This window comes from Delphinapterus leucas, chromosome 3, assembly GCF_059928025.1.
Source record: "Delphinapterus leucas isolate spDelLeu-1000000601 "Yukka" chromosome 3, BTC_Dleu_Yukka2, whole genome shotgun sequence".
NCBI lineage: Eukaryota > Metazoa > Chordata > Mammalia > Artiodactyla > Monodontidae > Delphinapterus > Delphinapterus leucas.
This window is the reverse complement of record NC_143131.1, coordinates 143,453,103-144,606,535: the sequence shown is the minus strand read 5'-3', so window position 1 is coordinate 144,606,535 and position 1,153,433 is coordinate 143,453,103. Positions and strand designations below refer to the sequence as shown.

The following is a 1,153,433-nucleotide window of genomic DNA, read 5'->3' as shown; positions in this document are numbered from 1 at the left end:
ACAGAGATGTTCTGCCATAGACGATGTGTTTTAGTGTCAGCCTGGGTTCCAATCTCCACTCTGCCCAGTACTAACTGAAGATCTTATAAATAACAGCAAACATCACAGAGTATCACTCCGCCCCAGGCACTGTCTGTATTATTAACTCACATACCCTCATGACCACACCATGGTAAGGGGCCCCATCCTTATCGCCATTTTATAGATTGGTGACTTAAGCCCAAGGACTCCGCACCAGTAAGTGTTGGAGCCAGAATTCAAACCTGGCCATCGGCTCCTAAGCCTGCCCTCTCAATCATTTCGTAGACCACTGTGCTCAATGCTTTACTACCTCTCTTAATTTCTGTAAGCCTCAGTTTCTCACCTGCAAATGCAGGCTGTAACAGCACTGTGTCCAGGGATTATGAGGAGCCCAGCTCACATGTGACGTGCTTGGCACACACTGGGCCCTGGTAAATGCTAGCCATTGTCTTGTTGTTGTTAATTGTTGGAGTATTACATAGATAAAGACATAAAAAACTCTCAACAGGTTGAGACTTGCCCAAATCCCATCAAAGCGGAAAAGATGAGACCAGGTCTGGCAGGGAGGAAGGGAGGGTCTGAATTCAAAGTGGCGATGCGTTCCCTGTGAGATGGTGCTGTGAGCTTTTCTTTGTGCCCAAAGCTAAGCTAATGGACGGTCCATCCCCCAAGGCTTTTGCCTTGAAATCCCTTGCTCTTTCCTCTAGCCACAGCCGCCTGAAAACATCTAATAAGCGACATCGTAATTCCTGTTCCTGGTGTATGGTGTCTCCCTCCCACATTTAACAGCCAGACGTGGCTGCCCGTGGTGAGCTCATCATTATTTACATCATTATTTACCATGTATGGACTTTCTCTGTAAGGCATACTTATTTGTATATTTGTGGCCGTATGTGTGTGTGGTTTGCTGGGTGGGCGGAGGGGATCCCACCAGGTCCTCTTCTTGGGAACCACTGGTACTGCCAACAAAAATGGTCTCCAGCAGCTTTCTCCTGCTGGTGACCCTAGCGCCCCCCACCCGCAGCCCACCTCCCATAACTGAATAGTCCCATGGCAGCTCCCTCCCTGGAATTCATCATTCTTAACAGAGAAACACAGAAATGGGCTTTGTTGGGAGTCATCTTAAGGCAGTGCTCCAGGAGGAAAGTTCATGAACTCCTGCTGAAGAGATCTTTGAGGCTACCCTGGTTCCTTACATCCCTGAGTCTGATTATTTAACTCTTCTTGGATTTTATAAGCTGCACAAATATCCCTCCAATAAACTCCCTTTTTTTTTTGCTTAGACTAGCCCTGGTTGGATTCGTTGAAAACTCCTGTCCAGTCAGAGCTCTGCAGGGTGAGACGGGCTTGTTCCTGCAGCTCCCTGGGGTTCTAAACCAAGAGCTGCTGGGAACGCCAGTGAGCACTGGGTCCATGCTTCCTATTGTACAGATGAAGAGACTGAGGGCCTGAGTGCGGAGGTGACTCGGCTTCATTACCATCTTTTAAAGGTTATTTGACTGAGGTAGGAAGGAAAAGAGACTTTTAGGCGGTAAAATCAAGTCGAGGCTTTCCACTCAAATTTAAACTTAGGAAACTGAATTTTAATTTCTACCAGCAAGACATGTGATTTGCTCTAGGTCACAGACTGCACCAGTGGCATAGCTAGACCCAGAACTCAGCATTCTTCTCCTTCTATGCTCTGAGAACCTAACAGCACAGCACAGGTGACACAGATCTTATGAGGCCAAGACTGGGGTACCTGCCTCCCTGGGAATCCAAGCTGCTCCCTGCTATTCACGTCACAAGTTAAGTACCTTAACACCACACTCTAGTCAAGGGAAGGAAATACATTCTATACCTGCTGAAGTTTTACAGAGGGTAAAAACAATTCTGTTGGGGAAATGGCTTGCGTTTTACAGTTGACGACATCATTAAGCAAAATCGCTGCAGTCTTATTGTGTGTGTGTGTGTGTGTGAGTGTGTGTGTGTGTGAATTTTTAAGCCTGGGCTTTTATTTGCTGGGAATGGGAAGAACAGTTGAAGAAAATGACTACAGTTGGGAAGAAGAAAGGAAGCAAAAAACTGTTTAGTGTAAAGGGCTTTGCTGTCTAGCTAGACTCCTCCATAGACTGGCTGTTTGGCCTCAGACAAATTACATCTCCGAATCTTACCTTCCTTGTTGATAAAACAGAGATGTAATGCTCATTCGAAGGGTTATTTTAAGGTGAAAAAAATGAGATAGTGCATCTCAAGTGCTTAGTACTATAGGTGGCACTTAATAAGTGTTAAGTCAATATCAGTAATTCTTGTTGTTGATTCCTAAGCACAGAAGTGATCACACTGGCAAACTCTCTGATCTGAGTGTACGTAAATAAAAGGAATATTTCTTAGAAGGAGTGATTAAGGGAAAAAAATACATAAAGCCTTTAGATTATGTGGAAGAAATAAACTGATGGCGGTGGGGGTGGGTGAGGGGGGCATTCAGCACCATGGGACCTCCCCTCAGAAGCATAAGGAGGAAAGAAAAATAATGTCTTGTCTATCTGCAAGGCTTTAAATGTGGCCTTGAAGTCAAGGGCACAGCAGATGTGGTTTCAAGGTCCTTCTTTAAGACTTGTTCTCTGTATATAGCTTCAGGAGGGAAACATTTTTTCTGGCTTCAGAGCACCTAGAACCAGCTGATTCTGCCAGGGGACGAATTATTGAAGGGCCCAAAGGCCCTGACCACAAGAAAAACTGGAACACCCTGCGAGGCGCTGTTCTGGGGCGTGCCAGCCCAACCACGGCAGGCACTCAGCTCCCGGGGCTAGGATAAATACAGCCATGCTCGGCTGGCATGTGATTCATTAAGGAGACACTGTGCACAGCTGAGCACTCACTGAATGCAAATGGGGCCCCACATGGAGTGTACAATGCCTTGCACCACCTTCTCTGTGCGGGTACATAAAGCCTCAGCCGAAAACGGAGACGCCAACCTCAGGCCAGCAGCGCAGGGAAGCAGAATCGAACCAAGGCAACCTCGGGCTGCAGAAAGCCCGGAGGAAGATTCACCTTAGAATCCAGGGTGGAGTGTTTCCTGAGTACCGGCCTCTTTACATTTCTATACCTCATACCTCGGCAACGTCCAGCTCCCCTGAGCCACATTCCCAGGCATCCTCCTGATTTCCTACCCACCTCTTGGAGGCAACATAGACATTTAAGTAAGACTGTGTCGCTTTCCAAACCCTGCTGTGACACTTGTCAGTTGGGTGATCTTGGCTAAATTTCTTCATCTCTAGAAGGCTCAGTTTTCTCACTAGTAAAATGGTACTAGCCCCACACAGTTGTCCTACATTAAAATAATGCATGTAAAGCAATTAGCACAGTGCCTGGTGCAGAGTTAACACTCAATAACTATTAGCTATTGTTATATAGTACCACTGGTTTCTTCTGGATCCACTCCTTTTGGCTTTCTAAAGTCTTAGGAGGAAGAAATCAGCCACTTCATAAAAGCAACTGCCATTTACAGAGCACCCACTGTGTGCCAGGCACTGCAGTGGAGGGAAACGGGAGTAGGGCTCAGTCCCCATCCCCAAGAAGTCAGGAGGCAAACCGACAGGTAAATCATATATTGCCGTGCAGCGAGAAAAGCTGAACAATAAAAGTTTAATATTATCGCTGAGTGATTCCTAAGGTTCAGGCACTGTGCTCAGCTCCTCGCACGGATTAGCTCATTTGATAGAGGCTCTTATTATCTACGTCTTACATATGAGAAAAGAAAAAAAATTAAAGAGGTGTGAACAAGGGGAATGGAAGCTGAGAGGAGGGAGCAGGGGCCCCGCTGACACTGACCTCAGTGAACCACCTACCTGAAGGCCCCTCTCAGCCCTCAGCACCTCGCCCCCCTCCCATGCCACCACCACAGCCTGTCCCCCACCTCCCTCCTTCCTCCCAGAAGTCCTGGAAAGGCCCCCAGGATTAGACCTGGGCCTGGCTTGCCTCTGTCTCACTTACCTGGTCACATCTTTTGCCTCAATTTGCTCTTGGCAAGACACACACCTGACTCATTTCACAAGTGCCTGGGAGCAAGACCAGATTCACTGGAAGCTTTTAAAAATGAAAATTCTATTTTAAATGTCTCCATGATCTTACACGGAACTGAGAAAAATTACTTAAATAATGAGATCTCACCACACCACTTTGTTACCTTGCCATACAAGTCAAGATACCTTTGTGCGCCCAGTGATGCCAGGACATGAGGAATACTGTAGAAGGGAGGCCACTTACCCAGTGCATTTCCTTAGATGAATGATATGCACTGCACACAGAATTTAATGCAGACTGTCACAATGACTGAGGCTTCCCTGTTAGAATACTTCATTCTTTGTCATCACCACTTACTTGCCTGTCTTCTCCACTGGAGGATAAGCTCCATGCAGGCAGAGATCAAGGCTATTTTGTCATAATATCCCCACGTCTAGCAAGAGGCATGGAACATCACAAGTGAGTTTTAAGCAAACGCATCAACAAATGATAAATTATTAAATGAATGAACTTCAGCGCCTTCAATGTGGATGTACAGAAATGTCTTAGGAATCCACAGAACTGAAGGAAGTTCAGCTAATGCTAACGGTACCTAAACAACATCGTGAGGATGCTATTAATAGTCATCTTCAGCTCTGCCACCTTTAGTTTTTCTCATAACTTTTACCACTAAGACGACTAATACTGTTGACAGCTGCTACTTATTAAGCATTTACTATATGCACCAGGCACTACGCTAACCGCACAAGTTCACCCAGCTAGTAAACGGCACAGTCAGGATTTGAGCCGAGGAGTTGTCTGGCTGCAAATTTCACTCCTTCAACCACTAAACAATACTGCCTCCTGGAACAGAGCAAAGTAAGAGCAGATCCCTGGGACCGGAACAAGTCAGGTGGATAGGAAAGCATCATTTGCCCCTGGGATGATATCCTGCAACTGTGTAGGGAAGTGAGATGGCTAGCTCTCACCTTTTTTTGTTCAGGCTCTAAATCCACGGTTACTTGGCTGGTATTCCTACCCCTGAGCCAATAATTCGCTCTATTACAGGAGGTGTAAATTAGTGACTTTACAAAGAGAGCCATTAAGCCATTCATGGTTTCAGAAGAGTAATTACTCTGGAAAATTCACAGCAGTCTAAGACCAGAACCTACCTACCTCTCTATTACCTCTCTGTCTCTGTCTCTCTGTGTGTCTCTCTGTGTCTCTTTCTATCTCTTGTCTCTGTCCCTCTCTCTCTACATCCCTACCATTTGGGATAAAGAATAACTGTAGGCAAACCAGGAGCTGAGTCTGTCTGAAAATCATCCTTGCATGTGTGTCCCCTGCTTATCGAAAGAAACCCTTCAGTGCGCTCAGCAGGCACATTTAAATCAAAGCAATAGGGCTGGGAAGGGATTATGAAAGAGAGGGTGCCCTCTCTGGTTCCGCTCTTCCCCACGTGGTCATCATCACCATCGCCACCCCCTCTCCCACCACCAAGGTCTATGCTATGGACCTGAAATGAATCAGAAATTGCAGATTAAGACATGGAATTTTGGTGCAATGAGCCTGGGGTGAGCTGCCCAGCTCAACAGCGGCCAGAGAAAATTTCATTTGAAGGGTAACAAAGTTGAAATGTAAGGAGTTATTCTCAGAAGAGAAAGAGTAAAGTTGTACCCTATTAGAAAGGAGCTATATAAGAAAGGGCTGGGATAACTACAAAGCTGCCAGTGTGAATTGGGAAGCAGCTCTGGTGGCCAGAGAGTATTTCATGAAGACTTGATTGAATTGAATACTACCAGCAGTCCACAGGCAGGGCTCAGACCAGTTCCTGGTGCCAATCCTTTTGTCATTGACAAAATTATTTCTACTTGAGCTGCTACTTCTCCAGAATCTGACATTTGAGGTGGATTGCCCCTCAGGGCAAACTGCAAAGAAGTTTCACTAAACAGTCTTCTTCCTGTAAATCACCCCAAGGAAGAAAGATTTGTAGATGAGAGGGAAAAAAAGGCAAACTCAACGTGTGGGTATCCTGTTTTGAATAATGTCTAGAATGAACGCACAAAAATTAATGCAATCACTGAAGAAAAACTGCCTCAGGTAGAAGTGTAAACAGCTTAAATTAAAAAAAAATAGAAGTTAACAATATGGACGAAATGAAAGAAAAACAATCCATCTAAAACATTCACTTTACTTTTAAAATATGGCAACCCTGTACAATAAATTAATAGTAAGTAGGTAATGAAATGCAGGCAAAAGCTAAGTTATGAATAGAGTGTGATGTATGCCCTGTGCCATCCTTCATTCTACTGAGAGGAGCTGCAACCTTTATGTAATTTGGCAGGAAGAACTAAGTTGCCTAAGTCTGCACTTAGGTAAATTTCTCCATTAGCATGAAAAATGGTATTCAGGGTCTTTTCCCTCAATATAATTAGAAATTGAGTGTTCCCAAAACAATGTTCCTAAGGATAGAAACACACACACACACACACTTCCACGGTTTCAAGACATATACAGAAAAAGACGGATTACATCATCTACTTGAAAGAGAAGCTACTACTCAGCAAAGTCCTTCCAGCTCTTTCTCTTCAGGCCAAGTTGGTCTAAAAGTTTAGGTACTAAAAAGAAACTAAGTCTTGACTGCTTCTCTTACCATTTCTTCCTTTAGTTTTTTAATGACCTGGGAGGTGTCCTTGGTATCTTTTTTTTCAATTTTATTGAAGTGTAGTTGATTTACAATATCATGTTAGTTTCAGGTGTATGGCATAATGTCCAGTATTTTTGCAGATTATACTCCATTAAAGGTTATTACAAGACAATGGGTATAATTCTCTGTGCTATACAGTATAGCCTTGCTTCTTATCTATTTTATATACAGTAGCTGTACCTGTTAATCTCATACCCCTAATTTGCCCCTCCCCCCCTTCCCTCTCCCCTTTGGTAACCACAAGTTCATTTTCTCTATCTGTAAGTCTGCTCCTGTTTTGCAAATACATTCATTCATATTATTTTTTAGATTCTACATGTAAGTGATAACATACAGTATTTGTCTTCTCTTACTTATTTTACTAAGCATAATATTCTCTACATCATAACAGAAAAAAATTAAGTTGCAGAATAATTACACACATGTGCACACACATACACGCACATACACACTTTGTAAAAACTGTACATTAAATTGATCATTTCATTACCTCTTAGAAAAGGGATTGTGTCAACAGTCCCCTTATACACTTTTATATTATATTCTGATTTTATAACAAGTAAATATTGCCTTTAATTTTAAAAAGATCTTTCTACTCTTTTGGGGGGGGGTGGGGAGTGAATGTTTCTTGGCCTCCAGTTCCTTTCTACAACAATCCTTTCCCCCAGGGTCTTTCCTGAACTCTCTCATTCTCATCATAGGAACTAGAGCTGGAGCCAGGAGGTCTAGCTCAAGGCCATACAACTGGAGGCAGTTTTCCCTCTACAATCATTGAATCAAGATGCTGACTTCTCACCTACTTCCTGGTTCTTGGCATGGACTGCCTCTATAGAAACACTTGCCTAAGAAATGTCAAGTTAGTATCACTCTAAACGGTGGTCATGCCAAAACCATCTAAACTGTGCCCTTTCAGTCTGTGGTTTCCCGAGAAGTATAAGTAACCCCGGGCTACATGATCTTGTTCCACTGAGAGCCTTGACATTTGGTGTGTAGAATTAAATAGAATTTTTAACAGTTTCTTTACTAATGGTGCTGGTTTGAAAAATGCATGTGCAGTAAAACTCTTTGTTTTGAAATCTGGGAACACCTGAGGAAGTGTCGAGTCCGAACACGGTGAGGTTTGCATTACTGGAATCGTCAGTTGAGTGGTAGGATGGCTGAGGGCCAGAGAAGTTGCCAGGAGAGGGCAATGTGGCAGAAAGACCAGTGGTCTGTGTCCCCGGACTGAATTCTAGAACAGATGTCAGCACCATTGTGCATTGTCACCTTTAGGAGGTCACATCACTCTGGGCGCTGGGTCCCTCATCTCTAAGTAGACACATTATCATTGAGGGAAACCTCCAGGATTCCTAATTGGCTGCTATTGTCAAAGAGTCAGCATGGGGTATGACAGTCATCCAAGGGCAACCCTGCTCACTCTGCAGAGCTCCCCAACATGAAATGGCCTCATAGCTGCCCAAGCCAGAGCCTGGGGTAAGTAGGGGTGGATCTGGAAGAGCCTGAGGGTCATTCAGTCATCAAGCCCCATTAATTCCACCCCCCCAAACCATTTTTTTCCAGCTTTATTGAGATATAATTGACATATGATACTGTGTAAGTTTAAGGTGTACAACGTGATAATGTGATACAAGTATACGTTGCAGAAGCATTGCCACAATAAGGCTGGTTAACACAACCATCACCTCACAAAATTACAGTTTTGTGTGTGCGTGTGTGTGTGTTGAGAACTTCTAAGATATACTCTGTTAGCAACTTTCCAGTACATGATACAGTATTGTTAACTACAGCCACCAAAGCCATTTACTATCCTTCATCCTCATCGCCACCATCTTCATCCAAGTCCCCGTCACCTCTCACCTGTAGAGGTTTCTGAACCATCTCCCTTCTTTCACTCTTACTTCCTTTCAATCCATTTTCTACACATTGGCCAGAGGGACCAATTTAAAAACACAAATGTGATCATACCATTCACTTGTTCATAATCCCTGTTTTTTTCTTTTTTTTTACTGTATAGCACAGGGAACTATATTCAATATCTTATAATAAACTAACGGAAAAGAACTGAAAAAGAATTCAGATATATATATATGTGTATATATATATATATATATATATATATATATGTAAAACTGAATCACTTTGCTGTACACCTGAAAACAACACAATATTGTAAATCAGCTACACTTAAAAAAAAAAAAAGAGTCAGTATAGCTCCCAATTTCCCTCAGGATATTGTCTAAATGCCATGGCCTGACCTTCAAGGATCGTCAAGATCTGTCTCTTCCTGTCCCTCCAGGCAACCTACTGCTACTCTCATCCCTCCATCAATGAATTCCAGTCACTTCTGCCTTTCCACAGCTCAACTGAGTCAAGTTCTCTACTGTCTCAGGGACCTCCCTCCAGCTTTCTTTTCACCAGTTACACCCTCCTCCTCTTTACCTGCCAACTCTTACTCATCACTCAGGTCACAGATGGCACTTCCTCCAGGACACCTCCCTGACTTCATGATGAGATATGATCTCCTTGTTACATGCTCTCAAGGCATCTCACACACACATCTCTTTTAATTTCATATGCGCCCACACGACTACCTGCTTAATGACTCCCTTCCCACCTAGACTAAAATTCCCATGACTAGGCTCGAGTCTCTCTGATTCATTGTCGTATTTCCAGTGCTTAGCAGAGTGGTCCAGTGGCTACTCAATAAATATTTGTCGGGTAAACACTTGATTGCTAATGCAAACCAAAACCTTGACCACTAGACAAATACTTCAGTGACACTTTTAGAAACTTTCATTATCAAGTCAAGGGCTTAAAAAGAAGGACCAAGTTTTAGGGCTCAGTGTACCTGGGACAGGTATACAATGTGTTGACGCTTAATGTAAGGAAGAATAAATGCTGAGTTACAGGCCTTTTAGAAGCTGTATGCTCAGAGGGAAATTAGATTTCCAGGCCTGGGATGACCTGTGAATTAGTTACAAGGCACACATTCCTCCTGCCCCATGGATACCTCCAAAATGGAAAGTGGCACAGTTCCAGGTTCAGAGAAGCAGGACACGCAGTGTGTGTAGCAGACCAAAGCTCCCGGGCAGGACCCTCAACAGGCTCTCTACTGGTTTCTGGGGTTTGGGAGAGGCCACCTTCTAACATGTACTACAGTGGAGGAGGCACCAGATTATCACATTAAATCATATCAGAAGAGGAAATGTTGATCACAGAAGAGGGGTCCTGATCCAAAGAGGTGAGCTTTAAAACCCAGGGCTGCATTTCAGTCACCAGACCTTAATGACCCAGTTGTGCATACCTGGTTTAAAACCAAACACAGAGAGCAAGCCATGAGGGACGAGGGAAGGGAAAACTATAAAATAATGGACTCTCTAAAGTCTAGGAGAAGGACACTTTTACTTGGCTTGAGCAGTTGTGTTTAAGGTTTCCATTAGATAGTTACTTCAACTAATAAATATTTGTTGATCACCTACTATGCACCAATCATTGTGCTATCAAGGAATTTATAAGGAGAAACAAAAATCAACCCCCAAATATGTAAAATGGCAGCTATGATATGTATTTGGGTGTCAATTTTTATTTCTCTTTCCAAATTCCTTGAGAGCACAGTAATTGATGTATAATAGGTGCTCAACAAATATTTATTTGTGATACATACTTGAAAGACAAAATACATGGGCAATGAGAATTTAAAGAGATTTGACCTAGCCAGAAAATACAGGGATAGGTTCCCTGAGGAAGTGAAGCTTGAGGTGACCCAGGAAAGGAGAATAAGAAAGAACTAGGAGAAAAGGAGAAGAAAGGGCATTCCATCCACAGGTCAGCAAGCACACAGGCCCTGCAGCAGAAGGGAGCCGAGTGGGTCAGAGGGACTGAATGAAGGCCCCTGAATCCGGAGTGGAGAGAATCTGGGTAAGCCGGGTGAAAAGAGGCTGGCGGGCAGCCAGGACCAGACTCTCGCAGGTCACGTGAAGTTTTGCCTTCATCCTAAGAGCAATGAGAAGAAATTAGAGGATTTTAAGAAGGTGAGCACCTCAGTCAGACCTGAAATGTGGAAAGATCATTCTGGCTGCAGTGAAGTTTAAAGACTTCTACTTCTGACATTGTGGTAGACACAGTGCCCTAGAAAACCTCTCAATAAAAATGACTCCCAGGGCTTCCTTGGTAGCACAGTGGTTAAGAATCCACCTGCCAATGCAGGGGACACAGGTTTGAGCCCTGGTCCGGGAAGATACCACATGCCGCAGAGCACCTAAGCCCGTGAGCCACAACTACTGAGCCCGCGTGCCACAACTGCTGAGGCCTGCGCGCCTAGAGCCTGTGCTCCACAACAAGAGAAGCCACCGCAATGAGAAGCCTGCTCACCACTACGAAGAGTAACCCCCGCTCACCACAACTAGAGAAAGCCCGCGTGCAGCAACAAAGACCCAACGCAGCCAAAAGTAATAAACAAATTAATTAATTAAACGTCACTTCATGAGAATCCTCACAATAACACTGTGAAGTAATCCCAACTTTAGACGAGGAAACTGGGGCACAGAGGTTAGGTCACTTGACCACAATTATACAGGTAGTTACTGGGATTATTCACTGCTGTACTGGACCACCTATCTCAACTACTTGCTTAATTCCTGTACAGGCATTTATCATGGTTTGCCACGACCTGGTGTATTTGTTTATTTTATTGTTTTCCCCCACAGTATTATATAAGGGAAGCATGAGGGCAGGGCCACATCTGCCTTTTTCACTGCAGTATCCTAGCACAGAACTTCCAAATAGTAAGACTCAAAAATGTTTACTGAACGAATGAATGAACAAACGAATTGAACTGAACTCATATGTCTTTGCAACTGACTACATTAGGAGAGTAGATCTGAGATACAGAGGAGCTAGTTTGGAGATCTGAAGGACAGTGACCGTATGTGCCTCATAACTAAGTCCTTTTTAATTTTCCATCCACCCCAAAGACACAATAAGAAACAAGCCCAACAACTGAGTAATGTATTATTAATACTTCCTAATAAGGAAACAAATTCTACTTCAGGGTGATGCCTGCCTCAAGTGCATCTGAAGTGGATCACAAAATACATCTAGTCATCCTGATTCAGTTCAGCATCCCTGACAGTTAGGTTAGCTTGGTGAATTTCACCCCTCTGGCAAACTAGACCGTTTATTATCCTGCATGTCCATATTAAGTTACAGGGGATTTGCAAACACATATCCTAAATCTACGTATTTATTCAGTAAATTGATCTCCCACCCAAGTCATTCTCTGAGGAACTGTCAGCCTAGGCATTTGACAGAAAGTTATTTTTGTGCAAAGGCAAAGATTCTACCAGCAAGCTAGCCCCAGACTTCTAACAAGGAGTTAACAAGGAAAGGAAATCGGCTACTGCTTCAACCTGAAAGAATGAATATCTGTGTCCTCCTTGGCTTTTCCCTTAACTATCTATAGCATCTTGTTCTGCAGAATTAAGCCATTTAAAGGTACGATGGAAGCAAACAAGACCAGCATTTTACACTTTGCTGTAAGCAGAGTATGAGATTGGTAAGAAATAGGAAACAACTGGCTCAGCTTCTGAGGGATGGTGGGGGAAGCCAGTCTTGGATTATACCCTGGCAAAGAACAGTCCACAATGTACGTAATTCACGTGCAGATGGTGGGAAATCGATCATCAAAGCCTGATCCCTCTGCCCGCGAAGGCCTCCTGTCTGGATACTAGGAAAGATGCTAAACTCTGGGAAAGGGTCCGCTGATTCACCAAAGATCTCCTAAGTGTGAAATATCTTGTTCCTGATCAGTTTTCAGTTCCCAGGACCTCACTGTAACAGTGAATACTGCTGACATTCCCTCTCGGAAATGCTCCGTTTCCTGGGTCCTGTAATGCCAATGCTTCCTGCTTCCTCTCCTATATCTCCAATCCTCCTTCCCTGGGACTCTCCCCTCATCCACCCCTCCAACATGCGAATCTCCTGCATTCCATTCTGAGTTTTATAGCACTGCTCACCTTGTGCTGCAGCTTCAAACACATCCTCTTTCTACCAAAGGAGATCAATTTCTACCAAAACCATATCTCCAGTCTCCACTCCCCTGAACTCCAAATCTGTATCTAACCGCCTGCTGTGCATTTCCATCTGGCTACGCCAGTGAACACCTCCAGCATCACATGTCCCAAACACATCGTCTTCCCCCCAAAACCTGCTCCTCCCCTCACTCATCATCCTGATGAGCAATACCTGATAAAAGTGGACCACAAAGTTCAGGGTCAGATCAGCCAGTTGGCCCCCTCCATCAGTTCCACTCCCACATTCAATTAGTTTGGGCAATCCTGCCATCTATAAACCCTCGTCTTCTTACTTTCCTTCTTCTCCAGCCCCACCGTGACTACCTGAGTTCAAGTCCTCCTGCCTGGATTACTGCAATAGCTTCGTTATTGATCTCCTGCCTCCCCTCCTCCGTCTACCACATACTAACCTTACTTCTGCACTAATCATTCTAAAACATGAATCCAATCATGTTAATCCCCTGCTTTAGAACTTCAATGGCTCCCCACTGCCAAAAGCAGGGGCTTCCAAAACTGCTCCTATGAGAAAAAAAAAAAAATTTTTAAGTATGAGTCTCAACAGATGCTTATTTATATATAAATTATATCCACGTACTATTCTAACTCAAATGTTTATAAAGTTTAGTTTCTTCATCTTAGGACAAAATGAAGAAATGTTAATATTTTTGTCTGATCCCAGTAGATCAGTTTGTACCTCGGCTGGGGTATTCGCTCTGTGCTCTGAGGATGGAGGGTAGCATCTATGCCAATATCCCCCAGCACAGAGGATGACATCCAACTCCTTGGTCTGGCATTCAAGGTGTTTCACAATCCAGCTCCAGATCTCCTCTTCAAACACCTCCTCACTCCTCCACCACCACAGCTGCACCCACTAGCGACTGTTCCATAAAAGTGCCGTTCATGGGCAAGCACAAGACAGCACAAAGAGCTGAGACTTTGATGTCAGATCCCTCCCTGCCAACATCTAACTGTGTGACCTAAAGTCACTTTCTGCACCTCTCTGGGTCTCAATTTCCCCTTCTGTAAAGTGAACATAAAATGAATATAATAATACCTGTACTTTGCAGGGTGGTCTTGAGTATTAAGTGAGGTAGAGCAAAAAGTGATACAGGGCCATGCAAAGAGGAGAGGCTTTTATAAATGGTACCTCAGAGTAAGTTCTATATCATATGTTGTCCCCTCTACTTGGAATTCCCGATTCTCTTTTCTTCCATGGCCAGGCTTCTTAAATACCTTCCAATGTCTGGTTTAAAAGATCACCTCCTCCGAGAAGAATGACTCATCCTCCCGAGGTGGAGTCTGTCATTCAAACCTGTCTGCCCCCGGGGAACCATTTGTAAGCCTCCACTGAATCATATCACTGATCAGTGCTTATCCCAGGCATGCTGGCATTTGACTGCTGGCAGGCGTGTCTTTCTTGCTCCCTAAACTTCTGCTGCTTGAGGAAGTCTGACATTAATTTCAGAGTTCCCAGCACTTAACAGAGTCCCTAGCACATAACAGGTGCTCAATAGTAGTTTATCAATATTTCCATATGCAAAGGGGAAAGAGGACTGTTTAAAAGTGCACATATATGCACAATTTCATGTTATAATAAGGACGACTTACTTAATGATTTACAAAATGCTTTCACATATGTTTGTAAGAAACAGGTTGTTACCTTCCCCTCTGCCCTGTAGCAACTCATAAAATAGATAATAACTTAGAGAAAAGTAACTGTTTGACTATATCCCTTTGATGAGTTTTCTCTTCCATCCTGATCTGATGCCAAGTTAATGTTATCATAAAATAATTCCATTAAGTGCAATTGTGCAGTTTACTGAGCCATTACTGTCATCAAAAAGTGAAATTACATTCAAAGCCTAAAACAGAGGTTTACACAGGAATAAATGTCATTAACATGGCAAACAAATTACATGCAGGAGAAAGAGAAATAGCAATATGACCAGAATGCCAACCCATCCTCAGCATAAACAGATGATCACATTTTAATATTTATTCATACATGAACAGTGAAAACAAATCACACTGGCAAGTACCTTCGAGTTAAATTCATATTTGTTCAAAAAGGCGGAGGCTTATGTATCCTCTGTGACCGCAGGCTACACTGGGCATGCCTGAGCTTTATGCAGACAACCTTGCTGCCTAAAATATTCATGACCTGCAGGATAAACTAGTGTATAATATTTACATAAGAAGAAATTGAACTGGTGGAAAGATGAGGTGAAGGCCAGGGGAGGGAGGGCAGGATGGGTAGAATAAAGCCAGACGCAAAATAAAAAGGCAAAAGCGAGCATCAGAGAGCATCAAATTATCTGATGCTGAAGGCAATTAGAGAAAGGGCAATGATGTCTGGCCCTGGGTGACCAGAGCCAGACTGGGGCTGTCTGCTGGAGGCGAGAACCGTGGTCCTTTGAGCCTGTGTTAATGGAGTGGCAGTCCCAGTGCAGGCAAATGACACTGTGCATGCCATGGCCAGCCTGCCCAGGTCCCAGGTGAGGGCTGGGGAGCAGAAGGACTCCTGGAGATGCTGCTGCTCCCATTGGGATACTGAGTGCATTCCTCTTTCCCTGACCAGTGACGACTTGTCTCCAAGGGGTGTGAGCTCACCTGGACCGGCCCCATGTCAGCTTTTCTGTGTTCATTTCTTGTGAGGATATGAGGACAAAGTCACTGCTGGCGGGACAGCCTCGCCATGCTGGCGAGGACGCCCTTCCTGGCAACTCCTGCTCCAAGTCATCATGCTCTTCACTGAAGTCCTACTGTGCTTAGGGATGGATGGCAGCACCTAAACCCACACAGCCTCGCACCTCTCAGCAGCCCCAGCAGCGCCCAGCAAGTTGACCCTTCCAGCTGGAGTTGCTTCCTCTCAGGACAGCCCCTCCTCTCGGCCAGCCAGGCTTCCCACCTGCACAGCCTGGAAAAAGTGCCAGTTCTCAAATCTGCTTAATCAGGTGAGGGAGAATGCGAAGCTTGCTCTACTGAGTCTTAGCTGTGTGACCTTTGAGCTTGAATTGAAGCCTCAGCCTCCTCATTTGTGAAAGGGGGATAGAAGTGCTGTCCCACTGCTTACTGAAGGAGTGCCTACTGTGTGCTGGGTGCTGTCCTCAGCGCTTGGAATGCAGCCCGAAACAGTCAAAGACTCCTGTCCTCGTGGACCTGACATTCTAGCAGGGAGAGCGCTAAAATGTCATAACTTATTATTGTATGTTAACATGTGATTAGTTCCATGGGGAGGAAAAATGACAGAAAGCAGAGTGAACGGGAGGGCAATCAGAAGTGCCAGGGGCCAGGTGAAAGGCCCAGGCTGCTCTCTGGGAAAGGCTGGATGCTGCCTTATGCCCCCTTCCAGCCCCTCCTCCCCCACTCACACACACAGGCACCCACCACACCCTGGTCGGCTTGTTCCTCACCACATACAGGGAGGGGGAGACCAACCCCTTAGGGTCTTTTGAAATACGAAGAAAAATGTGTGATCAGGAGCATGACTCCTGTGCTGGGCTCTTGGGCCCACTTCAGTCTGTCTGTCTCAAATCTAGGTATTTTTGCTTCAATTTTATTTTATTTTTAAGAAAACAAAACAAAAATCTGCACTAATTTACCTGGTTTCGTACGAAAACTTTTTTTTTTAACTTTTTACATTTTTTGGTGTCCGTTTGTATTGAATAATTTGCTACATTTGTAAAATGTAATTTCTAACGTAAAAAACATAATTTTTTTCTTCTCAAGATTTTTTCTTAAGAGGAGAGAAAGATATTTTTTCAGGAAAAACAAACTTTAAAATAAAAGAAGAGGAGAATAAAATCTACTTCTCCCCTTTTCCCAACCTCTGTCTACCCCTCTTTCCCAGGAACAAATCAAAAGGTGGATCGTCTTGTAAAGAACGTAAACTTTTAGTCCAGAATGATGTCTTTTTCTCAATGCAGTGAGCTGTAGATTCTCTAGTTTGACCCCTGTGGGTGGGAATGGGGGCACTGAGGTAACATGGAGAGGAGCTCGGGGGGAGCAGGGTAATGAATTTGTTTTCTTTAGGGAAGGAGGAATACAATCAAGCATTTTGTATTCAGAATGTTGTGCAATATTTTGGAATGGAACATTGGTGTGTTTAGAGATTTAGTTTAAAAACAAAACAAAAAGATTGATCAAATCTGTACAGTTTATATTGTTCCAGATTTTTTTAAGTTTGTATTAAAAGCATGATATATAATAACAAAAAAACAAACCAAAAAAAGAAGTGCCAGGGACAGGGCTTGCCCCTGTACATAAGGGAATGAGGAGAAGTTTGAATAAAGCTCTAAAAGAGGCGAGTGGGTGAGCAAGCAGTTGTCTGGGAAAGGGTGCAAAGGCCCTGCCCTGGGAACCTGAGCCACAGCAAGGAGGCCTGTGAGGCTGGCACACAGTGAGAGAGGAGTGAGAGGAGGTGAAGTCAGGAGACGAGGGTCTCCACCGCATTTATGTGAAGGCTGATGGAGATAATGAGTGAAATGCACTTAGCAGGACATCATAACCGTGGGCACTCGCTATGTGACAGGCACTGTGCCACATGCCTGATGTCCGTGAACTCAGTGAGTCTGCACAACCACCCTGCAAGGGTTGTTCCGTACTTGCCTGTTTTACACACAAGGAAACTGAGCTTTGGGCAGATTATTTAATCTGCCCAAGGTCATAAGCCTTCATAACTGGTAGTGATAGGATGCAAAGGCAGAACTCAAACCCAAGTAGCCTAGCTCCAGAGACAGTGCCTTTACCCCCTGAGCTGACTGACTCGCAAGCAAAAGATGTGGATGAGTGTGGCGAAGGAGAAGCGTGTGATGGCAGAGCAGCCCCAGGAGAGGGATAACATGGAGAAGGAGGGGGAAGCAAGAACTAAGCAGGTCTGTTACAAGAGCAGAAGGCATGAGGCCAAAGAAAAGACAGGCAGAGCAAGCAGGGAACAGAGGGAGAGCTGGGTACGCAGCTGCTTGGCCACAGGGGCCTGACCACACACACACAGGGGAAGTGGGAGCCACAGACAAAAGCAGGGCCCGTGCAGTGGGCCAGCAGCAGACCCAGGTGGATTCACGGAGCCATAACAATTCCCTACATTGAGGTCCTCTAAATGCACAGACACCTGGTAAAGGTGTCCCATCCTCCTAAAAAATAGAGAGCAAGAAATGTTTTGTTTAGCATGAACAGTAAGCCAGATTGTGAGCATGAATCAAGACACTAAAACTTTCTCTTTCTAATCTGAGTTTTTAAAACAAGTACCCTTTCTGTCTCTCCTAGGTGAAAACATGATAACAGCTAACAGATTTATTTTGCTCACGGAATAAATATCAGACACTACATGGAAGCTCTGTACATGTAATCTCATTTCATCAACAAAACACTAAAAGCTGGTTTATCCTCATTTATGGGTGGGGAAACTGAGGCTCAGAGAGGTTAGGTCACTCACTAAGCCAGGTGCTGACAGGGACAGGAAGTGTCCAGTATGAGCACTGACCATCACTGAGCCAACACTGCCCAGTACAGTGTGAACATAACCATGCCCCACACTATCCCCTATACTCCAGCCTACGGCAGCACCAAGATTTACAAGGAACACAGACAAGCAGGAGCAAACGCTATTATTGCAGAACAGAGCTCTGGATCTTCTCTCATTCGGGAAGTCATCCTTACAGAAGCTCTGCAGTCTCATTACTATGTTCCTGGCCAGCAGGAAGGGCAGCTCTTCCTGGAGTGTCCACCACGTGGACCAGGGAAGCATGGACTACCACAGACTCTGAGTAATTCCACAGGCTCAGAAACCTTGGGGATCAGCTCAGCTGGTTGTCTGAGGTCCGGGATAAAAGGCACTGCAAGGGGGTTTATAAAGAAACTCAATGCCTAGAACATAATCACTTCGGCTCCTTCTGAATGTTCCTCACTACGCTCTATACCTCCCAGGGCCTCAGTCAATCTAGAAAAGCCCAGTGGATACTGGTCATATTTATGGCCACTCAGCATCTTTTGGACTCACTTCCTACAATTTAGAATTCCCCATATCTTGAAGCCTGCCTCCCTATGACAGAAGCTCAAACCTGCTCTGCCAGCTTCCATTGCAACTATGGCACCGGTATGTGCCCAGAGACACCTGTACAGACTTTGACTCAGGAGCTACTGACATAAGAAGAGGGGACAGGAAAATCATTTTCTTTGGCTATGTGACAAAATGAATGATTCTTACAAAAATTCCAATCCCGTACAAAATAAATGCACAGAAATCTCTTGAATTTCTACACATTAATGACGAAAAATCTGAAAGAGAAATTAAGGAAACACTCCCATTTACCACTGTAACAAAAAGAATAAAATACCTAGGAATAAACTGACCTAAGGAGACAAAAGACTTGTATGCAGAAAATTATAAGACCCTGATGAAAGAAATTAAAGATGATACAAACAGATGGAGAGATATACCATGTTCTTGGATTGGAAGAATTAACATTGTGAAAATGACTATACTACCCAAAGCAATCTACAGATTCAATGCAATCGCTATCAAACAACCAATGGGGCTTCCCTGGTGGCGCAGTGGTTGAGAGTCCACCTGCCGATGCAGGGGACATGGCTTCGTGCCCCGGTCCGGGAAGATCCCACATGCGGCGGAGCAGCTAGGCCTGTGAGCCATGGCCGCTGAGCCTGCGTGTCCGGAGCCTGTGCTCCGCAACGGGAGAGGCCACAACAGTGAGAGGCCCGCGTACCGCAAAAAAAAAAAACAACAACCACCAATGGCATTTTTCACAGAACTAGAACAAAAAATTTCACAATTTGTATAGAAACACAAAAGACCCTGAATAGCCAAAGCAATCTTGAAGAAGAAAAACAGAGCTGGAAGAATCAGGCTCCCTGGCTTCAAACTATACTACAAAGATACCGTAACCAAGACAGCATGGTACTGGCACAAAAACAGAAATATAGATCAATGGAACAGGATAGAAAGCCCAGAGATAAACCCACGCACATATGGTCACCTTATCTTTGATAAAGGAGGCAAGAGTATACAGTGGAGAAAAGACAGCCTCTCTTCAATAAGTGGTGCTGGGAAAACTGGACAGCTACATGGAAAAGAATGAAATTAGAACACTCCCTAACACCATACACAAAAATAAACTCAAAATGGATTAAAGACCTAAATGTAAGGCCAGACACTAGCAAAATCTTAGAGGAAAACATAGGCAGAACACTCTATGACATAAATCACAGCAAGATCCTTTTTGACCCACCTCCTAGAGAAAGGGAAATAGAAACAAAACTAAACAAATGGGACCTAATGAAACTTCAAAGCTTTTGCACAGCAAAGGAAACCATAAACAAGACGAAAAGACAACTCTCAGAATGGGAGAAAATATCTGTAAATGAGGCAACTGACAAAGGATTAATCTCCAAAATTTACAAGCAGCTCATGCAGCTCAATATCAAAAAATCAAACAACCCAATCCAAAAATGGGCAGAAGGCCTAAATAGACATTTCTCCAAAGAAGATATACAGATTGCCAACAAACACATGAAAGGATGTTCACCATCACTAATCATTAGAGAAATGCAAATCAAAACTACAATGAGGTATCACCTCACACCAGTGAGAATAGGCTTCATCAGAAAAATCTAGAAACAATAAATGCTGGAGAGGGTGTGGAGAAAAGGGAACCCTCTTGCACTGTTGGTGGGAATGTAAATTGATACAGCCACTATGGAGAGCAGTATCGAGGTTCCTTAAAACACTAAAAATAGAACTACCATATGACCCAGCAATCCCACTACTGGGCATATACCCTGAGAAAACCATAATTCAAAAAGAGTCATGTACCACAACGTTCACTGCAGCCCTATTTACAGTAGCCAGGACGTGGAAGCAACCTAAGTGTCCATCAACAGGTGAATGGATAAAGAAGATGTGGCACAGATATACAATGGAATATTACTCAGCCATAAAAAGAAACAAAATTGAGTTATTTGTAGTGAGGTGGATGGACCTAGAGTCTGTCATACAGAGTGAAGTAAGTCAGAAAGAGGAAAACAAATACCGTATGCTAACACATATATATGGAATCTAAAGAAAAAAAAATGGTTCTGAAGAACCTAGGGGCAGAACAAGAATAAAGATGCAGACGTAGAGAATGGACTTGAGGACACAGGGATGGGGAAGGGTAAGCTGGGACGAAGTGAGACAGTGGCATGGACATATATACACTACCAAATGTAAAACAGATAGCTAGTGGGAAGCAGCCGCATAGCACAGGGAGATCAGCTCGGTGCTCTGTGACCACCTAGAGGGGTGGGATAGGGAGGGTGGGATGGAGACGCAAGAGGGAGGGGATATGGGGATACATGTATACGTATAGCTGATTCACTTGGTTATACAGCAGAAACTAGCACACCACTGTAAAGCAATCATACTCTAATAAAGATGTTAAAAAAAAAAAAGTTCCAATCCTTCTCAACAAGTTTTCTTCCTCTCTTACCCAAGTGTATCTTGCATATTGATACAGGAAAATCCCTAGCCCTTGTAAATGCTCATGTGCAGCATGCCCAAAGAAAAAATGGCAGGGAACAATTAATGGGAGCTGGATCAGCTGTAACTATGCACACCAGGAAAGACAAAGGAATAACAGGAAACGGAAACACAATACCAGACACAGTAAGCTCCCAAAGCAATAACTATATTACAATTTCCCACCAGCTGGCTTAGAAATCTCAAAGCACTGAAACGCCTATCTTCCATTCCCAAGTAAAATTCCCTTCTAGTTTGGGGAAATACTACCATCACTTCCCAATGTCCCTGAGGCTCCACTGAAGAGAACCCATTGTGAAAGATTCTAGAATGAACAAGACCTACTACCTTCCCTTGGCATGAGGTCCTAGACACTCCTTGCAGGTCAGCCTATATTTCTGATCATGACAAAGGATTCAAGATTATGTCTGGATTACCTTCGAGACATCTCCTCTGACCAAATGGCTTCTCCTAGCCCCCAGAATGCACTTCATCCAACAAGCGTTCTTGAGTGTCAGTGATGTTCTATATATGCTATGCTGGGAGCACATAAGGGAATAACAGATTATCCCACTCCTTAAGAAGCCAAAACTCACTTAGAGTTCCAGCAGCACTGAATTTATACTGAATGAAGAGCTGGGGGCACTGCAAGATGACATGCCCTCAGGTAGAAAAGAAGAAAGCAGAGGTACAAATGCTCTGTGTTCCAGTGGAGGAAAGAGACGAAGACTAAGAGAGGTAAGACAAGGAGGAAGGGAGGAAGGAAGGAAAGGAAGAGAGGGAGGGAGGGAGGGAGGAAGGAAAGAAATAAGGAATGGGGGGAGGGAGGGAAGAGAAATAAATTAAAAGGACAAACTGAGGCATAAGATATGATACATGGAAAAGATATGTTCTTGTAGATCTGAAGTTCTCGCTTGGAGATGGGATAAGATATCATTGCCTAATCTGGAATTACAATGTTTGAATCCTTGAACCTCTCCAAGAGTTCTACTCTTAGGAAGACCCATAATTGTCTCTTACTGGTTTTCAAATAATTCAAGTATTCTTTCAAGTTCAAGAATACCCCTAAGACTTCAATACACAGTCTCTGCCTTGACTATGTGACAAAAGAGAGGAATCGAAACAGATATTTCACTTTTAGAATAGCCTAAGTGACATATGTTTTGTGACATGGTTCAAGACACTCATCTCTTTCTATTCGTCAACTGAAATATCAAAGAATTCTCCTACAAAGGAGAATCTCAAATAATTACCCATTTCAGCTGCCTTTGAGTATGAAGCTTTCATAACTCATCCAATGTCTTGATCAGAATGATGATTTACGGACTTCTACTTTTTTTTGAGAAACCATCCCTTCAAGTAAACAAGTTCATACCATAAGTTGCTGACCTGACCCATGGCTCCAGAGGTGAACATGTGGCCATAAGTACACAATCTGCATATTCATTCTCCTGGTCACACTGTTTAAGACCTTAGTACATGACTCAAGATAGCTCTTGGCATAGGATTTTGGTCGAACAACAGGGAACCTAGCGTTGCTTAAGCTAGTAGAATATGAATCTGAGTTTCCCAGTGGCTTCCCCTTGGAAAACTTGCCTCAGAAGGCAGCCAACAAAAGGAAAGCAGAGCCAAGATCTAGAGAGACAGAGACCATCCGAATGACACTAAGCATCTGGACCCAGCCGTACCGAAGGCCAAGTACCCCCAAGATTTTTCAATAATGCGAAATAAAATAAAGTTCTATTTCCCCCTGAGTCAGCTTGAGTTGCCTGCTCTTCCTTTGCACCGATAAGAATCCAGACAATACATTTCCTGTATGCTTCTTATTTCCCATCACACACAACCAACCTGGTCACACACACAACCAATTCCCTGCCTAACTCTGTCTTGTAGCCAGGAGACACATAAATTGTTATTTTGCAGGTTGCGTTGGAATGACTCCACCTCTAAAGCCTTTTAAACGGGTAGCTAACCTCTGTGATGCTGACCATCGAATATCAAATCTCTTAGGTGCTCTAACATGTCAGCTCACTTTTTGGCCACTAGGATTTCACGGGCAGGCGGATCAGCTGCAAATACCCGCTCATCTGTCATGTGCATCCTCCTAGAACCAAATAAATGTCAAATTCTCTGAGATCTGCTTCCCTGTCCCCGTGGAATATAGATTCCTGGAAGGTTTTCACCGTATCTCAAATCAAATGAAGAATGTTAGATGAAATGCAGAAGAGCCTCAAATCACAAATCATAGTCACTGGAGGAGACATAACTCTTCAACATATGAAGATTTCTTCTTTTTTTCCCCCAAATGAACTTGGAACAATTATTACCTATTCATAACTTTCTAAATTGGATTTTTAAGCTGTTTTTGATCAGCAGCTGGTTACAATTTTGTAAAAGAGTTTCTCCAATGGCACAAATACTGCTGTACCCCAGAGGAATTGCAGAGTTAATCAATCACTTACATAACTCGTACTCACTGTGAAAATAATGTCCTTGACCGAACAATGAACTTGAAAACATATTCCAGAGCTTTCAGCGTTCTTAAAATTGGCTCACATTGCTCTCCTCTGCTGGAGGTATCCAAGTAAGTCTTCAGCACCATCATCAATTTCCTGAATAAGGGATTATATTTTCAAAATACATCTCTTTTCAGCCCACAGCATGGTAATTAGTTTGTTTACTAAATTATAAGGCATTCAATCAAAGGTTAGAGGTGATGGTATAGCCAAGCTCACTTAGTCATTTACATCATAAAAATAACTCTGCCTAAAAATATATGTTTAATACAGGGAGTGAGTATTTCCTGTCCATAAACAGCCAGCAAAGGAAAAAGTAGTGAGAAAAACATCTTTTGACTCTGGGAAAACTAGTCACAGTGAGGATGTGAGGGGGGATGGTGGTGGTGATAATGTTCTTTTCAGCTTTTTCTTCCCACAGAAAATGTTCCTGTAATATCATGGAACTCCGTTGCCTGGAAACTTACCACGTTTCTTTATTACCAGCAGGGTGGACTTCGAACTACTTGGCCTGCTTTTCCAGGTCCCTTCACAAACGGGCCTCCACCAACTTTTCCAGCATCATCTCTGATCTCTAACCCTCAGTTCTCTATACACAAGCTGTACTGAGCTACTTGTCATATGCACTTCCTTCTCTCTAGCCTTTGAATCCCAGTGTGTATCACAAGTAGCTGTTCAATAAATGATAGCTGACTGACTGACTAAATGAATGAACGAATGAGCAAACACTTCCATGTACTTCTGCCACCATAAAATATTCGTACCAACCTATGAGTTTGCATATTTTTATTTAATCCAAGTGACACAGCCAGATTGGGTTTTGTCAAAAAAAGCAGAACTCACACAGGCTGGTGACAAAAAGAAACTACTCAAATTTTTGTGACCTAGGCATCCTGGCAGGGCAAGCAGGAAGTACACAGTTACTTACTTGTAAGCTAGGGTAGCACTGAAATGCTGTTGAATGTAAGCCTCCAGGACGGTGTTGAAATGCTGGAATTTCCGGTCAGCAATGAGTCCTATTATGTAGATCTTGAGGAAAAAGCAAGGAATCAGTGGGTTTTGTGGGCAGACCCAGGACAGGAAGCTGTATTCACATGGCATAACTGAATCCCTATCAAATTCTTTTGCCCAGGAATTAGGTCACTAATATAGCTTCAGTCCTTTTCATTAAGGTAGTACCTCTCCCCAAAAGTATTTCACGAAGTATGCTACAGGGTTTCACGGTCAGATAAGCTTGAGAAATCTCAAGTTATCAAAACCTTAGACTGCCTTCTTTATTGCAGGCCTTATCAGAGTCTTCCATATGCTTATGTGCATTGTAAATCTCCAAGAGAGTCACACGCAATGGTCAACACTTCCCTAAGTTCTTTAATCAAAGGATCTGTCAGGAAGCATTTTTCCTTAGACACATCTTTCTAGGAGGCCCTCTTGGGAAGCACTGGATTAAGTCACAGTTGTCTCCAAGTAAGCTCTTTAAAAATGTAAATGTCACTGACACAAAGGGTTGACACATTCATACTTTATTGATCACTGATACCTTAATGCAGGTTTTTTTTTTGTTTATTTTGACATCATTGAGAAGATGTGAGTTGGGACCACAAGAAGAAGAACAGACCATTTCGAAAGGTGGAAAGGAGACAGATCTGCCTGGCGTACCACCCACTCTAAAATGTTCCAGGGTGGGCAGGAGGAGTGTAACAACTGCTGAGCTGGAGACTGAGCAGGAAGAAGGTAAAAAAAAAAAAGAGTTAGGAAACATTTTGGGTGCTTTACAACCTGGCCAAGGACTCACTCCCCGCATTCATGGAAACCCAAAGCGACTATTCACAGTATCCAGCTTCGTGTACCTTCAACCAGGGCCAATCCACCATCAGCACTTAAACAGTCCCCTTTTAATCACCCTGCCCATGCTTTCAAATGAACTCGGAGCAAACGAAGGGCAACAGCAACTCGTTCATTGGTCTGGTTGCCAAATGTTACAATGCCTCAAAAACATTCATGAAAAGGGCCATGTGGGCCATAAGTTCTCTGTGTTCTCACAGTGAGACACACGTTAATGCCTAATGTCACTAAACACTGGCGCCCTCTCTCTTACCAAAGCATCAAAGACGAGGATGTCATACTCATTACTTTGAGAATGTTCCATCATGATGTTGAAGAGGGCATCCAGAGTATCCTGGAGAAACTGGGCAAAATAATGAAGGTCTTGTAAGAAAGAGTGTAGGTGACCCAGCAGTCCCACTCATCAGTGTTTACCCAAGAGAATGAGGGCACACATCCACCATGTGCCATGTTCAGGAGGGCCAGGTACTTTACTCACAAGAGGCAGAAGTTGGAGCAACCCAGTTGTCCATCTTCAGCAGAGTGGATAATTATAGGGTGGCATTTTCACATTATAGAACACTCCACAGCAATAAAAAAAAGAGCAAACTACTTCAACGTGGAATGACGAATATAACTCTTGTGAGCATTGTGCAGGGTAAGATAAGTCAGACACAGAAATGTCTATTCATTATCACTCTCTTTTTATGAAATTCAAGAACAGGCAAAAACCCCATCTATAATGATGGTAGTCAGCTTAGTGGTTACTCCTGAATAGGTTACTGACGGAGAAGGGGTAAGAGGGAACCTGCTGCAATGCTAAAAATGTTCTGTACCTTGACCTAGGTGGTGGGTACACAGTTGTGCACATGTGTAAAAATACACTGAACTGTACTCTTAAGATGCGTGCTCCGTACATATGTTACCATATGCAGAGTATACATCAATAATCATTTTTTTCTAAAAACAAGAAAAAAAGAATGCAAAAGGGAGACAACAGAATGCCCTTTCAGATGACTTTTCCAGGCTGCCAAAGGTGACAGGCCTTATTAAAGGATGTCTGGGGAATTTCCCTGCCATTGTTGAACCAGGTAGGTGGGTCAACAGTGCACAGTTAAAGCATTGATCTGGAAATCTGACCATTGCTTCTCCATGTATGGGCAATTAACTAAAATTTGATACCCCTCCCTCCTAAGAGATGGGTCAATATTTCCTATAGTCGAAACACATAGCTACTACATAAAGATGTTCAATCTCAGAGTTTCTAGCCGTACCAGGTTCCCAATGGAAACAAGATCACCAGGACCTCTGGGAAACACTTGTCCCAATTCATAGTGCTGGAGAGACAGTTGCTTTCATTAGATTTGCACTTCAGACACTATATTCTCCACCACCATGTGGACACAACAATATATCTGACATTTACATCGTTTTCTGCTTGTTTCACCTAAATTGTGAGCGCTGATGCCTTTCCTTTTCTCATGTTTAATACATAACATTCTCGAAGCAGCAGAAACCAAGAATACTTTTTATTTCTAACAGCAACATGTAGATAATACTAAGAGATCATACTACCATAGCAACTTACAACAACAAAAATAAATAATAGTTACTATTTGTTGAACTTTGTACATTTTCATAAGCGTTAGTTCAATTATTGTGCATTATGTGTAAGAGACTTGTGGAGTAATTTTTAAATATGTTCATCTTGAATGCTCACAACCCTGCAAAATATGTCATATTGATAATATTATCACATAAAGTTGGCAAGCAGTTGAACTGGGATCTACACCAAAGTTGATCTATTTTCAGAGACTGAGCACAACCATACTTTTCTCCTGTTCAAGATTCAGCATCACTGAACCATATCATCCCCCAGATTTACCAATAAAGGCTTCTAATGCTGACTTCGGACACTGTATCCCATTGTCAGAAGCAAAGTTGTCCTATCTCCCTCAGCACTTCATCTCTCCCCTGAAGCCACCCATGATTTAAAGCTCTGTCACAGGTGGATGAATACAGGCAAAATGAAGCCCCACTGACCTTTACTACTTCTTCTCCATCGACAATCTTCAATTTTTCTAAATTCTCCTGTAGCAGTTGTGGCTTCATGCGCCACTTCAGCAAACCCAGCAAACCCACTAAAATAGAGCCCAGACAAGCAGAATTACTATTACTGGCCTGAACGTCTGTATCAGGACCTCCCCTGGCCTGCCCACACATAAACACACACACACACACACACACACACACACACACACACACACTCACACACTCACACACAGCTATCGATGTTTCCGATACCATTCTGGGTGAGCTTTGTGGAGCACACCAGCGTAGAAATGGAGAATACATCCCGGGAGCTGACAGAGAGACCCCCAACACTGCTGGAGCTTCGACTCAAGGTAGCCCCCTTGTTTTCCACATGGTGTCGGTAAGAAGGAAGAGTCAGGTAAGCACTGGCATCCTCCATCTTCTTGCTGTCCCCCTGGAAACAACACCATGGTTACTTCCCCAAGCCAAGGGTATGCACCCAATGCTACACAGAGTTTGCAGTGGCCAGATTACACACTGTAGGTAGAGAGGATCAGAAACAGTGAGGGACATCATAAGAGGAGCAGTGAACATCAGCTGGTAAGGTAAGGCTGTTTTTCCACAAAATAGGCGAGAACCCAAGGTTACGTTAATGGGAAAGGGGTTGATCAACCACCTGAAGGCTCTGTGGACTTCATTAATGGCACAGAGGGAACTGAAGATTCCCAAACAGGATATTTTAATTCATTCTAAGTTTTATAAGATCTTAACACAAACAAGCCCACCAGCAGGATAAGGAATCGGCTTAAAGAAGAAGTTAACAGCAAAGGCACTAGATTCTGAAAGTGATGGTATTTAGACCCTCTTCTCCCATTCACATGCCTGTGTCATTTTGGACACATTCCTTGGTCTCTCTGTGTCTCGTTCTTCTCAGGATTAAACTGAGAATTAATCATATTACCTACTTCTAGAAATCTGGAGCAGACTAGATGGCATAATGCATATAGAACACTTAGTAAACTGACAGACACATAAGTCCCTTGGCATGCTGAAATGAACGACTAGAGGTAGCATTACAGCGGTCAACGTTTACTGAGCCCTTACTCTGCACTAGATGCTACACTAAGTGCTTTGTATGCCTTAGTTCATGTCACTTAAGCCTCACAACAGTTGTTACTGTTGTGTATACTGTTATCATCTCCAGTTTACAGATGAGGAAACTGAGGCTTAAGGAGGGTGACTAAATTGGAAACTGACTGCAACTGGGACTCTGCCCTCAATGAGTTCACAATCTTTTAAACCAAGAACTACCCTGACGCGTCAAAACTGAGAAAACAGAGCCTGTACAGAAGGAAAGGGGGTGTTTTGGAAAAGCCAAAGAGACTCAGAGAAGAGTACCCTGTTATGAAGCTTTGATGAGGCTGTGTTTGCCATGCAGACCACAGGCAAAAGGGCAACTCCAACCTCCAATGTTGAGAAAGTCAAGGGCAAGGGTTTGATCCCTGTGCTGACCACTTAGGCTTTGCCCTGTTTCACAGCCATACCCTTTGCCTCCAGCCAGGGGCTACCTAGAGACGCGCCACTGTCACAGGAGTGGTGTGGGAAAGCATGCATGTAAGATCAGGAAAATACTTCCCCACTTCTAGAGAACAGTGCAAGTCTCATGACGTAAAAATAACAGCAGCTGCCATCTATACTCTTTTACATGGTCCTTTTGCGTGGGTCATCTTATGGTCATAAACATGGCCATCACCACTTAAGGAAAAGGAAACTGAGACTCAGCAAGACATGTGAGATGACTCCAATTTAGTCAACAGCAGGATCGGGACCCTAAATTGTGATATTTTTTCCATTAGCTACAGTGAGGAATCTCTCAAATATTTCTTGCTGGTCTTCTGTACATCCCACAGGTGTCTTAACAGAGTCAAAGCCCACTCTGTACGTAACAATAACCTTCCATTTACTGAGAATTCCACGTACCCATCAATGTCATGTTTACATGCACTGACTCATATAATCCTCACAGTTACTCACTGAGAGCTCACAGATGAGGACACGGAGGCCCAGAGAAGTTAAGACTTTGTACAAAAGGCCTCACAGCTGGGAAGCCCCTATGTGTGTGACTCTGGGGTCCCTGCTCTTAATTACCAAGCCATCGTGCCATCTCCCCCTCACTTCCTGCATGCTCCCCACTGCAGAGTTAATCCCAGCTCATGGTACCTTTAGGACAACCAAGTCATGGCATCCGTCATGCAGAGTGGTCCCATCTTCCTTCATCAACTTCACATAGGACATGGCAAAGTTCTTTTCTCCTTTATCCTTGGCTGAAAATAGCATTGTTGAGGTCAGGAAAAAAAAAGATACTTGGGCCACCCAATGATCCCACCCCTCTCCCCTTAGGGGTTTTGCAGAGATGCCATTTGGTTGGGCACTCACATTCCAGGGATGACCGATGTCGAAACATGAATCGCAGGTGGATCCTCTGCATGTCTTCAATAGGGACGGCCACCTCAACAGGCAGAAACCAGAGCTCAGGAGACAATGAGTTAAAGAGCCCTCCCCACTCCACCCCGCCCCCCGCAAAAGGCAGCCTGACCATTTAACTTAGAGTACTGCGTGCTGATTTATTACCCAGCCACCAAGCCTGATGAACTGTAAATACATTACATAAGAACTGGCTATGAAGAGAAAATAAAGTACCAAATGTAATCCATTTGGCAAATTGCATTCCCAGCCAATGAAAAGAGATCTGTAAATTATAGTGAGGAAAAATGAATCTCTCCAGATTGATATAAAAGTCACATAACTTTAGCACAGGATTTAATGCACTGCAAACTGCACAGTGCACATTTTCCTTACACACTCCAGAGTTTGGGCAGTTGCAGCAGGGCTTAGAAAATTAACAGTGCCCATTAGGGGGCTTGATGGGGGACTGTCATTTACGTAAATTAATAAAAATGCTTGAATCCAATCATATTCGGGAAAATCCTAGGCCTCAATCCCATCTTTGGTTTTTCCTCCAAGGACACTGGGCCAAGACAATCACCCCTTGGTCACCCAGTTTCACTGTCCAGTGAGTGGTCTGCTGTACCCTTGACTGAGGTGCTTTTGACCTGTCTCTGGACTATCCCACCTCCCAAAGCCCCACAGCAATCCCTGTATTATACAATTCAGGCCCAGACAGAGAAGCTCAGCTACCTGTGAGAAAAACCACTCAGATTTTCTGTGGATACTTTCCGCTCCAGAAAATGAAATTTGAGCCCAAAGAGGTCCACCACTTGTTTGTGTGTCTCAGAGCGCAAGAACTGAGAGTCACATGGGCAGCTGTTGTCCAGTTCATTCTTTCACTGCATATTGAATCAATACTATAAGCTACGATCATGTGAAGCACGGGCCATGCCGACGTAAGGCAGAGTCCCACTCAAAGAGCTCACGGCCCACACAGGGCAACACATAATTATCACCATGTGATGAGGGCTGGCAAAGAGATATAACTGGGGTACAAGAGAGCACAGAGAAAACAACCTGGTCCAACAGCTCTCTGACCCCAAAGCTGGGTAGGTCATCACTTTTAAGCGAGTGAGTACAGGGAGACCCACTGAGGAAAACAGGAATATAGGTGACAACGCAAGAACCACTGAGGTTTGAAGAGCTACCTCTGAAAGGGAAGTCCTATGAGCATCTTCAGTTTGGGTTCAGAGCACAGAATGAGTAAAGACTGCTATTAATTACAAGGCAGAGACATCTGAAGCTGTAATCAAGCTTCACTGTCCACTAAATTAATTCCGAACTCCACTTCCAATGCATGATATTCCCTTCTGCTTCAGTGTGACAATCTGGTAATGCAAGTATTTGTGGTTAATGCCACTTCCATCTGAGGTACCCTCCCAACAGTGTATCTACCAGGCATTAAATAGCTTTTTAGAGCCTCACATTTGCTCCCAAGCTCTGTCACTCCTCACTGCTGAGCAGAGCGACGCAACCTGATGGCTTGGGCACAGTCCACAGGATCATCTGACAATGCCATGGCGGCTATAGCTGCCGGGCCGGTGAAGGGTGATCAAGAGAACCGGGCGGTCGCCCACTGGGCCACTATTTCCACTGCCTGACACACCACCAGAGACATGCTAGGCTACTGTTTCAGGTCTTAGGGGGTCTTAGAGTCCCCCAACTATTATCATCATCATCATTATTATTATTACCTTGACTGTTTCCATCCACCGTGGCTGTTTGACTTGATAGTGCACGACGGACCGATATTCATTCATAGGTTTGTCCCCAGCTCCCACGCAAATTGCATTCTGACCCAAGAAAAATGAAAAGAGAGAAAACACTATAGAATTGCCATTTTCTATGCTTGGGCAATTTTGGTCCCGAGGCCAAGGCTGGCCACAGGGCCTGGGATAACCCTGCCTTCTTTAAGCCTTCTGCCAGGTACCCTTCTACATTACAGATTGATACATGAATGTGCCGGGCCCTGGGAGCGACAGCTGCTTAACTATAGAAATTCTATTACTTGCACTCTGGAAACCACTGAAGCGCAGTAGGAGCTGAAGTGGCTGCCCTATTGTCAACGGTAACCAGCCTTGGAGCTGCTGCGCGCTGCCAGTCTTATTAATTCTATTTGTTTCCTACATCTGAATTGCACAAAGTTACCAAACAGGCTCAGATCAGCCAAGCAGCAGCCCGTTCTGATGGATTTCTGATGCTAACACACCCAGGTGCTGGCGGGAGCTGGGCAAGCGGAGGGAGCTTGGGTTTCAGACAGACACACACGGGCAGAGGGGGCTAAAGGAGCCCACAGTTAGGGAGCATCTTCCAGGTACCAGGCCCACGCTAAGCACTGGGATGCGGGCATGAGTCAGAGAGTAAACCTGACACGAGGGCTCACAGTGTGGTGTAGGAATCATTATATGAGCAGACAAATCACTAGGCAATGTGAAGTGATGACAGATACATGTATCCAGTTGTCCCTTGGTATCCACAGGGGCTTGGTTCCAGGGCCCTCCCTTCCCCGCCACTGATTAAAAAAAAAAAAAAAAATCCACAGATGCTCACATCCCTTATATAAAACAGTGTAAACAGTGTAGTACAATTGGACTTCTGCATCTGCAGACGCAGAGCCTGCAGGTACAGAGGGCTGACTGCATAATACTATGGAGCACAGAGAAAGGACACGTCAGCGTCCCCTGAAGACTCAGGGAATATTTCTTGGAGGCGATGACAGTTGAAGTTCTTGAAGAAAGGTTCCAAGTCGGCTTTGAGCAGAAACACAGGAACGCCATTCTGAGAGAGTGAGCACAGAGCAAGCATACCTACATAGGATATTTATTCTTAAAAAAATCACCCTCAGAGTAACAAGGAATTACCTTGCAATAGAGTATGCCAACCCCTAATTCTATCTCTGTGCTCATTCCAGTTGTTTGGCCCCAAAACAAGATCTAAGGTAGGGTCACTCAGAAGGGGCCTAAGTTCAGTTTTTATACCAGAACAAGAGATTTCAACCTCAAGTCTTCAGAGATCTAGGGACATGAGGATTGGTTTTGCAGCCCCAAGCCCCCAAACTACAAAACTGTGCGCCTCTGGGCACTTTTACGGTGAGAGAATCCATGACTCTCACTAGATTCCATCAGATTCTCCAGTGGATTCCCCACCAGGCTGAAGGACCAAAGCTGGCCACTCTGGGCCCCTGGGAAAGCAAGCTAAGCTGCGGGAAGGAGAATTCTGTCCCTCTGTACTTCTGAGCTATAGGGAAAGAATGAGTTCAGTTTCAATATTGACTGATGCTACATATGGCCAGATCAAACCCATCTGAAAATAAGGCTACAGCATCCTTTCAAAACTTATCTCTGAAAAAACAAGGACAACCAGGGAACTGCAAATGAGGGAAGACATACAACTCTCTTAATTTTCAATGGTATGGAGCCTTTCAGAACTTCTTGAGGTGCTGAACTAAAAACATGCTTCCAAAGTTGTCCTAACCATTTAGAGAGTGCTTTGTGTCCAGCATTATGCTAAGCCCTTTACACGAACTGCCTCACTTAATTCAATCCTCACAACCGCCTCTGACGATTACTGTCATTATCCCCATTTCAAAACTGACTAAACTGAGACCTTGAGAGGTTACGTCACTTGCCCCAAAAGGTACCAACGCCCGGACTACATCTCAGGCCCTCTAATTCTTTGCCCAGTGTTCCCTCTGTAACAACCTAGATGCCTTCCAGCCTCCTAAGATTTATATCTAGTGACAATGATGGGCTTAGCACTTCTGTAGCTCAGCTGAATCCCACATAGCTTATAAAAACTGAAAATACACATGTATCTCTGGTGAAAGTAAACTGCTGTACAACATGCAGCTGAATCCCACAAAACTATCCTGATGATGAAAATTTCTGATTGCCTAAAGCTGGAGAAAACAGTCTCAGTATTATTCTGAGAAAGACCTAAGACAGCTCCCTCCCTCGCAACACTTCAGAGATAAAACCGAACATCGCTGGGTGTGTAGAAGGAGCATTGTGACCAGGGACGGGGCCGGTTTTCAGGAAAATATAGATTTGTGCTTGTCTCCAGTGAACCTATTCAATAATTTTCCCTATTGCCCACCCCCATGGCTCCCTGTTAACAACGAGAGCCCCTAATTGGCTTCAGGTCAGTAGAAGGAAGCCTGGAAACTTTAATGCCGACTTGGCCTTGGTGGACACACTTCAGCAGGAGGAAAAATCAGGCTCCAAACACAGGTCTTGTTTACCTCGTAGGAATCACCTGAGGAATAAATGACACCAGGGGTGTGAACGCATTTCGAGAGCCAGGAAGTGCTTTAGGCTGACAAGGTCGGTCTTATCATGGGAAGATGCCAGTTGGTGTCCACGAAGCAGTAACCAAGCCTGCGACAGCTCTACCTTTCTGGTAATAGTGAACTTCGATGAACACCTGTTATGTCAATTACCTCAGCTGGCATTCACAAGAGTAAGGTGCCACTGCTGGTCTCAGTTTCAGACAGAGTCTCCTAGGCGTAGAGAGATTATGTAATTTGCTCCAGGTCATCCCGCTAATCCGGGCTGAGCTGGGCTTTCGGCCTGGATGCCTGGCCCCAGAGGTCATGTCTTAACCACCACACAGCACTGCCCCCCATGCCCTACCTCCAGCCCTGTAACCTGGCTGGTCTCAGAAGAGCAAAGGTTTCTCAGCCCGGCATCTGAGCATTTTTACTTCCTGAAATTGCTTTAGGTATCCCCACTGGATTGTCTGTTTGACCCCCTCAGATCCTTTCCAGGGCTTCAACCTGCAGTTGGTCTGCTTTTCCTAAATGTTACCTCCTTCCTGTTGCTGAGTATTTACTACATACCAGGTGCCTTACACCTACCATTTTGTATAAACAGCAACCCCACAAGGAAGAGATTATCATTCCTCTTTTATAGACGTGTAAACTTGCCCAAGATCACACAGCTAATAGGAGGGGAGGGTGGGATTTGACTGCTGTCAGTCTGATCTCAGAGTCCAGCCTATTAGCTTCTCTGCTATGGGTCCTCCTGAGCAAGGTCGTTGAGACCCCAAAGTGAGCCAAGGACAAGTCTAACCTACTCTATCCTCCGACCCCACTCTTCCAAGGAGCGGGAGGACAAATCGATGCCCCTAAAGGGGACTGTTCCCACCAACATCAAACAGGAACGTTTAAGTGTGCTGCCTGACAATTAGGCAGTAATATTTATTTCTACAAGTAGAGAAAGAAAAGCCTCCCGCAGGCTTCCTTAGCAATTTTCAATAGTCAGTCAACTGAACTCCCCCTAACTTCCCTCACAGATGAAACTGCAAATTATCGCTGTGCCCCACAGTTACCTCTCCACTTCTGCCCCCAAATTCCTGCCTATGTATCCATCTTTGATAAGTGCGTCCGTTCAGACTGGTTGGGTGTGACACGAAAGGGTGGCAGAGTCATAAGTACAAATGGTTCAGAAACGAGATAAGAGGTCTGCTTTCCCATTAACTGTTCCTTCTAATTTGTCCTTCGGCAACATCGAGGGCAAGCACATCAGCGTTTTAAAAAATGAGGCTGAGGTTGAAAAGTTCTCCAACAGGTAGTTGGATAAAAATGACTTCAGGGCTTCCCTGGTAGCGCAGTGGTTGGGAGTCCGCCTGCCGATGCAGGGGACGCGGGTTCGTGCCCTGGTCTGGGAGGATCCCACGTGCCGCGGAGCGGCTGGGCCCGTGGGCCATGGCCGCTGGGCCTGCGCGTCCAGAGCCTGTGCTCCGCGACGGGAGAGGCCGCGGCGGTGGGAGGCCCGCGTACCGCAAAAAAAAACCAAAGACTTCAAAGCATGGTCTATGCATTGGTGAAACCCAATTTCCCTTTCAGATAAAAACCCTCTGCTCTTCCTTTGTGTTTCTTTGAGCAAAGTGTCTCTTACTTATTTTATTTTTCAGAAAAGTTTCAAAATCCAACAAAAAGAGGATTAAGTTAAATCCTTGGATTTTGCTCAACTAGATATTAATGGGACCAGACTTTCCGAACAAAAAGGTAATTGCGATGATTTCTTTAAATTTAAAAAATAACTATGACTCTTCCCAGAATTTGATGGGAGTGGTTATTAGCCTCATTTTTCAAATGAGAAATAAATTGGAGGATTTTTTTAATGTACACGCATTAGAGTGAAGTGTTTAATAAGAGGGACTGGAACCTGAAATCAAACCCCATCTCTGCCATATACTAACTTTATGACCCTGGGAAAGTTGTCTCACTTGACAAAGGTTTAGTTTCCCCCTTTGTAAAAATGGGGAAAATAACAGTAATGCAACCTACTTATCACAGTGCCTGGCATGTAGCAATGCCTCTGTGAATGCCAGTTATTCGTAGGTAGAGGGTAGCAAAACCTGCCTGAGCTCCAGGCCCCCAGGCTAAAGCAGAAGATCTATCAATATTCACAGCCCTACCCTCCGGTGCTATCTGATCACCTCCTGCGGCCTAAGAGGAATATCTTCCCACGCTGAAACTTCTGCTGAGAGCTGATTTTATTTTCAGCTAAGTACTCTGAAAGGAGAAATTGAGAAGCAAAACCCTCCCACACACTGGACACAACTGCTGACAACCTTAAAGGAAATATAAGTAAATAAATGTAAACACACATGACAAATATTGTACAGGACATATGCTGTATAAATATAGCAATATGCTTTGCATTCTTGAATTCACTCTGCTGGCCCTCTGGAGACCAATTTACGGATAAGGCTTTCCACCAGAATGTCTGGCTGAGTGCTAGAGAGTTAGATTAAGTGTTGGGAATGTCTGTTTTGAGGACATCCTGAGTCTTCACACCAGCCCAAGGCTCTGTATTGATCCTTTTTCTTGCCATGGAATTTTGCCTGAATAAACCAGCTCAGGTTTCGATGAGAACAACATTTTAACTGTGAAAAGCTAACCTATAAACTGAGGTGCCAAGCAAAAAAAAGAAGAGGTCATGAAAGGAAAGGGACAGACACTGAAAAGCCAACTGCTTTGGTGTAAAGAAAGAACACCACCAGGTCTTATTACGGGCTACTGTGCCAGCCAAGCTCTAAAGGTGTAGATCCCCTTACTCAACACCACCCTGCAGCCCCTGGCATCTAGAGAGCAGGATCGGGAACGGGAAAAGAAAATCTTTATGAACAGAGGCACCCTAGGGGAGCCCTGTCACCCACAGCAACAGCAGGGTCCCTTACAGGAAGCGTTTTGCCATCCTCCGCGCACACACACATGATCACTTCCACATTCCTCTGAGTGGTCTTGTTGTACTTGTCAAAGTCACCTTGTAAGAGAGTGATGTAGATGTCGTTCCTGACGTCCCCTGTGGCACAGGGAGAGAGACAACAGTTGGAGTCTGTGTAGCAGGAGAGGCACTGACTAGAGGGCGCGGGGAGTTGGGGAGCTGGTGGAAGTGCCACACCTTGTCTGTTAATGAAGTTAAAACCAGAACGATTTGGAAAACCATTTTTACTTCATCAGGGAGGCTGGAGCAGTAGGTAACAAGAGGATGGAGGAACAGTAGGACATTAGTTGCAAAAAGGGAGGTAGGATGGTCACCACTGGCCGTATTTTTTTCTCCATTAAAAATCATTTAATTTTCATCCTCTAGTGACACCTTCTGGGAAGGCAAAGGCAAACTCCAATTGGATTGATCTTGGTGCATGAATAACAACCACAGATGGTTCTCTCCGCAGATCTCTTACTGTGCAGAAGCAGACAGAATGACTTTCTGTGTCCGAGGAACACGGATGGGGTGAGGGACGAGGTGTGGAGGGTCTTCAGGAATGGGGTGGTGAGAGCTGAAAACCCTACAGGGGAACGCACAAGGGACTGATGTCTCAGTGAAGCAGGCAGAGATAAATTACACCAGTGGACCACCATGCAACTGTGGACAGAAGGGGTAAGTCAGCGAGGGTGGTTATGGACACAAGTCCTAGACTCAAGTTTAAGGCAAAGAGGGAAGTTTCAAAAGAGTGCTATCATGCAGTCCCATTTACTTTCTTTTATTACATACACATTTGGAAAATACGTATCGTGGTTACTTCTGGAGACAAAGATTTGAGAGAGCTTTTAAGGTTTCACTTTAAATCTTTTCATGCCATTCGGACATTTTACAATGAGCGTGGACTCTTTTGGTAATAAAAAAATAGCTTAGCAATTTAAGAGAATGTCAGTATTCACCCCAGAAGGAGTGAAATTATTCCACGTGTAGTAAAGTGGAAAGGATGTCCATGATAAATTATTAAGTGAGAAGTGAGCTGCAGAACGCTATGTAAAGTATAATAAGTAATGGTATATAAAGTATATGAAGTGTGGCTCCCATTTGTGGGGGTGGGGGTGCATGTGTGTATATTTATGTGTTTGTGTTTATTATGTGAATGCATAGAAGATTTTTGGATATACAACAATTGTTTTCAGTGGTTACCTTCAGAGAGAGAAATAGAGAAAAGCAGTAGAAAAGAAGTAGTTGACTTTTTAAAAAGAAAATGGATCACACTAGCTAGACCACCCCCAGCCCCGCCCAGGGGGAAGGAGAACCTGGCATGATGATCTCCGGGAAGCCCAGCTTCCTGGCCACCACGGTGGTCCTGTCCACCAGGTGTGGGTAGTCCTTGCGGATCTGAATGATGTCACCCACAAGCATCTTCATGGTCACCCAGAGGCCTGGAAGGGAACGCTCATGGTGAAGAGTCAACTTCAAGGTGTTCCCTCAGCCTCACCCTCCCATCATCTCTCCCCTTGGTCTCTCTCTGGAGGAGACCATGGAAGCAGAGACAAGCGGTCACAGATGCAGTGACCCAGCCCCGGGGGAGGATGCAAGGAAGGATGCAGAGGGGCTCTAGAGCAAGACACCTCCAACTTAAATCCCACAGGTTACTTCTGGCAGGATCAGCTTCTGTCAAATCATTGCACCCTTCTAAACCCAGAATTTGTAAAGTGGGTTTGATACCATCTATCTCACAGGACCGTGGGAAGGATGAAATTGAACAAGGAAACATTTTACAGTGCCTGACACAAAGGAGATAGGCTATACCAATTCCCTTCTTCTTTCAGGCACTAGGACATGCCTCCTTCTGCTTCCCATTTAGAGATTTCCAGCTCTGTAGATCACACTCCCCCATTCCTCACAACGGTCCGTCTGGAAGGAAGGCTATGTTTCCCAGGGTTTAGGAGTTTGATCTGTTTGCCACAGAATCAAGGGATCTCAAGCTGAAGTCAGGCCCAGCCCACTTGGCCTGTTGGCACTCTACCTTGCCCTCCGCTGTCTCCCTTGGAGGCTGTGACTTTGCCCAGCAGGCTGTGCAGGAAGTCATTCTCAGCTGTCACCCTAGAAAGGAAAAGAGAGCACAAAATACTTGCGTGGTACCCCCATGGGGTCCCTGCCTTGTGGTTCCAGGAGCTCCAGAAAGCTGCCCAACCCCTCCATACACCTTAGGTGAAAAGTGAGCCTGCCCATGTCAGCTCAGAGAGTGTACCTGCCATCAAGAAGCACATCTCTCTTTTTCGCAAAGCAACATGGCTCTGAAATTTGGGGAATACCAATGCTACAAGTAGAGGCCATTTTTATTCCTAGGAAGACTCTTAAAAAGGAAGGATTCCCAAGCCCTCAAAATGAGTATCTGCTCAGCAAGGTGGAAAAGGCTTTAGCTGCTCACGCTAAGTCCTAATCCCATGACTTAGAGTCACTGACCTCATTATCTGTAACAAAACACCATCCTCCTTAGACAAACAAGGAGAAAGTTCTGAAACTACGGATCCTGCTTTCTCAAACTTGTTTTAGATCGAGGAAAGGATATTCACCCTCCTCACTACCCTCCTCTAAAGTCATGGATATTTCTACCCGCAAGAATTAGGTTCTGATTTCCTGTTATATGCTCCTGATACGCTGCTGCTTCACAGCTTCATGGTCCCTGTCATACTTAGTCTTTTGTTCATTTAATTCTGCATCTAAACATAAGCTTCAGGAAGAAAGGGCCACGTCGACCTTGTTCCCCACCTCATCCCCCCACGCCTGGCACAACGCCCGGCCCTCTGCCAGCCTTCAGTCAAAGTCCGTTGAATAAATAACATCTGATGAACGAATAGGTGAGAAGCTGGTTGGTTTTTTTTTTCACCCCAAATTCATAGTTCATCTAAGGGTTCAATCTTGGTGGTGTACATTCAATAGGTTGGGACAAATATATAACAACATATGTCCATCCCTCCCACACTCCTGATAACTACTCATCTCTGTTGTCTCCATAGTTTTGCCTTTTCCAGAATGTTATATAGTTGAATCATACAGTATGTAGCCTTCTCAGATTGGCTTCTTTCACTTGTAATACACATTTAAGGTTCCTCCATGTCTTTTCGTGGCTTAATAGCTCATTTCTTCTTAGTTCTGAATGGTATTCCATTGTCTTGAATGTACCACAGTTTATTTATCCATTCACCTACTGAAGGACATCTTGGTTGCTTCCAAGTTTGGGCAACTATGAATAAAGCTGCTATAAACATTTGTGTGCAGGTTTTTGTGTGGACATATTTTCAACTTCTTTGAGTAAATACCAAGAAGCATGATTGTTGGATCATATGGTAAGAGTATGTTTAATTTTATAAGAAACCAACACACTGTCTTCCAAAGTGGCTGTGCCATTCTGCGTTCCCACCAGCCATGGGTAAGAATATCTGTTGCTTCACATCCTCACCAGTATTTTGGTGTCGTTAGTGTTCTGGATTTTGGCCACTCTGATGGGTATGTAGTAGTTATCTCACTGTTGTTTTAATTTGCATTTCCCCGATGACATTTGATGCGGAACATCTTTTCATGTGCTTATTTGCCATTTGTATATCTACTTTGGTAAGGGGTCTGTTAAGGTCTTTGCCCCATTTTTAAATTGGGTCATTTTCTTATGGTTGATTTTTAATAGTTCTTTGTATAAGCTGCTTGGTTTTGAATGCCTCAGCACTGAGACCATCATTCTCAACCTGCCCTCCTCCTGGGAGGTCCTACCTGGGCTATCATCAACTCAGGGAATCAGTTCACCCTGCTTTTGTGTGGCCCTCAATCAGAAAGGATGTGGTTTCAGAGAATGGAAAGAAATGGGAAATCTCTCACGGGTGAAAAGGGATGAAGTGCTGCTTTTCTTCATCACTCTCTGCTTTCCCCTTGATGATGTCTGTTATATCCATAACTAGAAAGAAAAGAGAGATGAATTAATGGTTTAAGCCCTCTTGCTCCCAGGAAAGGGTAACAATGGGATGAGCTTGTAGGGCAGGAGGCTGGGACAGGACAGCCTAAAAAGGCAAGCAAGCCAGCGTGAGACAGTATACAGACAGCAAGGATTCATCACAGGCAACAACTGGCAAACGCCTCTGGGCCAACCGGGCTGGGAGGTCAACAGTCAGGGAAGCATCCAAGAACCCAGGGCTTGGCAGAGGCCAAAAGGAAAGAGTCAGAGCCGTGCTTATGGAATTAAGCTTATGGAATTAATTAGGTTTGGACCTGACATATTTGTACGGGATGTTTACTGTGCTGACAAAACCCAAGCACGGTGACTCCCTGTGGCATCTGAAGACTTACTCGCCCTCTTTTCATAAACGTGCTCATATGCACAGACACGTTATCTGTGGATCCTCTGAACCCTGCATTTCCAGAGGGATCCTCTGAATCCCTCTGAAACTTCTTCTTAAATCAGCCACTGAAGGTCCATAAAAAACCAAGGTAAAGAACTCCTGCACTAGAGCAGGGATTATAGAAATGGGGGCAGGGGGAGGAGTGCTGAGACATGCTAGCCAAATAGAGCGAAAACCCTAGTAGCATGAAATTCCTCAAACACTCCAGGCCCCAGTCAGGGAGCCATTAAAACTGCTTGTGTAATAATCAACTAGTGATTGCATCTAGCTCAAGAGAGGAGTTACGGAACTGAGAGAAGGAGGGGAAACTGTTATTTGAACCTGACCAGCATCCATTCTCTCTGATGAACAGAACCCCCCCTTGCCCATTCTCAGTGAGAATGATTTGGGTAAAACCATCTCCCTCTGGCTCCAGAGTTTTTCATACTGTAAATTCAATTGAGTTCCTGGATCCAGCTATGCCTGAAGCAATCTATTCCTAAACCTTTCAGTTACACCAGATTGCTGTCACCTGAAACCAAAAGAGAGAGCCAGCTACACCTGGAGACAAAGACACACTTTGCAGTAAGGCTGAAGGACCCTCACTGCCTTAACAGGGACATTGTGATGCCAAAAGTGTCCCTCATATAGAATCAGAGAATTTAGACCAAGTCATGGATCAACCAGGTCCAAGTCCCTCATTTTGCAGATAATGAAACTAAGGCCCTGGGGAATATGCTTGTCCAAGATCGCCTAGCTAGCTAGCTAGCAATAATGCTAAGTTGAAACGCCAGCTGGCTCAGTATAAGCTAACTTCTTCCGCTTCACCACTTTGCAAGCAGTGCAAGGGGACTCACTGGACAGCCAGCTGGTTTGTGATAACAGAAGATCAGGGTGTCCTGAAGTGAGAAACCTGAAACACCGGGTTTAGATATGGTATACAAGGATTATAAATGGTACACAACTAAAATGTTATACTTTAATAAAAAGAAGTAAAACTCGCATAACGAATTACTATTTCCACAGGTATTTAAATTGTCTTTTAAGAAAAAAAACGTACTTCAGTTTAAATAAAGAAGGTTCCTTAAGAGAAAATATATTGGGTAAATAATAGTGCAAGTGATAGTCAAATATAACAAAAACTGTAAAAGTGGGACAAGAATGATGAAGTCTTGGAAACCCCTAAGGGAGTTAAGGCTTGGAAAGAAATGTGGAGGTGATGCTGCTCTCAAGCAGCCTCATTCGGTTATGCCAGCTCTCCACACGTCCACTTCCAGCTGGAATTTATATGTGTGGTGGGTGACTCATTCTGTGTAACTGCATTTCCCGTCCTGGATATTTTTTTAAAAATGATTTGCTCCTCATAATTAGATCCCACCCATATTGTTCTTCCTTTTTCACTGTGCTGGGGAGTGAAGGTGCCGACTGCTCAGACTGCACTGTGGTCCCAGCGCTCTGCTCCAGACAGGGGGATTCCATCATTCACCGTCTTCATCATAAACCTAGACTTAGTTACCAATTATTTTGATTTAGTCACAAGAAATGTAGGTATTAGGGGTTGTCTGGCCTAAGTTTTTGAGGGGGGGAGGGCAAGGAGGAGAGCGAAAGAAAAAAAATCTTCAAAATTCAGTCATATAAAATGTGCACTCCAGTAACAGTTAGTGCTGTGTGGTGTGTCATTACCTGCCACCCCAAAAGGCCGCCTCAGTCCCTGCGTGCATTTCTTTGTGTTCGTATCCTTAAGATCCATCTTCCCAACTCGGACTATTTGACAAATCAAGTAAATTTTATCCCTGTTCAGGTCTTTGTTTCCAAGATCCTGTAAGGCAGGAAACGAACAGTTACACATCATGTGTCTAATGAACAAAAAGTAGAAAAGCAAACTCAGTAATAGTAAATTCTGGGGGTGGGGGGAGGTTGGTGCTTAGCACTTAGCATGCGTGGACCAACCATACAGTTAGTCCTGGGAAAGGTGGAAAACAAAGCTATCACGCCCGTTTCACACATAAGAAAGGTGAGTTTTGGAAAGGAAACTGGGTGACAGGGCTCTGGTGTTCAATCCCGATTCTTCCACCTCAAACTGATGGGAAGAGAAGGATAGAGGTACAGTATCAGTTGTATAGGTAGCCATCTCTATATACCAGCTGATGTATCCAAAAATAGCATTTGCTGCAAATGACTCCATCCACCTGGTCATTGCTCAGCACCTCTGAGGGAGAAGGCAAAAGGAGGAAGGAAAAATCCTAACAATCACCGTTTACTGAGCACCTAATGCATGTATATCACTCGGGGCTGGGTTGTTGTGACACCAAACAACCCCAATATCTGAGAGCTTCTAACACAACAGGGTTTATTTCCAGCTCAGGCTACCGGTCCAGTGCAGATGGGCGGGGGCTCCACTCACTCACTCTGGGCCCCTGGCTGATGGAGGATCTATCCTGTCACAATAGGTGCACTCACTGTCCCCAGAGCAGGGGAAGGTAACGGGGCAAATCACTCACTGGCTCTTAAAGCTCCCACCCAGAAGAGAGGCATATCACTTCCGCTTCCATTTCAGTGGCCAAAGCAAGGGCCGCGGCCACACCTAACTGCAAGGGGGACAGGGGATTACACTCAACTGTGGGCTCAGGAGGAGGAACACTGAAACCGTGATCTACGCTGACGTCTCAAGCCCTGTGCTCAGTGTTGCACACATCATCGTCTTATTTGATCCTTCACAACATCCAAAGTCCCATCACTAACACTATTACTGCAGCCCCATTTGACATATGGGGAAACTGAGACACAAAGAAGATAAGGGTCTTCCCCGAGGACATGACCTCAGTCCTTGCAGACACTGTCTGGTCACTCTGACCCCAAAGTCCATCCACTTAACCACCACAATACATTTCTTTCACCATCCAAAGGCACATAGGAGGGGAAACCACCTGGACTACCTCAGCATTCAAGTGCCCTGCTCAAATCTAAAAGCTTCAGTGTTCCTGGTACCCCCTTCCAGCTGAGATCAGCTGGAGAAGGGATGTCAAGGCATGTTGTTGGCATCAGAGCAGAGATCCCTGGGCCTGGCCTCGCTAGAGAATAGTCGCTTCTCTTCTGAGTTAATCCTCACACAGGCATAGGTACTGGGAGCAGCCTGTCAGCTGACATCAGAGCCAGGGCCTGGGTAAAGCAGCCGTCCCCAGCCTCTCACTGTGGCTGGCGTGGGAAGAAGAGGGAGGGGTGTGCAGAGTCTCGGGAACAAGACATGGCCTCAAAGTGGTCCACAGCTTCCTGCGTGGGGGTTTATGTGTCAACGTGGACAGGCTATGCTGCCTAGTTGCCTGATCAAACACTAGTCTAGATGTTGCTGTGAGGTATTTTGTAGGTCTGATTAGCATCTACAATCAGTTAACTTTAAGTAAAGGACACACCTTCCATAACGTAGGTGGGCCTCATCCAATCAGTTGAAGGTCTTAAGAGCAGAACGCGAGGTTTCCCAGCGAAGAAGGAATTCTGCCTCGAGACTAGAGCATAGAAATCCTCCCTGAGTTTCCAGCCTGCCGTCCAGCCCTACAGATTTCAAACCTGTCAGCCCCCACAATCACATGAGCCAAATCCTCACAACAAATCTACCTATTTATGTATCTTCCTGGTACAACTTCCCTGGAGAATCTTCACTGATACAAGGGCTGTCCTTTCAAAGCTGGAGGAATGGACAGCTGCTTCTCCACTCTCCCAAGTCTCCCCACTGGGCAGGGAGACAGGGAAGGTAGGGGAGAGGCGGCTTTCTGATCCAGGCAGCCCCTCCACTCATTTGCATTTCCCGCCTTGCCCAGCAGGCAGCTGAGTTTGAGATTCCAATTATCTCACATCCAGATGGTGGGACAGCCTCTTCTCTGGCCTGCCTGACTCCTTCCTCCAACCCACCCTGAAATCCCCCTGAAACTCATCTTTACGAGCCACGTTCATCATTTCATTTCTCTCCCCGCAACAATGTTAATAGCTCGATATTTGCTACCCTGTTAGTGCTAGTTTTCCCCAGCTGACATGAAATATCCTAGACAAAATATATTTCCAGCTGTCCTATCCCACTGATTCCCCACTATTCTCAGCATGCAAGTACTCTATTTTTGTCACAAAGATTTCTTTATTGTTCCACAAACACACAATGTTCACTTTCGACTCTAGATCTTTCTTCCTAAGCCCCACATCTGTACCTCCACCTCTAAAGTTTACCCCTTATTCCTCTATATATCCAAATCCTTTCCATCCTTAACAGCTCAAGTCCTGCTTCCCTCACAATGACCTCCATCCCTAATTACTTCCCTCCTCCCATTAGGATTTTTTGTATTTTTGAAATATCTATATTGGTATCTTTCAGAGGCATTCCAGAGACACAGAAGCCCTGCCACCTGACAGGTTCCTTCCTAAATGTTATGGGATGAATTATGTCTCCCCCAAACTCATATGTTGACCCCTTCATGTCTCAGAATGTGACTGTATTTGGAGACAGGGCATTTAAAGAGGTGATTAAGCTAAAATGAGGTCATTAGGGTGAGCTCTAATCCAGTATGACTCGTGTCCTGATAAGAAGAGGAGTTTAGGACACAGACACGCAGAAGGACGGTCACATGAACACACAAGGAGAAGGTGGCCATCTGCAAGCCAAGGAGAGAGGCCTCAGAAGAAACCAACACTGCCAACACCTTGATCTTGGATTTCCAGCTACCGGAACTGTGAGAAAATACATTTCTATTGTTTAAGCCACCCCGTCTATGGTACTTTGTAATGACAGCCCTAGCAAATTAATACACTAGGTAACTATTTAAGATTCCTAGGTAAGTCCATTTTCCACTCCTCTTCTCTGAAAAAATTTCACTTGCTCAGAAGAAGACACCAGACCTTTAAGAGCTTCCTCATCAGAGGCCCTTGGTACTAGAGAAGCTTATTGCTATGAGAGCAAGTAAAAATGCTTGAACACAGGCCATTCTCTGGAGAGTGTATAAACAGGCAATCTCAGAACTAGGCTTCAGTCTGCGGTGTCTCCCGATCATTCTCACTCGGGCCTCAGAAAACTCAGACGTTTTGGGGCAGCTGAGACACGAAACTTAAAACACGCGTTACCTGATTTAGTCATTAAGGAACACACACAAAAGTGTTCCTTTTACTGTTCAGTCTTGTCCCCCATGTGTTAGCAGCAACCCCAAAACTGGGCAAAGTCTTAGGAAACCTCACGCGGTACGTGCGCTTTCCTCTTACAGGGCCACGGAGGGTGAATGGTCATAAAGCAGACGGAAGGGAAAATCCACCATCAGCCCAACCCATGTGCCAGCTCCTTGTGCTCTGCCTCCAAGGAGGAGACTAGGAAGAACTGACATCCGGAGACAAGAGAAATGAGGCCAGCAAGGCATGTGCCTGCCGAGTAGTATCTCATGTCTAAAACATCACCTCAATGCCCAACTGAAAGTAATTCCCAGTCAAACGCCATCACATCACCCTGTTTTAATTATCTGCATGGCATGGATTGCCTTCTGAGATCTCTCTTGTTTATTTATTCATTTAATTATTTTCTGAATTCCCCCCATCACATCCTGAGGGCAGGAGCCTACCAGCTTACTCACTGCTGTATCCCCAGACACAGCACAGAGCTTACACACAGTAGGTGCTCACTGGGTAGCACTTGAATCAATAAAAGAAGCTAGAGCACTGTGACGTTCCTTGTCCTGAAATGAAGATTCCCATCATTTCAAGAGAAGGAAGTGTCAACCCATTAAACCAGTCAATCAAGGCTCTCAAGTTCGTTTGCTGTGTGAAGAAGAGGTGGTGGCACAGGCAGAATTCTGCAAAGGCAGGACCACATTCTCATTATTACTGAGCGACACAAATTTACTGATGACCTTTCCTGCACGTTTACATCATGAATTGGTTCTCTGCAAAATGAACCACTGATTGATTCCCTGTCCCTCTCCCTCTTGTGAAACATCTGTCTCTTGGTTTAATCAGGAAGCCCCGTGGGACTCTCCTATTTATCAAGAAAATAAATAGGCTCCTCCTTCTAACTAATAATAGACAAACGGCACCGAGGCACATTTATATATGCCAAGAAAACTTTGTCTAAGCAATTAGGATCTATGATCTTTTCCATGCCCCTAGCCCATTTTTCAGGAAATAACAAACAAAATAAATCAGCTGCACTCCAATCTAATTGTAACATAACATAAGACATAGAACTTAATGGTCTGTAACTGGAAAATTATTGTGGAGCAAGGTAGGTTAATCCAGCATGTCGGTCACTCCGTAATGCCCAAACCCCTCCCTCGCTCCTCCTCTGTAATCTCTCTTGCTAACACAGGTGACACAGTGAAAAATCTCATAAATGCTCTTCTCCCCAGAGGTGCTTGCAGAAAACACCAATATCCTCAGATATCTTAAGATCATACTCTGAACACCACTCGGTGAAAACAGAAGAGAGGGGTTTCTGCTGGAAATGATAACTCTTATCTCCTTCTTTCCACTGTTTCTCCTTTCTAGAACTAAAAAGCCAGTTCACTCTCAGAAATAAATCATCCAAATAGCAATTGATTTCAACATTTCTCTGTTACGTCTTGCCTGGTGAGTATTGGTATTTAGAAGGATGATCCCAGGGAATCATAAGATCTTTAGTCATCTATGACTTAATTATGTTCAGAATGTCTAATTTACCAAGGCAGTCAATGTTCTAGGAAGGCCTTTTTTAATCTAATGTATTTTGGAAAGGTTTTTAGACGGTCTGAACCAAAGTCAGGAACTCAAGTTAACCATGAATCAACCAGAAAATCAGAGTAGCTGCTGTACCTAGTTCACGTAGACATTATTGCTGGAAGAGGCTTGTGCTTGTTTACACAGTGCTCTGCATTGTATACACATGAGTAAGATAGGGAGTGAGGAAGAGAGAGCAAGGAGGAGATCCATCTTCCCAATAGCTTCCTTTTACAGAAAGCCCAGAACACAGCTCTGCACCAAGGCCACGCTCCCTCCTGAGCACCTGACCAGCCCCATCTCCAAGATCATGTCCGTGAGTATGGGATGTGGTACAAGAGGACAGTGCACACCTACCGTGAAGACCACCTTCAGGTTGTTGAGCATCTCAATCTCCTTTGGGAAGCCCCTGCTGCCCCATCGCACCAGGTAGTTCTCACTGTGGGAAGAGGGGTGGCAACCCATTACTGCTAGAGGTCTCAATATTCATAAGGTAAAAATATTCACCAAGCCTCTGCTATGAGCCCAACACCAAGCTGGCAACTGGGGACATGGGAGTGTCTGAGACAGGCTCTCCCTGTCTGTCCCTCCCTCCAGGAGATCACAGTCCCGTCAGGGAGACAGACATTAGACAGGCAGGGGTAAGGAATTACTAACACTTGATATTCACAACCTCTTTCCCTCCACCATCTAGTAAGCAAATTCTAACCCAGCTATTTAATATTTTTGAAGAGCAGCAGCATTCTCTGTAGAGGTGATAAAGAGTGGCAGAAGTGAGAGGGAAAGGATTTTTGTACGTTTAGCTGGGCATTAAGAATGTATTTGTCCTTCCCCCCCATTCCCCTTTCAAGATTGAGTAAAGATCCGCATTATTTTAAATTATCCATTAGCTGTCGGACCGTTTCCTTGAAGGAATGTCACACTGTGCTGGACCATAGAGGGCCTTAGCCATTATCTGAGATACACTTAAGTAATGATTTAAATGCGGTCGTGGCAACTATTTATATGCAATCATGCTACAAAGAAAAAGTTCAGGATGTTGTGAGAATGTATTATCAGAAGAACCATGCCTAGGCTGGGTGGTTAGGGAAGTCTTTGCTGAGGATGTGACATGTAAATAAAGTTGGTCAGGAAAAAGAGAGTGGGAAAGGGAAATGTTTCAGGCAAAGCAAACATGCGTGCAAAGGCCCTGAGACAGGACGGAGCTTGATGCACCTAAAAGACAGATCCAAGGGGAAAATGGTAAGAGAACAATTAGAAAGATGGGCCAGCCCATGTAGGCTTTATAGGCCATTCAAGGATTTTGACTTGATCCTGATAGTAATGAGAACCCACTGACAGGTTTTATGAAGGGCAGTCACACAGTTCTGACATCTGATCATTTATCAATACACATCTTCTAGCAATCATACACACAACCCTGTGTGGTTCATACTAGTCAGTCTAGCTGCATCGACAAGATCAGGAAATCTAGCATTCTTTAACTTAGGAGAAGCTTGGTAGAGTTTGCTGAGTTGAGTCATTCAGTTTTCCATGCCATCCAGGAGCATATAGTTGGTTCTAAATAAATGCCCGTTATCTTGAATCAGGATACAAACAAAATAAAACTCAAAAACCAAGTCAGCCCAAAAAAGGCATAATAAGAGAATTCAGCAAAGTGCCTTCTTTTTAGAGGTTTGTTCTCTCTGATGCCTTGTTTTTTTCTCTCCACTCACCCCTAGAAGACTATTAAGAGCAGTCTGAGCAAGGTTCAAGGGGGAAATAGAACTTACAACAAAAAGAAAACTGTCCCAGATTAACCAATGTTTAAAATTTAATCAAGTTAAATGTACTTTTTTTTTTTTTAGTAAGATCTAAAATTTTTAGTGGAATTTTCAGCAAAATAACCAAGAAGCCTCCAAGGCTCCAAACCCCCCCCCCCGCCAAATTGTTTTAATTATTTTCCATTGGTTATTTCTGGACTGTCATAGTGAAATACCTGGGTATTTCCCAGGACCTTTAATCACATGTGGCATGTCCAGTAGAGAACTAGCCTGCTAGGTCTAAACACTGGGCCCCAGCAATTTTCTTCTAGGGGAAAGAGAATCATAAACCAGAAAAGCAATTTAGAGGGCTGAGCTGGCCCCATCCGTCTTTGCCCAGGAAGACCTGGGTGGTAAATCTGAAGGCCTACTGGCACCCAGACAGGTAAGACCTCTTCCACATGACATCCTCCTCAGGGGAAGAGGGAGAACCATTCCAACTCTTTCTTGAGCTCCTTTTGGAAATTAGCCTTGCCACTGGCCTGATGCCTGAACTGCTTTCTTTTTCGTACTACCAAAATTTATCTTAACTTTCCCAAACCAAATCTCTGCAGGCATCCATTGGAATCGGACCATCGTACATACCAATATTGAAAGGTTGGTCCCAGCCGGATTCTCCCCAGCTCACATCTGGGCCACACTGAGGATGCCCTAACTTGCCTGTGGCTCACTGTATGCACACGCTGGCTAGGGAAGGCAGGAATGGAGAAATTTGGTTTCTTAGGGAGAGAACAGCTACCCAGAGTCAGACCGACTTGGGGAGTGCTTCCAAGTTCCCCTGCCCCTTTCCTGTATCATGCCTCTTCTCTTTTTTCTTTGTTTTCTACTCTTTTTTTCTTTATTCCTGGGGCGGGGGAGGGGGCGGGGTTCTGCCCCTTTGTCCCCCTCCTCCTCAGCCCTCACTCTCCCGAGGGCTTCCCTGTGTCTCTGGCACTCTCAGAGGCATCACTCAGGCATGGCCCATCGAGCGCAACATTCGGTGTGGCGCAGCGGGGAACAGAGCTGCCACCTCACTGATCCACTGCCTCCCTCCACAGGGCTGGTTCAGGCCATCCATCACTTAGATGAGCCAGCAGGCCAGGCACCCTTGTCAATTCAGCCATGAGGAATCCTTGTGTTTTCTGAGAGGCGGGGAGTGCTTTTGGGGTCTTTGTCACAGGTGCCTTGGAGCAGCTGACAGGGAACAGCAAGGGGCCTATGACACGCAGACCATCTCAAAGTGGGTTCTAAGGGAGCAGGTACACTTGTTCACAGTATCTGCTGAGGCCTAGCCAGATGAGCTGAGCTCATTCTTTAAATTAGGGATTTAAGTTTGCTATAAAGAATAGCTTTCCACCGTAACAGTGCTAAGACCCTGGTGAGAACCACTGAGGATATTTGATACAACTCTTTCCTTGGTGACAGACTAAACTGGAAACTAGCTTATCTTCGGAGTCAGATGGACTTGGGTGGACAGCTCAGCTCTGCCATTTATAAATATATGTGCCTTTGAGCAAGTCACCTGACCTCTCTGAGCCTCATTTTCTCACCCAAATCACATGGAGTAATGACGATTATGTGAGATCATATACAGACCTCAGTTCCGTCTTCTTAGATGGACAGCCCCTCTATGTTTACTAAATGTCTCCATGAGAGCCATTATTTTCTAAAGTGAATTTCATAATTCAGTAGGAACTATATGTTATCTCCTTTAATCATCAACACAACCAAGGTAAGAAGATATCATTTTCTCCATAGAAGCAGAAGGATCATGCTCCAGCTCCACTGTACTGCGTTAACTGGGATCTCAAATACAGGACCACGTGTTGGCTCAGAAGCCCACTGGAGGGGACAGGCAGTGGTCACCTGGGAGGAAGGATGGACTGAGCCACAAGCAGACGCCAGGGCTGGCGGTGGGGGCCAGAAGTACATCAAAGTCTTTCCTCTGGAGATTCCCAAACGTGTTTTCCCTTCTTCGAGCTGAGGTACCTGGAAGTTCCCTTACTTTTTCCATTTCCAAGAACAACTAATTAAGGTAGTAACAGTGATAACCACTGCCACTTGGAGCACCATGTGCCAGGCCCTGTGCTTCCTGTGCTTTTTCGTATTAAAGTCTAACTAAAAGAAATGACCCCGTGAGGTTGACACTTACATTTTGCAAATGGGAAACTCAGGCTTAAGAAAGATTAACAACGTGCCCAAGGTTAAGAAAGAGTAAATGGTGGGGGCACGATGTGAACCCACACAGATTCCAGAGCCCACACTCTTAGCCTGCTACTGCCATTGAGGACAGGGCGTTTTCACCATTCATTTGTTAACTCTCCTTTTAAAATAGGTATTTTTATTCTATTCAGTGCTACCTGTCTGAATCTTGTTATTTCTGGTTGTTTTCCAGTAATCAAAGAACTGTTTACAAAACCCTACTCTGGGAAAAAAAAAAAGTGGTGAAAGTAACATTTCCACCTGACTCCCACACCCTAAAAGAAGAAGTTATTTCCACATTCTCAGCTAGACTGTTTCTCAACTGGGTGGGAATTTCTCCACAAGTGATGGTGGAAGGAAAAGGCACTCTGAGCTCTGCCAACTCCAACCTCCCGAATACAGAGAAGTCAGGCAATGTTGAACACTTACCTTATGACCATTTGCTTGTTGGGGTCATAGAGGGACATGAAAAGCTCAGCGTCTTCCCCAATTCTGCACACAAAGTTTCTCACAAAGACATAGAGGCTGTGGGTAGGGGATGAGGAGATCCGGGAATACATTCCATAATCAGGCTGATCTTTTGACTGAGAGGTGGAAGGAAAAGGGAGGAAAATGGAGAAAATTAGCACAGCACCACTTAGGACAACAGAAAGATGGCCCTGAATATTAAGAATCATGTAAGTTTCAAGCCTAAAGATTTCAGCATTATATCCAGGCCTTCCACCAAAAGTTCCTGCTGTCTGAGCCAAGTCACTTTGACTCTCTTGGCCTTGATCTTGGGAAATACCACAAATGACCCAGACTTCCACATAAAGTTTAGTGTCATAAAAAGCACAAAATATAAAAGAAAAAAAATGCTTAAACAGACTTTATCAAAACTAAAAATTTTGCTTTTTGAAAGACACACTTAAGAAACTGAAAGTCCAGGTACACACCGGGAGAAAATTTATTTGCAAAACATGTATCTGATAAAGAATTTGTATCCAGAATATACAAAGAGTTCTTACAACTCAATGTCAAAAAAATCAACCCAATGAAAATGGGCAAGGTATCTGAACAGACACTTCACAAAAAAAAGATACAAATGGTAAAGGCCAGTAAGCACATGAAGAGATGCTCAAAATCACTAGTCATTCAGGGACATTCAAAACAACAGTGAGATACCACTACACAACCACTAGAATGGCTAAAGTTAAAAGACTGACAATATCAAGTGCTAACAAGAATGTAGAGGAACTGGCACTCCCATAGATTGCTGATGGGAATGCAAAATTGTACAGGCCTTTTGGGACCTGAAAAAGTTAAATATGTACTTATCATATGCTCCAACGATTATTATCCAGAAAGAATAAACTCATATGCCCACACAAAGATTTATATGAAAATGTTCACAGTGTTATTAGTTATAATAGCCCTGAATTAGAAACAACCCACATATTCAACAACTGATCAATGATATATACCATTGGCAACTGGTCAATGGTATAGCAACTCAGCAATGAAAAGGAAAAAACATTAATACATACAACAACATGAACTTCAAAAACAGCATGCTGAGTAAAAGAAGTCAAACACAAAAACCATATGGGACTTCCCTGGTGGTGCAGCAGTTAAGAATCACCTGCCAATGCAGGGGATGCAGGTTCAAGCCCTGGTCCAGGAATAACCCACATGCCACAGAGCAACTAAGCCCGTGCGCCACAACTACTGAGCCCACGTGACACAACTACTGAAGCCCACGCACCTAGAGCCCGTGCTCCACAACAAGAGAAGCCACTGCAATGAGAAGCCCGCACACCCCATCAAAGAATAGCCCCCACTCGCCGGAAATAGAGAAAGCCCACATGCAGCAACGAAGACCCAATACAGCCAAAAATAAAAAATATATATTAAATAAATAAATTTATAAAAAAAGACATATGATTCCATTTTTATTAAATTCTAGAAAAGACAAAATATAGTCTCACAAAAGGGGTTGCCTGGGGCTTGGGACTGGGGAAGGGGATTGACTGCAAAGGAACTCAAAGAAACTTTTAGGATCATGGAGCTATTCTATACCTTGGTTGCGGTAGAGTCTGCCCAACACTATGTATTAATAAGATCCATTAGACTGTAATTTTAAATGAATTCATTTTATTGTATGAAAATTATATCTCAGTAGAGCTAAAAATAAAGTTGCTTTCAAACAATACACAGTGGATAAAATACTTTTTAAAAATATAAATCAGATTATGTTAACCTTGTAAAGACTGTTTCCTTGGAATCTTTTATTGGCTTCTTACCACAGTTGGAATAATATTTTAGCTCTTCCCTATGACCCTTAGGTCCTATGAGAACTGGCTCCTGCTACCTATCTCTCCAAAGCATTGCCTTCACTCTTCCACTGTTCATTATGGCCCATCCATACTGACCTTCCTACTCCTTGAACATTCAAAACTCAGTCCTACTTCGGGGCCTTTGCACTTGCTGATCCCCCTGCATTGAACATCTTGTCCCCAGATCTTCCCAGGCCTGCTGCCTTCACATTATACAAGTGTCATCTCAGATGTCCCTCCTGGGAGAGGCCTTTCCTGATAGTACCTTTTAAAATAGCTCCTGATTCACTCTGATTCACATAACACTAATTGATTGCCTTTTAGAAACTTATCGCCATCTGGAATTATTTACATTTTTAACATTTCTTCTTTTTTCCTCTCCGGAATATAAAAGGTCCGTGAGAACAGGAAACTTGCCTGGCATTAAACCACCTGGGGGCTGGTTGTGGAATGAATCAAGATCCAAGTACAAAAACACAATAAAATGCATGTGGTTACTGATGATCTCAGGTCATAGGACAGATGTCCCTTTGAATAATATACAGTCTGGTTAATTAGATTATTATTTTAAGCTTATGATGTGCTGAAGCCTGCTTCACTTGGCCAAGCCTAGTTCACAAAGCTCACCATCTCTTCCTTGATACGCTCTGTGACTTTATCAGTGGCTTCTTCGTGTGCATGGAACAAGCTGATGACGCTGGTATTATCAGGGTCCAAGATATTTCCATCTTCATCTCTGACAATCAGATCAAGCTCAAGGATTCTGAAAAGCAAAAATGTGAGATGATAAATCAAGGGAGGTTGAAGCCTGTAGAACGTTGGTGAGAAGTTTCTACCAGAAAGCTCACCTGATTTCTGAGGATCATAGGCTCCCATAGCACAGCTCTATACAGACAGCCTTGCACACAGCTGGGAGTCACATTGATATAGCTCAGCCTTTCTGGGAGGTACTGTGGTAGTGTGTATTAAGAAAATTTTAATGTGTATTTCCTGTGATACTGAACTTAGAAAAACAATGAACAAGGATGTGTGTTGCATCAGCAAAGTGTTGAAAAAAACTAAACTGTCAGTCAAAGGGGGAATGACAAACTGTCATCTGTAATGGAATCCTATGTAGTTGGGTTTTAAAAATATGATATAGTTTTGATATGTTTAATGATATGTATTAGTGAAGAAAAAAATCAAGCATGGAAAGATGCATACAGTGTGTTTTAAGTAAAAAACAAGCAAACAAAGAAACCAAGGGAGGTATGTTACCTGGGTGCATGTACAGAGAGAAAGGTATGGACAAAATGCACCAAACTACCAGCATGCGTGCCTGTGAGGAGAGGTAGGGCACTGGGACTAGGAGGTGTGGAGGGGTCAAGGGAGACTTTTGCCTTATCTCTATTTGTTTAATGTTTATATAACATAACATAATATAGTATGATATATAATACATATGCAGAGAAGGTATTCATGTACCGCTTATTCAATGATACCTTGAAAATAGTCGTTGGGGGAGAAATCTCACATATATCCATTGTTACCCAGAGTGTGCTCTTTAGCTCTGTGACTTCCAGGTCACAAGGTTTTCCCTGTTTGGTATTGATTTGTTTCAACTGCATCTGCCATTCTGATTGGCATCAATGATACTAGTAACAGCAAAATAGTCACACAGCACTTGCGATAAGAGGTACCTTAAATTTTTCACACATATTAAGGCATTTAACTCTTGTAACAACGCTGTGAGGGAAGTACTATTAATACCTGCATTTTACAGATGAAGAAAAGACTGAGGATAATTTACCCCAGGTCACATAGCTAGTAAAAAGTAATATGGCATCCTAGTCTGCACTCTTAAGCTTTATGGTATACTTTCAAGATAGGAGGCTCGCAGAGGCAGCACTGGGTTTGTGGACAGGGGTTATGTTTGCACAGGTCCTAACCTGAAGCTGCTTTTGCATCTGATGTTGACATGGAGGACCTCAGTTGTCCATACAAAGAGGGGAGGGGGCGGTGGGCTGATGGAGACTCTGAGAGGAACAACGGTGGTCCTGCTTAGGCACCACTACCACCAAGCACCAGACAGGGTCAGGGCAGCAAGGACAGATGAAGGAGACTACGTTTTCATCTCTTATTTGTCAACTGAATTGAGAGGCACATCTCTCATGTCATCCAAATGCAAACAGAAGGGAGCCAAAGTTCACCCATTTGTCCACATTCATTAGGAAATTAACTTCCAACTAGATATGACTCATAATGTTGCACAGCCATGCTGCTGAATGGGCAATGCTACGGGGGAATAAACGTATTCAACTAATGCTGAGCAGAGGCTCTCACGACCTGGGAAAAGACGAAGCACAGCCAATACGTAATTTAATGCCGAGATCTCTCTAGCTCCTTTCTCTTCGAGATTTATCAAAGTGGATTCGGTTCTAAAATGTATGAATAAAACATTCTCCCGGGTCCAGCTGTCTTGGGATTTGAAGGAATCATTTGAGGATTCCTCACTCCTTGGATACCAAAGAGCTTGTCCATTACCAGTTTCATTTGAAACTTGGATGCTTTAGTAGACAAGGGGCAGGATTGATGGGATTCCCACGACCCAAGATCGGGAGAGGCTTCTTCCCAATAGGACAGCAAACCATTCATTTTGGAGAACTGAGCATTTTGACAGTTTCTCCTTAGAAGGTAGCCCCACTGCTCTCTCTGTTCAAGAAAGTGATAAAATGAACCCAAGACAAGGGCAGGGAAGGAAGTCCTCACTGTATGCCTTTTTCAAAAAAATAAAAATTTTTAAGGTGAAGAAAACAGAAATGGCTTTTTCTGTGGCTCCCCATCGCTCTCTGGACAAATCTGAACTTTTCCACCTGGTACTCATGCCCTCGCGATTCCAGCCCCTGTCTACCTTCCTCTCCATATTCATGCTCATCTCTCAGCTCCTCTCAACTTCTCTCTCTTTCTCTAAATTTCTTCACCTAATAATTCCTGCCAGTGTTGTGTGACGCAGGGCAGGTGTCACCCCCTGCCCTGTCTCCTCCCACCCTCTTGTTCACGCTTCCTCCTCTCATGAAACGCGTGACTTCTGACTCAACTGTCTGCTTACTTCTCTTTCTCTTACTAATCCTCATAGTCCACAGGAGGCAGTAGAATGCAGTGGTTAAGTGCTTGAACTCTGGAGCCAAGCTACCTGGTTCAAATTCCAGTGCATCTTGGGCAAAATGACCTAATCAGCCTGTGAGCCTCCATTTCCTCATCTAAGAAATAGGGATGATAACAGTACCTGCCTCACAGAGTTGTCGCGAGACTTAACCGAGTTAATGCATGGAAAGTGCTTAAAACTGTACCTGGCAGACAGTAAGCACTCAGAAAGTTCTTATTAGTTCTCTTTGCTTGCCTTTTGTTGTTGTTGTTGCATAGAGAGGCTGTATTTTGTAAATGTCTGTGTGCTGAGGGCCTCTCGGGTGCTCGACAAAAGTTTGATGGCTGAAGGAAGGAATGGAATTTCTGGGGGAAGAAATAGGCTGATTCTGACCAGTCCTCCAAGACTCAGAGTCCTGCTTCCCTGACTCTCACAGCCTGAGGCTGATGGTCCTCATGCTGTTCCTGACACTCTGACCTGAAATCTGGCCTTCTGGTTTGCAGGAAGCTGCCTATCCCATATCAGAGCTCTGAACCCCCGAGACACCAGGCCTATATTAATTTAAGGTGCACAAATCTCTCTCACTTCCAGCTGAAGTCATCAGGGAAGTGAAGCAAGAAACAAGGGGCCCCTTAGCTCAGAGCCTCTGTCTCCGAGGATGTCTCTCACTTCCCCAAAGGCAACTGACTGAAACTGAAAGCACGGTGCTGATCCAGGCGATGCTGTAGAGGGAGGCTGATTTAGGGAGGATCTTCTTTCTCCTTTCACCACCATTCACCTACTGCATGCAGATCCTATGCCCAGCACATAGAAATGAATCTGCCTTAGAGGAGCTCCCAACACAGCATGGGAGACAGGCCAGTAAGGAGGTAATTACTGGTCAGAGTGCTAAGGGCCTGCAAGAGTGCCTAACCCAGCCAGGGGGGGTGGAGGAAAATCAGGGAAGGCTTCCTAAGAGTGGTGACCATTTTTTCCATCCTTGGTCCTTATTGTCAGAAGCCCCCATGAGGAAACATCTGAAGGTCACAGATGCCATTACTGCAAAGCAGCAAAACGTCCTCAATTCCCACGTCCCACCTGCAACCATGCTCAGCTAAAGATATCACTGTACCAATGGCAGCAACAGCTGCAGAGCAAACCCTTCCTGTCACTTTGGGATGATGAGCACGATAAGCAGATTTGGACGCGCCTGCCAGCTGCCAGCAGGGGAACCAGCAGAGGGATCGTGCTCCTGGGATGGGAAGCAGCCATAAGTTGGACCCATTGGCTTTCCTCTTTGGATCATCTTCCTAGTGCGTGTGACAAAGGCAAGGAAGCCTGGCTGCTAGGAAAATTTCTTTTTTTATTCCCACTTAATAGGCTCTTTCCACTTCCCCCTCAGGCCCTATGTTCCAGGCTTCTGATCCACTTTGCAGTCTTCTGAACACGCTATGTTTTCTCATGCACTCTCAGCCTCCCTTTTTTTAAAAACCTACTTAACACTTCTTTATCTTTCAAAATTTAACTGTGGTCACCTCCTCCAGGAAGCCTTCCTTGACTTCCTTCTCCAAATTGAATTAAGAATGCTCTTGCCTCCTAAGCCATCAAAGTTACCACAATACATATCAATAGTTTACTTGTAGCTCACTCTTAACTGGACTGTGGTCCCTTAGTGTACAGGAACTTTTATTTCTGTGGCCTCAAAAAACCTAGCAGGAAATCAGGCCAATCATAAGTGCTTAATACATGTTTGTTGTTGGGATGAATAAACAAATAAGTAGGATGTTTGGAGAGCATTCACATAATCAGGACGGGGAGGGCCTTTACAGTTCTCAAATGTTATCCAACTAGTATAATGGTGAGGCCCAGGGGCTCTAGAGTCAGATTGCCTGGTCTAAATTCTGGTTCTGCCATTTACTAGCTATGTGACTTTGGACCTGTTAGTTAACCTCTTTAAGAGCCTCACCTTCTTCATCTGAAAAAATGAGGATACTAAAACTGCATGCCTCATAGAGTTGTTATAAGAATTAAATAAGAGGGGCTTCCCTGGTAGTGCAGTGGTTAAGAATCCACCTGCCAATACAGGGGACACGGGTTTGAGTGCTGGTCCGGGAAGATCCCACATGCCGTGGAGCAACTAAGCCCGTGCACCACAACTACTGAGCCGGCGCTCTAGAGCCCGCGAGTCACAGCTACTGAGACCCGCGCGCCTGGAGCCTGTGCTCCACAATAAGAGAAGCCACCGCAACGAGAAGCCTGCACACCGCAACAAACCACAACTAGAGAAAGCCGCGCACAGCAACAAAGACCCAACACAGCCAAAAAATAAATAAAATTTAAAAATAAAAAAAAAAAGAATTAAATAAGACAATGGATGTGAAACACAAAGCTAAAGACTGGTGCATGATAAGCTTGGATTAGGTGTTAGTGTTAGTTATAATGTTATTATCATTACTATTATCATTAGTGCATTGTCCTGCCTCAAAAAATTGTTTCACACTCTCCTTAACTTCACAGCATTCAAACTAACCAATTTCTGCTTCTTTCCCTTTGAGGAAATGCTTTTGTAACTGTGCATATGAGTTAGCTGATGGCATGTGGCTTAGATTAATGTAGCATGAGGAAAGGACATTAAGTCTCACATTGGGATTTAAGAGAGAGCTTTGTAAATGCAGGAATAAAATGACAACTAAGCCGAAAGTGAACCAGCATGACTGTGCTCCCCAGCCCCTTGGAAGTAGGTTAAATGAGTGTCCTAAATCTCTAGCCGGCTAATAACCACTGGATAAGCAAGGCTCTCTCCGCTTGCATGTCCCTGGGTCCCGCGAGGGTGATAGCAAAGGCACACAAGCACGGTCATTGGTAACAGCCTTCTCCCAAATAGAAAGTGGCAAACTCGCATCTAAAAATGAAACCTAGCTTCTCATAAGAAGAAAGGGAAGAAGTGGGGTGGGTGGGGAAAGAAAACATCTTTTTGGAGGAAACAGACATTACTTGTTGCCATAGTCAATTCTGGACGTGACTTTCTGCTTCAGTTCCTTCAGCTCGTCCTTGGGCAAAGTTCCTGAGAGGAGCTGTGACCGCCAGTCCATCAGGTCGTACATCATGGACTGCACCTGTTGGAACCGCTCCTTTCTGCTGGCCTAGGAGCAGAAACAGGAAACAATCGCAGTCACCTGCACCGAAGGTCTTGGGCCTCCATCTGGCAAACTGGGCCAAAGTCAAGCATGCATGTTCAGGGGCCATGGCTCGAGTGCCTCTCTTGGCCCCTACCCAGCTGTGAAGGGATTGGGTGGTGGTCTGAGTCATTGACATGTTTCCTCCCCCAGGGCCACAGGGGTTTCTCAAAAGCAAAAGTAATAATCCCAATCACCTCCTGGTTTAAAAAAAGAGGGGTTATTTCTGACTCTTATCCAAAAAGTTACATGTTGAATAGGAATGCCATGAACATCTGCTGCAATGCAGGTCTCAGAGGCCAGGCCCTTTAAGGCTGAGAACCAGGTCCACTGCTCTGGTGCAAAAGGCCTGTTTCTAGGGCAGTGTTCCCCCAAGTGTAACATGCACACAACCCAAGGGACATGAGATGGTTTTGGTGGTACAAAGACACATATTAGGGACCCATATGGTGAGTCTCCTCTAGTCTCTTCCCATCCTTCTGTTTAAGGGCAAGAGAAAGTTGCAGTTTCATGGCAATATGACTTTAACCCCTCTCTCACATTTGTTAATTTCTTTTTTTTTTTTTTAACGAAAAGAGAGAGAAGTTCTTTGGCTCCGAGCTTTTGACAGGTACTACTTGATGACATTGTTTTGTTTTCATGTATTTATTTGAATAATGTTCTAATTGTGCCAAGTGCTTTTGGCTGTGCATTTGGGAAGCACGTGTGAAGTGATAAAAGTATATATACCTATTGGGTCTTTCTCCCCAGTTTCTGGCACAGAGCTCTTAAAATGCTTGGAATTTTCTAAGTGATAGACATGTCTTTTCTTATTCACAACGAGCCCGTTTTGACCAGACCTGAGTCTGTGCTAATGAGATGAGTCCTAGAGAGCTTCAAGAATGGGGGCTGGCTGTCAGAGGAACCAACCATGTGGTTAGAGGGTTGGAACTTCCAGCTCCAACCCCCAACCTCCAGGGAGGTTAGAAGGGTTGGAACTTGATTCAATCATTTAATCATGCCTATTAATAAAATGCGGATAAAAACTCTTGAACAACGAGGTTCTAGTACCTTCCCAGAAGGTAAACATAATGATGTGCTGGGAGGGTGGCACGCCTTCCCTGGGGAAGGCATGGAAACTCTGTGCCCATCGCTACCCCAGTACCTTCCTCTGTGTCTCTCTTCCATTGGCTGTTCCTGAGTTGTATCCTTTATAATAAAACTGTAAAAGTAGTACTTTCCTGAGTTTTATGAGTTGTTCTAACGACACACGGAACCTGAGGTGAGGTTGGAGGGGTGTTGTGGGAGTCCCCGAATTTGTACCAAGTTGGACAGATGTGTGGGGAGCCTGGAACCCGGGACTTGCAACTGGCATCTGAAGAGGGCAGTCGTGTAGAACTGAGCCCTTAAACTCTGGGGAGTCAGTGTTAGAACTGAATTGAATTGAATTATAGGGCATCCAGTTGGTGTTGGAGAGTTGGAGGATTGTTGGAATGACACAGCATGTTGTAAAGTTCCTTATGTAAGTCATTTAAGTTTACTAAAAAGGGAGACAATTTAGGTTTTAAGTAAATACTTCATGGGTGGTATGCAGATATGGTAAGAATCATGAAACTGGAGGTTTAAGGATCACTTTACTAGGGTAAAGGGCATGATTGACTTGCAATTCAAAGATTTCTTAAGGAAAATGCCAAGCTTCCACGGTGCCTGTGTATGTGATGTGTAAAAGGGGTGGTAGAAATAAATAATAAATCACTTTAGCCTCAAGTCTGCTGTTTGCCCCCAAAACTGTCCTAACAACCTTTGGGAAACTTATAGAATGGTAACTGAATATGCCCATTACCATATATTATGAAATATCCACATGGGAGCCAACATTTATGACCATAAAATGTGACTCTACAAACAGAGCGTGTGCAACAGCAGGTGTACACGATGCTGTAACAAATATGCAGTAAGCCTTGGTTGACATTTTCACTCTCAGTTTAATGGTTTTCTTAGCTGCTCACTTTCATTAGTTTTAGAAACATCAAAGGAGGATTTTAAATTAGATTTACTTCAATACAGGGAAAACTCGTATAAAATACGCTCTTTGTTTTCCAGGGTCAAAGCTCCCTCATAGATCTGAGGACAACATTCATTAGTTAATTAATATACGAGAACAGTATTTCTCAACGTGTTATCGGCAGACCACCAAATCAAAATCTCTAAGTTTATTAAAATGCAGAGCCCCATTGAAGGAAGCTGAATTTTTAATAGCTCTCGAGGTGATTCTTAAGCATACTCAAGTTTGATGACTTTTTCAGTAGTTTAAAAAAAACAGAAGGATCACACCAGATGCCCATTCACTATGGCTCTGTCACTAGCTCGCTGTATAGCTTTGAGAAAGTCACCTAACTTCTCTGGGCCTTGATAGCCTCATACTGTTTGCTATACTATGTCAAGGCTAAATTCCATATTTGAACCAAGCCAAAAACTGCAAGAAGCTTCCAGCCCAGGGAGCAGGGTTTTGAGTCTTACCACGTAGAGCTGCTTCCAGATGCTGCCCCATTCCCAAAGTGTCGTTGTCACTTCTTGTGCCAGAGGAATTTCTGCAGGAATAATGTTCTCGATATTTCTATTTAAGGTGCGAGAGAAAATGGTGTGAAATTGAGACCCAGGTGCTAACAAGATAAGACGTTGGCAAATTTGCATTAAGCTACAGCCGCTGAGAGGGGCCTTCCTGGCAGGAGACTAAACCGCCTCTAATATCGACACTAATTACATTATGCAGATGCAAGGGACTTCCTTTTTAATGTCCTCCTTCACTGGGTGGGCCCTCCAAGCTCATTATTCAGGAGTAATCTACTTTAATTCAGTTCAAAGGCAGCTGCCAGTGAAAAGTCTGATTCTCCAAATTTACTAATACCCCATCAGAATCAGATCTGAACACGAATCAATTTGCATTGGATCTCCCATCCAGTGAGGGAAAGAAGATAAATAAACACAGCACAAAGACGACGGATCGGCTGAGCATCCTTCACATCTGCCAAGTCAGGTTTTCAAAGTAGACAGGACAGTGACATCCATGAGCCACTGGAGGGTCAAGTGTGGGGAAGGATGGCAAATACCTTTTTTTCTCCACTGTCACTTCTTTGATGTGGATAAAGGATTTAGGAAAAATGCCCTGTTGGGGATAAGATAAGACAAGGTGAGATAGCATGACTTGTCCCTACAGAAAAAAACTGACCCCAGGTCTTCATGATTTTTCCAAAAGCTGCTAGCTGGTAAAAACCTCAAACTTTACAGGAATAATCTCAGTCTTGCAAGAGAACAAGTGGTACATGCCAAATCTACTCTTTTAGGTCTGGTTCCTCTCCAGTTCTTTATCAGTTGTTCAGGATCCCACAGTAGCCCTAGATTCCAAAGGATGCTCCAACCCCATTGCGGACACTCATCCTATCAGATGGGCAAGGCTGGAGTGCCTGAAAGACTCACTCTAAGGGAGAAAAGTGTTCTGCCTCTCGTCTCTCCTGCCCGGGACAGCAGCCACCCTTCACAGTCAGGAAAGGTCAGGTCCTGAGGCAACAGTGTCCCTGGTTGCATATGGGTTGCTTTGATTTGAGATCTCTTTCTCTTTGGATTTATTTTATTGTTCATGATGGAGGAAGGAAAAAGCATCTATTATTTCCTTGCTCTATAAGCTTAGCTCCATTAAGAGAAGTTGATCAACTACTTGGAAATTCCTTCATAAATTCAGCCAGCGTGTACACTGGGGACATCCGGTCACTGCGCTAGATGATGTGAGATGTAGAGAGATGAGCAAAGCAGGCGCTTGCTCCCATGGAGATGGCGGTGTGCTGTGGGGCTGGGGCAGGGGAACTCCCTGAGGGCGGAGACTGGACCTGTCCCTTCAGAGTCATGTTGCACACATAGGTGAGGAAATGATGAATGCCCCAAGCAATGCTAAAGAAAGGCAGTAGGAGATAAATTTCAAATAAAAAATGCACGATTCCACGGGGCTCGAAAAATCATATGTGACTGGCATATTAGGAAAAGTTTCAGGGAGAAGAGAGCTCTGGAGGTTGACCTTAAAGAATGAGTGAAAGGGGAAGGCACTGAGGCACAGCGAGGAAATCACAGGACACAAGGAGGGAGGAATGGAATCAGTCTGCAGAGGAGCAACAGTGGGAGATGAGTGCCCAGGGGGCTGGCAGGGTCATGTACAGACACCCAATATTGTCCCAAATAAAAACAAATTGACCTCACCTGCAACATTTTGTGCTTTAGAAGGTATCCCCTATACCAGTCTGCAAAGAGAAAACAAAGAAACAGGTTTTTCATCTATTCGTACAAGTTCCTTGCTGGGTTTTGTTGTTGCTGTTTGTTTTTCACTGGCAAAGAAACTACTGAGAAGTGCTTTAGACCTTAAGTACAGATCAAAGCCCTAGGATTCAACAGTTTCTTGAATTAGTTGCCAACATCTCCAAAAAGCATCCACAAATACAGGGATTTCACATAAAAATGCAAATTTCATCCTTCTTTTGAAAGAACAGGAGGCCCAGAGATGGTGGCCAGTGCTCCCGCATGGTTGCAGTTGGCTAGTGGTGAGAAGCAGCTGGTCCCATCAGACAAAGCTGGCGCCTCCAACTCACCAGCCTCCACCTAGCCCCTCACTTATTTCCATTAACTGCCTGGGTCCTTCCTGTGTTCATATGCATGTTTTCAACCTCTGCCTTAGGGACACAGAAAGGCTGAGAATGTCTGAGGGAGTTTGGCGAACATCCTAAAATAATGGCCGCAGTTCTAACAGCAGCAAATTGTGTCTAAAATGTGATTTGCAGAAGTTAGTCATTACAAAACAGACAAGTTCAGGGATGGGTAAAACGACAGGAATTTTACGAGATTCTTCCCTTTGCAGGAATATCAAAAATGACTCAATTAACAGAGATCCAAATTATACACAGTCCTCGGACAAAATGAACCTCAGTATAGCAAGTATTGATGACTATAATGAGCCTACTGGCCTTTGAAATGATTCAAGCACAGCCAAGTAGTGGCATTTGTCATCTCTGTAAATAAAAAGCGTCTGTCAGGCGCCTCATTAGCAAACCCTCATTACTGGGCTGACAGATTGTTGTCGAAATATGTTCTCAACAGACATACGTGCAAGCTCCAAAACAAACAACTTAAAATGCAAAGTCAACCCTCCCAGTCATGAGCCAGCTTGAGGGTCAGGTCATAAAGAAAGTTCTAAAGCAACAGGGGCCCAAAGTGGTTCCTATTTTGAAAGACAGAAAGGTAGAGGAAGGAGAGAAGAAGAAAAGGAAGGAGAGAGAAAGGAAGGAATGGAGGCTGGAGAGAAAGAATCTCAGGTTTGGAATAAAAAAACGTTCTAAGCACTCTTCATATATGAAGCCTTTTAATCTTCATAACAACCACATAGGTGGGAAATTCAATTATCCCATTTTACAGAAGAGTGGCCCACCTGAGGCACAGAGAAGTTGAGTAACTTGACCACAGTTACACAGCCAATAAGTAACCGTGCCAGGATCTGAACGTAAACAGCCATCATACTGTGCCTCCTGTCTAATGGAAGAAGGAGCATGGTATTTGCCTAATATTTCCATCCTCCCAACATCTGAATCCCCAAAACTACAACCCCACTAAGTACTTCCAGTGGTGGAAAACTTTCTACTTCATGAAGAGCACATTCTATTTTCACACTCCTCTAATAATTCTCCCTATAACTATCCGTAATAATTAACTGTGAACAATAATGCTTATATTATATTAATAATAGTGCTTGCTGTGTGCCAGGAACTCTGGTAAAGTTTTTTGTTTTGTTTTTTTCAAATTATAAATTAATCTTCACAATGATTCTATAAAGTAGGTACTATTATTGCCTCAATTCTGCAAATGAAAATAGAGAGGCACAGAGAGATTAAGCAACTTGCTTGTGGTCACACAGCTAGTGAGTAATGCAGTTTAGACCTAAACCCAAGCATCTGACTCTGGAGGTGACACTCTAGTACTGCACTAGAACAACCTCCTTTATTTGCAGTTCTTTCCCATTCAACAAACAAGATATAAGAGCATCTCTGTAACATTACGAGCTACCATTAATTGATCAGGGGATCTTAATGCACACAAAGCTATATGCTAAGTGTTGTACATGTATTCTCTCATTCAGTGCTCATATCCATACTGTGAGCTAAGTAATATTCCCATTCTGTAGATGAAGAAACTGAGATTCAAGTCAGTTGAGGTACTGGGCCAAATCACATGCCAGGGTTCAAGGGCAAGTCTGTGTGGCTTCAAAGCCAGCCCTCAAAGCTGTTCCACCACATTGTCCCCCATGCGATGAACACAAATACAGATAACGTTCTCTTAAAGCACAGATACAGTTAAGGGTTTCTTGGTTGCAGTGACCTGAATCCACCTTATTGGCCAAGGCCACCAAAATCCACCAGATAGTAGGAAAACAACCAAGGGACCACTAGTCTGCCCACATCTGGCTCTCCACGACAGGGGCTCCATCTGGGACCCTTGAATTCCAGTGACATTGCCCTCTCTCACCCTTGAGAATCAGTGACTTGCCACCCCTTGTCGGTATCCTGATTTGCAAAACTTCAACTCACTCCTGAGCAAGAAATCGACTGACGCTTACTGCCAGCATATACATTCTGGCTCCCAGATTTAAGTTCAACAAACACTGACTGTGCACCTACTGTGTACATGACATTGGGCTAGGTGCTCTCAGAAATAAATCCCCAGTGATCCTTGATGAGACAGGCTTACCACCATCTCCACTTGCTGGATGATGATAAAGCATCCACTGCATCAGAGCTGTCCTTAGGACTTTTTCTGATATCCCCAACCCTGCTGAATCACTGATCTCTATGACCCCTGATGTCCACTCCCTAGTCTGGTCACTGGCCAGTTATATCTGGCTGTACTCCAAGACCTGACTGGGCAGATAACAATAGTTGGCACACATAGCAAAATCCATGACAAGAGACGCCATGATCAAAACCAGGCTCAGGGTAACACAGCATTTACCACACCCCAGGACGTGTCCCCTGGCTTAATGCCCTTTCAGTTAAGTAATAGAAAAGGCTTTTTTTGTCTAACCCTATCCATGAAAACTTTATAAATAGAAAACTCACAAAGTGCATCCTGGGGAATATGAGGAAAGGAAATTTTTTTTACCATTCTTATGGAAAATGATAAACTCCAACTGTCCTCCTTTCCCACATTCCAAATATCAAAATGAAGTGTACCTAAATTCTCTAACCACCCAGGAGTTGCGTGGGGAGGGGAAAAAGGAGAAGTTAAAAGCATCCCAGAAGCTCAAAAAAGAATCCATATCCTAGAAATCCAGTCCTCTCTCTGCCCTCTCCGGGCAATGTGATCTTTGGTCATGTCACTTAAGCCTCAGTGTTTTCACCTGTCAAATGAGGAAAATAACAGCTACCATACACGGTTGTTGCACAAACTATTGTTTAAACAGAATTATGAAGGTGAACACATCTGGTAAAGGTGCAAAACCTTAGACTGGAAGAAGATATACCAATTTCAGGATGAGTGTTACCTGTAGAATGGACAAAAAGACAAGAATGGAATAGGAGAGGGGTAAACAGGGGATCTCAGTTGCACCTAAAATGTTAATTTCTTTAAAAAAATATGTATGAACTAAACAAGGAAAAATGTTAATATCTATTTGAGTGGTGTGGACCTGGGTGTATTTCACTTTCCTATTTGATTGAAATATCTAATAACATTAAGAAGAATGTAACAGAAGCCAGTATCAATCAGTGGTTAAGGGTATGAGCTCTGGAATCAAAGCCTGGATTTGAATGAAGATCTGCAACTTCTGCGTGATCTTAGACAAGTTAGTGCATTTCTCTAAGCCTTAGTTTCCTTATTTGTAAAATGTGAACAATAATAGTGCCCATCTCATAGGCTTAAATTAGATAAGCAATTCAGAGTTTGTACAGTGCCTGGCATATGGTAAGTGTTAAAAAAATTACTATATACCATTATGTCATTTAAAAACCCATCATCATCATCATTAACCAGAGAAACTTAGGCATGTTTTCTATTTTATTTCCAGAACCTACAGAATTTGAATATTGTTTTTTGTTTTTTGTTTTTGCGGTACGCGGGCCTCTCACTGTTGTGGCCTCTCCCATTGTGGAGCACAGGCTCCGGATGCGCAGGCTCAGCGGCCAGGCTCACGGGCCCAGCCACTCCGCTGCTTGTGGGATCTTCCCGGACCGGGGCACGAACCCACGTCCCCTGCATCGGCAGGCGGACTCTCAACCACTGCGCCACCAGGGAAGCCCTGTTTTTTTGTGGGGTTTTTTTTGTGTGTGTGTGATGTCATTTCAACATATTCCCATAACAACAAAGTAAATGAAACATTCTTCAAATTCAACATAATGGAAGTTTACTGACGTTTTAGCCTCATCCACAAGCAAAAGGGAAGAAAACTTCACTTACCAACTCCCTACAATGAAACAGCCTTACTTAAGAAAATGGAGTCCCTTTCATACCAACCTGTTTCTAGAGCAGATCTAAACAAAGGACCATCTCCCTGCAAAGTGGCACTTTAAAAAAATACCCTCTTAAGTGCACATAATGTCCCCCACCCCCCACCCCACCGTGCCCTAAAAGCAAAGGACTCAGATGGGTCAGGATTACTCTCGGTGGAGTTGTCAGTAGAGAAGAGGTGGCATGGCTCTGGGTGTACCCCACTCAGCAAGTGGGAGATTCGGAACTCTTCACACAGAGCTCTTTGCAGCTGAACCAAGGTGGAGGTGATTCACACGTGCCAGCTTAGAAGGAATTCCAGACGTTTTTAAGTGAGAAGCACAAGTCTCAGAATGGTATGTACAGTATAGTCCCATTTTTTAGAAAACAATGACAATAAAAGCTATGCCTTACCTTTAGGAGGTTAAGCTATGTCAACTTCCTCCCTCATCCCCTCCCCTTGTTCCATTTTACTGGTAAATGAAATTCAAAAACACCTTGGAAAGCACTGTCTAGAAATCCCATCCTCTTCACCACTAAGAGTGGGCCCCCATGACCCGGGCAAGTATGTGTATCAGTGGATGGAATGGAACCTTCGCTGTTGTTCTGGAAAGGAAGTCAGGTAGCAAATAACTGAGAGTGGAGCAGACATTCCCTCTGAAGGGCTCATAAGGAAGAGTCTAAGTAACCTGGGATACCCCCAAAGGAACATCCCCTCACCACTGTCCAAGTAATCAGGAGATGGGAGTTGGTCTTCGGAGGTAGCTGTTGTTGCCTTAGGAGTGCATGGTAGAGCTCTCTCACCCCCAGACCAAATCCAAGCGCGAAGGATGCAGTCCAGAAGACTCACTCAGAGATATAGCGGGCATCTGGCATCTTGTTCCCCAGCTACATGACTATTCGTGCAGGGGACTGGCTGATCTTTTGGCGTATTTGATCAGGAAGTCAAAGAATCAGAGAGAGAGCACCCCAAGCTGCCTCTACCCCCAGCCTTGTTTAAGCTAGGAAAAGGGAAGGAGGAGAGGAGCATTAAACTGCATATGGAATTGAAGCCTTCTTTTGAGATGTTGTTAAATATCTGGAAAGATGTCAACCAAATATAACTGAAGGAAGTGACTGGGGAAAAACAACACTCCTTTTTCACATTTATTCCCCCATGAGGAGTTCTGACTACTTAATAAACACATGTGTTTTCCACATCTAAAATCAGGAAGCAGAATGTTTATGCTGCCTCTGGGTAAGAGAGGCAGTCTGAGAGATGTAATATGGACAAAGAAATAGGCATTAGGATGTCTATTAGGAAAGCTTAGTAATGGGCACCCTTCTGAATTGTTTGGGTTTTTATTGCAATAAAATATTATCTAAAAGGAAATACTAAAACCATTAGAGCTCTAGTGAAAGGAAATTCATTCATGCCTAAGGTTTCAGCTCAGATTTTTGTTTTCCCCATTCATCTGGCTGAGTAAGTTTAGTGCACAGGCAAAGAAGGGCTAGCCTCACCCACTCCAGGCGATCAGAGGGTCACCTTCTGTGTTCCCTGGGCGATATGGCTAAGATAGATACATACCTGCCAGTCTCAGTGTAGCTCTGTTTAATGGGGGAAAGAGATGGAATTCAACACAGAGCACCTAGGAGCCAGGCATGAGGCTAAACAGCTTCTCTACTTCTCTCATTTTATCCTCATAATACACCCAGAAGCAAGGTGATGATAATACATTTTTGCAGGTGAGAAAACTGAGGCTTACTTCCCTAAGATCACTAAGCTAGTGGGTAAGTGGAGCAGAGAATAACTTTCTGATTCAAAAGCCCATGCTTTTTCTACTTCTTTTCTTTCTCTTTCTTCTTTCTTTCTTTTCTTCCTTCCTCCCTTCCTTCCTCTCTTCCTTCCTTCCTTCCTTCTTTTCTTTTCTCCTTGTGGAGGAGAGGGGAGAGTTTAAAATTATTGAAAAACACAAAATAAAAATATTCACATTCCTACCACCAAGAATTAATCCTTGCTGATATCTGGAGAAATGTGCTTTGAGTCTTCAAGACTATATCTATTCTATTCCATTCCCCTCTCCACTTCTCAATTGTATTCTTTTTTTTGCCGGGTGGGGGGGTGGGGGGTGGGGGGGGTGGGGGGGTGGGGGGGGTGGGGGGGTGGGGGGGGTGGGGGGGTGGGGGGGTGGGGGGGTGGTTACATTTTACAGTTTTCGAACAATGACGTTCTTTTTGCTAGTCGTAATTATCATGACTTTTAACACTAATTTTGACAAATCAATTCACTTGGACTCAATGCTTGCCAGTATTTCCTCTTATCACAGCTGTTCAAATTTCAACATTTTGATTCATCTCTCAATTGGCTGGATTTTATTTTTTTGTAGGTTTCTGCAAGACGGTGATATAAGCACACCCATATATTTTCTACTATGTCATTTTGACTAATTTTTTACTAACACTATGGTTTTCACTTTTTTATATCTGCAGAGGAACTGTTTTTCAACTGGAATCGTAAGCAGAACTCCCCGCATGCAAAAAAGATAAGACCAGGCCTGATCTCAGAGTCCTTAGACATCTAAGGCCCTCACGGACTCTTAGGATCCTATAAATTCCAGTTTGAAAACTCTATATGGGTATGAGTGCATGCATGATAAAACCTAATAATTTTCATACCAATTCCTCAGATATCTAGAATCAGTCTAACAGACTTCCAAATGTATTTTCAAAGTAGTCATGAACTGGCAATCACTTACTAAATTAATATGTCCAGCTCTTTCCAGAAAAGTACTGTGGCTGCTTATTACAAGGATGCATTAAAATAAGACTGATAAAACAAAATTTTAAATGGGAAACCAGAACTAAAGAGCTTCGGAGCAAGGAGGTTAATCCCTGAAACAAAGGTGGCTTGAGTCAGCAAGTGCAGTCTTTTTGAAGGTCAGGCTATAAGCCAGGCAAAAGTAAAGAAAGGCTCTGATTACATGCAACCTATGTGGTCAGTTTCCTGCCCTGAAGCACTTTCTCCAGGGAAACTGCATGAAAAGAAGAAAAAAACACTCATCTGAATTTCAAAATGTAGGACACAGGAAACATTCTGAGGCTTTTCACTGCCTTGGTGGGCACGGGGTAGAGAAAAGGGAGCAGTCTCAGGAGAGTGGAGAGAACAGCAACTGCTCACTGTGTGAGCCTAGGCAAGTCATTTCTCTTCCCTGAGCCTTGCTCCTTCACCTGCAAATCTGAGGTCTCTGCCTGTTTCTCGGGATTAGCATCCAGTAGCACAAAAGTGACACTGAGGAGAGTTGTTTTGCTTGCTGTTTTTATTTTCAATCTTTGCCCTTGGTAGACACCTAGAGTTTGCTTATCTGCCACTGAGTAGAACTACATTTGTAAAGGGTAGGATTGCACTGTGGGAGGAGGGCAGGGTGTTTGGAATCAGATCCCTACTCCTCCCCCAGTCCCACTCACTGTGTGTGTAAAATAGGACACAGCCCAACAGACTGGGCACTATAGAGGCCTGGACACTGAAAAGTGCATGATGTCCAAAATAACAACAGTGGGCTTCCCTGGTGGCGCAGTGGTTGAGAATCCGCCTGACAATGCAGGGGACACGGGTTTGAGCCCTGGTCGGGGAAGATCCCACATGTCGCAGAGCAACTAAGTCCATGCGCCACAACCACTGAGCCTGCACTCTAGAGCCCATGTGCCACAACTACTGAGCCCATGTGCCACAACGACTGAAGCCCACTCACCTAGAGCCCATGAGCCACAACTACTGAGCCCACGGGCCACAACTACTGAGTCTGACCTCTAGAGCTCACAAGCCACAACTACTGAGCCCGTGTGCCACAACTACTGAAGCCCACTCACCTAGAGCTCATGAGCCACAACTACTGAGCCTGAGCTCTAGAGTCCAAGAGCCACAACTACTGAGCCCATGTGCCACAACTACTGAAGCCCGCGTGCCTGGAGCCCATGAGCCACAACTACCGGAGCCTGCATTTCACAACTACTGAGCCTGCGCTCTAGAGCCCACGAGCCACAACTACTGAGCCCGTCTGTCACACCTACTGAGCCTGTACTCTAGACCCCGCACGCTACGACTACTGAGCCCACATGCCACAAGTACTGAAGCCCGTGCGCCTAGAGCCTGTGCTCCACAACAAGAGAAGCCACCGCAACGAGAAGCCTGTGCACTGCAATGAAGAGCAGCCCCTGCTCGCCACAACTAGAGAAAGCCCACGCACAGCAATGAGGACCCAATGCAGCCAAAAATAAATAAATAAATAAATTACTTTAAAAAAGAAATCCTTAAAAAATAAATAAATAAATAGCAACAGTACTAAAGCATAAAATAAACGTAAGGAAGGTGAACAAAGTTCTCATTTCCCCCATGATGATTCCTTTAAAGCTGCTTTGAAATATCAAATATCAAATTCTTTCTCCCTCCAAAAAGCATTTTCTGTTTGTTTGCTTTTTGGTTTGCATTTGTGTGTGTGTGTGTGTGTGTGTGTGTATGTGGACACACACTCCTTCATGAATCTGCAGAGGTGCTCTGTTAATTGCATATAGCTAATCTAGGGCTGAAGATACCACCTGTCCTGCAGGTTGCTGTGAGGAGTAACTAGACTAACATGTTATGGGAATTTAGCACAGTACTCACTATGTGGTTAAGAACCCAAAGATGGCTAGCTCTGTAGGCATCCTCCTTTCCTCCGGCCCTCTATTTCTCCTTGAGGGGGCCTCCTTAACACTAGCACACCTGCCTCCTGCCTACCCCTCACCCCCATCCCAGCACAGGAGAGCCTAACCTGAGGGATTAGCTGGGAAACAGGGACAGAGCCCCCTCTGCCCTCCTTTCTCTTTGCTCTGCCTGACCACAGGAAGGACACACTCTATGCCCTCCACACAGCAGGATTATAGTCAGGCCCAGGCAGGAGGAGATCCATGGTGGCCCAGCTGGGCAGTGAGGGCTGGGAGAGCCTGCCTGAATGTAGTCAGCCCATAAGCAAGCTCATTCGACACTTACACCCAAGCCGTGCTCCCAATGTCAATTTTATCAGTGACAGGTGATACATTGATTTCTAATGGCCTGACTCATGAGTCCAAGGCTATTAACCTTTGTGCAAACTTTAAAAACCACCACCATCGCCAAGATGGTGGACACAGCCCAACAGACATCTGGCTTCACAAGAGATGACACCTCTGTGGGAAGAAAGAGATGCCATTTTGCCCAAGACAGGGCACCCAGCTTGCTGAAGGGAGTGAGTACTGCTTCCTGGCCCAGATGCAGTGTCCAAACCACACAGCTATGTACAGCAGAACTGGAATCAGGATTATAATTTACTGGACCTTTCAAAACCCTAATAATGCTGATATTCCTTTATAATGGTGTTGAAACTAATAAAGAAGTGTATCTAGAAGGTGTCATAGGGCCCAACAGCTCCATGGCTGGGCAAATAGAGAGCACAATGAACATCAGACCACCCAGTTTGGCTTTTGTTTCTAAGTATGAATTCCTACAATAACAAAGCATTATTTTCAGTAAATCTGAAATACTAATATTAGCAAAATGTATTTAAATAGACCACACAGAGGTGCAAGTTCCAAGAGAGGGCTGGAGGTGCTGGGTATGTCCTGGGGGTGTCCCAACACCATCAGCAAGCTCCTGGCATCCAAGGGTCGCCTGGGCCAGTGACTCACCTCCACAGGTCTCCTGTATTCGCACCACATCGCCAATCTGCAGGGAGAGCTGGGGGACTCCGCTCCCTTGGAAGTTGTATATGGCTGTGAAATGAAATGGAACAGAGAGGCAGCCTGGTGAGACCTCTGGATACCAAGAATCTCTGCTCCTTCCTGCCCTTCCTTTCTTGACTTTATCTGATGACCATGCAGCCCACATGGCTAAACAAAACCAATGTAAAACCAATGTAAAAACCACTGCCTGCCACAGGAGTCAATGCAGGCCCAGCCTGGCTCCCAAAGGCCCCCATTCATTAGTCAAACATGACCTCTCCCTAGCACAGGTAATGCACTCCAGTCTGAGTGACAAGGATGGCGTTTATGTCATTCCCATGGTTGACCTCCCACTGTACACCCGGCATGTGCTCAGCACATCCTCTCATTCCATTCCCAAAGCAACCCTGCGAGGTGTAAACTGTGATCCCATTTTGCAGATAAGGAAATGGAGGTGCTTAGAGGTTAAACAATTTGGCCAAAATCATGAGGCTAGGAAGTGACAGGAAAACCAGTATCTAACTTCCATATTCTCAACTGCTATTGTGAGCTACTTGCTGCTCCCCAATTACTCCATCCTGGTGACAGCAGCCTAAAATGCCAGTCTTTCTACCACTCATTTACACTGTCTACCTTCCCATTTACACTGTCAGCTTCTGGGGAGTAGCAGCTGGCTATGAAAACACCCAGAGTCCCCTGCGTGGTATGGGAGCCTCTGCTAATCCCTTGGAATGTGAGATTACACCGTATCATTGCAGGGCTCAGCCCCTACTTAGCATCACTTGCTAAGTGAGGACCAGGCCATACTGTTAACCTAGGGATGAAGTTTGTTTCAGGAATATCCAGCTTGGAAGAGCTTCAAGAACAGAATAGGACACAATGGTGTTTGATTTGACGTGTGAATCAAAACACAAGTGTTTTGGTTTAAGGAAAGACCCTCAGGAGGATGGATGAATGATCCTACAAGGTTGTCCTCATTCATTCATGCAGCAGATATTCAGTAAGTGCCTACAATACGCCAGGCACGTGCTAGGCACTGATCTTGCTCTTTTGGTGAATACACAAATAAATACAAGGTTACAAAATATGATACATGTGATGTAAGAAACAAATAGGGCCTGATAGAGGAGGCATCAATTTTTGTTGGGGTAGTTAAGAAAGGACCCCCTGAGCTGATGATACATGGAGGATTCAAACAAGTCAGCTATGGGAACAGAAAGGGGGGAAGGGCATTTCAGGAAGTGGGAATAGCATACGCAAAGGCCCCAAGTAAGGAAGACACTTGGCACATTCAGAGAGCAAAAAGGAAACTGCTGTGCATGGAGTATAAGGGAGGAGGTGGGTGACACAGAGGAGGCTGGAGAGACAAGAACCAGGTCATGCAGGGCTTCACGATGACTTTGGGCTTTACTCCAAGAGAACAGGAAGCTGGATAGATTTTACTTAGTTATTTGGTAATAGCTTTATTTAGATACAATTTGCCCACTTAAAGTATATACTTCAATGATTTACTCAGAGAGCTGTGAAACCACCACCATGATTAATTTTAGAACATTCTCATCACCTCAAAAAAGTCCCCTGAGCCACAATCGGCCACTAATCTACTTTCTGTCTCTATAGATTTGCCTATTCTGGACATTTCGTATAAATAGAATCACATAATATGTGGTCTTTTGCAACTGGCTTCTTTTACTCAGCACAAGGTTTTTAAGATTCATTCATGTTGTAGCAACTATCATTACTTCATTCATTTTTATGGCTGAATAATATTCCATTGTATAAATACACCAGTGGATAGAAGGCTGAAGGCTGTTAAGCGGAGGAGTGATGTAACCCCATCACGTCGACTGCTGTTGGGGGAGTGGATGGAGGGAGGCAGAGTGGATGTGGCGGAGCCCACGAGGAGACCCTTGCTTTGTCTCTCTAATCCCAGAGGTCTTTGAACCAAGGAGAGACTTGCTGCTGATGAACCATGTGACCAAGCAGTGCAGGAGGTAGATTAACTAAATGAGAGGAATCCTGAGTCCTCTTGGTAGTCTTACCACTGATTCAGTTCGTTCCCTCTCCCTTTGCTCCTCAGTTTCCTCATGTGTCAACAAACAAAATGCATTTAAAAACTACTTTTTCGAGTGAAATCAGCAAAAATGGTGAAATAGGGAGTTCCAAGCGCCTGTCCCTCCAAAGAAGCAATTAAAAATCCAGCAAAAATGGTCAGAATCAACTTTATCAGAACTCTGAAAAACAGTCAAAAGTTTACAGCAACCAAGCAAATGCTTACTCAAGAAAAGGCAACTGAAACCTGGTAGAGTTTTGTAGCATTTTAACTTATCCTTATCCCATTCTCTACTCCCTATCTTAGTGGCAGTCTTGAAGATGGTGTTCCGTGTTCCTGTGGGTTCCCGGGGCTGGAGGGAGCAGAGCAGACCTTGTCCCAAGAAACTGTACGGTAGTTGCTTGTTTTGATCTGTCTGTGGGCTCCCTGAAGGACTAAAGCCATGAGCTTGCCTTTATTTCCCTGACTTGGGACTTTCTTAAGGGAGAGAAACAGCTATGCAAAGGGCATTGATCAAAAACATTTAAAGTCAAAAGAACTGCCTGCTTCCATACAGGGCAAAGAATATAAGTTTGGTCAAACAATAATACCACTAATAAACCTGGGAGGAAAGGCTTAGGAGTGAAATGCTTTGGAGAATAAAGAGCTTTGAAGAATACCACCTATTGCAGGGGATCTAGAAGGCCATGATGAGTTGGACACATGTTGAAAAAGGATGGGAGAAAGCCCAAAGTTCTCAGCTCTGGTTGACCTTCAAGCTCCATACAGGGAGGAAATGCAGGCTCTGGCAGAGCTGTAAATGGCCTGGCTAAGTGTTGAACGTAAGCCCCAACACACATGCGCGCAGCTGCAAAGACTAGGTTTTTTTTCTTTCAATTCCAGGCATTTAGAGACTTCAGTGACCACATGCAACAAACAATACAGTCTTAACAAAAATACTTTAGAAAAGTCACTAAACAAACAAACTACTACAATCTATATCAAGCAGTGACAATAGCCCTGGCAAGGAGGGAGACTCTGACGTCTGAGTTAGCACATCATAATATTCAAGATATCCAGTTTTCAGCACAAAATTATGAGGCATGTAAGAAACAAGAAAGTATGGCCCATTCACAGGAAAAAGAGAATTTAATAGAAACTGCCCCTGAAGAATGACAGACAGTGGACTTGGGAGACAAAGACTTTAAATCAATTATCTTAAGTATGCTCAAATATCCAAAGGAAACTATGGACAAAGAATTAAAGGAAACCAGGGGAATAATGTCTCAGAAAACGGAGAATATAGTCAAAGAGAGAGAAATTATAAAAAGGAATCAGATAAAAATTCTGGAGCTGAAAAGTACAATAACAAATGTAAAAATTTTATTAGAGAGGTTCAACATCAGATATGAGCAGTCAGAAGGAATCAATGACCTTAAAAATAGGTCTGTTGAGGGGTTTCCCTGGTGGTGCAGTGGTTGAGAGTCCGCCTGCCGATGCAGGGGACGCAGGTTTGTGCCCCGGTCCGGGAGGATCCCGCATGCAGCAGAGCGGCTGGGCCTGTGAGCCATGGCCGCTGAGCCTGTGCATCCGGAGCCTGTGCTCTGCAGCGGGAGAGGCCGCGGCAGTGAGAGGCCTGTGTACCACAAAGAAAAAAAAAAAAAAAAAAAAAAAAGGTCTATTGAGATTAGCCAGACTGAGGAGCAGAAAGAAAAAGAATGAAGAGAAATTAACAGATCCTAAGGGACCTGTGGAACAATATCAAGCACACCAACATCCACATAATGGGAGTTCTATAATGAGAGGAAAGAAAGAGAAAGTAGCAGAAAGAAAATTTGAAAAAATAATGGTCAAAAACTTGCATTTGATGGAAGACAAGAATCTATACATCCAAGAAGCTCAATGAAATCCAAGCAGGATAAACTTAAAGAGATCCATACCAAGACAAAATAGTCAAATTGTCAAGAACAAGAAACAGAGTCTTAAAAGTAGCAAGAGAGAAGCAATTCATCATGTACAATGAATCTTCAATAAAATTAACACATGATTTCTTTTTAGAAGCCGGTGAAACTAGAAGGCAGTGGATGACATATTTAAAGTGCTGAAGGAAAAAAAAAATGTCAACCAAGAATTCTATATCACACAAAATTATCTTCAAAAATGAAGGAGAAATGAAGAGATGAAAACAGGGATTCCATCACTGATAGACAATTGGAAAGACAAATACAGAAAGCAATAATTACAAATCCATGGTAACAGGCATAGGGTGTATAAAGATGTAATGTGTGACAGCAACAATACAAAAGGGAAGAAACAAACATATAGAAGCAGAGATTTTTGTATACTATTGAAGCTAAGTTGGTTTTAACTTAAACTATATTGTTATAAACGTAAGATACTGGTGGTAAAACCCAGGTTAACCACTAAGAAAATAACTAAAAAATATAGAGGAGGGAAAAAACAGTAAACCAGACAAAATCAGTTAAACATAGAAGAAGGTAGTAATGAAAAATTGAGGAACAAAAAAAGATGTAAGATACATAGAAAACAAATGGCAAAATGGAAGAAGTAAGTCCTTCCTTATGAGTATATACTTTAAATGTAAATGGATTAAACCCTTTTGTCAAAAGGCAGAGATTTACAGAAAAGATTCTTTTAAAAATCCACCATAAAATAAATAAATAACTAAATACATACATACATAAATCCACCACGATCCAACTATATGTTGTCTACAAGAGATTCACTTTAGGTCCAAAGATACAAATAAGTTCAAAATAAAAGAATGAGGGAAAGAAGTTCCACACACATAGTAACAAAAAGAGAGCTTGGTGGGTATACCAACATTAGACAAAATAGACTTTAAGTCAAAAATTGTTACAAGAGACAAAGAAGGACATAATATATTGGCAAAAGAGTCAGTACGCCAAGAAGATATAGCAATTATAAACATATATGTACTTAATAATATAACACCAAAATATATGAGGCAAACATTGACACAATTAAAGGGAGAAATAGATAGTTCTACAATAATAATTGGAGACCTCAATACTCTACTATCAATAATGGGTAGAACAAGTAGGCATGAAATCAATAGGGAAACAAGACCTGAACAACACTATAGATAACTAGTCCTGGGACTTCCCTGGTGGCGCAGTGGTTAAGAATCGCCTGCCAACGTAGGGGACACGGGTTCGATCCCTGGTCCGGGAAGATCCCACATGCTGCGGAACAACAAAGCCCGTGTGCCACAACTACAGAGCCTGCACTCTAGAGCCTGCAAGCCACAACTACTGAGCCCACCTGCCACAACTACCGAAGCCCACGTGCCTAGAGCCCATGCTCCACAACAAGAGAAGCCACCACAATAAGAAGCCTGCGCAACACAACTAAGAGTAGGCCCAGCCCGCTGCAACTAGAGAAAGCCCGCACGCAGCAACAAAGACCCAAAATGCAGCCAAAAATAAATAAAATTTTTAAAAATAATAACTAGTCCTAACAGACGTATACAGAATACTCCATCCTACAATAGCAGAATACATTCTTCTCAAATGCACATGAAATAGTCTCCAGATAGATGACATGTTAGGCCACAAAACAAGTCTCAATAAATTAAGAAAAGACTGAAATTATACAAAGCATCTTTTCCAATCACAAAGGAATGAAGCTAGAAATGAAAAACAGAAAAAAAAAAAACTGGAAAATTCACAAATACGTGTAAATGGAACAACATACCCTTAAACAACCAGAGGGTCAAATGAGAACTCACAAGCGAGATCAAAAAATATTTTAAGACAAATACAAATTAAAATACAACCTATCAAAACGTACAGATGCAGTGAAAGCAGTGATCACATCAGTGAAGAGGCCTTGGAAAGAAATGAGGTCAAAACCTTTCTCAAATATAAACAAGCAGCATTTATAATGTTCCTCCACTATATCACAGAGAAGCATATTCTCAACTGCCCTTTCATGCTGTCATTACAACTACTGCATGAGGTAGTACTATCCCCACTCTACAGAGGAGAAAACTGAGGTTCAGATGGTTTGAGTAGCTTATCCAAGACCCACCCACAGAGTGGTAAATCACAGAGCCAGGACTTCAACCCTGTCCTGTGCCTTGTTCATTCCCTGCATCCACTGCCTCTCCACAGCATCTGATGGCAGGTGTTCAGGTGTTCACCAGACCCTGCTTCAGGCTTCTGTTTGCCACACTCTCTGAGCTGCATTCTCTGCGGGAAAAGGATGAAACCTGTAGGCTTTTTAGTCCAAAGACCTATACAAATCAGCCCTTTCACCAGGGGACCAACTAGCCTTTTTGAGTATTCACAGGGGTGGAAAGTCTCAATCCTGAGAGATAATAAAGCTTGGGAGTTATGAGCCAGTGTCCCTGGAGAAAGACAAATGTGGCTCCTGAGCCCAGTTCTGCCCTTTGCCAGCTCTGGTCTCAAGCCCAGGGTTGCAGAGTATGATTTGTCCAGCACAAGGCCAGCACGAGGCCACCAAGCCAAAGACAGCAGTAGAGGCTGGCACCCAACCTCTGATCTGCTTGCCAAGGCCTCGGCCCTACCGAGGCACTGTGCCCACCAGGGGAGGGGCGTATCTTTGTAATTCACACAAGGAACTGTAGGGGCCAGCGGCAGTCTGCTTGAGCAGCAACTTCACCTCCCCAAGCCTCATTTTCCTCAACTATAGAAAGGAGGAGATGATGGTCCCTACCTTGAAGAGTTCCTTGGAAGCTTGGCTGAGATCAATACACAGAAAAAGTCTTTACTCTGTGTCTGGCCGGAGTAAGTGGTCAATAAAAAGTAGTCACTTTTCTCTTTATTGGCACTATAATACCTCCTAGAGCAATCCATTCAGAGGAACTCCTTCAGAGCTCTTCTTTGTGTCACCTTTAAATCTGCTTCCTTGCAGTTTGCATTCAATGGCACTGTCAGTCAACAATGAATAAAATTAAACCTTTGCCCAAAAACAAACCTTGAGAGGACCCTCAGGGGACTCAGAGTTCTCTTCTCATGCATAAAGCTTCCCCGTTTCTTCATTCCCTCCACACCTGGCCTCAATTCAAATCCTGTCCCCACAAAGGCTGCTAGCATTTGGACCCACTCCAGCTTGCAGATGCCCTAATTCTGCAGACTCTCCACTCCCTGATCCCTCCAGCTCCAGAGGTCTGGCTGAGGACATGCCTGCCAAGGAGCTGGGCAGGGCCACAGAAGCAACTGAAGGTTTCTAACAGAAGAAAACCATCCATGATATGTGTTTGCCTCTGGAGCACCAGCAAATTAGCTTTGTCCATCAGATATTTAAAGGGCAGGGCAAGACTCTATTTTGTTCCCAGACTATATCCTTCCCATCTTTCCTGAGGAATCTCTTCCTCACCCTCTGCCCAGCTCTGTCAGGTGAGAAGGCACCAACCCACTGGCTTAGGAAGATATCTTGGACAGATCTTGAAACTTCATATTCAACATGGAGGTCTGTGTTCATTCCAAAGACTCACATCATATGAAAATGAAAGTAACTGACACTGCCCTTTAATTTATAAATGTATTTCTGCCTTTGCATGAAGACCTCTGTTCTCAAGGCTCCATTTGGGGAAAAGCAGACATTACTGACAAAGGAAGTGGCTTTGCATACCGGTACCCAATTCTGTTAAGTTTTCTAAATGACTAACAGGAAACTTTGAACCAGAATGCCACTCTTTGCTAAAGTTTGATTGCTTATCTATGAATCTCTCCTGAGTTGTTTCTGACCAGTGTCAGAACAGTTCATCTTCTTCCCCATTCCCTGCAGGCCTAACCACCCTTGAGTTCTGAGTGAGTGATGGAAAGGCCGGAAGACATGAGGAAGGTATAGGAATAAGTAATAAGTAAAAATCACTGAAATCATAGCCTGCCCCACACTGGCCATGCCCATCATGGAAGATAAACAAGTGGTGAAAGGATTCCCACAGATACCCATTCCAGCTTCCCCTTTCATACGAGGTCTCCGTGCCTTGGAGAACCCTGGCACATCCCAGTGAAGGATCTGACCTCTCCTTGTATCAAAATACTATACTCAGGAGCCAAGGCAGCAGCTAGTCACTGATAAGCCTAACCAGACCAAAATACTTATGACCAAAGATCAAGGGGGTGCTTCAAGTACCAGGGCCATCTGAGGTCACTGAACCCAATGAGGACTCTAATGTTGGAAATCCTAGAGTGTCAAGCCAGTGGGAGCTTTTGAGACAGGTGGGACTTCCAACAACCCTGGAAATCAGATCTACTGATTAGCCACCAACTTTACTTAAACGTATTGAAATGCCCTGCTCATCAGGAGCCCAAATCAAGAGAAATAAGGGAAAAGTAAACATATCATTGCTACAGCATGCAGCTCACAGAAACAAATAGGGTTGGGGTCTCTGTGCTTCGGGCAATGTTAGGAGATAAGTACAGGATTTCACTTGGATTTATACACGAGGAAACTGAGGCAGACAGAGAATAAACAACTTATTCTAATATCTCTAACTAATAAGGCAGTTATCCAGAAGTCTGGATTCTAACCACTTCATATACTGCTTGACGCCCCACAAATGGTAAACACACATACTGTGTACCAAGCACATGTTATTTTTCAACAGATATTCATTTGAGCACCTACTGTGTGCCAGATACTGAGTATATGGCAATAGTGATAAATAAGACAGACAAAATTCCTCACACTTTACTTGTACCAGCTCATTTAATCTTCACAGTAACACTCCAAGGTATTCCCCTCCACATAACATATGAGAGACTTAAAGACAGATTAAGGAACTTGCCCGTGGCCACACAGCTAGAAAGTGGTAGAAAGTGGAGTCAAACCCAGATTGGAGTCTAAAGTCCTTATTTCCCTGACTAACCCATTGCTGATGTCACGATTTATTGTGTGTGTGTGTGTGTGTGTGTGTGTGTGTGTGTGTGTGTGTGTGTACTAGACTTGTTCATTTCCCATCTCCTTCAGCCTCAGCGAGGGTGAAAACTGAGTCTGCCTGTCGGCCACTGAATTCCCAGTGTTGAGAACAGCATCTGGCTCACAGTTGAGGTTCAATCAATATTTACTGAACTTTAATAAATACTTGTTAAACTGAAGGAACACGAACATGAAGGGCAGGTATGTCTCTTCTTCTAAGTTTTTTCTTGCATTTCTTGAGATTACTTGCTGAGATGCTGAGCCAGCTGGGTTGCCAATTTTGATTGCAGCCATCAAGTGCCCTGTGACCCTTCAGGATGGATTTCGTACCTCATCAGGGCCCCTGCCACTTGCTGATGTGTTTCAAAACAAAAGCTTCAGCAAACACCAAGTGTTAATAGAGTTTGTACAAGTAGCTACATAAGAGGAACACAAACAATATTGGAGAAAAAGAATGTAATTGCCTGAAGCTCACTTCTCTAGTCCCTGAACTGGGCTTTGGAGGGTCTCCACTCCAGGGAGAAACAGAACTAGCTGGCAAGTCCACTTTGGATTCAAGTGAAACATATTCATTGAAATATACAAGCAGTTTGCCTGGAGTCTCTGGACAAGGTGTTGACAGCTGCAGCACCAAGGCAACATCCTGACATTGCATCAGGGAGGGTGAATGCGATGACCCAGCAGAAGCTTCTGGCAGCGAGGTCAGAGCTCAAACCCGGTGCAAGTCAGCAGTGGATGAGGCAGGAGAATCACAGCCAGAGGGAGCCAAGGGGGAGGAGGTGTTCCTCCCCTGACCAGGAGAGGACAAGAATTACAACCTCTACAGAACACTTTCTATGTATCAGACACTTCTCCAATGATTTTGCCTACAGTCACCTATTTAATTCCAGCACCTATTTAATCTTGTGGTGGGTAAAATTATGGTCAATTCTGTTTTACAGATGAGCAAACTGAGGTAGTGTGAGATGAAGTGAACAGCCCAGGGTGACACAGCTAGGAAGGTGGCGAGCCAGGATTTCGCCCCAGGCAGGCTGGCTCCAGAACATACACCCTCAACCATTACACCACACTGCCTCTCGCTAGTGGATGTGTATTTAGCACCTGCTCCCTGCCAGGTGCTTTACGACCCCTACTGGATCCTCCTAGAAACCTTACAGGTTGCCATAGGTGAGCCAAGGTGACATTCCCAGCCAACAAGAAGGAAGTTGAGATTCCCATGAGTTCTCTAAAACAGTGATTCTCAACTGGGAACAATTTCGCCCCCAAGGGAACATCTGTCAATGTCTGGACACATTTTTGGTTGTCACAATCCTGGGGGTGGGGGAGGCAGGGATGGGGAGTGGAGGAGCTCCTAGCGTCTAGCTGGGGAAGTCAGGGACACTGCTAAATGTCCTACAGAGCACAGGATAGCCCCATAACAAGAACCATCTGGCCCCACGTGTCAACAGTGTCAAGGTTGATGAGTCCTGCTAAAACATCATGCTGGGATTCACCCTCTCCTTCCCAGTGCTCCCAGTATAGGCACACGCACACAAACACTCACGCACACACTGTCTCACACTCTTCTGCGTTCACACACTCACATGCTAGAATTGGAAGAGAGGCTTTATGATGAAACCAAGGGCTGATTTCTCAGCCCCCAACCTCCAATGCAGGCAGCATCTGGAAGGTTAGAAAGAAAGGTAGAGTGAGAGAGGATGGCTCCTGCTCCCCTGGAGCTTTGGGGAAATCTAGTTCAAGAGACAAAATGAACACACAAGAAACAAGAGGCTGCTTTTTCAAAAAGAAAGGGCTAAGCTGTGGGGCACGGCAGCTGTGGGCTCTCAGAGAAGAGAGATCAAGAGAGGCCCCATCAGGGCTTCCCTGGTGGCGCAGTGGTTGAGAGTCCACCTGCCGATGCAGGGGACACGGGTTCGTGCCCCGGTCCGGGAGGATCCCATATGCCGCGGAGCGGCTGGGCCGGTGAGCCATGGCCACTGAGCCCGCGCGTCCGGAGCCTGTGCTCCGTAACGGGAGAGGCCACAGCGGTGAGAGGCCCGCGTACCGCAAAAAAAAAAAAAAGAGAGGCCCCATCAAAGAATTGAGACTAGAGAGAGAGGAAGGGGCAGAGGGAGGGCAAGGAGAAGAACTGGGGTAAGAGCGCTGGGGAGGTTGGTGGGGAAGGAAATACCACAAGGACAAGGAGAAGGGAGGGGAAATCAGCTTGACGGGTGCACAGTCGCAGTGAGTCCTAAGGTGAGAACCATGGGGCTTGGTGCGGTGGCCAACTACAGGGGTCCAGGTGTTTGAAGCAGAATTCAAGAACACTCCAATTATTGTTGTGCTCTCTCTTAGGACTTAGCCTGCTGACAGGGAAGGGGGTAAGGGTGAGGAGATGAAGGCAAGATGGGGCAACTCACCTGAATCTTATGAGGCTACCAGAAAGTGTAAAACCTCCAACCTCTCTCCCCTCTCCATCCCCCACCTTCTGCCCACTCATTCACCCACCCACCCATCCGATCAACAACTACTCACTGAGCATCTGCTCTGTGCTGGGCACTCTGTGTGGGAGAAGAAGGAACACAGGATTGCGGTCATGGTGTTTACATTCTATCGAGGAGCCAGAGAATTCTACACAAGGCTACAATGAAATACGATGGGGGTGATAGCAGGAGCCACAGTGACCTGAAGTAAGGGGTGCACCCATCCCCAACCTGAGAAATGGGGACATTAGTACTGATAACAGTGTTCTTTCCTGCCTCAAACAAAAAGAAGGAGAGGTTACTACTGGCTCATAAGCTTCCTGAGAGCAGAGACTGTGTTTTTCAGCTCTGGGCCCCAGTACACAGCTCAGGACCATGACTTAGCATGGGTTCACTGAACTTAATTGATCTGAATAGACTATAAAAATAGTTTTCTTAATCTCGGCCACTCCCAGGTCTAAGGATTCACACCCTGGGCAGAACACCTTGGCTGTACCTATTATATCTAGTCACTGAGTACATTTTAGCAGGGTCCTTAACTGGCTTCCATGAATGGGCCATAATGAAACTGTAATGCAAAACTGCACATGTGCATGTTTTTGTAGGAAGAGTGTTTGGATTCCCAAGGGTCCTGCGTTACAATAACGATGATCTTTTCTGCTAGTACCTTCTGTGGTACTACCATGTTTCTGCTAGTACCACAGAGCCAGATGGAATCAAATTCGACCCCCAACAGAGCTCTGCCGTCAGACAATAAGCCATCCAGTGGCGGAGACAACCTGCAGTCACATAACTAAAAGACAAGGTGAAAAATGAAGATTTTGATAAAGCAGAAGACATTTCTTCCAGGGATGAGATGTACGAAAACCACTGGAAAAAGGCTGCATTTCAGCAAGAGCTTAAATCTCTCTGCTCTTCAGTTTCCTCATCTCTGAAATGAAGATAAAAGTACCCATCTCTCAGGGTGGCCGTGAGGGTTAAACATGGTACCACAAGTGCTTTATAAATGGACTGGACTGAAAAAAGTTGAGGCAATGTTATTATTTATGACAATGTTGATGACAACTTAGATCAGGGGACTAACTAAGGAAGTCCTGTAGGTAGTTCCATTCTCCCAGCTGCTCAGACCAAAACCATGGTGTCACCCTTAACTACTTCCTTTCATACCCACGTCCAATCCATGAGGAAAATCCCTTATGCCACCTACAGCACACACAGCTAAGCACGTCTCACCTCCTCCACTGCTGCATCCTTGGGGGGGTCCCCCGCCATTTCTTGCCTGGTTATTGTAGTGACTGCCATACTGGCCTCCCTGCTTCCACCTTTAATTCCCCTCTATCTACTAACCATAAAACTTCCAGAGTAATTCTTTTAAAATAAGACAGAACAGTGGTTGCCAAGGGGGAGGGGGCAGGGGAGGGATGGATTGGGAGTTTGGGGTTAGTAGATGCAAACCATTATGTATAGAACAGATAAACAACAAGGTCCTACTGTATAGCACAGGGAACTTCATTCAATATCCAGGGATAAACCATAATGGAAAAGAATATACATAAATGTGTGTGTGTATAATTGAGTCACTTTGCTGTACAGCAGAAATTAACACAACATTGTAAATCAACTATACTTCAGTTAAAAACCAAATTAAAAAAAAATAAGAGAACATTCTGCAATTCTTCTCAAACCCTACAGTGCCCCACCCGCTTCCATTCAGAGTGAAAGCCAAAGTCCTTATAACACGTACCAGGCACTACTCAATACAACCTCTCTTCAGATAACTCATTTCCTACAGTTCTGCCCCTGGGTTACTCCACTCCATTCACAGTGGCCTCCCACACATCAGAGAGGCTTCCTCCTCAGGACATTTGCATTGGCTGTTTATTCTTCCTGGAACACTTTTTCCTGAGACAACGACCTTGTCGCCACCGCCAGTGAGGCAAGCAGCAAAATCCCCCTTCCCGGGCAAATCCTCAGGGTCCAGCTGGCACAAGGTGTGTCCCTTTGCTGCAGCAGTCGTGGGCTCTTGGGACCTGACATTGCTAGCACTTAATCCACCCCAACAAATGCCTGCTCAGCATTGGCTCTGTTCAGACCCTGTGCTGGATGCTGAGGCATCTATGCAAGTCACATGGCCCACCTAGGTCCCCTCCATCATCCTGGTTTAGGATCTGACCCAAGGGATCATGTGTTATCAGGGGAACACTGAGTGCCCTGGGGCAATGTCTGGAGAGGGGTCTGGAAAAGTGCCCACATTGTCAGCCACATCCCCCTCCTGCACTGCTTTAAATCAGTGCAGAAGCTGACAGTGTCCTAGTGGGGTCAGAAGGACAAGCGATGGATGGCTTTTTCCAAGGAGAACTAAAAACCAAGTAAGACTTAAGATGTTGACAAACTCAGCCTGACTGTTGTTCGCCTCACACGAATTAAAGAAAGTGGAATGAAAGGAGAGAGTGCCTATTAAAGGGAACATTTGTGGTGCCTCCACACAGATTCCTCTGGAGTTGGGTGGCAATAAGCACTAGCATTCACCATTTGCAGAACATATGGAGCAAAACTCAGACTGTGGCACCCATGTGTAATTGAATATTAAAGGCCTGTAAGCTTAAAAAAAAAAAAAAAAAGAAGTCCAAAGGTCCAGAAATTAGCAGAATATTATGGTGACTACACTGTCTGTCTCAAAATATAGCAGCAATATAAGGATGCTGAACTCAGGAGGAAGCAGAGCTTAGCAAACACAGTCTGTCAAGGCTCATTCAAACTCAAACATTATGGCTGGGGGCAAGATGGCCACTAACTAATGTAGTTCCCATAAACCTAGGGATTAGGACAATCTACTTAAATGAACTCAAACAGTCAGCCCAGCAGGCACTCCTAAACAATCCCAAGTTGCATCCGAAAGTAGGCAGCCCAGGCACCTACGAATTGGTGGTAGGAAGGAATGAGATTTCCAATCCATGTGTTTTTGTTGCACCAGACTAATTTCTGGGGACCAGTCCGAAGATACAATTGGCCTCCATAGCCAAGATCCACGTACTAAGATCCCTCTAAGCATTTCCTTTGCAATTCTTTTCCCCATTGCTCCTCAGAGGCCTTCTGAGACCATCCTATTTAAGATTCCTTCCCTCCAATACTCTCATTCATGAGACAAACTCTTTTATTACAGGAGCACATGTCACGATTTGTAGTGATATGCCTATTGATTTTTCCACAGGTTTCTTTTTGTCTTCCCCACTAGACTATAAGCTCCAAAAGGGTAGGAACCATATTGGCCAAATTCTAGTAATCTTACCGTCTAGCGCAGTGCCCGGCACATAGGAAATGCCCAATAAATATTTAAGAAATAAATGAAGAATGAATGAGTGCATGAGTGAACAAGTTGGTGAGTAAATGATGGTCTCTATCTCTCCTCCTTAGCTATTAACTCTGGCGACAAGAGCAGTATAAGTGGTCCCTCTGTAGTAGAGGTCTGCCCTGGGTGTGTTTGGGATGCACGTTTGACTCATGCCTGCTACTCCAAGAATCTGTCCCCATCCACGACTCCTGCGATCCTCATGATCCCACCCCATAACCATGGCGTATTGGAAAAGGCAGCACCCTGCTCAGAGTTCGGCCCATTCTTAGCGTGGTGATGACCTCTGACCTGGGGGGCCTTTATTGAAAAGGTGTGTCTGTCCACTCAGATCTCAGGACTTTGAACAAATAAACACAGAGAGAGGATTCAGAGGGTGCTGGCACTGCAAAGTCACGCCAGGCTGAGGCAGGTGGCATGCTGGTGGTGTCAGTGTTCTCGGAATATGAAAGCTATGAAGAGGAGAAGAGGAAGGAGCACAGCGCTCCGAAGTTTACAGCAGCTGGGAAGCCGCGAGGAGACGGGCAGAGTTTTCCGGTCTCCTCAGACCAGGCCTTTCCAGAGGACTGCTGCTCAAGTTTCCCGGATTTCTGTTTGATGTCCCTTGATGCTTAAAACACACCACTTCCCTCCTCACATACAGCCACACACCACATACATTTTAATTGAACTACTTTAAGTGGATTTTGTTCCTTGTAATAAGAGTCTGTGCTGCAAGGGACTCAATCACCCATTGCGCACTCCAAATCTGTCCATCTCAGTATGGACCAGATCTGTCCAGGAAACAGCATCACCTGCATCCCTGGACCAGGGAGAGGTCTCGAACTCATCCGTATTCCCCAATCAAGATGTGAAACAGACCCCTTCTCAACTTTTGCAGAGCCTGTTATGATTTGAATTGTGCCCCGCCCCACAAAACAAAAGATATGCAATATTCCTAACTCCCAGCACCTCAGAATGCAGCCTTATTTGGAGATAGTCTTTTCAGAGGTAATAAAGTTCAAATGAGGTCATTAGGGTGGGCCCTCACCCAACATGACTGGTGTTCTTATTAAAATGGAAAATTTGGAAAGAGACACACACACAGGAAGAACGCCACGTGAAGACAGAGGCAGAGACTGGGGTGATACTTCTACTAAGCCATGGGACACCAAAGATTGCCAGCCAGCAAGCCACTCGAAGCTAGGGGAGAGACAGGGGACAGATTAGATTGTCCCTCACAGCCCTCCGAAGGAACCAAGTGATAACTCCCCAGCACCACACATAGATACACAACCATAACTCGAGATGATCTGCACGGAGAAGAGGTTTCTGAGCATTAACTGAAGCCCCTACACAAATCTACCCAGCAGGCCCAGCTTCAGGGTAAACAAACCTTTCTTCTGCATTCACCCTCTGAGGACCCCTGCCTTGAAGGCTTCTTTTACAATCCCTAAATATCATACCGCAGACCACAGGTCAACTGTTAGGAACCCAGCTGTCGCCCTCCCTACTGCTGCAAATTCACATGTTGAAGCTCCATATTTGGATCAGGTCTCTAAGGATGTGATTAAGTTAAAACGAAGCCGTTAGGGTGGGGCCCTAATCCAACTGGACTTGTGTCCTTCTAAGAAGAGGAGAAGACACAAGGGGTGAGCATGCACAGAGAGAAGACCATATGAGGACAAAGCAAGGAGAAGGCAGTTGTCTGCAGGTCTAGGAGGTCTCAGGAGAAATCAACTAACTAGCACCTTGGACTCGGAACTCCAGCCTCCAGAACTGTGAGAAAATAACTTCTGTTACTTAAGCCACCCGGTCTGTGGTATTTTGTTATGGCTGCCTGAGAAAACTAAAATATCATCCCTAATATCCTATTGCCCTCCTTCCTCAGGAATGCACACTGGATATTTAGCTGGGTGCATGGCTGCTTACATTGCAGACTACACTTCCAGGTTCCACTGCAGCTAGGTTCAGTCATGTGATTAGGTTTTAAGCCAAAAGGATACAAGAGGAAGTGTCCAGTGGGCCTTCAAGTAAGTGTCCTTAATGAGCAGTGTCATGCCCTTCTTGTTCCCTTCATCCTTCTTGCTGGCTGGAAAGTGGACCTGACAATAGAGGCTTAAGCAGCCAGTTTGGTTCAAAAGGCAGAAGCCTCGTGCCAAGGAAACCATGCAGGAGACAGAAAGAGCCACGCTACCGCCTCTTCAGGGACCATTTCTGGGCTTTCTACATGAGAGGCAAATAAGCTTCTAGCTTGGTTAAGCCACTACTTTGGGCGTTTTCTGTCACCTGTAGTCATACTTATCCCTAACTGATACTGTTACTTGCTCTTTCTACCTCCTCCTTTTCTGTCTTCCATTGTCTCCTCCAAGGATAAAGCTCTGACCAATGACAAGAGTCTCAGGCAGAGAGGATTAAGATAGTAAAAGCCAAAGGGAAATGTTAATTATAAGGGGACTCCTGCGGGATTAACTAATGAGGCAGTCAGTAGACAGGTAAATTGTCACCCACTGCTGTTCCACTCTATGTCTAACCCCTGCCCCCCTCCCAAGTGATTAAATTATCTTCTTACAGGTGACACGCCTGCTCGAAAACTCCACTGCTCACAAAATGAAGTCCAAACTTATAAGCTTGGTACTCACAGCCCTTCACAACCTGACCATAATCTACCTCTCCAACTATTTTTTACTTCTACAAACATCCACTAAAACCAAAGCAGACTATTTATTGACCCAAAAGCCACACCCATTCCAACCTCCTGCCTTTGTCTACGATGTTTCTCCTCCCAGATTCCCTCCTAGCGTTGTGCAAAGGGTCTGGTGTCTGAGGACAACTGAATTTAAGGCCCAGCCCAAGTACTTCCAAGTTATGTGAACTCTGGAACCCTTCGTCTGTACAATGAGAATAATAATATGCTGCCTCACATAGATGCTCTGAAGCCAGACAAAGATACTGCATGAGAGTGGCTCTTGTAAACCATAAATTACTACACTTATTCTTGTAAGGCATGACTGTCCTGAACCTGGCATTAGGGCACATTACCTGTCTCTCTTGGCTCTGCACCTATCAGGTACGCCCCTTGACCTCAGTCGCTAACTTTCATTGACCAGTCTCAATACTAATGCTTTTCAATACACAATGATCTCATGAAATCCATATTATCATTATTCCTCCTACATAAAGTAGGAGTAATGAGGAAAGATGAGGAAACAGGACCAAATTTGAACTCACAGCCCAAGCTTCTAAACTTACCCGTATCTCCTCAAGGGCAGAGGCTGCATCTTTTCTTCATAGCTACACTGTCTTGTCTGTGGAAACTCTTACCCACTTCTACCCAAGGGTCCTCTCTGGAACTCTAATGGATCACATTTTAAAGCTCCATCAAGGAAGTAAAAAAGAGCCTGGCCAGGGATCTACATGAGGCTCACCCTGGCTGCTCATCAGACAGTAAGATGAGAAAGAAGCCAAGCGGTTCTGGTGATGAAGCTGTCCCCAGAAAAGCCAGCCCCCCAGACAAACAGACACCAGCAGCCCTTGTCAGCTAGGCCAGAGGAAGAGGAAACCAAATGCGAAAGCAAAGCTCAGGTTTTCCTGTGTTAGGCTGGCTGGGACTCTGGAGATGTTCCAAGGACCCCCTAATCCTTACATGGCTCTAGCTCTTCGTTTTCCTCCAAGCCCCCATACTCATTATCTCAGATACTCTTCTAAAAGAACGTCTTGAAAGACAAAAGTAGTAATACCTAGACTTGCAGTGAGGAAACTAGAGCACAGACCTGCCTGCAAAAATGGTAGTGTCAGAACTAGAGCCCAGACTCCTTACTCTTAGGCCACGGTTCTTTCTGCTGGGTGACTCCAGTCCCCTGTCTCATCATAACCTAAGCCTTGCCCTTCCCTTCCATCTACCTGGAGTCTACAGAGGAGGGTTGGAGATTACCTTCCTTACCTCTGACATTCATCTGCAGAGAAAAAGAGATCCTTTGATAAGCAGACACCTACCAAGTGCTCTAGGGCCCCCTAAAGGGTCATACACCTTCTGACTCCCAGCCCCAAAGAGAATTTTCACTACCATCAGAAGAATCCCCTGGGCCTAGAGCCTAACAGAGTTCCTAGTCTCTGAGCACATAGGTGGGATTTCCTCAGCAAAGGAGGGTGAAAACCTTACTTCATTCAGTAGCCCCCTCCCATCCTGTGATGTCATGTCCTGAACTGGGCTCCCAAGCAGAGAATAAAGGCTAAAAATAATAACTAATAACATTTAGTGAGGATTTGTATGATCGTCATTCCAGGCACTTTATATGGATTACTATCATTGAGTCCTCCCACAACCCTGGAAAGCAGGTGCTGTTATTACTCCCAATACACAGACAAGGAAACTGAGGCATGGAGAGAGTAAGTAACTTGTCTAGCTCACAAGGCTGGGAAGCATTGGAAGCTGGAATCCAAGAGCAGGCACCAGAGCCCATGAGCTTCACACCATAGCACAGGGCCTACACAGCAGGAACACACTACAGCCCTTCGACCAGAGGGTGGGACTCTTCCGCCACACTCAACTGCCCCCATTAACTGCCCTCGTCATCCTGGACCACCAATACCATCCCTGTCTGCCACCCAGGTGCCTTTGCTCTTCTGTCTGCCCAGCCTCCCTCCACACTGGCTTCAGCACAAATCTCATGTCCCTCCCCTGCTCAGAAGCCCTCTATGGCTCCCAACTGCCTAGATGGAAAAAGTCTCAACTTCTTAGCCTGGCATTCAGAGCCTTCCAAAATGTGGCTCCAACTTACTTTGAGCATCACCATTCCCTTCAATGCACCCTCCCCTCAAGGCGAAAGGAGCTACCACTCTTCTTTGCTGGATGTGCTCTTTTTTCCCCGGATAGTCCCTTTGTGTCCAGCTTTCATCTCCTAGACCACATTGGTCCCTCCACCTATAATGGTCTGCTCCATTTCTCAGTCCCCATCTTCACCTGAGCGGTGTTTCAGCCTGGAAGGGCCAGAGTTAGAGAAGCTTTAAAGTTCAAAAGTTACTGAGTCTAGTTCAATATAGGTGGAGAAACTGAGAAACGGAGCCTCCTTCAGGGTATGGAATATTATTTGCTCTTTGGATAGGGACCATTCATCTTTCAACACTCCACAGTGCTTGGAGCCTAGTAAGTGAATGAATAAGTGTTGAGCCCTCCAGGACTGTGTTTCTCCAGCAGTGGCCTTGGGATTCCCTACATCATTCCCTACTCTTGGCCCTTGGGTCTTCCAACATCTGACCTGTTCAATCCTTATCTCTGAGGGTGGTATCTGGTATCTGCCTGTGTAGCAAGCCACAGAGTGGTTTTTAAATTCACACTTATTTGAAAACCACAGTGAATCTACGGGGATTGCACCATGCGTGCCACTTAGTAGAAAGAGTCCTAGTACCTGAAGCCTCCCTTCCCCCAGCCACCACTTCCGGCCCTCAGCTTGAGGCAGAGGCCTCTGGGAGCTTAGATGGCTGAAGCTGATGAGGCTGGCTTCTTGGATATGCCCCTATAACCCGGTGGGAGCCTTTCTCCCCAGGGGCTCTCTGGGGCTGAGCGAAGGGTCTTGCCCTCCAGCCCTACGCCCCCAGCTTGCACAGCCCTCTGGACGCTCTGACAAATAAGGGTCATCTGACCCAGGAGGAACAGGCAGGGGAAGCAAGCAGATGGGTGTCGCTTTGGGCAGCGGGGGAGGGAGGCATGTTGGGCCAGGCCAGCCTCAGCCAAGGGAGAGAATGATGCTCCCTCCAAGAGACCAAGTCTCCAGATGGGGTGAAGGAGTCCTTGCAATGCCAGGAGCCTGACGCAGAGCCAGGCTGCTAAGAGCTCTGCTGGAACCCGTCTAGAAAATGCATAAAGCGTTTGGAGAGAGAGGGTAGCCCTGTGGCGGCAGCAGGAGAGGGAGCGGGCTGGGCGTAGCCTGCTGGGCAGGGCACCCACCTTCATCTCCCCCCCCCCCCGCCTCCCTTTTCCTGCCCAGCTGGTGCCACAGCAGGCTGAGGGGAGCCACTGCACCCTCAAAGCTTGAGTCAGTGCTCTGAGCCCACGTCCGCGCTGCTGGCTCCCCAGCCTCTTCCTATGCGGTTCTTTGGCCACCTGCCCTTCTCCCTGCTGAGGACCCCATGCCCACACCTACCCACTCCATGTCGCTCCTTGTCAGTTTTGCGCCAGGGGGCCATGGCTTGGCCGTGGGGCGTGGGGGCGGGGGGCGGCTGCAGGCACCTCGCGTCGTCCTGTGGGGAAGCAGCCAGGGGGTGGCTAGGCGTTCTGCCGGGCCCCACTTCCTTCCTCTTTTCAAACTCCCTCTCAGGGCCCGCCCTCCCTCCCCAGGGTGACCCGGCCCTCCTCCTCTTCCTCCCTCCCTTTGGGCAGGGGCACAGCAGAAGGCTAGGGGTTAGAAAGCCCCCACAAAGCTTAGGGGCCACCTCCAACTTGTCTCCTGCCCAGGCAAGCTGGCAGAGGCCAAGCAGATACCTGGTGTCACCCAGGCCATCGCCACAAGTGCAGGAAGTTCCCTGGTAACTGAGCCTAGTGATTAAACCGAGCTCCCTCCCACCTAGCAGGAGCTTTAGTGTCAGATGTGGGTTCAAATCCAGACTCTGAGGCTTTACAGCTATGCAACTAGGACAAATTACTTCATTTATCTAAGCTTCAGTGTTTTTTATCTGTAAAATGGGATACTGGTACCTACCTCATATGATTACTGCTAGAAGTAGAGAAGACAAAACACGCAGCAGGTGACATCCAGGAGTTACTGTGATGACTAGAGGAGGTATTACATGCCGTAGTTAACATATGAGTTAAACATCCACCTGGAGGGGAGGTCATTTGGAATTTTATCCTTTTGGTGCCACGACCCATTTGAAAATCTGATAAAAGCTCAGGAAACTCTCCTCTGAAAATATACAAGCACAGAATTTATCAACAATGCCAGGAAGTCAAGGGTGCTCTAATAGCCAGCAACAGTGGACCCTGGCAAATGAGTCCTAGAGTAAAAGGCTAATGGAGACATTTCTCAGAAAATGCTCTGGGAATAGACTCTATTGAGAAGCAAAACTATCCCTTTGAACCACAGTGATAAGACTGAATTAAAATCTTCCTGAATTTTCTTCATTCACAACTCTCGCAGCCCTTTTCTGATTTGCACTAGAGAGTCAATAAGATAGATTAGGCAATACCACAGCTGACAGGCAGCTATGGTAAGCTATTAATTTCACTTTATCTAAAGTTATTTCCTTTTCAGTTGTCTAGCAGCACAAATTGGGTAGTATTTTTTATAGAGAGCGGCTGAATCAGTCAGAATTCCACCAGGGAAATGGAACCAGTAGGACATATATGTGTGTTCACTGACTGATTGACTGATTGATTGCACGGAATTGGCTTATGTAAGTGGAGCTGGCTAGGTAAGTCTGAAATGCATACGACGGGCCTCTAGGGGGTGCAGGCTGGAAACTCTCAGGAAGGAGCTGAAGCTGCTGTCCCCAGGTAGAATTTCTTCTTTTTTCAAGGAAAGTACAGTCAAGGACTTCTAACTGATTGGATCCCGCCTACTCAGATTGTTGAAGACAATCTCCTTCACTTAACATCAACTGGTTGTAGATGTTAATTACATCTACAAACTACTTCCACAACAACACCTGGATTGGTGTTTGGTTGAATAATTAGGGTCTATAGTCTCACCAAGTTGACTCATAAAACTAACCATCAGAGCAGTATTACAAACTGGACTAAACACCAGAGGTTGGCAAACTTTTCTGTAAAAGATCAGATAGTAAATATTGCAGTCTTTGCAGGCCAACAGGCAAAATCAAGGATATTATGTAGTTACTTATATAACAGACAGAAAACAAGCTTCCACAATTTTTATTGATAAAATTCAAAATCTGACATTAATAATTGAGTATACTCTTTTGTGATACAGGTCTACTAATGAGAAAGATAAATTTGTGGGTTAGATCACATTTCACCCCATTAGAGTTCAAAGTTAGTGTTCTCTCTGATCAAAATTGATGGCAACTATTCATCTGTTAATGGTGATCTGTAATGACATTTTGCATTTCATCTTTGAAAACGGCTTTCCCCACAGGTGGTGTGTAGTAAAGAATTAATCTTGCCCCCAGAATGGCCAGGTATTTGTCCTCAGCTTTGGGAAGTGATCTCTCGGAATGTCATGGTTTGCCTGGGAAACTTGGGTCACACTGGGCTATCTAAAAATACGATTTAGGGGCTTCCCAGGTGGCGCAGTGGTTGAGAGTCCACCTGCCGATGCAGGGGACACGGGTTCGTGCCCCAGTCCGGGAAGAGCCCACATGCCACAGAGTGGCTGGGCCCGTGAGCCATGGCCTCTGAATCTTGTGCGTCTGGAGCCTGTGCTCCGCAACGGGAGAGGCCACAACAGTGAGAGGCCCGCGTACCGCAAAAAAAAAAAAAAAAATACGATTTACGGTGGGGGCTGACCATGTCAGAAAGACCAATAATGTGATGTACGTGAGGCTTTGGGCCACATGGTATCAGTTGCCCTGATGGTTGAGATCAACCATGGGGGCAATCATGGGGGGAAAGTCTTGCCTACATGATAGAGCCCCAAAAGAATCGCTGGACACCAAGGTTTGGGCAAGCTTTGCTAGTTGGCAATATTCTACACATACGGTCACACATTGATGCAGTGAAAATAAAGCATCCTGACCCCATGTGGAGAGGACAACAAAAATGTTTGGTCCTTCCCTGGACTCTGCTCTATGTACATCTCCCCTCGGCTGAATTAAATCTTCATCCTTTACCAGTAACAGATGGTAACTGAGAGTAACAATTTCAATGAGCTCTGGAAATCCTTCTAGGGAATTACTGACACTAAAGGTAGTTTTGGGAACTCCTCCAAACTTGCAGTTAGTGTCAGAAGTGAGGATGGTCTTGTGTGAACTGCGTGCTCTTTAAATTTTATAGCTGACTAACCTCTTGAAGTTGGCTGAAAATCTCAAAGTTCTGTCAAATACTGATATCAATCCATGTACATAAGCTTTTTTTTTTTTTTTTTTTTGTGGTACGCGGGCCTCTCACTGTTGTGGCCTCTCCTGTTGTGGAGCACAGGCTCCGGACGCGCAGGCTCAGCGGCCATGGCTCACGGGCCCAGCTGCTCCACGGCATGTGGCATCTTCCCGGACTGGGGCACGAACCCGTGTCCCCTGCATCGGCAGGGGGACTCTCAACCACTGCGCCACCAGGGAAGCCCCATGTACGTAAGCTTTTATTAAGCATTTTCATTGCCCAGAAGGCAGTTATAAAATTCTATTAAATATTCTCTTGATGTTTGCCTTTCAGCACACCATTTATTATATTGCTGGATGTGGAACTGCTGAATAGAAACCCTTCAATTACAGTTAAATGGATCTGAAATTTAAAAATTACTTTTACGCTTGTATTGAGGTCTGAAAACACTGCTGGAACTATAGTTTGAGCCTGGAAAATATGTTCATTTAAATTTTTGTAGGAATGGAGATCTCACTTTCTGTTTTAATTTTTGACAACACAGGAAGTTTCTTAGGCCGCTTGATCTTGCTTGTGATTTAAACATTGTCATCCAGAAACGAAGACCCAATACAGCAAAAATAAATAAATAAATACAAAAACATTAATTGTCATCAAAATGACTTTATCGCAGGTTTCTGCAGATAACCATTGTTTTGCTTTGTCATTTTGGTTGAATCCATTAAGAAACATTACGACGTCTGCAACAGAAGCTAATTTCCCAAGTCATCTAGTGTTCAATAATAGTGGTTGAATAATAGTGGTTGAGGGCTGTTTTTGTTAAGAAATCTCAATCCTGAGCTCAAAAAGTCACAGATGACTTATCTTTTAAGCCATCAAACTGCTGTGTAGTTGATAGGGCAAGTCAGAATATTCAGCTTCTATTTTGACAAAAGTTCACAAAACAGACAATGGTTAAGTCCAGGAGACATGATGATCACCTTTGACACAACTGGTTCAATAACACACAGTAGGTTCAAATATTTTCCACGAAGTACCTTCTGATGAATATTACAATAAATTAGTATAGGCTTTAAACACTTTACATTTTCACAACCTGTGTAAATTTGTCCAAAAAGCCTTTTCCTGCTCCACACATATTTTTATCATCAACAGTTGTAACACATCTTAGCGGATTCCACTTCAGGTTACACTGAATTAGTGTTTCCTCATTTTCTTTGAAAATAGTTTTGACCATAGTTTTTCCACATGGATTATTCATAAAAGCTGACTCTTCATTGACTTCAGACTCAGCATGGACTTGCCAAATAAATAACTGAGCTGTATTGGTAACACCAGTCAACTTGTCAAGAGCCAAGGAAAACCACTAGAAATCATCTGCCATGGTTTTAAATTGATTATTGATGTTGCTCCCCGTGTTCTCAACTCTTCAAAGAACGATTGTCACCAAAAGGCTAATAGCCTTAACTGTTTTATTTTCTCTAGACACATTTCATCTGCTGCTACCATCAAAAATATTTTAATCAACTCACCATCAATAAATATCTTTCCTTGTCTGGTTAATAAATGAGCCACCAGGGCACTTACATTAGGTACAGTCTCATTTTCATTTTTTATTTGTAATGGAGAAATTGTGCTATTATGAGATATTCTGTTTTAAATTTTCTAATTTTTCTGGCAGCTCCTTTCTTGCAGTTGGGAATGTTGTGATGAGGGCTTACTCTGTCAGACCATATTCTTTTAGCACAGCTGTAGTGTCACTATACAACAAAGATGGTGCTTTCCTGTCTCATCCTGTAACAAAATAATCCACACTCCACTGTGACTTAAAAGCATGACATTTGGATCCCACTATTCTCTTCTTTTGTTTTGTTTTGTTTTGACATGATGGCTATTGTGCTGGTTAATAAAATAAAACAAAATTTAAAAAGTATTTCTGTACAGTGATGTACATGGTACTTGAAACAGGTGGCACTATAACCACATCCCTGAGATCTACAGGTTGCTAAACAGCACTGCAAAGCAATGAGAGCACCATCCATAGCCCATCTTTGCTGCAAGTACTCAACTCTGCCACTGTAGCATGAAAGCCACTATAGATGATATGTAAATGATGAGCATGGCTGTATTCCAATAAAACTTTATTCATTAATGGACAGTAAAATTTGCATTTCATATAATGTTCACGTCATGAAATATTTTTCTTCTTTTGAATTCTCTTCAACCTTTTAAAAATGTAAAAACTATTCTTAGTTCATCGTCCATACCAGAACAGGTGTTGAGTCAAAGTTGGCCAATGAACCATAGTTTGTCATCCCTTGCTACGGACAATTTTATTGTCTTCATAAATCCATGGGAGGGATCTAAAAGATGCTTGTTTTTTCATCTTAGATTTCTGATATACATGCAGACAAGTTCATAACAACAGTGTGATAAGGTACTTGGTGGGGGGACAAAGGTAGGTGGTACGCCATTAGGTAAATATGGTTGAGACTTGAGGAATACTGAAGATTTTCCCCCTATTCAGCTTGTGACTCAGCAATCTGGGTTTTTAAAATAACGTTAGAGTAACAAATTATTCAACATATTAAGAGGTGAAAAACTGCTTGTAGTTGAAGGAGATGAAGTTTAGAAAGTTATTTTGAGTGAAGGTTAACTTCTTAATGGAATGGTTTATAATACAGAAATCTTTAAGCTTCATACTGACTAGGATATGGCTTTTCTATTTCTGAAATATAGGCTTTTTATTATAATGATTCTATGGCACCATGGAAAAACTGTGGCAAGAGACATTGACAGTCAAATATAAAAATGTGACTAAAACCACTTAAAGAATTTACAATTATCGTGGTCAAACAATTTTATTAAACACCATCTGCCAGATACCTGGCAATTAGGTAGTGCACCACTGATGACTATAAATTTGCATAGACTCTGAGAGATGATTTTGGAAACATGGACTTCTCTGGCCAAGACCCCTCCTGAGGTCCAGACTCGTGTCCAACTGCTTCCTGGACCTCCTTTCCCCACCCCACATTAATGTCTTCAATTCTGAAACCAAGCTCATCACCATAGCCACACCACAGACCTGTCATCCCTGTTTCTATTCTACATAACAAGTGATGTGAGTTGACTCTGTTTTCCAAGTGATATGCTAGAATCCCAACTCCATCACTTACATAGCTGTGTAGCTTGGAGAAGTTACTTAACCTTGCTAAGCCTCAGTTTCCTGATGAAAAAAGGTTTCTAACATTTATTGAGCACTTAACTGCATGCCAATCCCTCATTTAACACTTTACATGCATTATTTCATTTAATCCTCAAAGTAGCCATATGAGGTAGGCACCATTATGATCCCCATTTCTGTTAATAAGTAAACAATGCCCAGAGGGGTGAGACTCCTTATTACAGCTGTCAACCATTATGACTGCCTAAGAGTGGTATCATCACCCTCCACTTCACCCTCCCTTTCACTGCAAACGCTTATCTCAAAAACAGCTCTCGGATCTGCCCTCTGCTCCAGAGCACTACCTTGCCAAGATCCACCTCATCTGAATCTCGGACTTGAGCTCTTTGCCTCCAGTTTTGCCCCCTTCCAATCTCTTCACCATGTTACTTCCAGGATGCTTTACCCAAGCAACGGTGGCTGCCTCACGGTGCCCGATTGGAGAAAATGCAGACAGGCTACTGGAAAAAGCAGCTTGGCTAACAGAAGCCAGCCAGCCTCCTCTGGCCGAACAAATTCGGAGCAGAGGACCACAGGCTCTCCCCAGCATCACTTGTTTTCTACCTTTCCTGAGACCCTTAACAACATTGTTCTCTTGCCGATATCTGGACCATGCATCTTAAAATTGTCTGGTGTCTTCTGTCTCCAAAAGGTTAGAATCTATAAAACTCCAAATGGTGGTCGCTCAGGGGTAAAAACAGGGCTAAGGCCGGGTGATAATCGAACGTATCTGAAGGCGGCTGGGGAGAAGCTCTGCTCCCCTCTCCGGGGTTATGACTGCACCCAAACTCAGGAAGCAGTTACATAAGATGGACCGTCGCCCCCTCAGCGCCCCCTAAGAATGGGGCGCAGGACAAAAGGCAGAGGAGGGGTTTGTCACCAGCAAAGCCCAATGGGGTCCCAGGGAAAAATAAGATGGAATCTAGGTGATAAGGTCTCACTTCTTCTTTTGGGCTTAGTCTACTTTCACTTGCCTGTAGGGCGCTGGGTATGGAGGCCTGGCGGCGACCACATCAGATTAAAGTTCTCAGGGTAAAACCACTGCTCCCGACGTTTGAGCTCCGCGAACCACGTGCAGAAGCGCCGCAGGAAAACGTGAAATAAAGATGGCGGCGGCGGGCGGTGCGCAAAGGTGCTGCGACGCGCGCTGCGCGGGAGGCCCCCAGCAGCACAGCTGAGCCCGCCCTTCGGGAACTCCGCCCCTCCCTCCTCTGACAGAACCCTGCAAAGCAGCGCCCTGCGGGCCTTTCGGCAGAGCACGTTTTCCAGAGCCTAGCTCGTACCGGTCCATTCTCATACCGAAGAAGAAAGCTTTTCTCTGCTTCTGAGCCAAACTCAGTCTCCTTCTATTGGCTGGAACGACACCACGTAGGAGGACCCTTGTTGGGGACCAACTTGGGAGAGTCAGTAACTTTACTGGTGATGTTAACACTGATTGTTGATTTGGGTGATGCCTTTTAACTTTTCCATGTGAAGGTTACTAGTTCTCCTGTTGCAATTATGTATTTGTGGAGAGATACTGTAAGACTATGTAAATATTCTTTAACTCATCATACTTTTAGCCCTTTAGTTTTAGTATCATTTATTGATGGTTCTTTCCCGAATCACCTATTAGTATGATGATTACCAAATAGAGATTTTTTTTTAAGTCTATCATTCTTTCTACATTTATTAAATGGAATTCTACTGTGAGAAAAAGCTTTTCCTTTATCATTTATTCATTCATGTATTTATTCGTTTATTTAAAACAACATGGGCTCATGGTTTCTTATTTTACTCAATAGGCTATAATCCATTGCTATTATTTATTTAGATGCTCAGATTGTCCTAGATTTGGACAGTGGGAGCCATCATGACGCCCCCATCATTTTTTGAGCACTTTCTTACTTTTTCCGACAAGATGTTTAGGGCTCATATCATTCATTCTCAACCTAACCCTGAAAGTAGCCAGTTCTGAAAGGAACGGTTCATATCAGTGGAGAATGATAGTAAGAAACCAAGATCTGGATGCTACATGTGCTACATGGGCTCATTGCTACTGAGATGTTATTGCTTCTAGAGTCCAGCAGAAGAGCTAGGAATTCTACATACACACACTTATATGTAAGTATATGTATATATATGTGTGTGTGTGTGTATGTTTGTGTGTACCTGTATATATATGTATGTGTATATGTACTTGCCTATCTTCATATCTAATTTTGAAAGTCTATCTCCCCCAAACCATGAGTTTATATCGATACCTCCAATTCCAACCCAACACCACAGGGTTCATTTTTAGCCTTCCTTTTCATTAATTTAGCCTCTCCCCTTCATTCATTTTCATTCCTTTGTCCAACAGTGAGAAATCTGGCTCTAATTATCCACAACATATTGTTATTTGTTCAGTCCTTTAGTCCTTTTGCAAAAGTTTCCCCAGTCATCTTTTTTTTTTTAACATCTTTATTGGGGTATAATTGCTTTACAATGGTGTGTTAGTTTCTGCTTTATAACAAAGTGAATCAGCTATACATATACATATATTCCCATATCTCTTCCCTCTTGCGTCTCCCTCCCTCCCACCCTCCCTATCCTACCCCTCCAGGCGGTCACAAAGACTCCAGTCATCTTTTGTTGGATGATTCCTCAGAGGGTTCACAGGCACACACAAAAAAAATCACTGAATTTTAGCATGTTTAAAACTGTTTTCCAACAGCCTTGATGCCTAAAGAATAGATTTAATGAAAATACAACCTTTGGTTCACACTTTTTTTCCTTAAAGGTGTTTTGTTTTGTTTTGTTTTTTTAACTGAATCACATAAACCTTCTTCTGAATGCTCTTTTGGGGAGCTATTATCTTGCATCTGTAAGTTATTTGATATTTTCTGCTCGAGTTCTAAAGGATTTTTCTGTAATTAAAAAACTTAACAGTTTTGAATGTTCTAGATCAGTTTTCCCAGTTTGGAGTGTTGTGTTATATTTTGCTTCTCCTTCCTGTGGCTTTTGAGAGGGGAGGGCATGAGATTCATGAAGTGGTCTTGTTTTGTTTCCTTCACGTAATAGCTTTTTACAGCTTTAATCTATTTACGTCATCAAAATTCTGGAGTATTTTTACAAGGTTCCTAGTCAAAGGGTGCCCCCTTCTGTCGGTGCAGTGAAGTCTTTAATAAATAATTTTTGTTCTCAGTGATGGGGGAGTTGGGAGAAAGTTCTGAGTCCATTGATATTATACTGCTTTTGTCTTTTAAGGCCCCACGTTTTCCCTTTTGCTTCTTTCCCCCTCATTTTCCAATCTACAAAGGGGGCCCATATCCTTTTTTATGAGGGAAATTACATAATGCTTTCTATTTTTTTAATAAACTTTTTTTTTAGAGCAGTTTTAGGTTTACATAAAAATAGAGCAGAACACACAGGGTTTGGATTTACCCATTCTCCCCCATGGCACAGTTTCCCCTGTTATTAAAACATTGCATTAGTGTGGTGCATTTGTTATGACTAGTGAATTAATATTGATACATTATTATTAAATAAAGTCTACAGTTTACATTAGAGATTACTCTTTGTGTTATATAGTTTTATGGGTTTTGACAAATGCATAATGTCATGTATCTACCACAACAGTATCATATAGAATAGTTTCACTGTCCTAAAAATCCCGTGTTCTGCTTAGTCATCCCTCCATACTCCTCCCTCAAACCCCTGGCAACCAATGATTTTTTTCCTATATCTATAGTTTTAGCATTTTGAGAATTTCATATAGATGAAATCACACAAAATGTAGCCTGTTAAGGCTGGCTTCTTTCTTCTTTGTATTTGCATGCATTAAAATCTACCGCCTAGGGGCCAGGCTTCTAATTTAGCAAGCATCTAGGGGCTGACTGTGATCCTCCCTGCAGACCAGGGAAGCCTGTGGACACCTCACCTGCCCTTTCCCTCTAGTACACTCCAAGTCACTAGTATCTCCCTGGAAGGAGCTTGTACATACACCTGGTGGCCCAGCTTTGACAGCTGCCATCCAAGGGATGGGCCCCTAGAATGCCTGGCTCTGAGAGTCAAAGGGGCTTGCATTCACGAGTACCACAGGATGGCAGCAAACAAGGAAGTAGTTACTAACAAGCGCAGGAGCACTCATCCACAGCAATGCACCCAGTCCCAGTGCAGAGGAATCAGACAAAAAAAGCCCTTTCCCAGTTTCTCCCTGGGAGGCACTAATTACATACTTTCCCAGCTGCTGCCTGAGGATCTGGCTTCGAGTCAGCATGCGTTGAGGTGCTGACCACAATCCTCTCATTTGGGAAACTGACAGGTCCTGACACACCCTCAAATACTGGGAGCCTCTAAGAATAAAGAAGGTGGCTTGGACACCACAAAGTTTTGAGAGACAACCAAGAGCTTGGGCCAGGCTGATGGATAAGGTTCATCTCCTACGCAAGACAACAGTGTCAAAACTACAAGAAGTGGCTGTTTTATCAAATGTGCAGAAACCAACAACAGAGAGTTAAGGAAAAGGAAGAAACAGAGGAATATGTTTCAAACAAAAGAAAAGGATAAAAAGTAGAGAAGCAGAACTCAATGAAACAGAGATAACTGATTTACCTCATAAAGAGTACAAAATAACAGTAATCAAGTTGCTCACTGAGGTCAGGAGAACAATGCACGAACAAAATGAGAATTTCAACAAAGAGATGGAAAATATAAGAAAGTACCGAACAGAAATCACAGGGCTTAAAAATACTATAACTGAACTAAAAAAAAAAAAAACCATAAAGGGATTCAGTAGTAAACTACACCAAGTGGAAAAAAAGGATCAGCAAACTCAGAGGAAGGACAGTAAAATTAATCCAATCTGAGGAACAAAAAGAAAAAAGAATGAAAAAGAGTGGAGATAGCTTAAGGGACTTACAAGACACCATTAAATGGACCAATATATGTATTATAAGGGGTCCTAGAAGGAGAAGAGACAGAGAGAGAAAGAAAGCTTATTCAAAGAAATAATGGTTGAAAACTTCCCTAACATGGGGAAAGAAACATGTCAAGATTCAGGAAGCATAGAGAGTTCCAAGAGGTGAATCCAAAGAGACCCACACTGAGACACATTATAATTAAACTGTCAAAAGCTAAAGACAAGGAGAGAATCATAAAAGAGAAAAACATCTTGTCACATACAAGGGAACCCCCATAAGACTATTAGCAGATTTTTTTCAGCAGCACCTTTGCAGGCTGGAAGGGAGTGGCATGATATATTCAAAGTGTTAAAAACAAAAAAAACCCTGCCAAACAAGAATAATGTACCAGGCAAAGATGTCCTTCAGAACTGAAGGAGAGAGAAAGAGGTTTCAAGACAAGAAATGCTGAAGGAGTTCACAACTAGACTGGCCTTATAAGAAATGTTAAAAGGACTTCTTCAAGCTGAAACAAAAGAATGCTAATTAGTAACGGGAAAATATGTGAAGGTATATATCTCACTGGAAAAAAATATAAAGTTTAATTTAAAATACTCGTGTTGTAATGGTGGAGGATAAATCATTTATAACTCTACTAGGAAGGTTAAAAGCCAAAGTAATGAAATAAAACTACAATAATTTGTTAATGGACACACGAGGTAAAAAGATGCAAATTGTGACATAATAAAACAAAATTCGGGGCAGGGGAGTAAAAATGTAGAGCTTTAGTATGCATTCAAAGTTCAGTTATCAGCTTAAAATAGACTGTTATAAATATATGTAAACTCTATGGTAACCACAAAGGAAACACCTATACTAGATACACACACAAAAAAAAGAAAGGAATCTAAGCATACCACTACAGAAAAAACACCAAATTACAGAGAAGCAAGCAAGAGGGGAACAAAGGAATTATAAAACAGCCAGAAAACAATTAACAGAATGGCAATATTAAGTCCACACCTATAAATAATTACTTTAAATAGAAATGGACTGAGTCTCTAAAAATAGGAGCTTGGCTAAGATGGAAGAGTAGGAAGACCCTGAGCTCACTTTCTCTCATGAGCACACGAAAATGACAACTATTTACAGAGCAACTATTGATAAGAAAGACCAGAATCTGCCAGAAAAGACCTTCTACGACTAAAGATATAAAGAAGGAACCACAACAAGACAGGTAGTAGGGGCAGAGTCCAGGTACTCTGGACCCAAGACCCATACCCTGGGAAGATGACCCACAAACGGGAGAATAATTACAATTGCAGATGTTCTCCCCAAGGAACAATGGGTCTGAGATCCACATCAGTCTCCCCAGCCCGGGGGTCCTTCACTGGGAAGATGAGACCCCAGAATGATTTGGCTTTGAAGGCCAGTGGGGCTTACTTTTGGGAGACCCAGAGGGCTGCGGGAAATAGAGACTCCACTCTTGAAGGGCACACACAAAATCTCACATGCTCTAGGATCCAGGGCAGAAGCAGTAATTTGAAAGGAGCCTGAATCAGACCTACCTGCTGATCCTGGAGGGCCTCCTGGACAGACAGGAGGTAACTGGAGCTCACCCTGGGGACAACAGACACTGGAGGCAGCCATAAGGGGGAGCTCATTTTACCATATGGATGCTGGTGCTGGCTGCCATTTTGGAGTCCTCCCTCTACCTTATTAGCACCAGGACCCAGCCCTGCCCACCCCCTTATCTGTACCAGTACTGTGACGTCTCAAGCCAAGCAACTAGCTGGGCTGCTCCCAGCAGGTAGGCTGCCTTAAGACCCCCTGAGCTCACAGCCACACCGAGACATGACCCTGTCCACCAGAGAACCCGGAACTTGGCCCCAAACACCACTGTGCCGGCACTAGCCCAGGACCCCAGGGCCCAGTAGTCAGAGACCCCAGGACCCAGCTCTGCCCACTAATGGACAGGCACCAGCCCCAGGACCCCCTGACCTCCAGCCCTGCCCACTAGCAGACTGACACACCAACTCTACACTACCTTGATTACAACAGTTTTATAGTAATTCTCAAAATCAGGTAGTACATGTTCTCCAACTTTATTCTTCATTTTTAAAGTTTCTTTGGCAATGTCAGTTCTTTCCATTTCCATATAAATTTTAGAATCATATTTTTAATTTCTACAATAAAGCCTGCTTGGATTTCCATTGAGATTATGTGGAATCCATAGGCAAATTTCAAAATTCAGTTTTTGCTTTAGATACTTTGAGGCTCTCTTGTTAGGTGCATATATGTTTAGAATTGTTCCACCATCTTGATAGATTGACACCTTTACCATTATATAATGTCCTTCTTGGTATGTAAATTCATGTTTATAAGGGACCTCAGGGATTTGGAGGCTAACATGGAAAAATACAAGACCATGAAATGCAGTAACACACAGTAAGCTTTATTGCATGGTACTTGGACAGGATTGCCTGAGAGAGGAAGTTCCTCACAGCATAAGACTATACAGAGGCTAGAGGTCAGGGGCCGCAATCCAGGAGGGAACTCCCGGGCAAGAAGCGAACTGGAGGGAGAGCTTACATGTCTACATAAGGTTGCTAAGTAACATGGCAGCCATCTGTATGTCTTCCTTAGAAAAATGTCTATTCAGATCTTCTGCCTATTTTTTTTTTTTTTGGCTGTTGAACTGTATGAGTTCTCTATATATTTTGGATATTAGCCCCTTATCAGACATATGATTCGCAAATATTTTCTCCCATTCAGTAGGCTGCCTTTTCATTTTGTTGATGGTTCCATTTGCTGTGCAGAAGCTTTTTAGTGTGATGTAGTTCCACTTATTTTTGTTTTTGCTGTCAGATGCTTTTTCAGCATCTATTGAGATGATCACATAATTTTTACCCTTCATTTCATTAATGTGGTGTATCACGTTGGCTGATTTACAGATGTTGAACCATCCTTGCATCCCTGGAATAAATCCCACTTAATCATTTTGTATGATCTTTATAATGTATTGCATTCGGTTTGCTAATATTTTGTTGAAGATTGTTGCATCAGTGTCCATCAAGGATATTGGACTGCAATTTTCTGGGGTTTTCTTGTCTGTTTGTTTCAAATATGCTCTTGCCCTTTTCTCTCTCCTCTTTCTGGGATTCCTATTATGTGTATGTTGCCTATGTTTGATAGTGTCCAGTGAGTCCCTTAAACTCTGCTCATTTTTTTCATTCTTTTCTGTTCTTTAGCCTAAATAATCTCAATTGGCCAAATCTGATGTTGAATCTCTCTAGTTTCTCATTTGTTATTGTACTCTTCAACTCCAGAGTTTTTATCTGGCTCCTTTTAATAATTTCTGTCTCTTTGTTGATAGTCTCTACTTGGCACTGCTTTTATGGTATCCTTTAGGTCTTTGTCCATGCTTTCCATTAGCTCTTTGAGCATATTTTAAATTGTTGATTTAAAGTTTTTGTCTAGCAAGTCAATGTCTGGGCTTCCTTCTGGACAGTTTATTAATTTCTTTTTTCCTATGTATGGGTCATACCTTCTTGTTTCTTGCATGTCTTGTAATTTTTGTTGAAAATTGAACACTTTGAGAATTATAATGTGACCATGCTAGAAATCAGATTCTCCTCCCTCCCTAGTTTGTTGTTGCTGCTTGTTATAGTCATTGCTCCAGTTTTTAAAATGACTTTTCTAAACTAATTTTGTAAGGTCTGGGTTCCTTGTGTTTGGCCACTGAAATCTCCATTCCATTAACTTAGTGATCAGCTAGTGATTCATCAGAGATTTCCTGAAATGCCAAGACTCAGCTGATTTTTCTTGATTAATTGTTCACCTTGTCACTGTAAACCCTTGATGAGTTTCCAGAGTCTAAAAAATTTGGTTCTGACTGTCCTTGCTAGTTTATTGGCTGATTTTGTGGAGGGACAGGCTTTTGCTGTTTCCTATCCACAATTCCTCTCTGATATCACCCACCATTTTACTTTTATCTAAGAAAAAGAATGGAGATTCTATCTATCTACCTACTATCTATATCTGCTATGTGGAAAGAAAAAAAAAAAAAAAGGAAAAATAACCCATGAAATTTAAATGGTTCCTGGTGGGAGAAGGAAACAGTGATGGAAGCTGTATTTCCTTAAATATACCTTCTCTTGTAGATTTTACTTTGGATCCACATATTTTACATAATTCTAAAACAATTAAAATATTAAAGGATTACCTAAATAAACTACTCTCAGAGTCATAAACTTGCTAAAGTCTAACATTTATATGGAGAAATTGAGATCTGAATTTAAGTAGTCTAACTACAGATGCTACAACAGTCACTATTATGCTAAACTAGGTAGTACTGAGAGACATAACATAGGTAAATCACCTAGCAAATCAATAAACATTAGCTCCCTTCCACCAATACCTTACTGGAGGAGAGAAAACATAATTACTTTGTCATCTTTGTTCTAGGCCCATACACAGGGCTCATGATGTCTAATTAGTGAAAACAATAAATCAAGGCTATGATTATAAACATTTGACCATAAGGCCACTTTTTGAATAATGATGAAGAAAAAAAGTGCCTATAGAATAGTCATGTTAGTTTTACATTTTCCTTGTAAAAATAAAGGTTTGAAAAACAGACTAATTATTTTTGATTACGTAAACATACACGAACACTTCCGTTGACTCCAACATGGACACCCCACTGGTACCTGAATAAAAGTCCTCATCAAAATCGAAATACCTCCCACTCCTATTTTTCTGTTACCACCACCACTAATGCACATGTAGCAGATATATCCCTTTCCCACAGAGTACCACGTCCTATTTTGCCAACTCTTGACCACTTTGCTTCTTTAAACAGTATCTTAAATCCAACCACCACTCTATATTCCCACTGCCATTGCCTCAGTTCATACTTGTATTTCCTACCTGGACTACCAAATGGCCAAACTAGTCTTTTCTGCTTCCATTCTTATCTTTTTCTAAATTCATTTTCCATTATGACTCCAGAGTATTTTTACTGAAAATAAATTGAACAGTTTATTCAACCTTTTAAATTTGTTCAGTAATTGCTTTGCTTATATTGATTTTTCAATTGCTTCTCATCATTTATTGTGGCAGTTTTTCAAAATATATTCCTAAAAGACTCAAGACTCAATAGAATTGCTTCAGTCCCCATGAGTGATAAGGCAGACACTGGATGGATAATGTTCTCTTGTCATCCCTATTCTTTAACTCTCAATCACAGTTGCTCAATTTGTTTATAAGTCTTTGTAAATTTTCGTTTGTAAAATACATTTCCCTAACTCACACTCTTCATGATTTTGCTCCTAGCTATCTCTTCAGATTCAGTTTACTGTTACTGCTCTTTGCGAGCCCTATACATCCAGCCATCTCAAAATCTTCAGTTTCCTGAATTAGGGATGTTGCTTCATACCTTTATTGGTTGAACAGCTATTTCTTCCACCTGTAATGCTATTCTCTGTGCCTTTGGAAACCACTGAAGAAATCTCAGCTTAGAAATTATGAAAATTTAAAAAAGCCCCCAGAGGCAGTTTCTTGTTTCCTTCTCTGTTCCTATAGAACTCTGTACACGTTATTACGACCTCTACCACTCTACTTCTTTTCATCGTTTACCAACGCTCGTGACCTTGGGCAAATAACTTAACCTTTTTGAGCCCTTGAATTCCTCATCTGTAAAATGAGGATCAGTAAGGTATAATATCTAGCTCATAGAGATATTGGGAGGGTTAAATGTGGTAATATGTGAAAGGGCTTAAGAGTGCTTAGCACATTAGATTTATTCAAATATTATATGTAACTATTATTACTACTAATAGTACCAACTACCACTACTCATCTATGTGGGTCTATTAAACTGTGAGCTCTGAAGGCTTACTTTTGCACCACTGGCACCTAACTCATGATAAAAACTCAATGTTGGAAGGAATTGATCTACCTTCTATAATATGCAGGAATATGGTGGTCATTCATGTTATTATCCTCAGGTTAAAATTATTTTTTCTCTACTGCCTTCAGCTACTTCTTTTTGTAAGAAATATTATTTAATATGAAATTTCTAACTTCCTTAGAGTATACTTTTTATAGCAAATTAAAATTAAAAGTTTATTAGTTGATTTAGAAGTGAGAGGCAATTTCCTTTCGCCTAACATATTTCAATAGACATCTAATTAACCCACTGTTAATGGTTAAGTATGTGTCAACTTGGCTGAGCCACAAAACCTAGATATGTTGTCAAACATCATTCTAGATGTTTCTGTGAGTTCTTTTGGATGAGATTAACATTTAAAGCTGTGGACTTTGAGTAAAGCAGATTTCCCTCCAGAATGTGGGTGGGCCTACGCATGCAATTAGTTGAAGCCCTGGATAAAACAAAAGGCTGACCTCCCCTGAACAAGGGAATCTTTTGTAGCAGACAGCTTTTGGACTTGAACTGTGCCGTCAGCTCTTCTTTGGGTCTACAGCCTGCCAGCCCACTCTGCAGATTTTGGACTTGTCAGCCTCCCTATTTATACAAAATGCAGTTCCTTAAAATAAACTTCCAATACACCCACTTAATGTATACACGAAATTAAGTTATAGACAAGGCTATAATCATTTACAGGAAAAAGTCTTTATTTGTAAAGTTTAGAATTGAAAATATATATATTTTGTGTGTGTGTGTATCTATGTCTGTGTGTGTATATATATATATATACATATATATATATATAAAAATTATATGTACCAGGGAATTAAGAATCCCTGAAGTTTCTTTTTTCTTCCTTTATTCCCTTTGATAACATGCTATTATCTATAGAGTAAAAAAACAAAAAGGGGATAAATTATAGCAGTTTTATTTTAAATTTCAAAATTATTTTTTTCATGTAATTGAGACAAAATTTAAATCATGTATATGAATACAAAGATGAACATATGTGCTTTACACGCTGACAAAATCTAGTTACAATATAATATATATTTTTAAACCAAGTTTTCTATTTTCACAACACAGTGAAAAACTGCATTCATAAAAATGTACATAGGAAAATATAATAGTTAATGTGTTCTCTTTTCAAATATATATGGCTCTGAAGGTACTTTAAAAATCTGTATACAATGTAACCAATAAATTTGTAATAACACTTTCCTTCAGCTAATGGTTTATTCACTGTGATTCATAGTTCATCACTTAGGGAACTCTCCTGGTTAGAATCACAACCACATTTTGAATGTTTGGTCAAAGGAGCATGAAAATGCCAGTTCCTGGCACAATGAGTAGAAGGAAATAAGCTACAAGATGGTATACTTCAGATAAAGACAATCTTAACTAACCTCCAGAGCAATCTTTTGGGCAAGTGGTACCTTACTCTTATTAAGTCTTTACTGCTGAGGGCACTGGGTCTCTGGAGTTGATTTGGAGGACACGTATACAATAGGGTGTGATTTCTTACAGGTTGCCTTTTCCAATTTGCTTGCAGTTTCTTTCCCTTCTTTAACTTCTGTTTGAAGCCTTGATTCAGCAGCTAACCTACAGGCATTAAAGCATCCACTCTGAATTCAAATGTGGTTAGGAAAAATTAAAGAAGAAACAATCCACCAGTATAATGGACCTCTTAATGAGACATGGTGATTTTTTTTTTTTTTTAGGTATATAAGGAGAAAAATTATAGTTGACTTCAATACCATTAAAAAAACTAAGTCACTGCTGCACTAAAAGAACCTTTTTATATCAATAGACTTAATTTTTCAAATGTCTAAAGAAATGTCTTTAAGGTTGAATAAAAAGCCATGGCAAAGCCTAAATTAAAGAATTAAAATATAATGAGGGTGCCTATCATGATAAACACAACTAAAAAAAAGATTTTAATGCTAGAGCAGTATTTTAATGTTAACATGACTTACAAAAGGCAAACACAAGATAAAAATTAACAAGGAATCCTGGGCTGCATGAATAGACGTCTATTTATCTCATTAAAACTCAAACTGAATTTCAACTAGCAAAATAATAATTTAAGAAAAAAAAGTGAAGAGATATTTTAAAGTGCCTATAAGGATATTTTATAACAAGAGCATCAATTAAATTTATAAAGCATGCAATAGTGAAGTTCCCAATAAAAGCCGTATTTATTATTACAGTATTACCATAGGATTGTGTGTCTAAGTTAATCATGCAGAGAGCAAAAGGTTGGAAACATCTAAAGTTAGCAGATGGACTCACACACACACAAAAAAACAAATGTTTTCTTATTTTATTTGTTTTTGTTTAGCAAGACAAAAAATTCCAACGTGCTACTTGAGTCAAACAAGTAGCTAAATACATTTGCTTAAATAATTTTTATCAAGCAAAAAAAGGCAGAAAAAGAAATGAAGACAACGTAGATAGTAAGGTTTGCACTGATCAATTCTGGAAATTCACCTCCAGGAATATAAAATGGTCAAAACACACATACACAGTGAATCACATATATACAAGCATAACCTGTTGAATTCACTTCAGAACTACTCGAAACCATGTGTGTATCAGATATCATTCATTTAAAGCTGCTTCTTCCTTGAGAATATTAAGCTTTGATTTTATGTGACTTATGGGTTATAATGTGATTACATAAAATTTCAAGAAATGGAGTATTACTCCTATTACTAATTCTAATAACTGCAATATTGTTGAAGTGCTTTCTTTGTTGAATACTGTTTAGTAGCACGGAAGACTTGAAAACAAATCAGATAAAACATACAAGAAAGCCCTTTTACATAAGGTGGGCTATGTCTTACTATTTCAGTTCGAATGCATACTAGTAAAATGTCTTATTCTGTACCCCTCCATCAAAGACTGACCCTGGGAGTACCTTAAAGATCTCCTTTCATAGCAGACAATCCAAGCTAACTATTTTCACATCAATATGCTTAATTTTTATAATGTCTATTTATTTTAATTACATTTATCATTCCACTGCATAAAGACATCCTTCATCTTTTATCATCTTTTTTTACCTTCTCCATTTTCCACATTCACTTCTTTTTTGCCCATTCTTGGTCCTGCCACACACACCAAGAACGTGTTTCTTTTTTTTTTTTTTTTTTTGCGGTACGCGGGCCTCTCACTGTTGTGGCCTCTCCCGTTACGGAGCACAGGCTCTGGACGCGCAGGCTCAGTGGCCATGACTCACGGGCCCAGCCGCTTCGCGGCACGTGGGATCTTCCCGGACCGGGGCATGAACCCCTGTCGCCTGCATCGGCAGGCAGACTCTCAACCACTGAGCCACCAGGGAAGCCCAAGAACGTGTTTCTTATACCACCCTAACCTCAGCCACTGTACCTACCTTTTCCTTCCACTCACTTTCTCTTACCTTCTGCCTTCTATTATTTTAATTTTTTTTTAAAGGATAAGGTCCTTAAAACATTAACTCCTACAGACACACATGTCTGACACTTCCTCTTTTAGCCACAAACTCAATTATGCAGAAACTAGAGGCTTTGAAGTTTGGGTGTAAATTGAAAATGAATTACCTTTGATATTTTAAAATGTCAGAATAGGTATTAAAGCACATTCTTGAAGGCTTAGGATAAACAATTTCAAAAGCCATAAAACATTTCACCTAACAGTTTTTTGGAAGGCTGAAATTTCTTAGACTAATGGAAAGCCCTTTTAGGAGATAAGTTAATATTTTTTCACGGCAACTCTTGAACCAGGAAAAAAATAAAACTGTACATTTATTCAAACCAACAAAACATTCAAAGAGGTACTAGACTGGGGTATTTCTGCCTCATGACATAGAAAAGTGTTACTTTTTAAAACAATTCCCTTATTCAGGAGTCCTTTTCCCCTGTAATCATTTTAGTCTTTCTTAAAGTTTTAGAAAATCGGAAGGTAGGCAGATGAAATTGGGGAATTATACTGCATGCAATACTAAGAAAATAGATAAAGAAACAGATAGTGCAGTTCATGCAGCGATAGAGAAGAGATGGAGAAGGCTGCTCACTGCCTTGAAGGAAAGAGGACACTGACCTGGGAGAGTTAGGGGTGTTTCCACTTCTTTCACTTAAGGCTTCCGACTCAGCTGGAACTCCTATAAGTTTAACACATTTCTTTTCCTTTCTTGGCTGAGGACCCACGGACAGATTTTTGTAAGGAGACAGAATGACTCCTGATGTGCTTACAGAAACTGTCTTTTCCAACTGCAAGTTATCTTCTAAATTGTTAGGACAGGACTGTACCTCCTCTTTCTGAGGTGGTAATCTATAAACTTCTTCCTCAACAGCACTGGTGGTACATACATCGTTAGGGGTAGTTATATCCACAGGAAGTACCTCACGCCTCTTTTTGAGTACAGGCACTTCAATTTTCTCTGAGGAAAAAAACAATTAAAAATAGACCTAGTCAATAAATCAAACACACAATCAACATAAGGTAGCACTAGTTATAAATGTATTTTTTTCCTTTCCTTTTTTTCCACTTCCATTCCTTTAAGACCCATTCATCTCCTTACTGAAATACATTGTCTTTAATCCTTTCTTTTTCATGGATTCCATTAACTATATCTTTTCAAGGTTATCTGGCTATAAATTTTTCCTTAGGATCTCAATATATTTGACTCTCTAGGAATGAACACTTAAATGTTCTCTTCTAGGGTTATGATAAAAGTTGCATGGGGCTTCATAAGATCTCACCATGGAAATCAGGAAGGATATAGTGGCGAAGAGTCAAGGAATCCAGATACTAATCCTAGTGCTAACAACACTCTGCAGCTGGGTGACCTTGGGAAAGTCCTTAACCTCTCTGAGCTTTGTATTCTTTCTTTTTTTAAACCTTGTATAATAATAGTCATCATTTATTGAGCAACTGCTAAGTGTAAAGCACCGTGTCAAGGTGCTATATGCATTCACATTTAAGGTGCTATATGCATTCACATTTAATCTAAGGCGTGAGCTTTGTTTTCTTTACCTGTAAAATGGGGATTAAAAGCACCCACTGAGTGAAGACTCAATACTGTGTCTTATAAGGATTAACATAACATCATTCCATCCCTTATGCGGGTCCATATACACAGTCACAGAATTAACTGTTCTAATACCTTTTCTGTACCCCCATACCAATGTGTCTTTCATTTTCAAAATCAAAATATTGGTGAGGTTGGAGAAACCATGGTTGAATGTGGGGCTGGTGTTCCTGTTGGTATCACTATTGTTTTTAAATCAGTATTTTCCCTTTCTCTAGCACTGCTCCTTTGAAATCCACACCATCTAGATTCATTATACTTCCTCCTGCTTGCTGTATTCAGTTCACAGCAGACCTTTGAAATTTGAAACGGATAATTCTTAATCAGGACAGGCTATTAATCAGGGAAGGGGGAAAGGATGAGAGAAAAAGAAGCTTTTTTAAACTATAAAGAATCCTTATTATTGCTGACAACCTCCCCACTATTGTTGAGAATCACTTCAGTCACTGAAATAATAATGAAGAGAAAGTTGTAGGCATGTGAACAGTATAGGGGCTGAAAAATCTATAACCTAAAACATGTAACAGAACTTTTTTTTTGGTCTAAGACCCATCACATTCTTAGACTCTTTTATTTTGGGCCTTTTATTTTTTAATTTACATAATGTAAAATCACTTTTTAAAATGTATCATATGCAGAGCCTATATGCTTAGGCTATTTCCTATCTCAGTGATTACACTTGATAGTTGTCCTCTAATATCCGTCCTGCTATTCCTTAATAGAATCCCAAAGATTTAGTTGGGAACATGGACCCTGAGAATCAAGGCTGAATTTCTCTGCTATTCCTATAGGCAGGTAAGGCCATGTAGCTAAATTCTGCTCAAGGAGATACATGTTGATGAACAATGCAAAAGAAGCCTAGATCCTGACATTGATCAGTCTTAGAATGCCCCCTCCAGACTTTTATCATGGAGAGGAATAAATACCTATCTTGTTTAAGTCTCCATTATTTTAAGTTTTCTATAAACATTAGTATTAACTAATATAGCTCTCAAACATCAGTTGCCTCAACAAAACTGAACTCTTTGGTATTACATAAGATGCTGCAATCTTAAATGGAAAAGTCTCAAATGTCAAGGTTCTGTTATACAGATATCCAAAAAGAATACCCATTATATTCATGCACATCTAGTACCCAGTTTCTTTGAATTTTCCTACACATTTTGTAGCAATAAATTTATTAAATACAGATACATAGCCACAAATTAGTTTGTAATATGATGTGCATAAAGCTGTGGCAAGGAAAAAAAAATGATATGATCTCTCAGAGCTTCTCGTGATATAAAAGACAAAATATGAGACATACATACCTTCAGGTTCATACTTCAGTTTTAACTCATCTAGTTTAGCTCTCAGTTTCATATTTTCACTTTGGGAAAGCTGGAGGCACCTTTCATTCAAAAAAAGTTTTCGCTCAATATCCAGAGCCCGCTGGCTCTCAAATAATGCTTTCATTCGCTGGATGGACAATTCACCTTTAGTGCTTTCATTCTCTTTGCTATATTAATAAAAAAAAAGAGAACCAAGGAGTATTAAAATAACACAATAAGCAAGTGTAATAGTTACTACAAATTATTTACTATATTATATATTTGAACTCTTAGTAAAATATATTTCCCTGGGTTTTTAGTAAGAAAGAAACAATAAGCAAAATAAGCTTTAACAATAGCAGTTTCAAATTAGAAAAACAATCTCATTTCAAAGGAAATGAACAAAGGGGGGCATATTTTCCACATTTACGCATGTATAAATAAATTCCTTTAAGTTTTAAGTTACATGATATGTATTCTTCAAAAATTTAGACTATAAGAACATTTTCTACTTTAAAGTTCTTTTTTACTTACTAATCTGAAAAGCTTTATGAAAAACATAAAGAACTAAAAACATTTCATTATTCATTGAAAGTATTTTTCTTCAATAACCAGCACTAATTATATCTTGAATAAATCTCATTTGCTGCACAGAGGTATTTCTGTTGCCATTCCTTTCTGGAATTTTCTTTTGGCAATTTAAAAACGAAACTATAACCACTTATTATAAGCAAGTCAAAAGAGTCTCTGTCTTCCCAAGCCCCCAACACTTACTTTAAGTTTTCAAGCTTTATTTGAAGTAAATCTGTGTAATAGGTGTCATCTTCCAGAGCAACAGAGTTGGCTGAAGGCTTAGATTCCATACTTTCATATAAACTCTAAAGAAAACAATTCTTATTACTTAAAATAAGTAACAAATTAGGGTAGCATAGGTTTATTAATAATAGTATCAGCTACCACTTGTTGAATGCTTATCATATGGCAGACACTGTGCTAAGCACTATCCACTTAACTCATTTACCTTCTGAAGTAGGTACAAGAATGAGCATTCCTCTCCTACAGATGAGGGAACGGGCTCACAATGCTACAGGCAAGTAAACTGAGAAGACAGAATCTGAACGCAGATCTGTCTCCAAAGCCTATGGTTCTAAGTACACCTGTATCCTCCCTCTGGTTTCTCTCTTCTGGCTTTTAAAATGGAAGAAACAAATACTCACAGGGTTTAGTTCTGGCCTTTATGACAAAGCCATAAATTACAAAAATATAAAAAAGAGTGGAGATCCTTACAGTTATTTTTGGTGCCCACTCTTCTGAGATTCTGATGGAATCTCTGTACAATTTCTCTAGGGGGAAAAAAAAATGTAAATCTGCTTAAAAACGTGTAAACAATTTCAGAGATTGCAGGTAAAAGCCCCTAATGTAAAACTGTAATTGTCAAAGTATACTGCAGAGTCCACTAGTGAGCCACACACACCTGCCAAGAGATGTTTTGCAAATTTAACCAAAATTGCAGTCCTTTCAACAGCTCTTACAAGAGAAAGAGAGTTATATAAACTTAAAATTTTATGATACACTAACGGCTACAATTTAGAATGCCTAAAAGGTTATTAATGTTTACAAAATTTGTCATTTGTAAACTTTAATTAATTCTTTAGTGAGAAGATATCTGTGCTCCCTAAGTTAATTTATAAATTCAATGCAGTCGTAATAAAAATGCCAACAAATGTTTTTTGGAGCTAGACAAGATGTTCATAGGGAAAAACAAACATGAAAGAATAGCCAGGAAAAATGCTGAGAAAGAAAAGCTATGGTGGGAGAATAGCCTTACCAGACAAAACATACTATAAAACCTCTAAAATTAAAAGCATGAGTCTGATGTGCAGAGAAGTAGGCCAGCGGAATAGAATGGAAAATCCAGAAATAGACTCAAGCATAAATGGAAATTTGATATATGGTATAGGTGTCATATTAAATCACTGCCACAGGAACTTCCCTGGTGGCACAGTGGTTAAGAATCTGCCTGCCCATGCTGGTGACACAGGTTTGATCCCTGGTCCGGGAAGATCCCACATGCTGTGGAGCAACTAAGCCCATGTGCCACAACTACTTAGCCTGTGTTCTAGACCCCGCGAGCCACTAATGAACCTGCGTGCCCTAGATCCCATGCACTGTAAATACTGAGCTCACTCGCCACAGCTACTGAAGCCTGCGAGCTCTAGGGCCCATGAGCTGCAACTACTGAGTCCACGTGCTACAACTACTGAAGCCCGCATGCCTAGAGCCCATGCTCTGCAACAATAGAAGCCACAATGAGAAGCCTGCACACTACAACGAAGAGTAGCCCCCGCTCGCCGTAACTAGAGAAAGCCCGCGCGCAGCAATGAAGACCCAATGCAGCCAGTAAATAAATAAATAAAGTAAACAAATAAATAAATCACTGCCACCAAGATTGACTTCTTAATAAATGATGCTGGGACAACTGGCTAGTTATTTGGAAAAGATAAAACTCGACTTATATCTCACACTATACACGAGAATAAAATTCAGTAGAGATCAGATCTCTAAATGTAAAAAGTGAAACTGTACAAATACTACAAGAAAACGTGTTAATTCCTCTATACACACAGGCAAATAAATACACCTATGAAACAATGATATGCACTATGATACATTATTGCCAGTGGGAATCAAAATTGGTACAAGCCATGTGGAGGAGTTTGGGAACATCTAACAAAACTATGTATTAATTTACTTTTGACCCAGCAATTGCACTGTAGGAATTATCCCTGATGATACATCTACAACAATAAGGAAACGCAAATATATGCAAAATGTACTTTGTAGCACTGTATATATAGCACTGTATATAACTGCAAAATAATGGAAATAATCTAAATACCCAGACACAGGAGAATGTATGAGAATCCATAAAATGGAATTCTCTGTTGCTGTTAATGAATTAGGAAGTCTCTCTAAACTGAGATGAAGTGATTTCCAGGTTAAAGTTAAATGAAAAAAAGGAAAGTATAAAAGACTATCTGTGTTATGCTACATTTTGTCCAAAAAAAAAAAAAAAGGGAGAAAATAAAGCCTATATAAAGCTGCTCTTTTTGCAAAAAGAAGCAGCATGAGTAAATCAGAAACAAATGAAATTGGCTACCTAAAGGGGTGGGGTGGAAACAGCATAGGAGGGATGGGGAGACAGATATGTCTCTGAGTGTGTCTTCTTTATAGTTCTTTTAGAACCTTGTTAATGTTTCACATGGAAAAAAGTATATACATAAATTCAACAAGGATGGATGGAGGGCAACAAAACAAAATAGAAACAGAAACAAACAAACCTAACTGTATTTCAGATGCATAACACACTCATACCAAAGAGGAGTAAGGGAGGAGGGGAAAAAAAAAACCCCAAGTTAACTTTTGAACACAGTATTTTGACTATATACCCTCAGGCTAAAAACAAAAAACTACAAACAAATCCTGAACTTCAGTGAGTAGGGTAATTCCGAAACTATCAATATATGTATTCTAAGAATGAGTAAATAAGCAAATATATTGAGGACAATAACCACCAGGTTTTTCACTGGTGGATAAAATGGGGTAGGCAGTGAAGCCTGTGGTATCAGATTCAAACTGGAGTTCTTAAGTATGAAATCAAGGTTTTCGTATGTGTATATATATATAATACATATACTCACACAAAACATTCATAAATATGCATATAACGCATACATAAATACACTAAATATACGCACACAGACTTCTAGTTCTGTCTGCTAAAAGGGTCTAGAAGTGATGACATTCCAGTAGCAATAAGCACATCTAGTGCCCAGTTCTTGGTTTCTAAGCGCCATTGTCCACTTAAAGGAACCTGCGCTCCTTGCAGAAATGCTGATTCCAAGGCTGGGGCAGGTGAGCTAGGAATATCTTGTTGTGCCAGAGTAAGGAAGTATTCCTGCTGGCCAAATCTGGGCGATCAGAGTAAATAAAGAAGTTACAGACTACAATCCACAGGATAAAATAAGAATTCATGAGGCTATATGATATCAATAAATAAATAAGCAAGGAGGAAAGTTCTTTTCAATCCCTCTATTATTCTTCTAACTAATAAATGTAGAAGGAATGCTGAAATTATCATTTGGCAATCATCACAGAACCTGTTTCAGGCAAGAATCATCAATGAATGTTCAAGTATAAGGAAAAACAGATATATACTTGGTCTAAGTAACTCCCCCCAAGATATTTATTAATTACAAAGGGAAGAATCGTAACCGTACACTGGAGAAACCTGGCAGGCATAACCACAACCAATCAAGGTTAATATAACCAGTTATGGTACAAACAGACATTATGTGCCACCTGATGTACACATTGAGAAGGGTATAATAATACTCCTGTAGTTTTCCGTCAAAAATACATAGCCTGAATCTAATTATATCACACACACCCTAAAATGAGAGAAAATCTACAAAGCAAACGGCTGTACTCTTCAAAAATGTCAAGGTCATAAAAGTTAAAGAAAGCCTACAGAATTGTTCCAGGTTAAGGGAGACTAAAGAGACTTGGCAATTAAAGACAACATATGGGGCTTCCCTGGTGGCACAGTGGTTGAGAGTCGGCTTGCCGATGCAGGGGACACGGGTTCGTGCCCCGGTCTGGGAAGATCCCACATGCCGTGGAGCGGCTGGGCCCGTGAGCCATGCCGCTGAGCCTGCGCGTCTTGAGCCTGTGCTCCGCAACGGGAGAGACCACGACAGTGAGAGGCCCGCGTACCGCAAAAAAAAAAAAAAAAAAAGACAATGATCACAGATTGGACCCTAGAAAGGAAAGCATTTGGGTATTTTTGTTTTCCAAGAAGGACATTAGTGGTAATTGGTAAAATGTAAAAGGCAACTTAGCTAAAACTGCATATCAATGTTAGCTTCCTGATTTTGATCATTGTATCAATACTACGGTTATATAAAAGGATAAGCTTCAACACTGAGGTAAAACCTAAGGGTTACGGGGTATCTGGTTTGCAACTTACTCTCAAATGTTTAAGATAAAAATGTACATACATGGAGAGAGAGAAAATAAAAAAGCAGATGTGGTGAAATTGATAATTGGGGAATCTGGGTGAAGGGTGTATAGAAATAATTTCATGACTTTTCTGGGACTTTGAATTTATTTCAAAAAATTTTAAATAGCGTATTAAAGACCTCTATGAATTCCAGTTGCCACATAATACTGGACAATGTGACAAAAGTATTACTACGCATCCATTAAAAAACAGAGGTGGAGAGCACCGAAGAAGAATCAATTACTGGTAACACTCAACAGGAGGAACAAATCTCACTGACATAATGTTGAGTGGAAGACAGAAGCAAAAGAGTATGTAATGAATGATTCCATTTATACGAAGTTCAAGAGTATCTGTACATGTAAAGCTGATACAAAGTTAGAAGGTGGGAGGACTCACTTAAAAGGGACATGACAGTGCTGCTCTGGAGTGCTGGAAGTATTCTATATCGTGAGCTGGGGAGTAATTATAAGGGGGTATATGTATGTAAAACTCATTAAGTTGTACACTAAAGATATGGGCACTCTGAGTATAACTGAGTTACAATTTACAACAGCAAGAGATATGAAAAGCATAAAGAAACTAGAAGAAAACATTAAATATTGGTAAATCTCAACGGAAATTATACATTAATTACATAATAAAGAAACTCGTTCAAGTTAGAAGGATTAAGATACTCAAACCAAAATTTGGCTGTGTTTTTTTAAAGGTGTTTATACATACCTTAAATTTCTCCAGATTCCTAATTTCACCTAAGAGATGTTTAATTTCCCCATTCTTCTGCTCCAGCATGGCAAGTAACCGTTCCTGCTGTTCAAATTCAGCTTGAGACCCTTTCATTTGTAGCAATGTGGCGATTTGTAACTAGAAAAAAAAAAAAATCCCTCCTCCCATAAAAATTGAGTGGGGGAGAGGAAGAGTCTGATAACCATATTTTCGACACAGTTCATATTTTGTACTATATTACTTTGACCTCATTTTGGAAGCTAAACTAATTAGCTATTTCTAGTCTAATACTAGACTAGAAAAATTTGAAAACATTTTATACCAATAATCTAGTTAGACATAACTCTTCAGTACTTATTTGGACTACCTATGAGTGATATCTGAAGTCCATAACAATTACCTGTACTTCTGTGAAACATAACTGAGCTGCATGGCTGTGGTCTGGAAGCACATCACTTACGCAGTAAGTGAGCCCGGCCAAATGCTGTGCTGTCCTCATCATGTGCGCTCTCATTAAGGGTCTGAAGCAGTTCCTCAGAAATCCTGATTAACTTCAGTAGCATTACGGGGGGGAATTATTAGGCTACTCACATTCACAAATGTTCGATTCACAAAGAACAAGGATGGAAAGCAAAGGTAAAAGGCAATCTAAGGATACTGAAGCAACCTTTAATACAAGTATAAATTTATTTTGTAAGAGCAGCGATCAACTTACCTTATTATGACTCCACCTAAACTTGGAGTTACACAGCAATCAGAAGGAAATTAACTAAAGTCTAAACCTAGCGATCCTTTCTGCCTTTGAAAATTTCTGGAGTTCTTAAAAAACATCAATTAATTTAAATACATTTTTGAGTAAAGCGAGCAATGATACGAAGTTTTAGCTATGGTTACAAGTAAGAGAGAAAGGTGACTTTTAACATTTTTAAGGATCCACTCTTTGTTCCTGCTTCAAACTGGAGGCTAGACACATTTAGCCTCAGAAGATTCAGAATGCTACCTGTGTCTAAAGACAGTCTGGGGTATCACGGGAACATTCAGAGATTAATAACAGTAGCCCAACAAATACAAAAAGAAAACAAAGAGCAAATATGAGAAAATTTACAAAGAAACAATTCCCAGATAGGGGAGAGCCTCAGTAAACCAGATGGCACAGTTAAAATCCTTAGAAATAAAAGCCACAACTACTGTTTAAGTCGGCACTTCATTTAACTCCAGGACAACTCTAAGAGTCAAGTTGTATCATCTCTGTTTTACAGATGAGGTGACTGATGCTCTGCAAAATAAAAATACTTGCTCAAGGTCACACAACTAACAAGTGACAGACTAGGATTCAATCCCAAGGTCATCTAATGCCAAAGTTTAATCATTGACCTTTCCTATTTCTTTGGTGAATCTCATCATCCTGAAAAAGAGGCGGGAAGCCTTACAGACTTCTAGTTACCACCTCAGGAGAGTTAGGCACAACAGATCAGGGATCAGGAGTCTAAGGATTGGTACAATACTGGAATCTTTCTAACTTCAGCATGTTTTTCTGTTACCAGCTGTTTGACTGAAATGATGCCCAACAAACCCTTAAAATCAGAAGGGCTTATATGCTTGACTTGAGAAACTACAAGGAAAGGAAATTCAAATTTCAGTCTATAACTAAGCCTTTGTGGGAGAATTGAAGATTTGTGAGAGAGCTAGTTTTAGTTGAAGTAGGAAGCTTAGGGCTATCCTCAGAAAGAAACTAGGCCAACAGTAGGAAAGAAAAACTTTTTAATACTTGTTTTTTCCCACTCTACAAAGAAAGAGCTAATGGCAAGGCTAGTGAGTAACAATTAAAAGCTCAATTTCTCTGGCAAGGCTAGTGAGTAACAATTAAAAACTCAATCAATCAATGGATGCTAAAAATACCACTACTAAATCTACACAGATTAATTTTTTAAAGTAAAATATAAAAGGGATCTTTCATTCAACTAAAAAGTTTTTTCTAAAATCATGCAGTTCTAGAAACAATTATGTAAGTATATTCCTTGAAGGAAAAGATGCTTTCTTTGATATATTTGTACATGTAATGCTGATTCAAAATAGGTTTAATAAATCTTTGATCATAATAATTCTGTACCTTCATTCTTTGCATCTGTTCTCTATTAAATGCATTTTGCTTCTTTAGTGACTGATACTTGACTTTCATGCTGATAAGCTGACGTTCCATTGCTGCCCTTCGATCTTCCACCTAGAAAATATTAACATGTTTAATTATGCTTTTATTAAGTGAAATGCCAGTTTAATCAATGGAATATTTTAAGTACCTCTGAAAACAAAGAGTTGCCTTTACTGTTAGGGTCCAAGGCTTGCTGGAGTGCCTGGTCTAGCTGCACCTGAAGATCTTGATTTGCTACACGAGCTTTCTAAGTTCAAAAGAAAACGATTTAGCTAATAGAGATTAGATTAGCAAGAAAACAATTTATTATAAATTGGAAAAGATGATGTTACTGTAATCACAACACCTCTAAGGCATTATAGTAAGAAACTGCTTCTTTCTCTCGCTCTTCTTTTTCTTCTTTAAGCCGGTCTACCTGGCGCATTAAATTAGTATTAAGAAGTTCTAGCTGTTCTTGTCTGTACTGTAGTTCGTTCACTTCTTCTTTGAGGGTGGTCTATTCAACAGGAATGGAAAAAGAAGAAACTCTCTTGAATAATCCTTCATTTAGCAGCTGTTCAGTTTATCTATCAGCAGTGGTTCACACCCAAAACTAAAACTAAGAAATAGTCAAAGGTTATAAGGTACATAATAAAATTTTTAAAAAATTATACTCATATACATATCAACTTCCATGCTACCAACTTTTTATATTGGGCTTTTATGACACAAACTAGGATCAGGATAAATGTCTAAATTCTTCCAGAAGTTTTATTAATCTAAAAGTAAAGTCTGCCTTACATAATCATGTAACCTAAAGCTTTACTTTATTTGAAGTAATCCATCTAAAAATCCTGTAAGGCTGCTCTGGTGGCGCAGTGGTTAAGAATCCACCTGCCAATGCAGGGGACAGGGGTTCGAGCCCTGGTCCGGGAAGATCCCACATGCCGCGGAACAACTAAACCCGTGCGCCACAGCTAGTGAGCCTGCGCTCTAGAGCCCGCGAGCCACAACTACTGAGCCCGCGAGCCACAACTACTGAAGCCCACGCGCCTAGAGCCTGCAACAAGAGAAGCCACCGCAATGAGAAGCCTGTGCACCTCAACAAACAGTAGAGAACTAGAGAAAGCCCACGCGCAGCAACAAAGATCCAATGCAGCCAAATATTAAAAATAAATAAATTTATTTTAAAAAATTAAAAAAATAAAAATTCTGTAAAACATTTTTTAATTAGTTAGATCAAAGTTAGGCCAAAAAATATTTCAACCTTAAAACTAGCTCATAAGGATTATTACAAAAACATGAAAAATATACAAGGGAAAAAAAGAAAACTCCAGAATACACATGCCATAAAAATTACCTTCATACTTTCCATTTCAGTTAGCTCAATTTGAAGAGCCAGCATCTCTGAAGAGATGCTTTCGTGTACACGTTCAGACATTATTCTCATTTCCTCTGATTTGCAAGAAAGGAGTTCCTTCTGATGATCCACTTTGTGCTTCAGCTGCTTTTCACTAAGCCTAGCTTCATCTAATTCGGCTTTCAGTTTTTCTAACTAAGGTAAAAAAAAAATCACAATCTATAAATCAAAAGGTAGTGAAGGTCATCAGAACATACAATTGCAATACAAATTGTTCTGGTATCTGCAGGATAACTATTTTGGAAGGTAGTCAAGCTGAACAAGACTATTTAACTCCTTTTCCCAAAATGTCACATAGTTCCAAATCTTGGAACACTAAGAATACAGGCATACCCTGTCTTATTGCATTTTGCTTAATTGCACTTCCCAGATATTGCTTTTTTTTTTTTTTTTTTAACAAATGGAACGTTTATGGCAACCCTGAGCCAAGCCGAGTCTACCAAGCAATTTTTCCAACAGTATTTGCTCACTTCCTGTCTTTGTGCCTTATTTTGGAAATTCTCATAATCTTTCCAACTTTTTCATTACTATTATATTTGTTATGGTGATCATTGATCTTTGATGTTATTATTGTAATTATTTTGGGGCATCACAAACCACACTCATATAAGAAGGTGAACTTAATCGATAAATGTTGTGTGTGCTCTGACTGCTCTACCGAATGAATGGTCATTCCTATCTCTCTCCCTCTCCTAGGGCCTCCCTATTCGAGACACAACTCAAAATTAGGCTAATTACTAACCTTAACAATGGCCTCTCAGTGTTCTTATCTCTCACTTTAAATCAAAAGCTAGAAATGATTATGCTTAGTGAGGAAGGCATGTCAAAAGCTGAGACAGGCCGAAAGCTAGGCCTCCTGCACCAAACAGTTAGCCAAGCTGTGAGTGCAAAGGAAAAGTTCTTCAAGGAAGTTAAAAGTGCTACTCCAGTGGACACACAAATGATAAGGAAGCTAAAGAGTCTAACTGCTGATATGGAGAAAATTTCAGACGTCTAGATAGATCAAACCAGCCACAACATTCCCTTAAGCCAAAGCCTAATCCAAACTCTTCCTCAATTCTATGATGGCTGAGAGAGGGGAGAAAGCTTCAGAAGAAAATTTTGAAGCCAGCAGAAGGTGGTTCATGAAGTTTAAGGAAACAGGCTGTCTCCATAACATAAAAAAAAAAGTGCAAGGTGAAGCAGGAAGTGCTGATTTAGAAGCTGCAGCAAGTTATCCAGAAGATCTAGCTAAGATAATCACTGAAAGTGGCTACACCAAACAATAGATTTTCAATGTAGACAAAACAGCCTTCCAGTGGAAGAAGATGTCATCCAGAACTTCCATAGCTCGAGAGGAAAAGTCAGTGCCTGGCTTCAAAGGACAGGCTGACTCTCTTGCTAGGGGCTAATGCAGCTGGTGACTTTAAGTTGAAGCCAATGCTCACTGACCATTCTGAAAATCCTAGGCACCTTAAGAATTATATTAAATCTACTCTGTCTGTGCTCTATAAATGGAACAATAAAGCCTGGCTGACAGCACATCTGTTTACAACATGGTTTACTGAATATGTTAAGTCTACTGTTGAGACTTACTGCTCAGAAAAAAGATTCCTTTCAAAATAGTACTGCTCACTGAAAATCCACCTGGTCACCCAAGCAAGATGTACAACGAGATTCATATTGTTTTCATGCCTGGTAACACACATCCATTCTGCAGCCTATGGATCAAGGAGTAATTTCGACTCTCAATTCTTATTACTTAAATACATTTTATAAGACTATAGCTATCTAAGATAGTGATTCCTCTGATGGATCTGGGCAAAGTCAATTGAAAACTTTCTGGAAAGGATTCACCATTCTAGATACCATTAAGAACATTTGTGATTCATGGAAAGAGGTCAACATATCAAAATTAACAAGAACTTGTAAGAAGTTAAATCCAACCCTCATGGATGACTTTGAGGGGTTCGAGACTTCCGTGAAGGAGTAACTGCAGATATAGTGGAAATAACAAGAGAACTAGAATTAGAAGTGGAACCTGAAGATGTGACTGAATTGCGGCAATCTCATGATAAAATGTTAATGGATGAGGAGTTGCTTCTTATGGATGAGCAAAGAAAGTGGTTTCTTGAGGTGGAATCTGCTCTTGGTGAAGATGCTGTGAAGACTGTTGAAATGACAACAAATGATACAGAATATAACATAAACTTAGTTGATAAAGTAGCGGCAGGGTTTGAGACAACTGACTCCAATTTTTAAAGAAGTTCTAGTGCGGATAAAATGCTAGCAAACAGCATTGATGCTATAGAGAAATCGCTCATGAAAGGAAGAGTCAACTGATGCAGCAAACTTCACTGTTGTCTTATTTTAAGAAATTGCCTCAGCTACCACAATCTTCAGCAAACACCACCCTGATCAGTCAGCAGCCATCAACATGGAGGCAACACCCTCCACCAGAAAAAGATTATGACTCACTGAAGTCTCAGATGGTTAGCATTTTTAACCATAAAATATTTTTAAATTGAAGTATATACATTGTTGTTTTTAGACCGAATGCTATCGCACACTTCAATAGACTACTTTGGAAACTAAAAAATTCATGTGACTTACTTTACTGTGATATTCAGTTTTTTGTGGTGGTCTGGAACTGACTCTGAAGTATCTCTGAGGTATGCCTGTTTAAAGGGAACGAACTTATAGCAGAAGGGTGAAGCTTTAGGGTCAGGCCTAGGTTTAACCTGTCTCACTTACATTCCTCAAATGTAAAACTGTTAAGTGATTGTACCTACCATCACTGCGTTACTGTGAGGCTCTCAACTGAGACTGGGTGGGTAAAACATGTGGCACCACACTTAACACTCACTGAATGGCTTGTTATCAATAAAAAGCTTTTGCTTGATGTCCAGGGTTATCATTATCATCTATATTGAATTATCTTCAATAGGGTCTCAACATTCTTAGAATATATCCTGGTATTTGTTTTCTATTTAAAAAAATAAGAGGCTTCTAGCATAATTTCTTTTCCCTTTTCTATTTTCATCATGTGAAATAAAAATTTCAGCTGATTGATCTATGTTGAAATGTGGACATTCTTCTGAAAAACATCACTGAATGACCCAAACTTATTGTATGATGAGATGATTGGGGTTTCCTATTTGGCCAAGGCTAGGCATCTTTTAACAAACAGTGACATGCCTTGTTTTATAAGCATATAAATAATCCATACAAGTAATCAGAGTAGGTCTGGATTCCTGGCCACTTTGGCTGCCGTGTGAAGAATAAGTGGTATGACAGCAATGATGGAAGCAGGCTGCCTGGATAGTAGGGGAGAGACGATGGTGAGCTGGACTGCAGTGTTATAGCAGAGATGGGTATTTCATAGCTCAAGTTCTGAGAACTTGTTGATGGATTAAATATGAGAAATAAGTGAAAGAACGATAGCAAATAAAGCTCCAAATTATTGGCACAAGTAATTTGAGAACATCAATAAGACTGAAAATATTTTTTGAATTATTTGGTCTTTACTCCACCAAAAAGCCATCTCTATAACTGGCTTTACTTCAGACTCTGAATATTTCCTACATTACTCTTTTTTGTTTAGGTAATGAAAATTACTGCTAAACTGAAAATAATATCCAGGAAAAAAAAAAGCATCATTAACAGTTATTGGTGTCTTAACTCAGAGAAGCTTCAGAGAAGCTGAATTATTATTTGTCAGAGTGGTATGCAAGATGATCCTAAGTATTACATGAAAGCATATTTTGATAGTTATGTTTGACTGCACATTAGGACAAAACATAACCAGCTCAAATATATTTCATTGATACCATTACTTAAAATGAGAAAACATTTAAAAAGGGAGTCAATTTAATGAGAATTAATTAACAGTATAGGTGGTACAGGTATATATAAACATCTTAAAAGATGGTACATGAAACACAGTGAAACAGGCTTTGATATCAGACAGCCTCAGTGCAAATTTTGACTGCTAATTTCTCGCTCTATAATCTTATCCAATTTTACTCAATCTGTTTAAACATTGGTTTTCTCATCTGTTATATGGAGATAATAATGGTACCTCCCTTATGGAATTGTGTAAGAAGTGGATCATATGTATTAGTTTATCTTCAATAAACAAACTATAAAGTATCAACTCTAATGTACATTAATTTACCAAAAACTATTGGCTTCTTTTGTGGAATTATAAAGTGTACCACTAGTTGCAGTGAAGGTTAGGGAACTAGTCTTTCTGAAAAGGGACTAGCACTCTAAGCAAGGAGGTTATGCTGACCACTAAACTAAAACTCCCTAACAAATACTCAGTTGCTAAAATTAAATAATCCTATTTAATTAATAGAATGTTATTTATACAAGTCTCTTAGGTGAACTATTGTTTCTCAGTGTTCCCACTCCTAATATTAAAATGATGGAGCCCTTAATCTCAGCTGTTTTGCACAGATGTTACTAAGAAAATCTTCTGTCACCTAAAGTTTACACATGGTTGCATAAGCATGAAATATTTTTGTTCTAAAATACAGAGATATCCAAACCTTATTTTTTAGTTCATTCACTTCCTGCCCATGGCTTCTGCTCAGCTGTTCTTCTAATTTCTCCAGGTGCATTTTTTGTTGTTGTTTAATAGCTTCACATTCAGAGCTCAAACTTTCTAACATTCGACTCTTGAGCTCAACTTCTCTCTGAAGAGTATATTTTTCTTGTTCATAATTCTGAAAACAGATTCAATTATAATTCAATTACATAAAAATAACTTAAAGCCATCACACATAAGCAGTTTTCACCTTCAGCTGAATCATTCCTGTTTCACACATTTGCTGCTTTCTAAGTAACAACCACATGTTAAATCTGAAATAACTGTAGATAGTATTAATGTTAACCCTAGAGGTATTTTGAGACTATATTAACGTTCGTGCTAGGGATATGATAACTTCTTCTATGTCCTGCCAACGAAGTAAAAAGTGCTCTAAGGCTGTCAATGAGTCAAGTTCTCTCTGCTAGAAAAAAAAAAAAAAATTAATAGCATTTAAGTTTTCCTAGTGAGAATTATTTGGTTTGATAATAATATGCTCTACTTGTAGCTCTGAGTAAAATGAAGAAACAGTGGACAAGGTATAAACAGAAATACTGAATTTGCTCTCACTTTCAGAATGCAGTCATCTGAAAAATGTTCATAAATGTTCATAACACCACTCAGATGAATACAGTGCTAAGACAAAAGCAGTATTTAAGAGGGCTTTTGCTTACTGTCAAGGAAGTTTAAAGATAAAAAGGGCATTAGTACAAACTTCTTCAACAAGCTTTAAAAAATAACATAAATAAAATTAGATTTAATACGAGAAAATTTTTAAAAAGGGTTGCCATTAGTTTTTTTTCCGGATATATTTAAACTTTGAGATCAAAGTTTAAATACAATACTGAGCATTTATTAAATAAAACTGACTTATTCATTCTTTCAATAAATGTATGCCAAATATTAGGGATACAGCCGTGAACAAGACAGACAAAATTCCCTCTCATGTCATGTCTCTCATGACAGTGGGGGATGAACCACTCAGATGGAGGCAACAGCTCCCGTAAGGCCCATAAGGCAGGACTAGTATAGCTAAGAACAAAGGAAAGTAGTTTGAGATGAGGTCAAAGGTTGAAAGAGGTCAGATCACATGGGGATCTACAAATCCAGGTAAGGAGCTCGGATTTTGTTGTAAATAAAACTGGAAGCTGCTCTTTGCTTTCAGCAGGGCTGTGACATGATCTTTTGTATAGTCTTCAGTGACCACTTGGCTGATGTGTGAAGAATGAATGGTGTGAATGGCAAATGCAGGAAGCAGGCAACCTAGTCAAAAGGCTACAGTAGTAATCTAAGGGAGAGATGACGGTGGTCTAAACTAGAGTGGCAGTGGTATAGATATTTTGTAGGTCAAGTTCTTAGAGCTTACTAATGGATTAAATACTAGAAATAAGGGACAGAAAGATATTGAGTAAAACTCCTAGATTTCTGGCTCAAGTAACTGGATGAACGTTATTACATTTACTAAGTAAGGTAAAGAATTTTGCAAGAGCATGTTTGGTTAGTGGGCAGGGAATTAACTGTTCTGTTTATGTTAAGTCTGAGATGCCCATTAGTGGGCAATTGAATACAAAAATCTAAACTTTAGGGGAGAACTAAGGACTTGGTGTAACAATCATGGGGCATTTAGATGTTATCAAAAACTATGAAACAAGTGAGGTCACCTAGGAAGAGTGCAGACAAAGCAAAGTCTAAAATTCAGTATGTAGTAAAGAGAGTGAAAATAACTTATGTTTCAAACTTAGAACACACTGAGTCAGAAAAAATATTAGAAATTCATTTAGTTCATTTCCCTTTAATGGGGATGGGTGGGAACTAGGCCTAAAATCCTCAGAAAATAAAAATAATATTAATAATTGCTGGACAGCACAGATCTTCAGTAGCTAAGCACATCTTTGTAAACAGAGGAATATAGTGTCCTACCTCAGTCATGGTCATCATTTCATTACGACATTTATCCAATTGATTCTGCAATTCGTTCTGGCTTTCCACTAGTTGTAAACCATACTGTGCAGCTTTTAGTCGCTCTTCTTCAACTTCTTTGAGCTTGCATCTAAGATCTGCTATTATATCTGCCTCCATGATTTTTTTCCTGTCTACTGTAAATAGAGGAAATAAAAGTACTTAAGCTTAAACAAAAAACTCCATATCAATAATAAAAGATATGTGTGTGTATGTATATATTCAATACCACTGCCATATAAAAACACAGCATTTTCTTCCTGACTTTTAAATGGTCAAATTTGCATTCTTGTTCTAAGAGCCAGGTCTGACTATTTTGTTACCCGATTTGAGACCAAATCAAAAAAAAGATGAATACATTTAATTTTGCTTCTAAGGAATGCAGTATCAGGAAACCATTCAGTTATTGTGTGCTAAGCTTCCTTAAATGCTAAGGTAGGATGTTTTCATAATTATATCACTATACAGGTAACCAAGTTAAGACAACAATAAAAGAAGTCAAGAAACTTTATAGTAGCATAACTGCTACTTAAAATATAAAAAGGTGGCTTTGAATAAGATTCATAAGGTAAGGACTAGCATGTCCACAATTTTTCACAACAGTGTTAACTTCCTGAACACATTAAATGTGCTTTATTGAAAACAGACTCACTAGCATTTTCCTAGTTATTCATAAGAAAGCATGCAAAACAGACACCATGTTCAGAGTAATTAAAGAACAATCTCACTCTAGATTTTCAAGCAAAGACTTAAACATTATATATAGAAACATTCCACTTTAACTCAACCTCACTCATCATCCTTTCCAAATTGGTTCCAGGCTCTTAGGCCAGGCTTAAAATCAGCTTTGCCTTCAAAGAGCAACAAGCCATTATTAAGTTATTCTCCCATGTCTCCAGTCAATGTAGTCATTTCCTTCAACACATACTTATTGAATGCCTATGTGCCGAGCTCCATTATGGGCACTTCAGATACATCAAGTGGTCAAGCGGACCCAAAAAAAGGCTCTGCTTTCATAAAACTTACCCTCCAGTAGGAGAAGACAAGCAATAATAATATAATAACTAAATGCACTAGAAAGTGGAAATGGGAATAAAAATAAATAAAACAGGGTAAGTAAGCTTGGAAGAGGTGGGTGTATCCTAACTAGGATAAAATTTAAAATGTGTTGAATGGGGAGCCCCTCAGGTGGCTTCTGAGCAAAGCCTTGCAGAGGATAAGAGAATTAGCCATGTACTATTTAGGGAAATCATGTTCCAAGTAGAGGTGTAGCACTACAGTTGAAGGAAGTCCAAAGAATGAACAAGATAAGAGTATATATAGGTCAGAGGAGATAACAGAGGAGAATATGGAGATCAGGCCATTGTAAATAAAGGCTTTAGCTTCTACGCTGGGTGAAATGGGGCATCACTGCAAAGTCTGGAGTAGAGATACGATACATTTAAAAGGATCATTTTGGCTGATACGCTGAGTAGTTTGGAGGGAAGCAAGTTGGAAGCAGAAAGATCAGGTGGGATGACCGCTCACACCAGAGTGGCTGCCATAGGAGGTGATGAGAAATGGTCAGATCTAGCATATATTTTGAAGGGAAAGCCAACGTGATTTTCTGACAAATGGAAATGTGGGACGTGTGAAAGAGAATTTTAAAATGCCTCCAAAGCTTCTGGCTGAGCAACTAGAATAGATTTGCCGATAGCTGAGGCATCAAAAACTGTGGGTAAAGACTGTTTGGGAGAGAAAATAAGAGGTTTAAGTTTTAAAACATGAAATGTGTCAAGTAAGCAATGGCTATAAAAGTAGGAGAAGGGTAGGGGCTGGAGATATAAATTTGGGAGTTATTAGCATAAATACATGAGCTTTGTTATCACCAAAGTATGAGCATAATTAAAGAGAAGAGGACAAAGGTTGGAGCCCTGTTATGAGGTGGGAAAGAAGACCGCAAAGTATACTCAAGCATGACCAGTGAGGTGGGAGGAAAATGAAGAGCATGTGTTGTCCTAGAAGTCAATAAACAAAAATGTATTAAGGAGGCAGAAGGTCAACTGCACCAAACGCTAAGTTAAATAAGGTGAAAACTGAGAACTGGCCAATGGATTTTAATTAATGGAGGTCAATTAGGAGATGACCCTAAGAGTAGTTTTGATGGGGAGATGTGGGCCTGATTGGAGTGAATTGGAAAGAATGGTAGGAGAATAGTAGACAGCAAGCATAGTTTTGCTGCAAAGAAGAGCAGATAAATGGAGCAGTAGCTAGAGAGAAAGTAAGATCAAGTTTCTGGGGGTTTTTTTTTAAGACAAAAAATTTTTTAAGAAAAAATAATTTAAAAAAAAATTTTAAGGGCTTCCCTGGTGGCGCAGTGGTTGAGAATCTGCCTGCTGATGCAAGGCACACGGGTTCGTGCCCCGGTCCGGGAAGATCCCACATGCCGCGGAGCGGCTGGGCCCGTGAGCCATGGCCGCTGAGCCTGCGCGTCCGGAGCCTGTGCTCCGCAACGGGAGAGGCCACAACAGTGAGAGGCCCGTGTACCACAGAAAAAAAAAAAAAAAAAAAAAAAAAAGAAAAAAATAACAGCATGCTTGTATGACATGGGATAGATCCAGGAGAGAAGGAAAACTAACGATATAGAAACATGGAGAACTACTGGAGTGATGAATGTGCAGGGTCTGATTTTTGGACAGGAACATAAATGTTTCATCTAAAGTAAAGGAAAGCATATGGGTACACTGATAAGCAGGTAGATATAGCGTTGGGAGTCTGCCTAAGTGCCCTTCTAATGTCTTCAATTTATCAGTAAATTAGGAAGCAAAATCTTTGAGAATGAAGATGAAGGAAGAAATACAGGATTTTAGAAGCAGGGGGAAAAAAAAGGTATCCTATGTTATCCAGGGCTGCCTGTCACTGCTCTAAAATGCAAGAACTTTCCAAAGCCTGTACATGATGGGGCCAATCACTAATTGTTGCACTAATTGTTAATAATAATTTATATTTGCTAAGGATTTACCATTTGCCAGGCAGAGTGCTTCAAATGCACTATCACATTTAATTCTCTTAATGGACCTGAGCTAAGTACTACTGTCATCAATATTTACCAAAGAAAAAACGGAGCTAGCCTCAAGACGTCCCAACCAGCAATGTCCAAGGCAGCCAAAAAATTAGCTCTCATTCATTCCAAAGATTTGCTGGAATTCCTATTTTGTGTCAGGTACTGTGCTATTGCTGAGGATACAATGTGATCCCCAAACTAGACAATATCCCCACCTTCCTGAATCTTACAGTCTATTAGTGGAAAGGCATTAAATCAAATAACTGATATGTAAAGTTACAAGCGTGATAAGTGCAAGAGGGAGAGGTATATGATGCTGAGCCTATAACAAAGGGTAGCTGTCTTAATCTGGGTAGTGGGGTGAGGACAGGGTCAGGGGGAATGTGGACAAGAAACATTTCCCTGAGGAAGTGACTTTTCAACAGATGTAATGAATGTGTAAGAATTAACCTATCAATCTGCAGAGAAAGGTAGCCAGGGTTGAATAACAAGCACAGCAAATATGTGCCAGACATTGTGCTCGGTACTTTGCAAACATTATCTTATTTAATCCTCTCAACAACTATATGAAATAAAAGGCTTTCACCCCCATTTTACATATGTACAAACTGAGGCACAGAAACGTCAAGTAACTTACCCAGGGTTATCAGGTAGTAAGTGGCTAAATGAGATGGGAACAGGATCTAGTTCCATAGCCTGGTGCTCCTAACCACTTTTCTGTTCTGCCTCTCAGAAACGTAGCATATACAAAGCATTTAGGAGACAGGGAGCTCAGGGAATCAGGCTGCTTGAGTTCTTACCCCACTTTCACTACTCAATGGCTGCATCAACTTGGACAACTTACCCAATGTCTTGTTTTGTCATCCGTAAAACAAGGACAATAACATCTACCTAAAGGGTTTTTTTTTTTTAGAAGATTAAACCAACAAATGAGTAAAAAGCAACTAGGACAAAATCCAACACGTAACTGTATGAGGCAGCGCTGTCCAGTAGAAATATAATGCGAACAAGACATGTCGATTTTTAATTTTCTAGGTGCCACATTTTAAAAAAAAGTAAATACTGGTGAAACTCAGTTTAACAAGACGTTATTTAACCCAATACCTCCAAAAGATGATCATTTCAACATTTAGTCATTATAAAGATTATTAATGAGGTTACTTTTTGGTGTAGTCTTCGGATTGCCAAATGGTGCTATTGGCTGTCGTACTGGACAGCGCAGATCTAGCGTTTGTTATCCTCCGGAGGCCCAGGCAGCGGACCCGGCTTTCCGTATCTACGCAGAATCCTCGGGAGCGTCGAAGCGGCCCAACGGAATATTGAGACCGGCTCGGAACCTGGTTTATAAGAACTGAGTTCCGCCGAAGAAGCTGTTCCAGCTGAAAGGCTGGGCGGAGACCCAGGCCCCCAGTTTCCTTAGGCCCTGCTCTCCCCTCCCCAGTAGTCCTCTCCATGCCGCTCCCCAGCTTCCCTCTTCACACACACTTCCATCCAGGTACCTTGCCCCTACCTCTCTCCTCACCCCTTCCCCTGCTGCTGCAGCTCGCCGCGCTCAGATTCTCGACGTTAACTCCACCGCACCGCAGAGACACCGGCCCATTCACTCGGCAAGCTCTCGGTTAAGCGCCAGGGCTTTTTGAATGTAGTTCCCGCGAGAACTCACATGTCTCGCGAGACTTTACGCCCTGGCGGCGCGTAAAGGCAAAAAAGGGAGGAAGGTCCAAGACTGCCACGCCCTACCTACAGCGACTGCGCAGGTGCAAGTAGAGCGCCTTGGGCTTGGCGCAGACGTGGTTCTGTGGCTCGTCAGTCTTATTCAGGGTTGGTCCTCTAGGTGTTTTTTTGTTTGTTTGTTTGTTTTCGTAACGACAGTAGCTTCTGGAGGGACAGTGTTACTAGAAGGCGAGGCGGTGGGGGAATTCCATAGTGTGCTGGCCTAACAGCGCGTTGGCCAATGTGCGTTCTGAAAGCTCTGCCCTGTGACCTCCAGGAATTTAAATCAGTGTGACAGTGCTGAAAAATGTTATAGACAGAATCACAGTTAACGCTTATAGGACAGAATGACAGTTATTATAATGGCCTTAAACACCTGAACCTTCACCACGCGCGAGTACAGGCTAAATTTTACACGGATTATCTCATTTAAGCCCGCCAACAGCCTTATGAGGTAGGTATTATTGTCTTTTTCTGCAAAGGAGAACAAAGCCCCCAGAAGAAAGATATCTTGGCCAAGTGGTAGAACCAGAATTTGAACTAATGCAGTCTGCTGCTGAAGTCCAAGCTCTTGCGTGTGTCTTTAAATAATGATTTTATATTTTGTAAACCTGATGCCTATTCATTATTCAAAATTCTAGGCAATAAGAAATAATAATAGCCAACATTTAGTGAGCACTTCTGAGTCCTAGCAGCTGTCGTATGGATCATGTTGTGCTTTTGAGGCCATCTTTTCTTGCCTACTTGGAGATTTGGCCATAGGTGCTCTGTTTTTCACATCAGTTTTTTCTTCCCTTTGAACAAATAAACATGCTATAGTGACTTCCATCTCAAAAAATAACACTAACCTCCCTTGACCTCAATCAGCTACCACATCATTTATTTGCTTCCCTTGATAACAAAATTCCTGAAAAACAAAAAAATTTAGGCTCATTATTTCATTTTCTTACTTTTTATTCTAACTTTTTTCCCCACTTCAGGTTTTGGTCCCATCACTCCAGTGAATGGCTCTTCTCAACGTCACCAGTGAGTTCTATCTTGCAAAATCCGTTATTCAGTCCTCATTTCTCTTAACAATTGATAGAGTTGATAGTTCTCCTTGAGTCTCCTTAGGTCTTGGGATGCCACACCCTCCCTGCTTTTCTCTTCTTAATTTCTTTTGCAGACTTCTATTTCTAACTGAGGTAGGCCATACTAAATAAAGGATTGTTCTGGGTTTGAAGACTGAAAACAATGATGTCTTCATGTTGTTCACAGTGTACCCTAGCAGGTGTATTTGGGGTCTGAATGAGTCAGATGTTCCTTCATTTGTCACCACTCCCATGTTCTTGAATAAATGAAATCTGATTTCCCCTTTCATTTGACAAAGATTCTTCAACTCAGGAGTCAGGAAGATACCCATTCTAGCTTAGGCCAATCATGACTGGCCGAAATTAGGTAATCTATAATGTATCTGAACTTCATTTTTCTCCTTTGTTACATGAGAATGTAAACCTACATTTCACTGATGTTTCTTTCATATCTAATATTTTTAAAATATTTAAAACTTGTAGCTGAGTGACCACAGCGTGCTAGGCATAATGCAAAGAATTCAGAAGGTGGTCATTGCCACTTGACTCTGGAAGATGCTCACAGCGTAGTAGGGGATTAAATAAAAGCAAATATAAATAACCACAGGGATGTGTATAAATGTCATGTGAATGGTATATACCCTACACTAAAGGAGATGTGTGATGGGAGAGGTCAGGTTTTTCATGGTGTTTCTTTAACGTTCCACAGTGCAGGAGGCACTTGAGCAGGGCCTTGAAGGTGGCTGAGCTAAGCAAGGAGGAATACACTCAAGGGGAGGGGACAGTATTAGTAAAATCATAGAAGCTACCCGTTTCAAAATTAAAGTCAGTCTTTAGGAACTGTCTGGATAGGGTGCTGCCTATACCACCACTGGACAGTAGATGTCACAAGTGAAATGAATTCTAGAGGGTCCCTGCTTTTTTTGGATAACTTGCTTAAGATTCAGTTACAAATGCAGTTCCGCATACTGAGATGAGGTCCACATACCATGTGCTAAATGCCAAGGGTCAGGAAAATAATGCTTCTGTCATTTTCAGTTTATATAATAAGAGATTTGATTTTGCCTCCTCGTACAGAGTAGTGGATTCCTCAAGCATAGCAAAGGAACTTGGATGCTGGGAATACAGTTCCTAATATTATTGCTATAATATTACTTCTAATAATAATAATATTTCTAATTGTATAATTCATAATATTATACTGTTCAAAACTTGGATAGACTGCTGTAGTAAACTGGCCATCATTCCTTCACTATGACTGTTCTAGTGGAAAAGAGAGGACTGGTTATCAAAAATGGTGTAGAAGGGAGTGGTTGCATTGCACTGAAAGCTGTGTGTATTTTGACATGCACTTATTGAATGATTAAGGTTTTTTTGGTACCACAGGTGAATAGTCTCTGTCCTCAAGGAACTTAGAATTTAGTGGAAGGGGCATTTACCAAACAATAAACCATTACTCAGAGTACGACTTAGACTTTCTTGTTCCTTCATAATATTAAGGAAAGCTCTAAGCTAGGGGCCAAAGAAGAGCAAGCCCAGGACCCTGAGACACAGAGTTTGCAAATAAGAACTGGATTAATTTACAAAGTTCCATGATTCATAGGATGGACCAGGAGATGAAGTTTTGGAATTTATACTCAAGGTTGTGGTGATTAAAACATGGAGAATGGCTGAGGTCAAGAAAGAGGCTTAGAGAGAGAGAAGAGAGGGCTGTGTGCAGGACTTTGGTCGGTGTCCTAATCTTTGGAAAAGGAGGAGAATAAGGGTCCAACAAAATAAACAGAAGAGCCATTTGAGAAGAGATCAGGAAATTGAATTGTCACAGCTCCTTCTGTGATGACTTGATACCAAAATGAATAATTGTACCAGGTGGTGGGTTTGACTACTTAGTAGTAATAATGACCATACCAGCCTAGTCTGCAGTCTCTCCTGGGTTGGCTATGTATAGCAGCAGCTTCAACTCTTCATGAGCCCTATTGCTATATTCCTTTTCCCCCTGAATAGGTGCAGTCCTCATTCAGAGCAAAGGTGCATTATCCCAATATTGTGGACATTTATTGGTTAACTTTTCAGCATCAGTTCCCTCCTGCTTTTCCTTCCCAAAGCATTCTGATTATTCTTTGGGTAAGTCATTTTTCCCTCCATTTTCAGCCATGTGGATTGTTTAAAATTGATCCTACCCTTCAACTCTAGAGTCACTCTGGTTGTAGTAATTGGTTCAGGGATGTGCATGTGACTAAATCCAAGTGGGTGAAATAAAATGAGATACTCACTGGGACTGCTGGAAAAATGGATTTTGTTAACCCCTTCTGTACTTAGACTTTGCATCCCAGAGCTGCCAGCTGCCATCTTAGATCCATGAATCTTAAGTCAGCTTGAAATAGAATCAAAAGCAGAGCTGATAAATAGGAAAAAAGAGTCTTGGCCATGCTATTTGGGCCCTACATCAAGCTCCTCTTGAAGCTAGAGATATCCCTGAACTGTTTAGTTTTTGCTCAAATATCAATAGCTTCAATTTGAGTTTTCTGTTATTTGAAATGTAAATAATTTTAACCAATACACTCAATAATACTTATGTCTGAGCGTGAATGGACTAATTAACCTGTCAGCTTCCCATTCTACATTTAGGAGTTTATGAGGCTAAAACTGAAAGTTGCTAACTTCCAGGGATAAAATCTAGTGATGGCTCCTCTGAGAAAAATGTCTTGGTTGAACCCAAAGGAAGGTTTACCCTAAACGAAGGGGCCTAGTCTACAGTGGAGGAAAATAAGGATCCAAACAGCTTGTATGTAATCCCTTTCTTGGCACCACTTCACATTACCATTACATCCCCGTTAAGCTTACTTCTTCAGATGATTTTAGCACCTAAGCCAGTTAGAATTAAAATGCAGTGTTTATACCAGTTATGGTTTTTACTTGCCAAGAATAGTACCCACTCTAGTTAGTTCAAGATATATAGGTACATAAAAAATTCTAGAGTCCTGATTTTTGCAACTATTCACAAAACTGTAGTTACTACTTGTGACTTCCTGTCTTCCAGTATCCATTACATATTCCTTTTATTTTATGACAGTACCTCAACTAGTTGGGGCCCTTTATCCAGTACTGTGACCCTGGATAAATCTACACTGCTGAATAAAACATATTCACTAGTTATGAGATATATATATATATATATATATATATGTATATATATATTACTCACTGTGCTGTTGGCCCATATTTATTTGGTCTGACTCGAAGTGGGATGGGATAAAATTTAGGGTCCTGTTCTTTCTCTGTGAGCTTGGAACTGTCACACTGCTTTTCTGTATGGAAAGAAGTGGTGACTGTCTCAGTGTTGTAATGCTTAGTTTCATGCATTTTATTCTTAGGAAAAACAGCTTGGGAATGCACATAAAATACATTGAATACTCCAGTAATACTCGCCTATGAGCTGCCTCTTGCCTATTGCCACTAGGTGACAGTCTTTGCAAATATTTTATCTGCCATGACCATCTTTCTGTTACAAACATTAAATTCTGTAGGTAGATATGGTTACCATTCTAGTTTCAGGCAGAAGATAAGCCAAATGCACATATTTATTAGCACCTATACTCTCAGTCTTTTGAGATCATAGTTATTCCTCATCTGGATCATTCTTCTCCTCCTACTTAGTTTACTCCATGCTATAGAGTGAATTGTGTCCCCTACAAATTCATATGTTGAAGTCCTAACCCTCAGTATGACTGTATTTGGAGATAGGGTCTTTAGGAGGTAATTATGATTAAATGAGGTCAGAGGAATGGGGCCCTAATCCCATAGAATTGGTGGCCTCTTATGAGGAGAGGAAGAGAAAGAGATGTCTCTTTCACTCTCTTTGTACCACAGAAAAAGGGCCATGTGAGAGAAGCATCTGCAGGCCAAGAAGAGAGCCCTCACCAGGTAATGAGTGGGCCAGCACCTTGATCTTGGACTTCCTAGCCTCCAGAACTGTGAAAAATAAATTCTCTGTTGTTTAAGTATTTCACTATTGCAACCCAAGCAGACTAATAAACACCATCTCATCCTTTTCACTAGAGAAGCCCTATGACTAAGAGTTAAGAATACAGTACATGTTCTAGACTCAGCATCTGGGTTCAACTGCAGGCTCTGTTACTTCCTCTGGTTGCCTTTAACAAACTGCTTAGCCTCTCTAAGCCTCAGTTTCCTGGAGTACAAAATGGGATAATCAAAGTATCTAATTCAGTAGTTTGTTGTATGGTTTAAGTGAGCTAATACTTTTTAAACCTTTAGCATAATGTCAGTAAGTAGTAGCTGTTATTATTAAGAGCATTGTCTCAGCTCAAATGTCACTCCCTCTGGGACCCCTTTTCTGAATCCTTAGCCTAGGGCATGTCCTCTGTGTACAGTCATATCAACTTGTGCTTATCCTTTGGAACAATTATAATAGTTTGTGGAAATTTGTGTAATTTATGTCTGCTTCCCTCACTAAAACTTAAGCTCTTTAGGATGGAAAAGGCCAATGTATGTTTTGCTCACTGTGGTTTCTCCCAGCAAGTGCTTGGGACATGCTTTTGAAACATCAAAGTCAAGTAACTTGTAAAAAAAATACTATTCTTAATCCTCAATGAAAAATGCTAAAAATTTATTAATCAGTTTACATGAAACAAATTACATGTCACAGAGACAGTACACTGAATAAATAGTTTAGGGTACTTGATAGCCTCTGAGATTTTTATTGCTTCATTTACCTGTGATGATTTGTGTCCCTCATTTGAACCAATATTTCTTCATTCAGAATTTATGTATTGATATAATTTCTGTAATTCAAGCATTTTAAATTGTACTAGGGAACTTGGTATATAAAATAACCCTATTGGAGAGGCCTGCAAAGCAAAGACTCCTTGGCTAAAGTAAATGTTCACTTTTGTGTAAATACAGACTTCATGTAGTAAGTTCTCTTAAAGGAAGAGCCACCCTCGATGAGCTTAAAGTTTTAAAACTCATGTTTTCCTAATATTTTATTATGTCTTGGACAGGTTTATCTATTTCCTGCAAAACAAATCTGGCACATGTCATCCTATTAATTTTCCAAAAATAGAAAATATTAAAAAGAGTGGACATTTCCAGTAATCCTTAAAGTCCTTTGATGATGTAATAATCAGCTGTGTAAGAACACTCAAAAGCACAGTAATAAGAAATGTTAGTTATGTGTATTTTAAAGATAATTTTATGTTTTCAAAGTTCTCTCAAAATATGAGACATGAGAAAGTGTCTTGCAGGCTTTATATACCTTATGCAGACAGTAAAAGCTCCCTTTTTTCCTATCATGGTGATAAAACTTTAGGCAGCTCTGATATTAGATGTGATCCTTTCTTTGTATTAATCATTGTTTTACCATTTACTTGCCTCTTGTTATCAGGCAGGATGCTCAGACTCTGGCTTCATCACAAGTGAACCCCATCTACTCCCCCATGATGCACTGCATGCTGGCAGTATTTGGCTACTTTTGATAAATTGGTTAGTCTTGTGAAATACTTCCCTAAGCTCGAGTTCTGGAACTCATCAGGTGTCCTCTCTGACAGTCATGTCTTCCCTTGGCTCTCAGATTACCCCACCAGCTGGGGTAAGGCCCATATCCTCCCACAAAGCATGCTTCTTTGGAATTCAGGTCTGTTGGCTTTTGGCGCTAAAAAGCAATGCTCTTGCACTTTCTGTCAGATCAGGGCTGAATAATCTCTTGGGGGTGAGTAACCTTTTTAATGTTGGAAGATTAACAGTTTCGGGGATCAGTGTGAGCTTAGCAATTTGTAAGAAAGATCAGAGGAATACATGTCCCTTTTGACCATATTTGAATATAGCAAGACCCAGATTATTTTTTTTCCTTTTTGCAAATTAGTCTGGAGGTTGGCATCACACTCTTCCCTCCATGCCAATCCATCAGTTTGTGCATAGAGCAAATCTTTATGTACAGAAGAAGTATGGCTTCTGAATCACACTGGCACTTAATCGTTATTATTATATATGACTGAAGCCAGGGAGTTACGAAAGGGTCTTTGGGTGACTGTCCTCCTTCCACCTATAAAACTCCTGGCAAAGGGATTAATAGGCATCCTATAAACAGGCAGAGTTAAGCTCTCGAAAACAGCATACGCTTCGTAGGGTTTAACTCTCCCAGCCAACATGGGAAAAATAGGTTGAAAAAGTAACATCTAATTTATTCTTAAATATGGTTGGAAGGTTTGATTTCATTCCTACTCCCACAAAAGTAATTAGTACTGCTTCCATCCTAAGATATAGAGGTATATAAGTTTCAAAGAGTGGTCTCCAAACTTTGTTGTACATTAAAACAACTGAGAAGCTTTTATAGCTCCTGATGCCTAGTCTGTACCCAACACTAATGGAATTGAAATGCCTAGGAGTGGCTGTTGGGCATCAGTGGTTTTTAAAGATCCCCAGGGAGAATGCAATATGCAGTAAAGTTTGGGAACCTGGGTTAAAACAGTCATACTCCCTGCCACACTTCAGCTTTTCTCCATTGCCTCTTTAGCTCAGTCGTTCTCAATCTGACTCTCATTAGAATCACGAGACATCTTAAAATATTCCACTCTGATCCATTTGGTCTAGGGCAGGGTGTAAACATGAGAAATGTTTAGCTGTTCCCCCAGTGACTAATGTACAGCCATGGTGGAGAATCACTGGGCTAGCTGATCATATAAAAAGGTAGGGTAAAGTGGGTCCTTTAGCCTTTTTCTTGCAGTTAAGAGCTTTCTACGTTTTAAAATTCCTATTCACTAGCTTTGTTGAATGAATATTCTTCTTCAATTCACCATGCTCTAGAGTCCAACCATTTTCCTGAATCCGTTGGTAGTAGATTACCCGATAAAATACCGGATAGACAGTTAAATTTTATTTCAGCTAAACAGTGAATAATTTTTTTGTACAAGTATGTTCATGTGGTATTTGGGATGTATAATAAAAAACATTTACTGTCTTCTGAAATTCTAATTTAACTGGTGTCCTGTATTTTTATTTGCTACATCTAGCAGTGTTAATTGGTGGGAGAGCATGGCTAATTCTTGGAAAAATTAGCAGCTGAATTTGGGGAGAGTTCCATCATTTTAATCTTCAAGGCTTATGGCCTTTTAGCTCTTATCCCTTCTAGTTGCAGAAGTGGTAGATAAAAAGGCATGAGCAATTTGGGAATTAAAAACTATTTAAGATCCCCCACTGAGCCAGGAAGACCCACATTTCCATTTTACTTAGAATGTCCTTGGGTGATCAGCAGGGAAGGAGTATAGGAGAGGTGGGGTGTTATTGTGCAAGAAGATAGAATATAGAAAGAGGTGAGGACCTGAATATTGAGCATATGCTTTGGTTGAAGGAACCTAGTTCACTCTCAAAAGGATTGCCATTTTGAGCCTTTTCTATGACTTTCAAGTACTTCAGACTTGCTTTTTTTCTTTTTCTTTTTTTTTTTGCATCTTATTTCTGTTTAATCTACCTGAATATCAGATGCTTGCTGCTTTGGCTGGAGTTGAGATAGTTTCCTGGTGAAACTCTTCTCCTAGCTTACTGAGTCTGAACTGATGGAAAGTTCAGAAGTCCCTGGCAATCTTGCAAGAACCCCGTAATCTCAAGAGGCTTCCCAAGCAGTCTGGATGCCTTTCAGCGTCATCCTCTAGGACCGTTCACCACCAGCTGATTTCTGAAATTTCCTTCCTCCCCACCATCCCCAAATAGGCCTTGAACTGTAAATAAAAGTCATGGGTGAGTGTATTTCTTGGCCAATAGCAGACTCTATACAAAGTGAGGAGTGAGATTTCATGAGAATTCCCAGAAAGCAGGTGTTATAATGACTTTACCAAATTTGAGCCTGACATTTTGATGAACAACTCTTGAGCACCCCTCATAATTTCCTCTGTGGAGGAGATAGGCCAACAAGTAATATGTCAAATCCTCCTTTGCGGGTCCAAGTTTACTAATGGAAGGAGGTGAAACAGGTGAAACACATTAACTTTTAACCTGTTAACAATGATTTTTTTCACTAAGCATTAGATGTTTAAAAGGGAAATGCTCGCTGGCAGAAAGGAGACAAAAGACAAAGGGTGATAGGAAGGGGCTGAAAGCTGGCCTGCATCATGGAAATATATTTGCAAGCCAGCTGGGCCCACTTTGCGCAGATGTTTTATGGGAATGAGAGGGAGGAGCAGGTGTTCTAACGTTAGACACATCAGCAAAGCAGTGGAATATTTCTTTGCATAATGCCCCTTTCTTGTGGTTGGAGGTAAGGGAGGGAGTGGGGTTCGGAGGCTTTGGGATAATTTTATTGTTCAAATTGAATTCAAGTAAATTGCATACATTGGTCATAAGACTTTTTCCCAAGTTCATTTAAAAGGGATTAATTTACATTTTAGGATACTAACTCTGTTAAACTAAAAAGCTGAAAACCAGAGAGCTGTATGTCCAATCAGCAGCAGCTATTTCATTCATACGTGAGAAAGCACATAGCTGTTTGGAGGAAGTACTTCCAAAATGGATCTCCTTGGGTTTAAATGTTGAGCATCTTTTAGGGCAACGCAGATGAAGCTCTCTCTTCCCCAGATGGTTCGCTTGGTCTTCCACTTTTTGCCTGAATGCTGCAGTAGCATGTCTATGCAGCATGCATTCCAGAATATGGAGGGAGTCAAGTTTTCTATACAATCTGGAGGTTTGCAAATTGGTGGCCCACAGTTGTACTGTTTGGCCCACATAGTTCAGGGGAAAAAAACCCAAAAAACAAAAAGCAACTTTGAGCCAACATTAGAAACTTGGAAATTTACACACACACACACACACACACATCTACATCTGGATTGCTAGCTTTTCTTGAAAAATCAGAAGATTTGGCTATGCTATGCTCACATTCCTCCTGGCAACAATCTGGTGGATCTTTGTCTTTTTCTGGGCACACATTTTCCAATTCTCCACAGCCCCGGTCACTCTATCATTGGGTTTATTCATTCAGTGAAATGGGACAGATATAAGGAGACATTTATACTACCTATTTGTATGGTTCCTATATGCATTTGAGTTTGCCATCCATGATACGAGGCAAGACTAGATTATACCATTGCTCCAGTGTCCTCCAAGCTTATTCTGTGATTCTTCTCTTCTCTACAAATGGAGTTCTTAATATTGTTACAGATTAACCGATACTTTGCTTGAGGAAAGAACTGGACTGTACTGCAGTTTTTCTTTTTTAACATCTTTATTGGAGTATAATTGCTTTACAATGGTGTGTTGGATTCTGCTGTATAACGAAGTGATTTATCTATATGTATACATATATCCCCATATCCTGTCCTCTTAGGTCTCCCTCCCACCCTCCCTATCCCACCCCTCTAGGTGGTCACAAAGCACTGAGCTGATCTCCCTGTGCTATGCAGCTGCTTCCCACTAGCTATCTATTTTACATTTGGTAGTGTATGTATGTCAGTGACACTCACTTCTTCCCAGCTTATCCTTCCCTCTCCCTGTGTCCTCAAGTCCATTCTCTACGTCTGTGTCTTTATTCCTGTCCTGCCCCTAGATTCTTCAGAACCATTTTTTTTTTTTAGATTCCATATATATGTGTTAGCATACGGTATTTGTTTTTCTCTTTCTGACTTACTTCACTCTGCAGGACAGACTCTAGGTCCATCCACCTCACTACAAATAACTCACTTTCGTTTCTTTTTATGGCTGACTAATATTCCATTGTATATATGTGCCACATCTTCTTTACTCATTCATCTGTTGATGGACACTTAGGTTGCTTCCATGTCCTGGCTATTGTAAATAGAGCTGCAATGAACATTGTGGTACATGACTCATTTTGAATTATGGTTTTCTCAGGGTATATGCCCAGTAGTGGAATTGCTGGGTCATACGGTAGTTCTATTTTTAGTTTTTTAAGAAACCTCCATACTGTTCTCCATAGTGGCTGTATCAATTTACAATCCCACCAACAGTGCAAGAGGGTTCCCTTTTCTCCACACTCTCTCCAGCATTTATTGTCTGTAGACCTTTTGATGATGGCCATTCTGGCCGGTGTGAGGTGATCTCTCATTGTAGTTTTGATTTGCATTTCTCTAATGATTAGTGATGTTGAGCATCCTTTCATGTGTTTGTTGGCAATCTGTATATCTTCTCTGGAGAAAAGTCTATTTAGGTCTTCTGTCCATTTTTGGATTGGGTTGTTTGTTTTGTTGATATTAAGCTGCATAAGCTGTTTGTATATTTTGGAGATTAATCCTTTGTCCATTGTTTCATTTGTAAATATTTTCTCCCATTCTGAGGGTTGTCTTTTCGTCTTGTTTATGGTTTCCTTTGCTGTGCAAGAGCTTTTAAGTTTCATTAGGTCCCATTTGTTTATTTTTGTTTTTATTTCCATTTCTCTAGGAGGTGGGTCAAAAAGGATCTTGCTGTGATTTATGGCAAAGAATGTTCTTCCTATGTTTTCCTCTAAGAGTTTGCTAGTGTCTGGCCTTACATTTAGGTCTTTAATCCATTTTGAGTTTATTTTTGTGTACAGTGTTAGAGAGTGTTCTAATTTCATTCTTTTCCATGTAGCTGTCCAGTTTTCCTAGCACCACGTATTGAACAGGCTATCTTTTCTCCATTGTATATTCTTGCCTCCTTTATCAAAGATAAGGTGACCATATGTGCGTGAGTTTATCTCTGGGCTTTCTCTCCTGTTCCATTGACCTATATTTCTTTTTTTGTGCCAGTACCATACTGCCTTGATTACTGTAGCTTTGTAATATAGTCTGAAGTCCGGGAGCCTGATTCCTCCAGCTCTGTTTTTCTTTCTCAGGATTACTTTGGCTATTCGGGGTCTTTTGTGTTTCCATACAAATTGTGAAATATTTTGTTCTAGTTCTGTGAAAACTGCCATTGGTAGTTTGATAGGGGTTGCATTGAATCTGTAGATTGCTTTGGGTAGTATAGTCATTTTCACAATGTTGATTCTTCCAATCCAAGAACATGGTATATCTCTCCATCTGTTTGTAGCATCTTTAATTTCTTTCATCAGTGTCTTATAGTTTCCTGAGTACAGGTCTTTTGTGTCCTTAGGTAGGTTTATTCCTAGGTATTTTATTCTTTTTGTTGCAGTGGTAAATCGGAGTGTTTCCTTAATTTCTCTTTCAAATTTTTCATCATTAGTGTATAGGAATGCAAGAGATTTCTGTGCATTAATTTTGTATCCTGCTACTTTACCAAATTCATTGATTAGCTCTAGTAGTTCCCTGGTAGCATCTTTAGGATTCTCTATGTATAGTATCATGTCATCTGCAAACAGTGACAACTTTACTTCTTCTTTTGCAATTTGGATTTGTTTTATTTCTTTTTCTTCTCTGATTGCTGTGGCTAAAACTTCCAAAACTATGTTGAATAATAGTGGTGAGAGTGGGCAACCTTGTCTTGTTCCTGATCTTAGTGGAAACGGTTTCAGTTTTTCACGATTGAGAATGATGTTGGCTGTGGCCTTTATTATGTTGAAGTAAGTTCCCTCTGTGCCTGCTTTCTGGAGGGTTTTTATCATAAATGGACGTTGAATTCTGTTGAAACCTTTTTCTGCATCTATTCAGATGATCATATGTTTTTTATCCTTCAATTTGTTAGTATGGTGTATCACATTGATTGAGTTGCATATATTGAAGAATCCTTGCATTCCTGGGATAAACCCCACTTGATCATGGCTTATGATCCCTTTAATGTGCTGCTGGATTCTGTTTGCTAGTATTTTGTTGAGGAATTTCGCAACTATGTTCATCAGTGATATTGGCCTGTAGTTTTCTTTTTTGTGACATCTTTGTCTGGTTTTGGTGTCGGGGTGATGGTGGCCTTATAGAATGAGTTTGGGAGTGTTTTGTCTTCTGCTATATTTTGGAAGAGTTTGAGAGGGATAGGTGTTAGCTCTTCTCTAAATGTTTGATAGAATTCGCCTGTGAAGCCATCTGGTTCTGAGCTCTTGTTTGTAGGAAGATTTTGAACACAGTTTCAATTTCAATGCTTGTGATAGACTGTTTATATTTTCTATTCCTGGTTCAGTCTCGAAAGGTTGTGCTTTTCTAAGAATTTGTCCATTTCTTTCAGGTTGTTCATTTTATTGGAATATATTGCTTGTAGTAGTCTCTCATAATCCTTTGTATTTCTGCAGTGTCAGTTGTTACTTCTCCTTTTTCATTTCTAATTCTGTTGATTTGAGTCTTCTCCCTTTTGTTCTTGATGAGTCAGGCTAATGGTATATCAATTTTGTTTATCTTCTCAAAGAACCAGCTTTTAGTTTTATTAATCTTTGCTATCATTTCCTTCATTTCTTTTTCATTTATTTCTGATCTCATCTTTATGATTTCTTTCCTTCTGCTAACTTTGGGGTTTTTTTGTTCTTCTTTCTCTAATTGCTTTAGGTGTAAGGTTAGGTTGTTTATTTGAGATTTTTCTTGTTTGTTGAGGTAGGATTGTATTGCTATAAACTTCCCTCTTAGAACTGCTTTTGCTGCATCCCAGAGGTTTTGGGCTGTTGTGTTTTCATTGTCATTTGTTTCTAGGTATTTTTTGATTTCTTCAGTTATCTCTTGGCTATTTCATAGTGTATTGTTTAGCCTCCAAGTGTTTGTATTTTTTACAGTTTTTTTCCTGTAACTGAGATCTAGTCTTATAGTGCTGTGGTCAGAAATGATACTTGACACAATTTCAATTCTCTTAAATTTACCAAAGCTTGATTTGTGACCCAAGATGTGACATATCCTGGAGAGTGTTCCATGAGCGTGTTCTATGAGCATTTGAAGAGAAAGTGTATTCTGCTGTTTTTGGATGATATGTCCTATAAATATCAATTAAATTCATCTTGTTTAATGTGTCATTTAAAGCTTGTGTTGTCTTATTTATTTTCATTTTGGCTGAACTTTCCATTGGTGAAAGTGGGGTGTTAAAGTTCCCTACTATGATTGTGTTACTGTTGATTTCCTCTTTTATGTCTGTTTGCATTTGCCTTATGTATTGAGGTGCTCCTATGTTGAGTACATAAATATTTACAATTGTTATATCTTCTTCTTGGATTGACCCCTTGATCATTATGTACTGTCCTTCTTTGTCTCTTGTAATAGTCTTTGTTTTAAAGTCTATTTTGTCTGATATGAGAATTGCTACTCCAGCTTTCTTTTGACTTCCATTTGCATGGAATATCTTTCTCCATCTCCTCACTTTCAGTCTCTAGGTCTGAGACTTTCAGTGTCTGAGTGTCTGACACTTTCAGTGTCTGAGACTTTCAGTCTCTCACTTTCAGTGTCCCTAGGTCTGAAGTGGGTCTCTTGTAGACAGCATATATATGGGTCTTGTTTTTGTATCCATTCAGCCAGTCTTTGTCTTCTGGTTGGAGCATTTAATCCATTTACATTTAAGGTAATTATCGATATGTATGTTCCTATTACCATTTTCTTAATTGTTTTGGGTTTGTTATTGTAGGTCTTTTCCTTCTCTTGTGTTTCCTGCCTAGAGAAGTTCCTTTAGCATTTGTTGTAAAGCTGGCTTGGTGGTGCTGAATTATCTTAACTTTTGCTTGTCTGTAAAGGTTTTACTTTCTCCATCAAATATGAATGAGATCCTTGCTGGGTAGAAACTTCTTGGTTGTAGGTTTTTCCCTTTCATCACTTTAAATATGTCCTGCCACTCCCTTCCGGCTTGCAGAGTTTCTGCTGAAAGATCAGCTGCTAATCTTATGGAGATTCCCTTGTATGTTATTTGTTGCTTTTCCCTTGCTGCTTTTAATATTTTTTCTTTGTATTTAATTTTTGATAGTTTGATTAATATGTGCCTTGGTGTGATTCTCCTTGGATTTATCATGTATGAGACTCTGTGCTTCCTGGACTTGATTGATTATTTCCTTTCCCATATTAGGGAAATTTTCAACTATAATCCCTTCAAATATTTTCTCAGTCCCTTTCTTTTTCTCTTCTTCTTCTGGGACCCCTATAATTCAAATATTGGTGTGTTTAATGTTGTTGTAGAGGTCTCTGAGACTGTCCTCAATTCTTTTCATTCTTTTTTCTTTTTTCTGCTCTGTGGTAGTTATTTCCACTATTTTACCCTCCAGGTCACTTATCCGTTCTTCTGCCTCAGTTATTCTGCTATTGATTCCTTGTCGAGAATTTTTGATTTCATTTATTGTGTTGTTCGTCATTGTTTGTTTGCTCTTCAGTCCTTATAGGTCCTTGTTAAACGTTTCTTGTATTTTCTCCATTCTATTTCCAAGATTCGGGATCATCTTTACTATCATTACTCTGAATTCTTTTTCAGGTAGACTGCCTGTTTCCTCTTCATTTGTTTGGCCTGCTGGGTTTTTACCTGCTCCTTCATCTGCTGCATATTCCTCTGTCTTCTCATTTTGCTTAACTTACTGTTTTTGGGGTCTCCTTTTTGCAGGCTGCATGTTCGTAGTTCCCATTGTTTTTGGTGTCTGCCCCCAGTGGGTAAGGGTTGTTCCATGGGTTGTGTAGGCTTCCTGGTGGAGGGGACTGGTGCCTGTGTTCTGGTGGATGAGGCTGGATCTTGTCTTTCTGGTGGGCAGGACCTCATCTAGTGGTGTGTTTTGGGGTGTCTGTGAACTTATTATGATTTTAGGCAGCCTCTGTGCCAATGGGTGGGCTTGTGTTCCTGTCTTGCTAGTTGTTTGGCATGGGGTGTCCAGCACTGGAGCTTGCTGGCCGTTGGGTGGAGCTGAGTCTTAGCGTTGAGATGGAGATCTCTGGGGGCGCCTTGCCGTTTGATATTACATGGGACCAGGAGGTCTCTGGTGGACCAGTGTCCTGAACTTGGCTCTCCCATCTCAGAGGCTCAGGCCTGACACCTGGCCGGAGCACCAAGAACATGTCAGCCGCACAGGTCTCACCGGACAGATTCCTGGAGTCTTCCTGTCTGAAGTGTTCAGAAGGGCTACTGAAGGAGGCTGGGGTGACAGGATGCTGGGGCAGCTTCCTCTGCTCAGGTATTCCTCCAGCAAGGCTGCTGCCAGCCACCATGCCTTTCTACTCCGTGTTTCTCCAAATATGAGATCACCCAGCTGAGAGGAAAAAAGGCTGTACTATAGTTTTAAACGTCATTTCTGCCCTATTTCAATTTAGTCTTCTTAGAGCGTGAATGAATTTGTGACTAACAGAATAACTCTTAAGTTGATTTTCTTCTTTGGCTGTGTTTTCACTGATGGAGAATTAAAGTGATCATCTGGATGAACTCATCTATGAATAGAAAACAGAAATTAGTAATTTGCGTATCAGAGGTGGTTGCTTGCACAGGTCAAATCTAGCAAAGAAATGCTCAACTGTTGATTCTAATCACCTAATTCAGAAAACTTTAACACAAGAAAGGACTTTAGGGATAAAGTTCAACCCCTTCATTTTACAGATAAAAAACTGAACTTAAGAGAGGTTAAGCAACCTATTCTTTTTTGTGGGGGAGGGTGAGCCTCTGTTTCTTCTCAAGAGTTTTGAATCACCCCTTCCCACTCCCCTCTACGCACTCCCTGGTGCATTTGAGACTAACATCTGTTAACATCTGATCCCCAGAGTGTGGGTGGTAGTGAAGCGAAGCACTCCTATTTGTCCTGTGCACCTCTTTCTTGCTTTTTCATTTAGCTAAGACCTAGCTAGAATTCTTGATGAGACAAATCTGCTGTGAGCCTTTTTCTCAAAGAGCCCCTTTTGTGCACTAGGCTCTCACTGTCTTCTATTTAGGGAAGAAGAGTAAAGTGGTCCCTTATATCAACAATACAAAATCTCAGCTGGGTAATTACAGGAAATACTCATAGTTTCCAAGTAGAGTTACCACAGGTTTGGCTTAAAGCAACCTATTCTTAATCACACTATATGCTGGCAGAGCTGAGACCCAAACCCATTTCTTTTGATTTTAATCAAGGCCAGTGTTATTTATATTATCCTTAATTGACTCTAAAATTATATAGATAGTTAGTTTTAGGTTTATTTGTCAATTTTCATTGTTGCTTACTGTTTACTGCAATAAGCATTATTTACAACAAAAATTATAAGAACATTGCCATAACTGTATATATAATGATCAGAGTCATGTATGATGCAATGATAACTCATTTCACAGGTACTTATCTTAAAAATATGAAGATAACCTTTAATAATGAAAAATTTATAATTCATATTTTAATTAAAAGGCTTCCAAACAGCAGGAAATGCTACCAGTCATTGTCTTTGCATGACTTTAGATGGCTTCTCCCATTTCTTTTCTTCCTTATCTGTGTTCCAAATTTTCCATACTGAATCTGTATTACTTTTATAATTGTTAGAATTTTTAAACAGTTACATAAAAGTAACAAAAGCAAATCCACTCTGATAAAGACATGAAGCATTTATGTGAAATTAAAATGTTCTCACACCTCATTCATTCCTATGAGTGGAATGTAAAGACCGTTTCCTGTGACTCAAATACGTACCCAAAGAGAAGGGGTTTGACACTTTCCCACAGTGAAAGAAAAATGTCTGGTGGCCGTGATTGCAAGGGACATGTGCTGAGGACTGCAAGCTAGGGCGCATTCAGGGCTGTTTAACACCGACGTTGAAATTAAAAATCCAGCAGTTCCAGCTCCTTCATTATGATCCCCTCACAGTATCTGACTAAGCGACTTAGACCAGTCTTCTGGGATGGACTTTTATTTTCTCAGAAATTATGAAAGCTGAGAAGAATTTGAATTTTGATTTACCTTTGTCTAGTGTTAGGTAACTTAAAGGATAGCACCCGACCCCTCTCCCAAAGGCTACTGCAACAGCTGCGTGCTTACCAGGGGAAGAGTTTACTTGGAAGGAGAGAGGATATACTTCTTTATAAGTAATCTGTTTTTACTACTCTTGTTTCTGGGAAACCTGATACATACAATGCACCTATGAGTATTGGAGGTCAAGTTCCGACTGTGTTTTCATTAAATATTTGACTGTGTTATGTGTTACTGTAATTGACTGAGTTTGCGACCTGGGTGATTAAGGAGCCTATCTGTAAGGAGCTTGCCTCTCTGTCTCTCTTCTCTGCCCTCCTCTCTATTTTGAAAATAGTAAGTTTTAAAATATGGTTCACTCTACTTTCTCATCCCCTTAATCTCAGTATTTCGATTTCTTAAGAAGGTGAAGCATCAGAGAACATTTCATAGCTCAGTGTCGATGAATCAGTTAATGCCCTCAGTCCTTTAATGTCCTTTCTGCAAAGCTGGGGTGCTTGGGGGAATACTGTTGACAAGTAGATCCAATGTTTTGTGTCTGTGACTCAAGCACTATTTTACTTACTTTCCCTTCATTTTGGAAGGGACACAAACCCATTTACAGAAAGATATTTTAGGAACCCAGAGAAACAATTTAAATTCTGAATCTCAATAAAATATTCCATAAACTTTTTGTATCAGCAGTTCACTCTTAGAGGGACCACTGTCTTTTTTAAATTTTGGTATGTTTCTAGATAAGTCATGACCTCTTTTAACTTCTAAATCATCATGAAAACACATACACAGACACAGACACACACACAGACACACACACAGACACACACACACCCTACCTCTCCTTAATCTGCATCTATATACTTTCCTGTTACAGCTGGGATGTGGCACTCCTGCTGCTGATGGAGTTGGAAGATCCCTTCAGGCAAGGCCCAGTGACATTTCACGTGGCGTAGGTATGAAATCCCCTCCCTCCTGTTTCCCCACCAAGTATTTTGGTAAATTATACTTTCTCACTTCCTCAGAGCCTGGAGTAATAAACCATGGCTTCAGGCTGAGTAGCTGAGACTCTGACACACAGACAGGGGAGTGCTTAAAAGTGACAAAGAGCACCTCAGTTTAGAAGGAAGAGTAATTCAAAAATCCCAGGCTGCTCCATGCACTTCTCAGATCATTCCTGGAAACAAACTTTCATAGTCAAAATCCCCCTCACTCATGAGTCTTTTTGCTTCTCACCCTGCGATGGTGCAGGTGTAAACTAAAGGACATTTACAGTTGAGGATGTTGGTGAGGAAAATTCCGAAGGGGAACTTTACCACAAGTTTTGGCCTCTTTTGAAAGTCTTTAAAAATAACTTTCAAATAGTTGTTGGTTTAAAATGCCAGTTATAGTTTAAAGCACTTAAGGTACATTATATTTCTTAGTAGAAGATATAGAAAACCCAGTGGGAAATAGGTTGTGCAATTTAGTCATATCCCTGACTGAGTATGGGGTATTAATTGTCAATATAATGTGCAAATTTAGGAGGAAAAAACTTGGACAGGCAATGGACTGAAAGAACATGACTAGGGAAGCACCCAGCTCCAGAAGTCCCAGCCTGCCACCGTAGAATGGGTAAGTCCTGCCACTAGAGAAAGGCAAACCTTGATTCTAATCTCAGCTTTACTTCTTTGTTAGTGAGTGGTCTAAGAGTGGAGGCTTTGTGTGAAGAGGCTTTGTGTGTGTGGATGAAGGCTCCACACTTCATGGATCCATATTCTGCTTTCTCTGCTTATTCTGTGACACTGGGCAACCTCTTGGTGTTTCTCGTCTCAGAATGGAGATAGTAATATCAGCTGGTGCATAGTGTTTTATGATTAAGGGGATATGATATGCAATGTGATTGGACAGGTGCTGCCATGTTGTATGTCTTTAATAAATATTAGCCATCATTGCTAAATGTGTCACCTTTGCAAAGGCCAGTCATGTGACTGGTCCCTATCTCAATGTCCCCATATATGAGTGAAGAAGAGAATTATTATAAGGATTAATTGAGAGCATGTGTTTTGTTAATTTAATTTTAACCTTTTTATTTGAAAAATTTTAAACACACACAAAAATAGAGACTATGGTGACTTCAGTTTCCAGTTGCAAATGTAAGGAGCTTAGAAGTCGCACTCTATCCTAACAACAAATAAAAAGCTGAACAAACTGAAAAATTAGCAACTCTTCTTGGATCTGTAAAAGAGGGTAAGCCATAGGAAAAACTGTTGCCTCCAAGTTTGGAGAGACAGACAGGTGAATACATGGAGGCATGGCGTTTTGGAGCAGAGACTCACAAGCAGGTCTGTAACTGATGAATTGCTGGAGGCTCAGTGTGGACAAGTCTGAGAGTTAAAAACTCCCAGGGGACCCAGGAATGGGGGGCGGGGAACCAAAATATTTTGAGATTTATCACCAGGAGCTCAACCAGGTTCCCATAGTAAATATCAGAGAAAAATCCCCTCATGCTTCCAGCAGCAGGGGAGAGAGGAACCATTTTGAAATATGCCAGAGCACTGTTCTTTAACAAGGCCTGCCCTCAGGAGAAACTAGTTAACCAGAGCCTAACCAGCACCTAACCTGCTGGGATATTATCAGAGCCTAACTAACCTGGAGATGAGAAATACTCAACTCCAGCCTACTCTAGCCACTTTGTCCCACCTAAGTGGGGAGAAAAAAATGCAGAAACATTTGTCAAGTTTACAGTGCAGAGACTAGGCTCACTAAAAGACTGAAACCTGATCATAGGACTATAGTGCATTTCCCCTCCCCTCACACCTCACCACCATATTACAAAAGGCCTATTTACAGCAGTATCCTTTACCTGGTATATCATGTCTGGCTATCAGGAAAAAGTTACAAGCCATGCTAAAAGTAAAAGAAACAAAAAAACACACCTAACAATTTGAAGAGACAGAGCAAGCATCAGAATCAGACATGGTAGGGATGTTGGAATTATCAGACTGGGAATTTAAAACACCTATCATTAATATGCTAAGGGCTTTCATGGGTAAATTAGATGGCATGCAAGAACAGATGGCCAATGTAAGCAGAGAGATGGAAATCCAAAGAAAGAAACAAAAAGAAATTTTAGACTGGTGTAAATACAGTGGACCCTTGAACAACATGGGTTTGAACTGTGAGGATTCACTTATACATGGAATCTTTTTAATAAATACATGCTGTAGTACTACATGATCTGAGGTTGGTTGAATCCAAGGATGTGGAACTGTGGATATAGAAGGCCGACTGTAAAGTTTTACACAGATTTTTGACTGCACTAGGGGTGGGTGCCCCAAGCCCCGCATTGTTCAAGCATCAACTGTAACCCCACATGCCCATCATCAAGTTTAAAAAAAATTTTTATTTTATTTATTTATTTTTGGCTTTGTTGGGTCTTCATTGCTGCACGCAGTCTTTCTCTAGTTGTGGTGAGCAAGGGGTACTCTTCGTTGTGGTGCGTGGGCTTCTCATTGCGGTGGCTTCTCTTGTTTCAGAGCACAGGCTCTAGGCATGCGGGCTTCAGTAGTTGTGGCTCATGGGCTCTACAGTGCAGGCTCAGTAGTTGTGGAGCATGGGCTTAGTTGCTCTGCGACATGTGGGATCTTCCTGGACCAGGGATCAAACCTGTGTCCCCTGCATTGGCAGGCAGATTCTCATCCACTGCACCACTAGGGAAGCCCCATCATCAAGTTTTAACAATGATTATTTTTTGTTTCAACTATTGCCCCATCAATTTTTTCTAAGACTTTTTGACAAATTACAGACATGATATTATTTTAACCATAAGTTCTTCAGCATGCAGGTGTAGTAGATTGTTTGCAAGATGGGTGGGTGCAATAATTCTGTGTGCAACCTCTTTGTAAGGTGACATTGTGGCTCCTCCCATTAGGAGGTGGAGCCTGTTTCTGGTTTTGTGACATGCCTTGACTAATGAATGTGGCAAAAGTGATGTTTTGTGGGATTCCAAACCCATACCTTGTAATTCCTAGATAAAAGAATTGTTCAGATGAGCCCAGTCCAAGTTGCCGACCTTATAAAATTTTAAGTAAATAACACTGCTAAGTTTGGGGTGGTTTATTATGCAGCTATAGATACCTAACACAATGACATGTTTTTTAAATTGCCTAACACAGGTCTTCATACATAACAAACAGATTGATTTTACCATCCTGATCAGGAGACTGACCTTACAAGGCATGAAACATTTTATAACTCTGAGGAAGAGTGTCAGTGTTAGGGTCAGTGTGGAAATAGTATTTCATGATATTCATTCGAACTATGAGCCTTCTGTGGCTGAATTGGATATTCCAGCTTAAGATCCAAGGAATGTTGATCCTTGATCCAAGCTCTATTGGTTCATGGTCTCTTTTAAGAACCTGATAGAACTTTTCCATAGAAAAAAAATGTGTGGGTACACAGCCCTCCCCTCTGCTACACACACACACACACACACACACACACACACACAAGTAAAAGTTTGTTTACATCAGTCAGTGTATGGATACAGTTGAGAAACTCTGACCTTGGGTGAGCAGAGCCAACCCCCGGGCTGCATAGTTAACTCTAACTGCCAAAGAATCTGTGTGTGACTATTTGCCAGGTGTTTCCCTTGCTTTGCTGCTGCAGCTACTGATGAATGAAGAACTGTTGCTATGGGCTTCAGGCTAGATTTCAGGTTTAGAGTATGAAAGCTTCTTGACCAGTGCTTGGTTTAACCAGATTGGTTTCAAAGCCTTTCAAAGCTTTAAGCACATTCTTCCTACTCCCAGCCCAGACCTTCCTTAGGCCTGAGCTCTGTCGGACAGAATGTTCTAGAACTTGACAGCTCCTCAGCAGAAACTCAGCAGCTGCCCTTTAGCATGCTGTTGGCACTGTACAATGTGCCGGATGCTTCCACATGACTTGGCTGTGTGTGTGTGTGTGTGTGTGTGTGTGTGTGTGTGTGTGTGTAAGAATCCCCTAGGGAGGGCTTTTAAAAGATTCAGCTATTCAGTCTTTATCTTTAGAGACTCTCATCATTAGGATGGAAATTGAACTCTAGAATCAAGTCTCTAAGCTCTCCAAATGATGCTGAGGCAAGTGGCCCTAGGAAAGGGTTTTGAAAAAGCTGCCTTAAGTGACTTATATTCCCTCTAAAGATGTACAACAAGAACACTCAGTAAAACACTTAGTGAAACAGTAGAGTTTCATCCTTTGTCTCTGGCAATTTGGGACAAATCAAAATATAATCAAAATTTAAAAAATAATCCAATAGAGGAACTTCTCTGGTGGTGCAGTGGATAAGGCTCTGCGCTCCCGATGCAGGGGACCTGGGTCCGATCCCTGGTCAGGGAACTAGATCCCACATGCATTCTGCAACTAAGAGTTCGCATGCTGCAACTAAGGAGCCGGCGAGCCGCCACTAAGGAGCCCGTGAGCCACAGCTAAGGAGCCCTCCTGCTGCAACTAAGACCCAGCACAACCAAATAAGTAAATATTAAAAAAAAATAATCCAATAGATAATTTAATAACTCATTCTCATTCAAAATAATTTTCTTCCTGTTTTTGTTCCCCATCTTTTCACTATGTCCTTTTTTATAGGTTTTTCTGAGATACACATCTCACAAAGGCTGAAATTTTCTTTTCCCTAGATATTGCTTTCAAACTGAGAAAATTTTGGTAGCATTCATTGAGAATGTAGAAAGAAATGTTTGGAGAATTGTCAGACTCACTTTCTCCACTGGAGTCTTTTAATTTAAAGAGCATATAGGCCAACCAACACCTGCAACAAAAAATCAGTTAAGCCTTGAAGGATACAATCAAGTAATTCATTAAACAAACAAACAAAAGGAACATGAATGGTTAAAAATATTTTTCAGTTTTAAACTTCTTTACTGATCAAAGAAATACATATTTAAAGAGCAATGAGATTTTTCCCTGACCAGTTTGGCAAAAATTAATATTCAGTGTTGGAAATGGTATGGAAAAACAGGCAGTTTTGTGCACAGAAAACAGGCACTGCTACATGGCCTGGAACAAGTTTTCAGAAGGGCAGCTTGGAAATGAGTGTCAAAATTTTAAATGTGGATACCATTTGGCCCAGCAGTTATATTTGATGGAACGTACCCTTAGAAAATTATTGGACATGTGTCCAAAGATGTATTTCAAGGATATTAATGGATGGGCCATTTATAAAATCAAATATTTTAAAACAACATATCTACCAATTCAGGATGATGAAATTAGTTGACACATTTCCATACATTAAAAATAACTGACATTTACTGAGCACTTACTATTTTCCTAATTTTCCTTACTATTTTCCTATAAGTTCATTATAGGCATTAACTCATTTAATTTTCACAACAATCCTCTGTGTAGATAGTATTATTGTCTCATTTTAAAGATGAGGAAAGTGAGGCACAAAGAGGTCGAGTTACTTGCACGAGGTTATGCCGCTGGTAAGTGGTAGAGTTGGGGGTGACACCCAGGCAGTCTGGCCTGAGTCTGTACTCTTAACCCCTACATGTGGAAAGTAACACAACAAATATGTGGAAAGAAGACAAGGATATATTCAGTAGAGTAAAGTAGATTTCAGAAGAAGCTGGCATAATAACAGAAAGAATGGAGTAAGGAAGGAAGAGTATATGTAGAATGCTTAGAAAAATGTTTGAAAGGGCGTATACCAAATTTATTATATCAGGGGTCACTTTTAGGTGACTTTCACTTTCTCTTTTATAATGCCTTACAATCTGAGATTCTTGTTCAATTAGCTTGTATTTCTTTTACAGTTAGAAAAGGCAGTTTTAAAAAATTGACCAACTTTTAGCCATAATTTGTTTTGATAAATGTTGAGGCATTCCTGTTTGACTCAAATGGTATTGGTTTTCCCGGCTAATGTTTTTTACAAGCCAGTCCCTTCTAAATTTCAATTATTCAATAGTTTGATGTTCATTCCGTACCTATATTTTAGCGGAACCCTTGTTATTACTATCCTGGGAGCTGTAATTAAGGAGATATGTAGGGAAATGAAGGTGTTATATTGAAATAATTATAATAGACATGGGCACTTGGCTGTCCCAAAAGCCATCAAAGGGGTTTCCATCCTGCAGGCTGGAGATGCTGGATACTCACTTTTGCAGACACCTTTGCACCTAGAGTTGGCCGTGTGACACATGAGACCAGTGGGGCTGGCTGCTGCATGAGCTTCTGTCAAAAGCTTTGTTTTCCTGGTAGAAAGATCCAACCTAACTGGCACTGCTCCCCTCTCTCCCGAGCTGTTCAGCCAGTTGTGAGGGTCTGTTTTTTGCAGTTGTAGCAGCCATTTTGTGAACTTGAGGATACCAGTGAGGGAAAGATCAAGAGAGAGTCTTACCCTAACAGATGGTGCTGGTGAACCAAACCCAGCGGAAGCCTACCTCCAGACTTCTTGCTTTCTGGGAAAAAGAACACCTTATTTGTTTAAGCCACTGTTAACTCTTGTTTTAGTTGCACCAAGCATATTCCCAAGGGACACAGTGCTCAGAATGCTCAGGTATTATTCTTTCTTGCATTTAAAAAATGTTTTCTATCTTACCTTGCATAAAAATATTTCTGAATCATTTTAGTGGAATCCTAAAAGATGAAAATTAGAACTAAAATTAGAACCTACTTAGAATTTGAGATCATCTGGTTAAATTTCTTCTTTTTACATAGAAAAAATTAATTTTTAAGTTGTTTTTAGAACTTTGCATGGTGACACTTTCTGATGGCTGTTTCTGTTGACTGTTAAGTCATAAGTCATAAGGTATATGAAGTACAAGATGATAGACTATGACCATCCTACAGCATCTCAATAGATAAACTGCCTGACAAGAACTATGTCTGCTTTTTACCCTGAGCTTGGGAACTGCTGGCTGATGAATTCACAGAAGATATGAATGGAAGAATGCTTGCCTAGTGTGTTAGTAGCTGTTCTTCATCATAGGCACTTAAATAGTCATTTTGTTGGATGATTTTGGTCACTGATAGAGGCTGAGATGTGCAAGCCTATGGCAGCCAGCACAGCAATGAACTCATTATTTTTGTCAGAAAGGTCAGCACAGCCTCTGCTGGAACATCTTTTTGGGATTTCTGTATCACTCACAGCTAATGGGTCTGGACTTGCCACTTGTATTTCCAAAGTGGATTCCAGTGGTATAGTATCATTTTAGACTGAAGCTTAAAAAGGGAGAAGGTGGACACTGAGGTCATAATATAGAACCATATCCACAAGATGTTTATTCTAATAACTGCATTTGAATGTGTACGAAGGAGATCTTTTCCTCCTGGCCAAGCCATAAAATGACCCTAAAAAATCAGAAGACAGAGCTATATCCTAAACACTTGTGAGTCAGCTCTCAGCCCAAAAGTCACCTCCAGTGAAACATTCCCCGATCCCTCAATCTGAGGCAGACCCACAGCCTCTCTAAGGTATCTCACTCCATTTTAGTTTCTTCTAGGCACTTATCACCATCTGACCGTTATTTTGTTAATTTTTTTCCTTGTTCAATGTCTCTCTCCCCTTTCTATTTTTTCCACGTCTTTATTGGAGTATAATTGCTTTACAATGTTGTGTTAGTTTCTGCTGCACAACGGAGTGAATCAGCTATAGGTATGCATATATCCCCATATCCCCTCCCTCTTGCATCCCCCTCCCACCCTCCCTATCCCACCCCTCTAGGTCGTCACAAAGCATCGAGTTGATCTCCTTGTGCTATGCAGCAGCTTCCACTAGCCATCCATTGTACATTTGGTAGTGTACCAAATTTGGTACACTACACTGACCACTGACTACACTCTCGCTTCGTCCCAGCTTCCCCTTCCGCCCTGTGTCCTCAAATCCGTTCTCTATGTCTGTGTCTTTATTCCTGCCCTGCCACTAGGTTCATCGGTACGGCTTTTTAAATTTCCATATATATGCATTAGCATACAGTATTTGTTTTTCTCTTTCTGACTTACTTCACCTTGTATGACAGACTCTAGGTCCAACCACCTCACTGCAAGTAACTCAATTTCGTTCCTTTTTATGGCTGAGTAATATTCCATTGTATATATGTGCCACATCTTCTTTATCCATTCATCTGTTGATAGACATTTAGGTTGCCCTCTCCCCTTTCTAACTAGCATGTTAGATTAGAGGCAGCAGGACCCACTGTGTCTTGTTCACCATGGCATACTCAGCAAAGATGCCAGGTTCTAGAGTAGGACTTCGATAAATATTTGTGGAATGAATGACGCTCTCCCTAACTACTCTGGCTGCTTAGTCAAGTCAATAAATTGTATTTTAAGAGTGAGATGGAAGATGATTCTCTCTTTTCAATTTTGGTGATGGTATTGATTTATGTGTTAGCCAAGCACTTGTGCACCTCAGTCCAAAGAGTCAATGTAAATATGTGGAAAGAAATAATTGGAGCAATTAGAACTAGCACATGCCTTAGTCACAATAAAATGCATATTTGTGTGTGTGTGCACGTGTACACATATAGGTCAGGTTTATATAACTTGGTTTTGCCTGAGTGGCCAATGCTCTGGGTTAGTGAGGAAAAGATAAAATTTTTTTAATTGTGCCAGAATTATACAGATCTTTTCACATCTCACTACCTTATATCTTATACAGATATTTTCACAACCTTCAACTGATCCTGTGCTCTAGGCATGCATACACATTGTTCTGAGACCCCAATATAAAAAGCATTGAAACCAGACCAGCACTAGCCTTGCTCAGAAAACCTGCAGGGAAACCTAGGCATCTGCAAGCACTACATAACAAGAGCAAGAGCTTGACACTGTGCCTAAGAAAGAAGAGCCTGTAGAGAGCCCTGAAGCGCCCCACCCACCCTCGGGATGGAAAGTGTGTGGGATGTGGTGTAGCAAGGGTATTATTCAACTCCGAAGAGCAGCTGAACTGCCAGCAGACTGAGTTTTCAGAGTAAGATAAACGTTAATTGCAGATGTCAAGATCAGAGTTTGCTTTTTCTGCAAATTCCATGGGGTCTCTAAGCAACTTGATCTTTGAATTCCCAAGGTACTAAAATCCGCAGAGAAGAGATTATTATCTTAATGTCGAAAGAATCCCCACCTTGAGTGCTGCCAAGTAAAAATCTAGCTTAATGACATAGACTACAAGGAATATTTCTGGGTTTTTTTTTAGAGGGCTGACATTTAAAACACAATTTAAGTTGATAATTGTAACTATAAACTCTTCCAAAATTCGATGAGTATACAAAGTGCCTTGCCTGAGCTTAGAGAAACAACTGTGATCACTAAAATCAGATTTTGATTTTAGAAAGCTTTTCCACATGCTACTTGTTTTAAAAATTAATTTATTTACTTTTGCTGTGTTGGGTCTTCGTTTCTGTGAGGGGGCCTTCTCCAGTTGTGGCAAGCAGGGGCTACTCTTCATCGCGGTGCACAGGCCTCTCACTATCGCGGCCTCTCTTGTTGGGGAGCACAGGCTCCAGACGCGCAGGCTCAGTAGTTGTGGCTCACGGGCCTAGTTGCTCCGTGGCATGTGGGATCCTCCCAGACCAGGGCTCGAACCCGTGTCCCCTGCATTAGCAGGCAGATTCTCAACCACTGCACCACCAGGGAAGCCCCTACATGCTACTTTTAAAAAGTATTTGTCACTTTAAAAGTGTTTGTCATTTTAACAGAGAAGCACTTCCCCGAAGAGGAATTGGCTGCTGGAAGGCAAAAAGCCGAGTCCTCATATCTGATATTCATAAATGTGAAGTCACCTTCTGTTCTCTTCTTGCCCCAGTCCGTTAATACTGATTGCAGAGGATCCTTGGGAAGAGAAACCAGATTAAATGAGCAGTGTCCAAGGTTTGGAATAAGTCAGGAACATCCAGGCAGTATCTGTTTGTTATGCTGCTGTTGTGGGTGTGTAGAATCTCAGGCCACAGAAACACAGGTGTAGAAGAAATGTAACACTGCTTTTTTTTTTTAAGCACTGACCCTCATCTCAATGTTAAGCCCCCATTAAACTGAGTGACGTAAAACATAAAAGTAGTCATTTGTAGGTAAACTCAGTCTTTCCAGGTTTAAAATCAGTAAGTTAAGAGTTTCTTTCTCCATCCTTCTTCTTGGAGTGGCAGATAGCATTTGGCATCAGGGAGATGAGCCCACTGCTGCCGATTTACAGATCCCTCTGAAGCACTAGAAATGATGCAAAGCTTAGCTGCTCTGCTCTGCCTTAGGTAACATGGTTAGCTGTCTTAAGCCCTCTTTACCTTATTCCTCCAAGCAAGTCTACTACCTCCCAGGGATCCAGGTGGGAAGTGGGGTACAGGTTCCCTATGTTATCACATCTGAGCATTGTATCATTTTCCCTTTTGCAACAAACACCCCTTTGCTGAGAGCCCCTGATCAGCATTTCACTATTTTGCTCTGCTTTCTGATTCCATCTCTTTTCTCCCATCTCACCTCAACCTTCAGGAAAGTTGTAAGACTAATATGATGAATATCTGTGCACATTTTATCTAGACACATCAGCAGTTATCTTTTTGTCTCATTTTGCTTTCTCTGTCTCTCTCCCCCCCCCCCACTCTCTTTCTCTCTCACACACACACTTTTTTCCCCTGAATCAATGAAGAGTTAGTTGCCTACATGGTGCCATTTAACCCTGAATTACCATGTATCTCCCAAGAACAGGCATTGTTCTACCTTATCACATTTGGAAATCTGATATTGACCAATGCTTTTACTTATATTTCTAATACACATCTATATCTCAAAATTTCCAGTCATCACAGCAGTGTCTTTTATAGATGCTTTTCCCTCTCTAATTCAGGATCCAATTCAGGATCACTAACTGCATTTAGTCATCATGGATCTTTACTCTCCTTTGATTGAGAATATCAGCTCAGAGAATTGTTATCTCATTTGAGTACATGGAGAGAGAGGAGGTGAAAGTAAGGAGGGAAAATCTCACTTTGTTCTTTAGGCATAGACCTTGGTTTTGTTTTGTTTTTTAACATCTTTATTGGAGTATAATTGCTTTACAATGGTGTGTTAGTTTCTGCTTTATAACAAAGTGAATCAGCTATACATGTACATATATCCCCATATCTCTTCCCTCTTGTGTCTCCCTCCCTCCCACCCTCACTATAGACCTTGGTTTTTAAAGTTCAAAAGCCAAGAGATCAATTCTTTTGTCACTATTTGCATTTTTGCTCATGGATGCCTATCCTGTGGGCAGTGAGTGCCAGCAAAGAAGGCTGGAGGGAGGATAAACCATGCTAGTTAATATTACACTTCACATTATTATCTTGCCTCAGCATTATAACAGAAAAATGGATTTTTGTCTCCCATTAAAGTGCATTTTTTCCTTGAGAATTTTTGATAGTCCCCCCAGTGTCATCTTGTTCTCCCATATGGAACTCAGTCTGAGAGGATGATGTTCTTCCCTCTCACCTCTCTCTCTCTCTCTCTTTCACTCTGTCTCCCCTGATTCCTTTTTACTGCTGTATTATTGCAGTTGATGCCACAGAGCAAATATTTAGGAGGGTCATTTTGGACACTGACTAAATTTTGAAGGACAGTCATGTGGATCAGGTATGAAATCAGTGATGTTGCTGATGAACATTTGCAGGACCCTGTAACAAAGTGAATTGCTTTCACACAGGCTTCCTGGATAGCTAAAAGCATCAGTAGCAGCCTCAAGTTTAGTGTAGCAGGTTGACTGTCTTTGCATTCTGATTGTCTCTGAAACTGTCTTTTGGAGGATGAGCTCAGTTTATTCATTAGAGCTGATAACTCGTGAACTTTAAATCAGTTGCAGATTTTTAACATGACAACCTTGCTACTTCTGAGAGGCTGACATCATAAAGCCAACAACTTTATGACAGTGAACTCAGGGCCTTTTGTGCTGTTCTAGGCAGTATTTTATTTGACATCAGGGAGATGTTGTATAAATACTTCACTGATGGAAACGCAGAAGAGTAGTTATTCTTGTTCAAATAATAGCGTAAACAATTGAGCTCAGGTCCTGGGATTTACGCAACTAACCCTCAAAACATGCTTTGCTGCTGCTGGGATGTGCAGGAAAAAGAAAAAGAAAAGAATTTTTCTTTGAAAGGTAAGTCACAGACTGGGAAAAAAATTCACTATGCATCTACAATATATGATAAAGGAGTTGTACCAGACTATGTAAAGAACCCTTATACTTCAATAATAAGGCAAACAGTCCAATTTAAAATGGGCAAAAGATGCAGACACTTTGGCTAATAAGCAGACAAAAAAAGGTGCTCAATAACATCAGTCATTAGTGAAATGTAAACTATAATGAGATACCACTTCACAACCACTAGAATGAATAAAGTTAAAAAGACTGCTAATACCAAGTATTAACAAACCAAATGTCTATAAACATGCAAATACATTAGTATGTCTGTATAACGGGATACTACTCAGAAAAACAGTAAAAAGTAATAAGGTAACAACATGAATAAATCTCAAAATAATTATACTGAGTGAAAAAAGACAGGCAGAGAAGAGTGTACATATCGTATGATTCCTTTCATATAAAATTTTTGAAAATGCAAAGTTACCTGTAGAGACAGAAAGCATAACAGTAGGTGCCTGAAGATGGGGCTGTATGTGGGGTCGTGGGCTACACAGGGACATGAAGGAACTTTGGGGATGAGGCATGTGTTCAGTATCTTGATTGTGGTTATGGTTTCACAGGCGTATAGATATGTCAAAACTCATCAAATTGTACACATTAAATATGTGCAGTTTATTGTATGTCACTTATACCCCAATAAAACTGGTTTATAAAAAAGAAAGCACAGATTGGGAGAAAATATTTGCAATATGTAAAACTAAAAAAGGACTAATATCCAAAATATTAAAAATAAAAAAGTTTTCACCGATCAATAAGGAAAAAAAAAAGGCAACCCAATAGGAAAATGGGCAAATATCTCTAATGGGATATATATATCTGACCACAGTAGCACAAAAGTAATAAGGAAGGATGAAAGTAAATGGTTTTACAATGTTCTAACATCCTTGAGTTTCTTGGGATGTGGCAAAAGTACTCATTTATATTAGATTTAAATACAGTAAGAATGAATATTGTAATTTTCAGGAAAACCACTGTAACATAAAAATATATGACTAACAAGATGATAGAAAAGGGAAATGTAATAAATACTTTTTTTTATGCTTCCCAGCCTAAAAGGTCTGAGTTTAAATCTTTCCTATCCCTCTATTCCTGGTTCACTGTTCAAAAAGGACCAATTTGTGGATTGTTCAGATTTCTTACTTTTTGGTTTTTCTTTTTTCTAGTTTGGGGTAAGAATTGTGTGTGTATGTGTATATAATATTTTGTTTTTTTATTTTTATTTTTTGCTGTTTATTACTATTGCTGTTTCTGTTGTTATTACTATGACCAATAATTTGCCCTATGCTAGAGGGAAAATAATGAAGAAAAATTTAATCTGCTACTTACCCAAAGCCCATGTAAAATACTTAGCTGAGGAGTTTGAAACTCATAATTTAAATGCATGATGCATGTTTCCTGTAGTTTTATCTGTGCTGTCACAGTGTCCTTTTCAAGTAGGTAACTGAGAGTTGCTCTATTTTGCTTTCAAATTTGTTACAGAGACAAAGATAGATTCCCATCCCACTTAGATGCTTTAGCTACTTAATGCAGGCTCCTGCCCTTTAGCCCCATGCTCATTAGTTTACCTAGTCCTTTTCCTTCTCAGTCAGGCCTGGGGAATGCCAGAGAGTCAGGTGAGAGATTTAAGTTTGTAGACTTAAATCTACAGTATTTCCACAAAGTAAATTATTACTGTTTTATCAAGTTAATATTTATATATATTTATTCACATATTTGCTTTTGCTATTTATTACTTCCTGGATCTCTGGTGCTTCAATCTGGGATCATTTTCCTTCCACTTGAATAACTTACTTTATTATTTCTTTTATGGTGAGTCTGCTGCTGACAAATTCCCTCAATATTTGTTTATATGAAAATGTCTTTACTTTGCCTTCATTTTTTTTTTTTTTTTTTTTTTTTTGCGGTACGTGGGCCTCTCACTACTGTGGCCCCTCCCGCTGCAGAGCACAGGCTCTGGACGCACAGGCCCAGCGGCCATGGCCCAGGGGCCCAGCCGCTCTGTGGCACGTGGGATCTTCCCGGAACGGGGCATGAACCCGCGTCCCCTGCATCGGCAGGTGGACTCTCAACCACTGCGCCACCAGGGAAGCCCTGCCTTCATTTTTAAAGAATGTTTTTTGTTGGGCATTGAATTATAAATTAACAGTTATTTTCTTTCAGTGTTTTCCAGATATACTTCCATTGTCTTCTGACTTCCATCATTTATATCGTCAGCATCATTTTTGTCTCCTTTGTTACTAATGCATCTTTTTTCTTTATCTACTTTTCTCTTCTTTTTATTTTGAAAAAATTCAAAACAATAGAAAATTTGAAAAAATAATACAGTGAAATCTATATTTTACCAATAGAGACCATTTTTCCACATTTATCTTCTCTCTCTGTCCATATATTTAGAGAGAGAAAGATAAAACACACACAACACTCATACACACACATATGTATGTGTATGACTGTGTGTTAGATCTTTAGGAATATATTGCAGATGACTCCATTGTTGAAGTTTAGATTTGTAGGTTGGGTTTCCCGGAAAGCTGACTCTGAGGACTCTGAGACAGAATTTGTTATATGGGGTTCTTATTATAGGGTTCCCTTGTAATCAAGACCTGTGAAAGAGAGGGGAAAGAAGCAGCAGTAGGAAGAATGATGGCCTGAAACACACTATTTTGCCAATACTGGATATGTAAATCAAAACTTTCTGAGGCTAGGGAAGGAGTCCCTGGCTTTAACTGTGGGGAAGGAGTCTTTATTTTCCAAGTGTCCCTTGCCTTACAGTTACAGGGTTGCTTAGGGAAGCAAAAATTATCATAGAATTAAAATATTCAGCGTAATATTCAGTAATGAGCTGACCATTTATAATATTTGTCTTCACTCAAAAATCTATTCCTCTTGGGACCTAATGAAACTTGAAAGCTTTTGCACAGCAAAGGAGACCATAAATAAGACGAAAAGATAACTCTCAGAATGGGAGAAAATATTTGCAAATGAATCAACAGACAAAGGATTAATCTCCAAAATATACAAACAGCTCATGCAGCTCAATATCAGAAAAAGAAACAACCCAATCCAAAAGTGGGCAGAAGACCTAAATACACATTTCTCCAGAGAAGACATACAGATGGCCAAAAGGCACATGAAAAGATGCTCAACATCACTAACCATTAGAGAAATACAAATCAAAGCTACAATGAGGTATCACCTCACACCGGTGAGAATGGGCATCATCAGAAAATCTAGAAACAATAAATGCTGGAGAGGGTGTGGAGAAAAGGGAACCCTCTTGTACTGTTGGTGGGAATGTAAATTGATACAGCCACTATGGAGAACAGTATGTAGGCTCCTTAAAAAACTAAAAATAGAATTACCATATGACCCAGCAATCCCACTACTGGGCATATACCCAGAGAAAACCATAATTCAAAAAGACTCATGCACCCCAATGTTCATTGCAGCACTATTTACAATAGCCAGGTCATGGAAGCAACCTAAATGTCCATCGACAGATGAATGGATAAAGATATGGTACATATATACAATGGAATATTACTCAGCCATAAAAAGGAATGAAATTGGGTCATTTGTAGAGACGTGGATGGACCTAAAGACTGTCATACAGATTGAAGTAAGTCAGAAAGAAAAACAATATTGTATATTAACACATATTTGTGGAATCTAGAAAAATGGTACAGATGAATCGGTTTTCAAGATAGAAATAGAGACACAGATGTAGAGAACAAACATATGGACACCAAGGGAGGAAAGGGGATTGGGATGAATTGGGAGATTGGGATTAACATATATACACTAATATGTATAAAATAGATAACTAATGAGAACCTGCTGTGTAGCACAAGGAACTCGACTTCACTTCGCTGTACAGTAGAAACTAACACAATATTGTAAAACAATTATACCCCAATAAAAATAATTTTAAATTAAAAAAATCTATTCTTCTTAAAAGAAGAATCTGTGTACCCTAATCCATTTTACCAGCCGCTCTGTCAGTTTCTTTGGATTGAGAGATTCTAATGTTAGGCAGGAGTCCTAACATGGGTTTCCACTCAGGGTCTCATGAGTCTGAAATTACAGTGTTAGCTGAGGCTGTGATCTCATCTGAGGCTTGGAGTCTTCTTTCAAACTCACTCGTTGGCAGGATTATTTCTTGTAATTATAGGATTATAATCTGCATTTATATAATCCCTATAGGATAATTCCTACTTTCTTGCTTGTTGTCAGCAGGGACAGGTCTCAGCTCCTAGAGGGTACTCTCAGGTACTGCCCCCTCCTTAGGCAGTTCACAAGTGGCTGGTTGCTTCTTCAAGGCCAACAAGAGAATCTCACTCCAGTCTGCTATGACAGAGTCTCATATAACATAATTACAGGAGTGACTATCCCACCATAGTTACAGTCCCAGCAGCCAGGAATCTTAGGGTCTGTCTTAGAATTCTGTCTACTGCAGCAAGGTTTAATGACATTGATGAAAATGATGTTTGGAGAATTGCTTGATTCCCACATCATTGATAAATGAGTAGACCTGTTAACAAATGAAAACAAAACAGACAAAAATGGTAGTATTTCAAAAGGGAATGATTTGGCTATCAGGGAATTAAGAGATGTCCTTGGAAAAAGTTGTTAAATACCCTAGATATTTTTATAAAAAAAAAAAACAGCTCAGATAATCAGCCTTGAAATAAAGTGTATTATATTAGTTTCCTAAAATTTGTTAGAGAAATTTTGTGTCTCTAAACATAATGAGAAGGTGATTCATTCTTTGTCCTAATAATTAGAAGATAGTTATAACTTAAATTTTGTAAGTTATAAAAATAAAAATGAAGGCAATTTCATTTTAAAATTTTAATTTTGTAAGGTAAATCCCTAATCACATTTATCCCTCACTATTTACTATGAAATATTGTTCCCCATTTTTAGTTGATTTACTTTATGTGACCTTTTTCTGGGCTCAATTTCCCTTGGATAATGAAGGCCTGCACTTGAAAAATACATCACAGTTGGGGAGATGATGAAGTTTGGTGTATGACCTTAAGGGTATTATGCTAAGTGAAATAAATCAGAAGGAGAAATACAAATACCATATAATTTCACTCATATGTGGAATCTAAAAAAATACCATTGCCATCTAATGGTTAGGTATCACTCAAAGATGCTATGCAGGGATTCCCTGGTGGCGCAGTGGTTGAGGGTCTGCCTGCCAATGCAGGGGACATGGGTTCGTGCCCCGGTCTGGGAAGATCCCACATGCCGCGGAGCGGCTGGGCCCGTGAGCCATGGCCGCTGAGCCTGCGCGTCCAGAGCCTGTGCTCCGCAGCAGGAGGGGCCACAGTAGTGAGAGGCCCGCATACCGCAAAAAAAAAAAAAAAAGAAGAAGATTCTATTCAGTTAAGAGGACTAAACTATCATTTTTAATATCTACAGATATTAGCTCAGCTAGTTAGACTGCCTGTGAAACTATTCATTGAGCCATGGTCTTAGTTTTGTCCAGGGATGATATTCAGAATTATTTACAAACAAGGAGGCATGGGTGCTGACCAGTCAGAATGAATGTCTTCCATAGATGAATGGTAGGGCCATACTGGGGCATTTCAAGCAAATAATCAAATACAACCCTGTTTTGGATATTTCGTTTCACTCTGGGTCACTTGTCATACTGCATTTCTAACCCAGCTTACTTTATAAATGATTATGCTGATATCACACTAGCCAAAGGAAGAGGATGAATTCCTGTCAAACTATTTGAGAATGTAAAGCTTAGTACTCAAGCATTTAAAAAGACTCATGAAAACTCCCTCTTTCTCTCCCCTCACAAACCTCTCTCTCTGTCTCTTTTTTATTTATTTTATTTTGTTTTATATTTTTTGGTCAGGACAACATTCCCGAAGGGAAGAGTGAGTAGCTAGGAAGAGGTTGGGACTTTTGTTCAGTCTGCATTCTGGGAGACTGTACTTGGGATACATTAGACTTAAACTCCAGATGTTAAAAATCAATGGTTTAAAATCAATCAAGTTATTATTATTTTTTTCTTTAAAATGGGGGTGGAGAGATAAAGAAGTCTATACTGTGTAGTCCAAGACACTGGCTTTGTATAGTACAGGCTGCTAAGAAGCAGGCACTTTGACTTTGAGGATGTTTTCAGTGTAATGTAAGACTAAGGCCAGGCCTAAGGATTATGCAAGTAATGGCCCTAAAAGTGAATGCCTCCTTCAGTTTTTTGCACTAGCCACCTACTTGTCTTATTCTAGTCCTGTCCTTGTGCTAGAGCAGTTCCCTTTTCCTTGGAAATTCAGATTGCTAAAACACTGCAAACATTCACTTGTTCAAAATTGTTTTCACTATTCTTATGGCTCCTTTACTTATTTGTCTACTTATTATATTTTCAAAAGTATATATATTTAGAAGTACATAAGTATTACATAAATTTGTGTTTTTAAAACAACTCCTCAAGTGCAGAATTCAGAGGAAGAAAGTGAAGATCTCCTTTTTTTTTTTTTTTAACGTGCTTTAGAAATTCTATTTGTTATTTTTAGTGATATACAATTTCAAAATATGATTAAACATTTACATGTCAGAGAATTCAAAATGACATTTCATTTCCTAGTAATAGCTCAAGCACCATATTTCTCATAAACTTTAATATATATATAAAACATTTAATATATTTATATGTATACATTTATATAGTTGCTGGGGGAATCCTTTATTTTTATTTATTTTTTAAATTTTTATTGGAGTATAGTTACTTTACAATGTTGTGATAGTTTCTGCTGTACAGCAAAGTGGATCAACTATACGTATACACATATTCCCTCCTTTTTTGGATTTCCTTCCCATTTAGGTCACCACAGAGCATTGAGTCGAGTTCCCTGTGCTATACAGTAGGTTCTCATTAGTTATCTATTTTATTCATAGTATCAATAGTGTATATATGTCAATCCATCCAATCTGATTCCTTCTCTAGAGATAGTTGTTTTTATTGTCTGGTCCTTTCATGCTTTCTTCTATGCATTTATATACACACAGATGTGTATTTGCCTATATACACTAAAAAATTAATAGAATCATCCTTTACATATTGTTCTGTAACCTTTTTTTCATCTCACAGTGTACTTTGCAGAGTTTTCTATGGCAGGAGCTAAAGCTGGATTCTATTCTTTTTATTTTTTTGTCTATTATTTTTTATTATATAAATTTCAAGTGTACAATATTATAGCTCAACATACAGAGTGATCACCACACAAGTCTGGTTACCATCCATCATCACCATACAGTTGACCTCTTTCACCCTTTTCACCCACCCCCTATCCCTCTTTCCCTCTGGTAACCACTAATCTGTTCTCTATATCTATGAGTTTGTTTTTATTTTCTTTTGTTTGTTGCTTGGTTTTGTTGTTGTTGAGATATTTTTTAGATTCCACATATGAGTGAAATTATATGGTATTTGTATTCCTCCTTCTGACTTATTTCAGTTAGCGTGATACTCTTAAGGTTTATTCATCTTGTCACAGATGGCAGGGTTTTATTCATTTTATGGCTGAGTAGTATTCCATTATGTATGTATACTACATTTTCTTTATCCATTTATCCATTGATGGATACTTAGGTTGTTTCCATATCTTGGCTATTGTAAGTAATGCTGCAATGAACATAGGAGTGCATATATCTTTTCGACTTGGCATTTTTGTGTTCTTTGGGTAAATGCCCAAAAGTGGAATAGCTAGGTCATATGGTAGCGCTAGTCTTGATTTTTTAAGGAATCTCCATACTGTTTTCCATAGTGGCTGCACCAATTTACAGTCCCACTAACAGTGTTAGGAGGGTTCCCTTTTCTCCATATCCTTTGCAACATTTTTTATTCCTTATCTTTTCAATAATAGCCATTCTAACAGGTATAAGGTGATAGCACATTGAGGTTTTGATTTGCTTTTCCCTGATAGTGATGTTGGACATCTTTTCATGTGCCTGTTGACTATCTGTATGTCTTCTTTGGAAAAATGTTTATTCAGATCCTCTGCCCATTTTTGAATTGTTGTTTGATTTTTCTGTTGCTGTTGTTGAGTTGTATAAGTTTTTTCTATATTTGGGGTATTAACCCCTTATTGGATATGTGACATGCAAATATCTTCCTCCCATTCAATAGGTTACCTTTTCATTTTGATGATGGTTTCCTTTATTGTGCAGAAGCTTTTTAGTTTGTAGTAGTCCTGTTTGTTTATTTTTGCTTTTGTTTTCCTTGCCTATGGAGTTAGATCCACAAAAACATCACTAAGGCCAATGTCAGTGAGATTATCACTTTTTTTAAGGAATTTTATGGCTTTTGGTCTTACATTCAAGTCTTTAATCCATTTTGAGTTAATTTTTTGTATCGTGTGAAATTGTGCTCTAGTTTCATTCTTTTGTATGCAGCTGTCCAGTTTTCGTATCACCACTTATTGAAGAGGCTGTCCTTGCTCTCCATTGTATGTTTTTTGTTCCTTTGTCATAGATTAATTGTCCATATATGTGTGGGTTTATTTCTGGTCTCTCAATTTTGTTCCATTGATCTGTGTTTGTTTTTATATCAGTACCATACTTTTTTGATTACTATAGCTTTGTAATATAATTTGAAATCAGGGTATGTGATACCTCCAGCTTTGTTCTTTTCGATCCTATTATTTTTAAATGCTACATAATCATGTGTTCAAAATAAGAATCAGGCTAACATGAATTGAGTACGTGCTATGTGCCAGATAATGTTCTGGCTCTTTAGAGTGGTATCACACTTAATTCTTACAATAGCCCTACAAAGATGGAAATTTTCATCTTCTTTTTACCATTAGGGGTTACTGAGTCACTGATAAGCTAAGCAATTTGGCCAAGGTCACATAGCTGGTAAGCAGTGGAGCTATGAACCCAAGTACTCTGGTTCTGGAGACCATGTTCCAATCATTACACTTTGCTCCTAGTATAAATATATCATACTTTGATGAAAAATCAGAAAGTGAAATTAAGGAAACACTCCCATTTACCATTGCAACAAAAAGAATAAAATACCTAGGAATAAACCTACCTAAGGAGACAAAAGACTTGTATGCAGAAAACTATAAGACACTGATGAAAGAAATTAAATATGATACGAATAGATGAAGAGATATACCATGTTCTTGGATTGGAAGAATCAACACTGTGAAAATGACTATACTACCCAAAGCAATCTACAGATTCAATGCAACCCCTATCAAACTACCAATGGCAGTTTTCACAGAACTAGAACAAAAAATTTCACAATTTGTATGGAAACACAAAAGACCCTGAATAGCCAAAGCAATCTTGAGAAAGAAAAACAGAGCTGGAGAAATCAGGCTCCCAGACTTCAGACTATACTACAAAGCTACAGTAATCAAGACAGTATGGTACTGGCACAAAAACAGAAAGATAGATCAATGGAACAGGATAGAAAGCCCAAAGATAAACCCACATACATATGGTCACCTTATTTTTGATAAAGGAGGAAAGAATATACAATGGAGAAAAGACAGCCTCTTCAATAAGTGGTGCTGGGAAAACTGGACAGCTATATGGAAAAGAATGAAATTAGAACACTACCTAACACCATACACAAAAATAAACTCAAAATGCATTAAAGACCTAAATGTAAGGCCAGACACTAGCAAACTCTTAGAGGAAAACATAGGCAGAACACAGTATGACATAAATCACAGCAAGATCCTTTTTGACCCACCTCCTAGAGAAATGGAAATAAAACCAAAAATAAACAAATGGGACCTAATGAAACTTAAAAGCTTTTGCACAACAAAGGAAACCATAAACAAGACGAAAAGACAACCCTCAGAATGGGAGAAAATATTTTCAAATGAAGCAACGGACAAAGGATAACTCTCCAAAATTTACAAGCAGGTCATGCAGCTCGGTATCAAAAAAACAAACAACCCAATCCACAAATGGGCAGAAGACCTAGATAGACATTTCTCCAAAGAAGATATACAGATTGCCAACAAACACATGAAAGAATGCTCAGCATCATTAATCATTAGAGAAATGCAAATGAAAACTACAATGAGATATCATCTCACGCCAGTCAGGATGGCCATCATCAAAAAATCTACAAACAGTAAATGCTGGAGAGGGTGTGGAGAAAAGGGAACCCTCTTGCACTGTTTGTAGGAATGTAAATTGATACAGCCACTATGGAGAACAGTATGGAGGTTCCTTAAAAAACTAAAAATAGAACTACCATACAACCCAGCAATCCCACTACTGGGCATATACCCTGAGAAAACCATAATTCAAAAAGAGTCATGTACCACAGTGTTCATTGCAGCTCTATTTACAATAGCCAGGACATGGAAGCAACCTAAGTGTCCATCGACAGATGAATGGATAAAGAAGATGTGGCACATATATACAATGGAATATTACTCAGCCATAAAAAGAAACGAAATTGAGTTATTTGTAGTGAGGTGGATGGACCTAGAGTCTGTTCTACAGAGTGAAGTAAGTCAGAAAGAGAAAAACAAATACCGTATGCTAACACATATATATGGAATCTAAATAAATAAATAAATAAATAAATAAATAAGGTTATGAAGGACCTAGGGGCAGAACGGGAATAAAGACGCAGACCTACTAGAGAATGGACTTGAGACACGGGGAGGGGGAAGGGTAAGCTGGGACAAAATGAGAGAGTGGCATGGACATATATACACTACCAAATGTAAAACCGATAGCTAGTGGGAAGCAGCCACATAGTACAGGGAGATCAGCTAGGTGCTTTGTGACCACCTAGAGGGGTGGGAATGGGAGGGTGGGAGGGAGGGAGTTGCAAGAGGGAAGAGATGTGGGGATATATGTATATGTATAGCTGATTCACTTTGTTATACAGCAGAAACTAACACACCATTATAAAGCAATTATACTCCAATAAAGATGTTTTAAAAAATTAAATAAATAAATATATCATACTTTGTTATGATTAACATTGCCCTACTCATGGACCTTTAGGATGCCCCAATATTAGATTATTATAAATGACATTGCATTCAAAAATCCCTGTTTAGATGTCGTTGTGTGCCCGTGCAAATGTGTCTGTGGCATAGAGCTCTTAAGTTATATACTCTCTGGGTCAAAAGCCATGCACATTATAAAGTATGATAGTTCAGGTAAGAGGAGACTACTGTATTTGGTTAATTATTGACCCTGATTGTGATCAAATTCAGAGTAAGGTATGACAGGTAAGTCTGCAGGATTTGAGAAATGTCTGAGCTCTCAAGCCCAGTTTATCCTTTTATACCATGATCTCATCCTTCGCTTCACAGACCCTCCAAAACTCCTCCCCTTATCTGTCTCAAGGAGAAGTTGCCTAGTCCTCATCTGCCTCAAATTCCAGTTTAGTTCATTTTCATTTGACTTGTCTCATAATGATGCAATCAGCATGCAGAGGAGGTCCAATTGCCTAGGGGACTGTAAGTGGAGATCAGAGTTCCATGTCATTGGGTTCTCCTCAGGTCTTTTTTTGTTGTTTTGGACTCTAACAGTGCTCTTGGTTATGCATATTCTTATGGTCACAAAAATATAAACATTTTCTCTGCCTTTTTAAATTTAAAGGTCTCATCAGCCTATATTCTTTTTTTTCTCTAAATTTTCTAATTCACCTTTTACTTTTCTTTACTAATCTTGTTATCTTTCTCACCTCCACTATTATAACAGATTCACTTTCTTTTTTTTTTTTTTTTTTTGCGGTACACAGGCCTCTCACTGCCGTGGCCTCTCCTGTTGCGGAGCACAGGCTCCGGATGCGCAGGCTCAGCGGCCATGGCCCATGGGCCCAGCCGCTCTGCGGCACGTGGGATCTTCCCAGACCGGGGCTCGAACCTGCATCCCCTGCATCGGCAGGCGGACTCTCAACCACTGCGCCACCGGGGAAGCCCAACACATTCACTCAACACAGATGTCATTTGTTCAAGGTCACGTGTTTATGTTAAGTGTCTCATTTAGACGGGTGCCTTAACTGGGTCCAGAGAGCTGGAATTTCTAAGTAGTCAGGTATCTTTGCCTTGATTTACTGGAAATGCAAGCAAGGGTTCACTTCTGAGTACCCTTGAGCATAGAGTGAGCAGAGGATATGATACAGAGAGTATAGGATCATATTTAATATGAACGCTTCTTTCTCTTGGGAACTACATGAGAGGTCCACACGCGGATGAGCAAAGAAGGACCTTTTTGTAAGTGCTCTACTCTGTGATTATTTTCAGAGAAGACAGTATCTGAGATTATAGGTTGTATTTTTTGGTAGGATTGTATGCTGCTTTCCTGACAAATACTCTTTCTGCTTATACCTCAACACAATCTGTGCTCTATTAGTATTTCAATAAATAGTAGATATTGCATTTTATTCCTTGTACCTCAGGTAAACTGATGGTAGAAAGTCTAAATATTGTGTTTAAAAGAATTCAGTTATAAGCCTCCCTTTTTTTTTTATGTACACTATACAACTCCCTCAGTCAGATACACACTTCTTTAAAAATTTTATTTCTCCATTGCCTGTTTGTGTAATGACCTTTCTCATTCTCTATGAAGACAGACATTAATACAAAAGTCTTATCTCTGAGTTAAAGTCAATTCCTGAAAGATAACTCTGACCTCTTTCCAGATTCTTGTGAGACTCTCCCTTGAAATTCTTCCCCATCCCTGTGATCTGGGGGACCAGGAGGGCAGGTCTTCCCCCATGAAGGGGGAGTCTGCTAGTGAGCTGTTTAGTAAAGTGAGCTGCAGTCAAACGTGAGCCTCGGTGGAGATGGAGCTAATGGAATTGAGGGGTCTCCTGAAAACAGTGCCTTCTGTTATCACCAGATCTGCCAAAGCAGAATAAGCCACAAAGGCATTTTGAGTTCTGGAGCATTTCCCAGATTTACTCCATCTCACGTGGTCTTTTTTTTTTGGTAGGAGAATGCCCAAGGTTAAATAAACAAACACAGAGGCAGACTTGCTATGGACAGTAAACTAGAGAGGGTAATTGAACATTTTTCCATTTATTGATTATTAGATTTGAGATGTGCAATCTGTTTCCTATTAAAATCTAACGTTCTAGAAAACGTTTTTTGAAAAAAAACACTAGACAAAACACTAATAAATAAGTTTCTATCTTCATTGAATTATCTACCTTTTACTCTCTTGGCCAAGCGGCCACTGTTAGGCCAGATTAATTGAAAAATGTGAATTATGTACATCCCCTAGTTTCCTATTTAAGTTTCAGACTTTGTCCTTTTTCTCTGATAATTAAAACATTATCATTAAGAGGCTGGACTTGAAATTATTTCCATCTGATTGCTGAGAGCTCCCATTTTCCACAGGAATGAGAAAGTATCCTGATAAAAGGTAAAATCATGATTATCATCATCCTCTTTGTCATCATGACAGTGCATTCTCACTGAGGAAAAGACCATTTTGAGGTTGTAAGCATCTATGAATTTTCATAGCTCTGCCTTTCAGTTTCCATATATGTATATTTTAAATGCATGGGAGTTTCCATAGGAGAGGTTAACTCTGCTTATCCTTTTGATGTGATAGGTAAGCTTTGTGGGAACAGATTTCTTTTATACTCCATAGTCATAAAAATATCATATCCCCATTTCTCTGTGGGATATGATTACATAGAAGGAAGCCACAACAAATCTCTTACCATATATTGACATTGTGAGCTATACTAATCATATTCGTGACTCACTATTAGTATCCTGCTGCCACGTCAAGCTGAATCAAAGAGATGTCAGAATAATTCTAACTACAGCTTTGACTGAGATTTCCTTTGAACTCACTGCTGCATATTTATGAGTAAATACATTGTTTTTGTTGGGTTACCTCTGGGAAATATTATTAAATAGGGAAGGAGCTTGTGTAGGCCAAATTCCTTCAAGCAGGAGAACATATTCAATGACTGTGAATTCTGAATTGGTAGTATTTTTCAGGCAAAAATCCATCTAAACAGAGATGAAAAGATTTCTATTCCTATTTTTATGATGGAGTTATTGAAAAAGGAGAAATGAAAGCATATATGGAGTTTCTGCTTTTTTTTCCTTTTTTTTTGATTGTCTATACTAGAATGAGATTGACTTCCCAAGCCACAAATAAAAGTCACCTTCAGCTTTCTGCAGCATGTCACTGAGAATGGAGCACCATTCTGATCTTGAGGCAGCTCAGTTGCTGCCCTGACATTTTGCTGATCCCAGGCTCCCTAAAGCAACTGCTGGCTGGGACTCCTCCTTGAGTAGCCTAATCCCCTGGGCCCACAACTGAAGAGCCTGCCCAGCTCTAAATATTGCCCCTGCCTGGAACCCTGTTCAGACAATCTTTACTGCCCTCCTGGATACCTGTAGATATTAATTCAACCTGGATCTAGGCTGAGTTTTCCATACCCTTTGGAGCCCCAAATATTGAACTTCTGGCCTTGGGAATCAGATCTAGAACTGCTCAATGTTTAATACCCCCAGTCCCAGTCCTTTTTGTTCCCAGTTTCCTTCTCGGCCCATCCATCAGCTCAGGCCTTTAGCAGATAGCACCAGAATTGTGACAGACATGTGCTCAGGAAAGGAAAATTGCAAACAAACTTAAATCTGTGGTCTCGACAACTAGGTAGGCAAATCTACTTCTAAAATCTATCAAAATAAATCTAAAGGTTTTAAGTTTCATTTTCTGTTTACAGTTTTATATATTTTATATATTATGCACCTTTCTATTTACATTGATAATCGAGAACTGATTAGATTTCCAGATGCATTATAGTATGTGATTAAATTATAAGCCACTGGGTGTCACTCTTAAACTGTGCAAATGTGGCTGCAGAAGAGAGTTTTTCGATAGTGAATTGGACGTGGAGAGTTAGAGATCTCACCAGGGATAGAAACCATTTGAACTGTTTGCATAGGTACATTTACAATGTCAGTGAACTATGGCAGAGTTTGCCCTTAGGTTCTGTATATTTTCTCTAGACTCATTTTTCAGTGGCAGTTAAACAAGACTAATTATTGGAGAAAATCCTCTCAGCACTAAAAGGACAAAAAGACGTTCATGTATCCATTCAATATGTACATTGATCACACACTAGAAGTAAGATATTGGGCTAATGAACTGTGGGATTACAAGAAAAAGTGAATTTGCATCATGCATACATTTAACTTATTGGAATGCAACTGTGATAAAAGAAAATGAAAGAAAATTCTTCCTGTTACTCCACTCGATGAATTTGTGCCTCAGATTAATTTTTCCTACTGCCTATCAACCTTAAGCCCAGGCTTTTACCTTCTGCTCTAAGACACTGGGCCTGGGACTATGCAAACTGCATTCTCCAGACTTCTTTGCTGGCTGGCTTCTGGTTAGGTTCTGCTGACTGGAGGCATTGGCAGGAGATTAGAAGTTCATAAGAAAGCAGGAGGAATATTCTTGTTTTCAGTTCTATTCAGCTTCCCTTCACTGGTAGCATTCATGTAGGACTGCAGCCTCCAGCTTATCTCAGCATATCTAGCATCAGTTCTACTGCGGCCCCTTCAGAGGTGCCAGTAGCAACCATGCCATACTTCCTCTTTGAACTCCTATCAGAGGCCAGGTAGCAATCATGTGCTGTCCCCATCAGAGGTCCCAGCACCACCTGAGCAGTGACATCTTGGGGGTCTGAGCATCTGCTCTGTGGAGACACTCCCGGCAAGCTCCCAGGTTCCGGTAACACCATTTCTGCTCTTTTACACCTCCAGCCCTAAGAGTGGTAGGTGCTTATACCAGGGAAACCTTAGCAACCTTTCCCCCTCTTTCTGCCTTCTAATCCTGTGTAACTGATCCCCTGTATTAAATCATCTCTCTCTGAAACACCTAGCATGGCTTCTGTTTTCCTGATAAGAGTCCAGACTACAGTGACCATGAGATGAGAGACATGAATATTCTCTTTCTTCATTCAGTATCAGATTTTGTGTGCTTCTCATGGTTGAGAAATCTTGTAACACTGAATGAGAGTCTAGTGTTTATATTTCTCAAATAATATGGGTCCTAATTACAAGCCAACTGGTGGTCAACCAAAAAACAGTAGAATGTAAGGCTTCATGCAAATAAAGGATGTAGTGATACACTCCAAAACCAGAGGAAACTTGGCCATGTTGTACTTAATGAAAAATGATCTCCAAGTTGCCCTTTTCTAAGAGATTTCCAAGGATGGTTTGACTATATAGTATTTTTGCCTTTCATGTTGACTTTAAAACCGGAACCTCTCATAACACGTGTCTCCATAGTTGAGTAGGACAACTGTTCTTGCCTTAAGGAGAAGGAACTTACAAACTAGTAGAAGAAATAGGCATGTAAAAACAGACAAAACCATAATTCAAAAAGATACATGCACCCCAATGTTCATTGCAGCACTGTTTACAATAGCCAGGACATGGAAGCATGTCCAACAACAGAGGAATGGATAAAGAAGATGTGGTACATATATACAATGGAATATTACTCAGCCATAAAAAAGAACAAAATAATGCCATTTGCAGCAACATGGATGGACCTAGAGATTGTCACACTGAGTGAAGTCAGACAGAAAGACAAGTATCATATGATGTTGCTTATATGTGGAATCTAAAAAAAAGAGGGTACAAATGAACTTATCTACAAAACAGAAATAGAGTTACAGATGTAGAAAACAAACTTATGGTTACCAGGGGATAAAGCGGTGCGGGGGAAGGATAAATTGGGAGATTGGGATTGACATATACACACTACTGCATATAAAATAGATAACTAATAAGGACCTACTGTATAGCACAGGGAACTCTACTTAATACTCTGTAATGGCCTATATGGCAAAAGAATCTTAAAAAGAGTGGATATATGTATATGGATAACTGAATCACTTTGCTATACACCTGAAACTAATACAACATTGTAAATCAACTATACTCCAATAAAAATTTAAAAAAGAGACAATACATGGCAATGTTTGATAGGAGCAACACAGAAGGACATACACATTTGTCACATGTTAGACTTCATGAAATAGGTTGGAAGAGTAGAGGGAGAACAGGGAACATGATGCACAGATTCTTCTAGAAATTTCATTCACTCCCTTGCTTAGAGCAAGAATTTATTATGGTTATTGTTATTACTATTTCAGTTTTAAAGACCTATTGGAAGAAGATGCTTACCCTGTCATGGAGTTTTGCTTAGTATATTACCTTTTCTTTTCCTGATATATTTCAGTGCTATTTTATTTGATTTTTCTCAGTGACAGTGGAGAACATCTGACTCCTTATTCAAGGCCCCTCCGTTATACACTCTTTTAAGGTTTAATAGACCACTGTTAATTCTGTGTTTTATGCCATTAGAGTTTCTTTTTCAGTTTGTTTCTCTGATTTTTTTTCCCTAGAAAACACATGATTACATTTTCTGGTTCCAATTTCTATTAGCCCCCATTGTTCATGTCTCACTTCTGGAGCTGATGAAATAATCATTGCCCTTTCAGCACAGAATACCAGGTTTAGAAAGACAAGAAAAGAAATCTTCCAGCTATAGCGCTGGGACCATCAGTCCACGGGAGCTTTTGAACCTCAATACGTTTCATCCTCTTACCAGGTCATTTATCTTTGAAAGTGGTGACATACTAGGGCGAGAGATGACCTAATGATGAGGGACATCTTCACAAGTTATCATTTGAAGAAGTGGTTTTTGAAGAATAAGGAGGAGATGTGGGAGGGGGATTAGCAGTGAACTCTTTTCTTCAACTACTAAATCTTTTGGGATTCAGCACTTTTTCAAAATATATTTGCCTAAAAGTCTTTAGGGATTCATTTAAAGGAGAGGAGCAAGAGGAAAAGAGAGGGGTTTGAAGCTGAAAAGAGAATATTTGTTGCTTTTTTTCCCTCACATTATGAGCTTATTTGAACAGTTTTTGTCCTGCCAAGTGACTTAGTTTGAGGGATTTTTCCCTAGCTTTGAATAATCATGGGAGTGTAGCACAAATTTTCCCTGAAAATGCCCCTCCTATTTCTTTGAACTATATCAAAGCACACTCCATGCATAATTCTGTGCATTTATTTCCTCTTTTTATGGCAACTCATTCCAGATGAATGTGACAACCTGAGAGGTACTAATACAATGGAAGTAATAAACTTATTTAAAACGGGTTTTACTTTACCTTAAAACAAAATATCTGTGTAACTATAACTTCCTGAGTAGAATGTAAAGCTTTTTACAAACGAAGGCCCTGATGAGATACTGATATGTTTTGAATATTGGTCCATGAGATTGTTTGAAGAGCTTGGCAACCTTACGACATTACGTTATAGACAAACTTCTGCATGGAGTAATACAGTTCATATACACCTTAATGGGAACCTCCTGGCTCTGACTCACAGCAAGAAATGAAGCCAAACACTCCAGTCTGTAGTACTTGTTCAAGTTCCTGGATTTAAATCTGGAGTCATACTTACCTTGTATTTATTTTCTGAAGTGAACAATATCAGAGTGGCCAGGATTCCAGGTAAGAAATACTAATGGATAGTTAGGAGGCACTTACCTTTCAACACAATTAATGTCAAATATTTTCAGAAGATTAAGCCAGAATAGACTTTATTTTCAAACAGAAAAGACATAGGCAAGAGCCCACAGAGAGAAAGCGAGTGGAGGAATTTAGCTTTATCTAGAAGTCATCCAAACAGAATATGTGAAGAGGAATAAAGCTAAGTTCCAGATAGGAAAAAATAATTAATGGAGCTAAATCTTAGCCTGTATCTAAAAGAATTTCAAACTTGCAGTCAATTAAATAAAAATATCAAACCAACTGTTATTATCCTTTGTGTTAGACAACTGGTTGATTGACTCGTCATTTTGCTATCTTATGAAATGAAATTGGGAATAAGTATAATGTTAGTCATATCTGTGTAGCATGATTAAATTGCTTCAGGACAATCAAATTAATGTGTTTTACTGTCCCCACAGCTGATTATGTTAAAAGTAATTTGATCCACAGTGATGAAGCAAAATTCTGTTTTTGAGATTGGCCTCCATGGCTGGTTCAACTAAGGTTATTTTAGTTGTGAAAACACAGTCTCAGTCTCCATGAGCTAAGCAGTACAGGTGGTTGGGGCAATTCTCCAAGTACTCTAATTCAGAGAAAACATTGGCTTTTCTGGAAATTACCTGGCTCATTTGACATGTATTTTGCTTGAACTAGTTCAATAATTTTTCCAAACATCTACTTTGCTTTTGCCAGAGAGAGACAGCCCTACAATGTCTGTAAACAAAATACAAGCTAGAGATGGAGGATTTTCTTTGCTATAGGGCTTAAATAGGGTTTTTCTGACCTGCAGTCTCATCTAAAGTTAGGAAAAAGATTGTTGATCTAGGTCTATGTTGCACTGGAAGTGTGTGGAGTGAAATAACAGAGATCTGTAGATGTTCTAGGTTAGGAACCAGAATGCCACAACACTTAGCTTTACGATTAGACTTACAGATACAGGTTTCTCCACACCAATGTTTTTCAAAATATTTATTAATCATTCTTTCCAATAATCAGGATTCTGCTGAGAAAAAGTCAATATTATATAAAGAAAGAAATCTGTAAGATTATAGTAGGAAATTACAAACTTACATGCCAGGACAAGATGGCTAAGTTAAATGCCTGAGCATGAGATGGTATGGAGTGGCGGGGACTGTGGCAAATTGGAGCATTCATGCCCCATCTAAAGGTGGCATCCATTCCTCAGCTTCAGCCAGTGCATACAATGTGCAGTATGGTCCCAGTCTTGCCAGACCTTCCATTTTTCAACAAAAGTCAGAAACCTAGATCTTTATATGAAATTTCCCCACGTTTATATGTTGGCAACCTCTTGGAGTTTGTGGGGCCCAGTTAATAACACCCCCTCCTCTTGAATTCACTGCCAGTTGAGTAATGACACAGGGTTAAGACAGCCAGAGATCAAGATGTCAACATTATTACTGATAAAGTTGATGGAAGAACAAGGCTAAAATCTGTAACCTGTATTTTCTAATTACCACTCTCCTCAGAAGAAAACTTGGGTATGCAGAACTGCCTTGTCAGGGGAGAAAGGGTGAAAAAAAGAGGGATGATAGTGCTCTCAGATTGTTAATAGAGTAACTCTACCCAATTAAGAAATGAGGACCAATGACTGTCAGGCCAAACCTCCTACCCATCAGGGAGAGAGCTCAGAGACAAGTAGAGTGGAAGTCCCCCCTGCTGCCACCGTCACACACACATGAAAATATAAGGTAGAAGGCCAGGGAATGGAAGTTCCACCATGGTAACAATTCGTTCATTTTCGAAAATTCTGTGCAAGGCAAACACAACTAGACAGCCCACAGATACCCAATTTGCAACCTCTGGTTTGTACTTACTCTGTTTTTAAATTTGTCAGTTAGTTGCAAGTTTTAGGACTAAAATTTTGCAGTAATATTACTGTAGGCATAAATACTAAAAATAAAATTTTCTTCACTTTTATGGAAATTCGGCATATCAGAATACTTTTCGATGGTTCTATGCAATAATTTAGTACTTGTGTCTTCTTCCATAGACCAGATTTTTCCAAAAATGTGTGTCGGGAAATAGATTTCAGTTGATGTCCAGCCCTGTACTCTTTATTTATGTAACCCCACAAAGAAAGCCAGGATTCAAGGTTCACAGCCCCAGTTCTGACTTCACGTTTCTCTCCAACTTCCGCTTTAATTTCGTATCTGCTAAGACTGTTACTTACCTTCCAATTTCTGTCCTTGACTCACCCTTCTATTTTAACATCTGAAGTCATTTTCCTGGTGACTGTTTTGACTTCCCCATGATTCTGGTTCCTCCTCCCCTACCCATTTCCAGCCATGCTCCCTCGAGGTGCTTTGAGTAAACACTCCACTAGTTCCAACACCAGAGATCCCCGACACTGGGTGGTTCTCCCATTAGGCTTGCTCCAGACCCTTCAACAGGAAATAGCATTCATAGTTTTTCCATTCTTGGTGGTTCTGGAAATGTTTATTAAATACATTTTGAAATGAGTGGACCATTGGCTGGGGCAACAATATTTGTCATAACAGGTTCGCTCTTGTTATAATGGTTTGGCATTGTAAATGGGTATCTTATTGAGCAGAGAAAGAAAACAAAGTCATCCTTGTTGGAAATATCTTAAGAAAAGATATTTCCTGATTGTGACCGAGTCTCAAGAAGTGTTTTTAAAATCTAGCCTCCATTTTTGTAAAATTCCTTTTTCTTAGAGTCATAACTGACTTTAAAAAGTCTTCAATTTCATTGTAGCGGTGGTCTGGGCATTTTGGATATGTAGACCTAACTTACTGCTTACGCTTTGGTATGTTTTTGATTATTCAAGAGCTGCTTTTTTAGGCAAATGACACCCACATATCAAAAGATGACCCTTTCTTTGCATACTATTCCTGGAATTTCCTCATCTGGAGTTTTTTCCCACTAGTGTTCAAGGGAGGTCTAGAGGGTCAGAGTGCTTTGAAGGGGGTGCTAAACAGGATGCTGGAATCCATGCCTGGTGTTGTCCTTTTTTGTTCTAAGATGACCCTGTTGGATAGATTTACTATCTATGTGTGAGGGCATGGGGAAAAATCTTAGCTCTGGCGTCTCAGTCTGTTCAGCTATGGGCCTTGAACTTCTGCTCTGCCAGCACAACCCAGCAGGGAAGTTAATCTCCACCAAGGCAGGCAAATGGCCAGAAGACTTGGCCCTGCCAGCCATGAGCTATGCGTGAGTCAGGCTGGAAGCCATAGGTTCTAACTGGAGTGAACCCTAGGCATGCAGCATCACCAAATCGTGGTTACCAAATGACTTCCATTTATTAAGTACCTACCATGGTTTTGTAACTGCACTACATGTTTTTCATATATTCTCTCTTAATTTAATCCTTGACACATCCATGAGATAGGGACCCTCACAGATGAAGAAACTCAGGCTCAGTATGGTTAAAGACATACACAAGGTCACACAGCTGGTTAGTAGCAGAGCTAGGATTGTAATCTGGGTATCTGATCCAGTGCCCGTCAAACACTGCCCATTGGTCTGAACCTACAATTTTGCTTTTACCTAGTCATTCTGTTCAGCATTCTAGTTCTCCATGTGGTGGGGAACCATGGCATTCACCTAGCTTTTAATAAACTCTCCCCAGGTAGATTTAGTCCTGCCATCTATGGAGTGTCCCTGAATATATCTTTACCCTGAACTCTTAGAGATGTCTTAGTTTGCTAGGATTGTCATAACAAAATACCACAGAAATTAAACAACAGAAATTTATATTTCCCACAGTTCTGGAGGCTAGAAGGCCAAGATCAAGGTGTTTCAGGTTTGGTTTCTTCTGAGGCCTCTTTCCTTGGCTTGCAGATGGCTGTCTTCTTGCTGTGTTCTCTCACATGGTCCTTTTTCTCTGTGTGCGTGTCCTTGGTGTCTCTCTGTGTGTCCTAATCTCCTCTTCTAATTAGGACACTCATCAAATTGGATTCGAGCCCACGCTACCAGTTTCATTTTAACTTAATTACCATTTTAAAGGTCCTGTCTCCAAATGCAGGTACTTTCTGAAGTACTGGGGGTTAGGGCTTCAACATAGGAATTTGGAAGGTGACACAATTCAGCCCATAACAAGGATTGAGAGCCTGCTGTCCATGAACTGATTACTGAGGTCCTCAGTAGTATATCTGACTTCTCTTGGCTCTCACCCCTGGCCCTGCTGGAACACACAGCCACAAGAAGGGACCCCTTAGAATGTGAAGCCGACTAGAACTTGAAACCTTAGTTTTTGTACCCCATTGCCCCATATCCTGATTTCTGCCCCTTCCCCACTGGCCATTCCACAGAGAGAGAGAGAGAGAGAGAGAGAGAGAGAGAGAGATACCTCAAAACACCTGTTGCTGGGCCCATGACTGAAAAGACTGATGCTTAAGGCCATTCTCTTAACATGGAAATTGTTCTGTGGGCTCCAGTTATATTGCAGATTAAATATATATATATATATCTTTATTTGAGGCTCTTCATATTTACCTTAAGGCCACTTTTTGACTTTACACCATAAAATGACCTTGATCTCTCAAGCAGATGCCTTTATAGGTGATGAGCATTGAAAGTATGTTTTGGGAGATCCTATCAGTAGAATGTAGCAGTTATGCACACAAGCTCTGGGTTCAGATTGCCCGGGTTAGTATTTGAGCCCCATCTTACTACTAAGTGACCTTGGGCAGGTTTCTTGACCTCTTTGTGTCACATTTTCCATATGTAAAAGGGCAAAAATAATAACACCTACTTAGTGAATTTGTTGTTAGAATTAAATGAGTTAAACGTAAAATGAAGTTGTAATAATGTCTGGCCTATAGTAGGTACTCAAACATTTTAGATCTAATTTTTATTAGTGTGTGGGTTTTTAGAATTATCTTTATCCTTTGGTGTTATTTTATCCTGGTTAATTTTTATGAAATGCACATATGTGTATCATTTATGGCATTTTTTAAGTCTACAAAAGATAAAAATTCAACCCAAACTGGCTTACACATGGAAAAGAATTTATTGGCTCTTGTAAATCAAGTAATTCAAAGACATACCAGCCTCAGATATGACTTGATCCAGGGCTCAAATGATGTCTCCAGAATTTACTTTTTCTCTGTACATTTCTCAGCTATGTTGCCTTAATGTTGTCTCCATTCTTGGTGGCTTCCGTCTCATGCTTGAAAAATGACTGTCATCAGCTCTTGGAACTGCATGCTTCAACACTGAAATCCAGTGAAAAACAGTGAGCGTCTTTATCCTAGCATTTCCAAAAAACATTCTGGGGTCCACTCTGATGGGACTGTATCAGCCCATGTGCTCATCTTTTTTTCTTTTTTTTTTAATTTATTTATTTTTGGTTGCGTTGGGTCTTTGTTGCTGTGCGGTGTGTGAGCTTCTCACTGCGGTGGCTTCTCTTGTTGCGGAGCACGAGCTCTAGACGCTCGGCCTTAAGTAGTTGTGGCACACAGGCTTACTTGCTCCGCGGCATGTGGGATCTTCCTGGACCAGGGCTCAAACCCGTGTACCCTGCATTGGCAGGCGGATTCTTAACCACTGCACCACCAGGGAAGCCCCCATGTGCTCATCTTTGATTGGATTATTGGTACCATCAGGATGCAGGACTTTGGCCAGGTCTGGGTCATTCATCCCATTCTTGAGTTAAAGGTAGAGTCAACGCCGCGAGAAGCACATGGATTGAAGGTGGGGAAATTAGGATATAGCTACCAGAAGAAAGATAAAAAGATGACAGACAGCAAAATAATAGATGTTCATAGCATGAATGCTTTTAAATAAATTTGGAGGACTTTGAGTGTAACTATGGGGACTCTAGTACAAATCACAATTCAGTTCAAACTCATTATGTTGGATGACTAATTATGTCTAGCATTATATAAAAGACCACACTAATGCAATTGAGATAAAGGATCTCCTGAATGAGCCAAGTAGACATGTGTTAACATACACAATGCTGGGGTATGAAAAATTTTCACATTTTGGTTTCTAAGAATGGAGAAGAGCTCTTTGACTCCTCTTTTTCATGATAGCCACTTTCCTCCACCTGCAAAAAGGGGCCACTTTGGGTGGAGTCACTATGTGATTTAAAAATTCATCTCTTCTCCTTTGGGGTGGTATACTGGCCTGGCACTGCTACACTGGATGAAAGTCCAGACATCTCTCTTTGGATGCTTCTTTACCACTAGATCCTAAGAATTCCCAGTTCAGGCTTAGGCACTGAAAACTTTGCAGAGATAAGCACTCAAGTTTGTCGGGCTTTGTTGAGACAGAATAATAGCCTTTCTACTTGCTTCTAGTCCATTTAAACCTGCCTCACATGGCTACAGGAGCTCTCTATGGATTTGAGCCCAGGGTGCTTGAATTCTGCTTTGGTGTTTGGGGGTCAAAGCCCCTGTATTTTGCCTCCTTTGTTTAGTATCTCCCTTGGAAACATTATAAAAGAAGTAGTGGTGTACCTAACGCAAGAATTCAAGTAGTGCTAGGGCCCCTGACTAAAATGCCATCGTAATATCTTTACACCACCACTTAATTGCACCTAATTATACATTGCAAACAAAACTTTTGATAACATTTAGATATAATATCATTGTCTCTAAACTCCAGAATTAAAGTTCCAAAGAATGAATAAAAGGGAAATCAAAGGCTCATTATATTGCTCACTCGCTTGAAGAATATAGATCAGTAGTCTGAGCTGGGCTGTCAAAACCCCTTGTTAAGAACAAAGGAATCTGGCTCAGAGAACCAAACTTGAGTAAAACATCTTAATGGAACCAACTGTTTACTAATATGATTTCCATGGGAGGAATCTGGCCCTAACTCAAATTTTTTTTTAATACAAACTAATCTACTAAGGGGATTTGTTTTCTTAACCCAAAGCCTGAAAATCATTTCTGTGAATTACAGCACTGTATACAGGGTGACTGTTGTGCATTCCCCCTTGTTAGGAGAAAGAATGGAAAATATCAAATCTTGTCAAATGAAGCAAAGGAAAAAAATTAGTCTTTCATTTGTAGGAGAGAAAATAACACTGTAGAGATTCAAGTGCCTGCTTTGTATTACTACGCAGTCTCTAATTGAGCCCTCCTTCAAAAATCCAACTTCACAACTTATGTCTTAGAAGTTCCCCCTAATTTAAAGTACTCAGCAAGTTAGCATCTGAGAATGTCCCCTTCTGAGCTGGAAGGACTAATGATCAAAAAGAAACATGTGAGATATAGAGATATTTAACTTCTCTCATGCGAGATCAGTGATTTAGAAGGGATTGATATGCCAGTTTTTCCTTATTTTAATGACCTTTCCCACATGTGGCCTCCCCGATTCCTGTAATAACACTTTGTTTATACAGATAATTTTCTCTCCAGCAGGAGCTCTTACATGCTTTAATAACCTTTTCTCATAAATCAACTCAGTACACTGTGAAGTTTGATGAGGTACAGGGGCTAGGAAGGGTTCTCTCAAGCCTGCCAACTGGGTCTCTGATTGCTCCACTGCCCCCTCCTGCATCTCCAAGTGGGCTGATATTGGTGTAGGGACCTGGGGGCAGGGCTTGATTGGGCTGGAAGGTCACCCGATATTAGCCCAGGAGTGAGTGCAAACTCTGTGAGAAACAAGAGTGTTTGAGAAGGTCCCATGCGAAGAAACCAAAATCTGAATTTTTATCCAGATGGAGTAAGGCTTGGGTCAGAGATTCTTGGGTTGGACTTTGGTTATCTCTTAGGAATCCCGTACATTTTATTGACCCAAGCCTCCATTTAGAAATGAAAAAATATCTCCACTGGATGATTCAGTTGAAGTAGATGGTATCCATTTGGTAGCATGAGACAGAAACAGCTCAAATTGGCATAGATACAAAAGAAAAAATAATGGATGATGTTATTGAGATTACCCAAAGAAGGGCTTCAGGAACAGTCTGATCCAGGTTATCAAATGATGTTAAGCAGCTCTTTCTTTTTCTAATCTCTTGGCTTTGGTTCCCACTAGACATTCTCAGCCAAGGTTTTTACACATAGTGAGAAAAATGGCATTTAGTAACCTCCTAATCTTATCTTAATAACTTAGGATCCAAAGGAAGAGAGAGAACTCCTTTCTCTTGGTATGTCTGTATCAAACTTCAAGGAGTATACTGACACTTGGATTGACAATCCCAACAGGAACACATGGAATGTGTATGTGGATGGATTTTCCTAAGGTGTCAGAGAAGGGAAATGCAAAAATCTGCTGGATTGACCTATCTCTGTCAGCTCTACACTTCTCTTTCCTGTAACCTGCCCGCCCGCCCCATACATATACACACATGCATGTATGCACACACAAACACACACACAGAATGTTGTTACAGGCTTGGCTAAAATATTCTGGAAGGATACTTCATATAGTAAAAATAAAAATACATAAATATGGCATAACCAACAAATTACAGTTCGTGAAGGTTTCATTGTAATACAACAAACAATTCCCAAATGCCGCCACTTACCATGTCTTTTTTATTTCACAACACTATTATTTTTTTCTAACATCTTTATTGGAGTATAATTGCTTTACATTGTTGTGTTAGTTTCTGCTGTATAACAAAGTGAATCAGCTATACATATACATATATCCCCATATCCCCTCCCTCTTGCATCTCCCTCCCACCCTCCCTATCCCAGCCCTCTAGGTGGTCACAAAGCACCGAGCTGATCTCCCTGTGCTATGTGGCTGCTTCCCACTAGCTATCTATTTTACGTTTGGTAGTGTATATATGTCCATGCCACTCTCTCACTTTGTCACAGCTTACCCTTCCCCCTCCCCATATCCTCAAGTCCATTCTCTAGTAGGTCTGTGTCTTTATTCCTGTCTTACCCCTAGGTTCTTCATGACATTTTTTTCCCTTAAATTCCATATATATGTGTTAGCATACGGTATTTGTCTTTCTCTTCCTGACTTACTTCACTCTGTATGACAGACTCTAGGTCTATCCACCTCATTACAAATAGCTCAATTTCGTTTCTTTTTATGGCTGAGTAATATTCCATTGTGTATATGTGCCACATCTTCTTTATCTATTCGTCTGTCAATGAACGCTTAGGTTGCTTCCATGTCCTGGCTATTGTAAATAGTGCTGGCAGGCAGATTCTGAACCACTGCACCACCAGGGAAGTCCCCAGAGATTATTTCTTAAGGTAGGCCCTCCTCAACCCCCATCAGTCTCTTCCCTGCTGACCTAGACTCCCACAGCCTTACGTAACTGCTCCTTCATAGCACCATACGTGGTTTTAATTTCACACATATTTGTAAGTTCCCTTTCTATAACCCTCTGTTCTATTGAACCTTTCCCTCCTGCCTCATCATTTTATCTCTAGTGCCTACCAGTGCTTGGCATATCTTAGGGGCTCAGTAAGTGTCTGTTGAATAAATAATTGGAGACAGAGGACAAGGCTTAGGAGGGAAGATCAAGGCTTTGTTTTCTACATGTTGAGTAGAAGATGCCCTTAAGACATCCGAGTGGGGATGTGTTTTGAGCAGTTGGTGTGAGGTTGGGATGCCTTTGGAGATGATCATGGCCAATATTTTAAACCATGGGAGTGAATAAATTTGTGAGGGAGGATGTGTTAAATTAGAAGGGAAGAGGGCCCACGACTAAGGAGCAGCCTCAACATGTGAGGGGAGGAGGTGAAACCAGCAAAAGAGACTGAAAAGCAGGGGTAGAGAGAAAAACTGGGAGAGTGTGCGGTCGACGAACCCAGGGAGGAGAGAGATCAAGGAAGAGGGGAGGCTCAACCATGCCATGTGCTGCTAGCAAAACAAGATTGAGGACAGGTCAGTGTCTCGTAGATTGAGCAACTTCGAGGTAATTGGTGACTTTGGGAGAGTGGCAGAGGGGGAGGCCAGGCCGGAGTAGGCTGAGAAGTAAAAAGTTAGTACCTCTGAGAAGAGCATCCTGGGAAAGCTTTGTGGTTTTTAGACAGGACCTTGTTTGCTTAGAATAAATAAATTAACAGTTATCTCTGGGACATGGGATTTTGATTTTCTTCGTTTTACTCCTGTTGCTCTACCTTCAGAATATTTTTAGAATGTGACCACTTCTCACCACCTCCCCTACTATCTCTCCGTCCTGAGCCACCATCATCTCTGACATCGGTGACTGGAGAGCCTTCTAACTGATCTGCCTGTGTCTACCGTGGCCCCCACAGTCTGTTTTTCATACAGCAGTCACCGTGATCATGGGGAATGTGATCAGTCACGCCACTCCTCTCCTTAAAACCCTTCACTGGCTCCTATCGTGAAGAGCTAACAAAGACCGCAGAGCGTCCTACAAGGCCATTCAGGGTCTGACCACTGTGTTCTATCTGCTTACTGCTCTCCATCCATTGTGTATCTGACTTCCATTACTCTCTTCTCCTTTCTGTGCTGCAACCACAGTGGCCTCCTTCCTGTTCTTCTAACACACCAGACAAGCTCCTGCCCCAGGGTCTTTGCACTGGCCCTTTCCTCTCCTGTGCACTCTTCCACTAGATACCAACTTGGCTAACTCAAATCTCTGCTCAGATGTCATCTTCTCATTGAAGCTTATCTGGGCTTCTCTATTTAAAATTTTAACCTATGGGGATGAGGTTGGGGGGAAATGGGTGAAGGTGGTCAGAGGATACAAGCTTCCAGTTACAAGACAAATACATTCTGGAATGTAATGTACAGCATGACAACTATGGTTAACAATACTGTATTGTATCTCTTTTCTTTTTAAATTTTATTTATTTATTTATTTGTTTATTTTTGGCTGTGTTGGGTCTTCGTTGCTGCACATGGGCTTTCTCTAGTTGCAGTGAGCGGGGGCTCCTCTTCGTTGCGGTGCGCAGGCTTCTCATTGTGGTGGCTTCTCCTGTTGCGGAGCACCGGCTCTAGGCACCCGGGCTTCAGTAGTTGCGGCACGTGGACTCAGTAGTTGTGGCGTACGGGCTTAGTTGCTCCATGGCATGTTGGATCTTCCCAGACCAGGGCTCGAACCCGTGTCCCCTGCATTGGCAGGTGGATTCTTAACCACTGCACCCCCAGGGAAGCCCTACCTCTCATGATTAACTCAATGTATTTACTCAATTTTGGATATAATTAGTGCAGTTGCTATTATCATTGATGAACTGGGGGAAGATGGCGTGGTTGTCTAAGTAGCCTGAACCGATTAGAGGGGAAGTCCCTGAGGAACAGGGAAGGAGGTGTCTAGCCATTGGAGGTCCATGGCCCATTAAGTAGCCTGAGATTCTGGGCTCTGTCCAAATAGGTACAAAGATCATTTGTGATCTAGACATGTTCTCTTCTTGGGCATGTGAACCAGAATTCCCTGAAAGATCCCCAGGTGGTACTCAGCGGGTCAGGATGTGGATTGAGGTGAGCTACACAGAGGGAACCGAGTAAGGTCCACCCTCCCGCAGCCAGAGCCACCCACTGTCTTCTTCCAGTGCTGAGCCAAGCCACCTGGGTTTCCTCAGGCCACTGCCAGCAGGTCTTCCTTGAGTATCTGGTGTCTAAACTGCAGGGTCCCCCACCAAACCCCAGTATTGGGAGCCTGCACCACAGACCCCACCATGGAGAAAGACACTCGTGCTGATTCCATTTCTAAAACATTTATTTTCAGGAAATGTTTGTGCTCGCATGCAAGGAAACTTTGTGGGGTATCTGTGGCTGCCAAAGTGACATCTGGCAGGATTAACTGGATCACCAGAGCCAAACAATGAGGACTTGGGAAGGCAGCAATAACTGTGGGGCCTGGGCCCATGTGGGGGCAAGATTTTGAGAATGACCACTTAGGTGACAAAATGGGATTCCCACAAACCACAGCTCTGGTTAGTTTCTGGTCTGGAGCCAGATCCTCTCTCTGATGCAGATATGGGAGGACGGAGCGGCAAGAGCTGCCCAGCTGCTCATCTGGGAACTCATCCTCCAAGGGACTCTGTCCCTTGTTCTCCTCCCGTACCAGGAGGCGGCAGTCAGCGGGCAGCACCTCTCACAGCACCCCCACGTACACCTGCTCGGACCACCTGCTCAGAGCTACTCTTTTGCCCAGCCCAGCATACCTGTTCCACCTGTCTGAAGACCCGCCGCACGTTTCCTCAAAGCACACCCCAGAGCTCTTCCTCACTCCAGCCACGCCCCAACAACTCCTCTGTCAGTACCAGGTATATGGACATGTCCTCCAGGCCCTGTGGGAACTTGTGTGGCCGCCAGCCAGCCAGCTCTTGGGCCTCAGACCTGTCCCCTGGTCCTGAGTCAGAACCAAAGCCCTATGTGTCCAGGGTCCACTGAACCGAAGCCCTGGTCAGATATGGAAAATGGAGACTTGGAGAGAGTAGATGATTCACTCCTGCTCTTCATCCTTCAGAGGAAGGCCCCCAAAGCTCCTCGACTATTCACCAAAAGTCATCAGATTGTACTGTTAAGATCTATGCCTTTCACTGAATGCAATTTTTGCCTCCATTTATAAAGAGAAGAAAAGCTTTTTAAGAACTGGGTTGACCCCCCTGCATGCACAGGCCCAACTGCAGGCAGAAAAGATGGTCAGCCCAGCCCAGACCTTGCTAAGAGTCTGCTCAGAGGCCGTGGGTCTGCTGGCACTGGATGGGCACAGATGCTGGGCAGATGAGCTCTGTGTGGTGTTTTAGACAAATACGATGACCTAGAGTAGGGCCAAACAGACAGGAGAGCCCAGGTAGCAGACCCTGGGAGAGGGGAGATACCAGTTGGACCAGCACACCTGAGGCTATGGTCAAGGCCATGAGGACCACAGTGTGGTGGGCACGGTGGCTGTGAAAGCCCCATTGCTGCCCAGCCAGCCCGAGACAAGCCACGGGGAAGCACTCACCGGCCAGCGCCGTCATAATCTCCACCAATCCTGATGAACTTGCATCCAATGACTGCCCTGATGTGGTCGAAGTGATCTGAAGAATGGAAAGTCAGCAGTGTGGGGCTTCCAGGGCAGGGGTGGGGGTGATGACTGGCCTCTGTTGATTCCCCTTTTTTCAGCCTGTAGGTCAAACAGGCCAGTTCCTTCATGGCCTGGCACCGAGATACCAACTAGAGGGCCCTGAGGTTTGATCTGAAGTGATCCCAGCTGGCTCTAGACTGGACTTCAGATTTGGAGTGGACCCCAGAGCACCCTGTTTGGGCCATTTCCCACCCAAGATTCACCCTGCCTCCCAGTCTCCTTGAGAACCTGTGGGGGCTCCTTTCCTCGGGTGTGGAGGATGAGAGAGGAACAAGAGAACAGCTGAAGAAGACCCCAGAGACCTAAGGAGCTGTCCAGTCCCTTGGCCAGAGGTAGGGGCAGTGTGCTTTAGGAGCCCCTGTAGAGGCACAGATGGGCAGCACCCGGGCTCTGTGTCTGACAGCTTCCCTGATACCCATCAGTATCACAGTTTTGATTCCGTGGCTCCAGTTCCACACGGCACCAAGGTGCTGTGTACCGTCCATTATTGGGTTTTGGGGAGCTGTACCTATTGCCAATAGGTGGGTCAAACCCCTGGGGCTCTTCTGAAGTCCTCCCCAAATTTGGACCCAGCTTCAGCTCCAAATCAGAGTTTTCAGAGAGCCCAGGGTGAGGCTCACCTGCCACAGTAGACACGTTGGCTAACGGGTTGCACTGCAGCACCCGCACGGACAAGGACAGCATCACGATGCCACCGTTCTTCTTCTACAGGGGCAGACTGGTGGACAGTCAGCTTGGCCCCCAGCACAGCCACCTGCCTGTTCACTCTCTCGGCCCCTGTGAGGAAGGTGTTCAGCCCTGGCTTTGAGGTCAGAGTCGTCTCCTCTCTGGGTTTGTGTGAATGGAGGAGCCGCAGCCCTGGTCTGGATGGTGTCTTGGCCCTGGGTTTCCGGGTTTGGAGGAGTATCTTACCGCCTAGACCCCCACCTAGGGTGCAAGAGTTCAGGGGCTGTGGATCGTGGGTTTTGGGGGCAGAAGATATTTAACCTGGGGTTTGAGGAAATTGAGGGAGAAGAGGCTCAGGTTCAAGGGCTCCTGGTTTGAACCTCTTGCTTTAGGTTTGAGGGCCAGGGCAGTCTCACCAGAAGCTGCAGGATATCATCAGGAACATTCCAAGTGTTCTTGCACACACCCCGGGCAGCTGAGTGGGAGAAGATGACAGGTGCCTGTGACACTTCTAGGGCTCGCTGTGCCACAGCATCCAAGACATGGGATAAGTCCACCATCATGCCCAGGCGGTTCATTTCTGCCACCACCTTCTGCAGGGACAGGATGGGGAGAGGGCATCAGGGCTGCATTTATCTTGTGTGCATTTATCTGTAGGGAACAGGCGGGGCTGTACATTCATGCGGGGCAGGGTATGGAACCTGGGTCCTTACCTCGCCAAAGCCGGTCAGCCGACTGACATTGCTGTAGAAGGGGTGGATACCCTTTGCTGAGCTCTGTGCCCTGCAGGATGGCCAGGAGGCAGTCTGACTGGTGGCCATGACTTGGCTACAAGAGCCTAGAAAGAGGTTCTGTCAAACCATCTACACCTGCAACTCCCTGGTGCAAGAGGAGGGACCCAAACTGGGCTGTGCCTGGCAGTAGCAGGGCCCTTCTGGGGATTCATTCTTGTTCTGCAAACCTCCATTCCCCTCCCCACCCAGGTTCAGGGCCGGATCCCAGGGGTAAACTTGCTTTGGGCCCCAGCGTGATCTTGGGCAGATCCCTGCCTCCCTGGGCCCTCACCATCTGCACTGTGCTCACCAGGGCGTGTTGCAGGTGTGGGTGAGTGTCACGTAGCACACACCCAGCGCATAGAAGGTGTGCAAGATGGAGAGGCTACTGTCCAGTGAGTGGCCGCCCTCCACACCAGTGAGGCAAGCCAACTTCCGGGTATTGTTGAGAGCTGGGGGCAGATAGGTCAGATGATCATTTTCAGAGGCAGGGGTAGCTTACTGAAGTCCCTAACACCTATCACCACCAGTCTGTTTACCTTTTTTTTTTCGGCCGTGCCACGCAGCTTGAGGGCTCTTAGTTCCCCCACCGGGGATCAAACCCGAGCCCCCTGTGGTGGAAGCGTGGAGTCTTAACCTCTGGACTACCAGGGAAGTGCCCCGTCTACCTTTAACTGAGGTCACAAGCTCCAGCTCAGAATAGGAGGCACACAGGAGGCGGATGAGGTCAATTTGCTCCAGGGTGAGGCGCACAGCATCCCGTTCGTGGGTCTGGCACAGGACGTAGGCTGACCAGAACTGAGGGAAGGCCAGGGCTTAGTTTGGGCTTTGGAACTCCTTGGGCTTCTTATAGCCTCCTCAGCTGGCACAGCACTCACTGTGCCCAGAAGTCACATGTAATGCGTTGCTTTCTCTGTGGTACTTGGATGCCCGTCAGGTTGGCTCACTGTGACCCCTGTAGCCCCCAGCATCCTTGGCATGGCACTTTCTAGGTCACTATGGTAACTTAGTTCCAATGTGATTAACCTGTGGTCTCTGAGGCCCCCAAACTGCCCCACATTCCCCAGCAGCCATGGTGGCACCTTGTGTGTCCCTTTGGTACCTGGGCACCCACGAGACCGTCTTTCAGCCTGTCCAAGCTGGTCTGGCCATGGCTGAAATTGTGCAGATTAACATCCTGTAGCCCGTTGTGGTAAAACTGCCTCAGGACCAGGGGCATGTCCTTGTGGCTGGAGGGAGGTCAAGGCAAACGGGTGGGCTCCTTAGGTCTTGGGATCAGGCAGGACACATTGCCTGGCCTGGGCCAGCCTGGGGGCCCCCCACCTCACACTGTCACACAGACTATACTAGGAGCAGCTGAGGCCTGGGCTGAGGGGTTCCCACCAGGGAGGGGATGACAGAGAAGGGGAAGGGCATCTGTAGATGATGGAGAGGACATCCAGGGGTGGTGTGAGGGAGCCTCCCCACTAGCTCTGCATGCTCCGGACCTCCTCCCCTGCCCAGGGCCAGGCTAGGCCCCCACCGGCCCCCAGCAGCCCACACATACTGCAGCCACCCGTCCACAAGCGGGAAGTCCCGCATCAGGGCCTGTGTGCGCTCCCGTGGACTTGGGGTGCTGGAGGTGCCCGGTGTGGTCTGCACGGGTTACCAGCCACAGCAGCAGACCCAGCAGGAGCAGCAGACACAGCAGAGGCCGCTGGCTGAGTGCACGGGGACCTTCGAGGCCCCCGGGCCGCAAGCTGCGCAGGGCCAGGCAGGCGGGCAGAGGCGGGTCTGAGAGGGGCGGGCGATGGGGTTCTGCCCGTTGACACAGGCCACCCAGCAGCGCGGCCTCGCGAGGGGGCGGGGTGAGGGAGTGGATACAGAGTCACAGGACCCTGCGACCCGTGTGCGGAGAGCCGCGATCCGCGAAGCCCGGCAGCCACAGGGCGGCACTGCCCTCCTGCCCCCTGCTCAGAGGCAGCTCCCGCGGGCTAAGCTGGCCTCTGCTGAGAGCCCACTCGCCTCCCATCGCGGGTTCCCTCCGCCCCCGCCCCTCTTCCCACTCCCACTGCTCCGAGGGGGCGCCCCAGGTTGCTCTCCCCCGCCTCTAAACTTCCTGTCCAAGCTGGGGTGCTTCTCTCAGAGGGCCACCTTCAGCCTGAGGCCTCCCGGGAGCACACCTCGTCCCCATCTGCCTGTAGCTGGCCCCGTCCACCCCGAGGGCTGCGTGCGAGTTGTCTCTGTGGCCACAAGTGCTCTGGGCTCCCGGTTTCCCGGTACTGGCCCATGGGGGCTGGTGTGGGGGAAGAGATAGTTTCTGGAAATGTGGGGGGGGGTAACCTTGTGAGCTCTGGATTCAGGAAGAGGCCCTCTGCCCCCGACCTTCTCTCTGCACCTACTTGACACCCCAACCTGCATGACCATTCTCTGGGGACTTGAACCAGCACCTGGGAACTATCAGGAACCTCCCCCACTTCTGTCAGCCAGCCTCAGGAAAGAGCACCCTCAGGAGTTGCTACACCTCCCCAGGGCCTGAATAGAGGGACTTTTGGGATGTGAACTGAACAACCTTCTGGGGAGGGTCAGCAACCCTTTTACTCAACAGAGCAGGAACCCAGTCAGTGGCTATTTGAGTGGAAGGAAATGAAGTCGTTTCCATGGCAGCAGAGCCCCCACCGCAGCAACCTTCCTCCCAGAGCTGCTGGCTGACCTTCTGGCCAGGATCCCTCCTACCTGAGCATGGAAGGCCCGGCCTCGTGGAGAAGTATAGGTTCTGAGGAAAGACCTGGCACCTGGGTTCTGCTGCTACACTTGCCTTATCTCGTGGCCCTTGTGGCTGTAGCTTTCCCAGAAACCTCAAGGGCTAAGTGCCTGTGCTTGCTCAGAGGCCGCACGCCATTCCCCATTTCCAGCCTCAGGCCCTCCCCCAGCTGCCTCCTCTAGGGACCCCCTCCCCCCAACACACACACACGCACACGCACACACACACTGGGGATGTGCCTTCTCACAGAAGATGAGAAGCAACCACTGAGATGCTTTAGGGACTGTGCCCAAACTCCTTCATCCCCAGCCTCTCAAGTTTTTGCTCTGATCCCCCCAGGTGGCAGGAGTGCCTAGCACAGGGGTAGTGACCTAAGTCTGAGCACTGGCGACCCTAGAAATATGTTACAGAAAAAACATTTTATTGAGCAGTAAGGGACCCCACTGGGGACAGAAAGGGCTGGGAATAAAGGAGCATGTGAACCTCGGGGCAGGGTGCGTGCTACTTGACTCTCCATCCTGTTCTTGCTTCAGGGAGCAGGTCTTCCTGGGTCTCTCTGTCCTGCCTCATGAGACGCCACGCAGGAGGCTCTTTGGGAAGCCACAGATTTCTGCTTACAGTTTCAAAAAGCCCAGCTCCCCCCTGGTTTGTGGTGGTGGCCTCTGACAATGGCTCAGGGCAGGAGCCCACGTGGTAGACTGCTAAGGCTTCTCTGCACCCTGTCTCTGCTCCTGCATCCACCTTGGCTCACAGAGTGCAGACTTGACTTTCTTAAGCTCACAAAGGGGCCCCTGAGGATTGAGCAGAGGAACGTCAGGTTTTCTTCCAGGCCAGCTTCAGCCCTGGGATGTTCAGGGCAGACTCATTTCAAACCTCAGTTTCTGAGGCTCCTTGCTTATGGCCATTTAGTGTGGAAGGAGGCTCCTGGCTGAGGAAGGCTCAGAGAGAATGATGCAGGTTCTAATCTGTGGCAGTGGGCAGTAGCGGGGCGGGAGGGGGTCACTGCAGGAAGAGGCATTCGCTGCCTTAGGCAGTTAAACCATTGCCCTCTCTTCAGAATGGCTCACCTGCAAGATTCTGTGGGGTCCGCCTCCTGGCACCATGCTACAATGGCCAGATTTTGGGTCTGGAGCAACTGAGATCTTCGTCCAACTCTTCCGGAGCATGCTTTCTCTTGGGAGCACGTCTGGGGACTGGCTTCTCTGCTTCCACCTTTGCTGGTGGGGGGCCAAAGGAACATCCCCATAGACCCGGTAGCCACCAACCAGGCAGTATGTCTCCCCATGCCGGCCCAACTGCGTTTCTCCACACCCTCAGTTGAGGACGTGGTAGTGACCAGGTGTAGGAGGAGAAACGGGAGCCACTGCTGCTGCAAAGAAAATCAGAACTGATCAGTCACTTCTGCTGTGCACAGTCTCCTGCCAGAATTTCCCTCTCTCATGTCTCTCCCAGTTTCTGGCTGAAGACCTTTAATCTACTTGACATCCAAAACACAGCCTTGGCCCGTCACCTCTATGAGTCCCTAGAGAAGGGACACTGGCTGCAAAAGCAATCCCTAGAGCCTAGGGCTGCAGCGGATGAGGAAGTCTCTTCACCGTTTCCAGGGAAAACAGTAGAACCTGAAAGTAATTGCAATCATGATCCTCTCCACCTCTCCCTTCCACAACAGAGAAAACATTTCTTGCAGTCTGTCACTTCTGAGGCTTTAATGGGAATGCCTTTCAAGGTCTGGAAAAGAATAATCTAATAGAAATTGGTTAAGAACCCCACCCACCTTGGCAACCCCTCTTGGGCCCCATTTATACTGCCTGTTTCAACCACACTGAACTCTAGCCCTCTGATACTTTTATCTAGATTAGAACGAGGCCAAATACTGAGGCAGAGTGATCAGGAGACTCAGAACCGGGTTCTGGGTACCAAGTCTAGGCTCACATCAACCCAGCCTCCTGGGACACCATCTCCTCAGCCCTCCAGTCTCATTAGCACTTCATCACCCCCCCCTTGGTTCTTCCGGTCTTCCCATCAATATGGCACCACCCTCTCCCCTAGTACTCAGCAGCTCAGTATGGGATGTGTCTGAGGGGACCGATATAGATGTCTACATGACAGCACAGAGGTGCTGGGGCTTGAAGGTGCGATTCAAGAGTGGCCCTTTTCCTCAAACTGCTCCATTTACCATTTGCCAACAAAAATGCACTTGTCTTTTGCTAAGAGGCCAATCAGGAAAAGGTCTGAATGGAAGCATCCTGTAGCCCAAAGGGGAAGGCTACATTTATAAAGATCAGAAGCTTCCTGCACACTTTTCCAGGGATGACCTTTCACTTGTCCTCAGCAGTGAGCACTGTGGGCCCCTGAAGGTGTCCCAGGTCACTGCTGTTACTTACAGCTGGGAAAGAGCTTAGGTGGGTGTGGTGGGCAAGCCCCACAGGAACATGTGGCAGCCAGGTGAGGTTGTGAGCACAGCATGCCTCTTGTACCGATGCCCGGTCTCGGTGTACCTGCTGCACTGCCCACCCAGGGAAGAGAGGACAGGCTGGAGTAAATATAGAAGATCTGGTCAGACATTCTCTCTCAGACAACCAAAGGGATTGGTGTCTGGTGGAGAACTGGTAGGGAAGTTTCTCTGAGGGCAGCACGTTTGCATGGTTACCCTGCCATGGAAACTGTGAGAAGGCCTGTGAGAAGGCAGTGAGGTCATCACTACCCAGTGAGGTGACTTGAGGGGCAGCCTTCAGGAGGAGGGGCAGTTTTGTGGAGGAGAGCAGGGTGCGGGCAGAGGTACTCTGCCTGGCCCCTCACACCTGGGCCTCCCCACCCATGCCCTAGCCTAGTAGACACCCCATGTGGGGCATGCCGGTGGGCTGGCACAGCCCCAGGGGCCCCAGGAGGGCAAGAGAGACCCACATTCTGAGATTGGCTTGAGAGGCAAGATTAATGTAAGAGACAGCTAGGTTGTATGGCACCGACCCTAAGAGGCAGAGCTTTGTGTGGACTGGGGAATCAGGGAAGGCTCCTTGGCAGTGGGCCTGAAGGACAAGTGAGATTTGGACCCATGGGGAAGAGAGGGAAGACATTCCAGTTTGGAAGAATAAAAGCAAAGACACACTCTTCTCGACCTTGTCCTGCCCCAAATATAAATTCATAGCACCCTCACATTTTTACACCAGAGGACTTAAAAAAAACAAGAGGTTAAGGGGCCTACCCACAAGACGATTTGGTCCGACTCAGAGAAGGAAAGAGACAACTCTGCCCTTGGCCTGATCAGGCCCACAGGAAGGAATCACATTTGGGGCAGCCTTTGATAGTGTGGCAATGAGAGGGAACCTTCTTTAGGAGGGGACTCCCTGTTGCTGACCTTGAAAAGCAAAGATGGGACGTTCGTTTACTGGGGCTGTTGCAGAGGCGATGTGCCCAGGAGGTAGAGACTGCTTGCACTACTATTTTAGAGGTTGGGCCACCCTGGTTGAGAGCCACAGCACCTTGTATTCCTAAACTGCTTGAATCAGCGGGTGCACGTTAGGACAGACGAGGTCAGGCCTCATTGGAGCAGACTGCCTTTGGGAGTTGTAGAAGGTAAAATGTGAAGGGGAATGCTCTGGAGGAGGTTTGTCATGGCAGGTGGGGCAGCATGAGACCATTCAGATTCTCCAAGGCTCCAGAGATTACTTGGCTGGGAGAATCCCTCTGATGTGGTGCAGGGACTCCTACCTTAACAGGACCTGGCTGGGCATCTGGGGGAGGCAGAATAAATGGTTTATTAACTTAAGAGAGCAAGAGACTCACCTGGGGTGTTCCACAAAACCACTCAAAAAGACTTGTACCTGGATTCTTGGGCCAACCCTCAGAAAACTTATCTAGATCTGGAGTAGGGCTCAGGAAGCTGCACTTTTTTTTTTTTTTTGCAGTACGCGGGCCTCTCACTGTTGTGGCCTTTCCCGTTGCAGAGCCCAGGCTCTGGACGCGCAGGCTTAGCAGCCATGGCTCACAGGCCCAGCCGCTCCGCGGCCTGTGGGATCTTCCTGGACCGGGGCATGAACCCATGTCCCCTGCATCGGCAGGCAGACCCTCAACCACTGCGCCACCAGGGAAGCCCAGGAAGCTGCACTTTTAATAAGCTTCCTGGGCAGTCCCACCACAGTGGTCCATGGATAGAGTAACCAAATTATTGTGTATTCTTGGTTGCTTTTGGGAGTCAAAGTGGGCAATATTAAAAACTGCAGCAGGCATACATATAAACAGGGAATATTCAAGGCAAACAGAGGTGTATAGTTATTCTATGCATGAATCAGATTTAAGAAAAGCTAGCCTGGTGGTTAAAGAACACAACCCTTAGGACAGACAGACCAGATTCTGTCCTACTTACTTGTGTGATTTTGACCAAGTTCTTTTATCCTTCTGACTGTTTCTTCATATGGAAAAGAGCTATGGCTGTACATTTAGCACAGCATTCTCTTTTGGCAAAGTTTGCTCTGGGTCCATGTGTGTTCTCTGAAGCTTAATCCTTTCCAGTGCGCAAGCATTTTTAAGTTGTTTGGTGAAGTATTACATTTGACTTTCAACTCTTCATTACTTTGGGCAAAGCTTATATAATGCTGCAGAGACTAGAACCTATGCAGAGATAGTGAGAGGATGTTATAAGCTTATTCTGCCGGTTTATAAAAAAGTTGAACCTTTTCTCCTCTTCCTTCACCTGCCACCAAGAGATGAGAAAGAAGGCAGAGCCTGGAAATGCACACCAAGCAATACCTCTGTGTCAGTTTGTCCTTTATTCCTCTGCCAGTACTTCCCAGAGAGATTTCACCAAAAGTGCCTAAGCTTGCCATGGCCATTGTTGTGAAGAAAATTTCTCTATATTGCTAGTCACATCCCCTTTTCCTTCTCCTGGGGGCTTAATGGATGTTTGGGGGCAGGAAATAAAATTTAAACTAAAACATCAATTGAAAGAGCCTTCGTCCCAAGTGTGGTAGTTTGGAGTGTGAATCTTCTCAGAGTCTAGTGAATTCTGCCCCAGTGGAAACTGTATGGTGTTAGGGAGTGTTCTAATTTCATTCTTTTCCATGTAGCTGTTCAGTTTTCCCAGCACCACTTATTAAACAAGCTGTCTTTTCTCCATTATATATTCTTGCCTCCTTTATCAAAGATAAGGTGACCATCTTTTTCTTTTTTTTTAATACCTTTATTGGAGTATAATTGCTTGACAATGGTGTGTTAGTTTCTGCTTATAACAAGGTGAATCAGTTATACAAATACATATGTCCCCATATCTCCTCCCTCTTGCATCTCCCTCCCACCCTCCCTATCCCACCCGTCTAGGTGGTCACAAAGCACAGAGCTGATCTCCCTGTGCTATGTGGCTGCTTCCCATTAGCTATTTTACATTTGGTAGTGTATATATATCCGTGCCACTCTCTCACTTTGTCCCTGCTTACCCTTCCCCCTCCCCATATCCTCAAGTCCATTCTCTAGTAGGTCTGTGTCTTCATTCCCATCTTGCCCCTAGGTTCTTCATGACCACTTTTTTTTTTTTTGATTCCATATATATGTGTTAGTGTACGGTATTTGTTTTTCTCTTTCTGACTTCGCTCTGTATGACAGACTCTAGGTCCATCCACCTCACTACAAATAACTCAATTTTGTTTGTTTCTATGGCTGAGTAATATTCCATTGTATATATGTGCCACATCTTCTTTATCCATTCATCTGTCGATGGACACTTAGGTTGCTTCCATGTCCTAGCTATTGTAAATAGAACTGCAATGAACATTGTGGTAAATGACTCTTTTGAATGATGGTTTTCTCAGGGTATATGCCCAGTGGTGGGATTGCTGGGTCGTATGGTAGTTCTATTTTTAGTTTTTTAAAGAACCTGCATACTGTTCTCCATAGTGGCTGTATCAATTTACATTCCCACCAAAAGTGCAACAGGGTTCCCTTTTCTCCACACCCTCTGAGCATTTATTGTTTGTGGATTTTTTTATTATGGCCATTCTAAATGGTGTGAGATATCTCATTGTAGTTTTGATTTGCATTTCTCTAATGATTAATGAGGTTGAGCATTCTTTCATGTGTTTGTTGGCAATCTGTATGTCTTCTTTGGCGAAATGTCTATTTAGGTCTTCTGCCCATTTTTGGATTGGGTTGTTTGTTTTTTTTTATATTGAGCTGTATGAGCTGCTTGTAAATTTTGGAGATAAATCCTTTGTCAGTTGCTTCATTTGCAAATATATTCTCCCATTCTGAGGGCTGCCTTTTTGTCTTGTTTACAGTTTCCTTTGCTGTGCAAAAGCTTTTAAGTTTCATTAGGCCCCATTTATTAATTAATTAATTTATTATTATTATTTTTTGCGGTACGCGGGCCTCTCACTGTTGTGGCCTCTCCCGTTGCAGAGCACAGGCTGTGGACACGCAGGCTCAGCGGCCATGGCTCATGGGCCCAGCTGCTCCGCGGCATGTGGGATCTTCCCGGACCAGGGCACAAACCCGTGTCCCCTGCATTGGCAGGTGGACTCTCAACCACTGTGCCACCAGGGAAGCCCCCATTTATTTATTTTTGTTTTATTTCCATTTCTCTAGGAGGTGGGTCAAAAAGGATCTTGCTGTGATTTATGTCATAGAGTGTTCTGCCTATGTTTCCCTCTAAGAGTTTGATAGTGTCTGGCCTTACATTTAGGTCTTTAATCCATTTTGAGTTTATTTTTGTGTATGGTGTTAGGGATTGTTCTAATTTCATTCTTTTACATGTAGATGTCCAGTTTTCCCAGCACCACTTAGAAGAGAATGTCTTTTCTCCATTGTATATCCTTGCCTCCTTCTTCATAGACTAGTTGACCTAAGGTGCATGGGTTTATCTCTGGGCTTTCTATCCTGTTCCATTGATCTATATTTCTGTTTTTGTGCCAGCATCATACTGTCTCGATTATGTAGCTTTGTACTATAGTCTGAAGTCTGGGAGCCTGATTCCTCCAGCTCCGTTTTTCTTTCTCAAGATTGCTTTGGCTATTCAGGGTCTTTTGTGTTTCCATACAAATTGTGAATTTTTTTTTTCTAGTTCTATGAAAAATGCCATTGGTAGTTTGATAGGGATTGCACTGAATCTGTAGATTGCCTGAGGCCTCGGACATCCTTGCCGACCGGGAGTTGGGCAATATCCTCCCCACAACACTATTTTATCTGACAAAAATATGTACTAGATGCTATTCTGAGTATTTTACAAATATTAACTAACTTAATCCTTATAAGAACCCTTTGAGGTGCGTACTGTTGTTTGTCCAATTTTAGGGACTTCCAGATTAGTAAACTGAGGCACAGAGTGACTGAGGCATTTATACGAAGGTAGTAGGAGTCACAGGCAAGGTTTGCGTCCAGGTTAGTCTGGAAAAGATTCCTTGGGAAAGAATCTATATATATTAAATGCACTATTGCCTGCTTATTAGCCTTTGTCCTATTGAAGCTACTCCATTAATGTCTGCTATGTCCTTTTCTTGAACCAGAATTCAAGCAGGCACCTGTCTTATGCTTTCCATTGCTGACCAATCTCCTCACTTAGTACATATAGCAGAGTTGGCATTGCTCTTGCCCCAGACAGATCACAGATATACCATGCAAAGAATCTGACACATAGTGGACTTTCAATATGGGTTCACGTCTTCCACCTTTTCTCTAGTTTTGTTTCAGCTAATATTTACTTGGCTATTTTCTTTCTTTTTTTTCATTTTTCAGTTTTATTCTTGGAAAATGAGATCATTGTATCCCATTTGAGAGAGCTAACATCCTGAATTATGGGATGAGTCTGGAATAGTTTTGTATCCATGATCCATTGTATCGGTGACCACTTATTCAGACAGATAATCCAGCAATTGAAGTCTCATTCCAGCCCTGGAGTTCTACCAACCCCCAACCCTACCACAAAAGACTAAACCATACTGGGTTGAATATGATTCCCCCAAAATTGATATCTACCTGGACTCTCAGAATGTGACCTTCTTTGAAAATAGGGTCTTTGCCAATGTAGTTAGTTAAGATGAGTTCATACTGGATTAGAGGGGGCCCTAAATCCATGTCCTTATAAGAGAGCCTTGTGAATATATAGACACATAGAGGAAAGACGGCCATGTGAAACCAGAGGAAGATATTGGAGTGATGCAGATACAACCAAAAAAATATGCCAAGAATCACCAGCAACTACCAGAAACTAGAAGAGACAAGGAAGGGTTCTTCTCCAGAGCCCCCACATGCTCAACACCCCCCATTATCAACATCCCCCACCAGAGGAGTACATTTGTTATATTGATGAACCTACATTGAGACATCATTATCACCCAAAGTCCATAGTTTACATTAGGGTTCACTCTCAGTGTTGTATATTCTATGGGTTTGGACCATTGCATAATGACATGTATCCACCTTTATAGTGTCATACAGAATACTTTCACTCTCCTAAACATCCTCTATACTCCATTTATTCATCCCTCCACCCTATCTCCACCTCTTGCCACCAATATTTCACTGTCTTCATAGTTTTGCCGTTTCCAATATGTCATATAATCGGAATCATAGGGTATGCAGCCTTTTCAGATTGGCTTCTTTCACTTAGTAACATGCATTTAAGTTTCCTCCATGTCTTTTCATGGCTTGATAGCTCATTTCTTTTTAGCCGTGAATAATATTACATTGTCTGAATGTACAACAGTTTATGTATCCATTCACCAACTAAGGGACATCTTGGTTGCTTCCAAGTTTGGGCAATTACGAATAAATCTGCTATAAACATCTGTGTGCAAGTTTTCATGTGGACTTAAGTTTTCAACTTCTTTGGGCAAATACCAAGGAATGACAAAGGTATTTTTTTTAACATGAGGAGATATCCGGGGGCTGGCTGTTCCTGTTGGTTAATTCCATGGTTCAAGGCTACGGCATCTTAACTGGCCCACAGGCATTTTCTACCCACTTGGTGAACTGGTGATGTGAGCCATCATGGCCATGGGATGGCTGCAGCAATTCCAGAGGTCACATGAAGAGATGAGGATATGTAATGAGGAAAAGTAAGATGATTCCTCCTGCATGCCTTTTATTAGAGAGTAAAACCTTCATAGAATCCCAACAGATTCCCCTTAGGTCTTATGGACCAGAATTAGGGTACACAGAAACGCTTTAGCTGGGAGAGAGGTTGAAAGTGAGCACCTAATATCTGTAGCCTCTCACAGCAAGAGCAGTCACTACCAGCTACCTTCACCTGACAAGCCTTCTCCAATCTGAGCCTCAGTTTCCTCATCTGTTTCCTCCCTGTTAAGTAGGGATAGTAACAAGTATTCCTGCAGGAGTTTTGCAACAACTAAATGAGGTAGGAGGTAAAAGATGCCCAGCATGATGTGAGGCACTTATTGCACATTCTGTAAAAGCAGACTTACCCTCCTGTTACCTGGCTGCTTGTTCGAGGGGACTGCCTACTCTTGGTTGACTGAGATGTATCTAAGTCAGAGCTCCAAACTCCTGCTCTAGCTCATGAATGATCCATTTACATGGCCCCTTTTGGGGAGCACTGTCACTTATGGTATATTATTTAGTCACAAAACCTCTGTGAGGAAGCCATTTTCACCTTTTTCCAAATGCGGGAATTGAAGCACTGAGAAGGAAAGATTTGGGAATCCCTGGCTCCAAAGAGTTTATCAAGATGGCTTTTAAATCCAGAGCTGTGGGAACCATTCCTCCTTTTAGAATGAATCTACATATCCACACAGATCTTGCCAGGAATAATGTAGACACCCATTCTGTGGTAACAAGGCTTCCTGCTCAAGTCTCATCCAGTGAATTTTTCTTGAAGGTTCCTGGAAGAAATGTTTCTGCAGACAGTTGCAAATGTATTCATCTACAGCCTAAGAACATCATATTTCTATCTCTGCATTTTGATTTTGATATCTATTCCCGAGCCTTTTTCATCCACACAGAGGACCGGCTTTGAATCTCTTTTGCTTCTGCTTAATTCACTAGCACATTGGGAGCATGGAGGAGAAAATGACGCTGCTGGATCTGAGGCAATGAGTGATGCAGGATGTGTGCTGAGATACAGCCCAGGGCAGCCCCCGGGACAGGCTTCTCAGCTTGTCTCTAGGGCCATCCAGGCATGTTTGTGCTATAGCCAGCCTGGTGGGGTGTTGGGAGAATTTCTCTTCTGAAGAACTAGGGATAGCAGGCTTCTCTTTTCCTTTATTTTACCCTATGTGTGATGCATATATCCCTCTTGGAATGGGCTGTTCACATACTTCTTTACCGTAGTGTATCAGAATACAAAGAATATTCATATTGGTTAAGTGAGAGGTAAATTACCAATTTGCCTTGGCTTCAAAGCATCCCTCTGAATTTTTCAGTTCTCTAAGGCACTAGTTTCCTCTCCCTCCCTTTCCCATGATAGTGTAGCCTTGCCTTTTGGGAAATATTGTCTTTCCCTCTTAACCATAGAGACTGTTGTAATGCAGTGTTTCTCAAACCTGAGTAAAGATACTAACATCTTGAAGAACTTTTTAGGTGCAGTCTCTCTGTGTGTGTTTGTGGGTGCGTGTGTATACACACACGTGTGATGAGTTAGAAGGTAGGTAACTATCTTCTTCTCTAGGACAATGAGAATTTCTCATTTATTTGCAAAAAGCTGAAGTCCTTAGAGTATGAGCAGAAGCATTCTCTTGCCATTTTTTTATGGAGCCCCCCCAAGTGCCTCTCTGCAGTTAGTGCCTAAAAGACTGCTACAATCTCTGGCTATGCTTGGAAGGGGACAGAGAGGGCTAGAGGTGGAGGGGCCCAAGTTTGTGAAAAGCTTCCCATGTCTACTCTGTGGAACTTGGAGCCCAGCCAGCTGCCTATAGAATCTGCAGGAAGTGTTATCAGGAAGGTAGCTATTGACAAGTGAAGATCAAACTGGTATTAAGGGTGGTAATTGGTATTCTCCTTGTACACAGCATGGTGGGGTTATCTGGTGAGCTGTCAGGCCCCCCCCTTCATTTGATGAAAATGCAAACAATGTCACACAAGAAGTCAAATCAAGAAGGGCTCTCAAAGCATTTTGAGAAACAGTGGAGACAAAACAGCAAATAAAAACAAAGCATTTCCTTTTCAGATAACTTTATATGAAAACTGCTGGAAAAGCAGGAAACATCCTGACTAGGAATAAAGATTTTCCTCAGGACTGGGTCCTGGTCCCTACCCTGATACTCACCCAAAGATCATGGGCAGGTCACTTAACCTCACTTAACAGAGTTAACTTTTTTGGTGGAATTACAGGATTGACTGCAGGAACATCTTGCTGTGTGTGCTGGGGCAAGCTGGGATTGGGGAAGGGTGGGAGCGAGCTTTGTAGTTTGTTTTGCAAGTTGGAAGATCTTTTCTACTCTAACACTTGATACGTTTGCACATGTGTGTATCTCTGTGTTGCATTTTAACCACAGAGTAGTCACTCCAAAGAAGCAGCTGATTTTGGAATTCTGGGCTTATGTGGCTCATTTTAAAGAATCTGAAAAGAATTATTCTTCTTTACAAAATAATCATTTGTGGGGGAAGGTCAAACCTCAAATTTCTCTCAGTTCTTCTTCCAAGGAAGAGACCCTTCAAAGTTGAGCAGGAATTCAAAATTTCTATACTTCTAAATAGGTAATAAGTGCCAAAAGTTTAATCTAATCATTTCTCAGACTCAACAAACATGGTTCTCTGCACAGGAGATAAACTTTGATGCTCAGTAGATGGAGATGGGGTGGGGTTGGGAGAGGGTGGTGATCAGGGCTCTGAAACCTATAAGCTCTGCATTTCCCCTCAATCTGCCTCTGCCATCACCTCTCCCACCCGCTCCAACCTACGACAAATGAATGCAGAGACCTTGCTATGAAATTATGATGACATCAACCCCATTGACTTCTAAGAGTTAGAAATTAGCATTTAAAAATGTTAAACCTAAATATGTGATACAATCACAAAAGCCATACTTTAGCCTAGAACTAATCCAAATTGCTTTGCTATTAATGACACAGATAAAACCACTTTTTCATGTCTTTTCCGACAGCAAATAATATGTTGCCTAGTTCAGAAATAGAGTGTATGAATAATCCCCAAGATCAAAAATACTTCACCTCCAGTATTTACTGTTATGAGCAATGCTCCTATGAACATTCTTGCATGTGTCTTCTGGTGCAAGTGTGCAAGAGAGAGAGGAATTGGCTTAGAGCAGAATTGCTGGGAAGTAGTACATGCATTTGTTCAACCTTATAAAATAGTGTCCAATTGTTTTCCAAAGTGCTTATAATAATTTTCACTACTACTAACAGTTCAGGTTGCTCCAAATCCTCACTGATATTTGATATTATCAGACCAATCAGTCTTTGTCAAACACCCATCTACCTGTTGAAGCAATAGTATGGTGAAAAAAGTCACAAAAGATGACATCAGGTATACATTTATATAAAGTTCATAAAAAAGACAAAATGAAACAATGTATTGTTTAGGAACACATGCAGAAAATATTTTTTTATAGAGTGAATGATCAGTCTAAAACTCATAATGGCTACTTTAGGGAGTGGAGGGAAGGTGGGGGATAGGATTGGACTGGAGTACATGGGTTTTGGTAATGTTCTAGCTTTGCTTTTATGGTTTGTAACTTACATGTTTTACATATATTCTTTTGTGTATAATCACTATTTTATAATAATATAAAATTTGAAAAGACTTTCCCCCAAACTGGAGTTGGGACACCGGAAATGACTCAGAGGTTTAACAATGCAACTAAGAAAAGGTTCAGAGGCAGAAAATGAAGGAGCAGAGAAACAGCACTGAAAAGACATGCGAGACAACTCACATTGGACATTAGCACTTCTGAATTTGAGTCTTGACTCTGCTACTTATTGAGAGTGTGGCTTTGGGAAAGTAATTTAACCACTCAGTATTCCTTTCTCCCTCTCTGTAAAATAGGGCTAATGAAGAACATGCATTTCTTAAGTTGCTGGGAGGACCAAATAAGAGAAAGTGCAAGTGAAGCCCTTCCTCTAGAGCCGAAACCTTTCAATATTTTAGTATTTGTTTTCAGAGAAACTCTTGTTGGAGCTTGGAGCTTTAGAGAAAAGGATGAGTAAATTTGCATTTGGAGCTTAAGCACATTTAGAAGGGAAGCATTTGAAATTCTTTTCCCCAGACAGCCAAAAGCATTGAAATCCATCCAGATGGGTTGGAGTTGGTCTTTGCCAAGTTCCTGGGGCAGGAATGCATCATTATACCCTGAAATAAAAGCATTCTGGTGGTACTTTGAGATGGCACCAATGGGCTGGTGGTCAGAAGGATCTGTGAGGTGACACACACATCTTGGTGTCAGACCACAGTCCTAGAACACGGATGGTGGGCATGAGTGTAAATAGGCCAGAATTAGACCACCACTATTACCTTGTGTCAGTGATTTGCAACAGCTGCCATTGCAGCAAAGCAACCAGGAGACTCAGCCCCAGACACATTTCTTCACACTGCTGGCATTCCCTTGAATGTTGACCTGGGCCCTGGGTTTGGTGTGCACAGCAGCAACAAGTAGGGCCTGGAGACATTCCCAACTCTGTGGCCCTTTTGAGGTACCTTTGTTCTACTTGCTTAATTTTTTAAAAAGGAACAGAGTATTATAAATGAATCAACCTTAACTTCTTTTTGCTTAACCATTCCAGCCCACTTTTTTCTTGTTCTTCCTACCCCTTAGAGGCAGCTAATATCTCAGTTTTAGGGGCATCTTCCTCCTGTATGTTTTGATACCTTTACCATACTTGATATATCTATAGACAATATATAGGTTGTGTTCTTTGTTTTTTAATCAACATAAATTGCATCATCTGTACATATTTTTCTGAAATTTCCTTCCACACATTTTATTTTTGAGATCTATCTATGTGGATGCATATAGAGCTAGATAATGCAGTACCATTGTGGCATAATAGGAATTCCACAATATAAATATCCCATAATACAACTATACAATGTTTTATTTGTCTGTTCTTCTACCAGTAGATATTTAGATTTTTTTAAATATTCACAATTATAAACAAGGCTGTAATGAACATCCTCTTAAAGGATATTCTTAGCATGTTTTACCAGCTAGACCTTCCTACTTTACAGGAGTACATGGGTCATTGTAGCATTAACATTAAAATCAAGGGCAACCAGCTGCTTCTGTGATCACATTGTGATTTGTTGGGGCCAGCTTGTTTTGTTTTGCAAAAGGCAATTGTTAAAATTTCATGAATTTTGTGAGGCAGTTGTTAAAAAACAGTCATTATAAAATTCTATAAATTTACAATAAAATAAAATTATGTTTTAAGATAATAAATACTCAAAACTCATCACTTCCTAATTATTTTAATACACCTTATGATTATCAATGCTCTCGAGATTATCTATGTATATTATTTCTGTGTGGTGGAAATACTATAAGGGTACGTGACTGTACATCTCCTCTCAACTCTGTACTGTATTGTTAGCTTGAAATAAGCCACAGAAGGCGTATTTGCACTACAGAAATCAGCAATGCTACAAAATCAAAGCGTGATTTATTGTTTTGTTGACTATACAGGCCAAGAGTTGGCAAACTTTCTATACAGACCCAGATAGTAAATATTTTAGGCTTTGTTACTGTTGCTTCTCTTCTTCCTCCCCCTTTTTCTCCTCCTCCTTTACTTCCTCTTTATTTTCTTCCTCTTCTTCCCCCTCCTCTCCCTCCTCCTCCTTCTTCCTTATGGCTCTTTAAAAATGGGGGGAAAAAAACAAAGAGTTAATGAGCTTTACAAAAATAGGAGCCCATGAGCTGTAGTTTGCTAATCCCTGGTCTAGTTGTAAGAAAGTGATAGGGAAAATGTTAATAATGCAGATTTAACTTAAGAGTGTATTGTGTATGTAGTTCTTTTTACATTGTGAATAGCAGAAGAAAATTGATGAAATAATCTTCCAGTGTTTGAAAACTATTATCTGAGTTAACAAAAAAGTTACTCACATCCTTTACAGACAAATGAAGTTTTGACATATTTCTCATTATTTATTTCACTTTCATCTTACTCATTAATGTAAGTGAAAATATCAACCAACATTCATCAGGGACTACACCTGGAAATCTAGTTGTTAAAGATTCATCAACACCCACCACTGGATCACACCCATTAAATTATGAAGAAAAGAAGCACTCATTCATCTAATCCAGACAACTTATTACACTTAATTGCCTCTTCTCTCTTACACATGTACATACCCACCCTACTCATATAGTTGACACACTTCTTCTTTCTTATGTATTGCCTTCCAATTTTTCACATAAAACTATTTAAATTACTAGTATTATTAATATTATGAATATTGTCATCACTACTTTACATTCTGACTCCCTACAAGTCTGTGAACTACTCAAGGGCAGGGACCCTGTTGCAGTTATTCTCTCTGTGCCTCAGTGTTCTCGTCTGAGAAATAAGCTTAGTAATAATAACTACCTCCTAGGGTTGCTATAAGGATTAAACAAGATAATATATGTGAAGCACTTCAAGTGGTGCTTGTCCGACCATAAACAGTTAATAACTTTTAGCTATGATAACCATTGTTCGTATTGGTGTTAGTTTTATCCTCATCATCCACAATACCATGGCAGCTTCAAATCCCAGAACAGCTCCTAGCCCATGGCAGGCACACTGCAAATGTGACATTCATGAATGTGACCTCTTTTTAGCAATAAAAAAAAATAAAATTATTTAATTTGCTTCTAATGTATCTAGGACAAGATGCTGGATGATGTGTAATATTACACATCTTAATATTAAGATGTGTAGAAGACATAAACATAATTCCCTTCTTTAAAGAGTTAACAATCTAATCGGGGAGATTGACCACCCTAAACAGTACAGGGAGGGCTTCCCTGATGGCGCAGTGGTTGAGAGTCCGCCTGCCGATGCAGGGGACACGGGTTCGTGCCCCGGTTCGGGAAGATCCCACGTGCCGCGGAGCGGCTGGGCCCGTGAGCCATGGCCGCTGAGCCTGCGCGTCCGGAGCCTGTGCTCCACAACGGGAGAGGCCACAACAGTGAGAGGCCCGCGTACCACAAAAAAAACAAACAAACAAACAAAAAACAGTACAGGGAAAGTGCCAGTAGAATGGAAGAGGCTCTGAGTGCCAGAGGAGGAAAAGGTCAGGGAATCCATTATTTTCTGCGATGATCAGGCAAGGCTTAGGGGTGAGGTGGGTCATGGGCTGAGCTGTTTCTGAGGGGCAGAATTTCCTTTTTATGGGCTACCTAATGCCACAAATTAATGTAGATCCTTAAAAAAGAATATCTCTGCCTCTTTTTTTTTTTTTAATCATTTTCTTCTTTCTATGAAATGTCCTCAGTCTCTCTGTCTCTAAAAAAGCATTTCACATCTGGAACAATAAAAGCAAACTTCTGTATGAACAGCTCTGTGCATCCTTGCAGACAATGGATGGTTTCCATACCCAAAAGCATTTGCAAATTCCTAACAACCAAAAACAGTATTCCCACATCCCATGAATTGCTGCAGCAAACCACTTTTGTGTTAAAATTCTCAGTATCTGACAGGGACATCTGCTGCGAGAGGGCCTGACCTCCATCTTTTTTTTTTTTTTTTAACATCTTTTTTGGAATATAATTGCTTTACAATGGTGTGTTAGTTTCTGTTGTATAATAAAGTGAATCAGCTATACGTATACATATATCCCTATATCCCCTCCCTCTTGCATCTCCCTCTCACCCTCCCTATTCCACCCCTCTAGGTGCTGACCTCCATCTTGATGGGGCTCACCCATAAAGCCATCCTATGGCGAGCCAGGCTCCCTCTGAAATGACCTCACCTGGCTCCACAGGTCTTTTCTCTCCATGTCTCTTGTGATGTTTCTGATTACTAGGTGCTATAGGGCTCTTATTACAAGCTTAGAAAGAGTTTGAAGAGGAAGCATGACACCAAGAGTGGTCTTGCAACATTTGTTAGCCTGCCAAAAAAGGCTACATGTTCTAACAGTTACGATTCTAGTACTGCAAAGCCGAGCTGGTCTCATGCAGTATCTTTCTTTCTCTTTTCCTATTGGGTTTTCTGAGGGGGTAATTAAATTCACTCTTCTGCCCTCTGAGTTCTAAGCCTTTCGAGAAATAGATATCCAAGTTATATAGGGCTCAAAATATCCATATCATAATTGGCAAAGTTGTAAAAGAATGTGACTTGACAGTGTCTAGTGAGTGTTCTGTTTTTTACCCCCAAATCTTTACCTTGGGATGAACTTGGAGAAAGTGGATCTGACCAGCAGACACTCCTCCAGCCAGCCATGTGGATGGATATGGCCATCCTCACATCCTGCTGAGGTCAAAGGACTGAAAGGGAGGCACGGAGAATGGACCCAGGCGAACAGAGACTTCAAATCATTACCCTGCCCAATAGCTACTGGTAGACACTCGATGCCAGAGTCTAATCACCTCATCAAGCAGATAAATCACTCCCCCTCACAGGGGAGAACCAGAAAGAAGTAGAGAGGAGGGCAGAAGTCTCCCTCTTTTCCCCACATCCAGTACTTCTGAGAAGGGAATATTCCTATTTGGGGGGCAAGATGTTGGGGAGAGGAAAAGATGGCTTTACTGTATGACACACGGAGAGGAACACCTCACTTACCAAATAAACTGCTGACCAATCACTGTGCAGCTCCATATAGTGGTAAATTGTCAGTGGCTTAGCAGAAAGCTCTCTCCTCTCCCCTCCTCTCCCTTCCCCTCCTCTTCTCCCTCCCCTTTTTCTTTTCTTTTCTCTTTCCTTCCCTTGCTTTATCCATTTCCCCCTTTCATTTTTCCTTTCTATTTTTCTTTCAAGAAGTATTTATTGAGTGCTTAGTGTATGCTGGTGATAGAATGATGAACAAGACCAATATAACCCTTACTTTCAAGGAACTTACATTCCAGTGGGCAAGGCTGTTAAAAAAATAAGTACCTAAGCAAATAGTAATTATAAGTCATGGTAAATGATATGAAGGAATCACATAAATATCTGAGATAGAGAATAATGGGAGGCACCTAGGCATTTATTAAATTACTTATTAGGTCTCTGTGGGAAGGTCTCCTTGGAGACATGCATTTAAACTGAGTCCTGAGGGTAAGAAGTCAGATCTGAGAAGGGAGTGGAAAGCATGGGAGAAAAGGGTGGTGAAGACCTTTTCCTAGGCTACTTATAGGTTTGGTCTTTTGTGGAGGCCAGAGAAAGCAGCCTGCACCAAAGAGCTGGTCTGTTGGTTTCCTCTCTGTAGTTGGTAGTGGCTTCCTGGAGTGTTGTGTTGGAAAGGATCTTGAGGTTCTTAAGGGCTCAGTAGTAAAGAGGACCATGGAAAATTGGTTGTATCTATCATGGGAGTAGGAGGGGGCTCCAGGGCCATATTTATTCTTCCTATTATAGAGGGTTTTTCCAGTGGTCTGATGTCTAAGAGGTGAGCTGGGAAGACTATGGGATGATGTATTTCCCCATTACTTCCCCTAAAACCGACTTTTCCATTCCAAGCCTTTCGCAGCAAAAGGTTCAATAACTCATTCAGAAACCATGTAGCCAATGAGCTGCAGGGTTGAAGGTATCTGACCCCACCTTAATTTATCTTTTCAAAATTATTCTGTAGCTCTCCCATATGTCACTTGCAGCAGTTGAACAAACTCCTAGAGAGAAGAAAGACGAGGAGTGGACCCCCCGCCATCCTGTTTTCCCGTTTTAGAATTTTCTTGTGACCCTCCCATACAGAAAGTTAGATGGACTGTTTCTGTGAGGCTGGAGAGATACAGAGAATTGATTTGGAATTGCAGGAACTACTATATCTTAAATGGGATTTGCCTCATTCAATAAATACCCATAAAACCTCAACTCACGTGGAATACATGCAAACCCACACACTCAACAAGCCATTTGGATTTGTGTTTCCCAGAGTGTGATATGCCTACCAATGGTAGGACGTGAGAAAATGTTAGGTGGTGCAAGGACTTTTTAATCTTAATAATAGTTTTAATGTGTATTAGAAAAACATTGGCTTATTATTTATATAAGAGATCAAATTACCTCTTACAATAAATCTGTTTTGGTAAGCCAAGTTGATTTTTAAATATTAAGGGGGTAATTGTATAGATGGTATGTGAATATAGCAAAGGTCTTATGATGTTACATACACAAGTAGGTGAAATTTGGGAAACACCGATTTAGAGTTTGTCATAGGTTCAGTTGTGTTCCCCTCAAATTCATATGTTGAAGTCTTAACACCTCATACCTCAGAGTGTAACCCTATTTGGAGATAGGGTCTTTTACTAGGTGTGGGTCCTAATCCAGTATGACTGATGTTTTTACAAAATGGAAACATTTGGACACAGAAACAGACATGCATGGAGGGAAGACCATGTGAAGAGACATAGAAGACAGCTATCTACTAACAAGGAGAGAGACCTAAAACAGATCCTTCCCACACAGCCCTCAGAAAGAACCAGCCCTACCCAGATAACACCTTGATTTTGAACTTCTCTAGCCTCCAGATCTATGAGATAATAAATTTCTATTGTTTAGGGCATCCAGTTTATGGTACTTTGTTACAGTAGCCCTTGCAAAGTAATACAGAGTTTATTTTCATATGCTTGAAACTAATTTCCTCCTGGATAATTGTTGACATCTTAGAAATATAGGCTTCTAAAGGGTGGGAGCCTTTAAGTGCCTGTAATACCCACTGGCAGATGCAGAAGATGGATTAATAAATTCTATTTTCACAGACTTTGTTAAGTGTGAGGAAAAGGCAAGATATTTATCAATATTCAAGTCATCTAGTGGAAATAGCACTGGTCTTAGAGTCCAAAGACCTAGACTCAAGTTTTTATTCTGCCACAGACTGAAGGACTTTGAACAAGTTCCTTCACTAGTGGGATCCTATGGTCCTCATTCAGTTTTTCCATTTTCTCACTTCAAGACTCCATGTTTAGAAATTATACGTCTCTAAGAGTTCCAAAATGTCAGTCATCTCCACAGCTGGAGAAAGGAAGAGTCAGGGCAGGGCTCATGGGACATGTGAAGCAGTTTGACTAGCTGTCTAGACAGACAAACTCAATGTTTAAACTTGACTGAACGTCTGTTAATCATCTAAGATGCTCCTGATGCTACGCCAGGCTGCAGGTGGTCACCTGGGGCCTGACCACCAAAGACTCTGTGATCGTGGCAACTGAGGGACTATAAGACTGTGAATTAGTGAATGGTAAAGAATCTATCTATAGTCTACCTAGAATCTAGATCCTAAATGATACTGGGAATTTGATTAGGGTACTAGCTCTGTTCTACCATGAATAAAACTCAATTTTCCTTCTAACTGGCAGGATTCCAGATCCAAAAACCCTCATCACCAACTGTTTAGTCTGGCTATAAGAAAGTGGTTAGGGCTTCCCTGGTGGCGCAGTGGTTTAGAGTCCGCCTGCCGATGCAGGGGACACTGGTTCGTGCCCTGGTCCGCGAAGATCCCACATGCTGTGGAGTGGCTGGGCCCGTGAGCCATGGCTGCTGAGCCTGCGCGCCCGGAGCCTGTGCTCCGCAACGGGAGAGGCCACAACAGTGAGAAGCCTGCATACCACAAAAAAAAAAAGAAAGTGGTTAAATTTTCTTCTCAAAACGTAAGTTATCTAAATTGGAAAAAGCATCTCTTCTTTTAGTCTTAACTCCCAGTAGAGGCCCCTTCTCCAGCCACTCCCAACCAAGTAAGGGCACTTATTCTGACATTGAAGCTTCTCTCTTAGTATGTCGTCATTCTCTCTCCCTTGAATTTTGGAGAACTTGGAGTGAAAATAAGAAGGGAATTTGAAGATCAATCCAATGAAATGAAATTAATCAATCAAATCATATCAATCAAATAAAGGCAGTGTGTAGCATGCTGCCTTGTTGGCCCTGTCTTGGGGAACAAGACTCAGACCAAGACTTCAGCTGGGCTGGTTTAGGTTAGCTTCCACCTTCCTATACAGTGATGGTTCTTGAAGCAGCAGGGGAAAACTGAATCTTTAGATGGGAAATACATTGCTTATCCTCAGCAATGTTAGCTGGCTTCAAATGAGAGGGAGGGTGCTCTGGGGAGGATGAAGAGGGTACTAACGTTTCTTCCAGTCACTTCTCCAATACCACAATGTCAACAACAACAATAAATATTTTCTGAGACTGTGTTAGGCTTTGGGGATCTACCAATTAGCAGATGCAGCCATGGCCCCTGCCCTCTTGGAACCTACCATCTAGTGGGACAGGAGGGGAGCCTCATGTTTTCAGAGCACTAGATATGCTAGTACTTTACATGGATTATCTCATTAAATACTCCCCAACCCTCTTGTTGCTATTATGATATCTGTTCTGCTCATCGGAAACCTGAGGGTATAAACGGTTTAGCTTTGTCTACGGTCATGTGTCTTAGAGGTGGTGATGGTGACATTTGATTTCAGGCACTCGGGTGGAAGACAGTCCACCTATCCATCCTGCTCCCTCACTTCCAAATGCAGCCCCATAAACAAAGTTATAGATCTTACCTCCAGCCTGTTTACTTGTGCATTGGCGCCCTGGGAACCAGAACACGTCCCCTGGCTGGGCTTTGGCTTACTCACCCATATCTCACTCTCCCCTTAGGCCCTGGAGTTCAGTTCAGCATTCTTATTTTTAACTGAGCTCTGTTTCTCCCAAAGCTTAATTGCAGAATGTTACTTCAGTTCTGCAATCCATTTTGCTTCCATCTCTCTTCTGACCCCTTCATTCCTTCATTCTCATAGTAACAAACGTTTGATTAGGAGGTTATACCTGATCCTGGGGGCTGGTATTTCTTCCAGATTTTGGTTCTGTATTTGAGGTTTGGGGATGCCAATTATACTTTTTATTTTTCAACCAGTGGCAAACAGATAGAAGGAACTTGAGGAAGATCAAATTCCAGGATCAGCTTATGAACCCCCAATTTGGGGCTGCTGGAACTCTGTACTGGAATATACAGGTTGATCTTGATGTTATAATGGAGCATCACACTCCTTCCTCTTCCCCATACCCCAAGTTTAAACTCTAGGGTCTGCACAGCTGACGTTTAGCCAGCCAGTTACCTGGAGGGCTGTAGATGGTAACTGGCGAGATAGAGCACTGAGGAGGGAGCTGCGTCTCTAGGTTTTCCCTTGGAGGCAGAGCCACAGCCTGACCAGACATGCTTTCTGCCTGAGAGGGAGCACGAAGTGCAGCTCAGCCCACTTGCTGGCAAGTGGGCTGCAGTGAGAGTGGGTGGAGCTTGTTTTCCACCTTTGTAGCAGAGTATCTCCATGCACTGGATCCAGTACATGACCTTCCCGGGAATTCACTGGACAGAGAGTTGGTGACCACATTAGTGGGTGGAGAGAAGAGCAGAATTGTTGGTGGGAGTCCCCCCTTTTCTGAAAGAATGAAGGTAAGAGGAATAAGCACTTCTTTCAGACGTGTGATACATGATTTCTCCAGGTAGTAGACTACAGAATTCTTCTTTCTGGGTAGAAAAAAGAGCCAGAGAAACACTTAGTGCTGGAAGAGGCAAACTCTTTCATGTTGCAGATGAGAAAACTGAGAACCTCGGTGACTTGCCCGAGGGTACACATCTGCTCAGGACCTCTATTTAGGGAGCCCAGAAGTCCTGACTCCCAGCCCAGTGCCCGTCTGTTCATTGTTCATTGATTCAGGCTGGAATTTCGAGGCTTCTCCCTGAGGATATCCACAAACCCGCAAACAGTTTTCAGCTCGCTCTCAATAGTGTCATATAATAGTTGAGGTCTCTTTGTTCAAGAGCTTTGATCAAGTGTCCTTAGGCAGTACATGGCTTATCCCATTCCGGATTCAATCGGCTTTATCTGTTGACTATCACCCTCTTGCCAGCAGCGTCTGTTCTACACCGGGAACCTTGAGGGCAAGCTCAGAAAATCAGTCATTCTAGTAGGTGCTCTGTCACTCTAGATCAGATGGGACCAGGGAGAGATGTTTCATAAACCATCTTCCTTATCCTCACCCCCTTTGGGAATTTTTATTTGAATTTCTACTTATTACACAAATAATAATATGGGAACTATAAGGAGAAGATGGTTCTTTCATCCAGAGAGGAACATGGACAGAGCGCAGGCTTTGGAGTGAAAGAGGCCTGTATACAAATTCTAGCTCTGCCACTCTATAGACTTGACACTAAACAACTGACTTAATAACTCTTAACCACAGTTTCCCCATCTATAAGTGGGACTAATGAAAGCTTCCCATGTGTGTGTGTGTGTGTGTGTTTGTATTAAAAGAATAATGTATATAAGGTCCCACATATGTTAAGTTTAATAAGTTTTAATTCTCTCCCACTCTCCTTCCTCAGTATAACCATTTTTAATTTGTTGTGCTTCTTTGAAGTTCTGGTCCAAATGCAGGTATACATTCACATACTGTAGATGTACTTTTGCTTTATACAGTTTTTAGCTACCATTATATCATCATCTGTCTTTCTCTGCTACTCTTAGTTTGGATCACATGAAAGTGCTGATATTCAACTACTTTGAGCTAGATAGAGCAATTTCATGTATCCCATGTAATACGGAGTTTTCAGAATCATCATTGTAATAGAATGAATAATATTCTATTGCGTTGATATGCCATGATTTTTATAAGGACTCCCCATTGTTGACCATTTTTGTTTTTTCTTATTTTTTCCTATTAAAAGGTTTTATAATAAAAATCTTCATGTATATAGACTATTTTCCTTTTTAGAATTATTTTCTTGGGATAAATTTACAGAGGTAGCTCCAGTTTTATTTTGAGGCCCAATGAACTGTATAAATTTTGCCCATACTTGTCACTTCTATGATCTGTTCCTTAGGTATGGCTAGGATTGAAATGTGTTGGCAGAACCAACTCAGAAAACAATGAGAATTCTAGAAACCAGCACCTGGTATTTGTCAGGGCTGAGGAAGAGGGGCAAAGAACAATGATACAGCAGGAATTTTTCTCTGGAGGCCTGGTCAATCTCAGCAAGAAATGAAAAAAAAAACAAACCAACATTTCATTCATTTTGAGCTGTCAAGGAAGTCAGAAAAAAAAATGCACAAAATGGAGAACCTTGGAAACACTTCAATGTCCATCTATAGGACAATAGGAGGACGAATAAGTAAAATATAACATGGTTCTTTGATGAACTATCATCAGCAGTTAAAAATGAACTAAATCTGTGTATAGCTGTATGAAAAATCCTCAAAAAAGAGTCAATGGAGAAAAGCAAAGTATAGTACTGAATAGTAAACCATTTATGTCAACTTTAAAATCATGCGTGACAGTGCTTTGCATTCTTATGGATACTAACATATGCATTTAAAATTATTAAAAATGGGTGGGGGGGCAGAGTCAGGATGGCAGTGTGGGAAGATGCGGAGTTCACGTCTCCCCACAACTAGGACGCCTGCCCAATGCTGGTGGGGGACCTCGACACCCGAGGAGGTGGGAGGAACCCCCAAGTAACCGGGTAGGACGTTGGGGGATTGAGGGGTGGGGAGAAGTGGAGGCCGGACAGGACCAGTGCCACTGAGGGGAGACTGGGAGCAGGGAGGGGTTCCCATGCCTGGAGGGACCCTTGGGGGCTTGGATCAAGGGGGAGCATGCCTACCGTTTCCCCTGCCCAGTCAGCCAGGGAAGCCTGCCTGGCTCTCCTTCCGGGTCCTACGCCCTCAGAGGCCCTCTCCAGCCTGCATAGGTCTTGGGGGTGTAGGAGGGAGGTCAGAGGAAAATAGGAGAAGCAGGCAGGAGGGGCTCTCCAGGACCGGAGGAGCAGGGGAGGAGCAGAGGGCATTTGCCCCGCCCACTCGGGCCCACAAAGCCTGCTGGGCTCCCAGGCTTGGTCCCCTGCCCTCTGAGACCAGAAGCATGCCTGGGCCCCTTCTGTTGAGTTGAGCCTAAGCCCCACCCCTCAACCCCCCAGGGCCTTTTCCAGCCCTGTGGGTCCTAAGCATAGGCCCCACCCACTGCCTAACCCCCACCCCTGCTTAAGCCCCACCCCCCATAGCCAAGGCCTTTTTCCGCCTTTTTTTTTTTCTTCACTATTGCGGTTCTGTTTTACCTTCCAGCTATTGTTTCATCTATATTGTTATTTTTATATTCTTTCTAACGTACCTGTTAGTTTCCTAGTCTAATTTTATTTTTTACTCTTTGTTATTGTTCTGCTCCTTTTTTTCTTTTTTTTTCCTTTTTTGCCACCCCATGTGGCTTGCAGGATCTTGGTTCAAGAGCCGGGGGTCAGGCCGAAGCTCCTATAGTAGGAGCTCCGAGTCCAAACTACTGGATTAATAGAGAACCTCAGACCCCAGGGAATATTCAGTGGAGTGAGGTCTCCCGGGGGCCCTCATCTCGGCACCAAGACCAAGCTCTGCCCAACAGCCTACAAAGTCCAGTGTTGGAAGCCTCTGGCCAAACAACCAGTAAGACAAAAACAATCCCACCCATCAAAAAAAAAAAAAAAAAAAAAAGCCAAAAAATATGTCACAGATGAAGAAGCAAGGTAAAAACCTACAAGACCAAATAAATGAAGAGTAAAGAGGCAATCTACCTGAAAAAGAATTCAGAGTAATGATAGTAAAGATGATCCAGAATCTTGGAAATAGAATGGAGGCACAGACTGAGGAAATACAAGAAATGTTTAACAAAGTTCTAGAAGAGCTAAAGAACAAACAAACAGAGATGAACAACACAATAACGGAAATGAAAAATACACTAGAAGGAATCAATAACAGAATAACTGAGGCAGAAAAACTGATAAGTGAGCTGGAAGACAGAGTGGTGGAAATAACTGCCAACGAGCAGAATAAAGAAAAAAGAATGAAAAGAATTAAAGACAATCTCAGAGACCTCTGGGACAACACTAAATGCACCAACATTTGAATTATAGGGGTCCCAGAAGACAGAGAGAAAAAGAAAGGGTCTGAGAAAATATTTGAAGAGATTATAGTTGGAAACTTCCTTAACATGGGAAAGGAAATAGTCACCCAAGTCCAGGAAGCACAGAGAGTCCCATAGGAGATAAACCCTAGGAGAAACACACCAAGACACATATTAACCAAACTAACAAAAATTAAATTCAAAGAAAAAATACTGAAAGCAGCAAGGGAAAAGCAAAAAATAACATACAAAGGAATCCCCATAAGGTTATCAGCTGAGTTTTCAGCAGAAACTCTGCAGGCCAGCAAGGATCTCATTCAGATTCGATGGAGAAATCAAAAGCTTTTCAGACAAGCAAACGGTAAGAGAATTCAGCGCCACAAAAACACCTTTACAACAAATGCTAAAGGAACTCTACACGGGAAACACAAGAGAAGAGAAAGACCCACAAAAACAAACCCAAAACAATTAAGAAAATGGTAATAGGAACATACATATCGATAATAAACTTGAATGTAAATGGATTAAATGCCCCAACCAAAAGACACAGACTGGCTGAATGGATACAAAAACAAGATCCATATATATGCTGTCTAAAAGAGACCCACTTCAGACCTAGGGACACATACAGACTGAAAGTGAAGGGATGGAAAAAGAGATTCCATTCAAGTGGAAATTTTAAAAAGCTGGATATCTCTGGTATTCCTATACACTAACAAAGAAAAATCAGAAAGAGAAATTAAGGAAACAATCCCATTTACCATTGCAACAAAAAGAATAAAATACCTAGGAATGAACCTACCTAAGGAGGGGAAAAACTTGTAGTCAGAAAACTGTAATACACTGATGAAAGAAATCAAAGATGACATAAACAGATGGAGAAATAGACCCTGTTCTTGGATTGGAATAATCAGTATTGTGAAAATGACTGCACTGCCCAAAGCAATCTACAGATTCAGTGCAATCCCTATCAAACTACCAATGGCATTCTTCACAGAATTAGAACAAATAATTTCACAATTTATATGGAAACACAAAAGATCCCAAATAGCCAAAGCAATCTTGAGAAAGAAAAATGGAGCTGGAGGAATCAGGCTCCCAGACTTCAAACTATACTACAGAGCTACAGTAATCAAGACAGTATGGTACTGGCACAAAAACAGAAACATAGATCAGTGATACAGGATAGAAAGCCCAGAGATAAACCCATGCACATAGGGTCATCTAATTTATGACAAAGGAGGCAAGGATATACAGTGGAGAAAAGACAGCCTCTTCATTAAGTGGTGCTGGGAAAACTGGACAGCTACATGTAAAAGAATGAAATTAGGACACTCCCTAACACCATATACAAAAATAAACTCCACATGGATTAAAGACCTAACTGTAAGACTAGACACTATAAAACTCTTAGAGGAAAACATAGGAAAAACACCCTGTGACATAAACCACAGCAAGATCTTTTTTGACCCACCTCCTAGAGTAATGAAAATAAAAACAAAAATAAACAAATGGGACCTAATTAAACTTAAAAGCTTTTGCAAAGCAAAGGAAACCATAAATAAGATGAAAAGACAACTCTCAGAATGGGAGAAAATATTTGCAAATGAAACAACGGACAAAGGATTAATCTCCAAAATATACAGACAGCTCATGGAGCTCAATATAAAAAAAAACAAACAACCCAATTAAAAACAGGTGGAAGATGTAAATAAACATTTCACTGAAGAGGACATACAGATGGCCAAGAGGCACATGAAAGAATGCTCAACATCACTAATTATTAGAGAAATGCAAATCAGAACTACAATGAGGTATCACCTCACACCGGTCAGAATGGCCATCGTCAAAAAATCTATAAACAATAAATGCTGGAGAGAGTGTGGAGAAAAGGGAATCCTCTTGCATTGTTGGTGGGAATGTATATTGGTACAGCCACTATGGGAAGAGTATGGGGATTCCTTAAAAAACTAAAAAGAGAACTTCCATACGACCCAGCAATCCCACTACTGGGCATATACCCTGAGAAAACCGTAATTCAAAAAGAAGCATGTACCACAATGTTCATTGCAGCCCTAGTTACAATAGCCAGAACATGGAAGCAACCTAAGTGTCCACTGACAGATGAATGGATAAAGATGTGGCACATATATACAATGGAATGTTACTCAGCCATAAAGAGAAATGAAATTGAGTTATTTGTAGTGAGGTGGATGGACCTAGAATCTGTCATACAGAGTGAAGTAAGTCAGAAAGAGAAAAACAAATACCATGTACTAACACATATATATGGAATCTAAAAAAAAAAAGGCTCTGAAGAACCTACGGGCAGGACAGGGATAAAGACGCAGACATAGAGAATGGACTTGAGGACACGGGGAGGGAGGAGGGTAAGCTGGGATGAAGTGAGAGAGTGGCATGGACATAAATACACTACCAAATGTAAAACAGATAGCTAGTGGGAAGCAGCTGCATAGCACAGGGACATCAGCTCAATGCTTTGTGACCACCTAGAGGGGTGGGTTAGGGAGGGTGGGAGGGAGACACAAGAGGGAGGGGATATGGGGATATATGTATACATATAGCTGATGCACTTTGTTATACAGCAGAAACCAACACAACATTGTTAAGCAATTATACTCCAATAAAGATGTTTAAAAAAATAAATAAAATAATTAAAAATGAAATAAAATAAAAATATTAACTTATGAGAACTCCAAGTAATAGATTTGGAAAATAAATAAAATGAAAAATCTCCTCATAGGTAAAAAAAAATCCACCAAAGAGCAGGTAAAAAAACAATACAAAACAGTAACAAAAATTATCAAACTAAGACCGGTATTTCAGAGAGTTTTCTTCTCAAAATCCTGACTTTGGGCAGTACTTATTAGTATATTTTATGATCACAACTATTTTATATCTGGACATCTTCCTTCCTTTATTGAAAATAAAAGCTTTGTAATGAATGAAGAAAAAATCTAGAAACAATAAATGCTGGAGAGGGTGTGGTGAAAAGGGATCCCTGTTGCACTGTTGGTGGGAATGTAAATTGATACAGCCACTATGGAGAACAGAATGGAGGTTCCTTAAAAAACTAAAAATAGAACTACCATACAACCCAGGAATCCCACCACTGGGCATATACTCTGAGAAAGCCATAATTCAAAAAGAGACATGTACCACAATGTTCATTGCAGCAGTATTTACAATAGCCAGGACATGGAAGCACCCTAAACATCCATCGACAGATGAATGGATAAAGAAGATATGGCACATATATACAATGGAATATTACTCAGCCATAAAAAGAAACGAAATTGAGTTATTTGTAGTGAGGTGGATGAACTTAGAGTCTGTCATACAGAGTGAAGTAAGTCAGAAAGAGAAAAACAAATACCGTACGCTAACACACATATATGGAATCTAAAGAAAATGGTACTGATGAACCTAGTGCCAGGGCAGGAATAAATACGAAAACATAGAGAACGGACTTGAGGACAAGGGGGTGGGGAGGGGATGCTGGAGCAAAGTGAGAGTAGCATTGACATATATACACTACCGAATGTAAAATAGATAGCTAGTGGGAAGCAGCCGCATAGCACAGGGAGATCAGCTCGGTGCTTTGCGACGACCTAGAGGGGTGGAATAGGGAGGGTGGGAGGGAAGCTCAAGAGGGAGGGGATATGGGGATATATGTATGCATATGACTGATTCAGTTTGTTGCACCACAGAAACTAACACAGCATTGTGAAGCAGTTATACTCCAATAAAGATGTATAAAAAATAAAATAATTAGAAATGAACTGGAAAGATGCACATTAAAAATCATGACTTTGACTATGGAAAGTAGCAAAAGACACAATTTGAATTATACCTATATTTTTTTTAATTAAAAAAAAACAGAAGAAAATATAGGAAAAAGTTAACAATAGTGAATTCTGGGAAGGGGACACCTAAATGTTTGTTTCATTATTCTTGGTTCTTTTCTGTATTTGTTAAATTTCTCATATCATCACCATCATTATGATCAATAACAAAAGATGTAAATATGAGAAGTGGCAGTGTCAGGGGTGATGGACTGGGGGAAGGGCCACCCAAGTGAAAACCCTCAGCTCTTCACGGTGGTCGTGAATCAGCAGATTAGTTCAGACTGTCTCCTTGCTACCCTTTGCTAAGTCAGTTTTCCTCACGCTAGGACAAGCTCTACCTTGATGTTGGCTTTGTGACATTTCCAAGTGTTTGGTCAGCTGGTATTTCCGGGAAAGGCTGAAACTTCAAGGCTGTCCTGTCAGTTTCGGCTAGAATGGCTCCAATGAAAGCTGAATCTCCAGAGAGGTCCTTCACTTGAGATTCTAGAAAATGTCTTGTGGAACAGTTACTTATTTAATTCCAGAGCACGTGCTGATGATTTGGACACTGATAAGTTCTGGTCCCGTAAATAAACAGTTTTGGATTGTTTCTTTCTGATAAGTGGAGCAAGAAACTGCAAGGAAGAGAGGACTTATAAAGGACTAGATTTTTGATCTACAAATGAACATGCTTAAAGTCAGGTCAGGCATGTAGGCCATAATAGCCAGAGAACAGAATAATCCCAGGCGGAGCTGAGTGTGAAGCACAGAGGCTGAAATGAGGTCAACAGCTCATGCTGTCCTGTTACCTAACACAGTGGTGAATACTGTGGTATACCACCAGAGTCTGCCTTTAGGACCAAGCCAAGGAGTGTTGGCTCCTGACAGCTCACAGCTGCAGCCCTCCCCAGGAATTGCCAAAAACAGTTCCCTTGCTCAAAGTTATTACCCTTCCCCAGGTCCAGTACACATTCAAAGAATGGTCTAAGTGAATGTACAAAGACCTGGCCCCTTTGCTTCAACTGGGATAATTTAAGCCATCCCAGTTCCAGAGCTCTCCATGAAATTGACTGAAGATTCTCTTACAGGTACAGCACAGTTCAAACTCTTACTTCTTCCTCTGCGCAATCCTCGTCCTTCGCCCCTTGTTCCTCATACCCCAGAGGTGTTAATCCCAAGAGTAGTAACTTCCTGAGTACAAATCTCAGGGTCTCAAAACAAAAGCAAAACAACAACAATAAAAACCTCAGCATGGGGCTTCCCTGGTGGCGCAGTGGTTGAGTCTGCCTGCCGATGCAGGGGACGCGTGTTCGTGCCCCGGTTCGGGAGGATCCCACATGCCGCGGAGCGGCTGGGCCCGTGAGCCATGGCCTCTGAGCCTGCGCACCGCAACGGGAGAGGCCATGACAGTGAGAGGCCCGAGTACCGCAAAAAAAAAAAACAAAACCTCAGCATCTCATGGTTTATTTTCCAGGGAACCTTATCTATAACCTACCGACCTTGAAATCTACCTTTTTTCTTATGCTTTACTTGTCTTCATTTGGGTAGTTTAATAAATTAGTCTTGTAAATTGACCTTTCTGATTCCTGTCATCCCTAGTAGTTAATCAACTACTGTGCTTGCAAGAAGAGTCAGATATAAGCCCTGATGTGGAGGAACTTAGTGTCCAGGTTGAAAACTAATCTCAATTAAAAAGTTAGCTAACCTCCCTCCAGTTGAAATAACAATATAAAATTCTAGCTGAAGGAATACTGCAGATTTACTTGCTTGGTGAATGGAACACATGTGTTCTGTGAGCACAAGAGAGAAAATGTGGTGGCTAAGGAAGTTAGTGAAGACACTGGAAAGTTAGCAAAAAATTTAACAGAATTAGAAAATTGACAAAGAACCAGAAAGTTCACAGATAAATTATACACAAATACAATAATTATTAGATGGTTAAGGAGAGAATGGAGGTAAATTTATATTGGAGTTTAGATTGATAGAAGCATGAAAGAAAGGCCTAGCTGGAAGAATTATGAGAAAAAGCAGGGGAAAAGTATACAGTTGACCCTTGAACAACTCTGGGCTTAGGGGCAGTGGCCCTCTCTGTGCAGTCAGAAATCTGCATATAACTTATAGTTGGCCTTCTGTATATGCAGTTCCTCTGTACCCACAGTTCTGCATTCTTGGATTCAACCAACCCTGGATTGTGTAGTACTGTTGAAAAAATCCAAATATTGAGTGGACACACACAGTTCAGACTATACTGGGAGATGACTAGGCTGGAAGACACAACCAAACGCAATTTAGAGTCAGATTGTGAAGAGCGTTGAGTATCGGGCTAAGAAGCTTGGTTTTACCCTGAAAACAATGGGTTGAAGTTGAGGTTGAGGTGGACACTGAGGCTCAGGAAAAGGGTAGACAAGAAGGCGGTAGTGTTGAAAGCAAGTTGAGCTCGTGTAGATTGTGTAAGATCTGCTGTAAAGGAAAAACTCAGAGGCAGCCTGAGGCTTGTGCAGAGTTCTACCTTTAAGCTATAAGACAGAGAATAAGGATGATGGCAATCCCACTTCCTGGACTGATCACTGAAAAATAATACAGATGTTCAGTGCAGCTTTTGTCACAGTAGTTCCCACCTCTCTGATTTTGATGCTGTTCCCTTAGTAACCTCCTTCTCCATCTGCTCGTCCACATCCTGCTGTTCAACATGGCCCAGGGTAAGTCATGCCTCCTCAGTGAAATCTTGCCTGGCCCCTTCAGTCCACAGTGACCTCTCATTTCTTTGAACTACTATCATCTTTCACACCAAACTATTTCATTATTTGTCCTAAGTTTAGCCTAAGTTAGCACTATCTTACAAGTTACTGTTGAAGCTTATAATAATTATATCTACACAAGTGCTAGGAGCGAACTGTGTACCACTGTGTTATCTGATTTCCTGATTCTTAAGTAGTTGGTGGATTTCTCTTTTTCGCCATCATCCCTACAATGTTATTTTCATCTACGTTTTCCTCTTCTGATTAAAGACCAGTGTTTAGCACTATAATAGTGATAATTAAAATTCATTACTATATGCCAAACGCTATGCTAAGTGTTTTGCATTTATAGCTCTCTAACCCTCACAGCAATCCTGAGAGGTAAGTCTTGTCAATATCCCCATTTTACAGATAGGGAAATCGAGGCACAAGAGGTTAAATAACTTGCTCAGATTTGCACAGCTACTGAGCAGGAGAGTCACAGAGTTCTAAACTAGGCAACCTGACTCTACTACCCACCCACTTAATCCGTACCATCTTCAGTAAGGAACCCAAAGAAGGGGTTGGTCAATGTATGAGTGAATGAAGAGTGGATTGGGCAAATGATATGCTCAGGTCTCGTAATACAGTCAGAGATTAGGTCCTTAGGGAAGGTATTCTTTGAATATTTCCAAGAAGAAACTTTGCTACTGATCTCAGGTATTCCCACAGTGAATTTAATGTGTGTATAGGATGTTATCGACCTCTGAGGTTCTGCCCAATTCTTAAACATTAAGAGACTGTAAAACCCTCTTTCACGGGCTTCCCTGGTGGCACAGTGGTTAAGAATCCGCCTGCCAATGCAGGGGACACGGGTTCGAGCCCTGGTCTGGGAAGATCCCACATGCCGCAGAGCAACTAAGCCCGTGCACCACAACTACTGAGCCTGCGCTCTAGAGCCCGCAAGCCACAACTACTGAGCCCACGTGCCACAACTACTGAAGCCCGCGTGCCTAGAGCCCATGCTCCACAGTAAGAGAAGCCATCACAATGAGAAGCCCGTGCACTGCAATGGCCAATGCAGCCAAAAGTAAATAAATAAATTAATTAATTAATTTAAAAACCCTCTTTCACAAAGTGTATTAAGACTTTAGGAATTTCTACAAAGCATGTTTGATTTACTTAGAGGAATATTTAAAATAAAGGTGCTAAACAAGTCACAAACCGTTTTAAGTATAGTTCATCTTAATCTGTAGCTTCAAATGCTCATAAACCTCTCCAGATATCAGATAGACCTGCAGGGTTTGGGATTCCTCTGGGGTTCAGTTAACTGAAAAAGACTGAAGAAAATGCACAGCCAGGGGTGTTTATCATCAACACTCATCATTGTTTCCCACTTTCCTCTTCCTTATCAGAAGTCAAAGGCGGCAGGAAAGATATGTGGCTATCGGGGTTATCACTTGTTGCCAAGTGAAAAAGCACAGCTGAGTTAGGTTTAGCATGATGGCCCCTCTGTTGAAATTCAGGATCTCTTATCTTTGCTTCCACTTCTCCTGTCTAGACACTTGACAGTGATTTGCAGGAAATTGAGGCACTTACCCTAGTGAGAAGTCAGGGCTAAAACATTTCTAAATATAATGTGTGTGTGTGTGTGTGTGTGTGTGTGTGTGTGTAATGAAAGTTAATGTTAATTCAAAAGGAAAACATCAGTGTTTTTTTCTGTCTCTGGGAATGGGATTAGCTGACCATTGCTTAGGCAGAGCTATGTGACTTTACACATTTTAGTTTTCTGGGCTGGTAAGCTTGTCCTATTATGTAGGGCACAAAACACCAGCCTTTCTTCTCTGACACAAGGAAATTGGAGAATCTAAGATTCTTGTATTCAATATTTTCTTTTATTTGCTTTCTTTTTATTTTCTTTTTCTTATAAACATAGGATAATAATTTTATTCTCTCAACAGCTAGTATCAGAACTTTTTATAATGAAACATTGGCTGTTGTTGAGAAAATGCACTGATGAATTTACTTCAGAGTCTCAGGGCCTTGGTATTATCATCTAGCATCCAGGTTTTTCGAGGAGGAGAGAAAGGTTTTGCTGCTAAATGGGGGAGAGGGAATTTTGGATTTGGCTTTCCTGGGGGCATCCAGAGTGGGTGAACCTTTATCGTGAATGCTGTTAGGGAAGCAAAAGAGAGATGACTTCCAAAGTTATCAATTCTAGTAAAAAATGTGAGGGAGAATAAAAAGGGCTAAAGACAAGTTTTAAGATATTCTCTACAGAATAATTAAGGTAAACTACTTCCCAGCTCACCCCTCATCTCTCCCATGAAATCTTCTAATTTCTTTGGGGGAAGAGGAGGTAAGTTGTATGTCCACATTGGTGACCAAAATGTTTTCATGGATTCAAGAGTCAGAGCTTAGGAGGAAAGACATTGTCTGGGTCACATTTTAGGGCTATTTAAATTATTCATTTTTGCACAACACTCCCAACTGGCTGAAGAGTTGATCTGATTCAGTTAAGATAGCTAACCCAGTCAAAAGGCTATTACTCAACTACATTATCTTTCATTCTGCAATATATTTAGGAGGAAAGAATTAAGGAAGAGCCAGCCATTTGTAAGAAGCCAACCACATATGGTGCGTTCCTTATAAGCTTTTATCTTCTACAGATTGGTAGGTGTGTTAGTTTGCTAGGACTGCCATGACAAATACCATAGACTGAATGGCTTAAACAATAGAAATTTATTTTCTCACAGTTCTGTAGGCTAGTCCAATATCAAGGTGTCGGCAAGGGTGATTTCACTCTGAGGTTTCTCTCCTTGGCTTGTAGATGGATGCCTTCTCCCTCTTCTTCACAAGGTCTTTTCTCAATCAGTGCTTCTGTGTTCCAACCTCCTCTTCTTATAAGGAGACCAGCTCTGTTGGATTAGAGCCCACTCATATGGCCTCATTTTATCTTAATTACCTCTTTAAGGGCCTATCTCTAGATACAGTCACATTCTGAGGTACTGGGGGTTAGGGCTTGAACATATGAATTTTGAGGGGATACAGTTCAGCCAACAGTAAGGCCCCTGCAGTTTGTGGAAATTTCTACACACATGTACACACATTTACCCACATACCCCCTATCTCTGAAGATGCACATGTTTTTAGCAGCTACACAAAAACACACATGCATCTTAGTGAAATTTGAGGGAGTTCTGCCATTGCTGGAAGCATGGTGGTAGGGATATGCAGTAAATTCTACCTAATACAGAATTATGTTGCCCACCAGGAATGTTTCCTGCTCTGCAGCACTCTTTACAATCACACTGGGGCTTCTTTCCCCACGTCTGTAAGCTCCAAATGGTTTTACTTTAAGTCATGATGTACTTGTGAAACTCAGACCTTGACTTTGTCTCCTGAAAGCCAATGCTTTTTAGTTTGTGAAAACTCAGATCCTGGCTTTCTTTAGCACTTCTACAATTGCTCAAGCAGAACACTTCTTCTAGTATTTACCAAGGAACAGGAGCTCTAACTATCTCCAGTGTGCCCACTTTTTCTGAGAAACCCATCAGCTTTGAATGTGTCTAAGGATGTTCCCTATCCAGCTGGGGATGAAGAAGTTAGCTATAGGGTCAGAGTCCAGCTTTCGTTCGGGTGTCACCTCCCTTGGTGGCCATGTGCTTGAAGAGATGGGGGTGCCTCCACTCCAGAGGAGCTTTTGTGAGTCATGATTTGTATAAGATAATTGTGATAATTTCTATTCCTCTTGCTGGTGATTAGTTTGAGCATGGAACCTTGGAGAAAGTCTGCTCAGTGGCTTCTGGGAAGAAGAGTATATGGGAGACAGCACCCTTCTTTATTACTGGTTGTCATTTTGTGCACTTTGATATTTGGCATTGTTGCAGCTATCTTATGTCCATGAAGGGTCTTTATCTATCTCAATACACTGGTATCTTATCTTATAGAAGTGTTGAGATAATCAACTGAGTTGAAATGCTTGTAAAACATTTAGAACTGTCTAGAACATGATAGGCATTCAACAAGTATTATAAATGTGGGGAGCATATTATCAGCCATGCTGAAGGTAGCAGAGTCCCTACTATGATGCTATTGCTGAGATGCTCAACTACTGTAACCCTAACTCTGCTACCTACCACTGGGCTTATTTTGTGAGATAGTCCATACCCTCCTTATTATTGAGGATACTTCTGGTTAGGACTTAGGTTACTTGCAACAAAAATCATCCTTACTGAATACAGATCAATACACTCTTCTGAGTGAAGACATGGCACACATCACCAGAAGTTTCTATTGTTTCCATTGCTACTAAATGTGCTTGGGAAATTAGTCATTTGTTAAAGGGTTAACTATGCTTCATAACCAAAGGCAGTACTTTTCATCTTCCAAGTTATTCATGTCAGGTACTCAGGGATTTCAAAAACAATAGACCTTGTATTCCTTGGAGGCAGTAATATTGTAACAAAAAGGGCTTAGAATGTGTAGTTTCAAATACTTGAGCTTGAAAGTAACTAATGTGCCACTTACTGGTTCTGTGACTCTGGGCGATTTGCTTAATACGTATGTGTTTGAGTTTTTTTTACCTGTAGGGTGGAAATAAATAATCTTCATGTCATGGTTACAGAGAGTAGTGGATAAAATTGCACATGCAGTAATAATACTGAAGTTTTCCTCTGTGCCACCATGCACCGTGTTAAAACATAGACATGTTTTCTCCCATTCAGGAATCTATGTAAAACTGTATTAAACAATTCATCAAAGCAGAGTGTCATTTTACTCACAGATATTTAAACTACACTGAATGAAGATCTTGACACTAGGGCTCTTGAGCATTGGAGTGATACTAGTTATGGATGAGCCTCTTCAGAGTTTTTGCCATTTGTGAAACATTTGAAAATGGACATTTGATTTTCAATAATGTGCTGAGAGAAATGATGAAAATTTCCTGTGACTTGACACAAAAGCCTTAAAATGTTCTCTCTCATTTTGCTTTATCACAAAAGCACTTACTTGATTTCAGTGTCCTTGAGAATATTCCCAACCAAAATGCTATGGATCAGAACGATTTGCATTGAATAGAGCCCTAAACAGGCTAAAGGAATGCTTGCCAAACACAACTCATCTGGGAAAAATGTGTGTCAAGGCAGGCTCTGTGTCGGACACCCAAGTAACGGGTGTGTTCTGCCTTCAGATGAGGTGAGCGAGGATGTTTCCATTGCGTTGGTCATTATTCCTCGGGACACTTATAAAAAGAGTCCTGATTTCATGTTCTCTTTAGGCAGAGAACAGTATGCTTCTTTTATGTGCTCATAATGATGTTTACTTTATGACTTAATTGCCAGAAATCCCAGAGTCAAATTTTGTGTTTAATAGCAGTAAGTAGCTTTAGGCAAGGGTTCTGGTCAAATTATATTCCCCTTCTCCACCATTATAAGGTTCTTGATCCAGTGTCTTTATTAAAATAGTCAGCATATACTTTCTAGTATGGTAGGTTCAAATCTTCTTCTGGAAGTAAATATCATCTGTTCGTTGATTTAGTCACACAACAATGCAACAGATACTTATGGGTGTTCATTACATACTAGGCACTGTGCTATTTGCAGAGAAATCAGAGGCAAATAAGTCCCTTTGCCTCTGTTCCCATGATTCTCATAACCCATTGGGAATGATAGATATTAAATAATTTTACCGCTGGTTTGTTTTTTTTTGCGGTACGCGGGCCTCTCACTGTTGTGGCCTCTGCCGTTGCGGAGCACAGGCTCCGGACGCGCAGGCTCAGCGGCCATGGCTCACGGGCCCAGCCGCTCCACAGCATGTGGGATCTTCCCGGACCGGGGCACGAACCCGCGTCCCCTGCATCGGCAGGCGGACTCTCAACCACTGCGCCACCAGGGAAGCCCTGTGATTTTTTTTTAATTACTAAAACGGAGAACAAATGGTCCTATGAGAACATGAAATGGAAAGTGCAGGAATACATGGTCCTCACATGCATATTCTGTAAAAAAGCTTCTTAACACTCCATGAATCTGAGTTGCAGATATCACGGACTTTTTGGCTGATCTGTATAGATAGACTGAAGGAGATGCTTTAGACATGAAGAACTGGGTCTTTATTATTATTTGTCATTTAAAAAAATCCATCCATATTTAGCTCATGATTATCATCAACAAATATAATCTTCAAAATCCTAAAGCCATAATATATACTCTAAAAGAATTTACTTGGCGTACATTTTCTCAACATCTGGGTTCTGTTGTCATTATCACTTTTCCCTCTATCTCTGCTGATAACAGAGAGTGAACTGTAAGTTCCCAGAGGAGGGTTCTACGTCTTTCTGCATTGTTTTGCAACATCTAATGCACCCAGTGTGCAAGCCTGTTTTAAATAGACATTTTGATTATTTTATTTTGAGATAATTTTTCTTGGCCACTACATCTTTGGAAATTTTGTGGGCAGAATTCACAGCCAAGTGTGTATATTGACAGATGCATATGGAAAGTGTCCAAGAATTTAGAACTGTAAAATATCAGAGTTGGAAGGACTGAAGACATTATCGAGGCCTACTCATTTCCCTATTTGTAGATGGGGAAACTGTGACCAGACAGCAGAAGTGATATACTTAAGTGGTATATCTCTGAAGACACTTCTTATATATCTTATTCATGGTAGGTTCATCATCACTTGTGATAATTTTTACTCTAATTGCTAAACCGACAAAGGGGCAGCTGGGAGTTGGGAAATGGAATGAGGGGCAAAGGCATTCGAATAACATTAGGCTATCTAAGAAACTTGCATTTGACTGCAATATTTAACTTCTTTTCAGAGTAGTTTCTTTCTTGTATCCACATATAAACCAGCATGCAGTAGATTGAGTACAAATGTGAAAACTGGAGGTTTGTACCAGGAAATATGTATCTAGGAAAAGCCCAAGAAATCACTTTATTCATGTTTTGGCTTCATCTGGATACACATGGTTAGAGCACAATTTATGTGGAGAAAATAAAATGTGACATTGTTCATTTTGAGGAAGGATGTGCCCTCCAAATCCAAGGCAGTGTACTGATTATTTCTTTTTCAAACAAAACCTATTTAGTCCAACTGAGGAAACTGCTGTTTCTCCCTACCCTTTCTAAAATTGCTGTTTAAATGTAACCTAATGGGAAATTTTACTGTTTTGCATGAAGAACTTCTGTGCCATTTTTGCTAACAGGAAGTCAAGGTCATGAAGCGTTTGCATCTTTCAGAACCTGCTCTAAAATAACTTAAGCTTCTGAAGCACGGTGGCTCTCTAAGATGTCCTTACAGGTAGTTTTGTTATTTTTAAGTTGCAAGGAAAAAAATATAGGCCACCATGATATGAAATTTGCTCCAGGCTGTTTGTTTTGATGGATGCTTTAGGGCAGTGATTCTCAATGCTGGCTGAGTATTCGAATAATGTGGGGAGCCTTAAAAATAATAGAAGTTTACAGGCATGCTGATTTATTTAGTCATGAGTAGGGTTAGAATTACAGTGCACAACTTGTGCCCGTCTTAGCTTCTCTTAATCTCCTCCAACTTTCTGAAGGCTCTTGCCTCTCTGACCATGTTCCACTACTTTATCTTTGCTAGACCCTTGCTGAACACCCCTCTACCCCCATCACCTCCATCTCTTCAACTCCCACCTCCCCTGCCCTGGATGGAGCTCAAGGTAAAACCCCAACGGGCAAGAATCTCATGACCCACATGCTGAGCTCCAGCTATTCCAAGTCTTCTCTCTTTTTATGTAGATATGGATAAAATGCCACACCTCAGGGCATAGGATATGATTTCTTGAGAGTAGCCATGGGCTGGACGATGCAGGGGATGATGCAGGAGAGGCAGCTCACCATGAGGCAAATCTTGGCTAATGAGAAATCAGAAACAGGAGGGATCTGGGTCCCCCCTCTTTCTCTCTTCTGTGGACTGCTCTGAGGTGTGGCTGCTCCTTACATATCTGGAGAAGTCCTGTTGAGTAATTGCTCTTTCTGGTCAGTACTTTTTGTGAAGTGTGGGCATCACAGGAATACTGCATAACATTACTTTGCATCTCTTTGCCCACTTTTCTTATCTCTTCACCTTCACTGTCCTGTGCTTGCATCACCCAAATAAAGTGTCAGCATTTTAATCCTTGCCTCAGGCTCTGCTTCCTACAGAGCCTGAGTTGAGACAAATTTGTTTTTTAATTCCCCAAGTAATTCTACCACATAGCCAGAATTGAAAAACACTTCCTCTGAGAAAGACCTGAACTCTCATCTCTTTAAGAGATTATGTACAAAGGAATATAGTTTTTCTTAATGTTCCTTTTTATTAAATTTCAAGAAAAGTGTAGAATAAAATTTAAAACTCTCTTTGCCATCCCTTTTTCTCACTATTCCCTATCCACTCACTTTCTCAGAGTCCCAGCACTAATAATGTAAACAGTTTGACGTGCTGCCTTGTAGAAGTGTATTTCATATATAGACATAGAGTTCCAAGGTTCTTTTATTTTTTGCATGAACATGATCATCTATCCATATTGTAATCATTTTTGTCATTTAACAGTATCTTTCAGAGATTGTCATAATACAAAGAGATTCTTTATTCTTTTGAGTTGTGGTATAGTATTTCTTTTTTTTAATTTTATTTTTTTAATTTTTGACTGCATTGGGTCTTTGTTGCTCTGCATGGGCTTTCTTTAGTTGCGGCGAGCGAGAGCTACTCTTCATCACAGTGCGCAAGCTTCTCATTGCAGTGGCTTCTCTTGTTGCAGAGCACGGGCTCTAGGTACACGGGCTTCAGTAGCTGTGGCTCGTGGGCTTCAGTAGTTGTGGCTCGCGGGCTCTAGAGCCCAGGCTCAGTAGTTGTGGCGCACGCGCTTAGTTGCTCCGCGGCATGTGGGATCTTCCCGGACCAGGGCTCAAACCCGTGTCCCCTGCATTGACAGGCAGATTCTTAACCACTGAGCCGCCAGAGAAGCCCATGGTATAGTATTTCATAATGTGGGTATATGGAATAATTTTCCCTTACCCTTACTAATAAGGATTAAGATTATCTGTAACTTTTTGACATTAAAAAATAATGCTGAATTGAGCATCCTTGAGTGTGTATCTTTGTGCACATGTGAATGTAATTCTCAAGAACATATAACTAGAACTAGAATTGCTGGGTTGAAAAGCATAGTTACAGTAAATTTTGATAGATACTTCCAAAATGCCCTTTAAAAATTTTTACCAAGAGTACATGAGAATTACTGTTTTTTCATACTTTTGTCAACACTGGCTATTATCAGTTTAAAAAAAATTTGTTAATTTAGGCAATTAATGATATCCCATGTTTGTATTAATTTATTAAACATCATGTTTTAATCTTTATTTTAAGCCTCTTTTGGCCATCCTTCCCCAGTTTGGAGATTTTTATTAAATTTTATTAGAACAGAATGTGAGTAAAGTGTGGTTGCTGAGAAGTTGGACTGTTCTTTATAGCAGTAGTCTTCTAAGGCAGGTCTAATTACTTCACACTGTCTGTAACGTTGGGTCTTGGAATTTGGAGGGCTGAGCCATCCCAGCTTCCTGTCTGAGAGGAACCAGACCTGGGCACCAGACAAGATGATTGAAAAAGCTTTCTATTATTTGGGTTGCTGGAACAGGGCTTCACACCTGCCTGGCCTACTCTCCAAATCCCCTGTTAAGTTTAACTCCACCCAGCCAGTTTGAACAGCGGCAGAGCATGCTGAGAACTTCCCCAAAGGCAGAAAAACATACCGGGGAGTCTGCATCCAGAGAAGCTGTGCCAAGATTTCCCTGGCAAACAAGATTTAGGCAAAGCTGAAGTTGGTTTGCCGACGTGAAATAGCTTGGCTTCTCAGTATGATTGGACCATGGTTGTAGCATGGGTAGAGAATGTGTGGTGAAAATGAGGCTATGATCAGATGTGGGCTGCAGACCCCAAACTAGTCCTGTATCTTTACTTTTTGTATAGATAACCAATATTTTTGTTCATTATCTTTCTCTAGGGGGAAAAAGAGTCATGGTCCCTATTACTGAGATGCACCTATTGTGATAAAGAGGCATGCTCCTCGTTCTTAAAATCTCCCAAAGCTACTGAGAAAATAGGTGTTGTTATGTCTAGTTGAAATTTATAATATGATTGACAAGATGAAACAGCTTCACGTAAAGTGACTCAAGAACACTTAAAAAAGCAATGTATAATGAATTTGGTGTAAGTACTTTAGCACAGAAGGGAGCAATATAAGTAGTTAATTTGGACACAGTTTTAAGAGGCAATCTTTAGCATTTTGGAGCCTAGAAAGTTGGCTTCCTTCCATTCTTTCCACTTAATTTTCCATGCTTGCTTATCCCAGGTATCTACTTCACAGTGACAAGAGATGGAAAGTCAGCCAGTACCCCAGACTGGCTCTGCTTCCCAATCCGTTGTTTCAGAGAGAAGGACCAGGTCCTGTTCAGCATGATAGCTTTTAGCTTAGACTATTTATCTTCCCTGCCTCTGACAGATCCCCTTATCTGTGGGATTCAATTTAATTCAGCCTCTTTATTGAGAAGCCCTTTAGTGTCAAGGAGCTATATATGATGAATGCTACAGGGAGATTTAAATACTAGTTGATAGGAACATGTAGGAGGGGCTATTTATTTTGTATATGTTGAGTTCATGCAACTTATGGGACATCTAGAAAAAGATAACCAGTAAGCCATTGGGTAGATAGATCTAGAAATTAAGAGAATGGACTGAGATGATGACGGTAAACTTGGGATTCAGCAACATGTGGTTTACTTGAAACTTTGGGATGAGATCCCCCAGAGACAGAAGGATGAGGGTGAAGAACAATTTATGGAAAATATCCAGTTTTAAAGAGAGAATAGCAGCAAAGCTAGTGAAAAACCGAGGAAGCACAACCTTATCAAAATGTTATAATCAAGGACTTCCATGTTTACTTAATGTAGAGTAAAAGTGACCAGATTCACCCTTCCACCTGAAAAAAACCCATCACCAACAACAAAACAGAAAAATATTGTAAAACAACAGTTTTCAAGATACTGGACATAAAGCAGAAAAAAAACAGTGATGCACATGGGATAGGAATAAATGAGGTAAGCCCTAAAATTGCTCCAATTGGCCTTAAAGCCAAGACCAAAAGGATCAAACTCTCTTCAAGTAACTTAACATGTCACAGAACAAAGCTCAAGAATATTTATAGGAATACAAAAATATCCAATGGCCAACAATGTAAGATACACAACATCTTATATTCAACCAAAATTACCAGCTAATCAGTTGAAACTGTTTCAAAAATAAAACAGATGATAACAATAGGAGACAAAGATATTAAAACACTGTTATAACTCTATTCCATATACTCACAAATCTAGAGGGAAGATTGAAAATATGAATTAGTCATGAAAGATGTAAAAACAGAGCCAACTCAAACTTTTAGAGATGAAAACTACAGTGTTTGAGATGAAAATACACTGAATGGGATTAATACCAGATTAGATACTGCAAAAGAAAATACTGGTGAACTTGACTACAGAGAAATGATCCAAAATGAAACACAGCAAAGAATTAAAAAAATATATATATATATCAGTGTGTTATAGGAAAAATACAAGCAGCCTAACATACATGTACTTTAGGTCCCTAAGAGAGGTGGAGAGAACATTTTATATATATTTTTTAATTAATTTATTTTATTTTTATTTATTTATTTTTTGGCTGCGTTGGGTCTTTGTTGCTGTGCGCAGGATTTCTCTAGTTGCGGTGAGTGGGGGGCTACTCTTCGTTGCAGTGAGCGGGCTTCTCATTGCGGTGGCTTCTCTTGTTGTGGAGCACAGGCTCTAGGCACATGGGCTTCAGCAGTTATGGCTTGAGGGCTCTAGAGTGCAGGCTCAGTAGTTGTGGCACACAGGCTTAGTTGCTCTGCAGCATGCGGGATCTTCCTGGACCAGGGCTTGAATCCATGTCCCCTGCATTGGCAGGCAGATTCTTAACCACTGAACCACCAGGGAAGCCCCAACATTTTTTAAAAGAATTAAAAATTTTTCCAATTTTGATAAAAATTTTCCAATTTTGATAAAAACTACAAACCCACAGATCACAAACCTTAATTAACACCAAGCACAAAAAAGATTCAGAAAACTGCATTATGGCACTTCGTAATTAAATTGCTCAAAACTAATGATAAAATACCAAAAGTAGATAGAGAAACAAAAGCACATACATACAAAGAAACAAAGATATGGATGGCAGCAGATTTCTCATTAGAAACAATTTAAAAATGAAGGCAGTGGAACAACATCTCTAAGTACTGAGAGAACAACAACAACAAAAAACTATAAAGACAGAATTGTATACCCAGTGAAAATATCTTTCAAACTAAAGATGAAATAAAGGCATTTTCATATATACAAAAACTGAGTGAACTCATCACCAGAACACTTGCACCACAAAAAAAGTTAAATTAATGTTAAAGGAAATCCTTTACACAGAATGAAAATGATTCTAGATGGAAATTTCTACACAAAGGCATGAAGAGCACCAGACATAGTAACTATATGGGTGCATGTATACAATTTTTCTTATTAAGTAAATGTTTCTAAAAGAAAGTTGATTGCTTAAACAATGATCATATTAATGTAGTCTGGGCTTTATTTCATAGGTATAGGTAAAATGTATGACAAAAATATCAAGAAGCCTGAAAGGACAGAAATGAAGTATAGTATTATAAGGTCTTACACATAAAGTGTTATAACATCACTTGAAGCTAGAGTTTAATAAGTTACACTGTATATTATAAACCTCAAGCAACCAATAAAATAAAAAAGAGTTATAGCTAATAAGCCAATAAAGAAGATAAAATGAAATCATAAAAATAATTAATGCAAAACAACACAGAAAAAGAGGTAAAGGAGAATGATGAGAAAAGGAGACAGACATAAAACAAGTAGCAAGCTGATAGACTTAAGCCTAACCATATCAAAAATCACATTAAATGTAAATAGTCTAAATGCCCCATTTAAAAGTCAGAGATTTTCAGGTTCAATAAAAAACAACTAGATGTTGTCTACAAAAAACACAGTTTAAATATAAAGACAAAAATAGATTAAAGGTTAAAGGTTGGGAAAGATATGCTAACTCTAATCAAAAGCTACTTGAGTGAGTATATTCATCTCAGACAAAGTAGCATTCAGAGAAAACAGTTTCACCAGAGATAAAAAGGTTATTTTATGGTGATAAAGGGCCCAATTTACTGAGAGGACATAAAAATCCTAAATAAATAAAGCCCCTAATAACAGAACTTTAAAATACATGAAGAAAAACTGATAGAACTACAAAGAGAAATAGAAAAAAAAAATTAGGCCGAGAGAAATAACTCCATCTCAGTGATTGGTAGAACAAGCAGAGAGAAAGCCAAAGAGTATGTAGTAGACTTGGACAATCCTAACAAACTTGTCCTGACATTTGTAAAACACTCCACCCAACAACAGTAAAATGCACATGCTTTTCAAGTGTACACAGAACATTTATCAAGATAGACCATTTTCTAAGCCATAAAACAAGTTTCAGTAAATTTAAAAGGATTAAAGTCATACAGGGTATGTTCTCTGACCACAGTGAAATTAAATTAGAAATCAATCATGGAAAGATGTATAGAAAATCCCCAAATATTTAGAAACTAAATAGTACTCTTCTAAAAAAACCTCTGAGACAAAGAAGAAATAAAAAGAGAAATTAGAAAGTATTTTTGAACTGTATGAAATTGAAAACACAGCATATCAGCATTTGTGGAATGTTGCTAGAGAGATACTTAGGAGAAATACTATAGCAAGAGATGACTGTTGTAGAAAAGAAAAAAGGTCTCAAAAAAAAAAAAAAAAAAAAAAAGAAAAAAGGTCTCAAATCAATGCATTCATCTTCTTCCATAAGAAACTTGAAAAAGAAGAGCAAATTAAAACCAAACTCAGTATAGAAAGGAAATAATAAAGACTAAAGCAGAAATCAATGAGATATAAAACAAACAAACAAAGAGAAAATCAGTGAAATAAGACTGGTTCTTTGAGATCATTAAAATTGATCAAGTGTATCCAGACTGCTGAGGGAAAAAGAGAGAACACACACATTACCAAAATAAGGAACCACTGGGGTAATATCACTACAGATTCTACAGATATTAAAAGAATAATAAGGGAGATGTTATGAACAACTTTATGCCTATAAATTGAACAACTTAGATATATTGCATGAATTTTCTTGAAAGCTACAAACTACCAAAGCTCATTCAAGAAGAAATAGATAAGCTGAATACCTTAAGTCTCTTTAAGAAATTGAATTTGTAATTAAAAAATCTTTCCACAAAGAAACCATCAGACCCAGATGGTTTCACTGGTGAATTCCACCTAACATTTGAGGAGGAAAGAATACCAATTCTACATAAACTCTTCAAGAAAAATGAAGAGGAGGAAATACTTTCCTACTCATTCTTCGGTGCCAGCATTACCCCGATCCCAAAGTAAGACATTATAAGAAAAGAAAGCTACTACTTGATAAATTTGACTTCATCAACATTAAAAAAACTTCTGCTTTTTGAAAGATACTGCCAAGAGAATGAAAAGACAAGGCACAGATTAGTAGAAAATATTTTCAAAGCATATGTTTGATGAACTACATGTATTCAGAATTTATAAAGAGCTCTCATAACTCAATTATAAGAAAACAATCAACCCAATCACAAAATGGGTAAAGATTTGAAATGACGTCATCAAGGAAGGTACTCAATTTGCAAGTAAGCACATGAAAATATGCTCAATATTATTAGTAATTAAAAAATGCAAATTAAACCCATAATTGTATACCATTAAATACTTATTAGAAAGACTGAAATTAATAAGGGTGACTTTACTAAGTGCTGGTGAGGATGTGGAGGAACTGGAACTCTCACACACTCTTGTTAGGTGTGTAAAATGTTACAGTCACTTCAGAAAAATGTGGGGTATGTTGTTAAAACATTAAACGTGAACCTAGCATATTATCCAGTCACTCAATTCTTAGGTTTTTACCAAAGAGAAAAGGAAATATATGTCCATTTAAAGTTTTGTACATGAATGTTCATAGCAGATTTATTTGTAATAGCCCCAGACTGGAAATAAACCAAAAGTTCATCAACAGGTGAATGGATAAACAAATTGTGATATATACATGCCATGGAATGCTACTTAGAAATAAATGGGAATAAACTGTCGATGCCAGCAACAATGTGGATATATTTCAGAATAATTATGCTGAGTAAAAGAAGCAAAACCAAATCTAAAGTAGTTTGTATGTTTCCATTTATATAATATTCCTGAAAATGCAAACTAATCTGTAATAATGGAAAGCAGATCAGTGGTTGCAGGGGGTGGGGGTGGGATCAGGAGGGCAAGAAGGCAGGATTGCAGTGGAACATGAAGAAATATTTGGGGGTGATAGATACACTTACTCTTTTGATTGAGGTGAGAGTTTCATGGGTGAAAACTTATCAGATTGTAAGTGTATACTTTATTAATTATGTTTGGTGTGTTGTACATCAATTAAACCTCAATAAAGCAGTTTTTTAAAAATCCTGTAATCATTTTCTTTATTGCCATAAACGAAATTCATGTCTCAGCTGTAATATTGAATGAAGAAACCATTAAGGGGCATTACAATTCTACGTGCTTGTTGTCTCACCACTGCCACAAACCAAAATACCCAAGTCATCTTTACTGTAATGTCTGAAATATCTTCAAGGGGTAAGAATGCCAGTACACCAACCTAGATAAGGCATACAGTATCCAGGGATAATTTGTGATTCCCCATCAGATCTGCTACGTGGGGTGTGCCTCTTTTCTGTGTGTGGTGGAGGTAGCTTGAATATAGAATATTGAGCGAGGTGGGGCACGGATTCCCAGCCTGCCTCCAGCCGGCTGCCACAAAAACCCGGAACAGCTGCATGTGCTCCTGGAAAGTCCTCCTAGGGCAAAGCCAGGCAGCTGGGCATGCTCAGTAGCTGGGGGAGATTTGTGTGGAGAATTGAAAGCTTTGACTTAGACTCCCACCCCCTCCCGCTGACCCCCACCCCCCCTTGCCCCTACCCTGCCCATAGTAGTTGCCAGGCGTGCGCCCAGTGAGACGCGGAACATGATGCTCCGAACGATGTAGCAGCCAAGGAGGAGAAGGGGATGAGCCACTGCCACTGCACTGACAGCCAGCAACCAGAGCATTACAAAGCTTCGAGCTAACAGAAAGAAAGGGTGCTTACAACCCACTGAAGGAACCTTAGCTACTGGGGGCAGACACAAAAAACAAAGAATTATAAACCTGCAGCCTGCGAAAAGGAGATCCCAAACACAGTAAATTAAGCGAAATGAGAAGACAGAGAAATATGCAGCACATGAAGGAGCAAGGTAGAAAGCCACCAGACCAAAAAAAAGAAGAGGAAGCAGGCAGCCTACCTGCAAAAGAATTCAGAGTAATGATAGTAAAGATGATCCAAAATCTTGGAACTAGAATGGAGACAATACAAGAAACGTTTAAAAAGGACCTAGAAAAACGAAAGAGCAAACGAACCATGATAACACCATCTATTGTGAACACCACAATAAATGAAATGAAAATTCTCTAGAAGGAGTCAAGAGCAGATTAACTGAGGCAGAAGAACGGATAAGTGACCTGGAAGGTAAAATAGTGGAAATAACTACTGCAGAGCAGAATAACGGAAAAAGAATGAAAAGAATTGAGGACAGTCTCAGAGACCTCTGGGACAACATTAAATGCACCAACATTCGAATAATAGGGGTCCCAGAAGAAGAAGAGAAACAGAAAGGGACTGAGAAAATATTTGAAGAGATTATAGTTGAAAACTTCCCTAATATGGGAAAGGAAATAGTCAATCAAGTCCAGGAAGCGCAGAGAGTCCCAGAAAGGATCAATCCAAGGAGACACACGCCAAGGCACATATTAATAAACTATCAAAATTTAAATACAAAGAAAAATATGTTAAAAGCAGCAAGGGAGAAGCAACAAATAACATACAAGGGAATCCCCATAAGGTTGACAGCTGATCTTTCAGCCGAAACTCTGCAAGCCAGAAGGGAGTGGCAGGACATATTTAAAGTGATGAAAGGGAAAAACCTAAACCAAGATTACTCTACCCAGCAAGCACCTCATTCACATTTGACGGAGAAATCAAAACCTTTACAGACAAGCAAAAGCTAAGAGAATTCAGCACCACCAAACCAGTTTTACAACAAACACTAAAGGAACTTCTCTAGGCAGGAAACACAAGAGAAGGAGAAGAGCTACAATAACAAACCCAAAACAATTAAGAAAATAGTAATAGGAACATACATATCGATAACTATCTTAAATGTAAATGGATTAAATGCTCCCATCAAAAGACATAGACTGGCTGAATGGATACAAAAACAAGACCCGTATATATGCTGTCTACAAGAGACCCACTTCAGACCTAGGGACACATACAGACTGAAAGTGAGGGGATGGAAAAAGATATTCCATGCAAATGGAAATCAAAAGAAAGCTGGAGTAGCAATTCTCATATCAGACAAAATAGACTTTAAAATAAAGACTATTACAAGCGATAAAGAAGGACACTACATAATGATCAAGAGATGAATCCAAGAAGAAGATATAACAATTGTAAATATTTATGCACCCAACATAGGAGCACCTCAATACATAAGGCAAATGCTAACAGCCATAAAAGGGGAAATTGACAGTAAGACAGTTATAGTAGGGGACTTTAACACCTGACTTTCACCAATGGACAGATCATCCAAAATGAAAATAAATAAGGAAACACAAGCTTTAAATGATACATTAAACAAGATGGACTTCATTGATATTTATAGGACATTCCATCCCAGAACAACAGAATACACTTTCTTCTCATGTGCTCATGGAACATTTTCCAGGGTAGATCATATCTTGGGTCACAAATCAAGCCTTGGTAAATTTAAGAAAATTGAAATCATATCAAGTATCTTTTCCAACCACAACACTCTAAGACTAGATATCAATTACAGGAAAATATCTGTAAAAAATACAAACACAAGGATGTTAACCAATACACTACTAAATAACCAAGAGATCTCTGAAGAAATCAAAAATACCTAGAAACAAATGACAATGAAAACACGACAACCAAAAATCTATGGGATGCAGCAAAAGCAGTTCCAAGAGGGAAGTTTATAACAATACAATCCTACCTCAACAAACAAGAAAAATCTCAAATAAACAACCTAACCTTACACTTAAAGCAATTAGGGAAAGAAGAACAAAAAAACCCCCAAAGTTAACAGGTGGAAAGAAATCATAAAGATCAGATCAGAATTAAATGAAAAAGAAATGAAAGAAACAGTAGCAAACACAATAAAACTAAAAGATGGTTTTTTGAGAAGATAAACAAAATTAATAAACCATTAGCCAGACTCATCAGGAAAAAAAGGGAGAGGATTCAAATCAGTAGAATTAGAAATGAAAAAGAAGTAACAACTGACACTGCAGAAATACAAAGGATCCTGAGAGATTACTACAAGCAACTATATGCCACTAAAATGGACAAGCTGGAAGAAATGGACAAATTCTTAGAAAAGCACAACCTTCCGAGACTGAACCAGGAAAAAATAGAAAATATAAACAGACCAATCACAAGCACTGAAATAGAGACTGATTAAACATCTTCCAACAAACAAAAGCTCAGGACCAGATGGCTTCACATGTGAATTCTATGAAACATTTAGAGAAGAGCTAACGCCTATCCTTCTCAAACTCTTCCAAAATATAGCAGGAGGAACACTCCCAAACTCATTCTAGGAGGCCACCATCACCCTGATACCAAAACCAGACAAAGATGTCACAAAGAAAGAAAACTACAGGCCAATATCACTGACGAACATAGATGCAAAGCTCCTCAACAGAATACTAGCAGACAGAATCCAACAGCACATTAAAAGGATCATGCACCATGATCAAGTTGGGTTTATCCCAGGAATGCAAGGATTCTTCAGTATACGCAAGTCAATCAATGTGATACACCATATTAACAAGTTGAAGGAGAAAAACCATATCATTATCTCAATAGCTGCAGAGAAAGCTTTTGACAAAATTCAACACCCATTTATGATAAAAACCCTCCAGAAAGTAGGCATAGAGGGAACTTACCTCAACATAATAAAGGCCATATATGACAAACCCACAGCCAACATTGTTCTCAGTGGTGAAAAACTGAAACCATTTCCTCTAAGATCAGGAAAAAGACAAGGTTGTCTACTCTCACCCCTATTATTCAACATAATTTTGGAAGTTTAACCACAGCAATCACAGAAGAAAAAGAAATAAAAGGAATCCAAATCGGAAAAGAAGAAGTAAAGCTGTCACTGTTTGCAGATGGCACGATACTATACATAGAGAATCCTAAACATGCTACCAGAAAACTACTAGAGCTAATCAAGGAATTTGGTAAAGTTGCAGGATACAAAATTAATGCACAGAAATCTCTTGCATTCCTATACACTAATGATGAAAACTCTGAAAGAGAAATTAAGGAAACACTCCCATTTATAACTGCAACAAAAAGAATAGAATACCTAGGAATAAACCTACCTAAGGAGACAAAAGACCTGTACTCAGAAAACTGTAAGACACTGATGAAAGAAATTAAAGACGCTACAAACAGTTGGAGAAATATACCATGTTCTTGGATTGGAAGAATCAATATTGTGAAAATGACTGTACTACACAAAGCAATCTACAGATTCAGTGCAATCCCTATCAAACTACCAATGGCATTTTTTACAGAACTAGAACAAAGAATCTTAAAATTAGTATGGAGACACCAAAGACCCCAAATAGCCAAAGCAGTCTTGAGGGAAAAAAACACAGCTGGAGGAATCAGACTCCCTGACTTCAGACTGCATTATAGAGCTACAGTAATCAAGACAGTATGGTACTGGCACAAAAACAGAAATATAGATCAATGGAACAGGATAGAAAGCCCAAAGATAAACCCACGTACATATGGTCACCTTATCTTTGATAAAGGAGACAAGAATATACAATGGAGAAAAGACAGCCTCTTTTTGCGTTACGCGGGCCTCTCACTGTTGTGGCCTCTCCCATTGTGGAGCACAGGCTCCGGACGCGCAGGCTCAGTGGCCATGGCTCTCGGGCCCAGCCACTCCGCGGCAAGTGGTGCTGGGAAAACTGGACAGCTACTTGGAAAAGAATGAAATTAGAACACTCCCTAACACCATACACAAGAATAAACTCAAAATGGATTAAAGACCTAAATGTAAGGCCAGATACTAGCAAACTCTTAGAGGAAAACATAGGCAGAACACTCTATGACATAAATCACAGCAAGATCCTTTTTGACCCACCTCCTAGAGAAATGGAAATAAAAACAAAAATAAACAAATGGGACCTAATGAAACTTAGAAGCTCTTGCACAGCAAAGGACACCACAAACAAGACGAAAAGACATCCCTCAGAATGGGAGAAAATATGTGCAAATCAAGCAACTGACAAAAGATTAATCTCCAAAATTTACAAGCAGCTCATGCAGCTCAATATCAAAAAAAGAAGCAGCCCAATCCAAAAATGGGCAGAAGACCTAAATAGACATTTCTCCAAGGAAGATATACATGTTGCCAACAAACACATGAAAGGATGTTCATCATCACTAATCATTAGAGAAATGCAAATCAAAACTACAATGAGGTATTACCTCACACCAGTCAGAATGGCCATCATCAAAAAATCTACAAACAATAAAAGCTGGAGATGGTGTGGGGAAAAGGGAACCCTCTTCCACTGTTGGTGGGAATGTAAATTGATACAGCCACTATGGAGAACAGTATGGAGGTTCCTTAAAAAACTAAAAATAGAATTACCATATGACCCAGCAATCCCACTACTGGGCATATACCCAGAGAAAACCATAATTCAAAAAGACATGTGCACCCCAATGTTCATTGCAGCACTATTTACAATAGCCCGGAGATGGAAGCAACCTAAGTGTCCATCAACAGATGAGTGGATAAAGAAGACGTGGCACAGATATACAATGGAATATTACTCAGCCATAAAAAGAAATGAAATTGAGTTATTTGCAATGAGATGGATGGACCTAGAGTCTGTCATACAGAGTGAAGTAAGTCAGAAAGAGAAAAACAAATACTGTCTGCTAACACATATATACAGAATCTTAAAAAAAAAAAAATGTTCTGAAGAACTTAGGGGCAGGACAGGAATAAAGATGCAGATGCAGAGAATGGACTTGAGGACATGGGGAGGGGGAAGGGTAAGCTGGGACGAAGTGAGAGAGTAGCATGGACATATATACACTACCAAATGTAAAATAGATAGCTAGTGGGAAGCAGCTGCATAGCACAGGGAGATCAGCTCGGTGCTTTGTGACCACCTAGAGGGGTGGGATGCGGGGGTGGGAGGGAGATGCAAGAGGGGGGAGATATGGTGATACATGTATATGTATAGCTGATTCACTTTATTATAAAGCAGAAACTAACACACCATTGTAAACAATTATACTCCAGTAAAAATGTTTAAAAAAAAAAAAAAGTTTCCCAGCTTTGCCATTAAGTAGCTGTGTGACTTCAGACAAATCACCTTCCCTCTCTGTTCATTTATTCAGTTTTAAAATAAAGTTCTAGAGGGCTCTATCTAGCTCCAAGGTTAGGTTTTTAACATGCCCTACCATCATACAGAGATTTCTTGATACTGCTTCCAACATGTGGAGGACTAATTTCATCAGTTATCTTTCTATAACATGGTTCAACATTTAGGTAGTTTAACTGCTTGCTATAGCCACCTCCTGGAGCATTGCAGTGTACATTAGCAAGGGCTCTGGGGTGTCCTGCAGAGAAAAAAATGAATTTAATTTTGTTTTTGCTCTGTTTTCCTATGTTTTGACCACAGAATGATATGTTTGACTGAACACCTGATAACTAGCTCATGATTTGGGGAGTGTTGATGTCACAGATTGTCTTCTAAAGAGCAAGAATTAATGGGGAGAGGATGCTCTTAGAGAAGTGCTGTACTAACCCTCTGAGACCCGGAAATGGAGAAGTTGAAAGGGAAGTGCATGAGAGTGACCAAGGATATGGAAAGGAGCAGCTGGGGGGTGATGAAAATGAGTAGTCTAGGGCTTCCCTGGTGGCGCAGTGGTTGAGAGTCCGCCTGCTGATGCAGGGGACACGGGTTCGTGCCCCGGTCCGGGAAGATCCCACATGCCGCGGAGCGGCTGGGCCCGTGAGCCATGGCCACTGAGCCTGCGCGTCCGGAGCCTGTGCTCCACAATGGGAGAGGCCACAACAGTGAGAGGCCCGCGTAACGCAAAAAAAAAAATGAGTAGTCATTTTGGAGTGGGCTGAAGAGGAAGGAGGGTCAAGTGACTTCCTTTGGAATGTATATTCTAAGACCCTCAGAGTTACCTGCATACTCTCCCTATCATCCCCAGCTCCTTGTGGAGCCACTGCAAAGTAGATTTCTGCACATCCATCAGTCTGCATATTCTGCTTGGCTTTGGATATCTCTAATTGGATTATTAGCAGTTGGGAGTCTTTCTGTTGCCTTGGCTTAGTATCTCCTATTGTGTACAGAAGAAGGAGGTTTGATGGGGGAGTTTCCGTAGGTACAAAGTTCCTTCGAGGCTGGACCTCCCCGTTCAGGGCCCAGTTTTATGATATTTGAGGGAGTTCAGGTCATTTCGATCATTTTCACTAGCAAAGCTAGCTTTGTTGCTTTTTTCTGTACATAAATTTACAAATACTTAAAAAGATAAGACACTACATAAAAATTTGAAGAAAAAAATAAAGAGAACTGACTTTTACTGCCTGTGATAACAACTGTCAATTTGATAACCACCTACCGTTTGTCATTTTATATATATATATATATATATATATATATATACATACATATGCATCCACAATTGCATAAATGGGATCATGTTTTTTTGTAGGCAGTGCCCTCAAAGATATCCACATCCTAATCCCCAGAACCTGTGAAGATGTTACATTACATGGCAAATGGAAATGAAAATAGCAGATAGAGCTAAGGTTGTTGATCAGCTGACCTTAAAATAGGAAGATTATCTTGGATTATTTAAGTGGGCCCAACATAGTCACAAGGGTCCTTCAATGTGGACAGTGGGGGCAGAAGAGTAGTGTCAAAGCGATGTGATGTGAGAAAGACTCCACCAAGTCATTGCTGGCTTTGGAGATGGAGAAAGGGGCCACCAGCCAAGGAATGTGGGTGGCCCCTAAAGACTGGAAAAGCATGTAAAACTAATACATGCTGTAAATACTGTTATTATGAAAGATACTTACCCCAAGTTTCTCAACCCTCCTTTCCTTGTCTCTACATCCCCATCACACAAAACAGTTTTAATGACAGTATTGGGTTGGCCAAAATGTTCGTTGGTTTTTTTCTGTAAGATGGCTCTAGTAGCTCTTCGTTGTCTTTCACTTCATTTGAAAGAATTTTGTTAGATTGTATATGACAGCTGTCATGTCAGTGTGCTTTTTAAAAAAAGACATCAAAATTGGTGAATTTTTGTATAGCCATTTTAATATTGAAGATGGAAGAAAAAAAGGCAAGATTTTCGGCATATTATGCTTTATTATTTCACGAAAAGTTAAAATGCAACTGAAATGCAAAAAAAAGATTTGTGCAGTGTATGGAGAAGGTGCTGTGACTGATTGAACGTGTCAAAAGTGGTTAGCGAAGTTTCATGCTAGAGATTTCTCGCTGGATGATGCTCCATGGTTGTGTAGACCAGTGGAAGTTGATAGAGATCAAATTGAGACACTAATTGAGAATAATCAACATTATACCACGCGGGAGATAGCCGACATACTCAAAATATCCAGGTCAAGCGTTGAAAATCATTTGCACCAGCTTGGTTATGTTCATCGCTTTGATGTTTGGGTTCCACATAAGTTAAGTAAATAAAATCTTCTTGACCATATTTCCGCATGCAATTCTCTACATAAACGTAATGAAAACGTTCCATTTTTAAAACAAATTTTGACGGGCGATGAAAAGTGGATACTGTACAATAATATGGAATGGAAGAGTTCATGGGGCAAGTGAAATGAACCACCACCAATCACACCAAATAAAGGTCTTCATCCAAAGAAGGTGATGTTGTGTATATGGTGGGATTGGAAGGGAGTCCTCTATTATGAGCTCCTCCAGAAAACCAAACGATTAATTCCAACAAATACTCCCAATTAGACCAACTGAAAGCAGCACTCGACGAAAAGCGTCCAGAATTAGTCAACAGAAAATGCATAATCTTCCATCAGGATAACGCAAGACCGCATGTTTCTTTGATGACCAGGCAAAAACTGTTACAGCTTGTTTGGGAAGTTCTGATTCATTCACCGTATTCAACAGACATTGCACCCTCAGATTTCCATTTATTTAGGTCTTTACAAAATTCTCTTAATGGAAAAAATTTCAATTCCCTGGAAGACTTTAAAAGGCACCTGGAACAGTTCTTTGCTCAAAAAGATAAAAAGTTTTGGGAAGATGGAATTATGAAGTTGCCTGAAAAAATAGCAGAAGGTAGTGGAACAAAAAGGTGAATACGTTGTTCAATAAAGTTCTTGGTGAAAATGAAAAATGCGTCTTTTATTTTTACTTAAAAACCGAAAGCACTTTTTGGCCCAGTACCTTTTCATGCACTTTCATGCTTATACAGTCACACACACACACACACACTCACACAGATGATTTTGAAATTATTTTATAAAAATGGAAGCACAATTCCTATTTGCATCACACTTAAACTTTTCAGATTGTTTTTACAATTAAATATGGCTACAGGTGATAAAGTTGGGACCGGAGTCAGACTGCCTTACAAGGATTTTCTTGGTTGTCTGAATGGAGCCTACGGATAAAGCTGACATCGTAGAAAGTAGAAAGGAGAGATGCAGAGAGTCCAAGCTACTGGAGAGAGTGTTTGAGCTCTTGCATCAAGCATTGCTGTCTGTACTTGAGAGCCACTTCTGGACTTTTCAGCTTCATGGGTCAATACATTCCCTTTATATTTAAGCCATTTTGAAGAGAATTTTTTTTTTGGTAACATAGCAACACATTGTCGTAACTGAGATATAAACTCTAAAAAGTCTGTTCCTCTTTAGCTACTATTACAAGGTTTGGGAGGCTAGATGGCTTATCAGCTCCTTCCCCTACCCTACCACCTTTCAAACCCTGCCTACTATTTTAGTCAAAAGACAGAAACCCAGTGAAACAGCCTGGCACATACCAAAAACAAAACAAAACAAAACAAATAAAAAGGGTTTATAAGCTCATGAAACCAGGAAGTAGAGAACCAGGAAACACCACAGAAGCTGCCCTCTCAGCCCTCTCAGCTTAACTATCTTTCCATTTTCTCTGAGCAGCTCTCTTCAGTGGACTGGAACTGTGACTGCAGGCAGTGCTCAGCTCATGTCCTCAAAGTATTGCAAGCAAATAAGAAGGAGCACTTCTCAGTTGCAACTTTGGTTTGGAAAATCTAGGGCAAGGATTCTGATTGGCTGGCTTGGGTCATGTGCTCACCCCTTGGACTAATCTCTGTGCACAGGTGATGAGAAGCTACGATTGGCCCAGCCTGGTCACTGATCCACCTCCATGGCCATAGCACAGACATTTCCACAGGATTATCATGAGTGCATTATAGACAAAGTTAACAGGTGATAGAGAAGACTGAATCCAAGAAAAGTAAATCAGAGAGCTCTTGGATTTTCAGTCTTCCCCTGTTGGGTTTCTGAGGTTTCTTACTAAAATACCAGTGAAATTTAGGACAAAGTGAGGTCCTTATGATGTACCATTAAGTGAGGAAAAATGAGATACAAGTAATATGAGATGCATGATTTGTCTCAGACATTTAACTTTTAATATAGGTTGAGACCAGAGGCTAAGACTGAAGACTCTTCTTGCCCCATGGCATACTCCCTGATAGGCTGGTAATTTTTAGAGGTTGCAGGCCCACATCTGGGCATAAATGCCTTGCAGATGCTCATGTTCCTAGAGTTCTCCTGGGATAATGGTTCTGGCTGTTGTCTTTTCTGTCCCTTCCTGCTGTACGAGTCCTAGTCCTCCGCCTGGCATAAGACTGGATGGCATTTTGAGTCAAGCTGTCTCTTGGAAGCTGAAGCTGTTATGAGAGGCTGGGTAGGGAGGGTGGGACAACTGGCATTCAGCTGCGTGGGAAGATGAGGAACAGCTTGCCAGCTGCTCCAGAGAGTGTTTGCAAAGTATGTGAAAGATAAAAGAAAAATCGTGAAAAGTGTGTGTGTATGTGTGTTTGTGTAACTGTGTGTGTCCATATAACATTCAGTTTATTTATTTATTTATTTATTTTAATTTATTTATTTTTGGCTGCATTGGGTCTTTGTTGCCGCACGCGGGCTGTCTCTAGTTGTGGCGAGCGGGGGCTACTCTTCGTTGTGGTGTGCAAGCTTCTCATTATGGTGGCTTCTCTTGTTGCGGGGCATTGGCTCTAGGCACGTGGGCTTCAGTAGTTGTGGCACGCGAACTCAGTAGTTGTGATTCGCGGGCTGTAGAGCGCAGGCTCAGTAGTTGTAACACATGGGCTTAGTTGCTCCGCGGCATGTGGGATCTTCCCGGACCAGGGCTTGAACCCATGTCCCCGGCATTGGCAGGTGGATTCTTAACTACTGCGCCACCAGGGAAGCCCCAGTTTATTTATTTAAAATGCTTTGTTCTTTACCAACTAGACTTTTCTGTCTTCTGAATGTTTCTAGAGCCCATGCTCTCTTCCTTGAGATCATCCTCCTATACAAGCCTAGAGAAGAGACTAAAGGCCTGGGAGCCCCAAACCTTCCACAGATGATGGGTGGCTTCTCTCTCTCTGAGGCCTCCATCATTTAAAACGTGTCAATGCTTACAGTACCTCTGTGTCCATGAAGTAGTCCTTGCCTCTTTCTCATTTATGCACCTTAGGTGGGTAATTTAAGCTGTTTTGTAGGTAGGTCCCAGTGACTTGCTCATTTCAGGTTTACTTCAGCTACCAGTCCTAGTGATGAAACAGACACTGCTTCTGAGCTCCTATTATGTGTGTAGACTGTGGAGTCAGACACCTTGACTTCAAATACTGGTCCTTCCAGCTGCTAACTTGGAGGTGTCTCTTAAATGCTTTGGGCTTCAGATTTCTCACCTGGAGAATGGAGCTAAAAAGTGGTACCCAATACCATAGAGATTTTCAGAGCAGTCGGTGTAGATAGTAAATGGAAAGGGTGTAAAATGGCACCTAACATGCAGCAAACACTCAACAAATGTTAGCTATTGATACTAATCCTCATAACCTTCTTGAGAAGGGTATATTATCTGCATTTTAGAAATGACGAAGCAGTTTCAGGGAACAAAATAATAACTGGCTCTGGATCACACAGATTCTGAGAAATGGAGCCAGAACTCATACTCTTCCCTTCAAATGGCAAAGCTACATCATGTTAAACGGACACCTCCTTACGAAGTTCATGAGTATTTGGTAAGGCAAATTCCTGCCTGTAAGACAGCAAATTATGTAATGCCTCAGAAGCTGTTTCCTCATCTGTGTGAAGTGAATAATACTATTCTTGCATAGCAGCTATTATGATGGTTAAATGAGATAATGTAGTGGAAGTAGTAAATATTCGTTTCTTTTTAGCCTCCTTTCTTTTAATTGGAAGCAGAACACAATAGGATGGAAAAGGTAGATTTCCTACCTAAGAACATGTTCTCAAATGATAAATTCTTTTTGGTTTATTTCATGTTGTAGATCGTCTGCATTCCCATCTCTTCATGATGTTGGAGAATCAGCAGCCGATGATTCAACTTTTTTTTTACCCAAACTGTCTCTTTCCTTGTTTGGAAGGACATGAGATGTGTGTGCATCAGTAGCTGGTATGGGTCAGTGACAAGCATTGGACAGGGATTCAGAACATTGGCACCCCAGCCCGGCTGTGCTGTCACCCACTGTATGTGACCTTGTCAATCGCTGAATGTTATTGGGATCCCATTTCCTCATTTTAAAATGTAGGCAAAGATGTGTCATTTGATATCCTCACATGATTATTGTTAAGGACACATGAAAGATGAAGGAAAAAATAAAATCAAGATGAATAACATGCTTATAAAAACCCAGGGAGGGCTTCCCTGGTGGCACAGTGGTTGAGAGTCCGCCTGCCGATGCAGGGGTCGCGGGTTCATGCCCCGGTCCGGGAGGATCCCACATGCCGCGGAGCCGCTGGGTCCGTGAGCCATGGCCGCTGAGCCTGCGCGTCCGGAGCCTGTGCTCCGCAACGGGAGGGGCCACAACAGTGAGAGGCCCGCGTACCGCAAAGAAAAAAAAAAAAACACAAAACCCAGGGATTTTTACTGATGTCAGACCCAACTTGGTCGCTCTTCTTGGGTACTTCCCTGCTTGTTACTAGCAAGGCACAATGGAGGGCTGAACTTGGCATCTACATGCCACAGTTCAAAACTTAGCTCTAGGACCTTGGCAAGTCATATCTCTTTTCTGGACTTACATTTCCTTCTCTGTGAAACTGGAACAATTACCCCTGCCCTCCCTACCAAAAAATTTGTCATGAAAATCAGGTGAAATCATGGATGTGAAAGAGTCTTACCAACTGTGTGATGTCATGTAAACTGTCCAGTACCCAGAACAAGGAGTTATCCTATGCATTTATATGAACTAGAAAGCCTCTGGTTTTCCTTCTTACCCTGAGAACTTTACAGACCCTGCCCCATTCCCTGCTCTCTTAGTTTCTCCATCACTTCCATCCCCAGCTTCGAGATAGCACACCATTGCTCTAGCTTTGTTTGTCTTGAGTGGATGGCCAAAGGCAAGTTGACTGGTGACATTCAGACTGACCTGGTGACTGGTGGTCTCGGACTATTAGATGCTCAGCCAGGGACAGTCAGAGGTGAACAAAGCAAGGAAAGCTTGGGATAACGGCAGCCTGATTCCAAGGCTGTGGGATAGGGATTTCTGTCCAGAAATGATAGTCAAAATATTTAACAACCTGTAGGCAGGAAAATCGAGCAATGCCACCTTGGTAACCGAGCAGGTCCCAAGAGCCCCTGCAGTATCAGGTGATACCCTTTTGTTGCTGGGTGGTGTGGAGGTCTTGGTCACAGGAAGTGTGATGGTGGAGCACGCAGGAGACTGGGAGCAATGGATATTAACCAAGCAGTTTGCAAGTCTTTCAGTATTTTCAGTGTAATATAACTATTTCACTGCTGCCTTAGCTGAGACTATAAGCTTCTTCCCCAGGTGTAACAAACATGAACCTTATATTTAGAATCTCTAAAGAGTTGGGTAATGTGTCTGGAGCTGCTTCCTCCTTTTCCTCCTCCTTCACTTTTCTCCCTCTCCCCTCCCCATTCATCTCCATCTCCTCCTCTACCTCTCTCCCTCCTCCCCTTCTTCATAGCTACTTTTAACACAATATGAAAGAAAAACCAAAACATATGGAAAAAAGATGAATGCATTCCTGCACATTTGGAATCCTGGTCAGATTTTGGCCCTCTCCCTTCTCAGTCATTATATTAAACCAATTTAATTCTCTCTTTAGCCTTTTAAAAAAAAAAAAACCTGTTTATAATTCAGCCACAGGGTTAAGTAAACAATTGATTCAAACAGGAACAAGACCCCTCCTTTTCTCCCCCAGCCTTCCTCTTAGGGCAAGACTTGAAGGTTTTCTTTCTAGAAAGGGATTTGTAGCTGCCACAAAGAATAATGGGGGACCCAAAGAGATGATTAATTAGGTCTGGTGTCCAGACCAGGATGCAATAAAGAACATTCCTGGAAAAAATTCAAACACTTTTACATGAAAAAAGTTGAATTTAAACTATTTTTGTAAAACAAGCTGTTTGTTGTTGTTGTTTTTCCCAAGATGAGAGTATCTGATTTGAGATTTAAAAGGCCACCTAAAGAAATTCCAGGGAGTGTGGCACCTGGACCAGTCTATTTGAATCCCTGCTCTACCACTTACTAGCTGTGTGAACTTGGCAAATAACTTAATCCCTGCTCCTCAGTTTTCTCATGTGAAAAATGTGAAAGAGGAAATAGTTCCTATGTCCAGGCTGGTGTGAAGGTTAAATGAGATCATTCATTAGCGTGCTTAGAGCATTGGATTAACATGTAGTAATTGCTCAATAAATATTTGTATTAGTCAAGGTTCTCCAGGGAAATAAAACAAAAAGGATGTGTGTGTGTCTCTGTGTGTCTGTGTGTGTCTGTGTGTGTCTGTGTGTGTGTGTGGTGAGAGAGAGAGAGATATTACGGAGGCTGAGAAGTCCCATGATCTGCCATCTGCAAGCTGGAGACCCAGAAAACCAGTGGTGTAATTCCAGTCTGTGTCTGAAGCCCTAAGAACCAGGAGAGCTGATGGTATAAATCCCAGTCCAAGGACAGGAGAAGACTACCGTCCCAGCTATCACACGGTGTCACTTCCACTGCGTTGTATTCATCAAGCTAGCCATAAAGTCTTGCCCAATTTCAAGGGGAGGGAAAATAGATTCCACTTATTAATGGGGAGTGACAAAGTTCTGGAAGAGCATGTGGGACCTGAGATATTGCTGTAGCCATTTTTTTCAAGTCATGACCTTCTATGGTTTATAAGCTCTTAAGTTCCCGGGATGGGAGAGACCATCACATACTTGCAACTTCTAGATTAACTGCTAATTGAAGTGGCTCTGGGGCCTCCTGAGTTGATACTCTGAGTGTGGCCCTGTCCTTTTAAGGTTTCTCCCAATTGTTTTTCTCTGGCAAGAAAGTTAAGATCTACAGCAGAGAATCCTTTCACATGTTCCCTGTCTTGCTTCAGGCTACAAACCTTCCACAATAAATTCTGCCCTTAAAAATTAAAAGATTCAACTAAACACATCTTCTGCCTTTTTGATTAAAGTGCATTGATCCCCCCCACTCCCAACTTTTGGATCCCAAGGTCCTGCCAAGTTGATGACATGGAGCAACGTGTTTCCTTAGGACTTCTTACAGGAAAGCAGATCAGACTGGGGACCTGAATTAATATCCCAAGTAAGAAAAGCAGTTGACCTTCGTGCAGGAGAGCCGCTTGTAAGGAACATTCATCTCTACCCATTTACGTGCTCAGGTCTCTACCCAGAGACATTCCACATAAATATTTTAAGCTGGTGATGGTGATGACATGTTCTATTTTTCTCTGCCACAAGAGTAAAAGATTCTGTCGTAGGGGTCAGTTGATGTATTTTGCTGTCTTTGGTACTCAAACTACTAAAGATTGGGAACTAAAATTCTTTTGTAGTAGATTTGAATGAGATATTTCACTCTTTCTTTCCTGTTCTTAAATCAGCTTCCTCTAGTTTCACTCCCTCTGCAGAGAAGTCAGGAAATTTTAATGTAGTCATGACTGTGGTGGTGGTGGCAGGTCATGGGGGTGAGTTGGGATGAAGAGGATACTTTCCTCTTCTCAGGGTTGCACATCTTGTCTAGAGTATTGGGTTGTGGCTTCCTGTCTTCAGTCCATTGTTATTGCCATTGATATGCTCACTGTCCAGGCTGAAGGATCAACAATTACTCAAGGGAAGCTCTTCCCAAGACAAGAGCAGGAGTATAAGGTTGAGTGGAAACCCAAGAGGCCTCTTAAGGCCTTAGATCAGAGATTTGCACTCTCCCTTTCACGGAATTCTTTTATTCAAGCAATTCTCATTTCCAAGCCCAGATTCAAGGGCAGGGAGGTATACTTTTCCCGCAGGGAGGCATGGCATGGGTGTGAATGTAGAAAGGGGTGAATAACAGAGGCCAACAGTTCAGTCAATCACAGTTCCCCTTCCCTTTTTTTTTTTTTTTCTCCGTATAATTTATTTGTTGAAGAAACCAAATAATTTGTCCTGTGGAATTTCCCACATTCTGGATTTTTCTGATTGCATACCCATAGTAGCATTTGACATATTTCTCTGTTCTTTGCATTTCCTTAAATTGGTAGTTAGATCTAGAGGCTTGATCTGATGTGACTTTTTACAAGGATCCTTTATAGGTAGTGATGTGTACTTTTATCAGGACGAAAAAACATCCCTCTGTCTCTCTTTTTGTGTTGTTAGTGGCCACCATTGATCATTGCCTGGATTCATTATTTAGGTAGGGATTTGCCAAAGGATTTCTTTCTTTCTTTCTTCATTTATTACTGGGAATCCTTCTATAAAGAAAAACTTGCCTTCATCAACTGTTTGTCATCTGAGGTACAGGTCCTACAGGAAATCAGGCTAATTGCTTGATTCTTTCCTTTATTTACCAGTTTTCAGAGTATATTGTGTTTTCCCAGCAAGCTCCAAAGATGACATTGAGTATTGTCTTTAGTGCCTTACAAACTCATGGAATTTAATATATTTGAAGCATTTAATTCCTTGGTATAGTATTATTCACATCAAGCCTCATATTGCCCCATTTTAGCCAATAGAAGCCTCTTTGAGCTGATTCTTGACCTTCTGAATTGCTCTGACAGCGTCCTTGCTTCCAGGTGTGATAAGACTGTTGTTATTCTGTAGGTCCCCAAGTTACTCAGCTGCATTTCGGTGCTAAATTGAAGATAGGCATCAAACTGTTTGGAATAGTGCTTATGCTAATCTATTAAGAGGAAGGCAGAGGGATTGAATGAGGAAATGGGCATTTGATGGATAAGATTGTGTTTGTTGACTAGGCTCCAACAAAGAAAGTGGGAGGTCCATATTGAGAGTAGTTTTGGGATTTCAGGACTCTGACATTCCTGTTTACCCCTTTGTTGGTCTGATTCCCCACAGATCTATGACCCAGCATTCTCTAGGAGCCTTTGGCCAGGCCATTAAATTCATGTAACAGTAACTAATGAGCATAATGGATTCATCTCAGGACAAGGCTTTCTCTGGACAACAAAACATAGCCTTTGGGACCTGGGGCACAGCTTCATTTTGTAGCTGTCTGCCTGCTTGTTCAGATAACCATTTACAGATTGGCCCCTCAGTCTTAGGTTTTGAACAGCTTGTAGCAATTTTCCCGCACTAAATGACTGCTAATTACCCTATACACCACACTTAATTCATGCCTTGTTGGCTGAGTTGTGAGTTCACCTACTCGTTGTAATTACTGCTTATCCTCGTCCTTTTTTACCACCCCCTCCTCTCTTATCCCACTTTGCATTTCCAACACCGCAATACAGAGAGGTAGATCCAGCTGAACAGAAGTTTCATAGTACTAGCAAGTTTCAGTTGATCAGGAAATGAACTCTGGTTCTCTGCAGCAGACAGAGAAAATGCTGAGAAATGAAAGCTCCAAGGAGGAATTGTCATCCCAGCATCATATTGAGCTAGAAAGCATCACAACCGGGAGGCTGACACCCTGAGATCTACTGGTAGTGCTTTCACTGTCGGGCCATGTGCCTTTGAGTATATCATTTAATTTAATATCTCAGTCTCAGTTTTTTTCACCTTTAGAATGGGGATAGTAGTTCTTTCCCTGGCCACCTCACAGGCTAAAGTGGAATATGTATATTAGTGGTATTGACCTATTAAGTATTAAAGCTGACAATTTAGGTTTCGTGAAGTATTACTGCATCCTCACAGTAAATGGTAAGGGGAAGAAACTCTTCCACGCATGTGACTAATAATCAGTAATTTTAGAGACTTTTCCCACACATTATCCTACTGAGTCCTCATAACGAATGTTGAGATGGATTAGACAACTGGAATTATCCCCGTTATGGGTTGAATTGTGTCCCTCCAAAAGATATGTTGAAGTCCTACCCCACAGCACCTCAGAGCGTGAACTTCTTTGGAAATAGCGTTGTTGCAGATGTAATTAGTTAAGGTGAACTCATACTGTAGTGGATGGATACTTAATCCAACGTGACTGTTGTCCTTATAAGAAGAGGAAAAAGAAGCACACAGGGTGAATGCCTTGTGCCAACACAGTCAGAGACTGGAGTGATGCAGCTACAGGCCAAGGAATACCACGGACTGACAGCCACCACCAGAAGCTAGGAAGAGGCAAGGAAGAATTTTCCCCTACAGACTTCAGATGGAACATGGACCTGCTATCGTCCTGATATTGGACTTCTGTCCTCCAGAGTTGAGAGAGAATACATTTCTGTCGTTTTGAGCCACCTAGTTTGTGATACTTTCTTATGGAAGCCTTAGGAAACTAATACAAGCCCCATATTTCTGACCAGTATGCTGAGATTCAAAATAAATCTAAACAGCATATATTTGCCAAGCGCCTACTAAGCACCAGGTAGTCTTTTAGATCCTGGTTGTATAGCTCTAAACAAAACAAAGTTAAAATTATGCTCTAGGGTGCATAGCTTGTTAAAGACAAATACTGTGATGAGACCCAGTTTTCCAGGTTTCCAGATCAGCATTTCTGATTTGGTTTATTTCAATTGCATCCTCCCAAGTAAAGAGTGACTCTAATACTGGCAATGCTTGTACTGCCCGTGAATGTGCTTGGATTTTTTTCCTATTCTCTAGGGAGCTCAGGAGCTTACCTCTTTACTAGCAAACTTACATTATACTTCCTAAAGACACATTACATGTACTATTATAATCCCCTCTAGCCCTGAGGATGCATACTCTTCTTTTTTTCCTTGGCCCTGAATTTGGAATAAAATAATCTGATGCAAGAATAGCTGCTTATGATAGAGTACTTCTGAAAAGAGGAGGGAAAGGGGAATTCCAGATTGCCACAACATTTCTAGTTGAGGAAGTGGGTTTTTAAAATGCTGTGAAGGGTTGAGAGTCACTGGTTAAGGGACTTGTGCAGAAAAGTTGCTCGGGAGCACCTGAACTCATTCCTCCATGTATAGGGAAAAACAGAAGAGGGTAGAGTGGATCTGACTATAGCCCTGCCATGGAAAGAACAAATTCAGCTCCTCAGCTCCCTGGTGATGGGGCTGAGGGACTTGGTGCTTTCACCACTTAAGGGAAAGAAAAGGTGAAATAAGTGTGTACAGGAACCTTACTCCATACATAAAACCAACCATGGTGATAACCTTGAAAGACTTATTTCAAGACCTCGTTTCCCTCCCACCTTGACATTTTAATGGGGTCGGCAGCTTGAGCTTCATTGTAATGGAAACCAGAAGACAATCTCCAAAAGTGAAAGGCTACAATGGAGGCTGGGCAGACTTTGTGTCTAAATGTATCAGCTCTGTCCTCAGCAAATGGCAATGTTGCCTGACAGGCAATTAGCGCTGTTCCTAATTGCTTCCATCAAACCTGGCTGTTTGAAATACCTAGAGCCCCATACTAAGCCACGCCACGCCTCGGCCAACACTGTTTTCTTGGCTTTGGTTAATGCTTTATTTTTGGCACGCTGGTTTCTCTCTGGCAATCAAGTTCATTCTGACCTGTTAAACTTTCTGAAGACCCTCTCTGATCAAAGCCAGGAGACAACTAGGTTCTGTCTTAAGTGGAAGGCTGGCAAAGCAGAGTATCTCCTGTTCAACTTGTCAGTTCAAGGGCAGAAGATGAAAGCTCTACTTAGGACGCTGCCCACAGATATACAGTCCATGGTAGACCTGCCTGACAGTGGCATTTTCTTGAACATGTAGAAATGAATATCTGTGTGGGGACCTCTGAGCACCCATGAGAAAGGATGAATAGCTTTACATTTTAAAGTAAGTTCTGATAGCTTGCTATATAGGAAGCATAATTTTTTTATTACCCTAAAATGTTTCCAACGTGATTAAATTAGAATTCTTGATATTTCCCTCCACCAGTATCCCCAGCTCAGTAAAGGCCACAACTACACAGAGAACTAGGAGTCATTTTTGGGGTTTTCCATGTTCCTCATTCCCCTATTACTTTTCTTCATCCCCTTTTCCTTTCTTCATCACACTCCTGGACATCTAGCTGGAGAAAACTGTAATTCAAAAAAAAAAAAAAAATATATATATATATAAAATATATATATGTGTGTGTGTGTGTGTGTGTGTGTGTGTATATATATATATATACATATATACATTATATATATATGAATCGCTTTGCTGTACACCTGAAGCTAACACAACTTTGTACATCAACTATACTTCAATAAAAAATAAAGAGTAGATTTTATTGTGTGTGAATATGCCACAATAAATCTGAATTTTTAAAAAATGTCCAAAAAAATGTGCTCCAATCTTAGTGATTGTCTGTATTTGGCTGATGCAGACCTCTGGTCTTTGTGAACAGCTGTATCTCTAGGGAATTTGTTAAAAACAGTCAATGGCAATTGTTTAACATCACAGTTGCCTGTGGTGGCGATATCAGTTGAAGCTAACAAGGGACTGACAGCCAAAAATCTTTAAAGGAAAAATTGTGGAATGGGCTGTCCATAGGGGAATTTTAAAAGCTATGACAGGGACTTCCCTTGTGGCACAGTGGTTAAGAATCCGCCTGCCAATGCAGGGGACATGGGTTTGATCTCTGGTCCAGGAAGATCCCACATGCCACGGAGCAACTAAGCCCGTGTGCCACCACAGCTACTGAGCCTGTGCTCTAGAGCCCGCGAGCCACAATACTGAGCCCATGTGCCACACTGCTGAAGGCCGCATGCCTAGAGCCTGTGCTCCGCAACAAGAGAAGCCACCGCAATGAGAAGCCTGCGCACCATAACTAAGAGTAGCCCCTGCTCGCCACAACTAGAGAAAGCCTGCGCACAGCAATGAAATCCCAATGCAGCCAATACATAAATAAATAAATTTATTTAAAAAAAAAAAAAAAAAGCTATGACATATTCCTGGGAATCTAGAAGGCCATGCGTATGTGAAGGGCAGTACACATGCCCAGGAAAGACATGAGAAGACCCCAATCACACATCTGTCTGACCCTGCTGATCTGCACAATCAGTAAGTGAAGGCTAAGGCAGAGTTGTCAACTGCCTGTTGGAGTGTTGACAGAATGCCCCAACAAACACACAGAACCTCTGGTGAAGGCTGAGAGACATATTATTTCAAGGCATTTAAGGAAATCTCTGTCCAGTCATTAGTTGAACACTGAGCTAACCAAGTAGAGACTTCAGCGGTCCCACACAACAAAGAATACAGACTTCACAATTAATTCTGAAATGTCACTAAGGGAACAGCAACAATGAGAAACTCTGGGAGGAGAGTAGTATCTGATTTCCAGAGTTGTTACATATCTTACTTTAAATGTTCAGTTTTCCACAAAATTATAATATATGCAAAGAAACAGGAGAGTACAGCTCATATACAATAAAAAAAGAAGTTAATACAAACTGTCCCTGAGGGATCTCAGACATTGGGCTTACTGGATAAATACCTTAAAGTGGCTACTATAAAAAGTTCAAAGAAATAAAAGAAGCTGTGTAAAAAGTAAAGTATAAAAGTGATATTTCCAAAATAAAGAATATCCATATAGAGGTAGAAATTAATTTAAAAAATAAAAATTCTGGAGTTGAAAAATAAAATAACTTAAATGAATAATTCACTAGAGGAGCTCAAGAGCATATTTCAGCCAGCAAAAGAAAGAATCAGCAAACTTGAAGATACATCAGTTGAGATTAACTATTTTGAGGAACAGAAAGGAAAAAGAATGAAGAAAAATGAACAGAGCCTCAGAATCTTGTAGGAAACATCAAACCTACCAAAATGGGAATCCTAGAAGGAGAGGAGAAAGAGAAAGGGGAAGAAAGAATATTTGAATAAACAATAGCCAAAATCTCAAATTTGGTGAAAACCATTAATCTACATATTCAAGATGCTCAACAAATCCAAGCAGGAAAACCTCAAAGAGATATACACCTAAATATATCGTAGTGAAACTGTTGAAAGACAAAGAGAAAATCTTGAAAGTAGCAAGAGAAAAACAACCAATCATGTTCTAGGGATCTTCAGTAATAATTAAAACTGATTTCTCTTCAGAATTTTGGAGGCCAGAAAGCAGTGAGATGACATATTCAAAGTGCCAAAACAAAGAACATCTACTAGGAATTCTATAATCAGAAAATTATCCTTCAGTAACAAAGGAGAAATTAAGTAATTCTCAGAAAAATTAAAACAGAGAATTTATTACTAGCAGACCTGCCCTACAAGAAATACTAAAGGAAGTCCTTCAGGCTGAAATAAAAGGACACTAGACAGTAAACTGAATTCACAAGATTTAGAGAGCACCAGTAATGGTAACTACATAGTTACCATTTACATAGATAAATATTATATAAAAGAAAGTATAAATGTATTTTTGTTTGTAACTCTTTTTTTCTATTATCTGATTTTAAAAACACTGCATAAAGCAATAATTATAAAACTATTGATGCGCTTATAATGTGTAAACATGTAACTTGTATGGCAATAATAACATGAAGAAGGGGGAAGGAATTTTATTTATTTGAGCGTTTTTTCACATACTATTGAAAATAAGTTGGTATTAATCTGAACTAAATTGTTTTAAGTTAAGATGCCAGGGCAGAGCTTCCCTGGTGGCGCAGTGGTTGAGAATCTGCCTGCCAATGCAGGGGACATGGGTTCGTGCCCTGGTCTCAGAAGATCCCACATGCCGCGGAGCAACTAGGCCCGTGAGCCACTACTGAGCCAGCACGTCTGGAGCCTGTGCTCTGCAACGGGAGAGGCCGCGACAGTGGGAGGCCCGCGCACCGCAATGAAGAGTGGCCTCTGCTCGCCGCAACTAGAGAAAGCCCTTGCACAGAAACGAAGACCCAACACAGCCAAAAATAAATTAATTAATCAATCAATTAATTAATTAGTTAAAAAAATAAGATGCCAGGGCAACCACTAAGACTAACTTAAAAAAAATACGGATGAAATCGGCCGCCCGGTGAAGATGCCACTGGTCCTGTCAGAGGAGCACAAGGAGCACCTGGCCTTCCTGCCTCAAGTGGACAGCACGGTGGTCTCTGAGTTTGGGCGAATTGTGGTGGAGTTCCCGAGGTGAGGCTCAAACCCCAAGATCTACGAAGGCGCTGCGAGAAAGCTCAGCATGAGTAGTGACACTGTCCAACATGGTGTGGAAGAATTAATATACCTCCTCACTGAAAGTTCAAAGCTTATGATTTCTGAACTGGATTTCCAAGACTGTTTTTGTTCTGTGATTCTCTGAAGAATTGAACAAACTGTTGCTTCAGCTTTTTCTGGACAACAGAAAGGAGGTCAGAACTATCCTGAGTGAATCAGCACCAGACCTCCGCAGTTACCACAGCCCTTGAATGGCGACTAGATGTACAGCTTGCAAGCAGAATCCTCAGGCAACAGATTAAACCAACAATGACCATAAAGCTACACCTTAATAGAATGGAGGTCATCACACCCAAGTTCTGCAGACACACCCAGCCACCCTGCTCCATTTGGTTCAGCAATTGGAGCAAGCCTTGAAGGAGATGAAAAGAGACCACCGTAGGAGTGCTGTGCGCAATATCAAGTAGTCCCAGTTTTAAGGTTTTCTTCCCTTTGAATCGCTTGTGAATTGATGACATATAGCAGTTACTTTTCAAAATTCTTTTGATAGTGATAAATACATAGAGATTTCATAAAATTTCTTTTCCTATGTCAAGAAATTGAGGTCATGATCAAAGGCTAAGTAAAGTTCCTTTCCTGATGCTAAATGTCTTCAGCTTCTTGACAATTAAGATGTATTTTGGGGATCCCCTGGTGACCCAGTGGTTAGGACTCAGCACTTTCACTGCGATGGCTGGGGTTCAGTCCCTGGTTGGGGAACCGAGATCCTGCAAGCCTCGCAGCCTGGCCAAAAAAAAAAAAAAAAAATAATAAGGTGTATTTTCTATTTTAAATGTGTAAATAGGATTGAATCAACTGGAAGTGAATATGTACTGTTCAAATCCTCTGTATATATAAATGACTGTCCTTTTTTAGATACTTCTTTTGACTACTTAACTTTATTTTTTTCCTTCTTATTGACCTAAATTTGAAAATAAAATTCACAATGTAATACTATTAACTATTCTGAATATTTCTAGACAGCTTATTGTTTTTGACCTTTAAAGGCACCACATGATGTTAATAGCCACAGAATAGTTGGAAGTGAATGTTAATTTTTTTAATGCTATATCGTTTAGGCAGTTCATGCATTTTTCTTTGCATGTGAATATAATAATAAGTACTTACTATGTTGCTTAAGTTTAAGTTGCCATGGCTAATAAACTTAAATAGTACACAAATTTGTGTGAAAATATTGCATTTTATCAAGGACTGCTTTTTTTCCTGTTAACCAAAGCATCTGAGAGATACACAGTAGAAATTCCCTGGCGGTCCAGTGGTTAGGACTTGGCACTTTCACTGCCAGGGCCCAGGTTCAATCCCTGGTTGGGGAACTATGATCCCACAAGCTGCACGACACAGCTAAAAAAAAAAAGAAAAAGTGACACACTGTTATTTACATTTATAAACAATGGATGCAGACATAATGTAATCAATTCTTAATTATCTGGTTATAAATTATTATTTTAATAATTTTGTTTGAATAAAGTACAAAGAGGGCAAAGAGAGACCATTCCAAATAAATATCCCTTCTTCCTTATAAAGTTGAAAAAATATATATATATATACAAATATATATTGTAGTTTCTCAAATGGCAGTTTGGGCTATTGATTTAAGATCTTTTTTAATATAAGGAGTTAACAGGTAAAATTTCTATCTGAGTACTGCTTTCACTTCATCCTGTAAATTTTGGGATGCTGTGTTTTCATTTTCATTAATCTCAAAGTCTTGTGTGTGTGTGTATGCGTGTGTGTGTGTGTGTGTGTGTGTGTGTGTGTATCTCAAGGGAATTAAAATGGTATACTAGCAAATATCTATTTTACACAAAAGAAGGAAATAACAGAGGACTAGAGGAACAAAAAAGATATAAAACATGTAGAAAACAAATAGCAAAATGAACTAAACACTCTAATCAAGAGGCAGAGATTGGCAAATGGATTTTATAAAACATTGTCCAACTGTATTCTGTCTAAAAGAGACATATTTAGCTTCAAATACATAAATAGATTGAAAAAATGATCTAAAAAGAGATATCATGCAAAGAATAACCAAAGATAACTGGGGATGGGGATGGGGGGACGACTATCCTAAAATAGACTTTAAGACAAGAAGTGTCATAGAAACAGAGGAGATTTTGTAATGACAAAGGTGTCAATCCATAAGGAAAAAGACACAAAAATTACAAACATATCACCTAACAACAGAGCTGAAAATACATGAAGCAAAAACTGACAGAAGTGCAAGGAGAAATAGACAATTGAACAATAATAATTGGAGACTTCAATACCCTACATTCAACAATAGCTAGAACAACCATATAGAAAATCAAAGGAAATAGAAGATTTGAATAACACTATAAGCCAACTAGACACTTAACATATTTATAGAACACTCAATAGCTGTAGAACAGACATTCTTCTCAAGCACACATGAAGCATCCTCTAGGATAAACCATACTTTAAGCCACAAAACAAGCCAAAAAAAATGTTAGAAGGATTTAAAACATACAAAGTATGTTCTCAAACCATGATAGATTGAAATTAAAAATTAATAACAGAAGGAAATTTGGAGAATTCACAAATATGTGGAAATTATACAACATGCTCTTAAAATAGACAATGGGTCAGAGAAGAAATCACAAGAGAAATAAGAAAAGACTTTGAGATTAATGAAAATGAAAACAGAGCATTCTAAAACTTATGGGATAAAGCAAAAGTAGTGCTTAGATAGAAATTTTACGTGTAACTTCTTATATTAAAAAAGATCTTAGGGCTTCCCTGGTGGCGCAGTGGTTGAGAGTCCGCCTGCCGATGCAGGGAACACGGGTACGTGCCCCGGTCCGTGAAGATCCCACATGCCGCGGAGCGGCTGGACCCATGGGCCATGGCTGCTGAGCCTGCGCGTCCAGAGCCTGTGCTCCGCAACAGCAGAGGCCACAACAGTGAGAGGCCCGCGTACCGCAAAAAAAAAAAAAAAAAAAGATCTTAAATCAATAGCCTAAACTGCCACTTTGAGAAACTACAAAAATACAACAAACTAAACCCAAAGCTAGCAGAAGGAAGAAAATAATTCAGATGAGTGTGGAAGGTAGTGAAAAAAACATTAGAAAACAATAGAAAAAAACTCCATGAAACCAAAAGTTGATTCTTTGAAAAATCAATAAAATTGACAAACTTTTAGCCAGACTGAACAAGAAAAAAAAAAGAACTCAAATTACTCAACTCAGGAGAGAAAGAGAAGACATCACTACTGAACTTACAGAAATAAAAAGTATTATAAGGGAATAGTATGAACTATTGTATGCTAACAAAATAGATAACACAGAAAAAATGGACAAATTCCTAGAAAGACACAAACTACCAAAACTGACTCAAGAAGAAATAGACAATCGGAACAGACCTATAATAAGTAAATAGAATGAATTAGTAATAAAAAAAAAAGCTCTCACAAAGAGAAACCCAGGCCCAGATGGCTTCACTATTGAAATCTACCAGATGTCTAAAAAAGAATACTAATCCTTTGCAAACTCTTAGAAAAAAATAGAACAAGAGGGAACACTGCCTAATATAGTCTATGAAACCAGTATTACTCTGATACCAAAACCAGACAAAGGCATCACAAGAAAACCACAGACCAATATCCCTTATGAATATAAATGCAAAAATCCTTAACAAAATACTAGCAAGCTGAATCTAGCAACATATTTAAAGGATTATACAACCATGACCAAGTGAGACTTGTCCCAAGAATGCAAATACAAAATTGAATCAACACAGTAAAGTCAATCAATGTAATGCATCATATTAAGGGAATAAATAACAAAAAACATATGGTAATACTATTGATTCCAAAAAGCCATTGACAAAATACTATATACCCTTTTATGATAAAAATACCTAACAAAGTAGCAATCAAAGGTAATTTCTTCAACTTGATAAAGGACATCTGTAAAATACACACTTCTAAATCATACCTAATAGTGAGAGACTTAAAACTTTACCCCTAAGGTAATGCACAAGAGAAATATGCCACTCTTTCCACTTCTATTCAACACTGTTATAGGAATTCTAGCCAAGGCAATTAGGCAAAAAAAAAAAAAAAAAAAAAGACACACACACTATAGAACTAGTAAATGAGTTCAGCAAGGTTGTAGGTATGAGATCAGTATATGAAAATCAATTGTATTTCTATACATTAATGAACAATCCAAAATGAAATGTTTAAAATTCCAGAATAATCTTAGCAAAAGACGTGCAAAACATGCATACTGAAAAGCACAAAACATTGTCAAAAGAAATGGAAGAAGACATAAATAAAAGGGAAATCATCCTATTTTCTTGGCTTGAAAGACTTAACGATGGCAGTACTCCCCAAATTAATCTTCAGATTCAACACTATTTCTATCAAAATTTCGGTTGGCCTCCTTTCAGAAATTGAAAAGCTGAGCCTAAAATTCTTGTGGAAGTATAAGAGAACCAGGATAACCAAAATTATCTTGAAAAGAAGAACGAAACTGGGAGACACACACTTCTCGATTTCAAAACTTACTACAAATCTATAGTAATCTAGACCATGTGGTACTGGCATAAGATTGACATATAGGTAATGGAACTGAATTGAGAATCCATAAATAAACTCTCACATTTATTGTCAACTGATTTTTGATAAGGGTGCCAAGACCATTCAATGGGAAAAGAATAATCTTTTCAACAAATGGTGTTGGGGCAACTAGATAACTTTATGCAAAAGATGAAGTGGGACCTTTTTCTCACACAACATACAAAAATTAATTCAAGTGGATCATAGGCCTAAATGTAAGAGCTAAAACAATAAAACTCTTACAAGAAAATACAGGAGTAAATCTTTGTGACCTTAGGTTAGACAAAGCCTTACTAGATATAACACCAAAAGCACAAGGGACAAAAGAAAAAATAGGACTTCATCAAAATTAAAATCTTTTGTACTTCAAAGGATACCATCAAGAAAGTGAAAAGACAACTTCCAGAATGAGGAGAAATATTTGCAAATTATATATCCAATAAAAGATTTGTATCTAGAAAATATAAAGAACTCTTCCAACTCAAAAATAAAAAGATAACCCAATTAAAAATGGGCAAAAAGTTTGAATGGGCATTTTATTCAAAGGAGATGTAAAAATGTCCAAGAAGTACTTGGAAAGATCCTCAAATCATTAGTCATTATGAAAATGCAAATCAAAATCACGAGATACTCCTCTATTCCACTCAGATGGCTAAAAAAAGACAAACAATGACAGGCATTGGCAAGGACATGGAGGTGAACCATATATTGCTGGTGGGATTGTAAAATTGTTTATTCATTTTGGAAAAAGGGTCCAGCAATTTCTTGAAAAGTTAAGCATAGAGTTACCACAGGACTCAATAATTCCATTCTTAGTCATATGCCCAAGAGAAATGACAATAATGTCCACACAAAAACTTTTATACGAAGGTTTATAGTAGCACTTTTCATAGTAGACAAAAAGTGAAAACAACCCCAGTGTCCATCAACAGATGAATGGATAAGTAAAAGTAGTATATCCATAGAATGCAGTATTATTCAGCCATAAAAAGAAACAAAGTACTGATACATGCTACAACATACATGAACACTGAAAACTTTATGCTAAGTGAAAGAAACCAGACACAAAAGGCCACATATTATGTTTTCATTTATGTGAAATATATAGAATAGGCAAATCCACAGAGCAGGTAGATCAGTAGTTGCCAGTGTCTGGGGGTAAGAGAGAATGGGGAGTGAGGTTTCTTTCTGAGGTAATGAAAATACTCTAAAATTAGATAGTGGTGATGGCTGCACAACTCTGTGAACACACTGCAAACTACTAAACAGTACACTTTAAAAAGGACGAATTTTATAGTACGTGGATTATATCTCAATAAAGCTATTATTTTTTAAATGTAAATTGTGTAATTCAAATCTATTTTCTGTTTTTTAAAAAATAAATTTATTTATTAATTTTATTTTTGGCTGCATTGGGTCTTTGCTGCTGTGCGCGGGCTTTCTCTAGTTGCAGCGAGCGGGGGCTACTCTTCGTCTCCGTGCGCGGGCTTCTCATTGAGGTGGCTTCTCTTGTTGTGGAGCATGGGCTGTAGGCGCGCGGGCTTCAGTAGTTCTGGCTCGTGGGCTCTGGAGCCCAGGCTCAGTAGTTGCGGCACACGGGCTTAGTTGCTCCACGGCATGTGGGATCTTCCTGGACCAGGGCTCGAACCCTGCACTGGCAGGCGGATTCTTAACCACTGTGCTACCAAGGAAGTCCCCAAATCTATTACCTAAGCTATTCAACACCTTCTTCTCATTCTTAAAGTCCAAAACTTGCCCGTGGTCTACACTGTCCTGCCCATGCTTCTGAGCTGTCTTGTTCCACATGTCCCTCTCAGTGTGCTCCAGTCACCCTGACCTGCAATCTGTTATTTGAACACATCTAGCTCTTTTCTGTTGCAGAGTCCTGTCATTTGCTCTTTCTTCTGCCTGGAATGCCCTTCCCTGTTTTGCTCATGGCTTTCTCCACCTCATTCTTTCTCTACCTAAAAGTAATTGTTTCCCATTCTCTACTCTTTATCATATAATGTTGTTTATTTTCTTTATACACTTACAATCCCAAGTTGAGATTATCTTGTTTATCTATGTATTTATTTGTGTATTTGTTTATTGACACCTCAGGCACATCCCCCTAGCATTAGGATATAGCTCTTTCAGGGAGTACCTTTTCTGGCTTGTTCTTCACACATCTCTAATTTGGAGGGAAAGAATGTTTGTCCAGTAGTTGGTGCTCAGTATGTTTCTTGAACGAATGAATAAATTCTCAACTATAATGACAGGTCTGACTCCAAACTTCTTCTCACAAACAATACATTCGACACAAGGGCCCTCTAATAGGCAAACTTCAGAAATGGTTCCTGAGCAATCAGGTGGGCAGTCATGCTTTTCTTCTTAGTGGGATTAGGGAACTCAGAGGTGCTGGCCTCTTGCCTTGATTAGGCATTTCATCCATTGAGCCCTACATTCAGATACTCTTTCAGACAGTACGAATACAAAGGTGTGGAGGCTGCCCTTGAGGAGCTCACGTTCTAGGGAAGGGAACAGACCCAAACAATTGTAAAATAATGCAGTAAATGCTACTAGAATGTCACAGAGTGCTAGGGAAATACAGAGTTGAAGGGGTTGATTTTGGGTTGTAGGAAGATGGTGTCGGGGAAGACTTCACTGAAAAGGTTGAATTTGTGTTTGGCTCCACTGAGATAAGGGCTCTAGACCAGTGATTTTCAAATTGGGGATGGAGGTGGGATGGTAGGGAAGGTGATTTTGCCCCACAGGTCATATTTGGCAATATCTAGAGACATTTTTATTGTCACAACTGGAGGCAGGGAGAGATACTATTGGCATCTAGCAGGCAGAGACTAGGGATGCTGCTATACATCCTACAGTGCACAGGGCAGCACCAATAAAGAATTATCTTGCCCAAAATGACAGTAGTGCTGAGGGCAAGAAACCCTCATCATGTCGATAGTTATCAATTGCTGCTAAAACTGTTAGGTGAGAGGCTGATAGGTAATTTTAGAATGGATGGATCAGGCTGACTACACTGATCATTCTTACCACAAAAAGAGAGAGGTAACCAGTCTTTCTATGTACCCCCTTGTAGTATATGAAATATTCTCACTGAAAGATCAAATCTGAACCTGACCAAGCCTCTAGAGCAGCACTGGCTATGTGAACTATGTAAGCAACATATGTAATTAAAATTTTTCTAGTTGCCACATTAATAAATAAAAAGGAACAGGTAGAAATTAATTTAATAATATATTTTAGGGGACTTCCCTGGTGGCGCAGCGGTTGAGAGTCCTCCTGCCGATGCAGGGGACACGGGTTCGTGCCCCAGTCCGGGAGGATCCCACATGCCGTGGAGAGTCTGGGCCCGTGAGCCATGGGCGCTGAGCCTGCGCGTCCGGAGCCTGTGCTCCGCAACGGGAGAGGCCACAACAGCGAGAGGCCCGTGTAATGCAAAATAATAATAATAATAATAATATATTTTATTCAGCCCCAATATAAACAAGGTGCTGTTATTTCAACATATAATCAATATAAAGATTATTAATGAAATATTTTACTCTTTTGTACTGTTTTTGGAATCTGGTGTGTATTTTACACTTACAGAACATCTCCATTTGGACTAACCACATTTCAGGTGCTCAACAGGCACGTGGTGAGTGGCTGCTGTTTTGGACAGAGCAGCTGTAGAGTTAAACACCAATTTGTAGGACAACTGGAGAACAGAGGACTATGTTACGCACAGTCCAAGGATGCAACCACAAAAGGTCCAGAATACGGGAGATTCTTTATGACAATGATCTGTTTCTTTCACTAAAAAAAGTTGCAAGAAAAAGGCAAGGGGAAGTTGGGTGGGGGGAAGTGTTATTGATTTAAAATGACTTATGAAATATACCAATCAGATGGATTATGTGGATCTTGTTTGGATCCTGATTTGAACAAAACAACTGTAAAAAAATATGTTTTGAACACTAGCCATTTTATGATATTTAAAGAATTATTAATTTTGTTAAGTGCGATACTAGTATTGTGATTATAGTATTGTGGTTATAGTCAAAATCAGACTTGTGATTATGGTCGAAACCAGACTTCTTTTAAAGGCACATACTGAAATATTTACAGATAAAATAAAACAATGTCTGTGACTTGCCTTACAATAATCCACTGGGGAGGAAGCAATGGGTGTGAGCATAGAGGAAACAAGGTTGGCCGTGAGTTGATAATTCTTGAAAGTGGGTGATGGGTGCATGAGTGGTCACTATACTATTCTCTTTACTTATCTAAATATTTTTTTTAAATAAAGGTTTAAGTAACGATTTTTAAGATGAGCTTGGTTTTGGCAAATATTGCCTGTGGATACGTTTTGCTCTGCTGGGTCCATGCATGTGCCTCTGCCACTTGATAGGGCTTTCCAGAGGGGATGCCTGTCTTCTCCCCTGTTCTTCTACAGCCACCACCTATGGGTGGCACTTTCCAAGAGAGTTGGTGGTTGTGTTACTTATTCTCATTCAGGAATCCTATGTTTTTGAGAAATAAGGCATTCTGGAGATTTTGTATATTCTATCATTGAGATAAGAGCAGCAATTGAAAGTTGGCATAAATGTTTATGTCGGGAACAAAAATAAAAGGTAGAAACAGAGAGAGAATGCTTATATCCCTAACCTTCTGAGACACCATGCCCCTGTTGGACACAGGAGTGGGTTTTTTCCCCTAAAAATTTTACCCATAGGGTATGATTTTAGGTGGTACAAACGTCAGAACTCTTAAACTTTAAAAATATAATTATTTTATATGTAATAAAATAAAAAATTAGCACATCAAACTGATAATTTTATGAATGTTATCGATTGGGGCAGGAGGAAAAAATATAAAACAGTAAGTCAGCTTAAACAAAAATATTAGGTAGAAAATAGTAAAGATGGGACACGGATATGGCATGAGCTCCAAAGATGACTCACAAATTGATGAATTTTGGGAAATGCTGGAAATAGAGATTTTCTTCTCCTAAAAAAAAAAAGACATATGGATAAACAAGCACATAAAACACCTCAGGCTGAGAGGTCGTTTTAATCAAGTGATTTTCATTATGTGAGTGACATATTAATTAATATTAATCTCTCTGTCTTGTGCCAAGACATATTTTCCCATATCCTATGTCTCCTAGGGCACATATCTGGTGGGAAAATATAATGAGAGAAAGGATGGGGGCTTTTGTTTTAGGGACTACATGTATTAGGTAAAAAATTCTGAGTCGTGGGGGAGAGACCTGTACTATATGACAGACACTCAGTCAGTCCCTTTACTCTTCTTGCCTCATCATCATTCCCAGGCCTGGCATGTGGAAGGAGCTTGGCAAATATTTGTTGAATGAATACATGAATTAGATAAGCTGGGTTTTGGACTAGATCATCTCTGAGGGTCTCCTTCCAGCTATGAAGTACTATGATTTTCAGGATCCATCACAAAAAGCATTTATCTTTCCAACGGAGAGCTTTTCTCCACAAATCGGCCAAGATAGGATTTCCCAGGGCTTAACTGAAATGGTGGGTAAGCAAGCCGAGTGAAACAGATGCCTTTCAGGTGCCGACATATCATCCTGTGAGTTTAACAACAAAGCAAAGAGCAATCATCATGATCAGTAAGGAGGTGGATGAGACAGTAACTAGGTCTTTTGCCAAATTGCCTTTGTGGATGTCAGAGCCAGCTTCTCTGAAAACAGCCCTTTATTTAAAACATTACTCCAAGCAGAGCTTGCCCCCCACGCCACCCCCTTTTCTCTTACTTGGGCTCTCCTATTTGTCACATATGTGTTCAGTTGCTCTCTTAACATCAGTTTGGGTAACCCTGATGCCAGGGAGATATGAGAGTCAGCCATTAGGTGTGTGAAGGTCTGATGAAAGTAACATTAACACATCACCATTTGCCTTCGCAGGAGCTCGGGCCAAGAGCAAAAGTCCTCTTGATGTGTCAAATTATAGATAAACACAAGTTTGAAAAACATTCGTGATATAACTGCAAATAAATGCTGGTAACTGGCAGGGTGCTCCGTTTACAAATAGTTCCTGTCAACCAAACAGTAAGAGGATAAACTTGAATGCAACTGACTTCCCAAACATTTGAAAGCACTTTACTAGCAAGGCTCTGAGGCTGCAAGTATAAAACAGAATAATAATTAAGGCTTAAAATGCCATCCAGCCAACAGCTAAGCTGCACAGGGCTATGCCTTGGGATCTGGGGTTTATCATAATGACTCAGCGTCTGATTCCTTGGGCCCCATCCATCTTTTGAAGACTCTGAGTTGTCCACACCCCTGCTTTTGGTTTGGGTTGGCTTGTCCTCTTCAGGTCCCCAGTCTGAGTAGCATGACCCTGGGAACTGACTGGAACAGTTGATACTTAAGAAGAAGGGGTGGTGCATTTCTTCCCTAGTAGGGAGCTTCAGGCCTTGATAAAGCAGCTGTGTCTTGCAGGGGCAAAGTCAACAGAGACACTTGCCTGTGTGTGAGGCTGTTTGGTGATGGTGGTAATGGTAGGAGGAGAAGTGGGGTATACCTCCTTCTGCTCGTTGGCCACTATGAGCTTTCATCCATCCATCCATCCATCCATCTATCCATGAGTTAAGAAATATGCATTGAGTTCTTCTGATGTGCCAAGAACTGTACCAGACACCGGAATACATTGGGAAGACAAACTTTGGTGCTGGTCTCTGATCTCTATGATACAGTAAAGCTCTGAAAAGGGAAGCCGGAGGTTTGAGTTCAGGTCTGCATTGACACTCTGTTGTGTGCTGTCTCAGGAGCTTCCAATCCACGGCTTGATCAGGCAGTAAATGGATGAAACAGGCAGAGCCAGGACCATGTCACTCTGGAAATTTCATGCCCCACGCACAATGGATGGTGAGCCCCAGCTCTGGTGAAGTGTTGTTCTGCTGGAAGACACCACAGTTTTTCAGATTTTCAAGACAAGCAGGAAATCCTGACTTTTAAGATGCAAAATCCCCCCCATTTTAAATACTAGTGACTTGGTGTTATAAAACACTGGTCAGGGCAAAATTAAACAAAATCCAGTTTGCAGCCTCTTAGGGAGTGTCCTTCTCAGTTTGTTCATCAATAAGAGAGAAGTCCTAAATCTGTGGAATCTGATGGTCTATGTGGTGACTTACAGGCTGCTGTTGGAGCAGGAGGGAGGCTGTCCTGGCAGGGCGCTGGTCCCCACCCAATTCCAGCCAGTGGAGTGCTGTTTCTACTGGCATTCCCAGATGTCATTTGAGTTTTCCTTGTCCCCTTAGATCCAGGTTAAATTGCCTAAAATCCACCAATTCCAAGGTACAAACCCTGCCCAAGCTTCGGTGAGTTCCTGGAAGTGGGGGCCGCCTCTATCTCCCAGGCTGCTGCATCACCCCTTGAAATTGTACTGTGCCCAGTCATGGAACTTGACTCTTTCTTTGAATTCCATCAGAAGCTAACTCAATCGCCCAAAATATTTATAGACTTTACAGAAGACATTTTTGGTAGGGGTGTGGGCAGGGTTCAGGAAACAGAGAAAGTTTTATTTTGCAAAAAGGCAAATTAACTTCATGTGGAAGGAGCAGACATTATTGTTTTTAAGATGCCATTTCACCTATTCCCTGCCTGCTCATGTTTGCTAGTTGTAGGACCTGGGTAAATTACCTAGCCTTTCTGTGTTCAGTTTCTCATATGTAAAATGAGGACTATAGTAATATCTACTCACAAGATTGGTTTGAGGATGAAATGAGTTAATATAACTACAATGATTACAACAGGGCCAGGTACGATTGATAGATAGGTAGATACATAGATACATAGATACATAGATAGATACATAGATAGATACATAGATAGATACATAGATAGATAGGTAGATACATAGATAGATACATAGATACATAGATAGAGGGAGAGAAAAGGAAGAAAGGAAGGGAGGGAGGGAGGAAGGAAGGAAGGAAGGAGAAGGGAAGGGAAGGGAAGGAAGGAAGAAAGGGAAAGAAAATTAAGCTATTATTATTTTAATTTCTGGGTCCTCTCACTCCCTTCTCCATTCTTTTTGCTCCTCACTTAACTCTCCTCCTCCCATTCAGGAACAAAAACAAAAACTTGCATATGACCCTCCTCTATTCTCAACCAGAATAGTTTGTCTTCTTCCTCCTCTGAGGTCCTGGCTCCTGCTGATGTCATATCCCAAGTACGTTTACCAAGGTGTTTTCCAAACAATAATAGTTTCTTCCCTAATAGGGATTAGGGTGTCAAATGTCAAGACAATATTTTTTCAACTTGTTATGTTCATATATACACACAAAGGGTTCCATAGCTTAAAAATAAGTATTAAAAATACTGGCCAGGTCTTCAGGGTGTTTTCAGCCTCTTAAATTCTGTGATTCTGGGGAAATAAAGTTTCTTGGCAGTGTGAGATGCCTGAGTCCATGTCTTCTAGTGATAGATCAGGGGAGAGTACATATTGGGACACCCGGCCTAGCCAGGTCTCCTCCAGGCACATTCCCAGGAGCTTGGAGATACTGTTGGCCCTTTTCTGAGGAATCAAGGGGGCTGAAGTGCCAGAAGACTAGAACCTAGCACAATATTCAGATAACATGCTTTTCCCCTCAGAGAAAATCATTTTATCCCATAGCTCTCAGAATATTTCTAGCCTCTTCACCCCACCCCATCTCAGGAAAATTCAGTCATACAGATGATATAGATGGAGGAGACCTTTCTCTCAATGAAGAGAAAGTATTATTATAGAGTTTCTCAATCTTACTTTATGTATTAGTGTTGGCTTATAGCTACACAAGAAATAAAAAATCCCCAAAGGTCATTATCTTCTCATCCTCCAATAAAGCCAGTAATCATATATGTGTGTGTGTGTGTGTATATGCTTTATAATTTTTTTAAATAAATTTATTTATTTATTTTTGGCTGCATTGGGTCTTTGTTGCTGCATGCGGGCTTTCTCTAGTTGCAGCGAGCGGGGGCTACTCTTTGTTATGGTCACGGGCTTCTCATTGCGGTGGCTTCTCTTATTGCGGAGCACGGGCTCTAGGCGCGCGGGCTTCAGTAGTTGTGGCACTCGGGCTCTAAAGCCCAGGCTCAGTAGTTGTGACACACGGGTTTAGTTGCTCCACGCCATGCGGGATCTTCCTGGACCAGGGCTCCAACCCGTGTCCCCTGCATTGGCAGGCGGATTCTTAACCACTGCGCCACCAGGGAAGCCTCTGTATGCTTTATGATTTTTATGAACCATATTTCTCTTAGAATATCCATAGAAAATAACACTAAAAATAAAAACCTCCAAATTTTATCTTGGTTTCAAATCTGCCCTATGAGTCCTTCTCTCCTTGCCACTCTTGCCTAGATAACAGACTGGGAGTCTGATTTTTAAGCTATTGGTTGCTGTCCTTGGCATTTGTCAGAGTGAGAAGTTGATTTTGGAAGCATTATAATAGAAATGGTCTATTGTAGGTTCAGGAAATAGATACTGACAACATTAGAGGAACAGGAAAGGCGTGTTCTACAATCCATTTCACACAGGTGTGTCATGGAAAGAACATAGCCGACTTGGCTTTGAGTTTCAACTCTGACACTCACTGGCTTTGTGATCTTGGTCAAATAAAATTAACCTGTCTGAGCCTAGATTCTTCTTCTGTAATATGGAGTGATAGCATGGGGGCACTGAGCTACAGATGTGACTAGAAATGGCAACCTGGCCACATTTATACCCACAACCTAGCAAGAACATCTAGAATACCAGTTATGGATGTAGACTGCTTAACCTACAGTAAGTCTCGAATACATTTTAAATCCCTTCATCTCTTTCCCATTTATTTCGGTGCCAGAGCCCATATATCTTGTTTAGAACTAATCATTTTTGCTTTGATGATTGAATTTTATTGAAGAGTTCATAGAGTTTAATAGGTGAAAGAGACTTTAAATGGTCAGGTGACCCAACTCTTCCAGTGGGATTAAAGAAGCTTGCAGATTCAATCAGTATAAAATAAACCATTTGAGGAAAAAAGAAAAGTGACACATCTGACTCAAAAGGAGTTGATGTCTTCAGGCACCTGATCGGGGCTAATTATAACACTTGGGTAATACATTTTTGGCACGAGCTTCCTGGCAGTGAAGGCAAAGTGGAAACATGTTGGGTTACTTACTTTTGGTTTTGTGGCAATGGAAAGCATACACATTTTTTCTGTGCAAACTTTTTCCTGGAACCAAACTTAGGCATTTATCACATGAATCATTGTATAAAGGACACTGTGGGACAGAATGGACAGTACATCCCTCCATGGGTTCTTACAGAATGTATAGTTTTTCATCTGAATGTTCTAATCTTGAACATTTATGAAGTAAACATTGCATAGTAACTAGGAACCCCCTTTCCAATACACTGAGAGAGTCTGAAATAAACCAAAAAAGGAATCACTTATGCTGCCCTCCTCACCACTAATCTCTGGAGAAAAATTTTGGAGGCAATTATATTTAGATATTATCTAAAGGCAATCATCATCATTATCATTTAACTACATTTCGTCAAGCACAAGTACATTTCATAAGTATAAGCAAGTTAATTAAGACTTAGTAAGATTAAGTAACTCTTCCAAGCTCACACATATCATCCTGGTTTCTAACTACATTTGACTGATTGTGTTTCCTCGAAACACTGGGTTGAGGAGGATTCTGAGGCCACATTGGATAGCAGTAGGAACAAGTGCCGTGACCAGTTCATGATGTTTGTGTGTGATAGGACAGTGAAACTCACCAGCCATGCATTTGCCATCATTGTGGGATTACATTTACCTGCTAGCAAAGCAAATTTCATGGCAGTAATTAGCAGATAAATGTGTTGCCTGTAATTCCTCTACACCTGTTAGTGGAAACATCCCAGAATGACTATTTTTCATTACATACCACTTGGAACTTCAGGATTCCAGGCAGCTGATATATGCACGTAAGAACAAAACCAACCAAGTGAAAATCCCAATCTCACCCACCCCGCTAAGGAAATCCAAGACTCTAATGCAAATTAGAGTTTTTAATATGAATTAAATGTCTACATAAGTCAATTTACAAATACATTAACTGTTTTAAAATCTCACTTGTAGCTAATGACTGGGTTTTGTTGTTGTTATATTTAACTAAGTAATATAATCGATTCAGAGTTACAAATTTTGAGGCTCTCTGTGTGGCACTTTGAATGATTCAGCAATTGCAGACTGTATGTAGTGAGTCTGTATCCTGAAGGGCTGTGGTCCCTCAAGATTAAACCTTTATTCCAAGGATGTATGAGACAATGGATCGCCTCAAGGTGGGCTGCTGCTGCTTTTGCCTGCCCAGCCTCTCTACATCTGGTAGTAGAAGCATCTCTTCCTCCATCTCAGAGCATGAGGTTCTGGTAGAGCTGACTCCACCTCCTGGGGTAGGCATGTATCCGTGCTGGCGCCACGTTCCCCCAACTAGTGACTGATGCAGGTACACGTTACCAAGTCAGACCAATTAATCCCTACCTAGGACTTTGACAGGAGCAAGAAGGTAAAGAGGCTCACTGTCGTTGAGTTTCTAGGCTAGTAGAATAAACACCAATAGCTGTAGGTGGACATACTCCCTGAGGATTAATCTAGCCCCCAAGAAAGTACTAGTGGTGAATGGAGAAAGAGGGATTCAGAGCTTGTTCAGAGTTTGTTCACAGGGTTGTGCATCCATCATCACAGTCAATTTTAGAACATTTTTATTACCTAAAAAAGACATCCCACTCCCCTTAGCCATCATCCGGAACCCCTTCAGGTGCTTCCCCCACAGGCCTAGGCAACCACTAGTATACTTTTTCTCTCTGTCCATATTTGCCTATTCTGGACATTTCGTATCAGTGGAATCACACAGCATGTGATCCTTAGTTCTCCTTTAATTAACTTTCATAACTCCCTTTACTTCTTGCAGCCCTTATTAGAATTAAAAAAATTAATGTGTGTAATCATTTGTTTAATGTCTGTCTCTCCATTAGACTGTACATTTCACCAAAGCATGTACTTCATGTATTTTATTCACCCTTGTACCCTCAGTATCTACCTCAATGCCTGTGTGCCACAGAATAGACACAATAATATTTACTCAATGAAAGAATGGATTGATGAATGGATGGTCGAGTGAATAAATTAGATACCTACCCTGCTGTCATCATCAAAATTCATTCAGAAATACTAGTCTACTTAACACAGTGAAAGAACTTGATCTGGTTAACTTCAGTACCAGTTCCCCATGTTGGGAAGAAAGAGAAACAAATACCTATTTAGCAAGAGAGAGTGTGGTTACACATGCAGATGTGTAATATTTGTAAATGAGAAGTGGATTGTTTGTGTATAGGAGTGGAGAAGGGAGAGACTTGGTAAACTGGAGCTAAGTTAAAGTAAACTATTTATTGCGCTAACAAAGCCACAGCATGGCCACTGCCAACTGGTCACAACTGCTGTTCCTTTTTATTTTCTTAAAGGCCTCAGTCTCTGCAAGATACGCTCTGAGTAATAGGAATGAAAGTCCTAATGCTCAGAATTTGCTCATGGCATCCTTGACTGTTTAGGGCCTTATTCCATGAGTGTTTAGGTCTGGTTGTTTCCTGTCTGTGCCTGAACCACACAGGGAAAGAATGGGATGGGAGAGGAGTCAGACTCATGCCTTGTCACTTGGGCAAGCAGCTTGTGGAGTGGGAAACACACGTCCCCGCTTGGATGGCTTCTGTACTCTGGGACTTGGCAAAGCTGTTGCTGAAAACACTGAACAAAATAAACTACAGAAGATAGAAGGAATGCAGGAAAAGTCATGAAAAAACAAATTAGTGATTCATAGAGATTACAGTCTAATGGCTACAAGATTTTCCTGGCTTTGATTTGGACTTTTTCAAGAAACCAGTGGCAGTAGAGGCTCCCTTGGTGGTTGGACATGAGAGGGGATTTTCTAGAAATAATGAGTTTCTGTTTGCGGTGTTTGTTTTATTTTTAATAAAGCAAATATTGGTTTTACTCCCTTACTTCTCCACTGAAGAAATAAAACCTTTAAGTAATCCCAGCTTCTGGATTCCGACCGCATAAAGAATACACACAAACAGATTATTTCAGAGATGGGGCCTTTTTTTTTGTCATTCGTGAGCATTTCAAAAATTACATAAGGGTTGGCTAATGCAAAATGTGGCATCAGCTAGTACAGAGAGATGTGTGTGTGTGTGTATTTATTTGCTTCCTCTCTCATGCCTAGCAAATGCTTGATTAGAAATGCAGTGAGATTAATTTATTGAATGAATGTCTCTATCTATGATGATCCACAAGATTATAATTGATTTTTTAAAAAAGATCCAAGTTTCAAACAACAAACTAACCAGGGCTACTTTGGATAAATTCTCACCAGTAGGATATTTAATAATATATTGTTTGGAGTATGTACTCCAAGAATTACTATACAAAGGTCAATGTCCAGCCCAACTTTGCCCAGCAAAGGGACATACACACACCTATCTAGTGTGATAAATAGAAGGAGCCTTGCAGTGTTTCACTTCACCTGCCTGTCCCCCAACCAAATATCTCCCACTTGTTTAACTTTTGCTGTTAAATTCACCATTCATTCCTTATTTCTCTAGATAATTCAGTACCTTCTAAATTCTTCTGATGGTAAAAATCACCTGGGATGCTTTGGTCCAAAAATCACTTTGGGTCCCACCAAAGGAAACAGACTCTTAAGACGAATCTCTCTTTTTAATAAATGCCCTAGGTGATTCTATTTTTTTTTGAATTTTTGAATTTTATTTATTTTTTTATACAGCAGGATCTTATTAGTTATCCATTTTATACATATTAGTGTATATATGTCAATCCCAATCTCCCAATTCATCACACCACCACCCCCCGCCACTTTCCCCCCTTGATGTACACACGTTTGTTCTCTATATCGGTGTCTCAATTTCTGCCCTACAAACTGGTTCATCTATACCATTTTTCTAGGTTCCACCTATATGCGTTACTATATGATATTTGTTTTTCTCTTTCAGACTTACTTCACTCTGTATGACAGTCTCTAGATCCATCCACCTCTCTACAAATGACCCAATTTCATTCCTTTTATGGCTGAGTAATATCCCATTGTATATATGTACCACATCTTCTTTATCCAGTCATCTGTCGATGGACATTTAGGTTGCTTCCATGACCTGGCTATTGTAAACAAGGCTGCAATGAACACTGGGGTACATGTGTCTTTTTGAATTATGGTTTTCTCTGGGTATATGCCCAGTAGTGGGATTGCTGGGTCATATGGTAATTCTATTCTTACATTCTAAGGAACCCCCATACTGTTCTCCATAGTGGCTGTATCAACTTACATTCCCACCAACACTGCAAGAGGGTTCCCTTTTCTCCACACCCTCTCCAGCATTTGTTGCTTGTAGATTTTCTAATGATGCCCATTCTAACTGGTGTGAGGTGATACCTCATTGCAGTTTTGATTTGCATTTCTCTAATAATTAGTGATGTTGAGCAGCTTTTCATGTGCTTCTTGGCCATCTGTATGTCTTCTTTGGAGAAATGTCTATTTAGGTCTTCTGCCCATTTTTGGATTGGGTTGTTTGTTTTTTTAATATTGAGGTTCATGCGCTGTTTATATATTTTGGAGATTAATCGTTTGTCCATTGATTTGTTTGCAAATATTTTCTCCCATTCTGAGGGTTGTCTTTTCGTCTTGTTTGTAGTTCCCTTTGCTTTGCAAAAGCTTTTAAGTTTCATTAGGTCCCATTTGTTTATTTTTGTTTTTATTTCCTTTACTCTAGGAGGTGGATCAAAAAAGATCTTGCTGTGATTTATGTCAAAGAGTGTTCTTCCTATGTTTTCCTGTAAGAGTTTTATAGTGTCCAGTCTTACATTTAGGTCTCTAATCCATTTTGAGTTTATTTTCGTGTATGGTGTTAGGGAGTGTTCTAATTTCATTCTTTTATATGTAGCTGTCCAGTTTTCCCAGCACCACTTATTGAAGAGACTGTCTTTTCTCCATTTTATATCCTTGCCTCCTTTGTCATAGATTAGTTGACCATAGGTGCATGGGTTTGTCTTTGGGCTTTCTATCCTGTTCCATTGATCTATATTTCTGTTTTAGTGCCAGTACCATACTGTCTTGATTACTGTAGCTTTCTAGTATAGTCTGAAGTCAGGCAGTCTGATTCCTCCAGCTGCGTTTTTTTCCCTCAAGACTGCTTTGGCTATTCGGGGTCTTTGGTGTCTGCATACAAATTTTCAGATTTTTTGTTCTAGTTCTGTAAAAAATGCCATTGGTAATTTGATAGGGATTACATTGAATCTGTAGATTGTTTTAGGTGGTATAATCATTTTCACAATATTGATTCTTCCTTTCCAAGAATATGGTATATCTCTCCATCTGTTTGTATCATCTTTAACTTCTTTCATCAGTGTCTTATAGTTTTCTGCATACAGGTCTTTTGTCTCCTTAGGTAGGTTTATTCCTAGGTATTTTATTCTTTTTGTTGCAATGGTAAATGGGAGTGCTTCCTTAATTTCTCTTTCAGATTTTTTATCATTAGTGTATAGGAATGCAAGAGATTTCTGTGCCTTTATTTTGTATCCTGCAACTTTACCAAATTCATTGATTAGCTCTAGTAGTTTTCTGATGGCATCTTTAGGAGTCTCTATGTATAGTATCATGTCATCTGCAAACAGCGATAGTTTTACTTCTTCTTTTCTAATTTGTTCCTTTTATTTCTTTTTCTTCTCTGATTGCCATGGCTAGGACTTCCAAAACTATGTTGAATAATAGTGGTGAGAGTGGACATCCTTGTCTTGTTCCTTATCTTAGAGGAAATGCTTTCAATTTTTCACCATTGAGAATGATGTTTGCTCTGGTTTTGTCATATATGGCCTTTATTATGTTGAGGTAGGTTCCCTCTATGCCCTCTTTCTGGAGAGTTTTTTCATAAATGGGCATTGAATTTCTCAAAATCTTTTTCTGCATCTATTGAGATGATCATATGGTTTTTCTTTCTTCAGTTGCTAACATAATGTATCATATTGAGTGATTTGTGTATATTGAAGAATCCTTGCATCCCTGGCATAAATCTCACTTGATCATGGTGTAATGCTTGCTTCGGCAGCACATATACTAAAATTGATCATGGTGTATGATCTTTTTAATGTGTTGTTGGATTCTGTTTGCTAGTATTTTGTTGAGGGTTTTTGCATCTATATTCATCAGTGATATAGGTCTGTAATTTTCTTTTTTTGTAGTATCTTTGTCTGGTTTTGGTATCAGGGTGATGGTGACCTCATAAAATGAGTTTGGGAGTGTTCCTCCCTCTGCTATAGTTTGGAAGAGTTTGAGAAGGATAGGTGTTAGCTCTTCTCTAAATGTTTGATAGAATTCACCTGTGAAGCCATCTGGTCCTGGGCTTTTTTTGGTGGAAGATTTTTAATCCCAGTTTCAATTTCATTACTTGTGATTTGTCTGTTAGTATTTTCTATTTTTTCCTGGTTCAGTCTTGGAAGGTTATCCCTTTCTAAGAATTTGTCCATTTCTTCCAGGTTGTCCATTTTATTGGCATAGAGTTGCTTGTAGTAGTCTCTTAGGATGCTTTGTATTTCTGTGCTGTCTATTGTAACTTCTCCTTTTTCATTACTAATTTTATTGGTTTGAGTCCTCTCCTTCTTTTTCTTGATGAGTCTGGCTAATGGTTTCTTGATTTTGTTTATCTTCTCAAAGAACCAGCTTTTAGTTTTACTGATCTTTGCTGTTGTTTTCTTTGTTTCTCTTTCATTTATTTCTGATCTGATCTTTATGCTTTCTTTCCTTCTACTAACTTTGGGTTTGTTTGTTCTTTCTGTAGTTCCTTTAGGTGTAAGGTTAGATTGTTTATTTGAGATTCTTCTCGTTTCTTGAGGTAGGCTTGTATAGCTATAAACATCCCTCTTAGAACTGCCTTTGCTGCATCCCATAGGTTTTGGATCATTGTGTTTTTGTTGTCATTTGTCTCTAATTTTTTGATTTCCTCTTTGATTTCTTCAGTGATCTCTTGATTATTTAGTAACATATTTTTTAGCCTCCATGTCTTTGTGTTTTTTACATTTTTTTCCCTGTAATTGATTTCTAATCTCATGGCATTGTGGTCAGAAAAGATGCCTGATATGATTTCAATTTTCTTAAATTTACTGAGGCTTGATTTGAGACCCAAGATGTGATCTATCCTGGAGAATGTTCCATGCACACTTGAGAAGAAAGTGTAATCTGCTGGTTTTGGATGGAATGTCCTATAAATGTCAATTAAATCTATCTGGTCTATTGTGTCACTTAAAGCTTGTGTTTTCTTATTAATTCTCTGTTTGGATGATCTATCCATTGGTGTAAGTGAGGTGTTACAAGTCCCCACTATTATTGTGTTACTGTCAATTTCCTCTTTTATAGCTGCTAGCAGTTGCCTTATGTATTGAGGTGCTCCTATGTTGGGTGCTTATATATTTATAACTGTTATATCTTCTTCGTGGATTGATCCCTTAATCATTATGTAGTGTCCTTCCTTGTCTCTTGTAACATTCTTTATTTTAAAGTCTATTTTATCTGATATGAGTATTGCTGCTCCAGCTTTCTTTTGATTTCCATTTGCATGGAATATCTTTTTCCATCCCCTCCCTTACAATCTATATGTGTCCCTAGCTCTGAAGTGTGTCTCTTCTAGACATTGCATATATGCGTCTTATTTTTGTATCCATTCAGCAAGTCTGTGTCTTTTGGTTGAAGCATTTAATCCATTCACATTTAAGGTAATTATCAATATGTATATTCCTATTACCATTTTCTTAATTGTTATGGGTTTGTTTTTGTAGGTCCTTTTCTTCTCTTGTGTCTCCCACTTAGAGAAGTTCCTTTAGCATTTGTTGCAGAGTGGTTTGGTGCTGCTGAATTCTCTTAGCTTTTGCTTGTCTGTAAAGCTTTTGATTTCTCCGTCGAATCTGAATGATATCCTTGCTGGGTAGAGTAATCTTGGTTGTAGGTTCTTCCCTTTCATCACTTTAAATATGTCGTGCCATTCTCTTCTGGCTTGTAGAGTTTCTGCTGAGAAATTAGCTGTTAACCTTATGGGAGTTCCCTTGTATGTTATTTGTCGTTTTTCCCTTGTTGCTTTCAATAATTTTTCTTTGTCTTTAATTTTTGCCAATTTGATTACTATGTGTGTCAGCGTGTTTCTTCTTGGGTATATCCTGCCTGGGACTCTCTGCGCTTCCTAGACTTGGGTGGCTATTTCCTTTCCCATGATAGGGAAGTTTTCGACTATAATCTCTTCAAATATTTTCTCGGGTCCTTTCTCTCTCTTGTCTTCTTCTAGGACCCCTACAATGCAAATGTTGTTGCATTTAATGTTGTCCCAGAGGTCTCTTAGGCTGTCTTCATTTCTTTTCATTCTTTTTTCTTTATTCCGTTCCGCAGTAGTGAATTCCACCATTTTGTCTTCCAGGTCACTTATCCATTCTTCTGCCTCAGTTATTCTGCTATTTATTCCTTCTAGTGTATTTTTCATTTCAGTTATTGTATTGTTCATCTCTGTTTGTTTGTTCTTTAATTCTTCTAGGTGTTTGTTCTTTAATTCTTCTAGGTCTTTGTTAAACATTTCTTGCATCTTTTCAATCTTTGCCTCCATTCTTTTTCTGAGGTCCTGGATCATCTTCACTATCATTATTCTGAATTCTGTTTCTGGAAGGTTGCCTATCTCCACTTCATTTAGTTGTTTTTCTGGGGTTTTATCTCATTCCTTCATCTAGTACATAGCCCTCTGCGTTTTCATCTTGTCTATCTTTCTGTGAATGTGGTTTTTGTTCCACAGGCTGCAAGACTGTAGTTCTTCTTGCTTCTGCTGTCTGCCCTCTCAGTATATTCTTAATATGTTATGCATGTAGGCAGCGTTGTTCCTCAGTACAAGTACTGCTGTTAGGAGTCATTGCAGGAAACTTCTTTAATCAATAAGGGCCTGCTAGCGTTTGAGGGTCTCCTGCAGAGGCAGGGGGTGGTTGTGACTCACCACAGGGACAAGGACACTGGCAGCAGAAGTTCTGGGAAGTACTCCTCGCCATGAGCCCTCCTGGAGTCCACCTTTAGCTCCATCAAAGAGCCAGGTAGGGTCCAGTTCTGCCCTAGGTGATTCCTGTGGTCAGAGAAATTTAGGAAAAATGGGGCTAATGATAATTTTTCAGTTTCATGTTATGATAATAAAGCACTTTCATGAAACCCTTTCATGAGATCCTCATCATGAGTGTGTGACAAAAATATTATTATTCCCATTTTACATAAAAGGAAACTGAGCCTCTAAAAGGTAAAGTAGACTGACTAAGGTCATTTGGGGCAAGACCTTGACTTCAGACCATGTGGCTTTTAATCCAGGTCCTCCCCACCAAGACCAACTGCCTTCTAGGAGCTGGTAATAATGATAATGGCATTGGTACCAAGACAGTCTTGTTTGAACAAAAAAAAGACAGAAGGGAATTATGTAGGGGCTCTGAGAGCACCCAAAGGGCCTTGAAGAAGAGAAATCCTTTAATAGTTGAGGATGAGAGAAGAGAGTAGGTGAATAAAGTCATGGAAATATGAGTATAAGCCTATTGTTGATTAATGAGAAGCTATTGAAAATACCTAGAGCCTAAGGGTTTTGTAAAGTCTCTTCCATGGGACATGGTTCTGTAAGATACTCCATGGAAAGTGAAACAGGAGGGAGGGGGGTAGGGCACAACCTTTAAAAGAATGACATAGCCATAGGACCTGACGTGAACTAATTAGAACGCAATAGGTCCAAGATGGTGGACGAGTCGACTTCCACTAGACCTTGAGCCTCAGTATACGCTCATTGTAACACATCAGAAAGCTAAATGACATACCCACAGGCGCCAAGACAGTTCCAAGGCCAACCATAAAGGTCAAAAAGTGGACAGTGGCCCAATTTCTGGAAATCCCCTCCCCTTCCCCAAAATAGCTGGAATACTCCTCCCACTCAGCCTATGAAATTACCCACTCCTATAAAAACTGACAACCCTATACCCTGGTGCCACTGTTGCCTTCTGAGATGGCCCACTCTGTCTGTGGAATGTTTCTCTCTAAATAAATCCACTTCTTACCTATCATTTTGTCTCTCACTGAATTCTTTCTGTGATGAGACATTAAGAACCTGAGCTTCATTAAGTCCTGAGACCAGGTGTGTGATCTCAGTTAAAAGACCATGGGTTCAAGTCCCAATCTGGGTTTTGGCTCGGTTTGAGTCCTGGTGCGTGGGTTCAAGTCCCAATCCGAGTTACATGGTTTCAAAAGAGGGTTCTTTACTCAAATAAATTTGGAAAGTGTGGTGAACTTTACTCTGGTGAATAGATTCCCAAAGCACATCTGTATGTTAAAGGCTCTGAGAAGTTCTGCTGCAAAGAAATTTAATTAAAACTTTAAACATGCAATAGCCAAACTTATTTGACCATGGACTTCTCCCCCCATTTTTCTATAAACATCTGTCTGAACACACTTTGGAAAACGCTGGCCTAGGACATAGATTTAGAGTTGAGACTATATCCATGGGGGTGTTTAATACTGAAGTTACACCCAAATAATAGATTCTGTTTTTTTCTTTTTATTTCCTTTGTTTGTTTGTTTGTTTTTTCTATTGTGTCTTTGTTTATTCGAGAGAGAGAAGAGAGAGAGAGAGAGAGAGAGAAATAGACAGATACTACCTGTAAAATAAGCAACTGAGTATTCCTTGCACTGAAGTTTGTTGATTCTCTCTTGTTACTAACACAAAGCAAGTGTGTGGCAAGAGAACCAAGTGGGAGCTGAGCAAGCCCTGGAATGTGGAAACCCGGTCTGCCTGGAGCCCCTGGCTCTTTCCAGGCATCTGGATTGGAGGCCCACCTTGTCTTCTTTTCTGCCCTTACTAATCTGCCTTTCTGGGGATGAGACAGTCAAAAGATATTGCCTCACTGACATGCTTCCTGCTCTTGTGTGTTTAACCAGGTTGATTCAGAGGGACTCTTCATTCCAGGGCCATCTTGGGCCCCACGACTGTCCAAAACAAGGTCCAGGTGGCCTTCAGTCAGAGAGAATAGCAGCAGAAGCATAACTAGGCAGGCTCACCAACCGCATCAGTCTTCCCAAGACGAACAGCACTCTGGCAAGAATGGGAGTGCTATCTGCTTATGGTTATGATTCTGTTTGTTGGGGCCTGATGGCACCCAGAGATGCCTCCTCAGCTTGAATGGGTAGTTGGGTGGAGATGGGTGTGGTATACAATAGTCCAGATGGTTGGATGAGACTCAAAAAGAGGGTGTGGGGTTAGGGAGGAATGATCCTCCTTCTTTGTTCTTTTTTAACTTAGTCTTTGAGCAGGGAGATAACTTATTTCAGTTGCTTGTGTTTAGCTGCTTCAGAGGGGGTTGATTTCTCAATAGCGTGAATTTTGCTGTTATTGTTCAAATGGGCCCTGACCTTGACCAGTCCTAGGTCTGACACAGCAAAGTGGCAGTTGGAGGAGGGTGGGGTGAAGAAGTTTTGTTTGGAAGGACAGTGTTTAAAATGAATTTGTATGCATTCTCGAAGAAAGGTTTATCACCATCTCAGTGTCTCCAGTGGTTTGCTGATGAACATTTAATGACCAGCTCTCCAAAAATTATTAAGGTGTGCATATGTATGTGTATATACACACAAAAATTTGTTATACATTTTACTGATATAAAGGATGTGTAACATAAAACTTATAAATGATAATGTTATACAATATTCTTTATTATCAACTTCATATACCAATTGATTCTTACAGGATTGTTTCATTGATTTTTATCAAACTGTCTTACCCATAGCCAACCTATGGTTACAACTGACAAGTTTAGCTCCAACATGAACATTTGTTGATATTTTTGTTTATTTTAACATGTAAGATGAAAGTGAAACAATGAAGATACGTGTCTAGGGTTGCCAGATTTAACAAATAAAAATATGGAAGGCTCAGTTAAATTTGAATTTTAGATAAACAAATACAATTTTAGTATAAGTATGTTCTGAACAATATTTCAGATATACTTATGCTAAAAATATTCTTGTTGATTTGAAATTCAAATTTAACTGGACATCCTGTATTTTGTCTAGCATTGAAAAACTTCACTTGTTCTTCAGTGACATGAGTGATTTCTCTGCTGAATCACATACTAGGTTTTGAATACTAGAAGACTGTTTCCTCAATTTTTTGTGCTGTTCGCTATGTAACAGTTGTAAACATATCACAATTTCGTTTTATCATCATGAATGACATTTCTGCCATCATTTTCTTCAGTCTAGAAAATCAACAAAACAATAAACCAAGCCCTGATTTGTAGCATTTGCTAATTTGTGTATTGTCTAAACTCCCACCATAGCCAATTTCAACCTGCCAACTTGACATCACTGAATGAAAAATTGGGAAGAGATATACAGGAACACACAGTGTAGCATTTCCATGATACAGAAATAATAGTCACAAACAACCTCAAAAGCATAAATAACAGCACCATTTAGTAAAATAATTAGGAAGTGATGACTTTTGAGTGTGTATTACCTCTGTTTTTAATGTAATTTATGTAGTGGTAAGTTGGAAAAGCTTTGTTTAACCTGACTCATAAAAGTCCTGACAGTATAACAACTGGCTCTTGCAAGCTGGTAACACTATTTCCAGCACATTATTGAAACTGTCAGTATCATCCTACACCCAGCTTATTTTATTTATTTACAAAATCTGCTTGACTCCTAGAAGTGTTTGAGTTTGTGACCTTTGTTAAGTTTTTGGGGAGATTTGAAAGGAAAAAAAATGATGCAGCCCTTCTCTAGGGAGCTGTAAGCTGCTCAAAAGGAGTATGAACATTTATTGAGCATCTTCTCTATGTGAGACACTGCTGTCTTCTACAGATTTAAAATTACAACTTTATAAGACCCTATGCTATATAAAAGCCAGAAAAGTAGAGGGGATGTGCACTCTAAACATAAAAATGTCACTAACATTGAAAGGCAGAAAGTTAAGAGATGAAATCAAAATTCCTACCATGGTTGCAATACTGTTGATGATGTATACCCATAATTAAGGATTGGAAGGGATTGTGTGTAAATAATTGCTCCTTTAGGGCAGTGGTCTTAAGGGGTGACGCATTTTCTTCTATATTGTCCTTTGATGTTTTTGTGAAGATTTTCTGGAAGATAAGCACTAAAGTCTACAATTCAGACAACAAATGCATTAAATTCATCAAAGGGGCTTTCCTCTGTGCTGGGACAGCTTTTATGGCACACGTGGAGCATAAGCTAGGCCTTGAAGAATGGGAGAGATTTAGATAAGTAGGGAAAGCATTCCAGGCAGGGCAAATGGCATAAGTAAAGGGTTAGAGATAGGTATTTTGAAGGAACAATAAATAAAATAGTCTGGCTGGAGAAGGTTCGTTCGGATTTAAATGTATATGTGAAAACTGTATAAAACCGGGCCCTGCAAAGTCTACTCTTGGCATGGAATCAAATGCGAAGAACTAATAGTTGGAAAAATTGAAACTAATTTAAATCTTTACTACAGCTTCTTAAGAAAACACAAAAGCTGGAGGACTTCTGCCCATCATCACTAATTTTCCCCTCCTCTTCAGTTCTCATCTCTTCTGGTAAATTATTCTCTACCTTTTTCAGCATTTCTCTACACTGATTACCTCAATCTTCCCATTGAGTCTCAGGACAGGGTTGAGTGGCAACCAAAATTTTCCTTAGCAGTGGGGGAGGGGAATAGGCTATGTACTAATGCAAAGGTATTAATATGGGTATAAACCTATACATAACAATTGCATCAGTAAGTAATTTCTCTACACTTCTTCTTTCCAACTCTGCAATATTAAATTGTGTTCATTTCTTGATTTCTGTGTGTGTTCTCTCTTATGTTAGGTCTTTATGCTTGATTGTCTATCTTCATATAATATTTATTCCCCCTATCTTTTACCTACCCAATTTTTGTTAATCCTGAAAGATTCAGTTGAGAAGTGACTTTATCCAGAAGCCTTCCTTGAGCACACAAACTGGGTTAGTCGCATCTCCCCCCATGAACCCATAGTACTGGGTACTTCCTCCTGTTTTAGCACTTACTACACTTACCTGTCTTGTCCCCACTGGACTGGGAAAAATTTGAAGACAAGCTCTAGATCTTATTTCGTGTGTGGTACATACATTTATATATGTGTATTTGTATATATATGTTTACATGTTTATATATGTATATGTTTTATATATGGTTTTATATATAATATTATATTGATAAATATATTTCTTATGTGTGTATATTCATACATATTTATTTAGTTATTGTTCTTTTATTTATTTTGGATAAATTAATCCATTTACTGACAACTTCTTTGTGACAGGTACTGTATTAAGCAAGTTGCAAAAGTATCTCTTTTCCTGCTCTGACCAACCATATAAAGTAGGAGTTACCTTTAATTCTCAAATGAGAAATCTAGGACTCAAGGAGGTGTAATGGTTGCCCAAGGACATACCACCAGGAAATGGCAGCAACAAAATTTGAACCCAAGGCTGTGTGTATGACATAGGCCCATGTGTATGCCAAGGCATAAAAAAATCCATTAGGGAGTCTGCTTTCAGTGGGGTGAATGGAGAGGACGTGTCGCCAGACAGGAAGGTGGAGACCAGTTGGGATTGTCAGCCAGGCCCTTGGTTGGCCATAGGGAGAGGAGTCTGTGCCAGCTAACTGCTGCTGATTGAAATAAATAGTGAGAAGAGGAGAGTGGAGAACGGATACAAGCACACGTTCGTCACCTGTAGTTAAGGTACTCTTGTTTATAGATTCCTTTGCTTCCTTATAAGACGTTTGATTATAAACAGCATTTCTTTTCAGTAATGATCTCCTGACCTCCTTCAAAGGACCATGAATGAGCCTGTGTGGTGGTCCTCCTAGGTGACAAGCACATGTTCTCTTTTGAAACTTACAACACTCATATAAAGTTGTATGAGTTTCCTATAGCTGCTGTAACAAAGTACCACAAATGTAGTGGGTTAAAAAAACACAAATTTATCTTTACGTCTGTAGGTCAGAAGTCCAACAGGGTCTCACGGGACTGAAATCAAGAGGTCGACAGGGATGCACTCCTTTCTGGAGGCTCTAGGAGAGAATCTGCTGCATTGTCTTTTCTGCTTTCTAGTGACAGCCTACATTCCTTGGTTTATAAAGACGCTACTGCACCTTCAAAGCCAGCCATAGTGGTTCAAGTCCTCACGCTGCTATCTCTGGCATGCTTCCATTGCCACACTGTCTCAGACAACAGCCAAGAAAATTTCTCTGCTTTTAGGGATTCATATGATTAGATTGACCCTCCCCCTCCAACACCCCCTCACCCCCACCGATAATGCAGGATAATCTCTTCCTCTCAAGGTCTTTAACTTAATCACATCTGCAAAGTCCCTTTTGTCACGTAAGGTAACATATTCACAGGTTCTGGGTACTGAAGCATTGGACATATTTGGGGGTCATTAAAATGCTCACTACAGTATACACAAGTAACCCCATTCTACAGACGAGGAAACTAAGACTCAGAGAAGTGAAGTGACTTTCCCAAGTCCCACATCTAGTAAGTGACAGGTCTAGGATTTAGACTTGGGTCTGTTTGACTCAGAAGTGCTCATTCTTTCTGGGACAGCAAGCTGCCTTCTCAAACATTTTTGTGCTGGTCATAAAACTGGGCAGCAGCGTTGGATAGGTGGCAATTTGTAGAATGTAATGAATGGATGCCTTTCTAACTTGGAGCTGGGAAACATCCTTGAATTATGAGAAAATAGAGACCCCTTAATGATCAAAAGGGTACTGTTGCATTTTATCCCAGGTGTCTTTTTATATTTTCCCAGCACAAGTTACACTGGGTATAATCACTACCACACATTAGATGGTGGGTTAGGACACATGTATTAGTCTACTTGGGCTGCCATAACAAGATGCCACAGACTGGGTGGCATAAACATCAGATTTACTTTCTCGTATTTCTGGAGGCTTGATGTCTAAGATCAAGGTGTTGCCAGGACTGGTTTCTGGCGAGGCCTCTCTTCATGGCTTGTAGATGGCTTCCTTCTTGCTATGTCCTCAAGTGGCCTTTCCTCTGTGTGTGGAAAAGGAGAGCATGCTCTAGTGTCTCTTCCTCTTCTTATAAGGACACCAGTCCTATCAGATTAGGGTTCCATCCTTATGACCTCATTTAACCTTATTACCTCATTAATAGCCCTATTTTCAAATACAGTCACACTGGGGTTAGGGCTTCAACATATAAATTTGGGGGGATGACACAATTCAGTCCATAATAGCACATAAGAGGTGCTCAGTAAATATTAGCTAAATGAATGATTGAATTAATTTATGAATGAATCCCTTTTGTTGAATAAATATTATATACCGGATTTTTACTAGAACTTCAACACGTGTTCTTTTTTTTTAAATTATTGCCCACGTTTATTATTTATTTATTTATTTATTTTTAACATCTTTATTGGAGTATAATTGCTTTACAATGGTGTGTTATTTTCTGCTGTATAACAAAGTGAATCAGCTATACATATACATATATCCTCATATCTCCTCCCTCTTGCGTCTCCCTCCCACCCTCCATATCCCCCCCCTCTAGATGGTCACAAAGCACTGAGCTGATCTCCCTGTGCTATGCAGCTGCTTCCCACTAGCTATCTATTTTACATTTGGTAGTGTGTATATGTCCATGCCACTCTCTCACTTCGTCCCAGCTTACCCTTCCCCCTCCCCATGTCCTCAAGTACATTCTCTACATCTGCATCTTTATTCCTGTCCTGCCCCTAGGTTCTTCAGAACCTTTTTTTTTTTAATTCCATATTTATGTGTTAGCAGATGGTATTTGTCTTTCTCTTTCTGACTTACTTCACTCTGTATGACAGACTCTAGGTCCATCCACCTCACTACAAATAACTCCATTTCATTTCTTTTTATGGCTGAGTAATATTCCATTGTATATATGTGCCACATCTTCTTTACTCATTCATCTGTCATTGGACACGTAGGTTGCTCCCATGTCCTGGCTATTGTAAATAGAGCTGCAACGAACATTGTGATACATGACTCTTTTTGAATTATAGTTTTCTCAGGGTATATGCCCAGTAGTGGGATTGCTGGGTCGTATGGTAGTTCTGTTTTTAGTTTTTTAAGGACCCTGCATACTGTTATCCATAGTGGCTGTATCAATTTACATTCCCACCAACAGTGCAAAAGGGTTCCCTTTTCTCCACACCCTCTCTAGCATTTATTGTTTGTAGATTTTTTGATGATGGCCATTCGGACCAGTGTGAGGTGATACCTCACTGTAGTTGTGATTTGCATTTCTCTCATGACTAGTGATCTTGAGCATCCTTTCATGTGTTTGTTGGCAATCTGTATATCTTCTTTGTGTGTTGTTCTTTTAATCCTTAGAACAATTCTGTGGTATAAGTATTATTATCTGTACTTCTCTATACCCTGGTATGTTGATCTGTAATCCAAGATAGTCTCTTAGTTTCCTTTCAACTTGAAGAGTCTGTGATCCTATTAATGGCCTGCTGTGGGCTGTTCAAGGTCCTTGTCTTCTGACACCTCAGACCAGAGGTCATTACTGTCAAGAGTCTTGGCTTCTATTAATCAAGACTTGTAGGTTATTTCACTTAATCCCGTGTGTAGATAAGCCTTCTGTGAGAGGTATAATAATAGTCCCTGAGTCAGCATTTTCATTGGTTTAGAGGTCAGTAGAAGGGCTGGGAATATTCCTCTGGATCACATTACCTAAAGAGCTTGTGATGGAGCAGGCCTGTTTGAGCAGAGAAGTGCACCATATGTGCCCCTACAGAGCACCAGCCCCCTCAAGTGCTTGCTCTGCATTGACTCCATCTATTATGTACTAGATGCCAAGACTATAGAGATTACCTTTAAGGTGTTTCTATTCCAGCCAGGTAGACATACATGTAAATCAGCAAGTGCATCCAGTATGCCAAATGCTATATTAAAGCGAAGGGCAAGGGCTATAAGAGTAAAAAAAAAAAGGAGACATCTAAATGGTGGGAGAGTGGGAGGCTTCCTGGGGATGAGTATGCAAAGATGAGAAATATTCAGTCAAGGAAAGAAAGTAGAGGAAGGAAGAAAGGGTGCTTGAATTATAGCTGTGCCATTCCTGTGCATGTACATTCATAACAAGAAAGAGGGCAATATGTATCAAGGTTCTTCAAAATGAATATAACTCTTGATCCAATAATTCCACTTCTAAGAATTTATCCTAAGGAAGTTACCAGACATGCACTTAAAGATATATGTGCACAGATGTTCATTGCTGCATGATTTATAATAATAAAAGAATTAGAAATAACCTAAATGTTTATAGTGAATTGGATAAATGAATCCATATGATGATATAATGTAGCCATTAAAAGCCATATTTAATGAGGGGAATGCGCTCAAACTGTATTAAGTAGGGAAAAAGTAGTTTAAAATATGATCCCAATATTGTTAAAATTGGATATAGAATAGTACAAAATGCATATTAGGTATATAAGTTCTGCATGAAGAAAAAGATTGGAATGAAATACATCAGAATGGTCACTGGATAGTAGAAATATTGATTAAAATTTTTTTCTTTTTGTTTGTATTCTTCCAAATTTCTATAGAAGCATTCATTCTGTTTATAATTTTAGTGCCAATTTAACCCCTCACAATGGCAAAGTGTCGTCCTTGCCACTCACACATCCTTTAGCACCCTGTCAGTGCTATATCCTCCTTGTGCTGGGGCCTGCATTTCTGTGTCTGTCTCTACCAGAGTCAGTGCACCTGTCTACAAGAGAACCAGGAGTACAAGTTACATGATGGCATTTCAGATTCAATGCTTTAAGTTTTCTTCTTCTGTGTCCTTTCTCACACACTTCTCTGTCCCTTTTCTGCAGCAGGGTCCCATTCTGCCTAAGTGCCCCTCCTGATCAAAGCCTACTCCTAGGGAATAAAATACGTACATTTATTGAGCACTATGTGCCGGGCACTGTTTTGACCGTTTTACAGGGATTGACCTGATTAAACCCCACAACACTCTATGAGGTAGATATTACTGTAACTTCCATTTACTGATGGGAACACTGAGGCCCTTCAAGGGAGGTTCAAGAACAGGCCAAGTTCACATAATTAGTAAGTGCTGCAACCTGGATTTGAGTGCAAGCAGTCTCTGTACACACGACAGACTCCCAAAGAAAAGCTGATACATAACCAGGAGCAGAACCTTTCCCAGAAAGATGTGCATTTTAGCAGAAGACCACATTCTCAGCTGGCTTAGGACAGTGCAATGGGACTGGGGTGGAGAAGTTAATGTTTAGGGGGTGTTGGGCCTCCCATTCCAGTGAGATTCTCAGGGTCTTCTGTAGACCTGTTGACATGTGGATCTTATGTTCCTGTTTCTTTGAAGTTTACTCTGGGCAAAAAGCCCTGGGAACAGTGAAGAATTAAGGGGGCTCCTGCGTGGAGAGGAGGGGTGTGCTTGTAGAAAGGGCAAAGAGAGCTGTGTTCCATGATTCTGCAATTTCAGGAACCCCCTTTATTGTTTTAACTCACGTAAGGAGGGTAAAACAAAATCTGTAAATGGTTATATGCAGAAAAAAGTTAGCTTGCAAAAGGGCTTGGCCAGAGCTTTTAGCAGGTTGAGAACCCTGGATGGACAGGTTCCTGTGTGAACAGTTCTGAAGGGGTCCCTCAGTGAGCCAAACCCTTTCAACTTGGGTCAGCGTGGGCCGCAGAGGCAGAGGCGTGGGCCTGATGGTGAAGTTAGCTGTCTGACATGCATAAGCTGAGGTTTCAGGGAGCTCCAGCTCATTGGTATTCACCAGGTTGGCCCAGTCCAAGGTGACCTTTTGCATTTGTGCCAGTGTGTTCCATCCGGCCCAAAGCGCTTGGTGGTTTATGTAGCCTTCCAAGGGAATTCTTTGGCCTGCCTGAAAAGGAAATCGATTGTTAGAGGCCCAGGCTTCCCGCCAGGAGATTTCTTTTAAGCTTTTATATAGGTAGACTAAAGACGAGCTAATAGCTGCAGTAATATTAATAACACCCAGTTCACTTTCACATGTATTCACCCAGGGGCCAAAAAGAAGCATTTTAAAGCCCACATTGAGGTGCTTGGCCTTTTGTCTTTGTCACAGGGACACATTGCTTTATCAATCATCTTGGTTTCCTCTCCATGTTTGCTCTGCACCTTGAGTCAGTAGGACAAGATGAGTATGACCCAGAAGCTTTGTCCTGTTCCTGACAGAAGGCATGAGTCATCCGCTGTAGAACCCTCCACCCTGTTCCTGACAGAAGGCATGAGTCATCCACTGTAGTACCAAAAAACAGAGGCCACAAACCCATTCTAACAATTTTCAAAAGGGGAAACAAAAGGATGATTCTAGTGAATACTTATGGATCTATCTTCCCACCTATGACTAGAAAAAAGGCAGTTAGGTTGAGGAAAAAGGAGGGAGGCCCAACCGTGTGAGACTGATGAAAACAGCAGACTCCATTCACCAGCAGATCCAAATGACAGCTAAGAGCACCCACTTATCTTCGTCACTGACAACCAGTGGGGATGACCAGCCATCAGCCAGATGGTCCCTAATAATCAAGTAATGATTGTGTGGGCTTAAGACTGTGCTCAGCCCCTAACCAACCACCCCATGCAGACAGCCCTCATTTAAGTTCTCATGCATCCTTGAGTGGCCTCTGCATTCCCAGGGGCCATGGATTGGCATGAGAGGGAAGCTCCTGCATCTCACCAAGGTGGAACTAGATATAACCAAACCTAGAATTCTTTTTTTCCCAGTTTTATTGAGAAATAATGGATATACATCACTGTATAAGTTTAAGGTATACAGCATGATGGTTTGGTTACATATATTATGAAATCATTACAACAATAGGTTTAGTTAACATCCATCATCTCATATAGATACAATAGAAAAGAAAAAATTTCTCCTTGTGATGAGAACTCTTAGGATCTACTTTCTTTCTACAGCTTTCCTATATATGTCACGTAGTAATGTTAACTATAGTCATCATGTTGTACATTACATCCCTAGTACTTATTTATCTTATAACTGGAAGTTTCTCCCTTTTGACCACCTTCCTCCTCCCCCCAACCCCCATTCCACCACTTACAAGTCTGATCTCTTTTTCTATAACTTTGGTGGGTTTTTTTTATTCGACATATAAGTGAGATCATATGGTATTTGTCTTTCTCTGTCTGACTTATTTCACTTAGTATGATATCTTCAAGGTCCATCCATGTTGTCACAAATGGTAGGATTTCCTCACTTTTTATGGCTGAATAATATTCCATTGTATATGTATATACCACAACTTCTGTATCCATTCACCCATTGATGTATACCTAGGTTGTTTGCATGTCTTGGCTACTATAAATAATGCTGCTGTGAACATGGAGGTGCATATATCTTTCTAAGTTCGTGTTTTTGTTTCCTTTGGGTATATTCCCCAAAGTAGAATTGTTGGATATTATGGTAGCTCTATTTTTAATTTTTTGTGGAACTTCCATACTGTTTTCCACAGTAGCTGCACCAATTTACAATCCCACCAACGGCGCAAAAATGTTCTCCTTTCTCCACATCCATGCCAGCATGTGTTATCTCTTATCTTTTTGATGATGGCCATTCTAACAGGCATGAGGTGATATCTAATTGTAGTTTTAATTTGCATTTCCCTAATGACTAGTGATGTTGAGCATCTTTTCATGTACCCATTGGCCATTTGTATATCTTCTTTGGAGAAATCTCTATTCCAAATTTGGAATTCTTATTGAATTTGGGACAGAAAAGAAACTCACAGTCAGGGGTGTGTGTGTGTGTGTCCCTTCTGTTATCTTTACTGTCTCAGTTACAAGGAGTAGTTGGAAGAGTTCCAAGCAGGGTATAGAAACCTCAGATTGGGTGCTGACTTACAAGCAACCTTGGGGTCAGTTCTTCCAGCTCCCTCTCTGCGTATCAGCTGCTTCAAGTAAAAATATCAGGCCAAGTGATTTCTATCAGGTCTGAAGTTAAGTCACCTGCTATCCCACTTCCTAGCATATGGCCTTGGGCAGACTGACCTTTGCCTCTTTGAAACTCAGTTCCTCATCTATACATTGGGGATTGAAATACTTCAGAGAATAAAATAACACATACATAAAACAGTCATTTTCAACATTGGTTACGTATTGGTATCATCTGGGGAGCTTTAAGAAGCACTGAATGCCTCGGTCCCACCTCCAAAACTATAAGTTAACTGGTCTGCCGTGTTGCTTCCAGGTTATTCTAATGTGCAGCCAAAACTGAGAACACCTAATATAAAAGGGATAGCACTTTTTCTGGCCCCCAAATATGCATTCTATAAGTGGAAGTTCTTAGATAATGCCTTCCCAAGAAGGTTCCTCATGGTAGAAACTTCAGGCTAGGTGAAGAGATCTTTGGTTTTTTGTAGGAACTATTTTTTTTCAGGGCAAATATAGCCAAATTTGTCCATGGTAGAGGGGCTCAGATGTAATCTTATCTTTTCAAATCCTTTAAAAAATAAGCAACACTTTTTTTCATTGTGGAAAATTTGGAAACCACAGAAAATTATCTAGAATTCCATCATTGGGGCTTCCCTGGTGGCGCAGTGGTTGGGGGTCCGCCTGTCGATGCAGGGGACATGGGTTCGTGCCCCGGTCCGGGAGGATCCCACGTGCTGCGGAGCGGCTGGGCCCGTGGGCCATGGCTGCTGGGCCTGCGCGTCCGGAGCCTGTGCTCTGCAACGGGAGGGGCCGCAGCGGTGAGAGGCCCGCGTACCAAAAAATAAAAAAAAAAAAAAGAATTCCATCATTGAAGGCCAACAGCCATTAATGATAATGTTCCTTCTAGCTTTTTTTTTTCTGCATCATGCTTAAATTCAACAGTTAACTTAATCAACAGGTATTTGTTACTGTTTATTACATATCTGTGATGTACCAAGCATTGTTGTGGGTGCTACACTAGTTTATCACAGTGAACGAGACAAACTAGAATATAATTTTGCATTCTAATTTTCCCGTTTTACGTTTTATTTTGAGTGTATTTTCCCACCATTTAAAATATTCTTGGAAATCCGTGGTCTTTAGAGACAAGATCATAATCGATTTCATGTTCATACCATGATATGACTGCTGTTGGACATTTAGATTATTTCTTATAACTGTGCAGATCTTGAATACAAATTTTAAGATTTTTAAATGCAGAAATTTTAAAACATTATTCCTGCACCTCAGCTGGCTGTCTACTTCTATCTTCTGCTGAAGTAGGGGTAAAATTCAGCCACTTCTACAAAGCATGCTCTCCGCAGTATCCACATGGCTCCCTCCCTGTTGCCTTCAGATCTTCACTCAGGTTTCACCTTTGGAGTGAGGCCTCTCTCTGGCACTCCCTGTCCATATCTCTGCTTTATTTAACTCCATAGCACTTGTGTCATACTGGATATCTTATTTTTTGAATTTTGATTATTACTGGTGCTTGTCTACTTGAACATAAACTCCACACGAGCAGAGATCGTTTTTCAGTTCTGTTTCCCAGGATTGGAGATTTGCTGCATACGTAGCATTTGTCACAGACCGTCCCCAGCAGAGATGGGGTGGAGGGAACATATGCTGCTGGAGGTACTGGGAGAAGAAGACCTGTGTGGCAGAAGCCTACAGAGCCATAGTGTCCAAGCTCAGAAGAAGGTAAGAGCAAACTCTTCTACATCTCGCCACGCTTGTCCTGGGACATAGAATTAGAAGAAGCCATTCTCCAATGCCTTGCTCTGGGAAGCTGAGAGCTAAATTTTCTCTATCAGCATTGGAGCCTCTCTTCAGAATGTTTGACCCTGAGATTGTCCACAGTGATTGATCCAGCTCAATATCCATGGTTATAAGTAACTCCCAAGAATTAAATAGCCCTGGGCAGACACAAAGGCCTGGGCTCAAGATGTCAGCTCTTTGCAGGAAATGTTCACTATCAGCTAAATAAAGGCCTTTGTATTTTTAGCAGATGGGCCCCTGGGAAGGGTGCAAGATGCCTGTAGCCCAGGTGAAAGGATGACTTGTGTTCCCTGTGCCTGAGTCAAGCCTCCTCGGGGGACCCTCTGTTATTCATGCTCAGAATGGCAGACAGATCAATGAAATCCATTCTCAATCCCTAAGCCTTGTTAAGCTATAGCTATGGCTCAACCTAGGACTGAGTCACTGAGTGAAATGGTCTAAGGACAGAAAAAGGGCAGGGAAGGTAACCAGTAGCTATGATGTGTCTGCCAGAGCCAGGATCTGATTTATTTGTTTATTATTTGTTTGTAAAATATAACTCAAGGTAAATAATATACTCACGTGGTTTTAAAAAATCAAATAATATAAAGGACTTAGAGTTGAAAGTCTCCCTTCCATGGCTATAAATCAGCACTCCAGTCTCCTAGCTTCCACCACCCAAAGGTAACCACTCTTACTAGTTTTTTGTGCATTCTTTTCAGAAATGTGTATGTGTGTGTGTGCATGTTTATACAAACGGCAGTGTGCTATATCTGATTTTCTGCACCTTGCTTTTTTTCTTAATTTATATTAGCAAATGTTCCATGACAGATCAAATATATCTTAATTTTTAAGTGTTTCATCATAATCTATTATTTGACTGAACTATAGTTCCTTTAACCAACTCCCTATTGATGGAGTTTAGATGTTTTCAATTTCTACTATTACAGAAATTGCCATGGATTCTATATGTTAATAATCTTTTTTCCTGATTACTAAGAAATATTTGCTTATCTGTATAGAGAGCTAAAGAAATAGAGAAAAACAAAGAATACAATAACATTCACCTAGAGATAGCCATCATTAATACTTCACTGTGCTTCCTTTGTCTTTCTTCTTTGTACCTTAATTTTATATTAAGTTGTACAGTACAATTTTTTATCCTTCACTTAACTTTTCCTTGATATGTGCCTGTTCGTTCCCATGTCATTAAACACTCTTCAAAAAGCAACATTTTAAAGCATTAGAGAATTAGCCAGCATATGATACTTTGATTCATTTAACCATTACCCTGCTGTTGGATAATCTGGTTATTTGGTTTTTTGTTTATATATACAGTGAGTGCATCAACATACATTTTTGTTCATAATCTTTGTCTAAGTTTCTACTTCTTAAGAGAAGGTTACATGAAGAAGAGAATGAACTTCCTTTTAGAGCCTTAACGCACATTTTCACAACTTGCTTTCTAGAGAATCTGTGCTGCTTTACACTGCTACCAGGATGCCTGCAAGTGTCCATCTCACCTAACTCTTGCCAGTGTTGTGTGGTAGTTACTAGGGCTGCTAACAAATAGGTCCATTCTCCCCCTTCCAGGCATAAAGTCAAATTGCACTTCCCTACTGCCTTAAAGTTAGAAGCGGCCGTGTGACTTGCTCTGGTCACTGACATGCAAGTAGAATTGACATGTGTCACTTCCAGATGGATGCTTACAAGGCAGTGAGTGTGAAATCACTGGCTTCTCCCCCTGCCACTGCAACATTCTGATGGTGGAGGTACAAATATCTGCCTGGGTCTCTGAGAGACGAGATGCGGAGCAAAGCTCCCAGGCAGTCCTCACTGGATATAGCACATGAATGAGAAATAAACCTTTGTTTTCAAAGATGATTGTTTTTATAGGGTTCATCAGAAGAAATAAGCCTTAATGCCCTAAGACATCTGTTGTACGTAATGAATCATCTTGTCTCCTATACATCTAAACGGTACTAGTTAAGTACCATCCAAGAGAGAATTGAGAAAACTGTCACTCTGTCAGAGTAATCCCACCTACCCTTGTTGCTATAGAAATTGTTTCTGGCAACCTAGCTCTAAGCCAGTCATCATGTGGTGTTATCTTGTACATAGGAATTGATTCAAGAATGGGCAAATGACTCAGTTTGGGCTCGTGAAATGTGCTAAGTTTGCTGGGTGCATCTGGAAAAGAGCATTCTTTTCTGACTGAGATACCAGAAGCTAACTCTTCTTTCTTCTAAATACTGTCATGTCTGGCTGTAAGTCCCAAGACTGCTGCAGCCTTCCCATGACAAGCCAGCATGTGGAGGAAGGCGGGACCCAGAGCCACAGATCTGCCCAGGCCTCACTTGATCACTGCCATACCTTTGGACTTGTTTGGTTACACTAGTGACCTTTCAGTTACTTGCAGCTTAACATGTGCTAAGTGGTATTTTTAAAAACATCACTTTAGGTGTGGCTTCTCCCAGTCACCCCTTTTCCTACTTACCCGCCCTCTTCCATCCAAGGTGGCAATAAGATCAGGGCAGCCTGCTTCCTGCCTCTCCCCTGCCTTCCTCTTCTCACTTGCTCCATCCTCTTTTGGCAAACCTCCTATTCCAGTGACCTGTATAGAAGAGGAATCTTAAGTAATAGCTTAGGCTAACTGTGAATTTAGCTCTGCACACAGCCCAGCCCTTCCCTGGGGAAGCCAGTGTAGATGCCCTAGCCTGTTCCAGTAAATTGCTCTTTGGGTACTTCTTGGTTTACTCGACAAGTTCAGAGTAGTGAGCATTTTCAAGTAGAATACAGAGAGCTCCACTGGAATATTTGCCACTAAAATGCAGACATTGAGAGAGTGGGCCGATACATACTCAATGGGAAGAAGTAGAGGACAACCGTGTCTTCTTTCAGATATACTGACCCATGCTCTGCTCTTTTCTACCCTTGCTTGGGCCTGGGAGACTGACCTCTGTGCACCGCACCACACAGGCCCTCTTGCCTTCTGGCTTCCAGATTGGTTTGGCCAATGGGAGGCAAGGAGATTGAAGAGAGACTATGACGTATGGGTATTCTTCTGTCCTTCCTCCCTTCCTCACTGAAGTTCTGGCAAGGCTGGTATTCCTTTAGGACCATAGCTCCTACCAAGCGTCCTTCTTCCACAGGCTTTCAGTGGGATCTGGTAACTCTTTTTATTTCTTTGCTCCTGCAGGCCAGGGGTGGTAATGGCTCCCCGATATTGATATTTCTACTCTGGGTGCTTTGTCAGACCTTATGCATTTTTCCCTAAACCATGTCTCTGCCTCCATAAATAGAATAATTAAACTTCTTCAGTTAAAACGTTTGAATGTGCATCTGTTTCCTGTCATGACCCTGACAGTTATAATAATTGACATTTATTGTGCTCTTACTATGTACCAGACATGGGTGCTACACACCTATCATTTATTGCTTAGTGTACCCTTTCCATGGTTTTATTCCTGTTCTACATATGGTGAAATTGAGACTAGAGGAGTTTAAGTAACCTGACTTTAAAAAGTAACCCTACAACACTGGTAGTAAATGGTGAAGCTGGTTTGAGACCGTGTCATTCTGACTCCAAGTTTTGTAGTTGATCTACTTCATTCCTCAGTTCTCGCTAATCCCATTGGATGTCAAGAGCAGGAGTCACACGCAGATGTCTTTCAGATAGAACCTGACAGATGACTTTAGTTGGATTTTTCCAGGTTTGAAAAACTGGAGAATTTCACAGAAATCTAGATTCCTGGCTTCTACTGACAAACCAGATCTGGAAGCAATGAAATTGCATTGTTGTGTGGAAGTAATTGTCTGAAATCAAATATCAGCTTCTTCCTTTAGATAGTGTATGAGACCTCTAGTCTCCACAGTCCCCACCCACTATTGTCTTGCCACTGGATCACTCTGCTCATGTCTGTTACCCATCCAGCTTCTAGAGGAATTGGGTTTGTGCACCCTGATCTTAAATCTCAATGTGGTATTATGCTTTAGCCAGACAAAGAATGCCTCACTAGAATGTAAGCTTCTCAAAGGCAGGGACTGTTGTCTTTTTTCTTAAATGTTTCTCTAGGATTTAGAACAGTGTCTAGCGATTTCTAGACTTGTAATAAATATTTGTGAATGAATGAATGATGTCTTTGTGTGGCTCAGGTGTGGCTTGCTGGTGGCTTGCTGAAAATGTTGGGTGGATCTGCAATCCAGTAGGGGGCTCTCAGTAGCAACAATAGCCAAGAAAATTCCTCTGATTGAGAAATATACGCAGAATCATCTCATACTGAATCTTCTTCCTTGTCTAGTTTCACACTACACAGGTTCCAGCTCTCCCCCTTGCTGAACTTGGGCTTAGGGATAGATGCCCTAAATGTTGCAGACTCTACTTCTCTTACCTTTCATTTCCTACCCACTGGAACATTCTACCCCATTACCCTGAGACACCTGTGAGTATAAATAAGCCCATAAGGTGCCTGGATCAGAGACAATTTTTGGTGTCTCTTAAGAGCTCTTTCTTCTCTCTTTCCTTAGTGATATTCTACCATCCAAGATACCTGCTTTACATTCAGCGCTCCAGATGTTTTGGGTGGGTTCTTGGCAAAGAAAGGGCATTTGGGCGTAGATGAAAAGTGTTAGGAATAACTGGGCTTGGAAATCATTGGGCTGCTGCATTAGTGGAGATAGGATTTGTTGGATCCAGAGAAAGGGACGGAGGAGATCTTGGAGACTTTCTCCTCCTCTACTTGGATCCATGTGGAGCCTAGAAGAGGTGAATGTCATCCTCCTGGCTCTGCTGTGACTCCACCATGGGGAGGGGGAGTCAGACACATTGGAGCAGTGGATCCGGATCCGCTGAGTGGATCCTCAGTGTGACTTGCACAAGACATTTTCCTTGACCAGAAGTAGGGGTGCTCATTCCTCAGCAACTGCTGGTGGAAGTAAGTTTTGCTGTAATATAATGGAAACTTTCTGTCAATAATCCATAGCCTTGCTTGGGAGGAAGTGAGCCCCCAGTCACTGGAGGTTCTCAGAGCTGCATACTGATGAATGGAGTCAGAGTTTGCCAGGAGAATAACAGCTCTCCACAGGCACATGCTGCATATCTGTTTTCTCTTTTCATCCTGACCCTGTTTTATAGAGAAGCTGAGGCTCAGAGAGTTTCAATGACTTGCCTAAAGACAGAAACTCTAAGTAGGGGAGTCAGAATTTGAACCCAGAACTCCAAAATTCCCTGCTCTTGGTGACTGTATTTGCTATAGAGAAGGTGGAAAGGTCCTCTGGGAAGAGAAGCAGTGTGCTCAAGACAATGCTCAGGACAAAGGTGTGAAAGGATAGAACATTGAGGCAAGTGTGGAGATTCAGCTGGAGACCAGATTGCAAATGGCACCAGGGATACCTGTCATGGGGAGAGGGGCCAGCTTTTTATTTTTAGACAACTTTTATTATATTTTTAGAAACGTGAGGAACAAATATATAAGCTGTTCTTGGGTATTGCAGTAAAGAAGCAGAAAGATTTTAAGATCTAGACAATGAATAAGGAGCTTGTGTTCACTTAGCATTTTCACCACTTAATCTTTCAATCTTCCCTCGCTCGCTCACACTCTGCAGTCAGGGCCAAAGAGGCCTTGGCTTCTCTTACCCAGAAACTGGAGCCACTTCTGTGGTGAGCCACGGCTCCCTGGAGCCTGGCCTCTGATGAGGGTTAGTGACGTCATCTTCGGCAGGCATTTCAGATGGAGAATTCCCCGAGGACCTCACCATCAATGTGTCTCTTGCCCCAGTCTCCTTCCCAGCCAGGAAATATATCCATTCCCTGAGTTTTATGTGCTGCTCTAATAGTTCAGCTTGCCACCAAGCTTGACATCCCTTCTTACTCTCATCTACCCCCTACCTCTCACCCCATTTCATCAAACCCCAGCTCAAGTATGGTGAATTTCAGATCATTTCAGCAATAGAAATGCCCAAAGTTGGGACAGTCATTTTCCATTTGTCCTCTTTGGCTTCTTCAGTAATTGAGGAAGAGAGATGGGGGCTCCAGAGTAAACCCCCTCTACCCACCTCTTTTTAAGGATAGCAGATGCTCTTTGATATGTGTTAGATTTTGAGCTTCTGCGTGTTAAGTATTTTCAAACTGGGACTGAAAGAGTTCAAAACCGACCTCCTTACAGAACATCTCCACAGAGGTGGTAGCAGTGCTTGGGGAACTGTCTGATTGTACCACATTTCTGCATCTTCATTTCCCGCCTGTTCTTCCTCTCCTGGGCAAAGCTGTATGAGACCCATCTGGCAGGGCGAACGGGAGCCATAATGTGAGCTCACGGAAGGAGCATGAATAATGGTCACTTCTTGGCCCCACTTTCATTCCTGAAAAGGTGGATGGAGGCGAATTGTCATGCATATCATTATATCAGCATTTTATTTCCTCCCTGCTCCCAGCTACCCTTCCAGCTTTGATCTCTCTGCCTCCGGCACAAAACTGGACAGGTGACTTTTGTGATGCAAATCAAGACCACCTGGCTCTCTGTCCAGGCTTTGACCTCCTACCTAAGGAGGAGGCTGGTAGGGAATGCGGTCACCCTGGTCCCTGCTCACCTGCTGCTTCTCTGTAACCTTGGGCAAGGTGGAGTCCGTGGAAGGGCTTCTGTTTTCAGTGTGTAGAAAAGTAACTGACTCGTAGTGATAATCATTAAACTATCTGAATTACAATAATTTACACTATACAGAGCATTAAAGGGGCTAGGGAGGAAAGGGCACCTTGTTGAGAAGATTTTATCTATTTACTTATTTTTACTCAAATGTAGGGTTAGTAGCTGAGTTAAAGCAAGACCAAGGGCATTGAGAAATAATAGATTGTCCCACCTGTCTTATATTGGTGGCTTCTTTTATTGAATCTGATAAAAAGCTATGCACCCTCCCCCATTCCCTAAATGTTTTTATTTCTGATGGCCCCTCTCATACTATCTCCCGTTGCTGCTTAGCCATGAGTCTGGGATAGGGAAGAAGGACATGACATAGAGGAGGTGGGAGGTCTGGAACCATCTTTCCCTAAGGGAAGGGCAGTTTGATCAAGAAGGGAAGGTAAAAGTAATTCCCAACCTTTTCAGTCCTGGAGCATGTGGGGAGAAACAGAGGCTGAAGGAGGAGAGCAAAGGCAAGACATGCATGTTGCCATCTCTTGATGATCAAGAATTTGATGACTAATGTTTGGGTGGTGGGGATTCAATTCTATCCTACTTCACATTTCAGATTCTGTGAGTAGATCTATTTGCCTTTATTAACTTGAATAAATTTAGGCTAACAAACAAACATTGCTACATTGTCTTTATATTTCTCATTATATTGAAGAGTTGTGAAAACCTTGTTAGCACAAGTATTTATCCATGGGCTAGCTTCTGGAAGTCTCTGTACTAAACTCTCACTAGGTATCTATTTTAGTCTCTTTCCAGTTGGATTGTAGTTTGTTTGTTTGATTAGATTCTAAGGAAAACAGATGTCAAGCTGCTTCAGATAAAAAAAAAAAACAACAAATGTTATTTTGGAGGTAAATGTGGCTCCGCTGAGGACGAGAAATCTTCGACACCAAGGCAGCCCTGGGAGCCACTACCTCTATTGGAGACTGTACTTACATTCGTCCATCTGCCTTTTCCCTATGGACCTTCTGGTTATCTATTGCTGTACAGCAAACCACTCCAAAACTTAGTGGCTCAAAATGACAATTATCATTATATGTCACAGTTCTGTGAGTTGACCATACTCTCAATTCTCACCTGAGATATTTCATGTAGTTTCAGTCATATGACAACTGGAGCTAGAATGACCTAAATGCTCAACTGGGCTGGACTTCCAAAATGGCTCACTCACATGGGTGGTACTTGATGCTGGCTGCTGATACTAGCAGTTCAGTTGAGGCTGTGGACTAGAGTAACTATATGTGGCCTCCCCATGTGCCTGGCATTTCTTTTTTCATGGCATCTGGGTTTTCTAATAACATCTCAAGAGCCGGCATTCCAAGAGACCCAGGTGGAAGCTTCAAGGCTTTAAATGGCCTATCCTTAGAAACCACACTCTGTCACGTCTACCATATTTGGTTGCAGGGTCAGGCTAGATTCAAGGGAAGAAGAGTACAAAAGAGCATGAATGCCAAGGTGACTGGTTGCCTGAGAGGGCCATATTTGGAGACCAGGTACCATAGGATCATTCATTTGCTTACCCAGAGTTTATGCTTCCTCATAACTTTAGTTTGCTTATGATCCATCCTGACTGCTGCTTCTGGCCTCTCTAGAGTTTCTTCCAAGACAACTATTTTAGTTCCTGTCCCCACTCTTACTGGCTTAATCATCCAGTTCACAAATTTCGAATTCTTGATGGAGCACTCTGTCTGGCCTATAGTTTTACTGGACAGCCCACGGATTGCTTGTTCAGCTCCTGTACTATTAGTTAAGGCCAGATTTGGGTGGATGCCAGTGGCACTAAACATAGCAACCCAGGCTTGCCTTCTCATTAGGGTTATGTGTGTGACAGTCACTCTAGAAGACATGACTTGTACAAATTGTTTTTGCCTTGCCTTTTCCCATGGAATTTAATAATTAAGTAGTACCACTATAAAGGGACCAATAATCTGGAGAGGTCAGTTCCAGATCCTTTGTCTTATGTCTGACATCCAGTTTGGAGCTCTTAAATTCTGCCACATACTTCTATTAGGACAGCCTATATGAATCCAAGGCATTTAACCTTGGCTTTTGTTGTCTGTGACTCAGAGAATACACCTGTGTCTTAGCACTTGAAAAGAACATGTGGCCCTCACTAATTCAATGGTTAGGTCATTAGATGAAAAAATCAATAAAGAAAGATTGGCCTTAAATGACACATTACTCCAATGGACTTAATAGATATATATAACATTCCATCCAAAAGCAGCAGAATACACATTCTTCTCAAGTGCACATAGAACATTCTCCAGGATAGATTATATGCTAAGTCACAAAACAAGTCTCAAAAAATTAAGAAGATTGAAATCATATCAAGCAACTTTTCCAACCGCAATGATATGAAGCTAGAAAGAAAACTGGAAAAATAACAAATATGTGGAGATTAAACAACATGCTACTGGACAACCAATGGGTCAATGAAGAAATCAAGAGAAATTTTAAAATACCTTGAGACAAATGAAAATGGAAATACAACATACCAAAATTTATAAGATGCAGCAGAAGCAGTTTTAAGAGGGAAGTTTATAGACATACCGGCCTACTTCAAGAAACCAGAAAACTCAAATAAACAATCTAACTTTACACCTAAAGGAACTAGAAGAAGGAGAACAAATGAGATCCAAAGGTAGTTGAAGGAAGGAAATTATAAAGATCACAGTGGAAATAAATGAACTAGGACTAAAAGACAATAGATCAATGAAACTAATAGCTGGTTCTTTGAAAAGAGAAACAAAATTGATAAACCTTTAGCTAGACTCACTAAGAGAAAAAGAGAGGGCTCAAATAAAAAATGAATGAGGAGAAATTACAACTGGTACCAATTAATAAAAAGGATAATAAGAGATTACTATGAACAATTACATACCATCAAATTGGACAGCCTAGAAGAAATGGATAAATTTCTAGAAACGTACAATCTTATAAGACTAAATCAGTGAAGAAATAGAAACTGAATAAATTGATCACTAGTAAGGAGATTGAATCAGTAATTTAAAAAACTCCCAACAAAGAAAAGTCCAGGACCAGATGGCTTCACTGGTGAATTCTACTAAACATTCGAAGATTTAATACCTGTCCTTCTCAAACCCTTCCAAATAATTGAAGAGGAGGGAACATTCCCAAACTCATTTTTGTGAGCCCAGCATTACCCTCATACCAAAACCAGACAAGGACACCACACAAAAAGAAAATTATAGGTCAATATCCCTAATGAACATAGATGCAAAAATCCTCAACAAAATATTAGCAAACTGAATTCAACAATGCATTAAATGGATCATACACTATGATCAAGTGGGATTTACTCCAGTGATGGAAGGATGGTTCAATATCTGCAAATCAATCAACATGATGCACCATGTTAACAAAACGAAGGCTAGGCAGGAAAAGGAAATAAAAGACATCCGAATTGGAAAAGGAGTAAAACTGTCACAATTTGCAGTTGACATGACTTTATATATAGAAAACCCTAAACACTCCACAAAAAACTGACAGAACTGATAAAAAATAATTCAGTGAAGTTGCAGGGTAAAAATCAACATATAAAAACCTGTTGTATTTTTTAAACACTAACAATGAACTATCAGAAAGAGAAATTAAAAAGACAGTATCATTTACAATTTCATAAAAAAGAACAAAATGTCTGGGTATAAATTTAATGAAGGAGATGAAAAACCTATACACTGAAAATGAAAAGGCATTGATGAAAGAAATTGAAGACACAGATAAATGGAAAGACATGCAATGCTCATGGATTGGAAGAATTAGTATTGTAAAAGTGTCTGTACCCAAAGCAATCTACAGATTCAGTGCAATCTCTATCAGAATTCCAATGGCAATTTTCACAGAAATAGAACAAACAATTCTAAAGTTTGTATGGAACAACAAAAGATCCTGCATAGCAAAGTAGTCCTGGGAAAGAAGAACAAAGCTGGAGGCATCATGTGCCCAGATTTCAAACTATGTTACAAAGCTAGAATAATCAAAACAGTATTGTATTGGCATAAAAACAGACACATAGGTCAATGGAACAGACAGCCCAGAAATAAACCCACACATATATGGCCAACTGATTTTTAACAAAGGAGGTAAGAATATACAATGGGAAAAGGACAGTCTCTTCAATAAATGGTATTGGGAAAACTGGTCAGCTATGTGCAAAAGAATGAAACTGTACCACTATGTTACACCATACACAAAAATTAACTCAGAATGAAAGGCTTGAATGTAAGACCAGAAACTATAAAACTTCTAGAAGAAACCATAATCAGTAAGCTCCTTGGTGCCTCACTTGGCTGTATTTTTTGGATGTGACTCCAAAGGCAATGGCAACCAAAGATAAAGTAAATGGGACTACCTCAAACTAAAAAGTTTCAGAACAGCAAAGGAAACAATCAACAAAATTTAAAAGTATCCTACAGAATGAGAGAAGATACTTCCAAATCATATATCTGATAAGGGATTAATATACAAAAAATATAAAGAGCACACATAGCTCAATAACAAAAAACCAAATAACACATTTAAGAAACAGGCAGAGACCTGAATAAACATTTTTCCAGAGGAAACGTACAGATGGCCACCAGGCACATGAAAAGATGTTCAACTTCACTAATCATAGGGAAATGCAAATCAATACCACAATGAGATGTCACCTCACACCTGTCAAAGTGGCTGTTATCAAAAGGACAAGAAATAATAAGTGTTGGCAAGGATGTGGAGAAAAGGGAACCCTCGTATACTGTTGGTGGGACTGTGAATTGGTGCAACCACTATGGAAAACAGTATGGAGATTCCTCAAAAAAAATTTTTAAAAGGAACTACCGTATGATTCAGCAATTCCACTTCTGAATCTATTTGAGGAAATTCTAAGTATTTATTGGAAGAAAATGAAAACTCTAATTGGAAAAGAAATATGAACCCCTATGTTCATTGCAGCATTATTTATAACAACCAAGACATGGAAACAACCTAAGTGTCCATCAATGGATGAATGGATAAAGAAGATGTGTATGTATATACAGTGGAATACTACTACTCAGCCATAAAAAAGAAATCTTGCTATTTGTGACAACATGGATGGATTTCCAGTGTATTATGCTAAGTGAGACAAGTCAGAGAAAGACAGATACCATATGATTTCACTTATATGTGGAATCTAAAAAAATAAAATGAATAAACAAAACAAAGCTCATAGATACAGAGAACAGATTGGTGGTTGCCAGAGGGGAGATGGTTTGGGAGGTGGGCAAAATGGGTGAAGGGAATCAAGAGGTACAAACTTATGTTATAAAATTAATAACTCATTGGGAGGTAATGTGCAACATGGTGACTACAGTCAATAAATTGTAGTACAAATTTACAAGTTGCTCTCATCACAAGAAGAAAATTCTGTAACTTTGTATGGTGACAGATGGTAACTAGACTCATTGTGATGATCATTTTGCAACGTGTACAAATGTTGAATGATTATGTTGTACACCTGAAACCAATGGAATGTCATATGTCAATCATACTTCAACTTAAAAAAAAAAGAAAAAGAGCATGTGGTCATGAATTCAGAACCCCTCATTTTAGAGATGAGGAAATGGAGACTTCAAAGTGTTTTGTTGATTAAAAACAAGTACATAAAGGCAGAGACAGACGAAACTCACTTCCCAAGACCCCAAATTCAGCACTCCCCACTGCGCCATGATGCTTCCCTGGGAGGAAAAGGCAACTCAGAGGCCAGCAAAAGTGAACACACAGAACACAAAAGATAACAGGAGGGGCCATTTTGACACCACCAAGGTGTCAGTGCCATTCAGACAGAAAACACTGCTCACTTTCTCACACTTAGCACCTAGGTTTCTACTCCTTGGTTAGCTGCTGGCATTTTCAGGTTCAGCTGACTTTCACTCTAAACTGATATGCTGGTTCTACTCAGCATGAATCTCTACCCATCCAAGTGACCAGCACTGGCTCAGAATCTCGCATTCCCACCCTTGCTTCTCAAAGGGAAAGGGTCAGCATCTTGGCACATCTCTTTAAAGCCATTTTCATATGGTTCTGTGGGGTCCCTGGGGAGCTTGATAATATTCTGGGCTCAGTGACTTCAGCCCATATAAACTCATGGAGTATTTACTTATATGGGATTTTTCAACCCCACTCTCCAATCTGGGCTGACGAATTAGGCAAAATGCCTTGAATTTATCCTGAGAAAAATGAAATGGATTCTGCAGAGTGGTATTGGTTAAAAAACAGTTCTCTATAAGGAAAGTAGAAAAGTGCTGGAGAACCACCATCCTTGAAAGTTTTTAAGATAAAAACAACAGTTCTTACAGTTTAGAGACAAATTGGGTGACGGGAGGAGCAAGATTTCTCAGGGTTCTTTCCAGGTGCAGCTCTTAGAAAGTAGTATTTTTTTTAACATAGTAAAGAAAAGGAAGATACTATATTTCCTAACTTGGGATTTTTTTTTTTAGGTCCTTGAGGTAGAGCCGTGACATTAAAGTGAGTCTGCTTCTGGGTCTACTTAGACAAAGCTGTGAATTCAACTAATCTACTCCATCATTGCTTTAGGCACATTTTCACTGCCATTAAGGAAACTCTTTTCTCGCCCTTCAAGTGGAATACCATCCCTTTACTCTGTTATCAAAACCTGCTAAATGTCAAGCATAACCTAATGTATGTTGAGTGATGTTAATTGTCTAATATAGTAATTAACCTAAGAGAGGGACTTCTCTGGTATTTCCAAAATTATTATTACAGGTAGAAGGTCTTCTCTTCCACTTTATTTATACATTGACCCTGGACCTCTTTGCTTAGAATAGTATTGTGGAGATAGCACAGTCTTTGGAACCAGACAGACCCTGGGTGACCTTGACAGTTATTGCTTCTTGAGCCTAGGTTTTCTCCTTCACAAAACAAGAGCTATTAGAGTGACCTCTGTGAAATTGTCATTTTAGTATCTCTACCCAATATCTCTCAGGGTTGTCATGAGTTTTAAATGAGATAGTGTGTGCAAAGTGTGCAGCACATGGCTGGTCGCATGTCAGATGCTCCTCCAGTGTTAGTTCATTCCTCTTGCTTATTTTGTCTATTTCAGTGCCATGACAATGGTATTACATTTTGTTTCTAAAAATGAGAAACAGGCCCCACCCATTTTCCAGGGGATATCCTTGTATCTTTCACTTGTTTGTGGCTCTCATGTTGAAACATCACTCATCTAAGTAACAGAGAGCTACTGAGCTGATAGGGTTTCCTTATATCTAGAACTTTCTTATGGAAACTTCTGCTACCCACCCCCTCCCACCTTTTTAAAATGTATTTTTCCTCCAGACTATGCTGTGCCCCAGAAGCAGGCTATTTCCGCTACGTATGTTCCAGAAATCCCTTGTAATGAACCATACAAATCTATTTGTCCTGCTGCTACTAGAATTGCCTATATCTTATTATAACTTAATATGTAACAGATCTTGGGGTGAGGCCAGAAGCAGCTGAGCATTCATGAAAATGCAGATACTGAAGGTTGTTGAGGAGCCAGTGAACCCACTAACTGGATAAACGGAGGGCGGTGTGGGACTTTAATTAAACTGGCATTTGCTCTAGCTGCCGAAAATATGAATCAGAAAATGAATTACACACAAAAAAGTAAAAGGCTGGGGGAGGGCGACACCATGAAAAATGCCATTGGTGCCATTCTTTCTGGCACTGATGAGAAAGTGATTCTTCTTTTTCCACAAGGTGTGGGTCATCTGTCCAGTGAGCTCTGCCTACAGCTTGTTTGGGCAGAGATCACAAAGAAAGGCGCTTAGAAAGCTGTGAGTTGGGAGGAGGAGTGTGAGATTCTTGATTTGGGGACCAGATGCATCTCTTGGCAGTTCTTGATACAAACATAAAGATAAAATATGTGTCTGAAAAAAAAGAAAGAAGAAAAAAGCCAATTTTCCCCCTTCTTCTAAAGAAACACTCCCCCCAACAAGAGATGAGCTGAACATCTGTATCCATTCAAGCAATAATGCTTAAACAATTGTCACATTTGAGAGGGGTGAATGAGGGTTTTGAACCAGGCATTTAAATACATTCCATAACCCAGGAGCCATAGGGAAGGCATTGCCCTCCCTAGGCTTGCAAACAAGAGTGCAGGAGGGCAAACACAGACGGGGGCTCTTGCGTTCGGTTTAAGAACTGCTCTCATAGGTTTGTGTAACTGCTTTGAGTGGCCTGGACAGTTGTTCCCCTAGAGACCATTGCCCCATTGACAGTGGGGACAGCTGGGTCTTGCAGGAAACTCTGGGTTCATGGACTTAACTGAAGAGCCTGGAAGGCAGAGGAATCTAATTCTTTACTCAGAAGGCGAAAGGCCTCGGAGCTTTCTCCTCAGTCTTAGCCGTTTGGGTTTTGGCTTCCAGAGAGCCTTTCTGGTCAATGGGATGCTTCAGTTCAAGGGTAACCTTGCTTCAAGACAACCTATTACATGAAAATGAGAACATACAAATGAGCAACATTCTTGCTATTTTGTCCTGGTTGCTTTTTAATTTTTTTTATCTGTTGTGAAAACTCTGATGACCAGTGCTCATCTGTGACATGTGTGCCACAAGCCACAGCTGAATGGGGCACACTTTCCGATAGGCTGTGATGTCCAGATCTTTGGCCCCCTCCCCTGATCTTTCCTTACCCATGTAGAAAGAAAGCAGAGCCAGGACCTAGGATGAGAGGAGCCGCTTTCCTTGGCTTCTTTCAGTTCACCCAGAATAGTCTCTGTTAGTTTCCTAGGGCTGCTGTAACAAAGTACCACAGAGTGGGTGGCTTAATAGAAAATTATTGTCTCACAGTTCTTGAGGCCAAAAGTCCAAAATTAAGCTGTTGACAGGATCATACTCCCTCTGAAGCCTTTGGGGAAAAACCCTTCCTTTCCTCTTCCTAGCTTCTGGTGGTTCCTGGCAATCCTTGGCATTCCTTGGCTTGCCTCCATCTTCACATGGCCATCTTCCCTCTGTGTTTTTCTCTGTGTCTCTGTGCTGCTCTCCTTTCTCTTATAAAGATACCAATCACTGGACTAGGGACCACCCTAATCCAGTAAGACCTCATCTTAACTTGATTACATCTGCAAAACTATTTCCAATTAAGGTTACATTCACAGGTACTGGGAGTTGAGACTTCAGCATATCTCTTTGGGGGACACAATTCAACCTACCACAGTCTTTATTGAAAGAAATGGTATTATTAGGTGTATTGTTTCCATTTGCATTCATATACTCATATCAACCTGGATTTTAGACAACGTCCATGACAGAAGCAAAAATTGAATGTTTGAGCTCTAATTTGTGTCCCGCTGGTGAATGTATATTCCTAACTTGACCACACTTGTACCAAAATAAATTACATGCAGAATAACACCATAAATTAAAATGTATCATACAATTTTTCAACATTTAAAAGAGTTTAAAATATCTATTTAAAAATCAGTACACTACTGCCAACTGTTTCTTAATTCATTGTGAGATTATAGCTTTCTTACATTTTGGTGTTCAAATGTACCTCCTATTATGAAGTAATGATGATTCTAAATGGTGTTTATTTTAAAGTTTTAAATCATATCCTAACTTGGCACACTAAAATGTTGACAATCCTGTCAATACCTAAATATTCTAGGCCATTCCAAAAGTATGGGAATCACTGTAATAGGAGATGCCTATTTTCATCCCTTGTGCCTAAAGAGTTTCCTTTATGAAAATAATCTCTTATATAGAGGCCATCACTAGTTCTATAAAATTTGGGGTTTTATTGTTGTTGTCCATAAAATTTACTATTCATCTAGGGATGGGGTGGGAATTTGGAGATAAACCCAAGACTGACCACAGTGAATCAGAAATTGAAAATCTTTAAAATGTGGTTGACAATATATATGGAAAGTTAATTCTGGTTTACAAAAATTCTCACATTCCTGGCTTTTCAGAGGCCCGTCTCCTATATCAAACACACTGTGTCATTTTCAAATTGTGGTGCTGATGCCTGAAAGCATGGCAGTGATTCAGTATCTGTCTGCAAAACCCAAATGCTACAAGGTCCAGCTAAGTGATTGGAGCATCTCTCCCTATTGGTCCTGAGTTTGGAAGGCCCAGCTTTGTCATAGTCTTAAGTGGTTCAACAAATTAGCAGGTCATACATAAGATAGCACAGTGAATCATTAGTTTAAAACATGGATTTCTAGATATTTTTATGTGAGAAACTAGTTCAGACATACACATTTCAGAAGCAGGAATAGCTTCTCATAATGTGAAGGAGGCAAGCATTAGACCTGATAATTAGGCAAGATTGACTCTGGATATCGTCACTTAACCTTATCAAAGCTCTTCAGAGCTCTCAAGAGAAGTTGATTAATTATTGATAGTCATGATATGAGGAAATCCCACTGGATTATGGTTACTTAGTGACAGAAATAAAAGCTGAGGAATGACTTAATAAAGTCTGTCCTAGGATCTGTAGAGAGGAAATGGATTCCCATTGCCTTGGGGGGACAACTGGAAGAACTTCCTGTCAGGAACTTGGAGGAGGAGTTTTCAAGTGCGATTGTGATGTCATTTCCCCAGAGATCTTTTGGGTACAGGTGAAGTGACACATGTCTGAGATAGGTAGACAAGTTCTCCCCTGAAGGGGCAGGGGAGTATCTCCAAGCTGTATCCTATTGTAATGGCAGGCTCAGAGTTCCTCTTTCTGTCTTCATCCCTGGTCCCCATTACGTGTTTCTGTGAGTACAAGGAATGAGGACTTGTCTCTCTCACCAGGATTCTCTCTCTCAAGCTGTGTTCACAGACAGAGTAGGAACACTTATGTGTAGATATATCCTTCCTCGCCTGTACACAACCCAGAGTCACTTTTAACTTTGGTGAATGATCCTTTCTAGAATAGCTTATTCTTAAATGAAGTAGGCTTGTTTGGGGCATCCAAAACTGAGGAAAGGCCCTTGAATGGAGAAGGGAATTTCACTCCTCTCCTTTCACAATTCTGCTTAAGTCCAGAGGGGAAGAAACTATCTCTCTCCCAGTCTCCACATACATACTATATCCTTCCCAAGGCAGTGCTGCTAACTCAATTGGTTGAACAAAGAACATTCACTGGGCCAGCTACTAGTGGGTGAGTTACTGTATCAGGTCCCAGGCATGGTCTTCCTTCTGTTTCTGCCTCCTTATGCTACTCTCAGAAGGTTTTGCTCTTTTTAGGCAGGCTGGTCATCCCTGGCTACACAGATTGTGGCATTGATACATTCAGGGTCTGCTCTGCTGACCTAGCCATATCTGTTAAAGGATGAAGTAGTCTAAGCCACATTTTCTGGCATCATTTACCAGATTTGTCCCAAATCAAAGGAGAGAAAGGGAATGGAAAATGAGAAGGAGGTGGCTTGGGAGTACTTCCCTACACTCCACCCACAGCTTTGCAGTTAGCTCCTTTGTAAATAAATCCTCCTCAGTGAGTGTGCCCCTGGGGCCCTAACTGATGGAATAACCCATGTATAAAAGTCAGTGTTAGAAGAAGACTGATTTTTGTACATTATATTACTGATTACTTTTCAAAGGAGATCTGCCTTGAAATTTGACTTTTCTTGCATTAGAAGCTCCAGAATTCCTCACATTTCTCCCAGTCATCTTCCTTGGATTTTTGAATGATGGACACGTTAGTTCCTTGAGTGGGAATGTTGGTATTCTAGAAAAGCTGTTCTTCAGTCTCCTCACTTAACTTTGGAAATAGATACAGCGGGCATAGAGGAATCAAGATTTCAACTGTATTGCCTATTGAGAATGGGCTTCCCCCTTTCTACCTAAAATTAGATTTATGTGTCCACCCACATGCAAGGAGGCCAAGCCCCGTTCAGGTGAGTTTATCTTCCCAGGACTTCAGGAGGAGCAGTGAATGCTCATGCTCTGTGGGCAGGTCCCAGAGAGTCAACCCAGCAGAGGCCTAGCCCTACAAGTTCTGTTCTGGTTTGAACAGAACAGTTCTGTTCTGTTCATCACACAAGTCAGTCCATTACTTCCTCCTTGGCAACGTGTAGAGAGGGACCTAAAAGGAAGGGAAGCTCTTGTCTTTCAAATATTTTGGAAAAGGGAGAAGTTTCTATTTTATGGAAAAGGGGAAGGTTTACAAAGAGGATTTCTTCTACACAGAAACAGTCTTCTAGAATCAAAACCTTCATCTGGGTTGACTGTAGATTGGCAAGATTGGCAATTGTGTGACTTTTCTGGTGTTTTAGAATGAGAGCTTTCTCCCCAGTCCAGTCCCCGTACGGTGGGGGAGAGAAGGAGGACATATCCTGCCCTGGGTTGCTGTGACATTCCTATTCCTTGGACATTTCTTGAATAAATTTAGTATTATTATCTCTCACTAAGAATGAGTGAATGAATGAAGTCCTCTTTAATTCAACAAACTTTATTGAGGCACAGGGTTATTAAGCAACTTGTCCAAGGTAACACGGTAAATAGCAGAGCTGGGATTTGAACTCAAGCAGTTTGACTAATGGCCTGAGCTGCTGATTGATACAAACATACTGTAATAGAGGTAAGCAAGGGTAACCCTGGTATGCAGAGGAAGCGTTCCCAACCAAGGCCATGGAGGTTCATGAGATTCTTTCAGGGGAGCTCAGGGGTCATAACCTGTTTCTATGGTCTTTGGAGTCAGCAGGAGAAGGTTGCCATGGAGAGCAGAACTTTCCATTCATCTCAGTGCAAGGTCCTGGGAAGTTGGAGTCTTCTCTGAGACCCACTTGGCCTTGTCTTCACTCCCTTCCCTTCTGGAGATGGGCCCAGGGACAGAGCCAGAGGAACCAAGCTCCTCTACCTTCAAAACATCCCCAGAGGCTAAGTCAATGTCCCTCTGTTAGGAATCCATAAAGGGATCCTCTTTTTTTGTCAGCCTTTGTCACAAAGAATGATTTCATAAGTGATTCTAGCTGCTTCCTGCCTAATGACAAACTTGTGGCCATCTCCCTGCTGCAGTCAAGTGTGGGCTTTGTCTGGTTAGGTCAGCTCATACACTTGTAAGATCTCAGGCATGCAGAGCACTCTGAAGAGTCTCCCATTGTTCCAAGATGCTTTGGAAATGGGCTGGGAATCCTATGAGGAATTTCATTCAAATTACCCCATGGACGGCAGAGTAAATGCTCTCAGTGCTGACACCCACAAAGTGACAGATGTGGTTAGCATCTTTGTAGGATCTATGTTGGCTCCCAGCTCAGCTTCCTGGAATCCCTGCAGGCCAAGTCTGTTGATTATCTCCAGGACACACTTCTGTTCCCACACTTTCCCTTAACACTGAGGTGAAAAGAGTAAGATTCAAAGTCTGGGAGCGCAGGACTTGAGCCATCTTGTCTCTACTTATATTGACTGTGGGACCTTGTAAAACAACCCATAGGATTGGTGGCAGCGTCAGTCAATGAGCTAAGGCAGGCTTTCCTCAGTTTCCCCATATTGTTGGCTCCCATTAAGCAATAGCTACTATTATCACTCTTCTTGTTATGGTTATTAACAAGAAAGTGTGTATAAATATCCTAAATTGAAGAGACAGCTTTATTTTATGGAATTCACTGAAGTCTGCCTTCCCCACTCTCATTCCTTCATGGCTGTAAGACAAGCATGTATGTTACCAGGCTACTGGGGGCCCAGGTAGAAATGGGTGTTTGTGGTGTCAGCTCTATATCCCCCCAATATATATATATATTTTTATTCAGGAATTTAGTAAGTCATTTTGGGGGCTATTTCTAGTTATTTTCAAAGGCTAAAGAAGATTCCTGTCTGCTTTGTAAAGCAGTTCAGCTGCCACTGATCTGACCACTTGAGGTCTCGTTTTCTAGGATTGCATAATCCTATCTCTGTTCACTCTATTCATGCCCAGCGTGACTTTATACACCTGTCTTTGGTTCATTTCTACAAGGAAGAATTGCTTCACAAGTACAGATCCCCATTTGAAGAGCCATTCACACATCTCTCTTCTAATATCTTTGGTGTCCTATGAGAAGCAGAAAGACTTTTCAAGTTGGGTTACCTCTATTTTCAGCTAGAATGCCGACATCCTGAAGGACAGTGTAACCTCTTGGCCAAATGTGTGCTTCACTATCCAGGTTTTCTCAAACACCAGCAGTATGAATTCTCCAACCACAGGCCCTTATCTGTAAATGGGAATAATAATAATTTCAACTTTGTAAGATTTTTATAGGATTTAAATGAAGCAATTACAGTAAAGAGCTTGGTGCAGCACCTAACTCATAGTAAATCTCAGTACATGGAATATGAGTATTAGGCTTAACAGCTGGAATTGGGATTAGAATTAGGATAAATATTATTATTAGTACTCCATGTCTTTGCATATTCCATGCCTCTGTCTGATTGGCCCTTCCCCTGTCTTCTTTGTAGCTACTAAATCATTCTTCAAAATCCAGTTCAAATACCATCTCTTCTAGGATACCTCCCCTGGTCTCCCAAGTAGAATTTATCCATCCTCCTAGCATCTTTTAATCTTTCTCCATTGTAATACAGATCCCTCTAAATGGCATTCATGTATTAATGTGGCTATCTCTCCTGCTAGACTGCTTCCTGAGAGTGGGCACTGATTCTGGGTCCCATCTGCACCAACTGTCAGGTCTGCAGAACCTGACAGAGCTGGCCCTTCATAAATGCTCTATAATTTGAAAAGAACTGCAGAGGCTGTTTTAAGAGACGAGCAGACCCAGACATGCCCAGGGGCCTGATGACTAAAAGTAATTCAAGATGTAACCCTCCAACCCACCTGCATTGTGCAACTTCTAGACAGTGTTCCTTTTCGCAGGAGCTAGGCCAACTGTGCTCAGTTCGGGGCACATTGAGGAAGCTTCTAAAAATTACACCATGTCTTTGTCTGCCCAGAAAGACAGGAACTAGTGAGTGATTCTGGCTTGTCATGCTGTCAGATGCAGTGAAGACACTGCGGCATGTGACAGGCAGTGTGGAAAGGAGGCATGTCACTTTTAAGTTGTTGGCATTGCTTTATTTATTTACTTTATAGGAAGGAGAGTTGAGTGCTTCATGCCAGTCCTGCTTCTACCCTTTTATTCATGAAGGGCTCCTTTCTTCTTGGTATTTATTGCTATGAGTCACTTCTCTGTGCACCAGATGGAAGATGCAGAAGCTTCTGGCTCCTGTGAAGAAACGTGGTTTAGGGTGGGAGATCAGGCTGAGAGTGGGGAGGGGGAAGGAAGCTGGGCTGGGGACATGTAGATTTGTTTTCAGATTGCATTAAGCTCCCAGTCTCTTCCCTCTAGTCCCACAAGGTTTGATCAGTTCTCTAGAGATAGTTGCTCTCATGTGTTTTCCCTCTTGCTCTTTGAGCCCATCTGCACGTTTGTAGGAGAAACTTAATTCCTACGGGCTCATTCATTCAACTCATTAAGCTGTTTTTTAATGAGAACAATTTTATAACTGGGAATTCTTCAAAATTTACTCCTGACAGCTATGATTTCCTCTTTGTGAACTTGGGCACTCAGGTCTGAGATGGTTGTTCTTCAAGCCTCTTGTTCCAAAACTGTGACCTACCTTCATTCCAGAGAGGGCCAGAGAGGCTGTGTCTCCCGATTACCAGAGGCAGCACTGGCACCATATCTGTCCTTCTAGGTTAGGATGACCACATCCATCTAGGCCTGGAGGCTTTCAGAATCCCCAAAGCCATGGTCTTTTGGAGTTAGTACAGGTTATGTCACTTCCATGAAGCTTGTTCCAGTAGTTGGGCTGGACATTATCTCTTCCTTGGTTTGATTCTCTTTCTACCTCCTTATGCCACTGTTTTTATTTTATTTTATTTTATTTTATTTGTATTACAGATATAACTGATGTCCTTTACTATATGATGACTAACTTGTAGATAGTGCTTGATAGCCCCAGTTTTGGGGTCAAGGACACCAGGGATGTCTTGAGTTGATAGGCATCCCACCTTGGAAAGCTCAAAATCTCTGCACCTTGATTTCCTGTCTTCATTTAAAACCTCTTTTAACACTGAGTATTTGTGAAGCAGCCAGGGAAAATGTATAAACCATAAATATACAGTTTAATGAATTTTTATAAAGTGGATGCCCCCAGGTCATACCAATCAGGGCACAATATAGAACTTTATCAGGACCTTAGACGTCTTCTCTGTGCCCTTTTGTCATAACAGTTTATTCCTCTCACCTAACTATAGCTACAATTATATGGTGATGTAGCGATTAATCATATGATGAATTATATGATGATAACTTCTTTGCATTTCTTTAGATTTACCATGTAAATATCCTGGTTTGAATGTTGTTGAAATGGAAATCTGTAGTATGTATTCTTTTCTGCCTGACCTCTTTTCCTCAGTATTATGTTTGTGTGATTCAGTCACCTTGTTATACTTAGCTGTAATTCACTCATGTTTGTTATTGTCTAATATTCCATGGTGTGAATATACTACAGCTTATATAACCAGTCTACTTGTGATGGACATTTGGATTATACCCAGTTTGGAGCCATGACTGCATTGCTGCTGTGCATCTTCTTATCCATGTCTTGTGGAGCATATATGCATGCATCACAGAATTGCTGGATCACAGGCATGCATTATCTTCAAATTTTGTGGATAATACAAAGTGTTTCCAAAGTGTTCCAATTTATATTTTCCATCACTTTCCATCTTCACCAACACTTGATATTGTCCACCTTTTTAGTTTTAGCCATTTGGCTAGGTGTGTGATAATATTTTATCTTGGTTTTAATTTGCCTTTTCTTGCTTATTGATAGGTTGTATACCTTTCCATATGTTTATGGACTATTTGGATTTTCTCTTTTGCAAAGGACCTGTTAGAGTCTCCTTTATTTTCCTTTTCTTTTTAACTTTTCTTTTCTTGCCTGTTTTTCTGCTGGGTTGCCTGTCTTATTTTTATCCATTTATGAGATTTTTTTGTATGTCCTGGATATGAGCCCCTTGTGAGTTATATGTTTTGCTAATATCTATTCACACTCTGTGTGGAAATACCTTTTCATTTGCTTAATGGTACATTTTGAGGAAATGAAGTTCTTAGTATTAATGTGGTCAAATTTATCAACCTAGTGCTTTTTATGTCACATTTAAGAATTTTTATCTCAAACCAGTTATAAAGATAATCTCCTCTATTATAATCTAAAATATTATTGTTTGCTTTTCATATTTAGGCCTATAATCCACATAGAATTGATTTTTTTGTTTATGGTGTTGAGTCAAATTCATTTTTCCCTATATGCATACCTAATTATCCCAGCAATATTTATTGAAAAGGCCATCCTTTCCCTACTTCTCTGCAATGACATTTTTAGCATGAATCAAATGTCCATTTATTGTGTAGATCTGCTTCTGAGTCATAAGCCTATTTGTCTAACTTGGTACTATTAAACATTGCCTTAATTACTGTAACTTTATAATAAATCTTAATATCCAGTTGAGCAAGTCTTTCCACCTGACTTTCCTTCTTTAATTTGTCTTTTCTATTCTTGTACATTTGCATTTCTATTTATATTTTTAAATCATATTGAAAAATTCCACAGAAGAGATTTTGGGAATTTTTTAAGGCAAAAATCAATCTGGAGAGAATTGAACACTTTTGTGATAATGAGAATTCTAATTCACGATCAATATATCTCCATCTATTTTGTACTTAAAATTTTTTTTAAATTATATTTTGTAGTATTCTTTGAGGAGGTTTTACAGATTTTGTTGGATTCATTCCTAGGAATTTGATTTTTTGACCCTATTATAAAATAGATAAAATTTATTTTCCAACTGTCACTTGAATTTAGAAATGCAATTTATTTTTATATATCAACCTTGTTCATTTTACTTTGCTTAGTCATTTCATTTAGATTATTCCTATGTTTACCATTTTAATTGTTCCTTGTTTCTTCCTGTACCTCATTTTTTTTCTGTCTGAGGAGCATTCTTTAGCATTTTTTTTAGTGCAGATCCACTAGCAGCAAATTCTATCAGTTTTTCTTGGTCTGAAAATGACTGTATTTAATATTCATTTTTTTCCAGTTTGTTTGAATCAGGACCCTAATTAAGTCTATACATGGTAATTACTTAATAAGATTTTAAATTATTGTAACCTGTAGTTTTCTCTCCATCTCTTCTTTTTTCTTACAACTTATTTTTTGAAGCTACCATCATTTGTCCATAAACTTAGTTTTGCTGATAGCATCTCTGGAGTGTCACTTAACATGTTCCTCTCTCCCTGTATTTTCACAAATTGGTAGTTAAGGGACTTATTAGTCATTAAATTGCAGGTTCAATTATTTGGCAAGATTATTCAGACATGGTATTGAGTCCTTTCATCAGGAGACACATAATATCTGTTTGCTTCTTTTTTTCTGATGACAAAAGTTATTGATCAACTCTAATCATATTAAGTCAATAACACATATTACCTCAGATAACTTACCTCGGTTGTCTGAAGCCTCACATCTAGTACTTTCTTTGAAAAGTACTAATGAAAATAATATTCTTACATGTTCATGGTTTGTTTGTGTTTTTATCCTTGAAAGATAGTTTGACTGAATAAATAATCAACTCACAGTCCCCTCCATGGGAATTTTAAATATGTTACAGCATTGTCTTCTCCATAAAGTATAGCTATTGCTAAGTCAGGTGATGATAATAATTTTTTTCTTTGTAAGTAACTTGGTAATTTTGTTTGGATATCCAAGGGAATTTTTCTATTTCTATAAAGTTGTATTGTTTTTCTAGAATATATTTGGTATTGGTTGTTCTGGTTTGATTTATTAAGCTAAGCAGTATGCCCCTTCAATATGTACTTTGATGTCTTATTTTTTTTCAGTTTCCACAAAGTTTTCTTGAATTATAGTTAAACATTTTCTTCCTATTGCTTTGATTTACTTTTTTTAAAAGAAATTCTGACTATACATTCATGGAATTTTGCTTATTTTCTCTCAAATAATGTTAGTCTTTTCATTTCAGTTTTATTTTTTCTCCTTTTCATCTTCTAGTTTTCTTAAGGCATTATTTGTTTTGTTTACTTTTGTGTTCCTTTTAGTTTTATCTTCATTTCTGAAATTCATTTGCCTTCCTTTTCTTTCTCATTCTTTCCTAAATTCCATCACTTCATTTCTGAGTTTTAAAATTTCTGTTGTATGCTGTTCTTTTATATCTTTGTTGATTTTCTTAAAATCTTCTAGCTTCATTTGATGTATTAGGTTACAATCTTTATCTGTGCACATGTCTTTCTGGTGTAATTTCAGCTCCTGGAGGGATGTTATTCTGCTCTTCATTTTCTTTTTTTCTCATCATAACTTCAAATGGGTAATGATCAAGGTTCTTTTTGGGTTCTTTTATTTACATGCGAAATTAGTGTTTTTGAACTTTTAGGAAGGAAGGTGAATAGTTTTTCTAGCTTTGCTCCTCCTTCCTTCTTTTGGTAAAGTGTTAAAAAAAAAAATAGGGCCTTGTATTTTATGAGACCTCCTGACTCTTTCCCCTTCTCCACATTTATCTGGCTTTTTTTTTTTTCCCCTACTGATTTTGTCCTACTCAATTTAAATTCTGTTTCCAACCATTACACTCCATTTGTGGGTTTTCATGCAGGAAGGAAACTTGAGCTGGTTAGTTTTGTGAATTTGTAGGGTCTTGGCTGCTCTAGTCATTCAAATGTTACCACAGATCCTTTGCCCTCAATTATAAATTGTAATATGAAAAGTTCCTCTCAATTTCAGCTCCCCAGTCTCACATTTTTTTAGAGAATAACTGTCAAGGATTTTGTGGTTCTCATTTTAGGACAATCAAATGCCCTGTTGTTTCCCTCTGCTCTTTTTCACATACTTGCTGACGTCACACTTGCCTAGTAGCTCTTCATCTGAATCATTTATTTTTGGGTAGGTGGGGATACTTTAATCTCTATTTTTGTTGCAGATATTGTTTTTGGTCTCTTAGTTTTTCAAACTTAGTTACTCTGTGTATTTTTTATGGGGTGAGTCAAGAGACTGTAAAACAACCATTACCACCACAACAGCTATCTTCCCAGCATTCCTGTCTCAGTTATATTCTTGAAGAATATTTTTGTTGGATATAATTTCTATGATGACAGTTGCTTTCTTAAAGCAAATAAAAGGCTGCCATTCCACTCTCTGCTGGCTTCCACTGTTGCTACTGAACGTCATCTGTCACTCTTATTATTACTCCTTTGACGGTTATTTGTGTTTTCCTTTGGCTACTTTATAGAATGCTTCCTTTTTAAAATTTTCAATATAATTTCAATATGATGTGTTTAGGTGTGGATTTATTTTTATATTATGCTTGGAATTTTTTAGGTTATCCCAAATCTGTGGATCAGTATTTTCATCAATTTTGGACCATTCTCAGTCATTATCCCTTCTTTTCTATTTTTTCTTTTCTCCTTCCAATTCCTCTGGCTCTCCAGTTACAGGTATGTTAGACTTCCTTGTTATGTCCTCTGGGATCCTACTTACTCTACTCTGTTTTGTATACATTTTTCTCCCCATGATATTTTCTGAATAGTTTCTTTTGACCTCTCTTTCAGTTTACCTATCCTCTCTTCAGCTCTGTTAATAAGCTATTGAATCCAAGCAGCTAGTACCTTTTTAAATTCTAGAATTTCTAATTATTTTCTAAATCTGCAAAGTTAGCTTTAATACTTTCCAGGTCTTTGCTGAAAATATTAAGTTCAACTTTTCTATTTATGAAAATAGTAAGCTAATTGTTTTCACAATCTATGCTTAGAATTTCCACTATTTGGAGCACTTGTGGTCTAAGTTGTTTATAATGATTTTCTTTTATGTTGTCTTGTCTTCTCTTGTCCTGGTTACTGTTGACTGTGTGCTGGCTACTGTATGTGAAAATAAATTTGCAAAAATAATATGATGACTATCATGCTATTATCTTTCTCCAGAGAAGATTCTCATTTCCTTTTTGCGGGTGTCTGGGGTTACTAGCAACATAGGATCATCTGAATCTAATTTTAGGGGTTGAAATTTTTCTGGGCCACCCAGATGAATTAAAACTATTCCATGTGAATGTGATTTCATCATTATTTCTGGAGTCTAGTCCTTCCAGGTTCTAGTCCTTAGTGTAGCATGTTTTCTTAGGACCCCTAAGTTTGGCAAGCCAAATTGAATTTCAATTTTTTTCTGCCTAAACCTGTATAATGCTGTAAAAAGTGCTGCTTAGCTTTTCATCCACTTCAGCTGCATTAGTAAATGTCCTCTGGGCTAAAGGGGAACCAAATGCAGTCTCACTTTTCTGAATATCTGTTTTCTCTCAGATTTTTGCCTAGTAATTCCACTCTAACTTGATTGTTGTGTGATGCTTTTAGGGGAAGATGCTTTACATATTTCTTCTAGAATTTTAAAATTTGTCTTCATCAGGAAGATCAGTCTGAACTACCTAATCCACCATTACCCAAGACTTTATTGTTTCACCTATAGCGTCCATAAACACTGATCATATGGTATTGTTGTGAGACCCAAATGATATATGAATAAATTATTTAGCAAAATATATAAACTCTCAATTAAAATAGCTATTATTTTTATTATGTTATTGGTAAGGACTATGTCTTACTAATTGTTACACATGTATAGCAACTACTGAATCTCTCTGGCAGGAGGGGAAATAATCATATAATTCGCAAGCCATTGAGAACTTCAGGGTATGTAAAGGAAAAGAAAATATTTTTCCAGTCAAGGCTTACCTCTGTGGCTAAGATAATCAGAAGGGGGTGGGCAGAAACCGTTAAAAGAATGATTAGAACCCATTCCTGCTTCTTAAAGGCTCAAGCAATTATCCATTGATTATGGAAAGGATATCGGTTAGTATTTTTTATCTTTTTTGTGGTTTATCTTCCGTATCTTGCTGGAAAATGAGCCCCATTGGCTTTTCTAGTCTTTAAGATTATGTGCTCTGTAGGAGAGGCAACACAGTGCATTAATTTCTTAAAAGATGGAATGAACAAAAGTTCATGAAGTGGGCTTCCCTGGTGGTGCAGTGGTTGAGAGTCCACCTGCCGATGCAGGGGACACGGGTTCGTGCCCCGGTCCGGGAAGATCCCACGTGCCGTGGAGCGGCTGGGCCCGTGAGCCGTGGCCGCTGAGCCTGCGCGTCCGGAGCCTGTGCTCAGCAACGGGAGAGGCCACAACAAGGAGAGGCCCGCGTACCACAAAAAAAAAAAAAAAAAGTCATGAAGCCTGTGGGGTAATTTAATTTCCTCCTCTGATATCTTTTTGCTGAGAGTTCACTATTGGCAGGAGTGACTGTAAAGTTTACTGACACTTGAAATGAACTGATATCAATTTGAAGATTCAGTTTCCTGTCCTCCCATACCCCATGGCTCTAATGGCTTTTGTTTTCCTGTTCAAGAGAAATAAAGGGCACCAAGCTCCCTTCACTGCTCATCTTGCCCCACTCTATGTGAAGCCAAGGCATTCTGAAAGTAGCAGACCTGTGTTCCACTTTCAGATCCACTAGTGAAAGCTGTGCAATGACTGTAATAAAATTGTTATTATAGCCACTGACATGAATTGCTAAGCACTTTGCATGTTTTAACTCACTGTGATCATCACAAGAACTCTAAGCATTAAACATTATTACTACACTCATGAAGAATGGGTGCAAGGAGAGTTTCATTAATCATCCATAGTCATATATTGAGTAAGTTCTCACTAACCTTTCTGACTTTGTAGTTTTCACGTGTAATTAGCCTTGGTGGTTTGATTGGGTAAGGCAATTAATGTAACATGCCTGGCATATGGTAGGCACTCAATATTGTTAGTTGCATATAGGCAGACACATTTCCTAGAACTGTAGCATCCACTGAATTGTTTTTTCCTTGGATGGGTTATCTTGATCATTATTGTATCTCAGTACCTAACACAGTGCCAGGTACAGTATTGGCACCCAGTAAGTATTGTTAAAATGTAAGTATGCAAATCTTAGAGTTAAAAAAGGACTTTAGAAGTCACCTAATTCAACCTGACTCATTAAAGGAATCCTTTTTTAGGGAACCTCCAAAGAGGGAAGGCAACTAATTCACCATTTTAACCAGGCCATCCTCTCTATTGTTGAAAAAGTCTTATTCTTAGGAATTTTTTCCTTTATATTAAGGCAAATGATCTATAAATTTAGGGTATTAACTCTGATTCTGCCCTCTGGAAGTGCACGGAATACCTTTGTTTTTGTTTTTGTCTTATTTTGCTTGAGTCCTCCTTCAGATATTGCACTACAGCTCAGAGGTCCACTTGGTACCTTCCATTTCAAGCCAGATAGGCCTAGTAACTTCCATCATTCCTCATATAAACCAGATGTCAATTCAGGACAGTCTGTCCTTTGAGATTTAAATAAAATTGGCTAGAGCCTCCCATCCCACATCCTGTGGGAAATCTGAGGCCCAACCCAAGGTTTCTGTGAATTCCTGGGGATTTATGTTCTTAAGGTGACCTCTGGCTTTGAGTTCTTAATTCCACAGAACTCTGTCTCATTTATGTTTCTTTGCCTTGGATTTCCTCAATTCTGTACCCGACCACGATCTTGACATGAATTCATCCTCTTGAACCCCTAAACTACATACATGTAGCATTTGGGTGCATGACAGAGTTTATGGATGGTGATAATAGAGGCAATTTCCCCTGCCAAACATAATCAATTTGCAAATAAATATTAGACAATATATTTCTTCAAACCTCTTATCCATTATGCCACCAGGAATTTATTATTTGCCCCCCTTTTCCTTGAACTGTGTCTTCTAGTATATTGCCGTTGCTCCCCTCTCTTCATTACTTTCCCCACTTCTGACTCTTTTTTTCTAACAATATTCAAATTCCTGCACATTACTTATACAGAGCTCTCTCCTTCCAAGTTATGCCCATAGGGTCTTATCTGCCACACCAAAGAAAGCTATTTATCAAAAAATGTTTCTAAACAACAAAATTATCTTCCCAAAAGGGTCCCTGCTACATACTTATGACAAAGATTTCAACTCTTCTTCTGTCTCCTAGATATCCTCATTAAACAAGTTTTACTTGTTAATATCTCTCCTGGAATAGAGCTCCCCTATGGAACATGATGAGGTCTGAGAAAATAGCTTTAGTAATGTGAAAACTGTATCTGATAGAATTTCAGAATGGTGTCTAGTAGGGCCTGCATGTAATATAAATGCCAGACGTGAATAACATGTTGTCTGTTATTTCTTCTCCCTCAAGGTGTTTCAACCAGCTAAAGATTTAATTTACTTATGTTTGCACCAGTAGAATCCTTAGCCGTCACTCCAGCAAATATTCTGCACCAGGGATGGGATGCAGACACCCTGGCACATGACTCCTATTCTGAATGATGAACGTGTTTTTCTAATCTGCATGTACCTGGGGATAGTTCTATTAATGTCGCATGCGTACTTTTTAATCTACATTTGATTGCTTATGGATGTCAGGATGTGATTTGGACTTTTTAAAGCATAAGAAAGCAATCAGAGTGATCCAGAGTGATAATAACAACTTGGGAAAGCCCCGATTTTGGTCCACCAGTCATTATTTCTGTAGAGAGTTTAGGAGTTCCCTAGAATGCTAGGTTGAAGTTGCATTCATAATTGATGTCTTGAAGGGCAGAGGAACCTGGGATTCTTTCAGTTATAATAGTGTCTATTTCCTAAGTACTTACTTTGGGCCAGGTACTCTGCTAAATGCATTGTATCTGTTATCTCATTTCCTCCTCCCTAAAACCCTAGACTATAGGTAACTTTATTCTCCCCATTTTATTGATGAGGAAACTAAGGTATAGAGAGACAAAGCAGTGTGCTCAAGGAGGCACAGCTAAGGAGCAGGAGAGTGAGTTGCCAACTCAGTTTGGCTGGAAAGCCAGTGTCTATAACCACTACACTATCCTCCCACCCCTCCTACACAGAGAAGCTGGAGAAAAGAGACCAGCTGGAATATTCCTCTTTTTAATTTTTTTTTTTTTTTTGCAGGGTGCCTCAGTAGCCTCCTTTTCATTCTCTAACATACCATTATTGGCAAATCTAAACTAGGTGGATGGTCAATTTTTTAAAAGGGATCCTAGAGAAATTGCTTCCTTTTCCTTTGTGGGAGCCAGAGCTGCACAAGAAGTAATGGGGGAGTTCACTAAATTTTAAAGAGGAGAGAGGCAATGGCTCAGACGGGGCATGAAGAGGTTACCAGGGAGATGCAGGGGGTGACAGCTATCAGAGATGAACTGGCCCCATCATGGTCTCTGTAGAAATGTCAGTCCCTTTCAGAGAGGATTATTTTGCATCTGAATTAAAGTGTCTCAGGAGATGAACCTCATTAAATAGAACCAATGGGTTGAAAGCATGTAATTAAACTAAACCATTTTTGTTCTTCTTAATGCCTTAAATACCTGTTTATGTGGAAGCCTGAACATCATATAGCTTCCTCAGGCAAAAGATAGTGGGAGCCATGGAGTTAGAGTAGTCAGAATTCTCTGGACGATTAAGAGTCTTCATATTTCCTCAAAGGCTGAGCTTGCCTTCCAGAAATTTCTACTCCTACTTCACAGAAAGCAGACACACACAGAGTCTAGAATATCAGAATCAGAGACACTTCTTAGGTCACCTACTTCATTGATTCACTTGATTGATTGATGGATTCATCCAACATTTATTAAGTGCCTACTGTGTATCAGGCACTAGGAACATGGGAGTGAATAAGGCATATTCCTGGCCTCAAGAAATCTACACTCTAGTAGGAAACACAGCAAACTTCTTTTAGTGTTCTGCAGGGATCCATTCTGGGTCCCTTTTCTTTCCTTTTGTTTCCACTGTATAGTCTCACCTAGGTGAGCTTGGCCATTCTCGTAAATTCACACCATTTCTATGAAGGTGATTCTCAAATATACATCACCTGACCGGTTCTCTTTTTGGAGCTTCACACCCTTATACCTAACTACCTGTGCGTTTTCTCAACTTAAATGAAACATGAATCTCAAAATTCATATGACCATAACTTAACTTTCAACTATCCTCCAAAATCCTCCTCCAGCCTCTCCCATCTTGGTAGTAAGTAGACCCATATTCCACCCAGAAGCCCATATCAGAAACCTGGGAGTCACAGAGAGCTCCCCATTCCTCTTACCGCCCATGTCCAATGAATCCATAAGCCAGCTCCCTGCTACTTTCAAAACTCATCTCAGACGATGTCTCTACACTCTTCTTCCACTTCCTTACTCTGAACATCCATCATCTTTCACAGAAACTACTACAGTAGCCTCCTAACTAATCCCCTTGCTTCCATTCTTATCTACCCCCAACCTATTCTTCACACAGCAGCCAGAGTGGTCTTGTTAAAGTATAAACGGGACTGTCCATATTCAGCATAAATTAGCATAATGGTCACAATAATTACAATGTTCTACCAGGCTTCTCAGTTGTAGTCACTGCCTTCCCCCAACCTCTTCCTAGAAATCTCATCTCCTACAGGTCTGGTTTGGCTTGATATTAGGTTGCAGTGGGGTAGAATATGCAAGCAATTCTGAACTCCTTATAATAATAGCTACCAAGTGCCCAGCCCTGTACTAAATGGTTTACTTAGAGAATTTATAATCCCAAACATGCTCTCCTGCAAGAGAGGCATTAATATACCCATTTTACGGATGAAGAGATCTAGATGCAACCTGGGCTCCAAGAAGTTTTTAAAGGTACCTCAAGCGATTCTAACTTGCAGTCAGGATTGAGAAACTGTCATAGTTTGGTTGGAAGGAGGCTACCTTGTTCAAGCTGAGATGATTCTCTTGGACTGTTTCTCCCTTCATAAGTCCACTGGCCAGGCCAGGTAACCTCAGCACCTGGTTAACTGGAGTCTGATGGGGAGCCCATGTTGCTCCCTGGATGATGTTCTTGGACAAGAGAGTACTTTGAGAGGCGAACATGATAAAGAGGGTTTCTAGAGGCTGTTTGGTTACACAGGATCATGTGAATGACAGTTTCAGATGCCCTCCAAAAATTCATTTCATGCTGAGCAGCCTCTAAGGAAATGTAATCCACATCTCTCTTCCTGAAATCCTGAGGCAATTTCTTTTCAAGTAGGAGATGAATGGTTCCTGAAGGTTGTGTATCCATCCATCTCTAGGGGCTTCAGTGGCAGCAACTTTGCAAGCCTGCTTAAGTTCTTCAGGGCGTTTGGGGATAGGATGAGGTGTTAAAGATAGGGGTTGCCTGGGGGAAGGACATATTAATAAGTTCTCTGGCTTTCCTCTATGAGAAAAGGAAACCTTTCCTTTCCTCAACTGAGCTGCCCCTTGTGCAGATTTCAGATGATCCTTCAGAAGGTTAAACTGGCAGTTAAAACATACTACTTATAGTTGGGCTTCCCTGGTGGTGCAGTGGTTGAGAGTCCGCCTGCCGATGCAGGGGACACGGGTTCGTGCCTCAATCTGGGAAGATCCCACGTGCCATGGAGTGGCTGGGCCCGTGAGCCATGGCCGCTGAGCCTGCGCGTCCGGAGCCTGTGCTCCGCAACGGGAGAGGCCACAACAGTGAGAGGCCCGCGTACCGCAAAAAAACAAAAACAAAAAACATACTACTTTTCATTAAAAAAATAAGAATAGTAGTCATTGTTTACAGTCTGCTGGTCTTAGTCTGTAGTGTAAAGGTTACCTTGACAACGGGTACCTTCCTCCTTAGCATCATCACATCATCACTGAGTACTGTTACCAGCATCAAAATAATTGTACTCCCAGTTTACTCTCTTCATAATGGTAGATTTATATGATTAGGAGCCTGAACTCTGGAGCTTGATTATCTGGCTCCTGAGAGTCTGCCCCTTATTGATGGAATACTTCAGGCAAATTACTTTGCCTCAATTTCTTTATTTATGAAATGGGCACCTTAATTCACCTCACTCTAATATTTTTTAACATCTTTATTGGAGTATAATTGCTTTACAATGGTGTGTTAGTTGCTGCTGTATAACAAAGTGAGTCAGCTATACGTATACATATATCCCCATATCCCCTCCCTCTTGCATCTCCCTCCCACCCTCCCTATCCCAGCCCTCTAGGTGGGCACAAAGCACCGAGCTGATCTCCCCGTGGGATGCAGCTGCTTCCCACTAGCTATCTATTTTACATTTGGTAGTGTATATATGTCCATGCCACTCTCTCACTTCATCCCAGCTTCCCCTTCCCCTTCCCCGTGTCCTCAAGTCCATTCTCTACATCTGCGTCTTTATTCCTGTCCTGCCTCTAGGTTCATAAGAACCTTTTTTTTTTTTTAGATTCCATATATACGTGTTAGCACATGGTATTTGTTTTTCTCTCTCTGACTTACTTCACTCTGTATGACAGACTCTAGGTCCATCCACCTCACTACAAATAAGTCAATTTTGCTTCGTTTAATGGCTGAGTAATATTCCATTGTATATATGTGCCACATCTTCTTTATCCATTCATCTGTCCATGGACACTTAGGTGGCTTCCAAGTCCAGGCTATTGTAAATAGAACTGCAATGAACACTGTGGTACATGACTCTTTTTGAATTATGGTTTTCTCAGGGTCTATGCCCAGTAGTGGGATTGCTGGGTCGTATGGTAGTTCTATTTTTAGTTTTTTAAGGAACCTCCACACTGTTCTCCATAGTGGCTGTATCAATTTACATTCCCACCAACAGTGCAAAAGGTTTCCCTTTTTTCCACACCCTCTTCAGCATTTATTGTTTGTAGATTTTTTGATGATGGCCATTCTGACTGGTGTGAGATGATCCCTCATTGTAGTTTTGATTTGCATTTTTCTAATGATTAGTGATGTTGAGCCTCCTTTCATGTGTTTGTTGGCCATCTGTATATCTCCTTTGGAGAAATGTCTATTTAGGTCTTCTTCCCATTGTTGATTGGGTTGTTTGTTTGGTTGTTTTTTTTTTTGATATTGCATCTCACTCTAATTTATTGGGATTTAAATAATAATATGTGTGAGGGGCTTCCCTGGTGGCGCAGTGGTTGAGAGTCCGCCTGCCGATGCAGGGGACACGGGTTTGTGCCCCGGTCCGGGAAGATCTTACATGCCGCGGAGCGGCTGGGACCGTGAACCATGGCCGCTGAGCCTGCACGTCCGGAGCCTGCGCTCCGCAACGGGAGAGGCCACAACAGTGGGAGGCCCGCGTAGCGCAAAAAAAAAAAAAAAAAAAGAATATGTGTGAATTACATTAGTTCCCAACACTTAATAAATATTGTATATCTGTTTTAAAATATAAAATACAGCCCAAAACCAAGGAGATTAACTGACAGCTTGTCAAACTCCCATGAAGAGAACAGGAGAATGTTCAGTCTTTGAGTTTGGTGGTATTTCCCATCTTATACACATCCCATTATGAGGTAGAGAGTAGAGAAGACTTCTCTGTGGTATTCTTTCCATCTTTCAGCTCATCGAGGCCTGGGGTACTAGCTATAGGGTCATGGGGCTCTCCATGTAGCAACCCCCAGTGTCAGCAGAGACACCTCACGTCCCTTCTTGGATGCTTCATCTCTTTGCTCTCACACTTTCTTAATCCTTTCAGATCCTTTGTTTTCACCATACTCCACTCCTTACCCCCCACCAAGGCACTACCTAATCATTTGCTCAGACCAGCACAATTTATCATTTATCCACCTCTCTTCCTTCCAACACTGCTTAAAGGTAGGAGGTTAGATCTTGAGAATGGTGGTAGGATGGCAAGAAGATGCCCTCACTGTGGTTTGGCCACAGATTGAGTCTCTTAATGATAATCAGACCTTTCGTTCTATCAATATTAAATCCTTAACTGCTGTATTTTATTATTTGGTATGGTGCTAAAAGTCCTTCTCTATCATTTATTTTCTTGGCTTATGATGTGCCAGCTTCCATGGCAGTATATTTGTCTCACTACAAAATTGTAAGTAATAACTGCTATTTGTGGAGCACTAACTATACCATGTGCCGTACACTATCTATATTGACACTGTGTATACTAAGACCCCTCAAAAGTAGACAGGTGTTACTATTACAGTTTAGAGTCAAAGACATTAAGGATGGAGGGATTCCTTCCTCCATGTGATGCTGCTTTTCAAGACATTAAAAGGTGAGTCACTTCAAGAACCACAGGCACCAAAATGATTAAAGACTGCTTTAACCACATTTTTACCTTTATTCTTTGAAACATCACAGTGAAGCATTTATTATCTTTCCCATTTTGCAAATAGGGAAACCAAATTTCAGAGGATTTAAAGGGCATGCCCTAGGTAACACAGCTACTACAAAACTAGGACCAAAAGCCAAGGTTCCTGACTTGAATCCCACATCCTGCCCACAGTACCAGTCATTGTCATTACTTGGTGGCTTTCCTTAGTACAAAATTGGGGTCTGGCCTGCAGTAGGTGATCATCATATATTTGTTGAATGGATGAATGAAAAAGTGAAGGCTGTCTTTAGACCTTTCTGCATCTCTTTTCTGTGTACCCTCTAGATGGCTAATCTTGGTTGATACTAAGGAATTTCCTATCCTGAAGCCCCCAGGCAGTTTCCTGTTCCCCAAGTCCATAAAAACTTAGCCATCTTTTATCCCATTATTTCTAGGTTATTAAGACCATAACTTATAAAACCAGTTAACATTTATTAAGTATGTACTGTGCATTAGGTACTTAATTATCACATTAAATACTTATAGCAAAATTAAGGGTTTAGGATTATTATCTCCATTTACATATGAAAAAAACAAGACCTTAAAAATGACATAATTTACAGAACTAGAAAATGTGGGATCTGGTATTCTGTCCCAGATTTATCTGACTCCTAAAGTTGAAGGTCATACTTGCTGAACTCTCCTGCCTCCATGCAGTGCTGGCAATGACTGCCAAGAGTTTGTTTTTCTACCCATCCCTCCCAAGTGACACTGCATCTTAATAAGGTCTTTCAATGCTTCAGCCCAACAGTTCTCAAAGTGAAGTCCATGGGCCTCTGGGGTCCCTAAGAGCCTTTCAGCAAGTCTGCAAAGTCAAACTATGTTCATAATAATACTAAGATGTTATCTGCCATTGTCACGGAGTTAATATTTGCATTGATGGTGCAAAAGCAACTGTGGACGTAACTGCTGGCCCTTTAGAACAAATTGAGGCAGTGATGCCCAACTGTCATTGCCTTCTTCAACACCACACAGTCACAGGAAGAACAAAAAGGCAGTTTTTTAAAGAATATTTATGATGGGGACTTCCCTGGTAGCATAGTGGTTAAGAATCCGCCTGACAATGAAGGGGACACAGGTTCGAGCCCTGGTCCAGGAAGATCCCACATGCCGCGGAGCAACTAAGCCCATGCACCACAACTACTGAGCCTGCACTCTAGAGCCTGCAAGCCATAACTACTGATCCCACATGCCACAACTACTGAGCCTGCGCACCACAACTACTGAAGACTGTGCGCCTAGAGCCCATGCTCTGCAACAAGAGAAGCCACTGCAATGAGAAGCCTGCCCACCGCAATGAAGAGTAGCCCCTGCTCGCTGCAACTAGACAAAGCCCCTGCACAGCAACGAAGACCCAATGCAGCCAAAAATAAATAAATAAATTTTATAAAAAAGAAAAAATAAAAAATATTTTGATGAAGCAGTATTATTACTTTTATTAAAATCTCAGCTGTTGAGTACACGTATTTTTAGTATTTTCTGGGATGAAATGGCAAGCACCCATAAAACACTTTTGCTGCGTACCAAATTCTCAAGTAAAAGCACTCCTGTGATTGTCTGAGCTGTGAACTGAACTAGCCACTTTTTCCATGGAACACCATTTTTTCTTGAAAAAATGACTGAGAGACAAACTGGTTATTCAGACTTGAGTATTTGGCAGACATTTTCTCAAAACTGAGCAAAGTGAGTCTGTCACTTCAAGGAAAACGACTGACACTGCCCGGTGTCAATGATAAAATTTGAGCTTTCATGTGAAAATTAGAATTCTGAAAAATTTTGATTTGCCACCATGGGCTCGACAGGTTCCCAGTACTTCAAGATTTTTCTGATAAGATCAGTGGAGATATTAATAGATGTGGGAATTCTTTTATATTGTCTAATGAAATGTATCAACATTTGGAAGATCTGTATAACTCAGTGAATCAATGTTTTCTAAATGATTAATGTATGATATTACAAAACCATGCATGGGTAAAAGATGTAGTCAAAGTGCAGGACAGATCAGTGGATTTTAATGTAATAGAGTATGAAAGGTTCATTGATACGGAGTCAGGTTCTACACTGCAACTAACCTGTTTTGGTGTGGTAAAAAAGGAATCACTACAGTTATCTAAAAGGGCTGTTGAAATACTCCTCTCTTTCCCAATTGCATACTGTGTGAGGTGGGATTTTCTTCATAACCTTCAACCCAAACAACATATCACAACAGATTGAAAGCAGAAGCAGATCTTAGAATACAGCTGCCTTCTATTAAGCCAGACATTAAAGAGATTTTCAAAAATGTAAAGCAGTGACATTCTTCTCACAAAATATTTTTGTTTTGGAAAATATTTTTTAAAGAAAAAAATTGCGTTGACACATAATAGTTTATTGTGTTTTTTTAAATGAATTAAGTTCATGAATTAATTAATTATTTTAAAATTTCTCAGTTAATTCCAATATGATAAATTTTGAAAGGTATAGATCACATAAGCAAAAGTTCTTTGGGACCCTAAATTATTTTTAAAATTGTAAATGGGACCTGAGACCAAAATGTTTGAGAACCTCTGCTTTAACCCAGGGGTGTTTCTGATAAACTAGTGGGGTAGAAATTGAGGAAGAGGACTTTTTATCTTCCCTCCAAAAACCGAGTGGATAATCTATGCATGTTCTTCTGAGAACATTTCGTCCCAGGGAACCCCCAGTCAAGACTTGGGTTACATACTCTCCCTACAATACCATTTCACAGCACCAGTTAAAACTGCGCTCAGACATAAGCTCAGTGTGGCATGCATTCAATTCAGATTTTTTCGTGGATCATAACCTTTAAACTATAGGAGTTGGCAAGGGAAGGGAATTTCTACAAAGTACCACTGGGAGGGTATTTTTCACCCCCAAAGTGAATCTTAGTCCGAGAACACTCCTTGGCTGGATCTGAGAGTCTGTATTCAATTAATCACCTCTTCAGACACTCGAGTGGACAGCCCTTGAGGCAGGAAGGGAGAGGCCTGGGGGGCAGAGCAGAATAAACATCTTAATCCAAATCAAGACTAAGGCCAGCTGTCCAGGCTGTTCTTGTGGCCACAGCTCCCAGGGCTGCTGCCCACGGCTGCCCCTACTTTATTCCGCTGCCCCCTTGAAGGTGCCTCCTTCCCTCTCCTTCCCACGCAAGCAGCCAGTCCAGTGCATGAATTTGTGGGTTGGACTCTAATTGCTAGCTATGCTTGGAAGCCCTCCTCTCTCTAATTCAGCCTTGACACAAATAGCTAGAAAGTTCACTTGCAAAGCCACAACTCCCACAGCAATGCACTGAGGGGTCCCCGTCCTGAGAGCGGACTTCTATTCCATTTAAATCAACAGCTACTTACCAGCACCTATTTAGTGTTTAGCACACCCCGTGAAGAATTAATCTGAAAAGCAAATTTGGTAGAATCGTAAAGGCTTGGATTATCCAGGCATCTCAGTCTACAGGTCTACCCTCACACAGGGACCACCAGCCTCTCCTTGGACCACTTCATTAACGAAGAGCTGACTGCCTCTTGAAGCATTTGTGGAGAGCTTTCGTTGGTAGAAAATTCTTTGGGCTTCTCTGAGAGAGGCAGCGTAGCACAGCGGTTAGGGTTAGGGTTAGGGTTAGGTTCTAATCCCATCTCTGTCACTTATGATCTTGAGCAAGTTACTTTAATCTATCTATGCCTCAGTTTCCTTATCTGTAACAAGGCAATAACCATAACCATTGCAAACCATTATTTTATGAAAATAAATTGTGCTTGTAAAATGTATTGCCCAGGTCCCAGCACAAAATAAGTGCTTATTAAGCCAGTTCCACCACGTAATCACCTTTGGTCTTTAGTAAATCCGGTATCTTCAGGTTCTCTTGTAACTGAAGTCATACCTACAACATAGAGTTGTGAGGCTGCATCTCCGCTTAAGAACTTACTAGTTATAGGACCTTGGGCAAGTTATTTGCATTTTTCTAAACTTGAATTTCTTTTATCTGTAAAATAGAGGTAGTAGTGCTTGCTACTTAAAGGGCTTTTGTGAGAAATAAAGTATATAAGATACATATTAGCTCTGTGCTAGGTAAATGGTACACTTCATTATCATTCACTTCCATTCATTTGCCTTCAGAGATGTCTGCCTCTCAAGGTCTTTGGCTCACTTTTTGGATCTACACAAAGTCAAATCTTTCTTCCATTTATATTCTTCATTATAATGTCTCCCATAGGTTTTCTTTCCCCTAGTGTAAACAGACTTTCCCAGTATCTCCAAAGCATTTCTTGAATAAGGTTTTGAACACCTTTCACCATCCTTGGAATGTTTTCCAACTTGCCTTCCATTTGTCAAGGTTTTTTTCAAAATATGATGTTCATATCTAAATGTGCAACTCCACGTGCAAGTTGACCATCCCAAAACACTTTGAGACCATCATCTTCATTGTGTGTGATAAGTCCCTTTGAATGCAGCAAAAGATTAAGTGGTAGACTGGCCATATTGTTGATTCATACCAACCTTGTAATCAACTTAAATCATGAAGTTGTTTTCACATTTGCTGCTGTTAAGCCATGTTTCTCCAATTCCATACTGATGAAGTTTAATTTTTTGATTATAAATATAGGATTTTTTTTCTTGATCTCTGGTAAAATTGATCTTATTATTTTGACCCATTCCTTTTATCTATTTCCTTTTATCTATTTCAATAAATTTTGATTTATATATCCAACATATTAACTGCTTGTTACGGTAATTACAGATTTAATCAGAATGCCCTTTATTTGTTTAAGTTAATTAAATTGTTGAAGAGAATAGGTCAAACCAGAGCTCTGTGAGGTAAAAAACAGCCCACCCCCATCCAGGTAGATTTTGATCAACATTATGGAGGTCTGTCAATCAAATGGCTGTAAACTCTCCACACTAATGCCATCTAGCTCATAGGTTTTTTTTTGCCATTTCACATAGTCTGTGCCTGCAAAATGAGGAAATTAGAAGGTTATCTCACTCCCCATGCCATATAGGAGAAAGAGTATAGCAAAGAAGAGGAATCAAACCTTTGTCTTTAACATACTTGTTGGGTGTCTCGTAGAAAATTACTTAAACCTACTTTCGATTCTCTCATATGCAAGAAAGACAACACTAATGTGTTCCTCAGTGTTTACTGAGAGAATTAAGAATGGTGATAATTGGAAAAAATTCTCCATAAAATGCAGATATTGTTGTATTTCACTAACTGGACTGGGACACAGATTGCCTTTTATTCTTGTACATATTTAAAGATACTATACAGATGAAGAAAAAAGGCTCAGAGGAGTAGCACCAAGATTCAAACTCGTATCTGCCTTGCTAGAAAATCCATCATCTTTCCACAATGCCATGGTACTTCATCGAGATAACATGTGAAAAGTGCTTTGTATTATAAAACCCTGGGTTGATATGCATTGTTATTATGATTTAGTTTACCAGTTAGAAATTCTACTGGAAAAAAAATAGGTTCATTTGGCATAATTTGTCCTCAGGGAACTCGAGTGGCTTCTAGGTGATTATAAATTCACCTTTTTATGTATACAGTACTCACAAATAACCCTTAAACTTTTCTTTTTGCTAGTTTCTTAAATTTTAGGGACAGTAGTTTCATAAATTCTAGAATCATCCCTTCTTTCTTAAAAAACGCAAAACATTTATCCTTCTCCAGGTTTCTGGCACTTCTCCCATTGAGAAACATGTCATGTTTTTTGTGAGGCTTTTTTGCCTACAGAATGCTACATGAAACTGAAAGAAACTAGACAGTAGGTAACATATTACACAAAATGTAGTCAGATATTAAAATGAATGACAGACATAGAGAAATGTCCTAAGTGGTCAAGAAGTGATTAGTGTGGGCTGCAGTTAATCAGCAAAAGCCCCCTGGTAAGGATGTAACCCTAAACTCCAAAAGACTGGTCCTTGACTTTGGAATTTTCCATAATCAAGCAAGGGGACATTCACTGTGCTCCTTGGAGATCCCAAGAGTCTGTTCTCACTCTTCTTTGCCTGCCTGGTCTTCTTCTGTCTGCACTGGTACCCAGAAGCAGTGTTGACTCTCAGAGCTGTCTGGTTCATGCCTGTTGGGCTTTGGTTCATGAACTGAATTGCACTGAACTAAGAGAATCTATCCAAGGAGCTTGTGGGGACTCCTATGGCGACTGAGGTTCAGGGGCATAGTCATTGCCCAGAATGTCTGAAAAATGGAGCTGAAACAAGCCAAGGCACTTTTGCCTAAAGACTTAACTACAGATTTTCAATTTATTTATATTACAAATGTATACTGAACACTTACTCTGTGCTGGAGATGAAAAGTCAAGCTAAACATGTACCCTAGGATGTTTCTCACAGAAGGTGAAAAGTCAGCTTCTTAGTTGAGTTTTGAGGAGCCACTAGCTTTTAGGTGGATGAAAAAGGTGAAAGGACACCAGATGGTGGAAACAGCTGAGGGAAGACGCATGAAATAACTTGTCAAATTTGGGAAACTGCAAATGCTGCTGGATGACTAGACAATACGTTGACTGTGAGGGAGTGATGGGGACAAAGCTGGAGAAGTGGCCAGGAGCCAGATGGTGACAGACTTTGTTGCTGAGATAGGGATTTTGAACTCTTTACCCCGAAAGCTACAGTGGCCTATTGAAGGAATTTAATCAGCAAAGGGAAATGATTATAACTGTGTTTTAGAAAGATGGCTCTTATGAGAGGTGTGGAAGATAAATGGGGAAAAAACCACCTGAAACCCAGAGAGCCCAGTTAGGAGGCTAAGACAGTAATCAAGGTTAGAAGCAATGGATAGTGACTAAAGCAGTGCCCATTAGTGGGGACAAATGCAAATGATATTAAAGGAGGCTGAATTAGAGTCCTTGGTGACTAGATGAATGAGATGGAAAGAAAGGGATTTAGTACAGGGAAGAGTCTAGGGAAATTCACACATTTTTATATGGCTCACTGCGTTCATTATGGTTCCTTTCATGGAGGTAGGGCAAGTTTGGGGGGGAAGATGATGAATTCAGTCTTTGACATGTTAAGATTTGGGATTTCTAAGGGGATATTTTAGTTGGTAGATTTATACGAGTCTGAAGTTCATTTGATGGAAGGGAGGAGAGGGAGATTCATCAATGTATAAAAATGGTGGTTTGAAGTCATGGGTAGACATGGGAGGAGGAGATACCAATAGCCAATATTTTGGAGTATACACCCATACACTTCTCTAAGAACCCTCCTTCACCTGACCCACAGGTGGACATGTTTGTACCGTGTGAATCTGCCATACTGTCCTAATGGTCATAGCTAATTGGCCCAAACTGGACTAATTAGAAGATATCAGCCAAGAAATCTGACATTGAAACATCCTTGCACAGTAGCTCTGTAAATTGTTTGGCTGTAGAAATGTCAAGTCGAGGCCATCTGTGAAAAACCCACAGTTAATATGATACTTAGTTGTGAAAGGATCAATGCTTTCCCTATAAGACTAAGAACAAGAGCAGAATGTCTGCTTTTGTCACTTCTATTCAAATTGTACTAGAAGTTCTAGCTAGCACGATTAGGCAAGAAAATTAAATAAAAGACATTTAAACTGTAAAGGAAGAAATAAAACTATCACTATTTGCAGATGACATGATCTTCTGTATAGAATATCCTACAGGATTCACTAAAAACCTATTAGAATAATAAACAAGTTCAGTAAGGGTGTGGGACGCATGATCAATATATAAAAATCAATTGTATTTCTACACTCTAGCAGTGAACAATCTGAAAATGAAATCAAGAAAACAATTCCATTTATATTAGCACCAAAAAGAATAAAATACTTAAGAATTTAACCAAAAATATAAAACTTACAGTCTGAAAACTATACAACATTGATGAAAGAAATTAAAGACTCAGATAAATGGAAAGAGATACCACGTTCATGAATCAAAAGGTTGAGTTAATAATTGTTGATAGCAATATGCCCCAAATTGAATGACAGATTCAATGCAATCACTATTAAAATCCCAGTTTTCATCTTTTCAGAAATTGACAAGCTGATTCTGAAATTCACGTGGAAGTGCAAGAGAATAAGAATAACCAGAACAATCTTGAAAAAGAACAATGTTAGTGGACTCACACTTTCCCATTTAAAAACTTAGTACAAAGCTACGTTAATCGGGCTTCCCTGGTGGCGCAGAGGTTGAGAGTCCGCCTGCCGATGCAGGGGACACGGGTTGGTGCCCTGGTCGGGGAAGATCCCACATGCCGCGGAGCGGCTGGGCCCGTGAGCCATGGCCACTGAGCCTGCGCTTCCGGAGCCTGTGCTTCGCAACGGGAGAGGCCACAACAGTGAGAGGCCCGCATACCGACAAAAAAAAAAAAAAAAAAAAAGGTACGTTAATCAAGATATTGAGGTACCAGAATAAGGACAGAGATATAACTCAGTGGAATAAAATTGAGAGTCACAAGATAAAGTCTCACATTTATGGTCAATTAATTTTCAGCAAGGGCTTTGGAATTTAGATGATAAAGAAAAATCTTTACCTCCTGATTCCACTATACAAAACTGACTGAAAGAATGGAGCGGCTTCTGTTTTTGTTTTTGTTTCTTTGGACAGGGAGGGTGGTGGGGAATGTGTGGGTAAGATGAAGCTGAAGGGGGCCAGCTGGACCCACTTAATTTTCACAGCTTTAATATAGCCCATTCTAGAAAAGACTTAAAGTCTTTCCCACATGTAAAACAGTCCACGAAAATTAGAACACACAGTAATAAGAGAAAGAGGAAAGAAGACACTGATTACAACTACAATGATGATGGCAATAGCCAACATTTATATAATATTTACTAAATGCCGGGCATATTTCTAAATGTTTTTAAATTTATTAATTCATTTAGTACTCAAAATACACAAAAATCATAAGTATCATTATTATTCTCATTATACAGATGAGAAAACTGAAGTACCAAGAGTTTATATAAACCTAAAATCAGAGAGTTAGAAGTGTTAAGACAGAGGTTCTTAATGCTGATTGCACTTAAGAATCATCTCAAGGGCTTGTAAAATGTTCAGTGCTCAGCCCACACTACAGACCAATTAAATCAGACTCTACAGTGGGTTTTTAAATTTCCCCGGGTGATTCCAATGTTCAGACAAGGATAAGAACCATTGTATTAGGGTGAAGTTCTTACTCAATGACCATGGTAAGAGGCCTGCTCACCTAATCATACAGCATCTTCTGAGTTTAAAGACAGTGTTTTTCAGAAGGCAGTCTCCAGAAGCATCACATGAGAACTTAAAAATGAAAATTCTCAGGCCCGGGTCCAGACCTTGGGTCAGACAGAAACTCTCGGATGGGACCCAGCCATCTGTGTTTTAACCACCCTACAAGATAATTCTGATACTTACATGAGTTTGAGAACACTAATACGAAGATTAGGACATGTTTCTCTTCTTCCCTTGTACCATGGCTTAGGAGTCTGGAGGTCTGGATTTAGTGCAAAGCTTTGTAAACGTTCATCCACTGGCAAGTATTTGTGCCCAGGAAATCCTCAGATTCTTCATTTGTTAAGTGAGGGGAAAGACAAGAAAATCTCTAAGGTGTCTTCTAGTGTTAAATCTCTGCATTTTCATAATTCTTTCCTAATTTTGAGAACTGATTCAAGTTCCGTGATGGAAGGACACTTTCCTAAACCATAAACAAAGACATTCTAATTTCCACACATGAGAAGTCAATATAGCAAAGTGATTAAAAGCATGAACTCCTGGTTGTATCTACACTTGATTCCCATAAATTGATACAGCCGCTCTGGAGAACAGTATGGATGATCCTTAAAAAATTAAAAACGGAACAACCATAAGACCCAGCAATCCCACTACTGGGCATATACTCTGAGAAAAGCATATATATTTTTTTAAACATCTCTATTGGAGAACAATTGCTTTAAAATTGTGTGTTAGTTTCTGCTTTATAACAAAGTGAATCAGCTATACATATATATATATCTCCATATCTCGTCCCTCTAGCATCTCCCTCCCACCCTTCTAGGTGGTCACAAAGCACTGAGCTGATCTCCCTGTGCTATGCAGCTGCTTCCTACTAGCTATCTATTTTACATTTGGTAGTATATATATGTCCATGACACTCTCTCACTTCATCCCAGCTTACGCTTCCCCCTCCCCATGACCTCAAGTCCATGCTCTACATCTGCGTCTTTATTCCTGCCGCTAGGTTCTTCATAACTTTTTTTTTTCTGGATTCCATATATATGTGTTAGCATACGGTATTTGTTTTTCTCTTTCTGACTTACTTCATATGTATGACAGACTCTAGGTCCATCCACCTCACTACAAATAACTCAATTTTGTTTCTTTTTATGGCTGAGTAATATTCCATTGTATATATGTGCCACATCTTCTTTATCCAGTCATCTGTCGATGGACACTGAGGTTGCTTCCATGTCCTGGCTATTGTAAATAGTGCTGCAAAGAACATTGTGGTACATGACTCTTTGAATTATGGTTTCCTCAGGGTATATGACCAGTAGTGGGATTGCTGGATCGTATGGTAATTCTGTTTTTAGTGTTTAATTTTTTATTTATGCATTTTACATCTTTATTGGAGTATAATTGCTTTACAATGGTGTGTTAGTTTCTGTTTTATAACAAAGTGAATCAGTTATACATATATATACGTTCCCATATCTCTTCCCTCTCGTGTCTCCCTCCCTCCCAGCCTCCCTATCCCACCCCTCCAGGGGGTCACAAAGCACCGAGCTGATCTACCTGTGCTATGCGGCTGCTTCCCACTAGCTATCTACCTTACGTTTGGTAGTGTATATATGTCCATGCCTCTCTCTCGCTTTGTCACATCTTACCCTTCACCCTCCCCATATCCTCAAGTCCATTCTCTAGTAGGTCTGTGTCTTTATTCCTGTCTTACCCCTAGGTTCTTCATGACATTTTTTTTTCTTAAATTCCATATATATGTGTTAGCATATGGTATTTGTCTTTCTCTTTCTGACTTACTTCACTCTGTATGACAGACTCTAGGTCTATCCACCCCATTACAAATAGCTCAATTTCGTTTCTTTTTATGGCTGAGTAATATTCCATTGTATATATGTGCCACATCTTCTTTATCCATTCATCCGATAATGGACACAGGTTGTTTCCATCTCCGGACTATTGTAAATAGAGCTGCAATGAACATTTTGGTACATGACTCTTTTTGAATTATGGTTTTCTCAGGGTATATGCCCAGTAGTGGGATTGCTGGGTCATATGGTAGTTCTATTCGTAGTTTTTTAAGGAACCTACATACTGTTCTCCATAGTGGCTGTACAAATTCACATTCCCACCAGCAGTGCAAGAGTGTTCCCTTTTCTCCACACCCTCTCCAGCATTTATTGTTTCTAAATGTTTTGATGATGGCCATTCTGACTGGTGTGAGATGATATCTCATTGTAGTTTTGATTTGCATTTCTCTAATGATTAATGATGTTGAGCATTCTTTCATGTGTTTGTTGGCAGTCTGTATATCTTCTTTGGAAAATTGTCTATTTAGGTCTTCTGCCCATTTTTGGATTGGGTTGTTTGTTTTTTTGTTATTGAGCTGCATGAGCTGCTTATAAATTTTGGAGATTAATCCTTTGTCAGTTGCTTCATTTGCAGATATTTTCTCCCATTCTGAGGGTTGTCTTTTGGTCTTGTTTATGGTTTCCTTTGCTGTGCAAAAGCTTTTAAGTTTCACTAGGTCCCATTTGTTTATTTTTGTTTTTGTTTCCATTTCTCTAGGAGTTGGGTCAGAAAGGATCTTGCTGTGATTTATGTCATAGAGTGTTCTGCCTATGTTTTCCTCTAAGAGTTTGCTAGTTTCTGGCCTTACATATAGGTTTTTAATCCATTTTGAGCTTATTTTTGTGTATGGTGTTAGGGAGTGATCTAATCTCATACTTTTACATGTACCTGTCCAGTTTTCCCAGCACCACTTATTGAAGAGGCTGTCCTTTCTCCACTGTACATTCCTGCCTCCTTTATCAAAGATAAGGTGACCATATGTGCGTGGGTTTTTCTTTGGGCTTTCTACCCTGTTCCATTGATCTATCTTTCTGTTTTTGTGCCAGTACCATACTGTCTTGATTACTGTAGCTTTGTAGTATAGTCTGAAGTCAGGGAGCCTGATTCCTCCAGCTCCGTTTTTCTTTCGCAAGATTGCTTTGGCTCCTCGGGGTCTTTTGTGTTTCCATACAAATTGTGAAATTTTTTGTTCTAGTTCTGTGAGAAATGCCAGTGGTAGTTTGATAGGGATTGCATTGAATGTGTAGATTGCTTTGGGTAGTAGAGTCATTTTCACAATGTTGATTCTTCCAATCCAAGAACATGGTATATCTCTCCATCTATTTGTATCATTTTTAATTTCTTTCATCAGTGTCTTATAATTTTCTGCATACAGGTCTTTTGTCTCCTTAGGTAGGTTTATTCCTAGATATTTTATTCTTTTGGTTGCAGTGGTAAATGGGAGGGTGTTCTTGATTTCACTTTCAGATTTTTCATCATTAGTGTATAGGAATGCCAGAGATTTCTGTGCAGTAATTTTGTATCCTGCTACTTCACCAAATTCATTGATTAGCTCTAGTAGTTTTCTGGTAGCATCTTTAGGATACTCTATGTATAGTATCACGTCATCTGCAAACAGTGGCATCTTTACTTCTTCTTTTCCGATTTGGATTCCTTGTTTCCTTTTCGTTTCTGATTGCTGTGGCAAAAACTTCCAAAACTATGTTGAATAAGATTGGTGAGAGTGAGCAACCTTGTCTTGTTCCAGATCTTAGTGGAAATGCTTTCAGGTTTTCACCGTTGAGGACGATGTTGGCTGTGGGTTTGTCATATATGGCCTTTATTATGTTGAGGAAAGTTCCCTCTATGCCTACTTTCTGCAGGGTTTTTATCATAACTGGGTTTGGAATTTTGTTGAAAGCTTTCTCTGCATCTATTGAGATGACCATATGGTTTTTCTCCTTCAATTTGTTAATATGGTGTATCACATTGATAGATTTGCGTATATTGAAGAATCCTTTCATTCCTGGAATAAACCCCACTTGATCATGGTGTATGATCATTTTAATGTGCTGTTGGATATTGTTTGCTAGTATTTTGTTGAGGATTTTTGCATGTATGTTCATCAGTGATATTGGACTGTAGTTTTCTATCTTTGTGACATCCTTGTCTGGTTTTGGTATCAGGGTGATGGTGGCCTCGTAGAATGAGTTTGGGAGTGTTCCTCCCTCTGCTATATTTTGGAAGAGTTTGAGAAGGATAGGTGTTAGCTCTTCTCTTAATGTTTGATAGAATTCGCCTGTGAAGCCATCTGGTCCTGGGCTTCTGTTTGTTGGAAGATTTCTAATCACAGTTTCAATTTCAGTGCTTGTGATTGGTCTGTTCATATTTTCTATTTCTTCCTGATTCAGTCTTGGCAGGTTGTGCATTTCTAAGGATTTGTCCATTTCTTCCAGCTTGTCCATTTTATTGGCATAGAGTTGCTTGTAGTAATCTCTCATGATCTTTTGTATTTCTGCAGTGTCAGTTGCTACTTCTCCTTTTTCATTTCTAATTCTATTGATCTGAGTCTTCTCCCTTTTTTTCTTGATGAGTCTGGCTAATGGTTTATCAACTTTGTTTATCTTCTCAAAGAACTAGCTTTTAGTTTTATTGATCTTTGCTATCGTTTCCTTCATTACTTTTTCATTTATTTCTGATCTGATTATTATGATTTCTTTCCTTCTGCTAACTTTGGGTTTTTTTTGTTCTTCTTTCTCTAGTTGCTTTAGGTGCAAGGTTAGGTTGTTTATTCAAGATGTTTCCTGTTTCTTAAGGTAGGATTGTATTGCTATAAACTTCCCTCTTCGAACTGCTTTTGCTGCATCCCATAGGTTTTAGGTCGTCGTGTCTCCGTTGTCATTTGTTTCTAGGTATTTTTTTAATTTCCTCTTTGATTTCTTCAGTGATCACTTCGTTATTAAGTAGTGTATTGTTTAGCCTCCATGTGTTTGTATTTTTTACAAATCTTTTCCTGTAATTGATATCTAGTGTCATAGCATTGTGGTCGGAAAAGATACTTGATACAATTTCAATTTTCTTAAATTTACCAAAGCTTGATTTTTGATGCAAGACATGATCTATCCTGGAGAATGTTCCACGAGCACTTGAGAAAAATGTGTATTCTGTTGTTTTTGGATGGAGTGTCCTATAAATATCAATTAAGTGCATCTTGTTTAATGTATCATCTAAAGCTTGTGTTTCCTTATTTATTTTCATTTTGGATGATGTGTCCATTGGTGAAAGTGGAGTGTTAAAGTCCACTATTATGAGTGTGTTACTGTCGATTTCCCCTTTTATGGCTGTTAGTATTTGCCTTATGTATTGAGGTGCTCCTATGTTGGTTGCATAAATATTTACAATTGTTGTATCTTCTTCTTGGATCGATCCCTTGATCATTATGTAGTGTCCTTCTTTGTGTCTTCTAATAGTCTTTATTTTAAAGTCTATTTTGTCTGATATGAGAATTGCTACTCCAGCTTTCTTTTGGTTTCCATTTGCATGGAATATCTTTTTCCATTCCCTTACTTTCTGTCTGTATGTGTCTCTAGGTCTGAAGTGGGTCTCTTGTAGACAGCAAATATATGGGTCTTGTTTTTGTATCCATTCAGCCAATCTGTGTCTTTTGGTGGGAGCATTTAGTCCATTTACATTTAAGGTAATTATCGATATGAATGTTCCTATTCCCATTTTCTTAAATGTTTTGGGTTCGTTATTATAGGTCTTTTCCTTCTCTTGTGTTCCTTGTCTAGAGAAGTTCCTTTAGCATTTGTTGTAAAGCTGGTTTGGTGGTGCTGAACTCTCTCAGCTTTTGTTTGTCTGTAAAGGTTTTAATTTCTCCATCGAATCTGAATGAGATCCTTGCTGAGTAGAGTAATCTTGGTTGTATGTTTTTCTCCTTCATCACTATAAATATGTCCTGCCAGTCCCTTCTGGCTTGCAGAGTTTCTGCTGAAAGATTAGCTGTTAACCGTATGGGGATTCCCTTGTGTGTTATTTGTTGTTTTTCCCTTGCTGCTTTTAATATGTTTTCTTTGTACTTAAATATTGATAGTTTGATTAATGTGTGTCTTGGCGTATTTCTCCTTGGACTTATCCTGTATGGGACTCTCTGTGCTTCCTGGACTTGATTAACTATTTCCTTTCCCATATTAGGGAAGTTTTCAACTATAATCTCTTCAAGTATTTTCTCAGTCCCTTTCTTTTTCTCTTCTTCTTCTGGAACCCCCATAATTCGAATGTTGTTGCATTGAATGTTGTCCCAGAGGTCTCTGAGACTGTCCTCAGTTCTTTTCATTCTTTTTTTCTCTATTTTGCTCTGTAGTAGTTATTTGCACTATTTTATCTTCTGTCTTTTGCCTCAGTTATTCTGCTATTGATCCCATCTAGAGTATTTTTAATTTCATTTATTGTGTTGTTCATTGTTGTTTGTTTCATCTTTAGTTCTTCTAGGTCCTTGTTAAATGTTTTTTGCATTTTGTCTAATCTATTTCCAAGATTTTGAATCATCTTTACTATCATTATTCTGAATTCTTTTTCAGGTAGACTGCCTATTTCCTCTTCATTTGTTAGGTCTGGTGGGTTTTTATCTTTCTCCTTCATCTGCTGTGTGTTTTGCTGTCTTCTCATTTTGCTTATCTTACTGTTTTGGGGGTCTCCTTTTTGCACGCTGCAGATTCATAGTTACCGTTGTTTTTGGTGTCTGTCCCCAGTGGCTAAGGTTGGTTCAGTGGGTTGTGTAGGCTTCCTGGTAGAGGGGACTAGTGCCTGTGTTCTGGTGGATGAGGCTGGATCTTGTCTTTCTGGTGGGCAGGTTCACGTCTGGTGGTGTGTTTTGGGGTGTCTGTTGACTTATTATGATTTTAGGCAGCCTCTCTGCTAATGGGTGGGGTTGTTTTCCTGTTTTGCTAGTTGTTTGGCATAGGGTGTCCAGCACTGTAGCTTGCTGGTCATTGAGTGAAGCTGGGTGCTGGTTTTGAGATGGAGATCTCTGGGAGATTTTCGCCATTTGATATTATGGGGAGCTGGGAGGTCTCTTGTGGACCAGTGTCCTGAAGTTGGCTCTCCCACCTCAGAGGCACAGCACTGACTCCTGGCTGCAGCACCAAGAGCCTTTCATCCACACGGCTCAGAACAAAAGGGAGAAAAAGTAGAAAGAAAGAATTAGTAGAAGTAGAAACAAAGAAAGAAAGAAAGAAAGAAAAAGAAAGAAAGGAGGGAGGGAGGGAGGGAGAGAGGAAGGAAGGAAGGAGGGAAGGAAGGAAAAAAGAAAGAAGATAAAGTAAAATAAAGTAAAGTAAGATAAAATATAATAAAGTTATTAAAATAAAAAATAATTATTAAGAAAAAAAAGGATGGATAGAACCCTAGGACACATGGTGGAAGCAAAGCTATACAGACAATATGTCACAAAGAAGCATACACATACAGACTCAGAAAAAGAGGAAAAGGGGAAAAAATCATAAATCTTGCTCTCAAAGTCCACCTCCTCAATTTGGGATGATTCGTTGTCTACAGGAGGGAAGGAAGGAAAGAGAGAAGATAAGTAAAATAAAATAAAGTTATTAAAATAAAAAGTAATTATTAAGAAAAGAAATTACAACAAACAAAAAAAATACGGACAGATAGAACCCTAGGACAAATGGTGGTAGCAAAGCTATAAAGAGAAAATCTCACAGAGAAGCATACACGTACAGACTCACAAAAAGAGGAAAAGGGGAAAAAATCATAAATCTTGCTCTCAACGTCCACCTCCTCAATTTGGGATGATTTGTTGTCTATTCATGTATTCCACAGCTGCAGGGTACATCAAGTTGATTGTGGAGCTTTAATCCGCTGCTTCTGAGGCTGCTGGGAGAGATTTCCCTTTCTCTTCTTTGTTCTCACAGCTCCCAGGGGCTCAGCTTTGGATTTGGCCCCGCCTCTGCGTGTAGGTCACCGAAGGGCGTCTGTTCTTCGCTCAGACAGGATGGAGTTAAAGGAGCAGCTGCTTCGGGGACTCTGGCTCACTCAGGCCAGGGGGAGGGAGGGGCACGGAGTGCAGGGCGAGCCTGCGGCGGCAGAGGCCAGCATGACATTGCACCAGCCTGAGGCGCGCCGTGCGTTCTCTCGGGTAAGTTGTCCCTGGATCACGGGACCCTGGCAGTGGCGGGCTGCACAGGCTCCCCGGAAGTGAGGTGTGGATAGTGACCTGTGCTCGCACACAGGCTTCTTGGTGGCGGCAGCAGCATCCTTAGCGTCTCATGCCCATCTCTGGGGTCCGTGCTTTTAGCCACGGCTCGCGCCCATCTCTGGAGCTCCTTTAAGCAGTGCTCTCAATCCCCTCTCCTCGCGCACCAGGAAACAAAGAGGGAAGAAAAAGTCTCTTGCCTCTTTGGCAGGTCCAGACCTTTCCCCGGACTCCCTCCCACCTAGCCGTGGTGCACTAACCCCCTGCAGGCTGTGTTCACGCCGCCAACCCTAGTCCTCTCCCTGCGCTCCGAGCGAAGCCCGAAGCCCGAACGTCAGCTCCCAGGCCGCCCGCCCTGGCGGGTGAGCAGACAAAGCTCTCGGGTTGGTGAGTGCCGGTGGGCACCGATCCTCTGTGCGGGAATCTCTCTGCTTTGCCCTCCGCACCCCTGTTGCTGTGCTCTCCTCTGCGGCTCCGAAGCTTTCCCCCTCCGCCACCCACAGTCTCCACCCGCGAAGGGGCTTCCTAGTGTGTGGGAACCTTTCCTCCTTCACAGCTCCCTCCCACTGGTGCAGGTCTCGTCCCTATCCTTTTGTCTCTGTTTATTCTTTTTCTTTTGCCCTACCCAGGTACGTGGGGAGTTTCTTGCCTTTTGGGAGGTCCGAGGTCTTCTGCCAGCGTTCAGTAGGTGTTCTGTAGGAGTTGTTCCACGTGTAGATGTATTTCTCGTGTATCTGTGGGGAGGAAGGTGATCTCCGCGTCTTACTCTTCTGCCATCATCCCCCACTGGGAATGTTTTTAGTGTTTTTAGGAAACTCCATACTGTTCTCCATAATGACTGTATCAATCTACATTCCCACCAACAGTGCAAGAGGGTTCCCTTTTCTCCACAACCTCTCCAGCATGTATTGTTTGTAGATTTTTTGATGATGGCCATTGTGACTGGTGTAAGGTGATACCTCATTGTAGTTTTGATTTGCATTTCTCTAATGATTAGTGATGTTGAGCATCTTTTCAAGTGTTTGTTGGCACTCTGTATATCTCCTTTGGAGAAATGTCTATTTAGATCTTCGGCTCATTTTTGGATTGAGGTGTGTGTTTTCTTGATTTTGAGCTGCATGAACTGCTTGTATATTTTGGAGATTAATACTTTGTCAGTTCCTTCATTTTCAAATATTTCTTCCATTCTGAGGGTTGTCTTTTCATCTTGTTTATGTTTTCCTTTGCTGTGCAAAAGCTTTTAAGTTTCATTAGTTCCCATTTGTTTATTTTTGTTTTAATTTCCATTTCTCTAGGAAGTGGGTCAAAAAGGATCTTGCTGTGATTTATGTCATAGAGTGTTCTGCCTATGTTTTCCTCTAAGAGATTTATAGTGTCTGGCCTTACATTTAGGCCTTTAATCCATTTTGAGTTTATTTTGCTGTATGGTGTTAGGGAGTGTTCTAATTTCATTCTTTTACATGTAGCTTTCCAGTTTTCCCAGCCTCTTATTGAAGAGGCTGTCTTTTCTCCATTGTATATTCTTGCCTCCTTTATCAAAAATAAGGTGACCATAGGTGCGTGGGTATATCTCTGGGCTTTCTGTCCTGTTCCATTGATATATATTTCTGTTTTTGTGCCAGTACCATACTGTCTTGATTACTGTAGCTTTGTAGTATAGTCTGAAGTCAGGGAGCCTGATTCCTCCAGCTCCATTTTTCTTTCGCAAGATTGCTTTGGCTCCTCGGGGTCTTTTGTGTTTCCATACAAATTGTGAAATTTTTGTTTTAGTTCTGTGAAAAATGCCATTGGTAGTTTGATAGGGGTTGCATTGAATCTGTCCATTACTTTGGGTAGTATAGTCATTTTCACAATGTTGATTCTTCCAATCCAAGAACATGGTATATCCCTCCATCTGTTAGTATCATCTTTAATTTCTTTCATCAGTGTCTTATAATTTTCTGCATACAGGTCTTTTGTCTCCTTAGGTAGGTTTATTCCTAGGTATTCTATTCTTTTTGTTGCAGTGGTAAATGGGAGTGTTTCCTTAATTTCTCTTTCAGAGTTTTCATCATTAGTGTATAGTATGCCAGAGATTTCTGTGCATTAATTTTGTATCCTGCTACTTTACCAAATTCATTGACTACCTCTAGTAGTTTTCTGTAGCATCTTTTGGACTCTCTATGTATAGTATCATGTCATCTGCAAACAGTGACAGCTTTACTTCTTTTTTTCTGATTTGGATTCCTTTTATTTCTCTTTCATCTCTGACTGCTGTGGCTAAAACTTCAAAACTATGTTGAATAATAGTGGTGAGAGTGGACAACCTTGTCTTGTTCGTGACCTTAGAGGAAATGGTTTCAGTTTTTCACATTGAGAACGATGTTGGCTATGGGTTTGTCATATGTGGCCTTTATTATGTTGAGGTAAGTTCCCTCTATGCCTACTTTCTGGAGTGTTTTTATCATAAATGGGTGTTGAATTTTGTTGAAAGCTTTTTCTGCATCTATTGAGATGATCATATGGATTTTCTCCTTCAATTTGTTAATATGGGTATCACATTGATTGATTTGCATATATTGAAGAATCCTTGCATTCTTGGGATAAACTGCACTAGATCATGCTGTATGATCCTTTTAATGTGCTGTTGGATATTGTTTGCTAGTATTTTGTTGAGGATTTTTGCCTGTATTTCATCCTTGATATTGGCCTGTAGTATTCTTTCTTTGTGACATGTTCGTCTGGTTTTGGTATCAGGGTGATGGTGTCCTGGTAGAATGAGTTTGGGAGTGTTCCTCCCTCTGCTATATTTTGGAAGAGTTTGAGAAGGATAGGTGTTAGCTCTTCTCTAAATGTTTGATAGAATTTGCCTGTGAAGACATCTGGTCCTGGGCTTTTTTTGTTGGAAGATCTTTAATCACAGTCTCAATTTCAGTGCTTGTGATTGGTCTGTTTATATTTTCTATTTCTTCTTGGTTCAGTCTCGGAAGGTTGTGCTTATCTAAGAATTTGTCCATTTCTTCCAGCTTGTGAATTTTCTTGGCATATTGTGGCTTGTAGTGATCTCTAATGATCCTTTGTATTTCTGCAGTGTCAGTTGCTACTTCTCCTTTTTCATTTCTAATTCTATGGATTTGAGTCTTCTCCCTTTTTTTTATGATGTGTCGGGCTAATGGTTTATCAATTTTGTTTATCTTCTCAAAGAACCAGCTTTTAGTTTTATTGATCTTTGCTATCGTTTCCTTCATTTCTTTTTCATTTAATTCTGATCTGATCTTTATGATTTCTTTCCTTCTGCTGACTTTGGGGTTTTTTTGTTTTTCTTTCTCTAATTGCTTTAGGTGTAAGGTTAGGTTGTTTATTTGAGGTGTTTCTTGTTTCTTCAGGTAGGATTGTATTGCTATAAACTTCCCTCTTCAAACTGCTTTTGCTGCATCCCATAGGTTTTGGGCCGTCGTGTTTTCATTGTCATTTGTCTAGGTACTTTTTGATTTCCTCTTTGATTTCTAAGTGATCTCTTGGTTATTTAGTAGTGTATTGTTTAGCCTCCTTGTGTTTGTATTTTTTACAGATATTTTCCTGTAATTGATATCTAGTCTTACAGCGTTGTGGTTGGAAAAGATACTTGATATGATTTCAATTTTCTTAAATTTACCAAGGCTTGATTTGTGATGCAAGACATGATCTATCCTGGAAAATGTTCCATGAGCACTTGAGAAGAAAGTGTGTTCTGTTGTTTTTGGATGGAATATCCTCTAAATTTCAATTAAGTCCATCTTGTTTAATGTATCATTTAAAGCTTGTGTTTCCTTATTTATTTTCATTTTGGATGATCTTTCCATTGGTGAAAGTGGGGTATTAAAGTCCCATACTATTATTGTGTTACTGTCGATTTCCCCTTTTATGGCTGTTACTATTTGCCTTATGTATTGAGGTGCTCCTATGTTGGATGCATAAATATTTACAATTGTTATATCTTCTTCTTGAATTGATCCCTTGATCATTATGTAGTGGCCTTCTTTGTCTCTTGTAATAGTCTTTATTTTAAAGTGTATTTTATCTGATATGAGAATTGCTACTCCAGCTTTTTTTGATTTCCATTAACATGGAATATCTTTTTCCATCCCCTCACTTTCAGTCTGTATGTGTCCCTAGGTCTGAAGTGGGTGTCTTGTAGACAGCATATATATAGGTCTTGTTTTTGTATCCATTCAGCCAGTCTGTGTCATTTTAGACTTTTTTTTTTTTTTTCCGGTATGTGGGCCTCTCACTGTTGTGGCCTCTCCCGTTGCAGAGCACAGGCTCTGGATGCACAGGCTCAGCGGCCACAGCTCACGGGCCCAGCTGCTCCGCGGCATGTGGGATCTTCCCGGACTGGGGCACGAACCTGTGTCCCCTGCATCGGCAGGCGGACTCTCAACCACTGTGCCACCAAGGAAGCCCCAGTCTGTGTCATTTTGTTGGAGCATATAATCCATTTACATTTAAGTTAGTTATCAACATGTATGTTCCTATTACCATTTTCTTAATTGTTTTGGGTTTGTTATTGTAGGTCTTTTCCTTCTCTTGTGTTTCCTGCCTATAGAAGTTCCTTAAGCATTTGTTGTAAAGCTGGTTTGGTGATGCTGAGTTCTCTTAGCTTTTGCTTGTCTGTAAAGGTTTTAATTTCTCCGTCGAATCTGAATGAGATCCTTGCTGAGTAGAGGCATCTTGGTTGTATGTTTTTCCCTTTTATCACTTTAAATATGTCCTGCCACTCCCTTCTGGCTTGCAGAGTTTCCACTGAAAAATCAGCTGTTAACCTTACGTGAATTCCCTTGTATGTTATTTTTCCCTTGCTGCTTTTTTTTTTTTTTTTGCGGTACGTGGGCCTCTCACTGTTGTGGCCTCTCCCGTTGCGGAGCACGGGCTCTGGACGTGCAGGCTTAGCAGCCATGTCTCATGGGCCTATCCGCTCCGCAGCATTTGGGATCTTCCCAGACCGGGGTATGAACCCGTGTCCCCTGCATCGGCAGGTGGACTCTCAACCACTGCACCACCAGGGAACCCCTCCCTTGCTGCTTTTAATATTTTTTCTTTGTGTTTAATTTTTGATAGTTTGATTAATATGTGTCTTGGCATGTTTCTCCTTGGATTTATGCTGTATGGGGCTCTATATGTTTCCTGGACTTGATTAACTATCCTTTCCCATATTAGGGAAGTTTTCAACTATAATCCCTTCAAATATTTTCTCAGTCCCTTTCTGTGTCTCTTCTTTTTCTGGGACCCCTATAATTTGAATGTTGGTGCATTTAATGTTGTCCCAGAAGTCTTTGAGACTGTCCTCAATTCTTTTCATACTTTTTTCTTTATTCTGCTCTGCGGTAGTTATTTCCATTTTTTTATCTGCCAGGTCACTTATCTGTTCTTCTGCCTCAGTTATTCTGCTATTGATCCTTTCTAGAAAATTTTTAATTTTATTTATTGTGTTGTTCATCACTGTTTGTTTGCTCTTTAGTTCTTCTACGTCCTTGTTAAACGTTTCTTGTATTTTCTCCATTGTATTTCTAAGATTTTGGATCATCTTTACTATCATTACTCTGAATTCTTTTTCAGGCAGACTGCCTATTTCCTCTTCATTTGTTAGGCCTGGTGGGTTTTTATCTTGCTCCTTCATCTGCTGTGTATTTCTCTATCTTCTCATATTGCTTAACTTACTGTGTTTGGGGTCTCCTTTTCCTGGCTGCAAGCTCATAGTTCCCATTGTTTTTGGTGTCTGCCCCCAGTGGCTAAGGTTGGTTCAGTGGGTTGTGTAGGCTCCTGGTGGCAGGGACTGGTGCCTGTATTTTGGTGAATGAGGCTGGATTTTGTCTTTCTGGTGGGCAGGACCACATCCGGTGGTGTGTTTTGCGGGTGTCTGTGACCTTATTATGATTTTAGGAAGCCCCTCTGCTAATGTGCTAATGGGTTGGATTGTGTTCCTGCCTTGCTAGTTGTTTGGCACAGGGTGTCCAGCACTGTAGTTTGCTGGTCGTTGAGTGGAGCTGGGTCTTAGCATTGAGATGGAGATCTCTGGGACAGCTTTCGCCATTTGATATTACATGGAGCCGGGAGGTCTCTGGTGGATCAATGTCCTGAACTCAGCTCTCCCACCTCAGAGGCACAGGCCTGACACCCGGCCGGAGCACGAAGACCCTGTCAGCCACACGGCTCAGAAGGAAAGGGAGAAAAAATGAAAGAAAGACTGAGAAAAAGTGAAAGAAAACAGAAAAAATGGAAAGAAAAGAAAAGAAAGTTATTAAAATAAAAAATTGGGGGGCTTCCCTGGTGGCGCAGTGGTTGAGAGTCCGCCTGCCGATGCAGGGGACGCAGGTTTGTGCCCTGGTCCGGGAGGATCCCACATGCCGCAGAGCGGCTGGGCCCGTGAGCCATGGCTGCTGAGCCTGCGCGTCCGGAGCCTGTGCTCCGCAACGGGAGAGGCCACAGCAGTGAGAGGCCCGCGTACCGCAAAAAATATAAATAAATAAAAATTAAAAAATTGTTAAGTTATTAAAAATTTAAAAGTAATAAAAAGAAAGAAAGAAAGAAAGAAAGAAGAGCACACCCAAACCAAAAAACAAATCCACCGATGATAACAAGCGCTAAAAACTATACTGAAAAACAAGACAAAACAAAATGGACAGACGGAACCCTAGGACAGATGGTAAAAGCAAAGCTCTACAGGCAAAATCACACAAAGAAGCATACACATACACACTCACAAAAAGAGAAAAAGGAAAAATAAAATATATATAAAACAAAAGGAGGAGAGCAACCAAATCAATAAACAAATCTACCAATGATAAAAAAAACTCTAATTACTAAACTAAGATAAACATAAAACCAGAAACAAATTAGATGCAGGAAGCAAACCCCAAGTCTCCAGTTGCTCTCAAAGTCCACCGCCTCAATTTTGGGATGAGTCGTTGTCCATTCAGGTATTCCAGAGATTCAGGGTACATCAAATTGATTGTGGAGATTTAGTCTGCTGCTCCTGAGGCTGCTGGGAGAAATTTTCCTTTGTCTTCTTTGTTGGCACAGCTCCTGGGGCTCAGCTTTGGATTTGGCCCTGCTTCTGCGTGTAGGTCGCCTGAGGGCATCTGCTCTTCGCTCAGACAGGACGGGGTTAGAGGAGCCGCTGATTAGGGGGCTCTGGCTCACTCAGGCTGGGGGGAGGGAGCGATATGGTATGTGGGGCGAGCCTGCAGTGGCAGAGGCCGACGTGAAGTTGCAACAGCTGGAGGCGCGCTGTTTGTTCTCCCAGGGAAGTTGTCCCTGGGTCACAGGACCCTGTCAGAGGTGGGCTGCACAGGGTCCTGGGAGGGGAGGTGTGGATAGTGGCCTGTGCTTGTACACAGGCTTCTTAGTGGCTGCAGCAGCAGCTTTAGCATCTCATGCCCGTCTCTGGTGTCCTCGCTGATAGCTGTGGCTCGCACCCATCTCGAGCTCATTTGGGCAGTGCTCTGAATCCCCTCTCCTTGCGCACCCCGAAACAATGGTCTCTTGCCTCTTAGGCAGTTCCAGACTTTTTCCCGGACTCCCTCCCAGCTAGCTGTGGCGCACTAGCCCCTTCAGGCTGTGTTCACACCGCCAACCCCAGTCCTCTCCCTGGGATCTAAGCTCTGAAGAAGCCCAAGCCTCAGCTCCCAGCCCCCACCTGCCCCAGTGGGTGAGCTGACAAGCCTCTCGGGCTGGTGAGTGCCAGTTGGCACCGATCCGCTGTGCGGGAATCTCTCCACTTTGCCCTCTGCACCCCTGTTGCTGCACTCTCCTCCATGGCCCTGAAGCTTCCCCCCTGCCAGTCCCCGTCTCCACCAGTGAAGGGGCTTCCTAGTGTGTGGAAACTTTTCCTCCTTCACAGCTCCCTCCCACAGGTGCTGGTCCTGTCCCTATTCTTTTGTCTCTGTTTTTTCTTTTTTCTTTTGCCCTACCCAGTTACGTGGGGAGTTTCTTGCCTTTGGGGAAGTCTGAGGTCTTCTGCCAGCGTTCAGTGGGTGTTCTGTAGGAGTTGTTCCACATGTAGATGTATTTCTGATGTATCTGTGGGGAGAAAGGTGATCTCCACATCTTACTCTTCCGCTGTCTTGAAGGTCTCTTGAGAAAACCATAATTTAAAAAGAGACATGTACCACACTGTTCATTGCAGCACTATTTACAATAGCCAGGACATGGAAGCAACCTCAGTGTCCTTCGACAGATGAATGGATAAAAAAGATGTTGCACATATATACAATGGAATATTACTCAGCCATGAAAAGAAACGAAATTTAGTTATTTGTCGTGAGGTGGATGGACCTAGAGTCTGTCATACAGAGTGAAGTAAGTCAGAAAGAGAAAAACAGATACCATATGCTAACACATATATATGGAATCTAAAAAAAAAATGGTCTGATGAACCTAGGCACAGGACAGGAATAGAGATGCAGATGTAGAGAATGGACTTGAGGACACGGGGGAGGGGAGAAGGGTAAGCTGGGATAAAGTGAGAGAGTAGCATTGAGGTATATACACTACCAAATTTAAAATAGATAGCTAGTGGGAAGCAGCTGCATACCAAAGGGAGATCAGCTCAGTGCTTTGTGTCTACCTAGAGGGGTGGGATAGGGAGGGTGGGAGTGAGGTGCAAGAGGGAGGGTTTATGGGGATATACATATACATATAGATGATTCACTTTGTTATACAGCAGAAACTAACACAACATTGTGAAGCAATTATATTCCAATAAAGATGTTTAAAAAAATTTTTTAAAATAAGTTTGATTCCCACTTCTATCTCTTCCTATCTGATGTTAGAAAAGTATTTTTAATCTATGCGGGCCTCGGTCTTCATTATAAAATTGGACTTATATTCATACCTACTTGATTGGCTTATAGGGAGGTTTAAAAACATGCTTATAAAACAGAACATCAACTCAGGCATACAGTAAGCTCTCAAGAAATGAAAGCTCTAATAATAATTATTAGTAGTATTCAGCACTGGATATTGCGTGAAATTTGAATTTCAATATTGCCCCCATTTCCAGGCACACCTCAAGGGCAGGTATGAAAAGAGAAAGCTTGGGAAAGTAGGAGAGAAAATGGCCATAGAGGACAAGGGGCTGTGAGTGAAGATCGCATAACAAGAATGAAGTCCTAGCATCACTACATCTTAAAGCTGGTAGAGACAGGGACCTTAACTTCTAGGTCAACCCTCCATCCCTGTGGAGGTGGGGAAAGGGGCCAGGTTGGGGCAGCGTCTTGGCCTTGGGACAGCAATTTATTAAACATTAATGGATGGGGTCCTGTGAATGGTTGGGACTGGGGTTGGGCCCCCCAGAGGGCTTCAACTTTCCGACAGACTGTCCTCTGTTGATTCAGAGGGGAAAGAAATGCCAGTGTAGGAGGGCAGATTTTGGATGGAGGAAGTCTGACTTCTCAGCCATCACAACCAAATGTTATATGTCCTCTCAGCTCACCAGGATGGCTCCTGAAAGTAACGTGTCTTGCGCACTGTCAAGTGTTTCACCCACTGGAAATTTATATGTCAGGTACCGACAAAATTCTTCACCTCTGCTACAAAGTTCCTCATCCCTTTCCTGTGCCAAATACTAATTTTTAAAACAGGCATGAGATGAAGGCAAAGTAGAGAGGAGGATGCAGAATGGAATTAAGGTTGAGCAAGTACTACTTGCAGGGCTGCAGGGAGCCTGGAGTATTCTTGGCTACGAGAAGGCAGAATGGGGTGCTGGTACCTGAGGCCAGAGGCACGAGAAGGAATTGTCAGGTGTGGAAAGCAGATGTGGGAGAGTGTTGAGGACAGATTTTACTCTCTTAATTTCGTGTACTGCTACCCCCTGGTCCGTGATCATCGCCACTCTCTCCGAAGCAGAGGAGGATGGGAAGTGAAAGACATTACATCACGGGAGTAATACCATTCTGTAGTAGTTTTCTGGGGCTGCAGAAACAACATTTGGAAGCCAGAAACCCAAAATCGAGGTGTTAGCAGGGTTGGTACCTTCCAAGGGCTGAGGGAGAATTGGTTCCGTGTCTTTCCTAGCTTCTGGCAGCCTCAGGCATTCCTTGGCTTGGAGAAGATGTTCCCCCTGTGTCTTTCCATCACTTCCCTCTGCACATGTCTGTCTCCATGTCCAAATATTCTCTTTTCATAAAGACTCAGCCATATTGGATTAGGGCCCACCGTAATGACCTCATCTTAACTTGATCCTCTGAAGGAGCCTATTTCCAAATAAGGTCACATCCACAGATACTGGAGGTTAGGACTTTATTTTTGCAGGGGACCACATTCCAATCCAAAACACAGTCCATGCTTTGCTCCCATCTCTGGTTAACATGGGACCTACAGAAAATTTCCTTGGTCACTAGGCATCTCGAGCCTTCAGTTTTCTGTCTCTAATCAGGGCTGTGTGGCTTCTAGGCACTTTCCCTGCTGCCTTTCACCTGGGGAAGTGTAGGGGGTCCTATAGCTCACTGCCAGGCCCTCTTTCCAGCAGAGGAAAGCCTCAAAGTCCCTGGCAGAAAGAAGATGTGGATCTGGGAGGAACCTCAGGGATCACATAATCATTTTACAGAGGAGTGTACTGGGAACCAAGAAGTCATGGCAGAACCAGTTGCAGACTTAGTTTCTCATTTGAAGTCTGGCACTCTCCCCACACTACTTATGACCAACTCAGTATTGTATTAGGCATTATAAGAGAGTCAAAGGAAGTATAGTATTTCATAAAGTTAAAGATGTACATTATTTCACATTTTAAATCTTCAGAATAGAGATGCTGTTTTTAATTACTGGCATGTTTTCTTTTTTTTAGTGGAATGCAGTGGTGAACATACATCTTATTTGGGTGTCTTAAATTCAATAAAATATGGTTTAAGAAGCGGCCCCATCCTTCCAGGTGTCTCCGCTCTAGCTGGGGAGATGATATTTTATTACTTGATGTTACAATAAGCAGTATGAGACAGAATATAATTGAGAAGTTCACACTGACAGCTTTGGCTATAGAAAAAAAAATTGAATTGACTGAAAATTCAAAACTCACCATGTCCCTACCACTCCTTTTCTAAACCCTTCCAATGGCTTTCTCTAACTTTTAGGATAAAGGCAAAATTCCTTTCATGGGCCCCAAGGCTTAGCATGTCCTAAGTTTCCATCCTCACCTTGCACCACACTGCTTCACTCTCTCCCCAGTGGTCCTTTTATTCCATCATATTGTCAAGCCCCTTCCCAGCACTGGAATTGTCCCCATGCTGTTTCCTCTTCCTGGAGTGCCTTCCTTCCATTCTTCAACCAGGTAACTCTTACTCCCTCCTCTGATTTCCGTAAAGGGTCACTTCTTTGGAGAAACCTTCCCTAATTTCCTTATCAGGTCAAATTGGTTCCTTATATGCCCTCAAAGCAACAAGTATATTTCCCTGTAGCCCATGCCATAGACACAGAAATTTATACATTCGTTTCATCATTTGAGTAATACCAGTTTTCCCCATTAAACTTGAAGCTCCTCAAAGATGGATTCTTGTCTGTTTTTCTCATGATTGTATCCCAGGACCTAGCATAGATCCTGATACAAAGATGATGCTAATAAATATTTGTTGATGGATGAATGAATGAATGATGAATCTGTACATGTTTATAGAAGATGTATTTAATGGTGACTGTATGTCTTGACCTTCATCTTGAAAACTGGCGGGCAGTAAGCTTAGAGAATAGCACAGTCGTTGGGTCACACAAACATAAAGTAAAATCCCAGTTCTACCTTCAACAGAATTATTGAGATCATTAAATTAAATAATATATAAAGCACTTGTTCAGTGTCTGGAATTGTAGATAACAATAAATCGTAGCCATTATTGTTGGTATTTATGCTTATCTCTAGTGGGCTGTTTGGGGTAAGGGTCATGCCTGATTCAGTATTTTTGTACATTCTCAATGCCTTCTAGTTGCCATGTGTCCATAAATGTCCATTGACTGAATGCACTCATTAAAGTTAAATAAATGTTTCTGAGGGCAAGTACAGGTATGATTGAGTTTGCTTGGTACCCAGATCCACATCTAAATAATAACTGTAAAAGTTGCCTTCACGTTTTTCAAGAAATTGTCTATGAACGGTAGGGAATTATTCAGAATGTTAGGGAACGTTAATCTTCCTCTCAGTGCAAATGCAGCATCTGTGCAGCATCCCTTCCCTCATGCAGCAAACCTTCCCTCATGCAGCATCTGTGATTCAGCAGCATTTTCAGGTTTGTCACCAGCCCATGGCTTTAAGGGGGAATGGAATCCCTAAAACAAGTCATGGAGAGAGGGGCTCATCAATGCCACTGGCTTGCGAGTTTCCTCTGTTGTCCCCAGAGCTGTTTACAAATTCTTGGTTCCTAGCTACTCATCTGGCTTTCATTTTCGGTTACAATTATCATAATATAGAAAGTTTGACACATGTTTTTTAAGAATCAATCTCTTTTCTTTCATTATGTCTAGATTTTGGTGAGTCTTTTAAATCTGTGAAAATCAGCATTTTTTTCAACATAAAACATTTTAATCTATTTTACCTTTGATCATTGCTTCTAGTTCCCTTCTATAACACTATTTGTTTATTGGGTATCTAGTCTGTTATCTCTAATTCTCCTATTATGTGTTTATAGCTTTGATCTTTTTTTTAATTAACTTTTTATTTTAAGCTCATTGTAGGTCCAGATATATTGTAGCCTCCTTGTAAGAAATAATACAGAGATATCCCATGTATTTTTATTTTTGGCGGTACGCGGGCCTCTCACTGTTGTGGCCTCTCCCGTTGCGGAGCACAGGCTCCGGACGTGCAGGCTCAGCGGCCATGGCTCGCGGTCCCAGCCGCTTCGCGGCATGTGGGATCTTCCTGGACCGGGGCACAAACCCGTGTCCCCTGCATCGGTAGGCGGACTCTCAACCACTGCGCCACCAGGGAAGCCCCCCATGTATTTTTTATTCCGTTTTCTCCCACGGTAATATCTTGCAAAAATATAGTATAGTGTCATAAACAGGATATTGACGTTTATACATCACCAGTCTTATTCAGATTTCCCCAGATTTACTTGTACTCGTGTGTGTGTGTGTGTGTGTGTGTATGTGTGTGTGTGCACTTAATTTTATGGTGATTTATTACATGTGTTGGTTTATTTTCCACCATCACAGTCAAAACACAAAATAGGTCCATCACGAGAAAGATCCCTCATGTTGCCCTTCCTGCCCCACTTCTTTCTTTGTTCTTTTTCTCTGCATTAAGTTTACATTTGTCTACCACATTACTGATTTGATTTTCTGTAATATTAATCCTGTCCTGTACTGCCTTCAGTATAAATGGTAATTCAACAGTCATACTTTGTTTCCTCAAAATTCATTTAAAAAAATCTTATCAGGGCTTCCCTGGTGGCGCAGTGGTTGAGAGTCTGTCTGCCGATGCAGGGGACACGGGTTCGTGCCCCGGTCTGGGAAGATCCCACATGCCGCGGAGCGGCTGGGCCCGTGAGCCATGGCCGCTGAGCCTGCGCGTCCGGAGCCTGTGCTCCGCAATGGGAGAGGCCGCAACAGTGAGAAGCCCGCGTACCGGAAAAAAAAAAAAAAAAAAAAATCTTATCCATATCTCTTGCTTTGTTATTCTCTTTTCTCCTTGTAGCTGTTTTCACATGCACATAAAATTGTATAGGAGCCTAGAGAATCATCTAATCCAGGGAGGCAAATTCTTGGCCAATATGTTGACACACCTTCTCTCCAATGGCAGACAATGCTGGTCAAATACTGCTAATGGCTTGCAGTACTCCAGGCAAAACCAATGAATCAATTGGATATGCCCTACAAAAACAAATCTGTTTGCCATTTTCCAATCCTTCATTTTACAGATAGAAAAACCAAGGACAAATAGAAGTCTGTATCAAATTGTACAGGTAGGTTAGTGGTAGAATTGGGAATAGATCCGTGTCTAAAAACAATGAAAGGAAAACCAATGTCATTTGCATTCTCATAGTTCCAAGTCTTTTCTTGGTCTCAGGGGTGTTTTGCGTCTATGCTGGATGTTTGGTACTTTTAGAAGGAAAAGACCTTTTGGAAGGATCTGCTGATAAGCTATTTTTCAAAAGAGTTTTCTGCCTGAAGATTCTCCTGCCTAAAGTAGAGAGGAGAAGGAAGGACAGAGGGTCCCACCTCTCAAGCATTATTTATGTTATTTGAGACTCTTCCCTCCACATTTCTCTTCAGCTAGTCAAATCATGCTTTAAGAGCAAGTAGGATTCAGTCTGGCTGTATGTGACTAAAGATACAAAATAGCACTTTTAAGAATGGATAATGGAGGACAATTTGCAATCTCAAACACAAAGCACACTACTGTGTATTGTAGACCTCACTTCAGAAGAGAGGCAGTGTTACCGAGTAGTTAGGGCCATAGATGCTGGGTCTAGCTTCTGAAGCTTATATCCAGCACTTATTAGTTGGGTGACCTTGAGCAAGTTACTTAACCTATTTGTGCCTTAGCTTGTTCATCTGTAAAATGGGGTTTATAACATAAGTTCCTACTTTATAGCACTGTAGTAAAAATTAAATAAGTCAACATGTACAGAGTACTTGGAAGGGTTCCTGGCATATGGCAAGTGATATATAAGTGTGTGCAACGGTCATTTCCACCATGTCCAGACATAATGTACATACTGATCTACTCAGTACATACTGAGGTAGATATTATTTTTCCCATGAAGGAAGCAAAAACTCAGGAAGTTACATAACAAAAACAAATAAGTACTAATTTTGAATAGAGAAGGGAAGGCTAATATTTCCAGCCTGGGGACATCACGGAATGCTTCTTGTAAGAGCAGGCAGATGAATGCAGATGGAGGGAAGGAAAGCATTAAAACATAAATAGATGGAAGAAAGAGCCAAACATGCCATATCCTGGGTATCAGATTTCCTGAAGGAAGATACCAGATGCACAAGACCTAGACCAGCAATGCTATTCCATTCCTTACCCATTTATTGGGCATCAGTTAAATACAAACCATGATGTAATTATGATGAGAAACAATAAGACAATAAAAATATATAACCCGAGCCTCAAATGTGAATACCATGAATCTGCCAGGAGAGAAGTGGGAGGTGGAGATTGGTCATCTTTGTGCCCTTTTATTGTATTATTTTCTAAAAATTTCCTGAGCCTTGGGCAGGTGAAATTTCCCAGAGATAATATTTTGAGGTCCATTCCTCTGTTGCTGAAAATGTCATCAGAGCTTGTCCTCTCAGTGAAAGCTTCAGAATAGGGGTTGCAAACTCAAATGTCCAGAGGGGCCAAAAATGTACAGTAAACCAACGAAGCGTTCTGAGCGTGAGTGCAGAGGCACCAGAATGTAAATGTTAGGGTGAGGACCATGGAAACCTGAGGAGCACACAACCCATATAAAGGGCACCCACTCTCCACTTGTAGTGGGTTATTGCAGATCTTTCAAATCATTGAGAGAATCCAGAAATCCAGAATTTAATGTGAAATCTCCTTATTTTTTAATATTTCATCAAATATTGTAAACAAAACTAGGTATACCAAACAAAACACGTTTGAGTGTCATTTTTGGCTCTTGGCAACCAGCTGGATCTCAAGCAATGACAAACAGTGGGTGCCGTTGTCTTTCCAGCTCTCTGAAAACACCCAAAGTTCCTGCTTCAAACCCCTGCCCCCCACATACCCCTGCTCTATCCCTTCACTTCCACTGGCTCCCAGACAACAAACTGGACAATTTGAACCAAGAGTCTCACTGCCAAGGTATTGCTGCTGAGGTTTTCAAGTTTCAAGTCCCTGGTTTGGAGTGAGTCATCTCAAATTCAATTAGTGGAGAGTTCCTCTGAGTTCTGCCATGATTGGCAGAGGGGGAAATGACTCAGACAGTGGAGCATGCAGTGCCTAATGGGTCCAGCATGTGAGGGCTTTTGAGATTGCTGGGTATGGCGCTCATGGTGCCCAAGGGGAGCGCAGAGGAGGGCTAGAGGTTGCAACACGTGCTCAGCTAAATTCACTGCTGGTTCTTTTGGACTAAAATCAATTTGAGATGTTTGCATCTGACCTCAAACATAAAGTAGGCCTGGCACCTTAAAGAGATGTGTCATTACAGGCTCCGGACTCCTTCCCCAGCCTGTTTCCTTCTGCCTCCTCAAACTGTGCACTTTGCACTCTGGCATCGCCAAACTCTCTGCAGTGCCTTCAACCCCCTTTCTTGCTTCTGTGCCTTTGTCTCCCTGGAATGCCTTTTACCTTTATGTGCCTCTGGCACACTCCTAGTTGTGCCTTAAAACCCAAATCAGACATCATTTATTTGGGGAAATTACCACTAATCCTCCTCCTCTGGAGTTAACCTCTTGCTTTTTCTTTGTGCATCTATAACTTGAACTTACTGGGGCTGGGGCACTTTTCATACTGTACGAAAATTATTGGCTTATCTACCTGTCTGCCTGATTAAGGAGAGGCCCTTGAAGTCAGGAATTTATAATATTCCTTGTTATATTTCACAGTGCCTTGTACATGGACAGGCAGTCAGTAAGGGTTTACAGAACTGTATTGAATTGAAATATCACACATTTCTGAAGTGACCACAACATGACCTACCTCAATCCTACAGACCAGACCTAAAGCATCATTAACCCAGGCTCTGCCACCTGAGCCCTTCTGAGTTAACTGTGGGCATGAGTGGAGTGGTTAGGGCAGGAAAAGCAGGAACACACAGATAATCGAAAAGTCAATGATTTCATGCTAGCACTATCATTCCCTCAAATTCAGTAAACGTTCACTGAGTAAATACTCTGCCAGGCACTGTTCTAGGCACTTGGGATATAACAATCAGTAAGAGGAACTTGTTCCCTGCTATTCTAAAGCTTATATTGTATGTGGTAGGGGAGGAGAAGTAAATTAGTAAATATAAACAAGAGAATACCAGGTAATGTGAAGTACAGTGAAGAAAATCACACAGGATGATGTAATAGAGATGGATGAGGTGGGTGGGATTTCAGATAGAGTGGCAGGATTGGTCCTTCTAGGAAAAGAGTATTCACGCTGAGATCTAAATGATGAGGAGTCAACAACAATAAGATATGAGGAAGGAAACAGCACTCCCATGGAGGAAACAATGACTGGAAATGTTCAGAGCCAGCAAAGAACTTGGTGTGTTCCAGAAAGAAAGAAGTCCAGAGTGGCTGGAGCAGAAAGAGCAAGAAATAAAATGTAAGATGTAGTCAGGTGCCAGACCATTAAGGGCCTTGTAAGACCACTATAAGGAATCTGATTTTTATTTTTAATGTGATGGGAAAACAATAGAGGAACTTATCCAACATTCACGCTGTGACTTTCCTCCAGCTGAGGTGGATTGTCCCACAGGAAAGGGGGAGAAATTATAGAATGGAGTAACTGAGGCCGAGAGTGAGCACTAGTTGGCCCTTCGTTTAAGGACCCAACTTCAGATGGCAAGACCTTTTATTAGTAGTATTGAGGTCAAGGCCTTGGTAGTACTATTAGGATCTCATAGACTCAATGAGGTGCAGTATTGTTGAAAATATTAAACAAACTCAATGAGAAATGTCCTTCCTGATGAATAAAGGAATTGTGGGACTACATACCTCTTTTGCCTGTACAATCTAGTAGAACATTGCTTCTCAAATCTTAACATGCATGCAGAACACCTGTAGATCATGTTAAAATGCAGGTTCTGATTTGGTAGATTTGGGTTGCTGCATTTCCAATAATCTCCAAGGTAACATGGAAGCATCATGTAGTCAAGTCATGTAGCCTAAAGGCTACGTTTTGAGAAGCCAGAACTAAGGCCCCTTTGAGCAGGATGCAGCCAAGACCCCTCAGCTGCCTTCAGCTCACCTGTTCAGATTCAATCCCCCTTGATTCCAGAGCTGGAAGGACCTTGTATAAAGAGAAATAGAAGATAAAAGGGGACCAGGAACAATGTGACACCCTACCGAGGCTCATGGAACCCTGAATTAAGCAGATGGACCATGTCAATCAAAGTTCTATATATGTTAAGTGGTCACTCCAGACACCCCCCTGAGGCCACCAGAGCTGTTTGTTCCAGAATCTCTTGGAAGACAGAAGGCAATTTGATATCAAACCCGAGCCCTGAGCACCCAGGGCTGGCCAGTGGGGCAAGCTGACCCTGAGAGAATGGCAGTTCATTTCTGTCTCTTAGAAACACCAGGCTCCCCTAGCCTGCTTCTTTAAGGAAGGCTCTCTCTTTGCATTGCTTCAAAGTCTTGCACAGGATATTAGCCACTTCCTTCTCTGTAATTCATCCTTCCACTTTGCCATCTGGAATATTTCTCTTTTACAAGTGCCTAAATTGTTACAGTTTGAGGCAGTTGAATCCTAAATTTGCCATTTGGAATAATTTATTGTTTTTAATGCTTTCTTCCCAAAATTCAGATTCTGTGGTTTGAAACAGACTGCAGCCAGGATTTCTGCTTCCTAGTTGGACATCTGGTGGTCTGCCCTTTCCAGGTCTTCTCTGGGTTTATTTTTCAGCCTTCTGCGAGTCACTGTCAGAGAGCTTCTTCAGATCTCTACGTGCACCACATTCCTTAGTTTTCCCCATCACATCACTGTCCTGAATGCCTTGGTAGGACCCCTTATGGTGGGAACTAAAACAGAGTTAGCGGGGGCTACTAGGCTGTAATTTCATTTGCAACACAAAGGTCTTGCTGTCCCTAAAACATCTTCCTACTAATACCCCAAATTCTACCTTTAAAAATCCTTTGGCTTACTGGTCACATCAACAATAGAGGTGGAAATAAGCACAGGTAAACAATGAAATAGGGGGCAACGGACCTCTCAATTGTTTAGCATGTACTGTGTGTCAAATCCTAAACGGAGAGAGTAGGTTATATCCTCCCTACTCTACAGATGAAGAAGCCAAGACACAGAATATCTTTCTCAAGGTATCCTGAGTTATAGAGTAGTGTGGTCAAGACTTGAACAAGATCTGACTCAAAGCCCATGTGCTTGTCATTATTTGATACTATCAGGTTAGCACTGGAATGGTAGATGAGGAATAGGACACCAGATGGAGGATGAAAACCAGGTTCTGGGGGTATTCAAGGGTGGGATAATTGAGCACAATGAAGCCAGGAGGCAGAATGGGCACAGAATTTCCAGAACAGGGCACCAGCTACTAGACAGAAGCTCTGTGTTAAATTCACCTTGGCATTAATGCAAGATTTTATGAGCTTATTTATGGCAAGAGCCCACTTCCCATTTGGCTACCTTGAAGCTTGCAAGTAAAAGTGAATGGCAATAAACTGCTTTATGGAAATTCTGAGTAGGAGTGAGGCAAGATTAGTTCATCCCTGGAACCTCATCCATGATTCTCTTTGAAGAGGTGCTTTTAGGTAACAATACCCTTGTGGTTCTCAACCCGTGGGAGCTGTGGAATAGTTAGTCTACTTGGGCGCTATCCAAGACCAACTGAGTTGGGTTTCTAGCTGTGGGGCCCTGGCATCTATGCTCCCTGAAGCTATCCAGGTCTGATGAGCAGCCAGGGTTGAAACCATGGCCCCAGGATATATGAGCTTACTATTTTTCCTTGCCCTGAGAAGGAGGACAGAGCTATGAATAAAACCCTGCACAATTCTAGAGGGCAGAGGAAGTGGGAAAAGATTTCTGGTGCTGAAGTTTGGAAAACTGAATTTTTCTCATTTGGAAGGAGAAAAAGACAAGTTTTAGCTACTTCACAGTTTTGCCAAAGGACCCAGAGATTCCCTTTATCCCATGTTTTGGTGAATCTAACTTCCAGTGTCTAACCTTCATGGAGTCAAGGTCAGGATTGACGTTGGTAGTTTCTGACACCCACTTTATTATTGTTTTTGATTTTTTTAAATTAATTTTTTAGTTGGAGTATAGTTGATTTATAATGTTGTGTTAGTTTCTACTGTACCACCAAGTGAATCAGCCATACACATACATATATCCACTCTCTTCTAGACTCCATTCCCATATAGGTCATTACAGAGCACCAAATAGAGTTCCCTGTGCTATACAGTAGGTTCTTATTGGTTATCTTTTATATATAGTAGTGTGTGTATGTCAATCCCAATCTCTCAGTTTATCCCCCCATTCCCCTTTGTAACCCTAAGTTTGTTTTCTACATCTGTGACTCAATTTCTGTTTTGTAAATAGGTTCACTTGTACCATTTTTTTAGATTCACATATAAGTGATATCATATGATATTTGTCTTTATCTGACTTACTTCACCCAGTATGACAACCTCTAAGTCCATCCATGTTACTGCAAATGGAATTATTTCTTTTTTATGGCTGAGTAATATTCCAGTGTATATATGTACCACAACTTCTTTATCCACTCCTCCATTGATGGACATTTAGGTTGCTTCCATGTCCTGGCTATTGTAAGTAGTGCTGCAATAAACATTGGAGTGCATGTATCCTTTCAAACATGATTTTCTCCGGATACGTGCCCAGGAGTGGGATTGCTGGATCATATGGTAGATCTATTTTTAGTTTTTTAAGGAATTTCCGTACGGTTCTCCATAGTGGCTCTACCAATTTACATTCCCACCAACAGTATAGGAGGGCTCCCTTTTCTCCACACCCTCTCCAGCATTTATTGTTTGCAGATTTTTTGATGATGGCCATTCTAACTGGTGTGAGGTGATACCTCACTGTAGTTTTGATTTGCATTTATCTAATAATTAGTGATGTTGAACATCTTTTCATGTGATTCTTGACCGTCTGTATGTCTCCTTTGAGAAATGTCTATTAAGATCTTCAGCCCATTTTTTGATTGGGTTATTATTTTTTTTTATATTGAGCTGCATGAGCTGTTTGTATATTTTGGAGATGAATCCGTTGTTGGTCATTTCGTTTGCAAATATTCTCTCCCATTCTATTTCTTTTTGTTTTGTTGATGGTTTCCTTTGCTGTGCAAAAGCTTTGAAGTTTAATTAGGTCCCATTTGTTTACTTTTGTTTTTATTTTCATTACTCTCAGAGGTGGATCAAAAAAGATCTTGCTGTGCTTTATGTCAGAGATGTTCTGCCTATGTTTTCCTCCAGGCGTTTTATAGTATCTGGTCTTACATTTAGGTCTTTCATCCATTTTTAGTTTATTTTTGTGTATGGTGTTAGAGAATGTTCTGATTTCATTCTTTTACATGTAGCTGTCCAGTTTTCCCAGCACCACTTATGAAAGAGACTGTCTTTTCTCCATTGTATATTGTTGTCCCCTTTGTCATAGATTAGGTGGCCATAGGTGCATGGGTTTATCTCTGGGATTTCTATCCTGTTCAATTGATTTATATTTCTGTTTTTGTGCCTGTACCATACTGTTTTGATGACTGTAGCTTTGTAGTATAGTCTGAAGTCAGGGAGCCTGATTCCTCCAGCTCCGTTTTTCTTTCTCAAGATTGCCTTGGCTATTCGGGTTCTTTTGTGTTTCTATACAAATTGTAAAATTTTTTGTTCTAATTCTGTGAAAAACGCTACTGGTAATTTGATAGGGATTGCATTGAGTCTGTAGATTACTTTGGGTAGTATAGTCATTTTCACAATATTGATTCTTCCAATCCAAGAACATGGTATATCTCTCCACCTGTTTGCATCATTTATGATTTCTTTCATCAGTATCTTATAGTTTTCTGAGTACAGGTCTTTTGCCTCCTTAGGTAGGTTTATGCCTAGGTATTTTATTATTTTTGATGTGATGGAAATGGGGTTGTTTCCTTAATTTCCCTTTCTGATCTTTTGTTGTTAGTGTATAGGAATGCAAGAGATTTCTGCTGACACCCACCTTAAAAGCTCAGTTTTAAAACTCACTGCACCACAGGGTCTGCTATTTGTCTGAAGTACTGGCAACCAGGGAAAATGGTGCTTTGTTGATTTTAGACCCAGGGAATCTAAAAGATAGGGTGGTTATTTGTCCTTACCAAGGTGGCTTACTAAGTCATTGGGGAGCCAGAGCTAGGTTTCTGTCCTGCCAGAGCTGTCTTCTTTGACTGGAGCATCATTTAAGATTCTTCTGGAATGTTATGAGAAATATAGTCATCCCTATATAAAATTAACAACAGGAGACGTTGAAGGGGGACAGTCTGTGTGCCCACCTCAATGTAGCCTCATAATGGCTGCCAGCAGATCCATAGGGCATCATGGTTACCGTTCCAACTTTTTAAGCAAGTATCTCTCGTCCTGGAATTGCTGCATGACCCTAGGAAAATGAACTGTGTTCTACTGAATCAGAAATAAACTGTAAAAGATGATGGAAACTTCAGAGAAAGATGATCCCAGCTAGCATTTACCCTTTCCTGACTTGTCATGGGTCTATTTCTTGGGATTTATTACAACTCAGAAGAGAAGAAATGGACTAGACCTGCTATATCTAAATAAGCTCTTTGCCTAGGAGAAGGTATGGCCATGAGACAAAACATAAAAGCCCCACAGAGTTGAGCTAGGCTTTTAGAAAGACATTGGGCAGGAAATGAAAATATCTTTCCCATCTCACATGAGTATATCTAATTGGTAGGATATAATCCAAAAGTAGAACCCTAGCTGCAAAGAAGTCTGAGAAGTATAGTTTTTGTTCCCAACCTTTCTACATATAAGGATATTAAAAGGAGGTTTAGAGAACCAAAGTATTGACCACAACAAGAATTTCCCAATTTTTATACCATAGAATAGCAAGATGTAGCTAGATTTTGTTTTTGTTTTTTTTTTAAGAGATTTTGTTCTCAAATGAATTTGAATCACGTTGGCAAAACAAAGTTAAACACGATTCTTCCCTGCGTTATATCTCAGAGTTGTTAATATCCAAACATGCACCCCAGTTCTTCATATTTTGAGGACCATGAATTGGGTAAACACTTATCTAAGTGCATTTTGCAGATGAAGAAACTGGGGTCCAGAGAGATTAAATAAGATGCCTAGTGTTGAATAGCCAGTTATTAGCAAAGTCTGAACCCAGAATCCATGCCTCTTGAATAGTTGGGAGTGTTCTTTCTGCTAAGAGGGAATGAAAGGTGGGTAATGGAGGCAGGTAAGCAAGAAAGTAGAAAGATGAAACTGACAGGAAGGTGAGAAGGGCTGGAAATGCAGAGGAGGGCTATGCATCTGTGTCTCCCCCAGTTATTGAGAGTAGAAAATACAAAAACACTCTGCATGTGTCTTGACCCAGAGACAGAATGAATTCATTAAAGAGCTTGAAACCCTGAACCCACATCTCAGTCCCTGTCCACATGTGCCTGGAATATGTTGGCTCTTTGGCCTCGAGGAAAAACTGGTTCTGTGGGACATGTCTTCTTTATAAATAGAACCAGAGTCCAGTGGTTTCTAAACAGTCAGGAGACAGTCTGTCTTCTGGTGTCAGCTCTTTATTTGTATTTCCATTTCATAAAATGCATCTTCTCTGGTTCTAGGCTTTGCCCCATTAGACGGCTGCCCCACACATGTTGCACAGATTCCTCGGCCTCTTGATCCAAACCCCTGGGAGTGGGGACAGTGGGCACTTTCCCCTCTGGTCCCTGCCAAGGTTGGCACTGTGGCGAGGATGTTTATGTTTGTTGAGGAGTTAGAAGGACTTTGGACTTTGATAATAATTCCTCCTTTCGATGGTGCATGTAGGGGCAAGAGGAAAAAGAAAAACACCTTTCTCAGCTGCTATGTCTCAGTGGCCGCATCACTTTCTCTCAACCAACCTGCATACTTGTTCATTCTTTTTAACAAAATTTTTGGTGTGTCCATTCTCTCTGGTTTAGGTCATTCTTGTCACTCATCCAAAATGCAGAAAGAAAATAGTAATTCTGAAGTGACACTTTAGGCTAAACATACCAAGCCTTTATGGAAAGCCTGCTGGGCAATCTGGTTGACATTATGGGTGTGGATTCTCTGTGTCCACTCCTGCCTTTCTTTCTTTCACACACATTCTCTGCTTCAGGTAACAGACACAAATTTCAATCAGAAATCAGCAAGGCTGAAAAGGGCTTAAGGGTCCCCAGTAATATAGCATTTCCTTTTCTGATAGACTTATCTTGATTTTTACATGAACCATGTTGGAAATGGGGAACTCAGTACTTTTTGGAGCAACTCATACTATAGATAGCTGTTTATCTCTATTAGTCAAGCCATGTTTGGTCGCAACTAATAGAAAAACCGACTCAAACTGGCTTAAACCCCACCTCATCACCCCCCAAAAAAGGTAATTTAATGATCACCCAAAGAACAGATAAGGAATAGACCCATTTATTATTATTGCTGGATCCAGGACCTAAAACAATATCATCAGGACCCAATTTCTCTCTCTCCACCTCTCAGTCCTTCTTCTACGCAGCTTCACCCTCTGGCAGATTTCTCTCAACCAAGATGCCCCCAGATTCCCCAGACTGACATCCTCACAGCTCCAGGTCAGCAGAGAAATTCTGTCTTCCCACTGCTCAACCAAGTCCTAAGATGAGTCTCACTGGCCCAAGTTCAACCATGTCCACACTCCTGAACCATTCACTGGCCAGAACCTGTTCATTAACTAATTCCCAAAGCCTGGTTCATGGGTACATTTCTGGAGCAAGGAATAATATGCTATTACCAGAATGAAGGGCAATAGATGCTGATCAGAACAAAATACTCTCAGTTACTTTCTGTTTATTCATCTTCATTTATTCATTCATTCATTTTGCAGAGTCATATTGAGGACTTGTTGTGAGCTAGAAACTAGGGATAAAATCCTGGACAACTTCAAGTTGTCCTTTATGATGCAGCCCGGGAGTCATCAATCCTACGATGAATTCCTTCACTGCCACCCCCTCGGCAGAGTTAGGTATCCCTCCTGACGCTTCTGCTCTTCTCAGTAAATACCTTGACTATACCATACACAATTCAGGGCTATACTGATGCCTCCTCATCTTTCGCCCTAATTTTTTTTGAGCTCCTGTGGGACAGGTATTGTGTCTTACTTATCTTGGCCTCCCCAGATACCAATAGCAGGCACAGAAAAAGCACTCAAAAGCCTTTGCTGAATAAATACATGAGTGATAGGTTATTTATTTATTTAGTGAATTAACACACATGTTCCTAGTCCTTGGGGATTTTGCAAACTATCAGGGGGAAATAAATCCATAAGTAACTAATTGGAATACAATGTGATTCATGGGACAACAGCCATATGAGCAAAGGACTGGGAAGCACAATGGAAGGTGATTTGTAACAGAATTATTGAAATTGAAATTATTGTTCCTCCTGTAGACATTTTCCCAACAGGTCTTTTGCATGTCTAATCCCATCTTGGCGTCTGCTGCTTTCAGGACCAGGAGTAACACACTTGTGACCCTGAGACTGCGCACAGGCCCCCTGCAGCAGGGAGTCTTCTCCAACCCCAACAATTGGTGAGCACTTTCCTGCTTCAGGTGCAGAAGAGGGTAGCTGACCAGCGAATCAAAGAAGTATCCATTGGCGCAGGAGGGCTTGGATCTGCCTAAGGGAGCTGAAAAAGATCTACACAATGAGCACCTCGTCTTTCTCAAAACCCCAAGGTCAAATAGAAGATGACCTGCTCCTCCCCATTTCCTGACTTATATTTCAGGCAGTTTCTTGTTTTGTTTTTGCTTTACTTTTACACTAAAGTAACTTCGAGGATTTATATTGATCTGATTTTACATGGAAATAAATGGGAGTAGAAAGAAAAGTTTTCGAGCGCAATTTCTCTGAGTTTCTGCCCCTTCACCTCCCATCAACACCCTGGTCAGACTGAGACATGGACATGTCAGGTGAGTAATTTGGGGCCTTTTAACTCTACTATTCTTTACATGTCTGTTCAACATTTAGTAGGAATGGAAAAATAATAAAAATTAAATGCTTTTTTAATGTTGAAAATATTTATATTCCATGTACATATTGCATGTGATTTTCTGAACTAGACAGTTTCTTGAGAGGCATATTAAACCCTTTAAATGAAGACATTCTAATAAATCATCTCCGGGAAAGAGCACATGCAACATCGTGAATTTTTCAGTTTCAGAATTTCAACAGGCTGGGTTTTTACAGGGAACTGTCAGGGGGCCAGTCTCAAAGTTAGTGGTGAGGCCTCATATATACCATGTAAATTGCACATACTTGCCACAAAAATATCAACAGAGATAGGCTGGCAGCAGTACCCAGTGTTTAATTGCAACCAAACTAATTTATGTCTCACCAGCTTTGTCAGCAATTATGTGTGGAGACCTGAGTTAACTAGCTCCCTACTGTAGTTTTATTGCGGTGACATTTCAGTGTCCCCTATTGATTGGTGCTCTGGACAGCTGCCTAGTGGCTCACCCATTAATCTGGCCTGTGTCATCCTCAGCCTGGGGTATGGAATGGACTCAGCCTGCAGTACCGCATTATGTCTATGAAATGCCCTCCAGAGAGCTTGAGGGCCGTCTGGCCAGGGGAAGACCAGGGAGAAGGGAGTGTTGGGGAGGTAGATGAGCGATGCTGTGCTGGTCACGCACAAGAGGGTGAAGGACAGCTGTGGCGGGAAGGCACTGTGTTTTCTCCCATCTGAGAGGAAAATCTTCAGAGCAGAGAAGGAAGGGAGGGGTGATGGTTTTCAACCAGGGGCAGCTTTGCCATTCCCCCAGCCCCACCCCCAGAACAGCTGGCAATGTCTAGAGACATTTTCGGTTGTCACAGCCTGGGAGGGGGTGTGGGTGAGTGCTACTGGCATCTGGTGGGTGGAGGCCGGAGATGCTGCTAAACATCCTATAATGCACAGAACAGACCCCACAGCGGAGAATTATCTAGTCCAAAATGTCAATAGTGCTGAAGTTGAGAAACCTCGTTAGAGCCAGACTTAAATCTAGTCTTGGGCTAGGATAACGTATGGGTTGTTTTTTTTTCCCTTCTAGGATGAAGGCTTTCCGGCAAGGTCCCCATTGTGCTCTCCTTCACCCTCGGTTTGCATCCTTCTCGTCTGAGTCCAGCAGCTCCCGGAGTCTGTTCCACACCCTCACTCCATGTTGGTGGAGGACCTGCATGGCCATAATCTGGGAGGGAATGGCAGGCAGAGAGCTGTGATCCCAGACACTCCCCATCTTCCCTGGCTGGGTGTCTCACTTGTACACTGAGGCATTCACAGGTAGGGAAACCCCTACAGACTAAGAGGGAGGCTGGGTTCAAGAACTGGTGGGACCAGATTTTGGCAGAGGAGGGAAAGCATCCAGGAAAGGGGCTCCTCATTAACAGCTGCATGGGAGAGGGAATTCTTGTGGTATGCCTATGTTCCATTTGTCTAAATAGTGTCTCCATGAGGCCAGAGACCTTACCCTTTGTTCTGACTATCCATAAATGCATAACAAACCACCCCTAAATTAAGTGGCCTCAAGCAATTTATTAGTATCTCTCGTAGTTCTTCAGTTGCCTGGGCTCATCTGGGTGGTTCTCACTTGGACTTTTCACACGTGGTTATAGTCAGATGGTGGCTGGGGCTACAGTCATCTGAAGCCTTGACTGGCCTTGATGTCCAAGACAGCTCACTCACCTGGGTTGATTTATTTCTGGCGCTCTGCTTATAGCTCAGCTGTGGCTGCACCTGGAGCGTGTACGCCTGGCCTCTCCACGTGGCTTGGACTTCTTAAAGCATGGCAGTGGGCTCCTAAGAGGGAGCATCTGAAGAGAAAGCTGCAAAGCCTATTGTGATACAGCTGCAGAAACTCCAGATTTCAGTTGGTTAAAGCAAATGCACTGAGGCCAGCCCAGATTCAAGGTGAGGGACATTGCGTGACTCCTCTTGACATGAAGAGTAGTGTGTCTCTCTCTACACACAGAGAGAACAGGACTGAAGGTTGCTGTCTTTAACTGTTTACCACTCCCTACTCTTTGATGCCTTGAACTCTATCTCCCAACCCCAATACTCCACACAAGAGAGCCTGGCAGCATGCTATGCCAAGTAGGTGAGAGGCAGTAGGGGGTAGTGGTTAAGACCCTAGATGCTTAGGGGTGGGGAGACCTGCGTTTGAATCTGGGCTTTTCCATTTACCAGCTGTGGATCTTGGGCAAGCGGTTTAATTTGTGTGAGGCTCGGTTGGCTCATTTATAAAAAATGCTTTTATATATACACACACACACACACACACACACACACTTCCATGTGTGGCTGTGGGACTTCAGTGTTGCCCAGCATAGATTAAGAATTCAATAATTGTTCACTATTAGAAATAAAGGTGAAAAGAAGCCATGCTTTGCTTCTCCAGCACCCCTTGTTTATTCTGACCCAGCCATCGAGGTGGGCTGAGCTCTACAGCTCTACAGTGCCGCTGATGTTCAGGTCTCCCCAGCAAGAAGGCCATGGAGTCGAGAAACTACAGTCAGGAAGGTAAAGTCAAGGTTCTGGGAGTGGGTATTGCCACAGTGACCCTTAGGGGCCTTAGAGAAGACAGGAGTTTGTCCTGGAGAATAAAAGTGAAGGGTGGGGGTCCGATCCAGGCAGAGTGTGTTGACAGAGGCAGTGTGGTGGAGGGACTGGGGGAAAACTCTGCCTCTGGCTCAGGTTCCTTCTATTTTCTGAGCCTCAGTCATCTCACAGCAATGGATGGGTGTGATCTGAAGACCGCAGAGTTCCTTCTAGTCTTGGCCAAGCCCTTCCATGTTAGGAATCTCTAAATGTGTCCACCCCTCCCCATCAACTCGGTTACCACTCTGGCTTAGGCTACTGTTATTATTTATGGATGCCTCTTTACAGGTCCTCCCACTCTTAATTTTTGCCCACTGGTCCTCTACAGAGCAATCAGAATAATCTGTTTTGTAACACAAATATGATCATGTCACTCACAGGCTAAAAGCCTGCAGGACTGGTTATTCTCCATTTTTCCCTCTCTTGCTTTTTTATACCTGGTTGTGAGGGGAGGCTGATCTCAATGGATTTCTTTGGCTTTCTGTCTTCTGTGGACGTGCAGCCAGTGAAGGATCCAGCAGGAGACTGGAGGGCAAGAGGCAGGAGCATTTGAAGTATGTCTTCCCACTGGAGTGCTACGGTTCTCTTGTTGTCTGTGACTTTCCATGACCACAGCTCCTGCAGGGCAGCTCTCCTTCCCTGCTCCAGCTCTCACTGTTTCCTCCCCTTGCCTCTTCAGGCCTAGAAGTGATCATGGCTTCTCCATGTTGCTTTGCTTGGCTGCCTCAGCATCCTTCCATGGTTCCTTTAACTCCACCCAAACCCATTTAAATAATTCCTTCTGTAAGTTATCCCCAACATTTCACTTAAGTATGGCTCAAGAAAACCAGCAGTTTCCTCCTGAGGCCCCAATGGCTGTAGCTTCCAATGGCTTCCTATGAGTCTCAGGATAGAGCCCAGGCTCCTCTTCACACGGCCCTCAAAGCCCTGCTAGATTTGAACCCCGTTCGCCTCTCAGCCCCACTGTGCTGTTTGTCTCCCTCTCTGCATCCAGTGCCCAGGCTTTAACTCGGTTCTTACAATGCTCATCCCACCTGTAGCCTTGGAATGTGCCTTTATGTCTTCTTGGAAACCTCGTCCTCATTCCCCCTCTTCCCTTGCAGAGTTAACTCCACTTTACCTTCAGCTCAAATGCTGCTTTCTCAGGAAAATTGCCATGAATCATTAGATTAGGCATTTTGTTAGTTCTTTAAATTTCCTTCATACCTGGGATCACAATTTATGCAATAATTTGATCAGCCTGTCTCCCCTGCTAGACTATAAGAGGCAGGGGATCGAACTCATAGACACAGAAAGTAGAAAAGTGGTTGCCAGGGCTTGGTGGAGGAAATAGAGTTGGTAAAAGGGTACAAACTTTTAGCTATAAGATAAATAAGACCTGCAGAGCTAATGTATAATGTGACAATAGTTGATAACACCATATTTTATCATTTGAAATTTGCTAAGAGAGTAGAACTGAATGTTCTCACCCCCCCTCCAAAAAGATGGGGGATAAATATGTGAGGTGATGGATGTGTTAATTTAATTAATTAATTAATTAAATCCCCCCCATGGCGGGAATCCTTTCTCAAGGTATATGTATATCAAATCATCACATTGTAGATTTTAAATATCTTACAATTTTATTTGTTCATTATACCTCAGTGAAGCTAGGGGAGGGGGAAAGAGGCAGGGGAGCAGGCACCATGTCAATTTTGGTTCACCTGTATATACTCAGTATCTAGCGTCGTGCCCTAGTACATTGCAGATCCTCCATAAAGCATTTTTGAATCAATGCGTATAATCCAAAATCCCAAATCTTATTGCTGGAGGTTAGGAAAAATGGGTTGGTAATTCCAAGGTCATTTTAAGAAATTAGAGGCTGTAATAAGGGTTTGAGTCACCAGATTTCATACAACTTAAATTGCCCCTCTGCACCTTCAATTCCTTTTGGGTATTTTTAGAAACCCTGTGCCCAAACAAGGAAAATTTATACCCACCCCCAACACCACCACATGTGTGGTATGCCACAGAGCAGGAAAACAATCAGAAATGCACTTGATGAAGGAGAGAGCAGCTGAACGTGAGTCCCTGGGCAAAGCATCTTGGAGCGGCTAGCCCAACAGCTGTTTGCATTAAAAGTGATTGCTTTATATTTATGGCAGACAGGCAACAATAAGCAGTTTATCGCCTACAATCTAACACAAATGACTCGGGAAAATATTCCTAATAGATAGTTCAGCTGAGCGTCCCGTGGTGTTAGGAAAGCCAGCAGGGAACACTCAGAATTGGCCTTCGTTGATCTGACAAATCTTCACTGGCTGCCTGCATGTTAAAGCATTTCTCCGCACAATGTTATATTCTTTCACTTAAGGAGATGCTGCAAAAGCCTCACCAGACTCCGAGTACAGACCCCACCAGATACACAGCCCCCAAAGTTCCCACTGGCTTCTTAGAAACAAAGCCCTCCTCCCTGGGCTGCCAGGGAGAATGAAGCGTGACCTTGTAAAATACCAGTTTCTGGCTTTTTTTTCCCTCTAATTGTGGGATGTTATCATGGCAGTAGAAAAATATCGTTTTCCACACTCTATTCTGGAAAACGATATCCATCTGTGGGAATGCTGAGCAGGCATGATTGCTGTGGCCAGGCATGGTATTAGACTGACAGGCTGGGCAAGAGTTTGGTTTCTGTTAGGGGTCAGCTGCAAGAAAGGAAGTAGGTTCTAGGGGAATTCGTGTTCTCCGTGCCCTTTCCTCTGGCCCTGTTTCCAATGCCTGGGGCCTTCTTGCTGCTCAATGATGCCCACTTGAGCCTGGAACACCAATTTAGGTTCCTTTGTTGTTCACATGTATCCCTAACTAGACTGCATGCTTCTCAAGATCAAGTCTGTGCCTCAGACCTCTTTTGTCTCTCCTGGACCTCATTAGGACAATTCTTTCTAGTAGAAAGCATCTACTTCCTGCTAGAAAGTAGTAGTTTCTTCAACTAGAAAGAACACCACCGCCCACCCGACCACAGGTAATGTCATGTGTTACTACTTTCACCACTCCCCAACCCGTGTTAAATTGTTCTGACGTTTGCCCCCATCTCTCTTTCCCCTTAATAGTTAAGAACTTAAGGTCCACCATCAGGGAATTAGGGGCCAGCATTCTGGCTCTCTCACAGTGGTGTGATCTTTGGGGAGTTATGTAACCCCTCGGAGCCTCAGTTTTCCTATCTGCAGAACATGGGTATCAATGATACCTACTTCGCAGGGATGTGGTAAAGACTGAGCATGATGTGTGTAAGTGCATTCGTGTTTGCACAGTGCCTGCATATAGTCAGCACTCAATCAATGTTAGCTTCTTGTAACATTTGAATGTTTGTGTCCCCTCAAAAATTGTATGTTGAAATCCTAATGCCCAATGTGTGGTATTAGGAGGTGGGGCCTTTATGAGGACCTTATCATGGATGGGATTAATGCTACTGTAAAAGAGGTTTCACAGAGTTCCCTTGCCCTATTCACCATGTGAGGACACAGCGAGAAAGTGACAGGAAGAGGGCCCTGACCAGGACGTAACCATGCTGGTGCCTTGAACTTGGATGTCCAAGCCTCTAGAACTGTGAGAGAAAACTTCTGTTTATATGCTACCCAGTCTGTGGTACTTTGTTACAGCAGCAGAATGGACTTAGACCTTTTCTTCCTTCTCCCCCCTTCCTCCTTTTTCTTCTTTTTATGAGGGTGACCTCACCTTGGTTTACAAATACTCATAGAATGTAAAAAATGTAGATGCTTTCTACTAGAAAGGATAGTCCTGATGAGGTTTAAGAGAGACAGAGAGGTCTGAGACGTGGACCTAACCTTGAGGAACATGCAGTCCAGTTAATGATAAATGTGTCCAATTGAGGAACCAACAATAAAAGACAGTAAGCTCTAAGGTCAAGCTCCATGGGCTTGGGAAATCTTTTCTGAGAATCAGGGCCTTCAAGCTCTCAGAAAAGTTAGCAGGAAGAGGATAAGTATGCTGAATTGGAAAATGACTTGACATCAGTAAAGATCTTCAGGTAAGAAATAGAATAGCAAGTGCAAAGGACAACAAACAGACTATATGACTGAAGCATCCTGTATGTGTTTGGAGAGTAATGGAACGTATGGCTAGAAGAAACCTTTGCTCCAGGAGCCATAGCCCCACGGGTGTTTTTACACATGAACTAGGGTCTATTCAAAGTCACAGGATAAACATATCACTTCCTAGAGCTTCAACATACTTGAAAACTAAATTTCAAATGCATCATTTGTTCATTAAAATAAATCCAGATAAAATGTGGAGTAGACTGAAAAATTCACACCAAAACTTGTGATAAGGAATGAGAATTTGTGTTTTAGTAGGCTGCTTAGAGCTGTGATGCAGACATTATGAAAAACCTTCCGTTAGAGCATTTGGTGGCCAAAGTTTGAGATTCACAATTAAACTAGAGAAGTGTTCCTGGTGATAGAAATTGCATGGGACCAAGAAGGTCAGAAGCAAAGAAAATGGTAAAATGTTAGATACCAAATCCCTTTTTCTAATTTCGTCTATAGAGAGAATGAGTTTTCAAGAGAAGGCAGCCCTTGCCTGGGGATGCACAGCTAAGGCTCTCCAGCGCTCCTTAAATAACAACCAAGAGACAGCTCATATGTGAGGTGGCTCTAATACAAATTGTTCCCCTGCTTGTGTGATGCTCTCTCAAGATTAAATGTTACACCTTGTGGTAGAAACCTTGTGCAATGGTTCTGATAGCTTATACGTTTTTCATGTCAGATAAAAAGCTTCCTATCCAGTGATTCTGACTCTTAGCACCATTTCTAGCCTGTGGAAGGCTTGTAGGAAGTCTTTTCCTGGCTGCTAGTGAGTTGTTGCCCAAATTATGATTTTCGTTAGGTCTCCAGCCTTTTAAGCTCTCACTCTGGTGGCATCAGGTGAAATGGCTCCAGGAGTCTAGGGTGACCAGTGTACCCTGCGTCCTACTGGCAGCCAGGAGTCCCACAGACACAGTCGGTGAGAAAAATCAATTCAGCTTCAGGAGCAGTGTCTACATGGGTCCCAGGGAACATGGAAATGTCACCTACTCATATGGTGTCCACGACACACTGCAGGAAGGCAGAAAAGTATGAACAAGACATGTTAGCATACAGACTCCAGAAATCTCAACCAAGTAAGGTTTTCTTAGGACTCTAAGGAAGGTTTCCAAGCCACAGACTGGAAGAAAACACTTACAATTCACAGAGCTGACAAAGGATTATATCCAGAAAATATAAAACTTCCTCATAAATCAATAGAGGAAAGACGAAATCACAGTAGAAAAATGAGTACTTCACAGAAGAAACCTGAAAAGCCAATAATTGTGAAAAAAAGGTCAACCTCATGATAATCTTGTAACTGCAAATTAAAACTGCAATGAGATAACATTTTACATCTATCATATGGAAAAAAATTAAAAGATCTAGCAAAACCAAGTTTTGACTTAGATATGGAAAAGCCAACATCTTGTTTTCTATCAAAATGCTTATGACTATAAATTGGCATAACCATTTAGGAGAATAATTTATCAATACTTAATAGAGTTAAAGAGATCCAAATCCTATGGCCCAATAATTCCATAACAGATATATAGCCAAAATATACTTCCATGAAAATGTACAAAGAATATTCATGCAGCAATAATTTATAAATAGAAAAGAATTGGAAACAACCTGAATTTTTTTCATAATGGAAAAATGGAAAACTGTTTGAGTTTTTGAGGTTTTGTTTAAAGTGGAATACTGCACAACAATTAAAATGAATGAACTTGATCTTTACGTTTACTGAGAAAAAACAAGTTGCAGTGAATAACCACGATATGATGCCATTACTATAAATTTTAAACCACAGGTCAATACTATAGACTATTTTTAGACACACAGTAAAAGGGAAGGATACAAGCCATCTTCAGAATACCAGTTACCTCTGGGGAAGAGAGTTGGGAAATGAGATTGGGAAGGGAATGAGAAAGGCTTTAACTGAATGTTCTGTGGCTCAGAGCAGTCAGAAATTTCCCATGAGAGGTAAAATCCCCAAGCCTTTGCTTGGGTGAGCGTGAGTCTAAATTTACACTACTTTCATGACGTAAAAATCTCCAGCTGAGAAACTGATGTTTAAAACAAGCAGTCTTGGACTGCTGAATCCCCTGCAGCACTTGGCAGAAATGCTTTCATGACTTGGGGCACACATGACTGACTACCACATTCATAAATCCCTACTGCTGATCAGCTCACAAACAACAATTACAAAATACACAAGAAAGTAGTCCATCATGAAGGAGAGTCAGCAGACATCACTAACTGGAGAATGAGGCTTCCAGAGCCTGGATGTTATAGAACATTCCTAAGGAAGCTAAATAACAAGAAGCTCCCGCTCCCATTGAAGTGGGCCCTCACAACATCTACACAGTGCCATTTCAGACCAATGACTGATGGCCATCTCCCTTTCCCCCCTTTCTGAATGGATGTGTTCACTGAAATTATCCTGCTGGTATTCTACCACTGTGTTGGAAAAGGGGAAGATATTTATCCTTTTGGTTCACAGGCCTCAAGACAAAGAGGAACCATGTCTGGATCTGATGGGGTTTGAACTGGATGAAATGACCGAGTGGGCCTTTGAGTTGCTTCCCTTGGGGAAAGGGAGGGCTTGAATATGTTCTACAACTGGGAATAAGGGAGAAAAGTAATATATGGTGATTAAAAAGCAGAGACATTTACTGCTTACCAAATATTCATATGCTCCCTTACAATTTCCAGGCCACTTGCAGTTAGGCAGGACCAATGGACTATGTCTAGGCAATGGACTCTAAGTGGAAGTGACACGGGTCACACCTGGCCTGAAGCATGCAAGAAAAGGCATGAGATCTCCTGCTCTTTCTTTTCGTTCCTCGGTGACAGTGGCAGCCACATCTTGAGATAGTTTAGCCACTAGATGAAAACAGCTGGATTGCTAGATCACTGCTTGGAAGGCAGCTGCAGACTTTGCATGAGAGAAAAAAGCTTTATATATTAAGCCAAAACTCATGTTGTGTGTGACTTTTATACACAAATAGACACACACAGCTCATTGAAAAGAAGATCTCATACAAAAATTAAAACTATACAGGGAAGCAATCCACTATGAGGGGAATGGCAGACATAACCCAGGAATTATTGGCCCAAAAGTTTGAAATAATGGAACTATATGATAGAGCCAATATTAAAAAGTACATTTTGAATATTTGAAGTGCCATTTACAGAAATATAGGGTACCATTTGGGAAACTTTTTAAAAAACTATTTAAAAAGAAATGAGCAGGTCTTTTAAAAATGAGAAGCATTACTTTTCAAATTGAAAAATCAATAAAAGACACACACACCTCACACATATTTACTCATTTAATGACAAAGGTGAAACTGAAATGCAGTGGGAAGGGAAGTGTTTTTTTCAACAAATTAACCTTTTATCAATTGGATGTCCATATGAGAAAACTGAATTTTGATTTATACCTCACATTATAGAAGAATTCCAGATGTATTATAAATATGAAAATATAGTTTCTAAATGAAAACATTGAAAAATATTTTTAGGCAAAGATTTCTTAAATGGAATAACCATAAAATACTAACAATAGAAGACAGTTGGACTATGTTAGAATTAAGAACTTATGTTTGTCAAAAGACACCACTATGAAAGTGAAAAAGGCAAGCCATAGAGTGGGAAAACATATTTACAGTATATATATCTGACAAAGGATTGCTATCCATGATATCTGAAGAACTCTTACAGATTAGCAATAAAGACATGAACCCAATAGAAAGATAGGCAAAAGACACAAGTAAGCACTTCAGAAAAGAAGCTATCCAAAAGCCAGTTAGAACTGGAAAACGATGCTCAACATTATTAGCCATTAGGGAAATACAAATTGAAACTTAAGTGAAATACCAGTACAATACCACCAAAATGAATAAAATGAAAAAACAATGTGGTGGCAATGATATCAAGCAGCTAGAACTTTCCTCCACTGCTGTGGGAGTGTAAATTAATAGCCACTTTGGAAAACTTATATAGTAAAATAAAACTGGACATATGCATACCCTAAGTGGTAGGCAAAATACGGCTCCCCAAAGACGTCCATGTCCTAATCTCAAGAACTTGTAAATATGTTATGTTACGGGGCAAAGAGGAATTAAATTTGTAGATGGAATTAAGGTTACAAATCACCTGACCTTAAAATAGGGAGATTAATCTGGGTGCACCCAATGTAATCACAAGGGTCCTTAAAATTGGAAGAGGAAATCATAAGAGAGAACCAGATGAAAGAGTGAGAAGGATTTGGATCAAAGTTACTGGAGGAAGGCACTTGAGCCAAAGGAAGCAGGTGGCCTCTAGAAGCTAGAAAAGGCAAGGAAATGGATTATCTCCCAGAACCTCCAGAAAGAAAGGCAGCCCTGCCAATCTGTCAGTGAGATTCATGTTGGATTTCTGATATACAGAACTGTATGTTATTAAATTTCTATTGTCTTAAGCCACTAAGTTTGTGGCAGTTTGTCGCAACATCAAGAGAAAACTAATCTATCCTATGACTCAGCAATTCTACTCCTAGATGTATACCCAACAGAAAGGCAGAGATATGTACAAGAATGTTCATACTGTCTTATTCATATTGTCTCAAGTAGGAAACTACCCACATGTACATAAATAGATCACGTGTAATGTCTTAATACAATGGGATACTAAACCACAGTTGTTGTGGTTTTTTTGCCACACCATACGGCATGTGGGATCTTAGTTCTCTGACCAGGGATGGAAACCGTGTCCCCTGCAGTGACAGCACAGAGTCTTAACCACTGGACCACCAGGAAAGTCCTAAACCACAATGATAAATGAATGCTGCACACAACAATATGATGGGTCTCACAAACATAGTGTTGAGTAAAAGAAGCCAAAAGATTTCAGATTGAAAATTCCATCTATAGTAAGTTCAAGATGAGTAAAACTAATCTACTATGGTGTTAGAATCAGAATTGTGGTTGCCTTGGCAGGGGATCTGGTGACTGAGAAGCGATGCAAAGGGGGTCTATGGGGTGCTGGCAATACTTAATTTCTTGATCTGGGTGGTGTTTTCACAGTGTGTTTGGTTTGTGAAAATTATTTGAGTTGACATTTATGATTTATGCATATTTGTATGTGTATGCTATATTACAATAAATCATTTAACTTTAGAAGGCAGTGGATTGGTTAAAAACCAGATCAGACACAACTGAGGTGAGAATTGAAAATTGGGAAGAAAACCTGAAGAAATTCTCCAGAATGCCACTAGAAGATAATAAGATGAAAAACATAAAAAAGAATGTGAGAATGAGAAGGGTCAAATTTATCTATAATAGATGCTACATAAAGAGAGAGTATAGAGAATAGGAGATGAAACATTCAAAGAGATAATGCTGAAAAATTTCCAGACCTAATAAAAGATATGACTCCTCAGATTTAGAAAGCAGGATAAATAAAAATGAAAATAAATATATCTCTTGATATAGTGTAGTTAAGCTAAGAAATACTATTATCATAACAACAATAAAGGATAAAAGGCAGTGGAATAATAATTTCAAAGTGCAGAAGAAGAAACAGCAGTCAGCCTAGATTTTTCTTTTTTACTTTGGTGTATGAAGTATGGTTTACATCAGGCAAAATTCTCTTTTTACTCTATGGTTCTATGAGATTTGACAAATGTATACAGTCATGCAATCTCTACTATGGTCAAGATATAGAATGGTTCCATCACACAAAAAATTCCCTCATGCCCCATTGTGGTCAAGCCTGCTCCCACCCCAGTCCATGGCAACCACTGATCTGCTTTCTGTCCCTATAATTTTTATTTTCCAGAATATCATATAAATGGAATCATAGAGAATGTAGCCTTTTCAAACAGACTAACTTCGCTCAGTATAATGTATTTGAGATTCATCTAAGCTGTTGTATGTATCTATAGTTCATTTATTATTGCTGAGTAGTATTCCATTGAATAAATGCAATACAATTAATTTTCCTAACCACCAGTAGAAGGGCATTTGGGTTGTTTTCAGTGTTTGGCATTTATGAATAAAGTTGCTATAAACATCTGCATACAAAGTTTTGTGTGAACAGATCCTTTCCTTTCTTTGAGGTAAATACCTAGGAATGGGACTGCTGGATCATATATGGCAAGTGTATATTTAACTGTATGAGGAAATTAATGGGTTTCTAAAGTGGCTGTACCATTTTGCATCAATACTAGCAACGTGTGAGTGTTCTAGTTGCTCCACACCCTCACCAGCACTTTGTAATATCCCTTTTTTTCCCTTCTAATCTGTGTGTAATGATATTTTGTTGCCATTTTAATTTGTATCCTTTCATATGCTTATTTTCCATTGATATAATTCTTTGGTTAAATGTTTAAATCTTTGTCCTTTTAGTTGGGTTTTTGGTTTTCTATTTTAATTGTTTTAACTGTATTTTGAAGAACAGAAATTTTTATTTAGGTGAAACTAATTTATGATTTTCTTCTTTTATACATAATGTGCTTGGTGTCATACCTAAGAAATATTTGCCTAATCTGAGATCAAAAACTTTTTTCTTATGTTTTCTTCTAGGAGTGCATATCCTAAAGGTTTGCATTTAGGTCCATATGCATTTTGAATTCATTGTTGTCTCTGGTACAAGTTATGGGCTCAGGGTTTTGGGTTTTGATTTTTTTTATAGGTTATCCAAAATTATTCCACTGCAGGGCGTTGAAAAGACCATCTTTCTGTATTGCATTGCCTTCACACCTTTGTTGAAACCAATTGACTAAATGTGTATGGATCTATTTCTGGACACTCTATTCTATACCATTGATCTGTGTGTCTATTTTTTCACCACATCGTCTTAAGTACTATAGCTTACTATTACTATAGTAATAATTATTATAGCTTATTACTAAGTTTTGAAATCAGGTAGTGTAAGTTCTCCAACTTTGTTGTTATTTTTTCAAAATTTTTTGACTATTTTAGTTTCTTTGCCTTTACATATAAATTTTAGATGCAACTTGTCAATTTCTATGAGAATATGGTTGAAATTATGTTAAGTCTATATGTCAGTTTTGGGAAGGATTGCTGTCTTTGAATATTGCGTCTATCAATGTATAACTCTAATGTATCCATTTATTTTAAGTCTTTTAAAATTGTTTTTGCAATATTTTGTTGTTTTAGCATACATATATTGCACAGATTTTGTTAGATGTATACTATTTACTTCGTGCTTTTTGGTGATATTGTAAATTACACTATTGTTTAAAATTCCATTTTTTCATTGCTAGTATATAGAAAGATAATAGATTTTTAGATCCTTTATCCTGCAACATATTAGTGCTAGTAGATTTTTGGAGATTCTTTGAGATTTTGTATACAAAAATCATGTTATCTGTGAATATAGACAGTTTTATTTCTTCTTTTAATATGAAAGCTTTTTTTCTTGCTTTGTTTCACTGGCTAGGACCTCTAATAGGATGTTAAATAGGAGTTATGAGAATGAATAGCCTCACTTTGTTCTTGAGAAAGTGTTCATTCTTTTAGTAATAATACATTTTAAAAACTACAACTAACATCATATTTTTTGGCAAAAGACAAATATTAGCAGTATAAACCAGCATCTCAGCATCTATTGGGTGTACTATGTAAATGGCACTGCACTAAGCCCTTTGCCTGTATCACAGAATTTAATTTTTTTACAACAGCCTTATGTAACAGATACTACCAGTATCCTTTTTTTATGGATAAGGAAAATGAAACTCCCTTTCATTAAGTAACTTTCTCTAGGTCACACAGCTAGCAAATGGAAAGGCTGGGTCTCTAATCCAAGTCTGATTGATTCTGAGGGCACGCTATGAGGGACTACCCTGCTTGCTTCCCTGAGTTCAAGGCTCTTCTCACTAAGGTTAAGCACAGTCTCATGGGTTTAAAATGTTTTCAGTCTCTCATTCTAGTCACCATAAGATATTTTATTGCTTACACCCACTCCATGGACAACCTTCTCACATACCTATGTTCAGAGATTAATGGACAATATTGGTGGAATAAGCTCTTTCCTGTGTACATGATATAGCTTCAAGGATCTACCTTCAAGAATCACAAAGCCTAAATCCAGAGTTAAAAATGTGAAGATACTTCCCCAAGGCACATTTGGGAAGAGAGCAGAGGTTTCTAAGAGTCCTTTGAAATACAACATGTCTATTATTCTTTTTATAGATTTATTTCAATAAATGGTTTCCTTCAAGCATATGAGTAACTTATATTAGCACAGGCTTAGTGGAAAAGCTTGGGTTTTGGAATCAGACAGACCCACTTCTATAACCTACCTTGTGAACTTAGGTAATTTGCTTATCAGTTCACTCATACAATGACACTGTTTTGAACACCTCCTACATGTCAGGCTCTGTTCTTAGCCCTGGGTTACATAACTAATCAAAATAAAGGGCCCTCTCTTCAGGAAGCTCACATTCCAGCACAGGAGACAGTCAATAAATTATAAACATGAAAAACAAATGACTTATATGGTACAAAAATACGTAAGTGCTCAGCAAAAAAGGAAAAATAGAGCAGGGTAAGGATGAGTCAGGAGAAGATGTTGGAGGCGGAGGTAGAGATTGCTGTATTAAGTAACATGGTCAGTGCAGGACTCATTAATCAGTCAGAGATGAGCATCAGCGTGTGTATCTGCTTCTCTCTCAGGCCCTCAATTATCTAACAATAAGCATCATGTGGTACTTTTTTCTTTGTATGCTGCCTAGAAAAGTATGAATTCAATTTGATATCTTAATTTTTTTAATCATAAGAAATTAGAACAAAAAATTACAAATAGAGAAAGGAAATAAATCATTCATCATTCTACCAGTTCTCCTTGGTGTTTTACTTTTTCATGCTGACTTTTATTCCAATCTCAGAATTAGATATCACATATACAGCCAATATTACATATTGTTTTTTTCATTTAACATTATGTATTAAGCATTTTCCATAATGTTAATCTTCAAAGCCATCATTTCAATGGGTGCATATTTTTTCATCTGTCCATTCATGTAAATGAATGTATTATATTTTACACAACAATTTTAATAGGATGTTTAAATTGCTTTAAATATGTTATTAAAATTTACTGTTATGAATGTCTTTGGGTGTATTTGAGCATAATTGATGCATTCATAATAAAGCTATCTACCATTTAATGACTGATTACTGACTACCAATTATGGAGCTCTGTGCTAATGATTTTTCATACATCTCATTTGATCTTAACGGCAGAAAAAGTAATTTTTATATTTATATACTTTAGCATATATAAAAGTTTTAAAATGATATAAAAACAACACTCTTGAGCTGACTCATCATTCTTGCTAGATCTTAATATATAGCCATATTTGTTTCAGAATTTTCTAAAGAAATAAAATATCACAGATGAGTTGAAGCTCCTTATCCCATTGCCTTCCCTTCTTCCCCATAGGTGAGTAATATCCAGAAGTTAGTGTTTACATAGCTATTGATTTTCTAATTAATTTGTTCACATGAATTTGTCCATGAGGAACATAATGACATTTGAGTTGCAGTATTGACTTTGCTTGTTTCAAGTTTTATGTAAATGACATAATACTTCATGTATTTTTGAGCTTCATTTTCCACTTGTGTTTTAAAAGTATATTCATGTGGATATGTAATGATTTCATTGATTTAAATAGCTGCATATTTTCCACTGTATGTATAATCGCAATTTATTATCCACTATTTTGGTAGACACTAAGGGTTTCCCAATAATTTGCACTTCCAAGCAATGCTCTAATTAGCATCTTTTCCCATGTATGCCCTTAGATTTAGAATTGCTGTGTTCTTTAGCATGTGTATCTAGATGTGAAATTAATTAGTCTAGAATGGTGTTTGGGAATCTGTATAGTTTAAAGGCTCCCCAGGGCTTTTGGTGTGTAGCTGGGGCTGAGAACTGCTGCTCTAGATTTTATCCTTTTCACGTACAGTTAAATTATCACCCGCCTCTTCACTGTATAAATGTTGAACTAGATGCGTAAAGTCCTGATTACTGAGGGTGCTGCCTCGGTGTTCTGAGGCTGAGAGATCTCAAGAGCGGCTGTGGATATCTATGGATATGGTCTCTCAGAAGAGAGATCTCAAGGCAGACTGGTCACTAGATGACACCTTTGCAATTCATCTGCCACTTCTGTCTATGCTTTTACCTGTGGAAGGGAAGAATCAAAACACAAGACAAACAAGCTCAGCTAGGACTGGGAAGGCAAATGATTCTTAACTTACCTGTCAGTGGTAATCGGTTGCTGAAAGCCGCCTCAGCAGAACAATGAGAAGGATTATAAAGCCACCCAAGGCCACTGCGCTGACGACTGCTCGGACTGATGAGTGACGTCTGCCATGGGTTGGCTATAAGTAAGTGGTCAAACAGGTGAGGTGCATAATTACCAACCTGGCACCAGGATTTGCCTATCAGCAGTCATCCAGGAAAAGCAGCTGTTTGGTGAGTAACCCTGTTGTAATTAAAGAGAAGATTTAAAGGTTGTCAGTGGCTTGATTAAGAGGAAAATTTTGCCAAGTATTTCTTTTTGAGGTCTCATTTCTTTCACTCCTTTCAAAAATTTGACCTAAATTAATTCCTGTGCCAATATGTCCTGGCTGATAGGCAAGGTGAGCTCTTGAGCCTTGTCAGCCAGGGAAAGAATGTGGGTTTTGGAGTCAGACCTGTGCTGGAGCCCACATGTGCCATTCATAGGCTATATGGCCAGCGCAGAGCCATTGAGCTGCTCTGTGCCTCAATTCCTCATTGTAAAATGGGGACCTTACCTGTGTCACTGAGAGATGTGAGGATTAGTTATAAGTATTTAGCACTGACCTGGGCCCAATTGCTAATTAATGATAATATTGCTACATTATTAGCATTATTATTATTGTTGTTATGATTATTATTAAAAAGCAAAATAATGATAATGGTGGTGCAGTCTGCAGACAGGTCTGGTTTAGAAAATTCAGCTCTAGGTAGGTTTAGAGAATATGTCCCCAACTGAAATAAAAGACACTGGAAATTGGTTTCCATAGGGTTGACTACATCAGGACAGTGGAGGAGAAAGTTTGTGAAGGCAGTAGACAGTAAGGGTGAGCAACGAGAATTACTGTTAGAGTTGTAATAGGAGGTAAACACAGGCTGAGTTCTGAGGCCAAGTGAAGGAGTAACACTACTTCCACAAGAAACAAAAGGGAAGAAACCCAAAATGGATCCAGTTACTCTGAATGTAATTATGTCAGCTATGAAAATACATTTACAAGTCCCACTGCTCTATGTCAGAACCCTGATACCCCCTAGGCTCTGAGAAATAACTAGCACCATTTCTGAGAATTCTTCCCGTTGCAAACTGAGAAAAGAGGACAGGGTGTGAATTCGAAAAGCAAACTGTTCTCATCAAGGTCTGGAGTCTGTAGTGTATGCTTGGAACCTGAAAAAATGGACTCTTCTGCCTCTTTTATTAAATGTCATATACTTTAAGTATTGCACAAGTTATCAGTACACATGGAGCATGATAATAGATGCTCGTCATGAATGTATTTTGCCTTTGTTTACCAGTGATATGAAATGGCAAATGATAATCAAAGGAATGACTTAGAAATCAGGGCCAGAATAATATTTCCATGAAAAAGGTTCATTTTTAAGGAAAAAAATAATAGTGGCCATAATTTTATAGATGAAGGAACTGAGGCTTAAGCGAAATTTGGGAGAGGGTGTCAGATTTATTGGGATATTTATAGATGATAAAATTTTACCTTTCTAAGAGTGTAGTATGATGAGTTTTGACAAATGTATATAGTTTTGTAACCAAAACCATAATTAAGATGTAGAACATTTCCATCGCTGCAAAAAGTTTCCTTGTGTCTTTTTGTAGTCAGTTATCTTCCCCCACAGCCAGTCCCTAGAAACCAATGATCGATCTGGTTTTGGATCTGCTTTCTGCCTTTTTATATAAAATGTCACATAAGTGTAATTATATGTAGAGTATGCAGGTTTGGTAACTTCTTTCACTAATATAATGCTTCTAAAATTCATCCATTTTGTTGCCTGTATCGATGCTTTATTTTATTACTGAGTTGTATTCCATTACATTAATATACCACAAATTGGTTAGCCATTCAAGCAGTTGATAAACATCTGATTTGCTTCTATTTTTTGATTATTATAAATAAAGCTTCCATAAACATCTGTTAACAGGTTTTTGTGGACATAGGTTTTTACTTTTCTTGGTTAAAATACCAGGAGTGGGGTTTATGGGTCACGTAGTAAGTGAATGTGTAGCATTACTAGAAACTGCCAAAGACCTGACCATTTAACATTCCCATCACTAATGTGTACGAGGCCTCCAGGTGCCCCACATTCTCAATGGCACTTTTTAATTTTAGTCATTCTAATGAGTGTGTAGTGGTTTCTCACTATGATTTAATTTGCAGTTTCCCTGATGACTAATGATGTTTAGTTTCTTTTCACGTGTTTATTGCCATCTATATGTCTTCTTTGGTAAAGTGTCTATTCAAGCTTTTACCCGGTTTTTTATCAGTTTCCTTGTCTTAGTGAATTTTGAGAGTTTTTTTTTTTAATTCTGGACACAAAGCAATGATCAGATATATGTCACTTGTCTTTAATTTTCTTAACAATATCTTTCAAAGAACAGATGCTTTGAATTTTGATTTAGTTCAACTTATCACTTTTTTCTCTTATGGTCTGTGCTTTCTGTGACTTATCTGAGAAATCTTTGCCTAACTCAAGATCAAAAAGATTTTCTCCTACATCTTCTAGAAGTTTTTACACATGTAACACTGACATTTAGATACAGACCATTTCAAGTTAATTTTGTATATGGTGCAGAAAAAAAGGTCAAGGTTATTTACTTATTTTAGCATATAAATGGCCAATTGTTCCAGCACCCATTGCTGAAAAGATTATCTTTTATCCATTGACTTACCCTGGCACTTTGGTTGAAAATCAATAACCGTATTTATGTGGGTCTGTTTCTGAACTCTTGATTCTATTCCCTTGATCTATGTCTCTCTTTTGGTCAATACCACACAGTCTTGATTACTGTATCTTTATAGTAAGTCTTCAAACGGGTAATGTGAATCCTCCAACTTTGGTATTCTTATTCAAAATTACCTATTTTGGTGATTTTAGTTCCTTTGCTTTTCTATATAAATTTTAGAATTTCCCTGTCAATTTCTACCCCAAAAAATCATGCTGGGATTTTGATTGGGATTGCACTGAAGGTATAAATCAATTGGAGGTGAATTGACATCTTAGTAGTTAATTTTCCAACCTATGAGCACAGTTATATCTATCCACTTATAAGGCCCTCTTGGTTTCTTTCATCAACATTTTGTCATTGTGAGCATTTACATCTTTTGCCTCTAAGCATTTCATGTTTTTAATGATATTGTAAATGGTACCGTTTTCGTTATTTCGATTTCCAGTTATTCTTTTCCAGTATCTAAGAAAACAGTTGATTTTCATATATTGACCATATATCCTGCAACCATATTAAACATACTTATTGGTAGATTCTTTGGGATTGCCTATCTAGACAGTCATGTTGTCTATGAATAGAGGTTTATTTTTTCCTTTCAAGTCTCCATGCCTTTTTTACTTTTTCTCATATAATTAATTGGCTAGGACCTCCAGTGTGGTGTTGGAATGAGCAGTGAGATCAAATATCATTGCCTAGTTCATAATTTTAAGAGAAAGCATTTATTCTTTTATCATTCTTTCTATATATAAATATATTAGCTGTAAAGATTTTTGTAGATGTCCTTTATCAGGTTGAGGATGTTTCCTTTTTCCCCTAGTTTTTTGAGAATTTTTATCATGAATAGACGTGAAATTTTGTCCAGTGCTTTTTCTGCATCTGTCAGATGATCATTTGCTTTTTCTTTTTTACTGTTACTTTAGTAAATGACATCGCTTAATCTTCAAGTGTTGAACTAACTTTCCATATTTGGGATAGACGCCTCTTGGTCATGATGTATTATCCTTTCTGTTTATTATGGAATTTCATTTTCTAATATTTTGTTAAAGCTTTTTGAGTTAATTTTTATGAGGGAAATTGGTATATAATTTTTATTTTTTTTGTAATGTCTTTGGCTTTGGTACCGGGGTAATTCTGATCTCATTAATGGTTGGAAAGTGTTCTCGCCTTTTCTATTTTCTGGAAGAGTTTGTTTAGAATTGGTCATACTTGCCAGTGAAATCATCTAAACTGGATTCTTTTTGTGGGAAAGTTTTTAAACTATGAATTCAATTTTTTAATAGATGTAGGGTTAGTTAGGTTATTTATTTCTTCTTGAGCGAGCTTTTGTAGTTTTTGTCTTCCAAGGAATTTGTCCATTCCATCTAAGTTATCAAAAGTTTGGCATAAAGTTTCCCATAATATTCTTTTATTATACTTTTCATGATAGTTGGCTTTATAGGGGTAAATTAAATAGGATGTTCCCTATTTAATTCCAAATATTGATCATTTATGTCTTCTCTCTTTCTTTCATTATTATTCTGGCTAGAATTTTTTAAAATTTATTTATCTTTTCAAAGAAGCAATATTGATTTCATTGCTTGTCTCTATTGCATTCTTGTTTCAGTTTTAGTGATTTCTATTCTTCAGTATTTCCTTCCTTCTGTTTACTTTGGATTTGAAATGCTCTTTTTTATCTAATTTATTAAGGTGGAAGCTTAGGTTATTGTTTTCAACCTTCCTTCTCTTCTAATATGTGTGTTTAAGGCCAAAATATCCCCTCTGAGCACTGCTTTAGCTTCATTCCATAAATGTTTATATGTTTTTTGTTTTTTGCGGTACGCGGGCCTCTCACTGTTGTAGCCTCTCCCGTTGCAGAGCACAGGCTCCGGACGCGCAGGCTCAGCAGCCACATGGCTCACGGGCCCAGCCGCTCCACGGCATGTGGGATCTTTCCGGACCGGGGCACAAACCCATGTCCCCTGCCTCGGCAGGCGGATCCTCAACCACTGCGCCACCAGGGAAGCCCTGTTTATATGTTTTGTTTTCATTTTCATTCAGTTAAAATATTTTCTAATTTCTCTTGTGATTTCTTCTTTGACATGATTTACTTAGAAGAGTGATGTTTAGTTCTCAAATTTTTTGATTTTTCACATATCCTTCTGTCTTTGATATTTAGTTTAATTCTGTTGTGATCAAGAATATTTTTATATCATTTGAATCCTTTTAAAATTATTGAACCTTGCTTTATGGTCCAGACTGTGATTTATCTTGGTGAATGTTCCAAGTTGAAAATAATAGGTATTCTGCTATGGTTGTGTGGAGAATTCTCTAAACGTCAATTAAGCTTATTTGGTTGCTAGTGTTTTTCAAGACTCTAATACACATATCCTTAAGTAATTTCTTAGATAGGAGTCTGCTTGTTTTAGCACAACTGTGATAGGAGTGTTAATACTTACAACTATAGTTATGGATTGGTCTATTTCTTCTTTTAGTTCAACTAGTTTCCATTTTTATGTATTTTGAAACTCTGTTGTTAGGTGCATCCACATTTAGGATTGTTATGTCCTTCGATGAATTGACCCATTTTTCAAGATAAAATTTTGCCTCTTTATCCAGGGAAATAATGATTAGATTAAAATCTACTTTATCTAATATTAATATAGTCACTCTAACTTTCTTTGACCAGTATATTCATGCTGTATTCTTTTCAATTCTTTTAATTTTAACCTCTTTGTATTTAAAGTGGATTTCCTATAGACAGCGTCCAGTTGGGTCTTACATTTTTTAATCCAATCTGACAAATCTCTGGCTTTAATTGGATTGTTTAGACCATTTATATGTAATGTAATTACTGCTATATGGGATTAAATCTACCAACTTGGTATTTGTTCTCTATTTGTCCCATCTATTCTTTCTCTGCTTTTTTCCTATTTTCTTACCTTATTTTAGGTGCAGTGGGAATTATTTTTTATGATTTCATTTTATTTCCCCTATTGGCTTTTAGCTCTATGTTTTTGTTTTACTTCTTGATGGTTTCCCTAGGGTTTAAAACATGTATTTTTAATTTATCTTAGTCTATCTTCAAATAATATGATACCACTCTACCTATAACCTTTGAACAGTATACTTTTATTATCTTCCTCCTGTCCTTTGTGCTATTATTTTCATATACTTTATTTCTACATATGTTATAAACCCCTTGGTACATTGTTATTATTTTACTTTAAGCAATTTTCATTTTTAGCTGCTTTACTGAGGCATAATTTACATACAATAAAAATCACCCATTTTAAATCCAGTTTGAAGAGTTTCAATAAATTTACAGTCGTGTACCTATTACCACAATCCAGCCTTAGAACACTTCCATCACCTCAAAAATTCCCTGTTAGCCATCAATTCCCACTGCCTATCCCACCCCACCCCCAGCCTCAGGAAACCACTGGTCTGCTTTCTGTATCTATGGTTTTTGTTTTCCTGATATTTAATAAATGGAATCATACAATATGTAGTCTTGTCTTTGTGTCTTGCCGCCTACACTTAACATGTTTTTGAGTTTTGTATACATCATTGTATATATCAGGAGGTTGTTTGAATTTATTTTAATTGATGAGTAGGATTCCATTGTATGGATATATTATTTTTAGTTTTTTATCCAATCATCAGTTGATAGACGTATAGATGGTTTCAATTTTTGGTGGTTATGAATAATACCGCTATGCAGGTTTTTCTGTAGACACATGTTTTCCTTTTTCTTTGGTAGGCATTTAGGAGTAAAATTACTCGGTCATATGATAAGTATATGTTTAATGTTTGAGAAACTGCCAAACTGTTTTCCAAAGCAGTTGTAGCATTTTTACTCCTACTATCAATGAATTGGGATCCCAGTTCCTCCATATCCTCATCAATGCTTAGTAATTTCACTCCTTTTGATATTGGCCATTCTAGTGGCTGTATAGTGGTAGCTTGTGATTTTAATTTGCCTTTCTTTATGACTAATGATTTTTAGCATCTTTCGATGTGTCTACTTGTTATTTGTATCTCTTTCTACATTTTGATGAAATGTATCTTAAGGTCTTTTGCTTAGTTTTAATTTGGCTGTTTGTCTTTTAATTATAAAGTTGTAAGACTTAAAACAACCCTAGATGCAAGACCTTTTGCTGGATCTTACCTGCTGTTAATCCCTTCCAGTGCATTTTCATTTTAGATATTGTATTTTACAGCTCTACAAGTTCTATTTGATTCTTTCTATATCTTCTATTTTCCCCTACCTCCTAAATATACCAAGTATGTTTATAAGAGCTATTTTAGCATCATTGTCTGTTAATTATATCATCTCTACCATTTCCGGGTCTGTTTCTATTGATTTTATTTTTTTCTCTTTTATAAATCATATTTTCAGGCTTCTTTGTGTTCCTGGTGACTCTTTATTTGATGGCGGTCTTTATGAAATTTACATTGTTGGGTGCTCATGTTGTATATGTTTCTTTAAGAGTATGGAACTTTGTTCTATCTCACAATTAAGTTATATGGGATCAGTTGAATCCTTTTGAGATTTGTTTTTAAGCTTTTCTTAGGTACACCCACTTTGTAGTGTCTTTGGCTCTACTACAAAGGCAATACTCTTCTGAGGTTTCTTCCCAATGGCCTATGTACTACGAGGGACTTTCACTGTGGCTGGTGGAAACCCTTAATTTCCAGTCCTGTGTGAACTCTGGAAATTAGGGTCATTCTACTGCTCTCTGGTGGTTCTTTCCCCAGCCTCATGTAGTTTTCTTTCACAAACACTTAGTCAGAGACTCAGAGGAACCTCTCTGTAGGTTTTAGAATCTGGAACTCTCTTTTGTTCAGCTCCCACTTCTCAGGTATGCAGTCTCACAACTCTAGACTCATTGGCCTCTCCAATCTCTGTCTCTTCAACTTGGAGAGAATGCTGTGCTTCAGCCTGGAAATTATCTTTAGGCTGTCTGGACTTGAAGGAAAAATAAACAGGATTTGCTGATTGCTTGGATGTTGAATATAAAAGGAAGACAGAAGTGAAGGATGAATTTTGGCTTAAGTAACCAGAAGAATGGGGAGGTCAGTTTCAGTAGAACATTGGGAAGAAATTCTGAAAAGGGTGGATTGAAGAAAGAATGGTAAAAGGGATTCAGACACAATGAAGATAGATAGCTCTCTCAAGGAGTTTAGACAATCACATGCCATCTCTCAAGGGACTCACAATCTAGTTGGGGAAGAATGGAGAAGTATAAAGAGATACTTACATTAGTGTAAGGTGTGCAATAATAGATTTCTACAGCCACAGGTCAAATGAAGAAATCTCTAATATAGTGAGGTGTTTAAAAAGGAAGTATGGAATGTTTCACAGAGGTGGTGATGCTTGAGCTGCATGGTGAAGGACTAGGAAAATTTCCCCAGACGGAGGAGGTGGGCAAGGGCATTGCAGAAAGAGGGAAGAGCATGCGATACTGTGACAGATGGCAAACACCTCAACACATTCAGGAAACGTTAATTCTCCGTGGCTCAGCCTAAGGTGGAACTGGGGATTTGTGAAGAAATGAAGCAAGAGTTTCATGAAGAAATGAAGCAAAACGTTAGCTGATAAAGACCCTTCTTTACCATGTATACATTTCAGACTTTATTCTGTAAATAATGGAAATGCTTCTAAGCTCTGGAATGTGGCTGGAGGAGTTGAACAGGAAAGCCGATTAAAGGGCCTGGGTAAGAAGCTATCGAGGCTGAACAAAGCCAAGGAGATGGAGCATTGGTGGGTAGGATCTCACAAAGTTTTAAGTTGAGAAATCAAGAGGTCTTGGCGAGCTGATGGATGGAGTGGGTTAAGAGGTAGAAAAGGGAGGAGTTACAGATGGCATTTAGCTTTTTGGCCTGGCCATCTGAGGAGATGGTGATGCCATTAGCGAAACTTGGGAAAATAGAAATTTGTACAATAAAATATTTTACATGCCCTCCCCGGGACTGAATATTCACTCTGTGAGGTGGTGGTACCAAGGGTAGGTTAGAAGGGCTCTAATCTCCTACCCTGATGGTCCTTATCAAGTCTCCTCCCACCTACCAGCTGCATCGAAAAACTTGAAAGCTGTAGGAGAATATGATGCTGCCTATACAAGATAGCTTTAATACAATTCCCTTAACTAGTTTGCCTTTTATCAGCCCCCTATATACAAATACCTCTGGAAATGCAATAGATTCTATGTCAAGTCAGATTCATCCAAAAGTTTCGGCTTCTCTTCATATCATTTACAAATGATAGGGGTAATACCACTCATTGCTGTACTTTGCACAGACGGGGGTCAATGCAATGGTGAGGGAGAAATAATTCTGACCTTCCCAGAACAGGTCTCCCTCATGCTCTAGGATCTAGCCATAGTGCCCTTCTTTATGTTCCTCTAACTGGTCAAGCCATATTGTAGGGCCTTTACACGTGCTGTTTTGTCTCTTGGAATATGAGCTACCCCACTCCATACTTTATTATATCACAGCTTGATTCTTCTTTTCTTTTGAGTCTCCTTCCCTAACCACTTTTTGGAAACTTTGTTAGCCTCAATTGGTCTTTATCATATCACCCTATTAATTCCCTTCCCAACACCTTGTGATTTGTAATTATCTATTTCCTTGTTTAATGGATTGTTTTGCATCTGTTGCCCATACAAGACTTTACGAGAGTGGCGATCATGTTTACTTTGTCTTCACTCTAACATGTATAATATTACCTGTACCTAGAAAGAACTCCGTAAAGATATGTTAAGTGAATAAGAAATAAAGAGCAGATAATGAAGGTTATTATTAAAAAGCATTTCATCAATGAACCAATAGGAGAAAGTATTATTTTAGGATGGGAGGAATTCCCTGTTGTCTCTGAAATCATAACACACAGGTAGTAGCTTTCCCTAAGATTGGTCCTGTGTGATTGCACAAACATAATTGCCAAGATTGCACTGATGTATCAGCCTGGGTAATTAATGCTAAGGGATATAATAAACAACCCCAAAATCTCAGGGGGGGTTTAGGTTTTTCTCATGTTACAGACTAGACTGTTTGCCCGCTGCCTTCTATGTGATAATTCAGGCATTCCAGTGTCTTTTTGTGGCTCTACTACTCTCTCAGTGACACTTCGGGATCCTTCACTGGATCCCCTCTATCCAGCCAACATTCAAAGAGGGAAGTCTTGCCTGGTTATGTAAGAGATTTCAAAGACCAAGTCTGGAAGTGGTATGCATCACTTCTGCACACACTCTGTTGGTCAGAATGAGGCACATGGCCCCCATGTAACTGCAAAGGAAGCTGGGAAATGAAGTTTTCCTGTGTGCCCAGGAAAAGAAACTGGATCTGTGAGCATGGAGCCAGCCTCTACTACAACAGGGGACTTCAACTGGTTACCATGAGGATTATAGAGTTAATGTATGCAAAATACTCAGAATAGTACCCAGCACATCAGGGACACCCACAATTCCAGGGAAATTGCGAGAGGGGTTTCTCTGAGTTTGCACTAATTACTGCTTGCTAAACAAGGCTGATATTCTAAAAGTTTCTGTCAAAACCAACAGCTGGCTGGAGAGTTTTGTGAGCCCCAGTGCTCAAGAAGGCCAGCCAAAGATGCAGATACCGCCACCAAGTCTGTGTGGCACATCCTTGTGCTTTGTTTAATTTGGTTCCCTGGGTGGGAGAAGTTTTATAAGCAGGTGTTCTGGTTAATTAGGTGATTAATACTCCTCAAATTAGAGAGCCATTTCCCCAGTGACAGTTCTTGTTTTGCTCAAATATGAGACAAATCTTCATTGTATAGTTTGGAGAGGCATGTGATTGCATTCACCTGTCTACCAGGCTTCTCAGGTCATCACTCTGGCTGACCCCGCATCTGGCTAAGTCGCCATCTAGATGGACCAGTTTAGGGAAACAAAAGCGCCCCAGATCATCTGGCCTCCTCTCAGACCAGGGCAAAGTTGATCTGGTGGTACATTAATGGTTCCCTTCTGGGGATTTCAATCTGTATCATCTCTCAAGGTCAGAGTCATTGCCTCTACACAGAGCCCTCCAACTTCCATGGCAAGGTGACCAAGCCACCTCCAAGGGCAAATCAGGCATCAAAGCTCTTTCTCTCAAATTCGCTCTCAGATCAGTAGAAATCTACCCCCAAACTCTCATATACCACATTCGCAAAGCCCTCTCCCTAAACCCATACACCATTCATTCTATTCCTGCCTCCTTGCCTTTTCTTCCCTCAATGCAAAGACACTTTTCCCTCCCATTGATTTCATCAAATCTATGCATCCTTCAAAAGCCAAATGGTATTCCTCAGCCCTTCTAATTCAGCTTGAAGTGATTTCTTTCACTGAAGAATTTTCATAGCAATTACTATATGACCCACGTCAATTAGCATTTAATTATATGCCATGTCTTTTCTCTTCTTTCATGTATCCTAATTTTGTCTTCCTAATTGGATTGTTGGCAGCTGTGGGCTGTGTTTTCTCCTGGGCATATATGAAAGTCCCAATAAGTGGTTGTTTGATTGCTTCAGTTAAGCTAGATGCCACTCTTACACTTCGGGAAAATGGTTCAAATCTATTCCATTGTAGCGGCTTGAGCCACACAGCTGAAAATATGACCACTCACTCATGTTCCTCACATGTTCCAGCTTTATAATCACAGAGGGACTGGATCTCTTTCTCCAGTTCCAGTTAGAAAAATCCTAGGGAAGACTCTGATTTGCTCATTTAAGTCATGTGCTGAACCCCTAAAAAAATCAGTCTTGAGGGAAATAAGATTATATGAGAACAAGAAAGTTCTGAACCACAGTCACAATGGTTGGAGTAAAGAGTGACAGTTTAGGGAGAGTGGGAGGGAGGGAGACGCAAGAGGGAAGACATATGGGAACATATGTATATGTATAACTGATTCACTTTGTTATAAAGCAGAAACTAACACACCATTGTAAAGCAATTATACCCCAATAAAGATGTTTAAAAAAAAAAAAAAAAAGAGTGACAGTTGTCCACTACAGGTGTAACTGGATTTTGGAAGATTCTGTTTCTTTATCTTCTCCAAGATAGATTTTTTTTTTTTTTTTTTGCGGTATGAGGGCCTCTCACTGTTCTGGCCTCTCCCGTTGTGGAGCACAGGCTCCGGATGCGCAGGCTCAGCAGTCATGGCTCACGGGCCCAGCCGCTCCGCGGCATGTGGGATCTTCCCGGACCGGGGCACGAATCCGTGTCCCCTGCATCGGCAGGCGGACTCTCAACCACTGCGCCACCAGGGAAGCCCCCCAAATAGATTATTTTTAAATTAGATCTTCATTCATCAAATCTTTATCTAGTCAGAGTGGATCCTGCTCCTTGGGGAGGCTCAATAGATTAACTGTCAGTAAACCTTTATTGTTCTTTCTTTCTCGGAGGAGAGAGAAAGAAGACTTTGCATTGAAAAACATGGTCTGATTGATGGTACCTTTCCCTTAAACCTGTTCTCCAGAAAGGACCTAAAATTCACATACATGCATTGTTCTCTCTCCCAGGAGCATTTAATAGGGATCACAGTCTTAATCTCAAATTGGAGTTTTCATCGTCTCTCCCTCCCCTCCCTTTTCAACTACTCCTCAGAGATCTGCTTTACTGGCTCAGTGAGTAGTGTGTTAGTTTCAGGGTCCCTGGTTGGAAATGGATGACACAACTCAAAGGAGTAACTGCAGAAAGTTTAATAAGGGGACTATTTAGAAAGATGAGGCAAAGGTTAAGGAATCAACAAGGGATGGGGACTGCCAGGTTTAGCATAACAGGAAGCTGTTCTTACTCCTACCCCCAAAGAGGCAAAGGGATGGGACTCGGAGGTCTAGAGGACATGAATTATGACCTTCAGTCAAGGAAGGCAGCCACTGCCAAACTGAAGCCCTTGTGGAGGAAGCCCTGGCCTCCCTCCTCCAGCTCTCAGATATCCTGCTAGTTCCCCACATGACCAGACCCAAGGAAGTGCAGGTGATACAGTCCATTAAGGTCAGCCTCCTTGGGAATAGAACCGGGCGACAGTGGGCAGAGAGTGATCTGGGCAATCCATTAGAGAATGACCAGCATAAATGCTAAGTTTCAGTGGGGTAGGAGAAAACATATCATAAAGAGAAAGTGTATATAGTTAGCAAAAAACCCTCCCAGAAATTCTGAAAGAATGTAACCTCTTTCTCCCCCAAAGATCAAGCAATGTTGATCAAAGTAAGTAAAACTACAACAAAAGACTATCAAATATGCTAGCTGATTGGGAAGATCATTCATTCATGGATTTGTTCATTTATTCATTCATCAAATGTCAAAGATTTATTTGTACCTCTAGGCATCAAGCATGCAAAAATGGATTAGATGTCTCTGAATGTTTGAAAAATTTTATAATAAAATGTTGTAACAAATGGATTATATATGGTGACTGCCCTAGAGAATCTAATAGTCTGGCCCAGCAAGGTTTCCTAGAGAAATTGACAGCTAAACTGACTCTGGGGGAGCCAGATAGGAAAGAACAGGAAAGGATGTTACAGGAGGGATGTTGAGTGGGTGTGGGGAGAGTGGTGGGAGATGAGGTGGCAATGACAGAAATCTATTTCAAGGTTCAAGATTGCACTGTCAGATCTGCATTTTAGAAAGGTCCCTTGATCGTCAGAGCAAGAGATGGATTGGTAGAGCAAAACAAAGTTAGAGAATTAATGTGGGGACCAATGTGAACAACGGCCATGTATGAAAACAGGATCTGAACAGTGGCAGGAGGACCAAAGATGAAGAGGGGACATATTCAGAAGATAATCATGGGGAAGAATTAACCGGACTCAGGAACTGAATGGCTGTGGTATGAGGCAGAGGGAAGATGCTTCGGTGCTGTTTTGCCTCCCCTTACTTTTCTTAGGTAATAGCTCCCCGATTTTCCTCTGAGAGCACCACTCCTGCCTGCCCTGCTGAGTGTAGTTTGCAAAGAACCGTCACCCATGGGTTCTTGTCTTTTCTGCCCAAGGGGGTGATCACGTGATGTAAGCAGGCCAAGCAGTCTTTTCCTCCTAGGTACCTGGAAGTCTTAGGCTTGGCACCTAGTTCCTGCCTTGGTTCTTGTCTTTCTTGAAACCTCCCTCTTCATTTTTTTCCTTAAATTTTTATGCCACCCAAAAGTCTGCTTAAAAAGTCATATATATATTTTTTACTTCAATTAGTTAGTTATTGCTGCAACCAGAAAACCTCAAGCGATTACAGCGGCCATGTGAATAGTGGTGCCTTACACCGAGAGACAAAAAACAGGTAAAGTCTGAGGTGGCTTTTCCTGGGGGGAATGGGTGGGTAGTTTGCTTCTGAGACGTCTGTGGAAAAGTAAAGGGAACATTTTTCTTTAATTTGGAAAAAAAATCCAAAAATCCCAGGAGACTTGTGTAGAACTCTGAAACTCATACCACAGAGTATAAAAGCCATCTCTGGAACTTAGACATAAAAAGTCCTACCCAATAGCCTGACCTCATAAGGACTTAGACTTCTCTAGGGAGAGTAATTCTTCCATGGGGAGGCTGACACATTCTGCAGATTCCTTGGAATCAGTGAAGGGCGGGCAGTGGATGGAGCTCCATTCTAGGCATGGGGAGCCCTGGGTTCTGGCTCTGGCTCTCTCATTGCTCAGCTGGGTGACTTTGCACCAGTGCCCTCCCCTCTCTGAGACTTAGTTTCCATGTTATTAAATACAAGCGTTGAATTTTATTGGGGGTTCTCAAAAAATTCCAAAAGAGTATTAAGTTTACACGTAAAAGGGCCCGCGATACTGGGAAACTGAATTAAACAAACTTTAAGCCACTTTCTTTATTTTAGGACTCTTAAATACACTTATCTGTGATGCAGTCACCAGGAGAGGTGAACGCGAACAGCATTTCTTACTCTATTTTTGCCCAAGGAAGCTTTTCTCCCCATGAAGAAACATGTGGAACTAGTCACCATCAGAAGACACTTGTAGAGATGCCGGATTAGGTGATGCCTAAGGTTGTTCCAGCCCAAATACTCCATGATTCTGGGCTTCCAGTGTCCTGTGCACCTCCTGTTTCTTCCATTTGCTCCTTCCTTGGGTTAATTGACTCTGGGCTCTGTTCTAAGGTGGCTCTCCCAGGGAAAAGCAAACTTGAATGCCTGTGAAGTCACTTAAAGATCTAGTCAGGTTCATGAATCCCCCTCTCAGCAGCTTAAATGGAAAATAACCCACATCACCCCAACACACACACACATACACACACATATACTGTGCTTACAGCCCAGACCCAGGCCCAGCCTGAAGGGATTGCAAAACATGCTCTAGCGTGCATTTGGGAAAACAAAGAAAACCCTACGCTTTTCTGCCCCAGACAGTCTGAGACGCTTGTGTGCCCTTGGGCCTTTGCCCAGTTCTCTCATTTGCCTCAGTCCTGGTACTAAATTGGTTCAAGGTTTGGAGGAAAGCTTCAGACGCAAGGATGTTTAGAGTTCTTAAATGCTGAAGTCACCCCCTAGACCCTCTATGACCACCAGAGGGCGATGACAACAGCATCTGTACTGAAAGCTGCTCCCAAGAAAAACAGCAGTAAATTGCACCTAATGTGTTTATGAATAATGGAGGGGCTGAAGTGTGTGTGTGTGTGTGTGTGTGTGTACGCACAGTTGGGTGCATGCAGCTGAAACTTTGAAAATCTGCTAAGTACAATAAAATAAAATCTGCACCTCTGCTATATATTCACAGAATGTGGTCCAAGCAGTTCAAAGTTCCTTTGAAGGAAAATGAAGTAGAAGGAATCAGAATAGCATTTATGTGAAAGAAAAGGGAAGAACTCTCAGGAACGGAGTTGTTGTCGATGACACGGGCTGTGTGAGTGTGTGTGTGAGCGTGCATGTGCACATGTGTTATATGTGACTGAGTGTGAATGTGTCTAAGTGAGTGTGTAAGCATGTTTGTGTACAAGTGGGTATATGTGATGGTGTGTGTGTGTGTGTGTACAGGGCTCATTCAGATTTTTCCAGTGTGAGCAGACCTCAAGGAAGTCTGGGCAATACTTCCTCCAGTTCCTGCCCTCTCCCTCCAAACAAACAAACAGAATCATTCCTACAAGTATTTATGGAGCCTCTAACACACGCCCCTCCCCACAGCATCTGGAAAAGCTCAGACCTGGCCAATTTTGAGCGGCCACTGGAAGAGGAAGGCATGGGGTGGGGGGCAGAAGGGATGCCTTGCATGCAAATGACTCTTTGAAAAAAACACTTTCTCTTCTTTGATGCTCCGAACAGCCCAGTGAGGTGGGCCCAGATAGGGCTGTGGCCTCCTTGTTTTGAGGAAATCAAAGCCCAGTGGTGACACGACTGACCCAGAGTCACCTGGTCAGGAGGCAGAAGCTCAAGGACTAGGAACACAGCATTGTCAATCCAGGGGTCCAAGGCCCTGCCATCCCTACTTTTACAGCACAGCAGGCATTGGGGTTGGGCAAAGAAGGACAGGCCTACGGGTAGGGTTTACCAGCAGCGACCTGAACCACTCAGATGACCACTTTCTGTGACATTTGTGAACGCGGAGTGCAGTAATGTCAATAGAGTAGGTCCTTCGGGAAGAAGTGGATCTTGGCCAAGATGAGGTAGGATCTTTGTAGATGAGGTAGCTTGATGGGCTTTGATGGGCTGTGAAGTGAAACATGGGTGAATGAGAGGGCTGCGGTTTGGGGTCCCTCGTGGCTGTGACCAGGCAAGTCACTTCACTTCTCTGAACTTTGAGTTTTTATCTATAAGGTCGGGGTACTCAAATGCCCCCTTGCGGGACGGTGTTGGGACAGAAGGAAAGAATATTGAGTAGCATGCCCAGCTCAGGGACACCAGCCTGATCAGTCCTTGGCTCCTCAGAGTGAGTAAGCCTCAATTCTGGGGCCCTGCTGGCCGAGCTCCCTCCTCCGCTGCCTCCTCCCTTCGAGCTCTCGGTTGCTCCAGCAAAGTTCCCAACTTAGTCGACATGACGCGCGGCGCAGCCAATGGGAGGCGGAGCTGGCGTTTTTGGGGGGCGGGAGGGGTGGGCCCCACGTCTCCGGTGTCTGCCCGGCTCAGTGAATGGAGAGAGCGAGCGCCGGCCAGCTCACCCGGTCGCCCCGTGCCTCAGCCGCCGCCACCGCCGCCGCGCTCCCGAGCCCAGCCCCAAGCCGAACCTCCCGGGGCGCCCGTGCCTCACTGAGCTCGCCCCAGGTCCCCAACCCGGCCCGCGCCCCGGGCCGCGGGCCAGCGGGGCCAGGGGGCGCTCGGCACCTGGGCACTCCGAGCGATGCGCAGCGGGGCAGCGCCGGCCCCGCCGATGGAGCTGCTGCTGCTGCCGCCGCCGCCGCCGCCCGGCGCGCCCCGCTCCGCCCGCGCCCCGTGCGCCTGAGCGCCGAGCTCGCTCCTCCTCCGCGCCAACTCAGCCGCCCGCTCCCCAGGCCGCCCGTGCTCCCAGCGCACCTCCGTGGGCTCCACGCGTCTTGCCCCGCCGAGGCAACCTCCTCCGGGCGCGGGCCCCTGCACACTATGGCCCCCGGGCGGACGGAGGAAGGCGCCGCGGTGCGCGCCCGCCTGGTGCTGGCCTTCGCGCTGGCGAGTGTTCTGAGCGGCCCCCCCGCTGCCGCCTGCCCCACCAAGTGTACCTGCTCCGCCGCCAGCGTGGACTGCCACGGGCTGGGCCTCCGGGCGGTTCCCCGGGGCATCCCCCGCAACGCCGAGCGCCTGTGAGTACCCCCGCCCCGCCCTGCCTCACCCGGGCCACCCACCTGGGTCCCACAGAGGGGCCCCCCGGCGCCAGATCCTTCCTTCTCCTTGGCCGCGCTAGTTGCATTCTCTGCCTTCACCCTCTCCTGCATCGGACCCTTCACTCTCTGAGTTGGGTGTCTGTGGCTTTGGGCAGGTCTGGGGAGAGAGGTCTCGAGGACCCCACTGATGAGCAAAGAGCAGTGTCTCTCCAGGGATGAGAGTGCCAGACGCAGGGCCAGCTGACAGCTTCCAAGGAGAATGCTGGCAGGAGGCGAGGAGAGATGACACTGCAGACAGGGAGGTCGTAGGGCGAGGGTAAGGGGTCCGCGCTCATTAAGAGGGCGCGAAGGAGAAAGCTGAAGGGTGATGGGGCGTCAGGGCACGGAGACAGGAGAGAGGGCCTGAGAAACTGTGACCGGCTTGGAGATCAGAATGGGCCAGCCGCTCTCTGGCTGCCCTTGCGAGGAAAGTTGAGAGTGTGTCTGAAGGTCTAACTTCTGAGGAACCGAACCAATTCAGAGTGGGTGCTTGCAAAACCCGCCCTACCTGGAGCGCGGCCTCGGAGATGCCAAGTTGCAGCCCCGGTGAATTTTTTATGGCTCGGTTATAAATGCCTCCCCAAACGGGCCGGAGAATGGAAATGCTGACAGCCCTTTAAATGAGACCCAGCGCTATAATCTTACAAACCGCACTCAGCCTCGGATCCTGGGCTTGGCAGCAAGAGGAGAGGCGCTTGGAGAGTGGGGTGGATTGACCCTCGTTTTAACCCCAATTGTGCAACCAAATATTTACTTTTCATATGTCAACGTTTTGGAAACATTTATCATTTTGATCCTCGGACCAATTTCAAAACTTGGACTCTGGGGTGGGCTCTTCCTAGCCTGCAGTTGGGGAGTGGGGAAGGAGGGAGAAATGGTAGAGGGGGTTGGAACTGGACTGGGAACACAGCCCAGAAGTGGGTGAGGGTTTGCTCTAGCTGGTAGATTTCTGCATGCCTTGCTCTCCCGCTGCCCCCTTCTGCACATGTCTTAGAGTAGGTGCATAGGTTTTCAAGATTCTGCCTTCTTGACTTTAGTCTGGAGGAGAGTGGGCCAGAGACTAAGATGTATTGTCCTAGAGTGTGTTATTCCTGTTAATCACCTCCTGTCACTCCGCTTCTCTTCCGCTTACTTTTTATGTGTCCCTGAGCGGAGACTCAGTAGAACTGCCTTTTTCCTGGAGCTTTCCTTTGGCTCAAGACATTTTTTTCAAGTGCCGTGATTATTCTGTGGAGTTGAACCAAACAGTCCTTGAGGGTTGGAGCTGAACCTTCATGAATATGTGTAGAAAACGAGGCTCGGAAATGTGAAATGACTTGCCTAAGGTCACACAGCAAGGGGATGGCAATAAAAGGGCAGAATCCAGGTTTCTACAGCTTAACTCAGACATTATATTCTACCATGCCAGTGAAAATCTTGTTTTAGTGGTATTTTTGGAAACCTGTAACTTATAAGCTAAATTCCTCTCCCTCCTCAACACCAGGGCCAGCCACATGAGTTAGTGAAATAATAACTGTAGCTAATGTTTAATGAATGCTTTCTGTGCCTCAGTTTGTTTACATGTATTATCTTACTGAATCTCTACAATGATCATTAGTTACAAAGGTAATGCTTATTATTCCACTTTACAGTTAAGCCTTTTTGTCATTTGTTCAAGGTCATGTAGTAGCTAGTTAAGTGTCTGAACTCGAGCACGTCTGGCTCCTAAGTCCATACCCCCTACCACGCGGCTGGACATCCTTGGAACAAGGTTCAGCTTGGGCCAAGATCTATAAGTAGACGGTCTTGGGAGGGTTCTCTGTGGGCTGGGGTCTTAAAATAGGCACCAGTTGCTGCTGCTCCAGATAAACCCTGCACACACTTGACTTGCCTTGACATTAGCTCTCCTTTTGGGGTCTTGAGTCCACTTCTCTTTGATACTCAAAATCATGTTACATGTTTGAGACACCGAGGAGAGTGGGCCCCTCTCCTTCTAGCACGTAGGAGGTCTTCAAAAGCTGCAGGCACAGCATTGCAGCCAGCATGCCACCGTGCTACCTCTCCCAGGAGACCCAGGCAGCTGGGGGCTGCCCATCTGCTCTATAATTGAAGAGACTGGGTAGAGTCCTGGGCGTTCCCATGGGCCCCCTGCTGCCATGGCCACCGGCAGGCATTGGCGAAGTAGGAGGTGCTTTGGAATATCTGAGTCTCCTCTGCCTTTGTTCTGGTCACTGACGTCTTTTTGGTTGGGGTGCGTTGGGGTGATGCGGCTGGCTTCTCATTCTAGTCTCTTCCCTCCCCAGGAGAGGGGGCAGCCTTTACAAGCAGGCTGGGTCAGAGTTACTGCAGGGATTAGGTGCAGCCTCCCAAGAGTCCCAATACTCCTTCGTCACCCCACACCCTGTCTCAGTCAACTCACCTGTAACATTACAATTTTGCAAACTCTTGTGGGGCGGTGGCATTTCTGAGCTATGCTAAGGATTTCTTTAGTGAGGAATTTTTCATTCATTCCTCCCTTCATTCATTCAACAAACATGACTTGAGCGTCCACTGCATTCCAGTAACTGTGTATAAAATCATGGCATATACAGAAGAAAACCAGCAATCCAACTTAAAGAATGTAAGCAAACGACGGAAGAAGGAACTTTCCTTTAGTGAGCCTTTAAACTTCTCAGGGCTCATTTTTTTCATGTGGCTAAGTTTTGTCAGCACTGCCGTCAGTTGCTCGGGATCTTCCTAAGATCCATTTTCTGATCTCAAATGTTTATGTTGTGTTTTATAACAAAGAGGAAACATTTTCTCCCTTCTCTGTTCCTGCTGTTCTGTCTCCCAAAGAGGCTTTTATGAAGCGGTGTGTGTGTGTGGGGAGGGAGGGTTTGTTGCTCTGGTAGTGTTGACTTGTGAGGCCTTGTCCACCCATGGCACGCCATTAAAGCAAACGTCCATGAGGATAATGGGATAATGTGGTCACCATTTGGACTTTGCTTCAGGCCTGGAATGGGGCCTGTTAAATTGTTCATAATTAAGCTGGTATCAGAGCTAGGGGTCTGTGTTGTAGCATATTCTCCATAATGTCAGCACATCACACAGAGAAACTCTCTGTTGTTTATAAACTACCGACATTTTTTTTTTCCCCCTCAATGGGGAGGTGACACCCACAAGAAAGCTAAATAAACGCAGAGGAGAATTCAGTGTAATTTATTATCCGTGGAGCAAAGATAGAGGACAAGGGGAGAGGAAGTGAATGGTGGTGCCTGAAACAAAACATTTACCATGGAGCACAGAGTAAACAGATGTTGCGTTTACCCTTCTGAGTACAAAAGGAGCCCACAGATGTAATTCTTCTCCAACCACAATCTCGGCCTGGAAAAAGAGGAGACAGATGAAAATGAACTCTCACGCAGGGCCCCTTTGCCTCGTCCTGCCTAAAGGCAGGCAGAGGCCTACTTCTCACCCGCAGCGAGGTGGTGGCCTGAACAGTGGAGCGGGGCAAGAGTGGACATCTTTGGTTTTTCACTTGGCTCTGGAACATGCTGGAGACTGCTGTATTTAAATAAACATTTCCTGTTTGCGAAGGAATACGGGCTAAAGGCTGAAACGTGAGAATGTGGTAACTTAATTTTCTCCATCACTCCAGATGACGGCAAGCTTCGCCGGTGGTTGGGTCCAATGAAAACCAACACCATGTCATAGGCTTTCCCTTACTTGACCACAGAGGTCCTGAGGTCAAGTGGGAGACTTTCCAAGATGCTCAACAGCCAAGCCCTGCATCCTGGTACTGCCAGCCCTCGGGGCTAGCTCAGCGGACCGGGGGCAAGCTGGTGGATCATGGGGCCTCTCTTGACCAACCATGGGGACGTGGCCTTTCCGGGAAGCAGTGTTCTCCTGCCGAGCCTACTGGCCTGGACGTGAGCAGCTGAACATATGCGCCTCCAGTGTGCTGTGCAACACTGAACAGATTGCTTTACCTCTCTGGGCCTCATTTTCCTAAAAGTAGAATTCTAGCATAGTCTGTGGTTTTTTGGTGTATAGTCTGTAGTTCACTGGTGAACTGTCAGGGGCCTCTTCCCCATAGCATAGAACAGCGCCTGGCACATAGTACGTTTTCAACAAGTATGTGTTGAATAAATTAATGATGAATCTCAAAAGTACGAGTCTTTAGTTCTTACAAGTGAAAGCTGGGCAGTTATAGATCTGCATTTTTATGTATGGCTAAGGGCCACTTATTAGTAACCTATTATATGAGTTATTAAGGGTTTCTAAAATTTGTCTTTCATGAACTAAAATGACTGCCTTACTAGAGTTACCAAGGACTCATAATGAGTGATCCACTCTGGAGTCTGGTTGCCAGACGTTGCTTAGCAACCTTGCAAAACTCCTACTGTGCACATGCCCATGAAAAGAGCTAGAGACCCTGAACACCTAAGCCATAGGACTTTCTAATCAGGAGCTCATCAGCATTATCCTGCACTCCCTGTGGTCTTTGATTGCTGCTCTGCTTGTATTAATCGAAGTATTTGTAGGTTCACTATTAAGTTTTGCTATTGCCATGAGCTGAGCCATGTTTATTTTGGCATTTTTGCCACTTTGATTGTTATTTTGTTTCTCCCCAGTTCTGTTTGTTGTCACTGAGTGCTTTCTCCCCTGGAAAGTGAGAACAGTGGGTCCGAGAGCGGTGGGATCTTTTGCACTGAGTGGGACGTGCAAGAAGGTTTCAGAGCCCCATGCCTTCTGGTTCAGGCCTGGGCTCTGGAGATAAGACAGCTCTGGTTTAAATTCTGGCTCTGTTACATCTTTGCTGTTGCACCTGGGGCGGGTCACTCCGCTCCTCTGGGCTGCTGTCTGTTTAATCCCTTTGTACCATATTTCCATGCCTATAATAGGGGGATGGTAATCCCACTGGCCCTGCGGAAATGCTGTGAATGTGGCCCGAGGCAATCCATGTGATGCACTCAGCACAACGCCAAGTCCGTTGCTTTTCCACCTACCATTCCTTACTTGTAAAGGGCGAAGAGTAAATGGTCCTCTGGGGGGCGATTACATGAAATAATGCACAGGAAGTGCTTAACACAGTACCTGGCACATAGGCCTCCGCGAACTCTCAATGATAGTGACCACAGCTGTTACTTCCATTTCTTCATCTCGGGCCCCATCCAGCTGGAAGTTTGGAGATGGCCACTTGAAGTGTGCCTGTCGAGGCAAGTTCCTCGCCTGCACGTAGGCTCTGCCCAGACTCCCTGTGCCTGGTTCCCTCCCTCTCCTCCCCAGCTAAGCCCAGGTTGGCCTCTGTTCCATAAAACGGGGATTACGGTTGAAGTGGTTTATATCTTTTCCATGGGCATGGTGCTTTGTGGTATATTTAAATAAGGAATGCATTTTATTGATTTATTTTGGGGGGTCAGATTTTCATGGGGAATTTTTGGCCCTGACTTCTTTTTTTTCAATGCTCATTCCTTCCGTCTTTCCCTAAATACCTCCTTTTACTGACTTCCCGTGTCTGCCTCTGTTACTGCTTTTACTTGAAACAGCTGTATTTACTAGCATGCTCCACCCTCATTATGTAAGGTGGTCTTAACCCTTTTTAGAACTGCTGGAAAAACAAAACAACAAACACAAAAAAATAACAAGGTATGGTTTTTCCTGAGAGGTTTTCTGAACCACCACTCATTCTGGATACAGTAGATCAGAGGGTGCCCTGCTGTGGTTTCTGGTGTTGCGTTTTCAAGGCTCTCCATTGTTTGTGATTCTCCAGCCTTAAATTTAAATCCATCTTACTCAGGTGGGAAGAGCTCATAATAAGAATCCTCTGCTTGGAGACCTAGACTGGTATTTTGCTGGTGCTGGTCTGCCAAAGGCTATGCTCTTCTTCCCACTCTCTGTGGTCTCCGTTGGTCTGTTGCTAGCACCATGTTTGATACAGCCGTTCCCTGGGAAACATTGTCACGAGTGTGTGATTAAAAATCCTCAATTTACCATTTAACTAGCTGGGTGACCTCAGTTTCCTCATTTATAAAATGGGAATAATAGTAATACCCCTTCATAGGTTGCTGTGAGTATATAGACTACCTGAATCACAGTGCATCCTCCATAAATATTCCTATCATTTTGATTACCATAATTCTTGCTGACTGTAGTCTTCCTTCCATAGCATGCTCAAGATAAAACCTGATTTGGAAAAATATGGATTTTCAAAGTTGAAGGGGGTCCTCTTGTCCAAGTTCCAACCATGTACAGGTTGATCTTCCACCAGCACGACTTTGGAGAAAGTGGTCATTCTCCTTGGTTTGATTACATTTAGTGGTGAGGCACTCAGTGCTTCCTAGGGCAATTTATTCTATTTTTAAAAGCAGTTCTAAGAAGAAATTTTTCTTTGTTTGGGGGTTGAACTTACCTCCCATTACTTGTTATTACATAGAGCAAGCAGAATCCTTTTCCCAAATGATAGGATTTCAAACGTCTTATTGCTCTTGCATTTCTCACCACCCACTTACCCAAGTCTTCCCTTTTCTCCATAAACTTTTATAATCGCCTCAACTATTCTGTGTGTGTTAGACTTTGAGACAGGCACTCTCCCTATTCCTAGTTATGTTCCTCTAAATAGATTCCAATTCTCTTTGCCTTTTATTAGTTGGGATGAGACCTTCCACTCTCTTGTTATCTTACCTTCTATCAGTGCATGCTAAAGGGACCTCTTCACTTTGCACAGCCACCGCCCCTGCGTTGGCTCATTTTGACCCAGCTGTTCACTGCATCCCCAGTGTCTCCCCAACCCTCCCTGCCGATGATCCTATTTTCCCCCCCATCCCAGATTTGTGCACTTGACCTTTTGGTGTCTAAGTGCAACACTTTGCATTTATCCTAATTAAATTTTGGCAAATAGTTTCATTTCATCAGCTTTTCAGGAACATTTCTATTTTGATTTTCCCTTCTAGCATAATAACCACTCCTCTCCTCATTTCCTCTGCAGTTTTAGTGAGCTTGCCCTACAGATCTTTATCCAGGTTGTCAGTATAATCAACAAGAGTTCTCTCTGCTTTTTTCCAAGTCTTTCTGTGGTCTGGGGTGTGGATTACAAAAATACATTGTCCTGTTCTTTCCTGCTGGGGTAGATAAAAATGTTGAGGTCTTGTTAGCCTGTAGCATCTTCTTTCCCTGGGGTTCTGTTCGTATTTTCTCTGGAATGATTTCCTATTAATGTTTAATTCCCCTGTTTGTTGCATTTTCTCGAAACTCTTGGTTTCTTGTAGCCTTTTCCTTCATGACGTTTGCTTCATCCTTGTTCTGTCAGGCTGGTGCCAGAAGCCCCATCAGCATGGGATGCGGGGGGTGTGTGTGTGTGTGTGTGTGTGTGTGTGTTGATGGGTACATGTGTGTTATTCTCTCTCCTGTAAAATATTTGAGCCTGAGAAATTGGGCCCTTCTTTCAGCAGCATGGCTCAGCTGAGAAGCCTGAGTTTCTCAAAGTGATTTCCTTTACCATCCGGGGCACCCACTGGCACAGGGCTCATTTGCTTGAGTAGTGCTTGGAATGAATGTGATGGAGGATGAAGCAGAGAGGGCTGAGGCACTCCCAACATCTTTGTAAATAATAACAACGACAATCGCCACCACCATGACAGCTCCCATTTATGGAGCCCTTCTTTGCGCCTGGCGCTTTTCTCACCCTTTATATGCATGGCCTCAATCTTCGGACGATCATGTGAGACAGGAACTCATTGTGTCCCCATTTTACAGATAAGGAAACAAAGTCAGAGAGGTGAAGTAACTTCCTCAGGTGGGAGAAGTGGAGCCAGGGTTTATCCAGGCAGGCTGGTCTCTGGTCTGCGCTCCAACCACTGGTCATGTCATTCCTCCCCCAGGTTAAGTCAGCCGCCCTTACCCGTCTTCTAAACCCAATTCTCAGAGAACAGCCAGAAGAAAAAGAAAACAACAATGATATCCAGTCGAATCATGGAGAACCTGTTTGATGTAAGGCATCCCGAGAGGGGTGCCAAGGCTATGTTCTGGACACCTGGCAAAGGAGCCATCCTGTCCAGCTTGGGGAAGTAGGTGACATTCGAATTGGAGCTTGAGGGTGAATAGGGTTCCCATGGGTAGAAGTGGGAACGTGATTTAGATTCGCAGAAGTCACGGTCGCATGGAACCTAAGAGGGCCTGAGCCCCATTTAAAATGACAGGAGCTGCGCTTAAGGCAGTTTTATCTAACAGGGGAGTTTAGGGCTGAATCCAGTCTTAGGAAGAATATCACCATAGTTATGTGGCTAATTATTATGATTTTTTGATTTGGATTTGAGGGGATAAACTCTCCAGGAACAGTTCTGATGAGCCTTCTTGACCAATATATTCCCCCACGAGTATCTGCCTAGCTTTTGCCAGGGATCGCCTTCCTTTTCAGTTAGTTGTACAACTTGCCTTCTTTCCGCCATGATCTCTGGACTCCTGCCACCCTGAGATCGGGTCCTGCTGGTGCAGGATGCGTATAAGATGCATCCTGGCTGGACTAAATGTGACCTCACTTTTCACGGTCTTATCACTACTTGTGTGGGCTCATACTTCTCTTCGCTTGTCCGAAATGCCAGTCTGAGTTCCTGACCCCTGATTCATTCTGCACTTTGGCAGCAGTGTGCGTTGTCATTCCTGAAAGTCTGCCAGCACATTTAACCACCCACCTTGACTCCCTCTTGAGTTTTTCAGCCTCCCTAGTTACTGTCTGCTACCTAGCATACCCACTCTTTGCTCCCCTGCCCTCAATTAGTGTAGACCCTGGCTCGGGTCTGTCTGCATAGTGTGTCCATGGTCCTCTTCTAATCTGAGGCTTATGGGCTTGACCATGGACTTGTGCATCTTGTGTATCTCTCCTGGAGCCTGAGCGGCTCCTGGCCCCTGCCTTGACCCTTCCAGATTGGCTTCTTGCCCGATCCTGCCCTCTGTGTAGCTCTCCATTGCCTAGTACTGAATTTGGACTTTGACCATCTAAGCTTCAATCCCTGAGATTGGATTTTCGTAGGATCTTCATTGGAGACCGGAGACTCCCAATCCATGGCTGTGTCCGGAAAACAACTTCAGACTTCATCTTCATGGCCATCTGAAGCCTTTTATGATGCCCAGGGTGGTGTGTAGAGGTCCTCTGGGGCTGGACTCTGTGAATGATGAATTACATACAACATGCTCTTAAACTCCCTGCAGCCCAAGCAGAGAATAGAGCAGATTCTTCTGTGATTGAAAAGCTCAGCAATGATGATTTCATTGGAGAACTGTCCTGCTCAGAAATGTGTTACAAAAGTTTCTGGACCATCTAGCACTTTCCTGATATTCTTTTTCTCCTCTGCATCTCTGCCAAGCTCTAGAACATAGGTAGAAAGTGTTTTATACATTGGGTTTCGAAGGGGTCTGAATGGGAAACCAGTGGAGAGTACGGTGTGATATAACCTTTAATGAGGAAAAAGACCTAGGTGGAATCCTGGTTTCCATCCATTTTTTTTTAACTGCAGAAATTTATAGGAGTATCTTTCTGAGTCTTAATCATCTCATCTGTAACCTTTAGAACGGTGGGAATAACACTTCTCTCACAGATCTGATGCAAGGTTTCACTGAGATCAGATGTCTGCAAATGTCTCCTAAATCTAGTGCCGTGGGAATACCTTACTGATTCCACCCACAATATCTAAATCCTGCATCTGAAAGATGATCAGGGTTCATCTTAGAATCCTATATTTACAGGTGAGGAAACTCAGCGGACTCAAAGGCCTTGCTCAGGGTCACCCATGTTTTTGAACTTTTATTGGGGTTTTCCTTTTCATTTATCAAGATGCATCTTTTACAAATGCACACATAGCCTCACACCAATGTCGGCAATCCAAGTGGGTGGAGTTGAGAGGACTTTTTGCCTTAGTAATTAATAAGTGGCAGTTTCCAAGAATGTAGAACCAGGGGCTTCCCTGGTGGCGCAGTGGTTAAGAATCTGCCTGCCAGTGCAGGGGACACGGGTTCGAGCCCTGGTCCAGGAAGATCCCACGTGCCGCGGAGCAACTAAGCCCGCGAGCCACAACTACTGAGCCCGCGTGCCACACTACTGAAGCCCGCGCGCCTAGAGCCCATGCTCCGCAACGAGAGAAGCCACCGCAGTGAGAAGCCCACACACCACAACGAAGAGTAGCCCCCGCTAGCTGCAACTAGAGAAAGCCCGCACGCAGCAACGAAGACCCAACGCAGCCAAAAGTAAAATAAATTTATTTAAAAAAAAAAAAAAGAAAGTAGAACCAAATAAGGGGCTCTGTGAAGGATGCAGTCATTTAAAGGAGCTATTTGTTGAGTGCCTACAATGATGACTAAGGCAAGTGAAATGTCCTCATCACTGGAACAGCTCAAAATAATGTGGAAGTCAATCTGGGCTATCCTTTCCCACCAAGTGACTGACAAGGCGAAGGCCACCACGCTAGGTTCAGAGAGGACATTTATGGGGTGTTGGGGGAAATGAAGGATGGGACACCAAGCCCTCAGGAACCACTGATGAAAGCAAGCCCCACTCATCCCTTTTAGTGGGTATAAATATGTAGAAAACCTCACACATCATAAAAAAAAAAAAAGAAGTACAAGTAGAATAAAAAAAAAAACTCATGGGGAAAATATTAATCTGAGAACAATTGTATCCGAGAAAGAATCCCAGTATGCCTCCGCAGCTGGCTGGCAAACAGCACAAGTTCTGCATTTTATTAGAGTCCTAACCCTGCGTCGAACGCTGACCTTATCTGAGAAGCATTTCATAAACACTGACGCACGGCGCAGCAGTATTTGAGGCCATGAGGAGATACAGGGCCTCCTTTGGGAGGCCAGCTGCCCCTCCTGGGCTAGTCCAGCTGTAACCAGACCACTGGCCATTGTTTCCCTGTGGTGCACACTCACTCATTCTTCTCTCTTAGGTTTAACAAAGCAGGTAGGAGATTTCCCAGGGGAAAATGAGGGAGGGGGGGCTTTGGATGGAAATTGGCTGTTTGGGCAGATTTGCCTAGGCGTGGGGAAGGTGATAGGGAAGACCTATCACTTTGAGGGGAGGGGTCTGAGAACTTTCATTTGGCCCAGTTTCTTTTTGGAGATCTCGTCTTGTGCCTGGAGATGTGTGCTGTGCATGGGTGTAGGAGGGTGGCTCCTGGGTGGCCTTCCCCGATCCTCCGGAAGGGAGGACCTGGGGCTTGCAGTAGCCCTAAGAAATGTATGCACTACATCTCCTCCTGCTAGAAGTTGGCACTTTTCTTTCCATCTGCTGCCAGCTTACAAGTCCTGAATTTCTGCCATGGAACTCGGTTCTGTCCCTCCCTCTCTCATTTCCTCCCCTAGCCAAGAGGGTTTCACAGGCTTTTGAAGTATCTCTGGAGATCATCTGGTCTACCCACTCCCCACTGCTCTCAACCCACCTGGACAGAGACATGTCTTGGAGCTGTGATCGGTGGGGACCTCAGCTTTGTGGCGTGAGCTGCCCTCATGAGAAGTTTGTCCTGCCTTCCCTTCATCCTTCATCACAGCATTTGGGCCTCGATAACAATCACTCAGAGCCGTAGGAGGCCTCTGCCAATCGGGGAAACTAGGGAGATGGACGAGGGACCAAATCTAGTACAAACAATAAGGAATAATGTGGAACCAAAGGAGAGGCACCAAATGGGTGACTTGGGATTTCAGAGCCTATCCTGAGGGCTCCAGACACCAAGGTAGCTTGATTACGGTCTAGAAAGGGAAAATCCCTGATCAAAAAGACAGCTGGGAAACAGGACTAGAGCAGAAATCCAAAATGGGAAGGCCAGGCGCTTCATGGGAGTTTTTAACGACTCTAGTGCCGCCCCCCCCTTCTAATTACTTCATACCACAAGATGGTAACCAATCTGCTCTGTTTACTCTGTTTAGGCGTACCTTTTAATACTTTCTGAAACATTTCCCATAAGCTTCTTCCTGCCATGTGCCCTCTTCGTGTGTTCTAGAAATTTTGCAAAGACCTAAATCTCCTCTGGGTTCTTTCCCGACTGGAGCTGCATGCTGATTCGAGCCATATTCAGCCAGGAAGCTCTCTTTCCGTCTTTAAAACAAGAAACATCTCCTTCTGAGAAGACTGCACTACAGTTTTCTTTGTGTTGCTAACGAACAAAGAGGCCCCATTGCAAAACAGCATTTCATGAGCAGAGTGGGGCTGAGGGCACCTCTTGCCAAATGTGACTGTGTGTAGTTGTGTGGGCGTGTGGCGGGGAAAACGGCTTTGTCAAGAGGAGGGCCGAGGGAGGCAGCTCTGGGGAATTTTTAGCAGCATGGTGTAGTAGAAAGAATGTTTGCCTGGGAATTTGGAGACCTGGCTGTACCTCTGACATACCGTGTGACCTTGGACAAGTCACTTGATCTCTCTGGACCTCAGTTTCCTCGTCTTATAAGGGGATGAAGGGAGTAGACTGGACGATCTCCAAGGATCATGTTAGCCCTATGCATCTATACTTCTAGGGGCTGGGATTTGGGGTTTAGACTGGAGCCAATATCCAACCAACCCAAGGGACTTTCTGGAGGCAGTAGAGAGGCCAGGACAGCTGCTTCAGGGAGTGGCTGGTCCTTGATTAAGGCTCAAATAATTAGCTCAGTTCCACAGTAAGCCTTCTGAAATTAAGAAAGAAAAAGATGTTTAGTTTCAAAAATAGCATGTTTCTTAAGACTGATTGGATTTGGGCTTTGTAGACTTTGTGCAAAGACAGAATTTCCCTTCCTCTGTAGCAGAGCAGTTTACAGTATTGATGCTGGAATTAGTGTGATCTGGGCTTGAATGCCATCTCTAGCTAAAGCAATCCTGGGCATGTTCTTTAACAAACCTGCTTCCTTGGGCTGCTGGAGGATCAAACGAGGTGATACATGTCAAGCTTAGAGGACAGTGCCTGGCATTAAATATCCACTCAAAAAGCCATTATTCTGATTACCTATTACTGATTAACAAACCACCCCAGAACTTAGTGTTGTAAAGCAATGGCCATTTTATTATGCTCCATGATGCTTTGGGTCAGGGTTTAAGACATGGTTCAGTAGGGTGGCTTGTGTCTGCTCCCTGATGTATGAGGCATCATCTAGAGAATGGGAATGACTGTGGGAGACTTGAATGGGTGGCTCCTAGAATCACTGTTCACTCATATGTCTGGCACCCAGGTGGTTTGACTCGAAGGCTGGGCTCCATTGTGGGTGTTGACCAGAGTGCCCACACGTGACCTCTCTATGTGGCTTGAGCTTCCTTGAAGCATGGCAGCCTTAGAGTGACCTAACATCTTACATGGAGGCTCAGAGCTCTAAGAATGGTTGTGTCAGTACACAACCCAGAAGTCGCCTGGCTTTTTATGAACTGGTCTTAGAAGTAACATAGTATTCCTTCTGCTGTATTCTGTTGCTCTAAGCAACACAAGCTAGCCCAGGTTAACGTGTAGGAACCACTTCTCCAAGGAAGAAGTCCCAAAGAATTTGTGGCCATGTCTAAAAATCTCTACAGCCATGTAATTATCATCGTTATTTTCTATACTGTGTAACTAATCTCCTAACTAGATTAAAAGCTTCTTGAGGGCAGGAGCTATGTTTCTCTGTGGGCTTTGTACAATGCTTGTGAAAATAAAACTAAATCAACACATTTAAAAAAATCAAATTGAATTAGATAGGCAGGAGGTTTGCTGGAAAGTCCCTGAGCTTTAAAGCTAGAGAGATTTGGATTTAAAAACTCTGTATTCAAAATGTGCCCTTTGGCAAGTTACTTGTCTTTCTAGACTCAGTTTCCTCATCTAAAAAAAACGGAGACAGTAATACCTATTTCAAGGATTGTTGTAAGAATTAGCAAAATGCCCAACACATAGTTGATGCTCATGAACATTGTGAGGCATCCTGGAGCCGCGGCGAGCACACAGATGCTCAAGCTGACAGATCTGGTTTCAGATCCCATCGCTTACTGTCATGTGTCAACAGACCAGCCCTTTCATTGTTTGGAGTCCTAGGAGCCTCGTCTATAAAATGGGTGTAGTATAATAGTAAGTACCTTTTAGGGTTATTGTGAGGTTAAGTAATGTGTCATCTAAAACTACTAGCTCAGTCCCTGATTCTTAGTAGGGACTTAATACATAGTACCTGTATACTGAGTAACCACAGTTAACAATTATAGTTCTCTTGTTTGTATATTGATTCATCCATGAATTTATGCATTGAACAATTAAATATTTAATTGTAATTATATATTTAATTGCACAGTAGCCTCATTTTTCAAGTCCCTGCATACTAGGGTCTGTAGATACCTAGATCGGGGAAGAAAGCCTCACAGGATAGAGAACTGGCCCTTTGTCAAGGAGCCAGCTTGGGAGAGTGCTCTGTTTGAACACATCTGCAATTGAACTGTAATGGCCCCTGTTCGCTTTTGACCCCAGAGCGCCCTCGGCTTCCTTGGTTTCTTTTTTCCTTTGGGACTGTCCTCTTCCTTACTGCTGTGTAACTACAGGCAAACATGCTAACTCTTACCTGTGTCTGTTTTTGTTTTTGCTTTTTTTTGAAAAGTGTTGTTTTCCTGGCTCAAAGTTGGCAAAGCTCTACCAGCCTTGTCTGTGTGGTGCCAGGCCAGGACACCAGGTCTCATTTTTCCGGGTAGTTTCTGGGACCCGAGCTCTGTTAAGAGCTTCTCCTTTTCTTCCCTAAGATCTCCTAAAATCCTTTAAAAAAAAAAGTCTAGATAATATGATAAAATAAATTGACCGTGTTCTTAGAAAAATGCACAAACTCACAATATTTTGCAAATGATTTTGAGGCCATTCGTGGCCACTTTTCCGAGGGCAACTTTCTTCTGAATGACCCTATCTGTTTCATTGATTTTGATTACAGAGGCTTCCGGGTTTTTGCTGAGTTCTCCTTGAAGTTCATAGTGTACCTGTGAGACTGTCTTATGTCTTCTTGCTTACTTGCATAAGTCCCTCCATTCCCTCCGTCATAGTAGACGTGTTGTGTTGTGGCTGCCCAGGATTCAGTCTTGCTTCCTAGAGGAATATTGTCTTTTGCACTCACAGGATACAGTCTGGTGGATTTGTAATCAGGGACCTTGCCTTCTCCTAGTCAAGGGATGAGCTCATGACCCAAGTCAGGTCTGTCTGGTGCTTCCTCCCTGGAACTGGAATCTGAACCAGAGAGACAAAGAGACTGGACATGATGGCTTGCCAGATCATCTAAGCACTTGTGCAGGGACGAGACGTGCCTGCTTTCCTTTTTCCCAGACCTGTTTTTAAGATACCCATTGAATCCAGAAGACCCTGATCGCCTATCTAGTGAATTCCCGTTTGCTCAAGTTCACAAACTTACAACCAAATAACTCTAACTGAGAAAGCCACAGATAGCAAACTTCTGGGAGAAAGTGGCATAATGAGAAAGATTATGCCTGGCATTTGGAGAAAGGCAGACCCCGGTCTGAATCACAGTTTTACCATTCACCAGCTGGGTGCCCTTAGGCAGGTTCACTTTGCTCTTAGGATGTCAGCATCATTGTAAAATAATGATAATGAGTCCTGAAATCCTGATCCTCAAACTTGGTTGCACGTTGGAATCACCTGGGGAGATTTAAAAATTACTGATGCTTGGGTCCCATCCCCAGTGATTCTGATTTAATGATTTTGAGGTGCTTCCCAGATGTTGTGATTTTGTAAAGCTCCCAGATATTTCTGATGTGCAGCAGTGTGTGAGAAAACTGATCTAAAGAAAAGTTCCCAATTATAGAGAATATTAAATAAGTTATATAAAACACTTAGCATTATGTAGGAATTGATAAAAGTCACTCTCCTTTCCCTTCCCCTCTTAAGGTGAACTAGAATTGCTTGCTTTTGCTTCTAGCACAGTTTTCTTTGTTTGGAGTAGTCATAGCAATGCATGACAACCACGGTGTAATATAACCCAGATTATTTTTACCATTTGAGGTGAAGGCCGATTGTAAATGTAGCTGGAATTATAGAATATACAAAAATGTGATTACTTTTACATCCATAAAATAGCTAGGGCGAGTTCAACAATGCTTTGTGAGAACATTCTATGGAATAACTGCTTTAATGGGTAGACAGAATTGATTTATAATTACTATGACAACAGCAAAATGGAGTGATGTCTTCCCGAGGGACCTGGACCAGGACCCAAGAGGATTCTCTCCCAGGTCTGCCCTGCAACCTGCTGAGTGACCTTGCCTCAAGCAGCTTCTCTCTCAAGTTCTCAGTTTCCCCAGATCCTACTTTCCAATTGGTGCAGCTTCAGCAGTATCTTTTAAGGAAATATGTTGACGTGACAGTTCTTAAGACAATGATGAAAAAGTTCTGTAGGAAGCAGAGTGAAAGCAGGGCTTTGAGACTCTTAGAGGAGATAATTATCTGTATATCTGCTTGTTCTCCCAACTGCCGTCCCTCTTTCCCTGTACCCCGTAGCCTTTCCTGTATCTTGCCATGTAGGAACCTATCCACACCTCTGTCTTAATAAAGTCTTTTCTACAAAGGAGATGCAAAGGGAAACTTCCGTCTACACAGGGTTTTTCTACCTCAGTACTATTGACATTTTCAGCGGGCTGTTTTATTGTCGTTGTGGGCTGTCCTACTCATTTTACAATATTTAGCAGCATCCCTGACCCCTACCCACTAGATTCCAGTAGCACCCTTCCCTAGTCTGACAACCAAAAAAACGTCTCCAGACATCGCCAGATGTCCCCTGGGGAACAGAATCACCTCTGGTTGAGAACCACTGTCCTACCTAATCTCAACGAAGTGCGTTTCAATTAATAAAGCAGCATCAATATGTATGCACAATGGTTAACCTCTGTAGTACCCTCAGGGATTTTCTCAGACGTCCATGAGCCTTATGTCCATTGTCACAGATGGGGGTTCTGAGTTACAGAGAAGTTAACTGCAATAATAATAATAATAACCACAGCTACCATTTATCGAGTGTTTATTATGTGTTATGTGCATAGCTAAGTGCTTGATACATTATTACATTGTCTCAATTAATACTAACATGGAGATAATTTGCAAACCAGTGGCCAGTGGGCCAAAACTACCCTCCAAAGTGTTGTGCTTGGCTCACATGGTATTGACTCACATATTGGTGTTTTTCTGTTTTTTGCTTTTTTTAGTGTCAATTTCTTGCCAACATTTTAAGATTCGTGAATTCATATAAAAATCCGTTTCTGTCTTCTTTTTTAAAAAATTGGAAATTTTGGCAACTGGGGTTCAGCTTGGCTCTGTGGCAGTGGTTGACTAGTGTTTAGATGAGGCATGTCTCCATTTCACCGCAGTCCCCACCACTCCCTGTTGTGACTCCAACCCTGAGACTGTGTGTCAGCTGCCATTTGGCATCATGTTATTTTTCTTTGGCTCAGCCCAACTTCCCTCATTGATATCAGCTTCCAGGCTCCTCTAGGCTGTCGCATTTGTGGCTCTTTCCTTACACTACCCCACACTGTGTGGCATATATTACCGTTCTCATTTTAAAGGTGGGAAAACTGAGGCTCAACCAAAGGAAAGCTCTTGTCCAAATTCATACAACAAATAAGCAGAAAAGCTGAGAGCGGAATCTAAGCCTTCCTATCTCGCCAGCATTGCCCTGCCTGGAATCACAAAGTAGCCACCGGTAGAGTCTCTCTGCATCCTGGGATGCTCCAGCCGGATCTTCTGCATCTTGGGGTTTCCTTGGAGAACCAAATCTCAGTGTCCTTTTGATCACCAGGAAACCCACATGTCACTGGGACGGGAAGAGTGTCCTCTGAGTGTAGCTCTCAAGCTGCGTTTTTCCTGCGTCTGTGCCACTCTTTGGTCTGTGTCCAAAAGCTGCTCACACACTCCCACGTAGCTGTGGGACCAGCTGGTGTGTGTGCTTCTGCCTGAGACGAGGCTGCTTGCCTGTGGGGAGGATGTGATTGCTTTAGGAAATTAAGTGGGAGTGATTAATTAGGAAATGTACTGAGGACTCTGGAAAGAAATAGCAGAAAAGGAAAAAAAATTGGAACCCTAAATACAGAAAGCTTCTAGCCACGTGGCTAAGGAGACTGCATTCAGTGGAACTGAAAACATTTGATCGTGGTTGGTTTGTTTGTTTGTTTGTCTTTGCTGCTGTTGCTTTGATATACAAGGATGCTGGGAAGAACCATAACATCAGCTGACCCAACCTCTCCTTTCACCAAATGGCAAATGAAGGCTCAGAGAGACTACCAGGAGAAGCCGACAGCTTAGAAAGAACAGCAGGGCTTGGGACTCAGAAAGACCTGCGTTTGAATTGCTCATGCGTTCTTGCAGGATGTGTAAACCCGCACAAGTCTCTGTGAAATCAAGGTAGCATTGACTATTGCCAAGGGCTGTAGCAAGGCACCGGTGAACAAAAGCAGGCACAATGACTGCTCGTCAGTACTGTGTGCCAGGCACCGTTCTAGCGCGTGGCCTGTGTTCTCTTACTTTTTTACAAGAGTCCTGTGGAGCTGGTACTATTATTAGCTCATGGTGTAGATGAAGAACAAAGGCACTGAGAGGATACATTATTTATTTGACGTCCCAAAGTTAGTAAGTGGTAGAGCCAAGTTTCCGGTGTAGTCCGAGTCAGGAATCCACGTTCTCAACCATTAAGCACTCTGCCTCTTATGCATATGATGTGATGTATAGATACCATTATATAACCAGTAAATAATATAGGACATTTATGTATGATATAACTCATATAATAAATTAATTAAATTATATGCTAAAGTAATTACTGTATAAATAATTTATATATAAAACGCATTCTATTAGGTTGAACCCTATGGAATTGTCATTTTTGCTGGTAGGAAAGGTTGAAAGTGGTTATCTCACAGAGTTCATCCTAATATGTGCCAAACCAGTCACAGAAATTTCTTCTTCTCTCACCTTCCTCAGCAGGTTCCTAACTCTGAACCTCAGTCTCCTCCTCCACAAAATGGGGCTAACCTCCCTCACAAGTGGTGCTGCTATACCGTGTCAGTCAGACAATGTGTGTGGAAAGCATCTAGCGTAGTGCTCAGTAAGTAAGATCCATTGTTATTACCTGATTACAGCCGTGGCTCCCCACACACCTGTAGGGTCCTGCTCTTTAGTACTCCTTCCACCCCCAGTGGCTTGGCTTTTAGCTTGAGGGTCTTCATATGCAATAAAACTTTCAGGTTATAGGTGAAGTATTGGGCCCAGGAGCTGTATTTTTATTCCACAGGACTTTGATATTTTCAGCATGCTTCAGTCAAGTACAAAGCTTCCTGTCAGGCCAGGCCGAACGCTGTTGCCTTCCACGCACATAAGAATTAAGGGGCTGCCAGCATGAAATACCGCCCTGCCCGGTCTCATAGCTCATTCCTTCTGTGTTGGCTCTCAGGTCCTCATGGGACAGCCCCCCTTGCTGTTCTTCCTGAATTTTCGGCTTGTCAGTCAACCTTCTCTTTGGAAACTCTACCCAACTCCAGTCCAATACAATGAAAGTTCCTTCTGACCTCCTAAGGTTCTAGGTCTTTGCAGGAGAGCTGTGGTGATGGCCCTGCTCTCTCCCGAAACCCCTTGCCAAAATGAGCTTGGAGGGATTGGTGGCCCAAGCAGAGAAGAAACAAGGCTGAATTCCTCATCTTTAATCCTGGCAGTGCCTCTGGATGGGTATCAGCAGTCCTTCCAGTCAGTCTGGAGAATCATTAGGAGACTAAGTCTGCCCTCATCCTGGAGGGAGCCCCTTCTGTTTCCCCAGGGGTCTTGGGGATCGGAGGAAGTACCTGAGGGGGTGGGGTTGTTTGGGTCTGTGCACTGATACTGGAGCTTCATAGTAATAATAAAAGCTGACTTTGATTGAGACCTCACGTTGCATCAGGCACTGTGCAAAGTGTTTCTTATTGTTTCATTTAATCCTTACAAGAATAGGATTAGGTCTGAATTGAGGCACAGAGGATAGTTTGCCATGTTGACACATGTGCCAGTGGTAGAGCCATAATTCAGGCCAGTCTGACCCATAGCTTTGGTTTCTTAACCACCCCGCTCTATAGCTTAGAGTCTTCTTACTTTTGAGTTTCCACCAAGTGGGCTCCCCTGATTCTAAAGCAGCAGGCTTTACTGATTCCTAGACGTGGAAAACAATTGCAGAAAGATGGTGCTGATGGTCCCTGAATTAAAGCTCTGAGATACTTGTGGTCTCAGTTGCTGCCTGGGTCTCCTTTGTGGAGCTGGACTTCCTTGTGCCAGTTCCAAATTCCATCAAAGGAAGAGTTGTACAGGTTCAAGGGAGTAACACAGTACTATTACCAGGAGAGCCCATTCATTCATTCACTCATTCATTCAACAAAGCTGTGCTGCGTGCACCCATGTGCGCCTGTGCTGTTCCGGTGAACAAACCATTTCTTATCTCGCCAGTTTTCTCTTACAAAAAACAACCTACTATGATGGTTATAATCGAAACAATAAAACAAAAACCAAGAACTCAGAAATTCAGTATTGGCAAGGATGTGGAGAAATGAGAAGGCAATGTAAAATGGTGCACCCTCTGTGTAAAGCAGTATGGCGATTCCTCAAAAATTTAAGCACAGAGCTGCCGTAGGATCTAGCAATTCCACTTACTTTGGAGGACGTTTGTACTCAAAAAGAAGTGAAAGCAGGGACTCAAACAGGTACTTGTATGTCAGTATTGCAGCATTATTCACAATAGCCAAAAGGTGGAAATAACCCAAGTGTTCATCAACAGATGAGGTATGTACGTACAATGGAATGTTATTCAGCCTTAAAAAGGAATGGAGTTCTGATACATGCTACGACCAGGATGAGCCTTGAAAACATTGTGTTAAGCAAAATAAGTCAGACACGAAAGGACAAATACCATGTGATTCCACTTATGTGAAATGTCCGGAATAGGCAAACTTATAGAGACAGAAAGTAGATTAGAGGTTAGTAGAGGCTAGTGGGAGTGGAGAATAGGGAGTTAGTGCTTAATGGGTACAGAGTGTCTGTTTGGGTGGACGAAAAAAATTGGAAATAATGGTGACGATGGTTGTGCAACATTGTAAATGTACTTAATGCCACTGAACTGTGTACTTAACAATGGTTAAAATGGTAAATTTTATATATATTTTACTGCAATTTAATGAAAATAATCTCATCACAAGAGAAAGAAAAAGTCTGCTTTGTAAAGGAGTAACATCTTATAGAAACCCCTTTCTTATTCCCCTCAGCACCCGGGGCATTATGCCTCGCATAGGGCCTGGCATATAGTAGATGCATATTTCTTTTTTTGTTGAACCAAACTGGGAACAGACTAATTCCATTTGTAGTCGGAAATGGCAGTGAGGCTGTTGAGTGTAAATTTTACTGCCATGGCAACTGTGGAACACCAAGATGATACATATGAAAATTCAGTGGTATTTTTGGCGGGTGGGGTCAGCTGCAGGTAACATGGCCCATTGCAGGTAAATGTAAGGTTTGAGGGAGCGTGAATTGTTAGTAATTGTTATAAAAATTCAGAATCCCAACCAGGCTGTGTCCTCTTTGCTCTGGTTGAGAGCATCCAGGCAGCTCTTTGGACCAAAGGGGATAAGAGGATGAAGCTGGTATTGGACTCCAGGAATCTTTGCTAGAAGCCCTCAAGGGACGACAGGAGGCCAACCATACTTCTCTCCATTCGCTCATGGCACAGCTTGAATCCTCAGGAAGAGCCTTTGTGGGTCTAAGGATCCCCTTGACTGTTAGCGGAGTCACAGCTGGTATCTGGGGGAAGAAGAAAGAAGGCCATAATTTGACATTTAAGGAAATAAACCTGGGAGGAGATAAAAGGGATTCGTCTTCCTGTGTTGTTTCATAGGCTGGAATGCTTCTTTTAGAAGGAAATGGTTTCTAAAAGCTGATGTGAATTGTGTGTTGCGGTCAGTTGTTCTCCCTTGTGTTCAGGCTTAGGTAACCATTTTTGGATTGGGAAGGAAAGTCTTTGCCTCCCCTCCCCTCTAACACCCCTCCCCCCCACCAACACACACAGATACACAGACATACAGTATACAAACAATCGTTATTAGCAAACAGGGAGCAGTCTTAGAATCCAAGAGCCTGATGTCCTGCAGGGTCCACCATATCCTGTCCTCAGCCCGCCTATGACTTCCCTCTTCCAGACTCAGAGTTCTGAACCCTATCCCCTTCTGATGTGTTGTGTGACACAGTGGCACCATGAAAGAGCCTAGCCCTCTGGCACTGCCACTGGGCGAATCCCATTTGGCAAGGTCTTTAGGCAGCCTCAGGGGGAAACCTGGGGATGATTTCGTGGTAATACAAAGTCCATGGGGTTTGGAATTAGGGCTAAATTGAATCCAGGCTTTGATACTTGATGGTCGTATAACTTTGATAAGTCACTAAACTTCAGTTTCCTCATCTGCAAAATGGGCACAGTGATACCTATGACCCAGGGCTCATGTGTACAGCACCTGTACATGAGAAGCACCTGCACACCACCTGCAAGTAGGCAGCTGCCCACTCCTTGGCAGTTATTGCTCTTATGAGGAAACCTACAGCCATGTTGTGTCATTTGGATCTCGCACTAGAGCGTACAGCTGCTGCTCTGCTTGACAAATCCCAGGCAGCCATAATGTAGCAGAGGTCACGACAGCACCCAGCTGTATGCCATAATACAAAGAGCTAATGTTTAGAGGTCAATCGCTGTATTTAAAGCACCAAGCTGCTTTATACGCATTATCATGTTCCATTCTCACCCCAACTCTGTAATGTTGGTACTATTATTATACCCATTTTTAGAAGACAAAACTGAGGTTTACTGAGGTTAAATGACTCACCCAAGACCACTCAACCGGTAAGTATTTGAACCCAGACATCTGACTCCAGAGCCCAAGTGCATAAGCAACACGCAAGCTGCTGGGGCACAAAAGCCTTCCTTGGGGTCACTTTGGAGGGTGAGCCAGGGAGATGCTGGTCTCAAGGTCTGCCCTGTGTTCTGACCACTCAGTCTCAGAAGCCCTTGTCCTATCTTGAACATCTCCCCACTTGCGCATTGAATGGAGTCCCCGCTCTTTGTTGCTTTTCCAAGCTTGCCAAACTCAGTCCCCATCAATCATGCATTAATCAGTTCATTCTTTCATTTATTCCGTCAGCATTCATTTTGCTGACCAGCTCCTTTGTATCACGACTGCTAGTGCTGGAGATCCTTTATTGAGTACTTACTAGGCCCCAGGCACCGTCCTGGTGACTTTCACACATTGTCCAATGTCATCTTCATACAACTCTATATGGTAGACCTTGTTACCACTTGCTGCCTATTACTGCTTCACAGTTGATGAAACAAAGGCCCTAAGGAGGTTAAAGCGGTTGCTTAAGGTTCCCAGATTATGTCAGAGCCAGGATTCAAATCCTTCAAGGCCCTCATCAACTCTAGACCCAAAAAGATGTCTTTCCTTTTCCTACTCCTATAGCATTAACTAGTCTTCCAGTTGAACAGGCATCAGAATCACCTGGAGGGCTTGTTAAAACACAGATTGACGGGCCTCGCCCCCAGAGCTTCTGATTCAGTAGGTTGGGATGAAGCCCAAGCATGTGCATTTCTAACAAGTCCCCAGGTAATGCCGATGCCCCCAGCTGGGGGACCCCACTTTGGGAACCACTGCTCTAGTCCAGATTCTTTCAGGACAGGGATCCTGTCTTTGTTTTTCCTCTAGCATTACACAGTGCCTGGCACAGAGTCGCTGCTTGGTATGTATTTGTTATTTTGAATTGTTCAATCGCACTTTCATTTTTCCTTTTATACCATGTTGTGTTTTTATTTCTAAAGGTGCAAATTCTTAGGCTTTGCCATTTAGGATTTAAACGCCCAGGGATCAGGAATTTCACCGTATACTTTTTAGCACCTTTCGCAGAACCTTGCACACACCGGGTGTTTGGTAAATAAACGTTGGCTGTTGGTTGGTATTTCAGAGACCAACCTCATTAAGACCCAAATAGCAAGCCAATTGAACTCTGGGAGTATACCTCTTGAAAGAATCTCTAGATCCCTAGAAGAGGGCATAGTATATTGTTGGTGCTTAGTAATGTTTGTTGAATGAATATCACCAGTCTCTGTGGCTTTGTGGCCAATAGCCTGAGGGTCTGCCTGCTACCTTGAGCAAGTTCCAGCTTGGGAGCTCAGCCTCAAAGCATAGGTTGGTGGATGGAATTTTCCAGGGCTTTCAGTTCACCTACAGCAATGATTCTTAACCCTAGCTGCACACTGGAATTTGGGGTGCTTTAAAATAACATGTATGCCTGATACCTACCCCTAGAGATTCTGATTTCATTGCTCTGAAGCATGGCCTGGGAAGCAAGACTTGTAACGCTCCCCCAGGTGATTCTAATATGCAGCCAACGTTGGGAACCCTGACCTAGAGCACTTGGCTGCAGGGTTTTCTCTGGGTCATTACAGAGGGCTATGCATGTACCTGCTTGTGGGTGCACACGTAGAGAAGGGTGAGGCCGGACATTCCTTATTGAGTGGTGCACAGTGGGCATCTCTGACTCTAGGATGAGGGTGCAGGGATTGGAAATCAAGCCTTGGGTAAAAGCTTGGCCAGGCCAGGAGGGTCCTTGAGGGCATCGAGCATGCCTGCTTCCCTTTCCTGGGGCCGCCTTTGGCTGACTGCTGGTCGCCATGTTCCTTGGCCAAGGGGGCTCTGTTTCAAGGCTGAGGGCAGGAGGTGGTGGGCTGAATGCAGGTGGTGTGGCTATTGGAAGGCCCTTTTGTTCCCTCGGTTCAGAAGGGGCCGTCCTCCCAGGGGCTGAGGTGGGGGGCGTAGCGTTTGGCATCGTGCGCATCGGCGCTGAGTTTATTCTTGGGTTTCTTGGTGGAAATGCACACGGCTACTTGAGCCCCACTCGCTGGCTGAGAGCAATGGGAAAGGTCATGCCTGGGCCCCAACCCCAGCAGGTTGCTTGACTCAGCACAATCCTGGTGTAATTAGGCATGACAAGAAGGAAAAGGGGAAAGGGCTGGTGCTTATTGGCGTGCACTCAGCCCGGGTCCCCAGGGACCAGGGGATTCAGAAGGGCCAGCTGTTCTCAATTTTATTGGAGCCAGGGTTTGGCTCACCTACAGCCATCTCCATCAGTTTGTCCCTGAGCCGCTGGGGTATGCTTCAGTAGCCCGGCAGGATCAAGTCTCCCGGAATGATGGTTGGGTGAGTAATTCTCATTCCGTCCCCTTCCTTTTTCTCTCCTCACGTGGTCTCAGAAGCTGTGTGTAGGAGACGCCATCACATCACTACGTTCAAATCACCCGCTGTTGTTTGAGAGGTAGTCTTGAGTAATGCAGTGCGCCGGGCGCCGGAGCTTTTACACTAGGTAGGAAAGCATTTAGTCGTTACGGAGTCTGGAAGCAAATCCAATGACCTCCTTGGGCCAGGGAGATTATATAAATGGGTAAGTTGGGCTGCCTGTGAAGCCACAGGGAGTGATGGGGGCCAACAGGGGCCGTAAACTGGGGAACTCATGCCCAGCCAAAAGGCATTTTAAATTTTTATTTTTTAACATCTTTATTGGAGTATAATTGCTTTACAGTGGTGTGTTAGTTTCTGCTTTATAACAAAGTGAATCAGCTATACACATATCCCCATATCTCTTCCCTCTTGCGTCTCCCTCCCTCCCACCCTCCCTATCCCACCCCTCTAGGTGGTCACATAGCACCGAGCTGATCTCCCTGTGCTATGAGGCTGCTTCCCACTAGCTATCTGTTTTACATTTGGTAGTGTATGTATGTCAATGCCACTCTCTCACTTCATCCCAGCTTACCCTGCCCCCTCCCCATGTCCTCAAGTCCATTCTCTACGTCTGCATCAAAAAGGAGTTTTTTTTTGTTTGTTTTTTTTGTTTTTGTTTTTTTTGCGGTACGCGGGCCTCTCACTGTTGTGGCCTCTCCCGCTGTGGAGCACAGGCTCCGGATGCGCAGGCTCAGCGGCCATGGCTCACGGGCCCCGCCGCTCCACTCTGCGGCATGTGGGATCTTCCCGGACCGGGACACGAACCCGTGTCCCCTGCATCGGCAGGCGGACTCTCAACCACTGTGCCACCAGGGAAGCCCCAAAAGGGCGTTTTTAAAAAACTCTCACTGCCAAGCAAACAGAACAGGGTCTGTACAGTGGGACTTAGTGGTGGGCAGCCAGTGTCACACCTTCTTCTAGCCACTTAAGGTGTGAGCACTCAGCTAAAGGGCCACAGGCTCCCTCATGTCTGTGTGAGGGTCTGGAAACCCAAAGCCCAGGATGGACTCAGGATTCTGGAGATGTTGTCTTCTGGAGCTGGCTTCATCTGCAGAGGCTGCTTAAGGAGCCCATGCTGGCTGAGCATCTGGGGAAGCCTGCAGAATGCAACTGGCCAAGTCGGGAACTGACCTGGGCCAGTGGGTTAGTGTGGAGGCTTCTGAAGAGGCTGCAGATGGGACCAGGGAAGAAACTGCGGTGACTCTGCTCTCCAAGTATGACTGGAAGGCTCATCTGTCCCTTGAGGAACAGGAGGAGGCAGGCACAGAGTGGGGCCCTGATTGCTCTTGTCTGTGCGTCCTCCAGCTTAGACAGAGAATGTTGACTTGGGGAGCTTGGTGGGCTTCTGCCCTGCTCCCGCCCAGTTTCCTTCTGGTTTCCCTCTGTGCTCACCTGCCTGCTTTCACCAGCACTGTGCTCATTTGCCCACCACCAGACTCAGACCCAGATCCCCCAGGGGGTGGCCCTGGAAGCTTTGCCTGTGGTCTCAGCTTCCTGAGCTCTACCCCATGTGCCATAAAATCTATGGAAAGGTTGCTGTAGATCGAAAGGCCTGTATCAGGCTCAGAGATCTTTCTTACAAGAGACTGACGAAGAAACACAGACTTGAGCTCATGGAATTAGAGTGACAAATCCTTTTCTCCGGGGTCTGAAGCCTTCCATAGCTTCCAAGCCTTTCTCGCTTCTTATGCAGTGCTGTTTTTAGCTTCCTTATCCAGATATATGGGACTCTCCCATTGTTTTCTTATTTGTCCATTCATGTGCTTGTGTTTTCCACGGAGAGTGGGTTGCAGTCAGACGGTTCCTGCAAAGTCCCTTGCCTCCTTCTTAGAATAGTTTACCCCCTTGAAGCACCTCACGTACCGACACCATGGCCCCAAGCCACGTCACAGTGAACAAACCACAGACTGAAATTGCAGCCATTCAGGAGAGAGGAGTCTTTAATTTGGGCTTAAAATAGCCCATAGCCCGAGAGTTTGAGGGATCAGAAGCAAGGTGTCATAGCAGGAATGGGTGTTGGGGATCCGCCCCAGGATGACCGAGCAGGGGCTGTGGGCTGGGAGAAAGACAGGCATAGAGGTTGAGAGTCTGGGCTGGAGGCCCCTGCAGCTCATTTGACATTGTCGTCTTGGGTGTCTTTCGTAATGGAAGAGTGAACGATGTGGCAGTAAAAATACATGGGACCTGCCTCCTCCGTCTGGAATGGAGTATTTGCTCCCCCTCTTTCTCACAACTCTGCAGGCATCGTTATAATATTAGCTATAATCAGGGCAACCATGTTGCTGAACTCTTGGGTCACTGTGTACATTATATGTTCCAGGGGTGCCACTCGAACTGTATGGTCTTGAACAACTCCCCCTGGCGTTGTGTAAGACACGGAACTGGTAATATAAGAGCAAAGAGATACTGAGCACCTCTGGGCTAGACATTGTTCTAGCCTCTTGACATGAATAAACTTGCTTAATTCTCAACCCAACCCAAGGAGGAGGACACTGTGATTAGCTCCATTCTACAGACAAGGAAGTGGAGGCACAGACAGTTTAAGTTACTTCTCCAGAGTCGTGTTGCTAGGTCAGTGTACCAAGTGCAGAGTAAGTGTCAGTATGATCCCAGTGCCCACATTTAACCATTATACATCACCTTCCATGTTAATATTTTGTGGTTTTTATTCTTGTTATTGTGATTACTGTCTGTCTGAGTTCGGGCTGCTATAACAAAATACCACAGACTGGGTGGCTTAAACGGCATTGATTTCTCGTAGTTGTGGAGGCTAGAAATCCAAGACCAAAGTGCCAGTGCGGTGAGGGCTCTCTCCCTGGCTTGCAGATGGACACCTTCTCTCTATGTCCTCCCATAGTGGAGAGGGTGCTCTGGTGTCTCTTCCTTTTCTTCTTTTCTTTTTTTTTTTTGGCTGTGTAGGGTCTTCGTTGCTGTGTCCGGGCTTTCTCTAGTTGTGGCGAGGGGGGACTACTCTTCATAGCGGTGCACGGGTTTTCATTGCAGTGGCTTCTCTTGTTGCGGAGCACAGACTCTAGGTGCACGGGCTTCAGTAGTTGTGGCTCACGGGCTTAGTTGTTCCGTGGCACGTGGGATCTTCCCAGCCAAGGGATCGAACCCACATCCCCTGCATTGGCAGGCGGTTTCTTAACCACTGTGCCACCAGGTAAGTCCCTCTTCCTCTTCTTCTAAGGGCACTAATCCCATCATGTGGCTCCACCTGTGTGACCTCATCTAAACCTATTTACCTCCCAAATGCCCCACCTCCAAATACCATCACACTGGGGGCTAGGGCTTCAACGTATGAAATTTTTTTTGAGGGGCACAAACATTCCGTCATAACACTGCCATTTCCTTGTTTTCGACCCTACTGGACTATACAAGTTCCTAGATCACAGGTCAGCAAACATTTTCTGTAAAGGACCACATAGTAAATATTTAGGCTCTGGGGACCATACGGTCCCAGCTGCAACTATACTCAACTGCCCGTATAGTGCGAGAACAGCCATAGACCATCTATAAACAGTTGAGCAGGCTGTGTTCCAGGAAAACTATATTTATGGGTTCTGAAATTTGAATTTCATATAATTTTTATGTCATGAAATATTATTCTTCTTTTGATTTTTTTCAACTATTTAAAAATATAAAAGCCATTCTTAGCTCATGGGCCATAACAAAAACAGGTTGAAGGCTCCATTTGGCCTGTGGGACATCTGTCCTAGAGGGCAGGGACGTGGAGGGTTACGGATTGATTATAGTGTGTGCCTCCCCAGGATCTCGCTCAGTCCTGACTCTGTCTCCATCTGCAAATAATGACTGAATGAATTACTCCATGGTAAGCTCTCCCAGGTACGCGCGATGACTCAGGGATACCGCTGATTTTCAGAGCATGAGTAAAAAGTTTCTGAAAGCAAGGGGTGGAAATGTAGTCATTGTCACAATGGCCAAGAAGAGGGCAGGAGCCTCCCTTCATGGATGTTTGTAGGAGAGTGAAGAGAGAATTTTTTTTCTACATAAAGTGGAGGGATTTATTCTTCGCAAAGAGACCTAAGGAGCATGATTTGTAATAGGAAACAGATTTTCCCCGAAGATAAATGGAATGTCCCCACCTCCCAAACTGAGAAGAGGATTGTTTCCTCTTTACAAAGGAAACAAATTGGATTCTCAAAGGAATAATCAGAGAAGTTTTTTAAATTGTCATAATAATAAGCAAGATAATGGTTTCACGAATGATGAAAGGGAAGTTTGCCTTCCTTGGGCCTGGATGTGCAGGCCTGGTTGGAGGATCAGATCGGCCCTTCTCAATCCCTGCCTAATTCCTGCCCCTTGGCATTTTATCAGCACCAGATGGGGGTGAGTGGCTCCTGCCCGCATGGGCGATGGTGGGCCCATCCGGGGCCCAGTGTCTCACTGTAAAGACATTCCCTTCCTTTCCAGCTCCTTTTCAGCATGCTACTAAAGTAGGTCCTCTCTCCACAGTCAAGCTTCCAACGGCTGCAGTTCATTCTGGCTCATGGGAGAGGGCATGACGGATGGGAGACTTCCCTGAGCAAAGGCACGGTGCTTGGAATGAGCCTGGTGGGTGAGGGGGACCTCCCTGGATGGACTGGCTATTTGGGCTACACTTCCAGGCAGCCAGCTACAGGACGGAGGCCTCTCATCTTGGTGGAGGTGGAGAACCTTGATGGATTGAGGGACCATGTGCCACGTATCTGGATGAAAGTCAAATCAGCTTTGTGTTTGGCCAAATGCTGCTGGGAACGGATGCCGAGTGTTGGTATACGCCTAAGACTGGCTGGGAGAGGGGCGGAACTGCATCCATTTGATCTGAAAGCCTTAACTCCTCAGTTCTTTGCTGGGCTCTGGAGTCGTGGACAGGACTCCCACCCAGCCCTTGCTCTCTAGTTGCTTGTAATAAAGTAGACAGATTCCGTTCCTTCAATTCCCTGAGAGATACAGGAACAAGGAGCACGGAGCCCCAACAATCCAGCTCTGTCCTCCAGTCTTGTTACCCTGTAGATAATACTTAGAGGACATTAACTGAGGGCAAGTTACTTAGCCTCTCAGGACCTGTTTCCTGTGAAATGGGGTTAATGATAGTATCTGCCTCATAGGATTGCTGTGAGGACTCAAAGGAGATGAGTCGTGCCTGATACATGGTGAGATCTCAGTGCATGGTAAAACTGTATTATTGTTGTTGTTATTTCCTAGCAAGAATAATTTCCTACATTTGTACAGCTCTTTTTTAATTTATAAAGTCCTCTCTCTTACAGTACCTCATTTAATTGTCTCAAAAGCCCTGTGAGGCTCAGCAAGCGCTATTAACCCGTTTTGCAGATGAGAAGAGTGGCTTACCCAAACTACCCAATTTGGAACTACATTATGGAACCAGGTTGTGAGCCCCAATGCTGCAGCTTCTGGTCTGGTTGTCATCAATGACTATGTGTCATTCTGCCTTCTCGCAGGGGTCTGGGGCCGTGTCAGCCCTGTGGGTGGTGCCCAGGTATGCAACAAGTGTTCTCTGGTCTTAAGGAGCTGAGAGTCTAGTTGAAATTTGAAGAGCCCCGTCTAGGAAGTAGAGAGTCCACATACAAGTGGAAGCCACTTTTGCTGTCTCCAGCAAGAGAGGTTAGGCCAGAAATCCACTAGCCAGGAGTCTTATACGGCGCCATCAGATGACACCCAGAATTTTCTTGTGCTGAACCTGCAAAGACCTGTCTCTGATTTCCCACGTGTCGCTCAGCAAATTCCCTCCATGTGTGAAATGAGCAACGGAGCCAACTCTCTGGTGGATCACGTTAGGTCCAGGTTGCATCACAATCCCCCTCACCCCCGCCACCACTCCAGCTTCACAACAGAACTTAACGTTATTCTATGATTACTTCGCGTCATCCTCCCCAAATGTGCATCAAATTAAAGAGTTATTAGGGCATGGCAGGACATGTTTATGGGGAAGAGTTTCCTTTAAAGTCACAGCTCGGCCTGAACTCACTTTATTAATGTTTATACAAAGTATGTAGTCTGTTCCAATGCAATCCGTGTTTATAGTCGTGGAGCAATCATTGCATTCCTTGGGCTGCTCCTTCCTGTTTTCTTAAAGCGATTACTGAACCTATGTTAAAAGTGAATCGTGTGTGTATTCTGTAGCTGGTCAGGCTTGGAGAAGTGCATCGTTCAGAGAATGATGCTTAACCACGACGCGTCCTGCAAATAACATAGACTTTGGTCGGTGGCCCAAGTGGACTAGAAGGGGGGGCTCCTTCAGAACAACAACATGGTGGGCAACCAGGCCCCCTTGCGAGCACTTCCGTTGCCTCCCGCCTCTGTCATGGGTATTTTGTGGCTCTAGCGAGTATGAACCTTATGTTGATTTGCTCAGGATAGTCCCAGCTTTTTCCTGTTTTCTTGATATTATTGTTAATGGCATCCCCTTTGATTCACAAAAGCATTCAAGTCTGTATGATAAACTGTATGGTCACTCTGGCTCTAACTGGTGTCCACATGCACTGCTATAAATGAAATACGGACATCCACTTTGGATCTCAAGATGCTTTAGGGAAGGATGATGTGTCTGGGTAGACTAGGAAAATCAGGGGAAGACCAGGTGCCTCTTCTAGGTTAGTTAAGCACCAAGGTCCCACCCGCCCTTTCTACATCTTACTTGTGCCCACGTTTTGCGTGAATAATAATCATCAAATTGGTGGTCATGGCTACTTATTGAGTACTTGCTGTGTCACCAGCCCTGTGGTAGAATCCCTTTATCATCTCATTGAATCCCCACAACATCCTAGGAGCGGGGTACTACTGCTATTATACCCATTTTACAGATGAGGCAACAGAAGCTTAGGGGTGGGTTAAGTAGCTTGCCTGAAATCGCACTGCTCTCTGGTAAGATCTGAGCTGAGACTGTTTGATTCCAGGGCCTGCTTTCTTAAGCATTAGGCTCTGGAGCAGGGATCTCAAACTCACATGCCGGTAGGGAACAGGCAGGTGATGTAGGTGAGGGAAGCAGGTGAATGGGACTGATGAATACCAGAGCAAAATGGGCTGTTGCCTCTTAGCTCCAGTTTCCAGTGGCCGTGAAGGCCCAGGGTTGTCACATCACCTGATTTGGAGGAGATAAACCAGAATTGCAGATTTGTATGTGAAGTGCTCCCAAATTGGCAGTTGAGTTACAAATGTTAAAGTCATGCTGAGGACCAGACTAAACAACTCTGTGGGCCAGAATTGGCCCGTGGGCTATCCATTTGCAACTTCTACTCTACTGTCTCCAGCAAAGAGCTGGATATGCCCCAGGTGTGCCTCTTCCTGCTGGAGGATGAAGCTGAACAGAGCAAGACAGGGGTCTCCTGCTTCAAGGAGAGGAAGGCTGGAGCCTCCTTCCCACAGACCCTCACTTCCACCACATCCTCCACTGCATACGAGCATCCAGGCTGCCCCTCTGTCTGGCCCGTTCTCCTCCCTGCAGGTAGCTGTCTGCACGGCGCTGGCTGCAAACTTCTGCAGGTGTAAAATTATATATGCAAGAGTGTTGCCAAGCAAGACATTTAGCCCAGGGAGGCTTAGTTCCCAAACAACTGAGGTAGTGTGAAGCTAGTTTTTTAAATCGAATTCAGTCCTTTCTCTCCCGACTGCCTGTCTGTGTTTTTAAACTTGTATGTGGTTATGATGAGAATGAAGTATAAAAGTCGCAGAATAATTGAATGATACCTCCTGTTGTGCTAGTCGGGAGAGGTAAGGCAGGAGGTAAGAGCTCTGTGATGGCTGATCCGCAGGGACACACTGCTGTCTGTGACCTGGTGGGATGGTAATTTGACAGTTCTTCAACACATGCTGTTTTCTCTCTTCCATCGGGGAAGATGCATGGATGACATTAGGTCCCTTGGGGCTGGGAGAGGGAGCAAAGAAAGAAAGACACCCATTAGGACAGGGCAGTCTGAGCAGCTCCTAAGAACTGTCCTTGGACTCATCAAGGAATGTTTTCCTTTGGCCAGATTTCCAGGGTCTTGAATGGCTTTAGTTCTGCTGGTCACTTTAGCTATGGGGAGAGTCTTATTTCAACTGGACCACTTTTTTCAGTGTTTCTTTTTTTCCAGAGGGGAAAGGGGGTGTATTAGTAATACAGATTTACTGTGGAAAACATTGACAATACTAATGAGCAAAATGTGAAAACTCTTCACCCCAGGATCCAAAGAAAACTAGTGTACATTTCTCTGAGCGTCTCCAAGGGGCCTCATTTCACTTGAGGTGTCTGGGGCGGAAGCGGGGCGGAGTAGAGTCTGTGGTCGCGGCTCCCACGGAGCTTTGTGTTCCTTTGGGAGAGGAGGCAAACACACAGGAAACAGGCAGCAACATACGAGGTGGAAGGAAATGTGACGAAAGACCAGAATGAATTGTGCAGAGGCTAAATGATGCAGAAGTTCAGGGCAGGGACAGATCAGCGTAGGATGGAGAGGCTGGGAGCCCCGCAGAGAGCAGGGGTGGCAGGCTTCACCAAGCCTGGAATGAGGGTGTATCGGTTTCCTGGAGCTGCTGTAACAAAATGCCACAGACTGGGTGGCTTCAAACGACAGAAATATATTCTGTCACAGTCGTGCAGGCGAAAGTCTGAAATTGAGGAATCGGTAGGGCTGTGCTTGCTCTGAAGTCTGTAGGCAGAGTCCTTCCTTGCCTTTTCCCAGCTTTGGGTGGTGGCTGACAATCCTTGGTGGTCCTTGGCTTGTAGCTGCATCACTCCAGTCTCTGCCTCTGTCATCACATGTCTTCTCTGTGTGTCTCTGTCTCTTCATCTTCTAAGGACTCCAGTCATATTGGACTAGGGCCCACCCGAATGGCCTCTTATAACCTGATTACGTCAGCAAAGACCCTATTTCCAAATAAAATCATTCACAAGTACCGGGAGTTAGGACTTCAACGTTATCTTTTGGGGGAAAACAGTTCAACCCATAACAGAACAGTAGGATTTGGATGAGGGGAGAATGTTGAGGGCTTTCGAGGCCAGCAAATAGCGGGGACATAGGTGTTGATGGAGTGCCTAGTACCGTTCCTGATCTGATGAGTGCTCAGTAAATGTCTATGGAGTGAAAGAAGTAAGAATTAACAAACTTATGGTTGCCAGGGGTGAAAGCGGGGCGGGGCGGGGGGGGTGTGGGAGGGGGAGGGATAAATTGGGAGATTGAAATCGACATATACACACCACTATATATAAGATAGATAACTAATAAGGACCTACTGTATAGCACAGGAAACTCAATACTCTGTAATGGCCTATATGGCGAAAGAATCTAAAAAAGAGTGGATATATGTATATGTATAACTGATTCATTTTGCCGTACAGCAGAAACTAACACAACATTGTAAAAACTATACTCCAATAAAAGTTAAAAAACAAAAATAAAAACAAAGGAAAAGAATTAAACGAGGCAGGCTGAAAACAGCGATGAGACCCACCGGCTGCTGTGCTCTTGCACTGGGAGAGAAGCTGGCATTTTGGGGAGATTAATCTGGTTGTAGGGAGCAGGTTTGATGTCAGGGAAGGAGGCTGAGGGTTGTTAAGTCATTTCGCTGCTTGACGCCCCCACCCCCCCCCACCCCGCGGTTCTGATTGCTGAAGACCTGAAGCCTGCCCCGTGACTGCTCCACAGTCTGGGTGCCACCTGCCTCTATGTCCCATTTGGGGCCATTCCAATCCAGTCACCTGGACCTCCTTTCTGTTGCTTAGGGCCTTCAAGTGCTTTCTCTATTCAGAAAGTCTTTGTGTTTCTGTTCCTCCACTTGGAAATTTCTGCCTTCAGCCCGTCCCCTCATCTGGCTCCTCCTTCTTGTCTGAGTCTTGGACCAAATCTCTCCCCCTAACAGAGGCCCCTCCTGGCCACCTTTGCTAGCGCTTCTGCTTCTTCCCACCCCCATCTTTCTTCTCGTCACCTCACCCTGGCATGATTTCCTGGTTATTTCCTTGTAGCCTGTAGTTCCGCCGTCTAAGTGTGGTTGCCTGTGTCCCACTGTATTAGTTTTCGCTGACTGCTCAACAGTCTTACCACAAACTTGGCAGCTTTAAACAACTCCCATTTATTACCCCCACAGTTAGCTGGGGGCCTCTGCTTCAGGGTCTCACAAAGCTGCAATTCAGCTGTTGCTTGGGGCTGTCGTCTCATCTGAAAGCTCAGCTGGGGATGGACCCACTTCCAGACTCTTGAGGTTGTTGGCAGAAGTCAGCCCCTGGCAGCCCGTTGGAACTGTGGGCTTCAGGCTCTTGCGGGTTTTCGTTAGGTTCTCCTAGGCTGTTGTGGAGGCTGCCCTCAGTTCCTTGCCTGCCTGGCCTCCCTCACATGCTGCTCACTTCATCACAGGTGTCAAGGGAAAGGGTCCCCTAGCAAGGCAGGCACTCCAGTCATACGTAATGTAACCACAGCAGTGACCTCCTGTCCCCTTTGTGGTATTACGTTGGCAGGAAGCAAGCCATCAGGCCCTGCCCACGCTCAAGGAGAGGGGATTACACAAAGGTGCTGACACCAGGGAGCAGGGATCCGGAGGCTGCCCTAGAAGTTGTCTGCCACACTCTCCAAGAGAATAAAAGTGACAGCAGGGGCCATGGCGGGAATCACAGAGTTCCTGAAAGGAATCTTGCGGGGGTTGTGCAATACCCTAGCCACGAGCACAGTGCCAGGTTCAGAGTAGGTGTTTAATAAAGGCATGCTGTAGGAAGAAAGGAAGGATGCAAGGGAAGGAGAGAGAGAGGGGGAGGAAGGAAGTAACGAAGGAAGGAGGGAAAGAAGGAATGTCCCACTTTCCCCTGCAACATGCCAAAAGTAACAGCTAAACAAATCTGCTCGTGGTTATCCTGAGGCAATGCCTCTGGGTTTTTATACATGCTGTTTCTTTTATTGAAATCCTCTTTTCTCCCTCCCACACATTCCCATGCCAACCAACCTGGCTATGGCCAAGTCATTCTTGAGGTCTCAATTAAAATGTTACTTTTTCAGAGAAGCCTCTCCTGACCCCGAAAACCGGATAACTCAGTACTCCTTCCTCTATACTCTCCCATAAGCTTTTTCTTTGTTTAATCGGAGTATAATTGCTTTACAATGTTGTGTTAGTCTCTACTGTACAACGAAGTGAATCAGCTGTACGTATACACATATCCCCTCCCTCTTGGGCCTCCTTCCCATCATCCCCCCCAATCCCACCCATCTAGGTCATCACAGAGCACCCGAGCTGAGCTCCCTGTGCTATACCACAGGTTCCCACTAGCTATCTGTTTTACACATGGGTAGTGTATTTATGCCAAACCTAATCTCCCAATTCATCCCACCCTCCCCTATCCGCCCTGTGTTTGTCTGGCACAGTCTAGAGCAGGAGTCTGCACACTGTAGCCTCCAGGCCAAATCCAACCTTCATCCTGTTTTGTAAATAAAGTTTTATTGGAGCATGGCCACACCCATTAGATTGTGTATTGTCTGTGGCCTTCACGCTAGGAAGCAAAGTCAAATGTTGCAATAGAAAATATGGCCAGCAGAATCTAACTTATTTATTATCTGGCCCTTTAAAGAAAATGTTTGTGAGCCCCTAGTGTAGGATGCTTACCACAGTCTGTGGTATTTGACCCTTTATTTATTTCTTCCCCACTAAACTCTTGACTTCCTTAAGGACACAGACGATGCCAGTTTACCCTTGGTTCCCAGCATTTAGTCCAGGACCTGAAACTTAATGGTCAAGATATGTTTGTTGAATGAATGAATGAGTGAATGGTAAATCTGTCAGAACTAGAGAACAGGTAGAAAAACTCAAATTAGGGTTATTTGAGGAGGGTCGATTTACAAGGGGCTATTTCAGAGGTGTGGGTGTGGCTCAGGGAACCAGGACTCAATTGCGTCAGGACTAGAGGCGATGGAGCTACCGTCGCCTAAACCAGAAGAGAGGAGAGGAGGCCAAGTGTTCTGGGGCAGGAAGCCGTCAGTCATGAGGAGGAGCTGTGACCTTGGGTGGCGACACTGGCTAACCTGCGTGACCTCTCAGGGTGGCAACCGGGAGAGTGAGTGCCTTTCCTCCCTCTCCTCCCTTCCTCCCAGCTCCTGCCCAGCTCAAAGAGAACAGGGCCCAGGAGCCAGCCTTGCAATGTGGTCCATTCAGGTCAGCCTCCCAGCGTGGAGAAAGGTGAATAACTGCAGCTGAGGCCACAGCCCCCTTGCCAACTTCTTCTGGTTTGGTTGGAACCTCTTCTTTGCTGGTGATAAACAAGGGGTTAGGCTAGGCAAGAGACATCTTAATTCGGGCCCCTCCTGCCCTTTCCCGAGCGGGATTCCCCAAATGGGGCGACGCGATCTTCATGTGAGTGCATCACACCCTCTGAAGGCTTGTTCAGGGGCTTGCCGCCCACCCCCTCCTCAGACCCGCCACTTCTCTGTGACCCCTGCGCGGCCCCTGCTGTCACCCCTCCCCCTCACTTCCTTCCCATCCGCTCCAGGGGGTCTTCTCTCTGAGTTCCTGCTGTGACGTCTCTCTCAGATCTCTGACTGCCCACTCCCCACCGACTGTAGACCACATCTCTCAACATTTGATTTTGCATGTTCTTACATCGTTCTCTAAGTATCTCGTAAATCTTAGTCCGTCTCCTCAGCTAGACTGCAAGCTCTCTGACAGCAAGAACCAAGCCATAATTTTTAAGCCCACTTGGCCTGGGACCCCAGGTATGAGAACTGGAGATCTCAAAATGGTCAGGACTTTACGGGTCGTGAATCCAGCCTCCTGCCTGTTGCAAGGGCCCCCTAGGCATCATGCTCAACATGAGTCAACGACTAATCTCCGCTTGTATACCCCTGCATTTAGGGACTACTGTGTTGTAGGGCAGCCCTTACAAGTTCACCATATGTTGAGACCTTATCTTCTTTCCTGAAACCCAGAAGGCGGCGCTCTGTATACACTGGTCATACAGAGGGCAGGTGGTCTTAAAGTCTGATCTGAACTGATGGTGTATTCTCTAACTCTGTATGTTTCACCATCACAGATAAACATCTTTTGTGAAGCCAGTGCTAATCTATCCTCTGCATCCTCTCCCTACCAGTTGTTGGCTGTGGGTGAAAATTAACCACTCCCAATGCTGTTTAGAAAGCACTCCTCACATACTTTACCTCTTGAGCCTCATAGCAATCCCATAGATCTGGTATTTTGGGTCATACTTTATAAAAGTTTCATCAACAATACCAGCAACTGGGGCTCTTTCCCAAAGTCACATAGCTAAGAAGTGAGAAAGTGGAGACTCAAATCCACATCTTCTGAGTTTATAGTTGAAGCCCTTTTCTCCAACCCCATGCTGCCTCACTGCGGGTTGTTTTTTGCTCCTTGCCCTTCCTGAATGTGCCACGGCAAAAAAAATTTTGCAAGGATGCCACATAATGAGTCAAAAGAAGGATGAATATGCATGTGCCAAGATAAGGACAGTGGTCCGCCCTAGAACATTTTTGTTTCATTTTTTCCAATGTTGTTCTGAATTGCACTTCCTCCCCACCCCACCAAAGGTGTCAAACAGATGTGGAAATACCGCAGAGCTCCAAGTCACAGCCCTGGTGTATGGTTCACTGATTGTGATGGGGAAAAATAATGCAGGAGTTTACCGTGGTGATGCCTGTTTGTGAAGGCGACGTGGTAGATGATGAGGAGCATGGTAGAAACCAGACATGGGCAAAAACAGCAAGAAAGCACTTTCCCCTGGAGTCTGCAGAGGGGCCCAGCGCTTGTACGGGCCCAGATCTCACGGGGGAGATGGGATAAAAAAATGCACCAACTTGGCTGGAGTGGGGAGCAGCAAAGCCACTAGGAGTATCCCTTTACTTTCTTTAAGACATAGGATGGTAAATTCTGTTCTGTTCTGTTCTATGTATTTATTCATTCATTTTTCTGGCAGTCATTGGTTACCCTGATATGGTAGAATATGCTTAGACCCTAGCTGGAGATGGGCAGCATGATGTGATGGTTAAAAACATGGCCTCTGCATTCAAGGAGCTTGGGTTCAAATCCCAACCTTGCCACTTACTGCTTGTATGACCTCGTGGCAATTTGACTTACTGATAAAATCTTCTAAGCTAGGGTGCTTCCTCATGTGAAAAATGGGATAATTAAGGTACCCACTACATATGATTGCTGACTGGATTAGAGAGAATAAACATGAAGTTTTTGGTACAGTGCCTGGTGCATAGTTTGGGCCCAGCAAATATCTTTTTAAGGCTGATCTTCAGTATTTTTTATCTGTTGAAGGAAGGTAGTAATACTTACCTTTCAGAACTATTGCAAAGAGAAGGAAAAGAAAAAGGTTAGAAAGCTCCTGACTCAAAGATACTGCATTCATCACTGTAGAGTGCTATAACAAATAGTCCCCAGATTTCAGTGACTTAAGAGTTATTTCTGGAACATGTCTGAGTCCAATATGGGTAAATGGGGAGACAGGGGAGGAAGATCTCAGTTGCATGCAGTCATTCAAGGAGTCAGGCTCTTTCTATCTGCCGTGTAGGATTGGGCAGGAAGTTTTATGGAACAGGCCTGAAGGTGGCATATATTACTTGTGCTCATGTAATAATGATGAAACTCAGTCACATGGTTGCACCTCCCTGCAAGGGATGCTGGGAAATGTGGTCTATCTCTGTGCTCTGGACAGAAGGAAAATGGTGCGGTGGACAACTTGCCAATCTCTGCCCCAGTGTTCAATGTATGGCAACCACATTTTGTGAACACTAATATAATACCATGGTGATTCCCATGGCATCCTAAGCCCCACTTAGAGGGATGGGCACCCCTAATTATGCAGTCTCTTCTTCTCAGAGCCTGAGAGAAGGGCCGGTTCTCATCTCATCCCTACAGTGACATGTGCCCTTCTGAGCCATCCTTGGCCCCTCTGAGCCATCGTTGGCCATAATGACAGGATTGAGGGTCTCCAGAGTGGCAGGCAAGCCTCAAGAAAGGACATGCCATTGAGAGTCATATGAATGGAGTTCTATTGTTCATGGTAAATTAACTCTTCAGACATTAAATATTTCTCTTCCATTCTCTTCCATCTCTCTATTGTTGCAAAACGAATCACTCCAAAACTTAATGGCTTAAAGATATGCACCCGCTTTAGTATTGCCTCTCATGGTTTCTGTGGGCAGGAATTCAAGAGTGGTTCAGCTGGGCGATCTGGCTCAGAATTTCTCGTAAGTCACAGTCAGATGGTAGCTGGGGCTGGAATCTCAAAGGCGTCTGCACTCATACGCCTGACCTCTAGGCTGTGAAGACTCAAACAGCCAGGGCTGGACCAGATGGGGCTCCTCAGGTGCCTCTCTCTCTCTCTTTGGTCCCCTCACATGATCTTACCATTGGGGATTTCAGGTCTTCTGACCTCACGTGGCAGCTCAGGGCTCCAATGCAAGTGCTCTGAGAAGCAGCCAGGCGGTCACTTATTGCCTCTTCTACTCTAGCCTCAAAAGTTCTGCAGCATCGCTTCTGCCAGAATCCTCTTTGTCCAAGCGGTCACAAAGGCCTGCTCAGGCTCAGCGGAAAGGGGCAGAGACTCTACCTCTTGAGGAAAGGTGTGTCAAAGGAACTGTTTGTAAACATGTTTTATTGATGAAACGGCCCCACTTCCCCACCCTACCCCCGATCTAGATGCTGTAATGGCTTCCCCATCTAACATCACCCCAGATGGGATCATTCGTGCCTGCAGATGGTTCAGAGCTCATACTGAGCTAAAGTAGACTGATTTCTTCAAAGGACAGAGCTGAAGGCTGAGAAATCTGGCTAAGGAGCCTGGCCTGGGATGACGGGGCTGGGGAAGGGACGGACACATGAGGTGGTGCAACCTCTTCTCAGTGTCAGTTTCCTTAGTTCCCATTTTCAGCCAAGCAGGTTGGCAATCCAGGCTCTGTCCTCACCAAGCCAAGGTCTGCAAGCAGGAGAGGGTTATGTAAAGCATGGAAGCTCAGAGAACTTAAGTCAGTGACTCAGATTCACACAGCTAGGAGTGGGGAGCGGGACAGAGATTTGAACCCTGACCTGTATCACCCCAAACCCATATGCTCCCTGGCCTCCCTGGCAGTGTGCGCGTTGGGCAGGGGTGGCGGTGGGGTTTGGGGCAGACAGACAACAGAGCTCTCTCCCTACCCTCTCTCTGTAGCCAGATACCAGGGAAATAGGTGTCCTAGACACACTGCACGGGAGAGGCAGCAGAAGGGGACCACTCTTGGTGCTGTCACTCAACTAATTATAGTAACGGTAGCTGCCACGATTACTTAACGAGTGCCTGAGAAGCACTGTGTATGCGTCGTCATCTCATTTAACCCTCGTAAAAACTCTTGAGGTCAGGATTGTCACCGTCAGTTAGAGGGTGTTGGAGAAACTGAGCCTTGGAGGTGAAGCGAACTGTCCATCAGTCACTCAGTAAGTGGCAGGGCAGGCATTCAAACTCATGGCTGCTTCCCTCTGAAGCTCAGCCTCCCAAACACTGACTCTGTGCCTGAGACAACCCCACAGTCCCCACCCGAACCCATGCCTCCAAGTCCTCGGCATTTCAGCGGCACACTCTGTGCCCCTTCATAAATAAATATTAATTGAAAGTATCAGTGCCGCCGCCGCTAACACAAGCTGCCGAGTTACCACGCTGTGCCCTGGTGACTAAACCCTTGGTTGCATTGTCATATTCTCAGTTGTCACGGTCCCCAAACATCCATCCCAGTTGAGAGCACAGGGAGATCAGCTCGGTGCTTTGTGACCACCTAGAGGGGTGAGATAGGGAGGGTGGGAGGGAGGGAGACGCAGGAGGGAAGAGATATGGGAACATATGTATAGGTATAGCTGATTCACTTTGTTATAAAGCAGGAAACTAACACACCATTGTAAAGCAATTATACCCCAATAAAGATGTTAAAAAAAAAAAAAGAAACAACTTTGATTGTTACTGTATTTTTTAACATTTTTTGGGAGTTTGGGATTTACATATTCACACTACTGGATTTATTTATTTATTTTTAACATCTTTTTTGGAGTATAATTGCTTTACAATGGTGTGTTAGTTTCTGCTTTATAACAAAGTGAATCAGCTATACATATACATATATCCCCTACTGTATTTAAAATAGATAACCAACAAGGACCTACTGTATAGCACAAGGAACTCTGCTCAATATTCTGTAATAACCTAAATGATTGTTAATTTAGATAGAAGAAAACTGGATGACGAAGGGAGGTGGTTCCCCAGGGAGGGGGCTCCAGGACTCACTTGATTTTTATTTTCAGTATGACTTTTTGAAATCAGGAGAGTAATCCCTCCTCCAATTTGATTTTTCTTTATACAGAGTGCTGGAATCTGAAAATTGTTTCCCTTTTCATTTTATGCAACTTGAGAACTCACAGGTCTTTCTGAGGCATAATAACAGGGTGGCAACTTGAGGACCTGAGTAGGAGAACCAAAGAAGTGGTGAACGTATGGATGGGGATCCGTCATTGGGAAAATGGCCTCTTAGTACCTAAATGTTCTGGCAGGAAGCAAAGCTAAACTCCAACTTGGCCAAAACCAATGACCTTTTAGTACCTAAATGTTCTGGCAGGAAGCAAAGCTAAACTCCAACTTGGCCAGAACCTTGAAAAGTTTCTGATCCAGGAGACATGGTAAATAGGAATTAATTGTTCAGCCTCCATTATTAAAAACTGTAACATATTATTCATGGTCCTTTTTTTTTTTTGTATCCCGTCTTCGTAGATAGCTTTAGTGAACACAGTATTTATACGATTGTTCACAAGTTCTTTCTTGACTTTGGTTTTCTCTAATCCTGGTTTTCTGCCATCCAAGGTGCCTCCTTCTGGACACCAACGCCACCATAATAATTTGAGCTCTTCCGTGGCAAATTCTTCTCTTTAGGGCCATTTTCAGGAGCTTCAGCCTACAGATTGGGGCAGGAGTAATCCATGAAGCTGTCTTTACCTGTTGTATGAGATTACTCTTGTCAGGCACATGTTCTACTATGTTGGGCTATGGAGTTAAATGAGATATGGTCTTTGCCCTCAGAGAGTTTGCAGATTAGCTAGAAAATAGACAAGTACCTAGGTGGGTACCAAAGTCGGTCAAGATTCCTTTGGTTTCAGGTGATAGAAAATTCAACTCAAACTGATTTTGGACAAAATATAAGGGAGATGGGATAGATTGGCTCACATAATCTCAAAATACAGAGGTTTCTGGCATCAGGCATGGGTGGATCCAGCTACTCATAGCATAGCACCAGAACCAGTCTCTTTTCATCTCCTGACTCTGGAAATTCTCTCTTCATGGTAGCTAGATAGCTTCTGGCAACTCCAGTGGAGCGAAAGCTATTGGGAATTTGAGTCATGTATGTACTCCTGAAACAATTACTGTGGTCACAGGGAGTGAAGATGCTTATAAGCCTGGCCTAGACCAGGTGCCCATCTCCAGAGTTGGGGAGAGGGGTCAGCCCCACTTGTATGATATGATCCAAGAGCTGGGGGAGGGGGGCTTCCAAAGAAAAATTTGTTATCTGAAGAAGGGGCAAGAGAAGCCAGGCAGCTAAACATACCAGGGCTCTACTGTGTACATAATGGCTAGCTTATTCCATACAATGTCCTTCGGGTTGGTTGGGCATGCTCTAGGGAATATCACTAATGATTGGAATTGCCTTCTCCATGACAAGCAACGTCCCTCCAGCTTAAGCCAGTCTGGGTTAAATAGACCGTAAGCGTCACCTGCAAAAATCTGACCCAAATTTGTTCTCCATTGCAGTGACCTGGACAGAAATAACATCACCAGGATCACCAAGACCGATTTCGCTGGACTCAAGAACCTCCGAGTCTTGTAAGTAACGCGTGGCTCTCCAATGCATGTTCACACTCAGCTCTTCAGCCTTGTGAAGATGTCCCACTGCCCTGACATCACACCCCCAAGCACCGGACGACAAGAATTCGCCCTTCTGCAGCAGAAAGCCCTTCGTTAGTGCATCCAGGTTTCCTTCCCCAGCTGTCTCATTCTGTGTCTCCATGCTGTAGGCTGGGCTAGACCAATGGAAGAAGTCAGTTCCAGTGACAGGGAACACAGAAGGTTATACACAAGTAAATCAACATGCCCAGCTTCTAGGATGACAGCAGGGTCAGGTTGGCTAACCATGCTTCCCTTCCATAGAGATGATAATTTCTCCCTCAGCCTGTGAATTAAAAGAGCAATCAGGACAAAAGTTATTTATCTTGTTGCTTAATGGAGAGGAGGGGAGGAAGGAGGGAGAGAGTCAGACAGGGTCAGAGCCCTTGCTGAACACTTGCAGCTGTGCAGACAGGTAGCAAAATTTGAGAGGGGCATTGGTGCAGCAGGGGAGCAAGAAATATCAGGTTTCATTGCTAAATATTGAACACTTTCATCCATCCCTAAATCTGAGTGATAAGAAGCTGCCCAAATTCTTGTGCACTGACGAGTCTCAGACATTCAGAGGTACAAGAGAGGAGGAATTGGACCCTCTTTCCTTCTTTACTCAGAAGGTAATTTTGACCCGTAAACGTGGCTCCAGACGTGGAGTGCAGCCTGGGCAGTCGGGCCACTGCCTTGGTGTTTGTCGTGTCCTGGAATCTTGGCTGTCAGCTTTTTACTAGAAGTAGCAGCTAAAGTCTTGGCATCTAAAGCTACCTCCTTCTTTTTACTCATAGCCCATTATAATACAGTGAGTTGTATTTTGGGGACTGGAAATATTAGGTTCTGGTCCTGACTCAGAATTAACTGCCCATGTGACCTCGTACCCTATTGTACTCCTTTGGGCCTTACTTTTCTCATCTGTAAAATAGCGAATGAGTAGTATATTAGTTTTCTAGGGCTACTGTAACTTTGTACCACAGACTGGGGGGCTTATACAACAGAAACTTATCGTCTCAGTTTCCAAAGTCCAAAATCAAGGTGTTGGCAGGGTTGGTTCCTTTTGAGGACTCTGAAGGAAGGATGTGGTCCAGGCCTCTCTTCTAGCTTCTGGTGGCCTCAGGGATTTCTTGGCTTTACGATAGCTGTCTCTGGGTCTCTCTGCATTGTCTTCCTTCTACACATGTCTGTCTCTGTGTCCAAATTTTCCCTTTTTATAAGGACACCAGTCCTATTGGATTAGGATCCATCCTAATGGCCTCATTTAAACTTGATTACTTAGTAAAGACCCTGTCTCCAAATAAAGTCACTTTTTGTTATATTGGGACTTAGGGCTTCAATATATGAATTTTGGGGGGCATGCAGTTTGACCCATAACAAGTATTTAGAAGTCCTTCTAACCCTAATAGTTACACATATAATGCTTTATGATTTTGACACTTTCACGAACAATGTGTGTATTCTCACTGAAACCTGTGGAACATTACTTGTGTCTCACTGTTTTCCTGATTGAGAAGTAGATGGTCATGATGATAACTGATGTATATATGGTACCTTCCACAGACCAAGCTCTGTTACATAGTTATTAACCCTTATCTGCCCAGAGGAAACAGGCACAGATAGGTTAAGTGGTCCCAACTCCACATAGCAGGGAACTGAAGGAGGAGGACTCAGAAGCCAGAATGTGTGCTTTCTAACCTCCATGCAGTGCCTCTGTCCATTTGTGTTATAGGAAGTTTAGAAAACCAGGAAGGTGATAGTCTAGGAATTTGGTAAGTGCAACGTGATGTGCAAGTGGCCGACCGGAGTTTCCCTGAGCAACAGGGTGTGGCACTGCTAGGATCTCAGTGCTGGGCCTCCAGCTAGCAGATGCTCTCCCCTCGATGTGGTCTCTGGTCTTTGGCCAGTGCACCCCCCTCCTCACCATCCCTGGAGGGAAGACCCTACCCTCTGCCAAGTCATTCTTTTGCCCCAAGCAGTCATGCGTCTGTCAAATGACTGGCAGCTCCGACAAGTGTGTGTGGATCAGAATGGAGATTGGGATGAAGGTGGGGGATTTTCATGGCTCAGTTTTAGGATGATTTTTATTAAAGAGATATAGGCAGTAAACTCCTGATTCCAGGTCACTTACCAACTTAAAGAACAAACACTAACTTCTCTATTTTTTTTCCATTTTTTTCCCCCAGAATCTGTGAGAAATGTCCTTTCGTACAAGTCAGAAATTTCACCTAATGCTTCATTTTTCTAACAAAGTCAAAAACAACCCTTTGATTTTCTTACCGTTACATCAGAAAGACTAATAAAAATTCCAATTTCCATATCTGCTGTCTGCAAATAGAAAGTTTAAAATAATCACAAAAGATCATATTAATATCCTCTGGATGGTCTACAACATTCCTTTGACTACAGTTTATCTTTTCAGTTAATTGGTACATTCTTCTTATTTTGATAAGCAGTGCTGAAACCCTCCCCCTCCCCTCACTTCATAGACTCTATTAATATACTGTGTTTCGTTATCTTCCTTAGCAACTCAAAGACAATCCCATTCAAGTGGCCCTTTATTAGTGTGAAAGAATCTGCTACGTGGGGTAGCTGAAACGCTTTCTAACTGACACCAATAAAGTATCCAGACGTTTAAACCATATTTTCCCTCAGTCTATTCTTTTTAGCTGAGTAACCTAGACAACTATCTTTTTGAAAAGCTTTCATCATACCTCGGCGTATTCCCTGTATCTGTTTCTTATTTACAATTTATAGTGAAACCAGAAAAGACTCAGTCGTCTTGAATAATTGGAGCCTGCCACCCATTTCCATGCAGAACTGTTACTACGGTGCAGGTGAATGGGCGAAAGCAAATAAAATGGAGATTGGGGAACTTTGGCTTCATCCAGAGGTTTTCCCCAAATAAAGTACATTCAGGGGGAAGATATAAGAATTGCTTATAACAATTCTTTCTCCCAAGGGGCAGGAATAGGAAAAGGTCTCTCCTGGTGGTATCAATTATATTCCCTTTCTTAGTAGTCTGTTGCAAGAACTCTTGCAAGTATGCCCACAATGTGGGAACCAGCTTTATCCCAAATGGGGTTAATTAAAGAGTTAAACTCCACCCCAGCCATCATCACATGGGGGTGATTTCCGATTCTGATCCAGTGTTAAAAGTAAAAAAATAACAATGCCGAAAGAACTGAAAATGAGCACGGTCTGTATCCCTCTAACTCAGAACAGATTCAAGCCATAGTCAGCCCTTCTGGGTGTCCAGCCCCTCCTGGATCCCCGGGTCTCCTGCATCTGCTCAGTAAAACGAGAGTGATAGCGATGGTTTTAGCACAAACTCCTGAATTGCATCGCAGCCTAGAACTCTGGATGGGAAGTTCACAGCTCATTCATTCAGTGATCCATTTATTCATCAAGTGTTGGTTATTTCTTGAGCCTTTAAAGACCGGGTACTAGGCTGGATTCTGATCGGTCTAGGAAGTAGATCAAGAAGAGACCCTAGCTACCTTACCAGTCAGGATCCCAGCAGGACAAATGAGGAGAGCTAAATAAAGATTTATTTGCAAAGGTGTGGGTGAGATTAAGAGAAACCAGGAAGAGTTAGTTGGCGCAGTTCCCTGAGGCTAGCAACAACGGTCGGTCGCTAGTCCCCTCTGAGCCTCAAGGACCAGTGGGAGGGAGTGGTTACCTGAGCCCAGCAAAGGAAGGACTGCCTGTTAGCACCTGGGGTCTTAGGTAGAGGCATGCAGTCCACCTGCAGTGACTTGGTAGGGAAGGAGGGAGCTGGGAATAAATCCCCCACCTCACTCCCTCTTCTCCCACCCTCTCATCTCCTGCTGGTTGGTTGAACCCAATAGGAAACCAGAGTCAAGGAAGCTTCCTGATGAAGCCAGTAAAAGTTAGCCTCCCAGGGCTTGAGCAAAGAGGAGGAGGGGCAGGTATCAACCATCCCTTCTACTCCCCTTTCTGAAAGAAGCTGGTAGTGTTAGATTAATTAGGACAGAACTAAGAGGTTCCTCATGGGAGGTTGGAGTTAGACTCCTTCAGAAACCCTGAGGGAATGTGACACTAAGCCACCCTAGAGTGTTGCCCCTTGTAACAATTGGGAAGTAATGACAGCAAGCTCTATGATGGATTGATTGATAGTAAAAACCCAGCTGAACAAACCCCCAGTCACAAATACTGAACTGGTTCCCTGTTTAGCAAGATGTGCCAGTGTGAGTCTACTAGCATTCCAAGGCCCTCCTTGCCATATGGCGGGATGGAAAAGGAAGAAAAGGGAAGGAAAAGAACATTTATTAAGCCTCTGATTGTACTCCAGATCCTGGGCTAGATAATTTATATACTTTATTCCACTTTTATTCTTACAAGGACTTATGAAATGTTTTATTTGTGCTATTTTACAGGTGAGGAAACTGAGTCTCTGAGAGGTTGGCTAGATAGTTCAAAAGCACGCCATCAGCTAGTTAAGAAATCAGAAAAGGGATTCTCAACCAAATTTGATAAGCACACCAGATTGGGAGTTAGGTCCACCCTCACTAGCTGTGTGACTTCATACAAATAATTTCTCCTTGGGCAGGTCTCTTAACCTCTGTTCCTGGGAGCCCATGTATGTTAAGTGAGGAGCCTATATGAGACCAGCCTACAGGGGGCAGAAGGAACATAAATGTGTGAATCAGAGTGGATGAGGACTCTGGCCTCATCCAAAGTTGTTGATATTTGGAAATATGAGAGCTGATTTTGGAGTTTCTTCTGTGGGGTGTGTATGTGTGTGTAATATCCCGATTTTGTTAAATGTTTGCAACAAATTCACAAAATTATAAAATATATCGTTGAACCCATACAAAATATCCCCATCGCTCTGATAGTCGGAAACTTCATGTGTCCTGGAGTAGCCTTTTCCTTGATGTAAAATCAGTATGTGCTGTGGTCCAACGTCCTCTTTAGTGTTTTATTCATTCACTAAGTCTATGAAGTGGCTGCTGTGCTGGGCACCTGTGTTAGGGCTGGGACTGTGACGATGAACAGAAGACCTTACCCTCTTGGTCCTTAGGCACAGCGAGGAAGATGAACTTGAAAATAAACACAAGGGCCTGAGTGTTAAGCCTAAGAAGTGCAGTGGGTTATGAAATATCTCAGAGGTGGAGGGCTGGCGTGCAAGGAGTTATTCTGAAGTGAAGGCCAAGCTTCCTCAAGGCTACTCTTCCTTCCTTCTGCTTTTCCGTCAGGTGTCTCAGGGCGCCTGTCCTCCTGCCTGATCCAGAGGAACCCACACAGCCCTTCTAAACTCCACCTACCAAAGAAACATCCTTCAATCACAACTGCGTCCCGGCTAAGTCCCATTCAGCCACCAGGGTCAGCCCTGGATGGAAACTATGCAGCCTCACTTCTTCTCTTTCCTACTGTTCAGCTAATCCATTTTAAGCTGCCATTTTTTTTTTTTCAAACTTAGGGAAACAAATGTTTCATTGTCTGCTCAATTCTTAGGATATGCCACATGCATGAATCAAACTTTTAATCACCTGCTTGGAGGACTTTGGAGGTCAGCAGAGCCTGTGGCTGGGAGGACTGAGCTTTTGTGACCATCACCTTCATGTTGGGAGCAGCCAGGCTCTGGGCTTGTGACGTTTCCGGCACAGGCAGGCACCCAACAATAGCTTCACCTTTCTACGAGGTGACCCAGAGACAGAGTGAGCAGAGAAGGCCCTTTTCAATGAAGTATTTTTGAATCCTTGGAGGAGGGAGCTCCGAGGGAAGAGATGCTGAATATATGTGTGGTTTTTATAAGAAGCAGCTTTTACCTCTTCTTTTTCTGTGCAACATCCTGCAGTGCTTGGGAGGGTATTTGCTGAGAACATTCTTAAAATAGAGGCTTGGAAACCAATCTGTCAGGTAGAAGTATGCAGGCGGTGAAACCCTGGTTACCGTGACACCAAGCTGGGATGTGAATTATCTTGTCCCCCCAGACTGATCCTGGCTGAGGGGGCCCATCCGAGGGTCGAGGGAGGGGCTGAGTGACCATGCCTGCATGGCCTGCAGCCTAGTACGAGGATCCTTGAGGCCCGCTTGTCCTTGACCATTGCTGCCTTTGTGGTTCCAGGCATCTGGAAGACAACCAGGTCAGCGTCATCGAGAGAGGCGCCTTCCAGGATCTGAAGCAGCTGGAGCGATTGTAAGTACAGCACAACCTCCTTTCTTGAAAAGCCTTATTTGTTTGTAAATTGGCTTCGTTGTGGCCTTGCTAAGGAAAGAAAGGGCTCCAATGTTTAATAAAATGTTTGCTATTATATTTAAAGCACATTAGATGCCTGCTAAAGAGACACTGAAACCCATTTAAACTTTTTTTCTTTAAAAGATGCTAGAATTGGCATCTGGGGCTTGTTTTTCTGCTTCCCAGCCTTGAGCTCTGTCTTGGTAGCTGTACGTGGGGCTTGTTCCTGCCCAAGCCTCAGCCTTCCCTTCTGTGGGGGAAGAAGGACCTCAGTTAGCTATCCCTGTCATGGAAACTAGCATCAGAAACTCCCTACTCCTATACATGGGTAGCAGGCTCCCTCCTCAGGCCTTCTCCTCGGGGCCCCCTCTGCCCCATTCTCATGGGAGAAGAAGGACAGGCGGGTAGGCGAGGCCTTCGGTGTGCCTGTATCTTCTCTGAGTGAGCATCAGCCTGTGTCAGGAAGCCCACATATTTTCATGAGAGAATGCATTGCCAGTGGTTTAAAAATAGGCCACTGTTCTGACTCTGACAGAGGGAGAGAGCAAAAGGGGTGGGGATGGGAGATGGATGGAGCCTCCATTCGTCTTGTTGATTAATGCTTTTGCAGAAAACTCTCGGGTCACTGTGATGAGGGAGGCTGCTCAGATAGTTAAGTGGGCAGCTTCCCCTTTCCTCGGTTAATCACATCTGGCAGCTCATAACATCTGGATATTTGCTTTCTGCCCTTTGAGAGGGGATTGTCCCCAAGAGCACTTAGTCATGCTGGTGGGCGGCTCTTTCCATTCTTCTTTCTGTATCCTGGTTGACCTGATATTTCAGCCTCCTTCTCCTGCATTCGGGGGGACGGGCCTGCAACAGCTCTCTGCTCCTCCAGCTTAAGGATCTTCCCATCTTTACCTGTCCTGTTTCCAAATCTCATCTACAGAGATAGGCTTGGGTAAAGTATAGGACTTTCCACCAACTTGTGAGCTTTGTAATGTGCCATCTTTTCCCTTGGAGTCATTCCGTCTGGGGCAACCTGAGGGAATATCACCCAGCAAAAGCCTTTACTCCCCGCTCTGTGTTGTGAACTGTCTCATTCATTGCTCTCCTTCTGGGTCAAAGGTCAGCATATGTTCTCTTGTTGGTTTGAAAATATGACTTTAATTTCTTACAAGGGAAAATAGAGATAAAAATAATGAATGTTGCCTCTATCTATACTTTTTTAAAATGTTAACTCTCCTCCTTATTTAGACCCAGGGGAAAAAAATAAAAGTCCTTGTTGAACCTGCTTCCTTTGTATGAAATACTCAACATTTACGTGGGAGAATAAATACAAAATCCTTTGTGAGAAGGCCACTTCTTGCTGAGTCTTCTGATTAGAAGTATAAATAAATTTCCAATTCATTAATTTCATGGTTGTTGGGAAAGAGCTAATTGAGTACCTTGGACATGCTGGGAACTATGCCAGTATATTATATGCTATCTGTTATTTTATCCCCGCAAAATTCCTGTGAGGTGTGATTACCCTCATTTTGCAGATGAAGAAACAGAGGCTGAGGGAGATGAAGCCAAAGAATTGTCAGTGGGGGGAGCCAAGATGCAAAGCCACATCTGTCTGACATCAAAGCCCACGTCCTTTCATATTTCTCTGCTGCAAGCATTCGATGAAGTGTGATCTTTAGCAATGGCCCTGCAAATAGCCTCTCACATACCCATTGAACTCCAGGGAATATCCGTGGAATAGTCTAGCAAAAGGCGCTTTTGTTTGGCTTGGTCAACATGGCTGAAATACCTTGCGCGTCTGAGGGACTGAGAGGATTACAGTCATAGGGTAAACCTGGCTGTTTCTCTGCTTTGGTGTATTAAGAGGGTAGTGCTAGCTGCTGTACTAGATAAACCCTCAAATCTCATAGCTTAACAGGGTGGAAGTTTACTTCTTATTCATATAAAACCCAGTAAGGGCATTCCTGGTTGCTGGGCCTCTCTGCTCCAAGGGGAGACTTCGGGACATGGGCTCCTTCCGTTCCCTGGCTCCACCATCTTTAAATCGTGGCTTCCAAGGTACCAGTGTTTGTCGGCATCAAGCTAGTGGAAGGGAAAACAGCAGGAAGGATTGTACATGGGAGGTTTTCATGGGAAAGACCTGGAAGGACTACATGTTACTTCTACTGTTACATACCTTGGGCTGGAACTCAGTCATGTGGCCACAGTAAACTGCAGGGGAGGCTAGGAAACTAGTCGAGCTATATGCCCTGGAAGTAGAGGAAACAGGCTTAGTGAACAGCTAGCCAGTTTCTGACTTGTATTGCGAGTGAGCTGAGAAGTACTTGGTCAGGAAGAAGAATGGAAGTATAGGTAGCTGGACTAGTATGTACAGCTGGACAGGCTCTCTCATTTAAGGCCTTTCAGTGTCGGTGTGTGTGATGTGATCTTGACTAGTGTTTATCTGGTTTTGGTTATCCAGTCTGCCCGCAGACCAAGGACTATAGAGTGGGAAATTACAATGTATTTGCTATTAACAACGGAAGAGGTAGAGGGCTGATTGTGCCATCATCCCTGGCTCTCACTACTGGCTTACTTTACCTGTGCCTCTATATTTGATAGTAAATTAATCTTTATTGATCATACTCTGAAAGAGGCTGGAAATTGTATCATTTCTGTAATGTTTATTTTCATTTGGAATGGTCATTACGGGTGTAATCTCTTGAGGCTTACAGGGAAAAGGCAGAGAATCCTGTCCTTCAGGTCTCTACTCAGGAATTCTCTATTCCTCCGTGAAAGGACCTCTGCTCCAGGCTGAGTTAGGTGCCCCTTTCCTCATGACAACACATTATGGTCCATATCATAGCACTTATGCCATATTTTAATTCCCTATTTGCCTCATTGTCTCTCCGCAGAAATATGAGTATTTGGAGATGAGGAATTATGTTCCATTTAACTGTTAGTCTCTAAGCCTTGCACAAAGCGTGATAGTAAGCACTTGTAGAATATTTATCAAATACTTAGGTTTTTGTTGTATACCAGTGGTTCTGAACTGGGACCAGTTTTCCCCGCCAGAGGACCCTTGGCAATGTCTGGAGACATTTTCGGTTGTCAAAACTGTAGGATGTTAATAGCATGTATTGAGTAGAAGTCAGGAATGTGGCTAAACATCCTACAATGTACAGAATAGCTCCCACAACAAAGAATTACCCAGTCCAAAATGTCAGTAGTGTTGAGGTTGAGAAACTCTGCTCTTTCCCTGTTATGTGTCAGATGCCATCTTAGTCATGACATAAGCCATTTCATTTAATCCAGGTAACATTATGAGGTTAGAATTATCATGTCCCTGATATGACAAAATATAAATTTCAAAGCATTGGCTAAATATGCCTACTCTAAATCTAATTTAGCTCGAGCTTGCTTCTGATTTCCAGGAAGTGAACAGGATAGAGGAACAAAATAAGTAAAACCAGCAGGAAACAAGTGAATCCTGTAGCTGAGACATTCTGCAAGATAACTGCCCTGGTCTCTTTAAAAAGTCAGTGTTACGAAGGAGGTGGGACTTGACTGTTGTGTATTGAAAGAAGCTTAGGATAGAAACAGTAGCACAAAACTTGGAAAGGTCAATGGAGTTTGTGTTTGAAGATCTTTGAATTATGCAGAAAGTGATAATAGTGCTAATGTTTATTGCCTTATTAAATCAAAGATTCATTTTGTAATCTGTAAGATAGCTTTTGAAAAGAATAGTTAAAAAAAATATAACCTAATAGAGGGAGAACTGACATAGAATGATACCAAAAAATGTGATTAATTCAAATAAGGGAACATAGAATAAAATGAGACAAAGAAAACAAATAGATGATGTATTTAAATAAAAATATATCATAATTATTTTGTATGAAAATGATTAATACTTTAATGAAAAGACAGATTGCCAGTGTGGATTAAAAAATAAATAATAATTATATGATTCTTTCAAAAGATGGACATTAAGCATAAGGAGAGAGAAAAGCTGAAAGTAAAAGGATAGAAAATGATACCATGAAAACACTAACCAATACAAGGTTGGTGTGGCTGTATTAACACAGATAAAAGAGTTCAAAACAAGAAACATTAATGGAGATAAAGAGGGATATTTCATAATGATAAAGGAGTAAATATACCAGGAAGGTACAGCAAATCTATGTTTGTATGTACTATTATGTATAGTATGTATTATGTATAGTGTGCGTGTATGTGTTATGTATAGTATATATTAAAAACATATTCTGAAAATAAAACAAATATTGAACAGAACTAAATGGATAAATAGACAAGTTCATACTCATTTAAGATATGGTTCTTGTAGTTGATGAACAAGCAGACAAAATTGTTAGTAACAATATAGAATATTTTAATGACAATGTTTGCAGACCTGACCTAAGTGAAACAAAGAGAACAATGCAACCAACAAGTGTAGAATGAACATTCTTTTCAAGTGCATACAGAACTTTTATCAAATACTGATCTAGAAATCAGGTCTCAACAAATATCAAAGGATTAAAATCATAAGGAGTATTTTCTCTGACCACAGTAGAAACACAGAAATCAACAAAAAGCAGTAAGTGGAAATTTTCAAAATATTTGGAAATTGAATGATATTCTTCTAAATAACCTTTGAATCAAAGAACATTTCACTGTTGAAATTGGAAGATATATTTTTCAGAATGTTAATAAACACACAATGTATCACAAAGTGTGGATTGCAGTCAAAGCCATGCCCACAGGAAAATGTATAGCCTTTAAGCATGTTATTTGATTTTTGTAGAGTATATATTTAAAATGAAGTAAGGCTAAAATCTTTATTAAAATGCCCATCATAAGAAGCTAGACAAAGAATAACAACATAGAAGAGAGAAAATCAATAATACCAGAAGTATGTGAAGTAGAAAAACTCTAAAAAACCAAACTTTCATTCTTGAAAAAATTATAAAAACCAGCAGGACTTATTAGTAAACAAAAAAGAAAGAAGACTAAATTACTGGCATAAAGGATAAAATGGGGGACATAACTATGGATTTTACAAAGATTAAAATGATAGTAAGAGCAGATTTTGAAGAACTTTATTTCAATGATTTTAGAGATTAAGTGAAATTAAAAACTGAAACACGAAGGAGTAGAAAGTATGTATAGTCCTAAATCTAATTAAACCTTTAATTAAAATATTTCACTAAGAACTTTCTAAGCTCAGATGACTTTGCCAGTAAATTGCACCAAAGTTTTAAGAAATAAATAGTATCAATTTACCATAAACTCATTCTATTCATAAAATGACTTTTGTCATTTGGATAGCATAACCTTTATAGCAAAACCCAAAAAGGCATTTCAAGAGAAAATATCAACCAACATATTTCATGAATATTTATATGAATTTCCTAACAAAATATTAGTAAAGTGAATTTGGCAGTATCTGAAAAGGATATATTACAACCAAGTTTGGCTTATTCCAGGAAGGCAGGGTTGGTTAAACATTTGAAAATCCCCCCTCTCAAATAAAAACATGCTGAACAACTAGGATAGCAAAACCAAAGACACACAGCATCTACAATAAAGCTAGTTGACAGAGTATCCCAGTAAACGCCTGCCTCCCGAGTGTACGTGGATGGGGGTGAAGGGGGCACAGCTGATGGTTATAAGACTGTTGCATTGTCTCGCCTATGTGGAAGAAAGCAGAGGGAAGTCCTTGAGAACAGGAGACTGATAAAATTACCAACACGTACTCACTGGAAAACACAGTGGTCAAACTGAGAAAAGCCACCAAATCAGAAGGGAGTTTGATTAGATGCAGTTCATGGTGAGAACAAAGGAATCATGATGTGATAATGACTGATAGTACTTGGAGTATTCTGGGTCCTATAAATTCTTCAAACTACCAAAAACAAGGCTCTTTTCCAAAGAAAGGCCTAACGTCGATAAGAAAATTTGGGGACTAGTCAATCAGAACAGGTACAGTAGTAGAAATGAAAAGAAACCTTCTCGATGAAAGTGCTAGAAATCGCCAGAAGAGGCAGATCTTAGAAAATACAAGGCCATCTTTTTCATTAGTTTAACAACAACAACAACAAACAACCCCAAGAAAGAGCTCTCTAGACTCTTAAAGCTAAAAAAGCTATCACTTCCCACCCCTACCTCATAAGACTAAAGGAAATTTCTTTCATTTAAGAAATAAACAACTGGGACTTCCCTGGTGGCGCAGTGGTTAAGAAACCGCCTGCCAATGCAGGGGACACTGGTTCGAGCCCTGGTCCAGGAAGATCCCACATGCCGCGGAGCAGCAAAGCCCCTGCGCCACAACTACTGAAGACCGCGCACCTAGAGCCCGTGCTCCGCAACAGGAGAAGCCACTGCAATGAGAAACCCGCGCACCGCAAAGAAGAGTAGCCCCTGCTCGCTGCAACTAGAGAAAGCCCACGCGCAGCAACGAGGACCCAATACAGCCAAAAATAAATACAATAAATAAATTTAAAAAAAAAAAGCAACCAAGAGGATGATGATTGAAGCTCATACAAAAAATTTTTATAGGAAAAATGAAGAATAAGAAACATAATAATCTCCATAGAAACAATGAAAACATGTAAGAAAGAGGTACCCACAAAACAGATGAAAACTCTAAGGATGGTTCAAAACTAGCTACACAAATTTAAGACTTTATAAACTCTAAAAGAACAACATAAATCTGAATTTTAAAAACTCAGAAATTAGATGATTAGAGAAGAGTAGGATTTGAAATGAAGGGCAGAGAATTCAAGAAACAATTTAGAAATAAACGAATTCATTTCAAAGTAAGTACTGCCAATATTGAAGAAGAGCAAACTTGGAAGAATTACACTATCCAATTTCAAGACTTACTATAAAGCTACAGTAATCAAGATAACATGGTACTTGTGAAATATTAGACATATAAATTTATGGAACAGAATACATAGCCTAGAAATCGACCCATTCGAAAATAGTCCGCTGATTTTTGACAAAGGAGCAAAGACAACTCAATGGAGAAAGAATAGTCTTTTCAACAAATGGTGCTGGGACAATTGGATGTTTATATACAGAACACTGAACCCACACAAACCTTACATCTTATGCAACATTTAATTCAAAATGGATCATAGACCTAAATGTAAAATGTAAAACTGTGAAACGTCTAGAAGAAGACATAAGAGAAAAAATCTACATGACTTGGGTTTGAGGATGAGTTTTTTGCTACAAAATGCATGATCCATGTTAAAAAAAAAAAAAAAGTTGATCAATTGAACTTTTTTTTTTGAACTGTTTTAAAATTAAAAACTTCTGCTCTGCAAAGGGCACTGTTAGGAAAATGAAGAGACAAGTCACAGACCGGGAGAAAATTTTTGCAAAGCATGTATCTGGTAAAGGACTTGTATACAGAATATACAAAGAACTTTCAAAACACAGCATTCAGAAAACAAACATTCCTACCCACAAAAAAGAAAGAAATGAGCAAAAGATTTGAAGAGGCACAACACCAAAGACGATATACAGTTGGCAAATAAGCATATAAGGACATCCTGAACATCATTTTTCATTAGGGTAATGCAAATTAGACAACAATAAGGTACCACTGCATATCTACTAGAATGGCTACGGTACTAAAAACTGACAATACTAATTGCTGCTCAGGAGGTAGAGTAACTGGAACTCTCATTTATTACTGATGGTAATGCAAAATGGTACAGCCACTTTGGAGGACAGTTTAGCAGTTTCTTACAAAGCTAAACATAATTGTATCTTATAATCCAGATCAGTGGTTGCTAGGGGTTTAGCGAAGAGGAGGGGATGTAGGGTCAAATAGGTGAAGCATGGGAGAGGGGGTCGCTGAGAATGGTGAAACTATACTGTGTGATATTGAAATGGTGATGCACAACATATGCCTTGATCAAACCCAGAAAATTTAACAGTGCAATGAGTGAACCTTGATGCATGCAAATTAAAAATATCATTTAGGAAATTGGAGGATCCCACAGTGGAATGCACACTGTGATGAATGTGTGAATCAACCTCACTGAAGGTGATGGGGAAAAAGGTGCTGACCAAAGTAGACTTGAAATGACTGGAGTCTATGAGACTAAAGTCAAAAGGAATAGCACACAAGAACTGGACTCTGGTTGACAGAGTTGTTTCCCACAGAGGTATGGGTTAACAATTCTGAAATCACTACACATGTATATTGGAATTCAACAGTGGAAAGACAAGCAATGTCGTTACAGACTAGCAATGGGGAAAGCTATAATGACCCATGTGGTAATGGATTAGAGTTAGAGACACCAGTATGAACAAATGTTTAACCTAATATAGATACTTTCACTTAATACAGGTGGACATATACGTAGAAATATTTATTGGTATGTGAATAGACATAGGTTTTTATACAAGCAAATATTTCTTTGCTCTGTTAGCGAGAGGGCCTAGAAGCAACCCAGATTTTGGCTTCTAATCAGTTCTCCAATAAAAAGTAACTAAGGTGTCTTGGAAAAATGGGTAGATTCTAGGATGAGGGCATGAGATAAATTGTGCCAGAAAGGAAGTGCTCAAAACAACAACAACACGACAATTATGGGGAAATGTCAAAAGGACATGGGAGCCAACTGAAAGAGCTCCTAACGGCCAAAGCTGAAAGAATTTGAAAAACAAAATAAATGAGTATCAGATTACAACCAAAGTATAAAATAAATATCCATGAGTTCATACTAATATAAATAAATGATTGAATAAATAAATAAATGGGGAGAGGAGAAATCACCCATCCAGAAGAATTCTAAGGAATTTATGTAGATTTTCTGCCCTCAAGAAGGTAGAGCGTAACTCTTCACTCCTTATGTGTGGGCTTTGCATAGTGACTGGCTTCAAAAGAGTATGAGAAAGGGAGGGTGGGGAATAGTAACTTTATAGTGGAGAAATATGACACACACTCCCTCAGCCAGGTGATCAAGGTCTATATCAAAAGTGGTAAGTCAGGTCAAAAGTATGTATCTTGGATATGATGTAATGAACATAGCAGTTCCCATCTGTGATCTTCATCTCAAAAACCCATCACCCCAGTCTAATGGGAAAAACATCAGACAAATCTCAATCAAGGGCTATTTCTAAAAAACATGTGACTAGCCCTCAGTACTATCAAGGTCATCAAAGGCAAGACAAGTCAGAAACGGTCACGGCCAAAAAGAGCATAAGGAGACGTGACGACTAAATGTAATGAGGCATCCTGGATGGTATCCTAAAACACAAAAAAGTCACAGGTAAAAATTAAGGGACTCTTAATAAAGTATTAACTTTCATTAATAACAGTGTATCAATATTAGTTCATTATGGCAAGTGTACTATATTAATGTAAGATGTCAAGAATAGGGGAAATTGGGCATGAGGTATCTGAGATCACTCTGTACTGTCTTCCCAACTTTTATGTAAATCTAAATTAATATAAAACATTGGTTTTTAAAAAGTGGACTATGCCAAACTCTGCTTGAATTACAGATTCATGAGCAAAATAAATGCTATTGGTTTACACCAAAAACGCATTCATGCATACTCACCTAGATGGAACTCAAGGGCAGATAAATGTAATGGATGATGCTGTAAGAGAAGTGGATTATAGAGATGTGGATGGTCCTAGAGACTGTCATACAGCGTGAACTAAGTCAGAAAGAGAAAAACAAATATCATATATTAATGCATATTTGTGGAATCCAGAAAAATGGTACAGATGAACTGGTTTGCAAGGCAGAAATAGAGACACAGATGTAGAGGACAAATGTATGGACACCAAGGGGGGAAAGCGGGGGGTTGGGGGTGGGATGAACTGGGAGACTGGGATTGGCATATATACATATATACGCTAATATGTATAAGATAGATAACTAATGAGAACCGGTTGTATAGCACAGGGAACTCCACTTCGCTGTACAGTAGAAACTAACACAACGTTGTAAAACAACTGTACCCCAATTAAAGAAAAAGAGAGAAATGGAAAATGGAAAGGAGTATTTTTAGTATTTTTTAAAATCAGTAAGAAACTAATAGGGAGGTAAAAAGGATTTAAGAGAAAGTGGTAGATATGGAAGTCAGTCAAAGAAGTTCTAATACACTTATAATATGAATCTCTGAGGAAGAAAACTAAAGCAGTGGAACAAAACTAATAGTAATGAAAATCTTTTGAAATAAAAGATGATTTGAAGGTACATACTGAAAGGAAAACTGAAAGTCTGGAAAAATAGACCAGGTTCAAAACTAAATATTCTAATAAAAGCATTTTGTATTTGAAAGAGAAAAAACATCCTTAAGCATTCAATGGATTAGACACTTACAATGGAAAAGAAAATCAGATTGCTAGCATATTTTTGACACCAAAACCAGAATACAGTTGAATAATTTTTTAAGGAAATAAACTGTGAAGCAGAGATTTTATAAAATGTGAACCAGAGCCCTACATATATTCAAAAGTAATGGCTACAGAAAACCTATTATGAGCATTTAGGAACTCAGACATCAGGGTTTTCATGGATCCCTGCTTAAGGAATCTCCCAGAGAACACGTTTCATACAACTGGAGAGGTATTGGCATTAAGGACAGATATGATCCGCACTTCCCAAACACCTGGAAGTTAGGTGGAGTCTTGTGACTGAATCTTGGACTTCCATGGAATGAGACTGGGGGTGCTGTGTTCTCCATGGTCCTCCATCCTTGCTGTCTTCTCCTATGGTGGCTAAACGGACAGGACTCTAAGAACTTAAAGGATGTAGAGACACAAAGTGAAAGGATTCTAAGCCCCTGCTGACATGCATGTGGCTCTCACATGAACAAGAAATAAATTTCTATTATTTCAAAAATAACAATGTATTTCATCCCATTAACAGAATAGATGCGAAAAGTCATTTCATCTCCATAGATGTAGAAAAAAATATCTAATGAAATTCAACACTAATTCATGATTTTAAAGTATTTAAAATGCTAAGAATAAAATGGAACTTTTTGTTTTTTTGTGGGACGCGGGCCTCTCACTGTTGTGGCCTCTCCCGTTGCGGAGCACAGGCTCCGGACGCGCAGGCTTAGCGGCCATGGCTAAGGGGCGCAGCCGCTCCACGGCATGTGGGATCTTCCCGGACCGGGGCACGAACCCGTGTCCCCTGCATCAGCAGGCGGACTCTCAACCACTGTGCCACCAGGGAAGCCCAAAATGGAACTTTTTTACAAAGAAACCTAAATCAAATAACATTGTTAATGGTGAAATATTTAAAACATTCCTCTTGAGAGACACCTGTCATCATGACTCCCATTCAACATTGTATTGGAAATCCTGGTCCTGGCCATGATTTAAAAAAAAAAAAAAGAAGAAGAAGAAGGAAGGATGGAAGAAAAGAGAAAGAACAGGCATAAGGATTAGAATAGAAGAAATATCAATGTCATTATTTGCAGATGACATGATTAAATACATGGAAAATGCAAAATAATCTACAGATGAACTCTCAGGATTCCTAAGTGAATTCCTCAGGTCACTGGACACAATGTACCAAAAAAATCAGTGTAACTTCTGTATACTAACAACAAATGATTAGGAAATTTAAAAAAATAATGTGTGTTAACAGCATCGAAAAACATCAACTGCCCAGGAATAAATCTAATGAAAGATGTGCGAGGCCTTAACACAGAAAACAACAAACATTACTGGAAAAATGAAAGTTGACTCAAATATATAGAGCAATACATTATGTTCATGGATTGGAAAAGTCAATATCTCAGGGATGTCAGTTCTCTCCCAATTGATATGCGGATTCAGGGCAGTCCTAATGCTAACAGGTTGTTGTGGAAATTGTGAAAATGATTCTGAAGTTTGTATGGAAATGCAGTTGGCCAAGAAGAGCCAAGACAGATTGAAGACCCAGGTAACAGAAGGACACTTCATTTGTAATAAAGATGACACTGTGAAGCAGCTTGAAATGGGTGATCTGTCTAATAAATTGTGATCGAATAATTGGATATGGAAAATGAATTATCTTGCCCCCGGCTCATACCATTCACAAAATCAGTTACAGATGAATTGTAGATTTACACATGAAAGATGAAGTAATAACACTTCTAGAATATAACAGGATATCTTCATGGCTTTGCAGTAGTTGGTATTTCTTAATCAGGATACAGAAGGCATTAACTTTACAGGAAAAAAAATAGGTAACTTGGACTACATTAAAATAAATAACTTTTGTTCATCAAAATACATCACTGAGTGAAAAAGCATGCCAGAGTGGTCAGAGATACTGGCGGTGCATGTAACTGACAAAGAACTTATATTGAGAATATGTAAAGAACTTCTGCAAATCAATAAGAAAAAGAAAAAGGACCCAGTAGAAAAATGGTTAAGAGTTTCCAACAGGTACTTCAAAAAAAAGAGGATGTCCAAACGGCCAGTGGTCATATGAAAAGATGCTCAGTGTGTCATCAGTCTTCAGAGAAACGTAAAATAAAACCACAATGACATACACCACACACTCATCAGAAAAGCATAAGAAAACTAACACGTGTTTGTGATGATGTGAAACAAACTACATTCATCATATACTGCTGTGGGACTCATTGATACAGTTACTCCAGAAAACTCTTCAGCAGTGTCAACTAGAGCAGAACATACACATACCCCATGACCCAGCAATCCCACTCCTGGATTTACATCCCACAAAAGACATAAACAATAATGACCATAGAAGCACTATTTGTAATAGCCCCAAACTGGAAACGAACCAAATGCTCACCAACATGAGAAAAAAATCAACTGTGGTATAGTCACACCATGGAGAATGGAAACAACCACATAAAAACTACTGCTACGTGTGACACCGTGAGAAATCTCAGAAACAGAATGAGCAACAAAAGCAGGACATAAAAGAGTAGAAATTACTTGATTCCATTTATATAATCTTCAAGACAGGCAAAAGCAATCTATGGTATTAAAAGTCAGGATAGTATTTATCTTTGGAGGATTGTAAACGGAAGGGGACTTAGGTTTCTGAGGTGTATCATCCTCTGTTTCTGGATCTGGGTAGAGGTTTTGTGGATCTGTTCATTGGGTGAAAATGCTTCAAGCCATGCAATTTTGATTTGTGCAATTTTTTGTATATGCGTTACACTAAAGAAATATTTATTTTAAAAAGAGATTTTAGAGACAGATGTGTGAGAACCAACTTCACTACATGGCTCTTAACTGAAGCCTGGTTTGAAGAAATGAATGTATAAAATAAATTCTGGGGAGAAATGGAGAAATCTGAAAGTGGACTGGGCATCAGATGTTGTTAGGGAATTATTAATTTTGCTAAGTATGATAATGGTACTCTAGTTAAAGAAGAGAATCTCCTTAATTTTGGGGAGGGATGCATGCTGAAGTATTTAGGGATCCAATGTCCTGTTGTTGATAATTTACTTTAAAATAGTTCAGTAAAGAAAACAAACAAACAAAACCAAATAGAGCAAAATGAAAACAATTGTCGAACTTAAATGGTGCTCATATGAATGTTCAAAATACATTTTTCCTTTTCTGTATTTTTGAACTTTTTATTGATAAAGAAAAATTTTAATGCATTTTAAAAAATGATCATATCCTTTTCACAGAGGAACAAAAACTGAAGCTCAGGAAGTTAAAGTAACTTGCCATGCTGAGATTTGAATCCAGGACTATTCTGAATTTAGGAGTTAGGAAAAGAAACTATGACCGTCACAAACTGGAAGGAGATTGAGATATTGTATTATTCAATTTCCTCATTTTGCAGACAAGAAAACAGGCTAGAGAACAATTTGACTTCCATGAAATGTTAATGCAGCATGCAGTGTTTGAAGTGTTGAGCTGCCTTGTCATTAGCTTGGTTTTTCCAAAGAGCAGAACACAATGGTGTCCTTAGCTCTAACCTAGAGTTCACATTTACTATTTAATTAGATATGAAGTAAATAATTAGATTATATGGATATATTTAAATGCATATGTATAGCAAATATGTGTGTGTGTGTGTGTGTGTGTGTGTGTGTATGTATTTAAATTACTGCAAGAGTTATTTTGTTCCTGGTAGATAGAGCCTTGCTTGTCCCACCATCACTAACGTGTTATGTCCCTTAAGCTTATCATTTACAGGCCATATACCCTCCAACAGCCCATGAATGTGGCTTTTTCTTCATTCGGCCTCATTTATATCAACATCAAAGCCTGAGCATTGTTATTAACTCAGAATTATGGACAGGGTTTTCTTTGTGAGATTTATCGCCTACGGTGTCAACACTTAATTTACTCTAAGTCCTTGAAAAAAAAAAAACCCCAGTGTCTGTAAGGGTATAAGCTGCCAACACCAGAAAGACCACTGTTGACAGATTTTTGATTGGTTTACGTTATTATTCCTTATTCAAAACAAAACAAAACAAAACAAAATCTTCTGTCTTGGAATATTTTCTCCATTGGTTCCTTAAGAGTTACAAGGAAGACTGAAGGGAAGCTATAACACTAAGTTTTATAGGGGACTTCGCTGGTGGCGCAGCGGTTAAGAATCCGCCTGCTAATGCAGGGGACACGGGTTCGAGCCCCGGTCCGGGAAGATCCCACATGCCGCGGAGCAACTAAGCCGGTGCACCACAGCCACTAAGCCTGCGCCCTAGAGCCCATGCTCTGCAACAAGAGAAGCCACTGCAATGAGAAGCCCACATAACAACGAAGAGTAGCCCCAGCTTGCAGCAACTAGAGAAAGCCCACACGCAGCCAAAACTAAAATTAATTAATTGATTAATTTTTTAAAATTACTTAAAAAAAACCTAAATTAAGGAAGTATTCGGGGGAAAAAAGGCTGGAGAAGATTTTCACGGCCATCAGAAGGCCCAGGCAGGGCTGTCAGCCTGCAGTTGTCAGCCAGTTCTGCTTGATTCCCTCCACCAAGCCCACTTTTCTCGGGTTGCATTAAAAGGTCTAAGACAGAAGAGGTTGTTGGAAGACTTAGGCCTAAACACTTCAAACTGCCATATGGTGGAAGATGGGGCTAGCTCCATGGAGAACAAAACTCAGGAATATAGGGTTGGTGGTGGCGGAAATTTAAGTAGCAACATAGGAAGAAAGTATAGCAGAGCAGTAAGGAAGCTGAACTCTGGCCTGCTGGCTCACATTTATACACTGTTTGACACTGGACAAATTAATGAACCTCTTTGAGCCTCAGATGCCTCATTTATAAGACATCTGTGTATTTGCCTCATAGGGCTGTTGAAGAAAAGTAAGTAGCATGCACGCAAAGAATTTAGGATAGTATCGGGTTTGTCATAAGTGCTCATAAGCATTTCACTTCAGTCTCTCAAGCAGGACTGGAAAAAAACGACCGTTTATGTGGTCCTGGGGAATCTCTAAGACAGAGATTTTCGTACTTCCTTTCAGCAACTTCTTCCCCCACCCACCCCACTGCAGCCCACCCCCCCTCCAGAGGGGGCCTGCCCTCAAGGAGCTTACAGTCCACTAGCAAGGCAAGTATGTAAACTTGTATCTTTTCAACATGGCGAATATTGAAGTTTCAAGGGTACAGAGGAAGTGACTGCCTCTCCTGGGGAGCTCAGGGAAAGCTTTACCAAGGAGGCATCATTTGAACCGAGTCTTGAAGATCAAATAAGAGTATATAAATCATGACCACCAGTTTAGCAAAGAATGATGCATCTGGGGTCATTCAGGATGGGTTATCTGCTCTCAGCATTTTCCACAGGCCTTTTGATCTGCTAATTTAGTTAGAGTGAATCTGTGGTGGACACTTAACCTAATGATTACAAGATGAAGAGCATGGACCCTAGAGTTAGGATAGACCTGGATTTGAATCTGTAACCATCTTCTCATTTCACTTACCAGCTATGAGGCCTTGGGAAAGTTTCTTAATAGCTCCAAGTACCATCTGTTAAATAGAGAGAATCATTGTTGAGTAGAGTTGCCTTTCAAACAAAGGCTTGTTTCTGAAGTTGGCGTGAAAGATAAAAACGGAAAATACTCAAAATTATTGACAGTTATCTTGCTCATAAACAAGATATGTAGGGACCATTTTGTACCGAGAAGTACCATTGACCTCTGGAATCCCCATCAACGAAAATGCTGGACATGAGTAGCCCATGAGGACTGAGAAGTTGTGGGGAGAGCAGGTTCACATCTCTCATCCAAGGTCATCTGGAGGCACACGTTCATTGAGAAGAATGGCTGGTAGGACCCTCTGCCTCGTATATTTTTCACCTTATTCTTCTTTAATTTTTGCTGAGTGCCTGCACTTTGGTTCACTCACAGGTTAAATGCATACATGGCGTGACTCAGTTAACCCACTTCACCAGAGTGTCATCAGATTATCTATGTGAAGTGTTTCACACAGTTATGGGCACAGTTATCACAGTATCTTCAGACATCTCCTGGACCGTCCTTCTCCTCCTTCTCTTCGTCATCATCATAAGCCAAGAGTGACCAATTAGGAAAGAGAGCGATTTCTTTGACCAAGTGAACGAAATGACTGCATTTTCACTCATTGGCTCTTTTCCATCCTGAGGTCATACGCCCCAAGCCAAAAACACACCAAACCTCCTTCCTGTCCTTGTTCTGTCATCAAAAGTTGTTGAAGCATGTTTTTTTCATCTGAAAAACGAGCTTAATAGTATTTTCTGTCTGATAGGAGTGAGAGCTTATCAGAAAGTCTGTATCTGCTAAAGTACTCTAAAAAGGCAAACAGTCAAAACAATGCAAATTATCATCTTTTTTTCTATAATACTGTCCTTGTGGGGGTACAGCCACATCACCAGTCTAGAATTGTGCCCAGTTCTTCCCCTGAATTCCTTGAAAATCAAAAGAACCAATACTTCAGTTTCGTTTGTTGTATTCTCTTTCTTTACATCCATATTGTTTGGCTAGAATTTTTTTAAAAATCTGAAGGATCAATTTTCTCATTTCGAAGTGTAACAAGGAGAATTGCTCTAAGCCTGGGAATATGTTAGCCAAGTTTTGAATCTCAAAATGCTAATGTCTCCCTCTGTCTTCCTCTCTTTGTGTGTATGTGTGTGCGTGTGTGTGTGTGTGTGTGTGTGTGTGGCTTTTCCAAGATGTGGAGGTTTTGAATAAAAATGGTAATTGACCTTTAATGAGAGAGCTGAGAGAATGGCTTCTGTGTATTATATGGCTGTGAGCTGGATTTTAAATGTTTGATTAAGTTATTAGAATGTTTTTGCTTTGGCATAGTGTACTATAAATTTACAATTGCTGGCCAAGCAGTTAGTCAGTGGAGAAGAATAAATTGTTTTGAGAGGTACTTCAAAACCTGGATTTTATTCTCTTGGAAAGACAGGGTTTTAAATAAATCATGTAACACAAGTGAGAACTTCCATAATTAAGGTTCTAACCAGGAAGATCCTAAGAGCTTTTGAGTGGTAACATGAAGAATGACATTCCAGGATGCTTTCCTTTTCTTTTCTTTTTAAATTTATGTTTTGAGTGCGCTGGTTTACTTTTAGTGGCCCAAAGACCAAACAGCACAAAACAGGCACACATTAAATATAGGTTGTTAAAGAATTTATCTATGAGATGTGAGTGCTGTAAGGAGATTGATACCCTAAACAAATATATTAAAAAAAAAAAATTGTCCCAGAACACCTTTGCTTTACAGTGCTTCAGATGGTTAGAGGTCCCTGTCGGCTGCACCCATGTCATTACTTAGAGAGTTTCTGTTTGGCCGTCCTTACTCCCTGTCACCCAGTAGTTTCACTCCCTGACAGCTTTTTTGTTTTCAGAGCATGTTCTCCCGGTCCTGTCATTTAGGAAATCTCTCTTAAATGGCCACTCCCCTCTCTTGGGGGCTCTCCCTGCCTCTCGGCCTCAGACCCTCTCCCCAAGATTCTTCCAGCTGTTTCCTCAAAGCCCCACCGCCTCCTCTCAGCACGGCTAGGCTCTTCTCCCAGGAGCACCTAAATAAATAAAATGTGATTATATGTATGGGATTGGTTCTTGTACTGCTGTATTTATTTGATCTATGTACACACCAGAGAACCTTCTACTGTACAGTGTACAAATATACCATTTATACTTGATTAAGTAGGGCAATTGTGGTCATTTCTGGAAAGTATACCATCAGATTCTTCATTGGGAACCTGGGCATGTACTATGACATTGTTTCTATGGGATCAAATGAGACAACTGTTGGGAATGCAGCCCTTTGTAGAAGATTGTAGAGTGCTACCCAAGTTGTATTGCTAAAATGACAATTTTCGATTTTTGTTGGAGATTAGTGATTAGGAGCACAGGCTGAGTCCTCAGGCTACCTCGCTGGGAATCGCGGGGTTCTCCGCTGGCCAGCTGTGCAGCCTTATGCAAGTGCCTGAATCTCTCACCTGTAAAAGAGGGTAATAGAGTTACCTACCTGCGTTATTGAGAGGATTAAACGAAATAATGCATGTCTTGTGTCTAGCAAAGCATCTGGCACAAAACAAAGTAAGTGCTTAATACATATGAACTGTTAATTACATCATCATCATTATGATCAGATTGAAGTGACATAATTTAGTTATAGAATCCTTTTAAGAATGGAAGCAAATGTAAACACGAGGATGGATGGTTTCAGCTCTTCCCAGCTGAAAGTGCTCACGTATATACATGCGTCCCATGTGTGCTGATGCCCATCCAGAGACAGCCACCCCCATCACCTATGCCTGACACTCCAACTCCCCAGTGGTCTCCATGCCTCCCATTTACCTGTGATCTTGTAGACCTGCTATTGCCCGGGTCCCACCCTTTCCTAAGCCGGTCCTCACTTCCTACAGGGTGGAGGCTGTAGTGACAGGACTAAGGATGCAGAGCCCAGGGATGTGAGGAGTTCAGATAAAGTCCCTGCCACTCCTCCAGTCTTAGTATCCAGCTCGTGTTAAAATGCCCCTTCCAACCTCCACTTTGTATGATACCAGAGAGAATTTGGGCTTGGATCTTGGCAAAAAATGAAGATGAATCTTGCTCGAAGCTTTGAGTATCCCAAGACCCACCATTACCACCTCTTCTATAGGTTGTGACAAAGTGAGAAAAGGGACTGAGGAGAATGACGGGCCTTAACCTCGCCTGTAGAATAATACTGATGTTTATTAAACACCTACTCAGGCAGACACAGCGCTTGGGGCTTTACAGATACTGTCTGCATCTTCTGAGCTAGCCTGCAGGGCAGGGGTTATTATCAGCATTTTACAGATGAGGACACAGAATCTCAGAGAAGGTGAATCACTTGCCTTCCGTCCCACAGAGCAGGGACTGGTGCATATCTAGGTGGCTGATCGTCCCCCCGCACAGCCCACCATTCAGCTTCTCTCTCTAGTCCTCCCCCCATCCCCCAAGAGCTCTGGGGTTTGCCCAGCTCTGTACCTCTGGAGCTCCCGTTGCCCAGCTAAAAGTGGTTAGCAGGTGCGGGTGGGGCTTCCACATGCACATCGCTGTACCGGGGGTGGCAGGGACTGGAAGGGGGGATGCAGAGCAATGAGGGACATGGGCGGGGGCTGCCTCTAACTGTGGTTTCTCTCTTCTCCCCTTGTCTCCATCCCCACTGCCACTGAACTCACCCATGCCATCAGCATCTCTTGCTTGAAGGACCACAGACCTCTGGTCTTACCTGTCTATCTCCACTCAGGCCCCAAGGAAAGTGTTCACAGTGGATCAAGCTCGAGTGAGCTTCTCAAATACAGACCGTGCTTAAAATCCTTCCTTGGCTTCCTTTGACTCTTAAAATCAACTTCGGTTCCCCATCGCGACTCTCAGGGCTGTGGGGTCTGGCCCCCCTCCCCCACTCCCCTCCTCACCTAGTAACCACCGTTCACCTTTCAGCTCCCAGCAACAAGGTCACTTACTCGGGGAAACCTTCTGTGCCCCTCCAGGTTGTTAAATTCCTCTCCTACACATTCTTACAGGGTTCTGACCCTTTGCTCATGTCTGTCCGTATTTATGATTCTGTTAGTGATGCTGGGTTGGTGTTGTCTCCCTCATTAGACGATTCATCCCCGAGATGGAAAGCGCATGTTCGCACTCAGCTCAGCATCGCTGGCGCCTGACATCGTGCCTGGGCAGAGCCTGTGCTGGGTAACATTGGTCGTGTGAGTGAGTGGTGTGACTTCTGTGCTTTGGAAACCCGGGTAGGATGTTGATAGAGGTGTGGCCAGACTGAGGCTCCTGTGGTTACCCCAGCCATTTCCCTTCCACCTCCAGCTGGAGAAGCTCTGCTGGGCTCTCCTCCAACCTCCCCCCCCCCCCGCCCCAACAATGGGAATGACAAACATCTAGAACTTCCTTTATTTGCCTGTTACAGTCTTCCCCATGTGAGTCCATACACTTATCCCAGTGAGGAGCCCGCTTGTGAAGAACCTCTTCTAGAGCTGCCGTCACCTCTCCCCTGGCAGTGATGGAAAACCCAGCACGTAGTAGGTATTCTGGGAACATTTGCTGATTCTTCTTAGCAGCAATTTTTAAAATTGAGATTCGATTTATGTGAAATAAAATATATGCATTCTGAGTGTGTTATTACTTGTTAGAGTTAATTGCGCATTTCATTTAAAAAAAGTAGAGCCATGTGAAGTAATTATAGTACGTCGGTAAGCTGGACAATTTCCTATCATAGTAATTTTTTATATACTATCTAATTTCTGTAGTGATATCCCATTATGCGTCTTGCATTCATACATTTCCTTAATTTTTTTGGCCGTGCCGTGCAGCACGCAGGATCTTAGTTCCCCGTCCAGGGATTGAACCCGTGCCCCCTACAGTGGAAGCGCAGAGTCCTAACCACTGGACAGCCAGGGAATCCCCGTACATTTCCCTATTTAATGTTTACTGTAACCCTACGGAGTAATTATTATTATCCTCCCATTTTACCAGGGAGGAAACTGGGGTCCTGAGAGATTAAGTGATTTAACCAAAGTCTCAGTGCTATGAGAAGTAGAGGCAAGATTAGAAAGCAGCTCTGATTGTCTCCAAAGTAGATACCTTGCCACTGTCTGCTCCTGTGCATCTTCTTAAATCCTTAGTAACAGCAAGATGCCCACTTGTTCTGTGTACCTGGTAAACAGGCTCTGGAGGTAGCCTGTGGAGGTGGAGGACCCATCTCTTAGCCTTCCCTGTTCTCCGCAGCCTCCCCCTTCCCTCCTAAATATCCCTGCAGATGGCCTGGGAGACACATACGCAGGCATTGCTACAGAAACGAATCTCTGAGTCAGCCCTGGAAAAAAAGAAATCTCTTTGTTGGTTTTATTTTTCTTGGTTGATTTATTTGACAAGGACCCGTTCTGTACATCATTTTGGAATTTCAAAATCTTTTTTTATCTCCAAAGGTCTCTCTCAAAAATCTGAAGAAGAAATAAAAGAGAGGCTATGTACGCTACTCCCTGTGCAATGCTTTCTAAACCCTGAACTCTGCCTTTTTACTTTAGTTTCTGACCCTGAGATCACACAAGTTGCAGAATAGGGGTTGAGCAGAGCTAAATCCCATCAGGTAGGAGTACGATTTGCACTAATCCCTAAAGACACGTCTTCATCAGGTTGTTTGACTTGGCAGGACACCTACGTTGCTAAACCCTGCAGAGGAAGAGCACAGGAATTATTCACTCTCCAATGGGGCTTCTCTGCTGAGATTAGGTGTTACAACCAGCCAGTGAAAGGAAATGTTCCCAGCTCTGGCTGGCTGCACATTCAATTACTGTTGGGTTCTTTACCTGGAGGTCCAAGAGGTCCCACTCCTAGGCCTTCAGCAGAGATTCCAGGCCAGGATTCCTGGGGTCACCGTGTCGGCAGCAAGTCCATTTACCAGAAGCATCCCTCATCCTGGCACATGGCATGTTAGATGCAGTCAAAACAGGCACCAGGCTTCCCTGGGAACTTTCTCCACTTTAACATGTGTTTCAGCTATGGGAAAAGCACAGGCGGAAAAAAAAAAAAAAAACCTCAGGCTGAATTTACAGTTGCCTTTAATAACCCATGCAACTAAATTTATTAGGTCACCATGCCCCTTTGAACTGTGGTATGGAATTTTCCATGCGAAGTCCTGTTTCTCCGGTGAGAAGGAGACCTTCCCATGCAGGTTTGTTGGTGTCTTTGTTGAGTGAACACCCACGCCTTGGCCGTTTTGGTTAAGAACCAGCTATGGTTAAGAGTAGGCTGGGGGATTTCACCATGGCCCTTGATGCTTATAGATGGCTGAAGCACTGACATCCACCCATGTGGATTGCCATGCATATACCAGCTCTACATGAGGGGCCTGAATCTGCAGACATTCTTCCTCCTAAAGACACTCAAAGCAAAGCTCTGCATCATTGTTTGCAAGCTCCACTTTCCTGAGTGCTTTCTCGTTTTGCTAAGAATAACTTATGGCATAACTTTGTCAGTTTCCTTAGCCCCTTCTCATTGAACCAAGAAGTTCAGGGCTAAGATGTTTTCTTCAGTAGCTTCCAGGTCTCAGGGCCTAGGGCTCAGGGAAATAATTTGATTCTGGAATATTTTCTTTTTCAACACAATCCTGATAAGTTTGGTTAAATGGCACCTGAGAGCAATTCAAATCAGCAGATTGGTATTGAGCGCTTATTGTGTACAGGAGTCCTTGCTAGGAATGGTGGGAAATAAGAGTTCAAGACACAGTGGAGTCTCTTGATTTCTGAGTGATTATTTTCCTTCCGAGAGTGCCAAGGTGTGACAGTCGCAGCATTTTAATTTTCATGGATTTTTTGTGATGTATATTAGATCAACAGCTCTTCGAATGCATGGCCTTATGGGTAGTTTTGCTTAGAATGAGAACGAAGCAGGCAGTTGAGTAAAATTAAAAAGGTGAGTTAACTTACAGAGATATATTAATTAAATTATGATAGAGGTTATTACCTAGAAATTACCTAGAATTACCTAGAAATTATAACAAGGTGGTATGTGGATGATTAGAATCTCAAAAGCCAGTATCCTAGATGGACTTAAACACACATCCCTAAGGAAGCAAGTCAGTTTATTATTCAGGGAGGTAAGCCAAGGGCCTTTGAGTGTTTGACAATACCTGGTCATTAGCTTGCGCGGCTCACTGCACAGCTGAGCCATGATGGACTTTTTTTTTTTTTTTTTTTTTGCGGTACGCGGGCCTCTCCCTGTTGTGGCCTCTCCCGCTGCGCAGCACTGGCTCCGGACGCGCAGGCTCAGCGGCCATGGCTCACGGGCCCAGCCGCTCCGCGGCATGTGGGATCTTCCCGGACCGGGGCACGAACCCGCGCCCCCTGCATCGGCAGGCGGACTCTCATCCACCGAGCCACCAGGGAAGCCCCATGATGGACTTTTAATGAAACACTTCTCACACACGTCCTTGTGCACTTCCCACTGTCCATACAACTGTAACATTGAGATGGAGACCACTCCCTGCAACCTTGACAAATCTGGATGTGGAGGAGTTTGGGTGGGAAAAAATAAGCTCCCTGTTAGACTTTGCACATCCCACTCTGCACTGGCATTGAGACGGGGATGGATGCTGGGGGCCTGGCAAAAGGCAGACACAGCACCGAGAGCTGATGGCTAGTTGTCAGAGGAGTGAGGGACAGAGGGAAAAGGATGTCTTGAGGAATGGGGGCTGCTGTTCTGATGGGCTACTGACAGCCCATCCCTTGCCATAGAAGCAGCAAAGAAACCCAACCCACGTGCCCTCTGAGGAGCTCTAAAAAAAGACCCGTTCAGATGTGTAAGACTGTTGAATGCAGGGAATAGACTAACATCGTCTTGGCATCTCTGCGGTGACTAATGTGTGGGCTCCCTGATTTTTTTTTTTTTTTTTTTTTTTTTTTTGCGGTACGCAGGCCTCTCACTGCTGTGGCCTCTCCCGTTGAGGAGCACAGTCTCCGGATGCGCAGGCTCAGCGGCCATGGCTCACTGGCCCAGCCGCTCCGCGGCATGTGGATCCTCCCGGACCGGGGCACGAACCCGTGTCCCCTGCATCGGCAGGCGGACTCTCAGCCACTGCGCCACCAGGGAAGCCCGGCTCCCTGATTTTGTTCTGAACTAAGTGGTCTTTATGTTGCAGTTCTGGCAGCACCGAACAGTGATATACTGTGTCCACGATTCCTCCACTTTAATGACAGCCTATTGAATGGGAAGAAGTAGTGCGTAAACAAAGCAGCCGAGCCGGAGGGGAAGCACTTGTGTTCTGAGCCACGTGTGCTCAGAGTCAGTCATGCGATTTTCTTCAGTCGTTGAGAGCCGGGATCATGAACCCTGATAGTACGTAGGTTCACTTTACACTTGCAGTTCCAAAGAGCTCCCGTTTGATTTCACAAGGAAATCACAGAAGCATCTTTGCCTGATAGAGAAAGTGAGTTCTTGTGTCCTGATCCCTTGCAGTGACTGGGGTGGAGCTGCCTGGGTTTGGGATATCGGGAGTTGGCACAAGACATCACACTCTAAGGAAAAGCCTGAGGGCATTTCTTGGGCAAAGTCCTTTGTCCCAGGAAACCAGATCTGTTGATTAATAGAAAGACTGGGAGCAGGAGTAGAGGCCTGGTGCAGGGTCAGATGCCAGAGGGGCTGGTATAGAAGGAAGCAGTTGTGGGTGACGGGATTGAGTTGGATGTACAGGGTGAGCGCTCTTCCTCATTGTTGACACTGCTTTGTGCTTTGGGGGAAAAGGTTGGTCTGAAGAACCAGTTTAGAGAGTGAGCATGTGCCATGACCATATTTCTCTCACCAAACCCATGTTTTATTGTTATAATTGACTATTGTTGAAATTGAAAGTGGCAGGGACTACATAGTCATGGTACAAAATTATCAAGGATTAAACGTCAGTAAAACGTGTGTCACTGCTTTACCTGATTCCTTGTTCCCCTTCCCAAATGTAGCCATTGTCTTGTTTCTTTTATACGCTTCCAGACATTATCCTTATACAAATTTATAAAAGTGTGTGTGTGTGTGTGTGTGTGTGTGAAAGAGAGAGATCTCATACACCAGTCAGGGCTTTATCCATAGATGGAGAAGATAATTCTTTATTTGGTGTGGTTGAAGGAAGCCAGAAGGTCCCATAGCCAAAAAATCATCCCCAAGCCTGCCATAGATCCAAGATCATTTTTTAACCATTTGAAAGTTATTCTTTAGATTTAAAAAAAAAATTATTAAGATTATTTTTAGTGCAGTTCTAGGTTCAAAGCAAAATTGAGGGGAAAGTATAGAGATTTTCCCATATGCTCTCTGCCCCCGTGTATGTGTAGCCTCCCCCATTATCAACATCCCCATAGAGCCGTGTGGGCTCCCAAGGACAGGGCCAGGGCTGAATGAGAAAGCCATGAGGCAACAGGAACCAAGGGCTAGAGTGATGCCAAGTCTGAGGAGGGGAGCCAGAAGACTACGGGAGCCCTACGGTCCAGGACAGGAGCCCGGGCTCATTCTGATTGGCTGCCTGGTGTGCGAGCGAGCAGACGGTGGTCCAAGAGGCAGGCACGGAGCAGAGATCACAGCCTCCGTGTTTGCCTCTGCGTCTGTCTCAGTGCTCACAGAGATAGCGGGTCTCTGCAGCTAGAGACTTCTTGACAACTTGAGGTCTCAAAAGGCTAGAGAGCAACAGAGGAAGAGCCACTCAGTGAATGCTCACTTATAATTGTGTACCTTTGTGACAAATGCCTGTCTTTGTGCTGCTTCTGTGATAAGCTGCTTCTGTGATTCCACACTTGAATCTCCTTGTTGCAGTAGAAGTGCCCCAGAAAGCATCACCACTTGCTTGTAGCTGAGGCTGAGTCAGGTGAAAAGCGCTCCCCGAGGCGGGGTCTGGAATCCATCCCTCCCAAGGCGGGGCAGCCCCTTGGTGCATGCCTCAGGCAGCCTACCCTTGCCTCCTCCGGGCAGTACAGATAGCTCCCGGCCATGCAGGATGGACAGACAGCAGGAGAGCAAAGGCTGCTCGGTTAAGGCACAGATGAGGTGACAGGCCCATCCTGCACCCCAACTGGAATCCTAGTTCTGCCACTTACTAATGGTGTGTTAAGTTATATAACAAGTAACTGAAGTTCTCCAAGCCTCAGAGTTTTGGTTTTGGGTTTTAAAAATTTTTTTTGAAGTATAGTTGATTTACAGTGTTGTGTCAATCTCTGCTGTACAGCAAAGTGACTCATTTATACACATATATACGTTATTTTTTTAATATTCTTTTCCATTATGGTTTATCCCAGGAGATAGGATATAGTTCCCTGTGTTATACAGAAGGACCTTGTTGTTTATCCATTCCACATGTAATGGTTTGCGTCTATCAACCTGAGCCTCAGTTTTATCACCTGTAAAATGAGATTAATAATAGTCCGTACCTTATAGGGTTATCCAGGTTTTAATTAGTGAAACCTATAAAGCTTTTAGCACACTGCTGGTAAACACTCCAGAAAGGTTAGGTAGTGTTGCTCTGTTCTTCTGGAACCTTATATTCTGTCTCTGTTGTCAGCTTGCGGTCTGGGCCGGACTGGGTCAGTCCAACCTATGGTCTTTCTGTTCCTTCTGGCCATAAACCCCTGTTGGGCAGGGCCTGAGGTTGACCTGATTCCTATCTGCCTGTGTCCTCCGGGCGGGGGCGCGGTGGGGGGGGGGGAATGTGTCCTACAGTGGCCCTAGTGTGTTTGCTGATCTAATCAGGAGAGGAATTCAGGGCCCATTCCTATGTTTATGTTGGCTCTGGGCCTAGTCTTGTCTATCTTGACGTTCAAGAAGATGGGCCTGATCTGTTCGAGTACTCTGCAGGGTGGAGCCTCCCCAGCACTTGAAGGGATAAATAAATGCATCTGGGGAGGGTGGCTGGGTTGCTGGTAGGTTCATGTTAGCTTTACCAATTCAGTTCTTGGAGAACATCTTGTTATCTAAAGAGTGGCCAACTGCACCATCATTCTGCCTCCTGTCTAGGGCACTGAGGTTTTTTTTTTTTCATATTTATTTATTTATGTATTTATTTGGTTGCGTCGGGTCTTAGTTGTGGCAGGCAGGCTCCCTATTTGCAGCTCTCTGACTTAATAGTTGCGGCACGTGGGCTCCTTAGTTGTGGCAGGCGGGCTCCTTAGTTGTGACTCACTGGCCCCTTAGTTGCAGCATGTGAACTCTTAGTAGCGGCATGCATGTGGGATCTAGTTCCTGGATCAGGGATTGAACACAGGCCCCCTGCATTGGGAGTGTGGAGTCTTAACCACTGTGCCACCAGGGAAATCCCTAGGGCACTGAGTTTTTAATGACTGCTGCTGTCATTAATTGGGCACTTACCAGTTATAAGCTCTGTGCTAACCACTTCCATATGCATATTCTTGGGTCAGCCTCAGAACCACTCGATGAGTCAGCTTGATTGTTTTCCCTTTGCCTCGATGAGGACATGGAGGCTTGGGGATGTTAAATCACTTGCCTTAAGGTCACAGATCTAGTAAGTGCAGAACCAGAACTAAGGCCGTCTGCCTGCAGAGCTCTAAGTGTGCAGACATTAATGTTCTCACGAGTCACTGGAGATGTGGCTGACAGGCAGAGGCGGGTTCCACAGATCTGGGGCCTGGCCTGAGATGCTGCATTTCTCACAAGCTCCCAGGTGATGCTGATGCTGCTTTGAGTGACATGGCATCAAACCAGGAATCCACAGAGCTTGATGTGTTGTCTTGTTTGTTTTGCTGGGCCTAAGGGTTGACCTCATGCACTGTTGCCTGGCAGCCGTTGGCTCACCACTCATGGCAAAGGCGGTGTCATGTGGGGCTCTCAGCCAGTGAGGGCTAAGCCCTGTGAGGCTTTGCGGGATGTACTTGATGAGGCGGTTGTCCCGCTCTTAGAAGTTAAGCAGGATAGCTCCTCTCCCTTCTGTCTTAAATCCATCCTACTTGACTGAGAGAGAGGGCCCCTCTGCACCCCTGGGTGTATCTGTTTTCCTAGTCTCTGCTGGGTTCCTGGGTCTGGGGTCCAAGGGAAGTCACCTGACCTTTATTTTGAACCCAAACCTCTTTCTCTCCCTGTGCTCCCCATCTCTGATCATGGTCTCATTTAGCCTTTCATTCTCCCCAGGATAAATCCTTTCAGGAGCCTTTGATTCCTTCCTTAGCCCCAGCTTTCCTCTGGTTGTCATGTCCCAAATTGATTCAACCTGCGTAATACTGCTGACATCTGTGCCCTCCAAAACTGAGGGAAAGGGTCAAGGCCCTGGTCACCTCTTCATAACATAAGCCATTATTTATTTGATAGTTTATATGTGGAAGTAAATTATTTTTTGGACCACGCCCTGTGGCTTGTGTGATCTTAGTTCCCTGACCAGGGATCGATCCCACGCCCTCGGCAGTGAAAGCGCCGAGTCCTAACCACTGGACCGCCAGGGAATCCCCGATAGCCGATATGTGAATTATCTACTTCATTAAGCTCTTAACACTATCCAGTGAAGGTGCTATTATTATTGCTCTTAGTGTGATGATGTGTACAAGCATTAAAAGACTCACTCCAGGTCACCCAGAAAGTAAGTTTGGCTCTAGGACTGAACTCAGAGAGTCTAACTTAACACTCTCACTCCTAACTGTGCAATACTGCAGTACTGCGACGCTCTCCTTTTTCTCCATCTCCGCTACAGCAAGAGGCATCACTGTCAAACACGTTTGATCATTTATTCATTCAACAGCTACCTATTAGGCCTCTAGTGTGTTCCAGCACTATGCGAAGTGCTGGTAATACAGTGGAGAGTGAGATAGCCATCTTCCCTACTTGTATGGAGGGTCATGTCAGTAATCACACAATTGCTCCTTGTTAGCTGTGTGACTTTTATCACGTTATTTGACCCATATGGCTCATTTGAACCTCAGTTTTCACAGCTATAAATAGGGATCATTATTGTACCTACCCCATAGGGATGCTGCAAATATCAGATGGGGTCATGTATGCAGCACTTAGCCCTGGCAGATAGTAGATGGAAAATAATCTTACCTGAAATTGCATGTGAATTAAATCCAGGTTCCTCAGCATGCCATTCCAAGACCTTCATTCCAAACACCCATGAATCATTGCTCTTCCCCAGGCATGACACGCTTTTGCTGATTCCATGACCCTATTCGAATGCTATTTTCTTTTGCTGTTTATAACACCCTACCTCTTCTCCACTGTCAAACTCCTACCCACTCTTCAAAGCCCAACATAAAAGTTGCCCCTTCCACTAAGCCTTCACCAGTCTCACCTGTAAGAACAGCTTTCTGTTCCACAGTACCCTTGTCCTCTGCACTCCCACGTAGCACTGAATCATGCTGCCTTGTGTTCTAGTTTAGAAGCCTGTCTCCTTTGCTCAGTCATAAGGTTCCTCACTCGTTCAGCAAACACTTCGTGAGTGCTCACTCTCTGATAGGCACTGTGCTCCCCATGCGATGTGCGAGGGAGGTAATAGCTGTCATGGGGCCTGCTTTCACAGAGCATTCCGTCTAGCACAGCACTGTCCAACAGAACGTTCTGCAGTCACGGAGATGTTCCGTCTCTGCGGTGTCTGGCATGGTAGCCATTAGCCACTGTTACCGTATGTTAATGCTACTGAGCCCTTAAAATGTCACTAATGTAGCTGAGCGACTGAATTTTTTTTTTTAATTGAAGTATAGTTGGTTTACAGTGTTGTGTTAGTTTCAGGTGTGCAGCCAGCACAGTGATTCAGTTTTATATATATATGTGTGTGTGCATATATATATGACTATATATGTAAATATTCTTTTTCAGAATATTTGTATACTTTTTCAGATTCTTTTCCCTTATGGGTTATTATGCAATACTGAGTATAGTCCCTATGCTGTACAGTAGGTCCTTGTTGGTCATCTATTTTATATATAGTAGTGTGTATCTGTTAATCTCAAACTCCTAAGGTAACCTAATTTATCCCTCCCCTCCTTTACCCTTTGGTAACCATAAGTTTGTTTTCTGTGTCTGTGGGTCTGTTTCTGTTTTATAAATAAGTTATAAGTTATAAATAAGTTATAACTAAGTTATAAGTTATAACTAAGTTAAAAATTATATAAGTTATAAATAAGTTAAAAATTCCTGAATTTTAAATTTTGCTTAATTTTAATTAATTCTAATGTAAATACCCACATGTGGCTAGTGGACACTGCATTAGACAGTGCAGGTAGTAGAAGAGAGCTGTTAATCAAAATCACCAAAACATCAATGGAAAACTGCAGTTGTAATAAGTACTGGCATGTAGGAGTACACAGTTGCATAAAGGCGTAGTGGGGGGATCTGACCTAACCTGGTGGTGCTGGTGGTCAGCGAAGGCTTTCCTGACATAGTCATGATTGAGCAAACTCTGAAGCTACTCAAAAGAGTGTAGGCAGCGTTAAGGGCACACATGCAGATGAGCAAGCTGCATGTGCAAACGGTCTGTGGTAGAAAAGAGCATGGCCTACGGGAAGATCTCTGAGAGTCCAAGAGCAAACACCATTCTTCCCTCTTCCTTGAAATCTCCAAAGCACTTAGCACTACGTTCTGCACTGAATTAAACTTCGGGTTTGGATGTGCGATGCCAAGGCCTCAGTTCCTATGCAACCTCACCCATTTCTTCCTCAGAAATGCCCCAGCTGGGACTTCCCTGGTGGCACAGTGGTTAAGAGTCCGCCTGCCAATGCAGGGGGCACGGGTTTGATCCCTGGTCCGGGAAGACCCCGTATGCCATGGAGCAGCTGGGCCCTTGTGCTATAACCACTGAGCCTGCACTCCAGAGCCCGCATGCCACAACTACTGAAGGCCGTGCGCCTAGAACCCATGCTCCGCAACAAAGAGAAGCCACCGCAATGAGAAGCCCGCGCACCACAATGAAGAGTAGCCCCCGAGTATCCCCTGCTCGCCACAACTAGAGAAAGCCCGTGCGCAGCAACAAAGGCCCAGTGCAGCCATAAATGAATGAATGAATGAATGAATAAGTAAATAAATAAATTTTTTAAAATGCAAATTAAAAAAAAAGAAAAGAAATGCTCCAGCTGGAGAGCCAGGAAACAGGGCTCCCATTCCATCTCTGCTCTGGAGGTTCCAGTCAGTAAGGGCCCTTGTCTTTTTGTCCCAAGGAACTTTCTTTACCATATATGTGGCTGGTAACCTCCCATTTCTCAGTATTGTAGGAAATACTCTTGTTGTAATTTGGAAGAGATGTGGCTGTAGGTATAGGGACTGGAATCCCAGTAGAATCTGTGTATCGTGTCATCTGTTCTTTCATTCAACAAACACTTGTGAGTACCTACTAAAAGCAGATACTCTGCTAGGTGTCGAGGATGCAGTAAAGAACAAGAGATAATGCCCCTGACCTCACAGAGCTTATATTGTGGTGGGGACCCCCAGGTACCCCAGGCTGTAGCAGCCAGGGCCACCAGCTCTTCATGGAACCTGCAGTGTTTGAGGCAATGTGTCATGTTCTCCTGGGTCACTGCACAACTCAAACACAATCCCCAAACCCAGTCATCCTACACTGCGGTCCCAAATGCCTCGGCCATGGGATTGAGCCCTAAGATTGCCAAGCACTTTGGCTGTGGACTACTGGGAATTTCATGTAATTTGTTATATATTCTCCCCAGGAACTCTGCCCTGCATCCAAGTGGGGAGTGTGTGAAATCCTCGGTCATCATCTTTTAAGAAGAAGAAACAAATAACTCCTTGTTTACACCCCAGCTTTCGGTCCTCATTCACACTCTTGGCTCATGAAAGAACTTAAACAGAGTTTAGTTCCCCAAGGCTGGGGGAAGGGTGGAAAGTCTAATTTTTTTTTTTTACCTACTTGAGGTCTTGTCCAAACGAGTTGTCACCAAAAAATGAAAGCCAGATGTTTTTTTAGTGAGAAATAAATATGTGGCCAAGCTGCAGATTGAACCTGAGGTCTCCCTGGATGGTTTCCACGTGTGTTGGTAGCTGGACTCCCAGGTATCAGCAGCTCACATTCTTTCTCTTGTCTCAGCCGAGGTGCAGCACGCACAGATGGCTAATGAGCAATTAACATCCGAGCTGCGCATCCTGCCACGGAGATACCCATCGCCTCATAAGTCAGATTCAAACCAGAGCTGTGAGCTGCCGGGGGGCTACTGAGTTCAGGGTGAAAGGCAGAGACCCATGTCTGGAAAAGGGAAGAAAAGACAAATTCAGACTCAAAGTGCTCCTTCCTCCAGCTTCTCCACGAGGGATCTGCTTTTGTTGGGAGCCCTTAAATCCTCACGGGGAACATACTTCAGATAACCATCGAGGAATTACAGATGAAACCAGGGCCAGCCACGGAGCAAAGAGCGGCCCTTTGGGGTTTAACTTTACATCGTGTTCTTCCCCAAGTCTGATTCAATGGTGAGCTTTTCAGCCGAAGAAAGTGTTTTCGGTAATTGGCTGAATCTCCGTAGGAAGACCACTGAGCTTGCTACTGCTTCTATCAGAGCATTGCTCATCACTTGGATTTTTCTCACACTTTTCAAGTTCTAGATACAATCAGTTGTGCATTGGCCTTTGAAACATGTCATGCTGGTATTAGAACTTCCTTGGAGGGCAGAAAAAAGGTGAGAAAGGGAAAAAGTGATAGAATGGAGCTCAAAGGGTCAGTGGGGCCCAGAGCAGAGATAAACCCTTAGGAAATAGGGAAGCAGCATCAGACTGTAGATTGTGGGCAAGGGAATTAGAGGGTCAGGCAGGCAGGTGATCAGAATTAGGGATGTCCAACCCCAGGCTGGGTGCATGGCACATGGGCAGAGCCAGCCAAAGAGATACATGGATTCAGATGAACCACAAACACTCAGGCCAACCAAGGGGCTAGATTACAGGCACAGAGCGAGGGTCTCTAGGGAGAGAGGGGTCTGCCAAAGGCAAGACATCTTTGAGGAAACTCTCTGAGGTTTCCTCCTATGTAAATTGAAGGTAATAGTTCATAGCTTATAGGGTTATTTTGAGGATAAAATAGATTAATCATTATAAAGTGTTTAAATGACTGGCACTCAATACATTTGGTTATTATTTCCAGGCAAGGGTTTAGACATGAGGGAACCAGAAAAGACAGTCCTAAAACATGAGTATAAACATGAGTATATTACAGGAAAGAAGTTTTTCAAACTAGGTTAGCTTGTCCTTTGAAATGTACTATTTATTCATTCACTTTCTTTTTTTTCTTAGTTATTTAATAAAAAATTTTTAACATCTTTATTGGAGTATAATTGCTTTACAATGGTGTGTTAGTTTCTGCTTTATAACAAAGTGAATCAGTTATACATATACATATGTTCCCATATCTCTTCCCTCTTGCGTCTCCCTCCCTCCCACCCTCCCTATCCCACCCCTCTAAGTGGTCACAAACCACCGAGCTCACTTTCATTCAATCGTTCCTTCTTCAGTCAAGAAATATTTGAGCCCCTCTGATGTGTAAGGCACTGTTCTAGGCCCAGGGATACAGTGACAACGTAGAGTAGGGGTTGGCAAACTGTGTCCCCATGGGCCAAATCTGGCTCAATGCCTGTTTTTGTAAATAAAGTTTTATTGGAACACAGCCATGCCCATTCATTCGTGTATTGTTTATGGCTGCTTTCATGCTATAGCGGTAGAATTGAGTAGCTGTGACAGGCAGCATAGAGTCTGCAAAGCCCAAAGTAATTATCATCTGGCTCTTTATAGAAAACATTTGCTGAGCCTGATCTAGAGAGACCTTTCAGCGGGTCCTCAACTCTCTTGAAAGAAGCAAGTCAATTTCAATATAATAAAATAATTTCAGGCGATCATGTGTGTAGAAAAGAAGATCAGCCAGGCTTCTTAGAAGACATGCCCTCTCAGCTGAGACCTGAAGGCTGAATAGGAGTTAATGAAGTAGAGGAGAAGGGAAAATTGTTCCAGATAGAGGCAATGACATTAGCAAAGGCTCAGAGGTAAGAGAGAGCAGGGTATGTCCAGGAGCCGAACGAAATTCATCATGACTGGAGGGACAAAGCACAGGTGACATAGAGCTTCACAGGTAGGAGGAAGTTTTGATGATTTTCTGAGGGCAGTAGAGAGCTATTAAAGAATTTTCTTCAGGGAAAGAACATAATTAGCCTTGTATTATAGGGAGATCAGTCCACCTGGAATATGGAGGCTGGATTAAAGAGCTGAGTGGAGGGTGAGGATCAAGACTGGGGTCAAGAAAGGCCAGTGGGGGTTTCCCTGGTGGCGCAGTGGTTGAGAGTCTGCCTGCTGATGCAGGGGGCACGGGTTCGTGCCCCGGTCTGGGAAGATCCCACATGCCGCGGAGCGGCTGGGCCCGTGAGCCATGGCCGCTGAGCCTGCGCGTCCGGAGCTTGTGCTCCGCAACGGGAGAGGCCACAACAGTGAGAGGCACGCATACCGCAAAAAAAAAAAAAAAAAGGCCAGTGGGGAGCCCATTTCAGTAATGCAGGGGTGAGCATGGTAGCCTGAACTATGGGGTAGCAGTGGAGTTAGGAGAAGAGAACAGTTTGCAGACGTATTGAAGAGGCAGTGCTAGCAGCACAATAGCAATTGATTGCACATGGCGAGTGTCAAGTGAAAAGGAGGAAAGCATGGAGGAGAGTCACTCCCTGAGAAGGGGACCACATGGGCAAGAGCAAGTTTGGGGTGGAGGGAGATGACAGTGTCCATGTTGGACATGCCTGTGGGATGCCCATGGGGGGATAAGTTTCACAATTCAGTTTCTACTCTTCCCTTTTTCGGCCCAAGATTGATTTTATAGCAGACCCTATTCATCCCCATCTGTACGTACCTGATGGTCAGCGCACCCCAGGGGTGTCCAGCCACACTCCTGTGCCTCCCCCTCCTTCCCCAGGTGACACGCTTCTACTGCCCCGGTGCCAGGAAATTAACACTCGCCAGCAGCAACCCTCAACTACTAACCGAATCGGTCTGTGAACACCCAACTCCCTCGCTTTCCTCCCGGGATGATTCTGCAGGTGTGTTTTGCACTGTCCCCCACAGCTGCCCCGCAGGACTGAGCTCCAGATGCCCCCGAATGTAGCCTCCTAAATAAACCTCTCATAGTGGAACCCTTATTTCAAAGTCTGCTTCCGGGGGAAGCCAACTAAGACAACTAGGAGATGTTTATTTAACCAAACGTTATTGGATGCCTGTTGTATACCAGGCATTGAGATGAGCCAGAGGCCCTCAGGCCCTGGGTCTCGCCCTCTCTCTTCCGCCTCCTTCTCACCATGGAAACCTTCAACCCGTTTCACCTCCATTCTAGCCTACACGTCAATTCCAGAGTCACCGTCAGGACACAGTTCTCATCACAGCCCTTTCCAGCTTAAAAACCCACAATGGCTTTTCTCATGACCAGAAAGCAAGCTTCAAGCTCCCTAAATGGCCCTTGCGGAGCCCTTGACCAAGCCAGAGCAGCGCTCCCAGCAGACTTGGCTGTGATTCCTCCTCTTCCCTGTGTATACTGGGACCCAGCCTCCCCAGAGCACTGGGATGGGCATACGCCAGGGTGAAGAGCATGGGCTTTGGAGCCAGAAGCCTGGCTCTGCTAGCCAGTGTCAATAGCAGTGTGACCTTGGGCGGGTGACTTCACCACCCTGTGCCTTAGTTACCGCGTCTGTGAATGGCATAGCAGTGCCTACTCTACAGAGCAGAGGATTAGATGACATAATGCATATAAAGCACATAGAACAGTGGCTGGGCACGCCGTCAGGGCTAGAATTATCGGCAGTCTTGGAGAGCACAGAGCAGCTGCCTGTGTCGTGCCCTGCTTGGATGATATCCCCCGTTTGGTCCATTTAAGAAACCCCTTCCAGGCCCCACTCAAGTATTAACTGCTCAGTGCAGTTTTCCCTTACCAGCAACTCACACCCAACCTAAGAAGTAATTGCCCTCCATTTTTCAGTTCCATGGTATTTTACATCTGTTTTTTGTACTAACACTGTATTATGGTTAACTGAGCATGTGTGTGTGTGTGTGTGTGTTGAGTCTTTTCAGAGCAGCCCATGCCATTCATTCCACTGCTTTAAGGCAAGAGCCGAAGATGTTAGCCACTTGGATATCTGAAGGAAGTGTTTTCTAGGAAGAGGAAAGCAAGAAAAGGCTCAAGGGAGGGTGTACCCTGATGTGGCCCAGGCGTAGCAGGGAGGCCATGTGGCTGGAGCAGAGTGAGCACGTGGGAGAGTGGAAGGAGGTCGAGACTGAGGGGTCAAGGGGAGGAGGTGGACAGAGCATGTGTGGATGGTGGCCCATCACAAGGACATTCACTTTCGCTCTGAGTGATATGGGAGCCATTGGAGGGTTTGAGCAAAGGAATGCCTTGATTAATGAGGGTTTTGGAAGGATTGCTCTAGCTGCTAGTGGAGAACAGGGTGTCGGGGAGCTGGGGTAGAACCAGGAGACCGGTTGGGAGACTACTGCAAATCTGAATGCACTTCCTCCTCCTCTGTATTTGTCAGTTTTCCCTTCTGTCCTAACAACCCTAGCATCTCAGTGGCTTGCCAAAAATAAACATTTATTTTCCTCACTGATGGGTCATGGTTTGGCCGGCTTTGGCTGATTGCAGCTGAGCTGAGCTCAGCAGGGCTTGGATTCGGGCTGTAGATGGGGTTCAGGGTCTTTCCTGTGATTTCTCCTTCTCCTTGGCTTAGTGGCTCCCAGAGGCATATTTTTCTCATGGCAGATGGCAGAAGAGATGAGGTCCAGCCAGGTCACAGAAGCACATTTAAAGCCTCTGCTCACATCACACCCACCAATCTTCTGTTGGCCAAATCAGTGTACACAGCCAAGCCCGACATTAGGGGGGCAAGGAAGTATACACTGCCCACTTGAATGGGAGATCCTGCAAAGACACATGGCCAAAGCCTGGGATGGATGATTCTATAGTGCAGCAGGAGAGAAGAAATTAGAAACAATAAACCAATTTACCACGTCCTCTCTATTGCAATTACCCTCATCCAGTGTCGCCAAGTGTTGCCTGTCATCTTTCTATTTCTTTCATCCATTCCTAACTCTGGTCCCCTTCGACTCACAGACTGCATCACACAATGGTCTCCTTCATAGAATCTCCCCCCATGAACTCGTTTCTCCCCGACAACGCATCCTGCATGTCTCCGCCTGAGTTTTCCTCCTACAATGTTTCTTTCTTCACACTGATCCTGCTTGAGAAACTTCAGTGACCAGCCGTTTAGCAAACAGGGTTCCTCAAGTGCCAGTAATTTCTGTACCCTCTTCATGGTGTTGGTCAATCTGTAGAACACCTGTATTTTTTTTTAAGATTTCTTTTTTTTTTTAATGTGGACCATTTTAAAAGTCTTTATTGAATTTGTTACAATATTGCTTCTGTTTTATGTTTTGGTTTTTTGGCGGGAAGGCATGTGGGATGTTAGCTCCCCAACCAGGGATCAAACCTTCACCCCCTGCATTGGAAGGTGAAGTCTTAACCACTGGACCGCCAGGGACGTCTCCACCTGTATTATTATTATTTAATATTTTCTTTCATTTAACTTTAAGTCAACTTACTTCTTTTTCTTAGCCTCGACTTAAATCATAGTGACCACGAGAAAACTACATTTTTCTAAAAACATAAAAATACATTGTGATTAAAATAAACCTGCTTGTGCATTTACCCTCTGAAGTCACTAGAGGTATGATGATTGCTTTCAGGGACCCACTTGCCTCCTACACAGCTTCATCCCACCTGTCTAACCTTCACCCTCATCTTTGCACATTTCTGTTGCTGAGGTCATCATGGTCTCTTCCTTGTCTGTGCACCTGTCACAGAAGAGTGTTAACCCTTAGCCTTGGTCAGACTGCCCTCGGAGCCTGGAAGACCCTACCTCTTTCTCTCTGCCTGTCTATCCTTCAAGATTCGTGCCTCTTCTATGAACCCCTTTCCCCCCTAGTTAGCTGGCTCTCGCTTCCTGCTTTGCTTACAGTCTAGGCCCATCACCCAGAGTCCGAGCTCAGGCTTTTCTCATCGTTTCACGTGTACCGATCTCACCAGCTTGGCTCACAAGTGCCCCAAGCCTCGCATGGCTTGTGCCTGCCCAGTCTCTTTCCATCCAGCCCTCAGGGATTCTTCATCCTTCACTCTGCATATTGAAACAGGTGCTGTTTCCGTGGTGCCCCATCGCAGTCTTTGACTGTTTCCTCTAGGCCCTTTCTCTGTCTTTTATCCCCTGGTTCATTCCTCCTTCTCTTTTGAGATGCTAATCAAATATTGCCTCCTCTGTGAAGCCACAAAGTCTCCTCCCACAACTTGCTGTATGTCCTTCTCTCTCAGCGTATGTCACATGTGCCCGTGGTCACCAGTGTACTTATCTCCCTTCCCCACTAGACTGACTGTAAAGCTCCTTAAGGAGTGGATCTGTGTTCCAGAGCATAACATAGAATAGGCACTTAGTAAACGTTGAATTTCGCAATCAATTTAAATTTGAATTAAAGTGACTTGAACTTTGCTGTTTCGTAGGGACTAGGCATTCTTTGAAGGCAGAGATCTTGCCTTCTCTCTTTTTCCTCCCCCATGTTTCTTGCCCCAGGTAGGCAAACGGTAGGTGCTTATTAAGTCTGCAGCAAGATGAGTTTTGTAGGAAACACAGGAGGTGGCTATGGTTGACAATGAAAATTTGTGCCAATTAAGATAGCTTACCAATTCTAAGCTCTTTTAGGCCTAAGCTGATTTTGAACACCAAATGCATCATGATTTTGATAACTAAGGCAAACGGGGCCGTGTTGGAGCCCTTTGCCTTTGCTCATGATTGAAAGGAAAGATGCAATTCATGTTCGGTACCTAGTCCTGTCTATTCTATATCAGCTCTGCATCTGGAGATGGTGTTAAATTCTTTTCAGGATGGAACTGGTATTGTGTGTGTGTGCGTGTGTGTGTGTGTGCACGTGTGTGCGTGTAAAACAGAGAAAAAGATAGCAGTCCAGATGCCAACACACCTGGAATCTATTTGTGAGGATCACTGGTTCAGTCCACAGCTTGGACCATTCATTTATTTCTCACTAAGTGAACATCTGGGATTCAGTTTGAGACACCATCAAGTTTGGATGGGATCTCAAAGCCGTGGCTGGGATGAGGGACTGCTCGCCCGAGGTGGGAGTGAGAGAGGTGAGCAGGGGCTCTTAAACTATTCTGCAGACTTCAGTTCAAATGCAATAGCCAGAGGGTTGAGAAACCCTTCCCAGGCTGGAAAAGCATTAAAAAAAAAAGCGGGGATGGGGTGGGGGGAGGATAACCAAAGGAGATTCAGTCAGATCAAAGCAATAATGCGATCTGAAAAGTGTCCCCTTTCTCCTTTTACCCTGTTCCCTCTCCACCCCATAGTGCTAAAAATGTCCAGGTATCTTCCTTTTCTAGGAAAAAAAAAAAAAAGAAGAAAAAAAAACTGGACCTTGACCAGAAAGGAAATGCTATGAGAAAGTAAAATTCTAATTAGTTATAGATGAGAATTGGTCACAGATAATTACTCGACATTCCTTGGCTCATGCCTGGGAGGGCTTAAAAGATCTTTTTTTTGTTGCTAGATATGTAGACATATATCTAGATAACTAGATAAACACAGAGAGGAGCTCACCGTCATTAACAGATCTTGCAGAGCGCAAGTGTTTAGAACAGAAATGAAAGGGAAATTTGTCATTCACAAGCCAGGAATGTTTGAATCGTTCGCTGTCAGGCCTCTTTTTCCTGTTTTTCTTTCCTTTTTTTTTTTTTTACTTCGAACTTTCTCAAAACAAAAGTTCAGTGGGTTCAAACAGGATCATTTTAAACAGTACCCTTCCAGAAAATTTGTGCTGAGTTGCACCTGCCCTTGGTGACGTCTACCGACCAGAGTATTTCTCCTTCAATTTGCATCTGTCATTTTCCTACCAGTGGGTTGAAGAGGTTGGAGACCCAGATGAAGGGCCTAGAATAACCCAGAGAGAACATGGAGAATCTGTGGTGAGTTGTGCTCATGCCATCCTATTTAGAACCAGCTTTGCTGCATTGGTTTGAGGATTTTTAGGGGAAATCCCATAGCTACCTAAAGTATTTTTCTCTTAATTCCTAGTAGAAATGACTCAACATTAACTCAAGGCTGCTCAAGGCATGCTTAATGTCTTGGAGGAGCATGTTTTTAGAGAACAACACTAACTTCTAAGGAATTCTCAATCCCCCTTCCCTACCCAACACAGCTCTCCTGTATTTATTCCCAGGCAGCACAGACAGGAGAGAGTTAGCCTTTGGGGGCCTTCTGCCTTTTGTTTCAGCACCTTTGTTTTACTAATATAGAAACCTCACTCTGATGCCCCACCTGGCGTAGGGACCCTTACCCTTACTCTGGCTTCACTTGGTTCTGAAACTGCCCCTGCTTGCCCCTCACCCCACTGTACAGTTCAGATGACGTAGGCCTCCGGCTCCGTATTCTCAGGACCCTCTTTCAAGCACTGTGGCAAAAGTGTTTTTATGCTATTGTGATTGCAACCCTCCTGTTACCTGGTTGCAACACTCTGGAAGGTCTCTAACAGGCTACTCAGGTTTTAATAACCAGAAGTTAAGTAGCCAGTACAGGGGTTTGCGGCAGTTGCGTAGCAAATTTATAGTCCTTTAAGTTTTCCACCAGTTTGACCATCTTCGTCTCCTTTGCTCCTCTAATTCCGTGAAGTAGGTATCACTCACTCATTCATTCATCCATTCAACCAACCAACTAAACAACTAGCAAATATTTATTGAGCACCTCTTAGTTGCTAGAAACTATTCTAAGCTCTGAGTTGCAGTGAAAAAAAGAGACAAAGACCCTCTTCTCAGGATACTTCATCTTAGAATGGATATTCTAATCGAGATCATTATCCCACTTTCACATGAAGAAACCAAGAAAAAGAGAGAGGTTAAACCCTAAAGGACACACAGCTTATTTAGAGCCGGATTTACAATCTAAGTATCCTAACCAGCTTCCAGAATAAGACTAGAATAAGGATCTTAGGACTCATCTCATCCAACCAACTGATTCTGTTGATACAGAAAACCAAGCCACAGAGAGGGGCTGTGGTTCACACAGTCACACAGCTTTGGTGGGGCAGAGCTAGGACCATAGCCCAGCTTCCCAAGTCCCAGCCCCGGCGCCCTGTCCATGAGTGCATGGACCCTGCAGTGGCCTAAGATTCACTGGATCTGCCATCTTGTCACTGTCACTCTGTCTTAGTCCGTTCAGGCTGCTATAACAAAGCACCGCAGACCGGGTAGCTTATTAGCAAGAGAGATTTGTTTCTTACAGTTCTGGAGGCTGGAAGTCTGAGATCGTGGTCATGCTATGGTTCTACCGGGTTGCAGATGGCCAACATCTTGCTGTGTCCTCACATGGTAGAAGGGGCAAGGGATCTCTCTGGAGCCTCTTTTATAAATGTGCTAATCCCATTCATGAAGCCTCTGCCCTCATATCCTAATCAGAGCTCCAAGGCCCCACCTCCTAATGCCATCATCTTGGGGGTTAGGATCTCAGCATATGAATTTGGGTGAGAGGAGGGCACCAACATTGAGACCATAGTGACCTCCCTTACTTCCTTAACCAACAGATCTCCTGACTATAAGCACATTCCCTCAACTGCCTTACCCAGTCTTGCCTTCCACAGACTCTTAGTACCGGACCTGCCATACACTGTCCCCTAACCTCCGCCTTCCCTGTTCTTGCCACAGATGACCTGTCTTTGGCCCTGTCAAAGGCCACTGCCATCACTTGTGCACGGGAATCTCCTCCGTCACCTATTCAGGAGCCTCACTCTAAGAATTTTCCCCTCATCCCCTGCGTCACTGATTGACCAGATCAGTCTCATCAGCGTAGGAGCATGTTGCAATTTGCCCCATCCTAAAAAATAAAAACAAAACCTTTCTTCACCCCATTTCCCCTGCTACCTATCAACCCATTCTCTGTTCCCCTTTATAGCGAAATCCCTCCAAATTGTTATTTTCCCTTGACTTTTGTCCACCCACTCTTTCTTGAACCACTCCAGTTAATAGGTGATGCCTAACTCTCTACCAAGCTGTTCTTTCTAAGTCACCATGTTGCTCAGCTCAGTGTTGTCCTCATCTTTCTCTACCTCGTGGCTGCATTTGACCAACCAGTCCCTCCCTCCCCTTCTCCCTCCTTGGAACCCCATTTTCACTTGGCTTCCACAATTCCACCTTCTCTTGCTTCTCCTCCTACCACACTCTACCATTTCCTCCTCCCTCTGGTCTCTAATGGATGGTGCAGCCCAGGACTCAGTCCTAAATCCTCTTCCCTTCTTTTCTTCGTTTCTCATGGTGGCTGTGGTTCCTGTATTTAAATACCATCTACATCTCCATTTTGGTCTCATCCCTGAAGCCCAGATTTGCATATCCAGTCGTCTATTGGGTATCTCCACATGGATATTTATGGGCATGTCAAATTTAACATGACCAATCTGGCCCCTCGCCAAACGTGCTCTGCCCACAGTAGTCTTCCTCCAGCTCAGGTAACAACAGATCCACACTTTCAGATGCACACGCCAAAACCTCAGCATCATCCTTCATTCTCCTCTCTCAAGCTTTACCTCCAATCCATCAGCAAATCCTGTCTACTCCACCTTTAAAATATTTTCATCTTCACACCTCTGCAGCTACCACCTTGGTAGCAGGGTAAAGAGAGTTCCCAGAGAAGGAAGGAGCATGTGCAGAAACCCTGAGGCAGGGGAAGATGCAGGACTGGAGTATCTCTGAAGGGATAAAGGCATGATTCTTGAGTCTGGGGAGTCGCCTGCCCTGTTGGCCCCGTTATGAAATAGGGTTGAAGGGATTGCTATGGGGATCTGAGTTTTGGCCACTGCCAAGCAGTCTGGCTGTCTGGAATGGATCTGGCCAGCTCTAAGGGATATACGTGATTCTGTTAATTGCATCTGCGTTACGTCTGCAATGTATGTTGTGTGTGTGTTCATATGCGTGCGTTAAGTATGCATTTTTTCCCGCTCCAGACATCTTTTCCTGGACTCTGAGCCATCAGTGTACTAATGTAGTTCCATGTCCAATCTGCTGGGGGATCCCCAGAAACGCCTGCTCATGACTTTAGGCCTAGATGAAGCAGTCTTTTTGTTCACAGACCTTTGGGGTTCCTTGTGTTGTTCTAGGCAAACATGACTTAGATTTTATGGGTTGGTCACCATGGAACAAGATGACCCTCCGAGCCCTTGGCTCGTTCTCTGCAGAGCCAGGACTCCTGCCCTTCTTCCCCCCACCCTCTTTTCTCCTCCTGAAATCAGGGTCTTCTGGAGACAGGGGTATTTGGGCACATGGCAGCAGCTGGGACAGGGGTCAAAGGCAAGGCAGGCTCAGGCCACCGTCGTGCTCTGCTTTATCCCTAACAACCGTGTAATTGGAGGAAAATTGGCCCAATGTGGGGTGCTGGAAAGTTCAAAAGGGGTTGTTTCAGGGTCTTTGTGCCTGTTTTCTTTTCATGCTGGAGTGTTGAGTTGGAGCCCAGCAAGATGCTGGGCAAGCCCCAGAGCTCTCTAGAACTGGACAGTTATCTCGGGACAGAGTCACCTACCGGGGCAGGCAGGGGCTGAGGATGCCCTTGGGGAACATCTGAATAAACAGACCTTTTAGGTCTGAGAGAAGAAGGATAAATGCTCTTAAGAGATGGCTCAGGATTCCTGCCCCCTGGCCTGGGGGCAGTGATTTCCTGGGACCCTCAGAGCCTTCTTCAGAAACCAGAGGGGCAGGATCATTAAACAGGCTTTGAACAGTAAGGCCAAGGAAGCACAGGGTCAGTTTCCTAGTCTGCTTTGACTCAGTTTCTCCAGCTATAAAATGAATAAATATTCTTATTACTGGCCTCCCTCCTAGGATTGCTGGGAGGCCTCCTGGTCAACCAAGCACCAAAGAGTTAAGGAAGCAGAATGGTGAAGCGGTTCAAAGTTCAGGTTTCGGTGTCAAAGAGACGTCTGTCCAAACCTTATTTATCAGCTGCGTGACTTTAGACAGGTTTCATAACCTCTCTGAGCCTCAGTTTCCTTGTGTAACATAATGACATTAGCAATGTTGCTTTAAGGATGAGATGAGATAATGGATATAAAGCACCTCCCACAGCAGTTAGCCCGCTGTAAGTGCCTTGCTTTGATAGAAAAAAAGGAAGGAAGGAAGAGCAACAAGATCAAAGAGATCATTATTATTGCTTTGATTCTAAAGCGAGTTGGTTATTATGATAGTTCTCGCCAAATATTCAAGTGTCCCTGTAGATTTCCCAGCTTCCTTTGCAGTTAGGTTTGGCCATGTGACTAGTTCTGGCCAGTAGACAGAGTAGATATGATATGAGTCATTGTGAGGTCAAGGAAATTAAGAGCCGGTGTGGCTCCTCCCTCCCTCTCATCCCCAACACACTGACCTTGGGGGCCCCATGTTCTCTATGGCAGCGCTCCCCAACCTTGTTGGCACCAGGGACCTGTTTCGTGGAAGACAGTTTTTCCACGGACGTTGGGGAGGGGGAGGATGGTTCGGGCGCTAATGCGAACGATGGGGAGCAAAAGGGAACAGCAGATGACGCTTCGCTGGCTCACCTGCTGCTCACCTCCTGCTGTGCGGCCCGGTTCCTAACAGGCTGCGGACCGGTACTGGTCCACGGCCCGGGGGTTGGGGACCCCTGCTCTATGGCATCTTAGAGATAGAGCCAAGCCTTTATGTGAGTGTGGAGCCTGTGTCCACTGTGTTAACCCAGTGAGATTTCGGAGTTCCTTTGTTACTGCTAATAGCCTTCCTGACCAATACAGTCATCTATGAAGGAGAAATACATCTCCCCTGTTCCTGACCTCCTGGGGCATCTAGGGATGATGTTAATGATAATAACAGTGGCTGTAACAGCTACCATTTATCGAGCCTTTGAGAAATACTGCAAAGCCCATCGCAGATGTTAAACTATTCAGGTATCTCACGAGGTTCATGTTTTGCTATTACATAATAATTGTGTTCCTAAAGTAAACTTTATTGTTTTAAAGGGTTCTCTTAAAAACTTCAGTGAGGAAAAAAACTGCTTAGGGCAAGAGTTTTAGACTATGACAACCAAGTTATTTCTCTTACAGAAGTGTCAAAAGTAAAGGGTTTTAATTGCTATTAGGACATTCTGAAGTTACAAACTACAAATAACAGATTTTCAAAACTGACATAAGCCAACCTAGAGGTCATTGAGCAAATGCTGAATTCCATGGAAGACAAGATTCAGGTCAACTTGCTTCCAGACCATCAAAATAAATTGTGGCTTTGTCCAGAAGTGCTAGTAAAAAGGAAGCCCCATTAGATCTCAGTAAAGCTGCTACCCTCCCCCGCCCCTGCAAAAAAAAAAAAAAAAAAAAAAACCCTAAAAATACATTATAAAAAAAAAAAAAGGAAATCCCAATGGCAAAGAACAGACAGTCACCCACTAAAGTGGCCCATGGGTGTTGAAGCTGGAGGCCAATAGGCTTTCCTCTGATCCACGCAGGGATCCTTTCTGATCATGACAGTGGTGTAAACCAACAAGGAGCACGAATTGAGTTCCTTGCTGAACTGATCAGGTTACATCCAATTTGCATTACGAAAATTTGCATAGCAGGAAAAAGCCTGAATCTGATTTGTCCGGCAGATGAGGAAACCAAGAAAATATGAGGCCATCAGTGGCTACAGTGAGCAACTACGGAAACAACCCCTATTCAAGGTTCTCTGCTTTTTTGACTCTGCTCAACTCAAGAGTTCCCCTGATGTATAGTGACATCTGCATATCCTCATGAATGAGGGCGCCACCTCTGAGCTGGGATTCGAGGCCTCTGAGTTTGGTTCTGTCCTTCTCTTGGGGTCTGCCAGGACGTCTTGGGCCTGTCCATCCCTCCACTTGGGGAAGGCCTGGAGCTTCCGCTCTGAATAGCAAAGCCGCTTTGGTCCTTGTTGGTGTTTCTGAAAATACCAGTAGACCTGGAAGGTGTCCAGGCTGCCTAGGAAAGTGCCTGGAGAAGGGGATTCACTTGATTTCATTACTAAAGCAAACAGTCCTGGTGACCTTTGGGAATTAGCACATTTTGACTTCCTCCCTCCCTCAGGCCTTCGCTGGGCAGCTGAACATTCCACACCTCCCTGAGAAAGGGGAAGCACTTTGAGTGGGTGCTGGGGCCTGTTGCTGACTAAGCATGCCTCCTTCCGGCCTGGAGGCCTCTCACCGGCCCTGCACCGACTGAGGGGACGAACTGGCCCCGTCCTTTCTTGTCTTGCTTCCCAGTAGGTCAGTAGTGAGACAGGTGAGTCTGGAAGCCGAGTCTTCAAGAAGATTCTGGAGGATGTAGACAGATTCAAGCAACTGGGCCCTCTGGGAGTTCTGTTCATCTGCAAACAGGATGGCTCCCCTCACCCAGGGGAGGAAGGCTATTGCTTTTTCAGGCTCCCCTCATTGGCCATTCCCACTTTATGATTTACTCATGAAATTCAACAGTCCCTTACTGAAGGCCCTCTTGCATGCCTGGGGCTGTGTCAGCTCACAATGGGTCACTGAGTAGATATTAGACCTATTTCCCACTCTCAAGGACCTTCAGAACTTAACAGAAAGACGAGACCCACTTGTGAGGTAATAAATCACAACAGTCTGTAATGAGGGCTAAATTAAATACCATCATTATCCGTGGTAGTTAAGAGCCCAGGTTTGGCATTAGGTGTCTGGGTTCAAATCCCACCACCATCATTTTAGTTGAGTTTGAATTCAGGCAAGTGCCTTAACCTTCTTAGGCCTCTGTTTCCTTATTATAGGTTGACCAAGGGTACTAGCCTCAAGCACTTCTGTGGGGAATTAAATGAGCTGGCACATGTGAAGCGCCTTGTACAGTGCCTGACTCATGGTCTTAGGGTTATTACCAGCTACTGCTACTAGTTGTCAAAATATATTTGAGGGACCCCAGTAGTTTAGAAATCTTGAATCTAAACACACCCCCTTCTGCATAATGGTCATCTCGTCTTTATTTCTTTCAGCACTGATTGGTCATTTTGACGGATCAGTTACCCAAGCTGGAGCCCCTGGGGCCTTCATATGCATTTAACCACAAAACCCTGTTGATTAGACCTCACATCTATGTCCTCCACTCTAATATGACTCTTACCCTTCACTGGGTCCTCACACAGCCACACTGATTACTCAGGAGCCCTCATAACTGCTCACCTTGCTTTTGATTTCACCCTCTTCCAAACAAGCCTTACTACTACTCAAGAGAACTTGTTAAAATCCAAAACAGATGATCATTTCCTTGCTCAGACTCTTTCTGTGGCTTCCTCTGACTCTCAATAAACAGCCAAGTCCAGATCCTTGATCATGACCCGCAAGGGCCCTCATTGATATGACCCCTGCCTACCTCTAGAGCTTCATCGCTTGTGATTCTCAAGTCACCTCCAAGTCCCAGCAATGCAGCCCTGTACCCCAAATTCTCCTCCGTCTCCTGGTCCTCCATGACCATGCACATACACCTCTCGAAGTCTAGAACCCTTTGTCCCTATCTCCTGAAGAGTCAAAATTATGCTTAAAAATACAAAAACAAAAACCCTCCAAACCACTCTCTTTGGGAAGCCTTCCTTTCCCAGGTCCGGGTTAGCTGCCCCTCCTCTGTGCTCCCACAGTAGCTTTGCTTTTACAAGATCATGCTGCAGGTTTTTGTTTTCGTGTCTATCTCCTTCACTAGCATCTGACCTTCTTCATCTACATCTTATTCATGCAGGTGCAGGAAGGGACTGTATCTTATTCATCTTTGTATGTTCATATTGAAAAATGACTAGGAAGATGGATGGATGGATGGATGGATAAATGGACAAATGGGTAGATGGATGGATAGGTGAATGGTTGGATAGAATAGTGGATGGATGGATGGACGGACGGATGGACAGACAGATGGGTAGAGGGTGGATTTATGAATGGGTAATGGATAGATAAATGAAGGAATTCAATAAAGTGGCAAAAACCTCTAATTAGGTCTCGCGGCCATCAGTGGTACTGCAGAGACAAGGCTCTCTTTCTTGGAGCTTCACAGTTCAGGCCGAAAAGCGGAATGACCTTGCAACTAGCAGCCAGTGGGTTTTTTTTGACCTGGATTCTCCCCATTGTTCCAGCAGGAAGGCTGAGAAGGAGTGTTGATCCTAGAGGGAGAGAGGACACCCAGGTGGGCTTTATCCCATCATTGACCCAGCCTATAGCCTTTCTGCCGACCTCCTCAGGTCTGCCCTCATACGGGTCCCATTCAGTCCTTTTCTTCATCCAGGCATCATGGATTTATTCCCAGCTTGAACTACGGCAGATTTCCGCCTCTGATTCCAGGGTGACAGAGCAGCAGATGGCATGAGTACGGAGGATGCCTTGACCAATAGCCGCTGTGTGCGGCCCAGGGCTTACCCGTTCCTCTCAGGAGAACAGCACGTTTCACTCTGTTCGTTTTCCTGTTCAGGAGCTGCTCTTAGAGCAGCCACGTGAGAAGTTCACCTTACGCAGCTTGGAGCCTTTCTTAGGTCTTCGAGGAAGACCTTTCAGGCCGACTTGGTTCACTAAATAAACACAAATAAATCCTGGAATGGAATGAACTAGAAATGAAATGTCGTGTCGAGCTCCTCTTGATACAGAGAACCAGCATGCGGCCCGCCCAAGCCGAAGTGGAAAGACCCTGAGGCTTTTGGGAGAAGAGTCCAGCTCAGCCACCCTGGAATCCTCATTCAGGGTTTATGAAGCAGCAGGCAGCACACAACTGACTAAATATGGTTGTGTTTTTATTTTTGTCCAGCCACAAATACCGGCAAATAACTGAAAACGATTCCTTCCCTTCCTGGAGCCTCGGAGCCAAGCTGGTTTTATTTTTAGCTTCAACTCTGGTTTTGAGCTTTTAGGACACTCAATACCCTCCCCACTGCGGGCAGCAGTGGGCCGATTTCAGGACTTTTGCCTAAACTGGAGCGTTGGTTGTCTGAGTGTAACTCTCACCAGGCTTTGTGCAGCTGTGGCAATAGAGGGTGGTTCCAGACAGACCCACCTAGAGACCCACTTCTACTCTTGGGGACTCCAAGAGCATCCTTTTCAGGGAGGGAAATGTACTCAGGGTGGATGGTTGCCTGGGCTGGGGCAGCGGAGGTGGCAACCCTGGATGAAAGGAAGCAGAGGCAAAAAGAAGACTAGGGAGGGGAGAAAAGAAGGGGAAGGCAGCTGTCACAGACTGAAAGCCTTCGAGGAACACAGTGGTTCAGAACCAGGCTCTGGAGGCAGACCCCCTGGGTCTACATCCTGCCTCCGCCACATCCTGTCACAGTGGCCTTGCAGAACGGGCTCAACCGCTCCAGGCTTCGCTGTCTTTATCTGTGAGGTGCGGGTAATTATGACACCAGCCTCTGAGCTGCGCTGCCTGAGATCCTACCCCTCTAGCGCGTGGCGTAGTGCCTGACACGCATTTGTGCCGCAACTCGTTTCAGTTATTATTGCCATGCTCTCATTGCAGCGCTAGACACTTACACATACAGTGTGTCGTTAAAACTTACTGTAACTCACTGAGTAGGGTTATTAGGCAGATGGAAAACGGAGGCTCAAGGAGCTGGGTAACTTCCCCGAGGTCCCGTGGCGAGAGCATGATAGAGCCAGGCCTGAACCCAGCGTGACCAACCCCAAAGTCATAGCACCACGCCTTCTCTGGGACCAGTTCTTCCCCGTGTTAGAAAGGGGCTTATCACTGGCTCTATGAGAACTGCTCTAGACAAGGAGCTAGACTCCCCCTCCTCTCCTCTGGGCTCCCCCCTTTCTTCCCACTTTGGTGACAGGAACACACAAAGAGCAGTTACTGGGAGTGATCAAAAGCGCACTGGTCAAATCCATAGAGACAGAAAATAGAATGGTGGCTGCCAGGGACGAGGGGAGGGGCCCTGGGGTGGTGTTGTTTAATGGGTACAGCATTTCAGATTTGCAGGATGAAAAAGCTCTGGACATCTGCTGCACAGCAGTGAGAATATACTTAACACTACAGAACTGGACGCTTAAAAATGGTGAGGATGGTCAATTTTATGTTAGGGCTTTCGTTTTAACCACAATCAAACAAACGAAAACAAAACAAAACAAAAAAGAGCACAGGGAGTCAGGTCGCCGTTTCAGTGGGGCAGGGCATTTGAGCTTATCTTGTCCAACTTGCCAGCCTTTTCTCAGGCTTCCTTCCAGTCAGGAGTGTCACCAACAGCTCCGCTGGTCCACCCCTGCCCTGCACCACGTGGACCCCTTCAGGGCTGAGCTGCACACTTCTGACTTGAGGTGGTGAATGCTCCTCTCACATGCTCTGCCCTTTCAAACTTCCTTCTAGTCCCCTATCCCTCTGAAGTTTTTGTCCTTCAACCTGGAACGAAAAGGGGAAAATAGCAATCCCCCCGACCCCCAGCGGATCATGTCTGCATGATGTGGTGGACGAAGTGTGGGCTTTGGGGACAGAAGCTGGGAAGAAGCTCACCTTTTCTTCTCTTCAGTTCGCTTAGCTCTAAGATGGGATAATACATTTTTTCCACGTAGCCAAATGTGCACAATTTAAGCGGAGAAGTTCAGCCGGGCTATAAACTGCTCTTTTGCACGAGGAGATTCTGAAGAGTGAGATTCTGAGGATTCTGGGGACAGGAGATTTGGGGACACTGGTTTGGGCTTCCCTGATTAGGCTGCTTAAAGATGCTTGGACAGAGAGTCCTGGGAATGAGCACGGGGCAGGCTTTCCCTCTTGGCCTCACACTCCCGGGAGAGCAGGCTTCATGGAGACCACAGTGACTTACGGTCCCTCGGAAACTCAGATGGCCTTCTTTCCTGTGGGCATCAGCATGGACCGTTCTCAGGAGAGAGTCTGGCTCTGCTGCCACCACCCAACGTGGGACACCCCTCCTGGGCTGAGTTTTGCCTCCGGGTCTACACACCTAGACCGTGATCCCTGACCCAGGGCCGACTTTGCCATCTAAGCACAGCGGGGACAGTACCCAGGGCTGACAGTACTTTTTAGGGACCCATGAAAATGGTTTAATTTCTTTTAAAATTAGAGGAAAGGAATGAGTGTTCAGGTCAAAGTAAATGTTATATAATATTAATATATTTGTTTTTATACCAACAGTTATAAAATACAATATTTAATTTTTTTAAATAGGGGAAGGGGCCCGCAAAGGCAAAAATGCCCAGGGTCCATGGCAGTCATAACGCAGCCCAGCTCTGGTCTGAAAAGCCAGGCTGGCAGGGACTACATTTGGCCCTTTAACCCCTGGTGATCTGCCCCACCCTCTTCTCCGTTCCTATAACGACTGCTATCTGTCCCACCTGTCCTCACCACTTAGGATCTGGAATATTCTCTCTGGCATTTTGTTTATTTTTAGAGACCCATTTCACATGCCCATTCCATCACTTGGCAATAGCTAGCTACCACAGGCACATGTTGAGAAAAGTTCAAAAGCCTGTCTGAGGTTCGTGGGAAAGAATGTCATGATCAGTTAGTGATGCCTCTCCGAGGCTCGTGAAGGGGTGTGTGGCAGCAAGCATGTTGTGTTCCTGCTTCCGACTGACCTTTGCCTTTTTATCGCCAACTTGACTCCCAGCTCCGCAAGTTAAGAGTGTGCCTTACACGTGCTGAGCATCCCACGTTGAAAGATCTAGAAGCCTCTTAATACCTGTTGATCGATTGGCCGAAGGGGTGTCTGTAAATACTCTTGATCCCGTTTCGTGTCCCCTTGACATCTTTTCATTCTTTTTTCCCCCTTCAGGCGCCTGAACAAGAATAAACTCCAGGTCCTCCCGGAACTGCTTTTCCAGAGCAACCCGAAGCTCACCAGACTGTGAGTAGAATGGAGTTGTGTTCCCTACCTGGTGTCTTGCCCGGCTTTGCTGACGCCGAGGATGTGGTTGCCTTAGCGTGGGGAGCCCTGAGCCGTGTGGACCTTGGCAGTGAGTCCGCACACGTGGGCGCTTGGAGCCAGGCTTCAGCGTGCTGGGTCCTCACACCCCCCTCCAGCCCGCCTTTCTTGCGTCCGTCCTTCCCAGATCATCCGCTTAAGTGGCCGGTGAGGGCTGTGGACCTGTGGTAGTGCATCTCTCCTTTGCAAGGAGAAACTCTTCCTTTTAACTTGGGTCTGAATTAACCTCAGGGAAATGCCCTGAGGGTAGGCTTGGAGGTGAATTGATTCACACAAGACTGCCGGTGGTCTCGGAGGAGGGCAGTGGTTTGGGTTAAGCATTTCAACCTCACCTGCTTGCTGGCTAGAAGGATTCCTGCCCTTTGCCTGCTTCCAACCGCTGCCAGTCCGGGAACCCTGGGTCTGGAGATCTGTGATTTTGTGGGAAAAGAAAGAAACACTTTGAATTTTGCTTTATCTTCAGAATGGTCCAGGGTATAATGGGGGGGTGGGGGGAGACTTGCAGATTCTCTGTGTATTTATTCAGCGTGAGAGTTTGGATACTGAAGAGCTGGAGATGCACGTCGCGATGGAGATTGTGATTCGTAGATTGGGGTTATTAGGCAAGTGCTAATTACTGACAGTGAACAACTCCATGACTTTGAACCTGAAAGTCCTACCGGCAGTAACTAGTGTACGTTATGGGGTGAATTGGTTGCCCAAGGCTTGACTTTCTGGCTGGAGCGACAAGTGTCCGACTGCTTAGCAGTCAGGCAGTGAGATTTACGGCCTGGCTGGGAGGACTCTAACCTTACTGGGGAGGCTGCAAAGTGGTAGCCAGCCTTCTCATTTCCAATGGCCGTGTTTACTACCTCCGTATGCAGTCCGCCGATGCATGGAGATAAATTGGGAAATACGAAACGCATGTTTGCATGTGCACTTAAGAATGAGTTCTGAATTAGGAATCTATATCTCTCTCTGTACACACGCACAGAGACTATATACATAAACGTACTTTCAAGGGCACTTGGCTGCAACAAGAACGGGCTGGGGTTGGCTGGGGTTTCAAGGGTACCGCGGCCTTGCTTGCCTTCTCTGGGGGACACCTGAACTTCGTCACGGTCTCCTCTTGCTGGCACTCCCTTTCTCTTGCTCAGTCCACCCGGCTGACTGTGCTAAATGAGGGAAAGAGCATGCCTCCCTTTCCACTCTTCGGCTCTGAATCCACCTTGATGGACGTGAGGGTGCATGAGGTGCTGTTGCTGGCCCGAATGAGCAACAGCAACTGGGCAGACGGGGAAACCACTCTGGTTTTTAACTTCCTCTTCCCTTTACAGTTCTTTCCTTAAATGCTCACCTAATAGCCATCTCTCCACCCAGCACTACCTTGTGCCTTTCAACCTGCTTTTAACTAAATAACGCAGACTGTATGCTGTTCATCTGGAATCTCAGCGTCACTTTCGAGGCAAGTAAAAGGTGCTTATGGGACTGGGGCTGCTGGGCAGCTTTGAGCGGGCAGGTCTGAGAGTTCCAGTTGCTGCAGGAGGTCAGGGGGGCTGATTCTTGCTCCCCACGGCCATCAGGTGAGGCCCATTTCAGGCGGGGCTGGTCTTGATCCAGGCAGAGGAGGAGTTTCAGGCCGTGATAACGGGCCTCTGCCATGCTGGGGGCCAGGCCCAGGCAGGTAGCACAGGGGCATGGGAAAGTCCAGTGTCCTAAAGGCCACTTTCTAACTGAAAGAGGTCGGGAGAGCCACTTTCCCTTCTGTGCCTAAATGTCTTCATCAGGAAATGGGAGGTGCCTCATCTTCCCTTCTACCCACCTCACCAAGGAGCTGTACTGTATCCGATGAGATTATGGTGGGCATGCATTTTCTAGGGTTTAAAGTGCTGTGTGAGTGCAATTACCAAGATAGCTATTGTTACTCCTACAATTCCCATCTTCACAACTTGTTTCTAATCTCCTTTCACTGGGAGACGTGAAGAAACCAGGAGCTGCCGTGGGCCCTGAGATCTGTTACACGGAGCTTTTGTCCTCAGGCCAGAGAGCTACAGCTGGGAAGGCAGGGAGGACGTTTGGCTCATTTTGGTTTCTGCCCCTCTCCAGGTCCCCAGCCAGGCCCAATGTGACACATAGGCACTCAGGAATGGGTGGATGAATAAATGAATGATACAGGCCCCAGGGTATGAACCATGTTCTGAGGGAACTTTGAATCTTTTATCCACCATTCCTTCATTCACTCATTCGTTTGTTTGTTCATTCGTTCATTCAATAAGCTTTTCCCAGGTGCTTGTTCCAGCCTGGCCTCTGTGCTGGGTGTTAAACTGCAGATGTGAAGTTTGCCCAGTTCTCTGTGTGCCCCGTCATGACACATTCTGAATGGCTGCCAAAGAGCTGAGAGCTAAATACATATTTTTGTTCATTGAAGCAGCTCTATTAACCCAGGTTTGGGCTATAACCAGCAATCCCTTTTTCTCCCTGGGCTTGATCTTTGATTTTTCTTAATGACCCTATTGTGTCTTTGTCTCATTTTGTCAGCCACTCCAGGGCCTTTTTGGAAGTAAACAGGGTGCAAATTAGAAATCAATAAATGTGCAATCATGAGTGTGTATACATATGCCACTGGCTCTGTTTTCAAAGAGCACTGCCTCTCGATAGACGCAGTGAGCCGTTTTCCGGGGAATGCTAAATGGGGCTGCTGGGTGGCCGTCTCCTCCACAGTCGGCCATGTGGGTTAAACAGCGTTCTGACGCACCTTTTCTTATTAGATCTACAGACAAAGGCTGCTTAATATTCAATGATTATCTGAAAAACACCTTTTGGAAAGGCTATGGTCGTATAATAAGACATGTAGTGATGGGAAAGGGAAACAATATTTATTGAGAACCTATTATATATATATGATTATAATATTATCACTAACTAGTAAGTGGCAGAAATGCGACAAATTAGTTTAACTCAGAGGGGAAATATGTTAGTTAATGTGCATGGGAAGGCCAGTGGTAGTTATGGTTGGCTTTAGGAACAGCTGGATCCAGGAGCATGGCGGTGTCATCGGGACTTCATCTCACTCCCCCCAGCCCTAGGAAGAGAGCACAGGACGGCAGGCAAAAGCAGAAGACTCTGAGGGCAGTAACCTAGCAACCAGGGTGGAGAGGGTGTCCTCGACAACAGTCCTGCAGGAAAGAACTGAGGGTCAGTTGCTTACCTTGGTCGCACGTCCAGCTCTGAGCAGATGCGGTTGCTGGTGAGATGGTGTCCTCTGATTGACCAAGTTTGGGCCATGCGTCCATCACAGTTGTTTGCAGATGAGGGTGTGCGGGGCCTGGGAATGGGTTTCCCAAAGGGAAGAGTAATTCTGTTATCAGAGGACAGGGGAAGACATACTAGACTTGAACACAGCAGACATCTACAAGTTTATTGAGCATCTAGTCTGTTCAGTTCCCTGTGCTTTCATTGAGTGGTGTGGATCCTCACAATAACACTTCAAGATAATAACAATAGCAAACACATTGAGTGTTGGGTGCTCTTCTGAGCACTTTACATAGAACTTGTTGGATACTCCTAATGATGCTATGTGGTAGGAACTATGAGTACTATTCTGTGGATGTGAAACTGAGGCTCAAAGAGGTCAAAGAACTTGCCCAGCATCATGCAGTTACTCAGTGACAGAACCAGGAATCGAATGTGGGTAATCTGACTCCGAAGCCTGTGCTTTTTTTCTACTACAATTAACTCCCTGCCTCAATACTCCCATTTTACAGATGAGGAAACTAAGGCCCAGAGTTTAAATTACTTGTCCGTACCCGTATTTCTAAGCAGCAGCACGGGGCACTCTGCCTCAATACTCAGATTTAGCCTTCACGCCAATCCTGCAAAGAGAATCATTATTAAATCTACTTCTACCTCCGCTTGCCGCAACTAGAGAAAGCCCATGCGCAGCAGCGAAGACCCAACACAGCCAAAAATAAATAAATAAAATAAGTAAATTTATTTTTTTAAAAAAATCTGCTTCTAAAGCTTAGAAGTGTTATCTGACTTACCCATAGTTGTATAACCAGGATACAACGGAATGGGGAAAGAAATGCATGTGTGTTGCTGCAAAGTACCTCTGTTTTCTACCATGCCACACTGCTGTGCTAACTGTTGTGGAGAGCTGAAGTCATGCTAAAAAGGATTGGTGATGGACCTGTCATACATCCAAGTGCTCTGTCAGGCCTTGGCTGGTTACCCCGCCCCACCCCCCTTAGATGCAGCACCATCTGACTCATTGGTGCATGTGTATAATAGTGATGTATCTACCCTCTTACTCTGTCCTTCAGCGCATAGAGCACGAGCCATAGAATCCTAGAGCTCAGAAGTGCCCTGAGGCTTAGGTAATAGCACTGTGGTCTGTAAAACACCCAGCAAGGTCTCTATCCTGCTTTGGGCACTCAATAAATATTAGCTCACTCCTGTCCTGATGTATACTATAAGATTTTCAAGGATCAGGAGTGTACTTCTGCTCTTTCTAGGTTTCCTATCACTCTTGACTGAGCACAGGAGATGGCAGTAAAGTGAAAAGGTTAAGGGGCTGCCAGTTACTTGCTGTGAGACCATGGGCAAATTACTTAACCTCTCTGGGTCTCAGGTTCTTCATCAGTAAAGTAGACAATAATAGAACCTACTTCTCCAGGTTGTTGTGAGGTAAACGGAAATAGCCCAGGGACAACCTTTAGCATTGACTATAGCCCATAGTAAAGTGCTCAGTGAAAGATGGCTATGGTTAACTTTTGCTGGCTGATTGATAGGAATGGTTCATATGCTGGGGCTCTGGCATCTCTGGTGTAAACATTTCAGCACCTCTCAAAGAGTTCAGGCTCCAAAATAAATGAGGGTTGAGGGAGGACTGCACCGGGAGTGGGAAGACCCTGATCCTCATACTGGCTCTGCCACCCACAAGCTGTGTGACCTTAGGCATGTTACTTCATCTCTCTGGGCCTCATCTAGAGAGGCTGGGATGAAGCGTGGTCTGTTACGTGGTCTGTAAGTTATTAATTTCTCCTTTTTGGCCTCTCCTTCAAGCTTTCTCTTTTACCTACACGTGGGGGAAGGAGGGAAGGATTTCTGGTGATTTGGAAGTTAAGTGGTTAATGTTGCCAGAAATTCCTTAGAAGAAGCAAAAGACAAGATGAAAACAGTAATTAAAAGCTGCCTGCCTTGCACCAGATTAGGGAGCTTTGAAGGGGTTGAGAGGCACACAGTGGTTCACAACTGTTGTTTTTAAAAATTTGACTTTGCCGTGTGAGGATGAGCAGACCACTGGGGTCCTTCTGGTCCACATCTCCTGGATTCATGTCCAAAGAGTCCGTTACATATTTGGTAGTGGTTTAAAGCCTGTTGCTGAAGAAGCAGTTGTGCTAGCAGCAGGACGGAGGCCCCCAATTATTCTTCACACAGTCCTTCGAGGTATTTGGCAGATTTAAAACATGCCACTGGGGTTAAACCGCTGTCACTCACTTGGGTCAGTGGAGTTGCAAGAGACTTGGGAAGTTAATCCCCAGGCAGCTGAAAACAACATGAAATGTGACCAGCCAACTTAGCCCCAAGTCACTGGGGCTGCTATCCTGGTGGGGCTGCTTCCCTCCCAAAGAGTTGTGAGACCTGTTTCCAAGGAACTTACTTGCAATGAGTGGGCCATCCCCAGAACTCTCATTTCTGCTACCTTGTACCTCTCCTTCGTATTTACCATTTTCTGCCCTTATCACCAGCCATGTGCATCCATGCCCTGTATCCCCAAACAAGCCAGAAGCTGCATTCAGCAAGGTGATCTAATGTTTCTTTGAAGTAACCCAATATTAGAGCAAAGAGCAGGGGCTTTGGAACTGTCCAGACCTGGGTTTGGATCCTACCCTCTGGTGACTGACACTGGGCAAGTGACCTCAACTTTCTCAGTCTCTGGTTGGTTAGCAGTGCAATAGGGATAATCATTATAGTTCCTGTCGTAGTTTGCTAGTGCTGTGATAAAGAAGTACCTCAGAGGCCACAACAGTGAGAGGCCCGCGTACTGCAAAAAAAAAAAAAAAAAAGAAGTACCTCAGACCGGATGGCTTAAACAACAGAAATTTGTTTCCTCACAGTCTGCGGCCCGGAAGTTTCAGATCAAGGTTCTGGCAGGTTTGATTTCCTGAGTGCTGTCTCCTTGTCTTGCAGATTGATGGTCTTCTTGCTGCCCCTTAACATGGTTGTCCCTCCGTTCACGCTCACCTCTGGTGTCCTGTCCTCTTCTCATAAGGACACCAGTCATGTTGGCTTAGGCCCCACCCTAATGGCCACATTTAACTTAGTCACCTCTTTAAAGACCCAATCTCCAAATACAGTTACATTCTGAAGGATGGGGGCAAGGGCTTCGTAATGTGTACGAATGAACACATTAGCGTATAATAGTTCCCAAGTGTGCATTGCATATTTACTGTGGGTCAAGTGCTCTGCGAACTGCTTTTAGATAGATTCTCTTCCTCAATCTCAGGCTTGGGAGGTTAGATACTACATTAGCCCCATTTTACAGATAAACACACCGAGTCCTAGAGATTTAGACAGCTTGCCCAAGGTCACAGAGCCAGTCACTGACAGAGCTAAACTTTAAACCCAGGCTTGCCTGACTACAGAGCCCACATCCTTACCACAGTTTCCATACTTATGAGAAGCCAGTAACTAAAGGGCCAGCACTCCCTCGTAGGAGCTCAGTTAGTGCTCTAGTTCCTTTATCTCTTTGAAGCCCTAAATGAGACCAGATCTGTTGAATGACTGGAACCCTGTACCTCTAGGTCGTACCTTCTGCTACTCGGAGCTCCTTTTGTAGCCACCTTAGTCTTCCAATTCTGCACTAACCTTTAAAACATAACTACATGCAATATGTGTCTCCATAAAACTCTGTATTGATGTGAAACGATGCTCTAAAAGTGAAAAATCAGTGGAGAAAACAAAAACCATACTATTCAGTTTTCCAGCAGAGTTATCCAATGTGGTGAAATGGTCATAGGACGATGGGAAAACCAATCCGTCAGGACGATAGGGGCTTCAGAGACCGCCTGCCTGCTTGCCTACCTGGAGTTGGATCTCAGAGACCTGTCCCCGCCTCTGGTGTGGGCTGGCGCAGCCTTCAGAGGCCAGGGGACGGGTGGTGAGACCAGCCTCACTATCGCAGGCGTGGGGTCGCTTTTTCCAGGGGCACGGCTGCCTAAAGCTCATGGAAAAAGTCCCTGCAAACTGGAGCTCCATTTCCTTCTCCAGCATTTCCCCAATCACCGAGCACTGTGGTGAGGCCAGCCTTCCGTTTGCTTTATGGCGGGCTTCGTCACCTGCATGCTTCATCGTGTGCTTGAAGACGGGTTTAGCTGTAATCTGTGTGTGGAGATAATGGGTTACAGTGGGTGCCCTGTCACTCTTGGGATTTCTGTTTTGTGTGAGTTGCACTCTCTGTAGTACCCCTGAATCTGGAGCGAGGAAAGAAGGCAGGCAGGGAAGGTTTCTGTTCTTCTCTCCTCCACTGAGCCTTTATCCAGCTGAGCACAGAAGCCTGTTGCCTTATTCACAGAGTTGATTATAAGGCTAATACTTTGGATTGCCTTATGGACTCATACTATAGAATTTCAGAGCTAGGAATAAAAGTTATCTGGGCCAGTGTTTTTCAACCTTTACTGTGCATCTGAACACCTGGGAATCTGGTTAAAATGTGGACTCTGGTTCTGCAGGTCTGGGGTGGGAACTAAGAGTCTGCATTTCTACAGGACCACACTTTGCAGAGCGAGGATCCAGACTACAGTGGTTCTCAGACTTAGCATATAGAAAAACTAATCCCTTGAGGTTCTAATTAAAATGCTGATTCCCAGACTATGTCCCGAAGGACTCTAGTTTCATTAGATCTGGAATGGATGTAGGGATTTGACTCTGTAAGTAGGCACCCTAGGTGATTTTGGTGTATGTCACCCATGGGGCATATTTTGGGAAACACTGATCTAGTACAACCCCTGTTATTTTATAGATTTGGGATCAGAGGAGGAACCAAACATTTCATGAGCACCTATTGTGTGCTGCACACCTCATGCATTTGCCGTTTTCTTTGGTCCTCCTTCAAGGTAGGTGTTTATGCCCACTACACAGAAGATGAAACTGAGGGTTGAGGAGTTTTAACTAACTCGCCAGGAATAAACCCAGGTCTTTCTGAGCCCCAATTCTGTATATTTTTCTGCTTTATAATGTGCTGCTTGTGCTGAAATACATCTTGAAAAAGAAGGTTGGGCAGACGGGAGAATAAGAGAAAAATCCTGGACCTCTATAGCTTTCAAGGTTCAGTATTTGTACTTTTATGCTCATATGAGTGTGTATGAACATATGCTCATATCTGAGATCTAGGGTATTAAGACTTGAAACATTAAAAGAGAAAAATTTATAGACTTAAATGCATGTTTGCAAGTAGACTTTTCTAAGTTCCCTACAACTTAGCAAAGGTAGAGTGAGGTTTTACATCTTCGAATTCTTTAGCCCTTCGGGCCAGCAGCAGAATTTTCTAAAGTGATCAGGCAATACTTGTACTTGAGAACATTCTGCCAGCTTGGAAAGTTTTTCTTTTTTATTTTTTTTAAGAAAGAAAGAAAACCAAGCTGTGACTTTACAATGCTTTGGAATTACAGAATATGCTTGTAATTTTTACAATTCTGCACAGACTTCTTTGCCACATCTGGTTGATATTACTGGCAGGGATATATGGGGGAATAAACCATGGGCTGGAATGTGAAACATCCCACAAAATGAGTTTCTTATAGGTTGCTGTATAAAACATTTTGAGTCTCCCTCTCTTTGGACGGGTGGCTTAAGTGATTTCATGGATTTAGTATTTTCTTTGGTTTGAAGGTAAGGGTTTTTGCTGGTCTACTTGGTGGGGATTCCAGGATGGTTTTCCTAGGATGTATGGAAAGGGTTAACGTTTGAGAGTCAGGCCATGGATCAGGGTGGAAAAAGCCACGCTTGCAGGAAGTCAGACCAAGGTTTGGTGAAAAACACTGGACACTAGTGATGATGGTGAAGCCCGGGTGCCAATTGAATTGCTACAGAAAAAGGAAACATGTAGGGAGAAAGGGTTATCTGTGTAAGGGCTTCAGGAGACCTCCTGAATCTTAGCTTAGCTGGTTCATGAAACAGCTGATGGCAAGAAGAACTCAAGTTCTTGCAAAGCCAAAAGCCTTGGTACATCTGTGCATCCTCTGTCCTGGATATGAAAACCGTGAGTTGGGAAAATGGAAAAATAAAACAAACACCCAGGCTGTTACCCGGCATGTGGTCAATTCCCTACTGGGGACATTCTTGCCCAATTCCCAGGTGGAGAACTGTGTGACCAGGGGCAGTTCAAGCATCCGTTGAACACCTACTGCGTGAGCGTGTCACTGCCATATGCTGGTTATTGGGATGCTGAGCCCAGAGCACAGACGTGTCTAATCTCAGCCCAGAGGGTGTGGGTGTGGGCTTCTCGCCACCTGGCTCCTTCTCACACTTCCTTGTCCGGGACCCACCTGCAGAGTTGGAACCTTTCTGCAGAGGAGCATGTGCTGCTCTCAGCACCCTGTGGCCCGCGGTAGAGTTGGCCAGCCTCGGCCGGGCTGTGCGGACATCACCAAGGGTGCTCGAAGAGAGACCGTGCTGTCCGTTGGCAACAAAGCCCTTTGCTGAAGGTGAGAACCAGAGGCCAGCCTTCACCCACACCCTGGGGATCCTCATTTTCCTTATCTGGAGTTAGAAACTGTCAGGGGAATTGAAAATGTCAGGGAAATGCCACATTGCCTATAGAAAACTATCAGCCTTTTGAGGTGGGCAGACCCCAAACACACATTCTTCAATTGCCTGAATGATGCTACTGTACCCGCATCTCATAATCTTGAAATATTTGTTCTTGAGTCACATTCAGCATCAACAGAAACCTTTCTAAAGGGCCTAATCATCTCTCATTTTCAGCTAACATTTGGGAATCTCTCCAGGGGACAGAGCATTTTAATTTGATGTCCTAAATTCTAGCATAATTTCAAATCACACACGTACACAAAAGTCCGTAACTTTGGCTCTCTTCTGGCTGTCCTGTGGGCTCAGTATCCTGGATTTTGAGCATTAATTTCCATTTGTAAGGTTTGCAGTCCATTTACAAAGTCCTGGAGACTGAAGCTTGTAATGAACGTGTTGACACAGTATTAACAACAGCAAAACTATGATAACACAGTACTGTCCAAACCAAATAGAAATGGAGAAGTTTAAGTAAATTTCACGCTCCTTGCCTGAATGTGGTGTGCTGGGCCTGAGCTTTTTGATTCATGGTTTAGAAGAATATTTTAATGTTTTATTCATGATGTTCCTTTCTTCCCATCAGTCCTCCTCTAATTCTCCTCACCCTGCTTATGGTGATGTAGCCTGCTTGGAAGTCTGGACTTGTCTTGATTGGTGCTGCCTGTCGTGTAGCCAAAAATCCTCCCCGTGGTTGGCTAAGTGGAGTATTCACCTATGGAACACTGATAGTTTGGCCTCTCGCTGGCATGTCTAGGGCTCTGGACTCAAATTTCTCATCAGTGAGTCAGCTTTTGATTGAAATATACACAGAGTCATGCCAACTTTTCTCCCAGTGAAAAGCATCTTGACTTTGGGAGGTCAGAATGCTCTGTCTAGGGGAGAAAACTGCATTTCTCAGAGGGTGAAAGGGTAGCCGAGGACTGATCCCCTCCATGTCAATTTCATTGACTTTGGGATTTAGGAAACTCTAAGCCATAGATCAAGATGCTCAGAGAGACCTAACTTTAATGATTTTTAAAAAATGAAAATCAGTGGTAGCAATATAGAAAGAAAGCCTGAATCATCAATGTTATTAATATCACGGCCCCAATCATCTCCTTCCTGTGTTTCCACGTCTCCTCCTCTATTCCCCCTTTTATTTCAAAAGCACATGCACATACACATAACATACCGCACACAAACACATAAAGCCTTCTCTCTATATGAGAATCCCAGACAGATAAATGAAGATCCCTTCCAGGCTGTGGAATGAAAGCACAGATATAATTTCACTTTAGTGCAAGATACTGACTTTCAAATTAGCTCAAATTATTGAGCAACACTGTGAGGAGATATCAGAGGTCAGAAAAGTGGCAGCGGTGGTGGAACAGGAGACACTTTGTCTCCTTGGCTCATATAATTGGTGTTTTTGGTGCATAGAGATGGTAGTGGCAGTTCTGTGTCAGTGACAGTAAATTATTAGTGTAAATGTTTTCTGGTCTCAAGAGAGAGCTCCTCTTTTCCCTGGAAGAGATGTGCATGGGTCAGGCTTCTACCCAAGACCTGAAGAGACTTTCATTCCATTTTACAACACAAAGCAGAGCTTGGTCGACTACCAGCTCCCAAGGGCTCAGCCACTGAACAAAATTATCTTAGGAAATAATTGTTATGGTTTCCACTGCTAATGGCGCTCTCTGCAGATCCTCTTGCCCTGTGCATGGCACTTCCTTTACTTAAGTGAGAGTGAAGGATGGGAGATCATTAGGCCTAATGAGGCCGGAAAAGCAGTAGCAGGGAAAGACCAGTTGCCCAGGGAGTACCCTACTGCCAGTTTTTCCCCACGTGGAGAGTCACTGATAGGAGTGGTGAGGCGACTGCACAGAGTTTGTCACTGTGCATTATCAGTTGTCTACCACCTGCTGCCATCACCCTGGTACATGCCACCATCCTTTCTCCATGAGATGACTTCAAGGACCTCCCCACTAAATCTTCCTCCTTCTACTCATGTTCGTTCATTATCCATCATCCATCCAGCAGCCGCCATGATTGTTTTAAGACAAATCAGATCTCCTCATTCTCCCAGTTAAACCTCCCAGTGACTTCCCACGGTCCTAAGAATAAACCCAAGTGCCCACATTATACAGCCTGGCCCCACCATTCTTCCCAGTGCCATCCTAGGCCACGCTTCCCACATCCACCACGCTGCAGCCTCCTGGGCCTTCTTCCTGATGCTCCAACACTCCCGTCCCTTTCTCGACTCATGGCTTTGGCCTTGCTGTTCCTTCTGCCCGGTACACGCTGACCGCAGATGTTGGCATGGCCAGGTCCTTCCTGAAATTCAGGTCCTGGCTCAAACATCACTCCCTTAGAGAGCCTTTCCTGATCACCCTACCTACAGTAACATCCCTTCCTTTCTCAGTCACTGTCTATAACGTGACCCAGCTTTATTTTCTTCATAGCACTTATCACTACCCGAAATTCTTTCGCTCATTTATTTGTTTACTCTCTGCTCACGCATCCCCCAGGAGATTTTAAGCTTCCTGAGAGTGGGGATTTTGTCTGTCTTGTTGACTCTATAATTGTCTACCGCTGTACCTAGCACACAGTGGGTACTTGGTAAGTATTCTATAAAAGAGTAAATGAGAGAAGGAACTTGGTCTCTCCACAATCCGCTTTTTACTCTCAATATATGGTCAAAGGCAGCTTCTGCTTTAAACCAGCACTCTCTCCTCATTGCCCTGAAAAATAATATTTAATAGGATGTGTGCACATATATGCACACACAGTCATACACTCATGCACGCACACTCCACAAGCACACACACAAGAGTGAAGATAAAACTAACACATTGGACTTCTTCCCACAGTTTCTAGCCTCTAGTTATTTCACTCTTTGCAAGACAAATTACGTGGGTTTAAAAAGTAGAAGGACGCTGCCCTGGGGTCCTGAGAGGGCCTTCATGGGATGAGCCCATCCACACACAGGTGGGCCACGCAGCATGGAGGTGAGCTGACTTCAAGGGCTACCGGGGTGGGAGTTCAAACTTCCACCAAAGAGAGAGAAACAGCCCATGCTGGGGTCCTCCACTAGCAGATGTGAGCCAGTGTCCGAGACTGAGTTAGGGAGGGAATGTTATTTTTTGACACTTTTTTCAAAGACCCGGGAATAATATTCTGTGATACAATGAAATGAAAAGATAAACTGTGTTTGCTTCATCTCCAGGCCTCATTGATTGTTTTAATTCTAATGGGCATTGAAAGGAGTTGTCTAGCTATTGGAAGGCTCAGCTCAGTGAAGGCTTTCCAAAAAAGAGACCTGTGGGGACTCAAACAGAACCAAATCTTAGTCTGGAAAAAAAAAGAATAGATTACACTAATTTACTGGGCATTGACCTAAACCTCCAAATTATTTTTTTTTTTCTTGATCTGAGATCTAAACCAGAGGTTGTTTGAAAGACATCTGGTGAATTAGTCCAAACCTGAAGTCAACCATGTCTTCTAAAATAATTGAACCAGAACCACACTGGAACATCAAAATATTAATGTTTCCAAACGGACTGTCTCTGGGTCTCTGGCTGGCGTAGCTATAGCACCAACCTGCTGTTTGTTCCTCTTCTCCCCCTCCCAGCCCTCTGCCCCTACCTGTCACTTCTCCTTTCTGCAAACCTGGCATCAATCAGCAATGTGTGATCGCTGCTGCTGCCCTGGGAATGCAGACCTTCGAGACTCGCTTTACTGCTGCTGTGATCAGGAGAGATGCTACAGTTCAGAGTGACTTGATCCACTCACCACCTTTAATTCCATGTCAAGAGGAAAAGAGGAGGGGTCTTTTCATTAGATGAGTGGGAGAAAAGGAAGATAGGATGGAGAGAAAGGAAGAAACCCTAGAATAAGGAAGAGAGGGAGGGAGAAAAAAGAACAACAATCACCAAAACGTAACCATGGAACAGAGATGGTAAAGATACAGTGAAGGAGCAAGGAAAGAAAGAAAATAAGAATCTTTGGGGGAAACTGTATCTCAGGTTTATTTTCATCTTTTTCTGGTTACTCCTAAGGCAGCTGGAAGAATTTCTGATCACACATGTGCCTCTCCATTCTGTACCAAGCTGTGTGTCAACTCTTGTCTCTACAGCAACCCCTCAGGAGGCAAGAACATCGTCTTCATAGAATCCCAGAGCTGGACGGCACTTTTAGAATTTCTAGGACTATGCCTTTCTTTCACAGTTGGAGAAATAGAGGCACAGAGCTGCAGGGAACTCACAAACCCCAGCCCTAGGATTCCTCGTCTGGTGCTCTGGGCCCAGCCCAAAGATACGTTCTTACCTTTGCCATGATTTCTCAGGAAGTGGCAAAGAAGAAAAACCATGGAAGAAGGATCACTGGCTTACAAGGCATTAAGGATTGGTGTTTCCAGGGGTCAGGCTGCCTGGGGTAGCAGTTTCTCTTTTAAGAAAAAGGATATTCTGGGCTTCCCTGGTGGCGCAGTGGTTGAGAGTCCGCCTGCCGATGCAGGGGACACGGGTTCGTGCCCCGGTCCGGGAGGATCCCACATGCCACGGAGCGGCTGGGCCCGTGAGCCATGGCCGCTGAACCTGCGCGTCCGGAGCCTGTGCTCCGCAACGGGAGAGGCCACAACAGTGAGAGGCCTGCGTACTGCAAAAAAAAAAAAAAAGGAAAAGGATATTCTTTTGAAAGAGGTGATATTGGTGATGGATTTGCTCATCCAAGTAAGGATGAGCAGTTCTTACCTGTGAAAGTGTTGTTGCGAGTTCCATGTGGTTATTGTCACGACATACTTGAGGAAGGGGATTGAAGGGACCAACCTCACCTGAGAGCCATTCCTCGAAAAGAATCAACAAAATAGGCAACCGAAAGGAAGGCGTAGAGGCCGACCCCTAAGGTTTCCATCCTGCTGTTGGAGGAATGGCGGTACCATCAAAGGGAAGCGAAGAGGAAGTCTTCTTGGAGTGTGGTGATGGGGACTGCTTCCCAGAGCTGGCAGCCCTCCCAGGGACAGCCAGCCTGGTGCATCTGAATTTCCACCTACTAGGAATTTCAGAAGTTAAAAGGCCAGAGTCAACTTGGTATCAACTTCAGCAACATTTTTTTTTCCCATTCCAGGTAGTTAGTTACCTCTCTGAGGACACATCTTTATAAGGAGCCTGTTCATTTGAGAAAAAAGACCCCAGCCTGTTACTTATAACCCAGCAGCCACTGAGGAACTGACCAGGTTTTCCTAGTGGGCAGGGGCACCGCACCCTGCTTACCTGTCGTATATAACCATTTACCTGCAGCTAATTAGCCAGACTTCAGCACAGAGCCCCCAGTTGCTATGCTAATGATGGCAGCCCTCCCCTCCCAAGAAGTGCTGATTTCCCAGCTCAGCATGAGGGGCTTCAATAATCTCTCTTTCCAGTGATATAATTTGATTCCTTCGTAGGAGGCTGCTCTGGTCCTAGCTCACTTAGCACTTAATCTCTCGCTAGATACTCTCATTACTTAATCTTTTCAGTCCCCAGACCAGCCCGGGCCTCTTATTTATCTATCTGGGGTCCTGTTTACTTCCCTGTTGTAAATTACTTCTGGTTCCTGGCAGTCTGATCTCTGCAGTGATAGACTAATAGCTTGGAGCTACTGCATTTGCCTTGTGTGATGAGGCAAATAATATGCTTAACTTATGGGAGAGAAGTCCCCCCCCTGTTTATTTCAAGGGGGGAAATATCACTCAGGGGAAAGGGCCAAATCATTTACCTAATGGCTGCTGGTGTAATTACGGACAGGATTATGTGAGACAAATTGCCATGCCCATAAATCTAAACCTCCAGTGTCTCAAAGGCAGAGAGGGAATTTGGGCAGCTGGCATGGGCTCTGACTCTCTGACAGGTGGGTTTCTGAGAGGGTGCTGGCAGAAGGAGGATGTCGGCATGCTGGTTTGCTTGGCGAGGAAGATGCTGTTCTCCAGCCCCAAACTCTAAACAGCTAAGGCCAGGGTGGGCAAACCACAGCCTGCAGGCCCATCCAGCCCACTGCCACCTGCTATTGTAAATAAAGTTTTATTGGAACATAGCCACAGCCACTCATTTTCATACTGTCTGTGGCCCTATGTGTGTGCTACAGTGGCAGAGGGACCTAGTTCTCGGCAGAGACTATTTGGCCCCCCAAAGCCAAAAATATTTATAGCGTGGCCTTTACAGAAAAAGTTTGCCAATCCTTGCTTTGCCAGAAGAACCTTCAGACAAATATTTTATATGGAGATGGAGAGATTAATTTGGATCACTCCCCTTAGCTTTCTTTTTTCAGACAATTCAATCCCATTTCAAGGAAATTGGATGGCAACTAGGATAGCCATCACTCGCTCTGCAGCGCTTCTGCCTCTACTCATGTGGCTTCTCTCAACAATTGTGTGGCTTAGTAGGGATTATGAACCCATTTGACAGGAGAGAAAACTGAGACTCTGAAAAGTGAAGTGTTTTGCCCAAGGTCATTCAGTAAGGAATTTGCAGAACTGGGATTCAGACCTTGCCCGTCTAGCTCCAAATTCTGTCTTCTTTCAGCTAAGCCTCACTGCCTCTCAACAAAAAAGAAGGATGAAGGTACTGGCAGTGGGGGAGGATTTATCTCGGCCTTGCCTCTCTCTGCAGAAGGGCTGTTGAAAGGGAACATGTGAGCAGCCAAGTCACAAGACACACCGAAGCTCAAGGAGAAGTGAGGGGGTCTTGTTTTCTTCCATCCACACTCACTGTGGGGTGGCTGGTGGAGCAGAACCAAGAGTGCTTTATCATGTCGGGAAACATAACAGTTGTTTGTCAGGCAGCAAGAGAAAACCAAAGAGAAGAAGACCTGGATGATAAAAAGCTTATTTCATGGCCTGCGTTGCCTGTGCAATGCTGACTGCCAGAGAGAGAGCACGGTCCATATGTCCTCCTCATGGGGGAGGTGGGCGCCACCAGCTCTGCTGCAGCCAGGGTAGAAGGAGAGCCTTGGCTCTTGTACTCTCTGGGAGAAGTTCTTTCGGCTTTGGGGCAGCCTGGAGCCAGACCCAGATGCCCTGAGCTTCTGCAGTGGGTGTGGGAAAAGTGGTTATGTCCACAGGCCTGCAGACATTACCAGTGTGCCTGGTGCAGCTGTAGAAATCTCAGGTTGAAAACAGGAGCAAAAGTACCTCTTGCAAAATAGTGTTTGGCCTCTGAACCTAAAACGGCAAGAGGGTATAGTGGAAATAATAGTAAATAACACAGCCATGTCACAGCAGCTACCATTTATTAAGTGTTTACAAAGCATTAGGCATTGTTCTAAACCCTATCATCTTCATGATCTCATTTAATCTTCATAATCATCTGGTGAGGTGGGTCTAACTAGTCCCTTTTATTGAAGAGGAAATGGAGCTCAGCGATGATAAATAATTTGCTCAAGCTAATGTGTCAGTGGTGGAGCTGAGAACCCAATCTGCCCGACCACGTACTAGGGGTGGGAGGTAGGGGAACCACAGGCGTGGTCAAATGATCATAGACCAGCTCTGCCAGGTGGGCACATAATTTTTCTTTTCTGAGCCTCAGTGTCCAAAGTTTGAATGGATGTGACAGCCAGGGTTGTGAAGACAATCACGGGTGATGGTGTATTTTTAGCGTAAAGCTATCGTCTGACTCATAGTAAGAGCTCAGTGGGCCCCTCCCCATTTTCTCCTCTCTTTCCATGGCAATAAGACACACACAAACCCAAGCTTTTCTATCACTACCATCATTGTCTATGATGTCCTGCTGAGCTCTGCAGGGAGTGGGATACACAGACCCAACCTCTCCCTTTGAGGCATTTTCTGTCTAAGATGGGTATATATCATATTTATCCATGTATCAGTGGATGTACAGTAATGGACCATGCGGCCAGGGAGAGAGGACATCCCACCAAATGGGAATGGAGCAAAAGACATTTGCATCACATGCATGCCAAGGGAAGTTGCATTTTAGAGGAAAACTTTTTTGCAATTCATTCATCTTTGCTGAGCTTCTACTCTGGAGAATAGAAAGCAGAGAGAGATTTGGAAATATGCAGGTGGAACAGGCGAGGGCCAGCTGTCACTTCTCTTTTGATCAAGCTGTAAAAGTTCTTGGTTCAGTCTCCTCCTCTCCTGGAGTTGGCATGGATTGTGATGTACTGATGAGTTGGCCTTCTGTAGAAGAATTTGAAACACAGAAAATTAATGTTGTTTGGCGTTGTACTATGTTCTGGGCAAGTTCTTCCTCCAGCATCTTAAGTTTTTCCTCCCAACCCTGTGAGGTGGGTATTAGTCATCTCCATTTGCATTGAGGGAAAGGGTTTAAAGAACTTATGGTCTCAGAGTTAAGAGGAGATGGAATCAAGATCAGAACCCACTTCTTTCCAATTCTGGAGCTCATTATACACTACACATCAAATGATCTGTCGTCATACTGTGAGGAGGAGATACTCTCTTCCCTTCTTCCTAATGACATCCCAACTGTCTCCAAAGACTTCTAGAAATGATTCCAGGGACTGTGTGTGGCTTCTTGGGGTCTGACCACTTCCACCCTAGAGGAACCTGGCTTTTTAGGACTCTCAAGGTTACCACTGACAGAAATCTGAAGCAAAGTAGAATAAGGAAAAACAAACAGGTGTCAATGAGGAGAACACAAAGCCACGATGTAGGGCTGGTGTTAAAGGTCACCAGGACCCTGACCCGAAGCCCACTTGGTGTCTGCCACTCTCCAAACGTCATCTCACATCTCTCTGCCTGGTAGCTTCGTCCCTCATGTCCCCTTGTGATGCCCTGGCAGACTGGCACCATATCCTTACAGCTTTGTGACCAGAGAGCAAAGAATCTTCCCTGGTGTTCATCCCAGAAGATTCTCAGGGCAGGACTCCCATTAGGCCTAGCTAGAGACGTGTGCCCTTCCCTGGACCAATCATCGTGGCCAGAGGCTAGGGCCTATGATTTGCTCAGTCTGGGCCACATACTGGAAAAGAGCGGGGTGGGTTCTAGGCATCCAGAGACTAGAGCCAAGATGCCTCAGCCAGGAGGAGCTCTGATTATGAGGCAGGCCGAAGATCGCAGCCAGCCTTCTGTCCAGAATGGTAGGCTGCTTCAAGACAACAGTCATGCCTAGAATGCCCTGCAGTTTCATTCCCGGGTCCTCCCTAACATAGGGAAAACTCCTCTGCAGCTATTCCCAGAAAGATCCAAGGGAACTAAAAAAAAAAAAAAAAAAAGATTGAGGAGACATCAAGGCTACTGTAGGATGAGTGAGCATGTGAATTCATAGGCTGAGAAAATAATGTGGAAAAGGGATGCAAAGTCAGGACAGCCATGCCTTTGTTTCCAGATCTAAGAGGCAGCATCCTTGAAGCTAGGCAGGACTTTAGGAGAACAAAGGAGACTTTATGGAATTCTGGATTTCACCTCTGCCTCCCTCTCTGGCTCTTACTCCTGCCATGTCTTTGTTCACTCCTTTCAATCCTGCTGTAGCTAGCCTTCAGCAGTACAGAAATTCACCATGATTTGTTTTCTCTGCATCTTTATGCCTTCTTATTCATACCTGGAAGGCATTTCTCACATCCTATTGTCTAAGTAAATTTGACTTTTTAAAACTCAGCTCTCAGCTCTCCTCCTCCAGGAAGCCCTCCCTGATGATGCTAGTCTTACTTATTAGAAGGACTGCCTCTGGGTCCTGCCATCTGAGCATCAACCATGCCAACTCTGAGGCTGATATTTTGTCTGCCTTTCCCACCAGACTATGAGCTACTTGTGAGTGGGGAATTACATTTCTATTTTTTTATTAGCAGGGTTTAATACAGTGCTAAACTATTTTGTTAATGGAAAAACTGAATAAATGGTGTCTTAACTCAGGCTGCTATAACAAAATCCAATAGATCAGTGGCTTAAATGATAGACATTTATTCCTCACAGTTCTGGAAGCTAGGAAGCATGAGATCAAGGTGTCAGCATGGTTGGGTTCTGGTGAGAACTCTTCCTGGCTTGCAGAAGGCCATCTTCATGAGGTGTCCTTACACGGGAAGAGAGATCGAGAGAGAAATCGAGGGAGAACAGGAGAGAGGGAGAGATGGAGAGAGAGTGCTTTCTGTTCTCTTGTTACGAGGGCACTAATCTCACTAATCCCAACTCGAGGACCACCCGCCCTGACCTCATCTAAACCTAATTACCCCCCAAAGGCCCCACCTCCAACCAGATACCATTACATTGGAGATTTGGACTTCAACATATGAATTTTGAGGGGGACACAGACATTAAGTCCATAACAAATGGGAAGTGGGGCCAGAGAGCAGCTATTGATCTTATGGAACTCATACCTCAGAGGTATTTGAGGTAGAGGATCTGAACATCAGCTTCAAATCTAGACGTACATTTCCCAAATGTGTGCCATCTTAATATATGTTCAGAAAAAAGTATCCTCATCATATATGTCTGGGAAACATTGCGCTAAAGGAAATATGGAAAGATTTTTGATTGTAGGGCCGCTCAGAACCTTTACAATGTTAATATGCACTGGAAATTTCCAAGAGGTGAAAATTAGTACACAGGTAGCTCCCAAAATGTTTTTTGACTGTGGAATCTGTGTTCATGGCACATTTGGTGGGACTTGGGTTTTATAGGACTGGTGTTGAGAAAATGTGAGGTTAGAACTTTGTAAAAATTAGGTTAATTCATAGGTGAAAGGGCCATAAAAGGACTCTGAAAGAACTACCTGAGAGTAATTCAGTATTTCCCCTGGGAACCTTTTAATCAAAATGGACCAAAGATTGGTCAGTCCAGGTTCATGCTTCTGAAGTCCCGTTTAATTGTAATCTCAACTTGGCCCTTGAGAGCCTTCTTATTGTTGGTCCTGATACAGTGGCAGGGTCCCTCTCTGGGCACTTCCTCCCGCTGAGGTCAAGAAGCATTTCAGAGGCTTTCTGAACATCCCACCTCTTTCTCAAAGCTTTCCCTGATCTGCTAAAGGAAAGGTGGCATTTTCCCTCCATGCCTACCCTGTCTGCACTTGCTGGTTCTCTCCCTCTCTCTCCTCGCCCACCACCCTCAACACTTCCCCTTTGACTCTATCTGGGGGTGATTCCTTTGGCCCCAAGAGCAGAGAATAGCTGTAGGCCACTTAGGCATTCTGGGTGGGTTGTTGGGATCCAGATCCCTGCCTGAACCCAACATCCCCACCCAACCCCGCCCCTTTCCCTCCAGGGGTGGGTGGATTCTTCCCAGCTGAGTCTGATGAGATGGATGCCTACAGATATTCAGCAGCTTCTCCAGAGCAATGAATATTCATGCCTTCACTTGGTGGGCTGCATTCCAGCCTGGGGACAGGGACCTTTCTCCATTCTGCCTCTCTGTTCCTCAGGACTGTGGTCCGACCCTTGTACCTCCTGTGAGGACCCCATCACAGGAGGGGGTACAGGATCAGGACCCCATCATCATCTGAGGACCCTCTTAGAAAATCTCTTTTCTGAGGCTTCAGATCAAGGGAGTGCTACACCAGCCTCAGGGCTGCTGCCACCCCTGGCATCTTGGTGTTGGACACCTGCAGAAGCACACAGGCACCAAGAAAACCTGCAACTCACACTCATGCTTTCCCCTGCCCTTACACCCGCACGCTCGTCTGACCCCTTCCTACCTCCCTGCTTTTGCTCACGCCCATTTCCCCCGCCTGGGATGCCCTGCCTTCTCTTCCAAGGCTTTTCCAAATCTAGAGACAGTGGCTTAAGAGTGAGTTCTAAGTTAGAAGATTATTGCGAACGTTAAAAGAAGCAATCTTTTATAAAGCATTTAGCACACGGCCTGATGTCCAGTAAACGTCAGTTGCTTTTATCTAGTCCTCAAGCCTCAAATCCTCCCCATTCCGTGAAGACTTTGTGGCAGCCTCACCCCACATCAGTCCCCCCAGTTCCTCAGCACGAGCATCAGAACCACATGGAGGAGACGTTTAGTGATATTTTTGGCATTGTTCTGTGGACTGCTCTTCATCTCTGGTGTTATTAAACAGGACACTTTCTCTGTTTCTGCCTCTTTCTCTCAACCGCTTGGTTGGTGATCATGTTGTCTGCTGGGGTATGTGGCACAGAGTAGCTGGTTGATTTACTCGTTTGTTTAATCGAGCCACCTGATTGGCTAAAAAAAAAAACTCAAGGATTTGGAAAAGTCACCCTCATTCTTCCCTTGCAACCACTCTTTCATTTAAAGGGACTGCAAGATGGCGCTCCCACAGGTAGAATCCTGCCCACAGATGTATTGTGTTTGGCCTGCATAATTTGAAAAAAAAAATGAGTTGCCTATATTTAAAAATTGGGAGATTTCATATTAAGTATCCAGATGACTTATTCCTGCCCCCAGAGTGGGAGCTCTGGCAGCTGTACTGGGCCCCGATTCCCATATAGTAAGTCTTCAGAGCCGAGTTTGGGTGCCCTTTTCAAGGAGCACACTTTCTCCAATGTGTGAAAATTCCCATCACTCTCACTGCCCCGTGTTGGCCCTGCTCGTTTATTTTCATAACCTTTGCAGTCTTGTATTTGGGGACCAGACCTTCTTCATTGCCCAGCAGCAGTCACAGAAGAGGTGACTGAGGCCCACAAGGCCAGGGCCACCGATTGGTCAGTGATGGTGGAGACCATCGAGGGGGGCTGGCCATCAGGCTGCTTCTTCACGGCCCTGGATGGAGAGTGGGCCCCCAGCAGGGCTCCTTTTTCCTTTGTTGGGTTTGGAAATTGTTGAAGACCCTTCTGGACCTTTCTTTGATGGTTTCCACATCCCTTTCGCCCCTGAGAAGTGGGCAGATGATCTCCTTCCATAGAATAGGATGCCCAGCGAAGTGGAGGTCCTCAGATGCTCTTCTTGGGGTTGGGGAGACATCATGAGCCTTTCAAACGCAGGTGTCCTTGTAGTCTGTGGACTTTCACAGCACGTCTGCCACCTCCGGTCCACAAGGCCAAATCCTGTCATGTGGGTGCAGTCAGGGAGCACAGAGAGAATTCCAGCTCGGCACCCCTCCAGGAAGCCCTTGGCCTGCGTGTACGTTCCCTCTCTGAGGAAGGGCACGCCTGAGCTGCCTGCCCCACATCACAGGCTTCCTTCCACCCAGGAGGAGGGCTGGACTCACTCTCCATGAGGCCTCCAGCGCCACACGGTCAGGATAGGCCTTGAAGCTCCTCTGCCTGGTGGGGCTTTGCAAATAGGGGGTTTAGAGAAACGGGTAGGTCTGTTTTTAATCGAAACAGTTACTTCACTTCATCCCGGCATCCCTTGGTCAGGGCCCTGTTTTTGTGGTGACACGGCTTCTCTCTCAAGTTTTAGGCGCCTCTGTCTCCGCATCTTAGCGCTGCTGTTGCTAGCAAGTATTTGGGGAGTGCTAATGACCGCCTGAACCGGCCAGCAGTTCTCTGACAGGGAGCAATTTGTGGTATAGGGAGACTTCCATTGCCAGGGATGCCCTCTCTAATTTTCTGCATCGTGAAACCTTCTTCCATTCTCTCTCATTTGACATCTCTAGGTTCCCCGCGCTCAGGACCTTCTCATGGAAAGGTTTGGGAGAAGCCAGCTAATTTATTTTCCCGAGTTATGTCATTGAAAACTGACTCCGTTATTTCTTCCAGAAAAATGCGTGTTTTCATATGCTTCTTGTGTAGACATACCATAAAATGATATATTAATCTGGAAGGGCCCTTTGAGATCTCCTAGTTTAGCCATGGCAAATTGATTACATCTTGAATGCCAACCGTGATTAGATAAATGGTGCCCAGGGTAATATGTTGAAAAGGATTCTGAGGCCCATCCAAGCTCAGGAAGGCACCCTGGGATATACTATGCTCCGTTGGCGTGGACCCAGGACAGCGACCGGCAGGACGTTTCCTAGATACAGCCACCCCTGATGAAGTTCATGCTCCCCACTTTACAGACGAGGAAACTGTGCCCAGAAACCAGAGGCAACTAGGGTTCTGCTAGCCCTTACAACAGTCATGAGTTGGAAAAGGAGCCCCCCCTCTGAGCTGACAATGCTCCAGAGTCACGGGATTTGGGATGAATCTTAAGTGAATGACTTGTAAGAGGGTCCCCCAATGCCATGGTGGAGCAGGGGCGGCGTAGAGCTGCGCGGCCCCCTGACCCTCTGTCCCAGCAAGGTCTCTGGCCAGTGGCCGCATCCCAGGGTCCAGGGAGCTTCTATGCAATTTGCCTCCCGTTTCTATTTCCCATTATTCCTCCTGAGGATGAAGACAGGTCAGACACTGGCCATCGGCTGTTAGGAGCATCCGTATAGGTGCTTCCATCCTTATAGGCTGGAAGGGGAGTCTGTATAACTGAGTGGTTTGAGACTCAAAGCCAGACAGACCTGGGTTTGAATCCTGACTTTGCCACTTTGGGCTCCTTGCCCAAGTTCCTTTCTTTGCCAGAGATTTCACTTTTGTTTTCTTTCGTTTGGAAGTAATGATACTAACACCTACTTCGTAGAGCTGTGGTAAAAATTAAATGAGATGATGCCTGTAAAGCTTCCAGCACAGTGCACAGCATTTAATTAACACTGTCTCAGCAAATGTTTGCTATTTTTACCATCTGCCTCCGTGGAGCACATTTTCCCCTGTCAAAAGTCTCCAAGGCAGAGAATTTACCAGATTATCGAGCAGTCCCGGGGCTCTGAGACTCTGCAGTCTTAGAACAATAGAAAACAAGATGGTCGCATATTTATACTTTTCTAAAAAGTTATTTTTCACCTAATTAAAAATGATTTGGGTGAACAATTTGGGAAATAAGTACTAAGTCGCAGTTTCGTAAGACACGTAGCCTCCTCTCTGGATACTGTTTTCATTACTGTGAGGTTGTAGAAGGGGGCTGACCCGTGCTCAGAATGAGTGGCCCAGGAGGATGTGAGGGATTTGGGTTCTGTTGACCTACGGGATAGAAGTGCTTGAAAAGATGACGAGGGGCTCCCACGGGATATTCCCTCATTACTGCCTGTCTTCGTTGCCAGAAACCTCAACAGAACATTAAAGTTCAGATCCTCACTGTGGAGAGGTTAGGAAGTCCTCAGGTAGTGTTCCAAGAGGGCTGTGTGCTCTCCCCCCCAACCCAGGCCAGAGCACTTTCCAGAGTCCAGCCAACCTCTGCCCCTCCCCCCATCACTCATCCCTCCTTAGTGCTGCCCAAGGGTTGGTGAGGTCCCAGATGCTAGGCCGCAGGTGGGATGAGCAGAAGGACCAGTGCCAGAAGCTGGCCTGCCTGGATTTGAATCCTCTGCTACTGACCTCAGGCAGATTATTTAACCTCTTAGGGTCTCAACTTTGTCATCTGTGAAATGGGCGTGCTGATAGTACCTAGTTCACAGGATTGCTGTGGGCATGAAATGAGTTAATGCACGTAAGTGTGTAGAACAGAACCTGGAACCAAGTAAGCATTCCCTTCGTGTTGGCCTGTATCATTGTTCTTAACACCGGGGGGTGGGGGGAGAGGGAGGTAGGAAAGTCACTTTGGAGAATACTGCAGATTCTCTAAGTGATTTGGAGACATACACAGACTCTTCTGGGTAGGAAGTGTCATTTTTCTCATTTCTACCATTCCTGAGTTTCTCTCACCTGAACTCTCAGTGCTGGTTGTGAAATAAGGCAGAAACCGGAAAAGATGAGACCTGTAGCATTAGAGAAGGCGATATTGGGCTGGGGGTCAGAGGGTGGCAAGGAAATAACATTTATGGAGCACCTACCATGTTTCCAGCCCTTGGTTAAGTGTTTACCGCCAGGAGGGGTGAACTGACTTGACCAAGATCCCACAGCTACGTTGTAATAAGGTCTCACTAGGGTTCAGACTGAGCTGTGTGTGGCTCTAGGACCCAGGCTAGTTCTGCCACCTTATATCCCTGCCCTGTTGCTCAAGAAGATCTCCACGGTCCTGCCAGCAATAATACTGCTATCGTGTACCTTGATGTGTCCACTGCTAAATGAAGCATCTGAGCATGAATACGCCGAGTGAATCATTTACCAGGCAGCAGTTTTCTCATTAAGAACATGTGTCAGCAAATGAGTCTGTATCTCAGCATGAACAAGTCTTTTGGGGGAGTCATTGGTCTCCATGGAAAAGCAAGCTAGACACAAAAGCAGTGACCCCAGAAGAGGAGGGGAAGGAGGAGGAAGAGGATAAAAAATGGTAGTGTTAGTGCAGGCGCAAAGCTTAGATCAAAAGGTGAAAGAATATAGAGCGTGGTTTCTGGAGTCCAAACCTGGCTTTGATCTTTACTGTGTGACCTTGGGCAAATTACGTAACCTCCCTGTGCCTCAGTTTCTTTATCTGTGAGACAGGCGTGATGATGCTAATACTATCTACCTCAAGAAAACAAACTTATGGCTACCAAAGGGGAGAGGGGAAGAGATAAATTAGGGGTACGGGATTAACAAATACATACTACTATATATAAAATAGATAAACAACAAGGTCCTACTGTATAGCACTGTATTCAATACCTTGTAATAATCTATAATAGAAAAGAATCTGAAAAAGAATATATATATATTTATATATATTATATATAAATATATATATATTTCATTAGGTTGACAAATGTCCATTGAACACCCACTCTGAGCTAGACACTCAGACTCTATTCTGTTCCAGGTAGCTGGGAATGAAACAGAGCAAAATGTGAGCCCTCAGTGGGCTCGTATTCTAGTGAGGGATGCACAAGATAAACAAGTTTAACAAATGAAGCAACTGGTCCATTGGATAATGATACGTGCTAAGGAGAACAATTACACAGCAAAGATGCTTGCGGGTGGCAAGGTGAATGCTAGATAAGGTGGCCAGAGGAGCCCTTGCTGGGAAGGTGACATTTGAGTAGTGACTGGAAGAAGGTGAGAGAGAGCCATATGGATGTCTGGGGGAAGAGCACCGATGATTGAGTGAATGAATGAGTGAATGGATGGCATTGTGTGGATGAAATGTAATCTTAACATGCGTAAAGCACTTAGAGTAGTGCCTCACGCATAGTATGTGCTCAATAAATGTTAGCTATTTTTATATTTAGCAGATGAAGCAATGAAGCTGCTGCCACACCCCCTATTTGTGGCTTTCAGACACGTCGTTTTCAAGATGTGCAAAAAGGAAGGCCACAGAACTTCCTCTGATCTGTTGGCAGACACTGTGCAATAGGACCTCTCTGGACTCAAACTAAGGCTCCTCACACATACGTGGATCATAATAATGTTCCCTTATACGTGTAGCCCTTTGGAGGTTTTTCATGCTTTTACATATTTTGCATTACTTATTCCTTCCAACAGCCCTGGGTAGGTAAGGCAGTTGCTCCCAGCTGCCCGTCTAGCTTAGAAAGGGCAAAGGGATCTAGCATTTCTTGAGCAGTTACTATGTGCCAGGTGTTCTGCAGTTGCTTTGCATTTGCATGTCGCCTCCCTCAATCGTCCCTCAGGCCCAGGAGGACATTAGTTGTCACTACCGTTAGAGGTGGGAAAACCACGGTGCAGCTGGGTCTGTGACTGGCCCTGAGAGGCACAACAGCGAGTGCCCTGTGGGGCTGACCCCTAGGTGTCCTGTGGTGCAACATCGTTGCGGCTTGCCTGACCCCCACCTTGGTCCGCGTGTGAGGGCTTGGGGGTGCCAGTTCTGGGTGGCCAACCGTGCATGAGAAACGAGGGGACAGGGTCTGTGGTCGGCTTGCAGTTAAGCGAAGTAGAAAGCAACCCAGTGAGACAGGCACAGATCTGCTAATCCTGATCGTAGGAATGCCAGGGATAAAAGCGGCCCTGGGCTCAGAGAACAATAGCTCCACATACCAGCAGGAAAGGGCACGGTCACTGCCCCCAACCCAAACAACTGTTCTTGATCCAGCAGAGCCAGGGCCTGTAGGGTCTGGCTGGGTACAGCCCAGGAAAAGGCTGACTCACAGGAGATGAGAGCACAGCCCAGAGAAAAAGGGAAAATGCAGAAGCCAAGTTTGCCCCCAGTGGCATATACTTTGGGGTGAGTAATGTAGCAGACAATCAGTCCCTTCACCATCCCACCCAGAGTGGAAGCACACCCTGAAGCCACAGAGGTCGTTTGTACTAAAACAGTCAAGCAGAAGGGAACCACAGACTCTGCTGCTTCTTCGGGAAAAGATTCTGCGGTGCTGGGCCCCCACCCCCAGCTTCTAGAGTGGGACCTTTGGAAGCAAAGCTTTCTCCAAGGGAAGTCAATGAGCAGGAAATATTTCAGATCCATTTTCCCTCCCATTGACTTGTGTTTACTGGTCTTGGTGGGGAGTCTGAGGGTGGTACTTAGAGGGCCTTCAAGGGAAATTCTAAAACAATACACTAGACTTTCAAAAATGTGGTCATGTTGAGATGTCTTGGGTTGCCTTACCCTGGCTTTGAAAAGGAGCAGCTAAAACATCTTGATTTGCTAAAATCCTCCCGGAACATAAATCACTGGGCTGAGGGTTGGAGGGCGTTGGGTGCTGTCCGAGCTCATCCTGAGATGGATGAGTTACGCTCTGCTCTCCACCCCCGAACTGCTCTCACTGGGCCCACAAGCCCAGGCCCCAAAGGAACTAACTGGGCACAAGTCTGAGGAGTTTGCCTCGGTGAGTTTGATAGGGAAACTAGCCTGCAAGTCACAAGATTGGGAGGGGATGGGAGTGAACGTGCCACCCATCCTTCTGTGGTCCAGGAGATTGTTCCTGGACATCTTTAGTATTTCCATGTATGCCCCAGGCAGAGGTAAAATGAAGCTTCCAGACTTTTTGCCATTGCTTTGAGCTAATAGCCCACGCTGCCTGTCTAATCACTTTTATGAAGGTTTAGGCCTCCAGAAGAGCGAGGAAATGGAGAAGAATCGGAATTTCAATTTTTTTCAGTGACTTTTCTCAGCATGTAAGTTATGTTTTAGATGTTCCTCTGGAGAATGTTCAGATTAAAAGGAGCAGCCATAGGGATATCTGCAGACCTCTTCCTAAACCCCTGGTGAGCAAACAAGGCCTGGCTCGGAAAGCCTGTGTCTGGGGCCGTGATACTCTGGGATCTCGAGTACAATTTGGGTTTCCTGTGTTTGAGTCTGCACACTCAAGGTGAAAGTCATGCAAGTAAGAGTGATTTGGCCTACGGACTCTTGGTCTGGTATGCCTTTTAATTTCCCTTTTTAATAATCAATGACATCATTTCTTTCTTTTCCCTTGTGTTCATCTGTGAGATTTTCACCCTGCTTGAAATCAGGCTCAACTCCCCATTCTCTGTAAGTCTTCCTCCCTCAGTGCTACCCCCCTCCCCCAACCTTACCTTTCTGTCATGATTTGGCAATGAAACCCATATCATCTGGTGACAGATCTTAACGACTCCAGCCATTTAGTAACTGAGCCCTGTACTATGTGCCAGGCACCATACAAGACGGTTGCCTTAATTTCATTTCATCCTTAGAACAGCCCCATGAGGAGGGGAGGGAAGCCGGACACAGCAGAGTCACGTGACTTCATTGAAGTCCCAGCTCGTGAGAATGGAGGCCAGGATTTGCACCCAGCTCTGTCTGACTGCCCGCAACCTCTGCATGCTGATGCTTTTGACTCCTAGTGTGGTCCATGCTATTGGCTAACTTCATGCACATGTTTATCTGAGCTTGATAATTAGGGAAGTATCTACAGGCAAGAAGCTCACATTTCGTTGTGTCCTCATGGCATCTAGCACAACACTTGGCACAGAGAAGACCTGTGTTTTCGTGTGTTGTTTAAGAGGTGTGTACAGCTTGTGTTCACTTTGTACCAATTACCAGGTGATGGAAAACAAGGGAGACCCTGCTCCTGCTGTGAGGGGAACGTGGTGATAGTGCATCTTAACCTTTTGGTATCATGCCCTCCCGGAGGACTGGTTGGAATATATTTGGACCCACCCTTAGAGATCCTGAGTCAGGAGGAGATCTGGGTGGGACCCGATAATTTGCTTTTCTACCAAACTCCTAGGTGGTCTGGGACCTTGCTTCTAAGGACCACTGTCATAACAAGAAGTACAACCCAAGTTCAAGTCTCAGCTCTGCCACTTACTGTCTGACCACAGGCAAGTTTCTACAACTCTGTGACATCCAATGGAGTTTTCTCTAAAGAGAGGATAATAACCTCATCAAGCTGTTATGAAAATGAATATCATATATACGCGTAGTATTTCTTTACTAAAAGCAGATATGACTCTTCCTATCCTTTACAAATGTGAATTCATTTGATACCCATGACAAGCCTAGGAGGTGGCCCTCATTTTCTTCATTGTCCAGAGAGGTGACTGAGGCCCAGAGACTTGCCCAAGGTCCCCTAGCTACTAAGTCTGAGGAGCTGAGCTACAACCCCGCCAGCCTGGCTGCAGAATCCATGCACTCAGTGCTACGCAGTGTACGGTACCCGCCCTGTGGTTGGCAGACATTCCTTCCCGTTCCCAGGTAGGCTAAGGCTGAGCCCTCCAAAAGGGCAGAGAGACTGGTTTTCTAGTTTGTAGGCATATTAACCAGAAATGACAAACAAAAGACAACTGTTTCATGACCACAGCTTGAAAATCACACACTTGACCTCCCTTCTTGATATCAGTTTGGTCACTCGGGAGTGGCTGTTTCTCTTTAAACTTCCCTGGCACCGAGGTTTATCATTGCTCAAGGGCGGGGGGCGGGGGGTGCTTGAAAGAAGGCTTGTGGGCTGAAGGAGTGTAGGAGGTGGGTTTCGGGTCAGTAATAAAAGTGGAGAGAGGTTTGCAGCTCCCCCCGCTGAGGGCCTCAGGAGTCTGGCCAGTGGGCGGGTGCAGAGGCGCGGCCTAAGGAAGGGGCAGTGATGGACAGGGTGGGAGGGGAGCAAATAGTTTCAGCCTGGCTGGGTAACTGAAGCCGAGAGGGCAAGGAGTGGGAGAATTCCAGCTATGTCATGGGAAATGGCTATGGCCAGGGCTCTGATTAGCAGCCGACCACAAATCCCCTGGGACCCAGCCAGGGGTCAGGAGACTGGGGCACTGCTGGGATGCCAAATGGTTGCTGTATTTTATTGTCAAAGAAGAAGGAGGCGATTTTGACTGTTATCCCTGGATGTGAGTGCTGGCACTACCAGGAGCCGAGAGCTGGGTGGGGACGTGGGAGTGAGAGGGAAGCTAGAAAAATCCACTTTTCATTCCAGGGAACATAGAGGAAAGACCAAGCCATGCTGCTGGGGCTTGGCATGATCTCAAAGCTTTTTTGGCCACCATCTCTGAAGCATTTCAGCCCTTTCTTCTCCTCTCTGCAAGGTGAGACATCAAAGTCTCCATTGCCATGTTAGAGACATAAAAGGGAAAAACTGAGCAGAATCCTCAAAGTGTAGATGGGATGGAACAGTGGGGCTTCTGGGAGAACTGACCACCAGTGAACCCCTGTAGTCTGCTTGTTTGACATCTTAGGCTTGGAGCTGAGCAATGAGATATGGAAAAATCAACCTTCAGAGTAAATGAACTCAGTGCCATATTGGGGACCCCTGGAGGAATAGGTTTGTGTCACTTGATTCATTCCCCTGACTTATCTCAAGGCCTGGCACCATTAAGCCCTTAAAAATGTTTGTTGAATGAATGAGGGCTGATTGATTAATAGATTGATTATGTCCAAGAGGATAATGGATTCAAAAAGAATCTCAGTCAACATTTCAGAAATGCCTGATGAATACAAACTTTCTCTGAGCTCATCATGGTTTTGTGTGATTATGGAAGGAAGCCTTTCAGCCAAGCCTCTTTTGGGGGGAGGAGGTTTCACAGTACACTCTTGAGGTTAACAGCCCAAGCCCTAGAGTTAGACTAAACAAGTTTGCACTGGGCAGATGAGATGTGTGACCTTGGGCAAGTCGCTTAACTTCTCTAAGCAGTAGTTTCCTCAGCATTATAAAATAAGGAAAAGAGTAAGTAGTACCTTCCTCCTCAGTTCATTAGAATAATCTTTGTGAAGGGCTTGGCACAGTGTTAGACCCATAGTAGCTCTCAGTAAGTATAACTCTTCGGTATTGGTGAGGATTATGTTCAACTGCAAGGAATAGAAAACCATGCAGTAACAGGGTTTAAACAGAGTAGAGATTTCTTTTTCTCTGAACTAAGAATCCATGGAGGCGAAGTCCAGAGTTGGAGCAGCAGCTCTGCTCTAACAAGTATTCAGAGAGCCAGTTGCTGTAGCTTTTTCTTCCATTATCCCTATGTTGTGGCCTTTCCCTAATAGTCTTAAGTTGGTGTGGCAGCCATAGCATACATTTTCCAAGAAGCAGAATGGAGGAAAACCCAAGAAGGCAAAGGGACATGTGCCAGCTGCCTTTTAAGGAAAGTAGCCACATAACAATTTTTCACACATCACATTAGCATATAGTTGGATCATGCTTCTTAAAAAAAAAAATCCATAAATCTCTGTCTTTTAATTGGTATATTTAGACCATTTACATTTAGTGTAATTATTGGTATGTTAAGTCTGCCATTTTATGTTCTGTTTTCTGTTTGTTCTGGTTTTTGTTTCTGTTTTCTTTTTCCCTGAGTCTTCCTGTGGGTTACACAATCATTTTTAAAGAATTCCGTTTTGATTCATTTATAAGTGTTTTTCAAATGTCTCTCCAATGGCATTTTTGGTAGTTACTCTGGGTATTATGTTATATGTACTTCCCACATTCTTATCACTGGTTTTGACAATTTACCAGTTCGAGTGAAGTATAGAAACCTTACCTCCATTTATGTCCCTTTACTCTCCACAATTTAAAATATAATTGTCTTAAATATTTCCTCTCTGTACATTAAGAACCACACCAGGCAGTATTATAATTTTCGCTTCAACCACAAACATAATTTAGAAAACTTAAGAGGAGAAGGAAATAAATTTACTCATATTTTTACCTTCCCTATTATTCTTTCTCTTTTCTGATGTTGATTTCTATTTAGAGAATCTCTTTTAGCTGTTTTTTAGGCTACTGGTGACACATTCTCTTTGTTGTCTCTCATCTGAGAATGTTTTGATTTTCCCTTCATTCTGAAGGATGCTTTTGCTGTATAGAATTTGGGGTCAGTAGTGCTTTTTCTTTCAGCCCTTGAAAAAATTTATTCCATTTCCTTTTGAACTTCATGGTTTCTCATGAGAAATCTGCTGTCATTTGAATTGTTTTTCCCTATAGGTAAGGTGGTATTTCTTGCTCACTGCTTTCAAGGTTTTTTTTTGTTTGTTCGTTTTGTTTTGTTTTTAGTTTTCAGAAGTTTGTGATGCGCAGGTTTCTTTGGGTTTATCCTGTTTGAGTCTGCTCACCTTCTTGAATCTGTGGGTTTATGTCTTTTTCCAAATTTGGGATGTTTTCAGCTGTTATTTCCTCAAGTACAGCCTGTTGTCTTTTCTTCTTTGGGGTCTCCCAATGACATAAATGTTAGATCTCTGAGGCACTGTCCATTTCTTTTCAGTGTATTTTCTCTCTGTTGTTCAGATTAAGTAATTTCTACTGGCTTATCCTGAAGCTTACTTAGTCTTTCCTCTATTCATTCCATTCTGCTGTGGAGCCCACCCATTGAGTTTTTAAATTTTGATTATTGTGTTTTTCAGTTCTGAAATTTCCACTAGGTTCCTCTTTCATCTTCAGTCTCTTTGCTGAGACTTTCTAGGTTTGCATTTGTACCAAGCATATTCTTTATTGCTCATGGAAGCATTTTTATGATGGCTGCTTGAAAAATCAGTGAAACATCAGTGTTGGCACCTTTTGATTGTCATTTCAAATTTAAGTTGTGGCTTTCCTTGTTCATGGTACAATGGGTAGTTTTTCTATTGAAACTGAACATCTGGGGTGTTATGTAATGGAACTCTGGATCTTATTTAAGTCTTCTGTTTTATCTGGCTCCTGACCCTGCTGTGACAGTGGAAGGGGGTAACATTGCCTTGTTACTGCCAGAGGGGGTGGAAGTCCTGATTCGTTGTTGATACCTGGGGGAGAGGGCTCCTTGTTATGGCTGGATGAAAGTGGGAATTCCACTCCCCCAGCCCTCTGTTGATACCACCTGGCTGGGAGAGCAAGAGTAACTTGTTACTGCTCCCCACATGGCTTCCCCAACACCATAGCGGGGGTAAAGTTGGCCTCATTATCTCTGGGCAGTGGTGAAAGTACAGACCTTCCCTAGGACTTCCCTGACACCACCCCAGTGGTTAGCATTAGGAAGAGCCATCTTGTTACCAGTCATCAGGTGAGTCTAGAAGACCAGGCCTCCCACGTGATCTCCACTGACATTGTGGGGAGGGATTTCATTACCATTCAGCAGGGATAACTTGGTCTTCTCTGATACTACCTCAGCAAGGGGTTGGGGTGCCTTGTCAGGCTGATGTGGGCAGAAGTCTAGGTTCCGCACTCAGCCAGTGCTGGTGGAGATGAAGCCACAGAAGTGGCTAGAGTAGAGCACTTATTGTCTAGAAGTTTTCTGCTTGCTAGGCTGCCTCTTTTCTACTCCTTTGACTAGGGTAGCAGGCTTTTTTGGTCTGTGCCCATTGATATCTTGGGGTTGCTGGCTTTACCAGTACCAGGTCTGGGATAGGGGAGGCAAAAAGAAAACCCAAGAAACTCACCATCATGTCATTCCTTGGGTTCCAGATTCCTAGCCAGACTGCCTGGCTTCTGATGTTTGTTTCTGATAGAGTCTTCTGAGATTTGTTTCGTATTATGTTGAGGGCTTTAAATTGATCTCAGTGGGAGAAATAAGGAAAACTATCTACTCCACCTTCCCAGAAGTGGAAGTCCACTAAGATGGCTTTTTAAGCATCTCCTCAGGGACCTCAGTGGTTCTGACAACACAGATCTGAGCCAGTTGACCTGAGCCATGGTTTGTTCATTTATAAATCCACCCCTGAATCCCCTAGTGATCATTCTTAAAGATTTTGCCTGGTGCCCATTAGAAAAGTGATGGAAGATGCTTTCCACTGAACTCATAATGGAAAGCTGCCCTCAAGGAGAGGAAACAGCCCAGGGCAGAACAGAGAAGGGGTACAGTTGGGCCTTCCCACCTCCACAGCCTGGGGATGCCCCTCTTCCTGCTGATCCCAGGACCAGGCTGCTGGGGCAGGAAGACTGTTGACAGGCTGAGCAGGACACTTGTCAGAGAAGCCTTTGGGGGTGGGAATCAATCAGGGTGTCCTCAGTTCAGGTCTTAAGGGCCATTAAATGAGATGTCGCCTGGTCTGTGTGTGTGTGCATAACTACATGTGTGCTTTATGGCTGTCTGCAGGACAGCTGTCTTAGAGGAAACCATGTTTTCAAAGTGTTCCCTTTACCGTCATGTTGATTACTCACTCTTTGCGAGGAGAGAATGAGCTGGGATGAGAGTCATTGTTTCTCTCTTTAGCAGTCAGAAGAATGAACTGGGCAGCTTATAATAATAAGCCTGCCATTTCCCAGAGTGTTTCCTGAAGTTTCTGTAGGCTAGTAAATTAAAAAGTGCTGTGGCCGAAAACATTTGAGAAATTCTAGGTTAAAATAAGTGAAATACATTTCTTTCTTGTGGGACTTCTAAGAACGTTTAATGTGCTGACGTGCATTGTAAAATCTGCAGTGTTTCCCACATTTACCCGGTCATGAATCCATTTTATGATGGAGCATTGCTGGAGACTAGTGTCCTGGAGAGACATCTTATAGGAAGTGCTGCTTTAGACAAGGTTCAGCATTTCACAACTTTGAAGAGAAAATGGTCCTTCTAACCAAGGTGCACAAGCAAACTCTCTCCCTATCTGTGCCCACCTCTGTGCCTTCAAAAAAGGCAGCCCCAACTTGCATCTGTCACTTGGGGAATTGAGGAGTGATATCTTTGTCAGATCCATGTCCCCTGTAAAACCTTACTTAAAGGAAAGGAAAAGTCCCAAGACTCTGCCTTAGGTTTCTTCCAGAGTCAAGTCCCCCAGGTTACACAGCAGTGCAGGCTCATTCCTCTGCTGTGCAGACCAAGGTTTATATCCTCTTCTTACCTTCTCTCAGTTGTAGCCTCGTATCCACATTAGAATTCAGATCTCTGCTCATTGAGGGACCATTTGCTCCTGCGATTTGATTTTACCTAGGACAAAAGGTTTATACTTTTAGCAGCTTGTGGGGAATTGGGGTTTTCAATAAATTATTTCAGATCCAAATTGTTTGTGATGTGGCATCATGTAAACGTGACTTGAGCCAGGAGTACGGCTCTGATGCTATCAGTTGCAGACGCCGAGGTGTTGACAGTGCTTGGAACAGCCTCGCTTTGTCTGAGTAGGAATGCAACCTCCGAAAGCTGACCGCGTTGATAGGGAAGACTCGAGCACATTGTCCTTTTGTCGAGGCAAATATGTGGATGTGCTTTGTAAACTGGTCCTTATCTGACTCACAGACGCAGGGCTGATCAGCTCAAACACCAGCCGCTGACGCTAGGCTACTAAAAGGTGCAGCTGCTTGTTTTAGTTACTTTAACCAGGTCTTGGTGAAGCTGGTAGGTCAAATGTTTTTAGTTTCTCAACCTGTTTGATTCTTAGAGCTGATCCTCTGTTAAGGTTCCTAAGTAAAGCATTCTTTTTGCCATGAGATATGGCCCAAAGATGGCTTGGTCTGGGATTGCTTTGAAGGTTAATTTGGAAAAGCCTTGATGAGCTTACATGTTCAAAAGGAACGTTCCCACAAATCATGCTCATTTTCTCTAATCCTCATTCTCAGTTTGCTCCAGATTTCAAGATAAATTTTAGAATTCCTGAACGTCAACACCACATAATTAACACAATAGCTACCGGTTTTTTTTTTTTTAATAAATTTATTTATTTTATTTATTTTTGGCTCTGTTGGGTCTTCGTTGCTGCACGCGGGCTTTCTCTAGTTGCGGCGAGCAGGGGCTACTCTTCGTTGCAGTGCGCAGGCTTCTCATTTTGGTGGCTTTTCTTGTTGTGGAGCACAGGCTCTAGGCGTGCGGGCTTCAGTAGTTGTGGCTCGCGGGCTCTAGAGCGCAGGCCTAGTAGTTGTGGCGCACGGGCTTAGTTGCTCCGCAGCATGTGGGATCTTCCCAGACCAGGGCTCGAACCTGTGTCTCCTGCATCGGCAGGTGGATTCTCAACCACTGTGCCACCAGGGAAGCCTGCTACTGTTTATTTTGCACTTACAAGTTACCAAGCACCATGCTGTCCTTTATAATCACTATGAGATTTAACTCCCTCGACAGCTCTATAAGGCTATCTTGACTTTACAATGAGGAAAGTAAGGCACAGGGTGACTGAGGAACATGTTCAAGGTTGCCCAGCCAGCGATGCTCTGGGGCTGGGATCTGAAGCCAGCAGTCTAACCCTGGAGCCTGTGCATTCTCTCTCACCTGGACGTGACCTCATTCCCAGCAGTGAGATGAGACAGGCAGGCAGCGGCTGGACCTAGCACCCTAGGACTCTGCAGAAGGGGCAGAGTTGGGCTCAGCTGAGCTGGAGGTGATGGCAGGAGGCAGACCCTAGGAAGTGGAGAGTATGGCCGTGTATGTAACGTAGGTAATGCCAAAGAGCGGTCAGCATGGGGAGGTAATTAGGAGTGATGGGAGCAGAACTCAGTGATGGAGAATCAGGAGTCAGTGTTCCCCAGAGATCTGGAAAGGCTGGCAGCATCAGGGGCCCTTGTCAAGGTTTCAGCTGGGTGGGTAGAGTTTAGAGGTAACACCAGCAAGTGAAGAGACTCTGGTGCCACATGGTTCACCTTGATACGCTCAGGCCAAAGGAAAACATCTGGAACCAATAACCAGAAGCAGAGTCCAAGGTGGAGACCAAAGGCAAAGGTTGAGCTAAAAGGCCAGGTTTAGAGCCAGAGTCAATGCTGTGTTGATGATGGGGCGTCCCAAACTATGAGGCAGAGATCCCAAGATCCTCTCTGCGCACGTGATAATTAACTCCTAGTATTGATTCAGGACCAGCCCCCAGGCAGAGTGCAAGCAGGCTGTGCCCGACACAGGCTGTGTCCGACACAGGCTGTGTCCTGGAGCCAAAGAGAAAACCCAGGCTTGGGCGTTTCCAAAAAAATAAAAAAAAAACGCCAAGTATCTGAATGTTGTCTGACAGTCTGTTAGTGGAGATAGGAAAACAGCAGGGGTGTTGCAATACCACCTAGCCACTCACTCAAATAAAACACTGTCTCTGCCACAGTTTACAGGATACAGTATCTGTTGAGAGAATGGGCCTTCTACAAAGGGACCTGTAAATTGCCCAATATAATTTCCATTGCTTTGTGAAGTCTGGAAGCTGGATGTAAGGCTTTTGGACTTCAGGGGTGGTTCAGGGAGAGAAAAATCCTTGTTTGTCCATTTGCCAAAGACTGGAAACTTGCTGTGAGTCACAGTGGGGTCAGGGAGTCCTTCTGCTCTCTTCTGGGCCCGAGTGGAGCAAGGGGTGGGCCATGCACTTGAATTGAAGCAACTTGTCAGTCTTCAGCTGTGAGTTCAGGAACCCGGCCCACATGAGGAGAAATGATGTCTTATCCACACACACGCCATAGGAGATGGGAACTGGATTAAAATCAGAGCAGGGAAGGCTGTGGGACCTCAGAGCCTTCTGAAGGTATTTTTAGAATGCTTTTAACCTGAAAAAGGGAAAGTGCCACCTTTATGGAGACCATGAGCTGCGAGTGGCTCATAGCTAAAGCGGGCTAATACCTCATTGGGGGAAGCACCCTAGCTGCTCCCTGGGGTTGGAGGGAGGAGTCCCTGTTGTTAAGCTCTGGGAATATGACATGCAGGGGATGGCTCTAAACACAGCAACCCCCCCGCCCATTTAGCCTGGGACTGGGACACCGACAGTGTCAGGGTAGGAGATCATTATTCCCTGTGTTTGTGAATGTGGTTTACAAAACACGTGGACAGAGTTGATGTCACTGGCAGCACTGGCTCCCCTGGTCAAGCCTATTGCCCCCCTAGTCTTCTGATGAGGATCTCGAGGTTCATGTCCTATGTCCTCACAGCTCGGCAGGAGACCCTGAGCCCCTACACTCAGCACATGAGGCCAAAAAATGCTGTCTAGTCAAAATGACCCTGAAAAAGAACACAAATCACCCCCAACCCCAAGAGCTGTGTCCACCCAGTTTACCCTCCAAGGTTGGAAGAGATCAGTTTCTTGAGTGGAGTGCCAGCTGAAGTAGTTGACTGGCGTTTTGAGGACATGTTTTATGAAAAAGGAGAGTTTCTTAGCTCTCAGCCTGCTGAGATGCCCGCCCAGGAGCGTGGAGGAGCTGAGACACCTGAGGGAGCGGCAGGTTCGAGTCTCCCCTTCCACGCTCCCGCCTCCGGGGGCATTGCCTTCTGAGCGGTGGGACAGGCAGCTGTTTCAGCTGTTGACTTCCCCTCTCTTCTTCTTTGTAACAAATGCACGTACTTGAATTTGCCCAATTGACATGAACGTGCGCTGGAAATGTGCTATAAGTTACAGAGCAGGCATTCCAGCCAAGGCCCCCGACTTCAAACCTGGGCCTCTTTATACCTCCATCCCAGGGCCTCCCACAGTCCGATGTTACTGTTGTGTGCTGACCTTTCAGTAATGATGATGGTGATGATGACAATGGCAACGACAAGTATTGAGAGCTCACCTTGCGCCAAGTGTTGTATATGTTTTTATCTTCGTTGCTCTTCCAGCGACACCCTGAGAGAGGCTCTGATTATCCCCATTTTATAGAAAGGAGAACTGAGGCACAGAAAGATTGAACAGGGTCACTAAGCTTGAAAGCACCAGGGGTGGGTTTTGAACCCAGACCTGGGCAGCTCCCAAGTCCATACCCTTAACCACCTTGCTCTTCGGCCTCTTTCTCGTCTTTTCCCTGACCACAGAGCCACGTGCCCACAAGCCCTTCAGAGGTAGAAGGATCAGATGTGAGTACCTTACCCTGGGCTCTCTGCTTTGCTCTTAATTGGGACCTGCAAGAAGTTAGTAGCAAATGACCTTGTCATCTGACTAAATAAAGTTCCCAAGAAGTATGACACTGATGCCAAGTGAAATCCTGGCCAGCCCCCCTTCTGCCCGTGCTAACAACATTCCTCAGATACAGCACGCTCTATACTCTGTAGAGGAAGCTCATTTGCGTCCTGACAGGAGGGTTGTCCCAGCATTCATTTTCCTCCCACCAAAGCTGTTATTCCAGACTGACTTTTAAAGCGAGGTAGCTCTTTGGAGTGAGTGCTGCACCTTCAGTGGAATTGGGCCGTTAGATCCGGGCCCCATAGTGCAGTGGAGGGAGCTCAGGGAAGTCTCAGAAATGAGGGCAGGAGGTTTGATCCCAATAAAGGCCGAAGCAGAGCCATGCACAGCGGAGGGAACACACTCCCAGGCAGGGAAGGCTGCAAATTGGGCATTTAATGAAATGGCCACCTACTGTGCTGAGAGAGATGGCCATGGGCAGGCCAGGAGCCTCTGGCTCAATGGGAAGCAGCAGGGGGCGCGGATTGCTGATTCCGTTGAAAGCATTGATCCCAGTGTCTCTTACACTTAGCTTTTCTCCCTCGTGCCCTGCCTTATTCCTGGCCTGCCACCTGCCTCCCATGTCCCAAGTTCTGTTGCTGGGGTTTCTTCTACTGCTGGACCCCTCACATCCCGAAGTCCAGCTGCAAAATGCTTACGGGTCCTCTCTCTTGGGGGAAATAAAGGTTTGAGTTTTGCTTTCTCCAAACTGCTGGGGACTCAATTTCAGTAGATGTTTCCAGCATCTCTGGCATGAGTTCAAATTGCTGATTCCCAAAGCCACGTGCAAAGGGAGCCCTTCAAGAATGACAGGTAATGTACAGAGTGATATCTGGAAGCTGCTCTACATCCCTATGTCCTTTGGAGATGGGTAGATAGGACCACTCTTATTCAGGTGGGAGCTCTTGTTCAAGGTCTTGTTCAGGGTCACATTTCTTTAGTAATGCCCAAGAACAGAAGCCAGGTTATCTGATTCCCAGGCCAGACCTCTCACCTTCTATATCCTGGTACCTCCTTAAGACAAAGAGGTGACAGTGTACTCCACCCAAAATCCTTACATCCCTATGTGATGTGACATAGGTGTGTGTAGGTGAGAAAAAGTGTGTGTATGAGAGAGAATGAGGGTGTGTGTGTGTGTGTGTGTACACATGTATGTGTGTTCATCGAGTGGATGGGAAATTGTTCCTTGATCCCAGCCTGGAACAGAGACCATTTTTCTTTCCTTATTTAGACCACTGTTTAGACCCAAGTGTCATCTGCTAGTCCCTGAGACCCTGCACAGCCTCACAGCTTTATCTTACTTTATATTTAACCTCATTAGCCATTTGCAGGCTTGCCTGGGCCAGATCATAAGGGCAGGCACACAAGGCAAGGGGCCTTGATGTTTATCTCAGCTGTGGAGTGTCTGGTGTAGTGAGTAACTTCGAGAGCTTGAATATAACAGGATATGAGGGGAAAAATCAGAAGAGCCCATACTAATTTGCAGAAGACTTTAAAAAACAGAAACCAATTATTTGTTTATTTGTTGCTTGTATAAGGAATATTTGCAATGTCTAATTGCAAATCAAAATGTAGTGGAGAAGAGCCTGGTTTTGGTGTCTAAGTGCTAGGGTTGGAATTCCACTCCCTGGCTGCGTGATTCTGGGTAAGTTTCTTTCTCTCTCAGAGCCTCAATTTTGTCATCTGTAAAACAGGAATGTAAAACAAGGATGAAATGAGATAACTCAGTTAAAGTACTTGGCACTGTCCCTAGCATACAGAGAAGTCAACTAAAGTAGGCAGTCCTGTCCAGCATGCTGTGGCCGTCCAGTGCCTGGTGGTAATCTGTGCCTACAGCTCAGATTCCTATTGAAGTGGGGTCATCTGACCTTGATCATTCCTGACTCAGGAGGAAAGAATCTGTTGGAATTTAATTGTTAAAGGAGTACCCCAAGACCTTCCTAGTTTGGTACACCATTGCATAACCAGATTTTTAAGATCATCTTACATTATTTGTGCCCCTGGTCTTTCAAGTTGTGCAATATCAGACAGTTTGCCCCACTTCACTTTTATGGGCACAAGCAAAAATAGTTAAATTGTAGCCCCTTTCAGGTCCCAGTTTCTTGGATTCCCCGGGCTTGTGCTGATAGCCACTAGAGGGTGCACCAGAGGTCTCTGAAGTCTGGGTCTTCTACTGATCAACTGAAAAGCCAAAAGTCAATCGTTGTAGAACCCTCATTAGGGAAAAGCCAGACTGCAGTGCAGATGACGGGAACAGAATTTTGGAGCTGGAATTAATAAAGGAGTCTTACCACATGATGAAAAAGAATCCCGTGTTGTGTTCCTTTGTGAGGTTAGGCTATCTTTTTCTAACGAGAACGTTTACAATGATTTTACCCCCAAACAATCATTGAGTACCAAATGCCCTTCTCCACGCAATCGAATAAAATCTGTTAGTATCATTTCCTCTTAATTTGTCATGCAATTAGCGTGTGATTGGAATTTCCCAGGCTATGTTTCTTCTGTTTTAGGAGGCTAGGTGGCTGGTGGTTGTGAACTTCAGAGTCAGAGAGATCTGGCTTCAAATCCCAGCTTCCTCCACCTACCAGCTGTTTTAGCTTTTGGCAGATCATGTAACCTCTCTGACCCTCAGTTTTCTCCTCTGTAAAATGGGAATGCTGATATTCCTTTAAAGGACTTCTGTGAATAGCAGATATGCAGTGAGTACAGTGTCCGGGATTATAGTAGCTTTTCAATAAATGGCAGATATTATGAGTATTTTGACTTTTTTCAATGCCACTGTTAGTCACAAACATCATTGATCTGCCTTGGAGAGCAACTGAGGACTTCCAGGATGTAATTAAACGTGTCAGTTCCACTCCATCACGATTTAAACTTGATCCATCCTGTTTCCTTGTTAAGCGTTTATTAGACTATTTAAGAAATAAGTATTTTATATAGGATGCCTGTTCCAAGTCACAATTAGTGACGATTTGTATACAATGCATAACAGAGGTCGGGAACTGTTTATGCAAGATGACAGCAGCCACCCAACAACGTGCAAAGAAAATATTATGCCTTCTCGGCCACTCCTAACAATTCAAGTCAAGGTGTTGCATTTAATTACTCTCTAGAAGGTTTAAACTCAGACTTATTAAGAGCATTATTTTGTGAAGGCAAACAAACAGCTCTGCCAGCGGCAGGCAGCAAACATGTTTATTCCAAATAGTTAATTAAATTGTGTCAGTTCCTGCCCTGGAGCTTTCAAGCTATTCACTTTTTCTACCCATGTGGACATTTTGTCATCGTTCATTTTTATTTCCTCTCCGGCCTTTTAAAAAGAGAAGCTGAGCAACAGCCCAAGCATGTGTGTAGTTGGAACATTTTGCAGAGTTAAATTGGTTAAATACGGCCCGGCGCTGGCTGCTGGGGCCGCCTCCAGTTTTCAAAACCCACTGGGGTTTTCCAGCAACATCAAAACGTACCTGAATGACCCTGACCCTGAACATGAGCAGCAGTAGTGGACCAGAGCCTGGAAGGCTCTAGAAGTCCCTGGACCTTGGAGCTGCGTGGAAGGAGCAATGGAGACCAGACAGTGGGTGCAGGGAGGTCTGATGGTTGGCTTCCAAAGCTGCGGACCCACATCTCTTCTTGTTTCACTGTGACCTGCAGAAATAGACAGGGATGTATCAGCTTAGGATCTTTCTCCAGAAGTACAGGGGCTTCCTTTTGGCTTCAGGAATGCAGGGTGCCAGCCCTGTGGGGGGCAGGGAGGACATGGAGGGAGGCAGAGGGAAAGGTGCACAGCTCTGCTTGCCCGGGCTGCAGTGGGTGGTGAGTCAGTGTCAGGAAGACTTCAGTGCATAGACACCCAAGGCCCAGGGACACTACACGTGGCGCAGGCTGGACTAGACACCATCCATGAATAAGCAGGCTCCACGTCTCTCCATACTCCCGCCCTGGCACCCCCAAAGGCACCAGGTTAGAGAGTGCAAAGGTTAGAAAGAAAGTTGCAGAGGGCAGGTTCTCTCAAACTTGTCTGTCCACACATAGATACGTGCTTGCAAGTCATACTTGTACACGAGCATCAGACACGGTTCCATCCCTAGGGAGCTATAATCCAGTGTGACAGATAATGCCAGTGGCCATGGACTGAGCACTGACTCTGAGCCAGGCACTAGGTTCAGTGGTTCCCCTGTGTTAACTGCAAACAACTCTCTGAGGTAGGCACAGTCATTATCCCCATTTTCAAGACAAGGAAACTAAGGCACAAAGAAGCTAAGCAGCTTGCCCAAGTTCCCACAGCTAGTAAGTGGCAGCTCAGGGGTTCTGCTGCACAAAAATATAATGTTCTAGTATCATGCATTAAAAACTAAGTAAATAAAATACACATATATATTTATGTGTATCAATACATATATTCATATCTCCATTCCAGCTTGGCAAATATATGTGAAATTTGAAAAAACTCAGGACTGTAGCTGTTTCGAGGAGGAAGAAGTTTCCATGAGCTGGGTCTTTGGCAAATGTGTCGTAAGACAGGGGGTACACTACTTGGGTTTGGAAGAACTTACAAATGTGGAGACGAGCGGAAAGCGCATCCGTCTCGGAGGAAGTTGTGCAGGTGTCTGGGGAGACAGGAGGAGCTGGGGTGATCTGAGATGGGCAGCAGAGGAGGGTATGTGAAGGGCAGGAGTGTGGCTGGGGCCAGCTGGCTCGTGGAGGGCCTTGAACGTCAAGCCACTGTCACCAAACCAGAACGAGGGGAAATGAAGTGATTAAAGCCCTGCGGTTGGTGGAATCCTGATGGGCGCCAGGCTCCCTCAGGGCCGTAGATCCCCTTGTCCTAAAGATGGAAGCTGCCATTAGTTAGCAGGCTTATGGGCCAACCACTGTGTCATTGTTATTTTACAGTGCCACCAGCCTGTGCTTGAGAGGGAACACGTTTTGCGGTTGGGAGCCAATGCCTGGGTTTGTGTTCTGGTTGTGGCATTTAGCTGTGTGCCTTTGGAAGAGTGACTCGGTCTCTCTGTGCCTAAGTCTTTTCTGTGCTGTAGAATGGAGGCGCGGTACATTCTGGTGCAGCTGTTGTAAGAATCAAAGTGCCTGGCATGCAGTAGGTCCTCAGTTAAGTGTTAGCTGTTACTGTTTCTGTTTTTATCATTCTCACCTTCAGCTTTGAGACCCGAGCATTATTCCACAGCCCAGAGGACGCCAGGGGCAGACCATCTAAGATAAGAGTATGCAGGTTTATCCCTGTCTCTTTGCTGCTCAGCTGTCTAATCAAGGGCATTAATTCTGCTAAAGGGTGATGGGAAGCCCAACCAATGTGACCTGGCCGCTTGGCTATGAAGCACTTTGGCTAATAAAGTGCTAATAACGCACATGTGCTTCCTTTTACATGGAGAGATGCCCCAAGTGGAGGTCCTCAGGCTCTGCCTGCAGCTGTGGGCTTCTCCAGCAACTGCAAATTCCTACCTTAGGAGCAGTATGGCAGGGGAGAGGCCGGCATGCAGTGCCGTGGCTTTCCTGGGAAGGCCACTTATCCTCAGTGGACCTTAGTGGGCATTGAGCAATGATAAAATTTATTTCCTCTCGAGCGCAGGAGACAGGAAGCTCCAAATTGGACTCTAATTAACTCTGAAGGAACAATGGGTTTCTCCAGAGCCTGGCAGTTCCAGTCGGGTCTAGGGAGGTGTCACACAGCCTTGGAAAATAATTATGACCGTAATGATGTTGCCTCCAAAGTCGGACTCCTGACCGTACACCTCGAACAAAATGTGTGTTTCTCCTTCTTCATAAGGTTCGCTGCCCTTAATTGCTACCCTGCTTCATTAAGGGGCAATTAATTTGGTGACTGGGTTTTAAAAGGCGGTAATTATAAGTCGAGGACAAAAGCCGTGGTTAAACATAATCAGCTGGATGTAAAAGGTGCACCCTGGCAGATTCAGGAGGAGAGAGGGAAGGAGCTTGTGTTCCAGGCAGGCGACATTTTCTTTCTTGGTTTTCTCTTTTCCCAGTTCACAACTGCCTCTGCTCTTACAGGGTCGGGTGTGTGATGAGCCTGTCTTTTTCTGCCCAGGTCACAAGACTTGGCATCTCATGGGTCTTTGCTTTTGAGGTCTTGGCCAGTGGACCTTCTGCCATTGAAGTCAACCAGAAGGCCCGGGCCGAGCTCAGTTGGCAGGGACCCTTGGGTGATGGGCGTGGCTTCCCAAAGAGACCAGACCCCACCCCTTAGGATTTTACATGTTAGGGCACTTTTAATTCCAGTGTCATCCTGGACGCACATTCATTCATTCACTCATCTTCCATCAAACGTTTGTGAGAGCATTCTAGACACTGCGCTAGACTCTTGGGATGCAATGGTGAGCGCAGGCACGTCCCATGCCTTTGGGAGTTTATAGTCAGATGGGCCAGCTGGATGTTAGTGAAACAAAAACCCAAATACATCTTGAGAAGCACTGAAACATGCCATGCAAGAAAAGGGTACTATGGGACCATAAACTGGGGGCATGAAAGTGGTCAGGGAAGAGGACCCCAAGAAAGGACTTTGACCTGAGATGAGAAGGAGAGGAACCCAGGTTAGCAGCCCATGTGGGAGGGAGGGAGTATCTTGGTCCCAGGAGGAGCAGGTACAAGGGCTCTGAGCCAAGGGCAAAGGAGACACCTTCAAAGAACAGAAAATAGAGAATTCCCTGGCTGCCCAGCGGTTAGGACTCTGTGCTTTCACTGCCGAGGGCCCGGGTTCAATCCCTGGTTGGGGAACTAAGATCCTAACAGCCGTGCAATGCAGCCCCCCCCCAAAAAAAAGAAAATACAGTCAGTGGACTAGAACACAGAGGTGCATGTCACACGTAACAGACAGAGGCTGCCGAGGATGGACCTCAGTTTTCCCATACAAAAAAACCCCAAAACACAACAAAAGACCTTAGCAAGCTGTAAACTCTCAGTAAATAGTAACAATAACAACATTATTAGTACTGAATGGCTCAGTACAATGTCTGACAGCTAGTAGGTGCTCTGTAAATGATGTCGTTACTAAGAGTAGTATTGATAAGGATGCTTTAGGGTAAAGAGGCACAGACACAACTTACACAAAAATGAGGATTTTACTGGCTTTTAGGATGCATCCCCTTTTCCTCTCTGTATCTTTCTGCATCTCAGCTTCGTTCTCTCTGTGACAAATGGGCTTTCTTCTTATCTTTTTCCCAAGACTTTATTATTTTAGAGCAGTTTTAGGTTTACAGCAAAATTGAAAGGAAGCCGCAAAGATTTCCCATATACCCCTTCCCCTACACACGCATAGCTCCCCCCAGGATCAACATTCCCCACCGGAGTCGGGCATTTGTTAAAAGCGATGAAACTACATTGACACATCACGATCACACAAAGCCCCTAGTTTAGATTACACCAATCTCGGCGGTGCATATTCTATGGGTTTGGACAAACATACAATAACATGCGTCTATCATTGTAGTATCATACAGGGTATTTTCACTGTAGGTGGGCTTTCTTCATATAGCAGAAAGATGGTCTCTGGAAGCTCCAAAGACCTGGAAAGGGATGATCAATGTGGAAAGGGATGTCCTCTCCCAGCTCCAATTTGCACGGCTCCCCAAGTGGACTCTCATTGGCTCTGCTTGCACACATGCCCATCATATGGACTAACGACAGCAGCCCAGAATCTGACCTGGGGTGATTGGCAGCCCCCCACTGTATGGTTGAGGGCTGGGAGTCGGGATGTCGGAGCAGGTTCTCCCAGAGAGGGTGGGGTAGTTTAGCAGAGACACCCCCTTATTAGGGCCCATGCCCAGAGTGTAGCACAGGCTCAAGTCCGGGGTGCTCTTCATCAGACTTATCAGTGGCTTCGAGGATTAGCGCTCTGTCATTTGACTCAGGACCTAGACATTTCATGAGTCCCGGTTTACACTCAGCCTTGGAGCTAATGAACTGCTTTGCCATTTCTCTCCGTCTCTGGGCTGAATCCAGTGGGCAGTGACCCAACGCCCAAGTGATTTGTGCGCCTGAAGGAGGAGAGGAGAGACTGATTATGGATCAGCAGTTACTCTGCCCATGCCTGGCAGGGCCTCGTCTTTATTTATAGCTGGCTGAGCCTCCCAGAGCCTGGTTTTTGCCCTTGAGTGACTAGTACATTGCAGTTTTAGTTCATAAAACACTGTTTGTTTATAATCCTTAACAGATTCTGTTTTATTAAAAGAGAAGTCTCCATCCAGAGTATAAATAAAGTTAACTGGTTAAGTTTTAGTTTACATTCACAGTGAATATGCAATGGATGGGCACACACCACAGAATTATGCACACTCATGACCTGACTTTATTAAAAACATGGTTAAAGGTCTCTGTGGTCTGGACAAAACCTTTTCCAAGGGAAAGAGGGTTGGGGTGGAGGAGTTTAAGGTTTTTAAATCAGCTTTGTGGTGGTGCATTGTTTCTTTCTTTAGTTTCTTTTTGTTTTTATTTGTTCATTTGACATTATAGCAGGCATAATGTCTTTGGGTACAGTTCTATGATTGAGGGGATGGAATTGGGGTAGACCTAAGTCTATTTCTGTTTGAGAGAATGTGTGTGTGTGTGTGTGTGAGAGAGAGAGAGAGAGACAGAGAGAGACAGAGAGAGAGAGACAGAGAGAGAGGGAGAGACAGAGAGAGACAGAAAGAGACAGAGACAGACAGACAATGTGCAACTCAAGGGAATAGTGAAGGCTTCTTGGAGGAGGTGGCACTGAGCTGAGTCTTTAAGGATGGGTCAGATTCTGAGCAATTCAAGAGCAAACAGGAAGGAAAAAACATGAGTCAAATTCATGGCGAAGGGGAAAAAATGGGGTTGCAAGAGGATCAGTTTGCAGAAGGCGTGAAAATGACACAAGGGAGATTTGATAGATTCAAGGACTGGATGCCTCTGGAGGATGGTGGCCTGGTGCAAAGGGTTTTATACTTGACTTAGAAGGCAGTGGGGAACCACTGAGTTTTTGACTCAGGGAGGAGCATGGTTCACCTTACCTTTTATATGATTCTTCCAGCTAGTCCCATCCCTCAGAAATGATCTCTCCTCTTTTAACCAGCATCTTCCCTGAACCCTGGAAGAACAGCCCCCATCTCTCTCCTGATTTCCCTGACCCTCACCCTTCTTCCCTTTCTTCTGGTCTTTGTGTTTGCTGCAGTTCCAGGTGGAGGTGGCCTCTGTGTGAAGGCTTGCTCTTGGAAGGAAGGAAGGGGGAACTTCAGGGTTTCTGTGGAATGAATGGGCTCTGAATTTCTTACCAAAGACCTTCTAGTGCTTCAGGCGTTTCTAAGTAAACTTTGATGCCTAGTGGATGGAACAGTTCTTCCGGGTCTTCCTATAGCAGCCTTGCGAAAGGGACGAGAAGTCCAGGAGTGAAAGCGGAGTTTTTCAAGGCAGTAAAACTGCAGGAGATGCCAGGGATATCCTGCCTGCAGCCTTCTTCCCTCCCTCCCCCCGTCCCTCCCTCCCTCCCTCCCTTTCTTCCAATGAATGTATTTATTAAGTTCCTATTATGTACTTGGCATTTTGCATGGAGTGGCCCATTTTCTTCTTGGAGAGATCCAGAAGGGTTTCTTGGGAAAAAAAGAAGATCACAGCCTGAAGCATCGTCACTATCCTTATACATATAGAAAGGTATGGCAAATGACAGGCATGTTTGTTGAGACTCCCCCTCTGCCCATGGCCAATGACACAAACAGGTCACAAAACACTATCTCATAGAGCCTGGAAGATGCTTCAGAATCATTCTTGACACAGTGCTCCAGGCAGCAACTTCCAGTGAGTAAGAGTGGGCTCCTAGGTCAGCTCAGTGCTCTGTGACCACCTAGAGGGGTGGGATAGGGAGGGTGGGAGGGAGGCTCAAGAGGGAGGAGATACGGGGATATATGTATTCATACAGCTGATTCACTTTGTTATACAGCAGGAACTAACACACCATTGCAAAGCAATTATACTCCAATAAAGATGTTAAAGAAAAAGAGTGGGCTCCTAGGATTGTTCCTGCATGTCTGACGTCCTTAGTAAATACCAGCTGGGCATGCCCAACTTTCTTCACATGTGATTGTCTGGCATGCCCAGAGGCGCCTGCACACTCCACCCCATCTGCTTCCCCCTCCCCTCATCTCTCCACCTGCCCAGCCCTTCCTATACTCACTCAAAGGTGAGAAGACACACTGGCCACCACTGGAAACTGGCAGTGGTGTTTGGCGGTGGTGGGGCAGCAGGGGTTACATGAGTTACATGCTGCAGGAGTTGGAAGCCTGGGTCCTATTCCAGGCTTGTCATTTGCTGGCTGGGACCTCGGGCAGACCTACCTGCCTGGGTCTTGGTCCTCTCATCATTGAAACAAGAGTTTGGGGGAAGTCGTATCCCTTCTGGCTCTGGCGTTTTTGGATCCAACTCGTGAAATATTTCCCTTTAAAATCTAAGAAACGAAGTTCCAGTCTGACCTTTAATGGTGGAGGAAATAACAAGGGATGGAGGTAAAACAGGTTTCTGGATTTTGTTACTGTATGTACGTCAATATAAATAAGAGCTCTGTGATCCGTAACCAGGCAGAACTCCATGCGGGGTCTCCATGTAGACCTTCGGCATCATCATCACATCTCTCAAGCCCCTTGTTTCCTGATCCCTGCTCCTGGCCTAATCCGCACATCCCTGAAGCCTGCAGGAGGAGGTGATGGCAGTCCCCAGAGGGAGCCCTTTCTGAACAGACTGTGGCTCCATCTCCAGCCTGCCTGTGCCACCTTCCCATCAACGGTGGGGGACTGCTCTCAGCACCTCCTGGTCTCTTACCCCAGCCAACCCTGGCTCAAGGGCCCTGTGGGGAGGTGGCAGTGGGCCAGCTGCCTCCTCCCTGCTGAGGCATGCTCGCTGCACTCACAGTGTTTGAGCTGTGGTTAATAGATCAATATTTGCTCGGGAGGGTACTTGGCACAGAGCAGGTCCCCTGGCACAGAGCAGGACTCCGGCAGATAGACGGCCTCTCTCTCAGCATTCTCCCTTGTTTGGGCAGGGATGGTGGGCGGGCGGGCCTGGCCGCTGACAAGAGGCAGAGAGAAGGAGCCCCGCTTTTCCCATGAGCGCTTCAGTCTCACAACTTGGCCCCGTATGATGTTGTCAGTGCCTCACATTGTTCCCGTCACTCCCTGTTTCCCGACATATCTCACTCACCTCCCCCTCTGCTAGAATTCTGGTCCTTATACCCACATTTCTTTCCACCACTGGACTGGAAGCCCCTGGGGCTCAGGCTGCACTCGGAGGAGTAGGGCTTAGAAGCTGAGAGTGTAGGCCCGGAATCAGGCCGCCTGGGCTGAATCCTGCGCTTGCTGGTGAGACGCACACCTGGGTGAGCTCCGCACCTCTCACGGTCTCAGATATCCCTCTGGGAAGTGAAGAGAAGGAGGATGGACGAGCTGTAAGGGTTAGCAAAGCAGTTAGCAAAACACCTTGTGCATAGTGAGTGTTCAGAAAAGTGGGACCTTGTTAATCATTGTTTTTCAGTCAATATCTGGTGATTCCTGGATCCTTCTGCCTGCCCTCAGCTTCTTGAGGACAGGGATTGAACCTTCTGTTTCTTCTGTGGTTCTTCTGTCTCTCTTCTAACAGTGCCATGCTGGGTACACAGGAAAGGTCCTACAACTTTGGGGTTGTAATCGAAGTACCCTACGTCAAAGGCAGAAGCATCCAGGGAGTAACCACAAACACCAGGCAGAAAACTTGTGCCTGCACGGGGCTATCCAGTGAAAAACGAGAGGGGAACCCTTCTGTCTGTGATCTCTCTGGGAGGCGGATTTAAAGAAGACTCGGGCCTGATGTCTGGGGCACGTATGCCCTCCAGGAAGGGCTAGGACAGTGGGGGCGAGAGGTAGGCAGCAGTTCTCAACTGTATCAATGGAACGACGAGAAGTTTGCTGCTTATCATGAGACTGACGCTTCCCAACGGTTACTTTGAAAATTAGAACAGGGACTTCCCTGGTGGCGCAGTGGTTAAGAATCCGCCTGCCAATGCAGGGGACACAGGTTTGATCCGTGGTCCGGGAAGATCCCACATGCCACGGAGCAACTAAGCCCGTGCGCCACAACTACGGAGCCTGCGCTCTAGAGCCCGCGAGCCACAACTACTGAGCCTGCACCCCACAGCAACTGAAGCCCGCGTGCCTAGAGCCTGCACACCACAACGAAGAGTAGCCCCTGCTCACCGCAACTAGAGAAAGCCCGCACGCAGCAATGAAGACCCAGCGCAGCCAAAAATAAATAAATAATTTTTTAAAAAATTAGGACAATTTCCTCCGTAGCTATGTTACTTTAGGTCATTTCCATTCTGAAGCACTTTAGGGACTGTGTAATAGCTGGGATACCCGGCATTTGGCATACCCGTGGGTGTGTCCGTGCGAGTGTGTCGCGCACAAGGGCATTAGACAGGAAATGTGGTGCCACAGCGAGGGGAAGAGGCCAGTCCTGCAGTTCCACGGGACAAGACTAAGTCACGGTGTCAGGGGTCAGGACAGCACAGCCACAATATGGGAACTTATTACGTGCCAGGCTCTGACCTAAGCATTTTATGTGCGTGATCTCATTTAATCTTTGCAGCAATTTGGTAAGGCAGGTGTCTTGGGTCACGCTCCAGAGGAGCAAATCCTGAGCTAGGGATTCTTCTGCAAGTGATTTGATGAGGATGTGCTCAAAGAGAGAACTTTAAGTGAGGGAAGCAGGATGGGGCGGGGAGCAAGCCAAGCAAAGCTGTGGCTGCAGGAAGCATCCAGCCTCAGCCTGATCCCACGGGCAGTGCTGGCATGTGAATGGCACCTGAGGCCTCCTCTCACTTGGGGCAAGGGGGCTTTCTTCTCATGTCAGTCATGAGCTGTAGCTCACTCCTCCCAGAGAGGGTGGGACATAACTTCCCCTGCATTTCTGGGAGAGCCACTCCCATATTCCAAGGACAGCTTTGAGCTGATAGCAGCCAAGCCTTACAGCCGCTCGGGGACTGGAAAGGGAAACTGGGTGGGGCCCCAACAGCATTTGCTACTGTAGGTATAATTAATAGGCCCATTTTCCAGATGAGGAAACTGAGGCCTAGAGAATTTATGTAATTGGCCCCCAGCTGTGTGGAGGCAGGAGTTAAACCCAGGCATCTATCTCCAGAGTCTGTGGTCTTGCATGACTTAAACTCTCTACCCTGATAACTCATGTGTCCCAATCAAGGGCCAGGTAGGAACCAGTAAACCAGACAGAGGTGAGACACGGGCTCGGGAGGCCTGGAAAGAAGGTTAGAGGTCATGAGAGGAGCCCAAGGGGCAACACCGGACTTTAGGCCCCTGTAGTGTGACCAACTCATCCTGCTTTGCCTAAGACTGTCCCAGTTTGGGCACTGAAAGTCCCACATCCTGGGAAACCCCTCAGTCCCAGGCAAATCGGGACAGCTGGTCAGCGTAGACTCCTGGATGGGAACAAGGTAAGGATGTGAGGGACTTTATTTGTGGTGCCGTGGGGTGCCAGTGAGGCAGTTTAAAGGCAGTCAGAGCTGTCATTCCCCAGGCCTCCTGAAGTCACAGCTTCAGCTAGGGGCTAATTAGGGCACGGGGGTGAGGGGGTGAGGGGGAGCAAGCCAGGAAAAGGAGGGTATCCCGGCCAGGAGCTGAGCAGAGAGGGTGGTCTGAGATCCAGGGTGGGCTAATGAGAGGAGAGACTTGGCTGGATCGGAGAAGGGGAGGGGAGTAAGTTACCAGTCCCCTGAGGCCTCCTCGGGGAGCTTGCCAGAAATAGATACCCCTCTCCTGTCTCCTGCTTTGAAGCAGGCTGTTTTGTGATATGTGTGTGTGTGTGTGTGTGTGAGTGTGTGTATGAGAGAGAGAGGGCAAGCGAGTGCAAGGGAGAAAGAGGAAAGGAGGATGCACATTTGAATTAATCCAATGAGTAAGTGTCGTCCTGTTAAGTTCCTATCCATCCGTAGGGCTGAGTGAGGTGAAGTAGGCTCTTATACTTTTGAAAGGCCCAATCGTCTGAGTCTGAGTTATCTGCAGACTTGGCACGAGAAGCTCTTGGGAAGCCAGGAGCCACGAGACTCATGAATAATCATGGCCTTTGATGAAGCTTTCTGGGTAACAGGCAAATGGGTGGTTGGGATCTGAGGTGCAACAGCCTAAAAGCAAAAGCGAGTCCTGGGTCCCCAGGATTGAGTGTTAGGCTGTAATGTCTCAACTCTCATATATGTGTATGTAATCCCTATAATATAGGTATATAAACACATATGTAGGTACGTATATATGTACACATATATGCATGTGTATATAAACATACATATACATGCATGCATGGGCGTACATACATGCTCACGCCCACACACCTCCTTCTAACCAGAAAAATACCCTGGCCCATTCTCCAGATGGGAAACTGCAGCCAAAGCCCAGACTCGGGGGTAAGGCTTATTTTTAGGAGTTGAAATGAGAGGCTAAGGGTCGCCAAGTTTAACCTCCAAAATGGTCAAATTAGCAATCCGCCCCCACCCACAGCATTGTTGACACATGGTCCAGTTGCACCCGTGGTTGGACTGCCGCTTCCTGCCACCTCAGGAGTAAAGGTGGTCATGTGATCATCCAGGGCCATAGGACAGTTAGAGCAAAGTTCTAGCCTCCACTCCTCCAGTCTGGCCAGAGCAGAGGAGCAGAGGGTAGACGGGGCTCGGTGGTATGGGTTCTGGAGGGGATGCTGGGAAAAGCAGCAAGCCCCTGCAAGAGGTGATGCCCACTGACCCCTTTTGTTTAGAAGTGTTTCAGTTCACCACTGCTCTTTCCATCTCCTATTTCATGCTGTTTTCTCTAACGTTTCCTATCAGGGTAGACTCCTGAGCAGTCTGCCACATTGGGGAAATGCTCTGGGGAAAGGATTCCCCTCCCCAGGACTGGGTTCTGACTGTGATGTCCGGCTCAGCTCCTCCCCCAGTGGTAGGAAAATGGAGAATCAACTTTATTTCTAGTTCTCCTTGTCTGGCCTTCTGGACAATTTCCTTCTGTTCAGGAGACTTTCCTGAGAGGAGCAGGGGTGAGAAAGGAGTTTGTTTTTTCCTGCTGGGGACACGGAAGACTGCACTGGTGAGGTGGTCAAAGGCAGGACTGACCGGGCCATGCCTTCCCACGGACCAAGGCCGTTGCCTCAAGTCTCTTCAGTCACTGGCAGCAAAGAGAGCTTCTGTCCCATTTAGAAAGACCCTCCCAGCCCACCTGAGGTGGTGAAGGGGGAGTGGGAAGAAGGATCCGAGGAGGCCAAGGCTGGGAGCCAGCGTAGGGATCTCAGAGCTTCTTTAGTCCAACCCTTTCCCAGCCTCCAGTGTTTTGAAGACTCTGATATTTCTTGTCTGTGCCCCACAGGAAGAGCTATGTATACTCTGTACCATGACCCAGTAAACAAATGCATGTAAACACATAAATATGGAAAGAAGTGTGCCGTGAAACAAAACTTACCCTTCTGGAATCACTGGTGGTGAGGGCAAGTATTGTTTCTATGTTGCTGGTGGTTTCTACGGTATTTCTTGTTTTGAAAGTATCAGTGTTAACAGTAGTTGACAGTTGGTCTCATGCTGCCAGGAATAGATAACCACGCACAGGTTGAAAGAACACTGATGTAGCCCACACCCTCATTTTGCAGAGGAGAAGACAGGCACAGTGGAAGGGACGTGACTTACCCAGGATCACACATCATCTGGATAGATTTATTTAACAGCTGCTACCTGCGATGAACTGCCCGAGGCACTCGTGGTATTGTGGAGAGCAAAACTGATGTGATCTCTGCCCTCCAGATTCTTAGAGCCTCATGGGGGAGGTAGACATGAAGCAAAAACACAGGCTAGTGTATAAAATTGTAGTACAAAATGGGATCAGTGCTAGGGGGGAAGCAAGCCAAGAGCTCTAGGGGAGACCAGCTGGAGGGGCGGGGAGGGCCAGGGTCTACTTTTTACAGGGTGGACAGAAGAGGTCTCCCTGAAGATGCAAAATTTAAGAGAATTAGGCAATTCTGGAGGGATGGGAGAGGGGGAGGGCAGGAGATGGCAGAGTGGAGGAGGTGTGTTTTGAGCAAAGGGAGAGGCAAGTATGAGACCTTGGGTCAAAGAAGAATTGAACTTGAACTGAAAGAAAGCCCGTGTAGCTGGAACACAGTGCCGGGGAGAGAGAGGCCCGAGATGTTCACAAAGAGACACAGGAGCTCACTCCTAAAGGCGGACTTTATTCTAAGTGGGAGCCATTGAAAGACCTTAAAGCAGGTATGTGACATGATCAGATGTTTGGCTTTCAAATATCCCCTGGGCTACTATGTGGAGAAGAGATTGGAGGGGGCAAGTGTGGAAGAGAAAGATGAGTGGGTTTTTGTCTACAGAGTCTCCACAGGGGAGCCAAAGGCTCTGCTTTTGCAGTAGCCCAGAGCTTTGCACACTTAGAAAGACTGCATCATTAATGAAACATTTGCATCTTAGGAAATGATAAAACAGGCTGCTACATGTAAAAATTAAGTAACTCAATTTGTTTTAACAGCTTGTGCTCTAGTACAGCAATGTGTTTGGCATATACACGGGACTCCATCTGAACGGTAATTATGCCACGGTAATTATTTTACTGCATTGTGTACATCTGACATTTAATTATGGGCAAGTGTGTGAGGGTAGATTTTCTTCCTCCCTCTGCCTGCCTGACAGGTAGTTTTGTTTCCCGTACCACTTTTCCACCTACATTGTCTTTATGCCAACTTGTCATCTGCGACGAAATCGTGTTTCCATGACAGCTTAGCTCAGCCATGTTGCCAGCAACTTGCAGACAATCACCAAAATAAACAGTTGACACAGATGTCATTCTCACACTCCCGTTCTGCCTCTCCCTCCCCCTCGATCTGGGTCCTACTACAGAGGTTGTATGGGGTTTTTTTTCCTCTCACTTTGAGAAAGGAAAGTGATCCCTGTCAACCTTGAGCATCCTTTGATATGTTGGCACGCCTCTTGGTGGCTTCTCTGGTGACCTCTGCCCTTCTCCTTGGAGACGGCTGGCAAGCTGACTCCCTTGGTCCCGTGTATAGATGACGCAGCTCAGCAGCTGTGGGTGGTAGACAAACAGGCTCCAACTTTACCTTCACGGGAAGGTGGCAAAAGTGGGCTCACCACTCAAGATTGTAAGGCTGTGGACCAAGGCTGCGGTGTGTTCTTTGGAGGGTGCCATTGACAAGGTCCTCAGAGCCGGGTCAGGCCGAGTGTCTGGCCAAGCCTGCAGAGATGGGCCTGAGGGCTGGGGGCTGGGGAAGGGCAGAAATGCAAAATCTCTGCTGGGATAAGGGGAGGAAAAGGAAGACGAGAGGCACATGAGCACCTCCTGCTGGTCTGTCATCTTGGCTGGTGTGTCTGTAATGGCCTCTCCATGAACAGGAGAGGGCTGTCTGTGTCGCTCTGCCGGAGGGACGTAGTTGAAAAGAGAAAAGAAGTTGTGAGGGCAGAACAAGAAAGAAAGGAATGGCTTGAAAATGAAAGCAACCAGAACACCAAAAGGGATTTTTAAAAAATGTGCCTTTTGACAAGACTCTGTATCTCAGCATATAGCAAAGGCACATGGAAACACACACAACAACCCTGCTACCTGCTACGGGTATAAAGTTAATGCCCCGGGGAATAAGAGATCACGGGGGCCCTCCCAAGGCTAGAGCAGGAACCATTCCTCCCTCGGTGTGCATTATATTTCCTTGTATACCTGGGATCAGTCAAGAAATTTGGTGCACCTTAGGGAAATAAAGGTTAGACCTAAAGACCCTTGGCTTGGTACAGAATGTACTCTCTCAGGAGAACTGGTTGCTGCTCAGTGCAAGCGGTCTTTGGTTTGGATCCTTCCAGGTTTACCTTTTGCTATTTCGGACCCAGAGCTGCAAACCCTCTGGCCAGGAATTTGCATAAGTCAGTGCTCCCTGGGAGTGCTAGGCGAGCTTCTGTTAGCTCACAAGGTGATTATTGGTGGCACATGGACCAATATATATTTTTTTACTTTAATAGCTATGTATTCATTTTAGTGTGCATTAGAATATGTATAAGCAGCACATCAAACCAATGTTTTAATGGATATAATAAAGTTTCTTGTATAAATACAGGTTTGGCATGCCTTCTTTTTTCCTCTCTCCCAGGCTTTTTTACTCACTTTACATATGTGCTTAAAACTTTCTCCTTTTAGGCACCCCATCCTCAGGCACCCCATCCTCAGGGACCCCATCCTGTCTTTAACCCTCTTTGTCCTACTTCTTTATTTCTGGTCCTCCCCTGTTTCCTCTTCCTTCTCCGTTATCTCCCACAGGCATTCCTGGGCACGTGGGGAACATCAATCAGGAACGTGTTCAGCTGTGGTGACAGAAAAGTCCTGCAGTGGCTTAAAGAAATGGGGGCTTTTGAGTTCTGAAGGAGGCAGAATAGAGCTGATGCAGCTGTTCTGGATGATGCCAAAGTCCCAGGCTCCTTCTCTCGTCCTGGGCCTCTATCCTTCCATCTACACAGAAGTGATGCCCTCCTTCCCTCTAGACTGTGTTCTGTATTTAGGAAGTGAAACCCTTTGACTCTCATCACGTTGGCCAGAACTGTTTCCCGTGGGTGTACCTGGCTGCGAGGGGAGTGGAGAGAGAGCATGTTTTACCTTTGTAGCCTCAACGGCAGAGGAAGGCAAGGGAGGACTGGAATATGGATGGTTGGGGGGTAGCTAAGCCAGAACCAGCCAAGGGGGAGGACAGTAAGAAGTGTAGACAGTGATCTCTGTCATCGTGTTCTCCGAGGTGAGAAAGTAGGTATTAAAAGGGAACCTTATCATTTTATGTAAGTTGATGTATTACTATAAACTTGTAGAATTGGAAAAGAATTTAGAGATCATTTGGGCCTGGTCCATATTTTAACAGATGAAGAAACTAAGTCTGAGATGAAGGGGATTCTTCAAGGCTCAGCCAGAAAAAAACCCTTCTCAGCAGACCCTACTAGTCCAGTGGTTCACCTTTGGAGTAAGGATCAGAATCACCAGCAGGGCTTGTTAGAATGCCAGTTGCTGGGCCCCATCCCCAGAGGTCAGGATTCAGTAGGTCTGAGGGGGGGTCTGAGAATTGGCATTTTTACCACGTTCCCAGGTGATGTGGACGCTGCTGGTCCAGGAACCCCACTTTGAGAAGCACTCTGCCAACCAATTGCAAGCATGCAATTTACAACCAGTAGTCCCATGACAGACTTTCCTAAATTATGCTATTTTAATCTGTGCTTCCTTGTGCGTTCTTTAGCAACCAAATAGCGTAGTCACAGACAATGAATGTCACTAACGGGGTCACGTTTTTGGGGAGGCAGTCTCTTTGCTCCTATGACTTGGCCGTGCCTCAAAAAGGATGAACAGTGGCTCGTCCTCAGTCATTCTGCCCTTTCCCTGAGATGACCACTACCACACACTTAGTGAACCTTTCTGGTCTGTGTTTCTCGATTTTTTTCACCATGTAAATCAGTAGTATCTATGAACTGAACATGGCAACCTTTTGTATATTTTCAAACGTTTTACATAAGTAGTATCGTACCGTATATATTGTTCTGTAACTTACATTTTTTTGTTCAACGATATGTTGAACTCTAGTCCTGGTGATACATCTCAATCTAGTTTATTTATTTTAACTGCTTCATGGTGTTCTGTTTTCATATAACATAATGCATTTGTCTTTCCCCTGTGTTTCAAGTTATTTTCCATTGGATGAATAGGCTTTGATCTTGCTATGAATACCAATAGTATATTGAAGTGGGATGCCATTTTGAATTCTTTTCAGACATTCACTCATGTAACACATATTTGTCAGGTAGCTACTTTGTGCTAGGCACTGTTTTAGGCACCAGGGATTTAGCAGGGAATGAACCCCCTCCCTCCCTCATGATGCTTACTTCCAGTGACACTTGATACAAGTCTCTCAAACAGGTGCTGTTATTCACATTTTACAGATGAGGAAACTAAAATTCTCTGAATTTAAGTGACTCATCCTGGTTCCCATTGAAAAGAGCAGGGAGTTTTGAATCAAATCGTCTCATTCCAGTTCCAAAACGCTAATTTCGCTGGAATTTCTGGTGAGTCTAATATCAGTGAGACTAATAACAGTTACCATTCCTCATCTTAATCTTCTTTGGAGGCCTTGATTCTTTTAAAAATAAAGTTTTTAATTTCTGAATAATTTTAGATTTACAGAAAATTTCAAAGATAGTACAGAGAATATCTATACACCCCTAATCCAGTTTCCCTCATTATTAACGTATTACTATGGTATGCTTGTCAAAACTAAGAAACTGACATTTGTCTGTTACTGTTAATCAAACTCCAGACTTTATTTGGACGTCACCAGTTTTCCCATTAATGTCCTTCCTGTTCCAAGATCCTATCCAGGGCACCACATTGCATTAAGTCATCATCTCAGTTTCCTCTGATACAACAGCTTCTCAATCTTTCCTTGTTTTTCATGACCTTGACCATCAGTGTACCGAGGCCTTGATTTAGTGTAGTTTATCACAAATGTCCAAATGACGCAGTATCAAGAATTTAGAGAGCCGTAACCAACTCACCTGAGAGGGTTTGGGGCATCCTGGCCGTGGAGGAAAGTTGCCATTTCAGCACATCAGAAAGGGACATCTTTTTGACACTACTGCCTGGGTGCTGTCCTGGTGCAGGGACACCGGGAAACAGTGGAGTGACACACCGTCTTGAGGCTGGAAGGGCCAGATGCTTGCTGAGTATGGCAGCTGATAGATTTCGGTGACCAAGCAGCTTACTGAGGAATTATAACCTCCTACCCACCAATGTCCAATTCCAATTCCAGTTCCAAGTGTCTTGTGACCACAATGTGATGCTGTTCCATTTCCCTCAGTGCTGCCTTTTCCTGCGAATATCTGTGTCTCTCAGTTGTCAGTCCTTACTTCTGATGACTCCAAATGAAAGCCCTTCTTCAGTGACAAAGGGATGAGAGTGAGCTTCCTGTGCCTGGGTTCTGGGATGCAGTCACAAGAGAGAATTTAATAATTACATTTGCCACACCTACTGTCCGTGTTGGCTAGCAACATGGAGGTATCAGGGAACTCTTTGAAGCAACATCCAAATTATTGGTTTAAAGTTATTAGGCTGCAGGATGGAAGAGCCCAGACAGGGTCAATTCTTAGAGCCAGATGCTTTCTTAGAAGGTCAATGTTCGGGATACTTTGTGTTTTAAAATTAAATCTTGTTTTATATATTTATTTAAAATTTATTTTAAAATATATTTAAAGTATATATACATAAACTTATGTTTACTTTCATCCCCCATTATAAAATAAATGATAAATGTTCACTGTAAAAATTGTAGAAAATTTTCAGAAAATAGCACCTAAAAATAATTTATTCATCCTCCACTTCCCAAAGACAATTATTGTTGATATTTTAACTGTCTCCTACATATTTATGCTTTTTGCCTCAGAACGTGTTATATACTTTTTAATTTTTTTTTTTTTTTTTTTTTTTTTTTGGTACTCGGGCCTCTCACTGTTGCGGCCTCTCCCGTTTCGGAGCACAGGCTCCGGACGCGCAGGCTCAGCGGCCATGGCTCACGGGCCCAGCCGCTCCGCGGCATGTGGGATCCTCCCGGGCCAGGGCACGAACCCGTGTCCCCTGCATCGGCAGGCGGACTCTCAACCACTGCGCCACCAGGGAAGCCCGCTTTTTGATATTTTTATACAATGCCATCATAAGCATTCTACCTGTTTCTTTTAAGTAAGTAGCAAATAAATACCTAATAATTTCTTGTCTAAGTAATCTTTATTTCATGTGACCATTCTATGATACATTTGGTTAATTTTCACGCTGAGAGAAGTATTTTTTAAAGTAGGGCTTTCCTCCCATTATATATTAGATTATTTCTATAAAATAGAATCCTGAAAGTGGAGTTACTGAGTTATTATAAACATTTTTTAAGTTTTTGATACACTTTGGGGTAGGAGGGACCCCCATCTTATTAGAGCTCTATAGAAACCAAGTAATAATGCTGTATGTCCTAACTTTGTCCTGTGTCACTGCTTGCTCTCTGGACTTAAACTTTGACTTAGCCAGGACACCTCAAGTCCTGATGCATTCATTCATTCATTCATCATTCATTTATTCATTTGCTCACTGGTATGAGTCTAGATGTCAGGCATTCTACCAGGTGCTGAGGATAAGATGCTTAACAAAACTAGAGCTCCTGTTCTCACGTCCAGAACAGCATCTGGCTCAGGAAGACCCTGATTTGGCTGAGAAAAAAAAAAAAAAAACTTAGATAGACCCTTTTTGAAAGCATCTCTTTCAGTAGAGGCTTGCTGGTTTAATGGTGATTCTTTACTTCCGGTTTTGTTTTTCTAACTAAGCTCTTCTGATTCTAGAGAAAGATGGCCTCTCCACATCCGATTTGAGAGACATTTGATTTGAGCCCAGGAGGCAAAACTACAGCATTTTCTCTGTGCATGGGCAAACCATCTTGGTTAGAAGGCTGATGTTCATAGGCCTTGCTGCTACTGCCTTCTCTTTAATAACTGAAATGCACTTTTAAGACTTGTGACAACAATGGAAAGTGCAGTCTGGAGGGTTTCTCCGATGATTTTAGGGGCGGTGCTTGTTTGACTGTTTTCTGCTTTGGAAGGTAAAGCCCCTGATTTTATGACTCTACCCTTCTGATCCTCTTCATTGGTCATCTTAACCTCATACACAGGGTTTTCGTTTGGCTTTTTCCTTTTTTTTTTTTGATGATGACTGGGTGTAAGAGGTACCAACTTAAAATGGCCTCCCAGTAGGATTGGAGGAACAAATGTCCGTCTCTTAGCAGCCTGTGACTGAGGCCAACAGGAATAACTCACAGCTAGCTCGGATGATGAAGCCACAGTCAGTTGTCTGGGGAACGTTTTGTCTAAATCACTTGAATCATTGAAGCCAGTACAGACTTTTCATTGTAATTATGTGGATCATGAAGTCCTGTGCCTCTCAGTGGATCTCAGTAAAGTGACTGATGGATCACGGGGTCGTGTGGTTAAGTTGAGGAGAAAAATCTGGGCAAGGAAGGGCAAGGCTTGAGGCAGTCGCCATCTGTGGCCGATCTCCAGCAAATGCTGTGTCCTTCTGTCACCTGAAGACTGTCTCATCAGGGCCTGCCTCCCCAGCCTCGTTAGAGGAAAGCTGCAGACACACTGGCAGGTTCATGCATCTCCAGCTTTGCCCCTTGCTCCCTGGTGCCTTGAGTGGTTGATATCGCTGTGTCAAGAGAGCAGAGCCTGTGTCTGTGAGCAGAGCTGCCATGGAGAGCTTGTGCTCCACATAAACCATGATGTCATTTGTGAGGGTCAGCCCGGCTCAGGCTCTGTTCCTCATGATATCACCGTTCAAATCCCTTGGCTCTGAGTCTCAGTTGTTTCTCTTATGTTAACTTTTTTTTGTTGTTAATTGGTAATAAGAGAGGAAAGAGGCCCTGAAGATTATTGAATACTTTACCTTTAGCAATATCATGGTGTTCCCTGGATGAGGTCTTGCATCTCTCTCCCTCCCTCCCTCCCTCCCTCCCTCCCTCCCTCCCTCCCGATCTCCACCTTCCTCTTCCTGTCTCCTTCCCCCACTCTCCTGACTCTCTCTCTTTTATCTATATACATTTGCTTTTTAATTTTTCAGAGTACCTGTCACTTCAGAACCTAAATAGGATGTCCAAGGTGAATGATTTTTAAAATAAAAATGTATCACAGGATCTTCCATGAGAAGATATTCCTATAAGGTGTTTTGAGGTCAAACGGTGTGCATTGGAGTGCTGGAATCTAGCATGGCCTCTGGTACCAGTCTCCCCCTGGTAAATGTAGTGTCTCCCGGTGTAATTTCTCTCTGTGGGTCCCCATGCAAACATGTGGTCATGAGATGAGCTCAAAGGCAAGCTCACCGAAATGAAGTCCCTGAGGAGTCTGGGCACTCTGGGCCCCCAGCTGATGTGCTCTTCCAACAGCCAGGCTAGAAGCCTATTTCATCTCTTAGCAAACTGGTTTCATCTCTACCTGAGGAAAGATAAAGAACTTTGCTCAGGAAATGTGAGCCTCTGTTCCCAGGCCTTGTTCCTCTCAAGCTGATGGACAGGTATGGAAGGAATGCATTTGTTGGTAGGAATTTGATGGTGCCCGGGGAACAAATGGAAGTCACGTTCTTACCCGTCCTCTCTCTGCTTTGGGGGAAAAAACCATGGTGGAGGGGGCCACTCTGCAGGGAGAGGGGTGCAGAACAAGCTATCTCAGTTTCTACAAGCTGCTGCTTGTCAATGGATTCCAACAATGGCATCTGACTCGGTGAGCACGGAAGCCAGGAAAATGGTGGAAGCGAAGTGACCAGTGGGAGGCAAGGGAAACCTTCACTACAAGTCAGCAACAAGCTTGCCCGGGATATATTCTCCCAAAGAAGGGCATTTCCCAGCCCACACTGTTAGTCACACACAGCTCCATCCTAACTGTGATGCCTGGTGTTCCCTTTGCTTCTGTTTCTAGCCAGAAGGCTTTTCATGGCAAGCAGGTGGCTAAGACGGGAATTAAGAGAACTAGTTAATCTGAAGTTCTGACCACAGGACCGGCCAAATGCATTACAGCTCAAGAGAATGCCGCATTGCTGTTGTAAGTGATACCGGGGATATATCTTATCTCACTTGCAAAGATGGGCAGAATATAACAGGCAAAAACCAAAAGGCCATAAACAGTATGCAGAGTACATTTCCATGTTGGTATTCTTTAGATATATGCATTTGAAAACGGAGAGTGGAAAGGAATACACCAAAGATTTAAATAGCCGTCATTTCTCAGGGTATTGCTACTGGTAATTATTTTTCTTTTGAGGTTTTCCAAACTTTTTTCTTTCCTCTGATGATTCACAATCACTCTAGTTCTAGCAATTTCTACGTATGTTCATATTCCATATCTACAACTATACTTTTCTCTAGGGTTGCTCTGTACAATGGGATAGATTGTGCATTGCACCAGCACTGGTTTAGAAGGGGTGAGTGGTGTCTGAGATCCATCTCTTGAACTACTTGCAAAACCATCCCTGGGCTGTGCTTTCCCAAAGGAAAGGGAGCCTTTTTCTATAATTTATCTGCCCGGAAGAGGTGTCCTTTTTGAGTTCGTACAGTGACGGATTTTCTTGTAGCAGCTCTGCTTCTCTCTGTGTGTGTGTGTGTGTGTGTGTGTGTGTGTGTGTGTGTGTGTATGCTTGTGTGCATTGTTAATCATTTTAGCCATATCATATAACTACCATATTGTATGATAAAAGGGAATTCTTTCCCAGTCTAATTGTAGCAGGATTCTTCATACTCAGGTTCAGATTTTAAAAATGGCTTTCTATAAGAGTAGGTGTTCAAGGGTTATTCAGAAGGACCAGTTTCTTTGGGCCTTGCTACTATCCTCCTATGTGCTTAAATTCATATTTCCTGGGATGAGAATGGGTTGGGAGAGGAGCAAGAATATTTGACTTTGAAATGTCAGTAATAGACACTGACCACTGAAAGACCCAAGTAACCCTCGGATGCCAATAGGTTGCAGGTAGCCCTCGTTGTTCTAGGAGGTGGTGATGGTGTCACCAGTGACCTAAGATAAAGGGACACCATGACCATGTGGCTATGCTCTAGGGTGGAAGATGGTCAAATTCTTTCATCCTCCTTTCAGTCTACATCTCTTTGTATGGTATGGTCTCACCTTTGTTACATACAGGAGCGTGATATATCCAATAGGCATGAAATATTGGAACCAAATAGCTCCCAGAGTTCTCTCCTCGAGTCAGAGGAAAGCTGGAATGAGCCAGGAGGACGCTGGGTACCAGAGCCCAAGGCTTTGATAATGCACATGCAAAAAGGCAGGCATGTTCCAAAAATAGCTTCCCTGGCCCCAGAGACTGGGGCAGCCTTGTTTTAATTTCAGGGTTGGAATAATGACAGTTCTATGAACCACCAAACAGTCCTTCCAAGTTCCCCTCCTGAGAGCGTGGTCTGAGACCTTGCCTTGTGTAGTCTAAGTGTGTAATGACATCTGATTGCGCTCCCACGGATGCTCTGACCGCCTTTACTTTGGGTTCTAGTTCAGAACACCCTCCTATCTGGAAACACCTAAACATAGGCCCTAGTGAGGCGGAACTGAGAAGCAGCATTTTCTGCAGGGCAGTCTGGGGCCAACTGGTCAGCTCCCCACTCTCAGCTCAGTGAAAAGCAGCAAGAAGTCGCCTCAGCATGTTGGGGGATGGTAAAAGGAGTTAACACTTGGGAAGCAAAGGGAGTGTCCCAGGGCGGCTTATGAGCAGCCCTCGAATTCTCTGAGAAGTCAGTAGAATTGGAGTATCAGGTGGTGACTTAGGGGAGAGGGAAAAGCACTGACCTAGGAATCTGAGCAGCTCCTCCATAACTGCAGGTACATCATTGGCCTTGATATTGCCAGCCTGTCACTAGGGGCCCTTCCTGCTGTAAAACCCCAGGGTTTGTGAACAGAACCACCAGCTAAGGATGCCTGAGAGAAAAATCACTCACAAGGAAAAGCCTTCCGACCAGAAAGAAGTGTTGATTGTTTTTCCCTCTCTGTCTCTCTTTGCAGAATAAATGTCTCTAATACGTACAGACAGTGGGGTTTTTTTTAAATGTTAATGATGAGGTTGTGTTCACCTCACAGAATAACCTCCAAAGGTAAATACAGAGCAGCAAGGAACATTGAGATGAGTGATCCCATGGACACTGGCGAACTATGAACGCCAAGCTCTTTCAGTTCTGAAGGTTGGACACGGACAGGATAGGACAGCCTTAGTGTCAGTCAGCAGTTGGGGTAGCCAGGCCATCGGGGGTCGTGGGAGAGTCAGGTTCGAGGCACAGACACAACAGACACATGTCTGCAAGGGTGGGGGGTTGGGGGGGTATTTTTTTGCATTACTGCTGTCGATGAGTCTAAAGTTATATAGAGTATGCCACTCTAGAACTTGGACTTAATCTGGCTCTCTCGAATGAAATCAAGTAGAGATTAAGTCAGTTTCAGCTGTCATCAGAAAGGTGTAGGTTTTGGAATGCCTGAAGTTAATTCTGAGCCATTGTGGTTAAGAGATGTGGCTCTGGTGAAGAGTCTTTGAGAACACGCCTTTAGAGTTTGACAGATCTGGATTACAGTCCTGGCTCTACCATTCAGTAGCTGTAAATTTGGGCAAGTTAATACCTCTCTAACTTCAGCTTCCTTATTGCAATATGCGGGGGAGATAACAGTATGTTGCATATAGCGAAGAGTTATGAGAGGTAAGAGATCTCATGGTAAATTCCCAAGAAATGGAACATAGAATTATGAGAGAAGATCCTGTATCAATCCTGAGACCAAAACACTAGGATCAAACCCAGCAGCACTAAAACAGGGAGAAGGGGACTAGCTTGATGCTGGGTTGTGAGTGGTAGGTCAGAGGCAGGTAAACCAAGACCATGGTAGAAAAACACCAGTGGGAAGCTAAGCACAGATAGATGCAGCTATGGGGTTGGGCACAGAGCAGGTATGTGTGCAAGGTAGGAAAAGTCTTGGATCACGTGTATGAATTTCTTACTGCTGCTGTAACAAATTATTATAACTGTAGTGGCATAAAGCAGCACAGATTTATCCTCTGATGGTTCTGGAGGACAGTAGTCTGAAATGGATTTCACTGGGCCAAAATGAAGACATTGTAGGGCCATACTCCTTCTGGAGGCTGTAGGGGAGAACCCATTTCCTTGCCTGTTCCATGTTCTAGAGGCTGCCTGCAACCCTAGGCTCATGGCCCCTTCCTCCATCTTCAAAGCAGCAGGATAGTATTTAAATCTCACTCTCTGTTTCTGTCGTCACATTGCCTTCTCTCTCCTCCTGGGTCAGGGGTGGAACCCTGGTGAGTGGCACTAGATAGAAATCACTTCCCTCCCACAGGATTCCTCCAAAGCACGTGTTCCCAGAGCAACTATATGAAGAAGATGGACAAGGCTAGAAAATTCGGTCCCTGTTGCTTCTCCATCTTATGTCTTAACGCCATTATCCCCAAGCTGAGCACTCTTGACTTTATATCTGTGATCAGTTGTGTTTCTTGAAAGATCAAATTAAGTCTAATTTTAAATGGGAAGAAAGGTAAGACTCTCTTTACCTTCCTACTTAAGAAGATATCCTTCTTGGTTCTGTTCTGTTCCTGCACATAGAGTAGGGTTTTAAATAGCCACATCCAAGGCTGGATTTGGAAGCTGAGAAGTGGTGCAAATATGAAGAGTTTTATGATGACAATGGATTTTATTGGCCTCCCATCAGTTAGTTGATTTTTTTTCTTTCTTTAAATAGTATGACAAACAAATGTTCTGATAAGGTTGTCTTTGGTGTGGTTTCATGAATTTACATAATTAAGAGCCATTTTTACTTGGCAATGCTGCAAGAAAACCATCCATCAGATGAACAAGAAAATTACTTAATTAGCAACTCAGGTGAGTGCCCACTCTTGAGAAAGTGGATGTTAAGACTGGAAGGAAGACAGGAGACCCGCACAGGCAGCACACCCCGGGTGTCAGCCAAAGACAAATCCCCCCATCCCTTTCCTGCTGCCCCTGCATGAGTATTGCCGACCGTACACCTGAAGTGGGATGTGAATGGGCTCTGACTGCTGCTGCTGCCCACCTGTTGGAGGGAACATCAATGTCAAGGAAAAATGATCGTGTCTTTGGTTCCCTCCAGTTCTCACGAAATAAACATCACCTGGCAACTTCTTCGAGATTGATTAGTCACTATTTCATTCCCATGGGTGCTCCCAGCTGGGTTAATAATTATTCTAAACAATGGCAGCATTAATCAGCATGATAACAGTTTCTGGTCGTTAACAACATAACCAGATTTGATGCCAATTGCAGGTCCCTTTATCAAAGCATCATGAAGACTGGAAAAACATTCTATGGTGGATGCTATTTCCTAAGAGAGCCACATGTGCTCATAGGGAAAATGTTCCTGTGTGAGATTCAGTCCGGATAGTTTCCAAGGGTCATCTGCAAGGCAAGGCAAGAGTGAACAAGGCTGAGGTGGTGGAATTCAAGACCTTTGCTCTGAGTTCACCAGTGTCTTTGACATCCACATATATTGGCTGTGACGCTTTTCATAACTACACAGGCATTCCAAGTACCATGGTTTTGGATCTGGACAGACTTGGGTTCATATATGAGCTTCAGTAATAACTGGTCATGGGAGCTTGGGAAATTTTAACAGAGGAGTAAATACAATAATCTATGTAGAATAGTTTAACATGGTGCCTGGTACATAGTAAACGCTCATAAATGATAGTTTAGAACCCGAGACCACTGAAATTGCTTTTAAAAGTTCATAAATCCCTAGTCTGTTTTCTGGGACTTTAGCACCGTGGAGTATATTCTGAGAGGCAGAAACAAACCAAAAAATGTCATAAATGCTGTCAGGTGAAAAGGTGGCTAGTGTTCCCTACTCTCAGAGTGAGTCACTATCAGAGTAGCAGGTTTGCACATAAACAGGTTTCTTCAGGTGCCAAATGACACACCTACCCCTTTTAGCAACTGTTAAGTTTCATATCCTAGTGATGGCCAAGGTCCTAAGGCCCCCAGACCTATATATCATTCAGATTCCTGGGTCATCTCTTCTCTAGAGATCCAGAGCAGACCACGTGGGAGACCACATCTTATACCTTTAACTTAAAGCATAGATGGAACCCTGCTCCTTGACCCTTTTCTGCTGGGTTGACAGCCTGATTTGGCCTGGTTAGGATTTCAAGAGGTGCAGGACAAAACCGCTAATTGCAGATTTTCTTTCTGCTTCTTGATCTCACCCGGTCTCTCAAAGGCTATTTCAAAGGTTCAAGGAACCCTCAAATACTGAAGGGGAGCATTCAAGCCAGAGGCCACTCAAGGCACTATCACAGGAGAGGCAAATTCAAAAACCCATGCATGGTCTGAGTGCCATCTGTCAAACGCTCATCCCCCAGCCCACAAATGTCTTCCTTTAAGACTTTACTGAATGTATCACACAAACTAATACAAATTATTTGGGAAATGAACTCTCTGTTATACATATACATTGGAAAGGTACACATTTCAAAAATATTAAAGTGGAAAGCATACACTGTAGAATCAAAGACCTACAACATCATTCTGGGCCCATATCAGAGCATCTTTTCCCTGTTATGCCAACTCATACTTAGAAAACACGCTGGAATGTTTTCAAGGGCCAAGAAAGAGAGGCCAGAGTTTTCAAATCTGTGTTAGATCTATTTCTGAATTCACTGGCAATATTCAGAGCTCACCTTGCTTAGGAGAACGAGAGAATTCTCTTGAGAATAGAGATCTTTGGGTGCCATGGAATAGCATTCATCAGACATCTCCGGGGAATGGGAACCCTTACCTTGGCTGTGAGTTGGGTAAAAGTTTTTAAACAAACAGAATTCTGGCTCACACCACCCATCAGTGCCTAGAAGGCCTCCATTCCTCCTTCCCACATCAAATTCGAGGTGAAGTTCGGGTTGGCAGCAGCTTGGCTCTGCCATCATGTCTAAATTTTACTACTTCTGGCCCGAATTTGCTTTTCCTGGCAGACTTGAGCCAAGTCCCAGGGAAACATATCCATGGCTTTCAAAATGATGGGCAAAATAGGGCTGGCAAGACATGTGGGGGTAGAGGAGGGAGGGGTGTGGGGGAGAAAAGCGAGAGTAATTGCTGTGAATAGCCCAGTGATGGGGATCTATATCCAGGAAGTAATTTCACGAGATCTCTGCTCTCCCACTTCCGGTTTGGCTCTCCCAGCACTGGGCACCGAGCCGCATTTTTATAGACTGTGAGTCCATTGTGAAGTTCTGTATCCAGGCAGTTTGTAGTGTTTATCTTTATTGGTGACCCAGGACCATGCAGGCACACACATGTTTGGTGGTGCCTTCCCCTTCCGCGCTGTCCCTGCTTCATCCAGCACGACGGTCCCTCCCAGCCTTTCACGGAAGCCATGCCCCTCCGGGACCCAGGGCAGCTTCTGATTGGCTGAGTGTCTCTGGCTGAGGGTCCCTCAACCCATCCCGGATGTTGTGGGCATGAAGGAAACCTTGAGGGTGCATCCCTCCCTGAAGGGTTATGTACATCTAAAAGTCTGCGAGGACTTTGAGGCCAGCCCAGGGAAACCTCAACCAATCAGCGACCCCTTGCTTTTTTATTAGATTCCCTGTAAACAGCTAGGCCATGATTGCCATGGGAATGGGAGAACAGGAGGCCGTTTCATGCTTGAGGACTTTTCTCCAGCGCTGGTGCCAAGCAGTTGGAGCCTCTTCTCATAATCTAGGCTTGATTAGCCTGGCTCTCCCTCCAACTTCAACCTTTTGTTGAGGGGAAGAAATATCTGTGGCCAAAAGAAATGTAATTAACACAGAGAGTATGTACATGAACTGTCCTCTCATCAGTGATGATAATAGGCCCAGTTACCTGTATTTTTCCAGTCAGCCATCATGTTCTGTCAGCATGGCCTTTATAATTTCCCCTCCATTCCGTTATCATGTCTCAGACTTCTAGCCTTTCCCTCCTCACATCCATCCTGAATGACACAACGGCGTTGTTCATCCTGAAGCGATATCTCGGCACCTGGCCCCTACACGTTCAATAGCTCCCTATTTCCCCAGAGTAAAGTCCTAACTTTGTGTCTGACATCCACATCCCTACGCAGCCTCAACCCATCTTATGGCTGCATGTCCCACGCTAATTCTGTGGAAACCAGACTGGAGAGCTCTTGGCCCCTGAGGCATATCCCTGCTCAGAATGACCTCCCTTGACTGTACTGCCCTGCAGTGATGCTCCATTCAGATCCTCATCCGTCACAGAGCATCCCTGATAGCCCCAACCCCAGGTTTGTCGTCTGTCTGTCTGCCTCTCTACTCCTGTAGCACTTGCAGGCTGGGAGCTTATTTCTCACCACTTTATAGGACACCTGCCCTAAGTGTGGAGACTGCTCTCTGCAGAGCCCACTGTGCCTGCTGTGCTGGGTGGACCTTGTCCAAAGTGGAGGTGGGCCCTGGACCGAGTCAGGAGGGTTGAGGCTTGAGTCCCACCATAGTGTGCAACCCTGGGCAAGTTCCTTTTTCTCTCTGGTCCAGTTTCCTCATTTGCAAAGTGGGAAGTGACAACTTATTTGACAGAAATAGCTGTAATGATTAACTTCGATATTCTGGGTTAGGCACTTGGCACGGTGCTGCATGCACTATTCTTCTTCTTCTTCTCATAATCATTAAATCAGCATGTATTGATGAACAGAGTTCTGGTGGTGAAATCCAGGGCCTTTCCGTGGGAGTGAACATTTGGTTCAGTCTGTGTGTGGAACCCCTGGTCTGCTTCTGTAAATCTGAGTAAGTCTCAGTCTCCTCCTGTGTAAATAGGGGAGATCAGGAGTATTCACCTCCCAGGGTTGTAAGAATTAAGTATGATGGTGCGTGTAAAATGCCTGCCCTTCAGAAAGGCTCAGTAAATGAGAAACCCCTGGGATTCAGAGGATCACGGTGGGAAAAAGGTCAGGAATTCTGGCCCTTGTCATGCCTCAGGCTTGCCTTGTTGGGCCTCAGTTTCCCCGGTCCCCACCTTGAGTCTAGTTGGGGTGGGAGAGAGAAGCTTCTTTTGGGCTCTGACTTTACATAAGTCTGTTCTTCTGCCCCACCCCTATCCTTTGTCCGTTCAGTCCAGGCCAGAGCTGGGACAGCTTTGGGATTTGGAGACAGTTTTGTGTTCCTAACTTAGGAAAGTGGGGCCCGTCAAGTGGCTGAGGTGGATGCATCGCCTGTTTGGCCCCAGGCAGCTCCTCAGACCCAGCAAATGCCTCCCCACGAACACCCCTAGAAATACACACCCTGGGCTGTGCGATCCAACACACATAGATTAGCACCCCTCCTCCCCAGCCCTGCCCCCTCCATTTCATCAGCTTGATCCTAGGGTGGATAATGTTTCTCTAACTGCCTAATTGGGAGAATTTAGCTGGAAAATTCCCATCACGTTCTCTTTTAAAGGGTGCCAGCAGCTGGAGGCTGCTAGCTGTAATGTCAGTGGGTAATCCCAGCTTTGCCGCCGTGGATCCAGGGAGCACCCTTCTTTCTTCAGCCTACTTACCGGCTGGTTAGAGCAGACCACTGGCTTTCAGAGAAAAGAACATCAGAGAGCAGGACAGAGGTGGCCAAGGACACTGCTGCAAGCACTGATGTGTTTCCCTTCTTTCCCGCATGCCCCATTGGGAATGACCTGCAATGAGTTAGAACATCCACCTGGGCACCTTGGCCTTGCGGCGCAGTGGTTAGCTCCGTGGATTTCCACCATGACAAGCATGAGTTTAGAATGGGTCTGGGGGTTGTCTGGGAAAAGGAAAATGTAATTGCCAAGCCTTATTCCTAAGTTTGAAAGAGAGACAGTGCAGAGCAGTGTTTTGGAGTGTGGACCCTGGGGCCAGACTCCTTGCTTAGGTTCAAATCTAGGCTCTGCCACTTGCTGGGCATGTTACCAAATCTCCGGATTTTTCGTCTGTAAAACATGGATGATAATACTAGCACCTGCCTCTGCTCCACCCATGGAGGGACCCAGGCTGGTGGTGGCTCTGCCATCTTTCACACGTGGCATCCAGGATCTTCCTGCAAGGTGGATGTCTGCCCCACAGAAAGGGAGATGCATGAAGGGTTGGGTGGGGGAGGTTTCGATGGGCCAGGCTTAGAAGGGGGATGTCATATTCCATGCTCTAGAATGCAGTCCTGTGGTCCCTAAGCAGGCTGGGGTAGGTAGTTAGCTGGTGCTTAAGAGTTTAAGATGATGATGCACTGCCACCCAGCCTCTGCCACACAGAGAAACCTTCTTAGTAACAGCAGGTATTTATTGAGTACTTGCCAGGTGTCAGGTGCTGATCTAAGTGCTTTGCATGTATTAACTTAATGACTCAAAATGACATGATGATACTAAGTGTATATTATGTATCAGTGAGAGTCTTGGGAGGAACCCAGTGGAACCCTCAAAGGGACAATTAAAGAGAGTTGAAGGATATCTGCATGCTCATATTCATTGTAGCATTTTCCACAATAGCCAAAAGGTAGAAAGCCGCCCAAATGTCTATCAACAGGTGCATGGATACCAAAATGTGGTATATACATAACAATAGAGTATTACTCATCCTTTAAAAGGAAGGAAATTGTGACACATGCTACAACATAGATTAACCTTAAGGATAAACCTTAAGGATAATTACGCTAAATAAACCAGTCACAAAAAGACAAATACTGTATGATTCCACTTACATGAGGTACCTTGAGTAGACAATTCAGAGACAGAAAGTAGAGGGGTGGTTGCCAGGGACTGGAGGACAGGGGGAATACTTGTTTAATGGGTGTAGAGTTTCAGTTTTACAAGATGAAAGAGTTCTGGAGATGGGTGGTGGTGATAGTTGCACAACAGTGCGACCATATTTAAGGCCACTAATCTGTACACTTAAAAATGGTTAAAATGGGGGGCTTCCCTGGTGGCGCGATGGTTGAGAGTCCGTCTGCCGATGCAGGGGACACGGGTTCGTGCCCCGGTCCGGGAAGATCCCACGTGCTGCGGAGTGGCTGGGCCCGTGAGCCATGGCCACTGGGCCTGCGTGTCCGGAGCCTGTGCCCCGCAACGGGAGAGGCCGCAGCAGTGAGAGGCCCGCGTACCGCAAAAACAAACAAACAAAAAAAACGGTTAAAATGGTAAATTTTATGTTATGTGTATTTGACCACAATTAAAAATAATTTTAAAAGAGGGTTTAAGGAAAGGGATATTTACAAAGAGTTGGATGGGTTATAAATGCCAATGAGCGATGAGGTTCAGCACAGAAGAAGTAGCAACCACAGGAAGCTAATCCACCCACAGGCCTGAGGGGTGAGTGGAAGCAGCGGTGACCAGAACAAGGTGAGAGCAGTAGCCATGGGGAAAGGGCCACCCAACAGGAGCTGTGGCTTTAGGTATGGGAACTCAGCACTGCCAAACCACAGCCCAGCAGATGGGAGCCAGGGGATAAGTACCCTGACCTCTGTCCTGCTGCCCATGATTCCCTCGGCCACACCGGCTGGAATCGGAGGGCAAGGGAAGCTGATGATGTCCTCCACTGAGTTAGCCTCCCCAGGGCTCGGAGAAAGGCAGAGGGGTGGGTGGGGCGGCCAGAAAAGATTCGGCACAGCTACCATTGTTCCCACTCTACAGATGAGAACACTGAGGTAAAGTAGCTCACACAAGTAGTGAATGCAAAGCAGGCTTTGAACCCCAGAGTCTCCTGAGGGAGAGGACAGAAACTAAAATGTGATGACGGTCAACGATGTGCCCGGCCCTGTGCTTTCTCTTCCTCAAATGAGTGAGGAAACAGAGACTCAGAGAACTTAATTCAGTAACTAGCCCAAGGTCAGGCAGCTAATAAGGAGCAAATCCAGGATTTCAGACTCCAAAGCCGAGCTCTTTCCACCAACGGCAGGGACCTTCAGCTAGGCAGTCACTCACTGTCACCACCATTATCGCCGGCATCAGGACGCGGTCACTGAGCAAGGGCTGCATTGTGCCTTGTGTCTGGACAAAGGGAGCTACTGTGCACAGACCCCGTGCCTCTCCCACCCGCACTGAGCCTTCAGGCCAAGGCACCAACTTTATAACAAACCACACTAAGCACGGACACAAAACGCCCCCCGCCCCCCGGCAGCAGACCCCAGGGTGCTAGAGCTGAAAGGGACGTTCGAAACCAGCTGTCAACCCCCGCATTTTGCCTGGGCCAGAATGACCCACTAGTCCAGTGTGAATTCAGCTCGACAGTTCAGCATTCGCGGAGCACCTCGCTGGTGTCCAGTCTGAACTAGACATGGGAGAGACCCAAGACGCAGACTTGGTATGTCACACGCCATCCATCCCCTTCTTTTCGTTCTGCACCACCATCACCTAGACCCAGAGTCCAAAACATGACCGGGCCTGCTGCCTGTTTTAGGAAATCAGGTGTTACACAGTCAGGCCCATTTGCTTACCTGCTGCCTGCGGGCTGCTTTCACATTATAACAGCTAGGTTGAGTAGTTTCTGTAGGGACAGTCGGGCCCTAAAGACCAAAATGTTTACTACCTGGCCCTTTGCAGAAAAAGCATGCCGACTCCTGACCTAAAGCAAGGGTCTTAGTTTGCTGGGGCTGCCCTAAACAAAGTCCCACAAATTGGGTGGCTTAAAATAACAGAAATCTATTGTTTCACAGCTGGAGGCCAGAAATCCAAGATGACAGGGTCACAGCGCTGGTTCCTTCTGAGGGTTGGGAGGGAGAGCTCTTCCCGGCCTCGCCCCTAGCTTCTGGTAGCCTCACGCATTCCTTGGCTTGTAGACGGTGTTCTCCCTGTGTCTTCACGTCGTCTTCCCTCTGCGTGTGTCTTTATGTTCACATTTTCTCTTTTGGGCAGTCATACTGGATTTGGGCCCATCCTCATACCTCATCTTAACTTGATGGTCTGCAAAGATCCCGTTTCCAAGTAAGGCCACATCCGCAGGTACTGGGGGTTAGGATTTGGATGGTGGGGCACACAGTTCAGCCCATAACACCAAGCAACATGATTTCTCACCTGGACTATATAATAGCTTCCTACGTGGTTTCCTCACAGCCATTTTTGCACGGTGCCCCACCCCATCCTCAAACCCCTATCCTACACCGACTGTCCACATCTCAGATGAATCATTTCAGTTTACATCAGATTATGTCACTGTTGTGTTTGAAACCCTCCGATGCACACCCAGTGGGTCAAGCCTGAACTCTAACATAGTGTGCAGTGTGCTGCGGGGTCTGCCCCGGGGACCTTACTGCTTCCGCGTACCCCGTGTGCCTTCGCCCTGTCTCTGCTGCAGCCTCACTTGTCTTCCTTCAGTTGTTCAAACTCGCTGAGCATCCTTCCTCTACAGGACCTTTATATAAACTGTCCCTCTGCCTAAGCCATTCTTCATCTCACCTCTGCCTGTTTGACTCTTATTTGTCCTTCATAGAGCCTCCTAAGCATACCTTTCTCAGGAATCCTTCCCTGACCTCATCCACTAGGTCGCATCACCCATTATTGGCTTTACAGCACCATCCTGGTGCTTATCCAAAACCTTACTGCTCTGGGAGAGTGTGTGATTCTGGGATTGATGTCTCTCTGTCATTAGATCAGATACTCCATGAGATAAGAACATGATCCCTTTGCTGCTGCTGTTGTTTGCCTCTGTATCCTGGCAGCTAGCTCACTGCCTGGCCCCCTGTGAGCTCTGCCAGAGGTAAGGAGAAGCGAGGAAAGAAAATGGAAAGACAGACAGGGCCTCTCCCCTTGAGGAGCTCAGTGAGTGAAATGAATGTGCAAATATAAAAAACAATATAGTGCCAAGCGTGTTATTATGGAGCAAACATCCGTGCTTTGTAGCAGCACAGATGAGAGACTCCTAAGGTGAGAGCAGAGTGAGAAGCGGGAAGGCTTCCTGGAGGAAGTGGTGCAGAAACTTAGATGAGAGTCCCTTAGTCCCACCTTTCCAGATAGAGAAGCAGCGTAATTAAGTCCTCGTAGCTGTATTACTTTTCTATTCTTGTTTAGCAAATTACTACACACTTACTGATTCAAAACAGCCCTTGCTGTCTCACAGTTTATGGGGTCAGCAGTCTGGGCAGAGCTCGGCTGGGGCCTCTGCTCAGCATCTCACAGAGCTGCAGTCAAGCTGTTGGTTGGACTGCATTTTCATCTGGAGGCCTGACTGGGCAAGAGTCCACTTCCAAGCTCTTGCCGATTGTTGGCAAAATTCATTTTTTTTGTGACTGTATGACTGAAGGTCCTGCTTTTTGCTGGCTGTTGGCTAGAGGCCACCCCCGTGTCCTAGAGGTCTCTGGCGGTTCCTCCCGTGGGGGCCTCCTCAACGTGCGTGGCTTCATCACACCAGCGAGGAGAACCTCTCTCCAGTCCACTGAGATGGAGTCTTGTGTAACTGAATGCCTGAATGTCAGGGTGGGGTCTTGGATCCGGGTCGCCTGACCTGGAGGCCACCCTTCTCTTCCAGAGCACTTTCCTGTCCGGACGAAAAGCCCCTGTCCTTGCCTTCCATCTGGAGAACTTTTGACCTTTCACTTATTCCACAAGTGTTCATTGAGTGCCTGCTCGGTGCCGGACCCTGTACGGGGTGCCCTGGGATGAAAACACCCTTGAGCTTCCAGTCTAGTGGGGGAGACAGGTGTGGACTGAACACACATAAGTGGAGATGACATGCGATTCCGTCTGTAATAAATGTTAAAAGTGAGCAGAATTCGGTGATGGGAGAGCCCATGGGGGCAGCATCTGAGCTGGTGGGCGAGGTCAGGGAAGGCACCCCTGCTTCGAGGTTTCTTGAGCTGAAATTAGGAGGACGAAGAAGTTAGTGAAGCCAAGGCATGAGAAGCAACAGTTAGAACAGTAATCCAGGCAGAGGGTGTAACGGTGGGCAAAGGCCCTGAAGCGGGAGAAAGTTTGGAGGAACTCACGAGGCGAGTTGGGTTGGAGAGCAGAGAGCCAGGTGGTTGTTTGTGCTCAGTCTGAAGTCAGACAGCCGGACCCAAACAGAGAGCGTGCAAAGGCCCCGAGCCCTCCTCATTCCCAGGCTCTCTGTGATCCCCACACGCCAGGCCTCGCATTCATCATTCCGAAGAGCCCCGCCATGCCTATTCCCTGGGGCTGTCACCCCTTGGGAGAGGTTATCGCCATGCAGAGACCCAGCCAATCCTCTTACCACATTCGAGGCACACAGCTTAGAAAAATAACATTTTTTCCAAGCCTTCAGAAGTGTCAAATCCCCATCTACTTGGAATGAGAGACCAGCGTCTCAGCTCTGAGCACCCTGGAAGTATGCAGGCCACAGCTCTTAGGAAATTAAAGTCAACAAGTTGTATGTGGGTTTGTAAAGGGGGAGAGGGAAGCTTGATTTTCTACCCTGTGTGCCCCCCGCTCCCGCCCCAACGTCTTTGGGTTTGGAAGTAAAATCTTGGGCTGGGGGTGGTGGGCTGTGACTGCAGGGTTGATCTCTGAAAGAAGAGAACGGGAGACAGTCTCCCTCACCTTCTGCACTAGCCGCGAGGAGCATTTGGGCCGTCGTCAGGAGGCAAGGGCTGTGTGCCCTGCTTAGCACTCCTTAGGAGCAAACTAAGGCCCGGCTGAAGTGGCTGCAAGGACGCCCAGCGGGGACTACTTCCTGCACAGGGTGGGCAGCCCTGGATGAGGAGGCCCTCAGGTGCTGCCTTCTCTGATACTCTTGGCAGCACCACACCCACCCCCACAGCTCACCTCGAGATGCCCGTGACCTTGGAAGGCCCAGAGAAGCTGGGTTTGGCTAAAGGTTCTGGAGACTGCTTTGTGCAGGGCACTACTGTCTCCCCAGCTCTCTCTTTGGAGGGTTTTATCTGCAAAAGCTGAAGGACTTCTGCTTCTTTTGAAGTTCTGCACAGGGGTGGGTATATTTTGACCTATAGGTGTTTTGACACCGGGTCATTTTGACATGACCTAGAAATCAGGCCATCAGATTGTCAGCACATGTCATGATGCCTTAGCTGCTGCAGAAAGGTAGGGAGGGGGTGACAGGACGTGTGCAGGAGCATCGGGGTTGGGGGAAGCTCAGGACTGAGACGAAGAATGAGGAGGTCAGAGATAGTAAAGAATCAGGGATAAGATGCTGGTTGCACTCAATCCTGGCAATATGTAAAACAGTGTTTTGCATGTTAATACAACAATTGTGACATTGCAGTGACTGCCAAGATGGTCATGTCAGAAAGACCCATTTTGCATTGGTGATGCTGAGGAAGGGTCCGTTTGACAGAAACCTTCGTGGAGTTCCCCCATCCCTCCTCCCCTTTCACACCCTTGGCCTAGACCCTCAGCATCCCATCATTCGTGATATTGCAGCAGTCCCAGCACTGCTCATTCTGTGGTCTGCCCTCCATGTTGTAGCCAGAGGGATTTTTTTCTGAAACACATCTGTGTAAAAGAGGATCCTTGGGGAAGGGTAAGGTGGGATGAAGTGAGAGAGTGGCATGGACATACATACACTACCAAATGTAAAACAGATAGCCGGTGGGAAGCAGCCGCATAGCACAAGGAGATCAGCTCGGTGCTTTGTGACCACCTAGAGGGGTGGGATAGGGAGGGTGTGAGGGAGGGAGACGCAAGAGGGAGGGGATATATGTATAGCTGATTCACTTTGTTATAAAGCAGAAACTAACACACCATCATGTGTGGAGCAATTATACTCCAATAAAGACGTTTAAAATACATAGATAAATAAAAGAGGATCCTTGGCTTCTGCATCCTGTTACAAACCCAAGGCTGCTGACCCTCATTTTGGAATCCTGTTCTTTCTACTTCCCTCTGCTCTGGAGCATGCTGGTAGATCCAAGAATAGCCTTTGAGGGCATTTTCTGGTGGATGAGTTTTATCTTCACAGCTTGAGCCCCCGGAGGCTGCCTTCTACCTCTAGGAGGTGTCCCCAAACCTCAGTAACAACGTGCCTTTGTGGGAGGTCAGGAGAACACAGTTGAGTACGGTCCTCTTGCATTACTTTGCCTGAAAATCGCTTTTCCATGAGGACCAAGATGGGGCAAGAAGTTGTTCCTTGGGTATTTCCTTGGTTTAAAAGGAAAAAGAAAAGCCTTCTCAATCTGTGTGATCATGTACATATACGTGCATTAGAATCGTTAATGTTTCTTTGGAGAGAGGTTAAATTTATGTGCAGTTTAACCAAACGATGTGTCTCCAGAGGGGAGAAAACCACCCCCCACCCCCATTAAATAGCATTTGTAATGCATGGAAAAAGAAAAGGAAAGAAAAGAAACCTTGAACTCCACGAGCGTGAGAAAACAAAGGGGAAATCGAAATTGTGGATCTGCCAGAAACCTGCCACTCAAAGAGCCCACAGATCACAGGGAAACAAAGAGAAATGGAAAGATTCGGTATTAAAAATCCATTCTTCCCTGAAACTGTGCCAGCATCTATAAAACAATTACATGTGATCATACTTGAGGCTTTTCTGAGACACTAATTCTTCTCTTGACATTAAAGTCTTGTGCATGTTGCTTTCAAAATGTTGCACCCGGTCAAGAAGGGCACACATCGGAAGCGCAGACGCAGAGTACTGGGCTGACCTCTGTGATTTTCTTCCCTTTCTCCCCTGGGAGTTTTCCTTGGTGCTGCTGATTTTTGACCACCGCACCGAGGTGGGCTGTCCTTGTCGGGCTCCCAGATGGCTCCTGGTTGCCAGGAGACCAGGCAAAGGGGGAAGTGGATGGTTCCCTGAAGTGCCCCTGCCAAAATATGAGAAAAACTCACAGGGGCTCCTGACCAGGAGAAGGTGATACGTATCCGAGCCGTGGCCCGGGGTGGAATGAATGTGCGCATTCAGTGACTGCTGCGAAAGCGGCCCACGGGTCCATGCATCCGTGTGAAGTTGCGTTCAGTGGGCCTTCGATTTAAGGTTAAATAGGGCCCTTGTGAAATTGGGTGGTTAGTTTTAAAGCCTTTTCATTTTGACAGGTGAAAACCTCATCAGAATTACCCTAGGCAAGATGTCAGGAAAAATATACAAGAGGAAATTGGACCATGTGATGGAGCCGAGCATGTGCTGCCTCTTCCCGGGCGTTTCTGCACAGGCTTATTTATTCCTCGTGCATCTGCTCTTGGGGCATTTCCCCCTCATTGAGGCTTAACTGCAAAATGCACAAAAGGCAGGTGATTTCACGGCTCTTGGCTCCTTGCTGGCACCGCTTCATGGGTACGCTTCTCGGCAAGCGGACCCACTTTGGGATCAAATGTGGGGTTATTTCCAAATGGAGCTTCGAGGGGTGGAGCCCAGGGAAGGAGAGGCAAGAAGAAAAATAGGTGAATTAAGTGGAAAGCATGTTGTGGGCTAATTTAATCAGGGCTAATATATCAGGCCCCGTATTGTTTTTGGAACTGGATTCGGGAGTAATAGGATCCATGACAAGTTGTAGCCAGCCCTGCTAACGAGTGACTGTGGCAGTTCACAGACCAATCTTGAGGAAGCCCAACACAGAGCACCAAGTGGCAGGTCCACTCTGGTGGGAGGGGTGGGACGCACGGCCGGCTTACTGTGTCCTATGTCCCGCTGCCCTTCCTGCCGTGAGAGACAGAGGCTGGGAGCAGAGGCTCCTGGGTGGTGTGGCCCGCCCCATGCCTGTGCAGGCCTGCCCCTGCCAGGAGGGGCGGACATGGGTGGGAGTGGGCCGCCAGGTCATGCTTGCAGAAAGCTCCCGTAGTGCGGGCTGGAAGTGATTCCATCCAAGCCTAGAAAAGGGGCCGACCCTCTCATCTCCCAGTCACAGCACGGGGGCTCCGGGGAAGGGGCTTTGAGGTGTGTAATTTAATCCCTGCATTTTTTCAAATGGAAGAGGAATGGCCCAGAATGGGAAAGGGGGTCTCACTCTCCACATATGCTCCTGGCCCTGGCCCAGGGGACAACTCAGGATACTGGCAGCCACTTGCTTTCAGAACTTGCCAAGCAGAGTTGACCTTCCCTTGTGCTGGGGTTCACAGGGTTGCATGTCCTCAGGTTGGTTTTCCTCATAGTCTCTGCAGATCACCTGAGCCAGGGCTACAATTCCAGGGCCATTGCTGGGAGGAAGGGGCCACACCTCCACCTCCAATAGAACAGGTTTAGTTTGTTTTACATAACGTGCTGGGAAAAAATTCTACTCCTTGAGTTCAAATGCAGCCTTCTCTGTTTAGGAGCTGTGTGACTTTAAATATATTATCCAACCTTCTATTTGCCCCCCCAGTTTCCACCTCCGTGAAAGGGCAAGAAGAATAATAGTATTTATTTCTAATAAATTAGATTTACAGGATTGCTATGGAGATTCAATGAGTTAATGTATACAAAAGCACTATGAATAGGACCTGGACATAATAATCACACAAAAATGTTACCGCTACTATTTATTTACCGTGGTCATTATCATGTTAGAGTGGTGGAGGAGATTCAGTTTGAAGAAAAAGGGGGGTTTTCTGAGGGATAAAGTGTGTTTGAAAGTCACTGATTTGGAACAGAAGTGGCCTGTTATGGTTAATTTTATTTATCAACTTGACTGGGCTATGAGGTGCTCAGATGTTTGGTCAGACGTTACTCTGGGTGTTTCTGTGAGGGTGTAATTTAGGAAGAGGATAACATTTAAATCAGTAGACTGAGTGACTCATGTGATGAGCCTCATCCAATCAATTGAAGGCTTGAATAGGACAAAAAGGCTGACCCTACCCCGAGTAAGAGAGAATTTTCTTTCCTGATGCCCTTCTAACAGGGACATTGGCTCTTCCTGAGTCTGTAGTGGTCTGCTGGCCTTTAAGTGGGACATCAGCTCTGCAAATTTTAGACTTGCCAGCCTCCATATAATAAGTCTCTCTTTATATATATGTATGTATGTTATATATGTTTAATTCACACACACACACACACACACACACACACACACACACAATTGGTTCTATTTCTCTGTAGAACCCAAAGTATGACCTACGGGCCAAATTTGGCTCTCAGCAGTGTGTGTTCATCTGTGAAGGCATGTGTGTATGTATGTATGATTGTCTACGTGTTTCCATGTTAAAAATAACCCAAATATCCAGGTTCTTTGAAAAATAAGCAATAGTTTAAAATCGGCTGGAGGTGATTTAAACTGTCCCCGTCAGACAGACAGGGCACGTGATCCCTCCTTCTCACCTCCCACCCCAACACACATAATCCCTTTTATATCCAGCTCCACATAGTCCATGGAGAAAATTTTTGAGGGATGCTGGGAGAGTTGGCTGCCCTTCAGAATATAGGATTCATCGGGAGTAGCATGTGCAAAGGCCCTGAGGTAAGGGAAGCAGAATGGATTTAGGGAACACTTTGCCATAGCTGGAGCATATGATGACACTCAGGTGGAGGCCAGAGAGGTAAGGAGAGGCAGGATCATCAGGATCAATTTTCTTGAAAATGACTCAAGACCCTCGAGGGGTTTTTAGCAAAGAAATGACAGCAGTATTTCCATTTTAGGAGGATCACTCAGCCGTATTGTGGAGAATGAAAGGTGTAGGCAAGGTGACCAGGGGGTCTCTGTGGCAGAGGTCTGGAAGTCTAAGATTTCCATTCTACTAGTTAAAGCTTGGATTCCTACCATACTGTCTACGTATGGGATAAGAATTCAATCTCTTATCACACTTCAGAGTGAATGAGTTCAGGGACCTTCCCCAAGAGCAAGTTTCTGTGACACTAGGACATTGAAAACAAGGTCCACCTGCCTCACGATTTTGCCCAGGTCCTATCCTGTGAAGAGGGACCATTGAAGAGCTCAGTAACATTTACTGATCTTGGGTGGGACATTTATTGGCTCTTTTTCTGGACTAAACAGTGTACAGCGAACCCAAGGTCTCATTGCCCCCTGATGCTCATGTTCATAGCTTTCTTCTTGGAAGGTGAAAACTAGTTTTCCTTTGCTCCCTAAGACTGTTAAAGTGAAACAGTAATTTCAGACATCCATGGGACTTGGGATGAGACTGAACGCTGGATACTAACTTTTCCTTTGTCAAAACAAACAGAAATCAGAACCAGTTAGCCAGGATGAGACGCTAAGAGAAGGGCTTTCATTGTCAACTTTCACTCTGGCTCCCATGCTGGCCTATTTGTTTTGAAAACAGGAGGACATTTGGAGAGGCAGCAACTAGCATTTTCTTGCCTGTCGGCTCTGTTGATAAATGGAATTTCCTTGTATCAGCTTGTCATCTGTCAGTGACCATGGAGAACGCTGATGGGTCAGCCTAATTCTCAACCTGGAGGCATCCCTGGCCCATTGATGAGGACGGAGGCGCCTGGAATTAGCCACAGGAGCAGTGTCCGCTCCAGCCTTTCCCTCCACCACGGGCTCAGGAATGGAAGCTCTGAATCAGATGGTCACGATGCAGGTTACAGATCGCGATTTTGGTGTCTTTGTTTCCCTCTTCTCCCCACCCTCAGTGTCTGAAGGAATGACCCAGCATCTAAAGGGACCTCACACATCATTTGTTGAGCTACCATTATTCTCCTCTGCCCACGAGAGATCATGGCCTCACCTTCCTGACTCCCTTACACTGTGGAGCACCTTACCTGCTCTCCTGTACAGAGCACTTTCTTCCCACTCTTGGTGCCCACAGCAACCCTGTGAAGTGGAATCATATCAAGCCGAGGCAGCAGATTTGTGACACCTTCACCGGGCTGTGGGGAGCAGGCCCCGAGCTTTCGTGCTGCTGGGAGGAGCAGACATCCGAGATCTGACCTCAGAGCCCTGTGCTCTGGCCTCCTCCTGCCTGCCCAGGTGGGAGACCCTCCCAGCCCCTGGAATGTGGCTGTGCTGGAGACATAATCAGCAGAATTCCTCTGACTTCTCAAGAAATGCCCCTCTGGGAGGGAGAGATACAAGCAGGTTAGGGAAATGTGACTCCTGCTTCTTGGGCCTGAACAATTGCCCCACTGTAGTGACCCCGTGCAGCAAAGTAAAAGTCTAGGATTTCCAATGACATCTTTGTCAGAAGCCATCCACACGTAACTCTCACATCGTGTGGTGCATTTGTAGGTGGGTATGTCAACTTCACCCACTTCCGCTGCTGTGCTCGTTTTCTGAGCTGATACGTGTCTACCAAGTTGTATGCCATGTCTCCCCTTCTGCAGTGATCAGAGCTGTAAATCTCTAGAACTAGAGCCATGTGATGTGTGGGAAAATAGATGGTGAATCCACTGAGAGACGGAATCCTCCCTGCCTACCAGCATTTATTCAGATCTGGTTTACTGTCATAAAAATAGTCTCCGCTGAGTCTCTGGGTTTAGGGGAAAGAAAACTCCTGCATCTGCTACGAATGGATTCACATTCAGGCCAAAAATGTGCCGAAGACTGTGCTTGCTTATTGATTGCATTGTAGGGTGTGTGTGCGTGCCCATGGGCACGTGGACGTGGTTTGGGCAGGGGGTGCCCCTGTGAAAGAAGATGAAGTTCTTTTTGTAGAAGGAAAGATACTTGGTCACTTGGCTCCTTGGGAAGGGAAGTTCTTCTGGAGTAAATTGTGACCCAATAATGAACCCCAACTCGTGAAACACCAAGGGTGAGAAGAAAACAGCCCTCCAAAAGAAATAAAACCAAGCTGGGCCCAGTGATAACCATCGCGAAGGTATGGGCAGCCGGCCCAGACTGAGTTTTCCTTTGCTCTGGGCATCCCTCTGACAGGTTTTCCCCAAGCTGAGAGTAAGCATTTGTCAAGTATATTAAATTTTTTTTTTAAAAGGAAGAAAACATTTTGCATGGCTCCCGGTTCAGGCCCCTTGGGAGTTTCCCACTTATGTTTTTAACAGTTCAGTCCTTGGCAGGGCTTGGCTTTCCAGTTGGCATGAAACAGAGTGGAAAATTCACTTGATCCTCCGAGTTGTGCCTGGGGATCTGGGTTTAGAGCTAACAAAGGGCAGATGAAATAAGGAGGAGCAGCATTGGGGGACCTTTGGGGGCTCCAGAGCAAGCTGTAAAACCCTAGGGTCAACTGGCAGCATGCCTGTTAATGCCACCTCCCCTGACCACTTCCCCTGAGAACCCCTGATGGCCAGCCTGCCCAGGACTGCTAAGATCAGATCCTCCCAAAACCAGTCTTCTTGTAGAATCAACATCTCCCTGGTCGTCTGCCCCTGATAGTCTTAGTAGGTCCCCAAACTGTCCCTAAGCGATGAAAGCATATTGGGTAAATAGTGTTAAAAGGGCACATGCATTTAACAAGGCAATTCTATTTTCCCTTCTCTCACCCTTCCTTCCTTCCTTCCTTCCTTCCTTCCTTCCTTCCTTCCTTCCTTCCTTCCTTCCTTCCTTCCTTCCTTCCTTCCTTCCTTCTTTTCTGCCTCCTTCCTTCCCTCCCTTCCTTTTTCTCCCTTCTCCCCTCCCCTCGCTCCCTCCCTTTCATCCTCCTACCCACCCATCTATTTATCCATCCATCCTCCTTTCATCTTAGTGGGTGAAGCACAAGCCAGCTTTATTGCCACTCCTCAAACTTACTGGACCAAGTAGGGAAGGTAAGTGAGGATCTCCATTCAAAGAAAAAAGTTAAGAGTTACAGAGTACCAGCCCTGTAGGCAGGGTGTGATGCACACTGCTGGGAAGGCATTGGATAGATGCCCAGCCACACTGGGTCCTAACATAATTAATCTTAACCTGAGGCTCATGGATGGGCACTCAGGAGCTCTCTGAAATGACCTGAAGTTGGAGGCCAAAAGAATGTACACATTCCTAGGAAAATGGTCCACCAAAACCATCAGATTCTTAGTTGTCAGAACCACCTGGGACTTAAATTACCAATTAGCTGTTTTGACTTGTCCTCCCTCTACATCTTCTCCCTTTAAGAGTAGGAAGATATAGTGGTTTAGTAGTAAAAACATGGGCTCTGGAGTCATGCCACTTGAATAGGAAGGCCAGGTCTAACCATTACCAGCTTTGTGACCTTAAAGAGTTAGTAGTTAATATTACTGAGCTTGGATTAAATGAGATAATCCAGGCAAAGCATGCAGCAATGGGCATAGCACATCTAAGAGGCTCAATTAATGTTAGTAACTGTTGGCGCGTTGGTGTGATAGCCTAGAAATACCCCTAAAATACCACCAATGTTATGTGCTCTAAACCAAAGGACTGTTTTTGGCTGTTTTTGTAAATAAAGTTTTATTAGGACATGGCCACAGCTATTCATTTATGTATTGTCTGTGACCTCTTTCAAACCACAAGTGCAGAGTTGAGTATTGTGACGAGGACCGCATGGCTTGCAAAGCATAAAATATTTACTTCCTGGCCCTTTACAAAAAAGCAGTTGCCACCCACTGCTCTAAACAATTAGAAAACAATAAATAATATACAATCTACGCTGGAGAAACACACAAGTGCTCAAGGAGGCATAGGCAAAGATGTTTATAACATCATAATTTCACTCTCAAATAGCTGGAAACAATCTAAATGTCAGTCAGAAGAGGAATGCTGTGCTCACACTGTGGCAGATAAAAAGAATGCACTCTGTCTCTATTGAGTAATGTGAAAAAATCTCCAGTAGGGATTGTTGAGTGAAAAAAAGCAAAGATGTTACCATTTGTGTAAAACATGCAAAACGTATTGTATGTTTTCTACCAGGTCATATATAAATATACAAATGCATGGAAACGACTCTGGAAAAATATGCAACACACAGATAATAGTACTTGCTTTTGAGGAGGAATAGAGCTTGCAGGTTTTTGTCGATAGAGACTTCAGGCCTATCTGTAATGCTTCTACATTACGGCCAGGAGAATTTATTCATGTGTTTCTTGTTTAATTAAGATTGATTGAAAAAGCATTGTATATAAACTGTAAGACACATGGGCAGAACATTGAGGGATGGGTGTGATTCCAGTAGGTGGAATGATGGGGGAAGAACATGATGCCAGGCAGAGGGACCACAAGAGCAAAACACTGGGGGCTGGAAAGGCAGTGCTGTCACTGGGCAGTGGCAACAGTGACTGATGTGGCCCCATGAAAGTCAGGAGAAGGTGAGGGTGGTGGAAGGGAAACAGACAATTAGCACAGGGTGGGGGGGATGCCATTTATCACAGTAGAGGTCGTAAAGGGGAATTACAGTGTTACACCTGATGCCGCAGTGGGCCCCTCCCGAGAGAGGGAGCAGGTGGGAAGGTCATGCCTACTTATAAGGAGGCTGGACAGAGCCCTGGGATCCATCTGGCCTGTCAGACTAGGAGGTGGCATTTGCTCTTCTCAGTTCCTCCCCCCTTTTAATGTTTTAATTTCTTCAGACTATGTTCTAGCAGGAGGGGCCCAGAGAATGTGTTCTATTTCCCAGGGCTTCATAAAACTGACTGGGCAATTGGATTTGGTTGTTAACATTAGGATTTAAAAAAAAATGCCTGTTCTGAAACAGTTGCAAAAAATGTGCACGTGCCAGTCAGATGTGGTTTGGGGCCAGATGACTCTGCATTCATAGTGTTAACATTAGGAAATCCACCCAGCTGGAGAAGAATTTAAATGAGCTTCCTAGGATGAGCAGTAGTTACACACTAGACAAGAAGAAACTGAGTAGGTGGCCAGATTTGTGGCTCTTGTTTAAGACAAGGGTGTGCCCTGGCTAGGAGTGCTGGGCGGAAACAGGAAGTAGGGCAGGGAAATAAAGTTTCAAAGCCACAGAGATGATTCTTAGACTTCATCTCTGGGATTAGGGAAGCAGTCATTCCTTGCTGGCTGCCTCCACCCTGTGGTGGTCCCTGTGGTGGTCCCTGTGGTGTTAGATGGAACCAGTGGGTGTTCCCCAGGCAAGGGTCAGTGAGCAAGCTGCTTTTGTAAAGAATCAGATAGTCAATATTTTAGGATTTGTGGTCTTTGTCACAGTTCTGCCGTTGTGACCACAAAGCAGTCACAGATGGTACACAGATGAATGAGGATGGTTGTATTCTAATAAAGCTTTATTTATAAAGACAGCATCAAGCTAGATTTGGCCCATGAGCCACAGTTTGCCAACCTCTGTTCTAAAGCAAAGATTCTACACCTTGGGGTGTCGACACTGTTCTTTCCCCAGATTTTGCAGTATGCTGGGAGCTGGTTGCGGACAGCAGCTTTGAATTGTGGCCCGAAGCCTTTATCAGCTCTGTGACTGGAAAAATGGTGTTACCTCTTGAGGCTTAGGGTCCTCATCTGTAAAAATAGGAATAATGCCCACCTCATTGGGCTCTTTTGAATATTGTTAGATTACTGAATGGAGGAAGGTTAGCATAGTAGTTAAGAATATAGAATGCAGATTTACTGGACTCCAGTCATGGCTCCAGCATTTGTTAGCTGTGTAATCTTGGGCCAGGTTCTTTATATTTATTTCTATTCTTCAGTTTCATCATGTGTAAAATGGGATTCATAAGGAAACCCACTTCATAGTATGTTAGGACTGTGATGTGAGTTGACAGGTAGGAGGAGCTTAGAGTAGTTCTGGGAAGATAGTACTACTGGTAGTAAGTGCTAGTTATTGCTTCTATTATAAGCACTTTGTTTTAACTAGTAATAGATTTTCACCTACCTTAAAAATTAATAAATGGGGCTTCCCTGGCGGCGCAGTGGTTGAGAGTCCGCCTGCCGATGCAGGGGACGCGGGTTCGTGCCCCGGTCCGGGAAGATCCCACATGCCGCGGAGCGGCTGGGCCCGTGAGCCGTGGCCGCTGAGCCTGCGCGTCCGGAGCCTGTGCTCCGCGTCGGGAGAGGCCACAACAGTGAGAGGCCCGCGTACCGCAAAAAAAAAAAATAAATAAATAAAAGTAAAAAAAATTAATGAATGAAAGCTAATTTAAGGCTATGCTCAGGATAAGGTCCCCCTTATTCACTTGCACTGCAGTTTTCTTTTTTCTTTTTTTTTTTTTTGAGAGGATGAGAAACAAATGAAGCGTCAGCTTTTAATCAGCTCCCCGTCTTATATCTGGCCCGGCCCATGGGGAAGCAACTAAATTCTACTAATAATCTGTTAATTGTAGAAGAATAAAAATTTTAAAAACATGAGTTACTCTACTGTAAGGCTTTAATTCTCATAAACTGGGGGAGTAGGGAGGGTGGGAGGCAAGTGTCTCCAGTGAAATCTGAGAATATTTAACTGAATGAGCCACTGGACCCACACAGCACAATCTAGCCTTGGGCCAGTCAGCCTCTGCCCCTCACCCCATCCAGCCTGAGCCATAGGTTCAAGTGGACAGGTGACTCGAGTTTACCCAGGATTTTGCTGGACCTTCTGGGAAAATAAGTCTTTTTTTTTTTTTTTTTTTTTTTTCTACTGGCCTTGCAAAGCTGGTAGGATACAAGCCTGGAAGAGCCAGAGACCATTACATGAGCAGAACCTGCCCAAGAATGAGGCCAGGAAAGAGGAAAGCAAGAGAGACATTCTTGACATTACTTACCTCACCAGATCCAGCTGTACCTGCGTCCTCTTCACCCCCATACTTCACAGTTATAAATAAATCCCCATTGTTCTTAAACCAGTTTCTGTTACTTGTACCTCAAAGAGACCTGACAAATATATCCAACCTATTATGCCGTGACAGAAAAAAAAATTTTGAAAATCATTTTCCAGGACTCTGTTCTGGATAAAACAGGGCACACTTTTCTCACTTCCTCCAACCACTTAGAAATAAACCACTAGGACTTCCCTGGTGGCTCAGTGGTTAAGGATCTGCCTGCCAATGCAGGGGACAGAGGTTCGAGCCCTGGTCCAGGAAGATCCCACATGCCGCAGAGCAACTAAACCCCGTGTGCCACAACTACTGAGCCTGCGCTCTAGAGCCCGCGAGCCACAACTACTGAGCCCGCGTGCCACAACTACTGAGCACGTGTGCCACAACTACTGAGCCTGTGCGCCTAGAGTCCCTGCTCCACAGCAAGGAGGAGCCACCACAATGAGAAGCCCACATACCACAACAAAGAGTAGCCCCCGCTCACCACAACTAGAGAAAGCCCGCACGCAGCAACAAAGACCCAACGCAGCCAAAAGTAAAATAAATTTATTTAATTAATTAATTAAAAAAAAAAAAAAAAAGAAGCCAGTAGGCACTCTGAATCAGGCCAGGTTAATAGTACTAAGGAACAGAAGTCCACACTGGCTAAAGTAAACAGCAGATTGATTTAGAGAAAATAAATCAGGTGAATCTCAGCATTGCAAGAGGTCTGAAGAACTGGGGCTCAGGACGGGGCTGGGAGCAAGAGAAGCTGGTACACCAGCACCACAAAGGGCCGGATGGAGAAAAAGCTACTGCCACTGCAACACTGGATGCTGTCCTGGATGCAGACAGCCTTGTCCTGGCATTGCTGCCCCAAAAATGGAGTGTGCTACCTCCCCTGCAAGAATTCTATGTGCTGACTGACACTGCTTCTTCATTAAAAGTTCGGAGTCAGGGCTTCCCTGGTGGCGCAGTAGTTGAGAGTCCACCTGCCAATGCAGGGGACACAGGTTCGTGCCCCGGTCCGGGAAGATCCCACATGCCGCGGAGCGGCTGGGCCTGTGAGCCATGGCCGCTGAGCCTGTGCGTCAGGAGCCTGTGCTCCGCAATGGGAGAGGCCACAGCAGTGAGGGGCCCGCGTACCGCAAAAAAAAAAAAGTTCGGAGTCAAAAATCCCAGGCAGGTGCATCTGATTGGCTCAGCCTACGTCACATGCCTGTATCCAGCTGCAAAGGAGGCTGGGAAAGTGATCTGGCCATTTTGACTTCTTGGGTGGAAGGCGGACTGCACCTCCCCCTGAGACTTTGGGCAGCAGAAAACAATGGAATGGAATGGAGTAGAGTGAAATGGAGTAGAGTAGAAGTAAATGAAACAAAATGGCATATGTCCACTACGGTCCATCTTCCCTTTCCTAGAAATGCAGCCACCCTGCATGGGCACCTGCTCATCATCCTTGGCCCTTAGCAACTGCCACAGCTTACCTCCTGTCCTTTGTGGGTCAACCAGAACCCATGACCTAAGCAACTCTGCCTACCTCTGAGGCACTTCCCTGGCCCACTCGGTGATTTCCCTGGGACACATCACCTCCCTGGGCAGAAAGTCCTTCATCTGTCTCAGGCTACCTGTGAGCACACTCTAAAGCCACCCACAGCACTGAGTGACGACTAATTATCAGGCCAGTCCAGCCTCACCGCAAGGCTTTGCACATGTCTGCTCTGCACTGTGGGCAGAAGGCGAGTTGGGCAGGGAGCAGTGCCAATGAAGCCACAGGTCCCATCAAGCCTGCCCCCCTTGTCCTTTCCCTGTTTGTCTCCCTGGATACTAATCCCGTCCCTCTTGATGACTGCACAGCGAGGCAGCTTGCTCCAGTGATTGTCAAGGTAGCTTATCCCCTCATTAATTAACTACTCAGAAAAATGCTGTACGACACTTTGCTGTTTGGCTTCCAGCTTGTCAACACAGGGAACTCTGGGGAAACTTTGCCCTGGCCCAGGGCTGTGAGCTGGATGACTCAGAGAAAAGCTGCATGGAAAAGGAACGTCTTCCCCCATGGCTCACCATCACTCTCAGGGACCATGGGTTGGACAGGTAGGAAGAGTGGGACCACAGCTGCCATTGGGAGTCTGTTTCCTGCCACCTGAAGCAGAGAGTATTCCTTGCAGGGCCTTGGGAGGTGGGGGCTGGATTACAGGGTAGAGAGACCTGCAGTGTAGAGTCTGGCGAAGTTGCTAGCAATATTAGAATGAGCCAAACCTCTTGGTTTGGGCAATAGTGTCCTACATAAGAGATCAAAGATCCGATGTGGCTTAAACCTGAACTTAATTCAGTAATATGTACTTGGCATCCATCATATTCCAGTCACTATGCGGAGAACTGGAGAAATAACCACTCAAGACATAGTCCTGTCCTAAAGGAGGTCAGTCTAGTAGGACAGATAAGACAGTGGAATAGGCCACTTCAGTGCAAAGGGACAGTGGGGCCATGGGGGTAAGCAGGGGATGGCGTTTTGGGAACACAATCGAGGGGCACTGTGTTAGTTTCCTGTAGCTGCTGTAACAAATAAAATGTAGCTTAAAACAGTAGAACTGTATTCTCTCATAGTCCTGGAGGCCTGAAGTCTGAAATCACGGTGTTGGTAGGACTGCACTCCCTCTGGAGGCTCCAGGAGAGAATTTGTTCCATGTCTCTCCAGCTTCTCGTGGCTACCTGCATTCCTTGGCTTGCGGCTGATTCATTTCCATCTCTGCCCCCATCTTGTCTTCACATCACCTTGTCTTCTGTGTGTCTGTCTTCTTCTACCGCTCTTATAAGGATACTTATGATGGCTTTTAGGGTCCATCTAGAACATCCAGGATAAGCTCCTCCTCTTAAGATCCTTAACTTAATCACATCTTTTGAAACATAAGGTAAGGTTGTCATATAAGGTAATATTCAGAGGTTCTGGGGATTAGGAAATGAATATATTTGGGGGGGCATTTTTTCAGCTGACCAAGCCTCCTAAGGCAGCCTCGGATGGGGGCAAAAAAGAGTTCCTAGAGGAATTAAGGACCACTGGTCTTAGGCCTGTTTGCTTTTGGACCCATTTCCTTCCCTGCTCTGCTCTGTGTCTCAGGGGGGCCAAGCCCTGAAGGCTGTGGTTCCCATACTCCTGTGTCAACTGGCCTCCATCTGAATCCTACCAAGGAGAGTCATTCACGGGAGATGTGCGAGGAGCAGACTGGGAGGGAGAATCAGGGTAATTTCTTCTTCTTTGCCTTCTTTTTTGTGTAACAACCTCTCTGGTAGTGTCTGTGTATCCTTGGTGGTTGCATCTCCTACCAGTTGGGTCCCTGAGCTCTGGTAACATCACCTGCTCCCTTTGTACCTCCAGCCTAGACTTGAGAACAGCTTCCACTGTTGCTATGGGATAGCTCAGCATCCACTGTTGGGCTCTCAGCTCCTCTATCACCTGCACAACCAAGTGCCCTGCATTAAATTCCCTCTGTAGGAAGTACTTAAAGTGTTTTCAGTTTTCTTGGTAGGCCCCTGACCGATGCGAAGTCCAAGCTGAGATTTGAAGGATGACTACTCTAGGATGAGGACCTTTGTGCCAAGAGCTACAGTGGTGAGCCAGCTGGCCAGATACTGCCTCTTTGAAATTTCCCTCAGTTGAATGGAAAAGATAGACACTAATCAACTCACCATCCAAATAATGATTACGAACAACAGTCAATGTATGAAGTGGAAGTAAGAGAGCTTTAGAAAAATACAGTGATGGGACATGCAGTCCAGGATGGAGGGTTATGAGGGCTCCCTGCGGAGTGACGTTTGAGCTGAGATCTGAGAGTGGAGTTAGGAGGTGACCCAGCTGAGACATTCCAGAGAGCGGGAGAGGCATATGCACAAGTCCTGATGCAGGAGGGAGCTCTCAGGGGTCTGAAAGAAGATCAGTGTGACTAGAGCACCAACAGCCCAAGTAAAAGGCTTCACCGGGAGGGCAGAAAGGAAAGACAGAAGGTGGATCGTGCAGGGCCTTGTGGTATTTGGGTTCAGGAAAAGGAGTTTAATGGTCTTGTGTCCTTGGGGCAGAAGGGAATATAGCCTGGGCTGGCAGCTACCTAAGGTAGGTCTTAGCTGAGCCACAGGAGGTCAGGGACACATGCCACCCCACTCCCCGAATCCAGCTGTGGGGTTTGAGCAGCCATAGTTCTTCCCAAGTAACGAGGTAGCACATACTGGACACACAGGCTATGGGAAACAACCTCAGGATTCAGACGCCGGGAAGAAGTCTTTAGAACTTTCCAGCTACAGAGGGGCCTGTCACCTCCCCAGAAGCCCTTGAACTCAATGATGGACAGCCAGAGTGAAGGATGGAGAAGATTCTGGCTGTGCCTAGGAAGGGATCCTAAGGTTCCTCAGCACTTGCACACAGGCCAGGAGTCCAGGGCTGGCCGCCTGAGAATCCTAGGCACGTTTCCTTAAAACACAGTTTCCTTGGCCCTACCTCTGGGGATTTAGTTTCAGTATTTCTGAGGAAGGGCCTGGCATCTACAGTATTCAAAGCTCCCTGGAGATTTTTATGCACAGCCAGGTTTAGCAGCCAGTGCTCACACTCTGATCCTTACAGGGACCCCTTGTTTGTGGTGCGATTCTCTCTCCCTCCACACTCCTCACTCCTGGGCTGCTTGCAGATTCCTGCTTCAGAAATGCTGGGTTGACGCTGTGATTCTCTTGGGGTTGGCTGTTCCAGTGCCCATTGCTCTTGGTGTTGTTATTGTTGCTGTGGTGACAGCAAAGGACAGCTATTTTAAGGAAAAACATTGACAGGGAAATAGGGGACAACGTTGATCTCAACATTTTGCAAACTCCCTGCTGGACCCTTTGTAACACACGTTGTGTCTCTGGAAACTTCTGAAGCGCTTTGTAGCTCTTGGCTAAGATGAAAACAACTTAGGAGGAAGGACAGGCTTCTCTCACTCATCAGTACCAGAAAGCCGCCCCCCGCGCGCGCGCGCGCGCGCACACACACACACACACACACACACACACACACACTATAGGAGATTTGGTTGCTTAGTTCCCACCTTATCTAAAGCTATTGTCCTTTGTTAGAGAATCTGGGGAGTATCTGCCTTGAAAACAGCAGTGGGCACCATCTACAGATGTAGAGAGGCATGGATGTTGGCATCTAGGGACACTCCTGCCCTCTTGCTTTTGTTGTCCCACCTTCTTGGAAGCCAGGGATGCCCCCCACCCCTCCTTGTAAGCGGCCTGGAAAGCCAGGATGGATGGTAGGAGAATAAAAAGAACGCGGGAGGAACTGGGGAGATGCAAACACACTTTTAGAACTTGAATAGTGATTCTGGATTCTTGAATTCTGATCCTAGCTCTTTGCCCTCCTGCGACATTTCTGCTTTGTTTATGTGTAAAATGGGGTAGCTGACCTGTGTAACCTCTAAGCTCTTTAAAAATAAAAAGTGTTTGTGCTCCTTGGCCTTGGTCATTCTCTCAGGAGAATAAAAATCAATTATATAGGATTCTTGTGCTTCTGAAGGACATCTCCTGGCTAAGAGTGGAAATATGGTGGGCTTTAGAGGAGGGTTGGAGTTTTTGCTGAGGTAACTGACTATACCTCAAATCAAGGCCTCTGAGAAGTGATTTCGGGGGCACCCATGGAATTCAGGTTGGCGCTGCTGACTCCCCGGGCTTCGGGCTGGTGCTCTGTGGCTGGGTCAGCTGGAGATCAAAGATGCCAACACTGGACCAGCTTTGAAAGAAGAGGGGCAAGATGGTGCTGCTTGGCAGTACCCATGTCATTTCTGCCTGTGGCTTAAACGTGCTCCCTATCCAGCCGAGAAAATCACAGAAGAAATGTTTATGAACTCACAGACCTTTCATTATTCCAGAAACCAGGGAGAGGATGGATCATCATTAGGGCTGGGGTAAGCATTGCATCCCACTGGCTGGTCTCTTTAACACTGTGATCAGTCTTGCTGAGCTGGGCAGGCAGTGTTTGGTTTGGGTGTTGACACCAGACAGTGGTGATTCACAGCAGTAACCTCCTCCTTGTTTCCGTTTCATTAATTTTCATTAAGGCTTAAACAGCCATGCATGTGGCCTGGATTTGGGGAATTTAGGTGTATCTGGAAAATTAAAAGTCCTTTAAGTTTTGCAGGTTATCTCTGAGAAAGACAGGAGAGAAAAGCTCTTTCCCCCTCCGACCCCCACTCTTTTACTGCTGTGTTAGTTGAAGCGATTTCAGTGGGATTAATTGACGGTCGGAATGATTTGCATTTTATTGCCCAGATCTGCTCATTGGGTCAGAAGATGTCATAAAAGCAGAAGCCCAAGGTTGTTGACAACCTCAGAGACAGCAGGCTGCTCCACAAGGAAATTGGACCGGCCATTCTCATTCTTTATAACTCGGTGGTGTATAAGCCACATATGTTTCCAGCTGACCTGCTCTGGCTCTAAGAGTCAGGTTTTGTGTTTTTCCAGGACCCAGGGAAGCAAGTAAGCCTGAGAAGAAGGAGGGGTGCTGAATTTAAGAAAGCAAGCAACCTGGGGTCTAGATAAGTTTGGACTTGGATGGCAACCCAGTAAGAATTTTCTCTGAAGCCTGGGTAGAAATCTAATCTATGTATCAGTGCTGTTGAACTTGTAAAAAGTTTATAGCTGTAAGTCCTTGTTGTCTATAGAGGGGATTAGATGCTCCTGCTGGGAAAAGCAGGTAACAGGAATGGGTGAATTTGGTCAGGTGGCCAGTGGAGGGAACTGGGCCACTCTGGCCCATAGGGAGCCTTTGTGTGAATTAGGAAAAGGGGCCCCTTCCTCCCCACGGAAGCCAACTGGGCCGGCTTTGATTCCAGACACGCAGCCTACCCATCCAAATGCAGTGACCCGCCCACCTGAAAGGGGCTCGCTCAAGGCAACGTTTGTCATGCAAGAGTGTGGACCCAGCTTGCTAACACCTTCTGGTTTTTGTTTTTAAAGGAAACTGGAAATCGAATTTTTGTGTGTGAAATATCCTGATTTAAAAATGTAAGCCAGGGACTTCCCTGGAGGTCTAGTGGTTAAGACTTTGCCCTCCGATGCAGGGGATGTGGGTTTGATGCAGGGGATGTGGGTTTGATCCCTGGTCGGGGAGCTAAGATCCCACATGCCTCCTGGCCAAAACACCAAAACATAAAGCAGAAGCAACACTGTAACAGATTCAATGAAGACTTTAAAAATGGTCCATATCAAAAAAAATAATCTTAAAAAAATAAAAATGTAAAAGCCACATTTTTTGCTTCTCCCACATAGTGTTAGAGTGAAGCAACAAGGCATAGGTGAGGGATGGATTGGGCTCCAAGCTTGCGGACTCTGATATTATATTGTAGATGAGTTACTCATATACCACCTCTGCTCCTACACACACACACACACACACACACACGAAACAAAACACTTGAGGCTCTCGAATTCTTTTCTTTTGATTCTTATACCAAAATGGGCACACTTTTGAAAAGAACAAATGCCAGGCCTGAGCACGTTGAGACTGGTAATGGAGAGACTGTTCTCCAAGAGAAGAGAGTAAAATCCCAAGGAGATGCAGGGCCCGGAAGAGATGGGGTTTATTCATTGAGTCAAGCAGAGTTAACAAGAGGGACAGTTCTGCTCCAGGTGGGTATTTTCTGTAGCCTATAATGAGTTTCCCCTCTTTAATTGCCAGGCAGACTAGAAGGATTCCAGGTCTCCCCCTGGGCCCTTAAAAATTGGGAAGGGGAAGGAGGAATTCCTGGCGGGTGGCTGGCACACCAGCTCCCCGGTGGACAGAGCTCTGAGCAATACTGTGTGCTTCCCAGAGGCCTGCGAGGGCAGACTCCAGCCCTGACAGTGTTTGGTCCTCCCCGCTGAGCCCAGACTGAGTACATAGAGATGGCTAATTAAACTCTGAACTGACAAACAGGCTGGAGAGGCTCCCCTTTGAAGAGCAGATCACAGGGACAATTTCCTGTTTGCCAGTTTGCAACCCCAGATCTCATCAGTTTGGGATTGTGTTGAGTTTAACTAAGGCATGTCGATGGCATTTAACACTTTCGCTGAAAGTTCTAATCATGGATTGGTGGTGATCTCTTTTCGCCCCTGCATTTCATCTTCAGGTGTGTGTGCTTTGGAGGGGGTGGTGGTGTTAGATCCGTCAAGCTTTCGGGGCCCAGTAAACCCAGAGACTCTTTTCATATGAATCTCTTCTCTTAAACGAACAGATATGTGTCCTTCTGCCCATAAATGGATATTCACACGTGTGTCCAGATTACCATATGCATTTGATAGGTAAATGTAAGTACACATAATATAGATGGAGGCAGAATCTGCAACGACGTTAGTTTGGTTTGGGGCATTTGTGTGTTCCGTTCCCCCTCTGAGGTGACTAATTGGTTCCCAAATAGCATCGAAAGACAGTGCATGCAAGGGAATCAAATTCCAATTTTGGATAAGTTATGTCACATATGGTAGTCATCCAGTAAAGATCAGATTATCTGATTATGCAATCACTTCATGTTCTTTGGAGCTGTAAGAGAAATGGATGAGTTCAAATTGTGGATTTGCCCTGCATTGAACTGCTGGGAGCACATTTATCAATGACCGGTGAATGGTGTTACTGAAGCAAGGAAGGAGCAGGGATAAACTTAGCCAAAAGGAGTCGGAACCTGCATACAGTTGCTGATGAAGTTACCAGACTGAGGCAAATGAGAACCAGTGGGTCTTACGGAAAAAAAGTGCTAAGTAATATCATTTCTATCATTTCTTCACTTTTTTCCAGGGTTCCAGGATATTCTGAATCGATGAAATGGCAAATTGTAGTGCAGACTCTTAGCCCTGGTGCGGTCATTTCTCCATTCACATGATTTTGTCACACACACACACACTTTTCTAAACCCTGGGCACTGGGGTCAGAAAAGCAGGATACAGACCATCAACAGACATATCCAACCTTGAGTACACAGTGTGATGGAGGAGGCTTGCATGTTGTTTTTTTTTTTAATAAGTTGTCTTGTTCTCTTTTGGAAATAGGTGAGGCACACAGTATTTTTAAAATGTCATCATTATCCTAACACGATCTTTAGCCAAAAATTCAAACTACAAGTTCTGGAGCATAATATACAAGTCCTGTATCTTCAGTGTCTGTGCGCTTCCTTGAGAGGATAGGGGAAAATAGAAAAAAAGCTAGAAAAGATTGAGAGTTTTCAACTAAACCATAGAAAGCAGTGGTTGGTTTAGTGTAGATTGCAACTCACGGACCGGTTCGCTGGAAAGACCACAGGCTGTAGAGTTCCGGCAAAGGACACTTACTGTGTTACTTTGTGCAAATCCTGATGCCTCTCTGAGCGATACCTTCCTCATGTGCAAACTGTGTTAAGAATAAGGACCTTACAGAGGGTTGTTTACATTAAAAGAGAAATCGAATATACGTTACCTTGTACGGTGTGGGGAGCTGTGGAGTCAGATTGACCTGGGCTCTAATGTTGGCTCTACAACTCTCCAGCTGTGTGGCCTTGGGCAAATCACTTGGCCCCTCTGAGCTTCTGTTTTCTCAGCTGAAAATCTGTGCTGAGTACATGTGTTATTGTGAGGAGTGAGACAGTGTCCATAAAAGAGCCCAGTGCAAGGTCCGGCCTAGAATGAATTTTTGGTAAATTTGGAGTGTTCTTAGCTGCTTTGAATATAATTCCTTCCCATGTCCACCACTGCTGCCCCTCCACTAGCTGTGTACCGAGTGGAAGAGCTTCTAGTGGTTTCTGGGACCTTCCCAGAGCAGACCTCTCAGTTCTGCATCCCCCTCTCCTCAGAGGCCCTGATAGGAGAGAGTTCTGAAGCCTCCAGTCGCTCCCAAACATGCCATAAAAGCCCCAGGAGGAAAGAGCCCATTAGCACCTGCACGTTTGGGGACCCGTGTCAGCAAAATGGCCGGGAGCTTCCTGCCGAAACCCGAGGGCATGGCAGGTTTACTGAGGCCCTTCATTAAGATGAATTATGAATCCGTGGGTCTCTCTGGCTCAATTTGGCCCAGGTTGGGAGGCGGAGGCCCAGCAGGCCCCCTACCTGCACAGCATAAAACCCTTTTCCTCTCCTCCCCTCCCAGACTCCTTCCCACCCTGCCCGTGCACCCCCTGTCCTTGTTTAATGAAAGAGAAAGGCATCGACCCCTCCAGGGAGTCCCCAGAGCTAGAGGTAGAGTTCAACCTGAGAAAATTATTTTCTTATAAGTGGCAGGCACCTGGCTGACCAGGCCTGGCCCGGGCCCTCGGTGACTTGTGCGGACCCCTCTCCCGTCCTCCACCACTTCTCCAGGCCATTTCCAAGTCCACACAGCCAGGAGGGAGGGGAGCAGGGTGGGCCAGGGCAGCACAGCCACAGAGCTAGCTGTGCATTCGTTCCTATCCTAAGCCACAGGTCAGAGGTTATCCTGTCAGCTCCTCCAGGGTGCCTGGCTTTTTATGTTTTTGTTTTCTTTTTTTCTTTAAAGCCACAAAATATGATAAATCGTTGTTCGGAGAAGACAAGCGCAAATGGTCTCTAGAGCAGTGGTTCTTAAACGTTCATGGGCTTGCGCATCACCCAGCAACCTGGGCGTAGCAGGGAAAGCTGAAAGCACCACGGTGACATTTGGGGACAGCCAGCTGGGGACTCTGAGGGCTCATCTGCAGCATGATGGATGGTGGTTAGACACTACAAAGCTCTCCTTGCCTAACTGCGGAGTTGGCTGTGTGGTAGAATGGTAGAGTGGCCCACGGGTTGGGGAAGGGGGAGGTTTATGAAAAACAGCCTCCCCAGAGGTGTTTTACCAAAATAAAGAGGAAACTAACATTTACTGAGTGCCTACCATGGGCTTTAGAGCTTTCGCCGGGGAGTGATAACAGATGTGCCTGTACAGGTCCGGGAACCAGACAGCCTGGGGTCAAATCCTAGCTCCATCACCTACCGATGGGATCTTGGGCAAGTTGTGTCCTGTCTCCCAGCGCCGGGCTCCTTGCCTTTACCATGGGCATGATGATAGTACCTACCTCACAGAATTATTTCATTGTGGGTTAAATGAGATACTATATGCAAAAGCACTTAGCACAGTGTTTGGCCTATAAACGCTCAACAAATATTCGGTTCTCTCATCACCCTCATCCTCAATGTCATCAACATTTTCTCACGGGGCCCGGAAGCTGGGCATCCCGTCTCTGACCCTGTTGTCTCCACCCGGTCAGTGGGAGTCTTCCTTTCTGTTGAAAGAATTGAAATTCTCTCTGCCAGAGACCCGGGATGAGAAGTAAAGCTTCTTTGTTTAGCAAGAGGCTGTGAAATCTGAAAACAAAACAGCAGAAAGGAGGCAGGTGCATAATGACACGCCTCACCCTTTCATTCTCTCATTTACACAACCACCTGGGCAAACCCTGGCCTGAAAGCCTTGGGCCCCTTGAAGTATGTTCGCTCCCAGATGGAAAAAGAAGGAATTCATCAGTGAGTCATTGCCTTGGGATACAGTGGGATGAGGGCCAAGCATCTGCTTTCCTGTCTCTCTCCCCACCTCTGTCTCTCTTGCTCTCTCACTCTGTCTTTTTTTTTTTCTTTCCTATTTAAGGAGTTAAAGGTGAAGGCTGATTCTGGGAAGCTATGATTTTTCTCATATCCCCCAGAATTCTGTGCCATTAGAAAACTTGAAATCTGGGGTCAAAAAGAAGGACTCTGGGTTTGAACTGCGACACTGAGGAGGCCGATTAATTTTTTCCAATCCTCAGTTTCTTTATCTTTTGAAAACAATGATAATGGGAGTATCTACTAGACCGTAAGTGACTTGAGGTCAGGGACTGTGTCCTTTTTTAAACTTATTTCACTCTGAGTGTCCATTGTGATATTTGCCACCCTGTTAGTGTTCAGTAAGTATTTGAATGAATGCAAGCCACTTGCCTACTGAGTTGTTGTAATTGTTTATTGAGATACGGGTGTGTGAAAGCCATTAGCTCAGCTATGTCCATTGTATGTTTGTTTTTTCTTTTCTCATTTTAGACGTGCTCCTTAGAGAAAGAGGAAGGATAAAGAAAGGAAAGTGATGGGAAGGGGATGCTGGAGAATAACTGTAGAAGGAAAGGGAGAGATGGTGGATAGGAAGAGCTCTGGATTTGCAGGAGGCCGGCCTTGTCTTACACCCTAGGTCTGAGATTTCCACTTGGCCGTATGCTCTGAGTCTAGGTTCCTTGTCTGTAAGATGGGAATGAAAACATTCATTTACTGGTGGTATGTCTCCAAGGAGACATACATTCACGAAGGCAGGCAGCTCCCAGAGTTCCTGGCGTGCCTTGGGTACAAAATGGCATGAAATCTGAAGGTGGAGAGGAAAAGAGGAGTAAAGAAACTAGAAAGAAGCAGAACATGAAGCAGGGGAAGCAAAAGGAGAGAAAAGGAGGAGTTTGGAGTTTCTGTCTTAAAATCCAGTCCTTTTCTGCTGTGTCTGGCCAGTAAGGGTTGGACTTGGGCCTGAGAAGTCATTGCACTTGGACATCACCTTAATGCTAAACCTTCTCTTTCGTAACCTGATATGACTCAAGTGAAGCAGTGGGTGGCTGGGATCCAGAGAGAGTGATGTATGCATGGGATACATTCCCTGGGGGCGAAGCACAGTGAACGTGGGACCCCAGACCATGTCCCTAGAAAGTAAAATGATGTTTCCCAGATACTGCAACTTACAGGCAGCTGTCTTGATCCTGTGTGGGTTGGAGGCCGCCCTTGTCAGTTGGCCTAGCCATCCAGGCAGCACATTGGCCGTGTGTCCAAAGAGACACAGTGTGAAAAAAGCATTCCTGGGAAGTATTGCTATTTTAAAAAATAATATTTAATATTTTTAGAATGCCATTTTCATTTCTAGTAATTAAGGAAGCTGTGGGCATTCATTCTGAAAATTTGGGAAAACGTAGAAGAGAATACCGTTAAGCCCAGCAGGAGATAATCCACCCTTGACTTTCTGATGTATATACCTGCACATGCCTTTCTTTTTGGTGAGGGTGGTGTAAAATTGGAGTATTTTTTTTATTATTTTCTAAGTACTTAGATAGTTTTCCCAAGACCCATCAGTTCAATTTATTTCATTGACTGTATATCAGATCCTGTACTCAGTGAAGTGAACTAGTTTCTATTTCTGATTAGCTTTTCTCAAGTCCCTGAAATTAAAAAGAATATTCTTGGGAAGTGTTAATGCTATATTCTACAATCTATTCTTGAATATCCAAAGACTGGAATTTCCAAGGGTTGAGTTCTACTATGTCCCTTCTCCTAGGCTCACGAGACAAATTTCTTCTGCCCTCTCTCCCCTCTTAGAGTAGTACGAAAGCAGGAAAAACCTGATTTTTGACTGTTTCTTTCCGGGATGTGTTCTATGAAAAGAGGTTTTAGCAAGCTGGAGAGAGGTGGGGAGAGAGGGTAAATGAGGAAGAAAAGGAGGTAGGAAAGAGAGAGAGATGGTAAAGACAGTGGAAGCAGAAGGGCAGAGAAATGAGGGGGGCTCATGGCAGTGCTTTTCTGCTGTGTGGGACCTGCAGTATTGTTCGTTTGCTAATATTCATTGAATGCCCACCAAAGGCCAGCCCTGGGTAATAATCACAGCCCCCTGAGTAAACCCTGGCCATAATATATGCTCTCTTTGATCTCTCTTAAGTCTGAAAAGGACCCTCAATCCTCTTGGCCTTTGAATAGCACTCTTCATATACTAATGGAGAAACTCAATTTATCTTCTGTCCTGTAATCCCCTTGCAACTCCCTACAGCCAGGGTCAGACCAACGTAGCACCAAGGCCAGCACCGGGCCTGTCCTCTCCTGAATGAGACCTCCCCTGAGGGTCCTGCCCTTGTTGGTGGGCCTCTTGCAGGGAACTCTCTCCCAGGGCAAACTGGGACTCAGCTTTTTTAAGGAGCCTTCCTGGGGTACCTCTTACCACACGGCAGGTGCACAAAGAGGGGGTGGAGCTATCACCCCACCCCAAGATCCTGATACCTTTCCCCTTACTCCTCTGGTGGGATTTGTTGAATTAAAGCCCCCAGAGACAGATTAGATAGCTAGATCAATTGATCTATCTATAGAGAGGAAGGGAGGGAAGGATGCATCTTGTAGTAGCAGACTGATTGACTCATCCATTCATTCAAGAAATGTTTATTGAAAAAACAAGATAAATCTGTGAGCGATGGAAGCATCAATTAACTAGATGGGGGAATCTTTTTACAATGTATATGTGCATCAGATCACGACAATTACACCTTAAATATCTGACAGCTTTGTCTATACCTCGATAAAGTTGACAAAATAAAGTAATTCATTTAGAAAAAATATAGTTATGGAATACCTACTCCAGTAATGCGTGTTGGCCCTGAGAACACTCAGGTAAACCAAACAGACAATTCCTTGGTCCCACTGAGGCTTCGGAGACTACGACCATACAGACAGACTGAAAGTAAAACGGAAACGTCAAGTTCTAATAAGTACTGTGCAGAGAATAAACTTGGAGGAGGTGGTTAAGGTGAAAGGAAGGTGGTGACATTCAAACTAAGTTCTAATTTGGTGCTCTCACGTTTTCACCCGGACAGGATCCCCTGGGGAATCTTCTTAAAAATGCAGATTCCAATTCAGAAGGGCTGAGTGGGGCTGAGACTCTGCATTTCTGACAGCCCCCCAGGGGATGCTGACATCATGCTTTCATGTGAGCTGGACCATACTTTGAGTAGCCTGGTTCTAAATGCCAATGAGGGAAGAACCTGCCCCACCTAGGAGGGTGCTTTAGACCTTCTTGTAGAATGAGAGCACTCCAGGCAGGGAAATAGCCAGTGGAAAAGCAGGCAAGCCCCTAGCTTGGCCTGTTAGGAGCATCAAAAGCAGATGGGCATGGCTGGAGAAAGTACTAGAAAGTACTAGATGAGATCCAAGAGAGAGGCAGGAAAGAGCAGATCATGTAGGGCTTTGCATGAAAAGCAGTGGGAACTGAAAAGAATACTGTCATTAATAGTTTTTCCCTTGATTGTTCTGTCTGTACACAGGAAACCGAGTCTTTCCTGTGCTTCTGTCTAGAATGTTTCTGGGCATGAACCAAGCTCAGTCAACCTATCACAAATTGTTGGGGGAATCTGTGAAGAAAGCTTTCATAGAGCCCACCCTAGCATAGCTAGAATTTAGGCAAACACTTTCCTCACTCTGGAGTTGTAGAAGGGAGAAATTCTTAACAAAATGCCTTCAACCCCCAAAATTTGAGGACTCGTCTTTTATGATTTCCCAGGATTTAGACACAATATACCAGCAGCACCAAAAGCAGAGCAGCAGAGAAAGTGCCAGGCCCTCCCTCACCCTCGATGCAGAAGACTTTACTTCCGAAGTATGCACTTATTGTAGTTGGTTCAAGAAAAATAAATACAAAAATCTGGCATCAACAGATTTCCTCCTTCCTCGCTTTCCTACCGGACTCGCAATTACTTTAGACTTTTTCTTGGGAGGAGAAAAGACAACGAAAATGTCAGACCCAACCATCATCCCAAAGTTGAATGGTCCAAAATTAGAACAGAGAGGAGACCATCAATCACTCCCAGGTGACGAATCATGACCCGGCCATAAGCGGAGCCTCTCTGTGATGTATTGTGTTTATATCTGACTCTCCGGCTCGACAGGTGGCCTTCGGCGGTGAGTTTCCTGCGTTATAAACCTACTCCACGTGTGAGAACAGCTCAATCTGCAGAGCTCACAGCCTAACTAATCCAATCACGGGATGGTGATTAAGAGGTCAACAGTGACAAGTCCAGAGAGCACCCTCTGTCCTCCAGGAACGAGCTTGTCCCAGGGCTCCAAACCCCACAGGTGGCTCTGGATTCAAGCAGCTCTGGGGGCCTGACCTACTTTGGAGCCTTGCCCCGTTGTTTATAGCAAGGCTGACCAAGGCAAACGGCCACAGTTTGGTCCCTGTAGTAGAAGTTTCAGCCTCACTGCAGAGAACCCTTCATGGTATAGATTCTCCCTCTTTAAGAAGGCTCACCCCAGGTCCAAACACAAAGGAGCCAGAGTTAGGAGCCCCAAGCATGAGGACTTGAATTCTGGATTCCATACTTAAGCCTGCTCCTTGGGAGGTGGTCAAAGGAAAGGGTGATTCTTGAGACCTTTGTTACTTACCTCTCTGACCTTCTGCTTCTTCCACTTTAAAATCGGACTGCTGATCGTATACTTACTTCACAGGCTGTGTTTTAGAAGTAAATGAGCTATTATATGAAAAACTTCGGGACAGTGTCTGGAATGTGGAAATACAAATATTATGGAAATATTATTACTATTTGTATCATTCTTGGTTTCAAGCTACAAAATCAGACTTAGCTGATTTGAGCAGGAGAGGAATGCGTTAAAAATGATATTGGGGGGCTTCCCTGGTGGCGCAGTGGTTGAGAGTCCACCTGCCGATGCAGGGGACACGGGTTCGTGCCCCGGTCCGGGAAGATCCCACATGCCGCGGAGCGGCTGGGCCCGTGAGCCATGGCCGCTGAGCCTGCACGTCCAGAGCCTGTGCTCCGCAACGGGAGAGGCCACAACAGTGAGAGGCCCGCGTACCGCCAAAAAAAATAATAATAATAATATTGGGTGCTCTACATACTTGCTCAGAGAGATGGAAAATGAGACTTGGAGACCACCTACCCAGGAATAACACCCCAAATCACCCTGGAGACTTGCCCTTGAGGGCGACACTGCTACCCCCACCGAGCTCTGGAGATGGCATGGTGCACACCACCACCCACTCCAGCCACCACTGCCCCACAACCCCATCTTGCTCAGCCTCTGCAAAGGATTCCTCCAAATCCCCACTTCTTTGAGGAACCCACTCCTCATTCACCTGTGGATCTGCTCTGATTGGTAGAGTCTCAGTGGCCTGTAGCTGTCATTCCTGCAAGGGCATCTAGGAAGCAAGCATCTGGCATTGTCTGGTTTTACTGTAGAAACAGGCTTTGCCTCCCACCAAGGCTCAAAATTCAGAGAATTCCCCAAATATTGGAAGAAGGATGGGGTATGTGTAGGGTTGGGCTTGTGCATGGTGGTGACTGTCATGTATACAATCCCCACCCCCCTTTTAGTGTGCTGGTGCTTCTGGAAGTACAGGAGAATCAGGGGATTGAGTTCTTCCCACCCCCAAGGAGAAACAAAGTGACGGACGGGAGGGAACAGTGCAAGGAAAGGAGTATTAAAATAAAAGCCTAACAATGGGATATGAAATGTCAGGTCTGAAGGATAACTATCCAGTGCTTTCCATGCTCCCTACACTGCATGAGCATTTACCAGTAAATATTAAATGAATGTACTGTGACTACCAGATGAGTCCTCTGGCCACCTGAAGTCACAGGCGTGTTCGAGGTAGGCTGGGGTCTGCTGTGGAAGCTGGCAACGTTTTAGCAAGTGATGGGTGCCCTTTACTGGAACTAACGTTAAGGCTGCAGCGAGTGCAGGGCTGCTCAGCAAGGGGAAGGGTGTTGGAGGCTGAGCACGGCCAGAGGCGGCAGAAAGAATGTCCAGATGTTCAGACCAGGGCTGGGCATAAGGTTGCCCAGGGGACTACTCTGGCCGGTGACCCAGCTGTGTAGATGATCTGGTGTGAGTTCTCTCTTCCCTGGGTAGGCCCCCGCTGCTCTGGACTGACCTCTGCCCAGCTGGAATCTAGAAACATCCTTAACTCTCTCCGTGGGTGGCTATGTCAGGATGATAAAGCCTCTCCAGACAGGCTAGACCCAGCATAGTGGCTCCGTTTGATCCGTCGGAGACTCCTTAGCCTTGAATAATAAGTCACATCTTCATTTGTTCTCACCTTTCATCACAGTCCGCCTGGAGCTGGAGAGACCTGATGTGAATAATGGAAGAGATGATATTATACAGAGACATACTTGCCTTAAGTCATTTGCTCTTCTCAAGGGCCAGCAGATACTTACCAACCTCGTTTGATAGATGAGGGAGGCATGTGGGGTTCAGGAAGCTTCTGTGACTTTTCCAAGGTCACACAGCAGCAAGAAGAGGGCTGATCTCAGGTCTCCTGTCTCCCGGTGCAGGACCAGCGCAATAGTCTCTCTCCTTGTCTGGAGACACGTCAGTGCAGGAGGAGGGAGGGTGCAGTGCTTGACAACCCTGGGGCTGGACTTAGCCTGCCTAGGTTGCTGTAAGGATTAAGGGGGATGATGCACGTAAAACACGTAGCACAGGGTCAGTCAAATGACAGCTCTCAGTCACGTTCTTATTTTTCATGTTTATCATTATTCTCTGGCGCATATCTGGACCCATCACCACACGTCCAGCACTGCCAAAAGTCCCCTCTGTCTTGATACAGTACTTTCACGTGGGGGCCATCGTCCTCTCCCCCTCACTGGTTTCTGGAATCTGGGGGTAGCAATTCTCATACCTGTTAATAAAGAACTCTTTGGGGATCAAAACTGAGCTATTGTTCTAGTCCCAACTCAAGCCAACTCAGGCCCAAGAAACATCAAAGGGAGCTTCTGTTACCTTCTAGTGTTTCCCCATGACATTCCGAGAGCCTTGCACCTGTCACCCCCCCCTTCCGCCCCTAACCATCACGACCCCTTCCCTCTCCTCCGCCTGCCCTGTCCCACCCTCCCAACCGCTCACACAAGGAATTGAGAAGGCAAGGCTGGCTGTTTCCCGAACAAGAGGCCAAGTCAGTCATGGTGGTAACTCAAGAACACAAGGCCTTCGTGTTGGCAAGAGACAGGGTGGGCAGAGTTTCAATTCCAGTCGCAATCCTGGATCCTACCCCCAGCAATGACTCCCCATCAAAGGGCTACCACAGAAGCTCCCCCAATGTGCAGGCTTGTATTGTTGGGGGAAAGTGGAGAACACAGAGTGTTCTAAAGGGATGCAGCTTCATGAGGGGGCCTTCGAGCTAGAGAAAACTTCCAGAGTGGGAAAAGTCCTCTTCAAATGCCCTTTCCTGGTATGGCCCTTGTCACTCTGTGTGTCCTCCACTGCAGCAGTCAGTGTTTTATGGACTCCCTTTCCCTTGAAGCCCCTTTCTCCTCCCTATTTTACACAAAATAAGAGTTGAATTAAACTCTGGGTTTCTCCTGCTGCTACTTAGATTGTGCAGAAGTGATTTCATCTGTTGCTTCTGCTTATAAAGAAGAAGGAAGACAAGCACATTCCCTGGTTTTGTGTCAGCTACGTGGGCCCGCATCAGGGACTAAAACTAACCCAGCACCTTCTGTGTGATTCAGTGTAACAAGACTTTTGGATCGTGGTGGCGACACATCAAGAACTCCCCCTGAGCCACCACCGGTGATGAGCACACTCTCAAGGCCGTTTTTGTATTAGCCTCATAATTACCTTCCCTGTAAGGTGATTTCCCTTCCAAGTTGCATTTTACAGATGGGGAAACTGAGCCTTAAGGAGATGAAGGAGCTGGCCCAAGGAATCCTGAAGACAGGATTCAAACCCAGCAGGCTGGCTCCCGAGCCCAAGTACCCAACTGCTACACATGCTTCTTTTTACGGAAGAGAGTTGATGATAATGAAGGTGGCTCAGCAGTGTGGGATTCTAGAAGGTTTGTAAGGTCAGTGAGAAAGTTAGGGCATCAGGCTTTTTTTGGAGGAAAAGGTAGAGAGAAAGTCTGGGCACATGCTGGTAGACATAGCACGATGGCATTCAGGTGATGGGTTTGGGAACTCAAGTGATGAATCTGGCCTTTGCATCTTTAAATACCTTAGAAGGTCAGATTAGCACAGAAACCCTGAGGCTGAACCGAACACTTGGTCCTCCCAGTTGGCAAACATTAGCTGGTTGAAATACTTCCTGATGGAAGTACTGATAACACACTGACAAAAGTTCAGGCTTGTTTCTAAAGGTCATCTCAATCGGTGGAGCAATTAGTTCAGGCTTGCCTTTTGCTTTTCCCTGGTGAGAGTTTTAGCCGAAACCTCAAATTTTCATCCTCTTTGCAACATATGGTCAGTGACAGGAGGCAACCTGAGATTAGACTCGATACAGAATGTGCGGCGATCAAAAATTTCTCTTCATCTGGGCCAGCAGCGGGGTTAGACATTCATACGGGGGCTGAGGGGGCATAGCGACAGGCAGCAGGCTCTTCAAGGGCAATCTCTTCGACCCATTACATGGATCACTCCCCTGCGATGCTCCCTGAGCCCCAGGAACGTCCACTTACCTCCCAGACACACCATCTGAACATACCACAAGCCCCCAAATATTACCCTGTTGAAGCTCCCTAAAGCCCCCTCTCTCGTCTGGATCACCTTCAGCCAGAACCCTGGGAACCTGAACCAACCTTTCCTCTCACTCAGCATCTGATAGGATTGTCTGCCTCTGTAAGATCTCTTTTCTTTTCCCTTCCTTTTCCGTTCCCACTGCCGCTGCCCTCATGCACATCCCATAACCTTTGGCCTGGCCTGTCTGCATCCCACTTTCCTGTGCCTCCTCCATACCTGGGTGGAATGACCTTTCTAGAACGCCCACGTGACCTTGACTTAATCTCGCTCAAAATCTTTCAGAATTCCCATGCTCTCAGAATACAGCCCATGCTCTTCCGTGGACTGGACTGGTTCCTGCCAGTTTCTCTATCCTCATGTGTCACACATCCTCCACGGTCCTTTTTTTTTTCTTTTTTTTTTCACTTCACTCTGTCTCTCTGTCTGTATGGCTCCCCACACCTCCCCTGCCCCCTCTTTTTCCTCTGACCAAACCCCAAATGAGCCATGTTCTCGTACACATTTGCATGTTATATTGCCTCTACCTGTAATAATCTCACTACACGTAGAGTATGCTAAGCCCTCAGGGGAAGTTAGACGTATTTCTCCCAGGCTTTCAAGCCTTCTGGGACCATTCCTACAAGTCTGCGTTCCTCAGGGACCACGAGCACGAGCCCTGTTTCTCTGGTGAATTGCAGAGGACTTGGTACGTGGTAAAAGCTGAAAGCCGTCAGTGGAACAAATGGAGACTGAATGGGCCTTCGATGCCACTGCTCAATCCTTCTGACTCTGGTCCTAAAGCGACTCATTGCAAATCTCCTGCCTGTGCCCACTGGGGCCTTCCATGGCAGTTCCTCTTCACACCCCTCCCCTGCCAGCCACGTGTCCCTCCTCTGCCCCTCCTTACATGGGGGCATCTGGAAGATAGTCCCTGGCCGTGATGGCCAGTCTCTGACTCTGAGGATTTCCATGCCTCTTTTTTTTTTTAATTTTTATTTTATATTGGAGTATAGTTGATTTACAGTGTTGTGTCAGTTTCAGGTGTACGGCAGAGTGATTCAGTTATACATATCCATATCTCCACTCTTTTTCAGATGCTTTTCTCATAGAGATTATTACAGGGTATTGAGTAGTTCCCTGTGCTATATACAGTAGGTTCTTGTTGTCCATGCCTCTCGATATGTGCCTCTTCTGTCCATCGGGGATGGTAGTTGTGGTGAGGATTATGGAGACAATTTGCATAAAGCATGTAGCCCATATCTCACCAGTCAGCAAAGGGTAGCTGCCACTCCTGTTATTTCCCATCGTGCCTTCTACTCCATGGCAGCAGAGTTTCTGCCTATCCACTTATCTCTCCTGCATGTCGTAGAGCCTAAAAACAAACCCAGCAAACTTATTAATCGAAATTGAACCGCCCCTGAGCTGCTGCTATTTCAGAAGGTAGTCTTTTCCTATGAGATCATACGAAAAGGATTCTGCACTCTTCTTTTGAGGCTTTTCTAATTTAGATGTTTAATAGGAGTTTCCCCGTAATAATAAGCCGAGTAAAAGCACTATGACGAAGCTTCTCCAGCTGGGTGGGCCGTGTGTGCATTCTGCACACGTGCACACGCCCAGGTGTGCTCTGCCATCAAAAGTCTCCTCACTTGCCTGTCTCATCCAACATGTAAGTATTTGGACCTCGTTGCTTTAGGCCTTTGAAGAGTGGCTGCCGCTGAACAAGGGGCGTCATAAGATGCATTAGACACCCAGGAGCATCATGTGGGGAAGACCTGTGAAACTTGCCAGGTTACTGCCTCTCTAAGGTTATTGTTGGGGACATTGTGTTTTGGACATTCACCGAAGAAATTCCTTTCAGCCTTTGGTTGCCAGGAAGGATTCTATTTCTGTAGAATGTTTGCTATATCTTAAACTTCAGTTTCTCTCTTTGCTTTGGCCACTAGGAAGCTCAGAGTATAACTTCCATGTAGCTCACCTTAAACAAGTCCCTCTGGCGATCAATATCATCTTCTGACTTTACCCCAGGTTTCATCTTAGTGGCCTACCTTATTTTTCTTTTACTTTAGTCTCTTTACCTCGGCACCAACTCAATGCCTGACCCATAGTAAAGAATTTTTAACCCCAGTCTTGTTCCCAAACTCTCTTACCAACAGACTCTCCTTTCTCCTCCTTTATTTTCTCTCTTCTTAAAACATAGCGAGAGTTCCTTTAAAGCAGAATTTATTGTACTTTTATAGCTGAACAGGGAATAGTCCTTACCAGCTCTGCTGGTGGAAAATTTCCAAGCTGCACAGTTCACTAGTTTATATTACCTAACAGAGAGATAAATAAGCCATGATTCTTCTTAAGGGCTGGCTTTTAATTAGATTTTTAATGGATCCTCTTTTACTTTCCCAGGCATAAGTACTGCTGTATTAGTTCATTATTGTGATTAAAAGCAGCTAATAATAATCATAACTAAATAATTTTCCTCAAGTGTTCCAGCCCAGTTCGATGCCCTGCGTGTTAGCGGTACTGTAGCTGGCCTCAGCCTCTCTCTTTTTCTCTGCAGTGCGCAACAGAACTGCTGTTTTGTGTTGGAGGCCGGGAAGCCTGCAGACATAGGAAAGCGCTGAGGACAGAGGGCGCTGTCTCTCAGAGCTCATGCCTTTGGGTTGTATGGAGAGCTGCTCGCAGCGCCCTCCACGGCATTCCCCTGATAAGAGAGGCTTCTGGCAACTAACCCAATTAATCCAATTGGAATGTTTCCCTGGGTATGTTTCAATCTCTAGCTGGGATGTAAGTTGGGAAGCCCAACTAGCTGGAGGTGTGTGAGCTTGCAAATGGTGGACTCAAAGACTCATCCATATTGGCCACTGGGCGGGGGATTAAAACGTGCAGCATCCTCCCTCTCTGCGCCAGCTCTCTCTCCTAGAGGTGCAGAAGAGAACGAATTGTCCCTGTATAGGATGTAGGGAGCCCCATTGCCTATGTGGAGTAATTAGTCTTCACTCTTCACCCTTTTAAAAAAATATGTATTTTATAAACAAAGATGTGGTAACTGTGGAAATTTTTGAAAATGCCTCAGAGGAACAGAATAACAGCCATCATTTGTTTTACTATTAATATTGCATGTTTGTTCTTCTTGTCTTTTTCTAGACATATATTTATCTCTACTTTCTTTTTTTCAGAAATGGCATCATGTTGCTGCCTTAGCAATATATCATGAACATTTTCCCATGTCATTAAACCATCTTCTACCAAATCATTTTTTAAGGTCCACAAAGTATGTCATTACATAGATGTGCCGTAATTTATTAATCTATGCCAATTGTTGGACGTTTGAATTATTTTCAAGGCTTATATTATTAAAAGCAGCACTGCAATTAATATCCCACTTTTAGAAATACATTTGATTACTTCCTTGGGCAAAGGTTTTGGATGCAGGTCAAAGGGAGTGGAGAATTTTAATGCTTTTGTTAATGTTCTCCAACACTGGGAATTATCATTTTTAAAAAATATTTTCTAAAAATCTTTATTATTAATTAATTTATTTATTTACTTGGCTGCGTCGGGTCTTAGTTGTGGCACGTGAGCTCTTCCAGTTGTGACGTGCGGATTTTCTCTTCTCTGGTTGTGGTGTGCGGGCTCCAGAGCGTGTGAGCTCTGTAGTTTGCAGCACGAGGGCTTAGTTGCCCCGCGGCATGGGGAATCCGAGTTCCTCGACCAGGGATCGAACCCACATCCCCTGCATTGGAAGGTGGATTCTTTACCACTGGACCGCCCCCTGGTGGGAATTATCAGTCCCGGGAATTATCATTTTTAGGATTAGTATTCTTTTCTAGGTTTCAAGGCACAGGGAAAGGTAGTTGATTTAATTTGAGCTTTTTTTTCCTGTACAAGTCAGGTTGAATGTTTTTTCATGCATGTGTTGGTCATTTGAGTTTATTTTATGAATTACCTCTTCTTGTCCTTTGTGCATTTTGTGTTGTGACGTTAATATTGGTGTGATTATCTTTTGAGGGGCTCAGAGTGTCCTACATTACCAAAAAAAGTCACTGACTGGCTGTCTTGCTGCATGCTAAAGGGGAAGATAGCATCAACTCTGGGTTTGGAATTAGGGAAGGTACAGTGGTACCCCTGCATCCAAGTCTAGCAAAGTATGCGTAACAAATTCCAGACTACCCAAAGATATTTAAAAATGTATTGCCAGTTCTGGTGTTATCTGCGTCATTCTAGTTAGACCGTGTTTTAATCCTGGCTTTGCCATTTACTAGCTTTGTGAACTTAGGCGAGGTTGCCTCACCTCTCTGAACCTTAGTCTCCTCATCTGTCAAATGGGATAATGACCCCCATCTCACAGGGCTTTCTCTAGGAGAAAATGCGATAAAGGTTATAAAACACAGTGCTTGGCACAAAGATGGCGCCAATGAGAGATGCCATTATTATCACTTAAGAGACTGTGCAGTGTCCAATTTTCTGCTGCAACATGTCACTTTTGAGTAGCCCTGATGTAACCCTTGGGACCTCCCTCAACCTCTCTCCGTCACTCTTTGCTGAGGGGATGAGCGAGGAGGGGTGCATGCTATGTTAGAAAGTCTTCCAGCTCCCATGGGCTGAGCACTCTTGGGGATTTGCAGATATCCCACATCCATCCTGGCCCACAGTGCCGTGGGAATAGAAGTGCTCCCAGGACCCAGGGACACCTTGGGGAGGATGACTTGGCCTCCACGTGCCCCAGCAATGAGTGGGATGCCTGATGTGGTCAGGTCAAAGGTCAAGACAAAGGTCAAGTCAAAAAGAGGATCGCTTTGGTGGTCAGGCTTCTCTGATTCATTCCCAAGGGACACAGGCTTAGAACTTCTGGGGACACCAGTCATCAGCTCAACTCTACAGGCACTTCAGAGGGGCCACACAAGTGGAGGGAAAAACCGAAGACCCCAGCATGAACCTTGGATCCCGCTCTGTTTGATGGCTTTTGCATTATCCATTTGGGACAGAGTAGGGAGAATTTCTTCTGTCGTTTTTGATTCCAGTATCCTGTATGACACACCATAAAGAGTAACTGCTATAAAGGTGGGTGCTGAATGTTGTCTGGTAATCGGAGAGATGATGTGACTGCCTTTGAAGCTAGTTTGAGAGAGACATTAATCTTACTTCTTATGAACACATGAGACTCTCTTAAGGATCCTCTTGGAGCACTTTGGGTAGGATCTACAGGTCCAGCTTTGAACATTTCCATCAGTATTACATACGACTCTCTAACCATGTGAATTTGACTCCTCTGGGCTTCCGTTTCTTCAAGAACAATAGTAATAATTTTCACGCCTTCCTCAAAGGGAAACTTTCGAGGATAAAATTAAATAGTAGAAGTGAAAGCTCGAAGCTCATACGGTCAAGGTGAGCAATTTAGGCTGGGTTTTAGTTTCAAAACTACCAGAGAAAAGCCCTCTGGAGCCTTTATTCTCCGTCTTTAAAATGAAGAGGTTGAACTGGGTCTCTTACAGCTGTAACATTCTGGGAGTCTATATCAGATGTCCAAAAAGATTCATCACCAGCACATCCCTAGAATATAAACAGTGTATTTAGGACTGAGTCACTGTTGAAGGAAATCCAGCTCCACAGGACAGAAGGTGTGCAGAGAGGGGAGAGATCGCCCTTTCTCGTAGCTGCAGTCGGGCACAGGCAGCAGTTAACACTCAGCATACAGGCGGCAGTGCATAAAAGTACATTAAATTTGGCAGCAAAAGACCCGGGTTCAAATCTTGTTTTGTCATTTTCTAGCTCTGTAATTGAAAATGGCCTATTTCACCTCTCTAGCCTCAGGTTCCGTCTGTTTTTTTTTGTGTGTGTGTGTGTGGTATGCGGCTTCTCACAGTTGTGGCCTCTCCCGTTGCGGAGCGCAGGCTCAGCAGCCATGGCTCACGGGGCCCAGCCGCTCCGCGGCATGTGGGATCCTCCCGGACCGGGGCACGAACCCGTGTCCCCTGCATCAGCAGGCGGACTCTCAACCACTGCGCCACCAGGGAAGCCCCCATCTGTTTAAAAAAAAAAAAAAATGGATAATACATCCTCTGGCTCTTGTGAGTGGCAAATAAGATCATGTGCCTAAAAATACTTGCATGTTATAGGGCCTCACACACAGCAGGCATTCACTAATGTGACCACCATAGCTATTATTGGACTAAGACAGAGAAGGCAAATTCCTGTTTCAGCCACCCAAAGCATCGAGGCCCAGTTAGCCAAGAAACATTGGAGCAGGCAAAGATTGTTTGTTCTATCCCCTGTCTCCCCTTCCCACCTCAGTTAGGGTCCTTCCAGGAAGTCACAGGTGAATCATAAGAGTTAAGTTTGCCTTTTCATAATCCAAGATTGTGCATCTAGGTATCTGTTTAAAGAAGAACAACGGAATCCATTTTTCCAGCACCAGGCAGGATGGAAAGGTGTTCATGTGTAATGGGCTGGTTTCGTGCCTTAAACCTTTCCCTTACGAAAATAATTTACCCTGCCAATTACACCACAGTAACCACCTGCTCCCAGTACAGATTAAAGGACGATTTTTTCAAATCATTTCATAAATTAAAAGCAGTGCTCCCCGATACATGATTTCATGGATAAATACTGCATTTGTGTTGTCAGAATGTATGTTGAGAAGAAATGGAGGAAATGTATCCTTAAAGAAATATTTTGCAGCAGTTGTTAACACCTTTCTCTCCTTCTGCTTGCTGCTTCTAGTACCATAATATAAATGTGCAAGCTGTTAGCGTGAGATGAACATTCCGAGCTTCAGGGGCCACCTGCCTGCGTGGCTGACTTGTTATTTAAATTCCCTTTGCATTTCACAGATTTAAATACCGCCAGGGCCCTGATTTATGGTGTCCGCATCACACACATAAAACTTGCACTCGGATTGCGCTCTTTTTCACGCAGGGGAGGAAGTCAATTGTGGTTGCAGGTGGAGTAGATTGGGGAACTAGTCATCACCAGCAGGGTGTAAAGACCAAGAGAGAGCATCCAGAAACCAATGGGAATGTGGCAGTGTTTGGGAGCCTCGGTTCTGACAAGTCTGTCCCTACTCCTTTCGTCAGCCACAAAAGAATTAAGAGAACGTGGGAGGATTGAAGGAGCAGAGACATTTAGGAGAAGAAAAGCTGAGGGGTATCATCTGTTCCTGGTAGAAGTGAAACCTGCGACCCCCTCTTTCCAGAGATGGAGCTAATGGGAGGCAGAGGAACAATCCCCCTAAGAGGAGATTGAATAAAGTGACCTTGGAGAATACAGAACTGACCGTCGAGGTCCCACATCTGGCTCCATGGCAAGTCATGGCCCTTCATGTACAGCTGGAGCTGGGGCTTGGTTGGCATTTAGGATTCCAAACGTACCCCCTCCGGGTCTGTGCAGCTGCCAATGTGCTAATTTGCCCAAGTGTCATATTTAAGCTTGGCAGACAGTCCAACAGGTGCATTTTAAAACAGTTCAGACAAGTAAAGTTTCCATTTCAAAATGTAAGCAACATCTTAGCAAAGGCTTGATTTTGAAGAGGTTCTCTCTCTCTCTCTCTCTCTCTCTCTCTCTCTCTCTCTCTCTCTCTCTCTCTGTCTCTCATTCATAGTTAAAAATCTTTCTCCTCCCTGGCTATGTTGAGAACTTCTCCACATGGGTAAGGCAGGGAGGGAACATTAATGGGAAGATGAGGATAACAAGAACCTTATTATGCTTAACCATGTGCCAGGGGATTCACAGGTGACAAAACCTCACTGACAGGGCCTCTGCTCTCATGGGATTTACTTTGTCTTGGGGAAAGACAGACCATAAGAGCCAAACACAAGAGTAAGTGAAATAATTTCAAAACATGTAAAATAATATTTAAAAAACACAATAGGATGATACACTAGTGACTGGTAACAGGGGCAAGAGGAAGGGGCTTGGCAAGTTCAAGGGACAGAAAGGAGGCGAGTGTGGCCAGAGCACAGTGAGTGGAAGAGCGGGGTGGAAGCAGATAAAACCAGAGACAGAGGCAGAGGCCAGATAGTTTATGGCCAAGATGGGGACTCGAAGATGGTAAATTTTGTCTGTACCGTGAAGGAAGGGAAAGGATTAAACAGATACCAAAGTCTATTCCTAGACATCTGTATAGACTCAGTGGGCAATAATAGGGTTCCAAAAGTATTACTGAGCACTGAGTAAATGGGTTGGTTTCTCTTTCAGCAATAAAAATTCTACCTAGAAGGATGACTGGTGAACATCTATCAAATGAACTGTCTGGAGCTTTTCCTGGGGTGACCTAGATTCGAGCTTCCCCATAGTACAGGGATAGACTCAAGTCTCTCCAGACACCTTTCTGACCCCAGAGAGTGGAGGATGTGGGTGGGGAATGATTCTGTCATCATGACACTGGTCTTCAGCTGGAGGGGAGGGGGATTGTTTCTCAGAACAGAAGTCATGACCTTAGATGAATGATGTTCCAGCATTTTCCCAGGAAGAGCTGGTAGCATCTCGTTGATGCTTGCTTTAAAGTCTTTCTAATCCAAGCGCTCATGGCTCCTTGTGCTACATCGTTAAATATGACAGAAACACAGCCAGCCTTGTCCTTCTCAGCTCGGGGCTGGGGCTCAGGTGAGCTCTGTAATGTGGTGAAATGGAAACAGGACGGGGCATCGAATGCTGTGTAGGAGCATCTCGTCCATCAGACCTCACCTTGCATGGTTAACAGGATGCTGTCTGCAGTCAGGACGACGGGTGGGCAGTAGGGAGCCAAGTGGAGGGAGGTGGGCTTCTAAGAGGAATGGCATTTATAGTTTTCAGTGAGGGAGGGGAGAATTATGCAGAAGAAATATACAACTGAGGGTCAAGCAGACTCAGGTTCAGTCCAGTGCGTGTCATCCATCAACCTCCAGTCGCGTGCACAGCATATGGGAACCATCACTTCAGCGCTTTTCTCTCCCAACCCCCAAATTGGACCAGACTGCTAAGAGAACTCCCCCAAATGCCACCGAGGGCACACACACCTCTGCACCCTTGTAAACGGGCATTCTCCTCCCTGGGCTGAGTTGAAAATCCCTCTAAGTCGTCCAGGAAGGAAACGCGAATGGGAAAATGGCAAGAGTGCCTTCTATTTATTGAATGTTTATCCAAAACGCCACGCCAGTGAATGACTTCACGGGATACTCACAGCCTCCCAATGAGGTGGCTTCTGTTACCATCCCCATTTGCAAGTGAGGAGACTGGGGTGTAGAGAGGTGGTGAGGTTGCACAGGACACAGTGGCGGAGGGGACTTGGGACCACAGTCCCCAACCCCGCAGTCCTTGGGGCACCACTGCGGTTCCCGCTTAGGGCTAACGGGCGGTTCCTCATAAACAGTCAGGGGGAGGGTCTGTGATTTTCCCAGCGGCACTCGGACAGCCCTGGATTTTCTAATCCAGGCCCCAGGTTGTGGCCGGTGCCTCACAAAACCTGATGAGCACTGTCTCATCCTGTTGTCCAAGGTTCTTCTCTGCCTGCAGCTGTGCATCTGGACAACCTCAGGCTGGAATCTTGCAGGTGAGCTGGAGAGGAAGCTGCAGTAGAGAGCAGGAAACCAGAGTATAGGACTGCAGAGTCCTGATCCAGACTCCTAGCTTGTGATGCTCATGCTACAGTTGCACCCAAGGTGTGGTGACATAAGGCAACACACAGAACTAGAGAAGCCACGTCCCTGTGGGGCTGGGCACGTCCTCCGAGGGACAGAAGCCAGCCAAATGCGAGTCTGTCTTCCGTCAACGGGGCAGCTGTTCCTCAGCTTCTACTTGTTGGGCCCTGTGGTAACGTGGGGCTCATATACTCAGGTCTTTTCATTTTTTTAAGTCAAGGCAGAAATTTAGATTTTTAAAGGTAGAATCTCCCATCTTTAAAATGTTGGCACCTAATTTTTAAGAAGTGTTTTTAATGTTGTGCTGGGCGTACTAAGTACGTCTGTGAGCTGAAGGAAGCCCAGGGGCCACTAGTTTGAGACTTCCACAGTACAGTAATGGATCAGAGCAAGGGCTTGGGGACAGCCAGCACTGGGTTCAAATCCCTGCTCTTCTGCTTCCTGACAGTGCAGTTTACTAAATGACTTGACATCCTGATAAAATGGAGATCCTAATGCCACCTTGCAGATTTGCTACAGTGGTAAATAAGTAATGCTTTTGAAATGCCTGGTAAGGGGCCTGGCAGGCAATAAATGCTTTAAAAATGTTGCAATTATTATCTCTGTAGTCTAGAGCTGAAGAAATTGCAGCTTTCTGTCTGCCAGGAGAATTCTGACAGTGACTTCCTTACCAAGAAGGTCAAAGGATGCCATGAGCTTGAGATCTATTCCTTCAGCACCCGCTCCAGGACAAAAGCAAGTGTTCTTGGAGCCCGTGCTTTAAAATAAACCCTCTTGTTCGGGTTTATCCTCAGTTCTCTTGGCAAACTCTTCAGCACCTGTGTTCCTCACTTTGCAACACCCTCACTATGTTTGGTCCTGTGCGGTGGTGGCTTCCTGGTGTGGAATATTCTGGAAGCTCTTCTTGTCCACCCTCTGGAGCAGCAGAGAATCCTTTCCCTGGGGAGATGCACTTTCCAAACCTGAGGCCGTCTTAGCTTCGCTCTGGTGTCAGCCTACTGTCTGAATCTCAGAACTGGAGTGAGAGAGAGTGGACGGCACCCTCGTCGAGGGGAGGTATAGCCAGAGTAGGAAGTGGAACAGAATTAGAAATGAATGCAATCCAGAGAAAACCGAATTGCCCCACAGTCTATCCCAGCACAGTGAAGGGTTCAGACAGAAAGCACACACCAGCACCCAAAAGGAAGGCTCCATGATCTTAAAACAATTTCTCAAAAATGACAGCCCAGGATTCCGCTCATAACACACAACAGAAGTTCCCTGAACCCTCTCCAAACCTCAGGTGTCAGGCAGCTGCTCCCCGCACCCCACCTTGCCCCAATTATTCTTCCAAATGTAGCTTGAGCTGCTCCTGCCTCTTTGACCTGCTCTCTTACCTCTCAGATTTAGTTTTCTTCCTAACTCTGTCTTTCCCATGCAAATCAGGGCTCACCTTCCCGGCTGCCCCTGGTCTGTGCCTCTCCCCAGAACTCCAGGCAGCAAAAGCAAGCAGGCAACAAAGACTCTACGTTGGAATGCCAGTGGAGAGAAAGGCTGTGAATACATAGGCATCTGTATTTTGCCCCATCACTTTAATCTAGAGGGTGTCACAGGCTCTGGAGCCCTTTTGACAGGCAGATTATTTGAGAAGCAGGCTGAGGAGTAGACCTGGCATGTGAGAACAGGGCAGTCCTGACATCTGCTGTAGCGCTCATCTCATTTGACCCTGAAGGAAATTCCATTCTTTGTACCTTACGGAATAGGGCTGATCTTTTCATTCACTACACAGTAGGGCAACAACCAGGGTAACATTATTTTCTGTAGTCAATCTCGTCTTGATCTCAAGCCCCCATTCTGCTGAAAGAGGAGGGGAAAGTTCCTCAACCTTTCCAATGAAAAGGAAAACCACTTCTTTTTGCCAAAGTAGTCTCTTTTGGGCACAGAGAGAAACTTACATACCTCTCATGGCAGGGGTGGAGGGAGGATCCTTAAATCCGTGTGCTGGCGCCATCCCTCCTGTTCATCTGACAGCCACCACTGATGTCTGTGGCTGATGAAACATGTGGTGTCTTCTGTCGGCACAGTGGGGCGTCATGATGACCACACCCCACCCTCTGAACCTGGGCTTCACCTACCTTCTGCAGTGTCTTTGTGTCTCCAACATGTTTTCCTTCCAGCCCCTGGTTTACTCCTCCCTCTGCTTCTGCTAAGGGATTCTATCACCTCCGCATGATAACCTCCTGATGGACCCACCAGATTCCTACTCTTCACCACCTTCCACATCCCCCACCAGGGGCTCATGGGCACTTTTCACACTCTGGTTTTCCACCCTCAGGGTTCTATTTCTCAGTTCTCTCTGCCTAAGCCCACCATACCACCATTTTCAGGCTTCCCGAGCTGCCCCATCCTCATGCCAGAGCACTTGGCAAGGCGATCTCCTCCCAGGAAAGGGAAGAGAGAGAAAAGGGCCCCCTGTACTCACCCTCTTCACAGTCTATCTGGGGTTACACTCCTTGACCTATCCTTCCAGACCTCAGCTCAGGGTTATGGGGTAATGACATCTTTTCCCACCGCATCCCCAAGTCTTATCCCCTCTGAGTTTCTCCCATATTGTCCAAGAGAGCATTCTTTTCCTTTCCTGATTGAAGGGAACTCACCACTATGCCATATCTTCCTTCTCACCTTCCCCAGGTCACAAGTGGTAGCTTCCCTTTTTATTCCTGGAATACCAAACCTCAATATGGCCTTAATGGTATATAGGATGTAGTGAGAGGATCTTACCAAAAAGAGGGAAATGTATCAGGAGATATTTTTAAATATCAACATTATTAATAATATTAATACCATTTCACTTACAACATTCTTGCTTTTATTATGGGGACAGGTAAGGTAGATAGCATTTTTCTGTTTTACAGCTGAGAAAACTGAGGCTCAGAGAGGTGGAGAGACCCATCAAGGTCACACAGCTTGTGGGTGTTTTGACTCTGGGTTGAGCGCTCCTTCTGCGGCAGCGTCCTGCCTCACCTGCTAGGGTACCCTTCCCTTCGTCGGGCCCGTGAAGTCAGCCACAGGGTACCCTCAGCTCTGCCAATCTGCTCCCCTGTCCCTTAGAGTGATTATAAAGTGGAAACCGTGAAATCAACAGCTGCAAGAACGGCAGGAATTCTGCCTCAAATAGACACAAATTCTGGAAGCTGGCCGTTAATGCTGAAGTCACTGTGAGCTTCATTTAATCTTTTTTTTTTTTTTTTTAAGATTGCCTGCTATGAATATCTGGGAGGTGGCCAACGATCCGTTGTAAGCACTAAATAATTTGTGAGTCAGACCTCTCTGTTGATGGCAATGTGGTGTCGAACTCACTCAACAGCCCACATTGAAAAGACAAATCAGTCACCCCTGGGCCTCTCCAAAAGTGTTTCGGGAAGGCAGCACATGGATATGTAACTGTGTATAAACATATGTATTTAATGGAGTGCAGAAGAAACAAAAACTGGCTTAATAATCGAGGAATCTTTTGGCCTCTACCCTTCTCCTTGCTGGGAAACCTGCCCAGCCCAGAATCCACAGGGCCCTGAATCCAGGAGGCTCCCCCTCCTCAAACACCGGGCTTAGGAGAAAGCAAGGCCCCTGCTTTCATAGCAAAGGCTCCGGGACCTACTCAGGCCCCTTTCTGTGCAATACTCTTACCCTAGGAGAAAAGATGGGACACTACCACTCCATTGCCTCCTGCAGGCCCCCTTCAGCTCCCACCTGGACTTCTGTGAAAGCTGCCTAACCAGCCTCCTGGACTCCACACTGCCCTCTACATCCATATCCAAGGAGAAGCCAAAGCGGTCTTCTGAGAACCGAGGTCAGATCATGTCCTGCCTCTGCTCAAGCCCACCTCCACTCGTGGCCCATCGTATCTCCAGTAAAATCCCCATCCCGTACCATTGTCCATAAAGCCCTACAGTTTTGACCACTACCTACTTCTCTGACTTTTCCTTCCCATACTTTGGCCCAGTGTTGTTTCTAAGCTGCAGCCTCTTCTGGCCTCCTTGCTCTTACTAGAACAGGTCATGTTCTCCCTGCCTCTGGGCCTTTGCTCAACCTCTGCCTGAATGTCCAGCTTTTGACTTAGCACATCATTCAAGTCTAATCTCAAATGTCACCTCGTCCGAAACAGATGGTATTACCCTGTTTTATTTCTTTTAGCATATATCTCTATCTGAAGTGTACTTATTTATTCAATTATTATCCATCTCCCTACAATGAAAGGTTCCAGAAAGCAAGGACTTCATCTCTCTTGTGCATCCCTAGTACTTAGTTGTCCTATGGTTGGTCTCCCATGAAACTTGACTGATGGGACCGATTCCTCCTCCCTCCACCAACCTGATGGTTTCCTTTACCAATTGAGAAACGACCATATTGAAATTTACCAGAGATTCATTCATTTTTAAAATTCATTTGTTCAACAGACATGCAGTAACTCCCAACTGTTTGCCAGCCTATATGCCAGGCATTGGGGCCACAAGGCGGGCTCTGACCTCAAAGAACTCAGGAGCTAGAAAACCCCATGATACTTGTTCACCATGATAAGAAAGATAACAAAGGTGTGTGTCACGTACTCAGAAAATGGACCCCTAGGTTAGGGGCTTCAAAGAAGGGATTTCAAAAGGAGATAAGCCTTGAGCTGTAACTTGAAGGATGTATAGGAGTTAGGCAAACAAGGGGTTGCAGTATTCTAAACAGAGAAAAAGCAAATATCAAGAGGCCCAGGGGAGCCTCGCAGACATCCCTCCATATGGAATAAAGGATTCCCACAAAGGAGAAGAAGGAACTAGAGTGACGATAAGGGCTAGATTACGAAGGACCTTTATAATGTTAAGGAGTTCGGACTTTAAACAACTGTAAACTTTTAAGAAGATCACATTGGCCCCAGTGAAGAGGATGTGTCAGAGGAAGAAAATACTGGTCTTAAAAGACCCTATGGGCCTGGACTAGGGGAGTATCATCGTTTCCTAAGGCTGCTGTAACAAATTACCACAGACTGGGTGGCTTAAAACAGAATTTGACCCTCTTACAGGTCTGGAGGACAGAAATCCAAAATCAAGGTGTGGGAAGGTCGAGGAGCCTTCCTTGCGTCTTCCCAGTTCTGGTAGCCCCGGTGTTCCCGGCTTGTGGCAGCACCACTTCAATCTCTGCCTCTGTCTTTACATTGGCATCTTCTCCTTGTGTGTTCCTGTCCTCTTATGCTGTTTTCCTTCTCTTATGAGAACATCAGTCATGTTGGACTAAGGCCCACACTAATACTTCATCTTGATTATACCTGCAAGGACCCCACTTTGAAATATGGACACATTTACAGGCCCTGGGTTATCTTAGTGCTTTCAGGCTGCTATAACAAAATACCATAAACTGGGTGGCTTATAAACAACAGAAATTTATTTCTCACAGTTCTGGAGGCTGGGAAGTCCACGATGAAAGTGCTGGCAGATTCAGTATCTGGTGAGAACCCTCTTCCGGTTTGCAGACTGCTGACTTCTCCTTGTATCCTCACATGGCAGAAAGAGGGCTGCAGAGCTCTGCAGGGTCCCTTTATAAGAGCACTAATCCATTCATGAGGGCTCTACCCTCTTGGCCTATGTACCTCCCAAAGGCCTCAACTCCTAATACCATCACATTTGGCATTAGGTTCCAACATATGAATTTTAGGGGGGACACAGATATTCAATCCATAGCACAGGGGTTTTGATTTCAATATATCTTTGGGGAGCACGTAATTCAACCCGTAATAGAGAGTGAATAGAAACAAGAGGAAAAATTCCAGAGTTAAATGAAAGTGGATTCAGTAAGTCTTAGAAGTTAACCCGATGTGCAAGTTGGAAGGAGAGGGGGTAATCTAGAGAGAGTCCCATGTTTTGGGTTTATGCAATCAGTGGAGGGTAGAGCCATTCATTAAAATATAGAATATATTATACACAATTCCTTTTCTTCATCTTCAAATATGTAGCCTATCATCCAAAGCCATCTCAGTAGCCTAAGGAACTCCCCTAGAGAGAAAGAAATGACCAGGAAGGCAACTGTGTGAGTAAAGCAAGAGGGAATATTACCTTGCTCAAAATTCAGACCAGAAGCCAAAATGGAAATCAAGTTACTAAATTCAGTTGACTTCTTAAAAACTAGAGCCACAGGCACAACCTGAGTTTTCCTTGTGGAGGAAGAGGAAGGAAACCTGTTTTCCCAGCCAAATCTATTGACCCTTCATTCATTCGGGAGCCAGGTTGAAATCAATAGTGTCTTGTTTGGTTGGAAAAAACTTAGAAAAGGGAGGCCGACTCTAGCCACAGAGCTTATTTCAGAAGATCATTCACATGCACAGGAAACAGCAGACTCTACAGGTAGAGCACCCTCTGCGTTGGCCCCAAGAATCCAGGACCTTGTTCTGACATGGTCCATCCGGCGCCTGTGGCCAAGCCTCTTTGATGTGCAGACCAAACACGACCCACTTTCCCATGGGCATCGGTGCCTTTCAGCATGTTTACCTGGAGGCCATGGCTCTCTGCAACATCCGCTTATGCTTTGAAACAGAGTGGGGCGGAGGTGGGTGGAGGATCCCCGTGAAAAGGCCGATTGAATTTGTAAGCACCAGACAGAGGTGATGATACACTATTTCAGCAGTGGTCTGGGAGGAAGCTTGAATGAAATCTACCTTCCTTCTTCTCAGAACCCACTTCAACCTTGGAAGACCTCAACCGTGTGATAGCTTATTGGGGCTGAGACATTGCCAGGTCAAGGCCAAAGAGAATGTAACCTACCACATTTTGCAGATCGTTGACAGATGGGCTTACATGGCCCTCACCCTCCGTGTTCTTTTGGATGTGTTCCCTCCCTTAGTTCTTCTGACAGTTGGGAAGTCTTGTATGGCTTTGCTGGCCTTGACAGACTTTCGCCTAAGGCTGGGAAACCACCTCTACTCCTAACCTGACCCGGCTAATTGACCCTGAGGAAGTAAATTATGTAGAGAGAAGAGCCATCTATGACTCTTGCCACATATATCTCTGAAGTATAGGAGACACAAAGAGTGACCACAGTCTTCATATAAATCCGTTATGGCCTCTTGACCTCTGAGCAATAATAAATAGTATGTTCGCAGGCTGTCCTGAAGAAATGAACACGTTTTGTGAGAACATCTGGCATTCATTGACTCAGGAAAAGGAAGAAAAAAACCTCACAAGCCCTAGGACAGAATTTCATTTTCTTTTCATGTTGCCATGTGGGTGAAGGAGCCCCCTCTGTCTTTAAGCAAGTGTGTGTGCATGCGTGCATGTGTGTGTGTGTGTGTGTGTGTGTTTAGGGGGAGCGAGCGGGTGCTAGTGGTGGTATGTGAACTCCCTTTCAAGTTTTAAAGGAGGCATAAAAATGCACATGCATTTCTGTGAAGAAGTTCTCTGGTCGGGGGGCATCTTTTTGAAGGGGGCTGGGGATGTCCGGTTGCTGTAACGTGCTGTCAGTATGTCTTCTTTCCTTCTGCTTCTGTGAAGTTTTCTCTGTGCTGCCCTCTGGGAAGACCTGGCTCACAGATTATGGATTCTGTAGGTTGCTTAGGGGACACCAGGGTGTGTGCAAGCTTGACAAGGACAAGAGCCCAGAGGACTACTGCGTATGCTCACTCTCTCTCTCCTTCTCTCCCCTTCTCCCTCCCCATACCTCCACCCCACTTCTCTAGAACAGCCTGGCTCATAAGCTCAAAACCAAGAGACCGCTCCTTGGAGTGCTGTGCAAGTTCACTGCCGAACGGTGGGTGGATTTTCCTCTTTCCCACAGGATGAGCCTATGCCTTTCCTCCCACTACACAAAAGTGGGCCTCTCTTTGTTCAGTGAGTTTAAAGCAGAATAGGTCTTAGGTAGCCAGAGTAGCTTAAAATGTTAGCAAAAAAGTGGGATCCCTTTTCACTTTTAAAGGGGACTCCAATTCTACCCTTTATGACTTTGCTTAATTATCCTGGGCTCCTGAACAGCTGTCTCTTGATTCCAGTTAACCTGACTGACATCTCCTCTGGAAGGTAGGAGCTAATCAGCTACAGGATCCCACACTGAGAATTCATTTCCTTCTTGGAGTCACTCCTGGGCAGGAGGAAACTTAAATAGAGAACTGAGATTCAGCACCCACGGCTCTGATTTACACTTTTATATGCAGCCCCACGGTGTCTTGTAGAGGGGGAAAAAGGCTAGAAAGAAACATTTTAATGGCAATTTATTTTTAAATCAAACTTAAGTTAATTCTGTTGGCTTGCATTTTTCTTCCTTTCTATTTTTCATGAATCTAAATTGATCCCTTGAATGTTTGATTTCCTTTTCCTTTCCTGTTCTAAAGGACCCACAAAGTCTCTTCTTGATTAGTTCTGACAAGTTCAAAAGTTGACATGAACTTTCTGGTACAGCCAACTTTGAATTTTCCATATTTTTTCCCCAATGATTTGGATGCGGATTTTGATGGCTTTCTTGTGGTATTTTCAGATTTTTTTTTAAAAAGTCAGTAAGAGAGATGTTATGTCAGATAGAAAACCAGGCTCCATAAAGATAGCAGAGGGCTGGAATGATGCTGACCCTAAAAATGAAACATAAAAGAAATAAAACCAACAAATTCATTCAACACATATTTCTGTCTGTTATGTGTCAGATACATGGAAACTGCTAGAAGGGGTGGATGTGATCTGTCTGTGATACCTGTGGCACCCCCTTCTCTCCATGCGTATTCCTCCCGCTGAGAAAGGAAATCTAAGTATTACAGTTGACAGCAAGCTCAATGTGAACACCGTTATGTAGTTGAAAAAAAAGTGCTATTATAGGCTGCTCAGTATCCAGTTCAAAGGGGGCAGTGGTTAGGCAAATCCTAACATTAATTGGCATTTTATTTGACTATAAATTTCATTAGGGCAGAGACAGTGTTGGTCTGGCTGATCACATTCTGATAGCCTAGCACAGACCTTGGCATGTCACAGACACTGAATGGATATCTGTTGAATGAATGAATGATCTGGGCACAGACCCAATGATTTCAAAGAAACATGGGCCAGCTTTGTGCTTGGAAAGCTGGTCACAGACAGTAATTATTGGAAAGATGGGTGGATGGATGGATGGATAGATGGATGGATGGATGCACTGGATAAAGGGAGATAAGAGGAAATGAGATGAGATTTTGTTTTGGACAAACATAGAATAACTGATAATGAGCAAATAAGGCACAATGTTCACCTTCAGGAAAGAGCTTTGGGTATTTGTATGTAAGGAGATATGACTAAGTGTTGAAAAATTCTCCTTTAGTTAGGTTTGGACAATAAGTGAGAAGAATGGTGAAGGAGCCCTTGACATCAAGCAGTATGGTCTAGCAAATGCAGGGTCTGCTGATGTGTTTATTCCACTAAAGGCAGCAAAGGACTGCCTGGAGAAAATGCTCTTCCACTCACACACCTCTTCTTTTATCTCTTCTGGAGCCATGTCATTTACAGAAAGGAGGAATGGGGAGAAAAGGAGACAGCCAAGAAGGAATAAAGGGCTCAGCTATGCCAAGAAACCAGTGTCCACTCCTGACGTTGCAAGGCTGCCACCTCCCTGGTAAAGATCAAACGCTCATGGCAGCATTTCTTGACCAAAATGGAGCCAAAGACAACAAATAGAAACAGTACCACAAACCTACCCTGGGACCTACTGAAACACTTTTACTTTGTTTCTCTTTCACCCACTTCTGAATGTAGGTTTTCATCTAACAGATTGAAGTGTGTTGCCTATCATTTGTCAACCCCAAATGCCAGTTTCTATTTCTTAATGTCACTTCTTCTTACCACTACAATAAATCTCTGGACAATGAAGGATTTCCCAGCTTCCCTGCAGGGAGTCTGGAGCCCTAGACTGGACTTCCTGGGGGGAAATGAGTACTTCTGATACTTCCTTTCATGACCATTGGAAAGATTACAGTCTCTCTACACTTTGGATTATCCTCTTTGCTTCTCCACTTCTGTTGCCAGTTGGTTTTTCTTGCTTACATAGCTTTTTTGAGGGGTAGAGGAGGCGTTAATAGCATAGGAGACCAAAAGTCGAACAAAGCAATACCTTGTAAATACAGTAATGCAATAAATATGTATATTGATCCCCGCTGACCTGCTCTGGTCATCTTAGGGCCTGAGAATCCCTAAGAGCTCTTATTTTTGGAGGAGTCCTACACTCCCACCATAGCAAACATAGTAAATTATATATATATCACACATTAAATAGCATAAATTTGCAGAACAATTGAAGTACTTTTTATAATTTTGCTTCTTATCATTTTGGTTTTATACTTTTTTATATATGGGGGCTAGTATATTTTCCAACTCCAAACATTTTTGTATACTCTGAGAAAGCAGGGTGTTCATATACCCTGAATATATATAGGTTTTGACTAACATAGGAAATGGCTCCTCTTGCCATAGCAATTCCAGTGGCCCCCTTGCTGGCTGTTGGCTTTCATAGGAACGTTGCCTGACTATCCTCTCTGTTCGGTCAAGCTGGATTTTCATTATCCATTCATCTGTTGATGGACACTTAGGTATATATATTCAATGGAATACTATTCAGCCATGAAAAAGAATGAAATTTTGCCATCTGCGGCAGCATGGATGGACTTGGAGGGCATTACGCCAAGTGAAATAAGTCAGGCAGAGGAAGACAAATGCTGTATGATATCACTTATATGTGGAATCTAAAAAATATAACAGACTAGTGAATACAACAAAAAAGAAGCAGACTCACAGATATAGAGAACAACTAAGTGGTTAGCAGCGGGGAGAGGGAAGGGGGTGCTGGGTAGTATAGGGGTAGGGGAGTAAGAGGTATGAACTATTAGGTATAAAATAAGCTACAAGGATAACACTGTACAACACAGGCAATAGAGCCAATATTTTATAATGATTATAAATGGAGTGTAACCTTTAAACATTTTGAATCACTGTATTGTACACCTGTAACTTAGATAATATTGTACAGCAACTGGACTTCAATTTTAAAACAGCTGGATTTTCAGTCAGCCACTAAAGGTCAGGCACTCTGCTTGTCAGGGTGTCACTCGGTTTCCAAGGGCCCCAGGCTCTGGCCTCTTCTTTGCTCAGTCGAATCTGACACTCCACATTTCAAGAACAGTATCTTAACTAAGCGGGGCATTTTTCTAAGCAGCTGAGCCACTGGGACAAGGGACCTGGGTTCCCTTTTCCAGACTGTGATTCCTTGCAGAAGAATCTCATGCCACCTGCAGAGATGAGATAGAAGTGATAACTATAAGCACTTAATTATTATTATCTGAAGCAAAAATATTGTGGGGGGAGCTCCCCTGGTGGCACAGTGGTTAAGAATCCACCTGCCAATGCAGGGGACACAGGTTCAAGCCCTGGTCCAAGAGGATCCCACATACTGTGGAGCAACTAAGCCGTGCGCCACAACTACTGAGCCTTCATTCTAGAACCTGCGAGCCACAACTACTGAAGCCCACGCGCCTAGAGCCCGTGCTCCTCAACAAGAGAAGCCACCGCAATGAGAAGCCTGCGCACCGCAACAAAGAGTGGACCCCGCTAGCTGCAACTAGAGAAAGCCCGCGCGCAGCAACGAAGACCCAACGCAGCCAAAAATAAATAAAATAAAAATAAATTTTAAAAAATATCGTGGAATTTAATGTGTATTACTATACTGGAGCTCGGATCTTACCTTGCTTTTTATACTCAAAGCTGAAAAGTACAAACAATGTTGAATCCTTGGCAGCAGCACTGGAAGAAGCCTGTAGGCAAACTAAATAACTCTTGCTGTGAAGAACCATATCTAAGGCGGTGCTTCAATTCTGATAAGTATGGTTTAAGAAAATCTGCCTCCTTTTTGAATTGTCACACCTCGTCTCTCACCCCAACCAGACCACCAGCTTCACCAGGGCAGAGATTGTCTTATAGTTTGAGGAGCTGTATTCAGTAAAAAATCACTAAGGACCATAAGAAATAATCATTAAAAAGCAATCATTCAATGCTTACCAAAGCCCTGGTTCTGTTATCAGAATGTTTTATACCTTATCCTACTGGTCAAACATTTAGGCAAGTCTTTGTCGAAGAGCTGATGATTCCCTGCTTAAGAAGGAGGAAACGGGGAGATTGGGATGGACATATATACACTAATATGTATAAAATAGATAACTAATGAGAACCTGCTGTATAGCACAGGGAACTTCACTGTACAGTGAACACAGCACATTGTAAAACAACTATACCCCATTAAAAAAATTTTTTTAAAAAAAAGGAGGAAACCGAGGCTTTGAGAGGTTAAGTCCGAGACCACCATGGACAGACTGTGAATATTCACACATTTGTCTGCTGCAAAGTCTGTGTGTTGAGGGGCGTTCAAAGAAGCTGAATGAGTTTGGGGGACAGTATGTGGATCTTGAAAGAAGCGATGGAGCAGAATTTGACCTTTTCTTCCCTTTCGTTTCCTTCTTTCCTTTCTTCCTGCCTCGTCCTTTCTTCTTCCACAAACATTTACTAGACACTGTGCTAAGTTGACTGTAACCTGATCCCGCTCTCAAGTCACTCATCACCTGGAAGAGGGTATGAGAACGCAGTGCATCCTTGTGGCACAATGGGCTGAGGACCGTTGTAGAGCTATGTCCTGGTTTGCCATAGCACAGGGACAAGAGCAGCCAGGGAAGTGAGTGCAGCACGTATCCTAACGCAAAAAGAGACAGCCTTTTGTGTGAGGGCCCAGAAACCTGAAAGCATATGGCATATTCAGAGGGTGACAAAGTAATCAGGGGAGTTTGGTCAGACCGAATGGATTGAAGGAATCATCGTGGAAAATGGTGGTCATGAGGCTAAATGGAAAGGTGATGAGATCCATGCCCAGAAGACCTTTGGGGCTGTCGAGGGCAAAGACTCCCATAAAGATGGGCGGAAGGGCTTATGTTAGGATAGAAGTTAGCAGAGATGGGGGACGGGTTGGATTTAAAAGACATTTCAGATGTAAAATCCACAGGGCTTGGGGACAGATTTGAAAAGGGGGAGAGTGGGAATGGGGGTGTTGTTTACCAGGATGAGGATAAAGAGGTGGCTGGAGGAGGTAGTTGGGAGTCAGTTTGGGACGTGTTGAGTTTTGAGATGCCTACAGGACACATCCAAGTGGAGAGAGAGATTTTTTTCGGCTATGCGTTGTTGTGGTTCCCCACCCCCTGCTCCCAGTCTACAGATATAACTTGAATCCTCCTTAAAGAAGTGAAGTTGCCAGTAAAAATAATGTCGGAATTAGTGTGTCTTGACTGTGGCCGGAGTAAACCCCCTGTGGCAAAGCCCAGAATATAGAAAGCAAATGGTGTTTTTGGCAGGCTGGGACAGGCACCCAGCTGCTAAGTAGGGGGTTTAGCCTGGAGATGGGGCCGGGAGCAGAGGAGTGCTGGGGGAGGATGGAGAAAAGGGGGGCAGGAGAATTATCTCTGAGAAGAAATCACTTTTGTTTTTAATTTTACACACATGGGGCTCATAATACTTGCAAGAACAGGGCTTAGCAACGGAGAAAGATGGAGAGATAAGCATGAGCCTCCCTTCATGAGAGGCTGGGGGGCACTGTTGCTTTCTGCTGAACAGATTCCGGTGCTCAAAAGAATGTACTTTGGGTGAAGGGCAAGGAGAAAGTGATTCCCAAACCTTCCATGGCTTTCTTCATGCTTTCCTAAACGTGCAGTCCACCTTTAAACTCTGATCTGCCTGAGAATACCCATGAGATTGTAGATCTGGAGGAGTGTCAAATATGCAGAATATTGTTGCTCTCTCTTGTGCCTTATTTTTTACTTACTTACCTACTTACTTTGAGAGCAATGTCAAAGCGGACCCATACCCTCTGCAGCATATCTGATTCTGGGAGCCTCACCTCCCTTCTTGTATTAATTTAGGAATGTTTCATTTCTGCAAAAGTGGTGCTGTGATCTTTGCTTTTCTATGCATGCCTTTCATCTGGCGCTCACAATGTGCTATACAGATGTTCCCCTGCCAGACCCTGGTACCCCCTAATTTGCTTTGAGATCCCCGGCAAGTTACAGTTCCTCTCGGCAATACCACCCCTTTACCTGCAGCTAAGCAACACAAACAAGGTACCTTTACCTGCAGCTAAGCAACACAAGCAAAATACAAGGCAGGGTCTCCTTCCACACACTGCCTTCTACTTCTTCGCCCATCAAACCCTTCTCATACTCTGCCTTCTCTGTTCAGTCTGTATAACTCCCACTCATCAATTCATTTCCATTGGTTGATTCAGTATGTCTGTATTGACTGAATACACTGAAGACTGTACTTGTATCACCAGGGATACAGCAGTGAGCAAAGTACAGTCACTAGACATACAGATGGCCAAGAGGCACATGAAAAGCTGCTCAACATCACTAATTATTAGAGGAATGCAAATCAAAACTACAGTGAGGTATCACCTCACACCAGTTAGAATGGGCATCATCAGAAAATCTACAGACAGCAAATGCTGGCAAGGGTGTAGAGAAAAGGGAACCCTCTTGCACTGTTGGTGGGAATGTAAATTGATACAGCCACTATGGAGAACAGTATGGAGCTTCCTTAAAAACCTACAAATAGAATTACCATATGACCCAGCAATCCCACTACTGGGCATGTACCCAGAGGAAACCATAATTCAAAAAGACACATGCACCCCAATCCCAATGTTCATTGCAGCACTGTTTACAATAGCCAGGTCATGGAAGCAACCTAAATGACCATCGAGAGACGAATGGATAAAGAAGATGTGGTACATATATACAGTGGAATATTACTCAGCCATAAAAAGGAACGAAATTGGGTCATTTGTAGAGACGTGGATGGATCTAGAGACTGTCATACAGAGTGAAGTAAGTCAGAAAGAGAAAAACAAATATCGTATATTAACGCATATATGTGGAATCTAGAAAAATAGCACAGATGAACCAGTTTGCAAGGCAGAAATAGAGACACAGATGTAGAGAACAAACATATGGACGAGGGGGGAAAGTGGCGGGTGGCAGGTGGTGGTGGTGGTGTGTTGAATTGGGAGATTGGCATTGACATATACACACTAATATGTATAAAATAGATAACTAATAAGAACCTGCTGTATAAAAAATAAATAAAATTCAAAAATAACGCAGTCAGTCCCTGCCTCTAGGACCTCACGATATAATCGGGGAGATGGCAGAAAAGTGAGCATGAACTTACAGTCTGCTATGGTAGATGCCAAGATGGGGGTAAGCGCTAGGTGCCATGGTAACACAGAATATGGGCCCCTAACTCACTCTGGTGAGGCAGTGTGCTTCTTATAGGAAGTAAGAGTGAGCTTGCTATGGTTTAGATCCTGAATCAACTATTTAAAAACTGTATTACTTTGGGCAAGTCACTTAACACCTCTGTGACTTTAAAACGTGATACTGAATTAAGAATCTAGTAAAGTAGCTAGCACGGAATAAATGCTCAAAGAGCACATATTCATTCATTGACTCCTTCATTCAGTAAACACCTATCAAGTACCATCGTGTGACAGGCAGTGTTCTCGGAGGTGTGTAGAGGTATGCTCGGGTCTTAGAACCTCAGTAATTCTAGGAAGTGAATGACTTCATCTCAGCCCTTTTTCTCCTGCACGGACTATATTTGGGGAGAGTCTTAGAAGTCGTATTAATAGTTCTCTTTTGCTGCCTGTTGGAACAGCAACCAAGCGGATTTCCTACTGGCGAGGGAAAGCCCGTGCAGTGAGGAAGTAGCGCTGTAGCTGCGCCCCACTTGGACTTTGCAGGTGATCATCTCACCAGCCGCTCCAGGCTGCCTCCCATTGGCCCAGCTCGACAGGAGTCACCCTCTCCCACCACCAATTCCCTCCCCACCCCCATCTCAAATTTAGCTCCGCTCAGCACGGATGAGGCACATAGTAACACACTGTTATCCTCTGTTGCTGTCAGAAATAGTCTAAAAACCAAATTGGGTGCCTTAAATTTTTACAGGCGTCCACTGCTGCTGAATACTTGAAATTCTTAGAAATAAAATGCACTGCTCCCAGGAGCTTTTCCTCAGGGAGAACCTGGCCATCTCATTCACTTGTCCAGCCGCAGCTGTTTCACACGGAGTGAAGAGGATACTGTAAACCGCTGACCCAGCTAAACGTTAGCATGACCCAGCGTCTCTGGGGCCACCTTGCCTCAAAGCAACTGCATTGTGGTGGAGTCCTCCCCATGCCGTGATAGACAGGGGCTGCTTCTCCGGAGAAGATAAGCTTGCACTGTAGGGAGCTAAGGAAGTTACGCTTGCTGTTGTGGTTGATGCTCCCGAAATGCAGCAATAAGTAGCCTCCTTCCAGAACACAGAGCTAGACTCTTCAGCCCCACTGAAATGAAAAACTGTACAGCACCACTGCTTTGAGCCATTCTCTTTCCAATGGATGCCTTTCCCTTTCTTTCTTTCCTTCTTTCCTCCTTTCTTTCTCTCACTCTCTTTCTTTCTTTCTTTCCCTTTCTTTCCTTCTTTCTTTCTTTCTTTTTCTTTCTTTCTTTCTTTCTTCCTTTCTTTCTTTCTTTCTTTACTTTTCTTTCTTTCTCTTTCTTTCTCTCTCTGTTTCTTTCTTCCTTTCTTTCTCTCTCTTTCAATTCAAATAATGTAATATTCATCATCTTAAAGTATACAATTCAGTTGTAGGTATATCCTATGTTGTGCAGCCATCACAAGGATCTAATTCCAGGGCATATCCATCATCCCCAAAAGAAATCCATCACCCATTAGCAGTTTCTTCCGCTATTCCCCTCCCCACAGCCCTGGTAACCACTAATTTATTTTTTGTCCCTATGGATTTGCCTTTTCTGGGCATTTTATATAAATGGAATCATGCAGTAGTTGACCTTTTACATCTGACTTCTGTCACCTAACATGTTTCAAGGTTCATTCATGCTGTAGCATTTAACAGTACCGCATTCCTTTTCTATGGCTGAATAATATTCCACTGTATAGATCTACCCCATTTTGTTTATCCATTCATCAGTTGATGGGCATTTGGTTGTTTCTACCTTTTGGCTACTGTGAATAAGGCTGCTATGAACATTCGTGTATAAGATATTGTGTGGATGTATGTTTTCAGTTGTCATGGGTATATACCTAGGAGTGGGATTACTAGGTCATATGATAATTCTGTGTTTCACTTTCTGAGGAACTGCCAAAGTGTTTTCCACAGTAGCTGTGCCATTTATACCCATACCAATAAGGTATGAGGGTTCCAGTTTCTCCACATCCTTGCCAACACTTGTTATGGAGATATATATTTATATGGAGATATATATATCTCCATTCTAGTGTCTACTGGGTGTGAAATGGTGCCATTTCTTATGTGTATTAATTTGATCACGCTAGGCTTTTTCCACTTCTCTCTGCCCATTGCTCCTATCAGCATAGTTTCCTCCTAGGTAGGATTGAGAATTCTTCCTAAAACTCTGAAAGAAAGATGATGGGCAGTTTTTAGTATCTTGTGTGTCTCACAGCTATAGCATTCTTACTGTTAACCTGGCCTGAATCTGCCCTATCCCAATCTTGAGCTCCCAATTCATGTGCCTTCCAAGGATCAAGATCCCTCTTACTCCTGTTCTTTGCTAGTTATAAGGCCTGAATTTCACGAAGACAGAGATACCTACTCCCTCTTAAACCAGCCGCGCTTCCAGCCCAGGCAGCTGGAGGGAAGAGGGAAGGAGCTCCTGGCTTTCATGTGCAGTCTCTTGCTTCTCTTTATTTCTAAACCAAGGGGCTAATGAAATATACAATGAACTTTGGTTTGGAAGAAATTAAAAGCAAGGCATAGTCACTTCCAGGCTTACTATTCAAGAATTTGTGGTCCCTTGAAAATAGCTGGCGTGAAGTATCTTCGAAAGAGATTGGACATGCATGTTATCAAACTCTATTAAACCAACTTAAGGGAACAAAGTATTTTCATCTATTTTAGTGGTGCATTGGAATTACGACCTATAAATAGTTCTTCATTTTATTTATTTATTTTTTTGCGGCATGCCGGCCTCTCACTGTTGTGGCATTTCCCGTTGCGGAGCACAGGCTCCGGACGCGCAGGCTCAGCGGCCATGGCTCACGGGCCCAGCCGCTCCGCGGCATGTGGGATCTTCACGGACCGGGGCATGAACCTGTGTCCCCTGCATCGGCAGGCGGACTCTCTACCACTGCGCCACCAGGGAAGCCCAATAGTTCTTGTTAAAGTAAGTCCTGAAGGATCTCCAGCAAAGATTGAAATTACCAACTCATGGGGTGTACTTGTGGGTAATCTGTGCATATTTTGTAGTTCAGACTTTCCCAGCAAATTTAAACTGTCACGTGTCTCAACCAGCCCAAATTAATGAGGCTTTAGAGTCTGACCATTGAGTCTGGCTCTGAAGAAGACTGGAACAGTGGAGTGCAAAGCAAAACAGACTTTGGTTTGAACTCCACCTCTGCTCTGGCTATAGGACCTCTGGCAAGTCATTTTTCTCTAGTATAAAATGAGGTTCTGATATGTAGGTTACAGGGCTGTTTTGAGAAGTAAATGAGATTACTTATGTAAAATGTCAGCACAGGGACAGTCACAGAAATAACAGGCATTCAGTAAAGGGAAGCCATTAGTAGTAGTAGTACAATAGACATATCTTTCTTTACATAATAGGCATGTCCAGAAATGGTGCAAGTAAACACCATTTTTTTGTTGTTTTGTGGACAGTGAAAAATACTAACTAGATTAGGGAACCGATTCTTAAGGAACCCCATGGTGAGTCCTCTTTTGTAAATGGGTGAATCACTTCTAGTTTTATCTGGTTTATATACATTTTATTTTGGGATAGTAGGATTTCTGCAAATGGGACACAATCCACAATCCACCTGTCCACAATCTTAAGTCCCCATCTCCTGCCTCTGCTTGAAAAATGTTACAGTTTCTCAGGTTGGCAAATGCTGGTGTGGCAAACAACCAGCACCTTCCCTTGATGTGACTGGACTGTGTGTGCAAGCCTGGGGTCCCTGGACTGAAGGAGGTACTGGTTCCTGGGAGAAAAAGATTAGTGAAAAAAAGATTTCACTAATCTTGTTTTCCATCAGTGCTTTCAAGGGAAATCTCACAAAAACCTTTACTTTAAAATGAAAACAAAAGTGCTCCAACCATAACAAGGATCTCAATTATAACCCTGGGAGAGCAGATGGGCACTGGATTTGATAGAGGGAACCTTTTTAGCACATCTGTCTTTGATAACTTCTAATGCAGAGAGTGGGGCCTTTGAAATTAATCGGTCACTCCAATGTTTTTAATAATGCAACCGAGAACTTTTTGTTATGTAGAAAAGACCTTACTGGTGCTGACTTTGAGGACTGAATTAATTTTTCATGAGTTCATAGTGCTTCAGGCTACCATTCCAGCCTCTCCTAGTTTCTGAGGGTTTTTTAATGCGTAGGGTGATTTGTTTTAAGCGTCTCCATATGAAGGTATTTGAGGAGCTGTATTTTCTCCTTGGTCATTGTCTGGAAGAGGGATTCCGGAGAGTTTGAAAAGTATTCAGTAGGCCCTTTGAGCTGGCCTGTCCCACTTTGCTACTGAGTATTCTTCCTTTAGCTTCCATTTTCCTTGCTATGCCCTATGTACCAACAATATACACATAGTCACTGAACCAAGAAGGCAAGTAGGGGAAGCAAGCTTCCCTCTTGGAGAGAAGTGCCTTCTTTAGCTCTGCAAGCTTTGAATGAGGAATGAGATCCATAGCTTATTTTTTTCCTCTTCATTTCGGGCAGGGGTCTTGGGGCTCTCGACTGGCCTACTTGCATTCCTAAGGGGATCTACCTTCATAAGTCTGCTTGCTGGAAGTGAGGGTCTTGTCTGATAGAAGTAGAAAGTACTGACTTTACTGTTAGCCTGTCTTAGAAAGCAAACTCAGCCTCCTCGTTTTCTGAAGCATCTCCCAAATACTCTAATCCACAGATTGCCCTCATCCTCTGAACTCCTATGGCAGCTCTACAGTCTGTGACATTGGGTATAGCGTTTAATCATCCATAGCCATTCGTCGAGTAACATATATTCACGGCAAGAAAAAAACAGAAGGTACCTCTTAGCGTGCCTTTTCATTTGTTTGTTTGTTGTTTTAGGCCGCACGAGGCGGCACGTGGGATCTTAGTTTCCTCGACCAGGGATTGAACGTGTGCCCCCTGCAGTGGAAGCACAGAGTCTTGACCACTGGACCGCCAGGGAAGTTGTAACCTGCCTTTCTTTCCCAACATTTTTTGAATATGTTATATTTCACCAGATTGTAAGTGCAAGAGTTGAAGAGTGTCTGACATTTACTCTTATAGGGAGGGAGGGAGGGAGGGAAGGAGGAAGGGCCGGTATTGTTGTTCTGTAGTTTAGAAGACTTTGTCTAAGTGCTGAGGCCACTGCAGATGGAATGGATAAGAAGAAAAGCTCTGAAAAGTCTTCTCTACTTGTCCTCCTTAGTCTGATAGATGCCACGCCTGTGTGTTCCCACGGAATCTGGTACTTGGCTCCGTCCAGCACTGTGTCCACTTGTGTGCATGTCTATCACCCCCACTCTACGGTGTTCCCTGAGATCAAGGAACTTGTTCTGTGTCTGTATCTTGTTTACAGATCTATGCCCAGTGCTTTGCACACAACGTGTATACACAGCTCAGCGAATGTCGAATGAATGATTGAGTGAAAGAGCTATGTAAATGAGTTGGGGCTTCTTCTCAAAAGAAATGATACTGAAAAATAATATGTGCATATCCAAGATATTCAGAATTGATTCAGAGAATGATGCTGTACTTGTGTAATTCAATTTAGGCATAATGCAACCAGGAATCATGGGAAGAGTGACAAATATGAAATATTGGTCCAGTAAAGAAATTCTGGGCAGCTGAATGTTTTGCAGCCTTCTTTGCGTTGTATCGACAGTATACCTATTAATCACCACCTCCATCAGTTTATCAGCCTCACATTAAGGCATCGATCATCTTTTGTACTTTGAGGGTAGCTAGTCAACAAGGGTCTGATGCCCGTTGGTGGGGATTCTTCAGGTCACAATGTATGCACAAGACTTCTTTTTCCTCTTTATTAAGGGATAATTGATTGAGGTCAGAAGTTTCAAAGAGTCCTGGGAGATTTTTAACCCAGTGCCATCATGCAAAGCTTACTACATCAATAAGACAGTTCCATGGGAGATGAAGGAGTAATTGAGATGCCTCACCAGCTGGAACCCAGATGAAGATACATTTGGAAGCTTAATCACAATCACGTTCTACACTAAATATTCATGCGTCTGTCTCCCAAAGAGGACAGGAAATTAAGTTGTCAAGGGCAGCGGGGCTGAGGTTTAGCTGAAAGAAGAAACCCACACCTCAGCCTTAATCTCTAAATATGCAAGGCTGTCTCTTAGGTGGGTGAAGCAAAAGCATTTGCATTCCAGTTTTATTTCCTGAGAAAGATCTGAGCTGTTTATACACAATTTATCAGCTCTACAGTTACCAAAGTGGACAGTTAAGATAGCTCAGTCTCCTCACTGTGGGATAAATACAGATGAGCAATGCCATCTCAATAGAAAAATGCTTTATTGAGCCAATATAGAAAAGTACGAAAGTTGTGTAAACATGCAGGAAGGAGCAGGGGAATTCCTAAACACAGCTGATGGCCTGTGATTGTATATGCCTTGATGTGCTGTGTCCTGAAAATTGAACTACACCCTGGATACAGTCAGTAAGCATTACGTTACATGTTGCGGGTTTTCTTTCTTTTTTCTTTTTAAATTTTCAGGTTAAACTTTTTATGGTGCCTTCAAGGCGTCTAAATTTCATTTCAAAGGGTGGTTTGAAAAATGTATGTTGCTGCCATAAATTAGATGATAGTTTCCTTTCAATTTCTGGCCCAACAGTGTGAATCAAACATTGGCTTTTTAAAAAAGGGACAGTGTGGGGCTTCCCTGGTGGCGCAGTGGTTGAGAGTCCGCCTGCCGATGCAGGGGACACGGGTTCGTGTCCCGGTCTGGGAAGATCCCACATGCCACGAAGCGGCTGGGCCCGTGAGCCATGGCCGCTGAGCCTGCGCGTCTGGAGCCTGTGCTCCGCAACGGGAGCGGCCACAACAGAGGCCCGTGTACCGCAAAAAAAAAAAAAAGGGACAGTGTGAAGTTGTGTCTTATCATGTGAGGAGGCTGCATTAGACAGGGTGTCTCTGCCTGCAAGTAACAGAACAATCCCCACTGGAATTAGTTTTATAAGGGAATGTGGTGGCTCACGTGATAAGTCTTTAGGTGGGGATACCCCAGATGCAGGATGTTAGGGCTCCTACCCTGCTTCTCTGTAGTTCTCCTGGTGCTCTGCCTTCCTCAGAGGGTTGACACCACCCTCTAATTGGGTCATGGGTGGCTGTTGGATGTCTCAGCCTTCATATCTTGATGCTTCAGTCTCCAGCAGAAGAAGAAGGGGTCTAAGGCCTTTCTCTTGGGAAGAAGTAAATTTCCTAGAAGCTCAACAGTAGACTTGCTCTCACTTGAAACCTGCCTACACCAGCCCATAGATGCTAATTTTAAAGTCCTCTTTGCTTGGAGGTGGTGGTAGGAACACATCCATCCTCTTGGTACCCTCTGTGATATGACCAAGACATAGATACCCATGACATCACTGCATTCGCATGGTGCAGTAGAAAGAACACAGACTGTGGAGTCAGACAGTCCTGCATTTGAATCCCATCTTCGTCCCCAAAGAGCTGTGTGACCTTGGTGGATCACTTACCCTCGGTGAGCTTTACTGCCCCTCGGGTGAAATATAAGTATGCAGCATCCACAGAGAACTTAGGAGAATGAAAGCATGGAGCACAGACACAGGGTAGGCATTGCTCAGTCATAATTCTCTTTCCATGCGTGCCTTTTCGTGGAGGGGGTCTTCCACTTATGCTTTCCTTTTCCTAGGTATAGGTCTATATTTTGTAATTCTATCTTCTGGTACATGTATGGTGTAAAGGATAATTTAATTGAATGTATTTGCATATGGCTATATTTGGCATGATCGTACCATATATATGTGTGTAGATAATATATGTATATGTGTTATATATACATATACATCTATGTTTAATCAACAGTTACATATTGAGGAGATATATCCTAGATTCCACCTTGTTCCAGGCATCCCAGTGTTCCGGTTTAGTGCTACTCAAAGTCTGGCCCGCAGATGGGCACCAGCTGGCAAACTGGGCTGCTGGTCTGGGACAGGATGAGCACAGAAATGAAGCATAAGCATTGACACATTTACGGTAACTTGACACGGCTGAGAGCTCCATGCCCGTGCTTATTTTTCTAATACTTTGTTTTTATTGTATTCTGCAAAAGTTTTGGTGTGTGATAGGTTGCAAAAACAAAAAACAGGGGCTTCCCTGGTGGCGCAGTGGTTGAGAGTCCGCCTGCCGATGCAGGGGACATGGGTTCGTGCCCCGGTCCGGAAAGATCCCACATGCCGCGGAGGGGCTGGGCCCGTGAGCCATGGCCGCTAAGCCTGCGCATCCGGAGCCTGTGCTCCGCAACGGGAGAGGCCACACCAGTGAGAGGCCCGCGTACCGCAAAACAAACAAACAAACAAATAAACAAAAAACTAGCCCTTCACAGAATCATTGAAGAAGCTTGCTAGAACAGACACATACTGAGCTACTTTTTGCCTTCCGGGTGCTAAGGTTTATTTGAAGTAAGAAGAGACGATTACACAAAGTTGTTAAACAAGAGTGCAAACACAATAGTGAAAAATAATGTCATAAGGCAGTCATAAATGACCCAGTGCCATATTAGTGGCTGGGATAACTCGTGCCACCGAAGTCCGCAAGAGGACGAGGTCACGGTACGGCAGTGGTGGGAAAACTCTTCCCTGAGCAGGTGGATTTGTTGTGACTTCCTCTGCATCCCGGGCCTCCCGTCAGGGTCTGCTCTGTCCCTTCTCACTCGGCGGCCTGACGGGTTAACCTCCCAGTGAGCGAGGGCCTGCCAACGAAGCCGGACGGAGTTATGTGTCAGGCTGCAGCGCGCACGCACTAAATATCCTGCTCCATTATCCTTGACGGGGCTTTGATGTGAGCGTAAAACACGTCAGATTACACGGGACGTCATGTCACGTGTCAAATCAGTGTTAGGGCTCCGTCCTGACACTTTAATTAGTACGGGCAGAGGGAAAGGGTGTATTATTTTTCTGTTTCAAGGCAAAGACCCTAACACCCACTGAGAACTGTTTGGTTATGCCCAAGCCTGCATGCGGCCTTCTCTCCTTTCACAAACACAGCCGGTACCCCCAGGATGACAGCCATAATGTCAGCTCATGAAAAGAGCCGTAGCTGGGAGGTATAAACCTCACTAGATTCTTGTTCACCGGGAGCAACGTGTGTGAGGGAGCTGCACCCCCCAGGTGGCCTCATCTTCAACGACATAAATGCTCATCAGTTATTGACTTTGCAGTTTTCTGAGTCTTAAAACGTGACTACTGATGCTTTTATGCATCTCGTAGGAATATTAGTTGTTGAAATGAGATCACGCCTGTGGCACTGCTTAGATGCCGCGAATGATGCTGAAGGGGTAGGCGGGCTAGAGGGGAGGGGGAGGAGATGCCATTAGAGACCTTGGCTCTTAGGAACCCTTGGCCAATTAGCAGCAGCTTACCGCACAGCTGGAAACACCTCAAAACACCTTGCTTTGCTTGTGCCACCACAAGCAGGTGTAACTGTCAGGGTGCAGGGATATATTCCAACCAGAAAAGCACCTAGGCACGACCTAGCCCTTCACCATTTGTGAACATGGCCCTGACTAATGAGAAACCCGCACTTTGCTCTCTGCTCCCAGAAGAAGGTCGCCCGACTTACTACTGCGTGAAATCTCTGCACGTCAATAAGCCGCATTCATTTTGACATCTAGACTCCTGTGTAATTAAGACCTCAGGTCTGGCTCTTGGTTTATCAGTGTGTGTCAATTCTCATTTACATAAGACTTCGGTTTTTCCCACATCTCTGCACAGACGCCGCCAAAAAAAAAAAAAATACTATTAACAATGAAAGTGCTGTGAGGATAGAGTTACACAGCCCATCGTGTCTCTAATCCCCGCTTAACATTTCCCTTAAAAAGAACATTGCCCTATTCGGGAGTTAAACGCTGTGCCTTTAGATGTTCATTATAGAGGGAAAGGGGAAGTAGCTTTTCCACTGCTTTATTTTGAGCCTGAGAAACATCCGATTTCATGCCCCTTATTCAACGGTGAAGCAGACTCTGCTACATAATGGAAGAGAGCTTTCTTCATCTCTCTTTTGGAAAACAACAGGTTCTTCTCACCTCCCTGTGGTTGTATGCTAAAAACCAAGGCTGGACTCAAAGATCCTGTAGGTGTGCTAATCTAGTCTCGTTTATTCAGACTGAAGGCTGTTGGGTGTAACTGGATCCTACAAAAGAGCAAAGTGACTTCTGGGGCTGCTGGAAGCCATCCTCCCCTCCCTCCGGAGCTTTCTCCCGGGCAAGGAGCGGAGGGGACCCAATACTTTGGATGTCTCTTTTTCTTCCAACATTAATGGCTACAAGGCAGAAGCATTTACTTTTGCAACTCAGACGAGAAAAGCCATGTCCAAGAGAAGTTAGGGGACTTTCACAAGACCACACATGTAGTTGGTTATATGACCCGAGAAATGATGCAGTCTCTACAGATCTTCATTTTCACATCGAAAAAATGTGCTCATCTGTAAAGTTAGGGTTGGGGAAAGAAGTCTAATAAAAAGGCACAGAGAAAAGAGATCCTGGAGTTTATATTAGCACTAAAGTATGGGCTTTAAGTAGGAAGCCAAGAAAGGATGGAAACTTGGGGCTGCTTTCAAGGAGCCTCCCATTCCAGCTCTACCACTTACTACGTGTGACCTTGGGCAAGTTACTACACCTCTCTGGACCTCGGATGCCTCATCTCAGAAATAGATCATTACAGTGCTCCCTTTATAGTGTTGCTATGAAGGTTAAAAGAAATAATTCTTATAAAGCACTTAGAAGAGTACCTGACATAAAGTTAGCCCTCAATTAATGTTGCCTATGTATTATTAGTAATAACACCACTGCTATTATTATTTATCCAGATGGCTATCCCCTTCTGAATAAGACTGACTCCACTACTGCCAAGTTCTCCCCGTACGGTCTCTCCTCAATGTCTATCCAATCCTAGGAGTCCTAGGCAGTCCTGGAAAGCATCCAAGAATCTAGGTCAATGTTTCTCAACCTGGGTTCATGTAACAGTCATCCTGGGGAACTCTGAGGCTTGAATCCCATGCCTGGAGATGTTGATTTAATTAATCTGTAGTCCGGCTGGGCATCAAAATTTTTTTAAGTTCTCCATGTGATTTTAATGTTAAGAACCACTAGGCTAGTGGAAGACCTCGTTAATTTTGATATTGAAAAAGCTTTCTGAAATATGAATGGTATAAACTGTTGTTTCCTAAGTATAGCATTTACTGGAGGTATTACATGAGATCCTGTTAGACAGTTTAGGTTAGTTATATGTTAACAGCCCTACAACTCTTTTAGTGCATATTAGGAAAAAGTATAACTAGCATTATCAACCCTGTGATTTCACAGGTAATATTCTTTAGGTTAAAATTTCTTTTAAACAAAGTAGAGAGGAATGTATATCAATTCAAATTAAATATCAAGTTAATATTTACACATTGATGGTAAAAAATGTGACTTTGCTATGTAAATGACTAAAGTATGGGAAATGTATGAAACAAATGTGATTATAATTCTGAGTCAATGTGATACTTCGAAAGAATAAAATTATTTTACTCAGTAATTGTACAATTTTCAGCATTTGAAAAAATTTATGAAATACGGTGAAACTTCTAACTAATCTAAGAACAGAACATTCTTAATTTCTAGTAATTTACTTTCAGGACACAGTCCAAGATAAAAATGTTATTCCATATTTACTACGAACTATAATTATAATGACTTCGTATATATTGACATGGTTAATGATAACGACATCCTGCGTTTTAACACTTTGCCGTTTACAAAGCACTTGCACTTACATTACTTAATTGGGTTTCTTAATAACTTGCTGAGGTTGGATTATTAGCCCCTTGTCACAGATGGGGAAAATGAGGCCCCGAGGGAGTGGTTAAATGGCCTGTCCCACGTTCCACAGCTAAGTCCTGGTGCTGCAGGATTGGAATCTCATCATCTCCACCCAGGGTAGAACTTTTACTTTTTAAACTACTGTTACTCTTCTAAGTCTAGTCAGTCCATGCTGCCTGCTCTCTCTTCCACATTAAATGATGAAATCCCTCAAGGGTACCTCTGACTGTGTGACAGTGGATTTCCTTTCTGATAACTTGCTCTGCACTCAAGAGCATTCCGTGTTACTTCCAGGACCAGAAATCAGGCCAGTTTGGTCACATATAAAGGAAAGCACTTTATAATAATCTCCTCCCAGGTCTCTTCACTTCTACTCTTGACCAACCCCAATTTTTTTTCTTCTCCGGGCAGTAGCCAAAATCATCCGTGAAAACATGTTGACCCATCATGACACTCCGTACTTAAATCCCTGCAATGGCTGATACTTCGTTTTGCATCAATTCCAAACCCGACTCCCCCGGCCCCCGTCTCCCATCTCCTTCCGCTCTGGTCCTGCACACGGGGTGCCAGCCAGCCTCGTCTCCTCGTGATTCCTCAAACAGGCCACATGCTGTCCCTTCATGTCTAGACGACCGTGTTCCACGCCACAGCAATGTCCTCCCTCTCCCTCTCTACTGTGCCGAAAACCTAGATTCAGCGTTATCTCAAGGAGTGGAATTTCTTATCTCCTAATGGGATGAGACCCCCTCGTCCCTCTCTCCTGCAGCAGACAGATCTTTCCTTCACAGCTCTTATTATGACTTGGAATTATTTATTGGTGTGAAGCTACATGAGGGCAGAGGTGGAATCATCCCATGTTCTTCTACTATTCTAGTCTCAGCATAGAAGTTATTGCATAGTAGCTGCTCGATAAATATTGCTGAATTAACAAGCAGAATATGAAAAGACACAGGGGTAGCTTACCCTCCCTGAGGACAGGGTGAGTTTTTACTGCCTACACTGAGAGCAAGCCAGGAGTATGAAGTGCTTGCAAGAACTTCAAGGCTGATCAGGACCACCTGCCACTGTATGCTCCTGAAGCTACTGTCTACACCTGACAACTACTATACTGGATACTCTAGGCAGGAAATGAGAAACTGCCAGTGGCTTCCAAGCTACTGTTTACGGGAACAAACATTGTAAGTTAAACTGCGAGTACAATACCCAAAGCCCTGCTGGTCCCACCTCTCCATAGTTCCCCCAGAAGTTCCTGAGGCAGCGTATAGGAATGCTAGGGCTCTCAGGAACACAATTTTAAAACTACAAATCTAGTAGATAAATACAGCACCAGAAATTGGGAGTCAGTATTCTATTCCCAAGGATGCCACTTTCTACTTCTGAGCCAGTAAGTTGCTTTTACTGGCCGAACTTCATTTTCCTTTCCACTAAAATAGGTTTAATATTCCTCATCCTACTTAATTCATTGGACAGTTTTGTAGACAGAATAAGATAAAATGGCAACATTTTGAATAGGTAGAAGCACTTTATGTTATTATTTGAGCCCAAGTTACACAGATAGGATATCTTCTCCTTAAGGGCTTTTAAATGAAGGAAGATGCCCTGATTTTCATAGATAGAAAGACACTCCAAAGACAAACAGAGTGAAAGAACAAATGCATTATTCATTAGCTTTATGGACTTAGGTGGGTGGTCAGAAGGAGACAGTGTTCTATAGCAGGAAGATCTTCGTCTACAGATCAGGAGACCTGCGTTTGAACCTACCTTGTCATCCAGTTACTAGCTGTGGGAGTTCGATAGGTCACGTAACCCTTGGAAACCTCAGTGGCCCCCCCCATCTGTAAATTGCAGGGAGTGGGTGTGGGTGGGGAAGTGGAGAATGATAGTGACATTATGGTAGTTTGGAGAATCCAATGGAACAGCCACTAAGAAAGGCCTTTGGAAACTGCCAAGTGCCTTAGCAAAGGCATTAATATTAGCCAGGCACTTGCCTAATTTAGCCAAGGGGCAGTCAAGGAGTTGTCAGGGAGGGCTGCCCAAAATAGCAAGGAACTATCAAGGCTGACTCGAGTAAAGGAGGGGACAGGGCAGGTCTAGGAGAGGGCTTACTTCCAAGGGGCTGGCAGGACCCATCCACGACAGTGGGTTGTTCCCCCCTTTCCAGGAGCTGAAGTGGCTTCAAAAAGCTCTGGATTACAAGGCTTAGGACACTGTCCAGGTGGGCAGAAGTGTTAAAAGGATCCCAAGTACACTCAAGGATGTTTGTTTTTGATTAGAAGATAAGGATTAACTGGATTAATGGAGGCTCATGGCTGGAGAATGTGCAGACGCTAATTGCCCCTAAATTACAGTGGATTCCATTGGAATTGTGTATTTTCCTCCAAAAGCCTAACAACTGCCCCTCCTTCCCTGCCTCCCTCCCTCCCTCCCTCCCATACAATGTTAAATGAACGTGTCATTGTAACTGAGATGAAAGGCCTTGAAATTGATTTTCCACTCTCCTCCAAAATCTCTTGTTTGCAAAACACAAGGGAAACTAGGTTACTAAACTAGTTCCAATTTATCTCATACCAAGAAAAAAAATAAAGTATTCCAGGGACTCAGATTTCTGGAAGGCTTTTGCAAGCCCGTTTTCCTTGCTCGGTTTCTCTATCTAACGACTGAAACTAGTGGTTCTCAAAGTTGAATGTGCTTCAGAATCGCTGGAGACCCTGTGCAAACACATCCCTGGGTCCCACCCTGCGTCTCTGATTCACTAGGTCTAAGGAGAGTCCCCCAAGCTTGCATTTCTGACAAGCTTCCCAATAACACAGATGGTGGTGGGGCTTCTGAGACACACTTTGAGAACCACAGAACTAGGGCAATATTAAAGTATTTTAAAGAATCTGGTCAAAGAAAAGAGAACAATGCAAACCTCAAAGTGCTAGGGCTGAGTCTCCTTGGAAGAGGAGGTGCAATCACTCAGAAGTGAAAAATTATTTATTTCCTACACCAAATATGCATATATTCTCTTGGATTTTATAAAGCTTATGGCTGGATGATGGATGAACGTGCTTCGCACAGGAAATGAAAAAGAGTTAGGCGGTGGGGCAGGCTCCTTCTGGTGGCCCTGACCCACTCCTTCTTCTGTCTGCTTTGCACACCTTCCTCTTCTGGTGATAACTAGCCAAGTCGTCTTTTGGCAACTCCACAGACATCACACCACCAGACCCCTGACCGCTCCCTCTGCCTTGAGGCCACCAGTATGTATCCCAATCCTATTCCACATTTATGTACAGATCACTCCTTTTGTGCAAGGCTGGATAAGACCTGGGCTACTTCTGCTAATGTTTCCAGAACTTTGCAAAGCACTGCACAGTGAGTCCTCAGATGTGGAATTTTAGCCCTGGCCTTGCATCTGGATTAGCACGTGACCATGGAGAAATCACTTTAAACACCCTAGGTAGGATTTTTTTCATCAGTTAAAGGAGGGGGTTAGTCTAGTGAGATTAGTGGCTCTTCCTCTTTAGGGAAGAGCCCCTGGCATGTATGACCCCGAGTTAAGAATGGATCCCCTTCTAGGTGATATTTCAAGTTCCTTGAGCTCTGAGGTCCCAGGATTCTACAATATTTTTTTCTAAGTCCCAAGAACCAAACGTTGGGGAAAAGGCCCATGGTGTCTTCTAGGCTTTTATGCATCAGAGGTGGTCCCCAAACTTAGAATTTAAAGGAGATGTGGTGTCCAGACTCAGGAGAGCAAGCCACTTCTGTCCTTTGTGTCTGTCGGAAAAATGAAGGCTTTCTTATCATCGTTTCTAGCAAGAGGCGGCCTACTTTCAAGGCAAGGGGAAGTAGCCCATCTCAGCTTGGGCAGGTCAGTAATGTGACGAGATAAAGGGCAGTTTCTTAATGAAAACCACTCTGCCTCCTGCCAGCAAAGGAGTTTTCTTAGTGCATTTCAAGTCCGCTAACACCTCTTCCCAGATCAATGGCTTTTCATAAATGCACCAGGAGATCTTTGAACCGCTAATGCTTCAGGGGCTGTTTAGGTTTGGAGTCAAACTGTTTAATATAACTCTCCTCCAAGTCTGGCTCTATTGAAAGGTCTCAGGAAACAAGGCGGAGGGATGTATAAAAAGCAGAACCGACATGGCCAACTGACATCCCCCCCACCTCAGCCTCTTGTTTATACAAGCAAATTGGACCAGGCTGATTACTTTCGGAGGGGAAAGGAGGAATGAAATGACATATGGGTCAGGGGGGAGAGCTGAGTGAAAAGGAATCAGATTCAAGGTACCTTTTGATTGGAGTGGCACAAATCATTTGCTTAGGAGGGGAGGACGCCATTGATTGGTTTCATCAACAGATTAAGGCACCAACAGGTTCAGCGCTATAAGCAAAACTGCACCGTGCCAGGAAGTGTGGGCCAGACTTGCCACGTTCCTGGGAGAGTGAGCGCCGTTTAATTGAAACACTTGTTTAAACACTAAAAGCTAAAAGAAGGATGCTTTTCAGAAGGCAGATGACTGGGCCCATCCGAAAGATGTTATAGCAAAGGGCAGTGTTTCTTCTACCCAAAGCTGCTCCCACAGTAGCTTTCCCATGGAGCTCTTGGTAAAAATGATAATGAAGTCATAATGATAATCGGCCTTCCCTGAATGTCCCTCCTGCAGGTACGGTCTTATGTCTTTACTTCGTCTAAACCTCACAGCTGCCCTCTGAAGTGGAGCCTCTACTATTATTAACCCCACTTTCGGGTGGGATAATTGGACCTCAAGGCAGATCAGCAACTTGACCCATGTCACATCCACTCGGGTGGGGACCTTCTAACCACCAAACTATGTCTGTCTCCCGAGTGCATATGATCCACCATCATCTAATGTTGAATTCACTCATCCACAGCGGATGGACTCTGGTGGCCCCTGATACTTGCTTGTCTCTACAGAGATGCAGCAAACATTCCTGCACTTACAACTTGGTGCTTCTTTCAGTCCCCTTCTTGGCCCTGCTTCTTGAAAACTTCACACTTGCTTGGATTACAGTTCTAGAAATGGCAAAGCATATATGTTGTCTGTTTCAGGATGCCTCCGAGACTTACAGGACTCAGTTTTTAATATAAAAATTAGGCTGCGCATGGCTCTTAGAATAGAAGGAAGTCACAAGTGCCCATTCCTGGATCTGTCCATCAGGATATTCTAGACTCCTCCCCTGTGGGCACTCTCTCCCTGAAATCACCACAACATGGTTCTTGGAGCCATTTCTGTAAATGTTCCATCTATGAAATTGCTGTGGACAGCCAATAAACCTGGGATCAAAGGTTAATGAATGCCAACAAGAGCACAGGGAGAGGAGGCAGGCTGGGGATTTGGAAGTTGGGAGCATGAGCCACTCCCCTTTAAAGTTCATGGGCTCGAGTGCATCCTGGGGAATCACAGGTGGCTGTAGCTATGCTGGGACCAGGAGGATGTAAAGGTGGAACTGGGGGAAAGTTAGGGGTGGTAGTGAATTAATACAAAGTGCAGGCCCCAGGAGCCCTATTTATTATTTTTCATCAGTCAAATGAAGGCAATTTTTAGATTTAGATTTTTTTTTTGATGAGCTGTCACCATGGTGATGGAATTGGAAATTCTTTTTCTGACAACATTGCTGTTAAACCATTTGTTGAATTATTTGCGTACCATGACTCTGCGAGGCCCCGAGAGCTGTGTGCTTCCCTCTCTATGAAGAAGAGAGTTGATCTCACCATCTCTTGGATTCTTTTACCGTAGAGAGGTAGGTCCAGGTTTCCTGTATGCCTGGTCTCTACCCAGTATGGAACTAGGCTCCTGGATTCCCCACAATCCCTCCCGCAAAAGGAACTCATAAGAAAACAAGACCAAAAAAGAAGAAAGAAGAGTGAAGAATGTACCATCTGTTCCAAGGATATGGTTTTGAGTCTATCTGCTTCCTGTCTAGACCCACCTGGTTTGGTCTCTTGCCCATCACATCTACAGAATCCACCCCAGGGCAGAGATGTTGGAGGAGACATGCAGTAAGTGTGACCTTCTGGAATGAGCTGGGGACTCAGGAGTCCAAGTTGCTGCTTCCATAACTGGGCTGGAGCCAGACCGGGGCACGAACCCATGTCCCCTGCATCGGCAGGCGGACTCTCAACCACTGCGCCACCAGGGAAGCCCTTGGAGCCAATTCTTAATTCACCCCTTTCCTTCCTTGAGTGATCATTTAAGATTCCAGATGGATTCAAGTTAATTTTTTAAAAATTCCCTCTGTTAACTCTCCACCTGATTCCAGAACCGTATTCAGAGAAGTCCCTTCTAAATCTCCTTCTCCGATTGTAGCTCAGCAGAAGAGACTGGATTGCATTCTGAAACTTCCAGCGCTTTGCCCTGACTCACACTTCCCTTCACATCTGTTCTTTAAAAGAGTACCAGCCTCAGTAATGAAGAACAGAACAGTGTCCTGATGAGAAGTAATTAAATTTCACAAATTGTCTTCTAATTTGGTGAGATTTGGCAGTGTTTGGAGACGTCAGGAATCCCCGTGTTGTCCTCTAATCCTGTGGCCAGGTGAGGATGCCGTACGCTTAGGTAGGAGTTGCTTGAGGCTGAAACCTGTGCTTTGGGTTTAGGTCTTTTCTTTGTCTCTGTTTTGTCTCTTTCCCCCCATTACTCTGCCACTCTTTAAAGACAAGCAGGGGGTGGTTTATTCTGGGCTGTTACCAGTTTGCTTCCGGAGGATGTGGTGCATGTGACAGCTTGGGCAAGGCACGGAGCCCAGGCTGTTTGTGTCACACTCCGATCCCACCGACAGACACTGCTGCTCGCCTCCCCGTCCAAATCTGATGACACGTATGTTCGCCCAAGTGTGTGCTGTTGCTCTGGAAACTGAAGCAGCAACATGATCTAGAGTAGGATCATGGCCTACTCAGCCTGAAAAGTCTCACAGCCGTTCTGGCAACTTCCGGCAGGAAAAGTGCATCTGCTCCCCCTGCCCAGTGAGGGGTTTTGGACTGATAGCTTTCTCTCTTCAGTGGAAAAGTTTGCCTCTTGAAATTAGAGCATGCGTGTCTGTCCACATCTCACACTGGGGGCAGTGTAGTTAATTGGAAGAGCGCTCAAATTCTGGAATCTCAACCGAATCCCAGCCCTGATGCTTACTAGACAAGGCACCAAGATAGCACTCTATAAATACAGGCTGTTATCATGTCCCCCTTGAATGCCCCTCCACTTCCTCGGGGTGGACTGGCCATCCCGGCGTCTCCCGGTTCTGCTTTCACACCCAGTGTCTTGCTCAGAGCTTACCAGCTGGGTGACTCTTCATGTTACCATCTTTCTGGTCCTCCTGTTGGGTATTCTTGAAAGGAGAGTTATTATGCCTACCTCAAAGCTGGGTTTTGAGGATAAATAAAATAGCATGCATGAGGTCCACAGCTCAAGACGTACCCAACGTGACCTGCTGGCAGAATCATATCCCCCAACTTCAGGATATAAATGTTTCCACGGGGAGAGAAAACAGTTTTTTCCCTTTCCCTGGATTCAGTCCTTCACCCCTTTCTGAAGATGCACCTGCCCGTATGATACCTGCTCCCATCTTGTCTGAAGAGATGGGTAAAGCGCAGGTAGAAAACCCAACTTCTGGCCCCGTCTATTCACATACACACCCAGCCAAACATTATAAGCGCTGTGGGTGCCTTTCAGGCAAGGCCTTCAGTGTGATGGGGGGAGCCCAAGGGTTCAGGGTAAAGGAGGAGGGAAGGTGAGGATTACTGAAGACAGTAGTGAGAGCTGGTAGGTGGAGGTGGGGAGAACAGAGGACAGACGGTAGAAATAGGAGAGGAATGAGAAGGGTCGGAGGGCGGGGCCGGAGGGAGAGATAGATAGATAGAGAGAGAGAGAGAGAGAGAGAGAGAGAGATCTCCCAGTGAGCTTAGACTAGGCTCTAAGTTTTGGGGGAAAGTTTACTGTAGCCTCTTCTCAATGCCAATCCCCTGGAACTCAGAGGTCTAGAGCTGTCCCTAAAGCAGATGGTAAGGGCCTTTGAAAATCTTTAGTCTTATAAACATTCTTCTTTAAATGAAAATTCCATGCCCCCCATTTTTAAAATAGGGTCCTAAAAGAACACAACCCATTTTTTTTTAAACAAAGAACAAACCATCTTTCACAGTAACAGAGGAAACGAAACCCCAGGCGCATCCATGGGGAGGTGCTCACTGTCTGGACACCAGCACAAGGGCCTCACAGAAGCGCTCACACCCAGTCCTGGCTCTCAGGGCCTCCTTCAGCATGTTTGCATGATACACAGCTCTCTGCATCTGGACGTTTGTGCAAGTCCTCACCAAAAGAGGGGCATCCAGAGTGGTAAAAATGTGGCAATCAATAACTTGATTAAGAAATTATTCAGGAACATGCAGAGGGAGAGCATGCATGGATAACGGAAGTTAGAGCTTCAATTTCCTTAGGCGCCTTCGTACATGCAGAGAACGTCATTTTAGAGTGGGTGTCACTCGAAGTGCAGACAAAACAGCACTTTAACCGAGAAGGTGACACACTTTTGCTTACTACGTGTTCACCATTTGCTCATTTCCTTGCGGAACATAGCAGGGCTTTAAGCTTGGATGGGGTGTGTCCTCTCTTGGTGTGTTTCTGTGTTTAAGCTTAGAGCACACACTCTGTTGTTTACTTGGTATCGTGGCTCTCGCTTCCTTCAGGAGGGGTGTCTGGACACACGCTGGAGAACTCTGTCATCTGTACACCCAGCATTTCATCTAAAACAGTGAGGGGCCTGAAACCACTTCCTGCATCTGCCTGTTACTCCAAATCCCATTATATCCAATAGGATGCTTTCAGGTACAGGAAACAGAGATCACTGACTCACTAATTTCTCAACCTTGCATTGTTTCCCGGGGCACAAAAGGCAAATGTAAATACATAGTAGGTGTAAACTCAGTCTGCAAACATCAGTATATATACCAATTTCTCACTCATGTTCATGTCCCACTTTCCACAGAAACTAAATCTCAGGTACTCTGGGTCCCTCTGCCCCCTTGCCCAGGGCTGTGTCCAAGTTCCAGGGTGTTTAATTGGTGCCCAGCACAAGAGAGGAGGTGATGGGCGTCTAGTTCGTGGAACTGAAGTCTCTCCACCTTGCATCCAATGAGACAACCCCTTGCCACTCCACTTGCCTCTTCCCTGTAATTCTCCAGGACACAGAAATTTATTCTACTTCCCTGCTACTCAGAGGCTCTGGGAAACTCTTGAAGGATGTCTTTCAAGCAAGGCTGCTTATGCCACCATGAATCTATTATTCATCTAGGGCTCCTGCATGGGACAGACCCAAGGGAATTCTGAGAGGCCTTGCCACCTCCCATGGCTCCACCTGGTAGAGGGGTGGGTGTCTGCTCAGACCTCAGCTTCTGTCATCCCCCTCAACCCACCCATTTCCAGTCCTGGTACTTGGCATAGAGAGGACAAGAAAGGGGTCTCTCACCGGGTGCTTGTCTGTGTCTCGACTCCCTTCAGCATCCTTTTACTATTTTCCCCAGCTGGAGAAATGTTTGGAAAATGGAGGTTACTAATTCTGAGTAACCAGGTATACCCTGAGTACACTTAGGGTTTGGATCGGCACTGTCCAAAAGAACTTTCTGTGATGGTATGAACGTTCCTTTTGGAAGCCACAGCTACACGTGACTGATGTGACCAATGAAATGAATATTGAATTTAATTGACTTAAATTCAAGTAGCCACCTATGGCTAGCGGTCACCGTGCTGGACAGCACAGGTCTAGATTTTTCAGACTTCTGAAAGAATTCATGTCTTTGTTCTCTGTGTTGTGCCGGGATCTTTCATCCCTGAGGCAAGGGTGGAATGAGTCCTGTCTACTTCTGTACAAGAAGTTATTCACGTCTTGGAGGGTGCAGCATGGAATACATCAGTTATCACTTCAAAACACTATCCCACCATCAATAAATAAAGAGTTGTGTTATACTAATTGAATCAGTGGGCAGCCTAGAATCTGCCCATTGCCCATCCCTTAAACATTGCAGAAGACAGGAAGGGTCCTCTGAAGGATAACAGGGGTTCTTGCAACTTGCTTCGGAAACCACTGAGCTAGTTATATCGAAAATCCAGTCTGGTTCTGACGTTCTAAGATGTAGACGTATAAATGAGGGAGTCATGGCTTGGAAGGGGTGGTGACTTGCCTGAAGCTACACAGCTCATTTTTACAGGAAAGGTCTGAGAGCCCGGTCTGCCACACCTTATTCAAAACTCTTTTTCCTACACTTCATATCTTTCTATAGGATGCTAACCTTGAGGCCAGACTGTTCCATCTCCCCTGGAAATAACTATTTCCTGGAGAGAGGGTCATGTCTCCTCTGGCACTGTCTATGGTAGGGCATCTACCAGTCGTCAGTGGGGAGGACCAGCTAGCTCATCATGCTGGCGTCCTAGGATGGGAGTAGACACCTTGGACAAAACTGGTTCCCATAGCCACTGCCCTCTCTGCCTCTCCTCCATCCTTCTCTTTCTCTTGTACACAAGGAGCAGTCCTACACTTCCCATCCATGCTTTTGGAGAAGCTGAGGGCATTCTGAATAAGGAAAGCACCTCACTCCTTAACTCTCTGCAACTTTTAGCCTAGGGAAGGAGGCTCTGAGTTTAAGTTAGACTGGACTGCAGCCACAGATGAATTTAATATAATGCATAATGACTCAAACTGATTGAGGTTTATTTCTCTGTCATATACAGCTCAAAATGGCTTTTTCTGTTGAGCGAGTGGCTTGTCTCCAGGTGATGACTAAGAGACCCAAACTCCCTCATGAGGCTCTGCCACATTTAGCAGGAGGCGTCCTAGGTTCAAGTCTAGGTTTGTCTGCAGCATGGAGGATCAATTCCAGGAGACTTTAGAGGCCAGGCCTGGCTCAGAGTTTCCTCTCACATCTCCTTACCAGAACTCAGTCACATGACCATGCCTAGCTGCAAGGGAGGCCGGGAAATGTAGTCAAGATGTGTGTCCAGGAAGACAAGGAAATGTGTTGAACAGCTGCCACTCTTCTAAACCAGCATTTGGCAAACTTTTTCTACAAAAGTAAATATTTTAGGCTTTACAGGCCATACTGTCTCTGTTGGAAATATTCACCCCTGCCATTGCAATATATACAGGTAGCCGTAAACAATATGTAAACAAAATGGCATGACTGTGTTCCAATAAAACTTTATTATAAAAACAGGCAGTGGGCCAGCCAACCTCTGTTCTAGACCAGGGAAAACACTTGTTCCCAAGTAAAACACAGAACAGGAACCTCTTAAACTATTTTCAAAGAACTGGAAAAAACCATGTGTGTTTTCTCTGAGTGCTGGAGACAGCAAAAGAAAATGGATTAAGGCGATATAAAAGGAATGGGATGACTTATTTAATCTTTTTATAAAAGAGAAATGTTTTCAGCTGTGCTTTGAAGGAAAGGAGTGATAGCTATGAAGAGGAAGTTTCTTAAAAATGTAGATTTCAGGATTCCACCCTCAGTATCTTTGGGGTGGGTCCAAGGAATCTGCATTGTCAACATGCTTCCGCAGCTGGTTTTAAGCAAGTGGTTGGTGATCACAATTTGCTAAATACCACTAAGCCATTTGTTTTTCTGACTCATGGATATAACCAGCTATGAGCCTTCAGAGTACGTAGAAAATAAGATGCAAGGTATACACGAATCCACTGATCTAGGTAAGCCCAAGTTTTCTTTATCCTTCAAGGAAGTTATCAGAAAGAAAGATAATGGGAGTGATCTGATAGGTCTTTCTAAATTTTTTTAAGTGTGTTAACTTGGGACTCTTTTTAGTAATGAATTGTGTTGGGCACAATTGGATAAGGAGCAAGGAGCAGAGAGTCAGCCTTCTAGCCAGACCATGACTGACTGGCAGGCCATATGGCTTCCTCTGGGCATACCATCACTTGCTTCCCTCCTCTGAAAAATGGTAGCCCCCAGGTCTGGGAGGGGATGGTGTTTGTGCTGGGGAGAGAGATTCACAGTTGTGGGGAATGAGGTGACACAGCTGGACAATACTGGTTCCTAATGCCCTGTCATTTCTCTTCCCCTCCCCATGATGTAGCTCAAAATTCTGTGCATCCATTATCCCTGGCCACCAGCTTCCCCTCCTGTCACCCAGCAGCCCAGAGTGTGCAGAGGCAAATTGGCTTGGGAGAGTCAGGCATGGCTAGGTGTCAATGCCGGGTGCTGCTGGGCACCCCAAGAGGGAGAGGTAAAGATACACCTTGAGAGAGTCACCTTGCAAGTGCCCAGGGAAGGGAGTCCCACATGCCAGCCCGCATGTTCATGTTCCAAAGTGGAAGTAGAAGGAAAAAGAAACCTGTCTTCCAGCCCCCTGCTTTCCCCCAGAATTAGCCTATTGCCTACCGTCCGAATGGGTGAGGATGTTTTCTATTCCCTTAGTGAGAGGACTGCAAAGCATTGAAGAGTGAAGAGCAAATCAATACATGTGTTTCTGCAGTTCACCGCCCAGCTCAGAGATATGAGGGGGAAAGAGATAAATTACTCTAAGATTTCTTTCTCTAGGAGAGGATGGCAGTCCTATACTCAGATCTGATATCTGGGCATCAGGATTTGCCCTGAAATTTCTCCTGATCTCTCCTAGATAAGGCCTGGCAGCCCCCTCTCAGCTGTCTGTCAGCAGACAAGAGTGGCCAAAGCCGAACCCTGTGCCTCAGCTCAGCAGCTTGGCAGTGCCCAGGGCTCAGGGTGGTGCTCTAGCAGAAGAGCAACCCACTTCCCTGGAGAAGGCAGCTTTATTTTTATTTTAGTACACCCCATTTTCCTTTTTCTTTGATCCTCAATGGGTCCAGATTACTTCTCTGACTTCTCCTCACAGAAGCAAGTAAACAGAAATAAAACTTTGGAGCTGCTTAAAGGTACTAAGCCATTCCTTAGGTTCTTCTCTTCTTTTCTTTTTCTTATAGACAAAATTCCTTTAAGACTTCCTCATAGGCTTGATTATCCATGCCAATATGCCACCCTTCCTAGAGTTCCCGCTGCAGTGCACACCTTTGAGGTCAACCACTTCTACAGGAATTTGGCCCCGTGGATGTACAGAGGCTCTTGGGAAGCACTCAGCTGACTGCAGAAGGTGTGCAATGTGGCCTGTCCTTTCCAGCCCCGCTGCAAACAAGGGCTACCATGAGTGTTATGTATATTCCCCAAGCTGCCAAGGTGGTTGCTTTCCTTTCCTTAAAAGCTTCCTTTGGTGAGAGCCTCCAGCGTTCCCAGGTCTGTGCCTTTCGAGCCTTACTCCATGCCATTGATCTTCTTGGCTTTTCCACCTTTTCTGTGTTGGGGACCCCCTGTGCCTGATGTAAGCTGAATCATTAGGAAAGAGCAGAAAGGAATGTACCAGATGAGTTCAGAATAGGGGCTGGGCAAGGAGGAATCACAGACGATGCAGGAAGCGGCCTGATCCACCACAAAGTGAAGACCGTAGGCATCTCTAACTCTAATTAAGACCTGATTGTATACGCCACAAATATGCACAACCTTTCCAGGGCAGAATTATTTGAAGTGCAGATCCACGGTGATGTTTAAAGGTAGATTGCAGGACAAGCCACACAGAAGGTGCCACGTTTACTGGAACATATAAAGCAGTTGCCATCGAGCAAAATTGAGTTTAGCAGTGATAGTTTACATCACAAGGGACAACAAGAGTATGGTGACAGACGGAGCTGGTTCAACCTCGGACAGGTCACTTATGCTGTCAAGGCATATTTGGGAAAAGGATGCTAATATCAATAAATAACGTTTATGGAGCATTTACTAAGTTCCTAACATTGCATTAAGTGCTTTATGTAACTTTTAATTGAAAAATCACACCAATTCTGTGAGGTGTATACTGTTATTTGTACCATTTCACAGATGAAAAACTTGAGGTACAGAGAAGGATAGAATCTGAGTGACTATTAACATGCTCTTAACGCTGTGCTAACATCTATCTCCTGTTTTATGAGGACTGAATAAGATGTGTTTGAGGAGCTTATGAGCACAATTCGTAGCCGACAGTACTCAGTAAATGATAATCACATGCATTATATACGTTTCAATAAATGGATTCATCCCAAATGAGGTAATTTCTCAATTTATAGAAATAGATGTACTTAATGAAGAATAATATCAATTATGTTTGGCTAAACTCCCACATTACCGTGCCCACTACTAGGAAAACTTTCTGGATCCATAACATTCACTCCTCCTATAATCAGTATGATACCTTAGTTGCTGGCATTTCACCCATTAGCTCCGTCTTGATTTCTGCAGCAGAAATGTTGCATCTCTGTGCGCACTTGTTTCTGTATTAGATCAAACTTCTTGGCGCAGTGGCTGTATTTATTGCGCTGCACCCCCAGGACTCAATCAGGAGGCCCTTGCTTGCTGACTAGCTGGTTTTTCTTATTCGTTACTCAACGGGAGACTTGGGGATTTGTTTTAGAGCCTCAGAACTCAATAGTTGAATCACAGTCTTGGGGTATCAGCTACTCCAAACCTTGTCAATACAATTGCCGATTTGCTGGCTTCCGTGGTTGGCTGTTTGGGGGCCACTGGCCCTTGTGAGGCAGATGAAAGGGACTTGGCCAAGACAGAAGAAAGAAGGAAAGCGGAAGATGAGATGGGCAAAGCAAAGAGAAAGAGAAAGAAAAAAGTGTAGAAAGAGTAACGTTTGTCATCGAAGTGTGGAATTTTTTTTAATTTTTATTTTATATTGGAGCATAGTTGATTAACAATGTTATGTTAGTTTCAGGTGTACAGCGAAGTGATTCAGTTATACATATACATGTATCTGTTCTTTTTCAAGTTCTTTTCCCATTTAGGTTATTATTGAATATTGAGCAGAGTTCCCTGTGCTATACAGTAGGTCCTTGTTGGTTATCTAGAAGTATAGAATTTTTATTTTTTTAATGATTTTTTTTTGGCCGTGCCACGCGGCATGCGGGATCTTAGTTCCCCACCCAGGGATCGAACCCATGCCTCCTGCATTAGGGAGTGCGGAGTCTTAACCACTGGACCGCCAAGGAAGTCCCTAGAAGTGTAGAATTTTTAAACTGGAAGATTCTTAGAGAGTATCTATCCAGTATCTTAATTTCATCAATAACCTTGGAAAGTTCCAGAGACGTTTTTGTAACAGAGTTACACAGCTAGGGATTATGTATCGTTTTTGGACAATCACAGCAATAACTTTGCTTCTGCCTGTCTATGAGTGGGGCAGTATGCATATTACCAAACTCTGGCTTTTGGAACCCCGTTGCTAACTGGCTCCTAGAACTCAGAAATCCAGAGTCCCTTCACAGAGGTCCATACAGCGTTAAACACACACCTGTAGGAGCTCTCCTGCTGATTCAGGGTCACCAGAAACATGCCCTGAACCTGCCCTTGCAGGAGCATTCTGTCCTGAACATAAGCACAGCTACCTTGGAGCGGGTGCGCAGCAACAGTTACCATGACAAGGGTATGGGGCTGGGGGTGGGTAGAGCTGCTCGTGTTTTGCTCTTTCATAACAGAGAAAATCCACGCTGGGCCAAATATAGCAACTTGTCGAGGATGTTGCTTTGTTTTCATTCTTACTGGCTTGCAGTTTATTTTTGAACGGATGTGTAGCCCTCGTCAACGGCCAGGTTTTGCTTTTGGCCCTCCTGTAAGTTTCTGCCGTTGCAGCCTCTGAGGTTGCTTGTTAATCCTCCAGCAAACACAGCTACCCCTTCTCTGTCCAACTTATCTTCCTCCCCTGTAGCCCTGTGTATGGAGATCACTGTTTCCCAGCCCAGAGGAGCAAAGGCCAGCAGTTGTGTCCATGGGAGGGAAGCTAGCTGGACTTAAGTCTAGGCCTGTCCTTTTTTATCTGTCTTACGCTTCAGCTGGAGGACAGCCCTCACTTTTCCTTTTCTCTCTCCTCTCCCCCATCTCACCATCCTCTCTCCCCGTCTCAGGGGAGAGGTTTCTTGGCTTGCATCAGATTTATACTGACTTTCCACTCCATGTACTTAGGTTATCCGCACCACTGTCAATTTTGTTTCAGAAAATTCACTAGATATAGCGCGAGAGAGAAAATATGTATAACGTATAGTGGCGGGTGATACTTCAGATAAGATGATCTTGAATTGCTCAGTCCTTGTGTATGATGTCATAAAGAGTGTGGTCAGTCCAAGAGTATGTCATAAAGCTTTGGGACATCAAGAGTAAAAGAACGTAACTGTCCTTCCTTCCTTCACAGAGCATTCTCTATACCCCAAGCCCCATTGGCAGGCAGGCATTTTTGTGTGGCATTTGATAAATCTTTTACTCTTTTCCTTCATCTACTCAATGCAAAAACCAGCACATGCTGAGCTTATAGCATGAACAAGACAGGCCGAGTTTCTCTTCTGGTGGAGCTGACAGTCTAGGGGCAGCAAGCAAAAGCAAATAAGCAAATAGAGAAATGAGATGCTTTGAGGTAAGAGGCATGAGAAAATAGGAGAGGAAAATGTGCAGGAGAGATGAGAGGTGTGTGACTATATTTGGAGGTTTGGAAGGAGATCCAGGCAGAGACCTGAATAAGCAGGAGCCAGGCTTCTTCAAAAAATATTTGTCCACCAAGGAGCTGCCTCTGGCCCCGGCTGCCCTGGGCTGCCTATTTAGCCCGGGCTTAATTCCAAGTGAGTCTTCACCTCGGAACGGGTGGAGGTGAGAGGTCAAGCAGCTGTTGAAAGTGGAGGAACCTAATCTTGGGGACGAGTCAACCCTTAATAAGCGTCCAGGTAGTCCTTTGAAAGATGAGACCTGTGGCCAGGTCTCCCAGAGCCAGGAGATCAAGTTTCAGTTTTAATCACGAAACCAAAGAGATGCCCCTGCCTGTATCTCATCTTGCTAAATCTCAGCCTCTCCAGGAAGAGGGTTTCCTGTCTCAGCTCCTGGGGGCCCCGGTGTGCTTACCTCTTGCGGATACCGGCTGCCCCTGATGACGCTGAATGAGGAAGCTGAGTTGGATGGGCTTATGAAATGGCAGGATGGAAACAGAGGCCCTAGATGTTGTGTGCGAGCGGGTGATGAAAATCGTGTGAGTGGTGAGGGCCCGTTGCCGGGACTGTGAGAGTTCAGATTTGTGGGCTGCAGCTCAGATTATGACATCACAGAAGGATGAGACCACTTTTGAGTCCAGACGCATGAATACCTTTTTCCCTCTGCTTAGTTCCCACGCACCTGGCAAAACTTCTGTTAAACACAAGGCGAGGCAACGTGACGGGAAGATAGACGGTGCCCACGAAATACCCCTGTTCAGAGCTCCCATTTTTGGCACTTGCTGTGTGCTAGACACTGGGTTGTGCAGTTGACATGCATCATCTGGCCTAGCCCTCTTAACATGTTGTACAGTAAATCACAGTCCTGTTCCCATTTTATGGATGCAGAGAGTGAGGTTCAGAGAGGTTAAGGACCATGTCCAAGGTCATCCAGAGAGTAGGCAGTGGCCAGGATGTATCCCGGGTCTGACTTGAGTCCGTACTCTTCACAATGTAGCTTCACAGCCTCTTTGTACAGGCGCCAGACCTGCCAGAGTAGGAAAACGGGAAGAGGTGACCTGTGTTCCTAAAGGCATTTTCTGAAGTGATTTCTAAAGATGTTTGATATGGGCAACTTTCCAGAATTAGCTCAGTTGCTAGCCGTTTAATGGATGAATAAGTGGGATCGGGGGTGGAGGTGGGAAGCGGGGAGAGGGAGAGACATGGGTGGAGAATGATTTCCAAGACTGAGTCTTTTCTTTATTTGACTCTAGTAAATTTTAACGAGGCCCCTAATGAAATCTCAGTGCTTAGCAGAGCCTCCACGTTTACAAGTCACTGGCCCGAAGTGGAGGAAGGGAACTTGAGACCCTGGCGCTGAGTTCAGTCCTGAGCCAGGCTGGTGAGAAGGAGCTCTGTGTAGGACACACCTGCCCAGATATAGCAACAGAGTCCTGACATGGACACATCACTGGCCCCAGCTCCTTAGATGACATAACCCCGGGTCAGGGGCTGCCAGTCAATGAGAGCCTTGAAAGAAATACTCAGATGCAGTTATCACAGGTCTGCTGAGCTTTGCATCATTTTGCTTTGGAAACATTACAAAACAGATGTTTGTAAGGAGTGTTTTGGTGATCATCAAAATCCTTTTCTCATTTCCCAGTCTAGAAGATGCCCTTTCTCACACAGCAGAAATGGCTTCCACGCACAATGAAGAGTTACTGTTGTTTGCATTAACTGTTTAGTGGGGATGATAAATAATATTTATAACATATCAAAGTACAAAGAATAAAAAACGACAATAAAACTGGTTCCTATCTTCCAACACTTTAAAAAAATAAAAAGAAAGAAAGAAAAACTTTCCCCTGTCCTTGAAGTCCCCTCTGTAGAGTGAAAAATGAAATGTTTATCAAAGTGGGTGGTGAAGGCTTCCCCAGAATCCTATTCTTTATTTCCTACAACATACTAACTTAAAAAAAAAAAAGCACCAGCTTGTGAAACGGCAAAAACAGCTGCAGTCCATTTGCTGATAACAGCACCAGGTAACTTTTCAAGTCTGGTTGTATTTTTTCCCTTCCCTTTGGCCTGCTGTCCATAAGTAGATTTTAGGATGTGTAAAAACCTGAGCTCTGACAGAGGGGTCCCTCCCCCCGGCAGTGGCTGTCTTGAGTGTGCTGGACAGTGCATACCTCAACCTCATCTCCTCTGGGGTCTCCAAGGCATCCCCCAAAGTCTGGTCCCGTTCTTTGCATAGCTCTCTTCTCCCCTAAATCACCATCCTCGCCGAGCGGCAGTGGAGTCAGGCTATCTTTTTGGTAGGTGGGTGTCCCCTGGTCTGGGAGATAAGAACCAAAGGGTTAACAGATGGACCTGTCATGAGTCTCATCATCCTGGAACCCACAGACAGTGAAGACTTGACCGTGGTCACCTTACCTAGTAAAGTCACTTCCTAGTTCTGGTTCTTTTGCCAGCCAGAGAGGGGTCATCTGGAATCAGGCACCCCTGAAACTCCAGGCTTCACCAAAGCTTGTGAGAGGCATCTGGGAACTGAATTCAGTGGTGTCGTCTCTGCAGTGCCAGAGCTGGGGCCGGGCTGGGACTCTGTGCTGGCTCTGGAGCAGAGAAGCCTGGGAGCTGGGGCAGGATTTGCTTACAGCTTTAGTCCACATGGACTTAGCGTCTTCAGCAGGCTCAGCTTCCCTAAGCCCCGTGTCTGTTTCTGAAAATAATAAGACCCGCATTTCTCATCTCACCAGGTTATTGGGAGAATCAAACGATACAGTAAATGTGAAGGAGCTTCATAAACTGTAAAGCACTCCAAAAGTAAAAGGTATTGTGTTCAAACAGGTGTGATTCTCAGTCCACAAACTCAGTTCTGCAAACCCTGGTATGAATTTTCATCCACGTCGTTTTTGTCACCTTAATTGCAACGTCAAACCCAAGCTAGGGTTGCCAGGATTAGCAAATAAAAATATCGGACCCCCCAGTACAGGGCCTCCCGAACGGTGTCTGGCAAACTTACCACTATCCCTCCAGGCCACCAGGAAACCATGGTAGGAATTGTTTGGGATCCACCCTCTCTTCTAGGGACTTGTGCAGCATCAAAGTAAGGCAGAAACCAAGCAAGTTACCTTTGGGATGCGTCTTACTCCCTCCTTAGAGCTAGCAACTCTCTGTGGTCACATGGGCAATGTGAGAATTTTTTTTTTTTTTTTTTTTTTTGGTACGGGATCACCTTTGGTCCTGTGTTAACCTAGACATACCACACAGCCATTGCTTGTTGGGGTCTTCTTAGGCAGGAATCCTGAGTCTAAGTCCTCTTTGCCTGGGCACCCAACAATCCTAACCTCAGTGTCAGTGTCTCTCTCCTCTTTCTCTCCTCTCTTTCACTCTCATACTCACCCTACCTTGCCCCCAGCCCGGGGATATTTCTTTCTATTCTGGGTGAAAGCCCCTCTCGACCTTGGCTTTCTCCAGTTCACGTTGCTTCTTCCTCCAAATCCTCTTTTGCCTTCTCCTCTATAAACCCTACTGGATCAACCCTGAGCCTCAGCTTTTGGAATATCGAAGTCGGGGAGTCTTGCAGTCAACCTCTCCTTTCTCTCTGGAATGTACCGTTTCTAAGGGAATGAAGAGAAGGCTGATTGGCTACTTGCTTGAGGGGAGAAGAGAGGAAAGGAGATAACTGATGAAAAATTAAATACAAATTAATCATTCAAAATATGTTGCAGCCATAATTAAAATGGTGTGCATTTAACACGCATTTAATTACACCCTATAGCATGGCATTTCTTTGCTGGTCTTTTCCTGCCCTACATTTAGCGTTTGGGGAAGGGTAAGCACCATGCTTTTTCGTGTCTGCTATCTGACCTGAGGTAAGTGCTCAGTGAATGTTTGTCGAACTCGTTTTGGTGGCTTATAGCTGTTTAGTGTGATCTGGGGTGCGGCATCAGCTGCAGGGCTATCCCCATCTGGATCCTGGGCACCTTTCTGGAAAGTTGGCTGCCCTGTGGGTTACTGTTGGCTTGTTCTTCATTGGCATGGGCTGAGTGGGCTGGAGGAGCCAGGCACAGAAAAGTGACATGGAAAGGAGCTGATGGATACCCAGAATGCACCTCTTTGGCAAGGAGAGAGGTGTCTGCAAACAGACTCCCTGTGTGACATTTGGCATCATTTCCGACTAATGATATCTTTCCGAGAGCTTGCGGAGTTTGTCAGCTGACTTAACCAAGTTATGATCACCCAGAGACACAGCTACATGGGGTCTGGAAAGTGAATTAGCAGGCTGAGGGGCTCCGGAGTTAATGGGGAGTACATGCCACGGAATGCAAGTTTCAAGGGGAAGAAGACAGTGTTCTGTTTTGACACCTTTGGAGGATCTTTCGCACTTGCTTTGTGTTCCAATGCAACCCCTCTCTCTCCTCATTTACCTTTCCTGGTTCCTTCTAAGAAGAGCAGTAAAGTTTGTATTGAAATGTTACCTGGGGTGCAGAAAGGTCGAGCTGCCCTTGCTCAAATCCTGGCTCAACCACTTAACCAGTATTGTGAACGCAAACAGGTTAGCTCATCTCGGAAGTTCAGCTTCCTCGTTAGTGAAATGCAAATGATAACAGCACATATGTAAGTTCACCGCGATGTGGTGCAAGGGTCACGGGATAAAACGCGTGGACGTGCTAGCTGCAGCACCTGGTGTACGGTAAGGGTGTGGTGAAAGTTTGCTGTTATTGTGTTTGGAGTCATCCATCTGTGAGGCAAAGGAAGGGCAGGAAGATTTCCCAATTTAAAAGGGGATGATGAGACCTAAAGAGATCAATGGCTGGTCCAGACTTACAAGGGAAGTCAGTAGCTGAGCTGGGAGCCCTTCCTCAGTGAAGGGGTGGACCTGGCCGGGACCACTAGCTCAGTGGATTTCTGTGGCTCCTTCCAAATGCCAGCTCTGGCTGTTATGACAGCCTCTTCCCAAGCCTCCGTGTTCCTCTGGCCAGAGAAACCAGGCCCCGTTCCCTATGTGCTCTTCCTTCTCTGGGTTCCTTCCAGTCTCACAGCGCCACAGCACAGATTATGTGCTGACCCTACGATGAGTCACCCCATTTGCCTTGTTTTATAGGAGTCTAGAGATCCCATTCTCCACAGGACCCAGAGTTTTTTCTAACTCACATCCTGCCAGGGGTGATTTCTTTCCATCACAAGGAATTGATGTTGTTTTTGCTTTTTAATCTCTATCTTTCCTTATATCGGCTTTACCCAGGAGAAGGATAAAGTTATCATCACTTCACCAAGAGCCATCTAGAGCTGGGAGTGTACGCCCAACATCGTAGTGGGATGACTGCTCTCTACCCTCTAATCCCGAGGGAAAGTGGTCAGTTCTTCTGGAATGGGACCCCATAAAGCCCAGCACGAGAACCTCAGGCTAGCTGTACTGCAAGGAAGTCACCCTGTTTGGGTCCCATTAAGGCAACAGGGAAAAAAGGAAGGTGAGGAGGGAAGATTAATGTCCAAACTAACACCCAAGGATGACTTCCTTGGCTCTGAGTGTTCCAGCAAGAGAATCCATGGGGAACTCAAGAGCTCTAAAAGCAAAATGTGTGTGTGTGTGTGTGTGTGTGTGCATGTGCGTGCACACATACACACACGCTTGTGTACAACTTAACTGCATTGGGAAGAGGCCATCTTCAGCTCCGATAAATCTCAGAAAGAAAAACTATTGAAAGGAGCTTTCTGCTTTGAGAAGGTCAGGATGAAATTGTAGCAGAGCAAGTCAGTACATATTCAGTGAGGCAGACAGGCTGCAGTGTATGTAGGCAGCCACACAGACTGTGTACCCCAAAATACACACTTTCAAGTGCACACACACATGCACAGGTAAAATGTAAATAAATATATTTACCCGCCTATCCAGAAACTCCGAGATGCTCTCTACCTAATCTCATTTTTAAAGTATATTGTTTTGGGATCAAAGAACATGTAGAATGAGGTTGGGGCCACAGGGGTAACTTAATGCCCTTCCCCTTCATCCTTATGATCGTGGGGGAGGGTCCCCCGAAATTGCCAGTGAGTTTGCCTCCTCACGCTCTGCCAGGGAGTGACAGCTGAGAAGGCCAAGGACATGGGCTTTATCTTCTACTCAAAGGGTGCTTGGGTGGGAGGCACTCGGAGTCCCTGGTAGAGCAATCTCTCATTCGGGGAAGTTTGGTCAGGAAGAATACAAGTGGAGGTGAAGAGCTAGGATTGCTCTCATTGGGTTTTCAAATCCTATTTCTAATAGTAAACCCCAAGCTATCATCAGCTCTTTGTGCTCAGAGAGGTGGAAGTGCATGCGTGCATGTGTGTGTGTGTGTGTGTGTGCGTGCGTGTGCGTGTGTGTGAGAAACAGGGAGGGAGAGAGAAGTTGGCGGAGGACAGGGAGTCTTTAAATTTTAACTGGTCTGCGATGAAAGATTTAACTGTTTAAAAAACAAAACCCTCTTAGTTCCAGACCACGACTTATGTGCTAGCGTGGGAGGCTGGGGGCTAGTGAAGAGAGGGTAGTGAGGCAGATTCCTAATGGATCCTGTGGCGAAGCGTGCTGTAAGGGGTAGGGGAACCAGCTGCATGGACGGTCGAATACAATGCAGATCTACTAAACTCTGTAGCTGTTGGCCCACCTCTTAGGTGGGGAAGGTAATCTTTGCTCTCCTTATTTTTTAATCAGATTTCTATAGATTGTTCATTTTTATACAATTTTAAACGTTACTTTCCATTTACAGTTACTACAAAATATTGGCTGTGTTCCCCGTGTTGTACAGTACATCCTTGAGCCTGTCTTACACCCAGTAGTTTGTACCTCCCACTCCCCCACCCCTGTGTTGCCCCCCGCCACACACACTGGTAACCACTAGTTTCTTCTCTATATCTGTGAGTCTTTTGCTTTCCTTATTTTTATGATTATCCTGTAAGTGAAATAGATGATTGGAGCATGCAGAGTTGGTTTAAAGTTAAGCATATACCCTGCTTCAGAAGATGACCTGGCTGGTGGATGGTTATGCTGTAAGGCCCTGACATAGAGTGACATGGCAGATGCCCGGGGAATCAGACATTGCCATTGGGAAGGACGATTGTTTTCTCGCCTGTCTTCTCCCTCTACTTAGAGGATGGCCCTAATCTCATGATCTGGGCCTGCTTTGTTCACCATGACATTCCTGGGGCCTAGCACAGTACCTGGTATTGAGTAGATGTCAGCAAATACCTGCTGAATTCCCTATGGGCATTTCGGGGAAAGTTGCTATGGCCCTAGACACTTCTGTGTCCTGACATTTGGTCGCAAAACTAACCTTTAGTGATAACTCAGGCTGCCTTTGAGGCATTCTGCACTGTGTTTGCCGAGGCTGTGTTACAGCCAAGTGGATGGGGCGGGGGGGACTATACTTTCCAGGACAAGGACTGTGTCTATCCTGCTATCCTGCATCTACCACGCTAGGAAAATATCTGGAACATGGTAGGTACAATATTTGTTGAATGAGTAAACGAATGAAAGAATGTCACAGCTGTGTGTTTTCCCATATCCTGATTGTCCAGCTGAAGAATGAAACTGGGAATGTACTTACCGGTACTATCATGAGTGCCATTTGCAAAGCCATTCTAAATGACATTGGGTTGAGTTGAACTTCATGTCTTTGTTCTCTTTCAACCCTGGCCCAGGTCATCAGGAAAGATATTGGTGATGTTGGTGATGCTGACCGTAAGTTGAGAGCTACTGTGTACTGGAAACTCTCCTATCCATTTTACATGCATCATCTCATTGAAGCCTCATAGCCATTGTATAATGAGGTTACTCGATTTCTCTGGCTTTCACAGAAACTGAAGCCCAGAGGGGTTAACCCACATATCCAAAGCCACACAGTTAGGAAGGCATGGAGTCATATTTTAATTCAGGCCCGTTGTCAGACTCCAAAGCCCCTTCTCTTACCTTCATGTCATGCTGAGCAGTATCAGACCCAGCGTTGGAGGGAGGCCCAGAGGGGTCAGTAAAAGCAGCCAGAGAAAAACAAATTGTAGGGAGTCTATTATGGTTGATCTTAAAAGCCTTGTGTGACCTTGTACATTCTCCAGAGGACATTCCAAAAGCCAGTGATTTACCATGGCTCCCTGGCTAGGGAAGATCTCCAGGCAGCCAGTTCCCCAGACCTATGTCTCAGGGCTCCAAACCGAACCCAGCAGGGACCCCAAAGCCACAGCCCCATCGACTTTTACTTCTCCTAGATGAACAGAAGATCAGCCCCTCCGATTCTGTGTTTTTGTTCCAGGCGGGTCATGGGCTTCTAGCCAAAAATCCTTTCAATTAATGGACTAGGGAGAAGCACCCATGAAGCAAATTAGAACCAGATAAGAAGAGAAGGGCCCTCGTGCTCAGAGCAGAGGAAGGGAATGATTCTTAGATTATGCTGTTGATTTACCAATGTTTTCCTAACGTGAGAATCAGTCAGGAGGGGCCTGGGTTTTTTATGAGGGAGGAACCTCTTCCAGACAGCTCTCTCCCCAGCAGTCCCGATAAATCCCGGCAGCCCCACTTCCAGGGCGAGTGTTACCCTCTCCAGAGTCACGGTGTCAAAGCCTGTTTAGCTGTTCCTTACTTATCGGCCGCAACCTCAACATTAGTTCATGCTTGGAATATGAAGCCATTTCATATTTAGTCTTGTTTTATCTGGCAAGGAGCCTTCCAGAAAAACAGGAGTCCCCTGCTGGTGCTGTTGGGCTCTTATATCTTTATAGTCTCTCGAATTGATTTGACAGAGCAATCACAGGCCATGGGTGAGACCAAACGCTTCTCTCAGCAACAGGCTGGGGGACCCAGCGGGACTGCACATCCCACCGCCCTGGAGCTGGTCCAGCCGTGTCCGTGTTAACCCGAGGGGGTGTGTGCAGGCCCTCACCCACTCTGACCCATGCAGACGGGCGCCCCAGAAAGAGTTTCCTTGTGGCAGTTGTCTGCTGGGAGCCTCAGACGAGAGCAAGGGGGTCTGGCGAGCCGTTAGCAATGGCTTTCGCCACAAAACGTTCTAGAAGCTGAGAGGTCAGACACCCCCAGAAGGTGTTGCAGGCTCTTGGAAGGACTTCTCCAAAGCCACAGTGAGCTTTTGGAAGATTTGCCAGGTAACCCGGCCTGCTGGGAAGCTAAGGTTCACATTCTACCAGCCCCAGATAAGTTGAGAGGGTTTTAACCCAAGGGGACAGTGACAAGTTGAAATGATATACAGAATCGTGTGTGTGCAAACGTACACTCAGTTTTCTGGGAAGCAGGTCTGTAGGTTTTCGTAGCTAAGCAAAGGGGCCTATGACCTCAGTAAGCTTAAGAACCCATGCCCCACTGGTGGTTTGAGGTGATTTTAAGTACAGCTCACACAAACTTATTTTACTAACCATGTACTGGTTTTCATGTGGGTTAAAAAATACATATATATATATATATATATATGTATAACTAATATATCAAGTTTATGATTCACAGATATTACAGATCAAGGTGAGGCTAAAACAGATTATGTAAGTAAACATAAGGGTCAAGTGGATAAGGATAAAAGAAGTAAATAAATAGTAGTGCAAGTTCTCTGCTTCTGTGGCAGAATTCACTGATGTGAATAGGGAACTATCTGAATCAAGGAAGAAAAACGTGGGAGAATCCAGCCCTCGTTACCTCTTGTCCCAACAATTGAGATGTTTCTAAATTAGACCCCCTGATGCTAGTCTCTTCCACCAGTCACCTGCACACCATTGTCGTTCTAATACGCACTCGCATCATGAGACTCTCCTTCTCTAGAACACATGATGGCTCCCTATGGCCACCACATTTTCTCCAAACTCCTCTAACTGGGTTTTCAAGCCCAGCCATCTAGCTGATGTTACCCTCACTATTTCCTACTTTGGAAACTCCTCCCCTGCCAGATCATTCTTTTCACCGTGCCGGCCCAGCTCCCACATTCCATGTTCATTTCTGCCTCGTTGCTTTTGCTGGTATAATTACTTCCACATCCTGTGCTGCTTATTCCTCTCTGGAGCCCCTGGTCCTACAAATCTGTTGTTGGCAGTTCCCACCGGTGTCTCCCTTCTCTGGGCTATTGCTGCCTTGCAAGTCTGCCTGTCGGAAAAAAAAAAGGGGACTTCGGGTTAATTACCACTTCACTTGGCACCAGTAAGCCTGGACACAGAGAGGAGCTGGGACCGGGGGTCTAAACCTTCCCTCTGGCTTGTTGAAGTTGTTGACGAAAGAGGATAAGTTTGGGTTTAATCATTGAAAAACAAGTGAGATAAACTCATGGTTTCCAGAGATAGTAACTTCTTGGTCCTCCTCCCAGCTTAGGTTATCAAAACCAAGAATTGTTCATTTTTCACAGTTTATGAGGTTTATCTTTGGCCTGTCAGGAGATGCTGACAGAGAAATGAAATTGGTCTGCTTCTAGTCTATTTCACTTTCTCATTCCCACTCTCATAGCAAGTTGAAATGCTCCACTGTAAACACTTGAGGAGAAAAAAAAAAAAAAAAATGGAGATATAAGCAGCAAATTGCACTGCCTCTTGTAGTTATTTCGCGTTTTTATCTTAACATTTTATTGTTAAGGCCAAATTTGAAAGAGGTGGTGGGGGACACGCTCCCTTTATTTCAAGCAGAAGGTGAATTTTTAATGACTTAGTAAGGGAGGGCGGCTGAAAATTAATAAAGAGGGCTAGTTTGAGAGCTTCTTATTTTCTCAGGATTAGGCAGAGAAGATGCAGGGTTGAAAAATTAATGACGGAGAGGCACTAGATGTGAGGAACTGTGAAGTTTTGACTGAGATGTTTTCATTTCATTCCCATCATTCATTCATTAAAACATAGCAAAGCATTTAAAGTGAAATGAGTTGGAGAAAGACAAATACTACATGATAGCACTTATATCTAGAATCTAAAAAATTATACAAATGAATCTATATACAAACAGACTCACAGACAGAAAAGAAACTTGTGGTTACCAAGGGGAGGGGGGCTGCAAATTAAAAGTATGAGATTAACAGATACAAACTACTGTACATAAAATAGGTAAGCAACAGGATTTACTGTGTACCATGAGGAATTAGATTCATTATCTTGTAATAACCGATAATGGAATATAATCTGCAAAAAAACACACCTGAGTCACTATGCTGTACGCCTGAAAATAACACAATATTGTAAATCAACTACACTTCAATAAAAAAAATAGCAAAGCATTTAGAAAAAGGTGAGTAGTTTGAGATGTGAAAAGTATGACGTACTTTCAGAAAAGCATTTTTTTCAGCAGAATGGGATTATTTCTATGCCTCTGACATGTCACAACTTTGCTAATAAGTAAGATGACAAAGGAACAGATTTCTTAGAGGGACCTTGCTCAGTCAGTACGGAATTCACTAAAAAAAGCTTCCTGAAACAAATGACAGATTAGCGGGAAAAGTCATTTAAGAAAAGCTGTAGTACTAAAACTTAAAAGTAGTTGCTCAGGATTGCTGTTATTGAACAGTCAGTCAATGAATATTTATCAGAGGCTTACAGTATGCAGGAGGTTGTTATAACCGGCAGGCGTGTATCTTTCTTTCTGTGGCTCTCTTTGTATTAAGATAATTTTTGGCCATTCTTTACTGCGGTTCGACTCTATATTATATGAATCATCTCGTGCGGCGACTTCTCATACCATCACATTTCTGTTATTAGTTCTTACCTAAAGGTTTTTTGTTATGGTTCTTGTTTTTAAGTTGTTGAATATTGTCTGTGATCCCTTTATTGTTTTTCTCTTGGTATAATTCTGAATTGTAGACTTAAGCATTAATGCAATTGAAAGAACTTTCCGGTTCTGGAAAAGGTCATGTTAGTAACTTACAATTTTTTGTGTTCTTAAATAATTTTTTTCAAGCAAGTCACAAGCATGTTTCAGAATTTCCAGCCTTGCCCCAACCGGCCCATGGAGTGGTGGTGTAGCACCGCGGCAAGAGGCCAGGGCCCTGCAGGCAGAGCACCTGGACTTGACTTTGGGGTCCTCCACTTGCTGGCTATGTCACCTTTGGCTTCTGCCTGAGCACCTTGTGCCTCAGTTTCCTCATACGTAGAACTGATGTGAATCATATTACATGTACACTGTAGCGGTGCTGTAGGAGTTGATGGGTTAATACATTGATTAATGCAATAATTGATCGTATTAATAACAATCAGTGGGTTAATACATGCCTGGCCCATTCTTCGCTCTCTCCCTGTATGCTGACGGTTGCTATTCCTACCTGCTAGGAAGCATTCAGCGTTACCATTATTTTCCCATGTAGCAATCTGGAAATATCGTATCACTTCTTAATAATGATCACAGCATTTATTGAGCACCAATTTTTGCAAATGATGGGGAATGCTTTAGCACCGCCCCCCCTCACTCCTCCTATTTCCATAGAGGGGCGGGAGCATACAGGCCCCGAGAAGAAACATCATGAAGGGCTTCAGGCTGTCTGCACACCCCTTCACTCATTTCTCCCTACTCCGGGCCTTAGGCTACAAGGTCTCTGAGCTCAAGAGCAGCAGTGAGCCCTGCAGGTCCCCTTTTATATAAATCTCCCAGCTCACAAGTGGGCATCAGCTCCGTGCCTGCCCCTGGGGTTTGTGGGGACTGTCCCTTGTGTACCCTCTGTTCACACCCCTGGGTTTGACAGCATGAGGCAGTGATTCAGATTAAACATGCCTCCTCCATGTACCCCACCGTCCTGCCACCCCCTGCCGGCGGCATCCTCCAAAGTTCTGGGAGACGACACTTAGGAAGTCCAAGGGTTGGGGGCAGCCACACCCCTGAGTCACGTCCTTTATTAAAGGAGCTTTATCAGCCATAAAGCCAACATTCTGATCTCCATCCGCTTGATTACATTGGTCTGGAACGTGGAAGGGATGGGGTTGTGATTAGTTTCCAGGAAGCACCCCTAAAATACCCACACCAGGCTCTGCATAGCTGTGTTGTTTCCCTTGATCTGACAGCCCTATGAGATAGGGATTATTATTCCTGTATATCAGGTCAGAGAACCAGGCTAAGAGAGATGAAACCAGCAACATGAGACGAACAGCCTGCTGAACGAAGACCTGGGATTCAAACCCAGGTTTGTCGGACTCCAGAGCTTGGGGTCTTGAGCCCCTCACCAGAGGTTCTCAGACTTGGAAGTTCACCCAGCATCCGCCAGGCGACTCACTGAAACACACCGCCTCCCAGAGTTTCTGATTCAGTGGATCTCAGGTGGCGTCCAAAAATTTGCGTTTCTAACAAGTTCCCAGGTGATGCCAATGCTGCTGGTCCAGGGACCTCGCTGTGCTCTGTGCTCAGTCTCTTAACCGTCCACTGGCATTTCTTAGTTCCAAGCTTCAGAGTTCACTAGTACATGAAGTGGTATAAAATTTTGGTGCAAAACATTAGAACTAGGAAGGTAAGCTGATCTGAATTATTAACTAAGGTATCTGTGATCTTGCATAGAAGACAGATCATTTTGAAGGCATTTTGGAGGTTGTTGTACTTTCTAAAGCTAAAATGAATCAAGGAAAGGATGAAGGGACGTGTCACTTTAAAGCATGACAGAGCGTTTTATTCTTAAAATACATTTTCTGGTGACATTTTATTCTAGAGACAATTTGGATGACTTTGCTTCTTGGAACTCTGAAACTGGAACCATCCCTTGTCCCAAGTGATTCGTAGAATTTATTACTGACAGCTTCCACCTGGTTTTGAATATGAACGAGACAGAGAGAGAGGGAGAGAGGACAGAGAAAGAATGGACATGAAGAAATTGGTTCCAAATTCAGGAAAGGGTGATTAGATGAAGGATAGCGCCCCTGGTCTTTTATAGACACCAAAAATAAGGCCAAACAGGGGCTATGGGTGGGTGTGAATGCCGTGGACAAATTCAGGGTGTGCCGAAATACCATTCCCATGAACCTGATTTTGACCCTTAAGTCCCCATCTTAACATGCTGGTTGGAAACTCCACGTCACTCACTCCCTGGATCTTCTTCCTTTCCCTCAGCATCCCTCCCAGCAGAGTTAGGAGTTTGAAAGGGGCCCAAAAACACATGGTGGCAGCACTGCCCCCCACCCCCACCCCGTTGCCCTGGCCCACTGAGGTCCCTTGGAATGCAGCAGCTCAGCTTTTCCTGAGCTTTGCTGGGAAGGGGAATTTTTGGCAAGGCTTCTAGACAGGCCACACAGCTGTGACTCCTGGGGTCTTACCCCTCCCTGAGGCACAGTAGGGAGCAAGGCCCCTCCCAAATCTTTGGGCCCCAGGCATAGCTTCCCCTCTTGAACGGTGTTCCCTTCCCCAACCCTCCGAGCCCTCCAGAGACGCCGAGCACAGCTTTTCCCAGATCATGATGTGAACTCTCAGGGGACCAGCTCCCAGGCCCTGTGTCCTAGAACGTGCAGGTGTCACTCTTAGGGAAGGGGCTGGCAGGTGTCAAATCCCTAGTGTATGGGGCAGAAAGCTGAGCTCCACTGGGATAGAAAGAGGGAATGCCAGGAGACTGAGGGATCTTCGGTCAGTGAGACAGTTAATCCCTCCCTCCCACTGGGATTTCTTGAGGGGGCTCTAACCTTGCCCCACAGCTGTGAAGATGACCTGCTCATCCAGCAGAACTGTATGTAGCAGTCACCTGCTGGTCCTGGAATGGCTAAAAGGATGCTAACCTTGACCAGACCATGGGCCAGATCCTGCTGTACATTGGCTCATCCCCAGCTCAGCCCGCCCACCTCATGAGGCAGGTCCAAGTCTCACTGCCTTCTGCATCCCGGTGGATGCCATAAAAACACGAGTGGCTGGGGCCCCTCTCTATCAGGAGCGCTACTTCCTGTCACCTTTGCCTGAGGATTGGATGGACTGGCCGGATGCCAAATCACTGCCCAGCCCAGAGTGACATGACCACGTTTGAAGGGCCATTAAAAAATCGGCTACTCTAACCTGCGTCAGGTTAACTTCCTCCTACAAGCCAAGAGTTGAGGGTCAAAGTGGACAGAGTTCCTCATGAGTTTCTGCATTCACCATTTATAAGACGTCAAACAGTGGCACCGTGAAGGGGTTTGACCTTGTTACCGAAGCCCCCAAATACCAGTATGTCTAAGCAAGCCCAGGGCCATTGGAAGGCACTGATGATTTCTCTTGCATAAGTTTTAAGTACCTAGGGAAGAAGATTTCATTGGTGTTCATTAAAAATGAAAACTCCAATCCAACCTCTTCCCATCCCCCATCCACTTAAAATGGAACCATTTGATGTCACCCCGGTCTGAAATGGGAAGGGATATTTGTAGCTCAGATGACCCGTGTTGACTTCAGCCCAGAGTAAATCGTGTGTGTCTGGGGAGGAGGGGTGTGGGAGGGGCATTCTGCTTGCAGACCCAATGCCTCTGTGTTTATTTCTCCACCGGAAAAGCAAAGGCCTCCCTGGAATGGAAGAGCTGCCCCAGAACAGAAGTCTATTCCCTCCTTCTCCTTTCCCAGCTGCCCAGCCACACTGAGCTTCTGCGAGCTCTGTGTGGTCCTGCTCTGTGCCTGGTGCTGTACTGAGTGCCTTTATGTACATTAATGATCTTGGCAGTCACCAGTCGGATGTATGGGGCAGGCAGGGTAGTGAGGGCGCTTTTGGTTGGTCAAGAGGAGCCAGAAGGGATATCCTTGCTGGAGGAATTGGATTCAATAGCATTCTTTCTCTGAGAAATGAACTGTAGTTCTCCAGCTCTGCATGAGAATAGAGGCCCAGATAGCCAATGTGTTTTGGTCTTGCCATCTGGAAGGTGGTCTGTGTGCAGAGTTGGCAGGTGCCAGCTTGATGCTGGTTTGCCAGGTAAGCAATTATGCCACAAAGGGGGACAGGAGGTGGTGAGGAACAAGAGAAGCCACCACTGAAGACCACAGGTTCCCAGTCCATTGGAACTGTTTCCATCCGACTAATGAGAATCATTTATTTTGCAAATGTGTCAAGTGTGTCCTCTTGGGGGAAGAGCCTTCTTGACACTGATAATTCTCAATTTTCTGACAGTAGATTAACCAGGGTTTTTTTTTTTCCTTCCTTATCCCCTAGTACTATTCAAATAATTGCCTTTCATCACTTAATCATTGTGTACCCAGAGAAGACAGACTGAGTTTAGTGTTAGTTTGTACAAACCATGACTAAGGTATCACAATTAGGAATGGGAGATGTAATTAATTGATAGGAGAATAAGTGACTTTTGGAGTCTCTGTTCTGTTGGGTTATCCAAGTGGCTAATTTTCCCTGTCCTGTCCGCACCGCCCCCCTTTTTAGTCCAGCCCTAAAGAGCTCCTTTGGGAACACTTTTCTGCTGTGTGTGCTGGAAAGCTCTGTGTGCTCTTACCATGTCAGTTTGCTTGGTTGCACTGTGAATATCCCAAGGTGTAGAGTGCATGCTGCAGTTGAGGGGCGTGCATAAAAGATGGGGCTCTAGGGCTTCCCTGGTGGCGCAGTGGCTGAGAGTCCGCCTGCCGATGCGGCGGACGCGGATTCATGCCCCAGCCCGCGAGGATCCCACGTGCCGCGGAGCGGCTGGGCCTGTGAGCCATGGTCGCTGAGCCTGCGCGTCCGGAGCCTGTGCTCCGCAACGGGAGAGGCCGCAGCAGTGAGAGGCCTGCGTACCTCAAAAAAAAAAAAAAAAAAAGATGGGGCTCTTAGGTAACATTCATTTGAATTGTGCCTCTCTCCCCTACCAACTATATGATCTTGGGCAGGACACCAGTTCCTCTGTGCCTCAGTTCCCTTGTGTAAAAATGGGGCGAATAATAGCTCCTAAGTTCCTAGGTTTGTTATAAGCATTAAATAAGACATGTGCAAAGTAGGAAGCCTGACACATGAAGGAGCTTAATGGCATTAAATATTATTATTGTGTTTGTCACCATTTTGACCAGGGGATGGAGGGGCTATTAATTTTGGAGGCGAGGTGGGATTTGTACGGATGTATACATAAATAATCTGGTTGGGAATGGGAGGAGACCGAGACAGACAGATAAGTGAATCCTGGGATGGTGCCTTTCCACCTTATAGGGTACGAGCAAGTTCCACATAGGAAAGTGTGGAAAGTAAAGGTGGGAGACGATGTAAAAGTTAGGGCTCTTTTTCTTTATTTTTATTTTAAAAAGCATTTTTTTTGTTCGTTTCTGCTTTATAACAAAGTGAATCAGTTATACATATACACATGTTCCCATATCTCTTTCCTCTTGCATCTCCCTCCCTCCCACCCTCCCATTCCCACCCCTCCAGGTGGTCACAAAGCGCTGAGCCGATCTCCCTGTGCTATGCGGCTGCTTCCCCTAGCTATCTATTTTACGTTTGGTAGCGTATATATGTCCGTGCCTCTCTCTCGCTTTGTCACAGCTTACCCTTCCCCCTCCCCATATCCTCAAGTCCATTCTCTAGTAGGTCTGTGTCTTTATTCCTGTCTTACCCCTAGGTTCTTCATGACATTTTTTTTTCTTAAATTCCATATATATGTGTTAGCATACGGTATTTGTCTTTCTCTTTCTGACTTACTTCACTCTGTATGACAGGGCTCTTTTACGTTGGGGATCCGGAAGATGCCTTTTGATTTGTTATATGCCCCAGAAAGTCCTGAAGAGGGTGTTAACCAGCATCACATCTCTCCCAGCACCCAGGATTCCATGTGCCCCGTTTGTTCCTCAGCGTCATGAATCTTACAGGTCGTGGGGTTCTGGAGCCTTCCCACTGCAGCGCCTCTGGGACAAGGGTGTCTACAGTCAGTCTGGTAAAGTGCTTTCCTGCTCCTTCACCTCTTCCCAAAGCCACACAGTAGCCCGTGAGGGGCAGAGTCAGAAGGAGAACCCCAGCGTCTGATTTCTCCTCCACGTCCCCCGGGTGCCCTTCAATCCTAGCTGATTCTAAAACCCTCCGTCAGCTGCTGCTAGAAACTTGCGTTCTATACATTTCATTTTGCTTTCTTTTTTTTATATATATTATAACACGACGTCAAGAGGAATCCGAGGGCTCTGCCAGAATGGGAAGAGGGAGGACAATTTGATCATGTTCTTACGTGGCTTTGGAGTTGGTGCAGCATGGAAGACAGGCACTGCCCAGGAGCGAGGTGGTGGCTTTCCGTGCCAGGCATCACTTTTTCTTGTTTTTATTTTCTGACTATCATCATTTAGTCAGGATTTTTTTTTTTCCTGGTTACTTAGAAAGTATGTGAGAAAACAAAAACCTCTTGTCATCAGTCATAGTGAGGAGGTGGAAAAGTACGTAGTCACCAAAAATGGAAAGTACTTCTATGATGAAAGCACATGCAGAGCAGGTTATGAGGGCATCTCGAGAGGATGGAGAGGAGATCGCCCGCCTGGGGGATTTTGTTCCCTGACCTTTCACCTCGTGCTGCGTCGTTCTCCGCATCTCTATGGTGGGTTCCTGTCGGCACTGCCTGCTTCAGAAGGGTTGCGGGAGGAGTCTCCGATTTTTCGGCTTTTGCAAGGGTAGGATCCTCACCTGTGGGCGCCATGCGTAAATGCAGACTAACGCATCCAGCTCTTCCCCCGCCCCAGGAGCCTGGACCAGAGCACGGAGCCCCGAGTCCTGCTCGGTCCCATCTGCCTGTCGGCAGCTCCCTGAGGACCTGGCTGCTCTGCACTTGGCAGACGTCTCGGGTTTCCTCACTCCGGTAGGAGATGGAGGGGAAATGTGTATTTTCACTCAGAGAAGGAAGATGAATCTCTAAGTGTCAGACCTGAGGCTTAGAGAGAGCACAGAAGGACTGTTTTCATCGGGGGCCCGACAGACCCGCGTGGGTTTCCCGGCCCCCAAACAACCATCTACTGAAGCCCCAGCGGCTGACCCTCCATGAGAGGCTCAGGGGGAGATCCTGCACCTTGTCACCCTTTCCAGTCAAGAGAACTCTTTGAAGCTCACGCCGAGCTCTGGTGGTCATTGTTCTGCCTGTCGAGAGCCTTAGCTAATACCCACTGGCATTTTCTAGTACAAGGAGGGCACTGTATCAAACCCCAAGAAATGGAAATGCTAATGACACTGGGCTCTGAAACTGCAGTTCTTCTATGTTCAGTAATCCCGGGAGGCAGGCAGCCACTAGAAAACAGGCTCCAAGGAGTATTCAGTCATAGAGGGCAGTGTTTCTCAAACTGCAACCCTCGGAACCCTGAGGTTCCATGGACCACGTCAGGGACTGAGGCAGGGATCAGGGGTCCGGAGGAAAAGGGCACAGGAACGGGAAGCCCAGTGGCCAAGGCTCCAGGCCTTCTGCCTCCATTCCGGAACTTCTGTTTTCATCTGTTCTTTATGCTGTGGTTCTGCGTACTGCTTCATTGACAGAAGGTTCCACTGCTTTTTAAAAAAGAGCTTGAAGACCACTGACTGCTTTAGAGGTTCTATCCATAGGATTCAAGCTATAATTATATCCACAGGAAAAAATAAATAAAAACCCATTTACAAATCCAGCTTAATTAGCCCTTGCAAAAAGTGAAAGCAAACCTTCAGCAGAATTCTACAGGATTCTGAGCCATCAGAATTCTTTTTTCCCTTTTGGATGTAGTTGAGGGTCCTCGCATCTGTCGTCGAGCCCCCCTGCTCCTAACTCATAAGGTCACCTCGCACTGTGTGGGACTAACTCCCATGGAGTCTGGCTGGAAAGGGAGCAAACTCAAAAAAATCTTTGCTAGACCCTCCTAAAGCGCCTGAAGAAAACGCAGGGGGTCATTCACTTTTCTGCAAGGGGCAATTTCTCAACCACTGAACGGTGGCCCAGCAGAGGGAGGCAGGAAGGGGGCAAGTCCAGAGGCAAAAGCCATGGCTTTGGGCCAAAAGGTAAAATGCATGTTTCCAGGAAAATTAGAGAAATTTGCCCGAGGCAGGTCCTACTTGCACACTGAATTCTTATATGGGCCCTTTTATATTGCTGTTTGCTTTGCTTTTAAATAAAAAAAGGAGTGTCTGCCAGCCAGGGGCCTCTCAGGCCCTGAAAGGGACGCACAACGGCGTGGTCCCCACCCCTGCTCCCAGGCTCCTGGGTCAAAAGTAGCTGGGAATTGCAAAGGCGAAGTCAAGAGGGAAGGATGGGGGTAGAGGCAGCAGGAGTCTGGGCTGGGTTTGTACGGGGAGGGACAGGCAGGGCCGGCCTCTCTGAGAAAGGGGCTTTCTCCTCTCAGGTTTCCAGGACAGGCTCTTGTAAACATCTGCCTGCTTCAGAGACTAAAGAGGATCTTCGTAGAGTCCCAGGCAAAATCAGGAGAGGAGGGCAAGCCTTTTCCTGGTTTTCTGGACAGACCACCATGGCACAGTGTATCCCCCAACCTGGCTGCAGGTCTGCTGCTGGACCAAAAAGCCGAGGTGGACGGCCATGGTTTATGGCAGCCATGACCCAGCCTCGGCGCCTGGGGCTGCCGTGTCCGTCCTGATCCTGGGGCTGCAGTCCCTCTGTTCCCTTCACTGCCAGGCAGGTAGGGGGGTCCAGGCCATGCATGTGCTGCTGAGAGCAGGATTCCAGGGTTCTTCAGATCCTAGCCCTACCGCTTCTTCCTTTTGTACCCTCTGAGCCTCAGTTTCTTCAGCTCTAAAATGGGGATCCGAATAGCACCTGCTTTATAAGTCTTTCGGAAGGATGAGAGGAGACTCAGCTCAGTCCTTGGCACATAGTAGCCACTCACATAAATATCCACCATCATTAGTTCACTCGGGAAGCGAGCACGTTAATCTAGTGTTTAGTAAAGGCACATGGTTTGCAGTAAAAGAGATACGGGTTCCAGTCTCAGCTGTGTCAGTTGCTGGCTGTGTGATTTTTGATAGACTCCTTGACCTCTCTGAGCTTCACTGTCCCCATTTGCAGAATAAAGATGATAATGCCCATCTCACAAGGCAACGGTGGCAAATGAAAGATGATAATGCACATAAGTGCTTAGCACAGGGCTTGGCATTTATTAGCAAATAGTCAATAAATGAGACACTTATTAGTGCCAACTCTCACATCTAGCATTCTCCAAGGAGAACTTAAGGGTTTATTTTCCTGAAGCCTCTTCAGAGTGTGTTCTCCAGACTGAACCAGTGGTCAGCTGACAGACAAAAGCAGTGATCCACCTGAGAGGGACCCTGTGCCCGGGTCCCCTAGACTCCCCTTTCGGAGCCATGCTTTTCAGACTTTTGGCTGGGACAGTGACATCATTGTTTTCAACTTGTTGAGTCTCATCAAATATAATAAAGATAACGTTCTTAAGGCTGCCAGGTGATGATGGAAGGTACGGGGAGATAGAAGACTAGATAGAAAAGGGAAAGGGAAGAGACAGGATTTCACAGGATCTGTATCATTTAAGACAAAACGAAACAAAAATGTCTAACGTGAAAACAAAGGCGTTCCTTGACCGTTTTGGAGCTGGGACTGGAGTTTCTCTCCCTGTCCCACCCTCCCTGGTTCCCTCTTTCTCTCTCCTTTGTTGACTGGTGGTGGGGCGGGCAAGAGAGGAGATTGTGGAAGAAGATGTGCTCATGACCGAGATGCCCACAAGGCCACAGCTGCCAGGGCAGAAGACAGACATCCTGCCTGCCCATCTCTGCTCGCTAGGACTGTGGTCAGTTCCCTGGTCCAGCCCATCTCCTCCACATCTTTAGGGGAAGGTGCTTAGGGATCCACGGCTAGGTCTGCTTAGGGGAGCTCAGGACAGTATTCTGAAGCCGCATACAGAGGGGGAGAAGCAGCCTTGGGATTTTGAGGGAACGGGTCTGGACCTTCTTGTCTCCTCAGTTTTACCTCTTGACTGTTGTGTGCCAGCTACATATGTATTCACAGAACTGTCAGAGATAAAAGGGACCTCAGAGGGCCTTGACCCTGACCCCATCGCTTCCGGGAAAAGGAAATCGTATCCCAGGCAGGCGAATAACTTGTTCAGGGTCCCTCTGCTGGTGTCTGGCGTCCCTGGGATGAAGCTCCGATCACCCAGCTGGTGATCTGTTCCTTCACCTGTTCTCTCCAGTCCTCCTGTTTTAGTGGAGCACTGGAGGCAGTGAGGACCCCTTCCTTTTCCAGGTCTTTTACCCGATGGCTTTGCATTAGGTTGTATCTGCCTCTTCCATTCCTGCAGGGGTTGGTTACAGCTCAGACTTCCCTAGCTCTTTTAGGGTTCAGCTAGCTCACCGTAGAGCTTTCGGAATTATATTATATTCGATGCAGAGAGGTTAGCTGTGACTTGTCCTCCCAGCCTTCCCCTGGTTGGGCTCTCCTTTTTATTGACCCTGGGGAGGGAGACAAGTGTGGCAAATCCCACAGGAGATTTGCCAGAAGACTCTCTACTGTGTTCTTAGCAGATTCCTTTCAAGTGGCTAAATCTGAGTTTGCAGTTCATCTTCTATTTTGTAGGAGAACTGCTTGGGTTTGTTCCTTCCTCATGTAGATGCTTTCATTTCCTGCAAACTTTGTTTTGGAAAACCAATTTCTGAAAGGTTTTGTTACTAATAAGAATTTTGTTTTGTGAGAATCATTTCTTGAAGGTATAAGTGTACTTACCGTATTCAATCGTGAATGGCTTTGCCTGCTCTTGGCTTTGTAAAAGAGGCATTCTTTCTATCCTGTTTTGCAAAGCTTTCCTGCGTTCAGCTTAGCTTTCTAATAAAAAAACTTGAGTTCCGTGGTGTGTCTCTGAGGCAAATCAATTTAGTGCTGGGGCTGAGGCGGTAGAGATGTAAACGTGTGATAACGTGGAGAGTGGGAGTTTGCCTCAGCAGGATTTGTTAATGAAAATCCAGAAAATTTGGCTTTCTGAAGTGAACAAGGAGGGCAAACGGCTGGCACGGCTGAGATGGGCCATGCCAAATAGACTCCAGGAGAAAGCTGGTGCATTCTCTTCTCTGGAGGCGACATCCAGAAAGGCATTTGCGACTCAATTCTTGCCCTGCTGGCCCCCGCGTGGGAATCTCCTAGTTAATCCTCCTCCAGCCTACCAAAGCGAGATCTGTGAGGGCTGCCATCCAGGTTAAGTTTAAAACCCTCCCCTTCCCATCATATAGAATATATGTGTGTTGAGGAACACGTTAATTACACCCTTAAGCATCTGGGGTGAAGTTTGCTTTGAGTTAGAGCTTCTAGTCTCCCTGGGTGCGTCCTGCCCTAGGTTACTATTTTCCAGAAGCTATTCTGAGTGGCCAGGAAGCCAGACACCCCCTCCTTCTGTATCCTGTGGCTCCGAGTAGACGGGAAGCCCATGGAAAGAGCTGTGGGTGAGACCCAAGGTTCTGGATCGATCATTCCGTGCCAGTCAAATCATGGGACCTGGGCAAGCCCATTCCATCTCTCCATCCTCCCCCTTCCTTAGGAAACCGAATGTTGTCTGTGATCCCTTCCAAATACACAATTACAGAATTCTAGGGCTTTGGCAAATTGTATACCCATGTCATTAAGAGAAAAAGGAAAGCCGGGTCGTGGAGTTAGAGGAGCTATGTGGCAGAGAGATGCCCTGGAGTGACCAACCGTCCCACTTTGCCTGGGACTGAAACACTCCCAGGACACGGGATTTTCTGTTTTAAAACCAGGAAAGTTCTGGACAAAACAGTGACCGTAGGTGCACTTACGGTGCCCTACATCAGCCTCCCTGACACCGTAAAATAGACGTGGGATAGGGGAAGCCCAGCCTAGAGGGTATTTCTAAGCCCAGCGGGCTTTCTGATGGAGTCTGCGGAGGGAACGAGGGGGTAGGTGCCAACCTCGTTCCCTAAAAGGTAACACCCTCAAGTTTGGTTGATATGTTTGTTTGCTGTGCCACTTCGGACTGCTGTGCACCGATATTAAACTCACAGGAAATTTAAGCAGGAGCTTGTGAGGATTTTCAGTCCACTCTTGACCCCTCCATCACGAAAAAGGAAAAAGAAAAGTCGTCTCTATTCCGTAAGAGAATCATTTCGTCCTCTCCCAGTATTCTGAGAATAGAAGCTTCCTCTATAATGGATAGGCTGCCACCTTGTGGCCAAAAGAGGGAATGTGGGAGACTGCAGGTAACCACAGAGAAGGAAATGCCTCTGGGTTCAGATCAGTTCAGCTCCTACCCGTTAAGAGGTAGCAAACTAAACGCTGTGCAGCTAAGACTATAATTAGATTAACACGGGGAGAACTTGCTGATTCCACGTGATAGACGAAGATGCTTAGCACTTTGCAGGCAGTATCTCCTAAACTGTTCCCAGCAACCCTGAGAGGTCGGTATTGTTATCATTTACAGATGAGGACACCGAGACTGAGAGGTTGTCACTTTTTTAAGGTGACAAAACAGAAAGCTAGAGTTTGAAACCAGGATAGCTTGGCCCTAAAGCTCATGGCCTTGACCACTTGTATGTACTGGAGGTAAGATGAACATAAAATGGGACATCCTGAATATATGGGAGAAACTCACTTGATGGACATAAAGAATGAATACAAGTCTCAGAATGGCTCTGATGTCAAATACAGTGGAATCCAGGGTAGAGGGGAAGAGAGAACTAGAGTTTTCAGGAATAAAGATTAAGGAGGAAGACATGATATGAAGCACTCTGTGAAAAAGTAGGAATCAAGGACTTCCCTGGTGGCGCAGTGGGAAAGACTCTGCGCTCCCAATTCAGGGGGTCCGGGTTCGATCCCTGGTCAGGGAACTAGATCCCACAAGCATGCCACAGCTAAGAGTTCACATGCCTCAACTAAGGAGCCTGCCTGCTGCAGCTAAGATCCAGCGCAACCAAATAAATAAATAAATTTTAAAAAAAGAAAGGTTTCAGATAAACAGAACAAGCTACAGCTTAGTGACCGTGAAATGATGTGCTGACAGAGTCCATGCTCGATACACGTTATTCAGTAGCTTCTATTAACAATGTTTACTATTGTTAGTTAGACCTAAGCTAAGGGTCTTATATATCTCACTAATTTGCAAGAGCCCCATGAGATCTGTATTATTATGACCCTTACTTTATAGGTGAGGAAACTGAGCCTTAGAGAGGTTGTTACTTAGCCAGAGTCGTATGGCTAATAAGTGAGAGTCAGGTTCTTCTGACTCAAAGCCTGTGCTAAATCGCGACACGTTTGCTGGTGGAAGCAAACAGAACTGGCGCGGACGTGGAGGGCAACGCTCACGCATGTCTGCAAGAGTCAAGGTCACACAAGCGATAAAGGAGGGTTTGTGCAGGGGAGAGATGGGTGAGGGTGCTGGGACCTGAGACAGAGGGCTGAATGCCAAAGTTCTAGATGGTGAATATGTTGAAAGCCCTCTCCCTCCAGCTACCAATGTGGGCCGAGAGCTGCCTTTGTACTACAGGGGGAGAGGAGGACCATGTAGCCGGAGAGAAAAGGACCCCACCATCCAAGTGTTGATGACCCCTTATCCACACCCCCAGGATATGCAGCAAGATGACTCCTTCATGGATCTATTGACCTTGGGCAAGTTCATTCACCTCTCCTGATCTCAGCCGCCTCCTCTATTGTGTGAGCATCACCACTGCTGCTGTACCTCATGGGATTTACCTAAATAGCATCTCGCACTGTAGGAGGGGAAGTGGTGAGAATAAAATGTAAGAAGAGATGTCAACGACCTGAGCTCTATGATGTATTCTGATTTCCTAAACTGAACGTAGATGCTTCACGGGGAAAACTCGGTGTCAGCATCTTGTACAAAAAGCATGAAAGGAGTGATTTCTTCCTGAGGTTGGACAGCTCATTTTTTAAAACTTTACTGAATTGGTTAGGTGTCTTTCAGTTACAGAGTTTTAGGAAAAGCCAGTCCAAGTTTATATATAAAAAAAAAAAAAAAAGATGATTGCCTCATGGATCTGAAAAGCCCAGGAGTAGGACACCCTACAAGATGGTTTGATTGGGGGTTCAGATGCAGCCACCACACTGTTTCTCTCTCTCTCTCTCTTCTTCTGTCTTTCTCTCGCTCACTTTCCCTTTGCCCTAATTTTCTCTGCATTGCACGCAAGCACTCCCGTCGCTGTGGCAAGATGGCCACCACAGCTCAGGACCTCACATCCCTCAGGTTCAACTTGAGCAGAGAATAATACCTGCCTTTTACCTTTGTTCCAGCATTCCTGCCAACACACCCCCTCCCATTGGTTCCAGCTGGGTCAGGGGATGGAGAAATGAGCAGCTCTGATTGGCTCAGCCCAGGGCCATGCTCTGCCCACCCAAGCACAGGAACTAAAATGTGAGTAAGACTGGCTCTGCCAACAAAAAGGAGGACCGTTGAAATAAAAAACAGGAAAAGAAATGCCGGGGAGATAAACCATCCATCAACAGATACCCCGCCACCACTGTCTTGCCCTTCAGTTTGGGATACAGACTCCCCCTACAGAGCCCAAACTGCTACTTTGTTCTTCTAAGGACAGCGAAGTGGAGATTGCTTAAGCCTAATCTCTTTCTGCTTCCTAAGACCTTGCAGAATCCAGGGGAAAAAATGGGCAGTATAACCTTGGAGCCCAGAATGGCCTATTCCTGGCCCAGCTCAGATGGCAACTCTCTGGAGCTGTGACTCCGGAGCTGGTTGTTGAGAGAGTACAAGTGAATTCAGGCTGCAGTTGAGCTCCTGGCCCAGGAATTGAACTCCTCCTGCAGGGTACGGGGCCCCGGGGGCTGCAGGTGCAATATTGAAAATCCCTGGTCTTAAGGACATCTCATCTAGTAGGGAAGACACTTGAGGGTCAAGTCACTGTCATTCTGTGAAACCTAAACCTGAAAGTTTTAGATGAGTCCTTTACGGTTTCTTGCTGCTTTCGTCTTAGCATATCTCTTCTGTGTGCGATGTTTCTGGATCATTATTTCTTTTTTTTATTATTTGTTTATTTTTGGCTGCGTTGGGTCTTCGTTGCTGCACGCGGGCTTTCTCTGGTTGCGGCAAGCGGGGGCTACTCTTCGTTGCTGTGCGCTGGCTTCTCATTGCGGTGGCTTCTCTTGTTGCGGAGCACAGGCTCTAGGCACGCGGGCTTCAGTAGTTGTGGCACGTGGGATCAGTAGTTGTGGCTCGTGGGCTCTAGAGCTCAGGCTCAGGAGTTGTGGCACACGGGCTTAGTTGTTCCACGGCATGTGGGATCTTCCCAGACCAGGACTTGAACCCATGTCCCCTGCGTTGGCAGGCGGATTCTTAACCAGTGTGCCACCAGGGAAGTCCCTGGTTCATTATTTCTTAAAGTTTATTATTAAAATCATCTAGGTGCTTGAAAGTGCAGAACTGGTCCTATTGGAGACCTCGTGGTTCAGAATGGGGGGTGGGGGTCAGGGGAACAGCAAGCTGCCTGTTTGACAAGCCCCCTCCCTGGGTGGCTAAGTCTACAGAGGTTTGAGATGTTCTTCTGTTCCATACACATTTCCCCTGTAACTCACATCTTATCAACACTTAACTGAAAATCAGCATCATCTTCCAGTTGCTTTCCTTGGAATTCTAGAAGCGGTCCATGAAGGAACAGAAAACATTATAAATGGGGCCCCTCCTCTTGGAAAAGCAGGGCAAGCAAGAGGTTTGCAGGGTTACCCTGACATTTTCCCAGCAAGAGGTCATGTGGCCCCGTGCAGTCACACCTGGCTGTTTCCCAGGGAACGCAAAGAGTGTTCTCCCGTTGCTGGCCTTTTACAAACAGCGGGGCCGCCCTAACTTCATGATGATCAGAGGCCATTGTGGTTAAAAGAAAAAGCCCCCTGAGAGAGGGAATTGACGGGAAGCACACCAGGTGACTTGATTGAATTTGGGCAATTCAGATGGGGTAGCTGGCTCTCATTTAGGAAATTCAGATTGAATAACCAGTTCCGTTGTTAAAGACGGCGATGAAATTTGAAGAGTTCTGCATCAGACCCTGACAACCGAGCCAGTCCCGGCCCTGGGTTCTTGCCCCACTTGTGTTCACCAGCATTTTAGAGTCACTTGGTATTTGTCTGTTTCCCTCCTACCTTGGGATTGCTATTATTTTTTTTAATTTTTTGGTACTCAGGTTCAAAGTCAAGTGAAATACTGATTTGTCCCAAGTGCATTTTCTAATGTTTTGCCCTCCTTTTATCCATTATTTTTCCTATCAATTTCTCTTTTTTTCTTTTCCTTTTCCTTCCTTCCTCGGTCTCCTTTTAATATGACAGTAAGCTCCTAAAGTAGTTTTGATCCAAAACTCAAATTTGGGTATTTTGGTTCTTTTGAGAAAGGAAATATTTTCTTTCTCTGTCCACATGATGCACCTCAAAACACCTTTTGGAAATAGCTTAGACCCTCTTAAACAATTAAATGGTTATCGCAGCTAATATTTACTGTGTGCCAAGCACTGTTCTAAGTACTTTGTAATTTAATTTTTTACAGTAACTCTAGGAGTCATGTCCCCCATTTCACAGATGAGGAAACTGAGGCATAGAGAAGTTATGGGATTTCCCTCAGGGCCCACAGCTGAGAGGTGGTGGAGCAGGGAATAGCCTTCAGGCCTCTGCCTTTCCGCACCTCCTCAAAAGAAAGTTAGCCTCAGAGAAATACGGCAACATCAAAGTCCCGCTCAGGATCTGCAATATTTCTGACGAAGAAGATGTTTGCTCCCATCCTAGGGGAAGGGATTGCAGGGCTTAGGCAGAGAAAACCTTAGCACTAGCCTACCGTTGATTTATGTGAAAAGATAAATTGGCACCAGACAGGGAAATCCCTGGCTTTAGGTAATCTTGAGGCGTTTACCTGGGGGATAAGGCTTGTAAGATCCCTACAAAGCAAGGGGCATTTTATAGCCCAGGGAGTGATGTTTTGATCGCTGAGTTTTCTGGGGCCGGTAGATATCAGGAAGTCTGACTTAGCCTTTTGACTTTGAAATCCGTCTATCTCGAATGTGGATGGAAATGTCGCATGAGACGGGGTCATCAATTCACCCAGGTCTCCAGGACAGCAGGATGACCAGTTCTCGCCTTGCAGTTCGGATTATCCCGTGGCTTTGATAGCGTGGCTAAAAATGCATGACGATTCTTTCTCAGAGGAAGCTGAGCCAGGAAGTCAAAGCTACAGGCAATATCTTATCCTCCCCTCTCCCATTTTTATATAAATTTTCTTGTAGCAGAGGTTGTTTCAAATAAAAATTTAATATTGCTGAGCACAATTATGCAAACCAGAAAGTTTGAGTGAAATTGCAGAAAGGCAGGGTGCAGCGGGGGTAATGACTGTGTTTGAGAAAAGGATATTAGTAACCCTGAGTCCCTCAGCACAAAATAAGGAGATCACGCTCCAGAATTCTTTCAGCCCATTGACCTTCCCATCGGCTTCGTCCAAAGAGATTCTTAGAAGGAGGCCCTGATGATCCTTCGAAGTGCCACCCAGCTGGAGTTCTACTCGAAGACGAAGCTCTACCCCAAATGCCAGCTCTATTCAACTCTTGATTATGTCTATTAATAAAAAGAGCTAAGAGGACTGAGCCCATGCCTCCCTGGTGCTTCTCAAACTATCTGTGGAGCTGGACTGTTTTCATTTAAAAAGACAATCTCCAATCTATAGACTAATGTATTTGTAAAATATAATAAAAATGACTTACTAGAAAAATGAAATGAAAAAGGCATAGAAAATAGAGGCCCAAACATGTAATTATGCAACAGGCGTAGAATGACATTTGAAAAGAGTATGATCAGAATACACATAATAAGAAAAAGGAAAAATAATTACAACACTGTGCACGTTGGTTATGGAAAGGGTGTGTATAGGTGATTAGCATCACGTACTAGAATGTGGCAATGCCAAATTGTTCTAAGAGTTTCTAGGTAACTTACTCTTAGCTTCTGTGTTTGTGTCTTCAGAGACCAGTAATCAAAAGTTCATGGACTGGCAGCGATCCCCTGAAAGCTTATGGGACTCCAGTCTTGGCTCCAACCTTCAGTGCCCTTAAATATCCAGGGTCCTAGAAGCTTCTGGAGAAACCAGATGCCTTTGATACAGCAATCCAGGGCTCTAGGAATAACGTGGCCGACAATGATTCAAACCGTTTATCAGAGGAAAGCGAGAGCAGGTGGTGATGTATCTGTAGAATTCAGGCATGGAGTTATTGATCAAAGAAGAAATTAAGACTTAGGGTCATTAGAGTAAAGGGCGGGGGCGGAGGGGCAGCAGTGTCTGGGGTGCCGGGTAACCCGTTCATCTTGATCTGTAATAATTAAAGTCAGGGAGCGTTGGCTGGGAACTGAACCAGATGATTAGGCCTGCTCTCGGCTGCTGGCCCTGCCACCTGAGGCTTTACTTTAGTTTCGTTTCGTTTTTTGTTTTGTTTGATGGGCATGAGGGAGCGTATGGAACAGCCACTATATGCACTGGCACTGCTGTTCTTGAGGAGGGAATAATCCTCCCACCTCCTTTCCTGATGCCTCCAAGCCTCATCACAGTTCTTCGTCTTTTCCACCCTGTCTCTATTCAGATCTGAACCCCACCTCCCTCGGATCTCCCCACTTACCAAGATCTGACCTGTTGCATAGTCAGATCTCCCACAATGTGCCCAGTACACATTGAGGAATCAACCAATGTGATGCAAACTACATACATATTGATAAACAAAAGCAACCTTGCTCACGTGTAATATCATCACACACTGAACAAACTCATATACTGAGACAGCTTCTAAAAATAGTGCCCTGCACACGATTGTTGAAAATGGTTTTTAATGCTTTTTTTCTTATTTAAAAAACAATATGTTTGGGAGTAAAGTGCAAATTAGCAAAAAGAAGAAATCCTTCTAAGTCAGTGCTTGTCTGCAACTCAATCATTCTTTTCCATAGCGTCGAGATATCGCATTGTGTGGCTATACGAAAATGGATCTATCCGTTACTTTATTGATGGACATGGGCTCATACATTCATTTTTTTCACTTGACATTATAAACATTACCATGTCACTAAATAGTCATCTAGCCTAGTGATTCAATGACGACATCATGTTCTCTTGTATGGATATAATACTTTATTTAACCAATACCGTGGTTTTCTCCCCAATTTCTGCTGTTATCAATAGTGTTACTGAACATCCTTGTAAACATATATTGTCTGCCTTCATGATTATTTTCTTAGGTGAAGTCCATAGCCTGGTAAGCTCTGGATCAAAGGGCATGGAAAATTCTGGGGCCTTCCTGAAGCCTTGTCATATTGGCCAAGTCAATATGAAGAGACAAGACCTTGGACTGTGGAGAAAGATAGGCCTTGGTCCTAACTTGCACTCTGCTGGGTGACCTTTGTTAAGGACTGGCACTCTCTGAGCTTCAGTCGCCTCCATACGGCAGAGGGAGGAAAGTAAAAGCATTGACGTCACAGGACTGTCTTGAAGCTCAGCTAAAATCACGGGTTTCAAGCCCTGAGCACAGTTCCTAGGAAGCAGCCGTCCCCTTGGACAGATGACGTCTGAGCGAGCACACATTTTTAACTCTGTCTGCCACCTCCATCAGCTGTCACACAAGTCTCAAACCCGGGCATGGCTCCATAGTACAATTTATGCCGGGGAGACAACGTGTCGGGGCCGGAATTTCAAAGGCACACAGAGCTGGTCTTAGCTCTTCTGCAACGCGAATAGAATCCCCTGTGAACAAATGTTTACTAGATAGAAAGAGTTTGGGTTCTTCTGAGCGTTGCGTCCCATTCTCTAGAAGTTCGGGGACTCAAGAGTTGTGTGTTTTTGCTTCCTTGATGAACAAGATGACAATGTCAAGCTCTGACACCCAGGAGCTGAGGGAAGTCCCTTTCTGCCCAGTTCCCTCTCTTCCAGGGTTCTGTGTGAAACATGCTCCCAGCAAAAGGACATGCGCCTCCCCAACAGGTTTCAATCTGTTCGGTTGAAACCTACAAAGGTTAAAATTGGCCAGGCTCCCCGGGGGAGGTGAGCGGTATGCGGCTGGCTTTGTTTGGGAACCTAAGTCCCCCATCTGCCCTTGCTTTGCAGCAGGCACATTTGTATGTTTGGATTTTCCAGAAGGGGTAAATCACACAAACAGAGCACCTCGGGAATCCTTCAGGGAGTCCAGCTCTGCCCCTGCCCCACTCGTGTTAAACACATGCCCCATTCTCCGGGCTGTGGAGAGCACTGCACACACCAGCCTTGTCTAAAGAGCTTTCTCTGGAAAACTCATTCTTGGAGAGAACTTTCTTTGTGCAATAGGTCAGCCTTTCAGACTAAACAGACGATGAGAAAATAGTGAAGCCTAGAAAAAAAAAAAAGAGTTCCTTTTGGTAAATAGAGGCGGGAAGACGTTGCTTTGGGTTTGAGATCCTACACCTCTCTGATTCATATTCTCCAGGTCAACAGTGGCACCCAAGCCAAGAAAGATAGTGAGAAACAGACCCTCGTTTTCACTGTGTCCTGTTTTCTCTTTGTTTTCTCATCGCTTGGATGGTGCTGTGAGCCTGTCTGGCCTCCAAGTGCACATCTTGCGCTCTCCGGGTCCCAAAACAGGCCTGCGGTATTTGGCCTGCAAAGCAGCATTCATTTAAAATCAAAGCTTTGAAGGTTGGTCTGGTTTGAGAACAATCCGGGAGCATGGGATTCCTTGGCATGTGGGCCCCTCGGGGCTGCGTGGAGAGAGGTGAGCCTAGTTTCCCCGGGATGAGCCCAAAGTGATGTTGAAGAATAGTCTCCTGGTTGATGGGCCTGGCTCGGAAACCAAAGCCAGGACAATTTCCCCCATCCTCCATCCCTGTCCTTCCTCCAGTTGGGCTGGTCTGTGGTGCACACATCCTGTTTTTATTAGGAGGTGCATTTTGCTACCAGCCCCTTCCGCCCAGCACCACCCCATCCCCACCCCACCCCACCCCCCGGAGATGAGTCCCAGTTCCATTAACTTGCTGATGGCGCTCGGGGCAGATGACAGCACCCGCCCAAGGTTGAGCTTCCAACCGAGGAGGGAGGGAGTCTTGGACCAGCAATTTCGGGAGACAGTTAAAAGATTAGATAGTAAATTTACTTAACAGAGACTAATCACCTGGGACTGGGTTTCATATCCTGTTTTGAAATAATGTATTTTCTTTTGTGCTCTGGTCTGAATCTGTCATCCCTCCTCTAATAACGAGAGGCAGTGGATTTTTAATCTTTGACCCTCTTCCATATAATCTAATCATGGTGGTTTTCTGATCCTCTTCTCCTTATTTGGTGAAGTTCGGGAAAGAGAAAGAACTCATTTCTCTAGCATGGCTGGCCATGCTCTGGTTCTTGTGAGGGGCTGGGCTGACCGGCAAAATCAGACCCTGCCCGCAGCAGGTCCTGTGCTCTTCAAATGGGGGAGGGAGGGAGGAAGAAGAAAAGAAAAGGAAAGGAAGGCCAAAGGCTCTCGTGTCTGAACCAGATGAATGAAGGTTGGCAATTGGGACAGTTGGGAACTACAATAACACAGTCGTGACATCTGTTTCATACCAAGGCCACCTCGAGAGCTGTGAGCCACAAACTGGGAGCAGCCTTAGGTGAGGCCTCCTTCCACTGTCTTCTGGGTGTAATCGAGTTAGGAAAGAGACCCAGATAATCCTCCGATTGTCTGCCAATGGAAACTTCTCTGCATTCAGCATCCTCCCTTTCCCTTTCAAGCTGGGAGGTCTTGGGGTGTCTCTCCTTCCTCTCTGGGTTTGACTCATAGGCGGTGCTTGACCCCAGGCAACCCGCACTGAGGTCTTCCCTTCAGGTGGGGTTGCCAGGTGGGGTGGGAGTGTCTCTCCAGCCCCCCTAACTTTGGGAGTCGCCCCGACAGGAATCCTGAAGGCTGGAAAGTTGGGTTCAGTTTGAACGAGAAAGTGAACAGAGGAATGCTTTCATCTCCCATCTGCCCATCCTTCCCCATCTGTGAGATTGTTGCTTAATTGTGCGAGAGGCATAGACAAGATCTGCAGCGTCTTCCTGTTCCCATCTCTCAGCCAGATAAAGCCAAGTCCTTTGGCCGCTTAGCCAGAGTTCTCTGGTTGAAAGCAACAACATATAAGCAACTCTAGTTAATTCAAAGGGGATTTTGGAAAGCACATGGGGTGGGACGTCTCGAATCAGAGAGAAGGTTGAAAAACAGGGCTTACAAAGACAGGCACTGGTCCTCTTCAGAGGGTCCCGAGAGCGGCGATCGCTCGGCAGTTGTACCCAGGCACCACTGCTAATGAAAGGAGGTCAACTACATTCAGTTTTTTGGTCCCTTTGCCTACATATAATTCAAATGCCATGGAAGGAGAATCTCACTGGCTCAGCTTGGGACATTCATTTGGCCGTGAAACAGTAGGGCGTCTCGATTAACTGTCCTACCAGATTGTATGCAGGGAAAGGCGATTCCTCAGCAGGTAATAGGTCGGTGTGCTTTTATCCAAAGAGGAAGGTGATGGTAGGCAGCCCAAAGCCAACAGATTTCAGCCAAACAGTCACAGTTCTCTGCCTCTCTAGGACCTGACCTTGCTAGGTGGGTCTTGCTATGACAGCGCACAGGCTTTTGCAACAGACTGGTGATGCTTTCTTCTCTTGCCTCCTTCCCTTCACGGTACCACCATCACCACACCCACACCCACACCCACACCCATCCTCCTGTCAGTATCAGAACAGACAGACTCCTAAAACTCGACCTTTGGAGTTGAAGTTACTTTACTTCCTTGGCATTTCCAAGGTTCCACTCTTGTCTTCATTAACTTCCCTCCTGGGCCTCTTTGTGCCCCATTCAGATCCCTGCCACCACTCAAGATCCCTGTCCCACACCCTCCCCCAAATTCACAGCTGAGATAAATAATTCATAGGCAAAATAAACACTCAGCCCCATCCCCAGATCTGCGTAATCACCTCCCTGGTGCGCGTTGGCTTTGTCCTCCTGGGAAATGTGAGAAGGGAAACAGGTCCTTTGGGCCTGTGAATAGTGCTTTATTATTTTGATGCATGAATGTGGAAGGAATAAGAGACAAAATAAAGTTAATAATACAATGTGGTGTAGATAATTCATCACTTAAATCAATAGGAACTGCAGGTCACTGAGCTGGAACTGGTGTTAACTGTGATCCAAACATGGAATTAATAATTGAAAGTACACTGATCTGTCTTCCTGGAATGGGAAGACAGACAACCCCAGGGATGATACATACAGCACAGGAGGAATGAGGCGATGGAGATAGACAGATGATTCATTTAATTCCTCCAGCTGTCACATACAGTAAATATGAAAATCTGCTTTCTATCTGGAATCAGCCTCATTTGGGAGCGACGTTAGCTGAACTATATCCTCAGCTGCGTGTTTATTTTTTCTATTTATTGCAGGCATTTTATTTTTTCTATTTACTGCAGGAATTTCAAATGATTGGTTAGCATGGAATGCTGCATTTTCTGAGGTTGAAAAGGCTCTCTAGCAATGTCTAGGCAGTGATAGGCACAGCATATGGGGCCCCATTCATTACCTCCTCTGCACCCACCTGGGAATTCTGGGTCCTTAATTTCCCAGGAAGTTTGGTTCTGCAGCCACGTGGGGGACAATAGAATCAGTGACCTGCAGCTACAGAAGAGTCAAGAAGAAGTCTGAGCAAGTTACATATTCTCTCTGAGCCTCAGTTTCCCTCCCTATAAAAGGAGACAATGATAGCACCTGCCTCATGAGGCACTGAGGACCGAATGAGATGTGAATGAAGGGCGCTTAGAACCATAGCTGGCTCCTGGTACCCACAATGTTTGACATTGTTCTCGGTGGTGGTCATGGGGTTACGAAGCCAGGGTAAGGCTGAAGTTGGTGGTTCACAGAGAGAGATTTATTGCTATTAAAATAAAAATCAACCCTAGATGTTTTGGCTCTTGCAGAAGTAGGATCAATTGTAGAAGTTCATCTCTGTCCTGTTGCCTTCTTCTTGTGGGAATGAGAATGAATGTGTCCACCCATAGGTTTGGACACATTGCAAAAGTAAGACCTCCCCTTGGAGGTGGGGATCCAGCTGAGTTAAATCGTCCTGAATAATGAAATGGGAGCAAGCGGGGAAGAACAGGTTTCTAGAGGACTCTTTCGAGAGAGGGAAACAAAAGAGAGGATCCCGGGAAAGAACGCACGAATGGAGCCTTGCAGAAAGGTGGCTGAATTTTTTAGGAACAGAAATGCTTCAAATTCAGAACAACTATTTTTAAAGAGCCGCCTCTCCTCTTCTCTCCACTTGATTCCAGAGCCCAACAGGCTCTTTAAGTGGAACTATTTTGGAGAGAAATACAATACAGTACATTGAATGCAAGCATTTGGTTCTAAAGTCAGCAGTACAATCACATGTACCCGTAAAAATCCCTTAAATCACTCATAAATCTCCAGAACGTGGTCCCTTCAAAACTCAAAAGCCAAAAAGGGAACTTACTTTTTAAAAGTCCGTTTTCTTTTGGGATCCAGCCTTCCCTGGGGTAGTTGAGGCCAAGATCTAGTCTGAACTGGAAAGACGATGGGGTCAGCAAAGGATTTTTCTCTTTTCATCAAGCCATATAGTTCTGTTTCATAAGGCAGATGTGCTTACTGATGTGAGTTTAGTAAATAATATCAAGGATGGAGAAAGCAGTGAACTAAGAAGCAAAAGACCTCAGATTGGGTCTAGCTCCACTACAAACTAGTTGTATGACTTTGAACTTGACCTCTTGACCACTTGACCTCTTGACCACTTGACCTCTCTGGATAGTAATTTTCCAAACTTTAGAACAAACTCAGTGAAAATATTTAGATAGGTAAGTAGGTGAATAGATTCCAGCTTTTACAAAAATGTGTATTTCAAGTGTTCCAAACTAGAGGAGAATGAGATACTTGTATAATTACGGTTTCACAATTATCTGTACTTTTCATGAAAGCCCTGTGAACTAGAAATCTAACCTTTCCTCTTTGATATTATTGAATTGGATTACAAACAGCCAGAATTTATATACAAAGTGTTGAATATATCCCGTTTTAGAATTGAAATCAGCTAATATTTGTGATGTCCTCCTTGTGAACCAAGAAAAATCCTTCTTGTTCTAGATGCCATGTATGTTGGAGATACAGAAGGTAAATCAGAGGCAAGTCTTGTTTGACTCTTTGGTACCCTAGGGAGACAACTTTGGCGGCATGGTACCATCTTACAGAACTTGGAGGCCTTACAACTTAGGACTTTTAAAATTTACACTTTTAGGGAATTTACTTCTCAGAGGCTGAATTTACTCAAATAGACCATGAGGCTGTTGGACTAAATTTGTGGTCTTCACACATGTCGATGAGGTTCTCTGCACATGCCCCAGAGGCCCTTTCGGAGTGGGGGAGGGAGAAAGGAGGTGAGGAAATTCCTAGCTGTCAAGACTCCAGGTTCCCCTGGGCCCCTGCTTGCAAGAATACAGCTCTACTTTTATCTGATTTTTATATTAAGGGTTTCATGTCAGATTTCCTTTAAATAAAGGGTCCATGGTAAGAAAAAAAAGAAAGCAAAGAGACAGATGATCTTTAAAGTCTGAGGTCTGCCATGTCTAAGTTTTTGTGATGTTTATAGAGAAACAGACAAAAATCTGAGTTTATGAGTCCTAAGCAGAACACCCAGCCCTCTGCTAGTTTCCAAGAAGGAGTGTAGGTTCCTTTCCATCATCCAACTCACCTAAGGGCCAAGAAACCAATATATAGTTGATTCTTATTCCTCACGATAGTTATATACTACAAAGTCACCTCGAACACTGATTTGGTGAATACTGAATCGTTTGCCCCTAGGGGAAGTATGTACACACACACACACACACACATACACACACACACACGCACACACCCCTCACACAAATCATCATCTTAATTCCTAGAAACAATTCATCCTGGTAGATTCTGTTTTCTCTATTTTATGAAAGGAAAAACAAGGTTCAGAAGTATTAAGTGGATTGCCTGAGGCCACCCCACTAAACAGATGCCAAGGTTGGGATTAAACCCCATACTAGCCTGAGAGCAGATCTTCTTGCACTGCACAGCTCTGCCCCCAGACTCTCCACCTCCGGCCACATTGTGAGACCTGAGACAAGAAGGCAGAGAACGGCCTTGTTTGACCTTACCTGGGCATGTGTACATTGGGTAACTCAGAATTTTTGCCTGTCTGCACATGTCCATAAATGACCTTGAAAGCATGGCGAGGATTGATTTTGTGGTTACAAAGAAATTTTCGCAAGTAGGAGAATTTGCAAAGATGGAATCTGCAAATAATGAAGATCAGCTATCCATGTAATGTCAGCCATTTGCATTCTAGTCAAAACTAGGTAAATTATTCATTTTAGTATTCTGTTGTTCATGTGCACAGGACATTTTATGTATCCATTTGCCTTTCATGGTAATCTATTAGTCATGTGATCTGGGTGGGACCCCTTGAACAAGTCAGAATTTTCCCATTTTTACTAATGAAAAACTAAAGTGGAAAATGAATGTGTTGTAAGAAGAAAATGTAATTATACATAACAGTTCCCTCCTCCTCTGCCCGCTTACATTTCTCTGCTCCACCATTCCCTGCTGCCTCCCCTGAATCCTACTCTCCGAAGGAAAGTCCTGTTTTTACCAACCTAGTTCCTATTTTTCTTGTGATGTGAAATCTGGAGAATGAGTAGAGAGACAGGACCTGAGAGGCAGTAACATGGCAGGATTGACTGAGGGATGGGGTGTGTTGCAAGTAAGAGTATGCAAAGCATCCCCGAGGGATGTACATAACACATGGAGATCAGGAGAAAGGGTGTCTGAAAGGCCTTCCTCCAGGTAAGTATAATTTTAGAGATTCAAATAAATGTTAGAATTCCCATTTAACCATCTGTGGTTGCCCAACTACTTCTTTACATATAACTCTATGTAGAAACTGGGCCACTAGGACCATAGTTTTATCAGGGTTATGGGACAAACCTGGAGTCTGTATCTATTGATGCATACATTTATTTTTGTAGTCTTTGTAGCAATATTTTTCTATAATGTCATTAGAGAACAGGTAGGTGGCTTTGGATGCAAAGTACAAAGGCAAATATAATTTCTTTCCTGGAAGAATGAATATAAAATTGTGGGCAGGGGAGTGGTGTCTTAGCGTCACAGGGCATGTAACCCTTTGGAAGAAAAATGTTTCAGGATCCGTCTATGTCTTTCATGTTTGGTTCTCCTAAGAAGAGAAACAAACCTGGTTGATATCTAGGAGTTTCTCTTTCCCCTTATGTTATTTAGATTCTATAAGCCTCAAGTTCCTCATCTATAAAGTAGGGATAAAAACATACCTATCTCAAGCCAGTTCTATGAGGATTCAATGAGATAAACTTAGCATAGTTCCTAACACCAACTAACAACACAATATATATTCTTTGTTATGATAATGGTTATTAACATCCTAACAGTGAGAAAAGTTAATCAAAGAGAAGTTTTGAAAAGATATTTCTAAAGAGAAATGAAAACACATGTCCACACAAAGCCTTGTACACAAATATTTATAGCAGCATTATCCATAATAGCCCAAAAGTGGAAACACTCCAAATGCTCGTAAAGGACAAATGGATAAACAAAATATGGTATATCCATATAATGAAATATTATTCATCCATAAGATGTAATGAAGTACTGATACACGCTACCACATGGATGAATCTTGAAAACATTATGCTAAGTGAGGGAAGCCAGTCATTAAATATTATGTGTTACAAAATTCAATTCATATGAAAATCCAGAATGGGGAAATCTATAGAGAAAAAAAAAGTAGACTAGTGGCTGTTTAGGGTTGGGGGGAGGACAGAGATGGGGGCATGGGGTGATGGCTAAAGCATATGGGGTTTATTTTTGAGGGGATAAAGACTATAAATTGACTATACTGACGGTTGCACATATTCATAACTATATTAAAAACTGTTGAATTGTATATTTTAAATGGATGAATTGTAAGGTATTTGAATTATGTATCAATAATGCCATTTAACAGTGTTAGAAAACTGTAGTTATATTCATGACAGGCACGGAAAACAGGACAGAAGGAACCTGTCTGTGTCCCTTCATTCCTTCGGGCTCTGCAGGGACAATATCCAGAATCTATGTTCTGCTGAAGCTTAGCATCCTTAAGTTGGAAAGAATTTCAAAGGTCATCTAAGGAAAATATGCCCCAGTCACTGCCAGCATTTCGGCTCAGCCAGACACTTCTTAATCTCTGCTTTTACCAGGAAATTACACCTAGAGAGGAGAAGAGAACTTAAAAATCCACGTGGGGAATATTTGTGGTACGGCTTGGGGGGAAGGAAGGACTTGAGAAAGAATGCATTTGACCCCGTGGATGGGAGGAGAGAGCAGTGTGACAACAGCTGCCCCAAAGTGTGGGTGAGATGTTGCATGCCGCTCACACCCAGCGCACAAGCAAACCCCAAGCAAAAGTAGGCAGACACAGGTATGAGCCTAGACCAGACAGCGAAGGGAAGAGAGAGAAAGGGAACCAGCAGTCAGGAAACCTTCATTGTGAGTACATACCACACTGGGTGCTTCACTAAGGTCCTCTCGCTTAGTCTCTATGACATTTCTAAAGGTAGGTGTTATTATACCGCTTTTACAAATAAGGAAACTGCAGCTCAGAGAGGTGATGTTCCTTTTCAGAAGGCACTTAAGTAACAAGTAGGGAAACTGAGATCCAAGAGTAAGACCTTCACCAACATTGCCCTAAAGCAGACCTGGGAAAAGGGCCCGCCATAATCCACCCAGTTGCTCCAGTCAAAAACCTAGGAGTCATTCTTCATGCTCTGATTTCTCCCCCCACTTTCCCCTCAACCGGTCCATCCAGCAAGGCAGGTTGGGTCAAGGTCCTCACCTGGTCCCTCAAGGTCATGCATGCCCTGGCTCCTCCTTCCCTGCCCAATTCATCCTGGACCATTCTCTGCCCCTTGCTCACCCTTCTCCCAATCCACTGGGAGAACAACTGTGCTTTCCTCTGCCAGGAATTCCCTTTTAGGTCTTCTCACCTTCTCGTACTTCGGGATCCTTCTCGTACTTCGGGTCTCAGCTCAGGAGTCACCACCTCTTCAGAGAGACTTCCTGGCAGCCCGTCTAATATGGCCTTCTCCAAATACTTTCTTCCCCGTCACCATGATTATTTCCTATGTAACACTTGTCTTAATCTGCAGTTTATTTATATGTAGTCATATTTGTTTGCTCTGTCCCTAACTATAAGTCCAGGAGGGCAGGGATTCAATCCTCTCATTCCCCGAGATAGTCCTGGAACCCAGGACAGTGTCTGCCCTTGGAAGATGTTCAGGAGAGGGACCATGGAAGGGAAGGTGGAAGGGGGCTGTCTGGGGGTACCCCACAGGGCAAAGAATAGCTTCAGAACAGACATTTCTAGGGAGCAGAGGGCTCTGGGATGCCCTGGTTTTCTGCTCACTTGCTGTGAGCATCTGAACACCTTTCCCATGCCTTCATTTCTACAGATATTTACTGAACACTTTTCATTAAAAATAAAATCCACTTCCCAGTGATTGCAAACAGATAACCTGGGTAGCGGGAAATGTGGATGCTGAAGTTGAAATTTGACCGTGAGATGCAATTTTAAAGTCTACGGTCCTAGGTTAGGGGTGGGAAGGGGCAGGATTGTCAAGGAAAAGAAAACACTCCAATCTATTTTAGTTTCCATTAGCTACAGCCACGTAGGCAGGGGCAAGGAGGAAATGACTATCTGATCCCTGCAATGCATTGCAACCACCTGGCCAGCTTGTCCTCACAGGCTAGAGTCGCCCAATCTTACTGGCGTCTAAGGCAGACGTAGAGCGTGAGGACCCTGTGTCCAAGGCAACTGCTCTGTGATTGCAGGCGATTCACACATGGCCGTAATGAAGATGCCAATGATCAGAGCAAGGGTCACCATATAGTGAATAGGCCAGTTCTGATTGAGCACCTTTCCTTGCTTTATCTCAGTCAGTCCCCACAGGATTTCCATACAAACATAATCTGCACGAGAACAGGAAACTTGCCTTTCTAATCATTGACTCACTCAGCATTTAGAGTAGTGTCCGGCCTGTAGAAGATGTTTAGTAACTCTTGGGTGAATGAATAAAAGAGGTGGGTCCTGTAATGATCCACCAGCATACAAGCCCTTTTAATGTAAGGGGCTTGTTTGGCGTGATTCACCAGCACAGATGTGATGCCCAGAAAACGCCTGGCACAAAATAAGTGCTCAAGAGATATTTGCTGAATAAACGGCTCTCCCCATTTTGCAGATGAGGAAACTGAGACCTGGAGAGGTGATGTAACCTTCCCAAGGTCACACAGCCAGGAAGGGATGACAATCGGCTTTTAATTATTATTCAAAAGAAAAAAGGGTACTGCTGGTTTAGGTGTGGGAGTAAAAAACTGCATAGAAAATAACAGGTGAGGGTGCGAGAGTTTGAGATAACCCACAAAAAATGCTTTAAGTTGCTATAACTTACTTGCTGTAAGCAGTGTAATTTGTAGATGGAAGCCAGCTTAGCCCTGTACTCTGCAAAGATTCTGCCTCTGGGTTTTCTTACACAGTTCCGTTCAGAAGAGTTTGGTTTTGTTTGGGGTATTTTTTTTTTTTTTGTCTTATTTTTCAGCGGAAGGATGGTGAGGAAGAAATAGGGTGTTAACTAATCTTCCGTCGCGGTGAGAAATGTTGTTTCGAGGACCCCAAAGAGAACCTGAGCTAAGCACTCCTTTCCTCATCCCCAGGAGCTGGGGCTGCTACGGGGAAGGAAAGCAAGCTTGTGGAAACTGCACCTGTCACAGACACATTCAGGGAGACTCCTTCCCGTTTATCAAGCTGTCAACTGCTAACGTGTCAGAAAACCTTCTAGATGTGTTTGAGTCTATCAGCCAGATGGAGCAGGGCAGCCCCATCGGCTGCCTTTCTTGAGGATAGCCGGATGGCTGTACTCGGGACGACCTGAGAGAAGGAGAGGCTTCTCTCCCGGCTGCTGTTTCCCTGCACGGGAGGAAAACAAAACAAACCGACAAAGCCCTCTGCTGGGGGCGATGGAGAAGCCAATCCACCAGCCTACGGCCGGCCACGGATTGCACGGGTTAGCTGTGTCTATTTTTGTCCAGTTAAACGCTGGCGCCTGGGCAGTCAGTGGCTCAAGGTATAACACATCAGCCGAGGAGAAATTTAAAGCCAAAACCCTCTGTATAATTTATTCATCACAACCTAAAGCTGACTTCCTGCTTGTCTGTATTCAGGTTGAGCTCACTTCACTGCTTCCACTGTGTCTGTTTAAAGAGAAAACAGAAGAATCAGCTCAGGGGAGTAAGATAAACGAAAGCAGAAAACTGCAACAACAGTTCTTTCACTTTATTCTGCAAATGTCTTTGTCTTCTCAACTGGTTGAGAAGAAAATGGCTCCGCATCCCAATGATTAATGATGATGGTGATGAATGTGATGGTGATGATGATTTCAGGTCTAATGTCTCTTGAAAAGAGAATGTGCTCTGGATTTTTTTTCCGAATCAAAGTTCTCTAGACCAGGAAAGCAAAGCCCCAATTACAGATTCCAGCTAGGTTATCTTTGGCTTCCAAAAACATCAGAGCACGGTAGACATTGTTGTCATCATTTTAAAGATGAAGATCAGAGAGGTAGAGTGACTCGTCCAAGGTCACACAGCTAGAAAGTCAGAGCTAAGACAAATCTAAGGCCAGCTGAGTCATAGCCTCTAAATTTCCTGAGTTTCATGTAGGAGATCATGGTCAGTAGGGCAAAGACCTACAGAGGTATGTAGCCAAGACACTATGAAGTAGGAGATCGACGTGGTAAACACAGAAGTTACTCTAACTTCAGGAGAGTAGTTTGGGTTGACAGGTGAGGTGGGAGCTGCATGGCTATAGATGTCGAGGTTTATGTCCTATGTCCCCAATGAGATTTTATGCTCCTTGAAGACAAGTTCTTCAAAAGAGTATACAGTTAGGTCTGCAGAAAATTTTCCTTTGTAGTGCACCCAGCAGAGCCAAGCACAAAGATATCTTCCAAAGTTTCCAAGGATGCTGTTGACAATGCTGGCAGTGAAGGCTGGTGTCTGCCAGGGTGATGACAGGGATGGGAGCCTGCTGCTGTCCAAGCGTGGAGACTGGAGCTCCCAGCCCAGCCATATTTGGAAAGAGACAAGTTTGAAATTCCAGGATAACAGGGAGAGGCAAAGAAGAAGATTTACAGGTTGTGTAGGGAGACACAAGAAGAGTAACGGCAGAGCAAGGGCATAGGGGTGAAACAGAGTGGGAAAGCTTGCTGATAGCGATGGTGACGAGCCTTCGCCTCAGCTCTGCTGACCTGGGCAAGCAGAGGAGGAGATAGGCTGTGAGAGAAGGAATGCCATATTTAACAGGCGGGGAGAGATAAATAATTCTTTATCTTTACGTTCAGAGAGGAGAGTGGCGAGGAATCTTCAAAACCCACTCTCTTTCCAAGGCTCAGGGAGTGCAGTGAGGAAGGAATTTGAACACCTGCCAGAGCAGGTGAGCAAGGCTTGGGAAGGGAATCCAGCGCCAGCACGGAGATGCTAGCAGGAGGTGCGAGAGTGAGAGCGCAGCCCTCATATTTTCCACCGGCTTGGCCATGGGAGGGAGCAAAGCGGGAAACCAGTGCGTTAGCCTTCCTGCCGAGGAAGACTGACCACGTCAAATATCACGGCAGTGGAGCTATGAGAAAGACGGGTGCAAGTAAGGTCGTGAAAAACCCCTCAAAGATTTGAGATTGGGAATGCCAGAGGAATGCGAGGATTTTTTGTAGTTATTACACAAGTGTTATATATTCACCGTAGAAAAATTGCAGAGAGCCAAAAAATAAAAATAATTTACACATAATCACTATGAACATTTGGGTGCAATTTTCCCCCAGACCTTCTTCTCCCTCACACACACATACACACACACATTTATATTTATAGCATTAAATTACACTCTGCATACTCTTTGGAAACCCCCCTTTTCACTTAAAAATGTGTGCAAAGCATTTGCCTACATTTATGAATAACACCCTCCTTTTAAGTGGCCGTTGGCCTTCCATTGTAGTGATGGGCCCTGACATCCAGCTCCTACAGTTGGGAAGTTTAGGTGGTTTCCAGCTTTTTCCATCATCAAAAGTGCTCCAGTGAACAGCCCTGTACATGTAAATTTTTGTACCTTTGTCAGATGATTTCCTTACAAGCAGACTTGCTAAATAAAAGGTTATGCATACATTAAGAGCTGTGGAGATATATTGCCAAATTGCCCGAGTGAAAGGCATTACCCGTTTATATTCCTTCCAGAAGTGAATGTGAGCATCTGTCTCTCCCCATCCTCATGTTCACAGAGTATCATCATTAAGAAAAGAAGATGACGCTGTTAAAATTTGAGTCTTGAGAGAACACCATGACCTAACTCCTCCTGGAACCCCCCATGGCACTTTTCAGGTAGAACAGGTTTAGTCACTGGGGACATTTGGAGCCCCCGGAGGTGGATTTGGGGAAATCAAAGGACATGTAAACAAACGCATTGAATGTCTGGGCAGTGGCAGTGACTGGGAGGTTCTCTCCTTGTCAGTCTTAATATGTAGAATCAAGAGCTAGCTTCTGTGATCGGAACTGACACTTTAAAGAAGAGTGCACACGGGTAAGAGGCTCATGGTGATACAGGCAGAGGAAGCATCACGCCGACTTCTCTCTGCCCCCTTCCTGCCTCCTACTTCCTAATGATGCCAAGCAAGGTCCCCGAGTGTTGTCTTTCTCTTCTTTTAAAATCACCCTGGCTTTAAAATAAAGAAATCCACCGAACACCTCAGTCTCTTCCAGGCAAAAAAATGAACTTCATCTGGGTCCCATTTGAGAAGAGCAGGCATATAAAAGTCTGACAGCAATGGTGCAGAGAAGATGGAGAGCTCACCTGGGGAGACTTACAAGTGTTTCACATTCAAAGCACGTGTCTCTAATGCTAATCAGATAACCGTAGCGTTTAGTTCTTACATCTGGCACAGAACTCTTGCTTTTATGTTTCCTATTTGTTCCCAGACGGTAATAAAATTCACAGTTGTATCTCATAATCAATATAACATCTCTTCAGGCATTTCTGCACATTATGAGCACCTAGGCTCAGGCCTGCTTCTGATAAGGGAACCACATGCTCTTGCTTATTTGTCCGTGTTGAGATCCTAGGTTCTGAGACCTCGCCACTGGGTGACTTAGAAGGCAGATCTTGTTCCCCCAGCTAAACTGGGTAAGGGCAGACAGAGTGAGAGACCCGGGGTGAGCTCACCGTTGGGAAGGTAGACACATTACAGGACCTTCCAGTTGGGATGATTTGAGCTATTTACCTAGAAATGAGAAGTGCCAACTCGGAATCAAGTGGGAGATTTGTCCTCAGAAAGACAGTGAACTGTTAGGTGGCATGGCTGATAAGTGACAGAGGAGAATCCCGTCTGTGCTCAGAGTAGCCGTGTCATATCCATTTGCAACACTGGTGTGTCAAAGTGTTCTTGCACGAGGCTCATTTGGGGTCACCAACAAGGGATCCATAGGGACCACGCTTGAATAGGCAGAACGCATCATATTTTCCTGAACTAACTTAGTATCGGTCAAAATGCAATGCAAGTCACAATTATATATTTTGGGACTGTCTAGAATGGACAAAGTAATTTAGCGTTTTATAGCTATCTCAAGTTCCTGTGCAGGAGTCAAAAGAGAAACGCCCTATCTGTCTTTGCTTCTTAGCTATTACGGTCTCAGACTTCATCTTCCTGCCTCAGCTTTACTTAAAGTGGTGTCATATCTTCCTTGTTAAAGTGAGCATATTTTCACACCTAATTAATGTGTTACTTATCTCCTAAATGTTAGGAGAATGAGCTTATGTCTTAATTTTGTTCTTACCATTTTATCTCTAATAGATATCTAGCATCTTAAGATTTTTCCCTTTCACGAAACTCTAAATGAAGGAAATCACCATTTCTCTTCTTTGAGAGTGATCCATTCGGGATCAATGGTTCTGAAAACAAAAGGTGAGGCACCTGGACTGGGGTGGGATAAGCACGATGCCCAGGGCACGCCATTTAAGGAGGCGACCATTCTGGGGGACGTGTACGTGTAGGTTCGGCCCCTAGGAGTGAGCAGTCTCATTGAATAGGGTTCTGGTCCCTTCACCAGCCTCACCCTAGTCCTGGCTGTGGGCCCAGTTATGATCTTCAGGCCTTTTTTGGACCCATCAATGATACCTAGCTTTTAGAGGCTTCTCCACTAGGAACGTATTAAGGGACGTGTACTTTGTGGTGTGTGGGTGATGAAGAGCAGACGTGTCTTACGGTACAGAGGTCCCTCTTTGCTGATCCCCAGGTGGCTCAGCTCCTAACAACACAGATTGACTGCTATTTCTTCAGTGTCCATCCTAGTTTATGTTACATCTTCGCCTCCATTATATTTGGGCCAAAAGATATGAAACGAATACTACTAGGTGACCAGAACTCTCAAAGTTTGACTGTGTTGAACTGAATGATTTTACTTTTTTTCAGCTTTTGCTTTATTTATAAACAGTGGAGTTCACTCAATTCACCTGGCTTTTTACTTTTTGTTCGGCTTGAAAAATGAAATGAGTTCATTTTGGGCACGCTGCGTTCAGCAGTCTCCCAACATCCCATCGTAGCTACACGAAACTGTGCTCCAGGCTTTCGGGAAGTGCATGTAAATGTCTGCCTCTCTTTTATCTTTCATGGTAGTAATTTATCAAGGAAACTTATTTCCAGCAGTCTAGGTATTAAACTCTCCCTTACATAAACCCGCATTGGATATCTCTGATCAAATTACAGTACTCAAGGTATTCCATCCCTGAGCCCAGTGAAATTGTTCCTAATATTTTCCCATGACTGGATGACTTTAAAACTCTTGGTTGTGCTTACAAAAGTGTTTTCCCAAATGCTTTATTAAGTTAAGATTTACACAAATGCTCACTTTTTATCAGCAGAAAGTCTTTGCGCACTTGGAGAATAACCAAGCTAATGAATTTTTTTTTCCCTTTTCTCCAGCCCCTTGTATTTCTCTCCATTCGGGTTGCCCACCTCCAGCTTGCTACTGTAACGAGGGACAACACTCAGTGGCCTCATAAATCAGAATTGTTAATATTTATGGCTTTGTTGGTCTTTAAAAATCCAGTTTGAGGGGTTTTTTTCCTCTCTCTCTCTTAAAACTTTACCTTTTCTTTTTCAAGGACACTATGTTATGGAACGAAAGTTATCTTCTCCTGGTTTTCAACTCCAAACTAAGTACAAGGCAAGCCTTAAACAAAGCAGAAACAAGATTCTGAGGTTTAAAGATGCAGGTCATCTCTTGTCACTGACTCAGCAAATCTCAGCCTAACGTTTGCAAGGGTCTTTCAACAAATACTTATCCAGTGCCAAATACGGGCCAAACTCTGGGCTAGCAACAGGGGATGCACTGTTTAAAAAGACAAGGTTTTTTTAGTCTCTGCCCTTATGGAGTTTGCCGTCTAATACAGAGGTCACTAAACTTTTCCTGTAATGGGCCAGAGAGTAAACATTTTAGGCTTGGAAAGCCGTATGGTCTTTTTCTTCTTTTCTTTTGGAGTCGAGTTGATTTACAATGTTGTGCTAGTTTCAGGTGTACAGCACAGTGATTCAGTTATACATATATCTATTCTTTTTCAGATTCTTTTCCCATATAGATTGTTACAGATTATTGACTAGAGTCCCCTGTGCTATCAATAGGTCCTCGTTGATTATCTATTTTATATGTAGCAGCGTGTATCTGTTAATCCCAGCCTCCTAATTTATCCCTCCCCCCCCTTCCCCTTTGGTGACCGTAAGTTTGTTTCCTAAGCTGGTGAGTCTGTTTCTGTTTTGTAAATAAGTCCATTTGCTGTGTCACATGGTCTTTGGCACAGCAACTCAACTCTGCCCTCTGCCATGTGTGGCAAAAGCTGCCTTGGGCAGTCTATGAAGTGAGCGTGAGTGACCGTATCCCAATATAATTTTTAAAAAATATTTATTTATTTGTTTGTTTGTTTATTTATTTATTTGGTTGCTCTGGGTCTAGTTGTGGCAGGCGGGCTCCTTAGTTGCAGCTCCAGGGCTCCTTAGTTGCGGCATGCGAGCTCTTAAGTTTCAGCACGTGGGATCTAGTTTCCTGACCAGGCATCAAACCCAGGCCCCGTGCATTGGGAGCACGGAATCTTATCCGCTATGCCACCAGGGAAGTCCCCCAGTATAATTTTCTTTACAAAAACAGGCAGTGGATCGGATTGGGCCCACAGGCCATAGTTTGCCTACCCCTAGCCGGATGAAAGAAAGAAGTGAAAACAAGTAAGAACTAAATATAATAATTACCCTATGTGATCATTGCCATAGAAGAAGCAGGGCGCTGAGATAGAAGTGATGGGGACTTCCTTTGGACGGGGCAGTCTGGGGGGGAAGGTGGCTTGGTAGAGGTGTCATTTAAGCTGGGTCCTGAGAGAGGCGAGAGATCAGCAATGTGAGGTAGAGGATTTGAGGCAGTGAGAACTGCAGTTCAGAGGAGGGAAAGTGCTTGGTGGGTCTGAAGAATGAAAGACCATTGGGGCACCTTTCATCCCTCCCAGCTGTCTTCGTGCCTGAAGTAGGGTATCCTGCGAAACATGGGGCATCTGTTGGTGCACCCCAGAATCTGGCCATGAAAGCAGCGGCTCAGGCTGCCCTGGGGGCCTCCCTGGGTCTCCCAGTGTGTGGATAACGGCCCCTCCTCTAGGCACCCAGGGAAGATGGGGGCAGAGGGGCTCACGTTTTCTTTTTCTTTCTTTCCCTTCTACTTCTTAAGGGGGCACCTTTCACCAGTACATGGAAAACAGAAAGCTTGCTTGGAATGTGTCAGGCTAAGCAAAAACACATGGTCTGGATATATTCTCCTAAAAATAGAGCAAGAGAAAGGCGGGAAATAGAGCAGCCTCCCATAAATCATCATTTGTCCAGGGAAAAGGTTTCTGACAGATATGCAGGGGACTGGTGTGTGTGTGTGTGTGTGTGTGTGTTGTTTGATTTCCAAGGCAGAATTTCATCATCTGGTCCTATCTGAAGAGCAGAATGCATGTGCTTTCTACATCTGGAAGCCATGTCTCCAGCATGGCCAGCCACTAGAGAGATGCCCCTAACCCCGAAGGGCATTGAAATTCCCCACAGGTACTGAAACTGGCCAGAGATCCCTGGTCGGGGCAGAAGTTGAGCAGGTGGACAACTAGGGATTCTAGAGCATCGGAATCCATAGCTCTGCCCAGGAAGAGTCCAGCATCTCAGCGTCTCAGTCCAGCATCTTTCCTGAGTACAGTCACCGCAGTCCTGGGCACTGGAGGTCGCAGCAAAATCACAGGCTGTTGTGGCCTCATCATACCTTCCTGACCCCACCCACTCACCCCATCCCTGCTCCATGCAATACCCAGAGCCATCTTTTCTCTGCATCTCTCTCTCTCTCCATCGTTCTCTCTTTCATATGCACGTGCACACACACACACACACACACACACACACACTCATACATACATACCCACATACGTATACCTTAAATGGTACCCTATGTCTCTTAAGATAAAGGTAAACTTTTCCAACACAGTACAGAATACCCCTATAGTTAGGCCTTTGACTTTTCTCCAAGAATCATCTTGCATTTTTCTCCAGCATCGCTGAACTAGTTATCAGTTCTACCATCCCATCCTGCTTCTTTCTGCTACAGAACCTTTGTCCATGCTGTTCCCTCTGCATGGAGAGCTCTATTTCCGGATACCTCTTCACTTTGTTTTCAGCTCAAACACCCGGCTTCCTAGTTAAACCCATTTTCCCTTCTCTAAATCCCTACAACACCCTTTGTTTCTCTTTCAAAGCACTTATTACTCCTATAGTTTTATATTGCCTTGTATTATTTGATTACTGTTGATTAATCTTTGATTAATCTTGGTCCTCACTCCACCCCTGCTGCCTCACCTGTCCTGGGGCAGGAAACAGGGCCGGGTCTGTATATAGCTTTTGTACTGATTCTATTTTTGTTCTGTTTGTTCGTCTTTGTACTGACACAGTGTCTAGTACATGGTTGAAACTAAATACAGTACTTTTTTAAGTGAATGAGTGACTCTGGGGGCTATTTCCTCTTGCAGTGGACACCTGAGTAATCTTTCCCCTCTGCCAGGGCTTTTATGCAATCAAAGATGCATTGGTCCCTGACGGGGTATTTTAACAGTGAAAGGGGAAGGGGGTGGGGTGGGGGAAGGTGATGACAATTCTTTCTGGGGTGAAGATTTTCTGAGGAAAAGCTGTAATAGATTAGCCATTGACTCCCCCTTATACAGGTGAGAAACTAAAGGTTTTCAAGGTCAAAGGCTCATTAGATTACCATCCATCTTTACAGCCCAAATTGTGAGTTCTTAGGACAGATTCTTACCATAAGCCATACTGCCTGCCCTCCGTCTCAGTCCAGCATCTTTCCTGAGTACAGTGCCCTTTTTTTTCTTAAAGCAAGGTTAACTTCCGGAAACTAATAAGGCTCCAGCACCTTTTCCCCTTCCCGCTTGGATTCCTCCTCTCCAGTCTCATTGTTCACCCCCAACCAGGTCCAGTGCCCCTTTCCACTCCAGGGGTACCTAGCATCTTCTAGAGGATTTTCCTTTGCCCACCTTTCCTGACCTAATATCATTGCAGAAACTTACCTGTCCTATATTCACGATACATTGATTGGTAATTTCGCTGACTCCACTGTCAAACCATCGAGTTGTGTTCATGCCTTTTTCTGCAGTTCAGCTCAGTAAACACCCATATTCAAACCCGGAGCTCCCGGAACTGCTCAGCGGTGGGAACCTGGGATGCTGTTACAAACCATTTTGGGAGCTTTTTACCAACTTGTGTTAGTTCGGCCCTGTCCTCAGCAGGAAAAAAAACCCACTAGATTTCACCTTTAACACAGGGATTTCTCCCAGCCGTGCATATGTGAAAGGCTGCCTCTGCTCATCAAAACTGAATTAACTTGATTTCTCCGTCACTTTCCATCTATACATGGACTGAAAGTTAACTCTTGAGCGGGGAATTGATCCTGTCCAAGTGGACAGTAAGTCATTCAGCTTCATTGCACTTCAGACTTGCCACCATGTGGACAGCGTGAAATTCCCTGGGCTCTCTCCCTGGCTCTGCCATGCCATTTGGAGCTAACTCTTCCTACCTGACCTGCGACCGTGGAATATGTCCCAGGTTCCTGGGCCTTGACTTCCCCCTTTGTAAAATGATTCTGACTCAACGCTTTTGCCTTTTGTGTGCTTCTGAGCACCTACATGTTCTTTCATTTAATTGAGGAGAGGAGGGCATTAATTCATGCCCTCTAATTCAACTCACTGTCCAGGACCTGGGAAGCACGGCTAAAATGAACCAGGTGTCAGACAGTCGGGGGTGTTAGGGAGCACGGTGAATTGGAGAGCAGGTACCCAACAAGGGGGACAGCAGGATCTAGTGAGCAATGAGACTGTCTCTCTGACATCAATCCTGCTCTCCCCCCACTGGGTAGCAGCCATGTGCTTAGGATGGGACCCACCCCCAGACACATGCTATGCCCCTGACTGGTATAAACTAATCAGAAGGATCCTGTACACCTTGCTATCATAATTGTTTCAGGTCATCCAGGTTTAAGCCAACCCACGGAATGGTATTCCCAAAGCCCAGGTGGCCCAATCAGCCCAAAGCTCAGGGGTCTTTGCTGGAAAATGTGAGACACACAAAGCCTGCTTCCCTCTCTTTCTGTTCTACGGAATGCAGTTGTAAAGTCTAGAACCGTAACTACCATTTTGCCCCCATGAGGGAAGCCAGCCTTATGAGGAAGCTAATATCTTAGAAGGAAGAAAGGAGAAGCAGAAAGAAACAGGGTCCTTGATGACCTTATTAGGCTCTAAATTTGTTGTTGTTGTTGTTTTGCGGTACGTGGGCCTCTCACTGTTGTGGCCTCTCCCGTTGCGGAGCAACAGGCTCCGGACGTGCAGGCTCAGCGGCCATGGCTCACGGGCACAGCCGCTCCGCGGCATGTGGGATCTTCCCGGACCGGGGCACGAACCCGTGTCCTCTGCATCGGCAGGCGGACCCCCAACCACTGTGCCACCAGGGAAGCCCTAGGCTCTAAATTTAACCAACCTTACCCTCTAATCTCCCTCTGGCTTTTCAGGTACTTGGCTTGGGTTTTCCTTTTCTTCTATTATAACAAGATTCTTACCCAGTTCAGCTCTATCCAGTATTTACCATGTGGGAATGCAGGCCCACACTTTTCAGATTTTCCTTTTTATCCCTAAGAAAATCTGGACATTTGGGGTTTTAGCTTACATTTTATTATTAAAGTACCATTTGGACCAAACAAAACATCTCTTTGAGCTCCCAGTTCCTGTCTCCCAGTGCTCTAGGGGTCAGACTTTTATTAGTATTCTCTGGTTCCATGACTACAAATCCTTGCTAAACGCTCAGGTATTTTCCTTCCAGTAGTCATAACCTGGCTTTGTATCGTTGGCTCTCTCTTAAAATCTTAGCATTATCTGGGACGCTGAAGAAACAGCCACCACTTCCTGACATTGAGCTAGTGAGTGTCTGAATGACTCAAGGGCTTTGAAGCCTCACAAGGTTCACGCAGGATGGGAAATAAGAAAAAAAAAAAAATCTAAGGGTTTCATACCTACCTTCTCATTGCTGTCCTCTTTATCACCACCTCCAATGGGCCGTGGAGAGATCACCTACTCCCAGATCCCCAAGACCACTGCTGCATCTCCTGACTCTCTTCTGGGCTCTGTTTCTTCCATTAAGTCATAGACCATTAAAATTGAGAGGTACTTTGCTGATCCTTTGCTCAAGCCTCCTCATTTTACAGATGGTCCAAGACAGGGGAGAAACTTACTAATTTAGTAAACGTGCCAAGCTTAAAATCCACAACTCCTGATACTCACTCAGTTTTATGTTATTTACATTGTACTGTGTGGTGATTATTCTCTCCCAAACCAAACCATCCAAGCCTAAGAAGGTATCTCTGACCAGGACTGGTTTAAGTTTGGACTCACGTGACACACAGTCACAGATTGTTCTGTAGTCAGATAGTCCTGAATTTGAATCCCACCTCTGCCATTTAAATCTGCATGATCTGGGGCAACTTACTTAAGCTCCCTGAGCCTCAGTTTTCCCCGAGGAAGGATGAAGTTGTACCTCCCTTGTTGTTATGACAGTTAAAGAAGCCAATCATGTAAAACATTTCGCACAATATCTGGCAAATAAGTGGGCATTTAACAAATGTGTTTAACCTTTTTCTTTTCAGAATTCTAGGGAGGAGGTGTTGCTCTTTAACTCTCACCTGCTGGATTTTATTCACACATCTATTTGTGTCTGCATTATAAAGCAGAGGTTCACTGAGCATTACTACATGCCACGTACTTGCTGGGCACCACACGTGCAGTGGTGAATAAGTAAGACACGGCTCCTGCTCTCCTAGAGTTTCTAATCCAGCAGGGAAGACACTCATTTTTTTTCTTTATTGAAGTATAGTTGATTTACAATGCCTTGTTAGTTTCAAGTGTACAGCACAGTGATTCAGTTAAACATATATATGAAAATACATATGTATGTATTCTTTTTCAGATTCTTTTCCCTTATAGGTTATTACAAAATATTGAATAGAGTTCCCTGTGCTATGCAGTAGGTCCTTGTTTACCTATTTTATATATAGTAGTGTGTATCTGCTAATCCCAAACACCTAATTTATCCCTCACCCCCCCCTTCCCCCTTTGGTAAAGTTTGTTTTCTATGTCTGTAGGTCTGTTTCTGTTTTGTAAAGAAGTTCATTTTATCTTTTTCTCAGATTCCACATATAAGCAATATCATACGATGATATTTGTCTTGCTCTAGGAAGGTACACGTTTAAACAAGAGCATAGAAGATATGCAACAGAGTTCCTGACTCTGTCTAGAGCCACCGGCCATGTTAGGGGAACGGTATAATACGTGGCTAAAATGAAGAGCTTGGGAATCTGATTGCCTGGGATTGAGTCCTGGCTCTGCCTTCCACCCATGTGTCACTGTAGGCAAGTTATTTAACCTCTCTGTGCCTTAGTTCCCTCATCTCTAAAATGAGGATAAGAATAGTTCCTGTCTCATAGGACTGTTGCAAGGGTTCAAGCGTATATCACAGCGCAAGGCACAGGCAGAGCGCTCAGTAAACGTTCTTTGTTGTTATCATCTGGAGTGACATGGTTCCCACTAAGGCCAGATGTCTTCATTTTGCTGGGGACCACAGCTGGGGTCCTTCATGTCTGAGCTGAACGCAGGAGAAGCAGCTCCAGGCTGACTCCCAGGCACAGGGCAGACAGAGCTGAGACCTGGGAGCTGCAGAAGAACTAAGCAGCCATGTCCTCAAGGCTCTGAATCCCTCTGCCCACATCACTAGGACGGGTTCCTGGTCCCTACACCTCAGGATTCGTTCCGGGGAGATCACCTGCTCCGGACGGCCAGGACGGGGCCTCTCCCGGGGCATCGGTCATAATTGAAACGAACGTAATTGTTTGTTTTTTCTTCCACTTACAGACACTTTATCCCACAGAGTCACAGATGATGTAGAATAGTGGCCTCTCCAGGGTGGTTTTCACGTGTGGGGGCACTTGCTTACATGGGTTTGGCCTGCAGTCATACTAACACAGAGCCTCTTTCCCCTGAGGAGCTCCACCTGGCTTTGAACGCCTGTCAGAAGCTGGGATGTTATTCTTAAGAGAGACTTTAGCTTCTCCAGGATGTAGGCCAATGCCTTCATTTACTGATGGTTAAACTGAGGTCCAGGGTCAGATATAACCTGCGTGAGGTCACAAGCAAGCTAGTGCGAGAGCCAGGATTAGAACTTAGGCCTCCAGATTCTCAGACAGGTACTATTTCTACTTTGCCATCGGGCCAGGAAGGCTTCAGAAGCCCGTGCACATGGTGTGGCCGCCTGCAGAGTGTGTGTTACCCTAGAGCAGCAGATCGCTGCCCCTGGTATTTCTCTGGCATGGAAATAACCCACATGTTCGTTGGCTGGTCCCTCTTGCTTCTTGAGCAACTTAAGATCAGACTCAGCAGGAGTCGCATACCTAAGCCTGAAATCTTAGCCACGAACGGAGACATTCCCACAGGATTTATTGGAAGGGGTAAAGGGGCAGGAAAGAAGCTTTCATCACATGTTACAAAACAAAATTTAAACAGGCTCATCATTAACGAGTTCTTCCTTGCTGGCGCTCTGTTTGGTCTCATCTCCCTCCCTCACCTCGACACACAGCCTCTATAATCCCCACTCTTACCCTGAATCCTTCAGCAGTGGCCCAACACAGTTTGGGAACTTGGTCCAATGGTGATGTTTCCCAAGCTTGTCCCTTGCACGCTCACCTGGCCACGTGGACGGTACTGGAGTGTGTCTGCCAGGGTACAGTCGGGGCCACGGGTTTTGAGCTCATGTTCAAATGCATCTCCTATCTCTCTGGGCCTACAAGAGCCTGACCCCCCAGAAGGGGCTGAATAAACTGCTTCAACCTGAACTAGTAAACAGGCTTGAGGCTGTGGGCAGGGAGGGGAGGGGAAAGGCAGGAGAGCAGGAAGCAGCTTAGTCCTAACCATTAGTATTCATGACTTAGAGAAAGCAGCCACCCGGAGTCCCTCCTGCGGGAGCCTCCAGGGAGCAGTGCTGTCTAACCTGCAAAAATAGAAAAATAATTTTCTTTTCAAAAACACCACACTACCCAGTTTATTTGCTAATGGGTTCTGGCAGCCTTTGTATTAGCCTGAGAAGCCATTCAGACCACCACTGACAATGTCAAACTTATAAATTGCTCTTGTTAAAACCTGCACATCAAAATTAAATAGGAAACACCTGGTGAGCTGGGCCCGCGCCCCCCCCACCACCACCACCACCGTGGGGAAGGGCAGGAGTGTCACTAGGTGGCCGGAGAAGCATGGCCTGGGAACAGGCCTTCCCCCAGAACACCCAGAGATATTCTGAAGTCTTTGGAGGCAGAGAGGGAGGGTGGGAGCAGAAACCGGGAGGACTTCAGGTCAGATCTGACACATAGGTGCATGTGCTTTTTTTTTTTCAATGTTTTAAGCATAATCTTTAGTATTCATTTTTCATCTATTTGCATGTGCTTTTTTTTTTAAGTTGTTGCCATTAGAAATCCAGAGTCTTTGTTTTGCTTGAAAATCAGAAGATCTGGCCACCCTGGCCCATAGTCTTTCCTGGCAACGATCAGCTAGAAGAGCTGCCCCCTGTAAGCGAGCCCTAACTCTCCATCTTACCAAACAATGGCTTTACACGTGGCCACGTCACTCTTCCTGACCTGCCTGGCCCCCGCTGGTACGTGGGTTTGAATTCCCTGAGTTCTTAGACTTTGGAGACATAGAACCTTGGCTTCAAATGACCTTGGAAAGGTCGTATCCTGCCTGCAAACCTTGCTTTTGTCATCTGTAAATTGAAGGTGACATACCCTGATAGTAGTATGTCAATTAACTGATAGAATCATTATCTCTGGGAACCTACTTTGCAGAGTGTTAATAACCAACTTAAACTGTGGGACAGGCATCTTGAAGGCATTAGAACGGAATATCCTTCCTTTCGTCTCAAGGAGCTTCCTACCATTTTTGCTCCCCAAACCCCAAACAAAGCTAAGCCACTGTTTCTTTTTTCTTTTTTATATAAATTTATTTATTTATTTATTTTTGGCTGCGTTGGGTCTTCGTTGCTGCGCGCGGGCTTTCTCTAGTTGCAGCGAGCAAGGGCTACTCTTTGTTGCAGTGCGCGGGCTTCTCATTGCGGTGGCTTCTCTTGTTGCGGAGCACGGGCTCTAGGCACGCGGCGGGTGAGCAGTTAGGGCCCAGAGGGTTGAATACCCTGCCCGAGCTTAACTCCTTTGGAGAAGCAATCGGCAAAGCTTTCTACCACCCTCTTGCCCCCTTCCTTCCTTGCTATGCTCGATCATCTAGAATAAGACCATTTTCGGCAAATTGTTGGGCTCTGGAGTGACACCTGTTTCCCTGGAGCAGAAATGACACCTTTGAAGTAAAATTTTCTCAGCTCCCAGCTCCACAGGCAGAGCCTATTTGGGGGCCCATTATGGCTGCATTTTAGAAGCCGTCAACTCGGATGCTTAAATATAGCATTTCTTTGGTTCTCAGGCGGCAGCAGAGAAAACATTTTGAAGGGCAAATAAATATTTATGTAGGAGGGCTCTTTGTGCACAGTGAATGTTTGATTCTGTTGCCCCAATTCCCCGGGCTGAGAGTCAATTAGGGGACCCAGAAGAGAATGTGGGACTGAGTGTGCATACAGCACCTACGTCCCTTCCGTGGGGTTATATCAAGCATCTACGATGTGCAGGCACTGGGCCCTGCATCGCTGATAACAGGCTGTGCTTGCGTGTGCATGGAGACCTGCTTAGTGCTTTGCACTAATCTCGTTTAACTAGCGCAGCTCGTCACGTTGCAGATGGGAACAGGCCGAGTTTGTTTCTGACCAGGCGTGTGTAGACATGGGCCGAGAAAACAGATAATATTCTCACTTCGTTTTCCCCCTTTTCCCCACTAAACTGTAGGGTCCTCGAGGAGTAGCTGGGGTGATAATAATTGCTGAGATGCTGTTGGGCCCTGCCTAGGGCAGCCCCTCTGCTAAGCACTTGCTATTTCTTTGAATCTTCACAATGACCCTCATGACCTGGGTATAAATAATTCCTCAGAAATGCAAGCTTTATGAATGAATGAATGAAAGCTGTACCAATCTGCTCACAGCCATGGCAGTGGGAAGAGAAACATCCATTTGGGTTAGACCTAAATCTCTATGCAAAAGATGTCAGAGCAAAGCAATCTTCCAAATGGATCGGCTTCTTAGGAAGGAAATCGTGTTTTCTGTGGGATTTGCCTCCCCATTCACTTTGCTGGCTCTCACTTTTTTTCTTCTTATTATTATCCTTTTTCTTGTCTTTTCTTCCTTCCCTGTAATATTTCCTTCATCCCTTTGGTATCATTTTTTTTCTACCCTTTTAGCCGTTTTTTTCTTCCTCCCTCTCTCCCTCCTCTTTCTCCCCTTCCTTCTCCTTCTCATCTTCCTCTTGCTGCCCACAGAGTGGGCCCTCAGGCCTTCAAGATTGTTTGCGGGAACTTCTCCTTCTCGGGGGTGACGGAGCCGGAGCTGGAGCGGGGCCGAGGGGGTGGGGGGAGGAATGCAGCAACGCGGGGGAAGTAATACCAAATGTGACGTTGGTGCCAACAATCAGCCTGGAATGTAAACGCGTGCTGAACTCCAGTAATAAAGCTCTTACAACTGGAGGGCTGGGAATGCCAGGAGGAGGGGGACTGAGGCCTTGCCTCTTAACCAGACTTGGGTCAAAATCTGGTCTTTACATCTATTTATGCCTCCAACATCCTTTCTTGCTTTTTCAAATAAAAATATTACAAAATACTTTATTTATTTATTTTATATGCTTTTATTTATATTTATTTTATAAATAAAATATTACGGGAAGCCCTGGGATTTGTGGCCTCATTTATAACCCACAGAACTTGGGAATTTGGGGGGAATATTTCTCATTAAATCTATTTCCCAAGTCTTTGGAGCTGCCTCCTACTTCCCCAGGAAACAACAGGAAATTCAAGATAGGTTTGAGCAGTGGGGCGAGGTGGAGCTCGCGGTGTTGAGTCTGGAAGACAGGGTCTAGGGGGAGCAGTGAAGAGAGACCTTCCAGCCGGGTTTGTCGGGCTGTGCCGTGTATTTCCCACGTCTGGAACAGCCTGTGCGTCTATGAACTTAAGTCGTGGGCCTCTTTACTCTTGGCTCTGCGTCTCGCTTTGGCGGAGGTCTCACTTCGTGAGATGGTTTTGTAGGGGTAGACAGAGTGACAGATCAGGCCAAACCAGGGGTCAGCCCACTGGTCAGCAGGACCCCCTTATCATAAAGAGGGCTTGCTTCTCTAAGGAGTAAGCCAAGAGCTCATTTCTTGGACTTTCCCATCGAATGGTGCAGCTCCTTCCCATTGCCTGAAATGATATTTTTCTTAATAAGCATTGTTCACATCTAGGAATCACTGCTTCCTTTAACCAGTGTTGACAGTAAGTCACTCTGCCTTAAATACTATGCCAAGTATGTGTAAGTCTTTCACAAGAACTTTTGCACTGACCATTGCAAACAAACAGAGTGGTGCTATTCTCTTGCCGAATGTTGGCAGTAAGAAAACCCTCACTCCCCTCTCCCACACCAACAGCTGCCCTACCCTGGGGCTAATTTTTCTCCTGGTGTCTGCCATCTTCCTAGATGAAGGGATAGAACCTGACTTTTGTCGTATTTCCCCTTGCTGCCACCCATGATTTAGACGTGCCCTAGTCTAAACCTCTGGGATGTGGTGTGACTAATTGAAATTAGAAAAAAATAAAATAAACAGGCTTGGTGTTTTTATATTTATATATTGAGTCATGAAGGGTAAGAGTCAACGTCCGAATTCAGCTCTGTGGGCTGAGCGGTGAGAGTCAAATACATCATTTAATATTGGGTGATTTCACCTGCCATTCTGGTCAGTGCATGACCCGGTGAACCTGAGACAGAAAACACGAATCAGCTCCTCTCTCCCACTCCACATCCATATACGGTAGTGTTTTTCTTTTTGCGGGTACGCCGGCCTCTCACTGTTGTGGCCTCTCCCGTTGTGGAGCACAGGCTCCGGACGCGCAGGCTCAGCGGCCATGGCTCACGGGCCTAGCCGCTCCGCGGCATGTGGGATCTTCCCGGACCGGGGCACGAACCCGTGTCCCCCGCATCGGCAGGCGGACTCCCAACCACTGCGCCACCAGGGAAGCCCTATACGGTAGTTTTGAGACAGATATTTTTTGTAAAATAGGTCCTTCCCTCTATTATATTGTATAATGGAGGGTGACAAACTCTGGCCTGGGGAATTGGCCCAAGGACCAAGTCTGTCCCACTGCCTGTTGTTGTTAATAAAGTTTTATTAAGACACAGCCATGCTCATTTATTTGTATGGCTGTGGCTGCTTTCTTGCTACAACAGCAGAATCAGGTAGTTGTGACAGACTTTGTATGACCCACTAAACCTAAAATATTGACCATCTGGGCCTTTAAGAAAAAGTTTTCCTGTCCTGCTTTATATATTAACATGTATATATTACTATACAGAACTGTATACTCAAAACCATCCAATGCAGTGTTTTATGGGTGATTTAAGGAATTTTCAAGGGCAATTTTAACTAGCTGTAAATTTGCCTTACACACTGACTTCTGTACCTAAGTCTAGCAAAGATTCCCCTCCACTTTGGCACTTTGCTTTTGATTTTTTTTTTTTTTACCCAGTCTGGTCAGCTGTTTTTGGCCTCATGTGTATATAGTCATAGCACATGCTTTTGGAGGATTCTCAAAGGAAGCCTTCTCCGGAGGATGTGCTGGCTATACAAGAACATCCCTGTGATGTGTTCCAGGGGCTGGAGTTTCACGGAGCCACGTGTAGGTGACATACTACAGATATGAGCCTTCATCGGTGACCCCGTTGCTTTATATTTCCCATGGTGTGGTTCCTCTTGGAATGCCTGTCAGGATGCTGAATGGTCCCCATGACTGCCTGGACTTTCTGCGGCCTCTGCTCTGTGGATTCATTATTGGGAGGGAAGCATAGCTTACCCAAACCCAGTCAGGTTTGTTCCAGGTTAAAAGCAGAGCTGCAGAGCCTTGGAAGTCCTGCAGGTGAGGAGAATCTCACAGGTCAGCTCGTCCAGGGGCTCCCAATACTGATCACTACACGCTTATGAAAAGTACAGATGCTCAGGTGCTGCCCCAGGAAGTTCTGATCCTAGAGATGTGGGGTGGGGTGTAGGCGTCTGAAGAACAACCAGATGTGGGAACTGCTGATCTACTCCACACTCCACCCTTGAGAGCTCAGGAAGATGAATTTGAAACTGACCCAGTGGATGACCAGCTAGGAATTCTGTGGCCCTTGATGATCTGTCCTCACCAACAGTTTCCAAACCTATGTTAGCAGAGCCCTGGGATTTTCACACAATGCCTTTGAGGAGAGAATGACAACCAGGGGGTGGTCCAAATAGCTGAGCTCTGGCCTTGTCCGTGTTCAATCACACTCGTCCCTTTTGTTTGTTGTATGTGTTAGGCTCAGGCTAGATTTTGTTTCTAGATCAAGAACAGGCAAGAAAAAATACCTGCTAATGGAAAAAGGAAGCTCTTATCCCTGGACCTTGCAGCAAATCAAGCCACTGAAACTTTCCTGCCAGATTCTCCTTTTCTTAAAAATCTCCAGAGAGGGGGACTCCGCCACCTAAACCTGCGAAGTGTCACCCAGTCTTCACGATCATTTCTCTCAGGAGCTGAGAGAAAGCTGTTACCTGCAGCCGTGTGTCCTTCTGCAGCTCCCACGGGCTCTGGCTCTGAACTCTATCTGCACCTAAATCCTGCCTGCTCCAAACTGAGCTCCTTCCCTCTCTGATTCTCCTCGCTGCACCCAGAAAACGACAGCTCACCTCAGCTGCTCCAACGCCTTATGTAGTCATGACTACAAGTCAAATAGTGTTTGAGCACCTGTGCCCAGCACTGTGTAAGGCCCTAGACAAGGCAGGTGTGATGCTCAGGTGGACCGTCCAGTCGGGCGAGAGGAAGCAGGCAGCTGGGCCCTTGTGCTTTCCCTCCTGCCTTTCTCCCAGGATGATGCAAGCTACCTTTCAGGCTCCTTCCCCACAGCCCAGGCCTGGGGGCTTCACCCTGCCCCTGGCCCTGGATGTGGGGCACGTACTTGGAGAAGGATTTCACCAAACCCGACAAAGTATACAGAGGAGCTGGCCCCAGTGGTAACACCAGTAGCACTGAAGCTTCACTCAGCCTGGACAGGTGGTGGCAGGGATGCAGGGCACGAAGGACCAGGGCTCATCACCCCAGTCTGGGTTCCCTTTTCTGCTGCCTCTTTGGTCCTCAGTCTTGCACAGCATCTCTGCCCTGCCACCTCCTGGCCAAAGCAGGTAGCAAGCAGGTGACTGTGAGTAAAGACCCAGCACCCAGGCTGCAGGTAGCAGCTCTTCCCGCAGCTCCTGAGGGATCCAGGGTGCATCCTGAGTGCACTCTGCAGAGACAACACCCACAGACCGTGGACCATTATGGGCAGACACCAGCCCAAACACTCCCCAAGAAAGTGGCCCTGGCAGAGGCAAGGATCTCTTTTCTCTGTTGTTGCATTTCTCTTTTAACCTTTTCATTTGTATTGCCCCTGCTGTCTGTTTAGATGTATAAATGCTTGCATATTTCTCTCTGTGTGTGTGTGTGTGTGTGTGTGTGTGTGTGTGTGTGTGTGTTGGGTCTCATTCTCTATGTGTAGTGACTGTTCCTTGCTTCCTTAGACAACCTTTACTCTTCTGAGTGCAGATCAAGCCAAAGGGAACAGCACAATGAATATGAATGATAAAATGATAGAGGCATAATAGTAATAATAAGACATCCAGCACATTTGCCATTTGCTTGTGAAAACTTTTCTTTGACAGAAGGACTGAGCTCATTTTTAGTTCCAGACACTTCTCTGTCCTCAGGTGACGCTGATAAAAAGAATTCCTGAATGGAGATGTGTTTGAGGGTTGGGGGGAGCTGATATGTATCCGACTAGGTCAAGTTAAAGACGCCTTCTGTAAACGCTGCAGTCATTGTGCAAAGGCTAGGGATGAGGTGGGAATGAGAGGGTGAGAGCCAGGCTGAGGGGAGGGCATGTAGTCGTTGTAGAAGGACCCCAGGCAATCTGCAGGGGGGGTTGCTGACCCACAGGCCCCAAGATGCCCAGCCCCTGATGAGTCAGGGTCTGTGTGCTTGTAAGTCAGCCCAAAACCTGTGGAAGAAGCTGGGGCCAGGTAGTCCCTGCCATCACCCAGCGTCTCCCCTGGATGTCACTGTTGTGCTGTGTGAACAATGCTGGGGAGCACTTATGGGACCATGAAAAACCCTCCCTGGAAGTGGCTGCCTCTTGGGGGAGGCCTGGTAGGAAAAGGCAGGACCAGACCTATGTGCAGGTATTGGGGGGATGTTTAGTGTCCCCAAGCCAGCAGTGCTGCCCCACGATAGCGGCTGTGGTGACACCAAGGCCCTCCTGTCCCGCCATCCCTGGGGCAGGACTGATTCTCTAGTGCAAAGAGGCTGGGGTAGCTAAGAGAACTGGGCTCAGCCGAGCCCCCCCTTCCTCCTGGCTCTCAGGCCCTCAGGTAGAGCTTGCAAGTCAGAAGTGGTGGGACAGGGTTCCAGGCCAGCGTGTGTGGTGGTGAAACCCAAACTCCAGCCTCCCTCTAAACAGCCGGGTGAATTTGGGGAAGTTGTCTCACATCTCAGAGCCTCTGTTTCATCACCTACCTTACATGGGACTCCTTACAGCTCTGTAATAATTAAATGAACAGAGTGTACATAAAACTTAATATATATAGTGCAGCTATTATTACAACAAGAAATTTAGAAAGAGTGTGCAAAGGACCTTCCAAGGCCGTAGCCCGGGAGGAAAAGCATGTCTCTAATCCGATCATGAAAATAAATACTAGTGCAGAGATTAGAATAAATCAAGAGTGATTTGGCCCAGGCCTAACAGAACCAATGCCCTCTGTTTTCTTCACTTGGTTTGAGCTTCCTAAGTCGCTGGCTGCCGCTTTACCGAGCCACATATGCATATGTTTCGATCCCTGTGTTGAGAGGAAGCACCTGAGTTTAGCCCTAAAGCAATCAGGGGATTTTTTTTTTTTTTCCTATCTCAGTGTTGATAGATTTGGAATAACTGAAAGCAGACCTAGAACATGTTAAAAGGAAAGCGTGTGGACTGGGCTCCAAGCAGGGAGAGGAGAGGCACAGACCCTCGGAGGGAGGCCAGAATTTGTCAGCCTCTCCCTTGCCCTAATAGTGAATACCGATCAGGAAGCCTTTGATCTCCTTTTGGTCTCCTTCCCTGGAATGAGATTTCACAATTGTAGATTATTAAGACGACTCCCTGATATGAGTCAGTGTGGTGTGGCTCCTGAGCCGTGTGAGCTAGTTTCACCACAGTCTCGTTCCCTTTACGTGAGTGCCGGTTTTACCAGGTTTCCGTTCACTTTGCACAAGTTAAGCATCAGTGTTGCAGATCTGCTGAGCTGGAGAGAGGTACCACCTTGGGGGCCTCTTCTTCCCTCCTTCCTCCTCCTTTCCTCTCGCATCACAGGTCCTTCCCAGTTAGGGGTGTGACGCTCATCCCTATTTCATCAGCATCCTTTAGATGATGGGAGGTACAGACCCTTCTAAGTATTGAAATAGGCTTATTGAAGTGGGACAGACACTCTCAGCTCAGGGGAACTTTGGGATACACAGGAGAGGCCCATTTGATATTAAAGAGTCATCAAGTCCCCATACTAAATAGCTTGGGGAGGCCAAGCCTAGACTTGCTAATGACTTTGACCCGCAGACGTTCAAGGAAGAAACTGGAAAGGCGCCCTTTTAGTGTGATTGTGCATTTGAATTTTCTGTTTTCAGGGAACACTTTGGCATCTTAATTCCATAATCGCCGACTCAACCCGCACTTCCTCTTTCAGAGTGTTTTGGGACGAGTGCCCCCAAAGATGCTCTGTGTCTTTATGTCTAAGGGCACTGGGGAGAGCAGAGGCGAGCCTGGTGTGCATCGATGGGGGGAAAGGTAAAGAGGAAAATGAGGCGGGACGCAGTGCCCGAGCAGCTGCAAAATTGTTCAAAACCATTTTCTCAACTGGGTTAATTGTTCTTCCCCGTGGCGCAGAGACACCTACGCCTTTCAAAGTCTGCGTTTCTTTATTGCAAGGAATAGCCTATTAAGAGAGACAGATTGTCTACCAAGAGCAGCTGACTCTCCACCACTCTTCCCTTTCCCTCCATCCCAGTTTCCTCCTGCGAACCCCCAGGACAGAGCTCATCTGACGCTCTCCCCCTCAGCATTAGCTTTTATCACGGGGAAAATGGTTGTCAGTGCTAGGAGGAGGGGCTGGGCACACTCAAACCAGCTCTGCTTGAAGAGTAGGAATAATTACAAAATCTCAGGCCGTTATCCAATTACGTTGACACGTGGCCATTCTAGGGAGTTCTAACTGGATTAAGTTCATTATAAAAAGATTAGTCCGAGGATGGGGACTGTGCATAACAAAGTGAACCTTCAGAATGTGCACTGCTGGGCCACCAAGGACTTTGGGGGTAAAACTGAGTGAATGGCTTTGTTTATTGAATTACTGCTTAGGGATTCGCCAAGGAGTTTTGTTCAGATAGAGTTTGTGGCTTAAAGCCACTGTCAGCGGTTTCCTGTTTGTTTTCCTTTTTTCAGCACTGTTCTTTAGTGCCATTGTAGTCATTGTCAAAACACTAATCCAAGATGTTTGTCGCTAATGTTCTGTGTGAGCATGGAGGTGAGATTATTGATCAGAGTGGAGCTGAGACTCACAGAGCTCATATATTATTCATAAACTCTGTGTATATGTACACATATAGAGAGAGTGTGTGCCCATATAATACCTTGCATTTGCATAATGTTTCATAGCTCTACAGAGCACTTCCACATTTGTCATTTGGCCTACACAGCAGCACTTTGGGATAAATTGGCATTATTATAATGACTTTACAGATAATGAAACTGAGACTCAAAGAGGTTAATCTGTGGTCACCCAGCTAGATGGTCCCAGAACTGAGGTTACCGCTCACAGTTGCTATTCCTAGCCTAGCATTCTACAAACACATGTGAACTCAGTTTATATATGTATTTTAAGCACAACGTATGTGTTCAGCTCATGGCAGTTGAATATTTGGATTAACCAAGTTGGTTGAGAGCAGTTTTCTTCCTCTATTTGCCATGAGAATTAGATGTCAGTTTTGAACAACTAATTTAGTTACTGAGTACTTTCTTCTTCTTCCTGAGCTCAGGAAAATTTTGCACACAGAACACATCATGGAACTGTTCTTTGGGGGTTACCCCAAACCCTTCTTCTGGTGTGTTCACTAGAGTCTCGCCTCTTTTAGGACAGACTAGAATAAGCGCCCGAGTCCCTTCTGAAGTTCCTGGAATTAGAGACATGGATATTAACATCAGTGGAAAGATGTAAATTACCAATCGATCTCTTATAATTTGACGTAATGACGGTTTTTTGGGCCCCAAACTCCTCTGGGTGAACTGGTAAGAATTAAAACTCTTAAGTAGGTAAATCTGAGTTCGTGATGTCTGTTAGGGTCAGCAGTGCTTCCATTTTCTCCTCCTAAGCCCATTGCAGACATTGCTAATGGACCATCACACACTTCTCTACTTAGCCTGGGCTTGGACTTCCAACACATCTCAAAACTGACCTCCAAGCAGCCACCACCGAGAGTCAAGCATTGGCTAGCAAGATGTCATCTCTTTATCCTTCTGATCCTAGACTCTGGTGACCCCGCAAAACTCCAGAGGCTTTGAGAGGCACAACCAGACCAACCAGTCAGTCCCTTTATGTCTGATAACATCTTATGGCCTCATTTGGTGATCAGCAGTTCAAGACGCCCACAGAAGGTCAAGGAGAATGTGGAATGATCAAAAAAGCTTTAGATTTAGGAAGTGACTATATTCATAGCATAGTTACAGTAAAGATTAGGGAAGAATCCAACTTTCCAAAAAAGACAGGTTTGTGCATAAGCAGAACTCTAGATTGCTGCAGACCAATGATTCTATATACCCCCACTTCCCCCAAAAAAGAAATACACACAGACACAACATGCTATACAAATGTTTATTCCCTAAAGCACATCTAGCTTACAGACCAAGGTTAAAAACAAGCAAATAAACAAAACCAATATAAACTGTTGAAGTATAGTCAGGATTCTCATTTGCAAGTAGTAGAACCCAAATTAAAAATGACATTAAAAAAAAAAAGAAAGAAAGAAAAGGAAACTTTTTGGCACAAAAAACTAAAAATTCAAGGGCTTCAGGCAAGGCTGGACCTAGCAGTTCAATAATGTCATTGGGACTTTTTCTACATGGTGGCTCCCAGTATTTCTATACTTACCACTTCAGCATGGAGTTTGGCAGAAAAAAATAAAAGAGCTTCTTTTTCCCCCCAATAGATCCTGTAAAAGTTCTGAATCTTACTCTGGCATGGTCATGTGCCCATCCTTGAACGAATCACTGCTTCTGGGGGATGCACTATTCACATTGGCCACCCTGAGTCATGTGGTCTTCCTGGAGACTAGCCCTGCCCCACTCCTCCTTCCACACATCAACTACTTACATTGAAAGTGATGCAGATATGGTGGATTGGAGGGAAAGTTGATCACCTCTCAAACAACTGCTTGCTATATACCAGACCCAGTGCTAGATACTAAAAGAAGACATTACAAATAGGTTTAAAACTTAACAATTTGCAGATTCTTTCTATATAAATAAACCTATTAGACCCTGACAAACATCACAAGGTAAATATTTTTAGTCTTACCATTGTACAGATGAGGACAGTTATGTTCAGAGGAGTTCTGTAACATATTTGAGTTGACCTGGCCCTTGACCTTCAATTTACCCAACTGCAAATTCTGTGCCCTATGATCCCTGAGTCTGGATAGGTGAAAATATTACCATGAAAAATTGGAATTCTTCACTCATTTACCTGAAAGAGGCAAGTCAGAAACTGGATTTCCATTTCTCCACTTTGGGACAAACCTTGAACCCCAAAGTTATGATAAGGAGAGCTGTATCTCCAACTGGGCATCAGTACTCAGGTACAATGTTAGAAACAATACCTGCTGTAGTTTATTGAGCCCTTACTACGTGCCAGGCACCATGTAAGCACTTTACAAAGAATATCCCATTTAATACTAGAAACAGCCATGTGGAATAGCACTTCTCATTCCTGTTAGGCAGCTGAGAAAAGCAAGTCTCAGAAGGATGAAATGACCTAACATAGGTAGTACGTGGAGCCAGAGTTTGAACCCAGCTCTCATGCGACTCTGCTATTCTTCCTACCTAGAGATGAATGGGCCTGATGTCTTCAATTTCAGTCACCGACTGAAATCATTAGAAAACAGGGTAGAGATGGGAGATGAGAAAAGCATCTATCCCCAACTTTGTGAGAGGCCAGCAAAAGTGGAAGGAAATTAGATTGTAGACAAATTCCTGGTGATTCAAAAGGCCTCAAACCAAAATAATGAGAAACAAATAAGCAGGCAAACTACAGGCTAAAACAAGAATATCATCTTTCAAAGATTTGCAAAAGTTAAGATTGACTAGGTTTTAACTGTCCAAGCCCTGTGGGCTAGTTTGCTGTCATAGGAGAGTCTTGGGTTTCACTTGTTCCCGTAACTCACTCAGGAATGACAACAGTCCTTGGGGGATCCTGAGTGGTTCCATCTGGAGACGGGGCAGACCAGCCAGAGCTTCACTGAAACACAGGGCCCACGTTCCTTTTCCCAGCCCCATCTTTTGCCACGTCTGCTTGCTGCAAACCCACATTTTCACATCGTTTATACTTTTCAAGGAACACGTCTCACAGCAACACTTGGCAGCTTTCAATTTATTAGGCTTATTAGCAAATAAAACTGTCCTGAAAAGCCCAGATTTGATAGCTGGAAGATTCATTTCTGGACTGATTTAATGCAACCTGACTAGTAGTTTATTTCCCATCTCCAGGTTGGGACTAAATCACCCTCGTACTGTTGATACCCTTAGTAGGATGGTTGGTGTTTGCAAAATAGGCCAGGCTGTAAAAGAATCTGAAGACTAGTTGCTTCCTTTTTTTTTTTTTAAACAGAGATGATAAAAAGTACTTTATAACTTTATGTGTCTAGGAGAGTCTGGGTTCTTTTTCTTTTTTTTTCCTCCTTCTTTGCTATCAGTGATGTCGTTTGAATATAAATGGCGGTAAATACATTCAAGGATGTGGTTCTTCTTAACGGTTGATTTGCAGCATTGGGAAATCACCTATGTTCTCTGGAATCACCACTCTGCACGAAGGACTGGTGACATCTGACATTCAAGATGACAAACCTATGGAAGCACCATCCAGAAGCATTCTATCATTTAAGTCTTCTTGTTCTTAAGCCCTGGGCAGCCATCATACTTTTTCAAGACGAAGACTTGGACAGAACAAGCCTGTTATTACCAAACCAGCCAGTGGCACTCACCAAGGGCTATTAGCCTCTGTTAGCGTGTATCACCCGCATCTCGTTTGACAGCCGTGCTTTATTGCCTGACAGTCTAACTCAGCTTTTATCCTATCCTTCCCCCACTGCATTACCATCTGCTGAGAATGCGGCCCCAGAGTTAGTCCAATCCAGTTTAAACCCCCTCTCTGCCACCGACTCCTTGGGTAACCACGGCTGTTTAACTTAACCCCAAATCTTGAGTGTGCTCATTTGCAAAACAGGGGTAAACATAGGATAATACAGTTAAGTAATGCATGAAAACACCGCTAACAGAGTGCCAGGTACAAGGAAAGTGCTTAATAAATGGCAAGTGTTACTATTATGATTAATATAGGGACAGTAATAATGCTAACAGCATAAAACGTGGTCTTAAACGTTACTTTTGGTTTTGTATAACAGAGTGCCTTGCATAAGTGTAGATACTGGCATATCCCATTTTATTGCACTTTGAAGATACTGCATTTTTTACAGATTGAAGATTTGTGGTAACCCTGCATTGAGCAAGTCTATGGGCACCATTTTTCCAACAACGTTTGCTCACTCTGTGTCTCTGTGTCACATTTTTTGGTAATTCTCGAGATGTGTCAAGCCCTCCACCGGCAAAAAGATTATGATGCCCTGAGGGCCCAGGTTGTGGTTAGCATTTTTCAGTAATAAGGGTTTTTTTGGTTTTTTTTTTTTTGCGGTACGCGGGCCTCTCACTGTTGTGGCCTCTCCCATTGCGGAGCACAGGCTCCGGACGCGCAGGCTCAGCGGCCATGGCTCAGAGACCCAGCCAGTCCGCGACATGTGGGATCTTCCCGGACCGGGGCACGAACCCATGTCCCCTGCATCGGCAGGCGGACTCTCTCAACCACTGCGCCACCAGGGAAGCCCCCCTGTTATCTATTTTAATATGGCAATTTGGGGGACAGATGACGCTGACTTCCCATGGTGAAATGTGCCCAAGCACAGTGTGTCACCTGAAGCCTGCAGCCGGCTTGTTGCCCAGGTGCCTCTACCTGCCCTGCTGCTGATTTGTCTGCCTTGGGTTCTCCTTTATTTCCTGTCCCTTGCCTCCCTCCCCCCAGGTGCCCGATATCCCCAGGGATAAAGCAGAATAAAGAGAGGAGATTAAAAATCGAATCTTAGTGTCTAAATACCCTGAAAAGGGGTTCTTATAAATTACAATACTCATATATCAAGGTTTATTCCAGAACACGACGATATCAGTATTAGCAGCAGTACAATCATGCCGCCATGCATTTGTCACTTACGAGGTACCAGCCGACCTGCTGAGCACTTTATATGCATTTCTCACCATTTCCTGTTAAATGCCCCCTTCTCTCATACACTAATGTATTAGAATCCAACATTCTCTATAAAAGTTAGGTGCTAAAATCCATTCTTGCTGACGGTTAAATGCCGACAGCAAAATGTAGATGCCTTTTTGCCTAGTATTAGGCAGAGTACCCTTCATGTACTCTCATCATGGATAGAGCCACAGCAAATTGTATGAATTTAGAAGTTCACCCTTTCTGCAAGTAGTTTGCTCCAACACGCCAGAGCAAGGACTTTATTGCCATACTCTGAGGGGGAAAATGTGGTAAATATACAGATCTGCAGTGTCTCTGACGTGGCTGGAACCCCCTAGGATTATGTCCTTGTGGTATACTTGCGTTCCGGAAGTCAGAATTACCGTCTAGGGTGTTTCTGATCTGGAGACTTAGTGTGAATCTGACGGTTTGCTTCGATTATAACTACTATCATTTATTAGAGTCTTATATACCTGCCACTGGGTTGGACATCAAAGTTTATTCTTTTCTTAAAATGTATTTTACTGAAGTAGAGTTGATTTACAGTGTTGTGTTAATTTCTGCTGTACAGCAGTGGCTCAGTTGTACATATATATATTCTTTTTCATGTTCTTTTCCATTATGGTTTATTACAGGATACTGAATATGGTTCCCTGTGCTATACAGTAGGAACTTGTTGTATATCCATTCCATATGTAATAGTTTCCATCTGCTAATCCCAAACTCCCAATCCTTCCCTCTCCCACTCTCCCTCCCCCTTGGCAACCACAGGTCTGTTCTCTATGTCTGTGAGTCTGTTTTTGTTTCGTAGATCACTTCATTTCTATCATATTTTAGATTCCACATATAAGTGATATCATATGGTATTTGTCTTTTTCTGACTGACTTATTTCACGTAGTATGGTAATCTTTCTGACTGACTTATTTCACTTAGTATGGTAATCTCTAGATCCATCCATGTTGCTGCAAATGGCATTATTTCATTCTTTTTTATGGTGGAGTAGTACTCCATTTTATATATATATATATATATATATATATATATATATATGAACGTAGGGGTGCATGTATCTTTTTGAATTATAGTTTTGCCCAGAAAGATTCCCAGTGGACACCAAAGTTTATTCTAATACTTTAATTTAAAAAAAAGTAGCTGTTAATATTCCTGTTATTCGAAAAAGAAAACATGAGGTATCCACTCACCCAGGGTCGTACAGCTAATGAGTCATCCTAGAGCAGTAGCCTGGGATCCTCACCCATGTCTGTATCTTCCTCCCCAATCCCAGTTGCCTCCAGTGTCCCGGGCTCAGAGAAAGCCAGAACCTCCCATCCAGCCACACAAGGTCGATGGCATCTTGGATACCACATCCCCCTTACCCCGACCCCGTATCTCATTAGTCTAGTTGAGTATCTCTACAACATATAATCGATCCACTTCATCTTTTCATACTGCCACCATCCAAGGCCAGGCTGCCACCTCCTTTTGCCTGGACTGCTACCTCCTATATATCTCCTCCTGCACTCTTGTCCCTGTCTAACTCATCCTCCACGGAATTGGTGTCTTTATTCCGAAATGCACCTCTGATCCCCTCGCTCTCCTGCTTAAAGCACTGTAATGGTTTCCCCCGTTCTCTTAGGGCAGAAGTGAAAGTCCTTCCGTGTGGCCTGCTTGATTTCACCCCAGCGTCATCAACACACTCATCCCCATAGCCCCTGTGCTCCAGGCTCACTAGCCTTCTCCCTGTCCCACCAACATGTGGACTCCTTCCTACCCCATAGCCCCATGGGAGTTTCTCCCCTGACTCCACCTGGTTGAGTCCTACTCATTCTTTAGACCCCAACTCGGATGTCCCTTCCTCCAGGAAGCCTTCTCTGACTGTGCCCTTGCTCCCATATACACCTCTGTGTGCAATAAGCTCACTTCCACAGCACTAAATCCAGTTATAATTACAGAGCTACTTGTGTAGTTTTTTCACCTCCAGGTACCTCCACCAAACTGGAAGCTCCAGGAGAGCAGGATCACATTGAAATCTTCACCACTGTAGCCCCAGTTCCTAGCATGTAGGTGCTCAATAAATATGTGTTGATTGACTAAATGGCAGAATGATTCCAAAGCCCACTCCCTTTACTGAACACCACGCTGCACCCATTGAGGATCCTAGCCTTGGAGCAGGGCATTATAGGTAGTCCTGGGACAAGGAAAGCTGTGTGTTTGTTATTCCAGTATGATCTAAGCTGCTCATAGGGTTAACTTCTTCCCTTCTGGTGGACATTCATTCTTCCTGGGTGGACGCTATGGCTTGGGAGTTCTTTGCAAAGACCACTTGCTTTGAGTGGGAAGGCTGTGGTCCAGGAGGGGCGTGTGAATGAGCTGGCCCCATCTTTGGTCTTGGTCTGATGGTTGTTGATTTCCCATCAACAAGTAACGGGATCCAAGTACCTTAGTGCCAGCGGGCAGCTTTCTTTAGAATCTCCTTTTTCCAGTTGACTAATTTCCCATCCATGTAGTCCTCCCTAGGCTAAGCATGCCTAATTGTGTAGGGGAAACTAATTGTAACTATGGAATTCCAGAGCCTTTATTTGCTAGGCCAGGTTCGTTTCATTGTTTGAAATTTGCTTTCAGTCTGATGTGTTTTATTAGTTGCCAGACAAATACAAACAGATTTGCTTCTTTAATGTTTGCCATCTTGGAAAGAATATTCTTTAAACAAAAATCAGACATAAATACAAAGGATGCTTCTCAAAGAAACCACACCACAGGGTCTGTGAGCACTGTGATGGGATTTCTCTGAATCTCTCCAGGGCCCTAGGAGCTCAGAACAAAATGTCATGATTTGTGCTGAAGCTCTCTTTCCCGACTCCTCAGCATAATCCGACATCCCTGTGTGTTTATGAAAACACCATGAAAGCCGAAACACACTCAGACTTCCCTTTCAACCGGAGTTAGCTTCATGGGTAGACCCACCAGGCTTTGTCATTTAGAAAGATCATTTCATCAGTACGGCACTGGGACAAAAAGAATGGCCGATCAACAAATACTTCTTCAGCTGCTGTGGGAGAATTAAAACAAAGGAGTGAACAGGCACACCAAAACAACAGAGTAGAGGCTGCACCCCTGACTTTGAGGAAGAGGCTGTCTTGTGGTGGAGATAAGAGGGAATCCAGAGCTAACCAGGATAAGAGCAGATCACCCCTGCAGGCTTCCTGGAGCGGGGTTGGCCAGAGAGGCCCTGCAGGCCCTGCAGCCACAGCGTGGTTCTTCCATTTCTGGACCCGGCAGGAGATGGCCTGCATCTGAATGCTGACTTCACCGTATTTTAACAGGTCACCTCGGGCAAGTTAGCTATCCTGAGTCTCAACTTCTCATCTGCAAAATGGGGGCGAGATTGATCTTCACAAAGTCATTTTTCTCTTCTGTTGTTTGGCATTTAAAGATATATGAGATAATGTATATAATGTATTTGGCATAGCTCATGGCCCACAATAAGGACTTAAGGATAATTAGCCATTATTTATTGCTGTTGTTTTCGTTCCCAAAATAGGCTCTCTTGCCTCCAGATCTTTGCACAGGCTCTCTGCCCTCCTAAACCACACTGACCTCGTCTCAAAGGCTGACTTTGCTCTTCTCTCAGGACTGAACTTGAACGCCAGTGCTAGCGGGAAGCCTCCCCCTTGTCCTGGGTGCTCCCGCAGCCTCCTGCTTCCCCATGACTGTGACGTGAGATCAGCCCGTCTCTCCCACCAGCCTGACATCTCCTGAAGGCGCACGTTGTCACACTCACCTCTGTTTCCCCCGACAATAGGTTCAATAATTATTAGTTGAATGAATGAGTGCATGAATGAGCTATTTCTCCCCTGTAGTTTTACTCCATGCAGAGAAAATGTGAATCGGGAGTAGATCATTTAAAGGCGGGCTGTTTAAGCAGAATCCCAACCAGCAGGAAGGGGAAGCAGGCTTGGGTGGCTCAGAATCGTCAGTCTGCTCTCTCTCCTGTCTCTCCCTTCAAGCAGGAGCTTCCAATAGGTTAATTATTTCTCCGGGGAGCTCTCGCAGGTGATGAGCACTGTGCCAATTGCCAGGTGGCCTTGCCCACGTTGGCAAGTGGATCTCTTTAGAGGATAACAGAGCTGAAGTCCCAGTGAGCTTCTGGGAGGCACATCGAGCCCCACCCAGGAGTCCTGCGGTTCCCAGCTTTGTCAGAACTCTAGAGCCACTGCTGCCTGAGAGAACAGAATGCAAACTCCCCGTCAGAAAGGGAGGGGATGAGGCAAGCTACGCAGCGCAGCACTGTGCTCAATAAACATTGGTTGAATAATAAATGAAGGACGAATTCCTCCTTGCCCCTCTCCCCCCTGCACATGCCATTCAGCCCATCCTGGCCCAGTGCATCCTCTAGAAACATCTCTATCATGTCACTCTTCTGTTGAAAGCTGTTGCTTCCCTCCATTGCTTACTCAGTATAATCCCAGCTCTCCCATTGGTCCTTTTCTGACCTCCAGGGCCTGGCCGCAGATTATCCTTGTCATTTTCTCTCTGACACTTTACCCACATGGATGCTTTGGAGCCAGAGGCCCTGGACCCAAGTCCTAGCTCCACAACTCTCTAATGATGCTCTCTAGGGGCAGGGGCACAGCTCTTCAAAGCCTCAATTTCCTCATCCCTAAAAAGGCAATCACGCTTCTTGCCTCCTCGGGTAATTGCACGAATTAGCAGAGATGCTGCTCAGAAACACTTAGCAGACTGGAAAGTCCTCTGTAATGCGCTAGTGATGATCAAATACCTTCCACTTCAGCCCAGTTGCTCTATTTGACACACCTGCCCATCTTTGCCTTGAGTCTTTGCTGAAGCTGCTGTCTCTCCTATCCGTGAGGTTCTCTTTATCCACTGACAGTAAATGTTGTCACCTCTATAAGCTGGCAGTTCTCCCACTTTGCCTGGTATGCTTGGTAGCGTTATTCATGCGGAAGGCTCTGTTGTAGTGTCAGCTTCCGAAGACAAGGATAACAACTTATAATAACAGCTGCTAGTGATTGAGCTCTTGCTGTGGACCAGACTCCCACATAAGGCTATGCATGTTGCACAGTGTTCAACTCTAGGGGGCGCTACCCAGATCGTAATCTATGCTGCGGAATGAAGTCTTTACACAGGTAGGGCTGGTTGAGCCGTGCGTGACCTCGCTGAATTCTCACAGTAGCCCTAGGAGGCAGGCTGCCCCATTTTATAGATATAGAAACAGACCCAGAGGGTACGAATTGGCCCAAGTCACACAGCTAGATATGGAGGAGCTGGGATCTGACCGCAGTGCTCTTTCCCGCCAAGTTTGTTGGTGACTCAGCATGCTGCCTCATGGGGTGTCCCTGGGCAGGTCCTTGCCCACGTCATGCATGTTGGTTGATTAACAGATGAGTATACACTAGGGCTTTGCTATCTGCAAGGAATTTTGCCAACCAAAAAAAGAAAAAAAAAAAAAGCAGCAGGAACTACTGCTGTTTCTATCTCCTTATAGGTCGGGGCCCAGGAAGAGAGACACCTACAGAGAAGAAACTCATGCATATGTGTCTTTTTCTCCTCGTCCCCTTTCTCTCCTTCTTATCTGGTTCAGAAGAATAACTTGCAAATTTATGATGTCTTCTACCAAAAAGAAAAGTATCAGGAATGGGGTAGGGAGTTGGGATTGGAGGTTCGATTGGGAGAAATTGTCCCAAAGGGTCCTGGCCACCTGCCGGGGAACTCCTGGCATATGGCATCCAGGCTCCTCTGCAGCAGGCAGCCTCCCCTCTCTTCACCAGCCTGTGATCCTCAGCGATAACATGTGGTCTTGATTCCATCATATTTGAAATCACCGCCATCCCACCAGGATCATTGCACTGGCTACAGGCCTGGCAGATGGGCAGGGTTCACTCCCCTGCAGGTCGGTGGCTCAGAGTAGAAGTGTCAAGGAACATTTTAAAGTCTGGCTCCAGTGCTTGGGTACATGGTGAAAACATCTCCAGGAAGCTATTAAAGCAGGTGATGGGAGGGGAACCTCCAGGAGTCATCTCAGACCAGCGTGTCCTGGGCAGTTCTCCCTGTGCAGAAGTGTGTGCTAACAGACACCTGTGACACAAACTTGCCGACCACAAATCTTCATTCTGCTTTATTCGCCCGCACTCACTCAGCACAATGTCAGGACAGAACTACTGAAGCCAGGAGGCTGGGCCTGTGGCTGTGAGATCCCTGACCATCCAGTGCCACCCACCATACCCAGCCTAGGACACACCCCTTATTATATGCTTTCAGACACACCGTGCCTTTCCTTCCCAGAGAGAACTTTTATCAGAACTCTGAACCTGTGACTTGACATTTCTGTGGAGGGGCAGATGGGGGAAAGGACTCTCTTCCATTTCAATCTTAGGCTCAGGGATGCCAGGGACCATGTCTTTATTTTCCTCACCTCTGCATCCTCAGATCCTAACACAGTGTCTGGCACATAATAGATGTACAATAATATTTGCAGGATGGATGCATGGATGCATGGATGCATGCATGGATGCATGCATGGATAAATGAGTCAGTCAATCAATTAACCATATGTTATTTCAAATCCTCCATCTGATTTTTTGTCCTCTGAAAAAGAAAGTATCGGGTAAGAGGCAGTCTAAACTCCATACATAACATAAGAAAAGGCAAAATAAAATTAAGTGTGGTCTTTCTCTTTTTGGGGAAGCTTTTCAACTGCTGCTGTGACTTGCCCTGGGGAGTTTGATCTATGTTTGTGTTTCTTTCCTGCCAAATCATGGGCACCGCCAATGAGACAACCAGTGAGGGCCTCCCAGGCTTTCCCTGCCAGGGGCATGGAGGTCTTTGGGCCCAGGCTGGCTGTCAGCCGTCAGGGCAGGAGACGGTATTTGCAGGGGCGGGCAGCAGCATTGTTGGCCCATGAGATTCCAGGAGGCTTTGCAGGCCCCTTGTGGATTTGCAGCATTTATCCTCTGAAATAAGATGTTATATCTTCCATGGGCCCAAAAGCCCACAAGTTACTGCCCAGGAGGCACATTGCTCATGGTGTGTGGCACCGTGGAACAGGACGGGGGACAGCGCTGGGCGGATCAGGCCTCCCGGGGACTCCTGGTTTGAGAGTTCCCCGAACTGGAACTCAGCTTCTCCTGTGAACTGAGCTGCAGGCTCAGCTGATGATGCTCCCCAGGGGTCTGCTTCTAGACCTGAGGGGGAAGAGGGCGGTGCCCCCTAACTTCCTTGTTAATCACAGCAACAGCAGTTACAGGGCTGAGGGTTGTACTTGTTGAGAAGTGACAGAGCGCCTATTGGAAACCAGCTTGCCTGGCCCCGGAGTCCCAAACAATAACGCGTTCAGCCTCCACGGGTGTCTGCCCATTTTATTGTTTGGTGAAACGTACACCTATTTCCCTGGCAGGGCTGTGTAGGGAAAATTAAAAAGGGTTTCGTCTCTTCCACACTGATGGCTCTTCATGCAGTGGATGGCTCTCCCCACGTCTCAGCCACCTTTTCTTTAGGCAAAGATGCAGCCATGGGTTCTCAAAGCTGAGAGGGGGCTCTTAAACTCCCAGTCCCTGCCTCTGCGGGTGCTGGTTCATCTGGGGGATGCCCAGGAATCTGTACAGCACTTCTCCCCAGCGATGCAGGTGGGCCACTTGCCTCACCTGTGTGACACTGACTAGGACCTCATTTCTGTCTTGTGAGACTGACTGGTGCTGCAGGTCCCTGGCCTTACCATGTCTCCTCCGCACCTGCCTTCCTAAGTGTAGACACTGAGCAAAGGAAGGTGTGGTCCCCAGGGAGGAATAAACCCACGGCATAAAGCCTGGCTGTGAGGAGGCAGCCTTCTCCCCTGCCATGGAGGCCAGCCTCGGCCACTTCCCAGTGGTCCATATTCTACAGCAGCTTCTTTCCGTGACCACCCAAGAGGCAGAGTGAACTATTGGACAGCCTCCGCAGCTATTTCCCCTCCCCATAGGAGCCAGGCTTTGTCTCTTCATGCACAAATGGACTTCTCAGATAGACTTCAGATAAATAACCTGCCACTCAATAAAGATAGCTATCCCTCCAGGGTAACTGGGGAAAGTTTTCATCCCGGGAAGCCTCACTTCCAGTAGTACAGAATCTCCCCTCTCTCAGCTCTTCTCTGACCCTCATTCTTCCTGGTTCCAGAGCGTGCCTGGCTTTGACCCTGCTTCTGTCACTGTTTAGTTGCCAGCACAGCTTTGGCTAGGTTGGTTAACCCCTCTAGGCCTCACTTTCCTCACCTGTACAATGAAGGTCATGATAACACCTACTCATAGGACTGTCATGGTGATTAAATGATTTCAGTCACATAACATGTTTAACACAGCATTGGGCACAAGGTAAGCCCTCCATAAATGTTAGCTCTTCCCCTGATAACAACCACGACAATAGTAACCGTGCTTAATATTATTATTACAGGACATTGGGTGGGGTGGGGAAGCACATGCTGGTATAACCTTGAGTGAGTGACCTAATCTCTATTAGCCTTGGGTTCCACATCTATGAAATGGGCACAATAAGAGTACCTAAGTCACAGGATCTTTGTTAGCTTTGAATAAGTTCTTAGAACAGTGCCTGGAAATAGTAAACACTCACCAGGTATTAGCTATTATATTATCATTATTACTATCCAGTACTTTTAATGAATAATTTATTATTATTTATTATTGGGTCCAGGCCAATGACATATAACCTACTGGAAAAAGTCTTATCCTAAGAGTCACAGATGTGTGCCATTGACCAGCCCAGAGACTTTGGGCAGAGGTACTCAGATGAACTCAGCCTGGGTTCCTCTCTCCGCCCGTAAAATATTACCCATTCCCCAGCTTCCATCGAGAGATATTATGAAGAGAAAATGGGAAAATAGGTGTGAAAGTGCTTTGGCTCTAAAAGTTCTATTTTAAGTGAAGTAGCACCTAAAATATTACTTAGATTCACTCCTGACTGTTTAAATGTTAAAAAAATAAATAAATAAGAAGAAGAAATCCTCCAAAGGAGAATGTAGAATGTCAAACAGAAGAGATCTTTAAATTATGTTTGGCATTTCCTCCTCTAGAAAGACTTGAGCATGTACAAGGGGCAATAAATGTCCCCGTGGGCCAGGTTTCTACGCAGGGGAAAGAAAGGTGGACAGAGGTGATAGACACAGCAGCCTCTGGTACCTGCTTGCCTGGGCTTGGCCCAAATCTAGTCTTTTCCAGAGATCCTGGAGGGACAGCAGAGTGGCATGGAATCAAGGTGCTCATTCTTTAAACCAGTGTTTTCCAAAGAATGATAGTCAGCATTATTGAGGGGTACATGAAAAAAAAGGTCTTAATTTATTATTACGCATTTAATTTAATGTGTAATAGAGAAAATACGTAGCACAGTAAACTCTTGATTTTACTGGTATGACTGTTTTTCCTCTTTAAATAATTTTTTAAATGTGAGCCAACTTAAAGGGAAATGTAAGTAAATATGACAGAAATCTTCAAGGTGAAAAAAATGACAAAAGTTTGGAAAATGCCACATTAAACAAACCTTTACTGAGCACCTGCTATTTGCCAAGCATTCTGCTGGGTGCTGGGAATGTCGTGATTAATAATGTATGATTCCCTGGCTTGAAGCTCTCCATCAGGTATGAGAAATAGCCCATCCACGCTAATGGTAACACGATGTGATAGGTGATGAGTTAGCAGTTGAAGAAAGTTCAGAGCAAACCAGATAAAGGAGGGATCCATTCTGCTGGGGTGACTAGGACAGGCATCCGAGAGGAATGATGCTTGACCAGGGACTGATGGTGATGCCTCCAGCACCCAGTTAGTAGTAGGCACTCAACACTGCAGTGAACAATGTCCCTAATGTCACGGAGCTGACATTATTGTAGGCAAGAGAGGCAGACTCCTAATGGTCAAGGAGGTATGTGATGCCATTGCAAGTTCTGACAAGCACCCTGAAGGAAAGAAGCTACAGAATGAGGATGGGGGCCCTTCTATGCGGAGCAATCAGAGAAGGTCTCTCTGAAGAGTGAAGCTGAAACATACTGGTAAGAAGCCACCAGCCATGGGAATGGTGGCACAAGAGCGCTCCAAGCAGAGGGAAGGGTGTGCACTAGGGCTCTGAGGCAGGAAAGAACTGGGTGTTCTAGGAACTGAAAGAAGGCCTATGTGACTGTAGAACAGGGTGCAAGTGGGCAAGTGGTCCACGGGCAAAATAGCAAAGGGCCTTGATTCTAAACTCAGAATTAAGAGTTGACTTTGACTGTAAACTCAGGGAGAAGTCAAGAGAGTAAGTAAGGGGTTGTCTGGTAAACATTTGGACACTCCAGGTCCAGGGAACAGTTTGAGCAAAGGCCCAGAGATATGGAAGGGTGTGATGAGCTTCTGGAATGGCCAGTATAGTTCATCGCAGCAAGATGCAGGGGGCGAAGCTAGAACAGCAGGTTGGAACCCATTGGTCTGAGGCATTGAATGCCGTACCAGGTGCCTTGGACTTCGTATCTTTTTTTGTTAATTGTGGTACAAGACACATAAGATAAAATTGACCATCTTAACCATTTTTAAGTGTACAGTTCAATAGTGTTTAATATATCTTCGGAACTCCTCATCTTGCAAACTGAAACTCTATGTCCATTAGATAATAGCTCTCCCTATGCCTCCACCACGCCCAAACCCTAGCAACCACCACTCTGCTTTCTGCCTCTGTGAGTTTGACTACCCTAATGCCTCACGTCAGTGGACTCGTACAGTGTTTGTCCTTTTGTATCTGGCTTATTTCACTTAGTATTGGGCTGGCCAAGAAGTTCGTTCGGTCTTTTGGTACGGTGTTATGGGAAAACCCGAACGAACTTTTTGGCCAACCCAATCTAATGTCCTCAAGGTTCATCCATGTTGTAGCATGTGTCAGAACGTCCTTCCTTTTTTTTTTTAATACATTTATTTATTTTATTTATCTCATTTTGGGCTGCGTTTGGTCTTTGTTGCTGTGCGCGGGCTTTTCTCTAGCTTCGGTTCGCGGGGGCTACTTTTTTTTTTTTAAAGAAACTGCTTTTTATTTATTTACTTATTTATTTATTTATTTAGTTATTTTTGGCTGTGTTGGGTCTTTGTTTCTGTGTGAGGGCTTTCTCTAGTTGTGGCAAGCGGGGGCCACTCTTCATCGCGGTGTGCGAGCCTTTCACTGTCGCAGCCTCTCTTGTTGCGGGGCACAGGCTCCAGACGCGCAGGCTCAGTAGTTGTGGCTCACGGGCCTAGTTGCTCCGCGGCATGTGAGATCTTCCCAGACCAGGGCTCGAACCCGTGTCCCCTGCATTGGCAGGCAGATTCTCAACCACTGCACCACCAGGGAAGCCCCTGGGGCTACTCTTCATTGTGGTGTGCGGGCTTCTCACCACGGTGGCTTCTCCTGTTATGGAGCAAGGGCTCCAGGTGCACAGGCTTCAGTAGTTGCAGCGTGCGGGCTCAGTAGCTGTGGCTCACGGGCTCTAGAGTGCAGGCCTGGTAGTTGTGGCACACGGGCTTAGTTGCTCCGCGGCATGTGGGATCTTCCTGGACCAGGGATCGAACCCATGTCCCCTGCATTGGCAGATTGGCAGATTCTTAACCACTGCACCACCTGGGAAGCCCGTCCTTCCTTCTTAAAGATGCATAATAGTCCATTGTATGTACATATCACATTTTGTTTATCCATCTATCTGCTGACAGGCTCGGGTTCCCTTTACCCCTGGGCTATCGGGAATAATACTGCTGTGAACATGGGTGTACCAATACCTCTTCACGATCCTGATTTCAATTCTTTTGGGGATATACCCAATTCAATTCTTTTGGCTCTTATGGTAATTCTCCCCCCCTTTTTGCTTTGGAGTATAATTGCTTTACAATGGTGTATTAGTTTCTGCTTTATAACAAAGTGAATCAGCTATACATATACATATATCCCCATATCTCCTCCCTCTTGCGTCTCCCTCCCACCCTCCCTATCCCACCCCTCTAGGTGGTCACAAAGCACCGAGCTGATCTCCCTGTGCTATGCGGCTGCTTCCCACTAGCTATCTATTTTACATTTGGTAGTGTATATATGTCCATGCCACTCTCTCACTTCGTCCCAGTTTACCCTTCCCCCTCCCTGTGTCCTCAAGTCCATTCTCTACGTCTGCATCTTTATTCCTGTCTTGCCTCTAGGTTCTTCATAACCTTTTTTTTTTTTTAATTCCATATATATGTGTTAGCATACGGTATTTGTTTTTCTCTTTCTGACTTACTTCACTCTGTACGATAGACTCTAGGTCCATCCACCTCACTACAAATAACTCAATTTCATTTCTTTTTATGGCTGAGTAATATTCCATTGTATATATGTGCCACATCTTCTTTATCCATTCATCTGTTGATGGACACTTAGGTTGCTTCCATGTCCTGGCTATTGTAAATAGAGCTGCAGTGAACATTGTGGTACATGACTCTTTTTGAATTAAGGTTTTCTCAGGGTATATGCCCAGTAGTGGGATTGCTGGGTCGTATGGTAGGTAATTCCCTTTTTAACTTTTGGAGGCACCACCATCTTGTTTTCCACAGCAGCTACACCATTTTATATTCCCACCAACAGTGCACAAGGGTTTCAATTTCTCCATATCCTCACCAACACTTATTATTAGGAAATAATAAATTTTTTAGTAGTAGCCATCCTAAAGTGTATAATGGGATAGCTCATTGTGGTTTTGAGTTTCATTTCCCTAATGATTAGTGATGTTGAGCATCTTTTCATGTGCCTATTAGCCATCTATATATCTTTTCTGGAGTAAAGTCTATTCATGTCCATTGCTCAGTTTTTTGGGTTTTTTTGGCTGCATTTGGTCTTTGTTGCTGCGCGTGGGCTTTCTCTAGTTGTGGTGAGCGGGGGCTATTCTTTGTTGCGGTGCACGGACTTCTCATTGCCGTGGCTTCTTTTGTTGCAGAGCACGGGCTCTAGGTGTGCGGGCTTCAGTAGTTGCAGCACACAGGCTCAGTAGTAGCGGTGCATGGGCTCTGGGGCGCACGGGCGCCAGTAGTTGTGGCACGTAGGCTCAGTAGCTGTGGCACACAGGCTTAGTTGTTCCGCGGCATGTGGGATCTTCCTGGACCAGAGATCGAACCCGTGTCCCCTACATTGGTAGGCAGATTCTTAACCACTGCGCCACCAGGGAAGTCCCCATTGCTCATTTTTTAATTGGGTTGTTTTGTTGTTGTTGCTGAATGGACTTTATCTTTTAAGCAATGACAAGCTAAAAGGTTATTCAGCAGGGTATTATATGAGTTAGATCTAGATAATAGAAATACAGGTCTGGTAGCAAGAAAGACAAATCAAAGGGTAGAAACTTGAAGCTGGGTTCCCAGGGAGCTGGCTTTGTGATGATCCAGTTGAGATATGGCACGAGCTGAAACCAAGGCAGTGGTGATGACTAACTGCATAGCTAATTACATCTACTCACTCCTAGAAAACTGCAGTCCCCCAAACCAGAGACCTATGTTCCCTCCTAGAGAAAGGAGCTTCTTCTGAGGACCTCATATCCACCCTTCTCTTCCACTTGGGCAGATGGAGTTAGACTTCTGGCTCTTTGGGAACTATAGCTTGTAGTTTTATGATGATCTTGGATTCTGAGTCACTGCTCCTGGAGAAAAACACTGTTGCCGTTGAGCGCATTAGGGGATGAAACATATCCTGTGCAAATCACTTTCTGAATGGTGAGTTGCTGGAAAAGCTGGTAGAGATTCCAGATTCTACCCATTCCAGTTCACGGGCTAATCCTTGTCTGCTGACTTTGAATCTGTTTCCCAGCAGCTAGCTGAGCTCTAAAATGTGTCATTTTGGCAGTAAGGGGACCAAGACCTCACTTGGTTACTGCCTTTGAATATAACAAATGACATTTTCTTTCCCTCTATTAGAAAAAGTAATGGAGCTTAGAGTTGGCAAACCTGGACTTGACTTTGGGACTGAACACATCACCCTTGGACCCTTGGTTTCTGCTTCTATAGAATCAGGGAAGCAGCCCCCCCTTTTTTTCTCTGACTGTAGACAGAGACTACAGTCTGCCTTACTCAACATCCACCCCAGCACCTTCCCTGTGTACGTCCCTATCCTGCAGAGATGGGAAAGCTAAAAATGACCATTCCCAGACTCTCCCGCAGCTGGGGCTCTAGGGGCGATGTAATATCTTCCATCTGATGTGTTTGTACATGACTGGAATCCAGAATGGAGTTAGGTGGGAAGAGAGGAGGCCTGCCAGGGATCCGCCTTGCTGGTGTGGCTCTGGCAGGTAGGGCATGACTATGGAGCCAGCACCTCTGGATGTAGTTTCCAAATCCCCACATGGCAGCTAAGAGGGTCTGATTCTGGAAACAGCAATAGGGGCAGTTGTGTCCTGGTTCCACAGCTTGTGCATAGAAGTAGCTCCCTTGGCTGGTCAGTTCTGCAGTATTATTGCTGCAATCTACTCCCAAGGCACACCCTGGATACTTCTCCTCCAGCACACGCAACAAGTTTGTAAGCATCTAATCCCATTTGCCACAAAATTGATAGTTGCTTACAAAACTGTTGGTCTTCCTGCTTAAACTCTCTAGAAGTGCCTCCTGTCACCCGCAACCAGTCCCAGACTAGTTTACAGGTTTAGGAGGACAACACAAAATAACAAGCAAATGTTCCTAGCACCATTCCTGGCTCCTAGAAGATGCTCAGTAAAAACTGGTTGACCCTGAATCTGAAATTCAGGCTGATCTTCACCTTGGTGGAGGAGGCCACTGCTTTCCTCTATGATAGAATCTCAGGGATGCAAGGAAGGGATTTTCTACCTTTTTCCCTCTACTCTGCTGAGTCCTCCCACCTGCTCATTGATCTCTGGAAGGTTTTGAAAAAGGGAAAAGACTTTCTCACTTAGAAGTTAGGCTCAAAATTAAATGTTCCTGCATTCATCATACTGGCTTGAGTTGAAATGAGGTGCAGTGGGTGATTTGGGCTCCTCTCCTAAAAGGAGGGTTTAAAGAGGAAGGATTGATAGAGGTGGAGGGTACTGGACTCCAGTCCACAGGAGGGAGAGAAGCAGGACACAGGAAAAGGAAGCCAGACGAAGACCGGAGCTGGAAGTGCCCTCAGTGTAAAAGGCCTGTCTCCCAGAAACACGTGGAATCAGGATGCTCCATGGGCCATGCCAGTACGTTACCACGGAGCTCCATCTCTGTGGCCCTGTGAGCAGCTGGAAGTTGGCCAGAATGACTGAAGTACCAAGAGCAAAGGGATCAGTGGTACAAAGAGAGACTGGAGAAGTAGGTGGGGGTTAGATTGTGCAGGGCCTCACGGACCATGTTAAGGACTCTAGTCTAATCCAGTGGTTGGCAGACTTTTTCTGTAAAGGGCTGGAGTGTCTCTGTTATAGCTACTCCACTCTGATACTGTGGCATAAAAGCAGCCAAGGACAATGAACGAGCATGGCTGTACGCCAGTAAACTTTATTTAGGCAGCAGGATGGATTCGGCCCACGGGCCATAGTTTGCTGATGCTGGGCCTAGTCTGAGAATGCTGAGAAGCCTTAAAAGATATTTAGGAAGGGGGTTACCTAATTATATTCATGTTTATAAAAGAGCCTTTTGAATTCCAGGTGGAGAGTTGATTGGAGAGAGCAGAGGGATCTGAGCATCCCAGGAAGAGGGGATGGTGGCTTAGGCCAGTGGAGACAGAGAAGTGGATTGCGCAGATGTTGGGAAGTAAAAATAATAGAACTTGGGGCTTCCCTGGTGGCGCAGTGGTTGAGAGTCCGCCTGCCGATGCGGGGGACACGGGTTCGTGCCCCGGTCCGGGAAGATCCCACGTGCCATGGAGCGGCTGGGCCCGTGAGCCATGGCCGCTGAGCCTGCGCGTACAGAGCCTGTGCTCCGCAATGGGAGAGGCCACAAGAGGGAGAGGCCCGCGTACTGCAAAAAAAAAAAAAAAAAGAACTTAGTGATTAGATGGATATACAAATGAACTTACTTACAAAAACATAAACAGACATAGAAAACAGACTTATGGTTACCAAAGGACACAGTGGGGAAGGGGAGGGATAAACTAGGAGTTTGGGACTATCAGATACACACTACTGTATATAAAATGTATAAACCACAAGGACCTACTGTACAGCACAGGGAACTATATTCAATGTCCTGTAATAACCTATAATAGGAAAGAATCTGAAAAAGAATAGGTATAATATATATGTATAACTGAATCACTTTGCTGTATACCTGAAACTAACACAGCATTGTAATCAACTACACTTCAATTTAAACAAAATAATTAAGGAGAGGGAAACATCAAGACTGAAACCCAGCTACCATATGACCCAGCAATCCCACTCCTGGGCATATACCCAAAGAAAACCATAATTCAAAGAGACACATGCACCCCGGTGTTCATTGCAGCTCTATTTAGCCAGGTCATGGAAGCAACCTAAGTGTCCATCGACAGATGAATGGATAAAGAAGATCTAGTACATATATACAATGGAATATTACTCAGTCATAAAAAGGAAAAAAATTGGGTCATTTGTAGAGACGTGGATGGACCTAGAGACTGTCATACAGAGTGAAGTAAGTCAGAAAGAGAAAAACAAATATCGTATATTAATGCATATATGTGGAATCTAGAAAAATGGTACAGCTGAACCAGTTTGCAAGGCAGATATAGAGACACAGATGTAGAGAACAAATGTATAGACACCCAAGGGGGAAGAGCGGGGGTTCGGGGGTGGGATGAACTGGGAAATTGGGATCGACATATATACACTAATATGTATAAAATGGATGACTAATAAGAACCGGTTGTATAGCACAGGGAACTCCACTGTACAGTAGAAACTAACACAACATTGTAAAACAACTATACCCCAATTTAAAAAAAAAGAATAATAAAAAATAAAAGAATAAAAAAAAAAAAAAGACTGATACCCAGGTCTCTGGCTTACAGAATGTTCTGGGGGTCATTTTGCTCACCCTTCGTTTCCTCTTCCATCTAATGATGTGTTAAAGCAAACCATCTCTTCAGAACATTCTCAGTATAGGCATCTCTCTTCCGTTCATGGATTCACTCTCACTGTGCCAGTCGTGAAGACTCCAGGCTGGAATCATCCTTGATTTTTTTTTTTTTCCTATGAGTCCTGCTCTCGTCTCATTAAGTACCTGATCTGTCAACTCAGCTACTCAATGCCTTTTCAATACAAATATCCTCGCTTTCCACATCTGCTTCATTCCTAGTTCAAATAGAGAGACTTTTGATACATGTTCAAGTAGTAAGGGTATCTTAAAATGTTTATCTGAATCAATTCAGTTCCTGAGTTAGGATAGCAATAGTTCCCTTATCAAGCAGCATCCTCAGTTTCTTATTCATTCTCAGTGGCCCCTCCAGCCCAGCCCAGTCACAGGCCCAGACTCCTTACCAGCATCCCCTGTAATCAGTTTATGTATCACTGCCTGATCAACCTTCATGAAGCACTTCTTTAGTGAGGCTGCCTAAAAGCCTCTGATGGGTGCCCACTGCCTCCACACTAAAGCTCATGGCCTTAACCTGGCCTTCCAACATCTGCAGTTACAGCCCAGCCCCTCTCTGCGACCGTGGTCTCTCTGTCTTCCCCTTCAGGACCCCATGGTCTTGGTTAATCCCTTCGTCCTCCTCAAATGCACCGTGCACACTCCCACCTCTGCACACTTTTTTTCCAGTTTTATTGACGTACAGTTGATTTACAATGTCGTGTTAGTTTCTGCAGTACAGCAACGTGATTCAGTTACATATGTATTGTTTTTAATATTCTTTTCCATTATGGTTTATCACAGAATATTGAATATAGTTCCCCATGCTATACAGTAGGACCTCGTTGTTTATCCATCCTGTATAGAATAGTTTGCATCAGCTAACCCCAAACTCCCAGTCCTTCCCTCCCTCACCCCTCCTCCCCCTTGGCAACCACAAGTCTGTTCTCTATGTCTTTGAGTCTTTTCTGTTTATGTCGTATTTTAGATTCCACATATAAGTGATTTCATATGATATTTGTCTTTCTCTGTCTGACTTACTTCACTTCGTATGTTAATCTCTAGGCCCATTCCTGTTGCTGCAAATGGCATTATTTCATTCTTTTCTATGGTTGAGTAATATTCCATTGTATATATGTACCACATCTTTATCCATTCATCTGTCAATGGACATTTAGGTTGTTTCCATGTCTTGGCTATTGTAAATAGTGCTGCTATGAACATAGAAGTGCATGTATCTTTTCAAATTGTAGTTTTGTCTGGGTATATGCCCAGGAGTGGGATCCCTGGATCAAATGGCAACTCTATTTTAAGCTTTTTGAGGAACCTCCATACTGTTCTTGATAGTGGCCACACCAGTTTACATTCCCACCAACAGTGTAGGAGGGCTCCCTTTTCTCCACCCCTCTCCAGCATTTGTTATTTGTAGACTTTTAATCATGGCCATTCTGACCGGTATGAGGTGATACCTCATTGTAGTTTTGATTTGCATTTCTCTAATAATTAGCAATGATGAGCATCTTTTTATGTACCTATTGGCCATCTGTCTGTCTTCTTTGGAGAAATGTGTATTTAGGTCTTCTCTGCAGATTTTTATTCATGTCGGTTCCCACCCTCCTCCTACTGTGTTCTATATTGGATTGATCTTGTTTGCAAATAGGAAGACCTCAGTTTGAAACCTTGCACTTGACTTAGTAACACTGCAGAGTGGGGCCAGTTACTTAACTTCTCAGAGTCTCAGTTTGCTCATCTGTGAAATGGGGTTCATTTCATTAACCTTGCAGGGTTAGTATGAGTATTAAAAGAGAAAACTCACATCATGCATTTAGAAAGTGGCACGTGTTCAGTTAATATTGCCTCCCATCCCCCACACTCCCTAAGAGTGGTTTAAATAATTTAGCAAGCATTTATGAATAAAGCTTCAGATAGTGTCTGGCACGTAGTAGGTGCTCGGTAAAAGTTGACTATTTTTTTCTTATTTAATTTGAGGAAGTATTAGGCAGAAATTATAAGCAAACAGTTCTCCTTCTGCTTGTCATTTCGTTATTATGATAATCAGATTTGGGAACTGAAGATCAAGAATGCCACGTGGGTGGGGCAGGTAGGCAGCTTGAAGCTGGGACAGGACCGGAGGAGATGCAAGCCAGTGGCAGGGGGAAAGCACTAATGTGTGCATCTCCCAAAATCAACTTCACCTAATTTTTAATTTTGCTAATGGTTAGTCTTTATGTGAGATGTCATGCTGAAATAACTCTTTTAATAAAGGAGAACTAATGCACTCATTCTCTTCCCTCCCTTCCTCTACCTCAGCAAGGACTTGGTGCGGTGGTGTGTATCACCCTTTTATGTTAATTAGGCGTATAGCTGTGAGAGGCTTGTAAAAATGTTGCCAACAGAGAAATGCTTTAACGGATGTGAACTTGAGGTTGGCTTGTCCCATATGTCTTTACTACATCAAATGGCCCTCTTCGTCTTGCACGTGAGGTGAATGGATGAGCCCCAGTGTATGTGACTCTGAGTGAAGGCATTAAGGGCAGTTTGGAACATGAAGAGTTGGGATTGTGAGAGTTTTCCAGAAGATTACAGAGAAGAACAAGAAAAAGAAAAGCTGTTTTTCTGTGCAAGATCAAGTGCAGAGAAAAATACCCTCTTAGATAGAGGTTCCCTATCGTTTTTCCTTTCACAAGTCAGGTGACAGATGATGTCCAAATACACAGATTATGAGAAATAAAAAGTTAGCATTTTAAATCAGAGACCTGGGTTTCAAACTCAAGCAGTCTGACTCTAGAGCTTCTGCATTCAGCCATTATGCTAAGTAACCCCCCCACTGAAGGAGTGTAACAATGCGTCATGATGGTGAGATTGCAGTTATTCCAAAGTCTATAAATGAATGAATGAGAGATGTGTGTGGGTATTTATGCAATGGCTTGTATCTAATGTATCAGTGAGCACAACATGAAAAACTTAGTGGGTGGTGTTGGTGATTCCTGTTTTGTTGTTGTTGTTTCAGTGACAGGGAGAGACTCAGTTTAAATAAGCCGAAAAAGGAGAGAGATAGGGACAGAAACAGAGAAACTGACTTAGACAAAAAAGGATTTAAAGAGAAGGGACTTCACCGACCCTCAGAGAAGTAAGCTTGAGCTAGAAGATGGAGCAGGAAGGCAGCAGTTTTGGAATCGTTGCGGAAGCTCCCTGAATGCCGATACGTACACTCGATTCACAAGGGTTGGAAAGAGGCATTAAAACTGAATAAGGAAGTTGGTGAGATGTAGCCCCACGGCGGGCATCTGTATTCTCTCCGTGCAGCCCTGATGGTCTCACTGGTGGATAATTCATTCTGAGATTATCCTCCCTGCCTCTAGTTAAGTTGTTGCTCTTGTTCTACGAAGATTTGGCCCCGTGCATGAAGCTGTTGTGAACTTGTAAGAAAGACTGAGGCATCCTGAAGAGGGGAAGTTAGCACCCCGGTGAAGTTCATCGATTCAGGGTCTCGACAGACCCTGGGGGAAGGCGGGATGGAGGGCTGGCATGAAGGGGCCGGGGGCTCCAACTGGCTGAAATCTTTGACTTCCAAATGTAAACCAAATTAATCAAATAAGTGTGCGTATTTTCTCCCGAAGGCAGGACTGACCTCCTTATTTTGTAGGTTTTTATTGTCGTCTTCTAGAATTCTGCCCAAAAGGAACCAGATCGCCAAAAGTCCTTTATCGTCCAGAAGCAAGTTCAGTGTTACAGAGAGTTTGCTGTTTGGGACACTCGAGGTACTAGAGATCCCTGCTGGAAAAAAATGACAGTCACTTCCATGTAGTAGAAGCCAAAACCCCATTTGATTTTAACCCCTCAGAATTACTTACTCTGTGCTGATCATTGACATTGACTGTCCTCAAAGCAAGTCTTTCAATAGAAGAAAGCATACTGAATCATATCAAATTGAGTGTAAGTCTCCAAAATGCGGCATGGAAGAAGGTTTTTGCCTGTATGTTCCCATTTTTTATCAGTGAGGAAGTAACCTTAAATAATAAATATGCAGAATACAAAATATAATCTATTATTATTATTATTGCTATTATTAGGGTTGACAAATTAAAGCACCTGGTGGTATTTAATCTGGAAAAGTCTAAAGTGTGACTCAATTTATCTTTATTAGATAAGGGGCTTTTTTGTTTTTAATTATAAAAATAACAATGATCTTTGTTTTTTAAAAAAATCACATTTTTTTTTTAAAGCAGAGGGTCTTTTTTTAAATTATTGTTTTATTTTATTTTATTTATTTATTTTTTTGGCCACACCTCACGGCATGTGGGACGTTAGTTCCCTGACCAGGGATGGAACCTGTGCCCCGTGCAGTGGAAGTGCAGATTCCCAGCCGCTGGACAGCCAGGAAAGTCAAAATCACATATTACCTAACCTTACAATATAAAAGTCCCTATCCTCTCCTGACTTCCTCTTTATAGGGGTAACCATTAGTAAAAGCTTGGGTGTCTTTCCAGAATGTTTCTATGCATGATCAAATGGAATCAGTCTGCATATGGTTTTGAAGTTTGCTATCTCATCTAACAATACGTCATGGCTATGTTTCCATGTCAGGACATGACTCTTTTTTGACAAACTGCATGGTGTTCTATTGTCTGGATGCACTATAATTTAGTTTAACACTAGCGAGGTAAGCACTGATAGAGATTTAAATTGTTTCTGGTATTGATAAGGTAATGCTGCAGTAAACATCCTTGTGCATATATCTTTGCACATTACTCTAAGTTATCTATAGGATAAACCTCTAGGAGTAGAATGGCTGGGCAAAGGGTATAAGCATTTTCTATTTGGGTAGGTATGGCTAAGTGGTCCTAGGGAGGGTGTTTTGATTTTTGTTTTGAGAAGGGTGTTGATGTGTCTGCAGAACATTTTTAAGAAAAATGAATTGGCACACATTAAAGCCAGATGTCTTTGAGCCGGACAAAACGTCGAGCTTTGTCATCTGTGTGTAACCTTGCATGCAGCACTGAGGTTGTGACATCTCCTTTTCTAGAGTTTTAGGAAGAACCATCCCTGGTCCAGGCCCAGATGTGCACTCCACATTGATGCTTAGGGAGGCTGTAGCCACATGTTCATCCCCGGATCCAAACCGCTGAGAGCTGAATTCTTCCACCCGATCATAATTAATGGCAAGTGCAAGGAAGTGGTTGGAAACATAAATCGGGTTCACAGACCTTTTATAAAATATCTTCTAAAAACTCTCACCTTAGTGCAGCCGTTGACAACATGGCTGAGGCCTTCAGTGACAACTGATATACGAACTTCCTTCACCAAAGTATTACTAGCCCTAGGGAGCCTTTAAATTTCATTTTCTTTTTCTTTTGCCCAAGTCAGGACATCAGGCAGAAATGCATATATATGTAAGACGAATGTAGTGCACAGGTGAGATTTCCCCTGCTATGAGTCTTTCCACACCTTGAATTTTGGACTCTCAATCCGTTTTTAAATGCGGCTTCGTTTTTCTTCCCTGTCATTACCTGATTTCATCGAAAATCTCACCATGTGGTTCTCTTTTCCCTTAATTCATTAGATTTGGCATTGCTGTTTATTATATCAATGTGACATCTGTCTAATGTAACACCTTTGAAGCACCAGGATATTTAAAAAAAGAGAAAGAGGATTTAACTCTTCAGGACTAACTGGAGACTGTTTAAAATAATAGAGGTGACTTTAGCCCTTCGTAGATCGTCCTCCAGATAGACATATATTTGTAACCAAAATGATAATCCATATCCCCTCATTCCTCAGCACAGATGAATGGAAAGAGACTTGGGGGAAGCCTCAGCTATTTATTCACAGATTGTTTAAAGCCAGGGTTAGTCTGTCTTGGGAGAGATTGTATTAGCTTGATAAAGCTAACTCTTTCAGCCTGGGGAATAAAAGAATTACACAATAGCCCTGCAAAGGCTTCCTTGGCTTCTCCAAAGAGGAATTAGATTTGAATACACCAAAACCTTCCATAGTGGAGGGTATGCTTCCAGAGATAAGATGGACATAAAAGCAATGCCGAACTTTTCTTTTTTCCTGGGAAACAGGAGACATTACAACAGACTTCAGGATTTACGGAGAAGGCTGGCAGGGAGCCACAAGGGCATGGTAGAAGGGCTATGGCCATCTTTCTTCAATACAGACAGAATCTTATAAAAAATTGTCATTCCTGTCTGCAGCAAGATGTGCCTTGTTTAGAGTTCTGGCTGGGATTCTTCAGCATGAAGTATCAATACAAAACAAATATAGGGCTTTGACTGTGATTTAAGTCAGGAGACCAGTTCTTTCCTCTCCTGTAGTGCCGCATGCAGATTCAGAAGTAGGCGAGGAAACAAGCTGATCTATACAGCCAAGGCACAACATCCCACAGAGCTGAGCAGGAGGGATTGGGAGCTGCTAAAACCTGGCTCGTAAGCCTCGTGGTGTGATAACACTAGGACTTAGCTAGGGATTACTCTTGACGCTGGCCCTGGAACCTAAGCTCACTATACTATTGACCTTAGATAAGGTGTTGATGTCAGATTCTTCTAGAGTCTCTCAGGCCCTCTACTTAATGATTATTATGCAGTGATGCACGTGGTTGTCTGTTCCTAGTTACTCATCATCCCACCGGAGGGATAGAAAAACTCCTGTTTAGCGATCCCTTCATTTATTTCCATCTCCTTTGTACCTCTGAAGCCGAACATATTAGTCATGTTGTATGACGAGGATTGCAAGAGTATTCCCAGCTGTTCAGAAGAAGGGGAGAAATGACAGGCAGAGAAGCCGCTATCAATAATATAAAGCACCACGGGTGAGATGGGCGGCATTTTGGTGTTGTCAGCAATCTAGCCAGACCCCAGTGAGTCTCCTGTATGAGGCTTCCCCAGTGGAGCTGAGAGAAAAGTTGCCTGGAGAAAAAGAGGGGCGGCGGAGGTGGGGGGGAGACGGAAAGGAAAAAAACTCCATAAGACTGAGAAATACATTATTTCTAAAACTGGCAATCCTTCGTGATGAGTTAAGTGGAAGCGAGGTATGATCTAAATCAATAGAATTGATAATGTTTTCATCTTGAAAGGTTAACTGTATTTTTCACACTCACCTATCTCCCAAGCAACTTGGCTTTTAAGAAAAAAGAAAAAAATCCTCTGGGCAAGGAGCCTCAGATACACTTAATTTAGGGCTGGTATTTATGACTGGCCATTGACCTTGAAATTCCATTAGCGCTAATGAAGGACGGGGCTAGATGCGTCCTGCCTGGAGTCCAGTAAGTGACACGCTGGGTGCCTGGAGGGCCCCTCTCCTCTGGCTCCAGCTCCGCTGGGCCCTGATTTCCCTGGGTCCTGCTGCCTGAGCCACAGCTCTGTGGAGCAGGGCTCGGCAGACAGCCTCCCCTGGCTGTAGGTTCTCCTAGGTTTTCCCTGCAGAGGAGAGGAGAAAAGCCCTGTTCAAGTGAGAGTTCCTTGCTTGCTGTATATGCTGCTTCTTTCCCAGAACAGTGGAATTCAAAGGCAGAGATGCAACTGGCCTCCTAAAATTTCTCATCTGGAAGAGACCGTAAAGGTCACTTAAATTGAGATTCGCCTGTATACCCACCACCTAGCTTTAACAGTTATGGATATTTTGCTATCTGTGAGTGGCCATTACGGTCTTGCCCATGTATTTTAAAGTAAATTGTAGACATCATGACACTTTACACCGAAATATTTCAGTATACCTCGCTAAAAAGTAAAAATATGTTCTTATAAAATTACAGCACCATTATCACACCTAAGAAGGTGAATAATTCCTTAGTATCATTCGATATCTAGTTCAAATTACATCTCCCAATTACCCCCAAAATATTTTTCAACAATTGGTTTGTTCAAACTACAGACCAAACACAGTTCATGCATCACATTTAGTTGTTATCCAATGAGCATTTGAAATGTGGCTGGTCCGAATGCAGATGTACTGTAAGTGTGACATACACGCCGGATTTCGAAGACAGTACCAGAAAAAGAATGTAAAATATCTCATTAACAATTTTATGTTGATTATATGTGGAAACTGTAGTATTTTGGATATGATTGGGCATAATAAAATTTATAATTAAATATGTTTAATGTTTCTTTTTACTTTTTAATGCAGCTACTAGAAAATTTAAAATTACATTTGTGGCTCGCATTTGGGGCTCATATATTTCCACTGGATGGTGCTGGTCTAAAACATTACTCTCTGCTTTGAATCTGGAAGCTTCCTCTTTTTTTTTTCCTTATGCCAGTGACTTGTGGAAGAAACCAGATCCTGAAGCATGCCCCACTTTCTGGATTTTTCTGATGACTCCTGCAGGCTGTAGTTTAACATATTCCTCTATCCCCCATATTTCTAGCCACTGGTTAATTGGGCTTGCTTAGATTCAGGTTTAAATTTTTTGACAAGAATATGAGTGACATTGTATCTCAGGATGCACTTAACATCGTTTAACTGTTGTCAGGCTGAGACTGATCCGTGGGTTTAGATGGTTAAGTCCGATCCATCTTTTTTTTTGCTGTACGCGGGCCTCTCACTGTTGTGGCCGCTCCCGTTGCGGAGCACAGGCTCTGGACACGCAGGCTCAGCGGCCATGGCTCACGGGCCCAGCCGCTCCGCGGCATGTGGGATCTTCCCGGACTGGGTCACGAACCCGCGTCCCTTGCATCGGCAGGTGGACTCTCAACCACTGTGCCACCAGGGAAGCCCCCCATCCATCTTTTGTAAAGTTGTTTTTCTACCCTTATCACCAGCAATCATCTGTGACTAATTGGCACCCTGAGTCAACTTAAAACTTAATGATTTTAGCATTCATTGATGACTGTTGCCTGGATCAGTTACTTAATTGGAGGTTGCAAAATGACTTTTATCTACCATTCTATTTATATCTATTAGTTAGAATTCATATGTAAAGAAAAGCTCAGAAACCTGGACCATTTGGTTACCCTGAGATACAGTTCCTACCCTGAGGTATCTCCTACAGAGATACTTGTACCTACAGACAAGTTCCTACAGTTCCTACAGACAACCTGGACCATTTGGTTACCCTGAGATACAGTTCCTACAGACAAGTTCCTACAGTTCCTAGAGACAAATGTTTGATTCTTTCTCTTTAACTACCAGTTTTCAGAATAGAGTTGTATAGTGGTGACAAGTGAATTGCCCTTTTTTTTTTAACTTTCTTTTTTTGAGTATATTTGTGAACTCATGGATTTTTAATATTAAATATCAAATCTCTTTTTAAATTTTTAAATCAGTTTCTAGCATTTAAAAATCTAGAAAAAAGAAATCTAGAAATGTTGCATAAAATCTGTTATTTGGGGATTCCCATGGGACACTGGGGGATATAGCGACAGTGGGTCACACGTTCATCCGCCGAGTCCTCTGGCATAGAGTTTGGCTCAGTCCTTAGACGGGCATGTGCTCCCTGGCTGGTGACCGTCTACACCAGCCACCGAGTTAAGTTCTCTGCCTCATCCCCGTTTTTTGAGGTTGTGACCCCAAGCCTACCTTATATCATAAGTAAGGAGATTAAAGTACAGAGAGGAGAAGGGGCCGGCTGAGGGTGAAAAAGCAAAGTGAGGGGGAGAGTTGGGGCCTGAAGCCACGCTTCCTGCCTCCCAGGAGGACCGTCATGCCCATCCTCAGCTGCCAAGAGGCTCTTCCCAGAAAGACTAAGTAACAGGACAGCAGCTAGTGGAAGGTACACATTCAGTACGTGCTCTGCATTTCCTACGTGCAGATGACAGCTTAATACTGCTGCCATTGGATCTCTGGCCATGATTAAATTTTCCCCAAACCCTGGACGGATTATGATGCTGCCCATGGCAATAGCTCTAGTTCAGGGCTCTCCTTGGGGACTATGACCTACAGAGTCAATGTGAACTACTCAAAATAAATAGGATTAGTGCAGCCTCTTTGGAGGCCCCCTTGGGCAATATTTATCAAAACTTTAAGTGTGTCGATCCTTTTAGACCCAGCAATTGCACTGCAAGGAATTTTTCTAACAGATATATTCACAAAATATTTCAAAATATATATGTCTTGAAGTTCACCCTCCCCACAGAACACTGGAACCAATAGTCAACAAGGGACCAGTTAATAGTTCATAGCACATCCATCTATAAAGGAATTAGTATATGGTCATTTAAAAGTTAGCTAAGGCTGCGTGTGCAAATATGGGAAGGGTACACTTAAGTTTAAAAGGTACCGTTAAGTTAAAAAAAGAAAAACGTAGAACAGTGTGTATGTTATTTTCTCAATTGTACCTGTTTTAAATAATATGGATAAATGCCAGTATGTATATAAAATTTTTCAAGAAGGGTACACAAGAAAATATTTTTTAGAGGAAGAGACTAGAGGTCAGAGCGAGGGGAGAAAGATACTGGTTTTACTTATTTTATCTTTATTTTTTTAAATCATGGACATGCATTAATTTGTTAAATACTAAGTTTATAAGCAAATTTGAGTGTTCAAATAAAGCAGTTGGGTTAGGGGAAAGCTAATGGTGCAGGTTTAAAAATCTGGTCTTTTGGTCACTGAACAAATGGGCAGTAGTGCTTCTCAGATCAACGGCAACCAACTGCATCCCTGTGCGTATGCCCCGAGCTCTGGAGGTGCTTGCTGGGCATTGAGCAGGGTACAGTGGGGTGGGGACACACAAGTGGTAAGGAGCTTGCTCCCTTTAGGGAGAAAAGGCCAATAGACCTCACATGACTCCAATAGTAGCAGCCAGTCTGGAATTAAATGCTGATCTTGGCTCTGGGTGCTTCAGAATACAGAAGAGAATCTCCTATCCGAAGACAGGCAGGGGTGGAATCTCTAAGTCAAATCAAGTGTAATAGATGCATAGATGCACATTTGTGAAATGTGTAAAATCTATTGTAGAGACGTTGTGAGGATTAAAGGGTATAATGTACATTCAGTGGTGAGTCTGTTCATAATACACACCCAGACTTTCCTGGCTCTGGGGTATGTATGGGAAGAGAGAGATAAATCACAAGAGAGGAAGGGTAGAGGCAGAACATGGTAAAGAGAGCTGACTTCAAAGTCAGATGGTCTGGCTCCAATACTTCACTCTCCTGCTTCCTAGCTGTGTGACACAAGACTTCCCTGACCTCTTGGATCCTTGGTTATCTTGTCTGTTAAATAGGGAGAAGGTGAAAAAACTGGTGCATACTAAGGGCTTGATAAATGGTAATGATTGTTGTGTGAATGAAAGTCAACTCAAAGAGCTGGTCCAGCCCAGCCAGCATCGTGCAGTCTGGCAGTTTTACAACGTTGTTATATCGAATCCTCTCAAAGACTCTCTAAGTGAGACAAGAATTAAGACGCAGTTAAGAAAAAGGTTTTTCTAAAAAGTGATGCATCTCAAACTTGAACCTGAATTTGCTCTATACTCTAAACGGCCGACCTTCCCCACTATAATCCTGACATCAAATACACCACCTAATGTAAACCTCCTTTATTCTGAAATCAGGGGCTGAAATTAGTTAGAAAGGTAGCCTGACAATGGTTAAATGATGGCCACTTCTTATTGCTGTTGATAGAATGCATGTATATGTTTTCATTATGCTAACAAGAGTTACGTGTGGTGAGACTGTTTTACAAAACAATTCCTAAGCCATGCATTTAATGTAGATTTTGCAAAACCCCTTTTTAATCAGAGACTCTTCATTAAAAGCATACTCATTGGGAGCTAATGATAAGTGAGAGAAAATAAGTTTAAATCCACAATGCGGCTGTTCTCCCCCGTGCACTGGTTATACCAGCATTTGGAGATTGTAAAGAAAAGGGTGAAACTAATAGGATATAGCTACAGCTCAGATACTCCATAAATCATTCAAAAGTATGCACTGCAGTCTAACATACATATATCTGTTGCAGACATAATACTTCTTCTTCACAAGTGTTTTTAATAATCATTTGGTATTTAATTAACGTGTATTATTTGTCTTGGGAAGTCAGGCTGATTTGAGAGACAGGGCCGGAGAGAAGAGGCAGGCTTTCGTCAAACCAGTGGAGAAGTTGCTTGGTTTTAAACACAGCTTTTTCTGCCTTTGCTCTTTTACCCGGTGCAGAATATCAGGCTGCACTCTCCATTTCCCAGAGTCTAGGAGTTTCATTGGTGTTTTCTTTACAAAATAGGGGTGAGGTCTGTGACTTCTCCTGGTCTCATAGGTAGGGCCCCAGGTGCCCTCCTGAAGGATACAAAGCATAAACTGTTTTGAAAGAGGTTCTATTCTCAGAGGTCATTTTGATCAAGTATAAAGACGCACTTGTCATCACCGTCTAACTTTGCAAGCGTCGTGTGATGGTTTAATCCATCCATTATGCATGGCCAGACATGCATGTATGTGTGTAAATGTGTCACCATATGAATGTGCATAGGTGATTATATAAACGTGTGTGTATGTGTATCTATGGGTAAAATATTTCTTTAAACAACTGGAGTAAGCTAATGTAATGGAACTTCTGCTCATTTCGCTCTTTTAGTCTAGAGGCTGATTTTTCTATGATGGCAGAGGGTAAGTTACAGTGAACCTTTAGTATCATTACCGTGTAAGTAAATAGACTTCCTCTGCATAAGGGGAGAAAAAATTATTTTAAGAAGCTTGTTTTCAGCCCAGATGGTTTGGTTCTGCACAAAATCATTTGATTATGTGCTTCTCTCAGCTTTGAAATCATGTACCTTTCTGTCCATGTTCAGCAAGAAAGGGAATGCTGCACATTTGTGACAGATTAAGTTAATGGGTTTAAAGCAGATCGTGCAAAGGGGGAGGCAGGGCTTCTTTGGGGAAAGGCTGGAAAGGACAACCGAGTCTAGGTGGACAGATCCAGAGTCTCGACCCAGGGGACCACGAGCATCAGTCCCTTAGAATGTGCTCAAACCCAGACCAGAAACCCGGTTATAGTGCCAGGAGGAGCTGAGTTAGGGCAATCGCCACAGTGGAGGAAAAAGCAGACGGCATGGTTTTGTTCTTTGTGTCTCTTAACTGTTTATAGCGCCTAAATAAATCTTCAGGCCATATTCTCAAAACTCTAGGCCAGGGATTACAGCACAAATGCCTTCAAGTAAAGTAATTAAGTGAAATGGGCAGGTGTAATAAAATTAGTTCTCTACGATCAGAAAAACAACAATGCAAGCCCGATGACAAATGGCAGTGGACACAGGGACCTCAAGGTTAGGAGGCAACGGGGACTTCCGTGGACGATTGCTGAACTCGAAATAAAAATTGCCTGCCCCTTCCACAGAGGGCAGCTGCCGCTGGGCTTTGTGCAGTGGGAGAGAGGGCCTAAATGGGTGGCTATTCGGAGTTTTCAAGAGTAGCCCCAAATCCAGATGTTTATATTAATCTCCCAATTTTAAAATGGTGGCTGAGATTTTTTTTTTAGAGGACATGCAAGCCAAATTAAACACTAGTTTGCAACAGCTGCTGTAGGCAGAGGGAGAGTCCACAAGAAGTAAAACTGTGCCCTAAATATTGGTCCTCTGTGGGAGGACAGCCTCCAGGAGTGACCCTTGCTATCTTAGGTGCTCTCTATTCACATAAGCACACGGGCATGATGGATGTGTGACCAGAGGACAGAAGTCTGTGTGTATGACACGAGTTTGCATAGAAAAGCCCTTGAGTATATTGGGAGAAAAGGCAAGAAGACAGGGTGGGTACCCTGATGTGGTTTCCATGTCACCTTCGTATCTGTAAGGGAGGTTGAAAGTCAAGGTAGGGGTTAGGTAGGTGTTACTAGCATTGCTGGGGAGCCTCTTACACAGAAATGACTGCCATTCCTCCATAGGTCTTACATGGGAAGCCTTTTTATTTTGAAAGAGAGGTTGAAAACATTTATCATTCTTAATACATGCTCTAGGGTAATCATGGTTAGAAAAACTGCAGTGAACTTTATTATCTGGTCTGCTTTTTTATACTATATCATGATAAGGATCTGTAATGAGCCATGTTTGTTGGTCTTCAGAATTTCATGTTTTTAGTGCATGTCCTTGCTGTGTTTCCTTGCACAGTTTGTTACCCTGATTACGGGTGTCCTAAAATCCCTTGTCATACGAGGAAGACGTCCCTGGAGCTGCCTTAGGAATGATCCATCCACAGTGCTCTGCCCCCTCTCACTTCAGCAGTGCGGTCGTGGGAGGTCTGGGAACTGGTGGCACTGTTCATTCAGGCTCTTCGGCATCTCTTGTCCTCCTGCACCACTTATGCTTCTTGACATCAGGCTTCGTTCCCACAGAGTGACATCAGCTCTGCTGGAAACCTGCCCTCCGTCTCTGCAGACCAAGCTGTGGACCGCATGTTCTTCGGGCAGATTTGAGGAGAGATCGGGCAAGGGTGTGAGAAGGTCAGGAGGACCGAGGGGACTGGTCCACCACTGATGGGATGATTGACATGGTCGCTGTCCCTTCCAGAATGTTTGCAAGGAGTGTAATGTGGCCACTTAAAAAGATGAGTATACAAAAGGCAGTAGCACAGGAAAATGCTAAATATCATGTGGAATTACATTTTAATCTATTTGAAGATAGGCAGTATATTTAAATGGCTCAAAATTCAAATGATACAGGTGATGACAAGTCTCCCTCTGTCTCCCACCCGGCGCGTGCATAGCCCCCCAGGTTGTGATGTGATGTTAAGTGAAAAAAGAAGAGTACAAAGCTAAGCCTCTCCTCCATCTCTCTCTCGATATGTATATTTATTTATATATTCATTTACATATATATGTATATAAACACAGACACACACACAGATGGATCCATAGAAGACACACTGAAAGAAATAAGCAGAATGTTTACAGTGGTTATTTCAAGTACAAGGATTATAGGTAATTGCTTCTACCTTCCTATATTTTCTAAAAAGTCTTTATTCTATGTATATTTCTCTTAGAAAATAATACATAAATTTCCTTATTTTTTTAAAGTATAATACCATCATTAAAGTCACTGGAGCAAAAGTGGCCATGACCAATCATCAAAGAGAAGAAAAGTCACTCATTTTCTCACAGCCCCCAACTCAGGGTTGATGATACTTCATCTGCTGGCATGCTACCTTCCTGGCCTTTGCATTTACATGATCATTCTTTAATACAGTTGAATAACTTGCCTTTTGATTAACAAAGTATTCAAGATGTCTTTTCTATTCCCTATATAATAAAAAAAGGAAAGGAAAAGTTTGAAAAGTAACTTTCAAAAGAGGAATGTTGCATCTGTGTGCATACAGGTGTTGAAGAAAATAAGAAAGAAAGGCCTTCCAACTGGGAGGCTGTAGATAAATTTACATGCTGATAAACCAGCCACACAGATGAGGAGAAAGGACAGCAGGCAGTTATGCTCCCATGATCTGCCTTTTAGTGGGAGGTACTAGGGCCAAGGCCACCCTGCCTAGCTGACCTGCAGCTGTGCTTCTGCATGGACGCAGAAGCTTGGTGGAGCAAAGGGCCTGGCATCAGCCACCTGGAGGACAGAGACTAAACTACCTGGTGAGGAAGGGCAGTAAAAAGGAACTCTTGAAAGTGTAGTCACTCCCTTCAATTTTAACTTTCAAGTAGACACATATAACCTATGAATACTTTGTTACAAAAATCATTTAAAATACAGAAGTATCAAGAGTTATAAAGTATATATGTTGGGCCATATATTCTTCTATTCCTCTATTTTATTTTATTTTATTTTTTTTTTTTTTTTGTGTGTGTGGTACGCGGGCCTCTCACTGTTGTGGCCTCTCCCGTTGCGGAGCACAGGCTCCAGACGCGCAGGCTCAGCGGCCATGGCTCACGGGCCCAGCCGCTCCGCGGCATGTGGGATCTTCCCGGACCGGGGCACGAACCCGTGTCCCCTGCATCGGCAGGCGGACTCTCAACCACTGTGCCACCAGGGACGCCCCTCCTCTATTTTTATTGAAAAAAAAAAATGTGGACAATTCCTCCTTTACCCTCTTCCCTATCCCACTCCTCGCTGTAGAGATAACCCCTGTTAATGATTTGGGATCTAGACAAAACTTTCCTGATGCACTTTTATCCAGATTCATAACCACGTACAAACACATAATGAACGCGTGCTTTTTAAAATTTCAGGCAAACTTAAACCATCAGGTTTTTTTAATCCCCTGGGCTCTAAATCTCACTTATTCTAAGCTCTTTACCAGAGCAATAATGTTCCCCACATATGAATCACCAAATGCTAAATGTGCTCTTCTCAGCAAATGCAATTCATTTGAGAATAACTCCCAATAAATTGCCTGTGATGTTTCTTTATTGCTGGAGACAATGGGCAACACCAAGGCAACGAAGGGTTGTACCAACCGGTCATTAGTTTTCATGTGGTCTGGCCGTTTTAATCCTTTCTGTATTTTTAAGTATAACGGAATGGTATGGTGTGTTAAGTTTTTTTCCCATTCTTTCCTTTATTGAACTTTAAAATATAGGGGTGGGGCTTCCCTGGTGGCACAGTGGTTGAGAGTCCACCTGCCACTGCAGGGGACACGGGTTCGAGCCCTGGTCTAGGAAGATCCCACGTGCCACGGAGCAGTTAAGCCCATTGCGCCACAACTACTGAGCCTGCGCTCTAGAGACTGCGAACCACAACTACTGAGCCCGTGTGCCTAGAGCCCGTGCTCTGCAACAAGAGAAGCCACCGCAATGAGAAACCCGTACACCACAATGAAGAGTAGCCCCTGCTCGCCACAACTAGAGGGAGCCTGTGTGCAGCAACGAAGACCCAACACAGCCAAAAATAAATAAATTTATTTTTAAAATAAATTAAATATAGGGGTAAGGTGGGGAGAGGAATGTGATCTTTTCCTTATGAGAAAACACACTATTTCTGCTTTCTGAGGGATGTGGAGCAGAAATTAGGACTTGCTGATAATTTGAGTTCTGTGTTTGCTGTTTCTAGCCCTCTAGCTAAGTCCTTATAGGACCCTTGTATTTCTTTTTCTTCTTTTTATTTTTTTTTTTTTTGGCCCAGCTGCTCGGCTTGCAGGATCTTCGTTCCCCAACCAGGGATTGAACCTGGACCACGGCAGTGAAAGCGCTGAGTCCTAACCAATGGACCGCCAGGGAATCCCCCAGGACACTTGTATTTCTTTAGCTCTCTCCCCCTCTTAATGCTTTGCTCAGTGCCTCAACCAAGGACTTACCCAGAAACCAATCTCCATGCCCACATTTATGCTACATGACGTGGGACATCAGGCAGAATCTTGTAGAAAGAGACTACCTCTTCAACTTCTTTTGTACCCCCAGCACCTCATTAATGCCAAAGCTTTAGCGTTACCCCAATAAATGAAATATAGTGAAATAAAATACTATTTCAATAATTGACAGAATAATACAATACAGAATGATTGACAGTATTAAACCAGGAAGCTATATCTTCTTTCCAAGGTCAAAAAGTCCAGACATGATCTCTGTGCGCATGGGTACCTACCTGAGTGTGTCCTTCTTTCTAACTGGGTGATATCGGAGAGGGGTGGGGGGAAGATGGGCAGGATGGGTGTGATGAACCAGGCTCCTCTGAGGAAATGTTGTGGTTTGGCAAGGGCAGGAGAAGGTTCTGGAGTCAGGACAGGCACGTGCAATCCCAGTTCCTCTTTGCTGTGTGCCTTTGGGCAAGTTGCCTAGTGTTTGAACTGTGATGATCTTATATGTAAAATCAGAACAACCGTACCTACCTCATCATCGTTTTCAAAGTTGGAGTGAGCACGTAGTAGGTGTTCATCAAATGTTTATTTCTCTAAGTATGAGTGCAAACTTAAGCCCTGACTCCTAGTATTACATGGTGCCCAATAGATGCATTCCTGTCAATGAGCAGGGTCTAGAAGTCCCTATTTTTTTAAAGGAGGTTGTCAGATTATAACCCTAAGGAACCCCAGAATTATCTAGAACTTCTGTGCCTGCCCAGGGCACCCTTGTGCTGCCAAAACTATGACACAGAGGAACTGCCCTTCCCCAGAGACCAGTGGCATGATCCCTTTTGTTATGGGTTCCTCTAATTATGCACACGTGTCTGTCAGAATGTATTATCTCCATTGTAATGCACCCTCCTGCCATTATGCCTGCCCCCAAAACTGGAATTAGCATTTTGCAGTGATGTCTGGGAGTTATTTTCTGTGTTCTGATAGGAAAGAGAAATTGAAACCTTTGCAAAAATGCTTAGAAGAATACTAGCACCGTGTTAAGTGCTAGTTAAGTACGTGCAAGGTATTATTATCATTGTTATTATAATTATTATTTCTAAAGTAAAGTTTTCTGGTTTAGCCCCTGCAGAGGAGGTAGAAGTCAGAACTTAAAATTCTGTAACTTTCTCTCTGAGGGGAGCTCTGATTCACAGCTGTAAATACACAGAGACTGATGATCAGGAATGGAGAATTCAGCTCTTTGGGGGTTTTTTCTCACTGGTCACCTTCTCACTAGTCTTCTACCCCATGCAAACTGAGCAGGAAAGGCCATGAGGGAAATGAAGTGTGGCTTTTCTTCTGTAGAATGTGTGGTCCCCAAGTTAGTTACTGGGAGGCACGTTCGGAAGAAGTAAAACGGAGTCTTCACTGAGGATCGTTTCCCCTGATCTGAACATTTCTAAGCTTCTGGAAATGGAGTGAGAGGCAGTAGAACATGAAAGGTAGGTGTTTCGGGGACCTCTCTGCTGAGTGCCTCAGACAAGGCATTGACCCTTGGGACACTGCTTCCTCCTGAGTAAATTGAGGGGGGTGGTAGTATTCAAAATGTGTCAAAGTGCCCTGGGTTATTGGGGGTACAACCACACTGGGCTCCCATGTCAACCCACCACTTCAGTCAGAGAAGCTCCAGTGAGATCTATTTTGTACATCGGGGTACTGTCGACTGAAAAAAGTGCACAATGTGAGAGTTGTGAGTTAAGTTTTATTTGGGGCAAAACGAGGACTGTAGCCTGGGAGACAGCATTTCACATAGCTCAGAGAAACTGCCCTGAAGAGGTGGGGGAGAAGGTCAGTATACATGTGATTTTGGTGAAGGGGGAGTACATGCAATCAAGTACATTTTTTTAAATGTTTGTTTATTTGGCTACACCGAGTCTCCGTTGCGGCACACGGGATCTTTAGTTGGGCCATGCAGGCTCTTAGTTGTGGCATGTGGGATCTAGTTTCCTGACCAGGGATCGAACCCGGGCCCCTTGCATCGGGAACACAGAGTCTTAACCGCTGGACCACCAGGGAAGTCCCAAGCGCATATTTTTTGCAGAGGGTTTCTGCTAGTCTTGTGAAGGTTACTGCTAGTCACAAGGAGCAGACGTCACCATGAAGGATCTTAGTGCTTTTCTAGATATGAGGAGATACAAGAATTGGGCTCATAAAGTCGGCTCCTGAAAATATCTAACGATCTGAAGACCTGTTCTGCCAGTTTTTCCCAGAGCGCCTCATCTCTGCTCTCTGCCCTGAGCTCCTTTCGGGAGCTGCTGAAAGTCAGCATGCTGCAGCATGGTTTAATCCTTGTAGAGGTAGATGGCAAGCGCCCATTTGTAGGTACTATGGAGACACCCCTTCAACAAAACAATTCTGCGTTTAAATAATAATTTAAAACCCTCTGAACTAGATGCTGGGAGGAAGCACCATGACTAATGTGTATGGAGAATAGGAAGGGATAGCTAGTGTAGAGTTGGGGTCAGGGGTGAGGACGGAGAGGTGGGTGGGGACCTTGAGAAGGGCCAGTAGGAGGGCAGTGTGCTCCAACCATGCATGCACAGCAGTGAGGCCAGGCCTGAATGCACTTTAACTCTCGAGGCATTCATTCCATGCCCCCAAGTGCACTCTTTTTGCTTGGGCAGCTAGAACAAAGAGCGAGGGATTCAGGGGTTCTGCCCTGGCTTTCTGTGACATTGGGATTATGGTCCTCTGACCTGGAGAATGGGACCTAGCTCCCTCTGGTAATGAAACGCTGAGGTGTGGATAGGTTTATAACTCATCCCCAAAATACCAAAACAAGTAAAGCTCTGACCGGGAAAACATACTGAAGCAAGAGCTCGGGGTTTCCAGGGGTGCCCGTTTCACACCCGCAGGGAGCCCGGCTGCTTCTGAGTTCTTTGTACATTCTTCTCCTGCCCCACTTCGTGTGCATGGAAACTCAGGGCTTATTCCTCACTGTGGAGAATGGAATGGGGAAGAAGCGTATGGTGAGAGAGTGACAGCCTGTGGCTTTTCAAATGAAAAGTTATCAGCGTAAGGAAGGCCTATTCCTGTTGGTCTGCTTGTTTCGTTGTGAGGTTCTCATCAACATTCAGTGAACTGTCCTCTCTCCTGATTAAAAGCCTTCAGTGGCTCTCCTTGTCCTAGGATCGTGTCCAAACCGGATCCCATCTGCCCTCCCCTCCTGTTTCCCAACCAGCCCCACCTCAGCCACTACCCTCTCCCTGCCCCATTGGAGCCACGCTCGCCTTGGTCTGTTCCTCAAATCACGCACGCCCTGTGCTTACCATCTCAGCATCCTCCCCACACGTTCTCTTTCCCAGCATGCTCTACGCCAGTGGGTCTCAAACTCCCATGGGTATTAGCATCATCTGGAGGGCTGGGGTTTTGTTTTTCTTTTTTTTTTTTTAAATTTGGCTGCATCAGGTCTTAGTTGTGGCACACGGGATCTTCCTTGCGGCATGCGGGATCTTTTATTAATAGTTGTGGCATGGGGGCTCTTAGTTGCAGTATGCGGGATCTAGTTCCCTGACTAGGGATTGAACCCGGACCCCCTGCATTGAGAGCATGGAGTCTTAACCACTGGACCACCGGGGAAGTCCCAGAAGGGCTTTAAAACACAGGTAGCTGAAATGCAATGCCTTGGATTTGTTTAAATCTTGACTACAAACAATAAGGACTGTTAATTTTGTTAGGTGTGATAATTGCTAGATGGTTAAATTAAAAGTTCTTATTGGTTAGAATTGCATACTGAAATATATTTATATGTATATAAATAAAATGACATGATGTCTGAGATTTGCTTTTAAAATACTCCAGAAAAAAAAAAACAAAACGTGTGGGGGAAGGAGAGGGGCAGGGATAGATGAAACAAAATTAGCAAGATATTGATCATTGTTGAAGTTGATGCTTATTATACTATTCTCTCTACTTTCATATATGTTTTTAAATTTCCACTAAAATTAAAAAACAAGACAAAACAATTATTTCCCTGGGGAGAAAACTCCACGGGTGGCTGTTCCCCACCCACTGAGGTTCTGACTTCGAACGTCTGGGATTGCATCCAAGAATCTGCATTTCTAACAGGTTCCCAGATGATACTGGCCTAGAGACTGTACCTTGGGAACCATTACACCGAACTCCAACCACAAACACTCTTCCCCTGCATTATTCCTCCTCATCCTTCGTGTCTCCATTTGAGCTTCATTCCTCTGCTGTCTCGTATGGGTTGAGCTCTCTTATTATACATGTTCCTATCATACAAACATCTTGTATTTCTTCATAGTGTCTAAATTATAAATGCTCATCTGAACAATTATTTGCTTATATTTGTCTTCCCTATAAGTCTATAAGCTGCATGAACAGAGAGCTAGTTCACCCCCCTCTTCCCCTGTGCCTAGCACCGTGTCCAGCATATAGTAAGTGCTCAATAAATGTTGGTTGGATGGGCGGATGGATCCGGAAAGACTACCCATTTTAAATGCAAGCAGAGCATCGGGAAAGCAGTTCATGTGTCGCAGAGAGAGCAGAGGAGGAGGGCACCTGCGCAGGTAGCTGGATCAGCCAGGGTGCTCCCTGGTAACCAGGCAAATGACAGCTACTGCACCCAGACCTCCCTCCTGTCCTGCCCTATTGATATTAAACAGAAACAACCCACAAGGAGGACAGGGGCCTTGTCCACAGAGTCAGGGTCCTGTGTTCTTGCCCCAAACTGTGTGACTTTGGGCAAATCCTTTCTCGTTGGGAGCCCCAGTTTTGCCGTCTGTAAACCAAGAAGATTGGATCTTTGGGCTCCAAAATTTGTTAAGAATCATAGGTTCTGAGCAAAGATGCTTTATTTTGAATAGAATCCAATAATGGTCACGGTATTTGGTTCTTTCCCCTAATCTCAGCCAGATCATGTCAGCGAAGCGAATCAGAATGGGAGGACCGACCTGGTTCTTGCTTCCCTCTGGAGCCTCTGTTTGGTGTCATTCTTCCCCAGAAATTGGGAGGGGCTTGGATGAGAGGCCACAGACACAGTCCTCAAAGGCCAGAGCCTCAGGGGGATCATCGAGCACAAAGCCCAAGGGGAGCCCACCTCCTGCCTCTGGTCACCCTGCTTTAGGGCAGCGTTCAACCCATGGCCTGGCTGAGATCTCAGGACCGGAGTATTTAACCAAGACTTGAAGCGCACTTGTGCATTTCAGACGAGTGCCCCCAAATCATGTACATTCTTTTTCTTTCATTTTCTTTTTTGCATTCGCAGTGTTAGATAATAACCTTGAACCGACATGGCAATCCTTGCAGCTTCGCTCATTCTGTCTGTTATTGGGAGGAATCCGTGACAGGAGTGCACACTTCCCCAACCATTTCTTCTTCCTTCTTTGTGTTTGTTTGTACGTATCTAGAAGGTCTTCTCTTGGTTTTCTATCCTTAGGGAAATAGGTCATGGTTAGAAATAAATGAAGAAATGACTTAGAAAAGCTCAGAGAGAAAAAGAGTATAAGGAGAAAGGAGGGAGAATCTTTACTTTCTTTGCCACATAAGTTAAAGAGAATAGGCTTTTACATAAGAGATTAAGAATACTTTTACCTGAGTGTTTTGATGTTATAGTAATAGCCTTCTCACGTCATAAGGCCTTTTAACCTTATTCCCTGTTTGGGGTTTTGTTCGTCAGGGCAGAGAGTGTGTTTTCTGTTCTGTGGGTGCAGCCAGGGAGCTTCGGTTATAGATTATTAAAAAGCAAGCTCCAAAGGCCCAGAAGAAAGTGAGGGGCGTTCGCAGGTTCAGTGATCTGAGGCTTAGAAAAGTTGATAAAATGGATTAGAATTGAAGGATAAAAAAGACTTCCAAAAACCCAATCCATTCTAAGGTCCATTACTTTATATATATTCTCCAAAATTACATGAATAAAGAGGAAAGAAAGGAGGGAAGAAAAAAACTGGCTTCGGTTCAGAATGTCAATTATGTCTTCTTTAAATCCCCTTTTTACAATGTATTTGACATTTTGAACAGTAGCCAAAAAAGCTATTATAACTATAAAACATACTCACTGGTATAAATCTCGTTCAGCGATTTAATTAAGGTATTGACATGCCTAATTGATACATGTAAGCCAAGACCATTTTCATATCTCATTTCCATATGCTTTCTGCTTTAAGAGAAGTAAGGAGCTGGATCTTAAAAAAAATGAAAAGACTCCCTCCATAAAAATGCTGTAGATTCATCCGCGCCTGACATCCCAGGGGACCACTTCCTGCCACTTTCCTTGATTCAGAGCCAGCTCCTCCTCTAAGTGGCGTTGCTCGGAGGGAAGGTGATGTATACCCAGCTCGAATGCCTGTCAGGCCCTCTTATGATCAATAGGAGAATATTTATATTAATAAAGCACCAAGTTAATTAAATAAAATGGTCCTCTGGGTAAACTTAAGATACTAGAGGATGGGCAGGGATCGATATATTCTGCCATTTGAACATTAAGTATGTGCCTTGAAATTTTATGGAGCTTTTAAAAACTCGCTTTGTAATGTAAAAAGTTTGAAACCTCTACAAGTTTTCTCTGCCAAAGCCCTGTGTCTGGCTTCCAGAGCTGAGGGAGACAGGAAGCACTGGACCCGCTAGAGATGGGAGCTTAGGAGAAGCCCTGGCAGCCCCTCCCCTGGTCTGGGTAGCTCCCCTCCTTGGGGGAGGAGGGTTTGTCCCGGAGGACAGGGCTGGGATGGGAGATGGAGCCGTGAACTCAGGGAAGGGTCCAGACAGGGAGGATGACACCTCCTTGCCCTAGAGCAGCTTCCCACATTGGATGCGAGAGAGACCTCGGACCCCCTCCCATTCTTGGTCTCCTGGTTGTGGGAAAGCCCAAACCCTGGGGTCTTTCAGAGAGGAGCCTGTCTTCCGGCCTCACAAACCCCTGCTGGCCTCCGCTGGATCCTTTTCCTCTTGCTTTTCTCGTCTCTTGTTCTCGCAGCCCGTCTCCTTTATGTGTGTGCGAACCTGCCTCCATCCTGTTTCTCTTTATCTCATACCCATGCAGCTCTCTTTCTCTGTGTGTCTCTGCCTTTCACGGTCTCTTCTGTGCAGTGACTATCTCTGTGCCTGTGGGTTTCTCTCTGGCTTTCTTTTTTCTTTTGTTTTCTCTAGTTTTATTCTATCTCACGGTGTCAGTCTTTCTCCCTGCCTCCCTCTTGGTTTTTGTCTCTCTGCCTGCCAATCTTACTCTCTCTCTCCATGTCTCCCTCTCGTATCTTATCTATCTATCCATCCATCCATCCATCTATCCATCTCTATCCCTCTCTGCTTGCGTTCTCCTGCCCACCAACCATTGACTTCAAAGGAGATCTCTCATTCATGGAGGTAGAACCCATGATAGCCTCCACACCAGCATAACAGAGGCTGACTCTCTGGTTTCACCCCCTTGATCCTTGAGCAACCGCCTTCACTCTGGGATAGGAAAACGGTCTTGCCTCGAGCAGCCAGCTCCATCTGCACAGGTGACCTTCATTTCCTAAGAGGTGACGTCATACTTGCTGTCTCAAGTCGTCCTCTCCCAGGGACTGTGTCTTCTCACTTACTTAGCTTTGACCTGCAGCACCTAACTCCCCGGGTACGTCGTGATCACCGTATTAACGGTGACCCTTCATTGAAATGTAAGCCCCAGGACAGTTTTCACAGGGTGGTGAAGAGTCTCTTCTCAGGAGACTAACCACAGCCGGGAATCTGCTTTAGTACCAAAGTCAACTGGCCTTCCCACCTTGACTGATCTCAGCCTTTCCTCTGAAGGCTGTTTCCTGCATGGCTCTGGACCCCTTGGAAGCTCACGCAAGTCCCCAGCTTCCTTTGGAAGGTGGAGGACTACTTTGGCTTGTTCTGAGTCTGTGCAGAGGCAGCTGGATCAACAGTCTGCCCTCAGCCCAGAACTGTGTTGTGTTGAGGCCACTTCCCAGTCTGAACCGTGCCTGGGCTGTGATCTTAGCCTCTCCTCCCTGCTGTACCACCAGCTACCTTCTGGCTCTCCTTCTTCTTCTTCCTCTTGATGGAAATCTCCTGCCCAATTCTCCTCTGCACAGCAGTGACCGCACAGCCAACCATGTCCAGCCAGCTTCCTAGGGGGGTTACAGAGAGCTGCGCGGCTTTCACCTATGTTCCTCTCTCTGCCGCCCCACCCTCTCCATCCTCGGGAGAGCCTGGGAGATTCCAAGAGATTGAGTCTCCCTGCAGGACCTTTGAAACCCAGCTTTGAGTGGAACACAATTATTGCTTCCTTTGATATTAAGCTTGACCTTGAGTTGCTGTTTTACAGTTCCTGTGTAATATTTTATGGGACAAAGGAGGCAGGGATTTTCTTGTCTTCAACTCAGAGTGTTTGCAGACTCGAACAGATGCAAGCACTACGCATAATAATTAGTATTTATTAAGTGCTTACGATGAGCCATGGCAACAAGCAAAGAGCTCTGAACTCATTAGGCATTTTATAATAATCCCCTGACACTTCACTGTCCCCAGTTTACAGATGAGGAGACTGAGGCTCAGACAGGGTAATTACTCACGCAAAGTCACACAGCTAGCAAGAGGCAAAGCTGGAGTTTACACCAAGGTCTTCCAGGCTCCTGAGCCATGTTTTTGATACTGTGCCTCACTGCCTCCTGGGACCTTGACCATATGCAGGACTTCTGGGCTCAGGTATGAAAGGAAAGGAGTTGAGTTGCCAGGAAGAGTGTGGCTCAGGCTGCAATCAATGCACCGTCTCAGAGAGGCCAGGGAGGTGTTTCCCCTTTTTTCCCTCTCCCTCCCCCACCTCTTACCGTGGAGGTCCTGTCCTCTTTGCCTGGGACAGGGGAGTTTATTGTATCTGGCGTGAGACTACTGGCGGCAGTCTCACGTATGTCACTAATTAATGTCATCTTTGCGGTTTGCTGAGTTCTCCCAGCGCACACATCCCTTGTCTGGTGCCTTTCAAGCTAAATGGCCAGAAGCAGGTCTGGGATTAAATGTTAGTGTTAACTTCAAACTTGGTGTAAATCTATTGAACTGCATCTATTTTTACATAAATAAGCCAGAGAACAGCATCTGTTCTCCTTCCGTCAATACCAGGACAGCCACAGGTGTGAGTTATTAGCAATAACTGTAATTGCTTTGAGTGGAATAGTAAATAGCGCAAGGGTCATGATGAGAAATGTCCTTCTATAGTATTAACATAGACTAATGCCTTAAGCTGCTATATACTTCATCCAACACTGGGATTCCAGAAGCTGGCTTTGCAACTCACAGCGCTGAGCTCTTGCTGAATTGCTTTCCTGCTTTGGTAGAAGATAATCTTGAGCCTTTCTGAAACCACATTGATTTTATTGGCAGATGGCCCCTGGGATAGCATCTCACCTTCACCGTAGAGATTTCACTTGTTTGATGGGGTTCTGAAAAGTTACAAGAAAGAACAGGCATATACAAGCCACATTTCCTTGAGCTGCTGCCCTGCATTCCAAATTCCAGCCTCTGGACGGCTGCAGCCCAAGGCAGAGCCTGCTCCTCTGCCCCTGCCGCCTCCCAGGTCTTCAAGAAAACAGGATGGATCGCAGAAGAGTAACCCCAGTGCTGTATCCCCCTAAGTGTGGGAGGGAGGAGTTGTTCAGTCCACAAAACATTAGTCTTAGTGTCAGGCACGCACACGGCGTCCAGAGGAATGTGCAAAGAACTCTTTCCTCATCATCAAGTTGAACATTTAAGGTTACAAGGGGTGGACATTGGAAAGTGGCTTCAACTGCTCCCTAACTACAGTCACGGCTTGTTCTGGGCTGCTTCTCTCCTTCCCACCTCCGCTTCCTCCTCTCCCACCCCCGACTTGACTTCTGCTAATCCTCCGCGGTGAGGAGACTGATCACAGAGCAGATTATCGCAAAGATCATCAAAACTTCCTCACCGCCAGTCATCCCCCTTTTTTACATCTTTATTGGAGTATAATTGCTTTACAATGGTGTGTTAGTTTCTGCTTTATAACAAAGTGAATCAGTTATACATATACATATGTTCCCATATGTCTTCCCTCTTGCGTCTCCCTCCCTCCCTCCCACCCTCCCTATCCCACCCCTCCAGGCGGTCACAAAGCACCAAACTGATCTCCCTGTGCTATGCGGCTGCTTCCCACTAGCTATCTACCTTACGTTTGGTAGTGTATATATGCCCATGCCACTCTCTCGCTTTGTCACAGCTTACCCTTCCCCCTCCCCACATCCTCAAGTCCATTCTCTAGTAGTTCTGTGTCTTTATTCCGGTCTTACCCCTAGGTTCTTCATGACATTTTTTCCCTTAAATTCCATATATATGTGTTAGCATACGGTATTTGTCTTTCTCTTTCTGACTTACTTCACTCTGTATGACAGACTCTAGGTCTATCCACCTCGTTACAAATGGCTCAATTTCGTTTCTTTTTATGGCTGAGTAATATTCCATTGTATATATGTGCCACATCTTCTTTATCCATTCATCCGATGATGGACACTTAGGTTGTTTCCATCTCCGGACTATTGTAAATAGAACTGCAATGAACGTTTTGGTACATGACTCTGTTTGAATTATGGTTTTCTCAGGGTATATGCCCAGTAGTGGGATTGCTGGGTCATATGGTAGTTCTATTTGTAGTTTTTTAAGGAGCCTCCATACTGTTCTCCATAGTGGCTGTATCAATTCACATTCCCACCAGCAGTGCAAGAGTGTTCCCTTTTCTCCACACCCTCTCCAGCATTTATTGTTTCTAGATTTTTTGATGATGGCCATTCTGACTGGTGTGAGATGATATCTCATTGTAGTTTTGATTTGCATTTCTCTAATGATTAATGATGTTGAGCATTCTTTCGTGTGTTTGTTGGCAGTCTGTATATCTTCTTTGGAGAAACGTCTATTTAGGTCTTCTGCCCATTTTTGGATTGGGTTGTTTGTTTTATTGTTACTGAGCTGCATGAGCTGCTTATAAATTTTGGAGATTAATCCTTTGTCAGTTGCTTCATTTGCAAATATTATCTCCCATTCTGAGGGTTGTCTTTTGGTCTTGTTTATGGTTTCCTTTGCTGTGCAAAAGCTTTGAAGTTTCATTAGGTCCCATGTGTTTATTTTTCTTTTTATTTCCATTTCTCTAGGAGGTGGGTCAAAAAGGATCTTGCTGTGATTTATGTCATAGAATGTCCTGCCTATGTTTTCCACTAAGAGTTTGATAGTTTCTGGCCTTACATTTAGGTCTTTAATCCATTTTGAGCTATTTTTGTGTATGGTGTTAGGGAGTGATCTAATCTCATACTTTTACATGTACCTGTCCAGTTTTCACAGCACCACTTATTGAAGAGGCTGTCCTTTCTCCACTCTACATTCCTGCCTCCTTTATCAAAGATAAGGTGACCATATGTGCGTGGGTTTATCTCTGGGCTTTCTATCCTGTTCCATTGATCTATCTTTCTGTTTTTGTGCCAGTACCATGCTGTCTTGATTACTGTAGCTTTGTAGTATAGTCTGAAGTCAGGGAGCCTGATTCCCCCAGCTCCGTTTTTCGTTCTCAAGGTTGCTTTGGCTATTCGGGGTCTTTTGTGTTTCCATACAAATTGTGAAATTTTTTGTTCTAGTTCTGTGAAAAATGCCAGTGGTAGTTTGATAGGGATTGCATTGAATGTGTAGATTGCTTTGGGTAGTAGAGTCATTTTCACAATGTTGATTCTTCCAATCCAAGAACATGGTATATCTCTCCATCCCCTTTTGACATCTCCTGCAGCTTGAGGCTCAAAGTGTCTCCTTCGGCAGCCAGAATTTCATTATCTTATATTATCCTAGTCTCCACGAGTGCCAGAAATCAGAAGCGGGGAGATGAAACATTGTCAGGCACACAGCCCCTTTCTGGGTCGAATCCACTTTCCAAATCTGTTGCAACCTCTCAGGCCAGGTTTAATCTCTGTCCCCCAAAACCTAATTATTCATTGGCTTAGACTACCTTCCCAGTATAATTGCTCATTCCCATGCTTTAGCTCAGCTCACTAAATGCTTCTCAGTTGGAGAATTTATCTGTGGCTCCTTAGAATGCAAGCCTATTCTAGTGGCGTTACTTCACACGCATGATACTCCATCAGGCAGGTGGAGGTGGAAAGGTACGACAAGAGGCCAGAGCCCTTTCTAATCTAAATGGACAAACTGGACTTGGAAAAAAAATCCTCATAGCTTGAGATTTATTCTCTGTCATCCTTGAACCAGGCAACAGCATGAAATCATTTCAACTATTTCTTTTATCCATTCAACAAGTATTTTTTAAGCTATGTGTCAGGCCTTGTGCTTAGCAAAAGTCCCTGACCACATGAAGCTGATAATTTAGTGGGGGAGGGAGGGGACAGTGGGGAAGACCATGTGACCTGACCAGCTCCACCTCTGGTCAGCATGTAGGTCAGCAGCAACAAGCAGTCTTTCCAGATCCAAACTCACTTTACCTGTGTGCAGGCCCATCATTTGCCTTGGTAAAGGCAAGTTAAACAGTGCCCTGGGACGGAGTTAAAAAGACCACCCTGGAGGATGATGTGCCATCTCGCTGGAGCTTTCTTCTTCTGGCAAAGTTTAGAAGACGTGGAAAGGGGATTGCATCCATTACAGATGCACTCCCTGCTTTCTGATGCCAACAGAAATGGGCCCAAGCGGTAACTGAAAATATACATTTGGAATCCACAAGAGAAACACGTGTAGAAAGCACGCTAGCTACCCTCTTCATTTTTGCTCATTATTGCACAAGCAGATCTTCACCTATGGGATGCTGTGCCTCAGAACTTTCGCTGTCAGGACACCGTCTGGGAGGCAAATGAGGGTACTCAGGTCAGCAATTAATCACAAAGCAGGCCAAGTGCACACGCTTCATTTCAGAACAATTCCGTAAACGCTCCCCCCACCCCCTCACTCGCAAGGTTTCATCTCCTAATTGCAAAAGGCTTTGGGGCATGGGAATGTCTTTGTGAATAAGAGCGGACTCAATTTGGGCCATCTCTCTAAAGAAGACAAGAGCGCTTCTCCAATTAATCAGCAAATGCTTGGCTCCAGCGTTCGGCCAAAGGATCGATTTACATAAAGCTACTTCTCAAGATGAATTTGCCTCTCCCTCGACTCCTTCCGCATGCCCCTTGTCCAGCCAGCATTAGACATGCTACTGGATTTCAGATTGACAATGTCAGCTACGACAATCAAATTAGGGATGAAAGCCTCAGAGGGTTGCCAAGAGAGAGGGACGGAGGGGAAGGAGGCGGTGGGAACAGTATGTCAGCCAGGGAGGAGGATGGATTGCACAGAAATGGGCTCCCTTTCCCAAACTCCATTGGCCAGACACACAGCTTCAAACAAAGGAAAATAAAACACCAATCTCCATCTTTTTGAACCGAGTGGACCGCTCCTCCCACCCCAACCAATATTGACAAATCAAAACAAAACATCTCATTGCGGGGCGGGGGGGGCGAGTTGGCAGGGGCCTGTCTCAGGTACTTGATTAGATCCTTAAGATCAGATGATTTTCAGCACCAGATTTCTGCACATGACGTAAGGATACCTGAATCACAGTTTTACTCCCTGAAGGGTACGTTGGTGATGAACGCACAGACTCAAGTCAGATGCCAGTAGTTGGAATCCTGGTGATGTTTTCTGGACCATTTAGTGGCACAGGGAAGTCAGGACCAGAATAGAAGGCACAATTGGGCTGATAATTAGAACTCCCCAATCCCGTCTAATGTAACTCATTTGTCACTAAATTGTGATAATCCCAGAGATTAGTATACTGTTGAGAGGCTAAGCCTCTGTACCACTGGCTGGAGAGGATCAGTCAATTATATGTAATGCTATTTCATGAACACAAAGAGCCTTAGTTGGGGCTGCATATGATAATCAAATGCAAAAAGCTTCTATTTGGACTGGAAGTATTGGTTATATCCTGTCAGCCCTAGAAGGGTGATGGTTTGGAAAGGCTCAGATTAATTCCTATGGCTAGAAGGAGATTCTTTGCTCCCAGGAGGGATGGCTGAATGACTGGAATATTTCAATTCATGACTTGCTTCCCCGAATCCAGAAGTTTCTATCTTGACTGGATCCCTTCCACATTTCCTACTGGTAACCCAAACCCGCCCGCTGTGCCCCCACCACCAAGCAGTACTCCACTGGGCTCCTTTAGATTGGCTCCAACATCTAAAACTCTTTCTCTCTCTCGGCAATGAGTGGACACATAGCTACGGCCTCCAGCCCCTAGCCTTACCCTAGAACTGCACTGTCTAACACAATAGGCATCAGCCGCGTGCGGTCATGGAGCGCTTAGAGGATGGCTGGCTCGAAGTGAGATGTACATAAAGCACACACCAGATTCCGAAGACTTGGTATGAAAAAAGAATTGTGAAGTATCTCACTAATATATGTTCATATTGATTTCATATTGAAATGATTATATCTTGGGTATGTCAGGTTAAGTTAAATACTTTATTATAATATTCATCTCAACTGTTTCTTTCTTTTGTTTTTTTGTTTCTTTGTTTTGTTGTTTTTTTGTTTTTTGCTGTACGCGGGCCTCTCACTGTTGTGGCCTCTCCCGTTGCGGAGCACAGGCTCCGGACGCACAGGCTCAGCGGCCATGGCTCACGGGCCCAGCCGCTCCGCGGCATGTGGGATCTTCCCAGACTGGGGCACGAACCCGTGTCCCCTGCATCGGCAGGCGGACTCCCAACCACTGCGCCACCAGGGAAGCCCTTTATTGTTTTTAATGCTGCTGAGAGAAACATTTTAATTGCATCAGTAGCTCATATGATACTTCCATGGGACAGCACTGTTCTAGAATTAGTGGGTCTTCCCTGGAGGGGTGCTGGCCTCCACACCCTTCAGCCCTTGAAGTGTTTTGTTGGCCAGCACATAGGGTTATTTGGTTTTGACTTAGGGGAAATTAATTTAAATGGGCCCTGCATTCCCCTAGCTCACCCCCTCACTATTATTATTGTCCACATTCAGCCTGCTTTACTCATTTGCTTTAACCTGCGAAACCTTAATACATTTGAGTCTGTGGTCTCTGGAACGACTGCCCAGAAAGGGTGCCCACACTAGTAACTACTCAGAGAGTAAACCAATAACCCTCACTCCATTTTCAGCCTTTTGTAGCAGCTCGTAGCCCTCAGCCCCTCAGAGGATCCTTAAGTTCCACTGTGCTTGAACACCAGGTCTTCATCTGCAGTCACGGCTCTAGATCTGCCACTCAGCCTGGCTGCGTCGTTCGGCTCACTACCTGCCCTCCAGTGATTTCTCCCCTAGATCGCAGCCCTCCTAGAAAACTGTAGGAAATCACTTGTCTGTGAGGCCCCACCAGGAATGTCCTCATCTCAGTCAAGCATAGTCTCACCTGCGCGTTTGGGAGGGACACAGTGCTTGGTTTGCCTCTGCCATATCTCTGAGATCCCAGGGAGGGGTGTAACCACCCATGAACTCTTAGTTCTTCCTAGGTCAGCCTCCAAACTGGGCCCCTGAGTGGCTTTCTAAAATATAGATTAGATGTTGTCACTCTGCCCGTCTCGGCCTCCCCCTGTAAGGAGACCCTATCCATCTATCATCTATCTATCTATCTATTTACCTACCTACCTACCTGCCTATCCATCCATCCATCCATCCATCCATCCATCCATCCATCCATCCACCTACCTACCTATCCAACCATCTATTTATCTATCTCTCTATCTATCTACCTACCTACGTACCTATCTATCCCATGGGCATTTCGCCCGACACCAGCAGCGTCACACCTGAGACACAGGAGGCCTTTGCATCTTGGACCCAAGCAGACTAGATACATAAAGAAGTAAGATGCTATGTTTCTTAACCTCATGCTAATGAAATGAAGGTAGTGATGTGCATTTATATCCTGCGTTCAAATATAGAAAGCACTTGCTTGTCCATTATCTATAATGCTTATCCTAATTTCACAGAAGTACAAGTTGAGGCTTAGAGAATTGTATTAATGCTCGTAAAGACACGCGGCTACAACATGAACTTAACACCTAATCACATACACTAATCATTCTACCCATGTTCTCACACTTGCCCAAAGTGTCCAGAACTCATTCCCAAGGTTTCTGATTCAGTAAGTCTGGGATGGGTCCTAGGAATTGGCATTAAACTTTTTTTATTATGGAATGGGCTTCCCTGGTGGCACAGTGGTTGAGAGTCCGCCTGCCGATGCAGGGGACGCGGGTTCGTGCCCCGGTCCGGGAGGATCCCACATGCCGCGGAGCGGCTAGGCCCGTGAGCCATGGCCGCTGAGCCTGCGCATCCGGAGCCTGTGCTCCGCAACGGGAGAGGCCACAACAGTGAGAGGCCCGCATACCACACACACACACACACACACACACACACACAATTTTATTATGGAAAATTTCACTCTTGTGTAAAAGTCAAGCACAGATTATAAATGTACCCCCTTTATACCCATCACTCAGCTCTAATAAGTATCAACTCATGGCCAATCTTGTTTCATCTATACTTCTACCCGGTTCTCCCTCTTCTATATTATTTTGAAGCAAAACCCAGACATCATCATTTCATCCTTAATTATTTCAGTATGTATCTCTCAAAGATAAAGACATAAATGAAAAGAACAATAATAACGTAGCAAATATATCAAAACACAATACCATGATCATATCTAAATTATTTTAAAAACCAGGGATCCGTATGTTTTTCAAAGCATCATCAGTAAATTCTGATCAGGTAGATGGTGAGCCCCACTGTGAGAACAGCTGCCCCGTGCCATGCCAGCTCTTAATAACATTTTCAAACTGTCCTGATTTTTATCAAACTGTCCACTTTAAAAGACAAATCCATGGGCTTCCCTGGTGGCACAGTGGGTAAGAATCCGCCTGCCAATGCAGGGGACACGGGTTCGAGCCCTGGCCCAGGAAGATCCCACATGCCGCGAAGCAACTAAGCCCGTGTGCCACAATTACTGAGCCTGTGCTCTAGAGCCCGCACGCCACAACTACTGAAGCCTGTGCGCCATAACTACTGAAGGCTGCACGCCTAGAGTCCGTGCTCCGCAACAAGAGAAGCCACCGCAGTGAGAAGCCTGCGCACCGCAACAAAGAGTGAGTCCCACTCACTACAACTAGAGAAAACCCACACGCAGCAACGAAGACCCAATGCAGCCATAGATAGATAGATAGATAGATAAATAGATAGATAGATAGGTAGATAGATAGATAAAATCCAAAATACTTGATGAAACGAATCTGCATCTCTGCAAGTCCCAGTGATTCAGATTGGCATCTTTCCCTTTCCCTGCTCCTAAAATCCAAAAAAGATTTTGGACCTCGAGTAAAACAAAACTGTGAATTATTTTCCTTGGTGGTTAGGAACAGTCTTGCAGTGTGAATTAAATACAGGCTTCCTTCTTGTTGAAAAGGAAAAAAGAGTGAAACTGCAGCTCTTATTTTTTGAGGTGTCTAGATGTTTATGTTCATATAAAGGAGTCTGTTTATTTGTATCTGGGGTCAATGAGATGCAAGTTCCAGGAGTACAGAAACTTGGTTCTGTTCATTTTTGTGTCTCAGTAGTGTAGCACGTAGTAGGTGCTCAATTCATTTTTTTGTTGAGTGAAGTAAGAATCTGAACTGGCATTTAATCCACCAATGTTAAACACCTGAACGCTCTGACTAGGACTTTTCTAATGAGCTTATCAAAGAAGGCACAGTGGAAGGATCTCTTATTGAAATGTTTCATTCAGTAACTTTTTCACATCAAGGGAGCAGGCAGTGTCAACTCTTAATGCCGTGAAATATTAGAAACCCAGCCGGAGCAGTGGGAAATCATTGTTTTCATCCCCCATTGATACTTTGAGTCTCTGGGTCTCTGAGATAGGTGGCATTTCTTGCAGGAAATGATTCAGGTACTCCACTGTAATCTCCCTCAGACAGAGGATGCTATTAACTGGACACTCAGCTGGAGGTACCAGGGCTTCCTAGCTGGGACATACGTTTGGGGCTCATTTGGTTTTGACAGTGACCCAACTGCAAACATATAATCTTGCTTATTAAGATAAATCACCCGCACAAGACATTTACCTTTTAAGATAAATCCTCCCCGAAGCCCACATTGTAAAACCCCCAGGGAATAATTTTTCCTGCATTATCTGTCCCTCCTGCTGTATCAAATAAGGTAAGCAAAACAATATCTTTCTCTTTGGATCCTAGAGCAGAGTGATGTGTCATGGTTACCATATTTGAGGAGTTGGGGGTAGGGGATCAAGGTTCAGCTTTGTATAGGATGGTGGCATTGAGAGTCCAAGAAATTTTAGATTCATAGATTATCCATCAGAAATGAAATGAGTTTGGATTGAAACCTACTGCACCAGTGGGCGGCTTCTTCCTACTAGGCAGTGAGTGACTAGGAAAGTAATTTTAATACACACTCAGGGCAAAGAGAATCAGAATCGCAATTCACTGCCCTGATCCCAAATCCAATAAAGGATTCTAAATATAAATGCTTTTAGGTCATCCCCTCTTTTAGTTTGGCTACTCAAGAGTTGATGGATTTTTTTCTTTTTAATGTTACTAAAAAGGCATTTGATTCGTCTTAGTGCAAAGGGTTTGGGGAGGTAGATAAAGAAGGTACCAGATTGGGTTGCTCCAGTTTTCTTTGCTCAGTTGCTTCCCACCCCCTACCATGCATGGCCTCTTGATCCTTGATCCTGGATATGTCATCTTTCAGGGGTGATTTTTTTTAATCTTCTGAGATTAAAGATTTTTTTAAAAACATCTTTCCTGATTTAGGAAAACTGACCTTGAAGCCTTCTTATGAAATGCTTTGGTTTGGATCCCTTGGGTTCCCTTTGCTGACATTGGCCCCCATCTCCTGATTCTTTGGACTTTGCTGCTGAAAGTCGTGGCTGGGAACTTCTTCGGCAACCTGTCCTTGAGTTGCTAGTGTCACTTCATCCAGCCTTATGGAGAACAGGCAGAGCCAGGGAATTTGCATTTCTCCTGGGTGGTCTAACCAACGACTGTCTGATGCTGGGCTACAAAGACCCAGATCCCTTGGTTAGAGACAGGAGCTTCCCAGGGTTTGGGGCTAAGACCAGCACTTTACCTAATTGTCCTTTATTTCCTTCTCCAACCTATTTCCTCCATCCCTTACTTGCCTCTCCCAGGAGTACTTTGTGAATCCGTCACTTGGTCAAGCATCTGCGTCTGAGCGAGCCCAACCTAAGACAGAACTTTACTCCTGAATCAACCTCTCCTGTTTTATCCAAAAGAATCTAGAGTCAAATATGGATACTCGTATCTAGATGATAGATGAGGGGAAGTTTAACCTCCCTCAGACTTTATGGAAAGAATATTAGCAATGTTTATATGTTCTATCCTTTGCAGAGTTGTAGGCATATGTCCTGAGGCTAGTGAAAAGGGACATTTTCAGCGATGCAAATCCAGGGCTAAATGGAGGGAAAGTCCAAGAAATACGTGCAGCCTTTCACTGAATGCCTCCAGGGTTCCAGGTTCTGTGCAAAGTATACACATACCAATTCATTTCATCCTCAGTATCAATCTGCAAGAGATCAGTAAAATTCATAGCCTCGCTGTAAAGATGGGGAACCTGAGGCACAGAGCATTTCAGTAGTTTGTGTGATCATACAGCTAATAAGTGGCTTTATCCACTTCCCACACAAGAATTCCCCAATTCTTGAGGAGCTTCCAAGTCCCATTCTGTACCTTCGGAATAATTCGACATGGACCTCTAGGAGCCATAAACTTCCATTTAACACAGACAGGACTTTCTGGTAGCATGAAGGTGACCGAGACAAACGCATTGTCCCCACCAGAGCAAAAAGGAGAGCATTTACCTGTTTCTTGCCTTGCCTGGTAAACATGGGGAGGTAGGGGTGGGGTGAAGGTGGGGACTGTCATTCACTCTTGCTCTGAGAACAAAGCATGTCTGACATTGCAGGGAGAGCCCCGGGAAGCATTTCAAAAGCTCCACTGGAACTAGACAACCTTTCAATCCATTTATCAAAGCGTCTGCAGTCCCTGTTTCAAGGTAGATGAAGCAATAATAAATTTGCGAAGAAAGTTAATCTGTGTCCAAAGCATTTTAGTAAATTAAAAAGGGGGGGGATGTTGGCTGGAAGGGGGATATATTGGCTCTTGCCAACTCCTATTTGACTTACTGTCTCCTTAATAAGTCCTCTCTGGTCTGGTGTTTTTGGATGGAATGATCAGCCAGTTAATCATTTTCCAGAAGCAGGAAAATGCACTTTAGCTAATGCAGTTCGCCTTTCTTTCAGAATCCTAATTATTTAAAAAGGCATCCCAGTCGGGAACCCCACTTCCCAACCAAGAAAGCCTTTCCCACCAGCCATCTTCCTTTATTTCCCCAGAAAATCCCAGCTCACCATTCTTTCTCTCACCCTACTCCAACCTCATCCCGTTCATCTAAGGTTAAAAAAAAAAAAAAGCAAGTTCCCTTTCAAACCTGGTCACTTTTGAGCCTTTTCCCGCAGGAAGAGGGAGGCAGTAAACCCCCAGCAAGCAATTGGCCGGAACTAAGCTCGTGGGCACTATGGATAGATTTTGTTATTTTTATTTAAGTGTCAGCCGAAAATGGTGGCTCTTGTCTCTCTCAAGGATAGTACTTAACAATAGCTCCATGCTCTGGCATCACGCTGAGATAAACACACTATTAGGAACCCCCACAAAAGCCCCGAGATAATTGTGAAGGGACAGTTACCGAAAATGAAGCGCCCAGCCCTGAACCCTCCTCCACGCCCCATCAGTAACACCATTAAAGCTGCCAGTTTGTCAGCCCACTGGAGGTATTTATGAAATCAATATACAGTCCTGCAGATGGATGGCCGCGGTATTGTTAGCCAGAGAAGAGAGGCTCAATGGAAAATAAAATTAATAAAATTTACAAGCAGATTGTCATGGGTAGCAGATAAATTCCCTACAATCTACTGTTTCGCTCAATTGCGGCAGGAGGAAAGCCATGGCAGGGAGACGGAAAGAGCTGTACTTTCAACGAGGCTCCTGAAAGTAGGAGCAACCCTGGGTATAGTTACAGCGAGAAAATAGTGAACGGAAACCCAAGTGGCCGTCCCATCCAAGTGCAGAGTTTTGTCTGTGTGACCGCTTTCGTGGGAGATTGCCCAGCAACTCCATCAGATTTTTCTGCTTAAATACGGCTGTTCTTTCTTCATCCCACTGTACTGCAAACCAGAACCCTCATACAATTGCTATTCTTTCAGTATACCGGGGTGCCTTAAACTCAAAGGGTTAATGCATAATTGGGATATGTACCCCTACATCTGGCTTCCAAGCGTTTTTAGAGCTGATTGTTCTAAACTTCTCTCCTGTATCCTCCACCTGCCCCTGATTTTGATCATTAGCCGTTTGCCAAAAGTGTGGCCTGAGCTGTTTCCCAGAGCGGCCAAAACTAGCATCTGAGCCTGGGAGGCTAGCGGGCAGGGGCTTGCTGTCCCGGAGACCAGCCTTCACTTGGCAGAAAAGACCGGGCCCATTGTGGCTGCCAGAGCCTGGGGTATAGCCCAGATGCCTGGTGGAAATTGCATTAGTCAGATGACAGGACCTGGGCCCCTTTCTCTTGGAGGCTGATGGAGAGCAGAGGAGTGGCCTTGGTGACACTGCCTGACCTCTACTGTCATCGTGGGCTTTGTTCAGCGCCCCGACTCCAGGCTGGAGCCCTGCTCATTGAATCAGGCCCAGCCAGGGGAGCCTGCAGTGGGGCTCCCTGTGCATTTGAATTTACTTATATCAGTCACAGGCAGAGGAAACTGGATTTGAGATGGGGAGCACCCTGTTATTCAGCCCCAGGATTTCTCTCTGTATTCATCTCTGCACCCTACCCCAACTCTGAGCCTTGCCTTGATATCTAACAGCGGCCCCAGACAATCCCCACGTGTCTTGAGTTTTAGCCCGCCACTCAGAGTTGCCCGCTCAGCTCAGCCGATGAGAGCAGAAAAATGGGCTCCTCTCTTCTGCTTTCTATGTTTCCTCCTGCTTCCTGGCAAAATGATGATTTAGAGGGCCCAGGTTTTAGTGGAGGATGGTCGTCTGACCTCTCTTTCCAAATATATTTGGAGTCATCTATAGCTTTTGATTAGGTGCCCCTGGAAAATCAGTGTGGGAGTGTCCATCCGTCTCTAGGACAACACAGCAATTTAAGACGCGTTTACCCTGTGACCCAGCACATTCTCCTTATAGGACTTTATACCAAGGAAGCAGCTGTACAAGTGTCCTCAAAATGTGTGGGCAGGAAAATTCATCCTGGTGTTTCCTTAAATGGCAAGTAAATAAATACCTAGCGCCGTGGGATCATATAGCCATCTATAGAATTGGATGATAAACAGCCATTAAAAATGTTGGCATAGGGGCTTCCCTGGTGGCGCAGTGGTTGAGAGTCTGCCTGCCGACGCAGGGGACACGGGTTCGTGCCCCGGTCCGGGAAGATCCCACATGCCGTGGAGCGGCTGGGCCCGTGAGCCATGGCCGCTGAGCCTGCACGTCCGGAGCCTGTGCTCCGCAACGGGAGAGGCCGCAACAGTGAGAGGCCCGTGTACCGCAAAAAAAAAAATGTTGGCATACATGTACTGTTAATGACAGGAACAGATGTTCTCAATATAGTATGCGAAAAAAGAGGTTAAAACAGACTACATACTATGAGATCAGATTGATAAAATTTATATATATATTACTCCTAATTGGTAACAGTGGTTGTGCCTGGGTAGGTAATTTTTTACCTTAATATCTGAAGGTTTTTGTGTTCTTTGCAAAATAATGGATATATATATATATGATTGATACACATATATATGCTTGATTGCTTACTAAGACCCCAAGCAAGCTTGGCGTATGAATGAAAACAAGTGCATGTGTTTGGTCCAGCAAAAAATAAAACTGGAAAACAAAATGAAAAAAAAAAAAGCATGGGTCTTAGGAAAGGATATTGAGGCTTTGGGGATTCTTAAAGGGGACCCTGGTACAAGGCTTGGGTTTGAGCCAGCTTCAGGACCTGACACTTTGTCCCTTCCCCTCCCTGCTCAGAGCAACATGTTAGCATTGCTAAATGCTACATGAGGTGCAGTGGGACCCCCATTTTGGGTGGGTTTGTGGAAATGCAATTTGAATTCATCATGCCTGTCACTAGCACGATCCAGGTGGCCCCCAGGGGTCTCTCTGGGGCTCTCGAAAAGCAGAGAGGGTCATCCCCCATCGGAAAGTCAGGATGGCCAGGCTCCATTCCAATCTCAGATGAGAAAGGCAGAGAGAGTCCCTGAGAAGATGGGAGATTGAGTGGTGTTGACCCTGCGGTGGGGGAGGGATGCTGTGCGGAGGCGGAGGAAGGGGTCATCTCTGGGAGGTGGCAGAACAAGAGAATTGGGTGTAGTGTGTGTGCAACAAATAACCCAGCACTTGGCTCGTGGCCTGGAGGTGTGAGACCACCCACAGAGCCCGCCCTGGAGGCGAGCCGCTGGCCCGGTAACCATTTCAGCAAGGCCATCGCTAGAAGAACAATGTGAAGGCTTGTAAGCAGCCTGGGGCCTGAGACTAAACAGTCCCCCAAACACTCCTGACCGCAGAGGCAGCCTCCAGAGGGGTTTTGTTATCATAATGAGATGCAGATAAAGCCGGGCCTGTGTCCTTAATGCCTGTGCCTCTTCTCTTCTTGTTTAGAGATCTGAGTGAAAACCAGATCCTGGGGATCCCGAGGAAGGCGTTCCGAGGCATCGCAGACGTGAAGAACCTGTAAGTGATGTTTTTGTTGCTTCGCTGTAGAGGTGGTTCTCCGGCCAGAGCAGGGGTGAGGGACATGGGACAGGGAGGGAGTATCCCCGTGACTTGTGCCCTCAGTCCAGGCGCCTTTGAGACAGATTGAGGGGTGTGCTTAAGTGGTTTCCAGGGAACACACGTCGAACAACACGGCAGCTCCAGGGAGTCTTATTCTTCTCTGGAGATTTGTCCCCAGGTATGAACATAGAGTCCCAGACCTGAGTCACAGCCTGGCCGCACTCTGTGGGCCTGGGGCTCGACTCAGCTTCTCCCAAGGTCATCACCTTCTATAAAATAGGGATGATAGCCTGGTGGGGTATTGATGCAAACGAGAAAATGTTTTTTACGCTTAGTGCCTCGTACATAGTAAGTGTTCTGTAAATGGGAGACAAAGATGGTGAAGATCTCACTGTTAGGATCTTATGAGGGAGAGTCAGGACTTGTGTCCCAGGATCATGGGGAGACATAGCCAGATCTACTGCACTAGGTGCTTGGGGTTTTTCTTAATTTTTATTTGGAAATAATTATTGATTCACAGGAAGTTTCAAAAATAGTAGACTAGTCTGTGTTCGCTTTTACCCAGTTTTCTCCCAGTGGTAACACCCTGTATAACTCTCATATAATATTAAGCCAGAAAATTGACATGAGTGCAATCCACAGACCTTATTCTTCAGATGTCCCAGTTTTACACACGCTCACTTGTGTCTGTGTGCGCACATGTGCGCATGTGCAATTCTGTGTCATTTTATCACGTGCAGATTCCGTTGCCCATTACTGCAACTGATGCAGAACTGTCCCATCACCACGCTTTTGAACTTGCCAAATAACCTTTGTTGCTTCCTACCTGGCCCCCTGCTGTCTGCTGCTTATCAGGACTCCCGGGCCCTTCCCTTCATGAGGAGTGTGCCTCCTGAATTTCTGTCTACACCACTGTGCCCATGTGTTTGGAGAGGGGTACACAGAAGGCATTTCTGCCCACTGACCTCCTCCACAGGCTTGCAGGAGATTTTTTTTTTTTTTTTTGAGATTTTTTTTAAAACTGCTTTAGCTCTTAGTTCTCCCTGTAAGTACTGCAGGGACTTTGGCGTGCCGGGAAGCTGATGTTGGCTTTCTGATACAAGCTATGTGCCTCCCCTTTGCTGAGAACGGAGCAGAAAGCTTTAGGCGTTTGACATGCATAGCACACCAGAGGGCAGAGGCATCTGGGGTGCAGGGAGCAGGGTAAAGAGAGCACTTTGCAAGGGGCTCCAGACAGCAGGCTACCCATTGCTTCATCTGGGAGCATTTGCCCACAAGCAGGAGCGGGCCGGGAGGAGCAGACAAAGCTGCAGAAAGTGTGACTCGAGATGGTGCACATAAAGCAAAACTAAGAGGTTGTGTTGATTAGCATCCCAGAAAAGCAAGACGAGAGGGGAACTTACAGATCAGCAGTGGGAAAAGTGAGGACCAGAGAAGGGCAGTGACTAATTTAAAGTCAACCAGCTTCTTGATGGTTGAGCCCTAAATTAACATCTTACATACATAAAGTGGTATATCTAGCCTATCTCATGGCTCTAATTTTAAATGGGCCAGTTAATAAGAAAACATATTGTGGTGATAGATAAGCAGGGCTGTGTAATTACCAACTACATTTTTGATTCTCAAGAAGGTGATTCAGTCTCACAGTGGTCCTCAATAGTTGCTGGGGTTTGGGGGGGGTCATTGTTGTTGTTTTCCTGTACTGTCTCTAACTTCACAAAGGCCTCAGGAGCTAAAAGTGTTAAGAGTCCGCAAACTCAAGAACTACGGACAGGCCCTCCTTCTCCCCCTGGATGTGTGTCCTAAACGGCAAGGATCTAGTGGGACAGGGGAGGAGAGTAAACTCACTGCTTAAAGGATGAATTAACCAACAAAACGAAAGGGGTTGGTTACTTCATACATCTAATCAGTTCAGTCACCATACTCTGGGGGGCCAGGACTTCTAAGACCCAGATGTGTAATTCTCAGGTGACTTACGGTATGATTGGGGACAAGAAACGTGCATACGAGAGGAAGTTTAACAATTTAACAGTCCACAGCAAAATGGTCCAGTGAGTGGCCAGGGATTTTGAAGGACTGTCAGAGCTCAGAGAAGAACAGTAGCTTTAGGCAGTGTCGCCCAAAGGGTGGCCATCTGATTAATCTGTGTCTGGTTCCCAGCTGTTCTGCGTACTGAGTCTGTGACCCTCGGGTACAGTACTTGACGCTTCTGAGCCTAGATTTCTTCCAGAGGGAGAGGAGGGTAAGAATTGTACCCAACCTCTTAGCGGTCTTGTGAAGGTGAATGAAATGATGTGTATGAATAACTCAGTACTACGCTTGGCATGTGGAAGGTGCTTAGAAAGTTCTAGCTACTATTACTGCTGTCTTCCTTTGTTGTTGTTATAATTGTAAAGACTTTCACGGAGCCCGGAATGATGATTGGAATTTGCCGAATGAACAGGCAAATAGCGTGTGCAGAGTGGGGAGGCAAACCTATACAAGGTGTGTTTTAAGGGACCTACGCCGAGCCGTCTCATGGGAGTGGAGGGATTATGACGCGGAGTAATAGGTGATCAGGTCAGAAAGAGAAGTGGGGACCAGGTGGTGGCAAGCCTCGCCTGCAAGGAGTATGGACTTTAGATGTAGGTACTGAGAAGGTGACTAGCTTCCGATCTGGGAAAGGTCATGATGAAACCATTGATTCTGGAAGAGGAACCTAGGACAGGAGAAGGTGGAAGAAGGAGGGGGCCGGTGGGAGATGAGGCTGTGGTCCAACGTGAGGGATCAGGGCTCGCAGTCAGGAATGAAAGGAGGAGCCCCCAGTAAGACGCCAGTAGAGACCGAGGCAAGAGAAGTGGCAATCCACGAGTTAGTAGAGGCCAGGGAAAGGAAGGGGAAAATGATAAGTTCCATATTTGGATGACACCGAGAACGATGGCACATTCTCATAGTCATTCATCCATGCAGCCCTCAAAATGTTTTTCGAGCTCCTACTACATGCCAGTTCTGGGGGTAAATGCAGGAAGTAAGATACGTATCTGTGAGCTCTGCCTTCTTGGAGCTCCCACTCCACAGAGGTTGAAAGATCAGGGGAAGAACCAGGCTGAAAGATGTTGATTTGAGTGCAAAGTAGTGTCCCCTCTTCCACAGTCAGTGTGGACGGAGCGTCTTCTATGTGTTGGTGAATTTGACATCCTGTCCTGTTTCTACTGGTTATGGGACTTTGGTCTGTGACCACAGCTACATCTCTGGTTTGACTAAGAGGGAGTGAAATTAAATAATCCTGTGGCCTTAAGAGAAAATGAAGTGTGGGTAATTGGACGTATAGGACCCAAGCTGAGGAGCAAGTTCGAGAAGGGAGGCATCTGGGTAAGGGTTGATGACTGAAGCTGTGCATTTAAATATGCGTCAGTACCTGTAAAATACGAGACGCTTTGCGGAAGTTAAATTTGTATAAAACCTGTTAAGGAAACGCCCTCCTCAGACCAGACCTCAGTTTCCCACTCGTAGAGATTGTCTCTCTTGTGAGTGATGCATAGTGAATTTTAAACCTCAGGAATGTACGTCCCTGTCATCGATCTGCTTATAAACGACCTGCCAGCCCTCGAACATCCTCCATCACCTTGTGTGAGCTCAGGGAATATAACACTCTTCTACTTGTTATTTGAGTAAAATAAAATAGGGGAAGATGATAAATTATTGGAATGTCAGGCTTGAAACACCAACTGGGGCCATGCGTGATACCATATGCTTCACTAAGAGGAGAAAAGCAAGGATTGGCTATTTCTTGTTTATAAGTTTGTAGTTTTGATATGGATTTTCTTTGCTTGTCCCGACAGTCCCCCTCAACAAGGAAGAGACTGTGTTACCCCCATTTTCCAGATGACAAAATTGGGGGGTTTTTTGTTTGGTTGGTTTTTTACTTTTTTTTTTTTTTTTTTTTTTCTTTTGCGGTACGCGGGCCTCTCACTGCTGTGGCCTCTCCCGTTGCGGAGCACAGGCTCCGGACGCGCAGGCTCAGCGGCCGTGGCTCACGGGCCCAGCCGCTCCGCGGCACGTGGGATCTTCCCGGACCCGGGGCACGAACCCGTGTCCCCTGCATCGGCAGGCAGACTCTCAGCCACTGCGCCACCAGGGAAGCCCCAAAATTGAGTTTTGATCAGTGTGTATAAGTTAGTAAAAGTCAGCAGACACCATTGGGCCTAGGCCTCCGCACTTAGCCTGCCCTTTGGAACCCACCCAACCGTCTTCTGGACTCAATCCATAGACATTGCTGTCTACCCAGAGTACTTCCTACTCAGCCATGTAACAGGATAAAGGAAAGAGTAACCAAGGAGGCTGCTGGCAGTTGGAGGCCTGATTCACAGAGGCAAGTAGGCAAGCATACAGCTGTTGTCAGAGGCAAGAGAAAGGACCCAAGGGGGTGTTTAAACCTTGTAATACTGGTGCTGGAGGGATTTGGCGCCCTGCCCCTACCCAGGCAGCGGAAGGAAGCCCCTAATTGCTTCCTGCTTCTCCAGAGAAAAGAGAAAGTAATTAGCTGGGGATACCACTCTCTGCAATTACTAAAAGCTGGTTTTATGGGCTGATCCCACTCTGCTGCCTGTCTAGGAGGGGGAAAGGTGCTATATTTAAAGGGAGATGAGATGGATAGATTGATCGGGAGAAAGAGGCACTCAGGTAGACTGACCGGTAGACCAACACTTGACATGCCAGTATTCCCTGCCTACCATATGCAAATGCCGTGCTAGGGATTGGGGAAGACACAGTGAGAAAAAGAAGGGGAGAGAGAGGAAAGAGAGAGCGAGAGAGAGATAATTGTAAGACATAGAGATAGGGGGGAAATGAATTGGACAAAAAGAGCGATGACAAGCCACAATCCCACAAAGCGTAATAAGAAAAAGACAAAACCAGTATAGATTGTTTTTTAAAAAAATGCCCCCTTGCTCTATCTTTCTCAGCAGTTACGTTTTCCTCTGTTTTTCAGCTTCTATTTGCGAGGACTCTGTAGGACATGCATTCCAGAAGGGAAAATCAATAACCCCTGTCTCCGCCAGCTAGCAAAATTTGGAACTGACGGTTTCAAAACAAAGCTGGGCAGGCGGCCTTTGTGTTTCCTAGTTAGTCTGAGTTGCTGCACTGCCCTCCCGCCGGCCCCCAGGAGCAGGCGGTAACCTTGTGTGTGTTTGGGCGGGGAGGGGGGAGGGACAGGAAGTGCCCACTGGTTGGTGGCATCTCTGCCTGCTAATCTCAGCAGCCGTTCACTCCATCACTGCACCTGCAACAGAGTTCACCCTCCTGGTCGTGCCCTGCAAGACTCTACACAATCTGGGTCTCCTCTCACTCACCTTGTGCTTCCCATGCTCCAGTCCATCCCTGAACACCCCAAGCTCCTTCCTGCCTCCGGGCCTTTGCACTTGCTCCTCCCTTTGCGTGGGATGCTAAGCCCTCGGACCTCCACACAGTTGGCTCCTTCAAATTGTTCAGGTCTCATCTCAAATATCACCTCCTCAGAGTGGCCTTCCTTGACCCATCTAAAGCAGCTCCTCAGCCCCCACTGCCCTTCCTCCCTATCCCACTACCCAGTTATGTTTATTCAGAGCACTTATCGCCCTATGAAATGATCTCGTTCATCTATTTGTCACCCTGTCTCTGGATGTCACACAGAATGAACATGTGTACACAGGGACCCTGTCTTTCTCAATCACTGTGGAATCCCCAGTGCCCAAATGGCTCATGGCAGAGAATGAGGTAGACTAAGAACAAATCCAATGAATGTATTTGTTCTTTCATTCCTCGAGTATTTGTGCTTGGCCTGTTACATATGAGAAAATCATGCATTATTGTTAAAATGCTTAATATGAAAATGATATTACAAAAAGAATACGACACCGTCCTTGCACTTGGAGAACTCACATGTGGTGAGGGGGCGGACTAGTAAATCAGTGGTTGCAGGACAGGGGCCAGGATTCAGTTGGAGGTAAGGACAAAGATGTGGGAAAGCCCAGAGAGACAGGCCTGATTCTGGCTTCACTCAGGGAGTGACATGGGTTGGGTCTTGAAGGATGAGTAGGAGTTCACCCAGGGGAAGGGCATTCCAGGCAGAAGGAACAGCATATGAAAAATCACCAACCTATGCAAAGGGACAGAGGTATGTGAAAGAGTTGAGACTTGTCAGAGATTCATGGCTAGAGCACAGCGCGCAAGAGGAACAGTGAAGAGAGTTGAGGTTAGTGAGACAGGAGGTGGAAGATGTGGGAATGACGGTCAGGGAGGACCTTGAATACCTGATCCATATGGCAATGGCAAGGGGGATCCAACGAAAAGGTTTTAGTAGGGGAGCAGTGTGATCAGATTTTCATTGCAGAAAGATAGCTCCAGCATCAGTGGGGAGGGTGAATCGCTGAGAAGCAGAGACTGGAGTCAGGGTGGCCAGCAAGGAGACTTGTGCAGTTGGTGAAAGCTTATAGTCCTGAATCAAGCAGGCAAAGTGGACCTAAAGAGGTAGCGGCAAACTACAGAAACCCACGGGAGAAAGCCAGCAGGTCCTGGCAGCGGACCGGATGGGTGAACTGAGTGCTTATTCACCAGGGCTTAGCGGGGCAGAGCCAGAGGACCGGAGTTGTGCCTGCCTCTCCTGATGGAAGCGATGTTGCGTCTTGGAAGGGGGATTTGGGAAAATCTGCTCGCAGGAGGCCAGCGGATGCCGACGCGTCACCTTCCCAAGGTGCAGAAGGTTTTCTACCCTCTCCTTCTTTGCATTCCTGACTGCGTGTGTCGGGTTCAGAGGTGCTACTGGAGGAAGTTGGACGGCACCCCAGTTTGCTAAGTGCTACCCAAATAAGCTGTGTAAAGAAAGGGATCACAGCAGCCTGCCTGACTGCCTGCCCCTTCCTCCCTCCCTTCTTCCCCACTTCCTCCCTCCTCCCTCCCTTCTTCCCCACTTCCTCCCTCCTCCCTCCCTTCCCCACCCCTCTCTCCCTCCCCTCCTTCCTTCTTTCTTTCCACTCTCCCATTTTTCCATTCTTCCTTCCACAAACCATCATTGAGCCCTTACCCTCGCCAGGCCCAGAGCAAGTCCTGCAAATAAGCAAGATGAATAAGCACAGTCCCTGCTTCTTGTCACAGAGGGAAGCCAACAGATACACAAAGAGTGTAAATAATATGATAAATACTCCCCTAGAGCACTCTTCTCTCTCTGGCCCCCTGGCCACCAATGTAAGCGCTCGATAAATACCAGTTGATTTATTAAAGTAAATCCTCTGAAATGAGAACAATAATAAAAGAAACAGGTAAATTAGACTCCATCAGTCTGGAAAAAGATATGATACAGTGTTGTCCAAAGGCAGGATGATGTTGGTGGTAATTGCCCTTTCCCAGAAGTCGCGCCTAGAATTGGAAGCTGTATAGGCAACACGTAGAATTCCTTCCAGGCCAGGATTACACTGTTTTATAGATTGTGTTAGAGGTCCTCTGTTGGGCTTTGGATATTTCTCATAACACCCCACCCTAAGTTCTAACTGCCTTCTTTCTGAGTCATCTTTCCCCTCCAACAGCCTGCGAGCTATGCAGAGGGAGAAGGTGAGTCTGTCTTCCTCACTGTTTTATTCGGAAGAGTTAGTTTTATGCCTGGTTCATAGTAGGTGCTCAATAAGCAATGAGTAAGTGGGTGACTTTCAGAACAAAGAGGCTCCAGCATTTAGAGGACGGCTAAAACCCTGAGTTAAAGAGCATGATGACATCTCAGAGCAAAGAAGAATAAAAGCAAAGCTGCAAAAACCAGCCCAGAGAAGCCTTCCTGTTTTTTCAGGATAATGGAGACCATTATTCTGGCTCCAGCACTAAAATTTGTTATCTGGGACACTTTTATTTGTCGGCAAAATTCTTTTTTTAACTCATCACAGATATTTAACCCCTCTGAGCACTAAATGCACAGCAAACAAGGGGTTTACAACAAGCATGTAAACTAGAATCACATCTTTCCTGTGTCCTGGCAAGAAGGCACAGTGATCCTGGGCCCCTCTGAGTTAGGTTTAGCTGCCCTATGAGACATACACTGTTTTTGTTTTATAAATTTATTTATTTATTTTTGGCCGTGTTGGGTCTTCATTGCTGCACACAGGCTCTCTCTAGTTGTGGCGAGCAGGGGCTACTCTTCATCGCAGTGCACAGGCTTCTCATTGCGGTGGCTTCTCTTGTTGCGGAGCACGGGCTCTAGACGTGCAGGCTTCAGTAGTTGCAGCACGCAGGCTCAGTAGTTGTGGCTCACGGGCTCTAGAGAGCAGGCTCAGTAGCTGTGGTGCGTGGGCTTAGTTGCTCCACGGCATGTGGGATCTTCCTGGACCAGGGCTCGAACCCACGTCCCCTGCATTGGCAGGCGGATTCTTAACCACTGCGCCACCAGGGAAGTCCCGAGACATACACTGTTGACCTGAGCTTTTGCCTGGAGATTTGTAGATCCAAAGAGAAATGAAAGGGTCTTAAGAAGAGGGGAGATGATTGTTACAGCAGAGATCATACTTTGAGACTCAGTAGCTATTGCTGTTCTGATTCTTTGTGTCATCGGAGCCAATGTAACAGAGTGATTAAAAGCATGAGTTTTGGAGTCAGACTTGATATTTGCTTTTAATTCCAGATTTGCTGCTATGACTTATGTGACTTTCAGAAGTGACTTACCTGTCTGAGCCTCAGTCTCCCAATCTATATAATGGAAAAAGCACTAGTGAGAAGTAAAATAGGGAAACTGTGTGTCTTACATATGTGCATAATACTACTTTACGGTTTGCCCAAAGCCTTCATTGGTATTATCTTGTTTAACTCACGCAACAGCCCTGCCAGATCATTAGGGAAAAGTTTATTAGCCTCTAGGTATAGATGGGGAAGTTGAGGCTCAAGGAAATTCAGGACCTCTCTCAAGGCCACAAGAGCTAGTCAGTGGCAAGGCTAGGACAAGTCTGGCGTCTCGGTTAGTGCTTTTCTGAGTGGTTAGCTAGGAAAAGCTCTGAGGTTTGACAAGCACAGAGTGCTGGCTTGTAGGAAACAGCAGGTACAGATCAGTGGAGAGCACTGGAAGAGGGTTTGTGGTTTCCAGCACCAGCCAAGACCCCAGGCAGAAGCACGCTGCGATGGTCATCATTGGGACAGTATTTCTGAGAAGACCATCGAAATTGTCTGAAATTGTGAGTTCTTTTTTTAATTAATAGACTTTAATTTTTAAGAGCAGTTTTATTAGGTTTATGCAAGGATTGAGTGGAAAGTGCAGAGTTGCCGTGTACCTCCTGTCCACACGCCCCCACACACAGTTTCTCCTATCATTGACACCTTGCGTTAGTACGGTACATTAGTTGCAATTGCTGAACCAATATTGATGCATTTTAACTAAGATCCGTAGTTTACCTGAGGGCTCACTCTGTGGGTTTGGACAAATGTATAATGACTGGTATCCTCCATGGTAGTAACATACAGAAGAGTTCGCTGCCCTAAAAACTCCTGTGTTCCACCCATTCATCCCTCCCTCTCTTCTGTTAAGCCCTGAAGTATGAGCTTTTAAATGTACAGGTAAACCGCTTCATCTTTCACAGCCCTTCACAATAGCTTACTCAACAGTGTGAGTCTTCCTTTTTTCTTCTTTGAGAGAGGGTAAGGGACACCCTGCAAGTTTAAGTGCCATAGAGCAAATCAGCAAGAAAGCCAGGACCAGGAAAGTCTCATAGCCTGAGGAAAAAGTATAGCAATTTCTTCTCCTTCAGAGAAGAGCTATGATTCAAAGAACCTACCCAAGGCCTGGGGTTATGTATAAACTGAATTAACTCTGAGGATGTTTAGATGATGGTTAAGTATTCAGGTTCCTCTGTCAGGCTTCCTGTAGTCAACAAACCCTGACTTTTACCACCTATGTGATCTTAAGCAATTACATGACTCTTTCTTAGCCTCAGTTTCCCCATACGTTAAGTGGAAATAATATTACTCCCATCATGGTGTTGTTATGAAGATTACAAATAACTTATTATTGCTGCCTTTATTCCATCTCTGAGAGTTAATTTGCCTCAGATTATCATATCTAATGGACTAAATCTTCCCTTCCTAGACAAATACATACCCCAAAACACAACTTACATTTATGATGTTCTGCTCCAAAGTAACCCCAACACTGAAAATTGTAACTTCATCACACCTTCTCTTCTTTCATCCAGTGGGGCTGCCCTGTTCTGGTTTATGGCTTGTAATAGGCCAGGGACAAAACAGTTCAGATAAAAGGAAGGTGTACCTTCCTCACCCTGTTCCCTCCCCCAGTCCGCATCGAGACTCAGAAAGTACCGAAGAGCCCAGGAATTCTGCGTTTGGTCACAGCTCTACTATTAACTGCTGACTATTTGAGATAGGCTGATTGACCCCCCAAAGACGTGCACATCCTATTCTCCGGAATATGTGACCATGCATACTACATGGCAAAAAGGACTTTGCAGATGTGATTAAATTAAGGATCTTGAGATGGATAGATTATCCTGGATTATTCCAGTTCACCCAATGTAATCAGAAGGGTCTTTACAAGAAAGAAGACGTGCGCTGGCAGCAGAGGGAGAAAAGACCAGGTGATGCAGGGAATGAGGACCCACCTATCCTGGAGGATGCAAGGAAACAGATTCTCCCCCAGAGCCCCCGGAAGCAACGCAGCCCTGCTTATGCCTCAACATTAGCCCCGTGAAACTGATCTAGAACTTCTGACCTCCAGAATGCTAAGAAAATACATTCGTGTTGTTTGTTGTAGACCACTAAATTGGGGGTAATTTGTTCTGGCAGCAATAGGAAACCCATACTAACACTGCCCTCAGGCTGTCACTTAACCTCTCGGTCTCAGTTTCCGAGTCTGTTAAAATAAGTCATTGACACATTATGATCAGTGGGTTTCAATGTGCATACTGAGAAACTCTAGTACTTCAAGAGCCCACAAATAAAAAGTAGCCTTTCAATAATGATAATGTTTTAAATTGTCTCTTTTAGACATTAAGGTTCAACATGAGATTTTGTGTAATAAAGAGTATTATGTTCAAAGAAAAAAAGGCTTAAAAAATCACTGGAACTAGATAGACAATCTTTCAGGTTGATTCATATTGTTTAATGTGATGATTCTTTGAGACCCCCTTACATCAGAGAGGAGCGAAGCTTTGTCACTGAGACAAAACTCAGCAGCAGAATCAAGAAGCCAGGGCCTGGTGAGGGACCGCGGAAAAGAGGGATCAGAATGACACCAGATCTTGGTGCCTGGAATTTGGATATCAGGTTGAGGTCTGGGCTAGGCTCACCTTCAGAGAAAGGAAAAGAGGGAGTTGGATGTTGACTGAGAGAGATTTTCTGGAATGAGGCTGAGGGCCTCTGGAATCTTTCCGACATCCTTGGGACTGGTTAGGGATCTCTGCAGCAGGCCTGAGTTCAACCAGCTTTCCTGTACCATCTTGGCTTTCTGCTTCCTGCACCAGATCTACTGCTTTGCATCTCAAGGAAATGGCTGGTTTGGGAAAGGGAGTTCTTACAGACTCGGGGGGGTGGACTTGGTCAGCCACAGTGCTCAGAAATTATTTGCTGGGCAATAAGTGGTGCTGGGAAAACTGGACAGCTACATGTAAAAGAATGAAATTAGAACACTTCCTAACGCCATACACAAAAATAAACTCAAAATGGATTAAAGACCTAAATGTAAGGCCAGACACTATAAAACTCTCAGAGGAAAACATAGGAAGAACACACTCTTTGACATAAATCACAGCAAGATCCTTTTTGACCCACCTCCTAGAGAAATGGAAATAAAAACAAAAATAAAGAAATAGACCTAATGAAACTTAAAACTTTTTGCACAGCAAATGAAACCATAAACAAGACGAAAAGACAACCCTCAGAATGGGAGAAAATATTTGCAAATGAAGAAACTGACAAAGGATTAATCTCCAAAATATACAAGCAGCTCATGCAGCTTAATATCAAAAAAACAAACAACCCAATCCAAAAATGGGCAGAAGATCTAAATAGACATTTCTCCAAAGAAGATATACAGGTTACCAACAAACACGTGAAAGGTTGCTCAACATCGCTAATCATTAGAGAAATGCAAATCAAAACTACAATGAGGTGTCACCTCACAGCGGTCAGAATGGCCATCATCAAAAAATCTACAAACAATAAATTCTGGAGAGGGTGTGGAGAAAAGGGAACCCTCCTATACTGTCGGTGGGAATGTAAACTGGTACACCACTAGGGAGAACAGTATGGAGGTTCCTTAAAAAACTAAAAATAGGGCTTCCCTGGTGGCGCAGTGGTTAAGAATCCACCTGCCAATGCAGGAGACACGGGTTCGAGCCCTGGTCTGGGAAGATCCCACATGCCACGGAGCAACTAAGCCCGTGCGCCTGCACTCTAGAGCCCGCAAGCCACAACTACTGAGCCCGTGTGCCACAACTACTGAAGCCCACGTGCCTAGAGCCCACGCTCCGCAACAAGAGATGCCACCATAATGAGAAGCCTGCGCACCTCAACGAAGAGTAGCCCCCGCTCACCGCAACTGGAGAAAGCCCGTGCGCAGTAATGGTGACCCAACACAGCCAAAAAAAAAAAAAAACTAAACTAAAAATAGAACTACCATACGACCCGGCAATCCCAGAGCATATAACCAGAGAAAACCATAATTCACAAAGAGTCATGTACCACAATGTTCATCGCAGCACTATTTACAATAGCCAGGACATGGAAGCAACCTAAGTGTCCATCGACGGTTGAATGGATAACAAAGATGTGGCATATATATGCAATGGAATATTACTCAGCCATAAAAAGAAATGAAATTGAGTTATTTGTAGTGAGGTGAACGGACCTAGAGTCTGTCATACAGAGTGAAGTAAGTCATAAAGAGAAAAACAAATACCGTATGCTAACACATATATATGGAATCTAAAATGAAAAAACCTAGGGGCAGGACAGGTATAAAGACGCAGACATAGGGAATGGACTTGAGGACACGGGAAGGGGGAAGGGTAAGCTGGGACGGAGTGAGAAAGTAGCATTGACATACATACACTGCCAAATGTAAAATAGATAGCTAGTGGGAAGCAGCTGCACCGCACGGGGAGATCAGCTCAGTGCTTTGTGACCACCTAGAGGGGTGGAATAGGGAGGGTGGGAGGGAGATGCAAGAGGGAGGGGACATGGAGATATATGTATACGTATAGCTGATTCACTTTGTTATACAGCAGAAACTAACACACCATTGTAAAGCAATTATACTCCAATAACGATGTTTAAAAAAATTATTTGCTGGGTAAATAGAGAAGCCGTTTGTGCAGGGTGCAGGATGGGGGTGTTCAGAGCCTGAAATAGCCTGGACACTGCTGGTGGTGGGTGCGGTTGTTTGTAGGAGCTGGTGTTTCAGAGCACCCTGTTGTCCTGAAACTGACAAATCCATATGCACAGCACCTGCCACGCCTGAGTAAAGCACTTGGTTGTCTGCCACAAGCGTTCAGCTCTGTAAATGGACAGTGCTTTACAATGTGTCCATTTAAAACGACAGCTATTATTTGCCATTGTTAACACCCTCCTTTAAAGCTCTTTCTATAACCAGTCCCCAGGCACAATGTACAAACCTAAATTACTTCTAAATGCCGATGATCGGTTCTCAGGTACTGGGTCTGCCGGGAAAACTACCTAGCCAAACAAATAAGTACCCGGTGTATAAGGCTTGGTTTACATGGTGCATAGTCCAGGAGCTGTTCTGAAATTTTATAGCGAATTAGCATTTGATTATGGAAGTTTACACTTCTCTTTTTGCTCTTAGAGGCAATACCATTTCTTGGGCACAGGGATGGAGTATTTGTTCTGAGATCCCTCTAAAGCCAATATTACCCGAAACACTATCTACCCCCCAACCTCCACCCCCAGAATAAACTGAGATTCTCTAGAGAAAGGAGTAGTAGCCTCACACACTCATTCTTCTTGGCAGGTAATAAGTTCTTATAGAGCCCTGACCATGTATCAGTCACTGTCATTCATTTCTACCTATTATGTCGTTTCATCCTCACCACAACCTTAGGATTACCGTCACCTGTTTACAGATGATAAACCTGAGGTGCAGAGACGTGCTTTACCCGCAGTCACATGCTAATAATAAGTGGCCGAGCTGGGATTTGAACCCAGAGAGTTTAAATCTAGAACCTGTAACCACTATACAATACTGCCTACGCTTAGAAAAGCATTTCATGAAAATCAAAAACCGTGGACCAAATCCCACTTCCAGATAGGTTTTATTTCCTCTTTGTACATTTTGCTTGAAAAATCTGGATTTCCAGCTTCTCTGGAAAAATCATACAATGCTCAGTCCTGCCTGGCAACGGCAGACTGGAGCTGAATTGCAGCTTCCCTCTTAGATATGGCGTGTGCTCTCCTGTCCCCAGCAGGCCTGCTTCACTAGTCGTACAAGCTTCCAGAGGATCCCATTGCTGCGCAGAGCCATCTTAAAGAAAAAATTAGCAACCCACCACTTACCCTGGAAAGATCCCCAGTCTCCAGTACAAGAGCTGGGGTTTCTTCTCTCTGCTTTGTGGTTGGGCCCTGCTGCGGCTCCCTGGGCCCCCATCTCCTTCTCAGTCAAATTAAGATGATTAACCCTTAACCAAGCCATACATTTTCATGTAAAAGTTAAATGAGCTGATAAGTGGAAGAGACCTAGAGCTCGGCACAAAGCAGATGCTCAATAAATATTAATAGTCTGTACCCTAACCCCACACATCTTTCCACCTTCACGGACGCAAAAAGAGATTATCTCACAGTTGTGCTGTTGGCCTGCAGGGTTGGAAGAGAAGGGAGTGTTTGGGGGGTTGATTTGGTGGTCTTGGAGATTTTCTCTGATCCAGTATGTTGAAGATAAACCCTTCAATAAGGGATTATAAGCTTGTATCCCATGAGTTGACAAATGACAGTTGGACTCAGCCTGAGTGCTGCGTAAAGGGTAGCAGGAGGTGGTGGGAACTCACTGACTGGAGACCGTGGGCTCCATCTAAGCATCGCTGCTGGTTGGCTCCAGCGGATGCATACGGGCCCAGGTTTAACAATTGTTTTTCATTTTTCTGAAAGAAGCAAGAAATTTAGATTTCTGTGTGAAATCATCTGATTTTGAAATGTTGGAATCTAACGCAAAATCTTTTTACACGCTGGGCGTCCCCACTGTTCAGGGCAGTTCACACCATCTGTGGGTCAGATTCAACCACAAGCTGAAGGTGCCTCCCCCTCCCTGGGTGAGCCTGCCACAGGATAGGAAGTGAGCAAAAGGTTCCGGTAGTTTGTCCCGAAGCCCCACGTTTCAATTGATCCTTGCTAATGGGTCGGCAGGTCGTAGTGCCGTAATTCCTTAAACCAGTTAAAATCCATCTGTCTCCAGGAGCCCTGAAAGAGTGACTCTAGTGGTGACAATTAAGATGGCTGGAGAGGGACAAACTGGGGGGCATAAACTCCTAAAACCGTATCATGTGGATCGTGGCTGACTACGCTAAGCAGACTGCTGACTCTAACTTGAACTCCCCCTCCAACCACATCCCATAGTGTTTTGAGGCCAAATACTCTGCCAGGACGTGGGTTTGCTGCATCAGGGTATGGCCCTGACCCATTCCTGGAGTGGATGCCTTTCCTCTGCTTCTCTCAAAGTCACATCCCAGCGGTCATCTTCACTGAAGCATCCCAAAGCCTCCACACCCCCTCGGACTGGCACATTCTTTAGCTTGAGTCGCGGTTATTTCTTTAGATAGACTGTTTACTCAATTCATGCACATCTATCTCTGTGCCCCCCAACGTCGCCCGCACTATCTCAACCCTGTCATTGATCGCCAGTTCTTGGAGACATGACCAGAGCTCACAAATCCTATAGTCCCCTTCCTTCCTTTATCCCTGACCCACCCTAGAATGTCTCCTCTTTTGTCTTTTTTAAGTAATAATTGTAAAATAATAATTACACGGTTTCATTATAGCCATGTTCCATGTTTCCAGATGTGGTTTGAAAACCACCTGCTTCTAAATCTCCTGGACCTTATTAAGAATGCAGATTCCTGAGTCCTGTTAATGACTGAATGAATCATAATTTTGGGTCAAGACCCAGGAATCTAAATCTTTAATCCACTCTTCAGCTGATTCTATAATGTTTGAGGGCCACTGACATGCTGAATAAGGATTAAGCACCAAAGTGAGAGAAATCTGGGTTTGAGTCCCAGCCCTCCCTGCTGGTCTTGAGTAAGTGGCCGACTTCTCAAGCTTGTTTTTTGTTTTGTTTTGTTTTCCATGGAGACTAAAGGTAGTACCTAAATCAGACAATGTTTATAAAGCAGTTAGCACTGACACAGAGCAAGCACTTTAAATGTTGATTATTATTATTTCATTTAATTGTTATAACAACCCAGTGGGGTTGGTGAGATTATCCCTCTTTTCAAGATGAAGAAATGTACACTCAGCAAGGTTAGGTAGTTTGCGGAGATCACACAGCAGAGCTGAAATCTGAACCTATGTTAATCTGACTCAAACTGTTAACTATTCTTAAAACAATAGTGGGAAATCCATCCAGAATTAAAATGAGGGTTAGGAGCCTGGAGGATTAAAGGTTGGTTGGGGGGGGGGACCTACCCACACAGGATGCTAGGCAGGTGTCTCTTGTGATGTTGGACTTTCCCTTTGTGCCTTTGGGGATGAGAGAGGCAGCGGTTGTGACTAGCATTGACTCCCTTTATGCCTAACGCCCCAGCCTTTGTCGCTCTTAATTTGTCAACCCCTTGGAAGGCTGTCAGTGGAGGAGCTCCCCTGTCCTAAGGGTGCATTGGAGGGTGAGTTGCAGAACGTGGGAGGGCCTCCTCTGGAGCAAAGCCAGAGAACAAAGCCTCCCTTTCAGTTCCTTTGAGGCTTTTGTTTCCCCAAATAGTGGAGGGTGGAGGATCTCTGGTTTTCTTTGGAGCATTTTTGGGTTTCTCCCTGTGAGTGCCCTACCAGCTGTGGATGAGTCTGGCCCAGCTTTCCGTTTCTGCTGACTACACTGTACTGTAAAACACGACCGCGGCAGGGCAGTGAGAGGGTTGCCATCTGCCTGAGGCCAGTTTAGTCCACGCACAGTGTAGGCAGAAAGAGAAAGGCATCTAAAACAAGAGACGTTGAAATTCATAGTGCTTCCTCAAACTTGGTTACTCTACCAGGATGATTTTCTACCTAAGGCTGCGGTGGGCGGGATGGTGAAGCTGACCACTGTTTCTGTCTGAGATGAGAAATTAAAGAATCTAGCCAATATGTCATCAAGACTTTTTAAAATCAAATTACCGAGCCATATATGTCCCCATTTAATGAAAAAAATAAAATGGGACGTACATTTAAAAGTGTGATTATAGTTTTATATACGTATATATTTGCACGGGAAATAAAGTCCGAAGCACATAAACCAAGATGCTATTTTATCAAGGTATAACCTACCTACCATAAAATGCACCCGTTTTAGGCTACCATCAAAAAGAACACAAATAGCAAATGTTGGTGAGGATGTGGAGAAAAGGGAACCCTTGTACGTTGTTGGTGGAAATTGTAAATTGGTGCAGCCATTGTGGAAAACAGTATGGAGGTTTCCCAAAAAGCTAAAAATAGAACTACCATATGACCCAGCAATGCCACTCCTGGGTATATATCCAAAAAAAACAAAAACACTAATTGGAAAAGATATATGCACCCCAGTGTTCATAGCAGCATTATTTACAATTGCCAAGATATGAACAACCTAAGTTTCCATCAACAGATGAATGGATAAAGAAGATGTGGTATATATATATATATATATATATATATATACACAACGGAATACTGCTTAGCCGTAAAAAATGAAAATGTGCCGTTTGCAGCAACATGGATGGACTTGGAGGGCATTATGCTAAGTGAAATAACTCAAAGAAAGACAAATACTGTATGATATCACTTATATGTGAAATCTAAAAAATACAACAAACTAGTAAATATAACAAAAAAGAAGCAGACTCACAGATAGGGAACAAACTAGTGGTTACCAGTGGGGAGATCAGGGGGAGGGGCAATACAGAGGTGGAAGAGTGGAAAGTACAAACTGTTGGATGTAAAATAGGCTCAAGGATGTATTATGCAACACGAGGAATATAGCCAATCTTTTGTAATAACTGTAAATGGGAAGTAACCTTTAAAATGTGTATAAAAATTTTAATATGTAGATCGACTATGCTTCAATTTAAAAAAGTACTAACAAAAAATGCACCCATTTTGACTCTACAGTTCAGTGCAGTTTTACAAGTATATCATAATGTCATAACCACTCAGAATGTGCTTTATATCTCTGTAGAGTCAATCCCCTCTCCCCGACCTCAACCCTCAGCAACCACCAATCGGCTTTCTGTCACTCTGTATAGTTTTCTCTCTACAACTAGTTCGTATAAATGGACTCATACAGTATGTTGTGTATCCAGCTTCTTTCACTCGGCATAATATTTTGAAATTCATCTTATGTATTGTCTATCAGTTTTGATTGCTGCATAATACTCCAGCAGCATGGAGTATTATGGATATATGGATATGGATATATATTATGGATATATGCATACGTATGGATATATGATAGTACGTTTATCCATTCTGCTGTTGATGGGCACTTGAATTGTTTCCAAGTTTTGGTTATTGTGAATAAAGCTGCATGAACCTTCATTTATGTTTTCATTTCTCTTGAGTAAATACCTGAGTGGTTTTATTTTCTTAACTTTGCCTGTTTTTTAATATTTCTGCAATGAACATACATGACTTAAAAACATCAACAACAAATACCAGAGTAGGAAAAACCTGCCCTATGTCCCATTGTTTTAGAAAGCTCACGTAAGGTAGGAAAGAAAGCCTTAATCAATATATTTAAGCCACAGCCGTCTTGATGCCAGGACCATGCATCCAACTTCTTCCCATGAAATTTAGGTGTGATTAGAGAGATTTCTTTTCTTGAGTGCTTGCTAGGAGTTCATAAGACACTGAATTGGCAAAGGTGTGGGGCAGTATTTTACACCAACGGTGAGAATGTCACTTGGTATAACCCTCTTAACTAGCAGTCTGCCAGCAGCTATTAAAATAAAAAACACACATACGCCTCAATCCATCCGTTTAATTTTATGAATTTATTTTAAAAGGTAAACTTATACAAGTCTCCAAAAGATGTATATGTCAGCATCATTTGTAGAAAAAATGTCTTGGGAGCCACCTAAAAGCCCATCAGTAGGACACTAGTTAAGTGAATCATGGTATGTCATTCACTGGACTATTATGGTTAAGAGCAATGAGACTGATTTTTTTTTAATTTACTTAATTATTCCTTTATTAATTGGCCAAAACGTTTAGTGCTTACTGAAGGGCCAGACAAAATGATGGGAGCTGTCACATGAGAGAATCACAGTTTGTATTTGTTGCACAAAATATCTTAATTTTTAATATTTAAACAGTTTAATTGTCTAATCAGCTAGGATACTTCCAGCTGAAGGGAATTGAAAGCCGAGTTCAAACTGGCTTAAACAACAACGGCATTTATTGGTTCACACATCTGGAAGTCCAGAGGTAGGGCAAGCTTCAGGGTTGATTTAATCTAATGTTTCCAGTGCTCTTTCTTTGTGATTCTCTAGGCCAACACTCTTCAGTGGAGCTTTCTGCAATAATAGAAATGTTCTGTATTAGCACAAAATAGTGGGAGCCACTAGCCACATATAGCCATATTGAGCACTTAAAAAGTGCTACTGTAATTTAGGAAATGAATTTTTAATCTTTTTATCGAAGTATAGTTTATTTACAATGTTTCAGGTATACAGCAAAGTGATTCAGTTTTATGTGTGTATGTGTGCGTATATACGTGTGTGTGTGTGTATATACACACATACACAAAATACACACACACACACACACACATATATTCTTTTTCAGATTCTTTTCCATTATTGGCTATTACAAGATATGGAACTGCAAAATCCTAACAGAGACTGCACACTTAGACATTAGTTCACGCTAGTTCATCTGTGTTACTAATAAAGTCCGGTATAGTAACAGAAAAAAAAAAGATATTGAATATAGTTCCCTATGCTATAAGTAGGTCCTGGTTGTTTATCTATTTTATATATAGTAGTGTGTATCTGTTAATCTCAAATTCCTAATTTATCCCTCCCCTTTGGTGACCATAGGTTTGTTTTTCTGTGTCTGTGAGTCTATTTCTGTTTTGTAAATAAGTTCATTTATGTCATTTTTTTAGATTCTACATATAAGTGATATCATATGGTATTTGTCTGACTTACTTCACTTAGTATGATAATCTCTAGGTCCACCTGTGTTGCTGCAAATGGCATTCTTTCATTCTTTTTTATGGCTGAGTAATATTCCACTGTGTATAGATAGATAGATATAGCTATAGATATATACATATACCACATCTTTATCCATTCATCTCTTGGAGACTGATCTTTATAGATGATACAGAACAGCATCCAAAGCTGATAAATGAGAACCCAAAAGGCAGGAAGGTCAGTGCAGTTTTTTACCATTTGTGCTTTTAAGACAGTATGCTTGTATTTGTTCTCATAGGCTTTTAGATATGTGAAATATCTGTGGACAAATTTATAGAAAATTCTAAAAGTAGTTGCTGCTGGAGAAGCAAAGTGCAGAACTGGAGGGACGGGGCAGGAGAGGGTGTTGTTTTTCACTTTGGACTCTGAGGCTCTCTGAACTTTCCTTTACCATGTGCATATATTACATATTTTAAATTTCTCTGTGAGTTAAAGAAATCCACCTGATCTCAGCCCAAAGAATGGGAACACTCCCGTTTCACTTGATTCTCTGGGACGAGATACCAGAGAGTGCTTTTCCAAGCAAGAACTCACAAGACTCTACAGCCGGCCAAGCCCCAGGCTGCCTGTCTCTGTCACCCCTGACCCTCCTCAACTGGAAACTGTGATGATTACCATTTGCATAAGTGCAACCACATTGACCTGTGGTCCTGGCTGCCAGATTTGAATAAAGGGAATTATTTGTATTCCACGGGCATCTCTGATTGTGGCCTTGACCAACTCTGAGATATCTTTCAACAACGAATCACCAGCAGCCAACCCCATGACCTTTGGAAAATGAATTTGCCTGCCGTTGGGCTGGCCTCAGTTCTCTTGCCCGAGTAAAATGTCAATTAGATCACCGGCTGAATATCGCTTTTGTCTACTTAAGCACATTCAACTCACAAACCTGCAAATGTTTGCTTGAGTCTTTCTAAAATAAGACTCCACACCCAAATTCACAGTGTGCTCTGTGTGGTCACTGAAAGCAACCAATGCATCGATTCATTGGGAAGATACAAATATTGAGTCATTTTTCAGTTGTCAAGCAAATCAGACTTTGTGGTGCTGTGAACAGACTGCATTTAATTTGGGTTTATGAACACTTTGGGTCTCATACCATGGGTGTTTCATGCGTGACATTCTTTTCCTTCATTCCCAGCGCACGTTGTTACCCAAGCCAGACAATGAAGAAGATAAAACCCAGCTTTCTCTTCAGTGAACTTTAGGAGTTATAGACAAGGCAGAAATGAATGTAGAGGAGGGTGTGGCTGGGTGCTGGTGATTCAGCCCAGAATAATAGAGTAAGAGGACCCCACCAGGCAGTAAAACCCCAATTAACTGTAACCAGTTTCTGGAGTTTTCTGCACTCAAAACTGAAGACATTTCACAGGGGTTCAAACAAAAGGGGTTTTCCAAAGATTCCCTTAAGCAGAATCTCCTTGCCCCCATTCCCTCTAACCTGGCTTTACTGCCCATGCCTTATTTTAAATATCCCAAGGGATTCCTTTCGTCCTGTGTCAGCCTTACTCAGCTACAGGGAAAACACGTAGACCACAAAGCCAAGATTCTAAACTTGAACTCTGCTTTAGCAATGGTCCTGTGTTGTTTTCCCTCAAAAGAGAAGGTCCATCTCTCCTAGTTACATCTCCTGTAGCCCGTTAAGTGATGCTCTCTCTGCAGCTCCAGCTGCTACTGTTTAAAAAAAAAAAAAAAAAAGGCCCATCTTTGCCCTGTACACAACAACCCCAAGGCTCCCAAGCTAAGGCTTCCTGCTTTGAATTTTGAGGGGCTTTCTTATTGTGTGTCCCAGAGGTTGAATGGTTTGAATCAAACCTTCCCGGAGCCTCTTTACATGTCTTGGGCCATTTTAAAGTGAGGCCTGGCATTCAGCTTTCTTTGGGGTCCATTATGAAACTGCTTCCCAGATCCGCACCTTTCTGGCAATTAAGATGGTCCTTGTGCAGTTTGGGGAACCTGCTGTCAACCAGTATAATCGAGTCGTGGATGTGCACATCTTCTCTGCTGGATTGTTCATCGCAGGAGACGAGGCATCTCAGTAGACTATCAATCCAAGACCGTTTTCTGGAATCAGCTCCTTAATGCAATTAGATTTCCTGAAATGAATTCCTTTCTTTGCCCATTTTACTACTGAGACAAGTGAGAGCTGTGCTTTTATACTAAGTGGTTTGGCCAGCATTGCCGTTCCTGTACTGCAGCCTGCCTCGCTGCCTGTTGAGCAGAGGACTTAGAATTCAGGTCACTCTACTTAGAGTCATAGACTTATCAAGCTAGAGAGGACTTGAAGAAAATACAGTCCACACTTCTGTTTTTAAAAATGTGGTGATTGAACTTGTCCAGGATCGTTCAGACAGTGGGCAGGAGTTGTGACCTAAACCTGGGTCCCTTTGTCCTACGTCCAGGGCTTAATTTATAAAGGTGACTGAGCGATAACACAGGGAGGTGAATGCCATTAAAAGAAAAGTTCATCATTCCTCAGAGTTCTCCTAGAAATGTGAGGCACACCATGCCATGCGGGGCCACCAAGGGAAGCACCAGGGTCAGGAGACAGAAACAAGAGGGAAGGAAGGCGTAGACCGCAGCCTCTATTGCGGTTTCCTTGGGAAAGACAAGGCAGGGCTCAGGAAACAGCTTGGGACTGACCAGTCTGAATAATTCCAGTGGGCCTTGGGGGACAGAGGCTGTTTGCAGTGGTCTGGTACCTGGCCCTGGGGTGATGTAGGGAGGGAAAATATTTGCTCCGTGTGTGAGAGCTAGGTAAAGGAGGTGCTTGGGGGTAGGGACTCAGCATTGGTTTGTTTGTATAAGAAAGATGGGCTCACTGATAAATTGCTTACTATCTCAAGGAATTAACTAGCTCTAGGAGTGGCAGTCTCTCCCTAGTCAGCAAGATCCCCTAAGATGTCAAGCCATCAAGAAATGAGGAAAATAAAAAAACGTGAATATACCCCTAAATCGCTGGGATTTCTCAATTCCTACTTACTACCTTCCCCAACCATCTCCTCACCATACCTGAAGCCCCAAACGGATTGAAAGAATCAAGCATCTCTGAATTCTAGTGGCATTTCAGAGTTGGCAATACAATATAATCATCACTTACTGTCTTATTTTTTTCACTGGCATATCGTACGTCACTGTTCCTGCTGCAAATACTGTGACCTGAGGTGTTCTTGATCAAGTCCTGAGTATACTGCCAAATGCTGTCTTAAGATTTTAAGTAACTCTTCCTCTCTCTAATCCTCACTTTCCTCTTCTGTTAAAAATGATGGACTTGGACCTGATGATATCTGAGATTGCTCCCAATACTGAGATTCTATGACTCTACAGTTATAATCACCCAGACGGCTGGCATCTCCTTCAGCAGCACTGAAGGCCATAATAGGGGATATTGCTCATGATCTGAAAGTAAACAGTGATGCTCTAAAGTTAGGTGGATGGATAGGTAGGTGGGTACATAATGTTTCCCAAGATACCTCAGTGTTACCGTTTACAATCAGGGCTCAGAAAGAAAGTCCAAGGATGATAGCTCATTAGGACTGGAAGACTGGACATCCCACCCGCTTTCTCCCCCACCTCATCCCGTCTCCACTCCCGAATGAAACAAAAAGGTCATCTTCTCCTACACACACACACACACACACACACACACACACACACACACACACCCCGCTAGATTCTTTTCTAAAATACGTGGGATGCATAAAGTAGCAAATGCCGTCAGATCTCAAGTTGTGCAAACACAGAGACAGCATTTTCAGTCTCATTGAAGAGTAGTTGTCAGAAATATGCCATTCATTCAGAGTCTCTAAGTGCTCTGCCAAGCCTTAACTTGATTAAAATTGAAAACCACATCACTTGAAAACCAAACACGAAATCAAAATCTCCTTACTCAGTGCTCTTACATTCTGAAGCCTGGGCTTATGGATTATCCTCTGTTAATTTATGCCATCTTTGTGCTATACATTAATTTTGAATATATTTGTTGAAAATTTCCTGTAGCTTGCATTTATGGTTGTCAAAGGGGCTTTTATCTTGAAAAAAATGGTACTGGTTTTAATTACAATTCTAAATAGCTTCATAACCATCGTGAACCCTGGATTTACATCATCTTTATGACAGCCACACAATTCTCGCTTTATTGATTTTGTCATTTGCTTCATTACAGTTAATGCAAGCCTTTTGTACAGACACAGTTCTAGTACTGCACTCTTCTTGGAGGAGTTTGTATAGAACATCATGACCGAAACAGACACCGTCCCTCCACGCCCTGTTTCCCCTGCGGTGCTGACCGAAGGAAAAATCAGGACAGGAAATAGTTCCAAAGTGGCTATCCATCACAGACAAAGGAAATGTTAGCTCTGACTATCCATCCCTTTCCTCTGATCGGATGGGTTCAACTTTTCCGTTTTCAAATCCTGAGAGATGGCTTCGCTCATTGTGGCAGGATCACTGGGTTTATCCCACCCCAAGCTTCATTTGCCGTCTGTTTACAGAAGGCTGGTTCATGGCAGCGGTCACCCCATTCCACAATTCCCACGTGAATCCTGAACCCCCTGCGTCCAGTCTGGCCGGGGGCAAAGGAACCAAAGTGTACTGGGATGTAAATGTGCTGTGTCCTCTGCTGAGGATGTGGGTGTCCAGGAAAGGATGTGAAGAACCTAGGATGGGAAATTGAAACCTTGGGTGGTGAATTCAAAAAGGAATTTCCAAAGGAAAAAAACGAATTAGAGAACTTGAGGAAGCATAAGAAGACACAAGCTCATGCATTTGTACCCATCGGGCTCAGGCCTGTGAAGACCAGCAACAGCTGAGGAGGCTAAGAGAGCTCTGGGCGCCCAACGAGTGAGGGAGGCTGCTTTGGGGACTCTGTGCACAGAGGCCAGCACACTCCATAGCTGAAGTTTGAATGGCTGAGAAAAATAGGACTCTGACATGGAAATATGCATTTCCCCCCTCAGGTCCAACTTCCAAGGGTTATGAGGGAACTGACATTTAGCTGGGATGTAAAAATAGGGTGAACTTGCCAGAAAAAGCAGTGCCAGTCCCAAGATCATTTCTGGGGGTGAGGATTCCCATTTTTTACATACTTTAGTGGCAAATCTTGGGAAAATCCTGGAAGACTGATTCTCTGCCCTGGCACCTCCCAGCAGCTTCTTGGTAAATCACTCAACTTGAGGGTATCACCCGGGATGGCTTTCTCCCCTTCTGCCTTCAGAGGCTGTGTTCCCCATTTTTTCAGACCCCCATTAGATGTGGGATATCCATTTTTTACAGTGGTATTGCTTTCGGATACCACTGTAAAAATTATTCAGTGCTTCTCAAAAGTCATCTCTGATATGTAGAGCTGATTCACTTTGTCGTAAAGCAGAAACTAACACACCATCGTAAAGCAATTATACTCCAATAAAGATGTTAACAAAAAAAAATGTCAACTCTGTGACTAATGGGAGGAAAGACTGTTTCTGAGACATGCTGTTTCTGACCAGGAAAAGAGGGCATTTCAAGGAGATGAGATAGAAGGAGCTGCAACAGCCTACCCCCTTATTTCTAACCCCAGAAGCATCCAGAAACTTGAGAGAGCTGGACTTGTCCTATCTACCACATGCTCCATGAATCTCCACCCCATAGGCACTGGTGAGGACACCTGAGCTTGGTGGGTTCCCGTGGAGCAGTTTACCACATTTCATTCATACTTGTATTTTTTTCCAACCTACTGTTCAGACCTCCAATGCTTGGATGTTTCCTGTCTTAACTGTTCCAGACAAGAGGAAACTCATATTTACATTCTCAACGTACTGCACTAAAATAAAATCTCACTCCTTGGATAGTATCTTGTAACAACAAAATGAGGAAATCTTCATATGAGGATTCAGGGGCTGGATTAATATTTTGCAGCCCTGAATGTCTGCTCGGGAGAGATGCATAGAAATCATCTATTTCACCCCTTTGTCTGACTGATAGGGAAATTTTAGCCCATGGAAGTTAGACCATGACCCAGCAAGGTCAAAGATCCTTGTCATCTGCTTCCTGAGCAAATTGTTTTTATTTTCCCCACTAAACCACAGAATCTTAGATAAAACTCTACTACTGGCAAATGAGAAAAAGAGAATCTCTGTTTTTCTTTTTCCCCTAGTGTAGTGTTTCTTATCCTCAGTTCTTATTTCTTTTTCTGGAATCAGGAGAGAAATTAGAAACCTCCTTCAGGCTGGATATGGCCATATTTAATAGCAGTAGCCACAACAGAAAGCCAGAAACAATAGCTCCAGACGTGGAAACTTATTGGTTAAACTGGCCCTCACCTAAGTACCCAGGTGGGAACCATCTCAGAGGGGCCTCTCTGGCTTCCAGCCCTTTCTCTCCTTTCTTTTTCTGGCCTCTTCTTTCTGATCCAACTTTTTTGGATTTATTCAGCTCAGTGAGACCATTGTGGTTGCCCCAGAGTCCTGTGGGAATTTGGAGCCAAGCAGTCAGGGAAATGACTCACCATTTTCACCTGGCCTCCATCCTCATCTCCTCCCCTGAAACCTTGCTCCCATAGCCCACCCATACGAGAAGCCCGTGCAGGGAAGGATTTCTGGTCAGAGATGCTTCTCTTGCTGCCATGAGGGTAAGCCAAGGCCTCCTTTCCAGCCTTCTCAGAGAGGGAAGCCAAAGAAGCAATCTGAGGACAGGCAAAAAGAAAATGAGGAACTCAGCTGCTGAAATGCAAACACAATCTACTGAGTTATCTGTGCTGGGTACCAATGAAGAGGAGAGAGCAGTGGTGTAGAAAATACAAAATAGTGGCTAATCCCCCAACGTTTTATATTTGCCTTAGGAATCGAGCAGGTGATTTTACCCCCTTCCATCAAGTTTACCATCCTCATTCTTTTGCTTCAACCAATTTTATTTTTTCTGAAGTGTAAAGTGACTGGTAGTGTCCCCAAAGCCAGCTAGGAGAAAGAGTTTTAAAATTTGCTGTAAATAATCCCCCCATCCCTCTTGTTTCTCTCCATCATTCTCATTGCTCTTCAAATGCCGAGACATTTTTTTCCACACCAGACCAAACTGGGTTTATTGTCTGATTGTGCCTAGTATAAGATCTGCCCTAGGTTTCCCTGCCTTTCTCTGTGATGTTGTCACAGGAAAATTACTCTCACGATGTGATGCTCTCATAAAGCTCCTCTTTTTAAATTTTTTTAAGGTAAAATTCACATAACGTAGAACTCGCCGTTTTTAAGTATGCAATTCAGCAGCATTTAGTACGTTCACAGTGTCGTTCAACCATCATTCTGATCTAAAACATTTTCGTCCCCCCAAAAGGAAACCCTATACCCATTAAGCAGCCACTCCCCATTCTCCCCCTCACCCCAGTCCCCAACAACTGTTAATGTGTTTTCTGTTTCTATACGTTACCTGTTCTGGATATGTCACATAAATGGAATCATACAATATGTGCCCTTTCTTGTCTGGCCCTTTTACTTAGCATGTTTTCAAGGTTCATCCATGTTGTAGCATGTATCAGGATTTTGTTCCTTTTTTATGACTGAATGATACTCCGTTGTATGGATATACCACATTTTGTTTATCCGTTCATTCATTGGCTGACATTTGGGTTGTTTCTGCCTTTGGCTATTGTGAATAGTGCTGTGAACATTTGTGTACAAGTTTTTGTTTGAACGCCTGTTTTCAGTTCTTTTAAGTATATCCTTAGGGAGTGGAATTGCTGGGTCATTGGGTAATTCTGTGTTTAACTTTTTGAGAAACCATCAAACTGTCATTCAGAGTGGCTGCACCATTTTACATTCCCTCCAGCCATGTAGGAGGGTCCCAATTTCTCCACGTCCTTGCCAGCACTTGCTCTCCATCTTTTTGAGCATAGCCATCCTAGTGGGTGTAAAGCAGTACCTCACTGTGACCCCCTAGGGTTTTGCACCAAGCACTTCCTATGTGCCAGGTGCTGTGAGGCAGGAGCAGTCGTGAGCAAGACAGATCCTGCCCCTGCTCTCCTGTTGCCAATGAGTGCAGACATCCATTATTCATTACAAGTCATAGCAAAGGAAAAGAAGCTGGCCTTTTCCTAGAGTATTTCAGTTCTGTGCATTAGCTGAATTGAATATAGTTATCAGCACTGCCCATGTTGCTGAGTTTTGATGCCCCTTTTTTCAGCAGTTAATTACGGGAAGACCTTGATATCCCCTTACACTGAGCTTACAAGACACATTTTAATTGGCTTCTGCTGCCACAAAGATACCTTTGAGTGACACCTCGCTAATGGCCACTGACCCCGTACATCTGAGTACATGACCTGGTGAGGGCTACCCAGTTGTTCAGGACCCACGGCTTGTACACCTTTAGAAGACAAGCCTGCGTGACACTAGGGAAGGCCAGGCCCAGGAAAGACTGATTAAAATCTGTGCAATTTGCCACTTGCCTGGAGCAGAGAGAGCCATTTCCCTGGATGTGCCTCACCCCTGCTCAAGAAGCACTAAGCTGTCCCAACCTGGTCAGGAGACAGCCCATCAGTCCCAATAGGTGACCTGGAATTGTAGCATCTCTTTAGGGTGTAGATCCCTTCCCATTATCCCCAGAAACTGGAGCTAAAATCAGCCTGGTTTCTCCAATGATCCTAAAAGTCAAGTGGCCTAGGGCTCCCAGGGAATCTAATTCAGAGACACACAGGGGAGGTGAAGGGACCCTATTGACTGCAGTGCCCTCACCTCCCATCTTCTGGGTCAGAATGCTTGCAGGCCAATGACAGCAACTGGGTCCCCGTGACATATGCCAAGACCAAACCTTGACTTTTCTCACCAGCCTCTTTCTATCCAAATATGAATGAGCTAAGTCCACACAGTCACTTTATAGGCTCCCCATCCTTGTACTTTGAAAGTCGGGGAGAAGTGGGATAACATGGAGGGTGAGACCTAAGTTTCCCGGATCGGGATGACAGGTGTGAACCTGACTCTCCGATCTATTAGCTGAGTTGCCTTGAAAATGCTACATAACCTCTCTGAACCGTGGTTTCCTCCTGTGTTTACAGCTAGTCCTACTGCTGTGAAATAAGTGCTTTAATGGAAGGATGACCAAAGGGTCAGGAGGTTTTGGAGAGAGTGGTTCATTTTGCCTGAGTTTGCAGAGGAAGGTTTCACAGAGGATGTGGCCTCTGAGGAGGGCCTTGATGGAGGGGAAGGGATTCCCCAAACGGAGGAGGGGGAAAGGACCAGCAAAAGTGAGTACGTGGTACTCTCCCCTGGTGCATAGCGAGGGTGAACAATGCCATACTAAGGAGTCTGGGCCATTTACAGAGAAACAGCATCACCTGCAGTCATTATGGGTGTAGACAGATCTGGGTCCAAAGCCGAGCTTAGAGATGAAACTCTTGATGCCTCACTTGCCTTTTCTGTAAAATAGGGGTGGTGTTATTGTGAGACCCAACTGAGAGAAGATATTGAAGATGTTCAGCTCAATACTTAATGCCTACTAAACGTGAGTAGGTACTGCGTGCAGGGATTACCGTGGTTGTGTTGTTGTAACAGTTACAGCGTAAGGCCGCAGGGAGTTGTTCAAGGTTTGTGTACAGATTAAGCCATGTTAAGATGAAGAAATCATATACTATAGATGATGGTGTGGCATTTGATCAGTTTAGGTGCTCAGTACATTACTTGATTGGTTATTAATTGCAAATGGCTACGAAGAAATGGGGTTAAATTTTGTAATTACCCTTCTTAGTGGTTCACGCCTACGGGAGTTATAAATATGGGCCTGTATGGATATCATTGTCCTGGTAAGAGAAAAATTTGTATTGTCTTCCGTACAGGGTTTTGATGGCTTCTTGTCTTTCAATCTCATATCAGCTGGAGAAGTGCAAAAAGCACGTGAGTCTGAACTGCTGCCCTCAGTCCAGAAAGAATATATTGAATATCTCAATAATAGATTCTTTGGTCTGGGATGCAGGAAGAAGGGATAAAAGGATAAGCTCAAGTCACAGCAGGATGTGAGTAAGATGAGCAAGAACTTTCTCTTAAAAATCTCATCAGAAATTGACCTCAGGCCCCATAACTTGAGAGCTGAAAGAGCCCTTTGAGATTAGGTAAGATGAATTCTTATATTTAATATTATTTATTTCAAAGCAAAGAAAATTAAGCAAGGCCACAAATACATTTTCAGAGTGCATACATTTCATAACTTTCATACCCAAAACTTCTTTTCAGGCTAAATGTTATTATCTCCATTTTACAGACAAAGAAACTGAGACTTGGGGGCATGGATGGTGCATAGTCTGTTCAGGCTGCAGTAGCAAAATACCATAAACTGGGTGGCTTACAAACAGCAGAAGTGTGTTTCTCACAGTTCTGGAGGCTAGGACATCCAAGATCAAGGTGCCGGCAGATTCTGTGTGTGCTGAGGGCCTGCTTCCTAAACAGCTGTCTTTTTGCTATGATGGAAGGGGCAAGGGAGCCCTTTTTTTTTTTTTTTTTTTTTTTGCGGTACGCGGGCCTCTCACTGTTGTGGCCTCTCCCGTTGCGGAGCACAGGCTCCGGACGCGCAGGCTCAGTGGCCATGACTCACGGGCCCAGCCGCTCCGCGGCATGTGGGATCTTCCCAGACCGGGGCAGGAACCCGCGTCCCCTGCATCGGCAGGCGGACTCTCAGCCACTGCACCATCAGGGAAGCCCGGGAGCCCGTTTTTTAGGGCCTCTTTTATAAGGACATTAATCCCATTCATGAGGGCTCTGCCTTCATGACCTACTCACTTTGGGGGATAGGCTTCAACATCTGAATTTGGGGAAGATACAGACATTCAGTCTATAGTATTCTGCCCCTGATCCCCTCCAAATTCATGTCCTTCTCACGTGCTAAATACATTTATTCCATACCAATAGACCCACACTTGGTCCAGCCTCAACTTAAAAGTCTCAAGTCCAAAGTCTCATCTAAATATCACCTAAATCAGATATGGGTGGGACTCAAGGTATGATTCATTCTGAGACAAAAGCTGTGAACCTATGAAATCAAATATATATGTGCTTCCAAAACACAATGGTGGGACAGGTATAGGCCAGATAGATGGTCCCATTCCAAAAGAAAGAAATAGGACAGAAGAAAGGAGTGGCAAGTCCCAAGCAAGCCCAGAACCTTAAGACTCCAGAATAATCTTCTTTGACCCCATGTTCTGCCCTCCAGGCCCACTGGGGCAGATGTGAATCATATCAATCACATGGCCAGAAATTTACAGGAGCCCTCGTCTTCCATTTTATAAAAAATGGGTAGCAGGGCTTCCCTGGTGGCTCAGTGGTTGAGAGTCTGCCCGCCGATGCAGGGGACACGGGTTCGTGCCCCGGTCCAGGAAGATCCCACATGCCGTGGAGCGCCTGGACCCGTGAGCCATGGCCGCTGAGCCTGAGCGTCCGGAGCCTGTGCTCCACAACGGGAGAGGCCACAACGGGAGAGGCCACAACAGTGAGAGGCCTGCGTACCGCAAAAAAAAAAAATGGGTAGCACATGTTGAGAATTGGAAATGTGACTAAATTCAAGGAAGTCTTAAATTTCTACATGAGAGATCCATGGGATTTTTCTTAAAGGGAAACAAAGATCTTTCAAGGTCTTAGGAGGCCGTCCCTGCCCTCCTGTGATGCAGGCTCACTGTTTGGGGGACACCCTGGACTTCAGACCAGAGTAGTACTGCTTACCATCCGATATTTGAATGAAAACCAGTGTCCCACCTGGGCTCCGATGCCTGCAGCCACTTCAGTATCGGAAGAAATACTCTTCTGCTGTGCTTATGGGTCATATTCTCACAGCTGGAATAATTTACCCCTAGAGTCCAAAGGAAAAATTTCCAAAATGCCCATGAGGGTGAAAAAATGTTAAAACTCACTACAGTTTGTGCTGGTTGATTTAAAAAGAAGTAAAACACAGAGATATGGGAGATAACTTTCAGGCTTGTTAACAAAAGCACATTTCGTCCTTCCAGCTTCTCACTCCCTCTCCCCTCTGCCAGGGAGGAACCCCAGATGGTTATCACTCAGTAGTGTAACTAGGGAAACCACAAACCGACCCCCCATCGCTATGGAGACAGCCTTTTATTTGTTTAGCCTCTGAGTATTCATGACATCAGCAAGGATGCCTCTTACAAAGAAATTTTAATTGCCAATGAGGAAGGTTAAGAATCACATTGGAACATTTCAGCCACTTTGAAGGCCCCCACCAGTCCAGTTGCAGGTGTGTTTGTAAAGCGACAGCCCATTTTACAGTAGCTGCGGTGAGGAGCTTTTTGGAGATGATATAACTGAAAGCCAAGTTTGTGAATCAACAGACATTTTAAGGCGTAGGGACATAGGTGAAGGGATGATGTGCTGAGAATACATGTTCCCAACAGAGTTATACACTAAGGTGCAAAACCATCAGGTTTACCTGGGACGGAAGAGTTTCCCAGGATTGGTCTCAGAAGTTTCAGTGCTAAAATGGGGGAAGTTCTGGGCCAACCTTGGCAAGTTGGCCATCCTAGCTATAAAGTCCTTTGGTTCTCACATCAGGTTGACACAAGAAAGGCTGGATCTGAGGCATGTCTCAAAACATGAGAGCACGTTTTGCAAACAATAACCAAACTTCCTCGGTCCCTTGGTCTAAAAGTTGCTGAGAAAAGAAATTCTCCCCTTGTGAATATGGGATATCTTCGTTTGATTTGCTTTTTGTTTGCTTGGTTTTTGTTGTTGTTGTTTTATCCAGAAAAGCCAGAAATTTGTTTCTGAAACTTGTCCAGAATAAATGAGAGCTCAGCTTCTTCCCAACAACTGTCCTTCCTGCTGAATTAATTTGCAGGGATTTCTAACACCCCCCCCACACACACACACATTTTTCTGCACAAATTCATTTGCCAAATCCCTGACAAACCGGAAACTATGTAAACACAGAAGTGGAGTTATTGATATTTCCCAGTGATGTGTAAAACACGCCTTTATTCTCCAAGGTCTGGTGTGCCGCTTTGGTGCTAATCCATCATCTGTGTTTGCATTATTGCAGAGCTGGCTTTCAGGAGCATCTACTGGAGTGGATGCAGTTATTCTCCTGCTGAGAAGTTGCATATGTCAAACAGCAGTATGATATATACTAAATAAAAGGTATTATGCTGGCCATGTGGCGAAGTATGCATAACGATGCTTGGTAAAACAGATCCATGCTTCAATTTTTAACTAAGTTCTAGGCAGGATGTTCTGATCAGAGACCTTAGTTAACCTAGGACTCTGTCCTCTGCAAAGTAGATTTGGTTGGTTGAAGTTTGGGAATGCTAACAATCACTTAATTATCTAAATATCTCTGTAAGTATAACTGATGGAGGCATGTTAAATTTCAGAGGTCAATATCACTTTCTTTACCTATCTTATAATATGTGTTTTCATTTACATGCATACAATAGGGAGATAGTACATGTAATTATTATGTAGAAAAAATAGGCATAAAGTTCTCAGTTCTATGGACAAGAATCTTTGTGGATACATAAATAATTCATGGATCAGTAAACATATCTATATGCAGTTATTCTTAGGTCTGGTGGGCAAGTGTACAAAATGTGCAAAATAATAGATTCAGCTCTTTTTGCTCATTTGAGATGTTGTTTTAATGTGGAATTACAGTAGCTCCTTAATGATGAGAGATTGTGACAATTCATTAGCAGACTGTGGCTTGGATCAAGTGTTTGATTTGCGTACAAAGTGTGACCAGTACTCAATTATATGAAGTGTATGCATTTCTTTTGAACACGATTTTTTTTCCTTTTGCCAGTTAAAATAACCTTGAGCTTTATTTTGTTTCTTCTGAAGAGCCCAGACAGCAGAAGACAGCTGCTTCTATAATTTGTTCTTCAATAATGATTTTTTTAGAATGTTAAACTGTCATATAAAGCAACCTTCAGAAACACTACTGGATTTCTTGTTTTCTCCTTAAAGGACAGTTGGCTAACAGGGAGAAACGGAACAGCAGGTCAAGGCTACTTGATGTTTTGTCTTCTGGCTTGTTTTAAGAAAGCAGGTTCTTTTTTTCCCAGGTTGGTTTGGTTTTGTTTTGTTTTTTTCATAGTTGCAACATTCTATTTCTCCTCGGTGTAGAAAAAGAAATACACTTCGAATATGTTTATGTTGGAACATATCTATTTCATTAAAAACAAATTCAAATTAGTTTAGTTTTTAGAATTCTCTTATACCTTTTAAGATAACTGAGTTATAAAACCACAGGTGGTAACCTTCCAAATATTTTCAAAGGATTTCTCACACTTCATTCTATACCCCGGTACCTAATCAGTGTGAACATCTAATAATACTCAGTTGCTCTTATAGGTTCATTCATTGTTGTATTCCGAGACCATAGACTTGCTTTGAATTTCTAGTAAGGCTTCCCTTGTGAATCTCATGCAGAAGCCCTTCCACTTGTTTTGCGCATTTCGTGTATATCCTTTTGCTCAGAAATTAGCAAACTGCTTAACTCCAAAGGGTGCTGAACTTTAGCTACTTCTCCCATTTAGCATTAGGAGGACTGCAGCTAGAGTCGCTGCAGTCCTATAGCAAAACACTGCGGCTGAATTTTGGGCCCAGGGTGACAGTGCCCTGAGGCTAAGTTTACCGATTCATGGGCTGAGATGCTTGGGACCCACAGAACATCAGGATGAGAAGTGAACATCTGGGTAGGTGTACCCTGGTATGTAGACCTTGCATCTAGATAGCTAGTTGGAAATTCTTATTTTCTTCTAGCTCTCCAAAGCCTATTTCTGGAGCTTTCTATTTTCGAGGTATTCCTAACGGAGTCTCAAATGCATCACTGAAATCATGAAATTTTCCTTCTTGTTGTTGTGCAGTGGTGGTTGGGAGATAGATAGATGCCTCTTGATACTGTAATCAGGCTTTTTTTAAACCCCTTTTTAAGGATTTAGATGTGCTTCTTTTCATCTTTGAACTGCAGAAATATTTCTATCCTGCTTCAATGATGAAATTTGAAATTGTGATGGAAAGAGATGAATTGTGATAATATTATGCTTACAAATGGGAATTCTTACAAAAGCACTATCTCCCTGTCTGCTGTTTGTGGAGATTATTTTAAGTCCTCACTCACGCTGACTTTGCTTTCTGACTTGTTTATATTCTCAGAGTATAAAAATACAGTAGTCAGAAAGCTCCTCTCGGGGAGTCTGCATTTAGTTCTTGTTGGAGGATTCCTTTCTAAATGGACTCTGGTATCCTTTTAACACTCACATTGTTTGCCGAAATCCGAGCTGCCCAGGGAAATTAGAGCAGTTAATTTAATACCATGAACGTTTGGGGGCTTCTCGCCTTATTCACAGGCAGGAGAGTGTAAATCACATTGAGTATTCTGTATAAAGTAAGAGGACAATGAAAGTCGCCTCCAAAACATAAACAGCCAACCTTTCCTCCATCCACTGCCTTCCTGCTCTCCACCTTTAGTCTGCGCCCTTTCTTCCAAGCGACCTTCCCAAATGCTGGCTAGCAGAGATCTGTGTGGCAGAAAGGCGGCCCCCCATGTGCTCGTGAAGGGAATGCTCCGTCATTATTGTTAGTGCTGGGGCCATAGGGCCACAGCCAGAACACTGTTGCTCGTGGCTTAGAGCTTTCTTCCATATATTTTGAGCCCAGCCCTGTCACACTTGCACTAGAAGGGCTCATTCTGCAGCCATACGTGACCAGCTGTGGAGTCCCTGGCACTGGGCAAGGCATGGGGGTAGGTTATTTCGTGTGGCAAGAAGAAAAGATTAAAGCAAAAGAAAAAAAAAAAGAAGAAGAAGAAAAGATTCAGTAGCAGTACAAAACACACTTCTGATTGCCAAGGAAAAATAGAAAAAGAGCTACCAGGCACTTTCAGATGGCTGAGTTCTTAGTGCTCCCGTTTCCGAAGTTCCTTTTGCACCTGCCTCCTGAGTAACGGTGTGTGGAGTGGGCAATGGGCTTTTTTGATTTGTTTTTAAGAGGTTCTTTGCATGAGTCTTTTCAAAGGCACAATATCGACCTTTGACGTGAGAGCTTAGAGCATAGTCGGCAGTCTCCATCCACCCCCAGAAGCAAACTGCTAAGTCAAATGCTTTGGCCTTAGCTCTGGAAGGTTCTCTATGTGCCTATTTCACTTCTCTCCCAACACCCACAAAAAGATGCTGGGTTTGCTTTTATTTCGCCTCCCCTGTCCCGTGCTTCAGGACTAACTTGTGTGTGTCTGAGATGTAATTCTGAAAGAAAACGAAAACTTTTCGGATCCAAGTGTGTATTTACTTTGTTTTAGGGACCTAGATTATTTGCAGGAAATATCAGAATTGATTGCAGACAATTAATGAGCATTTCATGAACGCTCTGATGCTCAGTGCCATGGAGATGTAATAGCTGGGAAGTGAAGTAACTCGGGTTTTCGTTTCCTGACAGGACCCTCGCAGGCCTTTACCCCGTAGATTTCTGTAACGAATGATGCATCTTGGGAAGGACTCTGACCACCAAGGCAGGGATACTGTTTATCTGTGGCTCGAATGAAAGGAGACAATCTTGCTTATAATAAATGCCTTCTAGAAAAGCACACTTCAGCATAAATATTTTAAAATTTGATACATTTCATGTGCTCCAAAATACTCTATAAAATACACCCACAGAGATGCTTATATTAAAGCTTGGTTTTCCCCATTATTCATGAAGAACTAGGTGTCGACTTGTGCCACCCCGTGAAACTATTTAAACATCACATAATTGATAACGTAGTGGAGATCTCTGCTTTTAGCCTTAGAATGAGCAGCGTCCTCTCAGAGACTCTGTCTCCACTGCTCTGTATCCTGAGTGGCAGGACCCTGATGGGAGACTGACTAGTGGATTTTTTTTTTTTTTTTTTTTTTTTTTTTGCGGTACGCGGGCCACTCACTGCTGTGGCCTCCCCCATTGCGGAGCACAGGCTCCGGATGCTCAGGCCCAGCGGCCATGGCTCACGGGCCCAGCCGCTCCACGGCATGTGGGATCCCCCCGGACCGGGGCACGAACCCGTGTCCCCTGCATCGGCAGGCGGACTCTCAACCACTGCGCCACCAGGGAAGCCCAGACTAGTGGATTTTTTAAAATCTTTTGCACATCTCCTTCCCCCCCACCCTTTTTAATTTCTTTCTACCACTTCATTTTTTCTCTTCTTTCTATGAGTTTCTTCTCCCCTGCAAGTTACATACTTTTCATGTAAAAATGTACATTTAGAGTATCCTGTTTGGCTTCTGGTGCACTCATAAAGAAAAGGAATAGAAAACGCTTCACAAGTCCGGCAAATAAATAATATTCTAATAGCCAGGACCTCTCTAAAATGTCTGCACAAAAGCAGGTGCACCACAAACTGCCCCAGACTTCCCAATTGGATGATTTAGGTACTTTTCTACTTAGGCGGATGGTACCACTTTTGCCGAATTCAGCATGTTCAATGAACAATTTCTTGGACCCAAAAGCCAGCTCCACTGCATTTCTGCTTGGTAAGGTTTGGCGGCCTTGGCGTGGAGCAAGGGTTGTTGATTCATTGGCACTTAAACGCTGATAAATCTAGAAGTTGGGCAGTGGTAGCGGGCTGCCTTAACAGAACCTTTGCGGGGAATCAGTGGCCCCAACGCTTACAGGAGCTCTACAGAAAGGCCACTCAGTAAACTCTCCTTAAGGGAAGAATTCAGGGTAGCAGGAACTACTCTGAGATCCCGTGTGATTTGGCGTCAGCGAGGACTTTGAACGCTAGATGTAGAATTTGTCAACCTACGGAGTGCTTCTGCTTCTTGAGATACCCATTTCCAGCTAATTCTATCATCCTAAACACCTAGTGTGTTGTATCGGGAACGTCTTTTGAGATGGTTCCATTCCGCATGAGACCGCGGCAGAGCCCGTCTGCCGTGATGCTCTCCATCGCTCTGATTCTACGTGTTTCATTCCTGCATATTTATGCAATCCCGCATCTATATATTTTTTCAGTGATAATAGGATTTTAATTGTGATTCCACCTTCCTTCGGCAGAATATAAAATGCTCCAAGAGGGCTACCAGAGGCAGCTTTGATACGTCTTCTGCAGAGAGTTGTCTTGGAATAGATTAGCACAAGTTTCAAGTGAAAATTCCAGCGTCAGGAGAACCCTCCACTTGAGAGGGGCTGATTTTATCTGAGACAAAAGAAAGAAAAAGGAGCCTAGGAGGGAGTTTTTCAACACAGTCACACTTCTTTCTTTTTTGTTTCTTTTTCTTTTTTTTAATCGGAGTATAATCGCTTTACAATACTTTTTTCCAGTCACACTTTTCTCCTGGCCCCCAGCATAAATTATATTTTGTGTGTGTTCCGCACACAAAATATAAGACAGCCTGGTGATAATAACCATTTTCTATATAACATCTTTTTTTTAATTAAATTAAATTTTATATATATATATATAATAGATGATATTTAAGTTGGGGTGTGGTCATGGTAAATCTTCTGACTTACACGTCAGGCATTTGAGATAGTGGAATCTATTTGTTATCCTTCAACTAGAATAACCTCAGTCCCCAGCTGGAATATATATTAGTCAAGGCATCTTCTTAAAAGATATGATTTCCGTGCTCAGAAGATGGAAAGGGACATAAGAAGAAAAAGTCCTGAAATAGGTGCATTTAATTCTCCCCAATTTAAATTTAAGTGGTATATCTTTAAGGCAATAATGATAGTCCTTTTTTCCCCGCATCCGGAACGCTTCCATCAATGAATTTCTTTAATGTTGATGATGCTTGGTGTGGTTTGAGGGAATCTGTATTTAGTCAGAAAATACTTCAATAGAATGACCTACCAGATGGGCCCCATAACAAAGCACAGAGGCATCAAACCACCACAGACATTTGGTGCTTAGAATAATAAAAAGACTATAAAATTAGATTAGTTGAGTCTAATTTGGAATTGGTATATTCCCCATGCACCCTCGCTGCTCTTGGGCAGATAAAGCCTTGAGATTTAGCACTGTGTCAGAGCAGAAGACCGCAACTTCCAGTAAAAGGGAGACAGGGAGAGGGAGAGAGGGAAAAAAAAGCATTCTGGGAGGTCACGGAGGGCAGAGCAGTGACCTCCAATGATTTACAGGCCTTTAGCTTAATGAAATTGTTTCAGTGACATGACGGTAAGAGCTCGTAATGGATTGGATGCCCTAATGTAATGAAATTACTCCCTTCTGCCTAAAAAAAAAAAATGCGCAATTAATATTTACTGAGACCTGACAGCCTTTGGTGCGCTCGTCTGTGTAGTTCCCTCAGACAGTCAGAGAGGAGAGACAGCAGCGTGGCAGACAGGCTGGCTCTGCACGAGCTCCTGGCGGGGACGAGCAGAGCCGGCGAGGGTGGAGGGACAGGCGCTCTGGGGACCAGGGACACCCGGCCCAGACTGCCCAGCTCCTCGGCACGGCCCCCACTCAGCCTTCATGCTCTTCCCTTGCTTTTCCACAGGCAACTAGACAACAACCGCATCACCTGCATTGAAGATGGAGCCTTCCGAGCGCTGCGTGATTTAGAGATCCTGTGAGTTGATTTTGCGATCGCTGCCTGTGTGCGTGTGCGTGCGTGCGTGTGTGTCCGAGTGAGGAGGAGAGAGGGGGAGTGTGTGTGCCTGGGGGGGTCCGTGTGGATGCATTTCTGTGTCTTCTGCTGCAGTGCTATTAAAATTGCGAACCGGGAGATCCCTCCGGCTCACCTTGGCCAAAGTGTTTGCAGGCAGCAAAGTGGGATTTCTCTCCTCCCACAAACTGGGGTTACTGCTAATTAAGTCTCAGTTGAGTCCTTTCTCCCCCGATGCTCCCGCGGTATTTGTTGCTGGGTGAAACAGATGGGCTGGCGTAGACCCCCAGCGCCTGCCAGATCAATCAGGGAGCGTCTGAGTGTGGGCTTACTTATGGAGAGGCAGGTTACAGGTCTGGGAAATGAGAAAGGGGTAGCACCAGGGGGTCGGCTGGAATTACCCAGAATCAGAAAGGGACTTTAACACGGGACCAGGGGGAATGCCAAACAGCCTGGTAAAGTCCAGTCATTGCTGTTGCACTTGAGATCACATCTCAGGATTAAATCCAAACTTTAAGCAGTAACCTTAAAGTGACAAGAACTGGGGGGGGGGGAGATGAGAGGAGGTGCACCCCTCCCCAGAAGACCACCCTGCATACCTTGTCTAGGAAAAATGTGTAGCCGCCCTTCTGTGTTCTGGATTTTCAGATGGGTCCAGCTAAGGACACCTGATTTCCAAGGGGGAAAGTCGGCTAGGAGGCATCCTGGGGTCAAACTCAAATTGAATTGTGTGAGGAAACATTTTGATTGTCCTCCCGCATGCCCCAACTACACTTCCAGCTGTCCCTGATTTGGGGAAACCTGGAGAGGAAGGCAATACAGCCTAGCAGAACTTGCTTCGGGAGACGTGCGGTTCGGTCCTGACTCAGCCCCTCGATTAGCTGTGTGACCTTGGGCAAGTCCCTTCTGTGCTTGGACCCTCAGCTTCTCATTTGAAAAATGAAGGGGACGGTTGCTTTATCTTGGGGGTGACTTCCCCTTTCCAAGTTCTGTAACTGCTTGCTTCTAAAAATAACTCTGATGCTACAGTTCTAGCCAGAATGATAAGCATAGGATGTGTTGAGCATCCCCCTGAAAATTAAATAAATAAATAAATAAATAAATTACGTAGTCACCAGGTTACATATCTCTGACTTCCAGAAGAATGAATAAATGTCAAACAAATGAAAGAACAAGTACATTAACATGTCCCTTTGTCCATAAGGGAAGGAAGGTCCTCCTTCCACCATCCTTTTCACCTGGCCCTGCAGACAGTAGCAATGGGTTGGAGACATCCTCTTCACGTTGTGTGAGGGGAAGGTAATTCCAAGAGGAATCACGGGAAATCAAAGAGGATGCTGATGCTGCAAGCTGCTGGAAATTGGATGAAAACCGAGAATTCCCGGTACAGAAAAGGCAGGACCCACAGCCAGAGAGGTGGGGTTGTCATTCCTAAGATTGATGGTCTCTCCTCACCCAAACTCTGACCCCGGAACCGGCACCAAATGTGTGTCTGCTAGGGAGAGGATGCCAGCCCAAATTTAGTAACCCAGGACTCCTCTTAGCAAGAGGCTGGAGCTGAGAAGGGTAGGCTCGATTTTCCCTGCCTGCAAAAAAAGCCTCTGTAGAGAGGGCTGCTAGGAGCATATCACCTTCTTCTTGAGAAGGATGAGAAAATTCCCTGGGAAGAGACCAGGAAATGGAAGTCACCAGCTGCCACAAAACAGCTGTGACCACCTGACAGCCCACATGTTAGTTCTCTCAACTTAGAGTGGTGTCATCTTGCCTCACCAGGAAGGCTGTCTTCGGGGAGAGAGAAGGGCTGTACAGTCAGACACGCCTGGGTGTGGAATCCCGAATGCGGTGGCACTTTGGCCAAGCTACTCCACCTCTCTGAGTCTGTTTCTTTAACTTTAAGAGGAGATGCCCTATATACTACATAGGAGGGGATCTCTAAATGATGTCCTCTCCACCTCCCTAACTTTCTCCCCACCATGCCCTCATCTCCATCAGACTCCTGTCCAGGACAGAATTGGATTGCCCCTCTCTACTCTGATATTTGCTATCAAAATATATATTTATATTTTATGCAGATACACCAGGCCTCTCAAACTTGAAGCTTAAAAACCCAGGATAGAAAAAAAAAAGTTCTCTTTCCCCATCGTTATAAAGACCGCCCAGCATCTGATTAGTTTATCTTCTCAATTCCAAACAAAGCTAGATCAATAGCTTTTTTTCTTTTTTTTTTTTTTTTTAGCGGTACATGGGCCTCTCACTGCTGTGGCCTGTCCCGTTGCGGAGCACAGACTCCGGACGCGCAGGCTCAGCGGCCATGGCTCACGGGCCCAGCCGCTCCACAGCACGTGGGATCTTCCCGGACCGGGGCACGAACCCGTGTCCCCTGGATCGGCAGGCGGACTCTCAACCACTGCGCCACCAGGGAAGCCCAATAGCTTTGTTTTAAAGACACTCTCATTTGGCTTCACATGGCTAAGCACTTAAAATTAGTCATAATCAAGTATTCCATGGGTTTTTAATTTCCAGCAGAGGCACACAGCTTTGGAACCATCCGTCTTCATGGTGAGCCATTCTGAAATTGGCTGGAGCTGACATCTCCATTTAAAGAACCTCCCCGCCCTAACCCCAGACCTTCCAAATCTCATCTACGCATTGACATTGTATAATACTTCTCTGTAATCACAACTTAGACACCATAAAGAAACTTGACAATGAAATAATAAATAGGAACTAAGTGAGGGCATCATACATTAACTTAATAAATTCTTCAGAGAGAGAGACAGAGACAGGGGGCAGGAGGGAATTCAAAACACTCTGCCCGCACAAAGGTCATCTCTAAGTATCTCAAGCTTTTAAAGTCTGCAAGCCAAGAAGACAAAATATAGTATTTTGGGTGTGTTTTCTCTCTGACACTAGGCAGCATGAAGTGCAAAATAAGGAAAGACTCCTGATTACCTCATGGAAAGCTCTCTCAAAATTAACTTAAGTTTAGGGACAAAAACTACTAGTGAAAATATTTCACATGGGATCACCCTGTTATTCCATCCTTTCTGTGGATGGAAATGCTATAAAACCTCTTTCTATCCAGTCTGAGGTTGGTTGCACTGAACCTAGAGGGTGAGTCTGGGCGGGAACCCCTAGCAGTAGGAACTGTGCAACATTGGGAAAGACTGTGAAATCTGCCCACCTCAACCTCATTTTTGACTCATGCCCAATGGCAGATGTCCAGCACAGAGTATGGTAGACAAAGGAAGAGAGCCACCACCCTCCCCTTTTCAGGTAGCCAGAAAAGGGAGTGAGAAGGAAAGCATAGTACGGGCGAAGCAAGTGATAATAGTGGCGTTTGTTGTGCAGTTACTAGTACCCAACACCAAAAGCAGTACTTTTACATCGTTGTCTCTTTGCATGCTGACAACCCCTCCGTGAAACTGTTAGTGTCACCCTCCTTTTACAGAGAGATACCCATTTCAGAGAAGCCAAGTAACTGCTTAACTAGCCAGCCGCAGAACCTGTGTAATTAACCCTTCTACCAAGCTGCCTTTCTGATCTGTGTTGCTAAGGCTCTCGTGGTGTTGGCTGCCCTGAAGCATGGCCAACGTGTGCCGCAGGGTGGTGTGAACTGGCCCCAAGAGCTGGTCTAGGCAAGCTATCAGTGACTCGTGGTCCTGCCGAGGAGAATGCCAGAGCCTCCCGCAGCTTGTAAAATTGTCATTCCCTTTACCCAGGGATGGCTCCCCACAAAGTTGAAGGTAAATCAGACTCACAGGGGAAAGAAAATCATCCTGCTTTTTCACTGACTTACATTCTAGTCCCAACGATGACTTATTCTCACTTCTGGACATCACCAATTGATTTTTGGTACTCCACGGTGCTCCGTTCTCTAGACCTCCCTAAAATACAGCCCCAACTTTCTGTATGGAGCTTAAGGTTCTTAACTGAGGGACCTTGCTTTCTGTGAGTCAGACGCCCTTCTGTTACACAAATCATGGACCATTCATTTCTGCTTGATCTGTACACTTGGCGGTTCGCGTACTAGGTTTTCTCTGAGTAAGGCGTGTTTAAACCACGGTCGAATATGCCAAGACTGCGTTTCCCTGGCTGGTCAGGAATCATTTGTGGAGGGACTCTGAGCCCTGGGTTTCTAGCCCCCGTCAGCTAGGTAGAGGACAGCTAGGCGTGTCACCAGTTTTACCAGGCTCCTCTCTCCCCGCCATGCCATCTTGGGTCGGAAAAATGTTCAATGGGAAAAAAATTAAGAGTATGGACAAATGAAACAAAAATGAGACAACCTAGTTAATAAATTATTTAATTTTGTTTCAACAGTATTGCAGGAGAAGGGAAGAGATTCTCAGACATTGTCTCCTGACTACTTGTAGCAAATCAGAAGTTCAGTAGATATGCTACCAAAAATGCCAGGCTAAAGATGTCAGGAACACATCCTGAAAGTGCTTTCCGTGAGTGGTCTGCCCTTGATAAATCACTAGTACTGGCCAAATTTCACGTAGATGTGACAGGTCTGCAGATAACCCGCGAATGCTGTTTTGAAAGCCTCACTCCCATTTATGTCACTTACCAATTTTGGAAGTTCAGTGACATCATCATAGGCTGGTTCTGGAAGGACCTTAGCTGTCTCCAGGATGACCTCTTATTGTTGAGATAAGGCACAGAGAGGTTGAGAGCAGGGTCGGGACTAGGGTGGGGCCCGCCTCCTAACATTCTGTACCCAGGGCACCCCACTTCCCTCACCCAAGTCCTAGCCCTGGCTAGGAGACTAGACAAGGGCGACAGCAAGTTAGCGGTAGCAAAAGACTAGAACCTGGATCTCCGGACCCCTGATCCCATTCTCTAGGATGTACTTTTATTTTTTTTTTTTCTTGCGGTTCGCGGGCCTCTCACTGTTGTGGCCTCTCCCATTGCGGAGCACAAGCTCCGGACGCGCAGGCTCAGAGGCCACGGCTCACGGGCCCAGGCACTCCGCGGCATGTGGGATCTTCCCGGACCGGGGCACGAACCCGTGTCCCTCGCATCGGCAGGCGGACTCTCAACCACTGCGCCACCAGGGAAGCCCCTAGGATGTACTTTTTAATTTTAATTTTTTTTGGTAGCAGAACAGTTAAGTGCAGGGGATTTGATACCGAAGAGCAATCCCCTTCTTGTCCTTATCCGTGTAACCCTGGGCAAGTTATTCAACTTCTCCAAACCTCAGTTTCCTCACTGGCAAAATGAGGAAATTACCAGAATCTACCTCGTAAGGGTGTAGAACGGGGTTATGTAAAATGCTGCATTCTGATATCTTATCACAGGGCCTGGAAGATAGAAGATGCTAAAACATGGAGGCTATAACAATAATTATAATATTTATAATAACTATACTAATAATTGGTATATCATTGCATTATATATCAACACATTATTATTATTTGTTAATCAGAGCATCTGGTTCCATACCCAGAGGAAGGTCATTTGAAGTGGAGGACACGCCACTACTTGCATTAAGCGCTGGGTTTTCTGACCATGTCTATAAATGTCCCAACACCCAGTACCCAGCACCCTGCAGCTGGGACAAGCACCCTGTGCTAGGAGAGTGAACACACCCTGATCTGGGTATCAGGACTGGTGTCAGTTTCTTTTCACTGCCTTCTTGTATCAAAAAAGGACTTTCTTTCACATTCATTTTCTGTATCTACAAGTAGGGCTCAGGGTCAGGCCACGTCATACTTGCCTAGAGGTGGTTCAAGTAGAACTATGCTACAAGTCTGGTTAATTCACATCACCGTTTTAACCTAACTCTCTTTTCTCTAAACGTGGACTGAAAGGGAGCTCATTACCCAGGCTGATGCTGGGGTCTAGGGAGCAAGAAACAGGGTGGGAGGTATTTGTCTCTTGCTTCTCATCATGTGAATAAACCCAATTACAATTCTTTTAGAATCAAAGGGAATTTGGAGGCAAGCTCAACTCCTGAGAAGAACTTCCCAGAAGATGAGACATGAGACATCATGTCTCATGGGCACCTGATGGCTTCTGAGGTACCCCTGTCCAGTCTGGGAGTCTTCGACTCCCCATTACTTAGCTCTGTCTGTGCTTGTCTATTCAACAATTCTGGTAAGCTCTCGCCTTTAGAGTTTGATCTGCCAGAGGACCTGCTCATTTAAAGCTTTACTGTCCCTGGTATCTGGCACTATGGTGGCACAGAGTGCATCCTTGCTTCTTGGCTGGATTAAAGCAGGGGGCTGCGTGGGTTGGCAGGTAACTGAAATGGGGGAAGGTCAGTGGGAAAGTGGAGTCTACATACCCCACCTACGGAGGGTATGTGCTTTTCAGTCACAGCTGACTGTTGCAATGCAGAAATGCAGCTCAGGGTTGCCAATGTTTCTGGTTCACCAAAATCCAAAGCTGGAATTCTGGACTTTTACAAAAAATAGCATCAATTTGCAATATGAAATGCTAATTTAAAATGGTAGGGTTTCCCTGGTGGCTCAGTGGTTGAGAGTCCGCCTGCCGATGCAGGGGACATGGGTTCGTGCCCAGGTCCGGGAAGATCCCACATGCCGTGGAGCGGCTGGGCCCGTGAGCCATGGCCGCTGAGCCTGCGCGTCCGGAGCCTGTGCTCCGCAACGGGAGAGGCCACACAGTGAGAGGCCCGCGTACCGCAAGAAAAAAAAAAATAAAAGTACATCCTAGAGAAACAATTATATGCATTAGTGAGATTATTCACTGTAGTAAATGCCCAGAATAATTCAGGAACCACAGACTTTCTTTTTGAAAAGTTGCCCCCTAGGGTGCTCAGATCTAAACCTATGACTTCAGCTTAATCAGCATCACATCCCGTTCCATGAGACTGCCCCAGACATGGCAGGAGGTAAAGGCTGAGCTGCTGGAGTTACAGTCCTCCCTTAGCACTGGTTGCCAAACCAGCTCCACCAAACTGAACGGTTTGGGGTTCATTTCCTTGAAAAAGAGAAACATTCTTACCAATTCTTAGGCTAGTTTTGGGGATTAAAGGAGATACCTCAGTCGTATGTCTAACAGATGCCGCATCAGGACGCTCATAAAAATCAAAGTCAGAGAATACTCCTATACTGTTCACTGCCTTGCAGAAACCTGGCACATAGTAGGTGGTCAGTTAAAGTTCATGGAACCAAATTGAATTGAAATTACCAGTCGGCTCTCTGCATCCTCTGGTGCCGTATCCAGCGGATCCCAGATCCCCGCGGATCAGTCCGCTGTTGGTTAAATCCGGGATGCGGCACCCGTGGATGCAGAGGGTCGGTTGTAATTAATTGAATTTGAAGCTTACCCCACCCCAGTCTCTAGATTCTCTGTTTTGACGTGACCCTGAACAGAACTAAGGTTGTGGTTGTCCCAGAATTATTTTACATGTTGAACAATGTAGTATTTTACTGAAACATTTCTCGCATGACCTTTGGTTTTTTATCCCTTTAGCTAAGTGGTGATTTTTTTTCTTTTTCTTTCTAATAATGAACAAAATTATAGCCACAGTGAAATTTGGTGTTTTCTAACAGAGACAAGATTCATTTTCATTTATTTACAAAATTTTCACCTGGGTTTCTCTGGGAGATGCAAACATTTTATTTGTTTCAACAGCCTTCCGAACCAGGGTGTTTAATCCTGACATAGCTTTGAATATAGAACTGTCATTGCTTAATGAAAGTCTTAAAATATCTCCAGAATATAATTTTTTGGGTACTGTGCTGCAAATTGTGATTTGTTGAGGCAATTAGGATTAAATTTGCACTTTGTGGAAAACATAGTTAACTTCCATTCAACCCTCAAAGTACTAGGAAGGGAACTGGGTTTCCCATAAACGCACACCCCTCCTTCATAGTCACCCAGACTGGGAGCTGGATCATAGTCAAGCTCTTAAAATGACAAACTTGATTTTGAGAACATCAGCTTAAGGAAAAAGTGAACATTTCTTTGAAATGTAAAATAATCTTTTCCATTTAATTAAGCAGCCCTTGGGTTTCCCTGGTGGCGCAGTGGTTGAGAGTCCGCCTGCCGATGCAGGGGACGCGGGTTCGTGCCCCGGTCCGGGAAGATCCCACGTGCCGCAGAGCGGCTGGGCCCGTGAGCCATGGCCGCTGAGCGTCCGGAGCCTGTGCTCCGCAACGGGAGAGGCCACAACAGTGAGAGGCCCGCGTACCGCAAAAAAAAAAAGCAGCCCTTTAATAGTCCAAGAAACTAGAATCTGGGGGGCTCTAGTGGTTTCCATTTTATTTCATTTTCCTGTTCACTAAAGGCTAGTTTAGTTTCTGAATTGAAAATGTATTGCTCTTCATTCCTGAATTGAGAGGATATGGTGAAGATCATTGAATCGTTCCTCACCAACAGAGGGTCTTGAATCAGTAAGACTCCCGCTGTCAGCATCTCCTACGAGCAGTACTTAGGTGGAATCAGGTAACAGTCTTGCTGTCCCCAAGGGCTGTAGACTACAGCCACTAGGTCTCTGGGCTGAAATTCTGGCCTGACAAACTAGGTTTGGGGGCAGCCTTTAGGTTTGCTTTGTCCCACCTAAAACAAAATGGAAAAATACCTTTGCATCTTTGAAAAAAATATCCTAGAGGGTTTTCTCTCAGGAGCATGTGGCTGGTGAGGAAATGCCTCAGAGCTGCCAAACGCATTCAGGGGTCAGTTCACTCCCAAAACAGAGCTTCTATGCTGATTTGAAAAGGCGCTCCTGTGCCGATGGTCAGACACTACCCTTTCTCCATGCCCCAGCTGCCAACAGTGGCTTTGGTGACCAGTGTTTGAGCACCTTTTGTACCTTGCCCCTTATCAGCTCTTGAATGCCCTTCAAACCTGCCTATGACTGATGCTGCCACTTCCACCCAGGGTGTGGAATATTGGATGGCGTGGCTTACCTATGGCCAAGAGTCCATTACTCTACAGAACTGGGTCCTGAAAGCCAAGATCCTAGGAAATTGATCCCTCCTGTCACTTGGCTTTATGGAGGGGAGGAGAGCATGGAGAAGACATAGAGACACAGAGCTGGGGAGAATCAGAGCATCGTTTTTACCTTTCCCTGAGCTTTCACTTCCTATCTTTGAAGGCTCACACGAGTAAGGGATGTTGAGGAGGAGGGATGAAGGGAATAATGGTTCTATTTCTCCAAGGCCATCTTTGGACTCACTGTAGAAAAGCTGTAGAGAGCCCATTCTCTTTTGAGGACCCTGGCTATCAGCTCTGTTTTATCGATTGATTTCTTTCTGTTTTTTAATTTTTTGGTCTTTCCAGTGTTTAAAAATATTAGAATTCATTCCCAACACTTAACTCCTGGGTAATTTTATAGAAAAGTATATGATTTCAACTTCCCTTGAATATTTAGAAGCTGTGGCAGCCCTGGGTTGACATGTGGCTATGACACTCCGGAGCAGCATTGTGCACTAAAGCAGCCGTCCCCAACCTATTTGGCACCAGGGACCGGTTTCGTGGAAGACAATTTTTCCACGCAAGGGAATAGGGGGTGGGCAGGGGATGGTTCAGGCCGTAATGTGAGCGATGGGGAGCAATGGGGAGCAGCAGATGAGGCCTGTCTGTCACCACTCACCTCCTGCTGTGCGGCCCGGTTTCTAACAGGCTGAGGCCGGGTACCGTTCCGCGGCCTGGGGGTCGGGAACCCCTGCACTAAAGGACTCTCTGTGATGAAGGAAACGTTTCATATCTGAGCTGTCCAGTATGATAGCCACTAGCCACATGTGACTCTAGAGCACGTGAAAGGTGGCTAGTGCAACTAAGAAACTAAATGTTTAGCTTTGTTTAATTTTACTCGATATGAATTTAAATTGCCACACGTAGCTTGTGGCTGCCTGATCGGATAGTGCAGGTTTAGAGCTGAGGGGCAAGGACCGCATTTGGACAGGGCATGCCCTCTGCAAATCTCCATAGCTGCCACCAGGCCAGCTCTCCTGCCTGCCCCGCTCCAAACCCCTGGAGCCATTTCACATCCACTAATAAGCACAGTGTTTAAACGGTATATTTTCTGAAGCTAGGTACTTTGAAATACCTGCCACTCCCCTCACCTCCCCCCCGCCACTCTGCCCTTTCTCTCTCTTAATTTAAACATCTGGATCTTATACCCCCAAAAGACCTATTTTCACTGAAGCCCAGGAGTAGGCTTATTAAAACCGTCTCCCATCAAAGCAAAACTCTCTCTGAGTGAATGAGTTTCTGGATCCCAATTATTCACTTCTCTCAGCTCTGCAAATGACTTCCACAAAGTCAACTAGGGAGGAAAATCACTCCCATTGTCTAGACCCATCGCTTCTCCATACATAAGGGGAAGATGCGGCAGGCAGTTAGGGAAACAAGCCCATTAACCCTGCAGAAGCTGAGCCTGGTGTCTGCATAAAGAGAGAAAGAAAAAGCCGACCCCGTGCAACTATTTTCAGATGCTTCACAGCGGGGGCTGGTTGCAGCTTTCAGAGTTTGGTCAGATGTCCTGTCTTTATGCAGACCTGGATAGATCTGGGCATCCACAATCCCTTCCACCACCTTCTGGAAAACTACTCCCATTTCCAGAAATGCCATTTTAGAGCCAACATCAGCCCAAGTGAAATTGGAGAGTGGAACTGCAGGCTCCGGGAGAAGACCCTGGAGGTCAACTGGCCCCACCACTTCATCTGAAGAGAAAGAAACTCCCCAGAAAGGTTAAGTGACTTGCCCACAGCTGTAGGAAAATTTCACGGAAGAACCAGGCCAGAAAATGGGTCTGTTGACTGTTACCTAATGCTCTATATTGCCATCTAAGCTTTCCCTATATTAGCAGGCAGGAAACAAAAATTAGTGGAGCCAGCCTCTATGTCCTATCCATCTCACCATCCCTTAATCTCCAGCGTTTTACCAGAGGGAACATTTTACCTTCAACACGGGGAACACACCCTCCCTTTCTAGAGCCTTCCAGTCCTGCAGCCACTGCTTGGGGGATACCAGTACCCCAGTCACAGGGCAGTCTGGGAAGAGATCAAATTCTGCATCATTGATCCCAGCTAGCAGGGGTGACCCAAGGCCCTATGAGTGAGCACCAAGGACCCCCGTCTTTGAGCCTTAAATAGCCCGAAGTGTAAACTCTACCCAGTTCCCTGAGAGAGTCCTTCCCTTACAAACATCAGCAGGTAAAAACAAGTTCCCTCTGACATCTCAGCCCAAGAGCAGAGCCTCCTTCCAGCACGCTGTGCAGTTTTTTCTGCTGACAGCTCTGAAGTGGCTAAGTTCCAAACCGTCCACGAGAAACGACTTACGTGTTTATAGCCACAGAGCTGATGGGTAGCAAACAGGAACCAGACAAGAGTGCACAGACCTGGTGGAACACAGTTCTACCCTATACACAGACACTTCTTCAGGGCCCTTTGTCCCCGAGTAATGATGGCTGGGGGGGAAGCATTGAATATCAATTTTCAACCGTTTAAAGGTAGTCGGTTTGAATAGTAGGTTCCTGGGGCGTGCCTTAACCAGAGCCTGCCCTTCAGGAGATGCGGTATGGGAAGAAGGCTTTAACCAACACAGCACCACAATGCCATTAAAATACTTTGATGATTTATTTATTTATATAGCCCACGTGTGCTATATAGATGTTAAATATCTGTATTTGATTCAGATTGTTAAAGTAATCCGTTTGGTTCAGAGACTGAAAACTGGCTTCTGCAAGCCAAATCCAGCCCCTGGGTACGTTTCCTTTGTGACTTTAGCTCCTTCAGGCGATTTAATGACCAATATGGAGGAACAAGGAGATTTCACGTAAAAATTCTAGATGTCTGGCTTTCTCTTTAACAAAAGGAGAAAACTGGCGGCACTGCACCCATATTCCAGCGTAGCAGCAGACCTTTGAAACGAGAAGCGATGGTCCCGAGTAGTAGAGTTGTGTTTACGCACAGTTCCGTTCCTCAGCTATCAAGCCTCGCTCCTGTAGGCAATTGACTTTGTACTCCCAGATCAGCCCAGAAGGCGGTTTAGAGTGGAAATTTACTTTTTATCGAAAGATGCCAAAAGCGTGACCCTTCGCATTTGGAAACTCACCCATTCCTTCAGTAAATATTTATTGAGTCATCCTTTGTGCCAAACACAGAGCTAGGTCCTGCCTACACAGCGAGGGATAAAACAGACGTGCTGTCTTCCGCCTCTTAGTGTACACGTTCGTGGGTATTTAAGAACTTTCCCCTTCTTCCTCTCTTCCTGGCTCAAAGGCAGCTGAGGTGGCACTGTCTGTTTCTCTCCCTCTCAATTACAAACTCATCTATCCAGTCATGTAAGTTGGAGGTCATTCTTTCACCCCCAGCAGACATCTTGCACACTGGAAAGTGCCTGGTTTCTAAATAATATAGTAGACAAGATTGATTGTCCAGGCTCCCAGTTTACAGATGATGGAATAGAATTAGGAGACTGAGGCCATCTCATTCATGTTGTCGTTTAAGGTACATTTTACAATTCAGTTGGTCATTGGGAGGCAGTTGAATCATGCCGCCTCACCACTAGGCAGTATCTGTGATGATCTCAGTAAACGAGTAAGGCGTTCTTCAGAATCCAGGAACCAAAAACACTGGAGCATCACGAATACTTACACCGCAAGCATCTGACTGAGCAATGGTGGGATTTGAAGATTCATCTTTCTCTTTCGCCCTTCCACTTTTTACATTTATTTTGCAGGCATCTTTTTTTTTTTTTTTTTTTTTTTTTTAACACTGAGGCTCCGCTGGGTGGATGGAGATGAGTTTCTGCCTGTCATAATATGAATGTATAATGAAGGCAGGACCAAAGACAAGCCCTTTTGTTAAGGAATCCATATCATCAGAGGCCCCAATTGGCAGCTGATTGTGTTTATTTATTTCTGTAGGTTTTACACGACACCTGGAGACCATTTAAAATGTTACTTGGCGGTGAGAGCTCTGTGTTTAAAAATAACGCTCACCCAGTGCCAAATCACTTTAGAGTCGGGTACAAATATTGAGACAAAAACCCCAGCTGTTATTGCTTTGGCTGCTAATTTGAGGTGTCAAATGAGAGCCCGACTGCTATACGTCAGTGAATAAGGCCCCTTGTGAGGTCATTATGTTTTCTAACAGTTGAGAGTAATGGACTGATCCGTGCAGCATCAGTTGTTTTCATTATATGCCCACACAATGGTTATGAGCTTTAATTTAAATGGTCCTCAGGGAGATGAGGGAAATCGGTATTAGGCAGCACCCATGATAGTCCAGGAGAGGAGGTACCGTAAGGGAGATGGCTTCCCACCCTCCTCTCTCTTCTCCCTCCCTCCATGTTTCATTCCTCCTGCCCCATCTGCCATCAGAGACTCATTGTCTGCTCCAAACAGGCAAAAGATGAGCTTTTCTCAAGGAGCAGATCTGGACTCTTGGTTCTTCATGGTGTTCTGAAAAATCCCAATCGGCCAATCCAACAGTCAGGGCGGCTTTTGGCAACACTTAGACTCATCGGCCAAGCCTGGACCTTGGAAGGCGTTGAGCCACGATTGCCCTCTCTTCTCTGTAGCCTCTACTACCGTCCTCCTGTCCGTGCTGAGCTTTCTCTGTTCCTGGGACCAGAGGAGGGTCGGGTGATGCTGTTGCTTTGAGCAGCCTTGACAGCGAGGCAAACACCTGTGTCCCTGACACATCGAAGCCAGGCCGGTCTGAGTCTGCCACTAACACGTATGATTCACCTCCACCTCTGGACGGCAGGGAAGTTGGACGGCCGATGTCTGCCGAAGGCAGTCCTGTAAGAGGCAGCTTTGTGTAATGATAAAAAATATAGGATCTGGTGTGACACTTTCCTGGATTTGAATATTGGCTCCACAACTCTACTGTTATGTGATCGGGGCAGAGTTCATTGATCTTTCCAGGGTCCAAAGTGGAAATGACAAGAGTGTCTCAGGATTGTTGGAAGAATTAAATGAGATAATGCATGCAATTAGCAAAAACATGATCAATACCATCAGCATTGTTGTTGTTATTATCATGGGCATCTTTATTGGAAGTTCTTGGCAAGCTCACCTCAAAGTAGTATCCTTTACTAGTCCACCTCATTGGAGGAAAGCAGAGAGCTCATGGGAGAACCTATAACATCAGTTTAGGTTTCTCGAAGGACACGTTATCGTACATTATTCTTCCTGATTTCTGGAATTTCCCAGAGCTTCCAGCCAAATCAGAACAGTGCATAGCTGGGTGAGAAAGTCAAGTTCAGCTTTGATAGGAGGAAACAGTCAGGGAACTTCATCCAAAAATGACTGAGTCAGTGCAGTTGGGGAGAGACCCTGGGCTGGGAGAGAGGCTTGGGGATGCCTCTCTCGACCTCGGTAGGCCCAGTGGCATTCAGTGTGTGCTCTCCCAGGGCCAATTCCACAGAGATGCCACCTACACACAGCCTAATGGGCCGAGCTAGCCAACAGCTTTCACATTCCCAGGATCCAGGAGCATGTGGAAGGGCCTGGTCATCAGCAGTAGGTACCATGGTTGATTCCTGGTACCATGATGGCTGTCAGTCCGCACCCACCAAGCAAGACCAGGACAAGCCAGTCCTGCTTTGACACAGCAAGAGGGAGAGGCAGAAGTGAGCCCTGCCAGACCCTCCCTTTGAGGTCTACATACTACCAGAACCCCTCTGTACTTTCATGCCCACGTGGCAGCCATTTAGGTATTTCCCACAGGGTCCAGCCACAGTGTTTGCACTCATCTGCTCTTTAGGAAATGATTCTGCCTACTTTGGTTGTGCCTGGCCCTGTGAATTCAATGTAGGCCTTGTGGCAGGTAGTTACATCTCCTGCGTTTAGAGTGCTGGCCACTGGGCTCCCACATTTGTAAGTACAAGTCAGGGAATCAATCCCTAGACTCACTTTAAAAAGACATCCTGTTGCCATGGCCATGGCTGCTGATGACCCACCAAGAGTCTTCTTCCTGGTGACCCTTAAAGAGGGGACCACCTTATTTATCTAGACTTAAGAAGAATTCAACCTGCCTTGAGACAGGAGATGAATGGGCCAAGCTACCAAGACGGTCTATCTGACCCAAGGAGTCTGGATCCCCACCTGTGCGGAGGGGAAGAAGAGGGGTTCCAAGAGCACCCCCGGGAAGCTTGGCACTCTGGGAGACTGCAGTGGCACTTACTGTGGATGCCTGGTTTTGCAATTATGTGATGCATGCTCACAGATAATATTGCTGCATTAGAGCCAATTACATAGTGTTATGGACACACAACACGCAGATTACACCCAGAGCCAGGAAAGCACAGCTTGACAAAGCAATGGCCTAATCGGAGGAGACGGAGGGAAATGTCAGCCTTATTAAGGTTGCCAGTGTGGCGTGGCTGCAGCTGGACTTAGCTCCTCCAGATCAAAGATGGTTATCTTGAGTGATGCAAGGGAGAGCCACACTTTAGCCCTCGGCAGAGATCATTGGGGAGCCAGGGGCAGAAATCAAGTCGGACCTCTCAAAGAGTGATCACAGCCACCTCCATTGAGGACTGCATACTACTTAAGAACTTGGGCCTCTCCCTAAACAGGAAGAGACCCAACTCCCTTGTGCTCTCCACACAAGAGGCCTTCGGTCTCAGGGGCAGCCATGTGCTGCCCTCCACATTCAGGTCAAGGCTCTGTCCTTAGCCTTTTCCCTAGTTCACTGGTTCTCCAACTTGAGCTTGCATAAGAATCCTCTCATTCATTGAAACACACAAAGCTGGGCCTACACCAGAGTTGCTGATTCAGTAGGTTGCCCTGATGCATATACTGAAAATATGCATCTTTAACAAGTCCACAGGTGATGTTGCAGATCTGGGGACCACACCTGGAGAGCCACTGTCCAAGTTCATTCCCTGCCCATCCCAAGGTGGGTTCTCCTGCCCCATCTCTCGAACAGGACCTTCTGCTAGGCTCTCATTCCATCACAGCATTACAGGTTCCAGGAGCAGCGGGACCCAGCTTCCCAGGTGGGAGCATGGGATGGGAATAAGAAGTGTGGATTCTAGGGTGAGATTGCCTGGTTTTAAATCACAGCCCTACCACTTGCCATTGGGGCTTTCCTGCCGATGTTTTACAGTCTTTTAAGTTTTGAAAGTCGTTGACCTAATCCCCTCTCCTTACCAAGCAGTTATGTGACTCGCCCAGCATATCACAGCTAATCATTGGCAAAGACAGGACCGGAACTGCCCAGTTCTAGAGCAGCCAGTGGGCAGCAAACATGGTTTATAAAAAGCCAGTTAGTAAATATTTTAGGCTTTCAGGCCATATGGTCTCTGTTGCAACTACTCAGCTGCTGTAATGTGAAAGCAGCCATAGACAGTACATAAACAAATGGGTAAAACTGTATTTACAAAAACAGGCTGCATTGGATGGGCTTTAGCCTTTAGGCAGTAGTTTGCCAACCCCTGGAACAGACCGGTATGGGTACCACTGCTTCATACATACATTGCGACTAGGAGCCCTTGTCTTGCCTGGATGCCCCAGTATTTAGCTAAGGAACACAGGGAAACACAAACTTTGTCCGGGTACCAGTGTTCAATTACATGCACTATAGGAGCAATAGTAAGTCCACTAATCCCCTAGTGCCCTGGAAAAAAGGTTTAATGCCCCCTTTCTAGTGCTCACAAGCAAGAGAGAGTGGGATCCACTGGTAGAAGTAGCATGGTCCACACAGATGATTTGAATATGGAAAACAGTCCCTTTTCATTAGACATTAATGCTCCAATTATGACAAAACAGAAGAGAGACTAGACAGAATACAGGTTAGTCTCAATAGAAATATAGTATATATAATGGGGTAAGTAAGGGCTTTATAAGAGAGAAATGGGAGGTAGATGGACTGTCTTTTAAATGCCACGGGGCATCCTTCTCAAACTCTTGTAAAAAATTGCATAGGGGCTTCCCTGGTAGCGCAGTGGTTGAGAGTCCGCCTGCCGATGCAGGGGATACGGGTTTGTGCCCCAGTCCGGGATGATCCCACATGCCGCAGAGCAGCTGGGCCCGTGAGCCATGGCCGCTGAGACTGCGCGTCCGGAGCCTGTGCTCCGCAATGGGAGAGGCCACAACAGTGAGAGGCCCACGTACCGCAAAAAAAAAAAAAAAATTGCAGAGGAAGGAACACTCCCAAACTCATTCTACAAGACCACCATCATCACCCTGATACCAAAAGCAGATAAAGATACTACAAAGAAAGAAAATTACAGACCAGTATCACTAATGAATATAGACGCAAAAATCCTCAACAAAATACAAGTAAACAGAATCCAACAACACATTAAAAGGATCATACACCATGATTAAGTGGGATTTGTCGCAGGGATGCAAGGATTCTTCAATATATGCAAATCAATCAATGTGATATACCACATTAACAAATTGAAGAAGAAAAAAACATATGATCATCTCAATAGATGTAGAAAAAGCTTTTGACAAAATTCAACACCCATTTATGACAAAAACTCTCCAGGAGGTGGGCATTGAGGGAACCTACCTCAACATAATAAAGGCCATATACGACAAACCCACAGCAAACATCATTCTCAATGGTGAAAAACTGAAAGCATTTCCTCTAAGATCAGGAATAAGACAAGGATGTCCACTCGCCACTATTATTCAACATAGTTTTGGAAGTCCTAGCCACAGCAATCAGAGAAGAAAAAGAAATAAAAGGAATCTAAATTGGAAAAGAAGAAGTAAAACTGTCACTGTTTGCAGATGACATGATACTATACATAGAGAATCCTAAAGATGCCACCAGAAAACTACTAGAGCTAATCAATGAATTTGGTAAAGCTGCAGGATATAAAACTAATGCACAGAAATCTCTTGCATTCCTATACACTAACAACAATTAAGGGAACAATCCCATTCACTGTTGCAACAAAAAGAATAAAATACCTAGGAATAAACCTACCTAAGGAGGCAAAAGACCTGTATGCAGAAAACTATAAGACACTGATGAAAGAAATCAAAGACGATACAAACAGACGGAGAGATATACCGTGTTCTTGGATTGGGATAATCAATATTGTGAAAATGACTGTACTACCCAAAACAATCTACAAATTCAGGGCAACCACTATCAAATTACCAATGGCATTTTTTATAGAACTAGAACAAAAAATCTTAATATTTGTATGGAGACACAAAAGACCCCGAATAGCCAAAGCAATCTTGAGAAAGAAAAAAGGAGCTGGAGAAATCAGACTCCCTAACTTCAGACTACACTACAGAGCTACAGTAATCAAGACAATATGGTACTGGCACAAAAACAGGAATACAGATCAATGGAACAGGATAGAAAGCCCAGAGATAAACCCACACACCTATGGTCAACTAATCTATGACAAAGGAGGCAAGGATATATAATGGAGGAAAGACAGTCTCTTCAATAAGTGGTGCTGGGGAAACTTGACGGCTACATGTAAAAGAATGAAATTAGAACACTTCCTACCACCATACAAAAATAAACTCAAAATGGATTAAAGACCTAAATGTAAGACTGGACACTATAAAACTCTTAGAGGAAAACATAGGAAGAACACTCTTTGACATAAATCACAGCAAGATCTTTTTTGACTGACCTCCTAGAGCAGTGAAAATAAAAATAAACAGATGGAACCTAATGAAACTTAAAAGCTTTTGCACAGCAAAGGAAACTATAAACAAGGGGAAAAGACACCCCTCAGAATGGGAGAAAATATTTGCAAACGAATCAATGGACAAAGGACTAATCTCCAAAGTATATAAACAGCTCATGCAGCTCAATATTAAAAAAACAAACAACCCAATCCAAAAATGGGCAGAAGACCTAAATAGACACCTCTCCAAAGAAGACATACAGATGGCCAAGACGCACATGAAAAGCTGCTCAACATCACTAATTAGAGAAATGCAAATCAAAACTACAATGAGGTGTCACCTCACACCGGTTAGAATGGCCATCATCAAAAAATCTACAAACAATAAATGCTGGAGAGGGTGTGGAGAAAAGGGAACCCTCTTGCACTGTTGGTGGGAATGTAAGTTGATACAGCCACTATGGAGAACAGTATGGAGGTTCCTTAAAAAACTAAAAATAGAACTGCCATATGACCCAGCAATCCCACTGTTGGGCATATACCCAGAGAAAACCATAATTCAAAAAGAGTCATGTACCACAATGTTCACTGCAGCACTATTTACAATAGCCAGGACATGGAAGCAACCTAAATGTCCATCGACAGACAAAGGGATAAAGAAAATGTGATACATATACGCAATGGAATACTACTCAGCCATAGAAAGGAGTGAAATTGGGTCATTTGCAGAGACGGGGTCGGACCTAGAGCCTGTCATACGGAGTGAAGTAAGTCAGAAAGCGAAAAACAAATATCATATATTAACGCATATATGTGGAATCTAGAAAAATGGTACAGATGAACCAGTTTGCAAGGCAGAAATAGAGACACAGATGTAGAGAACGAATATATGGACACCAAGGGGGGAAAGCGAGGGGTTGGGGGTGGGATGAATTGGGAGATTAGGGTTGACGTATATTCACTAATATGTATAAGATAGATAACTAATAAGAACCTGCTGTACAGCACAGGGAACTCCACTTCACTTTGCTGTACAGTAGAAACTAACACAACATGGTAAAAGAACTATACCCCAATTTAAAAAATAACTAACTAAATAAATAAATAAATCCAATGGGGGGAAATTGCATTATTTCTAGTTCATACTGAAATGCCCATTCAGTAGCTTGTCATGGTACAAATAGGGGAGGCCAGGACAGTCTTGAAGTTTCATAGAATTAATGTGACCCTGAACTTGAGCTTGAAAGCTGACGGAAAATGCTGAATTAAGAGCACTTATTTGGAGAAGTAAGTGGGGCCCCAGAAGTAACTGGGGCGACTCGGGGTAGAGCATATCTTCTCAATAGGGACAGGGCAGTGAGATTAAAGCTAGATTCTAGAACTAGCAAAACTCTTCCAGGAAATGGAAGTAATAAATAAGGTGAGGTTGATGAGGTCACCATAGGTTAGGCTTGGGCAGTCGTCTAATGGGGGTGGAGGTGGGTCATTGTTAGACCAAACCATTTATTTTTTTCTGTTGATTAACTTTCAAGAAAGTTTCTAGAACAAGAGGCAATGGGAGGCTTGCTCAGTTATTTCCGGCTTTGGGTCCCTGAGTGGAAATGACAGAGAATATCTTTGCTGGAGTAACAAACTTGCCCTGAAAACAGGAGGCAGTGATAAAGTTGGGAGAAACTGTGAAAAGAAAGAGTAGTGAGTCCTGAATCCTCTAGGAGCTCGTTGCTACCCTGGGTAGGTCTCTTATGTCTTATAGCCTCAAATTGCTCATCTGCAAGATGCGGATAATAATTTCAACCTCAGAGTGCTTCAGGTACCAAATAAGATGAATGTGAAAGTATACTGTAAACCATAAAGGACCAAACAAACACGAGCTACAGTAATAATAGCTAATAATTACCGATCACTGCCTATGAGCCAGGCAGTGTGCTAACAAGTGTGCTTTCCGTGCCCCGTTTCAAGGGCGTGATGGTCAGCTGGATAATGTCGCCCCAAAGATGTTCATGTCCTCATCCCAGGAACTTATGAATCATACCTTATGTGGCAAAAGGAACTTGGCATATATGACTAAGAATCCTGAGATGGGGAGGTTATCCTGGATTATCCAGTCAGGCTCTAAGTGTCATCACACAGGTCCTCTTAAGAGGGAGGCAGGACATCAGAGTGAACAGTAGGAGATGTGACAACAGAAGCAAGAGGTCAGAGTGATACAAGGAAGGGGCCACGAGCCAGGGAATATGGTGGCCTCTACAAGCCGCAAAAGACAAGGAAATGAATTCTCCTCTTGAGGCCTCCAGAAGAAACACAGTCCCGTGAACCCATTTTAGACTTCTGACCTCCAGACTGTATGAGGATAAGTTTACGTTGCTTTAAACCACAGAAGGTGTGGTAATCTGTTACAGCAGCCTTAGACAACTAAGGCAGGTGTCATTTCTGGAGTCAGGCTTGTGTGGATTTAAGTCCTGGGACCACCACTTGCTTCATCCATGACATGGAGGTGATAGAAAGGTGCCTGCCTCATCGGGTGGTTATAGAAATGAGATGACAAGTAGGACCCTCAGCCCAGTGCCTGCCTGGCATAAAATAAGCTCGCGGTTAATGTTGGCAATTATTAGTACCATCTCGTTTAATCACCAGGAAAGCTCTGTGAGATCAATGCTGCTATCTGCCCCGTGTTACAGAGGAGGAAGCTTAATAAGATTATGAAAACTTACTCGTGGTTGCACGGGCTGTAAGTGGCAGAGGCAGAATCTAAACCAGGTCGTTGCCTTTGAGGCCATGCTCACCCACTCTGCTCTTCTGTTCTGCATCAGGGTTATGACAGTGACATCTCCATCAAATGCCCGCTGCTTAGGCTGGGACACAAGAACCAGAGAGAGCAGAGTGCTCCCTGCATGGGCAAAAGCCACCAAGACTGGAAATCGAATAAATCTGTGTTTATTAGGGAAAAAGAAACTGTAGCTGCCATGGAGATCAGCATCTAAGAGGTTAGCAACCCTCTGACGTCCCTGGGCCGGGCAGCCCCACACAGCAAATCATGAAGGTCTGAATACTGTGTTTAGTCACTTGGGTTCGGGAATAATTGCTATTATCGTAAATGTTTTATAGCCCTCATTACGGCTCACATTTAAATATCCGTGTAGTCATACATTAATAAGTCATCGCTGCCGGACGACTGCCGGATGCAGTTACAATCCAAGCCCGGCATATAACTGCCCTGTATATTCAGCTAAACTAGGGCTGGCTGTGAACTCAGCCTGATGTTGAGTTGCTGGGTATGTTTGGAAGGAAGCCTCTTTTCTGCAAAGGCTTCTTGCTCTTTGCTTTTGAGAGATAAGGGGGACACTCAGATTTTTGTTTGGTAGTGAGTCAACGACCCTAACTAGGTATCCCCCAGGTGTGGAGCCTAGAACTCTGGGATGGATAGAAGCAGAAATAAAGGCATTGTTTCTGCCCTGGAGGCATTCTTAATCCGCTGGAGAGGGGGTGGGATGGCGAACATAGCCCTCGCTCCTCGGAAACTCCCTACCAAGGCAGGAGAGCCCGGATCGATGGGAAGGACAGATTCTTCCGCCCTGTCTGATGACGTGCTCTGAACACTTCCTGGGTGGATGGAGATAGGATGGATACACACACACACACTTATAGAAAAGATAAGCCACGTGAAACAAAATAGCTATGTAGGTTCAACTTCATAAAATGTCAAGTGTCTGAATTGGTGCATTAGTAAAGTTTCAGAGTGGGCAGAAGCAGGCAGTGTAAATCTGGTTCATTCCTCTTTATCATACTCTATGCCTAAAATAATGCCAGACACAAGGTAGGTGCAGAAGAAATATGGGGGGGAGGGAGGAAAAAGTATTAGGTTCTGTGCCTCTGTGTAAATAGATTTCCTCCTGGCCGTTTTGGCCAAAGGCCTTGAGGCATAGCCTGGGGTGAGGGGTATGTGGTCCCTGGAATCCTCCTGCGACTAGTGTCCCCAGGGGAGAAAGCATCTGTGCAGGGCCCCTTGGGTGGGGTGGGGTGTGTATGGGGGCCACTGTGTGCCAGACAAACCTCTGTTTATATTCCCTTGGGGGTTGGGGTTGTGTGAGGGGAACAGGAATGACCAGGACAGGACTAGATTCTCTCCACCAACATCAGTTAAACGGTAGCCTCAATGACTGAGCACATACTGTCTGCTAAGCCTTTTACCAGCCTGTGAGGTAGGTACCATTGCCTGCCTCCTTCTGCCGATGAAGAAGCTGTGGTTAAGAGATGTTGATCATTGGCCCGAGACCACACAACTAGGGTATATAAGACTCAATCTGAACCATGTATGGACCAGGCCTTGGGACTGTAGTAATGCATAAGATAGAAAATGTTAGAGGGCGTTTTAAGAGCAAGATAATGTGTTTACCGAGAGCCAGGGGCAAAAGAAGTCTGTTTTAACCAGTGAAGGCTTCCAAAGAAAGACTCCTTCCTGGGCCAGTGGGACCCCGTGGGAGGGTAAGAGGAGGGGGTGGGTGAGAAGAGGGTATCTGATGTGGCCTTGGGGGAGCACAGGAGCAAGTGGCCATCACGAAGGAGCGTACCATGGGCTGTATCCAACTCCTGCTCTTTGGGATGCAAAGTGAGGCAGGTGTGGGTCAGAGAGCTGAGAACTAGGTCCAGTCTTGCCGCGAACGGTTGCCTCTGTCTGCATAGCCACTGAAATAACCGACCTAGACAGGCCCTTCGGCTACGTAACATTTCCACCTCTGCACATGGTTTCCTTGGCTGCCGTGCTTTCCCTGGGCTCCCGTAATAGGTCCTTCTAGAAGGGTAAGCCCAGGGCCGTACTTACCTACAGCCTGATTTCATTCTGGTCCATTTATGGGGCTCACATCCGTCTCTTCCCTTTACCCTGTACAAAGATACCAGTCAGTGTCAATGCCGCACTGGAGGAGTCCCCATCCATGGTCATCGGGAGGCACAAGCAAGTAGAGACTGAATCCCTGTGCTCACAGAGCTCACAGACTCACTTCAGACAAGATGTGCTTAAAGAGCCAGAAGATGGCTGGAAAATACTCATAAAATAACCTATCCACATAGCATCCTGCATGAGGCAGTATGTATAATGGGCAGAGCAAGGAGTTTGGAGCAAGCGAGTACTGGGTTCAAATCCCATGTCCACAGCTTAATAGCTGTGAGTCCTTGGAAAAGTAGGTTTACTTCTCCAAAGCTCAGCTGCCTCATCTATAACACAAGGATAAAGCCTCCCCTGTAGGGTTGTGTGCAACTAAGAAAGATGTTTTGTATCCGTTTCCTTCTCTCTAAAATGAGGACAAGAATATGTAACTGGCATTGTAGTTGTGGGAATCAGCGACGTTGTAACGAAGCACTAAGAACACAGTAGGATTTCAGGAGGCAAGCTTATTGCTCCAGGTAGGTAAGTGAGTACTGAGAGGGCAGCAGAGGAAAGGAGGGATCCACTTGTAAAAGGAATCAGGGATTCTCTTATCATCTGGAGACCCGTCCACTTGTCTCCGGCTGCTGCACCAACTGACCCATGGTTGTTGATTGATGGTCCCTCTTGCAGTCACATCCATCCCTTCCCCACCTTCCATAAGCATCCTGGTACCTGCCACACGGCTGCCCTGTTGACCTGTTTCTCCCCTCTCTCCGCAGCACTCTCAATAACAACAACATTAGCCGCATCCTGGTCACCAGCTTCAACCACATGCCGAAGATTCGAACCTTGTGAGTAAAGGTCCCCTGCTTCCTCCCCCACCTGCTCCCCACCTTATGCAGCTTCAGAGCATCACCCTCAGCTGCTTGTAAAACCTCACCCTTGGTTCCTACATCCGCGCACCTCATCCCTCTGCTACTGACTAAGGGGTGTTGGTGAGCGAGGGCAGACTTGGGAGAGGGTCACGGAGGAATCCATGGTTCTGAACCACCATCCTGCTTCAGGCCAACTCAATTCTCTTCACCCCGGGAATCTTCCTGGACTGGGGAAATCTTCTTTGTGTTTTCCACCTGGATGGAAAAGTTTATTAGTGTTACATCGTCACAGAACTTTTAGAACAGGGATGTGATGATTCATCATTTGTTTAGTTCATGTCCTGTACCACTGGCAGTTCTATCCTACTGCCAAAGGCTACAGTTGTTTCCCACTCTGGGAACGGTAGAGGAGGGGGAGTCTTAGCTACCCCTTCACCCCAGCCTCCCACCCGCCACACACCACACTTTCCTGCTCCCTGGATTATATTCTGGTGTCAGAATGCAGTAGCTCCATTCTTTATCTTTAATGTGTTGGGTGGGCTCAAGCCTTCCAGAATGTGCACTCAGGAAGCAAATCTCCCCATGGCGCCCCCATACCGAGAGCAGGTCTAGTGCCTTTGTTACCTGGGAAGTTCTCCTCTCTCAGCCAGAAATCCTTTTTCAGTTCCTCTGCAAATGTATTCTGCTGGCCTTTCCAAAGAGGTTCATACTTGATGTTTTTCTTGTGTTGGTGGAGCCTCAATGGAGTTTATATCACAGCAGTAGGGGAGAGTCAGCCCCCAAGAGTAAAGTGCCTGGCACATAGTAGACAATAAATGGTATTTATAGTTATATTATTATTATCATCATCGTACTATTTATCCAGAAATCTGGATTAAAAATACCAAGCAACCAGCTTCCCTATGGCCCCTGAGCAACATTGCATCCAAGCACCAAGCAAGCAGCTTCCCTATGGCCCCTGAGCAACATTGCATCCAAGCACCAAGCAAGCAACCAGCTTCCCTATGGCCCCTGAGCAACATTGCATCCAAGCACCAAGCAAGCAACCAGCTTCCCTATGGCCCCTGAGCAACATTGCATCCAAGCAGATGTGAAAATCCTTAGAGCAGTGGTTCCCAAAGTGGGGGTCCCTAGACCAGTAGTGTCAGCATCACCTGGAACTTGTTGAAAAGCAAAATTGCAGGTCCCACCTCAGACCCATGGAATCAGAATCTCGGGGGTGGACCCAGCCATCTGTTTCTAACAAGCCCTCCAGGAGATCTCAATACTTATAAGGTTTGAGACCCCTGCGTTAGTGAGAAGGTGACCTTATCTCAGGTAAGAATGAAGCAAAGATCAATGAAGCATTGATGAGGAGATGATACAGAGAACCCTCAGAGGGACACAGAGTTGGGAGTCAGACAGACCTGAGGTTAAATACGAGCTCCGCCACTTACTCTGGGCAAGTTGCTTCATCTCTCTGTTCTTCATAGATAGTGAATTCATAAGTGCTTGCCTCAAAGTTATGGTGGAAATGACATGTACTAACATGTAAAGTGCCTGGTCATGGTGTCCACACAACAAATACTAGTTAGTATATAGAAGGAGGACCCAAGCTCAGCTTCCATCATTGTGCCCATTTCTTCCTCTGATCCCTCATGGGGTAGCAGAATTCAGCCAAGAAAATCTATCTGCTTCCTTTCCTTTTAAAAGAGGGTGGTGGGACTTCCCAGGCAGTCCAGTGGTTAAAACTCCACACTCCCAATGCAGGGGGCACGGGTTCGATCCCAGGCCGGGGAACTAAGATCCCACATCCTACATGCTGCACGGTGCTGCCTAGGTAGATAGATAGATAGATAGATTGATTGATTGATTAAAGGGAATGGTGCAGGAGAAATCACTGGGTCCTCAGGGTGCTGGGCCCGCATCTCCCCAGGCGAGTAGGTTGAATAGAAGAAGTACGGCTCTCACCTGCGCAACCAGCAGTCCAGCTCCTGTGGGCGGCTGCTTTGTGATTTCTACCTCCCCTCCTGTTATTTTCAGTTGAAAAGCATCAATAAGAGAGCAGGGAGGGGTCCACGGGAGGCAGGGAAGATGGTGAGGCCTGGATCTTTGTTGGGTTGTTGTAAGGGTGGGGGAAGAGGGTAGGAGAGTTTTTTCTCCTTGTTTCTGCTGTCACACTTCCCTGTGGTCCTGAGCACTCATCTGATGAGTTCAGATCAATCCATCAATCTCGTCTGTTCTCTTTGCTCCCTGCCTGCTGCCATTTTCTCTTTAGTTTAATTTCAGAGATGGCTCTGTAGAGAATTCCCCAGAGACTTGAGCTGACTAATCCCCCTTCACTGTAATTAAAGTGCGGTGGTGAGGGGGGAGCGCTGGTGGTGGAGAAAGGGGGGAAGAGGAGAGAGGAAGGAAGCCGTAAATGGGATTTCTGAAGGAAAGCTTTTATATTGAATTCAGAAAGCCACATTTTATAGAAAATGAATGCTGACCCTCTCTAAAAGGATTTGCTGGAAATTTAATTTAGCATCTGTGGCTAAAAGGCACCTTTTACAAATTGGCATTTGTATTCATTCACCTTATCTTCTGTAAAAGTGGTTTCGCCAACATGAAATATGGTGTTTCTGTCTGCAAAAGACCACAGAACAACTGACAGGAACCACCCAGCCGCCTTGATGCTTTGGTGGCTAAGAAATGACAGCCTTGTACAGGCAGGGCCTTGGGTTGGGAAGAGCCTGAAGTCTGGAGCTAGTCTCCTCACAGTAAAAATAATAAGAGCAAACATTTCTTCGGTAGTTCACGGTGTCCTAGGCCTTGCGCTTAGCATTTTCCATGAATCATTTCAATCCTCACAATGGCCCAAGCAAGGAGGCACCATTAATATCCCCACTTTATAGATGATAACACTGAGGCCCAGGATTAGATTGCTGCCCAAGGTCAAAGTCGAAAAGCACAGAGCCTATGTCAGATGCTGGCACTATGACATCAGAACCTGAGCTTGTCCCATTCAGTAGGAACAAAAGCAGAAGAGCATCAGGTGAGCTGAGGAAGGGGAGACCGGAGCTTCCACATGGCTGAAAGGCCACTGGAGGCCACCCTCCTTGTGTCATTGCCATCACAAAAGTTATTGAAAGTAATTAAGATAATGTCTCTTCTCACTCAAGAAAACTAGAAATACTTCTGGCAGTGTCTGGGCTCAAGTTTCAAGATCATCAAGATTCTTTTTCTTTTAACGTTCGTATTTGGGATAACATTGCTCAATTTGATCTACGGAACATGATGTAAAAGGCAGCTTGAAAGACTCTGCCCAGCTCGGCTCTCCAGCCCTTCTGCTGCGTAAAATTCCAAGAGGGGGAGATCTGAGCCTGTCCACTGTCCTGGGCTTTTGACAAGAGCCTTCACATGGATTCAAACGCAGTTTGGGTCACCTCTTTTCGATGGTCGTACTTACGAGAGGAGAAATTCCTACAGAAATGGACAAAGGGATAAGGGCCATCTGTAGCAAGGTTTAAAAAGGAGGTAGCTTGGGCTTCCCTGGTGGCGCAGTGGTTGCGAGTCCGCCTGCCAATGCAGGAGACACGGGTTCGTGCCCCGGTCCGGGAGGATCCCACATGCCGCGGAGCGGCTGGGCCTGTGAGCTCATGGCCGCTGAGCCTGTGTGTCCGGAGCCTGTGCTCCGCAAAGGAAAAAAAAAAAAAGGAGGTAGCTTGGGGCTGGCCAGTGGGGATTAAGGAACAACCAACCTAATATAAACTTCCAAAAGGGAAACCGCTGACATTTTGATTATCCCAGAAATTAATCAGCTCAGTAAGGATCTGACTTACCTAAACCTCATTTTTGTTGTTCCATTGGTCTCTTACCTCTGATTGGAACTGATGGGAATTTGTTTGCATTGATCCGCCTTGTTTCCTTAGCTTCCATACCTCAGTGCCAAAGAGGGTAACTGCCTTTCCTAATAAAAGCCAAACTCATTAAAAGGCACACAGAAAATTCTGGCACCTCAACCTGGGCATGCCACTGCAGCCTACCTCTGCTCTGCCTTGTCACTAAGAACTGACCCACTGTCACTTTTTTCCTAGACAGCCTTTATATCTGGTGGTGTATTCCTGGCCGCGCAATCATCTCTCTCTCCCTCTCTCTCTCTCTGTCTCTCAGCAGCTCACTGATGGGTCAGGAGACAGATCATTTTCCCTCATGCTGCTATTTCCCAAAAAGTCCCAATGCAGAAAAGGAATTCCCTCCTCCCCTTCATATTCTCTGGGAAAGAGTAACCAGCTCCAAGTCCAACACCAGGCCCCCCTCCATCCTTGGCACAAAGTGGTCATCTTTGTTGAATACACAGAGGTCTTGCCTTCCTTCTTAGAACTGAGGTCCTTCCCTCCAGGTTAGGATTTTGCCTTCCCTCCCGCTTCCCACCTGTCGTACCTCTTCCTGGAGTGCCAGACTAAGAGGGAGCCAGGCTTGTTTCCACAGCATCGGGGCCTGAGCTTTGATGTTCAGAGGCGAGCATTGCTTGGGGCCCATTACAGGCGCAGTATCTTGGTCCCGGGGGTATATGCAGTTGTCTTTGACTTTTAAGTATTGGCTCTGAAATACAAAAAGAAAATTATAACATCCAAATTAATCATGTTTCAACAAAATCGTAAAAAATCTTTTCAAATATTTTTCAGCGGAAAAAAATGACATTCTAGGTGGGATATGGGTTCGTTTAGTCAGTCTGATGTTATGGGATCTGGGACCCCCACCCTGAGTCTGCCAAGGTCCCTGGTGGCCCTGGCCTGCCCGAGGTTTGCACCCGTGCAGGGCCAGGGAGACTCTGCTGGCAGGCAGCGCAGGTGAGCTACACTTGGCCAGTGTTTAGCAATGTCGACCTTACACTAAGTGGAGTGTGGTCAAGAGCCCTTCAGCTGTCTCCATTTCAGACATGGATGTAGCCTGAGCCACTGCTTCGGTCTGCCACTCAGTATTAACTGGCATGACACAGAGTACTTGAAAGTCCCAAGATACTGCTGACTGATGAGCAGGTACAGAATGGGGCAGTTGAAATTTGCATCAGAAAGCCAAGTATATGATAAGCTGTGGTGACTAAAACTCACCTACCGCCACTGCTAATGATCTAAGTTTGTAGGGACTGTGGAAGTTGGAAACCCCTGATGCAGAAACCTTGGGGAAGAACCTTTAGGATCCCCTGGGTATCCTTAGGTTGCCCTCCAGACAGTGGAAAGGAAATTCAACTTAACCAGATGAGGCTCCCCTCAGACGTGGAACCTGAAGATCCCTCTCAGGAATCTTATTCACTCCAGGGTGAGAAGCTGATCTGGAACCACAGCTACTAGAGGGAGAAAGCCCAAGAGTCCTGAAGATGGATAAAAAGCCTTTTCAGAGGCACCGAACCAGTCAGAATAGCAAATACACCAGGTGGACTTGAACTTGGGAAGGCTATGAAGGGCACTCTGAAGAAAGTGCTGTGGATTACAAGAGTCTGTAAACACCTTATTTAAATAGGAGGATGAAGAGAAGGTGCATCCTTCAGAAAGTACCCTTCTCTCTGTTCCCTGCTTACCCTAGCTAGTACACACAGCGGTATTGGTTTTAGGCTCACCAGCATGACACACAGGGGGTCCATTAAAGGGACACTTAGAGAGAAAACGAAGGAAGGAGAGAAAAGACAACAGCAGATCTCTGCCACAGTTCACCACAGACTGGAGCGTGGAGATTAAGAAGCTGTTGTAAAGCATCTGTAACCAGGGCTAGCTAAAGTACGGAAAGCTACACCTGAGTCACGCTTTTGGAAGTTTGACCTGAATCAGGATCATCGCTGTAATAATGTCCCCCTCCCTCTTCTATGTGTTGAGGCTTTCCTGAGTGGGAAAGAAAAGGGTGGAAACACTATTAAAAGATGGGAATTGCTCAGAAGCCTGGAGGCCTCCATTGGATGTGGGCGGCACGAGAAGATGACTGTCATTGGTGGCTTGGCAATAACAGGGTTGAGGCTCCCGTGGTGATTCCGCGGTGCAGAGGACAGTGTGCTCCCCCGGGCTCCCAAGGACTGTCACACTGGGCAAAGGGCATGGAGGTTCAGCCCACTCTATGCAGACAATGGCACCCTCCCCACTTCCTGCTGTGACGGCATCTTCCCTCTGTCCCTCCCTCTCCCAGGCGCCTCCACTCCAACCACCTGTACTGCGACTGTCACCTGGCCTGGCTCTCGGATTGGCTGCGACAGCGGCGGACCATTGGCCAGTTCACTCTCTGCATGGCTCCTGTGCACCTGAGGGGCTTCAACGTGGCGGACGTGCAGAAGAAGGAGTACGTGTGCCCAGGTGAGGTGACCCCACCACTCCCCTCCCCTCCTGTCCTGTGACTCGCCCACCTGTGAGCTCTCCTTAACATCACCTTGGCCTTGAACACACACCCCAGAGCTCGGCGTGGAGCCTCGCAGGTTGCCCCGGCATTCGCCAGTCACTTAAAGAACTCTAAGGTGCCTCCACGTGTTCCAGAAAAGAAGCTCTTGCCATCTGGTAAAGGAAAATGCTCAAGGAACTCATGAATCACTTCCTGTTAAGCCTCAGGGTCCACTAGGTACTTTAGCATTGGCCAAACCCGTTCCTATCGCCCATTTGCTCCTAGAAATTGAGAGTCAGGCTAATAGAGGCTATGAGGTCAGCCTGCTTGGCTGGAAATCTTAGCTCTGTCCCTTAATGGTGTGTGACTTTGGTAAGTTACTGCATGTCTGCAAAATAGAAAAAATCGTAGTCCATAACTCCAGGGATGGGTGGGAGGATTAAGTGAAATAATGCATATAAAGCACTTAGCATAATACACAGCACTTGGTAAGAGCTAATGAGTGGAGCTTAATTATTATAGTTTAGTGGGCCCACAAAATGCTGAGCAAACACGAGAGTTTGATCTGTGGGTAATCGAACTGTAATAGAAGCACAGGTGCCCATGTAGTACTGAAAACAGAGCTGTGCTTGCACATGACTGAAGGCAGCTCATCTCTCCAGGATGGGAGGTGGCTGAGTGACCTGAGAAAAGTTTCCCAGAGGATGTCGCCTTTGCCTTGGGTCCTAAATGTTGTTTGCTTGTTTGTTTTTACTTTTCATTGACATTGCCCAATCCCATCCATTCTTCCCTTTTCTGGTGGCAAGGAAGTAAGCTAATCTCTTGATTTCCTCAAAAAAAAAAAAAAAAAAAAAAAAAAGAGTATTCAGTTGAGGAGTTCCCCAAAGATGCATTCCTGAGATCCAGGAGCTCAGTCCTGGAATTGGGAACCAGTGGCTTCTAAAGGCTGCTCTGCTGCTTTCTCCTGTCATGTTACAACTTTATCAAGTCATTTAATACCCAAAAACATTTTAACATGTTTCAGAGCAGTACCTCAACAATTTGCTATAGACGCCACATAGAAATCACTTTCCATCAAACGCATAATAAAACCGTTTATCACACAGACACCCAACTCAAATATAGTGACTGTAATTACAGTAATTATTAGGAAAAGGGTACAATATCGGCATAAGTGCCAGTGAAAGAAATAATTATAGAGTGCAGGAGTCATCCAAAAGCTATTGAGAAAAACTAATTAGGGAGGAGGTTAAAACACATTATTATGGGTGGGTACAAAGTTTAAAGCTGCGCACCAACACGAATGCCAACACGAAGGTGCTTCGTCACGAAAGCACCTTCCCATCAAGGGAGCGCCGAGACATTGCTTACCCAGCAGCAGTCAGGACTCAAAACCCAGGGCCGGGAGGCTGATCCTCCTGGGTCCTGGAAATGTTACTGCCCCAGGTCTCCCTCCTCTGAAAAAACTGGATCTCTCAGGTGGGTTAATAGTTACATAGGTGACTAGGACCTTTATCATATCCCCTGTTTATAGCAATCAAAGCCCATTGCTAGTGATGGGCTGTAACTTCTTCATACGAGGCCAGGTGTCTTTTAAGGACACGAGAATTTAATCCACAGACTGCAGACATGAATATGCTGTTAATCTCCACCCTCTCACTAGTAGTATGAATTTAGGGGAGTGACGTATTAGGGCCCCTATGCGTGGGGGAATTTTTTAGATGCTTTTCCCAGGCATCAAAATAGGATGCTGTGCAGGGCAACGTTCTGAAAAGTAAGTCAGGTACAATGGCGGGGAGAACTGGTGAATTGAACATCTGTAACGAATGAACAACCGACCTCATGAGTGGGGTTCAGGAGGAGCACCCTCTCCCAAAAGTACTACGTCTTTCATGATTTGTTCAAGGTAGGTGGTGAGGCTGTGATGAAAGGATGCCAGGGGAAGCAGCGTGGAGCAAGACAGCCTGTGCACGCACAGGAGGTCAAAGAAATGGGCTATTTTCATGTACCGACCAACCCCCCTACCATGAGATGCAGCCCACTTCTGAGGGTGCAGGCCCTGCCCCACGGCAGAGCCCAGCGAGGCATCCGAATGAGGCGGTTTGGGACAGGCCTGATGGCCCTTGTTTAAAGCTGCAAAACCACCAGGGTCCCTCCTCATGCAAGCTATTCCTCCCATAACCCGCAGGAGGAGGACTTCAGTCAAGAAAGGAGGAGCATGGACATCTCTTTAAAAATAGAAGTCGTCTGCTCAGGAGAAAGAAAGGCATGGGGCAGCAATTAAACCATCCCTATGCGTATTCATCACCACTGGCCCCTGTTGAGGCAGCCTTAGAAAAACCTCCCTGCGCCCCTACACGGTATCGAAAAATTCACCCAACGCATGACTCCAGAGACAGGAAAGAGCTTTATCTCTCTCAGCCTGTGAGGGCCCTGCCTGCCCAAGTCCCTGATATCTGCCTTTGAATTAAATCTGGCTGTCTGGAGCCCAGCCTCTTCTCCCCAGAAGTCCGGCCTACTGGTTCCTTATCACCGCAGCTAACCCAGAAATTTGCTAGTGGCTCACTCTGGCAAAATTCATCCCCTCTGTCAACGGTCCCCTTCAATCGGAGGCATTTATTTTCCTCTCCCGGGGAGACAGCTGGGCATTTTTCACAAGGGTGGGAGACTCTTATTTATTATTAACAGTTTTCTATGATATGCAACAGGACTGCTTGGTTTCCTTTAGCTCTTGCTGAAAGGATTTCTCTGTTAATTTTCCTTGTTTTAAGAGGAAGTTAGGGCCCTAGGACTAGAAGGGTCCCTCAGTGGACTTTATGAGTTCATACAGCAGATTGGAGAAAAGGTTCTGCTTTGGCCATGATTAGGCTCACGTGAGTTGCAAGTTGAATATTTTTTTCCATCCTTAGCTAAAGGGCTTATTTTGGAGTTTAAACTCTAGGATTTGTCTTCCGTGTGTCAATTTTCTGATCCCTTAATCTGAGAAAGTTTCTACCAGTTACAATTTGTAACTCAAGGGTAGTAGCTAAATATTTGACCTCTTGAGTCAGTTATCTCTTTCCTCTGAATATCTTTGAACCCATTGGTTTGTCCACCCATTTCACATGTATCTGTCCTTTGCCTTTGAATGTGAGATATATTTTCATGAAGATTAATCTTGTCTTCTAGTAATAAGGGGCCATGTCTTACATTTTTTTCCGGTGCCCCAATACCTAGAATAGTGCTGGATCCTAAGAGCCTCTCAACAAACTCTTCCTCAGTTATTATTAAAAATGAAATAGGTGTATCTCCTTGGAAACAAGAAACTTTCCCCTTCTACTTCTTTTTTTTTTTTTTAATTTGAGACTAGTTACTAGGTATAAAGTTAATTAAGGTGAGCCATGACTAGCCACCCATTTCCTTAGGAGGTTTTAATTAAAACACCATAATTGGACATTGAAGGAATGAGATTATTAGGTTTATTTAGCCATTCTCCAAATTATCATGCCTCTGGTATTTAAATCACGTTCATTTATATTCTCATCATAATTGCTCAAGTCCCATTGTCGTTGCAGTCTGTTGTTGGCTTTTGAAAGACCAGAGGCCAATAGGGATGCTTAATTTGAATACTGGAATTAATTTATTTCCACGCGCTCACGAGGCCAGTTGATTTTCCAACTCTCCACACTCTACTGGGTGAAGTCCTCTTTAAAGACAGAAAGAAACAACGGCTCTAATGCAAGAGTGTCCAGCCATCTCCAGGGTAGCTGACACAATACATGTCTCACCCCTGAGCCTCCTTTCCTGCTTCCTGAGATTCCAAGGCTTTGATGGTTTTCCACTTCATGGCAATAGAGAGGCATGGTGGGTGTCTTTTTGGCAGAGGAGATGGTAGAAGAGTCCTTCTATTATGGGAATAATAATAAGGGATCTACGACAGGGGTTTTATGAGGATCAAGTGAGGTGATATATACAAAGCACGCAATGCAGTGCATAGGAAACATCCTATAAACGTTAGCTACTGTTATGAGAATGATGGTCATTATTAGATTGGCCACGACTGTGTCCACGGGCAGGTACACTCCTCTCTCAGGGCTTCTGTTTCCCCCACCATCTCCATGGCCCTCTCTGGGTCTGGAGCTCGGTGACCTCTGCCCCACTTATCTGGGCAGACAAGTTAGAGCCTTTGGCTTTCAGGGTGATGATCATTCCCATTTGCCAATGAGCAGAAGAACAAAGATGGGGTCAGAGCTGGGCAGTCATCATATCCCCGGTCACCTCTCCATCTTTCTTCTTTCTCAGACCCGGAGGGAGAATTGTGCAGTCAGCAGAGGGAGGATAATTGGTACAATGTCCATGCTGGTGACCACAGGCACTTGCCCTGTGAGAGGTCTAGCTGGGAACACATTCCTGCCCTCTCGCGCGTTGACGGCCCCCTGGGCTGGGAAGCAGCTCCCTTGATGACCAGTAAGAGCGGGAAGGGCCAGCACCTCCGTTCCCCCCAAGCTCTGCTCTGCCCTCCCTCCAGACATCAGGCCACAGTCCAGGGAGTCTTAGGAGACATCTGAAGGGAGGCTGGGCATCTCAGCTACCTCCTTATTAGGCACAGAGGTGGCTTTGGCTCCAGATTGAAATTCCAGAGCTGCAGTGATTAAGGAAAGGTGAGATGGGCCCCCAGAAGAGAGACAGGTACTCGGCCCACATCCCCATCTCCCTACTCTGATCAGGACATCCTTCCACCCCAGGGCAGTAGCATTTTAGCACTGGGAATGGAAGAGTTCTGAGAGCAGAGAACCTGGGCACTTGTTTTATTTTATTTTATTTTATTTGCGGTACGTGGGCCTCTCACTGTTGTGGCCTCTCCCGTTGCGGAGCACAGGCTCTGGACGCGCAGGCTCAGCGGCCATGGCTCACGGGCCCAGCCGCTCCATGGCATGTGGGATCTTCCCGGACCGGGGCACGAACCCGCGTCCCCTGCATCGGCAGACGGACTCTCAACCACTGCACCACCAGGGAAGCCCCTGGGCACTTATTTTAAAATGAAGAAAGGAAGAACAAGCCCACATGCACTCCTAAGTTTATAAGAGAACGTCTTAGAAAGTACATGACAGGGGGTCTGCTTGCCGGTTCATCAATGCGCTCTGATTTAAGGCCCTTGCTGTGCCAGGGAGAAGAGGCAGTGGTACCAGCCGGCAGGCTCCCTCGAGGACCATGAGGATACCTAGCCCCCCTGAGAACGCATTATACAACAGGGACACACACGTGCATGCAGGTAGGCACACACCTAGAGAGACCCTTTCCATCAAGGAGGCACAGAGACTCCTTCTACCCCAGTATAAAAACTCTGCTCGCGTTCCTCTCTTCTTCCTAGCTTGTAGTCATAGAATTTTCTGGGTAGAAAGGTAGGTGTTTCCTCGCTTTGTCCCCCTTGGAAATCTACTGTCTCCTGCGTCACTCTCTTTAGCCTCAATGTGTGTGGACAGGAAAGGCTGGGAGGGATGGATTTGCTGACAGAGGTCGACAGAGGACCTAGGACACCTGACCTGTGCAGGTGAGCTAGGCTCAGAGGGGGCCTCAGGGGACTGCACAGATGGCCTTTGCTGTGATAGAAAGACCTGAGCTTCAGTCATGAGAGTCCTGTCTACCCATTTCCACTCCGTTTCCCCACTCTGAGGCTGATGCTATGGACCAGTGCCCAGGGCACTCAGAACTCAGGGCACCTCCCCTCACGGTCCTTCCAGAAGAATCGTTCACCTCCGTAGCTTGGTGGCATTCAGTCCCCATGTCTCTAAGGCTTCTGGGGCAATTTCATTCATGTATTCATCCTCTCACTCACCCAAGGTGTGTTTATTGAGTGTTTTGTGCCAGGCCCTCTTTTAGGCACTGAGAATATAATAGTGAATAAGACAGAAAAGGTCACTGACCTTGTAGGACTTATATGCTAGTCTCTGTCCAGAGACAGAAAGCAAAGGGGAAGGACTCCCACCACACAGGACTCAGAGACCCAGAGGGAAATAGGCTTGGTTCCTCCAGCATTGATTAAGGGGGAATGTTGCCAGGGAAAACAAACTCATCTTTCAACCCCGGCTTAAACCTGAAGTGTTTTGTTTCAACCAGAGGGTAGCATCCTTGCCATGTGTGAATACCTAGCTGGGGAGCTGCCAGCCCGGGATGCTGACAGAGACTATAATTACTGTTGTTTCTCTCTGCGTAATAAAAGGTGTCGTTAGTGACCTGGTTAAGGAAGCTCTTCAAATCCTATTTGGCCTTGACAACATCCTTTGCAATGTAGCACACCCTTTCTTCCAAATCAGAGCCACCCTGTGAAAGACACAGCTCGTTCCCAGAGGGACTCAAGGCTGCAGCCTGGGTCTGGTTGAAACAGAATTCATTTCAGCACAGAAGTCAGAAGGGGTACCTTTGAAGAAACTCCATTTCAGAACTTTCTGTTGCCCATGTGAGCCCTAAAACATAATGCCTTTCTTCCGCTCTTTTCTGACACACCCCATTAAGTAATATTTTGACAGAACAAAAGAGGGATGGCCTTCTGATACCCTGTGCCCCAGTGGATGGAAAGACAAGTGCTCAGGCTCAGGGCTCCATGGAGCCCCTGATGCTTCCCATCCAGTAAGGTGCGGGATGTGGCGTGTCTCCCTGGCTGGTCAGGCACCGGCGCCCCTTGATATTCAGGGCCAGGCATGGCAGTTTTCTTTGGGGAGCACCATCTACACTTCAAAAGCCCTGACGCCTGCAGTCCTGGCGCTCCCAGCCTCCTTGGGAGGATGCAGGTGAGGGGACGCGAGCCCTGCCCACTGTAGATCCTCTTTGCCACCTGCAAAGAGATGCAGCAGAGGAGGGAAAGCTTTTAGGTGCCTTCTGATCCTTCTGCTTCCATTTTTCTGAAGAACAGCAGTCGATCTCTAGACCCAGAAAGGACTTCAGAAGTCACGCAGTCCAAACTTCACCAAGATGGCAGCAGTAAAACTCGGGGGCAGGGGTACTGTGACTTGCCTGAGGTCTTGTAGACAATTCGTGGCAGAGCCAGACCCATTATTAATAATAACAACAACAGGACTTCCCTGGTGGTCCAGTGGTTAAGGCTCCATGCTTCCACCACAGGGGGCGAGGGTTCGATCCCTGGTCTGGGAAGTTCCGTGTTCCGCATGGTGCAGCCAAAAAATAATGATAATAATAATAACAACAAAAACAATAACAAATAACACGACTAAGCGCTAACTCTTTGCCAATGCCCCTTCTAAATATTGATATTTTACATGCATTAATTTCCTTTGCCTTAGCAATAAAGCCATGCTATGAAGTAAGTATTGTCGTTTTCCCCATTTTACAGGTAGGGAAAACTGAGGCACGGGGACATAAGGATGATAGGATAGAACCAGGGTTCAAATTGAGCCGGTGGGACTCCAGAGCCCACACTCTTGGCCACAACAGTCTCATTCCTGATCTGAGGTTCTTACAGGCTGGCTCTCTGGGGTTGTCATTTTCTCAGAAATGTAAAAACTTGCCCAGTTTGGAACAAAGCCAGCATCACCTCTCTCTCAGAGAATGTTCCACTTGGAAATTTTAATGTAAGTTGTCATCTCTCTGGCATTTTCCATGGTCTCTGTTAGATCCACTAGTGTGACATTGGAGAGTTTGAAGTCCTTGTACCCTAGACAAGAATATTTGCTCGAATGTTCCACTTAAGAGGATGTTTTTAAATTGTGTGTGTGTGTGTGTGTGAAAGTGAGGCCAAGGGAAGTAAGAATCTTTGGTCACTGGGTTGCACTTTCTGGCAAAGTAAATGTTCCAGATTAAGCCATAGGCATCGATTTGAGTCTTGCAGAAGGACCACCCCCAAGTATAGGGACTGCTGAACGTGGAGAGGGGAGCCTCTGCTTTAAGGCTCACTCACTGTCCAAACGAGGACTTGCCCCAGGCCCGATCAGTCCTCTGATTCTACCACTGTAGCTAGACTCGCTCTGGCTTCCCAGCCTCAGCCTCTCCAGGGGCCAAACCAAAATCATCTTTGCCTACAGATATTTTCCATGCTTCACATTTAATCTCTCTCCAAGAGTCCCCAGCCAGACGGTCCATGTCTGAGCAGTGAGGATGTTTGCAGAGTTAGCCTGAGTTTGGTCTCAGCCCATGGCCCTTTGCTCAGGGAGGTGGATCTGGAAAGACATTGAAATCATCCCTGCTAGCTGGATCCCCAGGAATGGGATAAGGTCCTGAGAAGGCCATTGGGTTGAGTTTACCTTTTGGACCACAGTGTCCACAGTTGAAAGACTAACCACAGGTTTGCGATTCTTACCTTACTTTGAAGAAACAGTCATAGCTGTTATACAGTGTCTTTAAGATGTTTGAATTTACTTCTGTTAGCAATTTGGTGTGACCACCAGAGAAAGGGATTAAGATTCTTATGACTCTTTGAATCTTGAGTTAGTTTGCTAATATGTTTATCTTCATTCAGCTTTCTAAATAAGCTCCTTCCTTGCCATTTTCTTGGGTTTTTTACCACTTTGTGATAAATTCATATGGGTTCTCACCTCAAACAAAACTAAGACTCCGGGCTTCCCTGGTGGCACAGTGGTTGAGAGTCCGCCTGCCGATGCAGGGGACACGGGTTCGTGCCCCGGTCCGGGAAGATCCCACATCCCGCGGAGCAGCTGGGCCCGTGAGCCATGGCCGCTGAGCCTGCACGTCTGGAGCCTGGGCTCCGCAACGGGAGAGGCCACAGCAGTGAGAGGCCCGCGTACCGCAAAAAAACAAAAACAAACAAACAAACAAAAACTAAGATTCCAAAATATGTAGTAACTTATTCACTTTTTTTCTAATGAGATAAGTTTTATCTGCATGTTCTTTGGACATAAAAGCTGTTTGAAAAGGCCTTGGATGTCGCTGTTGATGGCTCTGTTGACACTTGGGCAACATCAGTGCCCCAAGTGAGGAAATTCTGTCACCTTTTCTCTTCCCACTTGGTTTTGATAGTGATTTCCAGCCACTTGAGAAAGAAATGAAGGTGTGTCTACATGTGGTATCCAAGCCCCAGATAAAAGCCCAAAACCCTGGAATGTCATTCAGACATTGGACTCCCTGAAAAAGTAGTCCCAGTGTATGCTCTTTGCATACCAGTGGCATATCTTCATGTGTGATTGATTCTGAGAGCAACTCTGTCTCTGAAAGACTAAGGATGAGGGGATGACAGAGCAAGTGGAACAATCTAGAAATGGTCAGGTCACGGGTAGACTCTCTCCTCTTGGCTGAATGTTTAGCCAGCGGCAGCTGTGTCTCCCAGCTGAGGGCCGATGTTAGCTGGTGATGATTTTTCAGGTAGCTGATCAGGTAACGCTGCCTCCTTGGGAAGCTGGTTAAGGGACACAAAAGCCCAGGCGGTTGCTGACACTGACATGAATTGACCACTGTGTTCTGATCCCACAGGGCCGCACTCAGAGCCTCCATCCTGCAATGCCAACTCCATCTCCTGCCCTTCAGCCTGCACTTGCAGTAATAACATCGTGGACTGTCGAGGGAAGGGCTTGATGGAGATCCCCGCCAACTTGCCAGAGGGCATCGTTGAAATGTAAGTGCCTGTCTGCCGCCCTCTGTCCCTGGCGAGTTCGCCTCTTGGTCTCAGCCAGTCCCCCACAGGCTGGTGGCATGCTGGGCTGTTAGAGCTGACTGTTGAAAGCACTCAGCAATCTCTTTGCTCTCTTTCCAGGCTTTCCCAGGTATGATGGCTCAGGGGTCAAGAGCATAGATTCTAGAGCACAGTCAGCAAATGACAGCCCATGGGCCAAGTATGTCCACCACCTATCTTTGTAAATAAAGTTTTACTGGAACACAGCCACACCCATTCATTTATGTATTGCCTATGGCTGTTCTTGTAGGGCATTACTGAATAGTTGTGACAAAGGAACTTACAGCCCACCAAGCCTAATATATCTTCTGTCTGGCCCTTTGCAGTAAAGGTTGGCCAGTCCCTGCCCTAGAGTCACCCCGGGATTATATCCTGGCTCTACCATGTACTAGCTGTTTGTGATTATGGGCAAAACAATTGCTCTCCCTCGTCTCTAGTATTCTCGTTTATAGTAATGTGATAATTATAGTATTACTGAACGGGTCATTGTGAAAACTAAATGAAATACCACATGTAAAGCACTTAATATAGCCCTTGACAGAAGGGCAAGCCTTCTATAAAATGGTGGTGGAGGAGGAAAGTATAGAAATAATGAACTGATTTCACAGCTACTATTACTGAGCAAGAGACTGAGCTCTTAATCATTTCAAATCAGATTTTTGTCGTCTAGATTAGAGCTTTAGGTAATGAGACAAGATTGTGTGTGTCTATGTGTGTGCACAGGTATCCAAAACTCCAGTAAAATTTGTTTGTCCCCGTAGCTTAATCTTGTCCACTCTTCTCTCATATGTTAGAAAATGGCCGGTGTCTCATTCTGGATTGAGTAGAGGGTCAGTGAACATTGACCTGAAGGTCACTCTTTACATGACAATAACTGTTTTCATTTCTACCTTCATCTTTAAATGGCTTTATTAAACACATGATTAGATGGAACCCCCCCAACTAGAAACATCATTAGATAAAATCCCTCCAAATAAAAGATATTGTATACATTTCCCTCACCTCTCTGCTGCATCATCTCCTCTCCCTACTCTCCCTCCCCCTCCCCCTCCTCTCCTTCCTCCTCCTCCCTTTTCCCCTCCCCCCTTCCTCTTTCTCCTCTTATGCATGCCCTTCTGTTCCCAATGCATTCCAATAGATGACCCATTGACCCTTTCATTCATTCATGCATTCATTCAACAAACATCTATTGTGAGCCCACTGTGGTCCAATCATTGTTCTGTGCTTAGGGAGCAGCAGTGAACAAAACAGACCAAATTTCTGCCTTTATGGTGCTTGCATTCTAGTTGAGGGAACAGTGCAACAAACAATAAACAGAACAAAGTGAATTAGATATTATGTTAGAAGATGGTAGGTTCGGTGGAGAAAAATAAAGAAGTGAGTGAGAGAAAAAGCAAGTGGCTATCTGGAGGAGAGTATTGCAAATAGAGGGGACAGCATGCACAAAGGCCCTGAGGTAGGACTGTGCCTGGTATACCAGAAGGCCAGTGTGGCTGGAATGGAGAAAACACAAGGAAGAGTGTCAGGGAATGAGGTCAGAGGGGTAATGAGGGGCCGGATCATTTTAATGACTTTGGTTTCACCCTGATTGAGATGAGAAGAAACATATAACTTGCAACAGGGGAGCCTTTGTTTCTTCTTTCTTCAGTTGCTTTGTCAGCTTTTCTCTGATTCCCTTTCAAACATTCTTCCCCAGCCCCAGTGGACACAACGCATGCCTCCACACCCTTCCCACAGGCAGCAGCTAGCCAGCCACGTGTGTTCTTTTGGCCCTGAAATCCACACCTTCTGTACCTTCCTCCACCTTCACTCAGCCGTCAGTCTTCTTTTAGCAAAAACCAACAGTGAATTCCCTTTGCGCTTTACTGTGACTCGCCTTCACTCTTTGTGGTCCCTTGCTCTAGCCTTGGAGAGCCCTTCCTTCCTGGGACTTCACTTAGACCTCACACCTGTACCACCCATCCCCACCCCCTGCCCTTCGTCCCCCATTTCACCCTACACCTGTCCCTCCTCTCTGCCTTTTCTGTACCGTTCCCCCATCTCTTTTTCTCCCTCCCTTGATCCACCCCCCTCTTCTTTCCCTCTCTGCACCCACAGTCTTCCCACCCTCCTCCCCAGCCCAGTCTCTTTCTCTACCCATTTAACCCTGTGCTCCTCATTACAACAGCCATCCCCTCTATCCATGCCAGGGTAGGACTCTGGGCCTCCCAACAAGGGTGTCAAGACAGAATTCCTGCCAACATTCATCTCATTTCAGATTCCCATAGCACCTTGCTTTCTTTCTCTGCCCCGCCTTGTTCCTTTCCCCTTCCATCTGCCAGTTTTTATCTTTTCTCTTTGGCAACCACAGACCTTCCGCTGACCAGGTCTCAGACCACAGCCGTCCCCACGCCTGCCCTGATTCAGGAGCTCGGGCCTGCCCACCCGCCTCTCCCACTCTACATCCCTATACCTCCAGCCTGGGCCTCACGGGCACACAGCTCAGGTGTCTGGGGGAGAGAAATTACAGACGTCCCCACTGGAGATGCGACCCATGGAGGCCAGACCATACCTGGGCCATTGGGCTCACACCTGGACATTGAATTTTAAAAGGAACGTTAAGCTAGACTAGTTATTTCTGAAAGGCTGTCTGATTATTACTGAGTTTTTCCTTAAATGAGGTCAAGTAAGAATAACAAGAACAGGGCTTCCCTGGTTGCGCAGGGGTTGAGAGTTCGCCTGCCGATGCAGGGGACACGGGTTCGTGCCCTGGTCCGGGAGGATCCCACATGCCGCGGAGCGGCTGGGACCGTGAGCCATGGCCACTGAGCCTGCGCGTCCGGAGCCTGTGCTCCGCAACGGGAGAGGCCACAGCAGTGAGAGGCCCGCGTACCGCAAAAAAAAAAAAAAAAAAGAATAACAAGAACAATGTGATATTTTTGCATTGAGCAAAAATATTCCATTTCAAGAAGTGTCCTTTATTTTAAATTTCTAGACTTCCTTACTCTGTTATCATTGTTGTTAAAAATACTCTTCATTTTATAAAATGATGGCCACTGAAGGATGAGTATGTGTGTGTAATATAAATATGTGTTTAGTCATGTGTAATTATTATTATATAATTATAAATATAAGTCTATATATAAATGTTATGTATAATAGACAGACAGAGATTGCCTTAATTGACAAAATAAGAGGTCTGTAACCACCTAGCCTATGAAATCTAGAAGTCTGGGAATGGCCAACCTAGCTAGAGTACTTCTAAAAATAAGCAGCCACAAACAACAAGCACGGTCTTCAGAGTGTAGACCGTGAATTCAGGCAGACCCACCTTTTAGCTCTGCCCTGCCTTTCAGCCATTGGCAAATAACGTTTCTGAGCCTTGTTTTACTCAACTGAAAAATTCAGAGGCTAGTGGTACCGTCTCAATGGTTTGTGTGAAAGTGAAATGAATATGTGCTGTCATCTGCTTAGTATTGGGTCTGGCACGTAGGATATACTATGTTAGCAGTGACTGGTATTATTTTACTACAACTGCGGCTACTACTACCACCACTTTTACATTAGGCGTGGTGAGAAAGGTTGGAAACCACATCACGGGAGCTGAAGCTACCTGCGTAAGATCCCTCCATAAAGCTCCGTCAGTTCTTTGAAGATTATGGTTGAGAGAACAGGTTCAAGAATTAGGCTAGACGCTTGCATTGTGAATTGAGCCTGGCAATAGCTCATGTTCATGCAAATGTATGCAGACATGGAAATAAGGCTGCCCCTGCTGACCGGGCACACACGACCCACCAGACAGATTGCCTAGAACTTCTCTTGCTGTGTTTGCCTCATTCTCCTCTGTGATAAAATAAAGCTGAGGCGTTAAAGCAGATGAGGCAAGATTCTCTGGTTATATACTGGGAGAGGTGACATGTAAGAGAGACCTTTGCAGAGGAAACCTGTTTGTTCCTTAAGGCAACGAAGCTCGTGCCTGGGGATCTGTGTGTTGGCCTAAAAGTCTTTTTTTTTTTTTTTTTTTCGGTACGCGGGCATCTCACTGTTGTGGCCTCTCCCGTTGCGGAGCACAGGCTCCGGACGCGCAGGCTCAGCAGCCATGGCTCACGGGCCCAGCCGCTCCGCGGCATGTGGGATCTTCCCGGACTGGGGCACGAACCCGTGTCCCCTGCATCGGCAGGCGAACCCTTAACCACTGCGCCACCAGGGAAGCCCCTACAAGTCTTTTGAGCAGTTAAAATTCATCCTCTTATCAATGAGAGAAGACCAGCAGGTGGGGGAGGTTGAAAGATGAGAAAGAGGGAGCAGAGAGTAGAAACTGTAGTATGCACCCCAAGATGCACAGGAAGTGTCTGATTTATCATCCCAAAGACATCTGAACATGACTTCTCTTTTTACCATCAAGAATTCCACCTCATGTCCATAGCCACCTATATAACCCAGATTTCTCCTTCTCTTTAGCGTCGCTTTGCACCACATCTGGTTCTCTGTTCCCTATATGTGCAATCCTTAGCTGGTAGTGATGCTGTTGAACCTTGGGAGGGGTTCTGCACTCCCCAACATTCAGGGGAAGGAAGGTCTATCTCTCATGCAAAGCAATCTGGCAGACTCTTTTAGACTATTTTCAAAGCCAAAGCAGCTCAGAGAAGTGTGCACTGGTCTCCCTGAATAGCAGAGCCAATTCCTCTAAAAACAGCTTTCTTCCAGAGAACCCACAGTGAGACAGTTCACTGCAGATTTTCCTCAAAACTGAGCTCCCACCAACAGCACTGTTCTTGCTGCTCCGTGTCGTTTCTCTGAACCCGATCCAGCCTCCAGCAGGGATAGATTCTGGGAAGAGCCAGAGGCCCACACGTTCTTCTGTTCTGTGGTCTTCGTTCCGCCCTCCTGGCCTCAGGGCTCGAGAGGGGCCATCTGTACCTAGAACCTCATCTTCATCTCTGTCCCATCTTCTTCCATTTTTGCTCTATACCTCCACATAGTGTCATCCCGAGTCTCATGCCCTTGGCTATAACAGGTAAATTTAGTTGCCAGAGAAAGGTTGTGGATGGACTTAAACGTCAAATCATAAATCAGAAGCATCTAGGGGAAAAGGTAGCCCCATTTTCCACCTAGCCTCACTTCAACCCCATTGTTTATCTGGGGTGGGGAGATAAACAATGGTTTATCTGCTAAACAAAGCAAATATGCCCGCATCATACTGGTCACCAGGGACATTTTTAAAAAGAGAGAAAAGTTTAAAAAAAAAGCAGCCAGCAGAGCAAAAGGGCCGGAGGGCTCTGGAAATCATCAACATCCGGGATTCTTTTCCTTTTTTAAAAAAATTGAAGTATAGTTGACTTACAATATTGTGTTAATTTCTGCTGTACAGCAAAGTGACTCAGTTTTACACATATATACGTTCTTTTTTTATATTCTTTTCCATTATGGTTTATCCCAGGATATTGAATGTAGTTCCCTGTGCTTTACAGTAGGACCTTGTTGTTTATCCATTCTAAATGTAATAGTTTGCATTTACCGACCCCAAATTCCCAGTCCATCTCTCTCCCTCCCCACCTCTCCCTTGGCAGCCACAAGTCCGTTCTGTATGTCTGTGGGTCTGTTTCTGACCTGTAGATAGGTTCACGTGTGCCATATTTTAGGTTCCACATGTAAGTGATATCACATGGTATTTGTCTTTCTCTTTCTGACTTATTTCACTTAGTGTGATAATCTCTAGCTGCAACCACATTGCTGCAAATGGCATTATTTTGTTCTTTTTTATGGCTGAGTAATATTCCATTGTATATACATACCACATCTTCTTCTGAGGACACGAGGTTTCTGGGGGGCTGCCATGTGGAAGGAGGGGGGATGGGGTGGGTTGGGGGCAGGTGGGATAAAGGTGAAGCTGATCAGGTAGCAGAATAATTAAGAACAGAGCCTTGTGGTAGATAGTCCTGGGTTTGGATCCCGGTTCTGCCTCTTTGGGTACCTTTCTTAACATCTCATGTTTCACTTAGTTCCCATCTTTGCAAAATGGGGCTCATCGTCCCTACTAGAGATTCTCCATGAAGACTAAATAATATAACCTAACTGCATAGAAAGTTAGCACAACGTTTGAAAGCTCCTAAGTGGAATCTAAAAGGAAAAAGCTTGTGCACATGTCACATATGTGACATGATAGAATGCTTTAGTCTCAAGTTCTCATTTTTTTCTAAGTTGACGACAAAGATTTGTCTGCCGGAGGCATCTGGGAATATGCATATAATAAGAAGAGCAAATCTGGCTCTGTGTCTGCACCTCTGTTTTCTGTAGGCAATGCCAGGTGCTCTGCAAAGCTGGTTAGGAATGACTCATGTCACATATGCCCACATGCCTCAGCTCTGTTGTTATTGTATTAGTGATACTACTTGCTTTGTAGTATTGTTGAAGGAATAAAATGAGCCAGTGTGTGAAGAGCACGGTGTCTGATATATAGAAAGCCCTCAATAAATGGTAGATGTCCACCATTATTGCAACCAATGTTCAAATCCAGCTCCAGAAACTCTTTATCAGGTGACTTGCTGCCACGGCCCTGCACTAGCTATGCCCCTGCCAGTCCCTCTGGCATCACGTTGACTTATGTATTGCTAGAAATATATTGTGTTCAGTTGCGTGTTTGCGAATGACAGATCATTAAGGAAGCACTGAGGAACTAGGGCAAATCAATACAGAACGCAAATGGCTGAAACCCCCATCAGATGTTCGCATTGTTTCTGCCAGTGCCGGAAGACGCTCAGATGTTTGATTTGTATGTTTGTTTTTATGCTAGTTCTATTAAATCAGTTTGCAGCCTGAAGAATGTTTGCCAAAGAAAGACACATGTGCCAGTTAAGAGAGACCAAAGACAGTCGCTGGCTTCAGACACATCCCTAAATGTGACAGTTTTTGCTGATGCTAAAGCTGCTTTTTGTCCTTCACACTGAATTTTTGTCACTGGGAGTATGGATCTTTGCATGCTTGTTCCAAGCCATGTAAAACCCACCAGAGGCTGCTGCTGTGTAGAGCCTGTGTGTGTGCCCACACACGTGCGTGTGCACACACACCCCAGACTTCCTTCCTTGACCGAGGAGCAGTTTTCCTGAGGATAAGTGGGCAATGACTAAAGGAATAGAGGTGCCTCGGCAGCAAACGGTATTCAGCGAAGCTCAGTGACTGAGACTGCAGGCTTTCCAATTGGCTGAACTTGAGTTTGAGTCCCTGCTGTAGCTCTTCCTGGCTTTGTGAATATGGACAAGTGACTTAACATCCCTGAGCCTCGGTGTTCTCATGTTTAAAGTGGGAGTAGTGATAACAAACAGGGTCTGCCTCAGAGAGGTGTCAATACTAACTTAGATGTACGGTGCAAAGCTCTTAGTCTGATGCCTGACTTACAAGTACAAGCTGATACTGTTATTATCCTCACCCTTGCCTTAACTTTACATCTGAAGTACACTGACAAGCTCTAATGCCCCCTGGGGCAAGGCTAACCCACATCATGTCCTGGCCTTGGCATCCTGTAAGGGTGTTGCATGTCCAGCGGGTACCCACAGCAGCATAAGAGGCAGAGAGACTGCAGAAATAAAGACCATCCCCAGAGTGTGCAAGGGTAGAGCGTACCGGATACACAGCAACGTCCCTGCCAGGGTTAACAGGCTAAGATGGGAATTCTTTGTTCTTTGTTCAAAGCCACACCTTTGCACTCTATTTGCATATTTTGTACATATACTGTTATATATATGTGTGTGTGTGTGTATATATATATACACACACATGGATCTATATTCCATCTTCCCTCAACTCCTACAGCCTTTTTACAACATACCTACTTCTGCAGAGACTGCATGATGTCTCAGAATGAGTACTGGGGTCTTCACCCCTTAAACTTTTCTGGGACTTTGGGAAAGCTATTTTAGTATATGGACTTCACTTTCTCTGTTTTCAAAAAATAGAGAAGGCAGTGCATCCAATGGACGGAAGGAGAAAGATGCCACTTCCGCCACTTATTAGCTCTGGCACTTCAGATAGGCTCTTTGATCCATGTAGGTTTTATTTTCCTCGTCCACAAAGTAGGGCCAACACAGCTTGCCTCAGAAGTGTAAGGATTCACAGAGATAATAGACCTAAACCAACTCGATTCCATAAAGGACAACACTTCTTGTTATGTTAGCAATAAAATCTGGTTCTGTGATGGACCGTCTTGGGCTGGTCTCTATCACCAGATTATTAAACTCCTTGGGGATAGGTATCACATCCTACTCACTGTTTCATCCTTCCCTTAGCTCTTGCACCCATTGCTAAAGTGGACGTTATTCATTATGAACTGCACGGTCAGCCAGCTGACCTGACTAGCTTGGGCTCTTGGCCTGCAGCTGGGAGCAGTGCAGAAACTGAGGGGATTGCCATCGTTACAGACAGTGGCTCTCTCCAGAGGCATCCTCCAGCCGCAATCCTCCTGCCAAAATGGCAGGTGAACCCCAGGATTCCTGGAGAGCATTTGCCACCCGACTGGCAGCCCCAGAGGTTCACAGAGCTGCTGCCTTGGCTGAGAAATCCCTGAACTCTGCTCAGCTGGAAAATGAGAATGTCCTTGGAACTTCTCAGTCAAGGCAGCCTGCCCGGGTCTGCTGCCTCTGTGGGTGGCTATATCCAGGAGCCCGCAGCCTCTGCGACCTTGTGGCATGCTTTTTTGGCTCACCACAGGCCAACCAGGCCGCTGTCCAGCCAGCCTATGCCCACGTGCTCGACAGAGCACACTCCCCGGCCCCTCCGGCCCCAAAGAGGCTCTCTTAATAGACCGTGGCAGCCTCATTTGTAGACTCGATTCATCTGGCAGCCAAGAATGATCTGTCCTGATGCTCCCTCTCTCCTCTCACCCACGCTTCCTCTTTCTCCACCCCCCTCACCCCCTTCCTTCGGCCTGGAGAGTGATTTGTCTGTGTTATGGGTAGGCCTGACAAACCATTCCACATTAGCAGCTGAGATGTTGTTTGAAATGGGAAAATTGCTGGCAAACTGCTCCATTAGTGGTTCCAGTAACAAATACTCTCTTTCCCCCAATGAAGATGAGATTGCAGAGGCACAAATTAATACAACTGTCTCCCCTCTTCTGCAGCAGGGATTACTCTTCAAGATGAATTCATCCCAGCCAGAAGTGTGCATCCTCTAGATGGAGCCTCCAAGGGAGCCAGTTCCTCCCATGTCTGCCTTGTGCTCCCCTCAGCCCTCCCCTTGCACACACACACACACACACACACACACACACCATACACACACACTTTTTTGTGTCTTCCCAGCAGAGGGTTTGGGGATCATCCATGCCAAATGAGGAAGTGATGAAAAGATCCACACCTCGGAGAGACGGGAGATGTGGACCAGGCCACCATTCATCACCTCTAATAGAGGACCCCGCCTTCTGCTCATGCCTGTTTCCCACCACACCTGTTCTTGGCGACGGGAAGTCATTTGATAGATGAAAGAATGAAGAATGAAAAGGCTTGCTCACTCTCCATGCTCCTTCTCTTCCAAGGAAGCTCTGGGCCCTGAGCCTGCAGCATCTCTTGTTCTTTCCAGAGTAATAGGAGAGAGAGCAATTCAGCAAAGTCCGTAAGGCCATAAAGCTACAGATTGTAGCAGCAACCCAGGGGAGTGATCCATTCGGGGCCCCTGGGGCCCTCAGGATATCAGGGAGCCAGTTTGATGAATGTCAGGCTGGGAGCCTAGAGACTTGAAGGCTATTTCTTCATCATATTAGAACAGCCGATTGAAAAACCCAGAAACAAATACTGAATCGTTAGGTTGTACACCTGAAACTAAAGGTATATGTCAATTATACCTCCATTACAAAAAGGAAAAGCCCAGAAATGCAGTCTCTGCCTGTACTGCACCCCAGCAGCAGGATGGTGGAGGTTTTCACTGAATGGTGACATGCTTCCAGAACAGGTAGGCATTGCTATCTGTCCATCTGTCTTTACTCTTCCTTCTCTTTATCCCTGTGACTTTTTCAGCATTCTGGTTACTTCCTACAGCATTTTCTGAAGATGACAGCTGCCTCCCAAAGACAACTTATCGTAAACAAGAACCAAATATGCTCAAGGAGAAGACATCTTTTCTAGCTTTCTCCCAGGGGTATCAGACCCTGAGCTGGCTGCCCCACACACCAGAACCCCAGTCTCTGGCTTTCGGACGGTGTTTACCAAGTCTCCCTCCTCTAAGAATGTATGCCACGTGATGGGAGAGACCATCCTGTCCTCAAGGCCCCCAGCAACCATTTGTTGATGGGTGGATGGTTAATCGACTCTTTTCTGCTCTGTTTCTCAGACGCCTGGAACAGAACTCCATCAAATCCATCCCTGCTGGAGCCTTCACCCAATACAAGAAACTGAAGCGAATGTGAGTCTCCCCTGGAGAGAAATGGGCCCAAATGTTTTCAGTTCGGGGGGTACTATGTGTAGTGGGCAGCCTGCCCAGATGAGAGGCTGCGTCACAATCCTCAGGAGAGTGCAGTGTCAGACCTGGAATGGCTCCCAAGACGGGGAGGTGAGACCAGGGTGCTGCATTCAGATGGGGCGGTGTATGGGTTTAGGCACCTCAGATCTAAGGGCGACTCCAACTAGAGTGAAGTAAAATTATCTGGGTGGGAGGTGGGGCTGTGTCAGCCTAAAACAATCCCACCTCACCATTTGATTGTCCCCTGGTTTGGGGGATGCGGACCTCAAGTAGGAGCTTCAGTAGAGATGTGGCCGTTTCCCTATATCATCCTACAGCACCGTCACCAGCATCCCTACCACCATGCACGCATTCATCTAACAAATTCTTAGCCAATGTCCACCAGGAACAAAGAACTGTGCTGGGATCTGTGGGTAGAGGGTGAACTAAAACGAAGTCTCCTCTGATGGAGCTTGCGTATTTGGGTGGGAGGGCACAGAAATAAAACCAAGTAAATGTCAGAAACTGACCAGTACTAGAAAGTAAAACAAAAGAAGGGAAGGGGCTAGAGATTGATGGAGGGGTGGTCTCTAGATGGGTTGACCCATGAAGGCCTCCGTGTGCAAGTGACCTGAATGAAGGAAGGCAGTGAGTCTAGAGGAGTTCTCAGGAACATATGCATGGATGGTTTGCAGAATAGAGAGGAGGAACAGAGTGAATGAAGAGAAAGTGGTGGGGATTGTGCTGGAGACGTAGATAAGGGCCAGCTCCCGTGGGCTCTTTAGACCATGGTAAGGACTTTCTAATCTTTCTAAGTGAGATAAGAAGCCTTGGAACCTCCCTTGCCCATATGATGATCCCCAGCATGGCCATTACCACCATATCCAATACCACGCCATCACTGCAGCCTATCGGTACCTGCTGACATCAACACTGCAGTGTACCTTCCCTACTCCATTGACAGCATCTGAGCCTCACGGCCCTCATCCCTGCCATCGTGGTAACGTCATCAGCACCACCCCTCCCCATCACGTGACCACCCTGAGCACTGATCTGTGAGTCACTCAGAGCGGGGTGCTCTGAAGGGAGGCTAGTAGGATTCAGAAACAACCCAGCCATTGCCATCACAGATATTAAGAGCCTAGCAGGGAGGCTCCCGTCCCTTTTCCAGGCTAAGAAATCATTTATTATAGCCCAGTAATCACGATGCTGCTTTCATTGCGCTTGCCTACTCCCTCTGGCCCCCCACACAGAGAAAAGAGAGGGGGCAGGTAGAAATATGCATGGACTTGGGTTTTGTTCCCTTCCACCGCGGGCTGATTCATCGGTTTCCCTTGAGTAGGAGGGCCTGCATTAAAGAGGTTAAGTGTCTGCTTGCTCCTTTTATGTTAAAAATAAACATCCCTGCGAAACAGTGGCATTGGTACGCTTTACCCTCAGATCTTAGGAAGCCAACTTCCCATCTCCCTGGAAATCCACGCCAAACAAGTTTTTCTCCTGGTACAGTTCCAGAAGTAGAAACCAACATGATGCGCCAGCCCTAAGCACATACTCCTTCCCTCCCTTTGGCAGCATTCCTGCTGGAGGAGCTGTATAAATATAGGCCTTAATATTTAAACCTTGGGCCATTAATCTCCTGGCCTCCCTGCTTCTCCAGCTCTCTCTCCATATGCACCCCCCCAATTCATTTTTAAAGCCCAGCTTGATTATGCAGCCAGATAGTAATTTCAGTGAAAAATGACAAGTTCAGTCACTGCCCCAACCTATATCTCTTACATGATTTAAGTGACTGCTCTAATTTTTTGTGAAGTCCAGGTAATTTAGAGTGTGACTATGTTTTACTATCCTTTCTCCATCCCGTTGGAGTTGCCATGATCTGTGCATTCAAAATTCATAAGATCTTCTCCGTCACGACCTGGGAAGTAAATTTCATTTTTGATCACTTCTGATGCTATTGATATTTACTATGATGCCCTTTCCCCCCCCCCCCAACCAAGGGGATGGCGGTAGGGAAGAGAGACCACTTAAAATTTTTTCTGACTAACAGAACTTCAGAAACCCAGACTGAAGTGCAAGGGCTTTGGAGAAGTAGGGTCCCTGGTGAAAACGGAATTTAAAACCCTAAGGGTGAACTCCTCCTAGGTATATGTGACCAGTTTATCTCTAATATCTCACAGAAAAAAGTTTTCCCTCAGCTATGAGTGAACCTCATCCTCTTCTTATCTCCAATGACAAAAAGAAAAAAAAATTTTCCTTGATTGAATGTTGAATGGCTTTGTCCCTGAAGAGGATGAATTTCTAGAGGTCAGCTTAGTGTAAAAAAAGTACTTCCAGGTGAAAACTAGTACCAAGATAGAGGCGCCATCTGCAGGGAGAGTAGCAGACGTTAGAGAGGATGCCCCAGTCTTACAGGGTTGGTTAACCGAGAGCGCTGACACTTGAAGGCCAAACCTTCAAAGGTGTTGAGTTCTTTCCCTCTCACGTTCTAAGGTAGAGCAATATTCCACAAGTTCCACCAGTTCCTAGTGTCTCACGCTTATAATCCCCGCTTGACCCTCGTCGGCACTGGAATTTACCACCTCTCTTCTGAACTGTATGCAAAGGCCACTTCTTCTCTGCCATCCAGTTTATCAAGCCCCAGGGGACTGGGGTAGGTTTGAGACAGACCAGATTCTGAAATACTGGTCTAAAGTATGACTCAGAAACCACCTGCCTGGGAATCATCTGGAGATTTGTTACGTATGCAGATTTCTAACCCCAGTTCTCCAGAGGGCCAAATCAGACCCTCTGTGGGTGCATTTTAATAAACACCCTAGTGAGGTTTGAGAACCACTGGTCATCGAGGGCGACCCAAACACCAGGAGTCAGCTCTGGGACCACCTGAGCGTGGAGATGGGTGGGCACTGAAGCCTTCCCCAGTCTACCTTCCTGTCCAGGGCCACCACCTTCTGCACCCATCACGGTGAAATGGAAGGGAGACTGGAGATGCCAGCTCTGTACCCAAATCGCTGTGTCCACTCACTTGTGGCTACAGGTCCTTTACCTGTGGCTGCTGTTCCCTTCCTGCAGAATGAAGAACTAAGATGAAGTGACCACCAGGGTCAGTTCCCAGCTAAACTATCACTTCTCCAGTTTCCACTCCCCAGCATCTCCAAATCACGAGACTTCTCACCTTGTCCTTAGAGACGGGTGCATCCAGGAGTCTAGCTCTGAACTAAAAACGAATTTGCCCTGACAAGGCTAAAGCAGAGGGCTTCCCCACTGGTCACAGAACCTCCTCTGACACGGTAGAGGGCCAAGGACCTTGAAGGGACATCACATTAAAAATGTCAGGAAAAAAAAAAAAAAACCAAAGAAATAAACAAATGAGGCTTTCTCACTAGTCTGATCCGAGCACCGACCCTGCACGCTTGCCTGAAATGCCTTGCTAGGCAGCCAGGCTGAGGGCTAGCAAGATTAGGATAATCCGGAGCATTTGCTTGTTAAGACCCTTATACAAAAGCAGAGCTCTGAAGAAAAGGCCAGTGTAAGCTGACTAGTTTGCGAGCACAATCTGTGGATTTGTTAGAGGTGATCTCGCCTGCTAAAGGGATAAGCTCAACAGCCGTGCCTAAGAAACCTTAACCTGTGGAGTATCTTTCAACTCGCAGGTCTTGGAAACAAGGAGGGAAGGGAGCAGAGGACTAGGCAAAGATTGTTGGGCGGCCCTTTTGAAGGATAGTAGAAGGAGGAGAGAAACAGGCAGAAGGACTGAGCTTAAGAGGCTGTGGGGCTGGGGCGTCTGGCCTCGCTGGAGGCAATTGCTAAGGAATCTGCTTAGATGTTCTTGCTTCTCAATATTCCCTTCCCTCCTCCTTGTTGATCCTCCAAGACCCCAGCTCTCCCTCTTCTCCACAAAAGCAAAGACCCATTGATTTATTTTGGTAAAGAAAAGGAACCGGAGAGGTTCATTGTAGCTGGAAATTGGAGCATCTCCCCTTCCAGGGACAGGAGCCCCGAGGCTGTCCCTGAGCTAATAACTCCTAAAGAGAAGTCTCCCTCTTCAGGAAAGTGTTGTTAGCGAGACGGGTGCTCAGAAGACCCTGGGGTGCTGCAGAGTAAGCAGCCTCTGGGTCAGGGAGATTCCTCTGTGCCAACGAGGCCAGGTTAGCTGCCTTCTAACACACAGCATCCTTCTCGCTCACATTATCCCAAAGCCCTGATCATCATCGCCCTGGGCTTGTTCCCGTCTCACGAGGACCGCCAGTGACAAGCCCACATCTCAAAGCCATCCCATGAGAATCTCATGATGTCTTTACATCACCCGGCCTGGAAGATGCACTGAACCAGGCAGAGACTTAAGTCACTTCTCAAAACCTCCATTCAGGTCAGGAAGGAAAAGTCACTGGGGAGGTGAAATGACTCAGGATTTCTGGGGACAAAAAGAAGCATTTGCCAAGGCGTGAGGCAAGAAAGTGAGGCTTACAGGAACCTTGGGCTGTGTTTGGGCAAGGCCAGCTTTCGCTTTGTTTATGCTATAATTGCTTGGTTGTGAGACCTACGATGAGACCCTAATCTAACTGGCTTCCATTTCCCACCTGCAAAGTGAAGGCTCACGTGTGCATGGCCCTATGTCAAAGTCAAGGTGCCACGAGTGAGCATTCTTTGAAAGCCAAGAAGAGTGGTACAAATACAGTGCATTTTATCATGCGGCAGTTGAACTGAATGATCCTTAAGCCCCTGCTCACACACTATGAATAAATAAATTGATTAAGTGATGAATTCATCCTCACCATTTTGCATGCCTGAAATGCTTGGTCCACACTTTAGGAACGGCCATAGCACACCTTGAGCTATGTTCTCAGAGTCTCTGGTTAATTTTTCAGAGACATCAGCAAGAATCAGATCTCGGACATCGCTCCAGACGCCTTCCAGGGTCTGAAATCGCTCACATCTCTGTAAGTGGGGAGCAAAGCGCGTAGGGTGTGGGTGGGAGCATGGGCGAGGGGGGCGTCCATATTTTTCAGGGGGTGTTTATCAAGGTTTTATGTTCCCTTACACACTTGTGTCAACCTGGTAAAAGAAACAAATATTTCTTCAGGGGAAATTGATCTTGGGGAATATTTCTACAAGCCCAAATGCATTCTTTTTATTGATTAAGTGCCCAGCAGCCTTCCTGGTTATTGGCTTCTAATTCAAATGCATCTTCTGGTCTAACCGCCCTCCCATCCCACATGCCTAGGCAGTGCTGTCCGGGGAGGTGGAGGGAGAGAGTCGTAACGTATGATTATTACCACGTGCCCATTTTGCCCGTGCGTGTGACCTTGTCAAGGAAGGAGCTCATTTTCTTCCTCTGATTTGAAGCCTTTTTCTCCAGACCAACCTCATGGCTATTGTCCTGAGAAAGCATTAACCCCATCCTATAAGCCTTTCTTTTCTTTGATTTTTAAACCCTTTGATTTTTAAACCCTTTGATTTTTAAACCCCCTTTGATTTTTAAAGCAGCCTAGTGGATGGAACCAAAGCTGTGCGCACCAGGGGCTCAGAGACCCTCAGGGGCAGGGAAGTACAGAGCTTTGTCCTGATTTCTGCCAGTGACTCGCCCTGTGGCACAGGGACTGTCACTTGAGTCTTCTGTGCGCATTCCCTCACAGGCAAAATGGGGACGATGACACCTTTCCTGCCTGACACACATTCATGATTACAGTCCCAACAATCATTGGCAGTACTTATTGAGCACCTACTGTGTACCTGGTACTATTCTAGGAGGCTTGCAAGTTTCACCCTCACCATGACCTAAAATATAGGATCTATCCTCTCCTGTCTTTAATGGTTGGAGAAATTGGGTGATCTAAGCTCCACACAGACAGAGGTTTTTATTTCTTTTGATCCTGGCTGAATCTCTGGCACCTCAAACAGTACCTGGCACGTAGTTATCGTGCCAAAAAAAAATGTGTTGAATAAATAAACGTAACTTATCCAAAGTCCGCGGTAACAAGCGAGAGAGGCAGGATTTAGACCCAAGCAGTCTGACTCCAGAACCGTGCTCTTGGTCCCCATGCCGTGCTGCCCTCCTGAGATGACATAAAAAGTATAAGATACAGCAAAGGTATCATCAGTTGATATTTTTTGTATTATTTGGTGACCTGCCCACCCGGGCAAGAGTGAGGATGCTCAGAGGCAAGCTGTCCGTGCTTTGTGTCTCTGTGCAACCGGTTTGTTTAATGGATAAGTGGGCAGGTAACAAGACACACATTCTTCCCCCACCTGGCCCTATCCCACTGGGAAGGGGCTGAAGACAGGGAAGTCTCTTGATTCAGTTGTGGCCTGCTGCTGGAGGAGTAAAGTAGTTTCATTTATCGGGTAGAACATCTGGCTGGGATATCAAAGACAGGATTGTGTGTGAGATCAGTGTCTGCTTATTGCGCTGAAGATCACAGAGGAGAAGGGAGAGTGGCCATCTGCCACCGCGGTCCTATCCCTGTCCCCACCCTCCTGTTCCCCTTGTCTGCTGTCCCTCTGCTGGGATCTGGGAACAGCCTGAGGACAGTGAGACGCTTCCTGTCTTGCGGGAAAAGAAATTCAAAATCTGGTTGCCAGACAGGACATTGGCATGCCACTAGGCGATTCTGAAATATATCAGGGCATTGTTTAAGTGAAGTGCCTCTCACCCCCAGTGCACGCATGTAGCCATTCAGTAGATGCCTACTGTGTACTGAGTAGCCTTATAGGCACTGAGAATGTGGCAGTGAACTGGACAGACAAGACCCTTGACCTCATGGAGCTTTGAATACCAACACACCCAATCCGAAGTCAGGAATGGCCAACGTAAAGGGCAGGAAAGCCTTTACCCCAGACCTGTTCATTCTTTTTTTTTAAATTTATTTATCTTTAGCTGCGCTGGGTCTTCGCTGCTGCGCGCGGGCTTTCTCTAGTTGCGGTGAGCGGGGGCTACTCTTTGTTGCGGTGCGCGGGCTTCTCATTGCGGTGGCTTCTCTTGTTGCGGAGCACGGGCTCTAGGCACACGGGCTTCAGTAGTTGTGTCACGTAGGCTCAGTAGTTGTGGCGCACGGGCTTAGTTGCTCCATGGCATGTGGGGTCCTCCCGGACCGGGGCTCGAACCCGTGTCCCCTGCAGTGGCAGGCGGATTCTTAACCACTGCGCCACCAGGAAAGCCCAGAGCTGTTCATTCTTTCAACAGATATTTATTGTGTTAGATCCTATTCAGATGTCGACTCTAGGGACCCAGCCATGAGCAAGCCACATGATGTCACCACACACAGAACCTATACTCAAGGGGGCCGGTGCGGGAGGCACAGAAAATGTTTAAAATAAATAAATGTATAAGTAATATAACATGACGTAATAAAAAGGGATGAAGAAATAAAAATAGAGTGACAGGTGGTAGAAAATGTTGACTAAGATATTCAAGAGAAGCTTCCCAAGGACGAGGTGTTTGAGCCCAGATCTGAAACGTGGGAAGGAAAGTCAAGGAGAGATCTGGGGATAAAGCCAGACAGGTCTACACCCAGGTGCCCCGAGGTGGACCCACAGCCCACGTCAGCCTGCCGGAGACTGGTTTTGACCCACTGAGGCTTAGAGACGCCCCATACGGACACATGATTTGAGGAACCCCTCCCCCCCGCCCGCCCCGTTGTCCCTCCGGCTTCTGCTACACTGCAGGTTCTAACATCAGCGAACAGACAGTGACACGACTGCATTTGGCACAGTGAGCAGTGGGACATTAATAATATGAATTACAAATGCAAGCCTGAGCCGTTGTGCTGACTTTTATTTAGCCGTTAGTTTGTTGAAACATTCATGAAACACACCCGCAGGCTGAGCAGGAGGCTCACTCTTCACTCCTGGTGGCGTCTGGAAAATGGGGAGTTGGGTTTATCGCTCCCATTGACCGTTTCCTCATCCTAATATTTGGCCTCCTCGATGACACATCACAGCCTGAATTTGCAATCTGAGTGGGGATCGAATCCTGCGTACATTCAAGGCACTCCAGAGCTCGAGAGGGAATTTTTTTTTTTAATTCTTCTTAGCTAAGTTCCCTCCATCTCGGAGGAGGCTGGACCCAAGAGACAGCAAAGTCTGTGCCATGGATGAGAGCAGAGAGAGGCCAGCAGTGTCTTCGGGGGAGGCAAACCCAGTACACTTCTTCCCCAAGCCTCACAGATCACCAGAGACCAGCCCTTGAATAGGACACCCAGTGTGAGGGACTCTGTAGGCTGGAAGAGAGAAGGGTAAAAGAATTCTGAGTTCCTTAGCTCTTGGAGCTCAGAGGATAGGAAAAAAGGCTGTAATGTAGAAGCTGCTGGTACCACGATATCAATTCCTTGCTCCCTAGTTTTTCCTAAGAGCCAGTCCTTGACTCAGCAGTCCCTGAGCCATCTGGATAGGACGCCAGATACCCAAAGCCCTGTCTAGATGGATGATTAAAGGACTCAGCTCAGGAATTCCTAGGATGCAACAGGATATTAAAAGGAAACGTTCTATATAGGCTGGGCTCAGCCTGATCAATACCCATTGAAGACAAGAAAACACAGGGCCGGCCAGCTTCCCACACATCTTATTTATTGCTGGGGTGTGAGTCATGTTAGCAGCTCTGGGAGACACCACAAAGGGATTGCGTCTTCCTATTGTGGATGATTTATTGAGCTGGGCTGCCCAGGGGTAGAACAGGATGGAGCCCATTTCTCCTCGCCTCCCGGACAGCCTGCCCCTGCAACCCCCAGTGACACTAGCCCACTGTCTCACTGGGGAGGAGAAGGTGAGGCAGGCTGGGGAAGCCAGTGCTCTGAGATGCCCCCCAGAGTGGGCCAAGCTGGTGGCCTCCTACTTGAAGGAGTTCCAGTGGCCTCTCATCCACAGTGACCACTGTCCTCTCTGCTCTTTTCCAGGGTGCTCTATGGGAACAAGATCACCGAGATTGCCAAGGGATTGTTTGACGGGCTGGTGTCCCTACAGCTGCTGTGAGTAGGAACTTTGTCACTAATCGTGTCTCTGGAACTATTTGCAGGCTCTTTCCTGCAAACTTTGAGCCGTGCTCTGTAGAGTTCTTCTTTTGACTTTATGCCCATTAAAAGGAAGAAAAAACATTTTTTTTTGAGCTGTCCACCCCGTACCTCCATCACCTCTTCTTGGCGGAAGGAGAGCCAGGGAGTTGGCAGAGGAAGCCTAAGGTCAGTGTAAACGAGCTATAGATGATACACCTCGGGAGCCTGGCCCAGGTATGAATCACTAACCTCAGGCTCGGGGGGCTAGAAATTAAGCCAGAGGTGAATCCTACAAAGGGAAGCATGGGGCAGGGGTGTGCTTGGAACTTAGGGAACTAAAATATTCATACACCGTATTCCAATACGAAAGCTGAAACAGAGCTGCTGGTAGACGTGAGACCTTGAAGAAGGATAGGGGTGGGGCAGTGAAATAATTAGAGAAGGAGCATGATCAATCACCGCTGTGACTCTATCTGGGTAAGATATGGCTGAGATGGGAAGCGTTTATTTAATTTAAAGGAAGATTTGTTGCCTCAAATTTTAAGCTCTGGGATTATTTACGTGCATTTGTTTCATTGTGGTCATTTGAGCTTAAATGTTTGAAGAAGATAAATGAACTCTGATGTGGAGAGGCCAGGAAAGGAATTCAGCTCATCCTGTATTTTAAGATTTTATGACTGGGGGAGAATTATCTCTGGTTTGTGATCAGGTAGCCATAGTATCTACACGCATGTACTATGGGTGTGGGGAGTGTGTGTGTGTGTGTGTGTGTGTGTGTACGTGCGTTTACGTGTGTGCACATGCATGTCCATGTCTGCTCAGGGACCATCATGATTCCTATTGGTATTAGGAATTGATCTTGAGTATCCTGTGAGCAATGGAAGATACCAAGTTTCAGAGAGGGAAATGACTTGTCCTCAGTCACACAACAAAATAGGTGTGGAAGCTGGAGTAGAGCTTATGTGGTCCTGTGGCTCAGAAGCCTCCCAGACCTCTGAATAGCACAAGATGTATGTTCCCAGAGGCGTGCATCTGAGTACAGATGAATGTGTGTGCGTGTGCATGCACATTTGTATGTGTGCCATTGTAAAATCACCTCTAAGTCACAGGCAGGAAGGAAGGGGCCTGGGGCCTCCCTGCTCCCGTGGGCAGTTAAGTGAAGCTCCATTATGAGCTTGCGCACCATGTAGTCAAGTTGTGGCTCCGGATGGGTGGGCGGCCAGGAGCAATGGTGAATAGAGGAAGGTTGGCAACGCATCTCACATGGTGACATCCAAAGAAAAAGGAAGTGAGACTTTTCCTTTAGCCTTTTCTTCTCACATTTACTCCCTACCCTTCCCATGTCCTGTTAAGACTCAGCCCTGGACAGAGTCTCCTAAGACAATATAAGAATGTGAATCATGTCCAGATGAGACGCCCAGCTAGTTTCCAGGCAGCACATCCATCACAGCAATAGTCAGGTTTGTTTCAATGAAGCCGAAAGCAAGAGAAAGAAAATTCTGTTCTTTTTCTCTGCATCCCACCCATCCAACCCTTCACACGTCTGTCTCCGTGTCTGTCTCACTCTCTGTGTCTCTGTGTACCTACCTACTAGCGTTCAAAGGTTGCAGCCCTTGGTGGGCCTTTGTGGCTCTTTGTTAGAATGACATGCCAGGGCTCTGCAGGGAGCTGGGGGGTTCACAGATAGTATTCTTTGCTTGTAGCAAAGAAACTGTAAGTTATAACTGCCACTGTAAGGCCAGTTAACTGTACCTATTAATCCCGTCCAAGAAGAGTAACAATAGCATGGCCTAGAGTTAGATTTGGAGGTGGTGCGTTTCACTGGGCTGGAGTGAATATCCTTTTACAGTCTGTGTTTTGACCGCAGAAAGCTCTATGCCCTTGCATGCATTAAGGAGAAATGTAGCATGCGTCAAAGTGCCTAGCACAGTGCACGGCATGTAGCAAAGATTCCATAAATGCATGTTTTGAGAGTCCGCCTGCCGATGCAGGGGACGCGGGTTCGTGCCCCGGTCTGGGAAGATCCCACATGCCGCGGAGCGGCTGGGTCCGTGAGCCATGGCCGCTGAGCCTGCGCGTCCGGAGCCTGTGGTCCACAACGGGAGAGGCTACAACAGTGAGAGGCCCACGTACCGCAAAAAATACATAAATACATAAAATAAAAATAAAAAAGGAAATGTATCCCAGCTCCAAGCTGACAGCAGTCGTGAGATGACTGGAGTTAACAGGACTTCGCATGGACGGGGAAGGCAACTCTGGTTGAGTATCACCATTTTGAGCAGAGGGAGTTGAGTAGCTGGGAGTAAAGACAAAGCATCCCCCCTTCTCTCGAGACCGAGAGTTGACACAACTCAGGCCACCTCACTTTCCAGAAAGAACCAGCAACTGTAGCCATCATTGGGCTTTGACCTGCTGTTGAGCAGTTAGAAAGCAGGTCCTGATTAGATCTAATTTAGCGTTCAGCCCGCAGTAGATTGGATTTCTCCTTGTTAGACTGGAGACACTCCGATAAGAAGGCTCTGATTAGAATACCCTGCTAGTCTGGGAAATTTCCTGTCCTTTGACTCGAAGACTTTTTGCAAGAGGTTTGTGTTTTTTTCTTCTCTCTCCATCTCTCAAGTTATGGGTGCATCACAAAGCCAAGCTGTCTCTGCCACCCAAAATGATCTTGGATGTTTCCTTTCTGGCACTTGTCATGATGCTACCAGGAGTAAAGCAGGTGCATTGTAGTTGGTTGTCCTGGCTGCCCATCTCCCCTTTCCCTGTTTCTCTAAACTTTTCAGCTATTCCACCACACTTGCCCAGCCTGTTCTGTACCCAGCCCTCCTGGGTCATTCTCTTGCCCTGTTTATTCGGGCAGATGGCCAATGCTGATAGGAGAATGTCTCAGTCTTCAGAGTTTCTCAGAGGCTGCAGCAAATGGGTCTCCATGGACAAGCTTCAGCAGTCCTGGGAAGGACCCCCAAACCCCTATCCTCTTGGTGTCAGCCTCAAAAGAGTCCCCTCCTTTAGTTGGACTTCCAAAATCTTCAGGGCTTCCAGGACAGCCTCTCACCCAGCTGGTATGGAAACCTGTCCCATGCACCCTGGGACAAATCCTACTGCTCTTTTGCTGATAAGTTTCTGTGATAAGTTTTCTCAGTGTAGTTAGAAGGTTAGGAAGCTCTTTCTTATACTAAACCTCAGTAATGGCTTCTGGGAAACTCAGAAAAGACTATTCTCATATTCTTCAAGTGTTTGAAAATAGCTAGTATGTCTCCCTGTAATTAATCCTAAACTGGTTCAGTTCCTGCAGACTTTCATTGTATAAACACACATTTGTTATTAGTGACAACCCTTATGATCTTCAGGGGAGCCTGTCAGTTTCCTTCCTTAAAACAGGCTACTGGGACACGAGTCAGGTGCCCAGTAGGGCAAGAAGTGTGTTTAGAGACTCCCTCCTAAACTGCAGAGAACTGAAATTTCCCACATAGAGACATCTCAGAATCCAAGGTTAGGACCAGACATGCCACTGGGCATGCGCGCCCAGCTCTGATCACCCGAGAAGTGACCTGTCCTCTTCTCCCAGGCTCCGTCCATGCCCTTCCTCACCAGAAACAGAGTGAAACTTGCCGTTCCCCTGCCCACCCTGGCTCCTGGGTTTCTAGGATGTGAGTGGAGATGATGATCCTGAGTGTGCAGCCAGCCAGAGTGCCCCCAGATATGTCACCTTGCAGCTCAGGGGTCAGCCCTCCCCAAGGCAAGGGAAGCAAGCAGTCACCGTGTCTCCGGAGCCATCACTTTCCCCTCTGATGGGCAGCAGTAAGCTGCGCCATTACAGCTCCCCCGGGGGATCGGCACATGCAGTTAGTACTCATTGATTGCATGGCATATGCACGGAAGAGGGATTCAAGTGGGGCAGGCAGTCATTTGAGGTGGAAGCTTTCGTGTAAATGCTGGCTCCGGTCGATGTTAAACCTGCTCCGGGAGGTCTTAACCAAACCAGACTGTCTTAGGGCTGGAATAAGTTAAGACAGCCCAGCACCTGTTGTTTGATTTTCTTGGAAGGCAGACAAGACCACTGGAGCATCTTGGAGTTTTCCAAGCAACATGCCAGTTACAGGGCAGTGAGCAAAACTCCGCTCCCTATAGCTCACTTTCCCTTATCGGCTGTTTTGCAAGTACAACTACTGCTCCTGATGACAACAGCTACCATTCATTGAATACTTAATATGTTCCAGAACCTGTGCTAAGCAACTTCATATACATCACCTCATCTAACCTTTACAACCATGCTAAGAGAGAGGTGTTGTTCAGAGGCCCATTTTATAGATGTAGAAACTGAGCAACTGACGGGTTAAGTAACTTGGCCATTGTCTCTCAGCATGTAAGTGATGGAGCGTTGGAACCCAAGCAGTCTGAATCTGGAGTCCACACCAGAGATATCTGCTTCTGACCCAGTCATGGGCCAATCTGCAGAGCTAGTTTTGTGATACACGAAACAAGAATTCCTCACTGGCTCAAGCCAAGGAGGGAGTACTGTGGAACTGATGCTTTAACAGCTCCTCTTGTTAAGCCTCAGTCTAAATCACAGACCCCTGTCTCCCATGGAACTTCCTCTGGTTGACTGTCCTCACCCCACTGAAGTTCGAGCTGAGCCCTGTAAGAGGGCAATCAAGAAGCCGCTTGTTCTTGGGCTTCCCTGGTGGCGCAGTGGTTGAGGGTCCGCCTGCCGATGCAGGGGACACGGGTTCGTGCCCCGGTCTGGGAAGATCCCACGTGCCGCAGAGCGGCTGGGCCCGTGAGCCATGGCCGCTGAGCCTGCGCGTCCGGAGCCTGTGCTCCGCAACGGGAGAGGCCACAACAGTGAGAGGCCCGCGTACCGCAAAAAAAAAAAAAAAAAAAAAAGAAGCTGCTTGTTCTTAAAGACTGGGTTGAGGTGAGATGATGAGAATTCTCCCCCGCAGTAGAAGCAGACTTCCTTTGTGATGCATTTTTGAGGGAGGAATTCTTCCCTCTCTTGTGTACCTGGAACTTCCTAAGGAAAGCTCTTGAGGGGACTTAAATTCTGGAATCATTCCATGCTTTGGTCATTGAGTGAATGGTTTATCCCTCTTAAAGGACTGATTGGTAACCAGGTAGCAGTCAGATAGGCAAGTTCTACCCTAGTAGCTGTTGGGGAGGGAAGGGGCAAGCCAGGTCACACTAGGTGAGGCCCTTGATCTCCTGAGAGCAGGTGATGGCCCCTTCATCCGGTCTCTCAGAAGCTCAGCTTCCCTCTGATTACCTTAGGAGGTCCCCGTTGCTTGCACCCTCTTCCTCGTGCCCTCCTATATCTGTGGATTCAAAGGAGGTCCTATTTTTCAGACAGGCCACCCTGTTGTTGCACTTCAGTTTGAGTCACCATGACAACCCACAGCCCATGACCAGCAGTGCAGTCATTATCAGGAGAGAAGAAAGCGTCATCATTGCCCCCAGGGACTTGGAGGGCTCCTCTTGTTTCTTTGTGTGAGTGTTTAGCATGACGTGGCCCACAGCACCCATTCACAGGCTCAGAGAAGATTCTGGGCGGGGTCAGAAGTCCTTGACCTCGTGGCACCAGATGTCACCAGGTTCTTCCCCATGTCCAGCCTCAGGAGGTTGCCAAAGGTCAAAATAAATCCCCCGTATTTCATATGGGAAAGATAATAGCATGTTTGTTCTAAGGCAAGAGAGTGGTCCTTATTACAATTAGTAGATAAAGAATTTCAGGGTGGCAGAGGGTTAATTCTAAAGAAATTTTTTTAAAAGAGAAAGACACAATAATGAGAGGGGTTAACTCTAAATCCTGCAGCTTAATCAGAGGTCCAGAATGGCTCCCCTAATTGGCAGCCTCACTAATAGTTAATGCCAGTGCTTAATAGTGGGAAATACTTGCAGGGATACACAGAGAACTTTTTTTGATAACAGAGAGCCTTTGTAACCCATTCCTGAAAAATGATTCCCCTACAGGAGGAGCCAGAGAAAGGGTTATGCCATGGGCTTGTTGGTACATCTTTCCCTTCCTATGGATGCATCTGAATGTTTACGAAACAGAAATTGACCCGCCCCCCCACCCCCCCCACCCCACCCCCCCCTCCGCCAGTGTCACTTTAAGAAAAGGAGGCTCCATGAAGTCCCCGCCTGGCGGGGAGCCTGTGCCCATCTTCCTATCCCGTGGTCTTTCCCGGAAGGGCTTCACGTATTCTGCAGGAAGGGGCTGCTGCGCTCTTTCTTGACACGTTTTCTGAGAAGACCTTGTACTCCAGGTTTGGAATATGCTTTTGGCGTTTGCAGACAAACACCGTATAAATAGGAGGAGTAGCCTTAAACCGCTGTCTTCCGCAGACACTTGGGCAGATGTGGAGAATATAAATATCACCCAAATGAGAGCTTGGGGCCACTGAATCAATATGTGAACCACTGGCATTACCTAGGTGATTTTGATGCAATTTATCATTAAGCCTGATTCCAGATGTTTGTGTTTTCCAAACCTTGCGGCAAAGGCTGTGAGCTCAGGGGAATCTTCTTGGAGGAGGCGACGTGGGCAAGGGCAGTAGCTACAAATGGGGCCTCAGTGGTCCTCTGCCTCTGTAGCCAGAGACGGGAGCCAATAAAGAGTAAGAACAGCTGCTACAAAGTGAACCCCAACCATGTGGCCTCTTTAGGGAGACTGGGTGTGGGGGTCCTTTTCACAGGTCAGGGTGGACCTCACTTCCCTCCTGTGGCCCATCTCCCCCTATTACCTGGACCCTGAGTGAATGAGGCTGCAAGCTGCTATGAGCGATGAGAGCACCTGGGACTTTTCTGGCCGGGCCAGGCCTGGTCCCCCAGCAGGACTGGAATCAGAAGAGCCCTCCTTAGCCCAGACTGAGGACTTGTGCTATTCATTCCCCCTCCCCCCGCCTCCCGCTCCAGCTCTGAGGCTCCCAATGGCTTCTGTTTCCTGCCTTGCTTTTTCTGAAGGCCACAGCTCCTGGAAAGGATTCTCTCTCCTCCGCATCGTTAGGTTGGTTACTCAATGGGCTGAGTGCTAATACCTCTTGACATGGAACATATGTGGAAGCTGAAAGGGCTCGGTGAAGGGGAGGGCGGAAAGAGTGCCTCGTAGAGCTAACACTTAGACGTAAGTTTAGAAGGTGATGTATGTGTACTCGCACTCTCCGTAATTTCCTCTGGCGGGAGCGTGGCTCTTTGCTTTCGTCTTATTGTAGAATCATCACTAAGTTAATGGGAGTGGCTACAAAAACATACTTCTACCTCCTTCCACAAGCTTTGGGCGCTTCCCACAGTCCCTTCACAGGCCAGAGTGGAAGAGTGGGAGCAAAGGCTTTTTTTTTTTTTTTGTGGTACGCGGACCTCTCACCGTTGCGGCCTCTCCCGTTGCGGAGCACAGGCTCCGGACGCGCAGGCTCAGCGGCCACGGCTCACGGACCCAGCCGCTCCGCGGCATGTGGGATCTTCCCAGACCAGGGCACGAACCCGCGTCCCCTGCATCGGCAGGCGGACTCTCAACCACTGCGCCACCAGGGAAGCCTGGAGCAAAGGCTTTTAAAATAAGATAGCATGGATCCAAATCTCAACCTACCACTTACTAGTTGTGCAACTTTGGTCAAAAGTACTCAAGCTTTTTGAGTCCCAGGGGTCTCATCACCTGTCAGATGGAGATTCCATAAGTTAATATTTGTAAGGAGCTGCGCGAGTGCCTGGCCACACAGTGCTTATTACCTGTTAGGTCATGTGGTCCCAGCTGTTCAACCTGGCCTGATCCTCTCAGCCCCACCCCCGCCCAACTACCATCTCTCTTTTGTTTATATGACCTCCACGTTTCCTTTGGGAGGTGGGTCTGGGAGCGGGTGGCCCCGCAAGATGGTTGGATCTGCTTCTGGGGAAATATTGATGAACACGGTACATCCCCAACCCCTCCCCCCTCGCTGGATCCAATAACGGATCAAGCCGAGATCTAGTTGGGGGGCATCAAAATTCGGAGTTTGAGCACCAGGCAGCCTCTTGAATGGCGAGCTGGAGCATCCCATCTTGCATAAGGGATGCTGTTGCCTCTGCTTCGTCGCTGTCCCCTGGTCTGCCTTGAGTGAGAATTCAGGGTGAGGGGAGCACAGAGCCAAACATACCAGCTCCTAAATCAGCGGTTAGCCAACGATGCGTGAAGGTTGAGATCCTGCTTTGCACAGGTGCAGGCCACTCAGCGAGGAGCCTGCCATGGTGCCAATGGCAGTTTAGTGAGCATTTCAAAGAGCAATCCCGTCGCAGCAGCTTGGTGCTGGGTTCTCCCTAAGAGTCAGCAGGACTCCTGATGCCTCTACACAACCAAGAGGCAAGCAGTCTTCCGGACCCAACCTGAAGTGTGCCCAGGTGCATTCCGAAGCTAGCAAAAACAGCCACTCCCCAGAAACAGGCAACACCTTCCACCAGGCACAGGAATGAGAAGATGGATTTTACATAGTGGATGAGAGAGGAGCTTTGGAGTCGGACAGGCTGGAAGTTCACTGGGCAACCTTGGGTAAATCCATCACCACTCTGACCCTCAGTTTCCTCATCAGGAAAATGAGGACAATCATAGTGGTGCTGTGAGGGTGAAAGAAAACACTACACGGAAAGTGCTTTGGAAAACCTTTGGCACAGGGCTGCACACAGAGCTGTGGTCTCTGGAGATGATGCTGCATTAGTATTAATTCACACAGCGGTTACACCACTGCTTCTCAAGGGGGAATGAACTGGGACAGATCAAGCAGCCTTGATGGAGAAAGAGGCAGAATCAATCCCTCCAGTGAAAGAGGGAGAAGGCCTATGTTCAGAACTTCTCACAGAATTGCTGAACCCCATTTCAGATAGTTGTTTACTCTCTGTTTGCTCCATCATAGGGTGGTTTTTCTTTATTTTTATTTTTTAGGGTGTTTTTTTTTATTAATTTTTATTGGACTATGGTTGCTTTACAATGTTGTGTTAGCCCCCACTGCACAACAAAATGAATCAGCCATACACATACAGATATCCCCTCCCTTTTGGACTTCCCTCCCGTTTAGGTTACCACGGTGCATTAGGTAGAGTTCCCTGTGCTATACAGTATGTTCCCATCGGTTGTCTATTTTATACATAGTAACAATAATGTATATGTGTCAGTCCCAGTCTCCCAATTCCTCCCACTCCACCCCTTTCCCCCTTGGTATCCATACATTTGTTCTCTACCTCTGTGTCTCTATTTCTGCTTTGCAAATAAGATCATCTATACCATTTTTCTAGATTCCACATATATGCGTTATTATACAATATTTGCTTCTCTCCTTCTGACTTACTTCACTCTGTATGACACTCTCTAGGTCCATCCACGTCTCTACAAGTGATTAGGATGTTGTTTGTTTGTTTAATTCCCCTGCAACTCTTGTCCATGTACCAGAGAGCTCAGAGATCCTTTCATGGAAGCCAGACCCAGTTGAGTAGCTGCCAATTTGGGATAGAGGACAGAAAGACAGGCTGTTAGATGTCGCCTGTGCTGGAGATCAGTGAGGCTGTCCTCGGCATCTAAATCTGGATAAGCAGCTTAATTTTATCTCTCCCTGCACCGATGCATCTTGCCTTAGGGAGCCAAGCATCCTGGGAGAGAATAAGTGATGGGGAGACTCTGCCCTTTTGTGTTTCCTTTTGCTCCTGCATATGCGCTATCTTTGCCTCAAAGTTGTGCCAGCCTGGGTTGTTTTGATGCCTTACATCTTTGCGATAACATCTCATGCTGAGAGATCTAGGAGCAATAGGGAACAAGAAAGTGGGCAGAAAAAGAAGCCTCGATAGTTCTGATGGGTGAGGAGGGTTGCCAGAGTGGCCTGCAGTTTAGATACCCTTTCAAGGCAGATCAGAGTTGCACTCCTCTCTCCCCATAGCCATCCGCCTTATCCAGTGTCTGGCATTCCCCAGAACCACGTACAGCAACTGGGCTCATGAATCTACACTAGAGTCTCAAATCTAAATGCCTCCTCAGGCAAGGTCAGTAGAATAAACTTGTGAAGGGCATACAATAGGGAATAGTGAGGACTGTGGCAAACAGAGCATATGTCTTATCTAAAGGGGGCAGCCACCCCGTGGCTGCCTCCAGTGGGCCCAGTGTTACTAGAGCTTCTGATTTTTTTCAAGAGAAAATAGAAATATGATGTGTGTGAGTGAGAGAGAGAAATGTCCCAATTTTCTTTATTGAAGTGTAGTTGATTTACAATGTTGTTAGCTTCTGATGTGCAGCACAGTGATTCCGTTATACACATATATGTATATATATTCTTTTTCAATTCTTTTCCATTATGTATAGTAGTTTGTATCTGCTAATCCCAAACTCCTAATTTATCTCTCCCCACCCCACTTTCCCCTTTTGTAACCATAGTTTGTTTTCTATGTCTGTGAGTCTGTTTCTGCCTTGTAAATAAGTTCATTTGTATCATATTTTAGACTCCACATGTAAGTGATACCATATATTTATCTTTGTCTGTCTGACTTACTTCACTTGGTATGATAATCTCTAGGTCCATCCATATTGCTGCAAATGGCATTATTTCATTCTTTTTATAGCTGAGTAATATTACATTTTATATATATATATTTATAGCTGAGTAATATTATGTTTTATATATATACATTTTATATATTTTTAATATAAATATATATACTTTATATATATATTACATTTTATATATATATACATTTTATAATATATTACTCAGCTTTTTATAGCTGAGTAATATTACATTTTATATATATATGTGTGTGTGTGTATGTGTGTATGTATATATGTGTGTGTGTGTATATATATATATATATATATATATATATAAACATACCACATCTTCTTTATCCATTCATCTGTCGATGGATACTTAGGTTGCTTCCGTGTCTTAGCTGTTGTAAATAGCGCTGCTATGAATATTGGGGTGCATGTATCTTTTCGGATTAGCGTTTTCTCCAGATATATGCCCAGGAGTGGATCATATGGTGACTCTTTTTTTAGGTTTTTAAGGAACCTCCATACTGTTCTCCATAGTGGCTGCACCAATTTTACATTCCCCCCAACAGTGTAGGAGGGCTCCCTTTTCTCCACACCCTCTCCAGCATTTGTTATTTGTAGACTTTTTAATGATGGCCATTCTGACTGATGTGAGGTGATACCTCATTATAGTTTTTTCCCAGTTTTTAACACACTGGGAGGGCTGAATGAACGGAGTTGCATGTGGGATGTTGCAAGATGCTGCAGGGAGGATTCTATCCTCAGGTCATGAGATTGGCATTTCTGACCTGGTCTCTTTACTGATAATTCGGTATTTCCTAGCAAGATGATGCCCTCAGAAGGCCCTGAACATCCAGCTTTGGAACAAATCATCTACCGCATAGTTTATCTTTCTTTTTAAACAAGAGAACCAAAAAATGTGTGTGTGTGAAGGGTTCATTCCTGACCTGTGGCGACTTAGCCCTGTTGGATCCTCTCGCTATTCTCCCTGTTTCTCTGTTCCATAGCATCCTCCCTGAAATACCCCCCAAAGAGAGTGATTTTGACTAAAATTTAATATACAAAGCACAGTAAATTCTTGGGGGAAATTGCTACAAAGGGGATAGACAGATGGGTGGGGTAGATGAGGCATTCATAAAGAAGAAACTAAACCCTCCAGAGACCTAGAGTACCATAACTGCATCCAGCATGCACCTTGGAAACGTGTAACCTTGAACAAGCCCACCAATCTCTCAGCCTCAGTTTCCTCAACTGTAACGTGCAAGGCTGGCTCTGCCCATCTGCCCAGGTTACTGTGAGAATAAAAGGATGTCAGGAAAGCACGCTGGAAAACAGGAAAAGTATTCTAGCAACGTGAGCTTTTTTTGCCACTGGGAGGCAGGAGGACATCTGTGTGAACCCTTGGGACCCTGACCGTTATTAGCCAGATTAAACGTCAGTTTTTCTTCCTCTTGTCACTGCCACAGCTGCCTGCCTCACAGGACGGGCCTGCAGCAAGGGAGTGGGGGCATGGGTCATTGAGCTCCCATGGCAGCCCCTCCGTTACCAGCTCCAGTCCCCTGGACCCTGGCATCAAGAGCCTCCAGAGGCAAGCCAGCCATGATGCATCCCATGGGTCCCTCCCCATGAGGGAAGCTCTGAGCCAGCATTGATAAGAGAAATTTTTTAAATTCCAGCTTTTTGCTGGTTAGTTTAGTAACCCCCTCACTTTCATTCAAGAGTGGGTGAGCAGTGATTTTACACGAGCTTCAAGGGCACAGCTAGTCAGTCTAGGATCATAAAGGACATTTGTAGGACCCAAAGTGCTTGCCTTGCCAGCCCCATTCTGGAAAACACTTCCATCACCTAGGATGGACCAGCATTTCACCAGAAACACAGCTTCCTTTTATGCTTTCTTTTTTTCCTTTTTTTGGTTTTGGTTGGCCGGGGCGGGTCTGAAGAACTAAAACCATAGCAGAACGGGGTCCCTCGTGGATAGGAAGGCTGACCCTGGGGGATAGGTGTCACCTTAGAGGAGAGTGACCCCCTGGATTTGCATATGGAGTTGAGTGTATTTCTTAATAAATGCTTGTGCTAAGCACTAGGAATAAAGGGAGGAATAAAATAATGTCATTTGTGCCATCATAGAACTTACCGTCTTGGGTGGGAGGCAAACGATAAACAAGAAAACAAACAAATATCCTCTAACCATAAATTGAGAAATGCTACGAAGGAAATAAATAGGGGGCTATGAGAGACAATAGTAGGGGTCGTACTGGAGATGAGGGGGTCAGGACAGGCCTCTCTGAGGAGCTGACATTTGGGCTCAGATACAGAGGAGGAGAAGGAATCACGTTATGAAAGGCGTAAAGAGCGTGTTCAGAACATGCGTGGTGTATTTGCGGAATCACGCAGGACTCCATCCATGTGTGTGTTTGTGTTTCTGTGTGTGTGTGTGAGAGAGAGAAAGGATGTGTCTGTGTGTGTGTGTTTATGTGTGAGAGAGAGAGAAAGGATGTGTATGTGTGTGCACACATGCCTACCCACGGCTGTATTTTTTCTGGGACGATGACCTATAACTTTCATCAGTTCTCCAACGGGATCAGTGATCCAAAAGAACTCTAAGGAATTTTCTGAATCAAAATTACCCTTAGTCAATCAGCTAAAGCATCCAAATAATTGTGCCAAATGATTTTTTTTTTTTTTTTTGAGTCCTGGAAGCTCTGCATGCTAAAGCAGAAAGTGGAGCACACAGGGTGCCATTTCAGGTCTCTCTCCGAGAGCACGGGTGCAGGGCAAGTCTCCAAGTGATCGGTGTGCGACACAGCATCCGTGGTGACCGGGTGCATGAGTGCCCGGACGTGTTCGGAGGTTCGGTGGCCACAGGCATGCGAGTCCCTCTCTTCCTCTGCTGAGGGCCGGAGCCCCTGCTGTAAGGAGAGCACTGCAGGTCATCACAAGGATTAGTGAGTCACCAGCCTCTCTCCTGCCTGCAGGCTCCTCAATGCCAACAAGATCAACTGCCTACGGGTGAACACGTTTCAGGACCTGCAGAACCTCAACCTGCTCTCCCTATACGACAACAAGCTTCAGACCGTCAGCAAGGGGCTCTTTGCCCCTCTGCAGGCCATCCAGACTCTGTGAGTATGCCACCTCGAGTGCCAGCGCGTGCCCAGGCAGCCAGCAACCCCAAACACGTAGTCGCAGAGAACATTCAAAATGAAGGCAGAGTGAGCACGTCCAGGAGGAATCCTGGAGCCTGCAGCGAGAACGGGATATTAATAATAGCACTAGCTTGGGACCTCCCTGGCGGTCCAGTGGTTAAGGATCTGCGCTTTCAATGCAGGGGGCGTGGGTTTGATCCCTGGTCAGGGAACTACCATTTCCACATGCTGCATGGCTTGCCCAAGAAAAAACAATTTTTTTTTAAATCATAATAGGGCTAGCTCACCTGTACTAATCTCTCATACCATGCTCCGTGCCCCACTGGGTGATTTCCCTGTATCCAAACAGTTAAGCCTCACAACAGCCCTAGGAGGTAGGTGCTTTTGTGATCCCCCATTTCTATGTGAGGAAACCAGAGGCACGGAGAAGTTAAGTAACTTATTCAAGGTTGCACAACTAGTAAGAAGCAGGATTTGAATCCAGGCCGAGTGGCTGCTCACCTGCTCTTTTAACCACTGTGGCCACTGTATTCTGAGCAGGCTCCATCTCTGCTGATAACCCATTGCTGCCCACCAACACCCACAAAACCAAGCCTCTGGTACAGGCACACTGTACCAGAATACGGGAGTATTTCAACACCCTCGTTAGGGAAGAGTTCCTCACTCCCAAGCACTGCAGACGTTCATAAATAGTTCCGTTAGATAGATGACACCTGAGTATAGATCTCAGCCCGTGTTTTGGATGGCTCCACCCCTAAGCTTAGACCCTAGCTCCAGCCCCCAGCCTGACCATGAGCCTGGGGGCTTCTGGAGCCCTTCTGAGTCATCTGGAACTTACTGCCCCTGTAGCCAGAGACGGGAGCCAATAAAGGGTAAGAGCAGCTGCTACACATTGAACCCCGACCACGTGCTGAGCGCTGAGTGTGGTGCTTTGGACAGTTTTCTCACTGAGCCGGGGGAAGCCAGGCCCATGGTGTTGTTGCCCTTGTGATGCTGAGGATGGTAAGAACAAAACCCGCTACTATAAATGGAACACCCACCCTGTGCCCGACACCATGCCAGCTGCTTTATGTACCGGGTGTTCCTGAGCTTGGAGAAATAAAATTCAGTCTGCTCTCAGCATAAACCCTAAGCCTGCAACTTTCATTGCCCTTCAAAATTGGGGTGGGTGAGATTGGAGACGATCAGGGGTGGGTCCTGACCCAGGTGGGGAGAGTAAGGAAGGCTGATTCCCCAGGCGGGATGCCGGCTGCACCTGTGACTGTCTTTTGCAGACAGCAGACCTCAGGCCCCCTCTCCGGGTCTTGTCTGAGAGCAGCTTCCACCTCCCCCGAGGCCTCCTGCGGCGATGAAGGAGGGAGCCTGGCGCCAGAGCCTAGCACCAGGCAGGGGGGTGGCGGAACGTGGCACCAGGGGTCCCATCTGATTAACTCCCGTCCCTCTCGCAGCCACTTAGCCCAAAACCCATTTGTGTGCGACTGCCACTTGAAGTGGCTGGCCGACTACCTTCAGGACAACCCCATCGAGACCAGCGGGGCCCGCTGCAGCAGCCCGCGCCGGCTGGCCAACAAGCGCATCGGCCAGATCAAGAGCAAGAAGTTCCGCTGCTCAGGTAATCAGCTTATGGGGCAGGGCCCCACCTTCCGACTCAGAGTACAGCAGCCCCGGAGAGGCCAGTAATCCAATCTGGAGGACAGCGCGCGCTGTAATGGCTCCTGGGGATCATCTTTGCAAATTAAATTGGGAAAATTCAGTTAGCCCTGCAGAAAACCAATTAGCTTATGGATTTAAAATAAAACACACACACACAATAAAAGCATTGTGGGGAGGAAGGCGGGTGATTTGGGGAGAGACAGAACCCAGGCAGCAGCCCATCTCCCGAGCTAGGTGGAAATGAGGGGATGAGGCAGCCTGGACACATGCGATCTTGAGAGGCCATGATTTATTTATTTTGTATTGTTAGTTTCCAAATCACGCTCCCCAAGTGGCAGATAGAGAAATAAATATACCCCAGGCCAGGCTGCAGGAAGCATGGAGCCTTGGGGGCCTCCTCTCCCCCTCTATGGCCACCTTCGGTACAGCCCTTGGACCACAGTGTATTCTAGGTTTCACAGACGTTTTTGCTCTCTCCTCCACCCCAGATGGGTGCCTTCTGATCATGGAGAGAACAGCAAAGAGTGTTGCTCAGAAAGAAAGCAAAGCCTTGCTCTCTAGTTCCCAAGCTCTCTCCAGAAACCTTCCTCCCTACTGCACCCAGAAATGAAATGGGGAGGGGGGTTGGTGAATGGCAGGGGAATTCTCAGCTCATCTTGGAAAGAGAACTTGCTCTTCTTGATGCAAGAGCTGGATGAACAGGCAGTTAAAAATGACTATCATTTGTGTTGTTTGCTACTGGAAAAAAATCACCAAGCTGCTTTGTGCTCCCAATGGTGAGACGTTGATAGCATGATGTAGTGAGATGGGGTGAAGCCAACCCTCACAATCTGTGTGTCAGCAGGAACTGTTCTTCTCTCCCTGCCCGGAGCATCTTGTGTAGGTGGGTTTTCCTGGGGAGAAGGCTAGTGTCGGCCCTAGTCGCCGGGAGAAGACCGGCAGGCAGACCTCCACTTCTTTCACGTTGTTCTTGACCTCAAAGTCGGATTCTTCAGTCCGTGCCTCCAGAATGATCAGCCTGAGCTGTTTTATTTTTTTCACCAGAAGCAAATACCTTGAGAGGGCTTGGAGGGACCCCAGGGACTTTGCGGCAGTCTGAGACATTGATCTCAATTTGCCTTCCCCAGAATAACGATGTCGGTTACGAGAGCAGCTCCTTGCCGCGGATGAGCACTGTGCTCAGGGCTTCTAGTTTGACTCGGTTTTTCCAATAGTCCTGTGAGATGAGCAGGAGAGGTCCCCTTGCTGCAGCAGAGGGAGCTGAGGGCTCAGAGGTGAGGGGGCACCCCATGGTCACAGCAAGCAAACGGTAAAGGCAGGCTCGGACCCCAGGTCTGGCTCACTCCTCAACACCACGCGGCATGTAGGAGAGAAGGACCATTGGGGAAAGAGGTCCAGCTGCTTGGATGACTTCCTTCCCCAGCCTCACGGCCCCGCCCCCAACCTCAGGCCCTGAACTCTTTCCTTAAGTTCCCTCTTGGGGCCGCAGCATCTCAGGGAGGAAAATGCGCTCCCAGCCCAGAGCTGTGCCCTGAGGCACAACCGTCTTGTACCCGGGTCCCTTTCCTCATGACTTACACCTCTTGCTCCTTCTGCCTCCTCTCTTCCTACCCATGTCTGGCTGGGGCTGAGTTAATTACCTCTAACAGCAGTTGTGCCCAAGAAGAGGGGTGATAAGAGGCCGAGGAGGGCAGGGTGCCATCTGCCATCCCTGATCCCTCAGTCTGGAGGCTGGTGGTGGGGTGGTCCCATCATGATCTCTAGATCCCGATTGATGCCAAGACCCTGGGGCATAGGGTGGGGACGAAATCAGCCCAGGGATCAGCCATTGCCTCGGAATGACTGTAGGCTGGGTTTGGGGATGAGGTACAGACAGAAGTAAGTAGGAGAAAGAGGAAAACAGCCAGTAGACCTAGAAACAGTAGAGCTTAGCTCTAGCTCTAGATCTGCCACTACCTACCTATCTTTGCACTGGAGGAACCCTGGCTTCTTTTCCTATGTGGGGTAGGAATGATTAGACATTTTAAAAAGACACAAATAAGGAAAAGGGACAGGGTTTCTGGATTGACCCTGTCTAAAAAAATTTTTATACATCAATACTAAACAGAAAGGTTATTCCTATAAAGGTAGAGAAAGTTAGAGCTGTGATGATCCTAACATATAACATTCTATATGCTCTTATTTTATGTAGCTACAGACAAGAGAGGTCAAGAGAGCTAGCTACTGGTGCACTCCAAAGGCCTTGGCTTTGAGAGGCACTGGGGCCCAGACCTGCTTAGCACTGAGGGATGCAGAAGCCATATCTCTAAAGCTCTGTGTTTCCAGGAAGCTCAAGAAGAAAGAAGGAGGGGCAGGTGACACGTACTGGATTTGACAGATAATAAGTCTGCTTTTTACTTTCCCCTAAAAGCACTCCCATTGCAAAGACAGCTGATGTAATTAGGAGCCAATTTGAGGGCTGCTCTTGCAACGCATAAAGCTCCTCCTTAGGCTGGGCATCTGGCTTCCCAGCTGCACTGTGTCTGCCTCTATCAGCTGTATCCGCCGCCCTGGGCAGCAAGATCGGGTTAGAGGTGAATGCTGCCGGCTGGGGTAATCTGACCATCAGATTAAGGCCTCCTCAAAAGGCACCATCTGGCTGCCTGAGACCCCAAGCCCGTCCTCGGGGGAGCACTTGGCGGTTGCAAAATGCTGTCTGCCTTCCGTCATGCCTCCCCCACTTTGTGTGTGGAGATCCAGTTGGCAAGAAGAAACTGGTGGTGAAGAGTACAGAGTGGTGTAACCCCTGTCCTCATCTGTACAAAGATGGCAAAGAGTAAGACACTTCTCAGGGAATCACAAAACTTTAGAGCCCCCAGAGATTACCCAGTCCATGCTAGAGAGGAAGAAAATGAGGTTCACACGGCAGTAAGTCTTATCTAAGATTATAGAGTGGTATTTTCAGGACAAGATTTGTAACCCAGGACTTCTGATATACTGAGAAGATTCTTGATAACTTTCTCCTGGGCCCCTCCATTTCTTTCTGTTGAAGGAAACCAAACAGAAGGAGGGGAATTTTAAAGCTTGGGGACAGGGGCATGAAAGGGCTGGATTTTCCCTGCACTGGTGCTGAGGACCTGATCAAACTTGAATACGAAATCCCCAAACCAGAGTGTTCGCAGAGCCCTGCCTGTCTGGAGGCGCTCAAAGCAGAGTTGAGTCTAAATTATAGTGGCCAGCTCTAGCCGGTCGGATGGGAGGGCTTAGCAGGAGGTGGAGCCAGATCCGGAGCTGTGGAGTGACTTGGACTAACCAGTCAGTCATCACAGATAACCTGTACACGTCAATGTGCTGCCACCACCTTGTCCTAAAAACACACTGTGGAGGAACGGTGACCCCGTCGCTCCTGTCAGAGGGCAGGGCAGTGAGGGTCCCAGTCTGGTCTCTTCAAGATGCCCTGACTCTGGTCTCTTCAAGATGCACACATCTCTTCACGGCTTGGGTGGAAATTCATAAAAACGGCCGCTGACCTTTTGCAGATAAGGGTGTAAAGGCTGGGCACCCTCCCTGGGCCCATGGCATCAAGAACAACTGGTTGTTGGTCTCCCCAGCCCACTCCATGATTTACAGTCATGGCGGAAGTCAGGAAGGACCCTAGAAGCTGGTATCTTCCACTTTCTTTCCTTTTCTTAGTTTGAAAGAGCCTCCTTGTCATGATCATTGTGACTGTGGGTTTCTCAGTCCCAAACCCAGGGCCCTGGGGCTTCCCCAACTTTCTCCCTGCTAGGAACATGTATTTTGTCTCAATGTCACACCCCTTCTCTACTATACCTTGATTGATCTGTGATGAACATCCGTCAGCCAGGGGTTTCTGGGGGCCTTGAAGGATACTGAGGAGACATCAGAGGGACTTTTTCTAAAGAAGAGCATTGCAGCTTTGCTAGACCACTAGGAACCGTGACCTGTCTCTTTACGGAAGGCGCCGGGGGAACAGCCTGTCACGGAACCACTCTGCTACGGGATGGGCCCTAGGCAGCAGACAATGCGGAAGATGCCTCTGCTAAGTTCGACGTCTTGGCACATCTAACGGTGTGATTGAATGGGGTTCAGAGGCTCAGTTCAGGCCTGCGAAACGATCCCAGACATTTGTGGTCATAATTCCCCTTGGGAAGGGTCTGTTCTACCCTGATACTCCTGAGTAGGGATGTCCAGTGGCCTCCCACCCGTTCTTCTCCCTTCCTCCTGTGTCTCTCCCGGGGCGGGGTGTGAAGGGCGGTAGGGCTCCTGTCTCCGGACGTGCTCCTGTGGAACCCCGCTCTCGGTACTAATCACGCTCAGTGGGGGCCTGCTCCGGCTTCCGCTTCTCCACGCTGCTTCCTCTGAGCGCTCCTGTCCTCTCTCTGACGCTGCTTCCTGACCTTGACTCTGACCAGTCGCCGCGGGGCTTTCCTTTGTGCTTGATCTAACCATGTGGTGGAACGATGGAAACGGAACATGGTTCTGTCAAGCACCGCGGAAAGCACCGCGCTCTCCTGCAGCATGGCCCGCCACCGCTGGACACCTCTTCTCTGCTCTGGAGCACCGCAGCCCACCACCCGCCAGACCCGCCTCTCTCGGTCCAGCCTCACGAAGGGTGGGGGCGGGTGGGAGTCTCGAAGGATTCACAGAGCACCTCCAACTCCAGGTAGCAGATCTGGGCTGAAATAGGGATGGGGAAGCGTACGGGGGACAAGCTGAGATCTGCATCCACGTCTCTATCCCAAATGGAGTTGCCATCCCCCAAATCTAGTCTGGATGCCAGCCAAGTGGTAAAGTAGCTAGGTCTGAGCTCAGACACCACTGTTTTTCTTCTTGAAGAGAACACGTATACCCAAGGCGTACGCCCTTTGTTTCATGGAAGAGTCCCAGCCCAAGGTCATTTTCCCACGTGGCAGTTAACGCAAAGCTCACACTGCTGGTACCCACCCTCCACCTACCATCTTTATTGGAAGCATTAGGACTTAATGTGAGCATGAGAATGATGAGACTGCCATGAGTCTGAGACACTGGATGTAACCTGAGGCTCCTTCTGGAACTGACCCCCTCTCCTCACAAGTACTTTGGTCCCCGTGCAGCCTAAAGTCCAAGCTGTCTCCTTGACCTTCTAAGCACAGTTAACATGAGGCGAAAGTGCTGGGCTCCTCAGTGGTGCTAGCTCAGTGCCATGTGGGGTCTGTGCGGAAGCCCACTGCCTCTGATAATAAAGAGAGGGGCGTCTCGGCACCTCCCGTGCTGCTTATTTCTTGATAAATCCTAGACCCAGTGTAACCGGAAGATTGTGTTGTTGGTTCATGCCGTGGAATGTGTGTGCTGTCCCATGTGAGAGAGGGCCCTGGCTTGAGCCAGGAGCCGGGCTCTGGGCTTCCATGGCGATGTGTGACTCTCACTGTCTCCTGTCTCTCGGGTTACCCCTCAGAGCCAGGGCCGCAGCCGTTGCTGAGGAATGGAGAGTCCTGTTTACCTCTCTGGATTCTTTTCTCACGGGCTTACTATGGACCGGGTGCTGAGCTAGTTTACATCCTCACCTTGTTTAATTTTCACAACAACCCTGTAAGTCCCATTCTGCAGATGAGAACATTGAGGCTCAGAGAGGCCAACTAACTTGCCCAGGGTCATTGGACTCCAGCACGGCTGCTCTTTACGACTGTAATCCTCAGTGTTCCCAGCTGCGGACAGGCCCATGGCCTTGAGTTATAAAATCAAAAAGACCTTGACTTGACTCGATAGGGAGTTGAAAAAAATAACACTCCCTTTCCAACTTCCTTCTGTTAATAGAAAATGACTTGAGCAAGAAAGAGAGCAAGCATCCCTGTTTACATGGCTCCTCCCCCCCAGCATGAATATACCAAGACCCATTTGGTACAGAACAAGTCCTCGGGCCTAGAGAAATTTTCTTTCCCTCTGAACAGAGAGGGCGTTCTGAGTTCCTCGGCACTGCTGCCACCGTGCCAGGGCCAGGCCTTCGGGAGTGGGTCCACAGGGTGCCCTTCCACGGGTGCCTCCCTGGTCCTCCGGCAGCTGGCTGTGACCAGGCAGTGACCGGATGCAGGCCATGGCCATTTCCCTCTGCTTCCAGGCAGATAGCTGCATTCATGTTAGACTCTGACAGGGAGAACTTACTAGGACAGCTGTCTGCCCAACCAATCTCCAAACTCCTGGTAAACGGTGTTTTCCAGCCAACTGGTGTCTGGTCCCCTGGCCTTTGCCGACGAGTGGATAACTGTGAACCTAGCAATGTTCTCTTGATTCCATTCATGACCTATAACCTTTGCTTGTCCTTTCAAGCTGAAGAGCCCCGGTAGGCCTCCTACTCCCCCCCCCAGTTCCTCTTTCTGCTCCTTTCCTCCTTCTTTCATCCCGCCCACCTTAGGGGTATTGGAGGTAGAAGAGGAGAACTCTGGACACGTGCGTTGGCAGGTCCTTGGTACTCTGATAACCGTGCATCTGTGACTTCCATTAAGCAAACTGGTTGCCCAGAGGATGATGCAAAATGCAGACTGCTAGTGACAGCAGCCATCCTGGGCCCAGCGCTGGCCTCTGCAGCCAAGTCCATCCAAAGGATGGGAGCTTTGACTCCCCACCTGCCCCAAGCCCCTGACCATCCAAACATTACATACATCCTCTCCTGGGAAGTGGCGGCAGGGCAGGGATTCATAATAAAACCGCATTGCTGTGGATTTCCACTCCCCTGGTCTATTGAAGTTTCTCTGTGCTCACGTCCCAAGTGTCGTCGTTCTGAGCTGCCCACCAAGGAGGAGGAGGGCTACGGGGGCAGGAGCAGGGGAGATGCCAGGTGACATCAGCTCTCCCAAGACCCATTTCAGCCGGCGTCTAGTTTTATGGCCCTTGTTCAAATCCTCCGAGATCTCTCCTGTCTGAACTCCCCTAAAGAGAAGAAGCAACGGCCTATTTCAGTTACTTCTCTCCTACTAAGTATTTCTGGCAGTGACAAATATGCATTGAGATTGAAATTGACTTTTAAAGCTCTGGAAAAGTTAAAAATACTTTTGGGTAGTTATGAGCATTAGGCATAACAAATGGCTCCGAGAAACCCTGAGTAGTTTGGGTAATGAAATATGAAGTGATGGAGGTGGCATTTCAGGCTGGCTCCGACTGGGGAACGCACTCTTTCGGTTTTGTACGTACGCCGTTATTAACATTTCTGGCTCCCACTCATATAAAATACCAAACTCCGATCCCCTCGTTATTACAAACCAGGGCAATAACAAAAACAGCAGGGGGGAAAATGTTGGAAAGAACACGTTAGTCCATCGAATCTAATTGCAAAATCATTTCATTAAAATGGGTCAGCGGCTCCATTGCACAGGTCGGCCAGTTATAATCTAAGTATACTACAGAGAGCGATTCCTGCTAACTACAGACGCTCTCACCTTGATTGAAACGAAAACGCATTTAATCGGCGGCTGTCCCCAGCCGCAGCCCAGCCGGTGCACATCTTCAGGCTCATCATGTTAGCGAGCAAACTGTGCCCCCTCCTGTCTTTCTGGCTTTGATCGCTCAGGGTTTCTCCGCTTTGCAAGGATCCCATCCTAGACACCTTCTCAAAGGAAAAACACGTGCATATGTACGAAAAGCCCCTTCACACCGTCACCGTGGGGAACCGCCGTGGGGAATGAGAGAGGGTTGTCATCTAGCAGGGTTTGCGCGATGAAATTCATCCAGGACTCAGCACGCTGATGCGTCGGTGGGTGGGGGGCCGGAAACAGCCCAGGTGAGAGTTATTCAGTGGGACGGATGCTGACAAGCCAAGGGCAAGAAATTTGCATAATGCACTGGACCAGGGAGCCGCCCAAGAAACCTGGGATACCTGCTTGGATTTTGCTCACACAAGCCTGCGGGTGGAAAGTGAGATGAAGGAGGGGAATGGGGAAGGAGCAAAGAGGGAAAGAGACAGGTCCAGGCCTTGACCTTCTGTTTTAGGTGGATGATGTCACTTCAGAATCAGAGACCCACCAAGTCCATCCCCAATCAGGCATTACCACGGGGAGAAAACGTGAGGAGTGAGAAACCAAGAGGGCAGTGGAGACATCTGCTTCCTGTCTCCCTGCAGCCCACTGAGGGAAAATGCCATTCAGTTCACCTCCACCAACTTGACTTTATGATCATTCCTAGGTCTGGGATTAAGGTTTTGTCCAAAAGCACATCTGCAGTAAAGCAAAGTATTAGTCACATGGGCCCTGGCAGCAGCCTGCCTGGGTTCGTTTCTCTGCCACGTCCTGAGTGACCTGCAGGCCTCAGTTTCCTCATCGATAACATGGAGTCACAATAGCCTCAGAGTGTTGTGAAGGTTTAATGGGCTCACGCATTTGCAGTTCAAAGAATAGTGCCCTGCTTGTGATCCACGCTCAGCACACACCAGCTATCATCACTCACTGTGCCGATGTTTTTACGGCTTCTGACACGCGCCAGATGTGCCACTAGGTGCCCCCGAAATCGAATCACAAACATCTGTACAACTCCTGACCCTTTTCCAGAGGCTCTCCACCACCTTGATCTTCCTCGAATCTTCACAGCCCCTGTGAGAGAGGGGCAATTTATGTGGTTTCCGTTTTACATGTGGAGAGATTGAGGCTAGTAAGTGGCAAAGCCTGGGCAAATCCAAGCCTTCTATGGCTAAAACCTCTGTACTGCAGATGCCCCGTTCTGCTCCTAATACACATAAGGTGGCCAAGGTCCACCTCCACTAGCCAGGCAAACAAATGACCTTCACGTTCTCTGCAACACTGCAGAAATACGCACGTATGGAACAATTTATGTGCTAAGGACACCCCATTTATGTACTGGACAGACGTGAGCCAAGCTCTCGTGCCCGGCATTGTGCCGATGAACCGCTGAGGGTGAAAATAAAAGAGACCCGACCCCCATCAACTAGCTCGTGTCTGATAGGAGAACCAGAGCTTCCCTTTTATTTCGGGCAAGGTTTGTAGTCTCACAGAGGTTCGCCCAGGTGCCAGGGGATCATTTCTGATCATTAAAGCAGCTCCTCGGGGCATCTCTCAAGACGGCACATCATTGGCCCTGTTACCATTACTGTGTATGTAACCTCCAGAAAAATTCGATTTCAGACATTAATCTTAGCTCCAACTACCTTTAGCTCATTGGAACTGGCTTTTCACTGTAGTTAAACAGAGCTTCCTCTCAAAGGCAGCAGGTACATCTAACCCTCGCAAGAGTTGTACTTGTCTTTACAGTGTTTTACATTTGAATTCATCACCAATATTTTTTTAAAAGAATTATCAGGCAACCCTGAGCCAAAATCCCAAACGTTAAGGCAGTGGGCTTCAATTCCCCAGGACCACAACCCCCATGATTGCTTCCCAATAATGAAACCAGGTGTCAAGGCTATTGATTGATTGCCATGTGCTGGGCCCCCTTTATCGTTTCATTACCTGCTTTGTCCCTGAAGACAGCTGAGTTTATGACCCTCTTCCCTGACCTCATTCCCACCCCTGGCATAGCTCCCATCAAAATCTCTTCATTTGGATTTTCATGAATATTTAGAGGGCCCATGGATCATGGGCATCATGGACTAAGTACCCCCCGTAAATCGTATACCAAATTCTGTACAGGGACCTCAAAAAGGTCCATGACCCACAGAAACTTAAGAGCCCACGGAGCTTGTGGCATTAGATGGAAAGTGATGAATGACAAAGACCAAAGGGAGAGCAAGCAGCCTGGAGGCTGGGGTGCGGGGAAGGCAGAGCAAGGTGGCCAAAAAATGAGGGCAATGCTGCCTCTGTCACTGGGCCATCCCCCTGCCCCGTGTCTCCCCATCTCCAGTGCCCACAACCTCGCCCCATGCCGGACCGGCTGCCACTGACGCCCCCTCTTTGGCGCCCCCCAGGCTCGGAGGATTACCGCAGCAGGTTCAGCAGCGAGTGCTTCATGGACCTCGTGTGCCCGGACAGGTGCCGCTGCGAGGGCACCATCGTGGACTGCTCCAACCAGAAGCTGGCCCGTGTCCCAAGCCACCTCCCCGAATACGTCACCGACCTGTGAGTGCTGCCCAGGCGGGAGCCCCTGCACGTCCCCGCGCCCAGTCTCCCTGAGCCAGCCAGGGTGGGTGTGGGCTCCTAGAGGTGGCCCCCTCCCGGCTCAGTCACCTGGGTGTTCCTTGGTGCCCCCTGCGTCCCAGGATGAGGGCAGACTCCCCCAAGCATCCGCGGGGGACAGCTTGCTCAGAAATAAAGACAGCTCATTCATTCTATTGATACAAAGATTTTCCGAACACCCGCTGCGAGCCAGGCGCTGTGCCAGGCCCACCCTTTTCCACGGTGAACTAAGCAGACCACCCCTCGTAGCCCTTAGGGAGCTTACAACATAACCGGAAAGATGGATAGCGCATAAATGACTGACCTAAAGTGAAAAAACAGCTAGGACGATCAGGTGTATCTGCGCCTCTGGTTATCCATGCTAATAAAGAGGCATGTTGGTTTATCCAGAAGTGGCTCAAAGTTACAGCATGGGGTGGGGGGCAGGGGTGACGGATCTGGGCCTGACTCCTGTCGTCTCCAGTTTTCCTGAGGTTGGGCAAGTTGCTTCTCAGATCTGAGCATCAGATTCTGAGCTATAGAATAGAGGTGTTAATACCTACCTCCTACGGGGGTTACAAAGATTAGGTAAGAGGATGCGAGCACAGACTTTATCTTGAATCCTGGCATGGACTAAGCCCTGCATAAATGACGGTGGTCTTTATTTATTATTATTATTATTATTATTATTATTATTATTATTATATTTGACTCTCTCCTGCTCTCCCTGAGCTTACATGAATGTTGGGCGTGGAGTCCCTGAGCTGCCCTTAGCAGAGGGATGTGGTCAGGAAAGACCTGAGTGGCTTGGAGAGTTGGAAGAACCTGGGGAAACCTCCCTGGGGGTTTAAGTGGTCATTGGTACCCCTACAAAATGAAGGCAAATCATTGGCACTTGACTGTTAAGTGCTGAGCGTTCAAAAAGTTGAATATGCCTCCGGCAGAGGGTCTTCCTCTCCTTTCTGGCCCCTTCTCACACCCGTCCTCTCGCTGCTGGGCCCCCCATGCTGATGGGGTACACGGAGGGTTTCTATGGTGCTATTGACCTGGACTGAGTGAGGTCCAGGTGGCAATTCAGCTGAAGCCACGGGGGGATGGGGCACCAATGGAGGAGGTGCCCCATCCACAGCTCACCCACTGCCTCATCTGCTTGCTTCCCATGTAGCCGACTGAACGACAATGAGATATCTGTTCTAGAGGCCACTGGTATCTTCAAGAAGTTGCCCAACCTGCGGAAAATGTAAGTCAGTCTCAGGAATATGGCAGACCAGAGCAGAACACCAGGGCACGGGCGGGTCCCTCTCCCTCCACTGCAGCCCCTCCCAGTCTCCTCCTGACCCCGCTATGGGCACGTCCTGGGAAGCAAGACACTAAGGCAGGACCATGCAGAGGCAGAGCACGCATTTTGCACCATCCCTGACCCTCACCCCATCCTTGCTCACCCCCATCCCCCACCCCACACCCAATGTCTACCCCAGTGGGTGGTCGGAGGGACTCAGGTGAGGACCAGCAATGGGACATGGGGATCTAGGGTGCACATCACTTAGTAATTTTTATGAGGTAACAGTCAGAAGGTCTATTTTTAGATGGACCCTAAAGGCCTCCACATGGTTGAGACACACTGGAGCGGAGACACCACAGCTGCCTCACCTCCTTCATCTGTAAGCACGCTGGTGCACAGCTGGCCTTGCTTCCCCCTCCCCTTCCCATCCCAGGTGTGCCAGCAAAGGTACCAGCATGGACAGGGGGCTCTTTGCCATCTAATTCCCTTCTCCTTGACCCTGCTCCCCACTCCCACCCCATCCTCCACATGTCCCAGCCCCAGAGTTTGAGTCTGCCTCTGGAACAAAGGAAAACGGTCAAGCCTCATTATTCATAGACCCTGTATTTGCTGATTCGCTTACTCACTAACATTTATGTGTAATCTCAGAATCAATACGCACAGTGCTTTCATGGTCATTCATATACATAGACAGGGCAGCAAAAAATTTGAGTCCTCCTACATGCACATCCCCAGCTGAAATCGAACAAGGCCACGTTCTGATTTCTTGTTTCAGCTCCCAGACTGTAAACAAGTGTCCAATCCACAATATATTTAGTGCCACATTTCTTTTTTTGCATGTTTGTGCTTTTGTGGGTGATTTCACTGTTTAAAATGGCCCCGTAGCATAGCACTGGAGGGCTGTCTAGTGATCCTAAGCATGGGAAGGCTGTGATGTGCCTTACGGAGAAAATACGTGTTACATAAGCTTTGTTCAGGCAAGAGTTATAGTGCTGTTGGCTGTGAGTGCAATGTAAATAAATCAACAATATATATTCAATAAGATGTCTTTAAACAGAAACATGCATCAAACAAGGTTAGGTATTGATCGGTTAATGAAAATGGTGACCAGAGGCTCCCCTAGGAGCAGTGGTTCAGCATTCACTAATTCATCTTGCCCAGTGACTTTGTAGAGCTTAACCACGATGAATAATGAGAATTAATTGTAACCCTTATTTTATTTTGCTCTCCACTCTTCCACCCATCAGTCCCTTGCAGGCAAGAAGGAGAGAGACCTTCCCCTGCCCTGGGCAGCATCTGGATCGCATCAGTGCTATTCCCTCCCTGCCCACAGTTGCCACCTTGGCCACTGCCTCAGGGACAACTCTGTAACTGAGAGCAGTGGAGGGAGGACACACATGGATCCTGGTGAGGTTCACGGCTGTCCGAGTGGTCAAGCCCACCTCTAGCTTCAGGAACCCAGCACAGACATCACCCATCACCTGTCAGGAGATGTCCTTTTAAATTCAACCCCCGAAAATGCATACTTTTTTTAACCTCAAAACAAATTTACATGCACATGGAGATAAGGCATGTATTAAAACAAGTAAAGCTGGCCAAGTGCATATTTGCACAGTAAACAGGATCAAGTAGTCTTTGCTTCCGTGCAGAAATGTGCGCTCTCCCATTTTAGGTGAAACTCAAGCGCTCTGAGTCTTTCATCTTCCTAGTTTTCACAGGGACCTGAGTATGAAGAACTGTTTCTGTACACCAACAAAAACAACAGCACAAATGCAATGATAAGTCGCAGCCAACTCCCAGCCTCAGCATCCAAGCCACAAAAGGGAGTGGTGCGGACTGTGGCAAAATGTAGGCCGAGTCCTCACGAAAAGGGGCAGATGTCACTAAGTTCCTCCCAGCATCTGCCATACTGGAAGGAAGGTCAGAGCTGCCAAATATTCCCTTCACGGGAGCAGCTGGAAATCCAGGTATGGCGGAAGAACAGGCAGGCCGGCATTTGTTCTGAGTTCAGCTCTGCCCCACGCCTGCTGTGTGACCCTAGGAATGCCCTTAGCCTTTCTGGGCCTTTCATAATGGAAACAAGTCCACCTTCCTTGTAAGGTGTGATGAGGACCAGAAGTAAGTATAAGAGATAAGGGGAAAGACATGGCCTCTGTCCATGGGACCGCGGTGAGAAGGTGCTGGAAGAAAGAAAGAGGACATCTAGGTCAAGTGACCCAGAGCAGATGGCTAGACATTTAAAACAGGAGTTACAAACTCAAATGCCTTCAGGACCCCCTGTGGAAAGGGAATGGGTGCAAGGCAGCAATAATAATAATGGCGACAAACAGTTACTAAACACTTTACTCTGTGCGCCAGACTCTGCTGATATTCAGGCAACTACCCCTCACCAAGAAAAACAAAACAGCTTTGAGATTGCTTCATTTTACAAATGAGGAAGCTGAAACACAGGAAGTAACCTGCCAAGTTTAAAAGTCAAGCCAGGAGTGGTGACAGTGCAGAGTAGCTGGGGAGCGCACGCACCACCTGAAGGCAGTAAGCGCACGTGTGTGCACGTGTGTGTGCCTAAATCCAGGTACATATAATGCCAGCCAACCAAGCACGTGTCCCAATAGGGCAGATCTGGTCCCAAAGACCACCAGCTGCAACCACTTATTTAAAATAACTTGATGGCGACTCTTTTTAAGTAAACAGCCCTTATTTGCTAGGACCCGTCACCACCCCTACACTCCCATGAGGTGATGGGTCAGCTGGAATTCTGCCCATCAGGGTGGTTAAAGCCAGCAGTGCCTGTGACCGAGGCTGCTCAGCTTCCTCAGGGACTGTGGAGCCAGGGCCCTAAGGTTACAGTCCGGACGGCAGCACCCCGACAGGGCACGGAGGCAGAGGGGAGTGGACACACGGCCAGGAGTTTGGACTCTGCGGTGCCTTTCCAGACTGTTCTGAACCTCTGTGCCCCTTCCTGTCATGTGGGAATAATGAGATTTCATAAGTATCACTAAGGGATGCAAAAAGAGGTGTGAGCTGTTCCCCACAAAGGTTATTAGGACTGTGGTAACTCAAGGTAGCTTTTCAAGTGACCTCCCATTCAGAGTGGGGTCACGGCCTCTCTCGGGCCAACTTTCAGGTCACTTCTTACGCTGAAGGAGCATCTCAAGCAGAAGCTGAAACCTAGCACCCCTCTAGCCAAAATCAAATCCCATGGGTGGATTTGGTGGTCGTGTTTTTTTGCTTTGGTTTCTTTTTACCATCTTTATTGGAGTATAATTGCTTTACAATGGTGTGTTAGTTTCTGCTGTATAACAAAGTGAATCAGCTATACCTATACATATATCCCCATATCTCCTCCCTCTTGCGTCTCCCTCCCACCGTCCCTGTCCCACCCCTCTAGGTGACTAGGTGGTCACAAAGCACTGAGCTGATCTATTTTACGTTTGGTAGTGTATATAAGTCCATGCCACTCTCTCACTTCATCCCAGCTTATCCTTCCCTCTCCCTGTGTCCTCAAGTCCACTCTCTATGTCTGCATCTTTATTCCTGTCCTGCCCCTAGGTTCTTCAGAACCATTTTTTTTTTTAGATCCTGTATATATGTGTTAGCAGACCATATTTGTTTTTCTCTTTCTGACTTACTTTACTCTGTATGACAGATTCTAGGTCCATGATGGTTGTGTTTTTAATAAGTAGTTGCCCTCTTTTAAAAATCAGGAGTTTCCACAGAAAAATAACTGTGGATTTCTAGCCCTTTGGGAAAATCAGAGGATCTGGCAAAACTGAGCCCATGTTTCCAAACGGCTCCAGTCGAGTTGAGCTGAGGAACGGCTGCCCCCTAGCTGGGCCACGTGCTTTCCTGATCACTGCCGTCCCCACTGGGCTTGCTTCCAATTTTAGGTCACCTGCCTGGACCCTGTGGACGTTTGAGCTTGTAACCCCAGCTCAAAGTAGAATTTCCACCTCAGGGGGCCGGAGAGGTCCATAAGGGAGGTAGGCAGGACCTCCCCGACCTGACAGGGTGCCAGTGTGCTGCTCAATCATGACCCGGTATCCTCGGCTTCCAGAAAACTCCACTTAGCTCTCTCCCAACTGTATTTCCATTGAGGACTGGACTTTTAAACAGGATTACAGATGCTTCTCTGTTGCCAGAGTTTATGGGCTGTCCTACAAACCTGAAGAGACAGAGACCTAGAAGAAATCCAGGCTCACCTCTTCAGACTCAGGCTTTCCAGAGATGAATCCCCCAGCCTCCAGGGGCCTTGGTGTTTCTTGGGAACAATGAGAACAGGTTCTGAAAGGTACACCCAGCAGTTTGCCAAGGCAGCGTGGCCGAGCACTGGGTTTGCCCTGCCGTGGACCACTCCGAGCCAGCCCTGGCCTAGGGTGGGTGTTTCTGAGGCTGGGTCCTTTCAGATGTGAGATTCCCATCCTCACTGGAGTCAAAGCCATGATGAAGCAGTAATCCTTCAGGTGGGTCTGCAGAGACAAAAATGGAGAGAGGCTCAGTGCCCTTAGTTTTGCGTTTGGAGGTTTCCTGGGATCTGGGGGCATCTTCAGGAAGATACTGCTCTGAGAATAAGATGGAGCTCTTACAAAACCCTGAGGCACTGGTTTTGTGTCTGGAGCGCTTGCCCCAAGCTGCTGTCTCTCTGTCCTCCGGCCCAAGCTGCCTGCAGTTTTGTGTGGTGCTTTGATGGATGGAGAGAGATCAGCAGCCTGGTCTTCTGGAAAATTCTATCCCCTTTTTTCACTCTCCTTATGTTTTCCATTCTCCCAGCCCAAGGAAATCCAGTTCGCAAACCTTACAGTAATGTGATGTTAATTCTGCTCGTTTAAAGAAAAAGATGTCAGGAAATGGGAACCTCCCACTTCTTATAGCTGCTGTAACTCATCTTCATTGCCCACCCCATGTACTTCAGTTCCCCAAGAAGCCTAACTCTTTTGAGCTGGAGGAGAAGCTCCAGCATTTGGATGAGTTATAGCTGCTGGGAAAGTCTTTCTCTCTCCTCCCATGTCGAACTTGGGGGTAATTTGCAGTCTCCCCTGTGTATTGCCTTCATTTCCGAGTTATCGTGGACCAGGGCTACCAGGATTTATAAGACGACCGGCTGAGTTGCAAGAGAGTCAGGCAGGGAGCAGAAATCCAGTTTGAGAATCTCCCAGCTCTGTCAGATCTCAGGGGAGGGATTCTGAGGGGTATTTGCACCTGTTTTCTCAGCAGGATGGAGGAGGGAGGCGAGGAAGGCCGTGACCAGGAGCACAGAGGGAGCAGACAATGCGAGGCTGGGAACTGTTTCCTCCACACCCGCCCACAGGTGTGGGCATTGCCACCCCCGCACACCCAGTCCCTATTTGGGAAGAGGGCAGGCAGGCAACCTGTATCGAGCCCTTGGGTGCCCAGTTGAACTTTACTTGCTCTGAACCATCCCTATAGGAGGCTTCACCCCCAGGGGTGCGTGAGTCAGGCCAGAGCTGCACAAGGAGGGCACTTGAGAGAAGCAGTAGTACCAGGGACTCATGGAGCGCTATGTCCCTTTCAGTGCTCTGTGACCAGGAGCAGTGGCCTCCCCTCCCTGGGCCTCAGTATGTCCAGCAGTACAATGGGCCAGCTGGTCCATCTCTCCTGAGCCCTCAGTTCTAACAAGCTCAGGGTGCTCAGCCAGTTAGCAGCTGTGTCTCCACCTACGGGTCTCCTGTTCACAGAAAAAGGCCCCCCAGGATGTTTGCTGGGGAAGCTGGATTCTTCCCGCAGCTTTTGTAACTCCATCACTTGCTGCTCCAGCCAGCCAGCTGGGGCTGCCTTTCAGGCCTGAACATTTGGGTGGTCTGTGGAGACCCCCGGCCGCTAGCAGCACCTATAGTTCTGCAGGACGTGCTTGCTGTTCAGTTATCCCATCCAGCCTGCCGCGTGGTGGCTGGGGGTCGGAGGGAAGAGCCCGCTCTCAGAGCTCGAGGGCAGTATTGGAAATGGCAGCACCGAGACTTGAAAGGACCGAGCCCACTTAGGAAAACACAACGTTCCAAATCCTGAATTCTGCAGAGCAGTAATAGAAGGGATGGGCATCCACATCGTCAAAGGAACATTCACTTGGGAAAAGTGGTTCACTGGAGACTTTTCTATGTGCCCAAAAGCATGGTCTCCGATCCCAGTGCTATCAGCTGTGTGACTGTGGGTAGGTTACTGAGTCTCTCTGAACCTCAGTCATCTCATCCATAAAACAGGACAATGATAAAAATAATGCCCATCTGATGGGCGTTGTTTTGAGGATTTGATGTGATTCTGTTGGTCAAACCCCTCACGTGGTGCCTAGTACATAATAAGTGCACAAACTGTAGTAACTAGAAAGGGTCCATTTATATCAGGGATCTCAGATGGTGAAAGAGTCGAAGGTTCTACAAATGCCTCACCCCGTAGGGAGCAGGCATGTTTTCTATTTTCCTCCAGCTCTCCTCTTGAGAATCACTACTTAGAGTATCTGTGGAAGAGAGAAAATAAGTTTGAGAACCATTCGAAACCTGCCAGTCCCCAGGGCATTGAAAAGACAATTGTACTGAAAGACTTCAGATGCTACACAGTCTGTTTCACACAGGTAGTCCACCCATCCACACCCCATGGGGGTGCTGGGCTCCCTGCTTCCTGAGGCACAGGTGCTGAAGACCAAACATAGGGAAGCCCAAGGTGGAGCCTCCACCAGCCAGTCCTCGGGCCAGGGGGCACTTTAGAGTCCCCAGCTGGCTGCAGGGCCAGCCATTCCCTCCCTGCGTCCTGACCTGTTCTGTCCCCTCCTTCCAGAAACTTGAGTAACAATAGGATCAAGGAGGTGAGAGAGGGTGCCTTTGATGGAGCGGCCAGCCTGCAGGAGCTGATGCTGACGGGGAACCAGCTGGAAACAGTGCATGGGCGCGTGTTCCGTGGCCTCAGCGGCCTCAAGACCTTGTGAGTTCCCGGGGCCTGGGCCAAGGCCAGAGTGGGGGAGATGGGAGAGCAGGGGCATCAGAGGGGCTGTGAGGGCTGGCGGGCAGCGGACTAGGCCCGGGCGCTGTCCTGGCCTGCTGAATCCTGGAGCCGGAGAGACATTAGACATTTCCAAGCCCTGGATGGGAAAGAACTTGGCATGCTAAGCACCCCCCAACACACACACACACACACACACACACACTAAAAGACACTAGCCCTAGTGTATACACAGGTGTAGATTCATACCAGAAACAGGCATACACACACACACGTACACAAACATAGGCATTACACATGTACATGAAAATGGCATATAGACACACATGCAACGTGTGGATATACACAAACAAGCATGTGCATATAAGCGCACACACATACACACAAGCTGATGTCCACAGCCACATCTTGATTCTTCCCTCTCCTCCCCAAACTATACATACAGACACTAACCACCATACCATATACATATGTACACGTACACATGCATGACACCTGCTTCTACTGTAAATACAGCATCTGTAGCCAAGAACGTGCATACACATGTACAGCTAGCCCCAGTGGGGACCCAGGCCCAGCTATCACAGGACAAACCTCAGCAATGTGACTCGTCTGAGCTTGGATTTGGCAAAAGCATCCCAACACACACACACACACGCACGCACACACGCACACACACCAGTGTGGCACAGTCATAGGAGGGAAAGGATGACACCCGTGTTTGCTCACCCCACCCCTCTCCCTGCAGGATGCTGAGGAGTAACCTGATCAGCTGTGTGAGCAATGACACCTTTGCTGGCCTGAGTTCAGTGAGGCTGCTGTCCCTCTACGACAATCGGATCACCACCATCACCCCCGGAGCCTTCACCACGCTTGTCTCCCTGTCCACCATGTAAGTCCCCCTGGACCAATGGCGCACTCATTCAGGGCTCCTCCCCTGCAGACCTCTCCTCTCACAACACCCTACTATATTTGGCCCAAGGTCATCTATCCATCTGTCAACTTAAACACTTGGCAGCCTCCCTCCATGTGCCAGGCACCATTTGCTACTGAGGATTCACAGACGTGGACCCTCCTTCCTGGAGCTCACAGCATAGCGAGTTGCCACAGAAGGGAGGTCCACAGTGATATGAGAGCCTAACGTAGGCTTTGTCGAGCAACACTGGAGCTATGCTCTGGAAGATGAGTGGGAGTTGGCTTGTTTGCGAAAGCAGGAAGTGTATTTCTTTCGGCTGGAAGAGCATGTGCAAAGGCCCTGTGCTAGGTTGAAGCAGAGAAGATATGCAGGACTGAGCAAAGTCCAATGTGATCATAGTACAGAGTGGGCAAGGCTGGAGTGGAGACCAGGGCCAGGCTACAGTACCGCCGTGGGCCATTTTGGTCTTTATCCAAAACACATCAGGAAGCCACAGAAGGTTTTAAGCAGGCCAGTGACGTGACGTGACGGGGGTTTTAAATTGATGTCACTGACTGCTTAAACGTGTATCAGAACCAGTTAGAATCTAGCTTTCTGGACGAATATCTCTGCCCACAATATTCACTGTATTGGTAAGGGAGGCTGTTTAGAATAATGGTGAAAGCTTTGGGCTCTAGAGCCAGATTTTCTGGGTCCATATCCTGGCTTTACCTCCTGTTAGCTGTGTGCCTTGGAAGAGTTACTTCATCTCTCTGTGCTTTAATTGTCCCTTCTCATAATCCACCTCGTAGGATTATTATGAGGACTGAATTTGTTAATATTGGTAAAATGCACAGCAGGGGCCTGAGATATAAAAAGCACTCAGCACATGTTGGCTTTTACGGTTTCTCATAGGATTTCTATGGGGCTCTGTCACCCTTAGTTGGTGGTTCATTTTTCCTTCCCTTCTCTTCTCCAAAGACCCTTGGGAAGACGGAAGAGAAAGGCCATTGCTGCATCTCCTGTTGCTGCCCGTGGTCCTGCTCCCATACAGCCACCCCACTGGCGATAAAAGCCAAAGTTACAGAACGTCCTAAAGGCCCCATGCCGTCTAGCCCCTCAGAACCTCCTTGCATCCCAGCCCCGCTGACCTCATTGCTCTGTGCACGCCCCAGGCCCACTTCCACCTTAGGACTTTGCACTGGCTGTTCCCACTACCCGGAAAGCCCTCCCCCTGGCTCCCTGCCCTCCTATTATTTGCTCAAACGTCAGTTGCCTCAGCCCCATTCCACCCCTCTGCTATCACCCCCAGTTCTTCCAGCCTTGCTCTTCTAATTTTTTCCATAGCACTGACCATTTCCTAACATACTATACTTTTTGTTGTTAATTACATGTTGTCTGCCTCCCATCAGCTGGAGCATACGTTCCAGAAGGATGAAGTATGGGGATATATGACTGTTTTGTTCACGCCTGTATCCTCAGTGCCTACACCTGAGCCTGGCACTAAGCCCATTATATAATGGTTGAATAAGTGGATGAGTTGAATGAATGAGTGACATGAAGATAGAGGACAGTGAGTTAGAACTAGCATGGGTGGGTTGGTTGATCTCAGCCCACTTCTCACCCCTCCTGGATGCCTCTGCACTGGGAATCCAAAGACACGAAAGATGCCAAGAGGGCTAGCGTCACAAAGCATGAAGGGAACCAGCTCCGACAGGGAAAGGAACTTGCCCACCTTCTCACAGCTACTGAGTGTCGGAGCCAGAATCAACCCCAGGAAGGACTGACTCCCGAGACCTTAATTGCCATGTCAAACCGCAGCCCCTCAAGGGCTCTCCAGCCCTCTTCTGTAACCTCCCTAAGTTTTACATTACTCATTTGTGAGATGAGAATACTGTCCCCTCGTTCCTAGGGTTGCTGTGACAAGTCTGAATGAGAAAATGGATTATAAAGCGCTCAGCCCAGTTCCTGTCCTCTAGAAAACCCTCAGAAAGTGATAGCTGCCCTCATCCCTCCATCTGTCCCATCACTGCATCTGACAGATTCGTATAAAGTGCCTATGCCGATGTCCTGCTAGCTCCTGGAGACACAGAGCAGGACAGACAGACCTGGTCCCTCCCCTCCGGGAATTGGGAGTCCAAGGAGGGAGGGGTTCCCAGCTCGGATGGATACTGTGGAGGAAATGACAGGGGAGAACGGGACCGGGCAGAACTTTTCATTTCCCTTGAGATGAGGGGCTTCTTTAAGGAGGGGTCATTTAAGCTGAGGGCTGAAGGAAGAGGAGGGGCCACCCAGGCACACCGTAGAGAAATTCATCCCCGGCGGGAGGAGCAGCACACGTGAAGGCGCTAAGTGTAAGAAAGTCTCTGCGGCGGAATTGAGGCAGTTCACACAGCTGTAGCTCATCAAACAAAGGAGAGCACGGATGGCGACTGTATCCATCCGCGGAGGTCTGGAATGAGACCCTTGCAAAGACTGCCTCCGGGTTTTAGAAGAGAGCCTGCCTTCCTCTTCCCAGACCTTCTACCTCCTTCGTCCTTTCTCCTTCCCCTGAACCGGAAGCAGACCTGCCTGGAGAGCCAGGCCCTAGGCTTGCAGACCTGGATCCCAGGACCAGCTCCCACGGGATAAGGGTAGAGGCTAACCATTCAGAGAGGGCCCTTCTCTCCTCCCAGAAACCTCCTGTCCAACCCCTTCAACTGCAACTGCCACCTGGCCTGGCTCGGCAAGTGGTTGAGGAAGAGGCGAATCGTAAGTGGGAACCCCCGGTGCCAGAAGCCCTTCTTCCTCAAGGAGATTCCCATCCAGGACGTGGCCATCCAGGACTTCACCTGTGAAGGTAAGAAGGCTGGGGGCGGGGCAGGGGAGCAACACCTGGGAAGACAAGGACGCTACAAGAGAAAAGAGGTGCAGGCAGGCGGTAACTGCAGGTCAGGACCCCCCGAGATCTGATTCTCCTCTGCCCTCAGCATGCAGCCCGAGCTCTGGAGGGCTCTGCAGGCCTGCTTCTAGCCCACATGGCTCTGTCGTGCAAATTAAGAACAGGTGCCTCTTTCTACAGACATTTGACCTCCATCAGTCAGAAATCTGTCATAATATACTGCTTTTGTTAAAACGAGGTACTTTACAGCCATCTGTGAAGACACTGTTGTACCAAATATCTTAATCTGCCGTATCCACAGTGAGGTTGGCGCCCATTAGATGGTGGGGCACCCTTGTGCAGTACGCTACCTACACAACTGTACATGGGAGCCCTGGGCCGAAGTTTTCCTGCCTGCATCATCATGAGGCTGAGAGTATGTGCTCATGAGAAACAGACTTCAAGATGAGCTTCTGGGAAATTCCTGGCTAGGCAGTACGAATACCTGAAGATTCAAGGCTTTGAGTGTCAGGATTCCAGAGGGCATATTTGTTTGCATAAATTCAAGCCAGCACAATCTTTACTTGGTCAACTTTAGGTTATCTAGAGACGGATGAACTGGTTTGTAGATTAACTGAGGTTAAGGTGTAATGGGGGCTGGGGACACATTGACCACGCCAGAGGGATTGTATAGTGGAAGGTGTGGAGAGAGGGAGGAGAAGGAGGGGAGTAGATAGGGCCCTGCCCCTACCCTGACCTCTCCTTCAGTCGATTTGGCTTATCCAGATCTGGTTAACAGTAACCTCTTCCATATCTAACACCTGGTTAATGAAGTTTTTAGCGTCTTTGTTTTATGTTAAATGTGGTAGAAGATGGGCAGCCCTATTCCCCAGCCCAGGTGCATCTTCTTTCCCTTCCAATCACGGATAAGACCAGCAAGCTCCTCATTCCCAGTTGTGGCTCGGAGCGGAGGGCTTCCCTTTCCTGCAGGCAGCTGGGTCAGGGAATGGGCCTCGCAGCCCTGCGCCATGCTCACTCCCCGGCTCTCCACAGGCAATGATGAAAGCAGCTGCCGGCTGGGGCCGCGCTGCCCCGAGCAGTGCACCTGCATGGAGACGGTGGTGCGATGCAGCAACAAGGGGCTCCGCACCCTCCCCAAAGGCATCCCCAAGGACGTGACGGAGCTGTAAGTACCGACACCCCGTACTCCCGCCACTACGGGCATCTGTCACACTTCACCCCTGCAAGCAAGACCGCCTGGGGATGCCCTACCTGAATGGGTCCCAGCAAGGTGGTGTCAGAGCCTCAGCAGGGGGCAGGCAGCAGGCAGCAGCTTGCACACAGGGGCAGGAAGCTCCCCTCCCCAAGCCTCTGCCTGGCAGGTGACGAGTATCTAGAATACAAGTGGGAGGGCTGTTGTCTCGTTTTCTCTATCACCCCCAGTCCCCTGCTCTGCGCCGTGCCTTTTAGATTCCCACATAGTCCCTCAGTCTGACACCAGAAACAGCACAGGATAATCGTCAAAACATGGGCCCCCAGGCACTATGGCTTAGCAAGCGCTTCTACAAATAGGATCCTGTTCTACCTTAAAAACACCCATTTTACAGATGAGATCTTAATTCTGGGTTCTGCTCACTCTTCACCCAGGAGCCTTCTTATTCCATAGGCCAGGCTCCTGACACTAACTCCTCAGGGGTTCCTCCTGCCCCGGAAGCTCCCAGTTAAATGAAAGAGAGGCCCTTCTCTTCATGAAGGGCTCTTACTATTGTGGATAAAACGTTATTTCTGCCCCCGGGGAAGCTCAAAGAGTCCCACAGGCAGGGAGGCCTCTCGAGAATGTCCCAGGAGCTGTGCAGCTGCGGCCGGGTAAGCACCACGCACTGGCACAGGCATGCAAGCCACGTTCAGTCTCCCATTCATTCACTCAACACATATTTGTTGGGTGCCACTTGCGTCAGGCACGCTGCTAACACTGGAGAGACAGCGGTACACAAAACAGGCATGACCCCTCCACGCGTGGGCTCACGGTTTAGTGGGGGAGGTTGACATTCACTCGGTCATCTCAGAGGCACATGTGACATGACAGCCGTGAAAGACGCTACAAAGAAGAGGAATCAAGGTTGCTATGACATCCGAAAGTAGGGAGATTTGACTTCGATGTGAAGATTAGAGAAAGCTGCTCTGGGGAGGGCGGCGGGGGTGGAGCTGGAATCTGAAGGGCAAGGAGTGGATGATGGGAAGGGAGGGAGACTGCCCGAGCGGAGGCCCTGTGCTGGGAGCGGGCAGAGCCAGGAGAGGGGCTGGCCGAAACCCAGAGGGCCCGGCCGGGGCACGCCACCACCCACCTCTCACTCTGGCCCTCTCTGCCCGGACCCCAGGCACACCCCCTCCTCTGGGCCAGCTTAGCACGCGCCCTCTGGCTCTGCCAGTGCCTCGTGGGGTGGAAGCTGACCACGCTCTGGCCTAGAATGGCTGAGAGGTTCCTGGGTGTGTGTTACAGCTCCTGGCGTCTCCTGACACTCAGCGAGGCTGTAACAAGGGCTGCCAGCCCAAGTGAAAGAAGGAAAAGTCGGGATAGTCACTAAAATGTCTGTGTCAGCCCTGGGTTTGGGCTGGGGCCGTGCCCTCAGAGATGTGCACGAGCAGCAGTGTGGTGAGCTCCACGCCCTTTCCCGGCTGGGCTGGGCTTGGGGTGGGGACTGCTGGAAATGACCCAGGTACATGCCTCCTTCCTGGGCTAATTGAGTGCCAAGTGTCACGTGCCAAAGAGAAGAAAATGCCATGAAAACAGGCCCTCGGACGCTTTTCCCCAAAGCTCACGAAACACAGATTGAAATGACAAAGATAATTGGCCGTAATTATAAGGTAAACTTCAGGGCTTTGGGAGGAGACCTGATTTCCTGCTTTGGAAATGATGGTGCTTCCCTGTGCCAGACGTGGGTTCCAGAGCTCGCCAAGGAGGGCAGCCCTCACTCCTGTTCCCAAACCATCTCCTGGAGGGGAGAGGGAGTATCTGGGGAGGGCAGAGGGAGGCAAGAAAAGAGACGCCAGAGAAAGTGAAAGCTGGCAGGCCCAGAAAACTGGGGCTTGGAGGTCGTTTGTTCAGGGACACTGGCTGAGTCCAGATTCAGGGTTTCCAACACTGGCTTTCCAGCTCCCTTGGCTTCATTAGTTATCTCGGGCAGAGCTGCCAACTTACAAAACAAAATTAAGTTTAATTCACTGAGAAGGGGTGGGGAGATGTATGTGTGCATGTGTGTGTATGTATATGTATGAATGTATCTGTGCATGTAAACAGATGAAATGCAAGCTCAGAGAGGTTAAGTATATACATACGTATATATATATATATATATATATTCAAACTGTATTGAATAATTCAAAGGTATTAGAGACAGGCACCGCTCCAAGTCTTTCCACAGAAAGTCCCATCTAATCTTCATAATCACTTCAAGGTGGTGATTATTATCAACCTCATTTTACAGATGAGGAAACAGAAGCTCAGAGAGGGTAACTAATTTGCCCAAGGTCACACAGCTATTAGCTAGTGGAGCCTGAATATGAGGCTCAGCTGCCTGACTCCAGAGTCGCCCGTGCATCACCCCAGGCCCCCAGTCGGACTCCTGGCTTGGAGTTGGGGCTCCTGGAAGGTGGCTGCCCTCCGCCTCATTCACCATTCAGTAGGTCGAAGAATTCTTTGTGCGGCCCTCGTCAGCACCACAAAGCTCGAAACAGAAATGGGGAACAATCCATTCAACGCTCCGTGTGGATTTTCATGCAAGGCAGCCGTGTCCTCGTGTGCTTGCGCTGGGGCTGAAACAGAGCATTTAAATGCAGATCAACGCAAAGGTTGACCTGCTGGAAATGCTCTAGTAGTTCTAAGGCTGGCAGGGCAAGAGTGCAGTCTTCTGAAAGGGTCCCTCCGGGGCCTGGGCTGCAGGCTAGAGGCAACGTTGGAGTTCAGAGTGTTCGTGAAGGGCTTCCTACAAAGAGCGCTTTCTCACACAGCCGCGTCTGCATTTCTGAAGTGAAACCTTTTGATTCCGCATCTTCTGAGCCTCGATGCCAGGTCGCCAGGGACATTCTGCACTTAAAACAGCTCCCTCGCAGCTCCCACTTGGCTCCACAGTGCCAGATGCAACAGCACCTGGGGAGTTCTGGGGTCTTCATCACACAGACGATGTTTCCTGAGCATCTACTGTTGCCCGCTAGTGTACAAGGATGCTCTAGTGAGCAAAACAGATATGGTTCTGCCCCATCATCACAAATTCACGTAAAGGATGTCCCCAGGGGGTGCGGGGGATGGTATCAGGGAAGCGATGCTGAAGCAGAGGCCTGAGCATCTATGTGAGGTGACTAGACAGGGAGGGAGAAGAGGAACCAGAGGGTGCAGAGACCTGCCCCCGTACCAAGCGGAACGTGGGGCGTTCGAGGAGGGGTAAGGTCACTGGAGGTGGAACCAGAGGTCAAGGCAGAGTTTGCTGTAAGGTGAACCAGAGAGGCAGCCAGGGACTGCAAGGGTCAATTTCGTGTGTCAGCTCAGCCACGCTGTGGTGCCCAGTGGTTTGGGCAAACGTGAGCTAGACGTTGCCGTGAAGTTACTTTGTAGATGCATCAACATCTACAGTCAGTTGGCTTTTGAAATAAAGGAGATCACCCTTTCTAATGTGGAGGTGGGCCTCAAAAAATCCGTTGAAGACCTTAAGAACAAAAAACTGAGGTTTCCTTTAAAAGAGGGAATTCTGCCTCCTGACTGTAACATAAAAGTCCTGCTTGAGTTTCAAGTCTGCCTGCCTGACCTTCCTTAGAATAAATTCTCTCTCCCCCTCCCCCTTCCCCTCCCCCTGTGTATGTATTAATATATGTGTATATGTAATGTATTCGTATTTCCTGTTGGTCTGTTTCTCTGGAGAATCCTGACTGGTACAGGACAGACCACAGAAGGCTTTGCAGGGTTTGAGCATGAGTTGGGTAGCCCTTCTCCAACAAGCAGTGGAAGACAGGGAAGGATTTTAAGCAGGGAGAGAGGCCGATATAATCAGCATAGTCCTAACCAGAGCCAGGCTAGAGCCCAGGGCGCCTGGCATGGTAGGCTCCAGAATCATCTGTGTCATGTTGCCCATCCTCCAGGGTCCTGAACCTCCCTGTGTCAGATGAGTATGCTGTCAGCATCCCTGAATCCCAGTGGTCATTTGTGCATTTATTCAACTGTTTTGCAAGTGCATGCATTTGTGGAGCACGGCCTGCCCTGCAGATGGAGCTAGGCCAGGCCAAGGGCACTCCTTGACACCACTGCAGGTTTTTGTCTTTTTAATCCAAGGTCCTGTGAACAGCCTTTCACCACATTCATTCATTCATTCAACAAATATTTGAGGCCCTACCATAAGCTGAGCATACTATGCTCTGGGATACAGCAGGAAACAAAACTGGCAAAACACCCAGCTTCGTGCAGCTTACATTCTAGTGAGGGCTGACTTCTCGGGCTCTGGAGTCCAACAGATGTGCGTTTAGATCCCAGCTCCTGAGCTCACTGTTTAAACCTCTCTGTGCCTCAGTGTTCTTGCCAACAAAATGGACAAATATACCCAGCAAAATACACCCCCCAACGCCAGAGGATTAAAGGAGATAACAGACCAGAGTCTTTCTCCCAAAGCACTGGCATGTACACCTCAGCTAATGCCGGTGAATTTTGTCTTGGTTTTGTTATTGTCCTTGTCATTGTGCTGTCTGTGAGGTTGAGTAACATACCTCAAGCCACACAGCAAGCCCAAGCCATAAACCCACCCTCCGATGTACTTGCCACAGGGTCTTCTAAAAAGACCCCAGCAAGGAGACTTGGGGTTTCGGTGTTTTGTTCTGGGTTTCAGCTTAGATGCCTCAAGTTTGCTAAGTAATTGTAGCAAAAAAAAACGAGAGAGAGTCAGAGAATGAGAAGCGGAAGAGGGTGAGAGAGCGCTGCCAGGCTGAGGCCAGACTCCTTCAGGCTGCTCCCTCCTCTGGGGTTAATTAGTCTCCCTCTAGCAGAGGTGCTTTCTGGACCAGCGCCTCCCCAGCAGCCCTGCTCATTCATCCAGCTTCTGCCTCCCAGCTTCCCTCCATGCCACGCATCCACAAAGCACTTCCTGCAGGTGACCAGGTGGCGGCCCAGCACGGCTTGTCTCCCCTCCTTCAGCCTGCATAGACCTCAGAATCCCACCATGCCTGCAGCCTCCCCTCAGATGCCTGCCCCTCCACCCGCCATCATCTGATGAGGGGCAGGGCCAGTGTCCACACAAAATGTAAATGTCCTGCAGGTGATGCTGGGCAAGAGGCATTCAGGAAGCTCTCCAAAACGCCGGCCCCTGCACCTGTCTGCGGTCATGGCCTCTCCTTGCCCTTTGTTTTTTAGGGAGTCTGGGGGGGGTTAAAATTGAGTTATAATTAACATATAATATTGTATTTGTTTCAGGTACATAGTGATTGAATGTTTTTATACATTACGAAATCACCCCAATAAGACCAGTTACCATCCATCATCATATACAGTGCTATTGACTATATTCCTTATGATGTACATTTCCTCCCCGTGACTTATTTTATAGCTGGAAATGGGTATCTCCTAATCCCCTTCACCTATTTCATCCGTCCCCTGGCCCCCTCCTCTCTGGCAACCACCAGTTCTCTGTATCTGGGAGTCTGTTTCTGCTTTATTTTGGTTTTTAGATTCCACATTTAAGTGAAATCATACCGTATTTGGCTTTCTCTGTCTGACTTATTTTACTTACATAATACCTTCTAGGTCCATCCACGTTGCTGCAAATGGCAGAATTTCATTCTTTTTATGGTTGAGTAGTATTCCATTGTATATATACCACATCTTCCTTATCCATTCATCTACTGATGGACACTTAGGTTGCTTCTATGGCTTGGCTGTTGTAAAGAAGACTTCTATGAACATTGGGGTACATGTATCTTTTTTAAATAAATTTATGTATTTTATTTATTTTGGGCTGTGTTGGGTCTTCGTTGCTGTGCGCAGGCTTTCTCTAGTTGCAGCGAGCAAGGGCTACTCTTTGCGGTGCGCGTGCTTCTCATTGCGGTGGCTCCTCTTGTTGCAGAGCACGGGCTCTAGGCGCATGGGCTTCAGTAGTTGTGGCACGTGGGCTCAGTAGCTGTGGCTCGCGGGCTCTAGAGCACAGGCTCAGTAGTTGTGGCACACGGGCTTAGTTGCTCCGCGGCACATGGGATCTTCCTGGACCACAGCTCAAACCTGTGTCCCCTGCATTAGCAGGCGGATTCTTAACCACTGCGCTACCAGGGAAGCCCGGGGTGGACATGTATCTTTTCAAATTAGTGTGTTCGTTTTCTTTAGATAAATTCCCAGAAGTGGAATTACTGGATGTATGGTAGTTCAATTTTTCGTTTTTTGAGGCAACTTCATACTGTTTTCCATAGTGACTGCACCATTTTACCTTCCAGCAGTGCACGAGGGCTACCTTTTCTCCACATCCTTGCTGACACTTGTCGTTTCTTGCCTTTCTGACAATAGCCATTCGGACAGGTGAATGAACTGACCACAGTGTGATCTGCCCCACCTCCCGCTGTCCTCCCTTCACCCACGAGACTTCGGCCTCCCCAGCCTTTCCTTCAAGTTCAGGGCCCTCCCCAGGCGGCAGTCTCCTATGTTGCATCTCCTCCTTGGCTGCATCTTTCTGCAGGAAGCTTTGGGCATTGTCTATCACTACACCTTGTTCCTTTCCTTCAAAGCACACATTGCAATTTGTAACTTATATTACTTTATGTGTGTGTCCCTTCTCTCTCCCTCCCTCTCCCTCTCTCTCTCTCTCTCTCAGTCTCTCCTTCCCTTCTCCCTCCTTCCTTCCCACACATTAGATTTTTAAATGCCAGAAAGTAGGCACCACCCCTATCTTATTCACCAGCATATACGGTACCTGGCACATCGCAGTTGCCCAATAAATATTTCTGCCTGAATAAATGACTACATCAGTGACTACATTCCTCTTAGCTCCTCTGCCTGAGGGCATAATCTAAACGCATGTGCGCGGCTGAATTTTAAGTCAGATGATCAAGCTCCCTGAAGGCAGAAATGGAGTCTGGTTCATCTTTGTATCTCCCCCAGCGACTAGCATAGTTCTTAGAGCAATAGATATACAACAAAGATTGAGGACCAAAGGGACATTAATCCAACATGCCATGGCAAGCAGAGGCCGTGTGGGGTCCCGCCCAATGTTCTGTGCCACGAGGATCCCTCAGGGCCAGCCAAGGGAATAAAGTCACTTGGCCTTAATTTAAGGTAATGCCCAATGCCTTACCTTTAAGGTAAGGTAAGGACAAGTTGTCCCTAAAGCTAAGCCCGGTTTGGTCGTTGTGACACACTTACCTATATCATATTTTAACCCATTTCATCCCATTCAGTCATTTTGTGCTGGGTCTACTGGATGCCAGGCAGTGTGCTAGCACCTCATTACTCAAAATGTGGCCTGTAGACCATGAATGAGCTCCACCATCTCCCAAGAGCCTATCAAGAATGCAGACTCTCCAACCTGATGGCAGACCTACTGGATCAGAATCTGCTTTTTAGCAAGATCCCAGGTGATTCATATGTACATTACAGTTTAAGAAGCCCTGAGCTAGAAAAAGGTAGACCTAGGGTCTGCCTTCATGGAGGCTGAGGCAGGCACGGCACCAACGAGCAGCAATAGCTGGATGTTGACTGTTATGGGAGAGGAAGCTATGCGAGCTTTATATCAAAGGAGACTCACCCAGGAGATGAGAGCAGACCTTATAAGCCACCTTAAAGATTTTGCTATTTTGTCCTGAGAGCAACAGGAAGCCTAGGGAAAGGGGTCTACAGCAAGGGTGGGGATAAATGAATCAGCCCGTGTCTCCTCTTTAGGGTAGTCATAACGTTTGTAATTCATCATCAAAACACGACTTCCTTCTCTATCTTCAACCACGCTCGGGTGTCTGATGAGCAGGTTGGCACAGAAGCCCGCAGTCCAGGCAGGTCTAGGCTCAGCCTTTGCCCATTCAGGAGGGGTCTCCTTCTGTTGGTGCGGCCTCATTCTGAACCCCATCCCGTTCTGCACGTGGTCCTCCTGCTGGGGACTGTAGCACAGGGCTCCAGGAACATGCCCTGTCTCCTCAGTTTCCGGATGCATATCAGAGATACTCAACACGGATTTAGGGTTCTTAATGGCTCAGCTCTCCACACACTCCGGTAGCTACATAGAGGCCATTTGGAACTGTGATAAAACTGCAGTCAGAGAGACCTGGGTTCAAGTCCTAACTGAACCACTCGCTGTGTGACCTTGGGCAAGCGTTTTAACATCTCTGAACTTCTGTTTTCTCAACTGTGAATCCCTGCCGTGTAAGGGTATTGTGCAGGCCAGATACAAAGTGGGTGCTTGATTCAACAAATAATTTATTGAACACCTACTGTGTGCCACTCTGTACACAGTCTTAGGGGGCTCCAACCCTGGGCAATTTTAGGCAAGAGCCCCGCCATCATGGACCTTAGCAGCGCAGTGGGGAAAAGTGTCATTAATTGAACAATCACACAAATAAATATTAGACGACAAATGTAGTATATGCTTTGAAGTGGGGGAAAAAAGAGCCATGAGAGAGCAAAACAGGGACCCAGTCCAGCCTGGGAAGTCGGGAGAGGCATCTTGAGGTAATGGCAGTGTGCGCATTGTCTCTTTGCCCAACGTGACTCTGCACCTCTCTTTCAGGTACCTGGAAGGAAACCACTTGACAGCCGTGCCCAAGGAGCTGCCCACCCTCCGACACCTGACGCTCATGTAAGGAGCCCAGCGTTGGTGGGATATTTCATTTTCTGTCCTTAGGGGGCGCAGGAAACGGATGCAGAGGGTGGGAAGGGCGGCGCTGCGGGCTTTGGGGCATTCCTGCACTTTTCCCCCTGGGTGGAGCGGCAAGAGGCAGCTGGGAAGGATGGGCTGGCCGGATGTGCCAGGTCTCACCCAGTGAGGACTTCATGCAGAAGTACCCAGATCCTGGCCTCATTGGCCACCTGTGGCACCTTCCTCCTTGGCTTGGAGCCTCTGACCTTCCGGTCTCCCAATTAAATTCCCGAGATCCCTCAGTTTCTTGCAAGCTGTGGCTGCACTTAGGTTTGCCAAAAGCATAAATTTGGCATTTCTTCTTCCTCCTTCTTTAGTTACTCAGAAAATGTTCTAAGCAGCTGGTTCAAATTGAGGTTCTTTCAGGTGGGAGCCGCTCCTGGCTCCAAGTCGGCCAAAACCCAGGAAAACCTCTGACTGAGGAGCAGGGCTGCTGGGCACAGGCGGGGCCCAGGAAGCTGGGGAGCCCTTGAGCATTGTCCCTCACTGCCTTGCCAAGAGGGCACCCAGGATCCTTGGGCAAGTGCTGTTGAAAGGTGCCCCATCTGCTTAGGGGGCAGGGAGTCCCGGAGCAATGGCCCTCAACCTCAGCTGATTATGTATCACAGTAGTTTGGGGTTTCTTTTAAATACTGATGCTCAAGCCTGCCTTACACCAATTAAATCGGAATATCTGGGCATGAAACCTAGGCCTCAGAGAACTAAAGCTCCCCAGATGATGCTAATGTACCGCTGATGCTGAAAACCACTGCCCTGGATACTTATCCTCGGGGAGAAGCTGGAGCTTGCAGTTGGCAAAGGACCACACTCCCACCAACCTCATTCCCCCAAGAGAGAATCTGATAAGATGGAATAAATGAATGCTGGAAGAGAGGGACGGTGGAGGGGCTATGAGGAGAAGAATTGATCAGGGGGGAAAAGCACTACAACAAGGGGAAATTGTTACCTTATGTGTTATGTTTTGCTGGTAGAATCAAATTGATGGATAGACACCACTGAATGTTTGAATAGCTGAATAAATAGATGAATGAATGAACGACAATTGGTGGAATGACTGATTGAATAAATCTTCAGTAAAAAAATGAACATTTGGACTAATGGGTGGATAGGTGAATAGATGGATGGGTGGATAGATGGATGGATGGACAGCTGGGTGGCAGATGGACGGATGGATGGATGGATGATAGATGGGTGGATGGACAGATAGATGGATGGGCTGATGGACATATGGGGAGGATGAGTGGATGGGTGGATGGATGGGCAGACAGATGGATGGGTGGACAGATGGATGTATATATAGATGAATGGGTAGATGGGTGAATAGACAGATGGGCGGATGGGTGGATGGATGGGCAGATGGATGGATGGGAAGGTGGGTGGAGGGGGTGGATGGATGGATGGATGGATGGATGGGAAGGTGGGGGGCGGTGGAGGAATGGATGGATGGGCAGATAGGCAGATAGGTATATGGACAGACAGACCAGTGGATGGATGGATGAGTGGGTAGATGAATGAATGGGCAGATGGGTGGATGGACAGATGCATGGACGGACAGATGGACAGATGGGTGGATGGATGGATGGGAGGATAAGTGGATGGACAGATGGATGGGCGGATGGACAGATGGTTGGATGGATGGATGGTTGGATGGATGGATGGATGGATGGATGGATGGATGGATGGATGGATGGATGGGAAGATAAGTGGATGGACAAATGGATGGGTAGATGGACAGATGGACAGATGGGCAGATGAATGGGCAGACGGGCAGATGGATAGATGAGCGGGCAGATGGGTGGACGGACATATGGACAGGTGGATGGGTGGATGGCTGAATGGATGCATGGATGGGTGGGCAGACGGGCAGACGGATGGGTGGATGGATGGATAGCAGGCATGCATGCATGTGTGAAAGTTGGGAATGACCCCCTCTGGTTGCAACTAACAGTACAATGTGACCCTTCTGCTTACTTTTCCTAGTGACCTGAGCAACAACAGCATTGGCATGCTGACCAACTACACCTTCAGTAACATGTCTCACCTGTCCACCCTGTGAGTACAGTAAGCTGCTGTGATTAACATGAGCCTGATACTAAGTGCGTCCTTCCTCTGTCCCCTCAGGCTTACACGCTCCGCTCTAGCGACCCTCAGGGCTGTGGCTGACCCAGCACAGGGCAGATCTTAATCATCAGAAGGAAAACAGAGTAGGTCAGAACTCCACTGTCTGGGCAGCTAGAGAGGGGTTGGCACCTAATTACTTCTGAAAAAGTTCCTCTTTGGAATACCTTCTGTGATTTGTGAATTTTCTCTCCCAGTGAGGGTTTCCCTACACAATTATATTTTGCTCAGACCCCTTTATTTCCCATTAGCTCTGTATACTGTGGGCACTCACCATCTGACAATAGACGGAGGTGATGGCAAAGCTGGTTAGGGAGCCAGCCTGCTAAGGAACATATGAGGAAACTGGGAAATGAAGCCAGTGAGCTTCCTGGAGTGATGGGGAAATGTTTCTCTTTCCCTTATCCCTAGGATGCTTTTTGTCAGTCTATTAAAATTGGGAGGGTAAAGAAACCGTTTGCTTTGACTGGTCCAGTGTGGACAATGCATGTATCAGCAGCTAAGAATAGGAAGAACCAACAGAGCCTGTGTGTCCTCTTCCACAGGATCCTGAGCTACAACCGGCTGCGATGCATCCCCATCCACTCCTTCAATGGGCTGCGGTCCCTCCGAGTGCTGTGAGTACCCCAGTGCGCTGATTTCTACTTATGCTTCGCTGGGTAACAGCAGGCAGGACTGAGCACTCCTGTTGCCTGCTCTTCCTTGCTCAAAGCCCACTCTGCCCGCCATGCGTCCCTCGCCTAACCCAACACTCTTAATTTGCTCAGTGGGGCGGAGAGAGCTCATACTTAAGAGTCAGTCACTCCCTGCTCCCGCTCACTTCCTCTGTGGAACCTGGCACACATCACTAACTCCTCTGAGTTCCCACTTCTTTATGTGCAAAATGGGATCCATAGCACATCCCTTGCAAGGATTAGGATCTGCGATTCTATGCAATTATGTTCTGCACCCCACACTGTGCAGCACTTGGCCGCTCTTCTGATGATCATTACATCACAGGTGGTCCCTCTGGCTTCAGAAGGGTGATGTTAACACTGTGAACCTCCGCAAGGAGACCAGGCTCATGCAGCGGAGAGCCCAAGCTGGAAGCCAGCGGCCAGGGCCGGCACACACACATAGCCATCCGTTCGCAACCGAGTCGACTCATAAAGCATCCTTAAAGTTTTAATAAGTTGCCAACATTTAAATATCAGGAGGTTTCTCATATAAATCCCGACTTCTACACTCTCTTGGAAAATGGAGAGACCTGGCCTCACAGGGCTCCCCTCTGCATTCCTGCAGGGCTGAGCCGTCCCGCCCCTTTGAACAGAGTTCTGCAGTCTGCAGCCTCCACATCACCCACCCATCTCTTGTCACCTTATGATACCTGCCTGTCCCTGGCCTACACAAGGGTAGTGGACAGCCAACTGAGGCAGATGAGCTCTGAGCAAAGGCAAGATAGCCATGGAGTCCCCTGCTTTCCAGGCATGGCTCTGCCCCTCCCTAGCTGTGTGTCTTCTCATCATGAAATCAGATAACGATGGTAATGGCCTCACAGGGTCTTATGAGGATTAAATGAGATACTGTACGTAAAGCACTTAGCACAGCTCTGGCCCATGGTAGACACTTTATATTCATTTGGTATGACTGTTCTCACATGAGCACTTGCAAGAGCAGGAATGGCACCTCACTGCCACCCCAACCCTGGGCCCATTGTCACCTGATATTTCTGCCTGCCCATCTTGCACCTATTTTGTTGGCAAGGGAGGGTCCTTTGAATGATATTCCCATGAGAACAGAGATGCCAGACACTCTGCCCCCAAACCTATCAACTTCTTTCCCTTCTGGCCCATTATGACTATAATAGTGAAAACCATAATTTTATGGGGCTTTTCACGGTCATTGCCTCATAATGCTGTGTGGTTGAGAGGGTTATGTCCATTTTAAAGATGGGAAAACTGAGACCCAGATTGGTGAAGTCGCTGGCCCAAGATTCAGCAGTCAGGAGGTTGCAGAATCCAGCCTCCTGACTCAGAGCCCCGGGATCCTTCCCAGAACCCAGTTACGGTCAGCAAACAGCACCCAATGAGCAGGTCCATTTCGGAGCCTCCAGGCTGATGTGATTTATTGAGGCCCACAAAACACCAGTGTCAGCGACAGCTCCCGCCACATGTCATCTGTGCTGTTATTAAAAATCAATTCTGTGGGGGGCAAAGAAGTACCCGTGCTGACAGTGTGCAATCTGTTACTGTCACTTATTTTATTATCTATCTTCTCTGGGGAGCTCGAGAATGGAAACATCAGCAGAACCCATTTCCCTGTTTCGAGTTGAACACCACGGGAGATGGGCTCATCTCATTGGCTGGGGCTGGACCTGCTGCCCCCCCACCCCCGCCATCCCCCCTCAATCCCAATCTATTGTCCCCCACCCCAGTCTTCCAGTTCTGGGCATAGCTTGGCTGCCAGGGGGTGTGTCCTGCCATTTCAATGGGATCCGTGTGCCTATGTTCATAATTAGAGTAGTTCTGGTTGGGACAGCTCAACATGTGGAAGGGAGAAAGAGAACGTTTGCCTGTCCATCTGTCTGTCTACCAGGGTGGTGGGGTGCTCATCACCCCCCTGTCCAGGATTTCCTCCTTCCTCAGCACCTCGTTGGTGTCACTCCAGAGCCAGTGCTGTCGTTAGTTCACCAGGAGTCCACATAAAACATCCAGCACACTTGTGCTTGCTTCTTGAATTCAGAGTGACTAGGCTTTTCGCACCATCATTTTAGAATCATGGGCTCTTGTAGATAAAAGAGGATCTTAGAGGCCCTCATTCCAACTGTCTACCTCAGTGGGGAGCAGCCATTTTCTGCATAAGGGCCAAGGCAGGAAAAATTAAAATGTCTATGGGCTGCGTTTCTTTTATGGTATTTGTATCCTTTCTCCCAGTAATTGCACATCTAGGAATTTTACGAAAGGGTATCCAAAACGAGAGAAAGGTTCTCTGCATTAAGAGCTTGGTTGCACTGTTATTTTTAACCTAAATTTTAAATATTACCCAGAAGGCCACAGTGGGGAAATGTTTAAGTAAAGCGTGATGCAACCAGTCGATGAAGTGCAATTACTAAAAGAGGAAAACTAATAGCAGAGGAGGAACCTGTTTACCCCATTGCATTATGTGGAAAAATAAGCCTAATTTGTATATTGTTACAATTATAACTGTATATATGTACAGTTGTAACATATATACAAATTAGGTTTATTTTTCCACATAACACTATGTGGTAGACAGGTTTCCACACTGCTATCTAGTAACTGTAACTGTATCAGTTATGACATTGATAGCCATGAAGAAGGACTGTAAGGGAACATGGGCACATACATGAAAAAAACCATTGATAGCTAACGGGTAATATCAAATCATTTCTGTAATAAATGAAGACAGAGTTAAAGATGACTGAAGGCAGTAACATATTTATAATTTGGGGGGTTGGGAAGCAAAACAGGATTTTGGAAATCAGAAATGGCAGTACCTGTAACTGCATGCGGTCATTCGTATATTCTTTTCTCATTTCTAACGGGTTTCATTAATTTGATTAGAAGTTCAGAAATAACCAGAGACCCAGGGATGCTGGCAGTTGGGGGTGAGGAAGGAGGATAAGCAGCAAGGTTCAGCCACAGACGAAGGCCAAAAAGTGTTCTGGAAAGCAGCAAGAAAGACCTGACATTTAGGAAGGGGGGGGGGGTGGGGAGAGAGAGAGAGAGAGAGAGAGAGAGAGTGTGTGAGTGTGTTGGTGGGTGGATATGAATACATTTCAGAGACAGGATATTGGTCAAGGAGCTTTGAGAACAAAACTTTGTGTGAAAATGTGCTTCTCCTACCTCACTCCTAATCTAAAAATAGCCGGAAGAGAACATCCTCCTGGACGTTCTAGTCCTTTTTCGGGGATCTGTGTGCTCCCTGATCTTTGCCCCACGCCGAGCCACGTGCCTGGTGTGCGTGTGGTCCCAACTGTCACCCCCAGGCCCCAGCTGCAGGAGGGCCACCTGGAATCAGTTAGCGCCAGGACGGTGTCAGTGTGTGCTTGTGAGGGAGCGAGCGGGATTGTCATTCATCATCCATATTGTTTTAGCTCCTGTTCCCTGAAATAAGACTGTGCTTGCTGTTTATGCACATGTGGCTATTCACCACTGCTCAGCAGGTTGCATGGACCCTCCCTACAGCATCTCTGCAAAGGGCTCCATTTGCCCTTTTGCTGGATTACCTTCAGAGACTAAGAGCTCGCTCTCTTCCCAGACAACCCCATTCCATTTTTGACCAGCTGTTGAACATCAGGCGACTCTGGTGAGCCAAAAGGTGACTCCTTATGGTCCTGGTTTGGCCCTTTTGTGCCACCAAAAAAAAAAAAAAAAAAAAAAGTGTAATTATGAATTTTAGAAGTGGGGAGTGAGTCTCAGAAACCCTGTCCAAACCACTCATTTATAAGACAAGGAGGCAGATTCAGAAAGGTTTAATGACTTGCTCAACATCGTTCACTTCTTCATCCTTTCCTGAATGCCCACCGTGAGCTAAATGCTATGCTAAATACCGCAGCAGGTGGGGCACAAATAGTGAATGTAGCACAGTTCCCGCTTTCAGAGAGCACACGGTCTAGAACGGGAAATAGACAGACAACTACAGTACAGGGTGATGCCTGTGAAAGAGCCATAGGAATACGAGTGAGAGGCATGGAAGCCAGTACTGGCCATCAAAAAGACTTTGAGAGATAGTTATCACTGCTGACACTTGTTAAACCTTGACTATGCACTGCACACTGGGCTAAATGCTTTATTACATTGTCATATTCACTCTTCCCATCAATTCTGTGAAGAATATACCACCATTATCCCCATTTCCCAGATGAGGAAACAGAGGCTTGGCAAAATTGAGTAGCTTTCCCAAAGTGACACAACGAGGAGAGAGTAAAGTTGGGATTTGAACCCAAGCCTGTTTACTCTCAGAATCACTGCTCTTAACTTCTGCTCCCAAGGCTGAGTCTGGGATGCCAGAGGGAGTTACCCAAACAGGGATAGGAGTGAAGAACATTCTAGGCAGGGAAAATATAAAGGCACTGGACAGAAGCCTGGAAGTCAGGAAGGGCATGTGCATGGGGGTGGAGGGGTGGGATGTACAGGAAGCTCCAGGTGTGGCTGGAACGTGGCTTCTGGGTGTGAGAACAGGAGGAGATGCGGCCGACTAGTCATAAGGTGGGAGCAGAACCAAGGCTGGAACCCATGTCTCCTGGCTTCTAGCCCAGTGTTCTACCACCTTCCATCCTGCCCCGTCGTAGGTTATCATCTATTTTTATTGCCTCTCATTTCAGACTTTTCTTGAAGACTGGGGCGGGGGGGGCGGGACACGGCCTTTTTAAAAATGGAGTGTTTTTTTCCTTGCCCAGAGAGGCCTGGGATGAGAATTAATGAGTGGGGTGGCATGAAAGACATGGGCCGAAAGGTGATGGACACAGGGCAGCTCTGGTAAAATTCAGTGTGTCTCCTGGAATCCTCCACGGGGCTCCTTTGGGATGATAGGCTGCATACCTTCACGCTTCTACTCTAAGTGGGTAACGCCTTGAGAGGAATGGCCCCAAATATGTCCAAGAACACAGAGGGGAAGGAGTCGTGACGATGCTTGCAATGATCGTGGCTGACCCGAGTGAGGGCTTACCGTGTGCTGGCCCTGCAGTGCGTCCTGCACCAGCTGAACCACTTGCATTGTATCTTTAAATCCTAGCTTAGGAAGCAGTATATTAGATCCCTTCCTGACTAAAGGAAAAGAAAATCAGTTCAAACCACCTTAGGCAGAAAAAGAGAATTTATCGATGCAGGTAACTGAAAAATGCAGTAGTAGGGATTAGATTCCATGGCTGGATGCAGGTACTCCAGTGGTACTGTCAGAAATGCATCTCTTTCTGCCTCTCAAAATGAAACTGTCTCTGTCCTAGTAGTTCCAAGGAAAGCCCCAGAAATATCTCTCAGTGGCCTACTTAGGTCACATACTCAACCTCAAACCAATCACTGTGACTCCGATTGGGCAGACCTGGTCCATAGCTCTGCCCATGAGGCCAGACCACTTGGACTCAGAAGTGGGGAGGGGTGATTCCCTAATGGAAGAGGGAGGAACTGTTACAGAAAAGAAGAGAATGATGTTGATCAACCCATAACCCCCAAAAGGTATCTACTGTAAGTAGATACTAAGAATTCCTCTATTTTAGAGATGAGAAAACTGAGGCACAGAAATAATGTCAGTTGTTTCAGGTCACACAGACACTGATTATTAGAATAGGGATTCGAACCCAGGCTGTCTGACTCCAGACCTTAACCCCCAGGTCACCTGGGAGTGGCCTGTGTTGCTCAGAAGAGAATTCACCCACCCCATCCCACATTTAGGGTGAGGATAGTTTCCGTCATCTGTCATACAAACTGTGAGCACCTAGAGGTTCGGAGACCCAGATTCAGGCAACCCAGAACTGACAGGGAATGGTTATGCCCTCCAGTTGCTCTCATGATGTCCTCATCTACATCCTGAAATTCCCTAGTCTGCCTTAACACCTCCTAAGAGTCAGGAGGGAAAAAAGAGTCCCGGATGCTTGAAGATGAGTCATTCCCAGTTCAGAGTTGCCTGCCTGCACCAGCTCCCTGTGAGGTGTAAGGGAGAACAAGAGGGAAAGGGGGAGTGCTTAGTGCTTCCTGGGAGGGCACATTTGTGCCACTCCCCTGGCATCCTTTAGGAGGGTGGTTGGACATGCAAGAGTCCTTCCTTGGGGGCCAAACCAGGAGCCAGAACGTGCAGTGTAGGCAGATTTCTTTAACGTTGTCCCAGTAAATTACAGCCCCATTACTCTGCAGTTTATAGAGACCTCAGCGGATCAGCTCGTAATAAATGGGAGTGCGACTTGCAGGGGTCACAGTACCAAAGCTGCCTTTGGGTCATTTGGTGTTTTTAAATTAGGGCTTTGTGCCTCTCCCGGAGCCCGAGCCGCCTTCGGAAATGATTAACAGCGGGGCTGGGTGCGTCCGCCAAACAGCAAGCAGCCGTGAAGTCATCCAAGTTAATAGTAGACGGGAGCCGGTGTGATTCATAAATAACCACACGGATTAGAGACTAAATGGTACTGATAAAAGTGTGAGGAAGAGCTTCTAGCCCCTTCTTAGGGAGGTGAGAAGCTTCCACGAACACTCTTTAGGGGACTGGGTACCCTCATCCTGCTGTCCTGGCTATCTAAGCTTCAATGAAAGCTTTCACACTGCCATTCAGGGAGACCAGGGATCTGGGGGAGCGGGTGGGGGGGGGGGGCTGGCACGTGGGTGTTAGAAATGCAGAACCTCAGGCCCCAGCCCAGACCCACTGAATCAGACTCTCTGGGAATGGACCTCAGAAATCTGCATGTGTTTTAGCCCTGATGCTCAGTCAGCTTGAGAGGCCCTGCTCATTATTAAGTGTAATTAAGCTCACATCTATATTTCAGCCGAAGACCCAGGGCAAGCTAACATCAGTTAAGAGGAAAACAGAAGAGCAGATTCATAAGTTACTATCCTGTTTACACTTTCACAGTCAACGTTAATCACCCCCTTTGTTTAACTAGGGCTCCCTTCACAGCCCAGGGGACGGTGCCCAGCAGCCACTAAGGACACCTTTGAGTTTCTACGAATGTCACTCCTTGCATTTCACGGGCCAGCCCCAAAGTGAGTCAGCAGTTTGGGGATTATTTTGTATGCAGTGGATGACTAATCCTTCCATGGAGGGTATAACCCACGAATTGTGGATTTGCTCATGTTGTTACTTGAGCAGCAGAGCCGTGTTCCTTCAATATTTTTCAAAAACCTGTTCTCCAGGCACTTATTGAAAGCTCAGTGTGTGCCACCACCCTGCAAGCGAGCATAGCTCCCAGCTATTACACCGCAGGGTGGAGAGAGGCATGATTAAAGCCAAGCAGGTTGCCTGGCCCCTCGGACACACTGTCGGATAATGTACTCAGGTGCACACAAGAACAACACCCACATACGTGTGTGGGTAATGCCACACCCTTTCCCATAAAGATGAGTGTCCGGCTCCGGGGAGTCTCCCCAGGAGCTGAGTGCCCCCTTCCCTTTGTCTTCTGAGCTGGGATTGATAGCATTTCTCAATCTCCCTAAAATCTCTTTAGGTGAATATGAAGGGAACCAGTTTCTTGATCTGTACCAGGCATTGTTCAAGACCTTTTACACATATTAATAAGGTTAACCATTTAGTACTTAGAAAATGCCAGGCTCTGCGTGGACTAATGCACCCACAACCAAAGGTACCTTCTGTGGCAAATCTTTTTACTTTCTTTCATTCCCATTTTATGATAGGAAACCAAGGCACAGAGAGGGTAAGTAACTTTCCCCATAGTCACACAGCTGGTAAGTGACAGAGTCAGGGTTTGAATGCAAGCAGCCCAGCTCCAGAACTTCTGGTCTCAACCATAGTTCTTCACATTATCTCTGAAACCCCAGTGCCTTCACTAGATTGCTCTCTGTCTCCATGTTTCAGGTGCAAAAATGGAGGCCAGGAAAAGGAAAGTAACTCACCCAACGTCCCACAGCTGAAAGGGACTGATTTCTGATTCCATCACAAGTCCGTCTGATTCATCTTTGTCTTTCCCTAACCCTCTACTCCCTACATCCCTGCTGCTGATCTGGGCACGGAAACATCAGTGTACGTGACATGAAGGAGACGTCCCCTCCTGCTGCTGGCAGTGGAGCTCTGCGTGCTCAGAGGCATGGCTGGGCCAGCCTGGGACACCAAGAGAGTGTACTGAGTTCAGAGCTGTTACTGGGGGGTTAACTTTCTGACCTGTGCTTCTGCTTCAGAACCCTCCATGGCAACGACATCTCCAGCGTTCCCGAAGGCTCCTTCAATGACCTGACCTCTCTTTCCCATCTGTAAGTAGCCCTGTTTCTCCCCCATGTGCATCTCCTCAAAACAGAAAAGATTATAATGCCAGAGATAATACTATCAGTGCTACCACCTCAGTATGGTTTTTTCCCTATGAATAGAGTGTGTTTTATTTACAAAAATGTACCCACATTGTGCACATTGTGTGTTCTCTACGTCTTTGAAGGCATCCGAAGCAATCAATTATGTAAACAATGTAAATATTTAATAAGAACGGACATAAAACTCTTACTATGTGCTCAACACTTTAGATGAATTATCTCATATATTTCTTACAGCAGTAAGGCATTTTTATCTCCTTATTGGACATGATGAAACTGAAGTTAAGAAAGGCTGAAGAACTGGTCCAAGGGTTGCACAGCTAGTAGGTGGCAGAGACCTGGTTCAAATCCAGGTTTGCCTTGACGCCAAAGCACGTATTCTTTCTACACTCGGCCTCAGGTAGTCCCCTCCCATTTTACACAGGAGAGACTGAGGCCCATAAATATTAGGTATTACATAGCACTGCTGGTGAAAATGCTTGAGTTTGTATAACTGCTGTCTGTATATTTAATTATTTTTGTATTGTGCACATATACAACATTGATATATTATGTATGCATATCATAAAACATTCAAAAAATAGAAATGTTAAAGGCTATGGTTAAAAATCAGCAGAAGTTTTCGTATTTTCTTCCTCAAACAGCACTTTGGAGGTGTCTTCACTGGATGATACCATTTCCCTCCCCTGCACTTGTAAGCTGAGCGGTGCCTGGGAGGAGAACCTTCCTTCTACTCTCTCAGGCTCTGTGGCCGGCCCGGCATAAGCCAGATTAACAGGAGAAAAGCATACAAATGTATTTAATATTTTTATGTGTATGTGGGAGTCTTCAAAAGGAGAATGAAAACCCAAAGAAGCCATTGGGGCCCAAAGCTTATATACCATTTTTACACAAAGAATGATGAAGCGTGGGGCTCTGACACGACAGAGGAGCTTGGACTGGGGGCGGTAAATCATGGGACCGGGACTAGGAAATCACGCAGAAACTGATGGAAGGGCAGCGTTATTTTAGTAGGTTGGTTTGTACAGATCCATTTTGGTATCAACCCCCTTCTCTTCCTGGCCCGGGGAGGGTACCGCTCTCAGAGGAATATGACCTGCTTTTAGCTAGAAGCAGCATCTGCCGTTTCTCAAGTGCCTTCCCCTCAAAATAGTCAACAGACACAGCAGCATATTTGGGGGTAGCATGTTCTGAGCTCCTTCAGTGGTCTGAAGCTGCTTCCTAGGTTGCCGGGTATCAAAACCTTCTCTGCAGAGTACATCCTCCAGTGCAACCTTTAGTGGGGCAAGAGAGCCAGAAAATCAATGGCCAGAGGTCCAGGGAGCCTCCTGGAGGGGCTGAGATTGGGGGTGAGTTGAGGATGGAATCTTACCAGGGTAGGTGAGAGCAAAGCCTGAGGGATGGGAGGGGCTTGGGTGGAGTTGAAACATCTGCGGGGATTGGAGGTACAGTCTGGAGTTACTGACTTCACCCCAGTGAAGTCTCTGCTGGTCCTCCTGTCAGACACCCCCAATCTAGCCAAAGTCTGAAAATTCTGCTTTTCCAGAGGACCAAGACCACGGGGCCTGTGGGCCAAGCTGGGCGGGGGAGCCTGACTTCCTGCTCTGCCTCGTAGGGCACTGGGAACCAACCCACTCCACTGCGACTGCAGCCTGCGTTGGCTCTCGGAGTGGGTGAAGGCCGGGTACAAGGAGCCTGGCATCGCCCGCTGCAGTAGCCCCGAGCCCATGGCTGACCGACTGCTACTCACCACACCCACCCACCGCTTCCAGTGCAAAGGTAGGTGCTGACTCACCCCTCCCTGCCCCCTGCAGGGTCTGCTGTGTCTCCAGCAGCCTGTCAGAGCTAGGCATCTCAACAGGTGTGACTTCTAAAATCGATGCTGAAACTGATGTGGACCTGCATCTAAGGGTCCACTTGTCATTCGCTCCCCTAAGTCCCCCTGCTGCCATTTCTACATATTCCTCGTTGACCTCTTACTCTACATATTTTTGCGTAGTCGAGAAAATCTTTAACCTGCATTTTTTTTTTTTTTTTTTTTTTTGCGCTACGCGGGCCTCTCCCTGTTGTGGCCTCTCCCGCTGCGGAGCACAGGCTCCGGACGCGCAGGCTCAGCAGCTATGGCTCACGGGCCCAGCCACTCCACGGCATGTGGGATCTTCCCGGACCGGGGCACGAACCCGCGTCCCCTGCATCGGCAGGCGGACTCTCAACCACTGCGCCACCAGGGAAGCCCTAACCTGCATTTTTTACCCAACCATCTTAGAGCATAAGCGTTTTACTACAGCACATTTTGGGCACATGAGATTTTGATTTGACTGCATGAATATTATGATAAACTACTACTGGGTTCTTATTATGTGGCAGGCATTATGTTAGGCACTTTTTCATGTATTATTTCATTTAATTCTCACTTTCCATGGAGTCGTTTATTTAATTCCCCAGCACCTCTGTGGAGTCTACTTTAGTAGTATTCTTACTTTTAAAAATGAGGAAACCGAGGCTTACTGAGGTTAGATGACTTCTCAAGATCACACAGTTAAGAGAATTCCAGGTCTTTCTGATTCCAGAGTGCATGGTCTCAACCACCAAGCTGTAACACTCCATCATAACTTCTTTAACCAGTTCCTGGTTTTGAACTTTCAGAGTATTTCCAATTTTTTTCTGACCACGGCTGCATAAATGTCTTTCTCTATTTAAAATTATGTCCTTAAATAAAGTATATGGTCATTGCTAAGGTTTTCACACTTAACGCCAGACTGATTTCCAGAAAGGGTTGTAACCAATTTTCACTCCCAGGAGCATCGTTTGAGTGCATTTTTCATCAGACCCTTGCATTCTTTTATCTCATTTTGTAATCATTGCTAATTCAATAGGTAAAATATTATATCCCCTCATATTTTGTTTTTGATTATTGGGGGAACTATTTTTTTTCCCAAAAATTTACTTTCCGTTTGTACTACACATTTGCCTGTTAACGTCCTTTGCTCATCACCTAAGGCCTCAATGTTTATTCTGATTTACAGATACACTTTACCTTTAAAACTTCATTGTGTCCCTGGAACGCATAGCCTCCCTGGAACAGACGATGTCTCTGTTCTTCGGTGAAGCCAGAGTTGAGCCAGCTGGCATTGGTTCTCAATCAGCCCATTCTGTTCACCCCACCCACAAATGGTCAGACTCACCCTGCGGTCAATGTCAACCCAATCTCCAAACTGATGACTGTTATCCTAGGATCATTTAAAGTCCTGACATGAAATAGGGCCTGATTATCCAGGGCTTTGTCAACACTGGCTGCAGCGGCAGCGCAGCCCGTTACAAAGCTCTGTGTAGGGACGTGGCCTCCCTCCCTCCAGCCCTGATGGCTGAGGAGAGCAGGACACAGTTGAAACTGTGATCCCTCATCAGCATCGTTGCTGTGTCTTCCGGGCCCATTTCTTACTTCTTCCTGCCGACTCAAGGGTTCTACAAGGAGAACTTCCTATGTGATGTGTGCCTTTGGCCTAGGCACTGTGCCCTCCTTAGCCCTGCACAGACTATGAGGTGGGGTGTTTGGGGAAGGAAAAATGGAGCCTGGGCCCAGAGCTCCCCGAACATAAAGAGGTACACAAGGGGTTTCTAATTATGGTGCATTGTTTGCAGATTAGCACCAGAATCAGATCAGGCTAATTACAGTAATTGATTTGACTGAGAAGTGCTTCTGAATGATGTCCCGCTGTGATTTTTTTTCCTCTCTGGATGATGGCTGAATTAATGGGACTCTAGCTGGACTGGATGTGCTGGCTGCGGAGGGCCAGCTGCCCTCTGGACAGAGATGGGAGGGGCTGGTAGCTGACTGAGGGAGGGGCCAGAGCAGAGGAGGAGGGAGGTGTGACAGTGAGCCTACCTGGGCACCTGCCACCAACACTCTGGTTTTGCTGTCCAGGGCCAGTGGACATCAACATTGTGGCCAAGTGCAATGCCTGCCTTTCCAGCCCGTGCAAGAACAACGGGACATGTAGCCGGGATCCCGTGGAGCAGTACCGCTGCGCCTGCCCCTATGGCTACAAGGTACGACAGGAGGCCCCGCCCCCTACCACCCACGGTCCAGGGAGGGGCACTGTTCACTGCTGGCTCTCCCTTCTCCAAGGACAGTGGATAAGTCCACTTTACAGGTCACTCCAAAACAGCATTTGCCAGCAACTCTCCCGTTCTCCCCAGCACTGCTGGGGGCTGCCCAGTTGTATCACATTCACACCCATCATAGAGGACCCCATATAGTCTCAACAGTGATGCATTGAGATAAGGAGGAAATGTAATATTTGTATTTTCTTTCTTGAACGTGGGGAAATTAAGTCTCCGAGAGTTAAAGTACCTCCAAGTAGAGGCATCCCTTGAACCCACCACACTGACCTCCCTCCAGGGTGATTCCCAGGTCCTCCCCCCACCTCCCTTCCCTGTCCTCAAGACAGCCAGCCCTGGAAGCACTGGTGCCAGCTTGAGGAGGATACAGGGATGGAGGATTAAAAGGCCAGCCTTCACGGTTGACAGGCTCAGATCAGCCAACAAGGGCTGGGATAGAGATCCCAGTTCTCCTGTCCTCCCCAGAAATCCAGGCTAATTCCAGAATAACCCTTCCCTCCTTTCTTCTCACCCAGCAGCATCTAGAACACATTATCCTGCCTCCATATTAACATCTATAAAGTATGGATGATGTGCCAAGCACTCTGCTTGGCATTTTAGTCATCTTTTCCCCTGTGAGGAAGGACTTATTGATTCCCATTTTACAGATGTGGAAACTGAGCCTCAGACTGTTGAAAGGGCTTGACTTACTGGCCCAAGCTTGTAAGCAGTAGGGTTGGGTTAAGACCCAGGACTACATGATTCCAAAGCCCCCCCCCCACTTTCGCCTGGAGGTTTCCCGAGTAGCTGAACCCCTCACTGCACCTCACTGGGGTCAGCAAAGCCGTGACTGGGTCCTCTTCCCCAGGACCCTCCTGGCTTCCCAGATTCCAGCCATCCCAGGACACCCATCTGAAGGCACTAGGCACGTCGAGAATTTCAAGACAGTCCCCAGCCTGTCTGATGCCCCCACCTGGTAAAGCTGAGCAGAAGGGAGCTGGCATCCCCGGGTGTCCTGTCCCCAGGGGGATTTATGTGTATAGTGACAAGCTTGAGGGGCAGACTGCCGCTGGGGAACAGGGCTCCCTGGTGGCTTTCTCAGCTGTAGCTGTGCTTCCAATAGACAGTGTCAGAGTGCCACCTATGGGCCCGAGCCTGAGACAAGAGAGCCAAAGGCTTCCTATGAGGCCAGTCGGACAGCCTCCCTGCCCCGGGCAGCCAACCCCAGGCCTCACACCCACAGGAGTCCCAGACCCACGCCCCTGCACGCACACACACACACACACGTACACACACACATTCATATTGTAGGGGAAGACTAGAAATTAAGCAAACATGCTCAAACGCCTGGATCCTCAAACTCCCTTGTATGAATTCAGTGGAGAAAACTCAGGCTGTGGATTTACACAGAGCAGCAGGTGTGGATCCTGGCTTTGTCATTCCCTAGCTGGGTGGTGATGGCCAGTGGCTGCACCTCAGGCCTCCCATCTGCACACTAGGACCCGCCACACAGCCTTGCTGTGAGAATCAAGTGTACAGAAACACATGCAGCGCACCTAGGACAGTACCTAACATTCAGTAAGTACTCAGCAGCTGTCATATGGATGCCTTTTAACTTTACCGTGTATGCCGGTCCCTAATACCAGGGTGTGGAGTGGGCCATCAGGAACAGGTGGCATGTTGCTGGTTTCCTGTAAAGGAAGCTAGAAGCCCCAGCCACAACCTTTACAAACACACACACACACACACATACACGTACACACGCACGCACGTGCACACACGTGAACTACCTAGCAACAACCAAAGACCTGAAAAAGTCTTTTAATTACCCACATTCAGCTCTATCTCAGAGCCCCATGATCAGCACGGTCATTCTCTGAATAGCTCTTAATCATGGAGCTACCATTACCTGCCAGGTGCCTTACATGAGTGTGATTTCTAATCATTCCTTAACTCCGTCGGGGTAGGCATCATTATTCCCATTTTACAGATGATAAAAAGTCTCAGAGAGAGCTAGTAATTCCCTCAAGGCACGTAGCAGTAGCCGGACTAACACGTGCATTCAGACTGGCCTAACTGCAGAGCCCGTGTTTTGAGAGGCAGAATAAGTGCCCAGCATAGCATTGCAGTTCCCGGCGCTGGCTTTGGACTGGATGTCGGGTTCAGCTGTGCCTGTTCCACTTACTGCTGTGCGATCGTGGGTGCAGCACCTCACTTTCCAAGTCTGCCTTCCCTCTGTTAGAATGCGGGTAATAACAACCATACCAACCTTGCAGGGGTGTTACGAACATTATACGCAATATAAAACTTAGCATGAGGCCTGGAACAGAAAATGTGCTCCGTAAATGCCTGGAACAGAAGATGTGCTCCGTAAATGACAGTGAGAATGAGCCTCGCAGTTTCCATCGACGCATGGACTTTCTGAAAGGGATCCCACGTTGCTCTGGTTTAGGATACAACCAGACCCCAGCCCGAACTGCATTCTCCGTGTCCCCTCCGAGAAACCTCTGACGGGCCCTTTGCTGGTGACGGGGCTCGAAGAGGAAGCAGACAGACGCGGGCCTGCCTTCAGATTGCTGGAGACAGGGCCTGAGGCTCGGCGTGGAGAAAGTGAGAAGGCGGCACTACTCGGCAGAGCCCGGTCCGCTCCTCACGGGCACTGGCGGCGGCAGCAGAGCAGGGAAGAGGATTTTCTCAGGCAGATGGCGAGCAGGTGGTGTGGCAGTGGAAGGACTCCCGCGATCACCCCCGCCTGGCACGGCGCCCATGCCGAGCCCACAGCCCAGAAACAAACGCAGCATATGCCTCCCTGCCGCGACCAGACCCCCCGGGTCCTCCTGAGGACCGCCGGCAAAGGCTTGGGTGCAGCACTGATCCACGGGTCCCAGGGGAGAAGCTGGACGCAGAGGACCAATGCTCCGTGGGACGCTGGGTCTTGACGTCCAGTCTCTGTCTCAGCCTCCCTGCACAGTGCCTTTGCCCTCGCCATTCCTTCTGCCCACACGCTCTTCCCCACCTACACACGCTCAGACGTCCCCTTCAGGGGGGCCTGCTCCAAAGGAATCCCACTCCACCCAAAACTCTGTCTCACAGGAGATCTCAATCTGGCCTAACATCAGGATCACCTGCAGAACTTGAGCGTAAATGCCAACACCTGGGCCCACGTCCAGACCAATCAAAGATGACTCTCTGGGGGGCTGTCACTTTACAGGGCCAAGGTCTGTGGACCACACTTCAGCCGTAGTCCACCCTACAAGTTGTGGATTACCGTTAAGCCTCAGTGAGGCTAGTAATAATATCATCTACTGGTATTTATAGAATGCCTACTATGTGCTAAATGTGTTATGTAATATTAAGGTCTAGTTTAATTCTGGTAAGAGCTCTATAAGGTAGGCTTGTAGAAGTTAAAAGGCTTATTATACAAGATCAAGGTCAGGCAACCAGGAAGAGGTGAAGCTGGAATATGAAACCAGGTCTTCCTGGCTCCAAAGCCCCTGCTCTCGGCCTACAGGGTAGGATGGCGAAAAGCGGGTGAAGCCTGGGAAGTAGTGAAGCTGGGGCCCAGACTCCTGAGTTCAGCATTCCTCCCCTCCTCACTGTGGAGTGACCAAAGGCAAGGGCTCCCTCGGGCTTTCTCTGGGTCACACAGCAGGCTTGTCCCAGGGAGGGCCTCCATCTCCCTGACCTCATCCCAAAGGACGCTGAGAACCCACAGGGGTCTCTTCGTCATGGCAGCCACAGAAAGCCTCCCTAACCACACGCTTCTCTCTCTCCTGCTCCTCAGGGAAAAGACTGCACTGTGCCCATCAACACCTGCCTCCAGAACCCCTGTCTGCATGGAGGCACCTGCCACCTGAGCGAGAGCCACAGCGATGGGTTCAGGTAACAGCTCACCCTTGGGCCCTCCCTCCTCTCAGTCTTCATGGTCAGGCTCTTGGGGCAGGCTGAGGGAGCACAGCTATGTGCCTCCCGTGTGTGCCCACACTCTGCCCAGCCCTTTATGTGAATGACTCCAAGGCTCTTCACCCCCTATAAGGCAGCTACTACTATCCCTCTTGTATAGATAAGGGAGTCGAGGCATCAAAGGGATAAATCGTTTGTCCGCAGTTACACAGTGAGCGTTGGTACAGGAATCTGAATTCAGGTAGTCCGTCTCCAGAGCCAGGAGGAGGGAAGCCACAGTTGCTGGCTAAAGTCAGGGTAGGATGGGATAATGGCTCAAAGACCTGCCAGCCTGGTAATTCCACCACTCTTTTCTGTGTTATAAAAAGCAATAATAATAGGTGACATTGATTACATGCTCATTATGTGCCAGGCAGTGACTCTAAGCCTCATTTAAATCCTCACGAGGACCCTATCCGGTACAAGTAGGTAGTATCCCCGTTTAACAGATGAGGAAACTGAGGCACAGAATTGATTGGCTCTAGGTCCCACATCCTGACACTCATTCCTGAGTCTCCAAGCCTCACCTCTTTCCTCCCTGGCATTAAGAGCTCAGGAAGAAAAGGGGTAGAAGGCACTTAAGGTTCTTCTCACCCCTGTCCTTGGAGCGGGCCTTCTGCCGCTCTGCCAAACCTCAGGCCCCTCCCTGCTTCCCACCCTCCCAGCTGTGTGCACATGTCCAGTTTCCCGGGCCCTACCCTGGCAAAGCAGACCAGTGGGAATTGGCCCATTTGGCACCCCCAGTGAGCCAGCGGGTCAGGCGGTAGAGGGGGGGGCATCTGGTGGCAAGCTGTGTGCGGAGGTCTTAGCGCTCAGGTTGCAAACAATGAATTGTCAAAAGCCCTCTGACCAGGGCTGCTGCGTGTTCTGCGAAGGACATCAGGTTTTGGGCTCTGGGTTCTCCCCAGGGAACCCAGCCGCCCACGTGTCCATCTGTCAAGCCAGCCCCATCAGAATCAACTCTTAAAATGTGAAATGCAAGGCAGAGTTCGTTTTCCTGCCTGGAGCGGGCCAAACAACACACTCTCTCACCCATTGAGAGCCCCGGGGGGTGGGGGGAGAAACTATCCAGAAATCTCACGGTGGTGGCCACCTGGCCTCAGCCACGAAATCACGCCTCCAGGACTGAGAGCCTGGCTCTGCCCCCGCCCCCTGTGCCCCCTCACCGCCACCCCCGAGCCCAGGGACCCGCCTCGGCAAGGGACAGGAGCGCCCCCTGCAGGCGACTGTGTTGCTCCCCTCTCTGCAGGTGAGCGGAAGGACCCGTCTCCACCCTCCGTTGTTGAGGATTTCAAAGGAACTGGGAATATTTTTAGGACTTAATTTTCGAGGAAAATGGCCCAGACCCACAGGATTAGGAAAATGGGGTGGAGGGTGCAGGCAATGTGGCCCACACCCCTGGGATGGTATAGCTCGTGTGGGATCCTCAAGCAGCAGGAAAGCACTGCCCCTCAGGGCAGCACCTGGCAGGCTGGCAAAGGGAGAGCCACCTGTTCAGACGGAGGCTTTGCTCCCCTGTCCCTCCTCTATCTGTTTCCTAGAGCTGCCATAACAAAGTACTGCAGGCTGGGGGGCTTGGAACCAAAGAATGGATTCTCTCACAGCTCTGGAAGTCAGAAGCCCAGACTGAAGGTGTCAGCAGGGCCGTGCTCCCTCTGAAACCGGCAAGGGAGGATTCTTCCTCGCCCCTTCCTGGCTTCTGGTGGCTGCTGGTAGTTTCTGGCATTGCTTGGCCTGCAGCTGCATCACTCCAATGTCTACCTTCAGCTGCACATGGCCTTCTCCCTGTGTCTGTCTCCACACGGCCGTCTTCTTATAAGGACACCAGTCATATAGGATTAGGGGCCCACCCCACTCCGGTGAATGTGGTCTTCAGTTAACTAATGACAGCTGCAGTGACTCTGTTTCCCAATTAGGTCACATTCTCAAGTACTGGGTGAGGGGGGGAGGTTAAGACTTCAACATATCTTTTCGAGGGGACACAATTCAATCCGTGACAGCTCTTACTGGTCAGAATTCTGGAAGCATCACCTACCTCTTCATACAGATGCTTCTCCAGTCTTGACACATTGTCCCTCTGCTCAAAAGAGAGCTGTCCCTACAGCTCACACATTGCTCTTGAGATATCCTTGATAGCTCCACCTCCTCCACCGCCCCTACCTCCCGTAAGGTTTCCAGCGAGGACAGAAAAAAACTTTAGCCTCTTTCCCACCCTCTGTCCAGTCCATGAGCAACCCCTGCTCTCCTGACCAGTCACTCTCACCCCACGTTTATGCAGTCCTAAGGCTCCGGGGAGAGTCAGAGTAACTCATTTGAGGAAAATAGGCAACACTGTGGTTTAAGATCTTTGGAAAACTACCCACTGTCTGGCTCTGAAGAAATGACCTTTTTCATGAATGGCCAGGGTCCCTAAGAGAAACAAAAAGGACTTAGAGTCATTTTGCTCCAGCTCCAGAGCTCAGGCCCAAGGACCCTTCCCCCAGCCTTTTGTAGAGAATGTGACCCAGTTTTCAGGTCACAGAGGGAAGGAGGTTATTTAGGATTCTAGGACCACAAAAATCCACTTCCTATTAGTTTAGTGTCGTTGTTTAGCTAAACGCCCAAGTCAGAGCAGTCTCTGAAATGGAGAGAGGCCTGGAATTCCAGGTCTGAGGCTGGAACACACGTCCCTGGATGGGGGTGTATGTCCCCGGTCCCTGACGAGGGGGGATGGGCCACAGAAAGAGTGAGATTCCCTGCAGCGCTTCTTTAATCAAACGCTTGGCTCCCACCTGCATCCTCCCAGCGCCCCCTCGCCCCTTGTCAGCTGCCCAGAACTGACTTCATCAGTGCTGACTTACTTTGCATGTCTAATCCTGGGGAAGTGGCCAAGGTCGGGCAGAGGACGGGGGTTGAGGTTTTTATCCAAGAGGTTTAACACTCCAGAGACAGGTTAAGGAAATGCATCATACTGATCAATGGTGTGTTCAGCCAGGCTCACCAGGAAGTGTTGGCAGGAGAGGGGCCCTCCCACCCTTCCCTCAGCCCCCAGAAGCTGGAGGGGGCTCAGAAGTAGCAGGAATACCTGACAGGGAGAAATGGCATCCCTGAGAATAAGGTTAAGGAGGTGGGTAGTTTCGCCTAGAACTAAATCTAGCTAACATGTTCTGAACGTTTTCGCTGTGCTGTGTACCCTTCTAAGCGTTTTACTTGTATAATCTCATTTAATGCCTGCAGCCACCCTGCAGGGGGTAGATAATAGCACCAGTCAACAGATAAGGAAACTGAGATGCAGAATTTAACTCCTAAGAAACCTGGTTGCGGAGCCTGATCTATGTCCTGCTCCAGATACAAAGGCTGCCCTTGAGTAGAAAATCACCAAAAGGGCAGGGTTCGTTTTGCTCTTTCTCTCCTTGTCTGCAAAAGAGCCTATCCAGAGGCTGCTTCGGAGACAGCTGGAGGAATTTAAGCTCTACCCAGGAAACTACATCCAGCTGGGGGAGTGGTGAAAGAGGCACGGCCGGTGGGAATTGCCCCCTGGCGAGGTAGCCATCCAGGGCCAGGGAAGACGGAATACTGCCCAGAGACAGGGGGCTAGATGAAATGCCCTCTTAGGCTCCTAAGGGTCTTCCTGCTCAGGACCCCAAGACCTCCGGGGTCCACCGTGCTGTCCGGGACCTCCATCCAGAGGAGAAACCTGACTGATTCTATTTTCCACCTTCCCCTCTGCCGCTCCAACCCACCCCTCTCCCTGATCCACGGCTCCCCTCTTCGCACCCACACATCCCCAAAGCTGCTCCTGCCCCCTGGGCTTCGAGGGGCAGCGGTGTGAGATCAACCCGGATGACTGCGAGGACAGCGACTGTGAGAACAACGCCACCTGTGTGGACGGGATCAACACCTATGTGTGTGTGTGCCCACCAGACTACACAGGTGAGCCCCCTGACGCCCGAGCGCGGGTTGCTGTGTGCAGGCTGTGGCTTGTCGTGCGTTCGAAGAGTACCACTTTCTTAGCTTCTTCCAAAGACTCCACCTCCTGTCCCCCTCTGGACAAAGTCTTGAACCCCCACAACCTGGTACTGTGTTATGAGGGGCTTCCCAGAGGCCCTCTCTCTTCTAGCTTGTCTATCCTCTGCCACCCCTCACCCCACCCCCTGCAAATCACTAGCTCCTCCCCACTTTGAACAGTTCCCCAGGGCCCTTTCAGCTGTCTGTTCACTTGGTTCATGTTCATCCCCTCCTTCGGGAACCCTGGAGCCCTGGTAGTGTCTGAAGCCAGCAGAGAGGCACTTGCATTGTGGTCATGCTCCGTTCGGGTCTGAACTGACGGTGGGCAGATGGGCACGGGTGGAGGGAGCTGAGGAAACACGCATTAAGGCGGTTTCCTGCCTGCGTCTGCCGTGGACCGGGGTGCAGTTCTGGCTTGTTGTACTTTGTTCCCGAGAATGGGACGTAGTGGTTTTGTCTGTGCCAGAAAACGTCAAAAAGTGTCCCCCACAGACACCTCTCTGGGTGTCTCCAGCAGATGAGGGGAGGCTTAGAAGGCACACAGTGCTCTCTGTGGTCTTGAGAGACCAGGGCAAAATGAGGACGGGGTGGGAGGCAGCTTATCCTCACCACAATAGAGAACAGACGCCGGGGCTATGCCTGTCATGCTTTTACTCCCCGGCCGTCCTCAGGACCGTCCTCTGCCCTGTCCCCTGGGAGCCGCGGCCCAGGCTGCCTTCTCCTGCCCACGCCTGTCCTCTGAATGAACCTCCCTGGCTGGAAGTTTGTTTCTTCTAGATCCCTCTCCACCTGGCTTGCCGGGGGTGGAATGTCAGGAAGCGCAAAGCTCAGAGATGCATCTGCCAGGGACCTCTCCCCTGCCGTCCTATCTTACCTCCCACATTCCCAAAACACACTTTCAGGTGGTGTGAGTATTTCAGGGCTTATATCCTTGGGTATTTATGGCCTGTTAGGCATTTTCTGACACTGTGAATTTCAAAGGGGATGTATCCAGAGACCAGAACTACACATTCTTTCCATATTTTCTTCTCTGAGAAAATCCAAGGGGTTTATTACTTATCTGTAACAGGTGGACTGAGCTAAGCGCTGTCCCCTCCCCCCAGGAAGCCTCTGGGTTTCCACTGAGTTTTCCCGTCATCGCGCTGACAGCTCTGTGTTGTAATTAATTCCCTGCTTATTTGTAGATACACCCCCCGCACTAGCCATGGGGGGGAGGGGGGGACAGGGCCAGGTCACGGCTGTGTCCCCAGCACAGTGCTGCCACACGGGAGGTGCTCCACACAGGGGTGTGGAAGGAAAAATAAATAAGCATAGCCCAAGGTCAGGGGCGATTTCAGCTGCCGCCGCCCCTAAATAATCAAGTGAGATAGCCAAATGGTGGTGCAGTGACCGTGCCCGGGTGAGGTCCTGCAGTCTTCCCATGGTCACTGCCAGGGAAATCGAGGCTGAGGCACAGGAGAAAGGAGAGGCCAAAAGAGCAAATGCAGGGCCCCTGATACCCGTGACCTCCTGGCCAGGGGCTGGATGAACCTGACTTCTAGCCAGGGCATCCCCCCGGTACCCTCCCTGATGCCTGGGCTCTCTCTACCCGCCCCACCAGGTGAGCTGTGCGACGAGGTGATCGACCACTGTGTGCCCGGGATGAACCTCTGTCAGCATGAGGCAAAGTGCGTCTCCCTGGACAGAGGATTCAGGTGAGGCTCATTCATGCCCAGCACCGGGTCCCAAGGACTCGGCTCCAGCAGTCTGCGTTTGAGGCAGAGACTCTGGGGCTCCCTCCAAATTTTTTTTTCCTCTCTCTCTCTTTCTGCCTGTTACTTGTTTGTTACCGTGTGCTTTTCCGTATCTCTGACCAGTCATGGTCTAATCCTCTTAGTCTCTCTCTGTCTCTCTTTCTGAGCCTCTGTGTCTGTCCTCTCTGTTCCCTCTCCCTCTCCCTCAGGCCCCAGATCCTCACTGTACTGAAGGCAGTGGGTAGCGCAGAAGGTTTTCAATTCCCTCCCTCCAAGGCCCTTGCCGTGGGCCTGGGGGAGGAAAAGTTGACACAAAACAAAGGTTAAGAAAAGAAGCAATTCCTAGGGCCCTAGATTCTGGCTCTGAGTGCTGCTGGGGTTCTGAGGAGGGGGGTGGGGAGAACTTTCTGGAGCAGAGAGGGAAGCCCCCCCACCCTAGGAGGTGGGATGTGAAGTGACCACCAAAGAATGGGTGGAGTTGGGATGCACTGCGAGAAAGAGGGAGCCCCACAGGTGGGAGAAGAGTCTAGAGTAGGTGAGGGTGAGAGGGGGCCATAAGCACCTCTTCCTGTGTTTTCCCTTTCTATCTGGATATCCCAAGCCTAGAGCTTACCACCAGGGAAAACGCAAGAGGCGTGTAGGGCCTCTGGCTTCAGAGGGAGCAAAGGAAGCTGCGGTCCTTTGGTGCGTGCACCCTCCTTCAAGTCTGCCTTACCTGCCCCTGTCCCCTCGGAGATGTGCTGGGTGGGCTTTCACGTAATCGAGTTCCCTGAGCTTGAGTAAGAGCGAGGGATGCCTCCCCCCGACCCTGCTTTTCCCACTCCAGGATTTGACTTCAGATCAGGGCTGCTCTTCAACTGAAGGAAGAGCAGAGGGGCAGGAAGAGATACTTAAAACACAAACCCGAACCCAAAGCTGCGCCGGCTGGACTGACAGGAAAAGTGCTTTGCGTGCACCTAAAGGGGCAGTGATGGCGGCTGGGCATCTGGGCTGTGAAGAGTGGGTAGAATATCTGCAGATGGAAAGGAGATCAGCGGCATTCCAGGCTGAGTGGACGGCAAGCTCAGAGGAAGCTGGCTTGGACGAGCATAGCGAGCTTGGAGACTGGTCAGAAGTGGTCCAGGGTGCAGGTCTGGGAATGGGGTGCTACAGACTTAGGACCAGAGATCACGATTCTCTACTGCTTGTCCCTGGAAACTCTCTCTACTGTAACCAAGACCCCTTGAGTTCAAGGACAATATAGAATATAGAAACCAGTCTCGCTTTCAAAATCTTGAGATAATATTGGTATATTTATGCACAGTGTCTCTTAGAATCTTGAAGAGGTCTACAGGCCAACTCAATAATGTTGATTTTTTTTTTTTTTTTCTTTTTGAGATGCATTTAAATGAAAAGTCCCTTCTCCCAGTGCAGCATTTTATAATGTTATCGCCCTCCCCTGCCATCACCATAACAACTCACATCCCAAGGCAGGGAACAGGGGCATTAACAAAAGAGATGTGCAGTCAGTGCAACCTTTGCCCAAGTTTGAAGATGTTTATCCTTGGGGATTTCCTTGTATGCTGTTCTAATGAGGCCTCAATTCAACAGATAGTACTCTCTCACTATCTGTGACATGAACACTGAAGTAATAATATACTGAAGCCCTGAAAATAATAATGAACACTGCCCATACACACTGAAAATAATAACAGAAACAAAGATGGCAGTGGCTAGCATGCACTGAACACTCCCTCTGTGTCAGGCACTGTGCATTAGTATCTCACTTAACACTCGGCAATCTTAGGATGTAGAAACTGTTACCCACCTCCTGTGTGGGGCTGAGGCTCAGTGAGGTGGAGCAAGCAGCCGACACACGTGCACAGAAAGGGATGCGAGTCAATCCGGGCCTGACTGATTCCTCGGCTAAATCCAGAGGCTACTGAAGTCACTTGGTAACTCCTCGACCAGAATCAGTAGGTCGAATGCGTATCAAAATTGCATAACCCTTACGCTTTAGAAAAAAGATAAAGGCAACACGTTTGAGGACAACAGGGAATGCAGGTTATACCACCAGATGCTTGTCTTTGGCCGATGAAGAAGTGTTGTAGAGATCCTTGCTATTGGAGGTAAGGTCCATGAACCAGCAGTATCAGCATCCCATGGGAGCTTGTTGGGAATGCTAATCCCCAGGCCCCACCCAGACTCCCTGAATCCGAAGCTGCACTTTAACAAGACCCTTGGGTGTTTCGTTTAGGAAGCGCAGGTGTGGAGAGGGCTGTAGCACTGGGAGAAAAGAAGGGTGTAAACACATCTTCCTCCAGACTTCCACTGCTTCATCTGCGAGGCAGCATGGCTTCCCTAATTCCTCATAAAGACCTGCTCAGTAGCCTCGAATTCCATGCTTATCAGGCTGGGTTTTGCCCTATAAGTAGTGAGCAGCTATTATTGCCTTGGCGAAGCTCATACAGCTTGAGTTGCTCTGCAGGTACTTCTTAGAATTCAGGAGACACAAACACAGATGCCTGCTGGGGCCAGGTTTAACCCTAGCAGAGGCCTGGCTTGTGATATATTGAGCATGTGCCCCCAAAAGGCATCCCCAAGCTGTTCCTTTAAAAGACTAGGAAGGAATGGGGGCTAAGACGTGAAAGTTTGCACCTTCTGGTGCAGCAATAGGTCACATATATCAAATTTACCCATCAAATAAGTAAAGGTAAATAGGTCAGATCTTAGCAGATTTCACAGCTTTTGGACGCAGGTCCAGTAAATCCTCAGATTCTAGAACTCGCCCCCCCCCAGGGACACCCCACCCCCTGAGTATCTTACCTTGCCATGCTGAATCCACAGCATGCACCATGTTCTGGCAGCCCCAGCACTGCCAGGATCTACTTGTGATTCCAGCCCACTTCCAGCCATCCTAAAGGGGGTGGAGTGAGGAGAGGGCGGAGGGACGACTATCCCTTTGTCCTGATGCTTCCCCAGTCAGGCTCCTGCGTCACATAAGTATTCCAAGGTCTCACTTCCCTCCCCGCCTGGCCACCCGTACCACACTTTCACCTGCCCGTACCACCTTCCTCCTCTGACTTGGATAAGTGGTTATTATTTACACTCCGCCCAGCAGAATTCAGCCAGTGAGCTCAGAGAGGTGTGCAGGCTCCAGGCCCTGCCGGAGGTAGAGGAGCCAGGAAGCATTTGTGTTCACACGTGCCTGTGTGCTGAAGCCGCTGTGAGTAAGGTGGTACCTTTGGTCTCTTCCTTACTGGGACTTTGGCACATTGTCACCCCAGACAGAGGAGCCCAGAGATGTGTGTCTCAGGCCCATGTTTAGGGAGACCCGCCGCCAGCAGCCGTCTCTGGCCGGGCTGAAACCTGGGTCAGCAAGGACGTGATGGAGCTGCTGACACCATGCTCCTCAGGGAGGGGCGGGTCAGCCTGCAGGGCCTGGGTTGGGTCAGTAGCTCCCCTCCTCTCCCCTGGAGACCAGGAGGCATTTATCAAGGGCAAAGGGATTCACCTTCTTATATCAGCCCGAATCCCTGGGAAAAAAATGAACAAACAATAGAATAGAATCAAAGGGAGCATCCTTATCAGCACGTTCTACATATCACACTGACAGTCTACTCAGTGTGGATCTAGTGCCCTGCACAGTGTATCACGTGATTTTTAAAACCACCATAAGAGGTGAAGTTATTGATCATCAGTCACGTTGAAAAGTGAAGAAACTGAAACACAGAGAGGCAGTGAGTGGCAGATACACCGAGAACAGGGTCTGACGCACGTTAGCTGTAAACGAAGGATCACCGACACACGTAAGTGTTCCACGGCGGGGGGCCTCAGGGAAGTCAGGTCAGCTCTCCTGGAGCCCTGGTTTCCTCCTGGTATTGGAGGGGGACCGACCCTCCTTCACAGGGTGCTGGGAGGCCTTAGCAAGGCACCCTGTGAAAGGTGCTTAGCCCAGTGCCTGGCCCAAAGGCAGGCTAAGCTGAATACTAGTTAGTTCTGTGTAGACAGTGGTGGATCCAAGCCAAAACCTGTGTGACCGCAGCCCTGCACTGCTCAGCCGGCTCCTGACGAGATGCCCCACGTGAAGCAGGCAGACATCGCATTGCAGTGACCAGAGGCTGTGGACAGCCCATGAGACCCATTGCAGGCCAGGCTTTGGGGAGCCCGCAAGAGCTGCGGGGGCTTGGCTACGTGGGTAGATAGAGGAGAGGCTGCCTAGAAGCCGGCCAGGCCGTAGAACAGCCTCGCTCTGCTGTGTTCCAGGTGCGAATGTCTCCCTGGCTACAGCGGGAAGCTCTGCGAGGTGAACAGTGATGACTGCGCAGCCCACAGGTGCCGCCATGGGGCCCAGTGCGTGGATGCGGTCAACGGCTACACGTGCATCTGCCCCCAGGGCTTCAGGTATGGCCAAGGGGCCGGATGGCAGGGGGGCAGCGGGCTGGGGGCTGGTGGGCCCAGGCAGCCAGGGTGGAGACCCAGACAGCCCTAGCCCTAGGTCTCTGTGGTGCCTTTATTCCCCCAAACCTTCTTCAGCCCTTCCAAGTGCCAGAGCAGACCTTGTTCACCCCATGCTGTAGATGGAAAAAAAGAGGTACCCTAGGCAACCATGTGGAAGTCGGACTTAGGGTCCGGCTCATATTATGTCAAACTTTGGCGTGATTCCATCTAACGAAAGATGCTACCGTTCTGGAGCCCAGCTTGCAGGGTGTGGGTAGCCACATGGCCACGCTGGCAGGAGTCTTCTTTCTAGGCTGGAGAACAAAAGCAGTATGGTGCCCTAATGGCAGGAAAATGGAGGTGAATGGGAGGGTTTGGGGGTCAGTCATTGGAATCAGTGAAGCCAGGAGAGAAAGGGGAGACTGGAGGCTCTGGCCAGGGGGTCAGATGTCTGTGTGGTACGTGGAAGGGGTATGAGGGTGCCAGCTCTCGCTCCCACACTGACTGGAAGGGAAGGGCCCAGGGGAGCATGGAGGGGAGGCAGGGACCACGTAAGGGGGGGTCAGACTGGGGGACAGTCCTGTATACATGTCAGTACTCATAGAGGTATAGATCTGACTGTGCAGCCGAGCCCTGGTCATAGACTGAGAACGTGAGCCTGGAAGGAACCATGAGTTCTCAAGGCAGTTGGTTCCAAAGCCTGATTGAGACCATCTGCATGCGAGGCTTGTGAAAATATAAGTTCCAGAGCCCCACCCCAGAGTTCCGAAATTAGAATCTGGGGTGGGGAGGAGTTGGAAACCCACACTTTCAAACAAAAAAAAATTTTAATTGTGGTAAAATGCACATAACACAAAATTTACCGTCTTAAGCATTTTTAAATGTACCGTAAGTAGATTCTTATCGCCGTGCAAACATCACCACCATCCATCTCCAGAACTCTTTTTTTTTTTTTTTTTTTTTTGGCTGTGTTGGGTCTTTGTTGTTGCACGCGGGCTTTCTCTAGTTGCTGCGAGTGGGGGCTACTCTTTTTTTTTTTTAACATCCTTATTGGAGTATAATTGCTTTACAATGGTGTGCTAGTTTCTGCTGTGTAACAAAGTGAATCTGCTCTACGTATACATATATCCCCATATCTCCTCCCTCTTGCGTCTCCCTCTGTCCCACCCTCCCTATCCCACCCCTCTAGGTGGTCACAAAGCACCGAGCTGATCTCCCTGTGCTATGCAGCTGCTTCCCGCTAGCTATCTGTTTTACATTTGGTAGTGTATATATGTCCATGCCACTCTCTCACTTTGTCCCAGCTTACCCTTCCCCACCCACGTCCTCAAGTCCATTCTCTATGTCTGCATCTTTATTCCTGTCCTGCCTCTAGGTTCATTAGTACCTTTTTTTTTAGATTCCATCTGTATGTGTTAGCATATGGTATTGGTTTTTCTCTTTCTGACTTTACTTCACTCTGTATGACAGACTCTAGGTCCATCCACCTCACTACAAATAACTCCATTTCATTTCTTTTTATGGCTGAGTAATATTCCGTTGTATATATGTGCCACATCTTCTTCATCCATTCATCTGTCGATGGACACTTAGACTGCTTCCATATCCTGGCTATTGTAAGTAGTGCTGCAATGAACATTATGGTACATGACTTGTTTTGAACTACGGTTTTCTCAGGGTATATGCCCAGTAGTGGGATTGCTGTGTCATACGGTAGTTCTATTTGTAGTTTTTTAAGGAACCTCCTCCATACTGTTCTCCACAGTGACTGTATCAATTTACATTCCCAGCAACAATGGAAGAGGGTTCCCTTTTCTCCACACCCTCTCCAGCATTTATCGTTTGTAGATTTTTTGATGATGGCCATTCTGACGGGTGTGAGGTGATACCTCATTGTAGTTTTGATTTGCATTTCTCTAATGATTAGTGATGTTGAGCGTCCTTTCATGTGGTTGTTGCCAATCTGTATATCTTCTTTGGAGAAATGTCTATTTAGGTCTTTTGCCCATTTTTGGATTGGGCTGTTTGTTTTTTTGATATTAAGCTGCATGAGCTGCTTATATATTTTGGAGATTAATCCTTTGTCAGTTTCTTCATTTGCAAATATTTTCTCCCATTCTGAGGGTTGTCTTTTCATCTTGTTTATGTCTTCCTTTGCTGTGCAAAAGTTTTAAGTTTCATTAGGTCCCATTTGCTTATTTTTGTTTTTATTTCCATTTTTCTAGGACGTCGGTCAAAAAGGATCTTGCTGTGACTCATGTCATAGAGTGTTCTGCCTATGTTTTCCTCTGAGAGTTCATATTACAGTGTCTGCCCTTACATTTAGGTCTTTAATCCATTTTGAGTTAATTTTTTATTTGGTGTTAGGGAGTGTTCTAATTTCATTCTTTTAGATGTAGCTGTCCAGTTTTCCCAGCACTACTTATTGAAGAGGCTGTCTTTTCTCCATTGTATATTCTTGCCTCCTTTATCAAAGACAAGGTGACCATATGTGCGTGGGTTTACCTCTGGGCTTTCTATCCTGTTCCATTGATCTGTATTTCTTTTTTTGTGCCAGTACCATATTATCTTGATTACTGTAGCTTTGTAGTATAGTCTGAGGTCCGGGAACCTGAGTACTCCAGCTCCGTTTTTCTTTCTCAAGATTGCTTTGGCTATTCAGGGTCTTTTGTGTTTCCATACAAATTGTGAAATTTTTTGTTCTAGTTCTGTGAAAAATGCCAGTGGTAGTTTGATAGGGATTGTATTGAATCTGTAGATTGCTTTGGGTAGTAGAATCATTTTCACAATGTTGATTCTTCCAATCCAAGAACATGGTATATCTCTCCATCTGTTTGTGTCATCTTTAATTTCTTTCATCAGTATCTTATAGTTTTTTGCATACAGGTCTTTTGTCTCCTTAGGTAGGTTTATTCCTAGGTATTTTATTCTTTTTGTTGCAATGGTAAATGGGAGTGTTTCCTTAATTTCTCTTTCAGATTTTTCATCATTAGTGTATAGAAATGCAAGAGATTTCTGTGCATTAATTTTGTATCCTGTTACTTTACCAAATTCATTGATTAGCTCTAGTAGTTTTCTGGTAGCATCTTTAGGATTCTCTATGTAGAGTATCATGTCATCTGCAAACAGTGACAGTTTTACTTCTTTTCTGATTTGGATTCCTTTTATTTCTTTTTCTTCTCTGATTGCTGTGGCTAAAACTCCCAAAACTATGTTGAATAGTAGTGGTGAGAGTGGGCAACCTTGTCTTCTTCCTGATCTTAGTGGAAATGGTTTCAGTTTTTCACCATTGAGGACGATGTTGGCTGTGGGTTTGTCATATATGACCTTTATTATGTTGAGGAAAGTTCCCTCTATGCCTACTTTCTGGAGGGTTTTTATCATAAATGGGTGTTGAATTTTGTCGAAAGCTTTCTCTGCATCTGTTGAGATGATCATATGGTTTTTCTCCTTCAATTTGTTAATATGATGTATCACGATGATTGATTTGCGTATATTGAAGAATCCTTGCATTCCTGGGATAAACCCCACTTGATCATGGTGTATGATCCTTTTAATGTGTTGTTGGATTCTGTTTGCTAGTATTTTGTTGAGGATTTTTGCGTCTATGTTCATCAGTGATATTGGCCTGTAGTTTTCTTTCTTTGTGACGTCTTTTTTTGTAGTATCTGTCTGGTTTTGGTATCAGGGTGATGGTGGCCTTGTAGAATGAGTTTGGGAGTGTTCCTCCCTCTGCTATAGTTTGGAAGAGTTTGAGAAGGATAGGTGTTAGCTCTTCTCTAAATGTTTGATAGAATTCACCTGTGAAGCCATCTGGTCCTGGGCTTTTGTTTGCTGGCAGATTTTTAATCACAGTTTCAATTTCAGTGCTTGTGACTGGTCTGTTTATATTTTCTATTCCTTCCTGGTTCAGTCTTGGAAGGTTATGCTTTTCTAAGAATTTGTCCATTTCTTCCAGGTTGTCCACTTTATTGGCACATAGTTGCTGGTAGTAATCTCTCTTGTATTTCTGCAGTGTCAGTTGTTACTTCCTTTTCATTTCTAATACTGTTAATTTGAGTCTTTTCCCTTTTTTTCTAGATGAGTCTGGCTAATGGTTTATTGATTTTGTTTATCTTCTCAAAGAACCAGCTTTTAGTTTTATTGATCTTTACTATTGTCTCCTTCATTTCTTTTTCATTTATTTCTTTTTTTTAATAAATTTATTTATTTTTGGCTGCATTGGGTCATTGTGGTGCTCAGGCTTCTCACTGCGGTGGCTTCTCTTGTTGCAGAGCACGAGCTTTAGGCATGCAGACTTCAGTAGTTGCGGCACACAGGCTCAGTAGTTGTGGCTTACGGGCTCTAGAACGCAGGCTCAGTAGCTGTGGAGCACAGGCTTAGTTGCTCTGCGGCATGTGGGATCTTCCTGGACCGGGGATCAAACCCATGTCCCCTGCATTGGCAGGCGAATTCTCAACCTCTGCACCACCAGGGAAGCCCTTTTTCATTTATTTCTGATCTGATCTTTATGATTTCTTTCCTTCTGCTAACTCGGGGGGGGTGTTGTTCTTCTTTCTCTAATTGCTTTAGGTTTAAGTTTAGGTTGTTTACTTGAGATTTTTCTTGTTTCTTGAGGTAGGCTTGTATTGCTATAAACTTCCCTCTTAGAACTGCTTTTGCTGCATCCCATAGGTTTTGGGTCGTCGTGTTTTCGTTGTCATTTGTTTCTAGGTATTTTTTGATTTCCTCTTTGATTTCTTCAGTGATCTCTTGGTTATTTAGTAGCATATTGTTTAGCCTCTATGTGTTTGTATTTTTTTACAGTTTTTTCCTGTAATTGATATCTAGTCTCATAGCATTGTGGTTGGAAAAGATACCTGATACAATTTCAATTTTCTTAAATTTACCAAGGCTTGATTTGTGACCCAAGATATGATCTATCCTGGAGAATGTTCCACCAGCACTTGAGAAGAAAGTGTATTCTGTTTTTTTGGATGGAATGTCCTATAAATATCAATTAAGTCCATCTTGTCTGATGTGTCATTTAAAGCTTGTGTTTCCTTATTTATTTTCATTATGGATGATCTGTTCACTGGTGAAAGTGGCATGTTAAAGTCCCCTACTATTATTGTGTTACTGTCGATTTCCCCTTTTATGGCTGTTAGCATTTGCCTTACGTATTGAAGTGCTCCGATGTTGGGTGCGTATTTACAATTGTTATATCTTCTTCTTGGATTGATCCCTTGATCATTATGTAGTGTCCTTCTTTGTCTCTTGTAATAGTCTTTGTTTTAACGTCTGTTTTGTCTGATATGATAATTGCTACTCCAGCTTTCTTTTGACTTCCATTTGCATGGAATATCTTTTTCCATCCCCTCACTTTCAGTCTGTATGTGTCCCTAGATCTGAAGTGGGTCTCTTGTAGATAGCATACATACAGGTCTTATTCTTCTATCCATTCAGCCAGTGTACGTCTTTTGGTTGGAGTATTTAATCCATTTACATTTAAGGTAATTATTGATATGTATATTCCTATTACCATTTTCTTAATTGTCTTGTGTTTGTTTTTGTAGGTCTTTTCCTTCTCTTGTGTTTCCTGCCTAGAGAAGTTCCTTTAGCATTTGTTGTAAAGCTGGTTTGGTGGTGCTGAATTCTCTTAATGGGGGCTACTCTTCATTGCGGTGCATGGGCTTCTCATTGTGGTGGCTTCTTTTGTTGCAGAGCACGGGCTCTAGTCATGCAGACTCCAGTAGTTGCAGCACACGGGCTGAGTAGTTGCAGCATGTGGGCTCTCGGGCACATGGGCTCAGTAGTTGTGGCTTGCGGGCTCTAGAGCGCAGGCTCAGTAGTTGTGGTGCACGGGCTTAGTTGCTACGCGGTGTGTGGGATCTTCCTGGACCAGGTATCGAACCCATGTCCCCTGCATTGGCAGGCAGATTCTTATCCACTGCGCTACCAGGGAAGTCCTCCAGAACTCTTTTTATCTAGCAAACTGAAACTCTGTACCCAATTAAACAACATTTTCCTGTTCCCCCTCCCCTGGCCTCAGCAGCCACCATTCTTTTTTAATTTATTGGCTGCACCACGTGGCATGTGGGATCTTAGTTCCCTGGTTAGGGATTGAACCCACGCCCCCTGCATTGGAAGCATGGAGTCTTAACCCCTGGACCACCAGCGAAGTCCCCCAGCAGCCGCCATTCTACTTTCTGTTTCCATGAGTTTAACCACTCTGGGTGCTTCATATGAGTGGAATCAGACAGCATTTGTCTTTTTCTATCTGCTTCTTTGACTTAGTATAACCTCCTCAAGGTGCATCCATACTGTACCATGTGTCAGAATGCCCTTTTCAAGGCTGAGTGTTATTCCCTTGTGTGTATGTACCCCGTTTTGCTTATCCACTGATCCATGGCTGGATGAGAATATGCACTTTCAACAAATTCATTGCAGGCAATTCTGACGACGCTGAAATTGAGGACCTGTGCTCTAGTCCAACCCCGTTATTTTAAAAATGGGAGGGCTTCCCTGGTGGCGCAGTGGTTGGGGGTCCGCCTGCCGATGCAGGGGACGCGGGTTCATGCCCCGGTCCGGGAGCATCCCACTTGCCACGGAGCAGCTGGGCCCGTGGACCATGGCCACTGGGCCTGTGCGTCCGGAGCCTGTGCTCCGTGACGGGAGGGGCCACGACAGTGAGAGGCCCACGTACTGGGGGGGAAAAAAAAAGCGGGGGGCAAATCTGGGGCTTAGAGAAGGATCAGGCCTTGCCCCAGTCACTAGCAGGGCTGGAACTAGTCTCAGTTCCCTCTCATGCCACGGTCTCTGCTAGGGGCTCTTTGGCCTAAATAACTTGATGTCTCCTCTCACCGTTCCCCATCTTCCCTGCCCCCATCCTCCTCTCCTCCCTCCCAGCGGGCTCTACTGCGAGCACCCCCCGCCCATGGTCCTGCTACAGACAAGCCCCTGCGACCAGTACGAGTGCCAGAACGGGGCCCAGTGCATTGTGGTGCAGCAGGAGCCCACCTGCCGCTGCCCCCCGGGCTTCGCTGGCCCAAGGTGCGAGAAGCTCATCACCGTCAACTTCGTGGGCAAGGACTCCTACGTGGAACTGGCCTCCGCCAAGGTCCGGCCCCAGGCCAACATCTCCCTGCAGGTGCGCCCCACCCACCCAGCCCTTGGAAGGACCCTAACATGCCCCCAAGCCCTGATTGTTCCAAGAACAGATGGGACACCCCAGATCACAGCAGTCCTGCCCCCTTCCCTACACATCATAAGGGACAACTCACAGCTTGGGGAGACCGGGACCAGCTCTGTCCAGAGGGTTCTATAGACAGCTCCTGACCAGCTCTCACTGCAAAGAGCAGCCCCCACTCCAGCCTCATTCATTCTTTTCTCCAGGAAATATTCATTCAACTATTACATGCCAGACACTGTGCACTGGGGATTCAATGGTGGACAAGACAGGCAAAGCCCCTTGCCCAGGGCAGGATGACAACCCTGGGTGTTGTGGGAGCACATGGGCGGGGCAGTGATACCAGCCTACTGGGAAGAATCAGGGAAGGCTCCCCAGAGGCAATGAGAACTAAGCTGAGATCTGAAGGATGAGTAAGAGTTTGCCTGGAGAAGGGCAGAATGGTGAGGGGCTGATGGTGCAGGATGAAGGGGGGTGGTGCATTCGAGCCTCAGAGATCAGCATGTGCAAAGGCCCAGAGGCACAAGGGAGCAGGGCATTTTTCGGGGAACAGGAAACCGTTCAGTATGAACCAAATTCTTTTCCAACTAACTTCTGTCGAGTTCCTTACCTATGGACCTGACTAGTTCTTCCAGACTACAGTTCTGGGTGACCTCAATGCTGTTGGGGGGCAGAGGGAGAAGGGAAGGGGTATGATAAAGAGCAGGCCCCTGCCTGTAGGCTCAGTGGGCAGGGGGGACCCCAGAGACACAGCTAGAGGGTGCAGGCCAGTTAGTGGTTCCGCCACATAGCATTAGGTAAGGCTAATGCTTTCTTCCTCCTGGTTATGGCCACACTAGCCCAGGTTTAAGCTTATGGAGAAAATATTCATTCAACAAAGATCCACTGGGCATCCACCCATGCCAAGTACCATTCAAGGCACTGGGGCTGCAGAGATGTATGAACGTTCACACGGCCTCACCTTGTGGGGCCTACAGTCCAGCGGGCAAGCCTCTGAGATGGGGGTTGACCCCAGGCACACACAAGAAAGAAGCTCTGGTTGCCATCACTGCCCTCGCCCCTGGTCCCCTCGTCGCCGTCCTGCCTTTGTCCCTCAGTCCCAGACACCCAGGGACGCAAGTGTTACATCCCAATAACCAGAGCAGCACCCAGTGCCCCGGACAGCCCAGTGTCCTGTCAGAGCCCCTGCTCCCCGTCAGCTTCATGGGCAAGGGCTCCTACGTGGACCTGGGCTCCGCCGAGGTCTGGCCCCAGGCCGACATCAGCTGCTCCTGGGCTAGGCAGTGGGGCCAAGAGGCTGGTCAGAGAGCCCCACCCTGGTGCCCCGTGCCTGGCAAACAGACGCCCTCTGGGCAGCAGCTTTGAGACCAGTGCTTCTCAGCCTGGCAACACTTTAGAACCTCCTGGGGCACTTCATATCTTTGCCTGCGTCTGACCTCTGGAGATCTGTATGCAAGTGGTTTGAGGTAAAGCCCAGATGCTGTGTTTTAAAAAAGTCCCTAGGTGACACTTAACACACTGCCTGGTTCATAGTAAACACAGAATTAAGTGGTAACGGGTAGTATTTTGTTTATAATTGTTATTATACTTTATACAGAGAGACCAAGGCCCCAAGAGGCTAGATCAGAGCTCAGGGCTCCAGGCATTTTTATATATGTATATATATATATATACACACACACACACACACACACACACGTACATAAAAACATAGCAGCACATAAAGGGGACTCCATAGATATTTGTTGAATTGCTCAATCAGCATTTCCTGGAGCATTAAGTATAAGCCTTCCTTATGGAAATGAACAGACTAGATGAAGGAGGAAATACGGACATGAATTCAGATCCAGGGCTCGTTCAGAAGAGGCCGCCTGGAAGAGGGCTCTGTGAGGCGGGGACGGGAGAGGTGGGGACTCAGGGCAGCCCTGACCCTCATGACTCCCTCCAGGTGGCCACGGACAAGGACAACGGCATCCTTCTCTACAAGGGAGACAATGACCCCCTGGCACTGGAGCTGTACCAGGGCCACGTGAGGCTCGTCTACGACAGCCTGAGCTCCCCGCCGACCACGGTGTACAGGTGAGGACCAAAGTCCCGCCCCCATTGCACAAGCCCCCCTCGCATCTTCGCGCCTGCTTCCAGCACTAGGAGAAGATGCCAGGACGGCTTTGGTGCCGCCTCTCCCTGCCCCCCCACACACACACTTTCCGCTGGCACAGAGTGGCGGGTGGGAGCGAGAGAGGTGGTCTCGGAGGAATAGGCAGGAGTGGAAGGGCGGAAGGCAGACCCCGTGGGGAGATGACACCTCATTACCATAAGGTAGATGGCCAGCTGGCTACTGGGCCGGAGCCTGTGCTCCAGTGGGGATGAGGCTGCTTAACGAGATGCCCTTTTCAAAACGTCATCCTAATCTTGTATTAGTTTAAGAAAGAAAACGGGGAGATGAGCATGGAACTCAAGGGGAAGATATTCCAGAGCACGGAGGGAGCAGGACTCCTCAAGTGACTTTCAAACTGTTCTAAAGGACAGTTTTTCCTAAACTGCAGTCTTTCCAACCATCACCCTGATTTTTACATTATCAGTATGTCAGCTGGGCTGTTACCTAACACGCTACCTTACGTCGGCTTTAAATCTGTTCACTTTTTAAATTTAGCTTCAGCTTGAGTAACAGCATCTGTGAAATCACAGCTCTGCTAGTTCAACATGTTAGAATTTTCTCCTACTTCTCAGTAAAATGAATTCTAAACTATTAACATTTAAAAATTATTTTAGTTATAAATATTTTTATAATACTTATAAAAGTAGCTCCTCGAGTGAGAAATGTTTGTCTGTGTTACACTTAAAATCACATAGAACCTCCCGTGGAAGGAGAGCCTTTACTTGGGGAAAACATAGGGTGTGAGAGAGATCCACATCCAGAGGCCAGCCCTTCCCCTCTGGAAGCGAGAGCACATTTGATCAGGGTGAGTGAAGGGCAGCATTTTTTCCCAGTAACTAAATCCCTTCTTCAATCAAAACTTTACATGGAACTCCATCATATTAAACGCACAGAAGCAAAGCTGCCCTGCAGGGCTGTGGGGGGAGCAAAGTTTCCTCCTTCACACAAACTCTCACGAAGGCCCCCAATACACCTCCAACAAACCCAGTTGAAAACCATTGGTGCAAACCAGTGGTTCTCGAGGTGAAGCCCCAGAGCAACAGCGGCAACAGCAGCCAGGAACTTGTTAGAAAAATGCACATCTTCAGATGTGCTCTGAAGCTCTGGGGTCAGGCCCAGCCACCGGTTTTAGGGGGCCTCTAGGTGAGTCTGAGAAGTGCTAGCTAACCCACGAAGGCTTCCTGGAGAAGGAGCCATTTGCAAGGGGTCTTGAAGAATTTGTGTGATCAGGGAGAGCAGTGGGCCGGCAGGCTGGGAGAACAGCAGCGACAAGCCTGAGGGACAATGAAAAGGCAGCGACCAGAGAAGAAGGTTTCACGACAGAGGGTGGCTGGAGGGAAGACCAGCCAGGTTAGGACAGCAGGTACCATGGATGTCCCGGGAGCCTCTGAGTTCCCTGGAGCCAGGGCCTCCTAACACCTCTGTTCCTGGGGCTGCTGGTCATGGGTGAAGTGCAGAGGAGAGAGAGCCAGGTGCAGGGCCAGGGCAGGGCCCAGGGCAGCCCTACATAAAGCCTGAGGCGTCGGACACATCTGGGCTTGGCCAAGTTACTCCACCTCTTGCCTCCGTGTTCTCCCCGGTGTGCTGTGCATGACAGCACCACGTCCCTCCAGGGGTGTTCCTGGGGGCTGAGGGTTGAGAAAGCACTTGGCAAGTTGAGCCTGTACGTGGGCAGGTGAAGGACAGAAGGTGACAGCCAGACTCTGGAGCAGCTGGGCTCTGTCCAGAGCTTGGGGACCTTCCCTGCCCTTCCCACACCGATGTTAGCTGTTGGTTTGGTAGAGAGGTGTGTTGTTGGTAGGAATGTTGGAACGCTCTGCTGTTGTCTTAATCAGGATGGGAAGAATGAATCAGGAGCCCAGAGAATTGCCATCTCCAGCCCTTGTCAGGGAGTCAGGTGAGAGTTAGCAGGTGGCCCTGGGGAGGCCCCCGGCCCCTTCTCTTACCAATGGGAGGAACCAAGTAAAGGATGTTCCTGCCAGGATCCTCATGCCAAGCCTGGTGACACATATTTAGTGCCCTTCAGCCCCAAATCCTAAAGGGCCCAAGTCTCTAAGAGTCTCATATTAAAAATGGTTTTGCGGGAACTTCCCTGGTGGGCCAGTGGTTAAGATTCCGAGCTTCTGATGCAGGGGGCGGGTTTGATCCCTGATCGGGGAACTAAGATACCACGTGCCATGCAGCGCAGCCAAAAAAAAAAAAAAAAAAAAAAATTGGTTTTGCATCCAAATACTTTTCTCTGGGCAGCCCTGCTTTTGCCCCAACACTGCACGCTTTCACTCACCTCAGAAACGTCTCTCAGGCATTGTTACTGAATCAGGGCCAGGTGCTTACCGCTCAAAAATCAATAATCGAGAGAGAGGCAAATGTTGGTAGAAAGGAAAGTTGCTTTTAATCAGAATGCTGGCAATCTGGGGAGATGGTGGACTCAGTGTCCCCCAAAAACCACATCTGAAGATTCCTCTTGGCCGTGAAAGTTTTCAAAGGGAAAAACGGAAGCAGTCTCAGTTAATCATTGAGACGGGGGGGGGGGGGTGTCACAGTCATCACCATCTCCGACTATGTGCAGACTTGTCGACTTCTTTTGATTTTTCTTTAGATGCTATCTGGCTTACACAGTTTGTTTGTGAGATGACTGAAGGGGGAAGCTAGGGAAGAGATCTGGGCATCTGTTAATTACTTATTCATGTCTACTTCTGTGATCTATGGAAAGAACCAACAGATTGGGCAGAGTATCATGCGATCAAAAGATCTGAAAGGTGTGCTAGGGCTGGAGATGAGTAGAGCATGGGGGTGCAAGTTTAAGATTAGTGACAAGACAAAGGGGGCCTCCTGCGAGAGTTCTTTCCTGCCAGGAGCTGCTTACAAGCACCTCGTGTGGGTCCTGGGCTGGGTGTAGGAGCCGCGGCGTTCAGGAAAACACAATCCAGGGAGAAAGGCAGACATGTAAATAAGCACCTGTTGCCTGAGCAGGATAAAATAGGTCTCACAGGAGACGCCAGTGCATGCTGTGGGCACAGTGAAGAAGCAGCAGATGGCTGGTTCTGCTTAGAGGACCAGGAAAGGCTCCCTGGAGGAAGAGGTGATGTTTGAGCTGAGATGTGAGCTATGGCTCATGAGCATTTCCGCGGGATCTGGGGAAGGGGAGACTCCATCGGTATACAAGGAAGCCATGCTGGGGTTAACAGAGGGCACAGGCCCAGCTGACAAGTGGCTGATGGGACCAGGAGGCCATCCCAGCCTCAAAATGAGATCTCCTCCTCAGTCAGTAGCGAGCTCTGGCCTCCAAAGCCTCAGAGCCAGGGAGGCAAACCAAGGCTGGTCTGCGGTCTGCCCACCGCGGCCCCCAGCAGGGATGTACAGGCCTGGAGCAGCTGGGTTCCATGCCCTCCTTCCTGGGGGTGCCCAGCGGGAGTCACAGGTGGTGAGGTTCCCTTCCAGGCCCGAGGGAAATACACAAAAACCCACCCAAGCCCTACCTGCCCCAGAATGGGGACAGACTGCACTGTTCCTAACTTCCAAGATTTGTCTGAGGAGCAAACTCCCCTGCCTTCAAGGCCCAAGGGGCTGAGTGAGCTGACAGACTTGGGGGAAATGAGGCCCAATAGAGAGTGGTGGGGACTGTGGTAGCTTGGAGGGTATGGCTCTAGCAGATGCAGCTGTGTGGGATGCAGCTTCTTCTCAAAAGAAGCTAGAAATTCAGGGTTTCTATGTAAAATGCTTCAGGGTTTAAATGTTGGCCATTTAAAAACACCCCAGGAGACCTCTCTTTGGCAAGCAGTGCATGCTCCCTTTGTCTTAATTACCACAAACCCATCCATTGCCAGGTCTTTTTCTCATCCGCAAGCCCCGGACATGCGTCATCACTCCTGTTTTAGAGATGAGAAACTTGATGCTCAGATGCATCCTTGGCACAAGAGGCCAGGAAGTGGCAGAGCTGCGATTTAGATCCAGGCCAGGCTCCCAGCAGAACCCGCTCTCCCACATGCTGGGGCATGAAAGGCGGGGCCTAGAGAGGGAGTATGGCCCTGCTCCGATGGTCCAGGAGTCCGGGGTTGCTGCGGTGCCGGCTGACATCTCAGGCTGCTGCCTGACCGGAATCCTGGGAACTCTTTGTGAGGCTCTGTCGCCACCTAGTGGTCACACCTCAGCATCCAGGTGAGCACGCCTAGTGCATCGAGGAATGACCATTTGTCCCAGGGTGGTGTGGGGTCCTAGGCCTTGGGAGCTTGGATTCTGCTTCTACCAGCCCCACTTTAAGACTTCAGACTAGACACAGTCTCTGAGGCTTAGGTCTCATTTCTAAAATGTAGAAAAAATGGTACATCCCACCCGAGGGTTGTTAGGGTTAAATGAGAGAATGCAGGTACCCAGCCTAGTTCAGCTTTCAACACATGTCTCCTCCCCCGGCCCCCAACAACTGTCATTAAAAGCAGAAGAGAACTCTATGGGCCACCCTTGGCCAACATATGTTCTCATGCCAGTCCCAGACAGGGGCCGCCCAGCCTGGCCCTGGCACCGCCAAAGCTTCCCACCTCCCACTCGATGCTGGTTCATCGAGCTTAGAGGATAACAACAAAGACTGTCAGAGCCCCTCTCTCCCCTGAAGTCCCTGAGTATCCTTCCAGGAGACTAATTCCTGGGCCTTGGAACCACAGTAGGATCATCTCTTTTAGAGTTCAGAGCAGGTTGGTTTTGAGTTTGTTTTCCTTTTCCCAATTTTTTTCTTTTGTAGCAGCAAAGCCATTTTTCCCATCCATACTTCAAAGGCCAAGATTTTAAATAAATAAATAAAAGTAGAAATGGAACCATTGTGATTTGCAATGGTTCCAAACCAAACCTCCAGGGACCACATTTGAAAACCACCAGCTTTAGGCATTATTTCCAGGAGACCCTGGTTAGGATACGCCAGGAAGAAGGTGACCTATTAACCCACAAGCACCTACTGGCACAGACAAGGTTATGGTAAGTTTCCATTTGGAATCAATCCTTAATTTTTTTAATTGAGATATAGTTGATGCGTAACATACTGGTTTCAGGTGTACAACAATTCGATATTTGTGTATATGGTGAAATGATCACCACAGTAAGTCTAGTTAACATCCATCAGCATATATAGTTATAATTTTTCTTCTTGTGATGAGAACTTGTAAGATCTACTGTCTTAGCAACTTTCAAATATAGAATATTATTAACTGTAGTCACCATGCTGTAGATAACACCCCCAGGACTTATTTGTCTTATAGCTGGAAGTTTGTACCTTTTGACCCACTTCACCCATTTCGCCTACCCCCCACCCCCGGCAACAACCAGTCTCTCCTCTGAACCTACAAGCTCAGGTTTTTTTCATTTTGTTTTGTTTTACAATAGATTCCACATAGAAGGTAGGTCATATAGTATTTGCTTTTCTCTCTCTGACTTATTTACTTAGCATAATGCCCTCAAGGTCCATTCATGTTGTCACAAATGGTAAGATTTGCTTCCTTTTTATGGCTGAGTAGTATTCCACTGTACACACATATATACCACATTTTCTTTATCCGTTCTTCCACAGATGGACACTTAGATTGCTTCCATGCCTTGGCTATTGTAAGTAATGTTACAATGGACGTGGAGGTGCAAATATTTAGTGAGTGTTTTTGTTTCCTTCAGATAAATACCCAGAAGTGGAACTGCTGGATCATACGGTAGTTTTAAGTTTCTGAGGAACCTTTATACTGTTTTCCATAGTGGCTGCACCAACTTACATTCCCTCTAATAGTGCACAAGAGTTCCCTTTTCTCCACATCTTCATGAACACTTGTTATCTCTTCTCCTTTTGATAGTAGCCATTCTAACAGGTGTGAGGTGACGTCTCATTGTGGTTGTGATGTACACTCCCCTGACACTTAGTGAGCACCTTTTCGTGTACCTGTTGGACATCTCTATGAATTCTTTGGGAAAATGTTTATTCAAATCTTCTGCCCATTTTTTAATCAGTTTGTTTGGGTTTTTGCTGTTGAGATGTATGAGTTCTTTATATATTTTGGATATTAATCCCTTATCAGATATATGATTTGCAGATACTTTCTCCCATTTACTAGGTTGCCTTTTCATTTTGTTGATGATTTCCTTTGCTGCCCAGAAGGTTTTCAGTGTGGTGTAGTCCCACATATTTTGTTTCTTGTGTTTTTTGGTGTCAAATCCAAAAAATCATCACCAAGACAATGTCAAGGAGCGTACCACCTTTGTTTTCTTCTAGGAGTTTTATGGTTTCAGGTCTTATGTTCAAGTCCTTAATCCATTTTCAGTTAATTTTTGTAGATGGTGTAAGATAGTGGTACCGTTTCGTACTTTTGTATGTGCCTGCCCACTTTTCTCAGCACCATTTGTTGAAGAGACTGTCCTTTCCACTTTTTATATTCTTGGGTACTTTGTTGTAAATTAATTGACCACATATGCATGAGTTTATTTCTGGACTCCCTATTCAGTTCCATTGATCTATGTGTCGGTTTTTATGCCAGTATCACACTATTTTGATTACTATAGTTTTGTAATATATATAGTTTAAAATCAGGGAGAGTGATTCCTCCAGCTTTTTCTTTCTCAAGATTGCTTTGGCTATTCAGAGTCTTTTATGGTTTCATACAAATTTTAGGATTGTTCTATTCCTGTAAAAAATGCCACTGCACTTTTGATAGGGATTGCACTTAATTTGTAGACTGCTTTGGGTACTATGAACATTTTAACACTACTGATTCTTCCAATCCATGAGCACTGAACATCTTTCCATTTATTTTTGTCTCCTTCACTTTCTTTCATCAATGTCTTAACAGTTTTAATTGTACAGGTTTTATACCTCCTCAGTTAATTTTTTATAGGTATTTTATTCTTTTTGATGTGATTGTAAATGGGATTATTTTCTTAATTTCTCTTTCTGATAGTTCACTATTAGTGTATAGAAATGCAACTGATTTTTTTTTTGCTTTTTTTAATTGAAGTATTGTTGATTTACAGTGTTGTGTTAGTTTCTGGTGTACAGCAAAGTGATTCAGTTATGTGTGTGTCTGTGTGTGTGTGTATATATATATATATATATATATATATATATATTCTTTTTCAGATTCTTTTCCCAGATAGGTTATTATAAAATATTAAGTATCGTTCCATGTGCTATACAGTAGATCCTTGTTGTTTATCTATTTTATATATAGTAGTGTGTATATATTACTCCCAAATTCCTAATTTATCCCTCCCCTGCACCTTTCTCCTTTGGTAACCATAAGTTTGTTTTCTGTGCCTGTGAGTCTGTTTCTGTTTTATAAATAAGTTCATTTATGTCATTTTTTTTAGATTCCACATATAAATGATAGCATATGATATTTTTCTTTCCCGGTCTGACGTACTTCACTTACAGTGATAATCTCTAGGCCCATCCATGTTGCTGCAATTGGGATTATTTCATTCTTTTTTATGGCTGAGTAGTATTCCATTGTATATATGTACCACATCTTTATCCATTCATCTACTGATGGACATTTAGCTTGCTTCCATGTCTTGGCTATTGTGAATAGCACTGCAATGAACACTAGGGCTGCAGTGAACATGTATCTTTTTGAGTTATGGTTTTCTCTGGATATATACCCAGGAGTGGGATTGCAGGATCATATGGCAGTCCTATTTTTAGTTTTTGAAGGAACCTCCAAACTGTTCTCCATAGTGGCTGTACCAAGTTACATACCCACCAACAGTATAGAAGGGTTCCCTTTTCTCCACACCCTCTCCAGCATTTATTATTTGTGAACTTTTCGATGATGGCCATTCTGACTGGTGTGAGGTGATACTTCATCATAGTTTTGATTTGCACTTCTCTAATAATTAGCAACGTTTAGAATCTTTTCATGTGCCTTTTGGCCATCTGTATGTCTTCTTTGGAGAAATGTCTATTTAGATCTTCTGCCCATTTTTTGGTTGGGTTATTTGTATTTTTGATATTGAACTGTATGAGCTGTTTGTGTATTTTTGAGATTAATCCCTTGTCAGTTCCATCATATGCAAATATTTTCTCCCATTCTGTGGGTTTTCTTTCTATTTTGTTTATGGTTTCCCTTGCTGAGCAAAAGCTTTTAAGTTGAATTAGGTCTCATTTGTTTATTTTTGGTTTTATTTTCATTACCCTAGGAGACTGCTCCAAAAAGATATTGCTGCTATTTATGTCAGAGTGTTCTGCCTATGTTTTCATCTAGGAGTTTTATAGTATCCAGTCTTACACTTCAGTCTTCAATCCATTTTGAGTTTATTTTTCGGTATAGTGCTAGAGAATGTTCTAATTTCATTTTTTTTTACAAGTGGCTCCAGTTTTCCCAGCACCACTTACTTAAGAGACTGTCTTTTCTCCACTGTATATTCTTGTCTCCTTTCTTGTAGATAAATTGACCATAGGTACGTGGGTTTATCTCTGAGCTTTCTATCATGTTCCACTGATCTATAAGTCTGTCTTTGTGCTGGTAGAATACTGTTTTGATGACTATAGCTTTGTAGTATAGTCTGAAGTCAGGGAGCCTGATGGCTCCAGTTCCATTTTTCTTTCTTAAGGTTGTTTTGCTATTCAGGAGCTTTTGTGTTTCCATACAAATTTTTAAATTTTTTGTCCTACTTCTGTGAAAAATGCCATTTGTAATTTGATAGGGAATGCACTGAATCTGCAGATTGCTTTGGTTAGTATATTCATTTTCACAAACTTGATTCTTCCAATCCAAGAACATGGTGTATCTCTCCATCTGTTTGTCTCATCTTTGATTTCTTCAATCAGCATCTTATAGTTTTGGGAGTACAGGTCTTCTGTCTCCTTAGGTAGGTTTATTCCTAGGTTTTTGTTGTTTTTTTTTTTTGATCCAGCTGGTGTAATTTATTTATTTATTTATTTACATCTTTATTGGAGTATAATTGCTTTACAATGGTGTGTTAGTTTCTGCTTTATAACAAAGTGAATCAGTTACACATATACATATGTTCCCATATCTCTTCCCTCTTGCATCACGCTCCCTCCCACCCTCCGTATCCCACCCCTCCAGGAGGTCACACAGCACTGAGCTGATCTCCCTGTGCTATGCGGCTGCTTCCCACTAGCTATCTACCTTACGTATGGTAGTGTATATATGTCCATGCCTCTCTCTCACTTTGTCACAGCTTACCCTTCCCCCTCCCCATATCCTCAAGTCCATTCTCTAGTAGGTCTGTGTCTTTATTCCTGTCTTACCCCTAGGTTATTCATGACATTTTTTTTCTTAAATTCCATATACATGTGTTAGCATACGGTATTTGACTTTCTCTTTCTGACTGACTTCACTGTATGACAGACTCTAGGTCCATCCACCTCATTACAAATAGCTCAATTTCGTTTCTTTTTATGGCTGAGTAATACTCCATTGTATATATGTGCCACATCTTCTTTATCCATTCATCTGATCATGGACACTTAGGTTGTTTCCATCTCCGGGCTATTGTAAATAGAGCTGCAGTGAACATTTTGGTACATGACTCTTTTGAATTATGGTTTTCTCAGGGTATATGCCCAGTAGTGGGAGTGCTGGGTCATATGGTAGTTCTATTTGTAGTTTTTTAAGGAACCTCCATACTGTTCTCCACAGTGGCTGTATCAATTTACATTCCCACCAACACTGCAAGAGAGTTCCCTTTTCCCCACACCCTCTCCAGCATTTATTGTTTCTAGATTTTTTGATAATGGCCATTCTGACTGGTGTGAGATGATATCTCATTGTAGTTTTGATTTGTATTTCTCTAATGATTAATGAAGTTGAGCATTCTTTCATGTGTTTGTTGGCAGTCCGTATATCTTCTTTGGAGAAATGTCTATTTAGGTCTTCTGCCCATTTTTGGATTGGGTTGTTGGTTTTTTTGTTATTGAGCTGCATGAGCTGCTTATAAATTTTGGAGATTAATCCTTTGTCAGTTGCTTCATTTGCAAATATTTTCTCCCATTCTAAGGGTTGTCCTTTGGTCTTGTTTATGGTTTCCTTTGCTGTGCAAAAGCTTTGAAATTTCATTAGGTCCCATTTGTTTATTTTTGTTTTTATTTCCATTTCTCTAGGAGGTGGGTCAAAAAGGATCTTGCTGTGATTTATGTCATAGAATGTCCTGCCTATGTTTTCCACTAAGAGTTTGATAGTTTCTGGCCTTACATTTAGGTCTTTAATCCATTTTGAGCTATTTTTGTGTATGGTGTTAGGGAGTGATCTAATCTCATACTTTTACATGTACCTGTCCAGTTTTCACAGCACCACTTATTGAAGAGGCTGTCCCTTCTCCACTGTACATTCCTGCCTCCTTTATCAAAGATAAGGTGACCATATGTGCGTGGGTTTATCTCTGGGCTTTCTATCCTGTTCCATTGATCTATCTTTCTGTTTTTGTGCCAGTACCATGCTGTCTTGATTACTGTAGCTTTGTAGTATAGTCTGAAGTCAGGGAGCCTGATTCCCCCAGCTCCGTTTTTCGTTCTCAAGGTTGCTTTGGCTATTCGGGGTCTTTTGTGTTTCCATACAAATTGTGAAATTTTTTGTTCTAGTTCTGTGAAAAATGCCAGTGGTAGTTTGATAGGGATTGCATTGAATGTGTAGATTGCTTTGGGTAGTAGAGTCATTTTCACAATGTTGATTCTTCCAATCCAAGAACATGGTATATCTCTCCATCTATTTGTATCATATCTTTAATTTCTTTCGTCAGTGTCTTATAATTTTCTGCATACAGGTCTTTTGTCTCCTTAGGTAGGTTTATTCCTAGATATTTTATTCTTTTTGTTGCAGTGGTAAATGGGAGTGTTTTCTTGATTTCACTTTCAGATTTTTCATCATTAGTGTATAGGAATGCCAGAGATTTCTGTGCATTAATTTTGTATACTGCTACTTTACCAAATTCATTGATTAGTAGTTTTCTGGTAGCATCTTTAGGATTCTTTTTTTTTTTTTTTTTTTTTTCAGTACGTGGGACTCTCACTGTTGTGGCCTCTCCCGGTGCGGAGCACAGGCTCCAGACACGCAGGCTCAGCGGCCATGGCTCACGGGCCTAGCCGCTCCACGGCACGTGGGAATCTTCCCAGACCGGGGCACGAACCCATGTCCCCTGCATCAGCAGGTGGACTCTCAACCACTGCGCCACCAGGGAAGCCCTAGGATTCTTAATGTACAGTACCATGTCATCTGCAAACAGTGACAGCTTTACTTCTTCTTTTTTCATTTGGCTTCCTTTTATTTCCTTTTCCTCTGATTGCTGTGGCTAAAACTTCCAAAACTATGTTGAATATAGTGGTGAGAGTGGGCATACCTTTTCTTCCTGATCTTAGTGGAAATGCTTTCAGTTTTTCACCATTGAGGACGATGTTGGCTGTAGGTTTGTCATATATGGCCTTTATTATGTTGAGGAAAGTTCCCTCTATGCCTACTTTCTGCAGGGTTTTTATCATAACTGGGTGTTGAATTTTGTCAAAAACTTTCTCTGCATCTACTGAGATGACCATATGGTTTTTCTCCTTCAATTTGTTAATATGGTGTATCACATTGATTGTTTTGCATATATTGAAGAATCCTTGCATTCCTGGAATAAACCCCACTTGATCATGGTGTATGATCCTTTTAATGCGCTGTTGGATTCTGTTTGCTAGTATTTTGTTGAGGATTTTTGCATCTATGTTCATCAGTGATATTGGCCTGTAGTTTTCTTTCTTTGTGACATCCTTGTCTGGTTTTGGTATCAAGGTGATGGTGGCCTCGTAGAATGAGTTTGGGAGTGTTCCTCCCTCTGCTATATTTTGGAAGGGTTTGAGAAGGGTAGGTGTTAGCTCTTCTCTAAATGTTTGATAGAATTCACCTATGAAGCCATCTGGTCCTGGGCTTTTGTTTGCTGGAAGATTTTTAATCACAGTTTCAATTTCAGTGCTTGTGATTGGTCTGTTCATATTGTCTATTTCTTCCTGATTCAGTCTTGGCAGGTTGTGCATTTCTAAGAATTTGTCCATTTCTTCCAGGTTGTCCATTTTATTGGCATAGAGTTGCTTGTAGTAATCTCTCATGATCTTTTGTATTTCTGCAGTGTCAGTTGTTACTTCTCCTTTTTCATTTCTAATTCTATTGATTTGAGTCTTCTCCCTTTTTTTCTTGATGAGTCTGGCTAATGGTTTATCAATTTTGTTTATCTTCTCAAAGAAGCAGCTTTTAGTTTTATTGATCTTTGCTATCGTTTCCTTCATTTCTTTTTCATTTATTTCTGATGCGATCTTTATGATTTCTTTCCTTCTGCTAACTTTGGGGGTTTTTTTGTTCTTCTTTCTCTAATTGCTTTAGGTGCAAAGTTAGGTTGTTTATTCGAGATGTTTCCTGTTTCTTAAGGTAGGATTGTATTGCTATAAACTTCCCTCTTAGAACTGCTTTTGCTGCATCCCATAGGTTTTGGGCCGTCATGTCTCCACTGTCATTTGTTTCTAGGTATTTTTTGATTTCTTCAGTGATCACTTCATTATTAAGTAGTGTATTGTTTAGCCTCCATGTGTTTGTATTTTTTACAGATCTTTTCCTGTAATTGATATCTAGTCTTATAGCATTGTGGTCAGAAAAGATACTTGAAACAATTTCAATGTTCTTATATTTACCAAGGCTTGATTTGTGACCCAAGATATGATCTATCCTGGAGAATGTTCCATGAGCACTTGAGAAAAATGTGTATTCTGTTGTTTTTGGATGGAATGTCCTATAAATATCAATGAAGTCCATCTTGTTTAATGCATCATTTAAAGCTTGTGTTCCCTTATTTATTTTCATTTTGGATGATCTGTCCACTGGTGACAGTGGGGTGTTCAAGTCCCCTACTATGAATGTGTTACTGTCGATTTCCCCTTTTATGGCTGTTAGTATTTGCCTTATGTATTGAGGTGCTCCTATGTTAGGTGCATAAATATTTACACTTGTTATATCTTCTTCTTGGATCGATCCCTTGATCATTATGTAGTGTCCTTCTTTGTCTCTTCTAATAGTCTTTATTTTAAAGTCTATTTTGTCTGATATGAGAATTGTTACTCCAGCTTTCTTTTGGTTTCCATTTGCATGAAATATCTTTTTCCATCCCCTTACTTTCACAATCTGTATGTGTCCCTAGGTCTGAAGTGGGTCTCTTGTACACAGCAAATATATGGGTCTTGTTTTTGTATCCATTCAGCCAATCTGTGTCTTTTGGTGGGAGCATTTAGTCCATTTACATTTAAGGTAAGTATTGATGTGTATGTTCCTATTCCCATTTTCTTAATTGTTTTGGGTTCGTTATTGTAGGTCTTTTCCTTCTCTTGTGTTTCTTGCCTAGAGAAGTTCCTTTAGCAGTTGTTGTAAGGCTGGTTTGGTGGTGCTGAACTCTCTCATCTTTTGCTTGTCTGTAAAGGTTTTAATTTCTCCATCAAATCTGCATGAGATCCTTGCTGGGTAGAGTAATCTTGGTTGCAGGTTTTTCTCCTTCATCACTTTAAATATGTCCTGCCAGTCCCTTCTGGCTTGCAGTTTCTGTGAAAGATCAGCAGTTAACCTTATGGGGACCCTTGTGTGTTATTTGTTGTTTTTCCCTTGCTGCTTTTAATATGTTTTCTTTGTATTTAATTTTTGAGAGTTTGATTAATATGTGTCTTGGCGCATTTCTCCTTGGATTTATCCTGTATGGGACTCTCTGTGCTTCCTGGACTTGATTAACTATTTCCTTTCCCATATTGGGGAAGTTTTCAGCTATAATCTCTTCAAATATTTTCTCAGTCCCTTTCTTTTTCTCTTCTTCTTCTGGAACCCCTATAATTCGAATGTTGGTGCGTTTAATGTTGTCCCAGAGGTCTCTGAGACTGTCCTCAGTTCTTTTCATTCTTTTTTCTTTATTCTGCTCTGCAGTAGTTATTTCCCCTATTTTATCTTCCAAGTCACTTATCCGTTCTTCTGCCTCAGTTATTCTGCTATTGATTCCATCTAGAGTATTTTTAATTTCATGTATTGTGTTGTTCATTGTTGTTTCATCTTTAGTTCTAGGTCCTTGTTAAATGTTTCTTGCATTTTGTCCATTCTATTTCCAAGATTTTGGATCATCTTTACTATCAATATTCTGAATTCTTTTTCAGATGGACTGCCCGTTTCCTCTTCATTTGTTAGGTCTGGTGGGTTTTTATCTTGCTCCTTCATCTGCTGTGTGTTTTTCTGTCTTCTCATTTTGCTTATCTTACTGTGTTTGGGGTCTCCTTTTTGCAGGCTGCAGGTTCGTAGTTCCCGTTGTTTTTGGTGTCTGTCCCCAGTGGCTAAGGTTGGTTCAGTGAGTTGTGTAGGCTTCCTGGTGGAGGGGACTAGTGCCTGTGTTCTGGTGGATGAGGCTGGATCTTGTTTTTCTGGTTGACAGAAATTGCGGTATGCAGGCCTCTCACTGTTGTGGCCTCTCCTGTTGCGGAGCACAGGCTCCGGATGTGCAGGCTCAGCAGCCATGGCTCACAGGCCCAGCCGCTCCGCGGCATGTGGGATCTTCCCGGACCGGGGCACAAACCCGTGTCCCCTGCATCGGCAGGTGGACTCTCAACGACTGCACCACCAGGGAAGCCCTATTCCTAGGTATTTTATTCTTTTTAATGTGATGGTAAATGGGATTGTTCCCTTACTTTCTCTCTATGATCATTTGCTGTTAATGTATAGAAATGCCACAGACTTCTGTGTATTAATTTTGTATCCTGCAACTTTACTGAATTCACTGATGAGCTCTAGTAGATTTCTGGTAGTGTCTTTAGGGTTTTCTATGTATAGTATCATGTCATCTGCAAACAGTGACAGTTTTACTTCTTTTCCAATTTGGGTCCCTTTTCTTTTTCTTCTCTGATTGCTGTGGCTATCTATGTTGAATCAAATTGGTGAAAGGGACTTCCCTGGAGGTCCAGTGGTTAGCACGCCACACTTCCACTGCAGGGGACGTGGGTTCAATCCCTGGTCAGGGAACTAAGATCCTGCGTGTCATGCTATGTGGCCAAAAAAAAAAAGAAATAGAAGAAAAAAAGTGGTGAGAGTGGACATTCTTGTCCCTGATCTTAGAAGAAATGCTTTCAGCCTTTCACCACTGAGTCTGATGTTAGCTGTGGGTTTGTCACATATGGTGTTTATTATGTTGAGGCCCCTATAGGTTTCCTCTATGCCCACTTTCTAGAGAGCTTTTATCATAAATAGGTTTTAAATTTTTTCAGAAGCTTTCTCTGTATCTTCTGAGATGATCATATGGTTTTTATTCTTCAGTTTGTTAATGTGGTGTATCACACTGATCGATTTGCAGATACTGAAAACTCCTTGCACCCCTGGGATAAATGCCACTTGATCATGGTGGGATTTATCCCACCATGTATCATGGTGTATGATACTTTCAGTGTATTGTTGGATTCAGTTTGCTAGTATTTTGTTGAGGATTTTTGCATCTGTGTTCATCAGTGATATTGGTTTGTAATTTTCTTTTTTGTGGTATATTTGTCTGGTTTTGGTGTCAGGGTGATGGTGGCCTCATAGAATGAGGTTGGAAGTGTTCTTTCCTCTGCAATATTTTGGAATAGTTTCAGAAAGATAGGTGTTAACTCTTCTCTAAATGTTTTGTAGGATTTGCCTGTGAAACCGTCTCGACTTGGGCTTTTGTTTTTTTGGGTTTTTTAAATCACAGATTCAATTTCAGTACTTGTAATTGGTCTGTTCATATCTTCTATATCTTCCAGGTTCAATCTTGGGAGATTGTACCTTTCTAAGAATTTCTACATTTGTTCCAGGTTGTCCATTTTATTGGCATATAGTTGCCTGCAGTAGTCTCTTACGGTGCTTTGTATTTGTGCAATGTCAGTTGTAACTTCTTTTTCATTTTTGATTTTTTTAAATATAAATTTATTTATTTTTGGCTGCGTTGGGTCCTCGTTGCTGCACATGAGCTTTCTCTAGTTGTGGTGAGCAGGAGCTACTCTTCGTTGCAGCACGTGGGTTTCTCACTGCAGTGTCTTCTATTGTTGCAGAGCACGGGCTCTAGGCACACAGGCTTCAATAGTTGTGGCAGGCAGGCTCAGTAGTTGTGGCGCATGGGCTTAGTTGCTCCGTGGCATGTGGGATCTTCCTGGACCAGGGCTCAAACCCATATCCCCTTCATTGGCAGGTGGATTCTTTTTTATTTTAAACTTATTTATTTTTGGCTGCATTGGGTCTTTGTTGTTGTGTATGGGCTTTCTCTAATTGTGGCAAGCGGGGGGCTACTCTTCGTTGCGGTGCACGGGCTTCTCATTGCAGTAGCTTCTCTTGTTGCGGAGCACAGGCTCTAGGTACGTGGGTTTCAGTAGTTGTGGCACGTGGGCTCAGTAGTTGTGGCTTGCGGGCTCTAGAGCTCAGGCTCAGTAGTTGTGGCGCACAGGCTTAGTTGCTCCACAGCATGTGGGATCTTCCTGGGTCAGGACTCGAACCCAGGTCCCTTGTATTGGCAGGTGGATTCTTAACCACTGCGCCACCAGGGAAGCCTGGCATGCGGATTCTTAACCACTGCGCCACCTGGGAAGCCCCCATTTCTGAGTTTGATTTGGGCCCTCTCCCTTTTTTACTTGATGAGTCTTGCTGAAGGTTTATCAATTTTGTTTTTCTTTTCAAAGAACCAGCTTTTAGTTTCATTGATCTTTTCTATTCTTATTGTCTGTTTCATTTATTTCTCCTCTGATCTTTATGATTTCTTTCCTTCTACTAACTTTGGCTTTGTTTGTTCTTTCTCTAGTTGCTTTAGGTGTAAGGTTAGGTTGTTTGAGATATTTCTTGTTTTCTGAGGTAAACCTGTATCGCTATAAACTTCCCTCTTAGAACTGCATTCCATAGGTTTGTTGCATTCCATAGGTTTGGGATCATAGTGCTTTTCTTTTCTGTTGTCTCTAGGTATTTTTTGATTTCTTCAGTGATCCATTCTTTTTTTTTTCATAGGTCTTTATTGGAGTATAATTGCTTCACAATACTGTTAGTTTCTGTTGTACACCAAAGTGAAACAGACATATGCACACATATGTACCTGTATCCCCTCCCTCTTGAGTCTCCCTCTCACCCCTCTAGGTCATCGCAAAGCACTGAGCTGATCTCCCTGTGCTATGCTGCTGCTTCCCACTAACTATTTTACATTCGGTAGTGTACATATGTCAATGCTACTCTCACTTCCTCCTCCCACCCGTTTCCTCAAGTCCATTCTCTATGTCTACATCTTTATTCCTGCCCTGCTACTAGGTTCATCAGTACTTTTTTTTTTTAGATTCCATATATATGCATTAGCATACAGTATTTTTTTTTTAGATTCCATATATATGCATTAGCATACAGTATTTTTCTCTTTCTGACTTACTTCACTCTGTATGACAGACTCTAGGTCCATCCACCTCACTACAAATAACTCAATTTCGTAACTTTTTAAGGCTCAGTAATATTCCATCATATATATGTGCCACATCTTCTTTATCCATTCATCTGTCAATGGACATTTAGGTTGGCTCCATGTCCTGACAATTGTAAACAGTGCTGCAATGAACATTGTGGTACATGACTTTTTGAATTATGGTTTTCTCAGGGTATATGCCCAGCAGTGGGATTACTGGGTCATTTAGTAGTTCTATTTTTAGTTTTTTACGGAGCCTCTGTATTGTATTCCATAGTGGTCGTATCAATTTATATTCCCACCAACAGTGCAGGAGTGTGCCCTTTTCACCACACCCTTTCCAGAATTTATTTGTAGATTTTTTGAAAATGGCCATTCTGACCAGCGTGAGGTGATACTTCACTGTAGTTTTGATTTGCATTTCTCTAATAACTAGTGATGTTGAACATCTATTCATGTGCCTTTTGGCCATCTGTATGTCTTCCTTGGTGAAATGTCTCTTTAGGTTTTCTGCCCATTTTTTAACTGGATTGTTTGTTTTTTGAAATTGAGCTCCATGAGTTTTTTGTATATTTTGGAGATTAATCCTTTTTCTGTTGTTTCATTTGCAAATATTTTCTCCCATTCTGAGGGTTGTCTTTTTTTTTTTTTTTTTTTTGCTGTACGCGGGCCTCTCACTGCTGTGGCCTCTCCCGTCGCGGAGCACAGGCTCCGGACGCGCAGGCTCAGCGGCCATGGCTCACGGGCCCAGCCGCTCCGCGGCATGTGGGATCCTCCCGGACCGGGGCACGAACCCGCGTCCCCTGCATCGGCAGGCGGACTCTCAACCACTGCGCCACCGGGGAAGCCCCTGAGGGTTGTCTTTTTGTCTTGCTTATGGTTTCCTTTGCTGTGCAAAAGCTTTTAAGTTTAATTAAGTCACTTTTTTTGTTGTTGTTTTTATTTCCGTTACTCTAGAAGGTGGGTCAAAAAAATCTTGCTGTGGTTTATGTCAAAGTGTATTCTTCCTATGTTTTCCTCTAAGAGTTTTATAGTGTCTGGTCTTACATTTAGGTCTTTAATCCATTTTGAGTTTATTTTTGCGTATGATGTTAGGGAGGGTTCTAGTTTCATTCTTTTACATGTAACTGTCCAGTTTTCCCAGCACCACTTACAGAAGAGGCTGTCTTTTCTCCATTGTATGTTCTTGCCTCCTTTGTCATAAATTAGGTGACCATATGTATGTGGGTTTATCTCTGGGCATTCTATCCTGTACCATTGATCTATATTTCTGATTTTGTGCCAGTACCACACTGTCTTGATTACTGTAGCTTTGTGGTATAGTTTGAAGTCGGGGAGCCTGATTCCTCCGACTCTGTTTTTCTTTCTCAAGATTGCTTTGGCTATTTGGGGTCTACTGTGCTTCCATACGAATTGTAAAATTTTTTGTTCTAACTCTGTGAAGAGTGCCATTGGTAGTTTGATAGGGATTGCATTGAATCTGTAGATTGCTTTGGTAGTATAGTCATTTTCACAGTACTGCTTCTTCCAATCCAAGAACATGGTATATTTCTCCATCTGTTCATGTCATCTTTGATTTCTTTCATCAGTATTTTATAATTTTCTGAGTACAAGTCTTTCACCTCCTTAGGCAGGTTTATTCTTAGGTATTTTATTCTTTTTGTTGCAATGGTAAATCGGAGTGTTTACTTAATTTCTCTTTCTGATTTTTCGTTGTTGGTGTATAGGAATGCCAGAGATTTCTGTGCATTAATTTTGTATCCTGCAACCTTAGCAAATTCATTGATTAGTTCTAGTAGTTTTCTGGTGGCATCTTTAGGATTCTCTGTGTATAGTATCATGTCATCTGCAAACAGTGAGAGTTTTACTTCTTCTTTTCCAATTATATTCCTTTTATTTATTTTTCTTCTCTGATTGCCATGGCTAGGACTTCCAAAACTATGTTGAATAAGAGTGGTGAGAGTGGACATCCTTGTCTGGTTCCTGATCTTAGAGGAAAATGCTTTCAGTTTTTCACCATTGAGTATGATGCTTGCTGTGGCTTTGTCATATATGACCTTTATTATGTTGAGTAGGTTCTATGCCCACTTTCTGGAGGGTTTTTTTTTATCATAAATGGGTGTTGAATCTTGTCAAAAGCTTTTTCTGCATCTATTGAGATGATTGTATGGTTTTTCTTCTTCAATTTGTTAATATTGTGTGTCACATTGATTGATTTGCATATATTGAAGAATCCTTGCATCCCTGGGATAAATCCCACTTGATCGTGGTGTATGATCCTTTTAATGTGTTGTTGGATTCTGTTTGCTAATATTTTGTTAAGGATTTTTGCATCTCTGTTCATTAGTGATATTGGTCTATAATTTTCTTTTTTGGTGATATCTTTTTCTGGCTTTGGTATCACGGTGATGGTGGCTTCATAGAATGAATTTGGGAGTGTTTCACATTCTGCAATTTTTTGGAAGAGTTTGAGAAGGATCGGTGTTAGCTCTTCTCTAAATGTTTGATAGAATTTGCCTGTGAAGCAATCTGGCCCGAGACATTTGTTTGTTGGAAGATTTTTAATTATGGTTTCAATTTCATTACTTGTGATAGGTCTGTTTATATTTTCTAATTCTTCCTGGTTCAGTCTTGGAAAATTGTACCTTTCCAAGAATTTGTCCATTTCTTCGTGGTTGTCCATTATATTGGCATATAGTTGTTTGTAGTAGTCTCTTATAACCCTTTGTATTTCTGCAGTGTCAGTTGTGATTTCTCCTTTTTCATATCTATATTGATTTGCATCCTCTCCCTTTTTTTCTTGATGAGTCTGGCTAAGGGTTTATCAATTTTCTTTATCTTCTCATACAACCAGCTTTTAGTTTTATTGATCTTTCCTATTGTTTTCTTTGTTTCTATTTCATTTATTTCTGCTGTGATCCTTATGATTTCTTTCCTTCTACTCACTCTGGGTTTTCTTTGTTCTTCTTTCTCTAGTTGTTTTAAGTGTAGGTTTAGATTGTTTGAGATGTTTCTTGTTTCTTGAGGTGAGATTGAATTGCTATAAACTTCCCTGTTAGAACTGCTTTTGCTGAGTGCCATAGGTTTTGGGTAGTCATGTTTTCATTGTCATTTGTTTCTATGTATTTTCTTATTCCTTCTTTGATTTCTTCAGTGATCTCTTGGTTATTTAGTAGTGCACTGTTTGGCCTCCATGTATTTGTGTTTTCCACAGTTCTTTTCCTGTAATTGATTTCCAATCTCATAGCATTGTGGTCAGAAAAGATGCTTGAAACAATTTCAATTTTCTTAAATTTTTCGAGGCTTGATTTGTGACCCAAGATGTGATCTATCCTGGAGAATGTTCTGTGTGCACTTGAGAAGAAAGTGTATTCTGCCACTTTTGGGTGGAATGTTCTATAAATATCAATTAAATCTATGTGGTCTGTTGTGTCACTTAAAGCTTGTGTTTCCTTATTAATTTTCTGTCTGGATGATCTGTCCATTGGTGTGAGGTGTTAACGTCCCCCACTATAATTGTGTTTCTGTTGATTTCCCCTTTTATAGCTCTTAGCATTTGCCTTATATATTGAGGTGCTCCTATGTTGGGTGCGTAAACACTTATTATTGTTATTTCTTCTTGGATTAATCCTTTGATCATTGTGTGGCATCCCTCATTATCTCTTATAAGAGTCTTTATTTTAAAGTCTGTTTTATCTGATACAAGTATTGCTACTCCAGGGTTCTTTTGATTTCCTTTTGCATCGAATATCTTTTTCCATCCCTTCACTTTCAATCTGTATGTGTCCCTAGGTCTGAAGTGGGTCTCTTGTAGACAGCATATACATGGGTCTTCTTTTTGTATCCATTCAGCCAGTCTTTGTCTTTAGGTTAGGGCATTTAATCCATTCACATTCGAGGTTATTATTGACATATATGTTCCTATTACAATTTTCTTAATTGTTTGGGGTTTGTTTTTGTGGGTCTTTTTCTTCTCTTGTGTTTCCTGCCTAGAGGAGTTTCTTTAGCATTTGTTGTAAAGCTGGTTTGGTGGTGAATTCTTTTAGCTTTTGCTTGTCTGAAAAGCTTTTGATTTTTTCATCAAATCTGAATGCGATCCTGGCTGGGTAGCGTAATCTTGGTTGTAGGTTTTTCTCTTTCATCACTTTAAGTATATCCTGCCACTGCCTTCTGGCCTTCAGAGTTTCTGCTGAAAAATCAGCTGATAACCTTATGGGGATTCCTTTGTATGTTATTTTTTGTTTTTCCCTTGCTGCTTTTAATATTTTTTCTTTGAATTTAATTTTTGTTAGTTTGATTAATGTGTGTCTTGGTGTGTTTTTCCTAGGGTTTATCCTGTATGGGACTCTCTGTGCTTCTTGGACTTAGGTGACTATTTCCTTTCCCATGTTAGGGAAGTTTTCAACTATAATCTCTTCAAATATTTTCTCAGACCCCTTTCTTTTTCTCTCTGTCTTCTGGGACCCCTATATTCGAATGTTGGTGCATTTAGTGTTGTCCCAGAGGTCTCTGAGATTGTCTTCAATTCTTTTCATTCTTTTTTCTTTATTCTGCTCCTTGGCAGTTATTTCCCCCATTCTGTCCTCCAGCTCACTTATTAGTTCTTCTGCCTGTGTTTCCTTATTGATTTTCTGGCTGGATCATCTGTCCATTGGTGTAAGAGGGGTAATGCAACTGATTTTTATATATTAATTTTGTGTCTAGCAACTTTACTGAATTTGTTAGTTCCAACAGTTTTTTAGTGGAAACTTTAGGTTTTTCTATATATAACATCATGTCATCTGCAAATAGTGACAGTTCTACTTCTTACTTTCCAATGTGTATGCCTTTTTTTTTTTTTCTTTCCTAATTGCTCAGGCTGGGACTTCCAATACTTTGTTGAATATAAATGGCAAGAGTGGGCATCCTTGTCTTGTTTCTGATTTTGAAAGAAAAGCTTTCAGTTTTCACCACTGAATATAATGTTAGCTGTGGGCTTGTTATATATGGCCTTTATTTGGTTGAGTTTCTTCTATACCTATATTGTTAAGAGTTTTCATCATAAATGGATGTTGAATTTTGTCAAATGCTTTTTCTGCATTTATTGAGATGATCACATGATTTTGCTCCTTTATTTTGTTAATTTGGTGTATCACACTGATTGAATTTGTGATTTTGAGCCACTCTTGCATCCCTGGAATACACCCCACTTAATCATGGTATATAACCTTTTTAATGTATTATTGAATTAGGTTTGCTAATATTTTATTAAGAATTTTTGCATCTACGTTCATCAGAGATATTGGTCTGTAATTTTCTTGTGGCATTCTTGTCTGGTTTCAGTATCAAGGTGATGCTGACCTTGTAAAATGAGTTTGGAAGTGTTCCTTCCTATTTTTTGTAAGAGTTTGAGAAGGATTGTTATTAAGCCTTCTTTAAATGTTTTGTAGAATTCACCAGTGAACCCATCCAGTCCTAGACTTCTGTTTGTTGGGAGGTTTTTGACAGCTGATTCCATACCCTTAGAGGCATACTTCGTTTTACTGCACTTTGCTATATTGTGCTTCACAGATACTGTATTATTTACAAACTGAAGGTTTGTGGCAACTCTGTGTCAAGTCTGTTGGTGCCATTTTTCCAACAGCATTTGCTCACTTCATGTCTGTGTGTCATGTTTTGATAATTCTCATAATATTTCAACCTTTTACAGTATTTATTATGGTGATCTGTGATCAGTGATCTTTGATGTTATTATTGCAGAAAGAGTATGCCTCCCTGAAGGCTCAGGTGACAGTCAGCATTTTTTAGCAATAATGTATTTTTAATTTAAGGTATGTAAATTGTTTTTTAGACAAAATGCTATTGCACCCTTAATAGAGTACACTGTAGTATAAACATAACTTTTATGTGCACTGGGAAACCAGAAAATTCATGTGACTTGCTTCATCAGGTGGTCTGGAACTGAACCCACAGTATCTTATATTGTTTGAAATTATTTCCAAATAAAAAACAAAACAAAATGCAAGGAATACTAGTCAAGTTCACAGCCCAGTGCAGGCTGTGGAAGGCACTCAGCAAATCCTCTGTCTCTCCCATTTCTCTCCTGCCCAGCGTGGAGACCGTGAATGACGGGCAGTTTCACAGTGTGGAGCTGGTGATGCTAAACCAGACCCTGAACCTGGTGGTGGACAAAGGAGCCCCTAAAAGCCTGGGGAAGCTCCAGAAGCAGCCAACAGTGGGCATCAACAGCCCCCTCTACCTTGGAGGTAAAGCCCCATCCCCTCCCACTCCAAACACCTCCCACCTGCCCCCTGTGCTCGGGCACCCACCACCAGGCCAACTGGTGAGGCTCGCTGCTCTCAGCACCCACTGCCAAAGCTAATCAATGAAGGCTCCCTGGAGGAAGTGACAACCAAGCTGCTCCCTAAAATGTGAATAGTTAGCCAGATCATGGGGAAAGAGAAGAGGAAAGGAAAGAGAGCAGGGTTCCTTCTGAGAAACTACATGATTTTTAGGGAGGATGGTGGAAGGTGAAGATGGAATGGGGAGGAAGGAGATGGACACAGGGGGCCCCTTCAGATACAGGGGCTTCCCTCTGCCCTGCCACCCCCTCAGATGCTGTGAGTCTCAGCTGATGTATGTAGAGGAGTATGTTTGCCATTAAGGTCATTCAAAGGCCAAAGAGAGAAGGAGCCACCAGTCTGGCAGAGCATGGGCCTGAAACCCAGCCTTGGGCCAGTAGTTCTCAAAGGGTTATGTGCCAAAAAACAAAAAGGCATCAGAGCAGCTTATTCAACATGGAGGTTCCCAAGACTTCTCCCAAGGAGTCCACCTCCAAGGGCTGGAATTCAGGCGAGCAGGGTGGGCAGGGGAGTATCTTCAGGTCGCTGTCCTGGTGTCCCTTCCGCAGGCATCCCCACCTCCACGGGCCTCTCGGCCTTGCGCCAGGGCGTGGACCGGCCGCTGGGCGGCTTCCACGGCTGCATCCATGAGGTGCGCATCAACAACGAGCTGCAGGACTTCAAGGCCCTCCCGCCGCAGGCCCTGGGCGTCTCGCCGGGCTGCAAGTCCTGCAGCGTGTGCAGGCACGGCCTGTGCCGTGCCGTGGAGAAGGACAGCGTGGTGTGCGAGTGCCACCCAGGCTGGACCGGCCTGCTGTGCGACCAGGAGGCCCGCGACCCCTGCCTCGGCCACAGGTCAGTGTCCCTCCCCCTCTGCCCCGCCCGGGAAGTGGGCACTGATGGAAGCTGGAGGGACTGCAGTCAGACTGTAGACAGAGGCTGCTTAGAAGGTCAGGGGCTTAACACCTCCAAACAGCAGGTCTTGTTCAAAGGAGACATCAGTGTGCCAGAGCCTAGCTGAAAAACACTTGTCAAGTGGCCTTCAGAAGTCGAAAGGGGCACCCGTGTGCATGCACCTTGGCAAGTGGGTGCATTTCGGCCCGACTCGACTCCCCACTCAGTGGTACCCTAGGAGGGCACCAGGGGTGTATAACCACGCACAGCTGAATCATTTCATGGCTCTGACATTCATTATGCATCAAAATATTTACTGAGGGCCTACTATGTGTCAGGCCTTGTGCTAAAAATAGGAGACCCAGCATCCTCAGTGTTCAGAAATCTGAATCGGCCAGAGATAACACCAGAGCCATGTCTAGTAGTTTGCTTGGCTGAACAAGCTGGGACGTGATATTGTGGATCAGGAGTGAAGGATGCTATAAAGGGGTTGAGTTTCCTGGGTAGCTCTGGTGTGTGCGTGAATGCGTCTGACTCTGTAACGAATATGTCTACAATGAACCCTGCCTCTGAATGTCATCCCAGTACAGAGAATGCTGCAGCACAATTAAGAATCCAGGCTGTGGCATCAGTTTCTCCATCTATGAGATGTGGATAAGACTCTACTGCACAGGACAGCAGAGGAGAAGGGATTGTAGAAAATAAGACTGATGCTAGGTGTAAAGCACTTACCCCAATGCCTGGCACAGAGCAAGTGGTAGCTGGTGGTAGAGACAGTAATCATGTTATCAATTAAGATGGCAGAAGACTGCATGGGTTCTGACGTCTGTGGGTACAACAGCCAGCCGTATCAGGCTCACAGCTGTCAGTGTCATTGGGCGATGCTCACAGCCTCCAGCTGACTGATGCTCAGCCACTGGGCTGCTGGAGGGTGGACCATGGGGCGGAGAAGGCCTAAGGTCCCACAGCTCCGTGTCCCTTGGTCCGGGCTGGGGTGGACAAAGGAAGCCTCCAGCTGCACTGACTGCCTGGTTCCCCTCTCATCCTCGCCTCTGCCCCCAGCTGCAGCCAGGGGAGATGCGTGGCAACTGGGACCTCATATGTGTGCAAGTGCGCCGAGGGCTACAGAGGGGCCTTGTGTGACCACAAGAATGACTCTGCCAATGCCTGTTCAGCCTTCAAGTGTCACCACGGGCAATGCCACGTCTCAGATCAAGGGGAGCCCTACTGCCTGTGCCAGCCCGGCTTTAGTGGGGAACACTGCGAACAAGGTGGGTCCACTGTGCGCATCGGTGTGGCGGGGGGGGGGGGTGGTGGGGAGAAACGATGGTGCCCGGGAAGGATGCGGGGGTCAGACTTGGACTCCACATTCAGATGACCTAAGTTCCAGTTCTGGCTGAGCCACTTAGAGGCTGCATGACCTTCATTAAGTTACTTTCTGAGCCTCAAATTCCGTCATGTTGAATATGGGGGGGGGGCAACACCATAACTTCCTGTATCAGTTTTATCCATTGCTGTATAACAAATTAGCCCCAACACATAGCAGTTCAAAACCACACTAAACATGCTCCATCCCACACGGTTCCCGTGGGTCAAGCATTCAGAAACGGCTTAGCTGGATAGTTCCAGCTGGGGTCTCTGGAGGTTGCAAACCGCCAGGACTGTGTGAGCAGTCTGGGTTGTTCTTTCTCTCCTCTCCCCTCCCCTCCTTTTCTAATTGCCGGCCCTGGAGCTGCCAGAGTGGCCCTCTGACCAGCACCACTGACTCACCTGGGAGCTTATTAGAAATATAGACGCTCAGTCCCAGCCCAGACCTTCTGAATGAGAACCTGCTTTAACAAGAGCCCTCGCTGGTTCTTAATCACATTAACATTTCAGACGTGGCTCTGCAGTCTCCTCCCAAACCTCATGCCATTATTGGGTCAACAAAAGACAGTTCCTTGGTCTGATCCCATTTCAAAAACATCAAATCAATCACTCACCTCTCTTAGTGACCCCTTTAGTGTATTAATTTGGAGGTAAGTGCAAAAAAGGAAAATTGAAATTAAATTATATTCCAGCTGAAATGGTTCTGTCTCACCTTGGAGGTTTTTCTCCTGCATGGAAACTGAGAAGTCTTCGTCTTCCTTCCTGCCACCAGAATCCTGGGCAGGCCACCTCCTGTCACTAGAGGACTCTTTCACATTTTATACCTTGTTGAAATACCATTCTTAACCAATTTGGTAAATAATGTATTCTGAAATAATCTCAGATCTAACAGAAAAATTGCCAGAATATAAACAGCGTTCCCATCCCCTTCAACTGGACAGCCCAACTGTTAACATGCTGCCGAGTGTGCGTTCTCCCTGCCCCACACATCACACACACCTATTGTCATTAGGCTTCTTTTGATCCCGTTAACAATCACATAATTTTAAAAACCTATATCAAGCTTAACAAAATGCACATCACATCACATTAACCACCTAAAACTTTAAACTGCATAAAGCCCTTTTGCATTCACAATCCCTGTGATGCTCATAACAGCCCCTGAAAAAGCAGGAAGAACCAGGACATGTGTCACCATTTTCCGGACAAGGAAACTGAGGCTCAGGGATCCAAGGCTGTGTGGCCGAGGATCCCAGTCCTGAATCCATTACTCTCTCTCAGTGCCTTGCTCCAGATGCTTTCCCAATGTACTGAGGACAGTAGTGGGGTCAAGGTGAAGAGTTGGGTCAGGGACCAGAGGATTAAGCAGATCCAGGGGTCCCCTCCCCTCCCCTCATTTCTACAACTTGTGGAAAATCTCGCACGCGCGCACACACACACACACCCCGCCCCCAGACTCTTTGGCTCACTGACCACTGTTCCTCTTTCAGATCTCAACTCCAGCATCACTTCCCAGAGACAATCCCTGGCCCCTGGGCTAGTCAGGCTCCTTTGCCATGTATTTTGTATAAACACATCCCGTTTCTTCGTAGCATGCACCTCAGTTTATCATTACAAATGTATTTATTTATTTAAATGACACTGTAATTAGTGTCTAGACTCTACACCAGCGGAGACAGGCTACTGAGAGTGGTGGGGACTGGGGCAAACTGGAGATCTCCTGCCCCATCTAAAGCCCACGGCTTCAGCCTATCATTGCCACGTAGAGATGCGGACTCAGCTTTGCCAGAGCCCCTGGTTTTCAAAGAAACCAGATATCCCAATGTTCAGATGCAATCTCCTGGCATTGTGGGTTTTTTTCTTTTTTTAATGTTGGCATTTAATTTGGTTTCTAAGCGTCTGTGGCACAAGCAACATAGGTCTGGGATGGGATTTAGCCCTCAGTCCCCCAATCTGCCACATCTAGTTTGATCTTTAAGTAAGTTCCTTGAGGGAAAGGACCAAGCCTGCTCTTGTCACCCTGCTATCCTCAGGGCTTAGTTTTAAACCTAGTATAGAGGCTGGCACAGAAAGGCACTTAGTATTTGTGGAAGAGTGAGATGGGTTATGGGAGGGTGGGCAGGGAGACGGATGGATGAGTGAATGAGTAAGTACGCACGGGCTTCGGCCCACAAGTGTCTCAGAGCAGCCTACCCCGGACAGCCATCTCCAGCCCCAATGCCCTGCCCTTACCTCTTCCGCCCTCTGCAGAGACTCCATGCCTGGGGGGGGTAGTCCGAGAGGTGATCCGCCGCCAGAAAGGTTATGCCTCGTGTGCCACGGCCTCCAAGGTGCCCTTAATGGAATGTCATGGGGGCTGCGGTCCCCAGTGCTGCCAGCCCACCCGCAGCAAGCGGCGGAAATACGTGTTCCAGTGCACAGACGGCTCCTCGTTCGTGGAAGAGGTGGAGAGACATTTAGAGTGCGGCTGCCGCCCGTGTTCCTAAGGCCCCCCGCAGCCCTTCCGCCTCCCGGACTCCAGCCGGGTGGGTGGGGACGGCCACGTGGGAGCCCCCCCACGAGATTCGCAGTGAAGCAGTAGAAGCTGGAAAGGAAGCAAAAGAAGAGAATATTAAGTATATTGTAAAATAAACAAAAAATAGAACTTATTTTTATTATGGAAAGTGACTATTTTCATCTCTTATTATATAAATATATCACACCATCTGAGTATATGTACCATATAGTGAGTTATTTTTACCGACCTTTTTGTTCTGTGTTGTGTATTTGTCGTGTTTTTATAAACAGCTGTTAAAAGTTTTAAGAAAAAAGGCTAATAAAAATGTTTTAAAATGAAAGGATGAGCATAAAGAAGTGATAGCCTGTCTGAGAAGGAAGGAGGAGGTTTATACGTCTAGGAAACACTGTCGTCATTAGGTCGGCAGAAACCAGAACCTGCTTACTGAGCTCAGGAAACAGAGCGAGAAGAGGAAAAGAGCAAAGGAAAAGGTTTTTCTTTGTTTCTTCCGATTTTTAATGACTTTTCCTTCCCTACAAGCACCCAGCTTTTCAGTCCTGGTTGCCGAAGCCCAGGATACCCAGTTCTTCCAGGAAAAGCCGCTGAGCACTGGCCTCTGACTGACTCTCCCTGGGACCCAAAGCATCGGCCGCCGCCCATGTGCTCCAGGCCCCTGCAGGGTCTGAGCCCACTGCAAACCCCCTCCCCATCCTGGCTGCCGTTGATTCCATTACAGGACTGTCTGAACTCTGCCACAGGCTTCATCTGAGCCTGTTTTGCCAAATCTGAAAACAGCTGCCCTTCTCCTCCCCCTCCCCAGGAAGGCGGTCCCCCTGCTGCTCCTCCAGGAACGCAGGGGTCACCCATCTCCTCAAGCCCCAGCACTGGCCCTTCCACTGGAAGTTCTGAACCACTCTCCTCCCTCAGCCAACCTCGTACTGGGAGGCGACACTAGGAGAGCAGGCAGCCCGGCTCACTGGCAAGTTCTGGGAGGCTCCTGCCATCGGGTAGCTAGGCCTCTGACACCTAAACCTCCAGGCCTCCGTCATGATGACGAAGACCCCTTGCCCGTCTGTACCACTTTTCCGTGCATATCCACACTGCACCTTATTCTCTCCATGCGACCCCTGCCCCCGGCGAAAGGAAGCAATATAACCCCATTTCATAGATAAGGAAATTGAGGCCTCGCTCCAGCCCTGTAACTCTCCTTACGTCACATCTCTGATAAGTGAATGAGCCAAGCCTAGAGCCTAGACTCAAAACTCTAGATTCCTTCTCCAGAACAGCATAAACACAGGAGATGCGGGCAGTTTAAGTTCATCAGAGAACCCCTACCAGAAAAGGAAATGGTTTTTTCTGCTATTTTTCCTGCTCTCATTCTGCCTTGTTCATTCCTTGTTCTACCTCCTTGGTATCCAGGAAGATTCTAGACTGGGGGACTTACGTATCAGGGGGTGTGAGCCAGGGCAGCCTGTCTAGCCCGGACTCCACTCCAGGAACTGCCAGCCCTCCTGAAGGGGACTTGCCCCTGCCTCTTTCCCACCCTCGTCTGCCCCTTTCCACCCCAGTCAGGCTAGGGCAGATGCTCCAGGGGCTCAGCAGCTCACACTGACCCCTGTCTTGCACCCATTGCTCCCTCCCCCAGGAGCCTCCCCTGCAGAAGAGTCAGGGAGGAGAGTGTAGGGCCCAGTGACCATCCAGCTCTGAGCATCCCCAGAGGAGCCCAGTGGTTCTCTGAGGACTGATGGCGAGCCAAAGACTCAAAGAATCAAGAAGGGAGAAAGAAAAGAAGACGGAGGAACAAAAGGCAAGTGGCAGATAGGAAGGCAAGGAGGGAGGGAGGGAAGGAAGGGAGGAAGGAAGGAGGGAGGGATGGAGGGAGAAAAGAGAAGGAAGGGAGGGAGGAAGGAAGGAGGGAAAACAGGGAAGGAAGGGGGAAGGAGAGAGAAACAACAAAAAGAGAGGGAGGAAGAGAGAGGGAGGGATAAGAGAGGAATTTACTGTAAAATATATAAATTATATGTACTATACATATACATCACGTTCTAGGTACTTACTGTACCTTATGATGACTGTATTAATGGCTGATTGACTTAGTACTTACTACATTATACATTAGGTACCATTCTAATTTATATATATTAATATATAATATATATTCACTTAATTCTCAAAACAACCCTGTAGTAAAGACATTGCTAACCCATTTTACAGTTCAGTAAATTGAGGCATGGAGAAGTTAACGTGCACAAGAGCAGATGCCTAATAAATTACAGAGCCGGGATCTGGGCCCACCCTGTCTAACTCCAGGACTTGCTCCTCATGGGAAGGAAAGAGGTCCCACCTCTAAGGATCCTACAGTCTGAGGCAGAAACAATCATGGAAATAGACAATTGTTTTATTATATGGAAGTAGCTGTCCAGAGTAAGGAATTTCCTATCTTGGGTCTTCAAAGATGAATAGGACTTTGCCTGGGCACAGGAAAGGGAGTTGAACTTTCCATGAATGCCCTATTAAAAAGCAAGGGAATATGAAAAGACCTGGCATGTTTGGGGAGCAGTCAGAGGTCTGGGGTGGCAGGAGTGTGGATGCACACTGGGGAGCAGGGATAAATGAGGTAGACATGAAGCAGGGGTTCGACCACAGAGAGCCGTGTGTGGCAGGCTGGACCACAGGGCCCCAGCAGGGGTTTTTGAGTGGGGGAATAGCAGAACAAGCTCTGAAGAGAACGGGTGGCAAAGTAGAGAAAGGCCTGGAAGAACAGATAGGGCTTTGCCACCCAAAATAGCCTTGGGGCTTCCCTGGTTGCTGACTTCAGTTTGTTGAGGCTAGACAATGCTGATTTCCGGATGGGTCACAAAGTATTTGTGGTAGCTCAGAAGCTCACCCCTGGAAGGGGTGTCATGGGATCTGCCCAATACCCCTCCCATCCCCCAGGCCCTACCAGCCCTCCTCACATAAGCAGGTGGTCCTGAGCCTTCTTCTACCACCAGCACTCCTAGCTAGCTCTCCCCACCCAGCACAAAGCCCACTCAGCCTGCCATCTTGAGAGCCCCACCCAGGGTCCCTGACTTTCTGGGAGGACTCACCAAGCTGACAGCTTTCCCTCTGCCTCCCCAAAGAATCTGAGGCCTTTCTCTGCTAGCCACCCCTGGGCCCAACCCCGAATCCAGCCACAGTCGGCCAAGACAGCCAAAGGGCAGGGTTCTTTCTCTCAGTGTGGCTTGGGGGTGATTTTCAGCCTTCCCCTCAATTTTCGTAGCCCTGAATTTATGAAATGCCAAATTCAGAACCATTAAGAAAATCCTCCCCAAAATGAAGTTTCTCTAACAACTGGAGATGAAATCTCTCCTGAGCATCCAAATTCTAGAAGCAGGAAGTCCCATGGGACAGAAAGAGTTCAGCTGGTTAACTTGCACACATGATGGTTCAACGCCTGTGCGTGAGCAGAAGAAGGGGCTCAGGCTGTGTTCCCCTCCTGAGCAGGGTTCAGGGAAAGGGGAAGGGAGTGTCCCTCTTGACTCAACCAAGGGACCCCAAAATGGTTAGTGAGATAATGTATTTAAAAGCTCTTTGTAAAGTGTAAACTAAAAACCTTAAATGTAAGATGTTATTGTTATTATTACTATTGTTATTATTGACATGCCAAAAGGCCCTCTGTACAAGATGGCTTTGCCTTTTCAACTTCATAGAAAAGAACCTGAGTCTGACACTTCAGAAAGGTGACAGAGAGAAGGACAACGAGGAAGGAGGCAAGGAAAGGGAGGGAGGTCTCCTAGGGCCAGGGAAATAGGAGAAAATCCCCCAGGATGACCCTCAGGAACCCAGGAGTGGCCAGGATGGGGAATGAGCTAACCTTGCCCTTCACCGGATACAAAGCTATCAGCAGGCTAAGCCCTCAGGCTGAGAAGCCACGCAGTGCCATTGCTGGGAGCAGAAGCCCCTAGTGTAAAAGGACCTGCCCCCAAAGGCCCACAGGCTCCCAGATATCAGAGTGGGAGGAACCCAAGGGGGTCCCTGGTGGCTGGGAACACCGAGAATCAGAGAAAGGGCATGTCCAGACCAGAGACCAAGGTCATCCAGGAAATGAACACCAGGGGCAGGAAGAGACCCAGGTGCCTACGCAGGCCAAAGTTCTTCCTGCGACTCCACAGGGGGCATCCAGGCAGAGTGAAGCCTGAGACAGGCCCTCCAATACCTTCTTGGTGGCCAGGAAAGTATCCTTCACCTTCCCCCACCGCCGTCTCCCGGTGCACCCAGATGGCCGGGAAGCTGGGGCACTATCTGGTTTGATGACACTTATCCACGTTTCCCAGTCTGGGTTAGACAGTGCCAAAGGAAACACTTGGGGAAAGTTGATGAGAGATGCCAGCTAGCAAGGCCAGCAAAGCCAGAATGGGGCATTTGGCAAAGCTTCTTTCTCTAACTCAACAAATTTCTAAGAGGGAAAATTTTAAGATGTTTTTTAAAACAATGTAATAGTGCCACTTCCCCAGTATGGGATAAATAATGTGTTTCGGTTTTTTTTTTTCCAACAGACTGTCATATGCTGATATCATTAAAATAAATGGATGAGTCACAGGAGAGCTATCAGATGCTCTCGTGAATACCATAACCTCAGCGCTGCTCTGTGGGGTGTGCTTTATTTTTACTCCTGACCTTCGCACTCCCTGGAGCAAAGGTTACTGCATTCCTGGGGTTTGGGCAAGTCTGGTGTGGAGTAAGTGGAAAAAAATCGGTTTCTTGCACCATGAAGTGGGAAAAATGGATCCAGAGTTCCCCAGAGACATGGGAGAGAAGCTCCAACACATGGCTTAAGGTCTGCAGGGCACGTGTTATGTATGGTCACAGACAGGGGGCCAAGGGTCACAGAGCAGGGAGCCGCTCCAACACAGAGCACACTTATTAAGATGTGAAGGAAGACTCCTCCTGGGAACTCCAATGCCTAATTAAACCCCCTCCTTTTGTCACTTCTTTCACAAGCATTTACTGAAGATCTACTACGTGCCACGTTTTGGTCTAGGCACCGAGGGCTATGAAGATGACCCAGACAAAGTCCTTGTTCTCCTGGAGCTTAATTTTTAACTGAGTGTCAATCAGCAAACAATCAAAGAAAACATCAGATAATATAAAAAAGTAGAGATGACCTGACACATTAGCTGGTGGCTACTTTACACAGTGAGGTCGAGGAAGGCCTCTCTGAAGAATTTAGACACGGGGTGGGGTGAAGAAGAAACAGAAGAAGCAGGAAGCCCGACCCTGTGGCACTCAGTAGCTATCTGCTCTCACCCAGGTGGCATCCGAGGGAGGTGGGTAGCCCAAGCTTCTTAGGAGGCCAGAGGTGATGCCAAGAGCAAGACAGCACTACGAGAGGACTAGTGAGTGAGGGGAGGCGGGCGGAGCTCACCCCTCAGCTTCCCAGCCCTGGGGCATCCTTGGGAGCCCATGGCCATTCTGAATGAGCAATGCCAAGGGTTCAAAGGCCACTACCGGCTAGCTGAAGGTCACCTTCACTTCCCTGGCAGATGACAGTTTATCTTCCCTGTGAAGAATCCCACTGGAAGCAAGACACTGGTAGGCAGCAGATGCATTAAGTGTTGGAAAAGGACCCAGGCCTGTACTTCCTCCCCTGGTATTTCCTGAGCAAGACAGGGCCACACAGGCTGGGTGCCCTGAGCCCCCATCAAGATGCCCTTGACATTGGCTTCCTACGTTTCAGTGTAAAAAAAAAACCTGAAATGGGCGGTAGGGGGCTGGGGAGTGGTTAGGTTTTGGGCAGCACGTGCTATGTCACACAGCCTGGGTGTCCCTGGCCAGGAACCCACAGCCTCCATCTTCCATGCTTAGACCAAGGAGCCCCTCCTCCCGGGTTTGGGACCTCTGGGTCTATCGATCTCTCTCAAGTTCCCTTTTGTGTCAGTCCACTGCAGAGCTTCTCAACTGGGAGAGACTCTGCCCCCACCCCTACCCCAGGAGACATTTGGCGACGCCTGGAGACATTTTTGATTGTATGACCGGGACAGAGGGTGCTACTGGCATCTAGTGGATGGAGGCCGGGGATACTGCTCAACATCCTGCAGTGTACAAAACAGCCTCCACCGCAGAGAATTATCCTGCCCAACGTACAGTCATCCTAAGACTGGGAAACCCTGGCTTGGATTAATCAGATCCTTCGTTGAACAGTCGGCTGGAATCATGTTCAAAGGAAGACGGATGTAGGGGTACTAAATGGGCAGAAACAGTAGCCCGCCCAAGGGAGGATGGTCCCTTTGTGGGAACACATGGCAGACTGATGGTCTCTACCAGCATTTAGAACACCATTACTGATGGCAAACTGGGACTGAGACACTTCCAGCAATGGGGTACCACTGTCACTGTCCTTACTATGTAGTCATTGCAAAAGGATTCAGAGCCATGCATTATGAACTTAATATGCTTAGGTGACACACAAAACAGTGGGGCAGGGGACATTCATCTTTGGATCTCTATTGGCAGAGAAATAAAGAACGGATTAGTAAAAAGGTTACGCTTCTATTTCCGGGAACTCTCCCCTTCAGCTAGGCCCCGGCAAAAGGAGCATGGAAGGTTATCAAATTGGAGACATGAGCACTGAGGATGTGTCTGTGGTCTGTCAAAGGTGAGTGAAGACAGTATGAGTCGAAGTCACAAGCAGCCCAGCTTCACGACATGATGAGGGTGCTGGAACAACTCTCAATAATGATGCCATGATAACCTGGTCGGCAGCATAACTCTGTAAAGCCCTGCAGGGACAGGAGCGCTCCAGACCAGGACTCTGTAAATAGATTCTGTAAACGTCCCTGTTTGCCAGCTCCTGCAGGAGGTAGGGGGTGAGGCAAGCCTTGAGGCTTGAGAGCAGGGAGGATCGAAGTGGGCAGGCCTCCCTCTCCAGCTCCACCTGCCCTGGAGATCACCACATCCTCTCCTCCAGCATGGCTGCTTGACTTTGGCAACCTCACCAGGAACTTCAATCTCCCCATCTAGAAAACAGGATGACAATACCTGACACAGTCAAGGCTCTGGAGATTACAAGTGGCAAAAAGCAATTCAAACTAAAGCCACAAAGTATATTGTCTCAAGTCATTGGAAAAGCTGAGATAGTTCTTACTGCATGAGGCAGGGGTGTTTGCTCCCTAGAGATCAAACAGTGTCAGAAGGGCTTGGGGTCTCCTGTGCACACTTGTCTTTCTTCTGCATCGGCTGCATTCTCAGGAAGAGAGAGATGAGGAGATGGCAAAGTGACTCCCAGCCACAGCAGACTGAAAGCAGTACATACTACTAATTTCAAGCCCAGGAGAAAAAAAGAGCTTCTCTTTTCCAATAATTCCAAGAGACATCCCAGAAGAGTCACTGGCTCTTACTGGCCTGACTTGAGGCAAATGCCCGTCACTGAACCAAACATTATAGTCAAGAGAGTAAGATGGGTTGATTGGCCAAGCCAGTACCACATGACCACCTCTGGAGCCAGAAACAGGTAGGAGAGACTGCGAACAGGAAGTTTCTGCAAGGAAAAAGGGGAATAGGTGCTGGGTGGGCAAAATGACAGGTGATAAATACAACTGACAGTTATTTAGAAAAGTTGATAAGTTCCAATTCAAGATGGCAACATACGAGGATCCTGAACTCACCCTCCTCCCATAGACACACCAAATCTACAGCTACATACAGAACGATTTCCTCTGAAAGAAACCCAAAAAGTAACTAAGAGAAAAAAACACACACAAAAACACACTGAAGGGACTTCCCTGGTGGCACAGTGGTTAAGAATCCGCCTGCCAATGCAGGGGACACAGGTTCGAGCCCTGGTCCTGGAAGATCCTACATGTCGCAGAGCAACTAAGCCCATGCGCCACAACTACTGAGCCTGTGCTCTAGAGCCCACGAGCCACAACTACTGAGCCTGCAAGCCACAACTACTGAGCACAGATACCACAACTACTGAAGCCCGCGTGCCTAGAGCCCGTGCTCTGCAACAAAAGAAGCCACCACAATGAGAAGCCCACACACCACAACGAAGAGTAGCCCCCGCTCGCCACAACTAGAGAAAGCCCGAGTGCAGCAACGAAGAGCCAATGCAGCCAAAAATAAATAAATACATACATACATAAATAAACAAATAATTTTTTAAAAAACACACTGAAATGAGTCAGAGAGGTTAAAAGACAATCTCGCCATAAATTCCACCCCCCCATGTGGTGACCCACGGTCAGGAGGGAGCTTACAACCCTGAGCTTCTCCGTGAAGAGCAAAGGGTTTGAACCCCACATCTGGCATCCCAACTTTTAAGACCTGCACCTGACATACAAGCCCCCAAAATATCTTTGTGTCCACAAGACCAACAAGGCTATGGTAAACTGAGAAAGTTCACAGTACAGAGGCAGCAGAGTGAAAAGTGCCCAGTCTTTCTGTGAAAGAGGCCTATTTGCTTATTTTAAAAAAACAGCTTCAGCCTGAGGGGCAGGCATCTACATTAACATACCTCTAGGGGCCTACTGGAATACTCTCCAAAAAAAGAGCCATATTTGCACTCTCCCTCTGCCTCACTCGAGGTTGCTGGCGTCTCCTAGAAAGGAACTTGTGCGCTCAGCTGGCACCCTGATTTTTGCCACTGCCATCCAGGGAACACCCCTTTATCACCTGGCTCTGGAGGCCAGCAGGGCTTGCGTTTGTGGGTCCCACGGGACTGAAACGAACAGAGAAAGAGTTCTTAACCATCTATACCCTAGGCCAGAGCACAAGGCAACAGACTGAGGTACCCATGTCGTTCTGGGAAAAGTTCCTATGAGTTTATCTTCATAGATGTAGACGGAGGGGCAGGCTTCTGATTGAACACACGTTTAAGGACCAACTGTAATCCTCTCCAGAAGTCTTGGAGGACAGGTGCTACATTTGTGCTCTCCCTCTGCTGTCCTCCCAGCAACTCCCAGAAAGGAGCTTGTACACACATCTGGTGCACCACTTTACATCTGGTGCCCTGGTTGTCGGGGGCTGCCGCCCAGGGGAAATCCCTTAATTTCTATTTTTTTTTTTTGATTTAACATCTTTATTGGAGTATAATTGCTTTACAGTGTTGTGTTAGTTTCTGCTGTATAACAAAGTGAATCAGCTATACGTATACATATATCCCCATATCCCCTCCCTCTTGTGTCTCCCTCCCACCCTCCCTATCCCACCCCTCTAGATGGTCACAAAGCACCGAGCCGGTCTCCCTGTGCTATGCAGCTGCTTCCCACTAGCTATCTGTTTTACATTTGGAAGTGTATGTATGTCAATGCTACTCTCTCACTTCATACCAGCTTACCCTTCCCCCTCCCCATGTCCTCAAGTCCATTCTCTACATCTGCATCTTTATTCCTGTCCTGCCCCTAGGTTCATCAGAACCTTTTTTTTTTTTCTTTCTAAGATTCCACATATATGTGTTAGCATACGGTATTTGTTTTTCTCTTTCTGACCTGGTTCTGGTGGCCAGCGGGGCTTACATTCATGGGTCCTATAGGAATATCACAAAAAGAGAAAGTTCTTTTCTGATTACCCTGACCCCAGGATACAGCACAGAGACAGCAGACTGAAACATACCTCCAGCCTTTCTGAGAAAGAGGCCTATTAGCTTATCTTCATAGCAATAAACTGAAAGGCAGTCTTCTACTTCAACAGGCATCAAGGGGCTGACTACAACCCTCTCCAAAGACCCAGGAGACCTGGCAGGTACCATCTTCACACTCTCCCTATGCTCCACCTCAGATCATTGATGTCTCCAATAAAGGAGTTAGCATACTCCTGGTACCCCAGCTTTTGTGGCTACCACCAAGAGAAAACATCCCTTGATAGCCCAGCTCAACTGGCAAGCCGGGCTTGTGTGCATGGGTTCAACATTATGGTAGCAAACTAAGATGCAGTTCTTAACTGGCTGTCACCCCAGGGCTCAGTGCACAGGGAGCAGACAGAAATGTCAATCTTCCTGTCTTTCCCTGAAAGAGGTATATTAGCATACTTTAAAAGCTGCAGCCTGAGGGTCTGGCTTCCAATCAGCCTGAATCCAGGTGATAACTACAATCCTCCCCTTTGTGACACTGACACTGAACAACTGGAAGCCACAAAAAAATACATAGTTCTCTCTTGCAGGGTTGTTGTAGGGATTAGATGAGATTATGTAAGCAAAGCACCTGTCACAAACTGGGCATTAAATGATTGTAGTCTACTGTATGTTAGGTGTATAGCTAATACCACCTTTAGTTTTATTTATGCTTTAATTGATCCTCAGTGTGAAAAAGAATTGCCGTGTAGATTATCAGCAGCTTATACACCGTGAATCAACCGGGTCAACTAGATCTTCACGGCAATGAGCCTTAGAACTAGAAAATCAGGAATCCACAGACTGAGACTGGTCTATAGACATGCTTTGACTTGAGACAACATTTAAAATTTGGAGAAACCACATTAAAAAAAAAAAAAAGCGGTCAGAGATTGGCCAAGATGGCAGAATACAAAGACCCTGAGCTCACCTCCTCTCACAAGCACACCAAAATCACAACTATTTGCAGAACCTAACAGAAAAGAACTTCTACAACTAAAGACATAAAGAAGGAACCACAATGAGACAGGTAGGAGGGGCAGACTCACAGTATAATCAAGTCCCATACCCACTGGTGGGTGACCCATAAACTGGATAATAATTATATTGCACAGCCTCTCCTACAGGAGTGAGTTTTAAGATCCATGTTGGGCTCCCCAGCCTGGGGGTCCTGCGCTAGGAAGACAAACTAAGAGAGCATTTGGCTTTGAAAGACAGCAGGGCTCCGGGAGTCCCAAAAGGACTGGGGGGAACAGAGACTTCACCCTTAAAAGGCACACACAAAATCTCACACGCATGGGACCCAGGGCAAAAGCAATAATTTGATAGGAGCCTGGACCAGACCTACCTGCTGCTCTTGGAGAATCTCCCAGAGAGGCAGGGAGTGGCTGTGGCTCAGTCTGGGGACATAGACACTGGTGGCAGCCATATTTGGGAGCTCCTTCTACCTCATGGACACTGGTGTGTGTGGGCAACATTATAGAGTCCTCCCCTTAGCTCATTAACACCAAACCTGGCCCCACCCAACAGTCTGTAGGTGCCAGTGCTGGGACAGCTCAAGCCAAACAACTAACTGTATCCCCACCCATCAGCAACAGGCTACCTAAAGGCTTCCTGAATCCATAGTCACCTCTAGACATGGCCCTACCCACTAGAGGACCAAGACCCAGCTCTACCCACCAGTGGCCAGGCCCCAGACCTGCCCTACAAGAAGTCTGCACTAGCCTCTAGACCAGCCTCACCCACCAGGGGCAGACACCAGACACAAGAAAACCACAACCCCACAGCCTGCAGATCCAGCCTGCCCATTATCAGGCCAGACCCTGCCCTGGGACCAGCTGGTCCTCAGCCCTGCCCACTGGCAGGTCAACACAAGCTTTGGGACACCCCAGACCCCATACCCAACTGTGTCAGGACACCCCCCACCCAACAGTGATCTGATACAAGTTCTGGGATCCCTGAGCCCTGAAGTCAAACTCCAGGACACAGCTCTGCCTGCCAATAGTTCAGCACTAACCCCAGGATGGGGCTTCACCCACCAGTGAGTGGGAAACAGCCCTGGAGTCTTCTGGACCTTGACTCCACCCACCAGGTAGCCAGCACTAGCCCCTGGGCCCCTGGGGTTCTGCAGTCAGCCACCTTGTGATCAGACACTGCTAACCAGTGGCCAGCAGCCTCTACACAAGGCAGGACCTGGCATCCAACCAGGCTGGGGCCAACCAAGCCTAAGAGACCACACACATAGTCAGCCCACCACAACAGAAGGACCCACAAAGACCTCATAGGGGGAACCCTTATAGCACATAACTTTGGTGATGAGAGGGGAATGCACTGCTGGGATGCATAGGATATCTCCTACAAAAGACCACTTCTACAAGGTCAGGAAACATAACTAAGCTACAAGATACATAAAAATACAGATAGCAACTTAGACAAAATGAGGTGGCAGAGTAACACGTTCCAGATGATAGAACAGTATAAAACCCCAGAAGAAGAATACAGTGAAATAGAGATAGGTAATCTACCCCAGAAAGAGTTCAGGGTAATGATCATAAAGATGATAAAAGAGATCAGAAGAAGAATGGATGCACATAGCAAGAAGTCAGAAGTTTTTAACAAAGATTTAGAAAATATAAAGAACAACCAAACAGAGATGAAGACTACAATAACCGAAATGAAAGATATGCTAGAAGGAAGCAACAGTAGACTAAATGATACAAAGGAACGATCAGTGAGCTGGAAGACAGAGTACTGGAAATCATTACCAGTGAACAGAAAAAAACAAAAACAAATGAGGACAGTTTAAAAGACCTCTGGGACAACATCAAGTAAACTAGTATGTGCATTATAGGGGTCCCAGAAGAAGAAGAGAGAGAAAGGGGCAGAAAAAATATTTGAAGACATAATAGCTGAAAATTTTCCTAACCTGGGAAAGGAAAGAGTCACCCAAGTCCAGGAAGCACAGAGAGTCCCATACAGGATTAATACAAAGATACACTGTAATTAGAACGACAAAAATTAAAGGTAAAGAGAAAATATTTAAAAGCATCAAGGGAACGGAGAAATAACATACAAGAGAACTCCCATAAAGGTATCAGCTGATTTTTTCCCCTGCAGACCAAAAGGGAATGGCACGATATGTTTAAAGTGATGAAAGGGAAACACAACCAAGAATACTCTACTCAGGAAGGCTCTCATTCAGATTTGATGGAGAGCTCAAAAGCTTTACACACAAGCAAAAGCTAAAAGAGTTCAGCACCATCAAACCAGCTTTACAACAAATGTTAAAGAAACTTCTCTACGTGAAAAATAAGAGGCCGTAACTAGAAACAAGAAAATTATGAAATAAAAAAGCTCACCAGTAAAGGTAAACATACAGTAAAGATTGGAAAACATCCACACACAAAGCTAGTAGAAAGGTTAAAAGACAAAAGTAGTAAAATCATCTATATCCACAATGAGCAATTAAGGGATACACAAAATAATTAGATGCAAAATATAATATAAAAACAGTAATCATGAAGGGAGGAGAGTACAAATACAGGATTTTTAAAATGCATTTGAAATTAAGAGATCAGTAACTTAAAACAATTACACACACATATATATATATATACATTGCTATATAAAAACCTCACGGTAACCACAAACCAAAAATCTATAATAGATACACACACAAAGACACACACACACACACACACACACACACACACACACACAGAAATCCAAACATAACACTAAAGATAGTTTATCAAACCACAAAAGAGAACAAAAGGAAGAAAGGGAAAAAAATACTACAAAAACAACCATCAAACAATTCACAAAATGGCAATAAGAACATACATATCAATAATCACCTTAAATATAAATAGACTAAATGCTCCAATCAAAAGACAGAGTGGCTGAATGGATACAAAATAAGACCCAAATATATCCTGCCTATAAGAGACTCACTTAAGATCTAAAGACACACACAGACTAAAAGTGAGGGAGACAGAAAAAGGTATTCCATGCAAATGGAAATCAAAAGAAATCCAGAGTAGCAATACTTATATCAGACAATACAATAAAGACTGTTAAAAGATGGGACCTCCCTGGTGGTCCAGTGGTTAAGACTCAATGCTTCCAATGCAGTGGGCATGGGTTCGATCCCTGGTTAGAGAACTAAGATCCCACATGCCACATGGTGTGACCAAAATAAAATCAAAATCAAAAAAAAAAAAAGAAAGAAAGAAAGTTGGAGTAGCAATACTTATATCAGATAAAATAGTCTTCACAATAAAGACTGTTACAAGAGACAAAAAAGGACACTACATAATGATCAAGGGATCAATCCAAGAAAATATAACAATTGTAAACATATATGCACCAACATAGGAGCACCTAAATACATAAGGCAAATGTTAACAGACATAAAAAGAGAAATTGACAATAACACAATAATAGTAGGGAACTTTAACACCACATTTACATCAATGGACACATCATCCAGACAGAAAACCAATAAGGAAACAATTAACTTAAAAGACACATTAGACTCAGATGAAATTAATTAATATATACAGAGCATTTCATCCAAAAGCAGCAGAATACAGTCTTTTCAAGTGCACATGGAACATTCTTCAGGGTAGACAACGTGCAAGGCCACAAAAGAAGCCTCAGTAAATTTAAGGAAACTGAAATCATATTAAGCATCTTTTCCAACCACAATACTATGAGACTAGAAATCAACAATAAGAAAAACAACTGCAAGAAACACAAACATGTGGAGGTTAAACACTATGGTACCAAACAATCAATAAACCACTGAAGAAATCAATGAGGAAATTTAAAAATACCTAGAAAAAATGAAAATAAAAACAGAATGATCCAAAATCATCCTGGGGGATGCAACAAAAGCACTTCAAAGAGAGAAGTTTATAGCGATACAAGTTTACCTCAGGAAACAAGGAAAATCTCAAATAAAAAATCTAATCTTACACCTAAAGCAACTAGAAAAAGAAGAACAAACACAGCCCAAAGCTAGTAGAAAAAAAGAAATCATAAAGATCAGACCAGAAGTAAATTAAGTAGAGGCTAAAAAACATTAGAAAATATCAATGAAGCTAAAAGCTGTTTTTTTTTTAAATCTTTAGCCAGACTCATCAAGAAAAAAAGGGAGAGGGCCCAAATCAATAAAATCAGAAATGAAAAAGGAGAAGTTACAACCAACACCACAGAAATACAAAGCTTCATAAGTGACTACTACAAACAACTATATGACAATAAAATGGACAACCTAGAAGAAATACAGAAATTCTTAAAAAAGTACAATCTCCCAAGACTGAACCAGGAAGAAACAGAAAATATGAACAGACCAATTACCAATAATAAAATTGAATCAGTAATTTCAAAGTTCAAAACAAATAGAAGTCCAGGACCAGATGGTTTCACAGGAGAATTCTACCAAACACTTAAAAAAGATTAACACCTAACCTTTTCAAACTATTCCAAAATATTGCAGAGGCAGGAATACTTCCAAACTCATTCTATGAGGCCAGCATCATTCTAATACCAAAACCAGACAAAGATATCACCAAAAAAGAAACTTACAAGCCAATTTCACTGATGAACATAGATGCAAAAATCCTCAACAAAATACTAACAAACAGAATCCAACAATACATTAAAAGGATCATACAGCTTGATCAAGTGGGATTCATCTCAGGGTTGCAAGGATTTTTCAGTATCTACAAATCAATCAATGTGATATACCACATTAACAAATTGAAGAATAAAAACCATATGATCAGCCCAATAGATGCAGAAAAAGCTTTTGACAAAATTCAACAATGATTTATGATTAAAAAAACTCTCCAGAAGGTGAGTATAGAGGTAACATAATAAAGGCCATATGCAAAATACCCACATAATAATAAAGGCCATATGCAAAAAACCCACAGCTAACATAATACTCTATGGTGAAAAGCTGAAAGCATTTCCTCTAAGATCAGGAACAAAGCAAGGATGTCCACTATCGCCACTTTTATTCAACATAGTATTGGAAGTCTAGCCACAGCAATCAGACAAGAAAAAGAAATAAAAGGAATCCGAATTGGAAAGGAGGAAGTAAAACTGTCACTGTTTGTAGATAATATGATGCTATACATAGAAAATCCTAAAGACACTACCAGAAAAATACTAGAGCTCATCAATGAATTTGGTAAAGTGAGAGGACACAAAATTAATATACAGAAATCACTTGCATTTCTATACACTAACAACGAACTAGCAGAAAGAGAAATTAAGGATACAATCCCATTTACTATCATGACAAAAAGAAAAAATTACCTAGGAATAAACCTACCTAAGGACGTAAACAACCTCTACTCAGAAAACTATAAGACAATGATGAAAGAAACTGCAGACAACACAGATAGAAAGATATACTGTGTTCTTGGATTGGAAGAATAAATATTGTTAAAATTACCATACTACCCAAGGCAATCTACAGATTCAATGCAATCCCTATCAAAATACCTGTGGCATTTTTTACAGAACTAGAACAAATAATTTTAAAATTTGTATGGAAACACAAAGGACCCCAAATGGCCAAAACAATCTTGAGAAAAAAGAACAGAGCTGGGAAAATCACACTCCCTAACTTCAGATTATACTCCAAAGCTACAGTCATCAAAACAGTATGGTACTGGCACAAAAAAAGACACATAGATCAATGCAACACAATACAGAACGCAGAAATAAACCCATGCACTTATGGTCAATTAATCTATGACAAAGGAGGCAAGAATACATAACAGAAAAAAGACAGTATCTTCAGTAAGTAGTGCTGGGAAAACTGGACAGCTACATGTAAAAGAATGAAAGTAGAACATACAGTAACACCATATACAAAAAAAAAAAAAAACTCAAAATGGATTAAAGACCTAAATGTAAGACTGAATACTATGTAACTCCTAAAGGAAAACAAAAGCAGAACACTGCTTGACATAACTCATAGTAATATTTTGTTGGATCTGTTTCCTAAAGCAAAGGAAATAATGGCAGAAACAAACAAATGGGACCTAATTAAAACTTTAAAGCTTTTGCATGGAATAGGAGACTATCAACAAAATGAAAAGACAACTTGCTAAATGGGAGAAAATATTTGCAAATAATATGACTAATAAGGGGTTAATATACAACATGTGTAAACAGCACATAGAACTCAAAATTTTAAAAATAAACACTGAAAAAACAACTGATTAAAAAATAGGCAGAAGAAATGAATAGACATTTTTCCAAAGAGGAAACAAAGGTGGCCAACAGGCACAAGAAAAGATGTACAACATCACTTATCATCAGGGAAATGATAATCAAAACCACAATGGGGGCTTCCCTGGTGGTACAGTGGTTAAGAATCCGCCTGCCAATGCAGGGGACACCGGTTGGAGCCCTGGTCCGGGAAGATACCACATGCGTGGAGCAACTAAGCCCGTGTGCCACAACTACTGAGCCTGTGCTCTAGAGCCCACGAGCCACAACTACTGAAGCCTGTGCACCTAGAGCCCATGCTCCTCAAAAAGAGAAGCCACCGCAATGAGAAGCCCATGCACCGCAATGAAGAGTAGCCCCCGCCCACTACAACTAGAGAAAGCCTGTGCACAGCAACAAAGACCCAACTCAGCCAAAAATAAAATAAATTTATTTAAAAAAAAAAACACAATGGGATATCACCTCAAACCTGTTAGAATGGCTATAATCAAAAAGAACACAAATAACAAATATTGGTGAGGATGCGGAGAAAAGAGAACCCTCCTACACTGTTGGTGGCAATGTAAATTGGTGCAGCCACTACGGAAAACAGTATGGAAGTTTCTCAATAAACCTAAAAATAAAACGACCATATGATCCAGCAATTCCATTCCTGGTATATATCCAAACAAACAAAAGAAAAAAAAAACCCACTAATTCAAAAAGATACACATACCCCAATGTTCAGAGCAGCATTGCTAACAATTGCCAAGATATGGAAGCAACTAACTGTCCAGCAACAGATGAATGGATAAAGATGATGTGGTATATACACACACACACACACACACACACACACACACACACACAATGGAATACTACATACTACTCAGCCACAAAAAAAGAAGGAAATGTTGCTATTTGCAATAACACAGATGGACTTGGAAGGTATTACACTAAATGAAATAAGCCAGACAGAGAAAGACAAATACGGTATGATATCACTTTGTGGAATCTAAAAATACAACAAACTATTTAATATAACAAAAAATAAGCAGACTCACAGTTATAGAGAACAAACTAGTGGTTACCAGTGGGGAGGGGAAAGGGGGGAGGGGCAACACAGGGGTAGGGGATTAAGAGGTACAAACTATTATGTATAAAATATTCTGCAAGAATGAATTTGGTAAAGTAGCAGGAGACAAAATTAATGCACAGAAATCTCTGGCATTCCTACATACTAATGATGAAAAATCTGAAAATGAAATCAAGAAAACACTCCCATTTACCACTGCAACAAAAAGAATAAAATATCTAGGAATAAACCTACCTAAGGAGACAAAAGACCTGTATGCAGAAAATTATAAGACACTGATGAAAGAAATTAAAGATGATACAAATAGATGGAGAGATATACCATGTTCTTGGATTGGAAGAAGCAACACTGTGAAAATGACTCTACTACCCAAAGCAATCTACACATTCAATGCAATCCCTATCAAACTACCACTGGCATTTTTCACAGAACTAGAACAAAAAATTTCACAATTTGTATGGAAACACAAAAGACCCCGAATAGCCAAAGCAATCTTGAGAACGAAAAATGGAGCTGGAGGAATCAGGCTCCCTGACTTCAGACTATACTACAAAGGTACAGTAATCAAGACAATATGGTACTGGCATAAAAACAGAAAGACAGATCAATGGAACAGGATAGAAAGCCCAGAGATAAACCCACGCACATATGGTCACCTTATCTTTGAAAAAGGTGGCAGGAATGTACAGTGGAGAAAGGACAGCCTCTTCAATAAGTGGTGCTGGGAAAACTGGACAGCTACATGTAAAAGTATGAGATTAGATCACTCCTTAACACCATACACAAAAATAAGCTCAAAATGGATTAAAGACCTAAATGTAAGGCCAGAAACTATCAAACTCTTACAGGAAAACATAGGCAGAACACTCTGTGACATAAATCACAGCAAGATCCTTTCTGACCCACCTCCTAGAGAAATGGAAATAAAAACAAAAAAAAACAAATGGGACCTAATGAAACTTCAAAGCTTTTGCACAGCAAAGGAAACCATAAAGAAGACCAAAAGACAACCCTCAGAATGGGAGAAAATATTTGCAAATGAAGCAACTGACAAAGGATTAATCTCCAAAATTTACAAGCAGCTCATGCAGCTCAATAACAAAAAAACAAACAACCCAATCCAAAAATGGGCAGAAGACCGAAATAGACATTTCTCCAAAGATATACAGACTGCCAACAAACACATGAAAGAATGCTCAACATCATTAATCATTAGAGAAATGCAAATCAAAACTACAATGAGATATCATCTCACACCAGTCAGAATGGCCATCATCAAAAAATCTAGAAACAATAAATGCTGGAGAGGGTGTGGAGAAAAGGGAAAACTCTTGCACTGCTGGTGGGAATGTGAATTGGTTCAGCCACTATGGAGAACAGTATGGAGGCTCCTTAAAAAACTACAAATAGAACTACCATATGACCCAGCAATCCCACTACTGGGCATATACCTTGAGAAAACCAAAATTCAAAAAGAGTCATGTACCAAAATGTTCATTGCAGCTCTATTCACAATAGCCCAGAGATGGAAACAACCTAAGTGTCCATCATCGGATGAATGGATAAAGAAGATGTGGCACATATATACAATGGAATATTACTCAGGCATAAAAAGAAACGAAATTGAGCTATTTGTAATGAGGTGGATAGACCTAGAGTCTGTCATACAGAGTGAAGTAAGTCAGAAACAGAAAGACAAATACCGTATGCTAACACATATATATGGAATTTAAGAAAAAAAATGTCATGAAGAACCTAGGGGTAAGACAGGAATAAAGACACAGACCTACTGAAGAACGGACTTGAGGATATGGGGAGGGGGAAGGGTGAGCTGTGACAGGGTGAGAGAGAGTCATGGACATATATACACTAACAAACATAAGGTAGATAGCTAGTGGGAAGCAGCCACATGGCACAGGGATATCGGCTGGGTGCTTTGTGACCGCCTGGAGGGGTGAGATAGGGAGGGTGGGAGGGAGGGAGACGCAAGAGGGAAGAGATATGGGAACATATGTATATGTATAACTGATTTACTTTGTTATAAAGCAGAAACTAACACACCATTGTAAAGCAATTATACCCCAATAAAGATGTTAAAAAATATATATATATTCTGCAAGGATATACTGTACAACATGGGGAACATAGCCCATATTTATAATACCTATAAATGGAGTATAACCTTTAAAATTGTGAATCACTATATTATATACCTGTAAATTATATAATATTGTATATCAACTATACTTCAAATTTTTTTAAAAGTGGTAAGGCTGCTTGGACAATCACAAAGGTTTGAGGGACAACCAAGAGCTAGGCCAAGATTGAACAATAAGGTTCATCTCCTAAATGAGGTCACTACTTCAAGACAGGGAGAGGTGACTTTTTTATCTAATACTAGAAACAAATGTAGAAGTCAAGGAAAATGAAGAAACAGAGGAATATGTTCCAAATGAAAGAACAAGCTAATATCTCAGAAAAGACCTTAATGAAATGTAGATAAGTGATTTATCTGATAAAAGAGTTCAAAATAATGGTTATAAAGATGTTCACTCAGGGACTTCCCTGGTGGTCCAGGGGTTAAGACTCTGCGCTTCCACTGTAGGGCCGGTGGGCGGGGCGGGGGGGGGGGAGGGAAGGGTTTGATCCCTGGTTGGGGAACTAATATTCGGCATGCTGTGCAGTGAAGAATAAAAAAATAACATGTTCATTCAGCTCAAAATAAAAATGTATGAACAAAGTGAACATTTCAACAAAGATAGAAAATATAAGAAAGTACCAAAGAGAAATCACAGAGTTGAAAAATACAACAACTGCACTGAAAAATACAACAGAGGGATTCAAAAGCACACTAGATGAAGTGGAAGAAAGGATCAGTGAACTCAAACACAGGGCAGTGAAACTCACACAATCAGAGTAGCAAAAAGAAACCAGAAAAAAAAAAGACTGAAGACAGTAAAAGGAATTATGGGACGACATCAACTGAACCAACATTCACTTTATAGGGGTTCTAGAAAGAGAAGAGAAAGGAGCAGAAAACTTACTTGAAGAAATAATGGCTGAAAACTTCCTTAACCTGGGGATGGAAACAGAAATCCAGATCCGAGAAGCCCACAGAGTTCCAAAAAGAGGAACACAAAAACATCCACACCAAGACAATTGTAAGTAAAGTGCCAGAAGCTAAAGACAAAGAGAGGGACTGCCCTGGTAGCAGAGTGGTTAAGAATCCACCTGCCAATGCAGGGGACACAGGTTCGATCCCTGGTCCAGGAAGATCCCACAGGCCATGGAGCAACTAAGCCCCTGCACCACAACTACTGAGCCTGTGCACCACAACTACTGAGCCCACGCGCCACAAGCCCACGTGCTCTAGGGCCCGCGTGTCACAACTACTGAGCCCTCATGCTGCAACTACTAAAGACCACGTGCCTAGAGCCCGTGCTCCACAAGAGAAGCCACTGCAGTGAGAAGCCCACTCACCACAACAAAGAGTAGCCCCCACTCATCCCAACTAGAGAAAGCCCGTGCACAGCAATGAAGACCCAACGCAGCCAAAAAAACAAACAACAAAAAAAAGACAAGGAGAAAATCTTAAAAGAAGAGAAAAACAACTTGTTACATACAAGGGCACACATTGTATGTAACAACTTTTACAAGTTGTTAACAGTTTTTTTGCATCAGAAATGTTGCATGCCAGAAGGGAGTGGCACAATATATTCGAAGTGCTGAAAGAAAGAAACTGCCAACAAAGAATATCCACCTAGCAAATCTGTCCTTCAGAGTTGAAGAAGAGATAAAGTTTTCCAGACAAGCAAAAGCTAAAGGAGTTCATCACCAGTAGACCAGCTTTACAAGAAATGTTAAAGGGACTTAAGTGGAAACTCACAGGTGCTAATTAGCAACAGCAAAACATATGAAAGCATAAATCTCACTGGTAAATATACAGTAAAAGTCAGAATAACCTAATGTTGTAAAGGTGGCGAGTTAATCACTTCTAAAGCTAACATGAAGGTTAAAAGACAAAATAATAAAAATAGCCATAACTATAATAATTTGTTAATGGATATACAAGATAAAAAGATACAGATTGTGACATTAAAAGCAAAACCTGAGGGGGACAGTTAAAATGTACAGCTTTAGAATATATTTGAGCTTAAGTTGTTATCAACTTTAAATGGATTGTTATAGATATAAGTTGTTTTATGTAAGCCTCATGGTAATCACAAAGCAAAAACCTATGGTAGACACACAAAAGATAAAGAACTGTAAGCATAACACTACAGAAAATCATCAGTTAACAAAGGAAGACAGCAAGAGAAGAATGGACCAAATGAACTACAAAAGAGCCAGAAAACAATTAACAAAATAGTAATAAGAACATATATATCAATAATTATTTTAAATGTAAATGGACTCAATTCTCTGATCAAATACAGTGGCTGAATGGATTTTTTTTCTAAAGACAAATCTATATCCTGCCTACAGGAGACTCACTTCAGATGTGAGGACACACAAAAACTAAAAATGCAGGGGTGAAAAAACATATTCCAAGCAAATGAAAATCAAAAGAAACCTGGGGTAGCTCCACTTATATCACACGAATTAGACTTTAAGACAACGACTGTAATAAGATACAAAGAAGGTCATTATATAATGATAAAGGGGTATACCCAACAAAAACATAACATTTGTAAATATTTCTGCACCCAACATAGGAGCAACTAAATATATAAAGTCAATATTCACAGACCTAAAGGGAGAAATAGACAGCAATACAATAATAGTAGGAGACTTTAATACCTGCCTTCTTCAATAGATAGATCATCCAAAGAGAAAATCAAAAAGAAGACACTGACCTTAAATGACATGTTAACCAGATTAACTTAACAGACATATACAGAACATTCCAACCAAAAGCAACAAAATCACATTCTACTCAAGTGTACATGAAACATTCTCCAGGATAGATCATAGATTAGGCCACAAAAAAAGTTTTAATATATTTAAGAAGGCTAAAATCATATCAAGCATTTTGTCCAACCACAACGGTATGAAACTAGAAATCAATTACAAGAAGAAAACTGGAAAATTCACAAATATATGGATATTAAACAATATGCTACTGAACAACCAAGGAGTGAAAGAAGAAATCAAAAGAAAAATCAAAAAATACCTTGAAACAAATAAAATTGGAAATACAACATACCGAAACTTATGGGATGCAGCAAAAGCAGTTCTAAGAGGGAAGTACAGAGCAATAAATGCCTACATTAAGAAACAAGAAATATCTCAAATAAACAACCTAACTTAACTCAAGGAACAAGAAAAATAAGAATAAATTAAGCCCAAAGTTATTGGAAGGAAAGAAATAAAGATCAGAGTGGAAATAAATGAAATAGAGACTAAAAAGACAATATAAAGGATGAAACTAACAGCTGGTTTTTTGAAAAAAATAAACAAGATAGACAAACCTTTAGTTAGAGTCACCAAGAAAAAAAGAGGACTCAAATAAAACCAGAAGTGAACAAGGATATATTACAACTGATAACACAGAAATGCAAAGGATAATAAGAAACGTCTATCAACAATTACATGCCAAATGGGACAACTCAGAAGAAATGAATAAATTCCTAGACACATACAACCTATCAAGACTGAATCATGAAGAAATAGAAAATCTGAACAGACCAAGTAATAGTAAGGAGATTGAATCAGTAATCAAAAACCTCCCAACAAACAAAAGTCCAGGACCAGATGGTCTCACTAGTGAATTCTACCAAACAGTTAAAGAATTAATACCAATCCTTCTCTAATTCTTTCAAAAAATAGAAGAGAATGGAACACTTACAAACTCATTTTACCAGGCCAGCATTACCCTGATGCTGTAGTGTAGTCAGTGTAGTCAAGAACACTACAAGAAAATAAAAAGCCAATATCTCTGATAAACATGGATGCACAGATCCTCAACAAAATATTAGCAAAACAAACTCATCAGTACATTAGAAGGATCATACAGGAGAATGTCATCACCAAGATGGTGACCTAAGTTGTTCTTGACTTTGCTCCCCACCACATGAAGAGCAACTAACAGCTCTTCATGGACAAGACTCCACTGCGAAAATCCTAGAACGTGGCAGGTGAGGCTGAAGAATCCCCCTGCACCACAGACACCAAGACAGACTGCTTTAGAAGAGTAAGAGAAGCAATTACACACTGACCACGTTTGCCCTTCCCCCAGGCCACCACTGAACCACACTGAGAGATCTCCCCTGAGCCTACAGTTCCTCCAGTGGGAAAAGGGAACTCAGGGTGGAAATCCAGCTGTCCCAGCATTGTGGGCCACTTCTTGGGAACCCCACTTTGGTCTCACACCACAGGAATTGCAGGGGAATTTGCAGGGCTTGACCACTGGGAATCTGTTTATGATGGAGAAGGGGAAGAGAGTTTCAACAACCAACATTCAGATCTTGCCAGACCCAGTTCCTGCCTACAAAGCCCCAACAGTAGTCCTAACCAGCACCTGTGCTATCTGTAGAACCAGGACTGGGGTGCAGTCTGACTGGGGAATTGATCAGGGCACACAGTTCTGCCTGACTTGGGACCTTAAACGAAAAACCTTGCCTGCACTGACACTTTGTCTGCCGACACCTCAGCCCCCATAGGCAGGGGAGCTGAGTCACAGCCCCAACCACTGCAGAGTATAGCTCCCAGCCTGCCCAACCAAAAAGCTTTGCCAGAACACCTGGAATCTGTGCAGTCCAGCAATGCTCAAGGCAGAGCTGATGGCTCTACTGGCAGAGCAAAGCCAGTAGCTTTGCAGGGAACTTGGGGTGCGTAGCAGAATGAATCAAGAAAAAAAAGTCTTGCTGGGCTTAGAGCCAGCTGCCCTGTCTGGGCCAGGTAGGAACGTAATTCATAGACCCACTCAGTGCTGAGTATAGCTCCCAGCCCCTCCCAACCACAAAGCCTGATCATAAGCCCGTAAGCTACATAGCCTGTAAACATGAGAGCATAGAGTACAGCAATCAGAGCTGACATTCTGCAGAGCCAGGGCCAAGGTGGAGGGTTCCCTGCTCCACTCAGGCAGGAGAGCTAATTCATAGCCCCACCCACTGCTCAGTGTACTTCCTGATCTCTGGTGACCACAAAGCCTGATCTGGAAATCCTGGGAGGCTACTTGGAGATGGCTCTCCAGTCCTGCCCATGAAGGGGAGCCAACTCACAGCAGTGTTCACAGCTGAGTGAAGTTTCCAGCCCCACCTGACGAGAAAGCCTGGTCAGAACACCTGGAAAGCTGTGCAGTCCTGCAACACTCAGAGAGTCCAAGAGGCAGAGCTAACAGTCTTCAAAGCAAAGGCAATGGCCCTGTTAATCCAGAGAACTTGGGGCACTGATCAAAATGAGCCAAGACCACAAAAAGCCTTTTCAGCCTTCGAGCTGATTCTCCCACAGCACCTGGGCAGGGAAACTAATTTTAGCCCCACCTCTTGCTTACTACAGGCGTCAGCCCACCCAAACAGGGAACCTAACCAGAGCAGACAGGAAGCTACATAGCCTATCCAATAGCCCTGCTTAAGTGGCTTGAACAGAGAGCCTGTGCCTTTCCCCATCTATAGAGAAAAAGTAGTAGCACTGCCTGACCAGAGAATCCAGTACACATTCTTGCCTGGTTCGGGTCCCCAGGTGACAAGCTATGCAGCGCCTGGGGCCCATCCTACTTCCCCACAAAAGCAGAGAAGCTAATTCATAGCCCCATCTACTTCCGAGTACATTACCCAGTCCTGACCATCTGGTAAGCCTGACCAGAGAACCCAGGCAACCACAGAGTCCATCCTAAACCCTTGCTTAGGCAGGGGATCAAGCCAGCAGACTCATCCAACTCCTCCCAGCCAGCAGTACCCTGCACCCCAGCCTCAGAACTTGGACAGTGGCCTTGCCTCAAAACAAACACTGATAGAAGGTCCCACCTACCCAAGGATGTTAGCAGTAGACATGTCCAGAAACCCAAAGTGAGGTGACTGTCTCTGCCAAATGAACCTGTAAAGTCTGGAAGAGGAAACTGTTTACTCAAATATGCAGATACCAGTGTAATCATGAAACACATGGTAAACATGACACCACCAAAGGAAATTTAAAAAGCTCCAATAACTGACCATAAAGAAATGGGTGATGTATGAGTTGTCAGACAAAGAATTCAGAATACTCCTCTTAAAGAAGTTTAGACATGAAGTAAACTACAAGAATAGACAACTAGGGACTTCCTGGGTGGCGCAGTGGTTAAGAATCCGCCTGCCAATGCAGGGAACACGGGTTCGAGCCCTGATCTGGGAAGATCCCACATGCCGCGGAGCAGCTAAGCCTTGTGCCACAACTACTGAGCCTGCGCTCTAGAGCCCGCCAGCCACAACTACTGAGCCTGTGTGCCACAACTACTGAAGCCCGTGCACCTAGAGCCTGTGCTCCTCAACAAGAGAAGCCACTCAAATGAGAAGCCTGCGCACCACAATAAAGAGTAGCCCCCACTCACCGCAACTAGAGAAAGCCCGAGCGCAGCAATGAAGACTCAACGCAGCCAACAATAAAGAAATATAAATTAATTAATTAATTAATTAATTTTTTAAAAAAAGAAGAAGATTGGAATCACACCAAGTATCTTCTCTGACCACAACAGTATGAAACTAGAAATCAGTCAGAGAAAGCAAACTGGAAATTCCACAAATACATGAAAATTAAATAATGCTCTCCTGAACAACCAATGTATCAAAGAAGAAATTAAAGGGGAAACTAAAAAGTTATCTTGAGATAAATAAAAATAAAAACACAATATACCAAAACTTATGACATACAGCAAAAGCAGTTCTAAAGAGAGAATTTCATAGTAGTAAATGCCTACCTTAGAAACAAGAAAGATCTCAAATAACTTAATGCTATGCACTGAGAAACTAGAAAAAGAAATGAACATGAAGTTAGCAGAAGGAAATCATAAATAATAAATAAGCAAATAATAAGATTAGAGCAGAAATAAATCAAATAGACAACAGGAAAATAATAAAAAAGATTAACAAAACTAAGAGGTGGTTCTTTGAAATGATAAAACTGAGAATCCTTTAACTAGACTAACCAAGAAGAAAAAGGATCCACATCATTAAAATTAAAAATAAAAAAAGAGACATTATAACTGATAACACAGAAATACAAAGGATCATAAGAGGCTCCTCTGAACAACTAAATGCCAATAAATTGAACTACCTAGAAAAAAACAGAAAAGTTCTTAAAGCACACAATCTACCAGGACTGAATCATAAAGAAATAGAAAATCTGGGGATTCCCTGATGGTCCAGTGGTTAGGACTTCATGCTTTCACTGCCGAGAGCTCAGGTTCAATCCCTGGTTGGGGAACTAAGATCCCATGAGCCACAAAAAAAAAAAAAAAAAAAAAAAAAGCAAAACATGAAATAGACAAATCTGAACAGACCAATTACTAGTAAGGATACTTAATTAGTAATCAAAAATTTCCAGGGCCAGGAAGAAAACTTCACTGGTGAATTTTACTAAACATTTCAAGAAGAATGAAGGCCAATTATGTTCAAAGTCTTTAAAAAATAAAATCGAAGAGAATGGCACACTCACAAACTTATTTTATGAGGCAAATATTACCCTGATACCAAGGCCAGAAAATGACACTACCAGAATAGAAAACAACAGACCAATATTCCTGATGAATATAGATATTAAAATTCTCCACAGGGAATAATAGCAATTATCTTGTAATAACTTTTAATGGAATGTAATCTATAAAAATACTGAATCACTATGCTGTACACCTGAAACTAATATTGTAATTCAACTATATGTCAATATCAATTAATTAATTAATTAAATATTCTCAATAAAATACTAGCAAACCAAATTCAGCAGCACATTGAAAGAATTATTTGGGAATTCCCTGACAGTTTAGTGGTTAGGACTCCATGCTTTCACTACCAAGGGCCCGGGTTCAATCCCTGGTTGGGGAACTAAGGTCCCAAAAGCTGTGTGGCACAGCCAAAAATAAATAAATAAATAAAAGAAGTATTCACAATGATCAGGTGGAATTTATCCCTCGGCAACAAAAAATGGTTTAACATATACAAATCAATCATTGTGATACATCACAATAAAATAAAAGATAAGAATCATACGATGATCTCACTAACACAGAAACAGCATTTGACAAAATTCAGTATCTGTTTATAACAAATTAAGAATTGAAGGAATGTACCACAACATAATAAAGGCCACACAGGACAAGCCCACAGCTAATATCATGGTGGAAAATTAAAACCTTTTCCTCTAAGATCAGGAACAAAAGGGGGCCCACACTGACCACTTCTTTTCAGCATAGTACAGGAAATTCTAGCCAAAGCAATTAAGTAAGAAATAAATGAAATGTAACAGAATTGGAAAGGCAGAAGTAAAATTGTCTCTATTTGCAGATAACATTATTTTATATACAGAAAATCCTAAAGACTCAAACAAAAAACTGTTGAATCTAATCGATAAATTCAAAGTTGAAAATTAACACACAAAATCAGTAGGATTTCTATAAACTAAAAAAAATTATCTGAATAAGAACTAAAAAAAGATCGCATTTACAGTAGCAACAGTAATAAAATATGGTACAAACTTAACAAAGGAGGTAAAAGATCTGTATTCTGAAAACTATAAGACATGATGAAAGAAACTGAAGACAACACAAGTAAGCGGAAAAATATCCTACGTTCAAGGACTGGAAGAATTAATTTTGTTAAAATGTTCATACTACTAACAGCCATCCAAAGACTCAAGGCAATCTCTATCAAGATTCCAACGGCAATTTTTTTTTTACAGAAATAGAAAAACAAAAATCCTAAAATTATAAAAGACCCCAAATAGCCAAAGAAAACCTGAGAAAGAAGAACAAAGCATGAGGCCTCACATTTCCCGATTTTAAACTACACTATAAAGCTACAGTAATCAAAACAGTACAGTACCGGCTTTAAAACAGACACATAGACCAATGGAACAAAATTGAGAGCCCAGAAATAAACCCATGCATATACAGTTAACTAATATTTGAGAAGGAAACCATAAATTCTCAATGGAGAAAAGACAGTCTCTTCAAAAAATGGTGCTAGGAAAACTGGATATTCACATATAAAAAAATGAAACTAGACACCTATCCTACAACACTTATAAAAATTACCTCTAAACGGATTAGAGACTTAAATGTAAGATCTGAAACCACAAAACTCCTAGAAGAAAACATAGGAAAAAAATTCCTTGATGTGGATCTTGGCGATAATTGTTTGGATATGACAACTAAAGCACAAGCAACAAAAACAAACAAGTGAGATTACATCAAATTTTAAAGTCTCTGCACAGCAAAAGGAATGATTCACAAACTGAAAAACAACATATGGAATGTGAAAAAATACATGCAAACTGTATATATTGATAAGGGGTTAAAATACAAAAATATAAATAATTCACACAACTCAATAGCTCCAACTCAAATAATCCAATTTTTTTAAATGGGCAAAACTGAAGACATTTTTCCAAATAAGATATATGAATGGTTAACAGATATATAAGGATATGTTCAACATCACTAATCACTATGAAAATACAAATCAAAACTGGAATGAGGGCTTCCCTGGAGGCGCAGTGGTTGAGAGTCCGCCTGCCGATGCAGGGGACACGGGTTCGTGCCCCGGTCCAGGAAGATCTCATATGCCGCGGAGCGGCTGGGCCCGTGAGCCATGGCCACCGAGCCTGTGCATCCAGAGCCTGTGCTCCACACTGGGAGGGGCCACAACAGTGAGAGGGCCGCGGACCGCAAAAAAAAAAAAAAAAAACTGGAATGAGATATCACATCACACCTATTAGGATGGCTAATATCTATAAGACAAGAGATAGCAAATGCTCTCATGGATGTGGAGAAAAGGGATTCATTGTGTACTATTGGTACAGAGCCACTACTGAAAACACTATGGAGCTTTCTCAAAAATAAAACAACAATATGATACAGCAATTCCACCTCTGGAAATGTATCTAAAGGGAAAAAAACCACTATGTCAAAGACACATCTGCACGCCCATGTTCACTGCAGCATTATTAATAATACTCAAAACAGGGAAACAACCAAAGTGTTCACAGACGGAAGAATGGATGAAGACACTATGGCATACATACATGTGTATACAATGGCATATTACTCAGCCCTAAAAAGGAGGAAATCCTGGGGCTTCCCTGGTGGTGCAGTGGTTAAGAATCCGCCTGCAAATGCAAGAGACATGGGTTCGAGCTCTCATCCGGGAAGATCCCACATACCGCGAAGCAACTAAGCCAGTGCGACACAACTACTGAGCCTGCGCTCTAGAGTCCGTGAGCCTCAACTACTGAGGCCCGCATGCCTAGAGCCCGTGCTCCACAACAAAGAGAAGCCACTGCAATGAGAAGCCTGTGCACCGCAACGAAGAGTAGCCCCCACTCACCGGAACTAGAGAAAGCCAGCGCACAGCAACAAACACCCAACTCAGCCAAAAATTTATTTAATTAATTAATAAAAGGGGGAAATCCTGGCATTTGCAACAACATGGATGAAATTTGAGGGCATTATGCTAAGTGAAGTAATTCAGACAAAGACAAATACAGTATGAGCTCACCATACATGGAATCTTAATACAAAAACAAACTAAAAACCCAACTCAAATCTCATAGAAAAGATATTAGATTTGTAGTTACTAGAGGCAGGGGTTTGGAAGCAGGGAGAAATGGAGAAATGCGGTCAAAAGGTACAAGCGTCCCGTTACAGGATAAATAAGTATTGGAAATTCAATGTACAACTTGATGCCTATAGTAAACACTGTTGTATGGTACTTGTGAAAGCTGTAAACAGAGTAAATCCTAAGGGTTCTCATCACAAGGAAAAACTTTTTTCAATTTTTGTTTTTTTGTTTCTATATGAGATGATAGATGTTAACTAAACTTACTGTAATAATCCGTACACGATATATGTAAGTCAAATCATTATGCTGTACACCTTAACTTATATAATGCTATATGTCAATTACATCTCAAAAAAAGGGATCATACATAATGATGAAGTTATAATTATTTCAGGGATGCAAGGATGGTTCAACATCCAAACATCAGTCAATGTGATACTTCACATAAACAAAATGAATGATAAAAATCATATGATCGGGGAATCCCTGGTGGCGCAGTGGTTGAGAGTCTGCCTGCCAATGCAGGGGACACGGGTTTGAGCCTTGGTCTGGGAAGATCCAACATGCCGTGGACCAACTAGGCCCGTGAGCCATAATTACTGAGCCTGCGCGTCTGGAGCCTGTGCTCCACAACAAGAGAGGCTGCGACAGTGAGAGGCCCGTGCACCACGATGAAGAATAGCCCCCGCTTGCCACAACTAGAGAAAGCCCTCACACAGAAACGTGGACACAATGAGCCATAAATAAATAAATAAATAAATCATATGCTCATCTCAAGAGATGCACAAAGGGCATGTGACAAAACCTAACTTTTTTTTTTTGCCACGCCATGTGGCTTGCGGCATCTTAGTTCCCTGACGGGGGACTGAACCCCGGCCCACGGCAGTGAAACTGCCAATTCCTAACCACTGGAAACCAGGGAATTCCTGACAAAATTTAACTTTCATTTATATTATAACTCTCAATAAAGTGAGTATAGAGGGAACATAAAAACATAATAAAGGCCATATACAACAAACCCACAGTTAACATCACACTCAGTTTTGAAAAGATAAAAGCTTTTCCTCCAAAATCAGGAATAAGACAAAGATGCCCTGTCACCTCATTTTTACTCAACACAGTATTGGAAGTCTTAACCAGAGCAACAGACAAGAAATTGAAGTAAAAGCATCCAAACTGGGAAGGAAAAATTAAAACCTGGACTGTCACTACTTCAGATGGCATTTTATATATAGAAAACCCTAAACACTCTACCACACACAAAAAGCTGTTAGAATTAATCAATGAACTATTAAGATCACAGGATACAAAACTAACATACAACAATCAGAAACACAACAGAAAGTTGTGTTTCTATACAATAATGAACTATCAGCAAGAGAAACTAAGGAAATGATCTCTTTTATAATTTCATCAAAAAAAAATAAAATACCTAGGAATAAATTTAACCAAGGAAGTGAAAGACATATACACTGAAAACTATGAGACACTGATGAAAGAAATTGAAGATATACATAAATGGAAAGATATTCAGTCCTCATGGATTGTAAGAGTTAATACTGTTAAAATATCCACAATACCCAAGGCAATGTACTGATTCAATGCAATCCCTATCACAATTCTAATGGCATTTTTCAAGGAAACAGAAGAAGAAACAATCCCAAAATCTGTAGGGAATCAAAAAAGACCCCAAATAGCTAAAGCAATCCTAAGAAAGGAGAACAAAGCTGGATGTATCACATTTTATTTCAAACTGTATTACAAACCTATAGTAATCAAAACTATGGTATTGGCATAAAAACAGACGCATAGATCAGTGAAACAGAATTGAGAGCCCAGATATGAACCCACACATATATGGTCAAGTAATTGACAACAAAGGAGTCAAGGATACACAATGGGGAAAGGACAATCTCTTCAATAAGTGAGTTGAGGGATTCCCTGGTGGCGCACTGGTTGAGAATGTGCCTGCTAATGCAGGGGACACGGGTTCGAGCCCTGGTCTGGGAGGATCCCACATGCCGCAGAGCGACTAGGCCCAGTGAGCCACAACTACTGAGCCTGGGCGTCTGGAGCCTGTGCTCCACAACAAGAGAGGCCGTAATAGTGAGAGGCCCACGCACCACGATGAAGAGTGGTCCCCGCTTGCCACCACTAGAAAAGCCCTCACACAGAAACGAAGACACAACACAGCAAAAATAAATAAATTAATTAATAAACGCCTACCCCCAACATCTTCTTAAAAAAAAAAAAACAGTAATAGTCTCCCCAGCTGTAAACCAGGGACAATAGCGCCTACCTCATAAAGTCACTGCACTCAATAAAAAATATCAGTCTTCTACTGGCATTTGAAAAAAACACACCTTCATTTAAAAAAAAAAAGTGAGCTGATAAAACTAGACAAACTACACGCAAAAGAATGAAACTGGATCATTATCTTACACCATACACAAAAATTAACTCAAAGTGAATTAAAGACTTGAACATTAAGACCTGAAACCATAAAACTCCTAGGAGAAAACATAGCGGGTAAGCTCCTTGACATCAATCTTGGTGATGATTTCTTTTTTTTTTTTTTTTTGGATATGGCACGAAAAGCAAAGGCAACAAAAGGAAAAATAAACAATTGGGACTATATCAAATTAAAAAGCCTCATCACAGGAACTTCCCTGGTGGTGCAGTGGTTAAGAAACTTCCTGCCAAGACAGGGGACATGGTTTCGAGACCTGTCCAAGAGGATCCCACATGCCACGAAGGAACCAAGCCCACAGGCCACAACTACTGAGTCTATGCTCTAGAGCCCATAAGACACAACTACTGAAGCCCACGTGCCACAACTACTGAGCTCACGTGCCCTAGAGCCCATACTCCGCAACAAGAGAAGACACCGCAATGGGAAGTCCATGCACTTCAATGATGACTAGCCTCCGCTCACCGCAACTACAGAAAGCCCACAGGAAGCCACACAGACCCAACGCAGCAAAAAATAAAATTTTATAAATAAATAAATAAAAAGCCTCATCACAGCAAAGGAAACCATCAACAAAATGAAAAGGCAACCTACTGAATGTGAAAAAAATATTTGCAAATCATTTATCTCGTAAGGGATTAATAACTAAAATATATAAATAACTCGTACAATTCAATGGCAAAAACACAAACACTGATTTAAAAATGGGCAGAACACTATGGAGAATGGTATAGAGATTCCTTAAAAAACTAAAAATTGAGTTACCATATGATCCAGCAATCCCAATCCTGGGCATATATCGAGAAAAGACAAAAACTCTAATTCGAAAAGATTTCTGCACCCCAATGTTCATAGCAGCACTATATACAACAGCCAAGACGTAGAAGCAACCTAAATGCCCATCAACAGACAAATGAATAAAGATGTGGTATATGGGCTTCCCTGGTGGCGCAGTGGTTGGGGGTCTGCCTGCCGATGCGGGGGACGCGGGGTCGCGTCCCGGTCCGGGAGGATCCCACGTGCCGCGGAGCGGCTGGGCCCGTGAGCCATGGTCGCTGAGCCTGTGTGTCCGGAGCCTGTGCTCCGCGGCGGGAGAGGCCAGAGCAGTGAGAGGCCCACAAACCGCAAAAGAAAAGAAAAAAAAGGTGTGGTATATATATATATATATATATATATATATATATATATACAATGGAATAATACTCAGTCATAAAAAGAATGAAATAATGCCATTTGCAGCAACATGGATGGACCTAGAGATTATCATATTAAGTGAAGTAAGTCAGAGAAAGACAAATACCCTATGATATCACTTATATGTGGTGATATATATAAGTGAAAAACAAATGATACAAATGAACTTACAGTGCTTCCCTGGTGACATAGTGGTTACGAATCCACCGGCCAATGCAGGGGACACGTGGGTTCGAGCCCTCATCCGGGAAGATCCCACATGCCGCGGAGCAACTAAGCCCGTGCGCCACAACTACTGAGCCTGCGCTCTAGAGTCCGTGAGCCTCAACTACTGAGGCCCGCACGCCTAGAGCCCGTGCTCCACAACAAAGAGAAGCCACTGCAATGAGAAGCCTGTGCACCGCAACGAAGAGTAGCCCCCTCTCACCACAACTAGAGAAAGCCAGCGCACAGCAACAAACACCCAACTCAGCCAAAAATTAATTAATTAATTAATTAAAGGAGGAAATCCTGGCATTTGCAACAACATGGATGAAATTTGAGGGCATTATGCTAAGTGAAGTAATTCAGACAAAGTCAAATACAGTATGACCTCACCATACATGGAATCTTAATACAAAAACAAACTAAAAACCCAACTCAAATCTCATAGAAAAGATATTAGATTCGTAGTTACTAGAGGCAGGGGTTTGGGAGGAGGGAGAAATGGAGTAATGCGGTCAAAAGGTACAAGTGTCCCGTTACAGGATAAATAAGTACTGGAAATGCAATGTACAACTTGATGCCTATAGTTAACACTGTTGTATGGTACTTGTGAAAGTTGTAAAGAGAGTAAATCCTAAGGGTTCTCATCACAAGGAAGAAGTTTTTTCAATTTTTGTTTTTTTGTTTCTATATGAGATGATAGATGTTAACTAAACTTACTGTAATAATCTGTACACGATATATGTAAGTCAAATCATTATGCTGTACACCTTAACTTAGACAATGCTACATGTCAATTACATCTCAAAAAAAGGGATCATACATAATGATGAAGTTATAATTATTTCAGGGATGCAAGGATGGTTCAACATCCAAACATCAGTCAATGTGATACTTCACATAAACACAATGAATGATAAAAACCATATGATCGGGGCTTCCCTGGTGGCGCAGTGGTTGAGAGTCTGCCTGCCAATGCAGGGGACACGCGTTCGAGCCCTGGTCTGGGAACACCCCACATGCCGCGGAGCAACTAGGCCCGTGAGCCATAATTACTGAGCCTGCACGTCTGGAGCCTGTGCTCCACAACAAGAGAGGTCGCGATAGTGAGAGGCCCGCGCACTGCGATGAATAGCGGCCCCCGCTTGCCGCAACTAGAGAAAGCCCTCGCACAGAAACGAAGACCCAACAAGCCATAAATAAATAAATAAACGAACAAATAAATAAATCATATGATCATCTCAATAGATGCACAAAGGGCATGTGACAAAACCTAACTTTTTTTTTTTGCCACGCCATGTGGCTTGCGGCATCTTAGTTCCCTGACGGGGGACTGAACCCCGGCCCACGGCAGTGAAACTGCCAATTCCTAACCACTGGACTGCCAGGGAATTCCTGACAAAATTTAACTTTCATTTATATTATAACTCTCAATAAAGTGGGCATAGAGGGAACATAACAACCTAATAAAGGCCATATACAACAAACCCACAGTTAACATCACACTCACTTTTGAAAAGATAAAAGCTTTTCCTCCAAGATCAGGAATAAGACAAAGATTCCCTGTCTCGGCATTTTTACCCAACACAGTATTGGAAGTCTTAGCCAGAGCAACAGACAAGAAATTGAAGTAAAAGCCATCCAAACTGGGAAGGAAAAATTTAAAACTGAACTGTCACTATTTCAGATGGCATTTTATATACAGAGAACCCTAAAGACTCTACCACACAAAAAAAGCTGTTAGAATTAATCAATGAATTAGTAAAATCACAGGATACAAAGTTAACATACAAAAATCAGAAACACAACAGAAAGTTGTGTTTCTATACAATAATGAACTATCAGCAAGAGAAACTAAGGAAATGATCTCTTTTATAATTTCATCAAAAAAAAATAAAATACCTAGGAATAAATTTAACCAAGGAAGTGAAAGACATATACACTGAAAACTATGAGACACTGATGAAAGAAATTGAAGATATACATAAATGGAAAGATATTCAGTCCTCATGGATTGTAAGAGTTAATACTGTTAAAATATCCACAATACCCAAGGCAATGTACTGATTCAATGCAATCCCTATCACAATTCTAATGGCATTTTTCAAGGAAACAGAAGAAGAAACAATCCCAAAATCTGTAGGGAATCACAAAAGACCCCAAATAGCTAAAGCGATCCTAAGAAAGAAGAACAAAGCTGATGTATCACATTTTATTTCAAACTGTATTACAAACCTATAGTAATCAAAACTATGGTATTGGCATAAAAACAGACACATAGATCAGTGAAACAGAATTGAGAGCCCAGAGATAAGCCCACACATACATGGTCAGGTAATTGACAACAAAGGAGTCAGGGATACACAATGGGGAAAGGACAATCTCTTCGATAAGTGAGTTGAAAAAACTAGACAAACTACATGCAAAAGAATGAAACTGGATCATTATCTTACACCATACACAAAAATTAACTCAAAGTGAATTAAAGACTTGAACATTAAGACCTGAAACCATAAAACTAGAAGAAAACATAGCAGGTAAGCTCCTTGACATCAATCCTGGTGATGATTTTTTTTTTTTTTTGGATATGGCACGAAAAGCAAAGGCAACAAAAGCAAAAATAAACAACTGGGACTATATCAAATTAAAAAGCCTCATCACAGGAACTGCCCCGGTGGTGCAGTGGTTAAGAATCTTCCTGCCAAGACAGGGGACACGGTTTCGAGCCCTGTCCAGGAAGATCCCACATGCCACGAAGGAACCAAGCCCACGCGCCACAACTACTGAGCCTATGTTCTAGAGCCCATGAGCCACAACTACTGAAGCCCACGTGCCACAACTACTGAGCTCACGCGCCCTAGAGCCCATACTCCGCAACAAGAGAAGACACCGCAATGGGAAGTCCATGCACTTTAATGAAGAGTAGCCTCCGCTCGCCACAACTTCAGGAAGCCCACACGCAGCCACACAGACCCAATGCAGCGAAAAATAAATAAAATTTTATAAATAAATAAATAAAAAGCCTCATCACAGCAAAGGAAACCATCAACAAAATGAAAAGGCAACCTACTGAATGTGAAAAAAATATTTGCAAATCATTTATCTCGTAAGGGATTAATAACTAAAATATATAAATAACTCGTACAATTCAATGGCAAAAACACAAACACTGATTTAAAAATGGGCAGAACACTATGGAGAATGGTATAGAGATTCCTTAAAAAACTAAAAATTGAGTTACCATATGATCCAGCAATCCCAATCCTGGGCATATATCGAGAAAAGACAAAAGCTCTAATTTGAAAACATACGTGCACCCCAATGTTCATAGCAGCACTATATACAACAGCCAAGACATAGAAGCAACCTAAATGCCCATCAACAGACAAATGAATAAAGATGTGGTATATGGGCTTCCCTGGTGGCGCAGTGGTTGGGGGTCTGCCTGCCGAAGCGGGGGACGCGGGGTCGCGTCCCAGTCCGGGAGGATCCCATGTGCCGCAGAGCGGCTGGGCCCGTGAGCCATGGCCGCTGAGCCTGCACGTCCCGGAGCCTGTGCTCCACGGCGGGAGAGGCCACAGCAGTGAGGGGTCCACGTACCGCAAAAAAAAAAAAAAAAAAAAAATTGTGGTATATATATACAATGGAATAATACTCAGTCATAAAAAAAGAATGAAATAATGCCATTTGCAGCAACATGGATGGACCTAGAGATTATCATATTATGTGAAGTAAGCAAGAGAAAGACAAATACCATATGATATCAGTTATATGTGGTGATATATATAAGTGAAAAACAAATGATACAAATGAACTTACAGGGCTTCCCTGGTGGCACAGTGGTTAAGAATCCCCCTGCCAATGCAGGGGACACGGGTTCGAGCTCTTGTCCAGGAAGATCCCACATGACACAGAGCAACTAAGCCCATGTGCCACAACTACTACGCCCGCGCACCTAGAGCCTATGCTCCCCAACAAGAGAAGCCACCACAATGAAAAGCCCATGCAACACAACAAAGAGTTGTTGCTCGCCACAATGAGAGAAAGCCCACATGAAGCAGCAAAGACCCAATGAAGCCAAAAATAAAATAAATTTATTTTAAAAAAATGAACTTACATACAAAACAGAAATACATCCACAGACACAGAAAACAAGCTTATGGTTACCAAAGGGCAAATGGTGGGAGGGATAAATTAGGAGTTTGGGATTAACATAAACACACCATTATAGATAAACGATGAGGACCTAGTGTATACCACAGGGAACTATACTCATTAGTTTGTAATAACCTGTAAGGGGAAAGAATCTGAAATATATATATATATATATATATATATATATATATATATATATAACTGAATCACTTTGTTCTACACCAGAAACTAACACATTATAAACCAACTATACTTCAAAATAAAAAAACTGAGGAAAATTCGGAGTTACATAACAAAACCTGGCTCCTTATTGCACACCGTGAAGCTTTCCTGCTTTTGTGCACTTGTCTTTCACTTGAACTGTTTCCCTTTTCCTCTTACCAAGTCTAAATTTAATCACATCCTTATTTGAAGACCCAATTCATAAGCCAGTTCCTCTTTGAACTCTCCCTTAGTTGCCTCAGTAAAAAGTGAGGTTTCAAAACGAAAAGACAACCTACAGACTAGGAGAAAATATTTGCAAATGATGCAATCAACAAGTGTTTAATTTCCAAAATACACAGTTCATAAAAATCAATATCAAAAAACAAACAACCCAATCAAAAAATGGATACAAGACCTAAACAGACATTGCTCCAAAGAAGATACACAGATGGCCAATAGGCACATGAAAAGATGCTCAACATTGCTAATTATTAGAGAAATGCAAATCAAAACCACAATGAGGTATCACCTCACATGGTCAAAATGTGTGGCCATCATCAAATAGTCTACAAATAATAAACGCTGAAGAGGTGTGGAGAAAAGGGAACTCTCCTACACTGTTGGTAGGAATGTAAATTGGTGCAGCCACTATGGAGAACAGTATGGAGGTTCCTTAAAAAACTAAAAATAGAGCTACCATATGATCCAGCAATCCCACTCCTGGGCATATCTGGAAGAGATGAAAACTCTAATTCGAAAAGATACACACACTCCAATGTTCATTGCAGTACTATTTACAATAGCCAAGACATAGAAGCAACCTAAGTGTCCATGGACAGATAAATGAATAAAGAAGATGTGGTATATAAACACAACGGAATAATCAGCCATAAAAAAGAATGAAATAATGCCATTACAGCAACATGGATGGACCTAGAGATTATCACACTAAATGAAGTAAGTCAGACAGCAAAAGACAAATATATATCACTTACATGTGGAAACTAAAATAACTATACCGCTTCCCTGGTGGCACAGTGGTTAAGAATCTGCCTGCCAAGGCAGGGGACACGGGTTCGAGCCCTGGTCCAGGAAGATCCCACATGCCACAGAACAACTAAGCCTGTGCACCACAGCTACTGAGCCTGCGCTCTAGAGCCCACAAGCTACAGCTACTGAGCCTGCGAGCCACAACTACTGAGCCCATGTGCTGCAACTACTGAAGCCTGCACACTTAGAGCCCGTGCTCCACAACAAGAGAAGCCACCACAATGAGAAGCCCGCGCACCACAACCAAGAGTAGCCCCTGCTTGCCGCAACTAGAGAAAGTCTGTGCACAGCAACGAAGACCCAACACAGCCAAAGATAGATAAATAAAATAAATTTTAAAAATTAAAATAAATAAAATAACGATACAAATGAACTTATTTAAAAAACAGACTCACAGACATAGAAAACAATCTTACGGTCACCAAAGTGAAAAGAAGCAGAGGGATAAATTAGGAGTTTGGGATTAACATAAACACACTACTATATATAAAATAGATCAACAAGGACCTACTGCATGGCACAGGGAACTGTATTCAATATCTTATAACAACCTAGAGTTGGAAAAGAATCTGAAAAATAAATATATATGTATAACTGAATCACTTTGCTATGCATCTGAAACATTATAATTCAACCACACTTCAATAAAGAATTTTTTAATTAAAAATAAAACTACACAGGGATGAAACATATAGCATGGGCAATACAGTCAATTATATTATAATAGCTTTGTATAGTAACATATAGTAACTAGACACATCATGATGGTCATCTTGGGGTTTTGTGGGGTTTTTTGATTTTTTAGAGGTTTGGAGACTTTTTTAAAAAATTAATTAATTATTTTCTGGCCACGTTGGGTCTTCGTTGCTACGCGTGGGCTTTCTCTAGTTGTGGCGAGCGGGGGGCCACTCTTCATTGCAGTGCACAGGCTTCTCATTGCAGTGGCTTCTCTTGTTGTGGAGCATGGGCTTCAGTAGTTGTGGCAGCTGGGCTCAGTAGTTGTGGCTCACGGGCTCGAGTGTAGGCCCAGTAGTTGTGGCACACAGGTTTAGTTGCTCTGCAATATGTGGGATCTTCCCAGACCAGGGCTCGAACCCGTGTTCCCTGCATTGGCAGTCAGATTCTTAACCACCGCACCACCAGGGAAGTCCCACGATGGTCATTTTGTAATGTACAGGAATACTGAATCACTGTGTTATACACCGGGAACATAGTGTCGTAGGTCAGTTATACAATACTTCAATTTTTTTTAATGGAAATGCTGGGAAGAAATGCATCAAAATGCTAACGGTGGTTATCTCTGAGGGATTGTAACTGTTATTTTTCTCTTTTGCATTTATCTATTTCTAGTTGTCTTCAGTGAACATGTAGTACTTTTAAAATTAAAAAGAAAACAAACAAAAAAACAACTATATGATCCAACAATTCTACTTCTGGGTACTGGAAGGAAACAAAAATACTACATCAAAAAGATATATGCACCCCCACGTTCACTGCAGCATTATGTATAATAGCCAAGACATGGATGCAACCTAAGTAGCTTTTTTTTTTTTTTTTTTTTTTTCCAGCCGTTCAGCGAGGCTTGAGGGATCTTAGTTCAGGGACTGAACCAGGCCCTGGCAATGAAAGCATGGAGTCCTAACCACTGGACCACCAAGGAATTCTCCCTAAGTATCCACTGATGGAATAAAGGATAAAGAAAATGTGGTGTATACATACAATGAAATATTACTTAGATATAAAAAAGAAATCTTACCATTTTCAATGACAAAGATAGAACTTGAGGGCATTATGCTAAGTCAGTCAGAAAGAGAGAGACAAAAACAGTATGATCTCTTATATGTGGAAACTTTAAGAAAAAACAAAACACTAAATTAATAGAACCAGAGAACAAATTGGTGGTTGCCAGAAGCAGAGTGGTGTGGCCAAAATGAGTGAAGGGAGTCAAAAGGCACAAACTCCCAGTTATGAAATAATTAAGTCCCAGGGATACAATGTACAGAATGGTGACTATAGGACTGTATTATATATCTGAAATTGAAATTAATAATACTGTCTTCTGTATTTGAAAACTAGTAAGAGAGTAAATCTTAAATGTAGTCCTAGGGGCTTCCCTGGTGGCACAGTGGTTGAGAGTCCACCTGCCAATGCAGGGGACACGGGCTCATGCCCTGGTCCACGAAGATACCACATGCCGCGGAGCGGCTGGACCCGTGAGCCATGGCCGCTGAGCCTGCACGTCCAGAGCCTGTGCTCCGCAATGGGAGAGGCTGCAGCCCGCGTACCGCAAAAAAAAAAAAAAAAAAAAAATGTAGTCCTCACAAGAAAAATGTGTAACTATGTGTGGTGACAGGCTGTTAACTTGACTTATTGTGGTGATCACTTCAAAATATCTACAAATATTAAACCATAACCTTGTAGGCCTGAAACTTGTTATATGTCAATTATATCTCAATTTTAAAATATGACACAATATGGATATGATAAGGCCAAGAATCCACTTTGTGGAGTCCAGCACACCAAGTAAATATAGGTGATAAATGCAGATGCCAATATTTGGCAGCTAAAAAAAATAACACCAAGTTTTTGGGTTTTTTTGTTTTGTTTTTAAAGTGAATGGTTTTTTTTTTAATTAATTTATTTCATTTATTTTATTTTTGGCTGCACTGGGTCTTCAGCCAGTGCAGCCAAATGCAAATCAAAACTACAATGAGGTGTCACCTCACACCAGTTAGAATGGGCATCATCAGAAAATGTACAAACAACAAATGCTGGAGAAGGTATGGAGAAAAGGGAGCCCTCTTGCACTGTTGGTGGGAATGTAAATTGATACAGCCACTAGGGAGAACATTATGGAGGTTCCTTAAAAAACTAAAAATAGAACTACCATATGACCCAGCAATCCCACTACTGGGCATATACCCTGAGAAAACCATCATTCAAAAAGATACATGCACCCCAATGTTCACTGCAGCACTATTTACAACAGCCAGGTCATGGAAGCAACCTAAATGCCCATCGACAGATGAATGGATAAAGAAGATGTGGCACATATATACAATGGAATATTACTCAGCCATAAAAAGGAACGAAATTGAGTCATTTGTAGAGACGTGGATGCATCTAGAGACTGTCATACAGAGTGAAGTAAGTCAGAAAGGGAAAAACAAATATCGTATATTAACACATATATGTGGAACCTAGAAAATGGTACAGATGAACTGGTTTTGCAAGGCAGAAATTGAGACACAGAAGTAGAGAAAAAAACGTATGGACACCAAGGGGGGAAAGCGGCGGGGGGCAGTGATGAATTGAGAGATCGGGATTGACATGTATACGCTGGTGTGTATAAAATAGATGACTAATAAGAACCTGCTGTATACAAAATAAATAAAATAAAACTCAAAACTTTAAAAAAAAAGTGTTTGGAGAAGTGCAAGATTTCCTAGTCACAGGTGAGAAGGTGAATTCACAAAACGAGGTGAAAAAACTGAACTTCATTGGGCACGTACTCTTTAACACACATCTATACACAACCAAAGCAATGCTGCCAGAAGCTTCTCTTCTCCCCATTTAACCAATGAGTGAGAAAGACTTGAATCCCACAGGTAGGAAATGGCAGAGGGGTAATCTGAACCAGGTTAAACTAAGAACAACAGGCCCATGTCCTTTCCACGATCACACCATGATTTGCACAAGCCCTTGGCAAGTCTCTTGTTGGATGCCTTCCCACATACAGGGTTGTCTTGTGCAAGATACCAGGGCTCCTGGGATTAAGGAAAGCTGATGAGCTAATTCATTGGAAGACTGAAACCAGACCTTTTGTAAGCACTAGAATAAAGCTGATGCAACTATTAAGGGAAATAATGGGAACAGTTTTTTTTTTTACAGAGTGGCTGCTGTGTGCCAGAGGTTTTGCACATTTATCCCCAACCGTCTCCAAAATTCTGCAAGTAGGGATTATTATCTCCATATTATAGATGAAGCACCTGAATCTTAGAGAAGTGATGTCATTACTTGAGGTTCCACAGCTAGTAAACTGCAGAGCTAGGATTCAAACCCAGGTCTGCTAAATCTAAAATTATACATTTTTCCACCCCGCTATACTACCCTACCTTTGGCCTCAAAAACAATCTCTATTTTCCAAGGGTAGAAGGAGGGACTGCAACAGGTGTTGTAAAGATAGGAGAAGGTGGTGAGTACATGGAAGCTGACGCCTAAGTCTCAAGGGCAGACCTCGGACAGGATCACGAAGGTGTAGCTGGTAAGGCTGGTCGTTCCCCAAGGGGCCTTTAGCCCATGCCCGTGATGATCATCTTCCATCATATACATCCTCCATGGACTCAGAACTTTTCAGTTGACGGGGGCCACTGAAATATTATCACCAATATCCTCTACCTGCTCCCGCGCCAGAGAGAAAAGCACATGAACTGGGGCCCTAGGGCTGTCACTGACTTGCTAGGTCACTTGGGTAAATGTCATCTCTCTGAGCATCTGCACCAAAAAACAAAAAGAAATGGGCTGATAAAATCCACTTGCAACAGAGAAAAGTTACCTTAAAAGGTTAAAAGGGGGCTTCTCTCGTGGCGCAGTGGTTGGAAGTCCTCCTGCCGATGCAGGGGACATGGGTTCGTGCCCCGGTCTGGGAGGATCCCACATGCCGCGAAGAGGCTGGGCCCGTGAGCCATGGCCGCTGAGCCTGCGCGTCCGGAGCCTGTGCTCCGCAACGGGAGGGGCCGCAGTGGTGAGAGGCCTGTGTACTGCAAAAAAAAAAAAAAAAAAGAAAAGGTTGAAAGGTCCTGCATTAACCCAATTTCCAATGGGGGCAGTGGGGGAGAGGGCAGGTACTTTCCCCACATGCCACCAAACAGTTCTCAGACACCAGTTGGGTATCCTACAATTTCACTCAGTCCTGACACTATCTACCCAGAGATAGCATCAGATTCCACAGGATAAAGGCTCAGTCCTTCAGGAGGGCTCCCCAGTCAATTCCAGAAGCCAAATGCAAGTTCAGGTTGTTACATGTACTTCCGATTTGGAGGTTATAACCCTGCCTTGGGTTCAAGTAATTTGCTAGAGTGGCTCACAGAACTCAGGATACGTTTTACTTGCTAGAGTATCAGTTTATTACGAAAAGATAAAACTCAGGAACAGCCAGAAGGAACAGATGCCTAGGGCAAGCTATGGGGAAAGGGGGCGGAGCTTCCATGCTCTCCGAGCTCAACAACCAGGAATCTCTCTGAACCTAGTCTTCTTGGGTTTCGTTACAGAAGTTTGACTGATTAAGTCATTGGCCATTGGCAACTGAACTCAATCTCCAGCCCACCTTCCCTCCCCAGGTCAGGGGGTGGGACTGAAAGCTCCAACCCTCTATCACGTGTTTGGCTCCACAGGCAACCAGCTCCCATCCTTAGGTGCTTTCCAGAAGTCACATCATTACACAACAAAATACATCTTTATGGCACTTATGACAGGAAATTCCAAGGTTTTTAGGAGCACTGTGCCAGAAAAAGGGAGGAAGACCAAATATATATATAGTTGTGTTTTTTTTAAACAAATTTCTTTTTATTTTTGGCTGTGTTGGGTCTTCGTTGCTGCCTGCGGGCTTTCTCTAGTTGCAGCGAGCCGGAGCGGGGCCTACTCTTCGTTGTGGTGCACGGGCTCTAGAGCACAGGCTCAGTAGCTGTGGCGCACGGGCTTAGTTGCTCCGTGGCATGTGGGATCTTCCTGGACCAGGGATCGAACCTGTGTCCCCTGCATTGGCAGGCAGATTCTTAACCACCGCACCACCAGGGAAATACCCAAATATGTATTTATTACAAATCAGAACATCGCACTTGGCAAGAACTTACCATGAAAAATACACTATATGAGTACACTTTGTTAACACTATAAACTTCATGAAGATATGGATTAATCCCAGAGACAGTATCTAATCTGTAGTAGGTTCCTGGGGTCGTTATAACAAAGTACCATAAACTGGTTTAAAACAACAGAAATCTATTCTCACACCATTCAGGAGGCCAGAAGCACAAAATCAACGCGTCAGGAAAATTGATTCCTACTGGAGGCCCGAGAAAGAAACTCCCTGCCTCTCTCCCAGCTTCTGGTGTTTGCTGGCAATCCTTGGTACTCTGTAGCTTGTAGATGTGTCGCTGCAATCTCTGCCTACCTCATCTTCACATGACCTTCTTCCCTGTGTGTCTATGTGTCCTTTTCTGTCTAAGGGCACTCTCCTTGGATTTAGGGTCCACCTTTATCCAGTAGGATTTCATCTCAATTGTAAAACAAAAAATGTTGCCCCCTCCATTCTAGTTCTACAAGGATTAAGTTGCAACCCACCGCAGTTGCCCACCAACAGTGAGCTGTGAGGGGAATTCAGGATGGAGGAAAACAGGAAGCATTCTGTGCTTTGGATATGCAGGCCCTAGACAGTTAAGATGCATATGTAAGGAAAAAATTTCAATGACCCCAGATTCTTGCATCTTCCCAAACACAGAAGAGCACTAAAATCATTAATTTGAGATGTCTGTTCTTTGTGATAAGCATTAATCTTTTTACTACAAGTTTTTCCCAATAAATAATGCATATATATCTTGGTTCTTCCCTTACCTCTTTGGAGTAGTTCCTCAGAGCTATCTGAGAGGCTAATCTCCTGGGCTATAGTCCTCAGTAAGGTCTGAATAAAACTGAAACGCTCTTACACTGTGCATTTTTCTTGGTAATGCACAATCTTTACCTTAATTACACCTACAAAGACCCCAATTCCAAATACGGTCACGTTCTGAGGTTCTGGGTGGATCTGAACTTTGCGGAGGCACTGTTCACCCCACTACGTAATCTAATGTCTTCAATTACAGCTGAGGAAGCTGAGGCTTTACAAAGGGAAATGCCTTACCCAAAGTCATACAGTTTTGCGTATACACAATATTAGAAGGAGGACAGACACGGGCACTGTGTGACTTTCAGAGACCATACAGTGGTGGACAGACCTTCACGGATCAAGACAAATAAGCCCATCCTGCATGAAGAAAACCCAGAGAGAGTCTGCCCAAAGCATGTTCTGCAATTCCAACCCATATTTCTCCTTCCCAGGGAACATAAGAAGGTGGGCATTTTGCGCCACAAAAAAATCACTGAAGCCCGAGAGAGAAACCAGAGAGCCAGCAGTGCGTCACTTGCCAGTTCTTTAACCAAACACACAGAGAGTTAGAAGCCACCACCTCTGACGTCCTCCCCCTACAATTTCCTTCACTTACAGTTTCAAAATCCTGGCGGTGTATTAATCAGAGAAGCACCAGACCCGGTCCACAAGTTCATGACGTACGTTTCTGCTGCGCCTGCGCGGCGTCCCTGGGTCTCCTGGCCAGGTGTAGCCACTTGGAATTAAGGGGCAACTTGATCCTGGAGCTGTTTCCCCATGCTTTTCTGCTTGATTATAAATATGACTTTGTGAAAATCCAACCACACCACTGTCTCCATCGGGTTGCATTCTTTTCAAAACTCAACCCTCCTTCGTGGGCACAGAGCATCTGTTTCAAGTCAGAAGGCAGGGCAAGGCTGTCTCCCACATGACACGGCTCAGAAGCCCCAGCCGTGGTACTTGAAAGCTAGTGGCCTGAGATAATTGGCCTCCAAACCAAATTCAGCTGCTGAGGCCTGATCAGAAACTGCTGGGTTTCTTTTTCCCTAAACTGATCTAATTCCCACCCACAAGCCCTCTGACCTTCCTTCCTTTCTTGGAAATGCCTGGAGGACTGCTTGGGTGGGCCCCAAAGCCTCCGGGAGAAGAGATAGGACTGAAAGGTGCAAAGGGGTTGAGGAAAAAAGCCAGACACAAAAGGTCACATATTGTATAAGTCCATTTATATAAAGTGTGCAGAACTGGTGCATCCATAGAGACAGAAAACAGATTGGTGGTTGCCAAGGTCTTGGGGGAAGAGGGTTGAGGGGCGGCTACTTAATAGTTAACTGAGGCTGATGAAAATGTTTTGGAACCAGATAGAAGTGATGGGTGTACAGCAGTGTGAATGCACTAAAGGATGCTGAAGTGTATACTTCAAAGTAGTTAATTTTATGTTGTGTGAATTTCACCTCAATTTCTAAAAAATTCTAAAAGGGAAGGAAAAAAGAGGGGGGAGGGGGATGAGGAAGGAAGCCCTGCCGCTGAAGTGGGCTTTCACAAAAGCCAGCCTCAAGGACAGCAGGGACCCAGTCTAACTTAACCCCTCCCTTTCCAGAGGGAAGCCTCAGGCTGCACGCCTGTGGCATTTTCCCAAGGAGCTTCAGCTGAGAAATTGCACCTCTGCACCACCTGGTTGTCCCCTAAAGCTAGAAAGTTCTCCCCTCTAATGGTCAGCTCAATCATGGGTTCTTTTCTCTGATAATGTTTTTAAAGAGAGAGGGCCTACCTATTTCAGGGGCTTAAAACGAAATAAAGTGGAATTAAGCGCAATGAGGAAAAAAAAGTTTTAATTTAGGATTCTCAGCTTACTTATTCAGAAGTGCTAAAAATGTGCATTGCCTTTTCTAAGTTGAACTGAATCTCTGTTTTGAGCCCCCATCCTGCTGCAAAGCAAAAACTTAATCTCATTCAGTTCAGCCTCTGCCACTTTCTCCAGGATCACACCTAAATTCTATATGAATGTGAATTCTATGCGAAGGTGTCTGCCCCTTGCTGTCCTCGTGTATTCCCGTGAGCTGCTGAGATGTCCCGATATTCATCTGGACCTCTGGACGTGTCTTGTCTACTTTTGCCTCATCTATCCAGTAGGTCTTCTCCAGGTCTGCAGGTTCTCTATGCCACCTCTTTGCTCCCCACGGATGTCTGGGAACCCTTGGTGGCCCCGATGCCATGCTGAGACCATCAGAAATGAGGGGGAGCTAAGGCTGTTCACCCACTTGCTTGCTACCCTTAGACACGTGGAAAAGTCATTCTCATGTGCTCCCATTGTTTCTACTCTAATCCTTTCATGCCATGTTATGGCACAGGCTATCTCTGGGAACGTGCCCAGGTTCTGCCGACAAAGTAGACACAGGTCTCCTCTACTCTGGGATTCGCCAAACCTATACGCAGTCTCTAAAGTGGGATTCAAATCTACACCTGATTTGAAAACACAAGTACTTCTTCCTAAACAACACTACCTCGTTGCACTTAAATGGGCACCTTAGAAAGACATCAGTGTTTTGACTACAGTTCGGGTGAGGAGACTTTCAGGTAGAAAAACTGAGATATTCCTACAGAAGAGCCTCAAGAGCATTGTTAATGGGGTGCAGAAACAGAAACCTACGAACAGAAGGGTGTCAGTGTGCCCCACGCACTCTGCACTCCCACCCCTCACTTCTCCAGGGTTCCCTATAGGAAACCTCTGAGAAGAAATTAACTTGGAAAAGTCAAAAAAAAACCCCACAGGAGTCCATACATAAATGAATATCTGAAAATTCCAGGCAATGGACAAACCTTGAAAACATATACTAAGCAAAGAGAAACCAAACACAAAAAGCCACATATTGTATGATTCCATTTATACGAAATGTCCAGAATAGGCAAATCCAGAAAGTAGACTGATGGTTGGCAGGGGCTGGGAGGAAGGAGGAATGGGGAGTGACTAAATATTTAATGGGTATGGGGTTTCCTTTGGGGGTGATGAAAATGTTCTGGAATTAGACAGTGATGATGGTTGTACAACATCATGAGTGTACTAGAAGTTACTGAATTATACAATTTAAAATGGGAATTTTCTATTATATGAATTTTACCTCAATATAAAAAAAATATTCCAGGGACTTCCCAGGTGGCGCAGTGGTTAAGAATCTGCCTGCCAATGCAGGGGACACGGGTTTGAGCCCTGGTCCGGGAAGGTCCCACATGCTGCGAAGCAACTAAGCCCGTGCGGCACAACTACTGAGCCTGCACTCTACAGCCCACGAGCCACAACTACTGAGCCCGCATGCTGCAACTACTGAAGCCCACGCGCCTAGAGCCCGTGCTCTGCAACAAGAGAAGCCACCGCAATGAGAAGCCCACGCAGTGCAACAAAGAGTAGCCCCCGCTCGCCACAACTAGAGAAAGCCCAAGCACAGCAATGAAGACCCAATGCAGCCAAAAATGAATAAATAAATGAATAAATAAATAAAATTAAAAATTACTTGAAAAAAATTAAGCCAGGGGACTTCCCTGGTGGTCCAGTGGTTATGACTCTGTGCTTCCACTGCAGGGGGCATGGGTTGATCCCTGGTCAGGGAACTAAGATCCCACGTGCCACATGGTGCAGCCAAAAAACAAAAAATTAAGCCAAACATAAACCCCCAAACTGAAAAATACAATATTTGAAATTAAAAGTTCACTAGATATGATAACAGCATACTGGATATTCTGAAAGTATAAGTGAAAGTGAGGGCAGGTCAACAGAAATTATCCAAACTGAACCACAGCAGAAAAAAAAATTTTTTTAACGTGAGCAGAGCATTGATGGGAAAAATTAAGTAGTCTGACATTGGTGTTATTGGAGTCTCAGAAGAAGAGGGGAGAGAAAATTGGTCAGAAAGCAAATATCTGAAGAAACAATGGCTGAAATTTTTGCAAATTCGATAGGAAGAAATTTCAATCTATAATTCAAGAAACTCAGAACACCCCAAACATGATAAATATCAATACAAAGAAAACCATGCCTGGGCACATCATAATCAAATTACTGATGAGTAAAGATAAGGAGAAAATCTTTAAAATATCCAGAAAATAAAAGACACATACAGAGGAACAAATATAATCACAGCCTACTACTCATTGGAAACAATGGAGGCCAGAAAACAACATCATGACATCTTTAAAATGCTTCAAGTAAAGGGGCCACACCTGCAACATCTGTGAAAAACCTACCCGTACATGAATATTATTTTCTTCAAGCATCTGCTCTCAACAGAGGAAAAGTTCAGTGTTTTACCATTGATACAAAGGTAGCCCTGAGCTTTTAGTCTAAGTCCCAGTTCTACAAATATACCTTAGCTGAGTGCTATTTATCTCTTTGAACCCAAGTTCTCATCTGTAACTGGGGATGATAATAGTACCTTCACCTCGAAGGGCTGCTGGGAAAACTAAATGAACTTGTAAATGTAAAGCACTTAGCACAGTACCTAGTAAGTAATGGACTAGCGACCACAGGGTGAGCGGGAGATGGAGAAGACTCAGACAATGTGGTCCATGTCCCCCAAAGCTCTTTCCAACCAGCTAGGCAACCAAGGTCTATGGCAAGGATACAGGATGTGCTGAGGGATCAAAGGCGCGATTCCAAGCACATCTTTGAGACCAGGTGAATGGAACCACATCTGAGTTACCTGAACTGAGAGTGTAGGAAAGGTAGCGCCCTGGATTAAAACTAGAGGCTGTTACTAAAGAAGTGGGGGTAGTGGAGGAGGGAAGGCAAAGAACAAATGTTCACCATGCACTCTAAAGGTGGAGCACAGTTTTTTCCTCAAGGAGCTCGTGTATAAGGAAATAGTTTGGTAGGAGACAGAATACAAGGCACTAAGCATTATGATAGAGGGATGGGCAGGTTATAAAGGGGCAAAAAGTGACAGGAGAAAGGGGTGATCAGAGGAGATTTCCTAGAAAAAATAAAATTTGAAATGAATATTCAAGAACAAGTAGGAGTCCCCAAACAAAAAAGAAGGAAAAGATCTTTCAGCCAAGAGAAGAGAAGAGACTGGAAGAATGGGTGGGAGAAGAGGCAGGAGAGACAGAAAGAAGCAGATCATACGCTGCTTTGTAAGTCATGCTAAGGAATATGACTTCTTCCTCTAATGAGTAGCTTTCAATGTGTTTTCCTTACTAAGAGCCACCATAATAAAATCATTTCACATGGCAACCTGGACCATACGTATATACATATAGACGTCATATGTATAGATGTAGCCATATGTACATATGAATCTCAAATGTAACTATCTTGGAAAACCGTTTGGTAGTTTAAACAGGCATCATACATCCGCCCTGTGACCCAGAAATTTTACTCCTGGTAGTATGGCCAAAAGGAATGAGTGGATATGCCCACAAAAAGACATGCCCGGGAATATTCACAGGAGCTCTGCTCCTAATAGCCAAACAATGGAAACAGCCTAAATGTCCATCAACAGGAGAATTGTATAATTAAATTGCAGTATATTCATACAATGGAATACGATGATGAAAATGGACACACTACAGCTACATGTGACTTCATGAATGTGTCTCAGACATAATATTGAGCTAAAGCAGCCAAACCCCAAAACAGTATATATTCTTTGATGTCATTTAGTTCAAGAATAGGCAGAACTAATTGAAGCAGGGGGAGCAGAGGTGGGTGTGGGGTCTCATAACTACTCCAGTTATGACAGGGAAGGGGCAGGAAGGAGCTTTCTCTGGTGCAAGACATGTTTTATATCTAGATCTGGGTTAGTGGCTAAATGAGAATATGAATATATAAAAATTCATCAAGCTGCACACTTAAGACCCTGGACTTACCTTGAATAAATGTTATACCTCAATGCAAAGTTGTTGAAAATTATGCCACACTATCCTAAATGCATGTCAAACATGTGGAGCTCAAATTCCCATTGAGAATATGCACCTGCGTTGATAACAATCTGAAATAAACCATACTGAAATAAACAACTGTCTCACAAAACAATCCATGTGATTGAGGCCGACATTTAGTCTATTCAATTTTTTTTTTTAATGTTGGCTGACTATAACTCACTACACTGATTTCATGGCCCACTAAAGGTCGTAATCCATTATTTGAAAGTCTCAGTGCTAGACAATAGGGATCCACTGAGGGTTTTAAGAGGAGTGACCTGAACAGGCTAGGGTTTCAGAAAGCTCCCTCTGAGGCAACATGGAAGATGGATTCAGTGAAACTGGATCTGGGAGATCAGGTGAGGAGGCCATTAGGTTTGGGGAGGGTCCCTAGAAGAGCGTCTTGAGCCAGGTCTCTTTCTTTCAGATTGTGGGTTTTTATCTATGCTCTGCATTGATCTGACCCTGCATCACACCTGGCCCCTGGTGCCTGACACGGAGTCCATCGCACCCATCCTACAGGTGGATGGCATTCCCTATTGGGAGTGGCTGGCTGAGAGGAAGCATGCCCATCCTTTCCACCATCGTTGCAGTGTTACGAGGACATGGGGCAGAAACCTTCCCTCCCTCTCTTCCCAACAAGCAGTGGTTGCTCCATCAATATGATTAGAGACGGGGGTCTAGGTCAAAGCTGCCAAGGAAAGAAAGCAGTTTGTATGTCCCTGTTCTTTCCCAGACACCAAACAAGCCACTTCATGTGTGTTACCTCAGTTCATTCCTACAACAACCCTTTAGAACAGGTATGATCATCTCCAAGGATGAAGAAAAGTGAGGCTCGGCGTGGGGAAGTGACACTACACATCCACGGCCCTGAAGCTGTTAAGTGATAAAGCCAGGCTTAGAACCCAAATCTGCTGATAGAAGGTCCAAACTATTAGGCTAATGTGAGTGTGTCCCATCTTGATTTGAAATGCTGGCCTGATTCATGACATGTGCTAATGTCCATGGGCTCTGTGAAATCTTCCAAGGAGGGTGGAGAAACCTTGACGAAGCAGTCTGCCCTCTGGGTGCACTGGGATTTCATGCTCTTTGTTTGAACTATGGTAACTTATGACTTTTCTCACTTCTTTTTTTTTTTTTTTCAGTTAACTTATTAATTTATTTATTTTTGGCTGCGTTGGGTCTGCGTTGCTGAGTCTTCATTGCTGTGTGTGGGCTTTCTCTAGTTGTGGCATTTGGGTGCTACTTTTTATTGTGGTGCATGGGCTTCTCATTGCAGTGGCTTCTCTTGTTTCGGAGCTCAGGATCTAGGCGCACAGGCTTCAGTAATTGTGGCACACGGGCTCAGGAGTTGTGGCTTGCAGGCTCTAGAGCTCAGGCTCAGTAGTTGTGGTGCACGGGATTAGTTGCTCCGCGGCATGTGGGATCTTCCCGGACCAGGGATCGAACCCATGTCCCCTGCATTGGCAGGCAGATTCTTAACCAGGGCGTCACCAGGGAAGTCCCTTTTTCTCACTTCTTTAATCTTTGTTTCAGCTCTGCCCGGGGTTCTGACTGTCGCAGACCTCACAGCTCCAGGACCCAGCACTGGGCAACTTTGGCAATTGGTCCATGACCTCATCTCTCTAGCCAGGGATAACAGGCTAGGGAACTGGTGATGGATGGCAGGTATTCTGGAGGCTCCAGGAGAGTGGAGGTCAGGAAGGGCCATGTCCCTGGATACCAGGCCCAGCCTGGCCTAACAACCATCCCTATATTTCTACACAAGTGTCACAAGAAGATGAGAAGAAGCTGCTGAAACGCCTTGTCTCTGAGGCACCATGTTTCCTTTTAGTCACTGCCAGAGACTTCTGGGGGCAGAAGAGGATTCTAGGTGGAAGTCTGGAGGCCATGCCCAGCTGGAGGTCTCAGAAGGAGAAACTGAGGCTGATGAGCATCTCCCAGCAGCTCTCATCGTGGTGCCCACTGAGGAGGAACTTCCAGATCCCACACAAGCACATGTGCCCGCGTGAACACACACACTCACACATGTCAGCCAACCCAATCCCTGCTGTCTCCGTCCTGTGCCCTGAGAGGCCTATCCTTTGGGCTTCCTTGTCAGCTGGCTTGGCGCGCGCCCATGGTAGTCTTGCCTCCTCAGCCGGGCTCTAGCCACCCCCTTGCCTCTAGTCTTAGGAAGGAAGAGGCATCTGTTCCAGATTGACCCCTGAACTCTGGGAGACACTTGTCACATTCTCAGTGGTTCTCAGGGAGCGCCCTCACTTCATTCAAGGTGTGTGTAGGCAGGGGGAGAAGATACACAGCACCTCTCAAAGAAATTCCTACTCTTGGTCGCTCTCCCTCCACAATCTACCTGCCTCTTTTATACTCTTAAAGTAGCAAAGGGACCAGGTTTTTTGATCCCCATTTAGCATGTCCTGCACAGCTGGTCTATCACCTCCCTTAGACATTAAGGGCACTGTTGGGCTGCACCCCGCAGGCCTGCAAGGCCTGCACTTGCCCAGCTTCAAGACTGAAGAGTCAGCAACAGAATCATCGATGGTTTAACGGATGCGGGAGCTTACACGTCTGAAGCAAGGTCCTGGAGCAACACCCCAACACGTGTAGTGGACGGTGAGCAGGACATGGTGGTAATCTTCTCTGGGGGAGGTGGGGGGAGGAGAGATTACCAGATAGAGGGGGATTGACATCTGGTAGGCTCCTCAGTTACCAGGGAAACCAGCAGAGGGGCACGCCCCTCCTTGCCCCTTTGATAAGAACAATCACCAGCTGGGGCCTGGGGCAAGTACATAGGAAGGTCAGTCATGTGCGTAGGGTGTAGGTGAAGCAGGCACTGGTCAGGCACTGGATGTACAGAGAGCAAGAGAGGAGCCATCCTGAGTGGCCCGACCATACAGGCTCTTAACACATTTTGTTCTCAGCTCTTTGGGCACTTCCGAGCAAGAGAACCTGAGTGTTAGAAAATCAACGATGCCTGGGAGTGTGCGGTGCGGGGCAAGATAGAGGCAAGAGATTAAGAGATACTAACTACTGTGTAGAAAAGAAATAAACTGCAAGGATATATTGTACAGCACGGGGAATACAGCCAATATTGTATAACAACTTTAAATAGAGTATAATCTATAAAAATTTTGAGTCACTGCGCTGTACACCTGAAATCAATATACTATTGTAAATCAACTACACAGGGTGCTGAAAGCTCAGCTTCTCTGTATCCGGTGCTGAGACCGAGTGGGGCCTGGGCACAGAGGCCTCCTTTTGTCCCCCATTTCTTGTAGGCAAGACTCCAGCCTCCGTGACCTTCCCTGAGTTCCAAAGAATACAAAGAGACCGAGCTTTCAGTAACCGTGCCGAATCAAATCTCGGACGCAGAGTTCTGGGTGAAGTAGAAAAGGATAGCTTTATTGCTTTGCCAGGCAAAAGGGGACACAGTGGGCTCCCGCCCTCGAAAACTATGTGTCCCAACCCGGGAGGATTTGATGAGGAATTGATGGTTCAAAGGTGGGGTCTCTGACAAGATTAGGGTGTGTGCAGGGCCTGGGTGGTCACATCTCCTAATCTTGATGAGCTTCTCAGATGGTCCCTTTAATCTCGCCTCAGGGGCTTTCTGGCTGCTCCTCCCTTGATTAGCAACTGTTTGAATCTGCCCTTTGGAACTCAGGGAAGGTCATGGAGGCTGGAGTCTTGCCTACAAGAAATGGGGGACAAAAGGGCCTCCGTGCCCAGGAGCCCTACAGGGCCCCGCTCAGTTTCATACCTCAATAAAAAGAAAAAATACATAGAAAAACAAATTAATTTTTTAAAATGCCATACACCCTCCTCCTTCCCTCCTTCTTCCTTCCTCTCTCTTTTGCGCATCTGCATATAGTGGATAAATTCCAATCCTATATGTACAGGTGTGTGCGCGCGCGCGCGCGCGCACACACACACCCTTCCCATACACACACAAATACAACAAGTAGCTGAAAACAGAGTCTAAGAGACCTAGGTGGTGGAGGTGTTATCTCCACAAGTATCATCTGGGCCCCAAATACCACACATCAATGACCCCCGTGCCTGGGTCTCCCCAAAGGTCATCACTAGGTCTGAGCTTGTGTCATTGAGTCCTGGCATCATCTGAGCCAATAATCAGGCCAAAATAGATGTTTTTGACGAATGCCTTTCCTGTCGGCAATGCACTGCTCACAGTTCACAAAGCCCCTCTACACCCCTCACTCTATCCCACTCTTGCACAGAGCTCTGTGAGAAGAGAATATTATCTATCTCTGGTAAAGATGAAGATGCTCATTTCAAGCCTATTGAAGTTCTGAAACAGGAGGGAAGGGGGCAGAGCACAACCTTTAAAAGAATGACATACAAGTTGAGAATACAACATAACTGGTTAGAACCAACTTGGTCCAAGATGGCGGAAGACTTGACTTCCAGTAGACCTTGAGCCTCATTATACGCTCATTGTAATACATTAGCATAAGCTAAATGATACACCCACAGGCATCATGACAGTTCCCAGGCCAACCATATAAGGCAAAAAAGTGGGCAGTGGCTCTGTTCTTGGAAATCCCCACCCCTTCCCTAAAATAGTTGAAATAATCCTCCCACTCTTTAGCCTGTGAAATTACCCAGCCCATAAAAACTAACCATGCCATATTTCAGGGCCTCTGGCCTTCTGAGATGACCCACACTCTGTCTGTGGAGTGTGTTTCTGGACTGCATTCTGTCTATGGAATGTGTATCTCTCTAAATAAATCCACTCTTTACCTATCACTTTGCCTCTCACTGAATTCCTTCTGCACTGAGATATAAAGAACCTGAGCTTCATTAAGTCCTGAGAGCAGGTGTGCAATTTCAATGAACAGACAGTGGGTTTGGGGGCTTCCCTGGTGGCGCAGTGGTTAAGAATCTGCCTGCCAATGCAAGGGACACGGGTTCGATCCCTAGCCCGGGAAGATTCCCACATGCATGGAGCAGCTAAGCCCATGCGCCACAACTACTGAGCCTGAGCTCTAGAGCCCGTGAGCCACAACTACTGAGCCTGCGCGCCACAACTACTGAAGCCTGCGTGCCTAGAGCCTGTGCTCCACAACAAGACAAGCCACCCAATGAGAATCCCACACACCACAACAAAGAGTAGCCCCCTCTCCCCGAAACTAGAGAAAGCCTGCGCAGAGCAACAAAGACCTAACACAGCCAAAAATAGAAAAAAAATTTAAAAAGACAGTGGGTTCAAGTGCCAATTTGGGCTTTGGCTGGGTTCAAGTCCTGGCCCATGGGTTCAAGTCCCAATCTAAGTTGTGCAGTTTCTGTTCTTTTTTGTTTTTTGTATTTATTTATTTATTATTTATTTTTGGCTACGTTGGGTTTTCATTGCTGTGCATGGGCTTCCTCTAGTTGCGGTGAGCAGGGGCTACTCTTCGTTGTGGTACACGGGCTTCTCATTGCGGTGGCTTCTCTTGTTGTGCAGCTCGGGTTCTAGGCGCGCGGGCTTCAGTAGTTGTGGCTCGTGGGCTCTAGAGCACAGGCTCAGTAGTTGTGGCACATGGGCTTAGCTGCTCTGCAGCATGTGGGATCTTCCTGGACCAGGGCTCGAACCCATGTCCCCTGCATTGGCAGGTGGATTCTTAACCACTGCGCCACCAGGGAAGCCCGTAGTTTCAGTTCTTAATGAACCAAACTAAATACAGTGGAAGAAACCCTGTTTACTTTCCTTCCCCCTCCCCGTTTTCCCCCACTGCAAACTTAACTACACCGATACCTCTCCTCCCCTCCTGCAACACTGGGAAAACATCTAAGGCCGCCCGCCTGGGCTCTGGACCCCATCCTTCTGCTTCTCAAGAGAAGTCCCATTTACCATTTATTCCCTCCCTTCTCAAGTAGCTTCAATCTCTCTCTCTCTCTCTTTCTCTCTTCTGGACCTTCCTAGTGACCTAAGATTCATTTCTAGCATGGTAGAAAGTTAGGCTTATAGACGAAAATTAGAAAGAGGAAATGGATGAAGGAGAAGAGAAAAGGAAGGAAGGGGAGAAAAAGATGGGAGAGATGGAACTGCCTATTTGCCCGCGAGCAACAAACGCACTTGCAAGTCTTCTGGCTTGACACTTCCACCCACTATTGCCTTATTGCTTTCCTCTTCTTCACAGCCAAACATTTTGGGGGAAAGGTCTGTATATGTCTCTACTTCTTCACCTCCTGTTTATTTCTCAACCAGCTGCAATGTGGCTTCTGTCCCTTCCTCTCCACTAAAACTGATTTAAATTCACCAGGGAGCATCAAGGTGCAAAATCCAAGACTGAAATCCAGCACGTGGTCTGAGGATGACACTTCCTCCCACGTTCCTTGAGACTCTCCTTTCCCCTGTCCTCTGTGTCCCTACCTTTTCCTGACGTGTACCCTCCCTCTCCATCTCCTTTGCTTTTTTTCCCCATTAACCCTTAAATGCCAGGGCTACTTCCTAAGCCTCCTTCATTCCTTGCACTCTTCACTCCCACGGGGAGATGACATTCAAATCCTCAATTCCAACCACCAGTATCAGCCCCCCACTGATGACTACCCAAACCATGTCATAACAACAACAGTAATAAATATTTATTAACAGATAACAAGCAGCAGGTACCATCATCAGGCATAGCTCATGGATAAGCAAACTTAAGTAACGAGGCTGAGGTCACACAGTTATTAAGAGGCAGTTTTTCAAGTCCACTCATGCCCACGTCTGGTTTCCAGCAAGATGAGAAACTAACAAGGGCTGCTAGCTCCCTCTCTCCAAATCAACCCTGAAGAACACATGAAGGTGAAAGAGGGGTTGATGAATCTGACAGTAACCTAGGAAATAAGATGACAGTCAAGTGCCAACCAGGTGACAGATTCCGAAGGGGATCCCAGAGCCACTCTTTTCATGTGTTTCCAAGGGGCTGGGGGTGGAATTGCCTGCCAGTCAGTGCTTTGGGGCAGAACAGCAGCAGTAGGGCACTGGCTGGGCTGGGGAACAGTGAACAGCAGGTGCATACAGATGGCCTGGCTCTGGGCACTCCTCCTTGCCCCATAGCCTGAGGCCCCCAGGCCTCCAGGGCCTAAGGATTAATCATTTAACCCCCAGTGACACCACCCCGTTACCCCAACATCAACCAATCAGAGAATTGTGCACGAGCTGATCACATACCCCGCGACCCCCTTCCCCCACCTGGGTTTTAAAAATGGTACCCTTCGGGGAGTTCAGGGTTTTTCTGGGCGTAAGCCACCGTCTCCTCGACTGGGCCTACAATAAAACTTTCTCTGCTCCAAACTCCAACGTTTCTGTACTGTTTGGCCTCACTGTGCGTCAGGCGCGCAAACTTGCATTTGATGACAGTTCGTTCCAGGTTGTCATTCCAGAGCACTCACCCTGAAGTGGACACCTCCACACACACTTACACTCTCAGCCCCTGGCAGAACACAAGCCATGGCCAGGCCCTCCAGCCCTCCCTCTGGACGAGGCGATGAGCCCCCCAGGAGAAGGTTAGTGCATGTGAGCTCACACGGTAAAATAACTGATGGGAAGCACCAAAAAAGAAAGTCAAGAGGGCATTCAGTGAATATCAGATAAAGCACAGTAAACAATATCAAATACGCACAACAAATACCTTCAAACACATAGAAGAGGATCAGAGTTCATAAAACAATTCAAGAACAAACACGTCTATTGAAAAGCCATAGGAACAATGAGCAACACTGGGCTGAAAAATAGTTTGAAAAAATATAATGGTGAAAAAAATGAACTTCGATAGATCGATTGAAGAGCGGAATGAATAAAGCTGAAGAATGAATTAGCAAGACTGGAAATTCTAGTCTAGACAATCACCCACAGAATAACTGGGAAGAGACTAAAGAAGTATAAAATTTTTTTAAATTTTTTTAATAAAAAAGAAGTTAAGAGATATGCAGGAAAGAAGTAGAATTGTCAGCAAATCCCAGAAGAGGAAAAAAATAAACATAGGTAAGAAAATATCTGAAGAAACAATAACCAGTTTTTTTTCCTAAGATTAGAAAGAAATGAAAGACTTTAAAAGATCTTACAGAGTGACAGATAGGTATGAATAAACCCACTTATAGTGACATTACAATGATAGTTCAGAACATCAAAAGCAAAGAAAAAATGTAAATGCTTCCAAAGAGGAAGAACAGATCACCTCTTAAAATCAGACAATGGAACTTTGAAAAACATTTATTCAAGTAATATATATATTAATAAAATGATACATAAAATTATAATTATTAAAATTATATATATGTATATAGTATAGCACACCAATTAAAAAGCACATCTTGATTTTCACAATGTGAACATATCTGTGTAACTAACCCCCATATCAAAAAAGATAATGTTACCCACCACCCAACAAGTCTCTTGGCCCTTACCAGTCACCAGTTGCCCCCAAAGACAACCCTATCCTTACAGCTAACTATCCTTAGTTTTTGCTTTTTTTGAATTTTATATAAATAGACGCACACTGTATATACTCATTTGTAACTGGCTTCTTTTGTTCGACATTATGTTTGTAGGATTCACCATGTGGTTGTACCCATGTAGCAATTGTTCATTTATTCTCACTGATGCAAAGCAGAGTTTCTCAATCTCAGCACTATTGACCTGTGTGGGCCAGGTAATTCTTTGATATGGGGAGGCTGTCTTATGCACTGCAGGATGTTTAGCAACATCCCCAGTCTCTACCCGCTAGATACCAGTAGCAATCCTCTCTTCCTGCCCCAACAAGTTGTGATAACCAAAAAATACTTCCAGACATTGACAAATATCTCCAGGGAGGTAACATCGTCTTCTCTTAGCACTGCTGTATAGTGCTGTATAGCACTACTCTGTATGAGCATATCAAAGTTTATTTATCTCTTCTACTGTTGAAGGACATTTAGGTTGTTTCCAATTTGGGGCCTCAAAGAATAATAATACTACGAAGGGAAACAACATTTTCAACAGTTTTAAAGGAAAAGAACATCAAACCCAGAATTTTCATCTATATAAAAAGTCTCCATTTTATCACTCAAAGATCGCCTTTGAAAATATTTAATAGGTAATATTCCAGCAAGACGAGAAACAAATCCATAGGGAAGCTGTACACCATATGTGAAATAAAGGTGAGTAAACAGCACAGCAAAGATACTGTCATCTAAAACAGGACAAACGACTTCCACTTCTGGGTAGGATGTAGGTTGAAACAGGCCAACACTGTCACTAACAGCAACTATTAAGACCAGACAAATTACAAAAACTCACATTCTAAAGGTGTCAAAGGGCTGTGGCACTAATGAGGAAAGGATGGGCTAAAAATCTCAGGGAGGGCAGACTAGTTTAGAAGAGACCTGTCAGATAGGCAGCTGGTATATTCCCCTGGGAGCATTTGCCAAATCTGGCCATGGGTTGAGGACTAGGGACTTGGCCCAGGCAAATAGCCACTATGAGGGGAAAGGGCAACCATCAAAGCTTTCTGCTATTGCTTAGGGCTGGAATGACAAAATCAGAACAAGGAGCCTCAGACACATCTGATTTTCCTGAGTACGCATTTGCTGACTCCAAAGGCTAGGGGTGCAGGAGGATAAATGAGCTAGGCTAAAAGCTTTTGAAAGTCAAATAAAATCTGAGGCATATGCTAGGTCATAAAACAAGTCTGAATAAAGGTAACAGGATTGAAATCATACAAAGTGTGCTTTCCAACCACAATGGAATTAAATTAGAAATCAGTAACAAAGAAATCTGAAAACTCAAAAATAGAAGAAATTCCCTGGCAGTCCAGTGGTTAGGACTGCCGGGGGCCCAGGTTCGATCCCTGGTCAGGGAACAAAGATCCCTCAAGCCCTGCAGTGCAGTCCAAAAAAAAGAAAGAAAATTCCTCAAATATCTCGAAATTAAACAACATATCTCCAAATAACCCATGGGTCAAAGAAGAAATCACAAGAGAATTAGAAAATATCTTGAACTGACATAACAGATCAAAATTCCTGAGATGTAGCTAAAATAATGCTTAGTCAGAAATGCACACCTTTAGGGCTTCCCTGGTGGCGCAGTGGTTGAGAGTCGGCCTGCCGATGCAGGGGACACGGGTTCGTGTCCCGGTCCAGGAAGATCCCACATGCCGCGGAGCGGCTAGGCCCATGAGCCATGGCCGCTGAGCCTGCGCGTCTGGAGCCTGTGCTCCGCTACGGAAGAGGCCACAACAGTGAGAGGCCGGCGTACCGCAAAAAAAAAAAAAAAAAAAAAAAAAAGAAATGCACACCTTTAAATACCTATATCAGAAAAGAAGAAAGACCTCAACTTTCTACTTAACTTTCTAGACTAACTTTCTATCTTAATAAACGAGAAAGAGATGAAAAACACAATAGAAAAATGTATCAAAGATCTCTTTGCCAAAGAGGAAAACCAAATGTCTGAGAAAGATATGAAAGGCCCTCAGCTTTGCTCGTCATTAGAAAATGCAAATGAAATCCACAATGTGATACAAACCCATCAGAACCAGAATGGCTAAAATAAAAAAGATGGAAAAATAACATGTATGGGTGATAAAGTAGAGCAGTTAGAACTCTCTTACATTGGTGATGGGGTGTAAACTAGCATGCCTACTCTGGAGATCTATTTAGCCTTATTGACTAAAGCTGATATACTAAACAGGAATGCCTACCTATGCTCACCAAAAGCCATGCACTAGAATGGTTATGACAGCTCTCTTCAAAATCGCAAACAAAACAAGAAACTTACTCAAATGCTCATCAAAACTAAAATCAATAAATAAAATGCAGTATGCCATATCATGAAATACTATACAAGATACTACATGACAATGAACAAAACTACAATGACATACAACCACACAAATGAATCTTCAAAAAGGTTGAGCATAAGAACATAGATACAGCAGAAACAAAAACACATACTGCATGACTTTGCATATAAAGTACAAAAATTGTCAAGATATATACATTCTTCTTTTTTTTTTTTTTTTTTTGCAGTACGCGGGCCTCTCACTGTTGTGGCCTCTCCCGTTGCGGAGCACAGGCTCCGGACGCACAGGCTCAGCGGCCATGGCTCACGGGCCCAGCCGCTCTGTGGCATGTGGGACCCTCCCGGACCGGGGCACAAACCCGTGTCCCCTGCATCGGCAGGCGGACTCTCAACCACTGCGCCACCAGGGAAGCCCCGTATGCATTCTTTTAGCAGTCAGAATTGTGGTTTCCCTTAGTGAGGGTATAGGTAGTGACTGGAAATAGGAATAAGGGAAGTTTCTTGAGTGGTAGGAATGTTCTCGTTTTTACTGTGCTAGTTACACTAGTGTATCTATTTTCTTAAAATCCATTAAGCTATACCCTTATTATATGTTTGTGTTTCTATATGCATATAATACTTCAATTAAAGTTTTCAAAAAATCATGTAGCAAGTGACTGAGACAGGATTCACACACAGCTAGTCAAACTTAAGAGACTGAATCCTAAATCTTAAATTTAGAATCAGGGTTACATCATTCTCTGCAATAGCTGAGGGGGAAAAAAATTAAGTATAACCCTGTACTAGTCAGGATTCTCCAGAGAAACAGAACAATAAGAGAACAATACGATGTGTATATACATATATACATATATATATATATAGGTATAGGGAGAGGGAGAGGGAGAGGGAGAGGGAGAGGGAGAGGGAGAGGGAGAGGGAGAGGGAGAGGGAGAGGGAGAGGGAGAGGGAGAGGGAGAGGGAGAGGGAGAGGGAGAGGGAGAGGGAGAGGGAGAGGGAGAGGGAGAGGGAGAGGGAGAGGGAGAGGGAGAGGGAGAGGGAGAGGGAGAGGGAGAGGGAGAGGGAGAGGGAGAGGGAGAGGGAGAGGGAGAGGGAGAGGGAGAGGGAGAGGGAGAGGGAGAGGGAGAGGGAGAGGGAGAGGGAGAGGGAGAGGGAGAGGGAGAGGGAGAGGGAGAGGGAGAGGGAGAGGGAGAGGGAGAGGGAGAGGGAGAGGGAGAGGGAGAGGGAGAGGGAGAGGGAGAGGGAGAGGGAGAGGGAGAGGGAGAGGGAGAGGGAGAGGGAGAGGGAGAGGGAGAGGGAGAGGGAGAGGGAGAGGGAGAGGGGTTTTTTTGCTTTTTTAGAAATTGACTCATGCAATTCTGGGGGCTGGCAAGTTGGAACTCTGCAGGGCAGGCCCGCAGGCTGCAGACTCAGAAAGGAGCTGAGTTGCAGCTGAAGTCTGAAGGCCCTCTTGAGGCAGAATTCCCTCTTCTTCAAGGAACCACTGTCTTTTTTCTCTGAAGGCCTTCAACCGACTGGACGAGGTCCACCCACATTACGTGGTGTAATTTGCTTTACTCAAAGCCGACTGATTTAAATGTTAGTCTCATGTTTTTAAAAAAGCCTTCACAGGGGCTTCCTTGGTGGAGCAGTGGTTAAGAATCCGCCTGCCAATGCAGGGGACACAGGTTCGAACCCTGGTCTGGGAAGATCCCACATGCCGTGGAGCAGCTAAGCCCATGTGCCACAACTACTGAGCCCGAGCGCCTAGAGCCCGGGCGCCAAAAGAAGCCACCGCAATGAGAAGCCCGTGCACCACAATGAAGAGTAGCCCCTGCTCGCTGCAACTAGAGAAAGCCCACAAGCAGCAATGAAGACCCAACACAGCCAAAAAAGAAAAATGTTAAAAAAAAGAAAATACCAGGCTTCCCTGGTGGTGCAGTGGTTGAGAGTCCACCTGCCGATGCAGGGGACACGGGTTCATGCCCCGGTCTGGGAAGATCCCACATGCCGCGGAGCGGCTGGGCCCGTGAGCCATGGCCGCTGAGCCTGCGCGTCCGGAGCCTGTGCTCCGCAACAGGAGAGGCCACAACAGTGAGAGGCCCGCGTACCGCAAAAAAAAGGAAGAAAATACCAAGTGTTGACAAGGCTATGAGAAAACACCAACCAACCCTCTTGCACTGCTGATGGGAGAGAAAGCCAGAACGGCTAAAATGGAGAGCAATCTGGCAGAACTTCCATCCTTCATCAGTTCTAAGATACACATTTTGTGTGTGCCATGAACTGAGGGGTGATGTCCTGCAGATAAGCCTATGTCCATGCATCCAATTCTCACTGGAGCTTAAATTCATCACGATCTTACTGAAGTCATCGTCTTGCCCTACCCCCTACTCTGTTTCTTCTAGTGAACTCCCTACCAGGTTTATGGTATCACCATCTATTCAGTCACCTAAGAAGGTAACTTGAAAGTCAACTTGTACTCTTCCCACACTCCCTCCCTGTCATGCCTCAGTGGGTTACCAGAGACAACACTATTAACATTTTTTTCTAAGTGACTTTAACTTTTTTTTCTCAACCTTGAGATCTTACTATTATAGATATAATTTTGTGTCTAGGCTATTAACCAGAGGAAACAAGCATTTCTCCAATCATTAAAAATAAATCTTATAAGCAATATGAAAGATTGTTTCAAAATTCCTCCCTTTAGAGGAGAATTTAATTTTAGCTGCTAGGTAAACACCTTTTTATACAAGTGTAAGGGATTCAGGGGACAAGAGAATGATATAGATGAGATGAGATTGGCCATGTGTTGATAATTCTTGAAGCTAAAGGATGGATTCGTGGGAATTTATTAACACTACTCCTTCTACCTTTGTATTTGTTTGAAATTTTCCATAATAAAAAAGTTAAAGAAAAAAAGTGTAAGGGATTCAATATTTCTCAGAGAAGGCCTCTCAGGGCATTTCCTCGGAGTGCTGACCCTTGGGAAGGTCATGTGATGCAAGGGGTTCTGCTTACCATCTGGGGCCCTGTACTCAGACTTCGATTCTACCAGTGTGCCTCTTACCAGTCACGACTTAGGAAGTTTCCTTACTGAAATTCAACTTTCTTTACCTCCCTCATAGGGTTATTAAGAGGGTTAAAACGAGCCAGACCCCTACAAAAAAAGAAGCAATCCCATTTATACAAAACACTAGAAAATGCAAACTACTCTGAAGTGACAGCCATCAGTGGTTGCCTGGAGAGGGTAGAGGCAGGGAGGGGTAAGATAACGGGATTACCAAGGGGCATAAAGAAACGTCTGGGGGCTGATAGACATGCTGTCTATCTTATGGTGATGGTTTTGGGTGCAAATACTTACATTAAAATTTTTCTAATTGTACACTAAAAAAAAAATGATTAAAAGAAATATGTGCCAAGCACTTAGCACCACACCTAGGAAAGAGTAAGCACTCCATGAATACTAGCCTCCACCATCATCCTCCCTTTCATCATCATATCATGGTAATTAGGCATTAAGAGAAGCAGACACTCCTAAAGACTGGTTATATCTCCTGACATTAAAATGGCATCTCAGAGCTTGTGGTCTTGGCTTATTTGATCCTGCATATTTCTGTTCCAATTAATCCTTAACTGCTTCTTGAAATGCAGGAGTATTTTCCCTTCTAAAGTGAGCATTTAATTAATGCTCTCACACATTCTGCGTCCTACCTTCTTATCCTTGAGAAACTTAAGAAATCTAGGACTTTCCTGGTGGTGCAGTGGTTAAGAATCCGCCTGCCAATGCAGGGGACACGGGTTCGATCCTGGGTCCGGGAAGATCCCACAATGCCACAGAGCAACTAAGCCCGAGCGCCACAACTACTGAGCCTGCACTCTAGAGCCCGCAAGCCACAACTACTGAGCCCGCGTGCCACAACTACTGAAGCCTGCACGCCTAGAGCCCGTGCTCTGCAGCAAGAGAAGCCACCCAATGGGAAGCCCACGCACTGCAGCGAAGAGTAGCCCCCACTCACCACAACTAGAGAAAGCCCATGCGCAGCAGCGAAGACCCAACACAGCCAAAATTAAATAAATAAATAAATAAATAAAAATATAAATAAAAATCTAATCGCCAACTTTGGCCTCAAGTCACATGTGAGAAAATAACAGTGTGGGCTAAATACTATGTTGTAAAATGAGAAGAAGAAAGAGAACTGTATTAGCTGAGTACCAACTGTGAGCCATAATCTGGGCTAGATGCTTTTTTCACTGAAATTCTGCATTGTAGGCACATTTCTCCTTCCTGGCAGATGAGGAAACCTTGGCTCAGGGAGGGGAAGTGAGTTGCCCACAGTCACACAGCCAGGAAGTGACAGAGTCAGAAATGGAAGTGAATTCTCTCAGAGTTCAAAGCCCTGGCTTCTTCTACTCTATCATGCTGCCCCCAGAACACCCACTGCCCAGAAAAATTCAGATAATGCTCCACTGTCAATAATAGTATTTACTAAGCCATCACTAGATGCCCCGTGCTAAATCTGTTCCCTGTATTATCTCATTTAATCCTCATATCAACCCTATGAAGTGGATACAGGTGCCATCCCCATTTAACTGAAGAGGAAACTGAGGCTCAGAGAAGTCAAGCCCCAAGCTCAAGGTCACGCTGCTGTGAAGTGTCATGGTTGTGAAACAGGAGGTAAGGGGGCAGGGCACAACTTTAAAAGAATGACACAGCCATAGGACATGACAAAAACTGGTGAAAAGTAACTAGATCCAAGATGGAGGAAGATTTGACTTCCAGTGGACCTTGAGCCTCATTATATGCTTATTGTAACATATTAGCATAAGCTAAGTGACACAACCACCAGTGCCATGACAGTTTTGAGGCCGACCATCAGAGATCAAGAAGTGGGCGGTGGCCCAATTCCTGGAAATCTCTGTCCTTTCCCAAAAATAACTGGAATAACCCTCCCCCTCATTAGCCTATGAAATTACCCAGCCCATAAAAACCAACCATGCCATATTTCGGTGCCTCTCGCCTTCTGAGATGGCCCACACTCCATCTGTGGAGTGTGTTTCTCTCTAAATAAATCCACTTCTTACCTATCACTTTGTCTCTCACTGAATTCTTTCTGTGATGAGACATTAAGAACCTGAGCTTCATTAAGTCCTGAGACCAGGTGTGTGATCTCAGTTAAAAGACCATGGGTTCAAGTCCCACTCTGGGTTTTGGCTCAGTTTGAGTCCCAGTGTGTGGGTTCAAGTCCCAATCTGAGTTACATGGTTTCAGTTGGGATCCTAACCCAGGTCTGCCCTATTCCAAAGAGCAGGCACTAAACCTCACCCTCCTCCTTCCTGTCATCCCTGCCTCTCGCATCCACTGGAAACATCTGGTTGAAAAAAAGAAAATCTGGGGCTTCCCTGGTGCCACAGTGGTTGAGAGTCCGCCTGTCGATGCAGGGGACACGAGTTCGTGCCCCGGTCCGGGAAGATCCCACATGCCGCGGAGCGGCTGGGCCCGTGAGCCATGGCCGCTGAGCCTGGGCATCCGGAGCCTGTGCTCTGCATCGGGAGAGGCCACAACAGTGAGAGGCCCGCGTACCACAAAAAAAAAAAAAAAGAAAAGAAAAGAAAATCTGTTCCTATATCCCAAGTTCTTCAGGTTTCATATCGATTCTTTCACTCAGTCCATAATTAGTGAACCTGTAGTGAACATTCCAGTAATCAAGGGGAGACAAAGACGAAGGCCTGTGCAACACAATCCCTGTGGTGTCCATCATTATCCAACTACAGGATCCCAGAAGGCAAACCTGGCTGCACAGCCGCATTTTCTAGGCCTCCTCATTGTCCCCATGCCAATGACACACATTACAATGAATTAAAATGTCTTCAAGCCTGAAATCATTTTCCAGAGAAACTGGGCCAAAGGCCAGACCTCTTCTTTGAGCTTCTCTCCCCTAAGCTTAGGATCTGCTTTCCCTCTGAGACACGTTTCTGAGAAGGAGGACGGAATAACACAGTCTGTGCTCCCTGCTAGGAGAGGAGGGCAATGACTGACTGGTACGGGGACTTAACAGGCATGTTGCCTTAGCCTCAAGGTGGGGAGAGCTCTGTGATCCCATGTGTGCTGCAGAGCACCCCAGGGAGATCCGGCTGAAGTAGATGCCCACTGAGACTACATTCTTGCTGGGCTTTTCACCAGCCTTGTCTGGCTTCCTCATTCCCTTTCATTTTTGCTCCCTCAAAAAACTGCTTGAATGGACTTCCCTGGTGGTGCAGTGGTTAAGAATCTGCCTGCCAATGCAGGGGACACGGGTTCCAGCCCTGTTCCGGGAAGATCCCACATGCCGAGGAGCAACTAAGCCCGTGCACCACAACTACTGAGACTGCATGCCACAACTACTGAAGCCCGCGTGCCTAGAGCCTGTGCTCCACAACAAGGGAAGCCACCACAATGAGAAGCCCACAGACTGCAACAAACAGTAGCCCCTGCTCGCCGCAACTAGAGAAAGCCTGTGCGCAGCAACGAAGACCCAACGCAGCCAAAAACAAACAAACAAACAAATAAATTTATTAAAAGAAAAAAAATTGCTTGAACAATGAACATGCCATCTCAGCTTCTGCTTCTAGTGAAACCAATCCAAAACAGTTGGTACCAGAAGTGGTCCTAGGAAACAAACTGCGTGCCGCTTTCATGCGATTGCTGATTTTCACCTTCGGTGAACAGGATGAAGTCAAGCTGGAGGGGGGTGAGATGATCCAGTGTCTCTAGCATCTGAGGTCTGGCGGAAGTGGTCACCGAACAGACCTCTGAATCACGTGGCTCTTGCTCAGCACTGTTGATTTGTTAAAGAGAGAAAATGACAGGCTCACTGATCAACAATTTCAGAGGGCCTGCGTGGCAGCATTTAAAGAGACTCGCATCTCCTGCAGCTGGAGGGCACACAGAGCAGGTGCAGGAATGAATTGTAAGAGTGGCAGAACTTCAAAGAAGGCCAGTTCTCGGCCAGGTGCATCCCTTTACACCAAAGACAAAGCCCCAGAAGGGAGAAAGAGGATCCTGATTCTTGGGAGGGGCTATCTGAAGGGATAAACCCAGATACTCCTGAACCCTCTGGCCCTGCAGACGAGTCCTGTTCCCTTGCTGGAAGACAGAGCCCCACTGCCACCCTACCTTGCTGGAAAATGAAGCAGGTGCTTTACAAAGCAACACGTGCCCTCCTGGGGATTTGCCCCACCTCCTTTCCTGGCCACCAGACTGATAACCAGGGAATAACCTTAGCATGGACCAACTCAGGAAATGCCTGCTGAGGAAAGAAAGGGATTACATATCAGACCTGGCCAACATACACAAGCCCAAACTGGCCTGTGGAAGATTCCGAGGGTGATGGATGAAGGTGGGGGCGGGGGTGAGATATAAACTGGGTAAGTAGAGTTTGTTGATATGGAGGGATCCTCTCCAGTGATATAGGATTTAACACCCTGGCAAGGGCCCCAGAGGATGGTTCCAATATGCTGATGGGACAGTACTTGAAAGATTCGAAAAAGCAACGATCCAAACTGAACAATGTAGAGATGCCAGAACTGCCACTGCAAACTGGAGGGAAGGACAGAAAGGCTAAGAGGAGTGGACATACTAGAACGTGCCTACTGTATACGACAGGAAAACCCACAAGCTGCCCGTGTTCCTTGGGAAGGCCTGGAGAACTCTCCATTTAGCACGGAGATAAGAAGAGTGTTGGTGGGGGAGCAATGGTATCACGAGCAGCTCAATAGTGGCTGTTACAGAACTGGGCTCCATAGAAGAACTTGGAGAATAAAATTCCAGAGTAGCAAAGACCGATGGAAGCACTCAAGCCTAAGAAACAAGATGGTGCAATTACCATACAGGGCAACAAGGTCAGAATAGCAGCCAGGGGGCTTGACCTGCAGGGACCCAGGCAGATGGCTCATCAAACATAGAAATCATGGGGACAAATTAGGACAGCCAGCTAGGTTTTGCTTAATATACCCAATCAAAAGACATCAAGAATGGATGAGCAAAAGAATGAGGTCAGAGATATTCATGGGCGTAGGACCGAGGCAGTGACACTGGGTCCAGTGCTCAGAAGGGCCCTGTGCTTGGGGTTTAATGCTTTGTGCTTGCCATCTTGAAATTCTTTTCTTTTTCTTTTGGCCACACCACGCAGCTTGCAGTATCTTAGTTCCCCAACAAGAGATAAAACCCATGCCCTCGGCAGTGAAAGCGTGGAGTCCTAACCACTGGACAACCAGGGAATTCCCACCATCTTGAAATTCTTAATTGCACTTGCTAACTTGAAATTCTTAATTTTTCTTTGAATCTGCTTTGTAAAGGAAGTCCTATGTAAGTTAAGACAAGAGAGATACACAGGGACTTGGAGGCTTGGCTCAGAGGCAGTGCCATCTCCCACTGCCTCCTCACCTCCTTTACCCCCTGACACCCCACATTCTGCGCAGCCTCTCCCTCTCTGACCCCTCCAGTGACTGCTGCGGCCCTCCACTCCTGGCAGCGGCCTGAGAGCAGGCACAGGGAAAGGTAGGGACAGGCACACAGGCTTCCCGGGGCAGGGCTTGGTGGCAGCCGTCCCTGCCCTTGGCACACTCAGCTGGCACTGGGCAAGAACAAGCCTCTCACCTACTCCCGATGCAGGTACCTAGACATCCCAGCACGGAGGTTGGTGAACCCTTAGGATTTCCTTCCACTGAGCGTTGGAGAAGGTGGCCTGTGAGAAGGGAAGATTCCCGGCACAACTTCCCCAGCCAGGACACGGCACATCAGGTGCTCAGCGCATCCTTATGCCTCATGCACCCTCCTTCCAGCCTTCCTGAGTCTGGCTTGTGTTCGTCTCTTCTGACTAACTGGAGGCACCTTCTGGGGATGAGCCATAAAAAAACAAATTGTGTCATTTTGGTGATTCCACATCCAAGTTAAACACTCTGATATTTGCATTTAAATTGGCATTGCACAAGATAAAGAGGAATGGTAAAATTTATTAAATTTAAATTTTACATTTTCCTTTACTTAGAACTACATTAAATACCAGATTAAAAAAAAAACACGGCAGGTTAAGAGAGAGATTGTGGAAGAAAGGAAAAGGTTTTTGTTTTTTTGTTTGTTTGTTAAAGAACCAATTTTATTTATTATATTTAGTTTTTGGTTGCGTTGGGTCTTCGTTGCTGCACACGGGCTTTCTGTAGTTGTGGTGAACGGGGGCTACTCTTCACCGCGGTGTGCGGGCTTCTCACTGCGGTGGCTTCTCTTATTGCGAAGCACAGGCCCTAGGCACGTGGGCTTCAGTAGTTGTGGCACCCAGGCTCAGTAGTTGTGGCACACGGGCTTAGTTGCTCCGTGGCATGTGGGATCTTCCCAGACCAGGGATTGAACCCGTGTCCCCTGCACTGGCAGACAGATTCTCAACCACTGTGCCACCAGGGAAGTCCCAGGAAAAGGTTTTATAAGTTAGTATCTTCAACAGCACTTTTCCCTTTTTGTTTTGAACGAAGGGCTCCCCCATTTTCATTTTGCTCTGGATCCCACAAATTACATAGCTGGCCCTGCTCACTCTCCTTTTCCTGAGAGCACTGACTCCAATAAATCACTTGAACAATGCCCCTATTCCTGTCCCAGGCTTGGCTTCTAGGACCCTGACATAAGACACATGCAACTTATCCAGGAAAGAAAAAACTAGAATTCTCCACCCCCCCCAAAAAAAAACACAGAAGCAGCAAGAGACAAGGCATTCATTGTGTCCTGTGGCCAGAGCAGAATCCAGTCTCTGCAACTGTCACACCTTCTCCTCCTTGCATCTCACCCTGAGCTCCTCTCTGAAATGGCGTCAGCAGGGTGATTGCTGAGGTTCTCTGATAATAACAGCTACCGTTTACTGAGCACAATCCACGTGTCAGACAGGTGCTTCCCACGCCTTATGGTCAATCCACAGGTCAACCCTAAGCAGCAGGTACCAGGATCCCCATGTTACAGACAGGACATAGCCTCGTGGGGTGAAGCCCAAGGTCACTCATCCAGCAAGTGACAGACCCAGCGTTAGGCTCCAGGGCCTTTGCTTTTCATCACCAGGCTACCCAGCTTCTGCTGCCCCAGTTCTAGCACTGGAGCCAGAGGGGTGCAAAAGACATGGTCCTTACAAGGGCACACCTTTTTTTCTCCTTAAAATTTTCTTTTATTGTTTTCTTCTGCTTACAAAACATAGGATTATTATAAAAATAAAGATAGAATACAAACACTGCAAGTTCCTATTTACATGTATTCCAGGCTGAACAATATTTCCAAACATTCTGCATTTAATCAGAAACTCCCAAAATAGAGATGGAACTCAAATTCAGTCCAAATCTGTTCCCCACCCCCCCAAACCCGCTTAACATTACTGGCAGGGTCAGTCCAGCCTCCTGGAATCACACAGCTCTAGTGACAAGGCTCTCACTTCTTTTTTTTTTTTTTTTTTTTTGTGGCACGCGGGCCTCTCACTGTTGTGGCCTCTCCTGTTGCGGAGCACAGGCTCCGGACGCGCAGGCTCAGCGGCCACGGCTCACGGGCCCAGTCACTCCGCGGCATGTGGGATCTTCCCGACCGGGGCACGAACACGTGTCCCCTGCATCGGCAGGTGGACTCTCAACCACTGCGCCACCAGGGAAGCCCTGTTGGAAGATTTTTAAACACAGTTTCAATTTCATTAATTGTGATTGGTCTGTTCATATTTTCTATTTCTTCCTGGTTCAGTCTTGGAAGCTTATACCTTTCTAAGAATTTGTCCATTTCTTCCAGGTTGTCCATTTTATTGGCATAGAGTTGCTTGTAGTAGTCTCTTAGGATGCTTTGTATTTCTGCAGTGTCTGTTGTAACTTCTTTTTCATTCCAAATTTTAGTGATTTCAGTCCTCTCCCATTTTTTCTTGAGTCTGGCTAAAAGGTTTATTAATTTTGTTGATCTTCTCAAAGAACTAGCTTTTAGTTTTATTGATCTTTGCTACTGTTTTCTTTGTTTCTATTTCATTTATTTCTGCTCTGATCTTTATGATTTCTTTCCTTCTACTAACTTTGGGTTTTGTTTGTTCTTCTTTCTCTAGTTCCTTTAGGTGTAAGGTTAGATTGTTTGAGATTTTTGTTTCTTGAGGTAGGCTTGTATTGCTATAAACTTCCCTCTTAGAACTCTTTTTGCTGCATCCCATAGGTTTTTGGATCATCGTGTTTTCATTGTAATTTGTCTCTAGGTATTTTTTTATTTTGTCTTTGATTTCTTCAGTGATCTCTTGGTTATTTAATAACGTATTGTTTAGCTTCCATTTGTTCGTGTTTTTTACATTTTTTTCCCTGTAGTTGATTTCTAATCTCATAGCGTTGTGGTCAGAAAAGATGCCTGATATGATTTGAATTTTCTTAAATTTACTGAGGCTTGATTTGTGACCTATCCTGGAGAATATTCCATGAGCAGTTGAGAAGAAAGTGTAATCTGCTGTTTTTGGATGGAATGTGCTATAAATATCAATGAAGTCCATCTTGTTTAATGTGTCATTTAAAGTTTGTGTTTCCATATTTATTTTCATTTTGGATGATCTGTCCATTGGTGAAAGTGGGGTGTTAAAGTCCCCTACTGGGATTGTGTTACTGTCCATTTCCCCTTTTATGGCTGTTAGCATTTGCCTTATGTATTGGTGTGCTCCTATGTTGGGTGAATAAATATTTACAATTGTTATATCTTCTTCTTGGATTGATTCCTTGATCATTTTGTAGTGTCCTTCTTTCTCTCTTGTAATAGTCTTTATTTTAAAGACTATTTTGTCTGATATGAGAATTGCTACTCCAATTTTCTTTTGATATCCTTTTGCATAGAGTATCTTTTTCCATCCCCTCACTTTCAGTCTGTATGTGTCCCTAGGTCTGAAATGGGTCTCTGTAGACAGCATATATATGGGTCTTGTTTTTGTATCCATTCAGCGAGCCTGTGTCTTTTGGTTGGAGCATTTAATCCATTCACATTTAAGGTAATTATTGATATGCATGTTTCTATTACCATTTTCTTAATTGTTATGGGTTTGTTTTTGTAGGTCCTTTCCTTCTCTTGTGTTTCCCATTTAGAGAAGTTCCTTTAGCATTTGTTGTAGAGCTGGTTTGGTGGTGCTGAATCCTCTTAGCTTTTGCTTGTCTGTAAAGCTTTTGATTTCTCCATCAAATCTGAATGAGATTCTTGCCAGGTAGAGTAATCTTGGTTGTAGGTTCTTCCCTTTCATCACTTTAAATATATCATGCCACTCCCTTCTGGCTTGTAGAGTTTCTGCTGAGAAATCAGCTGTTAACCTTATGGGAGTTCCCTTGTATGTTATTTGTCGTTTTTCCCTTGCTGCTTTCAATAATTTTTCTTTGTCTTTAATTTTTGTCAATTTGATTATTATGTGTCTAGGCATGTTTCTCCTTGGGTTTATCCTGCCTGGGACTCCCTGCGCTTCCTGGACTTGGGTGGCTCTTGCCTTTCCCACGTTAGGGAAGTTTTCGACTATAATCTCTTCAAATATTTTCTCTGGTCCTTTCTCTCTCTCTTCTCCTTTTGGGACCCCTATAATGCGAATGTTGTGGTGTTTAATGTTGTCCCAGAGGTCTCTTAAGCTGTCTTCATTTCTTTTCATTCTTTTTTCTTTATTCTGTTCTGTGGCAGTGAATTCCACCATTCTGTCTTCCAGGTCACTTATCTGTTTTTCTGCCTCAGTTATTCTGCTATTGATTCCTTTTAGTGTATTTTTCATTTCAGTTACTGTATTGTTCATCTCTGTTTGTTCTTTAATTCTTCTAGGTCTTTGTTAAACATTTCTTGCATCTTCTCGATCTTTGCCTCCATTCTTTTTCAGAGGTCCTGGATCATCTTCACTATCATTATTCTGAATTCTTTTTCTGGAAGGTTGCCTATCTCCACTTCATTTAGTTGTTTTTTCTGGGGTTTTATCTTGTTCCTTCATCTGGTACAAAGTCCTCTGCCTTTTCATGTTGTCTATCTTTCTGTGAATGTGGCTTTCCCTCCACAGGCTGCAGAATTGTAGTTCTTCTTGCTTCTGCTGTCTGCTCTCTGGTGGATGAGGTTATCTAAAGGGCTTGTGCAAGCTTCCTGATGGGAGGGACTAGTGGTGGGTAGAGCTGGGTGTTGCTCTGGTGGGCAGAGCTCAGTAAAACTTTAATCTGCTTGTCTGCTGATGGGTGGGCTGGGTTCCCTCCCTGTTGGTTGTTTGGCCTGGTGACCCCGCACTGGAGCCTACCCCTCTTTGGTGGGGCTAATGGCAGACTCTGGGAGGGCTCACGCCAAGGAGTACTTCCCAGAACTTCTGCTGCCAGTGTCCTTGTCCCCACGATGAGCCACAGCCACACCCCACCTCTGCAGGAGACCCTCCAACACTAGCAGGTAGGTCTGGTTCAGTCTCCTACGGGGTCACTGCTCCTTACCCAGGGTCCCTATGCACACACTACTTTGTGTGTGCCCTCCAACAGTGGAGTCTCCGTTTCCCCCAGTCCTGTCGAAGTCCTGCAATCAAATCCCTCTCGTCTTCAAAGTCTGATTCTCTAGGAATTCCTCCTCCCGTTGCCGGACCCCCAGGTTGGGAAGCCTGACATGAGTCTCAGAACCTTTACTCCAGTGGGTGGACTTCTGTGGTATAAAGGTTCTCCAGTTTGTGAGTCACCCACCTAGCAGTTATGGGATTTGATTTGATTGTGATTGCGCCCTCCTACCGTCTCACTGTGGCTTCTCCTTTGTCTTTGGATGTGGGGTATCTTTTTTGGTGAGTTCCAGTGTCTTCCTGTCAATGACTGTTCAGCAGTTCGTTGTGTTTCCAGTGCTCTCGCAAGAAGGAGTGAGCACACGTCCTACTCCGCCATCTTGCACCAATCTCTCACTTTGCTGTATACCTGAAATTAATACAACGTTGTAAATCAACTATATTCTGTATTTCAATTAAAAACAAAAAAAAGGCCTTGTAGGAGCTTGGTAGTCAAAGAACAGCAGAAGGCAGGTAAATGAGGAAGAGAGAAAGTAGTAAGACAGGACTTCCCTGGTAGCACAGTGGTTAAGAATCTGCCTGCCAATGCAGGGGACACAGGTTCGATCCCTGGTCTGGGAAGATCCCACATGCCGCAGGGCAACTAAGCTCACGCACCACAGCTACTGAGCCTGTGCGCTACAGCCTGAGAGCCACAACTACTGAGCCCACGCGCCGCAACTACTGAAGCTTGCGCGCTCTAGGGCCTGCATGCTGCAATTACTGAGCCCACGTGCTGCAACTACTGAAGTCCGCACGCCTAGAGCCCAAGCTCCGTGACAGGAGAAGCCACCGCAATGAGAATCTCACACACCGCGACGAAGAGTAGCCCCTGCTCACCACAAGTAGAGTAAGCTCGCGTGCAGCAATGAAGACCCAATGCAGCCAAAAACAAAAAAGTAGTAAGACAGAGGATCAGAGAGCCAGGCCCGTCCTGCCCCACAGGCTCTGACAGCAGAGGGCCAGGAGAAAGCCACTACCCCAGATGAGATCATTATCATCATCACCATAATAGTTAACAAGGACAACTGATTCTTTCTCAAAATTAGATAAAGTATAAACAAAGGACTTTTTGGAAAACTAAGATACTTTTATGGTTCTATGGATAAATCATGTTCTTGCCATGCAAATTCAGTTTCTACACTAATCAGACCGCTATGCCCATGACCCACTGTGATACTGTAGAGCAACTGGTGGAAACAGAATCCCTTCCTCACCCTCAGACAATGCCAATGCCCATGCCAAATGTGTTCCAACTATGACGCACCAAAGCCATGACCCTCAACCCAAGCTGGGACCCACATGAAAGGTACTAGGGAAAGGTTCCGATTTCTCTGCACTATCAGATCTGGTCAAGGCTGTTGTTCTTCACACCAGGGTGGATCAGCAGACCTAGTTAATGCTGAAATCACTGGAGGTAATTAAACAGGCAGGATTGGGCTTGGCCTCAGAGAGGAAGGGGGGAGGGGGCTATGCAGATTTTCCTTTCTTCAGTGTCAACATTATAAAATTGGCATTGGTACCTACTTCCTCCTGATGCCATTTAGTTTTGGAGGCAAAAACCCAGGGGAAAGGAGTCAGATGGATTGGGAAGTCAGATGCAGAGGTCAACGTTGGGGTCTGTAGTTTTATGCAAAAATGTCTGCTTTTTATCTAAAGTGGGGATTTGCAACTGGGATCGATTTTGCCCACCCCTACCCGCCTGGGGCCCTTTTGGAAACATGTGGAAACATTGTCCTCGGGCTATGTCATTCTTTCAAAGGTTGTGGACTGCCTCCTTCCCTCCTGTTTCAGAATCAAGTCAAAATGGAAGTTTATGGTGAGAATGCAAAGGTATTACGGAAACAAAGCCCAGACAGAACATATGGGCTTACAAAGCCACCAGGAATCAGAGTGCCCAGTGCTGTCATCTCTACCTCTGTTTTCTCTCCCAAAAGATGACTTTCTTCTTAACTGTCTTGCATATAGTCTAGTAATATACTACGCTCAGCCCCACTTTGACTCTAAAAGTCCCCATGTCTCTCGGCTTGGCTGCCCTTAGTTAACTGGCATCCTCTGTCAATACCCCAGTGATAATTCCCAGAGGAGGGATTAGATGGGTGTAGCCTGGGCCATTCTTCAAGATGACTCTGGCCGCAGCCAGACGACTGCAACTTCATGAGAGACTCTGACAGAGAACTAGCTAAACGAGCCTTGTCAAGCCTGAGGACCATGAGCAAAAGGGGACACTTGTGGGTGGGGGAAAGGAAACAGGACGGAGGGAGGCAGGGCACAAGCTTTGAAAGAATGACATAGCCAGAGGATATGATATAAACTGATTAGAACCAAATGGGTGCAAGATGGTGGACAAGTCGACTTCCACTAGACCTTGAGCTTCAGTATACGCTCACATCAGCAAGCTAAATGACACACCCACAGGCGCCATGACAGTTCCAAGATCAACCATAAGGATCAGAAAGTGGGCGGTGGCCCAATTCCTGGAAATCCCCGCCCCTTCCCGAAACAGCTGGAATGCTCCGCCCACTCATTAGCCTATGAAATTACCCACCACTATAAAAACTGACAACCCCATACCCTGCTGCCTTTCTCACCTTCTGAGGTGGCCCACACTCTGTCTGTGGAGTATGTTTCTCTCTAAATAAATCCATTTTTTACCTATCACTTTGTCTCTCGCTGAATTCTTTCTACAATGAGACATCAAGAACCTGAGCTTCGGGCTTCCCTGGTGGCGCAGTGGTTGAGAGCCCGCCTGCCGATGCAGAGGACACGGGTTCGTGCCCCGGTCCGGGAAGATCCCACGTGCCGCGGAGCGGCTGGGCCCGTGAGCCATGGCCGCTGGGCCTGCGCGTCCGGACTCTGTGCTCCGCAACGGGAGAGGCCACAACAGTGAGAGGCCTGCGTATGTGTGATCTCAGTTGGAAGACTGTGGGTTTTGGCCAGGTTCAAGTCTCGGCTGTGTGGGTTCAGGTCCCAATCTGAGGTGCACGGTTTCAGAAAGTTTGACACTGTTGTCTGCTCTAATGCCAAAAAGTAGGAAACATACCTCATAAACATGATGATCTGACCAACCTGCCTCTAGTAAAATACAAAGAAGAGAGAGAAGCTAAAAAAAGGAACTTTTTTGGTTTTCAAGCAGAACGCAGAGGTTATGTAAAAGCCAGTGTTTTCTGGGTTTGAAAATAAAACTACTTCTCACTCCCAGCTTCTCCAGAGGGCAAACTATTCTCAAAATAAAATGGTTTTCCAGCAAAGGATGAGCACTGCATCTTTTGTTAAGAGCTCAGAGAGGTTTAAGAAGGTACCTCATTAACCATTCCAAACAGACAAAATCCTTCTAAAGAGCTTAAGGGTGTGCCTTCCTATCTCCATAAACAACAGGATTTCTGAGATTCCTAAGGGCACTGTCCCACAGTGGTTTGAAAAGGCATCCAAGGTAGAAAAGGACTTACAGGAGCCAAAAAGATTTGTGTCATGGTTTTTTTCCCCATGCAAGGAACTCCAGTAAAAATCATAAAAATCCTCAAAGTTTTTTTAGAATCAGTTTGAACGAAAAGAGAAGGAGATACATAACAATCTGATACATAGCTCTGAGTTCTGTAGGAACTAAGGCCCCCCACCCAGATGGAGGATGGTAACTGCATGCTAAGACCCCAGGCTGGTCAGAACCTAAGGAATGATAATATTGACCTTTCCTGACCCTCGTGACTTCAATCAACTCAAGCTCTGTCAGCCTTTGCCCCAATTCTAGGCTGAATTCTCTGCTCAAGCCCCTTCATGAATATGTATATACCCTTAGCTTAAAACTTCCCCAGTTTTGCCTTGGGGAAGATCCCAGGTGTTCTCCTTGCTTACTGCAAGTAATAAATCCTTCCTTCTCCCACTCTTTGACTTGGTTGTGTCATTTGGCTTCCACATCCACCAAGAGGTAAACCCAGTTTGCGGGTAACAGGCAGAGCTGCAGAGAAGCATTGACTAGAACTGGACCCTAATCAAGGAACCCACAATACATTTACTACAGCACTCAGATGCCTATAGCCCACAGCTGGATGTTAGGTATGGAAGACAGATAAGTTATCTTTCTACTTCACAGATACTCAGATCAAGACTCATTCTTGGGCTTCCCCGTGGTGCAGTGGTTAAGAATACGCCTGCCAATGCAGGGGACACGGGTTTGAGCCCTGGTCTGGGAAGATCCCACATGCCACAGAGCAACTAAGCCCATGAGCCACAACTACTGAGCCTGCATGCCACAACTACTGCAGCCTGTGCGCCTAGAGCCCGTGCTCCACAACAAGAGGAGCCACTGCAATGAGAAGCCCGTGCACCGCAACGAAGAGTAGCCCCTGCTCGCCACAACTAGAGAAAGCCCGCGCGCAGCAGTGAAGACCCAATGCAGCCAAAGATAAATAAATAAATAAATTATTTTTTTTTTAATTCATAAAAAAAAAAAAAAAAAAGACTCATTCTTGAAGAGCTGTAACTAAGAAACCACACTCAAGGCACCTCCGGTCATACCTGGAAATGATACCAAAGACGAGATCCTGGACTTCAAGCCTGAACCTGATGGCATGAGAAGTTTGGGAGCATCTCATGATGGAACAAGTTCATTTTGCTGAAAGAGGAAAAGAAATAATTTGTGGTCAGAAGCAGACTGTGGCAGTTTTTAAATATGGCCTCCAAATTCTTTGACGTTCATGGAATGTCTCCTTCCCCTCAATCTTGGCTTGATCCATAGAAAATAGCAGAAGTGGCCCTGTGCCCGTTTCTGGCCCAGGCCTTTAGAGATGAGCAGCTTCTACTTCCTTCCGTTTCCTTTTGGATCCCACCTATCACACTTTGAGGGAGCCCAGGCCACAGGGAGAGGCCAAGTGTATGTGTTCCAGCAGATGGTCCCAGGGAGATCCCAGTCAGCCTCGGGGGCCAGACCTGAGGGTAAGAAACGCTTTAAGATGACTCCAGCCCTAGCTGATATCCGACCACAACCAGATGACAGACAGTGAGAGAGACACAACTAGCTGAGCCTGGTCAAGTCCCAGAACCACGTGAGGTAACAATTAAATGAATGTTTTGAAGCCACTAAGCTTTGGAGTGATTTGTTACACAGCAATCGATAACCAGAACAAATACTTTCAGTAGTTTATATAATCTCAAATTGTTGGAATGTGTGACAATGAGCATAAATAACTTTAAAAATTATAAGGAGTCACTAAAATAAAAAAATAAATTAAAATTTACTATTAAAATGACACAAGGCTTTGGAATCAGCAAGAACTACGTTCAAATCCTGGTCGGCATCCGATGAGTTGTATGACATTAGATAAGCTACCTAGCCTCTCTGATTCCCAGTTCCTTTCTCATTAAAATAGAGTTAGTTAAGAACACCTATCATATAAGGTTGTTGTGAGGTTTAAAATCAGAGAATAAACGTAAATCCCTTAGCCCAGTGCCTGGTAGTTGCTCAATAAACAGTTCTCATCATTGTTGCCAACATGATGGCTAGCAAGGTCTCTGGTGATGAACAGCCCACCTCTCATGTAAGAGCACTAAGAGCTCTTTTAAGCAGGCTGACCAAGTGCCAGTTTGCCTTGTGCAACACTGGCTGGATGACTGTGGAAATACGCATTCCGAATAGGGCTTAGGCATTTGTTTGGTTCCAGATGGAAATCCCTCTAGTACAGTTGCTGTTGGAAATAGGCTCACCTAGACTTGAGCATCAGTGGGTATGAAGTGAGAGGTGAGAGGGGAACAAGGTAAAGGAGATAGACTTCTATACCATGGACAAGACCAGCGCTGTACACAAGCAGTCAGTTTCTGAAGAGTGGATGGAGGATCTAGTTTGATTTCATGTTAGCTAGTCAATTCAGCAGTTGAATGTTAATTAAAAACTGGCTTTCACAAAGACCTAAACTTCATGCCACAGAACATCCAAAGCAAGAGGCGGTGAGGCTCATGACATAAGGAAGCTTGCGATCCAGTTAAGGATGTTAATTCGGTCATTCTTACACTTCACTGGGTTTATGCCGCCTTAGGCTTTTTTTTTTTTTAAGTCTAGAACAGTCTCCCCTCTTTTTTTTTTTTTTTTTTGCGGTACGCGGGCCTCTCACTGTTGTGGCCTCTCCCGTTGCGGAGCACAGGCTCCGGACGCGCAGGCTCAGCGGCCATGGCTCACGGGCCCAGCCGCTCCGCGGCACGTGGGATCTTCCTGGCCCAGGGCACGAACCCACGTCCCCTGCATCGGCAGGCAGACTCTCAACCACTGCGCCAATGGGGAAGCCCTGGTCTCTTTGCCTCTAGTCCCACCTAACTGCTATCTTTACCACAGCCCAAGTAAACTTTATAAAATGTGCTTCTAATCCTGACACTCTCAGGCTTTTAAATCTTTGGTGGGTCCCTGTTGTTCTTTGAACAAAGTCCAAACTCTTTAACATGGTTCAGAAAAAAAACTTTGTCTGGTTTAAAACCCTCCAATGGTATCACATTGCTTCTAGAATGGAATCCAAACTCTTCCCTGTGCCCTACTAAGCCTTGCATGAACTGGATCCTCTCTGACCTCACCTCTCCCCATGCTCTACCTCCCCCCCCTCATTCCACTCCAGGCACGCTGGCCATCTTCTTGTTTCCCCCAGCATGCCTTAGAGCCTTTGCACTTGCTCTCGCCTCTGCTTAGAGCACTCTTTCTTGAGTTCTTCGCACAGCTGATTCCTTCTTAAACCTCCCTAACCGTCCAATCTGTTACACACACATCAAAGAGTCAGTTGACTCTCTTAACAGCACTTATCATAAGCTGTAATTGTCTCACTTCTTTATCTGTAGGCCCCATGAAAGCAGGAATCCTATCAGCCAGGGTCACTGCAATATCCTCAACTCACAGAACAGTGCCTAGTATACAGTGTGTGCTCAAACTTTGTTTTGAATGAATGACTCTCCATTTTGCAGACTTGGAATCCAAAGCTCAGACAGCTCAGGAGACTCGCTTAAGCAGCAGAGCTGAGTGTGACTGATTTTGAAGTCCATGCTCTAGGCCAGTGCTGCTCAAAGCAGCTGGTCAGAGAACTGTCTGTTACCGGTCCAAGCCTAAGGCAGTGACGGATTGCACCAAAACAGGGAAGAATACAACGCTACTTTCACTGAGCATATCTTGCTATGAAAAAAAGAGCGGCTGAACTGCAAACAGTGTGCCTAGTGACGTCGTGGATGTATTACATTCTGTGGCAAGCTCCCTATCGAATGGGGAGCTAATCACAAACGGGTGGTGTCGGCACTCACCTGTGCCCCACGCTTAGATTAGCATTAGTCTGGCGACCACACCGTACTCCTTACTCTTCTTCATGCCTTAGCCGATGACTTCCTGTGAAGCACCTGCTTTATTCCTGGCTCCCTCTTCCTCTCTTCTGTGGGCTGGTGCACAGGAAGTGTCTGATAATTTGTATTGCAGATGAAGAGAATACTGAGAAGGTTTTTTGCTTTTTTTTTTTTTTAATGCAGTTTTTCAAAGCCAGCAAACAAACCTATTTTTTTTTATTATTCCCCGGTTTTGGAATTTTCATGAGGCTCCAGGCTCCAGAAAGCTATTCTTGCTGGCTAGTTGGCTAAGCTCTCAGTCAGAGTCCTGATTTCCAAAGCAGAACTGTGCAAACTATTTTTATTATACACACTGGCCTCACAGCCTAAGGCAGTGACAGCCTGAAAAATCCTGTGATGCTGGGGCCTGTCCTTATGTGCTCTTAATCTCTAATTATACTGGTGCAGAGCTCCCTAACCAGAATCTGCCCCCCTTCTCCATCACCATGGGCTTTCTATCAGTCCTTTCACTTCTAACCTCACCAAATAGCCCCCCTAAACACATACACGCACACGCACGCACGCACACACACACACACACAAATACCCCATGCCAAGATAGCATGCTAGTAAGAAAGACTTGCTCAGTCCTTCAAATATTCAATGAGAGCTTTCTCTGTGTCAGGAACTGTGCTAAGAGTTAAGGATTAAAAAACACAGTCCTTGTCCTCTGGGATCTTTCTGAGCTGAGTCAGGAAGTCAGACGAAATATGACGCAAACAGTGTCACGATGAATACTATGAACAAAAGTCCTAAAGTTTTCTAAGATGTCAAACAGGCACCTTGCATACCATACGGTAGTGAAAGCAGAAGAGACATTTAAATGGCAGCTTGAATATCAGCGTGAATGCTTTGTCTCTGCAGGAGTCACCACCTGAGCTGTCATGGCCAGCGACTGTATCAAGCACTTTAGATGCAGGAAGTCATTTCGTCTTCACAAAGGCTGAAGGCGTGGGAGCCATTTTTATCCTCATTTTACAGATGAGGAAACCAAGACCCAGAGAGGAAAAAGTACCACTCCAAAGCTTCACAATCAATCAGAGATCAGGACCTAGTTCTGCTGGATTGTGATGTCTAGCTTTTAACCATTGCACTCTGCTCTAATTTGGTCAAAACCTTTAAAAATAAATACACTTGCGTAGGCGTCCCAGGGCCAGGAAGAGGTCCATCTATAATTAGAGCTGTCCCTGATTAAACATGGTGTTAGGAAATACACAGTGATTCCCGGGTGCTATGCTCTTCAGTGTTACGCCCATAAAGTACAATGATTCTCTCCTACTAAACTGCCTTTGTTGTCAGTAATTATTGGTTTTGGAAGTTTCTAGAAGGATGAGTTTCCAGGTTGCATCTGAAGGGCTTGAACCCAAACTCATCCAATTTAATCATTTGTGAGCCAACTTCCTGGATCAGAACCCATGCTAGACTTGCGGATACCAAACAGAATAAGTCACAACCCTAGCCCTCAAAGAGTTCATCTGGTATTGAAAGAGACAGGTGAGTAAATGGACCGCTATGTTATGATGCAATGAGTGGTAAACATAGAAGCATGTATAGGGACCAGAAGTAGCATAGAGGAAAGGAAGTCTTTCCAGAGGAGGGGATTTCTGGGTTGGGTTTTAAAGTATAAATAGGCTTTCAATGGGAACTCAAGAAGAGAGGCTTACACATGCATAAGAGGTAACAGCAATGGGCAGTAGCATGTACTCAGTTTACTATAAGCAGTTTTGTCTTATCAGAGCATATAATGAAGGGTGCAGAGAGGCAAGAGATACAGCTAAAGAGGTTCCCAGCATCCAATCACGATGGGTCTTATGTCCTAGGATGGGATTTTATCCTGAAGACAATACTGCGGGAGAGGCATGGTTCTAAGCCCTGGAAATGATACGGTCTGGTTTGCTTTTGAGAAAACTCACTCTGGCATCGGTAAGGAGGCCAGATGGGATAAAGTCAGCCAAGAGGCAGGAAGGACCTTTAAGAGTATAAATGTCAAATGCAGAGGCTGGTGCTCAGGCGAGAGCAGTGAGGTCAGACAGGAAGGAGTAGATGCGAGGATAACAACAAGAGGACCAGGTGACTGGCTGGATGTGGACTGTGAGGGGGCGAGAGGAGGCCAGGATGACTCCCAACTTTCTGTGTTGGGCGAGTGGGTGGGTGCTGGTACCATGAGCTGAGGCAGGGCCTTTAGGAAAGTGAGTGGGCAAGAGAAGAGGGGGTGGGAGGACGACGAGCTCCTATCTGGACTAGCTGAGGTTACTGAGCCAGGAGGTGGGGATCAGCGGGCAGGGCAGAGCTCCAGAGAGAGGCTCTTCTCTGTTCCCACAGGGGAATACCTGACAGGACTCATTCCTGGGCAGGGCAGGAGTATGTGACACCCAAGCTGCGGATGCCTCTAAAATGCAAACCGTCAACTACTGAAACAAGCTGACTGCTATAACAAAGCATGCATTGTGTCCCGCATCTGAGGAGAGGATGGCCCTAGAGCAGGGGTCCCCAACCCCTGGGCCAAGGACCAGTACAGGTCCAAGGCCTGTTAGGAACCGGAGGTGAGTGGCAGCTGAGTGAGCAAAGCTTCATCTGCCGCCTGGACCATCCCCCTCCCCGCCCCAAACCGTGGAAAAACTGTCTTCCACGAAACCGGTCCCTGGTGCCAACAAGGTTGGGGAGCGCTGCCCCAGAGGATCAGTAAGACCAAGGCAGAACGCTTGATGTCCCGCTTATTTATTCCCCATGCTCCCCTTCTTTGTAAGTGACACTACCGTACACCCTAGAGCTCAAGCCCAAACCCTACAACTTACCCTTCAAGCCTCCCTTTCCCTCCCCCCATCCACTTCATCTAATTCATCTTCAACCACCACTCTATCTCTCAAACACCCCATCACTCGTGATCCCTCATCCTGCGTTGTTATCTTCATAAGCATTTATGCTATCTACATATACTATCTAATTTATACTACTGAATATAATACTCTACGTCGGTCTACTTGCTTGCTGACTATGTCCCCATTGGAATATAAGCTCCAAGAGGACGGGGGCTTTGTCCTGTTCTTCATCATATCCCTCATCCCTACAACAGTGCCTGGCGCACTGTAGGAGCTCCATAAGTGTTCCTTAAATGACGTTCTGCATCTGAGCACTTCTCTCTCTCTCTCTGCTGCCACCACACGGATTCAAGCCCTCGCACAGTTCCCGGAGTGCTCCCAGCACACACTTGGCAACTGACGGCATGTGGGCCAGGACGGAGGGGAAGGAGCCTGAGGTGACTAGTCTTTACAAGTCCTGGTACCTCTCCAATCCACCCATTTTTCACGAAGCAGCCGGAGTAGCCCTCTAAGATTAGAGATCATCTCACTCCCCTGCTTAAAATCTTCCAGTGGTCCTCAAGGCCCAGCATGCCCACTTCTGCAACACCACCTCCGATCACTTTACCCCTTGCTCTCTACTCCCCGTGCTCTGCTTCTGTCCCTCCACCCAACTGACCTTCAGTACCAGCCACACCTCTGTCCTCCCCAGCAATCTGCAGGGATCTCTGCTCATACACCGCCTCCTCAGAGAAGCCTTCTCTGACCATCCAAGCTGAAGTGCAGCCCCCCTCCTCTCCTGCGATCCCAGGCACCCTCCAGCACGTCAACCTGGTTACTTCCTTCACATCACTTATCACAGCCTGTTCTCGTTTACTGAATTGTTGACTTGATTATTGTTTCTCTCTTTCTTACCTCTCTCTCCCCTGGCATGTATTCCAGTGTCAAGGCTCCGGAGTCAAGGCTCAATTATTATTTGTCGGACAGAACTGTGTTTCCACTAGCGTGACGGTGATGATGATCATAATGATGATGCCGATGACACTCATACTAATGACGCTCCCCACGATGAGACGCTGGTTTGATTCTGTGGATTCAAGGACTGACTGGAGCATGTTCTCGACCATCTAATTAGAGACAGAACCCATTGTTACCAGCTTGGTCTGGGCTTTGAAGCTAGAATGTGTGTGTGTTTGTGTGTGTGTGTTTTCTTCATACCAGGAGACCTCACAGTCATCATTAGGTACAATCTACCACCTGTCTCCAGGGAGACCCACTCAGTAAAAGCAAAATGAGCATGTGTCAGGTCTCCTCTGTCACTCTGCAAGATGGGGCGGATTAACTGTGTTTGGTAGACAATAAATATTGAGACAGGAAGTGCTCAGATCAAGAACTTCCCTTGGACCCTTTAGATGTTCTTTGCAGCTCCTGCACTCACTCTGCCGGAAGGATTCTGAGGACATGCTAGGGAAGAGAGAAAATGCAGTTAACCAGACAGTGCTGGAGGGAGGGATTAGGGCTGATAGCCAACAGGGGCTGCAGAAGAAAGATTCTGGCCAGAAACTGAGGCATGATGACCTGTCAGTTTCAGTAACACTGGGGAAAACTCGAACTCATCTCCTACTGCTCCTAAAAAAGAGGCATACGTTAATGAACCTCAATTCAGAGATGGAAGAAATCTCAAACAATTGTTTCATTTTACAGATGTGTAACTTGAACCCAGAGCAGAGAAAGGGCTTTCCCAGGGTCATACAGAAATTCCATGACTGATCTAAGGCTAGGATTCTCACTATTTGAAGGTCAGTGTTTTTCTCACACATGACAACACAGGTGCAAGCCTAACACTGAAGCTAAATTAAACTAAGTTATCTATGTATGGCCACAGAAACTAGCAAAAGCCTGTGTCCAAAACTTACCCAAGGGAATTCCCTGGTGTGGCGGTGCGGTGGTTAGGACTCCACGCTTTCACTGCTATGGGCCCAGGTTCAATCCCTGGTCAGGGAACTAAGATCCCACAAGCCGTGCCCCGCGGCCAAAAAAACGAAAACAAAAAACTTACCCAAATTCCTATGGCTCAAGCTTCCCTGGTGGCGCAGTGGTTGAGAGTCCACCTGCCGATGCAGGGGACACGGGTTCGTGCCCCGGTCCGGGAAGATCCCACGTGCCGCGGAGCAGCTGGGCCTGTGAGTCATGGCCGCTGAGCCTGCGCATCCGGAGCCTGTGCTCTGCAACGGGAGAGGCCACAACAGTGGCCGCGTACCAAAAAAAAAAAAAAAAAAATTCCTATGGCTCTCATTTCCACCTCACTTTCCTCTTGGTTCATGGCCAGCCTATTACAAGGCACAGGTATCCCTTCCCCTTTGACTTCCAAGCAGATGCTACCAAATGAGGCAGGAATATCTGTTGGTAGACAACAGGGTTGCACACGAGACTTAAGCAGCGGGTGAATCATATGAGATAGTGAACACTCTTTGAAGCCAAGTCAATCAGAAGTCATGGCTCTCACTCCAAAAAAATGTGGGAAAACAGGACCATTCAAGAATATCGAGTGTTCTGTGTGGGATGGAATGACTTGGGGAAAATAAGAGGAAAAGAAAGTTAAGTCTACCACTCAGGGTTCTAAGTTATCAGGTCACATATCTGGGAGCTCAGAAGAATGTTTCTATAAAAAATATAAATAAAAATATATTTCTAAATAACAAATGTGGAAACTGAGATCAAAATAACAAAAGATAAGGAACCACAAAGCACCAATCAGACCTCAGGTCCAATCCTAAATAATTACCTTGGACAAACAGTCTAGATACTTAATCTTTCTCCCTTATCTTTACAGTAAGGATAACAATGGCAATAAAAACATAGTCATCACTTACTGATCACTATCTCTACGACAGACAACGAGGTAAGCACTTTATATGCCTTCTTTCAATTCAATCTTCATCTCAATCCCATGAGATGTAGGCATCATCATTCCCAATGAGAATCAGAGAGATGAAGTAATTTGCCCAAATTTATAACCAAATCGCAGAACCAAGATGTGAATTCAAGTTTAAGCTCTTAATCATTATATTTCAATCATTATATTTCAAGCTAGCTCTTTGTTCATGCTCCCTAAATGATCGTTTGTGTCCCTTCCGGTTCTTATTCACAATCCATGTCATATCCTCCACAAAGAAGGTGCAATAAGGCTCAATCCTCCATTGCCAACTCTCAAACCATCTATTGCCAAAGTCACTAAATTCCTGGTCAGCTAATTGGGGGAGGGGAGGCCAGGAGAAGAGCTCCCAGTGCTGTCCTTTCCCATTCCAGCTAGAGAACTCAGAATCTAGCAGGCACAGGGAAAGGAGGGAGAACTGTAGCACCTAATTTTCTTTTCTGGGGATCAACTTCCCCTTTGGAAGGAGGGAGCTGGGCTACAGGGCCCCTGAGGGGACCAAGGAACTGCGGCAAAGGGCATGTGTTCCCAAGTGACTTAACTTCTCAGTTCCTGTCCCATCTTCAAAAGGAGTGATAGATAATAATTGCACGCACTTCACAAAGTTACTTAATTAAATCAAATAATTCCCCAAAAGAGCTCAGCAGAGTGCCTGGGACCTGGTAAGCATTCAATAAATGTTACCTATTATTGCTATTGCCATTACTATCATCATCATTCCAACTCCAGCATTCGCGGTGTCTCTATTAAGCAAGGGGATTCCTTCGTGAATGACTTTAATTTACAAATGCATTCACTGGTCTGTCTAAAGAGCGGCTCTAGAGCCCTGTATTTACCGCTTTTCCTGGCACACTGACCAGGTTTTCTGCCTCCAAAGTCTGCGACTTGCAGAACTGCCATGATACCACCAGCAAAGACTTCCCTTCCCTTTCTCCCTCCGCGGCGGTGCGAGGCTTCAGCTCTAGGGTTCGGGAGCCCGCCCACATCAGCCACCATTGGTAGCCCCGTCGCTGGCGTGATTAAGGCCCCGCCCCCTTCTCTCTGGGACCACTCTGAGGCCATCTCCGAAAGCGGAGGGGCCTCGGAGGAGGGCCCGCGATGCGTCCTGGGTTTTGTAGTCCATCTGTAAGGCTGCAGCCTGAGAGCTGGGCCTTGCGACCCGGGGAACTACAATCCCCAGCAGCCGGGCGGAGAGCGAAGAGAGGGGGCCCTCGCGTCACGTGGGCGCTGGGCCTGGGCGGGCTGCTTCTCAGTGCGGCGGCGGCGGCTCGGGGAACCGGGGCCTTTTGTTTGGAGCGGCGGCGGGGGGCCCCGGAGCGGCGAGGCCGGCGGCCTTCCCCTGCTCGCTCGGTCCCGGCCGCCCCTCGCGGGGGTGGGGGGGCCGACCCCTGGGCCGGGGCCTAATCTCAGGCGCCCCCGCCCCGCCCTTGGCCCGCCCCGCTCGGCCCGAGGGGAGGAACCGGCCGGGCCTCCCCGCGCGGCCCAGCTACCTCCGCAGTCTCCGCCGCAACCCTCTGCGCGCCGTACCCGAGGCTGCCTCTCGCCCCTCAGGCCGACGCCATGAAGATCAAGGATGCCAAGAAACCCTGTAAGATGGGGGCTTGGGCTCGTCGGGTGGGAGAGCAAGTTGGGCCACGTCGGGAAGCCCCTTGTTGTGGTGGCCTGCTTCGAAGCCGGTCGCTCCCAGCCGTCGCCCAGCACGGGATGGGGGCGGAGGGACCTTTGCAGCACCCGGTTCGAGGCTCCCTCCCATCCCCCTACGCTCGGTTGACGAACGCTTGCCGCCCCCTAGCCTTTCCTCCTCGAAAGCTGGGAGGTGCAAGGGGGAATTTTTGTTCTGGGGTTTGGCAGGCAAGACCAGAGTTACCAGCTTCCTCTGAAGTCAAGTTGAAAATGGGTTGTCACAGATGTCAAGTTGCGCGGGGACATTTACCACTTTTTAATTTTTTTAAACTGATTTCTGAGCTTTCTGCTTGTGTCCTTGAAATCCCGGTGGGTTCCTGGGAGTTGTCTCTGTTGTTACAATTAGAGCTTTTAAACACGGCATGTAACCTACCGGTGGGTAAGTGCCGTGACTTGTTTAGAATAACAACTAGTTCATGTTTCTTTTTTTAAAAACGGATAAAAAGATCAAAGTCATCCGTATTCCCGCCACTCAGAGCTAACCACTATTAATCTTTTGGTGACTACCCGTAGAGATTTTTCTACGACTATATATAACCTATACTTATAAAAAAAAAAAACTTTCCATACTGAAAGAGAGTAGATCAACTTTTATTTGCTTCCTTTTATTTTTAGCCTTTTAAAAACCTTTTACTCCTGTGAATGGCTTATTTAATCACTCAGCCGTTGTGATTGTCATACTTGAAGTTCGTTCTTCCAGAGCGACTAGGAATGCGGGATGCATGCTTCTGTCTTAGAATTGTATTGGTGTTTTGCCATTTTGCAGTGTTGTGTGATCCTCCCAACAGTTCTAGGAAATCTCTTGCTATAGAACGGGAGCACTGATACATTCTTTTCCCGGCCGCCCGTCCGGTCGTGAAAACCTCCACGGAGAGGCAACATACCAAAGCACTCCAGAAACTGTTGTTATTTAAATGTGAGATAATTTGGTTCTCATTTTACTGCTGAGGAAAACTGAACTTACTGAGCCCCAGAGTAACTTTTACAAGGCTGCATCTTGTACAACTTGTACACCTTGTACACCTTTTACAACTCTGCTAACTGAGGTTCAGGGCCCTAAGTCACCTGACTCATAGTCCTGTGTTCTTTCTTTTGCACCTGTAGGGCGTAGTCTAAATACTTAGAGAAGCACAAACCTTTCTGATCTGGTAGTTTTATCTGCCAGTTAAAACATTTTTTTAAACAATGATTTTAAAAAAAAAGATAGCTAAAGAGTTCTCGTTCAGGAGTCTATGAAATACTGATGTGAAGTCTTAAAATGAGAGAGTAATATAGAAATACTACTATTTTACTGTACATTTGCTGAATTAAATGATTCTTGAACAGATGCAGTAATGTAGAACAGTTGGACATCTTCCCTCAACACATAGGTTTTCTCTGCTTGTGTTAGAATTTCCATTTAGTAAAATGAGTTTAACTATGACAAGCTTATATTCTGACCCTTATGGTATTATTTTATTTTTGCCTTGACAGCGATTTGATTACTTAGATTTGGGCAAACTTATAATCAGGTGTGAATACCATCTCTGGCAAAGGTGTTTCATATCTAGTAAAGATGATAATTAAGAGTTTATAAAATAAACTTTAGGTTGAGAAATAAAAGAACATGTATTTTTTAGAAGTAATTTGTTTATTAATATATTGTGGTACACTGTGAGACCATTAATGTTAAAAGAGTTATGCTGAAAAACCAGTTAATATGATTTAGAAGTCTGAAATAACATTTCCAGTTTCCTATATGTAAAAGATGACTTTACTGTCCACTCAGCTCTTTACAGTAAAAATAAAGAACATCTTGTTCTTTTGCATGTGGGAAAGAAAGTATTTCAACTATGAACTGTCATGGAAATATATATATATAACTGGAAAGTATTATTTCTGATGTTTCAAACCACTCAGTTTAGCTAAAGACACACTTGTTTTTGAGTTCTTGCGTAGGGTTTCTTTTTTTTATAATCATAAATTTAGTGAGCACTTTGTATGTAAGCACTATCTTTACATGCATTGCGTCATTTAATCCTTAGAGCAGCACTAGTAACTAAAAACTGTATCTCATACTAGTTAAACAAGTGACTTTGGCTTCACACATTTTCTTACAGTTACTCACCCAAGTGTTAGAAAACATTGCTTTTTGATACATCACTAGTATATACCAGCCTATAAACCAAATGCCTGTATTTAACCAGAAAATAAGAAAAGGAATTGGTTTCACCCTCTAAATTGTATAACTAAAAGATGAGCATTTGAAATTATGTGTTAATTCAACTCCAGGAGAAGAATGAAGTCAAACAATCTAATGAAAATTTTTTTTCTAGAACCCAAACAGTGGCAATGTTTGCATTACCTTTACTTGTGTTTTTCACACTACTTAAATAATAGTAAAAATCTAAGCAGTGGTGTTCCTCTGTACCTCAACTGACATGATTTTTTAAGGTAAGGGTCAACCTCTGTTTTGCTCACCTGTAGAGCATGTAACATGATTAAAATAGAGTGATAATAAAAGATTTTTTAAATATACATATATATATTTATTCATTTGGTGCAGTGTAGGTTTGGGTGTCTGCTTTGCTAACCCAAGCAGTAAGGTATGTGAAGTTTTTGTCAAGACCAGAGAGGGGTATGTAGCATATGTGTGCCGTTTGCTTCTATGTAACTGTTTGTAAATTGAGTCATTACTTAAGAATGATCACTTCCAGTGGGTAGTAAGGTGCACTTCTGAGGAATTATAATACTGAAGGTGTGAGTATGGTTTATTTTCTTAGTCTGTTTTAAAACAACATTTTTATTCGGAATGATTATTGGGAAAAGTGAACTGTCTTTTATTCGGGAACTTGAACAGTATCTGGAATTGACCATTGCACATGCTCATTTTAGAATTCTGTTCCTTAAAATAATCCACCAATGTTTCTGAACATTTTCAGCATTTGGTTTCTCTTTCTGCTCAAGAACAATTAAATTCTAGTTTGGCATAGGATCCCTTTGGGCTAAAATCTGCATGGGGCCAATAGCAATTAAATAGCTCCTTAAAGCTTCTCCGCTACCTCTTACCAACACTTAACAAGACACCAAACTTTTATAATGCAGTTTGTTAGAAATTAACAGTCTGCCCTGTGGCTAAAGAGGTGATCAGGCATGTGGGTTTCTCCTTTTGCACACCTAATCTACCTGGTAGGAAAGGTAATTTCTTGGTAGCACTCTGCTTATGCTGGTTCTGGATATTTTTGTTACTTATGGGGAACTAATGGCAGTTCTTTTAGGCTCTGGTGAGAAATAGAATAGGAGCTACTATTTTTTTGGAAGGCCACGTAAACATCATGAGAGATTCTAGGAAATGCTCAAAGTCTGTAGAAGGTAATGTTTATTTGCCATCATCAAAGTACTTATTTATATTTATGGAAGGTATGTTTTGTTCTTTAAATGTATTTTTGGTTCATTTTTTTCACCTTGACAGTGGAGAGTTTTATTCTTGAGAGAATGAGAAATGTTTAGGCTGTATGCAAGAAGTAGGATGCTTACGCACTGGTGACCTACTTTTAACCTGTCCCTTGGCCAGAAGCAGCAAAGCTATAGATTTAGATATTTGCCTGATTTCTTTGGAAAGTGGTATTTTTCTTACCTCATGGAAGTATTAGTGGGCCTCTGGTTGTCCTTAATAACTTTGTACTTCCATCACAAATCAATAAAGTTTGAGTGTTGTGCCCCCTCCCCTTCTCATTTTAGTGACAAAATAACAAGCATAAGTATTTGCTTTAATGCACTGGAAATTAGATCACTTGCTAAATCAAAGGAGTGGATCGTAATTAAGAACACGTGTCTTCTGTGTTCTTGTTGCCTCCCCCATACTTTTTGAATGGTGATTATTTCTCTGGCATAAGGAAATGAATTCCAGAACTCAGCCGAGTTGAAAGGATCTCTGTGCAAAAGAAGGGACCTATAATGTTCTAGTTTGGATATTAAGGTAACCAAGACGTTCATGGTCTGCAGTATAGCATCTCCAGTTACTCTTCCTTTTAGAGCAGATACCCCTAAGAGAACAGACATAGACGTATCTAACAGGCTAGATGTGAGGTGAGTCTTGAATGGCCTCTCCTTTATTTTAAAAGTGTGTTACTGGGAATTCCCTTGCAGCCCCCGCTTTCACTCCCAGGGCGCAGGGCGCTAGTTCAGGGAACTAAGATCCCACAAGCCTCGGGGCGTGGCCAAAAAATATATATATCAATAAAAGTGTTTTACTTATTTAAGATGGCCTCCATTGCTAGCTACCCAACAAAATTGAGAAAATTTAGTTTCTTCAGCATCTTAGTTGTTTATACAAATCTATAGGTGACAAAAGCATTGTGCCTGTATAGAGAAATGTACCGAATCTTTTCTCGTTGAATCGTATGTTTCCGGTTTCTAATGGTACACACATATCAAATAAGTAAAATATCAATATATAAGAAACAAAGGGAACTAAATTTCCTTGACAACTTATACATAATAAACTGTTAAATACATGTTGTTAGGCATTTCGTAATCTATGTATCTTAAGTATTAAATTATTTTTGAGTCTCTATCATAATGATTAAGATCCCAGAGAATAGAAACAGACCTTAAGGAAACTAAGATTTGAGAGGTTAATGGCTTTTCCTATGTCATATAGCCCAGTTAGTGAGAGAGCACCAAGTCCCAAACCCAGATGATGCTACCTCCCCAAATGTGCCTGTTTCCAAGTAGATTTACTTTCAGCGTTATCAACAGCTAATTTTATTAACCAGATGCACTAAAGAAGCCTAGTAAGTTTAATGAGCAAAGAAAATATGTTCTTTTTAAGGAGGTACTTTTCCCTTGGGTTACTTGAAGTGATTATAGGCCAATTTTATTACATTAAAATCTTAGAAACATTTTCAAGCCGTAGGTGATGACCTATTATTAAAACCAAATTGGTCCAAATTTTTCCTAATCTCCTGGGGCACATGATAAATATGTAATAAATGAAAAGGAATGCCTACCAGACCAGGAATTAAAAGGCCCTGGTCCAGCCGCAGGCATGCCGAGTTACGGGTTTTGAGAAAATACACAGAATAACACTTTGAAGGGAAAAGGGTGAGTTTCACATAGATTTGTCTTACCTCAAAAGTATTATTGACTGAATGCATGATTCAGGGTAAATGAAGCTTGTGGCTAATTAACTAGGTCCTAATTTGCATTTCTAAAATCAGGATATATATTTTTATTTATTTTTTATCCATAGCTTTTCCATGGTTTGGCATGGACATCGGGGGAACTCTGGTAAAGCTCTCATATTTTGAACCTATCGATATCACAGCAGAGGAAGAACAAGAAGAAGTTGAGAGCTTAAAAAGTATCCGGAAATATCTGACTTCTAATGTAGCCTATGGATCCACTGGTATTCGGGATGTACACCTTGAACTGAAAGATTTAACACTTTTTGGCCGGAGAGGGAACTTGCACTTTATCAGATTTCCAACCCAGGACCTGCCTACTTTTATCCAAATGGGAAGAGATAAAAACTTCTCAACATTACACACGGTGCTATGTGCTACAGGAGGTGGTGCTTACAAGTTTGAAAAAGATTTTCGCACAGTAGGTATTTCGCTCACAGGCAAAAATCGGTACCCATTCTCTTCAGTTTTTAAAGTATGAGGCTCGTTTTCTGTCTGATAATGTTTCTTAGACTAGTTCCCCCTGCTGATACAGGGGAAGTATGCATGACTTACTTTTGATTGGAGCATTTAAACATCTTTATACAATGAGTAAAAACTGGCCAGAGTTGGGCCTGTCGTACATAATATGGAGTAAAACCTGCTAAGTTTAGGAACTGCTACAAAGCTACAGTAAAAGCAGACTTCAGTGAATTTGGCAGTGTGCAAAGCCAGATATAAATGGGGCTTGAAATATTTGCACTATTATTATCCTGTGTTTGCTTGTTTTTTTGAGTATTATCCAGTCATCTCTCCTAAGGCCACCATCTTCCCAAACCCTAACTGAAACCTGTATCTTTTGATTAATAGACACCTGAATGAAAGTCCCTATTAGCCCTTTTTTTTCTTGGATTTTATACCATCGACCCTGCCATGTTTCTGTCTTGAAGGGGGTCATTTGGATGTGGCAGGCGGATTATGTAAGCGTCGATTTCTGTGCTAGTAGGGGTTTGCCAAGTGTCCAGTCCTTCCCATTAGAATAAAGATTTAAAAGTTTAGGGTTTCCCTGGTGGCACAGTGGTTGAGAGTCCGCCTGCTGATGCAGGGGACATGGGTTCGTGCCCCAGTCCAGGAGGATCCCACATGCCGCGGAGCGGCTAGGCCCGTGAGCCATGGCCGCTGAGCCTGCGCGTCCAGAGCCTGTGCTCCGCAACGGGGGAGGCCACAACAGTGAGAGGCCCGCGAACCGCAAAAAAAAAAAAAAAAAGTTTATACTTGGATTTACTGCAATTTGTTTTTCTTGAAAATATGCATGTGGACCATTTAGTTTCTCAGATTCACATAAGAAAATCTAGAACATAAGCGATCACTTATATGGCTCACTGAAGTGAATACCTTGTAATTTGGGGTAGTTTTTATTAAAAAATTTTATGATGAGTAATACTGATTTGTATTCAGTTTATTGAGTAATCTGACCATAAATTCGAAACCAGTTTTTTTGGATGCGTGATATTTAGTGTTTGCCAAAAGCAGTGTCCTTGAAGCCAGCTCTCACCTGGCCATTGTTTGGAGACACTGGTATTCAAATTACGGAGTTCTAAGTTTTTTTTAAGAAGTATTGATATTTTCTAGTGACGAAGTTTTATAGTATTTGTTTTTGTTGGTGCTCAATCATTTATTGAGCTAATATTTGAACATTTAGTTTGTGTTAGGTATTGTGCTAGGCACTGAGAAGTCAGCTAGGAATAAGACACAGACTTAGCTCTCAAAGAATGCAGTATCCTAGACCACACATTTAAGTGAACTATAAGTTCAGTGCATTATAATTAAGAAGTACAATGCATTATAATTAATACTATTGCTATGAAAAGAGATGCCATGGGAACACAAGGGGGAGTGATACCTAATAAGTCCTTAGAGAATTGAAAAGCTTATCTAAGCTGAGATCTTTTATAGTAAATATTTTATAATATACTCTTTACTAACCTGAAATGAATTTAATAATTTCACATTAGTACCCAAACTATAATATAAAGACAGGAAATTAAGGTATTTATATATCAGTAGGTAGATTCTCTGGTATGATCACACAAGAGGGCATAATGAAGTAGTCAGATTAGATGCTTGTATGTACATAGATTGAACTTAATTTCTAAAGCCACAAATGCTAAGATTGATAAGGTATGTTTTATTGGAGAATCAAATACCATAAGTGGTATTGCTGTTGTGACATAACTTTCGAAGATGCTAAACAACACAAGGTAAAGTTCCAAACAGTAAAAAGTACAACACTTCCTCACTTTATGTGGTGGTTGCGTTTCTAGCAAATTTAGTATGTATTAAAACCACGTAAAGAATACCTTGTGTCGGGCTTCCTTGGTGGCGCAGTGGTTGAGAGTCCACCTGCCGATGCAGGGGACACGGGTTCGTGCCTCGGTCCGGGAAGATCCCACATGCCGCGGAGCGGCTGGGCCCGTGAGCCATGGCCACTGAGCCTGCGTGTCCCAAGCCTGTGCTCTGCAAGGGGAGAGGCCACAACAGTGAGAGGCCCGTGTACCCCAAAAAAAAAAAAAAAGAATACCTTGTGTCTATACACATATAGATAAAATACTTCCTGTTTACATAGGCTCAGATAATTATAAATGAATTTTCCTACTGCTGCCTACAAAAATGTCTGTCGTAATGTTCAAAGGTAATACAGGGAAGGGTTAACTCTTTTTTTTGCATAACTGCCACACCCATTGCGGATGTCTGGCACCCCGAGTCTCTGCCTAGTAAATGTTAGTTTGATTCTCTCCTCCTCCCCATCTTTGTGAAAACTAAAAAGTCCCCACAGATTTCCAAAACGCCTCTAGAAGTAATACCACCACCACTGAGAACCACAGGACTAAATGAAGTCCCTAATAGATTTTGACACAAAAGAAAACAAGTGAAAACGTGTGGGTTGTAAATGATTTTGAAGTTTTGTAAAGTACATGGAAATTACATGGTATAGTCGAGTCAAGTATTTTGAATGCGTTCCTTTGTTCACTTTATAAAACTCGCTTTGGTGTTTTTTTACAGATTGGAAACCTCCACCTGCACAAACTGGATGAACTTGACTGCCTTGTAAAGGGCTTGCTGTATATAGATTCTGTCAGTTTCAATGGACAAGCAGAGTGCTATTATTTTGCTAATGCCTCAGAACCTGAGAGATGCCAAAAGATGCCTTTCAACCTGGATGATCCCTATCCACTTCTGGTAGTAAACATTGGTTCGGGAGTCAGTATTTTAGCAGTCCATTCCAAGGACAACTATAAACGAGTAACTGGGACAAGGTAGTAACCTTTTTGTTCCTAAGGCAACATTCATATTGTTTTCTACACAGAAATTGTGAAATCTAATGTGTATTGTGCAACAGCTAAAAATGTAGATGTGTAAGTATAAGTTAAAGTGTTGCAGATAATACTTTTTTATAAGGCATGTGTGTAGACTCAAACTAAAATCATTAAATGTTTATATTTGGTTAGCATCGTTTGGCATCAAAATTTCCATAATGAAAAGAGGGAATTTTTAGCTGGAATGATTCCAATAACATTTTAATTTTCCAAAGCATTTTTCTCATTTTTATATAGATATATTTAAGCCTAAAGCTTGAAACATTCTTATTTGATTCACATTTAAGTGGAGTATTTGGCAACATTGTAATAAATTCATATAGGATGAATTTAACATGAACTCTTTTCTTTAATACCTGGAATATGAATGTGAAATGAGATTTAAAATTTTTCCTTATGATTCCAATATGTACTTTATCACCTTTTAAGGAAGCTGGAGGCTCCTATTTACTTTATTGAGGAAGAAAGATTTTAGGATGCTTTAAATTAGATTGATTTGTGAGAAAAACTCTGGCCACGCTCTGCAGCATATGGGATCTTAGTTCCCAAATCAGGGATCAAACCTGTGCTCCCTGTGTTGGGAGCACAGACTCTTAACCATTGGACTGCCAGGGAAGTCCTGAAAAAAACTCATTTTAATTTTAATGTAGTACTCCTATTTGAATAATACTTAAATTTAATTAGTATTTTATTTCTGTGGTGGCTGAAAAGTCTACCTCCGTTGAAACTCTATGCCAAAGAATTACAGGGAAGTACTACCTACTTCAATCAACTCAAAAAGACAGAAATTCAGTCTATTAACTAAATTCCAACAGTGATTCAGGAATAGAACCTGTTAGAAATTTAGGTGAGACTAGGGAGCAAAGGTTTTGATTTTAGGGGCTAGAGTGGCATAATTTCATTTTGTGAGCATATCCAAAAGAATAATAGAACCAAGTTAATTTCTGTCTTTAACATGATGACCAACCTGACATAAATGTCCTCACTGTATTCATATTGGAGTCATGTAAATGTTAATGTATCACACTGAGTTGATTTCAGCCTTATCAGGCTAAGTAAATAGGCCTTTCACAAAATTATTTCCTGGAAACCATTTAGAATTACAATTTTTCTCCTTTTAATTTGTACAGTATTAACTTTTAGCACTCCTTTTTCATGCACACAAAAACATTTATTTTTAGCAATTACAAAGTGTTAAGGTATCAGGTGAAGATACTAGAAGATATAAAAGGTCTTCTGTGTCATGTTGTTTACACGATGACATTTTTTTTCCTTTGGTTTATTCTTTGATTTGACAAATTTGGTTTTGCTATGTGCTTTTCTTAGGTTTAGCAATATCTATCCATGTGTTTATTGAATAAATGAGTGCTCCATCCTTTTACTTTGGAGAAAGAATACAGTGTGTAAATGCAACTTACCAAGTTTCTTTATTTTCTTTAGCCTTGGAGGGGGTACCTTTCTTGGTTTATGTAGTTTATTGACTGGCTGTGAAAGTTTTGAAGAGGCTCTTGAAATGGCATCCAAAGGTGACAGCACCCAAGCTGACAAGCTGGTCCGTGATATTTACGGAGGAGATTATGAAAGATTTGGTCTGCCTGGTTGGGCTGTAGCATCTAGGTAAGTTTAACATTTACATTGTAATTAAAGTTGCTTATTTAGGTTTTTTGGGTTTTGTTTTTTTTGTTTTTTTCTTGCGGTACGCAGGCCTCTCACTGTTGTGGCCTCTCCCGTTGCGGAGCACAGGCTCCGGACGCACAGGCTCAGCGGCCATGGCTCACGGGCCCAGCCGCTCCGCGGCATGTGGGATCTTACCGGACCGGGGCACGAACCCGTGTCCCCTGCATTGGCAGGCGGACTCTCAACCACTGCGCCACCAGGGAAGCCTGCTTAGTTTTTAGAAAGCAGTGTATCAGGAAGTTGTAAGGGGCTTCCTCTTACCCAGTTTAGTTCTAAGTTTTGAACATTGTTGTCGTTTTAAAATTAAATATACATCAAGAAGTCTCCCCTGAATGCACTATAGGAAACTGTTTTTATTAGTTCTTGAGTATCCTTCCAGTGTTTCTCTATACAAATACAAATAAATATCCTTATCCTCCCCTTACAGAAGGTAACTTTTAGAAGGTAACATTTATATACCATTATATAGTATACCGTATACAGTCGGGTCTCCTTACCCATGGTTCCGCATCTACAGAGTCAACCATCCTTGGATTGAAAATATTTGGAAAAATAATAATTCTAGAAAGTTGCAAAAAGCAAAACTTGAATTTGCCGCACACAGGCAACTATTTACATAGTATTTACATTGTATTAAGTGTTATTAAGTAATCTGGAGATGATTTAAAGTATATACCTAGGTTATATGCAAATACTACATCATTTTATACAAGGGACCTGAGCATCTAGAGATTTTGGTGTCCAAGGAAGGTCCTGGAACCAATCCCCCATGGATAAGAGGGAGGACTGTATAGTCTACAACAGCAGTATATCCTAGTCTGTTTGCCTGCCCCCCCCCCTCTTTTCCCCCTCTTCCTTCCCTCATCCTTTCCCTCCCTACCCTCTGTCTTCCTCTTTTTCCTTCCTTTCCTCCCTCCCTCCTTCCTTTCTCCCCCCCCCCTTTTTTTATTAACAGCTTCATGGTATTTCATTGTATGAATGTATTATAGTTTGATAGATGTTTGGGTGTTCCCAGTATTTTCCTACGTGCAGTTCATTGGGTCAGGAAGTAACCTTGTACATGTATACCTTATTTTATACATGTGTAGATTTATCTGTAGGCTGTATTCTCAAAATGTATGAAATGTTGTTTGTTATCAGCAGATTTGATTTTGTTTTTCATTTCTCTGCAGTTTTGGGAATATGATTTATAAGGAGAAGCGAGAATCTGTTAGTAAAGAAGATCTAGCAAGAGCTACATTAGTTACTATCACCAATAACATTGGTTCTGTGGCACGAATGTGTGCTGTTAATGAGGTAAAAAAAATTGTTTAATTATATGAAAAATGTGAGTTGGAGTTTTATGTACATGTAGCAGGCTTCTTCGTATTCCTTAAGGAGGCCTCATAGGATCGAGATCTCTTAATCCATTAAATCCCAAGATTCATTAATATATGTTACCTATCCAATTGTGATACTGCCTTTAAAGAAAGTAGCAGATAATTCAAACTGGAAATAGGACAAAGATAATTTACATTTCATATTTATCCAGAAACCTTTTCAGAAATATACAACCTAAATATCTTTAAGTTGTCAAACAAAAATTCTATCTAAACAACAAGATGTTTTGAGGTAACTTACTATTGAAAGTGGGTGGGTATTTTTTTCCTGCTAGTGTTACCTTTGATTAGTTAAGTACTTGGAAGTTTTCTTACTGCCCTCGGCTTCTTTACAGTGCTGCCTTGTTGCATATGGATCAAGCAGCATTGTACAGGGCTATGAAGGCACTGAGACCGTTCTTCACATGAAATTTGAATGATGTATACTTATAAAAAGCATGTACTGCTAGATTTACCTCATAATTGGGTTATTTTTATTTGAAGAAGACTGTATATACAGTTTTGCCTTTGTGTAATAGAGGTATTTGCCCATTTAATTTTTATAAATATCAAATACTTTATAAATATGTTGGGAATTTTACTTTTTAAAGGAATTCTTCATTTGTTCACTCATTCGTTTATTCATTGAGTAAATATTTACAGAGTACCATGTGCCAGGTATTGTTCTGAGCACTTGAGATAAATTAGTGAAGAAAACAAAGATCCCTGACTTTGTGGCGCTTACAGCCACTCTAGTGTTGTAGTAAACAAGTAAATTATTCCGTAATAGGTGATAAATGCTATTTTTAAAAAGGAGAAAATTAAAGAAGATAAAGAGAACTGAGAGTAGACCAGAGAGTGGCAGAGGACAGATTACTGAGTAACTGGGTGTAGTTAAAGGAAGGCTTTGTTGAAAATGTGACTCTTAGGCAAAGATTTGATGGAGGTGAGAGAATCATGGGTGCAGATATTTGGGGAAAGGGAGGCTCCAGCAGAGAGAACAACTGTGCAGAGACTCGAATTAATCCTCTGAATTACTCTACATTCAAAATTAGAATACTGTCTGTTAAGTTTCTTAGTAACAGTGTAGTAAGTTAGTTGAGGGAGCCACTAGCAGGCATTTTAACCTAGGTTTGGGAAATATTTCACTTTGAGGGGGCAGACAGTAATCTGGGATCTTTTTTGTTACCCCTGTAGGTCCAGATTTTCACTGGCCAATTGACTTAACAGTAATTAAGGCCATAGTTTACGCTATTCAAACGCAGTGTGCAAAAATGTATACTCAGAAGTACTTACATTATTGTGAGAGTAGAAATAGGTTTTTTGGAGATTCAAAACGAATATTAGTTCCTCCATCTGGAAGCCCTAGGGGTTGGGTGGGCATGCCAGTATCCCAGTCAGTTTTTCTCTCCAGTGCTATAGATAAAGTCCACGGTTTCTGTGTCATTACTGAGCATAAACTGCAAAATGCTGACCAAGTTTACAGCTTGTTTTTAATCCTAAACACGTTTAAAATACTTTTCCTTGGTTTGTCTCCTTTTATCTCATCAGTGATATTTCTCCAAATTACTTTCTTTGCTAAATGTATATTACTTATTGGCCATTTTCAAAAACAAGTCTATCTATAATCATTTAACTAGGGTCTTTCCAGAACTTTTCTTTTTAAATTAGACGTTATTTTTTAGGGCAGTTGTAGGTTCACAGCAAAATTGAGTGGAAGGTACAGAGTTCACTGACCCCCTAGATGCACAGCCTCCCCTACTGTCAATATCCAGCACCAGTTTGGTACATTTGGTAAAATCGATGAGCCTACATTGACACATCATCACTCAGAGTCCATAGTTTACATTTGGGGTCACTCTTAGTGTATATTCTATGGGTTTTGACAAGTGTAGTGACATGTCCTAAACTAATTTTTAAATATTCAGGATTATGAAGGCATATACCAGGAATGTAGTAGGCACTAAAAAAAAGGTAGTAGTTGTTTATATTTGTAAGTAGAGATCTTATAAACTGTATTGTATTGTAAAATCTACTTGATAATTCTTTTTTCAAGTCATTTTCTTTGTTCTTTTCTTTTAGAAAATAAACAGAGTTGTCTTTGTTGGAAACTTTTTACGTGTCAATACTCTCTCGATGAAACTTTTGGCATATGCACTGGATTATTGGTCAAAAGGTCAACTGAAAGCATTGTTTCTAGAGCATGAGGTATGATATGAAAATAAAGCTTTGTGAATTTTAATAGCATGCTTTTAAATGCAGTTTCATATATTGTTCCTTGCCAGGTACTTTATAAGTGAAGTATAAAACTGCGATTTACGTAAATAGTATATTGATTCCCTCACTTCAGTTTGAGTTAGGGGGTGGGCGTTTTTGTAACCTGGCAGACATCCCATTAAGATGAGAAGCTCACAGTTCTTCGGAAAAAGAGAGAGCAGTATCAGGTCTGTGAGCTCATTAAATAATGGGGCTGCTTGTGTACTTAGTGGGTTTGTTTTGTTAAATTGCTTTCTTTTGTTTCTTTTGTTTGTTTGTTTTGTTTTTTATTGTTGTTTTTTGGCTGTGCCTCACGTGGGATATTAGTAGTAGCTCCCCAACCAGGGGTTGAACCCGGGCCCTTGTCAGTGAGAGCACAGAGTCCTAACCACTGGACCGCCAGGGAATTCCCTCTTTCTTTTTTTGTCCTCCCCTGAGAGAACAAATGTTAAATATGAACAATAAAAATATATATGATTTAGCAATGAAAATCTCCTTAATCCTCCCACCACAGCCTCACCCCCACCTCCAGTGGTAACCACTGTTAACGTTTCGGAGTTTATTCTTTGAGATTTTTTTTTTCCTATTCGATCACAATATCCAGTTAAATTCTGATTGGAGCAAGTATCAGTTCACAAAATGTTTTGGATTAAGTAAACTTACCTTGAATTATTTGTGGTCAAGTGAAAATTTTATTAAGCATTTTAATAATACAGATTCTGAGTATTTGTTCTGCTCTTATGAGCTTCCATGATGTGTCATTGTCACTGCTCTCACTGTAGAGGTCAGAATGTGTGCTCTTGTGCAGCTCCACCTGGCGTGTCCTCTGCTGTGGGAATGGCAGGCAGAGCCAAAGGCGTTTTCTTCAGGAAAGGGGAGGGGAGCCAGAATTGCAACAACAGTCCTAGAAGCTTTAGTGTCTAACAGCCACTCTTTATAAAAAAATATGTATTTCAAAGGTATATACAATTAACTAGAAAATGCTTAGCTTCAATTATAATACAAAAACATATACATATATATGTATTGGGTTGGCCAGAAAGTTTGTTCAGGTTTTTCTGCAACATCTTAAGGAAAAACCTGAACAAACTTATTGGTCAACCCCAAATTTGTAATATATGAAGAATATATACTACCAGAAAACTTAGATTGTTTCACGTAGACTGTTGATGGAAATATTGAGCAATTAAACATGGAATTCAATTACAAAAAAAAAAAAGTTGTATATATTGAGAATACAGTTTAAAAAAAACTTTTTTTTACAATAACTGATGACACAAATTGGTAGCTTTCTGAATCAGTGTTCTTAAATAGATTATACACAAGTATGTGTTCTTAATAGTGGTTAATATTACATGTTCATTTAGAAGCTGCACTGCATTAATAATTGCTTTTAAATTATGCAGGGATATTTTGGAGCAGTTGGTGCACTTCTTGGGCTGCCAAATTTCAGCTAAAGCATCGAGTTTCTCTCTGTTAATAAATGTCATTCAAGAGGAACTGAAAACCAGAGGTGTTATTACTGCATTATTTGTCACTGGGAACCAAAGGATGAAAGAGTAGCACTATTCCTGTTGATTTTTAAGTATCAGAATGGTAAGCTGCTATATGTTGCCATATTAAAAAGAGAGCTCCAGTAATGTGAAGTATTTCTAAGTGAAATGCTTTCCCTCCTGTATATAGCCAGCGTTAAATCCTTAAATGCAATACAGCCTCTGATTAATGAGCTTCCTCTGAAAAATATTTTCTATTTATTTTATTTTATGTAGCCAACATTGCAGTACTGTATGTTCAAACATGAATCTTAAAGTCTCAGAAATGTTTATCTCATGAAAAGAATTGATTCTGAATATTTGTTACAAGTCTGTTCTATGTGTGTTTTGGTTACTAGTGAGTGGACAGTAACATACCCTGTATCGAAACTTACTGAAATGGCAATCAAAGATGATCATTTTTATATGATTTTAGAAATGTTAAAGCAATATTAATTATTCATTACTGTTGTTTTCCAAACATATCTTCTCCCAAAAATCATGTTTATGTGCTCTTTCCCCAGAAGTGTAACCTTTTTCAAATGCCATAATTTAATTGAAATACTGTTGTTAAACATTAGCCTGAATTTTAAAATGAATCCTAGAAAATGCATATAATTGGTGATACTGCATTTTTTGTATTTTGAGTTTATCAGATAGTACATTTTAAAATGTTTTTTAATTGGAGGCTTAATTACTTATTTGAAAGTCCGTTCAGTGAGGTCCCAGGACTATTTGAATGGAGTATGGTTTATGTGTATTGGTAGGGTTCTGTGCTCTTCTCTCTATACCACATTTATCTTAGGCCCAAAGTTAGCCATTTCTGTTTAATTAGGTCTGAACCATCAAAGCTAAAGACTGTCTTCTACTGTGAACAAAATAAAATCATTTGTTCTAAACAGATGTTATGGAAATTTAAAAGATGAGTTGTTTTGAAACTGGGAATCTGAGGCAGTATTGCAGAATTATAAAAGGATCAGTGTTTCGTACATTCTGGTAATAAAAGCATTATAGTTCCAAAATTTGTAAATCCTTTTGCCTTGGAATTTATTCTATATTTTGAAGTCATTTTTTATAATGTTATAAATTTTTTCAGACTTTCATTTTGGTAGTAACATTTTGGAGGTCCAATAGTTCAACAAAGTTTTTTGAGACTGTTACTTATGGTTTAGGAAGTTGAAAGACGGGGAAAATTGGGAAAAACTGTTCACCTCCTTAAATTACAGTAAATCTGGATGTACTTTGAAGAGCTTAAAACTTTTATATTACAGGAAGAGGTATTATGCTGTCTTTTCACATGACAGTTTTGCTCCGTAGAGAACAATTTTCAATTGAATCTCAAGAGGTGGTACTTGATAAAGATATTTCTCCCTGTAGTTATGTTCAGAGGGAAAAGCATGTGAAGGTAATTTTTAGAATGTAGAATATTTAGAACTTTGAATTCATGTCACTCAGTGGTCATTTTGAAAACCTACAGTGTTTAAACATTTTCTTACTAAATGTTTCCATTTTCGTGACTAGATATTTCAGCCAAAAGCTATATTTTTAATTTATTTTAGAATTGCATGATTGGGCATCTGTACAAGAAGGTTTTGCTTTTAAATGATAACTTCAAATTTTATACCTGTGGCAAACTGAACGTTAGCAGTTATAGGTTTGGGGCTGTCGTCAAGAAGGAAATGGAATGGTAAAAGTATATACAAGTTAATTTGATCAATACTTTGGTTAATTTGGGACTACGATTCATACTTTTTGTCTTTTGAAACTGAAGTTACCTGCTAAAATGCATATAAAGTGAGCAACTATCTCACCACTGTGAGAAAAGCTCTTGGTTTTTCTCTTGTACAATCTAGAATTACTGGAGTAATTCTAATAAGTATTTCTAATAAGAACACAGAATTGGGATGAAGGCTTCCAAGATTCTAGTTTTTTATTATGATCCCAGGAAAATGCTTGAATAAGCATAGAGTGGTAAATAGGTTTGGTTCTAATCCCAGTCAGCTTCAGAGCTCTTATGTTCTTGAACAGTGCTGTCTAATAGAAATAAACGTAAGCAACATGTAATTTTGCGTTTTCTAGCAGACATATTTAAAAAGTCAACAGGTGAAATTCATTTAAATTATATATTTCTATTTAACCCAGTATAGCTGTGTTATCATTTCAACATGTAATCATTATAAAAAGTTATTTAGGGTTTTTTTTGGGTTGGGGGATTGTTGCTACCTAGTCTTCAAAATCAGTATGTATTTTACACTTACAGCACAACTCAATTTAACCACATTTCAGGTTCTCAGTAGCCACGTTTGGGTAGTGGTTACTGTATTAGTGTAGTTCCTAGAACTAGCTCTTAAAAATGAACACTATCATGTATTCATTAAAACTTAAATTTGAATCTGGACTTTTTAAAGAATGTTAGAGAGGGAACACGTGAGAACCTTATTTTTTAAATACGTAAAGAGGGATAAGAAATACCTCATTTGGCCTAGTTTATTTTATTCAGACAAACTGTATTTCTGACCATTCCAAAAAACATCTTACATTGATTGCATCCTGCCATCTCATTGTAGCAGGTATCGTTTTTCTAATGATACTAATAAAGTTGCCCAAGACACATCCTGAGCATCCTCGTCAGTCTTCAGAATGTATATTTCCTTTGCTGCAGTAAATTTGATGATTCCAAAGACTTAACCCCACACACACACCTTATCTAATTGAACTTTGAGAAGCCAATTCTAAAGGACTAAAAAGAAACCTTTTTAATTCTTCATTGAGTTCTGTACACACAAGGAGAATCTTGTTTATAACTTGGTGGATTTAATTTTCATTTTTAAAAATAACATTTTCAAATGCAAGGATCACTATCAGTTTGCTGGGGCCGGTTGGTAAAGAACACAAGGTCTAGAACTTTCCACCACCACTACCACCATCCGTACCCCCAGAAGACTGCCTTTTAACCAGAGAGACTTTGAGAACTAATGGCCTTCAATTCTACACCCCAACTTCTCCAAAGACAAAGTACTAGTAGACTTCCTTGCCTATTGACAAGGGCGTTCCTTGCTCAGCTACTCTGGTTTAAATAGGTGGACTCTTCGTTTAGGTGAAGTTAGCGCTATTGCCAGTAATATACGTGGCGTCTTGACAGCCCTTCTAGAGGTTCAGATTGTTTGCCAAATATTAGACTGTGAAGATTCCTGAGTTTTTTACCTTTGCGTGCAGATGCGATTGTTGTATTCTCAGTACCAGTTCCTGAAAGTCCACTTCTGTAAGAAAAATGAGGCAGCTCAAAGGGAAAAGGTTTTCCTCTATGTCCAGCGGTACTCTTGCCTTCTAAGAGCAGTCCATCTTGCCTTGAATCAAGGCATCTTGCCTTGATTTCTAAGGTCGCGTTTTTGGGTGGAAAGCTTAGCAAGGCAGTAGTTTCCAAATGTCCTTTATAACCACTCTGCTTGTTATATGCAAAATGTTTCATATTTTAATATTTTGTTTTTTCTCTATTGAGCACTTTATGCTTTTTAGTCTGTTGCATTTGAGAATGTAGTTTAGAAACTTTTTCTCTTCTAAAGCCATGTAAAAACTGGATGATCACCGGAAAAATGAGTATGTGTTATTTTGCATTTAACTTATTGTTTTGTGGTATGTATAAACAAAATATTAGAAACATACTGCATTTTTGTAACAATACCCTTTGACCTTATTTAACATGATTTGCCATGAAATGTCAATGATCTGTTTTCCCAATAAGCTTGTTTATTTTAGGGTGTTTTATTCTAATAGAGAAGGAATTCAGCCAACTTTGTTTCTGTCATCAGATAATCTCAGAAAGTAATGTTCTGTATCTATATTACTGCCTGTTTTCAGTATTTGAGACCGTAGCTTTATATTTCTACTGAGCCTAGTAACTGATGAGCAAAGACCCCAAAAAGTGAGTAATTATTTTTCTTCCTTTGAGGTATTTTAATAGCCTATTGAAAACAGGGGTTCCATGAAAAGCAGACTGTCCCAAAATAGTTAGTTGCTCCATTCATGGCAGCATTTGAAGTGACAGAAACAATTTGTTCAGATATGTGGCATCATGTTTTAGAGTTCATTTTATTTGTGTTGATATATGTTGAGAGGTACTAGCTTTTGGATTCTTACCATAGAATGGTATTAGTTATTCTCTCATAATGTTTTGTTATTGCCTGTAATGGCCAAGTAGTAGATATACCTTAAAGTAATATGAAGGGTGTGTGTGTGTGTGTGTGCGCGCGCTTTAATCTGTAAAGCTATCTGGAATTTTTATTGTGCTATAACTTCAAAATTATATGGGCATTATAACTTTTCCATTGTACAAAAAGAAACATACCACTAAATTTATGGATGTTTGAATGTTAGATATATTTGGGATGTTTTTAATAGCCCTTTTCTTTAAGCTGTTTCTTATTTCTGATCATTGTGAGTTGGGATAGATGTGGGATAAACCCCTCCTAGAATTATTGCCTTTGTCAAACACAATTCATAGTGGGATTTATAAAACACAATTTTAATTATCTCTAAGTGAGTTGAAATATCATGAATTGTAGTCATCTACATCAAGTATGGTAAAGACCTAAAATACCTTTATCCTTAGGATTGCCTGAGAATAATCCGATTGTACATGCGTCTGATACTTCCAGCTTAATAAATGTAGCAGTGAGTTGATGTTGGGACTTCAGGTACTACAGTTGGTACCGAATGATGTGTTTGAGAGGAAATCAGTTTTCTTTTTCCTTAAGAAAAAAACCAGAATCTTTACATTCTGGCTCTTTGTGTAGTCAAAAGACTAGTTTCTCTTTTTAGATTTTCAGTCTTTTTGCTGTAGCGGCCAGTAATTTTGTGTTTAAAAGAACTAATGAGGAATGTATTTTTCAAAGGAGTGAATAAAGTTAAAATCCAAGGTTTTGAATTGTACAAATGTGCAACTAAATTTCAAGTCTAAGATAGTGCTGATTTTTTTTTCTATTTCTCAACATCTTTCATACATTGCAGTACCTACAGTTCCAGTAGCTCTCAAAGAAAACATTTCAGTTTTGTATAATTGGTAAAATATACATAAATAATGCAGCTAGTTTGAGATCATTTTAGCTTTACGTTGTGTCTCTGAATCATACGGATCTCATACCTGGCACAGTTGATAGTTGTCACGAGTATTAAGCCATTTTGAAATCTGCCACTTTTTTTCTGAGGTGCCCTTTTTAGTTTACATTTAGAAACAAAAGATAACTTTATAGACCTAACATTAATATTCTGGTCTCCTTGTCCTAAATACGATTAATGGAACATGGATGTAAGTCAGGTTAAGATGGTTTTATCATTTTTTTAATACATTGTGTGCTTTGACTTTTTATTTGAACTACAGTGAAGCTTTGACTTTTTAACTGAAATTGAGTGGCATTTGTCTTAATTCTTCCCAGTTACAGATCAAATCATACCTAGAAAATGTTTGTGTTAATTTTACTTATACAAGCCATTTCCGTTTAAGTTGCCTTATTCTATCTATTGCATTGTTCTTGCCAAGTCTGAGCTCTGTCATGTTGGAATTATTCTAACACTGAACCTGTGATGTAAAAATGTATGATGTGCTACAAATTTTATTCATAATAAACTAAGTTATAGCCTATTATAACCTATAAAACATTTCTTGTAAATTGTCTAATTTATTTTTCATTTATGTACAGTTTCTTATGTAAATTTTTAAAATACTTGTGGTCTGTTCTATAAACATTCCTGTTCTCTTTTCCTTAAGGCTTATTTGCATGAAAGAAACTTGGGTTTTGCTTGTTTGTATTATATGGCCACTGAGCCAACTTCAGTACTCTCTACCTTTTCTGTAGTTTTAACTTTTTCTAGTTTTGTTCATATTCTAAATAAATGTTAAAATCATGATTTTTATTTCCTACTTTGCAAATAAATTCTGTTAAGTTGTTTACTGTGTTATCTTTTTATTGTTTATATATTGTATTCCCACATTTCCACTTCAAATAAATACAACGTTTTAATGAAATCAACTATAGTAGAACGTGTAAACTGAGAGAAAGGACATCGTAAAGTCTTGCTCACCTCTGTATTCCCAGTACTTGGCACAGAGAAGGCATTCAGTAAAAAATACTTATTGGGTGGATTAACTGTAGAGGAAGTGTCTTTATCTATCTAGTCTCCCTTTATAAGATGTAATTGAAGTTTTTCCCCACTTTGCTCTCCCCAGCCTTAGAAAGCACAAATGTAAGTTTAGCAGAGGTGCA

At 44.0% G+C, this 1,153,433-nt stretch overlaps 5 protein-coding genes, 1 long non-coding RNA gene and 1 pseudogene across 14 annotated transcripts in view; 3 read left to right on the top strand and 4 right to left on the bottom strand.

Annotated features, from left to right (window-relative positions):
* Positions 1-96,257, bottom strand: part of DOCK2 (dedicator of cytokinesis 2) — a 406,045-nt gene extending 309,788 nt beyond the window's left edge. The window contains exons 1-22 of one of the 2 annotated variants that reach the window (XM_022595138.2): positions 96,156-96,257; positions 75,225-75,308; positions 65,280-65,320; positions 64,142-64,197; positions 63,552-63,648; positions 60,871-61,019; positions 55,401-55,536; positions 52,888-53,042; positions 48,833-48,914; positions 43,442-43,577; positions 41,262-41,337; positions 39,415-39,491; positions 38,702-38,827; positions 37,360-37,484; positions 31,869-31,967; positions 30,103-30,175; positions 29,887-29,990; positions 27,937-28,120; positions 27,676-27,773; positions 25,907-25,996; positions 24,740-24,840; positions 23,773-23,907 (exon numbers count right to left, since the gene is read on the bottom strand). In XM_022595138.2, coding sequence (XP_022450846.1) covers positions 23,773-23,907; positions 24,740-24,840; positions 25,907-25,996; positions 27,676-27,773; positions 27,937-28,120; positions 29,887-29,990; positions 30,103-30,175; positions 31,869-31,967; positions 37,360-37,484; positions 38,702-38,827; positions 39,415-39,491; positions 41,262-41,337; positions 43,442-43,577; positions 48,833-48,914; positions 52,888-53,042; positions 55,401-55,536; positions 60,871-61,019; positions 63,552-63,648; positions 64,142-64,197; positions 65,280-65,320; positions 75,225-75,308; positions 96,156-96,198 — 2,267 coding nt within the window. In that variant the 5' untranslated portion in view covers positions 96,199-96,257. Of the gene's footprint in view, positions 1-23,772; positions 23,908-24,739; positions 24,841-25,906; positions 25,997-27,675; positions 27,774-27,936; positions 28,121-29,886; positions 29,991-30,102; positions 30,176-31,868; positions 31,968-37,359; positions 37,485-38,701; positions 38,828-39,414; positions 39,492-41,261; positions 41,338-43,441; positions 43,578-48,832; positions 48,915-52,887; positions 53,043-55,400; positions 55,537-60,870; positions 61,020-63,551; positions 63,649-64,141; positions 64,198-65,279; positions 65,321-75,224; positions 75,309-93,264; positions 93,392-96,155 lie in introns of those variants that run through there. The other variant, XM_022595139.3, reaches the window with a different exon arrangement.
* Positions 96,258-113,726: 17,469 nt separating this feature from the next.
* SPDL1 (spindle apparatus coiled-coil protein 1) lies at positions 113,727-139,938 on the bottom strand. Of its 3 annotated transcripts, XM_022595208.3 has the most exons (12): positions 139,824-139,938; positions 135,232-135,407; positions 133,274-133,450; positions 128,682-128,876; positions 127,689-127,838; positions 127,491-127,589; positions 127,304-127,414; positions 125,191-125,331; positions 120,180-120,283; positions 119,406-119,593; positions 117,105-117,444; positions 113,727-114,626 (listed from the first exon to the last, which is right to left on the bottom strand). In XM_022595208.3, exons 2-12 carry the CDS (start codon positions 135,388-135,390, stop codon positions 114,479-114,481), a joined length of 1,812 nt encoding a protein of 603 aa, XP_022450916.1. In that variant the 5' UTR covers positions 135,391-135,407; positions 139,824-139,938; the 3' UTR covers positions 113,727-114,478. The 3 variants fall into 3 exon arrangements, with proteins under 3 accessions (XP_022450916.1, XP_022450914.1, XP_022450913.1); XM_022595206.2 differs by lacking the exon at positions 113,727-114,626 and having other exon boundaries at positions 114,655-117,444; positions 139,475-139,938; XM_022595205.2 differs by lacking the exon at positions 113,727-114,626 and having other exon boundaries at positions 114,655-117,444.
* Positions 139,939-201,216: 61,278 nt separating this feature from the next.
* On the bottom strand, positions 201,217-206,379 carry LOC111185530 (dipeptidase 2-like). Its single transcript, XM_089908591.1, is given in 13 exon segments — positions 201,217-201,240; positions 201,242-201,466; positions 201,567-201,710; positions 202,357-202,436; positions 203,104-203,188; positions 203,566-203,742; positions 203,863-203,932; positions 204,233-204,374; positions 204,591-204,720; positions 205,025-205,151; positions 205,478-205,558; positions 205,560-205,786; positions 206,018-206,379. Coding segments are annotated over 13 exon segments (1,590 nt in total). The 5' UTR covers positions 206,096-206,379.
* Positions 206,380-278,007: 71,628 nt separating this feature from the next.
* Positions 278,008-278,900, top strand: LOC111185550 (COMM domain-containing protein 2 pseudogene; annotated as a pseudogene).
* A 151,386-nt stretch (positions 278,901-430,286) lies between these two features.
* On the top strand, positions 430,287-1,042,008 carry SLIT3 (slit guidance ligand 3). The gene is made up of 36 exons (XM_022595144.2): positions 430,287-430,939; positions 474,982-475,053; positions 481,190-481,261; positions 532,942-533,013; positions 826,370-826,441; positions 866,285-866,356; positions 890,576-890,647; positions 896,810-896,973; positions 906,413-906,554; positions 916,911-916,982; positions 921,884-921,955; positions 925,907-925,978; positions 939,479-939,622; positions 941,095-941,258; positions 951,183-951,333; positions 952,535-952,609; positions 959,438-959,581; positions 960,348-960,491; positions 963,170-963,333; positions 964,408-964,540; positions 973,089-973,157; positions 975,197-975,268; positions 975,880-975,951; positions 984,172-984,243; positions 985,913-986,076; positions 988,223-988,347; positions 992,183-992,280; positions 996,113-996,252; positions 997,928-998,021; positions 1,002,306-1,002,443; positions 1,009,368-1,009,608; positions 1,011,596-1,011,726; positions 1,035,311-1,035,465; positions 1,036,110-1,036,395; positions 1,037,497-1,037,705; positions 1,040,053-1,042,008. Exons 1-36 carry the CDS (start codon positions 430,296-430,298, stop codon positions 1,040,286-1,040,288), a joined length of 5,019 nt encoding a protein of 1,672 aa, XP_022450852.2. The 5' UTR covers positions 430,287-430,295; the 3' UTR covers positions 1,040,289-1,042,008.
* A 62,926-nt stretch (positions 1,042,009-1,104,934) lies between these two features.
* On the bottom strand, positions 1,104,935-1,131,997 carry LOC111185463 (uncharacterized). Of its 3 annotated transcripts, XR_016392851.1 has the most exons (5): positions 1,129,271-1,131,997; positions 1,128,127-1,128,338; positions 1,121,588-1,121,684; positions 1,112,173-1,117,442; positions 1,104,936-1,110,352 (listed from the first exon to the last, which is right to left on the bottom strand). It is a non-coding gene; the product is annotated as an uncharacterized LOC111185463 (long non-coding RNA). The 3 variants fall into 3 exon arrangements; XR_016392852.1 differs by having other exon boundaries at positions 1,104,935-1,117,442; positions 1,128,127-1,128,675; positions 1,129,271-1,131,990; XR_002647546.2 differs by having other exon boundaries at positions 1,104,935-1,117,442; positions 1,129,271-1,131,971.
* PANK3 (pantothenate kinase 3) lies at positions 1,131,395-1,153,118 on the top strand. 4 transcript variants are annotated; one of them, XM_089909650.1, is made up of 8 exons: positions 1,131,396-1,131,734; positions 1,134,145-1,134,262; positions 1,137,063-1,137,415; positions 1,140,037-1,140,290; positions 1,141,791-1,141,967; positions 1,143,200-1,143,323; positions 1,145,468-1,145,593; positions 1,147,048-1,153,118. In XM_089909650.1, the coding sequence occupies exons 3-8, from the start codon at positions 1,137,080-1,137,082 to the stop codon at positions 1,147,096-1,147,098; spliced, it is 1,068 nt and encodes a 355-aa protein (XP_089765776.1). In that variant the 5' UTR covers positions 1,131,396-1,131,734; positions 1,134,145-1,134,262; positions 1,137,063-1,137,079; the 3' UTR covers positions 1,147,099-1,153,118. The 4 variants fall into 4 exon arrangements, with proteins under 4 accessions (XP_022450854.1, XP_089765776.1, XP_089765777.1 ...); XM_022595146.2 differs by lacking the exon at positions 1,134,145-1,134,262 and having other exon boundaries at positions 1,131,395-1,131,734; XM_089909649.1 differs by lacking the exon at positions 1,131,396-1,131,734 and having other exon boundaries at positions 1,131,765-1,134,262.
* The last annotated feature ends 315 nt before the right edge of the window (positions 1,153,119-1,153,433 follow it).

Bases quoted from the DNA above. Each gene is read 5' to 3' on its own strand.
- SPDL1 (XM_022595206.2), bottom strand. From the start codon at position 135,390: ATGGAGGCAGATATAATAGCAGATCTTAGATGCAAGCTCAAAGAAGTT. The intron at 127,415-127,490 runs GTACTTAAAATA...AATATTTTCTAG, and splicing joins GCAACTCTTTGTTTTCAGAG to GTGGAAGATCGAAGGGCAGC. The intron at 117,445-119,405 runs GTATGTATGTCT...TTTTTTCCTCAG, and splicing joins ACTGAAGTATGAACCTGAAG to AGAAAATTGAAGTGCCTGTA.
- SLIT3 (XM_022595144.2), top strand. From the start codon at position 430,296: ATGGAGAGAGCGAGCGCCGGCCAGCTCACCCGGTCGCCCCGTGCCTCA. The intron at 890,648-896,809 runs GTGAGTAAAGGT...TCCCTCTCCCAG, and splicing joins ATGCCGAAGATTCGAACCTT to GCGCCTCCACTCCAACCACC. The intron at 939,623-941,094 runs GTGAGTATGCCA...TCCCTCTCGCAG, and splicing joins CTGCAGGCCATCCAGACTCT to CCACTTAGCCCAAAACCCAT.
- PANK3 (XM_022595146.2), top strand. From the start codon at position 1,131,707: ATGAAGATCAAGGATGCCAAGAAACCCT. The intron at 1,131,735-1,137,062 runs GTAAGATGGGGG...TTTTATCCATAG, and splicing joins CAAGGATGCCAAGAAACCCT to CTTTTCCATGGTTTGGCATG. The intron at 1,145,594-1,147,047 runs GTATGATATGAA...TAAATTATGCAG, and splicing joins CATTGTTTCTAGAGCATGAG to GGATATTTTGGAGCAGTTGG.